The sequence below is a fragment of the Canis aureus genome, chromosome 5 (genome assembly GCF_053574225.1).
Source record: "Canis aureus isolate CA01 chromosome 5, VMU_Caureus_v.1.0, whole genome shotgun sequence".
Classification (NCBI taxonomy): Eukaryota; Metazoa; Chordata; class Mammalia; order Carnivora; family Canidae; genus Canis; species Canis aureus.
In genome coordinates, this window is record NC_135615.1 from 1,948,426 (window position 1) to 3,054,836 (window position 1,106,411).

Below are 1,106,411 nucleotides of genomic sequence, written 5' to 3' on the forward strand. Positions count from 1 at the left end.
AAAAAATTCTAAAAGACCAAATAATAACCAAAACAATTTTGAGAAAGAACAAGGCTGGAGACATCATAGTTTCTGATTTTAAACTAACTCTATAGAATTACAGTAATCAAATTATTATAGTATTAATATTTTTTAAAGACACAAAGAGGGATGCCTGGTGGCTCAGTTGGCTAAGTGTTTGCCTTTGGCTCAGGTCCTGATCCCAGGGTCTTGGGATGGAGTCCCACATAGGGCTTCCTTGGCAGGGAGTCTGCTTCTCCTTCTCCTATTCCCCCTGCTTGTGCTCTCTCTCTCTGTCAAATAAAGAAGTAAAGTCTTTTTTTTTTTTTTTAAAGAAAGACACAATAACTAATGGAATAGAATAGAATCCAAACAGAAATCCACAAATCCACAGCCACCTAATCTTTGATGAGAGTGCCAAGAATCCACACAATAGGGAAAGGATAGTCTCTTCACTAAATGCTATTGAGAAACCTGGATAGTCACAAGCAGAAGCGTAAAACTGAACCCCTATTTTACATCATTGTATTGGAGGGCTGTATCTGGCATATTAAATTAAGAATATGCAGATTATGACCTCCTAAATGAAGAGACACAAGCTACCCTCATGGGGTCAACAGGTAGTTCCCTTTAGCATCTGAGCTCCTTCTTTGGGGAAATGAGAACCCTGGAATGGTTCTAATTCAAGGTGGAATCTTAATATACTCACACAAAGGAAGTCATAAGATTTATTACTTACAGATTCTAGGAACAGGGTAAAAGGTTTGAGGAGCACCTATTACTTATGAAGTGGTTGGGGCAAAGGTCACTAATTTTTCACGAGCTCAGCTCTAACTGGTTATTTTAAAATGTAACCTCACTTTGGGAAAATCAGAGTGAGAGCTTGGAGCAGGAACTCTAAGCTTGGGTCTTTATTTAAATGTTTGGCCTCTGGTGTGAGTTGCATTTTCATATTGTAAAAGGCCTTTGGCAGCAACTTAAAATAGCTGTTTTCTCATCACAACTGATCACAAAAATTAACTCAAAATGAATTAAAGACTTAAATAGAACACCTAAAATCACAAAACTCCAAGAAGAAAACAGAAAAAAAACTCCTTGACCTTGGTCTTGGTGACTATATTTTTTGGATATGATGCCAAAGTAGAGGCAACCAAAGTGAGAATAAAGTGGGACTATATGAAACTAAAATGCTTCTGCACAGCAAACAATCAACAACATTTAAAATAAACCTGCAGAATGGGAGAAAATATTTGCAAACCATATATCTGATAAGGGGTTAATAACCAAAATATATAAGGAACTTATATAACTCCATAGCAAAAAACAAGCAACCTGACTAAACTGGGCAGAGGGGAGTCCCTGGGCAGCTCAGTCAGTTAAGCATCAACCTTTGGCTCAGGTCATGATCCCAGAGTCCTAGGGACTCTGTATCAGGCTTCCTGCTCAGGAAGGAGTCTGCTTCTCCCTCTGTCCCTCCCCTGTTCCTGCACTCTCTCTCTCTCAAATGAATAAATAAATAAATAAATAAATAAATAAATAAATAAATAATTTAATTTAAAAATAAATAGTTAATTTTATTATGTTAAAGTTACTATATAGTTGCAAAATTACCATATATTAATATGATATATGATAAAAATTAAAATTACTATATATTAAAAAATAAATGAGTAAAGGACCTGAATAGACATTTTTCCAAAGGAGACATATGAATGGCCAATAGGTACATGAAAAGATGATCAACATCACTAATCATCATGGAAATGCAAATGAAAGCAGTAATGAGATATCACCTCACACCTGTTAGAATGGCTTTTATCAAAAAGACAAGAGACAACGTGTTGGTGAGAATGTGGAGAAAAGGGAACTTTTGGACCTTGTCAGTAGAAAGTAAACTGGCAAACTGGCACAGCCTTTATGAAAAAGTGTGGAGGACCTCAAAAAATTAAAAATAGAACTACCATATGATCCAGCATTCCTACTTCTGGGTATATGTTTGAAAGAAACAGAATCATCTCAAAAAGATATCTGCACTTCTGTATTTGTCACAGCATTATTCACAATAGCCAAGATATGGAGACAACCTGTGTCTGTCAATGGATGAATGAATAAAGAAATTGTGGTATGGATCTTGATTCAGTCATGAGATAGAAGGAAATCTTGACATTTGCAATGAAATAGATGAAACCTAGAGGACTGGATGGTAAGTGAAATTAGCCAAAGACAAATTCTGTATGATGTCACTTTTTAATGGAATTGAAAACAAAAACAAAACCACAACTTCAATCTGTATAAAATCCAAGTGTAATGATGGTTTCTAGGGCCTGGGGTTGGGGGCATAAGGGAAATGGGGAGATGCTGATCCAAGGGTACAAACTTTCGGTTATAAGATGAATAAGCTCTGAGGTTCTAAGATACGGCATGCTGAGTATAGCTAATAATACTGTATTGTACACTTGAAATGTGTTAGCAGAGTAAACCTTAAGCATCCTTATCGCCTGCTCCCTCACACACCAATGGTAACTACGTGAGGTAACAGATGTGTTTACTTGATCACATGGCATTCATTTCACAAACTATACATATCAAATCATCATGTTGTACATTTTAAATATATACAGTTTTGTCAGTTATACCTCAATAAAGCTGGAAAATAAATTTTAAAATGAATGAATACACAAATAAATTAGTTTTTATAATAGACCTCTTTCCCTATTGAATGATCTTGATACCTCTTTCGAAATCCGTTAGCCACATAAGGGTGTACATATTTCTGGAATTTCTATTCTCCAAAACACGATGCATATTTTTATGTCAAGACATCACTGTCTTGATGACTGTATATTTACAGTAATTCTTGAAATCTGGTAGTGTACATTCTTCAACTTTTTTTCTTTTTCTTTTTTTTAACTGCTTTGGCCTTTATATAGTTACTTTGCTTTTATAATATTTTATATAATGATAGAACCAGCTTGCCTATTGGGATTTTGATTGCGATTGCATTGAATCTATTGAACAATTAGAGAGAATTGTCATTTAGACAATGTTAAATCTTTTGAGTAATGAACATGGTGAATCTCTCTGTTTGTTTAGTATTTGTTTACTTTCTCTCAGGTTTGTTTTATAGTATTTAATATGTAGGTCTTAAGCATATCTGTTAAATTTGTTGTTAAGTATTTCATATTTTGGATACATAATAGTATCCAAAATAGTATCCAGTACATACTATTATGTATCCAAAATACATAATGTATTTTCTTAATCAATTTCCAGTTCAATCTGGGTGCTTATGATATAGGAATAAATTTTCTTTTTTATGTTGATCTTATTTTCTGTGAACATAATAAATTTACCTTTTTAATTCAACTAGGTTTTTTTTTTTTGAAATTCATAGGATATTTCATATACACAGTGATGTTTTCTATCAATTAAAAGTTTACTTCTTCCTTTTTATCTTGTCAACTTTTTTTTTCTCTTGCCTTATAGTTCTAGCTAGGATTTTTACCAAATTGTTGAAAAGTAGTTGTGAGAGTGGACATTCTTCTCTTATTCTTGATTTTAGTTGGAAGACATTCAGTTTTTTCCATAAAGTATTATGCTAGATTTTACAAAGGTGCTATTTATCAGGTTTTGGAGTATGTTTCTATTCCTAGTTTGCTGAAAGATTTTATTCCTTTTAATCATTGTTTTGTTAGATGAATCTTCTATATCTATTGAGATGCTATATTTTAAAATCTTCCATTTTCGTAAATTAAATCAGTTGAATTCCAAATGTTAAATCAGTCTTGCATTCATGGAGCAAATCCCACATAGTCATAGAACATTATTCTTTTTAAATTGTTCTAGAATCTAGTTACTAATATATCCTAAGAATCTTTGCATCTATGTATGAGGGCTATTGAGCTAAGCTTTCTTTTCTTGTAATACCATCTATTTTAGGTATTAGGATAATTCTGAGTTCATAAGATGAGTTTTGACAGATTTTCTCATCTTCTATTTTCTGAATGATTTTTGTGTAGGATGAATATTATTTCTCCCCTAAATGTTACATAGGTTCCATAGTGAAACATCTTCCTGGTGTTTATCTTGTGGAAAATTTATAAATATGATGTTAATTTATTTAATAGAGATAAGGATATTCAGATGCTTCTATGTTTTTTAAAATCAATTTTGTTAATTTGTATTTTTCAAGGAATTTTTCCATTACATCTTGGTCAGGAACAAGCAAACTTTTTCTCTAAAGAGACAGATAGTAAATATTTTAGGCTTTGTGGGCCACACAGTCTGTCACAATAAATCAACTCTGCTACTATAGCATGAAAGTAACCATAGACAATACATAGACTAATGGGTATGGGTGTGTTCCAGTAAAGCTTTATTTAATAGTAGACCAGATTTGGCATTTTGCTGTAGTTTGTCAACACATTTCGAATTTAACAAGAGTTTTATGTAATACTCCGTCATTATTCTCTTAATGTCTGTAGTATCTGGAGTAATGTCCCTTCTTTATTCCTAATATAGTAATTTAAATATATATATATATATATATTAATTCCTTTGTTCAACTTTATTCTCACTCTATCTTGAGATAATAATATATACATTTTACTTCTACAGATGTTATAAACCCTACTTTTTTTTTTTCTTTAACCAATCAATTATCTTTTTGAATGGTAGGACTGCTTTTCATTCCTAACATAAATTCTAACTGGTCATAATATTCAATGGTATTTATATTTTGTTATATCCAACTTGTTAAAACAGTAAATATATTACTAGAATTTTTATAGTAAAATAGCATAATCAAACAGACTATAACGACAGAGAATAGGTCATCAGGATATCCCTCTTGGAGGAGATAATATAGAAATTAAGTCCTACAAGAAAAAAGGGAAACAATTACGAATACAGCTGACCCTTGAACAATGCAGATTTGAACTGTGCAGGTCCACTTAAACATAGATTTTTTTTTATATATAAATACACTATAGTACTGTAAAATATTTGTTAATCAACTTTATGTTATATAAGGCTCTTACTCAACTGTAGGCTATTAGAAGTTAAGTTTTTGGGGATTCTAAAGTTATACATGGATTTTTGACTGACAGGGTTCAGCACCCCAGACCTCTATATTGTTCAAGGGTCACTTGCAAATTCATCTCAACTCTATCATTCAGTGATTCTGTGATTCCAGTAGAACTAGAAAAGTTTAGTGAACCTTAGACCAAACCTCTTACTTAATAGGTGAGGATATGAAGCCTAGAGAAAGTAAAGGAGTTAAGTGATTTGCCTAAAATTTCCCAGTGACCTATTTGTAGACCTGGAACCAGTCAGTCCCCTAACCTTAAATCAAGTGATAGATCCATTACATATACATTCTTATCAAAAAATTGGCTTTACCTTGCAGTATCATGGCCATTTAAGAAGGATATTGCATTAACATTTGACATGGTACAGATTGGTTCATTTCCACACTTCAGAGATGATTTTAGCATTAGCTGAAGTTTTTAAAATGTTAAAAAATAGTTACTGACAGAAGTCTTATATTTTAGGGGAAGAAGAGTAGCTCCAGGAGTTTATTTCCCTTCATTTTTTAATTGAGTTATAACTTACCTGCAGCAAGTCTTTTTTTGTATCTGGCATCTTTCATTCAGCATGTTTCTTTCTTTACTTTTTGAATTCTACCATTTTTAAATTTAAATTCAATTAATTAACATATAGTAAATTATTAGTTTCAGAGGTAGAATACAGTGATTAATCAGTCTTATATAATACCCAGTGCTCATTACATCATATGCCCTCTTTAACGTCCATCACCCAGTTGCCCCATCTCCCTACCCCTCTCCACTTCAGCAACCCTTAGTTTGTTTCCAATGATTAAGAGTCTGCTATGTTTTGTCTCCCTCTCTGATTTCATCTTTTTTTAATTTTTTCCCTCCCTTCCCCTATGATCCTCCATTTTGTTTCTTAAATTCTGCATATGAGTGAGATCATATAATTGTCTTTCTCTAATTGATTTATTTCACTTAGCATAATACGCTCTAATTCCTCTAATTCTACATCATTGCAAATGGCAAGACTTCATTTTTTTTTTTTGGTGGCTGAGTAATATTCCATTGTATATACACCACATCTTCTTTTTTATTTTTTATTTTTTAAAGATTTTATTTATTCATCCATGAGAGACACAGAGAGAGAGGCAGAGACAAGGGCAGAGGGAGAGCAGGCTCCACACAGGTAGCCTGACATGGGACTCCATCCTGGGACTCCAAGATCACGCCCTGAGCCAAAGGCAGGCACTAAACTGCTGAGCCATCCAGGCATCCCATATACTGCATCTTCTGTATCCATTTGTCTGTCAATGGACATCTGGGCTCTTTCCATCATTTGGCTATTGTGGACATCACTGCTATAAACACTGGAGTGCAAGTACCTCTTCAGATCACTACATTTGTATCTTTGAGGTAAATACCTAGTAGTGCAATTGTCAACATGTTTCTGAAATTCATCCATGTTGTTTCTTGGATCAATAGTTCATTCCTCTTTATTGCTGAGAAATATTTCATTATAATACTATACCAAAGCTTCTTCACTCATTCCCATGCTGATAGACACCTGTTCTGTTTCTAGGTTTTCTTATTGATAATGTTGTTTGAATAGATTTCTATGAACATTCTTGCATTAGACTTTTTTTGACATCTGTTTTTGCTTGCTTGGATAAACTTCTAGGAGTAGAATTGCAGGATCATAAGTAGATATATGGTTATTTATTTTTTTTGAGAGACTATCAACAATTTTCCAAGACAGACATACCATTTTACACACCTGCCAACAATGTAGGAGAGTTCTGGTAGCCCCATATCCTCATCAATATTCAGGGTTGTCAATCTTTTTTTTAATTTTTAATTTTAGACATTCTAGTAGGTGGGTTCTGGTAACTCCTGGTGTATTTTATTTGCCTTGCCATGATGATTCCTAATATTGAGCACATTTTCATGTGGTTATTTGACTTTGTATAGCTTCTTTCATGAAGTGTTTGTTCAAGTATTTGCCATCTTTTTTAAAAAAAGGATTTACTTATTTATTTGAGAGAGAGTGCAGGAGGAGGGGCAGAAGGAGAGGGAGAGAAAGAATCCTCAAGCAGATTCCTCACTAAGGGCAGAGCCCAATGCAGGGCTCAATCCCAAAACCTTGAGATCATGACCTGACCCAAAATCAAAGAGCCAACCACTTAACCAACTGAGCCACTCCACGTACCCCTGCCGATTTTTTTGAAATCAGGATTTTGTCTTCTGGTTGTTGACTGTTCGAGTTCATTTTACATTTGGAATACTAGTCTTTCATCAGGAATATGTCTGGCAAATTCCTAGGAGCTTTAGACTTACACCAGAGTTGAATTTACCTCCAGAATATTTTAGAGGCATGGTGCCTACATGGTTCAGTTGGTTGAGTGTCCCACTCCTGATTTCAGCTCAGGTCATGATCTAAGGGTTGTGAGATCAAGCCCTGCATCATGCTCCACAATCAGTGGGGAGTATGCTTGAGATTCTCTCCTCTTCTTCTCTCTCTGTTTCTCCCCCTGCTCATGCTCTCTCCCTCTTTCCCTATGATATGATAAACAAATAAAAAATTTTTTTAAAAAAATATTTTAGGGTCTAGCTGGAATAACTACTTCCTAGAACTTTTCTATCATTATACCACATTCTCTCTTGGACTGGGCTTCTTGGTGAAAATGAAGCAAAGCAGGGCTCACTTGGGAATGCCTAACAGGGTACCACATCTGTCTGTCTGTTTCTTGAGTATCAGAGTATTCTAGTGTAAAAGCAAAGAGGAGTTTACAAAGGACTTGAGTCTATGAGAAGGTGAAGTTGTTACTGCCTCAACTTCCTTGCTCCAAAAGTTGTCTCACAAACTTGGCCCTCACATCAGCTTACCGTTCTCTTTCCCCATATTATTCCTTCTACAGCAGTTCCCACCTCATACGACCACTTGTTTCTACTTGCTTAACCTTGAACTAATCTTTCCCATCAGAATTTCCTTATCATATTAGAATTTTCAAAGGGAATTTTCAAAAGACATTTGTCAGAAGTTCACAAACTTAAAATCGAATGTCATCCACATGAGAAAGATCTTTCCCTAAATTAACCTCAAGATCCCTTTTTTGGGCTTTTCCAGCCTTTCCTGCCCTCAAGTTCAGGCCTAGGGACGTTCTTCTCCTGCTCCTGGCTCAACCCCTTCCCTGTTGGCACTGGCCTGTGCATGATGAAGTTTAGATTCCCTCACTCCTGCTTCTCATACCAGCTCTCATACTTCTTAGCATGAGCTCCGGGTATTTATAATCCTGCCATGAGAACAGGATGCTGAATATAAATGTGCCTTCAGAAGCCCAGCTGCCTGACCATCTTCTCCCACTAAACATTGATCCACATGCTTCTTCCTCCTGCCTAAGGTTTTCAATTGCTCAGACAATTAAGAAGATATTTATTAAAGAGGTCTGCAATGTCTAAATTCAAGTTGTTGTTTTCTAAACAGTGGCTACTAAATGAGCAGCTGTGCTCATTTGGATCTGATTGCTCCACACATTTCCTATTCTATTCATTAAGGGGTGAATCATGTGTTTATTAGTTGAAGCACACCCCCTGAAGTGTATTCATATTATTAGTCCCAACTGAGAGGAAAGGAAACTGACAGTTAAGTGAAAGGATGTCATAAAAAAGGTCTCCTCTTTGCACAACACACTCACTCTTGCATTGCCTCATCCAGTTTTCATGTAGACCCTACTTGCTAGGTGAGTCATTTGCTATTACCTCCACTACAGCAGAAGAAGAGACCGAGAATGCCTGGGCTAAGCAATCCACCCAAGGTTCCCTGGAAGGTCAGCTGTGAGGCAGAAACCAGAATGCTGGCCTCCTGCTTCCTGGCTCAGCCATCCCTCCACCCCCACAGGCTCTTAAATTATAGCAAGTCAGTGGGATGGCAGGGCAAGAACAGATTTTGGACAGAAGACAAGGAGGCAGTGACATCAGTGGACCGAAAGGAAGCCAAACCAAGGACACGTCCTAATTGCTCATAAGGGGATGAGGACTCCACTGAAGGTCCTTCCTAACATGAAGGCCTTTCACTGCTGAGGCAAAGCTCCCAGCCCCAGGGCTTCTCCAACCCTGAAAGGTCCAGGGCTAGAGAGCCTCCCTTCCCACTAGCACCCAAGTTTCTCTGGCAGGAAAGCTGCTCCTCTGTGATTTAATATTCTTCCTACTTCTCTTCTCATTTCTGCCTATTGAGTACATCTAGTGGAGCTCATCAGGAGAACTCACTAGAATGCAAAATGGCGTCAGATGGGCTGTTCCCTTAGGGAAAGGAGAGCCTCTCCTGTTGCTCATGTACTGACCTAGGCTTCCAGGGTGGGGTTGGTGCCCTTTGCTGAAGAGAACTAGATTTTTCCCGCCTAATGCTTTTTTCAAGCACTGAGGGAAAGCTATTTCTCCAGAGGGGAAAAGGGTGATTATTAGTAGGAAGAAAGAAGTGATACAGAAGCAAGTCTACACATGTCTTGCAGGAAACTGGCTCGGTATTTCCCCTTATTTGCTCCAGTGAAAAAAAGTGCTGAAGTGGTTCCAAGGTCAGCAACCAACAGCCCCCTCCTCCTGTACTTTGAATGAGATTTTTGCAGTTCCACTTGTTTTGGGATTACAGGCAAGAAGGAAATTGGTATTTAAAACTGACTTGAGAGGAATAACATTTCGCAAGAGGCACAACTAATATTAGGAATAAGACACAAAGAGCAAAGGGATCTCAATGATACTAATAATGTTTATAAAATTATTATCAAAGTGGCCACTATGTACTAGGTATTCTACTGTAACCATTAAGTAGGTATGAATATTCCTCTTTTACAGATCAAAACAAACACACATACAAACCCAAAAACAATTGCTCAAGCTCAATAAGGCAAAATGACTTGCCCAAGGCCTAGTGTTTGTAACTAGAGTAACTGGAGTTTTGAATCAATTCTGTCTGGCTCCCCAGACCATAGTCTTTGCTAAATACTTACATTTTTAGTCCTGTGGTCAAAATGTATATTATTCTAGCATGACAATATCAAGGGACTGTAGTCCCAGACTGAGGCTCATATGGCTTCTTGCACCTCAATGAGGTCACCGTATATTTCAAACCTTGAGTGTTCGGAAACTGAGCTACAGCCATACATCCAAGGGTGACAAACCACTGCTGAGTTTATTTACAATAGCCAAGTTTATAAAAGTCTGTTTTTTTATATCAGTTTACTGACCACTCCCATTTTTAGCAGGATGACTTCTCTTTTCTGAACAAATTTAGATAAATCCCTTAGAAAGATGAACCTAGCACTTGGCGATAGGTGGTGTCAGAGTGATTAGAAATGGAAGATGGGGAGAACAGTTTGGGATAAAAGTCTGAGAACTAGCAAATTGGAGCTGGAAATGGAAGAGAAGGTATTGATAGTAAACAGACCCTGTGGATGAAAAACTCACCTGACTTGGCAGCTAGCTGATCTTAGGGAAAAAGTGAAAGAGAAGTCAAAGATATTTGAGGTTTCCAGCCTGGCGGTGATAAAACAGGTGATTCACTTCTAGGAAGTAACTAATTAGGGCATGAGGTGCATTAGGATTTGAAATAGAGACTTTAAAATTGAAGGAAATCCAAAAGAAGATGTCAACTTAGCACCTGAAATTGCAGGATTAACTGGGGTAAAAAAATGTTTTTTTTTTTTAGGGTTATGAGGGAGCACTGTAAATATGTAGACTAAAATTTTACTGGGGTCAGTAATTATGTCCAGCCTGTTATCCCCTACTATCTAGTCCCTTTGCCAACTCCATTCTCAGCTCCCTAGATGCTTCTTTGACTTCATGTCCTGGAATTTTCACAAGCTTTGGTTGATTGATATAGTAATGTATGTTTACTGTGATCCCTTCCTTCATAGCACTAGAGAAGCATTGTGTGTCTATTTAGGATTGTCATTTTGTTCTTTTTGAGAGGATGTCTCCCTACATAGCTTACATACTGAATGTTGCTCGAGGGCCCATCTAGAAGCTTCTATCTACCCCACTAGGCTTGAGAAAAAAAAAAACCCTCATAGAGATGGATGCAGCCAGCTGATGTATTTGGTGGGGATTTCAGGGGCTATAACTCTAGGCACAGCTGGGAGAAGAAAAGAGCTTTGAATACTGTGGGAAGAAGAGAGGACTCTTTTCCCACACTAGAGCTTCCAAACAACCTGGAAATGTCCGTAGGCCAGGCATCTTGCCATAGATATTATGAGTCAGGTTCCCTGAGGCTCCCAGACTACATGTCCAAAAGCCTTGTTTGGCCCATTCTCCTTTCTAATCCACTGAGATGGCTGAGAGCAAAATATCCCCAGGGTGGAAAAAAATAAGGATTCAGTAGGTCCTTCTACCTAGAAGAGAACTAGAAGTTTTTCTTATGACCATAATTTTTAAAGAACATCACTTAGTCAGAAATGCTCCTGAGACCTCCAAACCCGTTATTCTTTCTCCTTGTTAAAAGATTGTTAGAAGTAATAATAATAATAAAATTATTATATCTTATTAATAAGATTTATCTAATAATAGCAATAGTTCAGAGTTAATATGTGCCAGGCACTGTGCCATCCACTTACAATCATCATCAAATTTAATCTTCATGGCACTTTTCCATAATTGTTTTCACTGGGTATTTTTTAAATCACTATTCTGTTTACTGTTTTGTAATCCTAGACTCTCAGAAAGGAGAACTATTTAGAAACTAACCAGGCTAGACTGAGTCATGAAATTGGCTGTCCATGTTATTCCAAGAATAGGCCTGTCTGATTTCTACTTTTTCTAACTTCCTTAAACTTATTTCTCAGTCATATCTTGGATTCTTTATCTCTTGGAATGTCTGCCACTATCTTCGTCTCTCAACTGCCAAGTGACACCTAATCCTGCATCCCAAAGGCCACAAGATCCTGAGAGTCCTTTTTGTCCATGCAAAACATTAAACTTATTTCCATTAATCTCACCCAGTGTGCACCAGAAACCACTGCTTTATTCTAGTGAGTGAGCTAATGGTTCCTCCAGATTGTTTTGAATTAAAAGCAACTTTGTGTACTCATATAAGCACCCTCTTTTGCTCTACCTGGACATCACTATTGAGTTCTGGAAAGTTCATATTCTACTCTATCAATTTCTACCTTAAAAGTGTCAGTGATAATCTATCCACTCAACAAATAGCAAATGCTGGCACTGGAAAGTATACTGCATGAAAGTACTCAAAATCTAGACTCTGAATCTCTTCCAGATTTTTAAGGACTCTATTAAACAACATAAGAAAAAAGAATTTGATATTTCACATCAAAAATGTTTGCTTAGAACAGATCTGTGTATTTCCTAATACACTTGGAGCTGGCAATTCTAGATTGTGAGTTTAATGTGATCCAAGTGGGCTTTTACCTGCAAACACTTTGCCTGTAGGCAGCTGAGTCTTGGCTTATGTAACATGGTAGGTAATCTGTGTTAAATGACTAATCAGCAAGTGGCATGAGCAGCTCCCTACCTCCACAGTGGGTACCATTGTGGAAATTCTGGAAGAGGAAGGCAAAGAACAAACTTACATGAGCATGAACTATATGCCTTCTTTTGCAGATCGACACAAAAGAGGCTGTTTTGTCATGCATCACGTGTCAGCTCTTCACCTGGACCAAGTGAATCAAGAATGGCCATAACCTACACTACCTGTGAATTTCTATTTCTCAAGCACTGAGTTCAAAAACTGATAAGACATTCCTTGGACTCCCAAATCCCTGGCCAATACTGGTCCACAGAAACTCAGTATTTGCTCCTTTTTATACTAGAATGCTGGAACTTGTAGAGTTAATTTAAGAATGGTATGACTAATTTTATGTTGGTTTTGGTGCATTTTAATTGAAGAAATATGAAGTTCTATTGCAGATATTATATTCTGAACTTGGAAATCACAGTGGCGTACACTAATATGCAAATCACAATGGCCAACTTTGTGTCCTAAAGCTACAGGACCTGCAAGAAGAATGGCCAACTACCCAGGCCTAATTTTCTGAGAGGTATTAATTCAACCTCATCAGAGACCCTAAGGGTTAGGAGTGACCTTAAGAGTGTCCAGCTTTCTGGAAAAACTAGTCCCTGTCTCACAATAAGATCCACTCATGTTTAGCTTTTTTACATCTGAATTTTATTTTTTAAAGAATTCACAATTAAACCACTTTTAAGGGCATTATTCAAATATTTTTCAATGTATGGTGGTTTCCATGTTTTTCATCTCTACTTTTCCCATTTTCTCTGCTGCAGAACAAAGACAGACTTGAAGGGAGACAGATGGGGCAAACATGTAGAAGGTGGGGGGCCGCTTTAAATGACAGCTCTGGGGAAGGACAAAAATGGGCTCTCCTCATTATGTTCATGGAACACTAAATATGAAGAAATCAAGCTGCTTTAGGACTCAAACACTTATGGTAGCTCATATTGCATTGGGAGAAAATGTTAACATTAATAGGTTACATAAGAAAAGTGTCCAAGATCAACATATTCGAGGCCAGTATAAATACTAGCATATACATTCAGATATGCAATGATACTATCCGCATGAACACACAGGAAAAGAAATTTCCAATTTGCACAGCTGTGAGGTTTCTTTCAGTTCCCAGCAATTTTGAGAGTGTATTGAAATTTTCAAATTAACTGGGGACATTTTACTCAATTTTATCTCCCAACGCGTTTGTGTCACTTTTTCTTCAAGGTCTGTGCATTTTACTGATTGAAATGCTCAAACGTTTATTCATTTATTCATTTCAAAGGAACAGATCATCATTATGAGTTTTTTTTTTTTGAAAGAACAGTGTCAGAACTTTCTAATATTCTTTTCTGTTTCTTCTCTCCATGTACTTTGCTTCTTCATAACCCTTCACTCCCTTTATCTTCATACTCTTCACATCCTGGCCCTTGCCTGTTACTTCTACAGGAAACTTGCTCACCATCTGGAGGGTCCCTCCTTAATCCTAAAGCGCTCCGTGGAAAGTCAGAGCAAAATTCCCCGCACATGCCTGGGTCTGGGACAGGGTGCAGGAAAAGAGGAAACATTGGTAGATGATCTTAAAATTCAAATACCGTTCAGTAGTGCCATACCATCTGAGCTAGCTGCAAACGGTGAATAAACCCAGCTTGTAACTTAATGGTCCTTGTGCTTGTGTGTCTGTGAATACATTAAGAGCTCTCAAAGAAGAAATTGTGCAATCATAAATAAAAGATAGCAGTGACTCATAGGCAGTCACACAGAAACAGGACTCGATTCTCCCAATCTATCAGTGTGGATAGTAACATGGGTTCTGTCCCCTTTCGGCTTGCTTGGTAGTGTGAAACCCACTCTAGATGCGGTCGCACAGGGAGAGGTTTGAGGGCCTTCAGTACATATTGTCTGCCCTGCAAAAGTCACCTGCTTTACTTGGAATGGATTTCAAAACCAACTCATGTGGTGCCTGCTATACTATAATAAACAAATAAATTAGCTGCTGTGATATGGAAATTTACATGATTCAGTGTACTTAAAAACTGTTAACTGTGAACTTATTAATTGAAAACCACAGGACAATAATCAGCATGTCCTTCAGTGGAAAAACGAATCTCTTGTTAAAGTGAATTTGTAAGGCAATAAAGATGTATTTTTCAAATAAACCTATGCCTCAAGCCGCTTGATGTGATATTTTTAACTTTATCTTTCGGCAGCTCGTGCTTTGTTTTTGGACTACATATTGATTTATTTCACGAAAACATGTAGTCTTAACTCTATCCCCACATGGTTTTTTTTTTTTTTTTTTCACTGCTCCATGCAGGTTATATTCATTCCAGTCAGTCTTGTTTTTCTGCCTCCTGTCTAGAGAACTTTAATTAAAATGGTCTGCTAAAGCTTGAATCTCTCAAAGGGAGAGCTTGGAATCCCAAACTGCATTTTCATCACAGAACTCCCAAGGAACATACACCTTCCCCCTCAAACATATGTTCCAAGGGATATGTTTGTCTAGAAGCTACTAGGTACACTGAAGACTGAAAGATAACCAACTCTTCGATGATTTTTGATCTAGGCAATTGATCAGGCGAATTCCTGAGGTTGGCCTGTCAGAGCTGGCCAACCCACAATCCGTTATTTCATCATCTGATCTCAAAGAAAGGGTCAGGATAAGAATGATGTGTCTGCTCACTATGCAATGGACAGATCCCATGGCCTCTTGGAGCTCACCTTCTAGAACTGTCATATCATCGCTTCTGCTGCTGCTGAACACGGTGATGCTGTTCTGTCTCCTTTGAGAACAAGGGGTCCTGAATGGCAATGCCATGTGATGATTAACAAAACAAAAACATCAAGTCTGGCTTAGGTTATTTAGATAAAAATTTAGATTTCAGATTTTTAAAGATTTTATTTATTTAATCATGACAGACAAACAGAGAGGCAGAGACACAGGCAGAGGAAGAAGCAGGCTCCCTGCAGGGAACCCGATGGGGGACTCGATCCCAGGACCCCGGGATCACGTCCTGAGCCGAAGGCAGACACTCAACTGCTGAGCCACCCAGGTGTCCCTAGATTTCAGATTTTTAAATGTCTTTGTTTTACCAATGTTTCTGTTTCCTCTAAGTATTATGTGGAATTCTCCTTAAAGCTTAGTCTGTTTTCCTCATCTTTACTTTCCTGGTTGACTTTTCATGAACCACTTGTAAAGTGGAAAAGCCACCAGCTTTTTTGATGCCTTCCTCCCCACAGAATTAATCCAGAGAGCTTGTGAGTGTTCCAGAGAGGTCTCAGTGCCGTAAACCTTCCCCTCTCTCCTGGGTGGACTGGTGCATTCCCTCCACCTGTAGTGTTCCTGTTAGCTGGAGCTTCCGGCCTCAATCGCAACTCAGCATGAATGCAATGTTCAGGGTTGAAAACTGAACCACTTTTTAAAGAAGGCACTAACGAAATACAGCCATCACAGGCATGGCTCATTAGAGCCTCGCATATCACAAGCTACTGTAATATGCTCAACTCATCAAAGACAAAGCTTTTAAATATTCTACTGATTTTTAAATACGCTTCCCACACTGACATGCTAAAACAAACAAAAACTCCATATGGATTGAGCATTACAAATACATAACTCTTATGTGTGTTCATTATTGCTTTCCCTCTCAGAAGAAAACTTTAACAAAAATCTATCTTCATATCTATTGTAAGACTGAATAGATTGGGAAAGTTGTCAGCCAGCTGCCAGTCAGATATGAATTTTTAAATGACCCCAACTTCTTAGACATTGCTTCCATTGAGAGGTGGGGTGTAGGGTCCTCTTCCCTTGAATCTGGGCAGGCTTAGAACTATTTCAATCAATAGAGCGAAGTGATACGTTGTGACTTAAGAGGCTAGGTTGGAAAAGGCCATGCAGCTTCCCTCCTGGTTGTCTCAGAACTTTTTCTCCCTGGATGCTTCAGATGCTTCATCTTGGACCATGCTGTGAGAAGGCTGAGCCACACAGAGATGCCACATATCAGTGCTTTGAGGATAGCCCCAGCTGAGCCCATGTGTCTGACGTGTGAGTGAGGAAGCCTCCAGATGATTTCAGTCCCCAGCTTTTTGAGTCACCAGCAGCCGTCTGCATCTTCCCAGCTGAGGCCCCAAACACCACAGAGCAGACAAAAGACACCCTGCTGTGCCCTGTCCAAATTCCTGAGCCATCATCAGTGAACATCAATAAAATGGTTGTTGTTTGGGGTCACTACATTTACAGATAACTGGAACAGAAGAAATAACAGAGGACCAAGAAGGTGAGTACATAACAACAAAAAAGGATGGCTTAATAGCCAAATAATTTGAAAGGGGAAAAATGCTCAAGATCCTCTGTTACATCCCGAATGGTAGATTCAGTGACTTAGGTGAAGACATAGAAGGTGGTTTTATTTGCTCTGCAGCTCACACAAGGATTAGCAGGATAGAAAAACATAAGATTACAGAACTAGCTCAATAAGTTCTTGACAGACTGATATGATGAACCAAATCTCACAGGATGAAATATCACAGAGATAAATGTAAAATTTCCCACCTCTGTTAAAAGATAATAACTTGAATAATGTGGTATGAGGAAGATGTCACTTAGTACCAGCAAAAAGATACAAGGTTTGTAGGTTGAGAATAAGCTTCCTATGAACCAAGAGTGCATGCAAGGAGGTTGCCTTGAAAGATAAAGTGGCCTGAGGCCTCCTTAATAGGAAGGAATTACCAGCATAAAGAATTGGGTGGGGCACCATGTGGTTCTTCTCTGCTTTCTGGAATCTGGGAGTTCATTCTGGTCATTTCTCTTCAAGACCAACTACAGCATGCACTACAGTATGGTATTTGCACCCTCTCTCAAGGGGAATGGATGAAGAATCAGGCATATGTGCATGGAAAAGAGAAGGTACATGGGTTTCCTAATGACCATCTTCAATTTTATGGGGGCAAGTAAAGTGGCCAAGGATAAGAATCCTTCTGTACAGCCCCAAGGATAGGACGAGGAGCATTACAGATGGAAAGTCCTGGAAACTTCATTGTATCAACATGAAAAACTTCACAGAGTTAAAGTCCTCCAAAGCTGGGGCAAAGTGCCAAGAATGGCAGTGACTGCCCCAAAATAAAAAAGTACTTGGCAGAGATGATAGAGAGGTGATTAAAGAACCAAATAATTTTAATAGTCGTTTAACAGTTGAGGTTCTCTGATTCTTTTGACAATCTTTTATGGTTCAACTTGTTTAAACAAAATGCCATCTATTTACTCGCATGTCCACTTACTCAATAATGGTTAAATGCCAATGAGCCACATAGTGAGGCCAGGCCATGTAGGGGATGGAAGATGGCTAAAATCTCAACACTACACTCTGAAACCTCCCATTATGGAGAATATGTTGAGGCAAATATGGGAGTTAAAAGTTGAAAAGAAAGCCTGCAAAGAAAGAGAGTCAAAATGCTTTTGATCTCCTGTAGGGTGCAGGGCAATGATACCAAAAATTTTCACTGCTGCATTTTAGTGGTACGTTGAGATAGACACTGATAGACTACACATAAATATGAATCTCACGTCACCACCTTATTTGCATCAGCTTCAGGCTCAATGTTTGGATTCTGTTTGAGAAATATATGAAATCTATGTTGACATTTTGTTTCGGAAGCACTCACTCAGAGTTCCCCAATTCCCAGATTTTGATTTCGATCCCTAGAACAGGAGATCCTAGCAATACGAGGTAGTAATGAATTGGAAAGGTTATTTATTGCAGGTAAGGAGATGTGAATAGAAAAGTAGGACAGCCTCCAGGGTGTTCACACCAAGTACAAAGATGACAACATTTATTACCACGCTAACAATGTGCCATTAATTGTAGCCATCACTTTACTGATAATGATACTGGTTTGCCCACAAGAACTCTCAGGATCATATAAATTTAGGAAACTCATTTAAGTTTAGTTTAGTCTTGAACATATTGTCTGCTTTCTTATTGCTACAGTGAAATCTCATTTTCTCCACTCCTGAGTGCAGACTATTGGGCGCCTTGACAGTTGACATCAGGGCTCTTCCTTGGCCAGTTGTCAGAGGTGCCTCTCCCCCGGAGGCAGCATGCATTATGGAAGTGACACATATGTGCTGCTCCTCGTAGTGCAGCAGCCAAGGCAGGCAGAACTGCGAGTCAGCAGCCTGGGCTTTCCAGTGCAACCAGCTGCTGCACACTTAGCACCCCAGCTCTCATCTGAAAGGAGAACAAAGAGTGACAGAGAGGATTCTGGGGCCATCTTAGCTCTGGGTTCACAGATTTTAGTGGTTAGTTAGTTCCACTCCTTACCCACAGCTATCAAATCAGCTATTAAACATTGCTGAAAGGCAACCATGCAGACCCCAGGGAGATCCCTCATTTGGGGAGACTTGGAATTCTTTCTATGAACAAGTTCTCTGTATATTGAATAACTTTGGAATTCCTGTAACAGCTCAGGAGTCACTCAGAGCCCTGCCCTCCACAGTCTTTAGGACTCATGGGATATAGCTCGTTTGTCTACTCCCCCCACCTCCAGTCTTCTCCATTGAGGCTAAACACCCCTAGTCTCTTTTATCCTCTTACGTGGCCTGATTTCCATCTTCTCCTTCTCCTTGTTGCCCACTTGAACACTTCTTAATTGCTCACATGCCTCTTCATGTGGTTTCTGGACTTTGGCACAATTCTGCCACTGAATTTAACCTCATCAGGGAACTGCACACCTACGACCTCCTTACATGGGGCTTGTTCTTCCTAGCTGTGACAGATTTATCTTCTATGTGTCCACCCCATGCCTATGTAAGGCCAAGACCAGGTCCCCACGGGGCCTAGGCAGACACACAGGTAAAAACCTTCTTCCCTGTAGGCCTTTATAGACCTATTGTTCAAATGACATCATTCCACCTAATTTTATTGTGCAAGTCATTATTTTTCTATCTTCTTCCTAACATTATTTACACATTAACTGATAATAATTGAGTACTGATTCTGTGCCCAGCATGGTGCTACACATTGTTAAAGTCTTTGGTGAAACCATTTTACCTCAAGGCCACAGAATGTTCCCCCTCCAAGGGAAGTGAGTGAGCAGGGTCTGACAGGAGGGAAACCATGCTGCTCTGGAGGCAGCCCACTTCTCAGAGTACTCACAAGCTTGTGCCCCTGAGACTCCTGTGGACCTCTATGAGCTGACCACATGGGTTGCCATTACTAGCCCTTCTCAGAGTGTTTGCCCATCTCTAGCCTTCTGACTCTCAATCTGTAAGTTCTCATAAACTCTGTGATGTGATCCACCCTAGTCTAGGGGTCGGGACCCAATGGGAAAGTTACATGATCTCCTTGCCGAACTACCTTTTCATCTTCCTCAGTTCTTGAAGGAAAATATGGAAGCAAATGGGGCCGGGAGGCTCAGTTCCCTCTGACAGCTGGTAACTTCACCCCATCTGCTCCAATCACGGGACCTGCTTCCTTTCTGACTCTCCTCTGAACAGAAGGAAAAGTTGTTTCTGGTGCCTTTAATTTCAGCTTTTCCTGATACATGATGCTCCTTGATAATTTGATTGGATATATCCTGGCTCCCATATTTTGTGCATGTCTTTTTATCAGAGAACACTGTGAACAGCAGGAAGGATTTCTTTGGACACTGACTTCTTCCTTTTCTTCCTCAATGTAATCATTTTTTACTTTTTTCTTTGAATTTAGTTTCCTCTTAGATCCTTCCCTCATAATGAGCCATAAATACATTTATGGTCTGTAACCAGAAGACCATCACATATTTTATTTTTCTTAATTTTAATTTCAGTGTAGCTAACATACAGTGTCATATTAGTTTCAGGGGTAAAATATATGATTCAATACTTCCATACATCACCCAGGGCTCATCAAGATAAGTATTCTTAATCCCCATCACCTATTTTACCCATCCTCCCACCCACCTACCATATGGTAACCACTGGTTTCTCCTCTATAGTTAAGAATCTCTACCCTGAGGTGTCTCTTTTTCTTCCATTGTTCATTTGTTTTGTTTATTAAACTCTATATATTAGTGAAATCATATGGTATTTGTCTTTCTCTGACTAGCTTATTTTGCTTAGCATTATCCTCTCTAGCTCTACCCATGTCATTGCAAATGGCAAGATTCCATTCTTTTTCATGACTGAATAATATTCCATAGTGTGTTTCTGTGTGTCTGTGTCTGTGTGTACCACACCTTCTTTGTCCATTCATCTATTAATGGACACTTGGGACCCTTGGGACCCTTCCATAGTTTGGCTATTACAAATAATGCTGTGATAAACATTAATGAGGTGCATATATCCCTTTGAACTATTGTTTTCATTTCCTTTGGGTAAATATCCAGTAGTGTGATTACTGGATTGTAGGGTAGTTCTCTTCTTAGTTTTTTGAGGACCCTCCATACTGTCTTCCACAGTGGTTGCACCAGTTTGCAGTCCCACCAACAGAGCATAAGAGTTCCTTTTTCTCCACACTATTGCCAAAACTTGTTGTTTCTTGAGTTTTTTATTTTAGCCATTCTGACAGGTACAAGGTGATATTTTATTGTGGGGTTTTGATTTGTATTTGTCTGAAGATCAGTGATGCTGAGCATCTTTTCATGCTGGCCATCGGAATGGTCTTCTTTGGAGAAATGTCTGTTCATGTCTTCTATCCATTCCTTAATTGGATTATTTGGTTTTTTGGTGTTGAGTTGTATAGTTCTTTATATATTACATATTTTCTTAAAGTCTTTAAAATCTACATTCCTAAAATTTACTCTTTATGCCTAGCTGTTGAATATTTAATTTCTTTGCTCCTCTGGACTCCTTGATGATACTTTCACTTGGTTCCAATGTCTCTGTGATGGTTTCATTCTCAATAAGATTAGAATAATTCTTGAATAGACTGTATTTTCTGAACCAGAGAATTATCAGCTAGGAAAGTCTAGACTTTATCAGACCCTCGACTGCAGTAATAATGGTTAGGTAATTTAATTTTAAAAACCTCTGAAGGTGCAGGTACCATCATTTCCACTTTATAGATAAGGAACTGAAGTTAGCAAGGCTGAATTAATTGCATGGACTCAGGCAGACATTTTGGTAGAGACCTATTCACCAAACATCTTCTTTCTGGGATTGACCACATTTCTCAGCCTTCCTTCAAGTTCAAGCCATGGGATGTGTATGGAAGCAATGCATACTATTGGAGGTCAGACCCATTAAAAAAATCCCCCCTCATCTAATCCCTCATGGTCTTTCTTCTTCCACTGTTGTGATGCAGATGCTCCTGGAAGCCAAATGTAGAATATGGTAGAGCTGTGAAAATAAGGAAGTTAGGTTACAGAACCTGTGCTTGCTTGAGGAAGAACCTCCCATTAATTAGGAACAACCTTTTGAACTTAACATAAGTAAAAATGAACTTTTCATAAGCCATTGAGATTTGAGATTTTATCTGCTACTGTCACCAATGTTACCCTAATTAAAGCAGTAAGAGTAATTAGAATTATCTGGAACAAATATCCATGTTTAGTTACTTAACCTCCAATGCTCAGGTTCTCCCCTCCATAAAGTAGGAATGATAGCAGTATCCATCTCACAGTGTTGCTGTGGGTATCATGTGAGATGATGCTGGTAAGAGTAGAGCAGAGGATCTGACATTCGCTATCCACTCAATAAATACACTGCAGAGACTAGTATTATCACTACAGTGTACCTCCATGAAACTGTATCAGCCAAACCACTCTGTAATCTCTTTATAGTGATACTGTCTATGCCATTTTCCTGGCTGAGCGGTCTACATCATAAGTCCAGCAAATTCTTTCTAATTCTCTTTCCTTTTCCTACACTGAGATATTCTTCTCTGGGATTCCAGCCTTCAGTTCACACAGTCCTATATAGAAACATGAGCCTTCTGTACCGATTACTATGTGTGTCATCAAGATAAACTTAATTTCAAGATAAAGTATACTCCTCCTTCTTTGTCATTGTCAAAACTCACGTTACCAAATATAATGCTACTTTACCCTAGAGAAAAATTTGCTTGGCTAAAATTTTCCAGTAACTTTAGCCTAACTTCTAAAACAATCATTCCATGTAAGGGCTAAGATATTCTTTTAAGACCAATGCATCTCAAACTTTAATTTGTACATTAATCACCTAGAGATTGTGTCAGGATGCAAATTCTAATTCTGTGGAGCTGGGGTAGAGAGAGATTTTATAGAACCAGCCAGCTCCCAGGGATGCTGATGCTGACACTGCTGAACCAGGGCCATACTTGAAGCAGCAAGACTCCAGAGTTTTATAAAAAATATTCATTAGCCACCTATTAGGTTGCATTTCATTTAATTCATGCCAAGTGATAAACTTGTTCTGTGAGAAAGCCAAAGAAAGAGAAAACTAAGCTCTTCAGTAAAGAAGAAGAGAAATTAATAGGCCTTTTAGGGCCATAAGAAGTCAATGCAGAAAATAGAAATCCATCTTCAAAAGGTTTACAGAGAAACAACCTCATAGTCTTTTAATGTATTACCCACAGAATAGGAAAATATGTTAAGAATGAGAGGGGTAAGAGAAAATGTCTTTTGTTAGCACAGTAGTTCTCAAATTCTCAAATTTAGCACACATCAGAATCTCCTAAAGGCTTATTAAAACACATACTGATTATTCTGTGGTCTGGGGCTCCCTGATAATTTGCATTTCTAACAAGTTCCCAGATAATGCTGCTGGCTGAGGGTCAGGACCACATTTTGAGGATCCCTGCATGAAAGGATAGGAAAAGTGGCTTGCACCACAAAGTCAGTACAATCTATTTTAGTCTACATGCCATGAAGCCCTGGGATAGAAGGAAGGAAAATGAGGCAAAAATAAGAAAAACAGTTAAAATCCATTCTAGGCCCTGACAACTTGAACTACAAATACTTAAGAACATGTCTGGAGTGATTTCAGGATCATCAGGTACCATTTTAAAGATTTTTTGAAGGGTAAACGATTTGACCGAAGCAGGAATGGAACAACTTGGTTTCTTTTTCTAAATGGAAAAAGGAATGACCCTGAAAAACCCTGGACTTCTAAGTTTAACTTCGCTACATAGGAAGCTAAGGGGAAAAGACAGAGGAAATAATCACAAAATCTATTGTCAGGCAGCTTGAAAAAAACAGGGCACTGAGTAATAACAAGGGTAGCTTTCCAAAGAAAACTTTTTTTATATAATTTTAGATTTGGAAAGGATCTTAGGATCATGTGGCCTGAGCAGCTGATTTTAAAGATAAAAAAAAAAAAAAAAACTGATGTACAAAGAGATCTTTTGAGTCCAAGGTCATACAGCTAGTTAGCTGCAGAAAAAGACATGGATCCCAATCTCCTGGGTCATTCTAAAGCTGCTGTGAGTTCTGCTGCCTTTCACCAGTAGGCTCAGGTGTACTTAGTTACTGAGCCAGTCTGATGAGGGAAGGCAGCATTTTGGGAACCCTACCCTGCATCATGGCCAAGTTCAACATAGGTGCAGTATGCTGAGTCCCATTCCCAAGCTTTGTCCTGTATGCTACTTGGCCACTCAGACTTTACTAATCACATGGGACAGGGGTGACAGATGGGGAGCTGGTAGGCTGGCAAGGAGAAGTACTACAACTGACTGCTCTGATTTTGATAAACCTAATTATTCCGTCTGTAAAATGGACTCATCAACACCTGCAGGAAGAATAATCTAAGGTACCTGGGGCAGCCTGGGTGGCTCAACGGTTTGGCACCTGCCTTCGGCTCAGGGCATGATCCTGGAGACCCGGGATTGAGTCCCACATCAGGCTCCCTGCATGGAGCCTGCTTCTCCCTCTGCCTGTGTCTCTGCCTTTCTCTTTCTCTCTCTCTCTGTGTCTCTCATGAATAAATAAATAAAATCTTAAAAAAAAATGAAGTACCTGGTCATCCAGGTGCAAATATCAAGTTCCTAGTATACACAGAGGCATTGGAATGGACACCCTGAAGATCAAAGAGGAAAGGTCTCCTTATTCCCAAATGCTTAGTGGCTACACAGCTACACCATCAAAGGTCCGTTGTCACATCCCTAGAACAGGGCATTTAGGACAGTCTTAGGTATTCGGTGTACAAGATGAGGGAAGTTAGAGGTCTTCGGGTCCAAAACCTCCAGGATTCTGGTGAGGAAATCCCAGTGCAGGGAGGTGGGGGGGCCTGCATGAGGTAACAGCAACTTGGCCAAGAGCTTGGACTAAACTCTGAAGCCCTGGCTCCTGATTCAGAGCTCTTTCTACTTTACTGTCAAGACAGATCTTCTTAATATAAATTAAAGGCCATCCTATTATTGGCAAACCTAGTGAAGGAAAAGGTTGTGGAATATATGTTTAGATCACTCTGTTCTATGGATAACAGAGCTTCTTTAGATTCAGCATAATTTCTCAACCTTTGCTGCACTTTGGCATTGCCTGCAGAATCTAAAACAACACCAGGCCCAGCACCCACCAGAGAGATTTGTGTTCAGTGGGGTGCAGTCTGAGTATCCCCTGAGCTTTGAAGGATTCCAGAAGATTCTAAAGTACAAAGTTGAAAGGATCATTGCTCCATAGGAATTACCCTGAGCCCATTTTGACCTAAGAGAGGCAGGGAGCTTCTGAGGTGATGGCCATACGGCTCCTCACAAAGAGAACACATTCCGACAAAGAGATGAGATCCAGAATCTCCGCGTTCCACTCCTAAAGGGGACCGTCAGGTGAGGGAAGTGCAAGCAGACTGACCGGCCTCCTTCCTTCCCATAATGTTTTGCCTCCCTTTGAGGGGCTCTCTTTTGACACCTACTATCATTACTAGATATTCAAATCTGGCTGTGGCACAAAGCCCCTTTCCTTGATTGCTGTTTGTGTGGCTGAGAAAGTCTCTAACTTTCCAGAGGCGTTAGTGATATTACAGAGAACGAGGACAAGGGCACAGAGACCGCATGAGGTATAAGCGTTCTGGCTTCCACAGCACAGTATTCAGAGTCTACCAGAGCGAACTCGCTCCCTGAGATTCACAAACACCTCACCAGGCTAGCTGTGCATCCAGGAAAGAGGCCTCTCCCACGGAGGCTCCCCTTCAGCTTTGCTGCTTCTTCTCAGTTGAGACCAAGCGTACCTGTGGCTCTCCAACTGAGCTTTCTGTGCCGATGGACGTGTCCTGAATCCACCCAGCCCACCGCAGCATCACTAGTCAACGGCAGCCACAGGAGGCTGTTGAGCACTTCGAATGTGGCTCGTCCAAATGAGGAACTGGATTCTTACCGTATTTCCTCTTAAGTAGTTTAAATGTAAATAGTTATATGTGCCCAGTGGCCAACGTGTTAGATGACACAACACAAACATGTCACTTAGGAAGCATTCTACTATTCACTATCTTATAGGGTCACTCACGCAAAACTACACTCTCAGTACTGAAAGCAAGAAAAAGATAGTGTTCTTTTGTGGCATATGCATCAGAGAGATGGAGCAGCAAAATACAGTCCATGATTGCACCATGGACTACGGGTCTACGGTCCGGCTCAGCCATCGCCCAGGCAAAAGTTAAAATGCTTCCCCAGTTTCATCATTGACAAAAACCTCTTAGAAACCGACACTTTAATCGACTGGGGGGAAAAAGTCAAGTAAAAATGTTGCAACAATCACCTTTTATCAACATCTCCCATGTCTTCCTGATTTCTTTTGTATCAAATTACTCTGAGCATCACATTCCTGTTACATTAGCAATTCCTATTCCATATATGCAACGCTGGAAATAGACATTTGGGATCCCTAAAACCAAACAAAGCAAAACACCATGGCTTTGTTTTTAGTAAGTTAACCTTTTGAACCTCTTATAGCTGTCATTTGAATGCGTGACACTAAATTCTCAGAGCAGCATTTAATGCAGAGTTCACAAGTAAAGGATTAATTAAACTCTGCAATCAACATCTGAGCTTACGAAGCCCCTCACAGTTGACATGGCCTTAACTGACTTGTCCCCACTCTTCTATTCCCCTCCCTGTACCTTCCCTCCCATCAGTCTGGACCTGCGACACCGTGCAAAAGTGGGTGAAGCATGGCCTCTGGCCTCAGATGGCCCGCAGTGGGAAAAAACTCTCTTCACTGGCAACTGTGTGATCTTGGGCAAGCTACTTCATTCCCTGTCGCATTTTGCGACTCATCTCTAGAGCTGTTTGAGAAATAGATGAGTTGATGCTTAGAAAAAGGCACCTGGCTCAGTGGTTGAGCATCTCCCTTTGGCTCAGGTCATGATCTCGGGGTCCTGGGATCAAGTCCTGCGTGGGGCTCCACTCAAAGTAAAGCCAGCTCAGACTGAGCGCTGCTTAAAGGTCATGTACTCGAGACAGTGGGAGCAGGTGACCTCGTGGGTCTCTCTGTAACAGGATGCCTAGCAGGTGATCAGGTATGTTCCTTCCTTGGCCTAAGCACACTCCCTTCTATCCAGTGCTAATTAATAAGCACTGCCAGAATCATGCCTCTGAGACTCCTTCCCTCCTCTATGTTTCTAGAATCCCACACTGATGAGTGCTCATCAGCTAATGCTTCCGTAGAGACATGGACGCCCATTTATATTTTTCTGCTCCTGATGACCAGGAAGTCATTTGGTCCCTTTTCACTCCTCCTCACCCTCATGCATTAGATGTTGATGTCATTTGCTGATGCTCATAGGCTAATCTCTTTTCCCTCATGGTTCTCAGGGACTCACTCCTGAGTCCATGATGGGTACGGGCTAACCAAACAAATATGCTTTTGTTCCTCTGTAACTGGTATTTTAACTAACTGATGAAAGAATTTGAAACCATTTTTCTTCTGAGTTGTGTCTTTCTGTCTGTGTCCTGAATGTCTCCTCTTTGACCCCCTAGATCACCCTCTTTCCTGCTGTAATCCATGTATATGGCTCATGAATGGATGCTCCTATTCTTGGCAGGAAGAGTTGGGTTTTGCCAGGGAAGAGCCTTGGCAGGAGATAAAAGGGAGGGAGAAGAGTATGCTTAGGTTATTTATTCTCCTCGGCTCCCTTTCTGAGATATTGCCTTGAGCTATTTCTTTCACTAAGCAAATGCCACTGCTCTTCTCCAGAAGGTTCCTCCCATAAGAGTCTTAAGAATCCCAGACACCACTCCCTCCCCTCTCTCCGCCTTAGTCATGGTTAGCTGCCCCAACTCCTATTAACCCCAGGTTACTGCAATATCCCTCGTCCTTACCCACATTTTCAGAGCCACTTTGTAAATAAACCTTCTTTGAAATTTCCTCATTGGAAGGAGCCATCTGTTCCTGGTTGGCATCCTGAATGCAACACTTTGTTTTGGTTCTTGGTGTTTGTGATTGGCCATGTAGACGTATGGAACGTTCGCATCTCAAGTGGTGAGTGAACAACCTTCCCACCTTCTGTGGCACAAACAAGTCGGTGGCACCAGAGGGGTGGATTCCGGGTTGCGTGGTTACCTTGGTGGCACCGCCCCCCACCCCCTCCTGCCCAACCAGGGCCGCAGCTGCCTGGGGAGTGAGGGGCAGGGCCGGCTGCTGAGTGTACCCGGCTCGTCCGTCCACTGTGCAGGGAGGGGCCGTCGGGTGCACCAGCGTCACAGCAGCCGCGGCAGCATTAACATCCAGGACCTTTGCATAAACTATAGACTCATAATTTCTAGAGCTAGAAAGATTGTTAGAGACCCCAGTCCTTTATTTCCCATGTGAGGAAATAAGCCTGGTTCTGTCAAGAGATTGAGCAGAGGTGTTTCAGACACCCTGGGAGGGACTCGGCTTCATCGCTTCCAGGCCAGGGGCTTTCGGCAGAAGGCAGCAGCTCCTTAAAATTTAAGAAGCAAGAGTTCCATCAGGAGTTTTTAAACATTTAAGACATTTTATTTGCTTAATGCAGAAATTGTATCCACTCACTCCCAACTTAAGTTCCACTAAGACTCATCAGAAAAGCATGGAAAGATTTTTTTACATATGCCTATTAGATATGCACATATATGTACACATGTACATGTGTATCTGTCCGTATATATGTGCATACATATGTATGTGTGTGTGTGATTCCTTTTCAGCCTTATTCTTGGTTCTCATTAGTTTAGCTCGCTCACTCTAGCCCTGGGCATGTGCTTCTCTTCATGGCTGGTTTAGCATTAACGTTTTGGGAATTGTGACAGGCTCTTTTCAAACTACGAGGAGAGAGCTGGATATTCGATAGAAAAATAACCGAACAAATCACATTTTTCCTGATGTGAGCTAACCCACAAAAAAAGTAAAAAGAATCATTTCTTAAATTTGCCATCTGAGGGTAGAACATTGGAATTCAGGCAAAATAGGGAGGATTGGGTTTACCAAAGACTTGTCATACGTACTTTGACTTTTTATTCAAATTCTATATGGAGTGATTTTTATAAATTTTAAATGTCATTTTGTCACTTGAGAATGTCAAAAGCACACATTTTCCATTCTGTTTTAATTTTCCTATTTGGACAAAATCGAGCTTAAAAAGCTAGATTGAGTCTATGAAAGCATATTGCACTTAAAACCCAGGTATTGGGATCCCTGGGTAGCGCAGCGGTTTAGCGCCTGCCTTTGGCCCAGGGCGCGATCCTGGAGACCCGGGATCGAATCCCATGTCGGGCTCCCGGTGCATGGAGCCTGCTTCTCCCTCTGCCTGTGTCTCTGCCTCTCTCCCTCTCTCTCTGTGTGACTATCATAAATAAATAAAAAATTTTTAAAAAAACCAGGTATTCAGCTAAATTCAAATCCAGCCACCTAGGATCTAAGCTCCAGGAGTTAAGGAGTGATTGCCTCATCAGTGCCCTGGAAGACACAGCACTGCTGCCCACATGCAGAAGATGGCTGGCTCTTGGTTCGACAACAGAAAAAGTGGCTCTTAAGAAAAAAAAAAAAAAAAAGCCGGGAAGGGAATTAACTGGAAGAATGTGAGGCTCCTGGGGGAGGGGGCAGCCGAAGGAGAGATGGAGGACAGGAACTCAGGTAGCTTGGGAAGTCCACAAGGCAGCAGGTGACCAGAGTACCTCTCAACGGAAACTGCCACAGCCACTTGTTGCCTTGACAGTTCCTATTGACCCTTTGTCATGTGATGGTAACTTTAGTTCAAGAAATTCTAATTGACTAGACCAAGGCCACCACGCATGCTTATGGCTCGGCCTTCAGGGAGAGAGACGTTCTCCCACCTGGTCTCCCCTTCCTCTGGGAGGAGGCGGCACTATATCCCACTCAAAGGGCACACAAGGGAGGACTTTCCCTGAATGGGCAGTGCGAATGGGTTCTGAACAGCCCCAAACCCTCGAAACATGAGCTGAAACAAGGTCTACTCTACTTCCCAGGGAGGGAATACTGGGTTCAGTGTATCCCACCCAAGGATACAGTGGATCCCACTCGAAATGGTTAATCTGACAGCCCTGCTATGCATCAGCCACGTCTCCATCTACAAATCATTTCACTGGACTGGTCTCAGGTTCCTCCCTGTAGGTGGGGCTGACAAGCAGTACCCACCTCTGGGTTGGTGCAAGGATGAACAAGGTCATCGCCAACTGTCCTTGACATTGAGTTTAGTTTCATCACTGTAGCTCTTTTCATTAACATGAGCCTCCAGAGTGGGGAATATATCAAGCTCAGAATTCCTCAAAGTAGCCTTCCCCTGAATCACATGACCACTTCCCAGACTTGTCAGTTGCAAATGTCTGAGTCACCAGCCTGGGTAAAGTGGTCACTGATCTCACCCACTAATACTAGAAGCAGCTGACCTCCTGTTCATTTGCTCTCTCACTGTGCTGCCCAAATCGTTCTCCAATAGATGACCTAGGTCTGACCTTACCATAATTACACCAGGATCTGTCCCCATGCTCCACAATATTCTCATATATTCTTTGAAACTGAACTTTGAAATGTATTTAGTTTATGTAACAGAGTTTTTTTTACTGACCCCTCAATTCTAGAAAAGTTCTTATCTTTGAGTTTAATATTAGTGTTGGTTTGAGGTTTGGGGAGGACTGCTGCAGGATGTTGGGCTGTTTTCTCCTATCACTGCTCTGTGCGGGGAGCTCAAGTATCTGGCTGAATGAGACATGTGACTGTGGTACCAGAAGAGGGAGAACATGGAGAAATCACCCAACAGTAGGCAGTGTGCAGTGAACTAGTGAGTGAAGGGCAGAGGCCACAAGAAACCAAGACATAACTTTATAACAATACCCTGAACTTTTATCAATGTTTCCAGGATGATTTCCAGCAGCTTCTTCCTGTTGATAAACACTGGCATCTCGGTTCATGCAAAGAAAATAAAACCTGACCTTGATGTACGTTTTTCCAACTTCCCTCCCAGAACAGCAGTTGCTGGACTGGGATAATCAAGGCCTGACCCAGCATGTAGAGTGACTTTGGGAAGGACATCAATTGATCCGGGGTGCGGGGATGTGGGGTGGAGGTGGGGGTGGGCACCTGGCTGGCTCAGTCGGAAAAACAAGGCGACTCTTAATCTTGGGATCGTGAATTCAAACTCCACACTCGGGGTAGAGATTACTTAAATAAATGACCAAATAAACTTTAAAAAATAAATTTAAAAAGTTAAAAAAAAAAAAAAAAAGATTGATCCAGAGACATCATCCAGGCCAAAGCTGTGACAAAAAGCCAACTGAACTGTCCAGAAGAAGCATCAGTCGGAAGTGGCCATTCAAGGCAGGTCTAGGTGCAAAGCTACAGGACATGAGGCAGACCCAAAGCACAAGTAAACGTTGTAATGGAGACAGGAGGTGGCTTCTGGAAGGGCCTCCCAGCCATTGGAACACGGCACCAAGGAGGTTTTATGGAGTGCTCAACATGGGGCTATAAGATACCTGCTGCCTCAGAGAGAGAGGTCCTCGCTTTCTAAAGAGTCTTTCTCTGCCTGGCAGTTTGTCTTTGTCTCAGCTAAACTTGGAAACCTACCTACTTAGAAAGCCATGCTAAAAGCAAAAGCACAAAGGAAAGTCTAATGCCTTCTCATAAAATGCATTTGCATGTGTTCAGGTAGCACCTGGAATGTAAGGGCAACAGGGAGTCAGACTCTGGAACAGCACTCCTGGGGGTGCAAGAGCTTGTCCTCTTCAGATCCTTCTCACTGAAAATTCTGTGAGCTTCTCACCTGGGGCCAGGGCAGGCCCACCTGAACTGCAGTGGTCTTGAGGTATTATAAAGAGTTAAAGTGGTTTGTAATCCTTAAAAGCCCAAGGATTCTTTGGAAACAAGAGGCATCTAAGTCTGTGGAAGTTTCATCAGATAGACTTTCTCTACCACTATGCACAGTGGAGAATCGCAGTGGCCCCGAGGCTCTCTTTGAGGGGAAGGTACCTCATCCTGTAGGCACTTGGAGCATAAAAACGGATACAAACATGGCCTTCATCAATTATATTCCTGACCTCATGGTTCCCTGACCTTATCTACCCTCCAGTAACTTGTCCAAATGGAACATTTAGACATCTGCTGACCCTGAGACCTTGGTGAGCTTTACACAATCACATATACACCCAGACATCTGTTCTTTAAAACTGACCACAACCTGCCATCTTGCATTTTCCTCTTTTCCAGTTTTACATATTTTTGTTATGCAGCTGCCATACTGATTTTACTTACAGATAAAGATTCAGTTGGAAATTTTTTCTCTCCAAAATTATGCATTTTGGAAGAGGACAAAAAAATAGCAAATTATTTCATGTTGAGCTGCCCAAAGGATAAGACTTAGATATGGTGCCTGCCCTCCGGCTCTCAGGATGCTGGTCCTGGCATTGAAAGTCAACCAGCTGGACTCATGTCCCATCTCCACCAGGGACTGGCTGTGAGAACTTCTTCCACAAGTCACTAAACCTCTCAAGGCCTCAATTTCTGCCTCTGTACAATGGGGACAATGACAATATCTACTGATGAGTGTAGGGAATGTGTAAGGTGTATTTGTATCACTGAGTCTGTAAACACTGAGAAGGGAACATGGCATAGAGTGTACTGACTGTGGGGATGTTAACAGTGATTCCACTCCATTTGGTGCAAAGACTTTGCCAGGAGCTATGAGTTACAAAACCAAACAGGCATGGCATGAAGGGGATGTTTTCCCTGACATTGAGAAGGCCCTCCTGATGCCTACCGAGCTTTAAAGGCTTGTCCTGCCAAAGGACCAGTACATGCCAGAGAGTTTAAAACAAATACTGATGGTTCTTAGGGCTCTGCACAGTGACCATGAACTACGCTCTGAATTTCCTAGGGACAGTGTTGAGTATCAGCGCCTCCTCCTCACTTACGTGCTGACATCTTTCCCTGAGATGTCGAGCCTCCTCCCCAAACAGACCAGCAAGTAATCACCGAGGATTCTTCCAGGAACCTGCGTTTATTAATGCACCTTCATCTCCAGTTCAGAATGTTTTTAATCTTGTAAATCAGTAACCAACCAAGGTGATTGCTGCTGATTTTAAATACTTCATGTTGTTTTTAATGGGTTTTACAGAGCTGGGATCTGATGAGCATACATGTAATAAAAACACATCCTCCTATCATTTTTTTTTCTTAAACACATTTTCCTTGTATGATTTGGCAAAAAGACAGATACTTATAGAGTAAGTCCTTTTGCTGTTTATATTTCTCCTGGCAGGGCTCCAAAGAGCATTTAGCAGTGTATTAATCAGCCAGAATGTGAGCTCAACAGACCACTGCCTTTTCCTACTGCACCTGAGAACCCAGTTGAAGACTCAGCATTCTTGTTGAGCCAGGAATATATGTTCAATGTATACTGAATTCACAGATTGCATATTATTGCTCTCCCTTCCAGGTGAAGGGGCCAGCAGGACCTTCTAGCCCTGAGAGTGTGGCACACAGGGAAGCATTTTGCCCTTCTAGACATCAAGAGAAAAAATAGTGAATTCTCTCTAACTCATTATATCTTAGAGATGTCTACCAGAATTGCCAATATGTGTGCAAGATGAGTATGGCAATGAAAAAGGTACAGTGATCGGTTAACTTGTCACTGGTGATGAATTTTAACAGAGGTGACAGGGGCAAGCCAGGCTTGAATGAAGCTGAGCTGCTAATTTTTTTTTATTTATTTTAAGTAAAAATAGAATAAAAGGATGAAATGGATTTTGGATATTTTTGTACAAGAAAATCCAAAAAGTCAATCTATCTTCCATTATTAGACTTGATGCAGATCGAGGAAATATCATAAATTTAAAGTAATCTAGCAGCTTTTCTCACTGTGAGGATGCTATGGTTTTAGGTCTTCTGAGGAAAGGGCTGTTTCTTGTCTTGCCTGTTCTTCTTACAAGCTCTTTATGTAATAAGCGAAGCATGTGAGTTGCCAGCTCTCAATTACACACAAAAAAAGGGAATGCTGATCTCTGAGGCACTGGGAGCAGAAGCAATTGCTGCAAGGAATATGAAGTCAACAGTTTTGCTTTCATGAGAGCACTTATCTAGCACACACTATATGGTGTGCCCAGCTCCGGCAGGCATCATTCTAGAAGGACTATCCACCTTCTGACAGTCTAGAGATATCAGCAAAATTAAACCTCTGAACAGGAACATTGTTTTTTAATTGGCCTCACTGCCTCTTGCCTTCAAAGTATGCGTGTGTGTGTGTGTGTGTGTGTGTGCCTGCACACTCATGTACATGCATTTTAAGGGCATTTGCATGCAAACAAAGCTATGCAGTGAAAACCTGGCTTGATTAACAAACTGCCCCAAAACAAACTTCTGAGCATATATTACCTTAAAGGTATGTCTTGCATACAAGAAAATCTCATATATTTGTATATTTTCTCTGACTTTGTTTTATTCTCAGAAATCTGAGGAGTTGATTCCCTAGAGCCTATTTATAATGATGCTTCAGGTTCAGCTGTATGTCCCCTTTGGCTTTCCTCCTGAAGCGGAGAAGCATTTGCACAGAGCACACCAGGTGTTACTTTCATATTCTCAGACATACTGGAATACATTAACACAAACACTAAATCAAAACATAGCAAAATTAATGATCATTGCCAGGGTATCTAGACCAAACTCCTTATTACTGCACAGGATCTGCATGCGTTGTGTCTCTTCTCGTCGTACACATGATTGGACAATGTGACGCTGATATTAATCGGTATTTTAAGTGTTAGTTGATGCTCACATAAATTATAGACCAAAATTCATCTCATTTATTCAGCATCATGTCATCCATTTCCTTTGGCTTGTTAGATAATGACATATCCAAAGGCTGGGTTCTTGGGGTTTCATTTTGCTGGCCTGGACCCAAAGAAAACTCACTCCTCTGGCCTGAGCCCCAATTTCATGCTTGGGAGCTAAAGCACATGACAACCATTTGTCATTCCCATCTTTTTCTTTCTCTTTTTTTTCCTATTATCTGGAAACCAATTCACCAAAGGAAACTAGTAAAACTCTTTTGTACAACATTAAAGGAAGTCACGTGTGTGGGGCGGGTGTAGCTTTCCTAAAGACATCAAACTGCTGAGGACACAGGATTCCTGGGCTTTCCATAGACCTCTATACTGGTATCCCCACCGGTCACGCTATGTGTGGGCACAGTCTTCTCGGAAATGAACTGTCATCCCATGCAGCTAATGCAAGTGGCAAACCTGCCACTTCTCTATTCTTCTCAAGTGTTCTTTCATTATCACTGATGCAAATGTTTCTATATAAAATATTATTTTCTAATTGTGCTTTCTGAGTTCACTCATGGCAGTCAATCAAAAGAGAATGTTTACTCTCCTAAAAATCTAGCAACTAGGAAAACCAAGTTCTTCTAAGGCACCTTGACTTGCCAAGCACAAGAATACTACAGAAGCGAGTGTGACTGGTTGCTGTGAGAAAAGGAATACAAAGGAATCTCATTCAAATTTCTCAGTAACTGTGTGTTTTCTCTTCCCTACACAGGAATGGCCACTTTCCCTCTAACGATAGCAATTCAAGAGTGTGGAAGATCTTGTTTATCCATTGGAAGAAGTACTGTGGAAGACTTTGACCGACAAAATCCTTGGGAGATTACCTTGCCAGAATCCAGGTGCATCTGTCCAAGATAAACCCAAATGACATTTCCTGAAAAAGTGCCTGAGAGGACAGGAGCCATGTACTGAATGAGGAGTGACCAAAGGAAAGGGAGATTTACTTATCAACAGGGAGGTAGATATTGCTAAAATTATTGAGGTAAAACTTTGCCCTTTACTTCACAAAGGAAGCTGGGGAGAGATCTCAGGAGCAGGTGGTAATTTCCCAAATGAGGATGGAGGAAACCCTGGGCAAAAGAACAATAAATGTTCTGGTCTTACAGTCAGTCAAGGACTCAGAAATCTTAGGAAATGTGCAATTTCATTGCCTATCTCTAAATTTCAAAGTAAAAAGAAGAAGAAATGAAAATAATTAACCTCTTTAAGCTGTAATGTGCACCTATCGGCTTGCAAAAATATTTGGATGGTCTGGATGGTAGGACAACGGGAATGCCAGGTCATCAGATTATTCTGGGGTCAGCCGGCAGAACTCCTGTATTCCCACTGCCTTCATCTTCCTGTTCTCTTTCTCTGTTCAACATGTCCTCCAAAGCACTAACCTGCAAAGTTAATTAATGGTTCAGTTTTGGGGCTCCCAGGATCCTGATAAAGAGAAGAAGCCCACCACAAACAAACCTGTCTGCATCAGAAATTGCTACAGGTGTTTCCTTCCTACTCTATTTTCAGTTTGATTTATTTCAATTCAAACCAAAAACGGACTGGCATGCACCTGCGTGGGAGACACAGATGATTCAGAGAGGGTCAAATCCTGACCACAGGATCCTCAGAAGGAGTGGGGGCGAGAGACGGAGAAACCATCACCCAACAAGGTGATTTGCAAGATTTAGTGACTGGGGGGAAGAGCATGGGAAAGGTGGCTTGTCAGGCTGCAGGAGGGGGTCAGAGAAGGCCTCCCACAGCACATCAGAGTTTTAGCTCACAAAAAGGTGGCAAAGTTCATAGGGAGGGCACGATGGAGAATGCATTCCGGAGGAGAGAGCTGCAGGAAAGCCACTGATGCTGGATTGGGAATGTATGGTGTTCTAGAACTCACAGATTATGTGATGTGGGTAGGCTTTTGTCTATGGGGACAAGGAGGGAAAAAGAGACTGGAGAGAAAGGCAAAACCCAGATGGCACCAGGCTTCACATGACAGCCTAACAAGCTTAAATGTGCCCAGAGATAATAAGGAGCCATTAGACTATAGGGTTTGGAAGCGACGTCGTCAGCTCTGTGTCCCAATGTAGCATACAAACTGGAATGGGGCAAGACGAGGCAGGTGAGTAGCTACAAGGCTACCACAATATTCCAGGTGAGAAGCAAAGCTGCAACGGACCAACCCCCAAAAGTCCTTCTGTTGACAAAACCAGAACAGACCGAAGTGAAGGCTCTGCTTTGTGACAGGCCCTGCTCTGTCTCATGGGACAGGCTGTGGTTCTCCACATTCATGCAGGTTACAGAGGCAGGTAAACAACACCTGATAATGTGGAAAGAAATAAAATGAGCAGCTTGTCTGGACTGCCCATGGTCCCCAAATCAAATGACAGAATATTGTCCCCGTGGTACCTGCCACATGGTTCCACTGGGCAGCCCTGGAGGTGACCAAAGGCCTTAGCAGCCATCCCCCAGAGACTGACACCTCAGCAGCTCAGGCACGGAGCCCCACAGCCTGCCACAGTGCCGGCCAGGGCAAAAGCTTCCAGGCCCCCCACATTAAGCTCAGCATTTTGAACACTGGCCAATTTAAATCTATAATTCAACTAAAAATTGACAAGAAGCAGTTTTTGGAAATTTTCTCCTAATGTGATTTTCCAAGGTTCAGACTCTCCTCCCCTATTAGCTTCACACCAAAGTTGTTAAGACCTAAAACAACATTAAAAAACATTGGGTTTTCCTGATTGCTTAAATAATGTTGTTTTTATCTACCAGAATTTGCTGCCTCTCTTAGTCAACATGTAGAGCTTTAGTTCACCAGTATAATATGAATTACAGCAGGTTTCACCAGTCAATAAGTTAACAAATATTTTTGGCATGCCTCCTGGATCAGGATGCTTTCAGTTATGGAGAATTAAGACCCAATTAAAAGTGACTTAAACAACTATGCAAATGAATTATCCCACATAAAATGTCTTGCAGATGGGGAGGTTCCAAGTTTGATTAATCGATAGAACTCAACCACATTGTGAAGGCCCCAGAGTCTCTCTCCTTCCCTTCTGCCATCCCTGGGATATTAGCCTGTGGTAATGATGCCAAGATGGCTACTACAGATCTAGGGCTCACATCACTGTTTCCTAGGAGCAAAGGCAACTGTTGCAAAAGCATAGGATATGCTCATTCTAAAACAGTAACTAGCAACAGGAATAGGAAAACCTAAAATTGACTTAGAAGGATTACAATACAGCCTCTGGGCCAGAGTGAGGGCCTAGCCTTTTCTGAAGCACAGGGTTACAAGATACCAGACAAAATCGGGCTTCTGTTGGTAAAGAAGCAAGGACAGTGGCTGATAGATTGGCAGTTAACAATGTCTACCATTCCCTTATTCTAACTACAAGAGACACATCAGCAAGCAGCCCCCCAAGATTCTCTGGCTCTCAAGGAACTTATCTTCTAGTTGAGGAATGGGAATGGTGGCGGTCAGCTTAGAAGAAAAGAGAGAAGCTGTAGAGGCAATCGGTCTCAAAAAATAAAGTAATACAATGCACATATCTCTCTGTGGGTGAATTTTAGTATCATGGGGAGTATATTAAATATATTAAGTATCAGTGGAGTTGACTCGGTAATTGTGAGGGATAAACATTTTAGACACGAGAATGTAATCGGCAAATAGAATGAGAACAAATCAATCCCCATTTAATTTCTGAACATTTACTGCATGCAAAGCATTATGAAGGTCTGGAAAAAGGCATAAGATATAAACCTCAGCTCTGGGACCCCTGCAGTGGTTGAGCCTCTGCTTTCGGTTCAGGGTGTGATTCTGGGCTCCTGGGATCGAGTCCCGCGTGGGGCTCCCCACAGGGAGCCTGCTTCTCCCTCTTCCTGGGTCTCTGCTTCTCTCTGTGTCTCTCATGAATAAATAAATGAAATCTTTAAAAAAACAAAAATAGAATAAAATAAATAAACCTCAGCTCTGAGAACATTAGTGTGGTTGGGCAATGACATATTTGTGATGGATGTGAAACGCCGGTAGAAGTTCCAAAGAGGAATAGAGATAATGAGCTTGTCGCTGAAATAAATCTTGTCAACTCTCTATTTTGAAAATAATATAGGAGAAAAAAAATGTAAAAGGAGTCATTTTTTTGACTACATAAATTAAAGAGTAGCTAAGAAGGAAGATAGCAAAGTTAAACTGGAAAGACAAAGGGTAAGAGCATAAGCTTGAAAAGAATCCCAATGCATATTATTGACTAATATATTTAGGAAAATTAGTTATGTAAGAAAAATGTTCTATGTACCTCAAGAGGGATCCCACTCAGTGTAACTACTGGATAGATAGAACTGATTATGATAATAGCAGTCGCTAGCACCTAGCACTTCCACATACCAACCCTGCGCTGAGCACTTTATGGATTAGCCCATGTGATCATGACATCAAGCCTGAGAAGAGGTGCTACTTTATCCTTATTTTAAGGATAAAGAGAGAGAAATTCCAGAGTAGGAAGGTGAAGTATTTTGCTCAGGGTTGCACCGGTAAGCGCCAGTGGCAGAGCCGTTGATTTCAACCACCGTGTTAAGGACAGAAAGAAGCCTTGAAAGAGGAGCCTGATTAGTAGAGGGAAAATAAAGCATACCTGGGAGGTTTTCTTCTCAAGATGTAGAGGCAGGCAGAGTAAATTTCAAGTGCTATTCTTTTTGACTCTGGCCATCCTTGTATGAGCTGCTTAGTCATCAGAAAGGGAGAAAAACCATGTGGGTCTAAACTCTAGGAAACAAACTGAGGGTTACTGGGAGGAGGGGGTAGCTGGGTGATGGGCATTAAGGAGGGCATGATAGGTGATGAGCACTAGGTGTTATATGCAACTGATGAGTTATCAAACACTACATCTGAAACTAATGATGTACTATATATTGGCTAATTGAACTTAAATTTAAAAAATTATTTTTTATTTAAAAAAAAGGGGTCCCACTGCTGCAGGGATGACGGGGAGGCAAGCAGACTAGTCCTACAGAGGCTCTGGTGAGGTTGAGAGACTAATAGGTGGTCCCTTGCTTGAGGAGGGAGCAGGAGAGGGAGGAAGACTCACGGGGAGGGTGAAAAAAGCAGGCAATTTCCAATAGGCCATAGGTCTTAGCCGAAGGTGCACCTGGTTTCCTCTTACAGAGGATCACAGAATGAAAAGCCAAAGTGGATCATTGCAGAGAGTGGCGAAGCCGACAGCTTCCAGAGCAGTCTATCTAACACGGTGGGGAGGGCATGCTGGAGGATGTCCCGGAGGCTTGAGCCAGAGACTTGGCCTTCCTCATTCTGCAGTTTCACCCTCTATTTGATTGTTCCAGGCTTACTTTCTTGGCATCACTGTTGCCATCCTGTAGTCATTGTCTTGTCCTCCCCTGCATAAATGACCCTACTGAGCCCTTCCAAAGCTTCTCAAAGCTATTCTGTGAATGTGAATTGGGCACATCGCCAACATACAGATGCTGAGAAACACAGAGAAACTTACATTTTGCCAGCCCAATATAGGTTATTTGGCCAAATCTGCTTTGGGACCCTTGCATAGTGACAAGAACACTGGGTTAGTAGTTCAATAGCCCTAGAGTATAAACATTCAGGGTGATTTCAGACAAACTATATAAATTACATAGCCTTTTAGTACCTCAGTTTCATGAGCTGTAGAATGGCAATAAGATGCCCTGGCTCCTGCAAAGGGTCATAAAGATGTTATAAGAACCAAATGAAATATCATGCATGAAAGCCACTTGAAAGGGACAAACCACTGCACAGGGGCCAGATGTTATTATTCCTTTACTCCTGTTACTGCAACAGTGGTGTGAGAAAATCCACGTGCCTGCAACAAAGACCCCTCCCACTTTCCTGTCACCACACACAAACAACAAGGGACTGGACCTGTACTTGTCAGCTCCAGCTGCTGTAACAAGGTATCTCGGCCAGAGTGGCTTACATGGCACAAGCTTCCTTTCTTCCAGAGTGGAAGACCAGAATCAATGTGCTAGCCAGACTGGTGTCTGGTGAGGCCTCTCCTTCTGGCTTGTGGATGGCTGCCTTCCTGGTGTGTCCTCATATGGCTTTCATCTGTGTCGGAGCAAGGAGAGAGAGAGAGATCAATCTGATATCTCTGCCTTTTAATAAGAACACCCATCCTCTCAGATTAAAGCCCCATTCTAGGACCTGATTCAGCCATAATTATTGCTCTATCTTCAAATACAGTCACTTTAGGGGTTACGGCTTTAACATATGAATTAAGGGGACCCAATCCAATTTATGACAAACACCCAGAGAGAGGTGTTCAAGTTTGAGTCTGTTCAAGTCTTTTTAAGTCAGACGATCTCTGCCCTGTATGGTAAGCAGTTATCTGGAACACGGTATCCTAGTCGTGCCCCTAGTGGGATCCTACTTTGGCTGTTTCTAGAACTGGGGGACTGGTAACCATTTTGGTACCATTAACATAAATTAATATGTAGGAGGATGTCATGTCTTTGAATGGGAAGAGGAGGTTTTTGCTAATGTTTTATTTGATCTGTGCAGGACTATCTGAGAACAAGTAGAATGACATCTGCCCCGAGCTGAACTTTATGGTTGACTTTTGGCCTAGGTAGAGAATGGTTGAAGGCATGAGTTGAGGGGGTACTTAGTGCCCATCACTCCTGGAACTTCATAGATCAGAAGTGTGGGCATCCTTGAACATCAATACTTCTGAGTACACACGACTTCTCAGCACAGAGGCTCCTTCAAGCAGATTCACAACCAGACGGCACAAAGAGTTACCTGAATCCATCAGCTGGAGAATGGTGACTGTTTGTTTGCATATGTGACTATCCCAGACTTCAAAGGACAAGTGGCAGGAGAGGGAGATGGAACAGTGATTGGCTAGACAGGGCAAAGCAAGAATATTTAAATAAATATTTAGTCATCCCTACATCAATGTATCAAACCTCCTTAAGCTAGTGAGGCGTGGGGCATTTGGGTGAAATGCTCACAATGTTAGATCTCAGAGCACAGTCTAAGGAAGATGAGAAAAAAGCAGAGGGGAGGAATTTCTAAAGGCAACTGAGGGTTATGTCCCTGTATAGATAAGATTAATCTTGAGGATACAATGGAAATAGGATTGAGGTGGACACCACTAGCTCCACATCTCTAGACAAGACACCCTGAAGTGCCTAATCAAGGCAATAGATGCTAAGGGACTCAGCCATTTAAGAGTTTAGCCAAATAAAGCATCCAGAGTCTAAGGGCTCTCTCTTGCCCCCTTCAACAAAGTCAGCAGAGTCAGAACACCTGTTCTAATCTTGGCCTTTTTAATCTGATCAGGGTAGTTATTATTTGCTATATCAAGGACTTAGCTGCCATACCTATCCCCCAGATAGAGTCCATGGTACAGAGATGCTCTTAGTATTTACTGAGGCTTTGACTAGGGCAGTGATTACCATGGATCACTCACCTGTTCATGTGAACACCATCTGAACAAAGCCCATAGACTCATGGTAGGGGATAAGTGCCAGGAACAGAGCAGCCTATGTGCCAAAGATGGGGCCTCAGGAATAGAACTGTGTCATAGGCTCAGCAATCTCCCTGGGCATGGCTCTGTCACCAAAGGAGACAGCCTGAATGTGCAATGACTTAATTAGAACCCGGTACTGCAGCCAACAGGGCAGGTGGGAACAGCCAAAGAGAATAAGCATCCACCTCCAGTTTGCTGGACGATCGTAGGCGGGACAGGCAGAGATGCTGGACCCTGAATGACGCTCATAATCCCAAAAGAAAAGAATCTCTATTAAGATCTCACATGCACAATCTCTGAATAGTTCAGATTTATTTCAAGAACACATTTTGAGTGAACCGAAATAAGTGTGAACCGAACTGTGAAAAACAGACCTTGACCATATTGTTGTCACTACCAATTCACAGCAACAATCTTCAGTTTGGAATTATCGCCCTCTATTTCTTTTTTGCACTGAAGGATTTGAAGATAAAAAAAAAAAAAAACCCTCTAGCCAAGATGACTCAAAAGATTTCCATTTTTGAAATCTCGATCATTCTTCTCCCAGCCTACAGATCAGCGGTACATCACACACCACCATGGCTGGTGCTCACTGGGATGTGCCTAATGAGAGGAGGGCTCCCCTGGGCTTTTGGAGAGGTCTCTGCAACATAACTGTGCCCTACATAATGAGAGAGAACTACCTGGGGAATTCCAGTCCTTAGCAAACCTCAAGTACAAACCAAGCTTGTTCTTTTCCGTCATGTTCTAAGTCAATCTGAATGCATTACAAACCACAGAGTCGCAAATTGTGTTTGATTATTTATAACCATAAAATAAATGGAATAATGTAAGTCTTGTGAATTTTTTTTCAATGACGGATAAGGTGAGGAACAGAAAATTCCCTGGTGGGGCTAAATGATTAATGTCTGATTAATTCATAACATTCTTGCATTTGACAACCTTTCTTGAAGGAGTAGAAACCAGTTTCCAGGGCACAAAATCTACAGTTTCTAAAACTTTTAAGTTTCCTACCCTGAACTCATTCATAAACCACTGGAGTTCAGAGAAATACATAAATTTTGAGAAAGAATACATATTTCTTTTCTCTGGGCGACTCATCTTCTCATGGCAAAGGCCACAAAATAGCATCCTTTCACCTGCTTCTAATTTGGTATAAAGGCAAAAATAATATGCCCAGGTATTTACTTCTAAAATCACGCTGTAAGAATCCTTTGAGATGAAAGGGAGTCGGCGAGTTACCATCTGTCATTGGCTTCCCATGATTAAAGGTAGGTCCGTATGCAACGTGGACAAGCCACATCAAAGACTTCATTAGGCCGGCAGGTACGGCGCTGAGCATCCGACTGGGGCTCTCAGCTTGCTACGCTTTCATTGGCTGAAAGTCCAGACTCCTCACAAAACAACGACGTGGAGACAGTGATGCTCTCTCTCTCTCTGTTTCTTCCTTTGGACACATCTTTCCTTTGTGAGGCTTCAGATAACCGAACAACCAAACTCTGTTGTCATTATTGCTGCTAATGGCCAACATTTGTTAAGTGTGTGTTTGGCCCTGTGCCAGACCCCTCAGACATATTATCTCATCGAATCTTCACACTGTGACTGGGAGTTAAGGAAGGTGTCTAATGACCCACAGCAGGGCAGGGGCAGAGCCAGCGCCCCCGGGGCAGCAGCGTGAGATCGGGGAGCCTCACTTGGCTGGTCGCTCCCTACCATCCACTCAGTAAGCAGTGGAGAATCCCAGAGCAGACTGGCCAGGGAGTCCATTCCAGCCAGTGGCCCTCAGAGGCCCCCCCATCAGTAAGGACTCCCAGAAAAGTGATGTTAACCTGAGAAATGATAGTTCCTTTGGTTTGGAGCGGAAGCCAAGGGAGGGAAGAATGACTGATTTACTTCTTCTTTCTACTCCTAAATCTCAAAATCATCACGAAGCAGCCTAAATGAGCCCAAGCCCTGCCCTACCCCCCAAAAACATTAATAAGCCCCTACAATTCCCCTAAGGGTTACAATAACCAAAATCTTATACTCCGTAGAGGGGAAGGGGGAAGCAGTAAATACGAGAAGCTTCCACCCCCACAGTGCAAGAACCCTTTTTGAGAACACCTGTGTTTCCACAGGCGGACATGGAAGCTGTAAGTAATTGCCTATAAAGCAGACATTAAGGCTGAGAGCCCTGCCAACACTTCCATCTCACATGTGCAAATAGGTTACACGTAGGATGCATGGAACTATTCCATTGAGAGAAATCTGTTCCATGAGCCATAAGAGTACAGCCCAGCACATCTTCTCCAGGGAGCAGGGTTAATGGCAAAAACTACCCCCACCTTGAAAGAGAATGTTAGAAACCTAGGCTCTGCACCCAGACCGAAGGCCAGAATATCTGCCAGGCCTGCGCAAACAGGTATGTGTGGTCAGAGCTCAGACAACAAATTGACACAGCCTTGCTGGTGAAACGGGCACACTTATAAGAGGAACATTGTGCCCACAATACTCTTTCTTTAGTAGCTACAAAACTCCCCGGCCTCACGACCAGACATGCACCATTTGTAGCCGATCTGCACCTTCCTGTTCCATGGCTTCCCCCAACACTGGTCTAGTGTCACATTGCCCATGTTTTAATGTCATTTCATGCTCTTTATTTTCCAGAATCAGGGCAAGACCAAGCAATCTTTGCTCAGCACCAAATTAACTTGACAGGTATCAAAACATCCGGGCATCTTCCTCTGACTGTGGGTTTGATGCTTGGAAGACAGGAAGGTAGGTATACAAAAAGCAGCCAGGACTGCAAGGATGCTGATGTCTCTGAAATTTGGACTTTTATTTCTTCTTTTATTGCTAACTTTCAGAAGTAATTAGGGCCCTCATTTCTAAGCTAATGCCTTCTAATGGTCACTTAATTCTGGACAAACTGCAGAGTAGAATGCTTTTGAAACTAGAATTAATTGTTTAAAAGACATTATTGGGATTAGTCTGGTAAATGTGGAGAGAAAAAAAGATCTTTTACTGAGACATTAAAAATAATGAAGTTCCCTCCAGTCTCAGACCCTAATACATTATGTGGGTTTCTTTCGTTCCTCCTTTTCCTTTTTTTTTTCCTGAAAGTAATTGGCCAAGAGAATGAAGCCGTACCAGAGACCTTACATTTGTTTATGGGAGTTCAATGATGTTTCCTATCCTCATATCAGATCAGTCAGGCTAAAGAAGGAGATACACATGGCTGGAATGTGCAATGCTGCAATTACTGTTCTCTCTTTTGCTCTCTCATTTCAAAAGCCTCCAGCTAATCACTGCTGTGCTCAGAGTCTCAAGAAAGCCAATCAAAGCACAAAGGGGGATGAGTGTCAGTCCTCTAAAGCAATAGTCTATTGGGAGTCCAAGGCATATAAATAGCAAAGAACACTGAATCAAATGCTGTGATAGGAAGACACACAAGATTCTAGAAGAGTCCACCAAGAGAGGGAATTTTGAGTGGAAAAAGGCTGGGAAGGCCTCACAACTTTGAAGTGTGTGTAGGCTGCCAATGGTTGGAAAAAGAAAGGAAGGAGGAACCAGGAAGAGAGAACAGCTGGGACAAAGTAAGAAGCTCAGCACAGAGCAAAGGGGCATGTGAATGGAAGAAAGAGGATGTGGTGGGATAGGAGGTGAGATGGTGGCCATATCTGTGAGAACTCTGAATGAAATGGAAAGAGTCGGGACCTTGGCGTGTGGACAATCATAAATCATTAATGGTTTTTGAGTAGGACACTGCCATAATCCAAGATGTAAGCTCAAGTGGTGTGTTTCTTCTTTTCTCTCCATGAGAAAGATAAGACAGCTATAAATGAAACTTGATGAGGAAAAAGGAAGAACCAATGGGGGAACCAATAGAAGAGCAGAAACGAGAACATCAATGACACAGATTTCTACTTTGCCTTTGCCCTTTGTTAGGGCAGCCCTATTCATTCTCTTTAGTTTCTCATTTCTTGTTAAGTGTTGATTTCTCTTCTCTTTAACTCCATTCCAGTATTTAAATATCACTGTCTAACTGCATCACCAGACTGGACTTCCATCCTATGCTTTCATCCCAAATTTTCACATGCCTGCTTAGCATGTAAACATAGATGCCCTACTGATCTTCGAACATACTAATCTTCAGTATAGCCAAATAAAGTTTATTTTTCACTAGATCCATTATTTTCTTCTGCATTCACATCACTTAACATCACCTCCATCCTCCAAGTCACCCAGGCTGGAACTCTAAGAGTTATTATGCATGGCACTTTCTCTCAATACATTATCATATATACATGGTCACATCCTCTTAAAATCTCTCTTAATATCTATACATCCATTCCCTTCACTGGAGGCCCTCTGGCATGGGCCTCTTTCAAGTCCATTGGCTTCATTTCACCCCTGGACTATCAGATTAATCTCCTAATTGGCTTCCTTGTCTCTAGTCTCTTTCCTCACTAATCTATCTCTCACCATGCAGCCTAAAAACATAGATCTGATGGTGTTAGGCCCTTCCTCACAAATCTTTGCTGTTCTCTTCCCAGTGCCTATGTAATGAAGTCAACCACCTGCGTGTGACATTCAAAGTCACGAATGATCTGGCCGAAACCCCCAATCAGTCTCTCCATGCTTTCCGGTTCCCCCTTTTTCAAGCAAGCACACTATTCAGTGTCTGGCTCCTGCCTCCATCTCATTCTCCAGGTTTATTTGTTCACGGCCTAGCTCATACATTGCCTCTTACACAAAACCTTACACAAAACCTTTCTGATTTCTTCATCTCAGCTGAATAAATGGCTACTTCTTGTTTGCACACATACACACAATTCCTCAAGTGTCTTATTTCTGTCATTTATTATTTTCCATTTGTTTCACTTCTCAATTATAAATTCCTTGAGTACAGAGTCATGTGACATTCACCCATCTATTCCCTATGATCTAGCAGAGTGCTCTGCAAGCAATGGGCTGTAATAGAAAGAATGTGGATTTGATTTATTTTTAAATTTGCTCCCAGGTATTAAAATGATTATATTTCCTTACCAGGAATCAAATCAGCCTGTCAAAACAGGACATTGTGTTCTTACTCATTTGTTAAGTGATTTGGGCCTTATGTTTCCAGTGGTCAATGAAATCTGTATTGGATCCTAACTACCCATTTTAATTGATAATTTATTCATTTACTTATTAAGTACATATTTATTAAACATTTACTTTGTTCTGAGGAGTGTTTTAGGTTTTATAGATATGGTGCTGAGTTGTTCAGTTCCATCTGGTTTACATCCTAACGGGGAAACTGACTTCTTTTAAATTAAAATTCTTTTAAAATAAATTAAAACAAAAGTTGGATAAAGACACATGGTAGAACAAAGATAAAGCAGAGTAACAGGTTAGTTATGTGGATGGTCAGGAAAAGCATTTCTAAGGAGATGACATTTGAGCTGATGGTTATTTTGTCATTCTATAAAGCCAGGTACTTGCAGGTGATCCAGGTACTCAGTAGAGCTGGTGACTCCAAGGAACCTCAGGCTTTTTTTTTTTTTTTTCCCTAGAAGTGACTTCCTGTATCAGAAGCAATACTGTTCATTAGACTATGATGACACTTTGCTCTTCAAGATGGAAAGCCTGCCACCAGATTACAACTGTCTGCCTACACCCACACCCCAGGGATATAATACTATATCAGGGATTCAATATTGATTACTAATACTAACTAAGCTCTTAGGGATGACAGTATCCAGATAAACTTTACCAAAAAAGTCCAAGTTGTTGAAGTTATGCTCTGCCATCATCACTGCCACTGTGGTCACTTTGGTCATCAGCCCATGGAGAGGCTGAAATAGGTGGGCAATAAGGTTAATTAATACCTACAAGGATACGGGGATCCCTGGGTGGCACAGCGGTTTGGCGCCTGCCTTTGGCCCAAGGGCGCGATCCTGGAGACCCGGGATCGAATCCCACATCGGGCTCCCGGTGCATGGAGCCTGCTTCTGCTTCTCCCTCTCCCTCTGCCTGTGTCTCTGCCTCTCTCTCTCTCTCTCTCTCTCTCTCTCTCTCTCTCTCTCTGTGACTATCATAAATAAATAAAAATTAAAAAAATAAAATCTTTAAAAAATACCTACAAGGACACGCATCTTGGCACCCTAACAATTGAGACATATTTCCATTATGGAATCCTTTTCATGAGCATTTATATGAGGAGTATCTTACTCTGAACCTATTCCAATAGGTCCACCCACACACTGCTGACCAAACCTCATTGTCCCTAGTCCCTCAATATTTTCCCTTCCAAGTATCCAATGATAGAGCCACACCATTAACCAGCCACTGAGCACAGGCAGATACAGATTCTATCTCCGTTCCCTTCTTTCTGACAGTATAGTTGTGAGATCTTCTATTCAGGTATTTGTGCTGGAAAGATATCCTCTTTCTAGTCCCCCACAGGACCACCTGTGATAAATGCAGCTGTAATAACACAGAAGTCCAGTTCCAGTGAGATTTGTACACCCACCCACACTCAGCATAGCCATCTGGAAAGCAGAGTTAAAAATTACTCCCCTGTAGCCATTTATATCGGGGCCTCAGATGAGATCTTAAGGCAGATTAAAAAGGGCGTGACAGTGCGGTAGTGGGTACACCCAGAATGTGGGAATCGGAGCAAGGTAGGAGTAGGTACACAGGGACTGTGGGCATGGCAGTGAGTAGCAGCAGGTACTCTGAGAATATGAGCAACGTTCTCATGTAATTGACTTGTGCTTTCACAGCCTGCTTGGTCCGTACTTCAAAGACTTTTTTCATGTGATGAAGGCATGCCGGACATGCCAAATTTTATGGCAATGGGATCAGAAAATCCTTAGTCCGTCATAGGCCATGTGGATCACATGGTCATTTGGTGATTGTGGTCAGGCATCCAGTCTATAAAATAGCTTTTTCTTTTCTTTTTTTTTTTTTTTCCAAAAATAGAGTAATATTTTCTAAAGAAGGCATGGTCTAACTCCAAAACTATAGTGACTTCCCATTAGGTGTTGCCAGTGTTTAGTGTAGTATCCCCATTTTCCAAAGTATTTAAACACCAGGATTCTGCTGGGCCATGGGGACTGAATAGGTAAACCGCTTATCCCCGCATTCCCTAGCTGCAGTTGATCAGAGATCAACCTCTGGCTCTGGCTTCCACTCAAGTCTTTTAGTTCAGCTTGTAAGCACATTAGAGTGGTATACACAAACATTGTAGGTGTGACCTCCAAAATCCAAGGTGGCCCCCTCTTAGTGATATGAAGCATAGGGTGCACTGCTTTGTTAAGAGCACCTGAAAGTCAGCAGTTCCCGAAATGTCACCAAGGTGGTCATGCAGGTTTGTAAATATCTTATCGATGCATCTAGATCAGCTACTTTCAGTTCTTTAGGTCCCAGCGGCAAAATACTATAAATTAATGGAGCGGCTTGATACTGTGTAAAATAGAAGATCAATATGTCTTTGGACCATATGTGGCCCATAGTCAGAATTAAAGTGTAAGTCTGAGGCAAAATTTGTGAAGATATATAATCTGCCAGATGAAAGCAAATGAATTCTGGTGTTCTTTTTTAATGAGACTGAGAAAAAAATATTCTTTAACTTAATACTGTATACCACATGCCACAGGTTAATCATTTGTTTCTGTAAAGAAAACATTTTTATCCTCCTTTTTTTCCTAACTGTAGACGTATGGAGAGTTCCAGCACTGTTTGGTGCCTATCTCTCTTTCATTTTCAATGTATACTTTCACTTTAAGTGACCTTACTCAATCCATGACTCTAAATACTCCACATACCTATATATTTGTGTACGTACATGTCTCTACACATATATTTGCACATGAGCATATAGCTTCAGCTTCTTCCCTGAACTCATATATTCTCCTACTACATATCCCTATTTGGACATTAATAAGCATCTTAAATGAATAACAGATTGGTTGGCTTCTGCTCCCCACTAGGCAAAGTCAGTCTTTCCGAAACAATTACTTCCATGGTCTACCTAGTTCTCAGATTAAAAATCTTGATACTATTTTTTATTCCACTCCCACTTCCACATTCAATGTGTCCATCAGTGCATCTACACATGGGCTCCAAATCTGATCACACTACACAATCACTGCTGCTACATTTGTCTCTACCACTATCATCCCTCCCTTGATTAAAGTAACAGACCCAGACGCCTTGTCTGTCTACAGACCACACTCTACCTCCCAGAAATAGGGTAATTTTTCTAAACATAAATAAAATCATGTCACTGCAATGCCTAAAATTCTCAAATGGCTTTGACTTCAAATTCTTCAATGGCTTTCAAATCCAAACACATCATAGCCTACAAGTGTCTTCTCCTACCTCATCCTCTCATGTCTCCTCTTTCCATTCTCCCCCATGTTCAATATATATTTAAATCTACATTAACCTTACTTCACTCCCTGAAGGCTGTGATATACTTGTTCTGTCTCAGGGCTCTTGAGCATCTGATTTCTTCATTTGGAACTCTCTTCCATGACTGCGTTCTTCTTCATAATTCAGGATACAATTCAAATATCACTCCATGGGGCATTGGGGTGGCTCATTCAGTTAGCATTGGGCTCTTGGTCTTAGCTCAGGTCATGATTTCAGGGTCATAAAATAGAGCCCTGGGTGGGGCTCTGTGCTCAGTGGGGAGTCTGCTTGAGATTCCCCCTGTCTCTCTCCCCCTTTCACATGCACTCATGCTCTTCCTCTCAAATAAATAAATAAATCTTTAAAAAAAATTATCACTTCTCAGTAACTACCCCAAATCACTCTTCATTATCTTCTATTATTTATCCTTTTCAGAGCATCTATTGGTTCCAAAAATTAACTTATTTCTTTATTACCTCTTTCCTCTACTATAATGTAAGCGTTTGAGGACTCCATCTTGCACACCATTGTATTTCCTGCATAGAACAGTGTGGGTCACATAGTAGGTGTTCGATAAATACTTTTTGACTGGATTGCTGACCATCTCTAATTCCTTATTTTGCCTAGTAGACCTTAGTGTTATTTTGGGCTCCAGAAATTAATGCTACTTTAGTCCAAGATCTAATGACCCATGGAATGTTTGGATATTTCCTCTGCCTTGGTACCCAGTTACCCTGGTTAACATCCCATGCTTCTCTGACAAAAGACAGGAGAATGTTTCATTGTCCCTACCTGTGACTTAATTGCATAGTCCTGGAGGATTCCATCTTTTCCCTTCACGTAAAGGGCTCTATTACTAGCACAGCCCTAGAAATCAGATGAAGGATTGTCAGTCAGTGTGACTCAATTCAGGGCTTTCTTCATGAATCCGAGTTTTGTTTTCTACTTAATATAAATAGGGTCTTTAATATAAAGTAGGACCTTAACAAAGTGCCTTTCTCTCTCACTCATAGGATCTACCATCAATTATTATTCCATATCTCTGTTGGTCAAACCACTTTGCTTACCTGCCAGGACCTACAGCCTCTCAGGGCTACTTTCCCCACTTTGCCTCCAGCTGTTATTCACTATTGCTTAATCTGTCACCCTAGATCCTTCTGGGCACATTGAAATGAAGTATTCTCTGTAGGGCTCACAGAAAACAGGCACTAACATGTTTTTCAAAGATGGTGGTAGTTTTTCACCAATTTATTTTTCAAAGGCTTCATGAATTATGCCTTCTAGGCCTTCTCAAGGGGAAAAAAGTAGGACAAGTTACAATAATAAATTTACTCCAGCATTTATAATTCTGAGGAATTTGAATTCCTTATTTTTTATTTTACCCAAGGATAACCCATCCTAATCTCATTTAACATAGTCATCTAACTGGGAAAGCAATGAAGCCACTACTGGGACTCAAGTTAATTCACTGGAAAAGGCATAGTCCCATCTCTCACTAAGTTTCCTACAGTGTTGGCTTGTCACCCAAGTTGAAAGGGGATTCAGATTCTAGGCAGCTAAAAAAAAAAATGTCAAGTATAGACCATGCAATTTTTTTATTTTATTCTAATTGCAAAGAAGAGCTATTGGGGTGTTTTTAATAGGAGTAGAGGGAGAGTATATATGCTATGTGGAGGGTGAATCATTGAGGGATATGAATGAAAACAGGAAGCCAGTTAGGGGAATATGGTGAGAGAGAATAGTGACTTGGTCTAGGGACATTAAAGACAATGGGATGGTGGAAAGAGGTAAGAATAGAAATGTATTTTTGTCACAGAGCTGCCTGGATTTACTTGTTGCATATACATCGATAACAAAGAAACAACAATCTAGAATGCCGTCTAGATTATTGACATGGTGCCAGTGTAACTAAGATGGAGAAACCTTGTGCATTCCTGAGAAGTGGGAAGGGTATTCTGACTCAGCCTACCAAGGTTTCTGTTCAATCTGTGACTATCAAAAGACACATGTAAATAACTAGAGGAACATAATCTGTGCCAAAGTAGTGACTGAGATAACCATAGAATCAAGAGAGAAGCTATGGCTAACTTTGTTAGGAGGGGTTTCACAAAAGTGCTATAACCAGAGGATGAGCAAGACTTCAACTGAGGAGGATGAAGAGTAGGTACCTGGCACCAGAGAGGAGGGATAACTCATAGAGGTCACTGCATCTAGTTGTGCACAGCACATCCCCAGGGGGTACCAGTCACATGGGTTGTGTGTAAGTTCAGCCTTTAGGTGGGAAAAAGCCAGGCACAAGGTTGGCGTGGTAAATAAACCATTAGCTGAAGCAAGAGATAGAGCTAAGGAAGCTTAGTGGAGTTAAGAAGTTAAATGAATTCACGATTCAGCCACTATAGGATTCATTTTTAGGCATATTTGAATAATCGTAATGCCACTGAACACAACAGGAGTGGGAAGTGTTAGTAGGCATTCTAAGTTTCCCAAATCCTCTGTTAACTAATTATCAAATATTAGCTCACCCAAGCTCCAGTAGCAGAGGAGCCATAAACGTTTTTTATGAGAAGCTTTTCTTTCATCCGTCAAGGTGAGACAGATGAATCCTCTAGTCCCTGTTCCAAGAAAGCACTCCAACTGCTGAGACTAGACTTGGTTTCATCAATAAATGAGCTGTTAAAATTGATTTCTCCTCATTGAAAGGCACTTCATTCACAAATATGCTCTGCCACATGGAGACCATTTTAGCCACAATCTGGGCTGTTCCAAATGGAACACTTTCATTGCAAGAGAACCTTTCAGGACTCTTATTGGTGTTGTCATTGTGTAAAATCTCATTTTTTCACATATTCACAGTAACTCGAACTTGAGTGTCAGTCAGGGTTTAGGGCTTTTTCATCCTTAGAAACAATACTTTTGTATATAGAATCGCTTTCATTCCTGTCATGGCCCCCATTGAACTATTTGGGAAGGGTAAATATCACTTAAGGAAAGATAGCTTGTGATTGCCTTCTTGATATCTTATAATAGCATTATTCCATGTGGCACATGGGCAACAGAACATTTACTATAGTCCTGCTATTTTCAGGGGAAAAAATATGTCTATCAGAGTAACATTGGTCATATTTTTGGAAATCAGGAAAATGTATAGAAATATAATGTTAGAAAAACATCTAGGCTGTCGAATAATGTCTTCCTGGTTTGACAGCCAAGCTATAACAATAAATTAACAAGCAAGCACAGGGTTGGGAGACCTCTGGAGCAGGAAATGCCTTGTGGACAACATGTCCATATCACATTTTTTCTGCCTGTCGATTTTGTTTCACTCTGAGAGAGGGAACATATAACAATGCATACATTCAGCAGCAAGCACATTTAAAAAGATGTCTGGGATCCATCTATTGTGAAATAAATATAATTATGGATTTGTCCTAAAGCTGCCTGACAAGAACTATCTAAATTACTGAGTCATGATGTGAATACTGTTTCTCTGGGGCAAAATTCCGGACTGCACAGACTCCTCACCCAAATCCTGGTTTGTGCTGATTCATGGTTCTCCCAGCCACCATGGTGGACAGTCCCTCTGCTCTCATTCTGGACACAAAAAGTGCTCTCTATTTGTCTGTGGCTAGCTCCATGTTTCTTGTGACATCTTCTAAGCATATCCATCAGAAAAGAAAATAGGTTGTTTTAATTCCCAACCATATCTCTTCATTATTTTGGGATGTGAGCCATTTTGTAATACCTTATCCTTGAGATTGTGATTTGTTTATGTTCCACGTGCAACATCTTGGTTTTTTAAAGAATGCTTTTTTGCAGAACTATTTAAAAACAGTCAGGGGATGGGGATCCCTGGGTGGCACAGCGGTTTAGCACCTGCCTTCGGCCCAGGGTGTGATCCTGGAGACCTGGGATCAAGTCCCACATTGGGCTCCCTGCATGGAGCCTGCTTCTCCCTCTGCCTGTGTCTCTGCCTCTCTCTGTGTGTCTCTCATGAATAAATAAATAAAATCATAAATAAATAAATAAATAAATTCATACATACATACATACATACATACATAAAACAGTCAAGGGAGGGGAACAGCTGCTGTTCCAGCACCAGTGTAGATACGAGATAACGCAAGGCATTCATTCTTCACCTTTTGCTTTTCCTCAGACTGTTTGCAAAAAAGGAATGGAGGGCAACTTTTGTTCCTTAGAAATTGAGAAGGAAAGAAAAAGACTGATTGTCCTTTACAGATAATGAGTGGTCAGCAAGCACATGAAAATGGGACAACCATTCAGATGGCCCAAACTATTCTACCAATGGCAACCGTATGCTCTGGCCTGATGGGTTAACTATCACATTGAAGCTGATTAGTTTATCTTCACAGAAAACAACTCCATCTGAACTGATCATTACTAGCAATAATAGGTGAACATCAGAGAGTTAAGAGTTTGCTTTGCATACCTCCAGCTACTTTCGCCACAATATCCAGGTTAAGACAATTGATTAGCCAATCAGACCCAAATTTACATGCTAACATTAAGTGACTGTGTTAATAGCATAGGGTTCTAGGGAGCTAAAAAGAATCAGGAAAATCAGAAGGCAGGAGAGTATCCATGAAAGGTGTCCATTCGGTTAGCACATGGTGTTAGAGAAGTAGAGTCCTTAAATGTTAGACCAGTGGATCTCACTGGATCTGAGAGATTCACAGAGTTACCTGGATAACCTTTTCAAAGTCTGCCCTTCAGTCTTCTTACTTGCCCTCTTCAATTCTGATAGGTCTCTGTATAATCAAGCTAACATGTCTGTGTGTGTGTGTATGCCAGTTCTCCGTCTACTTTTTTTTTTTTTCTCCAGAATTACAGAATACATGTGTGGAACCAAATGAGAAGCTGCTTCTTTTCTCATGGATTGAATAACTGATTTATCCATTCACTCAGTGGTATGTATTTGGGCAATGTTTTAGGTGTTGGGGTGTACTGGTAAACAAGACATATATAGGAAGTAAATAAATGAAGGCTATTTCATCCTGGTGTAGTTGTAAACTTATCTGGAACCTAAGGTAGGCCATAAAGGAGAGAGATAATGCCTAAAATAATCTATATGATGGGGAAGTGGTAAATGATAATACTGCTTATCACTAATAATGACATCTTATTAGTAAATCTAATGTTTACAAGATTTCAATTGTTTTGAACTATTATCATGATGAATGCCATCGGCTTACATTATATGCATCAGTTTATAATGACATGAATGACTAATCATCTTACATTCATATGTGTGTGAGCTTCCTGTGCAGGTCATAAATCCTGCAAAGGCAGGTACTGAGTCTTTAATTTCTTCATTTTTCATAATGGCCATCAGTGTGTTTAGGTCAAAGCACATCCTAAAATTTTGCCTCCCGTTTATACGGGTCTTGATAGCTTTCATATACTTTTTATAATCATCTCATTTGATTTTTATAACATTTTGTTTATGGATTTTAATGGTGGGATATGAGAAATTCAAAGAGAACACAAGAGAACACACACATTGGCTATGTTATTTATGCAAGATCACACAATTAGAAGCAAAGTCCTTTGTCTTTTTGCTTTTTTTCTTCTTTTTGTCTAATGGTTTTTTTTTTTTCACTATACCATGTGGCTCCTCATATGCTGTGTGTATGTGTCAGATTTCTCAGGCATATGATATGTCAGATGTATATCAAATATCTATATACTGTGAGGAATGAACTCATTTTGGGGAATTAGGGTTGAAAACAGAGATTAGATTGCTTGATACACATATCAAGCTGCTTATCTCTGGGTAACCAAGATGGTCTGTGAATTGTATAAACAGAGGCAGAGATATAACTGCACCCCAGGTACGGTTCAGCAGGCACAGGGGATGGAGGTTGTCCCTACAATAAGTAATGGGGACCCACAGCTGAGGACGGAGCTCTACCACCAAAGGCTGCATCTGAGGGTATGCCAGCATAGTGCTGTGGAAGATGATAATAGAGCTAAAGTAAAGAAGCTACTGTAGGGGTGCTGGCTGGCTCAGTTGGTAGAGCATGTGACTTTTGATCTTGGGGTTGTAAGTTCAAGCTCCACATTGGATAGAGAGATTACTTAAAAATAAAATCTTCAAAAAAAAAAAAAGTTACTCCAGCCTGCATCCCAATTATGCTTTTTGTGCCTTCTCCGTGCTCTTCCGAAAATGAAATTACAATAAGCAGTCTAGAGCTTTCTTCTTAGTTCATGCTGGAAGCCCCCAAGGCTTGACAAAATACGTCAAAATATGTCTACAGAACACATAGTCTATTTCTGATTATCAAGCAGGAGATGTATAAACAGTTAAAGCTACCATCAACTCTACAACTCACAATGGGGGACAGAACAAACAGATTCTATTTCTATTGCTTCTGAACACAACACCATTCCAGCTACACTGAGCCTGATTTGTTAGCAAATGCATGCACAGGAAGTCACTCAGAGATTCATATCTTGCTTTTCTACAATTTGACAGTAAGCATCAAACAGCAGCAATGTCAGCCATGGGACATAACTCTTATGCCAATTTCAGCTATGCCTTATAAAATGTTTTTTTTTTTTTAATCAATAAGGTCAGAAAGACCTTCACCTTCAATAGCATAGCTTAGATGTACAAATTAAAATTCCAGTTCCTGTACTCCCTCCTTTCATAAGGAACGATTAAAGTAAAGTACCTAATATACTCTATGATGCTGGCAAGGGCATTAGTTTTCATTTGCCTCAATGGACTATGCCAAAATATCTCTTTTGTTTATTAAAGTCATTTGCGATTGCCACCAACTTTGAGCTGAATGGCATCCCAAGGCCAAATTTGTTCATTCATCCACTTGTTTAAAGAAATAAAAACCACTAGAGGAGCCACCGATTGATAAACTGGTAGCAGTTTCTTATATTAAGCATCTTTACCAGCATATTGAAACAAAATACAGAGTAAGCCTCTGTAGAATATACAAAGCTGTGCCAGAGGCAGCCAGATGGATCATGGCTCCATAGTTTTAGCTGTTTAGGATACCGAGAGTGTGACTGCCTCTGGCCATATACCTTCAGAAGTCACTGGAAAATATCAAGAAGATGATCTTGGAAGTCATAGCAGCCCACTCACCCACCCCTCTTGGGCTGCATGTTATTGCAGGCTAGGAGACAAAAGAGACCAGCTATAGTAAGAAGCTGGCCCAGGGAAGAGGGCTCATGGTTTTACCTTGTGGGAGGCAAGGAAATGTACACTCATTGGTCTACTTGTCAAGCCCTTTCACATATAAGATCTCATTTATTTCCAACAACAACTATGTCAAGTAGGCATTACTACCCCATTTTGCAGATGAAGAGACCAAGGATCAGAAAACAACTTGCCCAAAGTCATAAATCTAGTAAGACATAAGACCTGGATTTAAACCTAAGTCTGGCTTACTCTAAGTCTCTTTCTACTCTAACAGTTTTCCTGTAAACTCAGTAAGATCGCTGAGTCATAGAAAACCACTTATAGACATAGTACCAGAGCAGCAAAACAACTCTAGAAAACACCTTTGAGCACGATGCAAAAATGTGGTTAACAAAGTGGAGGAATATATGATTTTCCAATGTTATCTTGAATGGTTGGAAGGAAAAAAATAATTTTTTTGTATATTTCTTTTAGTTCCAAATGGCAGGTTTGGTGGGTGTTAGCCAAACACACTATTTTAAGAAAGGAAGGTAGGAAAAATGGTCTATCAGAAACCTGAACTTTATGGTGATTTTCTGAATACTTGCCTAAAGTGAAATCCTCATGATAAACCAGGTAGGAACTTCCCAGCTTCTGAGAACCCTCAAAATGGGTCTGAGAATGATTTGTTTGAAGTATTTATTTATTAAAGTCATATGGAGGGGCACCTGAGTGGCTCAGTGGTTGAGCGTCTGCCTTTGGTTGAGGTTGTTGATCCCAAGGTCCCTCATCAGAGTCCTAAAATTGAGTCCCACATTGGGCTCCCTCCAGGGAGCCTGCTTCTCCCTCTGCCTGTGTCTCTGCCTCTGTGTGTGTGTGTGTCTCTCATGAATAAATAAGTAAAAAAATCTTTAAAAAAAAGTCATAGAGAAAATCTACTAGATTATATGTTTTAAGAACAGTAGTCATGTCTAATTTATCTTTACTCAATGCCTCTCATGCACCTGGATTTTGCATTGGGTGTTTATTAAGTATTAGATTTAAGGAAGGAATATTAGCCAAGTAAAACTTACCATCTGAGAGTTGGCATGCTCTTAGTTGGCTTGCCTCATCAGGCCTCTACTGGAAGCTCACCAGTTAAGTAGGATGTGAAGCAAGGACACACAGACCTATTTCGCCATGGAAGAACTTCACATTCTAGCCCAGGAGGGACATGCTTTTGTTGTTGTTGTTTTACTATATACTACAAAAAAAAAAAAAAAAAAAAAAGAAAAAAGAAAGAAAGAAAAGAAAACAAACCAGAAAACAAAATAGTGTGACTGAGTTGTAGCTGTATAAAGAATTTACACTGGGAGTATCTTCTCAGTTCACAATGACTCCTCTTTATCAGAGAAATAAATCTGATGCCCAGAGCTTTGAGAGAAAGCAGAGAAGTCTCTACAATATGCCCTGCCCTCCTGGCTATAAAGTATTTCTGCAGAATTCAGCGTTTGGGTGACCAAAGTCAAACTGGGCCAGTCAGATTCTTCTCTGTGGGAAATGAGAATTTTCAATCAAGTCTCTGATGGGGCGAGAGTCCTTGCAGCTCAATAATATTAATGGCACTCTAGTGAAGACACGTATGTTGCCTTGTCACTGAAATCTCCAGAGCTGCCTTTCTTTCTTTCCTTCTGAAGTTTTACTTGTTCAGTTCTTCCTGGAATTCTATGATAAATCCCACTATCTTTTCAATACTTTTCTTCTTTAGCTTGAGCTACTCAGAGGTGGTTTCTATTACTTGCAAAAGAAGCATAATGTTTCAGACGTACAGATAGACAGCTGGAAGGATTGGTGTGGCCAGAACTGAGTTAATTGAAACTGAAAAGAAAACAATATGCCAAGTTGGGCATATGAAGGGACGTTTCTAAAATACAAGCGATTAAGGAAAACAAACCAAAGTGGACCTAGTGGCATGGATGATGGAGCACAGAGTCAACTGGGAATAATAAGAGCTCCCTTGCCAGGAGAAACCATAGGATCCACGCCAATATTCAAGAGAAGGTAACAGTGATGGATGGGGCTGGCCAGCTACTTAGGTTAAATTTATATTGCATTAGGTTTTGTTGTTGTTTGTTTTTGTTTTTGGTCTGGGGCTTTCTGAAGTAATACTCTATTTCTACAGGTATAAACCACAGCAATTTTATCCTATAGCTTGATATCTCAGAATATTGCTAGTTTTGCTGTATGGAAGGATATTTAATGAGGAAAGTCTTGAATACAACTTTCAGATTCTCTAGACCTTGAGGGACGGGTGGCCCTGGTGGCTGTCACTGGGCAGATAAACCCCACCTGCAACCTGGGGCTGCTTGGTGCTCTGACAAGGTCTTCCAATGCCATGGCCCTGGACCTCCAGACCTTCCAGGGGTCTGGAACCAGTCAAGGACTGGATGAGGCAGTCATGCTCAGGCCTGACACCTCCCCAGGCAAGAGAGGTCACCTTCAGCCACACACCAACAACGTGGGACAATGGTTTGATGTTTAGTTTTCTTTTGAAAAGTACAGACTGAGCATTTGTGTGCTTTGAGTGATGGGTCATTCCAGCCCATTTCAGTGTCAAGGTGAGGGAGTGGCACCCATGGAGGCAGCGGTTGTGACTGCAGCCTACCAGGAGTCTAGCTTCTTGAGAACTTCATCCATTGCTGCAGCTTTTGGTTTCAGCTCTCTAGTGTCATCAGCTGAGAGGAGTATGATGATTTTATTACTTTTACCTATTAAACCTCATGGAAGCAAAGTTAGATCTATTTCACGTAAGACAAATTTAGTTCCAAGGCCCATTTTTCATGGACCAAGTTAGTATATATCACAAGCCCAAGAAATCAGAATCAAGTATGGCTCTTCTATCATATCTACTCCTAGTATATCTTCTATTTGATAAAGTCTTCCAATATGCCTTTTGAACTCTGCTAGTAAACTTTCTTAATCTAAAGAGGACAGAAGGGAATTTTGAGACTGACAGCTGAGTACATTTGACCAGTTGTATCTTATGCAATTAAAAGTTGAACTTGATATAGAATATTGCTCACCATGTTAAAAGCACTAAGAGAAATGGTGGGTAACTATTCTTCAAATGATGAGCAATTGTTTTCCTCTCATTGTTTTTCTGTGAGCATAATTTTTGCCAAGGACTAGAGTTTTTTTCTATAAATTTAAAAGCTGAATAAACCAAATACCCTAAACTCCAGTTCAGGCTCTATTCTAGCCCAAAGGAATTTGATTAACAAGTTTTAATTTATGCAAATCTTTACATTGTGGGGATTGGGGACTCTTTTGCTTTTGTTTTTTGTCAGAATCAAAGGTGATAGACAGAAATATCCTCTAGTCTTGGCATCTACAAGCTGCCAGGAAGCTCTGAAAGTCTCCTGAGAGAAAGCCCAATACATTCTTTGAGATTTCCAGTGTACTATACTTACTTATCCCAACCTACGTCTTATTTTTTTAGAAAAAGATTCATTTATTCCTAGTCTCAAATTTCATGGTGGGCTTTGACCACAGAAACATAGCAATAGTCTTTGCCTAAGCCTCTGAAGAAAATATTTCCTAAACATCTGAAGCAGGGCCATGAATAATAATTGCTCCTAAGCAACAAGTTCATCTTCACAACACATCTTCCTCCCCATCAGCTTTCCTAAACCATTCCAAAGCATTTGGAGCCTATCTTTTATAATTGTTGCTCTGAGAAACAAAATTCGTCTGAGTTCCTCCTGTTAAGATTAATTAAAATGGACATGCTGTGGAAGCACAGACAAGCCTAGAATTTCTTTAATATAAATGCTTGTTGTGATAACATTTTCTATCATGTCATTATGACATCTTGCTTTTCTTTTTTAAATATTAAAAAATAAATAAAGGAAGTAGGCTTTTAGTGAAAAAAGGAAATCGTACCAGCTACATTTCTTAGCACTGAGATAAAGGAGTGATAGGCTGAAAATCTCTCACCTCTCTCTGATGGAATAAAAATAGCACTTAATAAAAAAGACAAATCTGGCATTAATAAAAGAGGATGGTTATTAGTAATCAATACAAAAGAAATTATTTCTGAGCACCAATGTTTGGCAAATCATCATGTGAATAATACAAAATAAGTCATTCTGCTAACTTACCTGGGGAATAAGAGCTAAGAACGTGGGAGCGTTAATTATGAAATAAAAAAGCATACAGTACTGTCTGAAAATGGACTTTATTCTTTGGGTTAAGATAATTGGGAAAGGATTAGGGAAGGAAAGAAATAGGTCTTCACATTTGAATACTATGTGCAAAGCCAGGGAGAAATGGAGGGGACAGTCAAGAAAATTGCAAGGCCCATTTAGTAGAGAGTGAATAAACCATATGGATTCAATTGTCCATTCAATGAATATTTACATAAATGCCAGTCTCCTGCCAGTATTGAGCTAAGCATACAATAACGAGACAGTCCTAAGCCTCAAGCAGCTCCCAGTTTAATGGTGGGACACACACATGCACAGAAATTTACAAAATAATGTAGAAGATGCTGAAAGAACAGAGGCACAGCTAGGGCTTTAGGGGAGCACAGAGTAGGCAAGGGGAAGGCTGTTTCAGGCAGAGGGAACCACACTGCAAAGGTAGTTCCGTCTTCCCAGAGCAAAGGGCAGACTGGGAGAAATGAGACAGTCACAAAGGGTCTTGTAGGTCAAGCTAGGACATGAGATTTATCTAGTAGGCTATGATGAAGCAGGACAATTGTGGATAGAAGGGGGCTTGCGGAGACTTATTGAGTAGACCATTCTCAGACCCATTGCAAATACTTAAAAAATGGTCAGTGTCAATGGGCAGCAGGAGGGAAGGACACCGCCCTCAAGGCAGAGAGCCTGGCTGGGAAATGTGACCGTGGCTTGTACCAGGGTGTTTGTGCTGGGGCTAGTGAAGAGACCACAGGGTGGTGGGCAGGACTGAGCTCATTCAGGAAACTGAGGGAGGGGGATGCTGGGGACACTTCCATCAACTCTGAAGGGTGGGCTAGAGGAAGTGTTACATGAGAAAGAGACAAAAAGGAAGCATTAGAGTAACTCCTATGCAGGAGTCATATCATGAAAGGCAAGAGAAGAAAGTATCCAAGGTGAGAGTGTAGTTGACAGCATGGAACACTGTGGAGAAGCTGGAGTCTCAGTGTACGGCGTCTCAGAAATCACGTGGCCTCACTCCTCCAGTGCACTTAGGAGGAAACCAAGACCCACAGTAGATAAGGCACTTGCCCAAAATTACACAGCTAATTAGGAGAGAGCTGAGCCCAGAACTCAGGAGTCCTGACCTTGACTGTGCTGTTTCTGCTTATTAGGCTGTATCTCTGATTTGATTGAGCCCTGTCCTCACCAAGTGGAGATAAGGCTTGGAAAGAGAACTCCAGGCTATGCGGGAAAGATGTTGAAGGGGGAGGTTAAATATTATTCTGAGGAATAGGACTCACTAAAGAATTCTGAGCAGGAGAGGCTTCATAATGAAAGAGGTATTGGGGGAAATTTTATGTGGTAAGGTTCGGGTCTACTGTCAACATTTTGCCCTTAGCAGCCATAGATTAGGTGATTACGATGTAATTGTTTTCCTAAAAACTGTGTTTCGTTGAGTTAAACTTAAGTATATCAGAAATTAATAACCAATAAATAAGTAGAATCAGGACTATGAATGAAGTCAGCTCTCGTTTAGGTCCATCATACCATCTTCAAAATATCTGGAAATAAAACGATAGACCCAAGGATATTTGGCACCACTCAGGCCTTAGGTCCAGCCCTGGTGCGGCCTGAGTACACTACAGCCCATCCACCCATACTTCCAGAATTCCATTGAGGCCAATAATTAGTTCCAATATGGAGATGAATTATTTTCTGGGATTCCTTCCTTTTCCTCTTTTTCTTCTTTACATATGTATGTGTCAGAGAGATGAAAAAGGAACGATTCCTGTGTCTTAGGAAGAATGCTGTAGGAGAAATGCCCACCTCTCAGTCCAGGTTTTTTGCAAGGGGGTTGCCACTGTGTGGGTAGGCTGCACTCTGTCCAGCCGAGGCCACAGGGTAAGTGACATCAGAGCCTGGGGGATGGCACAGGGACCCCGGCAGCTCCGTCTCCTCTCTTGGCTCAGAGTCACAGTTTTGAGATTCTCAAGAGCTTAGATAATGGCCTGCCTCATAGGTGACAGTACACTGGTAGGCAGAAATTGACCTGACATACTGAAACCCCCAGGTCCCTTGGTCCCCAAAGTCTGATTAGGTGGTTCATTGCAAGACTAACATCAAGTGATGGGATGCAGAAAAAATGTCACACTTAGTGCTTGAAATCGGTTTTAGGGTGGCAGCAACCTGCACTTCTGACCCTGACTCTTAACCTCCTTAAATCGTGCTCTCCATCTCTGCTGTTATTATGATCGTGCAGACGTGGAGCTGAAAAGACGGTTCCCCTTTCCGTGTGCCCAGGCACAACACTACAGTGGAGCTGTTGCCGGGCAACAGCAGCCAGAACAATTTGTTTGGGGAGCATTTTGAGAATGATTACACTTGCAGGGTTGGGGTGGGTTGGTCGTGTGTCATCTTTTTTTCTTCCTGTGCTACCTATTCCTGGATGTCGTAAATATTCATCTGAATTTTGCATATATGAGAGGGAAATGTTATTTAAATGAGTTTGGGAGGGTAATTTGCTTGGGTGCATCACTACACTCCTTTATGTTTCACAGGCAGTCTAAGCAGGAGGAGAGAGAGCAATTTTGTGACCGTTATTGACATAGATGACAATGCTGTGCTGGTTTGTTTCAGTTACACAGAACAATGGGAGCAGAAGAAGATGCAGTTTAGCAAAGGCATTTAGTAAATTGTTGGTAGATGGTGAGGGCAAAAGCCCCAGCTGAGTCATTAGGAGCATTTCCTCTCTAATGTGGCTGCAGTTACTCTCCTGGCCTCCTTGATCCCCCCACTCAGAGAGGAGAACTTCCTCTTCCCCTCCTTCAGTGATACCAACATGCTGAAATACAGCACTTGGCTAACCCCGGGGAGAGCTGACTTTGAAAGGTAATGGGAAGAAACATTTCCTTTAGAAAGGAATCTGGCAGCCTTGAAGGATTTGCAGCACGCCAACTGCAGATGAGTCAGAGGCAGGGAGGCATTGCAAATACTTAAAAAATTGTCAGTGTCAATATTGCCCACACCCCTGGAATATTAATATATACACACACCCACGCATCCCCCTGAAGATGGGTTTATTTCCCAATTCACAAATGGTAAGGGGACCTTTTTCGAATTGTTTCTTAGGGACTTGGGAGCCAGCATTAAAATTGTGATTCTTCCAAATGCTTTCCCATATGCCTTAAATACTCTCATTAAAGTCAATTTCCTCAGCGCACACACTTTCTCTGGGTCTTAGTGACCACCTCCCTGCCTCACTAAAAAGAAGCTCTCCTTGAGGCCACCGCGTCCTCTCTTAGCTATGACTTGGTCAGAAGCCTCTGGCACCATATGGCAGAAACCGAGGCTGTATTGCCAGCCAAACACGACAGTTGTTTATAGGGCACAGTCAGCAATGGTTTCTATCTCTTCACCCTCAGGGAGATGTCTATGGATATAAAATAGGTCTCTGGGCCATCTAACAATATGTCCCCAAAGCTGTGGGACTTCTCATCCAAAATTGCTTTCAAGGAGCATGCCATCTAAAGGATTCCCATCTCTGGTCCATAATCCCAGAACCTGAAGCTAATTTTGCAAGCTCAGAACCTAGTCAAGCTCTTTCTGTTTCCTACTTTGACTCCTGGATGCTAGTTAATTACCCAGTTTCATTTTGGGGGGAGGCCACTTAAATATCCAGGATGAAAATTTGCCTAGAAGGGTAGACAGTAAAGGAGGCAAGAGACATACAGAAGAAGGAATTCGAAAGTGAACCTGTTCTTCACTTTTCATCACTGGAGCTGGTCCTGGCTTAGGACAAACAGTAAGCCCCTCTGAGTTTCAGTCTGGGCACGGCCTCCCGGATGGCCTTGACACCCGCACTTGACTCCCGCACTTGCCGAGTCTCCATCAGACAACTCTGTGTTTCTTGAGAACCTGGTAGGCCCCAGGGACTCCCATGGGTCTGGCCTATGCTGTGGAGAGCCTCAAACACACTCTGGTTTCTGGAGACCGCGGGCGCCCACGCCTGCTCCAGGCACGGGGGAGACAAAGCCACTGGGGGCGTGGATCTGCACTCACCCCAACACCGCCACAGCACCCCAGCCTCCACAGGGAGAGAAGGCGCCTCAGATCAGAGAGAATATCTGACTCTGTGCAAAACAGGCAGCCCTGCTTGCTTTTACTCTCCTGTGAAAAATGCCCTGTGTCTTCTGATTCCAAGTTTACATCCAAGAACAACCCTTTTCTTTTGCTACACCTCTAGGCAAAGAACATATGTCACAAATGCCACAGCCATATTTAGACGTTGTCTGTTGTTCAGCTTCGCTGAGCCCGCCGCCAAGTTACCTTTTACATGGCAATTACTCATGAAATCTGAACGCTTCTGCAAATTAGTGTTAGGTTGCTTTCATTTCCCAATTAACTGCCCACCTGCTATTAGAAGATTCAAGTTAGTCATAGTCAGCCTTTCTCCTTCAGCCTTTAGGAAAAAGAAAGAAAAGTACCCAACTTCTTTATGCAGAGAATAATTAATGTGTGAAATGGCCCACCGTAGGCAACAATGAAACATGCAACTGTGAGTATATTCAAAGAAGAGCCAGACGAGGAAGAAAAAAATTCCATGATACGAACATTAGACAGACAGGTGGATGGGTTTGGAGAGACCATATGGCCTCCTTCTGTCTTGAAATGTACTGTGAGATTATATTTTGCAAAATCCCTTCAAGAACCAAGTTGCTTTCTAAACAGTAAATTATGGCCATGAAAATGCTATGACACCTTAGCCCTGTCCGTTGTCTCAACGTCAATTTTGTCTTTCTGGGGATATGTTTTCAAGACCGGACTAACACACTTGTTATATGGTAAATGAGGTGACAGAGGGTAAGGTGGAAAGACAGGGAAGAAGAATTTAGTCGTGGTTTCTTTTCTCAAGAGAAATGGATACGTACTCTCCAAACTCACAGCAAAGGAAAACACCAGCACCCCACTGCAGCCTGCAGAGACAACCACCGTGATGCGAATCCAACGCATTGAGCTGAACAACAAGACATGAAATGTACCAGATAATGAAAAACAGTGTCATTTCTGGAAAACATTAGAGAATAGTTTTCTCCCCCTCAGGAAGGGAGAGCATATGATTCCCATTCTCACATTATGACAGAAATGCTGTGTGCACTCTATGGAGAGGATTGCTGTCTGAAATTCCAGAAACCATACATGACGGGGAGCTACAAACACGCTTCTTCAAGCCCAGTGTAATTGACACCCCGGTTGACGAGATAACACAGTTTCGACAGCATCTCTGCACTGAAAGACTTTCTCTTCCAATTTTCATAAAGCAATTCTTGCCAACAGGTTGGGATTCAAGAAGTTCACAGCCTTTCAGAGCAACTTAGTCTAAGCCTTTAAAGCACAGTCCATGTTCAGCGACACCACACCAGCCCATGAACCAATAGGGTCACTCTGTAGCAAAATGGTACTGTTCTGTCTCTATTCTCCTCTGACTGCCCACAACTACTGGCCTGGCCTGCCCCCGCTAATACTCAGAGCTCCCTCCTAGGGGACTCTGGTGGTCATTTCCCAGATGCCAAGCCCTCTCAGGTACTATGTAATGCCTGCCATTTTCTTTTATTCCGGCTATTTGCTGACATGCCACCACTTACTCCAGATGAAAAAGTTGCCAGTGCAGGGGGACTGATCTCCCCACCAGCATCTAAAGCCATCACTGACACCATGACTGCAGTGGTCCACGGAAATGCATCTAACCAAAGGTACCCGCAAGGCACTACAGGGCCATAGCAAAGACACAGCAAAGGCCTTTTTGCCAAGCTTGGGTCCCATCTCACAGCTTAGTAGTTGAACAGAGTAACAATTCTACAGGCTTTTGAATTCCAGTGTTATCTAAGCCACTACTAAGGATCCAATGAGATCATTTAGTAGGTGTTTAGATGATCATCCTGCAAGCACAAGCAGAATTCATGAATCTATAAAGTGTCACTATTTCACTTTTTCTCTATTCTCAGCTGGTTGTATGTGAGATTACGGAAGAGTATTGGGAGGTAACATTCCTCCTGAGCCTGGGAGGATCACAATTGTCCTCGACAGAGAGAAAAGCAAGTAACATGATACTAGACGTAGAAAAACCAAGGAGCTAGTCACTTAGTCTTTCCATCCTTTGTCTACTCTCCACCCATAACTAATTTAGATGATAGCTACATCATGACAATGTATTGACCAGCAAAAAGTTAGGTTATTTAACTAATCATTTTAGCTCTAAAAGGCTAAGCAATGGGTTTGACCCACTTTTCCCCCTCACTAAATGACTGATTCAGAGATTTGCTTGGTTGGTTGGCATGTGATAAACACACACCAGCAGTAGATTCCAGAAGGAAGTCATCAGCAGTCTCAATTTAAAAATATCCTCTTTCTTTTTTTAATGCATCAAATACAATATAAATAATTTTGTAGGCACTGTTATATATTTTCTTAGTTCATTTCATCATACATTCCATATGGCTCAAGAAAGAGGAAGCATGTTTATAATCTTATAATAAATATGATGTTCTTCTAAACTTATAAAAAATTTTTCTCTAAACCTATAAAAACAAGTTCAAATCTAGATGAAAGATGAAGCTTTTAAACTCTATCCCATTATGAAAATGCCAACAGTATAAACCTTCTTGTTTTACTTTATAACTTAGAGTTACTGAAGCTACCCGAAATGAGTGCAATCAATATTTGCTAGAATGCCAACCTAAGAAAGCCAGCCCTCCTTCAGACCTTGAAAACTGCACAAAGGAGCTATGTACCACTCCCACCCCCCGGCCCCACCCAGACAGCCTGCAGTCTTACACTTCCGGGTTCATTATAACCTTAGAAACCTGGAGATAAGCAACGTTTCGGAAGTATTCTATCGCCTTTTCAACACTTCCTTGCCTCACTTTGCAAAACAAATACAATGACCAATACAGCCCCAGAAAGAGTATCTATGTATTGCTTTTTCAGTTTCTTGTGAGTTCCAGGCCATTAAGGATATAATTAAAACACTTCCACCAAAAGAAAGCCCAAACCGAGGCGGCTTCCATCCACAGCGGCCTGTCTCCTCAGAACCTATAATTACTCTGTTTAGCTCAGTGCATTAAATAACAGCCGCCTGTTATTTGGGGACCGTGCTGTTTGGTGTATGTACAAAGAAGCACCTGTGTTACACAATACCCAGTTTCAGGGAATGGCAGCTCTTCCTGCACTGCAACCAGATGACACATGGGCACATGGCCACCCTGGTGTTGCCCCAGGATGCGAGGATTCCAGTGACCGGAACACAGAAAACTCCCACAATTTTATAAACTACCTCGAGAAATAGCAACGCTTTTAACTCACCTAGCATTCTGGCTCGTGGGTTTAAATATGAGCTTTTAGAAAACGGACAGTTGACGCTAGCAGAATCCGGATAATAAAGTGTGATGAGGGATCCCTGGGTGGCGCAGCGGTTTGGCGCCTGCCTTTGGCCCAGGGCGTGATCCTGGAGACCCGGGATCGAGTCCCACGTCGGGCTCCCGGTGCATGGAGCCTGCTTCTCTGCCTCTCTCTCTCTGTGTGACTATCATAAATAAAAATAAATAAATAAATAAATAAATAAATAAATAAATAAATAAATAAATAAATAAAGTGTGATGATTCCCAGAAGATTGGGAATCCCTGGGATGAGACATGTACCAAAAAGTAGCAACTCTATTTGGAAGGCCTGCGTGAAAACAGTGGCCTCTCAAAGTCTCCATCATTTCGGATTTATCCAGAGATCTGGGCTAGCCGGGATTAGAGAACGTGGTTCAGTCGTCTCTGCCGGGTGTCTGCAAAGCCCAGAGGTGGTGGGGATGGATTCCATACAGAGATCCCCCTGTGTGCATCCTGATAGAGTGGATGGGGGGGAGGGGGAGATAACTGTACCGAAACATAAGCATTTGCCTTTACCCACTCCGCTTAAAACAAAGCTCCCTTCGTGATAAACGCTGCAAGAGACACTTGAGATGAGAAGCCTTCAAATGTGCATTACAACCAGGGGCTGGCACATATCCATCATTGGTTGAATCTTTCATTTCTCAGCTACTCTCTGATGCCTAAGTGTGAAAAAGTCAGTATGCCTGAATTGAATTTTTAGATTGCTTTACGTCAATACACATTTGTTTGTTTTCAAAATCAACAACAAATGCAGCACTAAATACTTCTGGCTGCTCAATTGTGCGGCTTTGCCTGCTGCCTTGTGCGGAAACGGGGTTCACTCCCCGCCATCAGGCGGCTCCCGGGTGGGGCCAACGGTGCATGTAGAATTCGAGTCCAGTGAAGGGAAAAAGATGACGAAATACACCTGCCTTCCAGTTACTTATCATTTTCCCTGCAGAATATAAGCATCCACGTCTGCACATGCCTCAGTGTGTGCGCGTGTATGTTTGTACACACAGGCCAGTGCTTCCATACAGCTCAGGACCGGATACGGTCACGGGCCGGTGCACCTGGGTGAACCGGGCTGGGTTTGTCCAGGGCTGCCAGGTTTAATTGAAACCCAGTGTTTCGTTCTGATTTTGAAGTGAGGTTGTAGTTTGTACTGCCCACAAGCTGGAGAAAGTTCTAATCCCTCTGAAAAAGCAAGCATGTGGGAAAAGGCTTGACTGGATTGAATATCAGAATTTTGTTTCCAATTAGTTCCACAAATCCCATGGATATAGCCTAGAGGTTAAAAAAAAAAAAAAAAACTCTAGAAATATGCAAATGTAAAAAAGATCTATAACTTAATGAAGACAAAATCCTTCATGATTTCTGAAAAGAATTTCTTCCTAACCAAACAGTGAAAGAAGAACCAGCTGTTCTTACTGAGTGAAGAAAAGTTACTGTCCTCAGATCCCAGGGAGGCTGCCTACCCCCTCAGGAGCACCATCACGGTGCCCCAGGAAATATATCAGGTTGACAAAGTTCAGCATATTAATTTAGGTTTTAAAGACTTCATTCTCTGGCTCACTCAGCCCCCTGTTCTTTCCTTCTCTGTGTATGTATGTATCTACAGATGCCTCCTAAGTCACCAGCACTACAAAAAAGGAGAGGGTGAGATTTAAGAAACTTAATCATTTTCTTACACTGAAGTCAGGAAAGTGGCTGCCTATGGATGGTTGAAGAGAGAAAAAAGAAAGAAACTAATTGCCTGTAGTTTCATTACAGCTAGCAAAATATGACCTTGCAGGTTGAAGCCCTAACATTTAACCGTGGACGGTCAGAGTGCACTGAAGGGCAGCAAGCAGTCACCTAACGTGAGTGTTTCCTATGGCCTGGATGTCGGTGATTTCACTCTCAGATAACCTGACCAGAGACAGTCTTCCTCTGGGGACATCTTTCCTCTTGGGCACCCAGCTTTATTTACACTCACACCCTCTGATCTTCCCTGCATTCGGTATTGACAACGAATATTTAAATCCTACGGGGAAAGACAATATAAATGTCATGTTAGATAATCTGCACTTACCTATTTTCTATTATAAATCTTTTACCTGAGCAGCTACATTTCTCCGCCCAGGAAGTAAATGCCCCATTAGTCAGAGGTCATTATGATCTAAGAGAATCTGACTGCCTTTTTGTCTGAGCTTTGCAGTGTTAGATCACGAACACACAAAAACTCCCCCACTGAGACACAGGTCACCGAAGAGAGGCTGATGTGTGCTGAGGACAGTGGAGCACCCTGATGGGTTCAGGATGGGGAAGGAGGTGGAGCAGGGGCTTGGGTGCAACATTAGTTTCCAATAACAAATTACCACAAACTAGGGAATTTAAAACAACAGAAATATATTTTCTCACAGTTCTGGAAGTCAGAAGTCTAAAATCAAAGTGGCAGCAGGGTTAATTCCTTCTGGCTCTGAGGAAGAATCTGCTCCATGTTGTCTCTTGGCTTCTGGTGGCTCGTGGTAGCTCCTGGCAATCTCTAGTGTCCCTTGATTTGTAGCTGCATCATACCAGTCTCTGTCTCTGTAGTCACGTGACCTTCCTCCCTCTGAGTGTCTCTGTGACTCTTGTCACAAGAAGAGTTGTGGTCATGTTGGATTAGGGTTAGGGGCTGGCCCTACTGTCCAGTATGACCTGATCTCAACTAATCACATCTGCAAAGGACCCTGTGTCCAAATAAGATCATACTCACAGGTATCAGAAATAGGACTTGAATCTTTTGGGAGGACATAATACATTCTACGGCAGGTGGCAAGGCAGATTGTAGTAAAGGGTCTGTTTACTAGTATCAGGTATAATTTTAGTACTAATCAGTAGGCAACACAGGAGAACTGGGGAAAGATATGGGACACATAACAAGAGAAGAGAAGCCCAGAAACCTGGGAGGAGGCCACTGAGGCAGCTCAACGGAGGAGGTATGGTAGAAGCAGGGGCCCACCATGGTGGGTTGGAAAGGCCACAGTGCCACTCCTGTTTGCCCATTCTGTAGGCAGACATTCTGCACAGAGCCACTGCTGATGGTTTGGACCTAATGGTCTGCTCATCTCACTTCCAAAATATAGGGGCATCCTTGACTCTCCTTCCAGATGTATAGTTTCACAAGATCACTGGACGCATTGAATCTACTGGCTACATGTTTATAATGCAGCATCTTAAAAGACAGACAAAATAACAGTGATATTTCCAACTAATAGAAGGAGGAATCTGATTTGTTAGTAACTCTGGGGCTTAAAAAATTCAAGGAAGAAGGGGTCCTTCAGAGATCAGATGACCCTGACTTGGGAAAAGGTGTGCTTGTGTCTTCTCAAGGCTACCCTGGGATGGAGGAAGGCACAGGGAGTGAGGAAGGGGATCCCATCTGGTGGGTCCCAGGCTGGAGGTGGTCTCTGCTCTCAGCAGGAACAGGGAGACAGTATCCAGCTGGGGCCCTCTGGGGGCGGAGCTTCCACAGGAGACTCTGGAAGCTGCAGCTGGTAGAGGGGACCATGGGCTGCAGGTCTGAGCACAAGGGCCAGAAGATGGAATGCTTTAATCACAAGAACTCCTGTCTCCTCCGGTATTCTCTGGTACTGCATCCTGTTCAGCATATGCTTTTCATCAGTTTGTGTGGGGGGAAACCACCTACAAAAGATAGTTTTTAAAAGTTAGGAAATTACCCAAGAAGGGAAAGCTAGAACTTGTCGGTGCTGGCTATCATTTGAACAGCATGCTGCAGTTCAACTGGCAGGGCCCGGGGTGAGCCTAAGATTATTTGATGTGAGGAACCCAACAGGTCCAAAAAGTGGAATTAAAAACCAGGGCACCTTACCTGCACTACAAGTACTTTCCCATAGATTCATCTTGCTCCTCTGCCCTCTTGCCACCAGTAGAGATGGAACCTTCTATTTGCCTTTCAACATTAAAGCACATTGTTTTTCTTTTAATTGTGCTAAATTTGACTCAGGTAATAGAATTCTGCAGGCTGCTGACTTACGAGAAAAGTAAGACAGCTGTTTTTATGTGTTAAAAAGAACTTGGATCAACAGTTAACATAATGTACTGTGAACATTTCTCCCCACTTTGAGTAGATAAATATGTTTGGCTTGAGTTGTTAAATCTCTAAATTTGCACATATGTATTGATAACAATGAGCTGCAGAGAACTAATTGTCCTCAGAATAGTTTGGCAGCTGACGTTCAGTAGGACACTCTTCCCCTGGGTCAATCACCTTCAGAAAGAAAAATAAATCTTTTTTTTTTTTTTTTCCCTTTCAGCCAACAGGGACCACTCGTGTGGTCTATTGATAACATGTGGACAGACCCTGTCCATGAGGGCTCATGTTAGGACTGAGCAGGAGTCAATGCTCATGTTCACCAGAGAGCACGACCATGATCCAATAGCAGTGAGATCCAGAAACAGAACTAACTCCCCACCACGGGAGAAGTGGAAGCTGGCAGAATGGAAAGCAGACCTGTCAGTGGGCTGGCAGTAGGCAGGAAAGTCACCATATTCTTTGAATTTTCAAAATGCTCAATGGGAGGGAAAATAATAATAATAATAATAATAATAATAATAATAATAATAAGGATATATGCTAAACTAAAATGGAAAAAACCTCAGCTTAACGAAAGGATGGAGTTCTTCAATATAAGAATAGAACAAATTAAATGATGCACTACAGAAGAGCCACTCACCTATTTAACAATATCTCCTTTTCCTGTAAATATTTTATTTATTTATTTTAGAGGAGAGAGAGCATAGGAGCAGGGGGAGGGGCAAAGGGAGAGAGAGTTTCCAGCACACTCCCCTCTGAGCAGAGCCGACCCAGACCCGAGATCATGGCCTGAGCTGAAAATAAGAGCCGGAAGCTCAATCGACTGAGCCACCCAGGCACTCTGATTTAACAATATCTTTAACAACATATATTGATCACTTGCAGACTACCTTGCTCTGGAGAGCTTCTCTTTAACTTTAAAAATACAAAAATAATAAATAAATAATATAATGTAGTAATGAAGTAATATCAAAAAGTAATAAAATTAAAACAATACATACATAAATAAAAAATATATATAATAAATACTAGTAAACATAAAATGAAAGTTCCACTAGACTCCACCCTCCCCTACTACACCTAATTTGTTTCCAAAATTAGTGTGTAACACACTAGTCAATTTCTCTGTATTTTTCCAGAATTTTTCCTTACATACACATGCACACCCTGCCAATACATATATCTGTTTATATATGATAGATGCTATCCTACTATATATATTATTCTATACTTAAATATTTCGTTCCAAAAATCCCCAACTCGTCTATCTTTCCATGTCAGGATATATCGATTTACCTTTTGCAAAGTATTCTTAATGTTGATTTCAATAGTTTATTTAACTATTCCCTTATTGTAGATTTTAGGCTTCTTTTAACTTTTGCTATCACAGGCAATGCTGAAAGTGCCAACTTACGGCTGCTGTGTATTAAAAGCCCATTTCCTCCACATTTGCCAATCCTTGCTACTGTCAAAGGGCCCTTAAAGAACAAACTAGACAAGCTCATCCGTGCTGGGTGATTTGCTCATTCACTTACTGAAAGACAGAAGAACAGAAAAGATCCCTCCAGGTTCACACAACTCTTTGACTCAATGACAAAGAGTAGGGACATTCTATGCGATGTTTTACAGAAAGATCACATGGGACAGGTATATTTTTAGAAAATATATTCTCACTTTAATTTTAATGCACACACTCACCAGAGGAAACAAAATTGGCTTGAGGGATTAGTGTCCCGCTTCCAAATTCGTTGGAGGACGTCACCTCTCCCCAGATTTTTTTTCTAGCACCAATCTGAGTGCCATGGGAAATGCTTGTTATTTTAAGGCTCTTTCCCATGGATCCCTGGTGCCACTGTGGCTTGGCCAAGTGCTGAGTTCCAGGGATAGAGAAAAATAAAGGAGACATTGGCTGTCCCATCGCAGTCAGAATCCACTACCTCCCAACATAAGCCACAGAGAGAGAGAAACGGTGGAGTCCATCCTGCTGAGGAGAAATAGTGCTGTTCACATGGACGTGTCCATGCAGGTTCTGAGTACAACTGTATTATTAAATGCCTGATAGTTTCTTATCACTGACATTGCCAACTGCTTCACTCCCGAATATATCTTTTCCCCAGTCTGTGTTGTCAGGTGTACCTGGATTCCACATCAGTCACCTTTTCAGACCTGCTGTTTGAGGACAGTCTGAGGAACCAGCAGCTGTTAGAGAAGGGGCTCCCTCCAGCCCTGACAATGGTGTAGTAATTGAAAAGAGAGATGCTGCATTTGTGACCCACAGGAAAATAGATGTATGCACAAAGTGACCAATGACCCTAGGTCACTGCCCTCCTTTAAGCTTTAAACTAGCCTAGACTAAGAAATCCATTGTTTAAATTTTGAAAATCAAAAGAAAATCACTATTTTATTTGTGGTAAGGATAAATCATGGGCACTAAATTTATAAATGAGCATATTACTTAAATTGGTACTTAGGTACCAAGTCAATTAAATTCACAGGGGATAAAATCTGGATGCACTGTAGACACAGCAATTTATCTGTAGATGTTCACATTTTGCCAAAAATAGAATACAGCATCTTCTATAGATGCTCTTCCATGTTAGTTCTTATTTTTCTAAAGTAATTGCTTCATCTAGTAGGCATTCATTATCCTTCTCCCTCCATCCAGAGGAGAAGGACATTTGAGGGGAAAGCAAGTGTTTCGGATCTCCAGGGCCAGGTGGGTAACTGAATGAGAGACACAGCCGTCTGCATGAAGTTGACATTTCCAGCCAGCATCTCAACTGCCGTCATTGTTTCTGTTGCTCATTGTAGATGAATGGGCCTTTCTCCAATGTCCATAATGAACTCTGGGCAGGTGGAGGTAAAATAAGCCCTGGATGGAACCCATTGCTGCCAAACTCACAGAGGCTTGTATGTGCCAGTTGGGACAATACCCATCATAAATTGGAATTGCCCATTATGATAGTCCACCTTCGCCAAAGGAAACTGGCAGGGATAATCAGCAGCTCTGGCAGGGATAACTTTGAAAAACTAACCCAGGATCCGGACTTGGATTTGCAAAGCTGCTCGTGATCTTTGACTTAGTGATTCTGCTACTACACAATATTCCAAGAAAATGGTCTATTTGCCTATACAAAAAAACCTGTACAAGCATAAAGATAAATAAATATAAAAAGATTGTCCATTAAGGGTTATTTTATATAACCTGAAAATTGCAAAACCCTGTCATATAATGGAGTATTAATAATATTTGGGGATAACCATAAGAATGATAACTTCCTCAGTCCTCAAAAATCATTTTTCTTATATATAGTTAATATATGATAAATGCTCAAGATAGAAACCAAGTGGAAGGATGTGGGCATATTTATAATGAATATATATTACAGGTAGAAAATAAATCTGTCTTTTAAAAGAGTTCAGTTTTACAGATGAAGATTTGCTTTTACAGATGAAGACATTCACTCAACTCCTAACTGTATTATTTTAAAAAGTGCAAACCTCAATGGTTTCAAACTAGCCTAAGCCTTTCATGAGTCTATCATATAGATACTTCAAATTTAAGGAATTTTAAATTTTACTTTATTAATCCCTTAATATGACCTTTGAGACATTTGGCAGTTTCAAATACCCCTCTACCCAGAAGTCAGGAAATGGAAACAATCTGATTCTCTCAAGTTCACATAGTAAAAGTAGCAGTCTCAACAGGTTACAGTCCTCAAATGTTTTACTTATGTCCACTTTTTTGTATTCTTCATAAAAATACCTGTAATGCAAACAAGAGGAACATCTTAAAACAGGAGGAGTCGCTTTAATGTCACACAAAATTGGGTAAATTCATCTTCGGACTTTCTCAAACATACCCATGGGCCATTGACTATATTTGCAATAATTAGTTGCTGTTCAATTTAATAAACTAATGCATATTTTAAAACTTCATCTGTGGTGGAAAATGTAATTAAGTAGTTAACAAATAATATGTAAATTGCAGGCCAACACAGAAAATGGTTAAAAACACACACACACACACACACACACACAAAAAAACTTGTCATTTCTGAAGGAAAAGACAAAGTTACCAAATTTATTACCCAAAGTTCTCTGTTTTGTTTTGTTTTCCCCTTCTTCCTGTTTTTACTGCTCAAATATCAGTGCTAAGTTCAATGGCAGATCCAGGAGAAAGTCTCCCCTTGGCTAGGAGCAAAGCTGCCCTGGAAGGAACAGGGAAAGGCTGAACACTCCCCTTCAGAGTTCCAGCCCTACCATTGGTGCTTCTGGCCCTGCTAAATTCAAGCTTCTAGTTTTTACCATTTCTTTCCTCAAAATCGTATCAAAACCCTTTCAGAAAAACAAAGGCAAACAAGCAAAACTCGAACCAAATTCACTGTAAGTGCAAGGGAGAGACAGTTAAATTCAAGAATCAACCAATGAGTAGGGGGCAGGTTTAAGGGGGGAGAGGAACAAAGGGGAGGCGATGGCTGTCCCAACGGGGCACTGTCTCACGGGGGCAGCCCCGAGGTGGCGCCAGCAGTGGCACAGTGAGGCGAGGGTGCTGGGGCTCAGGCCCAGAGCCCTGCTGTGACTCTTTGGGGACCTTGAATAAATTAAACGATTTGAGTTGCTGTTTCCTCATCTGTAAAATGGGGATTAAGCAGAATTCTGTACCAAAGACCCTCGACCAGGGCCTGGCACATAAATAAGTGCTCAAAATGGCTAGTGTCATGATGATGCTAATTATGGTTCTTTTATACTTGCAATTATAAGGGAAAAAAAAGAATTTTCTCTATTCCTACAGAGAAAGTGGATTCTAAACCCCAGGCCAGTGCTTTGAAAGTTATGAGAAAAATAAATATTTTTATGTTTGCAAATAAACCTCTCTTGCTACAAGAAAATGTTATCTATTAATAAAATAAAAAGCATGAATATCTATTACCTTCTAAGGGAGAGGCCCGCACAAAAGAATGAAAATAAAATTGGGATCATTCCCAAGAAAAGTATTGTAATTCCTTCTTTCTCTTTTGCCCAATATCTGCCACCGCTAACTAATCTTAGGTTGTCATGTACTTTGGAGTCACTACCTAATTTTCTGTCACTGTATTTTTTTTAGATTCCACAGAATGTGGCCTTGTTCTCTTCCAAACACCCACAGCTTTGTCCTTGTGCATAATTTATGACAATTAATACCTTCCGCCTTGACCTGGGGTTGAAGTCTTGTGGCTCTGCTACCAGCCCCTGGCCTGGCCACCTTTCTGCCCCTCCTCATGGTCCAGAACCAGACTTTGGTCCCCTGAAAATCTTCCATACCTAGAAGGGGCTTTGGTCCTCAAGGTAAGTAGATGAGACGAGATGGGGGAGGGGGAAAAGAAGAAGTGATGAAAAGAAAGAGTAGATATTTGACATCTAACTTGTCATTTGTGGATATAAAAATAAGCTTTATGGCTGGTTAGAGCCTAAAGAGAGGACACAGTTGGGGCACCTGGGTGGCTTAGTGGTTGAGCATCTGCCTTTGGCTCAGGTGGGGATCCCGAGGTCCTGGGATCGAGTCCTGCATCAGGTTTCCCACGGGGAGCCTGCTTCTCCCTCTGCCTGTGTATCTGACTCTTTCTCTGTGTTTCTCATAAATAAATAATATCTTAAAATTTTTTTAATAAAGAGGAATAAACGTAGTTACGGACTACCCTGCGGGTGACAACAGGACTCCACTCATTTCATTCCATTCCCTTCTTTCTCAGACCTTTTGGAAGCAAAGGAGTGAGGCATGAAGCAAACACCCCCAGAGGACACTCTCTCATTGTCTTTTATGCAAGCTGGGAACTCCTCAGCTCAGACACTTCCCGAGCCCAAGCCCACGACTGATGAGCTCAGCTCATGTCCAACAAGCAGTTTACTCTGGGGTTAACAGCATTTGTAGCGACTCCGAACATTTACAATAGGCTGGAGGCTTCCTATAAAGCACCTTGTCATTTTTATTGCCTCTCTTTAAAAAAATATTTGCACAACAATTTTTATTTTATAAATAGATTTTGCTTGTAGCAAGAAAGGATTATTTGCAGACACTAAAGTATTTATTTTTCCCATAACCTTCAAAATGTTGGCCTCGGGTTTGGAATTCACTTTCCCTATCAGGAAAGTAGGATAGAGAAAATTCCTCAGACTCCACCCTGAAGATAAACAGGCCAGTTTGGGAGCTGGCTTTTAGCACCACTGGTCATGCTCACATCTCTGTCTTACCAGAGTGGAAAGGGCACATTCTTCCCTCTGTGCGTTACCATCTCTCATCACCATGCTTCCCTTTTGAAGGAGCCCTGGGTACCCACATGTACTGAGAGTCAGTAAAGAATCAGAAAAGGCTAGCTGAAAAATCTCCTAAGTTGATGAACAAAGATAAGGCAAATCAAAAGGAATAAAAAAGCCAAGCATGTTACTGTTAAATTAGACTTTTTAATATGCTATTGATATCAGAGGGGTTTTAACGCAATTGTCTCAAACTTGGCAGAGAAACATTAATCATTTGATGTTAAATTTATACAGATTGTTGAGTAAATGAGAGACACCAGGCCCACACGGTGGTGAATCAAAAGGGAAAAAGAGAGAGAGAAGGCGTAGGAAAGAGCAGAGAAGGCAAAACATTCTCTTCGCAGGCCACTCAAAAAGCAAATCCAGTAGTCCTGGCTATTTCAAGCCTCGGTCCTTGGACTCCTGTCTACCTAAATGGCAAGTAGTTTTAAGAACTTAAAAAAGCTTGCCGGGCCCAAAGATAGAACTTACTCTGGTATCAAGCAGCTTTTAATAGATGTCAACTCAGGGGAGATTATGAGCATTGCATAACGTCAGAGTTTAGGGTATCCACTTGGTTGTCATTTGATGAGTTGCCAGGCTTCCCTGTCATCACTGGGCAGCACCGAGCACAGTCCAGATGCGGAACGGTATACAGGGAAAATGGTGGTTCTGCTTTCATGGGGTTTCATGAGTGTGACTTTACAATTTTCAATCCATGTGGTTCCTAGGTGAAATGGTTTCTCTCCTGCCTCCTCACACGGCCATACTAATCCAGGTTTGGAGACACCGGGTTCTGCTCTCTCCTGATGTTAGCCTAAATCGTGGAGCGAGGGAAAGCCAGCAACAGGTAAGTAGATTGAGTAAGCCAGAGAAAGACGAGTCTATCTGAGAAAAGCGTTCCTTGGAACATGCTTTTTGCATATCTCCTATTACCTGGCCATCTTACATTGTTAGAACTGTCAGTTGTGTATATCTTTAATAGCAAAGTCCTGAACCAGCCATCCTGGACCTGATTTGCCTCATGATTATATTGTTCAAAGTTTCCCCTGCCACTCAGTCAATTACCCACCAAATTTTGTATTGACCACCCAAGCACTCAGGTCAAATCATTGTATAAAATGCTACAGGGCGGGAATCCCTGGGTGGCTCAGCGGTTTAACACCTGCCTTCGGCTCAGGGCATGATCCTGAAGTCCTAGGATCGAGTCCTGCATCGGGCTCCCTGCTGATGGAGCCTGTTTCTCCCTCTGCTTGTGTCTCTGCCTCTCTCTCTCTCTCTCTCTGTTTCTCTCATGAATAAATAAATAAATAAATCTTAAAAAAAAATACTACAGAGTGCACAAGGATGGATGACAAAGCGTCCCTGCCATCACAGACCATGTCCTTACCAGGCTTACTATTTATCTTCCAGTAGGAATCCTGAAATCCCCTCTCTCTCCAGTCAAACACCTCCTGCATTATTTTCTTAGGCAATCTGAGACTCTTTTAGTCATCTTGGCATATTAAGCCATTCCAACCTTCTTTATCCACCCAGCAGCCTCTAGATGTGTTTTGCTTCCAGATATCCAGGCCATCATTCCCAGCTCACACTCTCACTGCTTTAACCACAATGTCTCCAGACCTCAGGACACACCATCCATCCTACCTAGCCCTAACAGATTCATTTTGCAAAAATCTCAATTCTATCCTATCACCTTCCTGAAGACCTCACCAAAGTTCTCCATTGCCTACAAGATCAAATCCAGATTCACCCGTGAACACTCAGAATAGAATCCTGTTGTAGCACTGATGTAAACTTAACCGATGTGGCCTAAAATAACTTAGCCAGCAGAATTCAGGCCTGAATGTGTTAAGTGAGAATCACATTTGAACTGGCCTCACCTGTGGTATTTGGGGCTGCATTAATTTTTGTGAGTGGCAGCCCACCTTTGTGCATATAAATTGGGTAATTACACTAGTAAATTGGAATTTTTGCATTTAGAATCAGCACCTGTAAATAACAGAAGGATGGAAAAAGAAGGCCAATTGAATCTTTGGCCCTTAATATTTGAAAGTAGTACTTTGTAGACAGCTTGAAGACTGAGAGGTTTGAAGGGACCTCACAGGAAGAGTGGGGGAAAGAAAAAGAGTACCTAACCACTTTGTTTGTACGTTATTTTCTATTTAAAGATAATAATGTGGTGCAGAAAAGTTGAAACAGGAAAATTATATATTTGGTTGTTTCGTCTCAACTTCCAGCAGGGTAACAATTGTCACAAAATTACCATACTTGTGTTGGACATAATTTGTTAGAAGTTGATGGCCTGAAAGCGCACATCTATCCTGAGACCCGAGAAGAAGGCGCCATAGAGCAAATCAAGCTTTCTATCTCTCTGGAAGGAGCATGGATAGCAAATGGACTTTGTTGAGAACCAACTTTGTCAATGAGCCATAATTTGTACAATGCTGTCAACTGATATATAGAAATACCTTTGTGTTGATCTGGAGTCAATCACTTAACCTCCGGAAACTCCACTCTACCGTGAAGAAATTGCCTATGTGGGCGATGAAACTGACATCTCCAGCGTGTCTTCAATACACTGGCGATTTCCCCAGGTGTGTCATCTGTCCTAATGACATGCAGGCTAGATATCATTATCCCTGTTTCACAGACTCAGGAGCCTAGGAGAGTTTAAATAACCTGTCCAAACTCCCGCAGCTGATGAGTGGCTTAACTGGGACTCAAAAGCCACTTGGTCTAGGTAAATGACCCTTACCAGAGACGGAGAGCTAGAAGGAGGCCTATGATGTCCTCAGACTGCTCCCCTGGACTGGATGCTTGGAGATGGGGAGGTGGAGGGCAGGACAGCACAGCCACAATTGCTGCGAAGAACATTCCTCAGTGATGCCACTATACAAAGAAGATGAGAAGCCCTTCAAACCTCTGACACTATGTGTCTTCTGCCATCTTTGAGGTCTCTTGCAACAATAAAACATTTAGAGTGTTTTAATCAATAGTCCTGAAGCTTACGTCATTTAGGACCTTTGGACTTGGGATATGCACCATTGGCTCTTTCATGTTTTTTTTCCAAAACCAACACTCACAGCAGTGTCACTGGACTAAGAGAGTAGAAACAACTTCTTGAATAAGATTCCCTTACTTGTCTGGACATTGCACTGCTCCACATGATTTTCTTTTTTCTTTTTTTTTTTTTTTTTGGATTAAGGCATCCCTGACATTTGCTAAAAAGTAAATTCAATCTGGGAGTTTAACAAGTTCAACCATTAACATCCTCTGCAACCTCTACACTTGTGCTTCTACACACACACACACACACACACACACACACACAAACATATGCACACACATGCAGTCCACAGCAACTAGATTTAGTTGATCGGATTATTTTTAATGAGTGCAGAGTCCTAAGGGGGAAGGCAAGAAAGTAGGTTGGTTTCAATGAAATCATGAAACCAATGAAATTTCAATGGAATTGGAAGAGAAGCAGCACCCTGAGCACTTTCTGAAGTACCATCAGGGTGAGGGCCAATGAGCATCCAAGAATGAGAATGGGGGGAGCTGGAGCCAGGAGTCTTGACAGAGAGAGCAAATCCTCCCAATTCCCAGCCCTCCTCAGAGCTGACCAGGGAAAGCTCTGGTCACCTACCTACGCTATGAATTTGACAGATTGACCTTTTAGGAGTTGGGCTCTTATAATCCACCCTCTACACAGCTGATTCTTAGCCAAGAAAGAAAGAAATGTGGTCATTGTAACACCTATCTGAGGACTGTGGCAGGAGCATGCAGATGCACTCTGGGTGGCTTGTGATCTGATTGCTTGAGAGAGCTTACTTAGATCCTCTTCCAGCTCTTAAAAGCCATCTCCCACATGTGAGTGGGACTGAGTGTGTTTACACAAATATCCAACTTGTGACTTAGCCATGTTTTATCAGTGAAATCCTTATTACCGATATTGAAGAGCAAAATTTGGCCCTGGCAGGGGACTTTTGACCAACTATTTATTGGAATAGTTAATGCTACAAATGAGTGGCTGTATGTGGGCCTTGAGGTATATTTAATTTCAATAGCCACACTTATATTCTACACAACACACACTCTCAAGGAAAATAAAGCAAGCCGTAGGCCAAAAAGCTACTCCAGAGCTCCAGAAAATTACTGGAAGAGATGCCATGCTGTAAATATAAATCGGTAGTTAAGTGAGACGCTAATGGTATTTAAAATTATGACAGAGATTGCAGTGAACTTGGCCACACTAGGGCCATGCACTTGCTAACTCTTTCAATTCTCCCAACAACCAAAGAGGGGATAGGTACCAATATTATCCCTGTTCTATGGATGAATATACTCTGGTACAACAAGAGTAAGTAAGACGTCCACACTCACACAAAGAGTCAGAGGTGGAAGTGAAATTCAAACCCAGGCAGCCAGTCTTTCTTGAGGTTAGACCTCAAGGGACAGATGATCAATCTGGGCTAAGTCATCTTTTTGGAGTCTTGCAGCTCTAATGTTCCATAGGAAACCATCTCTTTTAGAGGGAGTGGGGACAGAGGTATAAACTTAGAAGATAATGCAAATGGCCCAAATCTGTGTTATAACATGTCAAGTAATGATGCTGAAAACTTCTGGAAGATCTAATTTTCCAGTTTTCTTATACTCGTTTGGCATTTTGTAGCAAAGGGATCTTAAATAGTGGGCTTACAGATTATGGGAGCTCTTTTGTCATAAATAGCCTACAATGCAACAAAAGGGGCCAAAATAGAAAGATAAAAACTAATGAATTTAAGATTTATTTTCAGGAATGGAATTTTAATATATGCAAGATTTCTGTTATCTCTGGCATATTTTTACAACAGCAAGAGATCTTCTCCCCAGAGAGCAGATGAGTACCAGTTATCTTGGGAGAGGTTCGTTTTTCTAAGGATCTATGTTCCTATAAAAGTGAACTACTGTCACCTTTAAGAAGTAGTATTGACCCTGACTGTCCATGACAAGCTTTCTGGGATGAATCAAGCAGGTAGTCACTTCATATAGATCTCAATATATATTATTCATATGGAATTGTAGATAGGGTATGAGTTGGGAAAGATGAGAAGCCTAAACTATAACTGGAAACTAATTTAAAACACTAAAAATGCTGTCTTCCAGCAGCCCGGGGGGATCAGCGGTTTAGCGGTTTAGTGGCTCAGCGGTTTAGCGCCGCCTTTGGCCCAGGGCGTGATCCTGGAGACCCGGATCGAGTCCCACATCGGGCTCCCGGTGCATGGAGCCTGCTTCTCCCTCTGCCTGTGTCTCTGCCTCTCTCTCTCTCTCTCTCTCTCTCTCATAAATAAATAAATAAATAAATAAATAAATAAATAAATAAATAAATAAATAAATAAAATCTTTAATAAATAAATAATACTGTCTTCTTTTATAATCAGTCAGTACTATTTTCTAAAGAGGTTTTGGAATAATGATCTTGTCTTTGACTCTATGTAAAGTTTGTGCTCAAAAATGACCATAACATTTAGTTACTGAGTTACTGCTAAAATGAATCCAATTTTGACAATAACCCTTACTGGCATAGTGGGCTTTCCATAACCATTTACACTACCCCAGGCTTCCATGGATTAAAAAGGCATCTTTTGTTCTTTTAAGCACTGGCGCTTTGCCATATTTTCTCTCTCGAATTCCACATTCACATGTCTGCCTGGTGATGGGCTTTCCCATTTTCTTCTCCTTGCTCCACACTCATGCACCTGTCCTATGGCAAGCTTTTTTTAATTGACTCTCAAATGATCTTTAAGGTAGCTTATTTTCATAAGATCCATGAGATCCTCGGGCTCTATCTGTGACCTCCATCTCTCACAGCTGTGTATGAATTTTTAAACAGCTTTGGAAAAGATGTGTGTATGTACACGCACATGTGTGTGTGTGTAAATTAATTCAAGCATCACGCAGAGACCTTGTATTCCCCAGGCCTCCAGCAACCTTGGGGTATGTTTCCTATTAAGGATTTATTTTCTTTTAAGAAGTGATCTTTCTGTGGTTTTATTCCCATTAATGCTTGTTAGAAGCTTCCTAAGATTGGATTGAGCAGGTGGTCTCAGAATACAGGTTTTGATGCACGTTATTCATACCAAAAATAAGATCAGGGCTGAGAAAATCCAGTTTTTCAGAGAGGTAAGAAGGAGTCAAGTTGTCACTCTGGTTTGATCTTGGGCAATTCACTTACCCTATGTCTTTTCCCCTTGAGATAATACAGGGAAATAGTCCCCGCCCCATTCCTACCTCATCAGAGCATTGTGTAGGCTTTTGGAGTTTTTCTGTACACATGCCTTGGAAATGTAAGCATTTCTGGTATTCATGATCCAACACGCGCCAGTGGCCCTGTGTGAGATGGGCATTCTCTGGCCGACTTGTAAATAGTAATGGATCCAATGTGCTCCATGCACATTGAGTCACAGCCTGTTGATAGATTAAAAATCCAGGAGTCACCTACAGGCTAGCCTCAGTAAGCCATGGTTTGAACTCTATTTTCAGCAAATAGAAGAACTTTGCTGAAATGTGTCATCAAGCACAAACCTCTTATAGGCCTTCTCACTCATGGCTCAGCCTTGATCGCATGCAGTAGCGGTACAGACTAAAAAGGTCACACTAAGCCATGTTAAGTTACAAAAGAAAACCTGAGCCCATGTACAAATCCGAATGTCATTGTGTCTTTCTGGGCAGTAATCTATCCAACTGCCTCCTGGGTTTTGTCACCAGGAGGCCTCACCAGCTGCCCAAAGCTAACTCAGGGAGGCCTGAGCTCATGCTTCTTTCTGCTAAACACCTCACTCTCCCAACACAGGCGCACGCTCAGTCTGAGGCAATTATTGGCAATTTCACTTTCCTCAGCAAATTGTCTCAATTTGGTTGCTTCATGTTTCCTGCCACAGCCAGGCTCCTGCCTATTGATTCTGATATGTCTTTCACAGAGCCTCATTTTCATCCCTGCCACTAGAGTCCACATCCAACAGCAGAGTCTTCTCACGGTGACAAAGACAGTATCTCTTCAACGGTCCCTCCAGGTCTCAGTCCCCTGAGCAAACTGCCCCCCTCTCTGCAGATTGCAGGCTAAGATCACCAACACCCCCTTGCCATCCCCCCACAAGCTCATCTTCACCTGTTTCACCTGTCCCCTGCCTGTGTATCTCTGGGCAGCCCCTCCCTCTGTCAGGAGGACAAATCCTTCTGCCCCAAAGGCTGTCACCAAGCTTAATTTTCATGTTTCACAAATTACAGTAAGTCCTGCTAATCAGATCAAAACATTCATCCCTGCATGCTGACCAGACTTGGGATGATTCTTCTTGACATGGCAAACAACCTCGAACATTTCTTATGAGTCAGCTATGGGGCACTCAGGCATGCTAAATCACAGGACAAGTTCACACATCCAAGCATAATGACTCGGGAGGATCATTTAACATGAAAGTCATGCTCATACTTTGGCTGCCACCTTGGCCAGGGTTGAAGGACGAACTTCTGCCTTTTCAGAGAGTATCATGTTTAGCACATCCCTAAACACTTTTGATGGGGCAAATGTGGCCTTTATCTTGTTAATAAATTTCATGTCCTTTTGATAAAGATGTCCAGCATCTCCGAAGCCCAGAATGCCTGGCCAGTGCCTGTCACCTGTTACTACAGGATATCCTTTTTAAGCTTTTGGATTGAAAAACAATCAATTGCATTTTTCTGTAAATATTATAATCTTATTTCTTTCTGTTTTATTTATGCCCACCAAACTCTTTAGCAAGGAAATGATTTCTTTCTATCACGTTGGTATTGGCCTGTTTTGCTATTTAAAAAAAAAGGTTGAGAAGGCTTCTTGCCTCTGTGCAATAGCATTTGAGAGAGTAACGTGTACACACAGTCCATTCCTGGCTCTTCTCTTAGAGTATCTCTGGTATCCCAAGAATTTAAATGTTAGGGATGTTGACAAGAGGGCTGACATTTCCCATCTGAAGTCTGGAAGGAGATCAGTCCTGTGAAATAGACAAGCTGATCTTGAAATAAAGTTCACTGGAGTATAATTAAGGGAAAGTCTTAGAGGCCAAGTATTATCAGGTAACAGAGGTGACCTCAAGGCCCAATATGAGCAGTGAAAAAAATCAGAGAAGTTGCTTTCTGTTCTTTTTTCCACATTCCCTTCCTTCATGTGGAAATGTGATGAAGGCAAATCATTTGCTTTTCTTCCTTCCCCTCTATCTCCTACATATTTTATTATCTTCTTATATATTAACTTTATTGCAGAAATACTTTAAAGCTCCAAATTAATTAAAATTGGATTAAAGTCATATGAATGATGAAATAAACAAGACTATCAGATCTGAGAAGGCAAGGACCACCAGGTTTCAGCACTTTGCACAGTACTCAGTATGGAGTCATTAAATATTTGCATAATAAATGAATAAACAAAGGAATGGAAGAAATCTACTTCATAAGCTTGGGGTAAGAATTAAATGGGATGACTGTTCTCAGCACAGAGTAAGTATTCAATATTTTCTCCTTTTTTCTTCACAAAACAGCTAGAGACAATTCTCTCTCTTCCATACCACCAAGAAATTTTGATATACAGCAGGTCAAAATGTTCAATTCATTACTCTACTGTCCACCAAAAATATCCAGGTCAGCAAGCAAGACCCAAAACGTGCCTGTGGAGAGTCTGAACTCAGATTACAGAATCAGATGGTGCTACATCCTTAGCTCTGGAACTGCCCTAAATGGTCTTAGCAAATACTTCCCTGTAAGAAGGATGTGTTCAAGAGAAGTCTGCCTCCTTGAAGAGTTAGCGGTGATAGCTCAGCTCCACTGAGGGTCCCTGCTACTGGCTGCGACTGCCCTCACTGCCTCATTCATGTTCCAGAGAAAACTCTAAAGAAAGAATGCAGTTCTGATTTACTTGGCCAGCAACAAAATCTGGGCAGGACAAGGATATTGGAGAATTCCAGATTTTGCTGTGCTTTTTATGTGAACTATAAACCGACATCTTCCCGAGATGATTTGAGTATAATCCTCAAAGATGTGGCAACAGACTTTGAACCTTTTGAGTTCTTTCCATCCCTAGAAACCTTTGAACAACTTTTAAATGCTCACATAATGACCTAAAAGGGGGAACAATATGTGTTGAAAGGCCTACTTCATTCCTCCACTGGAAAACTGTCTCATTTGGTAGGACCCAGATTATTATCTAGCATGCATTAATACAGTTTGGCCAAAGGAAACCATGGCTAAACAAACTTTTCCATTGAACTCCTAAAACAATTCCTACCAATCACTCATCTTTTTCCTCAAATAAAATGCCAAGACCAATTGTAAGTTTTACTTAAGTAAATAGCAATTCATTAAAAAGTAAACATGGAAGATTCAATATTTTTACTCTAATGTTGATTCAGTATTTGTACTCAAGAACAAAAAGGGATGAAACTATTATGCAACAACTTTATTTTTTTCCATTTAAAGTTTTATTAATAGATTCTATTTGTGAGACACACACATATATAGTTCATGCCTGTCTATATAATACATACAATTCATCTTATATGTACAAAAGTGAACATTCATAAACAAAATTTTGTTATGAGTTTCAAGTATTATTATAAACCATATGTCACATCTTTCTGTGAGTCTATTCTGACACCAATTGCTATATTTCAATTCAATTCTGGCACTAACCACCTGGAATTAAAGGGCACAGTACACAAGATTTCCCTCACTTCAGATGCCAGCCACAAGCGGTATCCTTGGGCCACTTGTACTTTCATCTGACTGACTATAAATCCAGGAGGTTCCCATAACCCCCCTAAGGTATGATATGTTACTAGAACAATTCATAGCACTCAGAAAAGCATGGCATTTATAATGAACAGTTTTGTTATAAAGGACACAAATCAGGACCAGACAGATGAAGAATCACATAGGGAAAGGTCAGACAGGGTCTTGAATGCAGAGCCTCCATGTTACTGTCCCTATGGAATTTGGGAGTGATACCATTCCAGCACATTGATGTATTGACAAACTGGGAAGCTCTACTAAGCATCAAAGTGTCCAAAGTTTGTAACTGAGGTTTTATTACACAGGCATAATTGATAACTCTATCTCCTGCCTCTCCTCCCTCTCTGGAGGTCAGGCTGCCTCAAAGCCCCAACCACATGGTTGGTCTTTCTGGTGACCAGCCCTCATCCTGAGCCATCCTATTAACATAACATAAATTTAGATGTGATCCAAGGGAGTCATGGATAACAAAGATACTCCTATACACTGGGAAAATTCCCAGGGTTTTAGATGCTCTGTGTCAAGATCCATGGACAAAGACCAAACAAATTCCTTATTATACAACAGAGCCCAATGGCACAAAACCAAACACAGTCAAGTAAAGTAATTCTTTTTATTGTTTAAAGATTTATTATTTATCTATTTGAGAAAGAGTGAGCATAGAGGGATACAGGGACAGAGGGACAGGGAGACAGAGTCCCAAGCAGACTCTGCCCTGAGTGTGGACCACAATGTGAGGCTCGATCCCATGACCCTGAAACCATGACCTGAGCTCAAACCAAGAGTCAGACACAAAACTGACTGTATCATCCAGGTTCCCCTTAAGTAAAGCAGTTCTATACATATCCAGCCTATGCTTGGTCCAGGTACATGGTTTTCTCATTGTCTGGCTTAAGAAGTATCAATTTTAGAGCATCTACAAGGGCAAAATGACTTACTTATCTTCCAAGCTGTCCTTCTAATTATTGACTCCCCCAACTATACCTTTAAAATTTACATTATCTAATTAAGATCCCTAAAAAGCTACATATGAGGAGAAACCTGATAGCTATCAGCAGAACCAAGTCATCCAAGTTACTATCACTACTACTGAGACAACAGACATCATGTGCCCACTTAATATGATGCACTAAGAAGGATATGACATCACTTCTGTAGCATTACTACCCAAAATTCATAACATGAATCTATTGATGAGAAGACATCAGATAAATATACTGGGGGATGTTTTACAAAATAGTTGGCCTCTACTCTTCAATAATGTCAAGGTCATGAAAAACAAAGACAGACTGAGGAATGCTTTCAGAAAAAAGAGACTAGTGAGACAAGACAGCTAAAGAAAAAGTAGTGTTCTGATACTATCAGGTTGATTGATTGAATTTGTATATGGACTCTGAATCAAAAAATATTATTATGGCAATTTTATATTTCCTGGTTTTGATAACTGTATTGTACAATGTGATATTCACATGTAAGAGAATTTTCCTGTCCTTATGAAACATACACTGACATATTTAAGAGTCATCATGATGTGTCCATACCTCACTGTCAAATGATTCTCCTTGACAAATAGAAGTGGCGGTTTGGTAAATGAGAGGGCATAAGGGGTAAGAGGTAAGCAAAAGTGATATTCTTGGTGTAGTGTACATAGTAGTTTTTTGGGCCATACTTATAGCATTTTATTAAGCTTCAACTTGTAACAAAGTAAACAAGCTTTAAAAAAAGGCATGTATGAAAAGGAAAGAAATAAGTAAGGTTGCAGAGAAAATACGTAACTGGCCTAAAAGAAATACAGACAGAAATGCTATGATTTTGGTAACTGCTCTTTATTCTAACTTTGGAGATCTTAAGAAAAAGACATATTATCTTCTCACATATTATCTATCTTCAATCTTAAGAGTTTTTTGAAACTCTTCTCAACTTGAATTTCTATTTTCCCCATTCTCATTGAATGGGGAAATTTTTTCCCCTTCTTTATTTTTTTCTTTTTTATGGGTTTGCATTTAGAATACTGTACTTTGCACTGCAAGAAACATAGAATTGAACAAAATATGTTTCTTACTCAATGAGTTTATAATTTTACAGAGCAGGTAGGCCCTCTCGTATGCAGCTGTTTACATGTGGTAAGAATTGGAACACTAAAAGTAATACAGAAATGCTGTAAGAGCACATGATTGTGAGGTCCTGCTGAGTTTTGAGATGAAAGGAATTGATAAGGGAAGAAGAGGTGGAAAGCCATCCCAAGGCATCTGGTCTCCCCCAGCTCTGGGGAGTCCTACTAACTTCTATCACTACCTTTTACTACAAAGGAATATTCACGTCATTCCCTCAATATTTCTTTCAGAATGAGTCATTGATTACTTCAAGCTAAAAGAAAGTTTCAAGTCATTTCCTCCTCTGCTCTTCTTTCCTCTCTGCCTCCAGTGCCTTGGCAGAGTAAATTCATGCCTAATTATTCATTCAGCGATCAGTGGGCAAGAATTGGAATTTAGCTTCGACTTCCTGGGTGGTACAATCCAGGTTTCAGTTTGGCTAGAATCATAAGCAAAGATAAGCAAATCCTTGCTCAAGTAAGGATGAAATTTGGTTAATGACCTTTTGATGGAATTGACAGAAGGAGATTCTTGACTAGTTTGGTTGCAGAAATTTTCACACACTAATAGTGAGGACCATCTACTGTCTTTCTTTATATCAACACAGAGATACCAGAAATGAACTGAGAAGTCAGAGATGGTCAGAATAGTTCTTAACATATAAGTTTTAATGCCAGAAAAATCTGACCCATAGAAAAATGTTCTGTTATATCAAGTTTAAATAGGAGATACCAAATGGATTCCCATAATATATAGTTTACAAATCTGCCTTAGTCCTCACCCTTTCTGTCTTTGAGAAACTACAGAGAAGCAATAAATGACCAAGGCATATCACAAGAGCCCTTGTTCATCCTGTCCTAAGAACTTGAGGGTACATATACTTTTCAATAGCTGGTGTGATCTTTAGAAATCATGGCACCTCTATATGATTTTTTCCACACCCATTGAGATAGCTCTGACCAACTGAAATAGATTACTTCAAAAAATATAAAAGGAGTAGAAGTAGTACTTTTATTTTGTCAAGATGGATGAAATCAGACTCCTTACATTTGGTACTATCATGACACAAAAGGAACAATTTCAGCTTCACTATACTGCAGAAAGATTTATGTCTGGAAAGTGTTCTTCCCTCCCTTGGGGAAGAACAGTTGGCATTATTAACAATCATGCTGTGACTATTTCTTGGGCAGAATTTTTTGTAATACTATTGGTCTGGTTCAACTGACTAGGTGAAAAGAAAGCACTATGATTTAGCGATAGATAGATGATGATAGATAGATAGATAGATAGACCCAGAAACTGAGAGAGAGAGGAAGAAAGAGAGAGAGAGAGTAAGAGAAGAAGGGAGATTTTTAATAATTTAACCCCAAAAGCACTTTATAAGTGCATTACTGTGCATTTTGTTATTGTATGCTTTGAGTAATTAAAAAAGAGGGATCCCTGGGTGGCACAGCGGTTTAGCGCCTGCCTTTGGCCCAGGGCGCGATCCTGGAGACCCAGGATCGAATCCCACGTCGGGCTCCCGGTGCATGGAGCCTGCTTCTCCCTCTGCCTATGTCTCTGCCTCTGTGTGTGTGTGTGTGACTATCATAAATAAATAAAAATTAAAAAAATAAAAAATAAATAAATAAACCTAGCAACAACCGTGAGAACAAAGTACTATTCTAATATTACCATCTCCTGAAACAATATCGAGTGGGAAACTGGGAAATGTATTTTAAAAAAAAATAAAAATAAAAAAAATAAAAAATAAAAAATAAAAAAGATAGTTTCTTATCAGAAATATTGCAAAGTTCCAATTTAATTCAGAGTACTTGGAAATTGTGTACTTACAGCTATCTAAGAAAGACCTCTAAAGTTAGTATCAGCAGTGTAACTGCATTTATTTGTAGTTAAGATGACCAGGAAAATTGAGGTGAGATATTAATCATACTCTTTCGACACACAATAAATTCAGTTATAGTGTCGTCAAGCATTCAAGAGGTTAAGTCGGCTAGCTATAGGCCTAAATATACTCTTTTTCATGGTAGTCTTCAAAGGATATTAATTATTTGCATTCAGCTGGCTTGGAATCCCCTTTTTACAGTCCCTTTTTTCCCTTTCTCCATCTAAAGCCAAATTGAAAAGGGAGATGAAGGAAGTTAAGCACACGAATCTAGGTTAGAGGCCCAGAAATCAATGAAGGAAATCATCAAGCAAAAAAATAGTCTTTGGGGGCATACGGGAGGTGCTACTTAAATACATAAATTGAACTAAGAACTTATGCTTCTGGGCTTTCATCTTCACCTAGGAAATACCCATGTAGATCATCAACATCCGGTTACCTCTAGCCATGAAGTGCATGGGTCCCTTGTCTCATTTCAGATGCCTTGCCATCGCACCCAACACAGCCCTCCCTCCTCAGGTCAATAGTCTGATGAGTCTTTCTCCTTATTCTAGACATTAACTGTTGATTTATTTTGACCATCTTTCCTATCTAAGTGTTTATCCCTTCTTTTTGTTTTTCTTACCTCTTAATGTTTGACCTTTCTAAAACTTTGTATGAAAAGATGTATCACCTCTAATACAGTTGATTCTTGAGCAATGCAGGGGTTCGGGGTGCCGACAACCCATCTCCCCACAGTCAATAACCTGCCTTATAACTTTCAACTCTCGGGATGCCTGGGTGGCTCAGCGGTTGAGCCCTTTGGCTCAGGGCATGATCCCACGATCTGGGATCAAGTCCCACATCAGGCTCCCTGCATGGAGCCTGCTTCTCCCTCTGCCTGTGTCTCTGCCTCTCTCTCTCTCTCATGAATAAATAAATAAAATCTTTAAAAAAAAATAACTTTCAACTCTCCAAAAATTTAACTACTAATAGCCTACTGTTGACCAGAAGCCTTACTGATAACATAAGCAATTGATGAACGCACGTGTTGCATGTTATATGTATTATATACTGTATTTTTACAATAAAGTAAGTTAGAAAAAAGGAAATGTTATTAAGAAAATCTTAAGAAGGGGATCCCTGGGTGGCTCAGCGTTTTAGTGCCTGCCTTCGGCCCAGGGCATAATCCTGGAGTCCCGGGATCAAGTCCCGCATCAGGCTCCCTGCATGGAGCCTGCTTCTCTCTCTGCCTATGTCTCTGCCTCTCTCTCTCTGTGTGTGTCTCTCATGAATAAATAAATAAATAAATCTTTAAAAAAAAAGAAAGAAAATCTTAAGGAAGAGAAAACATATTTATAGCACTGTACTGTATTTATCAAAAAACAAAAACAAAAATCAAAAAACGCTCTGGGTCTAAGTGGGCCTGCACAGTTCAAACCCACATTGTTTTTAGGGTCATCCGTACTGGAACCTTCTTAGTTTGCTCCCTTGAAAGCCTCACAGTGCTTTTCTTGCCTTTTTGGCTTTGCTTCAACTAACATTACCTAACTGTCCATGTTGCCCTCTTCTGATACTATCTCCTACTTCTCTTTTTCTCATCTATTGTGACTCTTAATTCTATAACCATATTGAAAATCATGATACGTTTGGATGCAGGTTGTATGGAGAGAGATGCATAAAAACAATTGCTTTGGTAAGATGTTTGGCCTCCATGTTTGCTCTTCCCAACGTGCTGGCTTGCAAGAGGCATCTCCTTCCCACCATTTCCTTCACTTGATTAGTTTATTCTGAGTCCAAAACCACAAAGTTGATTAGACACACTCCAGAGAGAAATTTTATAAATTAATGCAATTTTAAAAACCCAAAGTTTTATGTTGTTTTTTTTACAGGATGGTGAAAAATAATAAACCTTAAATTAAAGATTGTTAAAGATTGTTAAAAAATGATTTCTCTAATTAGGCAAACTAATAGCACCTATTCCTGTTAAATACTGTTTGGGTCCCGACTTTAATGGTATTACATGAGCCAGCAAAATGGAGAACGGCTTTTCCACTCACTCAAGCTGAGTGCAGGAAGAATGCATTTTGTTTGTAGGACTTGTAACTCACTGCCAAAGGGAGAAACTTTGTGGAAGTTTGTCATGGTAAATCAATGTATTTGTCATGGGTTAAATAATGGCAGAAGATACATGAAAACCTGATGCTGATCGCTGAGTTACAAATGACTTGCAGATGTTAAAATGTGTTTCCCAGTAAAAAAATAAGACAAAATGCCAGGCTGCCTGGCAAGAAGGGGCCAGACACCTGCCCGAAAACAATGAGAAGCAAAATAAGCCGCAACAAGAAAGATATTCCTGAAACTTCCTTCCTAAAAGCTAACAATAGCCACTTCCATATTGTTTTTTCACATGAACTACAAATTCCTAGATCGAATGCATAAAGTGTGTACTTGTAATTCTTTTTCAGCACAGAGGAGATGTACTTGTTTGTGCAACTTTTATGACATTGTGATTTATAAGGGGCATGGTTCTAATTCTGTCATTTCTATACCAATGGCAAAGCCTTCCTTCAGAGCAGCCTCAAAATGCCAGGCATCAGACTCCAAATGACTAGAGGCTGCCTGTTGGCTCTTCAAGTTCATCGTAGAGATACAGGAGTATTTTCATGAGGTGACAAATAATATTGTGATTGACCCTTTGGTTCTCTTGAGTTTGAGATACAGATCAACTTTTAAGTGGGATCACTTCTCAAAAACAGGCCAAGCAAATTCTTAGGCGGCATCTAACCTGAGATTAAGGAGGTATGGGTCACTCACTGCAAAAATTAAGTTTATTTCTCAGGTCAAGAGTCACATACCAATTACCTGCCAGAATAATCAGGCCTCTCTGAGACCCAAGTTTCATATTTATAAGCAAGTCTAATGAATGGATTAGTCAAAGGATTTGTGGACTCTGGGAGCACACACAGGAGAGAAAATGGATTATGAAAATCCACAAGGATTAATCAAATATTCTGAACTTCTTATTTTTCTGTGAGTGTTGTGAAGACATCACTGTGACATGGTTCAAGATACACTGTAGTTAGGCTATGTGAATATATAATTTTGATACAGAGACCAAAACAGAGAATCTTTTCTAAAATCCCTTTAAAATGAATTTAGGAAAATATCAATGTTGGTGAACTATCCAGAGAGGAAATTATGGTTAAACATCACTGTTAAAAGAAATAGCCCCCCACCCCCACCCCCACCCCAACACACACACATACAAATAATGGGAAGTGGTGTTTATTCACATGCACATACCTTATTTGCGCTTTGAGAGCATTTCAATTTCCGGGAGCAATTGGCAGGGGACATTTGTAGTTTGGGTTAATGCTTATTCTCCAAATATTTGTTTTGGTTAAATGTGAGTTAACTGTATTTAAACCTACTTAAAGGGACTGGGTGGCTCAGTGGTTGAGCATTTGGGTTCAGCTCAAGGTGTGATCCTGAAGTCCTGAAATTGAGTCCCATATCGGGTTCCCCGCATGGAGCCTGCTTCTCTCTCTGCCTATGTCTCTGCCTCTGTGTGTGTGTGTGTCTCTCATGAATACATAAATAAAAAATCTTAAAAAAAAAAACCTACTTAAAGGGCATAATTAAAATAGTTATGATGTTAAGGCCAAACATCTTTAGAGTTTATTGCTTTGGCAGTTTAATTTTATGCAAAAAAAAAAAAAAAAGACAAAAAACAAAAATGAGGCCCACTTAAATAAGCACCTGCTCAAAGATTAGCCTTATAGAAAAGAACATATCTGAAATCAAATATAAGTTTTAAAAAAAAACACATGATAAAATGATACATCATTACTCTTGATATGCCTATAATGAAATAATGAATATTTATACAGTACAATGATGAAACAGAGCACAGATAATCACGTGGTCATTTTTACTTCCAGTCTCCATTAATCACAATCATTCCTAGTAAAGCAATTTTCAGGTGAAAATATAAACAGATATAAAAACCATTAAAATGAAGATATTCATAAATTTATTCATATTCTTATATGGTGCACAATGCATAATAAAAGTGCACATGCAAAAATCAAACCAGCACCTGAAAGTTTTCTAGAGAATTGCCTTATTAGAATACTCTTCATTTACCACATTTTCAAAGTTCAGTTAAAGGGTAGGCTGTTTATTTTTTATATATCTTTTCTAAGGAATTTTGTAAATGTCATTTGCTTCTATCAATTCAAAAATTCAGAAAAACTATGGCTTGTCTGGGATGTTATTTAGATACATTTCCTCTAATCCCATTTTCTAATAGCTATTCAAAACATTTTCATTTTAAGATTATTTTATATTATTTTTGCATAGCATACATAAGGCAACAAATTATATTTAAGACACTAAGATAAGATTTTACCTTCTCATTAAGTCTGATGATTGGACCATACTTCAAACATTTCTCAAGATAAAACCAAAATGTTTTGGACAGAGTCCATGCATGAAAATTGGTATTTATTTCATTACAGAAATTTTTTATCTGATATAGAACATTTAAGCAAAATCACTGTTGTGTGGCACTTGACTCTATTTTGTTTTTAACTCTTAGAAGATTCCTGAGTTGGCATCCAACTTGGCATATACATCACATGAAAACTGTAGAAGCATTCTGGCCAACTATGATTTCTGTAGGACGATGTTATTAGGAAATGTGCTCTTGGAACATGCTTATAGTTTTAAAGAGCTGGCATGATGCCTAAGGTGGCTTCAAGAGTTTAAGGCCCAATCTTACAGAAGAGGAAGTCTTGATAAGATTTTGATATTAGAGGAATAAGGAGCAAAACAGGCTTTTCCTGTGATTAGCCCAATGGAAACATATGACTATTTTTATTTATTCCATTTTATTAACAAAAAATGTAAAATGCTTTGTGTACTCTAATTCCCCTAGAAATACTGTAAGATTGATAAGAATTTCCATTAGGTTGTATAAATACTAAAGTGGAAGTGGAATGTCTGGCCTAGGGAAGGCTACTCACATTTAAAGCAAACTTTCCTCATAAACTAGAACAGCCCTGGAGACGTGTGTTAACCTACTGGCCACGTTTTCACAGGAACACACTAAAGCAGGAGGAAGGGCAGCTTGAGAACCATAGGCAGTGGCTTCTCCTGTAATCCGTGCAATTCCTTGCTATCTGGAAAGAGGCAAATTTGCGCAGAGAAGGGACTGGTTCCTGAAAGTTGAAGAGAATGAAAGGGGAAATCCATAATCAGAAAACAGAAGTGTTTTGGGGGGGGGGGTGTCTCTTCCTCGTTTCCACGGCCGATTAGTTACTAATAACTAATCCCAGCTAAGGTGCCAATCAAGGCTCGAACACTGACCTCTCTCAAACCTTTTAATATGACCTTTGAGAACTAAATAAATGGTCATCACAGCTCAAGGCAATAAATTAATAACAACAATAACAATAGGTGTTGAGTAGCCACCATAGGTCAGAAATTTCACATACTGTCTCCCTTAAACTTCACAATAACCCTACTGTCAGGGAGGAAGATCTTCCTCTGTCCAATTGTCCTTCTAGCTGGACTTAGAATCAAATTGACGTGAGACAGAGTAATAGGAGAGTAATAGAAGAAAATCAAATTTAATAGGCAGATGTTCATCCGGGAGTCTACATAGAGGGATTCCAAAGACAATGAGCACAGGAGCTAGGAAAGGGATCAGATCTGAGGATACACAGGGGAAGAAGGCCATTAGCAGGAAGGTGAAAGGAGATGTTTGAAGAACAGAGCTTGCCCTATCAAGCAGATAAATTTCTTAGGGAAAGGGGAGTCTCTGTTAATAGCCCTCTTCTGGTATAGGCTCTCCTTTACATAGTAAATTTAGGCAGTTAGTAGGGAAGCAGAGAGCTTTTCCTGCATCCACTGGATTGGGGGTACTTTTAGTTCAAAATAATCTTTATGCCAAAGTGTCCCATCTTGGGGCAGCCTGCCCAGGGCCACTACCTACTAAATAGGAATTATCCCCAAATGTCTCTGGTTAAAGTTTAGAGAGGTAAGGAATTTGTCCAAGCTCACACAGCTCATAAGTAGCAAATCTGAGATTTTAGTAAATCTTTTTAAAAAATCTCTCCCCCATATTCTTTTTTAAAGATTTTATTTATTTATTTATTCATGAGAGACAGAGAGACAGAGACAGAGGCAGAGAGAGAAGCAGGCTCCTTGAGGGGAGCCTGATGCGGGACTCAACCCCAGGACCCTGGGATCATGCCCTGAACCAAAGACAGCTGCTCAACTGCTAAGCAATGCAGGCATCCCTATGGGGAAGAGATTTTTTATAAAGGCATCTGCTTAGTACACCTGTGTTCCCATCACATAAATGAGAGCCTACCTACACAACTGACTGCGGGGCCAGATTTCTTACGCGTGTTACTCAGCGTGTTTTCATATTTCTTTACCAAAGCCATGTATAGGCTACTAAATTATACGTGACTCAGATCACATCCTTGGATAAAAACTTTATAAATCACTACTAGAATAGGGTGAGAGTTTATGTTACTCAAGTTGCCCCCAAACAGAGAATTTATTTCATTTTGGGGTCAATTTGGTAATGCAGGGACTTGCTGCACTACAATCGCTGTTTAACTCCTCTCACCTGGATAGGCTCTGGTCAGGAAGCCATTTATGGCTTTTCCCCTCACAGTATAACATATGAGAGACTTCCCATGGGAGATGAGCTTTGTCCCATTTACATTGTATGAGCTTCTGTTTCCTTGTCTAGTCTGCCCCACTGTCTCCCACAATCTTCCTGTGTACTTGCTGGGCCTGTAATACTCTTGTGTGTCTGTTAATTCATCTGATGGATATTTATTTTCTGCCAAGTAAATGCACCAGGGACACAGGTAATGATGAAAACTCGGTTCTGCTCTGAGTTCTTATTGTTTTTTTCTGACCATCTTGAATGGTGGAAATCTGACATAGAGTCCATTACACATAACTAGCATTATAGGTCCCCACTAGTCAGAGGCTTGGATGTGGCTTTAGATGTGTAAATGGATGAAGGGTTAGTGGTCATTTCCAAAGCTGTAACGTGCAATATAGGAAGGAACAGTCTTCCTATTATAAGAAAGGGCAGTCTCTCTTGAAGAGGGTGATTTCTTCTACACATCTGGGCTTGGATGATTAAAGAACTTCCCTAATCTTGATAAATTGCTCCTTGGTCCTGAATATTCTGTACATGGGTTTGATAGCATCTTTTTATCTGACAGTAGAAGGGCTTCTGATCCAGAATGGCTTCGATTCACATGGTGGATGATTTTCTCTGGAAAATGAAGAAAGGTGATCTGTTTGGTTTCCTTTGATGCTTTTGCACAAGATCGATGATTATCCCGGGTCCAGCGATTCACATGTGTGGAAGACTTTCCTTTGTAGTGAGGAGTTTCTTCCAAAGTCTTCCCTGAATGAAGTTTTATCTTGTAGTTCCGTCTCTAATTTGAAATTCCTTGTGAATGAAGTGAATAAACCCATAGCTCTTGAAATGTATGATCTTCAATATTGAAATTAATTCTTTAGTAAGATCTCTAGGATGACAATTTGCATTAATTATGATCACATCTGAAATTCTTGTCTTGACCATTCACTAAGTCTAATTATTCCCATTTTTGTATTCAATCTAAAACAGAAGGAAATGATATAGTAGATACAAAGATTGCTATAGAAGGTATTTAAACCAGATAAATGATTTTTTAAATGATGCTCTTTTTTCTTATAGCAGTACAATGCTTTCCTCCAATAATATTAAAAATAAATATATAAAACACATAATAGGATTGTTATTATTCCAATGGAGAACAGAGGGGCACCTGGGTGGCTCAGTAGGTTAAGTATCTGCTTTCAGCTCAGGTCATGATCCCGGGGTCCTGGCTTGGAATCCCAAGTCGAGGCCTTGGCTCAGAGGGAAGCCTGCTTCTACCTCTCCCTCTGCCCCTCCTCACTGCTCATGCTCTCTCTCTTACTCTCTCTCAAATAAATAAATAAAATCTTTAAAAAAAAAAAAAAAGAAATGGAGAACAGATCTTTCTTTCATTGATCCCAGCTTTCTTTCTCTCATCTATATTCTTCCCTCATCATGTGAGACACTGAAAAGGGCATGTATGGACATCCACAAGTAGAGTTTGAAAATCATAGGACTGGACTATCTACCTCTACAATTGCTTCTAGCTTTAAAATTAATGCATGGTTCTTTGGTCAGTGATAGCCTTTTTACAATCATGTCTTTCCAATTCTGCTATTTCAAGTTATTTGGAATGTGCAGATTATATATACCATTCCCTATACAATGTTAGCTGTTGTTTCGTGGCATCTTGTTAGGTGTCCTGTCCCCTGACCTGCTCCAATAAGATTTTATCTTTCATAGGACCAAGCACAGAATTAGATACATCATATATTTTGTCAGCTTATAGACTCTTGGACCCCTCAGTTGAAACACTTGTAAAGTCTATGAGAGCAAAAACCATGCCTGTTTCCCTCAGCTTTGTAGTCCCAATGGCATAGTAGGTGCTCAATAAATGTTCACTAAAAGAATAAAATTAGTTTGCGTTAATGTGACAAAAATGTTAATCTTACCTAGCTGTTTTTCTAAGGTGTGTCACTTTACGCTTTGATATTTTTCATCTGCAAAACGGTGTCTAGTCCATGAGGTTTTTTTTTTTTTTTCTTTAAGATTTTATTTATTTATTCATGAGAGACCTACAGAGAGAGGCAGACACATAGGCAGAGGGAGAAGCAGGCTCCATGCAGGGAGCCCAATGAGGGACTCCATCCCAGGACTCCGGGATCTCCACCTGAGCCAAAGGTAGATGCTCAACCGCTAAGCCACGAGCTGCCTCTAGTCCATGAGTTTAATGGAGAGATTAAATGTGAGGGATGAATAGCATTTGACACAAAGTAGGCATCTAGTCAATATTTGTCAATAAGTGAAGAAAGTTACCTTTCACATAGGCTAAGTGTTTGAGTTTACTAAATTAGTCAATTTGCTTTGTCATCTTAATGTGCTAGAGTTGTTCTGTTTTGTTTTATCTGGAAACCAAAATAATCAGGAATAAGTAAGAAATTTGCCTTTTACATGATTTTAAATGTTATGAGGGTTTCTCGGGATAACTTTTACTTGTTGAGCTTTGCAGAGATGATAAATTCCATTTTACAATGGAAATAGCCTTTTTGGTTTAATTCACCAATAACTCAGAAGCAGCTGCAGGCAATCTTCTTCTTAAGTTCCAAAAAGAAAAAAAAAAATTGGCCTCCAAGAGAAGCAAGGAAAATTTTAACCCCAAAGGATAATGTTTTGGAAAGTTTCAATGGAGTGAGACTTGGGGTTACGATAGAAATTTCATACAAAACTAACTACAGCTTACACTAAAGTGAATAACATAATGCATACTGTGGTACCCAACTTAATTCACTCTGTAATTGTACCAGACAGCAAACAAGATACAAACAAAAAGAACAGTGAGGCCTTTTAAAATGAATATCTGGTAAAAGAATATTGACAAAGGGTATTTGTCAGCAGAAGTAGAAGTGGGACCTATATGTATCTAGTCCTTCCCTCTATCCCTTTAGAAGGTATTCATTTAAAAGGAATTTGCTATTCTCTCGTGTACTTTACTTGTCAGATGGCACAATTACAGTTATTTCGCAGAGTCAATTTTCTGTTACATAATCACACAGACTTGCGTCTAATGCAACAGAAAATTGCCTGCATGGAATAACTTTCAGGTGTCGGTCGAATCGAGGGGTTTCAAGTTGGCTTTTCAGTCACAGTTTTACTTTGGTTTAAATCTCAACCAGAAGTCTTGGTCCCAGCCCCGCTCAGGAGCAGAAGTCCACGTAGCTGTTAGGAGAGCAGTCATTGCCATCAGACAAAGCTGGTGCAGCATTCCAGGTCTCCCACTTATCAGCCACTTATTTGTGGGTGTACCTCCTGCTGCTAACACGCTTCCTGATGAGACAAGCCGGAGTTCCCTGCTTACTGTGGTGAGGAAGAACACCACTTTCGAAGAGCTCTCATAGGGCTTTGGGAGGAAAAGGGCAGGTTGGACGAGACTGAGAATTTAAAGTTTGGCTTCTAGGTGAGTTTTTCAAAGCAGATCCTTGATAAGAAGCAGGAGGGATCACCACCTAACAGTCTAGAATTAGTGAGAACTATGAAATGCACGTTTCAAGATCAAGGAATCAAAGAATTTTATGGCACACACGGTTGATACTCTCCATTGAGGAGGTGATAGATCTTATCTATTATGCATCTATTATTCATTTCATTCCTGAAATGAACCATCCAACCCCTTGCCTGAGAAGGAGATGCCTCAGAAGAGGAAAGTCATGTTCTTTCTATCCTGTTAGTAAACCTCTTGAAAATAGGCATCATGCTTCTATAATGGTCTGTACCACAGAACCAAGCACATGGCATGAACTCAAGGAGGAGCTGTTGAACAGAAGGGGCTCCCCTCACCCTCCCCAAGCCCTGTTATTCCCAGACAGAGGGGAAAGCCACAGCTTAGAAAATACCGTGTTTCCAAGGACACGGTGGAGCTGTATCTGCTTGACATTTAAACAATTTAGTCAAATTCAATCTAAAATCGAATCAGTCCAGATGTCTTTAATTGGGGAGACAATGCCTAACTAAGCCTTCTAACAATATGGCTTTGGGAAACATGCCTTCAAGACTTGTTTTCCTTCTTCCAGTGGACTGAAATAGCTGAGAGTTGGAGGAGGGACATAAAAGTTAACACCAAGGACATAAGACTCAGGTTGCCCTGCCCAGAAACAGGCCTTATTCTGGATCTTGGGAATTTCAGCAAGAGTCAAAGTGACTGCCCATTAGACTTATCTGCAAAAGACTTCCTGTCATTGCACATTCTCCTTGAAAGTCACATCCTTGACTGGGCTGCCCTGTGAGCAGGAAGGAGTTATTCCCCTCATTAGAATCTCAAATGTTCTGAGGGAAGAAAGGAGCCATTGTACACCTTGGTGCTATCTGGTCTCTGTTCATTTCTGCCTATTTATTTCTCATGCTTTCTCTTCCTTTTTTTTTTTTTTTTTTTTTTTGAAGCTCCTTGGTATTATTCCAGCTCTTAATAGGCTATCTTTTGATGTTTTCCCAAACAAAGCATCCTTGTGTCAACTGTCAAATACTTACATTTGACCTTGCTTTTTGGACAAATATAAAGAGGCTGTTTGAAATTTTTTTCATTCTTTTAATTATTTTAAAACAGCAATTAAGACACCAACCAGTACTCTCTTGTGCTCAATTGGAAACAAACTCATCATATTCAGCCTTCCCTATAATTGAATTATTGAAGCTTGATGTCATTTTGGTTTCTATGCAAGTACAACCCCTTAAGAGCAATTTCATCATTTCTGAGGCCTGATAAACAGTCCTAGTGCCAATTCTCTAAGGTACCTGAGATCAAATCTTACAAGGCCATAATTTCATTTTCCTTATCTGTATTATATCATTTCTTGCCACATAACTGCTCTTAACATTGTTTGTATTGTCTCTATTATATCTGTGAGGGAAGTTAATAAAACTTACTCCATTTAAAATTCTTAGAAGATTTCAAAACCATTTTTGTAAAATAATTTTATCACTCTTAGTGGAGTTGACTTGGTTCTTCCAAATGGTACTGTGATCATGCTGTTCCAAAGCATAATATTAATTCTTTACATGTTTCTTATTAATTAGTTTGTCTTGTGATCGAATGTGTTAGTTGCTCCATATATTTCTGTAAATCCAAGACTACCAACATCCATGTTCTTAACATATTTTCTCTACTAACCCTTTGAGTCTTCAGAGTTGAAAAATTGGTCTCTGTTTTTCTCGAGATAACCAATTTTCATTATAATGGAAAAATACTAATTATCTTAACTCTACTGTTCCTCTGATGGAATCACCCATCAGTGGCTCTGGAAGTAGTCTAACCTACTGGGCTGCCTGTTGAAATAATAGTCTTATTATTACAGAGAAGAACAGAATCTGGGCTATCATTTTAACTCAATCTAAAATGCAGAAAAATATTCTACAAATTATTGTCACAGAATGGAAGAAGATTGTACTGCCTTGTGACTAGTTTCCAGGAAACCAAGATGTACATCTGTTCCTGAAGACTTGCTCTTTAACTTCTGTTGAGTGCTCAAGAGCCCCATGGAAGGAACAGAGGCCCGTCCCTCACATTATGCACAAGCTGCCTCTTTAATCTGCCACTGGATTAGCATTCAGGGGAGCCAATTAAGTGACCGGTTGAGCTATGGAAAATTATTGAATGAACTCTGCTATAGTCACAAGTGTTTTATGAATTCAATTCAGGCAATATGCTGTGATCTGAGCCTGTGAGGGATGAGCTACACTCAGTCTTCAAACTAATTGTTTAAGTGCAGAATTAATAACTTGTGGGACATTCAGTGCCTTGCAAATCAAATCATGGCACTCCATCTCTATTTGGGATTTAATGAAAAAGTCTATCCGTTTCTGCCAATGCACTCAACTTCCAACAGTTTTCATATATCACAAATTAACCTTTTTTTTATTTCTGGAACAAATCTGTTTCAAATATTTTTAAGACTTGTCTTCTGACAAAAAGAAATTTTTCTGTGATTTTCAGTGGAAAAGTAATATTCCAACTAAGTAGAAGTCTTTCTATTATATAAGAAGAGGTTTCTCACCACTTGCTAAAATGCAGAGTCAAGCGCTAATTCTCCACATATCACCAACATCGCGATAGAAAGACAAAGCTGAGTTTATTGCTGGGGAGCGAGAACCCCACCTCCGCAGAGCTTTGATAGCATCCTGGAGTGGAGAGATAAAGTTGAATTTTACTGAGATTTTTGAGTTTGGTTTTGTCAGGGAGGAAAAAGTTCTCATCTGTGCTCTTCAGTTTGGAAGTGGAGGTATGCAAATTTAAACTGATAAAAGACAGATGAGCAAGTAAAACGACAGATTTTTATTCACATAAGTATGTAGGAGCTCAAAAAAATTTTGGCTTCAAAAGGTGGTTAGAATTTGGGGCTTATACACCATCTTAACAGAGAACAAGGAAGGGGAGAAGAGGCACTTATAAGAAAACAAATATCTATTAGAAAAGACAAATGAGCCCTTAGGAGAATAGATGTGAGATATGATAGCTTTGTGACGGTCTATCTAGGTGATTTCTTATACTAGTACCGATTTCTGATTTCTTGCGTCCAGTGATAAGAGTCAATCTCTTAGTTGCAAAACTCCCAGAGAAGGGATTTATGGCAGTTTAATTATTTGGGGATGCTCTGCTTTTAGACAGATAAGGAGAGTTCAGGAAAACAAAACAAAACTCTCTACAATGGTATATCCTGGATCCCATCAGGTTTAGTGATCAGTGGGAGGGAACAGCAAAAGGGGATGTGTGATGACGATTGCCTAAAGCTCATGATAGGAAAGACAAGGAGAGGAGTTTTAGGTAAAGGGTTCAAATCTGGTATGAAAACTACGCTTTCTGTAGAAGAGCTGATAAGCCCTATAAATTGTTCCTATAGCAAATATATTCTGTGCCTGGGAAAAAGTCTCCCAAAATAGTGAAGTTATGCTAATGAATACAATGAAATATTAAACTCAGGCTAATGTGGACAGTAGGCTGTTTGGGAGTAGGGGTTTCTGTTCTCACCAGTTGGCATAATGGACTCCTACTATTTCTTTGGCTTACATACCAGCTATACCAGCTATACCAGCTATAGCCTTTGTGTCTGCCTGCCTTTGGCAAGACCCTTTCAATCAGTATTAATTGCTTTTGATAATAATTCCATTTATACTTTGAAAATGTTGACCTCTTGTCTCTTTATTCTGATTTGGACATCTTCTGACATCCAGACTACTGAAGCTGCTTTTTACACCAAACCTTAATGATCTTATCAAGGTCCAGCACATAAAATATAAAAACCCCTCAACGTGTATAGCCTCATTGATCATTTTTTTCAGAGTGTTTTCCCTATGAGGTAATGAAGAATAATTCACCCCAGTTTAAAATGATAAAACTGAGTCTCAGAGAGGTTAAATTATTTGTCCAAGATCACACGGCTGAAGGATGGTAGGGTCAAAGGTCTTTCTGATTGCAAGTCTGCTTTCTTTCTGATTTTTTATTACTATGTTCTCATAGAATTTTGACATGTTTGCAAATGTGAGCTCTAGTCTGACTGGAGGTTAACGTACACATGGTAGTTTACAGTGTTTCTTCTGTAACCCAGGCTCCGTTTTGCTTTTTTTTTTTTTTTTTTTTTTTTTAGGTGCTGTCTTCTTTTCCTGTGAGGGTTTCTAATATGTTCCTTGAAGGAGTACATCCCACCTGCCTGAGAATCACCTCTATCCACCACCCTTGGGGAAGACTTTGTCAACCTTAGCTCTCTTCAGATTATGTTACCAAAAATAACTTTTCCCAGATATAAAAAGCTATGTATTGTATAGCTTTCTGAAATCACACATAATTCCCCATTCTACATAGAATTTTGATAAACCTCTCCTGCCTATTCACAATTCGTATTAATTGAGACATGTAAAGCATATTATTGATAATGGAAGATAACAGATAACATAAGATGAAAGTTCCTTCTCCCTCATAAGAGCACTGTGTACAGAAGATTTTTGGTTTGGAGCCCTAAAAGCCAGCCAGTTGTCTTTCAAAACAACAAAGGGAGTGGAAATCAGTAGGTTTGCATCCAGCACCCCTAGTAGAAGAGCACAGCATATGTTCTTAGGTTATGTCTTCTGGGCCTGTCACATGGTAGATACCTCAGACATATTTTAATAATTTCCATTTTTGTATTTCTAAAGCCCAAGAGCTTTTCCCTTTCCAGTTTATAAAACTTCTAACCATATCAACATTCCATCAGAAGAACGCTAATGAGGTACAGTCCTCTGGAAAGACAAAAGAGTTCCTTTGGACATGGCTGGCTCACAAGACCCAGGCCAAATTCTAAAAGAAGGCAGTCTGATTCTAGCAACCTAAAGTATGTTCTTCTCTCTCCTCTGACTCCTCCCAGCTGCTAGCTTGATCCATGTTATTCCGCATCTCCTCAAGATCTTTCAACCTGGGGCCAGATTTAGATCTGCACTTCTCAGCTTGATTTTACTTCCTTTGAAGCAAAATTAACTTGTTTCCAAAATTCATGACTCAGAATTTTGCTCTAGGATAACAGTTACTAATAAGTTAATGGGCTGTCCCTCCAAAAGAATATAATCATACTTTTTTGGGGAAAAAATAAGCCAATTTTCCCTCCTGTGTTTCTACTTCACTCTCATATGACTACCATATACTTCCAGCGTCTTGACACTATGTCTGGAGATTTCCCACATCAAGCTACTCTGTGAACACCAGCTGGGTGTCCTACAGTGTAACTCAGTCAGTTCTGACACTAAATGCCTGGAGATAGCATCTGATCCCACATGTTCCTGGCTCAGGCCTACTGCAGGTGCCAACCCCCTCCTTGTGTTCCAGTAATTTACTAGAACACCTTACAGGACTCAGGGATTTCCCTTTCTCACTTAAGTTTCCCAGGTTATTAAAAGGTATGCTAAAGGTTAGAGATGCACAGCCAGATGAAGAGGATAGAGAGGGCAGGGTCTGTGGGCAAGGTGAAATGTAGGAGCTTCTGTCCCTGAAAGGTTGGGGTGTACCACCCTCTTGTTATGTGAATGTATTCACCCACCTGGAAACTCCTAAAACCCCACACCATTAGGATTTTATGGAGGCTTCATCAAGTAGGTATGATCAATGATTACTCCTTTCTTCCCTCTCTGGAAAATGGGGTAGGGCTGAAAATTCCAAGCTTCTAATTATGGCTTAGCCTCTCTGGTAACCAGCCGCCATCCAGAAGCCATCCTGGAGTCCACCCAGAGTGGCTTCATGAGAACAAAAGACAATCCTATCACCCAGGAAATGCCAAGGGATTTAAAGGCTCTTTGCCAGGGACCAGGGGCAGCAGCCAGTATATATATTTTCTATTATTTCACACATGGACACAGACACCCTTCATATCCTCATCATAAGGAACAGAAATTCAGATACTCTTAGAGCCCTGAGCTGGAGCTAAGGTAAGTGCAAGCAGGACTGCTGTAGACAGGTGTAGACATTATGCACTGCACAACATAAATTGAGTGTTATCCCCACAGAGTTGCACTCTCTGTCCAAAGCAACCTTTTGATGGTCCCTCAAACGATACGATCTAGATGCCAACATGTAGCCTTGAATTCACCATAAAAAGAACACGTGCTGTGCTCTTCTGCTAGGGGTGCTGGATGCAAACCTACTGATTTCCACTCCCTTTGTTGTTTTGAAAGACAACTGGCTGGCTTTTAGGGCTCCAAACCAAAAATCTTCTGTACACAGTGCTCTTATGAGGGAGAAGGAACTTTCATCTTATGTTATCTGTTATCTTCCATTATCAATAATATGCTTTACATGTCTCAATTAATACGAATTGTGAATAGGCAGGAGAGGTTTATCAAAATTCTATGTAGAATGGGGAATTATGTGTGATTTCAGAAAGCTATACAATACATAGCTTTTTATATCTGGGAAAAGTTATTTTTGGTAACATAATCTGAAGAGAGCTAAGGTTGACAAAGTCTTCCCCAAGGGTGGTGGATAGAGGTGATTCTCAGGCAGGTGGGATGTACTCCTTCAAGGAACATATTAGAAACCCTCACAGGAAAAGAAGACAGCACCTAAAAAAAAAAAAAAAAAAAAAAAAAAAGCAAAACGGAGCCTGGGTTACAGAAGAAACACTGTAAACTACCATGTGTACGTTAACCTCCAGTCAGACTAGAGCTCACATTTGCAAACATGTCAAAATTCTATGAGAACATAGTAATAAAAAATCAGAAAGAAAGCAGACTTGCAATCAGAAAGACCTTTGACCCTACCATCCTTCAGCTGTGTGATCTTGGACAAATAATTTAACCTCTCTGAGACTCAGTTTTATCATTTTAAACTGAGGTGAATTATTCTTCATTACCTCATAGGGAAAACACTCTGAAAAAAATGATGCATGTAAAAAGCAAATCCCAGAAAGCAGTCACTAGATCATAGTTATTATTGTGGCAACCACCCTGAACCTTTGAAACCATCTTTTGATTTCATAACTGTTACCCAAACTATTCCCATTCTTTTTATTTTTATTTATTTATTTTACTATTCCCATTCCTAAAGAAAGCAGAGATCTTGAATCTGTCTTGTGTATTTAAATATTTCAATTTGAGATCCAGTGACATTTGCCTATATCCACTGTGAGAGAAAAATAACCAGGGGCTGAGCCTCCCCCCAAACCAGCCAAAAGAGACAAATAAGAATCTGTGCCTCCAGAATGCCCACAGGGTCTTTGTAGACCAGAGAGCATATTTCTGGAAAGAGAAAGTACCAGAAGCCCTAGAGTACAGAAAAATCACTGGGCAGAAGAACCAACAGGGAGCAGTTATGCCCAGATTCAAGGGTGCTGCTTGCAGGACACAGCTCTGGATCCTTTTCCAAATCCAGATAAAAGGGAAAGAGAGCCTAAGCCAGCTCAAGCTCTCTCTATTTGACTCCCAACGCCCACCCATATTCAAAGACAGCCAAAAATCTGGGTGTTTTGGCACCATAGAGATAAAATACTCATTATTTTTAAATTGAATATTTCACATTTTATTTGGATGTGTGACAGCATGTACTTATTTATTTATGTATGCCCTATCTACTTCCCCAAAGGGTTCAAGATGGCAACATCATAAAGACAGTCTTAGGTTATAATTTGCTCTAAAAAACCTCCAGCGCAAGCCTTACAAAAAAACAGGGTTTGGAGAGGAGTAGTTATGGGCTTATGTAAACATGACGGCATTAATTTAAGTAGTAAACTAAAATAATAAACAATATATTAGGCATAAAATTGAATCTGCAATTGTATCTTAAAGTACCAGCATAAAAACAATAATTTTAACCAGATGAGAACACTCTTCATTATAATAAAATTAATCTGCAAGCCTGTTTGCATGATTCTTTATGTTTGATACCAACACAATTTCCAAAGCAGGCTTCCTAAAGCTGAGGGTATACTACACTACTCTGGTCAAATTTGGCCAGAACAGAAACTCAGTGGGTCTTTAGTGAGAAAAGAGAGAACACGTTTTATGCCACATGAGGACTAATGCTTCCTTTTTTCACGCCATTCATACGGACGGCCATCGAAGGAAATCACCAAATAAGAAACAGCAGCCACAGCAGTGACAGCAACCCGTTCCTATGTGTCCCTGCACGTCAGGCGCTTTAAATACACGAACTAGGGATGTCTGGGTGGCTCAGTGGTTTAGGTTTTGGCCCAGGACGTGATCCCGGGGTCCTGGGATCGAGTCCCGCATCGGGCTTCCTGCATGGAGCCTGCTTCTCCCTCTGCCTGTCTCTGCCTCTCTCTCTGTGTCTCTCATGAATAAATAAATAAATAATCTTAAAATAAATAAATACACACACTACAGTGGCACAGAACGAAGGCCTGCCTTCCAGTTTGGGCCAGAGACTTGGTATCAACAGATCTTCATTGTCATTATTATCTTATATTAATAATCAATTAAAAACAATGGGATGGGTGAGGTTGCAAATTATAGGAGCATTAAATCCCGCCTGCAGTGTAAGCAGCGCCTTGTCAAGGATGCATTGTGTCAGGTTGATGTGCATGGCCCTCTGAGAATGTGTGTGCACAGGGCCATTGGCCACCTGACCATTCCAGCACTCTCCCGCCTCACCTATCTCCAGGTGCCTTCCTGGAGACACTTCTGACGACACAGCAGGCACAGAGGAGCTCCTTGGTCCTCACCACAAGCCTGTGAGGGAGACATTAGTTGGTGTGCTTTCCTTGAAGGAGAAGAAGCTGAGGCTCCAAGAGCCCAGACCACACCAGGAGAGCCAAGTCCTATCTGCTGGGCCCCAGAGGCCATGCTAATAATCATCCACCATCCCACCGTGCGGTAACACCATTATCCTGTAATTCTTATTATTCCTTCCCGGGGCTTCTTATTCCCAATACCAAGAGTATGTAATGTGGTCAAACTCATTGTCAGATTTTACAATTTTCATCATTTGTCTTGTACATAAAATAAAGACACTAAAATCTTGGGCCTGGTGTTCAACTCCGGGGTATGCATGCCTGGGTTTCTGACCACACTCAAGTTGGCCGATCCAGTCACTACCTGCATGACTCAGGGACATCCCCTGACAACCACTGTGCGGGTTTTGGTGACTGGAATGTGAAGCCCCCCTTTCATTCCTCAGTATGCCCCATTACGCTTCTGAGTGACTGTCAGCTGATGAAGAGTAAAGACAGTAGCTTACACTAATTCTTCCACCGGATGCTAACTCTTGCACAGATCACTGTGCTTTGATGTAGTAGGTGCTTATGCGGTGTGTTTAATAAATATGAGCTGAACTGACTCCAGGCCGATCACATCAAGACTGTGCAGATCTCCTTCACAGCCTCCCTCTTCAGTGCAAGCCAGCTCGGTGCTCGTGAAATAGTGAGCAAAGGACAACAGACATAAGCTCCAGACTCACTTGAATTTAACCTCCATTCTACCTCAGAAGCCCAGGCTCATCACCGCACCAAGTCTCTTTAATCCTCACACGGAAGCGCTGCCTGGTTCAATCCCCTCCAGACCTCCCATTCCCTCCAAATTCCTCTGGATTAACACAGTCGGTCCTCCGCAGACCTTGAACCATCTGCTGATGCCGGCCACGCGGGAAGGACAGAGGATGCAGACATGACACAGGCTGTGCTCACCTTCATAGGCCACCCCATCCAGCAGGGAAGAAGATGAGAAAAATACCAGGCATGATCTGAGGAGGGGTGACCTGGGAGCCGTGGGGCCACAGTCATGGGTGCTTTGTCGAGGAAGTCGGTGTGGCTCCTCCCTGGCCCGCTGGCAGCCGGAGGCAGCCCTGCCATCTGTCTCCTCCCCTCCCTATCCTATGCCAGCAGCAAAACCCAGGGGACAGGTGCCTCCACACTTAGAGCACCCGCATCTGCATCTGCCCCCTTGGCACTTGGCTCAGCCCCCTCAACACTGGAAGAGAGAGGCCACAAGAGCCACAAGACACAAATCCTTAAATTTCTTACACCCTGTGAATACATTCGCCACAGTGGGCGCTCTTCCTCCCTTGGGTACCTCCATGGAGCTCCGGGCTGGCCTGCTCCCCGGCATCCTCGGGGCACTCGCGGCAACCACGACACCCCATCCCAGTTCCCCAAGCCAGAAGCCAGTCCTTCAAGGTCCTCGCTTTCACAACCTCCCATTGAATCAACCATGATGTTTGGTTAAATTCATCTCTTTCCAGAGATTTTTCTAGACTACCTCTCGAAACTGCCCCTTCATCTCCAAAGGAATAACAATATGAAGTCAGATCATGTGACTCTTCACTATTTCAGTGATCCTCCTTGCTTCTGCACCAGCATTCTTGGTTTTATATCCCTTGAGTCCTGCCTATATCCAAGGCTTCAAGGCTGCCTACTTTCATTCAAGGTCTTTCACTAGACCTGGACTTTTTTCTCACCACTTCACCATGTTCCAGGAACCCCAAAACTACAGTGATCCCCTCTTATCCATGGCTTCACATTCCACGATCTCAGTTACTGAGGCCAACCCAGACAGGAAGCAGATGATCTTCCTTCTGATGTATTGTCAGAAGGTCAATAGCCTAATGCTATGTCACTCGTTTCCCCTCCTTGCAGGCACATATGATCACCTCACATTATTGCAGGAAGAAGGATAAGGACAGTAAGATATTTTGAGAGAGAAAGAGACCATATTCACATAACTTTTCTTATACTATATTGATAAAATTGTTCCATTTTATTATCGGTTGCTGTTAATCTCTTACTGTGCCTAATTTATAAATTAAGCTTTAACATAGGTTTTCAGGTATAGAAAAAGCCTAGTATATCCAGGGATTGATATTGTCTGAAGTTTCAAGGACCTATTGGGGGTCTTGGAACATATACCCTGTGGATAAAGGGGGACCACTGTACTTAAAATTCCTTAGACACATCATGCTTTTCCACATCCTTGAAGCATCTTTTGATGCTCTCCTTCACTTTTTAAGACCCCTTGGTCACCACATCCTGCTAATTTCATCTCTTAAAAGGTTCCTTAGTATGGCACTTCTATATCCAACCAAGTCCTGTTTGCCTGCAAAATTTCCTTTGAAGTACCTACTGGTCTTGGAGCTCTCCCCTGGAAGCCTTTTTACAAAGACAGCCTTAGGTGGCTTTTCTTGGTCCTTCTTTCACAAAGGATGACCTCACCAGGTTAAGTCAGGCGGTGGCCCTTTGAGGAAGTTGGTGACCTTTCTGGTCTGCAATCTTAGTGTTTACTGTGGTGTCTGGGACAGGGTAAACCTTCAGATTGTTGCAGAGTGGATGTGCAAGGTAGGATTAGGGGAAAGAATGGAATAAAAAGAGGGAGATTTGGTTCTGCTGACTTTCTGACCACTGCCAGCTAACTTTTGGGTTGTTAGCCTCTGTTCTTGGGGAAGAAATATAAAAGACCCACATTCACCCAGCGTCTCATCCAATCTCTCCTTGGCTTCTATAGCAGTTTTGTGTGTGTCCCACACTAACCACTGAAACACTACTTAACTCAAGAATACTAAGTAGGGGAGGTAGACAAACCATATATAGTTGGGAGAAACTAACACAGTCTCATGTATTCAGGGTGATCATCTCAGGTTTGAGGTAACTAAACCACTCACCTCCTGATGCTGGTTGCCTCTCCTTCCCCTAGGTTCTGGAAGTGTTTGGGCTACTGGCAAAATCCCTCCACAGTCTCGTCCATCCTGCAAGCATGATTCCTCAGTTTCTCTTCTCTCACCCTGCTCTCCTTCTGGAACTTCACCTCATATCACATCTGTACCTTGCTTGCATTTTGTAATTCTTTTAATCCCAATGCCTTCCTATCATTTTCCCTCACACGACTTGTAGACCAAACTGTATTCATGTACATCATCTCTTTTAGGTCTTCAAAATACAGGCTTCCTTTTAAAACATGACTCACAGTGATATTGGCTATTTCTTTTAAAATACTCCCTCTCTATTGTTTATTTTTTATTTAAGATAATTATATCTAAGGGTGGAGGAGATCACATCTAAATTCAACCTATTTTTTTTAAAGATTTTATTTATTTATTCATGAGAGACATGGAGAGACAGAGACACAGGCAGAGGGAGAAGCAGGGTCCCTGTGGGGAGCCTGATGTGGGACTCAATCCCAGGACTCCAGGATCATGCCCTCAGCCGAAGGCAGACCCTCACCACTGAGCCACCCAGGCGTCCCAATTCAACCTACTTTTAAGGAGATCGTTTTAATCATCTCTTCACTCCATGGGTGAAGGTGGAGTTCCCACCCCAGGGTTATAGAGATGGCCAAACCTGACACTGGATAGATGAGATCAATAGCGACTTCTCAGTCATAGATCCTCACAGCCCAGAGGAAGAGAACATTGTTGGGTGCACAAGAACACATAGGGGTTTCACTTGGGAACCCGGTGAACAACCAGGGGGCTACGGGAGATAGGCCTTGAAGTATCAAGAGGGTGAGGTGATCCCTGGTTCCTATGTGAGGATGTGATTGGCTTGCTGGAATATTTCCTCAGGCTGCCAGGGAACTGAAACTCAACATTCAGGGATAAGCAGACCTTGCATGACCCCATGACGAGGAGGTTTGTTTGGCTAGGGGACCTTATCCCCAGGAGCAGAGTGAGGAAAGGAATTTGCTGTTAGGCAATTTGATGCCCTCTGGGTTTCCCCAGATGACAAGGTATACATAATATTGGGCCCTCGTTTTAGGGTTTACACACAGGAATGGACAGGCTACCTAAAGAAAAGAGGAGATTCCCTTTTCCCCTATACCCAGTAGGATATCATTACATATTAAGTATGAGAAGCTAATTGAGAGCATTGTTTATAATGAGTGGGGGGTAGAGGGCACCTGCGTGGCCTGGACGACTGAATCCAAGTGTGTGAAGACAGGAGCTAATCGCCTAAAGTCTCTTAAAGCCTGGTACTACCAGGATCCAGCATCTGCAGAGCTGGCAGTGGGTGTTTCAACTGTACCCCCGAGAGTGGACAGGGCAGCATGCAGCCACAGCCCCTCACCCTCACATCTTCCTTATCTCCAAAAGTGCTGCGACCTCATGATACGGGGGCGATCTTCCGCTGGTGAAGCTGACATGTCTAAGTGTAAATAGGCATCAATTATTATACTCTGTTTGCACAAGAGCTATTCCACATGCTTTCAGGGAGGCATTTTTTACCAAAAGCACCATCCAGGAACAGCAAGTCTGTAATATCTCACTCTACAGGGCCCATGTGTTCTCTCCAACTATTCTAGAATTTATTTTTCAGGTATTTTCACTGCCTGGAAATTATGGGTCTTTCATATTGAGCCTAAGCATCCTCACAGCTTTTATTCCTCTCCTCCTTGGTGTGCTGGCCATGTCTTAGCAAGAAGGGGATGAAGGTGAGCTGAGAGCCAGGGGCTACCATGCCAGTGGGCTGATCTGTGCTCTCATGTATGGCCATTGGCTTTTCTTTCCCATTCAAAGAATACAGAGTTTTTTAAAGCAGGAGTGTTTTTCCGTGGAGTTTTTTGTTTTTTTGTTTTTTGCTTTTTGTTTTTTTGGGTTTTTTTTTTTTTTTTTTTGAGAATCTTGAAAAGACAATGAAAAGTCGCTGCTGAAGTGTGGGAACATATAGGTTATCCCTTGTGAACATGTGCTGTTTCCTTCCTGCCATTTTACCTCCTTTTAAAGAATAGTGGGTTTTCCCATTGTTGTTGTTGAACGTGGTTGAAAGGGTTATCCTGAGGTACCAAGTGTAGTGGCCTCGGAGCCAAAGGCTTATAGTAACCAGGATTCTTACAGGCCATATCCTGTCATTGATTTTTACATACAACTCCCCATTGACTTCAATAGGGAGCTTTTCCCTGAGATCGATGGCAGGATATAGCGAGTGACATTAAGCATAGATAAAAGACCCTTGAGTTAACTGTCAACAGAGTTAAAATTTAGATGTAAACTCATTTAACAAAAAGTGTCTTTCAAAGACTTATCAGGAAAGAAAGCATTTCAAAATGCCCTTTCCCTCCTTAAGACATTGTGAATAAGATTTCTTACTCCCAAATCATCATTTCCTTAGATTTGTGGTTTTGTTCTTCATAGTTATAAAAAGCATGCTCTCATTAGTACGTGTACCTGATTTAAAATTTTTTTTAAAGAAATGTGGTTTCTGCCTCAAACAATATAATATATTCAGGAGGAAATACTACTATATAGTAAGGAGGGAATTATATAGTCAGGAGAAAAGGTGGGTATACATATGGTATAGAGAAAGGACAGAGTGTTTTAAACTCCAGGGTATTAAGAAAAATTGTATTATGGATACCCATTCTCAAATAACGGAAGCTAAAAATTAAAAATATGACCACCCAAATTTTCTGTAAGTGTGTGATACTATCCATTTATTAGCCCTATCAATTCCTATTTCAAGCCAGAAGTAGGAAATCACCTGCTGGCAGAACGGGCTATTAGGAAGGTAGCCCTACCCCCTAGGATCCCTGAGCCGGTCTAGCGGCACCCGAGGTCCCCCGTGACTACCAAGGGTACCCCCTGACGCTCTCGGACTCCGTGACCACACTCTAAGCAATGCTGACGTCAGAATCCATCTTGGTTACAATGGGCAAGTCAATGAATGAGAATGGAAAAGGGGATGTGGAGGGAGCCCATGTGCCCACCTCGGGTTCCAGCCATGGCCTGGGCTCTGGGCAGGCGGCGCTTGGCAGCGTGACACCCAACACCCGGGGTGGGGGGGGGGGTGCGCAGATGGGCGCTCTGCTGGGCTCCAGCACCCCGAGTTCTTGCCATTCTTCTCTCTCCTTTTCTTTCTTTCCCTTTCTCTCTCTCGCTCTCTCTTTCTCCTTTTGTTTTGTCTGTTACAATCTCTGATTTCCCCATGGTTTTCTCCTCCTATCCTAGAGTCATCGGCGGGATGGCTATTCCTTGAGACACCTGCTCTGCTGCCCTGAGACTCAGGAGCATTCAGGATCTCCTCCTGGATTTTGGAAAGCATCTTTCCAGATCTGCTAGCTAGGCAGTCCGCGTATTTTTACCAAATAACTGTTTTGCGCCCGACAGACTGCCAAGTACTAGGGATATAATGGTAAAAAGGTCAGCTGTGACCATTTATAGCCCGGGGTTGTTACTTGGGTCACCATGCAGGACAGATACCACATAAATGCAATTTCAAATGGACTGACAGACTTTCAGTTTTTCCTGGCAGGTAAGAAGTTTGAAAGTCACCACTAAATCCCAGCAACAAGTAAGAAGCCGAACAAGGTGAAAAGTCAACAACTCTTCTTAGATCCATTAGAGGAGTGAGGTCACAGGAAAAAGCCCAGCCGGCCCCAGACTGGAGGTCCTGATAGGCAAACAGAGAATCACAGGGCACGGGGCCGAAACCCTGGATCAGCAACCCCTTGGGGAACCAGTGCCTGGTTAGCAGAACCTGAGCTATAACTGAATTGAATTTCTGGAGGCTCGTGGCCCCTGGGTGGCTCAGTGGTTGAGTGTGTCTGCCTTTGGCTCAGGTGGTGAGATCGAGTCCCACATGGGGCTCCCTGCATGGAGCCTGCTTCTCCCTCTGCCTGTGTCTCTGCCTCTTTCTGTGTCTCTCATGAATAAATAAATGAAATCTTTAAAAAAAAAAAATGAATTGCTGCAGGCTCCATGTGGACAAGTCTGAGTTACAAAGTCCGAGGAGGCCCAGTCAGAGAGGGGCCTCCACACTTTCACCAGTGTTACCTCCTGGAGCTCTACCAGGTTCTCATAGTGAACGGCAGAGTCAAGTTCCCTTGTGCTTCCACTGCAGGGAGAGAAAGAAAGAACTGCTATGAAATAGGCCAGAGCACTCTGTTCTAGCAACGAGCTTACCAGAGCCTATCTGCTGGGGCTTTACCAGAGCCTAAGCAACTCCCATCCCCAGCCCATCCATCTAAGGAGCGGGAAGAGGAGAGTGAGAAGCACCTGTGAAGTGCACGGTCCAGAGGCACGGGTGCCTACAATACTGAGAGCTACTCTCAGCCTCTGGGACTGCTTCCCTCCCCAGCCTCACCACCACCACCGGACTCGAGGCCCACTTAGAGCACTTCCTTTTATTTACTACATCAGTCCATCAAGCACCACATCACAAATCTGCTGACAACTTTCTGAATGTAACCATATAAAATTGTCTTGAAGTTCTCATCAGTCTGAACGGCAGAGGTTGTAGCCAGCAACTCTGAAACATTTTTCTAATTAGTAGGGGATCATATCAGGTTGATTCATGCATATTTGAAATTGGCATTAATCTCATTCAAACATGTTTAATGAACAATCATTAAAATTTGATATAGGTAGACTTCACAAATCTGTTTCATTTTCTACAAAGGGATTGTGTGGATAAGATGTAACACAATACACTAGCTTTACTCTTTGGACCTGACAACATGTGATTGACATATTTAAAAGATTCTATCAGCCTAATGTTTAGAATTTTATTTATTTCTTTATTTTTAGTTCAGGTTGTTTTTTTATTTCCCCCCATGTTCATACACCCAAGTAATGAATCTCAGATTTTATATCCGATAAGCTGCTTATGTTGACATTGTGTAAGTGAAATCTTAAACCTGGGGAAATGGCTATGAACATAGGCAAATGTCTACTTAATATATTTCAGACATTTGGTTTCCAGAAAATACAGTTAGTCAAGGGAAGTGTATGTGTAGCTCTTGAAGTTATTTGACAAGAAACTGAATCGTGTAGCTCTTCCATCTTATTATACTCACTGTGTCTGCCCCTTCTTTGGTGCATCCAGCAATTAGAATGGGCCTGGATCTGGACATTCAGATGCAAGTGTGGCATTTGGGTTTAGCCTTATTTGTAAACAGCATGATCCACAAAAACCCATGTGAATAACAAAAGGAAGCAGACAGAGCTGTGTGAAGCTTTAATTAACGTGAAGCTAACCCGAGGATGTGCAAACTGTCAATTTCTTCCCGGCTGCACGGGAGGCAGTGGCTGATGTGTCAGCCCTGATTCAAGAACAGTTTGCAATCTCAATAAAGCAATAATCATGCAAAGATTGGTAGATATGAGAAGAGGTATCACAAATGATCACTCTTTTCTTAAGGATTACCCTCTGGGTGAAGAGTGAAGAAAACACGCTCATTTCCCCCAATTCCTTCCGTGCCAGATAAAATCATTAGACAAGATTAAAAACCCAGAGGGTGGAAACTGCTTCCCTGCAAGAAAAGTCTTTCCATTTCTCTCCAAGCCACCATGCTTCCCGCTGGTGTCCTGGGCAGCCAGCAGCCTTCCTGCCTCCCGAATAGCACAGTGCGATTCCTTTCTCCTTCTTTCTGGGTCAGAGAAGCTCCTCGGTCAGATCCAGCAGCCACCTCAGCTTGTTTTCAGTCCAGCAGACAGGGTTTCTGAGAACGTGAGTTAAACGGTTTTCTTTAAGTAAGCCCCTAGATGAGTAAGTGGTTTATTGGGGTGCCGGGGTAGGGAGGGTATAGGTTTTTATCTTTCCTTAGCATTGTCTATCTTCAGCCTTAGCGCCTTACTTTCATATGCACACATATACACACACAACACACAACAAATTAGAAAAGGATGATCTGGAGTTTTGCCGTCACCTCAATTGGTTGCCTATTTGCGTTGTTTACATCTGTGAAGGTTATCGGTGTTACCTAACTCAGTTTTCTCGATTTCCTCAGAGCATAAGGTAGGAGTGCAATTCCTTCCCCTCCTCGCCAGGTGTGGCCCTGTGATCTGCTGTGGCCAGCTAAGAGAATACGAGTGCCCCCCATCCCTTCCAGCGAGGAGCTTTGAAAGCCAGCATGTGAGCCAGCCAGCATTCTCTCTTCTTTCCTGCCAACAATGACCAGCATTTTTTTAGCTGGTGCTTGTTCTATCAGACAGGGTTCTGGGAGACAGGACAATGCAGAAGGGAAAATGGACTAGAGCACAGACAGGAAATACACCTTGTTTTTCTAAACTACTGAGATTTAGGGGTCACTTGTCACCATGGCTTAACCTTGCCTCTAGGGCTGATAGCAAAACCTCAAAAATCTCACTGACTTCTAAGAAATTCTCCTGTTTACACAGGCCTATCTTGGAACAGACTCCCAGAGACCAACACTTTATCTGTGTTCTGTCTTTGAACGGCATTGATGCAAGCATCCTGTCATGCTAGAGCCAGCACAAACTCCCGCTGGTTCCCATAACCTGCAAATTGCTTTGCAAAAGCTGCCCAAAGCTTTTGACATGAGGTCTGGGCTGTGCACCTCTGCAAAGGAAAGAAAGTCACTTTAAAAGTCCAGGCCTTTTGTTTTTTGAAACCAGCTCTTGGTCTTTACCCCTTTCCTACCTGAACGTACTCCCTCATCAATTCAAACAAGATAACTAGCCCATCGGACATTAATAAAGACATTAGGTAGCCTATCCATTTTAGGAAAATACACACTTAGTCATCCATTTCTCTACCTAACCATTCATCTGCCCCCACTTCCAGGAATTATTTCTGTTGAGAACAGCAGTTATTCATTTTCCATCCCCCAATCTTCCTTAGCTGAGCCATCTCTCAGCTCATAAGAGGGCGACTTGACGCACAACCCCACTCAGGAAGTGAATGGGCTCAGAACACGGGCATTGCTGCTTGGTTTGTCCCACGTGCCCCTCTGCTGGGATTGCTCTGTCAGCAGCATCAGCTGCTGGCTTAAGATTCTCACCTTCCATCAGCTCACAAATAATAAGGATAGCATCTCCAAATGCAGCTTCCTACAAACTTTAGATTAACCTAAAGTTAAAAAAAAAAAAATCCAACTGATGATACCAGAACCTTCCCTCTCCCACAGCCTAAAAGAAAAGAAACGTAAGGCCAAAAACTATATAGTGATGTGGAAATATTTAAATATGGGATTTGCATGATAATGGGGGAATATATTACATTTTTCACCATTCTACCTGCAAATGATTACAGAGCTGGATAATCATTTGCACAGCAAAAGCGAATCATATTTAGATTAAATCTGGAAGTTTGAAAGATTGATGGAAATCTTTCACTCATTTCCAAAACAAAGGCAATGAGAGATACCAGAACATGTCCTTAATAACTGGGGTGCATTTCTGACCGAAAACCTGAGCTTTTCATCTTCTGTCCGGGCCCTTGCTGCTGAGACAATCTGTAAAATGGATTAGATTATGCCGCCTTGTTCTGAAGACATTTCTATTCAGGAAAAGTCACACCTCCCTTCTGGTTAGGCAGCCCTTCTTTATGCTTCTCTGTGCTTTATAGTAAGTAAACTCACTACATGCATCTGCCTCTTATATGCTGCTCAGGAGGCATGGGGCCCATCTGACACCCTTATCAGTCTCCCTTATGGGCTTCCCAGCCTTTTTTCTACTCTTGGCTCACACTAAGCACATTCCCAGCCCAAGGCCTTGAAAACATGAGTTTCCTCTGCCGAGCACACACTGCCACTAGAACTTTCCATGCTTACTCCTTCCCCACATTCTTGTTGTTTCCTCAGAGAGGACTTTCCAACTCACTCCTTGCTCTCTCTCATTCTTTCACACTTGATCCCCGCCTGGTCTGCTGTTAGGCACAATACTCATGACTCCAAGCGTGTGTGCAAGTGTTCCATCATACCAGTCAATTCTCTGTCCACCAACGGGGTGTCCTACAACCAACACAATTCAGTTCTGACACTAACAACCCAGAGTTAGCAGTGGACCCCATAGGGTGACAGACTCCGTCCCACAGGACTGCCCTCACTCTGGGTGCCAAGTGCAAGTCCTGTGTTCTCAGGTTACCCACAGGTCTGCCCAACTTGTCTACAAATCTGCAGGTTCCCACAATGCCCCTCCTTTCAAGTTTGATAATTTGCTGGAATGGCTCACGGGACTCAAAAAGGCAGTTTACTTACTATCAACAGTTGATTATCAAGGACACAACTTAGGAACAGGCAGATGGAAGAGACTCATAGGGCAAGTCATTGGGCATGAGGTACAGTTTTTATGCCCTTTCCAGGTGCATTATCCTCCTACAACTTCAGTGTGTCCACCAGCCTGAAGAGGGTTCCATGGAGGTGAGAGAGAGAGTTATTATGTAGGCATGCTTGATCAAATCATTAGCCATTGGTCATTAACTCAATCACCAACCCTCTCCCCTCCCCAGTTAGGGATTGGAGCTGAAAGTTCCAACCCTCTAATCACTCCTTGGTCTTTGGGGATCAGCCTACATCCTAAAGCTCTCTAGGGCTTCTTAGCCACTAGTCATCTCATGAGCATACAAGAGAAACTCTTACTCTGAAGAGCCCAAGGATTTTAGAAGCTACCTCAGGAAACAGGGACACTATTTTCTCTCTGACACTGAATGCAATGATATCACTTTTTTTTTTTTTTTTTTATGATAGTCACAGAGAGAGAAGGAGAGAGGCAGAGACACAGGCAGAGGGAGAAGCAGGCTCCATGCACCGGGAGCCCGACGTGGGATTTGATCCCGGGTCTCCAGGATCGCGCCCTGGGCCAAAGGCAGGCACCAAACCGCTGCACCACCCAGGGATCCCAATGATATCACTTTTTAAAAATCCATTTCCCTGTTATTTGTCTTCCCCTACTAGAATGAAAGCTCATTCAGGACTCTGGCATACTCAGCTTTTGGTGCCAGCATCCTTGATGTTCTTAAGCTTGTATCTGTATCACCCCAATCTCTGCCTCCAGCTTCATGTGGACTTCTCCCCTGTGCATGTCTATGTGTCTCTTCTCTTCTTGTAAGGACAGTCATTATATTAAGGCCATGTCATAAAATAATATGGCCAGTTTGACCTCATCCTAACCTGTAAAGATGAGGGTCTTTTACATTTACATTTGTAAATGTTCTATTTCTAATAAGTGACATTCACAGATACTGAGGTTAAAGTCTTCAGATCTCTATTTGAGGAAGACAAGTCAAACCCAAATGAGTTGATTAGATTATTCACATAGAGCATGTAGTGCCACTTTAGGAATTAACTAGTCCTGGGATGCCTGGGTGGCTCTGTCAGTTAAGTGACCGACTGTTGGTTTCCACTCAGATTAGGATCTCAAGGTCATTGAGCTCTGCTTTGGGCTCTGAACTCAGTACTCCGCACAGTCTGCTGGCAATTCTCTCCTTCTCCCTCTGCCTCTCTCCCCTTTCTCTCTCTCTCTCTCAAATAAAATAAATAAATAAAAATCTTTAAAAAAAATAATAATTAACTAGTCCTTCTGGCTTTGGTATTGAATTCAGGCCACAAAGTGTCCCCTGGGGCCACAGGCAAAGGGGCCTTTGAATCAGATCTTTTTATCAAGAACCTCATCAATCTCAAACACATGGAGTTTTGGAAGGAACTGCAGTGGAGAGTCTGTGAAATCTGTATTAAGAGTCAGGGATGGGGATAAACAGAATACAAAGAAATATTCGGTGATAGAAAACTGTAAACATTAGTAAGGAAACTGGTATTTTTAAGAAGGCTAATGTGATGAGTCCAAATTTTTAACAGAACAAGCAAGTTTAATCTTTTTTTTTTTTAAGATTGTATTTATTTATTCATGAGAGACACACACAGAGAGAGAGGCAGAGACACAGGCAGAGAGAGAAGCAGGCTCCATGCAGGGAGCCCGACGTGGGACTCGATCCCGGGTCTCCAGGATCACACCCTGGGCTGAAGGCAGGTGCTAAACCACTGAGCCACCCGGGGATCCCCGCAAGTTTAATCTTAACAGTAAAAATATATTTATCAAGTGCACACATTTCTGGAGCAGAAATGTGAGAAATGACCTCAGAAGCTCAAGCAGCAAGTGGCTATTCTCTATACCAACAAACAAACTAACTAACTAAAACTGCATCCCAGTAATGCCAAAACCACCAGATAATAGTGTAAAAATTCAGTGAACAATATTTGCTCTATCTGATACCAAATATCCAATTGTCATGTGTTTGTTGTTGATGTTTTTCTGTGGAACTGACTCCTAGTTTGACCTGGTGTCATGCAGAGTGTATGATAAATTAGGGTTGTAGCCATGCCTCCTGGCTGTCCCATAGGACAACCAGGATCATCTTCAGTGCAACCAGTCTTTGAGGTTCTACCTTGACCTCACTGCAGACTGCAGAAGGCTCACTCTTTCCCTTCCCCGCCCTGACTGCCATGGAAGGGTTGTGTGAAAAGCACCATGAAGACTACTCAGTTATCAGGGGAGTTGAGAATCTGCTGGAAAAATCAAATTCAGCAGAGGGTGTAAAGTCCGTGATTATTAAATGTGAACGTGTTCCACTCCTAAGCAAACTGGCAGCTTAATTTGAGACTCATGAGAAGTTACTGAGAGGACATGCCATCAATCTCTAAGATTCCTGTAACTAGAAGACCTTAGGAAAAGAAATGCATTTCATTTGGCTCAAACGTGCGTTCTCCAGAAATAAAGTGTATTTCCACATAAGGTAATGGGTGTCTAATTTTTTTAAATATACAAGCAGCAACTGTCTAGGATACTATAAAATGAAATCCTGTAAAATTGTGGGAGACAATCTCTCATGCTCCTTCCAACTCTAAAAACTGTGCAACGTTGAAGATTTATTTCAGTCCCAGAAGATTTCAAATACACAGATACTTCACATTCATTGAAAGAGAGATCAGAAAAGAATAACATTATAAATGGTACAGAGGGAATTTCATTTTTAAAAAAATTTTTTTATTTATTTATGATAGTCACAGAGAGAGAGGGGGGGAGGGGGGGCAGAGACACAGGCAGAGGGAGAAGCAGGCTCCATGCACCGGGAGCCCGACGTGGGACTCGATCCCGGGTCTCCAGGATCGCGCCCTGGGCCAAAGGCAGGCGCTAAACCATTGCACCACCCAGGGTTCCCTTTTTTTTTCATTTTTTTTTTCATTTCTTTATTTATTTATGATAGTCACACACAGAGAGAGAGAGAGGGGCAGAGACATAGGCAGAGGGAGAAGCAGGCTCCATGCACCGGGAGCCCGATGTGAGACTCGATCCCGGGTCTCCAGGATCGTGGTACAGAGGGAATTTAATCATGGATCCAGCACAGAAAATGTGCAGCCGATTCTCTGAAACGAGGGTCTGAGGGAAGAAGGAGTGGTTGTCTTCACCTTCAGAAGCTGATCTGTCCAAACACATCCATTTCAGAGGGTTGCCATAGGACGGTGTGTCAGAGGAATCAAGGCATGCTGACCCTCTAAAAGAGCAATAGGAAGCTGTCCTTTCTTCAAGAGTTTATATATTACAGCCCTGGTTCTAAAATTGAGGAAGAGGGTGTCTGAATGGGATGGAGAAGGCAAACTGGATTTAACTCAGGAGTCTCTTTGAATGACATGTGCTCATTCTGTGGAAGAGGAGGATGGGAGGCAGATGCAGGGAGGGGTGATGGGGCAGGAGCATGTTTGAAAAGGTTCCTCAGATGATTCTAATTATCCTACCCATTTCAGAATCCTGCATACGAACTAGAGTAAAAATAATTCTCATTCTTTTCCATTTACTATTGTTAATGATTCTGCCTCCAAATTTGGCTTCACTTTTCCTATGGCCTGGGTTTTCTTCTGCGTGGTAGGCTGTTATGGAAATCACAGTAACAATTTACTCAGTAAAGCTGTGTGAGCCAAGCAGAAAGGATTTTTTTTCTCCCCCTCAATTTCAAAAACTCTACTAATTTGTGGTGATAACAATCTTTCACATCTTGAGAGTTTGGAGAAGAAATTCAAAAATATATGATTGCCAAAAAACATGGTAAATTCCCTTTTGTGTTGCTGCAGAAGTATGAATTTACCCCCAATCAGACCTCCCATGTTTAGGGACTTTCCTCAAACCTCTTGACTTTTTAAGATTATGAAATGTGCTCTGGGTACAACTCCCGTAAGTATCCACACCCTCCCACTCCATGAGAGAGACAGAACATCTGCTCCTCAGCTCTCTGGGAAAGTATATTTAATTATTAGATGCTTTTCTTTTCAAAATGGTGCTGGCTTTCTTTCTTCCTTCCTCCCTTCCTTCCTTTCTCTCTTCCTTCCTTTCTTTCTTCTTTCATTTTTTTTTTTTTTTGTCTCCAGGGCAAAAGCAAAATAAAATCAGACCTTTGATGTTTAAATCAGATAATAGCATCTGTATTAACACAAATAGCAGCTAATAGCATAAAAGTGTCTTCTATACTTGCCGAGAAGCAGGAGTGAGCATCAGGCATTGTTTTTTTTTCTCAATATCCCAGCAGTGACTTTACCTTAGCAGGATTTAGAAGCCAGGGATGCTGAAAATGGGACAGTGGAGGAAGAAAGGAAGATTATGCAATCTTGCTGACATGATTATGAAAACTTGTAGAATCTTTTCCACAATGATCAGCTTTTGTTTCTCAATCCTAGCAGAATCTATCAGAAAAGTGTTGGGGGTGGGAGTGGAGACAGAGAGAGGAGACACAATACTGAGGGAGACAGGGAAAGAAACTAAGAATGTGAATCTTGCTCAAAAAACTTAATGCCTTCCACATCATGGTATAAAATGAGAAGCAGAGATTTCACTGGAATAAATCTTTACCAAAAAAAAAAAAAAGTCAAGCGAGTGTGGGTTTGGCATCACTCACACTTAATAACCAAGGAACGGTATTACCAGCTTTTGTAGAAAATTTTTTTTTTGAAGTTTTATAATTTTCCTAGTGTCTTACTTGTTTTCAGGCTTCCTTCTTTAAAAACAAACCGAAATGAGCCAAAAAGAGTTTGCTTTTGTTTTAGCAAGAGCAGGAGAGCACAAAAGCTCCCAAGGAGTGGGATCACCAACTCGTTGTTGGTATGTTGATGGTATCGGGTGAACCACCTCGAGGGGAGACAGAGCTCGGCCTCCCCAGGTGGACACTCCGTGGGGCCACGGACACGTCAGGCCCCGGGAGGACTCGGGCTGGCGGGGCAGCGGGGTGTGCCCGGGAAGGGGTGCCTGCGGGGGGCTCCCCAACTCCGCCGCTCTGCCGACTTCCCAGGGGCTGGGAACTGCCACTGAGGCCGAATCCCTAAGAGGGGACCCTGTGTTTGCCAAGTTTCCTGGGTGAGAGCGCAGCCAGTGGGGGGCCCACCGGCTCGGACAGGGGCCAGGGGCCCAGGGAGTCAGCCCGGGGCATAGGCAGGGGATGCGGGGCAGGCGGGGGGTGCGGGGAGGTGAGGGGGTTGCAGTGCCGGAGGACCCCAGATGGCACCCAGTAAGGGAGGCAAGCAAGCATCGGAGCAGGAGCAGCGCTGGGCCCCCGCCCCTCCCCCACTCACCACCGGGGACATGAGGTGTTGACATGCATATGGTTGAGAATCAGCTGAAACACCCCCCTGCCCATCCCACCCCACTCCCGCCTTCCCCTCTCCCCCACCCCCCATCCCCTGCTGTTTCCCCTTCACAGACAGAAAGGGCCACAGCCTCACCAGAGGAGCTCAAGCAGCCCTCAGCCCTCCCACCGACCCTCGACCCTCTCCGGCTGCTGTCGGACTCGGGTTCTACCCAAGGCTGCCATCACGCCCTCGCTTGCAAGCCAATATTATGGTTTGCTTGAGCCCTCCCCTTCGGTCAGTGGTGGCCTCCGTGTCCCTAAAACAGCCGCATGAAGATACCGGTACTGTCCTCCCTTGTCCAGTCACCACCTCCTCAGTCCACACATGTCCTCGGTTCATTAGCCCGTGGAAATGTGAGGATCTTGCACACCCCAGTAAAGGGGGGTCATATGAGAGAGGAAAGGTGGGCTCCGGCCTTCCCTTCTAGCCGCCTCACCTCCCTGCTCGGGCTCCCGATGTTGACCCAGCTAGCTGCCCTGGTGGCCAGGAGCCCATGGTAAAATCTGTAGTGGTAATAGGTCAAGAGATAGATCTTTGAAAACCACAAGTTTCTCCCCAAGCCTACATTTAAGTGAATACGCTTGCACTAATCAGAAGTGAGGTTTTCCTAAGCAGAGGAAGTAAATAAGTGAGAGAAAACCGACTGTCTGGATGACAAAGGTTATTGTCTTCACCGGTCACCTTGTGTAAACTAAACTGCTCTGGGGGGACGATGTAAGGACATTCCCCTCCATTCAGCAGGTTTTTAAACAGGACCGTTATGGAACGAATTATTCAGTGTAGAGAATCTCAAGTTAAACATACCTATGGACATTGGCCAGCAGGTCACTTCGCAATCCACAAAGATTCTTGTAGCTCTTTCTGGTGTTCCCAGATTTAGTAAGCCTCCATACATTTCTCCAAAGAGAGTTGGGGACCCAAGATAAAGAAAACAGTCATCAAAGAGTGACCCAAAACTTTGTTTTCTACTCTAAGCCGAACCCAAACGAAGGATTTGAACCCCAAATCAAGATAGTCCCGGAGTATCAGCCTTCTCCACCCAGAAGTATTTTCTCCTAAAGCCACATAAGTATATTGGAAAGAGGGTTCATAGGTTGAAAACATCTCATAAAGGTCATTATTAAGATCTGGAAATGGATTTTGTTGAAAGAAAGCTTTTGAAAAACAAACGATCCCAAGGGGTATGTAGAAGTGTTTTTGCACTAGAATCTTATTTTGAGGGGGGGAAAAACCCTTCAATGTGAATTGAGTTACCGTTCTAAGGCCAGAGTTTAATTTGTTGAAGGAAGCCAGATCCAGATTAAAACTAAAGCAATTCAAAATACAAATCTAAGAGATGAGCTCCTGACCGAACTCTCTATAAAAGAGAAAACCTAACACGTAACAGAAGCATCACAGTTACAAGCTATTCTTCCCAGAAGATGGAAAGAAAAATGGAGCAATAAACAGAAACAGAGAAATATAGGAGAGAGTAGGAAGCCAGAATATTCTGTTATCCATGGGCAACTAGCTTGTCAATGTCTCACACTTCAACTGAATCCGAATTCTGAATGTATAAGTGAGATAGAATAATAACTCTTTGCTTGGGTGTTTGATATAGTCTAAAGCTTGTGAATATGGATTCAGAAACATCTGTCTTCCACATCATCTGTCTATGGCTCGCCTTAGACTAAAATCTTGGGTGGAACTAATAGTTCCAGTCATGCAAGCTGATGCCTCCAGGGGTAGGAGGTGAGAACACAGAAATATTAATACAGCCATCAGAGAACCGACTCTAAGCCAGCAGCTGACACTGTTTAGTCTCATTGACTTACGAGGACTGGGTAGTTTTAAAAGTGAATTATGAAAGTGGTTAAGGGCTAGCTTGAGGAAAATGTTGGCAGGTATCAAAACCAGACTGCTTGTGGCCACTTCTAAGATTTCAGTTGACATGAGTTTGTGGTTGAGAAGTCAAGAGGGCTCCTGAGGAGCGAGAGTTCAGCCCTTTCTAGTCTGGTGCCAAATCCAAGCAAGGCATGAAAACCAATTTTTATACAGTCAAAGGCACTGCCAGTATATAAAGTTTTATAATCTGATGTGTACTACACGATCCTTGCTGTTTAAATTTCCATCATGCTGAGAATGCAGAATGGAAGTCACTGAAGGAGGTGGGCAAGTCTAGACCTGCTCAGAGCCCAGGGGTTAAAAAGTTTATACGAATAATTACTTAGGCTTCAAGCCTGAATCATTCAATATCGGAATCAGGGCTGGTCCTAAAGAGAGAAGCCAGGGCAGGAGGAAGTCTGGAGAGAGAAGATAGCAGGTGGCCGCTCTCCGGGCTCCCACACCTGGGTGGTGGGGCGGCGGGGGTGGCCGAGCTCTTACAAATCAGAGAAGGGACAGGAATATGTGGCTTGGCCCTCCCAGCTCTCCTTCAAGCAGACATTCTACACCATCAATGCAATAATCTTCCCTCTTTTAGCTCCAGAGGCAGATTAGGTAAATGTGGCTACAACCAAAAACATATATATTGTGTTTACCAGAATTGTGCTTTCGTGAAATATTGATGTGCTGAAGGACATCATTTCAGGTGCCCTGATCATCCCATAGACAGAACCTGAGAAGTGGAATGCTATAGAGTGGAAAAGCCCAGCCTTGGAGTCAGTCACTGAGATCATAGCCCATCTACAACACCTCCAGTGATGTGACCTTGTGCAAGTGTCTAAAGCTCTCGATGACCAGAGTTTTCTAAGATCTGTCTTAGAAATGAAGAAAATAAGACAATCTACCTAATACAATAATCATGTGAGCATTAAAAGCAATGATTCGTGTAAAGCTTTTCCTAGCGCTAGCATAGCGCTAGATGGTCCGTCTTTATGAAACCCTGTTTGTGCAATCCATAAGTGAGGTGGCACCACAACATTGGTTGTGAGCAATAAGGACTCCTCCCCACTTCTCTCCACCCTCTGAGCCCCGCTCTGAGCAGTGACAACTTTCAGCTTCTTAGCTGATCCTATCAATCCTTGCTTCCATCTTTCCAAATACTGTGACTAAATTCAGACCCGTTATGTCAATTCCTTATTAAAATAAGTGAGGATTTAACTCAGTTGTTCCGATATCCACACACACGATCTCTACCTCTCTGTTCCTCGACAGGCTTCAGTGCTATGTAATGACTTGTTGTCACGTATATGTTCCCAGCTGAACCACAATGTGAACTATGACATTTTGCCCTGTATCAATATGTATATTATATATATGAAATAATTGGTTGGATTTGTTTCTATGTCTTGTCACTAAATTGACAGGAATGGAGGGCAGCTTCCTAATACAGCCATGTACATCAAGAATAGTGATATATTTTGAGTTATCTCTCTAGAGGCCCTCTCTCTTCCACACTGATTGGTACCCATTTTACTCTATACACAACTTCTGTTTTGTGCCTTTTCTTCATCAACCTGGGAACTTATTTTTTCTCTTTTTCTGTACCAGATACACACTTTTCCTGACCTCCTTTTCCTTTATTTATCCCTTTGTCTTACTAGACCAATCCTTTGGTAACTTCTGTAGAAAACATGCATGTTTTGAGACTCTGATATGTCCTTAAATATCCTCACTTTTGGGGTGCTTGGGTGTTTCAGTTGATTAAGCATCCAACTCTTGATTTTGGCTTGCATCATGGTCTCGGGGTCATGAGATCAAACTCCAAGTAAGTCTCCACACTGCTTGAGATTCTCTTCCCCTCTCCTTTTGCTCCCTCACTCCCAGCACATGCATGAAATCTTGCTCTCTCTCTCTAAAAAATTTCCTCACTTTTATTTGCTAATTTGACTTGATAAAGAATTCCAGGTTGAAAGCATTCCTTCAGAATTTTAAAGACATTGTTATTTTTTTTTTTTCTAGCTTCCACTGTTCTAACTGAGAAGTCTGGTTCACACAAACTCAGTTGTGTGTGTGTGGGGGGGGGGGTTTGATTTGTTTTTTAATCTGTAGAAGCTTCTTGGGGTTTTCTGTTTATTCCTTTTGCTCTGAAATTTCATAATAATGAGTCTTGGGTGTTTTATTGTTTGTATTTGTAATTTATTACTTTGAAACCTCAGTGTAAAAACTCACGTCCTTCAGCTTTAAAACTTTTTCTTGAATTATATCTTTGATAATTTTCTCCGTCTCTCTGGAATTCTTATTCATTCAATATTTTATTAACTGGATTAAGCCTCATTTCTTATCTTCTCCTTTTATGATAATAAAAGTTAACTTTGTTTCTTTCTTGCACATTTTGAACAATTTTCAACTTCTCTTTGCTTTTCTACTAAATATCTTATTTTAATTTTTCTGTATTTAATTTCCAAAGCTCTTTCCTGTTGCTGACTGCTCTAATTTTATAAATGCAGTATCTTCCTTCTCTTGCTGAGGATAATACTTATTGAGGCATTTGTTTTGCTTTAGTCTGAGTTTTCCTTTCCTTTTCTCTTTTGTTTTTGAAACTGTTTTCTCTCTTTTGGTTTGTTTTAACTTTCCACCTTTCCTGTTGGAGTCTCTCCTAAGGAATTGGTGATGCTTAGCTGTCACTCATATTCAAGGGAGAGGAACTGGGGCACTAATTTTAACCTCCATATGTCTCAGTGGGGTTTATGAACTTTGCATTCCAGTGCCAAATGGGGACCAGTCTTTTCACTGTATGGTCCTGAATATTGATACTGATCTTTTCTTGGACTAGTTTCTCCAGAAAGAAATCGTCCAATGTCCAGTTACTGCCAGGATGCTGGGACCTTTTCAGGAAAGTAAGACATACTCACCGGATGCCCTCCTGGCATTACTGCAACATGCCACATATTTAGCTGCCTTTGGTGAACAAGAATCTAGGTCCTCTGGTCTGGTTTCTACAGAGATTATGCCTGCTTCCTGCTCTGGTTGCCTGGAATAGTCACCCAGCTGGGTATGAGAAAGGGGAGACAGGGTTCTAACTGCTCCATAAACAGAATTTCCAGCCTGCTGAAATACCTTTCCTGCCAACTCTTGAGCCTGTCCCAGATTCTGTAAAATAATAAAGGGACTCCTCATTGTCATTCCTCTCTAACAAGTCTCTTCTGAGTCTCCCTCTCTGCTTCCCATCTTCTGGAACTTCATTTATTCTTCTAGTCTACTCTTTGTTCTCTCTTATGCTGTTTGTCCTTTGGTCTTAAGCCTTTTAAAGTTATTTACGGTCAGCTTTGAAACACTTGGCAGGGAAAACAGGCAGCCATGTGTATTCAGTCTACCATGGCATTTAAAAATGTTACATATTTTACTGTCATTGTTCTTAATACATAACAATATTATTAGCTAATGTTACTATTATAATAACCATTGCTCATGTCCTCTGGTTACCGTGAATATGAAGAAGTTAAAATAAGGAAGTACGGTTGGTGAAAAGTAAAAACATGGACATGTTTTGCGTATCTCAGCCTGGCTCTGAATAGCTCAGCAACGGAAAATTCTTCCTCCTCCCTTTTGACTAAATTGTACCTTTTTCATGGCTTTCCCCAAGCTTTCTGGCTTCTTTTCCTACAGTAATTCTCAGTAGGCCCCCTGACTACATTTTGACCTCCCAGTAGCCTTCTGGTTCCTTGAAAGTCCATCTTTTACAGACTCCTCTTAGCATTTCCACATCTCCTTCACCTGCTTACTGCAGATCTCGATCATTTGGCTCACAGATCACTGACCCAGCAAGGCAGAATTGAACTTCAAATTAAGTCCTTTAATTGTGGCATGTGTTCCTGAGCTCCCTAGAGAAAAGCCTCCACATGGGAGTGAAAATATAAAAGAAGAACAAACTATTGCTTTTCAAAACATTTCCAATAATTCTGCAAGCAAGCAGTGAAGGAAAAATTGGCATATTATCCCTGGAGAGGTGAGAACCCAGAATGTTCTGTGACCTGAGGTTGTGGATAAAGTCCCGCACTGAGGTCTCATAGAGCTCAGCAGGAGACCTCCCATCTGCCCTGGATTGTTCGAATGGGGAGGGGTAAGGATGACTTCTCCCCTTCCTAACTTGGAGTTGTTTGGTGGGACAAGCCAAAATCCTTCTTTGCCTGGAATATGAATTACTGGCAATGCCCCCACAGACCTTTAGATACAGGGACTCAAATTTCTGAAGAAATCTTCACTATTCAGTTCTGTTTCCATCTCTCTCCTCTCTAAGTACTGCATAATCATCTTACAGAGAGAACTGGAATTCTGCTGCAAGTGAGATCTCTGCTCTGTAGAATGTTTCCCTTGACTTAGAATTCTACAGCTTATTTATTTATGTATATGCTACAGAGATGGAAGTGCTCTAAAAAAGAATTCTATGCTCTAAAACCACTGGTTTTAAGCAGAAGCTCTCAGCCCTGGAGTGAAAGGGCAGAGAAAAAAAAATGTAAGGAAATGACAAAGATACAACCACAAAGCACAAGTGCAGAGCCTTGAGGTGACATATGCAAAAGAGTAATTATTTGGCAACTTCCTTTCTACCAAGAAACAATATACTGTAAGATCAAGCTAGGGAAAATATACAGTTAATCATGCAGCATGTGACTCAGGTTAAATAATGGAATAACTTAGGTAGAGATGCTATAGTTGGCTGAAAAGCTCTGAATGGCAATTGTTTAATACAAAAGAAACACTGGCAAAGTCTCAAGTTAGAAATCCCTGGTTGATTGAACTCTCCATTCCCACCATCCCTTAGCAAACCTCCCAGTAAGCTGAGGAGGCTTGCCAGGGCCACAGAATATTTTGGTTTCATGGAAGATTGTTTATCTTGGCTGCTAAAATTCCACATGTCATCTCTTACCTTCTCTTAGGTTGAAAAATCCTCAACTCACAGATGAGATAAGAGAAGTTGCCCTTTGGAATGAAATAAAGAAAATACGCTTTGATTTACCAGATACTTCATAGAATGAGTAGAGACTTGCATATTCCTTAAATGTCTGCTTACGTCTGTTGCTTCCCCCAACTTTAGCCACCTCCAAAACAGGTGTTAGTAAGACTCATTGATGGGAATTTATACCAGTCTCGGACCATTCAGAATATGACACTTTTCTTTTTTCATAGAACAGTCTCTTTTGCCCAATCATAATACTGAGTTAATTATAATTTCCACCATCAATACCCAATTGTGAATAAAGTAATAAAAACAACAGAGTAGTTTATCACAGAACTGACTTTCAAATAATTCTTTCATCTACATTTTTTTTCTGGTAAATATAGGACCTTGGTAATCTCTGTAGGAAAATGGAAGTGATTTATGTAGAAGAAAATGTGAGCTGTTTAATCAGTTGGGGGAAATCATAACCACTGAAACAAAAAAGTGACAATCTGTGGGGAAGATATTTAACTAACTACCTCTTGTTAAAAATGCCAACATGGCTGAAGATCCTATATCTTTTCATAAGTGGTGACTGTAGGGTATTTTAAAGCTTGCACCACCCTCGCAAAGATGCAGCTGCTGTGCTGTTTTTCTTGGCAAATGTTGCAATCCTTTGTGGGTACTGAATAAACCTGAGCTTCGAAGCTGAGCAACTCTAGAACCAGACTGCTGGATGGTTCTCCTGAGAGTTCAAATATTTGAGTAAAAAAATATGTGTAAAACTCACTTCTTGTTTGGATGCAAGGAAATATGGACACTTAACCAGGTGTGAAAACATGGCTGAGCTTCTGTAATGTAGTGTTGGGTATCCCTCGTCTCCCGGGACGATGGGAATGAGCCTTCCCAGGCCACTCTTGGCAGACAAGCTCAGCTCCCCAGCATGCACTAAGAAGTGACCATCTCTACTTTGTTGACCCGTTTCCTTGGGGCCTTCAATTAGAAGCACATTCCTTTTCTCCCTTTACTGTTTTCAGGTTTAGTCCAGGTCAATAAGCACCTGAAGCTTTTTGGACAGCAAATAATAAGCTTAATCAGCCTCCTGATGAGTGAAAATGCTCTCGGAGTCTTCCAGCACTTGAGCCTTTGGCATTTTCTCATTCAAGATAAGCCTAGATAATATCTGGGATCAAATGTAGTTGATGAGGTTTGAAGTGCCCAAATGCTTACTTCTTTTTTTTCTTTTAAAGAGAACTTAGCCCTATTTCACTCAAGAAAGTAGACTATTAAGTACATGGTTTCCTCACCAAAAATTTCTGTTTTTTTAAAAAGTTTTCTTTTGAACAAAAATACAAAAGTGGCAGAAATTTCTGCAATAAAATTAGTCACTCATGGGATGCAAAGAGGCTAGGAAGAGAATATTTTAACCTGGCTAACAGCCACCGTACACTATATCTGTAGAAATTACTAAAGTCTTTAATTTGAGGAAGGCTGATAGAAAGAAAAGAATAGTTTCATAGAAATAAAAACAATCCATTAACAACGCAAGGTGGCCCTTTCAGAAACACCGCACCCATGACTTTCTTTGGTAAATTAACTTAGTTTGAGTTACCTTCATAAATAAAAGAATGCCTTAAACATTTTATTTTTACCCATAGTTAATAAAATTAAATCCATATTTCTAAGGTGGTTTTTTTTTTGTTCTCTCTATCCTTCTGTATACTAGGTGGTCCCAGGATCTCTGCATGATTCCTCACACAGATGGCTTGTAGGAGACCATCACTTTTCCTGATTACTACGGTATCATTCAGTGCACTGGACTCATCGTCCTTTCGAGATGTATTTTATGCCATCGCTCATTGTTAATGGATAGATGATAACAGGCTTAAGTTAAATACATTCCTTGTGGGCAGCCCCGGTGGCTCAGCGGTTTAGCACTACCGTGGGACCGCAGTGTGATCCTGGAGACCCTGGGATCGAGTCCCATGTCGGGTTTCCTGCATGGAGCCTGCTTCTCCCTCTGCCTGTGTCCTTGCCCCCACCCCCTTCCCTTTTTGTGTGTGTCTGTCATGAATAAATAAATAAAATCTTAAAAAGAAAATACATTCCTCGTGAAAGTCTCCTTTTTCTAGATATGGTCTCTAAGGCTCCAGATGGATCAAAAAAGGATGATCTGAGTCAGCCTATTAAAAGAGGAACTTGTTTCAGTAAACCTGACAACAGAGCCATCTGCCCAGAGGAAACACTTTCTGTGGCACCGGACTTGCATTGTCCTTGGCCAGCTACTCCTTTCAATTTTTGCTGCGGGCTTGCAGGCATGACTTCCACCCGAGCCGGTTTCCTCTGCCGGCCTCTGATCCCCCACAGTCCAAGACTCCCCGTCTGCTCTGCACATGGCCGAGGCTTGCCCAGCAGCATGCCAAAGAACGGTCTCCTCCTAACTGCTTCATAATGACGGTGCAAGTGTGTTGTCATAATGTAGTGGTTAATCAGGTCAAAGTGGAAGTCATCTCTGTGGCACCAGGGGGAAAACTGAGGAATGACACATATTCTTCCCACAATCTGCCTGCCAACAGACCTTGGAGATAAATATAAAGTGAGTTTGGGTTTCAGACAAAGCCAGGGAGTGCTGGTTGGAGAAACAATGCAGCGTCACGAAGTCTGAAGTCCCCTCAAATAATAATGCTTCAATTCAGATAAATTTAACGTATTCAAAACTAGATATTATAGAAACCCAGAGAGAAAAAAATAAGATGACTTCTGGCTAGAAAGTTGAAAGACTGTCTGAAGAAGGTAGCACGTAAGCAAGATTTTGAAGATGAGGCTGAATGTGGGCTCCTCACCAAAGGGTGTGGGAAGGAGCAGTAGCAGCCAAGGCTGGGGCAGAGGAGGGAACTGGTGTGGTGAGCAAGGAGCAGAGAAGCCAGAAAAGCAGCTTGAAGACCCCACCTTTGTTGGTCTGACTTCCACACCCAGGCAGGTAGACTATTCTGTAGACAAAAGAGAGTCCTTAACGGCTTCTGAGCACGGGATTGCCATAATCAGAGCATCGTTCTCGGGAAAATGATTGTGGCCATGGGAGTGGATTGGGTTGGAGAGAGGAAGGACATAAAGCAGATGGCAGCTAGGTGATCGGAGAAGTAATCCTCAAGTGAAGCGAAGGGCTCAGTCATGGGTGACAGTGGGGTGCTGGGAATGGGGGGCAGCTGGGAGAAACAGAACACAGGATGGGCTACAAAGACCTGGATATGAGCTGGCCCTGAGGGAGAAGGAGGCAACCATGAGGCCATGCTGAGGCTATGAGGCCATGTGACCAGGATGGCTCTGTCACTGAGGACTGTCACCGGAACTTGTTGGAGATATATTTCACTTAAAGGAACATCCAGGCATCCAAGTCCAGCCTTGAAGATGGGGGACTGCGGGAGGAAAAAGAGTTGAGAGCCAGAAATGGCAATGAGGCAGGGGTCTGTGATCACGTGGGACCCCAAGACAACTGACATAGTGTTGCTCGCTTAATCAGTACCAATAAGTATCAGTTAATTAAGTGAATGAGAGTAGAAAAGGGGAGAAATATGTCAATATGTATTTATAAGCCCTGCTTGTAGCAAAGATTGAACTCAATGATATTCAGATACAGATAAAACCTGAAAAGTATGAAAGACCTGAGGAAGCAGGTGCTCTAAAACGCTGAAATTGAGAGTATTTCTGCCATCTAGAATTTGCTTAATAAAATAAACATACCATGATGTTATTGTATCACAGAGCAGAACTTGCACTAATGAACTATGGCAACCACTCACAAAATGCAAGAATATTTTTTAAAGTGCCAAGAATACTCCTTTGCTCAATAAATTATGTAATCCAAATGAACCTATGGCATTCTTCTAAAGTAGTGAAATTTCTGAATTTGAGAATCCCAGCACCCTGCTGCCAGAAGTGGCTCATTACATAGGAAGTCCAATAGTTTGAATCTCTCAGTGAGAATGATGCTTCTGTTCATCAACCATTATAAATTGTTTTGTTTTGTTTTGTTTCTCCCTCCTAAACTAGCAGCATGTTAAAGCAGCTAAGTTGGAGACAATGGTTATTTCTCCAAGCACTTGATTTGTTTTCTCCTCTCTCATTTCTTGAGAGTTTGGGTGCTCATGGAAGATAAGTGTGTGTACTTGTCCAAAAAATTGTCAGCAACAGAAAAGAAATGGGAATGGTGTGAAGATTATCCATTTGTGTTTATATAGCATCCTTACTTGAAAGAGCTGAGTATGATCTTTGAACTATTTCATTACACCAGAATATGTGGAAAATATTATGGTAATCATGGTTTTTTAAAGATTTTATTAATTTATTCATGAGAGACACACAGAGGGAGGCAGAGACACAGGCAGAGGGAGAAGCAGGCTCCCTGCAGGGAGCCCAGTGCAGGACTCAGTCCCAGGACCCCGGGATCATAACCTGAGCCGAAGGCAGATGCTCCACCACTGAGCCACCAAGGCATCCCTATGGTATTCATGTTATACATTTTTTAGCTTGGTCAATAAAACTTTGTGTATGCTACCAATAAAGAGTATTACTAGGATGTCAACTTTTAAACCTGAGTCCTCTTTGGTCAGTTCCTTTCTAAACCTCCATAATGAATACATCATCTGAAATAATTTGCACTAAAGTTCTCTTGGCTGCAGAACTAAACAGGATTAATAATTTGAAGAATCATGGTCTTTCATTTTTGAAATAAATAATTTCACTATAGAAGTAATAGTGGGGGATGGAGGTACAAAGGAGGGAGTAAGCTGGGTAAGCAGAGATGGGAGCTGCTTTGCCATATGCAAAACAGCTCTTACTTATAAACAAACAAACAAACAAATAAAAGAGAAAAAGGGCATTCCAATTCTGTCAGTGGAGTCCAGAAATTTCTGAGTTACTCCTCACCTTTTCTCAAGCCAGCCGCCAAGGATAAGGTAAAATGAGTTCCAACTAATGAAATTCATCAATTATTTGTTAAAGCAGGAGTATCTTTCAATTTCGACATTCTTTTGTGTGGTTCTCAAACAAGTTGGCAGCGAAGACATTTAAAAGACCTCTCAGCCACTGTTTCCTCCTTGCCACAAACCCTGAAAGGAAGGAGGAGACGGGGGATGAACCTTTCTGCCTTCCTGGTCCACTGAGGGATTTCCCCACAGGCAGATGGTAGCAGAGACGGGATCAGTTGCTGTTTTGAAAAAGGAGTTGAAAAAATACAGCTCAGACACCCTTCCATTTAGTCCTCAGATATTCATGGAAAGCTAGTTTTGTGAGGGATTCAAAAATGAATAAAATGCAACTCTTCCCTTCAGAAGACTAGGTCAAGGGAGGAATTAGGGAAACTGCCCATTGGTTGCCACCATTGGAAATAGCAGGCCAGGGGGACTCTGCTCAGGGCCCTCTGGGCTATTGCAGTCCTCCTACTACAGCCTCTTCTCAGCCTAGGTGAAGTGACAGGGCAAAAGTGTGAATTACCTCGTTCATGTTGGCCCCACTCCTTTCTCTCCTTCCAGTGCTGCTTGCTGTCCCTGCCCTAGCCACGTCAGAAACACTAGCATCTAGCTCACACCTCCCTCCCTCTCTCTCTCTCTAGGTAAAGGGTCTGAAGTCAACCATTCAATGAGAGCTGCCATACATTTCTCTTGTGATTAGAGCACAGCAGTCAGTGCATCTTTCACAAGGGGTAGTCACTCTAACTTAAGGACGCTGATTTTCTGGCATGACTTACGGAGAGCCAGGTGCTCCATTACTTTAGAGCCACCACCGCCTCCAACCCTGGCAAGAACTTAAGTCCCAGTGATGCCTGCATTCAAGACTTCTGTCTTAGTCAACTTGGGCTGCTGTAACAAACCACCGTGCTGAGTTGTTTAAACAACAAACATTTATTTCTCACACTTCTGAAGGTTGAGAAGTCTGAGATCAAGATGCCAGCATGGTCAGGATCTGGTGTGGGCCATCTTCATGGTTTGCACATCAGCCATCTTCTTGCTGTGTCCTCCCATGGTGGACAGCAGAGAGAAGGAAGCTCTTTCATGTCCCTTCTTTTGAGGTCTTTAATCCATCACATGAGGGCTCCACCCTCAAGACCGGCTGACCTCCCAGAGGCTTCACCTTCCAGTATTATCAAATGGGGTTTAGGTTTTCTCCATATGAATTTGGAGAGGATACAATCAGTCTACAAGCAGCTCTGTTGCTACTGAAGCTATTTCACAAATTGTGAGCTGGTTGGTGGGGCAGCAATTTTGGAGAGAAGGCCCTTCCTGATCCCTGGAAAATCAGTTTATTCACATGAGCACATCTATCGTTCAACCTCTGAGCCTGTGCTATCCTGCACTATTATTATGGTACCCAGTAGCCACCATGGCCGTTTGTATTTAAATTAATTAAAATTAAATGAAATTTAAAATTTAGAGTTTCAATCACTATAGCCATATTTCAAGAGCTCATCACCTTGAACAACAAAGAACATTTCCATCTTTGCAGAAATTTCTGTGGGACAGCACAGCTCTGAACCAATGTTCAAACCATGGCTGAGGTTCACTTTCAGATGTGAAGTTCACAGAGCGGCAATTTAACTATTTATATTAAAAAATCGGCCACAATAAAAAATTTAAACCATAATTATGCAAGACAATTTATTCTCCCACACACAAAAGGACCAAAGACAACATTTTTCATCATCAACCAAAGAAAGAACATAAAATCTTCCTAGAGACAGTAAGGATTGAAATGAAATGAGTAAGAGAAGAAAACAGCTTATCTTTTCAACAGGCTTAGTCTTTGGAGATCTATGTAACAAGGTGCTTCATAATTATAATAATCCTCACACAGTACTCTAAAATGCACATAAATATTTTAATCTGTATATTGTTGCTTCAGTGTCTAATAAAAACACATATAGAAAGCCTGCAGGGTTAAAATTTGATACATCATACACAAAGCAAGAGACAATCCCAGCCAATCAGTTAATGGGGCTGTGAGGTACAAACCCCAGGAGCAGAATGGGTAGCCTTCAATACAAAGAAATGTCATATGACAACCATTCATAAAAACCCTGCTGGTATTCTAGCAGCAGGGGAACCTTGTTTCTCCTCTTAAATCCCTGGTTGGTGCTCTCTTGTTGGCAGCAGAGTAGTAGCTTTCCCAGACCCAGGACTCTCTTGGCCCTTTGATTTCTGTGGGCCTTCTCTGCAGCTTGCCAACAGCCTGACCAGTGTGGGCTAAATAGGCTGTGAAGGTTGTAGAAGGTAGATACGTGAATTGCAAGCTGATAAGATTTTGAGAATAACCAGCTTGCGGGCTAAACTTCAGAAAGAAACATATTTCCATTTCTGAAACCCCAATCCCAGTCTGGGTCCCCTCTCTATTTCCAATCCATTGCTTAATAGAATGACAAAATGCAGAAGTCCACAAGGGAGGAAGCCAAGCATGAATTCTATAGGACTTTCCTGTCCCTTCCTCCTTGCTTCACCTGATTCCCAAAGCCAACTCCCCTTCCCCAGGATGACTCACACTGAGGGCATTTTACTACTCATTGACACACAGAAGCAGTTTCTCCACTTTGAGTATGAGCTAAAATACAACCCAAAGATCCTCGGTTGCCCTACATGTACCCCCATATCACACTAACTCTCCTGGTGGCCCCTCATGAGACCTGGAGAGTGAGCATTCACAACTGCAGCAGTCAATACATATTTATGTGCTCCTCATGGATCCAAGCTCCTTGCTTTCAGAAAGCCTCAAGAAAGAAGAACTCTCTTGTCAAAATGCAAAAATACGAGAAAGGAGAATTGGCATATAGTCACCGAGGACTTAGCCATTGTTGGCTGAGGATCTAAAGTGGACAGCATGAAGTAGGGGTTTGAGGGGCCCAAGGAGGCCATACTTGAGTGGAATGGCCATGGTAAGACATGGAAAGGAGAAAGAGAAAGACCATGAAGGTCATACTTGGTGTAACTGTGGTTATATGTGTGGCTTGGGTTCCCCTCCATTTCACCATCAAGAAGCTTCTGGGGGTTAGTTACAAGCAAGGGTCTTTTCCTTCCTTTGTTTCCCCCTTTGGTTTTATTCATGATTTCCTCAAATACTTAAACACGTTTCTACCAAAAGGGTTACACTCAGAGCATCCAATAATTCTCTGTAATTCACACGTTAATATACAACTGCTATAGACACAATATTTGTACCTCTCCAAAATTCATGTTAAAATCCAGCCCCCAGTGTGATGGTATTAGGAAGTGGGGGTCTCTGAGAGATGGAGTAGGTCCTGAGGGTAGAGTCATATGGCATGGGATTAGTTGCCTTATAAAAAGGGCCTCAGGGAGCTCCCTTGCCCCTCCTTCCATGTGAGGCACCAAGAAAGTAGCCATCTATGAACAGGAAGCAGGCTTTCACCAGACACCAAATCTGTCAACACCCTGATCTTGGACTTTCCAGCCTCCAGAACTGCGAGAAATAGATTTCTGTTGTTTATAAGCCACCCAGTCTATGGTATTTCACTATAACAGCCTGAATGGACTAAGAAAACAGCCCTAAACCAATAAACCTCCCTCTTTACCATACTCTACTCATGACAATAAGTAGCACATCATCTGTGGTATCAGCTTTGAGATGGCTTTCATGCTCATGAGGAGAGGAGTCAGGACAGAACCAATTGGTTGGGAGATACCCTAAGCACTTTCTTGTCTTCTGGGCTGGATAGGAACATTGTATTGAGAAAGATAAACAGGACTGAGCATGTTTCAAAGCTTGCAGGCAGAGGTAGGTAGGATCAGCTACAGAGCTGCTCTATGACTCCAGTAAGATGACAGTTTTAATTGCACTTGGTGGATGAGCTAATTATGGTCAGAGAAAGTTAGCACTGGGGTTGCAATGAACGACACATTTTTTCTGGGAAACACAGCACACAGGTGACATCCTTATGCAATTTGAGTGTTTCTTCAAGAGTTTGGAAAGATATTTAAACCACAAGAGTTCAAGATAAAGGGGAAAGAAAAAAAAGAGTATCTGTGTGTGACTGTGAAGGTTGAGTGGTGAGCAGGATGTGGAGTTCAAAAGAGGTAGAATAATGGTTCACAAAAGGCAGCAATAAGTGGGAAGAAGCAATTAATTGGATCAGTCTGTTTAGGTTCAAAACAGCCTGATAAAAAGAAGACGTAATATCCTAATTCCGGAGTTAGGATCCCAAATCCTCCATATGACTAATAATTAAAGCCAGCTCTTAGGAAATAAATTCTTGAATTTGTATATTCAAAAAAGGGGATACAGTTAGCCCTTTGACCTTACTCCATATTTTCTTTTAGTGGGTAAATTCTTTAAGATCGGGATCCCTGGATGGCGCAGCGGTTTGGCGCCTGCCTTTGGCCCAGGGCGCGATCCTGGAGACCCGGGATCGAGTCCCACGTCGGGCTCCCGGTGCATGGGGCCTGCTTCTCCCTCTGCCTGTGTCTCTGCCTCTCTCTCTGTGACTATCATAAATAAATAAATAAATACCTAAAAAAAAATTTAAAAAAAAAAATTAAAAAAAAAAAAAAAAATTCTTTAAGATCTTCCAGAAACTGTTTGGAAGCACTCTATTTAACCATGACCAATTTGAGGTCCTAACGAAAGGCCCAGGAAACAGCCTTTGCTTCAAAATGTCCAGCCACAGCCTACACAACCCCCAGAATTCGCTTTTGAAGATTCAACTTGTTAGCCTCAGCATGTACATCAGGAAGGCTTACTGACAATACTGTTGGCTTTTCTATTTCTTTCTCCACTTGGTGACCCTGCACTCATCCTTGAAGGCACACATATACATACGAATGCGACCAGGAGCTTTGGCAGGAGCAAGAGAACTAGTTCCACTACAGTGAGCAGTGGTGAAAAACAGGCCAGTGGTTTGGCTCTCAGAATGGAAACCAGATGCACCTCCCTCCAGTTCCTCTTCCCCACTCTTACCTGGGCAGAATCCTGGGCTGCCAGAGGAGGAATGACCATTGTCTCTGTCAAGAGTTACTAGCACGACTGTGCTCAGTGTAGAAGATGATTTTCATGCTGTTTTTAATCTGGGTAATGACCCCGCCTTCACCTTCACTCGACCTTGGCGAGTTATCCAAATGTGTGGCTAAGAACAAAATAAGTGACAAAAGACCATTGAAGTACATGGCACTGACAGGCGAGAAATAAAAAGAAAGAATTCAAGGGTTCTTCTCTGCCTTCAGTAGGAAAAAGGGAAGCATAAAGTGGCCCTCATGTTAAGAAGAGACAGTGGAGGACACAATACATTTTTGGTAGCATGGGAGAAATCGGCCAGGGGGAGGAAAGAGCTCCTTGCGGCATCACCAGGGGCAGTCTGTGAAGGAGGGTTCCGAGTCAAGAACAGCTAGAAGCAAGGCATTGCCAGAGACCAAACCCAAGGTTTAAAGACCCCAGGGAGCAAAAGGTGGCTTCTCATCAGTGTTGAGTGTCCTTCAGAATCACCTGTCATCACGCCGGGGGTGGTGGAGGTGGAGGAGGGCCTCAAGCCTCAGAGACTGATTTAGGTAGGTCTGGGCTGGGGCCAATAAGTGTGCAAGTCATCACCTGGGACGGTGCCAGTGCTGCCAGTACTGTAGATAGACACATTTTTGCAGGAAAGTGTGGTCGACATTCAAAACTAAAATATTATAGGAAACTCCATGTTCCTTTATAAGGCCATGCACTGCTATATTGTGTTAAGCTTCTTTGTAGAAAATAATGTTGACTTGCTCACAGGTGAGAAGCATCAGCCTGTCCACTGGAGCCCATGTTCCCAGGAACCAGTGGAGAGGGCTAACCACCAGGTGTTGGCCCTCTGTGATAGAACCATCTCTGTCATAAGGGTCATTTTGGGGAAGGTTTGGTTCAAATATATACACAGCTTTTTGAACACTTCGTTACATTAATGGAAACCTGTGTTACTCTGTTATTCCACTTCTTCATGTCCTCAGTCTTTAAGGCAAATCAAGATATCCCTATATATAATACCAGAAAATTTTTTTCTTCCCGTGTTTGTAAGCCACGGTTTATATCTAGGCCTATTAAAAGTCCTTGGAGATCTTTGCACACCTGTCAAGAGAACCACGAATCACATTAACTCCGGAAAGAGAGCTGAGATTGTTCAACACATTGGCTTTGTTCGTGTTGAACTTGATTTGGTGGTGATGGGATCACGTGCTCTCAAAGGGAAATTGCAGGGATATACCAAATACTTTCAACTAAAAAAGTCAATGACACTCAGACAGGTACATTCTGTTTGGCCATCTAAAGATTGTGTCCCCAGGTGATCTGAGCAGAACAGTCACTTTAGCTATTGGTTGAAAAGCCTCACTTCCACTGTAAAACCATTTCAGCACTTGTTCATTAAATTTAAAACATCAAAGAGGATTTGCAAATCTGGAAAACATTTATGAAAAATTTAAATGGGGTGTCACTTTGGCAGTGTAAGTGGCATGAACTGTTTGATTTTCAACTATTTACAGATGTATCTGACTCTGGGATTAATGCCTATATTTTGTAGGAGAAATTGTGTATGCAAAGTTTTGACCAAATTTGCCTGCAGGAGGAAAATTGGTTTAAATATAGATAACGTGAACCTTTTCTCCTACATGTAGCATGTCTCTCTGTCGGTATGTGAGAAAAGAGACACATCTTTTTTTTTTCTTTTTTTTTAGATTTGTATTATTTTATAGCTCTTGATATAAGAAATTCTGCATCAGAAAACTTAAGGACGCAATGTTCTATCCTCAATTTTGTTTGGAATTCCTAAGTTCCAAAGTTGCCAAATCCTTTCTTCCCTGGTTGATATTTATGTTTGAGAACTTTCTTTAAATAACTATCTGGAAACCGGTCACATAAGACAATGCCAAGAGACAATATGAACTAGGAACATATACGGCTTCTCCACAAGTCTAGAAGTTTTCTTAAATATTGTTTTTCTGCTGGAGATTCCAGTAAATCAATGATACTATGACTCAGAGCTTCAACCCTTGAGGGAAAAAAAGGGGAGACAATTCTACTCTTAGCCTGGAATATTTTGAAAGACTAAGTGTTTTCTGTAATTCATATTTTAGGTATTATTTATGTCACTTCTTATCCCTCAAATGATTTGATGTGACTTACATAAGTATATACAATGCTTTTAAAATGAAGCCAAGAGAATGAAAAAAAAGAAAAAAGAATTGCCATTAAGTACACTTCACTGGAAGTCTGATCCATTTTGGGATCTGCATTTTCTAGCAGCCAACCCAGAGAAAGAAACATTCTTTTTGAAAGGTTTTTTTTTTTTTTTTTAAGCAATTGCTCAGGAAAAGTATCCTTGGCTCTGGTATCGGTACTAGTAAGACCTGAGTGAAACATTTTTACGTGGGTCGGTATAGGAAAAATATTCTTATTTTCTTAATAGCTTTCCTACATGCTATATTGTTGACTTTTTTAAAGACTTGCATTTTATACAATCCTCAGTGTGGATCAATGGCTAAACCCTAGAGAAGAGCTCAGGGAATGGCATGAAATAGTAGAATGGTGGCTTCCAGAAAATTCCAGAACCCTCATCTGGCTTTAACTAAGAAGAAAATTTTGTGTATCTAACAAAGTGAATGGACTGCCTGTTCTTCAGGCAGTCCTCCCTAGATGCTATTATCTCCAAAACAAGCCTTTGAAAAATGTTGAACAATGTCGCATAATCCTCCTCCTGCATACCACTTGGGGAGCTTTTCAAAAATGCTTAATGATATTTCTGAAATCTTAATCCCGTATCTCAGCCTCCACAAAACTTCTCCCTGCCACTGCCTTCATTCCGGTCATCATTGCTTCTCTCTCTCCCTCAGTCTGGAAACACCTTGGGCAGACATCTCAGGACACATTGGAATAGTTTAGTTAGAATTAAGATTTAGATTCTTAAAGCACACCCCTGACTTTAAAAGTCTTCCTTTCTTTTATCTACAGGAATAAACTATGACATCTTTGAAGGTCAGTCTGTTCTTTCAAATATCCTTGTGCCTTGCAAATTCTGCACTTTCCCATAGCTTTGTCATTGCTCCCACTGTTTCCTCTGGTGAAACCTTTCTCGGATCCCACCCTCGATGCAGCCCTAATTCCACCTCATGTTCAAAGCCAGTCAACTGTGTACTCCTCATGTCAATTAGAACAATGTCCTTCCCAAAGTTGGAGATCAATTAATAGTGAATGAATGAGTGAACAAATGAATGGATAAATGTTCATCTCAGAATCCTCTCTTGGCTTCAGTATGCAGTAAAGTTGAGGTTTTTTTTTTTTTTTTTTCATTATTTTCCACTTATGTAAGTCAATCCTTTCAGGGGAAAACAGACGTTTTGGCCTTTGTCACTCCTTAAAAACCAAAGAGGAAAGAAAGCTTTCATGTGTGACCCTTCACAGGAAGCAGAAAACCCTTCACATTGTATTCTCTTAAGGAGACCTTGTTTCACACCACGAATCAGAGTATCTGTGAGGGCAAGCCTACTCATGACACAGGGAAATCCACAGGAGAGGAATTTGCTCAAGATCTTGAGACCAGACAGCTTCAGCACAAGAGCAACAGCTCAGTGAGGAAAGAGGCATGGGGTTCGGGAACATCATTCACTCTTCACCTGCCTGCTATTACAGGTGCAATGACACCACAGGACACTGTGATTTATCAGAGGAAAATAGCTTGGTAATAGGAGTTGAACTAGACCTCATTAAGATGAAGCAGTGTCTGATATCCTTGAGTCAGACAAAAGAGAATATGAAATTGATGTGGTCAGCATTACTGCCAAGCTGCATTTGAAGAGAATCAAACAAAGTGGCAATTGACAGCACTTCAGGAGGAAAATACCCACAAATGAGACAGAAGCTTGTTGGATGTAAACCTCTAGTCTTAAATGCATTAAAATATGACTTTGCATTTGATTTCCTTCCACAGTGAGATCATTCAGAACCAATCTATAAAAGGAACAAGGTGTGCACATTTAATATGCTCTTGTCAAAGCCCTGCAGCAAAGGGTAGTGGTAGGATTAATTTAATTACCAAACTCTCATCCTCTTAAAATAAGTATGGGCATGTTTCTGGTGCTGGAAAGACAAAAGTGCTTCATGAAAGGGGGACAGGGGAAAAGAGCTGGTGACTCCTGACTTGGAGAACACTGCTGCCACTGCCCACAACCCTCAAAGATCCTCAGTTATCAGATGAAAGATTACTAACGTTACTTCACTTTCTGCCACCTCTCAAACTGTAGGTAAGTTGGAGGCATTTGTTTGCAGCTCCCCTTAGCAAGCAAGCTCTACGATCCATAAATACAAAAGCCTTGATTCAGATGAAAGTTTACATTCTCCCATGGCTTCAGAAGATGATGGTCAACAGGCTTTTGTCTGAGAAGCAAATAGCAACTAGTGGCCTCTCCTCCATGTGAGGTTTGGTATTGCTTGTTGTTGTTTAGTGTTATTTACTGAATAACAGAAGACTTGGTGAAAATTTTTTTCCCAACAGAAATATCTCTATTCATATTTTCCATGCAAATATTCCAAAGATCTATACCTCATCTCCCACCCAGGGAACATCCCCAGCCTTTTAAATTTCAGTCTTTTTGTTTTTGTTTTTGTTTTGTTTTTTTTTTTTTAAGTAGGCTCCACACCTAGCCTGGAGCTGAATACAGGACTTGAACACATACATGACCCTGAGTTCAAGACCTAAGCTGAGACCAGGAGGGAGGATTAGCTGAGTGAGCCAGCCAGGTACCCCTGAATTCCAGTCTTCGATGCCTGCTGCCACCATTACCATATTTCTAAAGTAGCCAGACAGCAGCAGTGGGCTAAGGAAAGGAGGCTTTGGGCTCCTTGGGTTGCAGCAGAGGTCCAAATTATTCCAGAGAACCAAACTTGAGTGGCAAGGAAGAGGAGAGCCCACTGCTCCCTCCTGGCTACTATGTTCTTCTTCCTTCTTCTGGTTGTTAATTTTTTTTAAAGTAAGAAATATATGGACTTGAAATAAAGTGAGGCCACCTTTTAAAAAGCATGAACACATAGCCTACTCCTTAATTTTAAAAACCTCAGGTTAGATACATCTATGTGATAGGTATTATAGTTTTAAAAAGATAAATGTTTTTTAAATAAAAATAAAAATGAATTTCTTACTGCTAGACTATTTCTCTAAAACAGAAAGTTTTTGTGTAGAATAAATCTTTGGAGAGCATCATCTTATTGGACATACAGCTCTTCTTCAGCCAACTGTGACAATAATAATAAAGGGTGAAGTTCAGTGCTGTGGGAAAAAACAGAGTAAACCAAAAAGTGCAGTATGTTCTTGGCAGAGATCTGCTTTGAAACATGACCTATAATAATTGCAAAAGAGGGAAATACTTTCCCATAATTCTTTAGAAACCTACTTTATCTGAACACTCGAATTAAAATTAAGAAATAATGGATTCTTTTCTAATTTTAATCCTACTTCTTAAAATAAATAAATTCTTCCAACAGGGGCCAGGGACAAATGTGGTTAAAGACAAAACCATGAACTGGCCATATCTATGCAGAGTTTCAGTTCTGTCTCTGGGTGACCAGGACTCCAGGATGTTGGCTGAGACTTTCTCATCACTTGACAAGGTGAGATTCAAAAACTGCCTTCTCTCATGGGTTGAGAAAATTTCACACTAAGAAGAAGAAGAAGATGAAAGCTTCTGAATTTTGTGAATACTTGATTCAAATAACAGCATTTGTACTGTTTTAAGGAACTTTCTTAAGGGATTTACCTTCCTAGCTTTGAACTTCCTGATAATTTTTTTCTAAGGAGAATTCCAATAAGCAAGAGGGTTAATTTTTTTTTCAGATCCTAGAGACAAAATAAATATGGTATGCATGATGTACAACAGGATGAGAGGAAGAAAACAAGGTATCCTCGCATTGATCTGCTCCAGACCCCTCTTCAAATGCACCCCCATAAGATTATTTTACCAGACCAGGTAAAACGGTAGAGTTTACTCCAAAAGCAATGCTGGGCTTAAAAAACAAACAAGCACTGCAAAAAATCGTAACCCTTTAATTTTCACTGTGAAATATGAACATTCCGTTTTCTCCACGTTTAGCATGTAGCAAAGACTTATTTGCTAATGAGTTCTGTTTGTGAAGGAGTTTTTGTATGTGATTTAGGGAAAAAAATGTGAAAAGCCCACAAATAGAAGAACCATCATTTCAACATTAATATAATTCCATTTCCCACCCATTTCTCACAATCATGTACTCTTGATATATTTAATCTTTTGCAATGGTTCCCATAGCAACTCCTCCTGGTAGTGGCTGAGCTGAAGGCTACTAGAGTCTTAAAACCCAGCTCTGTCCTGGGCAGGATTTTTTTTCTTCTTTTCTATCTCTCTTTACATTTATTTGTTTATATTAAACCTGGTCTCTTAGAACTCTCCTTGTGTTGGCCATCAGAATCCTGCCAGAAATAAGAACATGAGATCTTTTTAAGGACAAAAGATGTGTTATTTTTGTTTTGTTTCATTTTTTGGTTTTCAAAACAGGGGCCCTGATTCTTTTAAATCTGCTCTCCATCACCACTTTCAAATTTCTTAACAGCACTTCCAAACATGAGCAGGGGCTCCTTAAAGAAGTATTAATTAAAATGTTTCCCTAAAGAGTGAAAACATCACCTCTGCTCTGCCCTGTTCTAGGGTGACCAGGAAAACAAGATGCTGAAAATCCTGTGTAAAAATTCATGGGGTGACACAAGCAGGGTTTGCAGAGACAGCTCTGGGACTATATAATGCTTAAGAATTCAAATGGTAGGACATACTTTTCATTTCCTTCCTGCAATTTGTTTCTCTGCCCCCAGATAATACCAGCTCTGAGGAGTGGGCTCAGGGACTTGAAAATCAAATATTATTATTAATCACTGTAATTACTTTTCTTGGCCCAACTGTGGGGCTGGAAAGCAAATGAAATTCTCTTGAGTCCCATCTTAACTAAAACATGTTGCTGAGCCACAAGATTACCTCATCCTTAGTCATCCTAAACTAGAAAGAGTATTACTGCAAAAAAAAAAAAAATTCTAATATATAATTGAGACTTTTTATTTATCTTTTTCCTAAAGATGAACTTAAGTCCTGTCTCTAACTCCCAAAAGTCCAAAAGAATGCAATGTGAACAAAATGAGTTTAAAAGTTACTTACACACATCAGCATGGAGAATACACTTCTATTTACCAGTTGAGCAAGATTAAAATCTCAAAGTTAATAATACTTAAACATCGTGTTTGAAATTATAGTATTTATATGTCTAATGACTTAGTTGTAAGTTCTCTTTTCTGATAAATGTACATCTGGGCCTCGATAGTCGCAAACCTCTGTAGGGTGCCATTCATGTTGAAAAAGTCATAGTATTTTTTTACGACCATTCTCCAGCAGATGGAATAAAAGTCTTTTGATCTTAAACAAACCAAAACCAGCATATTATGACAATTTTCTGTGAGTGGAAAGTAAAGAATCCTGAGGAATTTATGCCTTTTTCTAATTTACACAGAAGCAAATACTAAATATATTAAACACATTCCATTTAAAACCATCAGTATGGGCTACAAAATGTACCACAATATTTTAATTGAGATTTATGGTCAGTTGAAACTTTTGGTTATTTTGTGCTATACTCAACAATGATTAGAAATTGTTTAAATTTTTCAACCAGTGGATTTACTATTAGCCAGTCAAGTTTGAGACCACATGAATGCAACATTTTGACCCTTTATTAAAATGTTACTCTGACTTAGCTTCATGGGTGGCAGGAAACCCAAACTTTCATTTTGTAAGCTAGTTAGACACCCTGCTTACATAAGTTGGAGCACATCAATTTACCCATGTAGTCTTGTTTCTTCAACTAAAAAAAAATTACTACAGAATTCCTAAAGTCTCTTTGATTGTATAGTTTAAAAGATTATAAACTTGATCCACTGATATTTTCAGGAGTATATAATTGTGTTGTAGTCAAAAACACACAGCCTTAAAACAATAAAAAGTTTTTTATTTCATAGGTCAAATGGCAACACATGAAACATTCAAATAAGTCAAATCCTATTTTCTTTTTTATTGAAAATACATATTGAGGTATAATTGACATATAACATATAATAAATTGCATATAATTAAAGTGCACAATTTGATAAGTCTTGACTTATATAATACCCATCATCACCACAATCAAGGTAATGAATATATCCATGACCCTGGATAAATTCCTCATGTTCCTTTGTAATCCCTTCTTCCTGTCCCCGCCCCAAATCTCATTCCAATTCCCAAACACTGATCTGCTTTATTTCACTGTAGATTAGTTTGTATTTTCTAGAATTTTATATAAATACAATTATATAGTATGAATTATTTTTGTCAAGTTTTTTTCACTCAACATAATTTTTCTATTTTTGAGAGAAACTCCTTTAACTAGAAATGTTGTGTTTGAATCCATAAAGACCAACATGGAGGTGTCTTAAGACATCTGAAACATACTTTTATTGATAATTAACAATTTATTTTCTTGTTGATTTTGAGAAACACAAAATCAAAATTGTCTGAATTTTAACAAAGAACTACATTATGAAGTGAGAAGAGCTCAACTGGTGGAGGGTAGGGAATCTTGGATTTCTAGTTCTGTCTCTAATGCCTTAGTGTCCATTTTACTAAGCAAGTAGCAGTAGCTGTTTGTTTTTTTAATAACACTTTTTAGTTTAATCCCAGTATAGTTAGCATACTGTGTTATATTAGTTTCAGATGTACAATACTGTGATTCAGCACTTCCATACATCACCCAGTGGTCATCACAGCGTGTCCTCCTTAATCCCCACCACCTATTTCACCCATCCCCCACCTACCTCCCCTCTGAGAACCATCAGATTGTACTCTATAAGTTAAGAGTCTGTTTCTTGGTTTATCTCTCTTGCTCTTTTTTTTTTCTTTCTGTTGCTTAAATTCTACAAATGAGTAAAATTTTATGGTATTTGTCTCTCACATTTTATGAACATTATACTCTCCAAATGGCAAGATTTCATTCTTTTTTTCTGGCTGAATATTTAATATTCATATATATATGAATGGTGTATATATATTATATTCATATATATATTCATATATATGAATATTAATGAATATTGTATATATGTATATATACACATATATATATGTATATATATATATATACACACACACACACCACACTTCTTTATCCATTCATTTATCGAGGGACAATTGGGCTGTTTATGTAATCTGGCTTTTGTAAATATTGCTGTAATAAACATAGAAGTGCATATATCTCTTTGAATTAGTGTTTTTATATTTTTTTGGCAAATACCTGGTAGTGCAATTACTGGATCATAGGATATTCGGTTTTTAACTTTTTTTAGTATTTTATTTATTTATTCATGAAAGACACAGCGACAGAGGCAGAGACACAGGCAGAAGGAGAAGCTGGCTCCATGCAGGGAGCCCGATGTGGAACTCAATCCCAGGACTCCAGGATCATGCCCTGGGCCAAAGGCAGATGCTCAGCTGCTGAGCCACCTAGGGATCCCTATTTTTAACTTTTTAAGGAAGATCCTTACCCTTTTCAACAGTGGCTGCACCAGTTTGCATTCCCAACAGTGCACGAGGGTTCTTTTTTCTCCACATCTTTGCCAACACTTGTCATTTCTTGTGGTTTTTTTTTTATTTTACCCATCTGACAAGTGTGAGATAGTATTTCTTTGTGGTTTTGATTTCCATTGCTGTGATTATGAGTGATGTTGAACATCTTTTCATGTGTCTGTTGGTCATTTGGATGTCTTCTTTGGAGAAATGCTGATGCATGTTTTCTGCCTATTTTTAATTGGAGTATATGTCTTCAGGAGTGTTGAGTTTTATCAGTTCTTTGCATATTTTGGATACTAATCCTTTATTTGATATGTCATTTGCAAGTATCTTCTTTCATTCAATAGATTGTCTTTAAGTTTTGTTGATTGTTTCCTTCACTGTGTAGAAGCTTTTTATTTTGATATAATCCAAATAATTTATTTTTGCTTTAATTTCCCTTGCCTCGGGAGACATCTAGAAAAATATTGCACTGCTGATGTCAAAGAAGTTACCTCTTGTGCTCTCTTCTAGGATTTTTATGGTTTCAGATCACATTTAGGTCTTTAATCCACTTGAATTTATTTTTGTATATGGCATAACTTTCTTTTGCATGTAGCTGATAGATTTTTTCCAAAGGCATTGTATGCACCTACATTCGCACCTGCAGAATGTGAGAGTTCCAGTTGCTCCACATCAGTGCCAACATTGGTATCATCAGTCTTTTTTAAAATGTTGGACATTCTAACCAGTGTGTATGACATGTTACTGTGGCTTTAATTTGCATTTCCCTGTTTCAGTGTATTTCCATGAGCTTATTACCACCCTTGTAATTCCTTGGGTGAAATGTCTATTCATTTCTTCCTTTTGTTTTTGGTTCTTTATCTTCTTATCATTGAGTTTTACAACTTCTTTATATTTTCCAAATATAAGCCTCTTAGCTGATATGTGATTTACAAATATTTTTTTCTCCATCAATGGCAACCTTTTTATTCTCTTTGCAGTTCTTTTAAAGAGCTGAGTTCTTAAATTGATGAAATCTAATTTGTATATGTTGTATCTTTGATGTTATATGTATGAAATTATTTTTTTCTTTGAGAGGGAGAGGCAAGGAGGCAGAGCAGAGAAAGAATCTTAAGCAGGCTCCACACCCAGCACAGAGCCCACCATGGAGCTTGATCTCACAATTCTGAGATCATGAGCTGAGCTGAAGCCAAGAGTTGGATTCTTAACTGACTGAGCTACCCAGATGCTCCAAGAAATCTTTGCCTAATCAAACATCACCAAGATTCTCTTCCATGAAGAAAATAATCTTCTTCTAGAAGTTTTATAGTTTGATGATTTATATTTAGGTTATATGATGCACTTAAAGTTGGTTTTTGTACATAACGCAGAATGTGAACTGATGTTCATTTTTGCATATATGGTTATCCAATAGTTCCAGTAAAATTAGTTGGAAAGATTATCCTTTTTCTCATTGAATTGCCTTTGCAACCTTGTCAAAACTTCATTGACCATATATGTGTGGGTCTGTTTATGGACACTCTTCAAGATTTATCTGTTTATCCTTGCAGTTCTACTAGTTTCTGCTTCTGATGTTTTGAAGTTCTGTTATTAAATGGATTAACAATTACTATGGCTGTGTTCTATAGTAAGTTGACCCTGTTATCATTATCAAACAGACTTCTCTATCACTGCTAATATCCTTTGCTCTAAAACTGCTTAGCTTTATATTAATATAACCATTGAAACTTTGTTATGATTAGTGTTAGCATGATATATTTTTCCATACTTTACTTTTACCCTAATTATATCTTTATAGTTAAACTGCACTTTTTGCATGCAGTATGTAGTGATTGTTTGTTTGTTTGTTTGTTTTTCCATTCAAAAATTTCTACCCTTTAATTGCAGTGTTAGCCCATTGTGATCTAATGTAATTATAGATTTGATTAAATTATAGCTATCATTACATTATTTTTATTTGCCCCATTTATTTCTTGTCCCATTGTCCTTTTTTCTTTCTTTTTGAGTCAGTATTTTTTAAACTTTTCTCACTTATTAAGAATAATTAATTGATACCTACTCTGTGTCAGGCATTATGCTAGGCTCTGAAAATATCACAGTGAGTAAAACAGAAGAAATCCTTGCCCTCTAAGGCCCCTTCTCCAGGTGGAGAGATAACAAGGTGACCAGCATGGCTGGACAAGATGTCCAAGGAGGACAGTTGGACAAAACTGAAGTGAGAGGTTCAGCCAAGGGTCAGCTCACATCAGGCCTTGGAGATCCTAGGGTGTTTGGATTTTATTTTCAGTGTGATGAGAAGCTACTGACAGATTTTGAGCATGAAAGTACCATGGTCTGGTTTACATTTTAAAATAATCCCTCTGGCTGCCATGTGGCAAAGCAAGAGTAGAAGCAGAAAGTGTACCTACGAGGCTGCTGCAGTTGCCTAAGGGACAGAGAAGGGTGGTTTCAGGGAGGATAAAGTGGTTCAGATGTGAGTGGTTGGATCCTGGCTGCACTTTTAAGGTAGAACCGACTGAACTTGCTGAGCCACTGGAGTAAGGAAAGGAAGAAAGAGAAACAAGGGATGATTTCTAGAGTGTGATCTGAGCAACTACATGAAAGGTGGTGCCATTTGCTGCTGAAGATTAGGTTTTGTTTTGGACATATTAGGTTAGAGATATTTATTAGATATTCAGATGGAGAGATCAAGTAAGAAGTTGGATAGCAGCCTAGAAGAGGAGAAGAGAGGTCATGCTGGAGAGAAATTTTTTCGAGTCACCAGCGAGCTTGTGTAAACTTTTAAAAGAATATCTCAATTGCTATATTTTAGGAGGGGCAATTCATATTCTTGTGTTGCAAATACGGTGTGTTTCATTGCACTCAGGCCCAACACACACCCTCCCTTAGTGAAGGTTCTTTTGATCGCATGCAACAGAAACTGACTCTGGATAGCTACAGCAAAAAGAAATTAATTGAAAGGGATTTTTCAATACAACCTCAGAACTAAAAGAATAATAAAAGCTACAACATGGGAAAGGCAGCAACCAAAGCGCGGCTAGAGAGCTTTGTGATAAGTGCTTGAGGAATTGCTATCAACAGAACTCATATTCCATGGCTTTTGGCCCTCTAGAGTCATTGCACTGTTCTAGAAAGCCAGAGGGCCATCTATTTCTCATCTGTTAGAAAAAGGGATTGGAACAAATTCTTGCTATTTAAAGCATGGTCCTTGGATCAGCAGCTTTTTGGAACACAGAATCTTAGGTCCCAGCTAAAACCTAATCAATCAGAATTTGCATTGCAACAAGATTACTGAGTGATTAAAACACATGTTAATGATTGGGAAACACGGAACTAAATGGTCTTCCAACCATAAAATTCTCTGACTGTCTGAATTGGGCATATAGCTGTTTTCATATAACAGCTATATCATTGAACTTTCTGGATTCTTACCCAAATAAACTTTAGAATACCTTGTTGATTTGTTTTTACTGTGTGGGTTTTTTTTTTTTTTAAGATTTTATCTATTTATTAGAGAGAGTAGGAGGGTGGGGGAAGCAGCAGAGGGAGAAGCAGACTCTCCCAATTGAGCTTGAAACAAAGCTCAATCCCAGGACCCTGGGATCATGACCTGGGCAGAAGGCAGATGCTTAACTGACTGAGCCACCCAGGCACCCCTGGTTTATGGTGTTTTTGAGTGCTTTCTGTATAGTTTTCCTGTTGGTTGCTGTAAGTATATATATCTACCTTATGCTCATCTATTCTTGTCAACATTTTTATCCACTTCCAGTGAAGTTTAGAAACTTTAGCCCTTGACCTTCCTTCTTTTCAATGTCATTATCTTAAGCATCAGGTGATATTACAATTTTTATTTAAATCATCAAATTTGATTTATAAAACTCATGAACAGAAAGATAGTCTATTGCATGTACATCTATTTCTACTCTTCCCATTGTTCTGCTGATAATTCAAAATTTCTTCTTTCATCGTTTCCTTTCTGTCTGTAAAACTTCCTTTAGTCAGTCCTTAAGGATAGGTCTGCTAGTGACAAATCCTTTTAGTTTTTCTTCATCTGAGGATGTCTTTATTGTCCTTTCATTCCTGAAGGATAGTTTCACCCAGACTATTCATGGTTGACAGTTCTCTTCTTTCAGCACTTGAAAAATGTTGGGCTGCTTCTTTCTGGCCTCCATTGGTGTCAGACTACAAATCCACGTCATTCAAATTGACATTTCCCTGTAGGTAACCTGTTGTTTCTCTCTGTTTCCAAGATTTTTCTTTGTCTTTAGTTTTCAGAAATTTAATTATTGTATGTCTTAATGTGGATTTTTTTTTATTATTTTTTTTTAGTTTATCCTATTTGCAGTTTAGCTTCTTGAACCCATAGGGTTACTTCTTTTGCCAAAACTTTTAGCCATTATTTCCTGGAGCACTCTTTCGGTCACACTTGCTTTCTTCTTGTTCTGGGACTCATTATGGGACTCCACTGATACAAATGTTAGATCTCCTGTTACTGTCCCATAAATCCCATTTTTCTTCAGTCTATTTTCCCTCTGTTGTTCAAATTCGATAAATTCTATTGACCTGTCCCAACTTCAGTGATTCTTGGTCATATCCTCCCTACAATTGAGCTTACCCAGCTCATTTTGATTTCTTCTTTTGCATTATGAAGCTCTACATTTTTCACCTGGTTCTTTTTTTTTTTTTTAATTAACTTTTTTGCTTAGACTTTCTATTTTTTCAATTATTTCAAGAGAATTTATAATACCTTGGTGAAACATTTTCATGGTGACTGTTTTAAAATTCCTGGCTTAAAAAAAAAAAAAATTCCTGGCTTTTGGTATGCAGGTAACTTTTTATTACATCTTGGATATTTAAGCTTCTATGTAAGCAGACTCTGGGCCTTATTTAGATCTTTTATGATAGCAGGCAGTCACCATATTTAGGTTTAGGCACAGGTTCTGACCTGATTTTGTAAACTATGTGACAATGTAATTTTCAGAGCTATTGGGCACTATTTTGACTGCTGTTTTCTTTCTGCTAGTACTACTTCAAGTGATGGGCTATAGTTTACCCAAGCCAGGGTATCCAGTGTCTCTGGGTGGGGAAAGAGATTATCTGGCAGGAGGACAAGGAGACTTCCTGAACTAGGTCCTTATTGTGGTGTGTCCCCTTTCTTAGTGCCACCCAGCCATTCAGTGTCTTGGGTGAAGGGGGGGAGGGAGTCTCAGGCCTAGGGAATGAGAGTGCCTCCAGGTCCAGCCACTTTTTGCAGTGGAATCTCCCTTGTTAGTGTCTCCCGGCCTCTTTGATTAGAGAGAGGAGTCTCAGGTCCCCACTGAGAGAGTGCTTCCCCTAAATATTTGTTAGCAGGGCTCTCAATCAATCCCCTATGCTGGTGTTGCTTAGCTTGCCTGTTGTTGCTGGTAGGACTCTCATTCAATTCAGGAGACAAATGAGCCATCTAAAGCCACCTACCTGATGCTTGGGGTCAGAAAATGACAAGCCTGAGTCATCTTCTGCTAGGCAGGGAGATTATGTTGCTTTTCCTGTAGTTCTAAGGCCCCTAATCCGTTGTTTTCCTTTTTCTACCATTCAGAATTCTCCTTTGGTTGCCTCTTGCATTATCCCCAAGGTTTATAGTTGTACCCAACAGAGACAAGTGAGTCTATACCAATTTGCCTAAGCCAGAGTCCCTGGATAGAATATTTTGTTTAATGATTCTATTTACCCTTGTGCTTTCTTATTAGCTATAACTCTCTGTGGCATTATTTTTGTAATTGTTTTAGGATCCATAGTATAGTATACACCATACATCATTACCTTATCAGAATCTAATCTACCCTTCCCATATAGTATAAGAACCTTACAACAGTACACCACCGTTTCTCTCTCCCAGCTTTCACGCTCTTGCCATCACACATTCTATTCCTATATATTATGTACACTCCACAATACACTGTTAATACTTTAAGCCGTTGACTATCTTTTCAAGAGATTTAAATTAGAAGAAAAAACTCTATTTTATAGTATCAACAACATTGCCATTTCCGGGGCTCCTCATTTCTTTTTTTTTTTTTTTTTTAATTTATTTTTTATTGGTGTTCAATTTACTAACATACAGAATAACACCCAGTGCCCGTCACCCATTCACTCCCACCCCCCGCCCTCCTCCCCTTCTACCACCCCTAGTTCGTTTCCCAGAGTTAGCAGTCTTTACGTTCTGTCTCCCTTTCTGATATTTCCCACACATTTCTTCAACAACATTGCCATTTCCGGGGCTCCTCATTTCTTTCTGTGAATACAATCTCCATGTGGAGTCACTTTGCTTAAAGAACTTCCTTTATCATTTCTTACAGTGTAAGTGTGTTGCTAATAAATGTTTTTTAGCTTTAACTGTCTGAATAAGTTTTTATGTGCTTTTATCTTTCAAAGATGGTGTTTTCACTGGTAAAGACTCCGTGTTGTTTTTTTCTTTGAGAACTTTAAGGGTGCTGCCCCTCTGTCTTCTCACTTGCTTTGTTTCTGGGGAGAAAACTACTTTTCTTTTTTCTTTGCATTTAATGTGGCCTTTTACTCTTATTAAAAAGAATGTGGTTCTTTTTAATATATTGTCTTTATCACTAGTTTTAAACAATTTGATTATGATGGGACTTGATGTAGTTCTCTTCATGTTTCTTGTTTTTAAAGTTGCTTGGATCCATTTGTTTCTATTTTTCATCAAATTTGGAAATATTTTGGCCATTATTTTAACAAATAACTTTTCTGTGCTACACCAATTACACAATATTAGACCTACTAAAATTGTTCCAGAGCTCACTGATGCTCTCATTTTTTTTCCTTTCACTGTTTTCTCTTTGTTTCATTTCAAATAGTTTCTACTGCTATGTTTCCAAGTTCACTAATCTTTTATTATGCAATGTCTAATCTGCTGCTAGCCATATCCTGTGTATTTTTTTAATCTCAGACATTGTAGATTTCATTCTAAAAGCTTGATTTGGTTCTTTTTAAAAATATTTTCTGTATCTTTACTTAACACACTCATTTCCTAGCTTTTTTATCACATTAAATGGTCATGATAACTATTTTAATACCCTTGTCTACTAATTCTGTCATCTGTGCCAATTCTGAGTTAGTTTTAATTTTTATTCCCATTGTGTTTTATACTTCCCTGTTTTGTGTTGTGTGGTTTTATTTTGTTTTGTTTCGTTTTCTTCCCCTAATGCCTGCTAATTTGTGATTGGATACTAGATATTGTGATTCTTACCTTAATTGGATGCTGAATTTTTCTATAATCTTATACATGTTCTCGTTGTTGTTGTTGTTTCTTGGGATGTGGTCAACTAACTCAAAATAGTTGGATTCTCTTGGATCATGCTTTTAAACATTGTTAGGCAGAACCAGTTTTTATAAAATCAGAACCAGAGGAACATTATGCTCAAGGAGAATTTTCCTCGCTACTTAGACAATACCTTCCTGAGTAATCTACTCAATGAATCATAAATTATGAGGTTTTCCACTCTGATTGCAGGGATTGGGCATTACTATAAGTCCTAATGAACTCTGAGTATTTTTCATTCTCATCCTTTTGATTAGATCCTCCCCCAGCACGGGTAGTTTCCTTGCAGATTTGCACCAATCACTATTCACCTGAGTACTTGAAGAGAACACCCAGGAACTCTCCAGAGCTTTCTATATCTACCGGTCTCTCTTCTCTGACACTGTCATGTGAAATTCAATGCCCTCCATTTTCTTATGCTCCCAGCTCACCTTTATTTAACTCAGAAAGATTACTAGGCTCCATGTGGCTTCCCTTCCCTGCATCATGCTAATAAGCAAGGTCATTCTGAGACTTATCTTATTGTTTCCTGTGTCTCAATTGTCTCTCTTTTATTGTCTGGGGCTTGATGTCCAATTCCTCACAGACTTTTGTTTCATATATTCTTTATGTAGAAAAGTAACTAGAGATTAACAAGAGTAAATGTGGGGATAACATTTAGGAAGCCATGTCCAGTAAGACTAGGTGCAGTTAAGATGGAAAGAAGTGGAGAGATCTGAGAGATATTTAGGAAGTAGAACATCAACCTTTGGTGACCGATGGACTATGCAGGAAGGGCAGAGGAGGGAGAAGAAAGTGTTTCCAGGTAGTGTCACGGGATGCATGGTGACACTACCCACTGATAGAGGGAACTCTGGAGGGGAAGCTGGCTGGAGGTGAGATAAGATCAATTTGGGAGATGTCCAACCTCACTGTGATAGCCAGAGTATTTAGAAAGTGAGGAGGGATTAATTAAAATATAAAGCTAGGAGAAGAAATGGTAAAAAAGAAACCAGGTTATAAGGAATAGAAACAGAAGAAAAGAATCATTATCATGCCTTTCTATGGGATTTTATGTATCATCATTTCTACTCTCATTTGTAAGGGCCACTTATTTGACACTTAGAAACATAAAACTTTCACAGACAATACTGACTACTTCTAATATATCAAAAAATACATTTTTTGGCTTCAACTTCTGGTTTTAGAATTAGGAATGTTAAAGATTTTTACTGATGTCCAAAAAAAAAAAAAAAAAAAAAAGATTTTTACTGATGGAGATATTTCATAATGAATTCTTTTCATGTTGTTACTTTTGCATAGTTGAGAATTCTTGATTCACATCATCAGGTTTTTGTATTATAAGCTGCTACAGTCTATCAAGAAAACACTGACTTCAAATGTAGATGCAGAGAGGGGAAAACACTGAGCCAGACTGACAAAGCAAGGTACAGGAATTCACCTCAGCTCTCAGAGCAAATGGTGGGCTTGGTTGTAACACATCAGGGAGAAAAAAAGAAACCTTATGGCAGGATGTGTGAATTCCCAAATAGGTAAAAATAATTACGTGTACAGAATTCATTATAAAATATTTACTCCATTAATAATAGAAACAAAACTAACACTCCTAATTCTAAAATCAGAAGTTGAAACCATTTTTATTTTTTATTGACATGTTAAAAGCAGACAGAATTGTTTCAGGCTGCGTCTAAATGATCTGATTATCAAAACCATAGGAACATTATGCTCAAGGAGAATTTTCCTTGAGCAAAATTGATCAAAAGTGTAGACAGTTCTAGGCAGGAATAGCAAACACCTGCTGAACTCACCATCATGTTTAATATTGTACTGAATTTTGAGATATAAGATCACAGTTTAAATACTCGTCTAACAGAACAACATCGGGCTTAAGACGTTGACCTTTATTTGTCTAAAACACATGGAACACTCTCGCTCCTATTGATGAGCATAGCTGTCAAATGCTCTGTGTGCAGCCACTAAATACTTTCAAGATTGCAAGTTGAGGCATGGATATTAAGTATACATTTAATTAGCTGGAGAAGGTGGAAAGAAGCATTATACTGACTAATTTCAATAGAAACTGTAATGGGCTCGTAATTATATTTAGTGTCTAGTAGATTCATTTAGTTGCTGATTGCAAGACAAGATGGCAAATATTGAGCAGGTTACCTCTCTTTCTAGATGGTACACATTTGAAAAAGAAACCCACATTCTCAAATCACGTTTCTATGGATGTAACTTGGGGAAACATCTTTGGAGGACAATTTGGCAACACCTATCAAAACTGAAGTGTGCTTCTATTCCTTTTGACCAAGCAATTTGAATCTGAGACTTTATCCTAGAGATAATTTCACATATGGGCACAAAGACATATGAACAGATGTAGTCATTGCAGAATGGAGGACAATAGCAAAATATTAGGAACAACCTCAATGTTCATCAGTCAGGAATTGTTTGGATAAATTATGGTATTTCTATGGAATAAAGCTCAGCTATAAAAAAGAGGCCATACTTCTTTAATGATTTGGAACACCTTTGAGATATATAGATATCTGAGGAAAATCAAATAGAGAGTGTGCAATAACAACTCTTTGTGTAAAGGGGGAGGAGCAAGCATCAATACTAAGCATATATACATCTGTGTTTGTCTGCAAGGATACACAAGAATGAGTAATTCTGTTTGTCCATGGAAAGGAAATCTGGAAACTGAGGGCCAAGGAAGGGAAAGGCATATTTTTCATGTATATCTGCATATCCTTTGTATGCTTTGAATATTTTACTACATAATATATAAACTATTGAAAAATTAATAATCCATCAAATATTTAAAACTATATCAAACTCCATTATAAATTTTGACATAGCTTCAGGAAAAAATACTTGGTAGAAGATGGAGTAGAAATACTTAAGAATGTGCCAAATCCTGTTAAAATTGCATATTTAAAGGAAATTAGAAATTTCTGATGAAACTAATGATAATTAAAAAGAAGTTGGAAATATAGAACCAAAGGAGTTAGAATATTTTCCTTGCCGGGCACATTAGCTTCAAATTCTGAGAGGAAAATCTTGACGGCTTCCTGACAAGGAAAGAAAACCTGAAAGTCACTTTTCTTCTCTTGGGTAGCTCAGACCTTGGGCAACCCAGCATTCAGTAGACTTTTAATCAATAAACACATTGTCCTAACCAAGAAGGGAAGGAGAATTAGAAAAATGAGAAGAGAAACTATTTGAAATGAAATTATACATGAACAAAGGAGTACGTTTACTGGCATAAAATGTTTTACTGGAATAAAAATACTAGAATAAAAATATTTTGTCAAATTTCTATGGAGTGGAGTGAACTAGAAATATCTATGTATCAAAAATGACCTTCCTTTCCATTACTTGTAAGTTTATAGATGAATATAGGCTATACACAAATGCTTGCTTATTGCTACCCATAATAAAATAAGGATTATTTTATTTCTATCTTATAAAGTGTTTTCTAATGGTCCTGGCTCAAGGTCCTAACACATGAAGCGATTTTTTTTTTTAATTAGACCCACAAAATGGTGTTTTGTTTTCACTTTTTGGTCATTTTTAACAATTGTTGGCTGATGGGCTAACAGGCCTGAGGAGAGTAGCCATCAGCTAAAGAAGTAAATTACCAGGTCGAGGGTATGCTTCAAACATCAAATCAGCCTGGCCAGGAATTATCAGGGAGAAAAGTCACTTCCCAATTCAACAGTTGTCTTCAAAGTTTGATCATATTCCACAAGTTGTTGGATGTTTTCTTGGGCAGATTCCACTCTGGTAGAACTTAACTCACTCTAAATGCAACTTGTGAGAAGTTTAAAAGCATATGCTACCTAACACTCACAAGTGGCTACATCTTAAAGAATGAAACTAATGCCAAAGACAAACAGGAATTTCCATGGAAGAAACACAAGGAGGAAAGAAAAAGAAAAGCAAAAAAAATAATGAAAAGAGAGCATACTCAGAGGATTAAAAAAATGTTAATGTCCTCTGGGGGAACAAAGTCCTTTCCTTCCTGCCTGGCTCTGTGCCCCAACCAGGACAGCCCTGCCACAGACCACTGACTCAAGTCTCACCTCCAGTTGCCTAATAAAAACCACTCTTTACCACTTCACTCCCCATCTGAATATGTCCCAGGCACTTTACCCGGATCTTAAGAAATTCTTTTCACCCCACCTGGTAGCCATTTATGGAACATCTCCGTACATGTGGTTTGTAAGATGGAAGATGAGTAATACATGATTCATCATCAAGCTCACAATTGAGTAAATGTGAGCTTTTAACTCTGAAGCTTGAGCTCAATGAGGTAGAACCAGCTTCAACACAATCATCTTTACCCAAAAGTCCTACCTGTTCTACTAACCAGCATGTAGACAAACTGCTGAACTGAAGTATCTCTCCTTACTTTAGTTATTACTTCTGTTCACAGATTTTCTGCAGCTCCAAAAGGTGGGTATCTGGTATTTCTGTTCCTTTCTGCGGTTCAACTAGGAAATGACTTATCAATGACATGGGGAGTTAGAAGTGGTCTTGCAAAACTCTCTTGGCCCTCCAGCTGCATATGTCTATGACTCTGTCTATTGGGGAACCAAAATTAATTAGTCATTGATTCTGCAACATATTTATTGAATGTTTACTGTATGTCAGATGCTGTAGAGGCCCTACAGATAAAAATATGAATAAAAAATGGATCCTGCATTAAAATTGCAAAGGACTTTGAACATGAGTGGATTGTGGAATGGCCTTAACGGGTCTGGAAAGTCAGCAATTCAGTAAAAGTCAGGGGGACAGTTGCTGTGGCAGAGATATGCCTTCAGTGCTGGAGTAGCACAACAGAAGGAGACCTAAGATCCGGGGTCAGGGAAGATTTCTGGGAGCAGGTGGACCTCAAGAGAAATTATGTAGGACATACGCAAGTCTTCATCGAAGAAGGCAGAGCAGATGACAAAGAAATCAGAAGGAGCGTGCCTGTTCTGGAGGGAACTGAACAATGTGCCTAGTTTGCCCACCTCTTTGCCCCAGTCTTAACACAAGGTCGGCCATATCCAGTGCCATCAGTGGACACTTACTGAATACAAGTGTGATAAATCACGTAATTGTTCTATACATCTGTACCATAGAGTCAGGGAGCAAGAAGGGTTAATGGATGAGGTTTTGTAATGGGAGGGTCAGAAAGAGACGTAAGTATCTCTTGGAAGGAATTTGTGTTTATTCTATAGGCAGCACTAAGCTATAAAGAATTATCTGCAGAAACAGTCATAGCAACACTCATTTGACAGCCCCCGGATATATAGCCCTTGAGCACTACTGTGCTGGCACATCCTTCCTTGATGGAACCTTTCCAGAAGGAAGCTCAAAAAAATGAGGATCAGATTTTATGGGTTGGTACTGCGTGCTGACATACTCTTGCTATAATCCTAACACCTCGTGCTGACATACTCTTGCTATAATCCTAACACCTCGCCAAAGAAAAGGCTTGGGTCTGGGATTTTATCTTATTTGCAAGACAATCAATTAGCTTATTCCTATGTCATGGATATTCACAGAAAGCCCTTCCCTAAGCCCAAGATGACATATCTCACTACTCACACACAGCATTAGTACCACCCATTTTCATTGGTTCCTTTGCCCCACTCAGTCTCGTGGCTACTGATGGCTACTGTGCACACAGCAGGTTTATCACAGGTGAGGGACACTGAGTTTGGAGAATCCACTGCTTTTACACCGTAAGCCAGCCTCCTCACTGTGTGGTGGCAGATGGGCCCTTATGACTAAAGGTTGTCACACTCCCACGCAGCCATGAGAACTGGCCCAGGTAAGGAGCCTCTAGAGTCTTATGCCCAGCAGGATGTGTGAGGTCACAAGAAAGCTTGCGATGGTCTTTCTTGACAGGAGGCATACATTTCATACCTTGGGCAGAAAATGAAAACAATGTAATTAATATTACTATTGGGGGTTTTCTTATGCCTTTCTGCATCTGCCATTCCAGCATGCTCCTCTCTTCAACAACAGGCTCAGTGAGGGAGCAGCACAGCCTGCTGCTGTATTTTGTGCATCGGGATTTAGTAACGAAAAAGGTATAATAACATTCTATTTACAGAGCACTGTGCTAGTACTCACAAGAATTGCCTCATTTACTCTTCACAGCCCTGTGTGGTAAATTCTCATCTTACAGATGAGGTAAGTGAGGTGCAGAAACACTGAGTGTGTCTAAGGCCACTCCCATGGCAAAGCTAGGTGCTTAATGCTGATCTGACTGACTTCAGAGCCCATTCATTGTTGGGAAAATGTTCTAAAGCACCAAATCATTATTTTGGGCTATAAGCACATGCTTATGGTTCTGTTAATTTTAACATACCTAATGCTCTAAAAACAAAACAAAACAAAAAACCCAAAAACCCTTCTTTTAGGTAGTCAAGGTGGTCTTGAGGATATCTGTTGGTTTGTTACAGAGGAATTGCAAGCTCTCATGTTGGAGAACTCTGGCCAGTAAACTGGATAGAGAAGAGATTCTCATAATGGAGAGGTGAGAGCCATGAGAAGATGAGAAAGTCTAAGAATGAACATTGTTAGAGGCTACTTTCAAAGAATCAACTGAACATATCTCACAATAAGGATGTGCCTAAACCTGGGACGTGGTTCAGCTATCTAGGCCTACCTGTGAGCGGGGCCTGGCCCAAGTGTCTGGGCTTCTCATGAGAGCAGTTCACAGATGAGGATGGGTTGATCACTATGACACAAGAGGCATTCCTCAAGCTGCTGTGCATCGAATACCTAAGATGAGAATTGGATGAGTCATCAAAAAATGGGATAAGCAGGAAAGACAGGAAAGTAGCCGCTTGGTGCTTCGCTCTGCAGGGGTGAAGTAGGGGTGTTATAAAAGGATCTCCCGTCAGCCACAGAGTAAGATGGTATAAAATGTCCACTGGAGATTTTAGCATCTGTATGTCTGGGTATGTATACAAGGCCAGTCTTACAAGGGCCGAGCTGCTATCCTCCCAATATGGGTACTAACCCAGAAATACCACACTTGGCAAAATAGAATGCCCCAAAGCAGGAAAACACTCAATGATCAAAGAAGGAGCCTGAGGGAGACAGACTTTTAAAAGACTGAGACTGCTCACCAAAATTCTCAGTTTCCACACTCAGTCCACAGATTTATCATTATTCATATCTTTGTTTAATAAAACTATCCCACTGCGTCTAGGAGGATGCGCAGAGTGTGTGCCCTGGAGGGGGTGAACAGGCACTGTCCAATACAAATACTTAAAGAGGTCATGCTCAGTGACAAGGATCTGACTCTAACTACAGATGGCTTCTCCAGGAAGGTTGTAACCAAAACCATGAGTACACAGACAGTTGTTTAGGCACCGAGACACATGCAGATCAGAAACGACATGCACACGTATCTATTGATAATCAATTATGTGAAATCTCTGGAAAGAACATCCTCATCTCCGGTGAAGCCATCATGCTATCCTAACACCTCTTCACCACCCCGCCATAATAGCAAAGCCATTCTTGTCTGGATGTTTGACTCAGTCTGCTTTACAGCTCTCTGGTTCCTCAGGCAGAGGGCCATGTCAGTGTCCAGCTACTTTAGAAGTAGTAGTACAATAAACAGGGAACACAGCTAGAGTATGAAGCCATGTAGATCTCCAGGAGAATTTCTAGTTGCTTTTTCCTCTTCCTTTTTATATTCTATAACATGAGAATTAGATTAGGTTCTTGGTTTCCAGTATTCAGGACCGAAATAGAAGACAGACACCTTTTCTTACCTTTATTTTGACTCACTGCCATTATTGGATAGTGCTTTAGAGTTAAGAATCACTAAATTGTATAATCAGCACCCTAGTTATGGTTGAGAGGAGTCTCAGTGTACGGAACCCCACATATCTGTGGTCTCTTCTCACATGCACATGTCAATGAAGCAGAACAGTGACTGGGGAACGGCTCAAGGGCAAATCATCAACAGTAACAGAAGCACCAGAATTTATAACTAGGGGCTATAACCTCGTCATTAGTCATACATACTGCTGCCTACCATGGTATCCACTTGAAAGACTTAATTCCAAACCCCACAGTATAATTAGCCAATATTTATCACCTAGCTAGGAGATTATCAGCAAAGAAACTTTGGATGATGAACTAATACCTAGACTGCTTGTCTTAAAATTTTACTTTTCACAATTTAAGAGAAAAAAATTTCTTCAGTTATGAAGGGGAGAGACCCCAGAAGATGTTAATGACTAGCTTCCAAGTCAAATCACTTAATTTGGTGTTACGTACTAAGCTAATTTCAGTTTTCTTGCGGAAGAATAAGGCTAATTGAAGGTTTATCTGACGTGTCTTCTCTCAGTGCTGTGCGTTCTTTCCCTTGCCATTTCTCTCTGGCAAACTGATGCACACCATCACTTTCTGAGCACACTTGGAGGCAGCTGTTACAGCCCCAGCTACCTTTTGCTGAATTCCACAGATTTAAGCAGCTATCCATTATAGAAGACAGCTTTGGCCCTGCGATTCAGGGGGATAGGCTTCAAGTCTCGGCTCCCCTAGCAGCTTGCTGTGTGACCTTGAAGAAGTCATCCCTTCTCTGGGGCCTGATTCTTCACATCTCATTGAAGAGGGTTGCATAGGATGATCTAAACCCCCACCCGCATCCTAATAGTCTGTTCTGGGGTTAGAGGAGAGAAACAGCCACGGGGAGAATACAGAACAAAGATAAGAGACAGTGGCCAGAAAGGAAACTAGTTCAAGCTAAAAACGCAGGCCAGCAATTTGATCCAAACAAATGGCAGGTGGTAGGATTGCAGGATCCTGTTTTTTCAGCTTCGCAGTTCCCATCCCAGATCTTGGAAAGCCAGCAGCTCTAGTCTTTTCTCCATGTTGGCATCTCTGATTCCAAATCAGCCCTGAGACCAACCATTCACTCCTGTGCCCATAGTGGGAGGCTCTCCTTGCCCACACTACATCTTTCTTCCCCTGTTGCTTTTCACTCATGTCGACATATCAATAGCATGATGAGGGAAGGAGCCCAGAAAAAAATAAAGATACTTTACAGATCTGCAGCAATGAAATAATGAGGGGGAAGGAGAGCTCATGTCACAAAGGAATTCAAAGCAGATTGCATTCAGCAAAAGCCTGGCTATGAAGCAGAAATATAAGATGCCCCACAACTACCTGCTCTGAAAATCTCAGAAAATACCAAAAGGAGAATGAGTGAAGGTGCCCTAAGCACGGTGCCAGCTCAAGCATTCCCGAGAATGATTGAACAAATCAAGAAAGGGAGGAGGAGTGAATGCCGAAATCAAAACAGGAATAGATCAGCAGCTCCCAAGGGAAGACGCTGAAGTCCTGGAGCTGGCATTATTCAAAGGCAGATGAGTCAGGACCTCAGAAAGACATACTAGCGGGAATATCCATGGGTGGGGGTGGGGGGGGCAGATGACCAGGCGGCAGGATTCAACAACCCTACAACCCTTTCCTTGTTTGTCTCTTTTGGTGCATGGTTAAGGGCCGCTATGAGGGCCCTAGAGCTCGGAGAATAAGAACAACTTTGACGAAATTATTTCGGTTGATAGAGATTGGGCTTTGGTTTATGGAGCTGGGGTAACAAAATAGCTAATTTGGGCAAACAGTATGGTCAGATGTGAGTGTGTTTTGCCTGCTGGCATTAGAGTCCTTTGCTGGAAAAGCAAACTGCTTCTCCACAATTGACACAAAGTTCATAAAAAAGTTGGGTCCTCGTGGGATATTCAGGTGAGTGAGGATATTCAGGTTGGAGAAGGAAAGCATGTCACATCCTATCTATCTATCTAAACAGAAACAGAATTTTCTTGAGCTGGGTAATATAAGGAGAATGTTCTGATGAAGACCACAGCTCAGTGCAACTGGAGGTGGTGACAGTCTGTGGACAGAGCGGCCCTAGTCCCCTCCATTGTAAACAGCTCCTGAGTGCCCTGCTGTGAAAGGACACTGGTAGCTTTATTCATGGTATCAAAGAACAGCAATGCATGCTGGAGCTCCTCCAAATGTATTCCTGTTCCCCCAGAGGACAGTATTCTATGACAGGACAGTCAGTCTCTGCTTCTAGAGACAGGGAACTCCCATAGCACTGTAAAACAGGCCTACAAGTGAAATCTGCTTTGAAACTGAAGCACTAAAGAAAATAGGTACCAAAGCCAAAACCACACAGGCAGCAGTACTGAGCCTTAGGTCACCTGCTCCCCACTTCCCCAGAATGGATTTTTCTGCTGTTTGCTATGAAACAAGTCAGTTTCTAGTTAACAAGAATTCCAATTCGCTTTCCTTGTAAGTTCTAAGCAAGTGCCACCGGATGGAGTTCTTAAATTCTAGTAACTTTTCTACAGGAATAGAGTGTCCTCCAGGATAAAACCTGACCTCCTTCTTAAACAGCGTGGACCCTAATGAAAGCTTATAAGAGACTATAAAAATAAAGTTACCTCCCTAGAAATCTAAATTTTTTGCCCAGTAATAAAATCAAAAGGAATCAGGCTGGCTATTTAATGTTTTCTGTGGGTTCATTAGAGCTTCAATATCATACCTACCGCTGAGCTGATGACAGGTGGGGATTTTACAGAAATCAGTGGATCCAATTAGCACCGGGGGTCCACAAGTCAAGCACTTCCAGGCTACAAATTATTGGTGACATTTCTAAACACAGATTGGCAGCTGAAGCCAGGCCAGTCTTCTCTACATCTTTGGAACAATGATTAAGGAGCAAATACCCTATCCAGCTTCTCTAATCTACTATATAAAAAAAGAGCTTCTTATAAATTTCGTTGTCATGCTGACTCATATGCTCAGAAGACAGGTATATGCTACTTTAATGAACCCAAAACAGGCTTGTTAGTGATGTTTATTTACATTTTGCAGGAACATACATATCCAGGCACCTGGACTGTACTAAATGCCTCCTTCATAATAAAATCATGGAGCTGTTTGTTGATGACAGTCCCTTATTGACGCTTCCCGCCCTGTAAAATTTCAGACACCAGTCTTGCAAGAAAGGAGTTAGCATCCACTTCCGTTTTATACTAGTCATTCTCAAGCTGTTTCCATAAAATTATAGCGCTCCATAAGCTGGGATAAATATCCCCAAGTGATATCCACTAATGTCCAACCCAAATGACCCCTAGGAAAAAGTTGTAGGGAAGATTGTCAAGTTAAGGACAGTCAAGGTTTTCTCACATATATTTTTGGAAACCTTTGGTGCTTGCGACACACATGTCCATGAGAAAACATTGGCAGCTGACAAAATGGATGAACAAAGAGCAGATAGTCAGAGGGGAAACTCAGTAATGGCTGATCCTGCTGGTTCCAGAGTTTCATTCTCCTTGTACTCGCATGTTCCTGGTTGTGATTTCATATCACAAATGTATAACATGCTCCCATGAAGCCCTCCAAATTTCACAAGAGGGATGATATCACAAGATGTCTCTGCCCACGGCTCAACTGTTTAAAAAATATGTGTCTACCTTAATAGGAAGAAAAATAGCATATGCAAACTCTGCATTTTCATCAGGGACTTGAACTTTTAACTCATTGCCTCTCTGAGGTGAGCAAAACTCACTCAAGAAAAACAAGACTGAAGGATATGTAGTCCATCCCTTTCTCCATAATGTAAAGCAGGGGCAGACTATCTGTAAAGGACTGGCTAGTAAATATTTTAAGTTTTGTGAGCCATATTGTCTCTGTCACAACAATGTAACTCTGCTGTTGGAGCACACAAGCAGGCAGATAAAATATTGTTTGCGAAGAAATGAGTAGGATATATTCCAATAAAATCATGCTTATGGACATTGGAATTCAAATTTTAGATGATCTTCACATGTCATGAAATATTCTTCTTCTTTTTCAACCACTTATAAATGCCCCCGAAATTCACATTTGACCCATTGCTTATAGTTTGCCAACCCCATCCTAAAGTCTAGCTGGTTTGAAATGCATTCTTCACCTATAGAGAAGGGGCACCTGACGTCCTCACTTTGGCCCTTCCATGAATTGTATTTACTAAATTGGTTTTGCTGTAGCTCCATGAAACTGCACAAAGGAAAGTGTAAGAAACAGTAGATGAACTTTGTGATTGGATTTACTGAGAAGATGTCATCCAAAGCATCATACAGTGTCCTATTACAGTGGGTACAATTATCCTGGGGTTCTGATCATGGAAACAACTAGTCTTTCACGAAGCAAGTGGTTCATCAAAAAGAATCCTAATGCTAATAAATTTTCTTCTTAAGCTGTTAGAAATTTCACAGACCAATTTGCTCAGGTTGAGCAAGCATATTGCTCGATATTATGTGCTCAGGTCTCACAGCATATATTTTGTATAAATACATTCCGCCTTTATTTTATTTTTCTGATCAGTTTTTCCCTTTATATTGTATTCCTCACATTTAAAATATTATTATATTAAATGGATTTTGATCATTAGCCTAGGATGGCAGGATACAAATAAAATATACACATTATACTCATACTGCTGTACTTAAAATTGTTGGTGATTTATTCATCAAGAACAATTTGTCATAATGTTCCCCAAAAGAACACTGTGGCAGGTGTGTAACCAGTGAGACCAGTGGTATTCTGACTTATCATGAAGAATCCTCTCCTTAAAAAAAACCTTACAAACTCAATAATGAAAAAGACAAAACATGGAGCTGTTTTGAGTAAAGTAGGACCAAGCACCCAGGGTAAGGAGGTACAGAAGGAATGTTTATCCGAATGATAGATTTCTGGGTTCCTCTAGGCACCTTGAGATCTTCGTCTTCAGACAAAGAACAGGAGATTTCACATTTTAAATGAGATCCTTGGGGAATTCTTTGAAACTTGAAAAGATGAGTGATATCACCCAAAGCTCTGCTAAGGGCAATCTGAAAAACACTGTTTCAGTAATAATAACTCCTGGAGAATTCAGAGTAGGGGCTGTTAGGGAAAGAGAGCTATCTGGAACTTGGGCAGGTGCTTGCTATAAAGACAGAGCATCCATGATGAACATGGCCTCCAGGACCAGGGTGGGTTTAAACCCTAGCACTGTAGGTTACTAGCTGTGTGACCTTGGGCGTGTGACTTTGCCTCCTTATCAGAACCCTCTTCCTATGTATGTCCCCGCCTTGTAAAATGTCAGTTTCGATGATAAGTAAGGCTTATGGGGAAGATTTTGTGTCTATAAGGTTTTTGGAATAATACCAAACTTTTCCATTTACCTCTTACCAGACACTTTACTATTGTTTTCCTAACATCACCTATTTCTCCTGCTCCTCTCTCTCTTGTATTCCTAATCTCCAGCTTTGCCCTCTTCAACATCAGAACTCAACATTGGAGCAGGGGAGAGGGAAATTGCATCTTTATGGTTGAAGGTGTCAGGATTGATTTGGAAACACTAGGAAGAGGATTGTGGAGGAGGAAATCATTGTTACCTTGAGGTCATGATGGAAACCCCACAAAATGGAGTGCAATGTGCAGAGTAGGATTAGCTGAAGGTACTTTCACTTTAGCTCAACGGTGAGTTGAGCTAAATTCTGATGATACACCTTAGGGCAAAAACAATTTTCTGGTGTTCCGCCTAAGTCCAGTTATATCCTCACTGCCCCTAATGGCCCAGCAGCTACGGTACCAACATTACCAGGAGGAGACACACGCTCAACGTGCATCATCTTTTAATGCAAATACACATTAAGTGTAAAAGCACATTTCAATTAGTAGCTAATCATTTCATAAGGCTTTACTCACATATAGTGCCTTAAGGAAATATAATGTAGTATTTACTTGGTAGTGTATGTCGTGATGGTGGGGGGAGGTGATATTGCTCCAAGGTGATAAAAATTGGTTCTTGGGAGGCAAAACAATCTTAGCTATTATAATGTTTTTCAGTCAGACAGAGGGCCACAGTAGAAAAACAGATATATGATATATCTGAGGTTTTACAATTTCATGAGGAGAAGGCACAATTAAGAAAAAAAAGATCTTAAAAAGCTCACAGAAGGGAAAAGAGGCTTTTTTAATGAAAAAAAAAAAGGTTGAGAAACACTATTTCAGTGGACTAAGCTGATGCTAACTCGGTGGCAGAAAAAGCAAAGAATGCCCAGATAAATGAGATTTTAAGGCAGAGCCATTAGAATAATACTGATGCCCACTAAAGATTCTGGAGGGCCTCAGAGCTTCTGGAAGACATCATAATCGGCAAGAGTTTCAGGATTAGCTGCAGGATGGGGTTAAATTAAATCAAGGCATAGGTAAGTGTACTCCGCTGTGTTTTCCGTTAGATCAAGGCCTTAAAAAGCCTTATCGCTGGAAATGGAGAGATCATTTTTTAAAAAGAGAGAAATCCATTCTGTATTCCGGAATTAAAAATGATGCACCATGAATTCTAAACCACAACAATAGCTACAATAAAATGATTGAGGTGCCAAATTCACCTAATCATACATTCTGTCGGGTCTATTCAAGCGCATACACCACACAAAAGAGAGAGCGGAAGCCTTACTTCTCTCTGCTGTCCGTAAATAGGACAGAACACAGGAAAGGTGATCGAGTTCTGTCGTGAATTTTTGCTTGTTTCATATTTTCACAAAATGACCATTGTGTTCTGAAGAGATCAGCTTAAAATTTAGTTTATTAAAAGAAGGTTTTAAAAAAAGGAGTTAAAGGAACAGTTTTAATAATCTGTTCAAATCATTTCTTGATTTCTATTTTGAAGGATCCCATAAGACAGCTTGATTTTTATTATGGTGAAGAAAAATAAAACGACGCCTTTCCGTTAATCAAAAAGAAACTTAAACATGGGTTTCCCTAAAAGCTACGGGAAAGTTTGATTTTGTGAAAAGATAAAGAATTTCTTCAGAAATACTGCAATCAATTCTGAAAAACTTCATTTTTTTTCATGCATAACTTTTCAGCTACTGTGATCTTCAATCCCAACTGCTTCTTTGAGTGATTTTATTCCATTTCACAGAAGAAAATGAACTCTTTAGCTCCACACTTAATGGCAAACTCCATTTCAGCGCACGCATTAAGTCCAGACTCCAGCAGGCCCTAATCAATGCATTTGGTTATGAACCAGAGGCCCTTGCATAACCAGAGATCCTCGCTGGAGATAAAGGATGGAGATAAAACCTGTCACTGATTTATGCTGTCTCAGCAGGGCACTGACAAGCGATGCCCTAGGAAACAGAGTAGAAAACCATATGAAGGCAATGACAGGTCCTTGGGGAAATGCTGACCAGCACAGAGCACACCTCAAAGCCAACAGGATGACGCCCTGGTGCAGGGCCTGGTGCTCCATGTGAAGGAGGCCTGCCACGACTAGTCAATGCACATCTGTGAACCAGAGCTTCTCCTGGACTCAGGCTGAGGCTGCTACCAAGGCGGGATCCCAGAGGTGCTCATCAAATAGGCTGCTGTCCTTGTGCTTTTACTCACACCCTCCAGCTTGCTTGGACTGGCAGCTGTGATCAGAGGAGCCACTGCAGCCCCATCCTTTCAAGTATTTGGGCACAGCCTGAGACACCCTGCAGATCAAGCACCTAGCAGGGTAAGTGATAACAGAGAATTATCAGTGGCAGGGTCCTTATCACAGGTAGCCCTCAAATGTGACAATTCTGCTGGTTAAGACTCAGCTTTGTTTCACCAGACAGGTATGGAATAATGCAGACATACTTCCTTCTTCTGAGCAGCAAGGAGAACAGGCTTTACAAATATTGTGCAGCATTGCTGGAGAGTTGAAAGCCCTTTAAGAGTTTTGAGAGGCACAACAGCCAATCAACCAAATGTCTAGCAAACAATAGGAAAGAAAGAAAAGAGTGAGAGAGTAGCAGTCGGTAACATTTTAGCAGCTAGACATGGATGACCCGCTCAGGCCCAGAGGGTGAAGGAATCTCAGTTCCTGGACTTCTACTTTGATACCTTCTGAAGAGAAATCACAAGTGGCTTTTAAAAATCTTCAAGTATGCACAAAACTTCACAGAGAGGATTGGAACAGATAAGTTGAACATCCAAAAGCTGTAAATTAATGCTGGGCTGTTAAACAGAAAGAAAATAATTAAGGGGCAAAACATATCTTCAGGAAAAGCAGACGTGAAAAACTGACATTTGAATTCAAAAGAATACATTCGGACAGACTTAGACGTCAAGCACATGAAATGATGGCAACTCTCTAGAGCAGCTGCCCATCAGTTGTTGATGAAAGCACACAGAAGCCCTATTTCTCTTAGCAATTCCATAAAAGATAAACTCTCAGGGGGAAAAAAATACTGTTTAAGTTACATAATCCACGTGGGAGTGGCCTGCACACAGTAGGCAATCAATCAAAGTTCGTTTCCTTCCTAACACTGGATAGGTCAGCTGGCTTGTTGTAGGGCACATCCACTCAGCACACCCAGGCCCTATTTTCCAGGGAAAACAAGATGACCAGTAACAAAATCTCCCTTAGCTCTCCCAGAAGACCTGAACGTATTTATTCCAACACAGGGGCCCGAGGATTGCCCTCCAGTTTTGAGGGGAATTCTGAGGAGAAACATTGTTCATTTGCCCTGCTGCAGATAAGCCACTTGAGACGATATTTCGAAGAGTTTTTCCTTGCCTTGTTGTTCTGGTTTTGTTTTTAATAACAACAGCTGCGCTCTGAATCAGCTTCTTTTCGTTCCTTTTAAAGTGACTGGAATCTGGAGGGTCTGAAAGACTCTTCTTCATACCATTGATCAAAGATTCTTTTCCCTGAGAACGGGTCTACTCCCTCGCTGTACATTCATCAAATCCTCCCCTTTCCTCGAGCGCCACAAGTGTTTTTCTTCCCTCCCTCCAGCTTTAAGTCTGGTTCCACATTAGGGAAGTTGATGAAGTGGCTCTGCTGTGAGGGAGACCCCGAGGGGCTTTCATCTCAAACACCACAGATTCCGTGTCCTCAGTCAGACCCGCTCACTGCACTGAAGGCCGGGCTCGGCCTCACCTGCCGCCCTCCAGCCCCTCCGCTGTGGGGCGGGCACCAGCCCCCGGAACTGGCAGCCACCGGCCTGTGAAGTGACACCCTCCAAGGGGACAGCCCCCTGTGACCGTGACATCCCAGGTCTTTCACCAAATGGCAACTTTTCACTCTCTTGGCTGTCAGCCTCCCTGCCATTTGTCTTCAGTGAGTCATCTTATCTTTTGTGATAAGTCTTTATTGGTGACGTGTAATTCTCTGAGGCTCGAAGCTCTAATTAGGATAGGATCCCTCTTGGTCACCCAAAGCCTTCTGTGTCTGCACAGCACGAGGCCTGCGCCTGCGCCTACGGGCCATCGCCCTGTGGCCCTGCCCTGGGGCGGCCCAGCCTTGGCCACGTGGGCCTCCGGCTCCTCCGGGCTTGGCCAGTCCCGCCCTGGGAACAGGCCTTCTGATGCACAAGGAACAAGCGAATAAATCGCTCGGATTCGTCGACCCAAAACAGTGCACTGGGCCTTTGAGGAGAGGCGAACTCAGCTCGGAAGCCTGTTGCCCAGCAACACGGAACTGACTTTGCTCCCCGTTTTCCAAACCGGTGGGTAGCCTCCTGTCGGGCTGTGGGCCTTCCAGCGGAAAGCTTGCCCTCCCCCCCCCCCCCCCCCCCGTTTTGAAATTGAGGAAGGAATGCTTGGCTGTCTCGTCTCCAGGGCATTGACTTTCTCCGCCGCCACCGTTTCTGAATTTCACAGTGATTCTGATTTCCTAGGCCTCGGCAGGTCCCCGCCGGAAACTACTTAATCTCCAATTAAGTACTATATCTAAGAACAATTTGCATATTTCCCTTGGAAGGACACAAGGCTCAAACAGAAGTTTAATCGACTTTAATTAATAATACTAACACCAGGCAATTAAGTGGCACTTTATGCTCTGCAAGGCCCTCTCATGTCCCACCAATTCATTTAATTAAAATGTGAGACGCTTATCCAAACTTTCCTGGCTTATGACAGCAGCTCCAAGTCTTCGGAACTACGGCAAAGAGGTGTGTGCTTCTGTCTTTGGTTGTTTTGCCTCAAAAGACGAGACAGTATCTGGTGACTAAGCTTTCGCACCGCAATTCTGGCTTCTCAATCCGCAATCTGGTCAAAAATCTAGAGGACAATTAAAATCACCTCTTTCACCTGTTCCTTTCTTCTCCTCCAACGCGGAGCTCCACTTCACAGGGGATAAGTCCTGCTCAGAAGACCTCTGGTTCTCTCTTCTTCCAGCCCCATCCCCTGTGGATCTTGGCAGGGAAGCAGTGCTGGGAGCTGCAGGGAGAGCTGCCCAGCCCAGGAGGCTCCTGCACTCACACTTATTTTGATGCCTTTTTCTGGCTATTCAAAGGCTTTGAAATTTTCTCCAGACAGAAAGTAAAAAGACCTTGACAAAGCAGCTCTTTATATCTTATAGCACAATTGCTTCAGTGCTGCTACGAATCACGTCAGCTGTGTTTATGGGTTCAGGATTCTTCCTTTTGACTCTGGTCTTCCTCCACAACAACACTCACTTCACATCGGCTTGCACGTCTGCTCCCAAATCAGGAGCTGGTGTGAGAACTTCAAAAGCACGGTGATTTCCAGCATTGGATAAGTCAAGAAACACTTTTCTGCGAGGCCGGCCCAGGTAAGGCGAAAGAAATGGCCAATTGTGGTAAATTCACCCATGTCCCGTCTCTTCGGTAAAAATGCTCCACGGAGCCTTAGTCTTTGCTTTTAGAAATTGGAAACAACTTCAGCATCACCCATCATAAAAACCACTCAAATAGTCAATGCAAAAATGTGAATAAATTAAATTAGATGAGGGAATTTTCACTTCGAAGGACTGTGTTTAGACATCAACAAAATGTAAGAGAAACAAATGTGTCCTAAAATATCTACATCCTTTGGCAGCTGTATTATTTGGTTTGTGTTTAAGGATATGTGACTACGTAATTTTGAGGCTACAAATATGGAATATAAAAAAGTAGAGAAGGAATATACCTAAATATGCATCGGACTTCCCACTATGCTTCCACTGACCAAGTAAATCTCAATAGAAAGTATATTTCTTTCATTTGCTTTTAAAAAGATTCTTTCACACCAGAAAAAGGATTTTCCAAGAGCCTTTCTCATCCTCTTCCCTCACTTTCATCCCAACAGACAGCTAGTCTAGTCTCACCTCTGCCTGGCTCAAGTCTTTACAAATCAAAGGTCAGCCCGGTGGCTCAGCGGTCTAGCGCCATCTTCCGCCGGGGGCATGATCCTGGAGACCTGGGATCGAGTCCCACGTCGGGCTCCCTGCATGGAGCCTGCTTCTCCCTCTGCCTGTGTCTCTGCCTCTCTCTCTGTGTCTCTCATGAATAAATAAATAAAATCTTAAAAAAAAAAAATCAAAGGCAGAAAACACTCCCACTTGTATAGAGGACAGGACTGTGCCAACGAGGGAACGAGGAAATGTCCTCTGCCAGAACATGATGTGGTGGGGGGTGGGACAAACTAAAGTAAAACACTAGGCCTCTACTTCAAAAATTATTAAGAGTTTCCAGGTGACAACAGTGGAGCATGAAACCCGGCCCAGGGTTTGCATCAGCACAAGGCCCTACATGACTGCTCAGATCACACACCCGGGAAGTCCCCCTTGCCTCTGGCAGAGGAAGCCCCTGTCATATGGGGCTGGAACCTCAAGGTTCCACTGACAAGCCAGCCAAGGAGAGGCTATTTGGTGGGAACAGAAGTGAGAAAAGTGAGCAGCTACTCTCCCTCAGCCTCCTCACGTGTTCCTCTTTGTTAGTAGGGAAGGCTTTTTGGACACAAAAAGAAAGGAACAGAATATTGATCAGCATCAGGCATTATACGGGTGCTTATATTTAATACCTACTATTGTATTTAACTCTGCAACAACATTGTGAGGAAGATCTATCAGTTTAACAGATAGAGGAGACCAAGGAATGTCGCTAATGTAACATTCCTTAATTTGGCAACTTGAAGGTGATAGTGATTGTATTTGAAGCCTGGTCTGGCTTCTCCCACAGCCTGCCCCCCCTGTTGTCTTCTGTAGGCTCAGGAAAGCCCATTCTTAGTGGCCCTTCTTGGCACTACAGATAAACTTATTCAATAGAGGGAAGGAGGAACACTAATGTTGATTGAAATAGTATGCCTGTGCTGCCCTAATCCCTTGCCTGCACTCTCCTGTCTTTGGGCATTCACCCACTCCCCAGGAGCCCAGCATGTCCTTCTAGAAGACATCCCAAACCCTGGGCCTTTCCCAAACTTTCTTTCCATCAAAATATCAGTATCTCACATCCCACTCCTGGGAGGAAATATCATCTGCCAAGTTAACTAATCATATCAACACGCTCATGAGTCGATTCCTTAACTCAACCCCCCAAAAATGAGAATAATGTGTGAATTTCAAGGCTTTACAGCTAGGTCGATGAGGTGAACTTTTTTCTTTCCCTAAAGGATCATTTTCTGAATCCCTCAAATTATATCCTCTCGTCATAGTGGTTCTATAGCCAACAGCATTTTTTTTTCCATATAAGATAAATGATCTAGCCATGATTATCAGGTCTACAGGTTAGGTAACAGGTTGTAGAATGTAACTCAGATACCACAGAGCTGTCCCAGGCAGCGGCGATAAAACACTTTACATCTGATCTGTAACATCCTGTATCCTGTTAATGCTAGCCCTGCAGTGAACAAAATTGCCACTTCTGCCAAATTTCATGGTCAGTGATTCTGTGATATAGAGAAATGTTCAGTATAGATTAAAATGAAATCATCAAAGGCCTTACACTGATGACCTATGACAGACTTGAACCGCCTCTCCCAAAAAGTACATTCATAACTGAAACCACTTGACTATGGAGTCCACTAAAACAGTGTAAAAGTACTTGAGAAAACAGTCATATAAAAACATACATAGTATCCTCAAACCCTCACTATTGTCCAAATTGGATATGATGTACTTTTATCCTAGGGTTTCCTGATTTTAACATTCAAATGTTCATCTTGGACAAGGCAGAAGGTATACAGTGTATTAAGTCTTGTACATGCCCAAATTTCCAACCATTTAAAAAAAATAAGTCATTTATTTATCATTTGGATTGGGAATTCATGTTTATACTTGGATTGGGAATATAATCTAATCATTCCATTTAAACATGGTTGTGTGATGTATTCTAGGAAATGACTTCTAACAAGATGACCGAGTCATATACCAAATATCTGATCCAGAGGAATCCAGGAGGAGTTTTTGGTCATGTTCTTTTTGCCCATCTTCTGCAGGATTTGCCATTATTTGACCTCTTTTGAAACTCTTTTTTCCTGACTTCCATGACACTGTACTTTATATACAGTAATTAATTTTTTCTTCCCTTTGTCTCTTTCTCCTTTACAGTTCCTCTTCCATCCTTCTCTCTTCCAAAAGTCAACCATAGGTCTCTCCCCACCTCTTCTCTCCCTCCACCATGGACTAGCTACTTGATGCAATGTCACCTCATCTCCTTGGATTCAAATCTTTGTTTCCAACTCTAATTTCTACTGACTTAAAATTCTACATTTCCAGTAATCTGAACAGCCTCTCCTCACCATGAACTCAGGAAATCTGAGACAAAACTCCAAAGGTAGAATGCACTGTTTAAGAGATAGAATGTTCCCTATTATTGGAGATGTCTATCCTAATGTGAATGTTCTTTTGGCAAGGATGTAGAGGGGATCTGAACACTAGAAGTAAGACTGGACTAAATAAGCTTTAGTTAAGGTCCCATTAACAATGAGATTCTGTAATTCATTACTTTTTTATGAAAACCAGCATCTCCTCTTGAATTTTTTTCTGGTCTCCTATATTCAAAATTATGGGATCACCATTATGCCTTATTTTCCTTTTCTTTCCACATTGAATTAGTTGCCAAGTTCTATGATTTTCCTATACCACCTTGTTGAATCTCCCCTATTCTCCATTTCCCTCACCCCCAGGCTCATTTTAGCAGCAAAATTAGGCTGATGCAGTTGATGCCTTTGAGCTGAATCTGGGATGACACTGGAACCAGAACCTCTGGAATAAATATATATATATTGAATATTTATTTATTTATTTATTTATTTATTTATTTATTTATTTTTACCAGCAGGTAAGGACTCTTAGTGTGAGTTTGGATAAAATGAACATTAAAAAGAAGGAGAAAAGATGGAGAAGGGAAGCAAGGGGGCCAGTGGGCTCACAGCCTCCCCTCAGTCCCCAGCCAGCTGCTCTGTCTTCAGAATACGGGACTAGACTCTCTGCTGCTTCTGAGTTTACAGAACCCCTATGCAGAGAGTCTGCTTTGGAAAGTTTACTCCCACTCATCACCGCCTAAGAAAACTAAACTCTCCAACTTTCTCTCGCTGTCCCAAAATTTCTCACATATTTAACCAGATCTGTTTCCCTTCTCACCCAGAAGGAAAGGGAACATCTTTTCACTGTACTTGGGAGCCTCACGTGAGACTATATCAGACTCCATTTTCACTCATTATCCCACCAGACTGATTATCTCATTCTTAGGATACTGCAACTGCCTTCCAGTCTCTGGAATTCTTAGCCATTGTGTGCACTGATACCAGATTAATCTTAATAAAATATTTATTTGTGTTTATTTTCAACTCAGAAATTCTCAGTGAATGACTTCCCATTTCTCATAGAATAGAGTCTAAAATCTTAAGCCTCCTCACTAAAGCCCTCCAAAATATCTTCCACTGTTTTTTTCCAGCAAATTCTCTGCCTAGTGAAGTTTCTTTTATGGTCCCTGACTATCATAATTGTTGAATCATTCTAACTTGGCGCCACCATCCATGGACCTGAATTTCAGGCCTGCTACCACCTCCAGGTATCAAGATGCTGTGCATTCTTAAAGACCCAACCAAATATATCCTTGTTTTCTAAGCTTCTTCCCCAGTTTCAATCAGAAATGGTCCCTTCCTCTTTGTTTATCTCCTAAGATGGTTATGTTAAAGATATGATGGTGTTTCATGCCTACAGTACCTTCCCACAGTATGATAATTACCAGATTTGTGTGATTTTTGCACATATCTTTGCTTTTCCTATAGTTTACTTCCTGGAGCTCTGACTAATACTTCTTTGTGTACATCACAGTATTAAATAGTATCTCACACGCAGTAGGCATTTGAAAGTTTCATTGAGGAACTAAATTAATGAATGAATAAATCTTCCCTGCCAACGACTCTTGCTAATAATAGACTTCTTTCCTAAATAGCTACAAATTTTGTTCTCTCAGTATTCCTGGAGGGAGGTAAGTATTTTGGTTTCAAAAGATTTCTATACATAGACAAATAGAGTTGAGATGTGGTAATTAATTATAATTAATATTAATTACTATCAATTAATTATATTAATATTAATTACTATCAATGGTGAATGCACAGTTCTTTGGTTTTTTTAAGTGCGGTACTTACAAAGAGTGGGTGAAAGCAAGGTTTTCCTTCAATAAATTAATTCACAATTATCTAGAGTTACCAAGGCAGCTACATGTGTATACTTCTATCTTATCATTTCTAGATGCAATTAGTAAGCTTCTCTGCAAAAAATTATTATACTACACTAAGTTTAAAATGTCAGCTTAAGTCTAGGCAAAACAAGATACATGAAGACACACAACACATAAATGAAACAAGATCTCCACAATCACTTGACATGCTAACAAATGCTCATGTACGTTTTTACATCACTCTCAAAAGATTTACCATTTTGGGGGTTTTTTTGCTCTGGCATCCTGATAAAAGAGATAGTTGCTGGCTGAGCAACTCCTTGTCTTCTGTCTCAAAGACATGGAAGTTTATCCACTATGATAATATCAACTTGAAAAGAGATTTTTATTAGATGTTACTTGTGCTTGATAAGTAAAGAACCATCTATCAAAACTGGCATGTTCAAAATGCCAAAAAGTTTCTGTACATTTAAGACCTCAATGACATACAGACCAATGATTGCTTGAGTTTTTAGAACAACACTGTGGTAATGCCATCCCAGTAGCTATTTAACCAAGCCCGTAAATTCTAGTGTCTGTGGTATGATACCAGTTATTTGTCCAAGCAGTTGACAACTGCCAGATATTGCAGTAAGTTTAAATAATAAAAACATGGACAAGACATGGCCCTAAGGCAATTCTCATCCGAGGCTGAGAAATAGACATCTAAACTAGTTCTTAGCATGAGGGGAGCTGCTTAATGGAGGCATGCTTCAGGTGTGATGGCAAGACACAAGGAGTTAGCCCCAAACTCTGCCAGGGAAGTAGGGAGGGAAGGAAAGAGATGAAGAGGGGGGAAGTTGCACATATTTTCACCCAAGGGGGAGCACAGAGTTGGGTTATGAAAAATGAGTAGGATTTTGTCAAATGAAAGGAAGGCTATTACAGGTCAAGTGACTAAGGCATGGAGAATAAGAGAATGCTTTAATATGTACTTTCTAAATCATCCAAAATTAAATCATGTTTAGTATGCTGGTAATGCTGAATGACTTGTATTTTAATTATTTAGAATTTTTAAATAGTAGTATTCGCAGATAAAGAGATTTTTAAAAATTTGTTGTTCTGTTGTCTGTTTAATTTATTTTGTTGTTGTTGTTTTGACCAGAAAGCTCTAGCAGTTTTCTATGAAGACATAGATTGACTATGACCTGGCAAGTCACTAGTGTAACCTTTACTTATTCATATCTAGAGCAATCATAATGTTGCTGGGGGAAGACATGAACCAAGGTCCATATATCTCAGAGAATAGCCATTGTGTGTGAGTAAACTAAAAGTTTACCTTGTCACTAGAAATGCCAGGAGGCTGTGCTTACTTTACATGGAGAATTCTGGCTGTGCCTGACCCTGGGGAGAGCACTTGCTGCAGCATTAGTCATTCTGAATACTGCTGCAAAGAATACACCTTGGTACAACCTCTCAGGAAAGAAATCTGGCAAGGTGTATCAGAAACCCAAAAACCCAAAAAGAGTGGTGTATATCCTTTGACCCAACAATGCAATTTCTATGTTCAAAATTATTCTTGTGAACTAAGATATCAACAAAAAGATTATTAATGAGGAATTATTTAGGGGATCCCTGGGTGGCTCGGCAGTTTCGCGCCTGCCTTTGACCCAGGATGTGATCCTGGAGTCCCCAGATCGAGTCCCGCGTCGGGCTCCCGGCATGGAGCCTGCTTCTCCCTCCTCCTGTGTCTCCGCCTCTCTCTCTCTCTCTCTCTCTCTATGTCTATCATAAATAAATAAAAATAAATCTTTAAAAAAAATGAGGAATTGTTATAACCAAACAATATAGAAACAATTAAGAGAAACTCTATGGTTCAGCAGTTAGGTTATGACTGTATAAATTCTGCAACATCTATAAAATCAGCCTTATTTTAAAGTGGTGCCTGTGAAGAGTTTAAGACAAGAGAAAATGTTAATGATGTCATGCTGAATTAAGAAAAAATAAGTCCATGGTCCTGTGTGCAGAGGATGATCTCAATTGGCCAGTGATGGCTCCTGCTGGCGTTGCTCTGTCTCCCTTCTCTCACTCCACACCCAGCTCTTGACAGTAGCTTTATGCCATACGGTCTTGTCTATGTGTCAGTGACAAGTGATTCATGTGAAGTAAGCACTGCATGAGTATTTTTGATGAGCAAATTAAATCTGTAAGCAGCACGTATGTATTTCCTTACTACGCATTTAACATGTGGATGGATTAAAGGTACAACCCATTAAGAGGTGGCTCTGATTTTTAGTTTCTCAAGCACACAGTAGATTTTAGACAATGATGTGCACAGGATTTCTTTCTTTCCCTCACCACCTACAACTCCCTACAAAGAACTCCTAGGGGCAGGGAGTGTGAACATAAGCCAGGCTTCCCTCTCTTCCCCCACCACAAACCCCTGTCTCCCTTGGGGAGTCACTTAAACATGGCACTGACCCCAGGCTCTTCCTCCAAATTGGGTTTTCCCATTTTAATCAAGCCTTAGAGTAAAATATTTATAAGCTAAAAAACAAACAACATAAAATCTTATGAAGTGGACCATCTTTTAGCATAACTCCAATGTGCTAAGAGTCACTGTCTTATTTTTCTCAGTCTTATGAAAGATCTCTTTTTGTGTGTAACTTGTAACCTATATGGGCCAGTGTTCATGTATATGTGAAGAAGGAAGAAAACCCTTCACCATCTGGAATGCAAGTATCTTGTGAAATGACTAGATTTCTATACCAAAATATCAAGAGTGCTTCTCTCTGGGCAGTAACATTACAAATAATTTTCTACTGTATTTACACACACACTTCCCCCCCCCCCCATGTCCTACAGTTGGCATATAAAATTTTAAAAAACAAATATTTTAAAGCTACTTGACTACACTCATTAACAGTTTTCAACATCTTTATCAGTCTACAGGCCATAATTTAAACAAGAAAATTAAGTGGCAATTAAGCTCTACAGAATAGTGTTTTGTTTAAAACCACACCAAACCTGGATGGACTATCACATCACACTGCTCTGTGTGCTTCAATCAGATCATACCTCCTGGATTATTTTGAGGCAACACACAATTTGTATACAGTTTATCAAATGTCGCTTTCTAAAGATTCCTCCCAATGTCTTTTCATTTCCTGCAAATCGACTCCTCTGGAACAGTGAATCTGAAAGCATGCTAGAGCCCTTCTCCTTGAAATTCCAGTTAAGTATTTATTAAGAGACCTGGATCTCGACACTAGGCAGAGAAATCTGAATCTCAGCCTCAATGATGAAAATGATAATTACTATGGTAAGCAAGGCTAGATCTTTATGCATTTTGCTCATTTTACTACTCATTGAATACACACCAGTTTTAGAAAGCTGAAACATTTGGGGGGTGTTTACATATTTGTTTACTTACTTTATTTAGTTATTTATGTTACTATATACAAGTCAGTTAAGCTTCAATCATGTTGCTCATCATTATGAGATAATCAACAAATACATTCAAAAAGAAGACACCACATATGCCTCTAGGGTACAGGACTTTGTATCTCATGAGCGGCCGTTGTACACTATCAATAACAACCATCTTCCCTAGCAACTTCCACCCCTTCAGATGCTCCCTTCACCACAATACCCACACTCTCTAGTTCCTGAAAACAGACTCATTGAGAGAGTGTGCTATGTTACAAAGTACGATTTGCCTAAAAAGGAGATTGCCATCTCACTCATTAATTTTACATTACCATACTGTGCTTCTAAGTGATGTTATCACAATGCTTTCTAGAGCTACTTACTGTGATTGCAAAAATACACAGATTGTTCTGTCATTAAGAAGAGTAAATGACTTTTGAATGATGCAAGGAAAGGAAAACTTTTATGATGATTTTCTCTGGCTATAGCAAACTGTTCCATGCTTACAGTATGTGTTTGCATGTAAACAGTCATGTGCAATATACATTGATGTGCTAGAGCTTCTTCATTGCTCTTTTACTATTGAACTGTTTAAGATGTCTTCCTGTCCTGCAGAATGTTGGCTTAATGGCACATAAACAAAAGAGGCTATTGACATTGTTATAAAGATGTGACTCCATCTCAATTTGCTCTCTTATTCTTAAATCATTAAAAAAATGGATGATAAAGGGTGGCCATGATATACCTACTAGCATAGTTGTTTTCATGTAGGACTTATTAAATCTGTAAATGTCAGTATACAAAAAAAATAACATCACCATGGAACAAATTTTGGAAACAAAAATACTAATTTTCTGTGGGAAAACACTGGACTGAAAACCAGAAAAAGGATTTCAGATCCCAATCTGTCACTTACCTACAAAACTCCATGGGCAAGGATAGTATGTTCAGTTTTCAAGAGCCTGGGCTTAATAAATAGTTATTAATTTATTTAATAAATAAATAGTTTTCAAGGCCTTAGTTTGACCAGAGATTCCACAACTACACCTGTGTGACCCTGAGTAAATTTCCCTCTGTGTACTTTCATCTATAAAAGAGAGACAATAATAGTCTCTCATAGGCACTCATGAGGCTGCTGTAAATATTACATGCAATAATGCATGCAACATGCTTAGCATAATATCTAGTGGATAATGATATCCACTAAAACTCAGTATCATTATTATTATCATTACTTTAAAGATTTATTTATTTTAGAGAAAGTGTGAGTAGAGGGAGGCACAGAGAGGGAAAGAGAATCCTCAAGCACACTACCCACTGAGCACAGAGCCTGACACGGAGCTCAATCCCAGGACCCTGAGATGGTGACCTGAGTCAGAACCAAGAGTCAGTCGCTTAATAGGCTGAGCCACCCAGGTGCCCCAACTGTATTATTATGACATTTTTTTCTGGGCAGCAAATTCCTCAGATTTATAAGATAATTGTATGAGACTCTATCTGAGGGTTCATCCAGTATAAGACTCTATGATTAAACCAGAGAATGACATTACTTTACAAGAGAAATTCTCACAAAAAAAGTTCAAATGATAAAAATAACATCAATTTATTCACAATAATATTAACCTCTATTTTAGAGATCTTATATGAGGGAAAGATCTGATAGTAGGGATAGCATGTGGGAATTGAGATCATGCTACTCTGTATTTATTTGGTACTCTTTTCCAATAGACTGTAAAGTTTTCAGAGGCAGCGATTGTGTCTTATTTACCTTTGGAACCCCATAGTTAGTGCAGTCCAGGTGGCTCAGCGGTTTAGCGCCACCTTCAGCCCAGGGCATAATCCTGGAGACCTGGGATGGAGTCCCACATCAGGCTCCATGCAGGGAGACTTCTGCCTGTGTCTCTGCCTCTCTCTTTCTCTCTCTCTCTCTCTCTGTCTCTCATGAATAAATAAATAAAATATTTTTTTTAAAAAAAGAACCCCATGTTTAGCTCATTGGGTGGTTTTAAACCAATATGTAAATGAATTAATGATTTCATGAAAAGAACAAACAGCTTAACATCTCTACCTTTGTGGAGAATATAGTCAATTATAGATGCTTTAAAAAAGATATGGAAGAGGTAAAAGGAACCTTGGGCTGAAATGTGTAATTTTAGTTAGAATGACCTAAGAAAGCCTCACTAAGAATGTGATATATGAATAAAGAAAAGAATGTGAGGGAGTGACCCACTTTGATGTCTGAGGGAAGAACTCTACAGATGGAGGGAAAGCAGGTACAAGGGCTCTGATCCAGGAGTCTGATCAGTGTGTTAAAGGAGTGAGAAGGAATTGGTGTGGTTGAAATGAAGAAAGCAGCAGGGAGAGAAGCGGGAGATAAAGCCAAAGAGATAACAAGGAGGAAGGACAGGGCATATGATCTTCCAGGGCCTTTCATACACTTTGACTCTTAGTCTCCATGAAGGGAAAAGATTGAGGAGCTTGAGCAAAGAGATGGCATGAGGGGATTTGTTGATTACTTTGGCTGCTATGTTGAGTGTAGTTGGGATGCAGAAGTAGAAGAGGAATATAAAGCATATCTAAGAAGCTTCTTAGATAGAAGAGATAATGGCTTGGATCAGCATAGTAGAATGGATCAGCATAGTAGAATGAATGAGAACTAGTCACATCCAGGATCAATGGTGAAAGTAGAGCTGTAAGATTCTCTTGTGGAACTGGTACAGTCACTCTGGAGAACAGTATGGAGGTTCCTCAAAAATCTAAAAATAGAACTACCCCACAATCCAGCAGTTGTACCACAAAGTATTTTCCCAAAGATACACAAATATAGATTCAAAGGGGTACATGCATCCCAATATTTGTAACAGCATTATCAACAATAGTCAAACTCCAGAGAGAAGGAAATGTCCATTGACTGATGAACAGATAAAGATGATGTGGTATCTATCTATCACCTATCATGTTCCATTATACATATATAATGGAATATTACTCAGCCATCAAAAGGAATGAAATCTTGCCATTTGCAATGACATGTATGAAGATTGAATGTATTTTGCTAAGGAAAATAAGTCAATCAGAGAAAGACAAATACCATATGATCACACTCACATGTGGAATTTAAAAAACAAAACAGAAAAATATATGGAGAAGAGTGGGGGGAGGAGAGAGGGAAACAAACCACAAGAGACTCTCAAAATAGAGAAAAAACTGAGAGTCGATTGAGGGAGGTGGTTGGGGGATGGGCTAGATGGGTGATGACTATTAAGGAGGGCATTTATTGCCATGAGCATTGGGTGTTGTATGTAAGTGATGAATCATTGAATTCTACTTCTGAAAACCAATATTGCACTATATGTTAACTAACTAAAATTTAAATAAATTTTTTTAAAAGGTTTTCTTACAGATAAGATCTGCAATAGGAGAGGAAGAGAAGAATTAAAGAGGAGCAACTGGGAGGAAGCACCCAGTTGTCTTTTGGATGGGATGTTAAGACTGTAAGGAGAATAGGTTTGAAGGGAAATAGGGAGAACTATGTTTTTCACTTGTTTGGTTTTATGTACACAGCAAACATCTAAGTACATAGATGCCAGGGTCCCAGTCCAATTAACATGGGGGCAGTTGGCCCCAAGGGATCCAGACAGGTTCCAGTCATGCAGGGAGCAGGCATGCAAGGAGCAAGCGTTCAGGGTGGAGGTCAGCCTGGGGGCTTTAGTCCTGGCCAGAACCAAGTTACCCCACAGGACCATGAGAAGGCTGCTTTGATCATGCAGGTTCTTCAGCTGACTGCAGACCAGATCGCCATGCAGCCTCCTGAGCAGAGGCAGAGTATCCTAATCTTAAAGGAACAAATACAGAAATCCACTGGAACACCTTCAAAGGTTTTCAAAAATACCTGGCAACAAATCGGGACACTAATTCCATAACTTTGTTGGAACGTTGCAAAAAGATGACTTCTGCATCCTAACCCTTGAATGACTCAAATTGGTGCCAGGTGGAGGATTCACGCCACCTTCTCTCAGAACAAAATCAGTTCATTCTATTGTCTTAGTTTGTATATTTTCTGTGACTTGAAATAAACTTTGAACACAATTTTAGTATACTGCAAAAAAAAAAAAAATGCTACATAGAGAGCCAGATAGAGAATCTAGAGTTCAGGATAGAGGTTACAGCCGAAGATATAAATTGGGAATGATTAGTGAATAGATGATCCTTAAAGCTATGGAACTGAATGAGATTATAAAGGCAATGTTCACAGGTAGAAAGAATGATCTGGGAACTGAGCCTGGAAATACTTGAATGTTTAAACCCAGAAATGTTTGTACCCAAAAAGAAAGCAGCAAAAGAGTTAGAGAAGAATTGGCTACTAAAGAAGGAGGAAAATCAGTAGTGGAACATGAAAATTCAGTTACAAAAAAACATCAAGGAACAATATAGTCAGCTGTGTCAAATGCTGCTTGTTCATCAGGTAAAATGGTGACCAAGATGTAACCATTGGGATTAGCAACATGGAGGTCAGGTCATTGGTGACCTTGATAAAGGAAGCTTTGGTGAAATGGTATGAACAAAAAAGCCTGATGAAGAGAAAATGAATGGAAGGAAATTGCAGTGTGTATGCAAAACTCTTGATTACTTGTTTAGAGAAAAACAGAGCAACAGAGTGGTCCAAATAGAGGAAGTGTTTTCTAGAGAAATGTTTTTTGTTTGTTTGCTTTGGATGTTTTTTCTATGGTGAAATAAATAATCACATATTTGTGTTCAGATAAGAATAATCCACTTGACAGGAGAGAAAGAAAAAAAAAATCTTAATTGCCTAGTTTGAGAGAGAATAAGATCTAGTGGACAAGCGGAGAAGTTGGCTTTAGCTGAAGATCAGGGACAGTCCCTCCATAATCTTTAGCCTTAAAGATGAAAGAGAAATGGGCAAGTTTAATCATGTGGTTCTATATTTTCATTATTCTTTAATTATGACAATAGATTGGCTTCTTAAGTTCATATATGACTACCAGAATAGCCTGGAGTTATTATTCTAAAATGCTGTTGTTATGGAAATAATTTTAGTTCAGCAAATAACACTTTTACCTGACTTTTTAGGAATGCATCTATCACCTGAAGTGAATTACTCCTAGACAATATAGCTCACTTCTAGAACCAGCCATGGAACAGTGATTTTTAAGAATTTATTATATAGCTTATGCTCTGCTTATAACAGAAACCTGAATTATCTTTCTATATTATGAAACAGTAGTCTTTAAAGTCCCTTTTGATTACTCTCCATCTTCTCAGAATGCTAATAGTCCCTACCATATATGTCATTTATTTCACACTTTATCAACTGGGACATTGTATTGTTTATTTCATTTTTGTGTAATGTATATGAGTGTGTACACATATCAATGACCATATTATCATAACTAAATGTAGAATATGGTCCACATTTGTCTATATATCTGCTTTACTGACAATGACTGAAGCAAAACCAGGAAATTTCTGGAGAAACATTCATTCTCATATTGTTATAAAATCAGAGGTAGAAAATGAATATAAACCTGAGTCCATGCAGAAATAGGTGTCCTGGACTCCTAGAAACAAATGTCAAGTCTATAGGCATTCTTCAAAGGAGAAGGAAATTTCCCAAAACTAGTATCAGGTTATTTTTTTAAAGAGTATCTTTCTTTTAAAAATTGGGCAAAAAAAATGTTTCCTGAGGAAGGGAAAACCTGAAAATAAAACTGCTAGAACTATAGATCTTTCATTATAAACCTCACATAGAAAAGTTGGCTGCCATGTATGCCAACAATGAAAAGTTAAATATGATCCCACACTGTGAGCTGGCACTCTACAGGTTTTCATTGGTATACCACTTCGGGTAAAACTTGTATCGACTCTTCCTTTCCATGAGTTTGATCTTCCTCTGCATAGTAGATCTATCTCTCTGCTGTAGGTTTTTCCAGGGAGTCATATACCATCTTATATTATGTATCAGGCCCATAAAAGCACTTTAAATATCCTTGTTAAATTCAATTTTCACATAGAAATCTAGCAATAACAAATATTTTTATGGATTGCAATTTCTAATTATTGGAGAGTGCATGTTAAGGCAAAATTGTGGCCAGTGTTATTTGTATTAATAAACTATACAGTAAAAATTACTATGTTAATCAATAGCTTCTTAAAATGTACTAAAAATGATATATTTTATTAACATTTATCAGGCTTTGCTTTGTGGGCAAAAGTTACAATTCATTATAGAACACTTGAGAAATATGGAAAAACACAAAGAAGAAATTTTATACCATCATCCAAAGTCCATATCCCAAAATAAATTTGTTATCATTTTTTATGTCATCAAAATAGTAATTTTCTATCTAACTGTGATTTTATAATACCTATTTTATAACATAGTTTTTGACATAATTAATAATACAACTTAAATAGTCTTCCATCTCATTAAATAGTTTCCTAAAACACCATTTCTAATGGCTGCATCAGTATACAGATAAACCATAATTTATTCTACAAATTATCATTGGTCATTAATGTTATTCCTAATTTTTCATTATTATAAATGATGCTGAAATAAACATTTCTATGAATAAATTGCCTAAATCTAAGGCTATTTCCTCAAGTTAAATGATCAGAGTGGAATAGAGTCTAAGCATAATTACATATCTATATACACTGAATATATACACTGCCAAATGGTTTTATAGAGAGATTGAGTAATTTACACTTATCACAGAGTATGAGAAAAACAGTATTTTCTCTGTAATCTGATTATAGCCAGAAAAGGTTTCTTCCTTTAAAAACCAGAACAGTATTAATTTTGAAAAATTTGATAGGTAAAAAAATACCTCTTAGTTTGAATTCAGATTTCTTTGAATGCTGGTCAATTAAACTTTTTTTTCATTTTCTGATTGTTTATCATTCATACTTTGGATTCTTCTTTGAAAGAGAGAGAGAGAGCAAGCGAGCACACATGAGTGAGCAAGGATAAGGGGGGAGAAATGGAGGGTGGGTCAGAGAAAGAATCCTAAGCAGACTCCACACCCAAAGTGTAGCCCAGTGAGGCTCAGGCAGGGCTCCATCTTACAACCCTGAGATCATGACCTGAGCCAAAATCAAGAGTGAGATACTCAACAGACTAAGTACCCATGTGCACCCATATTTTGGAAATTCTTGTTTCTATCTTTTGCTTTGGCATGGTTCTCTTTCTACTGATAGCCTCCTTTTACTTTTCATTGTATATTTATATTTTTAGGATATCACATACATCCTAAATGATTTTTATTTTCTCTTTAATTGCATGAAAGGTGTTCTCTGATATATTCATTTTTAATGGCCAAAGTGAGCAAATATTTATATCCTGACCTCCCAGCATCATTTCCTTCCTTGGCAGCACTCCAATTGCCTTTCTTCTCTCCCAAAGGACATAATCTGGGGGACTGTCATTAGAAGCTTCACCTCTCTTAGCCAGACAGTGAATATGTGATTTAAATTTAAAATTAAGCATGTAACTTAAAACTTAAATATTTAGCTGAGGAACAAAGAAACTGAAAAAGGTTAGAGTTCACCCAACTTCAGTGCTCTGACCATACTGCTTCCTTCTACAAAATCATTCCTGTAACATCGATTTCCTAGTCTCCAAAGTTCTTACAGTAACTACTATCTACCAATCCCACCTATTTCTGAGCATTCACTATTATAAACTACTGATATTAATTCAATGACTATCTTTTTCCTTAATGAACCAGTCAGCCTATGCCAAAGTAACAAAAAAGAACCTGACCCAGTTCATTTCTTACTCAAGTTCTGTCCTGGTAACAAAGTGCAGCTCCTCAGAGGACCCCAACTGACAGAACTTAAATATTTATCCATACTTCTTCTACCTTTGATATAATGTTCAGAAAGATCTTCCTACCACAAAATTATAAAAATGTTTCTTGAAGTTGTATTCTAAATTTTTGAGAATTTTTTAATCCAAATTTCCCAAATCAGTGCTTTATTTGAAAATAAAAATAGTTCTACATAATTATGCCAAATGTTGCATTATAAGATAGCTTATGAATTCACAATGCACATTAACAGCATTTTTAGAATTTTTGCAGTAAAGAAACCAATTTAATTTCATTTAATTTGACACTACTCAAACTTCCGTAGCCAGAGAACTATTTTTTCATGTTAACCTTATTAACAGTCCACAGCTTAGTATTTCTTTGAACACATTTAGAAAATGCTAACTTCTCTTATTTGGAATTTATTTTGTTATACTGATCATAGAATCTTACATTTTTAATCCAGAGTTAAGCAACTGTTCTAGCAGCATGTACTAAATAAATTTCACTTTACCTACTACCTAGTAGTATCAGACATCAAATTTGCCCAATAATAGAGTTTGTTTCTGTGGTTCATATTCTGTTTCAATGATCTTTCTTTCAGTTCTGATACAAGCATTGTAGTTGTAATCTTTACAGTTTTTCCATGTTTACATGTTACTGTAGGTCCTCTGCTACTCTAATAATTTTTTCCATTATTGTCATTCAATATTCCAAAAAACTAGAGTATCTGCTAATGTACAGAATTAGGATAAGCAAAATAACATACAGCTGAAGACGACAAGATTGTCTGCACACTTGAGGCTTATATTCTAGCAGGACATACAGTCCCTAAATGGTTAATTACACCAAATTAGAATTTTGATACGTTCCAAGAAGAAGTATGCAGCCGTAAAATGAAACAAAAATGGGCTGAAATCCTTCTTGAAATACGTGATATTGAACTGGTTCTTAGAGGAGAAGGAAGACATAACCAGAGGAAGAGAAAGAGATTCAAGCAGAAGGAAGTGCAAACACATTAGCATTCAGTAAACTAAAATCACTATCCCCAGAGCACGGAATACTCCAAAGAAAGGAGTCGAGATGCAACTGCTGAGGTCAGAGAGAGGGAGCCTTGTTCCAGCACCCTGGGACCCACCCAGCTTCTGTTTTAATAGTAATAGGAAACTATGAAAGAATTGTAAGCAGTAGAGTTACAAGACCAGATATTTCTCTTATTATTGTTTAAGAAAAGATAAAAGATGGAGTCTATGGTAGGCAGTAGTCAAAAGGTGGATCATTTAGGAGGAAATCTAAGAGGTAGTAGTTGCTGAGGGCTCTGAAGAGATGATATGATGTGGAAAGACCCAGAAGATATTTAGGAGAGAAAATCAATTGGATTTGATAACTTATGGGATTTTCCCAGATCAATTCAGTATCCAAAATTCACTGGGATTTGATTAGGATTGAGTGCAATCTCTAAGCAGATTTGTGCACAGGTGATATTTTATATAATATTTAACTCTCTCTAGCCAGAACATGGAGTGATTCACACCTGCCTTTCTGTTCCCTCAGCAGTATTTGCTTGTCTTCTTCATGTAAATCACACATACTTCTTGCAGTAAAGAAACTTCTTTACAGAAGTTGGGGTTCTTTTCTTGCTATTATGAATCAGAATCTTTCTCCAAATTTTTTTTTTCTGATTGTCGCTTTGGTCTATAAGGAAGATTTTGACTTTGGTGATTACTTTGTCACTCAGTACTTTACGATAGTTTTCATTATTACATTAATTTTTTTCCAGTTGATTATCTGGGGGTTTCTGCAGATAATGATTACTTGTTTTCTCCTTTCTGTAGCTATATCTCCCTCTGCCAAACTCCAACTTACTGCACAAGGAAGAAGTTTTAGAGATGATAGCAAATATTTTTGTCTTGTTCCTAGCTTTAAGTGAAATACGAAGTACAGACCTTTCCAAAAAACATTCCATAGGATTCTAATATATCGTTACACAAATAAAAGATTCCAGGGTCAAATAAGCTTAGAAAATAACAGCTTAAGCAAAATAAAACTGATTCCTTCATTACATTTGATTTCTCAGAAGCTTTCTTATGTTAGTGTTCTTTTTGAATACCAAAAAAAAAAAAAAAAAAAAGAACCTAATATACAGCAGTTCCCAAATCTATTTGGATACTGATACCCTACTCCTTTTCTCTCCTTTTTAGTATCCTTCATGCCTCATGGTTTGTGGGACACAGATTTGAAAAATGTTGCCCAAATATTTCACTACTGCTTTTTTCTAGGCTGCTCAAAGTAGTTCGTTTCCCCAGTCTTGGTCCCGAATTCCTGGGTTGGGGCCATCTATTGGCCCAACTAAAGCCGGGGATTCACTTCACCCCCAGGCCTGGGACAGGTCCTATATTCATGTCTCCTAGGGCACATCCTGAGATTGAGAAGAGTCAGTTCTCAGTCCTCCAAATTCTGTGAAGTCAGGCCAGCACGTAAATCATCAATGTCTGTCTTCCCATCCAGGACATATGAGGGTTACTCAAGAGATGTCTAGAAAAATCTGCAGTGGATTGCCTGGATATGCCCCTGGATACCTCCAAACCATTCAATGCACTTAAAAACTAAGGATTAAGTAACTTACCCTCCATTTTATCCAGTGATCTATGCCTCTAGCATTATCTAACCACTTGATATATGCCTAGGGCTGAGTGACACTTGCATAAGTAAGAATAATAAACACTAGTCTTTTTAGTGATGGCACAATTCTAGTGTAGTCCTTTCTACATATGACAGTTTTCCAAAAATTTAACCTACTCTTTCAGAATTAAACAAAAACGTATTATCATCCTTCAGTTAACACGGCATTTAAAAAAATCTCATATCAAAGCAATTTATTCACAGTACCAATGGTAACACAAGTTGAATAGATGTGTTAAGAGGAAAATACACACCTCCACCACTGCCTGATGAGGAAACTTACAGGTAAGTGGTCAGGACTGGCACTGCAGTGCTTCAAAAGTGCAACCTTCATATACAAAGGGCAGTGCTTTTTAAGACATTAACCATCTGTAGCAGTGTTATAACAGCAGCCCTGGTCTTTTTTTCCTAGCTCCTAGTGACTTCCTATGGTGCATGTTCCTGCAATTACACTCAGAACTCAAATTGTTTCACATCCAGAAAGCCGCAAAATACGAATACATATATATGTGTGTATATATATATATATATACTGTATGAATTACCAAAGACTTTGCTTGAATAAAGATATTTTTATTGCCACTCATTAAATTGCTATGTTTGAAATGTCTCAAACAAATGCTTTGGAACAGTGTCATGCCAAACGTTACCCACACAAACAGAAAGGCAACTCGGCTTAAAAAAACAAAGTGCTAACAGCCACCATGCTCTGATTGGAGCCACATGGTACTCTGGGATGCCATGTGCTGCCTTTTCCACCCAAATTAACTTGGAACATTTCCTCCTGAGGGCCCCCTCTCCCATTTCCTTCCCCCTCTGATTTAGAACACATTCCAAGAAACTTGAATGCTCTTTATCCTTTACGCAAGCATAAAGGACAATGCAAAATGATTACAATCAAATATAAAAAACTGGCTTATTTTGAATCCCTGAGCTATCAAGATGACATTTTACCTGTTCAAATAAAGACCCACCCGGCTACCAGCCACAATCAGTATAAAGTTAATTTTCAGGAGGATTATGTGCCCATCTGAGGGCAAATAGCCCTGGTGGCTGCTGGAGTCCTGGATGTGGGTTTGTAGTCCTCAGTATGAATGCTCCGGCTGCTTGGGGCTGCCTGGGGCTGCCGAAGCAGGAAGCCTCGGGACACTTCTTACTGGAAACACAGTTTGGGATAGCACAGCCCCAGCCCACAGAGGAAAAAGATGGAATGATGAAAACACATTTTACAGAGAAAGAAACTGAGATGTGAAGTTGGTTTAGATTGTCTGAGATCTCACAGCTCCTAAGAGGTGGAAGAAAGTGTAAGATGAGACCTAACCAACCTGGAAGCCCCAATTATGTCTGTTCCACCACTGGGAATCCTGAGGGCTGCTCACAATGAGGTTTCACTTTAGCATAAGAAAATAGCATACTTCAATCACACAACAAAACATTTATTTCATTAGATGTCAAATTTGCAATATTTAGTAGTTTAAAAGCAGAGTTTTACTTTATAAAAAAAAAAAAATCTTTGCCTTCGACCTGACTTGGACAAAGCCTCTGTTTGTTTCACCACACAAGTACCTCCTAAGGTCACTACGTGGATCATTGTGACAACCTCGTAAGGTATTTTCGCCGTGGAATAGATGAAAAAACCGTCTGAGGATAACCAAGACACCCACTTGAATGCCCTGTAGCTTGGCAACATTCGCTGCTAGTGAGCATCCTGTAAATATGGTGCCCTGCTCCTGAAGCTCGTGAGTGTAGATCACAAAGCCCTGAGATACAGTAAGCTAGGGCCATATACTGAGCGCTTGTAGGAGCATGCATGGCATTTGCACGTCAATTCTCACCATATTGCCTCCCTGCCCCTTGGCCTCCTGCAAATGCCTGGACCTTTCCTGCACTTCAAGCGAAGTTAGAAGCTGCTCATCTGTTGCGAAAGAGAACTCAAGGATAGCTAGTCCAAGCCAAGAAAACATATGGTCTAATTTCCTGGAAGAAAGAATGGAAGGAAAGGGTTCAAAGGGTTCTCGATTTATTTTTAGAGGAAAAATGTATTGAACAGGGTAGTGAGTTGGCCAAATTGTTTTAAAGAATAATTTTAAAAGACAGGTGTGCTGGACCAGGTGCGATGTTTCCGGAAAGCAGATCGCATTAAAGAAAATCTTAAAAAGGAAATGCATGTCAATGTGCCATTCCCTTGACATTGGAAGTGATAAGGTGGTGCCTCACCACCTCCTTTTCCTTACCCACCTCCATCCCCCACTGCTACAACCAGGCAGAAGGTAGGACAGAGGTCTACAAGACGAACAACACTTCTCTCCATTCACCCAAAGGGATGAGCTTTCAAACTCTTCCCATTACCAAAGCTTAACATAAAAACACAAATGCTGTGGACAAAAACTTAGAGAATACTCAGAGAGAAAGAGCAAGCAGCCAGATGGAGCACATAGAGAAAGAAGTTTCCAGGCCATAATCACTGATGGCAGGGATACTGAGAGTGGGTGGGGAAAGCAAAGCCTCCTTGAGAGGGTATTTGTTAAAGATCTGGTCCTTAAGGGGAACCTGGAATAAGAGCAGAAGCAAAGGATAAGATTTCCTCCAGCTGGTTCTAAGGACCCTGTTTCCTGAAGCATGCATCCTAGGACCAAAAGCAGAACTATGAAAGACTCAGAGAAAAACAAATCTGGGGTGGGGTGGGGGCTCAAACAGGAGATATATAGGTTAAATTCTAACAGAGCTTGTTCTCATACCCAAACTAGGCTCAGTATTCCCACCAATCCAAGCTGAAAAGAAATCGGATGGGAAGGATGTGGGGGCAAAATCCCGGGGAATGGCAGTATCAGGATTGGAACACAGATCAACCCATTTGTTGCATAATGACATGACTAGCTATATAGAATTGCGTAGCATCCTCATTCCATTAGTGGGTTCAGTCATCAACTGGTGCTGCTGCTATTGTCTGGAGTCGATCGAGATGGCCATCTCACCTGAGAAGGCTGGCTCTCACGACAGAGATTTTATGGCCCCAGTGGGGAAACCAGGTGGGTAGTTCTGCTGACAGGGAGCCCAGGCTGACTTTAGTGTGCAGGCACTACACCTGATGTGTAGACAAATGGGAAATGTGCATTTTTAATAACTACATTGCATGTTTATTGCATTTTTAAACACAGTCTTAGATCATGGCCTTTCTGCCTCAGCTGTCACCCCAAAATGGCCTGACGCCCTTAACTATGACCACTACATGATAAGCACAGTTCTCAGAGAGAGACCTCTCTGGGGGTAGACACTATGGCTTGTTCATCTTTGTAGCTCAGACCCTCCCCCGAGCCGCTCCCCAGTTCCCACAACAGTGGCTTATACAAGACTGGTGCTCAATAAATATTTATTGAAGTCAATCTGCCATAACCTTCTTCATGCTAGCACTTCGACAGCGCTAAACATCTAAGCCAGTCATCTTGAGAATAACAAAACTGCTTTCCTAAGGAGGATGCATATTTCCAAATGACACTTGTGAGGGTTTTTTTTTTCCTGATGATAAAAGTGATACATATTCATTATAGAAATTTGGAAAATTCAGAAAAGCATAAATAAAAAATACAATAATTAATAATTCCATCATCTACAAAAGAACCGCTGTTAAAATTTTGATGCTTATTCTCCCAGGTTTCTTAATAATATGCCTCTTTACACATATGTTACAAAATTGAGATCACAGAGATTACTATTTTTAATCTTTTTAACATAACTTATGAGCTTTATCATGCATGTCCTTAAATATTCTTGAAGAACGTGATTTCTAATGTTTGCAATGTGTTCTACCATATGGATATTCCAGTATTCTGTAATTTAACCAATTTCCTTTGTTAGGTATTTTGGTTGTTTTTAATTTTCCACTATTATAAATAAAGCTTCAGTGAACATCCTAGTACATAAATCTTTGCATCCATTTTAATTATTTCCATACGTAAAATTTCTGCAGGTGGAATTGTTCAGTCAAAAACAAAAAGCAAGACAATTTTGAAGATGAAAAATGATATGCAGGCCCATGAGGACCAGGTAACAAACAACCTCTTGGCCCCATGGCATGACCCCTTTGAACCCTGACTTTTTTTGGTTTGTGGATCTACCTACCATCTTCCACTTTATGAGAAAACTGTCTTCTACTGAAAGTCATTATCACATCATGAAAAGAGGCTTGGCCCTGAAGCCAGACAGGCCATTGTCCTAATCCCCATATCTCCATTTGTTCTCCACACAACTTTAGCCAATGCACTGAGAATGGAGTCTTGAAGAATGCTAGTTAACTACTCAATATTTGTTTTTGCCTTCATTCTTCTGGCAGAGCCCTGGTTCTTATTTGGAGAGGCATTGTACTCTAGTGAATTTCTGACAAGTTCTCCTTGCAGCTGGGTGTGACTTTATATAATGGTACTTAATCATAAGATGTAAGGGAAAATTGGGGACACCTGGGAAGACTTCTTTTTTCCAGCTTTACTGATATATAATTGTCACATAACATTGTGCAAGTTTAAGGTGTATAGCCTGATGTTTTGGTACAGGTACCAGTCATAAAATAATTATCACAATAAGATTAGTTAACACATTCATCACTTACCTTTCTTTGAATTTGTCATAAGAACAACTGAGATCTACTCTGTTAGCAACTTTCAACTCTACAGTATTGTTAACTATAGTCACCATGTTATCCGTCCAATCCCCAGAACTTAGAACTTATTCATCTAATAACCAGGAGTTTGTGCCTTTTAACTAACATCCTCCCAGCCCCCCTCCCCCCTTTCCTCTACTCCCCACCTCTGGTAACCACCAATCTGTTCTCTATTTCAATGATTTTGGAATTTTTAGAATCCACATGTAAGTGATATCATACATATTTGTCATTCTATATCTAACTTGTTTTACTTAGTATATGCCTTCAAGTTTCATCCATGATGTTGTATGTGGTAGAATTTCCTTTTTTATTCATTCATCCTTGGTTGTACATGGATTGTTTCTGTGTCTTGCTTGGCTACTATGAATAATGCTGCAATACTTTTTTAAATGGCTGAATAATATTTTTCTGTCTGTGTGTGTACACAAAAATGTGGCATTGAATAAATCATATATAGACATATATATGTCTATATATAATTTTCTTTCTCCATTCATCCATGGATGTGCACTTAGACGGTTTCTGTGTCCTGGCTCTCATGAATAATGCTGCAATTAATACAAGAATGCACATCTCTCTCTCTCTCTTCATTTTTTTGGTTGAGGTATAATCAACATACAACATATTAGTTTCAGGTGTACAATCAAATGATTCAGTATTTGTGTATATTATAAAATGATCACTACAACAAGTCTAGCAAACATCTGTCACCATGTAGAATTTTTTTCTTATGATGAGAACTTTTAAGTTCTACTCTCTTAGCAACTTTCAAATTTGCAATTCAATCTTATTATTAACTGTAGTTACCATGCTGTACATCATATCCCCATGACTGATTTATTTATGGCCATAAGTTTGTATCTTTGACTCCCTTCACCCATTTCACCACCACCACCACCACCACCACCACCACCACCACCCGCTCCACCTTACAGATAGCTCTTTCAGATAGTGACCTCAGTTTCTTCAGCTAAACATCCAGAACTGGAATTGCTGGATTGCATGGTAGTTCCACTTTTAAAGGAAACTCCATACTGTTTTCCATAGCGGCTATACCAAATTACCTTCTGGGAAGGCTTTTTAAAAACAGGAATAGTTGAAGAAAACCCCTTTTGCATCCCTTATTTCTGATGCTTAGAATTCAGATGTGATGGCTGGAGCTCCAATAGTCATCTTAGAATCTTAAAAATGAAGCAACACTCTAACAATATTAGGGGAAAAAAAATTGGTACCTTACTCACTTGTGATACCAAGGAGTTGCTGCACCTGCCCTGGACTGCCTCATTCACACTGTTTTAACTAAGAGAATAAGCCTTGTTTGGTTAAGTCAGCATCCTTCTGAGCTTTCTCTTATAGGCAGCCAAGCCTAATGTTAATTGATGAGAGTACCTCCGTTATATAGTCATTGTAAGGTTAAAACAAAGTAATTTATTAATATGCCTGACAATATAGCAGCCTCTCAGTAAAGGTTAGGCCCTTTTTATATAGTAATATCCAGTTTCTGTTCCTGGAACATGCTAACCTTCTGCTGACCCTCTCTCCTTTTCCCTCTTCCCTCCCCATATGAAACCACCAAAGGACCTCTTTCTCTGACTTCCAGTTGAGAATTCCTCCCTGGCAATCTCAGCAGTCTAGTTTCTGACATAAATTTCTATGCCTCTCACCACTTTTTGCTTCCTTCTTTAAAGCCTAGCTTTCCATTGACTTACTGGGATTTCTGGACTCACTTGCCTCTTTTAGAAATACAGAACCCAATTCTGATTTTCCAGCAAATAACCCCAAAATTTTACTTAATATTTCTCATCAAGACATAATCATTAATCATACACTGCTCCAAAAAGCTATCACATACTGAGATATATTTGTGCCTGAAGTTCTAATTTATAGTTGAATTACTTCACAGATCAGATCTGACAGATTGCCTGGTCAGAAGAAAGTCAGAAAATTTTCTCCTTAGTCTGGAAATCAGAAATTGTGCATTTTGAGGTCCTACGGATCCATCTACCTATCTATACAACTTTCTCTTAGTAGACTGGGGATCTGTAACTATAACCTGGGTAGGGCTTAGTTCTTGAATGGTTCAAATTAAGATAATTGAACCAGTCAATAAAGTGATTTGACCAAATTTGATCAGTTGTTAAACAAAAAGCAAAATGACTGTTTGGATTCAAAGATAGACTTCAAATTTGTTTGCAAATTTGTGTACAATTAGAAAAAGTACTAAATTGTATTTGCCATAGCATTAATTTTAATAGTGAAAAATTGGAAACAATTTAAATGCAGCAAGGGATAAATAAATTATGTTCCAGCTATAGAGATCACCACCTGATCACCTTTATGTTAACATAACATAAAAGTTATGTTTATACACTTGATAATAACAAGAATAATGTTTGTAATATTAGGAGAAAAATTAAAAACACAGATGGCATAAGCAACGTGATCATTCTGTCCATCCTTATCACTTTATCTGCTGCTTTTTCAGTTAGTCTCACACATTTATGGAGCATGTTGGCACCTCTCAGTCTTCCTGGATGGCATGACTGTCTTAGATTAACACTCATCCACTAATCTGGTATATGGTACTTTGATTTCTGGAATTCCATGACCCTCCATCCTACTTAGCAACCTACTTACAGCATCATCTGGATCTTACTTAAAATCTCCTATTATTATGATTTTCTTATATATTCTTACTACTCACACATCTATTCTTTAAACCAATTTCTCCTCTGGTCCCCTAACCACTCCATTTTACCCCCCATCAATTCTTTACTATCCTTTTTTCCCTCTCCAGTTCCTATATCCATTATTCTCCAGCAATCCTTCAGGTTTCTGATCCTTGTCCACCATCCCTCCTCTCCTGTGAAACTCCAGCCTTGAACTAATCCAAACATCAGAGTCCTTTGATTCTACCCCTGGGCTGTGAAGTGCTACTAGAACAATCTGCCTAGTCATACAGACTTTTACTGACCCATGGTTTCCAGCCTCCCCTGAATCCAGTGCTCTTCATTGATTCCAAATGCTTCTCCTCCTAATTCTCTCAGAAAAAAAAAAAAAAAAGTTCCTACATTATTGGCGCTCTCTTTTTCTCCTCCTTTGCTGGCTTCATTGGAAGCAGAGTCCTTCCTCTTTCTCAAGCTCATCCCTCCCTCTCTCAAGCCATCTCGCTGTACTCCTTGGGATGCTTCTCTATCAATTACTACCCATCTTTGGAGCTTTAGTCTTTTTTTGTATTCAATCTCTTTCATCTCAATAAAGATGCTTTATATTGCATGTTCATTCTGGCTGCCATCCTTTGCTTCCTTTCAGAGCCAAGCTTTTTAAAAGAATAATCAACACTTGGCCCCAGTTTTTACCCTTTTATTCGTATCAACATCTCAAATCTGTACTTTCTAAGATGACTAAGTGACCACCTTCTTGCTAAACTCAATGGAAAAATTCTCATTTTATTGACTACCATGTAGACATTTATTATTTTTTGGTTGGTTGTTTTCTTATTTTGTTCTTGTTTCTTTTGATAACAGCTTTATTGAGATATTATTCACATGCCATGTAATTTGCCCACTTAAAGAGTACACTTTGATGATTTTGGTTTACTCTGAGTTGTGTAATTCATCACCACAATCAATTTTGAGACATTTTTGTCTCAAAAGAAGGCCCGGACCCTGTAGCTGTCACCCCTTTCCCCTTCATCCTTCCTACTCAGCCCAAGGCAACCATTAATCCATTTTCCATCTCTATAGGATTCACCTTTTCTGGATACTGCACATCACATGAAACAATAAATCATACAATGTGCATCTTTTTGTAACTAGCTACTTTCATTAATTAACTCAAGGCTTCCAATAGTCATCCAAGTTGTAGTATGAATCAGTATTTCTTTCCTTGTTAATGGCCAAGTAATATTTCATTGTATGAATATACCACATTCTTGGAAGGAATGTGGATTCTATTTATTCATTCATCAGTTAATGTACATTTGGGTTGTTTTCACTTTTCAGCTATTATGAATAATGCTGCTATGAACGTTTGTGTACAAGTTTTTGTGTGGACTTATGTTTTCTTTTATTTCAGTTGTATACCTAGGAGTGTAATTGATGGGTCATATGGTAACTCTGTGTTCAACCTTTGGAGGAACTGACAGACTCTTTTCAAAAGTGGCTGCACCACTTTACATTCTAACTAGGAGCATATAGGATTCCAGTTTCTCCACATTCTCACCAGCATTCAGTATCATCTTTTTTATTACAGCCATCCTACTAGGTTGAAGTGGCATCTCATCATGGTTTCAGTTCGCATTCCCCTAATAACTAATGATGCTGAGTACCTTTTTTTTGGTAGATCTTTTTATTATTGAGTTGTAAGATTCTTTACACATTCTAGAACCAAATCTCCCATCAAATATATCATTTGCAATTTTTCTGTCCTGTTCTCTGGATTCTGTTGTCACTGTTTTCATGGTATCATTTTAAGAACAAAAGTGTCTAATTTTGACAAAGTCCAATGTATCTTTTCTTGTTTTGTTGTTTGTGCTCTTGTATCCTAAGAAACTACTACCTCATCTAGTGTCATAAAGATTTTCCTCCATATTTTCTTCTTAGAGTTTATACTTTGAGCTCTCACATTTGAGGCTTTGATTTATTTTGAGTTAATTTTTATATATAGTGTGAGGTAGGGGTTGATCTTGACACTCTCAGTCTTGAACTTTCTTTTCTCTTGGCTTTCAACATTAGCTTTCCTCTAGTTTCTGCCCTATCCCACATCACATTCATTCTGTTTCTATAAAAAAGTTTAATTTCTTCTCCAAAAGTCTGCATTATAATTATCGATTCAATTTGGACTCCCTTAATGGCTCTAAGTTTGGAAACTGAAACTTCCTTATTGACTATATACACCAAAATCTCTGGCAACACCTGAAACTCTCTGGGTTTCTGTAAAAAAAAAAAAGATGGCATCAGGACAAAGGCCTGAAAGTAAAATATAGAATAGAATAGAATGTGTGTTTGTATATATGTATGTGTGTGTACATATATATATGTGTATGTATATGTGTGTGAGTGTGTGTATTTTTCCTTAGTTTCTATTCCTGGTTTTCTATAATAAAGATACATGGGAAATCATAGGAAAATATTTCCATGTAAGGAATAGAAAGAAAGGAGCTAAAACTTTGGACAAACAAACAAAAAATTAAGATACTATACTGACAACCTCACTAGATTATGAGATCAAATGAAACCATGTTATTGAAAACAACTTTTATGAAAAGCACTATACAAATACATGGTAAAGCTCTGCACAATGCCCATCTATTGATGCCCTGGTAGCTATCTGGCAAAGTCTGAATTCCTTTAGGGCAGGATTCATTTCAAGTATATCTCCAGCCTAGTGCAATGTCTGGCATATAGCACCTCTAAGTCCCTTTGTTTATTTAACTAATATACCTGAGTAGCTACCATGTGCCACAAACTGTGCATTGTGCTGGAGAATATAAAAGCAAGAGAAGCATGGTCTCTGCTGGCATACCCTATCATGCAGTTGAAATAGGGAATAGATTCATACTAAGCAAAATTAAATCTGCTTGTGTTCTTCACATGTTGTCTTAAAAGTTTTAATTATAATGACAACATATTTTAAACAATTTTTAAGAAAGTTGAAGAAAAAACAAGGAAATATCAGAGAACTAAAACCTATTAGACTTTTATATAGTATCTACTCTAAGAAGACCTCCTAGAGTCTGTGAGTGAAAAATGTGAGTGAAACCTGGCTCCTGCTCTGTGAAAGTGCAGCTGAGAGAGAGGTAGACAGGCAGATAGCTTTAATTCAGGGCAGTCTATGAGAAATGCTGTCACAGTGGGTCAAACAAAATACTGGGGTAATTTAGTGAAGGGCAGGATTATAAGGAGAACATCATGTTATGTTAGGGAGGTTTCTGCCCTTGCTTGCCTGTCTGGCAACTTAGGCTAGGACAGTTTTGCTAACCCATTTGAATATTTGTGTGCCCCCAAAGTGTTTTCACTTCCCTGTCCACACTGCTGGGAAGATGGCAGCTTTAAGAATGATTTGAATGCTGGGCTCCTATGAATGCATAAGGCCTGGGTATGGATGGCCTTCCCATTTCTGGTGATGGGTGGGTTTTACACTTCTAGAATATATGAGATCAACACTATAGGGCAGGAAAAGAAGCTGGGGACCATCTATTCCAAACTTCCACTCAGTGCATCATTATTTGTTTGGTTTTTCAATCTCTGAGCCTATGCCAGTGCTCAAGGACAAGTGTCCTTTCTACTGCATCTTCCGGTAGATCCTTGGATTTTTTAAGTTACCCATACTTAAAGGAGAAGTAGAAGAAATGAGCATTCAACTAAATAACTCAAACAATCTGTTTTATCAAAGCAAGTTGATCATAAATCAGAAGAATAGGTGCAGTCCAAATTACATAAACGAGACAGGAACTTGGCAATGGCTCCATCTTGGCAAGCTGTCATCCCAGGTCTACATAAGGTCAATATGGTAATTCATTTCCTGAAATTACTTAATTTTGCTGTCTGTAACAAAACTGTTATTTATCTTCAAGCACAGAAGCATGTCATTTCAGGTAAAATTGATATTTGGAAATCTAAGTTTACACTCAGGTGAATTATTACTATACCATAGGGCTGACTCCTTTGCAGAGGAACATTTCTTAACCATTCTGAAATAGGATTCTATTTACAAAGGAAAAATAATTATTTTACATCACCTTTCATGGAACATAGTAATTACATGGAGAGGGATGTATCTCTGCAGAAAAACTTCCCACTATGGTCGGCAGATATTTGTGCTAAGGTAAGTTCTAAAAATTTGAGTGGTAAAAGTCTTGATACTGCCAAGTCAGATTGCTGGAGATCAGTTTTAACTTCCTTTCAGATTATAGTAATTAATAACAGTTTTTTTTTTTCTTGCTATTGACCCAGGTATAAAGGCAGGCTTGAAAAACAGCCAAAACAGATCTACATGATGCCCTAAAAGAAAGCTTCCCTCTATGGCACTGATATAAGCCTTATCCAGATTTCTGGCAAAGCTTGTCAGTTGCCTTCCTCCAGCAAAGTGGGCCTACGCATACTATAAAATAAACTCAGAGAATGTTCAGCAATCTGCTGGTGGAGGTGCTTGTGAAGTGAGCATCTCTCCCTCCGTAAGCTGAAGTGTGATCATTTCTCTGTTCACCTCATTTGCATTATCTAATGAAAGATGCACAACACTGGGATATATTGGAACCTATGAATTTATTAGACCTCTGCAACAAAAAGCCAGACCCGGTCTGGATATCTTCAACCATATATACATTAAATGAAATAGTATAGCATATACATTATGTGAAGGTGTTGATGAAATGCTTTATCTACTTTAAATAGTCCATGCATTTATTCAATAAACACTTAATAAACACAAGACAAGGTAAGGACTTACATTTTGGTAGAAAGATGTAAACTTGGAGTAGAATGGAGGGCCAGACATGCTCTAAGCTCTCAGGAGAGAGGTTGATTCTATCTTGGGTCAGAAGCTAGATGAACTCTCAGTATGTTTAATGTAAAAAATTGGAAAGGTCACCTAACCAGGTGACTCTACAGATGTCATGCCTTCCTTATTCAAACATGAAAGCTTTCAAATGATGGTATCATAGCAGAGATACAAATATAAGGGTTTTTTTCCCCCCTAAAATTGAAAGTAGGTTGGAATAACTCAAGTGATGAGTTACACTCAATGAAAAATGAAAAGTCATTTTTCCAAAAAAGAAAAGGAGATCTTATTTTATGCAGATGCATTGCGTGAGACAGACTTCCTTCCTATCTGCATTGTGCTCACCTTTGTCACGTAAGTCTTATGCTGCAGGTGAGCTGACGATACCTTCCCCATTTCTCTTTTGAGAATAAAAACGACAGCTGTACCTAGCACAAGGCATTGCCATCTGTATGCATTAAACTAAGCCAATTTAATTTTTAAGATAATAGGATTTTCCAAGCCTTCAAAGCTAAAGACAAGAAAAGGAAAAAAGACCATCTTAGGCTTGCTCAGATTCTGGAAGTGATTTTTCTCTCTTATGTGAACTATTAAGGTAATGGAAACTATCAATATCGCTGTATTTATTCCATAAGATCCTGTCTTGTAATTGTATTTGAATATATATTATAACAGAGGAATAATAAAAGGTACGGTGAGATGATCTGTCAGTATCAGAGCTAAAGAAAACACACACCTGACTGCAGACTGGGCTTCTGTGTGGAGGGTTGTGAATGTCAGAATATACCAGAGGGATCCGGAGCAGTCAGCAAATCCAACATGTTGCAAATGTGGGAAGTTGTTCTGTGTTTCCTATGGAAAGGCACAAGCAGAATCAATCAAATTGGGCTTTAATTAGGACACGAGTCAATCAGGAGACTAAATTCTAAGGCTAATTCTAGCACTGTCCAAAACAAAAACAACAAAAAAAGCTCAATTAGACATTGTCTTCTGGTCCTCAGCTAAAACTAAAGCATCTGCCTAATTGGAAAAAGGCATCATTCATCCAACACAAATTAGGAGACTCGTCCATGAAGGTTGCATGCAAAATTACAAGAAGATGGGTAAGAATTTCTATAACTCCCAAGAACATGTTTACAGAATTACACAGCCTTTGATGAAATTCTCATTGCATCCTGCTTGCAGGGCTGTGTGAAGGGAGTTATCCTTATCTTTAAATGAACAAATGCCAAGAATATCCCACCCCAATAGCCTCTCTCAGCAGAGCAAGAAAATGTGTAATTTTTTTTGACTGAATGCACATTTAGCTTCCTTTTTCTGAGTTGATTATATTTTCAAAATTCATTTTTATTGAATTGGTCCAGCTTAAAATTTAATTGGCTTCATATAAGACAAAAATAGGTCTTATAACAGTTGTGCTGAATTTTTAAAATGCAAAATTAGGAAAATAAAATAATATAAGCACATTTATTCAAGGGTGCCAGTTCTTTCCCACATTCTATCCTATGCAGTCTGATCTAGACTGCATACCTATCATTTTAAGGTGCCCAGTAAATTATTACACATGTGACCATATTAAGCAACTTATCATTTGCTTTATAGGAAGTAAGGTTATCTACATTACAACTCTGCATTTTAATATGAAGAAAGCCAGGCAGTGTATACAGTTACACATTTAGCAATAGAGTTCCTCACCTAAGAACATCTATTAAGAATCCACCTGCACATATGGCTGTCTGGAGTGCTGAGCAGAGTTCACTTGTGTCAGAGGAAACTGAAATGTCAGTGCCTGAAAACAATATACCAGGCAAAGATCGTATTTTGTTCACATGGAATTCAGTTTTCATGTGCAGACTAAATTTTTAACGAAATATTTTTTCATTAAAATCTTTTGGTAGGAATTTTCTCTACCAAAATATTATTCCCAGAATATCCTGAAGAGGCAAAAAGGCATATACTATTCAGACTTATCCATTGTTTAAGCTTAAATTGCACTCTTTTATCAAGATCTTAGGGCTTTATACTAATAGAATGACTATGTGAGAACTTATGTCTTAGTTACCTATGATGGGTTGGTTAAAGTTCTTGTACTCCTTAATTATGAAAGATCTGTCCTCATTTGAGAGGAAGTCAGGATAGTTCATTGAATCACAGCCCCAACCTAGAGAAGGGCCCAACATGTGAAAGGTTGTGGGAATGACTCAATCCACCACACCAAAGAAAATGGTAAAAATGGTCCACCCAAAGAATCTCTCCTGCTCATTTCCAATTTCCTTTCTAGAATATAGCTGCAAACCCTTGAGATATTTAGAAGTGAAAATATTCACTCTCCACTATTTCTGTGGAAGATTGTTATAGGGCAATAAATCACCTGCCCTTGTAGGCACTCATGGCAGGGAATGCAGTAGAGACTAAATTCTCCATGTGTACTCCAGAGAGGATGTAGCATCCTTCTTTGCTCCTAGATCTCTAAGCCTCTCTCTTGGTCTACATGCCTCTCTTTTCTTGGCCTCTAAAATATACCTCAAATCCCCTTCCCCAGCATGGTCGAAACTCCCCTTTCCCTAATCTAGAATGTAATTCAACCGTTCCATGCAACCATCTTTACCTCTTCCAGAATATGCCTCAATCTAATTCTTCATCTCTTTCATTGCCAAAACTTCCAACATTGACTCCTTTGACACAAATATCTCAATGCCTGCTTTCTCTCCATTCTTTGCTTTGTGTGATACATTGAACATCCACCCCGAATTAAACAATGTTGAGGTGTTGAGAAAGCCAGTAGAAGCAGTGTTCCACCTGAAACTAACTGCCCCACCCTCAGCAGCACAGCACTTGGACTGCTTTTTATCCAGAGATATCCAGTCATAGGACAAATGAAGGCACACACATATAGTCCATCCAGAGTTCAGCTTTGTGTCATGAACACCCCTGACCAACAGGGTCTGTGGTAAATAGGTAACCAGACTGGTTTGAGGGATTTGGGCTGGACATAAAGGAAATGTTCAATGAGTACAGAGAGTAGAATGGAGCAAAAGGAAGGAGATACATCATGACAAAAATACTGTGCATATCTCAAGAGAGCACCTGATCTATCTCTAATTCCATAGCATTGATACGAGCCAACATCCATCTAGAGTAAGTCTGTTTTTAAATTAGAAAATTCCTAATTAAATATGCACTAACCTATCCATTTTGTTTCACACCTTGCCACTTCTTTCTTTCCCCTACATCTGAAAATCACAACAGTGTTGCTGATAATTCTAGAAACTTCTCCCCCTCACTCTACCCCTGCTCCTTCAGCAATGCATCCCCCGCCTCACCAACCATGGAGGTTGTTGGACAGCTAAAGGCAACAGTTGTATTCCATCTGCTGAGCACAAGAAATGTTCTAAAGACACTTTAGTTAAAAAGCATTGGCTAGCTGAATATATGTGAGAACAGTTGGGAAAGATGTGTATGAAATATATCAAGGAAGCAGTTTGGAGAGGCTGTACCTAGGAATGCAGTGAAGATCAGAACAAGTAGACATGTATTAGTGCAACCAGTTTCAGAAGGCAAGTCTAAGCAAAGGAAGAAGACTGGAGGTAAGAACCAATGATTAAAATCTGGTTCAAAGTACTATTTGTAGTCCTGTGGTACACAGGAATGATAATTTAAGTACCATTTGGGAAATGAGATACACACGTGAATGAGGATGGCTTTAAATGATAATTTTCACCTTACTGAGTTTAATTGGCAAATATTTCTTTCCTGGAAATCTTATTTTTATGTTTATTCCTGGTTCCTGACATCTGATTAAAAGCAATGGAATCAACCAATCTTAAGTTGTGATAAGTACTGTTTAGCACTCTGCTGGTGTGCCATTTATTATCTGAGCCCTCTTTACCACACCCCTGACAAAAATGCAGCTTGCTCTGCTATTAACATTGTAGTCTAGTCCATTTTGATAAAGGATAGAGCCTGTAATGAACTCAAAAAAGGAATGAAATTTGTGTTTTTATGGTAAAATAAATGCCTTTTTTTTTTCAGCCAAAAAGACTCTTTCCCAAAAACCTTTTAATTTGATTCAACTCTGAAAAATTATCCCATTTCCTTGTTCTCACTGAAAGATGGTATTTTTATTTAGAAGCTAATGTAGGGGGGATCCCTGGGTAGCTCAGTGGTTTGGCGCCTGCCTCTGACCCAGGGCGTGATCCTGGAGTCCCGGGATCAGGTCCCACGTCGGGCTCCCTGCATGGAGCCTGCTTCTCCCTCTGCCTGTGTCTCTGCCTCTCTCTCTCTCTCTGTGTCTATCATGAATAAATAAATAAAATCTTAAAAAAAAAAAGAAGCTAATGTAGGCACTTTGATATCTCAACTCAAGTTCTTATATCCTATGTCCCAGCAAGCAATGCAGTACAGTTCCAATGGTTACAGGGCTGTTCTTCTCTTTCCCATCTACTACATGACCAGTTGTCAGCTCGTCCAAACATCTCATTGTCAGCAAAATTCATGGATACCAGGAAGATCTCACAGATTAAAATTCACTGTAGAATGCGGATGTGTGAGTTGAAGGGAACCAATCAAAGTGGATTTGGCATTAAAATTCCCATAAAGGAGAAAACCCTACCTATCGACATTAACTTTGTGGTTAGGAAATATTCCTTAAAATCAATCAAACAACAGCAGTAACTACTTGATGATTCTTGAACTAAATGAAAACACCATTGGCTCTACTCAAATTTTGTAATTATCTCAAATCTCTCAGGACAAATTAATTTTAATGTGTGTGTGTGTGTGTGTGCATGTACAACTATTGGTCTCACAAAGCACCTGCCAAAAAAAAAAAAAGAGTGGCATGAAAAGCATCATGAAGCCAAAGAATGCCAGAAATTTTTTTTAGAATTTGGAAATTACTGGACTAGACAATGTGCAAAAATTTTATCTTTTACTTTTTAAACAAAATGCCACTCTACCCACATACTACCCAGTTCTCTTCTTTCTTCAGTTCTCACAGGATCACCTCATACTTAGAAGAGTACAACTTCAATATGAAATAGAGCAAATCAACATGCAGATCATCCTGGCTCTCTTTAAAGATTGCCTCAAGCACAGGGTCAGTGCCTGGCCAGGAGGGAGGAGTCTTGTCAGGCTCAGACATCAGGCCGCAGCGGGTGGCCCTGCTGCCTCCCTGGCCACTGTACAATCCCTCTGAAATAGAGTTATCCTAGAAAGTGACGGATTACCAGCCCTAGAGGCTACAGCCCAATGCTGCCTCCAACAGACAGCCAAGAACACGCAGAGGTAAAGGAAGCCACAGCACCTAATCTATGACCCAGAGAAGCTACTCCAGGGAAAAGGAGCAGCCACATTTCAATTGGATCAATATTTGGTCTTTGTTTTCAAAGATGCCCTCAGGCTACAATAGTTATACTCATCTTTACTTCTGTGTGGGCTTTTGTGGAATAAAAAGTGTGGCCATTTCCTACAAACTGGCTTAAAATGATAGGTACTTTCAAACCATCTCAGCTGACATCAGTTGAATAAATATTTCTCTGATAAGAAACTTTGCTTTCCATTCCAAACGATGAATTGTGTTCACTTTAGACTCAGATCCCTTTTAAAGAATACATTCTCTGTTCTTGGCTCCATTTACCCCAACACAGAAAATAACAAAAAAATATCAGGATAAGTATGTTATCCTTCTCTAATCATATTTTTGGATTTCTTAAATATGAAGTGTTCTGATATCTGATACATACAATGATTATTTATAAGAAGAACTAGATCTAGCCCCTGGATACAAGTAGCATTTACAAAATTAGTTGACTTTATCAACTATTTGCATCTGGAATCAACAACTCTCCCGTTGGCCCTCCCTCCCAGTCCAATTACCTAGACTGTAAATTTACAGACACTGTCGACATTATTACCTCTAATATTCTGCCTTCAACATATAAGATGAAACAAGGTGGTCTTTTTAAATTCTTTTTGTTCTAAGACAATCCATGCACTTGTGTCTTAGCCAAAACTGTCTTCCAAACACCCATCTTAAGAATCTTCTTCCCATTTAGGCCCTAATATGTTAAAAAACAAAAAATCAAATCTTTGCATCAAATATTTATCTGAGTTTCACTATGTGAATCACTGAGGCATGACACCATACATTATTCATCAATCGTGTGCGACCCAGGAAGGGTCTCAATGACACAAAGAAAAATTGTGAACGTTATTTAGGAGAGAAGTGATATGCACTTAAATGTCTAGGACACAAAAATATCTCGTGTCCTTTGTATCTTGATTTCTATCTTATTTTACCCAGTAAGATTGATTTACTGAGTAAAAGAACAAAGCAGCTTGCCACCTTCCTCTACCATGATGGACACACAAACCAAGACCATTACTTTGTGGTTCTCAAGTTTCATAAATTTTGGCAAATGAATCACAGAAAACCATCTCCATTATCTAGTTGCTAGTGCTGGGTCCTTTCAGGAAATGCTGAGAAATGTTGAGAAAGAAGTCATAGAAAATGAGCACTGCTGGGGAGGATATTTGGCTATCAGCTTATTAAACTGCATTGCACATGAACTTTAAAAAAACAAAAGGATGGAAGGAAGGAAGGAAGGAAAGAAAGAAAGAAGGAAGGAAGGAAGGAAAAAAAGAGAAGGAAAATATGCCCAATATTTTTGCCATAAGTATCTTTGCCACAGACATCTTTGCTGCAGACATTTTTTTTTTTACTTCATAACCAATTGGCCATTTTGCCAATCGATGAAAGGTAAAAAAGTAGCTGGTTATCTGTTTGGTTAACAGTTTGGTTCCATTTGTCCATTGATGCAGTACACCCATTTTATATTATATAAATCCCAGTCTTCATAATGGTCTATACAGTGGCTCAGAGGTTTGAGCCCACACTTCCCAGAGAACTTTAGAACACCAATCAACAAACATGCCACGATATGCCAAGAACAGACAGTATAGGAGGGTTTCACATAGGAGGGTTTCTCAGCACAATACAAAGCACACCGACAATTATGCATCTTAGTATTTGGGAACTGATACCTTCCACTATGAAGAAAATTTTAGCGGAAAAAGAAAAAGTGTGATGCTGAATGAAGGGACAAATCAACAAGCAAAACAAAACAAAACAAAACAAAACAAAACAAAACAAAAACTATGATGAAAGCCTGAAAACAAGAGCTTAGGTACAATCTACAAAATGAAATCTATTTGCCCAATATTGCCATGAATCTACACTGTACATTTTTAATGTCTTCAAAACTTCACAACAAAGTATTGTTATTCATTTTTCATATTTCATTAACGTCCTTTTTCATGAATGTGCCTCTTTTATTTTCTGTGATTTTACCTTTTACAGCAAAATTGCCATACGGCCAATTAGTTATGCAGCAAAAATGCTTGTGGCCCAGATGTTTATGGTAAAACTCCCTGTAACTGAAATAAACACCTTTGAATGAAATAAGCCACGTCCAATATGTCAGACAAACATAATGCATTTTGTTCATATCTTTTCTTATAACAGGTTTCTTTCAAAGGTAAAGTATATTTTTTCACAGAAATTCTTTTTAAGATCAGTAAATGCAGAGTTAAAAAAATCTGCAAAGTACCTAATTCACATATGGACATTTTAGGAGGGGATGGAGTTGGTTAGACTCAGAAGACATTCAGCATTTTCTAAATGCATACCATACCAGTTCATCACTTTCCTCAGGAGGAAAGGTGAAAGCTGGCTTGCATTTTCCCTTGCTGTAAACATCGGTGTATTCATTTTCTGAACATAAAATAATAATGATTTATAATAGCATCCCCTCCTGGTGTAGAATCTATTGGCTAGCATCATGTTACTAATGGAATTTAAGCTATTTTCACTTATTATTCATAGTAATACTCAAGTTCAGCTCCAGGCAAAATTGTTAAGCAGGCAAAACTTATCTTTGGTGCCTTCCTCTTCAGTAGACATTTCCCCTGGTGAAGAAAGCTGGACCCATACTTACTAAGGCATTTATAGCTAATGCAGCAAAATATTCAGGATTGCTTCTTCCAGGAATATTTGCACACTAATAAGGGATTTTTAACAATCCAAGGGGAGAAAAAAAAAAAAGTGCCTGTAAGTTTGAGATGTAAGGTCCTAATGGCAGGCCAGAGGAGAAGTATTTGGTCCAAACGAACCCCTTATAGCACGTTTCATTGTCCACTATGCTTTCCTGTCAATATGGAGACTGACTCTTATGAAAACAGCAAAGCACTCCATTTTAAGCATAAATCTAGCTATTACTTATAGGTATATATTTATTATTTTAATTTAACATTGTAGAACAGAACTTTGCAATGTGTTATGCAATCTAGGGGCATCTGGGTGGCTTCATTGGTTAAGCGTCTGACTCTTGATTTTGGCTTAGGTCATGATCTCAGGGGCATGGGATGAAGCTCCATGTCAGGCTCCATGCTCAGTGGGGAGTCTGCTTGAGGATTCTCTCTCTCTTCTCCCTTCCCAGTTCACACACTCTCTCTCTCAAATAAATAAATAAATCCTTTTAAAAATGTGGTGCTATTTGGTTATGAATGTACATTCTTGTTCTCTATGCTTTTCCAAAATACAAAAAACAAAATGCTTAACACATTTTGTTCTTTATCTTAAAGGAAATTTCCATGAACTAAGGAAGAGAAAAAAAATTGTAGACTACAAACAATATCACTGATCTCTTACCTGATCTACAGATATCTCACTGATGAAAAAGAGCAATACAATTTCCACAGGCCTGACAAGGTTGCCAAGTCAACCTTCCACTTTCAGAATCATCCCTGGAGAAAGAAGCCGGTAGAATGGAATAAATGTGGACTGAGAATGAGAGTTCTAAGTTCAAATCATGGAACTGCCAGCACTGAAAAGCATCTGGAATTTAAGAACCCAGTAATAGACAAACATGAATAAGAATCGACCTGAAACCCCAGCTTGGAGCTACAAAGTATGACTTTAAATATTTGAATTACTTGAAGTAATGAATGACATTCTTATTTCCTCTTCCACATGTTCACACTTGCACCTAATACAGCCCTCCAATTATGATTCATTAAGAAGGAAAAAAATATTTCTTCCTGATTTTGTGAAAGGCTCATTTTAAATGTAATTCAGGTCAAAGTTTCCTTTTCTCTGTCGGGTAAAATTACGTAACTAACTCAGAAATAGGATTAAAGAATGGCTTAGATAATAGCATTTCCAATAATTAATGATCTGGTTGTCTTGTACTATGCAGTGAACATTTCATACAGATCTGTATTTATTCTGTAGTCCAATACAGGCCAAAAAGAGACAGATAGCTGAATACCAATTTTGGTTTGTACATCAGAGTAGGGGGAAAGCCCTGCCAATAGCACTGCTTAGCCTTGTTTCCATGAATTGCTTAATAACACTTAAGTGGCTTTTGAGAAATTGAATTTTCCCCACTCTCCTTGGGCAGGAACCAGAAACAGGAAAGGCTCTGAATACAGTTAACAGGACCTTTCCTCCAGATTATTTCCTGAAGCTGAATACAGATCATAGGCCAGATTGGTTCCTTTATTTTTCATTTAACATCATCTTCAGATGAACACTTTTTAATAATAGACTACACTTTGAGTCTCTGATTTAAGTAGTGACTATTGATTGACTATTTAGAACTTCCATGCTTTATGAATTGTTCTCTAGAGGTGATGAAATGAGGAAATCAATGCTCTTATTTGCGTTTATAGTCAGTCTACACAGTGAATTGGATTTTCAAACCAAAGGATATTTTAGAATGCCATTAGTTAAGGAATAAAAGTTTTAAAAAGGCTAATTGTTGTTCAAAATATTCCTAAATATCCTGAAATGGGTGATTAATGTAAAGAGAGCTAACCCTCAACCACTTAGATATAACTTTCTTAAAAACGGAAATTGTCATATTCATCCTTTCCCCCTTGCTACTTAACATTTGCAAAGCAAAAATATCCAACAAGTAAAAGCATGGGCTTGGAGCCACCTAGAATCAGTTTGGTCCCGGCTGTGTGGTCTGGGGCAGGTGGCTTAGTTTATCTAATCTTAGTTCCTCGTTCTATCAGATGGAATAATAGTAGTTCTTCTTCCTAGGAAGTAAAGAGGATTAAATGTGTACAACATGATGTCTGGCTTACAAAAAGCGACATCATAAATGCTGAATTACTGCTGCTACTATCTCTAGTACTACTACTAGTAGTACACGGTAAGTAGATACCCAATAAATGTTGATGAAGTGCAGTTTGGAAACAAGTTTTCAGAGGTCTACTGCTCCCTGGCCTGTTCCTGGTATCTCTCCAGCATCCCATCCTCTCCCCTACTACTTCATCTTCAAGTATTTAGAGCTTGGTAGTCTAAGCCAAAACCCTTGTCTCTTCCATTTGGACCTTTGATGTTAGTTAACTGTATATGTTCCTCCAATTGTGTATGTTCCTTCTCCTGAGCCCTTCTTCATACTCATCCCCTAAAACTAACACTTCTCAGCTGACCTCATCTCTCTGGTATATGACCATCCATGAGCTAGATTTAAACTCTGCTTTGATGTGAACTTCTGTGCTTAAATCCTAATCATGCTCATTTTAATCCCCTGAAGGCTAACTCCATCCATATTGGCTAAGCCCTGGCAACCACTTCTATGCTTGACCTTCTGGCTCAAAATCCTCCTTTCTGTTCCTCCAACATAGCCCGTGACAATTCCTCAGTTCTTCAACATTCTTAATGTTAACAATATTTGTTCACATCTACTATGCAGACTAGGACCACATCAATACTCTGAACCCTCCCTACAAGTCTCCATTTATGAAATTCCTGTCTTCCTGTTTCCCATATACCTCTTTCCTTTAGTTATAGTAACTTGACTTTTACTCATGAACACTAGTATCTAGATTTTTCCTTTTTCTTCCTGGTCAGCTGCTCCTTCTGTTCTCCTTCATCTCCTTCTCCTCTTCCCTCTCCCATTATTTCAATGAATTCATTTTTGCAGAATCTTCAACTCACTTGTTTACTTGTCCTTCTGTCTTCTCATGTTGTAAATTCCTAAGTTTAGATAGATCCCCTGCTTTTTTTGTTTGGTTTTTTTTTTGGTTTTGTTTGGTTTTTCAGATCAGAGGAATCTACTGAGAAAAGTATTGAAAATGCATATGATTTCCCTTTATTTGGTATCTGCTTTGTTTGGTAATGTTTATTTATCTTTATTTCATATCACCTTTCCCAAAGTTCCCATTGACATCCCTTCTGTTGTCCTCAAACCCTACTCTGGTAGTGACATTTGTAAAAATACTTAGGCCTCTTCTTAACGCACTATGCACACACACATTTTTTTTAATGCTTCTTATTTTAAAAAAAGTATTTCTTTGCAAAACCAATCCCATTTCTCATGATCTTAACCAATCCTTTCTGCTTGTTGGTTCTATCTAAATTCATTATTTTCTTTCCCTTATCTATATTTTTTCTCCTGCCAGGATCAATTTCCTTACTTTTTGCAAAATATGCCCAAATCTATTATATAACTTTTCAAAAGTTAAAAAAAAATTATCTCTTCATCTGCCTACTTTATTTATCTACCATCATCAATATCTACCAATCATTCATTCTTCTATTCTTCCTAAAACTGCCTACATCTACCATTCCCAAATCACCTTCTGTCTGAGAGATAATCAATGAGCCATGAGTTCTCCAATTCCAATTCCCAACCCCTTGATTTCTCTGCAGCATTGAAAATATATATCCTTCCTCCATAAAACATTCTCTGCCACTTGCTCCCACAGTACTTCTTTTTTCTCCACATTCTTCTCTGTCCACACTTAGGTGATTTCTATTTTTTGGCAGTCTCCCAAAATTTTATTCTTGGCCTTCTTATCTCTCTTATTTCTCTCCTTTGGCCATTTAATATACTTCTGCAACATCTTTGAGAGTAAGCTCAAACAAAAGCTTCTGACCATAAGGCATATCCACAGAGGTGTCCCCAAATCTCCTTATTCACACAAAAAAAATCCAACAGCTGTATTCATTTATCTATTTATTTGAAAAAGGTGATAAGAAAGTCCAGATATTTCTCCTTGGTGCCAGTGAGAAGTTCAAACCCACACAGAAAAATCCTTTCCATTATCCTACCCCTTAATCACCTTAAAAACTTCAGGTCAGGTACACATGTCCTTTAAAGCTGCCCTGCTCCCCCTCATAAAGCCTCATTATGTGAGTAATGAAATTTCTTATACCCCATGGTGTGTGTGTGTGTGTGTGTGTGTGTATGTGTGTGTGTGTGTATGCCAGCATCAGTCTTGACCACAAAACCAAATTTTGGATGAAGGTCCATCCTGGTTCTGCAGAGCAGTCCCATTTACTTTATTAACTTTCTACATCTTATTACAAATGTGTGATTCCTCTGCTCACCCCCAAGTATTGCCTCATGAAATCCACCAACATTCTCCATGAAACTCAGATACATTTTTCCTCACTTATAATATTTCACTCTTGTCTATTGCCTCCCCAAAATTTTTGATCAGGAATTCAAAACCTTCTACAACCAAATCCTAACCAAAACATCTATATTTCTATTCTCTTTCAGGTATCCTAAAACTCTACTCTATTATGCCATCTCTCTTTCCTCAACAATTCTTGCATTTTCTGCAGTTGGCATTTTGTTTTCATTTTGTTACCTTAGATTAGATTGTCCTCATCCTTTTGCTTCTTCCAAATCCTAGCTGAATAGATTAGCTAAGATATTTTTTGGTTTCAAGAGACATAGAATCCATCCCAGACTGGCATCATTTATTGGCTCAAATAATTTTTAAATCCAGGAGTATTTCAGACTTTGGGTGAGGCTTGATGTAGAGGTTCATATAACATCCTTCAGACCCAGTTTTGCCCCTCCAACTCTAAGTTCTGTGACAATTCCAGCCTTATGATTTCATAATACTCAGATCAGTGAAAAAATAGAAGGTCTTTTCCCAAAGTTCCTGAAAAACTCTTGAATTCATTCTCATTGGATCATCATAGGTGACATGTTACCCTGGAGCCAATAATACCTAAGAGGATGCAAAGTACTAAATGGCTCTAGCTGGAGTTACATATTCCACCTGTGGAGCAGGAGGCAGAAGGCAACCCAGACCACAAGGACCAACAGTGGAAAAAGGCTGGATTACTCCAAGAATCCAGAGGTGTTACAAGAAGAAAGGGAAATGGATGCTTGGAAGGAAAACAATAAATGTCCACTAGATTATCTGTCCAGACCCAGCTAACACAAGGAAAAGAAAAATTCCAATTATGTGTGGGGGTGGAATTTAACTAGACTTATTGTGGTGATAATGTTGCACGTATCAAATGATTACATTGTACACCTTAAACTAATAGAATGGTATATGTCAATTATACATCAATAAAAAAAGACACAGCTCAGATTTCACTTCCTCAATGTATAAGTCAATTTATCCACATTGAAAATAATTTCTGTCCCTTCTAAACTCTCATCATACTTACACTTACATTTCTGATAATATTTGATAACACTGTGCTTTTTAGAGTGTCATTTCTGCAAACTCCAAGGGCAGAGACCACATTACACTATTCTTAGTATTTGCCACTTAGTGCCCCATTATAGTGTCTTATGTTTATCAAAAAATAAAGCTCCCAAATAAATAAATAAATAAAGCTCCCTAATGAAAGTATTAAAATCAATAATTTTCATTATAATAATGATTATTCCATTTTCATCTTATAATTTTTACTAGTTATTCAACTTTTCCGTTAGTCATCTCCTCTGAGAAAAGAATAAATAATCACTTGCACAAGCTTGAATGACTCGACTAAAGTGCAGATGATATATACCTAAGGGTATATATCAAATGAAGTTTTCTTTTTCTTTTTCTCATTGTATTCACTGAAGGACGATGGACTCATCTTAATGGACATGTTCACAAGTGAAGGAATACTGCTATAGATTTACAAATAACACTAACTAAAAATATACTCTTGAAAACTTCCTTGGTCACTCTCTGAGCTTAGTGGAAGTGGAAAGCAGGAAAATGTTAATAAGCAATTAGCTATAAGATACTTCTAGTAGGCATACTTTCTACCTGGGAACAAAATCTCTCCTACGCTCCGAAGTCTACTGAGTATAGGGCAGACTAGGGAGGGAAGTAGAGAAAGATGGCTTCAGGAGAAGCCCGGGAGAGGACCAAGGAACTGAGACTGGAAGTGATGTCCTCCAATTTGCTGCCATTCCTCTTTCCACTGGGAGCGGACATGTCCCACATGGTTGGGCCAGCAAGAACTAAAGTGAGAGGGAATGCAAGGTATAAGGAAGAGAGATGACCAAAGGAAACAAGTGCATGTAACTAAAGTTATCTTCTTTAATTATCGTTACAATTAAATGTATAAAACAAACCAAATTAAACTATAAACTATCCAGGAAATCATTGGTGTATCTCCCCATCCAATGCTAAAATAGCCAATAAACCTTTATTTTTTTCTGTAAGATAAACATGATTACTATACTCATTAATAGGATCTTTTAAGTGGCTGGTTTTAGTTCTCTAGGTAAATATTTAATTGCAAAGGTGTATTTCCCATTCCATCTTGCCTTATAATAAGTTGATCAGAGGAACATCACTTAAGAGTGTGTTCGAATTACTCATTCAACCATTAACACACTCTAACACATTTTCTTTTTTTTTTAATTGTTTTTTATTTATTTATGATAGTCACACACAGAGAGAGAGAGGCAGAGACACAGGCAGAGAGAGAAGCAGGCTCCATGCACCGGGAGCCCGACGTGGGATTCGATCCCGGGTCTCCAGGATCACGCCCTGGGCCAAAGGCAAGCGCTAAACCGCTGCGCCACCCAGGGATCCCCTCTAACACGTTTTCTAATTTTCATTACACACATTTTGAATGAGCTTTCTCCACAACTGGAAACTCCATGTATTGTATTTTACAAGATCCTTCCCTTATATCTACTCCTATAGGAGCTACTTCCAAATAATGTGAGCAAGAACAGACTAATCAAAATCTTTAAACAGTGACTGTTTCAGTTAACAACCTCTGTCCACCTAGGTTATCACAACAGATCCTCCAGATTTTTGAGGATATCGTTATTCTTTGAATTACTGGGAGTATAAGATAGCATTCTGTTAATCTTCTCTATTACTATTTTGGTGTTATAAATGTTATCAGTTTAAATGACTAAATCAGTTCCAGCGAGGAGAGAAGAGAATAAGACTTTTATGGACAGTTTTGTGGTGTTGTTTTTTTTAAATTAGTTATAAGGCTAGTAAAATATATGCTCAATGTTTTGATTTTAATCAGAAATACAAGTTTCCTCTCACCACTGCATGTCAGTATTTCTTAGTACAGTCAGCTTTACAGAATTTTATTTCGTTTAAAATAATCTTATCTTACAAGTAAAAATGACAGCTCTGAGTGAAATAAAGACATTTCCTTGAGTAGAAGCAGTAATTATTTCCATTTTTCATTAAACTAACCCATTCAGTAATAAGGATCAGAGGAAATAATTTGAATTATAAAATAAAATTGCCTTTAAGGCAGAAATGAACTAATAAGGATATATATAAACAATATGAATACTTCTGAAAAATAAAAAAGTAAGCAATGATAAACATTAACAATAAACACTGCATTTCTAAAATACTTCATATTTAGAAACCCTAAGAATCAAAGGCAAATGAACAAATATTATAATAAAGAAGAAGGAAGGCAAAATAAAATAGCATTCCCTCCAACCTTTAGCAAAGGGAAATAGAATCAAAAAGGAAAACAAAAATTCAAGGAGTTTTTTGTTTGTTTGTTTTTCTGCTGCACTCTTCTGAGACTTTAATGTTCTTCTGAGACATAAATTTTCTTCAAAGATATTTTTCTCTCAGTGGGTTTTCTATACTCCACGAACTCCCTTGGATCGCAGAGTAAGATAGGTTTGATGTGATGAAGCCAAGATGGTAATGCGTGTGTATTTTGGAAGGAACACATTCCTTTCTTGCTCTGTTCCATTTTCCTCCTGCTATGGTGTTTCTGAGTGGAGGGCAAAGACAATATGGGAAGGCAGGAACTAAAATCTCTCAGTCTAGCTATGAGTCCTTTGGAAACCCGCCATGAGTGACTTAAACCCATGCCAAGCTCATCTGAAAATGGACAGCAGATCTGGAAACTATAGCATTGATTGGTTGTGCCAGGTAGTAGCTCTATAATAACTCAGTCTTCATGTGGCATTTTCTCTACATATGCCAAGACACACCTTTATTCCCAGAATAAACTGTGGCTATACTTTTTCCCACATGCTAGAAATTCTGGAAAAATCTTAATCCCAGATTAATTTTTAAAAACAAAATTAGGGATCCCTGGGTGGCGCAGCGGTTTGGCGCCTGCCTTTGGCCCAGGGCGCGATCCTGGAGACCCGGGATCGAATCCCACATCGGGCTCCCGGTGCATGGAGCCTGCTTCTCCCTCTGTCTGTGTCTCTGCCTCTCTCTCTCTTTCTCTGTGACTATCATAAATAAATTAAAGTTAAAAAAAATTTAAAAAAAAAAAAAATAAATAAATAAAAACAAAATTAAACAGGAATCTTTTCTTTTAATCTCAAAATCCTCATTCGAGATTATAGAAATTTTACCTGTTCTTCTGGGTAAATACACTTTTAAGGGGGAAAGAAAGTTAAAGGAAACAGTTCTCAAAACAAAAATGAATGCTGCCTTTGAGCATTTCCACCATATATGGCACATGCTCAGTCACCATCACAACACTCCCTCATCCTGGCAGGCTGGAGTTGTGGCTGAAAGGCTCTATCAGGCACTAATTCAGACTCGAGGGTCAGATTTCTCACATGCAAGCTTGGAAAAGTCACTCCCTTCTCTAGGCTTCAAGTTCCTCATGGAAATTAAATTAGATAATGTGACCTGGCACATTGTCAGTGTTCAGAAACTCTTCTATACCAATTATCAATCCTAGCCAGCAATCATTAAGAAAAATGGAGGAACATTATCTGTTAACTATACTGAAATTAAAATTTAAAATTTAATCTAAAAACAAAAGAAAAAAGGAAAAATGGAGGACTAGGGGGACATATTAGTAATAAAGACAGACGCAAGTCTGTCTTAGAAAGTTTTAAGCTCACAACAAATTTAAATTTTATAATGAACAGTTGATATCCCTCAGCTCAAGAGGTAGCCAGATGTAATCATTCTACTGCAGTATCAGGTAAAAGGGGGCATGATAACAGGCATAGGTTTGAAGGCTTTCTTGACTTCATTTTGAATTCCCCCAGATTCTGAAAAACCCATGAGTCTTCTGCATAGCAAAAGAAACAATAAACAAAGAAAAAGGCTATGTACAGAATGGGAGAAAATATTTGCAAATCTTATATGTGATAAGAGTTAATATCCAAGATGTATAAAGAACTTATAGGACTCAGTTTTCAAAATAGAAAAAAAAAAAAAAAGAAAAAGAAAATCCAATTTAAAAATGGCAGAGGAACTGAATAAACATTTTTCAAAAGAAGACACACACATGATCAGCAGGTACATGAAAAGGTGCTTAACAGCCCTAACCATCAGGAAAAGGCAAATCAAAACCACAATGAGAGATCACCTCACACATGCTAGAATGGCTGCCAAAAAAAGACAAGAGGTAACAAGTGTCAGTGAGGATGTGGAGAAAAGGGAACCTCATGCTCTGTTGGTGAGAATGTAAATTGGTGCAGCCATATGGAAAGTGGTATGGATGTTCTTCAAAAAATTAAAAATAGAACTAACATATACTCCAGCAGTCCCACTTCTGGGTATATATCCAAAGAAAATGAAAACAGTATCTCAAAGAGATATCTGTACCCCCATGTCCATTGCACTACTTTTTTATATTATTTATAATAGCCAAGATATGGGAAGAGCCTAAGTGTCTACCGACAGATGAATAAATAAAGAAGATATGGTATGTCTGTATGTATCTATCTATATACACACACTATATAATGGAATATTATTCAGTGATTAAAAAAGGAAATCCTGCCATTTGCAACAACATGGATGGACCTTGAGGGCATTATGCCCAGTGAATTAAGTCAGACAAAGAAAGATAAATACTGTATGATATAACTTATAAGTAGAATCTAAAAAAGCCAATCTCGCAGAAACAGAAAGCCAACTGGTTGGGGGAGTCCAGGAGGGGTGGGAAGATACCAGCTCAAGAGTACAAACTTCTAGTTATAAGATGAAAAAGTCCTGGGATCTGACGTACAGCATGGTGACTATAGTTAATAATAATACTATAAGTCAGACAGAGAAAGATAAATACCATATGATTTCACTTTTATGTGGAACCAGAAAACAAAAATCAACAAACAAGTAAAGCAGAAACAGACCCATAAATACAGAGAATAAACTGATGGAAGGGGGTGGGAGGTTGGGCAAAATGAGTGAAGGGAAGTGGGGAGTACAGACTTCCAGTTATGGACTGAAGAAGTCATGAGGATGAAAGGCATGGCATAAGGAATATGACATTGTGATAGCCTTGTATGATGACACATGGTGGCAACCCTCGTGAGCACAGCCTGAATCATCCAATCACTATGTCATACATTTGAAACTAATGTAACATTGTGTGTTGATGGTACACCACCAACAACAAAAATATGGTATGGTACACTTGAAAATGGAGTAGATCTTCAGTGTTCTCACCCCACAAAAGCAATGATAATTATGAGATGTGAGGGTGTTAGCTAATGCTATGGTGGTGATCATTTTACGACATAAGTGTATCAAATCAACATGTACACCTTGAACTTACACAATGTTATATGTCAATTATATCTCAGTAAAGCTGGGAGGGAGAGAAACCCTTTGAGTGCATCCCCCAGATGCTTCTAATGCCTGTGGAAGGCTCTAGTGAGGAGTGACATTATCTTTTCTGGACAGGGAAGTACCCGACGAGAAACCCACTGAGAAAAGCATGAGGATTGCAGGCATTCTGCTCATTTCTTTCATACATCTCTGCAGCCTTGGGCACGTCACATAATTTTTTTAAGCAAGTCTCTGCTTCATGATCTATAAAATGGTGATTTTAGCAGGATCTACTTTATCAGTTATTTCAAAGAGCAATGTAAATTCCAATGTTTGGCAAATAGTGGGTTTTCAATAAATAAATTCTTTATTAATATTATTCCTTCTCTCCTAAAATAAAAAAAGTTAGGTAGACCTAAAAATTATTTTCCTGGGGCTCCTGGGTGGCTCAGTCGGTTAAACATCTACCCTTGGCTCAGGTCATAGTCCCAGGGTCCTGGGATGGAGTCCCACATCAGGTCACTCTCTGCTCAGTGGGGAATCTGCTTTTCTCTCTCCCTCTGCCTGCCGCTCTGCTTGCTTGTGCTCTCTCTCTCTTATTCTCTGTCAAATAAATAAATAAATAAATAAATAAATAAATAAATAAAATCTCCATATATATGAATATTTATATATAAAATATATATCTATATATACATATTTTTTCCCCTAATGAGGTCACTTCAAGGTGCTGCTCTTGGCCCCAAGCCTCCCCTCCCCTGGACCTAGCACAGCACAAGCCCTGTGGTAGAGTGGTCAGGTTCTCAGTACTTTCAAGTAGGAGATCAGTTGCCTTCTATGAAATCTGAAAAATGAATGAGCTCCTGGGTTTTGTTTGTGAAAACAGGGGTGCCTTTGTGGCTCAGTTGGTTAAGCCACTGACTTCTGGTTTTGGCTAGGGTCCTGATCTCACAGTTGTGAGATCGAGCCTCACATGGGCTCTGACTCAGTGCAGAGTCTGATTGGAATTCTCTCTCCCTCTCTCTTTGCCCCTCCCACTCATTCTATCTCTCTCTCTCTCTCTAATAAATAAATAAATCATTAAAAAAAAAAAAAAGACAAACGCTACTCACCCTGTTCATTCTCATACCCCCTCCACAGACCCCTCCACAGATCCTTCCCTTCCTTGCTGGTACTGCAACAAGGATGACCCACCGGCTGGTAATACCTGGAGCCCTCATGACTTCACTTCAAAGTGAGGAGGAAAGCACTGCAGCTGGAAGCTGCATTATCTTTTAGCAGATGACTAGAGTCCAGAGGTGATAATCATTTCAAACTAGCCAGGAGAGGGAAAGCAAGGGAACCATAATAATGCAGTCAGGTAGCGGTTTCTACCTTATCAGCCCCAGCAGATGCAAACCTGCACTGACAAATACTACACCAGAGGGTAGGATAAAAGCGGAATTAGAAAACAACTACCTTCAGGCTTCCAAATTCGATATGCAATTGTAATATAGATAACATGGAAAAACAGATAATAAGTAAAGCTTTTAATTCAAACATGACCTTCAAAGAGCTTTTCCCTTAGAAACACAAATGAAAGGCCTCAAACCTTTGAAAGGGAAGATCCAAACAATAAGCATCCTCCCTTGTCCCCCACCCCCCTCCCAACTCAGAGCACATGGAAGACTGCTCTTCTCAGTAATGGTCTTGCAGCGCGCTTTTATCACATTTCATCACATATTCTAAAGTTCTTTATCACATTGGAAAGATACACTTCCTTTACCACATTTTATCTCATTCCAAAGGTATCTTATCAATATTCACTGGGTGAGCCTGTGAGTATTTCTAAATGACAGCACAGAACAGTATATGATAAAACAGGAACATTGCTGCCACTCTGATCAGCAGGCAAGATAAAGAGGATGTGGCCAGCCAGAAAGATAAGCTGGGCTTGGCTGAAGTGTCAGGATCATCTGTAAAGCAGCAGAGGATGATGCATCCCTGAGCCCAGAGACCCTCCTAAAACTGAAGAGGACCAAGCAGTACAAGGTCAGAGTGGTCAAAGTTCCCCGTAGAAGTGGCTTCTAACCGCAGCCAAGTGAATGCTACCATTGTCCTTGAGAGGTGAGTGAGCCTCCGCATTAAACTATTTCTCTCCTAATGCCATATTTTATGGGTACAGAGCATTTTAATTGAGCTGAACTACAGAGTGTGAGCCTCTCAAGGATCATGTGGGTTCTTCTCACCATGACATTGAAACAGAAACTCTTTCTGCTCCTGAACAGTATGTAAATCACATAGAAAAATCCTGTAAGGATGGAGGCCCCTTCGGTATCCTTGATGTCTCAATCCCTCTCTCTTCCCTGTCTCATTTGTGCCATGTTTAGAAAGCTATCCCTGGGATAAGAGGGGTATATATGCCGCTTGCTTTTTCAAACCAGCATTCAGACGTTCAACTACTTTAGTAATTTCCAACAGTTTTATCAAATATAATTTTTCAATGAAATCGTGTGAATTGTCTGATTAAGAAACAGTTACACAAAGGACTTAAATGCCATCAAATATAACAAGATGCACATTCTCATTTCTATTCTTGGGACCTAAAAGGCTTTCTCTGATTAATAACAAGGCAGAAACTCAATCTGTAAAAAGAATTTGATAGTAATAATGAAAATACCAATTGATCCAAATACAGATGAAGTAATACGGCTCCAAAAACTTCCAGATCTTATTAGTCAAGTGCTCGTAGACCAGGTGCAAAACAAGCCAAAAAGTTGTAATGTCACAGATAACCTAGAAGGCAGGTCAGTGACCCCAAAAGACACCAGGATCCCTTTTGCTAGACAGAGGAATAGCAATTCACAAGCAATTGAGCGGAAATTATTTCCTCTCCGGGGCAATTGAACTAGCATAACAAAATCATGAAGGCTGCGACTGGGTTAACTTAGATGTTTCACAAACAATGCTAATGATGTCAGGGTTGCAGGGTCAAACCCCAGATGGGCTCATTGTCTTTGGAGAAGGAGAAATGATGTTCTATGGCCAGGGTGGCTTCAGGAGCAGATGTCTCTGGTCATTGGGGACCCAACACCAAGGCTTCACCGAAACTCATCAGTACTACTAGAAAAGCAAGTAGTTCAAAGTACAGTGTCTCTCTTCCTAATTATGCCAAGTAAGTGTGATCTCTGAAAAAAAAGAAGACACAGGTCATGATAGAATCTTGTCAACAAGAATGCAAAAAGACAGGGCAATGATATGATTTTATCTTACATTATCAAAGAAATCAGAGAAAAGAAAATTGAAGAATCAGGGCCAGAAGACTGACTACTTTAGGAAAACGGTCTCTCAAAAAACAAAAATCTGATAGAATGATTACAAATGGTCCCAAAGGGGAGAACAAGATGGACAATTTTAAATGGCCAGTGTGGCTGCACAATTTGCTCCAAAGAAAGGAGGAGAGTCTCACAGAAGCTCTGAAGACTCAGTGAAACAGGCACTGTAAGGGTCCAGCCCCCAACCTCAAAACCTCAACACAATCTCCCCACGCCACCACTGAATTGCCTCACCACTTTGCAGGATAAAACAATCTTAAGAGACACAGTTCTTCCTTTTGGATGTGATGCATTCTGAGTATAAAGCACAACTGCCATTCAACATATGACTGAACATTTATGAATAAACACTAAATTCTAAAGTATCTTACTTATCTTCTTTTTCAGTTTTGTTTTTGCATCGTTGCTAATTAAAGATTAACTACCACTTCTAAACAGACATTTGGTGAGTCAGCTCCTGGAAAACAAATTATTTCAATAGTGGCAACATCAAAGAGCTGACAGATAAGAATCACCACCAGTTCAGAATTCAACCCTTTTCTATAAATATGTTTAGACCTTGTTCTCCTGCCAGGCTGCTGTCTGTGCCAAAAAAAAATTCTCAATTCCATTAAAAAAATGAGATGATGGAAAGGGACAGGTTAGTTGGCGAGTCATTAAAAAAAGCTAGGTTAGATTCTGAGCCCTAGCATTCATTCCAATACAACCTTTGCCAGGAGAAGGCCATTCTTAAAAATGTAAGATACAACTGGTGAGGATGTCAGAAATTAAGCAGTGGATATAAACAGGACTGAGATTTGATAGCTAAGCATAAAAAATCTGTTAGGTATGTCTGTGAAAAGTCAATAATTTAAATCTCAATTTCTCTGAAGGATTACCGTTGTCTTCAGTCCTCCAAATAAACTCTGATATTTTCAGAGCCTTTATGATCAAGATGTATAACTGTAGGAAACAGCTCAAGTCCTTCTCTCAACCTGGGCCATTTCATGGCATCCCCTTCAGAAACAAGTAGGGGAACACTACTTTCAAAGTAAGCAGACCTTTAGGACATACTCCCAGAGAGCAAAACCAACAGAGAAATCCAGACACATACCCTTATAAATTGAAACTATGATTTGAGGGATCCCTGGGTGGCGCAGCGGTTTGGCGCCTGCCTTTGGCCCAGGGCGCGATCCTGGAGACCCGGGATCGAATCCCACATCGGGCTCCCGGTGCTTGGAGCCTGCTTCTCCCTCTGCCTGTGTCTCTGCCTCTCTCTCTCTCTCCGTGTGACTATCATGAATAAATAAATTTAAAAAAAAAAAAAAAAAAAAAAAAAAAAAGAAACTATGATTTGATGAATATTCTTCCAATTGCCTTCCTGGAGAACATATTTCTAAGTCTAACAGATGAGGAGAGAAAAGTCAACAGCCAAAAAGACAGTGCTGACATGTCAGAGGTTCTAAATAATCCACTTAAAAAAAAAAAAAAAAAAAAAAAAAAAAAAGCCTGGGTTTAATGAGGAAAATGAGAAATGTAATTAAGCCTTTTCTGTTTTATTGTAAACAGAACAATTTACTCTCTGAATCTTACTGACTGTCTGTTACATACCTGGATGGAGTGAGGCTTTCTACGTATGATTTGACCTGGGAAACCTTATCCCATGCACATTGAAGCACCTTGTCCATCAAGCATTTCTTCTGACTCATTGTGTCCCCACCATCTGATTTCTGCCTCAGCCTTAACTCTAGTCCCTCCTAGAAATGTGTGGTTGTTGACTTCGTGCTCAGGGAAGACTGATAAGGAGCAGAGGAGTTGATTCTTAGTCTGGCATCCTATACAATGAAATCTATTAATAATCTTCAAGCCTTTTCCTGACCAGCTAAAGTCTCTTCTCTCTTTCCTTCCCACCAGCTCTTATCTCTAACGTTCACTTGTATCTAACTGATAGACTTAGTTGTCTGCTTATGTAAATGTATGATTTTTTCAATGTGGACAATAAACTAGTTGACACAGGAACCATTAAAATGAGATAATGTAAGTGATTGATGTCATTCCCCAACTCCACCTAGCACAATACCTCATATAGTAAGGAATCCGTAAATATCTACTGATAAAATAGATGTAAAGCCTTTTGTTAGGTAGGCAGAACTTCATTACTCAACTACAAAGTTGGATATTTAAATTAGGTGATCTTTAAATTCCTTTCATTAATTTGCAATCAAACATGCTAAGGTTTATCTTTGCACAGCTATAAAGAAAATAGTGTTTGTTGACAAAGTAATAGACAATAAACAACACTCAGAGAAAATAAGTGAAAGTTTTGGGTTTTTTTTTTTTAAGATTTTATTTATTTATTCATGAGAGACAAAGAGAGAGAGAGAGAGAGAGAGAGAGAGGCAGAGACACAGGCAGAGGGAGAAGCAGGCTCCATGCAGGGAGCCCTATGTGGGACTCAACCCCAGGTCTCCAGGATCACACCCTGGGTCGAAGGTGGCACTAAACCTCTGAGCCACTCAGGCTTCCCTGGTTTTTGTTTTTATACTTCTATTCGGTTCAAATTGAAAAGTTAATTACAAATGCTTCTTATTCGCTTTGAGAATTATTTCCTATGATGCTTTAAAACAATATTTATTAAAAATATAATCTGTGGCTCTGTGTCTTGATTCATAAAATGGATTTCACCCCACCTAATTAGTGGCAAAGTCAAGCTTCAGTCACTGATTCGTTTCCCCAAGACCCATAATCCTTTAAAAATATTTCAGGGGGAAATATCCAAGCCACCCCATTAAACTGGCTATTCAAGTCACCATTGTGTATCTGTAAAATCTAATAGTTCATTCATAGCCAACTTCATAAGTAATAACTAAGAGGCTATTATCTTTAGGCAATGTACTACACAATAGATTCAAGAAAAATAAACATCTAGATAACAATTCAGGAGAGTTAGGCAGAATTATACAAGCAACTATGGCTCAGTGGCCACATGATAGAGAAGAGTCTGCAGAATGCTCTCCTGGCTTCAGGAAAATTTCCCAAAAGAGAAGCTATCTAGCTGAAATCAGAAGTAGTAGCAGCATCTAGCAAGAAGTAATAGTTTTGTGAAGGTATACTTTCGAGGCAGAACTGGTCATAAAGAAGTGAGAAGGTAATAAAAAGTAAATTGTTAGAGGAACAGTTTCAAATTTTAAACCTACTTGGAGTATGAGGGTCTAGAGAGGGAAGTGAAGGGGAAAAAAGAAGGAAACGAACCAGAGAGATGAACAATTGCAAGATCATGCCAAGATCTTGTAAGCTATATTAAGAAGCTTAGACTTTATCTTCTGGGTAATGGGAAATCCCACTAAAGTAAAATGATCAAATGGTATAAAGTTGTAGTATGGAGAATAAATAGGAGATGGTCAACATTTGGCATCAGGAAAGAGGTTAGACCAGAAGATGGTGATCTGAGCCAGAACAGTTGGGGAAATAGAGAGAAGTGGTCAGACTTCCCAGACATTGAAGAAACATCTGCAGGCATCAGTAGTTGGTTGAATAGGGAGTGAGCAAGTGAAGACATTGGAGATGATGCCCAGGGCTCTGCCTTGGGTAACTGGGTAAATAGCAGCAGTCACTAATGAGAGGAAAGGAAGTTTTGTGAGGGCATGAAGAGGATGAGTAGGGAAGGCAAAGTGATAATAAACTGAGTTTTCATGTCGTTGAGTTTGATATACTGGTGGATCAACCATTTGGAGATGTCCAGATCAGACAAGAGCTCCCACTTGGACAAAGAATCTGGGATTCATTAACTTATAAATGGCAGCAGAAGTCATGGGAGGACAGAAACAGGAAACTAAGAAGAGAAGAGAACAGAAACAAAAACATAATTAACGATAATATTTAGTAATGGTGGGAAGAGGAGGACGTCAGAAAGAGGACTGAGTGGGAAGAGCTTGAGAAGTAGAAGGAAAACTGAGTGAGTATAGTCTCATAAAAGCAAATGAAAAGAATGTTTCAAGAAGGAGAAAACTGTTGATAATGCTGAGTGTTACTGATAGATGAAGATTAAAATACAACCATTGGGTTTAAGGACAAAGAGATCACGGGCAGCCCGAGTGAGAACAATTTAGTAGAATGATAATTAAAGACCAAGTTGTAGTGTCCACCTTCCAGACCTCTCTGCGAGTGCTTGGAGCAGCCAACCACGGTCACCCCCACAGATTTCCATTGGTATCTGGGTTCTGGCATTCTGCTGGCTTCCTTCTTCCATCCCACATGGATCATTTCTTCTACCTTTTTGCTTCTCCTCACATCCACTGATAACCAGTACCCTCCAAAGTCTATCTAGCCTTTCTTCTCTCCCCTACCCTTCCTCTCCTTTCTTCAACCCCAGACAGGAAAGGCATCTTCACACCCCTGTGGTTTCCACAGCCAAACCTTATGTCTCATAGTTGCCTCCCAAGCCCTTGGCTCTCCCTTCCTCCCTCCCTTCCCTTCCTCTCTCTCCCTCTCTGTCTCTGACGGCGACCTGTGCCTCACACCACAACCACATCCACCTGCGCACTTTGCTTCCATACCTTCATCAACTGAAAGCATCTTAAACTCAAGATAACTCAACCAAACTCTTCACTGGCTGCCCTTCTTCCGACCTCCCAGTTCCTCTCTTCTCCAATGTCCCCATTTCAAAATAGGGGGATACTTTCTTAATTTACCTTTGGTCCCTGCATCCAATCTGTTGAGAAATCACATCTATCTTATCTTCCCAATTATACTCACATCTTTCCCTCCTTCTGCCACACATCTACCATCTGGTTCAGGCCATTCTTACCCTTTCCAATACTAAAACAGATTTTGATTCAGTCTTTTTACATTCTGCCTCCTGAGTATGCCGTACATTTTGGCCTGAGGTCCAGCTCCAGTCATGTTTATCCTGCTTAGAAACGTAATGACTCTCCATTGCCTGCTGAATAAACATCTCTGCTGTGCCTTCAGAGCCCTCCATAACTCGACATTTTATAGCCTACCTTTCCATTTACTGTGCTGCTACCTGCTCCATAAGTCCCAAGCCATGAGGCTACATATGCTTCAACACATCAAACCCACATTTCTCACCTGGCCTCTGTCCATTGTGTTCCTCCCCAGAAATCCTTCCATTCCATGAGGCTCATCTTCAATACTATCCCCACCCACCATAAACCCCCTTCCAACAACACCCAAAAAAACTCCCCCATCAAAAGAAATTTCTCATAGCATTTTTATTGTACATTTCCTGTGGTACTCACTATTTTTATTTGAATTATAATCATTTGTGTCTTGAAATCATCACCCTCTACTCAGTCCCAAATGCCTGTAGGTCAAATCCATGTCTGCTAACCTGTGGCTTTGGGTGGGCAGTGACTGTCTGTTGGCAGTAATTAATGAGATTCCATACCATATGTAAGCATTTATTAATAAGAGTTAATTTTTCCTTTCCTAGTGGCATCCAGAACAGAGGTCCCAAATTGGCAGCTGGAGGCTGAGTCTGGCCCACAGATGTGTTTTGTTGAATCTACAGTTATTTTTTTAATTGAGTCAACATTTTTAAATGGAGTATTTTACATAAAATGCCAGATTTTCAGTTTCTCTGAAAGTAGACTATTCTGGCAACAGTGAGCCCATATTCACTTCTGACAGTAAGCAACTGAAACTGGGGCCTATCTTCTCCCTTTAGACAGAGTGTATACCGCTCACTTCATTTCACTCCCCAGCCTTCCCTGGTCCAGCCTCCTCATCGATGTTATCAATGTGTCCCATGTAGGCATTAGAGATTGCAGCTCCTGGTCTAAAGTCCTTGCAAGGCAATTTGTAAAACCTACGTTGACTCATGATAGTCTCTAGTTTAGGACTGTTTCTGGAATCAGATTTGAGGGGTAAATGAATAGAATCATGGCATTCATTCTGCATTCTGTGACAGCTCTCACCCTCATCTATACCCTACAATGCCGTCGGGTGTCCAGCTGGAAAACCCTTTGTCTAATGTGTTATGCTCCTTTCTCATCAAATGTACCTGCTTTCTAATGCAAGCTGGATGATTAATATGTGTTCCAATGTTAATGAATTAATAATGATATTTCCTGCATGAGTATAAGTATGACAAATCTGTGTCAAGAAAGATGTAGTGTGCGCGCTCGCACACACACACACACACACACACACCGTGGCAGACATCACAAATCACAGTTCTTTTCCAGCTATTCCAGACAGGTCCTCAGAAATTATTTCAGTACAGCACTTCAGGAAGCTGCCACCAATGGCTTGGAGCTTGCTCTAAAGTAGGCACAATGCATCCTTCACATATATCACATCTTTACTTGCACAGCAAGAATGAGTGGTGGAAAGAAGAGGTATCATCATTTTCATTTTGGAGAGTGAAAAAAAAAACCTGATTCCAAGAAATCTGTTGCTTGTTCAACAAGATAAAGGTATTTGAAATAAATTTAAAATTCTGCCCTAGGAAGATTTTTCGCAATCAGCTCCCCTGTAGGAACAGAGAAGACTGACGTCTTCTTAACCAGGAAAAGACATAGAGCCTTTAGCTGATTTTAACTCAAAAAGGAATAAAATTATAATGTGGCTTCCCAAAATTTCATGCAGACTTGGGCACCCCTATATCAAGAGTAGTGATGTTCCCACCCTCTCCCTGCTTCTTAGAGCACCTGTGATGAGCACCATAAACATCCTGGTTGCTTCCATTTAATAGAAATAAATATATGGGGGACAGACAGCAGGGCACAAAAAGAAATGTTGAAGGGATTGAGGGTGTCTCAGAAAAGAGAAGGCACAGTAATCATGTGAAAGATACAGGAAAGCTGACCTGGAATCAATAAAAGAAGAACACTTCAATGAATAATGTTGCTCACTTTGTGATCCTAGTTACTGGAAATATTCAAGATTTTAGGAAAATTTCATACAGTGGTTCCATGCCTGTAAGATGCCTATAAAAGCTAGTATTCTGGGTTTCCATGGAAAGGTCACTTAGCTAGGAAGGGCTGAAGCCAAATTTGCTGATTCTTGGTCTGGCATGCTTTCATCCATACTATAAGCCTTGTCAGACCATATATTTGCATTTTAATGGAGAACATCAGTGCCTCAGAGCAAAGAAATGTATAATGTGGTAAATTTGAACAACATGACATGCCAAAGCAGTACCATTTCTGCCCCCTTATTGTACAGGGTAAGTTATCCTCAGTCACCGTATCATACCTCATAGCATTCTGTCTTGATGGATACATAAGCTCCATCCTGCCAACAAGACTATAAAATGCTCAGGGGTATTTGCCTTGCAAAGGACTCACAAAGTATCAGGCCACTAATTGCAACTTTGGGGGCCTGGTCCTGAGTTTTGTGTCAATAAATAACCCACTTGGGAAGCCCTGCTCTACCTTTGTGGTACCTGGGTTCAGAGGAGCGAACCCACAAACTGACTAGATGAGCTGTGCAAGGTGGGGGTGAATCTGCTAACAGATGGTTATTGTAGAGAATGGGGCCTGCAGACAGAGGAGCAAAACCAGGCCTCTCTAACTTATAACTTACATGCTGTAAGATTGGGGTCCAGATTCATCTTTCTTGCTGGTTTTCCCAGTACCATTTATTGAAGAGACTATCATTTCCCCATTGCATATTCTTGGCTCCTTTGTAATAAGTTATTCAACCATATATATACATGGGTTTACTTTCAGTATCTCTATTCTGTTCCATTGATCTATATGTCTGTTGTTGTGCCAATACAATACTGTTTTGATTACTATAGCTTTGTAATATAGTTTGAAATCAAGAATGTATGATGCCTCCAGCTTTCTTCTTCAAGAATGCTTTAACTGATGTACCAGAAAACATTTGGAATTGTTCTTTTCTATATCTGTGAAAAATGCCATTGGCATGCTGATAAGGGGGATGCCTGGGTGGTTCAGCGGTTTGGTGCCTGCCCTCTCTGCCTGTGTCTCTGGCTCACTCTCTCTCTCTGTGTCTCTCATGAATAAATAAATAAAATCTTAAAAAAAAAAGGAATGCTTATAGGGTTGCTTTGAAACTGCATATCACTTTGGACAATATGAACATTTTTTTTTTAGTATGAACATTTTAACAATATTAATTCTTCCAACCCATGAGTACAAAAATACCTTTCCATTTATTTGTGTTTCTTCTGCCAATAGCTTATGGTTCCCAGTATACAGATCTTTCACCACCTTGATTAAATTTATTTCCAGTTATTGTATTTTTTTAAGAGTGAGAGAGTACAAGCAAGGGGAAAGGGGGAGGGAAAAGGAGAGAGAGAATCCCAAGCAGGCCCTGTGCCCAGCCTGGAGCCCAAAACAGGGCTCAATCTCATGACCCTGAGATCATGACCTGAGCTAAAACCAGAGTTCGATGCTTAACTGACTGAGCCATCCAGACGCCCCATAGTTATTTTATTTTTGATGGATTGTAAATTGGATTGTTTTCTTAATTTCTCTCTGATAGTTCATTTTTAGTGTATAAAAATCAACTGATTTTTGTATGTTGATTTTGTCTTCTGCAGCTTAATTAAATTTATTTGTGAGTTCTAAGTTTTTTTTTGGTAGAAATGTTAGGGTTTTCTATATGTAATACTTTGTCACCTGCAAATAGAGACTGTTTATTTCTTCTAATTCAACTTGGATGCCTTTTATTTCTTTTTCTTGTGTAATTGTTCTGGCTAGGACTTCCAGTTCTATGTTGAATATAAGTGTTGAGAGTGTTTCTGATTTGAGAAAAAAAGCTTTCAGTTTTTCAGTAATGAGTATATTAGTTGTGGGCTTCTCATATATGGCCTTTATTATGTTGAGATATCTTCCCTATATAGCCAGTTTGTTGAGAGTTTTTATCATAAAAAGGATGTTGAATTTGTCAGATGCTTTTCCTGAACATGTTGAAATGATCATAGGATTTTATTCTTCATTTTGTTAATGTTGTGTATCAAACTGATTTGTGGATGTTGCACCATCCTTTTATCCTTCAAATAAATCCCACTTGATTGCACACAATTCTTTTAATGTATCACTGAATTCAGTTTCTAATATTTTATTGAGAATTTTTTCATCTGTGTTCATGAAGATATTGGCCTGCAATTTTCTTTCCTTGTAGTTTTCTTGTCTGGTTCTGGTAGCAGGGTAATGCTGGCCTTGTCAAATGAGTTTGGAAGTGTTCCTTCCTTTTCTATTTTTTGGAACAGTTTAAGAAAAATTGGTATTAATTCTTTAAATGTTTAGTAGCTGGTCCTGAACTTTTCTTTGTTGGGAGATTTTTAAGGCATTTTTTTGTTTTTTTGGAGTTTTTTTTTTTTTTTTTTTGAAGATTTTATTTATTTATTTATTTATTTGAGAGAGAGAAGGAGAGAATGAGAGAGAGTACAAGTAGGGGAGAGGCAGAGGGGGAGGGAGAAGCAGGCTCCCTGCCAAGCAGGGAGCCCAGCACAGGGCTTGGTCCCAGGACCCTGGGATCATGATGTGAACCAAAGGCAGATGATTAACCTGCTGAGCCACCCAGGTGTGCTGGGGGGAGATTTTTGATAACTGATTCAATTTCCTTATCAGCGATTGGTCTGTTCAGTTTTCTTTTTCTTTATGATTTGATCTTGGTAGGTTGTATGTTTCTGGATATTATCCATTTCTTCTAGGTTCCAATTTTGGCATAATCACTCCAAAATTTTGGATGATCTTTTACATATGTGTGGTATTAGTTGTAATGTCTTCTCTTTCATTTCAAATTTAATTATTTGAATCCTCCCTCTTTTTGCTTGGCAAGTCTACCTAAAGGTTTGTATATTTTGTTTAGCTTCCTCAAAAAATTAGCTCTTAGTTTCACTGATCTTTTTTTTTTTTTAGTCTTTATTTGGGTTATTTCTACTGTGATCATTGTCATTTCCTTCCTTCTACTAACTTTGGGCTTACTTTGTTTCTCTTTTTTTCTAGTTCTTTGAGGTGTAAAGTTGTTTATTTGAGCTCTTTTTCTTAATGTAAGTACTTATTGCTATGAACTTCCCTCTTAGAACTCCTCTTGCTGCATCCCATAAGTTTAAGTATGTTGGATTTTCATCTTCATTTGTTGTGTTGTTTTTTTCATTTCTTTTTTGGTTCTCATTTGGCCCAATGGTTGTCCAGAAGCATGATGTTTATTCTCTACATAATTGTTAATTTTTCCAATTTTTCTTGTAATTTATTTCGAATTTTATACCTTCATAGTCAGAAAGATGCCTGACAGGATTTCAATCTTCTAAAATTTATTAGAAGTTGTTTTGTGGCCTAACAGAGGATCTATTCTGGAGAATGTTCATGTGTACTTCAAAGAATGTATATTCTGCTGCCATTGGATAGAATGTTTTGTAAATGTCTGTTAAATCCATTTTAAGCACAAGATTTCCTTATTTATTTTCTGTCTGGATGATCTATTGTTGAAAGTAGTGTGTAGAAGTTCCCTACCATTACTAAATTGCTGACTATTTCTCCCTTCGGGTCTGCTTATAAGTTTAGGTGGTCCTATGTTGGGGGCTTAAATATTTACAAATGTTGTGACCCCTTTATCATAATAACAACCTGGTCTTCTCTTTTATGGCAGTCTTTGTCTTAAAGTCTATTTTATCTGAAATAAGCTTAGCTACCCCTGTTTTCTTCTGGTTTCTGTTTGCATGGACTATCCTTCTCCATACCTACACTTTCTGTGTATACCCAAGTATCTGAAAAGAGTCTGTTATATACAGTTCCTTTGTGCATAACAAGTTGTTTTTCTTTTGCTGCTTTTAAGATTCTCCCCTTGTCTTATGCTTTTGACAATTTAATTATATTGTGTCTCAATTGGGGTCTCTGGATTCAACTTTTTTTAATTATATATTTTTTGAAGTAAAATTAACAGTGTTATGTGAGTTTTAGGTATACCATATAATGATTCAACAATTCTATATATTGCTCACTATTCATCCACATAAGTGTACTCTTAATCCCCTTTATCTATTTCACCCACCACCTCCCCACTCACATCCTGACAACCACCAGTTTGTTCTCTGTGTTTAAGCACCTGTTTGTTTGTTTGCTTTGTTTCTTAAATTCCACATGTAAGCAAATTCATATGGTACTTTTCTTTATCTGATTGACTTTTTTCACTTAGTGTTATACTTTCTAGGTCCATCCATGTTGTTGCAAATGACAAGATCTCATTTTTATGGCTGAGGAATATTCCATTATATGTATATAATGGGATATTATGAGTATATAATATTATATCCATATACATATTATGACTATATAATACTCCATTATATAAAATAGAATACATATATATCACCCCTTCTTTATCCATTCATCTATCGATGAACACTTGGGTTGCTTCCATATCTGGCTATGGTAAATGGTGTAATAAATGAATATAGGGAGGCAACTATCTTTTCGAATTAATGTTTTCATTTCCTTTGGGTAAATTCCCAATAGTTGAATTACTGGATCATATTGTAATTCTATTTTTTAATTTTTTGAGGAATCTCCATACTTTTTTCCACAGTGGCTGCACCAATTTTCCCTCCCAACAGCACAATTTACATTCCCTTCTTCCACCACATCCTTGCCATCACTTGTTACTTTTCATTTTGATTTTAGCTATTCTGACAGGTGTGATTTGCATTTCCCTGATGCTTAATTATTTCCCTGATGATTTTCATATGGCTGTTTGCCATCTATGTCTTCTTTTAAAAAAAAATGTATATTGAGGCCCTCTGACCATTTTTTGAGTTATTTGCTTTTTGTTGGGTTTTTTGTTTTGTTTGTTTGTTTGTTTGTTTTTTGTGTGTTTTTTTGGCATTGAGTTGTAGAAGTTCTTTATATATTTTGGATATTATCTCCTTGTTGGATATATCATTTGCAAATATCTCTTCCCAGTCAACACACTGTCCTTTTGTTATGGTGATAGCTCCTTTTGCTGTGCAAAAATTTTTATTTTGGTGTAGTAGTTTAATTTTGCTTTATTTTCCTTGCCTGAGGAGATATCTAGAAAAATGTTTCCACAGCCAATGTCAAAGAAATTGCTGTCTATGTTTTCTTTTAGGAGTTTTATGGTTCCATGTCTCACACTTGGGTCTTTAATCCATTTTTAGTTTATTTTCATGTATGGTGTAAGAAAGTAGTCCAGTTTCATTCTTTTGCATGTAGCTGTCCAGTTTGCCAACACCATTTCTTATAGAAATTATCTTTTCTCCATTGTATGTTCTTGCCTCCTTTGTCATAGATGAACTGACAATGCACACATGGGTTTAATACTGGAGCCTCTATCCTATTAATCTATAGATCTATTTTTGTGCCATTCCCATACTGTGTTGATTACTACAACTTGGTAATATATTTGAAATATAGAATTAGTGATTATCTCCACCCTTGTTTTTCTTCCAAAGATTGCTTTGGCTTTTTAGGATGTTTTATGGTTCCATGCAAATTTTAGGATTATTTGTTTTAATTCTGTGAAAAATGGTGGCATTTCGATAGAGATTGCATTAAATCTATAGATTGCATTAGGTTGTATGAACATTTTAACAATATTGGGTCTTCCAGTCTATAAGCATGGAATAATTTTCCATTTATTTGTGTTATCTTCAACTTCTTTTATCAATATTTAATAGTTTTGGAATACAAGTCTTTCACCTCCTTGGGTTAATTTATTCCTAGGTATTATATTATTTTTGGTGTAATTGTAAATAGGACTGTTTTCTTAATTTCTCTTTCTGACCCTTCATTATTAGTGTATAGAAATGTCACAGATTTCTGTATATTAATTTTATACCCTACAACTTTACTGGATTCATTTTTCAGCTCTGGTAGGTTTTTAGTGGGCTCATTAGAGTTTTCTATATATAGTATCATGTCATCTGCAAATAGTGAAAGTTTTACTTCTTCTTTATCAATTTAGATATATTTTATTGAATTTTTAATCTAATTGCTGTGGCTAGGACTTCCAGTACTATGTTGAATTAAAGTGGTGACACTGGACAACTTTGTCTTCTTCCTGATTTGAGATGAAAAATTGTCAGTTTTTTACCATGGAGTATGATGTTAGCTGTGGGTTTTTCATACATTACCTTTATTATGTTGGGTTATATTTCCTCTAAACCTATTTTGTTGAGAGTTTTTATCATGAATGGATGTTATATCTGTCAAATGTTTTTTTCTGCATCTAATGGGATGGTCCTATGGCTTTTATCCTTTCTCTTATTAATAGGATGTATCACATTGATTGCAAATGCTGAACCTGCATTCCTGAAACTTTGCTCCCTATTCTATTTTCTGTAATAGTTTGAGAAGAATAAGTATAATTCTTTTTAAAATTTTTTTCAATCTAAATTCAATTAATTAACATATAGTATATTATTAGTTTCAGAGGTAGAGATCAGTGATTCATCAGTCTTATTTAACACCCAGTACTCATTACATCATGTGCCCTCCTTAATGCCCAGTTATGCCATTCTCCACCTGCCTCCCCTTCAGGAACCTTCAGTTTGCTTTCTATGATTAAGAGTCTCTTATGATTCATCTCCCTCCCTGATTTCATCTTGTTTTATTTTTCCCTCCCTTCACTATGATCCTGGAATAAGTTCTTCTTTAAATATTTGTACTTATTCCTCTGTTCCTTTCTTCTTCACTTGGTCTCTTCCCTTGTGTGGATTCATCTTATTTGGAACTCTCTGGGCTTCCTGGTTCTGGTTGTCTGTTTCTTTCCCCCCAAGTTAGCCATTATCTCTTTGAATAAGCTTTCTGTACTTTTCTCTCTTTTCTCCTTCTGGACTCCTATAATGCAAATATTGGTTGACTTCCTAGTGCCCTGTAAGTTCCTCAGGCTGTCTTCACTCTTTTCATTCCTTTTTCTGTTTTTTTCCTCTGATTGAAGAAACTCCATGGTAAGAAACTCCTATCTTCAAGTTCACCGGTTCTTTCTTCCATTTGATCTAGTCTGTTGTAGATCTGCTCCATTGAATTTTTCATTTCAATTATATTCCTCAGCTCTGTGATTTCTGTTTGATATTTTCTTATATCTTCTCTTTACTGAAATTCTCACTTTGTTCATGCATTCTTTTCCTGACCTCAGTGAGCATCTTTATGACCATTATTTTGAACTCTTTGTCAGGTAAATCACCTATCTCCATTTCATTAAGATCTGTTTCTGGAGTTTTATCTTGTTCTTTTGTTTGGAACATAATCCTTTTTTTCTTCCTTTCCTTTTACTCTCTATGTTGGTTTTTGAGCATTAAATAAAATATTCACCTCTCCTAGTCTTGACTCATGAACCTTATTGTTCAGCCCAGCCCTAGCTCTAGGGTGTCTTTTACATTTATGATGGTCCAAGCTGTATTCTTTGTGGTTCCCAGTAGTTGAGGGTATGCCAGAACATGACAGTGTCCCAAAGGGGAGACCCTTAGTTGGCACTTGGATGTACGCTTATTAGGAAACAGACCTAAGGCAGCTGCATTTAAAATATGCAATTATACCTCTTTCAGGGAAGACTAGGAGGTGGTGTTCCACCTGCTTCCTCTGCATTAAGCCCTGATTAGGGGTAGAATTAGCCAGTTAAGAACTCTTTCTTTGCTTGCTACAGTCCTGTGGGATTTATAAATACAAGCCCTGCTGGTCACCAGAGCCAGGTAATCAAGGGCTGTGCCCCTTGGATGACAGCCACAAAAGCTGGGGCACCAAGTGTGTGCATAAGCTTCTTGCAGAACAATGTCAGCTACCTAGAGCAGGGAAATGAGAGAACATGGAGATGGCTATCACTGGCTTCCTTCATCTTCACAGTTGGCCCCTAGATGTATAGTGAAAGTAGGAGCCTGACCTTCAGGTCACAACTTTTCGAATATACAAATAGGGCTCGTTCAAAGAAAGTCTGAAAGATGGGCATTTCTTTCTGATCCCTCTGCACTGCATCCTGAAAAGACAGCCATGGCAAGAATTTGCAAGCCTATTAAGAACTATTTCTTTGTTTTCTATAGTCTGGCAGATTTCTCAGATGCAAGGCTTTCACATCTAGGTACACTGGAGGCCTATCCTTCAGGTGGAAGTCTTATAACTAATGCCCAAGCAAGTCCTAAATGTTGGATCCAAACTCTTCATTCTTTAGGGAGAAACTGTGAGTTTGAGTGAGTTGTGAGTTTGCTTCAGACTATATGTCACTATGTTAGGGGTGGAGTATACAATGAGAGTTGTGTTTCAGCTTTTTCTATTTATTTCAACGTGGGATTTCTTTTCTCACTCAGTTGATGATGCATAGGAGTCACTTAGCTAGTTTCTGGATTTCTTTCAGAGAAAATCCTATGTATGGCTGTAGGAGAGGAGTGTTCATGAGAAGAGGGGAGCTCAGAAGCCACCTGTTTCCCTCTTGGACCAGAGCCCACAGGAATGTTTTAGAAACCATGGTCCTGAGTCATTTTAATATCTTAGAGGAATACAATTATTCCATTTAAAATATGTTGTTTCAGTAGCCTGTGGCAGTCCTGCGCTATCCTTGTATTGCTTGTTCCTATGTCACAACCAAGGTACATGATGGTATATAAATGATGAAGCTGGAGCCTAGGAAGACTCAGAAGGGCTTTAGAGAGAGACTATCACTCAGCTTGCACCTGCAGACTAAGAGGAGGCTCCAAGAAATCAGACATTAAATAATGGGACATGCCACTCAGAAAGACCTCACAGAAAAGACACTTCACAAAAACAAGATAACCAACTGCAGTCCAAAAGGAGCATAATCAAGGAATTATAGAAAAGAATCATCAGTGGAGCAAGGCAGTTAGAGAAGAAGGAAACATTAACATATATTATTGCCTTCCTGTTAACATTAGGGATGGCACGATGGGGATGCTCGAGAGTATAGAGTTTTCTGAAATAAGATATGGTAGGTAGACCTGACAGTCATCCTGGGGAACCAACACTGATCTGCATATGGAGGCAAAGTTCTGAGTCAGCCAAGAGCTTTGGGTGTGCTTCCTTTGAGGTCAGGAGTCAAACTCATAACAATTGTAGCTCAGAGTTTAAAAAGAGCAGTAAGAGAATATATCCACCAAAAAAGAGAAAGAAAGTGACAGCTCTAGAACAATTCTGACCCATCATAATGGAAATCACCCCTCAGATTCAGGGACCTTCTTTTCAGACTCCTAGTCATACAATGTGTTGTCTAAGGTCTCTAGAATTTATTTATTTATTTATTTATTTATTTGCATAAGTCTTTTTAAAAAATTTATTTACTTATTCATGAGAGACACACAGAAGGAGGCAGAGACACAGACAGAGTGAGAAGCAGCTCCCTGCAGGAGAGAGAGGACCCTCGATCCTAGGACTCTGGGATCATCACCTGAACCAAAGGCAGATGCTCAACGACTGAGCTACCCAGGTGCCCCAAAGGTCTGTAGAATTTAGTTTGGAAAATAGAGATATAGTAAATGCATCATGGGCAGTGTACATGCACATGATCATGTGGGGATCCACACATATTAATGCAGAGACAGAAAGACACATACACACACGCACACACATCAATACATTTTGCTTCCTGGTACTCTAAACCAAAATATGGCTCAACTGCATAGTTTGACAAAGACACGAATTGGGAACATTAGAAACAGAATATTCCCACATATCATGATCTGGCAATACTAGTCATACTCTGGTCTACCTTTTCAGTGGAATGTAAGCCCAACCTTCTGGCTAGATTTTCAATAGTGGCCAAAAACAAAAAAACAAAACAAACAAACAAACAAAAAAAACATTCCCAAAAAGCAAATACATGTCCTACGAAGAACCATATGCAGGTGATTGTCTGTTAATGCCTATTAATGATTCTGGTGACATAGCAAGGATCACACAACAGTGCAGAAAGGAGGTTTTCTGGTTTGTGTTCCAAGATGCAGAGTCCCTTTAGCACTTTAGGCTTAATCCATGAGAGAGAATGGATTAATGGCATCTACTTTCACTTGAATAGTTAACCAAATGGCTTTGTTCAAAGGCAAACTATAAAACATAAAAGAAAAAATTTTGCTTGTAGAAAATTTTAAAAATAGTGATTAATGGATATACTTAACAGAGTATTGCCTACATTCATCTCTGTCATAAGTTGCCTTGATAGCTTTTGGAGACCTTTATCTGTGTTAATTTTGAAAAAGATTATAATAAGAAATATGTTTTGAGACGTCACCTTTCATTTCTTAGGACTAGGTGGTAAGCTCTCTAAGAGTGTAGCCTGAAGCTTAATGAGGACGCCGTCTCTGTGCCACTGCAGCACAGAGGGTTGAAAAACATTATCTGCTCTTTGAGCAGAAAATGCCACTGTTTCTTCCAGTTGCTACACTCAGAGGCAGGATCAATGTCCATTTCTAAAAGTCAGGCTTGGGTAATAACTCGATATTAAATGCTTGACTGAATGGAGTTCTTTCTAATCAGCTGTAGTATATAATCTAAATCTTCTTTCAAGGAATACAGAAAAAAAGAACAGGGTCCCAAGCAATCCATACACTGTATAAGAAAGGAACATAAGGTCAGCTGTTAATAATTTGGTTGGATTACCTCGGCATGACCCTAGAGCCCTATAACTCTCTGAAGCTCTGTTATAATTTGGGGAACTGCTATGAAGTGACAGAGAACTCAGGTTCAGCAGCTGGAAATCTTGATTTTCTTTCTGAGTGTCTTCTAAAGTAATGCAGATTTTGGTATACTGCAATTCAACTTCTCCTGTAGAAGTAATCTTATGGACCAAAATGTTCAACTGAGTTTCGTTGGCCCACTACCATCTATAAGGAAGTTAGAGTAAATAAGATACAATTTTAAAGAAAGAACTAAAAAGGAAAGGAAAGGCCAAACATGTCCAAACTCTTCCTGATGCTTGACATCAGTATCTGCTTCCATTGCACTCTTTGTTTGATGGATGAACATCCAGTAGGCCTACCCACACACATCCATCACCACACCTACAGTCACCATGCTGCTCAGACCAAATTCCTGGGTCATCATCAGAGGCTGGCTTTGTAGAAACAGAGATTCATCATTTCCCTAGAGGGGACATTTAGGAAATGGCAACATTTTCCATCCAAACAATAAGTGGCTATTATACAAATCTTGATTTAATGTGAACAAATCACAGTTATCTTTACCTATATTTTCACTGTTGGTTCATAGATTCAGGACTGTAATGACATTTTACCAATTACTGACCCAATCCCCCAATGAAAAGGCATGGTTATGTTTTGCTCACTATACGCAAAATGCATCTATGAGCACTATGACTGAGCTAAGATTTTTGTGACTTTTCTTATGAAAGAACTGGGGCTCCGATGGGGATACGTAACTTATCCAGGGCAAGGAAGCGGCTGAACAAGGATTCAAATCCATATCTGCATGATTGCAGAGTTCATGCAATGCTCATTGCCTTCAATTGGTTTACTCTAACTTGATCTCTCTGAATGGGGAAAAGGCTAGGAAAAGAGAATGAAAAAAGATAATGAAAAATAAATAAGATCAGGCAGCAAGGTGTCTAAGACTGAACAATCAGACAATGTTCAAGATGGCAGTTGGGAAATTCAAGTCAAGACAAGAAATCCAGAAGCCAAACAAAGATTGTTAGGGATTGCTGGCAGGGTCGGTCATGAAGAAACATGGCAGACAAAGTGTTGGCAGCCCACGTCCTTTCAAGGGTGAGCAAGAACAAGGTTAGCCAGAAACTGGACACAGAGCACAAGGGAGAGACATAACCCTGATGCCCAGACAACAGACTGCCCCTGAGACCAGATGCTTTGTTCTCCTCTCACCTCAGTCACACCAGCCTCAGTAAGTCTGGCCTAAAGCCCTCGAGGTGAGAAAAATGGGAAACAGCTGACGGGCTAGTGCGTGAGGGAGCAGGGAGCAGACCTGCTCTGGCAAAGCCATTCCCCAGACAGGTGGCAAGAGAAGAGCCTGTTCCCAATCAGAGTTGGATGGAAATAGCTAAGATGAAAAACAAATTCGATGCCATCCCTTCAAAATCTCCACATGCAGTGGAGAGTGGCTGCTGAGCTTGGACCTGGACCTCCTGAGAAGGAGACCTTCCCAGCTGAGAACTGACACATAAACACCGTGGCCAGCTCCCTGCAGGCTGGAGAGTCCTAGATCCAGATGAAATCCTGACTCATAGAATAGTCACGATAATAATAGCAGCAGCACATATTGAAATCTCCTTATGGCCAAACACAGCACATGTGTCTTTGTTTTGTCACCCCAACAATGCTGGGTTTTCCCTATTTTCCAGGTGAGGCTCCAGTAGCATTCAATGGTTAAGTGACTCACCTACTGTAAGCAGGAGCATATACTGCTATAGAAGAATGTCCCAAAGTTTGACTAGAGTGTCAGATTCTAAAGCCTATGCCCTTTCTACTACTGCCACCTATGAAAGTATTCTTCCTCAACCAAACAGTAGAACCTGGGAGCCAGGGTGAGAGGGGAACAGACCCCCCATTAGTGCTGTCTGCTCACTGGGAAGGGTCACACACACACACACACACACACACACACACACTTTTTATATCAAACTTTACAAGTTTCAAAGGCATTCCCAAATCCTCTTCTTATTTTTAAAATGACCATACACAACCCTTTTCCTCCCAAAAGATATATCTTAAAACAAATTTAATTGGAAACACAGTTTTTGAACAGGAATATAAAGTAGTTCCTTCCCGTCCCCCTTAAGGACAGCTTGCTTAATAATCCTTTCTCAAAATTTAACATTTTTCAAAATAGAAATTTTTTTTAACTTCAAAAGAGTAATACACACATTTTGTAAGATTTTAGACAATATTATTTACCAAATTTTTGAACCAATGTTTCTTAATTATTCTAGCTGAATTCTATAATAGTTAAGGGACTTGGGAGTATTTTGCAGAGATATTCCCAGCTAAGCAGATTTGATCCCCTCATTTGGAGCTAAGAATTGTGGGATCTACCAGTCAAAAAAGAAGTTACTTCTACTCAAGAAAAAAAATTTAAAGACATTTTCCCCACACCACTAACTAAAATGTATACTATTCAGCACTTTGGGCATGTCAACAGGACAAGAACTAGAAAGCTTCACATAAAAATAAATATATTTCGCTAGTTGATCTGAAAGCTCCATTTTTAATTTTAAGCGCACTACATCTTTAGAAAATCTGTTTTATGGAAGCTGCTTTGAGGGCACATACACATTAATTGGTTGCCCTTATCTCTCATTTTACTACCAGCACCAGCAAGACCCTTCAAAGAAATTCCCAGGGACTGTTGTACCTAAAAGAGCTTCATTTACTCAATTGCACTGTCTTTGTTCCCAAATCCTCCCCCTAACAAGCACAGAAGCTGAAAACAACATAAGAAAAATATCTTGGAAAATGGTTCACAACATTCTAATGGCTTACAGATGGGTTGGGAACCTTCCTGCCATTTTTATTGTTTGCTTGCTTCCTTTCTTCTGTCCGGAGTTTTATTGCTTGCTTTCCTTGTTTGCCCCCTGGATGCTTGATTGAACCCACTGAATCTTTCCACGCCAGTGGACAAGGCCAACAACCCTTTGCCCTCCAGCCAACTGAGAGGGTCCTCAGGCTTCGGATTGTATTTCCACAATCTGGAACAGAGGATACTCATACTGTTCAGGCCCAGCAAGGTGGTTAGAAAATATATTTCTGTAAAGATATTAAACTTACTTTAACAACAACAAAAAAAAATTTTTAAATCCCCACAGTTAGAATAATGTCCTTGGAGACCAGGGAAGCTTATCCAGATCAGCTTTATAAGGTCGAATATCAATCAGTAAAGCTCAGGCTGCCAGAGGATTATTATGTTAGTAAAGTAAGTCAGCATGTTAATGGTTCTGCCTGTTAGCCATGCTAACTGGTTCACAAGACTGAGAAAGATTACTACCCGACACTTGGGTATCCTTACTGAATTTGGAATGCGACAGCTCAAATCCAACTAAAAATGAATTACGTCGGATGTCGCGGACATGGAAATAAAAATTGACTAAGCCAAACCATAGGAGACAAGATGGAACTTGGGAAATGTGCTAGATCAGGAATCAGAAACCATGAATTCAGTCTCAGTGGCCACCCCCAGGTTTGCAGGAGGCTCCTACATGGTGTTTGCCAAGCTCCACCCAGTTTCTTTCAGGAAATGCTTTTCTCTCCACTCTACCAAGTGCTTCCATGTGGGGCTGGGAATCAGATGCTCAAGAAACATGACACAAACCACCAGAGCTCTGCCCTCAGATTTCTCACTGAGAAGTTGGCTGTCTGTTCTCTGCAGCAGGATCTGGGAGCCACCCATGGTCCAGTTTCCTCCACATGGAAGCAGCAGTTCTGCAGAAGGGAAATAGGGTAGTGATGCACCAAGAGCCCCAAAACAAGAATCAGAGTATCCAGCAACTGCCCAGCTCCAATCCCATCACCCAGAGGCCTCAATTCACTGTTGCGCTTCCCATAGTTTGAGTCCATGAGCCACTACATTCCCCTCAAATCTGAGCCCACTTGATGTGGGCTTCTCTCACTTGATATAAAAAATGCCTGATGGACAAGAATGCTATGAATTAATCTCTTTGGGCCTCAGTGTCTTTGAAAAAAACTTTAAAAGCACTATATTACTGGGGATGTAGGTCTCTCTTCTGTCAAAAAGACCTGAAATAACAGTTTCTTACTCACAGGTAAAACTTCAAAGCTGGCTTGCCAGTCTGCTCTGTGAATTCATCAGGGGTCCAGGCTCTTTCTCTCCAGAGGTGCTGACCAAGGAAATTACTGCCCAGCTAGTGCAGGGATTTGTTGCTATTTCTACCTGACAGGATTTGATCATAGTCAGGGACTGATGACCATGCATGTTTCCTGTTTTTCCCTCTTACGAATAGGAGGTTTTACTGCCATTAATCTAATCCTGCATCATCACTGTATGCTGACTGTAAGGAAGAAACAGATGATTTGTTTTTACTATGAAGAGGAACCTCATCTAGATGTGACAGAGATGATCACACATCCCCCAGATATCCTAGTATTTGAGCTGGGTTCAGTGACACAATGGGATGTTAGGATGGTCTCTCCTGGGTAAGAGCTCCTAGTCTATGAGAGACAAAGAATGCATATGGATATTTGAGTGACCAAAATGAGTATATTGACACAGACTGCAAATTATTCCCAAATATCTCCTTCTTAATAGAATACCCAGATTTTAGCTGGGTGGACCATTGCAGAACAAAGAGTGTGTATCCCTGGCTCCATGCAGCTGGGATGGCCAGGTGACTAAATTCTGGTTAATGGAATACAGCAGAAGTGACATGCTCACCTATGGATCAGGCCCCAAAAGGGAGAAACATGGCCCCCTCTCCCTCTTACCCTCCCTCCTGATAGCTGATATGCCGACTTAGTGGTAACCATCTTGGACAGTGCACATGTGACCAGTGCCCTCAGGATGATAAGCAAGTAGACAGGAGGTTCCTGGGCCCCCAACACATATCAGCCCTGGACTATTCTATAAGAGAAATACTTCTGTCTGGTTTAAGCCACTATATGTTGGTCTCTGCGAGGGCAGCTAGATGCTATTTCCTAATATCACAAGTACTATGTAAATGCATATCCAAGTAGGTACTCATCTCAAATTGAAGTTCCTAGAAGTCAAGGACTAGGGCCACTCAGTTTCCAATGTGAATGTGAAGTAAATGTGAAACTGTGATACATGCTGGAGACAAGAATTTGAGGCAATTAAAATGGGTAGCAATGCTTTTGTCTGGCCTTCCTTCCCTAGGTCCTTGGGGAAGCCATGTGCTTGCTTTCTTCTTGGAAGCAGCCCCTTCCCAGAATCCCCCTCACTCTTACAAGGGCATGAAAAGCACTGGCTGCCTTGGTCTCACTGAGGCCAGGCAAAATTTGAAGTGAGCTTTCTCCCATGAAATCAGATCACTAAGGGCACAGGTAAGGCTGGGACATAGTAAGATGATATGGCCTCTGTGCCACTGTGGCAGGAGTGAACCGGGGGCAGTCCAGGACTGACCCTTGTGCCCCTATACCCTCATCTTACCCCACAACCCTATTATATAGCAACTAAAGGATTAGTATATGAGTCATCTGATTAGCAAAGTTTACCAGGACCTGCTCTATTTGTCTATCCACGTGCATGATCCAGCCATTCAAATGAGTTTCCACAACAGAGTGTCTGCTTAGTTCACCTGCCTGGTATTCCTTATTTCCATTGTAACTAGAGCTTTGTTTTCAAACCCATGGTGTAATACTCTGCCACATTATTATAAATTCCTTTCCTTTTTAGTCTAGTTGGGTCCTGCTATGAATGGAAGAGACTCTAATGCCACTTCCCTGCCTGCCACCTTGACTCCTATGGCCATGTGTAGCTCACCAAATGAGAGCCCCTTCACAGACACCTACCTAACCACACTTGGGGATCTTATATAGATCTTATATAGTTGAAAGCCTTGAAATCAGGACATGTGAGTTCAAATCCTAGTTCCAACACTTAAAATAATGAATGTGGCCTTGGGAAAATTAATTGTTCTAAGCTTCAGTAGTTCTATCTTCAAAGTGAAAAGTATAGGAGTGCTTTGGTGGCTCAGTCAATTGTCTGGTTCTTGATTTTGACTCAGGTCATGATTTCAGGGTCCTGAGATCAAGCCCCTCAGTGAGCTCTGCACTCAGTGGGGAGTCTGCTTGAGATATTCTCTCCCTCCCCTTGCCCTTCCTCCTACTCACATGCTCTCTCTCTCAAATAAATAAATACATACATACATACATACAAGAATTGAATGATACATTGTAAGTAGTCAAGAAACGGTAACTGAACGGCGAGCCATCATAGCTGAGCTCACCATCCACTTGGCTGTTACTCTTCAGCCATCAAGCTGCCTCTCAGCAGTCAGAGTCCACAGGTGAGATATTCTCCTTGATCCATCAAGTCCTGGATTCCATCCCTATCGTACTTGACAGCATTGCCAACCCCAGGTTAATGTGCTCAATCCCACTGAAAGCTTGTGACCTTGTTCATGGTAGGCCCTCAGCACATGTTTATGGAATCAATGAATGAGTGAGCACATGAATTAAATATGATGCCAATATCCACTGTTTCCTAAATACAAATGAAATGTCTACTGTAAGAAAAGACCTGTTCCAATTGTTGTGGGGAGCACATGAATATGATAATCATGCTGGCTTTACCCAAGGTGTTCATCCTTTGTCCCTCAGTGTCATTGTCAGGAAGGACAGAATGAGTCAGTTGACATAGTATCTCTCCATTCTCCACACTCCCATCAATATCCTAGAATTCATAGGAAGAGAACAACCACAAAATGCATTCATATCTGCTTCTGAGTTCCTGGGATTAACCTAACTCTTATGCTCTGGTGGCCTCTGTGGTAGACATGAGTCGGTCAGTGCAATCTGTGCTCCCTCTCCTAGAGAGGGACTGCCTCACTGCACACACTCATGGAGCCCCATGAGGGGCTAATCAGCAGGGAAGAAGGATGTGAGTGCCACTGTGAGTTCCCTGCAAGGAAGGAATTTCCAGGCTCTGGCACAAAAGCCAAGAGCAGCTGCTCCTGCCCTGGGAACAGTGCTGGCCTCTGGTAGTGATAAAACTGAGAAAACATCAGAAGGGGAAAACTTCCCTGCTTTGGGACTTACAAGTATGCCACCTGCTCCATGAATTGGGACAGGTACCCACTTCATCACCTCAGAGCCTCACCCCTCAGCACAGCCCTAGCACTTAGAACAAAGAAAAATGTTTATTTGGCTTTGCTCCAATGATGATCTCAACCCTGCCTTGAGGATCTGTATGCAAAGATGAAAACCATCTCTTTCTCTTTGTTCTCCATTCTCAAGTATATGTATCAAGTTCTGGAAAATATTTACATCATTTTAGAAAGGGTGGGAACAAAAATAATGTTAGGAAGGGCTGGAGTAACGAAGGAAAAGAAAGCAATTTGATGAGAGAAGAGTAAAGATTGGGATAAATGGAAGAAATGGAAGAATTACTCCAGAAATTGGTGCTTTTACATAATCAGGAAAACAGACCAAGGACATCCTGTTGGACTTATGGTTGTAAGAACCCATCTACCTGTAGACCTACAGACAACTGAACTTAGAGTCTGAGTACATCATGGAAGTCAGAAATGCCATCACAATGATTTTCCTCCTCCATGGCTACAAGCAGAGCAGTGTCCAGGGAAAGATTCCAACCAATTAGGCCTGTGGCTGCTAGTTCAGACTTTCCCTGTGGATGCTCTCTCCCCTCTTTCTGCTCACACAGCCTGTAGCCCCTGGGTTTACTCTGGGCAGAGCCATGTTCCACAGACCATGGCCGGCAACGTGGCCCTCCAATTTGGCCTAGAGGGCAAGAATGTGTGGTGAGCAGAAAGGAGATTAAGGCTAAGGAATCCAGTGAGGCTTCCCTTAGGCTTTGTCCACCTTAGGCCCAGACCTACATTTCAGTATATTCTTCAAGCCAGCTGAGTGATAAAACAGAAGGGACAGCCATTTATCCTGGCACTTCACTTTATTCATTGCAATAATTGATTAATGGCTGTTGCATAGTAACCTTTTCTCTGCATCAGTTAGATAAAAATTTTTTTAAAGATTTTATATATTCATGAAAGATACAGAGAGAGAGGCAGAGACACAGGCAGAGGGAGAAGCAGGCTCCCTGCGGAGAGCCTGATGGAGGACTCGACCCCAGGACCCCGAGACCACGACCTGAAAGAAAGACGGATGCTCAACCACTGAGCCACCCAGGTGCCCCAGTTAGATAGACCCTTTAAGGATAAGGACCACGTCCTAGTCACACTGACTCTCTGTACAGTGTTGAGCAGAGTGGCAGCTATGTGTTGATTATGAGTTTGAAAATGGACACCTGGACTTTGATTCTCTTTTCAGGCCTAGTTCACCATTCTAACTGTCCTCTATGTATGGAAATATGACTTCCATCTGTGGCAAAGGAGCATGATAGCTTGCCAAAATTTTCCCAGCTGCAGAGCTTCTCTCTGGCCAAAAATGACTCAATCAGGTCTTAAGCAAAAGACCTGGAACGTCTGTCACTTCTAAGGAGCCTCATGCCAAGCACAGGATGTAAAAGCTCACTTCTTACTCTTGCTGCCCACTTCTTATTCTATACAACATAAATCTCCTTTCCATTCTCAGATGACCTTCCTTTCAGAAGCACAAAGGCACTAGCTCACTCTGGGCTCAGCTTTGCCAATAGTCACAGATTTCTGCACCATGGTGTCTCTTCTCTTTCCCTGGAGAACATCCCAAACTTCCTCTCACCTTGGAATATTTTGAACATTCGGAACTGGATAGGGATAACAAAAAGAAGGACTCAGGGTAGCTGAACTTCCTACATTCCCTTCTTCCTTGCTGCCACTTGACTTTTCTTTGGCACACTGAAGTAGAACCAAGGGTAATCGTGGGCAGTATCTAGCACATATAAGATATTCTATAAGTGGCTACTGATATATTTGGTACAAAAACACAAACTCTGATGGATTTTCAAGCATCACTGAAAGACTGTTAGGGAAGTACCTTCCCTACAAAATACCTCCTGGAATCCTGTTAATTAGATTACTCTTGAACCATGTGAAAGACTATAAGAAGTATCTTATAGGGATGAGGGATGCCTGGGTGGCTCAACAGTTGAGTGTCTGCCTTAGGCTCAGGGCATGATCCCAGGATCCAGGATCAAGTCCCACATCGGGCTCCTTGCAAGGAACCTGCTTCTCCCTCTGTCAGTGTCTCTGCCTCTCTCTCTTTTATGAATAAATAAATAAAATCTTAAAAAAAGAGAAGTATCTTATAGGAGTCATATATCCATACAAGTCAGTAATCCTCAAAGAGTTATTGTCCTATTACTTCAGTTAGATTCAGCAAATATCTAGAGGTGGACCACCAGGTACAAACCTCTGTACCAGTTGTAACACTAGAATGAAAAGGACACAATATTTGACCTCATAGAGCACAATTCTTTTAGAAAGATGTGTTGAGACCCAAGTACTGTAATGCCCACTGCCATGATTCTCCTTTGAGGTGAGATTGGTGGATGGAGGCAGGGCAAAGCTGACTTAAAAAGTGTGGTTTCCCAGGGCTTGGAGGGAGGGCTAAGATCTCCCCTAACTCTCAGATGTGTACATGGCATGGCTAAGGGTGTTGGGATAGAGGTTGGTTGGGGCTGAGTAGGGTAAGTGAGAATAAGAAAGAACCAGCTCTCCTGGTGGAGGAACACCATGAGAAAAGACATGGAAAGCAGAGACACATGGACTCCTGGAGAGCAGAAGCTACTCTAACATGCCTTCAGTGAAGAATGTGGATGTGAGGAGAGGCCAAAAGAGCAGAAATGATGCAGTGGGTTGGACAGTAAAAGGCACCACACTCTGCACTTGAGAGACATCCTAGAGGCCCCTAAATGATTTTGCATTGGAAAAGACCTAATTACAACTGTGTTACAGAAAAGCTAACTCTAGCAGAGGGGTTTATTTATTCTATTAATGAACTACAAGAGATTATCTACTCTCACCTCCCATACCAACATATTGGCACACAAATGGTGCTATGACAAGGAAAATTAAGGTGCCATCAACGCACCTAAGTAATAGGGTTAATAGGGTGTGTTTTACACTGTCTTGGCCCAGGGCTGTCCGAACCCAGCAAGTATGGATGTAAGGTGTTCCTTTCCCTTTCATTGCCCAGCTAGGTGCCAGAGCCCCACAGCTTCTCTCCAACATATTTAGGGACATTTTAGGGAAGCACTTCACCTGGGGTTAATCAATCTGGAAGGCACTGGTGAGGGTGCAAGTTAGCCCACCATCCTCCAAACAGCTGGGGGCGCAGCTGGCTGGGGCTTGTCCCCAGTGAGTGTGCTGCTTCCACTGCCATCTGCCTGCTCCCTCCTGCCCTCCTGGGCCCTCCAGCCCTTCATCCACCATCTCCTCTCTGGGTGTAGACATCTGTCCTGGTGCGGGAGGCTGAGGGAGAGGGAGGATGAAGCTGGGACCTTGATCTTACTCATGAGGTCTCACACAAAATCTTGCCTTGGTCACTTCCCTGGAGAGCATCCCAAACTTGATTTGCCCATTAAAAGAAAAAACAATCCAGAGAGGTTGCTTTTTCGCTTTCTACTTTTATTTCCCCTTCAAGAGCCAATGGTCACAGAATAGTCCAACAGCCTGGATGGGGACAGGACAAAATAGGAAAGGGAAAGACTGGAGAAAATTTGTTCCATTGTTTCATATCTTAAAAATATCCTACAGCAAAGGGATTCTTTTAATGTCATTGGGTTTTATTAATATATTTATTATATGCATGCAATGCAAAACTCTTGAAATGGATCAAATACTTTCCTATAGACTTACAAACTTACCCAAGTTACTGGAGCATAGGTATTTATAGACCAGTAGATACTAGTAAATCCATATGAATCTTAATTAATACAGTTATATTTTCACACAGACAAAACTTCAGAGTGCTTATTATAATCATTCAATTAGCTGGCTGGTTCCTCCTCAACATCATCACTACTCTGAGTAATTGTGCATAGAAAATATTTTAGCAAATCATTAAAAAAAACTCAAGATAGAGAGATAATTCTTTTCATCCCTCATCTGTAAATCCTAATCCAGTGTAAGTATATTCACATCTCTTTTAAATAGTCTCTAAAGGCCCCTTAAGCTTTCTAATCTCTTCTTTCAAAAAATTGCTCAGTTCTGAAAAATGTTTCTCCTGGCATAATACCTGGTCCCGTGATTCCTCCCCTGGACTCCTACCAATTCTGGAGGCCCCACCACTCGAAACCACATCCCTGAGGAGCCAAATCTGTTGGTAAAGTCTCTGGGATGCCATAATACTGTTCTCACACCATATTTCACCCCCTGAAAAAGTGCCAGAAGGTTTTATTTCTGTTCTGCTAAGTGACATGGTCCAAAATGTTTGAACAGGATCACCCTAAGTGTGGTCCACCCAGGAACTCACCCCCTACAGTAACACAAATGCATTCACAGCATGATGAGGGTTTTTTTTTTTTATCATCTTTGGAAAGATCATTTTTAGATAGACTTTGGATCCTCTCCAGGCTCAGAAGAAACTTTTTCAGGAGTAAATGGGAGTCAGTGAAGTAATCTATTGAAGAGTCTTACCCTGGCTTTATTTTGCTAGAACTAATAAATATATTTTTGAAAACTTATCCTTCTGAATGGTCACCTGATCCAGGCTTTTGTTTTGGTGATCAGAAGAGAATACTCTGAGAAAGACTCCCTTGACTTGGTCTCTTTTCATTAATTGAAATTAAAGAATGCTGTATCTCTTGCTATTTTTTTAGTATGTTTGATTTTCATTTTATAGTGGTCTTTCCAAAATGATATGTAAGTGGAGTAGTTATTCACATGGTATGGTGACAGGTAAGAAAGCCCATAATCACTTCAAAACATTATTTATGTACAAGTGAGTAAGTGCCTATGTGTGTGTATGTGTGAGTGTGTGTGTGTGTGTGTGTGTGTGTGTGTGTATATATGAGCAATTTTTTGCCTAAAAGCCCATCATTAATGAATCACTCACTTGGAATTAAAAATGTACATTCTTGACTGTGAAGAAAATTTTTTTTCTAATAGGCCTAACTGATTAAGTCATTCTTTCTTCAAGTATCAGAATATCCTGGAATGTTCTTTAAAGCTACAGCTTTGGGGAAGAAAAAAAAAAAAAACACTACAGTGCTGGGGCCTTATCCAGGCCCATAAAAGCAGAATCTCTGGTGAGAGAAACCAAAGATCTATGCTTTTAACAAGCACTCTAAGTAATTTTAACAACCCTAAAGTCTGAGAAATAGTAGATTAAATATTAAGAATAGTATGGCTAAAATTAACAACTCAGGAAACAACAGATCCTGGCAAAGATTTGGAGAAAGGAGAACACTCTTATACTGTTGGTGGGAATGCAAATTTGTGCAACTGCTCTGTAAAACAGTATGGAGGTTCCTCAAAAAGTTGAAAATAGAGCGTCCCTATGACCCAACAATTGCACTACTAGATATTTATCCAAAGGATACAAACAAAGTGATTCAAAGGGGCATATGTACTCCAATGTTTACAGCAGCAATGTCCACAATAGCCAAAAAAATGGAAAGAGCACAGATGTCCGTTGGCAGATAAATGGATAAAGAATTGGGGGATATATATATACACAATGGAATATTACCCAGTCATCAAAAAGAATGAAATCTCGCCATTTGCAACAACACAGATGGAACCAGAGGGTATTATGCTAAGCAAAATAAATCAGCCAGAGAAAAACAAATACCATATGAATTCATTCCTATGTGGAATTTAAGAAACAAAATTGATGATTATAGGGGAAGGGAAGGAAAAATAAAATAAGATAAAAACAGAGGGACACAAACCGTAAGAGACTCTTAACTGTAGGAAACAAATTGAGGGTTGTTAGAAGGCAGGTGGGTGGGGGGATGGGGTAACTGGGTGTTGGGCATTAATGAGGGCACATGATGTAATGAGCACTGGGGTGTTATATGCAACTGATGAATCACTAAACTCTACCTCTGAAACTAATAATACACTATAGGTTAATTAATTTATTTTAAATTTTAAAAAAAGAATAACTATTCTATCCTAGTTTATGTAATCTCTCCACAAATTAAACAAATTAAAAAAAAAAATCCTAGGGTCTCCCACGGGTCTCCTAAACCTCCCAAGACTTAGCTTTCATGAAGACTTGCATTCAAAGAAACAGTCTGCTATCAGAACCCACAAAAATGTTTTACAACAGATATCATGATAATGGCAGGGTGTGAGTCTCACAGAATAATTTACACCAGAAATATTCCCAACTACCCCCTTCAGGCATCTCTCCCTTTCCTCCAATTTTTCTACTCTCAAAAATACATATATCCATTAAAAATCTTTCCCTCTTATGCACTGAAAAGCAAAAGCTACAATAGAAATCTTTGGATAGTTGAAGAAATATGAATATAAGCTATATGTAGCTCATATTATGTTATTATAGAATTGTTAGTTTAGTTAGGTGTGAAAATAGTGCTATTGTGTAAGTAATGTCCATAGTCTAAGGAGTTAAGTATCATTACATCTTCAACTTACTTTCCAATGGTTCAGAAAAGTTTATGCACACATATACACACATATATGCCTACATATACATGTGTATGTGTCAGTGAAAGCAAATATGGCTACTGATAATGACTGAGTTAATCCAGAGTAGTCATTATATTATCTTCTATTTTGCTGATTTAAAATTTTTCAAAATAGAAAGTCAGAGAAAAACAATTTTTCTTCTGTTTTTTTTTCTTGCTGTTCTGTCCCTTCTCCCATGCCGCACCACACTCAGCCCACCTTCCACCTGGATGTGACTACCATGTCCTTGGCCACACCAAATCACAAACCTCATACCTTCCAGGCTTCCCTTCCAATCTATGGAAGCAACTTGAAGGATATTTGTCAGCTTTCACTCTAATTTTCTTTCAAGAAATCCCAGCATATAAAATTCTCCACCTATTAAAGCACGGTATGCTTATCACTTAGTTTCCAACTAACAGCTAACTGAAAATCTCTTAAGTGTATAAAGGTCCTAAGAGCCTGGAGAAATAAAATCCTGTGCCTAGTCCAGGATACTATTGGGTCTGATGTGTAGAGGGCACATTGGTATCTCTGGTCTAGACTGGCCAGGAGAACTCTCAAGAACAAATATTTTCCATTTACCACTAAACCTACTCATCACTGAAATCCTTTCTCCTCCAACCACCATTCTCTAGTACATTCTTAGTCCTGAATTAGTTCACAAAATCCTTAGCATGGTATAACTAAGTATGACCACCCTCGAATGGCCAGAGAGGTGGCTTCACACTCTTTAGGCAGTGACTTGTCATTCACATCTGCCAATTGCAGCACTTGAGAAATCTCAAGGACGACAAGCGCAGAACCCTCCAAATCAAGGGAGAAATGAGACGCTGCATCCAGAAACCATTCTAGGGTGTGACATTAAGCAGGCAGATAGAATTCTGTGGAATGCATTGGAGTGGAGCCGAGCCTCATTAGCAATACCATGATAAATATCACTGTGGTTAAATGCACTCTGATTATGTGTGTGATTCCAGAAAGCAACACCTCAAAGGAGAACCTCACTGGAGGAGCTGGGTTAGGGAAAGGGGGGCTGGGAGCCCTCAGTAGAGGCCACAGAGCAAGAATCAAGATGAGACACAGAACCTGAAAGAGATACTGCCCTTGGAAGAACAGATACTGCCCTGAGCCATCCCACCAGTGGCATTTCCTGTTTCCATAGCGAGGAGGAGTTTAGAAATAAGTACCAGAAGCCAGCTGTGGTGGTGTGAAAAATTGGCCCCCAACGATATCCCAGAATCTGTGAATATTACTTTTCATGGCTAAGAAGACTTTGAAGGTGTGACAAATCAAGGATCTTGAGATGGGAGGATTATCCTGGATTATCTTGGTGGGTCCTAAATGTGATCACAAGAGCCCTTCCAAAGAAAGGCAAGAAGATCAAAAGAGAGAGAAGGCCCCTGTGATGAAGGTGGCAGACATTGGAGTGTTGCAGCCCCAAGCCACGGCAAAAGAATGCCAGCAGCCTTTAGAAGCTGGAAGTGACAAGAAACAGATTCTCCCCTGGAGCCTCGAGAAGAAAACAGCCCTACTCACACCTTGATTTTTCGATTTCTGACCTCCAAAACTACAAGAGAATAAATTTGCATTGTCACTAAATTTGTGGTTAATCTGTTACAGTGGCATGAGGAAGCCACTGCATTAATTGTAGAGTTACTGTATGTGGTTACGTTTAAGGCAGCTAAACAGCAAACCGCAGCTCTCATTTCACAGTGTAGGTTGAGTATATCTCATTTACTTATGCTTTCTGTATTTTCATAAAATTTTGCATTAAGAAATTCTATCAAGAATATGTCAGAGCTCTCTCCCGTAGGGGTCCCCAATCTGACAACTGAGCCCACTTCTTTTTCCAGCTCCCATCTGACCACAGCACTCAGGATGCCATGGGATCCTGGAACTGAGGAACCCTAGGGCTGTTTAACAACAGGACCCCAAACAGACCAGTAAGAGACAGTCCATGTCCTAGGAAAGGAACAGTCATACCTACATTTGAATCCTAGCTCCACAGTGACCAGCTCTAAACTCTGAGCTTCTCTTTTATCTGAAAATCAGAGACAGTAGCACTTGTTACTGACAAGCTTTCTTGTGCAGATGAAATCAGATTATGGAAGTAAAGGCCCTAGCACAGTAGTTGTTCAGGCTTGTGATTAATCACAGGAAATGACTTCCCCACACTCACCCCGAGCAGTAAGCCAGGAGGACCGCCTCTCGTGTCTCTCAACAATGCCACTCCGGCTCACCAAACAGGACAACATTTCAGGAGTCTCAGGTTGCCTTGGACTACTTTGGAGCAACTATGCACGCCGCCTTCCATCAGTTTTGCTGGCCACCTGCAGCTGCTGCCCAGACAGCCCTCAGTTCACTGAGGTAACATTTGCACAGCACCAGCTGTGTGACACAGGACGGTGGTTCAGGCTCGGCCAGGGGTACTTGGATGAGCCAAATGATGCTCTTTCCTCAAGAAAATTATATTTTAGAGTGTCTGGACTAGAACAGAGTGAGCAGAAAGCCAGAAGAGGGGCAGCACAAGGTACCATGACCAGTTCACGGACAGATGAAAGGCTTCAGGAGGGCTGTGATTTATGTAGGCCCTGGAGTCGGGTAGGACAATGACAGATGGTAGAGGGACAAGGAAGGAGCAGGAACATCTGGGGCTTTCTTAGACAATGGCAAACAATCTGCCATGGGTGGTATTTAGGGACAAGAGACATGCTTATACACATTGCACTCCAAATGCAAACACCATTCCGCAGTCAGGAGAGTTCTGCTTTATTCGTTATGGTCCGCGCAGGGCACTGAGAAGGGCAGAGTGCTTAACTCAATACTCAGCTGCTTCTCCTTCTCTAGGTATAGCCAACAGGTAGGTTTGGGGCCGTTTTTCACTCTCTGGGGAAGAACAACTTTGCTTCTCTTAAACAACTGTACAGCCAGCAAGTACCCACTACCATGAGGAAAATCTGCAAGAGACATGAGTGGCTGGAAGAAGGCCTCCTGGGAACTCCTTGATGGAGAGTTCTGCAGACGGGCTGTGCCAGTTCCTGGGAGATCCTAGGCCTTTGTTTCCTATTCTGGGAATCAGAGCAGCCAGCTGACACAGAGTAGGGGCCTCTGGCTGTTGTCTGAGGCCAGAACAGAAGCCAAGGATGCCAACAGAGAGCTTACAAGAGGGGAGGGTGTCTATGCCGGTGACCAAAGCTCAGTCAAGGGCCTAAGGTCATGGAACATGACTAGTCCCATCAAGGCAGGAGTCTAATGCTCAAGGGCCTTCCAACCCAGGAGGCTATTACAGTGCAGCATTTTGGAACAGATGTTAGGAAAGTATGAATAAGAAGGGCAGTAACCCTGGACCCCAATCAATATGCCACTGAGGCCCAATCAGGGATCCAGGCTGGGAGGTCACCCCCTAACCCTCTTCTGCTAACAGAAGAGAAGCACTAGACAGTGCAGAACCACTAGACAGTGCAGAACCAATCTTCTGGTGGCAATTACTTCCTCCTGAGCAGGAAAGAAGCTGTCTTGGGTTAGTTACAAAAAGACAAGAGTGCTTATTATACTCATCCTGGCTGGTCAGAAGGGTCCTGCCATTTCCACAGGTGTTCGGTGTTCAATTCTGTGTGCAGACTTCAGTGTGTCGCTGTTTACGTGCAGACCCATATCAATGTCGTGGCTCTCCTGCATTAAATTCCTAGCAGGGACTCTGGCTGTTAAGCAGGCATGTTCAGCAATGGACGGTAGCAGTCACCCAGGTCCTGGGATGCTTTGTGATGAGGACATTGATGAGACAGTGCTTGTTAAACATCTTAAGTCTTTCCTAGAACAGATTCTATGTAGATTATATTAAATTCATAAGTAAAATCCTTGTCAATTTGTCTCATTTATATTCAATCCAGATAAAAGTCCTTTCTCCACAGCTTCCTGTCACATATTATTTTTTAATCAGATAATTTAACATCAAACTACACTGGTGTGGGAAGAAAGCAGATGAATGTAAGGGAGCTGGGGCTAATTTCAGCTGGACTTCTGAGGTTCAAAGCAGGGTGTTGGATGGAGCATCTGGTCACATTCCTCAGAGTCTCAAATTCACTGAGATCAATAACTATAGTTTCTTACTAGCCCTCTTTATCTTCAATCTGTCTCCCCAACTGCACCACTTAGTGTGATCACAGAGTGAAGGATGGCTTCCCGGCCCCTTCAAGTAAGGTCCTTGTGGGACTTCTACCTTGAATGTTGCTGTCACAAAGAATCGCAGGGGAAACAGTGACCATGGCCCGAGGCTGCTGACCTAGGGGGCCCTGTCTCCCCATTTTGCTAGGGAGACACAAGGACAACCAGCTGCTCTGGGCATGTCTGTGTATATGTAAATATTCCGCACACTCACTCTGAACTCTGAGAGCAGTCTGGCCATCTGCCACAAATTCGGTGTCTCAACTCTACAATCAGGGTACCAGATGGAGGTGGGGTAAGCACTGGGCCTCTCTACCCCAGTCTCAAGCACGCAGACAATCCCAGAGCTGAATTTCTGATCCTTTGAGGTTTTCCCATTGCACCATTACAATAAGCAGAGAGCACAATTCTAATGAAATGTTGTCTTACTGTTCCATTGTTCCAAACAGGGCAGGAAAGTGCCCAAGTGTTATTAACAAGACAAGGTTGAAAATGCCCAGACAATAGGACACCCAGACACCCTTTCCTATCTTGACCAAAGCTGTTCTCTAAAAACCACCACTAACCATCCTTCTTATATCCAAATCAACAGCCCATTGAAAAAAATTCCTAATTCAGATCTCAGAGACAAAAGGGAAGAGCCAAGTACAGTCCCAAAGAAATCCTATTATGCCTCCCCCTGCTCTCCCTCCCTCCCCCACCTCAAAGCTTCACCGTCTTAGCTGTTCTCTCTTTCACTGGATTCTCAGCACTGCTGCCTTGTTTCCATAGAATTACAGAAGTCAAAGCAAAAGAAGACTTTACGTGATTTTTCCCTTTACACAAACCCCCAAGGGCAAAATGCTACCAAATTCCCACTCTTAGACCACAACAGACTTTCCTGTGGGAGTTGGACCTGAGTACAGAGTCATACGTGATTCGTGAGTCCTGGCATATATATTGGAGAAAGGCATCAAGCTTGGCAGATATAAGATGGCCATGGTAATCCTTCCCCTTCGGAAGGAGCTTTCATACCTCTATTTGGCTCTCATTTTCTGCTCAGGATTAAAAACCTCAAGTTCATGTACAGTTCTGAGCACTCTTATGATATACCCTATGCTCTATGGGAAGTTCTCAGATGCATGCAAGCAAGCAGGAAGGCAACTGTTTAGAAGACAATGATACTTCAGAACACCTGCTTTGGAGGGTCGTCCTCCCATCCCATGCCCCAATTATAGGCCTTACCTTCTTTTCCCCCACACCGAAGAACCTCTTGTACCATTCTTCTGGGGTCTGCCTTGGCTGGCTTTACAGCGTGAGAAAAGATTCGGGTTGCATTTTAACACCTTTAATATCTTAATAACAACAAAAAATTGCCTAATAATAGAAATGTAGGCCATTGAGAGCTGGCCAGTGAGAGAAATATTTAAAAACCCAAATAATGGGGATCCCTGGGTGGCGCAGCGGTTTGGCGCCTGCCTTTGGCCCAGGGCGCGATCCTGGAGACCCGGGATCGAATTCCACGTCGGGCTCCCGGTGCATGGAGCCTGCTTCTCCCTCTGCCTGTGTCTCTGCCTCTCTCTCTCTGTATGACTATCATAAATAAATAAAAAAAATATAAAAAAAAAAACCCAAATAATGATGGTAGATGACCATCAACTGCCTGGTAAGTTCTTGTGCTTATTCTTAAGCAATAGAGGGAATATTAAATTGATTTTTCATATGTCCTCCCATTCCATTATTTTTCCATCACCATTGGGAATGATAAGGCTTTAAGAAGTGCATCAACTAGGTAGGCAATAGCAATAAGAAAATATCCCTAGATCTTTCCGTCTATCCATCTAAAATGGGGGTATGTCACATGGCCAAGGACAAGTCTTTCCCTTTGGACCAACTCACTAGGGCAGCTTGGCCCACTGACCCTGTCCACCAACAGGGAGCAGGTTTATACACAAAGAAGGAGCACTTTGTCATGAGCCGTCCAATTTTAAAACTAGGAATTTGCTCTCCACACCCATCCAAAAATCAGCCCTGTTAAGAATCATGATCAGACCACTATTGATCACTTCTCTAAGCATCTCTTTTTTTTTTTTAATTTTTTATTGGTGTTCAATTTACTAACATACAGAATAACCCCCAGTGCCCGTCACCGAAGCATCTCTTCAAGTGATTCTCTAAACACACTTGACTGAGCTGGATTTAATTTAAGCATTTAAAAAAAAATTAAGCATTTTGCTATCTATAGATTCTATCAGCTTAGCTTTGTGAAAATTATGACAGTTTCCCTAAGGAGCTCTGAGTGCTGATGTTCCTGATGCCTTGAATTTCCTCAGCTCAAGGAAGGATTTGGGTAAGTCTGCTCCTGCTTTAGAGGTGAGCCCTGCATTACTGTCACCTTCATCATACTATCAGCCATGCTGTCTTGCCACCCAGATTTCTCTTCTTGACAAATAGTGGCCTAAGACCACATACCCAACACTAACACATTCTGTTCAAATCTGAGAAGCCACTTCCCTGTCTACAGAAAGAAGGGAATGAAGTAATTTGAAGAAGCCATATCCCCTTCCTACTGTTTTTTAAAAAATCATCTTTGACACCTCTGGAGAAGGTCATTGTAGCTAACATCTACTGGCCTGATTCTTTGATTCATTGACAGTGAGGCATACTGGGAATTACGGGTATGTAAAGGAGATAGATTTTCAACCCCTTTATTTTCTTGAAACTCTTTCCTCTCACTGTGTGAATGGAATTTTAAAAATGATATCTGAAGCACAGCAAGAAAATAATGTAAATCTAGTGCTGGGAAATTCTTCCCTCCAGGCACCATTCAAAAGGCAGGCTCATCTAAAAGAAGTTCCAGGGGTTCAGGACAGTCAAGGAGGCACTTGCTTTGCCTTGTCCGACTGCAACAAGGAAAGAGAAGAGAGTGTGTGGGGAATGAACACTGAGATCCCAAGCTCAGAGTGTGGAGCAGTGAGTCAGCCCTGGAGCCACCCACTGAAAACAAGCATTCAGCCTTGCTGAGATGATATCTGGAGGCGTGTGTAGGTGGATCTCGTGTTTCAGATGCTTTCAGAGTATTTTGTCATATCATTTGTTCCATTAAGATTTGCTTCAAAGAAAAAAAAAATCCAGGAAGCTGATGTCCATAACTAAGAGGATTTTGTAAATACCCTTCCTCCCACTGCAAGTGGCAGTGCCTACATCAACACTTACCATCCATCAGTAATGCTTTTGAAAGGAATTATGCAAAAACAACAGTCAAAATTCCTATTATTTCAGGAAGCTTTTATCAAGCATCTACTTTGATTTTATACTTCCAAACACAAGTAGTCATGACCATACTTTTAAGTGGAAGCCCTGTTCTGACATGGATGAGTAATATTGCCATGAAACAAGAAGCTGGTACGCCGGGAAGCACAAATGGGACCTGGGAAAGTGACTTCTATAAGAGGCCATCCTCCCTCTAACATAACATAATGTTGTACAACCTGGGTGATTATATAACCCTCCTGAAAAGGATGTAAAGCTTTAAGTAACAGGGGCTGACAGTTCCCTTAAGAATGGGATGGTTGTAGTAAGATACAGACAACACCAGAGGTGAAAATGAGGCTGAGCGAAATGGTAGTCTTTTGGGTAACACTTAGACTTTTGTTCTTGCCTTTTCTTTTTCTCATGAAAAACTATAGTATTATAATTCTTCTCCACTGCATCAGCAGATGGCATTGAAGGTTGTGGAAGTTTTATTTGTTTGTTGGATCTAGGAAGTGTAAGCAAAGACCAGAGAACAGTAACAAAGAGTAACAATGCAACTGATGAAGGATGTGAAGCTAGGGAAGGAAATCTTTGCTCCTGATGGTCAACTCAGAGAAAAATGCAGAGGGTATTCATCCACCTGTACCAAAGCAAGAACATCCTAGTGTAACTCAGGGGTTTCTTTCTCATCCTAAGGATAAGGCTGAAGCCAGCGAACTGTTGGGGCTTATTCAAACTAATTGAGACAATCTTTCGAACTAAAGAAATATTTGTATTCCAAATCATAAAAGGCTGGTATCATCCCTCCTATTCCTTCTTTCTCCTGAGCTATTCAGTCTTACAGCTAATAGATGAGACAGAGCAAAAGAAAAGAAGGAACCACAGTGGCCCAGCATGGGGTGAGGAAGCCAAAAAGGACAAAGGGCATACCTGCATCTAAGATTCACCTGCAAGAGACGTCAGAGTTCAAGCAGGGCAAGGAGGTCATTCTTATAGGGGTGAGGGAGAAAGAAGCAATAATGGTTTAGTTTAGGTGATTAGGGCCCTAGTGGGGCAAGGGGTATCAATGTGGGGATGGTATTAGTGGGGACTGGATACATACAAGGAGATTGATCAAATAAGCAAGTGTGCTAAGGACAATCAGATTCAGGTTTTCACTGCTTGAGAAGAGAGTTACAAATAAGGAAAGAGAGGAAACTAGAATGAACCCCACAGGATTACTTTGAAGTTGGTGGTTTTGATATTATTCCTTGGGGTTTTCAAAACATGTATAGATTAATACATGTAAAGGCAAAGATGTAGTTATATACATAAGCGTGTGTAAACATATTTATGTATTTTATATATGTATGTGTCTGTACATACATGCATTTTCCTACACACATACATACTCTATCTCTGCCTACTAAGAAAACAATATTCCAAGAGCAATGAGTATACCTAGAATCCAGATGTTGGCTTCAAAATACCCTTCTTGACTAAAAGGAGTCAGAGGTTTCTATGATGCCATGGCCAGGGAAGGAAAAGTAATAGTGAGTCAGGAACACCTAATTATGCCGGAAAAGAAGAAAGCGTTCAAATACCGATTGGACACATATCAAAGTGTAACAGAAATTAGTTTGAAGGAACATCTCCCGGCCAAATCCAGAATAGAGAATCAAAGTAAATAATGTTAGTAATGAGTAATGAATCATAGTCCAATAAATAACAAAGAAAAACACGAGTCCATATTGACATAAATAGGCATAAACTGGAAGTTTATAATATAAGAAGATATTTACTAGTTATAGTTTCAAATTGTTCCCTTCAAAATACTTATTAATTACAAAAAGTAAAAGAACAAGTTTGGTGTGGAGAATACTGGCAGACACCATAATTTAGTATCTAAGTGAATCGTATCATTAACGGGACAAATGGAAGTTGTGTACCTCCCAATAGGATGCATTGATAAGAACACAGCATCACCTCTGATATTTCCACCGAAAATGCATGACCAAAATCTAATTATGAGGACACATCAGACAAACCCAAATTGAGGCCATCATCTTAAAAAATGTCAAGATCCTGAATGTCAAACAAAGACTGAGAAACTATTTGAGGTGGAGAGGTTAATGTGGCATAACAACTAAATGCAGTACATGATTTGGAGTTGGATTCCTTTGCTACACAAGCCATTATTAGGATAATTGATGAAACTGGGATGAAGTTAGAGGATTATATTGCAGAAATGTATTATTGTTAATATGCTAATTTTGATTATTGTATCGTGGTTATACAGGAGAATGTCCTTGTTTATAGGAAACACACATTAAAATATTTAGAAAAGATGGAGTATTAAGTTGGCAACTTCATCTCAAATAGTTCCAGGAAAAGAAAATACTGCATTTGCAACTTTCCACTGTTTGAGATTCTTTCAAAAAATGTTCTAAAGAATCTTGTAGGGAAAATAAATTCTACAAAAATTTTGCATAAATTAATACAGCAGTGGGGCTTTCTGAATAGTACGTCTAAGCCAAGAAGCATAACAGAATTATCTAAGGAATTTTTAAAACATATACACACAAATACACACACGCACACACACACACACAATCATTAAAGTGTAGCCACTGGTCCTAGCTGCGTGAGCACTAGTAAGAAGACATTGATGCTGAACCAAAGAACTGGCCTGTGGTTATGTGTGCCTATTATTATAACATAAATAAAAGGTTCAAAAGACCTTCTGGATTAGTAAAGAAAAGTAAAGCTATATCTTCCTAGATATGGTACCCAGATCAGCACATAAGAATGATAACTTCTTTTGTAGTCTCCATGGTTAATTCTCAAAGTTTAGGTCATCAAATAGCAGGTGCTTAATAAGCAGCAGCAATAACCATCAGTGTATGCCAGAGGCTGTTGTCCCAACTCTGCATAACACAGCAAGCCATATATTAAGGGGAAATATAATTACCTCCTACATGAAAAGACCTGTACATCTGAGGCCAGGGAAGCTGAGGTTCTTGTTCAATGTCACACAGCTAGGAATGTCTTTAGTACCTTCTCTTCCTGACCCTGGATGGAGGCCCAGTCACCCTCACTCTCAGATACCCTTCACTCAGTTGGACAAGTCCCACTCCTTTTGTAGGAAAGACCTACAGAAAAAACATAGAGGGATTCTCAGTGTTCCCAGGGTCAAAAAGAAATCCTTTCTCTAATCAGAGCACCTTTGAATTGAATTAAGTCACTTCAGTGTCAAGACACATTGTTGCTACCCAACCTGCAAAAGGAACTGAGAGTATAGCTCTTCCCTTCCCTGCGAATGGAATCACACCACAGCACTGGGTGGGAACCTGAGGTCTGTCTGCTTCCCAGTCTATGTGTAATATGAAGAGGCACACTTGTCCCTACTCCTCTTTCTGGATTTACTCTACCTTCCTCTAACTCCTGCCATCAGCGGCAGTTACTGCTTGGCTTCAAAGTAAAAAGACTGGACAGATTTTGAGGACCTTGCTCTCATATGGCTTCTTTATCCAAGCAATTCTAAAGCCTCAACACATCGGGTCTTTCTATAGCACCTGAGCTGTGCTGACTAGCTAGGTTAAACTGTTCGCAATTTTATAAGATATACTTAAATTAGCTCTCAGCAAACTTCCAAAGGAAAATCCCAATAACTGTAATTCAAAACAAGTCTGTAAACTGGATACAGCTGAATTTCAGCCCCTATCCTCATCCTGATTTTGTAGACAAGCAATTTCCCTTAACAAAGCAGTTCTTGGATCTGCGCAGGTTTTAGATGATCCCATCAAGTAAACAGGGGAAAGAAGTATGGGGACTTTGTTGGCAACATGGAATGGGAAGAAGTGCAAAAGGTTAAGTGATGCAAAATGGATTCAATTTCAGCAGTTACCTCCAGGGGGTGAATGGTCCAATTCATACATTTGACAAATATGAATCAAGAATCTGCTATACATCAGGCACTGGTCTTGCCTCTGCATATCCAGAGATGAACATGGCAAACCAAATCTCTGTCTTGTGGAGAATCAATTGTTCAGTCATTCACTCAACAAATGGTTATTTGCTCACACAATATTCTAAGCCCTGGACTAATGTAGTTTGCTTACCTCTAGCTCCCCAGCTGCAGTTCCATCCAACTACTTAGCTTTCTAGGCTGTGTTGGCCACCCATGATCACCTCCTCCTGTGTGATATGGTGACAATACAGAAACAATAATACAGAAGTCAGGAGCTGACAATCTTGATTTCTAGCTTAAAGAAAAGCACGGTGATACCAGATGCCAGTTATTCAAAGCTTTCGAGGATTTCTTTCATGAAGAGCAACTACAGAGGAGTTGTATAGGGTCACTAACAAAAATCAGGCAGTCTCGTTTACTCTATATGGATACGAGCATCACCCAAATGTAAAGCTCTTTACACTCTGGTAAGCAAAGCTAAGATTGGACTCCTTCTGCAGTTTGAATAGAGTGAAACCCACCACCAGCTGGTTCCCATGGCCAATTAACTGGCCAGCCTGCATCCTGTCTGGGTGCAGTGAGGCAGCTCTCAATGAATTCCACTATTTTTATGGCAAAGACAAACTTCTAGAGTTGTCTGAGATTTATTTCAGACCTTCTTTATGATGGGAAAGTAAAGCCTCCCTATTTGTACAAGCTACTGAGTGTTTACAGAGGGATTCTAAACATACTGCCAACTGGATAGCACAGGGCTGGCCTAGTTTTGAAGAGAATCTTAATTAGTAACACCAGCAAAAATCCCATTTGGACCAAAATTTCATGTTCCAAAAGTTTTCATCTCAACTCCCCTTAGGCTTATGGATGACTATTTCTGGAACAGTGTAGTGAAGAGAGAGTAAGAGAATCCAACATCATATATTTATCTCATTATATCAAAGTAAAAAATTCAGGCAACTCCAAATTTACAAGTTGGAGCATGAGAATGAATTCATGTAATCTCTGTTGGTCCAGAGCTTGCATTTTCTTGAGAGGTCCTTCTGACTTAGGAAAGAATTTACCAAAAACCCCTGTCTGCTTCCTGGCCAGACCACAGGATCCTTTCTTCAAATTTGCCTGAGGAACGGCATCTTCAGTTAAAACAACTTATCTGATTTCTAGGCCAGCATTTCTCAAACATTAATGGGTATCTGAACTATTAGAGGATCCTGTTAAAGTTCACATTTTGATTTAGGAGGCCTGGGATGAGGCCTGAAAACCTACATTCATAAGAAGCCCCAAATTATGCTGATGCTGCTGGTCCATGGACCACAATTTGAGTAGGAAGGTTCTAGGTAATGACTATGAGTGTAAAAACCTGGTACCACTTCACCTAGAAGAGGTCCCCAGACAAGTGAGAGGGAGGATGCAATGCTGGAGAGTAGTGATTAGACTGAGCAGATGGAAGGAAGAATGTACTCTGGTTCCTGGAATATGTAGCCTATGTATGGCTTCTCCCAACCTCTCGTGATAGATGTCCACTAACAACATGCTACCTACTCCAAGCAGTACTGCTTCCAACACCTTTTCCCCCACTCATGCAGGGCTGCTCAAATCTATGCTGCTAGATGAGAGGGGATCCCATGTGTGGCTTAGCTTTACTATCTACAGTCTTACTTGGAGGTTTTTCTCCATGAATACAAACTGGCTGACTTGCCTTACTCTTTATTGAACTGATCTGCTTTGAGGAAGAGACTCCCCCTGTTCTATTTAGAAGGGCCCGTATGAAGAGTCCTCACCTAAGACTTGAGGCTATTGGTATCTGTGGTTTGAAGATTTCCAGTATCTTTTCTATCCCTCACACATCACTAACTTGCAGGTTGTTGCTTGAGTAAGCCTGCAAATGGCAGAGCTGACTTTATACAGGAAAGAATTGCTCTTCACTAGCGCCCCTGATTCCTCTCCCCATCTATCAATTGACCTACATGGAAGACAAAGTGTGCAAGGATTAAAATGAAGAAGCTTGATTAAAACAAAAATAAAATGATTTATCTTAAAAAAAGAAAAGAAAATTAAATAAAAACAACCATTCATTAGTTATGTTCAATGAAAGTGAAACGTGAAACTGCTGCCTGATCCTGCTTCCATAGGAGATCATGATGCATTTTGCTTTACTGATATTTCCAGGTTCCAAGGAAATAATTCCAGTTGTGAGGACATGGGCCTGCTGTGCAGTTATAAACACTTAATTACATTGTCAATTGAGATGGTTCCTCTCTGGATATTTCAGTTATCATGTTCACGAAAATTTTATGTGTGAGAAAGCCTGAGGTGGAAAAAAAATGCTGATTCCTGTTCACTGTGAAATGTTCTGGGCTATAGACCTTGCTACTCAAAGTGTACTTTGGGGACTAGCAGAACTGAGATAATCAGAGAGCTTGATAAACAATCAAAATCTCTGGCCTCGCCCCACATCTACTGAATCAGAGCCTTCATCTTAACAAGTTCTCCATGTGATCAGTAAATGCATTAATCTTTGAGAAATAGTGCTGTACAGTTCCCAAGCATATGTAATATAACATTTCCTAGGGCACCTGTGTGGCTCAGTTAAGTGTCCTACTTTTGATTTTGACTCAGGTCATGATCTCAGGGTCATGGGATTGAACCCCGCATCAGGCTCCTTGCTCAGCAGGGAGTCTGCTAGAGATTCTCTCTCTCCCTCTCCCTCTGCCCACACTCCCTCTAAAATAAAGAAACACATAAATATTTTTTTAAAAAAACCAACAGTCGGGCAACTCTCTTTTGAAGCAAATTTGTTTGCTTAAGGCAGCAATTCTGAAATTGCAAATGAAATAGCCATGTAGCTTGCAATTCCAGCCCACAATCTCCAGTATGGGAAATAAGACACAGTTGCCCCCTTTCAGGTAGATTCTTCTAAAGAAAATGAAGGTTTTGTTCATTTTGGCATAGAAATTCTAAATTATCTTTTAGAATACTTTCTAGGACAGACTGAAAAATGTCCACAAATTCTATGGGATAGACCAAAGCTAATGGACTGAATTTTACCCAACTTCTTATTACATTTGTGGCATTATGCCCAAGTGACTAAAAGATTCAAAACATGGGCTTTGATAAAGAAGATGTGGTATATGTATACAATGGAATATTACTCAGCCATTGGAAATGACAAATACCCATCATTTGCTTTGACGTGGATGGAACTGGAGGGTATGATGTTGAGTGAAGTAAGTCAATCGGAGAAAGACAAACATTATATGGTCTCATTCATTTGGGGAATATAAAAATTAGTTAAAAGGAATAAAGGAAAAGGAGAGAAAATGAGTGAAAATATCAGTGAGGGTGACAAAACATGAGAGACACCTAACTCTGGGAAACGAACAGGGGGTAGTAGAAAGGGAGGTGGGGGGGGGGGTTGGGGTGACTGGGTGATGGGCACTGAGGGGGGCACTTGGGATGAGCACTAGGTGTTATGCTAAATGTTGGCAAATTGAAATCCAATAAAAAAAATTAAACAAACAAAAAAACAACAACCATGGGCTTTGTGTCATGGAGCAACAAAAAGTGTAAGAATAATTCCTCTTTCACATGATTTCCCTTAGTCATACTGCAATGTTCTGTATCACCTGCTAATCATTCCTGAAGCACTTCTTATACTTGTCATTTCCCTGCTCCAAACTATGAAAATAGATGAGCATTCCTATTTCAAGGAATGGTAAGGCAGGTTATTTGGGCCAATCATTCTGCTGAAAACAACCAAAATTTGATAATATTTACTAAAATGAAGAAACTGTCTTCTTAACAATTAAGATAGAAAGAAATATGCCCAAAGATGTAAATAAACACAGAAGCACTTTTTCCTGGAGTGCATTTGTCAATCTGGGCAGATAATTTTTATTTTGTGATAGAGGAGAAGTTTGTGATAGAGGAGAACACAAATCATAGTTCCAAGTTTAAAAAAGATATGGTGGCCCCCAAATGGTGGTGGCCAAAAGAGTTATGATCTTAGCATGAAAGTGTACCAGAAGTAAACAAAACCTAAACAAAACCTAAAGTAAACAAAACCTAAAGTTGCATCTGAGTTCATACTACCTTAAGTTTTATCCTTGGTTTAAACGTGAAACTGGTATCACCCCAGGACACTTTGCAGAAGCAAACATAAACTCTTTGTGGAGGTTCATGCTGAGCCTCAGATAATTCAAAAATAATTTTCATAGGCAATGACTAGGCACTTAGTCAAAGATAGCCAGGGAATCAGGGAAGCAAGACACCATGAGCAAAAACCAAGAGAAGCAAGAGACTTCAGAAATAGGAATCAACAGATCATAATTATGAAAATAGCATTAATTATATTAAAAATCAGAAAACATTATCTATATTGCAGCACAATGAAACAAAAAGATGGGGGAAAAACAGAAGTAAGGTTAAGAGGTATAGAAAACAGACTGACAATCTTTAAAATATATTTTATTTGATATTTCAGAAGGGTAAAAGCAAGAGAAGGGGGAAGAACCAATATTAGAAGAAATAATAACTGAAAAGTTTCCAGAATAACAAAAGATGCCAAATTACAGATTTAAGAAGAACAATAAATCCCAAGTAGAGCTAATAAAAATACTCACACTTGCATACATTACAGCAAAACTTCAGAAAATTAAAGGCAAGAAGATATCAGAAAACAATTTAAAAAGGAAAAGGAGACAGATTGACAGCTGACTTCTCAAAAGCAACACTAAAACCTGAAAGCCAATGGAAACATGTTCATATACAAAGGAAATTACTGTCAATGTAGAATTCTATAGCCAGTGTAACAATCTTCCAAATATGCAGGTAAAATAAAAATAAAGATCTTATCACCAGCATACTTCATTAAAGGACATCCTAAGGCAGTATTTATCAAGTTTTCTGTCATGAAGGACCAGGTTTTTGATTTTGTAACTTTCCACATTTCTGATCTCTCAGGGACTTGGACCTTTGGTTTATACCTGTTCAATAAGTCCGGTACACTATCATGCACTTGGATATTGCAGCAATGTCAAATTGCTATACAAATTTTAGATTCTCATTTTCTGTACTTATCTTGTGGTGTACTGGTAACTAACAGTTTGCAGACTAGCAACCATTCTGTGGACCACACTCTCAGTAGTACAGTTTTAAAGAATGAGCTGTAGGCAGAAAGAAAATGTTCCCATATGGGTTGTCTGAGATACAAGAAAGAATAAAGAGCCAAGAAAGTGACTGATCTTGTTGAGGACACATTAGTAAGAAATCTGAATGTCAAGTTTTACATGGGAACAATTTTACATCTCCTTTTAAGTTAAATGAAGCTGAGCTATCTGAGGTGGCTCATTAAAGCAGTTTTCAGTGCTGCTTTTCCTCTATGGCAGGAAAGAATGAATCTCATTGCAAAGAGAAGAGGGTGGGGAGATTCTCTTCCTCTTTTAAAAATCAAACCCATTACATAATGATGCACAGTCTTTTAAGGATTATTGTATTACCCTAATGATTTAGGTAATTGTAAAAAATCACTTGAGAAAATTACTTAAGAAAACCTACTAAAACACATTTTAAAATCAACTATATTTTCTCTCATATTGTCATGAATAGCAAGCTCAAATAAACAGTGACTATCATGTTGTAAACTATGGAGTCTTCAGGTAGAGATCCAGTTGGGACATGGCTTAGATTGGGAGAAAAACTTCTATTTTTATTGCTTTAATAAGTAATAATGTCAACATGTAAAAGAAACATTTACAACCTAAGTCTAGTATACTTTGAGATTAAAAATAAGTTTCCTACTGTTGACTACTGAGGAGTTTATTCTACCAACTAAATCAGAGTCTGGCATTACACTATTTCATGACTTTTATATAAGAGCAGTGAAAGAATATATATTCGGATCTCATCTTTTTCTTTCTCCTGTCTCAATTAATTAATGAATTCCCTTATATCCTTATACACCACTCCTACTTCCTTCCTACTCCCCACTGAAAGTCATTCAATTGTTTAATGTGTATATAATCTTCTAAAAGATATAGTCTTACAAAATGCATATTTTTGTGCACTGGTATTTTTATTACATGCAAATAGTGTTGTGCTATATATTTTAAAAATCTGGATGGCTTCTTATTTCATTGGCTCAGAGATCCAAAAAGTTAAGTTGACCTTTTAAATCAAATCCATCCTTCCTCCCAGGATGTCCTTGTCCTTACATCATCCATATGATAGACGAGGTAAGATGTCCAGCCTGGATCAAACACTGAGTAGTGGGAATTTCCAACTTGTAAGGAGGCCAATTTCATGGTGACTGTCAAATTCATGAGAGGTCTCCTCCTTCTCCTGGGCTAACATGTCAACCTTAAAGCCACCCATCTCACTGACTGCACCAGGACCCACTACAGTGCAGTGATGGTGGCTATCTAACCAGGTCATCATTCTGCCATCTAGTTTCCCAGGTTGAGACTTAGGAATTGGGTTTTTAAAGACCTACTGCCTGACCTATCTTTATTAACTTTACTTCCCTCACACATTTCACCATTCAGAAATATTCCTTGGTTCCTCTGTTTCTGCTGTGCCATGGTGTCATTTCTATCCTGGCCCCTTACACACCATCCCTCCTGTGTGCATACCTTCTGCTGACTCGGGTGCTCTCTTCCCTATGTCACATGTGCACTCTGCTTGTTCCTGCCATCACAGCCTGCTGCTGACTCGGGTGCTCTCTTCCCAATGTCACATGTATACTCTGCTTGTTCCTGCCATCGCAGCTTTGTTCACACTGCTTGTTTCTCCTGACACTTTTTTTTTCTCTCTCTCTCGCCTCCAAGACTCAGGGCAACTTACATTTCCCCTGTGAAGTGTTACAGACACACACTGAGGGAGGAAAAAAAATCCATGGAGAAAAGCAGCTGAAAAAAATAGCCCAACTATAAGAAGCCTAATGTAGTATGTGCTCATGATTGCTCTTTGTTACAAGTAACAGACTCCAACTTAAGTTAACTTAAGCTAGAAAAGAAATTAATATAAGGCTATCAAGTAGGTCTTGGAATCTATGTTCAAAACTAGAGAACATGGTTTGGCAAATGAACTGGAAGCTAGAGTGGGAAACAGAGCTAAGGTTGAGCACCAAGTCATCTCATTGGATGCCACCATCACTACCACCTCACTGTCACTTGTGGATACTCAGCACCACTGCTGGCTCTCAAATGAGACTCATGCCATTGAACTCTTGCTGCCATATATATTTTCTCAACTGTCAACCCTGTTTCTGAATCACTTCCTTAGAGCACAGGATCCAAGCAAGGGTATGATTCCCAGGCCCAGGTCTTCTACCTACATCCCATTTGCTAGGAAATAGGGAGAAGGAATAAATGTGCCCTGAAACTCTCCTGGTTAGAAGTAAGGTTCTACTTCCCACCAAATTTTACACATTTGGAACTCTAGATAGCCAGTTACTAAATGTTCACAACAGGAGGTAGAAGATTAACTGAATCTTTTTGAGGTAGGTCCACTTTTCCCAGCCTGATGTGTAATACACATTTTTGGAAATTTGTAAAACCAATCACAGGATTCTTGATCATAGAGGGTAAGTCAAAGATCTGCACCTTCTTGAAAATATCTTACTTCTCTCAAAAAGGAACCTAAAATATTATTAGCATCTGATAATTATAAAAAAGGAGCATTAGCATCTATATGAGAATAGGGACTGTAGCTAGTGCCTCTTTTGTGTTTATTGATGCCAGATCAGAGTGGAACACATGGAGGGTGTCAATTATATGGAAGCTTCCATTGCAAAGATGGTTTCTTATTTTTCCAGGTTAACCTACATGAATGCTTATTGTCATTTAAGACCTTTTGCACAATCCTCTCAGGGAACCTAAGTAATTAAGACCCACTTGCCGCTTCTAATGAGGTCAAGTCTCAAGGCCCTCTTTGAATAGAGCCAAATGTCACTCTTGGGAGTACACCTAGAAATGCCTACTGCCACTGTTCACACAGTCAGGTGCTATTAAGGCCTAGGATGCTCAGGGCTCTGTCTTGGTCAAATGGCTGGGGGTAGCCCAATGAGCTATTATTAGAGAGTTGTTTAGGAGGAACTGGACCCTGGAACTAGTTCTTCCCACTGCACTGTGGCAGGCTCCAAGGGCCACATTTTCAGCTGGAAATGTGGAAGAAGAGAGGAAAGCAGACTGGCACAGGGCGCACAAGGTTATAGCAAGGAGCACAGAGAGTTCTCCGGACAGTGGTCAGCCTCAAGCTCAACAGGTGAGAAGATACGATGCTGCAGAGAGTGCTGGGTGTTTGGCACCAAGCTTCCTATTTCCCTGGTACCAGCAGGCCTGCCCTTATCAGAGCAGCCATGTGCCCAGGCAGGTGTCTATATGGCCTCATCACTCTTGCAGTTAGGACTGGGCAAAGGAGATGTAAACGGAGACCACTGGATTTCTGGGAGAGCCCCTCGATAGCTGCCTGTCCTTTTCTTTCTTGCTTAAAATATGGACATAATGGCTGGAGTTCCTGCAGCCATCTTTTAAAGCTAAAGATCTTAACGTCATCCTAAAGTAATCCACACAGAAAGATTCAGGGAGCTTCGATAACGTGGAACTCACCTGGACTGCTTAACTCCAAACTGGTTTGTTGGTGTTTGTTTGTTTGTTTTATGATAGTGAATGAACCCTTAATTTTCTTATGTCATATATTTAGGTCTTTGTTAGTCCAGAAATTATGAAAAGTGAATCATACTGTGGACAAAAAGAAGAAGAGGGCCAAGAAAAATTCAGAAGCCCAAGCAGGGAAGAAGATGTAAATGGCAGAGAAGAAGGTCAGAAAGAAAGAGGGATTTAGCCACCACCCTGTGTGCAATGAGGGGCTCTTCCCTCAGGCTCTCAGGGAACTGGGCTGCTGGTCATGTAACCCAGATGCAGCTTAATCTGAGGGACTTAACAACATCCAGTTTTCATAATTTGTATACACAACCAAAACTGAATTCCCAGAATAAATACAAGCACAGTTATCAGGACCAGATGTGGCCTATGGCCAAAGCTGCATGAGTAGCAAGAGGGATTTGATGCCAAGTTCTTAAACTCCTCCTGTCTGGAGTCAGGACTGGTCCAGCGATCAGAGTGAGGGTCAGTGGGAGGACAGATGGCAGGTGGCTTCCCTCATAGTAAGGCCTAGAGATTGTTCCTTTCAGGTTTGGCTAATTCAGCAGGGAAGTAAGTCAGTCACCAAGGACTGAAGTACTTCAGGCCCAGCTCAGTGACTCTCCACCTCAGCCTTGTCCCCATGGTCCCAAAATGGCTGCCACAGTTTGTAGCTTCATATTTGTATTAGAGCCTTTCCCTGACTACCCCTTGTATCTAATTGGCCAGAATTATGTCATATGACCTGGCTGCAGGAGAGAATGTCAAAATAAATATCTGACATTTTTAGAGCCTTTTGTGAGAAGTGGCTTCTGCCAGCAAAGGCGAGGTTGGAAATGAATGTTGAGTATATAAACAATGGTAGTCCCATGAGGAGAGTAGGCACTGCTGTAGAAAAAATGAACAGCTGTAATTTGGGGACTGAGAAACTGTTCAGAGACCTAAGTCATGAGAATTTACCAATATGTTTTAAAAAGATCAGGATAGAAAGAATCTGATGTTTCCCTTTTCCTAGTCTTGAAGGAATCGTCAAAGTGCATTCCACTATCATTAGCCAAGGGATGGGAATGTAGTTTTGGCACTCAGAAGTGACTTCAGGTGTTACAAGTCACTTAAAAAAATCTTCCATCAGTTCCCTTCACATCCCCCCTCCACAAAATCACCCTTACAATGTGCTTACCATGGTACATTCTAACCATGTCACCCCCATAAATCTTTCCTACAACAAAATTCTGGAGCTTATAACAATTGAAGAAACTACTTTTTCCTAATGTTTGAATCTCAAACAAATATTAAAAATACATCAAATGGTTAAAGCTACTATATTCAGATTAAGGTGTATTTTAGGTACCCTAGCACATGTTCATCTGGATCCTTGGTTGTTCAGACTTTTTTTTTTAAAGATATATGAGTCACTCAATATCATTTTAGTAAACTCCTTTTCAGATTAAGGTCAACAGAGTTGCTGTTGCTTGCAATAAAGAACCTTGACTCTGCCTCTCTCTGTCTCTCATGAATAAATAAATAAAATCTTAAAAGAAAAAAAAAAAGAACCTTGACTGTTAGAGACGGAATACCACCTGCTAGCAGGGCAATAGAGAGGGGCTATAACTCTCCACTTTTTAAAAAATGTATTTATTCATGAGAGACACAGAGAGAGAGAGAGGCAGAGACATAGGCAGAGGGAGAAGCAGGCTCCCTACGGGGAGCCCGACTTGGGACTCCATCCCTAGACCCCAGACCACACCCCAAGCCGAAAGTGGTCGCTCAACTGCTGAGTAATCCAGGCACCCCTCATTTTTAAAAAAATAAGTCTGGTTCTATCTGCTAAAAGATTTTTAAAAGCCAACTTTTGAACTACTTTCATGTTATTCAGGTCACACTTTTAGCACTAATATCAGTCCATCAAAGTGAGAAAAAAAACATCTACTTAAGGTCTTGTACAATCAACATCCTCAAGTTGACTATGCTTATATCTGATTTCTTAGCAAATAGATATGTGCCCAATCTTGCAGCCCACTATACCCATGTGCTGGAAAATTGCCTGGCAAACAATGCATGAACTTCTTTCTGTCTCTAAAGTAAAAGAACACATTAATTTTATCAGGACATTCAGAGCCAGGATTATTTGCCAACTTCTCTTCGTCCCCTTAGAGATTTGGCCAAACAATATCTCTCAGTTGTGAAAAACAAAACAATGAACAATTACTGTTAAGAATATTAAACTTTAGTCTTCGCTTTTTAAATGACACTAAAATCCTTTCTCCAAAGAGTTCTTCAATCAGGTACTCGTTCTACTACAAAAAGAACCAAGTATGCCTCTGTTAAGCAGGGATTATAAGATCCACAATAGACCACCAGTCCTATTGAGGTAATAATTTTTCATTACCCTGCATCAAACTAATGCACCATTATAATGATTTGATCATTAGGATAGTGGCTCATTCATACTAATAGCCCAGAAAATATCAGTCTATAAAACAAAGCCGAGGTTGGTTATAGGCACAGATAGCACAGTGCAGGGCCATATCCCAACTACGAGGAGGGAATTTGGCATTTGCAATCACAAATCAATGCCTCAGCACCTTGTGAGGAAAATCTGGAAAGCCGCTTCTGTATTATGACATGCTCGTTGTGAGAAATGGTCTGATTGTCAACTTGGGCACTGTGCTCTCCTCCCAACATCTGCATGGTCTATTATCATAGTAGAGACACTCAACCCAATGTTCAATTAAAGGAGTTTCTTAGCAACCTAAATAATATTATTTTGCAACCAGAGGAAAAGCATTAGATTAGCAGAAAATCCAGATTTCAAGTTCTGAATCAGGACTTCCCTTCCTACCAAACAAACAATCTGCCCTTGATGCAAAGAGTTCTCCAACATTCCACATGGGGTTTTCCTCCCTGGCCACAGCATGGCTAGCATTCTACAGTGGGTAGGTGCCAGCAGAGTGCCAGTTATCAATGCTGGAAAAGAGCCCAAGGCCCATAAGTGATCAGATGGCAGAGGTGGTGGTGTAGGTGGCCCAGAAGTCACTGTTTCAGAAGGACCTGGAGAACACTCACTGTCACTGAGCAATCTGCAAGGTCCAGGTTGTCCCAGCACAACCTAGGCCTCCTTGTATGTTCTATTTCTGAAGCCACCTCCCTCTTGTGTTTCTTGACACCATTTTAGTGAGTGTAACATGATGTCCCCAGAGCTCTGCTCTTTCCATAGCTTGAATTCTTCCCCCAGGGAGCTGGCAGCTGCCCTTATCCTGAGGGAAATTTGCTAGGATTGAATTGGGAATGACTCTGTCTGGGAGAAGGGACTTGGCCCACTGGAATTCTTCTGCATGAGACTGTGTGGAGGCTCTGAGTGGGCTCTGGGTGTAGGGAAAGGATGGAAAGATGTTCTTCCCTCCATCTGCCATTCTAGACTCATGGGAGGGAGGCAAAACAGCACAGTGGTACTTCCAGATCCTTCCCTGAATCCCAGATTTAGTGAGATGGTCTCCAACATGTGTTTTCAGAAAACCTGTACTTATTTTTGTCATTTATTGCTCTGGTAGCACCAGCCACATCTCTGGGTATTGAAAATACCCAGATTCTCTGCTTTATGAAAATGAGAACTTGTCTTAGTCACTGCCTATCCCCTCTGCGTGATACAATCAATACCTGGCAGGAAGAAAAAAAGAAAAGAAATAGAATTCACTTCACACACAACACGATAAAGCTGTGTGGAGGCAGGCACAATGGTGTTCTTGCCTTCTAAGAGCTTACAATCTAGGAGAAAGCAGCATGTACCTGAGTACAAAGGTGAGAACTCAGGTACACCCCATGGGGGGTCAGAGATGCCAAGGCCAAGGGGGAAAGGGGTTGGCAGAGACACTGAGCAGTTGTTTGTAGGTACTCACAACTTGGAGAAAAGAGACAAAGCCCCCAAAAGAGGGAAAAACAGTGTGTTCTTTTCTTCCCTCCAGAGGCACCCTATAAACACTGAATGGTTAAATTTTCACTTCTGACATTTTCTGTCTTTCTCCCCAGGATGCCTTTGAAAACCCCAACTCAAACTGAATTAACAAATGAGAAAATTTGCCATTCCACTTGACAGTGGGTAGAACAGTGCAAGCACCTCAAGGCCTCTAGCTCTATGAGAGCTTTGCTCTTTTCCTGCTCAAACTTGGGCTCATCCTTGGGCTGAGGCAAGATGGCTGGTGCAGTTTCCAGCTTCATGTCAGTGTTGTGGGCTGAATAGTGTCCCCCAGATTTACTTGTTGAGGCCCTAACTCTCAGTACCTCAGAATGTGATCATATTTGGAGATAGGTCTTTAAAGCAATACTTAAGGTAAAACAAGGTCATTAGGGGTGGCCTTAACCAGACTAGTGTCCATGTAAGATGAGCCTGGGACACAGACACAGGAAGGAGACCATGTAAAGATACAGAGAGAACATGGCCAGTGACCAGTCAAGGAGTAAGAGGTTTCAGGAAAAAATAAAAAATAAAAAAATAAAAAAAAAAACAGAACAAAACAAAACAGAACAAAAACCCCCAAACCAGCTGACACCTTGATCTTGGCCTTCTGGCCTCCAGAATTGTAAGAAAAGAAATTTCCATTGTTTAGGCCACTTAGTCCGGTACTTTGTTATGGCAGCCCTAGCAAACCAATACACATGGCCAACCCAGAAACACAAAGGACACACTCTCTCTTCCTTGGGATTCTACCCCCCAACACACTTTACTTCACGTCTCTTTGGCCAGGATCAAGTCTCGGACTCCTTCCCGGACAATCTAACATGGTGAATGGGATTGCCATCGTCTGATGAAACTGCTCATCTGAGATGAAATGGATACAGGGACAATCAACCCCCAGGGTCACTGCCCAGCCCCAGGAAGAACAATTCTCTCTCTGCTTCTTTGTCCTTTACCACTTACACCTATGACAGAGCAGAATAGAAAGACCCCGAATGTGGGAAACAGACCATAGTATTACTTATTATGGCTGACTGTGTTTTCCTTTTAAGTTCTTAAAGTATGCAGATCTCTTTGATTCATATAGCAACCAATAATTATTTACCTTTTGCAATCAAGTCTTATTGTAAAGAAATTTGCAGCCTCTACCAAAAAAAGAAAAAAAGAAAAAGAATCACTCAACATTTGTCCTTTGAGATCACATAACAAAATGTTCTTTGTCATCTGTTAAGGGTCATCTGGGTAGTTCACAGTGTCTTGAACATAGTTGGTACTCAGTAGTTGAATGTTCCATTTTATTCCCCAGCAATGACTATATCCAGAACTTGGTTGGTCCCTCTGCCCAGAAAGGGCTATGCATTTTTTTTTAAATTTGGAAGAAGACATCATATGTGTTGCCCTGCTATCACCACATACATCAGAGCTGGAGTCATCTACCCCAGAGGCTGCCTCACCTTTAGCACCTACTGCAAGGAAGTCCATAAGCAACCACCTTTTAAGTAACACATCCCTTCTCCGCAGCCCCTTATGTGGGATTATCAGTAGACAACCAACCCACAGGCAAACTGATGTCTCTGCTGGTCAATGATGTCCACCTCCAAAAATATGAGCTGTGCTAACGAGATTTTTTGAGTCAGAAATCTAAACTGTGAAGTAGAATCAAGTTAGCTGCAAAAACAGTATCTGAGAAGACACAAAGAGAATGCTCCCCAAACAGGAGAAGCTCTACATATTCACTGAAGGGGTGAAACGATCCAGGAGCAGAGTTGGACTCATAGCAAGCCTAGTCCTGAAGAAACAGGAACTAAAAGGTTCAGAGCAGGTGGACAACATGGTGTCCTCATTCCAATGGTAACTCAAAATGCCATATTGTGTGACAAAAATGTTGCTGCAGCTTAGACTATTGCTGGAAACCTTCAGGGTCTTTCTTTAGGGCAGTATGTTCTTTTGGGTAGCCCCCAAAGTGTCCTGTTTTTCTCTTGATGATAGGTTTGCCTTTACCCCAGAGTTATATATGGCCAAGTCTTATGCACATCATTTGTGAATCAACCAGCTAGAGAAAATGATTGAGCCTGTCCCTGGGTTTCAGTTTTCAGATCTGTAGATCAAGAGTTTGGACATGGATCACCGAGGTCTATTCAAGTGCTAACATTCTGTCATCAGGATTTTCACCAATGCTTTTTCTTCCTCCCTGTGTCTAAATATGAAGGAAGTACAGGAGAATCTTCCAAGAGGATGTGACCCTTTAAAAGGCAGATATTGGGAAACATGATAAAAACCAAAAAATTTATAATCATAGCTACTCCTACCAATATCAGCCAGACTGTTTTCTTCCTCAGCTTCCTTGAACTTCTGATCTTGATCCAGCATCACAGGCCACCTCCCTTGTGTCCCTGGCTTTCTTCCGGGCAGTGGATGGTCAAGGTACTTTCCTTAACATTGCCAACATGGGCTGCCAACATACCAAATTTCAAAAAGGATATCTCACCGCGGTAATGTGTGATTGCAAACAGCAGCTTTCAATTCTGATTTCCTCTGTGAGCATATTTCCCATAAACCTAATCCCATGAGTACAAACACTAAAACACAAATTGAACCAAGATTCTCCAGAAGAGGAAAGCCAGGGAACTGTGGAGAGAAAAACAAAGAAACTAATTCGGGTTGCTCTGGGCGGTTGTGAAAAAAGAAAGCAGAGAACTGCTCCTGGTTCAGGGCTTGGAAAACTCATGCCCAAGTCCTTGGCAAATCAGACCTGAGCATTTTCTGCACAGACACATTCGGCATTCTAGTGTTTTTTCATAATCTTCGTTGGTATTGGCTGCTCCTGTCATTTGGATCCAAGGCTGAGGGTGGGATTAGATGTGACAATCTCCCCTGTTATGGGGACAAACTGTGGGGCACACATTTGCTCTCTCAATCACCACATTTTCAAATGCCTCTAGAAAATGTCAGGGAAATGAGGTGAAAAAGGTCTCAGAAGGAAAGGCTGGTCAAGGGGAAAGAGCAGGAGTTCTTTATTTGCCTGTCTGCTCCGAAGGGCCACTAGAGAGTGATTCTGCAGTCAGATTCAGGGCAAAGCAAAGTGAGTGGCTGGCCAGCCTGAAGGGGAAAATGTATGCAAGGCAGGCTTTGGGGCACCATGTGAGCTGCTTTCTATATTCCTCCTCACTGACAGATACATACATTTGGGAAGGATTTGGTCTTGCAAGGTAGATAGAATTGAAACCTCTCATGAGTAAAAATGATAAAGGAGCAGTGTCTAAAGCTCAGCAGCTTTCCCGGGAAGAGCTGTTTAACAAAAGCACTAGCCTGGCCGCCACATGATGTGACCAGTGGGCCAGCGAAGCTTCCCAGCCCGAGCGACCAATGCTGCTATCACTATAAACATGCCCATGCTGAGCTGGTGGACTGGTGGCTGGGCAGAGGCAGCAGTCAGGGGCTTCTGTGACTGACTGCTCCAGTCACTCAGCTCTCAAGACCTTGGGCCCCTCACACTCAATAGCAGACAAAAAATACATACCTTTTATGAGGTTGTGGATGACCCGGAGCTCCCCTACACTGCTGGTACGGATGTAAAATGGTGCGATCACTTGGAAAATAATGGGCAGTTTCTTAAAAAGCTAAACACACACTTACCATAGCATCCACCCATTCCACTCCCAGATATTTACCCAAGAGAAAAGAAAGCCACTTTCATGCCAAGACTTGTATGTGAATGTTCAGAGCAGCTCTATTTATAATAGCCAAAATCTAGAAACATCCCAAATTTCCATCAACAGGGGAATAAACAAATGGTAAATCCATACAATGGAATAGTACTTAACCAAAAAAAAAGAGGAATGAATCACTCATACATACAACAATAGGGATGAATCTCAAAATAAGGATGCTGAGTGAAAGAAGCCAGACCAAAAAAAAAGAAGGCATGCTACATAATTTCACTTATATAAATTTTAGAAAATGCAAACTGGTATATATTGACAGAAGGTACATGTCAGTTGTTGCCTGGGGATGGAGGGGGTGATAGGAAGGGGTTACCAAAGGCTGTGAGGAAACTTTTGAGGTGATGGGGGTATTCATCTTTCTTGTGATGGTGATTTCACAGATGTGTACACATGACAAAACATATCAATTGTATCCTTTTAATAGGTGCAATTTATTATAAGTTAGTTTAGCCTTAGTGAAGCTGTTCTAAAAACATGTATGTCTTTTACACTTATCTGAAACCACTTCATGTTTATCTTTTAAGATTCACCTTAAGCAGCCATCGGCTTCTCCAAGATTTCTTGGCCACCCCCTTCTCTTGCCCACAACATTCTGTAGAGGCCTACTGTGTGCTCCCTGTCCCTCTAAAGTAACACTCATTACAGTACTTTTAATAAGGATTGATTGGCTTGTGTGATACTAAATGTCAGTGTTCCATCTTTCATATTTGGGTCCTTGTCACCTACCATGATATTAGGCATATAGATATTCAGTGAATGTTGAATTATGAATAAATAAAATAATTTGAAATATTTACTATGCATCTTCTAGTAACCTAAATATCAAAGTGGGGACATAATACGTTTACTATTCAACAAAGAACAGATGGATGGATGGATGGATGGATGGATGGATGGATGGCAGGCAATGCACTGGCCTAATGACCCTTATGCCTTCAGCATGTGAGGCTGTACTTCCCCATGACCTGGAGTTAGCTTCTGAAATTTCCCCTTGAAACTTTTTCAGAAGACACCGTGCCCCCAGGCCATCAGCCCAGATTCCTTGCTTCCTCCATCAGTAGAGGCATCAGTAGATTCAGTATACCCCGGTGCCTTAGTTAATCTCTCTTGTGACATCAAGACTTTTTCCAGGCTTTTCCAAATCAATACTTCACCTGGAGAATGTTCTACTTTGTGATGGTGCTGAGTAGGGGGAAATGGAATAAATTATTCCAGTCTGATGCCTTCTTTTCTTTCTAATAAACCCCAATTTCACAAATTATAATTAAAAGGAAAATATTAGAGCACAAACAGAATTATAACACTGAATTGCTGTATTTGGTAGAGTTTCCTCTTTAAATCCACATCAATAGGCAATTTAACAATAGGAGAAATCTCAATGGGAGTTCAACACATGAAATTAACACAGCACACAGCTCGGGACTAAAATATTTCTTTGCCCCTGTAATTGCTTGCAGCCACCCTTGTGTAAAAGCCCCCATCAGATTACAGGATTTGTTGTATGTAAATTGAAGACTAAATGGTTGGTAGCACCTTTCAGCTCTGCAATGCTGGAAATGAGTTTTTTAATAGGAAATTAGATTAGTAATATTTTAGTCAACAAAAATGTGGAAAAATTCTGCATAAAGATGAGAAAATCATTCATGCAAAAAGACTTTCAGAATCAAGAGTGAACAATTGTTGAAATTTGTGAATGGCTATTCACAAAATAATTTCTCTACACTTCTTCTGCCCAAAGTCCAGGGCAGGAAAAAAAATTTTTTTTTCGTACCTTCATCACAAGATTCCAGGACAATTAGTGTTCTAGATAATGACAGTATGGTGCCTTCCTCCACAGCTCCCTATAGTTTACCTACAACCTGGGAACTTAAACCTGCAGGGTAAATAGGGTATGTCTTTGTATCCTAAAGTATGGGATGTTGAAAGGTATGCATCCTAGAAACATTAGCTTGTGGCTCCTGGAAAGCTAAGGGTGGGGGACACAGAGTGAGGTGGGTGATGGGGCAGGAGGGTGGAATCTGGCTGTCTAGCTTCCTTGCTCCAGTAAATGGCAGCTCTTACCTCTTGTTCTAGGCCAGAAGTAAAGGAAATTTTATACCTGGGTCTTCTCTCACCACAGGGAAAATGGACTTGAGAATATAGTGCAAAGCCTGCAGTCCCAACGAGGAGAACAGAACCAAGACAGAGAGAATAGAATTTAAGGGCCAGTCACAGCAGCCATAAGTGCCATGCTAAGGAGGTAGATTAGAGGTTTCATTTTTGAAGACAATGTCTGGAAGGATCACTTGAGCAAGTGCAAATCTACGTTTCATGGAGTATGAAACTCATACAGTCAAGGGAGCTCCCATTATAAAAAAGAATAGAAAATTATCAATATCCCACTGGGCATAAGATGTTGGAAGGGGCTTTGCTAGGAAGTGGCCCTGGAAATGAAGCTTCTTGAGCTCTCCTATGAACCTGCCTCTGCTCACAAAACAGACCTGCAAAAGAGGGAGAAACTGTTCATGAGTCTGCGACCCATGGCTGGGGAGAAAACCACAGCAAGAAAGGGATTGTTTTTCTTCACTACAGTTGGGTGATGTGGAGTAAGCAGGCAGAGAGCACTGGTGCCTGGGTCTAGTCCCAGACAAGGAACATGAAACTGGCTGGAGGTGGCCTGTCCCACTCTCCTCCACTAGAAGCAGGGAACAGATGGTGTGTGTGCTGCCAACAGGCACAGGCCTGAAAGAAGCTGTGACCCTCCCTTCAAAATGGCCATTCAGGGAGCTGACCTGAGGCAGCAGGACAGTAGAGGACTGGGTAGAATCAGAGGGCCAGAGGAGCATGAGAAAGAGTCTGTTGGTCCCCTCCTGCTTTAACTGGGCAACTTTTTAAAAAAAGATTTTATTTATTTATTAGAGACACAAGAGGGGGAGTGGAGAGAGAGAAAGAGGCAGAGACACAGGCAGAGGGAGAAGCAGGCTCCATGCAGGAAGCCTGATGTGGGACTCAATCCCGGGTCTCCAGGACCAGGCCCTGGGCTGAAGACGGCGCTAAACCACTAAGCCACCCGGGCTGCCTTACTGTGCAACTTTTTTAAGGATGGTTCTGTCCTGTGTCCAAAGCTGAAATGACTGAAAGGGAGGGAGAAGGGCCCGGTGGAACAGCTAACATGAGAGGGAATTTTAGCACGCAGAGCCAGTGATCAGACCACACCAGCCACCTCACTTAACTATCTTTTAGACTATCCTTGCTCGCTATCTAATTTTCCATAGCTGAGAGCATTGGCTTTCTACATAGCTACACTGCCTAGCTCTGAATCTTGGCTCTACCACTCACTAGCTGCATGACCCTGGACAGATAATAAACCTTTCACATTTTAAAATGGGTACTAGATTGGCATCTACATCTTGGCGTTGTCATGTATTAATGTACTTGAAGCACTTAGGATGGTGTAATAATAAATATAAGGTATTATTATTACCTATTTTATAAATGCAGATTTTCAAGCTATTTTCCAGAATTTCTAAGAGTGGAGAATAGCATTAGAATTCCCAGCCTCGGGATCCCTGGGTGGCGCAGCGCTTTGGCGCCTGCCTTTGGCCCAGGGCGCGATCCTGGAGACCCGGGATCGAATCCCACGTCGGGCTCCCGGTGCATGGAGCCTGCTTCTCCCTCTGCCTGTGTCTCTGCCTCTCTCTCTCTCTCTCTCTATGTGACTATCATAAATAAATAAAATTAAAAAAAAAAAAAAAAAAAGAATTCCCAGCCTCCCTAACATGATTAGCACCTACTGGGGACCAGGCATGATGAGGAGACACTACAAACATATAGATTGGTCTATCAGTCGGGTGATGCTTTTTAAATTTTCTAATTCACCTGAAGTGAATAATGCTTGAGGCATCTAATGACAGGTCACATTTCAGCCATAGGAGAGACCACATTTGAAAGGAATCGCACATTATTTAAATGGTGCTCCATAACAAATTACTCCCCAAACAGGATCTGTTGTCTCAGAGCTTCTGTGAGTCAGGAATCTAGGTAAGACTTAGCTGGCTCTGTCTTGGGCCCTCTCAAGGCTACAGTCGTGCTGTCAGATGAGCTGAGCTATCATCTGAAAGCTCACCTGGGGAAGAACTCTTCCTCACATATTTGCTGGCAGCGTTCAGCTTCTCATGTGCTGGACAGTGGAGGCCCTTGCTTCCTTGCCAGCTGGGCCTCTCCTTGTGGTAGTTTGTCTTCTCAGAGGGAGCATGCAAGGGCAGCCAGAAAGGAAGAGTACCAACATGCTGGAAGTCACAGTCTTGATAATTCAGTCATGAGTAGACAACCCCTCACTTTTGCTGTAATTTATTCACTAGAAATATGCAGGTGAGGATCATGGGAGGCCATTAGAGAAGCCACCTAGAATAGCATCTTTTCTGAGATGAATGCTTCTTTCCTTCCTTCTTTTTTTGTTTTTTAAGATTTTACTTTATTTATTTGAAAGAGTGAGAGAGACAGAATGAGTGGGAGGGAGAGGGAGAGAGAATCTGAAGAAGGCTCCATGCTGAGATAAAAACCAGGTGTGGGGCTTGATCCCACAACCACAAGATCATGACCTGAGCTGAAGCTAAGAGTTGGACACTTGGCTGACTGAAGCACCCAGGTACCCTCAATTCTTCCCTTCTAAACTGCATCTTAGGAGAGTGGAAAGTGGCCCCAGCTGCCTGGGGGCTGCTCCAGTGAAGGCCTCTGCCTTGGTGTGCCAGCCAGTCTGGTGACAGAAAAGCTTTAGGGAAGAGAATAGGATGGATAGTGTTTTCTGTCAGAGGGACAAGAAATACCTCAAAACAGCTCTGAAGGAAATTAGATGATTGAATACTAGTTACTGTCCATCCTACCCTCTTCCCTAAAGCTTTTCTGGGTCCCTATAGCCCCTGAGGCTGTTCCCTGTGTTTCCCAACCTGACCTCCCCTCATCTTGGAACTCACCGTACTTTCCACCTATTCCACACATCTCAGCTTTAGAGTTCAATCAATTAGCACTTTCATGGAATATAGTATTTTATTTTGGGTTAATAATATTTCAATTCTTTAATGTTGGAAATGATGTCTCCTCCTAAACAGTTGGCTGTTTGAAGGAAGGGGCTGTGCCCAAGATTTTTTTTGGTTAATATTTGGCACAGTGTTCAGCCCATGGTACGTGCCCAATTGCTGAACTGACTTGAGCTAGTTCTTATCCCTAATCAGAATGAAATTGATCCTATCATGTTGACTTTCTGCACTGGTATTAGGCAAAGAATTATGGGATGGACAAGCTTACAGGTGCGCAAAGAGTCTTGACTTGCTTTAAATTAATCAATGAATCAAGAACACTTCAGGGAAGCCACCACAAGGAAAACACCATGGGGAATACAAAAACACACAAATATAGTCTTTGCCTCCAGGAAGCCAACAGACCAATGAGACCACTAAGATGTGGGCATCACTTCTATATGCTAGTCTGTTTTCATGCAGGGAGCCCTTCGTGTTGCAACAGAAACAAAACAAAAATAAAAGCAACAAGGAGTCATTTGAGAATTCTTGCAACATCTGTGCAAGCTGGGTAATGGACAAATATTCTCTTACCTGGGACCATATCCTCACTGAGCTGCAGAATCAGGAATATTAAAGAACGAGTAGAGTTAATAGGTTTTTTAAGTATGTCCCCCCAGATAATACCCAATTGTTCCCCACAGTATAGAATTAAATTACTATGAAACACAACTACTTCCCAAGAAACCAGATCATCTTAATAATTTAAGAAACTTAAGGAGAATAATAAGCTTCAAAAAACAAATTACAATTTTATAGTTATTTATGCAACTATCATGGAAACATGTGGGGAAACTCCCTCAGAAGCATAACAAACCCAAAAAGGAGTCAGAGTAAATATCCCAAACTCATTCACCTAATCCTCAGGAAGAAACAGTGCTCTCAGTCATCAGCAGGCCTGGCAAGATGAGCAGGCTCTTCTGGCAATGAGAGTGGTGGTTTCTGCTCATTGAGTAAAAGTCCAATCCTTAATCCCGGAAAGACTATTGGGAACTGGGTCCAGCCTGGTTGCAGGCACTGTGAGCATGTGACGAATTGGAAGACCAAAGCTTCCAACAGTCAGTTTGTGTAAAAGTCTGCTGGAGAAGAGGAGGGAACAGGAAAGACAGGCCAGTCGGAGAGGAACAGTGAGCCCCAGTGGGGCAATGAGGGCTCCAGGAAAGCAGGAATAGGCATTGGTGAGTTCAAAAAGGCCCCAGCAGCAGAGGCAGTGTCCCCATGGACTGCAGGCAGGAGCCAGGCAGGCCAAGTGCAGAGCCCGAGGGAGCTGAAGGCCTCAGAGACACGGGGGCTGGGAGCTCTCAACACAAGATGGCACAGGAAGACTATGCAGGGAGGGGACAGAGTGAGGGAGAGAAAAGAGGGCCCAGGGCAGATCCCAGAGCAGGACAGTGCATCAGCAACGAAAAACAGGGATCTCAAAATCAAAATTGAGGAGGAGGAGGTCAAAATTCCATCAACTCAATTTTATGAAAACAGGTTGAATTTCATTAGGGATGACTCCCAAGCACAGTCACTCCAGTGTAGGAGCATTTGTCTCTGTAAGTGTCTCTTTAGAATCACACCAATATCTCTTTTGTTGTAACTTCTTCTCCCTCTCTATTATTGTTTACAGGAACACTGCACGATTGTTTTAATTGCAAAATGGGAAATTAGAAAGACACTACAGGAAAAACATTTCTCTTAATTCCTTTAAGTTTCTTGCAAAGCATTCATTCGACAAACATTTTTTGAGTGCCTACTATGAGAAAAAAGCCAGGAGCGCCAGGTTAATTTCACAGTCAATTAATTTCCCAAAGTCAACCTATCTGAAGTGATGGATGTACTGCCCTTGGGTGCCATCTGGGGACAGCAGAGTGTCATCCAAGCCTGGGCTACATTTGGAGAGAGGCAGTCTGAACCGTTTGGTCAAAGCAAAGGATAGCGGAGCATGGGTCACCAAAGAAGGACCTGCTCAGAATAGAAGTGAAGCCAAAACCAAAACTCCACCTACAACACAAACCAGGATTACACAAATCCACTTAATTGGGTGAAAAGACAATATGGAGATCAAGGCCTAGGAACCATGCCTTAGAGCCAGCCCGAGATCAAGAACACAGCATGCACTAACACGGTATCAAAGGTCTCCAATTATTTTTTAAATAATGGCCCAAAATATTGGCAGCTGGACCTGGTCCTGTGGCATGTGGATGAATCACTTTGTAAGGTGTTGCTACATGTCCTTGGGAATTTCACCAAATGGGATTTAACAGATGGTCCCTAAAAATCCTAGTTTTCATAGTTTTTTTTTTTTTTTTCCTAGCTGATGGTCCCATATTCATAGGAAAAATCACAGATTAGTAAAGTTTACTTTTTAAAAAAATGGGCAAAGAGAAGATACATGACAATTAAGTCAGACTAAAGAAGGATAGAGCATCTGAGGGCACTTGGGTGGCTCAGTCAGTTAAGCATCTGACATCTCGGTTCAGGTCATGATCTCAGGGTCATGAGATCCAGCTCTATGCTGGGCTCCGCACTGGGCATAGGGCCTGCTTAAGATTCTCTCTCTCCTCCCTCTGTCCCTACCCCTTGCTCCCTCTCTCTCTTTTTCTATCTCTCCCTCAAAAAGAAAAAAAAAAAGAATACAGCATCTGAAATGCTGGATTTAAGGGATCAATTAAAATTACACTGTGGCATCCGTCAGAATGTGGATCCTGGCAACAGATACTCTTTAATGTAGAGATTTCTTTAAAAAGAAATTTTTAGGCTATTAAGCATGCCAACCACCTTAGGCCTTTATTCTCCTTTGTAAGAAACTTTTAATCAGAGAGGGAGTAGCATTTCCTACCATTCAAGTGTGATCAATACTCCCATGTGCCAAAAGGCCTTCTGCCAAAGCCAGCATTTTTGCCAGTCTCTCCGAGACTCAAGAGGAAAGTTGACACTCCCCCCTAGAACATGAATCTTTGACCGTCTCCTAATGGCCAACATTATTAAATAGTAATCATATGGCTCGAGACTCCTCAGCTTCTTGTTATCTCAGGATTCAAATGGCTGCATAAGTGCTACGTGCCCGTTCCTTGCCCCATCTCTCTTAATCTCCCAAGAATGAGCTGGAAAACATCTATCCCAAATGCCTATTGTGTTACATGAGTTCTCTGTATCTCTGGCTCACTTTCCACTTGAGATCTAGTGAAAAATAGTTATCCTGTGGACACATTCTGGAAAGGTTGTGATTTGGGCCATCGATTGGAAGAGAGAGATCCCGGGGTGATCTTTGCCCCGTAGAGAACACCTGTATTCCACAGTTCCTCCTCCACTAGAGTGTTACTGCCTGTCCTGGAAATCAGTCGGCAGCTAAGCAAGAGCTCTTATTTCTGGTATTTGCAAAAATGGAGCCTTTAAACAATTCTTTTTTCTGATTAAACTTTAAAATCTTTCAATAAACACCACTCAGAAAAGATCAAGCCAGAGTTCGTTGCAAGAGAACGTTCACTTGCTCTAGCTATTGAATCAAACAGGATGTACAACTTTTGTTTCTGAAGCAACCCAAGGGTGTAAAAACCTCTTGGGCTCCTCATTTGCCGCACTTAGCTTTTTTCAAAAAAGGGGAAAGGGAACTTCTCCCAAATCTCTCCCCCACATGCTGAATGACAGGTAGTTTCTTTATTACCTTCCACAGTCTAGATCACTGGTCAATACCAACAAATCCCCACTGAGCAAGTGGGTTCGGAGAGCAGTCAAACTCATTTCGATCATCTATGCTTACCCATAGGACACTGAATGGTTACCAGTTAGGAAGAAAGAGTTCTTTCCAGACTGGAGCCAATCCAAACATGAGAGCTTTAAGTTGGCAATACCCTGGGGGTGGGGAGGAGCAGCCATTTCAGATACAGAGTAGACTGTTTGCTACTCCCTGTCTATGGGTTAGGGAATTCCAAGTCTTGTCAGCTGGAAACGGTAGAGCACGTCTTCTTTCTCTGGGGCTTCTGGTAACATAGCAAGACATGATAGACTCTTATGAAGAAAGAATAGGTGATGTGGCACTCTTTATCTTTCTACATCAACGTTTCCTACTTCAGTTATTACTCTTAATAGTAAGCAATATATTTCCGTATATCAGAGAAGAGATCCTTACTTCTTAGAACTTTCATGATCTGCATCATATATTTTATTGAGCAAAGATCAACCTCCTATTTACTGTATTGTTGAGGTATTGCTACACCATAACTGTAATTTTTATAATAAAAATAAATATGTTGAGGAAAAGAAGGTAAAACTGAAGTGCCCCCTGGTAAGATAGAACGCCCTGCCCTGCCAGTCCATCTCGAACTATTTCTAAGAGTATTTCTAAGACATGTGGTGAGCGGGAAGCCTCACAGGTAAGAGGGGCTTAGATCAACACAGAGGCTGTTCGGTGACAGATGGAATGCAAATGATTCAGGAAATTATCATGAATGGAAAGCTAACCCATGAACCTGGCAACTATCGAGATGAGCTTCCTGGATTCCCTAGTAAGCCCCCAGTGGAGATGACTGAGGCTCCTTGCCCCACTGGGCTTGGAATCCACCCATGTCTGTAGAAAGGCCATGCTTTCGGTGAGCTTCTCCCGGCCAACAGTGTAGCACAGATATCAAGGCAGACTTGATCTGGGTGTCCTCTGACAGGTGACTTAGGCACAAAGACTCCGCTGGGTAGGCCTTATCAAACTTTCCTAGAACTTCACCATAGTATATGGCCTTTCTCCTTCCCTGTCTCTTCCGCACAGCACTTGGAATTTTGTCGAGGTCAGATGGCTTTCCCAGGTTTCTCCAGCTCCCCACCGTCACGCCCTCCCCGATTCATCTATCATATATCCAAGCTCATCTTGGTGTCTGCTCCTCAGAGACCCAGACTAAGGCACACACTACTCCACTGAAAGAGGATTGTATCAATATGCCCAAGACAAAGTACATAAATGTCATCACCACCATCACCATATCATTCAGTGGGTCACTCATTAAATCAAAGTACATAAATGTCATCACCACCATCACCATATCATTCAGTGGGTCACTCATTAAATCTTGAGATAAACCAAGTTGCCCTCCAAGGAATTCAGCTGCATTTTTTTGAGTTTCTGCAATTACTGATAATGTTTGGCCTTCCATCTTTTAGCTTATCTTTCTATCCATCTACCTGCATGTGTTATGCAATTAATTTTCCTGAAATGCGTTCTTGTCCTATCTGCCCCCTGCTTGCTCCTCAGGATGGCTTCCCTAGACATCCTCAAATCAACCCATTGGGCCATGAGGAAGCCCGGAGCATGCCTATGAGTCAAAAGTGAGCCTGGTGTCATGGTATGAAGACTAGACCTTCTTTCCTTGAATGGGAGTCAAGAGGCCTAGGCTCAGAGCATATCATAGCTTCCCCAGATCTCTTCACTGATTCCCCTAGTTGTTCACTGATCCCCTTGCCACCAGGATGCCCATTTTTTTTCTGTTTATTGCAGCAATTGCAAGAAGCCCCAGATAACCAGGGTACCCCTCATCCCTCACATTCTACTCCCTAGAAAGCTCTGTACCTCTGCTATTTTGTTCTCAATTCCTGCATTTTTGTTTCAGAGAGCATCCCCAGTGCTTCAGGAATTCACTGAATGCAAAGTCTGCATTCTCAACCTCCTCCCTGAATCCCAGCTGTCTGAGTCCTGGCATCCCTATAGCAGCTTAGGGTAGCAGTTTGGCTCTTGGACCTCGCAATCCTGGACCTGGAGCATAAGTAGGCTTCTTCCTTTGCCCCATCATAGTTCCAAACCTGTCTTCTTTCTTCAAAACTCTCTTCATCTTTGAATCTCATACCACTGGACTCCACCCCACCCCAATCATCCTACATGGGTTCCATCACATACTACCTCACTGCCACTTTCACTGGTGTGGCTCCTGCCATCCTTTGTGGTGATGTCGGTATTCATGGGGACATCTGTCCCTTACACAGTGGTCTTCCAGTTACCATTCACGTGCTTTAACCCCTCACTCTAGGACTCATCACTACCAACAACTTCAGCCCAGCCTCCATCTGTCTGTCTCTATATGGCCCAGAACCCCTGTTTCCTAGCCTACACATGAGTGAGACCTCCTGAGACTTGCTGTGATCCCCGTTCAGTACTGCAACCAGCCCCCACCCTCCACAAATGTACCTGCTCATCCTACGCTGCTCTCTCCTTCCCGACTACGCATCTCTTTTCATACATTGTAACATTTACTTATTCAGTTGGTTGCTTATGATCTTTCTCCTCCCAGAGCCCACCCTACTACCCCAACACACACTAAACACAAGCCAGATGAGGGCAGGGATTTGTATCTGATTTGTTGCCTAATATATCCCAAGGTCTTCAAACAGTGCCTGACACACTTGACAAGAATGTGGTGAATGAACAAGTAAGTGAATGTTTGAGAGCAGCCCACCATGGGCCCGTGGTGTCTAAAGGCCTCTGCAGCTGGCTCCACCCTGCCTGGTCCAGCCCAAGTGCCTACACCTGTCTCCCCACACCTGTTCACACGGTGTGAGTTGCACACGCTGGTTTCCTCACAGGAGGGCTCCTCCCTCCTCTCCCTGCCCAGTGCCACCCTTTCATGAAAGCACAAGCCCATGACCCACCTCCTCCCTGAGTCACCCTGGATCACCTCAAGCCAGATGAGCTTCCCTGATCTGACCATAGCGGTTGTCCCACAGCAGCCAGCAGGCCAGGGACACCTGTGTGCTCAGTCAGCCCTCACTGACTGAACACTGCCCTCATGTGTGAACCTACCAGTACCACTGCCAAGGACAGAGTGAAAAGACAAAAGGTAACTACAAAATTTAAATTTTTTTATTTAAGAAAAATTGTTAAATAAAATGACTGTCTTTGTTTCAATGGAGACACAGAGAAAGAAGTAAATACAAATCCTAGTCCCAACACTCAGTGAAAACTCTTGTTAATATTAGAGGTATTTGTTCCCTTCCTTCACACGTAGACATATGTGCACATGTGTGCAGTCAGGATGCTGGGGCACAACATGATGTCCTATTTTTCTAAAAATTGTTTATTTAAATTCAACTTAGTTAACATATAGTGTATGATTAGTTTCAGAGTAGAATTTAGTAGTTCAACAGTTGCATGTAACACCTGGTGTTCATTCCATCAAGTGCCCTCCTTAATGTCCACACCCAATTAATTATCCCATTCCCTTCCACCTCCCCTCCAGCAACCCTCAATTTGTTTCCTAAAGAGTTTGTTTTTTAGTGTCTGCCTCCCACTGTTTTTATCTTATTTTGTCTTTCCTTCCCTTCCCCTGTGTTCATTTGTTTTGTTTCTTAAATTCCACATATGAGTGACATCATATGGTATTTGTCTTTCTCTGACAGATTTATGTCACTTAACATAATACCCTCTGGTTCCATCTACGTCATTGCAAATGGTAGGATTCCATTATTTTTGATGGCTGAGTAATATTTCATTATATATATATAAAATATATAGAATGCTGTGTACATATACATATATATGGTATATATATTCATTCACTTGTCGATGGACATCTGGGCCTGTTCCTATTTTGGCAATTGTGGACACTGCTGCTAGATTTTTTTTTTTTTTTTTTTTTGCTGCTAGAATTTTTAAATTGAACATTATATTGTCATTTTATTCCTGTGTCAGCGAAATACTTAGCTATTTCCTATTTTTGCATGTTTAGGTTTCAATTTTTCTTTTATAAGCAACATTTTGCTTTAGGTTTTTTTTTTTGTTTTTTTTTTTTAGCAGTTTTGGGTGTACATCCCTGTTTACCTTTTAGGTTGTTTTATTAGCTAAATTCCAGAAAATGAACCCTCAGTGCCACAGGGGATGAGGCTTCCAGGTTATTGATATTTTGTCAAATTCTTAGTTTTCAGAATCTCTCAGGTCTTCTCACACGTCCCTTCTCTCAACCTTTCTCACCATCATCAGCTTATGTCCCCTCCTCCTGCTCCTCACTCATGGCAACTTTGTTCTGAGAGTCCTTGTCACAGTTGAACACACTACATTTATTAGTGTGTTTATTTAATTAATGTTGGCTTCTGCCTTTGAATCGCAGTTTTTATGAGAACATCAACATCTCTTTAGTTCACCAGTGACTACGCAGTGACATGCATTGTCTGGTATCCATTAACCCCTGAATGAGTGAATGAATGCATGAATGTGTCTCTCGGCAAGACACAGGCACACATAGCATGAAGCGGGTTTGGGGATTTGGTTGCCCTCAATGCGGGGAGTTACAACAACTGCCCCTGTGCAAGGGGTCCCTCTATGGTCCATGCAAGACTCCTTCCTTTCAGCACCTGAGAAGTAGACAATCATGAGAACTGGATTTCTACCACCTGTCAGAGACCACAGAACTTTATCTTGTTCTGCATCCCTTTCACCTCAGACCTCAAAAGCAGCCCAACACCTCTAGGGGACCCTTGTTATGTGGTCTGATATCCCTAAAGGGCTTTGCCCATTCCTCCCCACCCCCCTGCTTCTTGCCCTAATCAACACCCCTGGCCTTTCCAGGGGTTTTCCTCACACAGCATGTATTTGGGGCTCACACAGCAATATTGCTGATCACTACTTTAGTCTGGATCAAGTGACTGAAGTTCATGTGCCTCTGTCACTCCTTATTTACACTTCCAGGTCATGATTCCTTCCTTCTCCCTAACTGTCCACCCCCCACCCCCATTCCTTTGAAGATGTTAAATAGGCGCAACACGTTTTACTTCATTCTTGGTGGCAGTCTTCTCTCAATCTTCATTCTTGAAGATTTCAGTACCTGAATCGCTGTCTCACAACCATATTTGTTGTTGTTGATTTTAACACTCACGAAGAAGATCCTACTCACATGCTGGTCTCTATTCCCTGATGACCACACCTCCGTCTTATGCTCATGGTCATGCCTATCAATATTTCCTCCCTAATCTCTCCTTGAAGTCCCCACTCATTGATGACTCTAACTCCCCAACTCTAAGCATTCCTTGATCGGAATCCATTGACCAACATTGTTTTGTATCCTTACCTGACTTTTGTCCTCACTTTCACCTTGTCCAGCTCTGATCACTACTGTGAAAACTCTCCTGCTCCTCTTTTTCTCGGCCACCTTCCCCTGGGAGAACACTAAGCCTGGCCCCTGTACTGTGCGGTGAGTGCACCAGGCACCCTGCTGCCTCAGGCATTTGCACTCACAGTTCCTCCTGCACACGCTCTTCCTTCAAATAGCCACATGGCTGCCTCACCTTCTCAGATTCCCGCTCAGCTGAGGTCTCTGTCTACTTGCTCCTTTCCATTTTCTATCCTGTAAACCCTTATTTTCTTCCTGTCAAGTATAGAGCTTGTCCCAACTAGAATCTGACTGTAACGCACCTAGCACAGTGCTTGGCCATAGAGTGGGAGCTATAAATAAATGAATGCACGCATGAATGAATATAAGATAATTATCTTTCTTAAACTGACTCCACAGTCTGCACTGTACATTTCAGGCCATATCAAGTGGCATCTTCCTTAAAAATCAATCTTGGCCTCATCATGGCCTTACAATTACCTTGAACAAATCACACAAACAGGATATCCATGATTTTCAATGAATCCAGTGGGAACAGCTAAAAGGACTGAAGATAGGCAGCAGGAGATACTAGCATACTATCTGAAGTGACCAATCAGAGATTAGAAGTCCCTGATGAGCCATCCCCTACTGAATAGAGAGAACATTTCCTGGCTTACGGGAAGGAGAGCCAGAGCCAAGGGAAGTGCTTCGTTCAGCTGGATTAGTTATTGGAAACTCGTTTCCTTAGGCCAGCCAGTTCTTCCAGACACTGAGTCTGTGGCTGTCTATGTCTCTTCTCTAGGGACACAGGATCAGAGGAGAGGGGCCTGGAGCATAAGCTACTGGCTCTGATCTCAGAACCCCGCAGTTCATTTAAATGGGTAAGGAACGGAGGGTGTACAGAACCCAGGGAGTGGCCCAGGTGGGGCTGGTCCTGGGGAGCCGCCCAAACTCTGCCCACTGCTCTGCAACATCTCAGTAACTGCCAGTGTTTCTCTCTGAGACACTGAACTGTGTTTGATTAGGATCTTGAGTGAAATAAGCCGTTCCTTTCACTGGGAATGTTTCACAGCTAAAAGTTTCTTTCTATGCATAATTAATATTCTACCTCTTTGAAGATAAATTTTATCTATCCAACTCTATAAATGGATCATTTCCCCTTAGCTATTATTATGTCATCTCCTTACCAAAAATAAAATAAAATGCAAAGAATAATGATATGTAAAGAAAAAAATCATCACTAGAAATGATTTACATTTTTATCCCCAATGTGAAAAGCTTAAGAATGTTTTTAATGCATGTCCAGCTTGAAACTCCCTGCAAATGTCTTACAACGTTTTGTAACAGGCTTTTCCCATCTGTGCTGAAAACAGCTGATGATTTAATGCAAATTGCTATTGTTTCACAATCTTCCAGCCATCTTTTCTATTTTGTTGCAGGATTTGGGGTCTCTTCTGCATCCGCTTTAGAAATTTGGCTGCTAGGATTGGCTTTTTGTTGTGGCCACTCCTCGTTCTACTGCACATCTTGCTTTCATGTTTCAGATCTTACTCATTTTATTATTTTTTTAAATTTCACTGTCTTCAATCTCATGTGACCCTTTCCTGAACATTAAAAACCTGGCTTAGAAATGAATACCTTCTGGTCTAAGAGATTTAAATGGTGAAGCAAAGGATCCAGTGGTTACCAACGAGGGATCCGGTGGGGTCTGCAAATCCCATGGAAGCCTGGCATTGTCTATTTCAATATGTATTTGAAATTTATAATGCACTGGGCCTAAAGTGTGAATAAACCATTCTTTTTAAGTCATATAATGTATATATTTACAATATATAATGTATACATATGTAATTTTCAAGTGTATGTAAATAGTATTGTAATTAAAAAATTGTTTTTAAGGCTTCATAACTCTTCACATATTATATTGTGTTTCTTTTCCCAGTGAGTTATCATCAAGTAAGGAACCTAACATTATTAAAAACAAAAAGCTTTTCTTTTAATAAAAACTTTACACTGCAAAGGTGGGCTGCAGTCAGGACAATGGGTTTTCTGTTCTGACAGAGCTGCTCACCAACTGGCAGGCCACAAACTCTGGGAGTGTCAATTTCCTTGTGTGTAAAATTGAACTATCATTTCTCTAACCTGCTTCATGGGGTTTGGAGACTCAAAGAGAAAAGATGAGAATGTCATGCAAATTGTAAAGTGCTACATGAATAAATCAAGCAAACAAAGTGGGAGCCAGGGGCAGCTTGTGTACTCTGCACGTTCAGATTTTGTAGAAATGCTTTGGATGCCTGGACCAGAGCAGAAGCTCCTTGGGCTCAGATGGGAGTTAAGCCAAGCAGATAAAAGGAAGGAGAGTTTGGAAATGGAATTGAAGGTTGGGGCATGTGTAGGACAAATTCAGTTTGACATTTCACAAGGCAAGTTCAAAGGTTTGCATTATTCCAAAATACCCCACATTCATTGGCGAGCCCTAATCTGACCTGTCTCTGGCAGGTTCTTTAGGTTCATGTTTTCACCCATCTTGTCCCAACATAAACTGTGATAAGTTTGTTGCCGGTGACAACTAGAGCTGAACAAAAGCAAGTCAGATATGAACTGAACCCTGAAACCAGATCATGAGCCAAGGTCATGATTGGTTTAGAAATTTGTGTTGTTTTCCTTCCTGTCACTTGCCAGCAATATATGGCACTTTTCCCCTTGTAGTTTGCAGTCGGCTGGGCCCTGAGCCATGGAGACTGTTTTTAATGGCAAAATCTTCAAAGTTGTACTTAAAATATTTGCATCATAAAATCCCTCATGGAAGCCAAACTTCGGCTTCAGGAGGAGCCTTCTAGCAAGTGGCAAACTTGTCTTCAGAGACAGGAGAAGGGCTCCTGCCACCAGCACCACCTTCCTGCCGCTGATCCACCAAGGCTGATGACACCCCGGGAAGAGATTGTTGTGAGACATCCGTTCTCTCTGGGAACAAACTCCAAATGGCTTTTCTAAGCCAACAACAGTGTGAGGTGACTCAGCAGTTAGTTGAGCAATTCAGAAAAACGTGTTTTTCACACATTTAATTGATCCTGTGAGCAAATAAGCACTGAAGATGAAAGATGAGTAATTGTTCAGACTCACTGTGGGAGCTTCGCCACCATTTCTTGTACTTACCTCCTGCATCCAGCACAAAACAGACCTGTCTGGTCAGTGACAGGCCAATGCACATAGCATTTGCTTTAGAACATTAAAAATCAGAAAATAAAAACTGATCATTTCAATCTGAATTCAGAAAGGAAAAAATAAAAAACTTGTCTTTACCAAAGGATGCTTGATCTCATAGGACTCAATAGCATCCTTTCAGAATGAAATTCTGTACTTGGAGTTTAACCTAAAGAAACAAAATGTATGTACAAAGGACAGCCATATATTTTGAATTTTGCTGCAAGAGATGTGAAAGCTGGAGGATGAGGAAGGGCAGGGAAGATGTGTGCTGGCTCCTGGTGAAGTTAGAAGAAAAGAACTCATCTAATGGGAACTAAGTCCCTTCAATGTGGAGTGCAATGGCACGCTCCCCTCCTCCCCAGGAGATCTAATGTAAAATACCAGTTTCTTGTTGAAAGAAAAGCAAGCAAGCAAGCTTATGCTCAAAGTTACACCCTCAGCCTCCACACATTAAAAAAAAGTCCATTTAATTCAACCAGCTCTGTGATCTCGTCATTACTCAGAGCTGAAGGGGGTTTCCCATTAAAGCACCTCTGTCACTCTCACTTGTGACCTGTGAACATTCTTATTAGCTGCCTTATTAAGATGATATACTGTCTCTGAAGTAAGAAAAGGAGATTATCTCCTTACCTGACATGTCATCAATGGAATCATCTTTGTTAAAAGAAGGACGAAGAGGAGAAAGAACTGAGTTACAGAGACGTTGAAATTCCTGGCACGCTGTGCTATCCAAGGAAGAGCTCCATGATGGCATATACTGACAGGTACTTAGTTGAACCTTAGTGACTTATTCTTCCATGACTAGCAAGCAAAACCAGAAACAAAGTACTCTCTGCTTCACCCTGGATTGATTTCAACTGTGGTAAGAACTGGGTGTCAAGGACTCATTAGATGAAATAAGAAACACATTAAACTAACCAGACTAGTATAGACAAATATAGAATTACACGTGCATTTTGCACATGCTCGGTATGCTTGTTCCACGTATACGCAAACACGTGTATTTTCTAGTAAAAACTATTGGAGGAAGGGGAGCAGTCTGGAAGATGGAGGCCATATTTGGGCAAATCTCGAGCAATGATGTGGACAGAGGAGCTTGTTCTCTTACCTCTGGCCTTGTTTTGAGACTCACGTGGGCACATGATCACAAAAGCACGCTGCTGGCAAAGTGGCCGGCTCTGTTTGCTTATTTGCTGCCCTTCCTCAATATGGGTTTGCAGCTAAATCAACTGCCTCTACTCAAAGAAACAGAAAATTCACCAGTGCCTGATTTGATATAGTTGACTTCTTTGGCCGGGGTCCCACTTTTCCTTCCTATTAGGGGGACAGCCCCATCAACCATGGATGCTTTGACTTCTGAGCTGTGTTTGGTCTACCAGGAAGAAGACCTGGGTGGTGCTGTTTAACATATGATACCTTATACAACATTACTTTATAATCTATATTTATAAATATTTGTAAGTCTTTTCTATAGTCTTAGCGGACTAAGGGTGGTGATAATGTCACTGTGGGGCCATCTTTTCTGAGGGACAGTAGACTCACTCCACTTCCATTCTCATGTGAATGTGGGCCTTAGTTGGTGCCACCTACCCCCTTGCACCAACTGCGACTCCTCCCAGTGGGTGCACATGCTGACCACATTCAGCCTGGCCCCCGCTATGGACATGATCTTCCTGTGATCCCAGTGAGTCCTTGGTAAGTACTCTGGAGCCAGAGGGCAGACATTTAGACAAGACTGCCAGTCTGGCACATTCCCACTTCTGTGCTGACTCATATCTAGTGCTCCTACTCCTTTCAGTGTGGCTCAAACTGTCAGTTTTAATCTTCAAACCCCTTTGTGATTTGGGTCCCCAAACATTCTATATTACCTCTCCTGCTCTACTTCTCACCATCAGCTGAGACAAACAACCTGCGAGCATTTGCCATGGGCCTCCTGGTCAGTGAGAAAATTAACAAATCCGTCCATCTTCTCTTTTCTACTTTCTCATGCCATGCATGCATATAAGAACCCAGGACATGTTATTTTCTTGGTTTACTATATATACATCTCTCGCTACTAAAACCAAGGTGACAGAATTGGATTTAGTGACGGGCTAAAGGCTGCTATGACAACCAGCGTATGCAGCACTCCACATCGAAGGCATTTTCAACAGGCCTGTGCAAAGCTTACCCTTTGGGTGGGGATATTCGTGCATGAGACATACCTGGGGATTTGATGCCCTTTATGCCTTCAAAGCACCAAACACATATTAATGAATCTAAAAGAACAGCAGGGTTTTATTTTGTAATTTGGGAAATAAGGACTGATTGGTATTAGAAGTGGAAAAGAATCTGGACCTTACTTTGGGCTTGCAGTATGCAAGGCTGGAACTCCCTCAAAACATTGGCTCACTGAAGTGACCCAGAGGGAGCAAAGGACAATAATAGGAATATGATGTGGCTTTCTGTATCATTTTTCTTTTATTTAGCTCTCGAGTATTGGCTCCTTCAATTCTGAATTCCCTGGGCTTCTTTCAGCAGCCTGGGTCTTCAGGGTCTTTCTTTCCTATCCTGTCTCTCCTCAGGTGTTCAGGTAAGCACTCAATCACCCACTTCCATGTCTGCACACAGACAGATAGAAGGAAACTTTCTTTCGACTTCTTCTAAATATGAAAAAAAAAAAATCACATCTGCTAACATACTTAAAAAAAGACACCCAGCTAGGAGTTTCCACAGGAACACAGTACAGACACAAGAAAGAACAGGAAGAAATATGCCTTTTATTAGAAGTCTCATATGTACAGGGAAGGCTCACAGCTCACGGAAGGCCGTGAGAAAGAGCCACTGTCGTCCAAATTGGTAACACCATTTAATATCGCCACACATTATGAACACGGAGAACCTTTACACAGAGATGCAAAAGAGACATAGGTACGTGTGGACACTTCATGTATTTTCTAAAAACAAGTGGGACACAAAAATACAATGTGCCAGTAAAAAAAAAAAAAAAAAAAAATAGGCATATCAGTACATGTCTTTTTTTTTGTTTTCTTTTCTTTTTTTTTTTTTCTTTTTTTTTTTTTTGTTAATACATGGTATGCTGAGCTTTCATCTCAAGCTTTTTTTCACATCAGGATTTGCAGGCACTTTAACAACCCAGCCATGGTTTACAATACACGGCGTTCAGACTGACAGCTGAAAACATGGGAGGAATCGAGGTCCTTGTGACCCACACATACCTCACATTATTGACATGAGAGCAATCTTTTGGGACCACTGTCGGGGGCACCAGAATGTTCCCTGTGCGATCTAACAGCTTTTCCCTTGTCTTCTTTGTCTCACGGCAGAATTATTTAGTAGCATGATGGCATCACCAGGCACAGAGACAGCATGTGGATGCACTAGACTAATGTCATTTCCAACTGACTTTAAAAACCGCAGAGAGCAGAGGAGTTTTGAGAATCCCAAAACGACTGTCTGATTTATCTTTGTCCCACTCTATGCCCTTCCTGCCAACCTGTCAAATGAAAGCTAATTAAAATAATTACTGGGATGTTGTGGGCCAGAAGCTCATCCTGGGAGAATTCTTCCTTAGCTACCACCTCCCACATCACGATAGACACGGGGCCGGTGGGCAGGCTCCCTCCTTCCCCGACCAGGAGGCGCTCCCTCGCCCACATGCCCCACACACAGCTGCGCTGACTCAACACACATGTCAGGAACACGACTGAACAAGTGTATTTATAAACGCAGACCAGACTGATCACTTTATTGGTAATGTCAAGTTATAAGGCAGTTGCAAACGGACCTCCATGATAACCAGACAGTGTCGGATATGGCTCGGCTTCTTCAACAGAATAAAGGAACCTTCCTGTGGCAAGGAGCTGAGAGAGAAGGGAGAGAACCTTACTGATGACAAAGTACTATAAATGACTGTGCTGTGAAGCACCAGAGAGCCCCAATTTCTGGTGTGTGTCACCCCCTGGGATCCACCAGACACTGGGATGTAACCTCACCTCAAACTGAAAGGGGAAGAAGAGGGGAAGATACCATCCTCCACTTGGCCACAGGTTGGCGGGGCCGTAACGCGAAGCCGGGGCGCCGCAGGGCGGGGGGGCCACCTTCCCGGCACTCCAGAGGACGCAGAGCGCACAAGGCCTTGAACAGGTGATTGTCGGATGGCGGGAAATCCTTCCATGAAATAGACACTCGAGACAGAGCGGCAAAGACATTAAGGCCTTCCGTTTCTTTGCCCGTACTGCTTAAAGGCACTGATACCGACAACAGAAATACTCCATAGTACCATCAAGGTTTTAAAAAAACTCCCAAAATACAAGTCTTCATACGAAAATGTCCTTTATTGCATGACATGAAGCCTCCGCTCTTCACCTGCTCAGGAATAGAAGGGTTTCCCTTTCTCAGGAGTCTGGATCCTGTTCAGCCTAGCGACCTGAGAAGGGGAGGGGGGCACGTCCTGCCGGAATGGCCCCTTGGGCGGGGTGTAAGTGGGGTCCTGGCCTTTCTTGTATGAGTCATAGTTGTGCAGTCCCTCTGGAAGGAGAGGAGGCTGCTTCTTCATCTGCTGTTCCTTCCGCCTCTGCTCCTGGCGCAGGAGCTCCTGCGTCTCCAGCATCACCCTGGCATTGAAGCCGTGCCCGCCTAGGTAGCCGTTCCGGGATCCTTGGTAGCTGGAGTACCTGGGGTTCTCCTTGGCACTCTGGAAGCCTTCGCCGGGGGGGTAGTTCTGCTCCCAGGAATCCTGGGACATAGAGCTGGCATTTTTCCTGCTTTGCCTAGAAGGCAAACCCCAAAGGTTAGTATATGAGGATTGGGAGAAGGAGAGAGAGGCAAAGGAAGAAATGAGGGAGCAGGGTGGGGGTGGCCAAGGGGAAGTGCATTTGGATTTCTCTAGTCCCGGTGTTATGCGTCCTGCGTTGGCCACAGAAACGGGGCTGGAAGAAGGAGACAGGACTGTGAGCAGCAAACAATGGCAGAAGGAGGAGAGAGAACTGAGGGATTCCAGGCTGCCCAAAAAGGGAGTCCTCAGGCTGTGTGTGGGTAGACACAGCCTACCAGAACCTTCGGGTGACAGTACCTCCTGCGATTTCGATGCATTGGCAAGATGCTGTCCAGGGTATTAGCAAGCTGCAGCTCCAACCCCAGCCCTAACTGCTCGTTTTGGAACCTTACAATGCAATCCTAAACAAGCACAGCAAATATTTTACACAGCTGCCACCATAATGCCTAAGACAGTAGCTAATCTGAAGTGTACATAATGGATTACAGGGTGAGCTCAGCTATGAAGGATCTAAGTCTGGACTCCCATATGATTAAAAATGCAACAGGCAATCCCTTCAAGCCCTGGCTGCCGAGACATATATGTCAGGAACCGACACTCTTCAGAATACATGCCCATCAGGACCGTAGAGCCTGAAAGGCAGCAGAGCCGGCACTATCTTCCTACACACCACAGTCTTGCGGAGGGCTGGGGCGACCTACTTAACCTACTTTCTGTCACCCCAGGATAGGGAAATAAATCAGAGCCATATAGAAATTTCAAAGTCTTATCATTTCTGCAATAAAGTTGCACATCATTTTCAGGAAACATTATTGTTCTGAAACATCTTTAATTTACTATCCAGTCCCTAGATGCTTTTATGAATTTACAATAAGATTGGCTATGATAAAGTAAAACAATTTTGTGCCAGAAAGGAAGACATGTCCTAATATTTTGCCTTAAAAATGAAAGAGAGGAAGGGAGAATTGAGTAATAAAACAAAATATATTGCTCCATTTATCAATAAGAAAATCATTTGGCGGCACTATGTACTGCTCAGCCTCTTACATCCACACACACACGACATGACGGAATGTTCAGGAAGACTCCTGTGAAGGGAAAAGAAGGTCTATGCAGCCACAGAGCTTCCACGGGGGTGGAGCAATTTGCATATTTGAACATTCAGAAGTGCCGTCAATATGGTTTGGATGAAATCTGCCTATTTTCCACACGGCCTAAAATGCAGCCAGGGATATTTTCAATAAGGAAAATGAACTAACGTCCAGCATCATCTCCGGATATGACTGTGATTAATTGAGTGGTCCCCAGTATCTCTATCCAGTTCTCTTTTCATGGGAATCAGACCATTTGTACACTGAGCCCAGGCAAGAATCCTTGGATTTGATGGAATAGTTTATTTGCCTAAAGCACTGATTATCTTCACTTAAAAAGTCATAAATTAATCTGCCCAGGGACACGAATGATGGAGCATGCCAGCATGAAACCAGGGATTTGACATTAATCATGAAACTTTAATTAAAACAACGAACTTGTTAGTGATGTTCCAGCAACAAAAGTGGAATTCCTTCATGGGTTAGTTATCAATTTAAAGATAACCAGAAATAGGCCACAGAAGTGTCACCTCTTTTTCATCTTTAGCCTACTGAGATCCACTAACCCCTACTCTCCCAAGCCCCGACTCTATAAAGCCCGAGGCTCCACTCCATGGTACTCATGCACCATAAGCTGAATTCTGAATCATCTCAGGAAGACAGGGTCTTTTTTATTTAAACACATTGAGAAGTGACTAAAGTTCTGTTAGGGATAGAGATTAGGACGATGTGAGAGAAGGAATTTCTTATCGTTAAAATTTCCTTCAAATTAAGCAGGCCAGAGGGAAGAAAGTGGACTTGCCTGACACATGAAGACATGTGGGGAAAGTATACCCACATCGGTATGTGCACACATACACACATATACATGTGCACACATACACATGTACACGCATGCACACACGCTTCTTTGGTAAGGAAACCAGTGATATCAATAAGCTCCTGATGAAAGAGTGGCTGAGAAATGAGCAGATCATAGATAAACTTGAGAAAACAGCAGACAACGAGTGTTGTACACTAGGCTTAGGATCAGGTGGACAGAGATTCCAGTCCTGTCTGCCACTCACCAGCTGAGGAGCCCTGGGATGGTTATGCTGTTTGGGCCCAAACTGTCTCATCTGTGAAAGAGGCAAGACACCTAACCTCACAGGGGATGGGAAGAAATGAACGAAACAGGACATGTTAACTGCGTAGAAAAGCATGGCACACAGTGCATGGTTGACTAAGGGGTGTTGAGAGAGCAGTCTGGAGACAGAGCCACTTTGCCCTCAAAGCTGAGCCTCTGGGTTTTGGGGGCATCTTTGTGACCAAGGGGGGAAAATAAGCAAAAATATTTGCTTTCTGTCCTTTGTCAAAAGGATTGGGCCGAGATCAAGATGCAGGGAAGGGCATGAAAGAATAACTGAGGAAGCATCACTAAGTGAAGGCAGGCCCACTTCCTCAGAGATCAGAAATAATCTTTTGACTGTCCCAGGACTGCTGAGTCGAAACCCACAAATAATAATAGTGGCAACAAAATGTCAGTTTCCTTTCACTGAATTCCTTTATAACCAACACACAGGCTTGTTTGGTCCTGGAATGAGCCCACCAAAGTTTGCTGAATCCACTCAAAGAAATACCCAGGTTTGGTCACAACTCTCACTTAATCATTATAACCACTTCCAACAGGGCCTGAAGGCCATCATGACGTAGAGGGCTTACGTCAAAGACCCAATGCCTTGGGAAAGCCATTTAGTCACTGAGGTGAGGAAGACACAGAAGGATGAAGAAAGACATGAAGACCAAAGCTGACACACTGACAAGCAGCTTAGAGACATAATAAATGGGCCTGGTTGGGAGAGCATGTCCAGGTGTGGAAGACAGAGGGGAAGTGAAGTGAGTGGAGCAGGGCAGTCAGCCACCAAGAGACATGAAGCCATGGGAGAAGAAAAGATGGGGCCGCCTGGGTGGCTCAACGGTTTAGCGCCTGTCTTTGGCCCAGGGTGCAGTCCTGGAGTCCCAAGATCGAGTCCCACATCGGGCTCCCTGCATGGAGCCTGCTTCTCCCTCTGCCTGTGTCTCTGCCTCTCTCTCTCTCTCTCTATGTCTATCATGAATAAATAAATAAAAATCTTAAAAAAAAAAAAAAAAAGGAAAGATGAAGAGGAAATGGAAAGACAGCAGAAAAAGAAAAAATATATATTTAATAAAAAATCTTAAATAAGTCTCCCTGTCCATGACTATGACTGAACATACTTCTAACTCGGTTTTAGAGAAGCCTTTTGAACACTAAGACCTAATCTAGAAATGTTAAAAGGATTAAAAAAAGAAAGTTCAAAAGAAAAAAAAAAGGATGACTAATTTAGGAATAAAAAATTTAAAAAAGAAATCTAGCATGATTGAGAGTTAAGAGGGGTCCACTCGAGTCTCTCCTTCCAAAGGAGTGTTACTACCTGACTAGCGTTTCTTATGGACGCATCAGAATGGAACTTGAATTCTGTCTATAGGTTTGCTGGTTACAGTGAGGACTTACAAACCACTCTGGCGTGTATACATCCCTCTGATTCAAACCACCTTATCTAGTGCTACTGATAACAAGGAATGGCCATTTGATTTTATGCTTTACTTTGCAAGAGAACTTCTGTTGTGCAGGAAATCTTTTTGGTATCAAATGTCACACCAGCTTGTTTAGACGTAACTCTGCTAATTGTCAACATCTGAAAGGCAGAGGTCAAGTATCTCTGAAGAATATGTCATGTCAGAAATGTGGGTTTGACTCAAGCCCATGGAAGCTGTTTCAGTCTCCCTCCGAGCTCCTGCTTGGTGCCTTTACTTACCCCCAGATCTCTGCGCCCAGCCTGGGTCGATGGTGCTGCTCTACAGGGAACCGAGCTGGGTGCAAAGTTCCACTTCCCTCACAATCTCTACCCCTATCGAGAAACTGTTCTCTGACACAAGAGGACAGGCTGTGAGAGGCTTACCAGCCCTCTTGCCTGAAACTACCACTCTTTGGAATTTCTGTTTTTCTCACATTGACGCTGGATACAATGCCTAGTGATCAGGGGGCTCTGGTGAACCCACAGGGAGATTCTGTTCCTGACGGCAGCCACCCTCTCAGTGAATCAGACCCTTCTGCTGGGTGCTCCAGAAGGGAGAGGGTGAGACAGGCAGCTTAGAGGAGGAGGTGGGGAACCCAGGGGGTCCATCTGGAATAGTGGGCCTCCTGGGAACACGGCCAGAAGAAAGTCTGCAGAAGCACCACTCCATCCTTGTCCTCTTCTCAGGACTGGGACCCTAGCGGCTCCTCTTGCACCAGGTGTGTGGCCTTCCGGGCCCTCGGCCCCCATCTCTCACACCCCCTCACCTCCCTCAGCCCTGAGCATTTCCCAACTCTGCCATCTACATACACTTTCTGATATTTCCCCGTCACTTCTTACACTCTCAAACACAAGAATTTATGATGCCTAACAATTTGCCAATAAAACCTTATGACAGTGCCTACACAGGCAATGCCATCCACATGGGCCAGGGTATGCTACTGCCCACCAGCTACGTCAATTCACCCACGTGATTACACTCATCTTTCTGCTGGAAAGCAAGGCACACGGGGGTGGGGGGGGTGGGGGGCTTTTCTACATTCTTTATGCAGAATCCTTGAAGTGTTTTGCATTTGATGCATTGAGCTGATTCATACAGTGGCCTTCTTCCAAATGCTAAGGGCAGGAGAGCACAAAGAGAACTTTATACCTATATCAGTTAAAATTCCAGGCTTGGGAACCCAAATCCATGGTAGCAACGAGCCTTATAAAATTAGGGTTCAGGGAACCCTGGGTGGCGCAGCGGTTTAGCGCCTGCCTTTGGCCCGGGGCGCGATCCTGGAGACCCGGGATCGAATCCCACGTCGGGCTCCCAGTGCATGGAGCCTGCTTCTCCTTCTGCCTGTGTCTCTGCCTCCCTCTCTCTCTCTCTCTCTCTCTCTCTCTCTCTGTGTGACTATCATAAATAAATAAAAATTAAAAAAAAAATAAAATAAAATTAGGGTTCAGGACATGGGCAGCTTTGGGCTTGAATTCTGGCAGAATTACATACAAGCTGTGTGACCTTGGGAGAAGTTACTTAATCTCACTGAGCTGCTTCCTTGTAGGACAACATGATGTCCAAGGCTCTGTCCAGACCCAAACTTCATTGACTCTTACCTAGAGTGGGCTGCAAAAATATTCTATTTAAAAGAAAAAGCAATTCTCCTATTTAAAAGAAAAAAAATACAGTTTTCTAAGGAGATACAGCTTTATGGATTAAAAAAGAACAACTGAATGAACAATACACTACTAGTAATACTGCGATCACAATTACTATAGTAATGGTACTCAGCCTGGTGTACTGATTTTCATTCCTCTCCTCATTCTCTTGTCTGAGCTACATCAGCAGAGCGAAGTCCCTTATGGTTATTATAGTGATTATTTAATATTTAAAGGGACTCATCATTATGAAAAATTAGAAGCAAATCAAGACCATGTTTACATCGGCCAAATTTACACAGAGAGGCATTTGCCGCCACACATTGCTCTGCTCACATTCCAAGCGATCCACCCAAATACAAACACGGTAGGCATATTTTTCCCCCCACCCAAAAGGTTTTTGTCACCTGGTTTTGAAATAGAACAAACGTCTATAAGAATCGTGATTAGAGGAGGGCCTTGTGGGAAGTTTGGGAAGATGAATGTTTTTAAATACTTTTATTCTTTCTTGTGCACAGAGGAAATACTTAAGGTGGAACAATGGCTATCATTTCAGTGTCACCTGAGCACTGTCCAGGACCTGGGCAGAAAATCCCCAGGGCAGAGCTACCTCCCTGTGGGGAGCCTGGTGGAGAGACCCTCTGACTTGTCAGCTAATGAGGTGGCATCCCTGGGACTCTAAGGATCAGCACCCAGCAAAAGCAAGGATGGCAGGAAAGCAGGACAGCAGGAGTGACCCCAACATGAGTACAGGCCCCGGAGCAGTCACCCGCCCTTTCATAGAGCCCTAGATTTACACACTACCAGATACCTCATTACCCTACAGCCAGGCAAAATAGGAGCTAGCTTCCCATGTCTTCCGGATCCCAGACATGAGCCTTCAGCCTAGTACTCAGAGCATCTTGCTCACAGCTGAGGAGCTCTAGGTTTGCTCCTCCAACATCTTTTCTTTGCGGTCCTCTTGCCACACAGTGCGCGGCCACGCAGGCAGAGCCAGGCTGCCAGCCTGCAAGCCCCGGTTCCTTGTAGGACTACCGTGCGTGGGCGGGAGAAGCCTGTGCAATTCTGCAAAGGGCCGGAGGCCGGGGCCTGGGGCAGGGGCGTCGTACCGGGGCAGCGAGCTGTACTGGCGCTGGGCCTGCTGGAAGCCGTCGCGCTCCTCCTGTCGCTGGCGCTGCATCTGCACCTCCACCGACACCGAGTGCCTGCCGCTCTGCGCTGCTGCCCGGGAGCTCGGCTGCAGGAGGGAATGCAAACTGGTTAGCAAGAGAGGAGTTATGGCTATCGCGGGGCCGCTCAACACATTTCCAGTCTTTTTTTTTTTTTTTTTTTAAGATTTATTTATTCATTCATACATTCATTCATTCATCTGTGACACACACAGAGAGGCAGAGACATGGGCAGAGGGAGAAGCAGGCTCCATCTCAGGAGCCCAATGAGGAACTCGATCCTAGGACCCCGGGATCACGACCTGAACCGAAGGCAGATGCTCAACCACTGAGCCACCCAGGCGACCCCCTAATTTTTATTCTTAAGGATGGACTTAGAAACATGTTATGTAATTTTTCAAAAGTCAATGGCAATTTTCTCAAGTGTGAGAAAAGAGGCATCTATTTGCTCTTATCAGCCCCAAATAGTCAAGCACCTTAAATTGTGATTATGGCTTTAGAATGGTCCAAAACTGAGAGACAACTCTTGCCAGTCTTCCTGATGAGGTCTGGCAAATACCAACATGAGAGACCAGTCTGCATCCCTTGTGTATCCGGCAAACATCGGGAAGCCAGGCTGCTCAGGAGACCAGGAGTAATGTAGACAAGCCAATAAAAATTTATTACAATAATTCACAGAAGTGGGCAGGTTCTTGAGGATTGGCTGTGCTGGTGAATTTTTCAGCAGTTACATATTTTAGTCTAGCAACAGACTTACAATATAGCTGATTCCCCTTTTGTTAAAGGATGACAGTTAAATTTTGAACCGGGACTGGTTGACACTAGGCCCAGCTAGCCACAGACAGCTCTCTCTGCCCACAGATGGTGGGAACGGCAAACCTCATCGAAAGAATAAACCCCAAAGCTAAGAACTACTTGAATGGGCTATGAGATAACCCATTTTACCTCAGTTATTAGAAAAAGGCATTTTTACCCGGGTTAATTATATTCTATAGAGCAACTTCACTCCTTCTGGCTAAACACATTGGCTGGCGGGTCATCTACTGATTGTTGCCTCTCAGCAAAATCAGATACTGGTTGTATATATTGTGCTGTGCAGACCAAGCCCATGTGGATGTTTCAGCTTCTCACTGACAGTTTTTGGCTTACCTTCTAGATCTGCCCTTTAAAAATCAAAGTAGCTCTGCTCAAAATAGACAACGAGATGCCTCTAACTTTACAAAGCACCCGAAAATGGTTTATCCTAGCATTGGTGGCATTCACTAAGTAACCTACTTTGGCACTTGCAGACCTCTGCTCCCCTTTGTGTTATACAATACTGTGTAATAGGCATATTCTGAGTGAAGAATGTCTCTTAAAAACAAGCTATCAATTTTCTCTGAGAGCTGAAAACCAATGGCAGACTTTGACTCCACACTAATTTCCTAAAATAACAGAGTCTTCGCATTCATTTGGAGGGCTGGAAGATAACATGCAGGCTTGTTACTTAAGGAGTGGCTCCTCTGGTTGGCTTTTGTGTGAACAGAAAGAAAGCATCATCTATTGTCCTCTTTCTGCCTGGCCAGCATTATCTTATTTGTTGGTAAGCAATCAGAAGGCAATGTACAGGACAGAGATTTCCAAGCATATGGGCATAGTCAGCGAGCATATTAAAAATATCCCGATACAAAAATAATGTGTGAAGAGATTAGGCTTTACAATACCCTAGTCTCTACTAGTGGATGTTTATAACCACACTCACTGGAACAAATGTGTGTTCTGAGACCCGCTCCACAACACCGTTCAAATAACACATCAGCGATGCCTTCAGCAAGGAAAACACTTTGCAGAGTGAGTTCTGCTTATGCAAACAAAGCATCAACCAATTGTTCATCAACTATATTAAAGAAGATGGACATTTTCTTTCATTACGCTTGGTGAGGCTGGCCAGAAAGAGAACTGAGTGGTTGGTTCTATTGTTCATGGTGAGGCATGGGAAGCTTGAGAGAAGCTACTGGACAAAGGGAAAGCAAAGCAAGAAAATACTACACAATTGCCTTTATGCCCTCAAAAGGACCATGTTTCCCTTGCGTTTTCACTCCGTGTAAGCTATATACATGTGTCAAGCAGTTTTGAAAGATCTGGCATTCTGCAGTAGGATTTAGTAACCAGCTTTTTAAGCTCATGCTGTTCTGTGACACACTGCTTGTGGAGATGTGAAAAGAAAATGCAAGGTCTTGTAGAAATTTCAGGTGTATTTTTAAGTTGTTTCTCCCAGAGGCCTGAAATTTTGATTCTGACAGAAAAGAAAAGAAAAAAAAAGATGTTGAAAGGCTTTTGTTTCCTCAAGTGTGTGGTTTCCGACACTGTTCACCTCAAACCTTATCAAGTGGCAAGCATCAAGTTGGATCTTGATGAACTCCCATAATAAAATTATCATTACACAGGATCTGAAAACTTAATATAAATGAATGAGTTTAGTATCAGCAAACTGACATGTCATACTGGTTTGCCCACTATGAGGAAATATAAACCTTAGCCTTACCATGAATATTTCATGCCATTTCTCTTTTCAAAGCATGCAAATGGGTAGGTTAGAATCACTCTTATCTTTAAGATGAAACGTTTCTGAGCCACAGAATTCCAGGAAGATTGTATATGTGAGCAGTCCGGAGCAACAATTAGCTACAGCAAGCAACTAACTAACAACAACTAACAGCTTGTTAAGCAACAACTAGCTAAATTCATCATGGCAGGTTTCATACTTAGCCCAAATCATAAGTAACCTAATTCATGATTTCAACAACAGTCACATAAACATGTAAATTGGGGGAACAGTAGTATAATAGACAATCCTGACTGGGGTTCCCATCTCTGTGGCCAAAGTAGAATAACGTGTCTGGAGATCAAAATCACAAAAATAAAGAAATGAAGAAAGGCAATTTGTAACTCCAGAGAGAAGTGCAGGTTTCAAATATAACAGCATGAACAACCACAACAAAGTAACATGTGTACAGGGAGACACACAGGTAAATTACAGTTGTAATAATTCTGGAGATTCCCCAGCCAATAAGGCAGTAGCTCTGTTCTTTGAGAGTGCAAATTACAAATAACCTGGCCTTGTTTGTGATGAAACTTGTGACAAGCAATGACCTTTCAAGTAAAAAAGTTGCCAAGGTTGCCAAGGCCATATTAATGTAGAGGTTGTAAATAGAAACAAATACATAGTTATCTGTTACATAGTACACTGGAGGGCCCTGATACATGAATCTCTTCATGGCTTATGTTTAATACCACAAGTGAAAACCATTGCATGTGACTTTTATAAGTGAGCTATAAAGTGCTGGTCTTTATCATGACCACAGAGAGATACTATGTATACTACACAAACAACTATATAAAGTTTGGAAGAGCTACACAATTCACTGTCACTTACTAGTGTAAAACAAAATACTAAAAATATCTTCTACATAGTGTTTTCATTAAATTAAGTCATTAAGCATTCTTCTCCAGTTAAACAAACTCATTCTTCTTTTTCCAAATTAAAAATAAACAATAAAAAATAAAAACACATAACCAAAACTGTTAACAATTAATAAAGAACAAAATAAATATGTACCATACAAAGTTACAGTACCAGTTAGAATAGGCAAAACTGTAAGACTTTTAGAGCTTAATATACAACTGCATGTGTCACATGTGAAATAAAATTCATTACTGTTTTATAACATTTATAGAGAATAATTTTTAAATACCCTGATTTTTTTCACATAAAGAAAGTAGCATATAAGCATATGTGTGTATGCACCTGTATATGTTCACATATACACACGTATGTGCTATTCTTATAAATAATATGTTTTTTAAGGAGAGAGAGGGAGAGGGAAAGAGGGGGGTTGGGAGGACATAGGTAGAGGGGAAGAGAGAATCTTAAGCAGGCTGCATACCTAGCACAGAGCCTCAATCTCACAACCCTGAGATTCATGACAGGAGCTGAAATAAGAGTTGGGTGCTTAACTGACTGAGCCATCCGGGTGCCCTTATAGATGATAGTTTTGAGTGAGTTTTCTATTTAAATCATGAATGATAAAAATTTTCAAATTTTCCCATACGTTCAAAGGGCACATGTTGAAAACAAAAATAAGATACAAGAAGTCTGTCTGCTTCAGGGGAAGAGCTATGGTGAACATGATGACCACGATGACTAAAAGAACATACCGCCCACCTGAGATCTGGAGTCTCCATTTCAGCAATACAAATGTGCTGTAACCCTAAAATAAATCCCACATGCTGATAAAAATGGTAATTTACAGATTTGGTAAAGGGTAGGAAGAACTGTTATACCACTGAATCATATAAAAAGTGTAAAACATTTACTCTGTTTAAAAGTGGCAAATGCTAATATTGGTACTTATTTCCTGGTAGCAGACTCATTTAAAACTTTTAATCAACACAAAGTTAACTTTTATCTATTGATCCTGCCTTCGCAGCCCTCCACCCCTTCCCCATCACACAAGATATTTTTACAACTATTGATCGACCTCTGGTGGGTTCTGAATGTTAAAAAGCTTAATTGCTACTAATGATGTGAGTAATGCTCGAAAAATCTGCAGAGCATGCCAGTTTTCCTTATAAAGTTTTTATAAATTCATGTTTGATTTTTACACATGGTTTATCTCCATCTCCTCTTTCCTAACCAGTGTTTGGAGCTATTTCCCCCTGCTAAAACAGCAAGCATGTTGAAAATAAAGGGTAGCCCTACAGAACAAGCCAGCTCTCTAGTGTCACGTGCTAACAATGACCAAAAGCAGCTTCACTTGTTTCTACCACCTGAGGCCTCCGTGGGTAGCATGGGCCAGGCGTCATGGAGCCTTTGGCTGGGGTCATGGGTCATGGGCAAGGGGCCACAAAAAAGGGATCTACTTTGTAGCAGCACCGAGGCTTTGGCCATGAGTAAAGGGGCTCCCTGTGCTGCAGGAATGGCTTTCTCCAGGTTGATTTCCCAGGGAGCTGATTTCCATCCTTTCTGAACTGCAAGGCTATTAACCAAGACAGTATTTCTTGAGTCAAGGCATGGAGCCCCATATAAGGAAATCACAGCAGACCCTTGAAGTCTTAAAAAGGATGAAAACAAAAACAAAAACATCACTTTCTCAATTCCCCAGGTACAGGGAAGGCAATCTAGGCATGCAGGGTGGATGTGTACTACAGACTGGCTCTCCAATTAAAGCAGACAAAGCCCTAAAATGGGAAGACGGGCCATTAAAAGTCCAGGATAGAAAAATGGAGAAAAGGACAGATTTTTTTTTTGTTGTTGTTGTTGTTTAAAGACAGACAGGAAGAAAGCTTGGGGGAAAAGAGGGTATTCACATCGTAGAGGATCAATTTTCCATCTGAAGGACTAAACTACTTTCCAGTCACTACCAACCCAGGATGGAAAGGATTTAGCAATGTAGCTATTATAGGCTCCATTATCCCATCTATCAACCGCCTCAGCCAGCAAGCCTCCTTGTGGGCAACACTCAGGTATCTGCAAAGTTTTAACAGTGTACTATACTTATGTCTGAAGCCTGCAATTTAATTCTTTTAAAAGCAACACTAGGTCCTGTCCATATCTGAGCTCTGTGATAATAACCCTAACCTCAGCTACTGTTCCATTATCTTAAGAAAGAATTAGAACAACTTGCTGCTTTATTTATGTTGCACCTGGCACTACACAGGTAAGAAGTTGCTTTTTCTCCTTCTTCTTCCTCTTCTTCTCTTACCCAACTTGGGAGAGAATGCACTTCAATTATAGAGCTAAGGAAATTTTCTGGGACTCTGCTCATCTAAAGACCTTTTGTGCCACAAATCAGCTCCCCCCAGGCCCAAAGATTATTTTGAACAAAAGCCCAGGAACAGGTGCATTCCACACTGCTAGAGTTTAGGGAGAACATTTTGAAAATGGATGAATTTAAAAGGGCTACTTGGATGAATTTCTGCAGCATCGCTCTCTGTATGTAATTGGCTTGGATCTTTTTCTATATGATACATCTGGTTGTACTTTGTGTGTGGCATTTCCAACCAGCATGACAATTTCAACTGCTATGGACTAAGATGGACACACAGTTTGAAGATGAATTTGTAGTTCCTTAAAACTGATTACAAACCATTCCAATGGGTGAGATCATGGTCTCATCCTTTCCAAACACAGTGACTTTTCAAGGTCAGAGTACATACAGAAAAAGAAAAAAGAATCTAAGACACTCAAAGCTCATTTTGTAAAACACATAATAAAAACCATAGACCCAGCAACATTTTGAACAAGTGAGCAGCTCTTAAGGCAACATTGAGAATTGGTATGAAAATTAATACACTAAGTAGAATTACAGTCACTTTAAGCTCATTCATATGAGTAGAGTACACAGCAAGATCTCAGCTGTTTGAAAAGAAAAAGAAAAGGTCAACATCTGACCCACAATTTAGAAAATTATTCCATTCCTAAAGTAATCAGCTTGTCATCTAAATAATTCCCTCCTCATTCATTACAGGAAACGGTAATACATGCCAAGTGGTTGGTATAAAGTTGCTTCAGCATTTTGATATACAATAACTTGGTCTATGACCTTCAGCAGGTGAGTTTCTGGATATATAAGATTTTCTCAAACTTTTTTTCCTAACATGATTGTATTAAGTAGATAATATCGAAATGTATGCCAACATATTCCCCACTTCCATTAATAAAAAAAACAAAAACCTTATAAAGGAACCAAAATAAATATCAAATCATTTCCACATCTCCCCATGAAAAACATCTACAGCTAAGTAGGAAATGCTCATTTAGCTTCATACAAACTTGGACATTTTGCAAGTAGATACAATGTCACCAACCAGAAAAAGTCCAATCAATCTTAGTTCCTAAATATGTTTCTCTCTTTCCTAAAGTTATATATTTAAAATATATTCCAACTTCAGTGAGGTGTTCTTTCTTTTCTTTTTCTTTTTTTGAGTATGGAATGCTTCATGCATTTGCACATCATCCTTGCACAGGGGCCATGCTGATCTTCTCTGTATAGTTCCAATTTTAGTACATGTGCAGCCCAGTAAGCACTAAATCTTCTTTCAAGCCTTTCCTAACTACCCACACGGATTTGGCCATGGCTCTTCTGTGCTTAATACTCCATGTACACCTGTATCATAAACTGTACAACATATTCTTTTCCTTTGGATGGGTTCAACTGTAGAGTTCTAAGGGTAGTCTTTCTTTCCTGTCATTGTTCTCCAGAACCAAACACAATGACTAAACATAGTAATAAACACTCAATAAATTTGATCAATTAAATAATTAATTAAACAGTAATGTTACCAATACGCTGGTTTGAAATTTATATTCCCAAGTAAAGGAAAGTAGGATTCTGCTACTCCTCGTGGTATGGTATGGGGACTGAGAAACCCATGCAGGGTCTTGTAGATTAGAACTCTGTGTTTGAGAACTATTTTCATATATGGTTAGTTTTCTCTTTCAGGTGGCCACTGTACTCTTTCCTCTTTTCAGCCTTTCTGCGCAAATATAGATAGCTAAGGATGTTTACCACACATCAAAAAGAATCCTGCTTCAAATCAATCAACATGATACATTACATCAATAAGAGAAAGAATAAAAACCATGTGATCATTTCAATAGTTGCAGAAAAAACATCTGACAAAGTACAACATCCACTCATGATAAAAACCCTCAACAAAGTGGGCCTAAAGGGAATATACCTCAACATAATAGAGGCCATCTATGGAAAAACCCCCAGTGAATGTCATACTCAATGGGATAACCGAGAGATTTTCGCCGAAGGTCAGGAACAAGATGGGAATGTCCATTCCCACCACTTTTATTTTGCATAGTGCAGAAGTCCTAGCCTCAGCAATCAGACAACAAAAAGAAAAAAAGGCACCCCAAATGGTAAGAAAGAAATAAAACTTTCACTATTTCCAGGTGACATGATACTATATATAGAAAACCTAAAAGACTCCACCAAAAAACTATGAGAACTGATAAATGTGTTCATTAAAGTCACAAGATACAAAATCAATGTATAGAGAAATCTGTTGCATTTCTATACACTAATAATAAAGCAGTAGAAAGAGAAAATAAGAGAACAATCTCATTTACAATTGCACTGAAACAATAAAATATTCAGGAATAGGTTTAATTAACCAAAGAGGTGAAAGAGCTGTATTCTAATACTATAAAATGTTGATGAAAGAAATTAAAGACACAAAGAAATGTAAAGACATTCGATGCAGAACAAACATTGTTAAAAGGTATATACTACCCAAAGCAATCTACACGTTTAGTGTAATCCCTATAAAATACCAACAGCATTTTTCATAGAACTAGAGCAAACAATCTTAAAATCTGTATGGAATCACAAAAGACCCCAAGTAGCCAAAGAAACCTTGAAAAAGAAAAGCAGAACTAAAGGTATCACAATGCCAGACATCAACATATATTACAAAGCTGTAAAGATCAAGACAGTATGGTACTGGCACAAAAGTAGACAGAAGATGGATCGAATAGAAAACCCAGAAATGAATTCACTATTATGTGGTCAATTAATCCTCACTGAAACAGGAAAGAGTACCCAGTGGGAAAAACACAGTCTCTTCAACAAATGGTATTGTTAAACTGAACAGCCACATGCAGAAGAATGAAACTGGACCCCTTTCGTACACCATACACAAAAATAAACTCAAAATGGATTAATAGACCCTAAAGTGAGACCTGAAACCATAAAAATCCTACAGGCATAATACAGGCAGTAATTCTCTGACATTGGCCATAGCAACATATTTCTAGGTATGTCTCCTGAGGCAAGTGAAATAAAAGCAAAAATAAACAATTAGAACTATAAAAACTATTTATCAAAATAAAAACTCCTGCACCGCAAAGGAAATAATGAACAAAACTAAAAGGCAGCCTAACTGAATGGGTGAAGATATTTGCAAATGATACATCCCCCCAAAAAGGGTTAGTATCAAAAGATATATAAAGAACTGACATAACTCAATACTGAAAAAACAAATGATCCAATTAATGGGTGTAAGACATGAACAGACATTTGTCCAAAGAAGATATCCAGACACATGAAAAGATGCTCAACATTACTCATCATCAGGGAAATGCAAATCAAAACTACAATGAGGTATCACCTCACACCTGTCAGAATGGCTAAAATTAACAACACAGGAAGTAACAGGTGATGTCAAGGATGCAGAGAAAAGGGAACACTCATGCACTGTAGAAGGAAATGTAAACTAGTGCAGCCACTCTGAAAAATAGCATGGAGGTTCCTCAAAAAGTTAAAAACAGAACTACTTTACGATCCACTAATTGCATTACTGAGTATTTACCCAAAGAATACGAGGACACTAATTCAAAGGGATGCATGCACCCCTATGTTTACTGTGGCATTATTTACAATACCTAATTATGGAAGCAGCCCAAGTGTTTGCTGATAGATGAATGGATAAAGAAGATGTAGGATACACACAATGGAATATTATTCAGCCATCAGAAGGAATGAAATCTTGCCATTTGCAATGACATAGGTGTATAATGCTAAGGGAAATCAGAGAAAGATAAATACCATATTTTCACTCATATGTGGAATTTAAGAAACTAAACAAACGAGCAAAGGAAAAGAGAGAGAGAAAAACCAAGAAACACTCTTAACTATAGAGAACAAACTGATGGTTACCAAAGAGGAGGTGGGTGGCGGATGGGTGAAATAGGTGATGGGGACTAAGGAGGGCACCTGTTGTGATGAGCAACTGGTGCTTTATGGAAGTGTTGAATTACTATATTGTACACCTGAAACTAATGTAACACTATGTGAACTAGACTGGAATTAAAAGAAAAGAATCCTGCTTTAGGAAACCTGGTAGAAAGAGACTGAGTCAATTCTGTCAAACAATATAAATAGATTAACATAATTCTGTCACATTGCTACCTCGGAATGACTCAATTTACTTGATCATCTAAAAAATAAATGTCTTAGAAAAACAATACCATTAATAGTGTTGGAGAAACACAATTAGAGATTTTCTTAGATGCTATATCTGCCGAACTTGTTTTATAACCTCCCAAAGTTAGGCTAGGATTGATTTCATGACGAGTTTTGACTCTTGGATGTTGGTCTCATGTTGCCGAGTGCCTGCTCTAAGGCTCCACCTTTCTCGCTTGAGCAGAGGTAAAGCCCTTCAAATTAGCACCTCTTCTCCCATTTTTCCTTCTTCTCCTTTCTCAAAATTATCTCCCCCAGACTCCAGTTTGATCAACAAACCCCATGGTCAAAATGTTTATAGGTTTCCAGCCTTGTCTAGAGTATTGAGGGTGCTGGATTTTAGGACCATAAAGGACCTCAGGGACAACTTAAGCTCTAGTTTGGTGCTCCTCCAAGTTGAACAGGCTTCAGAATGACTTCTCCAGGGCTTGTCAAAATACAGATCCCTGGGCCTACAGAGGGTCAGATCCAGTCAGACCAAGGCAAGGACCAAGAATGTGCAATTAGTACAAGCTCCCAAGTGACACTCAAGGCGCTAGTCCGTGCACCATACTTGGAGAAGTTTTGCTTGTATCTGCTTTACTTTATGCACTCAGCTTCTTCTTAAATTTTCGTTTTAAATTATTTATTTATTTATTTATTTATTCATTCATTCATTCATTCATTCATTCATTCATATGAGAGAGAGAAAGAGGAAGAGACACGGGTGGTGGGAAGCAGGCTCCCCACAGGAGAGCCGATGTGGGACTCGATCCTGGACCCAGGGATCACGCCCTGGGTCAAAGGCCAACGTTCAACCGCTGAGCCACCCAGGCATCCCCTCTTGAATTTTCATCTTAACAGAGGATTTAATAACTGACACTCAACCATCTACTCTAATTCTCTTGGTTTACAACATGAGAAAACAGGCCTGAAGAGCCAGGTCACCTGGCCAGAGGGCCTGTGCTCTGTCCTAATACCACCTCTCTTCAAACTTCCAATTTACCTTTGAAGCCTCCACCTACATTTCTACCTTTATCTCTCCCTCCCTACAAAATAACCAACTTCTCAATTCTGGGTCAGTTGGGTACATAACCTTTCCCAGATAAATCAGGATTTTTTTTTCACCCTAAGCTTTCTCTAACACTACTCTTCCTTTTAGCCCCACTTTGCTAAATACCTAGTGTAATTATAATCCCAACACTTTGAACTGAACTCCTTAACCATTTGAGCCCTAATCTCTCATCTACTTCAGGAACTCACATGGATGGCATACTTTGACCTCAAATCATCCAGAACTGTCCTACACCCAAGATCCTAGACTCTAAAACATATATTGTTTTGACCACAGCCTCCTAGGCTTTCTAACCCCAAATCACCAAGCCTTCTTGCATCCTCCCAGGCAACGGGGTAATGCTTCCTTGAGCTGTACTCAGCACACTATCCAGCCTGGGTGATGCTCCACTAGCATCTTCCCCGGGCCTCCAGAGTGCCTTCCCTGACTTTCTGTTGTGTCTGTCTTGCCAATCCCCATCATCAATTTTTTGAATTAATCAAAATACTTTTCTTCTATTTCCAGTCCTCTAAGCATTGTTGGCTATGGTCACAGTCCCATGTTGACCAGACTTACCAATACTCTCAGCTAGAACTTCCTACCTCAAACAGCTTGTATATTCATCTCTAATTGACTCTCAAGTTTCCAAAGAGATTCTTCAAAATTCCCGTCATCTTGGATGCCCTCAAATCTACACCAATGCCTCCAATTCCCAGAAGTGCCATCATTTCCAAGGCAAAACACAAAAAGGAGAGCACAAGTCTGAGGCAGAAGAGGATTAGAGTGCCACACTGCAGAATCTGGACTCCCTTGTGGGCATTGAGAAGACATTCAAAGTTCTGCTTTAGAAAAATCACCGTGATGGCTGCAGAACAGGGGTATGGGCTGAGGAACCAGCAGGACTCAACAAACACACAAAGGGAATGAGGGAGAATATTCATAATTGCTAAATACTGTACTTTTTGTGTGGTAGATATACAATAGACATGTGTTGAACTAATTTATTCTGGCTCCAGTTCTAAGAAAAATGTATATAGAAAAATATTTACTAAACTTAAAAATAAAAAGTGCATAGTTGAGAGCAGAATCCTTTGCTATGTCTTGTCATAAGGCAAATGAGACTGATTATGCAATGGACAGATGGTGCAACAAGATATAAAATGAAATTAGCAATGATGAAACCCAGATGGAAATGAAGGAAAGGTCAATATGTTAAAGGTCAAAGGAATTTGGCTCCATCTTGTCTTGTTTCATAAAGGACGAAGGTCAGAGCTTAATGGCTCTTTCTGCAGGCGAGTTGTCAGACTCTGCTGTGCTGCAGAACCAAATACTCACCCAGGGCTGTTCAAAGCTATAGGTACGGCGCCGATCTTCTACATCTTCATCCTGCTTTGCTTGCTGAAATTCTTGCCGTAGACGCTGTATCCGATCATGGTTGCTAGGAGTTGATCTGTTGCTAAAAGAGAGAAGGGGCAACAATGAACACCCTTCAGAGATACAATCTGTGAATCGCAGTTGCTAGGGAAAGAAATGGCAGCTTGCTGTGGAATGACACTGTTTAAGAGGCAGTGAACTTATAAAACAATATCTGGGCATTTAAAATGTTTTCATTTTGTTCTTATGATTAAGACTTATTAAAGTTATTATAGACAGACATTCAAGAGGGCAAGCAGTATTTTTAGACATTCCTGTTTTATGCAGTATTTTAAAAGCCTCATTTCCTTTCTGTAATCTGGCAAGGTGCTGGCAGCAAAAATTTTTTGGAAAGGACATTGTATTAAAAGTCAGAAATACCAGGGTCCTGTCCTAGCTCTTCCACCTTCTTAGACCAAGGTACTTAATACCTCTGAGTTATGGGGTTCTTTATATATATGAAGTAGACATGAAAATCATTTCTGCTCTAAGTATCATAGTTGCAGCAATCAAGATAATAACATTCAATACAGCTTTACAAACGTGCAGTATTCTTTTCATAATGCCACCATATGAAGTTCTTCTTTAGGAGTTATCAGAGATCTATACACAAAATGCAGTTCTCACAGCATAAATGAAGAGCATTTTAAAAATAACTTTGTGGGACACCTGGGTGGCTCAGTGGTTGAGCATCTGCCTTTGGCTCAGGGCGTGATACCAGTCCCAGGGATCGAGTCCCACATTGGGCTCCTGCAGGGAGCCTGCTTCTTCTCCCTCTGTCTGTGTCTTTCCCTCTCTCTCTGTGTCTCTCATGAATAAATAAATAAAATCCTAAATACATACATACATACATACATACATACATAAAACAAACTTTGGGTGGTAGTCTGGTTTCACCAGTTAGTTGATAACGTTGCCTTCTTTTATATAGCATTAAATTTTATTTAATTATCACAAAAAGCTTATAAGGTAGGTACAGATGGTAGTATTTCTCTTTCTCTCTCTCATTCTCTCTCTCTCTCTCTCTCTCACACACACACACACACACACATACAAATGTAGAAACTGACATTCAAAGAAGATAAACGTGACTTGTTTGAAGTCTGCCAGCTGGTCAATGGGGAGGTGAGACTGGAATCCAGATTTTTCTGGTGTCTAGTCCAGCCCTGGTTTCACCGTGCCATGTTGTATCACTTAGTAAAACACATATTAGACTCCAAAGCCCCTGCTTTATAAAATCATACAGATTTTAAAAACAGTATTTTGCAAGAGGCTCCTGGGTGGCTTAGTGGTTGAGCATCGGCCTTTGGCTCAGGGCGTGGGCCTGGAATTGAGTCCCACATTGAGCTCCCCTTGAGGAGCCTGCTTCTCTCTCTGCCTATGTCTCTGCCTCTCTCTCTCTCATGTCTTTCATGAATATAAAATCTACTTTAAAAAAAAAAAAAAAAAGAATAGCATCTTGCAAGAGTTGTAGTGACGGCCAAGGTTAAAACAGTCTTAAATCTCACGGCATTTCTGGTCTATGCCATCCCCTGAAGATGAAGGCATGTCCTATCAGGAGAGCTATTCAAGCACATTAGGTACTTGCTGTCTCCCCAACAAAACATCAAACTCCTTGAGGACAAGGATTGAGCTTTATACTTATCACATATACCCTCCAAGCTGCTAGTAGAAAGGAGAGCAGTAAGCTATTAGCAGACTGGGTCTCTTCATTGAAAACATGTTGCCCTGGTTATCAGTTTGAATCTGAGCTCTTCTGGCTGCACACGCCACTGGGCACTGTAACTTGTGAGGGATAGCTTGGAAAGAGAAATTCTGTCATAGTAGAGCATATAAAATTCTCAAATTAATATATCTTCATACAATTCCATGTGTTTTGAGGAATTCCAAAGGTTAAAAATCTCAAATTAAAAATATTTGTATATAGGACAATATTAACATCTTCTAAGAATATAAGATAGTCTTTCATCATTTAATCTACTGAGTAAATCCCTATCACTTTTATGTTTCTATTAATTTCATTAGAGCTTCTGGAACATTCTATGAATATTCTCAATTTGATTATTTTCCTAGTCAATAAAAGCCTGTTTTTCCTTTTTGCTTCTGACAGATATTTTGAACTGATTGCCCTGAGAACATTAAAGGTTAATGGGACTGTAAAATGTTCTACTTGACAAGACTTCAGTCCACATTTGGATACATCTTAAAACTTCCCTTCCATACTCTTGAGCTGAGCAGGTTGCTATTCCCATTGGCTTTTTTTAAAGATTTTATTTATTTATTCTTGAGACACAGAGAGAGAGAGATAGAGAGAGAGAGAGAGAGAGAGAGAGGTAGAGACATAGGCAGAGGGAGAAGCAGGCTCTATAAAGGGAGCCCAATGTGGGACTCGATCCCAGGACTCCAGGATCATGCCCTGGGCTGAAGGCAGGTTTTATTTTTATTTTATTTTATTTTATTTTATTTTATTTTATTTTATTTTATTTTATTTTATTTTATTTTATTTTATTTATTTATTTATATTTGTTTGTTTGTTTGTTTGTTTATTTATTTATTTATTTATTTATTTATTTATTTTTGAAGGCAGGTTTTAAATCGCTGAGCCACCCAGGGATCCCCTCCCACTGGCTTTTAAGGAACATACACAGCATCTTATATTCTTGAACACATAAATTATTTTCAATAATGGTGGCCCAATGTAACACCTAACTTCTGGAACCCCTTGCTCTCCATGTGAAACTGTGATAATGTAGGTATGAAGATAGTTCCTGAGATATGGAAGTGAACATTCATTAATCTCACTGCTGTTTCTCCAACTGTAACTTTTTTGTTCCTGGAATATTTCTTCATAGCTTTTAATAGGAGGATTGTAGGAGGTTTGACTGACAAAGTATTTTACAGGTCTAACTAGAAATATTTCCCTATTATTTTCACATAGCATAGACAGTTTTAACTCTATAATTATTAGGTTCATGAAGTCTAAACCACTGGTGAAAACTGATCTCTTACTATTTGTGGTGAATTGAGAGTACAAATCTCCCAACACGGGAAGTTGACCCAGTGTCCTTAATTTTAAATTCTGGTGACCTCAATGTTTTTCACAGTATAAGCCAAGTTCTGGAGGTCACTTCTGCCCTTATTTCAAATCTCAGCAGCTGGTTGAGACATTGTTTCACTCTCTTTTCCTTTGCTTCCTTTCTTCCTCTGCTCTAGAGAATGGCAACCCACTTGCCCAAGACTAGCAAAGCCACACAGAATTGAAATTGAAAAACAGGCTGCAATGTTTTTCATGATTGATGATGACTTCCAAAGACTGGAAGACCATCAAGCATCCTTGGGGGACAACAGTTGGCAGTCTGAAGGTGAAATCCTGGCTTCAAGAATGAAACCCTTGCAACTGCTTGTTCTGTTTCTCAGGCCAGTCTATAACAGGCCAATAATTCACATTTGGACTTCTAAAGTTCTTGGTTAGCTCTTCTGCCAAGAAAGCCAAAGGAAATTTTAAATATTCATTAGCATTAGTGGCTAATCCCTAAACATCCCAATCAACTTATATTTCGGTTTGTTGCCAACTTAAAGTTGCTCATTATTTTGTCTGTGTGTGCAAGGAATGTGATAAAGATACCATGAGTCAATCAGATGGGTGAGAGAGACAGTATAACTCTTAATGACAAGCCAGGAAATCATAATTTCTACAGAAAGCAAGGACGCAGAGGGCAATTATAGAGATTTTATTAAAATAAAGAATCTACACAGACAGACATAAGACAATTTCACTCTAACACTAATGCAGACTTCCCTTACGCTTTTTTTTTTTTTTTTTTTTTTAGTCTTTGGAACTGTCTTTTATACTTTTATATGTCTGTGTGTTGTATATGTATTTATACATTATATATATATATGCATTATATATATATAAATTTTAAACTAAATGAAGAGGGTCAATTTTGGTTCAGTGATGATCTGGAAGTCTTTCTGACAGCATTAAAAATAAGATACATTGGATCACACACTATGAAGATTCCTAGTCTGGCATATAGAGTATAACCCTGAATTATATGGAACTCCCATCCATAATTACCATGGGGTTTGTACCCTTTCCTGTCAGAGGTAGATCACACAGAGTGATAGACTTTATAACCTTTAGGATGGACTGCTGCAATATGCTCTACATTGGTAGCTGAGCATACCAATTCATGCTAACTGTAGCATTGGCCCTATATGCAAGCAAGCACTGGAACCTGTCCTACACCTATACCGCACGGGCATGCTATCCAATCATCTCCTAAGATATAGTGAGTAAGAAAAGAAACATCCAAAGTCGTTCTCATGTGTGCAGGAGAATCATCCAGAGTGCTTTTTTAAACACATGGATTGACTGAGCCTCACCTAGAGAGATTCTAATTCAGTCAGTTGTGTGCAGGTTCCAGAAATCTGTACGTACCTGAAAGCAATGCAGGTGTTATATGGACAATACTTAGAAAATAATTCAGCCTGCAAACTTCATAGTTGGGACAAATTCCAAAGCCTGTGGGCCAATTACCTAAAGACTGAAGGAAACTCAATGGCCCTGGAAGCATCATGTATATCCTGTGACAAACAGGAGTAATATGCTTGGTCTGGAAAGGGAGGGCCTTGCTTGGTTCCAGCAGATTATTGTTCTGAAGGGATGTGAGCCTGGTGTTGCCTTCTAATTTTTTTAGATAAGAGAAGTCAGAACTATAGTTTTCTCCTCTATTCCCTGAATTTTAAATGTTGGCTGACTATTTTTTTCAATCCTAGGTGGGACAAATAAAAAAATAAACAAAACCAAAACCAAAACCAAATATGTCTGTGGGCAGCCAACTTGCAACCTCTATTTTGTATTCTGCAGATGCTGCCTGTTTTATATGTTGCTTTTCTAGGCTATTTACTTCCACTGCACCAAGATAAGGCCAGTGATCCCCTAGTAACAGGCCCAAGAAACAAAAATATTTTTTAAAAAACACAACGAGGCAGTGTCCATATAGTCTTGCCTCTCCTACACTGTCTGCTCCTTCTGATCTAATGCTGGGTATACTGCCCTACAGGCGTGAGCTCTGAACTCTCTCTTCAGACCAGCATATGCTGAGAGAGAGGAGTTTGTGAGGTAACTGATTCTTTATGGACTAAAAATATCTAAACATTTGCATTCTTAATTATGCAAAACAAATCTGGAACAGGAATAGAGGGAATAAGTTTAAGATCCAGAATCCAATGGAAGGGATGACAAACACTCATTTCTTTGAACAAGAAGGCACCATTTTGGTCTACATTTTCTTTCCCATAGAAGGAAGAAAACCATGAAAGGAGTAGGTAGGCAGAAAGGAAAAAATGAACTGTGGCAGGCTTTCCATGGTGCCTAGAATGGAGAATAATCTCGTACCACAGAAGATAAGAGGAGGCGGGGCAAGATGGAGGAAGAGTGGGGTCCCCAAGTCACCTGTCCCCACCAACTTACCTAGATAACTTTCAAATCATCCTGAAAACCTGCGAATTCAGTCTGAGATTTAAAGAGAGAACAGCTGGAATGCTACAGTCAGAAGAGATTGCACTTCTATCAAGAACAACTTGTTTTTGGCCACTCTGCACTGAGCAAAATGACTAGAAGGAAAAATTCACCACAAAAGAAAGAATCAGAAACAGTCCTCTCTCCCACAGAGTTACAAAATTTGGATTACAAGTCAGTGTCAGAAAGCCAATTCAGAAGCACAATTCTAGAGAAGATAAGAAGGTAAATTCACTCGTATCTTTCTCTCTATAATATCCTCTCCTTTCCTTTCCATGTTCAGATTACACAGCACTGTTTTATAGAGATTATAATTTACATGTGCATGTGTTTCTTTTTCTTACACTCACGACTTCATCACAATCACTTCACACATATATGTTCTGCAAGTCACATCCCTGCGGTGGGGAAAACCGTTACCCAAATACTTGTAATGGACAGACCTGCCAGTGGCACCATGGTCCTGGCTTCCAGGTAGTCACACCTTTGTGCAACTCCCTGGCACTGAGTGTGGGCAGGCATGTGACTGGCTTCTACCAAGGAAATGGGGAAAAGGTCAGGGAATGGGTATGATCACATTTGTGATCATCTAAGAATGCAGTGTCCATCTTGCAAGTACATATCTCTCTCCTCTGGCTTTGAAGAAGAAAGCTACCCTGAATCCTACAGCTGCAAAGAATAGAATGCTGTCAACAACTCCAGGAGCAGGGAATCAAACGTTTCTCTAGGGGAGCCTCCCAGTGAGAACGCTGTCTGGCTGACCCTTTGATTGTACTTGGATGAGACCCTGAATACAGGATTCAGCTGAGCCATTGCTGGTCCCCAGATCCATAGAAACTGACAAAAGGAGCTGTTAAGACTGTGTTAATTTGTGATGCAGCAATAGAACTAATACCCACTGATGCTGGCCTTTGGCGACATGTCTTAATTTGGCCCTTAGGATATTAGTGGATGTGATATAAACAGGGGTTTGAGATGTGATTGCACAGTGGGTTTGCTTTCTTGTGCTCCACTGCAACCAAAGATAACAAATAGACACTCTAAACCTCCTTCCCTTAAACACACACACCCGCACAAAGACACACACACACACACACACACACTCACCACCACCACATCACCTTAGACAGTGTTGGTGAGGGTGGAGAGTGGAGGGATTGTATACTTACTAAATGAAATAAAGTGGCCTAGAAGTACAAAGACCTAAGCCCTGCCCGCAGCTGCAACCAAACAAATATTGCCTGTTGCAAAAACATATTGGTCAGAAGAGCAGAATACAAGAGAGGAATCATATTTTACGAATGATTTTTACCACTATCACTTATATGGTTAGTCACTTCAAAGTTCTAGTCTCTGAGAAAAATTGCACAAAGTAAATACTATTGCGAAGATGTCCCTGAAAGATGGTTATTGCCAGATCTTAACACAAGAAACCAATCAAATGTGCTTTCAACTGAGCACCAGTATATCCCCAAGAACACTCCATGGAAATCAACCCAATTGTGTAGGGTGACCTTTGGTCATTCTCCTGATCATCTCACCCAATACTTGCTCTGGCTTTGTGATCTCTGGAAATCAGTCCCCACAAGGCCAAACCAACCACATGTGGGTGTTTCCTCAGTGTATGGTGAAAACAGACCTGCCAACCAGGTCATTTGGTAAAGTTGAACTCAAGAGAACTCTAGTTTCTCTTCCTGATGACTTGACAGGATCTGACATAACTCACAAAGAGAGATTCCTGGTTAAAACTGATTTTACTTAGTTTGTCCAGAGTTTGGGACTTAACATATGTCCTTCAAATCCCCAATTTACAGAAGAACAGGTACACAGAGTAAAAATTTTGTTAACCACATCCACCTATATCCTCTCCCTTTCTGTTGTTGCTATATACCCATCAGCCTTAGCAATTTACTTGTTGGCCTAAGCACAAAATTCTATTCCAAATTCCACTGAATTTCACACCTGTACTTGGCATCCAATTACTGGAAATGCAAAAGGACATTATTCTTTTCCCAATTAAAAAAAAGACCCACAAAAGTCAATTTCCCAATTCTATCTGAGATCTTGGATATCATGCAAGTCCGCACTCGAAGCTTATTCCAGTTGACGTATTTCTAGCATTCCCTCAGGGACCCCACCCCGTGCGTGCACCAGAGGGGAAGCCCTAGATCTCTGCTGACTGTCAGCTTCTCTGCTTAAGGAACTTTCTTCACCCGTCAACACTTCAAAGTCCTACTGTCTCCTTGATTGTACAGTCAAGACTTCCGAAACATCATTATGGTCTGCATCCCAGGGCACTGACAAAGCAAGGACACTGAGTTAAAGCTTCCAGGACAGCATTCATGATGCTCAAAGACCCAGTTTTCCTGAACTCCAGCTTTTCCCAGCCTTGATGCTGTCTGTAGGTAACTCGACCCTCACAGGAGGTCCTTGCATTTTGGCCCACTTATTTCAGGGAAATGTATCTCTTTTTTGACTTCCTTGGTCGTTTCACCCAAATGAAAAGACTAAAGATATGGGACGGGAGATAAACAACCTATCCTTCAAGGGTACTATTACTTTTCAAAATATTTTCACTGGAGAAAAATCAAAGCACCTCTCCCTTCCTTGTCTAATTACTACTTCTTGCATCCTGGAAAAGGAAAAACCTTTAGTCCCTTTATCTGTACCAATGGCAAGTCTAAAATTCAGCTATTTCATGGATGTCACTTAAAACAGACACCAGGCCTGGCGAAGGCAAAAAGTGACACTGGAGAAAACATATGTAGGGCAGACCTGTCACATAGCTTTAGAAACAGGCAGCCAGCAATGACCACAAGCGTCTCAGATCATTAAGCAATGTCTTACTGTGATGTCATGCACGGATGTACAGAGTTGTAATCATTTCAAAACAGACAGATTGTCAGCATGATAAAGTGGATACAAACAAGTTTTTGAACAGCGATGACTGCAGTGTAGGGGGAAGAAATGTCACTGAACTAATAGGGTTGCTAGCACGACTCCTAGGGGATGGCACCATTTAGAGACTCCAGGTACACGACATGCTTCTCACTGAGCTATTTCTCTGGGCTGATTAGCAATTCCATAAACTAGTCCTGATCTTGTAATCGCCAGACAAATAGTTATAATCTACAGATGTCAGAACTGAGTTCTTAATTGCTGTAAATTAGTGCACAAACACAGGTTTCTCATTAAACCTATTACACCCCGTATGTTAAAATGGAGCACTTGTCATGTGTTTTCTTTCTTGGCACTCAAATCAGGAGCATTCTGGGTAAGGCCCTAGGTACAAAGAAGCAGGGCGACACGGCTAGGGTGCCTGTGTGGCAGGTTCCTGTCCCTGAAGCTAGGATTTATTCCTGGCCTAAAAACCTTTCAATGGCCATGTATCTAAATTTTAATGATGAGCTACACTGTGCACCCATCTTTGCTTTCTGAAGACAGAAAATGTTGGGTCACCCCTCTGCGAAGGCTTTCGCTGCTCTCAGAGGAACCTAGTGTGCTTCCTCCCACGGCACTTGCCTTTGCCTCCTGTTACCTGGGCAGGTGAAAAAAACAGCAGTTGCTAAATTAAAAAGGAAATGAGGAAGGAACAGGCTGACATGCTGTGGAAAAGCGTACCTGAATTTTCACATCAGATAAGCACTAGTCTTCTGGCTAAGAAGATCAGGGCTTTCTACCCTGGCTTTTGCTCTCCGGCTGGAAGATTTATGAGAAATGGAGGAAAGGCTGGGAGGGTTAAACCAAGAAATGTATCAATTACCAAACTACAAATAAAAATAGCTCCTCTGCACAAGCTTCATTAAGTTTTATCAGCAAGTATCTTGGGGTTTTACACTCAACCCACAGGTCATAAATTCACAGTAAATCCCCCATATGTTCACCAAACACCTGAATTCAATTTCTCTTCTGGTTGTGAAACAGGAATATGGCGCTCCAATTAATTATGCATGCAAAGTTAGTTTCTAACACGGGAGCTTTTTTTTTTTTTCAATGCTGAAGGCTGTTTATAGCATCTGAAATTTGGGGATAGATGTTTCTTCAATGTTCACAATTTTATATTGCTGTGTAGGTATAAATTCTCTTTTCCTAGTTTGAACAGTGAAAAAAGTAAAGTTGGTAAATACTTTGTATAATTTTTACTTTGTATAATTTTTCTATAGATAATCTCAGGCATTTGTGTGATGTGATGACAGTCTTTATAACTAAGGTTTTTAGACAAATATTGCTGTGGGTGTGTACAAATCACTTTGAATTATAGAGAAAGTCTAAAGCGAGGCTAAATGGCTATATTTATATGTGTCTATATGTATATGTGAAATTAGCTACTTAGGAAATATGTCATTTTCAGTTTATTTTCACAGTTTGGCTCATCACTTGTAATATGAAAAGAATTATGAGAAACTTATGCAAATCCCAAAGGCACTCACTTTCCTCAGCTGATAAAATTCATTTTCAGATTTTTGACACTCATGATTTGTTGTCCATTTCACACCAATTTCAGTATAATAAATCATAACAAATTAAAAACATACAGCTATGTTCTCTGGGTTAAAAAGGTAGTCACCAAAGCTGTTAATACCGCATTTGCTTCTGAAGTGATGAGTCCTAGGGAGGGTCACCTCTCTCCATCAGAAAGACTCAGGACTGGATCACATTCTGGGTCCCCGCATGGTCATTTGGTAATAGGGCTATTATTTTATAAGCAGCAAAATTCAGGAATGTACCCCTTGCCCCATTTTATTACTATCATCACTCTTCCTTATTAGCCTGTCACTGGTCTCAGGCAGGAGTGAGAAAAATTTAGCTTTGCTTTTTTGAGGGGAATTCCTCCAGCTACAAAGAACACACACGTGCACAGACACGCATAATTTCAGGACCCAACAATAAATACACGAGAAAAAAAATTCTCTTGTGAGCCTGAGGTCACTTCTCTTGACTAGTAAATCTCACAGAAATAACCCAAGTTGTCTTCTACCTAGATTGCTACATCTCTTGCAGTCACACCTCGGACAGAGGGGGCATTTGCTTAAAACTTAGCACAAAGTAATATTATTTAGCAAGCTTTAAAAGACTATCAATGAAAAACGTATTATCAAAGTTTTCACTTCAGAAATCGTGTTCTCATAAAACTTTTCAACAAGTGAGCTTTGAATATTGTGAGACTGAGTGTTGGAGCCTAAGACCTCGAAGAAGGTGGGAGAAGCCAGAGTGAACCTCCTCATCCCCCAGATGAAATCGGGCAAGGGACAGGGAGAGAAGCAGTTGTCTCGAGGTTTCCTTACTTCCTAGTAGGCTGCTCTGCGTGGCTTTAAATGAGTAAGTGATGGCGGAGAAAATGTTTTCCTGGTATACCTATGAATTTAAACGCATTCTTGAAGATACACTGTTACTGCCTATAAGAAATCACATGTCATTTCTCTTTGCACAATGCAAGATGCAGTTATAATTTGGGGATAACGCCCCAAATGCACTTCCTTTTCATAGATTATATGACTTTCATGACCTAATAAGTGGCAAGGACATATAGGGTATTCTATTAGATTAGAGAGTTGAAAAAAAGTATATGGATTATGCTATTCATTCAATAAAACCACTGAGGATATGAGGGTTAGCCCGTTGTGACCCACACCGTTAAAGCCTGTGCTTCAAACTAACATACACATTTGAGCGTCTGGATAAAGAAGCAAAGCAATTCAGTTGTATACGTGAAAATCCTAGAGAATGAAAAGAAAAGCAAAAATCAGAAGTACATTAGGAAAATCTGAAATAAGAAAGCAATGGAAATTAAATTACAAAACCTGATGGGTTTTGATGACAAAATAAAATGATTATCATGTTCTTTTCATATTAGAAAGGTTTTATCATACAAGCATAGGAACTAATTATAGAACCATTATTTTAATTCTTTAATTATGAAATGATTACATACAATTCAAGGCTAACATTCTTTTTGTTTTTACACTCTGTCTTTAATGACAGAATAATTGCAAAATACTATACAAAACTAAGCTATGCTTTTTTTTCCTCAAAAATTCCAATGCAATATGGTACTTAATGTTCATGTCAATTCTAAATTATGGATAAATTCATGTGGCTTTCTTAAAATGATTTAAAATGGAAAATAATGTAATAGGAGATACAGTGCCTGAGATTTCATGACTGGCTAACTCTGAAAGGTTTGTGAGAACTCAAATAAAAGCAGAAACATACATTTATTAGTCTTCTAAAAAAAACAGAACCTTGGATGTACCCAAATGAAGAGTTCGTATGTATTATTGATTTTAAAACATTTTAAAGATCACTGGAATACTTCTATTGACAGTTTTTTATGTCTATTTATGTTCTTAATTAACTTCATAATTATTAGCTAATAATTTTCTAGGCCTTTCTTCAATTCACAATTTGGCCACGCCCCAACTTACAAATAATTTATCTGGATAGAGGATTAAATGAGATAGAAACATTAATCACTTTAACTTCTCATTTCATGTTCAGTTAAATTATTATGAGAAACACAAAAAATGTGACCATATTGGTTTGGAATTATTGATAGCTTTTGAAAATGGCTTGCATCATTCTTTTGTAAATTACATTTTTCAAAATAGAACTTTCATATGTATAGTTGATATTTTTAAATGCTAGCTTAAAGTCTTAAAAATCTTCTGCTCTATTGCCTCATGTCCCTCTTACTACCCAATCCCAACATATAAACTTTTAAGGCTTTTCTCCGTTTTCTACAGTATTTCTTTTTAATTCAGCCTGAGATACACAGACCAGATCAATCATAATTCCTGGTTTGTGATATGCTCTTGTCGATGATTCTTCCATGGCTCACTTCTTCCATGGCTCACTTCTTCCATATAGTTAACGATTTTTAATACTATACTCAATATTACTAGAAGTAAATTTTTAATATGATTTATTACACAAAACAAAAGCTAGGGATTTAACAATAATCCATATCTAAGCAAATACCTCTGGTATTTCACTACAGTTTTCTGAACAATTTTAAACATTATCTGTTGATTTCCTGTGTAGGTAGAGGAAGCACTGGCTTTTTTACACACTGTAATCCCAAATTCCACTCCCTATTTTCACATCCCACGTCCTCCCAATCCAGTTATTGAAAACTTTTAACTGATTCTTTTTTCTTACTATTTACATTATTTATATATTGTTCATTACTAATTCAAATGGAGCACTGCGATTACATTTCCTTTCTCCTACAACATTCTTGGTTTTTCTTTTGCTTAGTTTTCTTAGAGTCTCTCTAAATTTTTCCATCCTCTAGAGTCTTTTTTTTAAGACTTTATGTTTTAGAGCATTCTTAAATTCACAGCAAAATTGAGAGGAAGCTACAGAAATTTCCCATAGACCTCCTGCCCCACACACATGCAGCCTCCCCAGTTATGAACATCCCCCAGCAGAGCAGTGTACTGGTTACACTCCAGGAACCTACATTGTCACAATGTTACTGGTCAAAGTCCAGAGTTCACATCAGGGTCTCTTCTTGGGGTTGTATATTCTATGGGTTTGGGCAAATGTATGATGACATTTATTTGTCATTTTAATATCATATAGAGAATTTTCTCTGTCCTAAAATCCTCTGTGCTCTACCTATTCATACCTTCCCCTCCCACCTTGCCTGGCAACTACTGAATTTTTTATGTCTCCAAGTTTTGCCTTTTCCAGAATGTCACATGATATGATCTAAGTTTCCTCTGCGTCTTTTCATGGCTTGATAACTCATTTCTTTTTAGCTCTAAATAACATTCCATTGTCTGGATATATCACAGTTTATATCCATTCACCTCCTGAAGATTTTGGTTGCTTCCAAATTTTGGCAGTTACGAATAAAACTGCTCTAAACTTTCATGTGCAGGTTTTTGTGTGGACATAAATTTTCAGCTCTTTTGGGTAAATACCAAGGAGCTCAATTGTGGGGTTTATAAGGTATGTTTAGTTTTGTAAGAAATTTCCAAATTTTGGTCTTCCCAAGTACCTGTACCATTTTTGCATTCCCACCATTGCTCCACTTCTCACCAGCATTTGGTGTTGTCAGATTTTGGCCATTTTAATAATTATGTACTGGTACCTATTTGGTGTTTTAATTTGCATTTCCCTGATGATGTAATGTGAAGCATCTTTTCACATGCTTATCTGCCACCTGTGTACCTCTTCTGGGAAATGACTATTAAAGTCTTTAATCCTTTTTTAAAAATGGGTTGTTGAGGGGCGGCTGGGTGGCTCAGTTAGTTAGGTGTCCACCTCTTGGTTTCGGCTCAGGATATGATCTCAGGGTTCTAAAACTGAGCCCTCTTCTGCTGCTCCCTCTACTCATGCTCTCTCTCTAAAATGAAGACATAAATAGAATCTTTAAAAAGATAAAATTGGGCTGTTGGTTTTCTTATTGTTGAGTTTTAAGAGTTCTCTGTATATTTGGGATAACAGTCTTTTATTAGATAAATCTTTTGCAAATATCTTCTCCCTCTTTATAACCTTCAAATACATATTTCCACATGATCCAACCTGTCAGAGCCTATCAATTCTAGTTTTTCTCTTGTCACCCTCCAACTCATGCGTTCTTTCCACATGTTCCAATCTGCACTGGCTCTCCAGGGCTCCTCACAGTGGAAGTCCTGGCACCTCCTTTCATCATTATCCTGGGATTTGTTAGAGTATACATTGTGCAGCTTCCTAAAAGGGGATGGCTTAAAAGTAAAACAAAACAAAATAAAACAAAAAAGTTGTATCTTTACATGCTTAAACCACCACCATTTTCTGACACTTTGGTTAGGGATACAACTACAGGTTAGGAAACACCACTCTTCAATAGTTGAAGGTGTGGCTCCACGGTCTTCTAGCTTCTGGTGTTATTATTGAGAAATATGACATTCTGTTTCCCAACTCTTGGGAATCAACTCTTTGTGTATTTTTTCAAAGGATCATCTCTTTATTTGTTACTTTGAAACTTCACAATCCTGTTTCCTTTTAAAATTGATTTTTCAGGGCACTAGTTAATTCTTCAATTTAGAATCTTAAGTTCTCCATTTCTGGAAAATTTTCTTATATTATTTCTCCAATAATCTATCATTTTTCTCTGTTCTCTCTTTCTAGAAAACAGATTAGTTATACACTGGACTTCCCAGAATGAACTTCTGACTTTTTTCCTCTCTCTCTTTCCCATTAAGTTGATCTTTGTTTTATAGCTCATGTTCCCAACAAGCTTTAGAATTATTTCTATATTATTCTTTTATATTATATGTATGTGTTTTATGCATATAAATTTTTTTTAGAATATTTCTATATTTACACATGCTATGTATTTATGCATTTATATAGATACTTATATACTTACATATACTTATATATGCATATGTATGTGTGTATACAGATACTTAAAAGTTTTTTCATATTTATCGATTTGGAAACTAAATTTAAAAATTTAGCATTCAATTTATAATCTACAAAGCTCCAAATACAAGCAAATCTTATTTTTGTGATTTAGCCAAGTCTTCCAAACTTTTCTTCCACAAACACACGTTCTGGCATTATACTCCAAATAGCTTTTTATTTGACATACAATGAAATTCACAGTTTGGCTTTAGATGTTTATTACTTAAGTTTACTCCCACTGCTTGAAGTGGTGATTATGATCTAGAATTTTTAATCCTCTGTTTCAATATTTGCTGGCCTCCACTTTTAATTCTCCTGCCAAATAGTGACCAGCTCCTACTTGGATCTCTTAAAATTATCCCATTGGTGCTCATGGTGGAATGCTTCATGACTTTTTCCACAGTGCAGTCCTAACCAGAGCTACCGAAGCCAAGTCCGAGGCTCCAGCACATTCCCACCACATAAAGCTGATGCCATTTTCTAAGAAATATAGTCTGTAGCTAGTGCATGTGAATTAATATAAGCAAATTGAACCCGGTATATGATCCTGAATGCTCATAGTCTTTGAAGAACCAGTTGATAACTCTGATTAACCAAAGCCTTTTTTGTATGTTTGTTACAACCCTTGAGTTTGAAAATCTTTCTAGAAAGCCCTAAAACATCTTTTCCATCTTAGAAAGAAGGAATAATGGATATAAGTTTTTAAAAAAGTTTTAAGATTCTCATGACCTGCAGTTCTCATTACTGAATTTTTGAGTAGAAAAGAAAAGCAATTGAGCTGAATCTTATTCCATCAACTATAGGATATTACCCAAAAGCTCTTTTGCTTTCTCACTATTTTTTTTTTTACAAACTCCCAATAACAGCACTTTTGTAGTCATCTATCTCTTTCCCCTAAAAGTAAACTTTTTCAAACACATTGGCTAATTGTGGATTTGCTTGGTTGATTTCTAGTTGAGACTTTATTGTATCCTTTTACTTACACGTAATTTTAAAATTATAACTGAAATAAATGAGAAAATCTTTATTTTGTGGTATAGGATTCACAGAAGAAAGAGATTCACTTCTCTAGTTTGACTTTTTCTCTATTTCAGGCATTTTCAAATTTCTTAAGAACAAAAATCAATAATACTGACTTCCAGACACAAACTGTTTAAAATGTGGATAAAAAAACTCTTTGACCTTTGTAAGTTGATTCATGTAGTCAAACTGTTACTTCTGTCTAAAATATTGTTCAAAGACTTTGACACTTTACTAACTTTAAAAAAAATTGGTTTTGCTTTTTTTCAAATATAATTAACATATCATTATATTAGTTTCAGGTGTACAATATAATAAGCATCAAATTTAATGCTTTCTCTTTTTTAATTGTTTAAGGTTGTATATTAATTCTAGTGTACAGGGTAATATTGATTTCAGGTGTACAATATAGTGACTCAACATCTCCATATATCACCTGGTGATACCTGGTGATATCAACAAGTGCATTCCTTAATCCCTATCACCTGTTTCACTCAGCCCCCCACTCACCTCCCCTCTAGTAATCATCAGTTTGTTCTCTATAGTGAAGAGTGCTTCTTGGTTTGCCTTCTCTTTTTTTTCCCCCTTTGTTCATGTGTTTTGTTTCATAAATTCCACATACGAATAAATTCATATGGCATATCTTTCTCTGACTGATTTTGCTTAGCATTATAGTCTCTAGCTCTATCCATATTGTTGCAAAGGGCAAGATTTCTATTCCTCTTTATGGCCAAATAATATTTTGTATGTATAGACCACATCTCCTTTTTCCATTCATCTATCGATGGACACTTGGGCTGTTTCCATAATTTGGCTATTATGAATAATACTGCTATTAATGGCAGGGTGCATGTAGCCCTTTGAATTGGCGTTTTGTATTCCTTGGGTAAATACCTAGTACCATGATTGCTGGATCATAAGGTAGCTCTATTTTTAACTTTTTGAGGAACTTCCATACTACTTTCTACAGTGGCTACACTAGTTTCCATTCCCACCAACAGTGCAAGAAAGGGTTCTCCTTTCACCACATCCTCAACAGCACCTGTTGTTTCTTGTGTTGTTGATTTTAGCTATTCTGACAGGTGTGAGGTGATATCTCATTGTAGTTTTGATCTGTATTTTCCTGATGATAAGTGATGATGAACATCTTTTCATGTGTCTGTTGGCCATATGGATGTCTTCTTTGGAGAAATATCTGTTCATTTCTTCTGCTCATTTTTTAACTGGATTATTTTTTTGGGTGCTGAATTTTATAAGTTCTTTATATATTTTGGATACTAATCCTTTATCAGAAGAAGTCATTTGCAAATATCCTCTCCCATTCTGTAGGTTGCCTTGTAGTTTTGTTGATTGTCTCCTTCACTGTGAAACTTCCCATTTTGATGTAATCCCAATAGTTTATTTTTGCTTTTGTTTCCCTTGCCTCAGGAAACCTATCTAGAATAAAGATGCTATGGCTGATGTCAGAGAAACTACTGCCTGTGCTTTCTTCAAGGACTTTTATGGCTTCAGGTCTGGCATTTACATCTTTAATCCATTTCTATTTTATTTTTTTGTGTATGCTTGTGGCTGTCGGGTTTACCCAACAGCATGTGTTGAAGAGGCTATCTTTTTCCCATTGGATACTCTTTCCTGGTTTGTCGAAGATTAATTGACCATATAGTTGTGGGTTTACTTCTAGATTTTCTATTCATTTCCATTAATCTGTGTGTCTATTTCTGTACCAATAACATACTGTCTTTATCACCACAGCTTTGTAATATAACTTGAAGTCTGGAATTGTGATGCCTCCAGCATTGCTTTTCTTTTTTAGGATTGCTTTTGCTATTTGGGCCCTTTTGTGGGTCTGTACAAGTTTTAGGATTATTTGTTCTAGTTCTGTGAAAAATGCTGTTGGTATTTTGATAGTGATTGCACTAAATGTATAGATTGTTTTGGGTAGTATAGGCATTTTAACAATATTTGCTAGAACAACAAGCAAAACCTAAAGCCAACAGAGGAAGGAAATAATGAAGATTAGAGCAGAAATGAATTATATAGAAACTAAAACCAAAAACAACCAATAGAACAAATCAATGAAACCAGAAACTGTTTCTTCGAAAAAATTAATAAAACTGATAAACATCTAGTGAGACTTGATCAAAAAGAAAAAAGAAAGGACCCAATTAGATGAAAGCACAAATGAAACAGGAGAAATAATAACAAACACCACAGAAATACAAACAATTGTAAGAGATCACTGTGAAAATCTATTTGCCAACAAAGTGGACAACCTTGAAGAAAGAGATAAAATCCTAGAAATATATAAACTACCAAAACTGAAACAGGAAGAAATAGAAAACTTGAGTAGGCTGATAACCAGCAAATAAATTTAATCAGTAAACAAAAATCTCCCAACAAAAAAAGTCCAGGGCCAGACGGCTTCACGGGCAAATTCTACCAAACATTTAAAGAAGAGTTAATACCTATTCTCCTCAAAACATTCTAAGAAATAAAAGAGAAGGAAAACTTTCAAATTCATTCTATGAGGCCAGCATTACCCTGATACCAGAACCAGATAAAGACACCACAAAACTAGAGAACTACAGGCCAATTATCTCTGAAGAATATAGATGCAAAACTCTTCAATGAAATACCAGCAAACCAAATCCAAAAATACATTAAAAAAATCATAAACCACAATCAACTGGAATTTATTCCTGGGTTGCAAGGGTGGTTCAATATTCGCAAATCAATGAACATAATGCATCACATTAACAAGAGAAAGAATAAGAACCATGTGATCATTTCAATACATGCAGAAAAAGCCTTTGATAAATTATACCATCTATTCATGATAAAAATCCTCAACAAAGTGGGTTTAGGGGGAACACACCTCAACATTATAAAGGCCATACAGGAAAAATCCACATCTAATATCATTCTCAATAGGGAAAAACTGAGAGCTTTTCTTCTATGGTCAAATACAAAACAGGGATGTCCACTCTCACCACCGTTACTCAGCATAGTACTGGGAATCCTAGCCCCAGCGTCAGGCAACAGAAAGAAATAAAAGGCATCTGAACTGCAAGGAAGAAGTAAAACTCACATTTTGCAGATGAGATGATACTATATATAGACAACCCAAAAGACTCCACCAAAAAACTGCTAGAACTGATAAATGAATTCAGTAAAGTTCCTGGATACAAAATCAATATACAGAAATCTGTTGCATTTCTTATATACCAGTAATGAAGCAGCAGAAAGAGAAATTAAGGAATCAATCCCATTTACAATTGCTCCAAAAATAATAAGATACCTACATAGGAAAAAACCTAACCAAAGAGGTGAAAAACCTGTACTCTGAAAACTATCAAACACTGATGAAAGAAACTGAGGATAACACCAAGAAATGGAAAGACATTCCACATTTTACTAACTTATATAACTTTGTTTTGGGAAAAATAACCCAACATAATTACAGATTATAATAAAGATTTGTTTTTTCTGCAATAAATGTAGGCTTTTTGATCTTTCAATTATTATCAAAGTGCTGGGAAACAGGTAGAGTAACTAACTACCTAGCCAGGGAGCTATTGAATCATGAGCAGAAGGGGCAAAGTTCACAGGAATTTGGGTGTACATTTCCAAACCAGCCCTGATGCCTGAAGGTTTACAAGGCAGGTGTAAGTGCCAGCTTACACCTGAGGACAGAGGAGAAAAGAATGGAGCAAATCATCTGTTAAAACTCAGTATGACCCTTTACAAGCAGATTGCAACACTGTCTTTTCTGTATTTTTATGTTCAACTGATGTCCAAATACTAGTGTGCAGAGAAGCTAAGCCAAGACCAAATAGAACTAATTATGTGTGCAGTAGCAACAGAAGCCCAAAAGGAATACATTCAGAGATAGACATAGACATTGATTTAGATCTAGACACAGGCAGAGATGTAGATATAAATATCTGCACTAACACAGACATTTATACTAAAGAATCAGTTTGGGATATTTTCCTGAGTTGCAAAAAAAAAAAAAAAAAAGATTTAGGAAAATATATAGACAGTCCCCAACTTATGATGGTTTGACTAATGATTTTTTTTTTTTTTTAACTTCTTGACGGTGTGAAAGTGATTAGCATTAGGTAGAAACTGTACTTTGAGTTTTGAATGTAGACCTTTTCCCAGGCTACCAGCATGCAGTGCAATACTCCCTTGTGGTGCCAGGCAGTGGCAGGGAACACGGCTCCCGGTCAGCCTGGGGATCGCAAGGACAAACAGCTGACACAACCACCATGCACCCACACAACCATTCTGTCTTTCACCTTCAGTACAGTATTCAACAAATTGCATGAGATGTTCAACACTTTATTATCAAATAGCCTTGGTGTTGGATGATTTTGCCCAATTGTAGGCCAATGTAAATGTCTGAGCACCTTGAAGGCAGGCTAGGCGAAGCTATGAGGTTCACTGGGTTAAGCATACTAAATACACTTTTGACTTACAGTATTTTGAACCTTATAGTGGGTTTATTGGGACATAACCCCATTGTAAGTAAATGAAGATCTGTACTGAAATATTACCTGTGTTTGTCACAAGCCCATCATCTGACATGAAGCTTCACTGAGACTCAGAAGTCACAGGCCTCTGTAGATACCATTTTGTCTTTCCTCATATTATAATGTCTCTACAGACTGCCTCTGATATTGTTTCATTTTGATATCATAATAATGTCTCCATGGATTTTGGCTGACATTTTGTTTTGACATTATGCTACAATAGACCACCACTGACATTTCATTTTGTCACTGCAACATTGTTTCTATAGGTTCCCACAACATTATTTTGTTTTGACATCAAAATGTCATCTCTGCCGTCTTGGCATGACATTATCTAGAGAACTTTATGAAGAGGTATGGAGTCCATGAAATAGATGGATAAAATGCACAATATCTAATAACCTTGAAAATTTTTTTGATAAATAAATTTACATAAACAATATAAACTTGCTAAATTGTTTCCATAGAGTCACTAAGGTTTCTTATAACACGGATTCAGTTAAGGTGTGGATTTTCTATCTTTTCAATAATACGAAGCCGTAAATTCCTTTTTTATATCAAAACCTTCAGAGAAGTTATCCTCTACCCTTTTGCTGCCAGAATCAAGTTTTTGCTTTTATTTTTTAAATTAATATGGTCTAGGGTTTTGTGTGTGTGTATGTGTTGCACACTGAACTAAAATGTAAGAAATATGTATGACATGAACAATTATAACTGCATTTTGCTGAATTTAAGAAATCATGGATCATAACACATTTGACAAATCTCTCAGAAAGGAAGAAAATGCTGACAATCAAACTGTCATTGATCGGAAAACATATCTTGATATTAGAGATTTTCAATAGGGAAAAACTGACACATAATTGATGAAAAATGGTCATAGTATGGCATTTGATAAAACCAATTTACCAAAATGGCAATAAAAATAATTGAAGACAATTTGAATATTCTTAAAAACTATGGAATAAAAACATGAACATTGAACTGGTTTTGCAGTTTTAGATAGAAATTGTTAGTGATTATCCTGAGAGAAATCTGAAACAGAATTTTTCCTTTCCTGCTGGTCTTCCTTTATATTTGGGCATTGATAAAAATCTTTATGAACATTTTACTATTCATAGTAAGGCCAAGAATATTGATCAGAAAGCTAAATACTTCTAGGAGACATTAACTTAAATTTCTAGAGAAATATTTTTACAACATAATAAATCTTCAACTTTGGTCAGAAGTCTATATGACAAATAATATGAACATGTCTGTGCTTTTTGGCAACCCTATATTTGCAAACACTATTTGATTTGTTAATTTCTATTTTGGAAAGTATATATGTAAAAAATTACTCCTAACAGATAATGCCAGAGAAGGTATTTAGAAATGCCCTCATATAGTTCCATTTATCACACAACTGATCATAATAAGAACATTCACGGATCTTATACAGTCCTTTATTTGAAAATCATCATTTTGTTACACAGTTTCCCTTTTACAAGTATGTGTGTTAAAAGTGACCTGGAAGTTAATGCTAGTGGAAGCATTTCTCTGGCTGAACATGTATCTCCTTTAGTTATAGAGTAAGGATTTTATGTTGTCTTTTTTGCCTTGGCTACCAGGAATCTCTGAGATAATGTTCAAGCATAATTGAACATAATTACACCAATTTCTTAGCATATCTTTTATCTTTTTGTGTCCTTTTAAACTTCATTTTGACAGCTACTTCTACAAACTGCTTCAAATAATTTTTGGAAATTAGATGGGCATAACTCCTACTTGAATAAGCTTTATGTTTTAGAGGGTCACAATAATCACTCTACTGAGTATGGAATATAAAGCCTAGAATTTCTCTTTCTATTTTGAGCACTTATTTCCTCTGATTCTTCTAACAGAAATAATAGTATCTGTCCCATGTATATGTAAGTAGTAGGAGATGAGGCATAAGACCACCTCTAACCCAGTGCTGAGCACAGAACAGGCACTTCATCAACTCTGAATACAATGAATTAAAATGACATCTCAATAGAGACACAGAATAAGTTGTTATAAATCCAGGTCTGCAGCTCAGGAGAGAAATAAAATCGAAGATAACAGCTTCAGTGGTCAGCAACAGATATACAGGTTTAATTTACGTTGTAGGGGTGGATCGGACCACGTGAAACAAGCATGTAGAAGAGGAATGAGCATATGTGATAAATCCAACCAATACCCTTACAAAAGAACTCTTCTTACTTTTCACAGTGGTTATATAACAGCAATAGAGAAGCAAAAAGGAAGACCGGTTTGCTTATGAAGTGGGGATCCCATGTGATATAACAAGGGGCTGTTTGAGGGGGAGCTGCTCCTCCAGTGACTTGCTGGGCTCTGCCCTAGAGGTTCACCTCAGGGAATCCCTACCAGGTCCCAACAGGAACTTCTCCGCTCTCTCCAGGTTGGGCCCTCAGGCTTGTGAAACCTGGGCCGCTGCCAAGTGGCATCTACTTTGCCGATGATAGAGTCTCCTCAGGGGCTGTTGGTCTAACTCCTTTCATAAGCACTAAGGTTTCAGTAATTGAATAAACTTAACAGAAAATTAGAATTTTAAATTACCTAAATACAACAGCTGTGATGTACTGATGTCACGATTGCCCTTTCTGAGTCCAACCCTCGAAGATTACTCTTCCCATTTTCCTGATGTCTGATTAATAGTGTCAACAAACATGTTCCTCGTCCCACCTATATAGTTTGGATAACTTTTCTCATGAGAAGGAAAGAAGTGACAGTACAGAGTGTGTCCCTCTCTTGACCAAGAAGAGTGTTCACGGTAGTCTCAGCATTTTCTGGTAGATGAGCTATTTGGCTTATGTCGTTTCTAGGTCCCGATGGATAGTATTATGAAAGAGATATTATCTTTTAAAAAAGCTGACTGGACATCCTCCATTATTTAACAACCACCAAAAAAATTCAAGAAGCTTTATTTTTTGTCCTTGTAACTTAGAACCATGATTCTCTGCAGGATCTTAGCAGTAATTAAGATATTCAGTTAAAGATGTTGCCAATAAAATAAGCCTGATTAAGGACAAGAAGGAGCACAAATGGACAATAAGCTTTTGAAATTTTAAGAGAAGACCCAGGATTTATCAGTAACCATAACTGTAGTCTGCATTTGGAATATCAAGATGTTTGGCATTGCACAGAAGAAAGATCTTTTATTTTATAACATTCTAAATAAAATTCTCATTCCAAAAACATGAGTGTATAAATGTGTAGCAAATTTTCCAATTAAGGCTTAAGTTTGACATATACATTACTATCCTTTCCGTAGGCACTTGGGAGAGGGGCTGAAATCCCACTCAAATCCAATCCATGAGCAAACCTCAAACTGAGACACACTGTTCACATCTTGCCAAGTCATAACTGATGACACAATGAGTTGAAAAGCTTAAACTTTAAAAAATGCAGGCATTCTCTACTTTTTACCACAATGTGAAACCACATGATAAAGTGGATCACATTTTCCCATAGGAGCAATGTTATAATTGGAGGTTATGTTTCTGACCAAGGAATTAGCTCCAGATAACTCCATGATACAGCAACAATGGATCCCATAAACAAGGACATAACAACACTAAATCTTTATACTAATGGTGATAGTAAAAGTAGACTGTGAGTACCATAACGAGTTTTAAATATAGTCTACGTGTAACTTATACAAGATTCTTTGGACTATATATAAAGTACTAAGAAGCTTTTAGAAATTGCCATGAAATGAACATGTCAACTAAGTATTATAATACTTTAGCTTTTTTTTTTTCCCCCTTTTTAACTTAAAATCACTTTGTGGAGGACTAAGACCAGATTTTTTGAAGAGGAAGGGGGCCATCTTCTAGTTAAACTCTTTAATTTTACCCTGGAGACTCAACATGCTTTTTACTAGATTTTTCACAGGATTTTCCTTTTATTTTGATAAAATTTCCCTGTAGCTAGCAGAGACTTTCCCCAAAAAATCACCCCATCAACTTCAGAACTATTCCAAAATGCTAGAGCCAGGGCATCACAGATTGTTTAATTTTGTGTTTGTGGGTGTGTTGATCTCTATCATGGCATTTAATATCCTATTCAAATGCCATTTAAAAAAATCCAGCTTTTGGAAAAAAAGGAATATTTAATCATTTCCCAGATAACTGAAAGAACTGGCATAGAACAATATGCAATCTGTACTTGGACTATTTGCCTTCCTGTCTTCTAGCTCAGACATGGCTGTGAAAAACATTGAATGGAAGGTTAAAGGCAAAGAAAAGGAAAATTTAAGGGTTAATTACACTGTATGGAAGGAATGACTGACCACTCAAAATCTTACACTATAAACCATACTCTGTGATCATAAAGTCATTGCTTTTAGAACTAAAGAACATTCAAATTATAAAGTAGCTTTGAAATCATTGAGACCAACCCTTCTACTTTATGATGAGAGAACAGACCCAGAGAGAGAAAATGACAGGCCAAGAGTAAGGAGCCAAGAGATGACAGGCCTAGGACAACACAGATATATGGATTCGTAGCCCAGGGCGACCCCAGGTTGGCTCCTCTGTTGCCATTCTATTGCTCAAGTCTGCCTGATGCAAAGAAATTGGGGGAAAAGCCTTTTGATCTATGCCACACTTGAATTAAGAACTCTCACTCCCTTTCCTTCCCTCATTCTCTCTCCCCCACACACGTATATACAATAAACTTTCAGTTCATAATATGGATATAAAGTAACAGGATACTTTTTCATATTTATTCCACATGGAATCAGTCACTTGAAGTGTTTAATGTATAGCATTTTTAAAAGTGTACCAGATTTGCAGTATAATAAACACAGAAATAAGAAAAACAGCCGCTGGCCAATTTAATTCAGACCTTCTAAAAGTAAGTCAAATTCATAAAAATCCTTTGTCCAACTTGTGTCTTTTATTAGCAATCAGTTCAGCTCAAAGTCTTACAGAAAAGATCAATTAAATATTAATCACAGTCCAGAGAATTTTAAGTGTCGATTCCATTATCTTAAATGCAACACCAGACAAACTACCAAAGCAAATCTCTTTCCTCCCTTATCCTTCAACATAAATAAGCTTTTTAGCCGTTTCCCCGATGGTATAACTCATACCAAATGATGACACTATTTACAGTATCTGCTTCAAAAGGGCAAAGCTTCTATTCCTATTTCAATTAAAGCCATTGTGCAATTATGCTTTCAAGAAACAATTAACAGAGGGAAAAACCATTTCCCTTGCTCCAGCCTTTTTAGAGTTGGGTGGTGAGTACCCCTTCTTACCGCTAGTGCCACTGAAGCAATTATTTAATGTTAAGGTTCACTTCCTCGGATGTAAATTTTGGTTTTAGTTGACACTAAAAAGAAACATCAATTTATTAGGGGATAAAACTTGTTCTCTAGTAATGGAGCAGCTGCGTACATAAATTTATTGCAGTTTAATGTTCTCACACATAAAGCAATTAGAGTCTTCTGACAAACATACTTGCCACAGAAATGACAGCGTGCACTGTGGTGGAGATGGTCTGCGCGATGGAAACGGTGACGGGGGACGGTGAGGACAAACTCTCTGTGGAAACGTGAGATCATAATAATACGTGTTGGGCAAAGTCAAGTGAAACTCTGTTCTCGGTGAGTTGGAATGAAAAGAGATGCTACAAACTTCATAGTCACTGGTGAATCCCCGCAGCCCCCACGCATGGTAGCTTTCCTCACAGTGGACTCACATAAAGTTGCCTGGACTCTGAGCAACGGACAGACTCTGAGAGCAGATGACCCCCGACGGCATCGTCTCATTGGGAAGCACCCCAGTGGACAGGTGAGCAGTTACGGTTCTTTCCAAGGGCTGAATGTCTGGGCCTCACTTGGAAGAAACTAAAGCACATCTGCTGAAGAGTCTGCTGCGCTCCAGGCGGCGTCGCCGTCTTTCACATACCACTTTTCATTTTTAATGTGTGAGAGATAGAGTGGCTGAGATGGCGAGGACACCCTCCCTGTGCCCCCACCACATATGACACCAGGCCTGCTGGGGTAGTAGCCACCCCCCATCCACTGGGGTCAGTCCTCATTGGTTTGGGTTGAGAATGTGTAATCCCAGTTCATATGGAAGATTAGTTGACTTAAAACTGCTATAACGTAGTCTGTAAATTATAGTAACAATTACCATGGTTATTTATTAAGCACCTATTAAATGCTGGGTAAGATGCAAATTGTTGAGAATACATAGATGTGCAAAATGGTTCCTAAACTCAACAGTCATATAATGTAATAATAGATAGGGTCGTGGGGCCCCTGGGTGGCTCAGTCAGTTAAGCATCTGCCCTGGGGTTCTGGGATGGAGCCCTGCATCTGGCTGCCTGCTCAGTGAGGGGGTCTGCTTCTCCCTCTGCCCCTCCCTGCCTTTGTGTTCTCTCTCTCTCTCTCTCTCCTCTCTCTCTCAAATAAATAAATAAATAATCTAAAAAATAGGTAAGATCATAAGTGAAAGTAAATGTATACTTTTTTTTTTTTATGAAAATAAGAGGGAAGAGGGGCCAGTTCTTAAGGGAAAAGTGAGGCCTGGGCTAGATGCCCGGTCAGACTCCCCACACTTAGGATGCTCTGAGTGAGGAATGCTATGGGCCAGGCTGAGGGTTCAGACCACGCGCAGGGGAGGCAGGTTAAAGAGGCAGCAAGTGGTGTGGGATCCCTGCCTGGATGGAATTTTTTCTAAAAGGAGGCTTCTGAGACACCCAGACACAAAGACCGACCGAACTCACACATGAGGCCAGATTTCTTCCAAAACCCCACTGAAATGACAACAAAGAAACAAAAAGTCTTACAACCACAGGGATAAAGAGAGTGAGGACAGAGGAGACCACAACAAATGAGATGAGGGGACTCCTGGGTGTCTCAGTGGGGTAAGCTTCCGACTCTTGCCTTCAGCTGGGGTCGTGAGATCGAGCCCCAAGCCTCGCTCCCCCTCTGCCCCTCCCCCACTCGTACATGCTGAAATAAATCTTTAAAAAAAATAAATGAGATGAGATTGTAGAAGCTCGAAGGCTAGTGAGCCAGCCTGCTGGATGGGACGGAAAGCTAAGTCCGGGTCAGGGCAAGATGCTCGGAGTCGAAGGGCTGGATCTGCGGTTTCCCGGAGAGACCCGGGAACAGAGGGGCGGACGGACGGGAGCCTGCGAGGCTGGGCGGCGGCCGGGACGCGCTGTCCTTGGGCATTTCTGCTTCACAGTCTTCCCTTTCACATTCTCAGAAACCACAAAGCCTTTAAAAAATATGTGTGGGTGTGGGTATGCATATGTATGTGTATATTTATAGCCACGGCTTTGGCTTCCGCGGCCGCCGCAAAGAGCCAGTGGAGAGCCTGGTGGCGCGCTGGTGGCCGCGGCGCACGGAAGGGCGCGGGCGCTGCGGGGGCTGCGGGGCTGCGGCGCTGCGGGGGCTGCGGGGGCTGCGGGGGCTGCGGGGCTGCGGCGCTGCGGGGGCTGCGGGGGCTGCGGGGGCTGCGGGGGCTGCGGGGGCTGCGGGGCTGCGGCGCTGCGGGGGCTGCGGGGGCTGCGGGGGCTGCGGGGCTGCGGCGCTGCGGGGGCTGCGGGGGCTGCGGGGGCTGCGGGCGCTGCGGGCGCTGCGGGGGCTGCGGGCCCTGAGAGGGCTGCGGGGCTGCGGGGGCTGCGGGGCTGCGGGGGCTGCGGGGGCTGCGGGGCTGCGGGCGCTGCGGGGGCTGCGGGGCTGCGGGGGCTGCGGGGGCTGCGGGCCCTGAGAGGGCTGCGGGGCTGCGGGGGCTGCGGGGCTGCGGGCGCTGCGGGCGCTGCGGGCGCTGCGGGGGCTGCGGCTCGTGTGCCGGCCCGAGCCGCGCTGGCATCCTTGCTCGCGGGGCCGCCGCTCCGCCTGTCCAAGTGGGCTGCGGCTCCCACCTCTGCCCGGCTTCCAACGCCGGCGACTGCGCAAGGTACACGCGCGACACGCAAGAGACAGCGATAACCGAAGGGCTACTCTTGCCATTTTGGCGGAGCAGCCACAGGTCTTGGGTTTTGCCGAGCACTCACAATCTCAGCCCCTATGTCCGTGGTCAGACTGCTCCGGGCGAGCTCAGGAGGTAAGGGGTTAACAGGAGACGGCTTCCTCGGAAGTGCTCCCGTAGAAGGCTGCGGGTGATGGGAGAGTCGGAGAGTCCGGCCGGCTCCCAGCCCTCCCAGGAGTCCAGCCGGGCTTCCGTGGGGAGAGGCACGGCCTCCGGGAAGCTCCGCCGGGCTCCACCTCCCCGGCTGCCCTTTGGATGCTCTTCTCATTCGACCAAGACACCGCCCAGGCACTTACTAAATTCCTTGTATCTTTGGTATACATGAATGGGAAGAACAGCTTCTGCACATTTAATCTTCTTACTATAAATACTTAGGCAAAGAAAAAAGGTGACAATGAAGTCTCATCCCACTCAATTTATTCCCGTTAGCATTCTTTCCGTAGAAAAAAAGGAAAAAAAAAAAAAAAAGCAACCCTCGAGTATGAATGTAACATGAAAAAAACCTGTGCTGAATCATGAACATGATTATTCTATGAAAGAGAATTCAAACTGAATTTTAAAATCTCATTTTATAGCTACTTATAAATCCTGTGAATGGCTGTGCATTGATCTCAGTGAACTTTACACAAGAGCATACATTATTAAGGCCAGAGATTTTCAACTTGGGGAAGATGAGGATGATCTGGGGAAGAAAATAATGGTTTGGACAAGGCAAGTTCTCAAGGATGAAAACACCCCTTTTCTGGCTAAGACACATCTATGCCCACCAGCAATCTGTGCTTATATTCATCTATGTTGCAGGTGTTTGTTTACTGGACTTGTCTCTCTGGAATTAGATAACAAGTTTTTTGAATAGAGGGACCCTGTCATATTCATCTTTGTCTCCTTAGCCCCGATCCCTTTGTGCCCTGATCCCAATGCCAGTTAAATAAATTGCTCCATGAATTTGCTGAATGAATAAGAGCCTCTGATCTATGCCTTCGAGGGATGTGCTCCTATTTATCACCATTTTACTTATCTTTCACAAATAGTTATATCCTGTATGTGCACCTCCTAACACAGAACATTATGAGCACATATACAATATTCCCCACCGTGAAACCAACCAGAAAGGATTCCTTCCACTCAAGTCTGTGGATTTCACAATAAAGGTATTTCCATCATAGATTTCTAAGATTTCCAAACTTGTGGCTCATATTTAAGGAGTTGAGACCATTATCTGCTTTCCGTATAGAATTTTTTCATGGTTCTGATACCCATAAAAGGATGACATAAGACAAACGACAAAGCAAGTATAGCACTATTATGGAAATAGGCATTAGAAAATTAGGAAAAGTATTCTGTTCATTGTGTTAACTATAATTTTAGCCCAGTATTATTCATATTTTGACCACAGCCCATAATATTTTACATAGCAACCAGTACAAATGTATGTGTGTGTATTTATATATATATGTATATATATGAAGTAGAGATTATGAAAAAATTTCTATATCCAGTATACTCTGATATTATCTTTTCTATTCTACCTCATTCTCTTTAAAAATTGCTGATGCCAACTTACTAAAACAATTTGATAACCCAGCAAAGGGAAGGGACTCATGGTTTAAACCTAAAAAGCTGTCCATCTCTCATTTCCTTTCAAGAAAGAAGTTTTGGTATGATTCGAAGGCAAAATAAAATCATTAAGACCCCAAAGGTAAATAATAACTTTCATGGAAGAAGCTAAAGACATTAGAATCTTCTGGAGAAATCTCTCTGGGGTTTCTTTTCTCTTCAGCATCTCCATTTCTGTGATTCTTTTGGACAGCTTCCTTTCTCTTCCATTTCATACTGCCCATATGGTTAAGAACAGGTAAGAAGCACATGGAGCCCAGGAGAAACAGAAAAGTAGCCTCTACTTGGGCCTGACTGATCAGGCCACATTTGTTTCCAAAAGGTAAGAGAAAGCCTTGAAGCTCCCCAGGGATCCTGTCCTGTGAACCACAATGGACTAACAAGGAAACCAGGTCCCAAACCTCAGCTTATCATACCATGTATGCACCACATGTCCCTGGGAATATCCCCCTACAACATTGTCCAACCGAACTTTCTGCCACGATAGAAGTGTTCTACATTGGTGCAATATGTTCACCACTGTGGCTTTTATATTGGATGATGTAGCCCTTGAACCTTCTAAAGATGGGTAGAGTGTTGGGATTGGAAGGCTTAAGGGCAGGCAAGATTTTGGAGATACTGATGCTGATTGTATCATTCCATCTGATATTTCCAAAAGAAAGAATGGGACTGTGGCATTTGGCATTCTCAAAACTTGAAAAAGAAACAGAGAATATGGAACCAAACAACCATAGAGTTTCGAGTGTCGGATTTTGTCATAAGTGATAAGCTATCCCTTCCAACTAGACCCATGATGGTTAAGTGTTGTACAAACAGTTGTATGTTTTTTTGAGGAGCCGGCAAGGCAAGAATCTAGTTCATTGTATGGTTTTAGAAAGACCCAAGTTACATCCTGCTGTGATGTACCGGATATAGGGCCTAGGACAAGGTATAAATGCTCTTTTTAGTCTCCATAGCTAGTGATGGGGCATTCTGAGTTGTTATGATTTGGTATAAGGGAAGCACGCAGTGCTGTGGTTCAGGATGGGTGGTTATTCATAGTACTCAACAGTATATGGACATAGGCAGATATGCAAATAACTTTTACTCTAGGATAACTACCAATTAAATTACATAGGTAGATACAAGCCTGACTCTACTTATTCTACATCTGTGTAACTTCTAGAAAAGGGTAGGGTAATCTAAAAACTGGGGGAGATAGGATAATCCATCTATACTATGAGTATCCTCAGACCTAGAATAGGACTGGCCAAAATCTGAAGGTCTCTGAGATACTGTATCCATTAGTTATCTGCAATAAAAACAGATAATACAGCTGTTTAGCTCTTTCCATACACCAGACACTGTCCTACCACCTAATCCTCACAGTTCTAGAAAGTGAGTACTATTATGCCCATTCATTAGATGCAGTAAGTGAGGAGAGAAATGCAAAGATTAAGTAACTTGCCAAAGATCAACAGCTAGTAGGTAGCAGAACTGGGATTAAAACAGAGTGCATACTTGTAATCACTATACAATATGGTCTTCATTTTTTTTTAAAGATTTTATTTATTTATTCATGATAGACACACACACACACACAGAGAGAGAGAGAGAGAGAGAGAGAGGGGCAGACACACAGGCAGAGGGGGAAGCAGGCTCCCTGCAGGGAGCCTGACATGGGGATTCTATCCTATAGGTCTCCAGGATCACACCCCTGGGCCAAAGGCGGTGCTAAACCACTGGGCCATCAGGGCTGCCCACAATATGGTCTTCAAATGAGGAGTGGGTTCTATATGGATGGTAGTCAGTCATCTTCACATACTCACCCTGGAACGTGGATGTAACATAAGACAGCGTATTAATAGCACCAAGGACACAAGAGAACAAGTGAAAAACCATAAATGACTACAGATGAAGTCTTATAAAAACAGACTACAATATTTTAGCAATCTGTTAAATCTGTTATCTAAGATAAGAGCAATCAGTTCTTTCTATCTTAATAGCCCAATGAAATAATGCAAATAGATGACCTAGAACCATCAAGTAAAGTTTAATTATCATTTGAATATACTGTCGAAGAATCATTAAATACACTTTAAAAGAATTCCTGTTAAGTACTAAGGATACTATGGGAAAAAAATTTGGTTACTAAACATAGCAAGCTTTGGTTATCTGCGAGACTCACCATATTCAACACGTGAGACAGGTGAAATTAACAAGACTTCAATAATCAAAAAAATTGAGCTCAGTGTCCTCCAAGCGCTTAAAATGAAAAAAGTGTACAGCTTGATGCAATCAGTAGGTACCAACACAACAGTCTTCAAGAGATCTGCAGCTTCAACATTGCTGTTGGGTACATTTTTAAAAAATGTGCTAAGATAATGGGCAATTGAGGCATTCTGAAATTAGATCTAACAAGGTAAGTAATTGCTGTGCAAGTCACACTACATTTTGCAGACTGTGTTCTCACACTGAACAAGATACAGAGATTGCCTTTAAAAGGTGTAATCTTCTGTAATCGTTTTTTGGTGTTCAAAGCAATTGCTTTCCAATGGTAAAAGAACATGAGAGAACAATGGTGCATACCCCCAGACATCTTGCCGACACGTAAACTCTGACCGCTCACAGTGTGCTGTTATTGACCAGCTGGATGAAAGGACAATGTAGCCATTAACTTACTGCAAAACTCATCAGAAAGGGAGTAAAGTGCCTTTGGGACCTGTACACAGGCCCAACGGAGGGAGCATGTGGAAGAAGACTTCATCATCCCAGGTGAAGTTCATTTTGGGGCCAGTGCAAACCAGGGAGAAGTATCATGGAAGAAAGAAGAGCATTAGCATGAATTGAGGGGATGTCTTCAACTGAAGTTCAATGCTAAGAGGGTAAGGAATGGGTTCATTCGAACGTTTCTGCAGTGTTCAGTGAGCGAAAGGCAGTATATCCCCTGTCAGGGATGAAAAGATGAATAAGACATAGTCACTGGAATAGGAAAGATAGGAGATTTTATATATGTATATATGGAAATATGTGCTGATAATAAACTTTAACTTCAATTGTGTTATGTGCTAAGAAGGAGAAGAATGAGATGTATCTGGGTTGAGTTAAGCTTGCAACACTCACCTGAATTTTGATTTCATGAGATAAGTTGAAGTGATTAGTAAGGAAGCTCCACTAAATGTTGACCTGATGGGCTGGAAGGGTCCCTGCAAGCAATGAAGGTGCTCTTGGTGGGCGTTGAAAGCCATGGGCCGGACACAGACTACTGGCAGGACTGTGAGAATTCAGATTCATCCCTTCAACTCTGGGGTGAGCTGCTCAGACAGAGGCCAATGACCACAGGGGAATCTGAAACTCCATCATTTTAGAGCTGGAAACACTTGCCCAAATCAGCAGGTAGAGTTCTAAAGAAATGTGGGGCAGAGAAAGCTAGAACCATCTAGAACTCCTTAATGTACATGAATTTAAATGTTTTTGTGATTATCAGGTGATTTCATATGGTATTTTTGACTTCAAGAACAAGGGATCTGTCACCCACTAGGCTCAAGATGATGGGGGTTGAAGCCCAATGGCCTGTGCTGGGACTCAGAGCAGCCGTACCTGGAGTTATCCTGGAAAGTAAGCCTGGGGAGAGGCCTGGACTATGGACATGCTATGGTCTGGGGCTGGAAGTACCCACAAAATGCAGGATAGACACTTAGATTATGAGTAATTCATGCTGGTGGATTCAGGTAAGACTTCTTGGGTGAGAAAGCATGTGTGTTGGATCTTAAAAGGGAAGAAGAATTTGCAAAGGTCGGGAAAGGTCATGAGATGAAAATATAACACAGACAAGATGCTGTGGATGCATTTCTAAATAAAGGAATGCTGGGACACAGGGCCCAAATAATTTACAGTGGGATGGAGAACCAGTAACAAACCTTTTCTATGAATGGCCAAATAGCAAATATTTTCAGCCATATCGGCCAACTAATCTGTTCCAAGTGTTCAGCCCTACTTCTGTAATGCAAGAGCAGCCATGGACAGAACCTAAACAGATTGGGGTGGGGGGAAGTCATCCGGTATGCGGGCCACAGCTTGCAGACCTCTGTGTCAGGGGACTTCAGAAAGCTGTGATTTTTTATTTTTTTAATACATAAAAAATGAACATGGGCTGTGAATTAAAGCACCACAGACCTTGGTCAACTTGTGGAAGGCAATGAAGAGCAGAGACATAAACAGTTTTGCACTCAAAGAGCAACCAAATAATGAAGAAAAGTAAGGATGGCCATAAAAAACATGCCTTCTAAAAAAACAAACAAAAAAAAAACAAACAAAAAAAACATGCCTTCTATTTCTGACTAACTTGTGAGAGATTAGTGGAAAATTTTATTTATCTCCAATGCACTCTTTTCACTGAATTGTTAATGTTATTAAGAACGTCGAAGTATGATCACAGTTTACTTTTGCCATGGGCATACAGCTTTTGCCTGCGACTGCCATAATTCTTGTACCATAATTTTCTTACCAGAAAGTAACACAAAATGGATAACTTCAGGTCATTCAATATCATTAGAATACACTTATAACAAACATAGTCTGTAAAATACCTAAATATTCTAAAGGTTTTAATGAAGAACAGCACTTGTTGAATTATTCCCACCAGATAGTAAGACAATGCAAGACAAATGAATCAAGATCTGAATGAACGAGAGACCATTTTCTCTCTCTCTCTCTCTCTCTCTCTTTTTTTACTTTGAGAAATATTTAAGCAAATCCCAATGATGACTTTTGCAGACATGTTTTACAGCCACTGCTAAAGATGACTTGTACTTTCATTGTATGCAAACAACCTAAAACTAACATACAAAAGTAGTTGTTCTTTTTACAAAATTCATAAAGTACTACTTTAATGTCCTTCCTAGTTGACAGAGACATCACTCACACACACACACACACACACACAGAGTACTTTATTTTCATAGTTTTTGAATGGCATAAAAAAAGCAAGTGGTAGCATTTCTCAAACAACCTGACTGAATTTGACCACAGAAGTGATCAAATCACTAACTGGAAAGTTTTCAAGAAATCACCCTGCTCTGACCCTTGACTTTAGCCACTTGAATATATGTTATTTAAAACAGATTAACAGTCTCTTTTTTTCCCTTAAAGATTCTCCATAGCATGTTAGAATCCCATCCTAACATTTCTTCAAGTTCTTTCTAAGACACAGATAAAAGAATCATCTTTGATTTAAATTCCTTTCCCCTTATTTTGGCCTCCATGAGAGCAGGGGAAAATTGGTCAGACTCATCCTCATAAAACTCGAGTTTCTGAGAATAAGAATGAGGTCTCCACCCAGATTTCTTTCTCTTTGAAAAGCTGAGTGAATCTCAGTTCTGTCACTTATGGGGAGCCTCTCTCCCATCCCTTTGGTGATGCCTGGTCAAGTTCTTCAGCTCTTCCAATTCCCTTTTGCTATATAGACTTCAAATTTTACACTGGCCTTTCTTCATACCTCCAGCATGCTAGAACTTTCTTATATTAAAATCAGCAAAGTAGAAAATTTAAAAGCCAGACTCATGTGTTCACTGAAATCACACTTAACATCTCCTATTTTATTTTATTTTATTATTTTATTTTATTTTATTTTATTTTATTTTATTTTATTTTATTTTATTATTTTATTTTATTTTATTTTATTTTATTTTATTTTATTTTATTTTATTTTATTTTATTTTATTATTTTATTTTAACATTAACGTCTCCTATATGGGGACAAACTTCATCATGGCCCAAGAGGCAAGACTGTTCTGGTTGGCAATTCTGTCTGTGTGTCTGTAACTTCACAGTCCCCTCTCCCCACCTGCCAGCGCACCTCCCTCTCTACCTCTGCTCATTCTGGATGAGTAATTAGGACTTCACTGCTTGAGCTACTTTCCTCTTGTATCATCAATGCCTCCTTCGTTGCTGGTTGATTTAGCTCAGTTTCATGACCTTTCCTTGACCTTCCTATTCAATTGAGTCATAAATACCAAGTTCCACTTCTCCCCTCTATCCCCAACATTGCACGAGGGTCACTGACATTCCACTCCCACTTTACATCGTAGTTGCAACATCCAGCAATTTGGCTTCAGTGGCTCCCACTGCAGTCTCAAATGATTTCCTAGAAGCTTAATGCTGCAAGTGGCTTCTTTTTGGTCTTCATGTTTCTTGCAAAAATCGAACCTGCCAATTCTTTTCCTCTTGGCTAAAATGTGAATTCTCTATATTTTGGCAGGGAAAGCCCCGAGTTATGACTCATTTTTTTATCGCTGTTTGTAGCCCTCATAGGCTGGTCCATCCTATGACATCAATAATCATTTTCATGCAGGGGAATCTATCTCTCTAGCTCTGACCTCTCTTTTAAAAATCACGTCCATTAACCTAATTGCCTGCTTGGGTATCTCACTTGGCTACGCTGACAACAATTTGAACCTGTTATACATAAAAATGAAATCTTTCTCCACAAGCCTTCCCTACCTCTATTATCCTTATATTGGTTAGTGCTCTTACTTTGTCTTTAAAAATCAGCCAGTTTTCTCTTTATTTCCATAATCCCTCCCTTAAATTCAATGAGCTGGACTCAAAGATATGAAGAAGGAATAAAGGATTTAACTTTATTGCTGATAAAATATTAGCTTTGAAAACAGTTGTTCTATTGGATAAAATTAATTGGAAAACAAAATTAAATTTAGTAATAAAGCTTGGTGTGTGCCAAAGCATGGACTGTGCTCTTTCTTAAGAAGTACTGATGAATGTTAATTCTTTCCCTGAGTCTCAAGATTAAATTCCATTTTGAACCTGGCAGATGGAAACACCAGAAATTTCACTTGCATTAAAAACAGCTCAGAAAGCCTCAAGGACTCTAAGCCCATGTCTGGGACAGAAGAGAAGCCACTCATAAAACATTCTGCAAACACCTCCCCACCCCAATACACAATCTCTAATTCTTCTTAAATACTTCTTTTTTAAAAACACAAAGTAAAAGTAAACCTAGAGATCTAGGTAACCTGTGTTTCTCTGCATCTCTGGTTAAGGAAGGGTGGTTGGTATCATTCAATATCAACATCCTGCATGCTCCACCTGAAATGATACACTCTGTCCTGGTCACTATTTGCAAAAACAGAACTATCAAAATAAGAGAGTGATTTGTGAGAATAAAAAAGCATGACCAATTTGTTTGGGCAGTAGTGATGTAAACCTGATGTACTACTAAAGATTTATACCCATTATGGTATTGGTTCAGTTTTTCCAATGTCTTTAAATCTGTTGCCTTGGGATGTTAAATCTGTTGTCTTTAAATCTGTTGTCTGTGTGTCTGTCTGAGATGATAACCTGTTGGGGGTAGCTGAGCTTGGCTGCAGACATCTCCCACTTATCCATTATGGCCAATTAAATATTGTTCACTAATAATTATTCATATATCTTACTTCCAAAATGTCTGACTATAATAAAGTATCCTTTGCCCAAAATTATACCAAACACCTGACGCCGAATACCTCGGGGCCATTGTGAACATCAACCATTATTGCTTGGCTCTGCCAATGTGTGCATTCCAATGTGTGTGATGGGTTACAATGCACGCTGTGCCATACGCAATCAGGCTTCCCAGAATGCCTTTTCATTATAACTGTCTACACTAGCAACACTACTGTATGGGTTTCACGAAAAGGTGCTCCATAAGAGTGATAAGACATTTTCATTCTCTAAAGAAATGTTCTTTTTTTTCCTCTAAGGAAATATTAAAACACACACACACACACACACACACACACACACACACACACACAAACTCGAAATGACTCCCATGGTTTGCAGAAAATGGAAAACAGTCACATTCAGGTAAATGGAAAGCAGCCATCTTCTGAAATGAAAAAAATTAGAAAGCACAAAGCAAGCAGAACTGAGTAAACTAGAAAAATGTCTTCCGGGTAATCTTTCTTTGATATATTCTACCAACTTCAAATAGAATAACTTGTCTCTTAAACATGCCTCTAGTCAGGGGAGGCAGTTTCATAAGACATATTAATTTCTAACTTGTTTTCTAATTTGATTATTTTTATAGCTACTTATTTGTGTTCTTTGGCACAATAATAGACTCTTGGTACTAATTGAAATATCCACTGACCCTGTGTCCTAGAATCATGTACCACCATTAACAGAAAGGACTGCCCTTTGGCCTTTAGTGTTCCCAGGGGTGCAAGAGTATTATGTTGAAACACGGATCTTTTGAGCAAAGGTCATGCCACTAGTAATGGCTTGAAGTGGGGTTTCTCCTTTCTTCTTTTTTCCTTAATGAAAAGGCTGAGTATTTGACAGAACTGTAACATGTAAGCTATCTTCATTTTATAGCTTTGATATCAGTTGCCAAAGTAGAGTTCTGAGATGTACAGCTTAAATGTTTAATAAAAGATGTTTCCCTCAACAGAAATGTTAATAATAACACAATACACCAAGTTTCAGAAATAGTTATTTAGTAATATCTTTGTGTTTGCCATGGGAGTTTAGGTCTTGTTGTGTACTATGACTTAAAATGGAGAGTTTTTTTTTTCCTGTGAATTCTCTTAGTATGAAAAATGTCATAGTAAACCCTAATTTTAAAATTAGTTTCTGATTTCTTTTTTCTTTAATCCAGAGAAGTGAGAGTATGTTTTTGGGCTATGCCAGCATATCTTGCCAAAGCTTGGTTTTGATGTTAAATATTCAAGCCCACACATAGCTATGCGGTTCCACTTAGCCAAACACTTCCTAGGACATCAGGGGAAATCTCCAGGACAGGCATACAATTGGGTAAATCATCGCAAGGGTGATGCGCTTCACTCTGATTATCCTGACAGCCTCTTCCCTGAACAGGGGTCCTTGGCTCTGAAAAGAGCATCTAAAATCAACAGCTGTGTCCTGATGTTTTGCCACTCTGTGCTCATAAAACATGATGTTTGGTAACATATTTCAAACACAGTTTGCTTGTGTCTTTTCAACACCAAAACTCTTGCTTCTGTATCTTCTTTCATCCATGAATTCCTAAATCGTTTGTGGGCACTCATTATGCTACACAAAATCCCTTCACAGTAATTACTGGTGTTACTGTTATCCTAATTATCTGTAATACAGACAAATCCACTTTCTATATTGGATTGCACCGTGGAAATGCACGTAATGGAACATGTTTCAAGCTACCTAGAAATGCCCATTGCCTTGCTGACGCATAAAGAACTCTGAAACGTATGTACACTGCAGAATCTTCTGTGTTCTGCATTGTGCTTTTCACATTCAATGTTGCTGTTAAGCTTCTCTTTCTAAAATGCCCCTGTAATATATAGACTTTTCCCTAGGAGTGAGAATGAAGTTTACCAGCTACGTTTTTTTTTATCAATTTCAGACAAACTGGGGTAAGGTACGTTAAAGAGTGGCTCCTGGAAATTCAATTTCGAGGTACGAGGCATTGCAGACAATGCAAAGAAGAGTCATACAATCTCTGCTTTCAAGAAGCTTATGTTTGCAGAGGAAGACCAAATGCAGGATAGAGTGCAGGGTATGCTCAGTTTCCCACTACAGTAACAAAAGGACACAGAAAACAACGTGGGGAAAAGACCCATAGGAGGGCAGGAGGTGACAAAGGAAGCTGGATATTCTGGTGATAAATGCAGGAGTTGAAAGTTCGAGTTTTATTTTTACTCGCAAATATAATGAGAAACTTTTGGAAACCCTAAGGAGATGACACATGATCCAAGGGATGGATAGAGAACACTTTGAGGTGGCCAGCTGTTCCCCTGCTTGACTGCAGACCAAATGGAGGAAAATGGGCATTTTGGGATTTAGATTAGAGCAAAAGAATACATTTCTGACAGCGAGACTTATTAAACAAATAATGGAACAAGTTAGAGAAGGAAACTGTGAAAATGTCATCTGTGAAAGTCTTTAAAACTGGGATATGTTTTCAACAACATAAAAAATGGAGCAGGTGAGATATGGGGTATACTGGCCTAATGGAAACCAAACAGCATTACCTTCCAATGACTGAACAGAGACCCTCTGAATTCATCTGCTTAGGATTCTTTGTCTAGTCATGATGGCATAGTGAGCCACCATATTCCTTGACACAGCCTCCTCAACCCCTGTGGGTGTCTGCAAGGTGGCCAGCGCTGAGGAGCCCAGACTATACTCAAAGAAGCAAGGTTTGGCTTCCATTTGACATGAACTGACAACACTAGAGTCGTTTGGAGAATGCTCAACAAATTCCAGCCACTAGCTCAGATTTTAAGTTGGGCATCAGTAGAAGGTGTTCAGCTTTGAAGAGCTAGTTTGGGACACTGTTTCAGTCACAGATTCGTTTATTCAACAGCTTTAGTGAGTACTTACTTTGCATTAGGTGGTGGGAGCTACAGAAGGCAGAGCCCCTGCCGCAGAAACAGTTAATTGTACACCAGAATCGCAAATGTTAGAGCAGAGGTAAGCCCAGGATATGTGGGAAGCACAGATGGTGGATGCTGCCCCGTGACAGAGGGCAAGGGAAGGCTCATAGACTGACATCGGGGAATCCTGGAAGGAAAGAGCCAGGCAGCTGATGGCAAAGGAGAAAAGCTTTCTTTCTAGCAAAAGGGATGGCATGTTTGAAGGCATTACATGCCACAACAGAAGATGATCATGTGAATGCCTACAGCCAGGGGAAAACTGGCAAAATCACAATCTTGGCTCACATGTGCTTTGCCTTCTAGCACCAAGGTTGCTTTTTAAAATATTTAAGTAAGACCTTCAGCCTTGATTAGAGCATCTGTCATATGAATATGTATTTACAGGTTCCCTGGAATAAAGTGTTAGACATGGAATTCAAATGCTCTTTCGTTTATCAATGGCTACTAAGAACTGTAATCAAGCCAGGCCCTCTTTTCTAAACAAACTCACTAAACGTAGGGACAGAGGTCTCAATAGAAAACAGGATTCATTTGATCACTGTTTTCTTCCACTATAAACACTCACTCTTTATTCACAACATACATTCTCATGTGTACACATGCATTTATACAGACTATCCATCAATCAAAAGAAAGCTGTCACAAGGAATATATGACTCAACAAACGAGAACACAAGCTTCACCAAGAGGCAACAAACAACCTTAATGAATTTTTAAGATTCTCTGGTTATACATCAGCTCAAACTATAATTAATACTCAAAGTAGAGAGGATTGCAGTTGCTTTTTTCATCCTATCCCCCACAAAGGCTTTCCCAGCAACAGTGGTGGCACTCTGTCCTCTCCTCCTCTGTCAGTGTCACTAAGAGGTGGGTTAACACCAAGTATGGACAAAGCCTGCTGGGCTTGCTACGCAGAAATCTTGCAAAGTGATGTGAATACATTTTGTGGAAGAAAGGGAAAGAGGTTCATGTATGGTTAGTTAAAAACAAAAAACAAACAAACAAACAAACAAACAAACAAAAAAACAACCAACTATGGATTTTGTCCAGGCTGCATGAGGTACACATGTGTCTGGTTGTTTCCAGCACATGAGGCTGTACAGTCATCCCTCCCTGCCCCTGCCAAAGATGTGTCCCACAGAAGCTATGCACGCACAGGATCTTGTACAGGTCTGCCGCCACAGTCAGAGTGCTGAACCCAAACCCCAACTTCTCTGGAGTCTTCCCCATGACTTCTCCCCACTTCTCTTTTCCCCATCTCGGTACGCTTCTGAAGGATTTACTAAAAGACTGAGATGTTTTTGGACAGGCAATTGCTGTTGTAACACAACCTTCTCAAGGGTTAAGTGTAAATGAATCAGAAACATATGGCTTAAATTTCCCACAAAATTGAATTCACATGGACTTAGATATAAAAGGGAAAATAGTATTTTCCAAAACATGGTTTGAGTTTTGAAGGACTCCAAGTGCTGGGAAAATAGTTTCGGTGTTCACTTAACTTTTAGCTATGGCCAGGATCATTCATCCGTAATACTACAAAACTTTGTTCTCTTAAATAACATGTCACATCAGGGAAGATTACACAGATAGTGACTAAACACCCCCTCCACAATTATTTTTTTTTCTTTTTCTTTTCTTTTTTTCTTTTCACCCCCTCCACAATTCTGTAACGAGTTTCAAAAGGATCAGATCAGAATGGAACACGAAGCGCTTAGTGACAACTGAAAACGTGATTCCAACCGTTGGATGTGCGTGTGTATTATTTGGGGATCTTGTGAAAATGCAGATTCTCGTTCAGCAGGTCTTATGTGGGGCCTGAAGCCCTGCACTTCTAACATGCTCTCGGGTGATGCCAATGCTGCAGGTGCATAGCCCACATCTAAGTAGCAAGGACTTGGGTCACCCATGTGGCATGTCACCACTCACCACACAAGCCACTTGATACTACATTACATATCTCTGAGCTTCTGGAGATTCCTATTTGTTTGGTGATAAATAAATAAATATGCAAGCAAAATTACATAATTGGGAGTTAAAATATCCTGCTAAAAAGGTATAGATAATTGCTGCGAAATTTACATAACAATATCCACTGATTAGAAGTAATGAGTAATGTATTCATTATTACACATGAACAATGAGAAAACAAATAAGAAACAGTAAATATTCATCATTACCAGTTCTGCTACTGCTTTATATCCTATTCCAACTGGGAATCCTTTCATAAAACCTTCCAAATCTCTTCAGATATCAGAGATATGGCCTGTTGTGAATTCGAGCACTTTTTTGTTTGCCACATGACTAATTAGGAAGGAATCATCTAGCCCTTTTGTATGCATTAATCTTGCATATATGGATGCTTTATTTTCACAAAGAGATTTTAATCTCTCTGAGGGTGTGGCCTCTCTTTTTCCCTTCTGAATACCCCAGAGTCCCTCAGCACGTTTCCTTAGTTGACTATGAAATAACCCCCACATCCTTTATGACCATCTAGAGTCCTGGCAAACCTCAGCTTACAATTTTTCAAGGCCAATAGCCATACCCATCTCCACAATGTTAGAATTCACACTGTTCAGGTTGTAATAAATCCAGTTCTATTTGTCAACTGGAGGTAGGGGTTGAAGGCAGGGGATAAATGTTGGAGGTAAGGAAATATTTGATGTTTGAGAAAACATTCAATACTTATCCATTAAGCTCGATGAAAAATTTGTAACTTCTTTCCTCCCCCAGGGGTTGAATGGGCCCGTTTTTCATATATGCAGCGTTACAGGAAACTTGTTAAGATGAAGAATGTTATCATTTTCCTCTTGGGCAAACTTAGCAGAGAAGCAGCTTACTTTTATGTATACCCCACACACATCACCACAATGGTAAAGCTCAGGAAAGTGTTTATCAAACCCTCTAACTTCCAAACCACTAATCTCACTCTCCTGGCAGGAAGACATATATTTAACTGCCCCTCTAAGGGCAAGGTCATTCCCAGGTTCTGGAAAACCCATTCACACGCCCAGCCTCTGAAGGAGCCACTCGGTCACTGCCCTTCATTTTCCACATTAGAGCGCCTGGGCTCTGAATATAGGAAGGTCTTTTCTCACAGCAGAGAAAGAAGGACAACAAGCTGGTGTAGCCCAGAGGATCCTAGCTCTCAGTTCCCATCCCTGCACCGAGTTCTTCCACAGCCGAAGGCCAAAGGCTGTAAGCCCCCATTGAGAAGGGTGCAGCACAGGTTCTGCTGACCCTCTCGGGCCAGGATAGGAAGCACTTCCTCCCCTCAGTGCATTACATATGGCTGGTTCTGGAAGCAATGTCATAAATGGCAATGGTTGGGTGGGTGGACCATTAGATCTCTGTATCAGGTATGCTGCCAAACATAATTAAGGTCTCTAGGAAAATGAATGCCAGCTTACATATGCTTAAATTGAAATAAACTTAAGTGCTCTCTATTCAAGTAGAACAGCTCAAAATGGATTTTTTGAAAGATCTGACTGTCATAAATTCCTCCTTCAAGTAATAGTTGAACAGCAACTACAGACACAGCAGTATGCCAGGTTAAGTTTCAGGAGAGTGTTGGATTCTTTTCTTATTTTTCACCCAAAGAAAATTTGCAATCGTGATGAAAAGACAAGACATACGCATATAAGCAGTTAAGCAGCTTTACAGAGCCAAGAATATTAATGCAAAGCATGGCATGAAATGGTATTAATTATAAGAAAGAAGTGCTTGAGCTGTGTCCTGAAGGTCAAGAACAATGTGTAAAGAAAGAGGAGAGGAATAGGAGTCCAGATTGAGGATGTGCAGTTATGTAACCCTACTGCTCAGGACACAGTGAGAAAACCCATCTGGCTGGTACAAAATGGTCAACATCAGGTAGAAATTTGGTTATGGTTAAAGTAAAAAAATTATCAAATCAGAGTTTGGATACCATTTAGTAGATGGATGTTTTTCAAACAATGTTCCTCAGAATCCTAAGATGCTATAGATGTGACTCAATATTCTTAATGATTGATTTTAAGAATAAATAAATGTAACACTTTTGAGCTTAAAACTAAATTTATGCTAATAAAATAAAATTGTTTTGATTAGTTTTATACATTACAATTCTGTGTGCAGTTTTATTGAAAAAAAAAGAACGACCTTTATCATTAAGAGCTACCTTTTCAGTTATCACAGAAAAGAATGGCACTAGTTAAAGTGTTTTGTCTTATTTATAATGCAAATTCACTTCAAAATTAAGTTAAGATTCATTGTATTTAAAAAATATACAAATGCTTGATTTGACACTTGGAGTTCCAAGTATCCATAATAGCAAAGTTATTACCGACATCATGATTAAAAATACCAATCTGCCTGCATCACATTAGCGAATGAGGACTAATAGATCAGACCATGTACCCTTACGGGATTTAGCTGCACATGGTCAGAAAGAATTGTTTGCTTCCCCCAGTCATGCATCTCTGTATATACAAAATCCACATTAACTTCATGGTGAGCTAAGCATCAAAGAGGGCTGGCAGATGATGGGGTTTGGTCCTTGATGACTCTAAAGAAAGATATTAATTTCACTTTTGCTGCTCATTCAGAAAATTGCCCTAATAACTTAGAAAAGCCCTGCTGATGCTTTCTGCTGGTGGGGGGGGATGGGGTGTGCACACGCACGCATGCATATGTCTGAACCGAAAGAAACCATGCCAGCTGTAAAGGAAATTAAAAACAAACTTAAATATGCTTCCATATGCCAGTGCAGGGGCCCCAGAGACTTGATCATAAACTTGCACATTTAAATTGTCTACATGAATTTTTGATTCAAAAAGTATACTAAGCAATTTTATCAGCACAATCACATAAAATAAAATATATTTTCACTTGGGGAAAAATATTCCTCAGGCAAGAAATGGGATATTTTATTTAGACATTCAAGTATCAATTTATAGTAAATGAACATTCTGGATTTTAAAAAGCCTAATAAAGCTACTATTTTCCCTTGTATTAGGAGGTAATAGAGAGTGAATAATACAGGAGATATAAGAAAAGGAATTTAAAACAATCGATTTTATGGGATGATTGAGAATTTTAAAGTAAAATTATACTAACAATTTAAGTGTTAAATCCCCACGTGTCAATTCATTTAAAACCCTTTATATTGTTAAACACAAAATAGGTGTTTAAGTTCTTATCCTCTATTCTTCATACTTATACTTTTCTCTTCCTCTCACTCCATTAAGATAATTTTCAAATACTGACTTCAGCTACTGAGCAGCCTTCATACACTGATTGAAAACAACCTACAAATAAATAGTATGTAATTCAAATATCTAACAAATATGTTTCTCTAAAACCTTATTTTGTATTTTTGGACAACAGTCATTTATTTGACATGATTTAAAAATAAGATGTTAGGGCAGCCTGGGTGGCTCAGTGGTTTAGCGCTGCCTTCAGCCCAGGGCCTGATCTTGGAGGCCCAGGATCGAGTCCCACGTCGGGCTCCCTGCATGGAGCCTGCTTCTCCCTCTGCCTGTGTCTCTGACTCTCTCTCTCTGTGTCTATCATTAATAAATAAATAAAATCTTTATAAATAAATAAATAAATAAATAAATAAATAAATAAATAATAAAAATAAGATGTTATTATAAAAAAGGAGGCTATTTCCAGGCCCGAAAAATGACGAGGTCTTGTATGCATATGGACTTCTGTGGCTGCCACTTCCCTTCCTTGATTTATTAGAGCCAGGAAAATAAAAAGAGTTGAATCAATTTAATTTTAATTCTAATTAAAAAAAAATGTGCCAGGCAATCAAATGACAGCCACAGATTTTTATGCCAAGAGGATGCAAAAATAGGGACATTAAGTATTACTAATATGTAACATTATTAAGAAAAATTTAGTGAGCATAAATAACATGGGGGAAGGCAGAAGAGCACTGGAGATTAAATTCGTAAAAGTGCTTGTTAGCAGGAAATCCACTTGTTTATTGAGAGACAGCCTCAATTAGCTGATTGTGGAAGTGGATAATTTGTTTATTGTTTCCACTTTGAGGAAAGGTTTTCTTACGTATTTCCAACCAAAATAATGGGCCCAGTGGTGTTGTGTTTTGTCTCTGGGGCAGCTCCTGCCACCTGTACCAGTCACTGCAACCCCCACCCCCACCTCCATCTCAGGTTTGCCAATCATTCTCTCTAACAGCATCAGAAGCCTTGCAAGGGGCATAGACTTCTAGGGTAAGGGACTTAGGCTGCTACAATCAGATTCGAAAATGACTGCAATTAAAAAAAAAAAAAAAAAAGAGCCTGCAAAGGGGGAAGCCCTGATAGGAGAAAAGCCAGCCAATCATAAAACCCTAAATGACAAAGGAACTGAATTCTCAGGGCTTTCCCTGGTTACAAGATTATCAGTGAGAAGAGATTTGCAATTGTGCACAATCAAGGTTGTTTTTCTCTTTCAAAATCCATCCTAAGAGGGGTGGCACTGAAGAAACCTGTGCCACTATTTGCTTTTATTATAAAGGTCTTGATCTTAAAATTAAGGTTAGCATACATAGGCATGCTGAAGGCAAGAAAGTAGAAGAAAGACTTGTAGTGTTTATTTTTATTTTTTTTAAAGATTTATTTATTTATTTATTCATGAGAAACACACACACACACACAGAGATAGGCAGAGACACAGGCAGAGGGAGAAGCAGGAAGCATGCAAGCTCCATGCAAGGAGCCGGACGTGGGACGTGGGACTCGATCCCGGGCCTCCAGGATCACACCCTGGGCTGCAGGCGGCGCTAAACCGCTGCGCCACCAGGGCTGCCCCAGACTTGTAGTATTTAAAAAACAGAGCAAATATTTAAAATTGCACTCCAGCAGACAGAGGTTGAAGGTGACACTGCCTGCAACACACTGCTCTGACACTGTGCCTCGTCTGCTCCTCACACCTGCCCACGCAGCACTGTGCTCTTATTCTTTATGTGGGAGCAGACTTGGTCACAACCTCTCTTAGAGCTGGGGTTTTTACTCCTGATCTGATGGAATAAGAAAAAAAGGTAAGACAAATATCACAAATGAATTTGGTGAGAATTCATCAACCAGATTTCAAAATGTTTAAGAAAGAAAACCTCATCTTAGACAACATAATTTAAAAAGAAAAAAGCAGCAGCCATCCTTCATTCTCTTGGGTTCGGTCTGCTCACTGGGTTGCCAGCTTTCAAGCCTGCCCCTTCCGTGATATCCACTTATTGTCCCCAGACCTCAGCCCACTGGGCAATTAGAACACAAGAACCGCTTTCCAGCCCCCTCGATTGAGCAGAATGCATGATCAAGGAGCTCCCCTGAAAGGGCGGGAAGCCCGCACCAGACCCAGCAACATCACAGCCACTTTAAAGATCCTGTCACAGCCGCCCTTGCAGTTAACAGAGCGACACCAGAAAGAGGGAGTCCTCCTTCCTCAGCCCTCACCCCTCAATCTGCTGCCTGAAGCACTTCTTTTCCCTGGTGGGAATGTTTAGCCTTCAGCCATCCTACTTTCTTCAAGTGCTTCTTACCTTATCAACGTATTTACACATTTATAACCAAAAGTGTACATATCCGTGACTGCAAGAGTATTTTCTACTGACTTCGCCATAAAAAATAACATAAATGAAATGTTTAGGTTTGACAAAAGCAATCTAATGAGAACAATACATTTTTGGCTGCAAATCTTTGTAAACTGTGCACTTACAGAGACAAGGAGATAAAAGTGGCAGCATGAAGAGTAAGTGGAACCTTCTCTTATAAAATGCCAGTGACACTGATACACTTTCCTCTAACATAATCACCTACAGGAAAGTTGGTTTCTTTTATTTATAAATCAAGTTCAGCAAATGGAAATCCTAAGAATTCAGTAGCAAAAGGGGAGATTAATCTAAGTGAAGTCAGCTCAGTCAACGGACCACAGCCCACTTTCCACCAGACCACAAAGACAACAGTGCAAACACCTTTTTTTCCTTTTAACAGGATAAAGCATTTTAATCTCTCTGGAAAAAAAAATCCATGAGAAATAGCATGCTTCACAGATAGACCTTAATTGTGAGAATTTCTCCTAAGGAAAAACAGGAATTTAAAACAACAACAACAACAAAAAACCCACCTCATAGATCCTCCTTACCAAGTGGCTTCTCCTGAATTATTAGCAGTGTAGAATGGACTGGCCCTGCCTCAAGTATGGTCCCTCCAACCATACTTGAAATACTGAAGCTTGAGGCATAGGGGTTGGGGTTTACAAAGAGGGGAACATTTGCCAACTCCAAAAAAAGAACACTCTGGTGGGATGAAGGGGAAAAACAGTTTGGTAATAATGGATATAATTTTAACTTCTTGTGATTTGCACAGTTGTCAGTGAATACAGTGCTTTTGAAATTTTAACAAGAACTGATTATATTATTACAACTATTTTACGAATGATGGGAATGAGGTTCAAAGAGGACGACTAATTTGGTTAGGATGTGACAGGAAAGACTCACTGAGTCAGGACACGCTGCCAGGTTCGTGGAGCTGGGCAATGGCCCGTGGCCCCTGCTAAGTTTACCCAGACAGCCAGGCAAACACACTGACCCTGCCCACAGGGCCTCACCTCCCCCAGGAACTGAAGGAGAGAAAAAGGCAAGGAAAAACACCAAGAGGAGGAGAAAAGATGTTGATACAGCTCCCTGCCTTCTAACAGAAATAACACATAGGAAATTCATTTATAGCAAGCATGCGCGCGCACACACACACACACACACACACACACACACACAGTTTAGGGACTGTATTTTTAAATTTACTGCAGGTCAGAAAGGCCCTAAGTAGTGGTATCTATAAATAGCACTGAGATCTGGAAGGATAGCCCGCTGGTGGAACATTTTGGCCGTGTGACTACTGCCGTTTCACAAAATATGTGTGGACACACTGCCATTTTTCAACTTGAGAAAGCCTCTGAATGTGGAAAGCAAGGAGCAGAGAGAATGGTTTCTATCACTGTGGTAAAATGAGAAACCGGAGTGTTTTAGTGGAAGAAATACAAAGCTTCTTATAAATCAACTCAAAATGTAAACATACCACTTAAATATTAATCAAGGTAATTATAAAAAACAATCCAGAAAATCTCTGTAACGATCCAAGGTAAATAAATGTCCCCAGACTGAAACAAAACTCAGAACTCATTTGTTCATAACATCACTTGACTTTCTTCGTTAGCTCCTACCAAATACCACATGCTTGGCTACATCAGTCCTAAATGCATATTATCTTGTAGTTGCTATTTAATTGTAACCCAGCAAACTTACAAAAAAAAGTTTATGAAAGAGCAGGACTAAGTCCAAGGCAAAAAAACATAAAAGTAATCATAATAGCCTTCAAACAGAACCACTTTATATTTTTAATAAGGGCTGTTTCTCAATTGCTTCCTTTAGGAATGTGTAAAGGAGGGGATCCGGCATGTGCATAGGGGAGCAAGCATCTTTAAGCCAGACGGTGCTTAAAACTCCTTCCGAATACAGAATGCCAGTAACTTAGGCGGTAGAGAAATGAGAAAGTCTAGTTCTCAGCATCTATGGGGAGTAGTCTCTCTTGAGTGCTTTGACATGCAATTTTGTCAAGGCAGTGTGGTCAGCATGGGCTCTCACACAAGAGGAGGAAGTTCAGTTCAAAATGACAGAAATTACATCTATATTACATGGTGATTTGAGGAAACATAATTGCAGACAGAAGAAACAGCAAATGCAAAGGCCCTGTGGCAACGGCTAATGTGCATGTGGAACAGAAGAAAAGCCTCTTGGCAGAAGCATCATTAGCAAAGGGAAGACTGTCCAGCTCAGTGCTTGGTATTCCACTATATAAACTCAAGATTATTAGCTTCCTTTCATCTTCTGAGCTCTTTAAAATCGGAGGAGGGCCTAGGCTAAGTTATCCAAGATTTTTACCGAGGCTCTAAGATATTTCTGGTCACCAGGGAGGCAAGTAACACAGGAACTTACTAGCTGTGTGACCTGGGCCAGCTACTTTACCTCTCTGAGCCTCCATGTCAAATGGGATAATTACTACCATCTTGATAGCATTATTGTGCTGATACACACACACATACACACACACACCCCAGCACACAACTGGTAAACAAAATTACTCCTGACACAATATAAATATTTCTGGCTTTTACCAGTGTATTTTAAGAACTTTCTCTAGTGGATTTTGTCTTAACAGGTCATTAGCTTCTTGAGACACTTCAAGTTAAAGCAGTAAGACCAATGACCTCAACAGACCAATTATAAACACTGATCAGTCAGCTCTGAAGTCTTAACTCAGCGGGAAACCATGATCCAATTAACAAACGTTGGGTTTGTGTACAATTGTTCACAAATATGAATCTGTACAATGTCCATTTAATAAGTTCAAAAACATTCATCTGCTAAAATTCGGAGACAGATTCAGATTGAGCATCAGTCTCACAACATCACTCCCCTCCCCTTCTGTAATGTGCTGCAGAAGAAATGAGTTACAAAACCATCAAAGGTGCTCTCAGAGTCCCATCACCTTCATCTGTACTTGTTTGTCACTACAGAGGTAGCAGATAAATACAAACTCTTCCACTAGTAACAGATTTTCTTTCCTTTATTGTCTCAGCAATCAGTTAACAGCAGAAGTCTACAGCTCTTAACAGCAACAGGTAACAAGTCATCTTTTTGGAACCTGCTGACATTTGGTTAAATGGGATTGTTCTGAGACTCCATAATTCAGGAAGTTCCTACAGGAAACATCGTGTTTGATCTCTATGCAAATGACTCTGGGTGCTTTCAGAGTCACTACTGACATTGCGTTTGAAAGCCCCAAATAAAAGTGTCGGCTCCACATTTCAAAACCAGGTTCTCCCAAAGGCAGGGTAAGGAGAGAAGAGTTGCCCGTCGGAAACAAGATTCATCCTCAGAAATCGCCCCAATTTATCACATTAGGGTCAATTAAATGTGTCAGATAAGAATTTGGTGAATTTGCTTCGGCCTAACACTGCTCTCCTTCTTGAGTACACATGGCTGATGAAAAGCCAGATGTTTTCAATCTGGAAAGCTTAACACTACCACACAGCAAAACCAGCTGGCAACAGCCTGAAACAAAGTGTGTGTCTTGCTGGGAGAAATACCAGTGCTGGAGTGTTTGATCTTTCACACACACCAAACAGAGCTCTCCCTTTCCTGAGTCCACTCTTTTTGCCGCTGTCCTGACAGCTGCCTCTACCAAGGACTTTGGGAGCAGCAGCATGATCTCATTCTTTTTCTTAGCGTTCAAAACTACTTGGAAAAAATAATACACATTTTTACCCCAAATAATATCCTCCTTAAAATGATCTAACCTCCCCCCAAAATGCTTTCACCATTTCATCTGACTTACACCTTAGCAGAGACACATGTGTGTGAACATAGGATACTTTCCAACAATCCATATACCATTAATTCCTATAAGTTGGAAAGAGCTAGACTGAAGGCAGCATTTGCACCCATATATAAAGGGCTGTTGTACAAATTACTTGAATTTTCTGAAAATCTCACACAATGGGAATCTATTATAGGAAACAAGTGCTATCACCAATTCTCTAGCACTTCAAAAGTACCCATCTGTTCCAGATGATACAGGCCAGAAGATCACAAACAAATTTTATCTACAAAGGACAAGCGAACTCCTGAAGTATCACCAATAGGCAGCACTTTGTTGGTTAGCTTGAAACTATAGTTCCTAAAAAAAAAAAAAAAAAAAAAAGGAAAAGAAAACCACTATATTTCTTTATTCCTTTTTTTAAAAAAGTTAAAATGTGAACTTTTCACAATTTCCAACAGGCCTTCTCAGAGGTCACAATGACTGAGTTTTAACTATACACATAAATGGTTCTTTTATGCCACATCATTAGTATCTTCTATGCATAGTGTGTCTTTCTCATAAGAAATTCAAGTACATAATGTTTATTGGTAAATTACATCCAAATTGCAGAAACATTCCAATGATCCTAACATCTATGTCAGATAAGCAAACTGGGGAAATGAAAATATTTACATGACATGGAGAGAATAAAGAAAATACTGCTGAGCCACTAGACCACGAGCAGGGAGTTGTTCTCCTATACGAGTCCTTGGGGATAATCCCAATGTCTAACAGGGAACAAAAATTCAAAAACCATATTTTCAAATAAAGTAGTGATTGAGTAAATCGATCAATTAATGAATTTTACTTATTTATTCATGAGAGACACACAGAGAGGCAGAGATACAAGCAGAGGGAAAGCAGGTTCCCTGTGGGGAGCCTGATGTGGGACTCAATCCTAGGACCCCGGGATCATGACCTGAGCCGAAGGTAGATGCTTAACCACTGAGCCACCTAGGCGTCCCTCAATGAATGAATCTTTCAATCAACTATTAGGACAGCTACAGAGCTACTGATTTCCAGTATGGTCCAGCTGTTGCATGTCCTCATCTACTGGGAACAGGGGAACTGAGCCGTGATCTTTCCTCTGGGCTTTCAAACCAAGTTCAAGCTGAGATCTGAAAACAAAGAGGGCACAGCAAGAGGCAAGGTGGTCATAGAGCCTGCCTGGAATCACAGGAGAGAAACCAAATTATTGTTGATAGACCTTCATCCATGATAATAATATACAGGTTTATTTCCCACACAGGCTGATCAATATTCTACCTTTGTCGTTCCTTCTCATAAAAATTCCACTCAACCTCCTTGGCTCCCAAGCCTGCACTGTTCTCTAACTTCATATCCACTCTGGCAAGAATCACTGTCCCTCCTTCGTGATTAGTTACTGATGCCACCCCCTGGCTCACAGGGGGCTTAGAGAATTAATTAATGTTTGCAAAGTGCTTGTACATCCACAAGCCAAGGGGTATTATATAAATGCAAATTATTAGCATTATTCTGTTCTCCAATGGGGCAGACTGCCCAGAGCACTTATTCATGCCTTATAAGAAAACCAAAGTCTCCTTAACTAGGTCTTCCTGCATTAAAGGGACTGTCGATTTACAACACCAGATCACCATGCCTGCACATCAGCCTGTGTTCCAGGCCTTGAGGGTTTTTTTCCCCTCGTCATAAGGAGCTATCTTGGGACCATTGGTTCTTCTGCTCCAAGCCTGCAAAAGACATCAGAACCTATCATTAAAACAAATCTCACCTCCAGAAAGAGGTTTCACATCTCACTTTCTCATCTTTGGAAGGAGATAAGACCGAGGTCTTGACTTTTTAGAAAGTTCACTGTGTCCCTCGGTGAGAATACCAGGTTGAGTGATTACTTTCTGCTCACCTTAAGGTCTCCTGCTGCTCCAACTGTGGGTAGTATTTATTGCCACTTCCTGCCCTTGAATGTTTTCTAGTCTCCCCCTGTTCTGTTTAAACAAATTCTGTGTTTCACCAGTCATTGCCCCAACCTCAGGAATAAAGGGCATCAGGACACTCGACACCATGGCTATCACTTTTAGGACCTAGAAACTGGTTTATTTTGTTAGGTAGATGGGATGAGCTATTAATATATCATGGTTACACATGTACTTTCTGCCTTTATCTCTGTTATTTTCACTTTAAACCTGGGAAAACAGTTGGAGGTTATGTAAGCATTACCCTGGGTCCTGATCCACAAATATCTTTGGCAACTTTGGTCCTTGAGAATTCCATTCCTTTGTACTAAAGAACATGGCCTTTCATATCACGTCATTAGTATTACACAATATTAGGAGCAAAGCTGTCAAAAAGACCTCTAAACACACTTAGAGTAAGGAGAAATGGCTTTAAATGAGTCTTCCTGTATATTAAAAACAGAAATGAAAACAAAACACAAAAGGAAGAAAGGAGCAAGAACGATTCACTTCGAGTAATGCCTTCATTTTCTGGGTACTTACTGAGCTAGTCTGTGCAAAACAGACATGGTATTGATTTTTAGGATATTTTTTACCTCTCACATTTCTGCTCTAGGACACATAAATAATTTTGGTAGGAAGAGGACAGGTGAGCAATGACTCCAACCTCTGTTTAGGGCTTCATCTTGGAACTAGAACTGTTAGTCTCAGAGAACGCTGACAAGCCTCAAGCAGGCAGTGGATGAAGAGAAATATGAAAACCGAAAAGTAAACGGACACTTCACATGTTACATTATTTACGTGCCTACATAGTACGTCTACTGCTATGGAGTTTTGCAGTTCAGACAATGCTTTAACAGCTGTCTCATTTCATGCCCGCAACAACCCCATGAGTGAAGTCTGCTACCCCTTTTACAGACAGGAAAACTATGCCCCAAGGAGCTGAGCAACTGCCTCAGATGGATCGCACAGCCAGTCAAGGCACAGGGCCTGGCCTGGAGCGCAGGGAGCTGTGGAGAACTGGAGAAGAGTTAGCCCGCACACACTAAGCAGAGGATGGGCAAGGTGGAGGAAAAGGTGTGAGACAAGTGGGTGAAATATGCAGGAGAAAGGCTTAAAGCATGGGTGATGCAGCTTTCTTAGAAACTGGCCAGCTGCCAAAGTGCCCCCACTCACAAGGTCTCCCAACACCGTGCCTTACATGTACCAGTTGACCATGGGTTGTCCCATAGCTGTCCTGATGCTCAATCACACCTCAGGGTGTCATAAGGGCCCCTGGACTCCGTCAGCTATTCTGAGAGTCATTCTGAATGAAGGCATCGCAGAGACCATGGCTGACCCCAGTGCCTCAGTTTCCCTCTCATCAGCCCAGAATGAGCCAGTACTCTCAGAAAGCACTGAGTGAAGCAGGTGGAGGAGGGAGGGTATAAACAGAGAATGCCTCGGGAGTCCTGGTAGATTGGCCAGCCCTCTGTGCTGATCTGGAGTGACCCCTCAGTTTCTCCTTCCTCTTTGCTGGACATGAAAGACCCTGCCCCTCTCCTCCCCCTCTCAGCCCTCCTGGGCCAGCCCCTTCCTTCCCGCATTCCTATGGTCTCATGTCTCACAGCTCCACTCCAGCCTTTCCTGTTGGGGCTGGAACTGCCTGTGGACAGAGGCAGGGCTTCATTTTTCTAGGTCCTCCCTGTAGTGCTAATTCCAAGCCAGACATTCCAAGAATGTCTGCCGAACTCTCCTCTGAAAATACCCTAAGTCCTTTTCAAAGTCACCCTTTCTCTCTCCCACTGTTTAACTGATCGTATGAATTCTATTCAGTGCTTGAGAACATTACGTTTTGGAGACAGGACAGCGGGCTGGCCATGAGCAATGAGTTGGGTATCAGTTTACTGGTATGTGAAGTCTCAGGCCCAGGCTTTGGGTGTCCTGTGAGTGGAGGCAGTTAAGAAGCTGGCCTTGAAAGCTTCTGAACACCTTCACATTTAGCCATTTGGATATGCTACAACTACAGCAAGAGGCACAGTGTTGGGCAAGAAGCATAGCACAACATCTCAATGTTAGTTGAAGGGCTTCTACAATGACAATTCAGGGAACTGTCGTTTAAAATTCCCATCTGTTATAATCATGTCTTAAAGTCCCAGGCCAAGGCCCACACATTCCTGTACCCTCCACAAGTACAACGAAAACAGATGCTTGGAAGCTCCACTGGGGAACAAAGGCAAGCTCATTCCTGGTGCTGATTATTTTCTTCTGCATCTCTTCTCACAGAAAAAAATATCAAACCGCTATATTCATCAGGACATTGCCCAAAAAGGCAAAACAACAAATCCCAGGTTGGAAAGCCTGAGCATAAGGAAGTCACAAAAGCCTCTGCAACAACTGCCACAATTTGGGGAGTAATCTAAACCGAGCCTCTGAAATGCTTCACACCTTGAGGTCCTTTCAGTGATTCTGGTCTCCTCATGTTTGCAGGGGCAACTGACTTATAGGACGTTCATGGTCTGTAATAGTGAAGTGCTTTCCAACCGAATAGACATTAACAGCGTGCTCCTTCCTTTTCTAGGGCAATGTTAACTACACTCTCCAAAGTAAAACCACATGCTTTGTTTTTAAGGCATTTAACTAAATCACTTTAAATCAACTTAGCTAATCAGAAAAGAACCATGTGTGATCTTCGTACCATGGCAGTGAAAACTTCCCATCAGTTTTGCCAGAATGGGCCAGCCAGTTACCTGGCTGAGTATGGCTAGGCAAGGAATACGAAGCTGGCAGATAATGAAAGTGCTTTAGACCACTTGCCAATTGATTTTCCTCTTGTAAAGGTAGCTCAATTGAAATGTTCAGAATAAACCATGTGTTAGAATTATCTTCTGAAGTAAGAGCTGAGAGCATATTGATTAATAATTATTTGCACTAACAGACTCAACTAAGGCAATATCATCAATTACCTTAAAAATTGGCTCAGATCAATCACAATGGAATCAGTTGAGTTTGAAGATTTATTGTCTTCTGCTTGGTATTTTTAAAGAGATCAACAGAGAGGCAGGGCTCCTGAATGGAGTCCTAGGCAAACACTGGTTAGAATGATTCGTGATTGTTCTGAATATCATATTGACCTAAACCTCTTAACTGAGTAATGAGTCTCCCACGCTTCCACTGAGTGGGAGGTCTCCATGGTAAACAAATGTTTTCCACATTTCATGATACAGGATGGATATGTAGAGCCCAAGAAATGTGTTGCTGATGATAAAACACAAACTGGCCCAGAAAGTAATGATCTGGGAGGCTAACGAGCCAGCAATTGGCACACATCCACACTTCACCTACCTGATCCATGTGCATACATATACTGAATAACGGGTTCATATACTGCATAACGTCTACAGAGTAGAAATAAGAGCATCCGGAAGTACCTTCAACCTAGTACATTCATGCAACTGAATGTGATGTGAATAATGACACCTCTGCAAAAGTGTTTAAAAATTGGGGGCTTGCTCAATCTTACACATTAACTGGCAAGTCAAAAATACATAACCAGTTTTTGGTATTAATGTCCAGTTCCAACTTCCTGACTCCCCATTCTGCTGCCACCACAGGGACTCCAAAGTCCCAATGTTACCATGCCACTGGTCCCCGCACACTTTTCCCAGGGTGCCCCTCACTGACTAACTCTGCAGCCTCCATCAAGGGGCCTCTGCCCAACCTTCTAGTCCCACAGTGCTCGAAGTGTAGCCTGTGGACTTCTGGGGGTCTTCCAGGCCTTTCAAATAGTCTATAAGGTCAGAATTATTTTATAATGATGATAAGACATTATTTGCCTTCTTCACTGGATTAACATTTGCACAGAGAGTACACAGACAGGGGGTGAGGGGGTAAGTTGAAATAGCTGGTGCCTGGCACCCATCAAGGTAGCAGCACCCATGATCCTGCTGGTCATTGTATTCTTACCCTCCAAGTACTAGAAGGAAGATAAATGCCATGTCCACTTAGGCATACTCTTGATGAAGTGGTAAATATTAATTTTAGTAAATCATGACCCTAAGTATATGACTTTTTAATATTCTATCAGTGAGAAACCAAATGCACATAAAGCTCTCATGTTGCACACTGAAGGGTGTTGTCTCAACATCCTTGTTATTCAGACTTCAGGCCTTAAAAGGCATTTTTATAACAGAACAAAAAGTTTATTCCTGTAAGTTTTAGTTTTCACACTACAGCGGCTTGTCAAGTTTCGGTGTAGACAACTACCCACAAGCAAGGTGGTCTGCCTGCATAGACTGCAAACAAAACAACCCCCTGAATGGGATCAAATGTAGAAGCAGTTATGAGAATCCAGCTGTCTTCTCTTGACGAGCCAGAACCTAAAGAATGTTCTAGAAATGTAAAACAGTGGTGGTCTTCTCACTACAGTGCTTTAATTTTGAAGAATAGTTAGTTCTTTTATATTAAATTGTATCATTTATGGTAGCTTGTAATGGGCTTATTTTTGTTGATTTTAAAGGAATGAATAATTTTTTAAATCTCTCAGTTTAAATTTCAATTACAGTAAACATCAGTAGATATTTACCCACTAAATAAAGGAAAAAACCTCTTGGAGGCCCTCAATAATTTTTCAGAGTGTAAAGGGCCCCTGAGACCAAAGAACTTGAGAACCGCTGCTCTGGTCTTAAGCTGGGCACCTTCTCCCCAGGCCATTCCTGCCCTCAGGAGCCTGCAGCCTAACAGGGAGACCTGCCAGCAAACGATTCAGAATGCTGAGTGATGAATACTGTGGCCAGAGGCCCGGAGTGCAGGAGCAGGAGGCCGGGGAGCAGCAGAAGCGGAGCCACGGACGTTAGAACGGCTTGTGCGTTGTGGGTCCTGCTCACGGGGTCAGTGGACGGAGCAGAGAACCTGGGAAAGGGGGGAGGCGGCGGGGTGGGGAGAGCCGCGGCCAATCCAGACCAGAAAAGGTGATGATGGGCCATCAGGAAGCCTTTCAGGGGACAGGGGACAGACGGAAGACTTGGGTTTTAGCAGAAAGGCTGTGTCAACAGCGTGGACAAGAGTGAGGGGCGCGTGCTGGAGAGAGGCAGGGCAGCCAGAGGAGGCCACCGTGGAAAATGCAGGTGAAAAATAAAGCCTGAACTTAAGCGCCAGTGTTTGGGGAGCAGATGGGGGCGGCGCAGGGCATCGTTACCCAGGGGAGACCTGGAATCGGAAGCGAGCGTGTCTGGAGGAAAGCTTCTGAGCTGGACCGGGGAAGGTGCTGGGCTGAATGCGAGACCCCGGGGAGCCCGAGGGGCGGCTTTGCTCAACGTGGCGATCACCAAGCCGTCGCGCCGGGCTCCCTCCCTCAGAGAACCAAGGGGTCCGAGAGCGGGACGAGGACAGGGTCCCAGCGGGGAGGAGGGTACAGCTGAGGTCCGCACGGAACACACTGCCTGGCCCAAGGGAGGCACAACCGTGACCCTTCAGATCACTGAACTCCAAGCAAAGCGTCCGAGATTCAAAAACAGACGTGCCCAGCCGGGGACACTCTCCGGTCGGGCCGCGGCCTCGGTGTGGGGCACAAGGCGGGGAGGGCACGGGCGCCCGTCAACACCGGTGTTGACTCGGAAGGGTCGCCGCCGTGTCGCCGCCCGCGTCCAAGAGCCAGCGACCTTCCGAGGGAGCGACGGCAGCACCAGCATCTCCTCCTGCTTCCACGCCGAGCAGGCAGCGCAGTCTTAGACCAGGGCACGGAAGACTGCGAGACAGGTATGTCTGTCCCTTACCTGCCACCAAAACTGTTTCATAGCAATGAACTAATTCTATCTCTGAAGCCAGGAAGCAGATACTCCGGGCTTAAAACACGGACCCATTTGAAATCCAAGGACTTGGCCTAAACACGCAATCTGGTGCAAAGAGCGAGCTCTCACCGTGTGAAGCGGACTTGGCAGGGTGCTTCAAAATCAAGCTTTCACACCCTGGCCTCAGCCACTTTCCCGTCTGCCCTTTAGGCTGCTGCGTCGGGGGCAGGAACAGGGCTATTCTCCTAAGACCGTTTCTGTCTTCTCTCTCTCTTTTTAAAAAGATTTTATTTATTTATTCATGAGAGACACAAAGAGAGAGGCAGAGGCATAGATAGACGGAGAAGCAGGCTCCATGCAGGGAGCCTGATGTGGGGCTGGATCCCGGGACTCCAGGATCATGACCTGGGCCGAAGGCGGGCACTAAACCGCTGAGCCACCCAGGGATCCCCGTTTCTATCTTCTCAACATGGATCTTCAACTATTCAATAATTTCCTTGTTGCTTTCTGCTTTGCAAAAAGTTCTTCCATTTTTTTTAAACTAAAGGCTCCTCGCTGCAGATGAAATTCCTTGCCTCTTCTGTCCCAGTGGGGCCAGGAGACACCTGACGGCTGCCCCAGGAGAACAAAGACTGTGTCCACCAGGGGGAACAGCCCAGTGGGGGTTGTTGATGGCATGCACCTGCATCCTTTGCATCTTGCATGGAAAACCCTAGGATCCAGGAATAAGTAGCGAGCTCTTCTCTCTGTGTCTCAAGGCTTTCTATGAAGCCACTACATGAAAGTACCTTGGGGGCCCCATGTGAATGAGACAGAAAGAGTGATTCTCACACCCACCATCCTCACTGTAAAAGGATCACTCCCACCCTTCCATCTGTGTTAGAGGTAAAGGCACTAAAACTAGAACACATTTTTTATAGCATTCTCTTAGGTGAAACTCAGTTTCAAGATATACCTGAGCCAGTGTGAGACCCTAAAACTGATTTTTGAAGGCAATGGGAATACCAGTAAAGACAAGTCTTCCCTGAATTATACAAAACACCTTTTGAATTAAACAAGTAATTCTTTCCACTGAAGTATCTAATTTGAATTTAAACATTTCTTTACATGCTACCTTAATTAGATGCACGTTTCTCTCAGCATCTTAATTTTATGCATTTTACACTTCTAAGCAGCTTGCTAGTGAGGATTGTTATTTGCATTCATTTACATACAATTTGCAAGAAATGTTGAAAAACCTAGAAAGGCAGAGATTGTAAATTCATGGATTTTTTTCCCTAAATAAAAATGTCAATTCTATGAAGAAACAAACAGTGCATTTCCCCCTTGCTTACCTATAGTACTTTCAAGACTACTTTTAATATTTATACACACAAAGAGATCCATTTAATGAATGCCAGAATAGGAAGATTTTCCCCTGCAAGTTATTAACAATGATGAAAAAGTCACCAAACTTCTAATCGCCTTCTTAATAAGAACATGAAACAGTCTCAAGCAGATGATGCCTCCTGAAAAATATTACTTGCAAAGTGCATCTTCTCATACAATAAGGACATATTTTATCAATTCTACTCTAAAGATTCATCCAATTTAAAACTATTTCTTTTAGCAATGGGTAGTTTATTCTGTATGATTTTCACTCTAGTTAATTGGATTTTCTTCACATCCCTCTCCTCTCTTGAGCTTGAATTTATACTTACAATAATTCCACCTTCCTACAGAAGTGCTAATGGAAGCTAGAGGACCAATTTGGGCCACTCTTTATGTCAGAAAATTCAGCTGGTTATTTTTCAGAGATGGAAGTTGTTGATACTTGCCTGGTTTGCAATGCCTTGTATTTCTACTAACATCACAAAATATGGGGTGCTCCTCTCCTAGTGACCTTGAGCACTGGCTCAGACAGGGCTCTTGGAATAGACCTCCTAGAGCAGCCGTTTCTACAAGAACTACAGGGGGAGCAAAATGGTAGAAAACACTTAAAATAGAAGTGCTTCGACATTAAATTTTATCTCCCTAATTTCTTTGGAACCTGTCAGGGAGCTCCCCCACCCAAGTTTCATAAAGTACTACAACTTACAGAAGGCTCTCCCCTTACATATTGAAAGTAATTTTAGGTTACAGATCTGAGCTTCATAAAAGAAAGCTGCCTGTCCAAAATAAGACATGCCTAGGCAAAATTAGAGTTTTGACATTCTTATAGTTGTAAAATGTTATCTGGCAGATGGAGTTTATCCTTGAAAAATAGTGGAAAGGCTGGCCATGGAAGTTGCTTCCTCAGAGCAGGAAGGGAGGCAAGGGTGACAGTGTTTCGTGGAAGTTCCTGACACAGCAGGCTCTGGGAGCTTCCTGTGTGGGCTCAAGCTGGTCACGTGACTTCCCCATGCCTCAGTCCTCCTGATGCAAAACCAACATCTTGCAGAAAAAGCAAAAACAGATGCTGCACTTGAGATGATCTCTCTAAAGTAAACAAATTAGGGAATTTATACATCAACTGTGGTCTCTGGAAATCAGTGAGAGCTGAGTTTCCTAAAATAATTCAAGAAATCACTATGAATATCCTATAACATGCCAAAGCTGTTTTTTTTTTTTTTTTTAAACAAATGCCTTTCTCCTTCCATTCTCAAGACACTGTTAGATGGATGAAGGAAGATGCACCATGGAACAAGAATGAAATGTAACTAAATTATTGCCCATAGTCCCTGAAGAGTGCCAGTGGGACTGCAGTGGAAGAAAAAAGCAACACCATTTTGATCTAAGTGCTTAGAGAATTTTGTTTTGGTAAATTTAGATTTTACATATACCAGAGGTGTGATTACATATACTAGAAAAAGTAAAATTTGGTGAACTTATCTATGAAGCCAAAATTCAGCATATGCTGGTTTATAAAACAGATTTGCTATTTTTGCTCTAGCAGAATAATGGGATAATGAAGTAATCCTCAACCCTGATTGTGTAATACCCTATATCGTCTTCAAATATCCCAAGATATGCTCAATTTCTCTATGCTGAGTTAACAGGAGACTCCAAATTGCTTTATTTTACAAATAATATTCCCAACAGATTCTCTTAAGGAAAAGCATACCAATAATTAATCCAACAGGGGCACCTGGGTGGTTTAGTGGTTGAGTGTCTGCCTTTGGCTCAGGTCATGATCCCACGGTCTTGGGATCGAGTCCCGTGTCGGGTTCCCCACAGGGAGCCTGCTTCTCCCTCTGCCTGTGTCTCTGCCTCTCTCTGTGTGTCCCTCGTGAATAAATAAATAAAATCTTTAGAAAAAATAATTAATCCAGCAAAAGAGTTGCAAAAAAGCTGAACACAATTGATCCAAAGTTTGTGGATTCTACCTGAAATTTTCTTCGTGTTTAATCCCAATCTGAAAAATAAACTTGTTTTTTTTTTTATGTGCCCATTTGTAGTCTTAGACAAACAAGACCCTCAGCACTGACAATGGACTTTTTTTTTTTTTTTTTTTTGACAATGGACTTTCTTCAGCAGGCTGTGCAAGCAGTGTCGGCACTTGGAACAGGCCCTCTGTGAATATAATGTATAATCAGCATGTTTGGAGAATGCCTGCTATGAATACACACACATACGCATTCAGACACAAAGTGAAGATTAACTGACACACGAGGTGCCTGTCAGAGAAAAATTCTTTAAAACAGACAAATGATAAGTAGAGACATCAAGAGCAAACATTTATAGTGTGTTTATGTGTTGGGACAGGAAACAAATTTACCATCCTCAAGAAATTAGCTCCAGTTAGGAGACAGGATATATTTATATAACTAAGAATATAAGGCATCATATGTTACATAAAAAATGAGAAGCAGAAGGTACTGTGAGAAGCAGCATTTAAAGATGTATTTAGAGTCATGCAGATGGGCACAAACACCCGGAGCGGAATTGTAGGTGTGTGATGTCAGCAAACGTAACGGGCGGGTTATGTGTGTACACAAATACATACCCGCATCACTCACGAGCAGAAAGCCTGCCGCTCCTCAGATACAAAATCTTGGGCAAGCTCATTAATCATCTCTTGAAACCTTAGTTTCCTGATCTATTAAACGTGGATGACAGTAGTGACTCACTTTGAAAGAGAAATGTAGTGAAACCCAACTGAATGCACACACAGTGCTTACGCAGTGCCTAGTGCGCCGACAATACTTTCAAGAAATATGAGCTATAATTGAACTGATTTACATTAAACTTACCTCACCCCCTCTTAGCCCAATTATTCATTCTATGTCATTTAATTTGTTCCCATAATGACTTTTCCCATCCCTTTAATCAGTCTTGTGGCTGGCCTGGGAGCCCCCTTGTCTACACTTTCTAGAAATAAGTGACCCAGACGGAGTTCGGTGTTGCAGTGCTCTAAGGGTTACACTGCATGATGACTGCATCTCGGCTCTGTGACATAATGCTTTTACAGAGCACACTGAACTGCCCTCATCTCTACCCTATCAGACCTAATTAGGGAGCATTATAATTTGAGAGTCACTCTCTAAAATCACCTTTATTCTTAATATCCCTGAAGCTCCTGAGGTTGTGTCCTAGTTCTGGCATTTAAGACAAGGTATCAATTTTTGATACCATACAGGGATGGTCCTATCTCCCATCCTACGTTGACCAATGTGTGAAATAAACAGGCTCTCCAGGGAAGCTTTGAACTCATCCTGTCACATAGAATTTCAGGAGAGTGGCATTTCTCCTTACTTTGTTTTGACCTGTACTACCTTTTAAGTTAATACTTTGTAATACTTCAGTTAAATACTATATACTCTTCTATTCTGATTACAATCAAGTTAAGAGGAAGACCAGAGCCCAGAATCTCTGTAATATCCTATGAGGTGCCTCCCTCAGCTAATTCTTTTGTTTTGGTGTTACCGTGCAATGAGAGCTTTGTATGTCCATCTTAAGAAATGGCTGGTTGCGTCTGGAAGCAGGTAGATATTACACTTTATGACCTTGTGCTTTCCCATCTGTACTCACTAGATGAGAAAATATTCAGCTCCAAGCTAAGTTAAATTAATTTGAATAGCACAAGATCTTGAAACAATGTCTTCTATTCCAAATTTAGTGGAATAGATATCTAGCTCATAATCTTGAACAATTTATTGCGGTGACCAAATACTATGTATGTATTCTTAGGAAAAACACTTGCTTGTTTTTAAGATTCAGTTGGCTTCTGAGTACTCACAGATGGTCTAAATGTTTTAATTACTCTGTCTGAGGAACTGATTGGCCCAGGACTGGAATGACACTTCAATCTCCTGGGTTTTGTCCCACTGGCACTCAGTCCAGGCTGAACTCTTAGGACAATACATTGTTTTCCTCTAACAAAAGACACAGACCACCTGTCCACCTCAACCAAACAAATAAAAACAGCACAACAATAACACAACCAACCCCCAAGTTCTTGTGTATACATACCCCTTTGTTAAACCTTCAACAGTGCAAATATCGTTTGTGTGTGTTTAATTACTTTAGGACATCCAAGTTACCCTAGCCCTTCTCTCTTACTCAGACCAGGTACTTACTGAGGGAAGAGTAAACTCAGGACTCCAGGTTAACAGATCAAAGTGCTTTTTTTTTTTTTAACCTAAATTATCTAGTTATTTGCTTGAATTCTCCCCCATAGTCTATTGTGTAACCTTGGCTCCTACTACAGAAGAATGTGAACCTGGGGGCACCCAGGCAGCTCAGCTAGTTCAAAGTCTAACTCTTGATTTCAGTTTTGGTCATGATCTCATGCTTGTGAGATCAAGTTCCAAGTCTGGCTCTGCACTGGGTGTGGAGCCTGCTTAAGATTCCCTCTCTTCCTGTCGCTCTGTCCGTCCTCCCCCACCTTCCCTGCACACTGATGTGCTCACTCTCTCTCTCTTAAAAAAAAAAAAAAAAAAAAAAAAAAAAGAATATAAATCTGTTATTATGTAATGAGATGGATGGGATATGCTCCTGGATCTTATGTCAACATTCAGTTCTTCACATTAATAATGATAGTAACAAGTTTTTAGGAGATGATGCAGTAATTAAAACTGTGAAAAATTTCTATAAGCATAATTTCTGGCCAAATTAAACTTTAAGATCACTTTATTTTTTGATTATCAAAGAACCCTAATAAATTCAGATAATAAACAAAAGAAGATAAAAATCACTAATAATCCTGACAATTATGATTTTAATGTTTTGTTCTTTTTTTCTCATAGTCAACATTCAATTAGTTGAAGATTTATCATATTTCAGTAAGTTCCACCTAGATACTGATTTTTAACTAAAATTAATTTAAAATCTAGAAGAATGCCCATTTGAAGTCACTGGTTAGCATATGCATATACACATAAAGAAATAGCTGGAAGGATTGCCCTAGAAGGATCATGATAGACTATGGCATCGTATTTATTTCTTTCTTTATGTTTTTCTGCATTTCAATTTTTTTAAAAGATTATTTATTCACGGGCAGCTCCGGTGGCGCAGCGGTTTAGCGCCGCCTGCAGCCCAGGGCATGATCTTGGAGACCCAGGATCAAGTCCCATGTCAGGCTTCCTGCATGGAGCCTGCTTCTCCCTCTGCCTGTGTCTCTGACTCTCTCTCGCTCTCTCTGAATAAATAAATAAATAAATCTTTAAAAAAAATTAAAAAAAAGAGATCATTTATTCATGAGAGACAGAGAGAGAGGCAGAGACATAGGCAGAGGGAGAAGCAGGCTCTTTGCAGGAGCCTGATGTGGGACTCGATCCTGGACCCTGGGATCACGACCTGAACTGAAGGCAGCTGCCCAACCGCTGAGCCACCCACGCATCCCTGCATTTCAAATTTTTATAGTGCACTGATTCCTTTTACTATTTAAACAAAATTATTCTATTTTGGTAGAACACTTTCTCTAGCTGTTATTTTGCTTTATGATAGTCAACTGAATGACAAATGCACCCTGACATTCCTTTATAGATTACAAATTTGTCAAAAGCCGTTAATTCCCTTAGAATGTGTCATGAAATAGGCAAATACAAAGGGGAAGTCAATTGCCAGATTAAATCTCAGGCCTTGAATTTAACTGGGCAGTGACTTGATAGCTGCAGACTCATCCTAATATGCCCGTCACCCTGCTCTGTGTGCTGGGGGGTTGTTTTAATAAAAAGTGGCCTCAGCCTGCAGAAGCCACCAAGAAGCCACACATAAAACTGGAGAGAATAGTGCTGCTGTGAGGACCAAGAGGTAATAACAAGTGCACTTAGCTGATGATCCCCTGGGGCTGGTTAGCGCAGGCGAAGCTGAGTTAACGAGGCCAAAGTCATGGTTTCAAGTGGGTGACCAGGGAGCTTTGCTCTGCTTCACAGTCATTGAGGGCATCCCTAACTACAGTTACCTATCAGCAAATGCTGGCCTGTTTTTGTGTTGGGGAAACCCAAATAACAAACAACATGAGTAGAACAAATCAATCAGAGGATGAAACATTCACCTTCCTACCAGGTGTACCTCACTCCTACTATGGAGAATAGAAGATGAAATCTTTCTCTTCTGAGCAACTAAACAGAACAGTTTGGTTCTTTGGTTGGGCCAAAGAACTTTGGTTGGGCCAAAGAAAGGTGTGAGCTCTTAGATACAACCTACTTCTGCCTGACATCCCCCTAGGTTCCTTACTGAAGATTGTTCTTTGAATGTTAGTAGCAACTGCACAGCCCAGCAAAAAGTAAAATATTACATAATTGGTCCATGATAAATGGTCCAGTGGTTCCTGGGGACTACATGTATATCCTGAATTTTGCTGGGGGTAATGAAATAATTGAGGCAGCCATGGAATGGGATGGGTAAGTAAAGACTTGCTCAAAAAAAAAAGCAGAATTTGGGACACCTGTGGGGGCTCAGTGGTTGAGCATCTGCCTTTGGCTCAGGGTGTGATCCTGGAGTCTTAGGATGAGTCCTACATCGGGCTCCCTGAAGGGAGCCTGCTTCTCCCTCTGCCTGTGTCTCTGCCTCTCTCTTTCTGTCTTTCATGAATAAATTAAAATCTTAAAAAAAAAATAAAAGCAGAAATTTATACATGAGCAACCCTTGAGGCTCTGGTTGTATGGATCTTTGTTATAAATAGTATGACAATGGGAGCTTACTGACCTCCAGCTTGGTTAATCAGCTTATGTTCCTTAGCCCCCCAAGCCCACAAGACAGGGAGCACTGTGACTCTTCCTTCACAGAAGCACAGCTCAGAGAGGTTAAGGAATTGGCCCAGTGTCGCCTAGGCACTTAGGAAGAGCAAGACCCCTTGAGCACTGACTTCCAAATCCTCCTAACAATAACAAAAAGGAAATGACACATTTCCTGCAGACAGTTTCTTTAGGGATGTGTGTTGTTTGGCAACTGGGAGAGAAGACCTTGGAGGAGCGTGGCTGCAGCCCTGTAGGACTTTTGCCAGACACCGAAAGAGTCAAAGCCTCACCAGAGAGATGGAAGGTGTCAGGAAACGGAAATGCACCTACAAATGCATCACAGCACATGGGATCCATCTGTGTATTTGTTCATCTCTGGTGGAGGTGTCTTGGCCGGTAACAGAAAAAGGAAACTGTTCACGGCCTTCTGGCCCAGCCATCCCATGGCTTCCTGTTTACTGGATTCTGAGAAGGTATCAGTAGCTCATCGGTGCTCGGATGAGATGCTCGGAAAGACCCAGGGCTAGCTGGGGACTGCCCATCAAGAGGCATCAAGTAGTGACAACAGGAAGGAGGGGACAAAGCCCTGGTCACCAGGCTGCTCTTTCCACACTGGGGCCCTTGCTGTGTTACAAAACAAAGACTCACATGCAGACACCAGGCCTCCCACAGCAGATGGTTTTTCAGCTGGCTGCCAGGGTCAACACAGGCATCTAGATGAGGGTGGCTGTCCCTGCACCAGCCTCTGCTGTTTCATAAACAGGGTAGGTGTGGCACAAACTCTTTAGCAGCTTTTTGGCAAATCTCCCCTCCGCCACCCTCGGGTACACATGTAAGTGCCCATGTGTGCTTGTGGACATGCACACACACCTGCCATGTCATCTTCATAGACTGTGTCTGCTCCTGGGGTGCAGGAGGTGAGGGCAGCCTGGAACGGACCCAGCATAGGACCTGGAGAGAGAGCCCAGCTCTGTCCTCAATGTACGAGGCAACTGCCCCAAGCCTCTCAGTGCTCATTGGTCAAAGAAGGACAGACACTTGTCCACACCAAAGGAGCTGCAAGATGAAGTAGAGGACCTCGTGTCATGCAGCCAGCAGTGTGTGGCACACATGACCCCGCATGAACACAACTCCCTGACATTCTTGTTAGCAGCTGCTTCTCAGGAAACACTGATAAGTCCTATTTCCACTGGGAGAACCTTCTTGGAAGAAAATAGGTATTCTCTCCTTATTTAAAAACAGTATTTTATAACAGAGGAAGATGCTTATCTCAGCACATATAAAAGTTCATTTAAGGAAATTATTGGAAGACCAAAGGGAAATATAATTAAAGATGAAAAGAAATGGAAAGTCACTTCTATTACGAGGGCAAAGATATTTTGGAGAAAAAAATTCCACCTGCTGGTTCATCTCTTCAGAGTGTTGACCATGACTCTTTCAAAAGGAGAGTTTGGGTTTTTTTTTTTTTTTTTTTTTTTTTTTTAATTTTAACTTTAAATCAATGTAGAGTAAAACTGAGTTTTTGTAGGCTCTATATTAATATCCATTGAGCTGTACACCAAAAAAAATGTCAATTCTATCATGCAAAAATGAAATGAATTTTAATGCACCAAGAGATTAAACAAAAATAAAATCCAGCGATAAAGAGGCACCTGGGTGGCTCAGTGGTTGAATATCTGTCTTTGCTTCAGGTTGTGATCCCGGGATTCTAGGATCCAGTGCCGCATTGGGCTCCCCATAGGGAGTCTCCTTCTCTCTCTGCCTATGTCTTTGCCTCTCTCTCTGTCTCTCGTGAATAAATAAATAAAATCTTAAAAAAAAAAAAAAATCCAGAGGTAAAATGAATTAAAAATAAAAATAAATCTAAAAAATAATTTAAAAACCAAATGAATTCACTTAAAAACCAATTTTAAAAGCAAAATGCATTTTAATACATCAAAAATGGATTTAAAGATAAAATGAATAAGAATAATGAATTAGTGGTGCCTGAGGAGCTCAGTTGGTTGAGCGTCTGACTCATGATCTCAACTCAGGTCTTGATCTCGGAGTCGTGAGTTCAAGCCCTGTGCTGGGCTCCATGCTGGGTGTAGAGCCTACTTGAAAAAAAACATAAATAAAAATAATCAATTTTTAAAGAATGAAATTTACTCTATTAAGAGACTCATGTAAGTATCCCACAATCAGGAAACGGAGCTTTCATCACTCTAAAAACCAAAGCGGAAGAAGTGGGGTTTCCCTTAGCAACTGAGTGCTGAGTGCTTACTTATGCTGATACGTGTGCTGAGTACTAGGGAGACAAAGCTAAAGGGCAGGATCCCCAGCCCAGAACATCATAGTGTTTGGAGAGAAGGATCAGAGATCTTCTAACACAGTATAAAGACCTTTCAAGCATATTCATTACACATCCTTTCTCCATCTTATGGGTGAGAGGTATGAAGAGCTTACTAAGATTGAGATCCATTATTTGGAAGAAGAAAGCATCACTTCTTGTCCAAACATTGCATTATATAAAAACGAAGAATAAGACAGAGGCACAGAGAAGCTAAGTGCCTTCACACAGCAGATCCAGAACCAGGGTCAGGGCCAGTGGCCAAACTACTTCCCAATATATCTGAAAACTCAGTAAAACAAACCTCTTGTTGTTCCTTTCATTTCAAGTGACGTTTTGGCGTACTGTGGCATTCCTTATACGCATTGATACAATCAAATCACATTGTAGAACCCATTCTTTTTATGAGTTTATCCTTAGTTGAATAGCAGAAGAAAAAGGAAAGTAGGTCTAAGTATGTGTTTAATATGTTACTTTCCTGGTAATATTTAAGGCACAACACATGGATCTATTTCTCTTATTGTTATTCACACATGAAAGACAAGTAGCTTAGACCTAGAAAAAAATAAAATTAGCAAATCTGCTCAGTGACAATGGCCATCTGAGCTGGCAGTAGTTGAGCCTGTCTGGCATTCCGAGGATCCAGAGCTTGAATCCACTGAGGTCTGTATTTGAACGCAACCCAGTGGGCATGGCTACCTTTTGCTGGTGTCACCTTCCCCAGCACCCGAGCCCTGCTGCCAGCTTCAGCACCAGCGCACACGTCCAGTTTCTCTCTCTGCTTGTGCCAAGACACCATGACAGTTTAATTCTCAAGGTCATTTTCGGGGTGGGTACAATGTAAAAGACAGCTCGGTTTCATTCTGCCCCTACCAAGAGATATAACAGCAAAACACGTCAACGTGAAGTGAGTGTTCGCAGAGCCAGAGAAATCACTGCCCACGTTCTATGAGTTCTGCTATATTCAATGACAAGGTTTGCTACAGTAGAAAATGTCATCAAGTTATTAAAAAGGGATGATGTGAATATGTTGTGTTCATATGCAAGAGAAGTTTGGGAGATGTCTGGTCTACTCTGAAGAAGAGTTCAAGAGGTTTCTCATGTTCTGATTAAAGTTGGTGGCAGCTCGATTAGAGTTACAACACTCATGAATTGGAGTTCTAATTCCATCCCTTGGTTAGAGGATTCTGGACAGCAAATGTATTGACTAAGCCTAGATCTCACTTAGAAAATGGAAGGTAAGTGGAAAGCAAAATACATCAACATTTATCGAAAGTATTGATTTCAATGATAGTAACATGTTATTTCTTCAATGAATGTTAGAAGAGAATCTGAATTTTCCAATTACTTTTTTTGATGTGGACATTAGCCAGCCTAAGGTTTTTCTTCATAAACAGAACAATTGTTTAGCAAACTTTGGATTCGCTTCTCTTGCATCTAATTACAAGCATATTAATTTTTATAATCATATTAAAGAACTCCAATAACAATTTCAATGACTCAAGGGAAAGGTAGCTTTAGACAGTCAACCATAATTAAGCAAAACAATTGTACCAGCATCATTACGACAAATGCAAAGCATAATGAATCTGGGGACAATAATCTCAAAGAAAAAAAAAAAGAAAAATAACACACCTCACATTTGCATCATAAACACATTTTGTCAACAGCAACCTCAGGGCTCCAGTGAAATCAATTAGATGTGTTATATATTTAATGATGGAAAAAATATTTGATTTTGTATTTCTCAACAAGGAGATGTCTGATGCTGGAGTCATTGGAACTTTCAGGTAAGAATCAGCAGGAGCTGAGATCTTTGACACCGGCTTGCTGAACTTGCCTAATCTGTTTATACTGATATCTGAACTCAATTTTAAAATACTCCTCTGCTGACCTAAACTCTCTTAAAATGCTAAACTAGCCAGGTATAATGAGGAAAAACTTTTCAATGTATTAGAAAAGAAATGAACAAAGTATTCAAATCTTTTGTAGCATTTAAAAAATTTTGTAAATATACTCTTCCAACTCTATTCTCATGATCAATTTTCAAAAGTAAATCCATGAACTGTAATTACATACGATTCTGGTGAGACGGCAGACACAAAGGCAGGCAGATGGGCTTGGACTTTGGAGAAGGATGCCAAGCCCTAAAGAAGTGAGGTGAGAGGGCAGAGAAAGAGGGTGAGAGAGAGAGAGAGAGAGAGAGAGAAGGTTAATGTGGGGGCAAGGAAGGAAAGAGACCAAGTCTTGAAGAAATGCAAGGACTCCTGTCCTGACGCAGTTTCCCTGGCTCCCACTTTTTCAACCTCACCTAGGGCCCAGGAAATGTAACAGGTCCCAAGCATTCTCTGGCTTGTTCTTGCTGGAGCTCTCTCAAGTGGGAGGAGGGAGCACATGGTGGTGCATGCTTTGGAGAGAGCCCCGCACCCCTGGGCTGGCATGTGAGGGATGCGTCATGGCTGAGGACCAGCGTGCGGGCAGGGAGGTGGAAACCCCTGCTCAGGGACACACTGACAGTCAATCACATACATATTTCACTGGACTCTTACTTCATTCTTGTGCAAAAAAGAGAGAGAGAGGGGTGAAGGGTCCAAAAGCAAATGTGAGAGCAGGCTGCTGGGTGACAGGGAGCAAGCCCTATGCCAGGTATCATGGCACAGAGACAGCAAGTAAAAGGAACAGTGAGCTGGCTGGACAGGAGCCCCATCCCCCCTGGCTCCGCATCACAGATCTGTGCTATGCTGGGGTATGAAACGAGAATTAAAGATGTCACTATTAGGGCACCATGACAATGTTCCAGCAAACTCAGCACTGTCAGTAGATAGGAAGTAGGTGACTTTTGCCTTGAGTGACCTCCTATGGCCCCCGTTATGCCCTTCCTGTGCTATTGAGATTTGTCAAGCTCCTATTCCATCCCGGTCTTGTCCTATTTGTATGTTTCTGGAGTGAGTTCTCTTGAAAACAATCAGAAAAAAATAGTGGCACCACCCTATAATTCAAAAGGCTCAATATTGGACTGTAGGAGGTTCATCAACCAATGGGCATGTAGATGTCACTCCCTTTGTGCCCAGCATTAAGCCACTATCTGTCATGGTGTGTGCCTGACAGCAGGTATCCTACTCGGTGTATTTGGTGAGTGTGGGGTGGATGATATCACCCTGTTTATAATTTAATTGGATAAACAAGACTTATTAATCCTATACCTGCAGTTTACTAATAAAATATATTCCCTCTTTATCTTATAGCAAGACTCATGATTCATTAAGATTCAGTCTTCTGATTATCTCCCATTCAAATGGTTATTTTGCAACTCTTGGGTTAAAAAAAAGCACATTAAATAAAAATAAGCACAAAACAAGTGTTTTTCAATAAGCAATCTTACACTAACTGCTGGAGGATGTAGCAGATGCCCTGCAAACTGATTTAATGTACACAAATCAGTGGGTAGCAAAAGGGAAACCCCAGCCATGGGGTCCCTGGTAAAGGCATTTCCAAAGTGGAGAACAACTGGCCCCTGGTCCTCAGAGGCAGTGTCAGAGTCAGAGGTCATGGCTGCTGGGACACCACGGATTGAGTTTCATTTACTGGGGGCAAAGCTAGTTACCAGATAAGGCCTGTGTGGTCACTGAAGGGTTTAAATGTACAGACCACCTTTCTTTTACCAAAAAAGATGATCCCCCTTTTTTGTATAAATCCCCCCAAATACACACTAATAAAGACACACAGTAAACCTTATGGGAATCCTCAATTGATATTTATCAAAAGGGTTTCATTTTAAATTTCTCAATTCCAACCTGAAATAAAAAGAACCAGTATAATTCTAGTTCTAAAGGTGATTTAAATTCCCTTTAGAGTGAACACTGAAGCTGTATTAGAAAAGTCTGAATGACTGATTAAAAAAAAAAAAAGTGTGCCCCTTGTCCTTTTTAAGAAAGTAGAAATTTTATGTCAAAAGAGGCAATGACCTAACTTTTTAAATAAGAGACAAAAAGGTAATGAGCTCTCTCTGGACAAAATATGCCTGGGATTCTCATGCATAGCACTTACTTCTCCAATTTTTCAATACATAAATATTCTCTATGGTGTAAAACAATTGTAAGTACTTCTGCTAATTAATGAGCTGCTTTTAGCTATAAGTCAGCAGAATTGCATTTTTTAGAGACATAGCCATGAACAGAAGATTTACTTTTCTTCTTACTATGTAACATTTTTTTAAAAAATTCACTCTCTGTCATGGACACAAGTCAAATCAGGAATAATGAGCCATTCTCTAAAGTGCAAATAAAAGCATTCATTAAAAAAGTATTTTAGTAAAGAAAAGTAACTGACAATAAGGATGACCCATAAGTGGAGATTGCCTGTAGATGGCCCCAATGCAGGACGCCGAACTGAACCACAGAGGTTTTGCGTGACTATTCATTCAGTTGTTCAAGATGAGAACAGCAATACTAGTGAGCTCTCATCTAATATTACTAATGACATCCCCCTGTCTTCTATCTTCAAAAACCTTGCCAACACCACCACTGGGGGATGCTAGGGCCCCTAAATACATTTTTAACAAGGCTGTTTACTAAGCTAGCGCACCTCATGGCACAGGTGCATCTATAGCTGATTTCTTGTGAATCTCACCATACACAGGATCAAAGATGATGGGTAAGGCAGGGAGGAGTTGCACTAAAGGTGGTGACAGGAATGTGTGATGCATGGCATGCTGCTTCCCTTGTATTCTTCTTCTGAGGGGGAACAGAGCAGCAAGCAGGAGCTGTGGCCCTAGCAATCAGGCCTTTACCCACATGATACTTCCTCATCAGCCACGCTAGAGCCTCACACACAGACCTCCAGGACCCCCTGGTTGCTCTGTAGCTACCACAGGGCTCAGGACACACTCCCTGAGGACCTTACAGATATTGACAGTCATCGATTTTTCAGCGAATACGGAATGTTTGAAACCTCTATAAAAAACAGACCTGTTAGAACTTCTTTAAGAACTTAAAAAACTCCAGTTTCTTAAATTTTCAGAAATGTACTTGCCTAATAGGTATGAATATCTTGGCCAAAGAAGAAAAGTAATATATTTGAGGATAACCACTCAAATTAGTGTGTTTAGTTTAACGCACACTAAATTTTCACATATTTTGAAAAAAAAAAAAGTAAGACAAAACAAACTTTAATCCTGTCACTTAAAATTAACAGGGAGGGGGAGACTATTCTTTTCCCTTCAGTCACCTAAGAATCCCTGATTCCTTTAAACTCCATTTCTTGGGTCATAAGAGATGAACAACATATGAATGCAATGGCTGTTTTAATGAGAAACAAACTTCATTTCACAGGAAACATCTTCTCATCAAATGTCTTGCATAATATTTAGATGGACGACTATTTGGTTGTCAGGATCCCAGAGGACTCAATATTACTTCTCTTAATATCATGCTATTAAATATTCTAGAAATGAAAGAAAGAAGGGTAGAAATCACAGAAACATTATCAGTGCCAGTGTCAAAGCCTGGGCAAGGAAGCGTTCTGAGAAGAAAAGCATTGCTGATTCTGTTTTTAGTGAAATAATATTAAAGTGAATGTTAAATATTAATGGGGAGGAACTACCCAGGGACTCAAAATTTAACATCTTTTATAAACAGGGAAAGTATTTCTCAATTCAGTTTTCCAAACAAGAGCAAAGACACTGGAGTCAGAGATACACGGGTTCAAATGCTACCACACCACTTAGGAGCTCTGTGAGCTTGGCAGAGTCACTTCTCTGTCTCTGTAAACTCTGTATGTAAAGTGGTTTTCCAAAAAAGTGCCCACTTCACAGAGATGCTGTGAAAATGAAAGGAGGAAACGTATGCAACTTCTTGTAAGAGAAAGCACTTCATAAAACATTAGCTATTATTATCACTAACATAATAATTTTTATCACAAAGTTGTGTGTAAGATATTCATGGCCAGAAATCCAAAACAGGCACTTCATCTATCGTTAGTGCATAGACTTCACCCTGAGTTACCAAAAATCCTACTTGGTGGAGATTAGATTCATTGAATTTTTTAACATGTATCTTGCTAAAATTATCCACCTATTGCAAGGATAGGAAGATTTTTTCAAATTTGTCAAATTGTGAGCATCTGCACGGTATCACCTTTGTGTGATATGTGTTCAATGCAAGGCCAGGACTAAGGATTTCCCAGCATTAAGACAATATCTCGCATATTTCATCTGTTACCACAATAAGTATAAATATAGGTTGTGTTTGCGTGTCCCCATATGTGGTATGCATGTGTGTGCATGTTGTGCATATGTGTGTGTGTATGTGTGTGTCTCTGTTGCGGGTGAGAGAGAGAAGAGAAATTGGACAAATACCAGTAGAGCTGACCCTTAAACAATGTGGAATTAGGGGCGCTGACCTCTGTGTGGCTAAAAAGATTTGAGTACTCCAAATCTTAACTACTAATAGCCCACTGCTGACCAGAAGCCTTACTAATAACGTAAACAGTCAATTAACACACATTTTGTATGTTGTATGGATGATATACTGTATTCTTACTATAAAGCTAAGAATACAGTAATATCATCATAAGGAAAATACATTTATAGTAGTGTATCAAAAACATCCATGTATGAATGGACCTACAAGTTCAAACTGTGTTGTTCAAGGGTCATCTATATTTGGGTTTTATTTCTCTCCTCTGTTCATCAAGGTTTGTGGCTTAATTCCTCAGTAACATGTTAACATAAATCAGAACTGTTCTTTCATTGGTGGAATGCCCCAGATATTTTGCATGTAAATAAGACCAGTGGAGATGGAAAGATTTCTTATAGGATGCCACCTCTGCATTGAAGCCTCTTCTTCCATAGCATCTGGAACAGCTCTAGTTCCAGATATACAAGCTCTAGTTCCTATAGACAAGGAGGAAAGGCACTCAGTGTCATGAAATGGAAATAATTTACTGCTCTCTCTTGACTGACATAATAGATATTAATTCCCAGAAACTTATTACCTGAAAAGATGCCTTTACTGTGAAACAGAAGTGACCTCACCTCTGTGCCCTACCTCATCACCATTACGGCCACAGCCTGTACTCATTTCCCAGGACACGCGCTGATCTGGGATGATCTCAACCATCTGATCCCTAAGAAAACTACAATTCATCCCATAATGCCACTCGAAAACAACTTCTTTTTGACTTAATTTTCCAGCATAGTGTGGTGGTAAGGAGTGTGGTGCCTTGCCCTGCTGTGATTCAGCTCCCCCTAATTCTAGGAGGAGATGACAACGCCCTGTTTGCTATTCCCTATGAACATCTTTACGTGTGTCATCTCATTTAATCAGGCCTACCTCACTGGGTTGTCATGGGAACAGAGAATGCATACACAGCCCTCGGCCTCTGGCTCTGACTGGCATATTATAAGTACCGATAAATGTTCATTCTCTTCCCTTGACACTTAATTCTTATATTCCTTTGAGGTCACTGTAACTGCCCCCAACCAACAGATATGAAAACATGTCTAAGGCTCTAAAGACAGGAAATGGCTAAGTAAAGATTTAGGCTCAGTCTGGCTCATCGGACCCCAAAGCATGGGCAGGCCCTTTCCTCTCTTCTCAGACATCTCCTACAAAGTGCACTTTTCCTCTTGAAGTTCAGAGTCATGATACTGGGAAATGACTGTACACTCAGAAATGCTCAGAATCTGGAGAGGGAATGTAAGCCAGACAGGAGCGAAGACAATGGCAAAGCAAAAAAAAAAAAAAAAAAAAAAAAGAGAGAGAGAGAGAGAGAGAGAGAGAGAGGCAGATATAAGAAAAAAAGAGCAGAGAATACCACATTTCCTCCTTTCCATCCACAGGAAAGGCCACTTTGTGGTATATCATGTAGCATGTTATTTATTTAGAATCTGACAATGCCTTAGACTATCTTTCTTTTTTGCTCCCATGTATTTTTGCTCTGTACTTTGCTCCCTCATATAGGTTTCTGTCCATTCCTCCCGTTCTTAGGACTACACTTAAGTGTGCTCAAATCACTATCATCCTAGCTGAATTTGAGATACTATCTGTTGAGCCATACTGGGAAATCTGACACTCATAATTATCATTCTTCCCCCATACTTTTATTTCCCTACATTCCCACAACTCCAATATACATTTAAAAAATATCTCAATAAACTCACACCAGAATTTTAAGTCCTGGTATCTCAGCCCATTCTTCTGGATCTAGTGGCTGTCAACACCTCCCCAAGTGGCCTTCCAACTTTTACATTGTTCTAGCCTGATCCCTAGTGGCAATCTCTCTTAGCCCAAATTAGCATCATAGTTTTGTTTTCTGCTTTCTTTCTCCCAGCTTTGCTTCCATCAGTAGAAGTGAGAAGACCCTGCTGGGTTCTGAGGACTTTAAGGATATTCAGAAACAACCCTCACTTAGGGAAATAATTTCCAATGTAAAACCATAAAATGTTAAAAACAGAAGGCAGACAAGACCAAGAACATGCCTTGTATGTCCTTTAGCCCCTTGTGGAATAGAGACTCGGTGGGAAAGTTCACAGGGACTCTGGGGGCGAGGCTGCAACAGTGGGGTGAGAGCCCCACTTTCACTGTTAGAGTTTGTGATGTCTGGATACAATTCCTTAGGCTAACAGGCTAAGAAAGGCTGTGCATGACTCAAGAGTGTGACCATACTGAGGATGGCAGAGAAGAGAAACTCATGACTAAAACCATTAGGAAGCTCTTAGAAGAGTCCAGAAAAGATGTCTTATTGTCAACAATGCTTCTACCAACTCTCAAGTTCACAAAAATCCTAAAAGTCCTTTGGTTTCCAATGTCTTTCCTCTTCTATTCCACCTTTAATCAAATCAACCTTAAACTTCAGTGGCTTCTCTTGTGCTCATCATACTACCTTAGGCTTTTACAATCCTCTTCCCCTAGATCTTCTGTGAGATGAACCCAATTCCCCACATTCCACCCAGGCCGAGAAAACCTCCTGGCCTAACTTGACTCAAGTCAATGATCACATAAATGTTTACTGAGAATTCTAAGTGTATGGCCTCCTGTTTGGTTTGGTTCTGTGAGGGATGTAAAGAGGTCCTCCAAGGATTCATCATCCTGGAGTAGAGATAAGATGGTTATGTAGACAACAGGGATGAGGGCAAGGTGAATGAGCTCCCAGTAGCTCAGAGGGGGAGAAAGTGAAGCAGTCAACACAACCTCACATTTTAGAACTGTTTCATTTGATGATAACAATCACTGACTTTTTTTGGTCCATTATTAATGTGGTGATACATGCAATTCTTACAAAAAAAATTTGGTAATTCTTCCTTCCATGTCATCAGTGACAGGAGAAATTGACCACAAAGACCTCTTCAGTTTCACACAGTGTGGGTTGATGGCACCTATCCTGTTCACACGGAGAGAACAGCTTATGAGCTTCCCGTTTACCCTTCCAACTGCTACCACCACTATATAAATGGGGAAGAGAGTGTAGCTGTTTATACTGTCTGTCATATAATGAATGCCTAAAAGTATCCTCTATGGAGAGGCCTTTCACAACTCCTTCTCAGGAGAAGTCTAATATCAGAAAGTGGTATTTCAAAGTTAATTAAAACCTTTACAAAACCAGGACTTTTCAATAAAGGAAGACGATGCCATGAGTTTCCAGCATTTCAGAGTCTAGGCAACTTGAAAAACCTAAAATGATGAGGCCTGGTTTCCTTTAAATATCAGACCCAGTCAGGAAGTTAGCCCACTAGCTTTGCTAACAGATGTCATATTAGCATTAATTGTAATGGCCCATTTTACTTATTAGGTCCCTCTTGCCTATTGGCATTCCAGGCACCTTGCATAAATCCTGCAATAAAGCCAATTAAAATCTCATTAAAAGATAAAACCTAAAACTATGTCAATAAATGCTAAATACATTTTAAATACATTCATTTTGTATCACTCTTAGAAGATATAAAACGGAAAAGAACGGTGTAAATGTTGCAAAGCCTTATTGAGGATAGTGCCAATCTCAGGAGGTCAACCTGGAAAATACAATTAAATTAGTCAAATGTGCCCTGACTTGTCAAATTTCCAAGTCTGCTTTTCATCAGCACTGTATTTAAGGGATTTCCTACATTTTATATGAAACTCTGTTTCTACCTGTAATAAAGTAAGGGAGATATTTCCGAGACAAATGTGTATTGAAAAATACATACAGTGTCATGATAGGCAAGCTGAAATGTCACTTTCAAAAATTTATCCTTTTATCCGATTCATAGCACATATGTCTCACCAGAAAGCATGGAATTTGCTCTCTGAACATCTCTTATAGGAATAGGGAGTTACATTGTAAGTACGAAACTTAAAAACCTGTATGAACAGACCTAAAGGGCTGACCCATCCAGAATCTTTCAAGATTCTCACCTCTATGGGTGAAAAATTGCTTTTCTGTTACTCTCTACAGAAGTATGTAAATAAAGGCTCAGTTTCTGTTCTTTCTATAATGTCTATAATGTTTGAAGCAAGGTAAGAGGTAAGAATCTTCTAAGGAAAGTGATACCTCCTTTAACAAAGAAGAATAAACAAAGAAAATAAAAATAGATTATATTCACAACTAGATGAGTGCTCAGTAAAGAAATGTGTGCATGTGTGTGTATGGCGGGGGGAAGGGGAGACACCTTTTATTTTTAAAAGATTTATTTATTTATTTAAGAAAGCGAGAGAGCTCATGAGCAGGAGGGGCAGAAGGAAAGGGAGAGAGAATCTCAAGCAGACTCTGCACTCCACCCAGGTGCCCTGAGACACATATTTTAAAATAATACCTTTGATACATGTATCCAAAAACAAAATAATTATCATTGGGTAATGACACCTGTGATTTTCATTATACTTTTCTGTAGTCTTGATGCTTTTTGCAATAAAGACGTAGTATTTAGTATAGGGAAGGTAAGTGCTCTCTAAAAACGTATTAGTGGGTATTAGAAATATAGGGATGTAGTTGACTAAATCTATTCAGTTGGTCCCAGAAAAAGAGAAAACAAAATATCCAAGTCAAATGGCTGACATTTATTTCTTAAATCAACAACATTCTCTCCTGTGGTCTAAGATGGCTCCACCATTCTTGATGTCCTGCCACCCGATCCAATATCTTTATGCAGATATTTGAGAAATATGCATGAAACTGAGAAGTGGGTTACACTGCTTTAACAATAAGCATTCATAATGCTATTTGTACTACTACCTGCAGAGAATAACACTGGATGATCTCTTTGGAAATTTTATAAATGGAACACTGTCAAATTTATAAGCAACATTTTAGACAGCAAATACGTTGCTTGGATTTTAGCAGTCTTAAACACTGCAAGCAGCTTAACCTTATCTCCCAGTGCCACTGCCTTCCTGGAGTAATTGATGCTTGGAGTCCCCAATTTCACATAAACCAGGCCACTGTGTTATTGTATACAGCAATCTGACTGCTGGCAGAGACAGGAAACTGCACTGAACCCAGATCAATAGACATGTCAACAGTAAGCTGCTTAATCTAATTCTGCCTATCTCATCTCAGGGCACAGAGTTTGCAATTTTACTGTTGGGTCCCTCTGGCAGGAAATGGTTTGGAAAGTTTAGTCTTAAGAAGTTCAAGTGATATGCTTATCCTTCAGACTCTTGAATGTTTATTCAGCAGAATAGCCATTTTAAATGTTTTATAAATGGCAGTAATGTAAACAAGGCACGCCTGACTTCCCTCACATGTGAAAATGATAATGGTGATTTCCTTGACTATGGACAAAGAGATTAACACTACAGCCAATTACACTTTAGAGGAAATTGCTTTGGTTCATATGTTCTGGGCTAATGTCTTCTTTAAACTATCCCCACCTCCAGCACTGGCATTCTTCTGAGAAAAATAAACTATTTGTTTTAAATAAATATTTGTTTCTTCTTTAGCTACATTTTGGACAAATGGCTTCCTTAATTATGAAACCTCAAATGAATATCCGCCAAAGCATCATTCTTACTTCTCAGAATAGGTGATTAGGAACTATTTCCTGCAAGAAAATCAGAGTCTGAAACCCATAGATTCTGGCTCTCCTCGAGACATCACCCCCTCAGGCAGGGTTAGATACTACCATCATCACATGGAAGATAGTGAGTGCTAAGTACTTGTACTGCCTGCAGCTCTGGCTCATATTGTCCTTGAATTATCAAAATAGGAAGGGGACCAATCATTTTCCACATTCCACTTGTACTGGTCTCAATACTTCTCTGTAAACCTTTGGAAATAACAATTTATTATCACTGTCATTCTGTTAAACAGGTGATGTGATCCCACCTTATGGAGAGGTGGATGTGATCCCACCTTATGGAGGATGGGACTAGAGAAGAAGGAAATGGAGGCTAGAGAGGAGGGAAGAGAGCATGGAGGATGTGGATGGGGGGGAGGGCATGGAGGATGAGGGAAGAGGGCATGGAGGATGGAGACAAGAGGGGCAGAGGGCATAGAGGATGAAGATGGGGAGAGGGTATGGGGGATGGAGATGAGGGGGGCAGAGGGCATGGGGGAAGTGGAGGAGGGGGAGGAGGGCATGGAGGAAGTGGAGGAGGGGGAGGAGGGCATGGGGGATGGAGATGACGGGCGCAGAGGGCATAGGAGAAGTGGAGGAGGAGGAGGAAGGCAGGGAGGATGGAGATGAGGGGGGAGGGCATGGAGAATGGAGATGAGGGTGAGGAGGAGAGCATGGAGGATGGAGATGAGGGGCACAGAGGGCATGGGGGAAGTGGAGGAGGGGGAGGAGGGCAGGGAGGATGGAGATGAGGGGGAAGGGCATGGGGGATGGAGATGAGGGAAGAGGGCATGGGGGAGGTGGAGGAGGGGGAGGAGGGCATGGAGGATCAGGGATGCAGAAGGAGAAAAAGGGCAGGATGGGAAAAAACAAATTTGTTCTCAGTGGCATCTGGGAATGACAGATCATAAAGATATTTTAAGATCAGGTCTTTGTTTTTGGAAATTAATTGAGGGCTCCTGTACTTAACTTAAACTAGCCCAACATTTTCTAAGGCCAGATAGTGAGGAAGCCATGCCAAATATGGGCTGAATGGGAACTCAAAGAAGTGATAAAACATTTAAGAAATTTGCAAGTGGGGGAGGGGGTAACTGGGTGACAGGCAATAAGGAGGGCACGCAATGTGATGAGCACCGGGTGTTTTATTATATGTTGGCAAATTGAAGTAAAGTAAAATAAAGAAATTTCCAATTGAAAGGGAGGAAAGTCTGATTGGAAGAAGTCAAGTCAATGCTGGTGTCAAGTAGTAAGAGCCTTAAAAAGTAATGAGTAGCAAGGTGGTGAGAGTCAGTAATGATGTACTGAGGGCCCACGGTGTGGAAGGCCTTCCGCAGGGGAGGACGGGGTAGACAAGCTACTTGCCAGCTTCTAGTCTCCAGGGGCCTTATGCCAGACCCGAAGCTAACACACAGAGCCCCTGCTCGGGGTAATGTGTGCTAGTCCACGGGTGACAAAATAAGAGTTTGCTTCACTGTTGGGGGCCTGAATTTCAGTATTTTAAGACAGACATTTATCATGTGTTACCTAACTTTTATTAATCTACAAAAGAATGGTGGCCAGCTGGGATGTTCCTGCTTTGGAAAGCCCTCAGAGTAACACCCCAAAAACAGACATTGGAAATATCAACAGCAAAAGTATTAAAAAGAAACTGTCATTGTCAGTGGAGGTGAGACCCTGAGGTGATTCTCCACTCAAGAGTACTCTAGAAGGAAAATTCATAATTCAAGTATCAAAATTTTCTTTTCATGCAGTGATTCCTGAAAACTCTGACAACAGAGAAGACACAAACTAATGTCACCCTGTGTGTGGGGTGGGGCAGGGGAGGGGCGTGCGGGGGGCACCTGGAAGGGAAGTGCTGTGCTCAGCAGAGCCAGGATTTTTATTCTGAAGCCTTTCTCAGAGTTCCTCTAGCCTTTCCTCATCCAGCTCCCATGCTGCACAGTGCATCAATGTGCCATATTAAGTAGGCGCCATTTGCGTCACAGACAATGTCAACGTGTGACTGCGCTGACAACTGTATGACAGGTAATGAAAAGAATCCTGTTTTGATAAAACGCCACAGAGAGAGGAGACTGAATCCTGAAGAAAGGGTGCCTTTTCTAGCAGGTACAAAAGTGGCTCCTGGTGGGCCTGCTGCACGGTGTACCCAGTTCGGGAGGGGAGAGCACAGAACTGGACCAGCTGACAGCCCGGGATGCTCTGGCTGTCTGCCCAAGCTCTCACCCCGCTTTGGCTCTCCCGAGCAGGTGCTCCCACCTCCACCAACCAGCACTGCATAAGCAGTTCGAGTCCCTGCCATAGGAAATGCCAGGGGGATGGGCAAAAGGAGTAGCTGGAGACCTGGAGAAGGAGGAGGAACCCATTTTCAATGTTCACCTAAAATCAGAATCCACTGAAGGTTTAGGAATTATTAGTTCCCCTTCTCAGCTGGGTTTGCTCATTTAAAACAGGTCAAAATGAAAGGATCTAGTAACCTTTCTTCTGGATTTCTAGATAACCTCTGCCTCTCTTGTTCTCCAAGGTTAATCACACAAGGCAATCCTAGGAGGCTTATCTGCCAACTGTGGGGAGGGCAAGGCAGCAGCAAGCGACGTACAACACTTCCTGGGAAACTGAGAATCAAAATAATGACAAATCCTATTCCCGGAAATAAAATAAGAATTCTAGAAAAAAACTGGTTCCATTTATTTATGGTACATGATCTTAATTAAAGAGGAGGAAGAACCCTGAAGAAATATGCCATTAGCTCCTCACGTTAGCCGGGATCTGCGTCCCCCCTAATTATGAAACAAAGCACACCTTTATGCACCAGGTGATTTTCTGTGCCACGGTGTAGTGTAATGTACAACGGGGATTGTTTTAATAGGGCTGGTAATGAGATCTGGGTGGAAAATCTCTCTGTTAATTTAGCAGTCCTCCTGAGATGTTAGAATTCTAGTTTGCAGGTGTTTTAAAGTTCCTCGCCAAGCATGACCCCAGCCTGCCACCTAGTTTTGACATTAGGTTTTAAGTATCACCTGTAAATCTCTTCGATTTGTCCTCCTCAAAAATCACTTCTATTCTCTTCTTGCCGCCTCAGCAATGTGAGCTTCTTTTGCTTTGCCCAGTACTATCTAAAATGTTATTGAATGAATGATTCGATGCTATAATAATCCATACTTTTTGAAAGCAAGCTTCTACAGAGTTTAAGCCCTATGATCTGTCCCATCAGGGGCACCGCAACCTCAAACAGCCAGAAACAAGTCGAGCAGCTGCTGTCGCTTCTTGACCTTTTTGCTTGAGGAACACATGAGCCCCTGTAAGCACACTTAAATAAATGACTTGCAAATTAAAAGAAACATTTTTATGATTCACTGCAGTAGGTTGCTTTTTGAGATACAAGGTTAAAAGTGAACAATAAACCTTTTAAGGTTATTGAAACTAAATTATTAACGCCGTGGTGTTTCACCTTCCTTTTGTCCTCTTTATGGCATTCTCCCGGATTACTCACCGCAACTCCACTCCTACAAGTTGTAAATCAAATGAAAAATCTTTAAAGCACAAAAACAGCTGATTAAAATGTTCAACCACAGGCGAACTATGGAGATGATGGGGAGGGACACACTGCATTAAAAAAAAATATGAAGCTTCTGATAGCTTTTGAAGAAATATGTTGTGAAAACTGTGCACTTTCATCTCCAGAAGAGAGCAAAAGGGACAGTCCCACTTTTGAAATCCATTTGCAACCTTCAAAATAATGAGTGCTTTCTTCCACTCACATTGCACCTGGTCCCTCACACCAGAGTGCTTTTCACCTGTACGGTTTGATGCTCAAACATGAACTGCTTCAAAGGGGGGTGGTGACTGGTGGCAGAGGGTGGGGTTTCTTCACCCCCTGATTACGGATGACTGACAAAGCTCTAAGCCAGATACTGGGCTGTAACGTAACTGAGGAATGCCATGCTCCATCCTACCTACATGAGGCCTCCATCTCTCAGCTATACAATGGGTTGATGGTGGTTCTCTTCTTAGGTCACAGTTGTGAATATTATTTGCACCTCTGAGCAACACACTCAAATATTCATCAGGTAACTCATGCTTTTCACATCTTATAAAAGGACGGTTCTAAGGTTCACAAAAGTGCTTGAACTTGTTGAGTGTATTCTGATTAATGAAGCAAGTCCAGTTCTACCCGGGGCACCAGCACATTACATCTGGGAGTCCCCAAGGAAGCTCTGCAAACGGAGGGATGGAGAAGAGTGGAAGCTGGGCCAGACCTCAGGGAGGGGGGTGCAGATGGCATGGCCCCACGGTCCGACTGGAGGGGGTTTCAGGAGCAGTACAGTTCCTAATATCTCCCCTCCCAGAAATGCTCTGTGAAATATCCACCATGAGCAGGGCCAGGCCCCAGACTGTGCATCCTGGGCAGAGAGGTATGCTGTTGCGGTCCTGTAGTCCTTCCTAATTTATCGGAATTTGTACCGTGTAAGTGGGGTCTGATGGGACCAAAGAGTATGTGAGGGGTGGAGGTCCTGCCCTGTGCATGTGCTGCGTAGTTGCCACTCCCCGCCCCCCCCCGCCCCCGTGAGCGCGCGCTGTCCTTGGTGGCTCCAGGGCACAGGGTCCCAGGAGACTCTCCGTGTGGGGAGTTGAACAGGGGTGCCACCCCCCGAGAGGCTGCTCTTCCCATTCAAACCAGAACTTGTTTTGGATGCAGAAGGCGGGCGGTGGTGTTTCGAGAAACACGTAAGACCAAGAGCCCTATATTCTCCTTTCCTACTTGCGTTAATTAACGTAATTAGCCAAACACACTATAAAGAATGGCACAGAAGGGAAGGGAGAGATGGAGCGCCCCACAGATCCTTGCACGCCTTCCTTCCTCATCAGAAAGTCAACAGTAGAGAGTGTGAGTTGACTGTAGGCTTATCAAGAGGAGAGGGAGCAACAGTTGAGTTGCTTTTGTGCAGCATTTCCCCACTTGGTTGACAGTGCAATATGTATGTGTGTATGGGCTGTGAAACATGAATTATGTCATTTCAGAGACTCCACATGCAAGGGAAATGCTCTTGTATTTGTATTTAAAACTGGCATTGATCCCAACAGTGAGAATGTGCTTAGCACTACTGAGCTTAAAAATGGTTAAGATGGAGCAGCCTGGGTGGCTCAGCGATTTAGCGCCGCCTCCAGCCCAGGGCATGATCCTGGAGACCCGGGATCGAGTCCCACGTCAGGCTCCCTGCATGGAGCCTGCTTCTCCCTCTGCCTGTGTCTCTGCCCCTCTGTCTCTCTCTCAGTCTCTCTCTCTCTCTCTCTCATGAAAAAATAAATAAAATCTTTAAAAAAATGGTTAAGATGGCAAATTTTAGGTTACACGGTTTTTCATCACGACAAAAAGAATGGCATGACAATGCTATCAAGATGAATGGTAAAGTCCACGCTAATAATTTAAAACGTCAATGTTTCTTTACTTAGAACAACATTCAATAGCAAATTAAAAACATCATGACAAGCCGGAAAAGAAACTATAAAAGACAGGAACCAAGCTTTCTATTTTTGTATCTGTAGTGGCACAGTTTTCTGGCATTTTAAACAAAGGACCCGAGTTTTCATTTTGCACTGGGCATCCCGGAGTGTGTAGCTCACACTGACCATGAGCCAGTGATCTGAGTGAAGGTCTTTGTCCTTGGCATGACCTAGGAAGACTGAGGCTTGCCCAGGAAGGGCTGGGAGCTGCACTTCTTCACGAAAGCTGCAGAAATCAAAGCACCGGCCCCTCCTCCTCGGGACTGACAGCATTAGGCTCCAACAGGGGAGTCACCATAAAGATTTGGAACCCTCTATCTGCTCTACTGCTCTGGCAACAAATGTGAGAACAGAAGCAACAGTCACAGCAGCAGCTTTCTGGCATCACCAGGATATAACACATTGAGAGAGGGAGAGATCCATCTGGTGGTTGTGAAGGGAGAGAGTTGCTTCTTACCTTCCTGAAGGCACTCCCTGGTCTACAAGTATCTGCTGGGTCCAGAGGGCCTTGCCAGAGGCCCAGGATGGACCAGCATTTGAGCTCTGGGAACAGAAGCCACCAGCAGTACCCTTCCCTAACTTATCCCCTTAGAGAGAGCTGCTCTGCTTGGGTAGCTGTTCAGAGTCCGCTGCCTCAGTCTACTGCTTTGGTGTCTCAGCTGCACCGCTCCTTCTGGACTCCCAGTCATACAGGAGGAATCCAAGAAAGGGAAACAAGGCAGCCAAGCCAAGTGTGTGCTACCCTGGACAGCGCTCACTCAGCCTGCGCCCCACTCCCTTTCCCCGCAGGCCCCTCAGGCTCTCCTCTCCCCCATCTGACTGACAGCCCTCTGCTGTTTGGCTGCTGAGAGCCTTTCTGGAGGTCTACCATGTGCCTGGAATTACTGACCTTTATCTAAATCATCTCACTGGGAACTCCCAACCATCCCCTGTGGTGTATATTATAGGTCCCCTATTTTATTTTATTTATTTTATTTTATTTTATTTTATTTTATTTTATTTTACTTTATTTTATTTTATTTTATTATTTTTATTTATTTATTTATTTATTTATTTATTTATTTATTTTAAAAGATATTTTATTTATTTATTTGTTTGTTTGTTTGTTTATTCATGAGAGACACACAGAGAGAGGCAGTCATAGGCAGAGGGAGAAGCAAGCTTCCTGTGGAGAGCCCGATGCAGGACTCGATCCCATGACTGCGATATCACACCCTAAGCCAAAGGCAGACACTCAACCACTGAGCCACCCAGGTGTCCCTACGTCCCCTATTTTAGATGAGAAGCAAGTTCCCAGAGATTGAGTAGAGCATGTGATGTCAAAGAGAAGCAAGGAGCAGAGAAGCAAATGCCCTATCTGCAGACCATGTTCCCATCACATCATGGTGCTCCTGGGTCATGAGGAAACCAGGCTCATTCGCAGTACAGAACATTATGAGACAACTGGCCTGGACTCTGCACAAGCGGCACTGTCAAAAGACATAACAAGGACATGGGGAGAGAAAGAACTTTCTAGATGAGAAGAAACTGAAAAAGAGATTGCAATGATATGCAGAAAACTTAATTGGATCTTGGATCAAAACAAACTATACCAATTGGGGGAACTTGAACATGGATTATGTATTCGATACTATTGAATCGATATTAATTTATTGAGGGTTAGTTTTGAAAAAACGTACTAGAGGACAAAGAGCAATTTTAGATGTCTTAAGGGAGAAACGTGAATGCAATGGGAGACACATCTGACCATATCTGTGATGTGATTTCTCTAACAAGAAATATAAAGCACAGAATGCTATGGAGGGATCAAACAGGCTTAGCATGATTAGGTACAAGTCAGCACAGAAGTAGTTAAAAACATTAATGATGACAGCCATTCATTACCCTATTACACACTATTAGATCTACACACCTTATGTTCTTTAGTTAGCCTCCATAACTTCCCTGGGACAGATGTGAACCCCATTTTCACAAAAGAGAAAACAGACTCAGAGATATCATGTAACATGCTCAATGACACACAGCCCAAGATTCCAGCCCAGGTCTCCGTGGCTTCAAATCCCAGCCTAATCATTAGTCTAAACTGCGTATTTTAAAGTAGATGAAAGGTGAGGAAACAGCGGTGGATATTAAAAAACCTGTTCTGAAACCTTGAGAATATACTTGATCCCTACAGTTTCATACGATCAAATCTGTGAGTGGGTCAGCCTCATGAGGGAGAAGTCTCATTCTGAGAGCCTTTGCCAAATCCTGGGATCATTACTGCCCTTATATTCCTGTCTCGAAAAAACAAACCTTAAGAGATTGACTTAAAAGCTTTCCATAAGACATAGTTAAGAAGATCAATATCCAAATACATTGCTCACTGAATCCTGCTTAAGTTGAAATATGGTAAGATTATTTCTTGGCTGGATTTGGGAAAATCTCACAAGATTTTGCAGAGGCACAGGGGAATTGGAGCAATATTATCAGTATTTCTTCTTTCATCAATGTTTTAAACATATTGAAACCCCCCTTGGGGGAAGGGCCATTCGTGTGTGCTTGTGTGTGTGTGTGTGTGTGTGTGTGTGTATCTTTGTGTATCTTCCACAGGACACAGGGCACAGAGCTTAATACATACTAAATCCTCAATAAATATCTGTGGAGAAAGTAAACTAGAATCTCTCTCATCTGATTATAAAGAAATACAAACAACCTTTTATTGCAGAAAATTTAGACTAAATCCTGAGGCACCAGTTATATTATTTCACCTTATGCGTAGGAAACCCATGCTGCAGGTGCCCCAGCAGGAAGTACACAGGACACGGGGATGGAAAAGGGTGCATCTCTGCAATCCATAGGACAACAAAGCCCTCAGCAGAGCAGAGCCCAGAGCGACTGCAAGTAAATAATAGAGATGGGACCAGTTGCTTGTCTGCTGTCAGCTGAGGGTTTCCAGGTTTTCTTAGATATGCTATTTCATTAGGGCTGTAGCAGTTATCCATCACCCTGTTCAAGTCCCATCAAATCACTGTCCCTTTTCATATGTCTATCTCCAAAAGCTACAAGGCAACTCTGCCGAAATCTGGGTACTGTCAGCTAAAATGATTTATTCCTTTTCCTGAACAAGCTGGTTCCCTGGACTATTTTCATGGTTGTTGTTGTTTCAAATGCTAGCGGGCTTTAAGTTTTGAAAGACACATACACATACACACACACACACACACACACACAAGGAGGGAGGGAAGGAGAGGGAGATTTTCAAGGTTCACAGAGGTAGATATTTAATTAAATTCAATTAAAAATATTTCAAGTTCTATGTTTCAAGCACAGAGGAAAGAGAGATAAAGAGCCTCATATTCTGGTGAAGGAGACAGAAACAAATCCTGACAATACAGGGTTCTACATTCAACACTAGACAAATGTACAAAGAGATAGGGAAGGAACAAGTTCTATCAGAGTAGAGAAGAGAGGACACGGAAAACATCACAAAAAGACTTAAATATCCGAGACGGGCTCCATAGGATTAATGGAATTTTGTCATGCAGACTCTTGTCTATTTTGACTTAATTATTAGCTAGGATATCCACAGGTACACGAGATGACTTCAGCTCCTTACTCCTCAGACCATACGCAAAAGTCATCTCAAAATGGACCAGACTTGAATGTAAGAGCTAAAACTGAAACTTCTGGAAGGAAACATAAGAAGAAATTTTTATGGCTTTGGGTGGGGGTAGGAAGTCTTAGATATGACACCATATACATAATCCCATAAAGAAAAACTGATAAATTGGATTCATCAAAATTAAGGACTTTTGCATTCAGAAAACATCATTAAGGAAACTGACAAGTGTCCATCAATGGATGAATGGTAAAGAAAATTTACATATACATATACACATACACACACACACACAATTAAATTTTAAAAATTCAGTCATTTGGGCAGCCCAAGTGGCTCAGCGTGATCCTGGAGACCCTGGATTGAGTCCCACATCAGGCTCTCTGCATGGTACCCACTTCTCCCTCTGCCTGTGTCTCTGCCTCTCTGTGTGTGTGTGTCTCTATGAGTAAATAAATAAATAAATCTCAAATAAATAAATAAATAAATAAATAAATAAATAAATAAATAAATATTCAATCATTTTAAAAAAAGGAAATCCTGACATTTGTGACTGCATGGATGGCTCCTGAAGGCATTATGCTAAGTAAAATAAGTCAGACAAAGAAAGATAAGTGTCATATGATCTGCCATTTATGTGGAATCTAAAAACAAGCAAACAAAAACCTGAACTCATAGATATAGTGAACAAATTGGTGGTTGCCAGGCGTTGGGGGTGGCAGGTAGGCAACATAAGTGAAGGTGGTCAAAGAGTACAAACTTCCAAATATGAATAAGTCATGGAGATATAATGTACAGCCCACTGAAATTTGCTAAAAGAGTTGATCTTTGAAATTCTTATCACAAGAAAAAAAATTATAACTGTGTGAGGTGATGGATATTAGTAGACATGTGGGGATCATTTTGCAATATATACACACATAAAATTGTTACATTGTACATCTGAAACTAATATAATGTTATGTCAGTTATATCCCAAATTTTTAAAAGATGTTAATTGTAGACCATATGGTAGATATTTGGGTATTTAAAAAAAAATTGAGCCTTTTCACGAAGATGGCTTCGAAGGCGAAGAAGGAAGCTCCTGTCCCTTTCAAAGCCAAAGCCAAAGCAAAGGCTTTGAAAGCTAAGAAAGCGGTGCTGAAAGGCGTGCACAGTCACACAAAAAAAAAGATCCCCATGTCACCTACATTCTGATGACCCAAGACCCTGCATCTCTGAAGGCAGCCCAAATATCCTCGAAAGAGCACCTTCAGGAGAAACAAGCTTGATCACTATGCCATCAAGTTCCGCCTAACTACTGAGTCAGCTATGAAGAAAATAGAAGACAACAACACACTTGTGTTCATTGTGGATGTCAAGGCCAATAAGCACCAGATCAAACAGGCTGTGAAGAAGCTCTATGACATCGATGTGGCCAAGGTCAACACCTTGATCAGGCCTGATGGAGAGAAGAAAGCATATGTTCGACTGGCTCCTGACTATGATGCTTTGGATGTTGCCAACAAAACTGGATCATCTAAAATGAGTCCAACTGGCTATAAATCTAAATATAAATTTTTTCACCATAAAAGAAAAAAAATTGACAAGCCACAGAATGGGAAAACCATTGATAAGTCACATCCCTATTAAATGATTTATATCAAGAATACATAAAGGACTCTTAATTACTTGATAATAAGAAGCCAAATCAACCAAACTTATTAAATCAAAGTAAAAAAAATATGAATAGTTTACAAAAGAAAAAGCATACAAATGGTTAATAAGCAAAGATGTTCAACATCATTAGTCATTAGGAAAATGCAAATAATTAAAATCATAAGATACTACTTCATACCCATTAGGATGGCTAGAATAAAAAAAACAGATAGTAATAAGTGTTGACAAGGATATGAATAAATTGCGACTCTCCTCTACTGGTACTGGGAACGTGAAATGGTACCATCACTTTGAAAACCAGTATGGTAGTTTCTTTTTTTCTTAAGATTTTCGTTATTTATTTGAGAGAAAGAGAGATGGCGAGAGCAAGCACGAGCAGGGGAGAGAGGGAGAAGTAGGCTCCCCATTTAGCATGGAGCCTGAAGTAGGGCTCAATCCCAGGACCCCAGGATCATGACCTGTCGCAAAGACAGACACACTTAACCAACTGAGCTGCCCAGGAGCCCCTGAAAACTGGTGTGGTAGTTTCTTAACAAGTTAAACATAAACTCACTACCCAACCCAACAGTCCCACTCCTGAGTATGAAAAACATTTATAGAAAAGTTCATAACAGCATTATTCATAACAGCCTCACACTGGAAAGATCCAAATACCTATCTGCTGGTGAGTGAAGAAACAAAATATGATGATCTATCCATACAGTGAACTATTACAGAGAAATAAAAGAGGAACTAGTGATATATGGTACACTATAGATGAACCTAAAAACATTGTGCTAATTTAAAGAAACCAAATGCAAAATATATGTTTATTTTATGGTTCTACTTACATGAAATTTGAAATGTCTAGGAAAAACAAATTTAAAAAGATAGAAAGCAGTTAAGTGTTTTCTGGGGTTGGGGTGAGGATAGGGATTAACTTCTGACAGACACAGGGGATTTCTGGGGATGATAGGAATGTTCTAAAACTGGATTAGAGTTATGGCTGCACAACTCTATAAATTTACTAAATATAACTAAATTATACACTTAAAACAAGTGAATTTTATGGGGTGTAAGTTATCCCTCAGTAAAACTGTTAAAAATACTGGTTAGGATGAAAATCGGAGGAAAAGACAAATATTTTTTAGGGAGCATAACAGCTGAATAGTCAGGTATGTGACAAACATTTTTAAGCAGACAAAAAAGAAAGACTGAATGACTATCATACCCGATTCATGCTGATAAATACTCTCCATCATGTGAAACTCTTTTCACTTTTTTCTTTGTTATCCACATGGACTTTTGTGGCTAGAAGGTAAATCTGGGATGTTTTTTAATTCTCTCTTCTTTCTGCTTTTCATTTCTATATTCACCTAACCCTACCTGTGACTGCTTATTCTTCCTTTTATATCTGAATACCCAAGTCCCCTGGTCTCTGTTTCTCTTGAACCAGATAAGATGAAGGGGTCTACCAGCCGTGTTTCCTAACCATCTTCTTCAGCCTCAAAACCTCCAGACCCCTGTGCCTCCTGGTCTAATGCCTCACCCCCTAAAAACAGCTACTTCATTCCTGATGAGTGAGCACCCCATACACAGCCTTAGGCCTCTTTCTATGTGGGATGCCTCCCCTTCCGGCTGGAGCACTTATGTCTGTTCCTCCAAATGCAGCTTCACACTCTTCTTAAACACATCCCACAACTAAACCTCTTTAATGGTACTGTTTTGCTCTTATTCGTGTCCCTTTGTTGACCTTTAGTTGGGGGGTATGTGTGTACCTGTGCATGTGCATGTGTGTCTGCAGCCAGATTAAAACCTCTTGATCATGCACCATGTCCTGTCCCACATTTCTTAGACTTTTAACACACCCAACCCATCTTTGTATTGTTTTTGTCGTTGGGCAATAAACAAGCAACCACAAGTAGGAAGGAATGAGATGCTGATAGAACAAAGAAACATTTCTTTCATTTTAAATGTTGTATCCAATTTGCCCGTTTGAACACCTTTGGTTACCTACAAAAAGTTGACACGGGAACTCCTCATCCACTGTCTTTATGTATCATGTGGCTCTCATATTAATTCCTACTCGCATCTGGGCAGTTTGAAAAGACCATAGCTTCAGTTCATATTTATGCATTTGGCCAGATCTCGGGTGAGACAGAAAACTCAAATGTATTAATGTGAAATATGAATAACCTTTCTTTGCCTGGCTCTGGGTAGGCCTGAGCTGAGGAAACAACTTGGCCTTTGGGCTCTATTTAATATATTGAGCAACCACAAATCAAAGACTGCTACCAATAAGGAAACACACACAATCGAACATAAACCAACACAGCCACAGAAACCAGGAAACCTGTCTGTCTCCGGAACAGAGAGAAGGGTAGGAGGCACAATCCAGGCCAGACCATAACACTGGCTGGTGCCAGAAATGCTACATACCAGTTCCATCTTGCCCTCTGTCTCCACCCCAGATTTGCTTTATGTATTGAGACTGATTTCTTTATTATACATGGTGGTAAAGCTGAGCCTACTGTTTCTGTTTGTCAAAGAAACAGAACACAGCCAGTATCAAGGTGTTTACTTAGGAAAGAAAAGATTGGAAGCTTTCCCCTGTCTAGAAGCTCCCTCTGGACACTTGAATATAGACCTGGAACATCTGATTCTCCTTTAAATTATGCTTCTTTTGGTCAATTTTATATCAGAGATGTCTTGACCTATTTTGGCCTTTTACTTTTCAATGCAAACCAGCCATCTGGAAAGAAGAACCCTTTTCTTCTATTCTCCTTAAACTGACAAGTTTAGAAAGCAGAGGGGAAAATGCACAAGCAATAATTTAAAAACAAACCAACAAACATGTCCACCAATTTTTCTAAGATTGCTCTTCATTCTTAGGTTACTCTAGCCATATCCAAAAGGAGACACTCATCCTAGCCGTGAAAATCTGCCAAAGTTTGCCAGACTAGATGTAGAAATTCACATATATACACAAACACACACACGTAACAACATTTTTGAAGTGAAATTATATTTCCTCTTCTAGGAAAAAATATATATACTGCATGAGATTTTTTTTCCTTTTATTTGATGACATATGCTTTAGTGTTATGATGCTAAAAGATGGGGAAAAAAACTTATTCAGAAACCGTTTGTTATGAAGAATCAACTTTTGGTTGCTGAACTTTATTAATTCCAGAAGTCATTCTACCTGGAAATGTATTAGTTACCTCTGAAGGTCATAAAATTTCAATCAATTTTAGAATGTCAGTGCTGTCTGTGGCATATTACAGAACTCAACATTCAAAGTGGCAGTTGTGGCTTAAAGATGATCATCTTTCAGGTCCATCACTGACTTACACAATTTTCACAGGGCAGAGATGCACAGAAAACTTGTCTGTATCAAACGCCTCTTCTGGAAAGTCTCCACCACTCTCCCTAAACAGACTCCCATTGTTCTCTGACATGGACAGACTTTGCCTTAAATCTTCATCTTTTTGTTGAGGCTCTCTTGCTTGTTAATGCCCTGACCTTGGCATCTGTGCTCAAATGACAGCTAATGTGATCTGCTCCAACAATGCTGACTATTGGCAAGGAAGAGAAGCATGCTCAGTGATGTCATTGAACTCATTAGGGATATATTTGACATTTTGGCCCAAGAGAACATACTTATTAAACACAACCTTAGCGAACAGCAGTGTGGTCTGTTGATAAGTCAAGCAAAACAATGCCTGTTTTGTCTTGCTATAAAAATAGCACTTTGACCAAGAAATAGGATTTCTGCTCTTGTCTCTCTAATTATGGTAGCAAAGCAAACTGAAAGATAACTTACGTATGGAGAGACAATAATTTGAAATTCTCAGTGTGATGTTAGACATTTTACAGAATCTAATGAAGGTCCCAATATTAATCAATCATTTAGCAAAGGATCCCTTTTCCAATCCTGGCCCAAGAGCAGAGGCAGATGTTACTGTTGCTGAGACAATATTACTTGAGAAAACATACATATACAAAGCAAAATCTAAATTATGATTTTAATCTAGATGGCATATTTGCAGACTGATAAATGTTGGCTTCCAGCTACTTCAATCAACTGTAGTTTTATCACCCTATCTATTCAGTGAAAATGGCTTGACCTGGACATGACAGCCAGGGAGGGCAGCTGGAAAAGGTTACAGTAATACTGCTGAGCTTTGGCATCGAAGAGGAGTCCCATGAGGCTTAGGAAACCACCTGAAATGCAGCACTATGGGCCTCGCTTTCTGGCACTTAGGAAAGGCAAGCCTTTCATTAGATCCTAAATGAGCAAACATTTCCTGAGACTTTTTTTTTTTTTTCAAACAAGATTACTTTTAGACATGTGAGTGGAGTATCCTCATTTACTGAGCAGTATGCCTGGAGGAAACTGGTCAGAAAATTATTGAGTAATGGATGCTGGGCCATATAAACAGCTACTTTGTCCTCAAATTATAATGTAGGGAAAGCAACGTGGAAGAGTTGTTGGATCTCTGTCTTATGGCAAGTATAAAGGAGCTCTCTTTGAACTCAAATATATTAGCGTCAGGTACGAATAAGCATTTTTTGCCCAGGTCTGCTTTGGGCCCTGAGCTGAGGAAATGATTTGGCCTTCCATCCCCTCAGGAGACAAGAACACATCTGCCTTTTGTAGACTCTTCCATCTTCCACCCCATCAGGCATGTAGCCAAATGTCTTTCTGTGGCTAAATCCACAGTCATTACTCTGTCCACATCTTACTCTACTTTCCAAGCACCATTGCAAACAACTGACATTGCCTCCTTCCTGTCTTGGTTTCTCCACCACCATACTCTCTCAACTTCTCGTCTGGTATTCTTTCTATCCCTTGTCAGTTCCCGTTGCTCTCTCCCACTCCTGCACTGATCTCTCAACCCTGGAGATTCCCCAGGGCTCAGAGCTACCCCTTCTTTCTCTTTATCCTCTCCCTAATACCACCCATTTCCATGGTTTTAAATATCATCTGAAAGTTGATGGTTCCCACATTGTGTCTCCTCTGACCACCATGCTCACATATCCGATGGTTTACTTGACATCCCACACTTAACATGTTCTAAATTCAACACTTGTATTTCTCCCCACCCTGCCCCTCTTCATCTCCCTATCTTAAAGAAGAGGTGCCATCATACACTCAGTTGTTCAGTCAGAAGCTTGGGAGTAATCTTGACTTTCTACTCAGTGAAACCAATCTACAACAGTAGATCCTATTGGTTCCAGCTCCAAAATCTCTCTCAAATCCATTCATTTGCCATCCTACCATCTATTCCAAGCTATTTGTTTCATCTCCAGACCAGCGTAATAAGCTTTCCTGTGCCTGCTGCTGCCCATGGTGCCAGGTATTAATCCACTGTCTCTGCTCCAAAGCCACCTTTTTTATCCTCTACTCTGTGTTTTAAGAGCTGCTTTCTGCATCTATTATATCTCCAGATACTTCCATCATCCTGTTTCCTCTTCCAACTTCTGTGTAACCAAACCCCTTAACAAAATCCCACTTTCCTGAAATACCTAATATAGTTTCTGTTTTCCTGGATGACATACCCACCTTATTATCCATTTTCCACAGAGCATAATTTTAAAATTATAAGTCACACTATACTTACAAGCTCAAAAATACTATAATGGCTCCCTGATAGCACCTTGACTAAAACTCATTTTGTAAGCTTTGCCTTGGTAGGTTTGACTTCCACATACTGCTGATTTCGTCCCATACCACACTAGCTTCCTTCCAGTTTCTGGAATAGGCTGAACTTTTCCCTGCCTTTCACTTGGTTCATGTAGCTCCTGCTTGAGTTGTTCTTTCTTCATGTCTGATTTCCTTGTGCCTTTCAGTATTCAGCCCAAATGGCATATTATCAAAGAACTACCTTTCCTCCTGAAGTATTTTAGCACCCCAATTAAGTCCCTATCATGATCTATAATTAAATATGTATTCTTTTTTTTTTTTTCAGTTAACTCCAATCACCATGGCATAAAAGGCAGGCACTACGTTGAATTCACCAGTGTGTACCCAGAACCATAACCTCAATATATAATTGTTCAATGAATGATGCATGAATGAAAAAGTAAATGAAAGACTACCATTCCTACTATATTTCTGTAAATGAATGACTTCCAAATACCACAAATAATCAACAATCAGAAATATCTCTATTTCTTACAAGGGATGATTTGTAAGGCAAATTAATAACATATATACACTTCAGGGAGAAAACCACTTAAAACATACTGGTCCATGGTGGATTCTTTAGAAACATTGCTTTATTTACTCACTGATGGACTATTTGTAAATTTTTCTTATCTATTTACCAAAGCAATTTCTCAAAGGAAACTCTATGAATCTGAAAGCAATCAAATTACTATTAATTTTTTTAAGATTCTATAATTTAAACCAGTGATTTAGCTTAGTGTTCTTCCCACTTAATGTGAATTTAGTGAGTTTTCCTGCATTTTCTGCATTTTTTAAAAAAAGATTATTATGTTACAGAAATATAAAAATTCTTTTAATTCCCTTGATTGGAATATCACAAGTTTTCCTAATAATATCAAGTCTATTGTTTAGTGCGACAGGGACGAAGCAGAGAAGAGAGCCGCAAAATCAGCCCAATGCTGTGCTAAGCATGAAGATGACTTGGGTCAGCTTACTTTGTTCACATATGTTCTCGGGCTGGGAATCATCTCAAGGGCTAGGAAGATTCCAGGCATTCTTCCAGAGTCTCCCACTTTGACTTCTGGTATAACCTCATTCAAACTATTTGCCTTTGTCATGTTCTCTGCTACACATGGATATTTTTGTGATGGATATTTACATATTGTATGTTTACATAATATTATTTACAACTGGTCACTATTCGTAGATAATTTGCTTTTTTCCAGTTCATCTATATGTTTATAATGCCACATTAAGTACCACTGCTGTTTAGTTACTGAGTTCTAATGATTGACATAAACAAACAAATACGTGTATGTGAATGTGACTGGCATGAAATCAGATCTTGCTGAATTCTGACTAATGATATTCACTTGTGATCTTATTGGTCTATATCTGAATCAGTGATGCATATTTACAAGAGTGAAGGTTACAATCACTGCTTTTGCATTTGCATGTCTTGGATATTTTACATAGTATTAAATGATTTTGATTTGTTCTAAGAAAATGTCTGACAATATCCACTTGAATGCCTTTTCCAGCTGAAATGCTTCCAAACACAATATTTCCCCTCAAAGTATTCAACCATGTAAGAACATTCATACACTTTTACAGGTGTTTATATTAATGGAGACAGAAGATACCAAGAAAATCCTGCACAATTGAAGGTTGCTAGTAGGGCAATGTCTGTTCCATAGTTGGTGAAATAGTTAACGCTAGAATCAGCATTAGGAGATAATCTCGGAGATTATGCCCACTCCAACCATCTACTGAAGTACAAGGCCAGTTTTAGGGTGTGTGATGGCCATCGTAGGAATAATCTATGGTTTATGATCTGGGAAACAGGGTGAGACAACAGGGACTGGAAAGTTAATGATCAAGTTCCACAATCTAACAGCCTATGGTCGAGTGACATGATATTAATCAAAGAAAACTATATCAAGTAATAGATACTATATTTGTTTTAGCACTCACTTTGACTCCCAACCCCCTAACCTGTCTTTAGTTTCCAGGACTGCCTGCTCAGTATAGTTTTAATATCACTTTTACTAGAGTTTTCTCTCAATTATAATAAAGAACTGGTAATTTATTTAACTGTGTCAAATAAAGACAAAATAATGACGTTTCCTATAACAAGTATATGATAATTAAAAGCTTAACTATAAAAAAAAATATTCTCTCATCTCTAGTAAAGTAGAAGACTTTCTGTTGTGGTAGTGTTTTTGTTGTTGTTGTTGTTTAGTATTATGCAAAAATTGTCTTGAGCCCTGACTGTCTTGTAACACTAACTCACAGGAAAAAATGGCTCTAGACTCATGGTGATGCTCAAAGCCTAAAGCTATCAACAAATGCCAAAATTTCTGAACCAAGATAAAATATTCAAAAGTTTTTGTGGGATTCAAGAAGGAATAATGTGGGATAGATCTTCACAATTTTCTTAGCACCAATCAAGTCTACTCTCCAACAAGTCTGAATGATTTCCATTATGCAAACATGTTATTGGCACATGTCTGCAGCTCCTTTCAGCAACGGGGTTATAGGGGTGGGCTGAGGATTATGATTCTTAAAGCATTTGGAAACTTTAACAATAATTTAGCTCCTGAAAACCAGTATTCCTAATATTTATCATAATTGATGTTAAAATAACATAGAATTAGATGCTCTATGGAAAGAATCTTTAAATTCCTACTAAGAACAGAGAAACTGTAGCTGACAGATGCTGAGGTCAAGCCACGCAGCCTTTTACAGCTAATACAAAACCTATTACAGCACTCAGTACACAGTGTTGGTTGTCAGAACGAGCATGTGTCTTTAAACTCTTAACCACAGATTAGAGGCTTGCTTCCTGAGGGTTTTTAGTTTCTTTTAAACAGATGGTCCAAAGTGAGGATGAAGGAAGCTGTTTTGATCCATTGTGTAGGTACAGAATGTTATCTTTGTTTTGTTTAAGCATTACACTACCTAGAGTTAAATAATTGGGTGACAATTCTTGGCTTTACTTTGAAGCTAGAGCACGTGGGAACAAAAGTGATAATTTTCCTTAGCATATTTGCATAAATGTTTACTCTCCTGAAAATATGAATGTAAATACAACATCCTTAGTCCTTACATAGTTATTTAAGGGATGGGCGTACTTCTATACACAGTTTATTTATATATATATTTTAAGCAACTGTAATCATCTTTTGTAGAAAGAAGGAAAGCTGCTTTTGCAAAATTTAAAGATAGGAGGCCATCGCCTTATTGAAGTTTCCATACAAGATTTCAAACAAACAGCTTTCGAAAGGTAAAAAGTAAATCTTCCTGATACATCTTTTGATTTTACAAACTATGAACACATGCATGTGAATTTAATTCTGAAATTTTGGTACTTATGAGCATTTGTATATGAACTATTCAGATATACATTATAATCTGAAATTACATTGCTAAAAATAATAAGGCTCAAAGTAGTACTTCTCCATGAACGTAGGATTAGGAATAAAGAACGCTGTCTTTCTAAGCTTAGCATTTGAATGCATTATTTTATATGCCTCTCCTGGCTTGGCTTCACACTGGTAAATGGTGTTTCATCAGCCCAAATGATTGGGAAGATGGTTCATGAATTTAGTTTATGAATAGTGACACATTTCAACCCACAAATAGGGATGTAACACTGCATCAAGATGGCCTAAAAGGGGAAAAAGAATGCAGCAGCCAGTGGGAAAATCTAGATGAACTGAACAAAGGCACTTAATTTAATAATGAAAACCACTTCAACGTACAACGTACTTACTATACCTCTAGCCATTCAATTATTAAAATAAATGCATATTCAGATGTTTCCCAAAGATTCTTTCTTTCTCTTTCAGATTCAAAAGAACGCCTCTCTAATCCAATACAATTCTTTTCACTCTGCATTTCAGCAGCTGTCTTTCCTGATTTCTAATCAAAGCTGATGATAACTGGCTTTGGCAACAGACTGTAGTATCCCAAATGAGTAATTAAGGCTATAAATGTGCTCACTTCTTCCTCAAAACACAGGGTGGATTTCATAGCCTAAGAGAGTCAGGCTCTAGAAGACTCTCCTGGTTTTTAAATCTGGTCAGGATCTTTAGTGCATTAATAAAGGAAGGGCTGAGGTTTTCTGTTAGCATTTTTCAATAGCCAGTTCCACTTAGACAATACAAGTGTCAGCTGGGTGAACAAGCTCGCTCAGTCTCCAATATCTCCCACATATGGGCCCGGGACGAAGAAGCTGGCAGCCAAAAATAGCGTTCTACTAAGAAAGAGAAATATGGGGGGTGGGGGGAAGAGGATATTGCATTTTAAAGAAAAACAGAAGAGAATATTTGCAAAATCAGAGAAAATGCTTAAACTATGAGGGGCAGAAAACTTTAAATCTCTGAGAAACTGTGGTCAAGGGAGGAGACTTCCACTCTGAAATGGACTCTACCTTGAATGTATATATTCCCTTCTAACCTACCTCCTCCCCGATAAGAAAGATGAATTCAGAAAATGGAGAAAAAAGTAACAGACACACTGTGTCAACATAAAGCCTAAACAGCATTTTCTTTCCACCTCTTAAGAACTGCATGATACCATCGCGAATAAGTGCAGGTTTTTCATATATTTGATTCAGAACAGAAACTTCGACATATTTTAAAAGGGAAGTAGACTTTCATTAGAAATAGAGATGGGTATTTTTTTTAATCCAAAAAACAAAAACACTTCCACATTTCTAAATGTGTTTACTTACATGCTTAACTGAATGAAAAAAAAAAAAGACTCAAAATAAGAGAAGTTTATTTTAAATTAAATTGAACAACTTTTATTTTCGGTTACATGCCCTCTTAAAGTATATTGGTGAACTAACAACTCAACTCCAAGAACAATTTCTTTAGTCTCATACCACCCTGAGGCTAGCAGCCCAATGAGCCCTGAAAGGGGATAAAAAATGAGAATCTAGAAGAGCAAGGCTAGCCACAACGGAGGGGCACTCCGCTCCCGGGTTTCTTTCTGAAACAGCCAAGTGGAACGTCCGTCAACTTTTACCAGAAGGTCAGATCGAAGAGGTGGCAGAGGCCAAGGATGAGACACACGAAGGCAAACAGAACCAACTTTTACTTTCAGGTGGAAACTCCTGAAGCAACCTCTTCTCAAAAACCAAAGTGTTACTCATTTGGGAGTTGCTTTAACTAGAAACGCCCTAATATCTCCTGATAATATTATTTGAAAATAGAGAAAATGTGGAATTTTAGACTTCAAACATGTTTTGTTGATAGAATACAATGACGCATTCAAATTTGTAAGAAATAGTAGCAGGATAGATCTCAGTGCATTTTAAGTTTGTTAAAAGATAGTAGGAAATGGATTAAGTATAAACAGCAGGTAATAATCATTGAGTCATTACTCTGTGACAGACACTCATCTGGGTGCTTTACGTGTATTATTTCCTTTAATTCCCTTATGCTGTTTAAGACAATACTATTGTTCTCTTTTAAAAATGAGAAAACAGGCTTAGGCTGTTAAGCCCAAATTGGTTTGTCCAAGATAACCCATAAAATGAAATACTGTAACCATTTAAAAAATACTTTTGTAAGAGAATGTTGACTGGCATGGAAAGATGTTTGTGACATACTAAATAAAAAGGCAGGTTACTGAAGAGTAATGTATAACTATTTTGAGTTTTGAATAAGTACACATTTGTAAATATCCATCTCTGTGTGTGTGTATCTAAGACTCTAAAATATTAATAATTATTGTTTTGGGGTGAGATCATCTTCTCCTTTTCTGTATTGTCTAAGTTTTATACAAAAAAGTATTACTTTAATATTAAAATAATTTTAAGATTTAGTGAAAGGAATCATACTATTAATATGTTCATTCAATGATAAGTTACCAGAATCTCTTCATTCTATATTATCAAAGAATAACTTTTTTTAGAAGGCATGCAAGAAGGGTTAAAAGCAAAATCTCTGATAAATAGGTCTTTAAATACAGCTGAGGCAAGGTAGGATTTTTGAATTTGAGGGAAAGGAGATGCATTAAAAACCTGAGACAGAAAGTACCATTAGAGAGGATTCATTTTTGCTCCTGGTGGGGACCATCTTCTTGGTAAAACATCCAGTAGTCAGCTACTTGCCACCCAGCAGGATTTTCTGAGAGTAGGTAAGAGTGCTTACCAAGCAAGGGGAAGGAAGCCTATACCTCCCTATAAACATACATACCTACCAACATACAAACATACATATATCCATACATTCATATACATACATAAAACATACATGCAAACACACACACCCATATATGTGCACGAAGCAAGTATCAGGGAGCACCTCCTGCTTGCCAGCCACCAAACAGGAGCTTGCAGATACATAGGGATACAGGACACATGGGCTCTCTGCTCTTACAGAGCTATATTTAAGAGGGCAGAATGAGAAATAATAAAACACATGAATGAATAGAGCAGTCCGAGCTCACGACGTGTGTACGCAAACATCGAGGAAGCTAACAGGCTGGAGAGAGGCTGCAGGCGGGCGGCCTGTGGAACTCTGCCTGGGCAGTGAAAGGACCACTCTGGAGAGGGAGCCCAGATGACCAGCAGCAGCCAGTCATGTCAAGGTCTGGGGTAGGGCCTCGGGCAGATGAGATGCCACCTGCAGGGGCATGAGCATGGGGATGCTCTCCTCAGCCAGTGGGGGGACGAAGGGTGTGCAGGTGAGCAGCATACTGGGGCAGTGGGGAGCCCAGCCACAGTGTGCTCCACCAGGCAGGCCTCCAGAGAAGCAGAGCAGAGCATTCGGAGTGCACAAAGTGAAAAGGCCAGGCTGGATCAACAGCAGGAGAAATAAAGAAAAGAAAAAAAAAAAACAAAAAACAAAAAAGAAAGGTGGAAAAGAGCACTGAGGTAGAGGAAGGATGAAGAAAGCAGGAAAACACTGTGGGTGCTTAATGCAGAGCAGGGTCCATGTGTCTAACTGCAATGAGGGCACATCACAATGTTTAGCAGGATTCTGCAATGATCTGAAAAATGACCACAGACTCAGAGCTCAGGAAGCCAGAACCACAGGGACCCGGGGGCGGGTGTGTGTGTGTGTGTGTGTGTGTGTGTGTGTGGAAAGGACAGCTCGGAATTCAGAGGAAATGGACCCATATGTCCAGGTGAGAGAATCCTTACCAAGTTCTAAATAAGACAGGATGGTCCACATTGGAGTCACGCTGGCATCGTACACTCACAGCTCTATCTGCTAATTTAACTGTGAAGTCAATGGGTTATAAGTACAATGAACACATTGAGCTCTTAAAAAAATTTTTTTTCTCACCTGAAGTCCAATTAGACCCTTACCTGTATTGCTTATAACAGAAATAACTAAGTCTAGGAATATTCCAACCTGCCACTGGTATGGTAAGGTGTACTCCACTTTCCAAGGCTGTTGTTGCATCTACATCTTTGAGTTAATGCATTACTCAACATCATTCTAGAGGTCATGGAAGAGGTTACCCACCAGGCAGGGGTAATTATAATAGTGTGACACACACAGAACTTTATATTCTTCTTATTAAGATTTTATTTATTTATTCATGAGAGACACAGAGAGAGAGAGAGGCAGAGACACAGGCAGAGGGAGAAGCAGGCTCCATGCAGGGAGCCTGATGTGGGACTTGATCCCGGGACTCTGGGATCACGCCCTGAGCTGAAGGCAGACGCTCAACTGCTGAGCCACCCAGGCATCCCTCGACCTTTATATTCTTAAGTATGCTTTTACATATATGTTTTATTTTATCAGCATAGCTTCCTTTTTGTAACTGGCAGACCATGTATGATTCTGCTTTATAACTTTGTAAAAGACTACTCATGACCAGGTGATGCACACAAGACAGCATGCCTATTTGAGGGCAGTGGCCCCACTAGCCCACAGATTCCTGACTCCACATCCTGTTTTTGCCACAGTACCCCCAACTTGAAAGGAAAGATAATAATACACAGCAACCACCATTGTCTATACTCCCACCCCTCAGTTCCCACTTCCATAAAGTAAGGGGCTGTTAAATCAGGTCCTCCCAGGGTGGGAGGCTCAGTTGGTTGAGCATCCGACTCTTGATTTTTGGCTCAGGTCATGATCTCAGGGTTGTGGAATTGAGCTCCATGTCCAACCCTGTGTTCAGTCCTGTGTCCAGCTCCGCACAGGGCTCTGTGCTCAGTGCAGAGTCTGCGTGTCCCTCTCCCTCTGCTCCTCCCTGCCCTTGCTCATTCTCTTTTTCTCTCTCAAATAAATAAATGAATATAATATTTTTAAAAATCAGGTCTTCCCAGTTCTATAATGGTAGAGACCGATGATTCTAAATAAGTATTTTTTAACATAAAATTTAATGAAAACCAGTATTTCATCACCAACAAAAGCAACATTACAGCTGTCAAACCATTACTACCCCTAGACATTGGAAACGGAGAAATGATTACCATTTTAAGGACCTTGTTAAAAAGTGTGCACATTAAAAATAATTTACAGAACCAATTCTCTGTTTGCAGCCACAGTTTAAGAAACAGGAAAATGTATTTGCATTTCTATCTTGTTAATTCCTGTGTTATGCTGGTGTTACTAATAACATAAAATATTTAAAATTTGTGTTATACACAGAGCCAATTATAATTATCTAGTGAGAAAACAAATTTATATGGGAATCTAAAAATAATCTATTTTACCACTGCAACAGATCATGAAATAAATCCTATCGCCAATTAATGTTACAGTGGTTCATCTACTGACAGCCCAAGTTTGAAATGGTCTCATCCCAGCTGATGCCCACATTTACAACACACTACTCAGAAAATACTAGATACAAAATTGCTATTATGCATTTGCAACATATATTAAGTACTTTGTCCAATATGTTCAGCCATTATCTCATTTTATTCACTCAATAAATAGTTTGGCCAGTAGCTTATATAGATTAAATTCCATTTAAAATTACATCTAAAATTTTATAATATACTAAAACTAAATACTTCAAGTAATTGTACTTCTCACTGAATTTTCAAGGTCTTATTAAAAAGGGTTGCTTTATCATAATCTATTTTTGACCTGCACCACAAGTAAATATATCTGTAATACAGCAACCAGGCTTTATGCCAAATGTTTTATCTATCTTATTTAGCCCACACAACCCTACCAGATAGTTATCATTATTTATTTTTGTATATAGTTATTTCACTGTACAGATGAGGGAATAGAGGTAGTTTCCCAAATTCACAGTGTTTGAGTTTGAAGCTTATGTCAGTATATGGTTCTTTGTGGTTGACCAATTAAACTGATAGACATGCTAATAAGCTTAACACTGTTTCTCTTGCACCTGGACTTCAATATTGCAGTACTGTAGCAGGACACTCCTTCAGACAATGTTTAATTACCAGCCTTTTGCTTGGAATTTGAAACTAATTGGAATAGGACTTTGTTTAGTGTAAACAGACATCTCAAAAGAAGCTGATTAAGAGATAATATGTTTCTTATTCAGGAAACATTTAAAGGAAATCAGCAAAATGTTGTGCCTAGTGAAATGCAGAGCCCCACAGTCCCGGAATCTGCATGGAAGAAATATAGACAAGAGGAGAGATACTGAAGGGTCCCAGAATAACCTGTATTCTCTGTTTCCTGGGGATGTCTAGTCTTGAATCCAGCACTATCAGCCGAAGGATATATCATGGTCACTGGCTCCAGAAATGTATCAAGGAAAAAAAATTTGTACGTACACACACACACACACACACACACACAGCCCTTTATCAATACTGAATTTGAGTTACTTTGTCCTAGCCAAAAGGAGAGAGAGAAATTACACTGTAATAATGGACTTGTAAAATGATTTATTCTGTTCCATGTCACTGATACGTTACTGCAAAGGGATAGGAAATAGCCTAGTGTGATGAGAGTTTTGATGAGGGCATACAGAGAATGAGGACTGTGGTGGCTCGCCAGGAGAACACAACACTACAAAGTCTGGACTTGATTCCGCAGTTGAGTTTTTCTGAGCAGGAGCAATGCCATCCAAAGTAGACTTTAGAAAGGTGATGCTGACAAAGGACTGTGTAAGATGAATCACAGATCATTGGGAGGGGCGTAGAAATAGAAGTGCTGCTACTTCACTATACCTGCCAAGGGATAACATATCCTTGAGTCAGTATAATGAAATGAGTGGAGAAGAACTGGTGAGACAAACAACATAGAAACAATCAGTAACACCTCATCATGAGATACAAGGATGAAGGAAGGGGGTGGGGGAAGAGCACACACATAGGGAGGATGGTGGTAAAAACAGGAGACAGAGGGGACACTGTGGTACCTACAGTCTTGATAACACAGAAAAACTAGATTTGTTACTGTTGAGTTTGTGCTGCTGTCAGACTACTCAGGGAGATATGTGGGAAACAGGGATGGTACTCGGAAATCAGCTCTGCTTACAATGACCTCTGGAATCTGCTACATACAAGTAACAGTTGAAGGCACCATAGGAAGAAAAGTAGATCAGAGAGTAGGTACTTGAGAATACCAACATGTAGGGGACACCACCCCACCCCACAAAAAGTGGTGGTCAACAACAAAGACATAAATTAGAGCATAAGAGACAAAGTAAAAAGTGTCCTATAAATCCTCCAAGATGGTGTGGAGGAGTGGTCATCAGCACTAAATATTTCAAAAAGAACAAGTAGGAGAAAGACGATGCTATGGTCTCAAAATTTGGCAATTTGGTCACTTGCAAAGAGCCTTCTTTCCTTTCTTTCCTCTTTTTTCCCTCTTTTCCTCCTTTCTTTTTAAGTCGAGAGAGGGGAGCCCAATGTGGGGCCTGAACTCATGACTGTGAGATCAAGACCTGAGCCGAGATCAAGAGTCAGATGCTTAACTAGCAGAGCCGCCCAGGTGCCTCCACAGTAGTCTTTCTGAAGCCAGTTGTGAGTGGTTTAAGAGTAAGATAAATGTGAGTAGGACCAAGATACCCTAGGAAGAATAATTCTTTAAGTATATTTTAAGAATTTCCATTTCTGAGAACAAGAATATATAAGTGGTATAGATAAAGTTCCCTTCTTATGTTAAACTAGAAGACTGGAAAAATATAGGAAAAAAAACTACTCTCAGAAATTGGTGATGAAGAAGACTAGGACTATAATCCCCAAGAAAAGGAAACAAATGAGGTGAGGCTACCACTCCCCAGGCTTCCTGTCCAGTGGCAATTCCCACACACAGATGGCAGCAGAGTCACACAGACAGAATTCTGGGCTTGGGGAGGCTGAAGTGGTCAGAATTTATGGGACAGATTTTCCAAGAGGAGAGATCTACACTGAAGAAAGAGCTCCAGAAATCTGCATGTGAACACCAAACTGTGCATGGGTCAAACCCAGTTAAGTCTAGACATGAACAACTTCTGTGACACACACAAAAAAACAAAACAAAACAGAACAAAAACCCATTCCCAGACAGTAGTAGTAGGATGAACAATTTGGGGTACTCTTAAAGTACCAGGAACTGAGCAAGTTGTCTCCAGCCGGAGGAAGAGACCTCATGGAGAACGTTGGCTGAACACACAGAGCAGTCATTGGAGAAAGGCCACATCTTGGAAATGGGGCTAAGTGGGGCCTCAGCATGAAGGCTACTCTAGTCCTGGCCTCACAGAGATTTGAGAGCAGCCTAAATATAAGAAACAGTCAGCAAGTTATTTAACAGTCTGCCAGGAAAGCTCCAACACTCTAAAAGATAGAATAAAACCCAGCCCTCAATTATGATAAAACTCAAAATATCTGACATCTGATAAAAATTAGGGGAAAAAAGGAGGACAATGTGACTCACAACCAGGAGAAAAATCGGTCAATAGAAACAGATCTAGAAAATACAGTGATGGTGGAATTAGAGGAACAGGGCTTTTTTGGAAGCTCATTTAAATATCATGTGTATGCTAAAGTATGACATAAAGGGAAAGACAGACACAATGAGGAGAGAAATGAAAGATAAGAATATATTGATGGTACAGAGGAAGCTAGGGATGCAATGAATACTTAAGAATTGATGAGGGGAGAAGACAATCTAATAACGTCATTTCACTGCTGTTCACAGCAATTAGTGGTATCATGATTCAGAATGATTTGTACATTGAGCCCTTTATTTGAATGAAAAAAACACAAAGTCATCCTATGTTAAACCTTGACTATTTAAAATAATGTTATTGCTAAGTATTCCCCAACTCCCATGTTTTACATTCTTTGTGTTACAATACCATTCGAAACCTGTAACCGGGGATCCCTGGGTGGCGCAGCGGTTTGGCGCCTGCCTTTGGCCCAGGGCGCGATCCTGGAGACCTGGGATCGAGTCCCACGTCGGGCTCCCGGTGCATGGAGCTGGCTTCTCCCTCTGCCTGTGTCTCTGCCTCTCTCTCTCTCTCTCTCTCTCTCTGTGACTATCATAAATAAATTTAAAAAAAAATTAAAAAAAAAAAAAAGAAACCTGTAACCGTGTACCCACAATCAACTGATTTAGGGTAGTTTTATAACATTTTTAGGCACCCCAACCACACAGTATAATTCTTCTCTAGACTATTTCACAAACTCATTGCCTACAGTTCTTTGATGCAACAAATTTCCTGTGACTTATGAACGATAATCTGTACTCTATCTTTTAAGAAGGGTGTTTATATCACCAAGAGCTTGGTAAATGGGTCAATTCAAAATAAAACATTTTGCTAACAACTTTCATGGTTCACTGGCAGAGAAAAGAAGGCTTATTAGCTTGGCACTCTAGATATGGCCTTGTCCATATGGTAAAAAACATACCAGATTTTTAAAAAGTCAATCAAACCATTCTGGTCTAGCTATTTAAAAAAACAGCACAATCAATAAAACTGGTTGTGTTATTTAAATCCGTCTGTTATTCTCCCCCAAAGACTAGAAGAGCATTACCATTAGAGATTGGATCTGTATTTCTCTTTTAGCCCCCAATAGCTTCTAACACGGATCATGATGCATGGTTATGAAGAACATATTTTCTAAATATAAAAACCGGGACACAGCTGACATATGGTCTAACAATGAGACAAAAAAATTAAAATACAGATGAATTTAACGAGACTCACAGAGGTTAAATAACTTGCCAAACATCCAAGTAAGTGGCAGAGCCAAGATCTAAATCTAAAGCCACACTGGTCTACGATATCACCCTGTTGCACTTGGTCATGCCTGCATCTGCACGTCAAATGAAGGCTGAGAAGCAGGACAGGCAGGGTGAGAGGATCATAAAGATAAAGTCCAGTAAATCTACCTTTAGCTTCCTCCCAGAATCTTGAAGAGTATCATATGCAAAGACCAGAAATCCTGAAATATGCATAGTCATACCAAGCAAGTCATGTTAATGCTAATATATAAGAATAAAGTATTTAATGGAAAGAGTTATCAACAAACATTCCAAAGGTAGGCAAAATGTGAAGAATAGCTCTGGATAAACAGAGATTAATAACTTTTGATGGTGGCTAATATCTCCTAACATATAAGCATTCTTTTAATTCTTCACAAGTAGATATTTACCTATTGGTGGCTCATTAATTTTTTTGACATATTTCTGGGAAAAATAAATCTGGGACATGAGGAAAGTCAGCATTGAGTTTTCTGGGAAATATTAAAAAGGGGAAAATGGTTTCAGTCCAATAAAAATATTTATAATTCTGTACACATACACATATACCAAATTTTTAAGTGCACAGGTTTTCATTTAACATTTAGCAATTTTTGCTCAGCATGAAAACTGTTAGAGCTAGAGAAAGTAATATGTACTTTACACAAAAGTTGCTTAACATGGATGTGGAAAACAGATATGTACTACTATTTCATATCCATTTTGAAAAAAAAAAAAGAAAATACCTATCCATCTAATTATTTTTTTAATTAATAGCATCAGCTTGTCAGAATCTGTGCTAGGCATATGTCAATGTTTTAGGCTAGTTACTTCAAAAAAAAAAAAAAAAAAACCTAGGATCTATCTATGCATTTAAGGAGAGAGAGGTAATTGGAATTGGAGATTTTAAAGGGTTCCAACCCGATTCCCATGTCCTCTGTGAGCTGTGTCTAGCTGTGATCAGTCACATGCAGTCAGGAACAATTTAAGAAGAAAGGATGGCTGTTTCCTGCACATGCATCATATTAACATTAGAGCCCAACTCTTGGCTTCACTGTGTCAGAGCATCGCTCCCTAGGTGGCAGCACAGAAGCCTGGGACACATAGGCACACTGAGTGGCTGAGGACAAGTGCAAGTATGCATCCAAAGCAACCAGAGAAATGTTTTGAAAATAAGGTATATGCACACATAGTGACCTCCCCTGCCAAGTATGCCACACACAAGATGCTTTGTTCTTTCAAATTGATGCTCTAATAATGTGTCCAAATTATAACTTCCTGACTTTTGCATCTGATAAATCAGTCCTTAGTCTTGGACCACAAGAAACAGAAAATTTACACATTATTATCAGCTGTTTAAATGATGAAAGAAAACTGCTTAAAACATGAGTGCTCACGCTTGTGGACACATGCACATGCACATACTGCTTTCCACAGCCTACAACTCTTAGCATTAAGTACAGTTTAAAAAAAAAAGTTGGATCAATTAGCAGCCCTGTGAAGAATGTTGGAAACATCTTAACAGTGTCTCAGGGATGAAAGAGTATAATACAGAATGAGAAAAAGAGGGAAAGTTAAATTATGTCTGCAGTCATAATGAATCAAAGCCCAGAAGGAGGTCTGCAAATCAGCAGGTTCTAATGAAATATTAAGGTAAGTGATTATTGATGAAAAATGAATAAGCCTTTTTGATTTCAGCAACCTTTAAATCACACCTAGTTAATTAAAACAACTCAAACGCATTCATTTATTCCTTGATGGGCATTTATCTATCCTCGGGTATAATGAGACCTCACTTTGTGAGGTATATATGTAGCTAATCCCAGGTAAGTGGACAAAATGTGCCAGAAAAAGGTGTATCATAAAAGAAAACAATCTAGCCCCTTCTCATATCTGATTTATCATTTCCAAGCTGGGAATTAAAAAAAAAAATCACAAGGGGCACTTCCTGTTTACCATAAATAAAACATCAATAATATTCTCTACTACATATTTATTAACACTGAACCTTATTCTAATTAATTATCATATAATGAATATAAGGCATTTACAATACTAATATTATGCAATTACATGGTGGTTCTTATTTAAATGTATCACAGAGCTATTTAGAATGGCCTTATTATGCCACTCCACATTCCAGGAGGAAACCGGTAAGTAGCCTCCCCAAAGCGGGGAATCACCTGTGGAGTACATCGCAAGCTGTTGGACAATCGAACTCCAGCCCCAGGCCTGCGCCGTCTTCATTCATGTCCTCAAACATCGTAACCTTCATTTACTTTAGTCTCCTCTTTTGGAAGTGAATCTGTGGCTATTCAAGTTCAAGTGGGCTTAGTCTTGGGACCCTGAGACCATGACCATGAGCTGAAATCGAGTCAGATGCTTAACATATTGAGCCACCCAGGCATTCCTGTGGTCACATTCTAAGGACACTTAGAAGCTAAAAAGTTTGCTTCAGAAATTGTTTTGTATGAGCATGCACATATAATGATTCTGTATTTTTTTAGCACCTTTTATGCACAAAAATTTATTGTAGGTTTCTCAACTTTCTATTTTGATGCCACAATTGTTGTCTGCAGCTTTTTACATTATATGCTGCTTCTAAAATGTGCATTTCTGTGGACATTTGATTAATTTCTGTAATTAGGAAGGCACTTAATCTGCAGTACTTCAAATCAGAGGTGTATGCTCCAGAGAGTGGCATTCTGCAGAGAAGCACCAGTGACTCACTCCTTCCGCAGAGCTGCAGGGCTATGGTACCCATGATGCCCTGGAATTTGCGTGGAACAATAAACCAACTTGTCAACTGGCCTGTCTTCCTTGCCCTGATTAAGCGTCTTCCCAGGTACCCTCCTTCCCACTGTTGGCAGTGAAGGTTCAAGCAAGGCCATGTGGGAAAACTTGCCCTGGTGGCCATGTGTAAGCAGGGGGAGAGCCCAGAGAGCACTCAAGGACATCAGCCCAAGGAAATGGAGGATGTCCGGCTCTACATGTCTGCCCTACACTGATGGGGAGACAGCAGAGGCCCTTGCTTGTACCTGCCTTAGGCCCAGGTTCCCCCAAGACGGTGGAGTTTGTCACCAGATTTTTTTTATCTCTCTAGGAAAACATCTCATCCAACCCTGCATACATGTATGTGTGGTGCATTGGCATAGTCATTTGACTTGTAAATATTTTAAATAATGTGCTAGATGTGAAAGTGGGAAAGTAATGCTCTCACACAATAGCTGTCAAGGATGTCCCAGTAAAAAGCAGAGCACCTGTCCTTCAAAAAACCAACCAACCCGCTCTTTCAGTAATAAGTGAGATAGGATTGTTGAACATCATAAACCCCTATGTCAGCAGAGATAACATTATACCTATATCCAGTTTGCCCTAATCTTGTATAAAAGCTAGATATCATATAGAAAAACCACAATAATTCAAAGATGTGCTGATTGTGGAGCAGCCGGGTGGCTCAGCTGGTTAAGCGTCTGATTCTTCATTTTGGCTCAGGTCATGATCTCAGGATCATGAGATGGAACCCTGCAATGGTCTCTGTGCTCAGGGCAGAGTGTGTTTGTCCCTTTCCCTCTGCTACTCTCTACGCCCTCACTCTCTTACTTTCTCACATAAATAAATAAATTTAAAAATACATATATATATATGATGTGCTGATCTTTAAAAGAAACGAGAGTAGCACATTTTGGATTCATCTATCACAAAGATGGATTACTGGGCCCCTCCCAGACGCAAATAAAATTCCTTGAAAATAATATCAGAGGGAAAGATCTGCCAATGTTTCTGAACTGGCCTAGCAAGGTAATTTGTGCCTCACAGGTGTTCAACAGATACTGCAATGAACTAACAGGGTCCCATCTCCCTTGGTGATCCAGCAAAGCCTACAGGCCTGGAGATATTGCAAACCACATGCCATTCACAGTAAAGAATAACCAAAACAAGAATTTTAGGTTTTTCAAATGCTTTAAGTAATACTTCATGAAAAACACAATATTCTCACAGACATATTTTGAATCCATAAGGTCAATGTCACCAACCACAGCTCCCACTCAGGACACCTGATCCTGGATATGTGCTCGTAGAAACCATGTGGTCACTATGAAATAGGGACAGAGCCTCTCCGCCCGTCCAGGCTCTACTTCTCTATCCTGTAGGCCTCGAGCTCCACCTCATTGAGAGCTGAAGATGCCCAGGTCCCTAAAGGCTATAGGCAAACCTTACTTGCCAAAATCCATAAACCCTTCCAAAGAACAAGACCACTCAGAGAGAAAAGCCCCAGCAGCACTGCCAGTGGCATTTAGGAGCAGGAGTTTGTAAAGAATTTACACAGTAATGTATTGACCATATGTAATATTTACCAGGTGCATGTATGTAAATCCAGCACCTTAACTAGATTGTACTAGAAGTCAAAACTAGATAAATATATATGCAAAGATTTTTCTTTATCAAAAGCTTATAAATTTTTATTTTTCTATTTATGTAGATTATGTAAAATACATATTATATGTTTGCATATATTATACATATAATATGCATATAATATATTCTATATATTTATTATTTATACACACACATACACACACACACATATATGTAAAAACTCTGACCCTCTTAGGATGGAGCTCAAGCACATCTCGCCTTAGAAGCCCCTCCTCCCCAGGCTGAATCAATCTCCTTAGCATCCTATTAAATTCATATCACTATGTATGCAATATATTGTATATGGTCTGTCAGGTGACACCAAGTGGGAGGAATCATGGAGGTAAATGAGGTCTTGCTCATTTCTGTATCCCCGGAGTTTCCACAGTTTTCAGCACCCAAGAGCCCTTGGGATAAGTGCTGGGGAGGGAGACAGACAGCTACAGAGGCTGTAAGATGACGATGTACAAAACTTTGGGCTTGTTCAGAGACTTTGAGCCCTTGAATATTTCATAAAGCTTAAACATACAGACTCAAGAAAAAAAGGAAACAGAAGAAAAAGAGAATAATTAGAAATAACTATCTTCAGCTTTAGTTTCCATTACAAAGGGGTGATTTTTTAAAGTTATGCTAATGCAGCTTGCAAAACCCAAAACAAAATTCTTCTGTATCAGATTATACAGAATTTCAGTCATTTTTCTAGGTCTTCCTCCTTTCACCCACAAGCCACAAGGTGACTTTGTGAAATTTAGAGGAAACCCCCATGCCTCACATCACTGACTGCCAAATGCCAGAAAATCACAATTGTCCACCCACAGTGACTAGTTTTAGGGTATGCCTAGGGATTGCACAGACCCTAATTCCTTCAGATGATATCCTATGTTCCCAGCACTCTCCAATTCCATGCATTCCTCCCATTTCCCCCAATCCTTTTTAAGAATTCTTGAAAACAAAACAAAACATGGAGCTTGACCTAAGACCTAAGCTGAGATCCAGAGTTGGTCGCTTAACCAACTGAGCCCCCCAGGCACCCCAAGAATTCTAATTGACATTAGAATTTAAAATAGATTTGGAGTTAAAATTTTACTTTACTATTTCTCTGCCTAAGTGCCTAACACAGGTCCCATTTATTATATAACCTTCAAAAGACTAAGCAACTACTGCTTTTCAAACTTTGTACTTGGCATTAGATGACCTATTAAGTAACAAAGCATAGACCAGAAAAGAGAGGCAAAAGATATCTGCTATTTGGTTGGTATGCATATTTATTTGGAGGTAATTGTGTTCCAATCATGATAATCAATAAGTTCTGATATAGCAAACGTTTTCTTTCAAATCACGTTTTTCTTCATGAAGACAATAATATACTTTTATTTTTTAAATATATTTTCACAATTCCAGAATTATCTGAGGTCAACATGAATCTATAGCAGTATTTTTTGTGGGTGGGTGATTTACAATTATTTTAGATACCGCTACTTAAAACCTTTGAAAAATCTATAAAGGAATTTATCTTTTCACTGTAAATTTTTTTTCCTTACAAATTTATAGTAGAAATGAGATTTTAGGCAGATTTATTTGAAGGGAATCTTGAAGAATTATTTTCTATTCTGACTGTGTTCAAATCAGCAAATGAGTCCCATTGAAACAAAATTTAGGCAAATCTGATTTATATCTAACTTAGAATAAACAAAATCTATGGTAAAGTTTACATGAGAAAGATTCTCTAACTGAAACTGTTAGCTGTTCATCTGAGTTGCTAGATGTGCTTTAAAGTTCAAACTATGGGATCTCTAAACATATACTTTAATTCGACTCTATACTATTTCCTCTACTCACATTGACATTACTCATCAATTTTAAGTCACAAAAGTTTCATGCACACCCAGGAAATCCTCCAGACTCCTGACGGTAGTGTTCTTCATCTCACTTGGATAGTCTGAGTTCTGTCCTGACCTGGGTTCTGGCCTGTTGGTCTTTTGTTTGCTCCAGGTGGAGTTGGGCACTGCCCCTGGGAAGATTAACCTCACCTGGAGCTGGGCCAGGTAGGCCTCTCTTGGAGGTAACCAAGAATTTCAGTTAAAACAAAGGTACTAAAAAACCCACAAATTCAGGCTAGAGTTACTTTCTTGCCCAGTGATACCTATTCAACTCGTAAAATTATAGTACGTTTGTAAAGCAGCTAAGCTAAAAGAGCCACACACCCATCCTGACACATCACCAAAAGGAATCACCGACGAGACACTTACCTGGCTCCAAGATATTTTATTTTGCAGAAAAACATATTCAAAACTCTGTATTCCCATGGACTCAATCATATGACCCTTGAATCATCTGAGGTAGAACCAATAATAAGGACAAAAACTGATACAAAAAATTCAGTTTTAAAAACATTTGTGTTTATATACCATAATATACATTCATGCATTCATTCATTCTATGAAGATTTACTGACTCTCTTTTATGCAATTTCAAATATATATTCAAGTAATTACTACATATTCATAGCCTAGATGAATTATCTAGTCATATTCTGTTCTGTAACAATACAGAAAGCTTAGAATTTCCACACTTCTATTTACTCATCTATTTTAGTGGGAGACACTAAAGGATTTCCCAAACACTTCCCTGATTGGAAAATACAACAAATATTTTTCAATCAACTATCATTTTTCCTTGGAGTTACACAAAATCAACCAACAAGGAACTGATGAAAGGAGAAGGAATGAAGCAGCACACAAAGCCTAATCAAACAGTTATCCACACTGAAGGTTGGGCTGCCGGAGGAAAACCTCTAGAACATCTGGGAAGTTAATTTAAAAATGGATTTTGGATTCAGGTCTTGATAAAGTTTCCCCCAAAGTTGAAAATGCTTCTCACAACAGGGCTCCACATAAATCCTCATGAATTTATATTAATAGTTGACTGATATTCCATCTTTGTTCAGGAGCAAGAAAGAAAATAATACCAATCTAAGACCACTATATACCAATAAGATTGGTATTTGAATCCATGAGTTTGGATGGTCTACAGGACAGGAGGGCCAGGTGGTTGGGATAGAATAAAAAGATGAGTTATCGTGCCAAGTTGCATTTAAAGCAGGATCTTGGAGCTTCTGTTAGAAGGCTAAAATCAAATGAAATACTAAACAGCTCAAGCAGATTTTGACCTCAGTGTGGCTAGCTCATTATCAAAGACCCAAAAGTTCAGTGCCCTCAAAAGGAAAGGCATTAAAACAAAAGCAAACACACTGTGCTGGAAGATTATTTGCCTGGTAACTACCAGGGTCTACAATAGTTTTCCTTTATCCTCATATTTCTGCAGAATGCTTAAACCTTCTCTAAAGCTAAAATAAATATATAAATAAACAACACCCATTACACATTACTTCCACAAACAAATTGTGGTTTCAGGCAATGTTAATCAACAAAAAGAATTAAACAAGAAGTCTTTAAAATTAGCCATGACCTTATTTATGGCTTCATTACTTTCAAGATTTCATTTGTTGGGTTGTTTATGTCACCTCGGCCTCTAATTTAATTGCTACATCTCTAACTATATTAGAATAGCTTAATGAACGGTGATTGCTTGTTTTTACCCAACAAAATTTAGCATTTGCACAACATATAACAACCAGAGAACCACATAATTCACCCATGTATTTCATGAAGTTGGGTTTATACTTTTAGAAGATCCCCTTTTAGGAAAGGAGGATATGAAACAATAGGACACCGCCTGATGTAATTAAGAATGAGGCTAAACTGGGAGGTCTTCAAGGCCCACAGACACCATACTGACAGCTTGGAGTGCATTGTGGAGACAATGAACAGCCACAGAATAATTTTAACCAGGGGAATGAGATGTCAGATCTATCTTTATTTTGCATAGAAAACTCCAGGTATTGGGAAAAGCAGGGATTTGAGGAGAACAAGACTGGAGTGCAGGCAGGGAGATGAGTTAGCAGATTCCTGCCAGTATCATGAAATTAGAAGAGATTTGGAATGAAGCAATGAATTCAATTTGAGATAGGTTGGGTTTAGGTACCTGACAGCATAGGAAGCAAGCACACCTAGCCAGCAGTCTGCTCCAAGGGCCTGGGGCTTCCAGGAGAGGAATGGACTAGTGCAGATTGCCCACCGCCAGAGCCATGCAGGAATTACATTAACCGGAAAGACCACATAGGAAAGAGCAGTGGTGCAGAGCTACTTCCCTAAAGAATTCAACCTCAGCAGGCAAGAAGAGAATCTTTAAAGGGACAGTAAAGAAAGATTCATAAAGGAAGTAGGAAGCAAGAGGCAGTAGTATCATACCCAGAAACTCAGAGAAGAGAGTTCCAGGAATGCCACAGATGATTCAAAATGGAAAGAACTGAAGTGTTTAGTGGATCAGGAATTTAGGAGGCCATTAGGAAACTATAACTATATTGTAGTTTTGGAGGCCAGAAGTCCAAAATGGGTTTCACTGGGCTAAAATCAAGGTGTCAGTAGTGTCATGTTCCTTCCAGAGGCTCTAGGGGAGACTGTATCCTTGCCTTTTCCAACTCCTAGAAGCCACCGGTATTCCTTGTGTCACCGTCCCTTCCTGTCTTTAAAGCCAACACTCCAGCATCTTCAAATTTCTCTCTGGCTCTGACTCTCCTGTCCCCCTCTTTCACTTATGACGACTCCTGTGATTCCATTGAGCCCATTGGAATAGGTAATCTAGGAAAATCTCCCCATTTTAAGACCCTTAACTCAATCAGATCTGCAATGTACTTTTTGCTGTATAACTAGAGCAACGTGTTCAGAGGTTTCAGGGATTAGGAGATGGGCATCTTGGGTGGAGGTGGAAGGCATTTTTGTGCCTACTGCATGGAATGAATGAGATGTGGGAAAGAAGATACATCAGTTTATATCAAATCTAGATTACTCTTTCAAGAAGTTTGAATTAGAAGTACAGAGGAAAAATAGGGCACAAAATAGCTGGAGGGTAAAAAAGTGTTGTTTTTTTTTTTAAACAGCATCATAAAGACATCGGCATGTTTACCACTCTGTGGAAGAGTGAGCAGAGAGGCACAGTCTGAAGAAGGAACCCCAAAGAAGGACTGATGTAGCAGGCTTCTTGCAGGGAGTGAGAGGGTGGGAGTGGGGAGGGTTGGCAGAGTGTGCACAGAGCATGCACAGAATTGGCCTGGAAGGAGACCTGACCTGCAGTGAGTGGGGAAAGGAAAGGAGACTGGGCACAGATGGAGGGGGGTGGTAGGTTTGGACAAGAGAGGCATGTTGAAGGGAACCACCAAGTTTGGGACATTTGCTGAGGTGAATGGAACTGGCCAAGGTCAGAAAAAAGATAGCCAAGGTCACTGAGAAGAGACCTGGACAGAGTGCATTAATTAGCAAAATGGCACCAACTTGAAAAACTCATTATGACAATGAGATGTATACGTTTGAGAATTATTTTCTCACATTTCAAGAAAAGCAGAGATGAATAATACCAAGTAAATGTAAGTAAATAAAGTGGTATTTGACTTTGTGAATAGCAAATACAACTTTGTTATGTGACTCAACATTTTAAAAAGAGCACTTGTTTAAAAACTACCTATATCTAAGAAAATTTGTTTTGTTCTATGTTTGTCACACTTCCTTTTGACACAATTGGATTTCAGTTTTAATGGGGGGAAAAAACAAGGTCACAGGGTCTTTTAAAATCCACATTTCTTTTCAGTAGTGAAATGCAGGCGAAAAGCATATGATTATGGTATTTATATTTCCATTAAGGTGTCCTGAACAAGCTGGCAGAGTCTAGCCTACTATTTTCCTGCTATTTAGATTTATAGCAGCACAGTACCTATTTTATTTCAATTATATTTGAGGACAATGCACTCTTGGTGGCAAATGATTGCATGGTGACAGTCAGTAAATGTCCATTAGAGCGGTTTTTCTGTAGAGTTTTTAACTATAGATTCTGTATCTAGATGTAAAAATATGAATTGCTTGATGGCCTCAAGTAAATAAAAATATTACTGACCAGCACTTCATCAATTCTTTGTTAGAATTCAAAGGATACTAAGCTTTTAAATTGGAGTTGTATAACTTATGTGAAAAGAAACTTTTGGTGTCAAGAAACACTGAATCAAGTATGAATATTATGCCTGTAGTTGACCTTTTATTTTTTTTTTAAAGATTTTCTTTATTTATTTGACAGAGAGAGAGTGCGTACACAAGCTGGGGGAATGGGAAGGGGAGAAGGAGACTCTTAGCTGAGCAGGGAGCCCGATGCAGGGCTCGATCCCAGGACCCTGGGATTATGACCTGAGCCGAAAGCAGACACTTAACCAACTGAGCCACTCAGGTGCCCTTGTAGTTGATCTTTTAAACAAAATGATTATTTAATAAGTGAAAAATTGACATATATGAATGCCAAGATAGAGCTGTGCCTAATATACAAACTATAAATTATTTTGTAGCTTCATTGTTAATAGACCTTAATAAACTAACTTACATTAGAGTTCCAATTTTATTTTGTTTGTTTTCATTGGCCCAAGAGTAGTGCTTTCCAAAGTATGAATGGACCAGTTGCATTACAATCAACTGAGGTGCTTGTTGAAAATGTGGGTTCTTAGTCCCCAACCAGACCTACTGAATCAGAATATGAGAAGAGGTCAACAAAGCTGCATTTGTGAGAAGTATTCCAGGTTCCTTGTATACAAGCTAAAATTTGAAAAATCACTATTCTAGAATGCAGTCTGTGACAGTTCTTAAGATCATGATTCCTGCCTGTCTGCCCTGCCTGGAGATAATCTGATGTAAATAGAAATGTCAAAATTTTAGACAAGGTTTAAGAAGTTCAAGTCTCAAAAAAAAAAAAAAAAAAGTTCAAGTCTCCATATTTCCCTGGAGCTTTGCAAGCTTGGAGCTTGGAATCAGCAAGAATCTCATGAAAACAGAGCATGAAGAACTTCAAAGAATTCCATGAAAGTACAAAATGAAGACTTTCAAATTGTCAAAGGCCTGAAATCAACTGAGAGATAACATTCTTCCACAACTATCACCCTATTTCCTCTCTCAAATAAGCCACTTTACAGTACTCAGCACTTACAAGTACTTGCACTCGGCCTCATACTGAACCCAGTAAGTCCTAATTTAAAAAGAAATGTTCATGATGTGACGTGACTTACGGAGAATACTTAGAGACCAAGCGATTGAACGACTAAAGTGGTATCAGCAGAGTTGCATGCCCACTTTTACATGTATATTATGTGTAAGGAATAAAACCTACTTTAATTCATTTCAATTTTATTCTTTGCTTGTTTCTGCATCCAGGTGGGGATGCTGTGCTTTCCTGAGGGAAAACACTCATTTCCTAACAAACAATAGCAACATCAAACACTTAAATAGGGTTTATTGTGGACTATATAAGTGCTTTATATGTATTTTTTATTATTTATAGTGTGTGTGTGTGTGTGTGTGTGTGTGTGTATAAAGAGAAAGAGAGAATGTGTGTGGAAGCAGGGGGAGGGTAAGAAGGAGAGAAGCAGACTCTCCACTGAGCATGGACCCCACCCCCACCCCAACTTGGGGCTTGATCCCATGACCCTGAGATCATGACCTGAGCAGAAATTAAAAGCCAGACGCTTAATCGATTGAGCTACCCAGGTACCCAGGTGCTTTACATGTATGGACAAATTTAGTTCTTCCAGAGCCTGATAAAGTAAGTGTCATTATTATCCTTATTTTACAGATGACGAAAATGAAGCAGAGAGTTTGCACAGCTTATAGTGGAAGAACCCAGAACCAGACTCAGGGAGTGTACTCCATAGTTCAGGCTCCTGGACATTACATACCACTGCTTCCTGCTCCATAGCAGGATTGCTGATAGAGGTAGGAGTTGCCAGGAGATCGTGCTATATCAGAGTGAAGAAGGATGGATGCTAGCAGACATTTGATTGGTAACATTTATTTAAGTACAGGCTAAATAAAGTGAAAAGTAGAACTAATCAAGCAACACTGGAACATTTTGCCCACTATTTAACTTCACAAAACATCATGGAGATGATTTGACCAGGGGATAGTTCTTTAGACAGTCTTGATCTGGGCATGATCATTCCCTCTGGGCTCTTATGTGCATAATTTGCTAGACTCAAAATGCTATTTGGTTCCATAAAACAAACATGATGAAGAATGAATTAGACAAGTAAGGGGCTCAGTTGCACAGGTAACAAAGAGGGCAGGCATGCCGGGACTAGAACCCTTGCTTAAGGGAACAGGCTGCTTCATCTTCCTCTACAATGGCCTTCAACCTCAAGATTGTTAGATAAACCCAACCTTGGAGCACCCACCCAAGTTCTAGGCAGGAAGAAGGGGAAATGGCAAAGGGAAAAAGCTGAATTGGCTCCATTTTTTCCAATCATAAATAAACAAGCTTTGCAGAAAGTTCCACCCAGATCCACTTCTAACTCATTAGTCATAATGATGTCACATAATCACCTTTCACTGCAAAGGTGAACAGCCTGAACAAAATTGGGATTCTATTAAGCAAGGAGGAAGGAGAGAGTAGGTGTTGGGTGGCAGGTAGCTGGGATGTCTTCCATGGTGGGGAAGAAATCTATCAGAGAGCACCATATTAGACTTTCAAGTAAGTATTCCAGCCAGCTGAAGATATAATAATCAAGTAGGAAATACAGTCTTGCCAAAGAAATATAGAGTTATGAATTATTTACATAGCTAAATCCTTGAGGTCTCTGGTTATAATCAGGATAAAATATAAGCACACCAATGTTTTTATCAGTTCAAACCTTGTTATTCACATAAAACAGAAGGGAGGGGTGGCTTCTCTTTAGCATCAACCCAATATGAGAAGTCAAAATGTTACCCAGATCGTTAATAAAAAGTAGTAAACAATGACGCTGGGACCAACATATACAGTCAGGCAATAGTTCATATGTCCATCAAATTAAACCAGCATGTAAATATTTCTAGACATAGTATGAAGGGACCCTATTAAAAAAAGCATTTTATAAATAATATGTGGAAATTGAGAAAGTATCCTATTTTGACATCAAATTCACAGCACTTAATGAATTAGCCCTGGCTATTTCCATGTGGGCCTAACGGATGCACGTTTCTGACTATAAGATCAATCAAAATGATTAAGCAATGAAATTCAGAATACTGCTTTCTTATCAAACAATGAAAATCCCAGAAACAGATGGTCAACTGAATACCTATGCTCCCATGAAGTCCAAAATTTGAATAAAGTTGCACCAGTTCACCAGTTGCAAATTTTGGTGAAATTTAATTAACTGATGTTAGTTTCTTTATTGGTTATATTCTTCATACAGGAGATACACTCTGAGGAGTGTTAAGTGTTTTGTTTTCATTTGAATGATTACTTTTTAATATAAACATTTCTAGATTATCTTATTAGTGTGTTATTTCACTGTCTGAATTTAAGTTCACAAACATGAAGTCACCAAGAAATGACATTTTTTTTGTCTCAAGTTACTGATACTAGAGCAAGTTGGACTTCACATGTAAATGATGCATCGATGTGACATATAGGCCAAAGGTAGCTGGGTGCAAACATGCAAAAGAACTGCAGAAATCTTACTGAGAAAAGGATGTGGGAATGGAGTCAGCCCTTGGCCTGTGTGGGTAGGTGCGCAAACTCAAATGAACTTGCCAAAGAGCAGCCACCACCATATTAATGATTTGTCTAAGAGTTTAGATTTTAAAACACATTATTGGCCACATTAAATTAATGCTATTCATTTGAATGTAATGGTTTTGTCGTTTTGTTTGTATTTAATTTGTAAAGATGTTTGGTTTTATAGTTGTATAATGGCTGTAAACAGAAGGAGTTTAGCCCTATTTTATTTTTATACATATTTAAGTAACATTATAATCAAAACTATTTAATTCTGTAGGCAGTATCAAGGCATTGTCCTTTAAAGGGTCTCTATTACTACTAAGTCTGAGAGCCACTTTTCCACCACTTTCTCCCTGACAGAAAAGGACAGCAGAGGTGATACTGTTATTTCCAAGCCAAATTCATATTTGGTGACAGGTTGGTAAGTGAGCACTTTACAGGTGTGATAACTCCCAACTTTTTGTATTACTAATATCATTGTTTGATGGACATCTTGTTCTCTGTAAAAGTAAGAATTACAGAAATCTATAAAGTTCCTGTGATCCCTTTTAAAGAAAAAATAAAGTGTCTCTTTCTCTTGAGTGGGCAGTGCCTTAGAAATCCTCTAGTCCAATCACCCTTTGGGGTGCTCAGATGCATAGAACTGAAGGTCCCCAGTGGTACATAGCTGTCTAGGACATGCTTGAGTGAGGCTGAGGGGAATTTTGAATATAGCAATGTCTATGATGTGATTTTTGAGCTGTTCACTGCCTGGTACAACTCATCCCCAAGACAAAAGTCTCCTCAGAAATGTTCTGGCAAGTGGGGTTTCGAAAGAAATTAGTTTAGGAGGCTGAGTTTCAGTGTGGGCTCAGCACAGTGCAGAGCCAAGAGCATAGGCAGGATGCCTGAGTCCAGTAGCAGATGGTGCTCTGAGCACATAAGTCCTTTTGAAAATCTGCAGAAATTGTCAGGGGAGATTTAGACTCTTGCAGGGCTCTGGGGTTTTAAATTGGGATTTAAACAACTGATTCTGGCCCTCAGGGGCTGGAGAGATCCCTGTGGACTCCTGTCCCTCATGACAGGTAGGATTTCGAAGCCAGGTGAACAACCACTACAAGCACATCCATTACTTACCAGATTTTCAAACCAGATGTGGGAGGAACTGGGAATGTTTAAAATTTTTTATCAGTGATCAATACAATATTAATTTTCTTTTAGTTCTTCCAAAAGTTACTAATGGGCAATGCCAATGTTTGTGCTGTCCTTTCTCCTAAGAAAACCACTCTCAATGGGACAAGTCAAGGCCTTCAAGTGCTATTTGACCTTCTACAAGAAGCTTTCACAAATAGAACAAAAACCAAGTAAGAAGTTTCTTATGAAAACACTGTTACTGATAATGACCTTATTCTTTGAGTCCTGACACATCAATGTTAGTTAACAAGCACTTTGTACTTTCTAGGTGATCACGCCAAAGGAATTTAAATATTAACTTATATTACTTACTCATTACAGTCAACATCAAACAGATTTTCCTAATAAAGATAATCTAAAACCCAGCAAAAGAAGAGAAAGAAAGAAAGAAAGAAAGAAAGAAAGAAAGAAAGAAAGAAAGAAAGAAAGAAAGAAAAGAAAGAAAGAAAAGAGAAAAGAGGAAAGGAAAGGAAAGAAGAGAAAGGAAAACTGACTAGAGTTTTACCTTAAGGCCTACCTCCTTTTGCTACCTTTTAAAATGCTTCCTCTGGGTTTGCCTGAAGGTTATCTGTTAACATTTGCAAACCTCTATTAAAAAATAGCTGGAAATAAATAACTAAAACATAGACTGTTTGGAAAACATAGCAGCCAAGTTAACACATTGGTGCTAGAGACAAACTAATTCCAACGCCTCTCTAGTTCTGTAGGGGTTCATAAAGTGCAGCACCAGAGACCAGCAGCATTAGCCTCAAAAAACAAAACTTGTTAGAACTGCAAACTCTAGGCTCCACTCCTTTGTAGGCCTGCTGAATCAAAATTCTAGGGAAAGGTTCAGCAATCTGTGGTCAAAGAAGCCCTCCAGGTGATTCTGATGCAAGCCAAAGTTTGAGAACCACACCTCTTAGGTGAAACCTAGTTCGAACATTCAAAGCCTAGCTCCTCTAGAGAGCAATGATTATAAGACCATTATAATATATGATGAGATTAGTATACTGTTTATGACAACATGCTTATGTTTCAGATAAAAATAAATGAGAATTATTTTCTTCATGAACTAAACTTTATAAGGTGTTTGAACATACAAATGGCAAGTTAGAAAACTATGTTTTTAAAATGTTTCAGAATTTGAAATAAATATATAGCCACTAATAAATACATTGCCATATACTCAGTTAAATTTTGAAATAAATATGTAGTCATTAGTAGAGAGTCAACATTTCACTCCTTTGTGCTCTATTAATATCCATAATCACACCTATGATCTGTGGCTATTAACAACCAATTTGGAGACTGGTTATATTATACATCTCATTCACTAATTTTTTTATAATAGAAAATCATGTCACCAAAAAAAACAGCCCTTTAAGTAAATCATAATTCAAACAAATCATGCCACTCTCCATCTATTTAATTACCATAACTAGAGGCTCTGTTAGCAACAAAAGGAAATGCAGCTTAAGTAAAAAAGCTATAGTTTCAAGTTTGCTTTTTATTTGAGCTACAAACTATAGTTTAGTTCTCCAGTCTAAAGTGATTTTAAGAACAAGACGAAATATGTTGGAATCATTAGAAAAGCTATCAAAACCTCTGCTCTTCTTTCCATTAAGCTTCGATTTGTGTAAAACTCAATACTTTTAGACACAACGGCTTTCTAAAGGCCATTAATAAAAGGCAGTCCTGGTTTGAGAATTGATGAACAATCCACTCCCTTGTCAAAAACTATATAAAAGTTGATTTGGAAGCAATACCTTGATTGCTCCTGGAGCCTACCTGTCTACAGATGAAGGTTTGGAATTCCGTGGTTTCTTCACTTGGGCATACAAAGCATCCATCATATGCCCTTCTCTTGGGCTCTGGGGTCTGGTGTTGAGCGCCATAGAACCTTCATAGGAAGACATTCCCCCATACATCAACTCATCGTTACAACCCAATGTCCGATGAAAATCTTGGATTTCAGCATAGTCACGCTCTCGAGCTTGTCGCTCTCTAAATTCACGAGTTTTGGCTTGTATCCTGTAAAATTAGAATAAAGTTGAAACAAGAGAAACTATGCTTTTTCTAAGAGCTGCATATAGAAACATTCATCAAAATATGTTGTAAAATACATTTTATTTCATGCAGCTATAAGAAGATTGATGGTATAAACAATGTTAAAGTCATTTTAGATTGTCAAGGTAATGTCATGGATGCTCCAAAGTAATAACTTCAAATAGCTTTTGTTCTTGAAAATAAGATAATAGTCATGATTTACATCTTAATTGCCACTCATTAATTAGTTTTAGAAATTCACCAGGAACAGATAGCTTTAGATATCCATGTGGGTCTTACTCATGTTTTTTTTTTAAAAAGTGATTTTTTTTTTAAAGTTACACACACATACCTACTATATATGTATATATTTATATGTGGGTACATACTGTATATATCTTACTCCTTATAAATATAACATACACATTCAACATATTAGGAAGCCTAAACATGAATCCACACCATAATTCTCTATTAGTGGCAAAAGAAGATCTTTGTTTAATGACACCAGTTTTGATTTTAGTTGATGTATACAGAACTGGCAAATCCTGAGATGGACTAGAAGGCATGCATCCAATCAAATCATGAAATAAAACTTATCTGTGTTATAACTAAGAAACAGATCTTAAATAACCACTTTTACTGAAGATTGTTTAAATATTTCCTAAGATTTTGTTGAGAGCTACTTGGTAGAAAGGTCTTTTCAACCTATAATATATTGATATAATTCATATCTTAACTTGATCTTAGCTATCTAAAAATAATTAAACAACCCTCAATAGAATTTTAATGATTTTTTGTTGGCAAAGTATTTCCATTACATACTTATAAATTTAACTGTGTACTTAAAAGTGAAGTCTTATGTATATAAAGCAAAATGTTAGACTGAGTTTAACATTTTATTGCAAAGTTATTTGCTCTTTTCATATTTGCTAGCATAAATGATGTATAAGTATATATTCAAAAGAATATGGAAAAGATACAAAAGTCTGATGAAGACAGGATAAAAAATTAAAAAGCAAAACAAAACTAAGAGCCAATATCTTTCATGAATGTAGAAACAAAAATCCTTAACAAAAATATCACCAAGTAGAACTGAGCACTATATAAAATCATGAACAAGTGATGCTTATTGCAGGAATTCAAGGCTGATTCAATATTCAAAAAGGCAATGTAATCCAACAAATTAACAGGCTAAAGAAGAAAATCACATGATCATATTAACTGATGCAGAAAAAATATCTGACAAAATTCAACACCCATCATGACAGAAGCTCTCCAAAAAACTAATAATTATAACTAACTTGCTAAACTTGATAAAAAGCATCTCCAAAAAAATCTGTTAGTAACATCATACATCATGGAGAAAGGCTGAAGCTTAAGATTAGGAAAGGGCAGAAATGTCTCCTCTCCCAGAGGGCTGGAAATTCTAAAAAATGCCATCAGCCTAGAAAAAGACATGGGTGGTATACAGACTGGAAAAATTAAAAGAGATAAAACCATTCTTATTTGTGGATGACATAATGATGTCATTGCAGGTCTACATCCATAGAAAACCCCAAGGAATCTATAAAAGTCTTCTAGAACTAAAGATCAAGTTCAGCAAAGTAACAACATACAGAATCAAGAAACAAAATCCATTGTATTTCTATATGTTGTCAATGAACATGGATGCTGAAATTAAGAATACCATTTATAAGCATAAAAAATGGAATAAACAGATATAAACTGAAGGGTTTTTTATAGATAGATATAAACATATAGATATCAATCAAACAAAATATGGACAAGACTCATATTCTAAAAACTATACAATGCTGATGAATGAAATCACAGATCTAAAAAATGGAGAGATTTATGGGGATTATGAATCAAAGACTCAACAGAGTAAAGAAGTCAATTCTCCCCAAGTTGATATCCAGGTTTAACAGAATCGTATAAAAACCCCAGAAAGATTCCTGTAGATAGAGATTTTTTTTTTTAACTAAAACAGTTGACAATTTTATTTTCACATTTCACAATACAAATGAAAATTGCCTTTTTTTTTTTTTTTTGTCCCACTACTCCCCTGCAAAAACTATTCTCTCTTTGATAGGAAAGGGAAGCAAGTCTTCCTTGTCATGCTGTTAGAAAACACCCAGAGTCACAGCACCATGATCTCCTGGTGAAGTAGAACAAGTAATATAAAATTAATATAAAGAGGTTCCTGTCTCTCCTTGTCTGTCTGGTCGAGTCACTCTGGGCCAAGTAGGCACCATCATGGGACGGGCAAGAGGTCTCATCATTGGGGACCCAGGCATCACTGGCATGTGGCCTCCCATAGGTGAACTCATTCCAGGAGCAGGTCCCACTGGCAGCATTCCAGGAGGAGGAGGGCCCATCATTGGCATCATGGGAGGGCCCCCCATATGGGGGGCTGGCATCATACCAGGGCGAGGAGGACACAGGAGACTGGGGGGAGGTGGGATAATTGCCCCTGCAGGAGGAGGAACAGAGAATGGAGTAGGAGGTATCTTTCCTTGTTGAAATGCAGTGGTTGTTTTGTTGATCAGGCTCTGAGCCTGCTCTTCTATCCATTTCTGATAGTAGTCTTTCACATTCTCTTTGTGTTTCCTACCACTGCAGTGTGTCTTTCTCACAGATGGAGAGTCATGGGTGAGGTATGTGTCGCAGTAGTCACAATAAAACTTAGGCATGTTGCTCTGCAGGCCATTGGCCACTCCGTCCCCGAAAGGAGATTATTTTTAAATTTATATGGAAAGGCAAAGGATAGAGTAGCTAAACAATTATAAAAAAGAAAAATAAACTGGAAAACCACACTTCCTGATTCTGAGACTTGGAACATAGCCATGGTCATCAACACTGTGTGGAATCTACGGATGGACACACAGATCAATAGAACAGAAGAAAGAACCCAAAAATAGCCAAGTAAGGTCAACTGATTTTTCTTAATTATGCAAAAGCAATTCAATGAAATAAAGCATTCTTTTCAACAAACAGTGCTGGAACAAATAAATGTCCCAGGCCAAAAACAGAAACAAAACAAAACAAAACAAAACAAAACAAAACAAAACAAACCCCCTGAATTTACACATCATACCTTATACAAAAATCAATCCAAAATGAATTACAGATTTAAATGTGAAAATGTAATATTATAATACTTTAGAAGAAAATCTTTAGGACCTAACACGAGCGGAATAATATCTAAAAATGGTATCAAAGCATCATTCATAAAGAAAAGACAGAAAACTGAATGTCATCAAAACTAAAAGCATTTCCTTTCCAAAAGACTCTATTAAGAGGATGAGAAAAGCCTGGGTGGCTCAGTGGTTGAGCATCTGCCTTTGGCTCAGGCTGTGATCCTAGGGTCCTGATTCTCCCTTTGCCTATGTCTCTGCCTCTCTCTGCCTCTCATGAATAAATAAATAAGTAATCCTAAAAAAAAAAAAAAAAAAGGGTAAGTACAGAGAGAAAATATTTGCAAACCACATATTTGACAAAGAATTCAAGTCCAGAATAGGTAAAGAACACTTAAAATGCAGCAATGAGAAAATCCAATTAGAAGAGCAAAAGACATGAAGCAATATTTCTTTGAAAAGTTGTATTGATAGCAAGTACATGAAAGATTTTCTACATCACCAGCCATTAGGGAAATGCAAATTAAGACCACAATGAGCTATTACTGCACAGCTAAAATAAAAAAGTGATAATATCAAATGCTCACAAGGATGCAAAGAAACTGCACCTGCCATACATTACTGTTGGAAATGTAAAATGGTACAACCACTGTGGAAAACAGTCTAGCAGTTTCTCATAAAACCAGACATACACTTATGGTTCTACTTAGCAATTACTCTTCTGGACATTTATCCCAAAGAAATAGAAACTTAAGTCTAGACAAAGACCCATACACAAATGTCCATAGACACTTTGTTTCTAATATTCAAAAACTGGAAATAACCAAAATATGTGACAACAGGTGGTCAAATAAACCAAAGTACATCCTTATCACAGAGTACTACTCAGCAATACAAATAGACTATTGATACACACAGCAACTGGAATCGATTTCAGGGGCATTATGCTAGGTGGAAAAAAAGTCAATCTCAAAAGGTCAGGTATTGTAAGATTTCATTGATATAGCATTCTCAAAATGACACACATGATTAGATGACACAACTAAACACACACATGGTAGCAATGCCAATTTCCTGGTTTTGATATTGTACTATCACCATGTACGTTTTAACAGTTGGTGGAAACTGGACGAATGGTACCATCTTTGTAACTTCCTATAAATCTAAAATCATTTCAAAATAAAAAGATTTTTAAAAAGCTGGAAAATTGTCAGATACCACTGCAAGCAAAGTGTGCATTTTTCTCCCTTGCTTTCTTCTTACATCAAGAACTCTTACATCAAGCCTCTTATCATCATGAAGCTAGTCTTGTTTATCCACATTTTGGGCCTGCCAGGTAAATTGTTTCTAATTTCTTTTATTTCCCAGCTATAAAATGGAAGTAGTTAATTCACCTAGCTCAATGTTCCTCTACAGGGGTCCAATGACATTTGAGAAAGGCTAATTTGTTATTGTGCAAGACTTCTTGCACAACTGGTTCCAGCCACGTCATCAAGCAGTGTCCTCAGCCATGTCGGCAAGAAAAAATGTTTCACATCTTCCCAAAACCTCCTGAGAAGGACATTATTTCCTGCGTTGAGGACCCATAATTTTCTTAATTCATAAGGGCCTACTGAAAAGTTAGAAAATTTTTATCAGGAAGAGTTCTAGATTCTAAAAAAAAAAAAAAAAAAAAGTACTAGACTCTAATAAATGTAAGTCCCGCAGAAAGAATACCCATCAGAAAAATAACGAGGCAAATTCTAATGTCAAAGTTAGCTAAATTTATACTAGATTTCTTATTATAATCTACTTATTCACCTAGGAGTGATTATGACAGTCAAGGATGTTATTATAAAAGTATTTATATAACACTAAATACAGGATATTCATGATGGAAAGTTCAGATAAGTTCAGAGATCATTGTATTCTTTCCATCATACTGTCTTTTTGACTGTATTCAACCAGAAAAACTATTGAAGAGAAAAATGACTTCTTTCTTCGATTCAATGGGATATTAATTTGAAGCTCAATTATGATCACTCATCTGATACTCCACTTTACCACTATATTTGCTCACCTTCAGAGAATCACCTCACTACGGAGTGACTGGGCATTCACATAAGTTTTGAAGTTTGGGAACCTGTAGAAATTTGAAAGACTACAACAGAAATAAAGCCAAAATCTCTGAATTTGGAGGACCCCCCCAAATCAAGAGGAATAACAGATTGGTTTATAAGTGAGTGAACTCTATGGTAATTGAACCTCAGGTCACTAAAAGTGAAGAAAATTTAACTTACTTATGTTGGAAAATGCAGCTCTGTTAAGAAAAGAAGCCATCAGGACAAAAGAATATGAACATTCTCTTCTCAAGGGAAGCATGAAACCTAAATAATCTTCCCAAATTTCTTGCACAATAATTTCAATTTATTATTGATGGATCCTGGAACTGAATGTTCTTTTTTGTTCTAAATACACAGAAACTAATCTTCATTTTGGGAGTCAATTTCTAACAAGTCAATTGCTCAGAAGAAGTGCTCGGCAGCATGAGGTACTGTTCATAAAGCCCAGCTCTCATCTGCTTCCTTTTACCCAAATTTGTACACTATTACTAATTGTCATTAATCATTGAATCCAATACACATTACAGTGTTATCTACTAAAAGCATTAATTTTTTTCTAAGCTCCAATAACATAAAAATGTATATTTTTATTGTTTATCTTATCACCACCAATGAGTTTATGCTCAAAGCCATGAAAGCTGTTTGAGTCCCCCTTCTCTCTCTGGGGGCTCACTGGCTCACCGTTGTGCTAAAAACTTCAGAATGCCACTACAGCCTGCCTGTGGCCCAGGAAGTGGGGCTTGAGCTGCAACAGGAGAATGAATTTGGTAACCAGGTTGGACCAATGTGCATTTAAAACTTTTTAAAAAGTTCAGTCTAGGAATTATTGCTAATAAAGCTTGCTGCTATATGAATGGCACTGAAAGGTAGATTTTTATTTTTTTTTATTTTATTTTTATTTTATTTTTTTTTTGAAAGGTAGATTTTTAAAGCCAAGAATGCACTACGTTTTTTTGTGAATTTTAGTGACAATTCATAGATTAACAAAAGATATCAATGATTGTCTTTAATATGTACTTTTATATTTGAATGTCTTGTTTACTCTAAAGTGAGAAAAGGGACTCTGGAACACATATTAATATGTTTTCATTCTTTCTAGAGAGATTTAATTAGAAAAGAAATATTTGACTCAGATGAGAAAATATTTTGGGTGTCTCAAGAAAAATAATATAGTTTCTTAAGGAAACTTTAAAAAAAGACAGTTGAGTACACTGCAGTTCAGCCTTTAATAGTTCCAGATGGTCAATGCTATTAAAAAGACACCCCCTCTATTCTTTTATCATGACCCTGAGGTCACAAATTATCTCTAAGATGTAAGAGCCATTCGTTTTTTGAACAGTCAGGTTGTTGTTTAGCATTAACCAACCAATTTATCTTGGGCCAAACTTCAGCAATGACAGAAGTAACTGATTAGCCCAAAATTTAGCCAAAGAAATAAATGTCTATTGCTTTAAGCATTTCAGACAGTCCTTCGTACTTATAAACAAGAGAACTATTCTGAGGTCTAAATGATGGCAGACAGCTGTAGTGACTGATGTAGATGAGCAACATCATCACGCACTGCTTCCCTATTCTTGCTACATAAAAAAAAAAAAAAATTAAAACTTTAAAAACTTTGTGAGACTTTTAACAAGTGAAGAATTTATGTCAATTTGTTATGTTCAAACATAATATCTGTACCTCTTCCTTTTGTTAAAAAAAAGTACTTTCCATTATGATAATGAAATTGCCTTGAACCTGCATAGACAACAATACACAAAATAATGTAATATACTAAATAAAGTAATAAGGTTAATTTCTTTCCTGCTGTCACTAAATTCATGCTAACAGTCTCTCTTCAGCTTGACATCAATTAATGATTTTAATTCTAGACTCTTGTCACAGTATTCACCACCCTTTTCTGTAATTAAAATGGATGATGCATGATGAAGATAAAACACATAAGACTTCTTGTAACATTTCTGTTCATTAGGATTTTCGCTTTTACAATAAATGGCTTTTAGCACTAATTGCAGTAGAGTAAGATGAAAATAACTGTTTTATGGATATGAAGTATGGTCTTTGTATATCCAGAAAAGGTACAGGCATGAGGATCGCTATTGAGTGATCCATTCCTCAGGATGGAAATCTATGGTGTACTTAAATTAGTTATATCCCAAATATTTTACCTCCAAAGTTACAAAGCGTCAATACATGGAATAACCATGATGCATTTTTTAGAATACTCCAAGAAACCAAAATTGACCTTTAGTGATGTTAATAAAAAAAAAAAAATGCTGTAAATGTCTACAGAAGATAAAATATACTAATATTAGTTTACCAGAAAAAATTAAAATGAATTTTGGATTGCTACACATTAGATAGTTGTTAAATATCTTCAAAACAATGTTTAGGGCCTTGCAATTAACTCTTTTGGGAAACATTCAACCCCCAACCTATTGCACTGTCATCCAGAAGCTTCATTCTGGGAATAAAGTTCCTGGATCTCTAAAAATCAGTATTACAGACATTTATCAAATAAAACCTAAAGGTAGGGCAGAATGAAATTTAAACTGCAAGATAACTGGAAGCAATGGTTCAATGTAATAGCAGTCTGTGGTCAACTGAATGAATGCTGCATCTGCCCCGCAAAATGCCGCAAGTGGTGGCCTTTGGAAGCTGCGTGGCTCAACTCATCAGTCCTTCAGCTTACCCTGCCATGTAAATCTAACAACTGCCACCTCTCAGTATTCAAGCTTACAATTTGGCATCTATGCTGAATTTCCAAGAGGGACAATATTTAACCCCATTTCTTACCTTGAAAACAGTCATAATTTTAAGCGGGATTTTAACCTTTTTGTGATATTGAGAATTTTGATTGAGAATTTTTAAATTTATGGTTTTTCTTTCAAATTTTCTATGGATTTAGAACTAGAATACATTATAATCAAACCTTAAAAAAGTATATGCTTTCAACAGGCGAGAAACATGTAGGAAAGAGAAAGCAGAAAATGAAAGTTCAGGAATAAGATTTATAAGCACACAAAACAGAAGCCATAATGTGGAGGCACGTTGCAAACACTGCTCAACATTTGCTCCTGATTCTATGAAACAATCAACCTGATGTTCCACAGCCAGTCAGATGAGTGAGCTTGAAATGGCTAACTCAGGAGCCAATGGCCTTCACTTGCCACCAAGATTTCCCAGGGACCGAATCCTGAGAGATGCTGGCATATCATGGAAAACAACAAGTGAAGGGGGATGTTCTGTGAACAAATAACTTAGGACATGATGAATCTCTATTCATATCTTCGTGACTCACGAAGTCTATTAACAAAAGTAGGGTTTGAGAAATAATGGAGTAAAGAAATATGCATAAATTGGCTTAACCAAGTGTTTCTCAAACACATTTGTACATGGAACCCTTTTTCTCCTGTTAGCCACTGTTTGGGAAACTCCCACACCACACTGCCTATATATCAACCTTTAGCACCCAAGTAGAGATACCAGGGGAGCAAAAATTCAATAGAAAGCCAAACATTACTTTGGATTCTTGGTCAAGATAATGGTAGCTAAGTGGGCCTGAAGTGACACAGGTCATTGAATTAAATATGTTCTATTTTGGAGTCCAATCCTTTTTTGTGGTGGAAAAGAAACAACAGAGGCTTTGTCTCTGGGCACGCCTCAGAGACAAACTAGTAAGGGCAGTAAAGCACTGAATTCATACCTCAGCTGCAAATATCCATCACTCGCCTTCATTTCCCCACCTAGCCCAAAAGTGGCCAATAGCATCTCTGAAAGGCTAAGATACCTACGTTTGGAGTCTGGAGCTAGAAGTCAAAATAGCACATCACAGGACCAGCTAATTTTACCCATACTCCTTGTCTCTCAGGAAGAGAGCCCAGGCAAGCAGGCTCAGGGTGTTGGCAGGGCAGGACTCGCAGAGTCAGAGGACACATCCATGCTGGGGTCTTCCTCATTCACTTCTCCTATGTGGACAGTATTTATACAAGACCCTACCTCCAAGGGATGGCAGTAAGTGGAAGGAAAGAGGAGGATGTTAGCAAGGATGAAGTCTCAGACCCATGCTCAGAAGAATCTAATTTACTTTCACTATCCAAATAGATCTTAACCTGGTAGGAAAACACATTTTAAATTATATTCATTGTCCTTTCACTTGTTCCATATTTATATTTTCAGTCATAGTCAGGCTTCATGGATACATATAGACAAAAATATTTTTATATATGGACATGTCATAATTAATAACCAGGGGATGTCAAGTTTTCTATTTTTATATGAAGTGAGCCAAAATAATTTTGGGAACTCAAATAGCAACAGTGGTAAAGAATGTTAAAGGAGGTGCTTCTCTACTAATCCACAGTGAAGCAAAAGCTATGTTGAGAATATAAGCAGTGTTTTTTCATTTTTATCTAGTCCTCCACCCAAATTCTTCCCAAAGAATCTGCAATTCCATTCTCAAACAAAGCACCACCAATGCCAACAGACAGAACAGAAAGGAGGACGCACAAAGAAGGGAAGGATTTGCTCTAGCCAAATAACAAATACTAAACAAACTTCACTTATGTAATTCAGTATGTCTCATGCATTCACTCGCTTTATTATAAGATCCACAAATTTAAATAAAACATACTTGTAAAAACTGTTACTGAAATAGAAAGTCAGAGAATAATAGTTTTCTTAAATTATGAAGCTAATTGATTTTTTTAATGGACCATTCACTGTTCCTTGACCCTAAAAGATTTTTATTCTAGGCCTCCTGTACATTGTAAATTCATTATGACCAACCTAGTTCCCAGAAGTATTGCATCATTAGAGGTACAGAGATGGAGATTAAAAGCAAAACTGAAAGTGAACTGTGCCTTAGGCAAATTAATAATACAAGTGAAACCATTATGTAAAAATCATTGTTTGGCTGCAAAACTTGACTATGCATTATAACAAGTATCTTGGAACGTGTTGAGAGAATTCTGCATTGAAACACAGTAATCATCTTAAACTGCAAGAAAAGAATATTGCAAATATGGACAACCGTACAGGACTAATGAAGCTATCCCCTGTGGTTCGCATCAAGATAGGGAAGAAGTAAAATGTCTGTATCGCTTAGATTGTTCTTCAACTAAACCACGTATTTGCCTGTGGATAAATCTGAGGACATTCATTTAGCTGGTATACACTTCTCTTCTACAGTCTCTTAGGATGGAAGTTTACAGCACTGAGCAATTAAATGCCATATTGCACACACTAAGGAATACTGTGTGTCCTGTCCTGACAACAGTGAGCTTATTCATGAGTTTAGGGATCCCAAAATTGGTGAGGATTAGAAAGAGTCCTAGAAAGCACGAAAATGGAAGGATTCAAAAAAACAAAAATTTGGGGAAGAACCAGAAGAATAAACCCAGACTTGCATCACAAATTAAGTCCCTGTTTCTCCCATTTACATATTTAATACTCTGAAAAGCCAAGAGAATCAGAGTAACTATCCTAGCCTAAAGCCTCAAACGAGGGAGAGGATGAATGGAAAAATATCCAAACATTAATCTCTTCGAAAGAAAACCACGATAGAATATTCTTTCTAGTTCTTTCATTCGTTAAGCGTAAGACTCGAAAGGGCCTCGACTCTAGAATTGTTAGTGAGAATCTGGAAGTGAAGCTGCTGGATTCTCATGTTAGTTATGGACAATATTGAGTCTTTTAGCCTTCATCAAGGCACCAGAAACTTCCTCATTCCCCAGGTTATTAAAAATACAACAGGTAGAGGGTCTCTTGCTGTGGCAGCTCTGAAACTGCCAAATGAAGATACGGAGGAGCGCCCTGCGAGCCTGTAAACTCTAATAACAGAAGTGCGAGGCAGCTTTCTCATCCCCTGGGAATTACAAGAGAAATTCTAATCACTTATAAAAATGGTTTTCGATTATCTGCTTAAAGTAATTTTTCATTCATTTCGCGGTCTTGGGGTTCTTACAATGGAATGGCTCAACAACAGATAACAAATTTTCTGGAAAAGATGCAATCAAGTTTAAGTGGAAAATGTCATAAAATATGATAGGGAAGTAGAAAAAAAAAGAAACAAACATGAGGTTTGAGAGGAAGACAACATAGCACAAAAGCCTTCTCAATTCTTATTATAGATAAAAATATTTTAAGTGAACTATAAAAATTCAAAGTTTTATTTCCAGAGAAATAGTCTTAAAAATTATAATTATAATATAATTATAATTATAATTATAATTATTTTTATCAGTATATAAAAATACTATATACTGATACATAAATGAAATTGAACTTTGTAAATATTTCTTTGTGATTTTAAATGTGATCATAAATTTAGTCTTAACGTTTATTTAATTCATTTAATATGCCCTACTATCTGTTAGGCAAAGATCTTAACCATTAAATTCACTTTAATGCCTCAAATAAATATACAGTGTTTTTTTTTAAATCTTTCTTTACATTAATCCCACAACCATCAATATTTGGACTGACACCAAAAAACTAAAAACTCCTTTTGAGAATAAATTCTTCATATTAGGGAAAAAAAAAAAAAGAAAAAGAAAAAGAAAGAAGAGTAGAAAGGACAAAAAGCTCTATCTGGTGAGTTTAGTCAAATGGTTGAAGTCTACCTCTCCTGTTCCTGCTTCATTCGTATCCTCTCCTCTTCTGACGTAAGGGAGTCCTGTATTTTTATTTTACCCGTTTTCTCAATCTTGTCATCTTTTCGATGTTTGCCAAACCTGTTGATAACAAAAAATTCTAACTTGTCAATATATACAAAATGAGTTTTCATTCTTTTGTGACAAAGACATATGTACTCAATGAAATGCGAGCTTGCTCAAAATGAGGGCCAAAAGGCCTCCTGCAATTCTCTAGTTTTTGCCCATTATGAATATTTTCAATCACCATTATTAGATTCATTTTTAATTGCAACTCTCCAGAGACAACCCTTTTGAAAATGGCCTCAATCCTCACTTTTCTTTTGGCAAAACAAAAATAAGCAACTTTTCAGTTAATCCTTACTGCACAATTACTAAATGTATAGAACTGAATGCTGAAAACCTCAAATGCTAGAGGCCAAAAATCTGCATTAGAATAGGTTGCTCTTGTGACTAAAGAATGAGAATTCACAATCATCTACTTAATAATCTCTCCATAAACAACTAGTCTTCTTTATTTTCAGTCAGGTTTATTGGAAACATTTATCATAGTTTAAAAACTGACAAACAAGGCCATGTTTGCAAGGTTTAAGGTACAAAGGATAATTTACATTGCTATAACACTTTGAGCTTATGAAGTTGAAAGCTTTAAGGCATCCTCATCAAATTCAATTCTGGAAACCAATGAAAAGTAATTGCTGAATGTGGCATCTTTGCCTTCAAACTCTATATCTGATCAAAAACAAACATGAGGAACAGATACATGATTCAAAAACCAGTCCACACAAACTTTCACAGATGGCCACGGAGCTGGAGGCTCTCTACAAAAACACTAATACTCCATTCTGGCATCCAAAATATCTCAGGAGCCTAGATTTGCTATAAATTCTTTGTCTTGCTCTGTTGCTTTTCTCTAAAAAAGAGCATGTTGCCTGGAATGTATGTACTACATACCCTCAAATAATACTCATCTTAGTCATGTAGTCACTAGATGTTTAAAAAAAATCTTTTATAGGCAGTTACTCAACTAAGCATTCATAAATATATAAAATATATTGCATATTTCTTTCAGAGGACAAAGTAGGAATCTGGCTTATGCTGTACAATTAATCATACTGAAAGGAGGAGTAAAAAAAAAAAAAAAAAAAAAAAAAGGCTATTCCAAAACTGATGTAAAAGAAAAAAGAAGTATTTTAATTAATAACCTGGTTGGTAGCATAGGTCTTTCTTCTATTAACATGAATCTGATTTCAAATACTGGTTTATACATGAAGTGTACATGGGAATATTTACTAAAGTAACACTGTTTGCAGAGGGGTCTATAAATAAAAGATAATGTTTTTAAAATCTTAAAATAGAAAAAAAAGTCAAAATATCACCATCACTCTTCCTTTAAAAATTACATTAGAAAGCATTCAAAACTGCCTACAAAGTTAATTTCTATAAAGCAAATCTATCCTTAAATTGTAATGGTATCTAGAAACTGGAAGATCATTGCAATTGCAAAAAAGAAAAAGAGGAAAGAAATCCCTAAGAACTGACCACTTCTCACAAAGGATAAAATACGTACAATGCTTTTAAAATTAATAAATACAAAGCATTAAAAATAAACACTTTGCCTTTATTTTTGTTAATATATCAATAATGCCTAAGAGGCATAATGACTAACTTTATAGAATGAATTAATAAATAAATGAAAGAGCAAACATAAAAAACTGATACATCTCAGCAGGAGCCAACATTTAAAACATAATGTTCCTTCATTTGACAAAAATTTATTAAGCATCTACAGGGGGTTCAGGGGAGAGCATGAAGCTGGACAAATTAATCTGAGCATCATCAGCATGTAGATGGTATTAAAGCTTCCATGTATTTCCATCTTGAAAATTTTGCAACACTAAGACATCTGGAAATATAAAGTGTATTTCTGACATTAAGAAAAGTGTAAGTTCAAGTCTTAACACATGATATTTACTGGCAAGATGGATTCCTAAAGGTAAATCATTTTAACCATTAAGTTTTTCAGTTCATCAATATCCCTCCAATGATACAATGTTGCCACATTGACCTATTTTGTGTTGCTTTTAAAGACTGTGCTGGTTCATATTCTAGATTACTTACATTCAAACCTATATCCTAGTTAAGAAACACGATGCCATGACACAAGATACACAGTTGACCCCTGAACAACATAGATCCACTTATACCCGGATTTTTTTTTTTATAAATACGCTACAGCACTGTATATGTATTTTCTCTTCCTTATGATGATTTTAAGAACATTCTCTTTTCTCTAAGAGCTTACTTTAGTGTAGGAATATAATATGTAACACATAAAAATATGTGTTAGTTGACTATTTACATTATCAGTAAGGCTTCAGGTCAATAGTTGGCTATTCCTAGTTAAGTTTACGGGGAGTCAAAAGTCACACATGGATTTTCAACTATGAAGGAGTTTAGCACCCCAGCCCCTGTGCTGTTCAGGGATCAACTGTATGTCTCTCTGCACCAAAAGTTATAGTTTAATCTTATAGGAAGATCATGTACATCATCCCTTTGAGCTAATAATATGAGAAAAAACTGAGAGTGGTTGGCTTTTCCATGTTTTAATACCGTTTAAATATTTTTGGTCCCAAACTTAACATTGAGCTTAATTAGCTATATTAGATCTTTTATTTTTTTTAAAATGATCTTGAGCCTACTTTGTGGAAAAACTTTCAGTTTTAAATCTCAGTCTATGAGCTTTCAACTTTTAAGTATGCAGGATTAAAAAGAATAAAAAAGTGAATATTGACTCAGATTTAAGAACTGAATTTTTTTCTCATTTATTTGATATGAAAATATTAGTGTCCTAGGCTGTCCCCTGAATCACCAAAACATACTATTTTATTATTTGAAAATTTATTATCAAACTGTTATAGTATACCTTTCGTTTGAAATTATAAATTCAAGACTGATATTAAAATGCAAAGAAAGGACAGATAAAATGTTTATAGGTTACCATTTGGACATTTCCTTTAATGCCTACTTGAGTTAATAAATCATGTGATTTCTTTAAGCCGTCCTAAAAAGCACAGCAGATTACTTTATAATTGGGATAAAAATGAGTCCCTTAGCTGTAATTTTTTGACAGAATAAAGAGGCGAAAAAAAATATACCGATCATTCTAGAGCATAAAAAGATAAAGAACAGAGCTATGCCCTCATTCACTCTCATTGCCAACATATTCCAGTGTTTCCTTAATTTATAGTTGTTTAGGGCAGCCCTGGTGGCACAGCGGTTTGGTGCCGCCTGCAGCCTGGGGTGTGATCCTGGAGACCCAGGATCGAGTCCCACATTGGGCTCTCTGCATGGAGCCTGCTTCTCCCTCTGTCTGTGCCTCTGCCTCTCTCCTTCTGTGTCAATAAATAAATAAAATCTTTTAAAAAATTTATAGTTGTTTAATTCTTCCTGCAAAGAGGGGGGACATTACTGAAAAATTTTAGCTACACATGTACTAGCAAAGTCAGTGGCACAGCTGAAGTCAGGGGTCAACTTATAAAAGAAAACATGAAAACAATCATTTAATAGCAAGCAGCTTAAAACTTGGAAGATACCAATTACATTTAATTTATTATCTTTTAAAAGCCACAGGTGAATTTCAAATGGGTCACTTTCCAAAGAACAGCGAAGCTGAAAAAAATCAGGTAATAATGGTATGTCCAGGAAGAAAACCCATTTTCAGCAAAGGATAGTTTTAGGAACTGCCTTCTGACTAACCGCCCACCTGCAACAGGTTTAAACAGAAAGCCCCACTATCCAATGAATGTGATGCTAGAATAGAAAGTGGTCAGACTGCACCTCCTCAGGAAGAACTTTCTAGTCATATCTTAGGATATATTAACATAAGGGAATGACTTTTTAAAAACATGGAGACACGGGTGCCAAGGTAACTTGGTCAGTTAAGCAGCAAACTCCCAATTTCCTCTCAGGTCAGGATCTCAGGGTCATGAAATCAAGCCCTGTGACAGGCTCCACACTCAGCAGGGCGTCTGCTTGAGATTCTCTCTCTCCTTTTCCCCCTGCTCATGTGTTCTCTCTCTCTCAAAAGCAAAATAAAACAAACTAACATGGAGACAAAAAGAAAAATAGCTTAAGAAGATGTTGATAGAGAACAATTTCAGAAGTGTGGCTGCATGAAGAAAACGCAATGAAAATGCCACCAAGCCCCTGAAGACTCCTTCACAGAAAGATACAGCCGGATGAGACCTGTCTTATCAGAATACAATTCTTAACACTTCTTAAACATATGGCTTTCTTCATAAAGAATACAGCAATGTTTTCATTCAGCTAAAATAAGCTCCAAGTAATCTGCTAAATGGGTTTCACTATGACGCATTACAAATGAGATCATTGCCAACTGCCAGATCGGCCGTATTTATTACTATAGTAAAGAATAATGGGCAAAACATGCACTTGTTGATGAATGAGGAAAAAGGAAAAAAAAAAAAACAAAACAAAGGATCATAACAAAATTCTCTTGTTTTCATATAGAAATAACTGTCATTAAAAATTTATTGATAAGAATTTCGTGCTATTGAACCATCATTTCAGTTTTTAGCAAATTAACCTAATTCTCCCTGCAATATAAATAACATTGAAATATCTTACTATTATATTGCTACTAAAATTAGAGACCTTCAGAAAAAATTATGCTGAGTGATATAACACACAATATCCTACTATAAATAAAATAAAAATATAATTGGATGTGTAATGAAGTGGATTTTTCTAGTATCATATTTGAAAACTTGATATAGTAGAAGTCCTAAAAATCTTCTGCCATACTTAAAAATAGATGAACGGAATACCCAACACCAATTATCTTATAAGCTTTGAGGAATAATTTTTAAAATAAGAATTTCTTCAAAAACAAAAATCACTGAAATGTCACCTAGAAAGTTGGTATTTCTCACTGCTCATTACCAAGATCTTCATTCCTAAGGAGGCTTTGTTACAATTCTTGCCTTACTATTTACCCTAGTGGGTAGGTTAAATGATACTGCTTGCCTGGGGGAGAGAACTGAAATTGCTCAAATACAAATTCAGTTATCAGTGACCAGAAACCATCCGTTCTCTCCCAACACCGAACTTCGACACTGGAGTGGTCAACATGGTCATCTAACTCAATACTCTGCCCTGTATTTTGCCCTTTATTTCTATATTTTTGCACCATCACATGATTCAATCTTTTCCTTTCTCTGGAAACTCATATCTCTTTTTGAAACCTCCAGGTATTCTTTGTAGACACAGTTAGTATAGCCAGGGTGCTAATCTGTCTTTGACCATTGACTGTTGTGTCAATGCTGCCATTTACCCTAAAGACCTTTGAGAGATATTAGCTGTTAAATGAGCTGGATTCAAGATTCTGCAGTACAGCAAAATAGAATACCTTGTCCTGTCTTATTTCTATGTTCCAATCAAACTCTCTGCAATGCCTCAGAAACACAATGTTCACTCAAATCAAAGCAAAATCATGAGCTTTTAACACCATTCCTCTATCATCATATTTTGTGTCATGTTTTTCCTAAATGGTTTTGATCCAAGTTTCTCTAGAAAATCTTTTCAATTAATTCTGGTTCAATCTTAGTTGTCAGCCTTGAGTTCTCTCAACTCATCACTCTCTAATACAATTATGAATTTATTTTTGTCTTAAAGTCTTAAACTGTTCTAAATTCTGCTTGAAAAAAAAATCTAACCATGTATCTTTGTAGATTGCTCTACCACACTCTTACCCATATACACTGAAGGTATATGTGCACGTTTCTGAAAACTAAAGACTAATGATCAGTCAATGTTTGTATTTGACAAACAAAAACTGAGGACCAAGAGGTATGCAGAGCTGCCCCAAGTCACACTGCAAACTAGGGACAGAGTTCAGGTCACCTCATAGCTAGCTCAAGAGATCTCAGTGGGTCTGAACTCAGATACTCCTAGAAAAATTGAAATTCCCAGACCTATGAAGTTCACTTTATGTAAATCCTAAGTGATACATATAATTGAACACCTGTTGAATGCTCTTTTGATTACTTCATTACATTGAACTAGAATTTATTGAATTTTTATTATGTACTTTATCTCACTGATTTCCACAACCAGCATGTGAGGCAGGTGTTATCATCCTTCTCTTTAGGGGGAGCTTCAGGAGAATTTAATGATTTCACAGGCCAGATAGCAAGTAAGTAGCAGAGCCAGACTTTAGACCCAAGACTTCTTTTTTAACCACACCAGCCACATCAAAAACTTGAGGAACCAGGCAGTCATTTTATGCTATTATAATTAGAGCAGCCAAGCAAACCATCTTTGTTGAAATAAATGAGATAAATCTTGCATTTCCTGCAGCAATGAGATCCAAAGGACATTGTTCCCAAATGGAACTTGTCTATGAAGGCCAGGAATCTGGAGGCAACATCAAGAACTGATCCCCAACCATTGGAAAGGATCGGAAAAACTACCCCCATGCCCATTGCTAGGTCCCTGCCAATATTTCTAAATGCAATGTTGCCCCATAAGTCCAAATTGTCTGTACTGACATATGCAAATACTGCCAGGCAACAGAGAAGCATGTGAAACTGCCCAAACCCAATCAAAGGGTAAACAGCAAGAATTCACCATGTGCATTTATCATTTGTAATAACACATTCATAGTTTCTGGCCCTTTTTTTTTTTTTGTGCCTCAGCCTCCATTTTATAAATAAGAAAAAACAAAACAAAACAAAAAAAAAGTCACTTCTTCTCATATGTCCTTCCCATTCAGGATCTTACATATTTTAGTGGCATTTTAAGAAATCGCTACCATGATAGCACATTGATTTGCTCAGCAGTAGATTGTGGCAATGCTGGATGAATCAGGGAAGAGAAGCTGATTATGAAAAACAGAAAGCTCCTATTTAGGCAAAAAAAAAAAAAAAAAAAAAATCTTAGTAATCAACAATGATGAGAACGGAGGCTTAGAAAGGGTACATGACAACTTGATAGTGCTTTTATAAAATGGGATGCAGTTTTAACTTGGCAGAGTTTAGCAGGGGTTCTCTTTAAAAGGAGATTCACAAACTCGAGAATTTTGTACAGTTCTGATTGTGTACAGTTTTCATCAGCGCTAGTCTGATTAGATTTAATAAACTAAATTTGGGTTGCTTGATAGCCAGAAAAAAAAGAACCCTTTTAAAAAAACACAAACAGGGCAGCCCTGGTGGCCCAGGGATTTAGCGCCACCTTCAGCCCGGGTATGATCCTGGAGACCCAGGATGGAGTCCCACATCGGGCTCTCTGCGGGGAGCCTGCTTCTCCCTCTGTCTGTGTCTCTGCCTCTCTCTCTGGGTCTCTCATGATTAAATAAATAAAATCTTTAAAAATTAAAAAAATTAAAAAAATATTTTAAAATATAAAAAAAAACACAAACAAAAAAACCACAGCTTTTACTTAACCAAGCTAGAATAGCCTAGCTCTACTTAACCAAGCCAGAACAGACGTTAGACAAGCAGTGTGCCCTTAATGGACAACACATCCTTTTCAGGACTCTATTAAGTGTCCTTATAAGTGCACTCTTCCCCTGCCATAGCCTGTTATCTAATCAAGGATGTAACATGACACTTCAGGAGTCCTGGAAGGATATGAACAAGGAAATATTAAAACAACAATGAAGAAATTGAACCCAGCACATTACCAATTTTAATTTTACAAGAATCATTGTAAGTCCCAAATATCTTAAAAACAACTCCAAACCCAAACACACACACACACACATGAGCATGGAATCTAGATAGATAAGAAAAAAGAAACAGGCAATCACAGTAATCCTTCAAAACATAAGATAAAAACATAAATAACTGAAATAATATTTATAATCTGTTAGAGCCATTCAAGTAAAAGGACAGATGATGAGTGGCAATATATCTTAATTATGATGTTAAAGCTTTTCAGGCATCAGCTAGTTCATAGGCTACATGACATATTTTCTGTAGCAAATAAATTCCCTTTGTAAAATGGGGTCAGTTGGTAATTACTGTTCCACACAAGATTTTTATAAGGCTTGATACACCTTATTTTTTTTTCAACATATAGCCACACAGGTAATCAAACCACATGAATCCCGAAACCTCAAACATGCAGATGCAAATAATATGCAAAATATATTTTTTGTTTCCCCTTTAACTACTTTGACTTTATAATAAATTATATATATAAAATAAACATACATACCTAAACATAGCAAAAACAACACATAATTCTGATTTTTCTAAATGCTTAATTTGGCATTGAAATCAGTCATGTCCACTTACAATGATTTTGAAAGTGCCTTTCACACAACTACTTCGCCAGATCCTTTCTTTACTACTATACTCCTAATTCTTGCACTGTTCGTTTTAATGCATTATTGTTTCATAATACAATACTCCAAATTGCAAATTACATTGGACTCAAGAAGTGATTATGAAAAATACTATCACTGCTGCCTTTGCTCGAATAACTCTGATAATAATGAGAGATTGATTGGGCTCTAAGCAGCCCAAGTGATGAGAAGGGTCAATCTGAACATTTCTATTAAGCTTCTTTTGTTAAATCCAATACTTTGCCAGGTTAGAAGCAAATAATCATACTCTACATCTGGTTACCATGGTTTTCCTTTTCCGAAAGCATCAGAACAATTTAATAAGTGGTATTACCCCAAAGGCCGTCCCCATAAGAAATGCTAATGAGACCTAAGTCAAAAAACACATCTATTCAAAAGGCACTTGAAAAAAGAAAAAGTAAAAGGTAGAAAAATGTTTTACTCTACACCTTTATTTTCTATTAGGACAAAGAATCAGGAGCACTTAGTACCAAAGATAATCCTAATAATTTTTATTGCCATGGCCTGATACTCAAATTGACAATCAAGTTGTAAATGCTTATGCGGCAATGCAAACTTGGACAATTTAAGAATATCTGTTTTGAGTTGGAAATATTCACCCTCGATTAAATACACACGCAATTCAAATTCCAAGTTTTAACTACTCAGAGGAGATATTTAGTTCCAGGTATGGTTGAAACACTCTCAAATATGTTCTATGCTTCTATGTTTACAGAGCAAAGGGAAGTGACAGAGGCGGAAAATATGGTCATTGAAGACAGGGGGATGGGAGGGGAACAGAGCTTTTGTATAGCTCCTGGAAACTTTGAAAGATTAAAACTTCCCCAAAGATCTCATTATCTGTAAAGTTAAGGTGTCAGTCAGCACTTTTTTCTGTTGATGAGAAGAAACAATTTCTGTTGATTCACATTTCTTAGAGAACGCTCTCTACAGAGTAAATCAGAGGCACAGACTTTCAATTTTCAGCTTTTGCATATGCAGATTTAATATTAGGGAGCTGACACATTTGATGGGGGCCACCGGCACGGCCTGCGGGCATGCGCTGCAGGCTGCACTGAGTTCTGGGAGCAGGAAGGGGCGAGCAGAGTCTTGTGGGGGCCGCTGGCTGCCCCAGCCTCCCTGGCCTCCCCAGCCATCCCCTCGGGTTCCCCGAGTCACAACTTCCTTTCAAGGAATACAGGCCTCCAGGCCACACATCTGGGGCAAGTCAGTGTTCCTGCAGCACACCTGGGGCCTGAGGAGTCTCGCACACGCCGAAGAGGACCGTGTGACACCAGAACGTGGCAAATGGCCGTGCTCCAGAAAGGACGCCTCCCCTGCCCGCGCCCTGGCCGGCTGCTCCGGGTCGCCCGGCGCGGTCTAGTTCCGGTGACTCCAGCAGCCTGGAGCACAGCTGGTCAGCGGGACCCGAAATCGGGGCGGCCTCGGGGCTAGACTGAAGGCCTCAGAACAAGGAGACGCGCTTCCCATCCGGTCTCCGGTAAGGGAACATGGATGGGGACAAGGGCCGACCACCACATTTCTCCTTATTTGACTAAAGAGCTCAACCACCATGTTTAAATATAGAACCTGTGGATCTGGGCACTGGCCTGGGACTTCTCCGAGCCCAGCTTCCCCGTCTCCTCAGCGCGTCTCGCCGGCACTACCTGCCCCGCGGCCTGAGGCTCCTCCTCACTGAAGCACGAGGCAAGATGTGCAGCTCTGCAGAGTGCGCCCTGTTTGTCCCACAAACTGTCCCAGCACCAGAGCCAGGACCACGGGTATCAGTTTAAATTCTCAAGTCTCCCCAGTCACAGTGGCTTTTATGGGACATCATCCTGCTGCATTTCCTTGGCTGACGTTTGAAACCGTCTGGCCTAAATCAGTGTGTATAACCACAGGGTATTAGCAAACTTCCCTTCATTGAGGAGAGTATATAATAGAAACAGACATACTTCTACCCCAAAGGGCAGAAATAACCCATACATCCTTTTTAGCAAAGGCACTCAGAATACCTATCTAGAAACTGATAAACTAACGCAGGAATAATTCATCTAAGGGGAAAAGAGACGGTGAGAAAAGAACTTAACAACACGAGCTGACAGATGTAAGTATCCTACAACTCCAAAAAGCTTTCCGTACATATTCTATCATTTAGTTCTTAGAAGAACATGAGAAGGAAATGTGTGAATGGAAACTGGAGGCTGACGGGTGAGGTCTGGGGGTGGCAGGGCTGGGCTGGGCAGACAGAGCTTCAAATCCACATCCCTCATTCATTCATTCATTCATTTGATTTATTCATTCATGAGAGGCATAGAGAGAGAGAGAGAGAGAGAGAGAGAGAGACAGAGACAGAGAGAGGCAGAGACACAGGCAGAGGGAGGAGCAGGCTCCATGCAGGGAGCCCAATGTGGGACTCGATCCTAGGCCTCCAGGATCATGCCCTGGGCCAAAGCCAGGCACCAAACTGCTGAGGGATTCCCCCCTCCCCCCCCCCCCAATTCTTTCTATCACAGAACACTCTTCTCCTCCTTAGACTGACCTCAACCTTTTTAAATGTCTCTTAGGTTCTTCATGTTATTCTGTATGCTGCCAGTCCATGAAGTAAAACATTTATGTACTACACTGAAATCTAAGAAAGATCACTATCTAAGCATTTTTTATGGTGAAACACCAAAAAGAGTGTAAAATACTTGAATGTTTTCTTTTTTCTTTTCTTTTTTTTTTTTTTTTTTTTACTTACTTGAATGTTTTCAGTGTAATTTTAACTCATAAGCATCCACCAAAATGCCCAGGGCAGTGTTCTTCCACATGGAATGACAACTGAAATGAGCTGCTCATGGGGAATCCAAGGACAACCAGACATAAGACATGGAAGCCTTTGGGTAGCTCGTCTGAAGACCAACAACTCAAGTACATGTCACATACCAGTTGTACTTGGTCAGAGGCAATGTTTTTCCAACCTGGACATTACTGAAATTTTGGTCCAGACCATCCGGGACAGTGGGGTGGGGGTGAGGGTCTCTCATGAATCATAAGGTGTTCAGCAGCATCTGTGGCCTCTAACCACTACATGCCACCAGCACTCCTCCCCTCTGGTGACAACCAAGTAAGTCATCAGACACTGCCACAAGTCTATGGGGCAAAACCCTGGGGGCTGAGAACCACTTGGCTAGGGTTTAAGATAAACAACTAAGTTTATCCTCATTATTTACAAAGACTAAAAAGAGGACTCAAAGAATAATTAATAGGTATATCGTCATTCCTGAATGCCCCGTTTATTTCAGGACTACTTCCTAAACACTAAAGAAGGAAATCATCTTCTACTGAGATGGTTAAGGTTGAATGCAGGTCACTAAGTCCCAGAAAACAAGATCTAGCATGCTATAATCCAAGTACATTTGGGGAATGTATCCATAAAAACTAGTTAGGTCGGTGCACCTGGGTGGCTCAGTTGGTTATACGTCTGCCTTTGGCTCAGGTCATGATCTCAGGGTCCTGGGACCAAGCCCCACATCGGTCTCCCTGTTCAGCAGGGCATCTGCTTCTCCCTCTTCCTCTCCCTCTGCTCCTCCTCCCTGCTTATGCGCGCGCTCTCTCTCTCTCTCCCCCCCCAACCCCCATCAAATAAATAAATAAAATCTTCAAAACAAACAAACCAGTTAGGTTAAAAAGGCACCAAAGTCAATGTATCAACTGATTAAGTGTTTGTATTCCAGAATCAGAAAGACATAGGTTATTTGATGCATGACAACTGGCACTATTAAATGATAAAAATGCTAATAAAAAATAGTAGCAAAGATAAAATGCAATCATGTTTTAAAGCATGTAACACACGGTTGGGAGAAATCACCACTCAATAAATAATAGATGTGATTTTGTACAGAAATATCTATATATTCATTCCTTCCTCCATGTCTAGGAAGCTCCTCTAAGATAAGTTGGGAAGACCATGACCATTTCAAGTGGTAGATAAAAGAAGATTTTCCAGTATTTGTGGTCCACTTCCTGTCCTTCTGGTTAAGCCAGTCATGGCTAGTCTTAGCCAGCACAGTGGAATGACGGTGAACAGTAGAAAAGCAGCTGCAATTTCAGAAGCCTGAGGCCACCTACCTCCAGAAACAGTGAGTTAGAAAGGTAATTCACAGTGGCCGACTCTGCATAGCAGGTGCTGCTAGCTGCAGCCTACACACATTCTCCTTCTCCTGCTTTGGAGTGAAACCCTGATTTGGTAGGGAGAGGAAACATGCCTACTTGAGATGAAACTACTTGCCCCAGCCTCCTTTGAGAATAGGAACAGAAGACAGTAGAAGACAGTAGTTAAGAGCATAAACAGTGGAGCCAGATTTCTGGGTCAAAATCCCAGCTTTGCCTCTTATTAGCTATGAGATGCACAGCCATATGACTCACTCTGCTTGGACAACTCACTTAAATTCTCTGAGTCTCAACTTCCTCTTTAGTAAAATGTGACCACCCTCATAGGTTTATATTGAGAATGAAATAAATTATATGAATTATACATGCAGTCTTCTTTTATACAAATAGGCTCTCAATAAACATTAACTATTTTATTTATTATCGTTACTGTTAAATTCTGGCTCAGAGAACTTGATATGGGACTTCTGGGAATGATCTGTACAAAGGAGGCCAATCCCCCCTGAAAATTCCCTTTTCCCCTTCCTGTTTCTTCTTGCTTACAATTCTGATGAGCTGGCTAGAGCTGTAACTATGAAGTGACAGCCGGGGTAGAAATACATGTTTAAGACGCTCATGTTCATAATGACATTATTCACAAAAGTTAAAAGATGGATGCGAACTGAATGTCTGTCAACAGATGACTGGATAACCAGAATGTGAGGTATATGCACAGTGGAATATTATTCAGCCTTAAAAAGAAAGGAAATTCTGGCACATGCTACAACATGGATGGATCTAGAGGATACTATGCTAAGTGAAATAAGCCAGTGACAAAAAGATAAATACCATAAATGTCATATGATTCCACTTATATGAAGTATCTAGAATAGTCCAATTCAAAGAGACAGAAAGCAGAATGGTGGTTATGATGGGTAGGGGGAGGGGACATGGGTTTGGTGTTTAAAGGACACAGAGTTTCAGTTGTGTGAGATGAAGAGAGTTCTGGATGTTTATGGTAGTGATAGCTGTGTGGCAATGGGAATGTTAATGCCCCTGAACGGTACACTTAAAGATGGTAAATATTATGGCTATCTTACCACGATTAAAAAAATAAAGAAAAATATAGCAAGATTGGCTGAATAAATGGAAGGTAGTGGCATTGCTGACCTTCTGGGCCTATCACACAAGCCTCGGACTGCCAATCTCCAGGCTTCTTTTAAATCAGAGACAAGCCTTGTCTTGTTTAAATGACAGTTACTTGGGTCTGTGCTGCAACCAGAACAATTTGTCACAGATAAAGTCATGGAGATAAAAAGGCAAGGAGGAGAGTTTTCTTTCATATATTTGGTGTTCCAAACAGAAAAGGAAAAAACATTCTTTGTAACATCTTTGTAAATGACCCCATCCTCACATCAATACCTCACTATTCAACCCCACAGTTCCCAGAAACTAATCTGCTTCTCAACATGTCACCCTCAAAGTCAATGCAGGGTAGATGATGGGTGGCAGGAGGGAGCCAATGCCTTCCAAGAGTACAAGAGCAGAATTAATGGAGACAAGTGAAAATAACCACCCACACGAAGCCTCATTTCTTCAGGCCAGCTACCCAGCTGAAAGATTCTTGAGTATGAAATTGAGAAGAAAACAACATTCCATGAGTCAGAAATGATTTTCATTTTCTCCTTATTGTTTCTGATGCTATTTGGGTATTCTACGGTTGGTGACTGGAGGCACCTTCGCACACTTTCTATTACCTTGCTGCTAATAAGAGTTCGTCTCTAACTTAGATGGCTGCCTGTCAGCTGCATGTCTATACAGAAGAGTAGAGGACACTTCGAAACGAAAAGGTGTTTTCCCACTGCTGACCTGGAAATAGTATGAAAATTCTGCTTTAGTAAATGACATAACTTCCATCTCACAAGAAAAAGAACATTCAAAGGGATGTTGCCAGACTCAACAGATAGGGGTCTACTCTAAGAAGAAAAGCATAAAGATTTGACAGTAAAGAATAATAAGACCCGTATGGATAAAACTATATTTGAACATGAGACCTTTCCAAAAAAGAGTTCCACAGGGAAAATGTAATGTACGTTTTTTTCTATTTTGTTCATGAAAGCTGAGAAGGCAGATCTAAAATCTTAGTAGTAAACTATTTAAAGACTGCAATGGTATCTATGACCAAAAACCAGCTAACTAGTTATGTACATTTTCTACTTTTTAAAAAATAGTACTTAGTTTATAATATTTTATTATTGAAAATATAAAAGAAATCAAAATAATGTCACAGCAGGAAATACACATAATTCTATATTTTCATGGGAAATATATTCCCAGAAAGCAATCTAGTTGAAACGTTTTTGAATGTAACTATGACTATAATGTGCATAACATATAGAATGAATAATATTAAAAATGCCTGTAAAAAATAAAAAGTTTTTTTAAATGATGCAGATAGGCAAAGCCCATCCAGGAACCCTTCAGAAAAGGCAGCAAACCAGAAATAATGGGCACACACTCAATATATCAATTTCAATAGTTTGCATAAAGCATTAATAGCTTGAATATATCCAAAACTTTACATCCCGTTGGATAGAACATAAGATATGAACAGTGTTGCCTTGAAACACAAAGATATCTGTAAATCAGCTTTTTGTTTTTGTTTTTGTTTTTAAGCCACAGGAATGGAAGCCCTCGTGAATTTTGAGAAAACAGGTCCTGGGAGACAGAGTCTGAAAATGTCTGTAAGCATGGAGTGAGGATTCCTGCTTATGTATTATAATGGTTAAATGCCATAATTAAAAAAAAAAAAAAAGACTTTTTTCAAAAACGGTCATTTTAAAGCTGGCACTTTGAGGAAGCAAGCTGTTTATCTGACCTCAGTATTTTTATTGTTTTGTAAGCATGAGAGAAAATTGGAACTAAGGTCTTATTATAATTTAGAGCAGCTGATGTCATCATGATCCACACTCACTCTGGTCACATGCTCAGCAGTGACATACCTGCCAACACAAAGGAGGAAAGATAAGACAGAGACAGATGAGAAATTCTCTCACCACTGAAGAAGTGATCCCATAGTCAACAAAAACAGTCATTAAATTTGTTTCTCTTCCAAGTTATATTTCAGTAACAAGTTACTTAAAAAAATTAATCCTGCATATCCTAATTTCTGTAATTCTTTGTGAAAATCTTCAATTGGAATTAACACGTCACTTAGCATGTTATTTCTCTTCTTCAAAAATATAGAAATCTGGCACAGTTTTCTGTGTTTTGTAGAGTGTTGGAAAAAAAAGAGTTTGCTTCTTACAACAGGAATTAATATATTATAGCCTTAACTGGGAACAAGCATGAAGGTCAAGAGATTCTGTCTCTACTGGCATCCCACAGAAACTCTAAAGTACATGACATAAAACGGGTAACCACTCACAACCGGTCAGAGACCCCCCACTGACGCTAGTAACTCCCATGCAGCCAGGGCCGTCAGTACTTCTGACTTCTCAGCAGAAACACTGTTCACAATATCCTTCTAATTAATACAAGACATACTCTTGTCTCGACTTTAATGATCATAATCTTCTGGTTTTTATCTGCAGCAGCCTCTCCTTGGTCATCACACTCCCCTCCCCACCTGAAGCTGGTGGGGTCCAGCTAATATGTGAAGGGTCCCCATGTCCCTGGCCTTCACCTGCTCCTCCTTCCCTGCACGCACAGGTCCAGACAGCCCTTCCATGAATACTCTGTCATGGTTTCAAATGTCACCTTTTCTGTCTTTGACTTCCACACATCCACAGCCCTTCCTGCTCACCTGCTCACTAGGGATCTCCACTGGGGTGTATCGCCGCAGACAAGTACAAGTCAGATTCAACAGGTCACATTTCATCCAAATGTGATGCTCCTCCAGGGTTTTCTAGTCAGTGTAACCACCATCAATCTAGTTTCTCAGGCCAAAAGCATAGGAATTATTTCTTACTGTTTTTTTTTTTTTCTCTCTCTCTCATTTTTTACATCTATCAATCACCAAACTCCCGGATTCCTCCTGAGAAATACATATCCTATCCATGACCCCATGGCCACAGCCATGGCTGGCTATGATTTTTACAACAGTTGTCTACCTGAGTTCCCTGCATACACTTTGGGCCAGCTCCTAAGTTCACTCCACAAATTGTTGCTACAGTCCTCTATTAATTTTCTAAAAAATGTAAATTTAACCAACCCATTCTCCTGAATGGCCTCTCATTGTTCTAGCATCAGATACAAACTATACCATGAGTCCTTTATGCCACCCGCCTCCCCAGCAGCTCATCCCTCACCCCCATCCTCTGCAAACCTACAGGATTTCCACCACCTAAGTAGTATCTTTCAATTGTGTGTTGTAACCCATTAGCTATGTAAAATTGACATGGTAGGACTCACTTAGCATTTTCAAAGAAGTAAATTACAGAATAATAATAGTAATGTCAAAAGCAGCTAACCTTCACATAGTACTTTCTTTTTTTGTACCAGGAGGGGTTCTGAGGTGCCTGGTATATATTAGCTTCAGACAACGGGGGGAGACAGGTACCATTATTGTCCACACTTTACAAGTGAGAAAAGTAAAGCACAAAGAGGTTAATTAACTTGCTCTGAACCTGAGGCTGCTTAGTGTACACCTGGGAATGGGACCCAAGTGATCTAACTGCAGAGTCCAGGCTCTTAACCACTTACTCAGCTGCCTCTCAGCAGGGGAATCAGAGCACAGGACACAGAGGCAAGGACGACTCTGTGAAACGTTCAGTTACTTGTGTGTGTACGTCCACTGGCTTGCAAGACAAAATATATTTCTTGCTGAGGATCATATCAAGACTCTGAATCCCACTGATGCAAAATTCTCCTTTTCCCCAAAAAAACCCTTGAAAAAGAGAGAACATCTTTTGGATCTGAGTTTTAATGCCATCTTCTGGAGGCAGGTGACTGACTCCTTGTCTGGGCCATGCATATTTGCTCTGAGCTCCCACAGAGCCTCCACAAGGGCCACTGGGGCAGAGCCTGTCTTCTCTCAGTTGCCCCCAAATCCCTGCCCCTGAAATGGTGCCTGGCAGACAGAAAGCCTCCAGTAAACATTTGTTGAATGTACAAATTAATGGTTTTACCTCAAAGGTACTAAGAAATCACATATACTCCATAAGAAGCCTTGGAAAAGTCCCACTTGCTCACCAGCAGAAACCAGGTGAGAAGTATAAGGCTCAGAAGTCATCGCACTGACCCAGTTCTTTGCACAAGGCATGTGGATGCATGTTTTCTGGCCTTGCCTCAGAGTACATGCGACTCTAGCTGGCTGGGGGAGACAGGAGGGAACACAGTAGGAGAGTGAAGCCATTCCCCACAGCAGTGATCAGGGCCAGGAGCCTATCCCTGGCCCCACGTCAGGAAGCTGGCTCTTCCTGCCAGGAGCACCCATCGAGGCACCAGGGTGCACATTTCCTTGGCTTCAGATCTGTGGCTCTCACCAGCAGCTTGCAAAGGAGCAGTGAAAATTAATCTTTAGTAGGACACTTGTCATTAAGTGCTGGAATATGATTGCCCATCAGGAGATTTACTGCCCATTTGCAAATACACTTACCTGGATGCTGAGATGCAGCAAACCAAATCTGAGGGCGATCTCCTTTCCCTCAGTGTGGCTGGGACAACTCAGGTGGGTAGCAGACAACATCCTGCAGAAATGATTATCAATGCTTTGCCAATGTGCTCTAATCATCTGGCTGCTGCTATGTACTAGAAAGTTCATCAAAGGAACATGTCCTCCTGTCAGAATACCTATCTTACCATGGGTTCAAAATTTACTTTTTTAAAACTTGCACAATCAACCTCATTAAGGTTAAATTGGTGCTATCATTTCCTCAATTTTAAAAATGTTTTTAACACTATACCCTAGAAGAGATAAAATAAAAAAGAAACCTGAAATCCTAGGAATTCAAAAGTAAACTTGGGATGCTTTCCCAAGACTAAAGCATGATACAAGCAGGAATTAGATAAAAGATTATTTCCCTTTCTTCAAGCAGCAGTGGAAATTTGCCAAGGCCAGGTACAAGGATCCAGACAGACATAAGGAGCAGAGGCGCTGGAGAGGCAGGAAGCGCCGAGCCCCACTGGTCTTCCAAGGGCCAGAGCACTAAATACCGAGCTGTGGTCTCTGTGGCACACCCAAGGATCGGCAAGGTTGCTGATCCAGGTGGCACTGACAGGGTGTGGGTGAAAAGGACAGGAACATAGGGAAAAATCAGAAGATTTGAGAGGAGATAAAGACTTCAAACACACATGCCCTCACGATTGTTTTAACGGGGGAAATGAAAGAAACAACAGGAGTACAGTAAGATAAGAAGGCATAAGAAGGGTTAATATACAGCAAGGGGAAAATGAGGTATAAAAACAGGTAGGACTATATGGCCATCTCGAAAGAAGAGAGCAAGCATAAAGCCTCTTTTTTTTTTTTTTTTTTTTTTTTTTTTTTTTTTTTAATCATCACTAGCATTCAAGATATAGAATGGACAGGTTTGAGGGTCAGGTGCGGGAGAAGGGATATGGCAATTAGTAAATTTTAAATTCACAACAAAATTCCTGAGTAACTTACGAACTATTCTGGGAGAGAAAGGACCACAGATAGAGGACGCTAAGAAATCAAATAGAAACAAAACTTAAAAGCTGGGCTCAGAAGATACTAACTTCCACATTCCCAGCTAGCAGCAGGGATCTCTATTTTTTCATAGCCTACACTAGCAATGCCACTTCACATGATGAACCTCTAGCAATCTTGGCTCTCAAACAGGGTCCAGGGCAGTACAACCTGATGGAAGAAGCCCAGCGGAGTGGTTTGGAACATGGCTTTAGGGGTGGGCCGGTATTCACACTCAGTCTGGCTCTGCCACTGGACCCGACCCCTGGGTAACCTTGGTCATCAGTACCCCCCTGAACCTTTGTGTTTACCTTCTTTATCCATAATACGGGACTAAAAAGAGCACCTACCCTAAAGGGTTATTGTGAAGATTAAATAGGTCATTGAAATAATGTTCTCAGCAGACTGTCCACCAGTATCAACACTCAATGAATACTAACTGCTTGCCATGGTACTGGTGGAAATACAATGCATGAGGAACACCTCTTCTCTTTAGGGAAGTCCTCACGACCATCATGTTCCTCAACAAAATCAGAAACAGGTGCCACAAGGTGATAGTGGATAACACTCTAAATTAACTGGAAGAGTAGAAATAGAGAAGCCTTAATACAGAAAGCAGGGACATTATGCAGTTAGTTTACATCAGTTCATTTCATTTCAAAGCCCCCGTTCCTGTGTTTGGACAGTGAGTATAAACTTGATCTTTTACTATTTTTTTTTTTAGGACTGAAATTCATACATGAACCAGAAAGAGGCAGTATTTTTAACATAGAAGAGATGAAAGTTATATTATATAGTATAATATTACATATGATATATATCCCAATATATAATATTTAATATTTCTTTAATATGGAAAATTAAAGATGGTATTGCAGGAGCAACTAAGGAGATAAACCTCATTTAAGAATCAGACTATCCAAAAAAAATAAATAAATAAAAGAATCAGACTATCCTAGGCCTCAGGAAGCTGGCCCCCATGTGCTTAGCTCCGTGCCCCCCGCCCAACCCGGCTAGTAGGGAAAGGGGAGAGCTCCAGAGCACCATCTGTCTGTGGTGGTGCCCACAGGTGACCCAGCCTGTAAAGGGCTATATGGGCATGGCCTTCAGAAGGGAGGGACCTTTCACCAGCTCACTCTGCTGCTCAGGAAGTTCTTGAGGAGTAAAATGAGGGTTTGACTTCTTTTAGAGACAGAATCTTACACCATCTCCAGAGCCTGGCATTTTAAGGCTAAGGAAGGCACGAATAGGGCGATTTTAACATTTACTCCTTGCTTGAATCTGTGACCCCCTCAAAGATACTGCTTGGCATGAAAGCTTCAATTTGGAACTGTACCTTTTTAAAAAAAAGTCTGACGTAATGGAGAATACTTAAATCATTTATGGCTACTAAGAGCAGGGAAAACGGTAACTTGAACAATAAACCAAAGGACACGATGCAGACCTATGGAGCGTGAAAAGGCCTGCTCTCCGGGGACTGTCTTGATCAGTCACAGGCAAGCTTTGGAAATGACATCATCTTCCAACGATGGGAGCAAACAGCAGCACTGCCCTGGTGTGGTAGCTTGTCATAAGCTGTAAAATTACTCCAGGTAGAAATTCATCACATACACTGTCACCACTTACTCAGGGAACTTTATTTATTCATTCATTCAACAGTCTGGATTTCACCTGAAGCAGATCCTGAGATAAGGATTCAGGGCTTAGTTTAACGGAGCGGTAGAGGAGTGAAGACGGGATGTGCAGGGAAAGGCAGCCCAAAAGCAGTGTCTCAAGCCTGTTACCACTGTGGCCAAGGGGAGCTCAATGCCACAGGCAAACTCTGGGGGCTGGGAGGGGGTGCTGCTTGGCCTCTCTGCCTGGGGTACACACAAAATAGCGAGGGCAGTGGCTCTCTTGACTCACACTGGCTGACGAGTGCACTGCGGAGGTCATGACCAAGGCCCTCCAGCAGTCCTGCACAGAGCAGCAGAGCTTCCTGCCACAGCCTGGAAGTCTCAGGCCTAGAGGCAGAGACTGGCCACCGGAAGCCGGAGGACGGGCACCCTGACATCCGTTGGGCTTCCTGGGCCCTGACTATGCACCACGCAGCCTGCAAGTGGTACAGCAGAGGCAAGGTTAACCCAGCCTGCTGTTGGCAACTAATCATTACACCACGCGTGATAACATGGCATGTGAGGCAGTAGTGAGTGCACAGAGAAGTGATGCCAAACAGTGGGACAGGAAGTGACAGGGTGGGAGGGAGTGCTGCTGAGCGAGGCTGGAGAGTTACCCCCAAAAGCGGACACCCATGAACCTATGAGAAGCCGAGAACAGATTACTCCAGGTAGAACGATGAGCAAGGACGAAGGCGCTGAGACCCACAGTTGGGCAGGGGGGCTGGGGGGGGCAGTGCAACTGCAGTGAGGTTCACAAAGGCAAGAGAAGGAGCGAGGCCTGAGGGGTGGGAGGTGGGAGACAAGTCATGGGGGAGCCCAACAGTTGACTCCACAGATTTCGACCTCTCCTCTGAATGTACTTGGACACCTGCCAGGGGCTGAGCAGAGAGAGGAGAACGAGATGATGTGACTTCTAGCTGCTGCGTTGAGAGCATACTGCAGGGGAGCAGGGGGAGGCAGGGAGGGTGGCTGGAGGATCGCTGCTGACATGCAGGAGACAGGATGCGGGGACTGAAGGACCAGAGCTCCTGAGCTCTGTAGAAATGATGAAGTAAATGGGCCTTTGTTGTTGTTCATGAATAAACTGGATGTGGAATGTGCAGAAAACCCAAGAGCCAAGGATTACCTGAAGGCTTCGGAGCTAACCAAGTGACCTAAACTGGAGCTGCAATTATCTGAGGAGGGAAGAAATACTGGGAAGTGAGTTGGCAGCACGCTAGGTGTCGACGTTCAAGCGAGCAAGTGAAGAAGCCGGAGGACCCACACACGTACAGATCACGGAAGATGCGCGGGCAGGAGACGTGCATTTGTGGGTCACCTGCCCATAGATTGTACTTAGAGCTTGGAGGCTCCGTTTCCTACGAATCTAAACATCCTGTGTTACTGCAAAGGGAAAGAGAGAAAAGCACCAAGGACTGAGTCTGGGAGGCACCCCGGTACCGGAGGGGCAGAGTGGAGCTCAGACCCCACAGTGAGGACGACCCAGAGTGGCCAGAAGACAGGCCGAGTGCCCGGCCTGGGGGACCTCAGAGGAGCCCAGGAGCCCCCACACCAAGGTCCGGGGGACCAAGGCAGGGCCTAGGGGAGACTCAGCCGTGAAGAGGCCACGGGGGATGGGGGGGAGGGCGAGGGGGCTGGGGCTTCAAAGAAGGGAGTTTAAGAGAGAACAGGAAGATGGAGATGACAAATGCACATTTCTCAAAGGGTTTGTGATAATGCATAGGCGGGAACACGAGGTAGGAGTTGACTCTGCTCTAAGCTGGGGGAGGGACAGCGCCACGTGGGGGCGCCGGGAGTGACCCAGGAGAGCAGGGCAGTGCTGCCCTACTCTGCAGGGACCCCCGAAAGGCTCGCTGGAGCCATGCCCATGGGGCAAGAGAGTGCAGAGCTGCTCTGGGCTCTGCTCTGGGTGCCTGGGGAGCCCTCAGCGGTGCATCCAGCCCACAAAACATGCAAGCAGAAAGGTTACCAGGAGACACGGCCAATTCACTATGATAGGGAATTTAATCCGATTTTAGTCTTTTGTTTCTAAATTGGCTATTATTAAATAGGTCAGAAGAAAACCATCCAACATTCAATTATGTAAGAGGTCACTTCCCCAGCGAATTCTTTAAAATACTATTTGAAAGAATCAAGCAATCACCTTTATACAATAATTTGTGGCTTGACAAAAATATATTTAGGAATACCAGGTACTTGAGTCCATTATGTTTAATGTGAAAGATGCAGAACCTCTAATGGTAACAAATAAAAACATTCAGAAAGAATATTTCCAATACATGTTTTGATAAATGTCATTAGCTTGGCCTGTCTTCCAGTGCATTTTTCAGTGGTGTGATAGTATTTATTTACCCTGTGTTATTAGAGAGTGAATAGTCACTAGCCTTCAATTTTCACATCAATTGCAGAAAAAAAGATTCCATTTTCCACACCGTCTGGAATTGAAATTGACTTAGCATCTCAGAACTGTCAAAAATTTCTTTTACGAAAAGGTTTGCTTTACAGAGACTATAAAGTAGGTGTCATCCTTGACACTCGCATTCTATATTCACGCTGCAGGTCTGTGGAAAAGCAGCATTAAGGAGCATCAGGAAAGGTCTTAGAAAGGCCTAGCCGTCATGCTTTGTGACTCCTCTGGCTCCCTCGCAGTCAGTTTCCGTGCTGTAGATGTCAGAGGTTCTCTATTTAAAACTGCTAACAACAACAAAAAAGAATAATTCTAGAAGAAGATGATATCAGCTACCCTAGAACTTGGCTTTGCTATCAGGTCAGTCTGACACTTATTTTCCTGTGTTAAAAATGGGAACCTCTGTTTCCACTCGAATTAGAAGAAGCATATATTAAATCCTTGGGATTTACAAATTTGAAACTTATCCAGAGGGATCCTCCCAGTACGTGTCTTCACACAAGAAGGCCGGTCTCGGTCCAGCTCACCCAGGAGAAAACAAGTAAAATTATGCAAAAACCCCTCGTTAAGTTCTTCTTTTCTATTGGAAAGTATTGTGCCTGTCTCTCATATAGCTGGGTAGACATTTCCACAGATGTATTTTAACTGCATTCCCTAAACCAGCCCCAGTGTAGACTGAGTGCCAATGTGAAACTGGTCACATTCACCCGAAGGGCAATTAGGCCCGAGCCATAAAAATCTATGAGCCCCGCTATTTCCGACATCAACAAATAAACATGGTTATAGGTGCCTCCTTCCTGTGATACAGGTGAGGGCTTTTGCCTGGCGGGGCTAGGGGGTGAGGCTGGGCTGCAGCTGCTGCCAAGTCTGAGCAAAGTCCTGTCCTCACTGGCACACAACCCAGCTCCACAACACCCTTTAGCAAATGGTTCTCTGCTTCATCACCACATTGTTTTCAAGTACAATACAATCCCAGCGTTCTCAGAGAATAAAGCTAACTAGATAGAGCCCTGTCTATAATTCTGAAGACATGAAGAATGGAGAAGTGTTGAGTTAAGGCTTCTTGTAAGCAGAAGGCTTCCTCCTAAAGGAAGGACAGGCTGAGACCCACCTGCTTGTTCAGATAGGTGTGATTACAATCCTCAGTCAGGTAGACCCTTTCCAGAAACACTGTTATAAAAGAGTGTGTGCTCTTAGCTCCCTGGGGTGTTAGTAAACCTCAGAATTACTATTTGCTAAAGTATCTCTACTTTTTCCCAGGAAGGACTTGCTGGGTCAGCCACCCCCTGGCACAGATACCTCTTTTCCTAACCTCCTATCTTTTGTCTAAACCCTCTAACCTACAAACGGACTAAACTTTGCTCAAAAGTACCTGGCAACCTTGCCAATTTGGTTATCAACTATGGGTGATAGTCCCAACCCATAGGCCTCCCTGCCCTTGAACTGTTCACCTGCACCTGCTTGTGTCCTCAGCCACCATGTTATACAAGAAACCAAACTGGTACATTACTTCGTCTTGAAAGCAGATTCTAACATGGGATTGGTGTGTGCTGATGACTTCTGAATACGCCAGCAGCTAGACTATGGTTTTCCACTATGAAAAGGGGCTAGTAAAAATGATAGGAAAAAACACTTCTCTGCCTTTTCAAGCAGTAATTTAAACCCCCAAGCTTGAAATCAAGATGAAAAAGTTCCAAATTGATTAATATGGAAATTACCAGACCATCAAAACTGCTGATGTCGTAAACAAAATTCGTCAACAGCCACTAAGAATTCATTAAAAGTAAATTTATTGTTTGTTTTAAAAATCAACTGTGCAATATGTGCTTCTCAAGACCTTTTTGAATCTGGTTTGTTGTTCATCTCTTCTCAGGCTTCAGTTTGGCAAGGCTAAATGAGAAACACGGTATAGACACACAGTTAGTAAGTACAGGTAAGGGAAGCAACAGTCATTCCTGTTTGTTATTCTCTCAAAGTTTAGAGTGTAATCCAGGCTACAACATTAAGTCTTAAAATCTGATCATGTTCATTGTATTCTGAAAACTATCATTATCTAAAAGGGAAAAGATAGCAGTGTATCTGATTTCAACCAAACAAGGTTTCAAACTAAATTACCCATTTCCTCTTACAGAAGTGAATAAAACAGTGCTGCAAGGAACCAGGTAATCATTTTAACTGTAATTGGAGGATTTGATTTTAATGGTAACATTGCAACATTACTTTTGCTTTAGCTTCCTACAGCAATAGGTTCTCAGCCATCACATAGGGACAAAAGCACAAAGTGAACCTGCGGCATGCATGGGAAGGTCCTTTCTAAGAAACCTCCAGTTTGAAGAGTGGGGACAATTCTACCATATTCAAAAGAGAACCATCCTAATCTTTTAGGCAAAGCAATATCAAATCATATATATTCCAGGCCTGGAAAAAGGGCAACACATCATCTTTAATGCTACTGTCTGAGAACACTGTCCTAATAGTATTTTAAGGTTTTATCATTCTGTGGATTATCGTCATTTGAAGATGGAAACTAAGGCAAAAACACGTTGCTGACAAATGCTGTCCCTTTCCTTCAAAAATGAATGCCTTGGAAACAAATTATAGATCTCTCTCCTTCTAGAGGACAGATTTAGTTCCTTCCCTCATTAGTACAATTTCATACAATTGCAGAATTCTAAAAAATATTTTATAGTATTAAATTTGAATAGCCAAGCATCTGAGAATCAACATAAACAAAGACTCAAAATTCCAGACCCTCCCTCTGCTCCACACTTTGCACAAAGAATGATGACATTTACACGTCATGTTTACCTATTCAGTAAGCACAACTCAGGTTTCTTAGATACAAAGCCATTTTAATTAAGGCAACAGGAGTTCCTTATGTGCAAAAGATGTAGTACATATACAATGAGAAATTCATACAACCATAAAACACCTTACATTTGTTATTTGATTTCTTATAGATTTGAATTTGTGATTTAAAATTTGTATTAAGACAGCTTTTGCACTTCATGTACTCCATAATTTATAAACAGAAGAGTGATTCATAGGACTCAAAATATTCTTTCCTAGAGCTGTTTATCAATAATTAAATCATCTTTGTGACTACTATTCAATGTGTGAAATAGAAAACCATGTCATCTGTATATACCAGTAAATAAAAACATCTATGCAACATGCCACAGTTTCCTCTGATATCCTTTTAAAAACAGACTCCATATATTTGGCTCTCTTCAAATTTAACCAAAAATCATAGACAATCTATAGGGGTAGGAGCAAAGTGCGTGTGTTTGGGGGAGGCTTGAGGAGGAGAGCCCATGAGCCTGTTTTTAAAGGAAAATGTATTATTACCTCCTCGAAGGACTAAAGACAAAAAGCTCAATATGCCCGGAAAGCTAGATTCTCAATATTTAACGTCCCTGACCCTTAGCCTTTTCTTTCTGTTATCTGAACCAAAAAGAGGAAACAAAATCGTAACAACACACACACAAAAGCACACGCTCACACACTGACACACATATCCCTTCAGGCCAGTGTTGGGCAGCTGCACTTGAACCTCCTTACAAACTGTCCTAAGAAATGCGCATATGCATTTTGATTAAGCTATTTAAAAGCAACATTGCTAAGGGAATCACATCTTCTTCTCCTTAAGAGAGCAAAATGAAAGGAAGAGACTAATTTTAAAATCGGACTATATCCCCTTATGTTGTTAAAAAAAGAAAAAAGGAACAATCTGAGAGTGTATTTTCAAACAGTGAGATTCAAAGTATAAGAGGTAGTTACAAAATATTTTGAAAAATCTAACAATGCTTTAGAAGTCTTCTCCAATACTAAGAACATAAAATAATGGTGTGAAGAAAGGATTAAGAGCCAAGAATCAGGGACACCTGGGTGGCTCAGTGGTTGAGAATCTGCCTCCGGCTCAGGGAGTGATCCCATACTCCCGAGATCCCACATCAGGCTTCATCATCATGTGATGAGTCCCACATCAGGCTTCCTGCGAGGAGCCTGCTTCTCCCTCTGTCTCTGCCTCTCTCTGTGTCTCTAATGAATAAATAAAATCTTAAAAAAAAAAAAAAAAAAGAGCCAAGAATCAGACAAAAAACTTATTTTATGTTTAATAAATTATTCTCAGATCATTTTCAAGGAGAAGTGTTTGGCAAACTTCAACCCTTTCCCAAAGGACTGAAGCAGTGGTTTGCACCAGTTGGAAAACAGCCACATTCAAGAAAACTAGACAAGATACTGAGACTCTACTTAAGAAATACACGTATAATGTATATACACACATCCTTCACTTGGTGGCATGTTGTTCTCTTTAGAGAAGCAGCTCTGTTTTGTGGAACTCATACACTTCCCTGGTATAAGTTCTCCCTACATGGCTCATTTTCAACCAGCAACATTATGTCTTAAAGGTTGAGCAGGTGAGAGCTGTGTTTGCACGCGCACATAAAGTGTTAGCATCATGCCAATGCAGGAGGGGTAAATGACCTCAAAAGCAGAGACAGTTGTAAAAGGTGATAAAATAATTAGGAACTCATACATTCTGAATACTGCTTTTGATTTTTATAAAACTTAACTAATTTTTATAATGGCTGTGTTCAACAACGTTTGGCAAAATTTCTAAACATTGAGCAATTGGCTCTCACAAGCCAGTGTGGGCTGATTCTAGCAAACCACTAATGCTATGTTCCCAAAAAGTACGAACATCAGTGATTTTCTTTAAAGCTATTCTTAAACACTGGGAGAATACAAGCTAATTTTTTAGGAAAACAAACAAATCCTCTTTAACCCCTATACCTAAACACAGAAGTTAGTTTTCGAAAACATGCAGACCTTTGAATTACAAATTTATCACCAAGCTAGCTTTCATTACAGACTGCGGTATAATCTATAGAATCTGGTCTAGAGAAAACATCATATAGTGCTTTACAGCAAAAAGGTGGTTGTTGGATTCAGGATACCTTTGAAACATGCATGTCCCCATGGCCCCCCACAATATCTACTTCTCTGATCTCGGAAAGGAAAAACTCTACCCTAAGGCCTCTCTTATTCTGGAGTTGTAAATTATAGACAAAGCAATTTATAATAAAAATGAAAATAACATATTTTATAAAAACACACTCAAAATTTGCTGCTTTTTTATTCCATGAGAAGAACAAAGCACTGTATCAGATTAATGTTGGCTTATGAAGGAAAACTAAGAGGCATTCAGTGAGATTTTTAGGAGGGAACCAGGACCCATGGCTGCACTATCTTATTGAATCTTAAAAACAAACAAACAAACAAAAAAAAAGGAATGTGTAAGTCTCAGGTACTCATATCCTCTAATTTAAAGAAGACAGTAGTACATATTCCTTAAATTTCCACTGACGGGCAATGGTCTTATGTCCGTGCATTATGTAGGTGCCAGCCTACGAGCTGTCAGTCTGCATATACGGAAAGAAAAGCCCCCTGGCTCACATAGAAACTGAAATAAAGTGGCAGTTAGAGCAATTTCATCCGATAGGCTTTCTTAGATGTGGAATATAATGAAGAACGATGATCTGACTAAAAAAGCATTCAAAAATATTATATCAACACGAAAAACTCTAATGTAAAACTGAAAATCCCAATGCTGTGAAGCATCAGAGATGGAAATCCCATCATATTTACACTAAAGCTAATGGCACTATTAGACCAGGCTTTGTTTTATCTAGGTCGATAGTTTACTTCTTCTATGCACTCGACTTAATCAGACATGTACAGAGCACATCTGTTTTGTTGTATGGCCTGTAGGCTGTGCCTCGAGTCCTCAACTTTGCAGGCCTGACGTATCTTTAACTCCCTGAGTTATTGAGGTCAACCTCATGCTCATAAATCAAGAAAATTCCATGGGAAAAAGAAAAAAAAAACCCTCTTGTTCACATTTTACAATTAAAAAGAAGTTAAAAGGAAGGTATCCCTAATACAGAGGAACTATTTTCTGAAGAGTCAAGTGGCTATACTGCATGTTTTCAATTTGAAACCCTCATCTTGATATGTTTAGAGGTGTAATTTATGGAACAATCGAGCAATCTTTATATTTAACATTAAATGCCTGAATATTATAAATCACCTTAGATGAACGTTTATGGGAGAGTTTCAGTGCAACTTCTGAACGACTTGTCACTTTTACTGTGTAGTACAGATTTGTAAAAAACGATATGCTAAGTAATCCCAGAGTATAATTTAGATACACAAAAACAACTGTCAGGAAACAGCCAGAGACTACGTTTAATGAAATCTTTACAGACTAAAGTAATAAGTATTAAATTAATCAACACAGCTTAATTGAAGCTCTATTTGTAACATTTTTTATTAGACTTGTTATTAATGAACCTTTAAATGCTACCACTAAGTTGAGCTCTGTGTTACATTTAAATAATGAATCATTGTTCACACACACAAAAGAACAAACCCTGCTTTAATAGCTCTTTGTCTCCTTGGGGCTTTTACTCTTATGCATAGCTAAAAGGGAGACTTGTCCTTCCTTCCTCTCCATGGTTATTTACGTAGTTGGCAAGATATCATCTTTAAGGATGCTACCATGGTTTGAAATAACTAAAGTGAAATCCTTGAGAAATTACATGTGCCAGAGCAAAGACTGAACATGAGAAAACATTTTTGGTGGACCTCAAAGACAAGATTTTCAAGTCTGTGTTTTTATTGACCTCATGCTCACATCTGTCTAGGGATGATCTGCTCTGAGTTGGTAAAGACTTACCTGAACATGTCTCCCAAGCCCTTCAGCATCCCCTTTTTGGCTTTCATTTTGTCTTTCTCCTTGTCTCTGTCCTTCTTCTTCTCTTTGCCAGCTTTATCCTTTCTCCTATCCATCTTATCGCCTTTCTCTTGGTTCCCATTCATGTGTCTCTCCAGAGAATGTGAAGGCTGATCACTGGCTGTCGATACAGACTCTCTCCCTGATCTTGAACTTTCTTCTGTGTCTTCTTCCACTTGGAAAGGAAACAAACAAACAAACAAAAATGGATAAGGAACATAGTGAACCAAAAGAACAAAGAGAAGGAGGCTAAAATATATGTGTGAATTTTGCTTTCCCACATTTTCTACTGTGGTTTGACCCTGCTATCAACATGGACTACAATGCTACTTTTTTTTTAAGTTTTTATTTATTTAAGTAATCTCTACATCCAAACTCACGACCCTGGGATCAAGAGTCACATGCTTTTCCGACTGAGCCAGGCAGGTGCCCCAATGCTATTTACTTTCAGGAGGATTAAAATTGAACATATGATGTGGATGGTTACTATGCACATGGGTATTCCTATGTGAAGATCACATGCCAACATAAGAGAGAAGCAGTTTCCTGGCGAGATGTTGATTCACTAGGGGTAACATCCTCCTTGATACAGAGCATGCACTGCTAGAGGGATTAGTAGGTGCTTATCACACAGCACTGACTCCTAAGGCTCCTGTGTATTGTATTTGCAAAATGCAAAGAAAACAAGCAGCCCCTCCTCAAGTGCTCCCTTTCCTCATGGATAAGAATAATGTAGATCTTACTCTAGCCCCTCATTAATTTGTGAAACTACACCATTCACTAGTAAGCACACCAATACCAGCACAGGGACTTCTCTCTTCAGGCTCCCAAACATGTGCATTTGTGATTTCTGCACACAAAAGACTGGATCGTTACAGTCTCTGTAACTTCTTCTTATATTGTCATTATATAAGGCCAACATCATAAGCAAAAGCTACTCTATCTTCTAATCCTAAATAACTCTGCATGAAAATGTGTAGATCAATAACTTCACACTCTCTTGAAGTCTGCAGATAAAACATCTGCTTAGTAATAAGAATATTCTATTCTTTGAACCAATGCTCTGTAAGCATATGGTCCAAAGGCACTTCAATACCCCAAAGTTTTTGATTTGAAAGAATGACAAGTAACTGGGGTAGGTTTCCACCTACCAAAAGAATTTTAAGAATTTATTAGGTAAAAAAAACAATAAATGTATATATTAACAGCCACTCTGATAAATATTTTCTAAGATCGGTTGCCTAGGATTTTCTTCCAAATATATTAAGAATTATTAGGGCTTCGGATTACCCCTTAACTTCTGAGGTCATCTTATTCTCCTGCATCAACAAATAAAGTGTGAATTAATGTTTTTGAGCTTCTTTTAACACAGAACCAAATAGAACAGTTAAGCCTTTTCCCAATATTTCACAAAGAACTGACCTCTAAGTCAAGTTAATATATCTTCAAGTGAAATTCAGTCTTGCCTCTCCACCACCAAGGGACACTTGAGTTAGTAATACACAATACCAAAGCATAATAAGACCAGTTAAAACAAACTTGGTATCTTAGTGTTCTGCTGTTAAGCCCTCCAGAATCTGAGAAAAAATATTATCAATATGGTATGACCACTTCAAATTAATAGTTTTTAAAACAATGCCAGCTAATTAGCAAAATACAAAAAAAAAAGTGTACAATTTCCTTTGTTGACACATTTGGTTAAAAACATGAGTCAATATATTTCTCATGCCAGCAGGTCATGCCTTAGAATAGCTAAAGAATAAAACCATCACCACATCTAAATCCAGAACATACTTCAGAGGTCATTTAGTCCAACATTTTCCATTTCTTGCTGAGAAAAGTGTGGGGCTAGCATACTGCCAGTCCAGGGATCTTTCTAGTATTATGTTCCATACAGTTATACTTCAGCAAGACCTTCATGCATTTCTTTCATCAACTCTGCTGTTTGTGATTGTTCAATTCCATGCTCCATACAACACACATCGAGGTAATCTATCACCCAGTCACTACACAGTCTGCCTAGAAGATAATTCCCGGTGTCGGCATCGTATTTCAGAAACCTATTGTCAATCCTACATATTCATTCAATGCCATGACTTGTGGCTCATGTTGATAAAATCACTCAAGAAGCTAGATCAAATGTATACAAAACTGTAGGACTGGCCAGGAACCACAGAAATGACTTTTGAAAGGTCTCCCTCTGCACTGGTTATCTAATTGTGAACCACTTTCCTGCTCCAAAGGATGCGGTAGACTTTTAAAAATTTGTTTTTTTTTTTTTTTTCCTCTTGGTTAATACAAATAGGAATGGTGCAGACTTGATAGAGAAAGCCTGTTAAAACTTTCAGATGGGCATTGCTAGTGAAAATCCCTAGCCTTACAAATAAATGCTTAGTTTTAAGGCTATAATTTTTTGTAGTCTACACAGAGCAGTGAAAGAATATTCTGGTCAACTACCCAAAGATGTGCTATTCTAGGTAGCCTTTTCATATATGAATCTCCTAAGAAAATATAAATATAGCTTTAGCAGGGTTGAAGCACCTAGTCTGACACCCTTAAACATGGTTGTGCCCTACCTGATTGCCAAATGCTATTTCAACGCTTTGGGAAACCGGTATGGTCTCAACTGTGAGATAATCATCCAAATCATTATAAAACAATTCTCAGAAATTCTTGGGAACTATAAAACCTAGGTCTGTTGATACACTCAAGATAGATAAATGGATGCTAATGAATTTTCTAAAATTCCCAACAAGCGAAACCTCTTTTACCTACACTTCCAAAACTCTCTGTAACAAACTTTTATCATTGCACTTCTCAAATGATATGATTACATGTCTGCCTTCTAGTCTCTAAACTTCTAAAATGAGGACTGCTAGGCAGACGCACGCAGATAGCAGATGAAAGACTACCAGCAAACCTGACTCATAACTTTATCCCAACCAAACTTTTCTCCAATTTCTAGGTATTGCCGTTCCTCTAGTTTCAGAACAATACCTACTTCCCTCTAATCAAGCCTGCCAAAACTAGCCACACCTCAACAACAACAACATCAGGAAGGCTCATTGTACTTGGTTTAGCTCTAAGCAGGTTCTGGTATCTTTTTATGCGATTACTGTTAGTGCTATACAGTGTTGTCTAATGGATTTTATAACCCTCTACAATATTGAAACTATAAACAAAAAAATGAGCTCAATAAATGTAAATGACTTAGTCTTCCACAGCAACCATTATCATAAATCATGAATGGAAGTATCAGTAGCAGTTCTGCTAGTTTTCTGCCTAATAGTTTTGGCAGAAGTACAAGGGGCATATGTCTGCTCTTGGCTTGGTAACAGAATAAAGGCAGTGTCTTCACAACTGACTATATGCTGAATTCATATTTCTCGCCAATTCTTTTCATATTCCCAATAATTTTCTGGTGTATGTAATACAACTTATTTTCTAAATTGAGTGAAACAGAGAAAATTGGTATTAAATTATTTATTAACTCTGAGTTTTGTAACCTCATTTTATAAAATCAAAAATCCTAGCTCAGTTTCCTGCTCCAAGCAAGTGGACTGTTTTAAAATGATACTTGCACATTTGAGAATTCTTTATGCTTAATCTGAACATTCTAATTTAGATAATACATTATCACAGAAACTCTTCTGGGAGTGTACTGATTTAACTAATCCCTCTGAATGCCAACTAATTAAAAATATTTAGCAATATGTGGCTTCCAATGTACAAACATAAGATGTTCTTTTAGAGTATCATAGTATATATACTTCGAACTCTAACATTATTTGAAATAAAAAAATAAGAACCTTTCATTTTACCTTGTCCCCATGCAGAATTATGGTGGTTACCAAAAGCTTAAATAAATTGGCTACACATGTATAATTGTTTTAAACATGTATATTCGAGGTCACTGATAATACTGGTCAGATTATTTTTTTAAAGTTCTACAATCTTTGTGCATGTAATACCACCCTTATAATAAGATACATAAAATACTGTTATTCCTTTAAAGAAAATAGAAAAAAAATCATATAAACAATTTTTCAAGTAAGAAAAGTACTGGCAGTAAATAGCTTGATCAATTGTGTTCCTGCTGTAAATTATATATAATACAAGAACTAATTACAAACTTACATTTAGATGATCTATTTTAAATGCTATGTTATATATTTCTTCTCTTTAATTTTGGTCCTTACAGATGATTTGATTTCCTTTTGCAGATAGCCTACACAAAGAAACATGATTATCTCCTTCCAAACAAATAGAAATTTCTATTTTTGACTAACACTCCTGCCTACTTTAACCTGCTCTATGCACTAAACTTTCCCACATGATTACCTGTGAAGGCAGATACTTTTAAAAGTTTCTTTCTGAAGAAGGTTTAATGTGAAGCTGCTCATTTCTCTTTAATGCAGTACCATCATTCGGCAATTAAAACATACCTAATTACCATGTTTTTAACAGATGCAAATGCAGCTCAATTAAAATTCTAGTCCATGTTACAAATTAAGCTACTTAATTATGCAAGGTATCATGGTAGGACTGGGTCACCAAGAAGTTTGGAAAAGATTGGGCACTTATATGTTAATGATTATGGAGGAAATGACGTTAGGTTTCAAAAGAAATTCAAAAGTTCTGCAGCTTCCGCTATAAATAAATACTTCTATCTAGTCCTCACAAACATTTTCCTAACAAAAATTCATTTGAGGGGTGTCTGGATGGCTCAGTTGGTTATGCATCTGCATAGGTCAGCTCATGATCCCTAAGTCCCAGGATCAAACCCCATGTCAGGCTCCCAGCTCAATGGGAAGTCTGCTTCTCCCTCTCCCTCTGCCCCTTCCCTTGCTCCTTCTTTCTCAATCCGTCTCCCTCTTTCTCTCTCTCTCAAATAAATAAATAAAATCTTATAAAAAAATAACTCTAAACCACATGTTCCTGAGAGTCTTTCTGTCTTTTCTCCCCGCATTGCTACTGTTGATACTGTAATGGTCTCCGTTGGTTGCTTATCCACAATCCTTTTCTCCCTTTCTTTCTAATGGATCGCTGATCATGTTCAGGAAGCAATCTAGCTCTAATAGGTTAATTCAGTATTAGACCAACTTATGGATGCCTGCCACTTGATTTAATAGTCCAGTGTTAGTAGTCTGAGCATGGCCCCCTCTGCCTGGATAGGCATATTTCCATCCTTGGGGAGATAGCTCACTCCCTTCTGGAAGAAAGTAAAAGGCATCTAAGCTCTGCAATTACCTTCTGGATAAGCTGAACTGTAGCTAGTGCAGCCAAAAGGGCAAGAAGACAATGGATCTTGGTAACACCACTGGGCTATGAAATCAATGGTCCCCTGAAGACGCCCAACTCCAGACCTCAGCTATGTAAGACAGCGCATTTCCTCATGGTTTCAGCTGGTCTCAGTTGGATTTTCTATTAAATGCAGCTGAAAGCATCCTAATAGGTACATTGCATAAATCAAACTTTAGAGCAGCTGTGGAATATCTAAAGTCTATCACAAGTATGAGAGTTAAAAGTTAATATAATTCTGATAGCTGTGACAACTTTGCTAGAATTAAATGATTTGTTCAGACTTGCTACTAGAGTTAAATGAATTGTTCAATAGGTATAAACAGAGAAACTAAACAAAACAGAAATGATAATATTACTTCTTAATCACCAGTAAATAAGTCCTTTCCTCTGAGGGCATAGCTCAAAGAAGCATCGTTAAATATTTGTTGACTGAATAAGAATGATTGAACAGAATCAATCATATGGAAAACTATCTTTTATTGTTCCTTGTTTATAAAGGAACACCTTAGGTATTAGAAATACCTAATGATTGAACCACATATTGAGTAACTTATAATTTATTTTAGAAGACAAAGAATTAAATGGAATAATTATACACAGGATGACTAAGTCTCAGGAATTTATCTTCTTAAAACTAAAAATGAGTATGTTCAAGCAAGACATTAGTAATTGGAAAATTTCACTAGACTTAAAAATCCACTGATCCCTACCAATTTCTACTGATTAATCTTAGGTTAAAAAAAAAAAAAAAAAAAAGGTAATAAAAATACATGAAGCCTGGACTCCCAAGCACTGCAAAATCCTATGCAGGATTCAAGAACTTTGGGGATATAAAAATTATTTTTGTTTCTTATTTTAGTTGAATATTTTGACTTTGGAAAAGAAGAGAGATGTGGAAAATGAACAGCTAGCGATACAGATGGTGTCGAATAACAGGATCTGCTTTTCTGGACTCTGACTTTTAACATTGGAATGATGAGCTCTTGGCAATGGAAAACTTTTACAAAATGCTGAAAAAAAAAAAACCAGCTGCCATGAAACCTGAAACATGAAGAATTAAAAAGCTTTTACTCTAAAATGTGGGGTGGGAATAATAACTGATGTGATAAAGAATCAAGAATCTGACTATGAAAGGAGAGAAAGATACGAAGAAACATGTGACATTTACCAGTGCTATCACAGGAGTGGTTTCAGCAACTGGAGGACAGGTCAAATAGATGATTCCAAAAACACTCTAATGTAAAAATATTTAATTCATTATAAAAAACAACAATAACTGTTTATGTTCGAATGAAGAGTAGCTAGAAGGGTGAAAACAATTAAGATCACTCTTCCAAAGAACTGAAGACTTAACTACCAAAAACCATTTTGGGCTTCTACTTTTATCTTCCAAACTCCCTCCAACAAAACAGGTAAAATGCTCAAGATACTGGTAAAATATCAATTCCATTATTCTTCCCTTCCCAAGAGAATGCTACAGAACAATGAGGGTCATACCCTCAATTTTCTGAAACCCTGCACATTTACTTTCAGCATCTAATTGATTTTTACATTCAAATGATGGTGCACAATAGATACTGCTTCCTGTCCATAGGGACAATGTATAGTGAAGCTGAAGGCATTCCTTTCAACAGACCGAATGGATTGGTTACACAACCAAACGGTAGCACCGATAACTCTACTGTTGGAACTTCCACTAAAAATTTATTTTTGAGCTTGGTGTCGAAACTAGGTTTCAACAATACACAGAATATTATTTATAGTGTCAAAGAAATTCCAGGTTACTGCTCTTACTCTTTTAAGTAAAAAAAAATACAAAAACAAAAATAAATAACAACTCAACAATGTGCAAATGTGATAAAGAAGTGGATGGCTAGCCAGGCTCTATTTTGTTACTTATTGAGAAATCAAAGTGTCTACCTCCCAAAAGCCAGTGTTGTAACTATCAAGCCAGTCCATACAAGGAATCCACAAAAACTTCTTCATGTTAAAAGATGTTTTATACTAGAAGTCTCAGACACATTCTATAGCACTTTAGAAAGTCAAGGGATGACCATCAGATTGCTTGGGAATAAGTTTCTTGAAGAAGGAAGACAATCTAATGTACACATAAGAGGGTAGAGGCAAAGTTAGGGGGTAGTAAGAAGATACACCTTATGGAGATTACACAGTCTGGACAAGAACAAGCCAGGGGGTTTGAAGGACAATGAGAATTAAGAATGTGATTACAGAGCTTACTCAGCAAATCTAGAGATGCAGGACCAGTTAGGAGATCCTAACAATAACTTCAGGTATTAAATAATGAGGATTTGGACTAGGACTGTTCTGATTTGAACAGAAGGTATGACATTAGTAGATTTCATGAGGAAAAATTAAGAAAGCTTGGTAATGGAGTGATTGCACAGTACGATGATGATTCTAAGTTTCAGAGCCTGGAAGCGCTAATGAGAAAAATCACATCATCATCATCTATCTTTATGAGATGCTAAGCGTGTAAATGCAGTTCTTCCTTTTCTCTGGCATTGCCAAGCATCATTACTCACCTGGATTATTGCATTACTAGTATATAACTGATTTTCTTGGGCACCAGTACCGCTCACTTACCACCCCATCCCCAATAGCAATCCCCAATCCTACAACCCCAGCAATCATACTTGAAATTCTTCAAAGATACTTTAAGGTCCTTCATATAAAATAAAAATAATTTCAACAAAGTTGTCTGTGATTTGTCTCCTGATTTCACTTAAATCTTATTCCTCATTATGCTGTCACCTGCACTATACACATCAACCTTAATCAAACTATGGCAATCCAGAGAAGGTCCCCACTCTGTATGTTCTGTCCCTACACACGGAGGTAAAGACCACTCAAGCAATGGCACTCAACTCCACTAACACCTCTTCTGGGAAGCCTTCTCCCCCCTACCTCCCTTTCTGCTCTAATCCACATAAGCTAAGTGGGTACCCCAAACTTTGGTGCCATGGTAACCTGTGCACTATGATAGCCCTTAACCATGTTACTTCTTAAGTATCAGTTTATCCACTGGGTTGAACTACCCCATGGCCCTCAGGAACTTACAGCCTAAAAATCAGATTTTAGGTGCCACAACTCATGAATATACGCTTAAATACTTCAAAGTAGCTTTAGTGTAGGGGCTTTCCCATTCGGAAGTTTAGTATTCTAGAAAAAGTCACAGGACTATGAATCGGAAAGTATGCATTCAGTATGATTCAGTTTCACAAGTATGCCCTTGGTCAACTATGTAAATACTTTTTCCTTATCAAAAAGTGGTTAAAATGAGGATTCTATAATTCAAATACTTCAGATGTGACTTTTTGTTGTACTTTTAGCTTAAGTTAATATTCACCTACAAAAAGAAATAGGAGGAATAGCTTAGGCGACTTCACATGCTTACTCCCATATTGCATTGAGAAACTTCCTAAAATTAATCAAAGTTTTTTTTTTTTTTCTTAAACTGAAGGTGATATTTAAGTATACAAAATGGCTTAAAAGGAGAGGACAGGCAGGGCACCTGGATGGATCAATGGATTGATTAAGCAGCTGCCTTCAGCTCAGGTTGTGATCCCTGGAATCCAGCCCCACATTGAGCTCCCTGCTCAGTAGAGAGTCTGCTTCTCCCTCTGCCCCAGCATCGCCCCCACAGTCATGCTCTGTCTCTTGCTCTCTAATAAATAAATAAATAAATAAATAAATAAATAAATAAATAAATAAATAAAATCTTAAAAAAAAAAAAAAAAGAAAAAAAAGAGGGCAGGCTATTCCTAGCATTTTAAGAACAAAATTTTTTATAGATTGACATCTGATTATCTATATTAATCAAATAGGTACTCTTGTATAAAGTACTTTGACTTTGAAACCCACATCCTGAATTCTGTCACAGCAGATTTTCTATAATCTAATGGACTTTGCTTAAGATAAAATTAGACCTAGTTTGCATATTTTGCTCAGATAGGTAGTACTGAAGAGTGGCTATGAGGGTGTAGAATGCTGACTACAGAAAATCTGAGATATCAACTGCAATAAGCTGTTTTATAACTAATAAACAAAAAAATTACCCCAAACTCTCTCATATTAGCTGATTTACTAACATAAATTTACTTTCTTCAAATCTCATATGGTTACCCTAAGTTATGTATGTTCTGGAGCAATGTCTTTTCTTATCTCCTGATGAGAGAGACTATAAGAAAGTGGGCAAGCTACTCAAAAGCAATCTGCCTCCCTGTTTTCACATTTAAAATTATAAATTAGATCTATCTTAAAAATCAGAAGGTACAATTAATAAGACAGTATTTGGTTTCATATGGTGTTTCACCTCCCGACCCAAACAAAAAGCTGTTTCTGCACTGACAGTAACACTTAAAATTGGCAAATTTTAACAGGAAAAAAAAAAAAATGGGACCATATATTTTTCAAGAAGAAAACAAAGCAATGTTATTGCATGTATTTTCTCAGTAGTAACAGAAACTGATTTATTATGGGAGATGTAGAAGCCACTTGCTGAGAGCCAGGCAGGGTAGGTAATTTGCATAGAAGAGGGAGCAGATTGTAGATGCCCTGACCTGTCAAGCACAGGTAGGGCCCCGGAGATAATGGGTCCCAGAATACAAAGCTCCATCTTGATCCAGACAGACACACAACATGGAGAGGCCAGATGGATTAAATGAGAGACAAAAACGCTGGCTCCTGCCATCTCCGCAGGAAGAAAGTGTTACAGAAGATGACAGATACCAGAGTCCACACGGAGCCCGCCCCAGTCCCTGGCCCCCTCTGCGGCGCCCGGCCCTGAAGCCCACACCGCTGAGGAGAGGAAAGCCTGTCCGAGCCTGAAATCCAGCCGCCAGGGAGACGCAACCACACTGACAAGAGCAATCAAGCCCCGGCGGCCGGGGCTCCGGCCCTCGGACCACTGCCCGACCCGCCCAGGGCGCCGCGCAGCACCCACGGGGCAGTCCGCAGGCCAGGGCTCCTCTCTCGGGGCCTGTGGAGCAGCGAGCGGCCCTGCCGCAGGCCCCAGCCCCGTCTGCCCCGCACTGGGGGGCCGCCTCGACCGCGATGCGGAGCTCAGCCACACAGGACAAGGCGGATGCCGGGAGGCCCCAAGCGCAGAAAGTGCGTGGACCAGGCCACGAGAATCCTGGAGCCGGGCTCAGAAAAGCATAGGGTCCAGGAAACCAAGGGAGGAGCTGAGGGAGCCGGCCTTTCTCACAGCTGGGGCCACAGATGCCCTCTCTGCCCCCAGCCACGTGCCACGGTGATGGCCTAAGGAACACCAGCAGTAGCACAAGCCTGAGGGACTCTGATTTGTAATTTTATTTACTTATTTTAAAAATATTTTATTTGTTTATTCATGAGACAGAGAGAGAGGCAGGTTCTGTAGGACTAGATCAGACATGGTGCTGTCTTCCCTTGTGGGCCCTACAGAAGCTGAGAGATTAGCAGACAGGATTTAGGCCAGTAAGTGAATGGGTATCCAGAATCTTGCAATGTTAAAACCAGAAAGGAACTCAGAAACCATGCAAATCATCTAAACCAGAGCTTTTTAAGAATTTTCTAAAAAACTGCAGCAAACTATGCCTTATTACAATTAAACTTTACAGAGAACCGCAATGTATTAGAAGTTACTTTAAAAACCCACAAGTGCTAAGGCAACAGAGGGGTGACAGCAGGGTGAAGGGTGAGGCTGATGGCTTTGCAGAGTCCCAGCTACTCAGCCTCCCCCAACTCCTGGGCTCCCCGCGCAAAGCTGAGCTCCCCTCCCAGCCAGAGGTCATGACATGCATTTTTGAAAATCAATGACCTGGTTGTCCAAATCTTGTTTCACAATGAGGAACTTAAAGCTCATGGGTTTTAGGTAGTTTGACCATAAGCCCAAAATTATCAGAATTATGTGGACTAGGATGCAAGTTGCCTGAATGTCAGTTCAGTGGCCACTCCACTCCACTGATGCAATCTCAACAACGCAGGCTGCAAAAGTTGAAATGTGTAATAGCTGCTTTGCTTTCTTTCCTTTCTTTCTCTTTTTTTCTCTTTCCTCCCTCTCTTCCTTCCCTCCTTCCTTCTCTCTCTTTCTTTTTTTGTATCCTGAGTTCAACAGACTGGTCTAGGGAGAAAAATTATAAAATCAGGACTCTGGGAAAACACAGCACTTGGTGGTTGTAGATGCACACTTCACAAAGGTCTTTCCCATTTCTCGTCTAGAACTTAACCTATGGTTTAAAACTGCTTATTTTATCTACCTGCTTATTTATCTACCTGCTTATTTTATCTACCTGCTTATTTTTATCTCAATGGCAGCTGAATGAAAAAGGTTTAATAGGGACCCCTAGGTGGCTCAGTTGAGCATCTGCCTTCGGCTCAGGTCATGATCCTGGGGTCCTGGGATGAGTCCCACATAGGGCTCCCTGCAGGAAGCCTGCTTCTCCCTCCTCTGCCTATGTGTCTGCCTCTCTCTCTGTGTCTCTCATGAATAATAAAATCTTTTTAAAAAAAAAAGGTTTAATATCAAGTACTTAAGCCAGTTATTTCAAATTATAAAGGGAAACTATGTTCATATAGGGACAAACTTAGTTGTCTAACCACCCTGGTGAGAAACTCTGAAGGCTGTCCCTATAGGAATTAAAAACATGCCTTGTATTGATATGTATTCCATCCCCTGATGCCTTTGAAATGAATGTTATATGTGAGAAAATTACATTTTATGAGTGAATTTAAATAACATTTTAACCAGAACAAAAAAAAAAAAATTCAAAAGCATCATAAATTGTAGAAGCTTTAAAAAAGAACTACTACTGGGGGGCCAAAGTACTATATTCTTACTAAATATATACCCAGGACAGACAGAAGCAAGATGCTTCCACAGTAGGGCTACACAAGCCACAGTGGTCAGCTGGAAAGGAACCACTGATACAGTGAGGTAAACTCAAGAGGGTGGAAATTATGTATGACTCAGGATCTTGGAGCCCAGACTTGGCAGCAAAAATATAAAATATGTTCTTCATCTGGCAGGAATAGGTTGTATACATTTGAAATCACTGGCTGGATAGAGGTAAAAAGCTCCATTCAGCTTGAGCCAGAGAATTAGGTAAAGGGCCGGGAAGGTGGGGTGGGGTACAGCAGTTCTCCAAGTTTTGCTTTGCATGCTGTTATGGTAGTGGGATTCATCTTCCTGGAACACATTATTACATGTAACAGGCAAAATGACATAATTTCACTTTAAGTCTCCTCAGAATGTGATTTTTATCTAAACTTTTCTTCCTCACCACAACCTTCTTTAGGTATTTGTGATAGAAGCAGTTTACCTGAAAGTTAAATTGCAAGTAAATTAGAATCCACTTAAATTATCTCTGGTCTTTGCTTGAACTTTGAGCAGCAGTGTCTTTAACTTTTCTAAAAAAGGTTAGATGCATAGAGTCACATTTGAAGTTAAAAACTAAAATATAAAGTGGCATTATGAACAATATAAGCTAACCAACAGGTTTTACTGTTAGGACTCTTGAGGCTTTTCTCTTATAAGTAAATATACTACTGAAGTTGTTTCCTGATTTTTAAAGCAAATGGAATGGTTATTTTTATGAATGTTTAACTATAAAGATAGCTTCCCCATAACATTGCACATATTTTTAAATGTTACTTTTTTTCTCAATATTCTATGGAAAACCTATTGCTCAATATTAACCTTTGACTTTCAATAATCTTGGCTTAAAATATTTTGTGATTTTGAAATATATACATACACAAATATGCTAGTTCAGATCAAGGAAAGCAAGGGTAATTGATAAAAATAAAACAAAAATACATTTTCAAAATCACAGATCATTGTATATATTTACTGGAGTTATCACATTATACCAGTGGTTTTAATTTTAGTCTCAGGATAACCTTAAATTCCTAAAAATTATTAAGGATTCAAAATAATTTTTATGTGGATTATCTCTATCAATATTTACTGAATTAAAATTGAGAGGATCTAAAACTATTATTTTATAAAAATCAAAATTTATCTTAACAGAAATTACATTTTTATAAAACGATAACTCCAAAAACAGTGAGTACAAACAATGGCACTGTTTTACATTTCAGCAAATCCCTTACTATGTGGCTGAAAAGACAGATTCTTCTATCTGTTCTGCAATCTATTGCAATATCAAATGACTGCTTGTTTCTAGAAAACCCAACCGTGTACTTGTAAGAGAACAAGGGTAAAAAGATAAATGACATCTTATTATTATGAAAATAGTTTAGACTCCATTGATTCCTCTGAAGGATAATGGGAACCCCTAGGGTTCCCTGGAGCATACTTTAAGAACTGCTGCTCCATAGAGTCATTTATAATTGCTATTCTTGCAGATATTATAAACTTACATGTCTCCATGCCTTCATCATCATCATCTACTGTGGGTTTATCATAAGACTTGTCGATGGCAGCTCTGAAGCTCTCATTGCATCCCCTTCCTCTGATTATCCGTGGCCGTGGGCGGTGGAAAGGAATATCCCCGTTCAAAGTCACCTCAGCAACTGCCGTCTGCAGACTCTCTAATGAGCTTGACTTCTTCAGACCCAGGGAAGGTCCTACATCTCTGCTGGGGGAACCTTGGAGATATACAAAAATTAAATGTTAGTTAGATAGTGGTGAATATTATATATGCATATATAATAATATAATGAATATTATATATTCATCTGATATCTACAGATTGTGGAAATCACTCACTCACTGAGTTCTAAAGTGTAGATGGAAATGTCATAAAAAGAAAGTAATAGTAACTAATTTTAACACTTCCCAAATATATATTAGATTTAGTTGATTTTTTTCTTTCCATTTTTAGCTCAAGAAATAAATTAGGTTACATCACTTGCTCCAGGTACGTAAAGAACCTAAAGAACCAGAATAACCCAGAAGTTCACTTGAAAAGTAGGAATAATGAGAAAGCTAAAATAAGCAACCAAGAGTAAGCTTTGTAACTTAATTAAAATCATTTATGGGCAGTCTAAAGTTATTTACAGAAAAAATTCAACTTTCATCTCAAGGAGTTCCATGAATTCTTTTCCTCATTACATGGCTGGTTCACATAGCTTGGTAGATACATAGAGTACAAAAGACTACTTGTCACCAATACACTTAAGGGCACCTAGGCAGAAACCTGGTTCTGGGACATATCGATGTTCTATGATGGCAAGAGCAATGCAAGAGTTGCACAGAAAGAAATTATGCAAGGGTTCTCATTAGGTAGCAAGAGAGGAGAGACTACAGAGCTGAACGTGAGTATGTGGATCTCCAGGCTCAGAAATAATACCTGCTTGAGGAATAAGGAATGAGCAGAAGGAAGAAAACTTAAGAATTCACGAAGAAATTTTCAGCAGGATGGCAAGGGAGAATTCAGGGAGTGAACAATTTGGCTCTGTTTCTGGAAGATGTAGGGCAGGGGTCCTGAGTTTTAGAAGGCAATCAAAATAGATTTCTTTAAGACAGCCTCAACCATCACTGCCTGACTCAGCACTCAGCAGTGCGTGAAGTCGGCCTCTCGATGACCAAAACACCAGCTCTGCACCAGCACCTGGGAAACCCAGGTTTCTGAACTAGCTTGTCACTTACACTGTTAAAAAGTCAGGTATGAAAAAACGGGAAGATCGAAGAGAACAGGTTATTTATCTATGCATGGGGTCATCAGCCCCTATGTTAATCAATAATTAAGCAGTAGCCTTGATATGCTATCACCTAGAAGGCAAATAATTATGACGTGGGCTTGGCATGGCTCACGGTAGAAAACAGAATAAAAGGTAAACTGAGAGTCAAAACAAGAATTACTTCTTTAAGATTCATTTACATTACATCTTTCACCTAATTTTCACAGTGGGGTAGCAGTTTTTAAGTTAGAATAAATATGTCAAAAATGTAACATAGGCAGAAAGGCAGACAGATGATTCTAATGAAATAATATCCCATCAATTATCATGCTTGGGAGAAAAAGATGATTTATTGAACTTTCTCAGTGCAGAATTATATATATTTGATTATTTTATGACAAAAATTCACATGAAAAAGTTTCCTTCCAGGATGATCAATCTTTTCCTCTAGATAGCACTATAATTTTTGATAAGTTCATGTTCTAAATACCCATAAAAGTCATGTCACAGGAAGGAAAATGAATTTTGTTCCAGAACTAAACAAAAAGTAAGAAATCAAGGAGTCAAAGAAAACAGGAACAGATCACTTGCAGGCAGGGACAGTGACTTTATATTTCCTAAAATTAGCACTGGGAAAATCTTTTTTGGAGTAACTCATGTGTATCAATTTCCATAACCTACCAGCTGCATTTTGAGTTCTATAAACACTTTAAGGCAAATATTGGCACTTTTGGGGGAGCACAAAAGACATGTGTATGTATATATATGTGTGTGTGTGTATAGTCATATCTATCTATATTTCTCCAATAAAGATTTCATGCTTCCGGTAGAGATTTTCATAAAAACATCACTTAGGTATATTAAGTTTTTCTTTATGAAAAGTTAGCTAGATTTGACTTAATGTACTCAGAGCACTAAACATTTTAATAATGAAATCCAGAAATAGGAGGAGTATTCATTAAAGTAAACGTCTATGTCTACATAAACAAAGGCAAATCTGGTGAAAAAAAAATGAGGAAAATATAAAAAAGCAATAGATATTTTGTAAGCATACTTTAAGGCTTACCTATCTACTTTTCTCTCTGGAATTGTAACACTGCAGTATGACATTTTGGCCATGGTGTGTATGGTGTATATAGGAAATCAATGAATTATTGCTTCTGTATTTATGTATGGTTGAATAATCTTCATAGTAAAAAGTTATACAAAAAGGTCAAAATTTGTAATTTGTGAATCTATAAGAGGGATCAGCCAACCATTAGCCAAATCTGGAATGTCCTTTGTTTATATATATTCTATGGCTGCTTTCATGCTACATCAGAATTAAGTCATTGTTACAGGGACTGTTTGGTCTGCAAGGCCTACATTATTTACTAGCTGGTCCTTTACAGAAAGAGATTTTGAATTTGTAACATGGATATGATACATTCTAGTACATTATTTGTCAAGCTTTAAACAAAGGTTTTCTTAAGTAAAATGTTAAGATTCCTGAATGAGGGTTACTGAGAACTCTGACATGATACACAGCATTTACTAGGGATGAAAATTAAAAACGCCTTTCTCTTTATAAAGTATGGGCAAAAAAATTAGTCTTATTTACACACGCAAAAAATCAACATCTTTTGATTTTAAAATAATATTCTAAAGCTCTTTGTAAATCTTTCAAGTCATTAGGATACTTAGCTCATTTTTCATATTCAAGGATTAAACTGTTAGAAACCCAATTCTCTTCTTACACACTCTTTTCTTTCACAAAGAAAATTTACCTCCCAAATATCATCACAGATCCTTAGATCCATAAATAAAGGGAAAAATCATAATCATACTATTTTCCCTATCCCTATTTTCCTACTCCTGCCTACTGATACCTCTCTTGCCAAAAAAAAAAAAAAAAGGATGTCTTTTGCAAGGGCAAAAGGAAATGGAATTCAATTTTCATTATGAAAGGCTTATGGCTAGACAGATGATCTTTGCTGAAATGCCACTGTGGCTCTACCAAAAACATTTGGACTGCACTGTAAAATCATGATCAACTTAGCAATTCAAGTGAAGTGAAGAGAGAAAAATAACTGAAAATCTGTTCATTGTCCAATATTGCAGCGTGGAAAGGATCTAGAATACACTTTATTCCTTTAGATTTAAGACCAACAGACCAGAAGGTACTTTGATGTCTAGCTAATAATTTAGTGTCCCAAGGTTTTCTAGTTTACTTTGGTAGGATCGATGTCACATAGTGGGGGAAATAAAAGAAAAAAAGGAAAAAGCTCTTTTTATCTATGATCTAACATTTTAAAACAATAAAAGCACAAGATTCAATTAGATTATCAAATCTGCCTTCTATGAAAGTTATTCTATGTGTTCAATTAAACTCTAGATATCGACAGTATTGTTTTTTTAATTGCAATAGTGCTCTTTTCCTTTTAGTAAAAGTGAGTTTGTCAAATTAAATATTTTCCCGACTTTACCTGACTGGCAATAGCATATAAAGTCATGTTCTTTTTTATAAACATTAACTTGGACAGGGCTTACTTCTTTAAAAGTACTGAAGACTATTAACTCCAAAGCTAATTACTAATTTACATATATGAACTATCAAATAATTTTCTTTAGCCCTGTTTCAGAATTTCAGTGAATTTCATGTTTGATTGGAGCAATAACTACATAAAAAGGGCTGAAACTATAGTTAATTGCCTTGCACTACAGTTAATCCTATGATTTATTGGATGTAATTTTTACAATCTATCTTTTACTCTACAGAATGTGAAGACTCCAACCATATCCACAATAATCTTTACATATGTATATAGATAGATACACATTTTTCAAGCAGGCTAAAACTATTTACTACTGCAGGTTAAAAAGGTGAATTGAAGCTAATTAGTGCTAAGTGATATGACTACATCATACTGGATCTAGAATAATTAAAACAGTATTCCAAACTTACAATAATAAATCATTCATTATAAATGCGCCATTTACAAAGCACATTACTTTAATTACACATGAACACTTTCCTGTGATAATTTTCATAAAATAACATAAAAAGTAAATTTTAATATAATGAAAAACCCAGTTCAACATAATCTATTGATGCTATAGAATGATCTAGGCAGCATTTTAGAAGGAAGCCCTAATGAGTTAAAAAACAAAAAACTTTAAAATAGGTTCACAAGGTCGAGAAGCTGTATTATATAGTCTAACTCAGTATCAGACAACTATGAGCTAATTCTTATATATGAAGAACTCAGGTTTTCTGAGCAGCTAAAGACAGCAATATTGGATGCTATCCTTCAGTGAAAAATATTAAATTTATGCTATTATCCTTCAGATCAAAATCACCACTTTGAGGATCATTGGACATCAAGCAAGGAATCTAGTAAATGACTCAAACACTTAAGAATCTCCTAGAAGAGATCTTGTTCTCAGGATTTTGATTTTTATTTAATTGCAACAAGACATCCCTATGCAAATACAATTAAAATCTAGGTTGTTTTAGCATTTTTGAAACACTAAATTGTATTTGCGCTTAGTATGTACTACACCAATAAATTCCTAACAAAATTTTTCTTTTCTTATACAATTTGATTTCCTACAATGAATCTACACAAGATTGGAATATTTATGTTTACATGCAATATGATTGGCAGCTCTAGAATTATGATCATCTCCTTGGACCACAGTTTCTACGGCAACGGTCTAACTGTCCATTCTTACCTGCTTTCTGGTCATCCACTGTATTGAGTTTAGTCTCGTCAGCTACTGTTAAAAGGTAAATGTATACTGGTTAGTGCAGTTAGTCCCCATAGCCCAACATGCTTCAACCATTCCCGGATCTTTTCAGTTAGGTGATCATTCTTAGATAACATTTCATGCAAAAATATGAAACATCAAGCAAACATTCATAATCAAAAAAGGGGGAAAAAGCAGTGTCTCCATGCAAAATGCCAGTCATTTCATTTCACAGACACGTGTGTTATTTATAAGTTAGCGTATCATAATTAGCCAAGGCAATGCATCGCCAAATTTTTCTTTTATGCATGTGATAAATTAATGCTTTTAGTCTTAAAGTACAAACAGCCACCAGAGAACAGCATAAATAAGTTACAGTTGATTAACAAGGGTTTTTAAAATCATTTGATCAATTTATAGATATAATTAATTATTTTACTTTTTTGTTTGCTTTTTGGTGGATTTTGATTTAAAAAGAGACACTACCTGATTGGTGTTTGATTGAACAACTATGTTATTTTCCTCCTTCCATTTGCTCCCAAATACTTTCTACAATAAATATTCTATCAAATTATTACTTCAATTACATGCCTTAATTATTAACACATAAGAGTTTCTATTAAGTAAACTTTAAAGAATAGCAATGAAACGAAGATATCATGAAGTAACCAAATTCTACACATGGATTGAGATAATGGTTTCTCTCCAAACTTTTCCTTCTAGTTCAAGAATCCTACAGCCAACCAAATACTATTTCAAAAAATTGGTTTTAAACAGCCAAAATGTGAAAACATTTCATCTTTCAAATAAAGATGCAGGAATATAGCATGATATGCATGTGTTTGTTTCTTTTATCATCAGGAAACATATATATTAACATATTGCACATTAGGTAAACATGCCACTTATGAGAAATATGGTTATCTCAAACTCGGAGAAAAACTAATTTTTGCCAAATTGCCACATTTCACATTTATTTTCTCTACTGCTTAAGGTAAACAGATATGTGTTTGGGACTATCAATTTTAATCTGAAAGCATCTAAACCTTATTTAGATAAAGATTCATGGAGATTGTACTCACTACCTAAATCCATGCTTTTTGATTTTCGCGTTTTAACGAAATCCAATTGACTGGCATCTGAAAATTGCTTTGTGCGTTTTTCTGACATACTCTGGCGTCCAAATCCTTCTCGTTGAAAAGCAAGAACTGGATCGACATCTGGACTCAAAGAGCTGGTGTGAAGAGAAAGATAAACATAAAAATATTTACTAAAAATCGAGGACGTCCAACCTTAGGAAAGATCATACATGCCTCTGTGTGTGTGTGAAGGTATGTATGTGTGTATTCCTCAGAAGCGCTGAAACTAACACAAATACAGGCCATTAAAAAAAATGGCTGAATACGAGGTGATGAGAAAATACAAACTGAATTTACATTTAGAAAATTCTAAACTCACATTCCTCCATGTGAGTTCTCTCCTCCTCATTCTGTTCTCCAATACATCACTATTTCTAAGCGATTATCAAAAATAAAGCTGATGAGGGTGCTGGGTGGCTCATTCGGTTAGGCATCTGACTCTTGGTTTTGGCTCACGTCATGATCTCAGGGTCATGAAGTCAAACCCCACCTTGGGCTCTGCACTCAGTGGGGAGTCTGCTTGTCCCTCTCCCTCTGTCTCCTTCTCCCCCACCACCCTGCTCACAGAGGTCCAATCTCTCTCTAAAATAAACACTTTAAAAAAATAATAATAAGGCTGATGTCTTTTAGACATTGGGAGGATTGAATATTAGAGAAAAACGTTCATATATGTGAATACAAATATTGGTAGCAAACAAGTGACTATATAGATTACAATCAAATAGAAGTTCTAAAAAAGAATTTGTCTGGTCTTCTTCTATATCCTTTGTCCCATGTTTTAGAAAAGAAGAAAAAACACCTTTGTGGCATGTACTTTCATGAGGATGCAGTTTCTCAGCAATATTTATTCAACTGACAAGAAACCAACTCAACAAATCTTTATTAGAACCTATTCTGATTAAGGTGTTGTCCTAGATACCAAAGTTAAAAACATAAAAACGAAAAGATTCTCTGTTCTCTACAAGTTCCTAAAAAAAAAAAAAAAATACTACCCCAGAATCACCAAGCCAATGCAGTGGATGCAGAGACGGGAGAGTGATGGGTACTGGGGGAGACTAAGACTAGATGACATTTGATTTCAGTGACACCAACACAGTAGTGCAATCAGAGATGATGAAGCACATGGCAAATCACTGGTAAGAGGATACCACTGGAAGAGTTTTCACAGGGGCAGTGGCAAACGATGACACAGAATCATTCCTATTTGTAAAAATCTGTGAATACTTTAAAAAGTACTAAGTGTTCTGAGTATAGTCCATACAATAAAAATGGTTTTTCTCAGTGCTGGGCTCACTGAGTAAATACATTGCTCTCCTGTATCAGCACCCAGCCACCTCCCCTATCCAGCCAGGGAGGAGAAAATCCCTCCACAGCTAACTAAACATCCCAGACGGTGAGGAACCACTTCCACCAGGTCAACTGAGTTTACGATCGCCCTCCTTATGCTTCTGATGGAAGCAAACTTCTCTAACCTTTATGGCTGTAGAGAATTACCATCTGATAAAGGAGAGTGATCTGGTTCAGCTATACATCAAAACTGTAGCTGCAGTTTACCGTGCATGAAATGATATTTGGCTCGTAGAGAAGAGCTAAACCAAAAATTGTAAAAAAAAAAAAAAAAAAATCTACGGAACTGCTTTGCCCTCAGGATAAGTGACTGAAATGTGACGGAACACGTGGATTAGCATGCTCATTAAACAGAACAGCTGCCTCACCCATCTGACAATGAGAGAATTCAAGGACATGATATGAAAGCCCTTTGTAAACTACAAACCACGAGACATAGTAAGTTATTATGACCCCACAAAGACTGTCTATCTCAAATAATCAACGTAATACAAAGTTATGGTAACAGAAATCAGGTCCTTAACAACCACACAGGGGAACTAAAGAGCCCTTCCCAATCTTTCCCAGCGGGTACAGAGCAGGGCCCCAACAATGAGACAAGGTGGGTGCCAATAACTCCGAATTTGAGGAAGCACTCACTCTCACGGTCATGCAAGTTCATAGGCCATGCCTGAGAGGGACTTGTTCTTTATATTTTGTATGCTCGGTACCCAGTTTGCCTCGCCTTACCACCTGCTTGCGTATTATGCTTATATAGTAGTATTCAGATACTACAGTGCTTACTACATTATGCTTACACTGAAACTGAAAACTGAAAAATGCATACACTCCAACTGAAAAATGCATCCTAGAAATGAAAGCTAAAAACCCATATGATAAGAACTATGACCCAACTTTGCAACAGCAAACTGTAAATTATATATTTTCAATAAGGATAATTCTTTCATATATTGGATACTGATCTCTTCAATTATTCTTCTCATGAAATACATTTTTTAAGAGAAATTAGTGGTAAGAGCCTTTTCAAAGAAATACAAATTGTTGGTGCCAATGTTACCTGAAAACCACATATTGACATGTTTTTTAAACTAATGTCATATCCTTGGAATTATGTTGTCACTAAGATCAGAGAATCTGCTGTTTTACCTTGTTTCTCCTTAAAAATATTACTAATGTTCCCTAAGTCAATTAATGGGTTGAAAAAAGTATATTCTATTCGTTAACAAAAGTTTAGCCATTTGATGTATTTACCTTCCACAACTGTGCTGTGAACTGTAAACAATTTAAAAAGTCAAATGAGTTTGTGAGTTAATAAGAGTCTTAAAATAACTAAATATTCTTAAACTATGACATAATTAATTCTTCCCTATCAATAAGCCCATTAAACTAATTTCAGACACAATAAACAGTACATTAGAATACTTAAGTTCGATTGCAAAACTGACAGCGGATTCTTTAAAGAATGTAACCATATCCTGACCCCCCAATGTTATTAAAATTCCAGTTATTAATCCTGTCTTATTGCCCTTTTGTTTTCATAACATTTTCATCAAGGATTAGGGAGATATTGTCAGGCTGGAAAAGCTTACATTTTCTGCTGTGATTCGGAACAGCTGCCATTCTTGTTTGGATAACCCTTCATTCATATTCTTTTCCTTGCTCCACATTCCCCACAGCAAAATCATGGAACTCTTCCCCAGTTTATGAATGCCCTTAGGTAAATTAATGCCACAATCTATTCCTGATAGCTACTTATTTATTTTTACTGATACAGTGCTTTAGAACACCCCAAACAGGTCGACTACTATGGCATCTTCACAGTCCTCATCATGGTAGAGATTCAAAGACTTCAGCCCCTAAGTTGAATACTGCCAATATCTAATCCTTACTCTCCCTGTTGTTGCTGTCACTCTTGGAGAGAGATACAAACTGTAGCTGTAAATGCAACAGCATCTGCAGTTTTCAAATGAGATTTTGCTCTTTATTGCAGTCTCCCCCTCTATGTTGAACCAAAAACCTTATTCATGGATATGCTATTCTCACACAGGCTGGAGTGTAGCTCTGTTTCTAAAACCTGTGTTTTCAATAAAAGAGTTTTTTTAAAAAAAGGAAAAAGAAGACAGAGATGGACTTTTCAAGGATCCCAATAACAGGTGAGACTATCCCAAGAGAACATCTAAGGAATCCACAGGTACACATGCTAGATGTTTGTATGGTTTTAGAAGGAGCAGGGGAAGATGGCTGGAGAGAGGGTGACTTTGCTAAGATCACTAACTTAAACGTTAATACAAATCAACAATAGGCCCCCAGACTTCTCCTAGATAATACAGAATGCTGACACAACTCTGGGTAAGAGTAGAAAAGAGAACAGGTAAGTGATGAAAGAAACAATGCTGTAACATTTAAATATCATTTTGCTGATGTATTCACAGAACAACCCAGAGGAAGGGCAATAAGAAAATTCTGGTATAGTGCTTCACGTGGCTTATGTTAATTATCACTACAGCCTCACAAGGTCATCCCTAGGAGGGATTTGCCTTTTGGATTATGGATGTGTGTAATTATGAGGCATGCAAATTAATTCACAGATCCACACTCACAGGCCATGAATTGGCTCAATGATATCAAATACTTTCTTCTATTTTGGAAGATTCAGGTGAAAGAAACAGTATTAGGCTGCCCCAAAAGTCACAATGTTAGAAAAAAGCAGGAAGCATCTTAAATGGCAGGGTTACAGCACTTTAACAAAAAAAAACAAAAAACGAAAACCTTTCCAAAGCCTTCTCCCATCCCAGAGCATAGCAGGTATTAATTTGGCCAAAGTTATCTAATTATTATAAACTTTTAGTCATCTCGGAAATTTGCTTAGACCTGATTTAATAAAAAAAAAATTCTTCAAAATAAAACATCTAAAGTAACAGCAGAACTTCACAAGTGAGCAGGTCTTTTTAGTTAGTGATAGTTTTGTTGTAGATTTGGCTGAGTTAATAAGTACAGCCCTGGAAATGCTAAAACAATGGGGCAAGTTTATGGGGGTGGGGGAAAACTTTTGTTAAGAGTATTAAATAGTGATAGTTAAGAGTATTAAAACCATGAAAACAGAACATTGCTATAAAAAAAATTAACTGTGCTTAAGGATAGACCATTTAAACATAAAATGAAGGTGACTGCAATTAACTAATGTTTTCCAAGCCTGGTGTGCGATCTTACCAGTCTGCAGAATCATTGATTGCAGCCTTAGACCATGTGCCAGTGTCAGTTGTCACGAACCCCACGTCATCATGGGAGCTGGAAGACGACTGGTCAGAGAGATGTGGAGGAAGCACTGGCAACCTGTCATCTTCTATAATGACAGTGTCATCTTGGGGCATGTTCACTGTGGGAGACAGCTGGTATTTACCTGCCCAGTGGGAAAAAAAGTAAGAGAAATTCTAGATATCGATCTAAGTGCTACGTGTATTAATGGTAGTACTTTACAACATTAGGAAAAAGTCTAAATTTCCAAACATCTGCTCAACCTGGTGGAATAAAACAGAATGACAGTAACTTATTTTTCACAAGTAAATGGCAAGTGGCGTTCTCGAGTCTGTCCCCGTCTCTAATATGGCAGCTATGTAGCTCTTGCTCAGCACAGTGTTTAAATTCACTGGGTTCAAGTTGCCTAAAGCTACAGATGATCTCCCAAACATCTTCTAATGTGAAAATGCTACACAGATTCTAAGTTGTGAAAGAAAGTCCTTTGAAAAATTTACCAGGAAATTTATAGGGAAGCCCTGCAGACTTACATCAATCATTCACCCACTCAATCGCTGGGCACATAGCACGTAGTAAGGATGTAAGAAAGATTTAAACCTCTGCTCACACCCTAGAGAAAGAGACAGACATACACAGTGATAATTAACTGGTGCCATGAAGGATGTGCTAGAAGTACTGTGGCCCTCACTAGGACTGGTAACGGCCTGCGTAGCTGGAAGCTGCAGATGCTGGGGACCCTAACAAAAGTAAACATCACAGTGGGCTTTGAATGATGAATATGATCTTCTCTGCTAGGAGAAATGATGACACTGATTTTACACATTGGCAGCAACATCATTAAATTCATGATGGAGAAAAGCTCTCCATGCACTCAGGGGACACCCAAGAGCACATGCAGAATAGAGCCCTTGTACGTGGGAAATGGTGAGAGTGATCTTGAAAGATAGTATCTCACTGTCCAAAGGCTTTCAGGCTAAAACAGTGCAGTCTATACACTTTTATTTATTCAATCTGGATTTAGTGTTCTTGGTAAGGAAGGACTCACAACTGTCTATACTGATGAGTTTCTTTCAGGATAATTGGCTCAGGTGCATGGATGAGTATGATACATTTATGGTTCTTGGGACAAAATTATGGTTCAATCCCTGAATCCTTAAAGATAAAGCTGGAGTCCAAATAATGTCATTTTCCTCCTGAAAGAAAACATACTTCTTCTGGCTCCCTCGTCAAATCTCACACCATACTTCTGAGTAAGAACTCGCTGGACAAGGCTTTGGTCCAAGTGGATACATCAAGAGAGTCTACACTCACAGAAATATACACCAGAGTATGACGAAGGCCCACTGGCCTGGCTCTCTTGACAAAGCAAGAAGTGACAATTTTCCGTCACCTTATAGCAGGGTGGGAACAGTCTCATTTTAGGTCCAATATTCAAATCTGGTAAGCCAGCTCTCCTGGCCCCTACCCAAATAAAATGGATTGCTATCCTTTCCCCATACTAGCACCATTTTACACTTTACAGAGGGTGCTCTTTCACTTTGTTATACACCACTTTTTAAAATAGCACCACAGAAACATGTGGGGAGTTTTTTAACATTTTAACATCAGTCTTAAGATCTAATTTTTAAAATAAACATTCATAAAAATGTGTAAATGATGACTTTTTGTTTTAAGACTATTTTAGCAATTACGGGATGGCATATATAGACTTGAAGGGTTTGTAAAATCCATATTATGCTAGACATTCGACAAAGGAACAAAAATTAAGTTGATATGTATCTTTTCAAGACAAGCCATAAAAGAAGACATGCTAGACATTTCAAAGGCATTTGTTATTTAGTGCCAACATTATTACAGAAATATTATATGTCCACTGAAACATCAACATAGTGTTTTAGCAAGAAAAACACTATTTTGATTTGAAATGCATTCATTTTGACAAACTGACTACTAGCAACTTTTTATGAATGCTCATGAGTATAAAGCAAATCAAATCTAAACTTAATAGTTTCTCTCTCCTGAATCCAAATCATTCATTTACTGCTACTTGAATTTTAGGGCATTTGTGCAAGACAGAAACCTGTCCAAAAAAATATCATTCATAAAGAAGGCTGGATGTTCTCGGCCTATTACCAAAAGAAATATTTCCTCCTAAAAAAAAAAAAAAAAAAAAAAAAAAAAAGAAATATTTCCTCCTTAAGACATACTTTTTGACCAAAAAGTGTACAGAATGACAAAACCAGAGTTACCCCTGACAGGTCACCACTGACAAGGCACATGTCACAGCATTAAATGCCAAGTCCTCACAAAGGCAAAATTTACTGGAAGGAAAAATTACAATATAATTATAGTGTATTTGCTTTTAAACACAAGAACTAAAACTCTTTACATAATATATTCTGAGACACTCTAATAAGCAATATGGAACATTGAATGGTTCTTCATATGACAATCCCTTCTTTATAATATGCTGTGTTGAGTAAAAATATTGTACCTGAAGTGATCCAAAATTTTATATATAAATGGGAAGAAATTCTAATAGTAAGAAAACAATTTAGCTTTTTCCTCTCACCCATGATTCTTAGGGCTAAATTCACATTTTTCATCAGCCTCCCACTTCTTAACATGCTTGCCAAGAATTATAGTTTTTGAATCTAGATGCAGGAATATACTGGGAGTTAATGGACAACTAAATTACCTCACTCCATGATCTACCAAACTCCATCTAGACAATACCTCTTAATGATGTGTGCCAGTACCTGGCACATCGTAAATGTGAAACCTTCCAAGGGTGACCTGAAAAGCCTTTGATCTATGTTTTGATGAACAAAAATCCTTCCTTCCTCAACTAGTTAACCCACAAACTACAAACTAAAAATTAAACCAATCTTATAGAGGAGTAAAACAAGGAGATACAAAATGATTGTTTACTAAATATTTATTCATTGGTACATTTACATAGAAGGCAATACCATTCATGACACCAGAAACAGATGAAAAGTTTTCCAGTGATTCGACTCACAATAAAAACATTAATGTTCCATTTTTCAATGCTGAATTTCTAACAAGATAAAAATACGCTGAACATAATTATTTTTTAAACTCACCACAAATGTCTGAATACAAAAAACTACTGTGGTTAAACTCTAAAATGAATACATCAGATTTGGGTTTTGCTTTAAACAGAAAATCTCTTCAGATTAAAATTTGGAAAAAAAAAAAATTAAGGTTCCATGTTCCCAAATGTCGATTTGGGATGTATTTTAGGGAACGTGTTGGTTAAGTTAGCCATGCCTGTTACTGTTTTATGATTATTAGTTAAGACTGTCCAGCAATTTATAAATGTATTTTTTAAGTCTTTTAACATGAAGAAATCCTAGGTAGGCTCTCTAGAGATTTCTTTTTGATGAATATCCAGGATTAAAATCAATGATTAATGGCACTTCGGCCCAGAAGACATCTGGAGAAATATTGCCTTGGTCACAACTCTGGTTGACCTGATCAAAAGCTAGGGAGACTGACCCAGGCAGAAATAATGTGGGACTCATGACTCGGGAAAACACACATCCTAACTGGTTCAGAAATACAGAAACCTTGTGGCTTCAGACTTGTCACTTAATTTCTCTGGTCCCTAATTCCTCTGAACAGAAGATAATTCCTTTGGAGTGGATGATTTCTACAGTTGTTTTCAAAGATGAGCTTCCTTGATTTTTAGAACACAGTGGTTGCCAGAATGGAAGATTCTGGAGACTATCTAATGCTTTTCGCTTAAAGATGTGGATAAATTGAGGTTAATGAAGAATGAGTGTCAATAATACTTATTGTGTGGTCTCAGTATTCCTTAGAGAGAGTTACTTTTAGAAACAGGAAATAACCAAAAATAACATAAAACAAAAAATCACCATGGGATCTTGTGACAATGTTCCTTTATCTGTTAACTGGAGGAGTGCAGCCAATGACCCCTGACATCCTGCCAATTCTAACATCTCTTCCTTTTTTAATTTATTTTTTAGAAGCTTCTCTCCTGAGATTGTTCCCATAGAAATGAGTCAGAAAGCCTCAAAGCTCCTTTTGGTCTAGAGTCTCACATGAGGATTTTTCTAGGTGGAGATTCACCCTGTTTGCATAAAATTAGTGATTTCTTGAAGACTTAGCTGGAATTTCAATACAAAGCTCTATTTGAATCAGAGCCTATAATAAAGTAAATATGACCACCTCTACTAGTACCTATACAGGAATTATTCTAAACCTACAGAAGACATTCAGTAACCAAATGAGATCTGTGGGACTTTGATATACCTAGATACCGTGCAAATCAGTAAATACTAGTGCTATTGATTTATGATAACAGAAATTCAGGGCTCTAATATCCTATATTTGGTACTCTGTCTTGGTATTTTGTTGTAAGCTAACATCTTTTGCAGGATTTCTAACTAAGTGGGAATTGATGAGGCAAAGTATTTGTTTCTTAGGGCCACTGACAACAGAAGAGGAACTGATAAAGACTTGAGGAATTCTCAAATTTGTAAAACGCAATACAGATTAGGTTAAGCATATGCATTTCCCAAGGTAAAACTATACAGGATCCCTAGTTTCCAGTAAAATATGTAAAAACTATGTTAAGAAGATATCCAAGTCATCCGACCTTAACTTGGCCTACCGACAAAGGGTAGAGTCTTTCACCCCCGCCCCAAAAGGGCATATGCACAGTACATCACAAAGCACATAGCTGGGAGAGAAGTTGCTGCCCAGGGGAAAGCATGTGATGTCTTTAAAGTCCATTACATCTCCAGCAGAGGGAAAGGAACGCAACAGTAATGTAAACTGAGGTGGACTGACGAAGCCACAGCTAACAAAACCAGGGCAACAGACTACGAAGAGAATGAAGGAATCCTCAACCCATATATACAGCACTTGAAAAGGTCACTAGGTGAATTTTGGGGTTTTTTGGTTTTCTAGTTTTAGTTTTTCGCCTTCCTCTGAAGCATCAGGGATTGGAGGCAGGACGCAGGTTACAGGAACTGGTGGACCAATGGTCTGATTCAGTATGGCAAGTCCTATGTTCCTATAATAAAGGGGAAATTACAGCGTATCACTTTGTATGCACACAGATCCAGGGACACATGTACTCTCTTTCTCTCTCAAGGGGTCTGCATTTTCATTTATGAAAAAAGTATTTAACAAAGATAAAGTCTCACACCAATACCACGAAAGTATGGAAAATGCAACAGCAGTGAAGAGAGATCATTCAGAAACAAAGATTATTGTGGTGAACTATGTGCAATGTGCATCACCTAACAGGTGTACAGTGGTTTTAGCATCCTTCCCCTCCTTCATTTATGCCAAGCAGGCAAAGAGCAAACTACTGACCAAGTAAAACCAGAGGGCTGGAAGGTCTAAGTTCTATGTGCAACAAAATAAGAAATGGAGAATTTAGCATTTTTTCCAAACCTGAAAGCTAGAAGGACTGAAAGAAAACCAGAAAATTCTCCTAGTCACATTTATGTGTTTTTCCTGTCATGCCCAGCAGAGAGTTTTGAGCAACTGGGTCTCACTCATTTTTCTATTTACGGCAAAAGGATCCGCACAAATGTCTCCTTAATAGCAGGCTTTCCATAAACGTCCACTGATGAATGAGATACACTTTTGTTCCAATGAAACTTCATAATGGAAACTTGAATTGTATTAAATCTTCATTAAATGTTTCAAAATGGAGTTAAATTTAGGGTTTTACTTTCGAGCCTTGAGAAACACAGTGGCAATAAAAGTGTTTTATGTCAGGTGCTATTTTAATCAAAACAGCTTCTGATGTTTTAAATTTGAAAACTCTCACGAGTTAATCCCAAGATGAGCAACTCAGTCAATCCAGGCACTCCTGTGGCAAAGCAGGTCTTTATTAACCGGGTCTGTGAGGAGAAGGCTGAACTGCTGCACAGCTCGTGCTAATAACCTTGCTACCCACTGGGGGTCATGCACACAGTATGGTGTGGGAGCCAAACAAAGGATGCAAAACACTGGCTTCCAAATTTTAAAATGAGGACTTTGAAAAAGTAGAGATGCAACTAAAAGACGGTAACATCCTATTAAGTATAAACCAAATAAATGTGAATATTTCACCTGCACGCAAACATGTGTATATGCATTTGTTCCTCTCCCTCTCAACAGCGCTACTGTGAAAGACACAACTTGGAAATCCTTCTTGTCATAAACCAATAGATTTTGACTTTCCTAAAACCTAGCTTCACTTCTCTCAAACAAGCTAAAAATATCTTGATCACTGAAAATATTTCCATGTGACCCCTTTTCTTTTCGCCCCTCAACCCCCATGTTACAGGATCTAAAATTCACTTAACAAAATCAATGTATTAATTTACTCTCTTCACATTAACACTTCCTGGATGATTATAATGAACCTTTTCTTTTTCCTCTTCAAAACACAGGCCTCCTTTACATTAATATTACATTGATAACCTCCCAGTGAACCAGGAAAACATAAAAATAAGATGTGATAAACAGAGTTTACCTGACTCACCCATTATCCTACTGAGGGCAGCATTTCTTGTGGGTGATTCATCAAGCCCCTCAATGCCACTGTAGAGGGAATGGGAGATTCTCCGTTCACGATCATCCAATACCGTCTCAATGGGCAGCTCAGGGCCCGAGGGGCTCCCAGGTGATTTCAGCTAGAGAGAAAAGGGGGCAAGGGGAAGTCAGTGCTGGAGGCCCATTAGCAGCATGGGGGAATTATAACAACTTGCCCAAGGCCTGCATCCAACTGGGTACCAAATGAACTAGAACTTTTCACCCTGTACCAAAATAATTTGTGATGACAGCTCTGTCTAATGACCAAATTTCTGTGCCATTTTACACTGTGCCTCCCATGAAGTTCTGTCAGATTGCAACCACTGGAGGAAAAATATGTATATTAAAAGCTTTTTTAAAAACTTATTTTGCTGCTTATTTTTTCAATTTGACTGCCAGTATCTGTTGAAGTCAATTTAAGTTATGGTTTAATTCAGAATTCTTTATGAGATGCTGCTCTGCACAAAGCATGCTTTACCAGAATGGAAGCTGGAGCTAAGCTGTACTTTTTATGTCTATAGTACGTAAATACATCTAACAATTGACACCCATCTCCACCTGTGCTGGTGGAATTATGACCTTCTCCGTAAGACCTAAAGACCACTTTGTGAGCTCAAGGTGTCCTGAACAGTTCACTGAGCCTAAATTTCTTCTGCTAAGAATTGGGAAAAAATCATTCTACTCTCTTGTTATAAGCTTAAATATAAGATGGTGAGTACCTGAAAAAGCCACTTTAATAATATACAAACAATATAGAAGGACCAAATATTCCAATGAAGCAAAGATGTATATGTCACAAACATAAACAATCTACTGCATATGCAAAGAATATAGGTCAATTTCCATCACTAAGATTTAAAGCAGGATGTGGCATTCTTTAGAATGGATCAAATCTCGTAAGTCAGATTCTTCACAAAAACATATGAATAAGGAACCTGTGTTCCTAAGGGCTTGGAACAAATCTGCCTCAAGGAGGAACAAAGCACACTTAACAGCAATCCTCCAAACGTGGGCTCTGAGGTTAACATCACCAACTAATATCTTATAGGCTGTGGTGCTGGCTAGAAGCCAGAGACAAAGGGGGCTTGGCTGGGAGGGGCTGGTGGTGGCAGTGGGGGGGGGGGGGGGGGTGCACCGCAGCACAACATGGCCAAGTGGGAGAGAGGACCACACATCCCAAACAGAGGAAACCACAACGGTGGAGGTTCCTTCATCAGAACAAATTATTATTTCTGTTAGAAGCTATCATCTGTTTAATATAAATGAGATATTTAATGAAGTTCCGAATTGTAGACTTATCTCTCCTAGTTTGATAAGCACTGGGGAGATTTAATGCATTGAAGGGTCAACACAATTACAATTGGAGGCACGTCAGCTTGTAGGAGAATAATAAATTCACAGCACTAGTGAATTAGACTCAGTAAGGTTTAAATTGTGAAATGAGGACTTGCTTTATTAGTTTTGTTTTTTTTTTTTTAATTGTAGATTACAACTGACAGCTTCACAGAAAAGTAAATTAAATATTCAAGGTCTCTGATGTAGAAAAATAAAAGAACATTTTCTGAAAGAATACTATGCCTCAATTCCAAGGGACATTGGGGAGGTAAAAACAAAAACAAACAAAAGCAATACCCTGTGCCTATAAGAACAAGTTATGTCCGAACATTTTAAATGAGCACATATACAGTAAAGTGACTTGCGATCCAAGCCTCTATACAAGACCTGCTTGCTGTACAATTTACTTTATCATAAGACAAACAATATATCTTCACATTTGTTTACCAGATACATTTAATAGAACTAGATAACTGCAATTTTCTAGATGATAAAATCCTTAAAAAGCTATTCATGAGAAATTCCCAACTAATCTAAGATGCTATTTTAGAATTTCAGAAAATCAAATAAAAATTCCATTTAAAAAAGCACATGCAGGCTCTCTAGAGAAAAAAACAGTAAGGTGCCTGTTCAGAAAGAACACACTTGAACGTTTTCATGGGAAAGATTCTACACCTCCCCTACCTCCCTAACCATGTCTAATTTACATCTCAAAAGACAGATTTAAATGAAGACATCAGCAGCCTACTACATAAATATTTAACAGAAGATTCAATGCCTTTTAATTTCTTAAAAAAAAACCACATTGGGATGCACAGTTTTGTTTTAAGTCTTTTGATGATTTTTTTTGTTGTTGTTGCAAGAAAAAGAGTTTAAGAGCAAGAAACATGCCACAGGGACACGATGGCAGCACAGAAGAGAAGCAGAGCAAGGGGGTTGTGGAGGAGTGGCCCAGGGTGGTCTGCAAGCTGGGCTGTGCCCAGGCCCAGTAAGCCTCCTTACATAAAAACCTTCTCCAAATTAAAGTTAATTAGAAGAAACTAAAATAAGAGAACTACAGTTTTCACTTTGTGGCTTGTTGCTTAAGGTACAAAAATGTTCTCTGATCTAACTTAATTCAGTCCTAGGTTGGGGTAGTTGTGCTGGTAGCTCTACCTTTAGAAAAACAGGAAAGCCTTTCTGCCTATTAGAGAAAAATTATTTCTCAGCTGCAGCATAAGCACTCATACTGGGTAGCAGTGAAGAGGGATACAGTCTTTTTCTAAGTAATACTGAAACAAATGTACATCACAGGTCATAAAACATCTTATACTCCTTGACCCGGCCTTTTATTCACTTTGTGGTCACTGCTCTCACAAAATAATAAGCTAGGTATATAACAAAGATTGATACGAGTCAGTATTTATCATAACATTATTTACAAAGGTATAAAATTGGGAATGACTCCAAAACTGAAAAGCAATGTAAATGTAGTCCACACTTAGGAAAGATATTCATATGATCATATATTGCTTGTATAATCAGAAAATAACAAATAGTATACCATAACAAAGAAACTGGATTTTGTCCAATAAATACGCTTCCCATTAGATACTTGGATTACTTTTCTTAAGAAAATTTAAAATCTTGGTTTCTTTTAAAAACTAATATATTTTCAAAAAAAAAAAAAACTAATATATTTTCTGCAGGGTTTAGCAAATTCTCATGGTGTTGTAGGTAAGCATGAGTGGGTCAAATGATGTGTTTCACATAAAGAAAATGTATCCCACCATCTTAATTATGAGCACTGAAAATCTGGCACAGATCTGATCTTACAGCAAACCAAAGACTGGGTTCTAGGTAGTAACTGGCACAATCTTATTTACTTAATATTTCAGTATTTATGGGCTTCCTCTATAATATCCCCAGTGTCTGGCACAGAGCCAGTACCAGATGAATAATTTAATTTCCAAAAGAATGACTCAGATTTTCCTCAAAATGGTTTGGAGACCTTATACATATTAGACCATGTAGAAGCAGGCCTAAAGGTGAGGGCACAGCATAATAATGAAATTAAAAGAAAGTTAGACTAGATTACAATGATATATTGTGGAAGGTACTAATATCCAAAGGACAGGTAAACACAAAACAATGAATAAAAAGATAGGCTTGAGTTTTGGAAGAGTGGCCATGGCTTTAGGGTCCTGTTTCAGGTTCTGTTGTCATGCAGAACATTTCATCTCCTTGGCCTCTGCAGTGGGCAGCAAGGATCAGGGACGTAGCAGAAGCTCCCCAAGTCATCCTGCCTATAAATGACAGACCCAGAATGTAACTATTTGATGCTAAAGCCCATGCTTTTATTGTATGCTATTTCCTAACACAGAATATAAATTGCCTGAACCACACAATCACAGTCAATCAGGTCCACTCACATGTGTAAGAGGAATGGGCACCTTGCTTCTAAATTACTTTGCCACGACCTTGGCCTTTCAGCCATTAAGCAAATCACTTGACCTCTCTGCATTTATTTCTTAATACATAAAATGAAGAGAATCATAAATGATACCTTAGGCCCCTTCCTATTTTAATATAGCTTTCTAATTCTAAGAGGATTAAACCCACGGAGAGAACTCATTTTAAAGTAGTCCTTGATGATGAAATCCTTCAGTCTAAGACAAGGCTCACCTGGTCACATTGTCTACTGGCACTAAGACGTCTTTATATGAAATCACATCTAATAGAGATGCAATGAAATGACCGCAAGCAATGTTAAACTGCAGTCATTTCTACAAATATTCATTTCCTTGGAACGTCTATAATCAGCGTAATTGTCATACCCAGGTTATTTTCAATCCTCAAGGAATGATGTCAAGTATTTATTTCCCGGTTCCTCTACTCTCCTTCAAAGTCCTCAATAAACGCATCCTTTGTGATGACAACCACCATTTCTGCCTCTTGCATTATGTATTCTGTCCAATAGAAAAGACTTCAGAAGGACTTAAGAAGTTTTTCTCCAAGAAAGCTAATCTATCAATTAGGAACACAAAACAAAGGGAAGCCATTTCTCTCTTTTCCTTTTTTTCTTAAAGAAATAACTATCGCTTATGAGATGATTTTAAATGTGCTTAAGTAAGAACATTAGATCTAAGGGAAGCAAAGGAAATCTAGAATCACTGCCAAAATGTTAATCTGGTTCCCATGCCTGATGGTTTATTTTTTTAAGAACTTCAGTTTCTAGTGTAACTAAGTGATCTTTTCTTCTAACACCACCAACCCCCTGCCCCCCAGGATTATTTCCCTTGTCATTCAGTCTGTGCTAAGGTGTCAGCTCTGGGTTGGACACTGAGTGACAGAGAGAGGGACGTGGCAGGTAGACAGCCAGCTCAGAACTTACAGTTCCTCTAAAAGAAAACCAAAAAGGAAACCATGACAGGGTAATTGCTGTTAGATGAAGGTAAGTAGTTGGACGAGGGAATACACTGGTGAGAGAAATGAAAATCCAAAAGCTGTCTTTGAGAGGACAAGGAGCAGAATGTCCCGAAGGCGGGACAGTATCATGTGTCTGAGAAAGTGCAAGTGGTGTGGAGGAGCTCATGCAGACCCTGCAGGGACAGGCCGGAGGGGCCTGGACATCAGCCCTGCATGGCCCTGGGGGCCAAGTGATGGAGGCTGGCACCTGTCCTGGAGAGGTGGCACACCTCCAGGAGGGACTCTGGCTGGGAGTGACACAGGAAGCATGTTTTGTGGGAAAATCTGCCTTCTTGCAATGGGACAAAGGGGCGGGACTTGGGGCGACAGTAGAGGGGCTGGAGGAGAGACTCGAGGACAGAGAGAGATTCTGGAGGCAGGGGATAGCAAGATAGGGAAGGCATCTGAGAGGTCAAGAGTGACCCTCCATCTCTAGCTTCTTCCACAACCATAGAGGGGCGGGGAGGGTTACGGGGGTCCAGGGGGTGGAGGGCAAGCCCACTGTGGGAGGTTCTCAGGGAGGAACTGGTTTTGAAGAAAAGGCATAAATAAAGTTTGGGGCACCTGGTGAATTAGGAGCCTGAGCGACACACTGGCAAGTATCAGGAACTAGAACAGAATTCTGAGCCAGAAACAGGGCTGTGCGAATCGTGGTAACATGAGTGGCACCTGAGGATCTCCCAGGACCACTTCCTGTGGCCTAATAGGAACGAGCCCGGGAAGACCTATGACACACACCAACCACACAGAGCAGTGGAAATCAAGGAACTCCAAGGAGAGAAAAGAGCCGGAGTGAAATAGGAGAAAAATGAGGAATACAGGTAAGATGATTCAAGATCAGCAGCGTTCCAAGATTCCCAAGAGGCCAAGCAAAGGAGACTGAGAACCTTCCAGAGGATGTCTCACACATGCTGCATAGTTAAATGAGGGTAAGATGACGATACCTACTGTGAAGAGTGAGCAATTTTTGAAAAGAAAACACTAAGAGGATATATGGCACTTCCCACATATAAGAAAAGGGCAAGGAAAGACGTGACAAAATACAAACCATTCTCTTCAAATTCTCATCTCCTCTGACTTGAAATTAGGTATGCAAACCCTTGATTTAAAGACGAGTTAGTAAAATATACTTTTGTGATACTGTCAAAGACCGGACTCCGTGGCTGACTAATTGACCCAGAAGGAGGGAACTCAAGCACATTATTTTGGCTTGAGGTTCATTCATGACAAGATACTGTATGCTTATATAAATATTTACCATAACGTAATTTACACATACTCTCTTGTAATTCAGGGAGATGTTTTTCCAAAGGTAATATATAAGTACAACAGCAGCAAAATTATGTCTTAGGCCTTATGGGAAGCTGAACTGAGCTCTTCTGTCTTCATAAAATTCTTTAGTTAAACCCTGTCAGTACAAAAGGCTTCTCAGTAGTATTACAAAGAAAGCACAGCACTCGTGATAAGATTTTTTTTATATAATTGTTTTATAAGCTTATACTCTCCTAAGAAATAGTAATAACTGGCAGTGTATGAAAATGATACCATAAGCAATATTGAATATTAAAGTCTATTACTGCCTATTGCAGCTGTTAACTTTACTTAAATCATTTCATTCACATAAATTCATATGCAGAAGTAAATGAGACACAGAGATATTTCAGTGGGATTCCAATTTCATGTGTTTTACAGGACAATGGGGAATAAAATCAGTGCTTTTATCAAAACATTTTCAGGCTGGCACAGGTTTACTTTGCTACTGTTTGGGGAATAACAGGGAATCATCTGAATCAGAGGATGTGGGCCTTTGGTACATTTCTTAATGTTGTAAGTGTTCCCAGAACATCCAATGCTTTTCTGTGAAGGAAAACTTTGAGAAGATGTTTACAAATTTTAATTTATTTTTAAAAAGACTGAGAATATGATATATTCTCCAGGAGATTATAAGTTCTATGAGAGAAGGAGCCTCATCTGTTTTTATTCACTGCCATATCTCAAAGATCTAACACATTTCCTGAATACAGTAGATGCTCAATAAACATCTGCCAAATGAATGCTGTCCTGTGAACATGAAATTTTTCAGTTTTAGAAAAAGACCTAATAAAGAACACTGTGCTTGTGAACTTACTGTGAAGGATTTTTCAACTAGCACTTTACAGGACTTATATTAGAAAGATCAGTTCATAATTTCTGGCAATGGATAAAAACTACATTATTCAAGAAAGCCATTCCAGTAACTTACTCTGAGGGATTAGCATTTATATTTACTTTATGAAAGTGAATTTTTTATGTCCCACTGTTCCCCATTCTGAGATTTTTAGTGAAGCTTACACATTGTTCTTTAGTTGCTATGGAAATTTATTTGTTAATTATTATTAACAAATTCTCCACTTGAAAAATAAATACAATAAAGAAATAAGTCAATAGTCAATAAACTTTCCAAAATTGGTCACCTCTACACTACCTTTCATTGCATATTTATGAATGTATTACAGGATGGCATGAGTGAACAACACAACCTGAATAGCTCATTTATATATATAACATAGATTTTTAAATTAAGAAAAACACTTAAATAATTTAGATATAATTTTCAGTTTGTATGATTTCCTAGTCATTTTCCTTTAGTTGATTTAAAAATGTGGGGAGTTGAGCATTGATTAAAAACAAAAACAAACTCTACATTTTTAACAAGATTTGCTCTGTAAATTCTCAGCTCCCACCTATTTCCTATACTTAGCATATGATTTATAATAGATCTATGAACCTGTTTTTTCCCCCAAGGTCTAATATTTTCAAATCAACATATTATTCCTTTCGAATGCCCCACTGTGCCAGAAAGTTATGTCTCTATTTACTCTTTTTTTTCTATTTGTGAAAACAGAGGATCACAACCTTCAGGAGAGGATATGGTTCCTGCTCTTTTTTGTTTGTTTGTTTGTTTGTTTTAAAGATTTTATTTATTTATTCATGAGGGAGGCAGAGACACAGGCAGAGGGAGAAGCAGGCTCCACACAGGTAGCCTGACACGGGACTCGATCCCGGGTCTCTAGGATCACCCCATGGGCCGAGGGTGGCACTAAAGCCACCCGAGCTGCCCGATTCCTACTCCTAATTATGCACTACTGCAGATATTTAGAACCAACCGTGACATTATACAATAGATATCACTCAAAAAGCATGCACTCAAGGGGAAAATACTCAACTCCATATTGAAAGACATAGGGGACACAGGGAACAGAAGGGGAGACTTACACTTTCAACAATGTCACAAGAGAAACAGACTCTCCTGTCAGGGACAGCCCATTTTAGATAAACAAATGAACAAGCCATTGTTCTTTCACTGCTTCTCTCTCCTAGATACAACACCCCTGAACAGAAGAGGAACTGTTGGCTCCCAGCAGGAACGTATGGCCCTGTTTTCAAGAAGGGAATCCAGCTAAAGATGCTCTTAAGATACCAGTTTTATTTGGTGAGCTGGCGACAGAAATACTAATGCACACTTAGGAATATTTTGATCATAGAATTAAGAGAGCAAATCACAGTCCAGTCAATACAATAAAAAGAGCAATGATAATTTTACAGTATTTTGAAGTAAAGTTCCAGGTCCTGCCATCCTTTGTCCAATATTAGGACAAAACTTAGTCTTATTACAATTTCAAATACTAGTGTCTTCTTTTTATTTGCTATGCTTTACCTCATTGCACTTGCTTATTCGCCTCGCAACAATGAGCTGGATCATTCCTCGCTTGTTCCCTTCAGTGGACATAGATCTTCTGAGGGTTTCCATGGCGTCTTGGTTTGTCTTGCCCAACAGGGATTCTCCATTCACTGCTATCAGTTGATCATTCACCCGAAGCCTTCCATCCTGGGAAGAAAACAGGTAGAAATAAGTGCTATTAAATAGTCTATTATAAAAGAAGTTGCTTTCCCTTTAGTAAAAAAAAAAAAAAAAAAAAGGTAATAAAAACATGAGGAAAGAAAGGGGGCTTTAATCCTAATGGATTATGCCCAATTGAACACGAGCACAATAACGTCTAAGCAGCCACTGCAGCCTGTGTCTATTTCAATCATTTATACATTTGTAAATCAAGTCATTATCATAATCTGTTTACCAAAATAGCATACTAATTCAAGGGACACAAAGTGATTATTTTCTTGCTTCCAGAGACACCCATAGAGGTTATTTACAACCCAAGACAAGAAAAAGCTCAAGGCTGTCAGATAATTGCAGAGAAGGGTCCCCTTAGCAAACAGGCAGGAAACTTGCTCTCCACTGGCAAACATACTAAGTGACCCACAGGGAAGGGGAGAGGGGAAAGATGAGCCTTCCTGTGGGGAAGCTCTGTGCCCAGAATGATGCTAAATCTTTGCATGGATTATCTTCTTTCAACTGCAATGATTACGGCCTGTAAATTCTGTGAGACAAAAAAAATGGGTACTTGAAGCTATGGATTCCATCCTAAAATGAGAGATCATGATTTCTATTAGTCTGATCACGAATGGAGGATTATGAAGAACACACAAGGCATCTGGTAAGCTTTACAGCATATCAGAACCTGCCACTCCAAAACATGCCATTTTATTAGCACAAGGACTCTTGGGAGCTTCAGGCACCTGAGAAGGGGCAGATCAGGAGGAGCTCTCTACTCTCCCCATCTCTGGCTAAATGCAGGGCACAGCATTCCTCTTAGGAAGATGTCCCCTCTCCTATCTCAAACCAGGAAGAGAACGATCCTCATCACTAGAGACAGCGCTGGCACCCTGAGACGAGTCAGGCTACAAAACAGACTGTACAAAAGAAACCTTATCTACCACTAGTTTCTGCCATACACTGACTATCCCACAACTGACCTCCCCTAGAAGCCCAAACATCCTTCTTTGGTCTAATCACTGTTCCACAATTCATTGCCCTTTAGATTCTGTCATTTCTGTAGAGCCCCTGTACATGAAAAATTTTAAATATTAAAATTGATAAAATTTGTAAACATGTTCTGTCCATCTGTCTTTTGCCAGTTTAATTCACAGGCCATAGAAACAGAACATAAGAGGGTAGAGGAAAGTACTCTCCCCTCCCCACACACACAGTGTAGATGTTTCCAAGATAGGAACAGGGTTGTAATAAAAAATTGTTTTGTTAATGGACATGAGGTGAGTAAAGTCAACATTTGCTTACTTTAGATGCTGCTCCTCCATTAATGATGGACTTGACGAAGATCCCCAAATCTGCATGATTCTCTTTTGATCGGTTACCTTTGACACTGACCCCAAGACCAGCTGATCCCGAATCATTCAGTGGAACTTCAAATGTCAGAAATTCCCTGGTGCCATCAGGTGTGAGAACAATATCCTCATCTTCTGCTTTCTAATAGGAAACAAAATTGCATGGCATGTTATATTCCAATGTTCCTTTCTCACAGCTCTCACAGGCACAGTATTTCCACCAAAGTTCCGTGACAAGATCCATATAACAGTGCATCTGCACCCCCTCCAGATGATTCCTGGAACCAGCTGTTAATATTTTTATGTGGCACTTGTTTCAATATTGAAACAAACTCAAACCAGATTCTGAGAAATGTATGGAAAAATACAGCTGAAGACTGAAGACATGTGGTCTCCAAGAGTTTGTGATTTTGTGTTTTGTTTCCGTTTTTGTTTTTGGTCTGTTTATATATCCTAAACCACAGGAGGAAAACAGTAACAGCAGGAATCAAAATAAATATAATTAATTTGTACTTCTATTGACTAGGAAATTTTGATGTTAAGAGTTTAATGTTCACTAATAGTCTATAACTTTATTCACAATTAATAGTAAGTTCTGATGATACAAAGCCAGCAGAAACGTGTATTCATTTTCAGAGAGCCACTAGAGAGCTTTACTCTACAACATGTGTGAGAAACAAAATCAGAGGACACCTTTCTTCGACACCGGCATGCCTCTGACAGCTGGGGGCTATTCTCCAAGCAATATGGTGTTATTAATTAGTTTTGTCTGCAAACTTTGATTTCATAATTGTATAGACATCACTGAACAAGAAGACTGTTTCAGGATACAACATGTTTAAGACACACAAACTCTTGCCCATCTCCCTTAAAACAGTGAAGGAGAACTGGAAGCTGAAAGTAGAGCCTGAGAAACGGCAGGGAGAGGACCTGTTCTGTCACTCCCCCACGGCCCACCAGTGGGCACCTGACCCACCCACCCCTACCCTAGTCATCTCGAATTGGTAAGGGCAGATTTCTCTTTCAAAGTTAGTACTTCAATCAATCAATCAATCAATCAATCAATAAAACAAAGTTAGTACTTCCAACCACATAAGAACTATGAGACACAAACTCTTCAAATCACAGTTAAACGCCTCATCTAATCCTACCACATGCTTCCACTCTTTTTCCAATTTTGTAATATTTCTCCAGCATCCACCTATTCACTCAGGCTAGAATTATCAAATTATCATTGAGAAATAGCTAAACAACTAATGGTACATAATTAAACTAGACTCTAATGCAATCCTGTAAAATGTGCTTTTAAAAGAATGTTCAATTGCACACATGAAAGTAGGTTCTATTGCATACAGCCATGTGGGTAGACTTCAATTTTCTTCTCTTTGGCCCAATAAATTTTTAAATTTTTCTAATAACCATTGAGATTAACATAATAATGATAATTTTTTTATTTGAGGATTTAACATCGTAACTAGATGAAATAATTTTTGGAAGTATAGCATTTATCAATAAAAGATTATTTTTAAGATTATCATAATACACAAGGTAATTTTTTAAATCTCAAAATCCATAATAATGTGATTTATAAAGTGATATTTCTAATTTACTAATGTCTTATGTTAACATTTTATGATAGGACATTCTTTGTGCCATCTTTGCTAAAGACAACCTCACAGTTATCAGGTCAGGGTATATAACCAAAAACAAATAAATAAAATAATTAATATGTTAAAATCAGGAAAACTATACAATAAAGAATGCAAAATAAGAACGACTTGAAAAGATACAGATAATAGCTATGTTAACTATACCAAGCAAATACATTTTGGCGTCAAAGTAAAAATCAAGCCTAACCCTGCTCATTATAATAATGTTTATATTTAAAATATTCCCAAAGAATAATTATAACTCAAAACCTATGCATTAGAGATAAATATCAGTTATAACAAATATTAATATAATGCATATTTACTATACAGCTATCTCAATATAAAATCTCTTATAAAAACACTGTATAAGTGAATTTTGATGCCTGAAATACAAAATATCAAAACATGCCATAGTGTCCTTCAGAATTATTTCAAATTCAGAAGTAATTAAAGGTAAAATATATTTTGTGAATCAGAATCAGGATTTATACTCCTGGAAAAGTTGCCTTTAAAAAGGTATAAAACCACAGATAGTCCTTAGCTGGGCACATTTAGGTGTGATCATTGAATACATTTGTTTGCCTCAAGTCTGGAAGGTTCTTAATTGTCACTGATTTAGATCTTCAGTTTGGCTTTTTAATGTTTACTGATTTTCACATTTCCATGATGTTTTATTAAGGCTTAAAATTCTCATTTATTTTTCTACTTGAAAAATCAAGATAAGGAGCTGAATGAATATATGAAGAAAAATTTTAATCAAGTTGGAATCATTTCCTGACATGCCCTACTCTGAACCTGTCTTAAAGGAGACTATTTTCTCCACAGGAAAGTTTCATTTATTATGAAAACTGCAGGATGGGAATAATATTCTTTTTCAGCTTTCTTATCAAGTCTTAAAAGTCATTATTATCATTAAAAACATTTAAGTGAGAGATTGTACTTTCCTTTGATATTTCATTATTAATCCATTTGGCTCTTGACATAAGACTGAAATTAATGCCAGCTTTTAGAACTTAATTTTCAGGCAGCCGAATGTTTTAAAAAATTTGCTCTTCAAAAACCATTTTAAATGCCATATTATAGAGAACTTTTTATGGAGTCTTCTAGTATAGAGATCTCTTCATTCTATACAAAGCAGCAGCTACTTTTCTATCACCTTGTCTGTTTCCATCCAGATTCTATATTTTACAACTGAGTCAAATTCTTTCTACGGAAACACAGTAAGTGTATTTTCTTTCATTTGCCTCTCGAGCCATTTGTAGGACCATGTTGCTCAAGCTCATATCATGTCCCTCATGCACACACATGTATGAACACTCCAAGTGACTTTTTGCATTGATGCAACCTGTCTTTTTTTTTCCTTTGACCTTTGGCATTTTTGTTAAGCATACTAGAAGCAGGAAACCTGCAGAATGGGCAGTATGAAAGCTATTTGCTTTCCTACTATCCTCAGAGCAGCAGCAAAGATGCACACTTCTATCTACAGTGAGATAGAACAATAGCCACAGATGTGCAGCACCAAGGTCCAACCAGTGGTCCCAATAGCTGTGGGAAACAGCTGGTCCACAGGTCCCTCTGAGCCTGGTTAATCTGAAAAATGGGTAGATCTATAGGAGAGTGAGGGGGAAAAAGTTGATTATCTTAAGTAGCTGAGAAATAATCATGAGTAGAGTGATCTCTGAGCCTCAATATATTAAGATTTTTATAAGAGCACACAAATTATGAAAAGAGGCAAACGAAACATGGTGTGTATACATGTCATTGGAGTCCCTAAAATAATAGATTTCAGGCTCAGCAAAGAAATACATGACTTAACATCTTGCCATTTGTGAAACAGAAGGAAATAAATATATAAAATCTGCCTTCAGTGCCTGCTAATATATTGGTTTGGGCCCCAGTTTCTGTCACAGAGCCCCTAAAACCCTTGTAATTTCCTATTTAAGAGTGTCTGACACAGAGCTCCTAAATCCCTTGGGATTTTTCTGGAAGCTAGGGGCATCTATTTTCTAATGAGGTGATATTTGGTAGATTCCTCAGTGGCTCCTGAAGGGGTCTGGTCATCAGAAAGAGCAATCCATGATTAGAAGTTTAGAACTTACTCATTCTCCAAAAAAAGGAGAGGGGCTGAAAATAGAGTTAATAACTGATCATGCCTACTGATGAGGCCTACAGAAAAATCCCAAAAGTTTGAGGTTCAGAGAGCTTCCAGGTTGACAAACATATCTACATACCAGAATAGAGGCACATCCCAAATCCAAAGGGACAGTAGCTTCTGAGCTTGGAACTTGCAGATTTTGCCCTAAATATTTCTTCATCTGGTTTGCTACTTGTGCCCTTCGAAATATACTTTGTAAGAAATTCGCAAAAGTAAACTGTGTTCCTGGGTTCTGTGAGTTGCTTCAACAGATTATCAAACCCAGGGGGATGGTCATAGGAGCCTCTGATTTGTAGCCAAGTCAGACAGAGGTTGTGGGTACCCTGGTGACCAACTACTTCCTTATGGCATCTGAGTGGTAGGTAATCTGTGGGACTGAGCCACTATCTTGTGAGGTCTACACTAACTCCAGACAGTATGAGAAGTATATGGTGGAAGAACTCACACATCTGATGTCGGAAGTGTTGTGAGTGGCAGCACAGAAATAACAGCAGAGTTATATGTTGCTCATTGCCCCCCTGTAATTTATTGACTTCTCTCCCACTCCCTTTTCCATTGAGTTAACTTCATTATTCCACAAACGTGATAAATTAAGAACAAAAAGATGAACACTCCCACAAAAATAAGGAGATATAAATAAGCAATTCATTAAAGAAAGATGAGTGAATCAAAAAAAAAGGTAAAATAATTTACTGGTAACAAAAGACATGCAATCAACAAAAGTCATCAATCTACTGAAGAAAATTGCTTTAAGTAGTGATATATACAAGAAAGCAGAAGACATGGTGAAATGAGCACTTTCCTGCACTACTGGTAAAATGGAAAAAGGCTCTACATTTATAGAAGTCAATTTGATAATGCTTATCCACAGCCTCTGCAGTTTGCTTATTGTTTAATCCCAAAAACAGTACTTTAGTAATATGTTCTAAAAAACTGTGATCAAGAAGAAAGATTTAACTGTTAAGATGTTCATCACTTTAATATGATAGCTAAAAAATAAGAAAAATGTACATGTATAATATTAAGTAAATTAAAATATACTTACATCATGTAATACTATTTAGCTGTTAAAGTATCTTCAAAAAGTGTCCCATTTGGTGGGACAGAGAAACATTTATGACTAAGAAACTGGGTTTTATCCGGTGAGCTTTCTTAATTTCTAACGCTTCACCCATCAGCCTGATACTCTATTTTAATAAATTGTTTAATGTCTGCCTTTTCATATCAGGAAAAGCTTTAGGAGGAAGGGTCATATCAGTCCTCCTGCTGGGACCATGACATTTATTAGGTACATGATATGTGCCTGGGACAAGATATCTATTAGCTACACAAGTAAAGAAGGAAATCATTTAAACACACACACACACACACACACATCAAAATGGTGGCACTGAAGTCGCATACTTGCAGGTGATTTTTTCTTCTTATACTTGACTGATGATTTTTGTACCATCCATTATACACTACTGTTTGTAATATAAAAACCCCATTGTGGGATCCCTGGGTGGCGCAGCGGTTTAGCGCCTGCCTTTGGCCCGGGGCGCGATCCTGGAGACCCAGGATCGAATCCCACGTCGGGCTCCCTGCATGGAGCCTGCTTCTCCCTCTGCCTGTGTCTCTGCCTCTCTCTCTCTCTCTCTGTGACTATCATGAATAAATAAATAAAATCTTAAAAAAAAAAAAAAAAAAAACCCATTGCATGCCATTTCTTTAATTCTTCTTCCTCTTCCAAAACCCAGCATGGGAAAGAAGAGATAGGAGCATGGTTATAAATGTTGGGCAGGGGCTGGTGCTCAGAAGGGATACCACAGTCCTTACAAAACCAATATGCCCTGGTAGCAGCACATCACATTCTCAGGCTAACAAAAGGCTGGCAGAAGTTAAAGGGAGATTACATTCACTCAGCACAAAGAGATTAAATAGTACGCAGTTATCACAAATAGGAACAACGATTCATGTTTTTAATTAAGAGGAGGATTTTTTTTAAATGGAGAAGTTATTTTGGTTTTATTTTATTTTTTGCCTAAAAGATTGGCCCAAAGTTTAAGTTATATATTTTAATTTATCCTATATGTGAGATGAATATTTACACACATTATCTGTTGCTGGTAATAAGGTTACTTATTATTATTAGCAAAGTCAAAATGTCACATCTGGCCTTACTAGACTCCATTCTAAATCAAATGGTAGATGTAAAATAAGTAAAATTTAAAGAATTTATTTGCTTAATAATACAAGTACTGATAACAGTTATTAATCTGTAATGTAAAGTTAGGAGGAAAATCCTTATCATATTAAAAAATATCATACCAGGGATACCTGGGTGGCTCAGTGGTTGAGCGTCTGTCTGCCTTTGGCTCAGGGCATGATCCCCAGGACCTGGGATCGAGTCCCACATTGGGCTCCTCTTGGGGAGCCTGCTTCTCCTTCTGCCATGTCTCTGCCTCTCTCTGTGTTCTCTCATGAATAAATAAAAAATAAAAATAAAATCTTAAAAAAAATCACACCAACCCAAATCGAGGTACATTCTCAAAGAAACTTGCTCTTCAAAAATGAAAAATAGATAAGCTGAAGAAATGTTCCAGATTACATTAGACTGAAGACACTAGACACTTAAATCCCATACATGGTCCTGAGTTAGAAACCAGACCAGGATTTGATCATTCACATTCATTCATTCATTCATCTATCTCTGCATACTATAAAGCACATTAATTGGGGTAAGCAATAGTATAACACTGTCAAATCAATGTCAATTTCATGACTTTGGTTACAGGAGGATATGCCCTTGTTTTTAGGACAGACACACTGAAATATTTACAGATAAGGGAAATTACATCAAATTTATTCTCAATTCAGAAAAAATATATATAGTGGGAAGGAAAGGAGGAAAAAGTGGAGGAGGGAGTGGAAGGTGAAAGATAATTATGTATCAAATGTAGTAAAATATTAACAACTGGGAATGTGGGGAAGGTATACTAGAGTTTTCTGTGCTATTTTTGAAACTTTGAAAAGTCTGACATTTCAGAATAAAAATTATTCATAGTAAATAATCCAGATTAGTTCTCCAAAACCTAAAACAATTTTCATTTTATAAAAGGTATTTCTGGGATGCCTGTGGTTGAGTATCTGCCTTTGGCTCAATCGTGGTCCTGGGATCAAGTTCCCACATCAGGATCCCCGTAGGGAGCCTGCTTCTTTCTCTGCCTATATCTCTGCCTCTCTCTCTGTCTCTCATGAATAAATAAATAAAATCATTTTCTTTTAAAAAAGGTATTTCTACCAACATAAAAATAACCTAAGAGTTTAATAGCAAAAAAAAAAAAAACATACAATAAATTTTTAAAATATTGATTTTATTACTATCTACAAAAGGACAATAAAAAATAACTAAGATATATTTCTCTAGGGAAAACATACCAAACACTAAGAAAGCCTATCTTACTGTAGTAATAGTAAGCAATTTCAAGTGAATTCCTTAAAGTCAACACAGAAATGGACTATACAAGGTCATTACTATTTTCGTAATACCATGAAAATATTATTCTATCCTAACTTTGGAGAAAGATCGTTTTATTTATTTTTTTTTATTTTTTTAAAGGAATGTGCTCTCACTTCCTCTTTTTTAAAAGATTTATTTATTTATTTATTTATTTATTTATTTATTTATTTATGATAGACACAGAGAGAGAGAAAGGCAGAGACACAGGCAGAGGGAGAAGCAGGCTCCATGTAGGGATCCTGATGTGGAACTCGATCCCAGGTCTCCAGGATCGCGCCCTGGGCCAAAGGCAGGCACAAAACCGCTGAGCCACCCAGGGATCCCCTGAAAAATTGTTTTAACATAAGTTTGAATCTGGGCATCTTGGCTGGCCCAGTCAGCAGAGCATGTGACTCTCAGTTCAAGCCCCATGTTGAGTATAGAGATTGCTAAAAAAAAAAAAAAAAAAAACTTAAAAAAAAAATAAGTTTGAACCATCTGAATTCAAACTTATTTCATTGAATTATAAGTTTAAAATAATTTTGAGCATTTAAAAACACTAAAAATAGCACGAGATTATATAAAATGCTGACAATAGCAATATTTGCTGCTCAAAACCAAACTATTAAAGCCAACATATGATCAGTGTCTGACAGTATAACTCTTCATCAAAAACTCAAAAAACACTTTAATATGTGTTCTCTACAATATCCACATTATTCCACAAAATAGGGCCTACAAAGTGTTTCATTACGAGTTTAACCCAATTTACACAACGATATAAAGATGTAAGGACTCAAAATTCACTCTCATTAAGCTCCCTATTTGCTTTGTTTGACTTGACTTTTTTCTTCCCAGCTTTTTTGAGATATAATTAATATACAACATTATAGACGTTTAAGGAGTGTAATGGGTTCATTTGATACACTGACAAATTGAAAAATGATTACCACTATAGTATTAGCTAACACCACCATCACATAATTCTATATTCTTTCTGTCGTAAGAACAGTTAAGGTCTACTCTCTAAGCAACTTTCAAGTATATAATACAGTATTAATTACAAACACTATTCTGTATATTAAATCCCCAGACCTTATTCATCTTATAACTGGAAGCTTATACTCCTTAACCAACACCTCGTCTTTCCTCCCGTCCCCGAGGTCCTGGTAAACATCACTCTAGACTGTTTCTAGGAGTTTGGCTTCTTTAGATTCCCCATATAAGTGATATCACACAATATTTGTCTTTCTGTGACTTCTTTCAAGGAGCATAATGCCCTCAAGGTTCACCCATGTTGTTGCAAATGGCAGGGTGTTCTTCTTTCTTGTGGCTGAGTAACATTCCATTGTATATATACACATATATACACACCACATCTTCTTTAACTATGAATCTACTGATGAATACTTAGGTTGCTTCCATCTCTTGGCTACTGTGAATAATGTTGTAATGAAAAAGGGAGTGTAGATATCTCCGTAAGATCCTGATTTCAATTGCTTTGGATATATATACTCAAAAGTGGGATTGCTAGATCACATGTAGCTCTATTTTTAATTTTATGAAGAACCTTCATACTATCTTCTATCATCGCTGCACCAACTTACATCCTCTCCAACAGTATGCAAGGGTTCCCTTTCCTCACTTTTTCCTAACATTTGTTATCTCCAGTCATTTTGATGATAGTCACTATAAGAGTTGTGAGGGGATTTTTGTGGTTTTGATTTGCATTGTTGATTAACTGATGTTCAGCACTTTCTCGTGTATTCTCTGGCCATTTGTATGCCTTCTCCAGAAAAACTTCTATTTAGTTCCTCTGCCTATTTTTTAATCACATTGTTTATTTTTTTGCTATTGAGTCAGGTGAGTTCTTCATGTATTCTTGTACTGATGCCCTATCAGAAGTATGATTTGCCAACACATTCACCCGTTCTATAGGTTGTCTTTTCATTTTATGGATTTCCTTTCCTGTGCAGAAGCTTTTTAATTTGAGTAGCTATCATTGTTCATTTTTGCTTTCATTTCCTTTGCTTTTGGTATCAAATTCAAAACTCATCAAGTCCAAGGTCAAAGAGCATGTTTTTTTTTTTTCTTGGAGTTTTATGGTTTCATAAATCCATTTAAATCCTTAATCCATTTTATGTTGATTTTTGTTTATGGTGTAAAATGTGAGTTTAGTTTCATTCTTTTGCAGGTGGATATCAAGTTTTCTCAACACAACTATCCTTTTCCCATTGTATAGTCTTGGGTCCTTTGTCATAAATTAATTGGCCATATATAGTTCATTTCTGGGTTCTTTATGCTGTTCCATTCACCTATGTGTCTGTTTTTATGCCAATACCATACTGTTTTGATAACTAAAGCTTCATAATGTAGTTTGAAATCAGGAAGTGTAATGACTCTAGCTTAGTTGCTCTTTATTAAGATTGCTTTGGCTGCTCGGGGTCTTTGGTGTAGTTCAATGTGAATTTTAGTCTCACTTTTCTGTCTGTAAAAAATGTCACTGGAATTTTGATAGGGATTGCATTAAATCTGTAGATCACTTTGGGTAGTGTATGGACATGTTAACATTTTTAATTCTTTAAATCCATGGGCGCAGGGTATCTTTCCATTTATTTGTGTCACCTTCAACTTCTTTCACCAATGTCTTATGGTTTCCAGTGTTCAGATATTTTACTGTCCTAGTCAAATTTATACTTAGGTATTTTATCTTTTTGATCTTACTGCAAATGGGATAGTTCTCTTAATTTCTTCTACAGTTTTCTCATTTTATGGTGGGGTCCCTATGGTAGCATTTACTTGATCTCCTATAATGATTAGTTAAACAAATCTGTTAATGACAATTCTTATTACCTAGCTCATTAAATCTCTAAATCAAGACTAAATCTTCTGAAGTTAGCCTATCAAGATGCCTCTTGATCTTCAGGGAGGTTCTTGAAGACTCCCCAGTGTATTCCTACATTTTCCATAGGGAGAACCCACTAACTCTTTTTGGAATGCATTTCTGAATTCATGACATTCAAGCATGTCTTATCTCCGTGGTCTAGTATCATCTCTAAACGATATTATTTTCTAAAGACCTACTTTTATCTAATGACCCTGAATCTGTTTAACATAAAATTTTATTTTGACATGGATCTTACTTAAGAGTTCTTGGGGAGGGCAGCCCAGGTGGGCTCAGCGGTTTAGCACCGCCTTCAGCCCAGGGTGTGATCCTGGAGACCCCGGATCGAGTCCCATGCCAGGCCCTGATGGAGCCTGCTTCTCCCTCTGCCTGTGTCTCTGCCTCTCTCTCTCTCTCTCTCTCTCTCTCTCTCTCTCTGTGTGTCTCTCATGAATAAAGAGATAAAAATCTTTAAAAAAAAAAAAAAAAAGTTCTTGGGGAGGTATACCAAGCAGGCCTACATTAGTCCTGTTTGGAGCCAAAGAAGAAACTGGCACTTTGGTTTAGTAAAAAGCCTTACAGCCAACAGGTAAATTCACTACACCTCACTGTGATGTTAATTTTATTATGTCAACTTAGAGTGTTTTTGAATGAGGCTCATATTTAAATTGATGAACTCTGAATAAAACAGATTGCCCTCTACAATGTGGGTAGGCCTCATTCAATCAGTTAAAAGACAGCTTCCCTGAAGAAAAGATTCTCCAGCCACTGACTGCAGACTGCATCTGTACCACTGGCTCTCATGGGTCTGCAGCCTGCTGACCCCACACTACAGATCTGGACTTGGTGGCTTCAACAATCATGACAGCCATTTACTATACTAAATCTCTTCCTATATATACACATATCCTATTAGTTCTGTTTCTCTGGAGAACCCTGACTAGTACCCCATGTATTGTCTTATCCTACAGGACATCCAAAGGAGAGTGCCTTATTTTAAGTAAATAAACTCAAAGGCAAAGGGAGTCTGTTCAGGTCATAGAGCAAGTGGTGCTGAGCCTCTGCTAAATGACTCTCCATTTTGTCCAATTTAGAATAAGTAATTTGAGGGGATCCCAGGGTGGCTAAGCGGTTTAGCGCCTGCCTTTGGCCCAGGACCTGATCCTGGAGTCCCGGGATCGAGTCCCTCATCGGGCTCCCGACATGGAGCCTGCTTCCCCCTCTGCCTGTGTCTCTGCCTCTCTCTCTCTCTCTCTCTATCATGAATGAATTAAAAAAAAAAAATCTTTAGAATAAGTAATTTGAAACCAGATTTTCTAATCTTAAACGAGGATTTCAACTATTTCCATTGTGACCTTGTACTCTCTAATAGATTAAGTTCTTTTCAGTTTATCTCTCAACTCAGGCAAAAGACCCTGCAGGCAAGGCATGACCTGGTGAGAACCAAAACTACCCCCTCAGGAAATAAGGACTACTCCGAGCCAGGAGACCCCAGTGTGACAGACCCAAAGACAAGGATCAACCTGACATTCACTGACCACCTGTATGTGTTAGAGGCATTTGGTGAAGTTCTAACAGGAGGCCTGGAGGCCAAGAAAAATGAAGTCATGGCCAGCTACTGAGAAAGTCAGAGGTCTGTCCTGGTAAGACTTGAACAAACTCACAAGAACCTAGATCAAACCAGACAGGGCCAAGATGGCTGACAAAGTAGGCTGGAAACCCCTGCCCAAATAAGGAAGAAAAGGCTCAAATCCAGCTTCTAAGAAATCTCCACCCAAAGTAGTGAATATAACACAACTGTCAGTTGTGTGCTGTGTTGTATCTGTCCTGTAATTCTTTCTCATAAGGCCACCAAGACCAAAAGATTTGGGTGACATCATTGGGACAGGATGGGTTGAGGACTCAGGGCTCAGTCTCCCCAGTTCATGTGGCAACACTTGTAGCTACCAACCTTTGCTCTCCTTGTATAAACCTGGAAGTATTTTTAGAACATGGGAGACAGTCTTTGAGATATTAGTCCACTATCTTCCCAGTGTTGGCCTCACTAAAATAAATCATTTTCTTGTTTTCATTACCACTCATCTCTCTGCCTCTGGATCTTGTCAGCAAAACTGGTTTGTTTGGGACCCCAAGAGCTAGGTTCTCTGGCCCCCCTTGCGCCCCAGCTATAATCTCCCACTCCCATTAATTAAGATGATATTTAGAAGAGGTATAGGAAACTTATATCTATAAATTCAAGAGGTCTACTAGTCACTGAACTTACACCTTACCAACGTGTTTTCAATTTCTCAGACTAAATCAGTTATGGGCCATTGTAATAATCAACCAACTAACAAATTAATTGACTTTTATGACATACCTATTCTCAAGGTGCTTACAATTACCTAAAAGCTTAAATAATATCAGAGATTTTCAAGACCTGAATGAATTTAATGACTTGCCCTCAAAAGGCAGAGGCACAGTAAGTCATTTAAAAATGTAACTTGAAACCATTAACAAAGCAAAACGGTATTAAATTAAATACATAGCAAGAGGAGATACAGAGACACCAATATGAGAGGACATATTAAAAACAAGTAAACAGCAACAACAAAAAAGAAAAAAGAAAATATTTAGAAAAAAACAAACTGATTTCTGACTCAGCTTGGAAAACTCTCATCAGAAAAAATTTCCATTTATAATCAGAAATCAGACACACATACATATGTATATTTCTTCTTTTGTTAAGGTGACTGAATTGTCATTTACTGGGCCAATTTTCTCATGAACACACAGGCGACTGAGTAGTGGACTGAAAAGGACCTTGGAATTCTCAGTGGAATACCACATTTAAAGCCAATGCCACTTCTTCCCCTCAGTGATTGAAAAGGTCAGGGCTATTCATCAATTTCCTCACCAGGACTGCCTAAATGTTTTGAAAGAACATGCCTATCTTTACAGCTTATAGCATGATTTTCCATCTCACACTGTCCTAGACTTTAACAGGTGGTAATTATGGACACTGACCCCTCACACAGTAGAAATCCTCATATAACTTTTGACTTCCCCATAAACTTTACTAAATAGCCTTATCAATATCATAATCAATTAATATATATTTTCTATGTTATATGTATTATGTGCTATATTCTTACAATAAAGTTTGCTAGAGAAAAGGTTATTAAGAAAATCATAAGAGAAAATACGTTTATAATAGCGTAATTATATATAAAAAAATCCACATATAAGGGGGTCCACACAGTTCAAACCCTCGTTTGGGGTCAACTATATTTTATTGCGTGACAACTTTGTTTTCACAAAAGCTCTAGGATAAGATTCCAACAATAAAGGGGTAGTTATTCACCAAAGGTCATACTGCAAAACACTTCTGCCATTTAGCATTTATCTTCTCACTATTTCACGTTATGTTTATTGCTATACAAAAGTTTTATAGAGACAAATCTAAATCTATCTTTTGACATTTTGGTTTTGCCATGCTTAGACAGGCATTCACTACCCAAAGTTAACAGATATTTTCCCATATATTTTTTATTTATTATTTATATGTTTATTTTATTTTTCACATATTTTTAATACTTTTTAACATTTAATTTCATAACCAATTGGGATTTATTTTGGTGTATGATGAGAAAAATAAATCTAACTCTCTAAAGTGAAAGGCTATTATTAACATGAAGTAAACTATCCTTTATAACTATTTTGAAATGCCTTTAACATACATCAGGTCTATCACTGTTAATGTGTTCAAGTGCTCTCTTCATCTATTCCTAGAGCAATATCATGTCATTTTAAGTATTTTAGCTTTACAGTACATTTTGCCATCATTATTGTATATAAAATAGTATAAATCACACTTGTGCCTAGTTTAAATTCTTTAAAATCAATCTGATTTCCCCTTCCCTTTCAACTTCCCCTCCATACACATAAGCAAATACCATGGTGATTTTGATTAATTATCATTGACCAGTTGATTTTATGAATAAAAATTAAGGCCATAAATTTTCTACAACCCATACTTATGAAATGTATAATAATATTCTCAATGTTGTTTACTGATTTTTCTGAGGTTTGATTTGTTATCCATGTTTATAATTATGGAATAATTTTAAATGACATTTTGTTTATTAGGTTCTAAGTTGTCTGCTCATGAATGTGTAAAAAAAAACAAACGTGTTAACTATGTTATTAAAATTCTTCATTTTCTAATTTTTTGTCTACATAATATAACAATTTTCAGAAAAATACAGACTAGCGTCACCCATGGTAGGTATGGTTTTGTTAAATTTTCTCATGACTTATGAGAGTTTGGGATGATATGTTTTTATGCTGTGTTGTTGGATGTATAAAGGATCATGAATGTTAGAATTTCTACTGGATATTACATGTCAATATAAAACACCCTCTCTTTTCACCCCATGCTGTGCAGTCACACTAAAACCATACTTTCAGAGACTGAAACGCTTATTTGGCAATTCTTATTTTCTTTCCATTAGCATTGCCTGCGAGACTCAACTTACTGCTTTATTTCTAGTCTGTATTAGGATTTGTCTCTTTAACAGGACACAACTATGTTTGCATTTTAATCTAAGCTGTGAGCAGTTACTTTTATTAAGAGAAATTACCCCATTATAATATGCTATATGATAAAATACTTATAAGTTATTATGACAACTAATACATTGTGCCTAATTACTGACATATCACTTTATTTTCCTCCTTACAATACACTTTTATTGTGCTTTTACCCTCCCTATTTTTCTGTGCCTGAACTGAGTCTTCTTTTTTATTGTTTCTTTACTTAGTAGCCACTTAAAATACATTTCACAACTCAAAGTCTTTTATATTTATACCAAACTACTACACTTACCAACTTTTGGTACCTCTTGCTGTGAAGGTGAACAGGAAACTACTTTAACATTTCTCTCTGTTCTATCCTTGTCTATCTAAAGGTAATCCTGAAATACTCTCCACCTGTGGTAGTAGCAATATGTCAGTTTACAATGAAATCACTTTGATCTACACAGTAGATGAACCTACATAGTGAACCTACATAGTATCTATTATGAGCCAGAAAAAGGGAGGACAAGTAACTTCATATTTAATTAGTCAGAAGTTAGTTCCATTTATCTTTCCAACATCTCTGCACCCTGCAAAAGACAAAGCTCTTACCGTTTCTTTTGGAATCTGCATCTGGCTTGGCTCTGCATTCTAGAAGAATTGAAGAAAAATATAAATACAGACTGACCAAAGCCATCTTCAACACACAGGGACACAAAGCTTGACTTTAAAGGAAATTTTGTTGGTCCTTAAAATCCACAAAATATATAGACGGTAGTTATGTTATGGCTGATGTATTACTCAATCTTCCAAACTTTCACTGATGTGGTTATATTATCTTCTGTGTGTGTGGGTGTGTGTTTTAAGAAATTTTTCTAGATGTAAATTTTTACTTGCTCACTCACTGTATATCATGAATTTATTATTTGGAGGAAAGTAAATCTCACTAGACTGGCTCTCTATATGTGGCACTATTTCTAAATCTTTTTTTTTTTAATTTCCCCAACTACATCTAAGTTATAAGGTATATTATAATTCAATAGCTATGCCAGATAATAAGAATTTGAGCCACAATCTAAACCACAAGTACTATACTTTAAAATGCTACACAAGTTACCTATGTGATTTTTTTCACATATTATAGAGTTGCTTTAATTATATATTTAGAGGGCTGACATAAAAAAAGGCACATATTGATAACAGTATTTTGTTTTAGACACAGAATTTAAACACAGACACCCCAAAGAGAGGAGAAGAGTTCTGTTAATTAGATTCAAAGATCATTTTAAATGCACCCCCCCTTTAAGTTTTCAGAATTTTGTTCTTTGAAAACCTAAAAAGCAGCTGCAACATGAATAATAGACTGACGGCCTACTGGCTCACTCCTTAATGAAAAGCTCACAAGCAATAAATTAAATAACCAAGAAAAAAAAAAAAAAGGCAGCAGAAGGGAAAAACAGAAGCCTGGAAGATCAAAATTGGACAAGAAGAACCTGAATAACCTTAAGCTGGCTCTATGTTGGCACTAAGTCTAAGAAGGCTGAAGAGCAGTGTTTCAGTTTTGGCAATCTGATAATGCTAACTATTACCCAGGCTAAGATATACTGACGAAGAATTAAAGCTTCATCAAATCACATCTAAAGCTTAGTATTACTTTTTTTAAGGGCTCATTTACAATTTAATAGAGACATCTCCAGATTTAGGATCAGGTGGCCTTTTAAGCATAAAATTGGATAACAGTAGGGGGAAAATGGAAAACTGAATTTAAATTGGGAAATAACGCATTCAACATTTTAAAACAGAAATAAAGACAATTTTATAATTTTCAAAATCTACTTAAAACACAAGTGTTCAGCTTTCAGCCCTATCACAATCAGAAATTCCATGAAATCACAGTAAATTTGTGTCACCAAGGCATGGGGTATTCCCACACTGAAATATATCTGGCTTATAACAAAAGTCAAATTTTATTAACCAGTACACATTCACACTTGAAATATCAGCCTGAGAGATTCAGGGCTATTTGACAAATTCTGGAACTGTGCCCCTAAAACCTTGCCACTTCAATATATACAAATTAATTGCTGTTTAAAGCTAAAAACGGATGGAAAGAGATGTCAAATGCTCAAAAATGGCCAAGCCAAAATCTGTTTTGAAATATTTAAAATACCACTTGTACTGGAAATAAAACAATTTTCTTACCACATAAAAAGATAAAAGTGATTCCTCCAATTATGTTGTTACATAACAAATGAAACCTGGCACTTTTTGCAGAAAAACATTCAAACTATGTCAACTTACTATACATATTTCATTCACACCAATACTATGTAAATACTTCTTATATTTAGACATATTGATACACATATAAAACATGAAATAAATTGCAAACAAATGCCTTTTCATTTCATTTATGTCATTCCAAATAATGCCAATATTAGTAATTAATGGCCATGGGGCTTATTACCACTCAGGTCTCCTTACTTTCAATACTAATACTTTAATTAAGGTACTCTCTTTCATACAACAGGAAGCAAGAAGCTTTACTTGGCTTAGCTAGATGCACTATGAAAATCTGAAATATGAACATTTGTCATATGTAGTGGAGACGATGGCAAGCTTTCAATAACAGCCTTTGAAGTGACAGTTATGAAATAATCAACGTCTCTGTATTCAATCACTCCATCTGAAAGTGTTCACTAATAAACATTTGCTGTCCTAGAAAATACTCTTGCAATTTGATTTTTAAATACCCCTACATTCCACATTGTGGATATCTATTTTCAAAATGGATGGAATATAAGAAAAGAATGCTTATATTAAGTTAAGGCTGAAAGATACAAAAACTACTACTTGGAAAATGTCATGATACACACTGGCCATCAGGTGGCTAGCCCAGATCCCTAGCTCATGTGCATCACAAATCTTTCATCTGCTCTAAATTTACACACCAGTTCCCTTGGGTGGAAGGCATCTTCTTGGCGAAAGACCAGAAGGCTCACGGTCCCTTCCATCTTGGTGCTTCTCAACAGGGAAACAACTTCCTCTTGGGATTTGCCTGCTAAATCTACTCCATTTACCTAAAACAAATGAAACGTTTTCAGTTGCAATGCTGTGCAAACATATGACAGAAGAAAAGACATACACCCTAGAATCTATCAAGTCTACTATGGAGCACAATTCATTTCATGGTAAATTCTGTCATAATCTGGTAATCACCAGGCTGCTGTAGCTAATAAGGAAACATAGACCAAGTATCTAGAAGTGAAACAGGAAGTAGTAAATCTTTTAGCTCTCATTAATAAGCCAAAGCCAGAGCCACCAGAGCACTAAAAAGTAACAAGTAATAAACATATCCAAATTATCATTGTAACACAAAACTTACTGGCTTTGGACTAAGATATCTTGATGGCTTTGTGTATCATAGAATATTTTATATCAAAATAAAAAGGTGTTGCTGTTAAAGGGGGTAATATAGGCACACTAAAAATATTTTGGTAAAACTTTCAATGAAATTTTATTGAAAATCATAAAGATAACTTTTTATCCTTAAAAGGTAAATATTAAAGAAGAACACAAGATAATAATAATATTTATGGAAGGGCAGCAATATTCTGAGGTAGCAATATCTCAGTACTTTTCAACATTTTAAGAGAATCTTACAAAAAAAAAAAAAGATGATGATGATGATGAAAAAGAGAGAGATTTGAAATAACCAATTCCTGGAGAATCTCATCATTTTTACCTTTAAGGTATAATAATATTATCAGAAAGCATCATATATTTAAAAGAAATAAGAGTGAAAAGTTAAAAACTATTCTATAGCATTCACTTTAGAGAAAAATAACATTTTGTCCATGGCAATAAAGTATATTATTTAAGTTGTAATATCAATATTACCCTATAGTTAAAATACATCTGGGAACCTTTCACTCCCTACTAAAAAGTATCTTGTACAATTCAATGCACCACTATTAAGTGATTGCATGAAATAGATAATGCAATTATCTATTGCAATTATCTATGCAACAGGTCCAAAAAAAGAAAAACTTTCTAGATAATAAAAAAATTAGTAACTTGATACATATTTGTTTTTTTAAATATCCAGATGCTAAGAAAAACTGCCCACAAAACTGTCCATATTGGGGTCCCTGCTCAGTGGAGAATTTGCTCCCTCCCCCTCTGCCCCTCCCCCCTCCTCACTCTCTTTCTCTCTCTCTCAAATAAATAAAATCTTTCCAAAAAATGTGAAAATGTAGTTTCAAAGAAAGCTGATAGCTACAGAACATAAAGCCTAACTCTGAAGAAACACAGGTTGCAGGTTTTTCCCACTGCTAAGAGAAACAAAAGCCTTTGTGATGTGTGGAAAGTAAAGCAATTACGGGAGCAAAGAGATTTCTTGAAAAAAGATGAGGCTGGTGCCTGAGAGAGAGAAGGACACACATTTTTTGGACTCTGAGGCAAAGATGACTAAAATCAAGACTCAGCTGAGCCTCCTACTACATAAAACAAGCTACAACCACAAACTTGAACAAATACTACTTAACTTAGACCCCAAGGACAAGTGGCCCTTTCTGGAAACAAAACTCTAAATATAATTTATACTCAAACCTTTCCTTTTATTTAGCCTCTATCAATTCCCCTTTTAAAAATGGTGTCACAAGAACAAAACACAAAGAAAAGGTGTAAGATTTAAGAAATCTAGGCCCAATACACAGCCATGGAAAAATCTGGAAGGCAATCAATCCTCTGCTCCATTACTTTTCAAGAAATCTTTAAGAGACCTTGATCTGGAGGCTTCATAACTACATATGAAGCTAAAAGTAATGAAGAAAGGGTAATGCCATAAAAAAGCACTTTAACATTAGTGTTTGAATTCTAGTTAATAATTAGGAAAGGGGCATCTGCTGCTAAGAATACAGACTACGTTTTCTGAAAAAAAACACTAGGGAAAATTAATATTTTTCTCAATCTTTCTTCCTTTCATATATATATATATATATATATATATATATATATATATATATATGCAATCACACACACAGAAATTTCTCTGTATGTTTATGTATGCCTAAGATGGCCTGAAAGACCAATGAACCAAAACTCATGAGGTGCAGAAAGGAAATTTTGAAGGACTATTTTTTTTCTGACATTTGATTTTTATGTCTCAGTTCATTCTCCATGCTGCCATTTCAAAACTTCCTCTCATCAAGATACACTATTTTCATTTACTTCATTTGTCTCTTCTGATTACAAAGTAGATATCATTTCTATATTGCCAGACATAAATTTAGAGCCATCTAGAAATATATAACCTAACAGATATTGTACTTACATAATGACAAATGTTATGTTATCTCATAAACCGAATGTCTGAGTAACTAAAAATTTATGAGTACACTCAATGAAAAGATATTTCTCATCAAAGAACATGGAAACAAGTAGAAGTAAAGCATAAATATACTTTTATGATGCATATTTCTGCTAAAATAAATAATTTAATATTAATAAAGATGTGAAAAAGAATTGAGCCCTGAAAACAGAACTTTTTAAGAATTATGGAACTTCTGACTTAGAGAAGTCACTCACCTCTATAAGTCTATCTCCTGCCTTAAGTCGGCCATCCTGAATGGCAGCCCCTCTTGGGAGGATGTTTTTCACATAAATTGGAGCTGAGCCACCTATTGTTACATCTCGGGAAGTGATGCTGAATCCCAAGCCTTCTGTACCTAAAAATTTGATGACAACAAAAAAAAGTAAATAAAATGAGATACCTTGAATTTCACAGGTGTATGGCATATAAAGGATTTGTTTTTCTCTACCTCAGCTTGACATTTTGTAACTTTCACAGGGGCCTATATTGCTTTTAATATTTAAAAGTTTGAATAGCTTTTTCAAAATAGACTAAATTATGGAAGGTTTAAGTGGCTTACATATAAAAATTCTTTCATCTAAAAAGAAACGGGACTCTAGTACAAGACAGATGAAAGGTAATATACAAGTATGACTGCTAAAAGTTTTTAAATTGGTTGAAATTTTGATATGAAATAAATGTAATTTCGCCATGTGAGAAAAAAAAATTCTGTTAATACCCACAGTATCTCAAATATCAATTAATATTGTATAATAATGGTATCCAGATTTAAAGTGTAGGAGGAGGAGAAGGAAAGAGAAAATGATCAGGAAGACCAAAAAGAAATAGTGAAAAGAGAAATTATTCTAGATAACAGAACTTCCCAAAACTATAATTAAAACTATTTACTGACAGGATGAACCATATTATATTTGTCTAGTTCTCTTCTATTCACCTAAATCTTACCATGTATCTTTCTCAATCAATAAATAAAATTCAAAAAAACAAAGGCAAATTACCCAGGGAACACCCCATCTCAGATCACTGTTATCAAGTCTAAGCACCATCATCACACTATGCTTAAAGGTATTGAAATTAATAAGGCATTTACAGATAACTGTGCTGGTCTGTATAATTTCAATTCTAGGTTCTTCAGCAGCTTTCTTGACAAGTACTCGTAAGTGCAATACAGTACAGAAAAGAGGCTATATGTTACCAGAACCAACATGCAACAAGTCAAAATGAGCCAAGAAAAAATGTAAAGGCTACAACAAATTTCTAGTGAATCACACAATTTTTATAACACTTCTAATAATGATTAATTTCTACTGGAGCTTTTTTAAAAATTATTTTTTAGGATATTAGGTTCCATTTCAGTTGAAATGATACTAGGACAAATACTTGCTCATGTGGGAAAATGAGCTATGTAAAGGTGAAAATTCTATGAAAGAATACATTAATTTGATGCAGCACTCAGTACAAAACTAGAAGCAAGAGTACAAATCTGTGGGTAAATAAATATGGGCAAGTAACTATGAATGAAAACGTGGATGAAAGAAGAAACAAAGCTGATATGAAGAAAACACTCCGTAGTTATACCTGTAACGAAACTTATCATATATATATTCTCAAATTCAAACAAAACCTTCATTTACTTCAAGTCTGAAGTCACTTTAATGTGCCTGGATTGTTAATTTCTTGAGTCTTCTGTGCTGAAGACTTGAATGGCATTTTGTCTATATGAAATTTTCCTAATTATTCTGCTGGGACCTTTCCTTATGTCTCTGTGCTTTCATGAAGCTCTAATGACTTGCAATAACATTTATTAAGAAAGAATTCTAAATTATTCTTTTTGCAATATTAATTTGTATGAACTACAAAGACTGTTATATGAACTTCAATACTATTAAAATATCAGCAATAACCCCTAAATCTGTAAGCTAAAAGTTTAGGCAGTGACCTTTAAAAGAAAGATAAATAGATATCAATTTTCATTTAGCAAAGCCAACAAAACATTTTGCACTGACTGAAACAGATTACAGACCTTCTCCTTTGACTTTATTAAAAAGCTAATTTCTACAAAACAGCAGGGTATTTGAGAATGGCAAAATGGCAATAAATATTAAGAAATCATAATTATGGAAGCAAGTACATAAGGGCCATTCTATTTTGTCATGTTTATATGACATGGTTCTTAAATTATACCTAAGAATCATTATAATGAAGGCTCCTCCTTTTAGCACATAGAACTGATCTCAGTTTATGAAGGAACTGTCATTCAAAGCATATCAGTTCACTGTGAACTGAGTTTAAAGTCTAACATTGACACACCCTATGTTTTTGATGCGCTTCTTCATTAAAAATGCTAAATGCAACAATCATAATTGATAAAAAATCTTATCTGTGAGCTACAATGAAGGCTTGTTCAATTCTCAGACACTCATTATTATCAAAATATCTGTATTTCATACTAATAAAAAAGGATCAGCATTCTTCACTCTTATTTATCATAAACTTAGTTTAATTTTCATATAAAATATTTGCAAAGTATTGACAGAACACACAGTTGGTTTCTGCCTTATTGCCACACATTCTCACAGTAAATTAACATCAAGATACAGCTATGAGACTCTTTATCATTTAGAATACTCAAAGTCAGAAAAACATGAAAAGAAAGCCACTGTTCCCATTTTTTCTGATCTCGATGACTGAGAACAGTCTTTCTCAACTAGCTGTGTCAACATAATCATATCTTTTAAAATGCTATTAAAATAAAACTGTTAATTTCTGTATTCAAAAGAATGCTTCTATTAATGGCAAATAAAATTTCACTTAATTTAAAAGTTCATATTGTATCAGTTGTTAAAATATAATTGTGTGAAAAACGTAATTATCTAAATAAAAATATGCCTGTTAGTGTAAAAGGGCAAAGATATTTATGAACTAATATCTTTATGACAATGACCAAGGAAACTATTTTTCCTCTGTTGAGAGATCCCAAGCAGAATTTTAGTTTTTATATAATCCATTTGTGCTTATTATGTTTTTGCTTAAAAACAAGGTCCTGTCATTTGAGTAGAGAAAGAAGACGACAGGTTCTGATACTTTTCTCATCTAGGAATGAATAAAACTAAAAGGGGTTTATGCTGATATTACTCTGCATTTGAAGGGGTTTCAAAAATGGAGTAAAGCTGTCAATTCCTGATCATGTCAACCAAGTATTTGGAGCTTAAAAGTCAGTAACCAGAAATAAGGAGTTTGTGGTTCACATAAAGTTCAATGAAAGAATATAATTAGAAAGGAAATAGGAATCTCAGACTTCACAACCTTGTAAACCTTACTCCAAGTGGAAAGAATGGTTTAAATGTCAGGATATGGAAAATGGTCTAGGAAGACTCTGCTAACAGCCATGTGACTTGAGGAAATCACTCTACCTCTCTTGGATTCATTTCCACCTAACTGTAGGAGTTGGCTGAACTCATAAAAAGAGAAATACTCTTTATGACACCATTTTGAAAGATATGACATTAAAATAGATCAGAATGCTCAGCTAAAATGGATAATTAACAGCAAAAGTGTAACTCAGTGCCTGGAGGGGACAGTGTTTGGAAATCAGAAGATCAAACCTAGCAGCCTACGCTAAGTCAGTCAAGAACAAAATGGAAAAGTACGCTTCCTGTACACAAGGATGCATAGTCTATGGAAGGGATACTTACATAAAAAAACTGACATAAGGCATCACGTAATAAAGAGTTAGCAAGGTCCATTAAATTGCCCTTGTCATCTTAAAAAAGGAAAGCAGCGTAACATTCTGGTTAAGTAGCAGACAAGGAGCCACCTGCTCGGTGAATCTACTTTCTATCACGAACCACTGACAGCTTCAAATTAATCAGTCACTTGCCCTTACCAAAATGATTGGGTTCATATGGAGGAGCTCTCACATCCTCTCTGAGAGCTATGTCTGCACTTCAAGTGGGGTGATCCAAACAGTCTAGTCCTCACTATTGTTTTGGGTTTAATTATATCCTGAAACCAATTCCTTCTGTTACCAAAAATCTTAATCACAGTAGTGGCTGCTACTTTCTTCACAGAAACTTATTTTTAAAGCCTTATTTTTTCTAAACTCCTCACTTTCTGACACAGCAAAATGAATCTGAAAAGCATAAAAACTACAATTTTCAATACTTTAAGTCATTATAACCGTTCTTTCTTATAATAATGGATTAGTTGATTTGATTTTTAAAATAAACTCCATAAAACAAAACAAGGTGGGTCATACCTTTCTTCAGCTGGATATTAAGCCTCTTGCCTATTTTTTTCGTATTATAACCACTGCTTACATTTGGACTAAATATATTTTGTGGGGCCTGGGCCAGAGCTGACGGCGGTTTTCCGGAGGGGTGTGTGCTCTGAGGTAGTAGGCGGGGGTGCGAGTCTATGTGCTCGGGTGGGTGGTTCAATCTGGGTGCTCTGGGCAGCGCCTGAAGTCCAGCACTAGTCACACCCCTGTTATCCATATACTGGCTGTCCGGACTGAAGTGGCTTGAATAGTAATTGTTCTTCTCACTTTGGGAGAGTTGTTCGTACTGCTCTTTATTTGCTGCAGGAACCACATGGAACCAAATGATGGGTGTACGCATGGCTTGGCGAAACATATGTTGTGCTCTGGGTTTGAGAAAGAATGGAAAATTAGCAAATTAAGACTGGCAGACTAGAAGATATTATGAGCTTAATTAAGTATACTAATTAAGCAACAAGAACTGCCAGACTTTGTTGAAACGGAAAAACAAAATCCTGATATCCCATTTATCAATCAAGTTTGCAAGCTCTGATAGAAGCATAGCTGTTTTCTCCAAATATAAATTTTTTATTCTCTTAATAAAAATGAGAAAATTATCTATAACTACAGATAAAATACCGGGTACTCAATCACAAATTATTAAATAGTTTTAAGCACAATAGAGGTATTATAATTGCAATAGGAACAGAAATTAAATACAATCTTGTCTCTACAACATTATCCAATACATTTAAAACTTACATTTTGTTACATGGAACCACTTGAGTTTTTGAAGAAATAAATATATGTAGAAAACTATAGAAATCAACTATCCATTATCAGCAAAATTAACACAAGTGTATGCAAAATTCTTAAGAAAACCAGTGTGGCCTCAGTGACTTAAAATGTGAAGAGTTTTGGTCCTGGTGCTAGTCCACGACCAGCCTGAGCAACTGCTCCAGCTCACGCTCATTCATGACTCAGATCTCACACACGAAATCCTTATGATTTCTGCTCACTTTTGTCCTATTTTAGAGGAACTGGACAACTTTTATCTTTTTAATTGAGTAATGACTTAAATCAGGATAAAGAAAATTGGGTGGACCACACTATAGTTCAAAGGAGCTTTCTCTGCTTATTTATAAGATGAATCATTACATGCAACAAAGTCGGGAACGTGAGTTAAAATATAATAAAGCCCAGCACGCTGGCAAATTTTCTGAAAGGTGAGGAAGTAGCAAAATTGTGAAGTATAAATTGGGCCCATAATATTTTAAGAAGCGCTCTGTCAGTCAGAGGGCATTTTGAAATATAGTCTAATGGTAGTAATTACCTGTAGTTTGATTAAATTTTTAAAAGCTAGATAATGACAGAAAATACTCCTCTCTAGTATAAAGACAGAGACATGTTGTTTGAAGCATTTCAATGGACTACACTCTCTCATGCCTCGAGCATGAAAGAACAGCAGTGCAGCCAGCACACACTTACTGTTCAAATCTTCTATTTCGAAGGTCGCCATCATTAATCCTGACAATGCAATCATTTTCATGAAAAAGGTTTTCTTGTTCAGCTTTACCACCTTTCTCCAATCGTTTTACTAATAACCCCAGGGTTCTGGAACATTAAGAATGCAAATCATTACACATGTAATATTTCTACTACCATGCACAATGCCCTACTGCTTTAATGCTGGTATTATATTTACAAAGACTTCCTGATAAAGGAGTACATTAAATCGTTATTAATACACTTGAAAATAACACCAACACAAAAAGCACAACCATATAAATGAAGTGCAGAAATGGATCCTTTCAATAAATGTAATAAATTGTTTCTGGTTGTCAGGATTATGTTTCTGAAACAAACTATGTACTCCTCTCTATGCTTAGAAATGCTTCAAACAGAGCTTGCCTGATGGTTCACTAGATATCGCAGTGTGGAGCATAGAAGACCATGCACTTGTGGATAGCTCTGGCAGTTTTCTGTTTTAAGCCGGCTGGTTCACCGTGCACGCGCAGGTGATCAAAGAAAGGTTAACCTCAGTGCATTGTACATTTGCAAAGAAAAAGAGGAAAGTTTTGATTCTTGGCATCTGAATTTGATGGTGCCTAAGCGTCTCAAATTTCAAAACTTGTTAGGTCTCCCAAAAGTGAAAAATTTGTTGCCATTATTCCCATTTAGAGACAAATAAGAGAAAGCCAGTGACAGGTTCGAATGTCAATGGTTCAAACCTCATCAATGTGTGCTAAAACTGCAGGTTGAAAGAAAAGCCTGAATGAACTGTTAGAGACCAATAAGGAGATAAAAAAGCAAAAATTAGTAGGGTACTTGGTCTAGAGTACTAATATCTTGACTGACAGAAAGAATATTCTAGATACCCTGACAAGTGGCAAACATTATCTGACCACAGTACAAAGAACAGGAATCTTTACCTAGTTCTGGTGCTGTGACTGACTTGATGGCTAGCATAAATTCTGTATGATGATCACATTAAAAATTTTTATGAACCTATCTTGGGCCTGTCCAAAGCTTAGATTTTCTTTCATAATCTCCATATTTAGAGATAATATCCATATAGATACTCAAATTTAGAATCCTGCCAAAATTAAAGTTGATATTTCCAATAGTTCAGATATAGATAATATATCTTCCAACAGAATACAATTTGCCATGCCCTATATAGGCTTTCCAGGAAAAAGATACCCATATAGACAGCTTCCTCTTTTAAACGTTTACAGTAATTCTTATCTGTCCTGTGGCCATTTATCTCTGTAATTCTCTGTAATTGTTACTTATATACACATCTTATCTCTACTAGTGCATTGTAAGCTCCTGCAAGATGGAGAAGATGGGAATCAGCAACGCAGGCTCAAGCACCTAAATAGTAGCAAGGTCTTGACAAATGAAAACCACAAGAGTTTAGCTCAGGCAAACAAGTCTCACGTTTCTAAGAAACTTTCTGCAAAGAAGAAAATGAGCCAAAAGAAATTTAGATTCAGATCCTTTTCTTCATGAAGATGTCATTTACACCAAATTATGATTGAACTGAAATAAACTTGAAAGCAAAAGGTCCTTTTTCACTGGTTATTTTGCAACTTCAACTTGTTTCCTTCATGAATATTTACAGAGTCATTCTTTAACTTCATTTTAATGTTTATTGTTAAGTACAGTACAGCATGTTTTATCCTAAGGTCAAGTCCACCAACTGGCAAGGGTCATCAGAGGAGGTAACATTTAAATCGCCTTTTGTAATTTCACCATTTGAGGATTAGTACCTACTAGTCTAAGAATCTAAAAGTCTTAGTGACTGATAAAAACATTATTACATATGTAATGTTTGGTTACTCACTACCATATATTGGAATTAAACAAATATAAAAATCCCCTCAGCTCAAAGGGAAGAACAAAGTATGAGCAACCTAATGGTCTGAGTCTTATTTGGAAGAAAGAGATCCCACAATACACACCAATAATTATTAAGTTACTGTTAAAATGTCATCTGTGCCCATGATCTGTCTCCTAACACTTCCCTGTTGTGTGTGTTTCTATGTGCAATTGACTAAGTGTTCTAAGAGAGGAATCGATTAAGATATATCCATGATTCTGTTGAATGAGACAAAATAATTTGAGACATCAAATTAAATCACAGTTCTTGACAGTATGAGAACTAGAAGACATTTGGCCACTTCACCCTCAAAGCAACCATATAAAAGAACAGCTTAAAGGAAAAGATGATTCAGCCACCCACAGACAATCACAACACAATCATACATGAGGCACCACACTTGTTGCTAAGGCTATCTCTACAGACCAAGAGCGCTTTGCAGGGTGCATGCATTTGATGTGCAGTAAAAGTATGCCTTTCCAAGAGTCACTCCAGTTAAGTAATTAGTTCTAAATTGGTGAAATCATGAGCTATTTCTCAGTATGGTTACAAAATTTCTGCAATCTAAAGTGATGAATAATGATTACGCTTTTATGTATTCTGAAATATTTTATGTATTCTAAAATAGCCTATAGAATACTTTGATACATATATATTCTTATATACACACACACACATAAATATACACACATACATATACACACCTATACACAGAGAGGGAGAGACAAGAGACAGACTGTGTTTAATGAAAATTACTCAGCAGTTAACTAGTACTGATCATTTGTTTAAATTTACAAATTTACCCCAGATAGCTCCTTTCAGTATTTAACACAGTTTAAAATAACACAACTTGGAAATACATAATTTAATTCTACAAGTAGCACCAATATTTCTCAGATGAGTAGGTCTATGGATTTATATTCATCTAGATAATCATTTTTCTTTTACAATCTACTCCCTCCCTCCCCCAGGAATCATTCTAGAATAATAATTCACAGTAAAAAAAAAAAAAAAAAAAAAAAAGCATGGCATGCTTCATTTATTCAATGGCCTGTCTTTCCAAATAAGTCCTCATATATGGCCTAATTCATCAGTAATCCTAATATGCAGTGAAAAATACAAATCAAAAATAAATACACCATCACATTCATATGGAACATAAACAGTTTATTAAATGAGGCTTTTAGAATCCAAAGTTGTTAAAATAGCAGCAAAATCTTAGACTCTTCTTTCTCAGTGCTGGAGACTAGAAAACCCACTGGGGAAGGGAGGGTAGGGAGGAAGAATTTTATCCTAAGTAACACAGCAAGTGATCAGGGAATCAACGGAACAGACTGAATTAAGGAGAAGTTAGTAGCCTGCTGATTTCTAAATACTTGACCACACTATTAGAATCATTCTCTCAAAAAAGAATGGATTAATTTAAAAGTAAAGTGGTACAATCTGCAAAATTATCTCATTTGCTTCACTAGGTGAAAATGATTACAAAAAGAATGGGAAGGAACTATCAAAAAAACTTCACAAGAGAATTGAACTGATAACAGAACAGCGAGCCTGAGAATGAAAAGTACCCTCTGAAGGGAAATCAACAGGAAGTTGTAACACTTTCATCTTCCTGAAAAACGTGAATGCAAGCACATAGATCTCCATGCCTCCCACATTCAATTTAAAGCCATCTCCAACAGTATAATTAAAAATAAATTTTAGGTATGTTTTTTGCAAATTCAACCAGCACCTAGTATTTGTTCTAGAGTAATAAAGAACTGACTGCCTATGGCATTGTGGTCCCTGTAACACTTATTAGAGACATAAATGAAGTTAATGAAGTCCCAGACATTTTGGCATGTCCATATGCTGGGATAGAGAATAGTTTTTCCTCTAGGCAGTTAGTACTGAAATTCCTTATCAGGGACAACCATTTTCCATAAGAAGAAGTCACTCTGCAAAAAATAGGAAGAGGAGGAGAGAAAAGGGCAGTGGGGTGAGCTCTGGGTGGGTTACAGTCCAGAAGAACTCCCCAGATGAAATGCACAAATAGACACAGGAGGAAAGAGGCGGTGCGTTTATTAATATGGAGAGGCAGATTTACGAAGGTGTGTTTGTAGGGTTTGGGGATATAAAAACAGAACCTCCCTTACCTGTGTGAATCTAATGTAAACCCAACTTGGCACATAAACTTTTAGAGCACACAGATTTTTTTTCTGCTAAATCTGAAACATCCCCATGCCTGCCCAATTTCTACTATTTCCTTTTTTTTTTTTTTCAAAATTTTGGGGAAAAGTACTATATCCACTATGTACAAATCTCACTTCTGAATGATTTTTCTATAATAAATATCTGCAAACATATACATATTTCTTTAAGCCCTTTCTCCTGGCTTCTGAGCAATGTTTCTTACAAAAGGGGGTGGAGCAAAGACTACAGTCACAGAAAGCAAGCCATTGAAATGCTGCATCTTTGTACATGACTTTGGATGTATAATTAGAAATTTAACTGCTTAGATTATATTAAGGATTGCACCACTACATTTTTACAAGGTTCATTAGCCTAATTATACATTTAATTAAAACAAACTCAGTCATACATGTTAACATTTTCAATTCTAAGTATAAATTACAACCAATGATAAAACCAAAAATAAGTAACAAATGTTTTATTGACATCTAAATTGGCTAAGCAAGTCTGAGTTTTGCTTTGATAAAGTAAGCTCCCACAACGGCCACCCAGCTGTATGGAAATGATCATAATTCATCCTAATAAAAGCTGACACAGTATAAACACCACAACTGTGGTGAAGTCAGAGTCAGAGTGGGCAGGGTGGGATCCCATCAGCAAGACCATCTCACCTCATTGAACACTACACATGGGGGGCCAGCCATTACCTACATTTGATCCCTGAGAATTATAGCCACCATCACAACAGGCACAAACAAAAAAAAGTTCAACTAAGTCCCAAATTAAAAAGAAAAAACAACTTAGTTTTTTAAATCTTTAATAGAGGAGATAAAATAGAACAACAGCAACAAAAAGTAAACAAGTAGAGATATCCTGAGGTGCGTGAGTGGCTCAGTCGGTTAAGCATCTGCCTTCAGCTAAGGTCATGATCCTGGGGTCCTAGGATCGAGCCCCATGTCAGGCTCTCTGCTGAGAGAGCTTCTTCCTCTACTTGCCAGTCCCCCTGCTCCTGTTCTATCAAATAAATAAAAATAAAATCTTAAATTAAAAAGAAAGTAGAGAAATCCTTCAGCTTAGGGCAGAGATGACAGGCATCATACTTCTACACTTAAAGATTTATCTAAATGTAAGCCACAGGGACGCCTGGGTGGTCAGCAGTGGGGCAGCTGCTTTTGGCAAAGGTCATGATCCCAGGAGCCAGGATGTAGCCCCACATCAGGCTCCTGCTAAGAGCCTGCTTCTCCCTCTGCCTATGTCTGTGTGTGTGTGTGTGTGTGTGTGTGTGTGTCTCATGAATAAATAAATAAATCTTTAAAAAATAAATAAATAAAAATAAATGTAAGCTACATTATTCTAAAACAAATGTATTTAGTATAGTCCTTTATTAAACAAGTCTACAGCTAAGAATGAACTGAAAACTTTCAGACAAAAGACTACAGATTCAGTTAATAAAGTTAAGTCATGTTTTCTCAGAAGTAAATTAAAATTGAATACTCAAAGAGCATATTTATTTTTTGAAAAGTGATAATCAATTTCAAAATTCTACAATGATCAGAAATACACAAGCCCTGAATAAAGCTTTCCTTATATGAACTAGTCCATGAAATTCAAATTGGCTATAATTCTTCAGTAACATATACATTGAACTAACTAAACTAGTGTATACGGTTGGCCCCTGCACAACGTGGAGTTAGGGGTGCTGACCCCAATGCAGTAAAAAATCTGCATATAACTTTTTGACTTTCTAAAAACTAATAGCCCAACTGCTCTCGATAATGTAAGTCAATTAACACACATATTTTGCATGTTATATGTATGCTGTATTCTTAAAGTAAGATGAAGGAAAGAGAATGTTAAGAAAATCATAAGGAAGACAAAAAAACATTTGCAGTACTGTATTATATTTATAGGGGGAAAATCCATTTATAAGTGGATTCACATATTGAAACCCATGTTGTCCAGGGTCAGATGGACTCTTGCGCCTCTCCCCAAATATTATGATTAGAAAAGAGAGAAGAAGGAATTTTAGATATGAAAAATACTAGAACAGAAACTCCATGATGACAGGCATTTTTATTTGTTTGGTTCTCTAGAACAGGGCTGGCAAATTACAGCCCACAAGCCAACATTCAGCTGGCCACCTGCTTTTTATAAATGCAGCTTTATTGGAACACAGCCACACTCATTTGCTTATATATTGCTTATGGTTACTTTCGTGCTACATATTTGCAACAGAAACTCGGTGACCCATAATGCAAAAATATTGACTATCTGACCCTGTGAAGGGTTTGCCAATCCCTGATCTACCAAACGTCTAGAAACCAGAATACCGCCTGGTAGATACCAGATCTTTTAAAAAACAAACAAAAAACTTGCTAGATAAAATAAACACAAGCATAGGAGTACTATTTGCATTTGAAAAAGTACTGTGAATGAACACTGCAAGGACCACAGGTCTAAGAAAAAGAAGAATGTATACAAATGGGAACTGTCCATTACAGAAAACACCCAGAGAAACAGACTGCCCTTTACCAAGGATAATATGCTTTAGCGATACTGGTTTCCACAGGAGAAAAGATGTAGAATATCCACTGTAAGTTATATTTTGGAGTTCAGGTAAAAGAATAACTATTATTTAAAAAAAATGCAATCATATTTCTTGAAAACCTTTAACAATTTCTCCATTATTTACCGAATAAAGTCCCACAGGTCACTCATAAAGTGCTTTGTAACAATCTCTCCAGTGCTATCTTATAATAAATTGTTTCAAATCCCTGAGATTCATTATTTCTATTTCATGTACATGTGACTATGGCCTCTTCCTTTCATATATTCTCTTCCTGGGAAAGTGTATTATTCCAGAATGTCACTAGCAAAACTGCTGTATTTCCTTCAAAGAACAGAAGAACAGATAAATTTCCATTGCTCCACTGGGGGTACACCACAGCACTCAATATTTCATACTTCTGCTAACTCCCTATGGCATTTGTGCACAGAGTTCTTTTGACACATAGCATGGATTTTTTATATACACATTTTTAAATCGGACTTTTAAGTCCCTTAAAACCAAATTTAAAATTTAAATCTTATAATTTCATAAACCCAACCTGTACAGTACACATTTTTTTATCTTGCTTATTAAATACCTAACATTACATTACATTACTAAAAAGCCTCAGAAAAACTCATTAACATCTATCAAGCCAGGATATGTCTTTATTTGTCTAAATCTAATATAATAGCTAATATGGATAGCCACGGGTTCATTCACAATTTTACTAGTAAACTTTACTGAGCAAAACCTATGGGTCAAATTCTAGAAATTTAGGGATCCCTGGGTGGCGCAGTGGTTTAGCGCCTGCCTTTGGCCCAGGGCGCGATCCTGGAGACCCAGGATCGAATCCCACGTCAGGCTCCCGGTGCATGGAGCCTGCTTCTCCCTCTGCCTGTGTCTCTGCCTCTCTCTCTCTCTCTCTCTCTGTGACTATCATAAATTAAAAAAAAAAAAAAAAAATTTAAGAATATAAAATAAAACACAGTTTCTCTACCAAAGGAAATGACAATTATTTGGCATAACTCTCCTGAAAGTAGAAGCATTTGTGATTTTACATATGAAGGGTATGTTTGACATTTACATTAGGAGGAAATCAAATTACATGAGTGAAGTGAAAATTGATTTCAAGGTAATGAAACTGTGAATAAAGAGTTCTGGATGGAGATCAGTTAACTTTATTTTTTAAATACATACAAGATGATGACTAAAGCAAACCAGCATCACAGTGAAAGAAATAATCAACACAACTAAAAGGCAACCTATGGAGTGGGAAAAGACATTTGCAAATGACATATCTGATAAAGGGTTAGCATCCAAAATATATAAAGAATCTATAAAATTCACTCAAAAAATAAATAATTCAATTAAAAATAGGCAGAAGACATTAATAGACATTTTACTGAAGAAGACATCCAGATGACCAACAGATACATGAAAAGATGTTCAACGTCACTCATCCTCAGGGAAATAAAAATCAACACTACAACGAGATATCACCTCACACCTCTCAGAATGGCTAAAATCAACAACACAAGAAACAACGGGTTTTGGCATGGATGTCGAGAAAGGGAACCTTCCTGCACTCATTGGTGAGAACGCAAACTGGTATAGCCACTCTGGAAAACAGTTTAAAGCTTCCTTAAAAGGTTAACAAGAGACCTACCTTAAAACCCAACAATTGCACTACTAGGTATTTACCCAAAAAATAAAAAATACTAATTCAATGGGATACACACACCCCAATATTTGTAGCAGTATTATCTACAACAGCCAAATTGTGGAAATAGTTCAAGTGTCCAACAGTTGATGAATGGATAAAGACATGTAGTATATATACAATGGAATATTACTCAGGCATAAAAAAGAATGAAATCTTGCCATTCACAAATGACACGGATAGAGTTAGAGAGTATTATACTAAGTAAAATAAGTTAGAGGAAGAAATACCATATATGATCTCCCTTATATGTGGAATTTAAGAAAGAAAATAAATGAACAAAGAGAAAAGGAAAAACAGCAGAAGGGAGAGGGGCAAACCAAGAAACAGACTCTTAACTACAGAGAACAAATTGACGGTTATCAGAGAGTGGATAGAATGGGAATGGGTTAAATAGGTAATGGGGATTTGCACTTGTGATGAGCACCAAGTGATATATGGAAGTATTGAATCACTATATTTTACACCTAACACTAACATTATATTGTATGTTAACTAACTCGAATTTTTAAAAATCTTTTAAAAAATATCATCAAGGGGAAGATAATACTATCTCTTCTATACATCTGTTTCTCTCTGTGTCTAGGTACTGAGGCAGTGGTTGGGGGATGGGTAGCCATATGCCAACTGTCACTAACGCCTCCAGTCAAAAAAGACCATCTGACTCTACTCTTAAATATAGTCATTGTAAATAGGCCCAGCAAGATCCTTTTCAAAAAAATTCATTATCCCTCAGACCACAATAATATTTAAGTGGCTTTAAAAATTTCTCTAACTTGACTTTATATTTCTTACTATTTTCTTGAATTTGGATTCAAGATATCTTGCATTGTACATCTTCTCTTTATGATATATAATTCACATCCCATATTGTTCCTTAGACTTTTTGACTTTGAAATCCAAATCCGAAAGCAATACTGACATATATGGGTCACTTTTATGAAAATAAGTATTCAGTAAGTGTTATTCAATTAGTCATATCTCGAAAATTGAGAAGGCCCAAATATAATTGGAATTTTGTACAAGGTAAGTTATTCTTGGAAATTTCAACTTACATCCCATGAATATGTATTCTTTTATTCCCATAAGAATAAAATTTCTTCATGAATTCCACTTAATTTCTTCCTTTCTGCTATACTCCATTGCTTAATTTGCCCTTGCGGCCACCATGGAGCTGATGTAGCTCCCTTTATAAGCTGTCCTGTCATCACATTTAAAAGCATCAACAAGCCAGCTTCAGTTACATAATTCAGACAATTCTTCCTCTACCAACTCAGAGAGTACCTATTATATGTCAACATTTATCCCATAATTATAATTGTGTGATTTCCTGGCCATCACTCCATCTGGACTTTAAATCTCTAGAGAAAGATTATTCCTGTTCATCTTTGTTTCCTAGTACCTAACACAGGAATCCTCACACAGTAAATGCTTGGGAAGCTTCTGACTGAATGAAAAGAATCCACCTCTAAGCATTTCTGAGAACAAGGATACTGGGTGTGTATGCCTCCTTAAGACTGATTTCTAGGATTCTGGGCAGCCTGTCTGTTTTTGCCCTCCCAATGATAACAATAACTATCAAGTCCATGTGGAAGCTTAAAAATACAAGTATTGGTGAAAAAAATATATTTCTATCGTTTCCCAAGATAAAAAGTAGTAATGCCTAAAAAGAATTTATAAAGGATCTTAATCTCTTTGTCCCTTATATAAGAATGCTGCACAAGATTTTCTTCTTTAAATGTCAAACCACCAGAGATTAAAAATGACTCAGTTATAAAACAACCTGTAGTTCTGCAAAGGGATACTTGTCTACTTGAATGTGTTCTGTATCTCTAAACACCATGGTAACCAGTGCCTCATGGATACTGTGAAATTGCTTCCATTGACTTAATCTATACCAAATTTACTTTTCTATCTCACTCTCCTTTTGCTCTAGGCTTTTCAACTATTTATTTTATCCTAATATCCTTTCACATTGAGGGAAGAAATGTGTAATAAATGACAGAAAATGACACGTTTGTAATTGAAATACTGGTTAATTCTCATTTAAGTGGGAGGGCAGGAAGTGTTTCAAGAGGGCAGTGTAGAAAGTCCTGAACTCATATCTTCCCACAGACACAACACACATACAGCTACATATGGAGCCTTTCCATCAGAAAAGAACCTGAGAACCAGCTAAATAGCTATTCCACAAGAAAGGATAAAAATACCACACAGAGATGAGCTCTTACCAAAAACATCCAGGATAGTGACCCACAATTGGGGAAAAAAACTTAAAACACAACACAAATATAAATATATACATACATACATAAAAACATATATAGCTTCTCCCTGAGAAGCAAGGGAGTTTGTACTCCATGCTAGATACCACAACCCTCTCAGCCTGAGAAGAGTGAGGAGCCCCCCAAAACGTCTGGCTTTGAAAGCCAATGGGAAATGCAGTAAGGACAACCCCAAGGCTATGAAGAACAAAGACTTCCCTCTTGAGAGGCTCACATGAAGGACCCAGTGCAAAAAGCAGAAGTTTGAAAAAAAGCCTAGACCACAGGTGAAAGAATTTTACTTGCTAAACTTAAAGCATCTACCAAAGGCGTAGGAGTCTGTTGGTAGTCTCTCCAGGGACAGAATGTTGGCAGATGCCATTTTTACAGGCTATTTCTACACTGCTAGTGATAATACTGGTGGGTCCTATTTTTTGTACCGCACTCTAACCAACTAACAGCTATGGGAAAGCAACCCCTTCTCCCCACTGCCAGCACTTTCAGGTGCAATAGGTGAGCAGACCCATGCCTTTTCCCTTTAGCTGCTCATGGGACCCTACCGTAGTTGAACAGGCCATGTGTAGTGCCCACAGGGGTGTTCCTTGAGCACCAGGCTCAGGTGGGGTAGGGAGGATTAGGTTTCCAGGCTCCATAGAACTGAAACAGAGAGACAGCTCAAGAGACAACCAAGAACATGGGTAAGTTTAAATGTTAAGATTCATCTCCTACACAGAGCCGCTCATCGAGACAGGGAGATACAGCTGTTCTACATAACACACACACAAAAAAACAAAGAATCAAGTAAAATGAGGAAAGAGGAACATGTTCCAAATGAAAGAACAAAATAAAATCCCAGAAAAAACCTTAATGAACAGAGATTTATCTGAGAAGTAATGGTCATAAAGATGCTAACTTAAGTCAGAAGAAAAATGGATGAATACGATGAGAACTTCAACAAGAAGACAGAAAAATATAAGAAAGTACCACAAAAAAATATGACAGAGCAAAAGAATACAATAACTGCTGTGAAAAAATACACTAAATGTAAATACATGAATACACTAGATGATACAGAAAAATGGATCCATAATCTGAAAGTCAGGGTAGTGGAGATCACCCAGACAGAAGAGCAAAAAGATAAACAAATAATTTCATTGGGAATAGATTTAAGTTTCTGTGGGAAAATATCAAACACACTACATTCACATTATACAAGTCCTTGAAGGAGAAGAAAGAAAAAAGGGGGAAGAAAGCTTATATGAAGAAATAATGGCTGGAAACTTCCCTAACCTGGAGATGGAAAAAAAGGTATCCAGGTCCAGAAAGTACAGAAAGTCCCAAATGATATGACCCAGAAAGATTAACACCAAGACATGCTGTAAATAAATGTCAAAATTTAAAGATAGGGATGCCTCGGTGGTACAGTTGGTTAATCATCCAAGTCTTGGTTTCAGCTCAGGTCACCCCCAAGTCAGACTCCATGCTCAACATGAAGTCTGCTTGAGATCCTCTCTCTTTCTCCCTCTACCTCTCTCCAGTCTGTCTCTCTCAAATAAATAAATCTTTTTTTTTAAATGTTAAAGAGAGAATTTTAAAAGCAGCAAGAGAAAAGTAACCTAGTAATATATAAGGGAAATTACATAAGACTACCAGATGATTTTTCAGCAGAAACTCTGTAAGCTAGAAGAAAGTTGGCATTATATAATCAAAGTTCTGGGGAAAAAAACAAAATTAAAACAACTTCAAACCAAGAATACTCTACCCGACAAGGTTATCACTCAGAATTGAAGCAGACATAGTTTTCCAGAAAAGCAAAAGCTAAGGTAATTCAACACCACTAAACTGGCCTTTCAAAACAACTGCTAAAGGGATTTCCTTAAACTCTAAACAAAAGGCCATAATGAGAAGTAAGAAAATAAATGAGAAAAAAAAAATCACACTGAAAAGGGAAATACACAGTAAGGGTGTAGATCAACTAGTTATAAAGACAGTATGAAGACAAAGTAGTAAAGTCAGCTAAAACTACAATAATTGGGTAAGAGATAACCAAAATAAAAGAGGTAAGATATGACTTCCAAAACTTATATTTGGGGTAGTAAAAATGTAGTGTATTTAGAATGCCATCTAACGGGCAGACCCAGTGGCCCAGCAGTTTAGTGCTGCCTTCAGCCTGGGGTGTAATCCTGGAGACCAGGTATTGAGTCCTACATCAGTCTCCCTGCATTGGGCCTGCTTCTCCCTCTGCCTGTGTCTCTGCCTCTCTCTGTCTCTCTCTCTGTCTCTCATGAATGAATAGATAAAAAATCCTTAAAAAAAAAAAAAAAAAAAAAGAATGCCATCTAACTTAAGTGAAATGTTACTCAAACACATTCCCATATATGAACATAATGGTAACCACAAACCAAAATCTTGATACTCAAAATGAGAAAGGTACCTAAACATAACACTAAAGAAAGTCATCAAATCACAAGGAAAGTCAAAAAGAAGAGAACTATAAAAGCAAACAGAAAAATTTAACAAAATGGCAATAAGTACAAACCTATCAACAATTACTTGACACATAAATACTAAATTCTTTAATGAAAAGATACAGGGTGGCTGAATGAGTAATAAAACAAGACCCATCCATACGAGCCTATAAGTGATTTATTTCAGACCAAAAGACACACAAAGACTGAAAATGAAGGGATATGCCATGCAAATGAAAACAAAAAGAAAGCTGGGGTAGCAATTCTTATATCAAACAAAATAGACCTTAAAACTGTAACAAAACACAAAGAAGGACATTGCATAAAGAGGTCACTCCAAAAAGAAGATACAACAAATTTAAAATTGTACACAACAGAGAAGCACTTAAATATATGAAACAAATATTAACAGACATAGGAGAAATTAACAGCAATAATAAGAAGACATTACCATCACACTTCCATCAAAGGACTATCCACACAGAACACAAATAAGTAAATACCAGCCTTAAAGAACATACTAGACCAGACTTAATATGTACAGAACACTCCATACAAAAGCAACATAATATACATTCTTTCCAAATGTACACTGAGCATTCTCTAAGAAAATTGCATGTGATACCATAAAACAAATGTCAACAAATTTAAGAAATCCTGTCAATGAACAGAAATCTCACAGAGGAAGACATAGACATGGCCAACATGCACATGAGAAAATGTTCTGCATCACTTGCCATCAGAGAAATACAAATCAAAACCACAATGAGATACCACCTCACACCAGTGAGAATGGGGAACATTAACAAGGTAGGAAACCACAAATGTTGGAGAGGATGCGGAGAAAAGGGAACCCTCTTACACTGTTGGTGGGAATGGGAACTGGTGCAGCCACTCTGGAAAACTGTGTGGAGGTTCCTCAAAGAGTTAAAAAATAGACCTGCCCTATGACCCAGCAATTGCACTGTTGGGGATTTACCCCAAAGATACAGATGCAATGAAACGCCGGGACACCTGCACCCCGATGTTTCTAGCAGCAATGTCCGCAATAGCCAAACTGTGGAAGGAGCCTCGGTGTCCATCGAAAGATGAATGGATAAAGAAGATGTGGTTTATGTATACAATGGAATATTACTCAGCCATTAGAAACGACAAATACCCACCATTTGCTTCAACGTGGATGGAACTGGAGGGTATTATGCTGAGTGAAGTAAGTCAATCGGAGAAGGACAAACAGTGTATGTTCTCATTCATTTGGGGAATATAAATAATAGTGAAAGGGACTATAAGGGAAGGGAGAAGAAATGTGTCGGAAATATCAGAAAGGGAGACAGAACATGAAGACTCCTAACTCTGGGAAACGAACTAGGGGTGGTGGAAGGGAAGGAGGGCGGGGGGTGGGGGTGAATGGGTGACGGGCACTGAGGGGGGCACTTGACGGGATGAGCACTGGGTGTTATGCTGTATGCTGGCAAAGTGAACACCAATAAAAAATAAATTTATTATAAAAAAAAAAAAGAAAAAAGAAATCCTGTCAAGCATCTAGTCCAACCACAACAGAATGAAACTAGAAAGCACCCTTGATAAAAGAATGGAAAAAACACAAACATATAGAGGCTAAACAACAGACTTCTAACAATCAATGGATCAAGAAAACAGTAAAGGAAGAAACGAAAATCCAGCCTGGAGACAGAAACAAAAAACCATCTAGTCCATACTACCCAAAGCAATCTACAGATTCAATGCAATCCCTATCAAAATTTCAATGACAATTTTCACAGAATTAGAATGAATAATCCTGAAATTTGTTCAGAAGCAAAAAAGACCCAGAATAGCCCAAGTAATTTTAAGAAAAAAGAATAAAGCCGGATGTATTAAACTACCCGATTTCAAACTACACTATAATGCTATTATAATCAAAACATCATGGGACTAGCACAAAACATAGATCAAGGAAACAGAACAGACAGCCCAGAAATAAACACATGTTCAGAGGTTCGATTAATTTACAAAAAAAGGAGTCAACAATATACAATGCAGAAAAGACAGTCCTGTCAACAAATGAGGTTGGGAAAAATAGACAGTTAATGCAAAAGAATGAAACTAGACCACGATCTTAAAGCATATGCAAAATTTTACTACTAATGGATTAAAGATTTGAATGTAAGACCTGAAGACATAAAATTCCAAGAAGATAACATAGGTGGTAAGCTCCTCGATATCAGCCTAGTGATTTTTTTGGGGGGGGGCAAGGGGGGGGGTAGGGGAACCTCCTCTACAGACAAGAACAACAAAAGCAAAAATAAATAAATGGGAGAGGTGCCCAGATGGTTCAGTTGGTTGAGTGCTGAACTCTTAATTTCAGCTCAGGTCATGATCTCAGGGCTCCCAGCTCAGCAGGGAGTCTGCCACTGGGCTCCCAGCTCAGGAGGGAGTCTGCTTGAAGATTCTCTCCCTCTCTATATATATAACAAACAAAAAAAGTTTTAAAAATAAATTAACAGGGGCAGCTGGGTGGTTCAGTGTTTGAGAGTCAGCCTTTGGCTCAGGTCATGATGCTAGAGTCCTGGGATCAAGTCCCATGCATCAGGTTCCCCACAGGGAGCCTGCTTCTCCCTCTGCCTATGTCTCTGCCTCTCTCTGTGTGTCTCTCATGAATAAATAAACAAAATCTTTAAATAAATAAATAAATAAATAAATAAATAAATAAGTAAACAAACAAACAAATGGGAGAGTATCCAATGAACAAGTTTTTGTAAGTGAAGGAAACCATCAACAAAATGAAAAGGCAAATGTACTACATAGGAGATAACAATTGAGAATCATATATTATAAAAGTGACTAATATCTAAAATATATAAAGAGCTCACATCACTCAAAAGCAAAAAAACCCAATTTCAAAATGGACAGAAGAGCTGAGTAGACATTTTTCCAAAGAAGACATATAGATGGGCCAACAGGCATGTGAAAAGATGCTTGATATCATCATCAGGGAAATGCACATCAAAACCACAATAAGATCACCTCACACCTGCCTGAATGACTATTATCAACCTTCCCCCCTCTCCCCAACACACACACACACACACACACACTAAAACAAGTAGGTTGTTGGAGAAAAGGAAACTGTTAGTAGGAATGTAAATTAGTGCCACCACTATGGAAATGGTACAGAGGTTTCTCAAGAAATTAAAAATAGAACTATCATATAATCCAACAATTCCACTTCTAAGGTATTTATCCAAAGAAAATAAAACACTAAAAAAGATGGCATAAGCACCCTTAGGTTCATTACAGCATTATTTACAATAGCCAAGGTATGGAAGCAATCTAAGTGTCTATCCACAGATGGATGGATAAATATGTGGTGTAGACACACACTAGAATACTACTCAGCCAAAAAAAAAAAAAAAAAGGAATGAAATATTGCCATTTGTGACATGGATGGACCTTGAAGTTATTAAGTGAAATGAGTCAGAGAAAGACAAATACTGCCCTATTTTACTTGTATATGGGATCTAAAACACAAACAGATGAACAAACAAAACAAAGCAAAACCAGACTCATAAAAACAGACTGGTAGTTGCCACAGGAGAGGGAGTTTGAGTATGGGTAAAACGAGTGAAGGGGATCAAGAGAAATAAACTGCTACTTATAAAATAAATAAGTTGTGGGGACATAATGTGCAGCATAGGGAATATAGAAAATAATATTATTAACTTTGGTGAGATACGGTAACTAGACATGCTATGATAACCATTTCATAATATATACAAATGACAAACCACTACGTTGAACACCTGATAATAATATTATGTTGTACACACCAATTATATACTTCAATAATAAAGAATGAAATACTGGCTCAGAGCTCATATACACACAATTGAATTTCATTTGTGAAAAGTTCTATCTCAAAGGAGATAAAGGTACACTAATATTTGGAAGCTATAATTCATACACTTTACCTTACCTTTTGCTCTACTCATGAAATAAATTTAAAAAGATTTAATTTTTGAGATCCTTTTAAATTGTATTCTTTACAGGAAATAAAGGCAAAGGCCATTTTGAAAAAGAACTAAGCGTGTTTAAATTAAAATGCCTTGAAGAAATTTCAATGCTTCTCCAGAGTTAAAAATAAATAAAGATGAGAAGGAAGGAAAAAAGTGAAAGCAGTCACAGCCCCATGAATATAACACCACCTCAAAATCCAAGGTGAATTTCACAGCTTGTTATAAAACACTGTCAAGCCTCTTACTCCCGCAGAGTTCTCGGCAAATCCAAGTCTCAGCTTCCAGACATTCCATAAAGTATGTGCTTTACCAAAGAGATGAAACCTGGAGTCACCACAATTAAGAGCAATTACCAGGAAGGTAGGACAATTGCTCAAATATTCAATTAACAAAATTAAATCATTTAATCACACACTTATTGCTGACGGTCCATCTGATTTTTTACAATACTAGCTGCTTGTAATTCACTAGCAACGGTGTAAACCATGCTTCAAGTTCTCAGTCACTGATGTAAGGCCACTTTCCAGCTTTCCCCTTTCTTCCAGTGAAAAAGGAAGTTAAAAAAAATAAATAATGACAACAATAGAGAAAGAAGAAGTCTAAAATAAGAAGCCAAACAGTTCATAAATATACTTCACGGGGTAGTTCTGGATGCGGATTTAAGAGAAGATACAAGGAATCTTCAACCACTTGACAGTTCAGTCCTCCAGGGCAAGGATGTAGGCACTTCACTTGTTGACAGAGGCCCATCAACCATTTAGTCGCAAAATCAATTTACAGTATTTTTTTAAATTATTTTTTGTTTAAATTCAGTCAGCCAATATAAAGTACTAGGTTTCAGACATATTGTGCAATAATTCTTCAGTTGTGTATAATACCCAGTGCACATCACATGATGTGCCCTCCTTAATGCACAGTATTTAAAGATACTAAAACAAAATGTTTAATAAACCCAATAGATTTTTCCACAAAAAAAGCAGAATAAAAGAAACTCATATAACAGTTGAAGTCTTTAAAGATGTACGTTCTATAAAATAATGAAGTCATTAACAGTACAAAATATGACATTTGAATGTGTAGAGAGAGGAGGGGCAAGATGGGGGAAGAGTGGGGTCCCCAGATCACCTGTCCCCACCAAATTACCTAGATAACCTTCAAATCACCCTGAAACTCTACAAATTCGGCCTGACATTTAAAAAGAGACCAGCTGGAATGCTACAGTGAGAAGAGTTTGCGCTTCTATCAAGGTAGAAAGACGGGGAAAAAGAAATAAAGAAACAAAAGGCCTCCGAGGGGGAGGGGCCCGCGAGGAGCCGGGCTGAGGCCGGGGCGAGTGTCCCCAGGACAGGAGAGCCCCGTCCCGGAGACGCAGGAGCTGCACCGACCTTCCCGGGCGGAAAGGGGCTCGCGGGGAGGTGGAGCAGGACCCAGGAGGGCGGGGATGCCCTCGGGCTCCCGGGGACAGTAACAGCAACTGCGCGCCCAGGAGAGTGCGCCGAGCTCCCTAAGGGCTGCAGCGCGCACGGGGGACCCGGAGCAGCTCGGGGGGGGGGGGGGTCGGGGGCGGCTCCGCGGAGGGGGCTGCGGGGCGGGAGCAGCTCGGAGGGGGCTCGGGGGCGGCTCCGCGGAGGGGGCTGCGGGGCGGGAGCAGCTCGGGGGGCTCGGGGGGCTCGGGGGCGGCTCCGCGGAGGGGGCTGCGGGGCGGGAGCAGCTGGGGGGGCTCGGGGGCGGCTCTGCGGAGGGCGCTGCGGGATGGGAACGCAAATCCAACAGTGCAGGCCCGGGAGCACAGGGCGCCGGGACACAGCCCAGGATCCGGCCTCCCCCGGGACAGGCAGAGGTCAGGAGGGCCCAGGACAGCGAGGACGCTCCTGCCCTGAGCTGAGCAGATCAGCGGCCCGGCCCGGAGCCTCCAGGCCCTGCAGACCGAGAGCTCCGGAACTACTGCAGGAGCTGACTCCAGGGCTCCAGAGCTGGCCCCGCCACTGTGGTTGTTCCGCCTGGGGCCTCACGGGGTAAACAACCCCCACTGAGCCCTGCACCAGGCAGGGGCACAGCAGCTCCCCCAACTGCTAACACCTGAAAATCAGCACAACAGGCCCCTCCCCCAGAAGACCCGCTAGACGGACAAGTTCCAGGGGAAGTCAAGGGGCTTAAAGTATACAAGTATACAGAAACAGAAGATACTCCCCAGTGTTTTGTTTTGTTTTTTTTTTTTAGATTTCTGATTGCTACCCCCACCCTTTTTTCCCCCTTTCTTTCTCTCTCTTCTTTTTTCCTTTCTTTTTTCTTTCCTCTTTTTCTCTTTTCTTTCCTTCTTTCGCGCTCTCTTTTTCTCCTTTTCCCAATACAACTTGCTTTTGGCCACTCTGCACTGAGCAAAATGACTAGAAGGAAAACCTCACCTCAAAAGAAAGAATCAGAAGCAGTCATCTCTCCCACAGAGTTACAAAATTTGGATTACAATTCAATGTCAGAAAGCCAATTAAGAAGCACTATTATACAGCTACTGGTGGCTCTAGAAAAAAGCATAAAGGACTCAAGAGATTTCATGACTGCAGAATTTAGAGCTAATCAGGCAGAAATTAAAAATCAATTGAATGAGATGCAATCCAAACTAGAAGTCCTAATGACGAGGGTTAACGAGGTGGAAGAACGAGTGAGTGACATAGAAGACAAGTTGATGGCAAAGAGGGAAACAGGAAAAAAGAGACAAACAACTAAAAGACCAAGAAAGATAGATTAAGGGAAATAAACGACAGCCTGAGGAAGAAAAACCTACGTTTAATTGGGGTTCCCGAGGGTGCCAAAAGGGACAGAGGGCCAGAATATGTATTTGAACAAATCATAGTTGAAAACTTTCCTAATCTGGGAAGGGAAACAGGCATTCAGATCCAGGAAATAGAGAGATCCCCCCTAAAATCAATAAAAACCGTTCAACACCTAGACATTTAATAGTGAAGCTTGCAAATTCCAAAGATAAAGAGAAGGTCCTTAAAGCAGCAAGAGACAAGAAATCCCTGACCTTTATGGGGAGGAGTATTAGGGTAACAGCAGACCTCTCCACAGAGACCTGGCAGGTCAGAAAGGGCTGGCAGGATATATTCAGGGTCCTCAATGAGAAGAACATGCAACCAAGATACTTTATCCAGCAAGGCTCTCATTCAAAATGGAAGGAGAGATAAAGAGCTTCCAAGACAGGCAGCAACTGAAAGAATATGTGACCTCCAAACCAGCTCTGCAAGAAATTTTAAGGGGGACTCTTAAAATTCCCCTTTAAGAAGAAGTTCAGTGGAACAATCCACAAAAACAAGGACTGAATAGATATCATGACGACACTAAACTCATATCTCTCAATAGTAACTCTGAACGTGAACGGGCTTAATGACCCCATCAAAAGGCGCAGGGTTTCAGACTGGATAAAAAAGCAGGACCCATCTATTTGCTGTTACAAGAGACTCATTTTAGACAGAAGGACACCTACAGCCTGAAAATAAAAGGTTGGAGAACCACTTACCATTCAAATGGTCCTCAAAAGAAAGCAGGGGTAGCCATCCTTATATCAGATAAACTAATATTTACCCCAAAGACTGTAGTGAGAGATGAAGAAAGATACTATCTCATACTTAAAGGATCTATCCAACAAGAGGACTTAACAATCCTCAATATATATGCCCCGAATGTGGGAGCTGCTAAATATTTAAACCAATTAATAACTAAAGTGAAGAAATACTTAGATAATAATACACTTATACTTGGTTACTTCAATCTAGCTCTTTCTACCCTTGATAGGTCTTCTAAGCACATCTCCAAAGAAACGAGAGCTTTAAATGATACACTGGACCAGATGGATTTCACAGATATCTACAGAACTTTAGATCCAAACTCAACTGAATACACATTCTTCTCAAGTGCACATGGAACTTTCTCCAGAATAGACCACATACTGGGTCACAAATCGGGTCTGAACTGATACCAAAAGATTGGGATCGTCCCCTGCATATTCTCAGACCATGAAGCCTTGAAATTAGAACTAAATCACAACAAGAAATTTGGAAGGACCTCAAACATGTGGAGCTTAAGGACCATCCTGCTAAAAGATGAAAGGGTCAACCAGGAAATTAAGGAAGAATTAAAAAGATTCATGGAAACTAATGAGAATGAAGATACAACCATCCAAAATCTTTGGGATGCAGCAAAAGCAGTCCTGAGGGGGAAATACATCGCAATACAAGCATCCATTCAAAAACTGGAAAGAACTCAAATACAAAAGCTAACCTTACACATAAAGGAGCTAGAGAAAAAACAGCAGATAGATCCTACACCCAGCAGTAGAAGAGAATTAATAAAGTTTCAAGCAGAACTCAACGAAATCGAGACCAGAAGAACTGTGGAACAGATCAACAGAACCAGGAGTTGGTTCTTTGAAAGAATTAATAAGATAGATAAACCATTAGCCAACCTTATTAAAAAGAAGAGAGAGAAGACTCAAATTAATAAAATCATGAATGAGAAAGGAGAGATCACTACCAACACCAAGGAAATACAAACTATTTTAAAAACATATTATGAACAGCTATACGCCACTAAATTAGGCAATCTAGAAGAAATGGACGCATTCCTGGAAAGCCACAAACTACCAAAACTGGAACAGGAAGAAGTAGAAAACCTGAACAGGCCAATAACCAGGGAGGAAATTAAAGCAGTCATCAAAAACCTCCCAAGACACAAAAGTCCAGGGCCAGATGGCTTCCCAGGGAATTCTATCAAACGTTTTTTTTTTTTTTTTTAATTTTTATTTACTTATGATAGTCACACAGAGAGAGAGAGAGGCAGAGACACAGGCAGAGGGAGAAGCAGGCTCCATGCACTGGGAGCCCGACGTGGGATTCGATCCCGGGTCTCCAGGATCGCGCCCTGGGCCAAAGGTAGGCGCCAAACCGCTGCGCCACCCAGGGATCCCTCTATCAAACGTTTAAAGAAGAAACCATACCTATTCTACTAATGTTGTTTGGAAAGATAGAAAGAGATGGAGTACTTCCAAAGTCGTTCTATGAGGCCAGCATCACCTTAATTCCAAAACCAGACAAAGACCCCACCAAAAAGGAGAATTACAGACCAATATCCCTGATGAACATGGATGCAAAAATTCTCAACAAGATACTAGCCAATAGGATCCAACAATACATTAAGTAAATTATCCACCATGACCAAATAGGATTTATCCCCGGGACACAAGGCTGGTTCAACACTCATAAAATAATCAATGTGATTCATCATATCAGCAAGAGGAAAACCAAGAACCATATGATCCTCTCATTAGATGCAGAGAAGGCATTTGACAGAATACAGCATCCATTCCTGATCAAAACTCTTCAGAGTGTAGGGATAGAGGGAACATTCCTCAACATCTTAAAAGCCATCTACGAAAAGCCCACAGCAAATATCATTCTCAATGGGGAATCACTGGGAGCCTTTCCCCTAAGATCAGGAACAAGACAGGGATGTCCACTCTCACCACTGCTATTCAACATAGTCCTGGAAGTCCTAGCCTCAGCAATCAGACAACAAAAAGACATTAAAGGCATTCAAATTGGCAAAGAAGAAGTCAAACTCTCCCTCTTCGCCGATGACATGATAATATAGATAGAAAACCCAAAAGCCTCCACCCCAAGATTGCTAGAACTCATACAGTAATTTAGTAGCGTGGCAGGATACAAAAATCAATGCACAGAAATCAATGGCATTTCTATACACTAACAATGAGACTGAAGAAAGAGAAATTAGGAGTCCATCCCATTTACAATTGCACCCAAAAGCATAAGATATCTAGGAATAAACCTAACCAAAGAGGTATAGGATCCATACCCTAAAAACTATAGAACACTTCTGAAAGAAATTGAGGAAGACACAAAGAGATGGAAAAATATTCCATGCTCATGGATTGGCAGAATTAATATTGCGAAAATGTGAATGGCTCCTAGGGCAATTTAAACGTTTAATGCAATCCCTATCAAAATACCATGGACTTTCTTCAGAGAGTTAGAACAAATTATTTTAAGATTTTTGTGGAATCAGAAAAGACCCCGAATAGCCAGGGGAATTTTAAAAAAGAAAACCATAGCTGTGGGCATCACAATGCCAGATTTCAGGTTGTACTACAAAGCTGTAGTCATCAAGACAGTGTGGTACTGGCACAAAAACAGACCCATAGATCAATGGAACAGAATAGAGAACCCAGAAGTGGACCCTGAACTTTATGGTCAACTAATATTTGATAAAGGAGGAAAGACTATCCACTGGAAGAAAGACAGTCTCTTCAATAAATGGTGCTGGGAAAATTGGACATCCACATGCAGAAGAATGAAACTAGACCACTCTCTTTCACCATACACAAAGATAAACTCAAAATGGATGAAAGATCTAAATGTGAGACAAGAGTCCATCAAAATCCTAGAGGAGAACACAGGCAACACCCTTTTTGAACTCGGCCACAGTAACTTCTTGCAAGATACATCCACGAAGGCAAAAGAAACAAAAGCAAAAATGAACTATTGGGACTTCATCAAGATAAGCTTTTGCACAGCAAAGGATACAGTCAACAAAACTAAAAGACAACCTACAGAATGGGAGAAGATATTTGCAAATGAAGTATCAGATAAAGGGCTAGTTTCCAAGATCTATAAAGAACTTATTAAACTCAACACCAAAGAAACAAACAATCCAATCATGAAATGGGCAAAAGACATGAAGAGAAATCACGCAGAGGAAGACATAGACATGGCCAACACGCACATGAGAAAATGCTCCGCATCACTTGCCATCAGGGAAATACAAATCAAAACCACAATGAGATACCACATCACACCAGTGAGAATGTGGAACATTAACAAGGCAGGAAACCACAAATGTTGGAGAGGATGCGGAGAAAAGGGAACCCTCTTACACTGTTGGTGGGAATGGGAACTGGTGCAGCCACTCTGGAAAACTGTGTGGAAGTTCCTCAAAGAGTTAAAAAATAGACCTGCCCTACGACCCAGCAATTGCACTGTTGGGGATTTACCCCAAAGATACAGATGCAATGAAACGCCGGGACACCTGCACCCCGATGTTTCTAGCAGCAATGTCCACAATAGCCAAACTGTGGAAGGAGCCTCGGTGTCCACCGAAAGATGAATGGATAAAGAAGATGTGGTTTATGTATACAATGGAATATTCCTCAGCCATTAGAAACGACAAATACCCACCATTTGCTTCAACGTGGATGGAACTGGAGGGTATTATGCTGAGTGAAGTAAGTCAATCGGAGAAGGACAAACAGTGTATGTTCTCATTCATTTGGGGAATATAAATAATAGTGAAAGGGAATAGAAGGGAAGGGAGAAGAAATGTGTGGGAAATATCAGAAAGGGAGACAAAACATAAAGACTCCTAACTCTGGGAAACGAACTAGGGGTGGTGGAAGGGGAGGAGGTCGGGGGATGGAGATGAATGGGTGACGGGCACTGAGGGGGGCACTTGACGGGATGAGCACTGGGTGTTATTCTGTATGTTGGTAAATTGAACACCAATAAAAAATAATTTGTTAAAAAAAATGAATGTGTAGAGATTGAAGAGAAGGAGCCACAGACCACAGTAGGAAATAAATCTATAGCTTATTTAACTTTTAAAAATTCCAAACGTAATCATAAAAATCTTACAAAATTTAAGAATTAAATAAACCTAAAAATGAATTTAAAATGAATCATTACCTAAGTTATCCAGATAATTTTTATTGGATTAATTTCTCCAGAAAACTGCCTTAAGCTCTCCCTTATTTTTGTAAATTCAGCTGGATCTCTGACTCTAAAGTGTTTCATCAATACACATCAATGTTAAATGTTTGCAGGAATATGTGATGACCAATAACAGTATCAGAATAATTTAAATGCTTGATTTCCTCATCAGCCTAAGTGCTTTCTGTGATTAGGATGTATCCGTATGAATGAAGCAGCAGTTGGCCCCAAATGAAACTGTTTCTATTAAGCATATGCTAAATCAACGCCACTCTCTATCTGAGCATAAATGAAGATAAAACACTCAACATTATGATTCAATTAAAAACCTCCAAGATACGTTACCTGCCGCCTCGAGCACTGAAAGGCACTACATGGATTCCCAGAGGCCCTCCATCGTTGGGGACTTGTACGAGCTTTACCATATCACTGTGAGACAATGATGAATGAGGGAGCATGAACAGGTACTGTAAACACACCAAAACCGAAACCAAACCAAACCAAAAAACTGCTACAACACAGATGTACAATAAACAAAAGAGAACTAAACAAAAACTTCATCAAGCACACACACATACACATACACATTCTGGAATATAGGCATGGTGATGAGAGCGACATTAAACACTACATACCTGAACGCTAGTCTGATGGCATGGAGAGAGAGCAATCATCAGAATTGACTACATTAAAATGATACAGAACCATTTCTCTCGGACCACACTCTTATGTATAGTACAAGTACACACTTTGTAAGTCAAATCTCTAGATTTCCACTGAAAATTTTCCATCCCGGTATTTATTTCAAGGATAATGAAGATTAAACGAATGAAGGTGTTTTGGCTGCACAGCACTTTAAAGTTTACAAAGTGCTCCCGCATAAGTCACATTATTGATCCTTCCACTATTCCAATGAGGTCAAAGCTTCTGCCTCTGAAGGAGACTGTGCAAACGTGTGATCAAGCTATCTTTACTTCCCACATTGTTCCACAACAATTCAAGGTCCTAAACTTCTGTATATGTACCACAATGCAGGGAATGAAACTCGTTTCTCAAAACCAATAGATATCTGTTAAAAATCAAACACTTTCTATAAACGTTTGGAACTGAACTTTAAAGTCATGAAGAGAGATATAAGTAACAGGAAGTTACTTCTATTACATAACTAAAGTACTATTAATATAATAAACCTGAGTTTAATGAAAACGTATAATTTGGAGAATGTAAATTTTCTTAATTTTTTAAATGAGATTTCATTTTCTTTATAAATTTCCTAAACAGGTCTTATCTGACAATCAATTTTTTAAAAAGAATACTTCAATTAAATTTTTAGTTGAAGCAACCTGGACAACTGTAAAGATTACCAATGGATTTGACAAAAATTGCAGTATAGTTTTTATATAATGGAAATGTCAGTTTTTCAAATGTATTTCTTTTTTTTTTTCTTCAAATGTATTTCTTCAATAAAAACCTAAAGTTATTCTATATACTATTAATGTCCTGGTTATATAATTCAAAGACTAAAAGAAAATTAAATATAGTGATATCAAACAAATCAAAACAAAATTAAGAATATGTGCATAGATTTAATCACAGAAACTAGGAAAAAATTTAAAATTCTGCAATACTGCCAAAATATTAACTGAAGTAGTAATAATTAAATGAATTGACTTTTTATAATTTCATAGGATTTCACATCTTATTTTAGACACTATTACATATCATTTGAATATCTAATGATTAGTTTGTCAACTGAAAATAATATGGTAACTTTAATAAATTATTTTATTTATTCTACACTCTTTCTAAAAAGAACTAGGACATAGCAAGTACTTCTTAAATGTAATAGAGAGTGCTGGTTGCTGTCTTTCTAAACATAACTGATTCTAGACCCTGTTTAATCTCACTGAGAAAGTTCTAAGAGCCTTCCTTTGGAAGACCAAGAAAAGACAGAATTAAGAGTTTAAATGCTAATTATCTAGGCCTCCTCAACTTTCACCCAAAGTCATACAAAATTTCAGAATAACTGCTTCCCTGGTCTAAACTACCATGGGAAGAAGTCCTGAGAACACCATCCACTTAAATGTGGCAATACTTAAGATAACTGTAATGTTGTGATAAGATAGTAATGTTTTCTTTGTCCTTTTATATCTAAAGTTATGGTTAAGTTATATCTAAAGTTAAGGTTATACCTAACCTATGACTCTAATTTTTCAACAAATATCTTGAGAGATTCAATTTCTTCAAATCGAAAAAATATATATTCAAATGACTAATGCTTAGATAATTCTAACTGGTTTTTCAAGTAACACCTATCTACACATTTTTTTAATTTAGCGAAGTTGAAGAACAAACAATGACCAAAACACTGACATACAAAGCAATTTGAAAACAGTTACACTGCCCTTAACACAACAAACATTTTCAATCAAATACTATTTTGTATTATAATTCAATAGTATTTGCCAAGGCATGAAACTCAGGACATGTGATTTCCATGCTATATTTCTTACATTAGGTAATTAACTCAATAGATGAAAGATGCTCTTTGGAAAACAAATCAATGCAAGGCATGTTTTTAAGCACAAACATTCCGCATGCCATATGCTTTTGGAATACTTGCTGATATCAGTGATGCTATATTGCAAATTTAGTTAAAACCACCAGTAACAACAACAACAACAACAACAACAAAACCATCAGTAACTTACTCTAGAGAAAAGCTGGATATGTTCTCCAAACCAGTGTCAGCATGTCCAACAGGTTCAACACGACTGTTGTCTTCTGTCCCATCCTCATCCTAAGAGACACACATCACAAAGAAAAGTATACTCTGTTAGGTTTACTTCCATAATGTGAAAGGAAATTAGATAAAATGGGAATTTAATAGGTATTTTGATGGTTTACATCATAGGTGTTACCTAGGTCCTTTCTCTAGGGACAATCACCTTTAATGATCAGACAGGTATATCTCTTTTTTTTTTCTTTTAATTTATTTTATTCATGAGAGACATAGAGAGAAAGAGAGAGAGGCAGAGACACAGGCAGAGGGAGAAGCAGGCTCCATGCAGGGAGCTTGATGTGGGACTCGATCCAGGGTCTCCAGGATCCCAACCTGGGCCGAAGGCGGCACTAAACCGCTGAGCCACCAGGGCTGCCCCAGACAGGTATATCTCTATGACAAGCTGTATTTTAAAGCAACAGCCCCCTGAGTTAGCATATCCAAGGAGGTGGACAAGACACCACTGCAAAAAGGAAAGTGCTTCTACTTAGGTGAACTTTCTTATCATTTTTATTTCACTTTTTGGTGTATGTTTTCAGGAATAATCACACATTACTACAATGTTACGCTAAGTAAATGTACAGGTAATGGGTAATATGTTTAAAATTTTTACTAATCCAAATAGTTGAGAGCATTAAAAACCTTAACAACTACCAAAATCTTCAAAGTTCCTCAGTTCCTACTACATCAGCTGCTCAAAATGAGCATGCATTAAGTATCGTCCTAGACTCAAATCCTTCATCCTCTGCAATTTCACATCAAGTCACCCTAAGTCAGTTAACTGGTTATTTAGAGGTATCTATGAAGACATTAAGATCTTCACCATAAAGAACCACTTCTGTTTACTTCCATTATGAAGTACCAAGCATAGGGAGAGGCACAAACAGCAAAATAATCAACCCCCACTTTTGTACTCCTCCTTTTAAGAAGGTATTATTTTGTAAAAATTATATTCCAACATGTTGTAGAAACTGGTAAGTATGCTGCCACTACAAAAGTTACATGCGGAATAAATGTGATAGCGCAAAAATAAGTGAAATGAAAAAATAAAAAAATAAAATAAATAAATGAATGAATGAATGAATGAAATGCCACTTAAGAATATGCCTTATTTTATGACCTTGGCCACTGTCTTTTCATTAAAGAGTTCACAGTTAAGTTGGCTTTTCAGGATAATTGGGAAAATGATAAACATAACTGACTGATATCAAAAGTCTTAGGAACCAAATTAGAATATTTAGAAAAGCCTTGAAACCTCCAATCATAGTTGCTAAGAGGCTTAGTGTGCTTCATCTTGGATCCAGTGTCTGGTATCCAATAGATACTCTATATATTTTGCTAATAATAACATAATCATCCCTAGAAATCTGTGGGGTAATAAGTTTCCAAATACACATAAATAAAATTTATTTAATCTATTTCTTAGAAGTTTATATGTATAACTTATAATTTGTTAGGTCCATCCTTTCCACTATATAAATTTGGTAACAGGGATTTTCTATGTGAATTTATTAAACCACCTATATAGGAATCTACTATTAAAGAAAAATTTTATATTTTTAATTACGTATTTGAAAGAGTCATAGTAGGAATTTATATGCCATCAGCAAAGACATCAATCAACAAAATGATAAACGTCGTAGGTTCAACACGGTGTTAAATAATATTTTAAATTCTTCGAGAAATATTAAGGCAACACAGAGCAGTCAATAATACCCACTTGACATTTCCTCTGAGTATCTACCAAAATAAGAAAGTGAATGCACCAAGTTTTTCTATGAGTTGTAGATAGGTTCCATGTGTCCTCAATGGTGGTGCACTGCATTAAGCCAAGGTACTTGAAGATTGATGATCCTATGTTTTAAGAGGCTCTACTATGCACTTCTCAGTCATCTATCTCTTTTAAGCACAAGCACACAATACATTTCAAAGGTTAACCAGCATCTTAAAACCTAAAAACCAAGCTTTAGATGTAAACAAGAACTCCTAAAATTATGGTTTTTCCATTGGCAGTAGGGGTAGGGAGAAGAGCAAAGTGATCATTTATAAATCAGATGGAAAACATCAGAATAATCTTTCCAATTAAAAACATTTCATTTCAGGATTCATTAATAATTTAAGCATCAGTGAAATGCCACCATGATGTAGAAACACCTAAGTTCTACTATGACACAGCCACATAAATGAAAGGCCCCAAACTACAGTGATAAAACAGTAACTGATAATTTACACATTCATTGTCCCCACAGTGGCCATTATCTGGCCCCCAAGAGCATGCAGAATATTATTTCATGCAGCTCTATATGGTGTTCAGTTTAGATCACAACACTGACCGCCTGGGCTGACCTGCAATTGCTCTGGGAACCACAACTTGAAATTTCCCAAATTCTGGATGTGTAAAAATCAGCTCCTACGTTGCTTTATTTTGTTGTTTTGTACTTTTAAAAAGCTGTGACTGAACAGTTACTGAATTCCATTACAGACATAGAAAATGAAACTTGGCTTTTATTTATGTCAAATCAATATTAAAGGCCTAAAATATTAAACTACACAAGGTTAAAAACTTCCAGGTGAGACAATATACTTTTTTATCTTTGCCCTTCTCTCCATTTTATAGCATTTTATAGGGCAACCTGGGTTCAAGAATTAAACAGACCTGAGTATGAGTGCTAAGTCTACTATTTGCCAATTTTATATCCTTAGCAAGTTATATACCTCTTTTATATTTCTATCCCTTCTGTAAAATACAAGCAATAAAAACATATTTCTAGAACTACTAAAAGGGATAATGTAATCCATATAACAAGCATAATGTGGTGCCTAATACACAGTAACTGCCCACCAAATGTCAGCTGGTACTGAAAAGACAAATAAATGATAGATGACATATAAAACACACCTCAAATAAACAATTTAAGGGAATGTTACACAATTATATTTTAAGAGTATATATTCATCCATTCATACTTTGGGCCTTACAAGACAACTTAATAGTAAACATATTACATCCTCAATTAAATTACAAAATCAACATTTTAAAAACATTCACAAACCTTGATTCATGTTGCATTTTGCTATATACAAAGTATCTTCATCATAAAATGTCGTTGAAATGAGAAAACACATTAAAAAATGTAAACAACAATATTGGGTATAACCAAATAAATGGCACGAGGACAAAACACAACACTATGGGTTACTGGTTGAGGAAATTTTCAGAAGAAAAACAGATGTCAAGAATTGTGAAAAATCTATGATTTGATCCCACTTGAAAGTTCCTAACTTAGCCTGCATAGTGGCATGAATGCTAGTGGAAAAAATAAGAACCCTGGGTCAGAGACAAAGGACAGCTTATTACAGTAATCGCCAGAGTATCATCTTTTTAGACACTTCTCTCCAGTGAAAATTCTCACAGAGTGATGTGGAGAAAACCAGGGAACAGTGGTGCACACAGAATAATAAACCTGAGCGTGGGAACCCAAATATCTTACACAGACAGCAGCTTGTCTGTCCGGTGCTATGAGGGAGACCCTGGATCTGCCTTCCAAGGCTCTTTGCTGCACATACATCCTTGCAGGATTGTCCAGGATAAAGGCCTCTGCTCTCAAGACATACACAAATGGGAGAGAGGAAAGGAGAACTGTCTCCCCAAAGCAGAGTTTAATGTAAGCATTGCCAAATGGTAGCATTTGTATGACTCCCAGCAAACTAAAACTATTAGCCACAAAATGCTCTATCATGACAATGCCTTCTTCAAGTAATATTAAATTCTACTAGGTAAAAGAGTCATACCTTCTATATTAAAACAAATTTTTCAGTGGAGAATTCTTTTTTTTTTTTAAGTTTTATTTATTCATTCATAAGAAAGACACAGGCAGAGGAAGAAGCAGGCCCCCTGTGGGGAGCCCGATGTGGGTGGGACTCAATCCCAGAACCACAGGATCATGCCCTGAGCCAAAGGCAGATACTCAACCACTGAGCCACCCATGTGCCCCTCAGTGGAGAATTCTATGTTCAACAAACCACCAAACAAAAATCAAGTACGGAAGTTGAAAACATTTTTCAGATGGGCAAACTCTTTACTTCCCATGGACCCTTTCGTATAAAGAATTTTTGGATGGAATCCAGCAAAACCCAAGAAATTCAATTATGCAATGGATGGAACCGAAGTAAAGTCCCAAAACAAGGTGAAAAGATAGCCCAGAGAAGCAGAAGCCAAGTCAGATTAGAGCAAGAAGAGAAGTCTGGAAAGTCAATCTCCCTGAGAAAAAAGAGATTAATAATTGGTCTGATATTTTTGAATACTTGGGAAATATTTTGACAGACCTGTTAGAGAATGTGGGGCGGGGTCGGGGGTAGGTTTCCGAAGTACACAGATAAAACAAAATAGATTTTTAAAAGGTCAAAGCAGTTGACTCCAGGAACAACAAAGGAAAATGTGTAGGAAAGAATATTTAATCAGAGTACCTACTTGGTTATGCAGTGAGCCATAAACTGCTATATAATGTGACACAGGCTACTGATTTCATGTAGACTCATGATGTAATAGCGAGGAAATGAGAACATGAAAAGTAAAAGTGGCATAAAAGGGAAAAACCTTCATCTTCCATTGTGGCAAGTCAACAGATGTCAATAACTGGTAACCAGGAAAGAACAACATAAAATTTTATTTAGGAACATGGAAGTAAATACCACAATGTCTATATAAATAGTCCTCTGGAGAGAGGGACTGGGAGAAGCATGAGGAGCAGAACACAGAGTGCTTGTTTTTTCATTAAAAACCTTCTAGTGTTATTTATATATTTTTATTCTGATGACATATTTGAGATGCCCGAAGGACCCTATGGCAGGAAGTCCAACTTGCCAGCAAGGTAGCATCCTGCTTTCATCTTTGAGAAAAGCAGTCCACATTGTGTGCATCCCCCAGCTGGCAGCTCAGGTGCAGAAAAGGACTCACATCAGCAGGTTGCAAGGGCATCCCTGGCTACAAAGCCTCACAGAAGTAGGTACCCCAAAACAACATTGTAGGCAGAGCTGCTTGTCATATATTTACAGTTTTTTTAGTCCATCCATATGCAATTTACTAGAGATCACTTTCACCAAAGATAACGGATGGAAGCCTTTATCAGGTTTTCAGAAAAAGCCAAAAAAATAGCCAAAGTTCTCGTGCAAAAGAAGGGAATGATTTTGTGAACCCTGTGCCTACCATACTACATTGATTTAAGCAAGTTTTTAAAAAGATAGAAGAGTTCTAGTCAAAGGAGAGAAAAGAATAGGAGAAAATTAATATTTGATAAGCTTGGGTGTGGAGGATGAGTTTTAGATCGGATTAGAAATGTATATTAGACAAGTGAGGATAAAGATACATGAATTTATTTGTTCTCTGCTTCTGGAAAAAATAATTATCTTATTCTCCTCCATAATATGAGTAATATCAAGGCTACCCTCAACTTAAAAAAGCCCTTACAGAACTAAGGGATGATACATTCTGAAATCACGGGCATTCACATGTATTTAAGAAAACTAAATTTGGCTAGACCACCTAATTCTCCTTTTAACTTCAAAAATTATCCAGTTGTATTTTTTCCTTTTTGAGTACTAAGTATCTTCTCCATAGTCACAGATTTTAAAAAATGTAAACACCCCAAAACATATGTAGATGTTACTGCAAAGAAGGAAAGGATCTGTAATTAAAACACTTAAAAACTGAATGCTGCCTTCATCAATCAGCATACAAAATATGAGGACAAATTTGTAACTGGTTTGCTTATAAAGCAAGGAAATGAAAAGCACACTTTCTGCTTTACAGGAACACAATAAAACTTTATCTAGAAACCAACCATCTGTATGTCTATATTTAAACTCTAAGTTCCAAGGAATTAAATGCTGTGAATAGATATTACTTGAAAAGAAATGCCTACAATTTTAAGATATAATTTATCATTTTGAAACATTTTATAAAAAACTAAAGTTACTTTGCCTCCTTACATTTCCTGCATACCTATCTTTGATCTTTATGTTTAGGAAACATAAAAGGAAATGAAAGTTCTGGTGGTATCTTGTTAAACAAATTTACAATATTTTTCAAGTGTTTTTATTAATCTTAACAATAAAATAATTTAATGGGTTCAATTATATTGCTACAAAAAATGCTTAAGTAAACAGTCTTTTTCATACTTTTTAGATTGTCACCAAGACTTTCCAAACTTAATGAGAGGCATGTTAACTACTAATGAGCTACAGCATGCCCCCCAAAAATATTTATTTGGATGTTCACAGCATGAATTAAATCACTTTTGGGGGGATCACATTTGGAGAACAATAATTCCAAGGGGAAGCTCTTTCCACATTCCCTAAGCATCACAAATACGATTCCAGAAGGCTCTTGTGTTAAGGTTGCCACAACTTGATTAATTGGTCAAATCACCAGGGAAAAGTAATTTCCCATCACATGCGGAAAACAATTGAAAACATCTATGGGAGGGGGACTTCTCAACTAAGATGATAAATCTACAACAACCTTCTAAACAAATAATATCAGGAAATGTATAATATAATTTTATTTCATGATCATTATATTCCACTTGAGCAAAAACATTTATGAAAAAAAACTAATTCAAATCCTGTAAGGATAGACAATACTAGATAATAAGACCTATGAAAATAAAAATATTTTCTTGTCATGTAGAGGGAAATTAATAACTGTTATACCTTTAAATGCAGTGCAGTTCTTTGTAATATAAACTGTACACCATACAACCCAGAGCTCAAAACCAAGTAATTGTGGCTTATATTAGGAATTATTCAGTACTTGTGATATTGAATATCAATTGTGAGCTTTATCTCTTTAACAGGATTCCATTCTCATCTCAACCTAATACTGATCAAATGGAATGGCAAGCCTAGTATTTAACACAGTCCATGAAATTTTCATTTACCACAGATATGAAACATTTCCTGTTTTGGAACGTACACAACATGACTCCACACAGCCCAAGGCAAGAGAAGAGTCTTTAAAAGAAGAACAGATGGTGCTGATTTATGAAAGTGATCTCACTACAGAGAACAACAAAAAGTATGTATCTTTGCACCTGTTACATGCAGAGTAGAATCTCAAAATTAAGTTCCAAAATGTTAAGTCTGTTTCTCATAGATTATTACAATTTCAGGGCATAGAGGAATCGTATGAGAGGACATCTGGTCCAATATCCAATCATATACTGGGCTCTCTCCCTTCATGTCATTTTTCCACTTTTTACTGTGCTCCCATGACACATGGAAGAAGCCTTACATATTAATCCTTACTAAGAATCACTGAATTCAATAACTAATCCCAGCATCTGACCTGGCATCATGTGCCTCACTCCTAGCATTATTTATGCCAACCAGAAGACCACTCAAAGTGTGTATCACTTCAGTAATACTGAAGCCACTTGCTTTGCAGGAAGTGCCTCTGTACTACTTATAGTCCCCCCATCACACACTAATGGCCAGGCAGCCACCAATTAGGTGTTAGGATTTTAATCAGCCTAATCAATCTGGTTTCATATGGGGCTTACTTACCAGAATAACACCCATTTGTTTTCTCCCAAACAGTTCTGAAAAACTACTCTAATTTATGGATTGTTGAAATTTATGGATTTTGTAATCTGACCATCTCACCTTTCTAATAATATTCTAATCCTTATTGAGGTGACACTTTAAAATGTTTTATTTTGGGGGTGAAGGAAGTAATAACTGGGTAAGTAAAGAAAGACATATTTTACTCAGTGGTATATTAAAATATAGTTTTAAAAATAATACAGAACTATTCTTGTTAAAAAAAAAAAACCAACTTCTCCTTGGCTTAAAAATGGTTTCAAAATTAATATTTGATAGGAACTAAAATAATTTTAAAATAAACTTTTAAATAGTTTTTAATAGTTTTAAAATAAAACTTTTATTTAAATTAATAAACAAAAAATCGAAAAATATTTCTTGCTAGTGATTACTACAAATCACTTAGTTTTTTAAGATTTATTTCAGAAAAAGCACAGCTGGAGGAGCAGCAGCAGAGGCAGAGGGAGAAGCAGGCTCTCAGCTGAGCAAGGAGCCAGATGTGTGGCTCGATTCCAGGACCCAGGATCATGACCTGAGCCAAAGGCAGACGCTTAACTGACTGAGCCACCCAGACACCATGCAAATCATTTCTTAAAGAGGCAAGAAACTTAAAATTTTATAATGTATAACAAATAATTAAAATAATAATTGGTAATATATTTTGAGGGACTAAATGTGCCATTTAGTAAAGAATCTACTTCTTTAGTCTCTGTTTAGTCTCTGATAGAACCTCAATTTAATCCTCAACATAATAGTTAAGCATATTTTAATAAGCAAAACATATGGGATTTTTTTTTAAAGATTTATTTATTCATGAGAGACACCGAAAGAGAGGCAGAGACACAGGCAGAGGGAGGAGAAGCAGGGTCCATGAAAGGAGCCCAATGCAGAAACTCGATCCCAGGAATCGGGGATCAGTCCCTGAGCCAAAGGCAGACACTCAATCACTGAGCCACCCAGGCATGCCAGGATTTTATTTTAAAGATTTATTTACTTTATTTTAGAGAACGAGACAGTGCATAACCATATGAGCAGAGAAAGGGGAAGCAGGAGGAGGGAGAGGATCTCAAGCAGACTTGGTGTGAGCACAGAGCCCCCAAGGGGGCCTGAGATCATGACCTCAGTCAAAATCAAGAGTCAGCCACTTAACCAACTAAGCCACCCAAGTGCCTCAAAATACATGAGGTATTTAATGAATTATGTTTAAACTTTTTTCCAAACATAAATGAGCAACATAGCCACATGACAAGTTCCCAGTAATCTGTGCACAGCACAGTTTGGATAACAGAGCTGTGTTGTTGACATGCAAAATATTTGTTAATAAGGTTTACTAAACACTGTACATGAGATTATTTCTAGAAATGTACTGGGCACACCCAACATGTGCAGAGGTACAATGAGTAACTGAGCTGGGCATGAGACCTGCCTCAGCCATGTCCTTATTCATATCATCATTGCCCTATATTCCTAACCAGAATAAAGAAAATAACTTCATCTGTCTTGAAAGCTGTGATGGACTCGCAGATATCACTACATGCAAAGCACCTTACATATAAAAACAAAATTTTTAGAGAAAAGAGAAAGGACCAATTTTACCAAACATCTAAAACACAACACAAACTGCATATACTCTTTCATTTAATCCTCACAATAAAGTAGGAAGTCTTATTACAAGGAAATTATCTAGAAAAGATTTCACCTTTCCCTGCAGTGGCTGAGCTGGGATTTTGAAAACAGCATCAAAGGCCTATGGTTCTTGAGTTTTGCCATGTTTTTTCACTCCTCTTTACTCAAGGAAGAGTGACCAAAGCTACTAAGTAATGCATGTGATCCTAGCCAACTAGTTACTGTCAGGGTCAGAATCTGTGAGAAGATAAAATATAGTAAAATATTTGTTGTAAAAAAAATTAAATTCTAAACATATAATAAATTAACTTTCATACAGAGTGAGAATTACTATCAAAATGGAGTAAGGGGTGTCATTTTAGGAGAAACACAGAAAGAATGAACATTAGAAGATTTTACCAGTGGTTATATTTGGGTGGCAAGATTACAAGTGATTTTTATTGTGTCTTTATAACATTAAGCCATTTTTACCATGAGCATAAGATTTTCCTACAATAAAGGCTATTCTTATTGATTTTTTAAACCTTACAATATTTTCATAAATTCCTTTTTATTACATAATATCACTACATTATAATGTCTCTGAAAAGTGACTTTGCAAAGAATCAAAGGCTTAAAAATAAAACAACACTATAGAGTACAAAGATGATTATATTCATTGGTTTTGGGAATGTTACCATACTTAAGCAGTCTTAGAAATCAAGCAGAGATCTTTTAAAAATCAAGTTTTTGATGTAGTATTCCGAATGGGAGAAAAGATTAGGATGAGAAAAAGACTTCTTAAGAGATCACATATAATAAGTCAGATAACCAGAAGTAATTTCAATTAAAAGGAAGCAAAGGAAAAATGGGAGATGAGTGAAGAAGTCACACCACGGCAAATTCGTCATTGGGCTCTATGGTCCACACACCTAAGAGGGCTTTCAAAAGCAACCAAGATACATCTTTTTTACCCTGTTTTCCTAGATGATAAATACATACTTCACGGTTATTGATTTTGAAGGGATTAAAAAAACATATTGTAGTCACCAAAGCTCTATACCTCATTATTTGAAATTGCTAATAAGCAAGTGAAGAGTGACACGAGTCCTATAACAAAATCGACTCATGTAAACATATATTAGAATGTGTACTGGTTTATTACTTCCCAGTGCAATATTATAATTTCACAAGTGAAATGTAGTCATTAACTTACTTAAAACCAGTAAATGGCTTGGATAAAGTAAGTAGCTTAAAAAAAATGCCTTCGCTCAATTTTCTAGTTGAATTCAATGAAGCAGAAACTAGTTGGTAGATTTCCTGGGGATTGAGAGAATGTATTTTCAAACAAAATGAAACTGAGTACATGTTTGACAAAAGGTACATAACAATGATGATTAGTTTGAATGCTCAATTTTAGATGGTTCAACAGTTTATAATAACATCAGAGACTGACGTTAATAAAACTAATTAGCTATGCATTGCCACATTGTCTCTAATATCCAGAATGTGATACAAATGCCAAACAAAAATTAAGATATTAAAGAAGACACTGAAGTACTGAACATGTGTTATATTTGGTATAGCACTTTAGCCTGGTGGCTAAAAACATGGATTTGGCAGGACTCTAACAAATTATGTAACTTCTGTGCCTCAGTTTATGCATTTATAGACTAGAAGACTACTGTCTACTCAGCTTCTCTAAGAGCCATAGGAGATAACTAATGTCAAATACTTGGAACACTGCCTTACAATGATTAAGTACTAAGTGGATGTTTGAGACCTCCTCGTACTGAAGTAAAACTAAATTTTGATTTATAAAATATCATTTGGTTTTAAAAATAGGTCTATCTTCTATCTTACACAAAGGTTTGGCTATAATGATTAAAGTATGTCATTCTCTCCAAGAAAACAATGCACTAATACAAAATGAGTCTTATCTTTTCCACCTTATATTTGGTATTTCCTTCTAGAGTTTTCAAGTCATACAGATTTTCTTTCCTTACACAGGAATAGTAATAAAATATACATGTTTTAATTGAAGTATTTTATTTTAAATTGTACAGAAAACATTTTTAAATGATTTAATATTCCATCAATTCATTCATCATAGGATACTTTTCAACTCCAATAATTACGATTTCTAAATAAAAACACTTCAACACTTAAGATTATGTTCTTTGAAAGGAGTGTAAAATAGAATGTTTCAAATGACATCATCATTTTATTTTATTTTTATTTTTTTTGACATCATTTTAAAAAGCTTAGTGTTCACTTATTTTCTGAGAGGACCGAATCAATTGATATTTCTAACCGACTGATATTAAACTGTCCATCTCACAACTTTTATTGTCTGTACTGGAAAACAATTCTCCATTTGACTCCTGAATATTTGCAAGTCTTGAGAACATAGGTAATATCTCCCTCCCACTGGAGGTACCACAACTTCTTCTACAATATAACCCAATGAAAGTGCAGGCCTTATACCTGGGCCACTGGTGACACTTCCATTGGGTCTAGGGATAAGAGGACCTGAACCAAATATGCTGATGCACGTGCTGCTAGTTGTCCTGACAGTAATAAAATCTTTCATTTCTGACACAGGGGTCTCATGTCCTCCATCACCACTGATGCATTTACAGTAGGCTAATTAGTTAGCTTGTAAACAGGATAAAATTTTAGACCCTTCTCAGTTGACTGGCTGCCATGAGACACACACACACACACACACACACACACACACACACACACACAGACACGCCCCTTAATCATCAAAAAGAAGCCTTGTCATTCCAGTTTGAATTCAATGTTACTAGTGAGACTGAATATATCACGTTTGTGAAATGGTCACATATATTCTCAGTACATTTTCTATTCATTCCAATCATTTATTTATCAGGAGCTTATCTTTTCCAAGAATTTTAACAAAATCTTTATAGACTAGTAATAGTACTCCTTTAGATGTCATATAGATTACCAATTTGTGGTTCATGTTCATTTTATGTGAAATGAGGGTGGTGATATTGATAAAGTATTAGAATATAGGTGAGGTTTGGTGGGATGAAGTTCGGAGCCAACAACCAAAAAAAAAAAAAAAAAAAAAATTCTTGAGATGTCTTTAGTGCAAAATGGTGGTTTTATTAAAACATGGGAACAGGACTCATGGGCAGGAAGAGCTGCTGCCCCAGGCCTGTGAGGTATAGCTGATTATATAACTAGGAGTTGGGAGGGTTTTGAGGATAACTACTCTCTAAAGACTTTTGGAAGCAAGGTTTCCAGGACCTTGAGCAGCTAGCTATTGTTGGGAAAAGTTTACTTATTACCATCCAATAAAACCTGAATCATGAGACCCTTCAGATGTGTATCGGTGGGCCATGTGCTTGTAGGATGATTGCCAACATGTATCTTGGGGGTTTAGAGATAAAGGAAACTTCTAAAGAATTTTTATATGTTAAAGTAGACGTATAGGATCCTGGGAGTCAGGGCTTAGATTGCCTTTCTCCCTTAGCAAAGTATGAACATTGAGGCTGTTGAGTCATACAGGAAGGTCCCTCTGCCTGTTTCAAGGATTTGTCAATGTGCTGCCCTGGGCTAGTACCTTGTCCTCAGCTAGCCCTGTGTTCCCCCATCAATATGAAAGAACAGTATTTTATAAAAACAATTTTCTCCTTTCACTGCTCTCCTTCTGCCTCTAATAAGGGCCCATACTTCATTTCCTGTCACCTTTCCTTTCACCCATGTCCCAAAAGATATCAATTTCTCTGCTTTAAGGTGTAACTTTTAGAAATACTTTCAACCAAAAACAGTCTAGAGGAAAGATCTATTTAGGAGTGTGTGCCTAGAATGTCCATTTCAACACATTTACTTATTATTAAAATTTCTTGAATCAGAGAAAAGAATTAAATGCTGGGAGATTATTTCATTAGATTTAATAACCATATCATTTGCTTTTGATTACACAATTTGATCCAATTATGTCAGTACTTTTGGTTTCCTCAGGTCGTTCCCTTGGGATATAATTAAATCCAGAATTCATGATTTGCAAATGGCCTAAAAAACTTCAGCTCATTTTATATGAAAGACTGTCTTATCAATATTTACCAGAAAGAGATGCCTTCTCAGAAAAAAAAAAAAACTCATTACAATTTTTAGCATAAAATGATTGAATAAATGATAGATATATATAGGACAATTAAAAATATAAAACACAACAGATACTAGTTACTTTCAGTTACAAAAATAAAAGGTTTGAAATATTTATTTAGGGCATAATCAAGGACAGAAACTGTCCGGAAATATTCCAGTAAAAGAGGATCAAGTTGTCTGCTTATCTGTTCTGCAAATAATAGACTAGGGTGACTTGGACAGCTAGCAATAGAAATTGTCCCTCTTGAAAAAAGTTTATCAGTTTTCATTAGTAGAAAATAGATTTTGTAACTAATAACAGACTAAAATTTTAAAACATTCAACGGTAAGTATATTTTTCAAAAGCCACAACATCTCTCCACTTAATGACTCTGGAGGGGAGACATGTTTATGTGCTTGAACAATGCAGCAGGATCTTCAAATAAAGACAAAGAGGGAAGTACATTCAAAAGCCTTTCAGACTTTTCCTGTAAAGTCAGCTCAGCCTTTGTTATTCAGATTAGCTTTTCAAGGGCCAGAGCTACCTTTTTTCCCTTATTTGAGAAATCTTTTGAATACCAAATACTATTTCCTATTCAAAACCCTGAATCTGTCATTAGGCAATTTCTAAAATAAGTCTCATAGCTCTTTCATCCTGATTCTTCCTTCTCTCTTCATCCCTGATTCAGGGATCTGTACCAGCAGGTTGTATTTCTCAGGCTCTGGCCATCTCTTGGACATAAAATGGAAACACACTCATTGGCCACACTCCTTTGTCTCTGTTCTCTATCAATGTGAAAAACACCTTTACATATGAAACTTCTTTTAAAAATCTAATTGCAAGAGACTTATGGGGGGCCTATAAATATTCTTTAGGATAGGAAGTCAGATATTAATACAATTCTAACTTCTTAAAAGAATCATTAAACTACGAGAAAAATTTTAACACAAGGAATAATGCTGCCAAGGTCAAAGTAGTTGAATCAACCATCTTTGACTCAGAGACGTGCACTTACAAATCTCATTTCTTCTGACACTTGAAAGAAATACCATCAAGATATAAATCATATTTTTAAAATAAGAGCATATATAGTGTACTCCAGAGACCTAAGGAGAGTCTTGTTATGGTGCATGGGTGTTCTGAATGTACTTAAAATTCTATGGCACCATTAATAAAACACCCCAAAGAACACCCAGCCCTGCCTTGCTTCTCCAATAGGAAAGTTTAAAAGGGTCAGTTTTAAATCACAATCTCAGACAAATTTAAGGGTTTTTTTTTTTTCTTTTTAACGATTTTATTTATTTGAGGAAGAGAGTGAGTGAGAGCCAGAGCACAAGCAGGAGGAGGGGCAGAAGAAAAGGGAGAAGCAGGCTCTCCACTTCACAGGAAGCCTGCTGGGCTAGATCCCAGGACCCTAGGATCAGGACCTGAGCCCTGAAAGCAGATGCTTAACCTACTGAGCCACCCAGGTGCCCAATCCTGAGGTTTCTATCAAAGCAATGCCACCATGGAAAGCACTGGGAAATTGTAACCTGACAAAACCTAATAATCCTTCTAGTTATTCTCCCTGGAGCTCAAGGAGGAAGGAGCAGGTAGGCTGGCAAAATCAGTCATACAAATACATGCGGAAATCCATTTGGGATAATAGAAATTTGACCACTCAGGTTAAAGACAAAAATCAAAGCAATAAGAGACTGCCTAAGCACTGACTTGGAGGGATGACCAAAAGTTTCCTGCAAGTGAAGATGTGATAGAACCAGGAATACAGTGATAAATGTCTAACAACTGGCTCTCAAAGAAAAAAAAAAAAAAAAGATCTAATTTGAAGCATTTGCCAACACCTGTGATACAAATACGCTACCCCACCCACACACTGGAAGCTACTGACAGTGTCACTGAACACAGCTGGGAAGACAACAGGTAGGAAGGAGGTGATGGAAGTGATTACCAAAGTAGTCTTGATTACTACTAGAGAGAAAGGAGAATTCTCAGAAGACTAATAAAGAAAATCAATAATAAGGGCACCTAGATGGCTCAGTCAGTTAAACATTTGCCTTCAGGTCATGGTCCCTGCATCCTGGGATGGTGCCCACATTGGGCTCCCTGCTCAGTGAGGAGCCTGCTTCTCCCTCTGCTCATGTTCCCTCTCTCAAATCTTGCTCGCTCTCTCTCCCTCTCTCTCAAATAAATAAATAAAATCTCTTTTTAAAAATCAATAATATAAAGTATCAACACTCCTTTTGACACTTAATCATACTCGGCCAGATTATTGCTTCATTTTGTTTTACATCCTAACAGGGATATTCATATATCAGATGTTTAAATCTTACCTGAACCAACAAATGAATTACTATCAACCAATGAATTTACAACAGCAGCAAACCACTCTAACAGTAAAGGACCATTCTTTTCTAAACTCAAACATGACTTGCATAAAAGTCCAGTGAGAAAGGGGTTAGACACTGTAGTGCCTCTGGTCACCACTGGCACCTTGATGAGACTAGAGAAAGGAGTCCCCTTGGAAGGTTCATGAAGCTGAGGTGCAGAGCACAGGCTGCATTTTACCCCAACAATCCCCTTCAGCAAGGCACCTACCTAAATGTGAGGGCCTCGAGCATAACATTTCTTTTTAGTGTTTAATAACTGCACCTGTTAAGTGCATATATTCTGAACAAAGCATTTTATTTTATCTTGCAGATATTTTAATTAAACACTGAAAATACTTAATACAGAGCAATTACCTCACAGGATAAAGACAGGTCGAAAGAGAGAAAATATTTACTGAGAATGGCAGTAACATCAAACACCATCATGAACATGCCAGGAACTACACATTGATGCTGCTCCTGTTCTCCAACTAGAAAACTGCAGCTCAGACTGGTTATGTAACCCATGGGCTGTCAACAGCTACCAATCCACTAAATCAAGTGTGCATATATAAATCTATCGTAATTGAAGGAGAGCATCTTGAGAGCAGAGCAGGTAGGTACCTGTAAAGAGTATACATGCACACGTATTACCAGCACCACAAACACACACATTGCCAGCACAACAAGGTGGAAATGCAAAATGGAGTTTGCTTGGTGAAGCTCTCACCTGCCTGCGAGGCTCTCACCACCAGGGAAGGAGCAGAGCATTCACAATCACCCAGCTCTTGTCATTTCACCATGAGCTCTGCTCTGAGCAAACATGGGTGGAGGAGATGCACCACCGAAGGAGGCCAGGAGATCAGTGCCATTCCCCTGCCTCTTTACACATTCATAAAGAGGCCTGGGAAAGAAGCTGCAGAGAACAGCACAAATAATGAACGGTAAGAGCTTCTGGAACAAAATGAGGCCAGGTGAGAAGAAAGCAGCCTGTACCAAAGAGAAGTTCTTCCAGTGAGCATACGCAGTAACTCATTAAGGCAGGAAACCACAGTCAGGTTTTCCTTGGGCATCTTTATGCTCTCAACATCTAAATCTGTTCCACACTCCAGTGTTCTACACTTGAAGCTTGGCACTCCTGGAAGGCACTGGATCACTAATTATAACAACCCAGAGCAGCATGATTTTAAAAAGACAAAACAGAACTCTGTAGGTATTACAGAGTGTTGGAGACAGAATGTGGAAGGTGAGACATAAACACAGAGAAGCAGCTGCAGATGAAACTGCCCTGAGTTCTGTGACCTTCTATTTCTTAAATAGAGATCATAATTGGGGACTGTGAAGTGTTTTTTACTTCATGAGCTGAAATGACCATATGCAGGTAAGAATAAATTCACTTTGCTGTTTTAAAGAAAATGTTAAGAACCTGGATTATATACAATTTTCTTTTTACTAAGAAATGTTATTTTGGAAAATTTCAAACCTACAGAAAACTGAATAAGTATGTTCAACACAATACACCTTACATCTAAATTCAGTAATTACTAACATTTGTCTTCCCTCTCATATAGGTTTCATTTTAAAACTATTGAGAGTATGCTGCCAAGATATCCTTAAAGGTGACTTGAAGGTAATAAATTATTTTCAAAAATAGAAAACAAAATCCAATTGTCAATTTATTTTGCAACTGGAGAAATTTTTATAAGGAACGGAGAAGAGCATATGTGTTAATGGCTTTCAATTACCAACTCTATTTTCTTTAGCTTTTCCGATATCTTACAAAAGAAAAACAGAGAGAAATTAAGTTTAAATTGTAAAAGACGAGAAATTTAGGACTAGAGATTCCACAGGTACTTTCCAGGATGGTACAAATAAAATACCCTTGGTTCAACAGATTACAATGTGATTTTATAAAACTTTCCACATGGAGAAATGACCAGTGACCAACCTAGAAAGGATAAGATGTGGATTTCAGAATATGTGAAAAGTAGCAAGACAATATATAACTTTTGTTTACTAAAAGCATAAAGTTTTCCTTATGTCCATAAAAATAATCTATTTATTAATTGTAGATTTTCAAATATTTGGATGTACTGAATCTGAAAAAAAAAAACTATTCTACATGCTAGACATCTAGATAATGAACTTTGAGATTAAATAAGTTTTTATAACTCTTCAAGACAGTTAAGTACCATGGATGGTGCTTATTATATGTGCTTTATTTTAGATGCTACCCAGATTCTAAATGGGAATTTGAAATAACTGTTATTCTACCAGACTTAATCTTCTGTTCATAAATGGGATCAAATAACTTAAAGGTTCGTTTAAAATCTATCACTACTGTTCCTCAGAAAACTAATCTGTTTTAAAAATCTTTAATTTACTAGTCTTTATTGAGTTACTACTTCAAATCACAGCACTTGACACAAGGATGTTTATGCTCGATTTTCTGAAAAATGCACCTATCCAAGAGTGCATTAAACTTTTTAATAAAACACATTTATAAAAATAAATATAAAAAATTCTTAAATATTAAATGATTAATTTTAAGTTAATCAAGTCAATTTTAAAGAATATATTGGATGCTGAGGGAAGAATGGGAGAGAAGTAATGCAAAGAAACATTATTAAAAGCAAAGGATATCAACCCACCTCGGCTCTGGAGTATATGTATCACTTTACCAAAATTTTTTAAGGTTATAAAGAGTGTTTCCATCATTAAGTCATCTAATAAAAGATTAAACTAGTGCTAAAGTACACAGAGAATAAAATATGGAAATCCCATTTCACCCCTATAATTCTATTCCAAGTTGCTTCTTTAGAATTAATCATGGTTGCAATTTGGAAAAAAGAATCGCTTTTACTTCCTTTTTATTTACATAGTAGGTCCATGAAAAATAAAATATATACTATGTAAAACTTTTTTTTTTAAGATTTTATTTATTTATTCATGAGAGACAGAGAGAGAGAGAGAGAGAGGCATAGACACAGGCAGAGGGAGAAGCAGGCTCCCTGCAGGGAGCCTGAGTGGGACTCGATCCCGGGTCTCCAGGATCTGGCCCTGGGCTGAAGGCAGCGCTAAACCACTGAGCTATCGGGGCTGCCCCTCTGTGAAACTTTTCACTTCGTGTGAAAAGCATGTCTTAGAAATCTTCCAATATCTACACAGATATTTTTACTCACTTATTTCAATGGCTCTAGAGTATTCTATAGTACAAATATAATTAATACAGCCACTATTCCTTTAATGGACAATAGCTTGTTTCTAGTATTTTACGACTATAACAATAGCATACTTATCCATGTGCAAACATTTCTGTAGGTTATATTCCCAGTAGTAAAACTTTGAGATCAAAGGCAGATATTGCCAAATTCACTTTGAAAAAGGCTTCATCAATTACATTTCAGTCTTTAGTACATGAGTGCATCTATGGGGCCACATCATTGTGAATACTTGATAAGACAATTATTTTTTTTTAATTTATTTATTTGAGAGAGAGAGAATGCACAGTGGATGGGGACAGAGGGGGAGGGAGAGAGAAACTTAAGCAGACACCCCACTGAACATGAAGCCCAAGGTACGGGTGGATCTCACGACTCTAAGATCACCATCTGACACTTGACCAACCATGCCATTAAGGTGCCCCAATAAGACAAGTATTTTTAATATTTGCTAAACTATAGCCAAAAAAAAAATCAAAATCCTAATATGCATTCCCATGATTCCTAATGAAGGTGAACATCTATTTATAGTTATATGGTTTTCTTTGAAAACAAATAATTTTTTAATTTATTAAATTTTAATAAAAAGGCTTAATTAAGCCAACACACTAAAGTGAAGAGGAATTATTATTCCTACTTATTTTATTAAGTGAAGTATTCTGATCAACAGCACTCAAAGTTTCAACAACCAGGTCACATGTGCAAGACAGATGGGCAAAACAAGAGTGTGTGATCATCAAGAGAATAAAACGAATGATCCAAAGGCTTGTGATTATGAGCCCACAACTCAGTGGGCCTCATCTATGTGTCTGCATCTGCATACATGCTCTTGTTACTTTTTCTTACATAGCATCACGGCAATTTACATGACTGAGAACATGAAACTTCTCTTTGAACAGGAGATAGTCAGTGTCTAGCTCAGTCAGTCACCTATGATACATGTACAATAATTCTTATGGAATTAAATCAAGACACATCACATGTGCTCATTCACAGAAAGAAGATATTAGATTATAACTGGTCATTTAAAATGGGTATTTATAACATTTAATGTAGTATTAACTTCCCACCATCCAGCCTTGTTGATTCAAATGGTGACACTCAAAAACAAGTTAGAACAATGTTGACATTGAACACACATTTTGTTACTCTTCAATCTATAATCTTAAAATACAAAACACAATTTATCTTTTCTAAGTGATCCCAGAGTAAAGTTTAAACTGAACTGGTACTTACTAGTTCTCTATATTATTGATTTCTATGAATCATATACAGCTGAAAATCTGGTATCCATCTTTTTTCAGATGAGATATGGCAGACATATAGCATTATATTAGTTTCAGGAGCACAACATAATGATTCAGTATTTGTATATATTGTGCAATGACCACCACAATAAGTCTAGTTAACATCCATCATAACACATAGTTACAGATATTTTTTCCATGAGAACTTCTAAGATCTACTCTTAGCAACTTTCAAGTATACTATACAGTATCATTAATTACAGTCACCACACAGTACATTGCATTTCCAGGTTTATTTACTTTATAAATTGGATATATGTACATTTTGACACCTTCACTCGTTTTGCCCAACCTCCAACCCCCTGCTTCTGGCAACCATCACTCGTCCTCGTAACTAGCAGTTTGGTTTTTTATTTTGTTTTAGATTCCACATGTAAGTGTGATCGTATGATACTTGTCTTTCTTGGCTGGATTTGTTTCACTTAGCATAATGCCCTCAAGGTCCAAACATGATGCCACATATGGAAAGATGTCCTTATTTTCTATGGCTTAATAATATTCCAGTGTATGTGCACGCACACACATACACACACATCTTGTTTATCCATTCATCCAGTGATGGATATTTAGGTTTTTTTTCCACATCTTGGCTATTGATCAGAGTCAATACCACTATATTCCATACCTCAAAATTGCTAAGAAATTAGATCTTAATTGTTCCCACTACAAAAAAGAAATGATTAATTATGTGACATGGAAGAGGTATTAAATTAACACTATGGTGGTAATTATACTGCAAAATACAAATGTTTCATATTAATATTTTGTACTTCTTAAACTTACACAGTGTTATATGTCAATTACATCTCAACAAAAATAAACAACCTCTTATTTAAAAAAAAATTTAACAGAGTAAAATTCACAATTTTGTAGATCTTATAATTATTATTAACCAAAAATTATCCTAGTATACACTCTCTTCTCTCTTTCAGGGTTTTTTTTTTTTTTTAAGATTTTATTTATTCATAGAGACAGAGGAGCAGAGACACAGGCAGAAGGAGAAGCAGGCTCCATACAGGAAGTCTGACGTGGGACTCAATCCCAGGTCTCTAGGATCACACCCCAGGCTGCAGGCAGAGCTAAACTGCTGCGCCACCAGGGCTGCCCTCTTTCAGGTTTTAAAAAAAAGAAAGCCAGCCTATGTTTTTATTATTGAAATTGTTTCTATGAGAACTGGAAACTGGAGTATCAAGATGTTAACTTATGTAACAATTACTGAGATTTTTCCATACTACCTTAAAATCACGAGGATTTTTTTAAATTCACAGAATTATTACTATAGTTCAAATATTAACAACCTGGTAAATTTATAATCACGTGGGAAATTGAAAAGTAACCATGAAACTGGTACAATTTTTATCTTTTTTTAGGAGGTCCTGAAGCAATGTTAGTCTAGCAAAAAGAACTCACCACAGCTCACCATAAATTCTATTTTGAAGCTTGTATATTTCTATATTTTCAAGTGTCATATACATAAAATATAATGCTTTATACATTAGTGTTACTTAATAGTAGAAAAACAATAGATGAAAAAGTGAAAATTTGATGATAAATAGTTCTATCATCTCATTACATATAGAGCAATGCATGCACAAGGTAAAAAAAAATCGTTAAGTCATATCATATTTTCTAACAAACACACACTAAAAAGTTCTTAGCATGAACAGGGAGATCCCTGTTAAAATAATAGACAAGATACCTTAAGAATCAAGCCCAATGTTATTTAATATCCTTCTAGCATATCTGTTGGAAGAAATAGACAACAAGATATATTCCAGTAACACAAAACCATTTAAGTCAGTAGAAACCAGAAGGGTCTTTGAAAGAATCCAGAAGGAACTAATCAAATATGAAACATGATGAAATCTGGCTTATTAACGTAAGGTAATCAAGATTCTCTTTAACTCTACATTTTGAGAAAACAGCCTTATCAAAAGAGCAATGGCTTCTTCTTATCACCAGGCAACTAGGCAACAATCCCCCTCCTCTCATTTCGAAACAAAACAAAACACATCCCTCCTGTTTCTCTTAGCAATCCATGTTTTACACTTCCCATTTATTCATCAAACTCCTAGAAATCTAGTGCATGTCCCTTTGTTCTCCAAAAATTGTGACAAGCCACTTTTAATGTCTCAGTCATAGGAAATCACATCTTGATTATTACCAAGACCAAATTATTCTTTCTCCTAGTATCTATCAGATTTATTCTACCTCTACTGCAACAGCCTGGGTTTAGGATATTATTTCTTATCCTCCTCTCTTCCCAAATCAATAACTTCAATGGTTAAAGAAACTTGTATTCTAAATCAATGTAACAGACTCAATCCCTTTTCTTCATGACAAATATTGTCTTCTCTGATTATATATTTGCATACTTTCACAATCTAGACAAATTCTAATATCCAACTAGTGTCTAGAAAGGAACACTAAATCCTCAACACAGTTACTGACCAACAAAACTTACCTCGATTTTCTGTTTCCATAACCTTGTTCTACCAGGTTTCTGCTATACTCTTTCAAGACTCAAAGTGAGTACCATTTATCCAAAGCAGTCCCAGTGTTTTGGGGAAGAGTACCTGAACACCTGGCCAGATGACACATCCAGTGAAATGTTCATGTAACGCCTTTCACCTACCTGTTACTTCATCACAGGTATGATGATATCTAATCCTCTTTTGACCTCAGACATTACAAAGTATCTGAGAGCTGGAGTGGATTGTTTTAGTTCATACTAAGCACCAATGCTTATAATCAAAACTACAGAAATATTTAACTAAACAAAAACAAGGGAAAATTTAGTATCATACTTCCAAATGTAGAATAGACTGGCAGGAAACCAAAATTTAGTGGTAAATACTCATGTTTTTCAAATGAATGCTCTTTTTTGTAAATGTACAGTTTAATTTCTAGCTAAAAGACTAGTCACACCATGAAGGGGAAGAGAATGAGAGTGATCCAAGCCATACAGTAGCTAGGAAGGGGCTGTGGTTGGGGAGTGGGAGGGTAGATTTGGCAGCTGTATGGTACAGGAAGGAACAAACACTTTTTTTTTTTTTTAAGATTTAATTTATTTATTCATGAGAGACAGACAGACAGACAGACAGAGAGGCAGACATACAGGCAGAGGGAGAAGCAGGCTCCATGCAGGAAGCCTGACGTGGGACTCGATCCTGGGACTCCAGGATCACGTCCTGGGCCGAAGGCAGGCGCCAAACCGCTGAGCCACCCAGGGATCCCCCGCAAACACTTCATACTGGCATGTGGAAGTGAGGGAGAACTGGATAAAGAGTCAGACTATACTGTGGCAATCAGAACTAGCTATAAGAGAGGACAGGTAGACCAGGGTCCTGCAAGGTGGGCAACTGTTAAAAACATGCCTTTAGGCAATAAACCCATTTCCCAATGCACCTCCATGGCTGTTCCAACCTTCAAGACAGGAAGCCTAATTGAAGAAGAACTTTTCCCAGTTTCCCCTGACCCCAGTTATTATGAAATTTTTAAGTCAGTGTGACTTACAGGGTTGTTGTTATGAATGGGCCTAGTAAGATTAGAGACAATGCAAAGAGCCCAAAGTCACCAACTCTACTCACAAATACCTGTGATTATTTTATTGTTAAAAATACATACAATTCTACAAGTTGCTTTTATTTCTAACACTATACTTTGGAAGTGAAAGACATAAATGCACAAATGGATTATTCAAAATAAAGATGAAGGGCACCTGGGTGGCTCAGTGGTTGAGCATCTGCCTTCGGCTCAGGGTGTGATTCTCAGTCCTGGGATTGAATCCCACATCAGGCTCTCTGCAGGGGGCCTGCTTCTCCCTCTGCCTGTGTCTCTGCCTCTGTGTGTCTCTCATGAATAAATAAAATCTTTAAAAAAATAAATAAATAAATAAAAATAAAAAATAAAGATGAAACTGCTGTGGCCCTGCACTGTCTGGGATGGAAAAAGGATCCTGTGAGTAGAAAGGTCAGAACCCAGTCAATAGGACAAAGGGACCAAGCAAGGATACAGAGCCAGAGGCTCTGCTTTCAAACCACAAAGGTGGACGGGGAGGGTGGGGGTAGAAAGAATAATAACTAGTTTATTCTACGCTATAAACACATGACCACACATAGAATATGGTAACTATGGAAAAATCAATGAAAATTTGTTAGCAATGCAAAATGTTGTATCAAAGAAAGAAAAGATGGTAGCCCAGGGTAAAAGTGGATAAGAAAAGAACACACAGTAAATTATTTCTTTAGAAATCAAAGGATATATATGGAAATTTTATTTTAGAAGATAAATTCTTAGTTTCTAGAATCATAGTAAAATCGTAAAAATGTCAGCTTAATTTGTAAAAGTTCTAAACAAACTTGAATAAGAAAGTATCATAAAAAATAACGCCTTTATTATTTTAGAACCAAAAGTACTTACAGTGTAGAACCTAAAAAATACTATTAGTTTCAATGAAGAGGGGAAAAAAATTACACAGCAAAATCCCAGAAGGTAGGAGACTAAACTTTTATATAGCATGAGTACTAGATAAAATATCCATAGATTGAGGTAACTGGAATATATTCATGAATTGAAGTTCTAGTTATGTTTACTTCAACCTCTTTCAGTTTAAATTAAAGATCAACCTACATGAGAAGCATTATAGTCAAAAGTAAATAACAATATTTACAAGCAAATAAAAATTTGTTTTACCTATAGAAGAAAAGCTTAGCCATAATGCTAGTTACTTCTTGGAAAATACTGAGAAACACCTTACTTAAAGTGTTTACAGTTCTACTACAATCAGAAAAACATGCTGATATATATCTCAGCTACATTTTTTTTATTGTCAAAGGATTTTAACCATATATATAATTACATGAAAACCATAACCACCTAACACATGTGGAAAATACAAAGAATACTAATTATATACTTCAAAAATGTTTCAAATATAAAAAGCATAATCTCAATTTTTTACAGAATACACTGTTGTATGTAACTTACTTATTATTCTATCTAACAAGGCCTTATATTTAAAGATAAGAAACAAGTTGAGTTCCTAATCATAGAACGTGACTATTGAAAATTTATAGCAATCACTAGGACAGGGTGAGTGGCATAGAATAACAATAAATTTTATATTAGGTTTTGATTAGTATGTCATATAATTAAAATAACATTTACTGAATATTGAGCTACATAATCTTAGTAAAGTCTACAAGACTATGTTCTATTGTCTACTTTTTTACAAGTAAGAAAATTAAAACAGGAAAGAATCAAATTGGCATGACCAAAGTCACACAGCTAAGGGCAACAGAAATCTAACTTTTTCTGGGTCAAGAGCATAAGCTGTTAACCACTATGTCATGGTCAATAAGGCTTCTCATCAACTGTACTAGCATCAAAGAGGTCATTTCCCCAGATGCCTACATAAGGTAATGGCAGCTCAGAGAGGTCAGGCTAATAAATCCCTCAAAGAGGGAATCAATTCTCACTTGCTCATAGGGTTCTCCAAACAGAAGGTGCACCAGAACATCTTGTACTTAAAAGTAATGAAAATAAACTCTAAGTCATGGGATTAAAACCTGATAGGTATTTTGTGGAAAAATCATCAACTGGAATAAATGATTTGGATTTCCTCAAAATTTTATCACACTCCCTTTTTCCCAGAGATACTTTTAGAATATTATTTTTCAATAAAGGACCATTTTAATCCATGTTCTGCTGCTCCAAGAAACAGAAGATTAAGAAGTTTATTCAATTTTCCATTTAAGAAGTATGGGATCCATTTTTGGTCTACTTGACTAATAATATTCCTGGCCCAACCATTCCATTTTCAAGCAATCATCCAATGCACACATGACCAGAGATTAAATTAGATAATTAATGACATGATATTGATTCAAAAGTTGGGGGAAGGGGGGGACATCTGAGCAAAAGAGAAAGAAACAGCAGTCCAATAGAGTATAGGATATGCATGAGGTCACGGTAGGAGATGAGGCCTAAAAAAGTTAAATTGGATTTTGGATTACAGAGTACATAGAATACCAAGCTGATGAGTTTAATTTTAAATCAGAGGGCAGTAGAAAGTTTCTTCATGCTTTTAAACTTGGGGGTGATGCAATATATGTGGTGGTTTGAAAGATAATGCAAATAGGAATATGCAGAATTGACTAAAGAAGAAACAGTACAGGGAAATAAATATTACATCAGTCTGGTCAAAGGAATATGGCTGGGATGACAATATGTGCTAATAAAATAGAAAGATATGTACATACAGAAGAGTAAAGGTATAATATGTCACACCTGGCAACAGATAAAACATGAAGGAGAAGAGAAACAAAATAAGTTTGGGGCAGCCCAGGTGGCTCAGCGGTTTAGCACTGCTTTCGGCCCAGGGCGTGATCCTGGAGACCCGGGATCAGGTCCCATGTCAGGCTCCCTACATGGAGCCTGCTTCTCCCTCTGCCTGTGTCTCTGCCTCTCCTCTCTGTGTATTCTCATTCTCATTTTTTTAAAATCTTTAAAAAAAAATAATGTTTGAAACATGGGAGACTCATGGCAAAACTGCAAGACATGAAAAAGTCATAGACAATTATAGAATGTTCTAGGTTCAGGAAATATTTGGAAATTAGTGACTTACAATTTCACAGGGGTCGAAGGTCATTCTGGCACACGGAGACAGGAAGTACTACACAACTAGATGGAGAGTTAGTTCCAGAACAAAGAGTTTCAACTCACATCGTCCTTTAGACTAGGGACTACTTCCCCTCTGCTTAGGAAAAAGTGTAGTTCAAAGGCATGCAGGATAGAAGGAATCAGCTAGCATTTGTAGGTAAGCACAGGCTAGGGGGACAGGAAAAGAAACTAAATGATCACATTAAGGAAGAGCATATAAAATCCCATCTAGAGAAATGACCTGCATGCACATAGAGCAAAAGACAGACATTTTTCTGTAAGTAATACCAGGGAGCTTAGAAACAGAATGTCAGAGAAGCCAGAGTAAGTCTTCTAGGCATAGAAGAGATTCAAAGTGCTAGTTCAGCCACTGACTAACAGCAGGAGAAAAACTGCACATGTATCTTAAGAAAACATTTTCCCCATCAGTAAAAATTCCTTGCATATTTTACCACTTCCAATATATTTAAGAAAATGAGACACAGGATTCATCTTTTTATTATCCACAACAAAATTAAGTTAATTAAGTAACAATGTAGACACTAATACAACTTACTCTCTCATCAAAAGTGAAAGTTTTTAAATTCAAATGGTCATTACACTGAGGAACAGAAAATACCTCAAATCCCTGCCTAAGCTTTGTCCAACATTAGACAACTAAATTAGCAAGAAGTTTAAAACAGCTCAATGGAAAAATCTCTTTAAAATAACAAACACGTTATTTTTATTTGAATTGAGACCTATTTTTCTTGGCCAACCTACAAAAATATGTTTCTCTTTCTAAGAGTTCAAGACATTAATGGCAAAGTCTCAGCCAAAGGTTTATAAAAGTATTAGTGAATCGGGTCTGTTTATGATTAAAATACAAAGTTCTCAGGAAAATTGGTCCCTCTAGGGACTTAAAATATGAGTAAGTCCAAAAGCCTAGATTTCTGCTGATATAATCTAACATTCTTTGCCCTCCCCTCAAACTTTCTCCAATTTAATCTGGAAGAGCCTCTTGAAAAGTAAAACATTCAGTATGTGAGGAAAGATATACTATCTATGGAATATGATATTCTTTATCCAAAATGCTTGCTATAAAAATGTTTTAGGATAAGTACTTTTTAGGATACACAAATTATTGGCAGACAGCCCTTTACCATTACAAATGTATTGAATAAAAGTATGGTACGGTTGGATGCAAATGTCATGAGAGAGGTCTAATGCCACCCCAAATTTAGTCACGCCTCCCTGAGAAAGACATGAAGGAAACCCTGAGACACAGATATGGGCCATGCTCTCATTAAGAGAGAAAGAAGACCATGTGATTAAAATGAACCATGGAAGTGCTACGATGGAAAAGGAGTAAAAAACTACTACCCATACCTTACTTTGGTTTTGGCAGAGGCCAGGCATGCGGATAAGGTAATGGCTGCAGGCAGCAGGTGTCAGGAAAAGTCTCCCAAGTCAGGAGACATCCAAGATGAGGGCAGAAGAACAGGACTTGGAAGAAAATAAGGGAGGATTTGGCCAGGCTATTCACAGGGCCTGTGATGTGCAACACAATAGGAGTCTGGAAGGCAGAGTGAATTCAGGGGACCAGCAAACCTGGGAGCACATGAGAGCAACAGCTCGACAGGTCAGTCAGTGGAGGAGCATTAGGGACACCCAAACACCAGGAAAACGCCAGCATCAAAACTAGTGTTTATGGAGTGTTTATGGTGTGTTGAGTACTGTTTTAGAAGTTTTACATGAATTGTCTCATCTAATCCTCATGATCTTCTGAAATATGTCTTTGAAAGTTACGAAACCTGATGTGAGATTGAGAAACTCCAAGACTTTGCTCAGCCTAGCACACGCTATGAAATTCCAACCAGGTCACTCTGACTTCAAGCAGCTAGCTGTTAACCACTTCATCTCTCAACTGATGCTGGTGGCCAAATCCCAGAAGGCTGTGACACATGGTTCTTCATGTCACATCACCCTGACCTCACTGGAGATGGGAGTGACAGGGGGGATGGCTGAGATGCAGTTGTAGGGACCCAAGAGAGTGGATGGCAATCTGAACTTGGGAAGGAACATGCAGGGGGAAAGGAAGGAGGGGGTTTCTGAGAGATATTTAGAAAGACAATCTCCAGGACAGAAGGTATGTTGAAAAGAGATAGCAAAAGTTAAGAATAATAATCAAAATATCCCAGGTTGGTCAATGATGCAAGCAACAGGATAGTACCCCAGGCTATGTTTTTTCTTGAGTGAAAATACCCTCAACATAACATAATAACCACCACATTCATATAGCAACATGTATTCATATTCACACAAGGCTTTTCTTGGAGCAAGTTAGATTCTGTATTAATTTTTGTCAACCATGGCATTTAATAAATCAGAATTTTATCTATGTGTAAAAGATAGAAAAACTGACATAAAGTGTCCAAAACCAAGCATCATGAATGGCAAAAGGCCTTTTGAATAGGGACACACATTCCCCCTTTCTAAACACTTAAATATAATTTAAGTGTTTAGATGTTTACCAAATATAAGTGTTTAGTGTTTACCAAAGAGTTTGGTATCTATGATTAAAATATTTATTTATACTGTGTGTGTAACCATTTCTAGTCTATAAATTGATGCTACAGATAAAAAAATTTAAGAAATCATTGCATTTATAGCCAACTGAAACTTCCACCTATAACTGCATATGTCAACACCTTACCGTCTTAACTTTCTGAACACCAGAGAGAGAGAAGTTTGGAAACAAGAATAATCTAAACCAGATGCTAAAGGTACAGGAGAATTCATCATATCCATATTTTATATACCAAAGCTCCATTTCTCCTAGAATAAGAAAATTCATCTTTAAAAGAAAACAAAAATTTTGTGGGCTTGAGGTCCCAGAGTAATGGTATAATTCATATTCAATCTAATGAAAATGAAAACCCTTAGAATTCTCTGAAAGAAAAATTTTAAAACAGAAAAAAAAATGGATTCTCAAACAAATGAAATAAACACATTCAGAAAAGGATATTAACTCTATTACTTTCACTTCAATTGCTCATAAACTATTAAATATAATCAAATGGTTTGTTCAAATATTGCTTTTCCAATTAAGTGGAAAATTTATCTGTCACTTGAGTTATGAACAAATTTAATATTTTCTGATAATTAAATATATTTGGAAATCTAACAGAATTTATGGCTATGCTGGGCCCATCACAACATTCTCTTCTTTCCCATGTCTCACTAAGGCTCACTTAAGTCACAGCAGCTCGTACCCTCTGCTACCATTACCACCTCCACAGAGCTTTCAGACACTCAGGTAGTAGCTTCCCTGGGCTGCTGTGGTCAACTGTAATTCAGCAGACATTATCGGGACACAGACAGCCTGTTGGTAACAGACTGATAGCATTCACCTTTCAACACTTAAATCCATGTTCTATTGCAAGACATTCTCAGAGAAAGATCAACTTGGGCATGAGGAAGGGTGTGCTCTCCATCATATCATCGAGTTCTCTGAAGTAGGAACATTGCTTTACCTTGATTTTTCCTCCATTCTTTGGTCCTTCAGTATGAAATAATTTTTCAGTCTTTTTGCCATGTGCAGAATGCCAAGTGACGAGCAATGATGAATCAATCATCAGAGACTCAAAAGTATGACTGTTTCTAAGGTTTCCGTATGTATGTGTCTTAATATTTAACAGGTTTCTCTGATTTACTTATAATCTGCAACTTTTAGCTCATGATTAATGAAAATCACATCATCATATCAAATGGCATTATAAAAATCTAGTCCACCTAACAAAGAGTCTATTCATAATTTGGGGGATCAGAAAAAGGGGGGATATTACAAACATTTTCCTTTCGATTTACTGAAACACTTATTCACCCAAAAGTTCATGGACACTAAGAGCTCCAAACAAAAGTAAATGAAACAACGCCTGCGCTATTTCAGGGCCTGGTGAGAGAGGAAGCAATAATGAAGACAGCAAGGACATCAAGCTTTTTCAAAAGTGGAGACTAGGGAAGGTCCTCGGAGGAGGAGGATGTGACCTGATAAAAGAAAGGTAAGAAGGAACCAAATCTGTGCATTGGGAGGGACAGCAAGCCAGGCAGGGGCAACAGCAAGCCAGAGGCCTACGGGGAGGAGAAAGTATGAACTGACAGGAAAGATCTAGCATAGAAAGACACTGATAAGGTCATGATTGTGGAGAGGAGCAGAGGAAAAAAGCAAAATCCTAAGACTGAGATGGGATGGCAGGCAGGGGAAAGGGCATGATGTTTGGCTTTTGAGAGGCCCGGGCACTTTCTCCCAGGTACAAGCAAGAGGTTTGGGCAGGTTAGCGTTGACATGAGGATCCTACTGTAATACTGCTTCCCTTTTCTCAGGAGTATGATGTTAAACCCACAGGAGAGCCAGGTAAGGGATTACTTCGGAGAATTAAAGGGACTACCAGAGGTAAGGAGAGAGATTATGTTTCTCAAAGGGTTTAACTTGATTCCAATTGATATCGACATCGCAATTTTTATCTTATAATTTGGGAACTATAGTATTTGCAGAAAAAGAAAAAAATTGCCCAGTTTTCCAATCTTATGAAGTTCGATTTACCAAAAATAAAAGATATTTCAAAAGTGTGTTTTCACTATGAAAGAGGATAAATAACAGAAAACATAAATTGAAAGCCAAAAGCCCACTCTATTGCCCCTCCCATACCATCAGGGGTACTAATGGAAACTACATGTTCTTTTCAGGACTTTAATGTCTTTAGAATTTGTTGGCTATGAAAGAAAGTTCACAACAGCCTTCTTTCAGCCACATGAGCAGAGACAAAAATGGATCATAGATATACAACAGACCCAGTGAAAATACTGAGGGGCACAGACCTCAGTGGTGGGAAAAGGAACATAAAACCATTGGGCAAAATGGTTTGGCACTTAAAACAGCAAATTTTCAGGACCATTTCAGAACCATGCTGAAGGTGACTGGAAAAAGCCTGTGTAGGACTGATTTTTAAAAAAGAGAGAGACAGAGAGATGGGACACCTGGGTGGTTTAGGGTTGAGCATCTGCCTTCGGCTCAGGTCATGATCCCAGGGTCCTGGGATCAAATCCTGCATGGGGCTCCCCACAGGGAGCCTGCTTCTCCCTCAGCCTATGTCTCTGCTTTTCTGTGACTCTCATGAATAAATATTTTTTAAAAGAGAGAGAGAAACATACCTACCTAGATCATAAGATTCCAAAATTTAAAACGGCTTCTGAGTGATACCATTTGTAGAGGCAGACTTCAAGAAATGGGTAGTGAAACAACATACTGTAAGCTGAAAATGTTAATGTAATTTCTTAACCAGTATTTTTAAAAGAATAGCAGTTCCACTGTTCACTGAACACAGAAATAAAGAACAAATTTTCAAAAGCAAATGACATACAAATTAGTGGGAATAAACAGAGCTAAAATATAAAGCATGCATTCTTTTCATCATATTTAATCGCACAGCTCACAACAAAAATCTTTAAGACTGACTATGATGAAAATATGAAAAGGCACCGGAGGGTCATAGCTAGAAATGAAAATGTATCTTTATCCACAGTGCATGCTCTAAATGCCTGGTTCTAGCAGCTGTATTCACAGGCAAGAAAATCATCAGCTACTAACAGATTCCCCATGAAGGTTAATCCACATTCCAGCAAAGATTTTTCACTGGGTAGAATTTCTGTCTCACTTCCCTGCTGCTTGCATGCTTTTAGCTCCATAGGCCAAACAAGCAATAAATAGGGTCAGTAGTAAAGGGACAGAATTGATGAGGAACCCCCTGAACTGCATAACCTTCTCAAAGCCGGTGAATCAAATGGTGTCTCCCCGATTCCCGTCACATCACAGAGGGACCCAGATGCTCAGCAAGTGGCCAAGCAGAAGCCCTTGTAAGACACTTGGCATTCTTAAATAGTATTTTTAGATTTAATTGTGTTTAAACCACACGAGCTTGCCAAAAACAAAAGGGAATATAAAAAATGGATACAGACACAGAGATTAATGCTAATGCTATTTTTGTGTCAGATTATGTTCTTCAGAAAAGAAACAGAGATGATTTAAAAAGATTAAAGTTTATTCTAATTCTGATAAGATGCCTCAGAAGCAAGAATCCAATTCTGAAAGGATAATGAGGGCATTAGAAGTCCACCAGGGATAGAAACAAACCAGCCCATCATACCAAATGGCACTTCCGATATGCAGGGAGAAAATAGTAGTAAGAGAATAAAAATAGTTCTAGAGAGAGAGTTGTTGACGTATAACCAGTAAGTTTGTTCTTCCCTAAAATAAAGATAGGGGAGAAAGTCGCATCCAACAGAACTCTACAACACACTGGAAACTAGATCTGCATTTTACATGTTCTGTGCCATTTAATCCTCACGTGCAAAGTCAATATCTGAACAAATGGGTATTATTTTCCCCATTCTGGACACAGTGAAAATGAACTGTGTAGAGTTTATTAACCCAGAGAAGGTCACACAGAAGGACCCACTCATGGGAGGGGCAGGTTTCCAGGGTCTGTACACACTCTACAGGCTGTCTTTTTGTCACTAACGAGAAAAAAAGCATCCAAAGTGGCTCTCCTTGAGGCTGGGAAGGCTCCTCTGGAAATGAATGTGTCCTTCTCAATAGAATGTCTACCAGGGAACTATGCTCTAGTCCCCTTCTTCCACCTGATGCTTCCTGTCCACAGCCCTCTGATAATAAAAAGAGAAAATATGTAGGGCCGATGGAAAAGGATATGCCAAATCCATACGGGGTACTTGAATCATGTTTTAAAACATAAATAATTTTAGGATATGTATTACAATACTCATCTTGTTACTAAAGCACAAAATCTATTGTCATTAATATATCCAGATGAGAAAAAAACTCTTTTCAAAGGTTGTTTTGGTTTTATTTTTAATGTTATTGTGAATATAAAAGGTTTCTGCTTAAAGAACATCTCTGGCATTTTATAATGAAAACTAAATTTAATTTTAAAACAATTTTGATGTTTTTAGTTTCTACATTAGCTGTTGCTGAGGAAAACACAATTATGTTTGCTTCTGCCCAAGTTCTGTAGAAGTTTGCCAATTAGGAAATAATACGAATAAATCCTCTTCTTTTAATAGATGAACTGTAGAATTTTAGAATTTGGAGACAGAGGGCTTTACTTTTTATCCAGATAACCCTATCAGTCATTTGGTTTCTCAGGGTTTATGAGCTAAAAAAATTAAAGCGTAAACAAACACATTCCAGGTACCATTTGGCAGCACCAGAACCTAACCTTACGTCCCTTAATGAGGCAGATGCCATGAGGCCCTGCATCTGCCCACATCAGAATTTCTATAGTCTTTCCATGTTTTAACAAGATAACCTTGTGGTCAGTTCACTGAATGATCTACAGCTGTTGTAATCAGATTGCTAAGGAAGTCATCCTCTAACTTTGTAATTTAAAAAGTATGATCGGGATCCCTGGGTGGCGCAGTGGTTTGGCACCCGCCTTTGGCCCAGGGCGTGATCCTGGAGACCCGGGATCGAGTCCCACGTCGGGCTCCCGGTGCATGGAGCCTGCTTCTCCCTCTGCCTGTGTTTCTGCCTCTCACTCTCTCTCTCTCTCTCTCGCTCTCTCTCTCTGTGTGACTGTCATAAATAAATAAAAATTTTTTTAAAAAAGTATGATCATTTCCTATGGGGAAACTGACGACTTATGCTATCTGGGTGTTCTAAGTGTCAGTGAAATGAGGTGGCATTTTTTTGTGGGTTTTTGTTTTGTTTTGTTTGCATTTAGAAAAGGCTATTAAACACTTGGGAAAGGAAAAGATCTCCCCGTATGCAGGCAGGTCAAAGGAAAAACCAATTTCAATTAGAGGCATGGAAGCAGGACCTACAACTGATCATCCCAGACACCCATCATTTTATCACTCCAGGGTAAAATAGGGAACACTCAGTACTACAATTACTTATTGACTGGCTTATTCATTTTTTTTTAAACCATTCCATATAAAATCTGGAAAAGCGTAAAAATGTTTCTTCACTACAGTATGTTTAACACATGCAAAGTAGGCTCTAAATTTTAAAATTTATTGATGTCCTAGATCTTCAAAGATTTGGCCTTAATCAAATTCTAATGAAAAGTAAATATGGAACCCTGTCATAGAATCCTATCTTGATAAGTGAATGTATGCATTGGGTATCATGTGAAGTTATAAAGCATAAATATTTTCAAAAGTCTAAAGAGTATCAGATAAACAGGCAATGTGCAGTATTCCTTTTTCAGAATAAAACAAATGAATTTATTCTTAAGCATTATTTTATTTAAATATGATTTCTATTTAGAGGCAACTGACAGGCTCAGTAGAGCATGAGACTCTTGATCTTGGGGTTATGAGTTCAAGCCTGACACTGGGTATAGAGCTTATTTACTTACTTAACATTTAAAATAGGAAAAATATGTTTTCTATTTAACATTCAGCTATTTTCTACTTCTAATATCTAGGACATGACTCAGGCAAATGTAAAAACAGACACTATCCCTCTATTAGTCATCCTCATTTCAGAAGGATTAAGTATCAAAAGTCAAGAATGTTCCATTCCACATGAAAAAATTTGAAGCAGAAGCATCATGACTGCAGATAGTGACAAAAGTTCATAAAATAAGAAAAAAAGGCACTGTCACTGTTCCTTAAACTCATTGCTTTGAGACAACACTGAATGTTGGGGACCAGAAGGCCAGGGGACAAAGGTGAGGACGGTGCACAATCATTGTCACACTTGAATTCTGTCATCACCAAACATTTAAGTTAGTTTTCCTCATGGTTTGCCTCCTCCTGGTATAATCTGCCAATTAGATAAAGTTTCTGCTTGATGGAAAAAATCCTAGAACAAGGATTTTTCTCTAAAGGTCAGAGCAATCATTCCCCTATGACAGAGCTTAAGTGGCAGATAGAATGTGCCTTGCACCTCTTTGCTATTTCTGTTAATTGGCTTCAGGCCTGTTCACCAAGTCAAGGTAGTGAAAATGGCAGGCTCCCAATTAGCTTAAATTTCCCTTTAGGTCCCTCTACTTTCAGGCCTTAAATTCTACCAATAACATATTATAAAGTTTCTGCCTCCTCTTTTGTGGAATTTATTAGTTGCAATAAACTGTAGGTATATAAGAATAAAGTCAGCTTATGATCTATTATCAACCAATATTAAATTATAGTCTCCAAAGAGTCAGGGAAATGGTAATGGTCAAAAGGAATTCAGATTTTTTTTAAAGCAATGCTGCACATCAAATCTAAACCTTTTGTTTTTTTTTGTTGTTGTTGTTGTTTCTTGGGTCTCAGAATCAAAATTTCAGAAGCATGAAAACTTTTTCAAGGCAACACAACAACAACCCATTTATTCCTGAAGTCCTTTGTGCTTCCTCTGAAATCTCAGAAAAAGGAAGTCACAAGAAAAAGATGCTCTTTAAAAGATACACAGTCCTCTTACCTTCTGAGAGGAACCTAATATAGGATTCGGCTACAGGCAAGAATTAGTCACTGAAAAGCAGGACTTCTATTTCTGGGAATCATGTTGAGCTTGACTCCAAGTGCTTCCTGGTATAAAGTTCTAATAAGACACATCCCCTACCTTTGATTATATGAGTGCACCTTACAAAATATTCTAAGAGAGGGAAAGAATCAATATGCCCTTATAAAGGATCAACCCCACAAAAAGAGAAAGCCACCTTCAGTTTCCAGAGGTGCCTCCTAGCTCAGCACTTTTACACGCTCTCTTGTGCTTTTCATTCCTACTGTTATTTCCACTGGCAAAACTGATGTACTCACTCAAAATTGCCTTCAAAAAAACAAAGATAATGAGATGAGCAATCTACTAGGAAACAGAGCAAAAACGAAACCACTGAAGGCATATAAAATCTAGAACTCTGTTGACTTCTTTAGTCCAGATGGCATAACTCAATGAAGACAGTTCTACCCTGGTGATCCCAAATTGTAAAGGTGGGTGGATGATTTTTGGTTTTTAACCATATAAAACATGTTTTTGATCTATGTATCACTCGTCTGTTACTATATTTTTAATAGCAAAAACCAAGGAGAAAAAAAGCCACAGAAGAGACATCAGTCCATTAAAGCCAGATGACTTATGGGGAACAGTCAAAAGAATAAATGCACAATTAAATGATACTATCTGGACTAGATTTACAGTGTGTCCAGCATAACTTCCGAGTCCTCTTCTGCCCAAACAACTGTGCCTACTTTTTAATATGGATTTTATGTTATTTTTGCTTTTCTTGTCTAGTTAAATAGATTTCAGTTTGGTTAATTATACTGCTGATGTGAAATCATCAAATTTAGTGAATGGATCATCATTTTTTAAACTTAAGCCAAGGAAGAAGATGTTTTCAGGCTCAGGAATCAATTAGCTAATGTCATTTACATTAGACTACACAGACTCAGAAAGTACTTATTTTTTAAAAACCTGCTTAGCGTGGAGCAAATGCTTCAAACAACTTCAACAGAAGTAAATCAAAACTGTCTTTGTGGGGGCGGGGGGGTGGCTCCTCAATGCAATTCCTTTTGTGGAAAAAGAACCTATTTTATACCAAAATTACAAAGAAAAGTTATACTACTTCTTTAAAAACAGATCTAAAACCACAATAGTAAGAAAAAGGTCGTATTTCTAGAATACAATTAAATATACTATACCTTAGAAACCCCGGGCTAATCTTATAATAAAAATATTTAAAATAATCATATTTAGCATATTTAGCTAACCATCCTTCCCTTCTTGCTTTAACGGAACCCTGATTGTGTTCAGTGATGAGTGGCTGTGTTTCAGGGAAGACAAACCACCACTCCCACACCCTCAACTCCAGGAGATCTTGCTCAACTAGTCTAAACCAACAATTTCCTTTGATTTAGAAATTGACAGACAAGTCATTCAATGGTAGACAACACAACCTGAAGGACAGCTGTTAGGCGGTGGGGGGAGTGGCTCCTGGGAAAGGTCTGTCTGCTTTCAAAAAGAGCCACACAGAAGAGAAAGGCAAACATGTGATGCCAAGGCTCTGATAGAAATGGACAAGCTGGAACATACAGCCATGGAGGCCCTATATCAGATTCCCAGAAAATGGAGAATCTGGATCCTCAGTGAGGTCCACTAGGCTGTGGAGTACACCCGCTCCATCCCTTCCTCTAGATTTCTCATTAAATGAATGAGTACCTTCTTACACAATCTGAATTTTCTGTTCTTGGCAGCCAATTTTTTTCCTAACATATTAAGACACAGTTTTTCTGGGTACCACATATGATTCTAAGCCCTTGGCAGGCATTCCATCAGTGGATGCAAGAACTGCAGGAGCAGGTTCTATGATTATACCTATTTGATAAATGAGTAAATTGAAGTATGGACAAGTTAGCCACATGCCCACATCTCATTTATGGTGGATAGCTGGTAACTGGCAGGTCTTACTTCACACCCATGCTAAACTAATTCTTCATAATATTTACTTCAAAATGATAATAATAACACCAATGAGTTTAAACTTTATATTACCGGGATCCCTGGGTGGCGCAGCGGTTTGGTGCCTGCCTTTGGCCCAGGGTGCGATCCTGGAGACCCGGGATCGAATCCCACATCGGGCTCCCGGTGCATGGAGCCTGCTTCTCCCTCTGCCTGTGTCTCTGCATCTCTCTCTCTCTCTGTGACTATCATGAATAAATAAATAAAATCTTTAAAAAAAAAAATAAATAAATAAATAAACTTTATATTACCTTGAGAAAATAATGTTTTTCCTAAGTAGAATTTCCATGGTTTTTAATTATTTCAAATTATTCCTATCACACAATGCTTCTAATGTATTCGAACATGTACTGTATGATAAAAATCAGTATCTTTGTAATACCATCTGTGGTATCAAAGACAAACTGTCCTTCTCTATTGTTTCATATTCCAACACTCCAAATACACAAAATTATTTTAGGAGGTTTATGCTATAAAACATAGACTAAGATGAATTAAGTAAAACATTTAGGATTTCTTTCTACTGACATTATTAATCTACATTGAAAAATAACTTCCAAAATCTAGGCAATAAAGTTATTAATAATTTTTGAAATCACTAAAAAAAACATTTTCTGAGTACTCACATAGCCTTCCATTTATATAAACTTTTTAAAGAAAATAAGTGACAAACTGAGGAGATAAGTGTGTTTTTAATATTTTTAATACAAAAACTATTTAAAACTACAAAGAAAACACTAAAATTTCCACTGCAAGGAAAACACCATGACTAACAGTAAACAAGACTTTAAACAACAACAACACTGGAAGAATTTGGTTTTTATACATCAAAACTTATTAGATAAATTCTTTTTTTTTTTTTTTGTTTATCAGGTAAATTCTTAATCTTCATGCAATGAAGGCTTCTCCGCCAGTGACATAACTTTTCAGTTGTTTTTCCCGGGATGTGAATCAGTTACTTAAAATGAGTAGTAAACAATTCTGATTTCATGAATTGTAGATGGCCATCCTACAGAGTAAACTGAGCAACTCTAAAAACTTATAAACCTAAAATGGTTCCTTGACATTTATGGAAAGGAAAGTCATCAAACCTGACAAAATCATCTGATTCTAAAATAACACTATAGTATGTATTTTTCCTATAGAGTCAAGTCAGGTTAAGACAGAACATTTTAATTTGCCTCTTCAGGTCCTTTGACTTATTGCCTATCAAAAAAGAGAAGAACCTATCTATAAGTGGTCTTGAAAGTCTACTCATAAACTGTACTGTTCACGGCCAAATGTCTGTGCCTCAGCAACGTAACAAGCTCTGATGTCATGAAACTTCAGAATCTACAACAAATATTCATAACCACGTATGAGAAGTCTTTGATGCAGGACAGCCACAGAAACAGTCTATACTTACATTAGATGAACATAGAGCCTGGTACTTACCTGAAATTTGTTAGAATAATTTACCTTTAATCATCATCTGTGATGGAGGGAAACATCTTCCAGGGTATGGACTAGAAAGTTACACCAATGACACACGTAGAAGTATTAATTTATTTTACCTGTTCTTGCTTCTCCAGCCACCTGTCCACCATTGGGTGACTGGCACTCAGAGATGAACGAGCATTGTCTCTCTGAAATTGGTGAGACCAGTTACTAGCATCCCGTGGAAGGCTTCTATAGTTTTCATCTTTCTATTCAAAAAGAAACAAAAAGGTGTCTTGTAAAAAACTAGACCTTGCAAATTAACAATGCACTTGGTCTTCCAAAAGTAGCAGAAAAGTGATTCTGCATATTTAAAATATTTTTCCCAACCCTATACAAAATAGTTGATTGAGGATATTTCACCCAGATTAGACCTCATGAATGCAGTCATCCGCCTAGGATAAGAGAGTTTAATGACTTGAGCAGGGAAGGTAGCCACGCACATGTGCATAAGAGATGAGACAATATTCCCTGCACTCCCTCCCAAATCAATCTCCCCAGGCTAGTTACATGCACAGAAAATGAAAAGTACTTCTCTATAAGACTAGTATTATCTCTCAATCATGGAATTTCCTCTTTTCAGCTTTCTAGTCTTACAATAGCATTGTGAGATATTTTGGGTAATTCACCAAAAACATTTAAAATAAGAAAGACCAGGGATCCCTGGGTGGCGCAGCGGTTTGGCGCCTGCCTTTGGCCCGGGGCACGATCCTGGAGACCCGGGATCGAATCCCACGTCGGGCTCCCGGTGCATGGAGCCTGCTTCTTCCTCTGCCTGTGTCTCTGCCTCTCTCTCTCTCTCTCTCTCTCTCTCTCTGTGACTATCATAAATAAATAAAAATTAAAAAAAAAATTAAAAAAAAAGACAGATCAAGATCAAGAAATTAAAAAAAATAAATAAATAAAATAAAATAAGAAAGACCAATGAATTTGCTATTTAGATCTTTGTAGTTGTGTGATTTTGGGCAAAAGATTTTGGGCAAGAGTTTGGACTGTTCTGTTAACTACTTCATGAGCTAGCTGTAAGCATTAATTCAAATATCAGGTAAAGAAAAAAATTAACTTGGTACATAACATATATACATAATTGTTCACTTCAACATGTTTATGGCAAGTGAAGTCTTTACATTAAAACCTAGTTGATAAATATTTATTTATTTATTTATTTATTTATTATTTATTTATTTATTTATTTAATATGTCTCAAAGCAACCAATGCTACTGAATTGTTTCTTTGAAATAGTAACTTATAACAAGCTTTTGGGCTGCAAAACTGAATTTCAGTGTCCTGAAAAGAAATGAGAGAGCTAAGATAAGGAGCAGAGTCAAACATTTTACTTCAACACATAAATCTAAATATCTCCTACTAGAACAAATTTAAAATGTTAACCTCACTTGGACCCACTTACATCAGTGCCCTACTTCAAGTGAACTACTGAAATATTCTCCTTAATAACTTTGTTAAGGATAATGTGGCTCTATACATTGTACACATGATTGCTTCCTATTCTTCATTACTTCAACCATATGAACAACAAATACATAGAAAACAAAGAAGTGTAATATGATAGGTTTGCATTGTATAGACCTTAGCAACAGACCAAGATACTGTTTTCTGCTCCTTCATGAATTCCATCAGAGAAAAAAGATAAAATGTATTGATGGCCCTGACACTATGCCAATAATGTGATGAATGAAAAATCTTTTGAAATCTATAAATATTTACCAGTATATACTTCAGTATGAAACTTTATAAGTTCTCTTTTAATATATAATAATTATATATATAATTATATAATATATAATAATAATATATAAGATAATAAATTAAAACCTCTACAAAACTAAACATTAGCAGCAAGTAGTTTTTACATTTTACTAAACTGTGTAAATGTCTGGTTATTGCAATTCAAGAAAGCCGTAACACAGCATCTAACACTAAGCAAAAGAAAAACACTGTAAGGTCAGGATGCTGCTCCACAGCCAGAATTAGGGCCTGACTTTACTGCAAGAACATGGAAGTGGAAAAATAAGCAAAGGACACAAAGTCTAAGGAAAAGAATAAAGCAATAAGAAACCAAAGCTGGGGATCCCTGGGTGGTGCAGCAGTTTGGCGCCTGCCTTTGGCCCAGGGCGCGATCCTGGAGACCCGGGATCGAATCCCACATCGGGCTCCCGGTGCATGGAGCCTGCTTCTTCCTCTGCCTGTGTCTCTGCCTCTCTCTCTCTCTCTGTGACTATCATAAATAAATAAATTAAAAAAAAAAAAAAGAAACCAAAGCTCACTGGATCTCAAAATACTGAGAGCTCTGCCTTAAAACTTGGGTATAACTTGAGAACAAAGCAAAATTATCTGACTTACTGTCAAGAAATTCAAATAAGTCATAAAGGGTAAATAATGTATTAATGACAGAATCTTAATTGTCTACAAAGTGAAGAAGGACTGGGAGTGTGGAGAAACACAAGCACAATATTTATATCAAGGATCTTGGGGCTGCTACGATGGTTCAGGACCTGGCTTCTTTATTCACTTTCGACTATTAGAGCTGATTATTATACCAACTCTTTACTTTGAAAGTGAATAATTAAATAGAAGGTATTAAAAATCTTTTCTGCCTTTTCAGTAGGAACTATATTTCAGGGAAACCAGCAGTGCCAGTCGATGAGGGGAATCTTGTCTTTTCAGAAGAATGCGAAGTAATGGAAACAGAATAATGAAAAGATTTAGAAAAATCACCACATTCAGCTCCTAATGAAATAACTCATTCAGGCAAAGATAATCAATGGATGCTAAAACTGTTAGGTGAAGAGTTGATAGTGAGCTGGATGTTCACATAGTGACAAAATACCACTTGAAAGGGAAAAATATATCTTTAAAATGAAGAGACCAGCTGACACAAAATTGTCACTTTCCTTGGCATCTAGAATCCAGAATGTGACTGGAACTTTCTTTTGATTCCTTCTGAATCTCCACCATTATTCTTCTTTCCTGAAATGGCCCTTATTAGGTCTATATACGGCCTCTCAGTCCTGTCTCCTGAGGCAAGCTCAAAAAGTGTATAATGTCAAAAGCTCCCTCCTGATGACTTGTAGGCATGGGTCACCAACACTAAACTTTTTCCTGAATTCACAATCTAAACCTCTAATAGGCCATCCCAAAGATACCTCCAAGTCAACAGATAAACCCAAAATGAAACTCTCTTTCGCTATCAATCCTGGCACCCTTCTGAAAAATACTCATAATGGTCTTTATCTCTTTCAACTTGAGTTTCATATGAAACTAGCACAGCAGCCTTCTCACCGGAGGCTGGCTCCAGCCTTAACCTCTCCAACAATGTTCTCCACCACTTCTTACAGAGGACTTTTCTAAAATGTATGTTGAGAGCACATCACAGGTGAGACAAACAGTGCAGGTAGACCAGAGAAACCTGCACACATGCACACTACCTGTGCCGTGTGCCTATTCACCTTCACTTAAGATCTTTCTGAGCCTAGACTCCAAGAACATTTCTTCCGTAAAATTACTCTTCATTTTTCAATGCTTCTCTAAGAAATATTCCTGACTTTCAATAGAAATCAGAATGTTATGCTTTTTGTTACCTCTATATTCTAATTTTACTTATAATTATAGTTCTAACTTATAATTTAGTTAATTTTTAAAATTGCTGTTTCCACTATTACAGGGAGACTGAGGCAGAAGATCACCATTCACCTTTAAACTCAAGCACTTAACTCAGTGGCCTATACCAACATGGAGGGCTTTTTCTTCTAATGTGTGTTTTATTTCCTATTTTCCCATGGTTCAGAATCCCAGAATTTTCAATGAACATTCCTATAAGTTGTTTTAAAAATTAATAAGGGAATGCATCATTATAAACATCAGCGAAATGCATTTTCACTATAATACAATGATTGTACTTTTAGATTTATACTATAAGATGTATACCTCTGTTATATGCCTATTTCAATTTAATGTCACACCTACAATCTACAGTGTCTGTGGATAATGTGATTACTTCCAATTGCATCTAAAAAGCAGTGTGACATTTCTCCATTTACATCAATTATGACAGGTAATTCCTGTAGCTGGCCATACAAAGTAATCATATTAAAGGATATATGGGCTAAAGATTTTTAAAAATCTGTTCTTTTGAACTCCATCTGAAAAATTCTTCAATTTTATATTTGTAGAATCAAATTCGAGTAAAGGATAAGAAAAATAAAATTGCTACAAACCCCTCCTAACAAAAAAGTTCTCCTAATTGGCTATTGTTCCAGTAACATCAATAATGCATTCATAATTAATTTATAATGTAGGAAAAGTCCAGCTTAAGTAACCTTAGTCATTAACAAGAGTGAATAATTTCTAAAATATATTATTAATCACTATGCAATATATACTTCACTTTGTTGACAGAATCATATAGGCACTTCCAGCATTTTGTCCATGTTCTTCTTCATAACCCTGAGCTTGATCTAAAGTTAATTCAGGGAGGAGGGCGGGGGGTGGGAGTGAATGGGTGACGGGCACTGGGTGTTATTCTGTATGTTAGTAAATTGAACACCAATAAAAAAAAAAATAAAAATTAAAAAAAAAATAAATAAATAAAGTTAATTCAAAGACTGTAGTCTTAAAAAAAAAAAACACAAAGACTGTAGTCTTATAAAGTTGTGATTCTGTGTTTATAACGTGAGTATGTCAATAAACATCATAACATGCAATATCATTTCTCCTTCACAATATACACTTGGATAGTCACTATTTCCAATTGAAATGTATACAGTACAAACTATTTCCAGATTAAAAATATTTATTTCATTGTAAATGATTTTAAAACATGGTAGTCTTAATGTGCAAGATTACATTTTTCATGGACTATTGTCAGCTACAAAACAAGTCAACATTTTTAAGCTGAATGTATTTGCAAAACCTGTATTTTCTAACCTAGAGAAAAAAAACCAAACCAATAAAAATCTTTGCCATTAATAATTTTGCAACAGGTTAGAGCTATATTTATATAAAAAATTGGAGAATGTGACTTTAAATCTATTTCATTTTATGATCAAATTAATGCCTCCATTCCGTGTACCAGTAAACTTCAAAGCAAAAACAGAAATCTTTTTCTTTAGACTTAAAAAATCTGCCAGTAGTACCAATATGCAACATCTTAATGATTATTAAATTTGCTAATGACAAGCAATAATCTATTATAGTAAAGCCACTACTACTTTATCTAAAAATTTTTATAAGAAAAAATACCATAAGGAATTGCTCTCCTTTTTAATTACAATTTTAATCCTTCACTCATGAAGCTGTCCCAAACAGCCACACAGCTTCGCTTTCCCTTTTGCCAGAAAAAAACAGATGTTCCTGCTGTGATCAGGGATTTTCCTTATCATCTAAATGTACTGCCATATCATCAGGTGTCAAAAAGCCACTCAGGCTGAGAAATGCATATTAATTTGCTGCTCCCTGGTAGCAGTACCCTGGTTAGGCAGTAAATCTCTTCCATGGTAGGGAAAGTAACTGCCCTCTCTCCCTAAGCCAATTACAATTCAATAAAAAGAAACCACACAGAACCCACCCAATGCCTTGGGATAAAAGCTTATTCCTGGCATAGTAAACTGCAACTCCAAGGCTTTATCTCTCAGAAACAGCTAATTAGCTGATGGTCAGATTCCTTCGCAAGCCTACATCCCTATGTTGCAGAAATACAGAAATATTTCATGAACATTACAAAAGTACCAGATATTTCTATGTTAGCATAAGAAACCCAACTACAGTTCTATTTTTTCAATGCAAAAACCCCAAACATCTTTTTAGTATATGTGCTGCCGAAGCGAGCACCCAAACATCTTTTTAAAGACGACTTAGAAATTGTGTCATATTTTGAACACTCAATGCACATAAATTTAACTTTTGTACCCTTTTTGCATCCTATGGTTTCAAGTATTCCTATGCAGTTTTCAGATTTTAAATTTACAATTATTTTTCAACTCTGTAATTCTAGGCAAAGAGAACTCAATTTTCCGCTTTATCGTTTCCCCACGAAATCATACACAGACACAAAAGAAACTATTTTCAGATGTCTAACCTGAAATTTAAGACTGAAGTGAAATTAGTAATTATGGCTTAGATTTCTTTTTTAATTACATGAAGCTTGCTAAAATTATCAGTAATCATATTGTTGATTCAATGTAACAGACCCGTCCTGGTCTCTGTGGCCAGAGTTTACCTTTTGTGCCTCCTAATGGCTGCACCAGAGCATAACCTTGGAAGCAATGCCAAGGCTAAAGCATAGCACAAGATAACAAGCATAAAATAGCCTGTAAATAGGATTTTTGTCAAAGTACTTTTCCAATTGTCCTCTAGGTAATAAATGAGAAAGAGGGAAAGAGAAAGAGAGAGAGATGTGGAGTTGGGAATAAACTGACTCAGACAAAAAAATTAGAGATTCAATAACCAATCTGTAAATGAAGGCAGAAGGTTTGGTAGTCTCTATCAATTTAAACCAACTATATGCCTAGTAATATATTTTTTTAAATAAAGAAACACAGGATTTTATTCTAAACACAGCATTATGATCACTTATCCTAGACACATGGCTATTTTGAAGTGTAATGAACTGAAAAGGCTTTATTTGAAATCCATGGTGACGAATATCCTACATGGAATGCCCCAATGTTGTTGATATGAGGTCAGGAAATTCATCCCCATGTTAGCTATGCCTATTATATCTGTAATTCCTGCATACACACACACACACACACACACACACACACACACACCCTATATTCCTTCTGGATAACTGCTTTCTTCCACATTCTTAATCATTACTGAAATGAGTAGAAGAGACAAAAGAAAAAATACGTATTTATATATTTGCTCCTACTTCTGAATAGAACTATGATAAAACAAAGAAGAAAGTCAAATATCCATATAAGTCTGTCAAAACAAAATTCTATTAGTAGACTACGTATCATTAGTGATAGCTATATAGTCTACTAAAGTGTGGTATGAGTAGACTCATCTGTTTGTGACAGACATTGATTACACTGACACTGTAACTTTTAAAAAATTTAAAAATAAAAAAATAAAAATACAGAGATTTTGAATGCCAAAATATTTATCAGAGCACCTCTGAAGCTCAAATTTCATTAATACATATTTTCTTCTTAAATTTGTTTTAATTTTTATTCTAAACTGAATTTAAATTTTGAACAGGAATTCCTAACAAAAATTGAAAATAATTTATGATTTTATTTTTATTAATGAATGAAATCAAATCTCCTATAATGTACATCAAATTTTATTAGTGTTTTCCTTCAAAATGTTAAAGGTATTGTTCTTAAAATTCATTCTGACCTGAAAAATCTGAATAACTCATGTCTTTTCCAGTCTTTACAACACATGTTCAATAGCTTCTAGATCACAGAATTACATTTAAATCAGCGGCACACTCAAGAAGGCTGAAAATGCCAGGGGAAATAATTCTTGTTTGAAATTCTCTACAGAGAATACATATTTGAAAATTACAATTAATTTGGAAGTAAGTTTCCTGTCACATAGCAAATCCTTCGGTTGATATGTTGGCAAAACCAGAAGTATAACATTTTAGCTTTTCCTCACAATCTGCAACTAACCAGTACCTTGGTTGTAATATCAGGTAAGAAAAATAACCCCCAGGGCATGGATCTGCATTGGGCTATGAACATAAAGGGATCCGATATGAAAATGGGTTGGCCAAATATCTCACAGAAACGCTGGTCAACTTATAAAGGCCATGTTTCCAGAGGTGACCATCTTTCCAGAAGTGACCATGAGAGCACAGATTTCTCTGAAGCCACCAGATCTGTTCATGAAGCAGAAAAGGAAATCTAAGAGGAAAAAGATCAGTAAAACTCAACCTTATTCAGGTTATTTATTTGAACAAATTTCTTCCATTGTTTTTAATGCATCTCAACAATTCAGAATGACATGAAAAACTTTAGATACAGAATTTTAATATCTGGAAGGAGAAAACGAGAGAACATCCAGCCTAACCTCTTACTATCTAAAAAAAAAGAAACAGATTGAGGGAAGTTACAAACGCTCTATGGAAAAGATGACTAACCAGTTCCCATGGTCAGAACCTACCCACTGCAATGCCCAATGTCTGAGTCATCAGAATCCATGATCTATCTAACCAGGACCCATAATTTACCTAGATAATCATGATAATTTCTGATATCCAGCCATTCTTACACAATGGCCCCCTCCCAACAGAAAAGTATCTCCTGAGTTCTTACATATAAACTAGGGCAAATCCATTATATAACCTTAAATCACAAATTATACTTACATGAGAGATGGTTGGCTTGTTGGTAAATACTGCATAGTCTTAGGAATAATCAGTAATGAAATGTTTGCTCTAAAATGGTTTTAAATTGCAGCACCTGGGTGGCTCAGTCCCTTAAGCGACTAACTCTTGGTTTCAGCTCAGGTTGTGATCTCACAAGTTGTGACACAGAGCCCCAGGTCAGGTCCACTCTCAGCAGGGAGTCTGCTTGAAGACTCACTCCCTTTGCCCCAAATCATACATGCTCCAGTGTGCTTTCTCTCTCTCCCTCACTCTCTCTCAAATAAATATATTTTTTCAAGATTTTATTTATTTGACAGAGAGAGAGAGCACAAGCAGAGGGAGCAGCAGAGGGAGAGGGAGAAGGAGCCTGCTGGGGAGAGAGCCCGATGTGGGACTCAATCCCAGGAACCTGGGATCATGACCTGAGCAGAAGGCAGATACTTAACCAACTGAGCCACACAGGTGCCCCAATAAAAAAACTTTTTTGAACTTTTTAATGATTATAATTAAAACAATCTCTCTCCAGATATAGCTGGATTATCTCCTTTATCCTATGAAAACATTCAGAGCATAGGGAGAAAGTAGCCTGGAAGGATAATTTAATATTTTTTTCAAATTACAAAAATGTTATCTCCATCTGGATTCTGAGGAACTAAGGAACAGAACTAAAAGGAAAGCATAGTAACAGGAACTCCTGTTTTATTTCTTGCACACTACTTCATAAACACCAACATGACCAGGGCACCTGGGTGGCTCAGCCGGTGAAGCATCAGACTCTTGATTTTCACTCATGATCTCAGGGTTGTGGAATCGATCCCCATCCAGCTCCATGCGGAGTTTGAAGCCCGCTTAGGATTTGTATTTTCTCTTTTTTTCTCTTTCTTTAAAAAATGGGGGGGGGCCCCCGCGGGGCACCCAATTGCCACATGACCATAAACATTCCACAATCAGCAAGTATAAGGAATACAGAAAACAAACCACCATTTCTTACCCTACTCTTTCAACAAATCCAGGTATATGAGAAAAAAAATAAAATATTAATATTTCAGATCAGGATACATTTTGAAGAGCCTGCCTCATTTTCCAAAACTACAATAAAAATGAAGAGCAACATTTGACTAATGCTGCTTGACTCTGAAAAACAAATTTAAAACTGAAACAATTTTAAAACATTTCAGAAAGTGCTACATATTTCTTATTTTGACAGCAAGAAATACCTATCCACATTTCATTCTCTTTCAAAAACATATAACTCTAAACACTTATATCTCCAAACTAAAATTATAAATAACAATAGCATTTTGCACAACACCAAGAGAAGAAGGGAACAGATGCCAGGGAATGAACGAGAGAAAGTAAAATACTTACAGTAGTTGCCTGATTTCAATATATCTACAGTCTTACACATTATCCAAATGTGTAACATAAATCTTTTATATTTATCTAAATGTTTTCACCTTAACTTAAAAGTAATACACACACACACACACACACACACACACACGCACAAATCACTAAAACTTGAAAGTCAAGATACTTGCACCATATATAACTGGCTTGTCAATGTAAATATTAGCACTTCCTTATATTTTTCAGTGCACAATCATAACTTCAATAAACTGGGTAGATTAGCAAAACAACCAAGTAATTTCTGTGCAAGTCCTTAGGTACAGTCAACGACTTGACTTTCTTAAAGTTTTCCCCTTAATTGTGAAATTGCCTCCTCAGGTAAATCATCCCCACAGATTTTTGAAAATGTAGAAAAATTATTTTCACTTACCATAATCCCATCCTATTTATGCTTCTCATACAATAATAATGACTTTACTGGAGAGTTCCATCTCGACATGAAAAACATTTACCATAAAGAAATTGATAGCTCAAACTTCTAAAGAATTATCTCCTTTTCCCCAGCCCCATCAGCAGAAAAAGCATGTTCTCTAAACTGGGTATTAATTTTTCAGGAATCTAATTTTTGTCCACAAATTATAACTGAAAATCCTAACTTTAGAAAGCATGATTCCAGAAAATTTGGAGTAATTCCTGTTAAAACTCCAAAAACTGTTAATGATCCGAATAAAGTGACAACCAAACAGCTATTGCACCAGGATGTCTCAATAAAAATTAAAGACACAAGTAGGAGTACCCAGCCATGAGAATGCAGACTGTTTAAAACTGGTAAGCATTTCTCAAATTTGGACCTATCATGGGGAAGGGTGCTGACCATCAATTGGTATTTAATAAAATCAGTTGAAAAGCTTTCATTATAATTCATTACCAAAGAGAAAAATATATCTCATAGAATGACCCGGACTGCCCAAGGGCTCACAAAGATCTATGGCTGAATATTATTATTATTATTATTATTGTTCTAGTCACCTGTGTGTTAACTGCTATCTTTGATTCTCTGCACAAAATGTCAGTGACACAATGAACCTTGTAAAGCTGGGTTTTAATAAATTTCTTGTTATGGAAAAAGTTTAGACTTCCTGAACAGTTGCAAGATTAGTAGAAAGAGTTCCCACGTACTCTTCACCAACTTCCTCCAATGTTAACATCCTACATAACCTTGGTATAGTTGCCCAAACTAAGAAGTCAACACATATGCAAATGAATTAACTACACTAACAGACGTACTGCAATCCATCCATTTTTGTTTTGTTTTGTTTTGTCATGGTTTTGGGCCAAAATCTCAATATTAAATTCTCATATCTCCTTAAATCTCCTCCGACCTGAGACAGTTTTTAGTCTTCCCTAGTTTTTTATGACCGTAATATTCTTGAAGAATATTCATAAGGTACCAAAAAAAGGATTCCTTATGATTACACCAGGGTTATGAGTTTTGGGGAAAACTGCACTGAGGTGAAATGCCCAACCCCTCATACCGTCTCAAGGGTTCATGACATCGCCATGACCTATCACTGGTGAAATCAACCTTGATTACTTGGTGAGGGTAAGTCCATCACTTCTCCAATATAAAACTCAGTATTTTTCACATTCCTTCTCTTTTCTTTGGAAACAAATATTAAGCACAGCCAAAACTCAAGAGGAAGGAGGTAAACTTCCCACCTTCTGGAGGGGGACATACTACATATACTATTTAGAATTCTTCTGTAAGAAAATTTGTCCCTTTTCTCCCATTTCCTTTTTATTTAATCATTTATTAGTAACACTCCAGTCTTCTGGATATTTATTTTGGTCCTTGGATTATAATCCAACTATATCATTATTTACTTTGCTGTCATTAATGCACATAAACTATCAAGGAGAAGGTCAAATATATAAACCCTCAATAAGAATATCAATGACAAGGATTAGAGAAAATAGACAAACACACACACACAAAAAAACTCTCAAAAAAGAGACAGAAATGGAGATTAGTTAACATAATCAGATTATTAGTACAGGTATTAATGAAGCCAACATATTTTTACTTAAGATGAAGATGTTAAGATATAATATAGTCTTGGTGAGGTTTTAAAAAAAGACGCCAGTTCTAATAATAAACACGTGCTCATTATTCTTATATCCATGTCTTAATTATATAATAGGAATAATTAGAGGAGATAAAAATGAAAAAGTTATTGTGAAATATTTTACAGTTTAAAATATTCAAATAAATGAACATCGGGCAGGGGCACCTGCATGGCTCAGTCAGTTAAGTGTCTGACTCTTGATATAGGCTAAGGTCATGACCTCAGGGTTGGGGAATCAGCCGTGCAATAGGCTCTGCGCTCAGCAGAGTCAGCTCAGGATCCTCTTTCTTCCTCTCCCTCTGCCCCTACCCCTGGCTGGCACAGGCATGTGTGCATTAAATAAATAAATAAATAAATAAATAAATAAATAAATAAATAAATAAATCTTTCATAAAATTAAAAAATGTTTTAGATAAATGAATATTGGGCGATGTACAAAGTCTATAAATATGTTGGGGTGTGGGTGGCATACTTCTCCAAAGCACAGAATTTGAAGCTGGAAAATCTAGATTCACATCACAACTTTATCACTTCATAGTTGCTTTAACTATTAGGTGACCTATTTAACCTCTTGGAGTTTTTACCTGTCCATCAATAAAATGGGAGTACCAATAATACTTATACGTTAGAGGAGGTGTTAGAAGAGATATAACATGTAACACACCAAGCACAGAATCTGGCAAGAAGTACTCAAAACAACCTGGCTATGATCACATGAAAATACCCAAAACCTCAAAAACAGATATAGTTTAGAGATGGGACAGATGGAAACCACCTCTACCCATACAGTGTAAAAACACCTGGACTGACGTGCACTTCTGGCAGAGGCAGACCAGACCCCACAATGGCACCCAGAATATATGCCAATCAAAACCAAGGTTGCTAGCGCAGCTAGAACACAAGCAGCAGGTTGCTCTAGTCCTGAGCACTCCCATCTTCTACTTTCCTTCTTAACAACAGGCCATGAAGTGATTACATCTAACTTTGTAACTTAAAAAAAAAAAAAAAAAAACTTTGTATCTTGACCGGAATAGGTTTATAAGCTAAAACATCAAAAATTAAAAAGAAAAACCAAGCTAAAAAAGGTAAGGCCAAAATATTTTAAGTGTAAAAAAGTTATGCCAACATTTGTTCAATATAATCAATGTCATTTCCCAGTTCTCTCCCCCAAGTCAAGAAAAACAGGTGTAACATACTCATTTCCCTCACAACTCTCTGGAACTTTGAGGATGCTCAATAAAGTTTCTGACATTATTTTGGTTTATATTTCTAGAGTGGTTTGTGAACTCTAAAAATACCACATCCAGGCAGAAAAAGTGTTCTCAATAGCACCTTAGGATTTTATGTCTTTGAACACAAATTATAATACTCAAAGCAAAGTGAAGACAGATTATATCCCTACATGTGGCACAGAAATAGATGAGACTAGGTTATTAACAACTCCGACTAGGTGAGCTTGGCAGTTGAAGCCGGCCTATTGTAGAAACGATTATAACCATCACTTACTAAAAGCATACAACTATACTGCATTCAAATGAAGATCTTTTAATATGCAAAATAGAAGGGTGAAATTTATAGTTTCAAAGGCCTTTAGCAGGAAATACAAATGCTGCAGCAGAATAGTCTAACATCTAAGTCTCAGCTGGATCTCCCTTGAAGCTAATGCCCCAGAAAATTAAACACAGCTATAGATCTCTCACAGAGGAAACATGTGGTTTTAGGGAATGATCTTAGCTCATCTTCTGAGGTTTTTAGATTATTACTGTAACTAGCTAGCATCTACAATTGGGTCGTAAATAACAAAAGATAGACAATGTTTTTCAATAGCCAACTGGTCAAACATACTAGCTTAAAAATAAAATAGCATACTCGAATCTACCAGTATCCAACTCCATTGGCCTTATCCAACTCCATTGTGAAGCAGAAGCAGAGACTCAGAAGCCAAATGGTTGAGAAAGGGATTGCAGAAGCAAACAAACAAGTAAACACAGACTACAACTCTATAAAAAGAATGAATGAATGAATGAATGAGCAAGCCAGCAGCTATTTGAGAGTACCATGAAGTAGGAGCCAATGTTAACTGCTAATATACTGTCAGCACAGCAACTGCCAAAGTTCTCTGACTGAATAAAACAAGGAGGAGGCATTTTCTGGAGGCTCCTTGTGTCTCAATTAGCATAGGTAACCTCACACATGATCATGGGACTATGGTGTCTTGACCTGATGTATTCCAATGCACTTTAAACTAATATTGGGGGAGGGCAATATACCAAGGAACAACAGAGAGGTACATTCTTTGTATCATGGCTTCTGTTTTGAAAAGGTATGTCCTATTCTAGTTTGGCATTGACATGATACATAGGATCCAATATCTCAACCAGTTGTAAAACTTTTATTTCAAAAAAAAAAAAAAAACCCTCATTTTAATTGACTTACAATTGAAAATGATAAATTTGAGTAATCTAAGTGTGAGAAGTGAAATATCACAAAACCAAATATGGTAAATGTTTCAGATTCTATTCTGCTATGATAGAAAAATCAGCCTAAAAAAGAAGACATCTCAATATAACCATAATACTCTTATTTACCCTCTCTTAACAGCCAAATAAACACATTTTTCCTTTTCAGCTGGACTTCAGGTCTCAAAAAAAGACTGTGCTCTGAAATCAGCAAAGTACTTTAAGTAAACACACAAATCTCCTGAAATGGGTAAATGAATGCATTGTTACAAGTGTATTTTGTCTTTTAAAAGTTCACAGGTGGGATGCCTGGGTGGCTCACCAGTTGAGCATCTGCCTTTGCCTTAGGATGGCATGATCCTGGGGTCTGGGATTGAGTCCCCCATTGGGCTCTCCACAGGGAGCCTGCTTCTCTTTCTGCCTATGTCTTTGCCTCTGTGTGTGTGTGTGTGTGTGTGTGTGTGTGTGTGTCTCTCATGAATGAATGAATGAATGAATGAATAAATAAATAAATAAATCTTTAAAAAAATAAATAAAAGTTCACAGGTGATTCCAAAATCCAGCAAAATGGGAGCCATTAAACTATACAGTAAGACAGGAAGTTCCACAGCTCAGGAAACAGTACCACTTGTTTCTTTGTTTTCTTTATCCTCCCCCTCATCCCATAGCTCACTCCATCTGGGACTTCTCACAGTGTTTTATACAACATAAAGTACTTTACATTTTATTAGTTGCAAATTTAAGAGAAATCATTATCAGTAGCTTCAAAAATACTCACTTCCTTGGTCAAATAAGTCTACTTCAAGAATCTGTTCTAAGAAAATAATCAGAGATGTCATCATAAATTAATATATAAGAATCTTTTCTGAAGGGTACTTCTAAAGGTTACTTATTAGAGCAGAAAAAAACTGGCAAAGTATAAATGTCAAGCAACAGGAAAATCACCAAATAAAATGAATAAACACCAACTACAAAAAAAAATCAGTTCATAAAAGAACATTATGCAAGCTATCTATGAGAGGGGAAAATGCTCTCAATATAAGACAAAATTAGGGGAAAGGCAGGAAAGTAAACTATAGCCATTGGATGAATCCCCATTAGTAATAAGGACAGCCACCAGCTATACAGAGCTTTGCTCTAGAGTCCCAAGTTAATACACCAAACTGTCAATATTACTCATCTAGACAATTCCAAATTACTTGCTTCTTTATACTTTTCATTACTTTATAAATGCAAAGAGCAGGTAGTAGTATTATAAGGAAAAGACTGTTTGGGGAATCTTAAAAGACACTATAAAAATGTTTATGTAAATTTTTTTAAGTTAGAAGAAAGATCTTGTAACTCTTCTAATGGAACAGAGAGAGATAACAAAGACATAATTAAGATAGCAACTCTTCCAAGAGCTTGTATATAATAAGGAGTATTGGAAAGATACTAAACATGTCAAGCAACTAAATCAAAGAGAAATAATAAATCCAGGGTTTTGGAAACATTCTAAGGTCTCTTTTTAAGAACTTTTAAAAATAATAAAAATTTACAAGATACTCAAGCTAATATAATATGCTCTCTTGTCATTTTCTTCCCTTTTCCCTAACAGGTCAAAATAGGTTCTTAATGCTACTTTTGTTTTTATCTACCCATCTAAGTTTTATTTGGTTGGGCGGGGCCAGGGGTAGAGAAAGGGGCAGATAACTTAGAAAAGCAACAGTTCTCAGTCTTTGGTGGGAAGGAATAATGGCTTACAACCAATGCACAATGAAATAATGCATAGACTTTATCCTTGAAACTTCATGGTTGGCTGATTCTGATAAGTGCCTCATTACATTATTCTTGATGGAATGAGTCAAATGCTCTCCACATACTAGTTAGACTTTATTTGCCGGGACAATGACTTAATAAGGATGACCAAAGAGGTGGTAAAATGATTTAAGTATTCACACTGATTGAAATACTCGTTCCCAAGATGAAATATTAAGCACGTGTAAAATCTCAAATGAAAATGCTTTTCTAGCAATATACTTTTCATACTAAGTGTGAACAAAATGTTCTCTAAAAGAGTTGAAAAAGGCAGTCAGCCACAAAATGCTGGGAAACAGGAGTGAGTCAATGTTCCAAAGATCTTTTTAAAAAGCCAAGACTCTCTTCTATTCTACATCTCACTTCCAAATTAAAGTATGAAGAATTGTAAAAAAAAAAACCCAGAAACCCACAGAACCCTTGGTCTCTGTAAGCTCTCACCTGGTTTAGCTGCACCAAAATCTGTCTACATTGCCCTCTAAATTTAATAGTGGGATGACTATATTAACTGGGAAGACTCCACCTCTCATCTTGGTTTTGAGCCACAGGAACAAGTAAAACATGGTAGTGTTCTAACATACCAGAATTAAACTGCTAGTTCAAAACTAAGAGATTTCAACTGATTGGTGACATTATTCTAAAACCGTTTTTGCTTTATCAACTTAGAAGGACAGAGGTCCTTAACTATGTTGATGAGTTAGTTATACAAGAATGTAAACTTATTTTAACTATCAGAGATCAATGCATCACAAGACTATGAATCCTTAACTCTTTTATTTCCATGCATTTATACAGAAAACCTAAACCACTACATACTCATAAAAATTTATAACATCTTGGAATTGCCCAGTATAGGCAAGTTCTCATGGCCTCAAGAGAAGTAAATCAAGTTAATACTGATTAGCAAGTATACTTTCCTCCGTGCACCCTTTCTGAATATTTAAAATACAGGATGCTGTTTTATAAATGAAAATTAAGATAGCATTTAGTCTGATATACACACACAAAAAAAGAGAATCTCTCAGATTTTCAAACAAACAGCTTAAAATTTTGATAGCAAGCTTAGGAAATGGGAACCTGAAAAGTAAAGCCAAAGATAATTCAAAGGACAAATTCATTCATTACACATTACTCTTTATGTGCATTGTATGTGAATATGATTTCATCTGAAGATATGTATGTAAATCAAGGTCTTTCCTATGAGAAAAGTGTGGGCATTTGGCTACATTAAATACTGTTCGACATAGGAAAAAGCTTATTGAATGAATAACCATTTTTAAAGCAAAACTACATTCAAATTTGTCTCACAGCACTTATAATGTTAAAAAATGAAAACTTATAAATGTCCAACAATAGATAAGAGAATGATCAAATATACTCCACCATGAGTTATTCTACATTCATTAAAAATATTTTTCAGGGGCACCTGGGTGGCTCAGTCAGTTAAGCATCTGACTCTTGATTTTTTTTTTTTTTTTTTTTTTTGACTCTTGATTTTGATTCAGATCATGATCTCAGGGCTGTGAGATTGAGCCCTGAGTCAGGCCCCACACTAGGCATAGAGCAGCCTGTTCAAGATTCTCCCTCTCCCTCTACAACATCCCCTACCCAAACTAAAAAAATGTATATATACTTTTTTCCAAGTAAAATTCATACCAGGGGAAATCCCTATGATATGAAAAAAAGTAGAAACCCTGATTACCTCAAGGACTTCTGACCCACTATCCTGAAACTACTGAAAACCTTTTTAAATAATGCATTTTTTTTTAACTACCAACTTGACTTGTCTATCCACTTCTAAATACCCATGTAAATTAAATCTATTCTGAACACCAATTAACTATCATGAGGCTTATTCATAAATTGGATTCTGCTTCTCTGGATAATCTACTTAATGATCAAATATTCTAAAATTACAAGCCAATCTCAATGAGAAGATACTCCAGTGTGATTCCTCATCAAATACATAATGAAATCTTTCAGAAAAGTGAGCCTTTAGTTAAATTCCTAATCAAAAAAATCAGAGATGAAAATACACTGTTTTCTCCAGTAGATTCTTTTCTAGGTGCTCTATGTTTTTTTTCCCCTTAAATGAACTACTACAAAGGAGAGTTTATAGAAATGCAACAAATTAAAAAAATTTAAAATAGGTACTTCTACATAGAGGCAAAGGATAAAGCAAGCAGATATCAACCTATATTCACTTTAATATTAATATGTAATTAGTATAGTTCAACATTCTTTAATACACATGGTGCTCAATTACGGTCTGCATTGAAAAATATATTTATTAATTCATTCAATAGATGTTTACTGAGACTATAGATTCAGCAGTGAAAATGACAAACAGAGCTTAAAGCTCATTGAGTAAAAGGTTAGAGGTACGACAAGATGGGATGATAAGGGTTCTACAGGAATATACGACAAAGTGCACTGAGAAACAAATTGAAAGAGTAGACTAAAGTTTATTTTTTCAGACTAAATAAATTAGGTCATGGACTGAAACAAATTAGCTCAAAGAAAATTTTATTAAGACTAGGAAGGATACTTCCTTCTATAGGAAGGAAAAATTATCAAGAGTAATTATCTTTTTTAAGATTTTATTTATTTATTCATGAGAGAGACAGAAAGGGAGGCAGAGACATAGACAGAAGGAGAAGCAGGCTCCCCACAAGGAGCCCCTTGAGGGACTCGATCCCAGGACCCCGGGATCAGCACCTGAGCTGAAGGCAGATGCTCAACCACTGAGCCACTCAGGCATCCCTCAGAAGAGTAATTAGACGATGGATTCTACTTTCATCCTGAAAGAGCTGTAATGCTATAATTTCTTTAATGTACCTCATAAGCCAATATGAATATTTGCTTACACATGTGTCAAATACCTTTGTGAGAACATACAAAAGGTAATAAGGGCATTGCCCCTGAAGAGAAACAGGGTGACTTGGAGATAAAGTGGGAGAGGACTTTACATGTATATATTTCATGTTGAAAGCTTTTATTTTTAATCCTAAGTATATTACCTTTTCAAAAAATGGATACGTAAATAAATATATGGCATGAATTTTGTCATAAAATGCAAAGCAATATAAAATAGGAATAAGCTCTGATGTAGAAGTTGCCAAGCACACAGACAAAGGGCTGTCGTAAAGATATGGTAGAAGCAAGGGGTCCAGTCAGCAGTTGACATTCATCATTGATACGAAGACACAGAACAGAAATGGTTACCTTTCTGTCACAGGTTTTAGGGCTGCCAGCAGTGTTTTGCTTCAGAAAGCCAGCTGTTGTTGACCAACGTGTGGGGTTCTTCCGTGAAGGCTCTTCAGAAGAAAAATTAGTGTCACTGATGGAAGTTGAAAGGCCAATTAAAGCTGGGTCACTGCTTCGTCGGACATGAAGAGGCATATCTATAAATACAAAAAAGCATTATATTTTTTCAAAAGTAATGTCTGAAAACGACATGTTAGGATAAAGGTAGTGAAATCCAAAATCCAAAAGATGTGTGTTAATACTACAATGCTCTTACTATAAAAAAGACTTCCCTCTCCAATAATAAAACTGCTTCCAGATTCATCAAATCAAAAATGTTAGCAGAGGGCAGCCCCGGTGGCGCAGCGGTTTAGCGCCGCCTGCAGCCCAGGGCGTGATCCTGGAGACCCAGGATCGAGTCCCACACGTCAGGCTCTCTGCGTGGAGCCTGCTTCTCCCTCTGCCTGTGTCTCTGCCCCTCTCTCTCTGTGTGTCTCTTATGAATAAATAAATAAAATCTTTAAAAAAAAAAAAAAGTTAGCAGAAAAGCAAAAAAAGGAGAGGAAAGAATAAAATAGTTCTGGCCAATAATAATACCACCTCTTGGATATGAGTTCTGTTGCTTTCCAATTACTGGGCAGTTAATTATTTAGTTGTTAAGGAACTCTGCACATTTCAGTTTGTGTGTGTGTGTGCGCGCACGCTCGCGTGCGTATGCATACACATGTGAGTGTGTATGTGTGCATCTGTGTGGAAGTCTGAAAGAAGCACTACTCAGAGATGCTCATCATGACCACAATAAAACAATCACATAAAAGTACATTTAACCCCAAAATAAATTCAGGAACGATTTAATTTCACTGGATTTGCAGAGACAAATTATCTTCCTATGCCTGCTTTTGAAAATTTTTCCCAGAAGAAATAATTGCATACAAGATGCATCTTCTGATGGGAGATGATCACTGTGTTAATCTGTTAGTCTGAAACAGACAAAAATAACTAGCCTTTTACCCTTTGTATCTGTAACTCTTGAAATTGCAGATTGTGGGGGGAAAGGGGAGATTAAAAGGGAGATAAATCACAGCGAGGACTGCAGACCCTGTGGGCTGTCCCTTCTGGGTAGATGTGGGGCACTGCAGCGTGAAGGGCGTCCCAGGAGATGTGATACTAGGCAGCCCTTTCTGTCAGTTCTTCACACATTAAACTTTGTTTTCATCTCATTCCATTTTCATTTTAGTGATATCCTGGATCTTTCACTCATACTACCTAGTAACCAAGTACCCTTATGCAATTTGAAAGTGCCTCATGACATTTCTCTCCACTGTCACATTCAGGAAGGTGATCTGAGTACCAGGCCGTTGAGGAAAGAACAGAACTCAATTTAAAAAAGTAAACAATGTGCTCTTTTTAAAAGAATGCCAAATGATACCATAATGATCTTGAAATCAAGGTTTTCTTGCAATTCAATGCACTGAATCGAAAAGAACTGAATCATCCCAGTGCACACCAGCAGCATCACTAGGTCCAAATACAAAGACCCCGTGCCACACAGCACTGGTCTACATTCACGGTGCCTGTGATTCAGACTCAGCAATACCTCGCACTTGAGGGTGAAATTTGCATTTGTATTGTTTATAATTTCTTCTTGGTTTTATGGTTGCCTCAAAATTATAAGGCATCTTTATCCAGTTTCCACACACACACACCTAAGTAAGCTTGTATTAGAACCACTGATTTAACTTGGAATGATCAGAGTCTCTTTTTTTCCTCTACATTAGTCACAACAGAGACACATGTGAGTCACTTCGTAGATGAGTAAGCTGGGGCTCAGCAAGATGACATGAGGAGCTCAAGAATAATATGCTGGCGCCTGGGTCAGTGCTGACTCACTACCCTAATCATGAAATTAGTGCTATTAATTAGCAATTCACCAGAAAGCAAATTCCATTTCTAGCTACTTGGAGATATAAATGGTATTCTCATCTTTGTAAAAGGAAAAATTTTTGTTGTTTTCTAAGTAGAATTATATACACTGAGAAATCATACACTGATTTTATCTAATTTAGCAAGATCTGATATTGGAGAGATAAAGAAAGATTACATTATACATATAGATTTAAAAAGCCATCCCAATTTCAGAAATGTTAAAGAAAGAAAAACCTACTGGTTAAGCAGAAGTACAACATGTAACAACGTATAAGATAATAAAGTATGCCCCAAAGGAGTCCAGCCTAGACCAGTGCTTCTCAAATTTTGATCTCAGGATTACTTAACTCTAAAATTTACTGAGGACCCCGAAGAGCTTTTGTTTGTGTGGGTTAGAGCTAAGGATATTTACCGAATTAGAAGTGGAAATGAAAACAATTTAAATATTTATTCCTTAATTCATTTTTAACTTAACAATAATAAACCCATTACATGTTAAGGTAAACAACAGAATTTTAGAAAATTCTATTTTACAAAACAAAGCTGGGATTTAGTGGGAGAGTAGCATTGTTTTACATTTTGCTTGATAGATGACATTTGGATCTCATCCCTGCTTCTAATTTCAATGTGCTGCAACATGACAAGTATACAAAGAAAAAAAGAACTCCATAAATATTTAGCTAGAATAGTATTTTAATAATCTTTCCAGAACTGTAGATACTCTTCATTGATACCATACCAAATTTGACAAATGAGAGCTTCTCAAAGGTTTGCTGCAATATGGAATGTAAGCTTCTCATTCTTTGTACATTAAAATCTACTTGTCTGTCTTGCACTTTGAATCTTTTACTCATGAAAAAATTCTGTACCATTAGCTATTTGGAATATATCATTGGCTTATACCGCTCTTTAAAAAGTTGATATATTTCTTCATATAAGAAAATCAAATATGTGAATATAACTACCCATTTCCTGAGAAAGAGTCATTAGGTGGTAGGAGGATTTATGTTTTCCAAAATAGAATATTCACTAGAAGGTTTGCGTGTTTTCTTTGGCAATAAAAACTGTTATTTGCCATGTAGAACAATTCACTTCACTCATTTTCTAGAAACTCTGCCAGACACCAAAGTCTGAAGAACCACAGTTTTCTGTCCCTTTTCCAAAAAAAATTAAAAGAAAAAAAGAAAGAGTCAAAAATATATTGTTCCACTAAAAAAGGGCTGGCTCCACTTACAACGCAAACTAGTGCGTAGACATTTTCCTCAAGACAACCGCTGATCCTCAATATGCACAAGTACTTTATGCCTACCTACCATTTTAATCACACAAAATATTAAACTGCATACTCAAAAGGTCAGTACTTAATAAAAACAATCATTTTTGCTGCTTTATCAAGGATAGCAGATGGAAATGGCTTGTGTTTTTAAGTGTGAATGTGTTGGGTAAAGAATACATTGGTGTCAATGTCCTGATTTGTGTCAAGAGGCCTGCATTTTACCCCTAGTACCTGAGCACTCTTGGTGCAGATTATCAACCCAGTGAAAAACACAACATATATTCTGGTAATACTATGAAAAATACTCTTGCCCTAACAACCTCCTTGAAATGATGGTTCCCAAGGACCCAAAGACCACACATTAAAAACCTCTGGTCTAGGGTAGCCCAGGTGGCTCAGCGGTTTAGCACCACCTTCAACCCAGGGTGTGATCCTGGAGACCCGGGATCGAGTCCCACCTCGGGCTTCCTGCATTGTGCCTGCTTCTCCCTCTGCCTGTGTCTCTGCCTGCCTCTCTCTCTCTCTCTCTCTCTCTCTGAATAAATAAATAAATTCTTTAAAAAAAACAACAACAACAAACCTCTGGTCTAGACTGGTTGGCAGTCTGGCATGTCCCTCCAAATACTCCCCTCTTCAGGCCTAAATCTCCTAACCTATAAAAACAAAGACTGCACTATTGGGGTCAGAAATTTTTCATGCTAAAAAAAAAATTTGTGACTCTACATGTGTTTATACACCGTATTAGTGACCACCTACCAAACCTCATCCTAACAGAACATATAACAATTTATAAAAAATGAAACAGAAAAAATATAAAAGTATTTCAAAGTAGTATCAAAAGCCACTATCAGGTGCCTCTAAACGGGTGAAAGTATTACAAGCAACATAGGAGAACAAAAATACACGAGTTGTAGGTAATGGTGTAGAAGTAGCCACAAATGGCATGTGGTCTTTAGACAAGTTGAACCTGATTCTAAAGGAGATCACTATAAACATCTGACCTTCTCAACAGAATGAATCATGAAACACAACTGCCTGGTCCATCTGACAGGTTTCCCATCTTTCACGGTCCTGATAAAACATACATTGAACAAAGAATGCTATTTTGTCTTGGCCTCAGAAGAATATAATACAAATACAGCTTTTTTTTTTTTAAGATTTTATTTATTTATTCATAGAGACACAGAGTGAGAATGAGAGGCAGAGACACAGGCAGAGGGAGAAGCAGGCTCCATGCAGACAGCCTGACGTGGGACTTGATCCAGGGTCTCCAGGATCACGCCCCGGGCTACAGGCGGCACTAAACCGCTGTGCCACCGGGGCTGCCCCAAATATAGCTTTTTCCTCTATGGTTTGCCCATGGCCTATTTCACCATTCTAATAATCTGATGTAATCTGTGTTCTTTACAGTAATTAGAAATAATAGAATCTTCTTGTTTAAGGTAATTTGGTCATTATTATTATAATTCCTCATGCTCAATTTTAGGAAAATCAATGCATTTACAAACATGATAATAAAACTTTCCTTGTAATCTTCTGATTTATTTAGTATATAGATTTCTAAGTATATCCTCTGAAATATTAAAAAGAAAATTCAAAGACGAGGATCTTCAATAATTAAGCTGCTGGCTGGAGCACAGAGGGACTGATGCGATGTCACTGGGTCCAGGACGATAGTGAAGACTGTTTGATGTGTGCATTCCTTTGAAGAGTGCAATAAACCCTCATCACAAGATTTCAAATTCTCTGTGTCACTTAATGCACTGTAAATATTGATTTCCCTCTCTAGGTAAGGTCCTTTTTAAATAAGTGGAAAATGGCAAATCTAATAATGAATTAGAGCAAATACTAAAATGGCAGATACATACATTTTTAACTGTTAAATATCACATCCCTACTCCTAATCAGCTTTCCCATTCGCTTCTCTTCTTTCATTCTTCTAGTAATTTCTAAATTATTTAACCACTCAAGGCAATGAATAAACCTTTTCCAAGAAGATAGGCATAAGCCGGTGAGGTATTTAATCAAATCTAAAAATAATATGCAGTTACACGTGTCCTATTAGAACTTACGATGCAAACAGCATAATTACTCTTCATGCAAAATGAAGACCATCTCCCCGATCTTCAGGGCAATTACACATTTTCTAAAGACATACCTCACAGTGAGAAGAACCTAGTTATTAACACATGCCATGAGGATAAAAAACCTGTCATCAATATTGCAAAGTTGACCTTCCAATATATGTTTCCCTTTTTATAAAGGTACTTCTTGGTGTTCCACTGACTGAGGTGAAATCCTTGGAAGAAACATGTGGAAGGCAAAGCACAAGATAAGTTCTAAAACACAGTGAATAACTCACAAGGATATAAAATGAGTTTTATCATCCTGCTATTAACTTTCTTTTTATAAGTATAAGCAATAAGTAAAGAACACCATAGCTGGAAGGTGCCCTAGAAATAAAATGAAATATCACATTCATAGCTGAGTACACGGAGGCCCAGAGAGGTAGGAGAAGGCTGGGTCACAGGTCATCCTGCTCCTGGGTGACTCAGCTGTACCCAGAGTACCTGTTAATTGACTCCCTGTTCTGTGCAATTTGGAAATTAGCACACTGCTCTCCCAGAGAACTGAGGCATATCAAATCCACTACATGCTTACACTTACTTCACTGGAGAGAACAGGTGATTTGGGGGGAAAGGCTGAGTTTAAAACACATTTCTATAGACAACAGGACATTTTCAATGGTCCCACTGCCTCTTAGACACTTAGAAGGAGGGGAAAGAACACCAATGCCATATGAACATCGTGAAAGAAAAACCAATGAATTTTTCTGAGGCATATTACATTTGTAACATCAGAATTCTTATTCAGACTGATAATATAACCACTCTGATCTAAAACCCTCCAAATACTCCCATGAGTAAAAGTGGGAAAATCTGAATAAGATAGGTGGATTGTATCAATGTTCATATTGGTGTGATATAATACTACAGTTCTGTAAAACCTTACCATTGAGGGAAATATAAAAGAATCTCTCTGGGATGCCTAGGTGGCTCAGTGGGTGAGTGCCTACCTTTGGCTCAGGGTGTGATCCCGGGGTCTCGGGACTGAATGCCACATGGGGCTCCCTGCGAGGAGCCTGCCTCTCCCTCTGCCTCTGTGTGTCTCTCATGAATAAATAAATAAAATCTTAAAAAAAAAAAAAAAAACAAAACAAATCTCTCTGTATTACTTCTTACAACTGCATGTGATTCCACCATTATCCCAATTTAACAAAACAAAAACAAAACAGAACAAAAAACCCCTTCCAAGAGTTAAACAGAAAATCCCAGGAGAGACATCTCAGTGTCAAGGGCTGCAGCAATCAGGACATCAGGAATTCCTCTAGCACCATTTCCTAGACTCCTCTCCTTGCAGTGCCCACTGTGCACACAGTGGCCGGTCCAACGCCCGCATCTGCCTCCATCCTATCTGCATGCCCTGTGTTCCGATGGCCTAACTCCTCACCTCCATCAGATCCTGTGTTGATGTCCCAGATGCAAATAGTTGGCTGATTCAGCAAGGGCTAACTGAGGAAAATCTAAGGGAAGGACTGTTGAGAAATATATGCAAAATGAAGGAAAAGCACCAGGGGCTCGAGTATCAGTGAGGCTTCTACCAGGGCGGGGTAAGGGGAGAGTGACTCTCGGTGCAGGGACACAACTCCCAGCAAACCACGCTGGGCAGGAAAGGAGCCTGAGAGCAAGACCTGTCCACTGTCCCCCTGTGTGGCCTCAGCACCCCCTGCCAGACCCAGGCTCAAACTAGGGGCAGGGACCCCGAGTCCTGCCATCTGTTAGGTGGCCCTTACCGCGTGGCCAGGCTGTGCAGCCGGAGACACATGGGGGACTCCTCTGCCCCTTCTCCCTGCACCTTGCATTTCTAATGCTCCAGCCAGCTACATCACCAGAGGGCAAGGATGCACCCCATCACTGGAGCTGCCCACGTGCCCTTCCCCAACACACACACACACACACACACACACACACACACACATGTGCAGGATGTACAATTGTTTTAAGTTAGCTAAAATGCATCAGTCAGGAACAAAAAACTTGCGAATGCTTAAAGATGTCATCCAGGGGTTCCCTAGATCATGTGCAGGGGGAGGGAAGAACGGTAATGGCGTGGAAGAAACAGGGGGTGGAGATAAAAAGCCTTTCACTTTTGCCTCTCTGCTTCCTGGAGGAGAGGGTAGGGCCAAGCCAGTCGTAAATAAACAGCTGCTTATAAAAATAGGCACTGGCTACTGAATCCTGTATATAAACGCTGAGTGTCTCCACATTCTTTGCTAAAGCATTACAGCTCAGAGAAGATGGCTAGTTATGCCAGAACCCTGAGCACCTGCCAGAAGCCCATCAGGGAGTGTAGGGCCAGCCCAAAGGGTAGAGAAAGCAAAGCTTCATAAGGGTGATCTTTTTCCTTTTATCTAACTTTGGTGTACCTTTTTTGTTTTGCGATGGCATGTATAATGTCTGGCAACTTCAACAAACCCATGTGAGCATCGATGAGACACTACTATTCTAGAGATTCTAAAAATTAATGACTACAGAGCCAAAGGTTTTAAAGAGTCATTTATTGTGTGTGTGTGTGGGGGGGGGGGGGGGGGGAGGGACACTCCAAGTGAATCCCGCTTTGAACATTCAAAAGGCAACAAATACTCTAAGAAACCAGCACCTGCCCAGTGATAAAAAGATGTTAGTAGAGGAATAAAGTAAAGGTAAGAAGAGTGATACACAGGGCAGCCCAGGTGGCTCAGAGGTTTAGTGCCACCTTCGGCCCGGGGTGTGATCCTGGTGACCCGGGATCAAGTCCCATGTCCGGCTCCCTGCATGGAGCCTGCTTCTCCCTCCGCCTATGTCTCTGTCTGCCTCTCTCTCTCTCTCTCTCTCTCATGAATAAATAAATAAAATCTTAAAAAAAAAAAAAGAAGAAGAAGAAGAAGAGTGATACACAAGGTGCCCAGATGACAATAACCATAGGGAGAGCAGCTGGCACCAAAGACTTTGTTTGGGAGAATATCATGGAACATTTTTCTGGATTCTTTTTGTATGTTCAGAAAAATACCTCAATGAGCAATGAGGGGACTGGAGTTGAGAGCAAGAGAATGAGCTAGAAAATGAAACAATGAGAGAAAGATAAAGACCGCAAGAAGTGCAGCTTAGAGCACACAAGCAGGCAAGAGCGAGCTACTTTCCTTCAAACATGAACAAAATATTGAGAGATGATAAAAGAAGAAAAAGGTGGGGGGAGGGGGACTTCCATGTTATCATCACACATAATGTTCTCCCTCTCAGGACTGTGTGGAGTAGGATATGTGCCCTCTATTTCCATATGTCCAACAACCCCAACTAGAGGTTAAGGTCCATGAGGGATCTTGATAAGCAATCTTCTAGAAAAAAAGAGGTGGCTGCTCCATCTCTCCCTTCGTCTTCAACCCACTATTATTTAGCTCCCCCCACCAACTGGCCCACTAATACAGCTTTTGGCAAAGAGCACCATAAATCTCCTTCTCTTTACCGATGCCTATTTTTGAGCAACACCCCCAGAGTGGGTCTCCAGGTGTGCGGCACAGACCTGGCCTCTGCCCTTTGGAGTCCGCAGTGCCGTGGAGAAGGCAGATTATCCAGCGTTTCATAGTGTGATCGTGGCACTTCAAGAGAGGAACAGAGCACTATCAACACACCCAAGAGGGGCACTTAATTTTAAGAACATCAGCAAAGACTTCAGGAGAGAAGGAACAGCTACATTCTCCCTATTGTCCTTTTAGATTCTCTTTGGACCTCCTCTCTTAGAAAGCCTCTGACCAATTCCTCATGAGTGAGGTGTTCCTCTTATGGTCTGCCTGTTCCTATTATTGTACTTGCCACACAATCATCAGAACTTTTAGGATCTGCCTCTCCGTTAGCACAGTGTCACATCCTTTCACAAACATTTGCTGAATCAACAAAGAAGTGGGGACGGGGACGCCTGAGTGGCTCAGTGGCTGAGTGTCTGCCTTCGGCTCAGGGCGTGATCCCTGGGTCTTGGGATTGAGTCCTGCATCAGACTCCCTGAAGGGGGCCTGCTTCTCCCTCTGCCTGTGTCTCTGCCTCTTTCTCTCTGTCTCTCATTGATAAATAAAATCTTAAAAACAACAACAACAAAGAAGTGAACACACAGGACATCAAGGCTAAAGTTTTTGGTTTGTCTGTTTTGTTGGAATGGAGGTGCTGATGTTTGGCCAGTGGGATAAAGAGAAAAAAAGAAGACATGGAGCCAGAGAAAACTGCAGAGGCAAAGGCCAGACACCTAAATTCTAGAGAATTAAAAGGACTACAAAACATTCAGTATGGCTATAGAATTAAAGATGCATCACGGGAAAGATAAAGCAAGGGAGATAGACCTAGATGAACCAACAAAGAGACCTCATTATGTTTAGAAATTATACCCTTACTTCCCAGCCCAGTAGAAAGCACTTAGGAAAAATTTGTTAAACTGTTATTGTATCTCTATCCTTTTCACTTTGACTGTCTTAAAATTTGTAAGGGCAATCTTTTTAGCAAAGAAGAAACAAATTTTGGATGGCCAGAGATTAAAAAAAAAAAAAAAAAAAAGTTTTTTGCTCAAACAGTTCAAAGAATTGCTGCTTCACATATTGGTAAAAAAAAAAAACTCTGCAGCTAGAAATTCCAACAACATATTAGGGTGTTTTTTCTTGTTGTTGGTTTTGTTTTTTTTATTATTATTAACTTTGATTATCCTTCGTGCAACGTTTATTCCCCTAAGAGAATATGTGAGTACAAGCAAATCTAAATTAATTCTTCACATATAATTTCATACGTGTATCTGTATCAAGTCCCTCCTATCATTTTACCAATCTAGGTCAACAATCATGTAATTAAATTTTGAAATTATCAACTTCATCTGACAAGTAATCTTTCAAAAATGGATGTTGATTATTGATTGCATTTAAGATGGTCTCTAAATGTCCTTCTCCTTGGATATTCGTCTTCTGTTATTTTATTAAGGATTCAAGTACCTCAAGAACTGTCAAGTTAACTTTGGATAAGCATTATTCTCTCATTCCTTTATTATTATAACCTTTATCCAAATACTATAAAAAGTGTCATATTTTCCCCCTCACTGGAGATTGGAGATTCACTCATTTCATTAGCCTGTTTTCTGTTACATAAGGATGCACACTTGAAGCCCCCCTATTTTATCACATTTTTATACTTATTTCACTAACACATTAACCATCATCAACTTCCTCACAAGGGCAATCTTTCTCTTAATTCTCAGGCATTAAACCTCCATTAGAGTCTCTACATTAAATTTCATCTCGAACTTGAATCTTCATGGTACTTAACTAAAGATTACATAAGCATGTACCAAAGGTCACTCATTGAAGACAAGTATCTCTTGAGTTTCTCCTACTATTTCCCAGGCATTCTTTTAGTTGCTGGCAGCAGATAACCCCTCAATGATTTTACTGTTAGTGATCAGAGAAGAGCAATGGATAAACAGGTATAGATGATGTCACAAGACAGCACCACGAAGACAAAAGAAACAGAGCAAAGGATCAGGGGCCACTGGAAGTTGAAGAAATGCTATTTGATACTGGGGAGTATGACAGGAGCACTTTAAAAGTATTCAATTAGCTCATTATCCACTTTTCTGTCTTGAGGGTTCAAGTTTCAAATTAATTCCTTACCACAGAGCCTTGTATATACTGGTTATTAATAAAGCCATTTGGCACCAACTGGTTGCTCCAAGGCAGTGATAAGACTTCATGGTTCTGGAACATATGGCTACATGTCTGTATATATTACCTTCAAAGTGCAGAGATCTTTCATAGCTAATCTAATCCATTCAAGGAAAGAGTAAATGTAAAAATAAACACATCCTGAACATTTATAATAAACCAATTAAGTTTATAACAACTAACATATATTGAGCATTTACTAGGGGTCATGTATGTGCTAAGAACTTTAATATACGGGCAGCCTGGATGGCTCAGCGGTTTAGCGCGGCCTTCCGCCCAGGGCGTGATCCTGGAGACCCGGGATCGAGTCACACATCGGGCTCCCTGCGTGGAGCCTGCTTCTCCCTCTGCCTGTGTCTCTGCCTCTCTGTGTCTCTCATGAATAAATAAATAAATAACTTTAAAAAAAAAAGAACTTTAATATACTAACTGTACGTCAGAACAAGGCTACAAAATAGGTTTTATTATTATTTGCATTTTTTTGGTGGGGAAGTTGGTATTGCAGGGGTAAGATATCCTAGTTAAAGTTACCCAATAGTGAGTAGTAGAGACAAAATCCAAGCCTCAATACTCAGGCCACAGAGAACACGCTCCTCTCCAGAAAGGATGAAATCCTCAAAGACCAAGAACTTGAGGATTCAAGTTCTCAGGACTGTGTGGGAGAATGTGCCTATGAGCTCTGATGTATTTGCAATTTTCTCTCCGACATCTACCTCATGGTCATCTCACCATGAGCCAGCAGTTAATGCATATTACCTGAATTCACCCACACTGAACCTCAGAGCTGAGAGGAGAGTCACTGCTAAGAAGTCAATGACTCATCAGATGCTGGGGCCTTTGCAATCACCCACCACTGGTAAAAAGAAAGGTCATGAAAAAATTTAAGAATGACACAAGTTTCCATTCACTAAGACTGGCAAACAACTGAAGCTTTTAACTTCATCACAATTTATTTTTAGGGAATTTGAGTGAATAGTGGCACATTGAAAAAGGGTACATCATAGTGGGGGGAGGAGAGAGTAAAATTTAATGTTTCATATTCCATTAGTTAAGAGTCTTTTCTAATACTTAGTCAATTTAGGATAGGCTCTATATCCATCAAATAGGCTAACATATGAGCACTCATTAAGAATTAACTCTCTCTCCTACCTATTCCTCTCCTATATTTGACCTTAACAGAAGGTCCGAAATCCAGGTAGTACCAAAAGATCTCCCCCATCCTCACCGCACACTTAGGCATACACCCTTTGAGTTATACCAGTGGTTTTAGATCTACACTGTTCATTAAAATAATCTGCAAATAATGCTGGTTCTCAGGCCCCCACGAAGAAATACTGAAAATGAGGTCTAGAATATGGCCCAGGGACTTTTACAAGCTCTCTAGGCAATTCGAATATGCAGCCAAAACTGGGAATCATTGCTCTGGCTAGACTGGAAAGTACTGCATATCAAGGCTAAGTGATCTTGTTAAAAATATAGATTCTGATTCAGTAGATGCAGGGTGGGCCTAAGATTGTGGGCCAAGCTTCCAGATGATGCCCTGGTGTGTAGCAAAGCCTCTATCTGTGATATCAAATACAGCAGCCACAAGCTATCTTGTTTGGTTAAATTCAGTTCCTTGGTCACTGCTGCCTCATTTCGAGGATTCAACAGCCACGCAGAGTTTGTGGCTATCACTGCGTACAAACACAAATATCTCTGTATTTTTTAAAGTATTTTTAAAAGATTTATGTATTTATTTTTAGAGACAGAGAGACAACATAAGCATGAGCAGAGAGGGAGGGGCAGAGAATCTCAAGCAGACTCTGCACTGAGTGGGGAGCCCAACATGGGGCTTGCTCTCACAACCCAGAGATCATGAACTGAGCCTAAACCAAGAGTCAGATACTTATCTGACTACACCACCCAGATGCCCCTAAAGATTTTTAAGTATTCAACAATTTTGTAGGACACTGAATTCAGCTGAATAAAAATATAATTTATCATTATTTTTACATTCTCAATTTTATTAATTTTTAATCACTAAAAAGAATAAGATGAGGCAATTCTACTGCTTCCTTTTAATGTTAATTTCTTTTTAACTTCAAGGTTAATACAGAGAATAACTTTTCAATTTATCAGACTTAAGGCAAATAATCTGCATTTTATAAGATCTCATTGGGTTTTTAAGGCAATATTTTAATGTTTATATTTGCACATTTTAGGAATCATAATATATGTCCATGACTCCCAAAAGAAGTAAAAAAATATTTACATAAGAATTTTTTATTAAAGTGCTATATTTGGAACTAACCCACTGTGACCATTCAGATCCTACTAATAATAATCAAGAGGAAAAATCCTCTATTATTTTAAGAAAATGAAACTGTACTTTTTTAAATTGAGGCGATAAAGCACTTTAATATGGATAAAATGTTTCTAATACTTATTCCACTTTTACAAATATAAAGCCAAAAACTTTATCCATAACTCTGACAGCCTGACAACCAAGCAAACAAAATTCAACCCAATAGTAGTTTCCTAGGCAACAAGCACAGATACATGCCAGTGGGAAAAAAATGAAAACAAGAAAAAGCACTGCAGCATTTCCAGTAGGCTTGAGAAATACATTTTAATTGTCAAAATGTCACAAAGACAACAATATTGAAAATCATTTCATTGAGAGTGATTCAAAGCAGAATGCCATTTTCATTACAGCAAACGAGGTGTGGAAAAATAGAAAAATTAGATTCCCTTTCCTTTGCTCTGAATTAAGAAGGGATGGTAATCAATCTTGTTTGATTTTATAAAATTTATCTGCATTAGTACAGATTTCTAATATGTCTCCTTAGTTTTCTCTACAAATGTTACCATATATGAATTCTACATATAAAAGAAGAGTCATCCCAGAAAGGGGGGGGGGGGGGCAGGAGAAAGTGTGTCCATGGGCCACCAATATGATAAAGTTCATATATGCTTAGGTTTTAATTCAAACAGTAAACAACATTATTTCAAAACACACATTAAAACAGCACTGGGCTCTCCATATTTTCACTTGGCTTTGGTTTCCTCACCTATAACAAGAAGACTATGCATTAAAAACCTCTTCAGCCCTAACAGTTTTTGATTTTCAGGAATGAAATATAGAAAGGCTATACTGTCTAGAAACATTGCTTATAAAAATAAATACTGTATCCTAGGCCATTTTAAAACTTTTTCTTTAGAGGACCTAAACTCTGACAGTTAGCCTTTAGAAAATAATATTGGAAATGTCCTACTCCATGGGTATTAAAATGTCTAAGTTTTACATCAGCTTTTGTAACCATCATGACATTTGCTCTTGTGTCTATGTCAGGAACATTTACTTGGATTCACAGAAATGTGCTGGATGCCCTTAATCTATACTTTCATACAACCTGTCACTACAATCCTGTGAAATAAATAGTCTGTATTTTCTCCAAAACTGTCTTGTCAAATGCTTAGTCAATTTAGGAACTTAGGTTGAATTGATCAAGTAATTCAGGCAAAACTACCAATTTAGTAGCTTCAGTAACAAACATCACTGAAGTGTTTTTCTAATAATTTACCTCTCAATGATTGGTGAATGAAAAGAATAGAAAAATGGGGCTTCCAAGAAAGAATATGTTCATTTTTTTCTCTATCTTGTCTATCCAAGCAAGATTAATATATTATAATTCATTCCTCAGAGACAATCATCTGCCGTTGAACTCCAGCAAACCCATGCTAATGCTTTCATGAATCAGGTGCCCCACTGGAGTGGTCTTAGATATCTACTTGCATTTGCATATTTCCTCTTTTTTATATGTACTTGTTCTCATATAAAAGCTGTTATAATGCAAGCATGTAAGTTATAACAGAATAAACTGATATTTTAAAAACAAATTTCAAGAAATAGCACATATGACGGTGAGTTCATTCTTCTGAAATTAACTTCAATTCACTTATATTTGTTTTCTTTTTTGCTTTTTATCTTACTCTCTAGATTCTCTTACTCTCTATTCACAACAGTGGACATCATCATGCTTCCACAGAAATAAGCTATCCTGCATGACATGTAATCAGCTCAAAGAAAATTTAGATAGTATGGACATTCCAAGAAAAATAAGAAGAGTAAATCCTAAAAGAATCTCATAGGTAGATCCAGGACTAAAATTGTGTATATCTGCCAGGAATCTGACAGAGCTTGTGTTGGTCGGGAGAGGTGGTAAGGAAGGAATATTACAAAGATTTTTCTTATTTCTCTTTACACCTTAGCTGCCGGGAAGCAAACACAAAGTTTTGTGGCCAGGAATACAATGTGATAGATGGAATAGATACACAGTACAAATACATAAAATTTCCTTTACCTCTGTCTTCATTTTCAACTTCAACTTACATTTTCCTTTTGCATAATTCTCTATTTTTATTAATTACTGTTGTTACTGCTATCTTAGAGATCTACATAGACCTGTATCTACTAGATAATGGAGTTTATATGTTATTGGGTCTATAGAGTATCAACTACATATTTATACAAAAGTGAGTAAGCTTTAAAGTACCAAAATTAACAGGATATACAAAAATGATTCATTGTAACATGTCTAGAACTTAAGACTGCTCAGTGTATGTTGAAGAAATTAATTAATGGGAATTTATTTATTCTAAGCAAGTCTTCTAATTATGTATCATACATTCCAAAACAGGTTTGGGACTGAACATGGTCTTCCTTTTATCAAGGGGTAAAAAGAGAGAGAGAGAGAGAGAGAGATCAAATCTTTCAAGTCTTTGAAATCTCGAATGTCAAAAAAAATCTCACATACTCTCTAAAGCAAATTATGGATAAAAATAAAATAAAATTATGGATAAAAATTATCACAACCTAAGTGGAGGATCTTTACAAGGATTAAATGATGATTTGACAAGCCACAGTCTTTTTGTACTTGCAAAAACAGGAGAAAACAGAAAATCCTTTTGAAAAGAAATAGTATTCAGTATCTTAATGAGTTAATCATGGACTTATTAAGAACATACTGCGTATCAGAGGGCTGGCTCTATCTCAAAATACATTTACCCAGTTAAAATATCAAAAATACACATTAAATATTTTTAGATGACAGCTAAGTCACTAGAAAAGACCAAAGAGAAAAAGAATGCTTCCTTTACTTCTCATTGGGTTAAAATTTGAGAGGCTGAGGCATACCCCTGGGAACATATGACACTGAGTGCATCACCAGCTCTGCTTCTGTATGTCCTGTAAAGGATGACCATCAGAAAGGATTTAGGAAGATAGAAAGTCACAGCACAGGTTTTCTTTACGTTTTCACACATATACAGGCATAGATATGATACAAAAATAAATGCCAAGAATAATGTGAAAATAAGCTAAGGGGGAGAGGGTGGTTATACACATTTTTAATACAATCTTGGTCAGAATCTAAACATTCTCTTACCCCCTTTACCCAATCTAGTTGGTGTCTTACCCAATACAGGTAATCAAGAGATTTATCCACCTTTAAAGTTCTCCCTCCTCCCTGCCCTATCTCAAAATTGCTCCAAGCACCTCATCAAGATTAAAATTATATACAATAACTACTTAGCATACCTACCCATGCCACTGTTTCTAATCAATTCAAAAAATGTGACTTGTCTGTGCATCACCAAAGGATTTCTAGAGATGGTTCATACCATTTCATGAGAAAAGATTGTTTTAAATTTTTGAGAGTTACTTGTTAGAGTCATTATGCAAAATTAAATTATAGAAACTTACAATTAAATAAATTATATTAAAAACAAAGATAACAGGAACATCTGACTGGCTCAGTGGTTGAGCATCTGCCTTTGGCTCAGGTCATGATCCTGGGGTCCTGGGATCGAGTCCTGCATTGGGCTCCCCTAAAAGGAGACTGCTTCTCCCTCTGCCTGTGTCTCTGCCTCTCTCTCTCTCTCTCTCTCTCTCTCTCTGTGTGTCTCATGAATAAATAAAATCTTAAAGAAAAAAAAAGCTTAACAAATACTCAAAACACTCCACTTCGCAATTATTTTACATTCTATCATTATGCTCATGATGCATCTATTCAAACTGTCTGGCAGAAATGTCCTATAACGGGGTACTACTACCATGCATTTCTTATAGACTCTATATTCAGTAATAGGATTAACTTGAAATTGGCCACTATGAGAGTATTTACACAGTGGAAATGGACAAATGCTATAAAGCCACATCTTTTTTTGGTTTCAGCGATTCCGCTGTAAAACATTTACCAGCACACCAGTCATGTAATCAGACACATTCCCTATGCTCCTGAACTTATGAGAAGTACCAGGCACTACAGGACCACACAGCAAATCTATGGAATCCGGGCAGAACTATCTGAGAAACCGTTACTCAGCAGAGTCCTGAAGGCTAACATGAGGTTAGCCAGGTGTGCAATGAGGAGAGAGAAGCAGCTTTACCACACATGGAGAAAACAAGGTGCTGAGAGCTAAGCAGGCCTGGACCCAAACAAGAAACTTGTCCAAGGAAGCTAGTTACAGGGTCAAAAGGGATGTGGTTGAAAAGACAGACGCAAAACAGTTCTCACAAACCTTAAGAAAACACACTACTATTCTTACTTATGCTAAAAAGTATTGAGAAGCTTTTGAGAGTTTTTAAAGCATTGGGACAAAAGGAAGACATGTATCAGCAAGCAGAATAGGAGAAGGACTGCTGCTGAGAAGTCGGCCAGGAGACAGGTCTGGTATCTCGACTCTTTCTTGATAATACAGTACAATCGGAAAAGACTTCTTGAGCATGCAGCACTAGAGTGGTTTTATTTATCACTTAAATGCATGCTCAATTCCACTAATATAGACATTATTCAACACATACAAAAAATGATAAATTTTAAAATGTGAGAAAATAAACTAAAAGTGTATGCAAAGTTCTAATATTCCGTTTTCACACTTCCATGATGACGCATCCCACTTCAGATAGCACCTGTGATGCTGACTGTGGCAGGTAGAAATGTAAAATGTGAGACCACCAGGATGTGGTGGACTATAAGCGTTGGAGCCATATGTCACTCACAAGGATGATCAAGCTTGTGCTAAGACATACCAGACTAGGAAAAACCTCCCCAAAACTCAGCAATCCAGGCTGTGACCAAATTCCCTCACACTTTGCCTACTAAAAATATCACAATAGTTTGGCACCATTTTCTGGCCACTCAATTTCACTAGGGACAAATATCTCATTCATGGAGATGCCATATCTTCTTCACTACTTGAACAAAAAAAGAAAGCAAGCAAACAAACACTGGCTACCTGTCATCGTAAAAATGCCCTGGATTCCTCTGAAGTGCTCTTCCCAACAGCAGCACAGTGGTAGACATATATTCTGGCTCCTACTCAAGGCCAGGCAGATCCACCCATCAGTGCTCCTGACACTTGCCAAGTAAGATTTCAGCAAATGCATGGTCATAAGTGCCCTTAGGAACATCAGTCTTACAGTTACAAGAAAGTTAATCAGAATCCAAATAAAGGAACACTGGAATTGGCATAGAGAGCAGATGCTGATTGATCTGTGCCCTTAAAAAGATGCATCTCTCTTCAGGTATGGAATGAATAAGCCAGGGCATAAAAGGCACAGCACAGGGAATGTAGGCAATGGTATTGTAACAGTGCTGTATGCTGACAAACAGCAGCTATTCTAATGGCGAGCACATCATAATGTACAGACTTCTCTGGAATCACTGTGCTGGACACCTGAAACAAAATGTAACACTGTATGTCAACTAGACTTCAATTTGAAAAAGAGAAGCAAGGTATACAAAAATTAAAAACCTCAGGGAGGGGGAATTGGAGGAAGATGGTCAAAAGGCACAAACTTTCAGTTAGAAGATACAAATGTACAGCACGATGACTGTTGCTAACTGCTGTATAATATACAGGCAAGTTTGTAAGAGAGTAAATTTTAATACTTCTCATAGCAAGAAGATTTTCCTTTTTCCCTTTCCTTATTTACTTTTATTATACCTATATGAGAAAACGGATGTTAGCTGAACCTGCTGTAATCATTTTGTAACATATGCAAATTAGATTATCACACTGTAGGGATCCCTGGGTGGCGCAGCGGTTTAGTGCCTGTCTTTGGCCCAGGGCGCCATCCTGGAGACCCGGGATCGAATCCCACGTTGGGCTTCCTGCATGGAGCCTGCTTCTCCTTCTGCCTGTGTCTCTGCCTCTCTCTCTGTGTGACTATCATGAATAAATAAATAAAATCTTTAAAAAAAAAAAAAAAAAGATTATCACACTGTATGCCTTAAACAGTGAAGTATGTCACTTATTTCTCAATAAATCTAGGGGACAAAAATTTGTTTAAAACCCCGAATTCTCAAATAATCAAGAACAGATTCACTACACTCTGAGGCATGACTTTGAAAACTGAAATTAGACCAGGATGCTCCTGATTTTAACTTACTATTAAGCTTAGCAAAATAAAAACAATGTATCTAAATAGTGATTTCTGAATACACTTTCCTAATAACAGGATAAGAGTGCTTAAAGAAATGCCTGATTCCAGGTTTGAGGCAGAAAATACATAAGATGAGCATGGAATACATTATCACTGCAAAAAGCAAGGATGCTCTCTCTTACCAGAAGCATTCAGGAGTGAATGTAGACTGGTGTCACTACTACAAATATAGCAATCTGAGCACCAATAAGAATAATAATGCAATAAATTGAAATAATAATTATGTCAATGTTTTTAAGTTCTTAATGGCACATTTTTTGAGGGGGGGGGAAGGAAAGAGAAACTAGGAGGACATTAGCCTAGAAAACCAACTCATTATTCTGAAAACTGGCAAAGAAGGAAATGGAATTAAGCATTTGATCTGTCTTTCCTATGCAAACAGTACCACAGGGTCACAAACAAGATGACAAGGAAAAATTTCTATTTATAGAAATATTCTAGGTAATAAGTGAAAGACAGAATACCAGCATGTTGCCAACATAAAAAAAATAATGCATCCAGGCAACAATCACCAATGTTGCTAATATTGCAAAAGGAGAAACAACCAGACTTTATGCATCTCCTGATTGAACCATACACCACCACCTAGAGATACTACTATTGAAAAAAGAAAACCAGAATCAAATCAAGACCCTGTACCTAATACAGTGGATAGAGAAACATAGCTGATGCCACAGGGATGGATTCAGCAAAGTCCAGACAGAAAAACCACAGGAAAAACAATCCAATTTCAATAAATAAATCATAATGTATAGGTGCATGTGTGTGTGTCAAATGCACTGTGTAAATTTTCCTTGGATCCTCACTTAAACAAGCCTAACATGAAACCTCATTTACAAAACAAAGTGATTTTGATAATATTACATAGCATTAAGAAAATACTGTCTTTTCTAAAACAGTATGGGATTATACTAAAAAGTTTTTATCTTTTAGAAATATATACTAAAGCATTTTCAGAAGAAATTATATAAGGTATAGAATTTACTTCACAACAGTCCCACTTGGTATGTAGTAAACATAAAGTGAGATTGGTCATAAACGGAGAACTATTAGACCTGAGGGTGGGTACGGCATTTCACTATACTGCTCTCTTTAGTCTTGAATACGTTTCAAATTTTCTATAATAAAAAACTTAAAAGATAAATGGTCTTGCAATATAGAAAATTATAAAGACAAGTGAGAAATATGCAATACAACAATACTAAATAGTCTTTTTTCTACCAATTAAGGTTAAATTAAAAAAAAAAAAACAGGAAAGCTGTCTAAAGTTGCATGTTCATCATGATTTCTAAAATGTTTACTGTGTTACAGTTGAATGAATCTCTTTAGTACAGACTGTGCTGACTTTACAGAACGTTCATTCAGAAGAAGTTCAGTTTCACTGAAAAGATTTCCTAATTCAAACCTCTTAAATGCCCTTTTTCAAAAATTAAATGACTTTAAAGCATTTTGAGCAACAAGAAATTACTTCAAATACTTTAATAACATGATCAGTGGGTCTACATGTGGTCTAAACCTCATTGAAACTAGATGTATCTTAACTCTGAAAAGGTAAGTAACAAATATTACTATAATCTGATTTCTTATATTTTTCTGAAAGATGAAACATATTTGATCATAATCAAGTTACAGAGACAAAGCAACTATATTTTACCCACATATACTTTGTAGATCTTTTCAAGTAACAGGGATACATAGTAAGTAATGGTGAAGAAATGTGAAAAATACTCTTACATTATTTTGATTCTTTTAACTATATTACTAGAAGATACTCAAAAAGACAGTTTTACCAATAAGATTAGTAGATGAATAGACAAAATTCTCAAAAGTGAGCAGCATAAAAATTAGAAGCTTGAAACCCATAGGAATTAAAAGGAAATTATAAAAAGCAGTCAGATGTTCATAAAGACTTCATCATTTAGTTGCTTCACTTGATTAATAACTCCCTTAAAAGTCTTTCTATGTGTGTCTCACGTTTGTGGGGTATATTTATTTCAAGGACAGTATTTATGAAAGTAAATTAAGCAGGAAAAACGAGGTTAAAAAAAAAGAAAATATCTAGGAAATATAACAGTTCATTCATTTAAAAACATAATATATTAATCATATAGAAATAAACTGTCCCATTAGCTTTACTATGAGATGAAGATATTGCTTATATTTCTTAATATTGCCATTATATTATTTAATAATATAAATACTTATTTGAAGAAAAAAAAATCCTATATCAAAATTCATGACTCAGTCAATAAAGGGGGCCAATACCTGTGAATATACAAAAATAAATAAAGGCAAAAAATCACTGACAGACACACACACACACACACACACACACACACCTCTTCCAGAAACTTTGGTGCACATGGCAGTTCTGACTCTTGCATAAGAACATAGATTACACATCACCAATGATGGTGAAGCATCATTTACTATAGATGTGGAAACCAGAATCAAGTCCACAATAGCTAAGTTTCAGAGAATAAAGTTGTGCCTTAGTAGTTACATAATATGTTAAGTTCAAAAATGTTGTTTGATTTTTATTTTTTCTAAGAATGTATATACCCCACCTTTAATGTTGGTAAGGGAAAATAACCACAACTATAAAATCATCAATAGCTAAACCAAACTTCTCTCCCAAAGCAATCATGCCTTGTATTAAGATCTTAACAAAAATGCAGCAATTTAGTATGTTTTCATGATAAAGGAAGAGAATAAAGATGGATGACATAACTATAAAGCAGACAGCAATCATTTTAGCTGTGCTTTCAGTAGATATTTGTTCTAATTAAGGATCTCAATTTTCTATGCTAATAGAGTATTGCACTGGCCACTAATTACAGATCTCCAATTAAGGATATAGATGTAGAAGGTTATTTGTGATGCTTCCATAAATATTTACAATCTTGGAGAATATGCAAAAATTAAAATATATATAAAATTACATTCAATGGATAATATTATAAAACACTTCTTCAGTGTAAAAAACATTTCTATTAAAGGAATGCTAACACAACTGTAAATAAAAGATCAAGTATACATTAGAACTTGGATCTGTAGAAATTTTCTATTTGAAGATACGAAGGGTCTTGCATTACACTGTGGATTATTTAGAAATTGAATTGAGGGATGCCTGGGTGGCTCAGCAGTTGAGCATCTGCCTTTGGCTCAGGGCGTAATCCTGGGGTCCAGGGATCGAGTCCCACATCGGGCTCCCTGAATGGAGCCTGCTTCTCCCTCTGCCTGTGTCTCTGCCTCTCTCTCTGTCTCTCATGAATAAACAAATAAAATCTTAAAGAAAAAAAAAAAAAAGAAAGAAAAGAAAGAAATTAAATTGAATAGACTATCTATCCCTCTAAGCCAACCATGACCAGGTCCATGCTTTCTGCCCTTCCTCTTGATACCAATGCCCCTCTCCTGGAGTGGAGAGGAAAGGGGAGTAACTTCTTGAATGGAGAGCATTGAGCCAGCTTCTGTATAGTGATGATGAAGATACGGCCCTTTGCTTTCTAACAACTTACAAGCTAGAGAGGTACATAGTGGCCACAAAATAAGTAGGATATAAGGAAACACAAAAATAGAAAAGCGTTCTAGGTTTTAAGAAAACTTTTAATTCTTTAAAAGGCTGGTAAATGCCCAAGAATCCACTTGTTTACAACAAAAGAAGAGAAAACAAGGTGAAGTAATACCAAATAAAAGGCCTTTAGGCAAATGTACTCATGAAAAATCATTAGAACTAGTCTTCAGTCACTTTAGAGCCTCTGTTCAAAACAGAATTATTAGCCATTTCTAAAATAGCTCAAGAATGGAACCTGATACGGAGATTAAACAATGAAAATTAATCTAATATTTACAAGTACCATCAAAGTCTGCAATAATCCTCGAAGTCATTCTTCAGATCCTTTAGATAAAGGTCTAGAACATAATAAAACATCTACATGGGGTGCCTAGGGGGTTCAGTTGGTTAAGCACTGACTCTTGGTTTCAGCTCAGGTCTTGATCTCAGGGTTGTGGGGTCAAGCCCGAGGTTGGGCTCCACGGTCAGTGTGGAATCTGCTTCAGATTCTTCTCCATCCCGCTCTGCCCCTCCCCACTTCACTCTGTCTCTTTCTCTAATAAATAAAATCTTTAAAAATAAATAAAAGATAAACATCTACATAACTTTTAAGTCTTAAACAAAATATAAGGAAGGGAAGAGGGAAGCTTGAGGAAGGGAGAGTACATGTAAGACAGTGATGTTGCCTACTGTTTTCAGTATTCATAAATTGGATATAATTTTTCTAATCCAAATTTCACACTTACAGCATATCAATAATTATGAAAAGTTCTTTCAATTATGCAAAAGAGGTAAATATTAGGCTAATTTGTTCTTACAGATTATTTTTATTAAGCAAACTGAATTACATAACAATGACTAGAGTTCTATTTTTATAAACATTGCACCATTCGGCTTAACTAAGGTCTCAAAGACATACTTCTAATGAGGTGGTTTGCCCCACTGTTCATTACTTTTCTTCCCTGTGTACTGAAATCAAAATGACCATCCTATGAATGCTTTTAGTACAGATGACCATTATCATACCCATAGTAACCTGATCAGGAAAGACAATACCTTCATACGGAAACTGATGGTAGTGTATTTTTTTCACTCTACAATATTAAAACATATGCATACTGCAACAGGCAGTAAAATGGCCCTGAAAGATGTCCACATCCTAATCTCTGGAACCTGCCACAGTAGCTTACATGGCAAAAGAGCCTTTGTCAGTGTGATGAAGGTAAAGGCTTTGACTTGAGGAGATTATCCTGTATCACCAAGTGGGCCTAACATAATTGCATGAGTCCTTAACAATGGAAGAGAAGAGCAGAAGAAAACAGGAAGATCTGACTGAAAAAAAAGCAAGAATCAAAGAGATACAAGGTTGCTGATGCTGAAGATGGCATTAGGGACCACCAGCCAAGGGGAGCAGGTAGCCTCCAGTCACTGGCCAAAGCAAGAAAATGGATTCTCTCCTAGAGCCTCCAGGGGACGCCCAACCCTAACAACCTTTGGGTTTTATTTTAGTATGATCCCCATGGCACTCTAACTTACAGCACTCTAATAAATTTGTTTTAAGCCACTAAGTTTGTGGGGATTTGTTATAGCAGGATTAGAAAACTAGCCCATATGTATAAACAGTCACATATACACACACAGAACTACATACAGCCTGCTCTTAAAACATGGGGGCAGAAAATTATATAGTAACTCCATGTAAGCTTCATGCCCCACTTTTGAAGACAAGAGGTGGCAAATTTTAGATGAGGAAGAGAAATGAAAATGGAGGACTGTAACTTTTCTGACTGAAGCAGAGACACAGATACAGGCTCATCCATATCACTGCCCACCTGGCTCCCCCTTACTGCCTTGGAGTGGATGCATGACCTCTGAAGCTTTAACCATGCATCACAGACCCATACTCAGCATTCGGGGCTTTTTCTTCCTAGGAATTTTGATTCATCAGTGACCTTGTTTACGCGTCCCATTCCCAAACCCCTTACTCTGGTTACAAAAGAATGGCTATTATCAAATATTAGTGTGTACTCATACATTTTTATGCAAGCTGATTGCCAGCTAGTTTTTGTTGTATTAAGTCATAAATCTTTATGCTGTAACATCTCTGCCAAGCAATGGAATACTGTTTTCCAACTCATTAACACAAATTCTATATTTAAAATAAATACTTCTCACGATGCTTTAAATAACAAATTAACTAACAGATCAGCCATGGAACAAAGTACATTCTTAAATCGATGATAGATTGAGTAAACTTGCCCTTTGATTACTGCTTTTTCCATATTGTGGTTGGTCTGAGGCCTCCTAGACTGATCCCATTGTAATTTTCCATCTGTAAACATGGTGATCGTCTTCATAAAATGATTTATTTTCCTGAAGTTACTCTTACACTCCTTCCATCACTAAATATCAGCCGTGTACATGTATATATGTACTCACACTAACATATGTATACATGTCAGTTTCTAATTATTACCAGGGTACCATTCTCTGAACAAAAAATGCTATTCTTTGATTAGGTGGAAATGACGACAGCACAGGCAACAAGATGTCACAAATGCTGCATTTCTCCTTCACTCCAAAAATGGTGGCTGCAGAAAATATAGGGTGAAGAAAGCATTCTACAACTATTAGAAAGAATACAAATTAAAAGGTGACCCATGCTGGGAACACACGGTATGAAAGTATTTAAGGAGAAGCACCATCAGTTTTTTGGATTTCTGAGACCAAAAAGGAGAAAAAGTAGATGAGGTAATGAAAGCATAATCGCCTTTTTGGAGTCATGAACATTCTAAACTAAAGTACCATTGATTGCCAGTATGAGGAAAATATTTAAAGGAAGATTCAAACATAAGATCTGGAAAGATCTGGAGAAAAAAAATCTCTTTGTAAGAAGGCACGATCAACCCTTTCTCAACTCATGTGCACTTACACGCAGTGAGCCACACTAGCTGCACACACTGTAGCAACCAGATTTGTTACAAAGGAGAAAAACTATTTGCTAAAATGTAGGGAATGAATTGATCACTGAAAACTAATATATTACTAATCTCTAAATCAATATGGATGATTTTAGTAAATACAAAATAACATAACGAATTCACACACTGATTTACATGTAGGTTTTTTTCTTTGAAGTGTGGCCCTCACAGAGACTACTACCGGTGCATTCCAAGAAAAATCAGAAGGGGTTAAAAAATCCCCGGTGCATTTATCAAGCACCTTGTGCCTTTTGTGAAGCTTCTTCTCAGTCCTTCACTATTTGGGACTGACACAATGATTCTGAGAAATGAAGCCCATCTCCATCTGGGTATAGGAGCAAACACAACTGGGAATAAAAAGCCATTTCTGACATTAAAAGCAATGAGAGTGCAGCCCAGGTGGCTCAGCGGTTTAGCGCCGCCTTCAGCCCAAGGTCCTGATCCTAGAGACCCGGGATCGAGTCCCACGTTGGGCTCCCTGCATGGAGTCTGCTTCTCCCTCTGCCTGTGTCTCTGCACCCCCCCCCCCGTGTGTGTGTGTGTGTGTGTGTGTGTGTGTGTGTGTGTGTCTCACGAATAAATAAAATCTTTTAAAAAATAAAAATAAATAAACGCAATGAGAAAATAAATAAGTAAACATGGTCTCAAGAAGTAAATAAGAGATCTATATCAAGTGCGGCAAGAAGAGAAGAAAAGATTTTATCTGCAGGCTTTCCTGCTGACAAAATAATACACAATATGGGTCCCTCTGTGACACGCGCTAACAGAAAAAGAACCTACATACCTGGTTAGAATGAGAAAATGAAAAAGAAGTCATGTTTACAATCTAATCTTGTCTACTAAAACATTTTCATACAATTATTTTCTCTATGTAGTATACTTCTTATTGCCATTTGGAAATGAGCTCCTTTGCTTTGATTTAAACTATACTTTCCAGGGCAGCCTGGGTGGCTCAGTGGTTTAGCGCTGCCTTTGCCCCAGGGCATGATCCTGGAGTCCTGGGATTCAGTCCCACATCAGGCTTCCTGCATGGAGCCTGCTTCTCCCTCTGCCTGTGTCCCTGCCTCTCTCTCTCTGTCTCTCATGAATAAATAAATAAAATCTTTTAAAAATTTAAAAAAATAAAATAAACTATACTTCCCTAACATATTCATAGCTATTTTTACCTTTACAAATTTTAAGTGTCAGTAACTATTTCTGCATTTGATAAATAGATAATTAGGAAAATAAGGTATATTTCCACACAAAAGCAAGAGTACAAGGCAAGATCTCAGGGCCAAGTAAAATATAATAGCCAAGGGCAAAAAGAAGGAAGGAAGGAAGAAGTGTTCAGGCAGTGGGGAAACCTTTGAGGGAAAAACAAATCTGTAAGAAGTGTTCTCTTACAATTTAAGTAGGTTTTAATGGATACAGAGAGCTTCATGCAAGAGGGGTCCAATTCCACATGGTTTGGGTCCAATTTCAAAGGCAACTTCTGGTGAAGTGCCACACGTCCACATGTCGAAGGTGTGGAGATCCTGCCCAGCCAAGGCAGCACTGAAACCCCCTGCGGGCAAGCTTCTTCAGATGAAAACAGTCTGAGGATTGCTGGCTAACCACAGGCTAAAAGTCCACCTGATCACATGGGGCAGAGAATTTCTTAAAAAAAAATAATACTCCTCAGACTAATGGTCTGACAGTCACTATCATTAGGTGTAAAATATTTTCTTCCACATGTGTAGGGATTTGTTAAAAATTCAGTGTTTCACATAGATGTACCATTAAACAATGTAAGGAGAAAAAGTTTATTCTGCTTAAAGATATCTCAGAAATACTGATGCCAGGTAGAAAGTGCCAAGATGCTTTGACTCCAAGTCAGTGTTGGAAATGCCACAAAGAAACCAACAAAGGGAGCCTGAGATCCGGCAGAAGTTTGTACATTTTCAGGAGTAGCTCAGCTTGTCTTGAACCTGAAGCCCTGAGCCACTGCTAGGCCATAAGCACTGACTATATTAGTTTACTCGAGACCAAGGTTCCCAGTGGTCAAAATAGGGGAAGTGAACCTGGACGTTCTCCAAGGGATGACTACAATTGTACGGAGACATAAAAATCTTTTTCAAATGTTCTTTACACAATGTCATATACTGACAGCCTGTAAGGGGAGAAGCCCCACACCTGCCTCAGTGTTCCTATACTCGATGGTAAAGTAAGCAGACAGCAAGGACAAAGAACACTGAGAAGACAACAAAGTTACTTTGGAGTGCTCCAACATAAAGACACAGATGAAATGCTTTAGCCCAGTGAAGCAAAGGATCACTTCTATTTTATTAGCGTTTTAAAACCTAATGTGTTCTGATGTGTGGAAAATATATTTTGTTCATTTTTTTACAGATGCAACATTTCACAAGTTTAAGATAATGTTACAACCAAAACTACCATACGTTGATTACCAGTTATTTAATTGGAAAATCGAAGGATAAAATAGGCCTCTCTGTGATCCCAAATATCAATGGAAAAAAGATTTTATTTATGGTATTTAAATGTAGTCCTCTGAAACAAACAAGGTGGTTCACAGACTGTGTGCCTGCTGCTGAACCACTGTCGCCTGACAGCCCATCTTATCTGCCAAATTGCTCATTAGGTTTGGCAATTTTCACCTGCGCCTCCAGTTTATATTTCAGCAGGGAATAAACATCAGTCTGCTTTTACCATCCTCTGCAAGTGAGCTCCAAACACCTCCTCAGTAGCACAGTCCCCACCTACCTGCAATCCTCCAAATACACTCACCTTGTCTACATACCATTATTTTTAAAATGTCAATTTGGCTTCCAGCTTTGGAAGCTAGCTTAGCTTAAATAAAGCAAAAATATGGGAGAGAATATGCAAAATAAGCCCCATATTACAAAACTAAGTGGGCTAACAATTCACTTATTTTTTAATACAAGAAAAAGGACACACAAACAATCTGAATTTAATTTTAAAAATGCTTATTTTAGGGAATAGTTCTGAGTGTGGCACAGGTGACAAGACAGCAGTGAAGATGATTCCTCTTCCAATTGGTTCTGACCCATCCAACCTTTATTATAGGCCTGAAAGGAGAATACTCCAATTTATAAATAAACAATAGAGGTAACGTGGCAACCAGAACAAAGAGGTAGCTGAGAGTAGTACTCAGCTCTCAGCCTGTGCCTGCTTCCACTGATCCCTTCCTATGAGCACTCTGACATTCAGAGGCAGATCAATACACAAAAAAATACAAAAGAGATACTTTGTGGGCAAAAAGCAACAAAGATATAAAACAAAATGTCTGAAACCCCATAAAACAACTTCTGATGGAATACTGTTTTTCATTTTGCAGAAGTAAAATATTCACCACCAACCCTGCAATTAGCTAGAAAATTACAATAATTACAGCAATTTTGTATCCCATCTCCAATCCAATTAATAGATATATGACCTTGTCAACATGCAATAATCAGATTGCACCTACAACAAAACTGGATGAGTTTTTATATGCTGAATAGAACTTGCACAGTAAGAAGGTAATTATTTGAAATACTGAGAATACCATTTGTATGCCATGCTCCACTTCACAAGTTAAAAGGAAATATAATAGGAATATTATTTCTATTTTTCAATATATATTTAAATCAAATCTAGAAAATAGTATTCTAGTACCAGTTAATGTTAAGAGAATAGAGCTCTAAATCAAAGATCTTGGATTTCTTAGCAAGGCAAAATCAAGCTGTATATGCTTAGGTATGAAAACAAATTAAGAGATTAACTAACAAATTAACAAGAAAGGGGAGTGGGTGCTAATTTTAGGAAACAATCCTCCTGTAACAATTATTACTATCTCTTTTAGTTCTAAAAGTTAGGAAGGCAGTAAAACCTTACCAATCAAACAGCACTATTTCAACAGAATTTTGCCAGGATTAGATAAAAACTAACCGTAAAATTAACACAGCTTAGAAATGTTAAAAATGTTAAAAGACTTAAAACATAGTAAACATACATAGAATCTAATAAATCAAATACTTTCTCAACATTCCTATAGCAATACTATTTCCAGAAATTTTACAATTACTAGGGCATGATGCCAGTTCCAAAGGAATCTTCAGTCTGGATATTTTAAAAATTATAGATTTCTGAGGTGAAAAGGAATCCAGCCACCAGTCTAAAATCAGGCTACCTTGGAACGTCTGACCTCTACAAAAAAGGTCCTTGAAAATTAAAAAACAAAGAAAAAAAAATCACCAAGTGAAAAAAATCACTAGACTTGAACTCAATGATTAATTTGCATAGGAAATCTGTGCCCCTGAGCACATTTGGTCTCTAAGCCTGGATTTGTGGACACTGAAAAAAGAGAGAGTAAAAAATGTATCCCAGAATTGTGAGGTTAAGAGAAAACAGTTCAATCTGACTCTGTATTGAAGAGACACAGTGTGTCCTAATCAAGAATGTATGTCCCATCAGGACACCTGGCTGGCTTAGTCAATGGAGCACAGGATTCCTGATCTCAGGGTTGTGAGTTCAAGCCCCATGTTGGGTATAGAGATTACCTAAAAATAAAATCTCTTAAAAATTAAGAAAAAAAAAAAAAAGAATATATGTTCTATTTGCTTGGGTTCCATAACCACTCAATCCTTTAAGACATCCTTTATCACCATTACCATCCTACAGTCTTCTGTTATCTGTGCTTATCATGTGCCCATCACTGTATTCAGACTTTATTTCTTTTATAAGATTTTACTTATTTATTTGAGAGAGAGCAAGCACAAGCACTGTGAGCAGCAGAGGGAGAAGCAGACTCTCCACTGAGCAAGGTGCCTGATGTGGGGCTCCATCTTGGGACCCCAGGATCATAACATGACCTGAAGGCAGATGCCTAACTGACTGAGCCACCCATGCACCCTGTATTAGGACTTTAAAGACCTCATTACTACTCACAACAATCCTGAGGTAGGTACTTAGACATTAAGGAATTGAGGCTGAGAGAGACTACTGGTCTTACCCAAATGCCCAAAATGACGTGACACTGCCTGTAGTCTTTCTAAATCATGAATATACTACTCTGTACTGCTAGGAAAGGAGTCTTTGCATAGCAAGCTCATGTTAAAAGCATAAAGTTGAATATACTACCACTCAAACTTATCAAAAGTCTGGATTTAAAAAAAAAAAAAAAACAGGAAAGACGATTTGTCCAGGTTACCTGATATGTGGTTATCTCTAAATCGAAGCTTGCTTTTGCTTGAGAGGATGGAAAGACCATCCAAGGGATGTCAGTACACCAAAAATTGGGGGGATTTGATGTCAAGATCTTCACATTCAATTTACATCTCTCCCTAAAATGGCTCTACTATCTTTAAAACAAAGGAGTCAAGGTGAAATGCTGGCTCTTCTTATCCATTTCTCCCTAATAAACAGTAGCTAAGGGCTGATATTTATCCAGGAGGCAGAGGAGGCCCAATACCTGAGGCTCACAGTGCTTTTAGAGGCCAAATGTTTGATTTTTTTTTATTTTAACATTTTATTTATTTATTTACAAAGACAGAGAGCATGTAAGCAGGGGAAGGGGCAGAGGGAGAGAGAGAGAGAATTTTGAGCAGACTCCCTGCTAAGCTCAGAGCCCCATGCAGGGTTGGATGTCATGACCCTGAGATCATGACTTGAGCCAAAAACCAAGAGTTGGATGCTTTACCAGCTACACCACCCAGGTGCCCCTTAATTTCTTTTAAAATCAAAAGAAAAACAAAATGAACTTTGAGAGTTAAAGAAAATGTTTTAATTTTTTCCTCATATAAAAATGATACTTTTAGGGCATATGAAAACTATGAAATTTTAAAGTTATATGAACTTTGAGCAGCTTTTCTACCTCACAAGATGGGGGGAGGAACAAAACAACCCCCCACATACACACATTTTTAAAATTACAAAATAAAAAAATAAGCATCACTTATCCCAAATCTCAACAATTAATGAGATACACCACTGCACATACAAACTTCCAGCATGGAGTGCCTGGGTGGCTCAGCTGGTTAAGTACCCAACTCTTGGTTTGGCTTAGGTCATGATCTCAGTCAGTGTCACAAGACAGAGCCCCATGTGGGGCTCTATGCTCAGCATTGAGTCTGCCTGAAACTCATATTCTCTCTCAAAATAAATAAATAAATAATCTTTTTTTAATAAGCAAACAAACAAACAAACCCCCAGGGTACCAAACGAAGGGACATTTCAAAAATAATGACCTTGATGTTGAGAAAGTAAATGACTCAGGCTAACCAATCCTTTTGCCACTCAACTAGTTTCTAGTTCATTCCTTTCAACAAAATGAAAGGAAGACATAAGTCAGTTGTCTTTCCACTGATACATCAATAAAAATAATTTGATGAAGGATCACTAACTGATTTTTGGTGCTTAATTTGGAGAAAGATTGAAGAACTGATGGTATAGCACTGTAACAAACTCTGGCTACACCCTCCTACTCGCTTCCATGAACAAAATTTGTCAGATAACAATTTCCTATTCTATAAAAATTTATTTTTTTCTACAGTTGGTATACTAATTGAGGAGAAAATGCCATTTAAAGGATACATTTATAATTAAAATAATTTCTGGGGTGCCTGGGTAGCTCAGTCGATTTTAGTTCTGGTCCCAATTTCAGGGTCGTGAAATGGAGTGCCCAGCATGGAGCCTGATTAAGAGATTCTCTCTCTCTACCCTCACCCTCCATCGGCCCCTCCCCCATCCCAGTCACACACACGCTCTCTCAAAAAATAAATAAATAAAAATGAACAACAGCCATTTTATACGTAAAAATGAAAATCTAACCTACAGTCTGCAGAAACCAACCTAATGAGCCAATCCGCTACCTAGAGGAATCAGTCCAGGAAATCAGACTATCTGTAGCAACCAGTTCAGGAACCCAAGCAATAACCTCTGCTATGGCACAAACTAGCTAGGACCTGATTAATAATTGACAGCTTCTCTAATCTTTGAGTCTGCTTTCAACTTAGGAACAGCAGAAAAAGCCAAACATGCACCCTTAACCAATCACAAAGGATATTCTGCTTCTTGGTAGCCGACCTACAGTTACTCTATGCCAACAGCTACCAGTCAGGGCACATCTAAGGCCTCCCCTTTGTTTTACTATAAAGCCTTCCTACTTCTCTTCCTGCCAAATACAAGTGATGTTAGCTGAGTCCCCTGCTATGGCAAGCTCTAAATAAAGAGTTTGTTCTCATTTGGATGTTCTCATTTATTTCCACATTAACAGGCAAATTTTTTTACATTGCATATTTATGCTACTTTGATCAATTAGGTACTAATAATGACCCACCAGTATATTTGCATTTTATGTGGATGTATTTTCTTTGTTTCAGAGAAACTTGAAAAGATGGCCAATAAAAGATATTCAGGCCTAAAAATACATTAGGTTAAAACTCGGAGTTCGGGATCCCTGGGTGGCGCAGCGGTTTGGCACCTGCCTTTGGCCCAGGGCACGATCCTGGAGACCCGGGATCGAATCCCACGTCGGGCTCCTGGTGCATGGAGCCTGCTTCTCCCTCTGCCTGTGTCTCTGCCTCTCTCTCTCTCTCTCTCTCTCTCTCTGTGACTATCATAAATAAATAAAAATTTAAAAAAAAAAAAAAACTCGGGAGTTCTATTAAATGAAACAAAGCTCAAGAGAAACAGGAATTAAGTAAACTTTGAAAAGTGTTAAATAAGTGCCTCATGTATGTACTTCCTTTAGACACACACACACATACACACAAACCTTTCTTAAGAGTAATTTTAAACACATATAAAAATAGAATAGTATACTGAATCCCCACATAGCCACTCAGCTACCCATTCCCCAATCCCAGCCTGTCGACTTTGAAGCAAATTCCAGATATATCATATCCAACCATAACTATTTCATTATGTATTACAAAAAGATAAACACTTTTTAGAAAATAATTTCAGGGATCCCTGTGTGGCGCAGTGGTTTGGGCCTGCCTTTGGCCCAGGGCGCGATCCTGGAGACCTGGGATCGAATCCCACGTCGGGCTCCCGGTGCATGGAGCCTGCTTCTCCCTCTGCCTATGTCTCTGCCTCTCTCTCTCTCTCTCTCTCTGTGACTATCATAAATAAATAAAGAAAAAAATATTTAAAAAAAAAATAATTTCAATAACAAGCAAACCTAAAAAGAAATAAATAATTTCTTAATATCAAATAATCAGTGGTCAACTCACCAATCAGATATGACTACTATTCTTTTGTTGCTGTTTCATTTAAATCAGGATTCAAACAAGATTCACAAATTACAAGTGGATGTTATATCTCTTAAGTCTCTATTAATCTGTGTTTCCTCTCCTCTTGTTTCCCCTACCTTGTGCTTGACCTCTGGGTCGAACCTGAGTCATTTGTCTTGTATTGTTTCCCACCATCTTGATGCCTTAATCAGGTGCTCATAGTATCCCCTATCTTTACCAATTTACTCATCGTGTATCACAATGCTTGGCCCAGCATACTCCAACCCTGTATTATGTCTGAATCAGTGGTATTAAAATAGTATGAAAAACCATCTTAATAGATAGGGGACTCGTATATAATGGGTAACTTTTACATAGTCACCAAACCCTGTATTTGGTAAATGCTTACCATAAACTTACCCAATGGCTGCCAAAGCCATAAAATCTAAATAAACTTAGCATATAAAAATCAGAACTAGAAAGTAGTATTTACATATTCTCCCACTGATGGCTACAACACAGTGCTTCAAATATAAGTTCCTTTGCTCAATAAAAACAAGGTAAAAGAGATATTTTGTGTTGACAACAGCATTTAAATTTTAACACACAGGACCAGCCAAATGTGGGTGGTGGTTCAGTCAGTTAAATGTTGATGCATCTAGAGCAAAAGACACAAAGTGATGAAATTCAAATTCTTAACATAAAGATAGCATTACCTTTCCTGTAACACTTTGTTAAGGTGCAGCTAAATTAAAGGTGCATCCTTTATAAAACACAAATTAAAAACTAGTATAATAACACGCCAAAAAAAGCTCTGTATTTATTTATATACAATAAGAGTATAACTTTTCACATAAGAACACTACTTGCCAAATATCAGGTACCTGAACACCTGTACTATTATTTAATTAAAACTTACTTTAAATCACATTTAGGCAATCCACATTTTATAAAGGAGTTTATTCAAAGAAGATAATTATTAAAGCATGGGCTAACTGAGCTGTATACAATAAAGTAATTAGTGTACCACTTACATACTACCTTGCATACCAGATGGTACGCACCTCACATTTTGAAAAACATTACCCAAAGTAACTCCAAGATAAGATTTTTAAAAGAGCATATGCATATATAATCAAATACTATTTCTACAAAATTGGTCTAAAATATGTTTGTATATGTGTATAATCAAACCTAATTTTATAAGAATAAACTATATTCAGGGCACTAGGTGGTTCAGTCACTTAAGTGCCTGCCTTCAGCTGGTACTGGGATCTAACCCTGAGTTGGGCTCCCAGCTCAGTGGAAAGTCTGCTTCTCCCTCTCCCTCTGCCCTCCTCCCTGTTCATGTTCTCTCTTTCTCTCTCTCTCTCTCTCTCTCTAACAAAATATTAAAAGTAAATAAATAAACCATATTCTAAATACTATCTAACTATTCTATATGGGACTTTGTATATTATTATAGACTATTGTTTATATTATTACCTATTGTATATGAAGATCTACTGCTATCAGTAAAATCACATTCAACTTGAAAGACTGCAATGTTTCTAAATAGGTTTGACTAAAAGATAAATGATTTTTGACTCACAGTTTTCTTGAAATGGATCTTCTTATTCTTAAACACTGCTCAATTATAAGATTAGACAATTACAAACACAATTGTAAACACTATATTTTTAGCAAAAGCTCTTCACTCTTCCGTAAACCTGCCAGTAACGGCTGACAGAATTCTTCAGGCAAGTGTCCTAGAACTTGAGTACTTGATGAACCCAGATTTCTAGGCTTCTGTATTTTCTCTCCTTTTGATGGTATCCTAATCGCAGCTTTCCAGATCTCTGATGATAATTCTGGCTGAGGTCTCTTCATCACCTTCTCTTCAGATAAAGTTCAAGTAATGGTTGTATCCAAGTTGATTATCAATCAGATACGCTATGTTTTGGTTCAGTGTGAAGGCCTTTGACTTACTATTTGATCTAGCATTCAGATGAAAAACACGGCAAGAAAAACCAGGGAATGTAACTTTACCTATTATCCTTAGTTACCTTTAGTGAGCAATTAAAAGTCTACTAGTCTAAAGTAAAGTAAGCCCAGTATATTAAAATGTGAAGAATCTTGCCTACCTCTCCAGCAAAAGACATTTGCACAGGTTCTAAACTTAATCAATTTTTGATAAAAACAGATAATGAATTCCATTCACGGGAGCATGGCTGGATAACAAGAGTTGGCATTCCTGTAAATTAAGATGAAACATGCAGAGAAGAAAGAGCTTTCACTTACTTGCACGAAGAACTGAAGGTGTGACCTCAATTTCACTTGTAGCTTGATAAGGCTGAAAGGCTGAAACATTGTTGGTGCCAAGCTCACTGCCAAATATCTCTGGACTCTGGGTACCTGTGGAGCTGGCACTGGTGCCATCACCTCCATGATGTGGATCTTGCTCATCAAACACTGCTACCAGCTAGAAAGGAAAGGTAAATTTGCATTTATAAACAAAGCCATTTAAAATTGCTATAAAAAAATAAAAAATAAAATAAAATAAAATTGCTATCAAACAGATGAATTACTGAACTTTACCTCTGAAGCTAAGAATACACTAGACATTAACGAATTGAATTTAAATAAAATTAAATTAAAAATAAAGTGAAAAAATAAAATTGCTACCAAAAAGTTACACTGTATTTGACATAAATCTACAGAGGAAAAATACTGACATTTAAGCAATCAGGAATATTATGTCTAAGGAAGCAAAAATTCAAAGAAATAGTCTTCCCCTGAGTTTTGATGCTTTACTTTTATATTTCCAAGTTGTACATTTCATATCCAAAATTCTAATGGTGAAAAATAATAAAATGGTTTTCTATAACAGAACACTAAGGGAGTCAGGGTAGATTTAAATCTTTTTGTAGGGACGCCTGGGTGGCTCAGTGGTTGAATATCTGCCTTTGGCTCAGGGCATGATTCTGGGATACGGGATCGAGTCCCACATTGGGATCCTTATGGGGAGCCTGCTTCTTCTGCCTACGTCTCTGCTTCTTTCTTTGTGTCTTTCATGAATAAATAAATAAAATGTCTTAAAAATAAATAAATAAATCTTTTTGTAAGTGACATATTAAGTGGAAAAGAAAATGCATTTCTGTATATATTGCATATATATGATCTATAGTATCACATATACAACAAAAGACTTAAGGTACCTTTCACATAGGAGGAAGGAGTATTAAAAATTATACACATCTACCCATTTATGCATAAGAAATATAAGAAGGATAAAAGATACGGTTGTCTCCCAGGATTGTAAGAACAGGATTGGAAAAAAAAAAAAAGGGGGAGGTTGGCGGGGAAGAAAAGAATTAAATAATTTTGGAAAACTATGTTCACTGTTTAATGTAAGGCTATAGACAAAAAGAACTTTCACATAAATTTGTTTCTCACAAGTGTATAGTTTAGAAATCCTCACACTACTATACATATACACATACACAGAGACACACCCCAGGAATCAATGAAAAAGAAAAATATTTTGGATACTGAGAGTCTAAATTCTTATTACCAGAAACATAAGTTACAAATAAGGAAAAAAACTGTGATACTAGATTAAAATTAGAGGCATCAATATGAACATGTGTTTTTTTTATAAGTGGGTAGGTAGGTAGACAGATAAAAAGGGATGTATGAATGTTAATGAATATATGATTCTTAGCTCTCCCCACTGAGAGGTCCTAGAAGCAACCGCACACAGTATGAAGGAATGCAAGTGCTCAGATCTTGGGTTTCTGATACCATTTTCCAATAAATGAAGTAGCACTCCTTAGAAGAATGATTAATTCCAGAGGTGGGGCAGAGAAAATATATGATGGGCTTGGAACACCTGTAATGCCAAACAAAAACCAAAGAGTACTCAAAACTGAAAGAGGCACATCAAAGGGAATCAGGTGCCAACCAGAAGGAACTCCCAATGGCCAAAGTTGTGACAACTCATTAACAAGTAAATAACTATACAACTGGATTTTAGTCTAAAAACAAACAAATATTTTGAGTCCATAATGATACAAATCAATAATTGAAGAAATAATTAAAAGTGGAAATGGATAGCTCTTTCATACTGTAGCATTCCCATTAATAAAAAGAGAAGGGGGGATCCTTGGGTGGCTCAGCGGTTTGGCGCCTGCCTTTGGCCCAGGGCAGGATCCTGGAGTCCTGGGATTGAGTCCGACATCAGGCTCCCGGCATGGAGCCTACTTCTCCCTCCTCCTGTGTCACTGCCTCTCTCTCTCTCTCTCTCTCTCTCTACCATAAATAAATAAATAAATCTTTTTAAAAAAAGAGAGAGAGAAGGAATGATGGAAACAGAAGTCATTACCAAGCAATCTCCACAGTACTAACTGCTGTAGGCAAGACCACCAATGGAAGCTAAAAATTACTGGTGAAAATATGATGAGAAACAGGGTATTTGCATATCTCAAAGTATCTCCCCACAAAATATTTTTTAATTAAAAAGAGAAAAATGGTGTCTTTACAGGGGAAAAACTTGGCAGAAACTACTTTACCAAGGTTAACATTACCAGTAATGAGTCATATCACCCTCTGAAAAAAATGCATGGAGAACAAAAAATTACTTCTGTGGTATTCCTGCTAAAAATGTGTATCTTTAATCTAACCACGAGAAAACATGAGACAAATCCAAATCAAGGGACATCCTATAAAATAACTCACATTCTTTAAAAATATTAAAGTCATGAAAGCAAAAGAAAGGCTGATGAAATGTGTAAATTAGAAGAGACAGAGGAGAAACAACTGCATGCAATGTGAAATTCTTGCCTGGATCCTGGACTAAAAAAAGGACATTGGTGGAAAAGAGGCAGAATTCAAATGATGTAGATTAGTTAACGGTATTGACTCAATGTTACTAGTTTCCTATCTTTGATAATTGTCCCAGAGTTATGTCAGATTCTACATTAGAAGTGGATGAAGGGAATGTGGAAATAGTCTCTGCTAGTTTTGCAACCTTTCTCAAGTATAAAATTATCTCAAAATTAGAACTTCATATTAGCATTACAAAATACCATGAGAATTAAAATCCAATCTATTTTTTCTTATACCTAAACCATGGCAGCACTTTAAAATCTCCGAGTAATAAAGTTTAAGGGACAGCCCACCTTATTCATTCACACTACAACCCTCTGCCTAGTAAACTAAGCTTGGCATTCCAAGGAAGCAGAAACATGTCTAACCCAAAAACACCCACTCCTACCTTCCTCCCATCTAAGCATTTCCAATACTAATAGTCCTATCAGTTAAAGGACGGTATGATAAATTTACAGAACATGAGAAGTATTTATAATTACAATCCTCATTTTGTAGACAGTTTTGTCATTTTGAACAAATGTTATTTCCATATATTGCCAATCAACTCATAAGACAAGAGAGAAAACCATCATAAATTCATAGAGACATGAAGACAAACAAGAAGCTCAGAACCGTGTTGTGGCATCATATATAATTAGCTGATTAAACAACATGGAGGGAAGTTAAGTAGTAAGAAGAAATTAAAGTAGGATCACTCAACCTTATAATAAGCAACATAAGTAGGAAAAGAAATCCTTAGCAGTTATAAAAAACAGAAAGGTGTTTGCATGTACACACAGAAGCTTCCAAATACAGAAATAAAAATCAGTCTGTTTATCTGACATTGACTGGCAAGAATCTCCCAGAATTATTAACACAGACATTCTGCTAGATCAGGGGTCAGCAAACTTCTGATGGGTCCAAATAGTAAATGTCTTTGGAGCTGTGCAATCCTTGCAGCTTCTGTCACGACTATTCTACTCTGCCACTGTAGCACAAAAATAGCCAGTGGCAATATACAAATAACTGAGCATAACTAAGTTTAAATAAAACTTTATTTACAAGCAGGCAATGGACCAAATTTGGCCCATAGGCCAACATCTAATAATCCTGCCCCCTGAATGCTCATCCATCCAGGAACATCCAATTGGCAATTTTCAATTTGGGAAATGAAACTAAAGGTCAAGGTGCCCTGGTAACCCTGATAAACTATCAATATCCATCTCTAGCTCTTCACTGAGATTTTGAATTTCCACACTTGATTTTAATATCATCAGACTTCTCACAAGGTGCATGGCTTAATATGCATTTTGAAGATACTAAGTTCTGACATTCGGTGTTTAATTGGAAGCAAATGAAATTCAAGTTTTGTTATTAGCTTTTTACAATGGGGTGTTCTCTCAAGAATCTAGTCCTTTCTGCAAAATGAGAATGGAGATTGCAAATTGCAAAGAACAAGTATTTAAATGCCACACATGGAAGAACTTACACATGTATATTAGTTTCAATAATTATCTCCAGCATTTTTTAGAAAATACAAGTATTATGAAATCTGGACTGTGTCACGAACAAATGCTGTTTGAATTTCAGTGGCAGAATCACAGTTGGTGATTTGCAATATGCCAATAACATACAATTTCCACAGCTTTCTTTTAAACCAAAATTTAAGTGTCAGGTGCAGATATGAAGTAATTTTGTGTTAAATTGGGAAGGGTATATAATTTTAGAAAATCTACTCTACAAGAATGCACATAGTAACACAGCAAAAGAAAACCAGACCTTCACAAAAAAAAAAAAAATCACATATTAAAAATCTCTATCATGCCCTTCAAAAATAAAGGAAATGTCTGCTTTTAAATTTGTGAAACATGACTCATATTCATATTTTAACAGATGGAATCTTCTCCGCTGTCCATGAAGTAGATCATCTTTGAAAGTTCATTTTTACTTTCAATAGTTATGACTTAATCTCTCTTCTGATCCATTCATACAACAAATCTCCATGAGAACAGGCATGCTGAACTTAGGATAACACCCACAATTTAGGATAAACCCACATTCAAATAAACTCCAAACTTGGCCATACATTCCTCACCCACATCAGGACAAATCATCTTAACTCTTTGAAACATATTCTTTTCTTTAAGCTGTTTTTAAAACAGCACATGCAAACACTTATAAACCACTGGGATAATAGGTAGCCCCTTTCATGGGTAAAATTATGTGCTGAGAGCCCAGAGCTGTATGTAGCAAAGCATCTAAGAGCATAGGATTCAGAATCAAACAGCTCTCCATCCAAAAATAGCTCTGATCTTACTCTGTCAATGGGTGTTGGTAAATCCACTGGCCCCTCTACCATGTCTCAGCCTTACAGTCCTCATCGTAAAACAGTGAATGGTGGCTGTGGTAGGCAGAATCAAAGACCCACAAGGGGTCTATGCCCAAACCCCAAGACCCGTGGATGTTAACCTTCCATGGCAAAAGGAATTTAAAACTATGACTCAGATTAAAGACCTTACACTAGAGAGATTATCCTGAATTATCCTGGGGGAGGGGGCATCTAATTACACAAATCTGGAAAAGTGGAGAACCTTTCCCAACTGTGGTCAGGGAGAATTTGACAATGGTTAGAGATGCTACATTGCTGGCTTTGAAAATGAAGAAAGGAAGTCATGAGCCAAGGAATGTAAGGGGCCTCTGGAAAGCAAAGAAATGGATTCTGTCCTAGAACCTCCAGAAAGGAACAGAGCTCTGCTTCCACCTTGATTTGAGCCCAGTGAGGCTCCTGTCCGACTTGTATCTACAGAACTGTAAATTAACAAATCTGTGAGACTTTAAGCCATGAATTTGTAGTAACTTGTTATGGCACTAGTAGGCACTAATAGAGCAGCACTGCCTACCCTCCTAGAGCTGCTGTGACAAAGAGATAAGATATATGCTTTCAGAACCCAAGTGCACATTTACCATTAGCTATTATTAAGTTACATTGTGCTGGGTGACACACACTTTTGTAAATTTGAGGACCAGTTTCAAGAGTAACTGAAGACTGAGGCCAAAACTCTTCCACACACCAAGGATAAGGGGAGGCGCGGGGGGGGGGGGAGAGGTGCAGGGTGGGGAACAAGAAGAGGAAAGGAGAAGTCTTGACAGGGGCATCTGAGTGGCTCAGTCGGTTAAGCAGCCAACTCTTAATTTCAGCTCAAGTCATAATCTAAAGGTCCTGGGATCAAATCCAGATCAGGTTCATCCCAGGACTCCCAAGATCATGACCTGAGCCGAAGTCAGACACTTAACTGACTGAGCCACCCAGGCAACCCAATAAATAAATCTTTACCAAAAAAAAGGAAAGGAAAGGAAAAGAAAGGAAACAAAACGAAACGAAAAGGAAAAAGAAAAGCCCTGCTAGAAAACTGAACATCACAATAACCACAAAATGAACTTCTCTTGCAGGGGTTTTACATCCTCTCCTTAACTCCTCACACAAAAATGGAGCAGACTTTATATTTCATTTCAGAAAAAAGAAAACTAAGACTCCAAGATTAATATGACCAGAATTTAACTATAAGTAAGTACAGAATGAATCTGAGTACTAGAAATCAAATCTATCCAACTTCAAAGATCCTTTTTCTCCCAAACCTCCTACCTCTGGAACATCTAACATATTGACAGCGCAAGCCCTGGGAAGCTGCACACTATAATCATCTATGAGTCTTTGAATAGGATTCTGTTCATTCTTGATTAACTAAAGGTAATAATCCACCTTACCAAATTAACATAACTTTAACACCAAGACCTAAAATTTTCTGAACATATCTGAGGGAAACCAAGATAATTTTAAATAATTCTATTCTGGTGATAGCATCACTCAGTCTTAATCAGAAGAGTTTTTTAAAATAATCAAAAGATCTTGGAGATTCTGTCTTCATAAAGGAAAATGGCAGGTGACTTAAGTAGTTGTCTGAGTGAGACCTGAAGACCCTCTAGCTCAGACCCCACACAGCTTCAGAAGCCATGGCATGGCCACAGCCCTTGAATCATCTTCTCTGTTGATTTCTTTCCTACACAGGCTGGACACATCCAGAGGAAGCTTATTATAACGGGTCTCAAGAATGTCCTCTGCATGCTCAACATTAATATACCAAACTGTTTGAAATAAAGACTTGTAATTCTTTAGAAAGGCAGCCCTCTTGGTAGCCCTGGAGAAGGTCCAAAGCATGTGGAAAAATACTAAAAGCCACAAGGAACTTAAAGATGCTTGGGAGACTCTCTTCACCTATGGAACATAAGTGGCCTCAGTGAGTAAGCTAGACTCCACTGAATCAATTGGTTTATAAAATCAAAACAAAATCAGCAAGAAACACAAAAGAGATAATGCACTTGATTGTGCCTTCAGTGGGGAGTTATTTGTGTTTGCCACATTTCTTAACGTGCTTCCTGACACAATAGGATGATGATGATGATGATGATGATGATAATGATGCCCTGAAATAATGAGGGCATCATGCAACACATACCTCTGAGCAATGGCAGGAAGATTTCATGGGCAAATGTGCCTCAAAGAATAAATGAGACAAAAAGAAAATGCAGTGTAAATGTGAGGGCTACAGCACAGTACAATAAGTTTCTAAAAACTAGTAAGAAAAATCAAGTGGTTAAAGGCACATGTATTTTATGACTGAAGGGATACTGTTCCAAAACATATGACTCTAAACTCTCATGTTCCATAACTGCCTATTTTCCCTCACAGGTCAATCTGTGAATTTCTACAGTTAGGATCACACATACCAGTAACTTCACTTTTTCCTCCCTTTCACTCAGGGATGTACTTTTTAAAACATGTTAAAGTACATCAAGCACATGGGTTCCTGAATTCATCCATTTCTTAAAAAAAAAAACAAGGAACAAAAACCTTTCATTTACAGTTGTCTCCCATAAAGCATACTTAACAATCTACAGCATATCTATAAAAGGAAAATTAACAGGTAGTACCATGATTACATGGGTTAGCATAGTGTGTAATCTACACGTAAGAAGGGAATCTAATGAGATTATTTAAAGATTTTATTTATTTATTCATGAAAGACACGGGGGGGGGGGGGCGCAGAAGCAGGCTCCACGCAGGAAGCCCGATGTGGAACTCGATCCCAGAACTCTGGGATCATGCGCTGAGCCAAAGGCAGATGCCCAACCGCTGAGCCACCCAGGCATCCCGAGATAAATATTTAATAGTGCCATTTCAAACAACATATCATGTAGAGGAGGGCAAGACATGCCCAGTGCTACCTGAACAACCAAGGAGACCAACACCATCACACACCCCTACCTATCAATAGTCAAAGGTCACCTGTCTCACAAGAGCTAATAGCATCCTTTAAGAAAATGACAGATACCTAAAAAGGTATTATGCTTCATCTGGAAATCACAGTGAAACATATTTAGCTAGGACACTCCCCAGCTTACATTTCCAAGCTGGGATTTAATTCTGCTGTCCCTCGGGATGATACACTCGATCACCCACTGAGCCTTCAAACTAATTAGATTCCCAATTTAAGAATAATGTTCAACTAACAGCCTTTAGTATATCGACTACAAACCACAATGAAAATATGCAAATACCATAGCCATAAGCTAGCTGACCCACTTGTCAGATATAATGTAAACCCTCTTCCTCCCATCCTCATCACCAAGTGTCACTGTTCCATTTGTACCCCTCCATAAAGTTACAATTACATTACACTACTGTTTAAGTGTTAACAAAAAGTATGATTGCACGGTAAGATAGAGCAAAATAACTCTGATATTGGCTAATCACACATAGATAGGCTGACTCCAAATTGGAGGAAGTGGCATTTCTTATGATGTTTATCATGAACACACACAGCTTTCTCTCAAAGAGATGACAGTAGTTAAAATTGGGAAAGAAGCAATGTGATCCTCGGAATCAAATGTAATGATATAATAACTATTATATAGACATGGGGAAAACTACTGAATTAATCTGTAACTTTCTGATGACTGAACTTATTTTAATGACATAGAGACACTACTAGATCCTTAGTCATTCTCTGAGCCTTACTTGCCATCATGGTTCATTAAAAAAACTCATTTAAAAAGAGCTACTGTTTTACTGGATGAATAAGCAGAACAATAGTAAAAGAATATATTTGAGCCAAGGATGTTTTATAATAGTAGTAATACAAGTTATATCAATGCAAACTAACTCACTACAGGAGAATCTCAAGCTTGCCATTAAAGAACTTTAAATGCTACATTCACTAGATTAATTCTGTACTTCATCACCATTTCAAGAATTAAGTATATTTTGTCTGACAGGAGGGGAAAAAAAGACCCAAAGCTTAGAAATTAACTCTAAAATGACAGGAGCACACTAAAAGCTAGCCACTTTTCCTACTGGCTATGCCAGGAATGGCAAGAAGCTAGGAGTCCTTGCCCTGCAGTGTACCATGAGGAGCAACTATAAATCCACCCCAACTTCGATCTCTACAGCTTAAGATTTTAGAAGCAGCTGCCCCTCGTCTATGATACCTTCCCTACCTTGCCGCTCTGCCAACCTTCCAACACATATCTCCTAAAAGTGAGTAAGATGTGGAAATAAGAATCAACAACAAGGTGCTTTAATCTGTAGACAATTTAATGCTTCACTATTAGTATGTACAACATATTGATTCACAAATAGCTATTCAGGAAAAATATTCAGGAATAGCTGCATTAATGAATGGGAAATGACAGACTCCCTCAAGAGTAAACTTCTATGAATGCCATATTCCAGAAATTGGGGATCTAAATTTAAAAAAAAAAAAAGTTTTATTGATCAAAGTCTAACATCATGGAGGAAATAGGGCATAATGAGACAAGCCAAAGCCATACACACATAGCGTTTCAATGTCTTGCTCTGAAATGTAACACTCACAGCATCAATCATGATATTACTTGAGCTTTATTTACTGAGCACAATGACCTTTGTCCCACAAAGGCGTGCTATTGCCCCCTTGGTTCCCAAGTCTGTCACCATGCTCAGATCCCCCCAACTCCTGACCCAGGGAGCTAAAGGATGAGAAGCTGCCGATGTGATCCCTCAGCCCAGAAACACAGCATCATAATTACACTGTGCAGGATCATGAAGTCTTAAAAAGCTCATGCCCTGCTCTTCTGTGCACCCGGATTTTGCCTCCATTTGGTGAGTCCACCAAAGCAAGGTTGAGCCCTTTGATTAGGAAGGTGTTTTTTAGTTTAGCTCTTCAACACACCAGGTAAATTAAGCAAGGGCCTATTCCACTGACATGAAAACCTTGCCTCAAAAAGCCCACACCACCCCCAGCTCCTCCTCCCACCATACAACTAGCAAGATACAGATGTTTATTACATCGGAGAAAAGGTATAGTCCAATGTAAGCCTCTGGCTGCTACTGTACCCTGCCCCTACCAACTTGTACCATAGAGCACTGGAGTGTTGGAGTCTATACCAGGTGTTTGCAGGCACAGAGGGGCAATCAGCCAAAGTCAGTCTTTCATCAAGTAACACCATCTCACAGAACTTAGACAATCACATACTTTGCCTAATCAAGCCATCACTGATTCCATGGTTGAACATATGACAAATGACTCATCACAAAAATTTCTTGCCAGTCAAATCTGGTGAACTATATATAATACTTTATTTTTTGGCAATCAGTAATGGAAAATTTCCCATCCTAAAATAGAAATTTGAAGGATCACTTCCTTAGTTCTAAATTTTTCAAATCATGTTTAAAATTAAAAGTAGGAGAAAAGAAAACTTGTCTGTGGCTCCAGTCAATCAATCAGTACTAGGAAGTACTTAGGCAGAAAATATCTCAACACAATGTTAGACCTAGAGAGAAGGCAACAGAGGTAAGCAAATGATCCCCTCTGGCATTTAAAGACAAGATAATATTTCCAACTCAAATAACTAGCCTTGTTTCCAAGGCAACTTGGCATTTGTATAGGGAACTCACTAGGGAGTTAGAAATCCCTTAACTGCTGACTTCAGGATTTGAACCAGACCCCGACTGATACCTTAGCTGCCATCTAAGAGCATCATCAGAAAAAGGAGAGTTTAACTGCTGTAAAAGAAGAAAGGAATTCAGATGACTCTATTAAGACTGGGGAGTGAAAGGGATGTAGGGAAAAAAAAAAAAAAAAGGGCATGAAGAAAAGCAAGCAAGAAAAAAATGGGAGTTGCTGTTTAACACTGATTTCTTTTCCAATGAAGGTGCATAAAAATCCCACTATTCTGTTCAAAGTTCTGAATGAAAGTTCAGTTTACACTGATACATAATAAAAAGTCACTACTCATTCTGACAACCACAGGCCAATATTAGCAAAAGATCAAAGTTCAATGAATTTGTTTTGTAAAATATAATGATAATGTTACATTACAAAATGCCTTTCAGATTAATTTGCATGCAAAAAGGATAAGTGTGATTTTTAAATACCCACCCAGAGGCAGAGATGAAAAACTTCAAACATTTTCTGACTCCTTTTTGCTACACTCATTATTTCAATACCTTCTACAAAGGAGAGATAAAGGTGTCCTTGACATTAGCCTAAATTATCTTCAGTATGCAACACAATGCTGATTAAATTAGGCTCATTTTAATCAACTGGCAGGTTTATTCAAAAAGTAACTAAATAATAAAATTCTTTATAACAACTCTTCATTAGTATAACCTGTTTTAGCAATGTTTTTTTTAAGTGAACACAGAAAAAATACTAATTGTATGTCAATCCTTTCTACCTCATATTTGACAGATAAAAGAAATAGCAAGTTAAACATTTTCTCCAATCCACAAATAGCTTTAATACTGAAATGTAATGCAAATCTTTTAAAATCTAGTACCATCTAATGGATGTAGGTAGCCGAGTTCAAAGAGTTTGGAAACCTCAATTTTTATGAAAGTATATTCTGGGATCCCTGGGTGGCGCAGCGGTTTGGCGCCTGCCTTTGGCCCAGGGCGCGATCCTGGAGACCCGGGATCGAATCCCACATCAGGCTCCCGGTGCATGGAGCCTGCTTCTCCCTCTGCCTGTGTCTCTGCCTCCCTCTCTCTCTCTGTCTCTCATGAATAAATAAATAAAATATTTAAAAAAAAAAAAAAATATTTTGAAAGTATATTCTGAGGATAGCCAAAGCCTCTTGCTTTCCTTTCACTTACTTTGCACGCACAAGAATGGACCCCGTATGTGACCCAGAACAGTGGAATCAGAGTCCCGTTTATGCTGGTGTTTGCTGAGCACTCCACTCATTCCATTACCATGAGGCTGCCAGTCTTGAACTGGTTCCCCAAAATGAGTGAGGCTCAGAGAGGTGATTCAGCAGGTGTATGATCCAGGGCAGGTCCAACACTCTGGGTCGGGTCTCAGTCCTGATAGGGTTGTTGCCTTTCTTACTTAATCCTGACAAATTGCACACACAACAGCTCCCACAAATAGCAAGTAGTCAATAAATGTCAGCTATTATTATTATTTGAGACAGCTTCAAGAGACTGAGATTACCAACAGAGGAAGATGAAGGGCACTGGGATTAAGTTAAATTGTATGAACTTTCATCCTGAAAACTGTAGAACATCCTTGAATGCATACCAGTTTAATTTGCACTTACTCTGCAGGTTTCAAGGACTATGAAGGACTAGAAGGGTAAACACAGCTCTTTACACCAACAAGGAAGAAGACATGAGGGCCTAGACTAATGGAAAGTCGGTGGAATGAAAAGAGAAGTAAAATGTATAATTATCAAAAATTCAGAACCAAAACTGATTTAAAAGGATTTGGTACATGGTTAGGGCTGGTACTATGAAGGAGGGGATCAACCCAAAATGCCTAGGTTTGTGGCTTGGGTGGCTGGGCAGAGAGCAAGCACAAGGAAAAGAATTTTGGAGAAAGAATGATGCCTTCATTTTCAGGTGAAACTATCGTATATTCAGTACCCAATTCCCAGTGGACAACTGGAAATGGGAGGTTGTCTTGCAAAGGGGAGTTCACGGCTAAAGAAATATAAGTGAACAATGACAGCATGTAGGTGGTAGCTGTAGCCATGAGTCTAGTTAAGAACCCCAGTCCAAATGTGGAGCATGTACAAAAATCAGGACCTTAACCTGAATAAAGCTGAGATTGCAGGTTTCTCTTCCTGGCCTTCAATTCCACTTTTAAAGATATTTGAGAAGAACTGACAAAAGAATGTTAAGTAAACTCAAGGCAACATGGTTTCACAGAAACTGGGAAAGTATCATGAAGTAGTATTTAAATGCTATAAAGGAGGCATATTAAAACATTCTCAGAAAGGTTACATCAATACATATTTGAACAAGTAGGATCTAGTTATTTCACACCAATACTAAAATAATTTTAATAACAAGGGATAAATATTTTAAAATATGAATAAAGTTAATTTTTAGTCCACTGATGACTTGCATAGACATGCATATATTTGTTCAAGTGGCATTAACCAGATAAATTCATCTTTACAATAATACGCTTAACAGATAAGGATTCCATAAATAGTTCTTGATTTTCTTGTGAAAGGGTCTATTTCATTAATCTTCTGCTCCTGCCTAAAAGGTACCCCGATAAATATATGCTGAATTAATATCCCTTACTATATCTATTTTGCAATCCCTTTGAAAAGTGTAGAGAAGTTAATACAAGTAGCTAAAGTACTACAAGTTCTCTGGGCATCATTCCCTAACCTAATCCCTGTGCTTAAACCCAGAAAATCAAGCTTTTTCCACAGCCTACAAAAAGAGAGAAAGAGATTATGGCTTATACGTTAGTTCAAAGAATGATACCAATTACCCATGTCATAGTCTTTCCACTTTTCAACACTCTATGATCCAGATCTCATTATTCTCTCAAGCCAAAAGTATGTTTGAAAGAGGCTGAGCCTAGGAAACAGTAGATTAATGCCAAGTAAGAGCCAGTTCATGTTCTTGCAATCCCTGACCCCTCTGGCCTCTGGTTTCCTTATAGTACCACAACCTTCACTTCTGATTAAACAATTTTGGCCCTGCTCAGAAGGTTATGGTTCATCACTTGTTTCATTTACATTCTTTCATATCCCGGGCTGAGTATGTGCCAAGAATTGTGTGACATACTGGTTTTAGACCACTGTTACGATAATAAAGCCATGAACATTCTCCACAGAAAAAAACTCATACAGGCACTGAATCCTGGATATTTCAGCAGATTCACACAGCCTTGCTCCAATAGAATAAAAAGAGAATCGAAAATACATCTTCTGACATTTAATTAAATGTCAATATACATTTCTAAAATTCTATTACATCACTGATACCACAAAGCTATCCATGAGCTGAATATAAATCTCTTCTAAATATCTTCAAATTCTCTTTATTTTTACCTTAAAGTATTTGTTACTTTTTCTGCTCTGTCTTCCCATTTTACTATATAAATAAATATTCAATGTTAAAACCTAGAAACGGAATTCCTTTACATCAATTAGAAGAGTCGTAACACAAAACTTGTATTTAAAAAATGTGATAGGAGGGGCAAGACGGCGGAAGAGTAGGGTCCCCAAGTCACCTGTGCCCACCAAATTACCTAGATAACCTTCAAATCACCTGAAAATCTACGAATTTGGCCTGAGAATTAAAGAGAGTCCAGCTGGAATGCTACAGTGAGGAGAGTTCGGCTTCTATCAAGGTAGGAAGACGGGGGAAAAAGAAATAAAGGAACAAAAGGCCTCCGAGGGGGAGGAGCCCGCGAGGAGCCGGGCTGAGGCCGGGGCGAGTGTCCCCAGGACAGGAGAGCCCCGTCCCGGAGGAGCAGGAGCTGCACCGACCTTCCCGGGGGAAAGGGGCTCCAGGGAGGTGGAGCAGGACCCAGGAGGGCGGGGATGCCCTCGGGCTCCGGGGACACTAACAGACACCTGCGCCCCGGGAGAGTGCGCCGAGCTCCCTAAGGGCTGCAGCGCGCACGGCGGGACCCGGAGCAGCTCGGTGGGGCTCGGGGGCGGCTCCGCGGAGGGGGCTGCGGGGCGGGAGCAGCTCGGGGGGCTCGGGGGGCTCGGGGGCGGCTCCGCGGAGGGGGCTGCGGGGCGGGAGCAGCTCGGGGGGCTCGGGGGGCTCGGGGGCGGCTCCGGGGAGGGGGCTGCGGGGCGGGAGCAGCTCGGGGGGCTCGGGGGTGGCTCCGCAGAGGGGGCTGAGGGGCGGGAGCAGCTCCGGGGGGCTCGGGGGCGGCTCCGCAGAGGGGGCTGCGGGGCGGGAGCAGCTCGGGGGGGGCTCGGGGGCGGCTCCGCGGAGGGCGCTGCGGGACGGGAGCGCAAATCCAACAGTGCAGGCCCGGGAGCACAGGGCACCGGGACACAGCCCAGGATCCGGCCTCCCCCGGGACAGGCAGAGGTCAGGAGGGCCCAGGACAGCGAGGACGCTCCTGCCCTGAGCTGAGCAGATCAGCGGCCCGGCCCGGAACCTCCAGGCCCTGCAGACCGAGAGCTCTGGAGCTACTGCAGGAGCTGACTCCAGGGCTCCAGAGCTGGCCCCGCCACTGTGGTTGTTCCGCCTGGGGCCTCACGGGGTAAACAACCCCCACTGAGCCCTGCACCAGGCAGGGGGCAGAGCAGCTCCCCCAAGTGCTAACACCTGAAAATCAGCACAACAGGCCCCTCCCCCAGAAGACCCGCTAGACGGACAAGTTCCAGGGGAAGTCAAGGGGCTTAAAGTATACAGAATTAGAAGATACTCACCCGTGTGTTTTGTTTTGTTTTGTTTTTCTTTTTGATTTCTGTTTGCTTCCCCCACCCGTTTTTTCCCTTTCTTTCTCTTTTTCTTCTTTTCTTCCTTTTTTTTTCTTTTCCTCTTTTCTTTCCTTCTTTCACTCCTCTCTTTTTCTCCTTTTCCCAAAACAACTTGTTTGGCCACTCTGCACTGAGCAAAATGACTAGAAGGAAAACCTCACCTCAAAAGAAAGAATCAGAAACAGTCCTCTCTCCCACAGAGTTACAAAATTTGGATTACAATTCAATGTCAGAAAGCCAACTAAGAAGCAACTATTATACAGCTACTGGTGGCTCTAGAAAAAAGTATAAAGGACTCAAGAGACTTCATGACTGCAGAATTTAGATCTAATCAGGTAGAAATTAAAAATCAATTGAATGAGATGCAATCCAAACTAGAAGTCCTAACGACGAGGGTTAACGAGGTGGAAGAACAAGTGAGTGACATAGAAGACATGTTGATGTCAAAGAGGGAAATTGAAGAAGAAAGAGACAAACAAAAGACCATGAGGATAGATTAAGGGAAATAAACGACAGCCTGAGGAAGAAAAACCTACGTTTAATTGGGGTTCCCGAGGGCACCGAAGGGCCAGAGGGCCAGAATATGTATTTGAACAAATCATAGCTGAAAACTTTCCTAATCTGGGAAGGGAAACAGGCATTCAGATCCAGGAGATAGAGAGATCCCCCCACCCCCCCAAAATCAGTAAAAACCGTTCAACACCTCGACATTTAATAGTGAAGCTTGCAAATTCCAAAGATAAGAGAAGATCCTTAATGCAGCAAGAGACAAGAAATCCCTGACTTTTATGGGGAGGAGTATTAGGGTAACAGCAGACCTCTCCACAGAGACCTGGCAGGTCAGAAAGGGCTGGCAGGATATATTCAGGGTCCTAAATGAGAAAAACATGCAACCGAGAATACATCATCCAGCAAGGCTCTCATTCAGAATAGAAGGAGAAATAAAGAGCTTCCATGACAGGCATGAACTGAAAGAATATGTGACCTCCAAACCAGCTCTGCAAGAAATTTTAAGGAGGACTCTTAAAATTCCCCTTTAAGAAGAAGTCCAGTGGAACAATGCACAAAAACAAGGACTGAATAGATATCATGATGACACTAAACTCGTATCTTTCAATAGTAACTCTGAACGTGAACGGGCTTAATGACCCCATCATAAGGCGCAGGGTTTCAGACTGGATAAAAAAACAGGACCCATCTATTTGCTGTCTACAAGAGACTCATTTTACACAGAAGGACACCTACAGCCTGAAAATAAAAGGTTGGAGAACCATTTACCATTCAAATGGTCCTCAAAAGAAAGCAGGGGTAGCCATCCTTATATCAGATAAACTAAAATTTACCCCGAAGACTGTAGTGAGAGATGAAGAGGGGCACTATATCATACTTAAAGGATCTATCCAACAAGAGGACTTCACAATCCTCAAAATATATGCCCCGAATGTGGGAGCTGCCAAATATATCAATCAATTAATAACCAAAGTTAACACATACTCAGATAATAATACACTTACACTTGGTGACTTCAATCTAGCGCTTTCTACACTTGATAGGTCTTCTAAACACATCTCCAAAGAAACAAGAGTGTTAAATGATACACTTGACCAGATGGATTTCACAGATATCTATAGAACTTTACATCCAAACTCAACTGAATACACATTCTTCTCAAGTGCACATGGAACTTTCTCCAGAATAGACCACATACTGGGTCACAAATCGGGTCTGAACCGATACCAAAAGATTGGGATAGTCCCCTGCATATTCTCAGACCATAATGCCTTGAAATTAGAACTAAATCACAACAAGAAGTTTGGAAGGACCTCAAACACGTGGAGGATAAGGACCATCCTGCTGAAAGAGGAAAGGGTAAACCAGGAAATTAAGGAAGAATTTAAAAGAGTCATGGAAACTAGTAAGAATGAAGATACAACCCTTCAAAATCTTAGGGATGCAGCAAAAGCAGTCCTGAGGGGGAAATACATCGCAATACAAGCACCCATTCAAAAACTGGAAAGAACTCAAATACAAAAGCTAACCTTACACCTATAGGAGCTAGAGAAAAAACAGCAAATAGATCCTACACCCAGCAGAAGAGAGTTAATAAAGATTCGAGCAGAACTCAACGAAATCGAGACCAGAAAAACTGTAGAACAGATCAACAAAACCAAGGAGTTGGTTCTTTGAAAGAATTAATAAGATAGATAAACCATTAGCCAACCTTATTAAAAAGAAGAGAGAGAAGACTCAAATTAATAAAATCATGAATGAGAAAGGAGAGATCACTACCAACACCAAGGAAATACAAACGATTTTAAAAACATATTATGAACAGCTATACGCCAATAAATTAGGCAATCTAGAAAAATGGACGCATTTCTGGGAAGCCACAAACCACCAAAACTGGAACAGGAAGAAATAGAAAACCTGAACAGGCCAATAACCAGGGAGGAAATTGAAGCAGTCATCAAAAACCTCCCAAGACACAAGAGTCCAGGGCCAGATGGCTTCCCGGGGAATTCTACCAAACGTTTAAAGAAGAAACCATACCTATTCTACTAAAGTTGTTTGGAAAGATAGAAAGAGATGGAGTACTTCCAAATCCGTTCTATGAGGGCAGCATCACCTTAATCCCAAAACCAGACAAAGACCCCACCAAAAAGGAGAATTACAGACCAATATCCCTGATGAACATGGATGCAAAAATTCTCAACAAGATACTGGCCAATAGGATCCAACAACACATTAAGAAAATTATTCACCATGACCAAGTAGGATTTATTCCCGGGACACAAGTCTGGTTCAATAGTCGTAAAACAATCAATGTGATTCATCATATCAGCAAGAGAAAAACCAAGAACCATATGATCCTCTCAATAGATGCAGAGAAAGTATTTGACAAAATACAGCATCCATTCCTGATCAAAACTCTTCAGAGTGTAGGGATAGAGGGAACATTCCTCAACATCTTAAAATCCATCTACGAAAAGCCCACAGCAAATATCATTCTCAATGGGGAAGCACTGGGAGCCTTTCCCCTAAGATCAGGAACAAGACAGGGATGTCCACTCTCACCACTGCTATTCAACATAGATCTGGAAGTCCTAGCCTCAGCAATCAGACAACAAAAAGACATTAAAAGCATTCGAACTGGCAAGGAAAATTCAAACTCTCCCTCTTTGCTGATGACATGATACTCTACATAGAAAACCCCAAAGCCTCCACCCCAAGATTGCTAGAACTCATACAGCAATTTTGCAGTGTGGCAGGTTACAAAATCAATGCCCAGAAGTCAGTGGCATTTCTATACACTAACAATGAGACTGAAGAAAGAGAAATTAAGGAGTCAATACCATTTACAACTGCACCCAAAAGCATAAGATACCTAGGAATAAACCTAACCAAAGAGGTAAAGGATCTATACCCTAAAAACTATAGAACACTTCTGAAAGAAATTGAGGAAGACACAAAGAGATGGAAAAATATTCCATGCTCATGGATTGGCAGAATTAATATTGTTAAAATGTCAATGTTACCCAGGGCAATTTACACCTTTAATACAATCCCTATCAAAATACCATGGACTTTCTTCAGAGAGTTAGAACAAATTATTTTAAGATTTGTGTGGAATCAGAAAAGACCCCGAATAGCCAGGGGAATTTTAAAAAAGAAAACCATAGCTGGGGGTATCACAATGCCAGATTTCAGGTTGTACTACAAAGCTGTGGTCATCAAGACAGTGTGGTACTGGCACAAAAACAGACCCATAGATCAATGGAACAGAATAGAGAATCCAGAAGTGGACCCTAAACTTTATGGTCAACTAATATTCAATAAAGGAGGAAACACTATCCACTGGAAGAAAGACAGTCTCTTCAATAAACGGTGCTGGGAAAATTGGACATCCACATGCAGAAGAATGAAACTAGACCACTCTCTTGCACCATACACAAAGATAAACTCAAAAAAGATGAAAGATCTAAATGTGAGACAAGATTCCATCAAAATCCTAGAGGAGAACACAGGCAACACCCTTTTTGAACTTGGCCACAGTAACTTCTTGCAAGATACATCCGCGAAGGCAAAAGAAACAAAAGCAAAAATGAACTATTGGGACTTCATCAAGATAAGAAGTTGCACAGCAAAGGATACAGTCAAAAAAACTAAAAGACAACCTACAGAATGGGAGAAGATATTTGCAAATGATGTATCAGCTAAAGGGCTACTTTCCAAGATCTATAAAGAACTTATTAAACTCTACACCAAAGAAACAAACAATCCAATCATGAAATGGGCAAAAGACATGAACAGAAATCTCACAGAGGAAGACATAGACATGGCCAAGAAGCACATGAGAAAATGCTCCGCATCACTGGCCATCAGGGAAATATAAATCCAAACCACAATGAGATACCACCTCACACCAGTCAGAATGGGGAACAATAACAAGACAGGAAACAAAAAATGTTGGAGAGGATGTGGAGAAAGGGGAACCCTCTTGCACTGTTGGTGGGAATGTGAGCTGGTGCAGCCACTCTGGAAAACTGTGTGGAGGTTCCTCAAAGAGTTAAAAATAGACCTGCCCTACGACCCAGCAATTGCACTGCTGGGGATTTACCCCAAAGGTACAGATGCAGTGATACGCTGGGACACCTGCACCCCGATGTTTATAGCAACAATGTCCACAATAGCCAAACTGTGGAAGGAGCCTCGGTGTCCATCGAAAGATGAATGGATAAAGAAGATGTGGTCTATGTATACAGTGGAATATTCCTCAGCCATTAGAAACGACAAATACCCACCATTTGCTTCGACGTGGATGGAACTGGAGGGGATTATGCTGAGTGAAATGAGTCAATCGGAGAAGGACAAACGTTATATGTTCTCATTCATTTTGGGAATATAAATAATAGTGAAAGGGAATAGAAGGGAAGGGAAAAGAAATGGGTAGGAAATGTCAGAAAGGGAGACAGAACATAAAGACTCCTAACTCTGGGAAACGAACTAGGGGTGGTGGAAGGGGAGGAGGGCAGGGGTGGGGGTGAATGGGTGATGGGCACTGAGGGGGGCACTTGACGGGATGAGCATTGAGTTTTATTTTGTATGTTGGCAAATTGAACGACAATAAAAAATAAATTTATTATTAAAAAAATAAAATAAAATAAAAATAAAAAATGTGATTATGAAAATAGCAGCAGCAATAGCAGCTGATAGTAATGGGAGTAGCTAACATTTCTTACCACTCCTGTGTTTAGACTTTTAACATATTATCTCATTTAATCCTCAAAATACAAAGAGTATTTTTATTTTCATATCCATTTAATACACAGGGAAACTAGAAACACAGAGGGCCAAGTTAATTGGGCATGGTCTACCACTACTTCTAAGTGGCAAAACTGCCCAGGTGTACATGAAGCCATTGGCTTTGCCCAGAATCACTGCATGACACCACGCGCATACAACCTCTCGTGGCCAAGCAGAAAGCTTAACAGATAAGGATTAACATTATAGGATGGCCTGGTCAAGGAAAAGGAGAGCCACCAGTCTTCCCGTAATGGGTATCCTAAAAGGGAAGTGCAAAGAGACATCATCTACCCAAAGTGTGTCACCTCTCAGATAAATTCAGCCTTCCCTAAACATTTACATCCAACAGTTACAAAATAGTCATTTGTGATGTTACCTCTCAGTACAAATGCTCAGCTTCAGCAGGCACTCAGCAGGCTGTTAAGAGATGATAAACACCCAAAATTCCATGAAAAGTTACATTTCAATTTCAACCAAGCCCAGAAGTTAGCTTTAATAGGACGATTTCTTTAGATAGCACCAACCACCAGTGTATGGAAGTATCAAAATATCAAAGTGCGAGAATCCAGAAAGGAGTCAATGTGGATAAACCAGAATGAAGAGCAGCCCTCAAGGATGGGTGGACTTTTTCTGCTGAAAATTGGCAGAAGAGAGCTAAGAGGACAGCCTTTGAGGTCTGGGAGCCACTGGTTCCAATTCAAACTCTAACACTAACTAGCTGGGTGGCCCTCAGCAAATTACCTCTCTAAGCCTCAGTTTCTCTTCATCTAGTAAAAGGAGATGATAGTAATGCCAACCTTGTGAAGTTGTTATAAACCTCATGAAGTTGTTATGAGTAAACTTGAGCCTATATGTGTAAATGCTAAGCAAAACAACAGGCCCAAACCCAGTGAGCACAAGAACCGGTGGCAGCAGAGTAGTAGCAGTGGTAGTAGTTGATGTGGCTGTCTTCATTAGGATCCCCATATTCTGTTTATTTTGAAGACTACATGTATTACTGCTAGGCAAGATACTCAGGGCTTAAAATAATACTAAGTTCAGCAGAAAAGTCTTGAGGAAGTTTAATGGTATGAGTAGCAAAAGGTAAAGATGGGGAGAATGAAAAAAGAAGAAAAAGAACAGCTTCTAACTGGGAAACAAAAATGCTAAGGGTTGGGAAAGGGGCCTAGGGGATTTATCAGAGAATGCTGCCTCAGTACATGCCAAATCCAGAGACTGCAGGACAAAGAGGACTGGCTATTTCCTGTAACAGGGCTACAAAAAGAGCCCGGAGACAGTTCATGTAATGAAAGGAGGTTCTTCCAGTTCCTTACATGACCAAGGACAGCAACAGATATAAAAGAGGAGCAGTTTTGTTTTGTTTTTTTAATGTTATTTATTTATTCGAGAGAGAGAGAGAGGCAGAGACACAGGCAGAGAGAGAAGCAGGCTCCATGTTCAGGGAGCCTGATGTGGGACTCGATCCCAGGACTCCAGGATCACACCCTGGGCCAAAGACAGGCGCGCTAAACTGCTGAGCCACCCAGGGATCCAAAGAGGAGCAGTGTTAAAGAAAAACAATTTCGAGCAGCCCGGGTTGCTCAGCGGTTTAGTGCTGCCTGCATCCCAGGGTGTGATCCTGGAGACCCAGGATCGAGTCCCACATCGGGCTCCCTGCATGGAGCCTGCTTCTCCCTCTGCCTGTGTCTCTGCCTCTCTCTGTCTCTGTGTCCCTCACGAATAAATAAATAAAATATAGAAAAAAAAAATAAAATCAATTTTAAGCATCTGACTGTTGATCTCAGGTCTTGATCTCAAGGTCATAAGTTCAAGCCCACATTGGGCTCCACACTGGGCATGGAGCCTACTTAAAAGAAAAAGAAATTTTTCAAAGCTAATATTCAATTTGCAATGCAATATCTTAAAAATATATTCAGGTTTTAAAAAAGCAAAATCTGAGCACAATTAATTCAAAATGCTCAATATTTCCTTGGTATTGGTACAAAAATATTTTTCATTCACAGAAAATAAACCTGCTGGACAATTACCTTAATCAGTTTTTGGTACATGAATCAAGTTAATGTGTTGGTAAGTGTTTGAAAACAATGTGACATTGAAAGTGTAGGGCATTCTGTACACAAAAGGACAGTGAAATGTTCCAAAAATAACCCATTCCAGGTTCTTCGACACTAATTCACTTTGGTGTCTATTACACCATTCAGTTCAATCTCTACTTAAAAGAGCCAGTGACTGGATCTTCAGTTTAGCATAAAAATATTTAAAATATTCAGAGAGTTTTCACTCCCCTCCTCAAGTATATAGGTACATATTAAAAAGTATTTAAATTATTATCATGTCTTCAACTCTATAAAGACTTGTAAATTTACTAAACATAAGAAAATCTGGAGGGAAATAAGGCTACATTAATAATCACCTACACCGTGTATGAAGGGGTAATGGAGTGAGTGGTACCATACTTTTTCTCAATGCCAATATGTCTCAAACACCATAAACCTATCAAGGAGCCATGAAGAATAAGGATTTATAGCTCATTAGGTGGTCAAGCATTTTCTAAAGATGTTATTAGAAAAACTACCTAGAGACATGGTAAGGAAATATAGGACAGAACCATTATTTCCCATTGATTATCACATTTCCTTGGATAAGGTCCTGAAAACTTCCCCACAATCTTTTAGAAGATAGTGTCTGCACCAGAAAACCAACCAATGTGGAATCCTGAATTCTGGATCCCACAGTTTGTGTTTCAACCTTTGCAGTGACACTTCTGGTCCCTCTGGGAGGACAGAGTGGTCTCAGAACATCACCCTGCTCTCCTCTAAGGAAGTCAACGTAGTCAGTATCATGGACAGGACACAAGAAATTTAAAACAGAACAATATGGATGACCAAAAGACTGAAAGAAAAGATAAGAGATCAGATTTAAAAAGTAAGAATAGTACCAGGAGAGTTGCCACAGGAAACTACAAGCCAAGCCAAGGGGACCCTGAGTATCCATATCCTCGATGGCAGACCAACCCAAAATGTGATTGTTGTGGGGTCCACACTCCTCATCTACAGTTCTATCTCTGAAACCATAAAAAATGCTGGCAATGTCTTAATGACCCAGAAGCTGGAAACTGCTAAGACAATAAAAATCATTCTCACACAAAGAGACCCCACAGATCATACTAGAGGCATAGTAGCAACTGTAGGAAAGGCTATTGCTGGGACACTTAAAAACAGTTCTTAGGGATCCCTGGGTGGCTCAGCGGTTTAGCGCCTGCCTTTGGCCCAGAGTGTGATCCTGGAGTCCCAGGGTCGAGTCCCGCATCAGGCTCCCGGCATGGAGCCTGCTTCTCCCTCCTCCTCTCCTCCTGTGTCTCTGCCTCTCTCTCTCTCTCTCTCTCTCTCTCAAATAAATAAATAAATAAATCTTAAAAAAAAACAGTTCTTACATCTTTTTATGCTAGCCTATAAGAGAGGGAAGCAGAAATTTCAATAATGGTCAAATTAGTGTTTTTTAAAGCACAAACCTGATTAGACAATTAGTATCAAAATTGTCAGAAATAAAAACAAACTTCATGTAAACAAATCATTAATAGGCTTTTGCTTTTTCTTAGGAAAAAAACATTATGTATAAATTGCTGCCACCTAAAAACTAACCTGATTTGGTACTGTCAGACAGTGAAATACACTTATGCAAGTGGTAATTTATGAGGGGAAAAAAGTCACTTCACAAACTATAACATGTTTCCAAGTGTAATAAATGAAAATAGAATGTTGTACAAGATTGTGAAATCTTTAATACTATTCACTCAGAAAGGCTGAATTAAACTTTTATGTAATGTCAAAATATGAAATAAATTCACTCACTAGTTTCCCCTCATAAAATGGTAATATTAATGGAAAACTCCTGAAATTAGTGATTCAGAGTTCCTGATGTCAAATATTCCCAGTGGAACCTTAAAAACTATAAGAGAGTCAGGAAATCTGTGTGTCCAGCTTCTATGGACACTCTAGGAAGGCTATCTCATTGCCTCCTGTTCCCTAATGTGGTTTTACTTCTGGCTGCTAACACTAGGTGAAGACCCTCAGATATATGCTCGCTGATAAACAAGACATAAGATGTGTGCAAAGCAATGGGCAATGACTGATTACAATCTACCTGAAGTACTGGAAAGAAAAGAAGCTTTGCAAAGATACAGCATCAACATCCCAAGCACATGGTGGAAATGTATTTCTAATGCTGGAAATCACTATTCAGCGGCAGCTCTAAATTTCATTCCACTTCCTGGAGTATGAGCTCATGGGGCTGGACCTGAAAAATTGTGGCCTCTGTATCATCAGTGCATGGCAGGACACAGCAAACACAGGGTAAAAACAGCACCAACAAAACGTTGTGTAGCAAAAGGAAGAATCAGGATCTACTGGAGTAAACACCGAGAGAGGTGGGGCCAAGAACCTGGGCAAAAAGAATGAAGCACAGTAGAATTCTGGAATGGTGGAGGGAGTCACAAGGCAAGAGGCTGCACAAATGCAGCATCTCCAGCAGGGCAGCCATGACCCCAGTAGGACAGCACACTGAGTTTATTCTCTTTCATATTAAGAAAACAAACACAAAGGTTCTTCCAGATCTGAAAAAGGAAATCTTGGCTTGCAAACAAGTAATACAGCCTCATGATGCCTTACCCACAATTCCAAAATCAAATGGCTCCAGACACATAGCCTTTCCTCATAAGTTTGTAAGAAAGCATATTTGCTGGCAAAACCTAATCTGAACTGATGCAAAATTATTTATAATATGTATTGACTCACCTATTGTTGAATACTCACATGTTTTGCTACAGAAATATCAATGATTTGATTACAGAGTTCTGCCTCGGACATCAGAGGAGGTATTACATATTACAGTACATGTTCCATATTACCTTTCTAAAATCAGAAAAAAATCTAGATGCTAATACCTGGCCATAGAAATTTGAGGCATAGTATTATGGGGCTCCCATGGAGCTGACGAGTACTCTGGCTCTCAAGAACTGATCGTTAAATTCTCAGAAATTTTGCAAGTCCACTGTTAACAGAGTATTAAAAAATTTTAATTAAAAATTTAAAGAAGTAAAAATTGAAGTGTATCAATTTATAATTAAATGAACTAGATTAAAATCAAATGTAGTAAATACTTAAAACTCATTTCTTAGTTACATTATTGCAACCTAATATGTTTGGTCTTGAAGCTTATGCCCATTGCATCTGTACAGTAGAAATACTCTAGAATGGTATAATGACTATGTTTCCCAACTCCATACTCCGTGATGCCACATTGGCTTCTTGAAATAGGCAACGGTAGCATATTTACACCACAGAAATTGGCAAACACTATATTATCAGTAGGTTGTTAAACTTTTACAAATCCATCAATGCTTCAAAAGGCTCTCTTGAAACTATGAAGACAAAGATGAACTCACAACTACTTCCAGTATTTTATGTTTAGAAGGGCTGTTCCAGTGCAAAACAGATAGAGGTCAAAATTTGGGAGCCAGAGTCCACAGAATAGAAACTTCAAGAACCACAGTGTCCCTTTACTGAGGTTTGGTTTGCCATTAGGCAACAAGCTACATAGGCAGGCTTCTGCGTGCTGGTCTTCTACTCTTGTCCTAGTGCATTAAATTAGAGGTTAACCTCCCAATCACTATTGGCATGCACTAGAACAGTGACAATTATCTTATTTATTTATCTATATTTTATTGATTTGCTTGCTTATTTATTTATTTATTTATTTAGATTTTATTTACTTGAGACAGAGAGAGGGAGAAGCAGACCTCCTGCCAAGCAGGGAGCCTGACATGGGGCTCGAACCTAGGATCCCGAGATCATGACCTGAGCCCTAAGACAGATACTTAACCAACTGAGCCACCCCTGTTGTTCATTTTATTCAGTGCTACATCCCAAGGGCCTAGGCCTTGTAGTGGATAGAGAGTAAATATTTACTGAAGGAATGAATTAATTCTCCAAAGCACCATGTGGTTCAATACACACTATATTTCAAGTCCCATGAGGTAAGAAAAATTGGCAATTAAAGAGACCATCTGCTAAATCTTTTCTAGTATGAGAACTCATTGAGGGTGGGAGTAGAGAGTAGGGAGTGGGAGTAGGTAAAGAGGATGAGTATTCCATTATATTCCTAAAGAAAGAAGTATATAATATTTACTTTATGGTTTAAATAAAGTTTTTATTGATTCTGAAATCTATTACTTGCAATATTGTTTCTATGGAAAAAAAAAACTTTCCAAATAATTTATTTTAAAATGAAGTGTTAGAGCACAAACCCATTCCTAAGTTGGAGACATCAACCCTATATTTACAGTCACCATAGCAACTTTTTCCTCAAGCTCTCATAGCCTTAATCTTAAATAGAGGTAAAATTTTAAAGCAAAAAAACAAAACCCAAAATCCCACACAAAAAAACAAAAACACAACCATTCAAAACAAATAATCAAAAAATTAAACACACATTGAAAATAATATGGAAAATTCAGAAGCTGACTTTTTAGAAGATAATGTTTCTTTTGTAACCTTAACACATTATTTATAAGACACTTGTAAGATTTCTTATTTATTGCTTAGGAGAAACCTTCATCCTGCACGTGACTGCAGCTTAATTGATATTTCACCCATGGTATTTGCATAAGAAATACAAATGCAAAAAAAAAAAAAAGAAATACAAATGCAAAGAGAAAAGAAGGACTTCCAATGCTTATGCATCTAATATTATAAATGCTTCTTTTAGAGAAATGAACATTTAAATCTCTCTAATCTGGGATCCTTGGGTGGCTTAGCAGTTTAGCGTCTGCCGCTGGCCCAGGGCGTGATCCTAGAGACCTGGGATCCAGTCCCACATCAGGCTCCCTGCATGGAGCCTGCTTCTCCCACTGCCTGTGTCTCTCTCTCTCTCTCTCTCTCATGAAAAAAATCTTAAAAAAAGGGATCCCTGGGTGGCGCAGCGGTTTAGCGCCTGCCTTTGGCCCAGGGCACGATCCTGGAGACCCGGGATCGAATCCCATATTGGGCTCCTGGTGCATGGAGCCTGCTTCTCCCTCTGCCTATGTCTCCGCCTCTCTCTCTCTCTCTCTCTCTCTCTCTCTCTCTCTGTGACTATCATAAATAAATAAAAATTTAAAAAAATTTTTTTTCAAATCTTAAAAAGAATAAAATAAAATAAATCTCTCTAATCTGTAATAGGAGACTCAAAAAGGCTTCCATCCCAAGATCCAATCGATATTCCTAAAGGAATAACAAAATTCTCTCATTCTCTGAATCTCTATAGATGAATTCTAAATTTATAGGCAACTTTACAACTGAATCTTACACGAACCACTAGAGTCCAAGATGGCACACAATCCTCTCATGTAGACACTGTAACCTCTGTCTCCTAAACAAATGCAACTGAAAGTTTAGACCACACCACTGACAATGTGTTGTGTGTTAGGTGTCAGATAACGGGGAGAAGGTCCACCAGGCAGTTCCGGTACCTTGATTGCAGCTTTTCTCCAGAATCATCACTATGTAGGACATCTACAGGAAGCCTGGGATAAATAATGTTCCTCAATCTTAGCGTGACTCACTGTAAGAAAACCCACATAAATGAAAACAGTCAACCTTTATCCCACACAGAGTTTTGGATGACTACCAAGGGCCACAGGGACCTACTCTATCCAGAAAGACAAAAGAAAGACAAATCAAGGAATCCATCCCATTTACAATTGCACCAAAAACCATAAGATACCTAGCCAAAGAGGTAAAGGATCTGTACTTGGAAAACTATAGCACACTTATGAAAGAAATTGAGGGAGACACAAAGAAATGGATAAACATTCCATGCTCGTGGATTGGAAGGACAAATAGTTAAAATGTCTATATTACCCAGAGCAATCTTTACATTCAATGCAATCCCTATCAAAATACCATCAATATTTTTCATAGAGCTGGAACAAACAATTCTCAAATTTGTATGAAACCGGAAAGGACCCCGAATAGCCAGAGGAACGCTGAAAAGAAAACCAAAGCTGAAGGTATCACAATTCTGGATTTCAAGCTATATTACAAAGCCATAATCATCAAGACAGTATGGTAGTGGCACAAAAACAGACACATACATCAATGGAACAGAACAGAAAACCCTGAAATGGATTCTCAACTCTGTGGTCAACTCATCTTCAGAAAGGCAGGAAAGAATATCCAATGGAAAAAAGGCAGTCTCTTTAATAAATGGTGTTGGGAAAATTGGACAGCCACATGCAGAAAAATGAAACTTGACCATTCTCTTACATCATACACAAAGATAAACTCAAAATGGATGAAAGATCTAAATGTGAGTCAGGAATCCATCAAAATCCGAGAGGAGAACACTGGCAGCAACCTCTTTGACCTCGGCCACAGCAACTTGTTGCTAGACACGTTTATGAAGGCAAGGGAAACAAAAGCAAAAATGAACTATTGGAGGATCCCTCGGTGGCTCAGCAGTTTGGCATCTGCCTTTGGCCCGGGGTGGGATACTAGGGTCACAGGATCGAGTCCCGCGTCGGGCCCCCTGTGTGGTGCCTGCTTCTCCCTTTGCCTTTGTCTCTGCCTCTCTCTCTCTCTATCTCTGTCTCATGAATAAATGAAATCTTTAAAAAAAAAATGAACTATTGGGACTTCATCAAGATAAAATGTTTGCACAGTAAAGGAAAAAGTCGACAAAATCAAAAGACAATCAACAGAATGGGAGAAGATATTTGCAAATGTCTAATCAGATAAAGGGCTAACATCCAAGATCTATAAAGAACTTATCAAATTCTTTTGATACAAGAAATAACCCAGTCAAGAAATGGGCAGAAGACGTGAACAGACATTTCTCCAAAGAAGACATACACATGGCCAAAGACACATGAAAAAGTGTTCCATATCACTTGGCATCAGGGAAATGCAGATCAAAACCATCATGAGATACTACCTCACAGCAGTCAGAATGGCTAAAATTGACAAGTCAACAACAATGTTGGCAAGGATGGGGAAATAGGGGAAACCTCTTACACTGTTGGTGGGAATGCAAGCTGGTGCAGCCACTCTGGAAAACAGTGTGGAGGTTCCTCAAGAGATTAAAAATAGAACTACTCTATGACCCAGCAATTGCACTACTAGGTATTTATCCAAAGGATACAAATGTTGTGATCTGAAGGGGCACTTGCACTCCAATGTTCATAGCAGTAATGTCCACAATAGCCAAACTATGGAAAGCCCAGATGTCCTTCGACAAATGAACAAATAAAGAAGATATGGCATATATACACAATGGAATATTATTCAGCCATCAGGAAGATTAATTCCATCTTACCATTTGCAATTATGTGGATGGAACTGGAGGGTATTATGCTAAGTGAAATAAATCCATCAGAGAAAGACAATTATATGGCTTCACTCATATTTCAAAACAAAACAGAGGATCATAGGAGAAGGGAGGGAAAAATAAAATAAGATGAAATCATAGAGGAAGACAAACCATAAGAGGCTCTTAACTACAGGAAACAAACTGAGGGTTGCTAGAGAGGGGAGATGGGTGGGAAGATGGGGCAAATGGGTGATGGGCATTAAATAGGGCATGTGATGTAATGAGCACTGGGTTTTATATGCAACTGATGAATCACTGAACTCTACATCTGAAACTAATGATACACTGTATGTTAATTAACTGAATTTAAATAAGACAAAAAAGAAGAAGTGTCATTATGCCAATATTAAGAAACCCTGTTTTAGAAGACAAAGTTTAAAGGTCACTAACTGATCCATGCTTTACCCTATTGAATAGTCTCTCCGATATAACATGCATGAATTTATACATGCACTGCCTTAAGTGGAGTCTGATAATATTTAAAAAGTAACTTAACAATCCCCTCCATAAATACCGTTAGAACTTGGTGACAAATATTATTTTTCTAAATATAAAAATGATGGATGCTCACTGCAGAAAATAGTGAAACTAGAAGAGAATAAAGTTTCACTAGAAGAAAATAAAGTATTTTGTGACAAATTTATGAAAAGAGCAAGATAAGACAGCTCACAATTTGTAAATCTTTTTACTAGAAAGTAAAAACTCCTAAGATAAAGGGATTGTGAATAAAATGTTGATTTTCAGGTTTTCTGTTTAAATTTCACAAGTTTTCACAGAGGAAGTTTAACGATAAAACAACTCTTGCTCACATCATCAGAAAACGCCAGAGATAGGTGTGAGAGTTGGTTTTAAGAAAAAAAAACTTAAAATGTAAGATGATAAGTGAGAAGGGGAGTGCCTGGAAGAGAAAAATAAAGATGGAAAAAGACCAAATCAGGAAAACATAAGCATAAATCCACTTCTATTCATCATGCATTCTTTTCAAGCCACAAAGCAACTTGGGACTTTTTGTTCGAAATCGCTAAGCATCCCATCTGCAACCTATTTGCAGACAGAGGCATCACAACAGAGAACCTCAGCTGGGAAACGGCTGGACACAGACAAACTGCTATTCACTTTTCAAACTGCTGAGGAAGAGAGACCACACAATGGAAAAACAAACTATAAAGTTCTAAGTTAAGGACTTTTGTCAAAAATATTTTTTTAAATCACAGTCTGATAAATTTTAGTCATTGTATTTAAGAGAATCCTAATTACATTCAAAAGAAAAGAAGATATGCTTGCTGTCACTAATGAGATCTCAGAGCATGTGAATTCAGAAGCAGCAGCTAGTGTCCTAGGATGCCATTTTTTTCATCATTTGCATTAAGCAGAAATTTTATCAGAGGCCAATTAATAGTCAATTTAATAGCTCTGTGGAAGAAGTACTAAATTAAGTGTGTCAACACCATATATTCGGTGCCTGTCTCTGTCTTGCACTCATCAAGAAAATTACATGAGTGACACTCCATTCCCAGAGATGAGGGCAGATCACTGGCAACTCACAATACTTGGTTGACAATTCCAGTTGTTTCAAACATCTGGTAGAAAGGAACTTAGTTCCTTTTTGTAAGTACGCTAAAAAAGAAATTTGACTGAGACTCTTAATGTTATTTAAAATCTTATATATTGGGTAGCCCGGGTGGCTCAGCGGTTTAGCGCCGCCTGCAGCCCAGGGCGTGATCCTGGAGACCCACGTTGGGCTCCCTGCATGGAGCCTACTTCTCCCTCTGCCTGTGTCTCTGCCTCTCTCTCTATGTGTCTCTCATGAATAAATAAATAAAATCTTTAATAAAAATAAAAAATAAAATCGTATATATTAAAATCCTGAAGACAATTCCATGCTCAAATGAACTAGATCCATTAGAAACATGTGCATTTCCATACCGAAGGAAAACAACTTTTATTAAGCAATTTTCATTAAAATTAAGCCAATATTATACATATATACTGCAATGCTATCAAACTCCTCAAAAATCTAGATCCCTCTAGCACTAGAATAACAAGTTAATTGAAGCTTTAAGTTTCTGTAATAATCCAAAACAATTAAGATTTGACTACTTTGAGAAAACGTGACTAGATTATAAATTTTTCCAAGCAATGATTTAAATGTTATCCATGCAGGTAGTTAAAAAGAAAGGGTTATAGTACCAGCTCCAAATAACACCCCTTACAGCGCCCTAATGCAGAGTTTCTCAAAGTATAGTCCCTACCAGTAGTATCATCTCCTGAGAACTTGTTAGAAATACAAATTCTCAGGCCCTGCCCAAACCTATTAAGTCAGAAACTCTGGGGCTGGAGCCTAGAAATCTGTGTTTTCACAAACTTGTCAGGCATTCCTAACACAAACTCAGGTTAACCTTCCAGGGATGGTGAGATAAGACTAAAGGACAAGGAAGATGAAGTGTTTAATAAGATGTATTGGACTAAACAACATCCATGATTGATCTCATTTAACCCTAATAACAATTGTATGATAGAGGAACTATTATTCCCATTTACACTGGAGCAATACCAGCTTGGTGAGATTAAAATAACTAAGCCCAAGTTCACTGCTAACCACTAAGACATGGCCCCACACAAGTAGCATGTCCCTTCCTTCCTGCCCTCAGAGTACTGAATTCGCCTGCTCAATAAATTACATACGATTTTAGGAAATGAACAGATTCCATCAGTATTTTAGTCTTGACCACATGGGTGTCCAAACCCCACCTGAGTTGATACCATTCCCCTCCTCAAAAAATAGGTAAGATGTTCGCTTTAGATGGCCATTCGGTTTCTCTTTCCTCAGTTCAATTTTTTTGTAATTGCTTCTCTAAGGAACACAGCCCATCTTACCAGCTTTGCAATTTGACCACCTCTTCCTGAACCCAGGCAAAGTGTCCACAGTTGGTCCATTCCTAAACAAAATCCCATTTTACCCTATCAAAAGGGACTAGGTGGGAGGCACCTCAGGAATACAGCTTTTACAGGGGCGTCCTCTCCGACTCATGGGAAAGAGAGATGTTAAGGCCCAAATCTGTACTTGTCAACAGGGAAAAAAACACATGCACACGGGGTCAGCAAGAATCTACCCACATGGATGTTGAAAGGAAAAATATTTATAATGATTCTATTAGAAATTTGGGGAAATACTCTTAGCTACATACAATGGGAGATATATTAAATCACTGCACAACCATAGTGTTGGGTTGGCTGAAAGACAGGGGCACCCAAGATGGCGGACATCTCAAATTGGGTCAAAATGGCCGATCTTCCCGCCAAAGCAGCCACGACCACCACATCATCTCCAGTAAATCTAAGCCTAGACGGAAACCAAAACTTTCCATCCAGGACTTTCCAGCCAGGGACCACCCCCCATCGTCTGTACTATCCCCACCCCCACGTAGGGACACGGTGTTCCCTAGCCTAATTTGGCAAGGGACCTACCCGGATCCGGACCAGAACCAATAAGGCTTAAAAACCCCCACACTCCCCAACCCCCCCACGACTTCCCTGACTCGGGCCACCTCTCCGAGTCACAGAACCTCGCCCAGGAGTGCTCCCTGTTAAAGTACTCTCGAACCTACTGCCTGGATCTGCCGGGTTTTTTTATTTCTCCACCGTTCATTTGGAAAAAACCTAACACTTAGTATTTAAAACCTGTATAACTATTAAAATATATATCCACAAGCATGGAAAGAAAACTAAGCAATACACACGAAAATATTAACATATTGTATTAAATATTTAATACTCTAGAATTACACGGGATATATTTTCTACTTTGCACTCTTGTTTTTCACCTCCTCACAATATAAGCATGTTTGTAATGCAAAAGTGTATTTATAATACATTTAAAGTTTTAAGTGAATACAATAAATATGTCTTATACTTTAGAAGCTAGCAAATTATCAGCACATACATTAATATTAAAGTAATGAAAAGCTGTCTTAAAGTTTAAAGGTAATAATTTATATTAGCAGTCAAATGTGGCACACTTTAATGAAACTCACTATTGCAAAACACTGAATATATTAGATAAATATATTTTTGTACAGAGAAGAAAAATAGGTACTTTGCAGATCATAGCAATTACCAATACCCATCTCATCAACAAGTTTCAGGGTTCTGCTAGAAATAAATACACAGCTCTTATTTTCCCTGGAATTAACTGAGCTGCTTTCTTCTTCTTTCATATTGTTTTAGAGATTTAATTTATTCTTGTGGCCCAACACAATGAATGAATACATTAGAATTTAAGACCATCCTAGAAGGACCCCTGACACCCAGATAAAACATAGTTATTACTGTCAGAACACAAATGAAATAATCTGAAAATTATTAGCCTGCTGTCTAGTTTTCAAACACACAAAAGCAAGAAACAGGTTTTTTTTTATTTTATACTTAGTCTAAAAAGTTATTTTTATGAAATTATATTATTCAATATTTGATAATAACATGTAAATTTCCTACTAGAATGGCTACTCGTGCAAATTTATGAATGGGTGGGACATTATTGAACAGCTCATCAAAAAGTTAGAGGGACATTCCAATTGCCCACCAGTGTCCATTAGCAGGTCAGTTTCAAGCAACCTTAGCAATTTATAGTAATTTACAAGATGAAATATATAGAAATAAGACTATTTACTCTGCTTAGTTTCTTAGGTTCATGCAACCATTTAAAAAATAGAACAGTGGGGATTTCAAAAGTCAAAGATAGGGCAGCCCCCATGGCTCAGCAGTTTAGCACTGCCTTCAGCCCAGGGCGTGATCCTGGAGACCCGGGATAGAGTCCCACGTCGGGCTCCCAGCATGGAGCCTGCTTCTCCCTCTGCCTGTGTCTCTCTCTCTGTTTCTCATGAATAAATAAATAAAATCTTAAAAAAAAAAAAAAGTCAAAGATACACAGCATTTTTTACCATACATTTTAAGCATAAGCAACATAAATAATCTGCCAGAATTAGGCCACATCATTTCCCCCCCTTGGGAAGATTATAAATGTTACACATACTTATATGTATTAAATAATTATGACTGGAGATAATCACAGCACACATAAAATGTAAGCATCACTGCCAAGAATTTGTCTAGAGATTTATTACATTGAAAGATACAGCTTTTAAGCTCTGTATGGAAATCACATGTTTAGCTCTTAATATTACATAGAAATGGGGCAGCCTGGGTGGCTCAGTGGTTTAGGCCACCTTCAGCCCAGGGCGTGATCCTGGGGACCCGGGATCGAGTCCCACATCGGGCTCCCTGTATGGAGCCTGCTTCTCCCTCTGCCTGTGTCTCCGCCTCTCTCTCTCCTGTGTGTCTCTCATTAATAAATAAATCTTTTTTAAAAAATTACATAGAAATGATAACAAAGATTGGGGTAGGGGACAATAAGCACTTGAGTGAGACTGCAAGCACATGGGTTATGACTCAGAACTTTTTCTCATAGTATAACCTGACATCTATTGCTCAAATGGAGCCTGAAATTAATGAAGTGGGGAAGGGGGGACTGCAGACAGGAAAAACGTATTGCAGGCAATGACCATGCTTTAAAATAGCTAATTAGGGCAGCCCGGGTGGCTCAGCGGTTTAGCGCCACCTTCAGCCCAGGGCGTGGTCCTGGAGACCCAGGATCCAGTCCCATGTCAGGCTCCCTGCATGGAGCCTGCTTCTCTCTCTACTTGTGTCTCTGCCTCTCTCTCTCTGCATCTTTCTGTGTCTCTCATGGATAAGTAAATAAAATCCTTTTTTAAAAAATAAAATAAATAAAATAAAATAAAATAAAATAAAATAAAATAAAATAAAATAAAATAAAATAGCTAATTAACCAATAAATTTTGACCATCAGTTCTAGCAACTACTGAAAAATTTGCCTACATTAAATAAAAAATTTCTCACGATTTCATAAATGTTGTACTTCTATAGGTTCTAAAGCTAATGAGGCAGTGACAGACAATTTACACAAAAGGGGTGGCGTCCTCATGCAACTCAATTTCTGTCCATCAAGAACAGTCTTTCCATTCGATGTTTTAGGTTATGCCAGTTAGCCAGCCTATACTTCAAAAACTTGTATGAAAGCAAGAATATTTATTAACCTTGGAAAACTCAGTGTTCTATAAATCAAAAGTCTTTAACTCTTCATTTTTATAATTTGTTTCCTGCAGAAATATTCAAAATATCGTAAAAGTCATTATTCAAATAGAACTAAAATTTTGCCCTACACATAGTAGTCACTCAATGAATGTGACTTATGAACAATCTTCCTCAGCATTCCAGTCTTCTAAATTAGGAAGTGCCACTCTTCTCTCAGATTCCTAAACCAATGGCAAGAACTAAAAAAGGGGTAGCCTTTGATTGGCTTTACTTTGTAAATACTTTGAACAAAATGTCTGTCACTTCCCATAGTTCCTTCTTTGGCTTCTATGGCATCCCAAATCCAACGTCCTGTTCATCACTCACAAAAGTTAAGTCACCTGATGCAGTCAACATTCAGCTACTTCAAGAGGACTAATCTAGGTATATCCATTCTTGGACCTTGTTTCTGTTAGGTCCAATTAACCTAAATTATCAAAGTATCTCTACAAAGGATGGGCAGGAGCAGGAAAACTGAACTGCAAGCATCAGATAACTCAGATTTCAACAGTTACACTTTTTAATATGTTTTAGTTGATTTATCTTCCAACAATAGAAACCTCAATCCAATATGTTTTTCCACACAATAATTATGATATATTTTAAAAACCAGTATCTTCGAAATTGCTTGCAATAATATGGATTCCCACATGAGAAACCCTCTGCACTAAGAGCCCTGTTGGGATATGCTATGGATTTCTGTCTCAACAGAACCCTCATTGTCGTCTCTGACTTAGAGCACTTGACAACAAAGCTTATTTAAATATAAAGTCCACATTAAGTAATTTTCTCCTCTGAAGGTCTTAGATTTTATGATGCACCCCACTGTCTAATGTTCAAAATAAATAAAAAATTCTCTTATCCATATAGCCCCTTCCTTCACTTTACACCAGTGAGATCTCTTCTGTTTTAAATCCTTAAAACAGTCCAGAATCCACAGTACAAAGAACAATTCTCAATGGGATGAGCTTTGTTGTTGTTGAAGTTGGTTTTCTGCGTTATGTCAAAAGCTAGCCAATCCTTGAAATCCACTGATACAATTTTGTCATTCTGTTACATTGGTTGCTATTTTAGCAAAAAATATTTATAATATCTCCTAAAATACACTGAACTTAAGCACTGGTTAGAGTTGTACTTAGAAGGTTTTTTTTTTTTTTTTTAAATTATCCTCCTACTATCCTCAAACAGGAATACATTTCACTGAAATACTATAGACAGAAATTTTATTTCAAAAAGTAAAATCACCATGTATTTCTTTCATTGGGTAATGTTCTTCCACTCACTCCTTTGATAAGTCAAGTAGCCTATGTACTCTGACCTCTCTACAAGAAGGTTCTAATGACAGAGACTAGACAACGAAATATTTGAGCCAGTCAACAATTCCGTTGCTTCTGGGTGACCATGCCCCAGGCAGTTCAACAAGTAGATACCATCTGACATAAAAAAGTGCATTCTATCAACACTTTCTTCAATCAGTGTTGCCAATAATCCAAAAAAAAAGAACTTTGCTGGACTTTCTCACATTTAAGCCAACTTAGTAAAAAGAAAATCTCACAAGCTCTGTGAAATAAGCCATGGTTCATCTGTTGATCCCTTAAACAGTTGGCATACCTATCTGTGCCAAGGCTGGGAGACAAAGGCCTTGCCTATCACCACATAACATGCAGATCGTTGCTAAACATTCTCCATCTTTAATGTATCAGAACTTATACCACATACAGAAACTGAATCTTTCCTTTAAAAAATAATACATTACGGAAAAACATAAAAAATTACGAGGAAATCATGTCCACAGAGACTTAAGAAAAACAAATGTCTCTCCTCAGGGCTTATATATTTTACAATCACTCTATATTTGGAGATAATTAGGATTTTTTTTCAACTCAGAAAAAAGGAACTTTTTATTGTGTTTCTTTAGCTGGAAGTCTAAAAATAAAACAGCAGGAGTACAATATTAAAAGTTTTCACTTCAAAAACAATGTTTTTCATTAAATAATCTACTGATCTTTTACCTATTCGTTACTCTTAAAGACAACATGTCTGCACAACTGCAATCTAAAACATCAGAAGGACAATGTATTATATTACACATGCCCTTCACTTCAGAACAAGAGCTCTACTCAGGTCTGTCAATTTAATGCCATGAGTACTAAAGAAATTTTTTCATGATTATCTAGCTCTCCAGAGCCCTAGCTATAAAAATATGTTAGAATTGAATGCCTTCTTCAAAATGCATGCAAAAAAGAGTGATCCTAAATCAACTTAAGATATTTTTAAAAGTCTCATATAAATTATGTAACACACATTGAAATTTCATAGCCAAGTATTTATAGCCAAGCTAAGTCACAGAAGTTTGCATAACACACCTCAAAGGGGGGTAAGAAATGTTCATGTTCTGATGCACATAGCTGACTAGTTGGGTTCTCCCGGAACCAAGGCAGGATGACGGAGGCATGGCCACCAACATCGACAGGCCCACCCTGGGAGCTCAACTGTTTTTAACTAACTTAACAACCAAACAATCAAAATATCTTAAATGGGACACATATCATACATAAATAATCATTTTCTAACCCACTGGGTTTATTCACTTACTCAAATATTTGTAGGTAACAGAATCCAACAGGTTACTTTAGTATGAAAGAAGAGCCTGGGACTTTTTCTGTCCCTACCTCTAAGCCCTAGACTTGAGGTGCATCAAGAGAGCTGAGAAATTTCCTTCAGTTAAATCTACACACATATTTTAAGGCAAAACACCAAGGAGGAGTGGTGGAAGTAAGACCTGATAAAGTGTGAGGCCCCAAGCACCCCAGGTCTGGACCAAGACACCCTCACTCTGAGCAAGAATTAGTCGAGGCAGGAGGATCACAACAGGTAAGGCAGGGGCAGAAGCTTCCCCACAAATCAGCAAATGTTATAGCTACGGCTTTGGTCAGATAGGGATGGTGGACATCAGCAACGTAAGCCATTAATGAGGAGAGAGGTCAAACCAGTCTGCTCCCAAAGGCCTTCCCAAGGCAACGCACCACCACCACAGGCAGAAGGACCTGTGACCTCACCAGGATTATTTGATGCATTTGGGAGAGACAAAAATCTCTTTGAACAGCAGAACAGCAATAAAATTTTATTGTCACCCCAGAAGTTTGGGGTTTTTTCTCCTTTTCTTTGGCCTTGCTACAAGAAAGAACCACTCAAGACCCGAAGTAAGAGAAAGACACTGTACAACCACGTATGTTCAAAATTACATCTTGGGCAACAATGTCTCTAAAAACATCTATAATCACATTTCGAACTCAGTAGTTTCGCAAAATACATTTCCAAGGGAAAAAAAAAAACAGAAATAACACTCAAGCAAGGACTCAGGACTCAAATATTTTAAGTATTGCATATGAGTGATTTTAAGCTTTAAAGGAGCTTAAGTAAATGGTCTGAGGAAACATTTAAAATGTGAAAATAACTATCATTAGAATAGAACAGTAAAACCTACTGCAAGTTTATGTCAGTGGTATCTTGAAGGGACTCCTTGCCCTTAGACAAAGCAGCACTTCAAATACTCGAAACCACTATAAAACAATGGCACATCCTACAACTGAACAAGTATCTCACATACTTTAGACTGAAGCCCACGCTGGCTGATATCCTGGTGAGAGCTGAGGATGGCAGCAAATCATCATTAATCAACCTTTCAGTCCTTCTCTGCAGCCAGGTCCAGAGCTGGGGATGACAAACCAGGTGTAGCAATGCAAGGGTTGCCAAGCCAGGGCTCCTGGGTCAGAGCCACCAAAGAGGAAGGGACATGTGGACAGGGCACTCCCAGGCATCCTCTCCAGACTCCTGAATCTGAGTCCCCAGAGTGGGATTCCAATGGAGCCAGATAAAAACATGGCCTGGGGACGGCAATTCCCAGCCACATTTTAGATTCAGGGAAAATAAGGCCTTTGAATGTCTTTGAACGACAACAGAATCATTGCAAAAATGGTGTACCAGATAAACGGGAAATCTCAGATTAACTACAAAGAGGTAAAAAGGATAAACTGATGGATGTGAAGGATGCCTGGCTCAGTGGAATATGTTCAATGTGCCAGAATGCACATTTTTTATGGAACATGCTAATGATAGCAAATTACTACAAAAGGAATTTGGAAAGGAAAAAAAAAAGCGTGGAACAAAAAGCAAGAGACACAAAAGCTTATATTGATCAAAATTTGGGTTTCAGAAGAAAAGTCTTGTTGTTGGGTTTTTTTTTTTTTTTTAACCCCACTGGACCAAATGAGCTGTAGCACACAAATAGGCAATGTTTTGTTCAAAAGAAGAGTAAGCCCCTCACCATAACATTTACAATACTACAAAAACTCTATCAAATTATGTGAAGGCAGACCCAGCGGCTGGCATCCTTAGGCTCTGGTAAGGTAAATACTAAAACTGTCTACTGCTGTTTTATGTATTTTATTGCAAGACTATTGATGCATTTAACACACAAATGCCAGCCATTCCAGGCCAGGATACAAAAATTTATTGTGGATGTGCTTTACGTTAATGTTGATTCCAACAGTTTACCATCCATCAGCTATTCTAGTGCCAATTAGCACCTTAAAAATCATGTGTAAATATTTGAAAAACATGTTAGCAATTAAAGGGAGGAAATATTCCACATTAAAATCAGGAAGAGACTTTAGGTTAAATACTAAAATGTAACTGCATTCTCAGAAAACCAAGTTTCACAGCACAATACAAAATGCAATATGCACTCTAAACCAAAAATACAACATGTAGATCCTATTTAAAACTCAGTAAATGCCAATTATTATTTACTGCTTTCAAAACTAATAGGTCCTCTAATTGAATATAAGAGGCTTTAAACTTTGTGCATCATTAACTTATACTCCATGTTAGTAATAAAGTGTTGACAAATGCTTTCAGTGAACTAAGAATGTGAAAAATTCTGAATAAACGCAGCTTAGGATCATTCTTTGCTCTAACTTTTTAATGTTTACCTTTCTTATTAAACAATAGTTAAAGTTAGATTGTCTAGCTGGATTTAAAGTCAAGCTTTATTCCTCAGGAATTTAAAAATAAGAACATAAATTTCTCATAACTTAAAGATTTCCATTTCCAGCAGAAAAATCCTAACAGTTAAAAAAGAATTTTAATATAAACCAAAAGAAACTTAATATACCAAATTACCAAGTTATAATTATGCCAATGACAACACAGCTTTTCATTAGGAATCAGAACCTCACACTATTAAGGCCATTTTTTAAATTATTGAGCTTTAAAACTGGAACAAAGGCTGTTAATTGCAGGAATTGATATATTCTTATTAAAACCACACCAAAAAAAAAAAAAAAACCACACCAACTGTTCAGAATAAGAAAAGTAACCAAAAGCACTCATTCATGGGGAACGTCCAGGAAACTAACATTTAGATATTAGTTAGATATTTAGATAGCATTGAGTAAAGTATTTGAGAATCTATTAATTGGTTGAAAATGGACCTTTTAAGTCTTTTAAGAACAGTAACTCAAACCTTAGCTTTCAAGACATGGATGATGTGGTCCCAATCCATTCAAATAGAATGACAGTGCCACTATTCTACTTAAAGAAAATATTGGGAAGTTTTAGTTCTTTTAAATCTGATGAGAAGACAAAACCTTGTCCTTTGCATGTATGGAAAAATGATCTCCCAGGAAAAATTTAAATCAAAAACAACCGAGAAACAAAATGTTAAGGAGCATAGAATAATAAATACTTCCATTTTTGCTTTAACTATTAAAAAGCCTTAAACCAAGGAAGCAAATCATGTAACTTCCATGCTTGAATGTGTATCTTACATTCTTACACTATCCTTATTTTTCTTTATGCTCTTAACATGTGCTAGCTAGTCTTTTGTCATCAGGTGCAACATATAAAGTCTATTCATCCCCATTCTGGTGCCATCCCCATTCTCTGAGAAATACCACTGCTCATCTGCACAACTCCCTATATACCACCCGTCTAAAGGGGCAGACCCTTGGTAAACACAGGTGTTCGGAGTAACTATTTCATGATGCCCTAATCATCACCATCATCATTGCCACCACCCCTCCACCATCCCCTTCCAGCCACAACTGATGAGATCAGGGCTGGAATTTTTATCTAAAAAGGGCCAGCCGCATTCTCTCTCCAGAGAACTTGCAAGTGGGACTGAGAGACCACAGGAGGCTTAGAACTAGCATAAGGAAAAATTAATTATGTAAGCTAGATGAATTATAAATAATACGGAAATAGAGGCAAAGAAAGCTGCTCTGTGGGAGGAAGAATAAAGCAGAATTCCAGAAAAAAAGGCAAGAAAAATCAGGGACTGAGCAGAAGAACTTCTGTAGTTCCTCCAACATAACACCTTCTTAGTTCTGATTCCTATTGATTTCCTATGCTAGTTGAATTTACAAAGAGCCCCTGCAGTACCAACTACAATTTCATTCTTTTCTACTTAGGCTAACTTGATTTGGCTGTGGTTATATGGAACTCAAGAAACTCAAATGAATAACTCTAACATCTTATGTGCAACAAAGATTTAACATACACAACTGTGCTACGACTCTTCAATCCTTTGGCTTGCGATAATTTAGATGAATAAGGTATAGAGGGTTTGTTTGTTTCTGTCCATGTCTATTTTAATCATGAACTTCAAGGGTTGTAACTAACCCTCCTCGTTCACTCCCTCCCTTCCAAGACTCCACTGTCCTTCACTGTGTCAAGTTCGACTCCTTAAGTATCTATAGGAGGCTGTTTCTGGCACACAATTGTCTCTATTCCACACAAAATCTCTCTGAGCACATAGCTATGCCTGATCACAACCCACCACTAAGCAGAGATGGCAAAGCAAGGTATAGTATTGGTTTAATTTTCTCTCCCCAGCCACTAATACAGCAACAACCAATGGATCCAGTGGTTCAACACAGATAGAGGAATATCCATCACCAAACAACATGAAGTGTACAGTCTCCTTTTCTCTACTCTTTCCAACAAGGGCTGTTCCACAATCAAAGATGAAGACAACTGTGGAGTCACTGGCTTTATATCATAGGTAGGGATAAAGTAGGACCTTTCAAACATGCAGCCCCGTACAAGATGCAAACATTCCTACTTAATCTTGCATGTGGACTACACATCTCTTTGCTCAAAAGTATTAAGTAAGCCATTATTTCTCTCAGTGCCAAACGCCAAATAATCTAGCACTCCACTTCAGAGGCACATTAATACTTGCTCCTTCCAAAATCAATTCGAGTGGATGTTGTCACAAAGTTTTTGGTAGCTATATGTCTTACTAGAAATTTAGCCATATGAATTTAAGCAAGAATCACATAGTAAACTGTCAAAATTGCACTGATCTTTAGAACAACTGATAAAAAGACTTAGTACTCCTACTAACTTATTTCCTCAGTATTAAGTCATACATAATTTGGGAAGAGGTTCTATCTCCTTTCTGCAAGAAGGTTAGCTTTTACTGCAAAGAAAGGGTCTCTGTCTCAGCTTCTATCACATAATGTCCCCTCCCTGCAAAATGTGCAAACGTTCCTATTAATGATTACTTAATAAAGGCATGCTGCTTAACCCACACAGCTGCTATTCCCTCTCCCTGGGATAAACTCCTCCCTTTAAAAGCATCTTTTTTGTTCTTCTTTTTCAAAGTCTTAAGTTTTCTGAAACTCCTATGCCAAAGCACTCCCTCTTTCTAATTCCTCTGTTCTGTTCCATGTCTTTTTCGTATTGGTACCGTACTCTGCTTTCTATTTCAATTACTCATAAACATCTTAACAACAGCTCGGCTTCAATGAATTGATCTAATCGGCAAATCAGTATCTTTCACTGATCCAAGATAAAAAAGACTTGTAGGCTAACTAATACAAAATTGTTACTCTTTTGATAACCTTATGTGGAATGCCTCGGCAGATGACTGCTAAGTACCTGAAATTACCCACCCATGCATTTTTACACAAGGGCTATAAACTCTAGAAAATTAGCCAGAGATGTTAAACGAGTCCAATTTTATCTTAAATGGTAAGCCTCTAGAGCTTTCACAATACTTTCTAAAAGAAAAGTGAAAACAGTGGAATGTGAATTCTACTAGAGTTGCATTAGTTACCAGTCAGAAGAATAGACACGTATCAACAAAAGAGAAGACAAGATTGCTACCTTTTAACATCCCAGCGAATGAAGATTTCTTAAGTGAATGCCAGTCATCAGCACCACAATTTCCTCTGTAAATCATTATTCCACAGTTTAACAAATAGAGTTACTCACCCAACAGAAAGACACACAATAACTGATGAAAAGGATGACTCCCAGGACAGCAATAAAATTTGACCTTACTTACTCGACGAGAATATAAGTGACTATAACAACAAAAATGTACTTCAGAGGCTTCTTCAGCTCCCACTTGTCGAAGTGAAGAAGAGCACAATGGCTGTCATTTAGAATGATCCTGGGAACTGAACTCAGATTGTTTATGTTATATGGAACCAGGCATTTAAAACAAGTCTGTGAAGAGAGTTTTCTTTCCTAACAAAATATCTTTCATAAAGTAAAGGATTTTGAAAGTTTGAATTAGAAGCGGACTTTGATCCTGTGCCTTAATTATCAGCTTCATAAAAACCAGGACATTCTCCCAAGCATACAACATCAGAGTAATTTAAAATGCTGGTAAATGTTTGGCTTCTCAAGAAAAATAAATGAATTGAATTTTAAGACTTACATATGAGAAACCATAGCTAATCATGATTCCTGAAGAAGGATCAGAGCCCTAAATCAACATCTGGGGATACTTTTCTTAACTGTATAATGCAGATTTTGCTACGCTCTGAATATTTTTTTCAGCAGGCTCTATACTGGGCTATGAATACATATTGCTATTTCTCAAACTCAGAACAGCTACTGTTCAAAACTAGGCCACTCAGAAAAAGTTAGATGCCACAGATACTTTTCAAAAGTAGGTATGTTTATACATGTTCCCATTCTAAGGCTTAAAGAGTTTAAGGGGTTGTTATATGCTTAGGACTTGGTAATGAAAAAAGGACATAAGCCTAATACAGACAATGTCACAGAACCCAAAACCATCTACTACATGAAAATATGTCCAGTTTTTGGTTTCCTCCATTTTATGCATCTTCACAATTTTACTTTGATAATGCCTCTAGCATTAATAGTAATTCCTATGTTTGAAAGTTAGTGTCCACAGATGTAGATCTTTATTTCAAAAATTCCAGGGAGACAGGCACCTACATACTATAATCTGGTGTGGGAGAGGGAGTATCTGAGAACAAAGGAAAACACAATGACGTGTCCACTACATTATTTTAAAGTCTTTTTCTTTTGAGACAGTGGTGTGAAATGGTGACCACATTTTCGTGAGTTGCAAAGGATTCCTGAGAAAACAAAGTGTCAGCACCTCATTTGGACTGTTGAGGTATTTGGAACTAATACGGCATTTTCATACCAATATAACAGAATTCTAGATCAAATTAGTCTCTGTTCTTTCCCTCTGGGCATGTACTCAGGTGAGGGCTCCCTCAAGCCACTATCTGGGTAAGATTTTAAAACAAATAAAGGTCCCCGTGGTAAAAACAGGTGTTGCTGCTATTCAGCATCAAGCATATAACAGCTGATATGCAGTCCTAAGAAGGGCAGAGGGGCCAGGAAATACTATTCCGATTACTCCAAATGTCTGGTGCAAGTTATACCCTGCCTGCAACCTTGGGGTGGTGAGGGAGAAGGAGAAATGATAACAAAAAATCCCCTTTACCACCACCCCAAAAACTGTGCTATAGGAATGAACTACTTCACCATGGCAACCACAAAGGTGAAATGAGGGGAATCTTAACCTTGCTAAAGGTTAACCAGACTTGATTTATCAGTTTTAATTCCCATTTATCCTTATCCAAAACTGTATTCATTAAAAACAGGTACAGTGCCGAATTCACGTTAACATGTCATTTCCCCCACCAGACGTTCTAGTAATCAGTGAAGGGCCTTTAAGACCATCGATCAGTGGTCTTAGTCCAGGCATCAAGGGCCTCGGACACCTGCCCCGTGGCCTCAGCGGCACCACGATCACACAAGTGTTTACTCTACATGTCTATTCTGTTTTCTGTCTTCCAGGTCTTGCAGGTCTCTTGTCAGAAATCCTATGGATTACCATTTTAATTTTTTACAAGTCAATGATTTCTATAAGTGTGAATACCACTTTGGTTAAGCCAAGCAGGACACAAATAATTTCAACCAAATGAATCACCATCTTATGGAGGGAGGAGGGGCACAAAAAGGAAAAGGAATGTGGTCTTTTTAAGCTACGAAAAGTAATGATTTTTATTTAATTTAAAAAAAGGAAAGTCCACCTTTTCATGAACACCAGTTAATTCTCTTCTATACTAACCATGACACTACAATCATCCTTCTAAATACAACCATACTGTGTACCATCATTCTTACAGTTACCCACTTCACATACCTAATAAAATATTAAATTTAAACAAAAAATGAACTTTTAGGATTATCTTAACATCTTGAAAATTAGAGCTCAAAAAAGGTGTTTTAGAAGGAGCTAATAGAGAGTCACAGGGCTAAACAGAAATATTTACATATTACTAAGATATTATGAAGCATTTCACAAATTTTCTATCAAATGTACATGTAACAAAACAGTTAATTCATTAGGAAAAAATTTGCTAATATAAGAATATAGAACACTGTGTCTTGGGTATAGAATCTGTTCATACATAAAATTCCTACCTGTCTTCAAGAATAACTAAGGTAAATCAGTGTTACAATAAAGTAAGATTAAGAACAGTCCAATGGAAATAAGAAGTTGCATGTTATAATGGAAAGATCTTAAACTTTGGAGGATCACAAATCTGTCAGCAATTACTGGTTCTATCACCTTGGACTATTGACCCTCTCCATCCATGAAATGAAATTAATAATTTCTACCTCAAAGAGTTTTTATGAGGAGAATTATGAGGAGTTTTTATTATATATATATATTTTATTATATATAATATATATATTAGTTCTCTAGGAGGTTATATATACCCAAATATAGGCTTTTTATTGATATATAAATGAATGTTATTTATCTATTTAAAAATATAGATATGACAACAGAAAATGTTACTTAACTCAATATCCATTCCACCCTCCTTCCTCACTAATAGACTCCATTTCTTTCAGGGAACTATTTTTCTCTGCATGGCTATGTGACACTGCAATTTCATTTCATGTTCAGGATTTGCTTAGGAAAGGGCAAGAGACCCAATTATAGCCCACAAGTCATCAGATGAAGTCTTCTGAGAGCTTTGGGGGTAGGTTTCCAACTCACATAGCTGGAATGTGTAAGATGCAACTGCTATAATTCCCTTGTGATTCTGAGAATGAGCCTACATGCTGAGGATGACAACAACAACAACAAAAAGGAATTGGGTCCTTGACAACATTATCAAATTGCATAACTAATAAAACCTCTCATCCATTTGGGTATATATAATTATGCAAAATACAGATTCTCTATTGTTTGAATCTCTTAAGTGAATTTTCTATTACATGCATATTTTGATGGAGTAGATACTTGAGATGCTTTTATTTTATGAGAATATATAAACACATTGTATTATCTCAGTCTCCAATTGCAAGCTATCAATATAATTTTCACAGTTATGAAATAAAAATAACACTTCTCAAATACTATAATTCATTTCTTACAACAAACTTACAAAGTAGATATATCTCTTATCCCCATTTTAGAGACATGTCAACTGAGGCCCAGAAAAGCCAAGTAACTTTTCCCCACACACAGAGCTATTAACATAGGGAGCCAAGATGGAGTTCTGGCAGAGCAGGTCTCAAGCCCACTCTCATAATGTTAAGCAATACTGTCTATCAAATAAGTAGCATTAAAATAAATTTAGACCATCAGTAATATTAGTTGCTGGCCAGAAACCTAAGATAATTTATTGTCCAATTAGACCCAATTATGAGATCTAGTTTAATTATATCAAGACAGTTTTTCATCTGGTCACTACTGAAGACCATATGGCCAGATAAAAGACATAATATTAAAAGATTTAACCATATTTTTCTTAACTTAATAAACAACTTGATCTTTAACAACTTCCTGTTTTAGATCATTTATTCCCAATTCTTAAAATCAGAGTTTTTAAAAGGTGATTTTGATGCACAGTATGCCTGAAAACCTTGCTTTAGATAATTATGTATTGGGAATTCACTTTTCAAACACAGGATAGTGACTCTTTCCTTTAAGACCATGTGGAAGCTTACAACAAACACTAATCACATCACCAGGTTTAGAGCTGAGGGAAAAAGGAGGATTTGGAATCCTCAAAAAAATGTAGGATTCAAATTATCCTGGTAATTAGATTTTCATAAATTGTCCATTTTTCAAATCACAAAAACAAAAAGCCATGATTCAATGGTTTTTCCACCTTACCAAAAGAAAAGTTCAGCCTTGATTTTCAAAGATTAAACATAGTCCAATTAATTGACCACTGACAATCCAACTCAACACATTCCAACAATTCAGGGGTCACCCCAAGGAGAAAGCAGAGAGGGGGTTCTTACTACATGGGGTCCAAGGCTCAGTCAACAACCCCCTGCAGGGGTTAGGGTTGGGGAATAATGCCCAACCCTATCACCACAATAGCACATGAAAAAAACTTGATATTTTGCCAGAAGCTTTGAACCTCTTCTTCCAAGGGATTGACAGATAGAGCATGTGCATTCCTGAAAGTGATATGAAAACAACACAAGGCACCTCTGTACACCATTTCTATACAGGTCATAAAAAAACCTCTGCAAAAAGGTAAACACACATCCCTTCAGAGACTTAATCTTACAGCAAAACACAGATTTTGACTAACTCCAAAAACGGATTAAAATCCTTAAAAAACTAAGTCATGCTCATAACTTGGCCCTTTCTGACAGGCAAGTGCAGATATTCTGTGGGTAGGGGATGGTGAGTGAAGACTCAGAGGTATAATGAATAAAATGTATAATAAACATATTACTCAGGAAATGTAGTGAGAACATCTGTCAATATATACAAGCACTCATTTTAAAATAATGACACAGAAAATGAGAGATGGAGATTAAGGAGGGTCCTTGCTGTGATGAGCAAGCACTGAGTGTTGTATGTAAATGCTAAGTCACTAAATTCTACTCCTGAAACTAATATTACACTATATATTAGCTAACTGGAACTTAAATAAAAACCTGAAATATGGGTAGCTCCGGTGGCTCAGCGGTTTAGCACCGCCTTCAGTCCAGGGCATGATCCTGGAGACCTGGGATCGAGTCCCATGTCAGGCTTCCTGCATGGAGCCTGCTTCTCCCTCTGCCTGTGTCTCTGCCTCTGCCTGTGTGTGTGTGTGTGGTTGTGTGTGTGTGTGTGTCTAATAAAATAAATAAAATCTTAAAAAAAATACTTGAAATATAAAAATAATTTAAAAACTAGTGATAAAGAATTAAGACTCTTAAAATATTAAAGATGTGTATATATTACATATGTATATATATGTTAAACATACACACACACATATGCTTGGATATAATGTATATTGCTGCTACTACAAAATTTTAAATCACTGAGTCATTTCTGAAATACTCTAAAATGTTGAGAAAATTGTCCTTTGTTAGCGTTTTTTTACAATGATTTGACTTAACATTAAACAACTGGTCTAGTCAGAATTTCAAACATTCTGAGGTTAAATTCATCCACAGAGCACTTCTCACAAATCATTAATCAACACAAGTACAGAGAGATGCAAACATTAGTTATGTGCTTTAACAACTTAATCTAATTTAAAATTTTTCAGTGGCCTTTAAAGTAGTACTACCATTATTCATTTAAACAGTAAGATTAAAATAGGAAGACCAAGAACCAGCAGTTACAGCTGGACACTAAGCTATCAATATTTTACCAAGAAGCCTTGTACAATAGACTTGACATTATTACCACTTCCAGATTTATGCTCCAGTCCTCAGAATTGTGTGAGGGTGTGATTGTTGAAGGATCTAGCTAGTGAGCATGATTAGTTTACTGAAGGCACATGTTACAGAGTTCTATATCCAACAAAATATAATGGAGTTCTGTCCACTGGAGAATTACTGATAGCTAGTTAAGGAGGAAGCCAACTGTTTTCCATCCACTCCACATTTTTCTTTCTGTGGGGTAATCAAACACGCCTGCTCTCTCACCTTTCCCTTCCACACCCCATCTTAAACCACCCTGAGCAAAACTCAGGTGAGTTTTCTACGGTTCCTGGAGAACATAAGAGTTTTCATAGGCAGTTAGTAAATGTCTTTAAGAAATTCACTGGACATGACAGTTGAATCAAAATTCACTCAATGGAAGTTAACATTACAAATGTGAATACTGTTCTCCATTCCGATGATCACAGTTTTATATTCAACCAGTCTTAGAGTAATAATGTTTCCATTATTGGCAAATGAGACAGCCTTTGAAGAAGCTTTAATTCATTATGATTTTAAATACTTTTGTTAGGAATCAAAACCTTGTTCATTTCAAGAGGCTCTATACAATAAAGAAGAAAACTGGTCTGATAATTATGCCGAAAAACCACAAACCATATTTAAAAGATTTTAAAGGAAGAAAATATTTTAAAGAAAGGGGTGATAAAAACAAAAGGGATTTTATTTTTTTAAACCTTAGAGATTATTTTCCTAATAACAAAACTCTGAGGTCTAAGAATAAGACCATGATAATACTAATAATTTAATATCAGTCACACAGCTAAGAGGTGGCAGAACCAAGGGATGACCCACTCTGTTCTCATAGGCAGCAATTTGCAATTTAAAGAACAGAGACACTGGAGCTACACCGGGTGGAGTGAGCTCCAGCTCCATAACTTGCTCCCTGACTGACTTCAGGCAAATTAACCTCTCTTAACTCCAATTCCCTCAACTGTTAAAAGGATGCACTCAAATGTCAATTGGCCAATTCCCTTTCTAAACTTTTTTGTCTAATAGTATTGAAAATGAAATGCTTCAACTCAGACTTAATTACATTTACAGTGTGTATTATTATCTGTAAGTAAAAATGTTAATAAAGTCATCCAAAAAAACAAAGAATCACTCCTTAGTATGATTGTTATTAATATTCAAACCTAAACTTATCATACTATTCCAAAGTTCTCTTCTTACTAAGATGTATATAAAAAACTTTATATAAATATTATCTAAGGAATAACTACATTTTCCTTCCAAAAAAAAATCATTTGTAGAGTTTGCCTGAGTAAGCAAAGACAGTAACACAATATGAGCCAAAAGCAAAACAAGAAAAACTTTATTGCATTAAGGTTTAAACACCAGAATATAGAAAACTATATAAAAATGCAAAATTATTCTATATAAAGATGGGGGTTTGGGGAGGAGCTGATCTCATTACCACAATAAAATTTACAGAAGACATTTGGTTTTGATTTTTAAATACTTTTAAATTATGAGGGCAAAAAATGACTCAAAATAAATTCGCAATGCTTAAATACAATACTGTGTTACAAGAGGGTGAAAACAAGTCAACATCATTAAATGTTACCACACCCTTTAAAAAAAATGGTATCATCAGAAAAAATGGTGAAACTTTGGTCATCCATAGCTGTTTAAATGAGGATAAACAGGCCATTAGTTAAGCAAGCCTTCCCTTCGTACTCAAAAACTGGTAACAAAGATGAGATCCATAAGTATTTTCCACATCTTTACTAAAGATCTCATTAAAATTAAAATAGGAATAGATTATATCAAGCCACAAATAGGCTTTTTCACTTCTCTCAAAAAGGGACAAAAATAGGTGCAGATAAAATCTTCTCAAAATAGGAAAATACATGAATCAAAATACATGAATCTAATCCTGTTATAATTAAAGAATGTTTACTTTTGAATGCCCCAAGTTGCTCACTCTCCTAGTTATAGCCAAAATACTCAAAACTCTTCAAATGTCTACCTGAGTCATTTCATAAACACAGTACCATGAACTATGTTGGGTCACAACACTGCCTAGCAACGTTTTTCTTCATCTCACTGGTGAAGATGGGGTACAAAGAAAAATTCAGGAAAATTTAAGATATCAACTTTTTCTGTGTGCATTCAAAACTCCAATAGCTTACTAAGCACCAAGCTGTGAAGGAGCATGGAAATTTATTTTCACAACTAAATAAACGTGAATTAAAATTGGCACTCCTCTTCAGATATGAAATCTGGGAACCGAATGATGGGTGACAATATAAAAACAGGTTTTAATTTTTTTATCCTCATGCCTCAGTGAGCAAACTGAGTTTTAAAGCTCCGACTGCCACATGGGGCGTGGGAGTTGTGGTTTGCTTCTCATGAGGTTAGACTCAAGTTTAAATGCTCTAGTAACATTTATGACCTTAAAAATTACTGATAACTCCATGGAGCTTTTGTTTATATTGGTCAACTCTATCAATACTGCGCACTTTAGAAATTAAAACCTAGAAAATTTTAAAATACGACAAGCACATATTATAACAAGCACACTCAGGGCAATGATGTCACCATATGCATGTAGCTTCTAGAAAAAATGCACTGTACATCCTAGAGAGAATGAAAGTGAAAACACAAATAACATTTTAGCATTATTATGAAAACAGCTGTGACCCAAAGAACCCCTAAAAGAATTCTGAGGATCCCAGATGTGCCCAGACCACACTAAGAACCATGGTGCCTTTTTGTTCATAAGTCACATAAGAGTACCCTCCTGCCTGAACAAGTAGCACAGCAGTAGACAGATGACGCACCTATAGTCCTATTAATAGCAAAGTTTTTTTTTAAGTATTTTAATTGATTAAAAATTTGGCAGAGATTTATTGAGAATATTAAATTTCTTCTTCTTGAGTGGATAGAAAGATAATAATGATTAGTACAGATGATGATATTAACAGATTGATGATGGTGATGCATGACCAGCTAACATTTATATTGCACTTACTACAGGTCAAACATTGTTCCAAGTCTTTTATGCATATAATTCATTTGGTCTTTACAGCCCTGTGAGATAGCATTAAGCACTGTGAATCAGCTACCATAAAACAAACAGTCACAAGCCTTCCTCTTCAGCATGAGGCAGCAACACTAAGCAATAATTTTAAATGACAAAATCAAAAATCTTATATATTTGGGAAATAAAGCAAATAATGCTCCAAAGAATGATAAACCAAAAGAACACATGGAATTGAAACTTTTGTTGAAGAAAGCAATGATTGATTCAATTAAGAACGCTAATGTCCCTGGTATAATTGAACCATCAGGTCAACTTTTTGGAACAGTGGCTTATGAAATTACTCTCCTGTTTGACATAGGAATTCAAATTTGGACCAACTTGATATGCACCATTTATACAAGTTTAGCTATTTAGGTAAACAACATTTTGTTTTGGGTTTTTTAAAGTTACCTAAAAGGAAAAATATAATACAAGACTCCAGATTAAGTGAGACAATGCAGACAAATCTCATTATGCTCTATTCCTAAGAAATTGTCTGTCCCTGAATTAACCCTTATTAACCCTAATAAGAATTTCTATAAAGAAAAACCTGTTTTCAAATTGTGATAAATCTGAATATGTGGAACTATGAATTACTAGAGCAAACAACTATTAATTCTAAATGCCTTTTCTTTTGGAGAGACAGAGAGAGAAAGAAAGAGCATGAGTGTGCCTGCAAGCAAGGGGGGAGGGGCAGAGGGAGAAAAAATCTCAAGCAAACTCCCCACTGAGTTCTGAGCCTGACATGAGGCTAGATCCCAGGACCCTGAGATCATGACCTGAGCTGATATCAAGAGTCCAATGCTTACTAAACTGAGCCACCCAGGTGCCACAATTAAATCTGCATACCTTCTATACATTTTTTGGTATCTTGAAAATATTACTGATGCTCTAAGTAAAAGAAATGTTTTACTAAGAAAACTGATACAGGGATTTTTCAAGGAAAGATTGTGATTTGAAAAGAATACAATTAGATGAATTATTGAGTAGAAACTAAGTTCACCAAACTAGCATCACATCTCACTGTGATTTTGTTACCCTCCGAATTGTCACCTATTATACCAGACCTTAAGAATTTTTTCTTTCGGGATTCCTGGGTGGCGCAGCGGTTTGGCGCCTGCCTTTGGCCCAGGGCGCGATCCTGGAGACCCGGGATCGAATCCCACATCGGGATCCCGGTACATGGAGCCTGCTTCTCCCTCTGCCTGTGTCTCTGCGTCTCTCTCTCTCTCTCTCTCTGTGACTATCATAAAAAAAAAAAAAAAAAGAATTTTTTCTTTCTTTAAAAAATAGACAAAATCTACTAGTTGTTGTATTAATAGTGGTAACAAAGTTGTTTAAGTTAATGATGCAATGTAATATAACATTTATTTGGGTGGCAGAATTTTTTATTTGAACTTTTTTTAAAGATTTTTATTTATTTATTCATGAGACACGCAGAGATACAGGCAGAGAGAGAAGCAGACTCTCTGCAGGGAGCCGGATGTGGACCCAAACCCAGGATCACAACCTGAGCCAAAGGCAGACGCTCAACCACTAAGCCACCCAGGCATCCTTGGCAGAATTTTTTTAATAAATTTATTTGATATTCTATCCCAAAGGAGTCACTTACAGTCTTTTACCTTATTGAACATATTTTGTGAGGGCACATCATATTGTATACAGGTATTAACATTTCAAAAGTTTAAAATAGCCCCCAAAAGTTAAAATCAGGAATTTCAAGGCTCCGTTATAGTTGTAGCTTAGAAGGAATTCAGAGAGTCAGCCTCTACGTAGTTTCTGAATTGTATTTGTTTCATGCATAAACTTTTCATAAACTGCCATCAGGAAGTATAACTTTAAACAAACAGTGCTTCAGGAGGAGCTGTGCCACCTCCTGGGGAGTGTTCTGACATGTGAAGGGCTCTGTTTTCCAGTTAGGTCATACCTGAAATTTACATTTTAGAATGATCGTTCTATTATAAATCATTTCCTTTGTACTTAACTTTTCTTTTGATAGGTCACCAATTAGCCTATAAAACATCCTATAAATGTTAACATTGTAGATTAAAAATAACAATTTAGGTACTTCATTTTCCTATCCATTTATACTTATAGTTAGATTCTATTTTCTATGAATTTTTTTAATTTTTTTAAGATTTTATTTATTTATTCATGAGAGCCACAGAGAGAAGGCAGAGACACAGGCAGAGGGAGAAGAAGGCTCCCTGTGGGGACCCCGAGGTGGGGCTCGATCCCAGGACCCCAGGATCACGCCCTGAGCCAAAGGCAGATGCTCAACTGCTGAGCCACCCTGGCATCCCTCTATGAATTTCATCTCAGGATACCAAAAAGAAAAGTTACAAAGTATGTATTATAAAAAGGGGATACTGGGTTTAAGGGTTAGAAACTACTACTCTAAATAATAAAAAATCATATGTTCCTAAATATCTCAATTATGTCAAACCTTCCTAGATTCATCCCTCAAATTCACTGTTACATTAATAGATACATCTGTTCTTTCAAGATTCTGACCAGCCCAACATCAGATTAAGATGTTTGTCCATAATTCCTAATGTGTCCTCCAGGTCCTTGAGAATACAATACAGTATTGTCTACTAATCACAGTCCCCCCCTACATGGAGGGGACTGGAAGTCCTCAGCATTTTCTAAGAATCAAACACTCATGCAAAATTCAACATTATGTAACTCTAAAATAGGGACCTACCCTATTTTGGGTTGGGTGAAAAGATAGTGTAATGGGGCTATAAGCTCATTAAAATAGGCACTAAGACTTTGTTTCCTCAAATGGAAAGTGAGGGAGTTAAGCCCAATTAGCTACAAATGTTTTTTGAGCTTTATTAAATTCCAACTCTAGGGCAGCTCCGGTGGCGCAGCGGTTTAGCGCAGCCTGCAGCCTGGGGTGTGATCCTGGGGACTCTGGATCGAATCCCACATCAGGCTCCCTGCATGGAGCCTGCTTCTCCCTCTGCATGGAGCCTGCTTCTCCCTCTGCCTGTGTCTCTGCCTCTCTCTCGTTCTCTCTGAATAAATAAATAATAGTAAATAAATAAATAAATGAATGAATGAATGAATGAATAAATGAATAAATAAATAATAAACTGCACCTCTATGAATGAAGTATTTATGCCAGTGCTATTTCTAGACGAGGAGCAACAGAAACGGTCTGTTCCTGAACCTGGATGTTTCTTCTCCCTTCCTGTCAGGACCAATATCCTCTTAAACCAGAAAAGTGATAAGCCTAGAGGATTACTGTGAACTTCAGAATAAAACATTTTCAAAGACTATCAACAACCAAGAGCCAAGTTTCTAGATAACCCATTCAGAGCCATCAGCCATTCTGGTACCACTGATGCTAATAATTTTATCTAGAACCATTTTTACAAGACTCTTTATACATGAACATGTTCATAAAATAAAAGAGATTAAATGTAGTTTTAAAGAAATAAAATTCTGAGAATGCACAAATTTTTAACAAATCAAATTCAACATCCCAGAATACTTATTTTATGAGATCTCATATATACTTTCCAATAGATTTTAAACCCTTAAGACATAGTCAGTGTTAGGCCTTTTCTTTTGCCTTTTCTTCTTAAAATAGGCTTTAATGAAAAACTGATAGACACAGACACGATTTTGGATTCCATCTCCCACTCTTATACACAAAACACAAAAGACACACTCCGTGTAATTGTGCGCAATCTGAAATTCAAGGCCTGACTCAAGAACTCATAACTTAAGACCTCCTAACTTAAAGGAGCAATGCTTTTTTCAACCATGCCTGAGTATCATGGCAAGAAAAGGGAAAGGAAAGGGAAAGGGAAAGGAAAAGGAAAAGGGGAAAAAAAAAGAGAAAAGAGAAAGAAAAGAAAAGACCAAAATCAGGTATTTGGATCATTCCCTGTAGATTCTGAATGAGTACAGGCCTAGGATAAGCTTAGGCAACTTCCTTTCCACTAAATCAGAATCTGCAAAGAACAAGAGAAGGAATGAATATTGTTTTTTTTCAAGCTCTCCAGGTGATTTTCAGGGTTGTCTTGAATAAATAAAAACCAGTATTAAAGATGTTTGCAAGGGTAAAAGGTAAGGCCTCCCTGCCAAATCTCAATCCATTAATTTCAATGAAGTCCTTGATAAACTATATTATGGCAAAACACACTATAAATACACAAGCTGGCTGAGGTGCTACAGAGAGCAGAGCCACAGATCCAGAACAATCCTGCTTACTTGCCTCTGGCCTCTCTTCCTTTTTTTTTTTGGCCTCTCTTCTTTAACCCCAATTCTACCCATCCTTACCCTCAGAGAGGTATTTTGTTTGTTTGGTTGTCGAGCTTTTCCTCATCAGCAGTGTTCTTGTTTGTTTAAGCTTTTAAGAGTCTGTAAGAGCCACATCAGAGCATCTCTAAAAAAAATTCAAGTCAAATGAAATCATCCATAGACATACATTGCATTCATTACTTTATATTTTAGGGCAAGACATTTTTGAAGACGATCTGACAAGAAGCTGGTAGGGAGAGAGGAAACAGACAAAAGCATCGTTTGGGCATATAAAATTGGAGGTAAACCAGATGGTGCTGGTTTCCATTTCAGCCCTCTACCCACCCCCCATTTCGTGTCACCCCCTGACTGCACTAATCAGAGCTCTATTGAAAGAGATGGCTGTGTACCTTTATTGGAAACCAAAGAAATCACTACAGTAAGTCTCCAAAACCCAAAGATAATCCTCTAAGCTGACCAGTGTCAAGATCTGAATACTAAAACATACAAATCCAAATTTAGTCACCTCTATAATTTTAGTTAGTGGAATGTGTTACTGTATAGTTTCTCTGCATAAAAATGAAAGGAAATCTAGTTTCCAACATCGCACTCCCACTAAAACAACTTGCAATCAATTAATGTTGTCAGCAGCAAAACTCAATTTTCTCCCCTGCATGTGGAGGTGAACGTACAGAACAGATTGATAATTCCCGGTGCGAGTGTGGCTAAGTGTTCCTAGGCAACCTTGCTCCATCATCCTCTCTGACAAAAACAAGGCAAAGAGTTTGAACTGCAGGCTGATGGAGCTCTGAATACTAATGATGAGGCAAGGAGGAAGGCTTCATTACTGACTTTGGAGAAAAAAACAAGAACAGCTTCTAGGTGTAAATAAATTCTAATTAAACTCAGTGTACAGTTCATATAGCTGAACCCAAGCCTGCAGAGGAAGTTCCTTCAGTGACTGGCCATTCATGTGAGCTGGGCTCATTAATACACCTGTATTTTCAGTTTAGCAAATGATTCGTGTGTGTTTTCTGGAAATTACTTGGAGGAAAAACCTTCCAAACATGTCCATTTATTTGCCATGGAATTTGTTTAATCCTCTTAGGAGCATTTAGACTGACAACATTCTTAAATTAACATCTTTGCCCAAGAGACCTTCCTAGTCACATGCACTGAACTATATGACAACCCAGAATCAAAATTAAAAACATTTCCATGGCTGGTCATGCTGCTGAACATCACAGAGCACAGCAGAATGAATCCAATTTGAGTAAGAATCAAGGATGTTTTTCTTCTCACATCCTTTTCCTTCTCTGCCCAAATCTATTACTCTTTTATAAGAGGAGTATCATGACTCCTCTTCCCTGTCTGTAAAACAGGAATGAGACATATTTTTCCCCAATAAAAACTCCACTGTACTACCAGAAATACATGTATTTATATTTATATATTTTTAAGTTTTTAAAATCAGAATATTATGCTGTTCTGAGATATAAATCATTTATTTAATGTGTCAATTGACACCAGAATAAACTTTTTAAAAAATGTAACACCTCCTCAGAATACTTCAACTATTGTGCAATAAAAATATCACAGAAATTCCTGAAAAGAAAATTTTTAAAGAAAAATCTTTTAACTGATCATATCCTGGGCACACCAAAAAAAAAATTTTTTTTTTATTGAGAGGAATTCAACAGATATTTTTATAAACAAACTATAAGAATTCTCCCAGTATTGAGTAAATCTTTATTTCTTATTTAAAATTTTTTGAAATGTCATTTTTCTTAAATCAAATGAGAAGGTATTCCCATGGCAAAGAATTTTAAAAAAACAAGAGCAACTAACACTTTGCCAAGCACTATGCTTGTCATTCAGATACATGACCCCATTTTAACCTGACAAGGAAGGTGAGTTCTATCAGCCCACGTAACATGTGAAGTAACCAAGACTTTAGGGCTCACATATCAAGTACTTGCTGGAGCCAGGATTCTAATCCAGATTCTCTGTCTACAAAGTCTGTGCCCTTTACCCACTCACAGGTAATGTTTCCAACTCTTCAAATGCACTCAATCCCTGAGGTAACACACATGCCTCATATTTCTAAGAGCATCGGTACATACTGAATTACATACACTAATAGGCTTTCATGCATGCACAGTTTTTTTTTTTCTGATTTTCCTAACCAGTATAGGATGAATTTATACTGTTTGTGGGGAGAGGTACTGAGGTAGACAGAAAGGGGGAAATGTGCTAAGCACATACAATTTCAAGAGATCTGATTAATCAAGAGAGCAAATTATGAGACCACTTTAGCAACATCCCTTTCAATGATCCCTTGTAACAGAGTATTCTCTTGAAAGGGTATGAGTCAAATCAGTTCTGGGGTCCTTAGAACTCACCAGCAACTTTGCCTTCTCACAACTCACCCTGGATGACCTCCCCTTATCTGTGACACAGGTATTCTACTTTGAAGTTTTTGTAAAGATTAATGAAAAAAAAATGTGAAAAGGCTAGTTCATTGCCAGACGAGACGGTAGGTACTAAATAGTAATTACCATTTTCACTTAAAAAAAATAATTTTAAATCTCCCAATTAACCATTCTTAATAAAATTTCAAAAAATGCCTTAAAATCCATTTCCTAAAAATTGTAAAAGGAAATTTCTATTCCCCTTCCTTTTCCTAATCCTGGCTATTATCTTTAAAACCTATTCTAGGGGATCCCTGGGTGGCTCAGTGGTTTGGTGCCTGCTTTCAGCCCAGGGTGTGATCCTAGCTAGAGTCCTGGGATCAAGTTCCATGTCGGGCTCCTTGCATGGAGCCTGCTTCTCCCTCTGCCTGTGTCTCTGCCTCTCTCTCTCTCTGTGCCTCTCATGAATAAATGGATATAATCTTTAAAAAATAATAAAATAAAATTTTTAAAAACCTATTCTAAAAACCTGGAATCTGCTATGGTTACATTCTTGAAGTTTAAAATCCTGATCAAGTGTGGGCACATTTTTACACCATAATTCAAAAAGTAAACAAAGATTACTGTAATGGAGCCACTTACAGGTACAATGTGTTCAGGACACTTTACATAACTTCAGAACAAGGACTGCTGCCAATAAAATGATACACATACTATTCAAATGTGAATAAAATTTAACGTTTGCAAGGAGGTTGACATGATTATGTGCTGACTCATAAGGTGACTCCTTCAAACCCTCCTTGTCTGATTAAGTAATCTAACATACTTATCATTTAATTCCTAAAAGAAAACATAGAACATGATTAGAATATAAAAGTAGTATTTTTGTTTCAGCTTTCCCCCCTAAAAAACCCTACATATCATGTTAAAAATTAGGCTATACATATTGAACTTGTAATATATACTCAATATCATACATTTCTTGATTTAGATTCCTTTTTAAAAACGAATAATCATTGCATTTCATAAATTAAATATAGCATCCTTAAATATAAATTAAAATTTATGTGGGATTCTTGGGAAAACACATTCTTGGACTGTTTTTAGCTTATTTTTAATTTTTTTAAAAGATTTATTTATTTATGATAGACATAGAGAGAGTGAGAGAGGCAGAGACACAGGAGGAGGGAGAAGCAGGCCCATGCCGGGAGCCTGACGTGGCGCCCTGGACCAAAGGCAGACGCTAAACCGCTGAGCCACCCAGGGATCCCCTTTAGCTTATTTTTTTAAAAAGCCATTGCACATAGGTTTAGAATTTTAGAAGTAGAAGAAAACAGTGTTTCAATTCAACCTCTTATTTTAAATATAAAGATACTGAGGACTCAAAAGACACATCAATTTGTCTGAGTTTAATAGGGAAATCTAGAACAAAGATCCAGGTCTTTCAGAAAACGGGACTTGCTTTCCCTGATGTATAGCTGACCTGGATAAAAAGAGACTGTGGGAAAGAATCAGATATGCTGGGGGTCTGTAAGAAGCAGAGGTAGAAAGGAGAGATTTCGCTGGTCATGGATAAGAAATAAAATCTCACAATAACATTATGGGCAATCCCTCAAGTGCCTAAAAACTACTATTTAGCATGCATGACAAGCAAAACAAGCACAAGTTGATTCATTGGCTAACTGGAAAGCATTCTTCATAACACAGCAAGCTGTTTTCACATCAGCTCTACAACTAAAGGGATATAAAGAATAAAAAGCTAATATTAACTATTTAAAAATTTACATCAAGAACCAAGGAATTCCCCAGCAGAAATATAAAGATTTGCTGGAAGTTTCATTACATGAATTTATTGCCAATTCAATTGACTTAAAAGTTATGCTATAAAATATATTATCCTTTGCTGTTCCAGATCACATTTGAAAGAAATAATAACTTTCTTAAGAGTGTTTCTGGAATTTTCTTCTATGCTCTAAAGCCAAATCTTAAACCGTTAAAGAAATGGTAAGTTGGCATTCTGCCCATTGTTCTCCAGGCAATTTTTAGTTCCATTAAGGAATAAGAAGTGGGGGGTTGGGGGGGGATTACATGGAAAACTATGCTAGCGTAAGTTGCTTACATTTCCTCCTGAAGACTTTAAAAATAATATGGAAGTCAGAAGCAGTCCAGAAATCTAGTGTTAGGGTAACTGGTTATAAAATGACTTACGGAAACAAACACAGTCTCCACTGTCCTCTTACATCCACTTGTTTAATAAAGTAATTGTTCTAATATATCTGCATCTGTACATGAAAAGCAGTCACAAAATCATAGCCATTATAAACCAACTGGTACAGCCCAAAGGAAATGAAATGACAGCATTGATGCATCTTCACTACTGACTAACCTGTTGTGTTAGACTGTACATGTGACAGAGACTGGATATACTTCCATTGCTGCCCAATCTCCTCCACACTACAGAAACCCCGCATAGTTTGGGCTGAGTAGTCAGTAATTCATTTGTCTCACAACAAGCTGTTTTCACATTAGCCCTACAACTAGAACATGATAAAAGCAAGAATGCTATGTGGCACTTCACAAAACCATCCTAAAAGGGAAACCAGGTGCCCTTTTTCTTCCCTTCTTTCTGCTGCTTGGAATGTGGTTGATGCTCAGGCAGCCACCTTGGACCATCAAGCAGTGTGCTAAGGAAGACACTGAAATGAGGCAGGTATTTCATTCTCTAACACTGGGATAGTGGATACACACTAGCACTGGATTGCTGACTGTTTCATTTTTTTGCATAAGAAAGAAATGAACTTTTTTAGCCTGTTTCAGCCACTGTTGTTACTATTTGGGGGATTTGGGGTTACATACGGCCATATTTCATCCTAATAAGGTAAATTATTTTACCAAAAAATATTTACAACAAGAAAGAGATCTGAATTTTTTTAATGCTATTAAATTTAAATCAAGTTTAGAGATATGCCAGTAAAACAACAAAACTAAGAAGAAAATATAAAGTTGTCCTTGCGAAAGAGAAATCCAAAGTATTCTGTTCTCAAAGACAGTCAAGAAAGCTGCTACTCTAAGTGATAGAGACACACACTTAGAATAGAAGTGTGATAGAACTTTCTATCACATGCTCCCTGCTTTCATTGTTACCTGTGGGTTTTGTTCTGTTTTCAGCCTTTTGAAAAATGAATGAGGTTGCTACTCAAATCATTTCAGGAGTAGTTTTTATTATTTAGAATCCTTGTCGCTTCTTTCTCTCTGCATTCTTGAGTGTTCCACCAAACAGTTAATGAGCCAAACTTTCTAAATTAAGGAAATAGAGTTCAATCAATCCACTCTTAGAGTTAAGAAATAGACTTTAAAAAGCATAACTAGGAAACCTTATCTTCCAGAGGTCATTCAGGATTAAAATATGAGAATATATGTGAATCCACTTTGTAAACAATAAAGTACAATACGAAGGATATTAGCATTAATACTCTGTTAAAATAATCAAGAAGGGAAAACAGAACATTTTCCCTACGAGGAGGACATAGTTTGCAATTTTCTATCACTTTCATTCTCCAGAAGTTCCTATAAGATTGATTGATGGGTTTAAAAAACACACACACACACACACACAATCCATGTAATTGGGGGCTAATTTTAATTCTTTCATCTCCACCTTTAATTCATATCAATAACACTACCATTTCTAGGTATTTTACTTACTAGAGCCTTTAATATATATAAATCATACAATATGACAAATTTTTAGTGTCAGGTTATAAAACCTATGCTTGATAAACAAATCTAGAAATACAAATATGTCATGCCTACTCACTTTTCTATTATTTTTCAAATGATTGCTTCTTGGTCCAAAGTGGACAGGCTTTTGTTGATGTGAGACTCTTTAAGACAAATAAGGAAACCCATTTTTGCTTTAGAGACTGAAATCTTATCCTCCTCGTTGTCCATGTAGACATACTATTCCTTACTGCTTCTGGAAATGAAGAATGAACTGATGTCTCAGAATACTCCAATGCAAAGTTTTTTCCAGTGTAGTAAAGAAGAAAGTGCTTTGTGCTTAGAACAAAGACCCATGGGTTTCAATCTCATTTCAGTCACTTACTATCTATAACACTTTTGGTAAGACATTGCAACTTCTCTAAGCTTAAGCCTAACCGTGTGTAAAACAAGGACACTATATGGTTAGGTGCATTCAGATGCTAGTTCTTTGGCCTCACTTCATCTTTTCTCAGCAGTTGTGTTCAGTACTTAAGGAAGAGAGCTACATGGTGACCACGTAATCTAAAAGTTGAATATCCTAATAATTCATCTGAAAACAAATGTCACCTAGCTCAATAAATTTTCATGTGTGTCTCTACAATATATATGTACTTTTTCTGTTCTCCTTTTCATTGCATAAGTTCTTAGTTTGCTCAATCATGATGCCATCTAATGACAGATGGATAACTAAGCTGAAAAAATATACAACAGAATTCTCAGACTACTACTTGATTGTTATTAGAGAGTCTAAAAAATTTGGGTTAATTGTACATTAAGGTCATATCTAATTCACATAATAATCAAAGGTCATTTTATTGTCAATCTCCTAAAACAGTCATCTAGTCAGGTTTCCTCCTCCCTTCATCCCAAGGATTTGAGGAGTTCTCTCCAGATACAATAGATGGCTTTTCGCAACAAAGTCTATTACGCTTTTTGCTGTTATACTAAACTTGCAAGTCTGACCCTAGAGCTTCATTTGCATGAGCACTCATTTAAAAGGGGGGAGGGGTGCCCTATTCACCATTATCTGTAGATGTCATTAATATGCTGCTTAGCTAATTCTTCCAGATCATTAAAAAATATATGCACATTATCTTGTGGTTCTCTTCAATTTAATATGTTTTCAATAATCATTACCTCTTTGGGCAATTTATTAAACATTTACAATTCTTTATCCAATTCCGTTAATTTGGTATGTGAGAATTCAAAAAACTTGTTTCTCAAAATCATGATATTTAACATCTATGGCCTTTTTTTTAATCAAGTAATTCTATAAAGCTATCAAGGAAAGCAATCAGGTTTTTGTATGATGATTACTACTTTAAATCTTTGGTCCTGCTTCCATTATCTTATAGATGTTTACACATTCTTGATAATGTTATTTCATCAGTCTATTAGGAATTGAAATTAAATTAACTGGATGCTAATTTTTCTCTTTAAAAAGACAATTATTAAATTTCCCCTTCTAATTCTTCATTATTTCTAGTACTAAAACCCACCACTTTTTCCTAGTTTTTTTTTTTTTTTTTTTTTGGAGGGGGGAAGACTCTGAAAGACTACAGATATCACCAACTCTATTGGAAGAAGGAGAAAATGACTATGGTCTATGGGTGGATTTCAGATCACTGAGCACATGTACTTCCTACCATTCAAACTGTTCTGCCTTTATTGCTCACAGTCTTGAAGGTTTTTGCCTTTTGAAAAATCCTATAGCATATAATTTTTTACAAGGTATTTAAAAGTGAAAATAGTTTGTTGTTTGTATGAAATGAGAGAGAGGTGCTTGCCTTTGTTCATTTAAGCCTAAGCTAACTCTAGGGACACACACACACACACACACACACACACACACAGTCCCTCTAAAGTAAGGAAGTGAATGGCTTGGAAATGGTAGTATTACTTATAACTTTTAAATTTTGAGCTGTGTTAATATGTCACTTATAAAAAAATTCCAGACCTGGGATCCCTGGGTGGCGCAGCGGTTTGGCGCCTGCCTTTGACCCAGGGCGCGATCCTGGAGACCTGAGATCGAATCCCACATTGGGCTCCCAGTGCATGGAGCCTGCTTCTCCCTCTGCCTGTGTCTCTGCCTCTCTCTCTCTCTCTCTCTCTCTCTCTGTGACTATCATAAATAAATAAAAATTAAAAAAAAATTCCAGACCTAGAGAATCAGAATCCTCCACAAGATGTTTATCAGAATTTAAAAAAAAAAATATCCCTAAAATCCCATGATATTCAAATATTCATGAGAGGAAAATAGATTGTGGATCATTAAGTAACAATTACTACTTTAACACAGATTCATTTTCAGCCCCAACTGAAGGATACAGAAATAGGATACCTGGAAATGAAGATATGAGAAATAAGGTAGATGGAACCAAGAATAGAAAAGAAATAATGGTCCTACGGAAACTTGATCATTTACTTTGAAATAATTACTTGATTAAAGGAACTAGATATCAAGGATTTGGAAAAGCACCAAGAGGCAATCTCGTCGGATGTGTAGGAACAGACCTCAGACCATTTTCATCATACCTCCAATTTCTCCTTGAGCTAATCCTAAATGAAAAACATTTCCTTGGCTTCCAGAATTATATACCAGGACAGTTGCCCTAAGGTAGGGAAAGGAGGGAGGAAGGAAGCAAGGGAAACTGGGGAAACAAGTCTAGTGATGTACAACTCAGTACTCCAGCGCACTGGTTTTCTATAGAGAAAAACTGACAAATCTATGTGCGTGTATAACCCAAGCATTCCAAAATCCATATTTATATTATTATTATAATGATCTTCACTTCAGAAAAACAGAATGAACTGTGTTCTCAGAGTTAAATACTACCATTAAAAAGCAAGTACAGTGTTAACTCAAGGACAAAGAAGAATCATCATCATTTGGCAGAGGAACTCATGTGTCATGGCCTAGATCCTTTGAAACTTTCCAAAAGACGGACAAGTTATATATAATAACCACTGTGGGGATCCCTGGGTGGCGCAGTGGTTTGGCGCCTGCCTTTGGCCCAGGGCGCGATCCTGGAGACCCGGGATCGAATCCCACATCAGGTTCCCGGTGCATGGAGCCTGCTTCTCCCTCTGCCTGTGTCTCTGCCTCTCTCTCTCTCTCTCTCTCTCTCTCTCTCTGTGACTATCATAAATAAATAAAAAATTTTAAAAAAAAATAACCACTGTGGCGGTGCTGGTAATATTGTTTTATACACAAAGATAATTAGAGTGACAGGAGCAACTCGCTTTATTTATAGCTCCTGCATACTAATACTTCCCCATGTTCTGAGAGGAAGCTTTGTGAAACACTATGTAAAACCATGATTAGTTAGAAGTATAAGGATGTTATCACTGGGACATAAAAGTAATCACTTTACAAGCCAGTGTGAATAAGTGCCCTGAGATTATTTCCTTTAGCACTACGACACCAGCTCAGGGCTGGCATTCCATGAGCTTGCCACTGGTATATTCCAACAGGGCTCCACACACTTGGTTCAGTGCTCTGCTGTGTAGTCTCAAAATTCTTAACCATTTTTGAGCAAAGGACCCATATTTTCATTCTGTGCTGTGACCTCTGAATCAGGTAGCCATCCTGGTCCTGCCTCCCAAGGTATGATGTGAGGGTCAAAAGTATCAGTATCACCTGGAGAACTTGTTAGACACTGGTTCTCAGACTCCATCCACAGCCTACTGAACTGAATATCTTAACATCTCTACGATATTAACACGCATGTTAGAGTCAGAGGAGTACTGCTCTATTAGAAGTAATTCTACGTTAAGATACAAAGAACTTTCAAAAATACCATGCTATCAGGGTACCTGACAAATGGTTCAAAAATCAAGCAACCTGTGAGATTAAACAGTAACTAATAAAGTGAAGTATTTTGCTTTATAGAAAACAGGGCTGGCTCAGTCAGGGGGTGCAACTCTTGATCTCAAAGTCATGAGTTTGAGCCCCATGCTGGGTATAGAGATTAATCAAAAATAAAATCTTAAAAAAAAATCAGTATCAAACGTTTGCAGTATCTTTCCCTTAAATTCATTTAACAAGTTTCAAATACTTAAGAAAAAAAAGTGTAATACTGTTAGAGGCTATTTGTTTTCCCCCAAAGTTCATATATTGAAGTCTTCTTCCAGACTATGAATATGAAGTATTTGGAAAGAGGGTTTTTAAAGAGGAAATTGAGTTAACATAGGTTGTTAGGATGAGCCTTAATCCAACATGGCCACTGTCCTTATAAGAGGAGGAGACTGGGACACAGACACCCACAGAGGGAAGATTACATGAAGACACAGAAAGAAGATGGCCTAGGAGAGGCCTCAGAAGCAACAACCCTACTAACACCCTGATCTCAGACTTCTACCCTCCAGAACTATGAGGAAGTGGGTTTTTGCTGTTTAAGTCACCCAGCTTGTGGAGGTACTCTGTTGTGGATGCTCTAGCAAATGAATACATTTAAAAGAACCAAAGCATATCAACATATAGTTTCTTTCTTTTTCTGACAACGTCCATAAACTATCAACTTTCAATTCACAATTCCATTAAGGAAGAAATCATATCAAGTGTTGTTTTTCAAAATTTCAAAACTGGCCTGACATCAGAATCCCCAAGTGATTTCATGCACAGGAGTCATATGGCAATACAGCAATATAGATTATTTCTTCATAATTCCTAATCGCTAAACACCCAAAACTTGTAAGTGGAAGGAAGCAGGAAAATGACAAGATGTTATCCTAAGAAGGCCCAACACTAACCTCTATTTCTGCCATTTAGACAGAGATTGTAAACATCACCCAACCAGAATCATTTCACTTACAAAATGCATGCACAAACTTATGAAATTTCATATACTTACTTTTCCATGAAAAGCCAACTGCCATTCCCACTTTGGGTTTTACTAACATAGAGATAATTATGGCTTATATGAAAAACGATCTCAGCAGAACACCCTTTTCAATCTTCTGTTAATCTTTTCTCCAAAACTGCAGATAGACAGTGGGTAACATTAGCCAGGGGGGGTTCACATGCTTATGGCAACTAGGACTGTTGACCAATCATTCTCCAAATCTAATTATCTAATTTAAAATCAGTGCCAAAGGGGGAATGAGGCTCAAAACATTGACTCAAAGAGTCAAATGAGAAATTGTGAGAAATTACATGTGACTTTGTATCTATTTCTTTCTAGAATACATGAGGTGCTGCCTAGGTGGCTTCTCTATTTTGCCCAAGTTTCTAATTTTCCTCTTGCAGAGCATTGGAAAGAAAAGACAAAATTCTTTACTTTTAAATTGTGATCGATGGGCAGCCCGGGTGGCTCAGCAGTTTAGCGCCACCTTCAGCCCAGGGTGTGATTCTGGAGACCCAGGATTGAGTCCCACGTCAGGCTCCCTGCATGGAGCCTGCTTCTCCCTCTGCCTGTGTCTCTGCCTCTCTATGTCTCTCATGAATAAATAAATAAAATCCTTTTTAAAAAAATTGTGGGGATCCCTGGGTGGCGCAGTGGTTTGGCGCCTGCCTTTGGCCTGGGGCGCGATCCTGGAGACCCGGGATCGAATCCCACGTCGGGCTCCCAGTGCATGGAGCCTGCTTCTCCCTCTGCCTATGTCTCTGCCTCTCTCTATCTGTGACTATCATAAATAAATAAAAAATTTAAAAAAAAATTAAAACCCAAATTCTATAAAAAAAAATTGTGATCATAAATAACCCATAGTTGACTATATTTTCATTGGCCCAGAGTATAATTCTATTACTTATAATTTTAAAACTGGAGAGGAGAGGGTGTTGTAGTCAGAAACTCAACAAAGGAAGAGCAAGGAAAAGGAAAACACTAACTTTGATTTTTCCTACTAGCCAAAGAAGAGGTTGTCATCAAGAGCCCCCCAAAAAACGTCCCTGTCCAATAAAGATCAAGTTCAGACATTCGCCCTAGTTTGCAAAGAGAATCATTCCCAAAATGGTTCCTAAAAGCAGAAACTATAGGTGGGAATGCCCACAGAGCCTGGATGTGTTCCTTGTGGGGTCTCCTACAGAAATCCAGCCTTTAAAGGTACATGAGCTAATCTTTAAATCTTGTGTCTAGAAATAGCTGGATTAGAATAAGATACTTCAGGCTAAGTACCCAGATACCTAAAAAAATAATCTCTTTCTGTCATGACTGTGGTCATTTATTCAATCTCCCCCATCCTTCCTCCCTCGGTTCCTGGCCCAGAGACTCTGTGCACTGATAGGACTGCTGCAAAAGAGGGAAGGGGGACAAAGTAAGCCTGAGACACCATTCCCTAGGCCCCCAGCTCCAGTAAGGAGGACAAGCTTGTCTCCAAGCCCCCACAACACTCTTCTGTCATCAACCCCCCAGTAATGAAATAACTATTTCTGTGCCTGGACCTTTCTTTCAGAAATAAATCTTACTCTGTCTCTGTGTGTGCCCAATGGTTCTCCATCACCAAATGTTTGTAATTCATAAATGTGATCATTCTGGGTTTTTTAATTAAATATAAGTGGGATGAATAGGGAAAGACACATAGAAAGTGAAGTGTAAATGTCTTCTTCATTCAATCTCTCACCCAAGATCTGAGCATCTGCCATAGGTCAAACACCATTCTACACAGAGAATACAACAGCGAGCCAAATAAGCTACTCTCATGAGTTCACATGACACTAAGAAGTCAGTATCAGTAAAGTAAGAATTTAAAAAGGAGGATGTGATGGAGAATGACTTTTTGATCAGGAGAGATGTCTGTGAGTGTCAAGCTGAAAACAAACTCCAAGACAAGGAGGAGCCCATGGTTCTCAAGGTGAGGGAACAGAATTCCCAGCAGGCAAACTAGTGCAAACTGCTACTCTAGAAATGAACATGGGAGGCTCAAAGAGCAAAAAAGATATCCCCTGTGGCTAATCTGTGGATGAATAAGGTGAGCTGAAGGAGTTTTGGCCAGGGTTGGGACACTCTGAACTCTGTGTGGCCAAGCTTAAAATCTGAATATGCCTGCTTCAGGGACAACACAATACAGTCACAATTATAAGAAACTATGCTCTATGCTACAGAGAGCATAAAATGAAATGGATGATAACACAAGCAGAGAAGCCATTAGGGTCACTGTGCCAAGGGCAAGATTAACAATGACCTGGGACACACAGGGACTAGAATTTCCAATATCCAGTTAGCAATGTCATGATTAAGTTCTTCACTCCCAGATTCCAAACTTTTCTCTTCGTAACCTTTAGTCCTACCACTGAGCCAAACTTTAGGAACCTCAGACTATCCACCAAGTTAAGAAGAAAAATCTTATCCTCAATTCAAGGCTCTCTACAACATAGATTTAACTTCTTTTTCCAGATTCATACTGCACTGTTCCCAGTGAAGCATTACACACTCTCTCTTTGTTCATACTAGCTGGAACTTGCCTGTATTCTACTACCTGGAATAGAATCGACACAACAAATTCCATGACAACAGGAGGTGAAACCTCCCTGTTTTGAATCACCTGGAGCATCAATTTTCTCTCTCTGGGTGGCAAATGAGGCAAGGATAAAGTTACACACAGACTGAGTGGCATATCCCTTCAGCTAGGAGGTAACACTAGGATGCATTCTATCCATTAGCATTCCATTAGAATATTCCACATAATACCCAAATAGGGCTTCCTATGCAGAGCCTACTAGGAAAGCCTACCATGTTCTAAGCAACACATAAGGAATGTCATTTATGTAATCACATTTAACTCTCTCAATTCAATGACCTAAGTATAAAAAATGCATATTCTGCAAATAATGAACTATATCAAGAGATAAAATTGGTATGAAGTAAAAGAAAAAAGTGTCAGACTTCTCTAGGAACTTGGGACCCTGCTTCTTCCCATTCTCATTATTCTCATTCAATAAATGATCACTGAATACCTACTCCAGGTCAGAAACTGCTCGGATGCTAGAGATGCAAAAGGGAATAAAATGAAAAACAAATAGAAGTTGTATCCTACTGGAACTTTTTTAAATAAATGGGCAGGGAGAAAGGTAATTATGTTATTAATGTGAGCTTGATGCAAAAAAAAAAAATGCTATAGGGTAGAGAATAGGGGTTGGAATATAATAAAAGAGCAAGACAGTAAAAGAGGGAAATGGTGGATGGAGAAACTAATGTTTGCATGGTAGAAGTTCATAGCCTAAGTAATCAAATTAGAATAAATTCTGAACCTGATTCAAAATAAAACATTATGTACATATATACATACACATACATGTACATATACACACACATATATATATGTGCATATATATTTAAAGGTTTTTAAAAATTCAACAAATAGTTCTTAATCACTACTTTTTGTTGTGTGTAAAATAAATATTACAAAGACAGACACAAACACACAATCCTGATAGTCACCATGGAGTTAATATATTTTGTTATGATATAGAATGTGTATCATTTGTAATCAATTCTTTAGATTAACTAGAGTGTACATAAATACACACATACACACCTCTTCCAGCACTGGAACCTATAAATCACTGAATACCTCAGAGCTATTAGAAAACATTAATTCAATTCCTCAAGCTAAATTACATTTCACAATTTCCATCAATGGACTTGAATAGAACCTTGAAATGATTAATGTTTTATCAGCAATTACCCAGACAGGGAAACAGAGAGCCTGCCATTTCGAATTTAGAATGTTAGTTCAGTACCACTGATGAAGTAAAGACCTGAGCTATCAATTGTATGTGCAGGATTATTTAAATTTAGTAAAAACTTGGAAAAGTTTAACTTATTTAGGAATTCATTTGTCATTTAAGACTTGATATTGTTTTTTTTCCTAAAACCCACAAGATGGAGATTTTTGAGAAGCCTTAAAACATCTCAAGGCTAAAAAAGATGGATAATTCTATAATCTGAGCTCCAGAAAGGCATATTGGGGCATGGTTTTATAAGCTTCTGCTACTCAGCTGTTTGAAGCTAAACCATTCTTCATGGATCTACATTTCTTATAGCCTACAATTATGACTTATGCCTCTTCCCAAGCATTCAGACTATATAGCTTCCTTTTCCACCTCATGGAGAGCAAAGAGTTTATTGCTTTAACAATCGTATGCCCTAAGGACAATACAGAGCACAGGGACATGTTCTGTTAGTAAAGACTTTCTGCAATAAAAGCATGTTATTTGAAGGATCTAATATGTGTGTAATCAATTGTTTAAAAAAAAAAGTGTCTCTGAAATAACCCACAATTTGCACTTAATTCAATGCATTTAAAGTCATATTGTCAACTTCTAGATTGCCTTAATAATACTGTATGCAGCCATTTCTGTTACACAAAAGTGAATTTAGATGGGCTTCTCCAAGATTTTTCTTAATTCTGTGACCCATTTACACAAATATACGTATCACTGTAGCTTGTATAAAAAGCTCTTCCAAAAACAAAAACAAACAAAAAAAGCTCTTCACTCTCTGGCTTTCCTAGAACCCAGAAAAACTCAAAAATGTGGACTAAGTAACCTCAGGCATGATAAAGATAGGATTAGCCTATCCAAGCATCCTTCTGAAGGCAGATGAAGACAGTAAAAGGACAATGGGTTTCAAAACAATTCAGATCTACGCTTTTATCCTAATACTGTCCCTTAAGATGTGGGGCATCTTGGCAAGGTGACTCTTTGGGCTTTAGTTTCTTTACAATAGCACCAATGGATTCTTTGTTGAAAATGACAGTAGTGTCTAAAATACTTAAGACAGAGCCATGCAAATAGCAGACACATAGTAAAGGATATTATTATTATTAATTTGCTTATCAAAAACACTAAACTTGACATTGGAGTTCAACAGTTCAGGAATACCGAGAATTTCTTAAGGCTTAAAATCAAAATATTCCTTAAAAATATCAGGATGTCAGACTCAGACCACAGTTTGTGAAATTCTGTTCTCCTGTTCTAGTTTTAAAACCTTCAAAACAGCCTTTGATTAAATTTTAAAAAATCATTCCTCTGGGATGGGGGAGAGGGTAAAATATTTATTTTCCTCTCAGCAAGGCAAAGATAATAAACTGAAAATACTAAATAGTATACAAGAGAAATCTCCATTGCAAAATACTGGCATAAGTATTTACTGAATGCTGGTTCAGAGTTTTAAAGAAATCCTTTGGAAACCAAAAAATAAGAGATTTTTTTGTTTACAACTAGAACTCTTAAAATCTACAAAGTACCACAAACTAATGATTACACTCCATAAAGCACCCGACAAAACATGAGGTCTCCAGTTTGGTTAATGTCAAGGTGATTCCACTACATTTTCCTACTTATGTTCATGTGTATGCAGGGCATTCCAAATGCCAATTATAGTAATGATTTTTCAGTCTTATCCATCTAAACTATTTCAAGAAAGAAGGGTGGTTGATACTATAACTTAGTCACCTTTTAGGATAAAACTAAAAATCAGTTTATGTATGCTATGGTGTAATAAATTGATCTTTTCCAATGATGCAGACACAAAAAAAATTTTTTTCACTTATTTCATTTTTTAAAGATTTAATTTATTTATGAGAGAGAGAGAAAGAGAGTATGAGCAGGAGGAGAAGCAAAGGGAAAGGGAGAAACAGGCTTTCTCCTCAGCAGGGAGCCTGATGTGGGGCCTGATCCCAGGACCCTGCAATCATGGATCATGACCTCAGCCAAAGGCGGATGCTTAACTGACTGAGCCACCCAGGTACCCCTCACTTAAGTTATTTCAAATAAAAAGAGCTCATTATTTAGAGTAAATTTTCTGTCTCCGTTTTATGCATTAGAATTACCTTGGTTTTCTTTTTCCTATTCTTGTTCAAATGTCAAATAAAAGATGAGGATAAAATCTTTATTTTACCCTTATGATGCATATCAATTCTCTCCATAAAAACCAATTTATAAGTAGAAGTAGATATCACATCAATTTTTAAGAACAAAATTTTGTTACAATTACTGCTTCTGTTCCTGATGTCTAATACAAGCTCAATACCATGGAGCCACTATGGATCAAGTGAGATTTGGCACAACAGTGCAGACAATCTCAGGGCACTCAAGTTTACAGGCAAATTCATCTAACCCTAGTTTATAACCCATCTCCTTTGGAAAATGTGCTCATGTGAACATAACTACATACAGACTTTCCTTCTCTTGCATATACACAAATTTACAAAGCCCTGCAGAAAATGCAAACTCACACCACAGGTACCTAGCCCAATTACAGATTTGGGAAGATGACAGAGGAGAGGGGAAGGTAAGGGCACTTGTATCCATTCATGTAGCATTGTCAAAGAGCTGCAGAGGCCTGCAGTGTCAATTTTTAAGATACTATCTCAATCTTCAATCTAAAGAGAGTAGAGATTTAACTAGCTTTAGGCACATAAATAAGAAATTGCTCCCAGCTGTAGAGTCTAAATATAAAGAAGGTAAATTTAACACTCCCAGAGCAGAAGAAAGTCCAAGAATGTGCTTTATCAGGAAACACTGGAAACCCCAAAAGTCTCTAAGTTCTTAATGGAATAGTCAAGGAAAAGGTCCTGAAATATTAAGCTAGAAGAAGGAACAAGTTAACAGGTGACAGTTATTCAAGATTTTACTAGCAGGACACCTGGGTGGCTCAGTTAAGCATCTGCCTTCAGCTCAGGTCATAATCTCAGAGTCCTGGGATGGGGCACATCAGGCTCCCTGCTCAGTGGGGATTCTGCTTCTCCTTCTCCCTCTCCTTGCCACCGCCCCCTGCTTGTGCTCTCTCCCCACTCTATCAAATAAATAAATAAAATCTTTCAAAAAAACCAAAAGATTATAATAGCATAAGAACATCAAGGAAGGACTTGGTCTCCTCAGTAGCACTGGATGTGTGTGATAGAACAGAGCAGCAAAAGCTGCCATGAGAACCCAAGATCCTCAGAGGCAAAACTGTACCTCCTCTACTATGTTTATAATTTCCTAATAATTTTTTATTTTGCTTATATATGCATAATATTGCTACATATTATATAATGCAACATATATATTTAGACATTTATTTTTTGCTTAAAAAAAGTTTTACCAGGACAAACAACTTGTTTAAAAAAACACTTTTCTAGTTGTTTTCTAACGGATTTAAAACATTGCTTCTGAGGGAAAGAAATCTAAGAAATAATCTAATTTTGGAGCAAGTTGGAGTACACATGTGTACAGCAGGAAAGGAGCAAACAGAGTCTCTGGGCATGGGGACAGGAAAGGCACTTTTACCAGTTACCCTGTCCCCTAGGTTGATTGTCTGGTGAGCCAAGCTGGGAATCACTGTCTCCGGAAGCATGAAAGCAGACTGTACCTTCATAAGCAATTAATCTTAATTGCTCTTGAAAAAACACATGATTCCAATTTTTGCCATCTGAGGATCAATTACTATTTTGTTTGGTTATGATTCTAAAGCAGTGACTTCCTTGCAGCCCCTGCACCCATCTCCTAAACCTAGCAAACCATAACCCATGAACTCCAAAATCTTTAACTTCGAAGACCTTTATCTACTTCAAAAATGAACTTACAAATAACTATTACCCACAAATGTCTGTCTATAAAGGCTGAAAATAAATCTTCACCTAAGAACTGAAGTATATATTTAATTATTCACATATTCCTATCATCTCAAGACAGTAAAAAAGAGGATAATTCTATGTTCTGAAGAGTCAGAACAAATCCTGCAAAATGAAGGTGAGGCTTAATAAGCAATGCCTATGGGAAAGGAAGAACACAAAGATTACAATTACGAAAAACACACACAACAAATATAGAGAAATTGGAATTTTGAATACAAATAAAATGCCGGAACATGAAATTGGCACCGGACTTCAGATTGAAATTAAACTTCCAGTTTGATAATACGAGTTTAAAAAAAAAAAAAAAAAAAAAAGTGAAGTGAGGGAAGAAGAGGCTCTTTTACCGAAATATGTATTATACTGAACCATTATCAAGAATGCTTCAGTCCAGGGATCCCTGCGTGGCTCAGCAGTTTGGTGCCTGCCTTTGGCCCGGGGTGTGATCCTGGAGTCCCGGGATTGAGTTCCACATCGGGCTGCCGGCATGGAGCCTGCTTCTCCCTCTGCCTGTGTCTCTGCCTCTCTATGTCTATCATGAATAAATAAAATATTTAAAAAAGAATGCTTCAGAGTACAACAGAACTTCAGGAGTAAATCGGGTTGTACTTCAGCACCAAATCCATTTGAAAACTGCAAAAAACAAAACAAAACCTGCAAACAAAACAAAACAAACAAAAAAACCTAGGGCAGCGATCGTGAGCCATCAGTAAGCCCCAGGGTTACCAAGAGTAAAGAATTATGAACAGCTCCTAATATAGGGCACAATATTGTTGCCATGATTATGTAAAACTGCAAATGTGAACACTACCCAGTGCACACAACATGAAAGCCTCAGCTCCTCAGTATAGGTTAGAAGGCAAGCTTTCAGGATCCAGCCCAGGCTACTGCCCCAGCCAGCCCCTCCCTCGCCCCTCTACATTCAGAACCACACACTGACCCAAGGGGTTCAAACCATGTCACAGCTCCTGCTGGTATAAATACCACTCCCTTCACCAGGAAGATTTTTGCACCTCCTTCCTACAGCAAAATGGACTCACTGAACATTGAGCAGTCAGGTTAAAAGTCTTCCTCACTCATTATCATCACCTCTCCCTTGCTTCCACATGCCCCCAAACAAAACAAATCCCACATACAACTGGATTAAATACTCCTTTACCGTCACCATCACTATACTCTGAGTATGACTTATCATAAGTATGGCTTGGAATGATCACAGCTTTAACAAACTCCCCACTAATGCTAAAACTCTGTCTTAGTCTATACTATACATCCAGGTCTGAGTACAGTATCTGACACAGTAGGGGTAAATGAATGATAGCTAATTTTCATTTAGACCAGACCTGATTCCAGGGTTCCTATTATGATCCAAACTGCCAGTTATCACTTGGCTTCTCCTAATCATGAATATAGGTCACTGTGACATATATTGATAGTTCACTTCCACTCCTTGGCAGATTATACCAGAAGAGGCATTTATAACTAAAGCCTAAACTGCAGAGGCACCTGGGTGGCTCAGTCAGTTAAGCATCTGCCTTCAACTCCGGTCATGGTCTCAGGGTCCAGCCCCACACTGGGTTCCCCGCTCAGCATGGAGTCGGGTTCCCCGCTCAGCATGGAGTCTGCTTCTCCCTCTGCCTCTGCCCCTCCTCCCCACTCCTGTTCTCTCTCCCTTTCTCTCTCCCTTTCTCCCTTTATTAAATAAAATCTTTAATAAAAATCTAAAAAACAGTCAAAACTGCCAGCATGGAACTGAAAACCCTAATTCCCACTAAATCTCCAGAGATGCCTCATGCTACGAATATTGTTGTCCTCGAATATTTGTATAAATGAAGTCTGCTTAAAATAAAACGTTGGATATAACTATATGACCTTATTCAAATTCATGTCAGGAACAAAAGCCAACAATTGAAGGGTGTAGGATATTTATTAAATGCACAATTGAAGCACAATACTAGGTACTTTGCATAGATCATCTAGTTTTATCAGTAATTTTAACAGTCTTAAGCAATATTACTTTTCTAATTTTCTGGTCCTAAAATTAAATATCATAAACAGTAAGGCCAGAATTCAAGCTGAGGTCTACAAGATTTCAAAATCCATTCCCTTTCCACGATAGCATGTTCATGTAAACACATTAAAACCATGTTTTAACTTTATTATAGTGCATTTGATTTTTTTAAAGATTTATATACTTATCTATTTATTTACTTGAGAGAGAGGGAGAAGGAAAGAGAAAATCTCAAGCCGACTCTGCACTGAGCATGAAATCTGACACAGGGCTCAACCTCATGACCCTGAGATCAGGACCTGAGCCAAAACCAAGAGTCGGACACTTAACTGACTGTGCCACCCAGGTATCCCATACAGTGTAATTAATTTTTTTTACAGGTCTTCATGGGACATCTTTAATCTAATAAATGGTATCTACAAAAAAAAACCTTAATTTTTAATGATGAGAATCTGGACACTTTCCCCAGGATTCATGGACAAGACAAAGTCAATACCATCACTGTGCTGAGGTCCTAATGAATAGAACAAAGCATGAAGAAGAAATAAAGGTGTGAGAACTGGAAAGAGTAAAACCCTTTACAGAAAACATGTGTAATTTCTAAAACGAAAGAAAAAGAAGTATTAAGTGTTGAAGAGATATCAAAAAAGGAACACCATATATATTCACCAGTAGGCACACATAAGAATGTTCACAGGAGGGGATCCCTGGGTGGCTCAGCGATTTAGTTCCTGCCTTTGGCCCAGGACATGGTCCTGGAGTCCCAGGATCGAGTTCCACCTCGGGCTCCTTGCAGGAAGCCTACTTCTCCCTCTGCCTGTGTCTCTGCCCCTCTCTCTCTCTCTCTATGTCCCTCATGAATAAATTTTATATATGATATAATAAATTTTATTCATGAGACACATATATATAATAAATAATATTTTATTCATGAGACACATATATGATATAATAAATAATAAATTTTATTCATGAGAAACACGGGGGGGTGGGGCAGAGGGGGAAGGAGAGGGAGAGGGAGAGGGCAGAGAGGGAGAGGGCAGAGGGGGAAGGAGAGGGAGAGGGAGAGGAAGAGGGAGGAGGCAGAGGGGGAAGGAGAGGGGGAAGGAGAGGGAGGAGGAAGAGGGGGAAGGAGAGGGAGAAGGAGAGGGAGAGGGAGAGGGAGAGGGGGAGGGGGAGGGGGAGGGAGAGGGAGAGGGAGAGGGAGAGGGAGAGGGAGAGGGAGAGGGAGAGGGAGAGGGAGAGGGAGAGGGAGAGGGAGAGGGAGAGGGAGAAGTAGGCTTCCTGCAAGGAGCCTGAGGTGGAACTCGATCCTGGGTCTCCAGGACCATGTCCTGGGCCGAAGGCAGGCACTAAACCGCTGAGCCACCCAGGGATTCCCCACAGGAGATGTATTTAGAAGAGTGGTGAGAACCAGGTTCCAATGAGGACCAGGAGGATGGTATACCCCCAGGTACAGGAAATAAGGAGTAGATGCAAGAGAATTTTGACTTTTTTAAAAAGTAGGCTCCAGACCCAAAATGGGGCTTGAGCTCACAACCCTGAGATTGAGTCATATCCTCTACTGACTCAGCCAGCCAAGTGTCTCAAAACGATTTAAAAAGAAAAAAGAAAAGAAAAAACTGTTAGGCTCTTTTTGTTTTTGTTTTTTTTAAGATTTTATTTATTTATTCATGAGAGAGAGAGGCAGAGACACAGGCAGTGAGAGAAGAAGACTCCATGCAGGGAGCCCTGGACTCCAGGATCACACCCAGGACTCCAGGATCACACCCAGGGCCAGAGGCAGACGCTCAAACACTGAGCCATCCAGGTGTCCCAGGCTCTTTTTAATATCACCAATTACCAGCAATTTCAAACAGTATCAAAGATAAAACTTCTCCCACCCTCAAATAATCCTTCTATTGACCAAAGTTCTTAATAATTGTTACAGGTAGGTTTTTTCTATATTCAAATTAGTATATTTTTGTTGCTTATACCTTAGTAAAAACTGTTTTTCAACTGGAGGTTAACTCAAGGAACTCTAGTTATGGAGCTGCCCCACCTCCTCCCATGGCTCACCACCACACAACCAACACCACCACTCTCCACCACACAACACTCCGCTGCATGGATGCATTTTGACTAGGTTCCTAACAGTGTGAAATCATTTAGCCTTGCACCAGGCACACTGTGTTGCTCCAATCCCTGTATTACACAGATTTGAATTTTTTAAATGATGGCAGATAATAAAGAAATATGACTAGAGTTATTTCAGTTCTGTCATTCTACGTGGGCCCTTGGACTTTTTCTTGGTGCTTAACATTTTTCAACTGCAGGAACACCATTTGAAACTCACTAAAACGATTCCCCAAGAAACAAAGACATTGCAATTCTAGGAATTTATCATGAAATGGGATTTTTATGACTCAATGCCAAACATATATCTATGTTTAAGATTTTTCCTACTAAATATTTACTTATATAGAGGTTGGAGCTTTATGTGAAAGAAAATTTTCAAAATTAAAAATTATTAAAAAAATAAGTGTTCTTTATTAAACCACCTACAAAGATAAATCAACAAATCTGCTTTGCTATCTAATGAACATGAATATAGGACATAAAATTCTGACAAAGCAATTGATCAAAGGGGAGAAGACAAAAACAGCCAAGGGCAACATTGTGCTGTGCCAGACCAAAATATAGGTAAATATAATATGATGTGCACTTTACAGGAAAAAAATAAATAAATGTAACTAAAACTTACTCATCTATTTCTTTTTTTTTATTGTAGACATTTTTTAACTGAAATGATTAAATATTGGGAATTCACTAAAAGAAAACTTTCACTTCATATTATCATGTGCTTCATGTCATAAATACTAGTGAAAATAATTCAGTTGTACAGTAGGGTGGTGTAGAACTGGCCTATGCTAGAGTCAGATACATCAGGTATACCACTGATGTGAAGTAACTTCAAAGTGGAAATAATTCAAATATCCACCAGCACTAGAATGGATTTTAAAAGGTGGCATAATCATATAGAATGTTACACAAAAGTAACTACTGCTATATCAAACAACCTAGATAAATCTTAGAGGCATAATAATGAGCAAATGTAGTCAGAAACAGGAGCATGTATAATATATTATTCCATTTCTGTGAAGTTCAAGAAGAAAAAACTAATCCATAGTGATGAATTAGACTGTAGGCAGGGGTATTAACTGCCCATTGGCAAAATGGGCATTAGGAGACTTCTGGGCACTGGAAAGGTTCCATAACTTAATCTGCGTGACAAGTACATAGGTTTATATAACAAACAAAAATTGTTCAATTCTTCACTATATGTATGTTCAATTTTTTAAAGATCTTCTCTACTGCCCATATATGCCTACAATTAACAGAGACACTGAGGTTCAAAAAATTTAAATATGTATCAAGATCATTAGTATTTTAAAAATTGTGAGATATAGTTAAAAGTAGTTGACAAATAGTACTGCTGTGGTTTTTTAATTTCAAAACATTGTATCCTTTTATGTGAAGGACAACTAGGTAGAAAGAGGTTAATGAAAAAAAGAAAGTAGGCAAATACCAGAGCAGCAAATGGCTATGAAAATTAAGCAGAGTATACAGGACTTGGAAGAGTGTATCAGAAAAATAAACATTGTGCTTTGAAAATTATTCTTTGCTGGCAGCTTGTCAAAGTGTCCCGGAGTGAAGCAGTGGTGCCTTGGTGGGCTGCAAGTTCAAATTAGAAAGGACCACCTACCTAGTACTTTGCAGCTCTGGTGTTAAAGTTGCATCCTTGTCTCCCTTGAGAGCTCATCTTTGTCCATGATGGCACAATGCCCTTGGCAGAGAAGATCAGGCACATTCTGAGCCCCAGGGATTAATATTCTTTGTCCAATGACAAATCTGCAGATAGTCCCTTCTGCCTCGTTCCCTCCAAAATAATGCACAAAGGAATACAAACAGTAAAGGAACACACAGTAAAGTAGATCCTCAGTTCAAGATGCGGCACTTCCCCCTGTGCTTAGGGAAAGGGACTCTCAGTCTATGAGTTCAGAACTCAGAGCAGGAGGTAGAACTCCAAACACTTGCTGCTTTGCCGAAGACTTCATGACCAGAAGCAATGCAAGGCCATAATATATATTGCAGGACAAAAGACAGAAAGGAAAAGGAGAAGAAGGGGGAAGTGAGGACAATATGCAAAGAAGAAAACATAAAATATCCATGCAGCAGTTGTAGGGAAAGAGAAAGGTGGATAGATGCTAAGCTGGTTTAGACCATTGTTTTGCGGTCAGTGAAAGACAACCAACCAAAAGTATGAACACAGAGGACACTGTCCAAGTGTCCCCACCCCCTTCAAGACCCAGATCCCACAGGAGGGTGGTAACAGCCACAGGGATATTTCATCCAAGACACTCTCAAGAACAAGAAATTCAAAAACTATCTTATTTTCCCCACAAAACTATTAGATTGAAATCTTACCAAAAGGGTGATTCCCTCATTTCACCAAAAGGGCTCCCAAAGCAAAAGACAAATGCCCAAATGAAATCTACCTCTGGGGGTTATGAAGCTGTTACCAGTCAATAAACACAAGTAATTTCTCATTAGTCTTGCCAGTTTTTGAAGGAGATTATACCTGGATACGCATGTAGATGGGTGTCTAAAGGTACATGCTCAGGGTGGGAATGGGAAATGATGGGGAGCATGGGTACCCCAAACCTATGCAGAGTAATGAAGGAGGAGCAGGGAAAAGATGAGGCTGGAGTACAAAAAGCACTCCTGATGCAATTTCCTTCATCGAGGTAGCATGAAGAGCAGGGTTTCCCAGGATTTCTTACTGATTTTTATGGGCCTAAGGGGGTAAAGAAGCTACATGTCTATAAATGTTAACATTATCAGTAGGTCAGCCCTAGCACAGCTGGGACATGTAAGAAGTTGTCCAGATTTGCAGATAGATGCCTTATTTTTTTGCGGTAAATAGCAATCTTGAAACATGTACTTCGGCACAAATCTTAATCTTTTAGGGGCCAATCTAAGTTCCACAAGAGGCAGTACCAAATTTTCTGCATTTCACAGATTTCAAAACTGACAGCTTCACTCCGTCCCACCCACAAAGTCATTACTCCAGATACATTAAAACCATAAAAATATTCCATCATTTTTCAGATAAATTCACAACACATGGAATCCCAATTTGCAAACAACCCTCTAGGGTACACACAAATGTGCTAAAAACCACAACGCTTCATAGTCATATCAGAAATTATAGATGAGAGCATTCCCAAGATGAGGCTTAAGTGATGGGTTTTGTGCAAACAATAGGAATTCTTAATGTATAACAGCTAGAAGAACAGTTGAATAATTAAGTAACTTCCTGGGATATTGGGAGAGAAAAATGTATAAATGGAAAATAAACAGATTAAAAGAAAGGGATGCTCTGTGTGGTATACAAATTGTAATAATTATACAAATTCTGAATGGTATTTACCCTAGGTGATACCTGTTTTTATAATCCTTTTTCTGTTCCTAACATGTTGGGAACAATGAGGAGAGGTAAGTTCATCTTTCCACACCTATCAGACATTTCTGTCTGTGTCATCCATCACCCCTCTGAGCTCATTCTGCAGTCCCTGGGAGGCCCGGGGGGGGGGGGGGGGGGGGAGGTTAAGCAGAAAGGAAGCATCCAATTCAAAGACTCAGGATGGAGGAAGCTAGGTCAATCCTACCCTGTTCTGCTCTCCAGTATTAGAATCAAGAAAGCGTTATGAGAATAGGACAATGGCAGTCTTCATGGGAGAAATACACTTGTGCATTAGCACAGAGCCTCATACTTGATTAAATCTGTTGTCAACGTCTTGAAATTCTGATAATTTTTTTTTTTTTAACAAAATGCCCTGCACATTCTTTTTGTACTGTGCCTGGCAAATTATGCAACCAAGTCCTGAGTAAGAGTCTGGTTTGTCCTTAGGTGCTCACTTATCTACCTGGCTGCTATTCAGACTCTTTCAACCACTAACATGCTGTGTAGGTCAGATTGTGTCTCTGTCAAAAAACAACAGAAAAGGGCAGTTCTCATCAAAAACTGGCTGAGCATTGCTGAAACAGGACACTCTTTAAACAACTAAATTCTTATGCAGATAGTATTAACACAAATCTACCCCGAGAGGACAGCTGGAATATTCCCAAATAAGCCAGTGTCATATACAGACTTGTATTAATCATCAGGGAAAAAAGCATGTCTGTGTGAAGAATAAACATGAGGAAGATAACAAGAATTATAATGATCGTGGTTGAACTACATTCATTCACTGAAGATTTACGGGAGTTCCTAGAATACACCAGACATATTGGAATTTGCTTTGTTTGCATGGGTTTTTTTTTTTTTTTTTTGACAATATTGGTGGTGATGGCATTTTGTTTTGTTTCAGTCCATAATCTTTATTGATTCTGAATAAATGCAATTGCCAAACACTTACATGATTAACTCTAGGTTTCATGAAGTGTGGTACCCAACAGAACAATTAGAAATTACTCATAGCTTTTGAGTGCCTGAGTGACTCAGTAGGTTAAGTGTCTGACTCTTGATTTCAGCTCAGGTCAAGGTCTCAGGTAATGAGATCCAGCCCTGCTTTGGGCTCCCTACTCAATGGGAAGTCTGCTGGGGATTCTCTCCCTCCCTCTGCCCCTCCCAACTCCTCTCTCTCTCTCTCTCTCTAAAGTAAATAAATAAACCTTTTTTAAAAAATCACTCATAGCTTTTGAGTACTGAAGATACATACAAAGCTTATTTATATTTGCAAGTTCAGCTGGCTAAACTGTGTGTGTATGTGTGGATAGCAAACTTCAAATGTTCAACTTTTCCATGATTTTTAGAAAGTAAGCAGCACCCACGGAAATATATTCATGCAATGATAGAAAAAAAAGTGAGTGGTTTATTTTCTTTTCAAGGCCTCAATGCTAAAAACATTTGAGCCCCTAAACAACTTAAGAGAGTTGAAAACAGTCTATTTTTATGATGCTTGCCAAGCTGTCCTAAAAATGGAAGAAGATCATGAATCTGGAATTAGGCAAAATGAGGACTAGTTTATTCTTACTTTCATTAATGCTTAAATGCCTGCATAAAGTAAAATTCTGAGGTAGTTAGGAATATTAGTTATAGCTTTCAGAAATATTCAATGTTCACTAGTTACTCATAAAACATAAGGTAATATAAATATGAATACATCCCAACTCTGTACCTTACAGCAGTCATGTTAGTAACATTACTTTGCCTAACAACTGAGTTACTTCACAATTAAATACCATTATCCTCAAAATGTGAAAATTTTCTGGAAATACAAAATATTTTACAAGAAAGAATAACCTTTTAGAGACATTATCTAACCAAGCATTATCTGAACAAAACTGAAAGGCAGAGCAGATTAAATACCACGCCACCAAAAGGAGCAAAGAGAACTTGCACACAGAGGAAAGCTAGGCAAGGAAGCAGAAGGGTATAATTATAGGTTTTCCTAACGCCCTTTCAATTTAATTGCAAATATGGCCAGAAAAATTAGGTTAGCAAACTACAAAATTAATACCATTTTCAGAATTCCTTCCTCAGAAACTTCTAATAGGGCAAGTCAGAATAAAATTATTGGAAATTCAGAGGAAAAAACTGGATCTTGGGCCAACCACAAGAATTCCACCACTCCTGAGGTCCAACATGCAATTTTTCATAAGGAAATTGTGGAGGAAGGGAATGTTAATAACTGATAAATTTATTTTAATTCATGACCATAAAGATAGAAAATAAATTTAATGCCTGACATTTAGAATAAAGAGGTTCAAATACAGTATGCATCTATAAACAGCATGTAAGCAATACCTAAACACAGGTATAAGCCAGAAATGTGAGTGTATATAAGCAAATGTTTATGCCCAAGTATTCCAAAGCTACATTTAAAATACATTAAAAAATAAAAAATTTCAAAATAATTTAACATATAAAATCCTTTTTCTAATATACTGCTAAATACTGAAGTATATACACATTCTCCTTATCAGTCAGAGAGAAATTTCCTTAGGAAAAGGACAACCATGATTTTAAAACAAAACCAGCCTGAGACAATGTAATGTTTAAAAAAAAAAAAAAACATGGGTTTCAGCTCTTTATGCACTTCTACCAAATGATCATTATGGATCTAGAACAATGACAACATTGTGTGAGAAGTATGTTGGGTGCTCTGTTCGCATTGTCCTAACTCAATTTTTTATTTTAGGAGCTGTGTACAACCTGGGGCAAGGCAGAGGAAACTCTGATGATTAACTTCCTTATCTGGAAAACTGGGGCAGGCATCCTACCCCAAAGGGCATGAATAAGATAATGGATACAGAAAGCTTTTTAATTCTGGTGTCCTATACTGGACAAGAGGAATGGAAACAATTATTGCTAATCCGTAGCAATGCAGCAAGGTGGGTATCATTCTAATCCAGGGAATAATAAGAATGTAAAAAAAAAAAAAAATGAGAATGTGAGACACTGAGATATCTGCCTGTTAAATGACTGAACAATAGAGCTGCAGAATAGCTGAAGGGGAAATGACAAAGTACTGGACCAGCCAATCAAATAAACTATCCTAATTCATGTTAAATAAAAATCAAATTAAGCTTTAAAGGTAATGTACGTAATTCTCCAAGCACCTATAGAGAACCTAGCCCACACAGGTGACAATAAATTAACCAAAGCTACTCACAGTCCAAATATTAATAAACGTGTATACGTCATGTCCAACACACAAAGTAACTTTTGTTTCCTAAATTTAAAGGCTTATTCAGAACCAACCCATAATTGTTCAATCACTTCAAGCATTTTAAATTATTAATATATAATTATTTCTACAGTTTTGTAAAAAAGTAAAAAAGATAGTAAAGTGAACAATATACAGGAAAGCAAAAGTGGATCCTGATTAATGTGTGTGTGTGTACATGTGTACTACTGACCACTTGCTTTCTTTTTGATTCAGCTCTTAGTTTTCACCTTTCTTAGGTCTAATTTGTGAGGTACAAAGATATATAAAACCTTATTTTCATTAAAAAGCAGTCCCAAAACTTTTATGGCTTGAAATTTGAGCTCAACAACATCTGTGCAATTACAAAGTATATCTTGTAGGAATAGAGGTATGTATCACAAATACATTCCAGTAGCAAAATGTTAAAATCATTAAGTTTTATTTCATTACAATCCACTCTCTGAAATGCACATGGTTCAGCTTACAATTAATCATAATTATTCAACCCCACAGCATAGCACCTCGTAGCATCAAGAGGATTAATAAATGTATGGCCTTCTTATTCCTTCTGCCTGTTGTAAGACAGAAGGAAAATTCAGACAATATGGCACCACAGTAAAGGGCAAATAGATTGATTTCCTGTAGAATAAACAAAAATATAGTTTTCTGTCCAATATTCTATAGGCTCAGCTTCCAAGCTTCTGAGTTTATGAAGGAAATCATTTCGGGTAAGTGTGCGAAAACCATTTTGCATCTTCTTTTAAAGCTTTGTTAATTTTTATTTTAAATTTGCTTTTTAAAATTACGTGGCATCCTAAGCTGCAGGTTTATAATGTCAAGCAGACCCTTTTATTAACTAACTTATACAAGTTACTGAAACTATGGCAATCGCTAAAAGTATACTGCTGGGCCATCCTTACAGGAAAAGTTTATAAACACAGAAATATGAGAACATGCACACTCACACACACATACTTGTACGTGTTTATCTCCAAGTCAGATCTAGGTTTCGAAAGCAAATAGCTAAATTGGGAGAAAGGAAAAAAAAAAAAAAACACAAAAAGCATTCTACCCCCTTTAAAAACTGTTTCCTCTTGGAAATAGTGCTTCTGATATTTTAAGTCAACCAACATAAGTCATTTGTATCTATGACCTCTCTCCTTTTGCTCCACTGCCTGGGACAGGACAAATTCTCTCTGAGGAAGGGGCAGCAACCTCTGGGAAATTATTTCAGAACCAGCTCTGAAGAATAGTTAATAAGAGCTGAAGCTCTGGAGATTGCAAATTTGAGAATATCAAGAAGTTCTCTGAGAGAAAAAAGAAATAAAAATTATAAAGTTCAAAGAAAATCAGGGTGAGCCCCCACCCCTCAAAGAAGTTTGGTGTTTAAGGCTAATAAACTAAGAATGACAGTTTATTAAAAGATTATCTAAATATCTAAAAGATATTTAAAACATTTTTAATACTAGTTGATATTTTAATGGGACTTTTTAAAATAGAAACTATTGGGCAGCCCGCGTGGCTCAGTGGTTTAGTGCTGCCGTCAGTCCAGGGTATGATCCTGGAGACCCTGGCTTGAGTCCCGTATCAGGCTCCCTGCATGGAGCCTGCTTCTCCCTCTGCCTGTGTCTCTGCCTCTCTCTCTCTCTCTCTCTCTCTCTCTCTCTGTCTCTCATGAATAAATAAATAAAATCTTTTTAAAAATAAATAAATAAATAGATAGATAGATAAATAAATAAATAAATAAAATAGAATCCACTTCAATATGTCTATAAATAAATTAGTAATTTGGTCCATAAAACCAAATTAATTGTTTCAAAAACTAAAAGACCACAAAAGTGGGTTTGCAGGAGGAGTTTTCAGGGGATAAATTTTGTAAATTTAAATTCACAAAAGGGAAAGCCACCTCAAAGACCACAGGGCTATACTCCAGGTACTCAGAGAGCCTGGAGAGATCAAATTATACCTTTAAAATTATTATTTTTAGGGCAGCCCTGGTGGCCCAGCGGTTTAGCGCCGCCTTCAGCCCGGGATGTGATCCTGGGGACCCGGGATGAATCCCACATCAGGCTCCCTGCATGGAGCCTGCTTCTCCCTCTGCCTGTGTCTCTGCCTCTGTGTGTGTCTGTCTGTCATGAATAAATAAATAAAATCTTTTTTAAAAATTATTATTTTTAAACGCCTTAATTTCTTAGTTTAGATGAAATTATGGGTAAAATGTACAAGATGTAAAATGCTAAAGAAACATGATTTGGGGAAAAAAAGAAAGAAACATGATTTGGTTTAAAATTTTTAAAAGGGAAAACATTTTAGGGGCGCCTGGCTGGCTCCATCGAGAAAGCACGAGATTTTTTATCACAGCGTCCTGAGTTCAAGTCCCACACATTGTATAGTGTTAATGTAATTTTTTGATTTTTAATAATTAAAGGGAAAACATTTTAAGCATTAGCTATGCCCTCTCTATAAATACTGGTACTCAATTACATATTCTTGCACAAAAATTATATTACAACAGAGGATCCTCCGAACTGTGACCTTTCTAAACCACAACCCTGGAGTAATCATTCATCAATCGATAACAAGCACAGCTCCTGTATTACTTCCTTTAATATTTAGGCTTCATAATCTTTATCTTAAAATGTGAAGAATTTAACATATAATTTTGCTTACTAAGTGTTCGGTGATGTTCTACTAATAGTTACCTATAAACAAAGAACAGAATAAAATCCAAAGCCATTTAACCTATGACCTCCCAACATTACAGAAATATGCAAATGTACAAGTTCTTTAGAAATCTTCAGCTTTTCCGAAAATACAGTGACTCCTTTAAAAACTGAAAATTTCCCAAAAAAAAAAAAAAAAAAACTGAAAATTTCCACTCCACCTAAAATAGCTTTTCACAACTCTTGGTGACATCAACTGACATCTTGCACCACTGAAGCTAGCATATGAGAACACTTTTTTAACAGTGACAAAGCAGTCACAATTCATGTAGAAATGAGAAAGTGACATCTGAGAAAAGGAAGAATGGCACTCTGGTAAATGCCTATGAATCCATTTTAAAATGAACCTAGAAAAGAACAGATCCAAAATGAACCAAATGTATGTTTAAACCCACAGATGAGCCATTTCCAAACAGATAACATTTCAAAATTTTCATAGGTCTTTTTCGATACAATAGCTCCATGAATGGTTATTTCCAATTGGATCTCCAAAATATCAAACCACATATCTAAGATTACATCATTTTTCACCTACTCAACATTTCTAACAGAGGCATTCACTTTCAAACCCACCAGAGCCACACACACCTCTCCCTCTATACTCAATTACATGGTTCACACCTCAGTGCTAGGCTAATACTGCAGGTCAACCACCATATGATGCCAGTCTCTTTCCTGTTTTCACCAACTACCGCTTCCCCCAAGGTCTGCTATTGTCCAGCACACCCCACCAGTCCTGTAACCTAGCTCCTCCCACTCCACGCCCCTCCCTGTGTTTCTATAACACTTTAGGGTCTGACCCAACTCCAAACCCTCCTAGGTTTTGCTGTTCTTTCCAGCCACAAAGAAGATGCTGACACCTACAATGTTTATTGGCACTCAAATATTTACTGAATAAACAAATGGTTTAAATACTCTTGAATTTTGGGGCGCCTCAGTGGCTTAATAGGTTAAACGTCTGCCTTCAGCTAAGGTCATGATCCCAAGGTCCTAGGATCAAGCCCAGCCACTGTCTCCAGCTCTGAGCAGGAAGCCTGCTTCTCCGTCTCCATCTACCTCTCTCCCCCTACTCCTGTTTTCACTTGCTCTGCTCTCCCTCTGTCGTATAATCTTTTTTTAAAAATTCTGAACTTCATTATATATTTATAGTCTTATTTTCTAAAAATTTTTATTATTTTATATAAGTATCTCAAGCATATATAAGTATCTCAATTATTTAGAGAGAGAGAGAGAGAGAGAGAGAGAAATCTCCAAATGGAGTCACTTGTGCTAAGCCCATATCACCAAACCAAGACTTAATATCTTAGTTTATCATAGTTTCCAACAGATAGATGGGAAGCTGCCCAATTCATGAATCACTGAATAAAGCCAATAAGATCTTTAAAATTTATTCAGTTGAATTTTGTTTTTTTTAGTCATGTTTCACATTGCTGAATCTCCACCCACCATCCATCCTCCCATGATTCACACCTGTTACACAGTCGATGCTCAAATATTTAATGGTATCTCAGAATATAAATAGCGTTTTAGAATCATCTGGTTTAACTACCCATTAAAAATCTTAGAGTGTCCTCTACAGTATTTCCACCACACCCTCTGCTTGAACTCCCTCCCTCCCTTGCTTTCTGCAGCAATCTTTGGGCACTCTCACTTTAGGAAGCTTTTTCTGACACAGGATGCTGGCTTCCTCCTTGCCACCATACTGAAGAAGCCTATCTCTGCTTCTGCATTATAGAATCAACTTCTGGGTTTATCACTTCATTTATTCATTCAAAAAAAAACTTACTGAGTACCTACTATGAACTACTATCCCTATGCCAGGCACCAGGAATATAACATACACACAAACCACCACCACCTCTGCAACCACTACCATGGTAGTTGCTCACCTGGAGTTAAAAACAAGTAGAAAATATGGACATTGTTCAGAAATCCATCCATGAAATACATCCCCAGTTCATCAACCACTGGCACACAATATGATCTTGCCTCCCTTTGATCATCTTGGCTTCCTGCTCTCAAATGCTACCAATTTATTACCAAAAATATATATTTTTCAAGAAAACATTGCCTGTATCCCTAACACCAACATATGATTCGTACTCCATCAACAACCCAAACAGCTAAAGTTATGTCCATTTGTAATCTCAGATTCCGTTCATATCTTCATGCTTCTTTTTCAGATTTACTTCATTCCAAATTCACTGTCACTAGAAAGAGGTTTTGGTGAAGCAGTTCTCGCTCTTCCTCCACTCAGTCTGAACTAGGACGAGAACCCCTTTTATGAGCAACACCTTTCAGACACTCCATATATAAACTAAAATCAATATTAGCATAAATTTATCTTTTCATTCTGCAATATAGGTCATTTCTTATTAAGAAGACAATTGGAGAAAACACCGAGGCTGTTTGAGGACTAAAACAGGTAAGTCAAAATCGGGATGGTGCATGGTATCAACCTTGGAATCCAATTTGTTTCTGCATTTCTATTCTGTTTACACATTATCAGCTTAAAACTTTCATAGATACACAGATGAAAGTTTGCTTTACAATTTCAGGACACTCTTTAATTAAAGCAATTCAAAATCCTGAAAGAGAAGTGAGAAATTTCTGATTCAAAGTTGATTCAATTAACAAAACAACAGCTCTCATTACTTATTAAAAAAAAAAAACCCACAACCCACATCACTATAGTGGCACGTGTACTCCCTTGTTATCACACAATAGAATCCCCTGAAACAATCCTGGCACTTACACCTGAGCCGGGGTACAAGCGTGACCACAGCATAGGGATTGGTACGCATTTACCCAAGGAGGCCAGGGCATGATCTCAGCCTTCCCTCAGCAATGATACAAGAAAAACCTTTGAGCAGAGATTGCAAGAAAGCCCCTCTCTTCTAAGGTTTGCACAGACAGCTCAAACCTAGTGGGACATATTGAAGAACTAGTCATTTCCAACACAGAACGTTGGAACATGACATATTCGTATATGCCTAACAGCAGTTCAAGAACACCCTTGGAAACTCCTACTATGGAACCCAAGCACCTGAGTTCACAACATGACTGGCAATATACAGCAGCTCTACCTTCACGCCCTTTCACAACTCTCATTACACTGATTTTTTTTTTTTTTTTACTTAAATACTGTGCTTTCTAAAGAGGCACGTGCAGTATGTTTCTCTAGAAATCTTTGTGTTAAGACTATTCTGATAAGGACAAATGCAATCATTATTATGCATGAAAATAAAAAAATTAATGTCAGATTTTTCTCTGATTAAACCTCCTTCCCAGTACCAAAGCTGAATAAAGATTGCGTACCTACATATACTCATTTAAAATGCATATTAATAACTGAGTGATGGACACTAAGGAGGGCATGTTATACAATAGCCAGTACTCATTACACATGACTGAAGAATCACTGAACTCTACCTCTGAAACTGATGTTACATTATATGTTAGTTAATTGAATTTAAATAAAATTTTAAAAAATTTTAAATAAAATGCATGGTGATAAAATAAGTAGCCAGCCCATAATGCTCAGGTCTACATCACATTCTGTGCATGCTAAACAGTTCTCAATCAACATGTGAATCTCCATCATTTATTTAATCATTATTTAATTTTCACACATTTCTTCTTTTTTTTTTTACACATTTCTTAAAATCACTAGAAGAATCAAGTACTTCTAAAGGTAGCCATTTCTCTTATTTTCAGTTAGATAATTTTAACCTAAATCAAGCTCATATTACACCTGACCACATTCCTTGCTAAAAACAAAGAATAGAGGGGATCCCTGGGTGGCTTAGCAGTTTGGCGCCTGCCCTTCGGCCCAGGGCGTGATCCTGGAGACGGGGGATTGAGTCCCACGTCCGGCTCCCTGCATGGAGCCTGCTTCTCCCTCAGCCTGTGTCTCTGCCTCTCTCTGTGTGTCTCTCATGAATGAATAAAAAAAATCTTTAAAAAAAAAAAAATTAGAAATCCTCTAGGGGGATCCCTGGGTGGCACAGCGGTTTGGCACCTGCCTTTGGCCCAGGGCGCGATCCTGGAGACCCGGGATCGAATCCCACGTCGGGCTCCCGGTGCATGGAGCCTGCTTCTCCCTCTGCCTGTGTCTCTGCCTCTCTCTCTCTCTCTCTGTCTCTCTCTCTATCATAAATAAATAAATAAATAAATAAATAAATAAATAAATAAATAAATAATATTAAAAGAAAGAACGAAATCCTCTAAACAAGGCAGCATTACACATCTATTAGAAACAGATAAAATAAAGATATCCTATGGAACTTCATGTGAAAAACACTCCAAGAACAGAAATCCAAGATCATCATTTATTCTGAAGAACTTCATTTTTTCAATTTATACATTTTGTATAAATTGTATATAAATATCTATTTTGGATTTGCAGACCAATGCTGTTTTAAATTAAAACCCAGGGCAGCCCCAGTGGCCCTGCAGCTTAGCGCCACCTTCAGCCCAGGGTGTGATCCTGGAGACCCGGGAGTCCCACACTGGGCTCCCTGCAAGGAGCCTGCTTCTCCCTCTGCCTGTGTCTCTGACTCACTCACTCTCTGTCTGTCTCTGTTTCTCTCATGAATAAATAAAATTTTTTTAAAAATTAAATTCAATTAATTAATTAAATTCCAGAGCCTCCAGATACCATGAATTAAACATAAAAAAGGATATAAAATAAGAAAATTATATGTTTGAAAGGAAATGACGTGTTTCTTTGTCTGAAATTTCTGAAAATAATTCTACATTATAACTTTCACCTAAAAGGCTATTTCAATTGGGGTTTTGTTGTTGTTGTTGTTGTTGTTGTTGTTAAAAAAGGATGAATTAGATACTATCAACTACAAGAAAAGAGTTTTTTCCCCTTTTTATGGTGGAGAAGAAAAATTCACATCAGAGATAAAAATGAGTTTGTATCTGTAAGCAAGCTATTTACTATAATTAGCCTCGTCAGGCTCATAATATAAACACTGAATAAACGATGGTTAAACGAACTTATTGGATAAAATTTAGTCAGTTGTTTTTAGCTTGTTTTACAAAAACAAGAAGCTTTTGGAAAACAAGATTATTTTGCTAGGATGAAATGCAGGACAGGACTTGTATGGTATGGGTTGTGTTTTTTTGTGTGTTTTTAGTGCACAGAACCCTTTCATACTAATACCATGTCTTACAATCCTCCCGAAATAATTCCTGGTGAGGAGTGTGAATCCTGCTCTTTAAGAGCTTTTTCATTTATTTTATTGATTTTCTCCCCCTGACAAATGGACAGGGGGGAATGTTCTCTGTCTTCCAGCCCTCCAGCCATGTATAAGAGGCTTCAGCGTTTGCAGGTCATGCGTGAACCTTCAGCATGTCTGGCCCCGAAGGCAGAGTAAGAAAGGGTACGAAGTAGGAAAACTCTACCCTAGGAATGCTCTATGAAGATACACATAAGCATATGGGAATATAAGATGGGCTTCAACAGCCCGAGAGGGAAAACTGATACTTCCAAGCAGCTGTGTTGTTAACACTGCAGCAGAAGCCATTGAACACCACCCGAGGCTGTTCCCACAGGTGAAGGAACTGCATTTCACCCCCGTCTGACAACATCTATTTATAGCAGACCCTTTTTTCTCCAGACACATGATTATTTATGCACATTATATATGCATTATTTAACAGTTCTGCAAAACCAAAATAGGAGTCTTCCACGCATCTTTTAATAGGCTATCAAACTTCTTCCCCTATATCATTATGTCCTGTTTAAAATAACTTAAATCTTCAACTTTAACTGAAAACCAGGCATTTGAATGTAATGACTCTGGGACAAAAGTGTTTTACCAAAGGGGAACTAAGAGACTGTGCTTCCCCGGATCAACCAAACGGAGCAAGAAAACATTTTAACTGGGAACATCCCTCAATACATTCCTCAACCCTGACGCCCAAGCTCTGCCTCCTCCATTAGGACCGTGGGGGCAACCTCAGCCCGCACACACCCATGCTCCTTGCTTGGACCTTGCACCCGCCCTCACAGTCTGGCCCACAGGACCCGCACACGACCGTGCACCCACTGCCACCTTTCACACACTGTTTACTGCCAGTGTCTTACACCATCATCCTAAGACCCACTATGCTTCAGCAGGAAACGGCATCTCCTGGCTCCTGTATCATCCACTGTAATGTTTGAGCCCTTCTTGGTTAAAGCAGGAAAATGTATGAAAAAAAGGTTAAAAAACAATAAGCAAAAAAGGCCTTTCTGTTGGAAAAGTAGCAGTTGGAATTTAAGCCACAGTTTTGTTTTGTTTTTTTTTAAGTTAGCTCCATGACCTGAATGGAGCCCAGTGTGGGGCTTGAATTCATGACCCTGAGATCAAGACTGGAGCTAAGATCAAGAGTTGGATGCTTAATCCACTGAGCCACCCAGATGCCCCTAAGACACAGCTTTTATGTAATAAGCGTATTTTGACCCCTGCCCCACAGCTGTGAGGAAAGAGAAACTTTTTGAAAAGAAACTGGGTAGAAACCACAAAGAAGAGGGTCTGTGGTGACTAGGGGCAGAATCTTCTCAGATGGATTTATTTCTGCTCAAAGCCACAAAATGAGATAAACAGTCCCCGTTTGTATATCCAAAGCAGAAACAGAGTAAGCCATGTCACTCCAGGGTCAGGTGAGATTTCTACGATGCCACAGGTGCACCCAGAGGCCAACACAGTCAGTACGACCACATTATGTTGACGGGTGTTGTGCCCAGAAGGGAGCCTCCCCCTTCACCCCAAGAGGGTGGCCCAGAGTAGCCAAGAGAGGAGGAAAGGTTTTCATTACACCTGTTCCTCTCGGCCTCTCTACAGATAAGAGGATGATAGTCACAAGGCTGAAAAGCTGGCCCCTTACCCCGGTTCAGATCCTTCTACAAAACAGGCACCCAGAGAGACCCCAGGAGCAGCAGCATCTTACCCCTTGCACAAGGGAGGGCCACCAAGGGACGCACAAGGGAGGGCCACCAAGGGACATCTTCCAGGACACTACAACCCACTGTAGGGAGGCAACACTCCAGCCCAGCTGGGATAAAGCCTCCCACATGGTATTACCTCAAATGCAACCCAGGCAGAGGCCCAGGGCACCCTGACAGGGATGTCAGCTTCTCAGGGCTCAGGCCAAAGGTGTGAGTCACCAGCCCTCAACAAGCATGTATCAACGGCTCTAAGCTCTGGGCTGCAAAGTCATACAAGAGCCATGAAAGGTGACCTCTCGTGCAGTCCACAGTCCTGGGCCATGCTTAGCCATTAGGATTCTACTGAGACCCTACTATGTATTTCTGAATTTGGGGAGTGATTCATTATATCTGATATTTTACTGTTCTCAGGAAAGCTCCTAGTATCTCTTATGAGTAGAGCAGGCAGGAATTACTTTTCTTACATAACAAGATTAAGAAACTGAAGATCAGAAAAGAGCTTATATAACATATTTACTGAATACCAACTACATACCTGACGCTTCTAGGCATAAGCCTTGCTTACTAGTGAATCTCAAGTCAAGGAGAGACCTTTTCCAGGCAAGACCTATAACAGGTGTCTGGGTACACTGTCTTACCAACTTCCATGCCCGTGGCTTTTTTGGTCTAATACCTAAGCCTACATGATGTACCTAGAGAAATCCTTATTTAGTTATATCAGATTGATGAGACCTGAATGGGAGGGTTAGTTAACTTCAAATTTTGAAAACAACGAAATTGAAGAGATTCAAAGTAAAAAGTCAACTTTGCCAGAATCCTATCTCAATTTGGGTTAAGTTCTGAAGCCTAAGAGAATAAATGGCTAAGATTTTGTCTATTCGATTCTATTTCTCAAAATCTCTTCAAACTGCCCAGCAGTGGGACAGATTGTTTTTGGTTTGGTTGCCTGAAACACAAAGTAGCTGGCATGTGTTGAAGGATCATAATGGGTCACTCCTTCTCCCCTCCAAAAAAAGAAGGGAAAAGGGAAAGGAATATGTAAATGTCAAAATTACATTCAGTGTAGCCAGATGCACACTGGGCAGCCAAAAGGAGGTAGGACCAAGGCAAGAGCAGACTCCCATGTCCCTCATTTTCAGATGTGTTCATTGAGTGGAATGGCAGGTGTACTTGGCAAACCTTTTGAAATCACTCATTCTGCACTGCTTCCTTTCTCTCTCTTTCTCCTCTCTCAGTGTGGGGAAGTGTTCTCTCTGCCTGCCTGTTTGTTCATCTGTCTCTGAATCTCATGGGCATAAGAGCTTTCCTTTTTAATCTTTCCTTCTTTACAGGGAGGACAAAGGAAGGAAAGAGAAAGAAAACACAATATTAATGGACATTATTCTGTAATTACCTCATAACTCTACAATTTTGGCAGTGCACAGTCTCACCAACCACTCACAGATCATGCATTATGTATGTTATGACTAAAACGCAAAATTCAGAAAAAAGTCCTGACTGGTCTGAGGGCCTTAACTCATATTTGGATACAAACATCTAAAAATCAGCCAAAGAAATGACAAACACATGAGAAGAACATGGCTATGACCCTCACATCTAACATACTTGTATATACTGTAATTTCAGAGCATGCTTTTTCCAGCAGTCCCTTCTTTCTAACCACATCCAAAAACACAAATGACTAAAAGTATACATCCAAAAAACGATGTCACAACTAATATAATCAACACTTATACCCATTTATGAAGCCAAGCAATTGTGTGTAGGTTCAGATATGGAAGCTATCTGCTGGACCTAGGCCATATTTTACAAGATTCCACTTCTTAAGCCAAGTATCCTATTGAATTATATTGATCTGAGATGCCCGTTTATAATGTATTGAGTTGTATCCTCCAAAAAGACATGTTGAAGTCTTAGGGAAATAAGAGAATTGATTTCAGGAGGAAATGGAGGTGGGGGGGGGGGCACAAGTAGGCACACACAAGCTGCTAGATCAATCCTTTGGCATCTGAAGCTGTTTGTACACACATTAGCTGGTTCTCTGCAGGGGTGGGCTGCCTTTCAATCTGCAGCCCAGGCAGAAAGGGGTGCAGTTCTCATGCTCTGCCCTCATCCGCTTGACTCTCCTGGGACCCACACAGCCAAGATGCAGGGGCTAATTCTCAAAAAACATGGGATGGTCATCCATGCTATTAGAGAATATTCAGAATATTTCAAAGTTCAGCCACTGTTTCCCCAATCCTTCCCTTTTCCTCTGGAGAGGTGCTGCAGAGAAGTTCACACAATATTTGCATGTACTAATGATGTGACAGAAAGCTATATCCTATGGATGAAATGCAAGTTCATCTTCTGATGCATCTTCACTCCAGGATGTACAAGAAGGCCAAGCAGCAGGGACCAGTGGTTTTGTTTCCATATTAAGTAAAACTCAGGTGGGACACATTTAATATGTTAATGAGTTCAACATTTATTGAATACCTGCTATGATTTGGGGCAGGGGCCGACAAGCTTTTCTTGTAAAGGGCCAGAAAGTAGATATTTTTAGGCTTTGTGAACCATGCAGTCTCCATCACAACTACTCAATAATACCCACTGCTGTGGCAGCGAAAAGCAGGCGCAGATGGTACACAGGCATGGGAATGGCTGTGTTTCAATAACGGCCAGATTTCGCACAAGGGCCACAGTTTGCCAAGTCAATTTAGGGGGTGTAATGGGAGCACAAGGCAGCCCTGCCCTCAGGAGGCTTCACCTAGCCTGACAGACAGGGACTGGCTAGCAAAGGGCTTTAATAGTCCTGCTCCCCAACACTGACAGCCATCTCATCAATGCGAGAGGCCACACCTGTGTCCTAAACATATAATTTTGGTAAGGGGGACAGTGGAAAAGTTGGATGCCAACAAAAAGGAAAAATAAAACAGAAAGGAGAGGAAAAATGAAGAGCCAGGAAAAAAAGCATCACTGATGAAAGGGGTTCAGGAGATACCATTCAATGTCATAGGTAACACTAATATTACTTGTCTACATATTTTAAATACGCTTTTTTTAAAAATCCCCATGAAGAGCCAAATGACCTACAAATAAGTAAAAGAATAGGTCTTTAAACCCTCCCCCAGAAGGGTCAGAGTGAAGTGTTAAATCCCTCCTTCACCACAACCCCGAGCAGCCATCTAACATGGCGGAGTTATGAGGTGAGAGTAATGTGCGTGATTGGTGCTGTAATGAAAAGTCCCCAGGCAGAAACACACTTCCCCTCCGTACCCATGCGCCACGGACATGTATTTTAACAAGGCTGCGTTGATTTACTGCCCCTGATTCTCATATTAAACGTTTTCAATATCTTCTAGCAGTTTGATAAAACCTGTTAAAATTAAATTCCAACCACAATGCACTCATCCACACCTTAGGAAGCAAAGGTTATACTAATGTGATCTCTCTTTATAGCCTTTGCCAAAAAAAAAAAAGAGGAACTCCCTTAGTCTACATATACCAAAGTAGTAATACAAAAGCACAAAGGGGTATTTCCCCCTTTCATTTACACACACACACACACACACACACACACACATACATTAAGGTCCACGAATCCCGTATTTGGGAATATGCTCCTTTGCTCAGAAAGTACATCAACTCTAATCTGCTACAGGAAAATGTCACAGAGACCCCCAGCTGCACACGTTTCATACACAGATTGATCAAACTTAATACTGCATTGCATTATTTAAGACCCATTAAAAAGAGACCACCCAGTAGCCCAAATGTTTGAGATAAAATGCCTCATATGGTTGTCATAACCCTCTGTTTAGTGACTTGTTTAAAACTACAAGTGCCGAAATATTCAAGACCTTCAGCTTTCATTAGGAGTTTTAAGTCTATTTTTTGAATAATTTGATTTCCTGAGGTCCACAGTTCAGAGCATGTATTCACCAAATACTACAGATAGAGGATATTTAGGTGTTGAATATATTTAGTATGTAATATTTAGGTAAATACCTCATGCAGGAGATAATTAAAAACCAATCCACGCAAGCACACAAAGCTGTCCCCACTGTAGTCAGCTGCACGTGGCTGGTATTCCCCAGGTAAACATGCAGCTCCTACCAAAGTTCCCTAACCATACAGCCTATCAAACTGGAAGCTTGGGTGGGGAGAGAGGGAACGAGACAGGAGATCTACAATGGCAGACATAACAACGATAATCCAGGATTTTAGAAATTAAAATCATTTCAACTGCTCGTAGTTCCTAAGTTTAATTGGAATGGAAATGGTTCCCTGACTTCCCAAAACTAGAAAAACAGATCTCCTTCTGCATATGCTACTGGCCTTGTTTTGCTCCATGGAGGTTTAAGCCACAGTCCCCAGCACCCTGTCCAACACCTGGGCCTCGCTGCAGGAAGGTACCTCTCTCAGGTCCAGTCCCAACCTCCAAACACATGGCCAACCCCAGCCACAAGCCCAGGCCGGGGCATCTCAGTCTGCGCTCAGCCTTTCTGTGTAAGGCCACATTACAATGAGCAAATGAAAATCCTGACATTCCAATATTCTAATATTCCAATAACTAGCAGAAATGATCTCTGAGTGAAAATGCCCTTGTGATCAACTTTCCAAATGTACCCACTGGGCCTCTCCCCTGCTGCCCTTCAACCACCAATCCAGCACTTTTTCTTCTAACTTTGGCACAAAAACGCAATCCTATATGGCCTAAAAAGACAAATAAATGATGGCAAGGCAAATATATGGATCAGGCTACGGTGAGAGGCAAGATGAAGTGAAGAGAAAACATTCTGGGACCAAACAATCAGCCTGCCCCCCCTTAGGAGAGGACAGTGGGAAGAGGGGGTCTGAGAGCTCCGTTCCCTACCTTGCAGAGCCAGTGAAGGACCTGACCCCACTCGCCCACCCACTGCCTGCCCAGGTAACTGACACCTGCAGCATCATAGGAATGGCCAAAAGGCAGAGAACATATCCTGCTGCTCTGGCTTCACATAACGCAGGGCTGGTATGTATCTGGGAACGTTGGGCACTTATATTTAAACATCAGTATGAGACAATTAAACACAGTGCTCTATTAAAACAAAACAAAAAACTAACTTTACTAAAGCCTCAGCAACTGGCCCTTCGCTAACTTTACCTATTCCATTATCCCAGGTCTCCTCCTGTCCGTGCTCACCCATGCCCAGACTCCAACCCCACAATCCATGCCACAGAGACTGGTACAGCCCTCATCAGCTAGCAGACTCAGGAGGCACTTTCCCCCACATGCTTGCACCTGACTTAGAATGAACAAACGAACTTTAGTTTCAAGGGGCTAATAGGAGATACACCAGGAAGCAAAATTTATTTTTTTTATTTTTTTTTGAAATTTTTTATTTATTTATAATAGTCACAGAGAGAGAGAGAGAGAGAGAGAGAGAGAGAGGCAGAGACACAGGCAGAGGGAGAAGCAGGCTCCATGCACCGGGAGCCCGACGTGGGATTCGATCCTGGGTCTTCAGGATCGTGCCCTGGGCCAAAGGCAGGCGCCAAACCGCTGTGCCACCCAGGGATCCCCAGGAAGCAAAATTTAAAGGGGGGAGGCTATGAACAGTTTCACACAGACAACTGTAGATAAATGCTGCCAGCACTAACTTCTCCAGCATTTCCACTAGGTAGATAAAACTCAGAAATACTGCCTTTAGAGAAATTAGAAATGGGTTAGCTAAAAGAGTATATTTTGAAAATGAGAATATCATGCTGTCAAAAGCTAATTACACTGATTACACACAAATACAAATTGTTGATAGCATACAGTTCTAGAAAATAAACCTAGCAAGCTATAACGTCATAAAAACACTTAGGATATTTACACTGATTCAAATATAAGGAGCCAATTATAATTTTATGATTTTCTAATGCATTATTGGAGTACCATTTTACTTCCTTTTAAATCCAGAGGTAGCTCCAGGGAAGACAGCTCAAGGCAGCAAGGTAAGGTCTAAAGGTAGCCTGGGTTATTGGCCAAGTAACTGGGCAATACTCTAATCCTCAGAAGTCCCAGGTTGGAGGTTCTGGCTTCAAGATTGTGAATAAAAGATTATTACTATATACCTGAGCTGCCTGTCTGGCTCAGTCAATGTAACATGCGACTCTGGATCTTGGGGTTGTGAGATCGAGCCCTACATCGGGCATTGAGGTTACTTTAAAAAAAATTTACATTAAAAACTTTTAAAAATAAAGTTATTACTGTATATCTTCCCTTCAATTCCAGATTCAACTGCATTGGCCTGTCTCGTTCCAGCTTGAGTACCGAAGCCCATCCTTTTCTTAGTAAAAAGGTAACTATAGTAAACACACAGAGGCAACTGACAGCTATGAAATGTTAAGATTGGATGATGTTAGCAAATGAAACTCTTTCCCTAACGACACAGAACTGAAAGAGACCGAAAAGAGGAAGTAGCATGGGGAGAGCTACATGAATATATCCAAAGCATCTTTTTTTGTGTAACCAAGAAAATAGGAGGACTGTAAGACATTATCCCCTAATTACTAAGGAGCTGTTAACAGATGAAGTCAATCTATATCAATCTATATTTGCTGATACAGAAACATATCCAAGATATATTGGCAGAAAAATATGTATAGCAGGAAACAATTTGTGTGTGTGTGTGTGTGTGTGTGTGTGTGTGGGCGGGGGGGGGATGTTTAAAATACTCATATATGTGCAGAAAATTTCTGGAAGGATGCAGCCAAAAAAAAAAAGATAATTGTGTTTTCCCTCCAAGGGAGAGATTGGGTGTGGTATTCGGGGCATTTTTATTTATTTTTCCACTTTACACATTTCTCTACTTTCTTTTTCCACGAGTATGTACTACTTTACTAATTAAAAAAAAAAAAAAAAAAAGGCCCTTAGGCTTTAAAGGAACAGAGAGATTTGAGAGTAAGGCAGGTGCAAGATTTTCAAGAATGATTCTGTTTAGCAAGAAGGAAACAAAAACGTGGCTAAAAGTCTCTTCACATGCACAATAAATAACTGAAAACAAAAACATCCCCAAATGAAACATGGAGACATGGAGCTTTGTTGTTTGCAGAGACCCTAAAGTTGGTGCTTTCAAATACATGATGGATTGAATGCAAGTCACCAAACACCATTCCAGAATTGGAAGCCTTTTCAATTTGTTGGGTGATTTCTAGTTAAGATTGAAGCTGTAGAGCTAGGAACAAAAGCCATCAAAAAGCAAGGGGTGACATCCTGAATATGAATGAGGTGAGGGCAAAGTTAAGATAGCATCACTCAAGGCAAGAGTATGTGCCCTGGAACACAAAGGTACTTTAATGTCCTAACACCCAGCTTGAAGAATGGGTTCCTCCACTGGGTGCCCAAATCCTAAATCCTAACTGCAGCTCCCGAGCATGCTCACAATGTCCCTATTTAAAACACTGCTCCAAACAGAAGAGAGCGGACTGAGCCCACAGAAGGAAAGGGAATCCCAGACTAGATAAAGGTGGCTCCCCCGGGGGCCTGCTCTCCACCATACTGCCTATACTTGGATTGAAATTGTTGAAAAATGGGACAAGCATAGACTTTCAAGGTGTGACAGCCAGAAAATACTGGTAGTGGTGAGTCTATCTTTGCTGAGGTCAGCTCCAGGCTACCTTTCTGAGCTAGAGGTGCTGGCAGGACTGTGGAGGACATGGGACCACACAGGGGACGTGTGAGTCCTGCCTCTTCCTGTTCCCAACATGGGAATGTTGCTTAACCCCTCTGTCTGTCCTCAGTGACCTCAGGGTGAACTGAGGATAACAGCTGCAAGGAGTCCCAGCCTGAGAGGGCTGTTCAGGGTCTAAGTGAGATAATAAAAGCACTTAGAACACAACCTGATACAGAGCCAAGACTCAAAACTATGCTACCTATCTTCTGAACACATCCCTCAGGTCACCTTGGGGTTAACAAGCATGGAGAAAACACTCTAAGTCTTACCCTTTGCTATTAATCCAATCTGAAGAGATAATGCAGAAAGGGAAACAAACAAGTGAGCACCAAGTGGTATGTACCAGATATTATGTAGAACTTTTATAAACACAATACAACTACCTTTCCATGAGCCCTATGAGTAGCAATCATACAGACAAGGACACAAAATCTGGGAAGGTTCTAAAACTACCCAAGGTAACAGTGGTGATGGCATGTAACAGACTAGACTCTCAAACCCAGCACAGGGTTTGGGTGTGTGTACAGGCCTGATGGGCCCAGAGCCTGTACACACCCCCATGTCATATTCCAACCAAGGATGTTTGGTTCTAAAGATAAGTATTGCTATACTCAATCTACTGTTCTTAAAACGCATGCATGCACGCGCGCGCGCGCATACACACACACACACTGCCTCTCTCACTCACTCTAATTCCCTCTCCAATGGTTGTTCGTATTCTGCCTGAAGGATAAACTTATGCCTTCCATGTGTTGAAGGGCTTGTCTTCATCAGGTCAAGCCAAAGAAAAGGGCCTAACTCCCAGGACATCAACATACAACCTCTCCCATCCTCTCTAGCAAGATTCGGCATCTCCACATCTTGTGGCCTACTCTGCTCTCATCTCCACATCACCTTAGTTGTCCAAGTCCACATGGGCCTGCATACCACTCTCACGAGCTCCACCTTCTCCACCAGGGCCTGTGGCCAACACTTCCATGGTGGTCACTCCGACACACACCATGGGCACCTCACCCATCCAGCTGGTGAGAAGCTTCAAAAGCATAAGACAAATAACTGAGATGCTTCCTGCATAAGGGGTTCTGCCAGGCAGAAGGAAAAAATTTAAAAAATCAAATGTTCCCTCAAACAATCTCGCTAAGAGTCAAAGTAATAGTGATGCTGAAGATAACGTGCTAGTTCCCATCAAGCCTGGTATTGTCAACCAGTTAGTAGAATAAGTTAATTTCTGTCACAATGGGCTATGTCTCTGCATTAATTTGCCTGCATGCTGGAGTGGAGGATTATCACCTAAAAAAAGGAGGGGCAGGTGACATGGCTAATACAAAAGGTCCTGCCTGCTGTGACAGACACGAAGGGGCAGGCAGGTTGGTGCAGGAGCATCAGTGTGTGGCTTGGGAAAAGTATGTGAAATGTGAGAACTAAGGAGAGGGGACGGATTTTGCAGTTGCTTACAGTATAAAAACCTATTAGACAAATGTTTGCCAAGCCTTATCACATTCAAAACTCTAAGTTAGGCAATAAGAAAGTTGAAAAAAAGGCACGAAACCCAAAAGAAAACCGAAAATCAAGATGGCAGTCTAAGACACAAGTTACACAAATGATATAAAAACAAATCTAATACTATTTACACTAATGCACTTCTTTGCAAGGATGTAATAGTTATACGGTCTGATTTTGTGTCTGCTTTATTTCTAGAAATCAATAAGTAAAATAAACCTGTTAGCAAGGACCCAATCAAAATGGATAAAGTAATCTATATGCTTTTATCTGCAAGTATTTTTCATTGTATTCAAAAACAAAGATGAAGCCAGAGAGCAAGCTTTCTCCCAACTATCTCATTTTTATGCCTCAAAACTATTCATGGGATCTTTAAAACAAAGCTTGCTATCAAAGGCCTGACACAGAATTTGAAAGTTCTACAATGAGACATCCATTCACAGTGTAGCTCACCCCCATCCACAAGTGTTAGTCTATACAAGTGATGGAGTGTAGCAGGCCTTGCTGTGGAGACCAGTCGCCAGAACTCTGAGAACTTCTCGGATCAGATATTTGAATTCATTACAATGCTTTGTCACTGAGGGTTTCTGTGTTCAGTAATAATGTGCTTTGTTCTCACAAGTGCCCCCTCGCACCTGCCAACTGAAAAGAAAGCCACGGAGACTTTCTCTGGACAGTGTGCAGTCATGCTGCCCTCTGGCGGAGGCTTCTGGCACAGTAGTTCTAAAGAAGGACAGAGCCGAGCAAGCAGAAGAAAACAGCCTGACACAAATGAGTATAAGGAGAAAAACAATGCATCCGAAAGTTAACCTATAAAAACATATAGCGATCTCTCCTAAAAATTCAATGGTATTTAATGGGCATCAAATAATCAAGTTTGCAGGTATGAACTGTGCTCAAACTCAGAAACATATAGTCACATCTACACATTAAACTTTTACATACTGAAAAACTTATGCAAAGGTGTATCCATATCTAAACATGTACATATATATAACACACATTCACACATTCACTGCACCCCACCAACCTTATACTGAATAAAACAGGGACAATTCAATGTCCACAGGATATAATGTTTGTGTTAGTCTGGTACACAAAGAATACATAAAAACAATTCAGACACTTTGGGAAGAAGGAGAGATGGAGATGGACTTAACTAGGCTACGTGATTCTCCATTTAAAGTACACTTGCCAGATTCAGAGCAAGCAGAGAAACACTTAAAATTTAAGAACAATTACTAATCAACAGGAAGTCATGAAGCCACCAGTAAAAAACCTCCCTGCCTTTTTTGCTACATGTTAAAATCATTCCAAAAATTAAAGTTGTCTCTTAAATTCATAACTCATAAGATTTTCCTTATAAAACAAAAGCAAATGCGAGGAGGGGCGAGGAGAGAATCAAGCCACATCTTAGGAATAGTGCTCATAGTATGTTAAACTACACTAAGTAGCTAACTGTAAAATATTCAGTACACCTAGGTAGCAAGAAACTGTTGTATCTTCTGAGATACCTTAAAAATGCTATTATGACACCTATAATAATTTTCATGACAACATTCTAAAATAAAATCTAACTATTTTCACATCACACTCAGACCTATTTCCTCTGGAAAGCACTGCAGGCTTGGCTGCCAGCAATGCCATTTAATCACAAACTGGCAGTGACCTCTGCTGGAAAGTCTGGGAATCACACCCTAAAAACAAAAGTCTCAACCTTCATTTCTTGGGTATTCTGAAATAAAAATATTACGAAAGAGCTCAACTATTTAGTCTCAAGATAGTTAGTCCCCTAACCTGGTTTTACAAAGCACATTAAAAACTTACACTTTCAGCAGTGTCCTTTGATTTGAAAATCAGTTATAAACTGAGTTCAATCATCTACAAACATCTTTGTCTTTGTTTAGTATTTATGATTTATAGTCTTCCCTCTAGGTAAAATCAAATTAAATTCTTTCACAATTCTTAGAAGAGAAATATAAAATATATTGAGATAAGGATATATGACATTATTTCAAAGAATATTTCTTCCTAGGCCTGGAGTCCTCATGCCACGCATAATACTTAAAATTTTCTCATTTCAAATTCATTTTCATCTGTGAAGCAAGATATGATTAGGCATGAAAGTGAACAAAGATGATACAAAACCTCTTCTTGAAAAATGTGTGTGGGAAAACACAGTATATGTTACAAATACAGTATATATTACAACCACCGATCCTTCAAATACACATAGGAAAATACAAGAGAAAAAGAGAACATGTGCTTTTACAAAAACAGGACTGAAGAAGCCCCTGCAGCATCTCTCTCATCAGTGTGAGGGAGAGGAAGTAGGGTAAGAAGCAGATCTCAGCTCTACCATGGAGTGCGTGAGGGGCCTGGGGTCTCAGCTTCCAAGCAGCCATCCTCATAAGGTTCTTATGAGAATCCACCTAGCACATATGCTTAACGAACACTAGATGTTATATGAACACACACACAGAAGACAGACATTCCCTCCACCTCCCTCCAAAAAACTGTCCAAGGTTCTATATTAAAGGGCAGAAGTAAACCCCAACTCCTTGGGTTAGCATCCTCCTGCCTCTTGCGCAATTTAGGAAAGAACAGGAGGGGCACACAATTAGCAGTAATGGTCCCACAGAAGCCAAGCAGCACCTTGCACCATCCCTGGCCTGGCCCTTTGGAAGATTTTAATGTTCTGTGAAGCTAGAACTTAACATCACCTTTAAAAAGGCATTTTTACCTATCTAAATTTTAAATGCACACTCCCCCTTTGACCTTAGCAATTGCACTGCCAGCCATATATTCTGTGGTATGTGTTCAAACAGGTCCACTGCAGTGTTGTTTTTAATGGAAAAGAAAGAGGGAAGGGGGGAAGATAAGATAGAAACTGTGATATATTAATAAATATATGGAATACTTTTCAATTATTAAAAAGAATAGAATGTGTCCAACATGCACTCATCAAGAAAAAGATTCAAATGACACATTTTTTTTTAAAATGGAAATTGCATTAGACAATACTTTGTAGGCTTATCTGTACATTTAAAATTTCTGGAGGTATCTGCCCAGATACCAAAAAAAAGAAAAAAAAATGATATTCATGATTAATTCTGGGGAGTGAAATGTGGATAGAGATAGCAGGGTACATCTAATTTCTTCCTTTCATTATTCTGTGAGGTATGACTTCCTTACCATGAGCATCCTGTATTTTATAATTAAATGAACACTGATATTGAATTTTTACTGATGTTAAACACACATCTGAGGCCAATGAGGAAACCACAGAGGTCAGAGCTGCAAAGCAATTCAATCAACTAGGTCTTCCCGCAGGTACCTGTCAGCACTTGGAGAATGAGAATAAATCCTGGAAAGCCTGTCTCAGGTTGGTTTGGGATTATCTTTCTTCTTCAGCAAGATGACATGGTCCTTCCCATGCTAACTTCTGCAAAGATGGTATCTAAGAAAATCTGAGTTCTGAGTTCTGTGTTCTAGTCCAATCATTCACTTAACAATGGCCTTTACTAGTAGATCACATACCACATAAAGTCTCACACCTGCCCTTAGAGTGATACATCCTGAAGACACAGAACATACACTGGAAAGAAAGAAGAAAGCACCAAGGGCCATTCAGGACAGGTCCCTGCCCTTCCCTCCCTCCCCACTACTCTCCGCAGCACACACCGCCACCCCCCATGCTCTGGGTCTGGCAAGCCCATGGGTGCATGGCCATGAGTAGTCATGGGCAAACCTGGACACGGTTCTTCACCTGAGTCTGCCCATCATCTGTGAAATGCGGCAACTAACTCACTAGCTGGTACTAGGTGCCTAGTGAGAACAGCTCACTGACTACAATATTCAGCAATGTAACATTAACTGTGTGTACATGGTGTGTCAAGAAGGGAGAGAAGCTGGGAGATGTAGTCTGGAGAGCTCCAAGGGAAAGAGAAGACGCACTGAGGTCCCACCTACCAGCAGCAAGCAAGTGGACACTTCCAAGAGCAACCGTTTCAAGCTGTCAAGCGTATACCTTTTCCTCAGGACTACAGAAAAGATTAAGTGATAACCCACACAAATACAAACTGTCAGCCAGGGCGGGCAGCACCAGGCCCCTGTGCCAAGGCCCCATGGCTCCCAGGCCCTCCTTCCTCCTCTGCACCTTACATGCTGTGTTAACTTTTGCTGTTTACGGATCCACTACCCCTCTCCACTGATCGTTCCAACTACTGCATTCACATACGCATTTATCACCATTCTTCCTAAAAATGTTCTTTTGCTTTCCGATCCTTTCCAAAAGAAACTCACCCAGGATCCTCCTTCCTCTTCAGCCGCAGCCCTTTCCAAATGCTTAACCTTCACAACCAACCCCACTCTGGTGATTAAGGGTTCCTCCCTTCCCACTCACCCTGAACCCTCCCCTGCCCTAGCCGGTCCCCCAGCCTGTCATCCAGCAGTCCCCAGGCCTCCATCACCACCCCACAGAGACAGCCCTCCTCTGACCAACCAGGCTCCCTGTCTCCGCTCCACAGCAAGGGCCCATCTCCAATCCCCATCTCCTCTCCCCCTCCCTTCCTCCACACTAGCCTTAACACTGGAGGCCCCAAGGCTAAGCCTGAGACCCTCTTACCTTCACTCTTTCCACTCTCCACAGAAAATGCACCTGCTCCTCACTCACACCTGCATCCATTTCTCCAGCCCAGATGGCTTCCCTATCCTGCTATGAGCCCCAAATCTGATGACCCCCGCAATAACATAAATTCAATGCCACACTCCAGACCCACTGGAGGTATCTGAAACTTCCCTCATGATCACCCCCCTCTTGCCCAAACTTGATCCCCTTCTCTGTTGCACTTGCCAGAACCCTTAAGGCCAACAATCCTGACACCCTCCTCTCCCAGACCCATACAGCCCGCTATTCAATACAGCCCATTGCCCTATCTCCTAAACACCATCTCGCTCAAATCTGCATGCCCTCCCCTCTCCATTCCAGTTAGAGCCACCTTTTCTCTCCTACATTCTGCAGGAACTGTGAACTGGCTTCATGATCCACCATTGAGCCAAACTGCCTTTTTAGAACACTCATCTGCTCACTCCCTCGTAAACCCCCTCAAGGACTTCCCTACTCTCATAATTGATCCAGAAACCTTCATATACCTACAAGGGCCTTTGCTGAAATGTTGCTCCATCAGAGGGAAAAAAAAATTGTACTTAGTCTATGAAAAACAGCACTCTCCACCCTGGGTCACTAGGTCCCTACCCATTCCCTCACTCTGTCAGCACTAACGCCCTCCTGATACACTTTATTCCTGTAACCATCCATAGCCCACCTCCATAAATAAAGACCACAAGCACAGAACCTTGCCTTTTTTGCCAAACCCAAATGCCTACTGAGTGGATGGATGGACCCACCACCCTCACCTTCCAATGAGCCCCCCTCCACTGTCCCCAACTCTGCTGGCCTTTCCACCCTCAGTAGGACAGACCCCCTTTCCTTTCCCATGGTTACCTCTTCTTCCCAGGTCTCCCATCCTTAATTCCTTCACATTGTGACTCCTCTCCATTTTAAAAGTAGTCTTTTCATGGATAGCTTCCCTGATCATCTCCCCCAGGAAGAAGCCAAGCATGCCTTTACTTGCCCTAATAGCGTGACTTCAGCTCCACAAGAATCAGCTGTGCAATGGCCACAGTTGTGAACTCTACTACGGCATATGTCCTTTGCACTGGTGTTTATCTAGTTATACCCCCACCCACCCAAATTCATGTAAAGAAGCAGCTCAAAGCAATTAGTCAAAAATAAATAAATAAATAAATAAATAGGATTCAAATTGGGGGAAAAATAAAATTGTCTCTTTCTGAAGATAACATAATTTTATCTACAGAAAATCCTGAAGACTCCACCAAAAAAAGCAGACTAAACAAATCCAGTAAAGTTGCAGATCGTAAAATCAACATACAAAAATTAGCTGTATTTCTATACACTAGCAGCCAACTAAAGAAAAAAAAGATAACAATCTCATTTACATAGCATCAGAAACAATAAAATACTTAGGAATAAATTTAACCAAGGAGGTGAAAGACCAGCACACTTAAAACTATTAAGATACTGATGAAAGAAACTGAAGACAGCAAAGTTGGAGGATATCCCATGTTCATGGATCAGAAGAATTAATACTGCTAAATATCCATACTACCAAAATCCATCCATAGATTTAGCACAATCCCTACTACAATTCCCATGGCACTGTTTACAGAAACAGAAAAAAACAATCCTAAAATTCATGTTGACCACAAAAAATCCAGAATAGCCAAAGCAATCTTGAGAAAGAACAAAGCTGGAGACATCACACATCCTGATTTCAAACTATACTACAAGACCAAAGTAATCCAATCAGTATGGTACAAGCATAAAAACAGACACATAGAACAATGAAACAGAATTGAAAGTGCAGAATAAATCCTCACCTACATAATCAACTAATATTTGAAGGTGATCCAAGATTACTCAATGGGAAAAGATAGTTTCTTCAATAAATGGTGCTCGGAAACCTGGATATTCACATGCAAAAGAATGAAACTGGATCTCTAACTTACAGCACTCACAAAAATTAACTTGCAGTGGATTTAAGACTTAAATGCAAGGCCTGAAATTATAAAACTCCTGGAAGAAAACATAGAGGAAGAGCTCTTTGACACTGATTTTGGCAATGATCTTTTTGGATATAATACTAAAGGCACAAGCAACAAAATAAAATATAAACAAGTGGGACTACGTCAAACTAAGAGTCTTCTGCACAGCAAAAGAAACAATTGATACCAGCATCACCTTAATTCCAAAACCAGACAAAGACTCCACCAAAAAGGAGAATTACAGACCAATATCCCTGATGAACATGGATGCAAAAATTCTCAACAAGATACTGGCCAATAGGATCCAACAGTACATTAAGAAAATTATTCACCATGACCAAGTAGGATTTATCCCCGGGACACAAGGCTGGTTCAACACTCGTAAAACAATCAGTGTGATTCATCATATCAAGCAAGAGAAAAACCAAAAACCATATTATCCTCTCATTAGATGCAGAGAAAGCATTTGACAAAATACAGCACCCATTCCTGATCAAAACTCTTCAGAGTGTAGGGATAGAGGGAACATTCCTCAACATCTTAAAAGCCATCTACGAAAAGCCCACAGCAAATATCATTCTCAATGGGGAAGCACTGGGAGCCTTTCCCCTAAGATCAGGAACAAGACAGGGATGTCCACTCTCACCACTGCTATTCAACATAGTACTGGAAGTCCTAGCCTCAGCAATCAGAAAACAAAAAGACATTAAAGGCATTTAAATTGGCAAAGAAGAAGTCAAACTCTCCCTCTTCGCCGATGACATGATACTCTACATAGAAAACCCAAAAGCCTCCACCCCAAGATTGCTAAAACACATACAGCAATTTGGCAGCGTGGCAGAATACAAAATCAATGCCCAGAAGTCAGTGGCATTTCTATACACTAACAATGAGACTGAAGAAAGAGAAATTAAGGAGTCCATCCCATTTACAATTGCACCCAAAAGCATAAGATACCTAGGAATAAACCTAACCAAAGAGGTAAAGGATCTATACCCTAAAAACTATAGAACACTTCTGAAAGAAATTGAGGAAGACACAAAGAGATAGAAAACTATTCCATGCTCATGGATTGGCAGAATTAATATTGTGAAAATGTCAATGTTACCCAGGGCAATTTACACGTTTAATGCAATCCCTATCAAAATACCATGGACTTTCTTCAGAGAGTTAGAACAAATTATTTTAAGATTTGTGTGGAATCAGAAAAGACCCCGAATAGCCAGGGGAATTTTAAAAAAGAAAACCATATCTGGGGGCATCACAATGCCAGATTTCAGGTTGTACTACAAAGCTGTGGTCATCAAGACAGTGTGGTATTGGCACAAAAACAGACACATAGATCAGGGGAACAGAATAGAGAATCCAGAAGTGGACACTCAACTTTATGGTCAACTATTATTCGATAAAGGAGGAAAGACTATCCATTGGAAGAAAGACAGTCTCTTCAATAAATGGTGCTGGGAAAATTGGACATCCACATGCAGAAGAATGAAACTAGACCACTCTCTTGCACCAGACACAAAGATAAACTCAGAATGGATGACAGATCTAAATGGGAGATAAGATTCCATCAAAATCCTAGAGGAGAACACAGGCAACACCCTTTTTGAACTTGGCCACAGTAACTTCTTGCAAGATACATCCACGAAGGCAAAAGAAACAAAAGCAAAAATGAACTATTGGGACTTCATCAAGAGAAGAAGCTTTTGCACAGCAAAGGATACAGTCAACAAAACTAAAAGACAACCTACAGAATGGGAGAAGATATTTGCAAATGACGCATCAGATAAAGGGCTAGTTTTCAAGATCTATAAAGAACTTATTAAACTCAACACCAAAGAAACAAACAATCCAATCATGAAATGGGCAAAAGACATGAACAGATTTCACAGAGGAAGACATAGACATGGCCAACACGCACATGAGAAAATGCTCCACATCACTTGCCATCAGGGAAATACAAATCAAAACCACAAGGAGATCGCACCTCACACCAGCCAGAATGGGGAACATTAACAAGGCAGGAAACCACAAATGTTGGAGAGGATGCGGAGAAAAGGGAACCCTCTTGCACTGTTGGTGGGAATGTGAACTGGCGCAGCCACTCTGGAAAACTGTGTGGAGGTTCCTCAAACAGTTAAAAATAGACCTGCCCTACGACCCAGCAATTGCACTGTTGGGGATTTACCCCAAAGATACAGATGTAATGAAATGCCGGGACACCTGCACCCCGATGTTTCTAGCAGCAATGTCCACAATAGCCAAACTGTGGAAGGAGCCTCGGTGTCCAACGAAAGATGGATGGATAAAGATGTGGTTTATGTATACAATGGAATATTACTCAGCCATTAGAAATGACAAATACCCACCATTTGCTTCAACGTGGATGGAACTGGAGGGTATTATGCTGAGTGAAGTAAGTCAATCGGAGAAGGACAAACATTATATGTTCTCATTCATTTGGGGAATATAAATAATAGTGAAAGGGAATAGAAGGGAAGAGAGAAGAAATGTGTGGGAAATATCAGAAAGGGAGACAGAACATGAAGACTCCTAACTCTGGGAAATGAACTAGGGGTGGTGGAAGGGGAGGAGGGCGGGGGGTGGGGGTGAATGGGTGATGAGCACTGGGGGGGGCACTTGACAGGATGAGCACTGGGTGTTATTCTGTATGTTGGTAAATTGAACACCAATAAAAAATAAATTTATTTAAAAAAAAGAAACAATTGATAGAATGAAAACATAATGTACAGAATGGGAGATTTGCAAACCATTCATTTGATAAGAGGTTAATATCAAACATATACAAGAAATTCATACAACACAAAACAATGCCTCAACATTTTTCCAAAGATGAGATGCAGTCAACAGGCATATGAAAAGGTGTTCAACATCAGTAATCATCAAGAAAATGCAAATTAGACCACAATAAGATATCACTCACACCTGTGAAAACAGCTCTATCATCAAAGGGAAGAAAGATAATGAATGCTGGCAAGAATGTAAAGAAAAGGGAACACTTGTGCTCTACTGATGGGAATGTAAATTGGTACAGTCATAATGAAAAACAGTATGGAGGTTCCTCAAGGAATTAAAAATGGAACTACCATATAATCCAATAATCCCATTATTGGATATATATCCAAAGGAAATGAAATTACTATCTCAAAGAGATACCTGCTCTCCCATGTTTATTGCAACATTATTCATAATTGCCAAGATGTGGAAACAATCTGAGAGTTCATTAACGAATGAATAAAGAAAACAGGGTATACATGTGCAATGGGATATTTCAACCATGTGAAAGGAAATCTGGCCATTTTAAAAAACATGGATAAACCCTGAGGCATTATACTAAATGAAGCAAGTCAGTGAAAGACATATACTGTATGATCTCACCTATATATGGGAATCTTAGAAAGCAATATTCATTGAAAAAGCTGATTGGTGGTTGTCAGAGGCTACGGGGTGAAGGATATGGGTGAAGATGGCCAAAGAGTACAAAGTTCCAGCTGTAAGATAAATAAGCTCTGGGGATCTAATACACAGCATGATGACTATAGTTAACAACACCATACTATATACACTTGAAAGTTGCTGAGTGGATAGATCTTAAATGTTCTCATTACACACACACACACACACACACACACACACACACACACACACAGTCCCTCTGTAAGGTGATGGATATGTTGACTAACCTTAGTATGGTCATTATACAATATCAAAGTGTATCAAATCATCAGGCTGTACAACTAAAACTTACACGGTATTATATGCCAATTATATCTCAATAAAACTGAAAAAAAGAGTTCAAGGGACACCTGTACAGTGAGTGAATAAGATAGTCTATGCGCCTAACGGTCATACAAAGTCTAAATCTATGAAGGTGCCCAGCACTAACTAAAATACAAAGTAAATAAAATGGGCCAAAAGGCCTTCTCTAATTCTGTTTGTGCTTTGACATTTATAAATATAGTCCCTCAATTCAAGGCTCCATATTTTAAAAGAACATCATTTCTCATGTAAATCAAAAACAGAATTATAAAACATAGAAAAGTATAAGACTCCATGAGGACAAGATATATATGTGATGTGTATGTGTATGCGTATTTATCAGATTTTTATTCTATTTGCTGCTTGCCTAAATTTTTAGGCTGCAAAATACCACAAAGCTGTCCACGGTGACTGAATACCGAACTCAGACAAAATTCAAAACCATTTCTCCATGCCTTTGGGGGCTTTCCGAGTCAGAGCTGCCAGCTACATGGCCTCGTGCCAGAGATGTCAGCCACAGAGAGACACCTGCCCCATAGCCAGAAACTGAAATATCATGCAGAGGGACCCAAGGGACACAAAGTTTTTACCCCGCTCAGTGGGAGCTTTCCACGCTTAATTTTAAGAGTACTTCCTCTAAGTGGCCGCTGAGTCCCGAGGGCCTGGTTCCACACTCCAACAGTTTTCTGATGCTATGACACAGTGTAGGTTTCCTCTCCAGTGCCACAGCGCAGCCGCCACTTGCCGACACGGCCTTGGGCTGACACGGCCTCCGGCTGACACGGCCTCGGGCTGACCCAGCCACCGGCTGACACGGCCACCACTGACCCGACCACCTGTTGACCTAACCTCGGGCTGACCCGGCCACGGGCTGACACAGCCACAGGCTGACCAGGCTTCGGGCTGACCGGGCTTTGGGCTGACACAGCCACCGGCGGACACAGCCACCAGCTGACAAGGCCACGGGCTGACACGGCCACCAGCTGACATGGCCATGGGCGGCCAGAGGAGGCAGTCATCTGCAAGGGTCTGGCCATGCTGAGTGCTTCACATCACTGGTACCCACACAATCCTAGAATTATTTCCAGGATAAAAGATGTACCCCCAGACAGTCTGACCCCAGTTTCTGAGAATGTAGTTCAGGAGTACGGGCCTCCGCGTGTGGCCACGTCCCCTTCTGGTGGGGCCCAGCCAGCCTAACGGCACTCTCAGGGACAAAGACCTAGGAAGTCAGTTTTGCACAGTTTATGAATTTTAAGAAATGTGTTTGCTGAGTAAGTGAGGGCAAAAATACTCATTTAAAATGTGTTTCCTCGTGGTACTGGGATATGCCCGTAATTTTCTAAGAGGGGCATCTGTTAGGATCAGACCAGTGCGGGAATATGGTTTAAAGGAAATGTCCTCAAGTGAAGAACGAAAAACAACAGGATTCTAGACTCAAGGCTGTCACTAAAAGCACCTAAGAATTCTTGGCAGACAGTATTTTCACTAAGACATGAAGAAAGCAAGTTTAAAAAGTAGAACTAGTGTCCCTGGCAATGGGCCTGCCATGGGCTCTTGGGCCCCATCCTGGAGCTCAGAGGAGCCTCTGGCCAGCCTCCAGGTGACCAGAACACCTTCCGGTCACAGGGAGCACAGGCGCCTGCTCACCGGAACCCGGCACCCCTCGGCTCTCCCTGCCAAGCAGCTTCCTCAGCCACAGCAACACACCCAGGGTAGGGGTGGCAGGACCAGGACAACCAGTCGGAGTCCTCGTGTTCCAAGAGGGCCTCACACCAAGGGCCAATGGGCCGACATTACCTCTGGAGCTCAGGCTACGAACAAGGCCCTGGGGCCTCTGCCAAAGGCTGTGAAGGTGATCCACACCACCTCCTCCTCCATTTATAGCCACAGGTGGGGACAGCTGGCAGATGTGAACTTCCCACCCTGTAAATACAGGACCAGTGAATGAAGAAAACTTTCTTAAGAAACGTAGAAGTGCAAATGAGGGAGTTACCAGCTAACAGATTTTTACAGCAAACTATAAACATGTATTATTTACATTTGACATTTTCTGATTCTTCCCTGCTATACTGTTATAAAATATTTGTCACCGAGAATAAAACTGTAGGCTAAAATCTGAAATGGAAAAGAAAATCTCTTTAATTGATTAGCTTCTTGGAGAATCACTAGGATTATCAAACCATGATAAAAGTACACAATATAGTCACTTAGTCATAATACCCAAAAGCACAGTAAAAGTGCAAAAATACAATTTTTCATGAAAGAAGCAAAGAACATGATTATTATATCTAAATGTTTACAGTCAAAAATAAATTATGCTTCTCCTAAATAACTATCATCAAAAGCTTTTCAAAAAAAAAAAAAAGCTTTTCAATTTTGTTTTTAGATTAGTATAGTAAGTGCCTATAATTAGCCAAACTTTTCCTTTTTTTGGTAATCATAATTAAGTCCAGATCCATGAACAACAGATTCTCCCCCTTCATGAACAGTTTAAAAAATAATGTACTTTATTATTGAAATTTTGCCCCATAGTTTTCTCCACTGTCCAAATAATTTCCCAGCTGCATTTCAAATTAAAGTTTTCATCTCTCCTAGGATACTCTGCATTACAACATATTTTAATATGTTTAAATGATAGCAATGTTATAAAGTGTTATTTTCCATTGAAAATGGTCATTAATATCACTTCATGCCTCAGAGAGCACAATAGAAATGTGGCAATAAAACAAATTATGATCATCATCCACTAATAACCTGAGAAGGAAGTCCTGCTAGGGCTTTATGTCTACTGTGGAATATTCACATAAGCATATTCTGGTCACTACTTAGATGGGAACGTTTCCCACATCCCACCTCTAATTCAATAATTGCATGTTCTTTTACAGAATGACAGGCCCCGTCTCTAAGTTTCTACACATCTGTCATGGTCCTCTCCAATATCACCTCCCACTTAGGTATTTGCTTTTTGGAAATGTGAAAGTATTTGCTTTTATTTAAGTAAAGACCTGCATTTAATTACTCTTTTACCTCATTTGCTCTTACACACTTTAAGAGAAAGGAGAGGAGGCTAAGTTGCTTTAAATAAAGATCGCTTTTTACATGCGAAACTTTGGGTTGTCTGCATCAACCTGAATCCCATTTTGAGCAATCCGCTGCTCATCCCTTCCTGTAAATACCCTCCTACAGTCCACCCAGAACTGTGAACAACAAGCCTAGGCCTAACCTGATCGGGGCACAGGCGTGATCTTTGCTCACTGCAGCACCTCAGCATCTAGACAAGCACTTTGTAAGTACCAGTTACTAATGGAGGAGTGGATGGATTAGGTAAAGAAGGCCGCTTCAAAGTATCTGTTAGGCAAAGCTTTTACAAAGACGGCACTCCTCCTCATCCTCATCCACAAATTCTATGTACTCTGAAACCTAAAAAGCACCAGGGCAGTAAACATGAAAACTTTACAGACTTCTCTTCAAGCTAAAAGAACAGATCTAGGCTGACAAAAAACCCAAAAGATCTGCAGTCCTCTTTTCTGGTCAACATGCCAGACTGACTGGGTAGCCTTAATTTCCTTGTTATTTTTCAGCTAAAATGCAGGCAAGCCTAACACAGTTTAACTTTTCACCTTCTAATCCAGATTAGTGGCTTTGCTAGCACCTCTGAGAGAAATCCTATGATGTGTCCACTTTTGAAAATATTAAATCAAGAAATGACACTGGACACCTGGCTTTATATATTTTGAAACTGGCAGCTGGGGGTGAGGCATGTATGCACTGTTTCAGGAGCTCAAAATGAAGCATCAAGGAACAAGGTTAGAGCACAGTGCAATGAGACTTTGAATGTTTCCATTATTCCTCTCTGCATGTACAGATGTGCCAGCTCTAGACAGAACCTCCACATGCAAATCACATCTAAAATACTCACAAATACATTTTTTCATGAACAGAAACACTTTCTTCATACTAATATTGCCATGTGGCATGCACATGGATCTGAGGGCTGCATTGGATTTTTATAAAGAGACTAAGACTGCATGTAACACTATATCCTCTTAAAACACACATGTGAATGCAAGATTAAAAACCTATAAAGCCAAGTTGAACTGCAGAATGACTGCAATAAATGCAACAACGTTAAGTCAGCTTCAAAGAAATTCATAAGAGGAACTCCAAAAACTTTCATGAATGTTTTATAGTTTATTTTTAATATTGATGTATTTCATCTTAAAACAAATGCCAAGAGCTGTTATGAATGCTCCTCTTTTCATGTTGGTGTTGCTGTGAGGAGCCTTTGATAAGACCAAGAACACCATGTGATTCTGCAAGATCTAAAGAATACTAGGCAAACCGAGAAATATATGTCCGTACAAGTGATCCTCTTCAAGAGGCCCAGCTATCTCAGATGGCTGTTTACCACGTCTAGATGGGCTGAGATTCCAGCCGCTCTTGGGGAAGTGGGCAAAATAAACTTACTATACTCACTGACAAATGAATCCCAGAATAGGAAACCAGGATCACCAGTTTTAAATATGGCTATGGAGCTATGCTAAGCATTAAATGGACTAAGTTCATCAGCTTCCTGAACTTCAGGATTTACAGCCCCCAAGCAGTCCCATCTGACAGAAACTGTACAAGTAGCATTCAAAGGGATTACATGAGCATTTGTGTTTGCACATTTGTTGTAAAGCCCAGAAGACCAATGTGTCTTGTGGGTGATGAACGCAAGTTCAGTGGGAGCAGAGTGCCTGGGGAAAGAAGGAACCCTAGAGATGAAGTAGAATTTTTTTTTTAAGTTACTTAAATATCAGAGAAAGCCTAGCAAACAGAGTGTTTAGGGTGTGCTGTCAGAAATTCTCTTCAACGTAAATTCACTCATTAATGTAGGTGTCACAAGCACTCAGGTCAGAAAGCACAAAGGAACACTCAACAGTAAAATGAAAAGTAAAAGTTTGTAAAAATTAGCACATGTGATCACACCTTGGATCAATTCAGTCTTATGTGGCTAAGTAACCTCAGTCACACCCACTGAGTGTGTGAGGGATTGGGTCTATCCGTGTGCAAGGAACCAGAGAATACAAATAACATGCTCCTGGCAGAAGCTGCACAAAAAAAAAAAAAAAAAAGAGATTATTTTTGCTCCAAATGTCAAAAATCAATATAGTCAAAGACTTCTCATGTATTATTTGGTTGGTCCAAGTAGAGAATGACACGTACTTTCTCTCAAGATCAGAATCTTTCCCTTATATACTGAGCATAACAATCCCTTGATACTCTTTCTAAAAGGAAATGGTACCAGCTACTTTTGCTTCTCAGAGAAATTCCTCTCGTAAAATGGTTCTACTGTCTACACCTAAGGGGCTACACAGAAGGCAGCAGCCTGTACATAAAGACAAGAAAGCCTACACCAGGAGTCAGGAAAGCTCCTTCACCACTCTGAAACTGGCTGTAGGATGCAGAGGTGCCCCACCAAGGATGGGGCACATCCCAACCAAGACTCCTTGCCTGAGCCTCATCCTCTCCTCAGTGAGGGCTTTCAAGGTACCCTGGAGAACCCGCCTGGGGCAGCTGCCACAACAAGCCCTCCTTGAGTGTGTGTCCTTTCCTCAAAGCCTAGATACTAGCTGGAACACCTCCAACTCCCCAGTTCTGAGGCAGGCACAGCACTGAGATCACCCTCCTGTCAGGACATGGAAAAGGACGAAGCCAACAGCTATATCCTCTAGAGCCAAGTGATACTGCATGACCAAGACCATAAACACTGTAGCAAAGTCACTAATAGTGAAGGTGTGGAGGTTGACTTTTGCGGACAATTTTAATATTGCATGTTTTTAAGGGATGTGGATCTTAGAAAAATCTGTATTAATTACTTTCGACCCTTTCCATTCCGGAAAATGAAGATGGGGGGGGGGGGGGAGCGCAAAACACAGTGCACTGACTAGTCACTTATCTCCTGAGCACAATTTGGTTTTCAGCACACACAACCCCTGGCAAACATTATGTTTCCAAGTTAAGTAGGGTACATCACAAGATGAGCACTGGGTATTCTACTACATGCTGGCAAATTGAATTTAAATTAAAGAAAAAAAAAAAAAAGTATGATCACTTGATTAATGGCTGGCCCCTCAGTAGAAGTAAGTTCCATGAAGCAGACATGGTATCTATTCTTGCTTGAGAAGCAATCCCCACAGTCTATGCGCCAGGTCCCCCAACAGCTTTTTGAGCTTCTGATTCTGAGTTCCGAAGCAAGCTGGCTGGAATTGGTGTGTAGACGGGTGCATGAGTCCAGGAAATGCAAGCTAGTCCACTGCCGGCCATCAAGGAGCATGCAGGCATCCTGGCTGACAGCTGACAAGAACAAGATGATGGCCCAAAAAGCTTCCATGCTTTTGTTTCTTTTTAAACTCTGTTTCTTTAGGGGATATGAGGAACCCTCTTCACATTCTTCCAAAGCAAAGCACTGGATCCCAGAAAACAGAGAATGCACCCAGTTTAAAACATTCTGTTGAATAACCACAAGGCTGATAAGGCCAGAGGTAAAGATCTGATAGAAAAACTAACACTTCGAAATGGCCCAAATCCTTCAGGTTATAGACAAAAAAGTACAGATATGGAAGGAGCTAGGGGACAGCCTGGCATCATAATAGTACATGGCTGGGGTATGTGTTGTACATGGGACCGATTATGTCTCACTCACCTGACATAGAAACCCAGCACTCTCAGTGAGTCTCTGGCTTCACCAGAAGATTCCACATGGAAAAGACAGAAACTCTAGAGAATGAAACATGTTCATGTCCAAGGCTTCTTGCAACTCTGCCCCTCAACTATGGAAATTCTTTAGCTGTAACAAGGAGCTTGTGCATCAAGTAACCAACTAAGTGAGTTGACTTTAGCTTGTTATACAGAGATTTGTGTTTCAAATAAAATGTTGGTAACTAAAGCAAATGTGATGAAGAGCTGGGGGTGCATTAAAACAGAAGTAATCATTTAAGTGACAAACTGTACAGATCTGCAGCTGGGCATAGTGTGGCCAACACACACACACATTCAAGAGGAAAAAAAAATCTGTTAGCCTAGATCACTTTTAAGGAAGAGAAAGGTGTGGAAGGTCTTATATAAGGACTAAGAACCAGAAAAACCTTTATTTGAGGCTAAGTGACAAGGACTGCTTTCTTAGGAGGGAACAAATTATGTTCAAACATTAGAAAGGAGACAATATTTGGATATAGTACCACTAAGACCAAAAAAAAAAAAAAAAAAAACCCTAGTTTCTGCTGCACTCTGTGGTCTCCTGATCAGCACAGAGGAACCCCACTGGCCCTTTCCTTCACACATTTCCCTAACAGCTTCTCCTCGGCACCCCCCAGAGATACGGTCATCAAGTTTAAGACCTTAAAAATCATATCTTTTCATTTTCTCCCATTTTGACAAACTTTCCTTCCTCTGGGGGGAAAAAAAAACACTGCCACAAAGAAACATAAAAACAGCATGTGTAGCATGAGACTGTGAACCAAAGTTTGGAAGGACATGGGAAAATACTCCAGTAAACAGCAATCCTCTATGTAAAAATACATAAGGAGCCTGGCAACCCCAGACAGAGGACCCAGAGACAGCAGCACTCCATGCATCCAAAGGGGCACTTGGTCCATGAAGGAAGAGTCAGCTCTCTGTGACATACTCACTGGTGACACGATCCCAGGACAGAAGGATGAGGAGAGAGACATTTGTGCCAGTGTACACTCAATTATAGTAGAACTCTCATAAATTGCTTCATATTAACACAGAGGCATGAGTTAACAGAACAATTCACACCCCGTCTTTGGTCCTTGCTCTAATATTAAACTGAAAACCTTTATAAAAATATGAATGTGATTACATGGCCCTAATAGGGACTTGTGAGGATAATCACATTTGATGCCCACAAAGTTGTGAGAAACAGTTCAAAGAAATATCATAAAGATAATTCCACCACTGGTTTCTGGGAAAGGATATGCAAATCCAACAAAATGACAATAATAATAGCTAACAAGCATAAGGTGATATCATCTAGCACATGCTACTGTCACCCTCACAACAACCCCCCCCCCTTTTTTAAGATTTTTTTTATTATTCATTTAAGTACACAGAGAGGAGAGAGAGAGAGAGAGAGGCAGAGACACAGGCAGAGGGAGAAGCAGACTCCATGCAGGGAGCCTGATGTGGGACTCGATCCCGGGTCTCCAGGATCACACCCTGGGCTAAAGGCGGCACTAAACCACTGAGCCACCTGGGCTGCCCAACAACCCCCTTCTGATGCAGGTACTGTTATCACCATTCTGCAGAGGCCCTGAAAAGTTAACAAACTTGTCCAAGATCACATAGCCGATAAGGAGCTGAGTCGAATTTGAAATCAAGCCATTTGAATCCAGACTGTGCTCTAGAATCCAAGATGCACTGCCTACCTTTCTATGGGAAAGTATCCATGATTCTCAATGGAAAAGCAAATGTTCCACTGATGAAAAACAAAAATGGAGCTCCATGGGTCCACGAAAAGCCTATACTGCTAAATCATATCGAACTGCAAACCAATATCAATCACAAAACCTGTTTACTTCTTTTTTTTCCATTTTCCTGATTCCTTTCACCTTACCAACACATGGTACTCCAAAATTCAACTCTGATGTCTGGCTTTCAAGATCTTCCATTTTATGGCTTTTCCCCACACTGTTCTCTAAGGCAGGCAGACACTGTTGTTGTAGGAACACTGATGGCACATTTCCACATCTCTGCTTTCCTTCCTGCTGATGTGCATAACATTTGCTAACGCTCCCTCACCTCTTCTTTGTAAAATCACAATCTGTCCCTGATTGCTGGTGACTGTATCCATTTCCCCCATTCCATACCCCAACTGCCTTTTAGTGAGAATCATAAAATTAAGTGCTTAAAAATTACTTTGTATTCTTTCCTAGTAGGAAAATAGAAAAGCACATGACAAATTTTTTCCGAGCCCAACACTCCACCCAGCATTTGTTGAACACATTTGCAATTCAAACCTGTTGTTAAGAAAACAGCCAATTCTCTTATACAAACAAGGGGTTTTTGGGTGCTTTAGTATAACTCACTCTGAACTCTTACCTGTGTTATACTGTTCAAAAGAAAAGAAACCATTACAAATTCCTAAAAAATGGAGTTTGAATTGTATATAACATAAAGACTTTATATAAATTTCTCTTCTAAAGTCACCTGCTTAACTTCTTCACACTGCACAGTGTCTGTCTATAAATCTTTCCAATATATTAGTTCACATCAATTTCTTTGTGTATTTTATCTGTAAAAGACAATAGGCGCCGCCATAGCCTGTGTTTCTCCTAAGCAAGTGGGACTCAGTGGAGTGGGGGATCATGTGCAGGATATCACCAAAAAACCTGCAAAAGAGAGCAGAATGCAGAGCAAACAAGGGCCTGAGAACTCTGAAGAATATGGCCATTCTCACTTTTTCAAGACAAGAATGAACTTGGATTATGTTCAGAGCCCCAGGAAGGATGATACGGAGAGTGGACACAAGGGGGAGCCAGAGGGTCCATCTTTAAAGCTGACTGGACTCTAGGAAATTTGCTATAAAAACCAAAATGTTCACTAACAGAAACTTTTAAATTCTATTAAGACAAGCCATAAGAACGAGAATCAGTAAAGATTAACAAGAGAAGCAGTGAGAGAAAGGAGTAAAGAGTAAGAGATCCAGAGATTCCCTATGTTCTCAGAACTGAATTCAAATACCAAAAGGATTTTTTCATGTAATCTTCAATGTGAGCTCAAAAACAAACATTTGAAACGATGGCTTTAAAATAGCTCTCCCGGGCAGGCCGGGTGGCTCAGCGCCGCCTTCAATCCAGGGTGTGGTCCTGGAGGCCCCAGGATCGATTTCCATGTCGAGCTCCCTGCATGGAGCCTACTTCTCCCTCTGCCAGTGTCTCTGCCTCTCTCTGTGTGTCTCTCGTGAATAAATAAATAAATAAAATCTTTAAAAAATAAAAAATAAATAAAATAGCTCTCCCACACAGTAGTAAAATGTCAAAAATTTTCATGACATACACATTTGAGCTTGAAGGAAAAAAAACGAGTATTTGCTTTAAAATTCCCTTCCTAAACAAATAAAAATTTTAAAAATGAAATTCCCTTCCTTTGTCAGACTTATTTACCACCACTTCCTCATATGCCATAAGAAATATTTTGGGGTAGATGGTTTTTTTTGTTTTTGGTTTTGGTTTTTTTGCATTTTATTTTTAACCTCCAAAATGTTTTTTTTAAAAACCATCTGGAAGATATTTCTTTCCAATATTTTCTTGAGGTTCCAGATAACTGACCTTAATTCCGGGAACTATTCTATGATAAATATATTGCCAGTAAAGATTTAAATATTGCTACTAAAGATGTAATTATAGATGCTCAAGTTTTCATACTATTGAAGCACATTAATTAAAACTTGGCATAGTTGAAGAAAAACAGGAAACAAATGAAAAGGGAGATGACGTGCATTTCATATTGAGTGTAGCATAATTATTACCTCTTTTTGATAAAGATGTTCCAGAGAAGGCACTAGCGCTGTGCCTGTAATCACTTTAATCATCATTCAATACAAAAGAACCAATCCTTCAAAATCCAAAGTGATTTGCTTATTGTTACGCTTTTAGAAAGCTCACCAGGTATTTCCAAATGCTTCCTAGTGACAATAATTAAACATCTGGTAATGGTGACCTACTTGTGGCTGCTGAACTTCCTTGGATACTCTTTGCCATTACTTATGTACATGCTGGGAACTGAGAGAGAATTTACATTATGAATAATAACTCAAGACCCCAGGAGACTCCAACGGGAGTAGCTCTCTGTTGTCCTGACTGCTATCTGTATTAAGGCCTTGTTAGAGCTCTTAGATTTGGGAACAGATGCTACATAAAAATTGCAAAAGTGCCAAGCTAAGGCATGCATACAAGCTGGATGTAAACATGTTGTGAGGAAACCGCCTTGTATTAAACATTTAAAACGGTGCCCAAGGGGGAGAACAGCCAAGCTGCCACATCTCTACATTTCACTCTGTAAGGAATTATGTTTTGAGGCAAACTTTAACGCTCTACTTTTGCAAATAGTGACCAGGACTTTTAGATCCTTGGCGATAGCACCAAGAAATCCCAGAGCAAGACAGTGTGCACTTTTAGGCACTATTTCCTGGTTTCTTACATTTAGGGGTGAGAAGACAGGGAGATAAATGTAGTCACTAAGACAAAAAGGTTTGTGGCAGTTTGAAATTCATTTAGTAACAGAACTTTTGTCCAGAGAGAAGTAACAAATAAGTCACTTACACCTCACTGAAATCAATTGATATCATTATTCTAATGAGATCAACACCTTTCTCAAACACCACACAATTTCACTAACATATCATGGCTAGCTCCTACTTTCAGCTTCATTTAGCAATTCTGGAGCTCAATAAACAAAGTGGCATCATTTCATTTTTTTAAAAAGATTGTTTAGGTTTTATACCCTTTAGTAAATATCCAAAGCTATGTACTAATACTAATTAATAACTAAATACTAGTTAAAAGTAGAGTATTACTTAGAATAAACTTACAAAAATTATTTTATTATCTAATTTTCTTAAGCCCAAATATCATTTAGTATACACCAAAAGTGCAGTCAGTATTCAGTGAGGCAAACAGAAATCCTAACAGAGACCGTAACATAAAGCATGGAGTGAACCGCTGGAAGCGCCTCCGCCCTTGAAGCTAGAGATCCAAAGGAGGAGCCTGGGGTCAGGACCTGCAAGCCTGGACGAGGGGTCCCAAGCAGCTACCTCGGGAGTGAGCCTGCCGCATCCAGGGGCTGGGATACGGTGACTGGGAAGAGCAGAAGGATGCCACGGAGCGGGGGCACCGTGCTCTGAAGAGGGGTTTGGGCAGGCTGTGCTGGTCCCCTGGACACTCGGACAAGGGGCTGAACAGAGCTCATGCTGGGAGTGCTCTAAGCCAGGAATGCCCAGGCTCCTGTCAGTACCTCCCAGGGGCCTGATGAAGCTCCTGTGTGGGCTGCCAGGGAAAAAAGCTGAAAACCTGAATCAACTGCCACATACTGGCCAGCACTGGGCAATGCTGACAGGAACAACATACAAACAAGATAAAAACAAGTGCCACTTCCCCATCCTTCCCTTCCAGTGCCCACGGACAGGGCGCAAGTGACCAGAAAGAAGCTATAGCGCAGAGCAGAGCTTCGGGAGATGTAACACCTTAATGCCCGCATATTATCCTGGTGCCTCGATGTCCTGGTTCACAGGATGGAGAAAATTCCAGAACCTGTTTGTAGAGTGGTTATCATCCAGTTTGTTAAAATGCATAAAGTACTTATAATTGTACCTGGCACAGAATAAACCCTAAAGTCATATATGACATTAATTTCAAAGTATTTAATTTCTACAACATTATCGGTTAGAATTTATCCACCAAATCCATTTAATAGTATATATTACTGCAATACAAGAGCACATATAAGCACTGGCTTGGTCTACACCCTATGGAATCTGATCCGAAAAAGCAGATAGATCTTAAAGAGTGAGGAGCCAGGAGACCTGTGCCCCATAGAAGGCTCTGCCTCCAACAAGCAACACAAGCCACCTGGGCCTATGTTCTTTCCATTAAAAGAGGGGGCCAGATAAAACTTATCTCTAAGGTTCCTTCCAGTATTTAAATTTTTTTTTTTAATTTTTTTTTATAATTATAAAAACACTTTTCAGTTTAATTTCAAATTTAAAACTAATTTCTAAAAGTCCCTGATTTTAATTAAGGTTTAAGCAGAGGACAAAAGTTTGGTCCAACCATACATAACATTTATATAAATGCCTACATGATTTTTCTCTAAATGTGGACAATTTTAAAACTTAAAGTACATTTTAAACATGAAATATTTTCAAGGGGCTTACACAGATGTAAATAAGTGAGCCACGTTGCATAGTGATTTATGGGCAGGTTCCACATAGCTGCACAGGCCGGCCCATACACAGCAGCCCTAACTGCACAGCTGCTGAAACACATAGCTAAACTGGGCATGATGGAGATGCATGTGATAACAAAGTGTATTTATCACTCCCTCACTGACCCAAATACACAGCAATGAACACATGGACAGAGATCTTAGGATTATAAAGTACAGGTTCAGCAACCATAAAGCATACCTTGGCTGAAACTGCCAACACCAGATCCAATCAGTACCAAGCATGACAGCAATTCTTGTTCAGCAAGAATGCAGAGAGCTAAGTCACTCAACAGAAACTATACTCGGATATTCCCAGACTAGAAAAAAACTATTTTAAAACATGACAGAGACACCTTATGTCCTATTATACTATTTTTAACCATTTTCTCTTGTTACTGCATCCTCTTATTTGATGCTGGCATAAAAGAACCCAATCTGCTAATCTAATGAACCAGCAATTTAAATAAATGTAACTTCTAAAATGGAATTGACAATAGATACTCTTTCACACATTAAATTACCTGCCAAAAGTCACCTTTCAACATGTAGCAGGAAGGGCTGTGATTATAACTAACTGAACTGGTAGAAATAATAGGATTGTGTATAACAAAGACGTTTTCATCTTTTTATGTACCACTGCCCTTCAAGATACAGAGAGTCTCAAGTAAAAAAAACCTACTTCTTAATTTCAGCTATAATTACTCTAAGAAACAAGAGACAAAAAGATGCATTTCATGTACCCAATATGCTGGCAAAGCTAAATCGTCTATAACTAATAAAGGAACAGTTTATGATGAAATCTACTTTCAAATATCCTAAAACAAATACAAATAAAGCAACTTGGGACATACATACAGTGCAAATGTCAACTTTTTTATTGAAAGGCTTGATTGAGATTCTGTATTTTTTCCCCAAACTGCATGAGATGGGAGGAAAATGAGTTGGCTTATCCACCACTCCAGTGGTCTGAAGCAGTAGAAAACATGGTAGAGAAATGGGGGGTAACCTATTTCCCCTGGAGGTTAGAAACAGGAAATAAGTTATTAAAGCACAATCTTTGCACAGAATAAAGGGGAAAGAAAAAGCAATGGACATGATCTATTTCTTCATCTAGTCAAAACTGGGCCTAGATCGTGATGCCCAGGCATTCTTTGGGATGCGGTGACTGAGAATGAAAGCATCACAGATGAGTTATCACAGCGTGGACCAATAGCTCAATCCCTCCATCAAGGGAAGGGAGGGGCTTTCTGGACCCTGCAAGGAGCTACCGCACACAAGGGGCTCAAACTTTCAGGGGGTAGGGTGGAGCATTTTGGGCGAGTAGTGCTGTTTGAGGTGCTGGAATGTGGAGCAGTACAAAGAAAGAGGCACACCTGCATCCTCCAAGTTGGGCTTACAAGGTCCGGAGACCCCTGGGGGCCAGTCAGATGCTGCTCTTTCCGAGGCAGGCACATGGCAGCACCTAAAATGTGTAGGCTCCTGGCTGTCAGAGCACCACTCCCCCCCACACTCCCCTAGAGATACATGTGACAGGGGTGAGGCTGTTACTCTGTGCTCAGACAGCTCTGCTGATGTCTCAGAGCAGCGGGAAGGAGCTGCTGGCCCTCCTTTTCTCTGTACTCAGTTTTCCACTTTTTCAAAATGCTCCTCCTATTTCCAAACATCTGAGTACGGGCAAAGAGCAATCCAACAAACAGGCACACTGGACACAGGGTGTCAGCTTACTACTGCTGAGCCACCCGTGCCTGAGAAGTTCCACATGTGTGAAACATTTTAAAGAACTTGTGTCATTTCTCTAGTTATCCACAACACTTTTCACTTTCCATTTTTCCAAAAAGAATTCTCTCAATATAGTTATGTCAATGTCTGTATCCACAGCAAATGCAATCAAAACTTTTTTCTTAGCCAAATTGTGGTTGTTACAGTCTGTCAGTCCCAACAAGACCATGAAGAGGTACGTCCAAAGCAAGTCTTTCTGTGCAAAACATTGAACATCTTTTTCTAATCCACTTCTGAGTTCTTAAGCATACTCTGGTCTACTCTGGTCTACACAGAATTTGCAGATAGTATGGAAGTGCTTCATGATTATACAAGTGTTTATGTGTATGATGTGTAATCATATATAGACAGAGAATGTCCAAAAGAGAAAATGAGCACCATTCAAGAAGGCATCCTGAGTAAGTAGCAAGCACAGTTACCAGAAAAAAAAAGATTTCTTCTTAGTAAAAAGAAAACTTTCCATAGAAAGAAAGCCTAGGGGATCCCTGGGTGGCGCAGCGGTTTGACCCCTGCCTTTGGCCCAGGGCGCGATCCTGGAGACCCGGGATCGAATCCCACATCGGGCTCCCGGTGCGTGGAGCCTGCTTCTCCCTCTGCCTGTGTCTCTGCCTCTCTCTCTCTGTGACTATCATAAATAAATAAAAATTTAAAAAATTTAAAAAAAAAAGAAAGCCTAGAAAAGTTCCCTGTACTTAATATAACCTGTGAAAGTGATTAATGATTTCTAGAATGTATTTATCAAAATAAGCAGAGTAATTCAAATAAACTAGAGCATAATCACACTAAAAAAGAAATTCTCATGAACCACACAATTTCTTTATCTCTAAATAAAAGCCAACCTTCAAGAAAAAAAAAAAACTAAAGTATAAAAGGTACATTACTGAGGCATTAATGATTTTTAAACCCTCATGTATAAAATATTCATGCAATATATACTAATTATGTGGCTAATCAAGTAGCAAGAAACTGCTACTTACTTCAATCACTATGGATTCCCAATACAATACAAAGTACCTAAGGATCTCCTGTTTTCTGTGCTCTTTGTCAAAGCGCAAACATTAATTGAGTATTGCTATGAGATTCTAGGGGGCATTATAGGAACAAGTCAACAAGACTAAACCCACTAACAGGTTTATCCTGTTCCCCTACCGTCCACTGGAGGGTGCCTCCCTTATACTTCTGCTTCTGAACCTCCTCCCAGTTCCCTCAACCTTCAGGCACGCACCTGTAGGATGAGACTGATGGTTCTAGAAGCAAAAAAATTGAAAGTTCTCAACCAGGCCTTGTCTGGACAAAATTTGAACCCAGACTTTGATTTTGGATACGAGACTCTCCAGCCTCAACAGCAACCAATCTATTTCAGCTCTTTGACAAACATTCTACACTTAATTATAAATAGCTAGTCCTTAACATCATTATTGACACAGATTGCGAAACTAGCTTGGGAATCCAAGAATAAAATTTAAATATTAAGATGAAGGGCAAACCAAGATGGCAGAAGCCATCTTCCTGTTAAAGTAATGCTAATAGGTCAGAAACAAGAATTCCATTTCTAAGAGTGACTGAGCTCCAAGTGTCATTCCAGAGAGTTTGAGAAAAGACATTTATCAACAGCCAAAGCACCCCAGAGCCTGGGGGTGAAAAGACCACTTCAAAAGCAGTGCAAGAATTTAAAGCTACCTTGTCATCTTACTCATCACAAGCCACAAGAACATCATGCAAAAAAAAGAGAGAGAGAGAGAATTTTATTTGACCCTCTTTGGCACTGAAAAACACATGATTTAAGATGATTTTTATACCTAGTCCTATTTGAGATACATTTGCAGTAAATGATTCTGAAGCCTGAAAGGACTCATACTTGGGTGGCATGGGACCAATCTAGGGTGCCCATCTTTCCAGTCCATGCCAACTGGACAAACCCAAAGACTGACAGCCCAATCCTCAGCCCCAGTGGGCTTGGTCTTGACAAGTGAAGCAGAATGGCAATGTCAGCTACTGCAGGTGATATTCACCCAAACTCCAAAGGAAATACTAATTATACTGTGATGATTTTGTTAAAAGTCATACATCATAATAAACTCTGTTCTCATTTGTGGGGCCTAAAGGGAAAAAAGTATTTGCTGTTTTAATGTTCTAAGGTCACATAAAAGGGAGTGTAGCACAGATTCTCTGAAAACCAAGGAAGGAAGGAGATGCAGCACGCTGACACTGCCACATCTTCTCCTTCATCCTTTAATATCCTGGGCACTCTGGTGATAGATACAGATTTTCCCCAGGCAGCCTGAGGTGATTAAGGTGGAAAGATGTGTTAAAGAATAATTGCTACTTGTTCATAGATCAAAAGCAATAAAACAGCTGAGCAACAAGTATTTACATCCTTGACTACAACTGCAAATGCAAACAGGGCTTTCAGACAGTGCCTTGATAATTGCATCTCAGGCTAACTTCTTGGCCATATCAAGAAAGTTCAGTTTCTACCAACATAAAAATACCCTCCTACACAGAAGTCCTCCTATGCCACTACAGTACGTCTGTAGTGGGATTTTGTTGGCACTCTGTACCTAATACAACCTGCTCAGCATAGGGCACTGCTTCACTGCCACCATGCTCCTACTACATTCCCATGAAAGATGTGAACTGCAAAGTATCTTTCACAGCTCACATCCATTTGAGTAACTTCAAAATCCTAGAAGAGCTGAGGGGAGAGGGAAGAAAATTCTCTTCCTCTAAACCTAGCTTTACAGGATTTCATTATTGTGAGTAACACAATATAAATGTCTTCAAATACAGGTAGAAGGGAACAGTCTTTGTAAAGCCTTCTGTGTGAAGTCATACTTAAATGTAATAACAAATATTTAATCTTCATGGAATCAAGAGAAGGAGAAAAATCTTCTTTGCCCAAAAGAGACCTGTTTTCCCATATTTTGATGATTTGAATATTGGATGCATCAGCATAAAAATGTGGGGTTTTTATCTAAGGTGACTGAACTCCTCAGAAGGTCTTCAAAATATAGGACAAAACATTTTCCAAAGTTGTTTATTAAAAATTTGGCTTTCAATCCTATGATGAATATAAAATTCTACCATTAAGAATTAAAATATATACTACATGACAAAGCTACTTATGTATCCTACCAAAAGATTATACTGAAAAGCTATCTGAAGTCAGATAACCAGAGAATGACTGTTATTAATAAAGTCATGCTTTGTGTTAGAGGGGCAAAGTGATTCTTTTTTTCACCTTTTTTAAATGTAAGTATAACTAACGTACAATATTGTATTTCAAACTCCAAATGAACATTAACATCATACATTTAAACACTAGGGTTACTAGAAATTGAAAAGGGTAAAATGCTTGCCAAAATATTATTATATGTATTTATAAATCAAAGAGAATGGATTCTTTAAGCGCTAAGGTCAATTAAGGTCAATTCTTCCAACCATTACAAAGATCAGTATTAGCTATACAAGCTATAACTGCAAATAAGAATCCAGAAGTAGCATTACTAAGGGGAAAGAGAAGTAGGTCATAAATTTCAAATACACATTTTATGGTTTTAAAGATACAACTCTAAAATTGACATATCGCTGAAAAAAATCCTAAGTTTAGATTTCTATGGCTTTTATTCCAAATGTTAATTCTCCCTTTCACCACTTACAGTATTATTTACGCAAATGTTTTTATCTTTCTCACCCACCCTTGTGATCAAGAACAAAACTGAAGATTTTTAAAGCAGAAATCAACATAGAATACAGTGCACTTAGTTCACAACCCAAATGGTAAACAAAAAATTTACCACCAGCTGAGCATCCACTCTCACCAAACAGCTACACATTCCCACGTGGCATGCACAATCACTGTACTATGTCATCATATACATTATATGCCTCACTGATCAATTGCACCATATCCACTCTGCTTTACTATGACCCCTGTGGGAGAACTGTTGCCTTTCAAAAAAAAATATGCACTGATCCTCCAACTATCTAAGTTTTTTATTCAAAATGAGAAATGCTTCACAATGGTCCTTCTGAAATGTGGTAGCCAATGCCTGTCTTCGTTATACTACGATGTGAGTAGGTTGCAATGTGAAGTAAGGGATGTAGAGAAAGCATAAAGCTACAAACCTTGGCCTCACTTTGTTCTCTCTAGAAAACTATTTTCAACAGTCTTTTTTAAAAATGCCTTTAGGATAATAAATTCCATCTCAGGGAATTTATCACCTATATGCACTTAGCCTACATGCACTTTACTTCCCTATTAGATTTAGGTCTTAGATGCTCTGAATTGATCTCTTTTTAAAACCATGATTATTGCAGCCTACTTTAAACTTGGCCAGTTCAGAACAAACCTTCTTAATAAAGAAATGTTAATGGAGAATTATGGACTACAATTAACACCTAAACGGCCAACACAACATATCCCTAAAAATAACTAAGGAGAGCCTGCTGCTTCCATGCAAGTCAGAAATCTCAAACTGGGATAGTATGTTTTGGAAAGAAATTTATCTGCCCTAGGATAATCTGAGGGTAGCAAATACTTAAGGTTATATTTTCTTAAGCTTTTATTTGGAGTCCTATGATACGCATCTAATTACATAGGTAAAGCTAAAGTTAATATTTTAAAAATTATAAGCTACTCTTGGAAATATGAATTGTATTTAAGCTTGGGAACTTCACATTAACTAAGGTGAAAAAAAGCAAGAATATACAGCTTTTGTAACATAAGAGTAATAACAGATCAAATTCGATAATATTTTAATATCTACACAGCAATATCCCAAAACTTATCGAGAACACATGTCCCTTCAGAGGGGTGAGAGGATAGGCAAAATGGGTGAAGGGGAGTGGCAGATACAGGCTTCCATTTACAGAGTAAGTCACAGGGATGAAAGGTGCTGCACAGGGGATGTGGTCAATGACTTGGCAATGGTGTTGTTCAGTGACAGATGGTAGCTACACTGGGGTGTACACAGCATAAGGAACAGAGTTGTTGAATCACTATGTTGTACACCTGAAACTAATGTAACACTGTGCGTCAACTATACCTCAATTAAATACATTTCTCCTTTACATCTAGGTGACATTAGTAGCCAAAACTGTCTTTTCTGCTATGATTACGAAATTATTCTGGTAAGAAGGAAAACAAACAAACAAGAAACACTCTTCCAAGTTGTCCACACACACACACATCCTACTCTCCATTTAGCAATCTAAGTCAATCTAAGTCACTCTCAGAAGAAAAAAAAAACCTATATTATAATCACTTAAAAATCACCTAACTTTGAGTTAATTTCTCAACCATTAAGCAACTTTATCAGAATGCATCATTCCATTGACTCCCTATGTCTAGATTGTAATTTCCTAATAATCAAGATCACAGAAGCATCTCATATCATATACAGATCCACAGGTAAATAACCATGGCACTGGTACTGAAATAAATGACTAATCCATATACATACACTGGGTCATATACACATTCTGATGCATGGATTTCAACCATTTACTTAAAAAACCAGGATGGTTTTTGGTGAGGCAGATTTTTCCATCATACATGCTTGAAATTCAATCCCTTGCCTTGTGAACTCAGCCAACTGTCCACTATATGACACTTCAGCTCCCCTTAGCTTTCTTTTTCCATTTAATACATGATCTCAATTCTCTGAACAACTCAGAGGTATCATTATACTCTTGTTCTTAACTATAACCTCCCAACCCCACAAATATATAAAACAATGATTTTGAAGCTTATATTTTCCATAGAAATATTTGCTCAAGCAAAGTGATGCATGAAACTGAAATTATATGGCTGCTTAAATGTCACACGCTAACAGCTAGCAAAGAAATGATACTCTAAAGAGGGGATGTATCTTGCTAGAGAAGGGAGAAACATGTTTTTCTTTTCATTAGTGTTACATACTGTCATCCACAAATTGACCCAGAAACTCTGTGCAGGAGGTCTAATTGAGCTCTTCAACTACACTGCCGATGTCCCCATGCACCTTCCAAAAGACTACATCTCATCTATAAGATGAAAAAGTAATACATTTTACCAGACAGCTTAGAACTTAATAATTTAAAAGCACATGTACAAGAGCGGAATACCATGACCAATATTACTACCACTGGAACTACAAGCAGTTAGAAGTAGATTAGGGCAGGAAGTTAGAAAAGCTCAGCAGAATTTAATTAAACAAGTTGAATTTTGGCAGAGAACTACACCCTACTTCTATAAACAATGCCATGGAATCCTTAATGACAATACAAGGCACTCATATTTAAATTCTCAAGTATCAAATGCCAACACACAGACCCCACCCCTGAGTTCAAGCAGAGTTTTAAATTCGATGCTTCTTCAAAAGGGAAGAGAAAGGATTCTGCCAACTGAATCAGTACCCTTCATTTCCTCATTCCTTTCTGGAATTAACTTCTGTATACTCTACACCAAGGTTTCGTTTCTTAAAAACAGGGAGACAAACCATGAGAGACTCAGAACTCTGGGGAACGAACAAAGGGTAGCGGAAGGGGTAGTGGAAGGGCAGAGGGATGGGGTGACTGGGTGACGGGCACTGACGAGGGCACTTGATGGGATGAGCACTGGGTATGATACTGTGCAAACTGAACTTCAATAAAAATAAATGGAAAAAAATTTAAAAAGCTATTTTGAAAAATAAATCTGTACACACTAGAGAAAAACAAAAGCAAACTGCTTAATACTGATTATCAGCATATTAAAAATATAAATCAATAGTTATTCTATACATATTCATGAATTTAAAACAGTTTATTGACTACATCTGTCCCTCATACCATTTTTTACTTCCGAAGAATATATTTTTCCAGCTTCATTCAGATATAATTGCTACATAGCATTCTGTTAAGTTTTAAGATATACAACATGATGGTTTGATACACATATATACAGATTCTTCTCAACTTATGATGGAGTTATGTCCAAATAAATCCACCCAAAGTTGAAAATATTATAAGTCAAAAATGTATTTAATATGCCTAACTTACTCAATATTGTTGCTTAGCCTAGGCTGTATAAAATGTGCTCAGAACACTTCCTATGAGCCTACAGTTTGGCGCAATTATCTAACATAAAGCATATTTTATAATAGAGTGTTGAATATCTCATGTAATTTATTGAACACTGTACTAAAAGTGAAAAGCAGAACGGCTATATTTGTATAGAATGATTGTTAAGTGTACTGTCTGTTTACCCTCATGATCACACGGCTGATGGCACCTGCGGCATGCTGTCACTGCCCAGTATGATTATAGAGAATTATACACATATCACTAACCTGGGGAAAAAATTGAATTCAAAATTTGAAATATGGTTTCCACTGAATGTGTATTGCTTTCATACCTTCATAAAGTCAATGGTAAAAATCATAAGAGACTGTATTGCAAAATGATTACCACAATAAAGATAATACCCTCAAAAAAAAAAAAAAAAGTTTTGCTCTGTGACCTTAACTCAAACTATATTGATCTGAACATAAACAAAGTCACACTGAAATGATTCAGGATTGTTCAGAATTCTTAACCAAAATACATCTATTATGGTTGTGATTTCTATTGGAGGAAAGATAAGAGATTTAGAATGTCTCAGGATTTGATTGCTTCTGATATATCAATATTCTCCATAATAAAAAGGAAAAGCAAGAGAAAAGATAAACTAAAACTACTCAAGATTTAGCAGACATTTGAGGACCACATAATGGATGATACAACATAATTTCCAGTGTCCACTTCTAAGGACCACTGAGAGATATTCTAAAACACAATCAATCATAAACTTTCCAGATAAATATTGGGCTGAATTTAAGCAATAAGATGGAATTAGTTCTGAAGGATGTAACCGCAATTTGAAAACACAATTATTCAACCCAGTAGGGACATGGATATTATCTAATGGAGCTCAAAAAGAACCATTCTACCAAAAGACCACTGGGGGGCACACAACCCATGGCACTAGTCCAACAATAAATTATAAAGGGGAAAAAAATTACATTTTCTGTGTGGTGTATGATTATGTTTAATTTTTACCAATTATTGTTTTTGATAATTAAAATATACCTCCTTATAAAATAAGGACTTTTTTTTTAAAAGGAATTTTTTCATTTCTAATACAGTACTTTTAAAAGACATATTATGCATTATTTGGACAGCCTAAACTTTCATATTCAGTGCATAAACAGCAAACATCAAGAAAGCACACAGCCAGAATCTGTTCCTATCATTTATATTTCCATTCAGTGGCCTCAGAGTATTTTTTAGGAAAAATAAGCTTCATTCCAGTCTTCTGGAACAATATCCCTATGAATTTGTATAAACATTAATTTGCTTTTATTCTAATATTTTGTTTATGCATAAAAGTCAAGAAATCCTTACAGTGAGTAGTTGGGTAACAGGATCCTCTGAAAACAATGTTTTAGTAGATTTCATATTAGTCAGATTTTTCTGATAACACTACAATGTTATATTTGAACACACAATAAGTTATTTGAACCATGAATCAATAAACATGCACACAAACAATAACCCCAAACGGAGTGAGGACACATAAAACGTCAATATCATTTTGTAGCTATAAAACAATGTTCAAAGAAACCAAGGAACTTATTCAAAAGAATATTAAGAAATAAACACAAGGAATGTGACCTTCAACTCCAAAGAAAATGTAAAGGGATCAGACATTTCTCTACCAACCTGCCTCTTGCTGATTTCTGAAGTCTCTCTTCTGAGGTTCGAAGACCTTGAAAACCTCAGCACTCTAATGGAATCCTTCAGAGAGGTACCAGACAAAGTGTAGTACCTCCTTGTGAGTTTCCTCTTCAATTTGTCTGCCATCTCAATCCATTAGAAAGGCAAAATCCACATGACTTAGATTCCAACTAACTACACAATAAAATGATCCCCCAAACAAACAGCCACAAAAACCCAGATATCTAACCTGTGTTTTGCTCAGTCCTCTAGAAAGGGTAATAAGTTGAATTTAGGTGGGCAGTATAGGACAGAATCCACTCAACATACGTGGCCATCCATGGAAGCACGAACTTTGCATATGGCAGCACTGATTCCTGGCTCACCAGGGGGGTCAGGGGCAGGCTCCACCACACCAAAGGAAAATAACCTTCACCAGCTAAACAGGCCAGGGTTAGTTTGTCAGGAGTAAAACAGGGTGTAGCAACATATCTTGGAGTCAGCAGAGTGTGAGTGAACACACCAGGTTCAAAGGAGTCTTCTTAACTCATTCCAAAACCGACAGGAGGACAGGATCAAATCACAGCTCCTACTTCAAACAGGAGCCCTTTTAGCATGCCTATGTGTCAATCTGCTTGAACATTCTCTTCTTTCAGTGAATAAGAAATGGAGTGATCAAGTCTCAAATATCCACCTTTTTTTTTTCAAACATACACCTTTTACTCTGAAAAATATAGGACAAAATATTCACAGGAAAAATGAATTAGTTGTCTGCAATACCTCTCCTGTGTCCCAGAAAGGAGAGGAAATGTGTTTCTATGTCCCTTCGAAAGGCAACAAGAGCATCTTTCCTTCCCCTTATCTCAAGTCTAACTGAACGAAGGCTGAGTGTGAGGAGAAATGATGAAAATAAAATACACAAGAAAACAGAGAACTAGGTTTCCAGTGAGTACTGAACACTATGAATATCTGCAATTAAATACTCATTACTATTAATACTAGAGCCCCACAAAACTCAATGCTTTTAGGATACCCACAAGCCTAACCCAAGGGCTGAGAACCAGTACTTTCAAGGTCATACTTTTAATTTGGCTATAATCCTAAGAGTTTTCTATTTTTTAATAAGAAACATGTATTTTTAAAATCACATACATACTAATTATTAAAGAAACTACAAAACCAAACACTTGCCTATACCAGAATATCTCACTGATAAATCATGCAAATACAAAAATTTTAAGGCAACTATATTTAACGAAGAGTTACATGTTGCAGTGCTGTTGATATTCCAGTGCAAGAACGTTCAAATTCTGAAACACAGGATACAGAGTCTATATTCCCCTCATTCCAGGTGACTTTCTACTTTTATACTGTGTGCTTTTATTATATTAAACAAGTTCTTCTGAGGTGGCAGTCAAGGGAATGCCTTCCAACATTAAACAGTTGGTTATAAAATTCACAAATTTGTAGTGGCTTTCAGAGTGTGATTTTCTGTACTTATTTTGGAAATTATATTACCACTATCCTGGCCTAAGGAGCAATCTCCCTGCACTGTCTCTTTACAGCCTTTTAAACTACGCTGTTTTCTCAAAATGTAAATTTTATCTTGTTTTCATTCAACTGTGTTGAATAAGGAGAACTTGAGTTCCTTCTCCACATTTTATATTCATCTCCTAATTAAAATTTACTAGTATTTTCCATCACAATCAAGGCAAGTATTAAGTCAAGGGTGTGGAGCAAAGAAGAAGTCAATAAAGATTATGAGGTTAGGGGATCCCTGGGTGGCGCAGCAGGTTTAGCACCTGCTTTTGGCCCAGGGCGCGATCCTGGAGACCCAGGATCGAATCCCACATCGGGCTCCCGGTGCATGGAGCCTGCCTTTCCCTCTGCCTGTGTCTCTGCCTCTCTTTCTCTCTCTCTCTATCATAAATAAATAAAAATGTAAAAAATAAAAAAAAATGTTTAAAAAAAAAAGATTATGAGGTTAGAATTACTGCAAATTTTTGCCACATGTAAATGCTACCTTAGTACCATTTATTCTATACAGTGGTGATTTCCAAATTCTTATCTCCAACTCTGATCTTTCCCTTGAGCTCCAGACTTCTATGTCCCATCACCTACTTGACATCTCTGCTTGGAAGTCTCAAAGGTGTTGCAAAATCAGTTAAATGTCCCAACAGGAAGGAGACTTGACTGCCCTTGACCCTGTATCCTTATTCCATTCATAAATCTTCTACTTAAATGAACGTCCCACAGTAAATGGAACCTCCATATCCCCTACGCCATTTCCTCCAGTTAAAACTCTAGAAGTCACCCTTAATACTTTCATTGCCCTCATTCCTCCCAGCCTGAGATCCTAAAAATCTAACCCCCAACACATCTCAACTCCATTCATATTTCCCCAATTCTACTTGAGGCTCAGCCACCATCATCTCTTCCCCGGATGGCAGCCTCCTCAATGGTCCTTCTCCCCTTTAAAGCCCACCTACAACACATTCATCCCAAAGCAATCTTCTAAAAATAAATGTCTTCCTCTCCCTCTGCCCCTTCACCTGCATTCTCTAAAATAATATTATAATTTAAAAAATAAAAAAATATCTAAATAGATCACTCAACACTTTGACAGTTCAAAGGCTCTTTGTTGCATTTAGTATCAAGTCTCAAATTGCTTCACATAGTCTCTAACATCCTGCCTTTCTCCCTAACCCCACCTGTTTCCCCCTCCCAGTTGCTTACTGCACCCAAGCAGCACTACTTCCCTCTGGATCTATAAAATACCTCCACCTTTTTCCAACTCAGATTGTTGTCCATGCTGCTTCCTTTGCCTAGAGTCCTCTGCCCTCAGCTGCTCTCCTCAACTGAAATCCAGCCTACCTGTCTCCTCCTGAGAGATGTCTTTCCCAAAACAAGTTAAAGTATCAACCCCACCTCACCTATTCTGTATCATACTCCAGACTCAATTCCAGGGTCTACTTTTCCTCATGGCAAGAAGAGCTCTGTGAGATCAGAGACTCCCTCCCCCATATATCTTCAGCACCTCCTGCTGTTTCTCAAATATCTTAAGGACTAAAAAGTATTTGTTGAATACATGTTGGAAAGATAAAATGAATGAATAAGTAACTCTAAGATTTTAACTTTCGCTCAAACAAATGCTATGATGTTAGTTTGATACATGAACAAGGAGCATCAATAAACATGAATTGTGGTACAATTATACATGACACTAAGCTCTTGACATTTTAATAGTCATAGAAGAAGACATAACAATCTAACATAATTAAATATAGTTACAATCCACATATTTTACTAGCCAAACTAACTTCTTTCTCCAACCTCAGCCAACAACTAAAATGTTTGTTATTTGGGGCCAGGGAAAAAGAAGTGAAAGAAATACATAAGCTGAGGAAACATATTTGGCTCACCTACTTTTTTAAAATCAGGACACTACCCTATCTATCTTACAGCATTGATACTAAGGTGTAATGATATCCTGCTACAGTGTGTATTATACTGAGGTTGAATTCTATTTTTAAATTTTATTTATTCAATTTAACTAAAAACAAAAATTGACCCATTTCTCACTGCCTTCCTGGTAACCACCAATCTGTTCTCTGTATCTAGTTGGGGGTAAAGAGTGGTTGTTTCTTTTTCAGATTCCACATATAAAGAGAGATCATATGCTATTTCTCTTTTTCTAACTTAGCATAATGCATTTGAGGTCCATCTGTGTTGGCACAAATGGCAAGATTTCATGACCCTTAGGGCTGGATAACATTCCACTGTATAAACATACCACAATTTCTTTAACATTCATCCATCAGTGGACACTGAGGTTGTCTTGGCTACTGCAAATAATGCTGCAATAAACATGCCACATACATGTTTTTGAATTGGTGTTTTTGTTTTCTTCAGATAAATACTCAGAAGTAAAATGGTTGGATCATACAGTAGTTCTATTTTTAATTCTATTAGGAACTTCCATATGTTTTTCATAGTCCACAACTTACATTCCTATGGAGAGTACATAGGGGTTCCCTTTTCTCCACACCCTCACCAACCCTGTTACTTATCTTTTTTTATAAATGCCAATCTAACAAGTGTGAAGTGACATCTTATTGTGGTTTTGATTTGTATTTCCCTGATGATTAATAAGACTGAGTATCTTTTCACATACTTATTGTCTTTCTTGGGAAATGTATATTTAGATATTCTGCCCATTTTTTAATCTGTTTTTGTTCTGTCTTGTTGTTCTTGTTGTTGGGGGAGGTTGTTCCCTTGCTATTGAGTTGTAATTCTTCATTTATTTTGGATGTTAGACTCTTATCACATATATGCAGCTTTTTAGCTTGATGTTCCAACAAGTTTTTTGTTGATTTATTCTGGAACTATGTATGAAGATCAAGGGGTACAAGCCCTGCCAAGTTTCCTCATCTTCCAACATACAATCCAGGAGAAAAAAATATCTGGTACTTTCTACATGATTTCTATCGTTATGAATACTTGTATAAATGAATAAATGATCTCCTTTATCACATATAATTCTTTCTCTGAACTCATTTTAAAAATTGTAATGAAGAAGAAACCAACAGCTCTCAATCTTCCTTTTTGTTTCCCATTGTGTGATAATGGTTTATTACATACAAGAAAAGTTGGATTTTACATATTTCACTCAAAATATGAAAGGAAAACTTAAGCTAAATATTTTTAAAGATGTAGATTATTATTTTGCAGCTTTTGATGGCATTTTTTCTGGAGTGCTTGTTTTGCAATGTGCTATTTTTCTAGAGAATTATCATTGTTGGCTGGCTAGTATTTTAAAACTGAAAACAAGACAAGATCTGCCTCTCCACCCCCTGCCCCACAGCTGTATTGAGATGTAACTGACATATAACATTTATAAGTTTAATGTACAATATGTTTTGCTATACCTAAATATTGCAAAATTATTAAAATCTTAGCATTAGCTAATATCTGTATCATATCACATAATTATCATTTCTTCTTTGTGGTGAGAATTTAATACAGCATTATTAACTAAAATCACTATGCTGTATAGTAGATCCCCAGAATTTATTCATCATAAATGTGTATCCTTTGACCAACATCGATCTTTTGCTCCTAGCTCCCAGGCCTGGTAACCACAATTCTAGGCTCTGTTTCTATGAGTTCGGCTTTTTTAGATTCTTATATGTAAGTGAGATCACACAGTATTTGTTTTTCTCTAACTTATTTAACATAATACCCTCAAAGAGACCCATCCACATTATCATAAATGACAAGATGCCCTTTTCATAAAAAAAAAAAAAGATGCCCTTTTTATGGATGAATAATATCCCATAACACACACACACACACAGTGTGAGATCTTTATCCATTCATCTGTTGATGGACACTTAGGTTGCTTCCATACCTTGGCTATTGTGAACAATACTGCAATGAACATGGGAGTGCAAATATCTCCTTGAAATAAAGATTTGATATTCTTCAGATATATACCCAGAAGTAGGGTGCTGGATAATATGGTAGTTCTAGTTTTATTTTTTGAGGGACCCCCGTACAGTTTTCCATAGTGGCAATGCCAGTTCACAGGCCCACCAGAGTGCACAAGTGTTCCCTTTTCTCCATATCTTCACCAACGCTTGTTATCTCTCTCTCTCTAGCCATTCTACCAGGTATGAGGTGATATCTTACTGTGCTTTTAACTGACATTTCCTTGATGATTAGTGATGTTGAGGACCTCTTCTTCATGTAACTATGGCCATTTATGACTTCTTTGAGAAAATGTTTATTCAGTTCTTCTGCCCATGTTTTTAACTGGATTTTTTGATTTTCTACTATTGAATGGTTGGAGTTCTTCATATTTTTTAGATATTAACCCCTTATCAGATATATGTTTTGCAAACATTTTCTCCAATCCATAGGTTGCCTTTTCATTTTTTTGATGATTTCCCGTGATGAGCAAAAGCTTTTCTATTTGATGTATTCCCACTTGTTTTGTTGCCTTTTGCTTTTGATGTCAAGTCTATTTGTGCTTTTTTTTTTAATAACACAGTCCTTGTTAGCTCCCAAACAGTAAAAATTGAAACTAGAATCTTCATTTTTTTTCTGTGCAGAAGAATATGCATAATGATAGTACACTGGAAACCCTCAAATTCAAAGGATTCAGAAAATAATGTATTTTTTTCCAACAACTATAACTGAGTACCTATTACGAAGCTCTTTTCAAGTTGATAGAAATGTAAAAGAAGAAAACCCACAAATGAAAGTACTTATAGAAATTTTTCTACTAAAAATTACCCAAGATAACCTTGTTTGTTTTTAAATCATTAAAAACAAGTATTAAAAGAATTTTAGTGTTCATGTAATTCAATGGTGGTGGTGGTAACGATGTGACCAACAATGATACTGGCAATTACCATCTACTGGGGTGTTATTTTTCTAAAGAGTACTGAAATCTTAACACAAATCCCCAGGTTTTTTGTTTTTGTTTTTTTTTAAGGTGGTTTTCTCTTTTTTTTTTTTTTTAAATTTTATTTATTTTGATAGTCACACAGAGAGAGAGAGAGGGGCAGAGACACAGGCAGAGGGAGAAGCAGGCTCCACGCACCGGAAGCCCGATGTGGGATTCGATCCCGGGTCTCCAGGATCGCGCCCTGGGCCAAAGGCAGGCGCTAAACCGCTGCGCCACCCAGGGATCCCTCCCCAGGTTTAAACTTAAATTTAACACTACCTTACAAAGTAGGTGTATTATCCTCCATTTAGAGATGGGAAAACTGTGCTTAGAGAGATTAATTTGCTGAAGCTCATAAAATAATCATGGAGCTGGGATTCAAACACAGGCCATGTGGTGTCTTATCCCACTAAACAAGATGCCCATCTGTGATGAAGCAACATAAAAAAACAAGGTGCAGCAAACCAAGGAACCAAGCCATGGTCTACAACTAATATGATAAGTGAAAGAGTGAGAGACCTGTCCCCTCCTCTGTTTCCCTGACTCCGGGTGGTCCTAGACAGGCCAAGTCTAGGAAAGCTGGTGACCTGCCACTACACTATTATGCAGGCTGTTCCCAATTTCAAAACTCCAAATGCTTATGAGGAGCCTTTACAAACAGCGGGCCATGTGTAGGAGGCCAAGACACTTCCCTCACTATTACCTTCCACAAGCACTCTTCACCGTCCCCACATCTGCTACACCTGCACTCCCCAACCCATCCACCCACAAATCGATGAGCTGTGGGAAAACCAGTACCCATGAAATATCTAAATGTTGGGAAATAATCTCTCTGAATTAATTAATTAGATATTTGGTGCTCTATTCAGCATTTAATTTAAATATTTTCTTCTTTCGAGCCTAACTAAAATAAATCCATTTAGGAGGAAATTAATCAAATCATCTAGTTAATAAAGTCTATTTATACAAATCATTACAATTCCAAGTCATCAGACTCTTTAAATCAGTCCTTCCCTATGCCAATTCACATTAAAGTTTTAAAAAAAATTCACATTAAAGTTTAAAAAGATGATTCTATTCTGTTATATTTAGAACTGTCTGATGCTTTCTTTATTCTGGAATTAGGATGACATAGAACTATGGAGAAATTTAAAAAATAGAAAATAAAAAAATCCCCAGTTAATCACATATTCCACTCTCAATGCTAACTATGGACAATTTTTGGTGTGTTCCTTCAAACCTTTTCTGATACACACAATTATTTCTATTAAAATTAGACTGGAGGATCCCTGGGTGGTGCAGCGGTTTGGCGCCTGCCTTTGGCCCAGGGCACGATCCTGGAGACCCGGGATCGAATCCCACATCGGGCTCCCGGTGCATGGAGCCTGCTTCTCCCTCTGCCTGTGTCTCTGCGCCTCTCTCTCTCTCTGTGACTATCATAAATAAATAAAAATTTAAAAAAAAATAAAAATAAAAATAAATAAAAAAATAAAATTAGACTGGATTTCATATGTTGATTTAACCTGATTTTTTTTTTAAGATTTTATTTATTTATTCATGAGAGAGAGAAAGAGAGACAGAGACATAGGCAGAGGGAGAAGCAAGCTCCATGCAGGGAGCCCAATGTGGAACTCAATCCCCATCTCCAGGATCACACCCTGGGTCGAGGGTGGCACTAAACCCCTGAGCCACCTGGGCTGCCTGATTTAACCTGATTATTAACAAATTTATATCTGATTCATGAATTCATCTGCACTTCAATTCCAAACATCTAGCACCTCCAAGGTACCCAAAGTCACTAAAATCAAGTGTGAATCCCTAAGCTCCACCCTGTCCCAAATCTGGCCACCCTGCAGCACTCCCAGCCTTAGTAAATAGCCCCATCAGCAGACCTGCCCAGTAAATCACTCACAGATCTACTTACTCCCTACCATCTGCACCTGGTCCAGCCTCCTTCAGTCTCACAGCTCCGGTGGCAAACTCTGCTAGCTTGGATCCCTGCACCCACTCTGCCTCCTATCCCTTCATCCTCACACCACAGCCAGGGAGACACTTCTCAAATGTAAATCTAATCACCTAATAGTCTGAATTTTCACTTAGCTGTCCTTCGGATTCAGCTAGATCGTATTATTTAGGCAAGTGTTGCTTCACCCTGACTTAGGACACTTTGTACCACCTTTCATGGCATGATTCCTTTTCTTCAGACCATTATTTGTTGGTAATTCTACATTTAATTTCTGTGACTGTTTAATTCTGACTCTCACAATACACCATGAGACCCTAGAAAGGAGGAACTGTGTCTACATTTGTTTGACACTGTATAAAAGCACTGAGCATAACACCTGACATGTAATAGGTGCTTGGTAAATTGGTTCAATTAACTAAAAATAAGACTAAAAGTTTTATTATCCCTCAAAGGAAATTATTTTATTGCTGCCTTTTAAAATTGTATCATTATTATTATGAAGAAATCCTAGTTTGCAAAAATTCTCTCACGTTTAGTGATAACTAAAGGAATGTATTCATGGGCCAAGTCTTCAACAAGAAATTAGCTAGAGGTAAAAAAAAAAAAAGTATGAAAAGGAAATTCTCCTAGGAACTTCTCAGCCCACTCCTACCTCTAAGACAGGGAGGTTCTAAAAATAACTAACCTCTTGCTGGAAGTTAGTGTTTTAGTCTTGACAACAAAGAAATTTAAATCTCAAAACTTCCTCTTATCAGGTACATGCTTGGCAATGTGTTAAGAAGAATAGAGTCTCTAAAGAAATTAAAATTAAACATGTTTCAATTATGAGCTGTGAGCTCTCATTGTAGTTTAAACAACAAGCCATTTCCTCACGGAGCAGGGCTTTTTAATGTTTTTAAAACTCACTTCAATATCACCAAATAAATTCATTTTAACAATACTTATTATTTTAATAATGCTTATTTGGGTCTTATCCAGACTCAAAAATATGTTCTTCACTCTCATCTAAAAACTGCAGACTGTGGCTGTCTTCAGCATAAATAAAAGCAGAGTGCTTCTCTGCACGTGATCAATAGCTAGGGCACAGAACACAGAACGCCCCTGTTAAAGCAGATGTGTACTCTGTTTTCCACCAAGAAGCAGGATGCTCCTACCATCACCTCACTGAACAGATTTTTTTTTTTATGACTTGATGCCAAAAACAAGTAAAATAACAATTCACACATAGGTAACAAAAGTAGAAAATGATGAACTTTTAAAATTAAACCATGTCCCTTACCTGAAAGTTGTGCCATGTATGCATTTCAAAAGCATGATTTATTACAACACATTTTCGCATCTGCTGGGCAGTAATATTATAAACATACAAGGCTTGTACAAAACTACATCAGTTTGTAAGTCAGTAGCTATCAATGCAGAGAATGATGAAAATGTGTTATATGCCCCAGTACTAGCTTTATTCAACACACAGAAATTACTGCTTGCCCATGATTCCAATACATTTTTAAAGCTTCCCCTTTCTCAACATGCTTTATACTGAGTACACTGGCCAGACTGTCCCCCAGAAAATCCTGGGTTCTTCCCAACAAGCAGTTTCCACCACAATCCTCTGTGGTGCCTGGCATCCAACATCCACTCTTCAAGCTCATACAAACTCTCAGAAAGAGTTTAAATTACTAGTCCATTCAACGCTTCCTCCACAAAGAGCAAGGAACAGAAGATACCTCCCAAGGTCATCACCAAAACAGCATATACATGATATCATTCTTGATCAAAACAAAATTACGCCCAAGTATGACAAAGGAAATGCTTGCTACCACATCGTAAGTCACCTTCGGCACCAAAGGTATGAAAAGGAAGAAAGTGGCAGTGGACAGTGGAAAAGACTCTCTTTTTGCTGATCACACGCACAAAAGTGAGCTTCTCCCCAACTTTTATGTTTCTGGTCAGTCTGCCTGAACTCTGTATTAACAGAATTACAATCAGTCAGTCTCAGGTGTCTGGCATGCAGAGGGAAGTGAGTACAAAACATTTTTATTCTGTGATCTATTTGGAAATTCCAAATTTTACTGTAGGACATGGAGGAATGACAGGAATGACCTAGACCCATTTGAAAAGAACTGAGGGAAGGTTCACTAAAATAAAAAATCATAACTAAGACCAACCTAGAAAGAAATTCAGACAAGAAACAGCCTGGCACTTGGGAAAGCTCATACAGACAAACATAGTGCAGCTGTTCTAATAGGTGCTACAGATAACATGGAAACCATTTCAGTTTTTTATCATTTGGAAAAACGTCAACTGAGAAAACTGAGAATCAGACACTAAGACTAAATAAAACCCCATGACAGCATGCACACTCTGATTCTCTGTTTCCTTTGACTGGAAAGCAGCAATGTAGAGAACAGACAAAACAAGGCAAATTTATATGCTCAAAATAGATCTAGAATATTCTGTGTCTTAGAAAATCAAACCTACTCCAAGTACCCAAGACAACCCATGCTAATACCATTTTGAATAAACATGAATAAGTCCTGGTCACTGGAATTGTAGAAGTACTAAAAGAAAACTTCCTCCGTACTGTGCATTAAACTCTAATAATTAAAGGATAATGAGCAAACTTAGGTAGTAATTAGGAACCTTAATTTTCTTTTGCTATCCTTTAAATGATTGCCTCTTAATCCTAATATCGCTCTATAAAAAATAACTTCATAATTCCACAAATTCAGTGACTAGGTAGATAGTTAACACCTTTGGGGTCGCCTGAGTGGGTCAGCGGTTGAGCGTCTGCCTTCAGCGGCTCAGGGCATGATCCTGGAATTCATGATCAAGCCCCACATGGGGGCTCCCTGCAGGGAGCCTGATTCTCCCTCTGCCTGTGTTTCTGCCTTTCTTTCTCTCTGTGTCTCTCATGAATAAATAAAGAAAATATTTTTTTAAATAATAATTTTCACCTTTACCTTTGAGAGAAATTTCCCCATTACAGAGACTGATGGCAGGACTATGAAACCATAGTTTCAAAGCTTTGACAGCCCCAAATACCACACGGAAGGTTTATAAAATACAGATGCCCAGGCCTAGCTAACAGAGACTCTATTTCCCTAGGCTAGGTTTCTGCATTTTAAACATGATCGGGGGATTTTCATTAAACAGGATACTCTTGAGAGAAATTTTATTATTTAAGAAAACTGTAATGCCTTTTTTAGCCTAAAAGCAAAACAGGTGTCAAAATCCTTACTCGGAGTAGCTGCCAAAAATAGCTGAAAACACTCCAGGGTGATTAAATCAGAGTCAAATTTCAAAGCTGTGGAAAGGAGCCATACAACTGACTACATGCAAACCTTCAGTCTGAATAAAGGCATCTGACAATATCATGAATGTCAGTACTAAGATTCTGGATTATTAATTATATTTTTTTATAGTTACAACTTAAAATGGGTCCTTTAAGAAGCTCATTCAAAAATTTAATCACATATATATTTAAATATTTAAATATTTATAAACATAAATACAAAAAGTAAATAATATCTCTGAGCAAATAAAACAATGATCTTTCAGTATATGGTACTTGTATTCTCTAGCATTTTTTTTTCTATTTGGAAATTGAATTTAATCTGCATGATGTAAAACTCTCTAAATACTTCATTTATTAATATTCAAAACATTATTCTTCAGGGGCGTGTCAGTGGCACAGTTAGTTAAGTGTCTGACTCTCGATTTCAGCTCAGATTGTGATCTCAGGGTCCTAGGATCGAGCCCCAAGTAGGGCTCCACACTCAGCAGGGAGTCTGCTTGAGATTTTCTCTCTCCTCCTCTCTCTGCCCTGCCCCACCTCATTCTCTCTTCTCTTCTCTCAAATCTATAAAATGTAAAATAAAAGTTTAAGTATCCTCTGATTTTAACAGCAACTATTTTAGAAGATCATAATCTGTCGCTTCTTCCATTGTTGTGTGTAACCCAATAGTTATGCTGAAAGAAGAGTATTATTTCAGTTGCTGAGTAACAAATTACCCCAAAGACCTAAACAATAACATCAACCATGGGACATACCCTACAATGGCAGGTGCTATTGAATCAAATATCCCTGAATTGACACACTATTTGGTACCTGAAATTTTTCATTCTCCTTAAGAGTTCAAGAACACATAGAGGACAGCTGCCAATTCTGAACCAGGTGCTATGCTGTCAGGAAAGCAGAAGGAGAGAAGATGAGACAACTGTGTTCAGCCAGCAACCAGCTAAGTACAGGAACGGAGGGAAAATGAAGCAAAGGGGCAGTACAGGAGGGGGCGGGGGTGTGGGAGAGACAGAGAGAAGGGGAGGAGGAGGAAGGGGAGAAGGAAGGTGGGCACAGGGAGGAAGGGAGAGATAGGGAGGGAGAGAGAGCACTCCTCATGAAGAACCACAGTAAGTATGAGACAACGTTACCATCTTCCAACTCCATGATACCACCTCACTGGTTTAACCTATCCTGTGCCGTTACACACATGATGATACACCGTGTGTGCAGCTGGCAGCCCTTCGGTAACTTCATCACAACCAGAACACAAACAAGGGTATGGCCAAAGCCTGCTCAAGCCCCATCACCTCGTAATAATTTGGTGACTTCTACATGCAGAGCCAAATATCATGTCACAAAGTCTTAAAATATTGAGCATCACACGTCCTCTCCTTCCCCTCCCTCATTCCCTCTAAGAGCACAGACGAAAGGGTGGACACAGATGAATGTGCCTGTGGGTGGCCACGTTCGTGATGCCAAAACCATAGACGACACTGAAGGTGGCACTGCAGTAAAAAAAGCCACTAAGAGCAACACCACGGAAAGTACAGCCCTCTGAAAGCAGAGCTCACACAGAGGACACCTGGAGAGCACCTGCTCCAGAGTGGGCAGGCGGCAAACCGAACAGGCCAGCTGCAGGGATGGGCCAGGGCTTAGATCAGAACTCAGAGATTTTGCATCCCCACACATGGAAACAGACCTCAGTTGTCAAGAAAGATGGCAGGTTTGGTTAAAACAAAAATGTCAGGCAAACCTTTAAAAGAGATTTCCATTCAAAAAATTGCAACTTTAAAATTCTAAAACATAGTAAACTTAATAAAGCGCAGGTGTCAAGAAAAGCATTATACCCCAAAGTTCAGGGTAGTGAAGACTCACAATACTAGTTATAAAACAAACATACCAAAGTGGGTGGCCCAAATGTTCTTTAAAGCAAATTGTCTAATCAGAAAAGGAAGGACTCCCATGTACATGCGCCACCCCCTTCTCCCCCCCCCCTCCCCGCCAGCCCCCAGTCTTCACTAATGCATCCTGAACAGCTTCCCTGGACTTAAACTCACTCTGTCTTTATCATCTGCTACATCACAGAGGGTGTCATCAAGGTCTAGTATTCCTCCATCTCCATGTTCAAGTCGGTGCACCTGTATCCAGTAGTTTGGATCCTGTAGAGAAGAACAGAATACAGCAAGCTAGCATCATCAAAAGGAAATGCAACAACTTAACCTGTAATAATTTCCTGCCCATAAAAAGGAATTGACAACATTGACAATATTGCTAAAAATCCAGGTAGTTCTGTATCCCTACTGTTGAGTCAATTTTCCTTTTCTTTTATGAGGGACTCATGCACACTCTCTCCTTTGGCGTAGCTGCTGATATGCTGCTAGGACAGAAACTATAGAAACCAGCACAAGTCATTGCATAAGAAACAATGGTTTATTAAAGTACTCTGGGTTTCTCATTGTCCAATATGAAATATTAATCCTCTCAGTCCAATCCATACAGATATTCTAATAAGCAAGCAACATATGTTGCATGTCTGAAAAACTCATATCACAGCCTATCTGGGGAAAAAAAACACCAGTGGCGCAAAGTAAGCTCTACAAACAGGTCTAAGTATACGACACAAAGGAAGGTTGACAAAACCATGAGTGAACAAAAGCAAGCTCAGAATAATGTGTGTGCTTTGAGTATTTTTGTAAAGACAAACTTACATACAATTGTACATGTACATATAAAAATGTCCCCAAAAATACACACTGAAATATGCAGTGGTTATATCTGGAGAGTGGGACTGAGGAGAGAAAGAAGACAAAGGACTCCATTTTAAATTTTGTAAATTTCTTCAGAGGGGGTGTGTGTGCACACACACATATGTATACACACACATATACAAACACATATATGTATTCATACATACATATCCACACACACTATAATATAAAACCATGCTTTAAAATTATTTGAAGAGAACATACTCATTTTAAATTTTTATAATCATTCTCATTTGCACACTCAAGTAAAAATATACTAAGCTATATCTTTTACCATTAGCTACTGAATTATCCACAACACAGAATTACTAATAAAAAGTTCAATTCAAGTTAACACTCCACTTTTCTCATCTGAACAGCAACATCTGGTATGGCTCTTTCTTAAGGCAAAGATTGGCAGAGAAGAGGAAAGACAAGTGATTTTATTTATTTATTTTTTTTTTTTAAGACAAGTGATTTTAGACTACAGATGCTTGAGCCCTACCCTACATCTCCCAACTCACACCTTGAGGCCAAAGAATCCAGAGCCATAAGAAGCCCTCTAAGAGAATCTCTAACACCTGAGAATCACCGAAACAGAACACTTAGTAAAAATGCTGAATCACCAATCTTGTCACTTTTTCACCAGCATAGAAAGCAGCTCAAATCCTAATTCTCAAAATTATTAAACATTACCATAAAAACTACTAATGCAAATAGCCTATAGTTACTCCACACCCTCATTTATCTAGACTTCTTTTAAAGGAGAGTCAGCGGGCACCTGAGTGGCTCAGTGGTTGAGCGTCTGCCTTTGGCTCAGGTCATGATCCTGGGATTGATTCCCACATCAGGCTTCCCACTGGGAGCCTGCTTCTCCCTCTGCCTAGGTCTCTGCCTCTCTCTGTGTGTCATCAATCAATCAATCAATCAATCCTTAAAAAAATGAGTCAGTATTCAAATTGCCTGTTCATCCAGAACACAGACTATGGAAAACACACAACATACCACACACACACACACTTCTTTCTTCAGTCTGAGTCCACATGATTCTTGGATTACAATGTTGTCTAGGGAGTCCTTAGGAAACCTGCTGCTATGAGTCCAACAGTGCTCCAGAATTTGTCATTTCTACATTTTTGAGCCATCAAAGAACAGAGTCCCCAAATAAACCATTCTCCTACTCTTCATTACCAAATGGCATTAACCCACCAAGAGAAATCAGAAATAATTAATATCCTGGAGGCAAATCCTAATCATCATTCCCTAGCCCCTTAGAACAGAGCCATCCTGCCCTCCACTTCCCCTCAAGAAATCTGTCGGATGGCCTAATCACCTAAAACATCAACTTTCATTTCTAAAACACTTTTAATACACAATAAAGCAGGCTGACCTCTCACTTCCCAATACTCCCCACTCTCTCCATATGAGATCATAACCTACAGCCTTTCTATCATATCTGGAGCTACTCCTTTGAAATAAATTCCCTCCTAACAATTTTCTCAACCTCTTGACTTCTCTTTCAGAACCTGCTGTGTTGGGATCCCTGGGTGGCGCAGCGGTTTGGCGCCTGCCTTTGGCCCAGGGCACGATCCTGGAGACCCGGAATCGAATCCCACGTCGGGCTCCCGGTACACGGAGCCCGCTTCTCCCTCTGCCTTCGTCTCTGCCTCTCTCTGTGTGTGTGTGTGTGTGTGTGTGTGTGTGTGTGTGTCTTATGAATAAATAAATAAAATCTTTAAAAAAAAAAAAAAGAACCTGCTGTGTTCCAACCTTTCTCCACCAGTTAGTTCCCCTTTCACAGCCTGCATTAAGTCCTGCATAACTAGCCATCCTCTCCTCCACTACCCGCAAAAACACCTTACCATTCAGGCTAACCCCTCATCGATCACGACGCACCTCAGTCATCGTCTTCTCCAAGAGCTTTTCCTGACCAGAAAGCTCAGCTTAGAACACAGGTTAGAAATCCATCTCCAGCCTGTTAATGTTTCTAAAAACCACAGTAGTCCGGAAAATAGTACTCAGATGTAAATGTTGAACCTTTAAAAGCTGTTGATATTGTATTTTTCACATACTAAAATAGTACAAAACCTTCTATTGACCCTACTTTACCCTCTAGTCACTTGACCAACTCTCTGATTCTCTTTATGGCAAAATGCTTTAAAGATTTGTTGTTTCAGATTCTTCTTCTCTCATAATCCTGTTCCAATGAAGTTTCCTCCCCACAACAATCCCAAAACCATCCATCAAGGTTACTGACAGTCTCCATGTTGCTTAATATAATGGTCCATTCCCAAGACCCATTGTCCATGGTCTATCAGCGGAATGTTATACCTCTTGTCACTCTCCTCCACTTCAAAAACTCTTTAAGTCTGGCTTATAATCTTTCAACTAGCTGATCAAAGTCTTGTCTAATTCTGAGATTCAGTTCTTGTCTCCTGCCTCCAGAAAGGTCCTGATTCAATGGTCAGCTATGTAAGTAGCCATGACAACACCATGTCAAAACATTTATCAGGCCAGCACTTATTAAATGCCACTCCATAATATGTGCTGAATAGTAACTATCTGGAGAGAAAAAACTGAGAAGGAAACCAGCACTAATCCAACAGAGCATACTACACTATAAAAAAAAAAAAAAAAATCAGATCTAAGCAGGGTACATAAAATTGACCTCTTCCCACAAGGGTATAAAATCCAGGAAGGATATTTTTGCCAGTGAGAAATACAACTCCTTAGAACAGTAATCTCTTAGGAGATTTTAACTGACAGCTTCCATAAACACAATTCTCTATCAATAAACAGAGGATTTGCTGTGTTTTCAATGGAATAATGAAGAATCCATAAGGGAAAATTTTCTTAAAAAGAGTGTATTTGTTGATCCTATTTTGGTAGTTTACACTAAAATGTTTGAAATATTAATCGCAGAAGTCATTGTTGTCCCAGCTATAGAAACTTAAAAATGTAATTGAACAAAAAGTTGTGATAAGACACTTCTAAAAATACCAAGAAACACGAATCCTACTATAAGCATACATGTCATTAGGTTAAAAAACAAATATAACACTCAATTTAAAAAAGCAAGAATCTGTCTCACTTAGGATTAATGCATTTAAAATAACCAAAGATTTAAACACTAAGCAATAATTCTACATTATGACAACCAAAAATCAATTACACATGAGCAAGAAACAAGGAATGAAGTTTGTATCAAGTGAGTGAAGAGAGGGCTACCAAGAAGCAAACATCCCAAGGGTCCCCAAGAGCCAGCCACAAAGAAGAAATCTGGGGACAAAATCACAGGAAGAAACACTGCTCTCACTAAGAACAGGGGCTGGAACCTGGCTTAAGGCGGGAGGGGAAGGAGGAGGAGGGAACATTTATTTCTAAGACCAACTGAGAATAAAAGCACGGGTGTGTAATTTGATAAAATGCAAGCTGCAATGCTATGGCCCAGTCTATTCCAGTATACAGTAAGAGCAAACAGTAGAGGGAAAAACCTAATGAAAGATGGCTCCATAAGGAAAGCTCTCCAACTCTACAGACAGCATCATCACATTATGCAACAAAGCAATGAAATTCTGTGAATTGGGGCCTGTGAAATACACACCCCCTGTCTATTTCACACCCATGCAAGTTTCAAGGAAAGTATCTGCAATTAGAAACAGTGGTACCCTACTCTTGCAATGACCATGCATGTAGCAATGGTCTACGTCCTGCCAAATTTTCAAATGAAAATATATATGTAAATATAAGCCTATAAAAGGATAACTGAATTCACATTAATTTGAAAATTAATTACTATTTGAAAACACTGGGTGAGAGCAAACAACACTCAATGCCCTCTGTGAGAAATTAAAATTTATCAGATAAGACTTAAACAAAAAGTCAAAAGAGGCTGACCATGCATCATAAGAAAAGCAGACATAAAAATGCTTTGAGTACAGAGGAAGGTAAGATTATTTTTGCTTGGAAAGATTCAGGAAGGGTTTATAATAAGCAGGCTGGAGGAAGGAAGAACACGGAGATCACTCTGAGCTGAAGGACAGGTATGAGCAGGCAGGAAGGAGTGGCAGGGTTTATTCATTAAACTATGAACACAAAACTCACCATATGACAAACACCCTGTCAGGGAGACCCACATGTACTCTGCCTCCTTCCTGAGAGCTCATTGAAACTGCAGTAGAGGCATATTTATCACGGTATATCCCCACAAAAACCAAGACAACAGAAAGAAACTGCTAGAGGCTGGGAAGCCAGACTAATGATATCACATGGAGCAAACCCAAGAAAGTGAACCCCAAGCTGACTGTGTGGGGAACCAGGCAACAATGTGACCTCTTCAGCTGCTCTGGAATGGGGGAAACCAAGTACCTCAGAAGACAGGAAATGAACATGGTAGGAAAAACAGCAGGATCGGCTGAAAGTTTCTTTAAGCAGCAAAGCCCAGGTTTCTGTCCTGACTCCACACAGTACCATGACCACCCCCGTAGCATCCTGGGGGGTATGACTGAGGATCAGAAGTGGGGAATTGAGGCAGAGCAACCACAAAGGTATTTAAAGATGGGGGAGAGATGAGTGAACATTTACACACTGAATGCTGAGAAATCCAGCTCTCTGCTTCCACAAGTTCCCAGAATACTGGCCACTGGGTATAGGCCACCTGGACAAGAGGCTGGAAGATCTCTCCCTGGGCATCTGACCACCTGAAGAGCAAAGGCCAGAGGAATTTAGACAGCCAGGTGGCCCTCCTGTGCAGCTCATGTTTTTGGGCCTTTGCCTGGACTCAATGGTCTGTTATATTTAGCCAATGAGCAAGGACTGGATCCTGAGGAAAGCCCCAAGGATGGATAAAATGCCGAAACAAATAGAAAACACACTTGAGCAGCCCGGGTGGCTCAGCAGTTTAGTGCTGCCTTCAGCCCAGGGCCTGATCCTGGAGACCCGGCATCAAGTCCCACATCAGGCTCCCTGCATGGAGCCTGCTTCTCCCTCTGCCTGTGTCTGTCTCTCTCTCTCTCTCTCTCTCTCTCTCTCTCTCTCGTCTCTCATAAAGAAATAAAATCTTAAAAAAAAAAAAAAGAAAGAAAGAAAAGAAAAACATGGCTGTATAAAAGAGAAGACAGTTGTAAAAAAATAATAATAATACAAATCCATCACTGATACACAGGAGAATTTCAGGTGATGGTACATCCTGATGGCAAAGGATGTTGAAAGGAGAGGGAAAGAGGAAAGGAAAAAAACAGAGAGGAAAGCCAAACAAAATGCTCTTAGAAGTTTAAAAAAAAAAAAGTTAAAAACACTTCAAGTGAAAAATTAGAAGAGTAGAAAGGAATTGAAGAAATCTCCCCAGAAAGTAAAGGAAAAAAAGATGAAGTATGTAATAAAATAGAAGACTAGTAAGTCAAGCTGCTGAATAACAGAAGTTCTAGAAAAAGAGAACAGGAAAAATAAAAACAAAAAAACATTTCAAGTTAGTTCCCCATAATGACAATAATTTCCATATTAAAAAGGCCAATAGAGAACCCAACATAAGGGCATATGCCAAGGCACATCAGAACCACAGAACGGAGAAGACAAGCAGAAGATAAACCAAACCAAAACTCCAGAAAGTAAAATACAGGTACTATAATGAATGGGTAAGGAATCAGAATGAGTTTGGCCTTCTCAAGAGCAACACTGTAATCCAGATGACAATGGAACACTGTCTTCAAAATTCCTAAGAGAAATGATCCCCAACCAAGAATACTATACCTCACCCAATCACCATCAATAAAGTGCAAAGGTAGAGGAAAAATATTTCTAGAAATGCTATTTCTCCAAAAATTACTGTCTCCACACCTTTCTTAGGGAAAACACTGGAAGATGTGTTCCCAGGAAATAAATCATGAATGAGGATGGCATAGCATACAAAAATAGGGAATGTCACACAGAGGAGAAGCCCCAGGATGATGTGGGGTTGATCCAGGATGTCAGCTGGGCACCAGGTTGGAAGCTGTCCAGTCCACATGGGCACAGGCCAGAAGCTCCAAATGAGATGTTTTTAAGATAAAGCTGAAAGAGTATCCCCTGTAATAAAACACCCCCACCAAGATGTTACTTTAACTACATGGTCAGCCTGGAGTAGAATTGGTTGTAAATTCACAGAAGACCAAACAAAGGAAAAAGGATTATTCATTCCAGGGAAAACACCACTTGTAAAGAAAATGTCACCAATGTATCTATCATACACAGTTCAGATCTGAGCAGCTTTTAATAATGAAAATAATGTGAACATCAAATATTTAGTCAAATTCATAATTTCTTTTGAGGGAAGGAATTCTAAAAAGTATGTGTGTGCATTCATGTGTGTGTGTGTGTGTGTGTGAGAGAGAGAGAGAAAGACAGAGAGACAGAGAGAAAGAGAAACCTGTCTCTCCAGACAGAAACAGAAACCCAAGGAGCGGCTGCAAGAAAATGGGGGAAAGCACATATGGAGCAGTGAAACTGGGTTAGATCTTCCATGCTAAGTCAAAACATGATGACAACAACAAAGCAATATAAGAAGTTTATACAGAAAAGTGGAGGTAATATCGAAAGAATCAAGTGCAAGAGTTGGAAAAGGCCACCTCTCAGGGAGTAGACACCAGTCTTTTCCTAAAAATCCTAGCACTACTCTCTTACTATGTACATCCATAATATTAGGAAACAAAAAGACTAGAGAGAAACAGTTTGAAAAATTTCTGAAAATAACAGGCACAGCACACAGCCTGAAGTGTAGCATCCATCAATCCTATTAGCCAGAGGATAATGAGGTGGCCAAGACAAATGAAGTCAGCTAATGATTCAACAAAAAAACATTTCATTTTTGAAGTCAACAGAAGAGCACAATGAACTGAAATTGGATCACAGTCTAGATTCCCTTGGTATCTAATTTACTTAAACCCAAAATAAAATATTTTTTAAAACACACCCTATAGTCCTTTTTTAAAAATGAATCTTTGGTATTTCAAGATAGAAGTGATATATCTAGTTTTGAATTTACCTACTTTATTCAGCTCCATTTCAAAAATGCTTATCTTTTAGTATAAATTCAAATCATAGGACCCATTTTCAATTTTGTTGTAATAGTGTTGACATTAAACAGATTTTTCTGTTGCCTTCTTAATAACAACACAGATGGTCTGAGAACATAGCTGATGTTCAACAATAAAAGAGGAACCTCTATCACAATAAGGGGGTATCTAATATTTAATAGCAAGTGCACTCCTCTGCTTCTCACTTTTCCATCCCAAACCACACCCAACACACATCCCACCACCTCACCTCCACACATAACACAGGGCAAACCACAAACCCAATGCCTTCCTTGAAGAGTGACTGGCTTCATTTAATATGTCGATCAAAAAAGAAAGTAACAGCATGAAACCAAAGGCCTAAGTTGCTGAAAAGAGGTCACAATGAATAAACGCCGCTGGGCAGGACTCCAGCCAGGTCTCCTGATTCATGTCCTAGCCTTTCTCAAACCCACATGGATTCTTTTCAAACAAGGGCATCAGAGTAGCTGTCTTCTGATTGTAGTCCCTCTTCCCAATCTCTTTATATTTTGTATAATGGAGAGGTACGTAACATATTTCTTTTAATAAAAAAGTTTTGACGGTTAAAGTTTGAAAAACCACTCACCTTAATATTATAGCACATGTTCTAATCTCATCCATAATTTAAAGCTCTGGTTCTCAGAGTAGAACATTTCAGCATTATCACTGGGACCTAGTCAGAAATGCTAATGCTCAGACTCCTCCTGGGCCAACTGAATCAAAGTCTCTCAAGGTAGGGCCCAGCAACCTGTATTTTAACTAGCCTTCCAGGTGATCCAAATGCACACCAAAGTCTGAGAACTCAAAATTTGTGATTTGGAACTGGGGCAGCGTGGGGGCTGAAATACTTTGAATTTCTACTACATATTATTACATATCATGTTTAGCTCATAAATTTATGGGTTTAATGCTTTCACCCACACTTCTTAAATCAGCCAGATGTTACTCCACCTTAAAAATGATTACGAAGGGGCAGCCCCGGTGGCTCAGGGGTTTAGCGCCGCCTACAGCCCGGGGCGTGATCCTGGAGACCCTGGATAGAGTCCTGCATCAGGCTCCCTGCATGGAGCCTGCTTCTCCCTCTGCCTGTGTCTCTGCCTCTCTCTCTGTCTCTATGAATAAATAAATAAATAAAAATCTTTAAAAAATAATAAAAAAATGATTACCATGCACACATACATATATACTGTTCCTGTGAAAACCATATAGATGGATTTCTTCCTTTCATCTCTTATTCTGAATAATATAATTACCTTCCAAACTCATCTCACTGCTTCTAGATTCTGACCTTTTCAATCCTGTCCTGTATCTTGCTACATAATTATCTTCACAAAATACCCATTTCATCATGTCCCTGTCTTGTGACAGAAGTCATTTGCAGTGACTTACGACATTTCAAAAGGTTAAAATCCAACATCCCTGTCCTAGCACCCACTCTTCCCAAGCCTGAGTTTCCAGGCTTCCCTTGGCTCCCATCATGGTCCTTCAGTCCTCCCAGATAGTCCTCAACACTGATAAACCCCAAGCACTAGGTATAGTGCCTGAGACAGAGTAGATGCTCAATAAATATCAGTTTTGTGAAATTAGTTAACCCAAAGTTTTTGTTCATTCTATTCCATACACCTGGAACACTTTCATCTCCACTGCTCCAACTCTGCAAATTGTGTATTACCTTCTCAAATCTAAATCAAAAACCACCTCCCCTGTGAAATGTACTCCAACCTCCAAGTATTTATCTAGACCACATATATGTGCTGTTTGTTTACCTCTAGATTAAGTCCCCTGAAGGCAGGAACCATCATCCTTTTTTTAGCATAGAACAAAGAACAATGCACCATGTTGCATAAATAATGTGTAAAAATAAAGGTAATAATCCTATTAGATAAGTGAAAAAATTTAAACAAGAGTTTCTCAGAGAATACAGTCAACCAACAGACTCGTACTCTCCTAATTGCCAAATGAAATGCCATGGGCATGCTGTGCCATGTCGGGATCAACAGCCCCCATTCAACACTGTATCTCCTGATTCTCAGAGCTAGATCTAGAAAGGCTGTGTGCTTATTCTAGCTGACATCTCAGACAACATCTTAGATGTGGAGAAAGAAGACATCCATGTACTTTTAAGCTTTACAGCCAAAAGGAACCCAAATTCCAATATAAACACCTTCATCCTCACCCACACAGGTCAGCCCACAGCATCCCTGGCCTGAAATGCCAGGCGGAAGTGAGATGAAGCCTAGATAACCTGCCTAGAACCCAGGGAAAGGAGGGTAAGACAAAAGCTCATCTTTGCTCAACCTGGCCACCCGAGTTCTCCCCACTTTAGTCCTAGTGAATGTAAGAACTTGTAAGGGCAAGGGGATGGCCAGTATTGTTACCTGATGAGCTGGTAGTCAATCAACAGAAGGCTTGTCTAAAGGAAGGGAAAATGTGAAGTAATATATATGCAATAGATCCAAGCCTACGTCCCTCCTTAAAAGATGATATAAGATCTATAGGATATTCACTCCAGAACTGAAACACCTTTATACACAAGTTTTGCAAGCATCACACTATGAACGTGGTACACTCACTCCTCCACCCTTACTCTACAAAGGGCCAGTGGGGGGGCCACCCTCCTGAGTACATCATGTCTTCAGCTCCATTTATAGATGAGAGGACTGGAGAATGGGAAAGTTATTGGAGAGATCACGCGTGTAACTGAAGTTGAAGGGGAAAGGGAACTCAGATATTACTCCGACTTTTAAAATTCCTGCTTTGCCCTTTTTGGTACAATTGTCTCTTGCAGGATGATCGAACAGGCTTGTCAGAGGAACAAATCTGGAAGGGAAAAACTGACCAGGATAAAGTCCTCTTCTTTCTTTTTAAAGAGAGAAAGAGAGAGAGAATGTCTGCATGGGGAGGGGTAGAGAGGAGAGGAAGGGACAAGCAGACTCTGCGCTGAGCCCCACACAGGGCTTAATCTCAGGACTCATGAGATCAGGACCTGAGCCAAAACCAAGAGTGGGGCATTTGACTGAGCCACGCAGGTGCCCCCAAAGTCCTCTTTTCCTTTTTTTTTTCTTAGAATGAGAAAAAATGAAGAATGAAAAATATATCACCCACCAGTTAATATACTTGACTTCCACATGAGGAAGTTGTGCTTCACACCATGTTACCTATCAAAATATACAGATTTAAGTACTTCATTCCAGTCATGCACCAGGCAGTGTTGGATTAAAAACTGGAGGAAAACAAACAAACAAAAAACCCTATAAACATTAAAATAGTGCCTAGGATACCTCAAGGTAGAGACCCACAGTATAGCCACAGTGGCCCTCAATACTCGTGCAGTTATGACAGTAACTACTATATAGTCTAATGAAAATGTTAAAATTTTTTGTGTGCTTACAAAAGAAATAACCAACCTAAAAAATCCTTAAGGTCACTCACCCAGCCTAACAAAAGAAAAACCTACCCTCATGTATTTACTCTCCAACCAGCAAACAAGATAGGCTGACTCAGACCAGAAAGAATTTCTCTGACCTGGGAAAAAAAACCTCACTGCAACATGATAACTCTAAATAGCTCAGAATTCTAAAACAAACCAACAAAAACTTGACCCCAAAGCAGCTCTCCACTACCCCCTCGTATTACTTAATCCAAAAACCACCTCCCAATTTTTCTTAAAGAAACTCGCAAATCACTTAAAGTACATAACTAATTCCTTACACCTGGCAGCACTAAACATGACTGAATCAGAATATCCCTAATACAGAAGAGGAGACTGTAAGAAAACTGAATTCCAACAGAGGACTCACAGCTACCTCCAACCTCCTCCTTATAAGGCTGGGCAAACAGCTACCCAGCTGTATCCTGTGGGCCCCTACACTCAAGGCCAGCACACCCCACACTTTGTGGGGTCCAGGGCAGAGTGGCACAGGACCACAATATCATAACACGAGAATGGCCCCCAGGCAATGGACACTGGACTACAGTACTCAAAATGTGGTCTGTGGCTCAGCCACTTGGAAGGCTGGAGGGCTCTGTTTCCAATGTGTCCCCAGCACTGCTGTCAGAGGTGGGGCTTCCTTCTTCTCCCAGAATACTCCTATCATCAGTCAAGGGAGGGATCTATAATGGAATCTTCAAAAGACTTGCACCCCCCCCCCAAAAAAAAAAAAAAAAAAAAGATTTGCCCAAGACCAGATAGTGCTTCTGAGTCTTATGACCATGGACATCTCTGGAAGGAAGGAAGAAAGGAAGGTGTGTGTCAGCTCTCAGCAGGGAAAGGAGCAAGACAGACAAAGGGTATTCACACACATTCTCACACACACACACACACACACACACACACACTCACTCACTCTCAAATCCCAAGATATAAGCTAGTCAGCCCATGGGGATCTCCTAGTGGTTCAAATTTGTTATATAGCTTGTTTGTCCTATCTTGGAAAGCCATACCTATATCTCCTCGCTTGTGAAAACCTTACTCAAATTTCAAATCCTGGCTAATATCTCTTTGCAATGTCAGTCTTCAATCCCACTTTATCCTTTGCCCTATCTCTCAACAGCACGCATAATAACATCTTGATGATGTGCATGTTTTATAATTTATCACTGTGCTGAACCTGTGGACTCATTCAAATATTTATGGAGCATCTATTATATGCAGGCACTGAACTAGGTACAGGGTTACAGCAGTAAATCCCCTACCCTCCTAGAATCTCTAGGGACTAGAGATACAAAACAATAGGGACTCTCTTGAACACGACCCTCACACCCAGAACATTCACTGATACACATTACTAGTTATCTCAAGTCAAAGACCCAGCTGCAGTCCTTTATTAACGTATTTATTTGAAAATATGTTGGCACTTAGTCTTCCCTGGAAATCCCTAAAGACTCAAGATGGCCCATCTGATCAATTTCAAACACGTCTGAAATGGAGTTTTCTAAATAAGGACTCCAAGATACCTCATGGAATATACATAAAGGAGATTATATTAATAATGCCATATAACTTCCTAATTTCCTTTAATACATGGTTAGTTCTCTGTCCTTATATAGTTTATAATATTTTCCCTTACGAGGTATTTGAAATTTAGGTACCTGTGCCTTCAGTTTATTCCTTTTAAAAAATTATAGTACACCTGATACATACCATCTAAGAAAAAAAAATTAAGTAGCACAATTCAAGCACTAAAAGAGAAAACAGCAAGCACGAATACAGTAGTCCCCTATGGTTTCCTTTTCCATAGTTTCAGATACCTGCCATCAACCACAATCCAAAAGCAGATGATCCTCCTCCTGACATACTGTCAGGTTAGAATTAGCCTAACGCTACATCACAATGCCTATATCACTCACCTCACTTCATCTCATCACATAGACATTTTATCATCTCACGTCATCACAGGAAAGGTGAGGACAGTACAGTAAGATATTCTGAGAAAGAGAGAGAGACCACATTCACATAATTTTTTATTACAGTATATGGTTATAATTGTTCTATTTTATTATTAGTTATTGCTTTTAACTCTTATTGTGCCTAACTTATAAATGAAACTTTATCATGGGTATGCATGTAGACGAAAAACCTAGTTAGTATACAAAGAGTTCAGTACTGCCCTGAGGTTTCAGGCACCTTTTGGAGGTCTTGGATCTTGTCCCCTACAGATAAGGTGGAATGTCATACTGCTAATCTGTTTGATCACTATTCTGTAGCATACTTAACAGTAGAGTTTCTGATTAAAAAAACCTGCATGGAAGCAAAGAAACAAATTAGCTCCATGGAAACACCAGGCAAAACATAATTACACAAGTAGTAATTAAAGTGTGAAATGGACTACCTCAAACAATAAGAGCTGTAAGTAAAAACTTATCAGACCAAGGTGGGGAGGACAACAAAACAGAAACAAAGCTAGTTTGTGAAGCTTTGAAGGTACACAGATAGAGTAGCCGCAACAAGAAACCAGGGTTTGATGACAAAGACATCTAGTGGGCACATATTCTGCCTGTCAGTGGCCACAAAAAAGGGCAATAAAATGGCTCTACAGGCTAAGTGGCCTGCATTGCACAAGTCATTTCCTCCTTGTGGGCACCTGAGGCCTTGTGTATAAAAATGAGGGACAAATTATCCCTGAGGTCACCAGTTAAGTACATATGGCTTAACCGGTCTACGATGCTACATTAAGAAAACTGAACACACTCAGGGCAGTTTTCCTTCCCTTAGTGGAAATAAGATAAACACTCCCATGACCACCATAACCTGATCTTGAAAACAACTCATAAAATTAAGACTTACCTAACTTTCCCTACCTAGCATTCTCCATCAAACATATGCTTATAAGCATGTGCCCCTGCAGTAGCAGAGCAATAAGCTCTACAGACCCCATCCACCTGGAATGGCTTCCCAAAGCAGAGAGTCTGCTGATGGCATTGGAACCACAACTGCACCACCCAGACGCAGAAAGTGGGCTGCAGGAAGCAAAGCCAGGAGCCCATCCAGACTGCTGAAGAGTGCTGCCACCAGGACTAGGCGAGGATATGGAAGAGTATCCATGTGCAGGCTCCTAATGGCTGAAAACATTTCCACACTTAGCACATACTTGAACAACTGGCGATAACAGGATGGCATGATACATACTATGGGTCAATTAAGAACTTAACACTCAGTCTGAAAGTGGTTGTGTTTTGGAATAAAGAGGGTACAGCCAAGTCTGTGATAATGGGCCCTGTTCGCCAAGACTTTAATATTAATTTGGGGAGGCAAGCCATAGGTATGTGGAAAGCTCACTAACAATATCTAATTATCAAAATTAAATGCCAACCAAGTGGTACAGGAATTACAAAAATTCAGAAAACACTGAAGACAAAGAACCCTTCATGAAGGAATTATTTTGTTTCAATCAGGGTAAATCTTAGGACAAAGGTGGGAAGGCCAAAACATACATGGCATGTTTGAATAATGGGGGACGAGGCCTGGACATGATCAATGTTCAACACATGTCTTTTACTTTTTTCTTTACCCCGGGACCGTGAAATGTTGAGCCAAGCTGGCCACACAAGATCCCTACCAGGGCTAAGCTTTTCAGACCTGCATAGAAATTGCTCACTTGAGCCCCAAACTTGATGTCATCTCAAGTGTCATGTACTAAACAACTATTAAAACAAGGTAATATATCACCAACAGAAGCAGGAAATGTGAACCTACAATTTGAGATCTGAATAGAAAAAAACCATTTTGAAAGACCCCAAATAGAATTTTTTAATTCTAAAATTTTAAAGATTTTGTGATCTTACATTCTTCCCCTCTGATCCTTTTTTTTGAAGTTAAATCCTTTCTGGATGAAACTCTCATTCCTCACATTTGTTTAACAGTTCTTAAAACATTCCCTCTGAGTATTAGAACAGCTCTTCCTGTTTATCATAAGACTAAAATAAATAGCAGGTCAACAAGACCAGACAAGAAAAACATAAAACTTGTTTGACAGCTGAAGCGATCAATGTGTTCATATGAGCACAAGAGAAACCACCCACCTTTTTAGTTAGCCCTGCCCAATGTCACATAGTAATCAGGCCCTTTTTATCTTCTCACCACTAAGACATTTCAGGCCAATCTAAGATTTGGACCAAGAACTTAATGTCAAATTCAAGACTTTCAATTTTCACATCACAGCTGAGTAATGAATATTACATACATAATTCAATTAGCATACATTTAGCACACCCACAGATGTGAAATATAATACCAGCGCCCATATTTACTGAAAGTTTATGACGCCAAGAGAAAAACAAAACTCAGATGGTCTGAGTATTTAATTCAAAGCCTCCAGTTTCATTCTTGTATGGGTCTGTCCTGCAGTCATTTGACATTGCTGCAAAAGCTTATCTCAGTCTTGCATGGACATGCAAACAAGTGCTAGCACCAAAATTTCAGTTCATAGTGCAAGGTGTGTTAGAAAACAATTTCTCGGGCAGCCCAGATGGCTCAGCGGTTTAGCGCCACCTTCAGCCCAGGGTGTGATACTGGAGACCCGGGATGGACTTCCATGTCAGGCTCCCTGCATAGAGCCTGCTTCCCCCTCTGCCTGTGTCTCTGCCTCTCTCTCTCTCTCTCTCTCTCTCTCTGTCTCTCATGAATAAATAAAATCTTTTTTAAAAAAAAGAAAAAAGAAAACAATTTCTCCTTCAAACAAATAAATATAGTGTGAATTTTTGACACTGTGGAGTTTTTTTCTAACTTGGAAAAAAAATTGCCTTGGAGATAATACCATTTCATACTGTGTCAAGAATTCTTCTCAACTCACCTGAAATAAAACTTACAGATATACAAGTATACACTATTGAAGTTACAGAAATATTTCAAATTATTTAGTAAAGCAAACTCCATTGTAATTTAAATAACTTGCCTTTGAAGTACAAGAAAACACTTTTCAGACTGATTAGAGGAGGACATCTGATAAAACTTTGCACACAGCATAATACCAGAAACGCAATATAAATATCTTGAGATAGGTGATTAGTTTATTCTAAATCTATACTGAATAGTCTAAGTATCCTCGAAAAAGTTTACCTAACTATGATACTGAAGCAGAATCAGCTTGGTTGTATACAGTGTATGGTGTACATATAGTTGTATATGAATCTTAAGCAACATATCACTCTTTACAAAGGCCAAAGGCAACCACAAGAAGTCAACTGTAGAGTTAAGGTGATTGTATTGTAAAAGCAACAGAATTCTCATCTTCAAATTAAATTATTTCTTTCCTGTATCTCCATTTTGTCTCTGAAAAGGCTCAAACAAATGTGGGAAGAACAGAGTACAAAGTAAACTACATGAAAAGAAGAAAAATAGTAGAGGTTAGTAGCGCAGAAATGCTTCAGCGGCACAGCACACCTGTGGGTGGGGGAAGTGTGAGGACAGTGAAGGAGGCTGAGCCTCTTCCCCCAACCCCACCGCAGAGGTCAGACACCTCCAGGAACACTCCAGCTGGACCGAGGAGATGGAAGAGGGGGCCCATCCCGGTGAGTGCCAATGCCCACAGTGATGGCACAGTGACGGGGGGTGGGGATGGTATCAACCCTCACAGAGACGCTAGGGGAGCAAGGCATCACTGTTCCACATTTCAAATCACAGTCACTGCAGACTGGAATCTTCCAAAGTTGTCAGATTCCAAGCTTTCACCAGTTAGGACCAAACTAAAGAAGAAAGTGAGAGAACTCCTAAGTAGGATGATTCGGTATCAGATAGAAGATATTAATAAAGAAGTATCACTGCTAATCTGAGTTATATGAAAAAAATGTCTATTTGGGTTATACTTTCAATTAAGCACATGTTAAATTGCAAATATGTATATTCTAACACTAGAAAAACATCAGCTTTATTATTTTCTAAATAGTAATAGTAAGATCTCAGCCACCACCATCCTGTCATCCACCCTTGCACTTCCCACTGGACATTACCTACCCAGAAAACAAATTAGTTTACCTACTCCCTGTCTTAATAGTAAACTGGCTTGGTGCTTTCACACAGAGTCACCATAAGCTACAATCACAGGAAACATCCACGGAAGTGCTATGACAAGTAAGGGCTGAAGAAAAGGCCTGGCTCTTCATCTCAAGTAGGACCAGGATAACCTAGACTTTTTTTTTGTAAGATTTCATTAATTTATTCATGAGAGACACAGGCAGAGGGAGAAGCAGACTCCCCACAGGGAGCCCAATGCACACTGGATCTCAGGACCCCAGGATCATGCCCTGAGCAGAAGGCAGACGCTCAACCACTGAGCCACCCAGGTGTCCCTAGACTTGATATTTAACATGGTGGGGCAGCCCGAGTGGCTCAGGAGTTTAGTGCCGCCTTCAGCCCAGGGCCTGATCCTGGAGACCTGGGATCGAGTCCTATGTCGGGCTCCCTGCATGGAGCCTGCTTCTCCCTCTGCCCATGTCTCTGTGCGCACGCGCGCGTGCACACACACACACACACACACCTGTGTCTCTCATGAATAAATAAATAAAATCTTTTTTTAAAAAAATAATAATAACATGGTGCCCCCTGTGGTCATTCTACCTCCCTTCTTACATAGGGACACGGTGAGCCTCACACTTCCTGTGCACACTTACTACATGAGTCTCTTGCCTAAGCTCTCAACTGAGGCCTCAGTCTCAAAAACTTTTGACTTCATATAGCTTCACATTGTTTGCCTCTGTATTTGGGATAGAGCAAAGCATTTTTAAAACCCCCTTCCAAAACACAGAATTGTATTTACAAAGCTCAAGATCAGTGTGGTAATATTCCCATTTGCCAAATTGACTCCAGGAAGGGAAGGAATGCCCTTGATTCACATGTATCCATTAAAACCTTAAGATGAAAAGTAATCAATTATATCTGAAACATATGCAGGCGTGCATGCACACATTCCAGCAAAGTCATTGTGCCTATTCTAGGGGTAGGGATAGGCTTCTCCTTAAAGGAACATTGTACCTTAACGACTCCCCACATTTTAAAGCGAGTGTTTTGTCAAAGATAAGATGATAAACTCCTTTCAGCTTAGATTACTGTATATTTCAAACAAGCTTTTAAAAACAAAATGTATCAGGTATTTATCAGATCATAGTAATAAATCTCAGCTTTATTATGTCAGAAAACTTTTAAACTCCCTCTTATCCACAGCCAGTTCCCTGCTTGTGGGGGGAAAAAACCCAACCACCTCATAAATTTTGCATTATCCTAGTACCCTGTGTTTTAAAATATGCTCAAGTATTGATCACAGTGATGCAGCAGAGGCACTGAAGGCCCCTGGGCTTGGCACGTCAGCAAGAATGCAGGACCAAGCACGGGAGCCAGCCTTTTCCACAGGGGCTGTCTTACATTCTCTGCCCCACGGCAGAGGGGCACCCAGCTGGGAGCCAGGCTTTAAATCTTTAAATCTCTTTTGACTCTCAAGTTCGTGTGTCCCACTTCTGTACTTACATGGTGATGGGTGTGTAACTACTATTAAAACCAAAGCCACCAGCAGAGAGCACTCTATGAGCACAAAGTTTCCCTATTCTCCATGGACAGAAACAGTTCATCCCATCAAGGCAAAAACGGATCTTAATTGAAACTTCACAGCGTGGGGACAGTTTAATGAGAAATTAGAATAAACTCGTGTTCATGAGAAAATAAACAGTGAGAATGTTGCAGAACTAATCCTATACTGCTTAAAATATTTCTCTATATAACACATTTTGGAATGGGAAAAACACAATGCGGTGCAATTGAAAGCTGCATCGTGATCTATAGCTTTCTCCATGCAATTAAAATGGCCTTCCAAATCATGCCCATTTTTATTTATTTTGTTTGGGGGTGGGGGGGCAGAAGGAGAGGGAGAGAGAATCTTAAGCCGGCTCCAAACCCAATGTGGAACCCAAAGTCAGGCTTGATACCATGACCTTGAGATTATGACCTGAGTCGGAAGTTTAACCACATGAGCCATCCAGCCATCCATGAGCCATGCCCCCAAATCATGCCCATTTTTAAAAGTTTGTACTGGATGTATGTATGTTGTATGTTGCTCATGTTGTATGAGCATCCTCTCTCTTATAAGGGTGGGCACAGTACTATTGTTTATTTCTCTTCGTTTCTCCTTTATTTTTTTTAAAGATTTTATTTATTTATTCATGAGAGACACGGGGAGAGAGGCAGAGACATAGGCAGAGGGAGAAGCCCAATGTGGGACTTGACGCTGGCACTCTGGGATCACGCCCTGAGCTTGAAGGTCGACACTTAACTGCTGAGCCACCCAGGCATCCCTCATTTCTCCTTTACAACTAGTTTTTTCCAAAACCTCAAACATACCTAAATTTGCTAGTAAAATAATTCTATTTGTTAGCAAATTTCTAAGTTTACTAGTAAAAAATTATAAATAGTAAACTGTCCTGTTCCTGACCTCAATAAATTATTTAAAATAATTTGATTATCACCACAGTAAGTATAGTACATAGGACCACAGGACATACTAGTAAAAATATTAAATTGGCAATAAATCAGAAAACTGACCAGGACTGAGATATTTTTTTTCTCTTTACTGCCATGCTGTGCTATTGATCCTGAAAACAGAATACCAAAAGGTGGGTGATTAAGAGTGGGGGAGAGCCCTGGGGATAAATCAGCCTCACTGTGTGACCAATGGCAGCACACGTGGACTACACATCACACAGTCTACTCATAGTCCAAGGGACAAAGACCAGCTGCAAAGCAAATGTGCAAGCTGTAGAAATGCCAACACCTTTAAAATCCACTTCTTGAGCGGCAGCCGGGGTGGCTCAGCGGTTTAGCACTGCCTTCAGCCTAGGGCCTGATCCTGGAGACCCGGGATCAAGTCCCACGTTGGGCTCCCTGCAGGGAGCCTACTTCTCCCTCTGCCTGTGTCTCTGCCCCCCCCCCATCATGAATAAAAAAATAAATAAAATCTTTAAAAAAAAATTCACTTCTTGGGACGCCTGGTTGGTTCAGCAGTTGAGCATCTGCCTTTGGCTCAGGGCATGATCCAGGATCAAGTCCCACATCAGAGTCCCTGCATGGAGCCTGCTTCTCCCTCTGCCTATGTCTCTGCCACTCTCTCTCTCTCTGTCTCTCATGAATAAATAAAATCTTTAAAAAAATAAAATAAAAATAAAATCCACTTCTCGAGCTCATGGCTGAAGTGAACTGGCTGGTGTTGGAGCGAAGAGCCCACGCCAAGCGCTCAGGCTCAGTTTATGAACCTCTTAAAAGCATTAATCTTCCAAGACCTGATAATGAAACTCTGTGGGATAAATTGGATCATTATTACAGAATTGTCAAGTCAACGTCACAGGTCTCTTTCCCACTAAAACATGCGGAGATGATCAGAAGGCAAAAATCCGTGACAGTCTGGGGCCTGGGTTTGGCTCTTGCATACAGGCCCACTGATGATGACATGGGAAGAACCCAAGAACTGGAGCACTCTGCTATAAAATGTATGAGAGGAATTCTCTACTGCTCTATGCGTCAGGCCGATAAGGTCCAGCAGTTTAAGCAAGATCCACGCCCAGTAACCAGTCTTCACTGTTTTCAATGTGCACACGGGAGATGAGGTCCTCTCCTATGAGGAATACTGTCATCTTCAGATAAATGCAGTGTTGCTCTATCTCCTTTACCTTGTGGAAATGACTTCTTCAGGACTCCAGGTTATGTATAACACTGATGAGATACTGGATTTTGGATGTTGGATCAAGAATCTCCATATTTTGGGGACACCTGGGTGGCTCAGTGCGGTTAAGCATCTGCCTTCGGCCTAGGTCATGATCCTGGAGGTCCCAGGATCAGGTTCCGCATCGGGCTCCTTGCATGGAGCCTGCTTCTTCTTCTGCCTGTGTGTGTCTCTGCCTCTCTGTCTCTCTCATGAATAAATAAAATCTTTAAATAAATAAATAATCAATTTCTTGAGCTCTATGGCTTGTTAATCATAAATATGAAGGAAACATGAGTCCATTCAACACAATAGAGCTCAGAAGCTAAGAAGGACCTGGACCTCACTGGAACAAATTACTTAACACCTCTCTCTGCCTCAGTTTCCTCATCCAAGATCTGAGTAACAAGAGCACCCAACTCATAGAGGAGATAAAAGGATTAAATGAGTCAAAGCCCTTAACGAAGTTAAAACAGCTCAAGACATTTATTTAGTTACTGCTCAGTATTAGTTTACTATTATTATTAGCCAGAATTTTCAAAAAAAAAAAAAAAAAGTCTCTTCCTCAACCATGTAGGCTAGTATTACACACTATAAAATCTACTCTTTTAGGAACACAAATATCTAGTGTCAATCTGTCTCAAAAGGGAATGGCACTAAATACCAGTGATTCTCAATCCTGATTCATCAGAAACACCTGAGCAGCTTTATTAACTAGGTACCACCCATCCACTCTAACCCAGAACAACCAATTTAGAAACCAAAGCGATACTACTGTGCAACCAGCATTAGGAACACCACCACTTCACACCAGGATTATAACTCAATATCAAGTTACATTGTAAATAGGTAAATTCTCCAGTATACTTAAAGTATAATTTGCTTAACATGCTGATTCTACCTACTATCTTGAGTATGCTTGAGGTTTAAAAAAAAAAAAAAAAAAAAACCTTTGTTCTCAGCCATGCAGCAGCTAAATGCAGTATGTGAGTATGAATTTCTCGAGACAAAAATTTAGTCAAAGTTCTTCCCAGGTTTAAGGGTCAATATAGGTAATCAATTTGCATCTGATGGATTTCTGCCTAACTATATCCATCAACAGCCAAATGCCTCTGAGCTAGATGCAGTGTAACTTCCTAAAACTTCCTATAGCTCCCAGGAGCTATAGGAGTTTCATACTCAAGAGTTAGTGGTTTCCTAAAACAAAAGCTCTTCTCTCTTATATGTATAGGAAAGGCCAGCATTATGTCTTTACACCCTCCTCCCTGAGCACAGACCTAAGAGAGGCTTCTACAACCTCACAGTGTCTCCGAGGCTTCCATGGCTGGCAGCTGCCCATTAGTTTCTGTAGACGGGGAATCAACTCTATTCCCTGCTTTGCCAGTAACTAGCTGTGTGAGCTCAGGCAATTAAAAGCTCTGGCCACTTCCCCATCTAATAATAAAGGGGCAGTACAAGACCTTGCCCCCCCCCCCGCCCTCCACATTATACTGTCCCTTGAGCCCACACAAACCAGACCATCCCATCCATTCCCACTTCACACAATGTGGTGGGCTATTCCATCATTCCAAGAAGTTTTAAATGCTTGGGTGCACAAGTCCCAAGCTCACATGCCTACGGGAAATGAGAGAGTAAATGAAAGGGGCAGGGTGGGTGGGTTCCTGCAGAGTCAAGAGCAAAAACCACATCTAAGGAGCAGCTGCTCTGGGCATGCAAGGGTGTGAGCTCACTCCTACCCAGAAACTCCAGGTCTTGGGAAAAGTTGCCCGCTCTGATGTTTTATGTGGCATCTTCCCATTTGCTCAGACTGTTTATGATGAACGGCATCTGTCTGCTGTCCAAAGCAGACTCTCCACAGGCAGAGTAAGCCATACAGGACCCCAAGCAGGTCTACCCTCCCAGATGGCTCAACCCTGAAAGCACAAAGAACTACCACCCCGTACTTTATAAAGAGGATGAAATTCATTTTAACTGAAGCAAATCTGACCGCTGCAATGAGACTGCTGGGTTTGTTTTTTCAATCAGTAACTATCCAACTTTCTAAACACGATGATTTATAGGCACTCTGAAACCTTTTAGGTTTTCTGTCTGTCCCTGCTCTCTCCTTTCTCCATTCCAGATCCTACACACAGTTGCCAGAATAAAATTCTTCCGGCCCTGTATTAAACACTCTCTTGTTAGAGAATTAAAAGTGAGTTTCCCTGTGGTGCATAACGAAAGTATTCAACCCACCACCCCCACGCAAATGCCACTGCATCCATTCCCTTCACACCCTCTAACCACCATTTATTGGGCAGAGCCCATGGGCACCTAACATCTAACACTGAGACAACACAAGACCCTTGCGATGGATTACAGACCAAAGACCAAGTTTATTCAGGCTATTTTATTAAAATCTAAATGTTTTGAAGCTTAGTAGTGTGTGTGTGATGGATCTGTAAGTGAGCAAAGCAGAACAAAAGCCCTTCATTCTCCATTATCCTTGGTCTAGTTAAGAATTTATCATAATTTTTTAAAGATTTATTTATTCATGAGAATACACAGAGAGGGGGGAGAGAGAGAGAGAGAGAGAGGCAGAGACACAGGCAGAGGGAGAAGCAGGCTTCACGCAGGGAGCCTGACGTGGGACTAGATCCAGGGTCTCCAGGATCACACCCTGGGCTGCAGGCGGCGCTAAACCGCTGAGCCACCAGGGCTGCCCAGAATTTATCATAATTAATAAAACAATTTTTTAGAAAAACTTCAGCTCTCAAATAATAAAATAATGTAATACTTTAAGTAAATACAAATACACTTTAGGAAACCTGTGCATTAAAACACAACAAATAAAATTTCTAAAAGACTCTGACAATGAACAAGTGTCATTTCTGAATGTTTTCACATTAGTAGCCAACTAAACCTCAATCTTAAGTATTTCTGCAGATGGTAGTGGCATAGAGCACTTCACAAATCAAAGCGGCAAAATGATCTTCAATCCTGAAACATAACCTAACAAGGTAAGTATTAAAAGAATGGAAAATAAAATAAAAAATAATAAAAGAATAAAAGAATGGAAAATATGCACCTAAAGGTGCCTCTCCACTTTTTAACATACATTGTTATATTAGTTTCAGGTGTACAATATAGTAACTGAACAATTCCATACAGTTATTCCACCACAATACCTGGTGCTCGTCATGGCAAGTGTACTCCCCTATCCCCCTACACTCTCCCTTCTAGTAACCATCTGTCTGTTCTCTATAGTTAAGAATCTGTTTCTTGATTTGTCTTTTTTTTTCCTTTGCTCATTTATTTCTTAAATTCTACGTATGAATGGTCTTTGTCTTTCTCTAACTTATTTTGGTGAACAGTATACTTTCTAGTTCCATCTTTGTCCTTGCAAATGCTAAGATTTCATTCCTTTTTTACAGCTGAGGAATATTCCATTGTGTATATAGACCACATCTTTATCCAACAATTGATGGACACTTGGGCTATTTCCATAATTTCATTACTGTAAGTAATGCTGCTATAAACATAGGGGTGCATTTATCTCTTTAAATTAGTGTTTCTGCCTTCTTTGAGTAAATATCCAGAAGCTCAATGACTGAATTGGAGGGTAGTTCTATTTTGCGGTTTTTGAGGGACCTCCGTACTGTTTTCCAAAGTGGCCACACCAGTTTTCATTCCCATCAACAGTGCATAAGGGTACCTTTTTCTCCAGATCCTCCCCAAAACTGTTATTTCTTGTGTTGCTGATTTTAGCTATTCTGACAGGTGACATGATACCTCACTGTACAATCAGGTGACTGATTTGTACTTCCCTGAAGGTCAGTGATGATGGACATCTCTTCATATGTCTGTTGGCCATCTGGCTTCTTATTGATGTCTTTTGACCATTTTCTACTCGGATTGTTTTTTGGGTGTTGACTTGTAGTTCTCCATATATTTTGGATACTAACCCATTATTGGATATGTCATTTGCAAATATCTTCTGCGATTCCACAGGTTGCCTTTTGGTTTTGTTGACTGTTTCATTCACTGTGCAGAACCTTTTTATTCTGATCTAGTCTCAATAGTTAATTTTTGCTTTTATTTCCCCTAACTCAGGACACATATCTAGAAAAAAAAGTTGCTATGGCCCATATCAAAGAAATTACTGCCTGTATTCTCTTCTAGAATTTTTATAGCTTCAGGTCTCACCTCTAGGCCTTTACTCTATTTTGTGAATTCATTTTTGTGTATGGTGTTAAAAAATGGTTCAATTTCATTCTCTCCATGTTGCTGTCCAGTTTTCACAACACCATTTAAGGAGACTGTCTATTCCCATTAGATATTCTTCTCTACTTTGTCAAAGATTATTTGACCATATAGCTATGGGTTTAGTTCTGGTTTTCTATTCTCTTCCACTCATCTATCTGTCTATTTGTATGCCAGTACCACACTGTTTTGATTACCACAGCTCTGTACTATAACTTGAAGTTGGAATTGTGATGCTTCCAGCTTTGTTTTTCTTTTTTTTTTTCTTTTTTTCTTTTTCAAGACTGCTTTGGCTATTTGGGGTCTTTTGTGATTCCATACAAATTTTAGGACTAGCTCTGTGAAAAATGCTGTCACTATTTTGATAGAGATTGTTAAATCTGTAGATTGCTTTAAATAATAGAGACATTTTCAAAATATTTGTTCTTCCAATCCATAAGCATGGAATGTCATTTCACTTATTTGTGTCTTCTTCAATTTCTTTTATCAGTGTTTTATAGTTTTCAGAGTACAGGTCTTTTACTACTTTAAGTTATTCCTAAGTATCTTATGGGTTTCTGTGTAACTGTAAATGGGACCATTTTCTTAATTTCTCTTTCTGCTGCTTCATTATTAGTGTATAGAAATGCAACCAATTTCTGTGCAATGATTTCATATCCTATGACTTTACTGAATTCATTTACCAATTCTAGCAGTTTTTTGGTGAAGTCTTTTACGTTTTCTATATATAGCACCATGATATCTGCAAATTGTGGAAGTTTTACTTCTTCTTTACCAATTTGGATTCCTTTTATCTCTTTTTATTGTCTGATTGCTGTGACTAGGACTTCCAGTACAATGCAAATTAAAGTGATGAGTGGACATCCTTTACTGTCCCTGACCTTACGGCAAAGCTTTGTTTGTCCCCCATTAAGGATGATGTTAGCTGAGAGTTTTTCATATATGGCCTTTATTATGTTGAGGCATGTTCCCTCTAAACCTTTTTTTTTTTTTTTGAGGATTTTATCGTGAATGGATGTTGTACACTGTCAAATGCTTTTTCTGCATCTACTGTAATAGTCATATGGTTCTTATCCTTTCTCTTATTGATGTATCTCCTTATTGATTTGTGAATACTGACCATCCTTGCAACCTAGGAATAAAGCACACTTGATCATGGCGAATGATTTTTTTAATGTTTTGTTGGATTCAGTTTGCTAGCATTTATTTGAGGAATTTTGTGTCTATATTCATTAGGGATATTGGCCTATACTTCTCTTTTCTAGTGGTGTCTTTACCTGGTTTTGGTATTAGGGTAATGCTGGTCTCATAGGATGAATTTGGAAGTTTTCCTTCTTCTTCTATTTCTTGGAATAGTTTGAGAAAAATAGGTATGAACTCTCCTTTAAAAGTTTGTTAGATGTTGCCTATGAAGCAATCTGATCCTAGACTTTTATTTGTTCAGAGTTTATGTCTTTGCTGGGTATCAATCTGTTCATACTTTCTACTTCTTCCTGTTTCGGTTTTGATGGTTTATATGTTTCTGGGAATTTATACATTTCTTCCAGGTTATCCAATTTATTGGTATATAGGTTTTCATAATATTCTTTATAACTTCATATTTCTATGGTGTTGGTTGCTATTTCTTTCTGATTTGTGATTTTGAGTCATTTCTTTTTTTTTTTTCTTGCTAAGTCTGGCTAGAGGTTTAGCATCAATTTTACTGATTTTTTTCAAAGATTGGCTCTTGGTTTCATTGATCCATTCTATTGCTTTTATTAGTTTCTATATCATTTATTTCTGCTCTAATCTTTATTACTTCCTTCCATCTGCTGGTTTTAGGTTTTATTTAGGTGTAAAGTTAGGTTATTTTCAGATTTTTCTTGCTTCTTGAGGTATGCTTATATTGCTATAAACTTTCCTCTTAGAACCACTTTTCCTGTGTCCCAAAGGTTTGGGACCATTGTGTTTTCATTTTCTCTAGTGATGTATTTGTGTTTCTTTCTCTTTATTCTTTCATATCTATTACTGGTGTTGAATATAAGGTTACCATTAGGTTTATATATAACCTCCTCTGCATACAGCAGTCCATATTAAGTTGGTAATTGTTTAAGTTTGAACCCAATCTTTACTCCTCTCCTCCCCACATCTTAGGTATATGTTGTCTCATTTTACATCATTTTATTTTTTAAGTTCCTTGACTAATTTTTTACAGAAATATTCATTTTCATTGCTTTTCTGTTCTCTACCTTCATACTGTCACTTTTGATTTCTCCCTTCCCACTCAGAGTCCCCGTTAATATTTCTTGCAGGGCTAGTTTATGGTAATGAACTCCTTTAGTTTTTGTTTACCCGGCAAACATTTTCTCTCCTTCTATTCCAAATGACAGCCTTCCTTGCTGGATAGAGAATTCTTGGCTGTAGATTTTTCCCCTTCAATTCTTTGAACTTATCATGCCACTCCTTTTTGGCTTAGAAAATTTCTGCTGAAAAATTCCCTCCTGGCCATATGGGGTTTCCTTTGTATGTTACTTTTTGTCTTGCTGCTTTTAATTTTATCACTCTATTTGCCAATTTAATTATAATATTGTAGCGTGGATCTGCTTTTGTTGATTTTTTGGGGGGTTCTTTGTGCCTCCTGGAATTAGATATCTGTTTCCTTTCCCATATTTAAAGAAGTTTTCAGCTATTATTTCCTCAAATTCTCTACCTCTTTTTCTCTCTTCTTCTTGGACTCCTATAATATAAATGTTCTAATGTTTGATGGAGTCACTGAATTTCCTAAGTCTATTCTTGTTTTGCATATTTTCTTCTCTCTTGCTCAGCTTGATTACTTTCCAATACTCTGTCTTTTAGGTCATTAATTTGTTCCTCTCCTTTTTCCATCATGCTGTTCATTCCATCAAGTGTGTTTCTCATTTCATTTATTGAGCCCTTTAGCTCTGCTTTGTTATTCCTTATCCCTGTGTTAAGGATCTCACTCGTGTCTTCTACTTTGATCTCAAGTGCAGTGAGTATTCTCATGTTCAGTGCTTTAAATACTACATCAGACATATTCTTTTTATCTGTTTTGCTTAGATCTCTGGCCAGGGCCTTTTCCTGTTCTTTCATTTAGTATAAATTTCTCTGTCTTCTCATTTTGTCTACGTCTCTGTGCCTGTTTCTCTGGAAAAACCTTTTCTAGGAAAGTCAGCTACATTTTGAGGGTAATGGCCTTATGAAGACGAGGTCTAATAATGTTCTGCTATGTAGTGTCCACTGTTCCTCAGTGCCTGGAACTTCTGAGAGTATCTCCAAAGTATGCTGCATGTGCCCTGCTGTTTTGTTCTGGCTGCCTTATCCTTCAAGCCAGTCCTCTGCAGCAGATCTCTTTACCTATTGTGGACAGTATTTGGTCCCTGGCCTGAATGTGGCACGTTTTAACTAGTTGTGCTCTGGTCTGCTTGTGAAATGAGACCTGTTGCCACTGTTGCCAAACTGAGACTGTAAAACCGTTGCATGGGGAGATGCAGTATGAGCTGGGTTTGGGCCAGTCTTCTGGGAGAGGGGTCCCACTGCAGTAGGACTGAGGCAAGTGAGTCTGAGAAGAACTGTTCCACCAGTGCACAAGGGGCAGGAGAGGGAGAGTTTGATGTAAACAAGTTAAGTAGTGAGTGTTGGCATTGTGCTGGTTCCCACAGGTGGCCCAGCACTTGCACTGAGGGACAGGGGAAGGAAAGGCCACCAGCCAATTCCTCTGTTCCCAGGCAGGTCTCTCTATGAATGCTGCCTCTCTAGAACATGCTCCAAAATGAGCAAATAATATCCCCACCAAGTGCCCCTAGCATTTTTCAGATCATTGTTTTCACATTGTATATCCACAGGCTGTTTGCCTACCTTCTCTCCAAGAGCAGTGCAATACCCTTGGGGCTCTAACCTAGCCTAGCCCAGTGACCTTTAAAAATCCAGACTTAAGCCCCGCTGACTGCCAGAAGTCACAAAATTTGGCCCATCTCACTTTCTAAGCCAATCGGTATGGGGATTCATTTTCCCTATGTACTCTCCTGTGTGCTGATCTGTCTCTCACCCTTCTCTACAACCTCCCCTCTATAGATCAGTTTCTCTCAAATCTCAGTTTCTCTCAAAATTGTATCTCCACACTTCCTACCTTCTTTGACGTAGCCTCTTCTCCACCTTTAGTTATGGAGTTTGTTCTGCCAAGCTTCACTGTCAATTTCTGGGGTATTTACAATGATTTGCTAGTTACCTAGTTGTATTCATCAGACAAGGCAAACCTAAGGTCCTCCTGCTCCACCATCATCTTACCACTGAGAACTGGTGCCTCTCCAACTTAAAATCGTGTGCTTTCATTTGTGCTAGTGCTTAGCTAACCAGTTTTCAGTTCGTATGTCACACAGTTGCCTACTTTTAAGTACTCCCAAATCAGAGATGTCACTGTAACATTTCTTACGCCCAGAATACAACCACTTGTATACTTGCCTTTTCTTTCTCATTATCTAGAAATAGCAAAGATTCCAATTTCTTTTAAAGATTTTATTTATTTATTCATAGAGGTGCATAGAGAGAGAGAGAGAGGCAGAGACACAGGCAGAGGAAAAAGCAGGCTTCATGCAGGAAGCTTGACGCAGGACTCGATCAAGGGTCTCCAGGATCACGCCCTGGGCTGCAGGCGGCGCTAAACCACTGAGCCACCCAGGCTGCCCAGATTCCAAATTTTTAAACAGTACATTAACATTTAAAATAGTTTGTCATATTTAGTATAATATTCAGGGTTTTCACATTAGGTAAAATAATCAAATTATCCTCATACATAAATCCTTAAAATGCCAAGGTAACCTCCTTTTTTAAAGATATACTGCTATGAATAAAAAATTATTGTGAGAATTTGAAGTATTCCACATGTAAAATGGAAGCTAAACATCTTTATTTACTATAGAAGGGTCTGCTACAAAAAGCCAATCTGACAAGTACATGCACAAAATAACTCCCACTTAATTCCCAATACACTAAAGAAGTTACACACAAAAAATTAACTTCATTATGCAATGAACAATCTCCTACAGGAGCCTGAAAGTAATCTGACAGCAGCCCAAGTATATCATTGTGCTTTTCTCCTGGCTGTGTACTCATCCGTGATCCATCCCCAGGGAGAGATTAAATTTAGAAGGATGGGGAAAAGAAGGAAAGATACACTTCCTGATAAAACCCACATCCAACATTCCCCTTGCCTCCCTTTAGCCAAAACCAGGGGCTTTTCCATGTGTGTTTTAAAGAATTTTAATAGGTTTTCTAATCTGAATCAGAAATAAAGAGCAATTCATAAAAATTTTTCAGCATGTTTCTTAAAATGCTCAATAAAATAATTTGTCAGAGCTATCTCCTAAGTGTTATCACTCATGAAACATCTTAAAAAGAAAAAACATGGTTTATCTTATGAGACGTGCAGTACTTATGACACCTGTCAGCTTTAATCTCCTAGCTCATCTTTTAGAAATTTTGCCCTTCTAGACAAATAAATGTACAGATGCAGGAATGCAGACTGTTGAAAATGAGAATTTCTGAGCCTGCAAATTACATAAAACTATGTCAAAAGGACAATGAAAATTTAAATTAGTAAAGTTAACAAAAATATGTTTAATATTACAAAACTTTCAGGCAGCCCTGGTGGCTCAGCATTTTAGTGCCACCTTCAGCCCAGGGCCAGATCCCGGGGACCTGGGATCGAGTCCCATGTCGGGCTCCCTGCATGGAGCTTGCTTCTCCCTCTGCCTGTGTCTCTGCCTCTCTGTGTGCGTGTGTCTCATGAATAAACGGGTAAAATCTTTAAAAAAAAAAAAATTATAAAACTTTCAACTACTTTGGATGAAATCAAATTTTCATGGGAATACCTCTTTTGTGTTCATATATGAACAATATATCAGTATTACTAGTTATTGAAGTAAGTGTTTGATTTTTGGTTGCAGTTATGATCTGTTATGATTTTGTATCTATCACAATCCAGTAAAAGGAAAGTGCTTTTTAAAAACCCAATGTCTAGGGATTAGTGAAGTTCAATTGGGTCAATATTCCTAGGAATGAAAATTTATGTTGCCAAATGGTTGTATTTATTTGACAGAGCCCCTTGCTGGTATAAGCTCTTTAAAAGAATGTGGTAATTTTTTTCCTGACTATCCCAAGGTGTTTTATTTTATCTGCCTCACTCTAGCTATAAAATTCTAAGAAAAGGCTCAAGGCATCAAATTTTAGTATTTTAATAGGGAAATGCAGAGCAGATACATTGTCATTTCAAAAAACAGTCTGAGTTCACCCACTTATGAAATTACCATCCTTAGAATATGTATACATATTACATAACAGACCTACTAATAAAAAAAGAATTTCAGTAAGACAAATTGTATTTCTATTATTTTTTGAGTTGCCAAAAAAAACGAAAGTGAATTTGCAATTTGAGGAAGGAACCACTTAAGCAATCTTCCTTCAACAAACTAAAATTACCTCCTATATCATTACAGCTTTGTAGTCAATCCCACATGGAAGGGATCTCCTTGACCCCTCCCCATACAAAATACAACAGCAAAGTCACTGTGAACACATCAGCCTGCATTACTCCCACATCTCAGCCAGAAGAAAGGTGCCGTTTTGTTCTCAATCCAACTTGTCTTTCCTTTTCTGACTAAGATAAGAAACAAAAAGGGTTTCAAGTGCCCGTGGAATATTCACTCAGAAAACCATACACTGAGTCATTAGGAAGTTTCAGTACATTTCAAAGAACTGAAATAATACAGCCATATGTTCACTAGCCACAAAATTAAATTATAAATCAATAATAAAGATAAGTGGAAAATCTCCAAATGTTTGGATTATTTGAAAATTACAAGAAAAAAAAAAGAAAAGAAAATTACAAGGAGTATGTTTCTAAATAACCCACGGGTAAAAAGAACTCACAAGGGAAATTAGAAGCTATCTTAAGTGAGTCATAAAAATTCAACGTATCACAAATTGTGAATTGTAGTTAAAGTTTGATGGGGAATTTATAGCTCTAAATGCTTATATAAGGCTTAAAAACAATTATCTAAGTTTCCACCTTAAGAAGCCTTAAAAAAATAAGCAAATTAAACCAAAGAATAAAGCAGGAAATAGTAAAGCTAAATGAGAAATCAAGGAACTTGCAAATGGATGAATACAGAATATGAGCAAAACCAAAAATTAGATCCTTGAAAATCAATAAAGCTGATAGACTCCTAGTGATACTAAGATGGATGAAGAGAAATCACAAATTGTAATATTGTAATTGTAATGCAACAGGGATATCACCACAAATCATATAGATATTAAAAGGATAATAATGGAGTATGATGAGCAACTTTATGCTAATTAATTTGACAAACTCAGATGAAATGGCCAATTCCTCAAAAGACACAAATTACCAATCTGATACAAGATTTAAAACTCAATAACCCTGTATCTGTTTTTAAATATAGATTCATAATTTAAAACTCTCCCACAAAGAAAACTCCAAGCTCAGATGGCTTCATTACTGAATTCTCTTTTGTAAACATTTAAGGAAGAATTAATGCCAATTTAATGTAAACACTTTCAAGAACTAAAAGGGAGGGCAGCCTGGGTGGCTTAGTGGTTTAGCGCCTGCCTTCAGCCCAGGGCCTGATCCTGGAGACCCAGGATCGAGTCCCACGTCGGGCTCCCTGCATGAAGCCTGCTTTTCCTTCTGCCTGTGTCTCTGCCTCTCTCTCTCTCTCTCTGTCTCTCATGAATAAATAAATAAAACCTTTTAAAAAAAAAAAGGAACTAAAAGGGAAAACTTCTCAACTCATTTTGAAAGTTCAGACTACTCTTGTTTAAAAATCAGATTTAAAAATCAGAGGAACATATTAAAATATAGATATTATCTCCCTAATGAACACAAACACAAAAAAAAATTAACAACACATTAACTAATTAAATCCAGCTATATATAAAAAGGAGCAGTCAGGGACACACAAAGTTGTTCTGTCCACAGCTATAATACCTGAGAGCCTCTCCCAGTCTCTCTCAAAACCCAAATCTTGTTTACTAAAGGATAAATTAACTGGTTCTAGAAATTAATGAGTTTGCAGACTGAAAACCCCTAACATTATATTGTACTATTATTACAGCTACAAATCTGCATAATGAAGGATTATTTTTTAATAATAATCCAAAATCAAGAGCAGAGAAATTTAGAACAAGGTGAAATCAAAGGCAATATTCAAAGTGCACTTCACGAGGTCTCCAGATGGGCTGTGAAGATTCTAGCAGCATGTGGATGCTTGAAACAGCAAATAGTACCGAATTTTATATATGCTATGTTTTTTTCCTATATGTGCCTACCTATGATGTTTAATTTATAAATTAGGTACAGTAAGAAACTAAAAATAATAAAATTGAACAATTATAACAATATTCTGTAATAAAAAGTATGTGCATGTGGTCTCCCTCAAAATATCTTATTGTAATTGTATACACCCTTTTCTTCCTGTGATGATGTGAGATGATACACCACCTACATGATAAGATGAAGTCAGATGAAAGGTGCAGACACTGTGATAACTGTTAAGCTACTAGTGACCTGACAATACATTAGGAGAATCACCTGTTTCCAGACTGCTTTGACCACGGGTAACTGAAACCAGGGAAAGCGAAACCAAGGATGAAGGGGACCACTGTGCATATACACTTAAGGAGAGAACCATAACTGGATCAATTACCAGGAAGAAATTTCATTTGTGGATTCTCAAAGACCTTAGGTGCATGAGGCATAGTAAACCATGTCCTCAAAATCACTCATTAATAAACCCAGCACTGAGTCTGTCTCTCATAGGTATGCTTATTCTAACATCTCCCAATTAAAGGGAAATGGCCTGACACCAAAAACAATGGGGGAGGGAAAACAGCTAAACTTTGATCTGGTTACACAGACTTACACAGACCTGTAAATTACAAAACTCTGTTCCCCAAACTTAATAATTTTATAGCTAGAAATGTCCAAAAGCAGGGTGTCTGTATTATAAAGATATTTGTAGCTCTAAGAATGTACACATGATTGAGTCATCATTATAAACATCTACAGAATATGCTTTGAGCTACTTCTTTAAAATTTTTCCTCTCCACTTTTATCCTGGTCTTCTGACTTTAAAAATAAATAAATAAATAAAAGTGAAGGGCACCTGGGTAGCTCAGTGGTTGAGCATCTGCCTTTGGCTCAGGTTGTGATCCCAGGGTCCTTGGATCAAGTCCTGCATCAAGGCTCCTCACAGGGAGCCTGCTTCTCCCTCTGCCTGTGCCCCTGCTTTTCTTTCTCTCTCTCTCTCTCTCTCTCTCTCTCTCTCTGTGTGTGTGTCTCTCATGAAAAAATAAATAAAATCATTTTTTTAGAAGTGAAAACATAAAATTATGACCATCTTCTTTCAGGAATTCTTTCAAGCTGGTGTGAATTTTAAGTTGTATGCAAAGATAACATACTCTTTTTAGAAAAGTTTTATTTATTTATTTGACAGCACACAGCGGTGTGGGGCTGGGGCCAGAGGAGGAGGAAGAATCTGAAGCAGACTCGCACTGAGTGTGGAGCTGGATGTGGGGCTCAGTCCCAGGACTATGAGATGGAGACCTGAGCAGAAACCAACCCAGACCCCCAGGAAATGTATTCCTGTAGGAGATCCCGTTACCTGATAAATTTCACTACTCTTATTTGGAGAGCTGTTCTTTTACACTAGTCTTTTACACATTGGCCTTTTATATTAATCCTTGACACTAACTGCTGACATTGACAGTTGTAAAAGTTACACTTATGCTCTAGCGCTGGCTAGATATCATACTACCTGAACCACTGCATCAAGTTTACACAGAAGCAACAAAAATGCCTGTAGTTACATATTCTATGAAATTAAGGTTCCTCATAAAACACTTAAGTCATAAAGGATTATAAAACAATTATTTACCATTAAAAATCACTGAACTCGGGACACCTAGGTGGTGGCTCAGTGGTTAAGTGTCTGCTTTCAGCTCAGGTCGTGATCCCAGAGACTTGGGATTGAGTCCCACATCGGGTTTCCTGCGTGGAGCCTGCTTCTCCCTCCACCTGTGTCTCTGCCTCTCTCTATGTGTCTCTCATGAATAAATAAATAAAATCTTAAAAAAAAAATCACTTAACTTTAGGGATGCCTGGGTGGCTCAGTGGTTGAGTGTCTGCCTTTGGCTCAAGTCATGATCCCGGAGTCCTGGGATCGAGTTCCGCATCGAGCTCCCTGCATGAAGCCTGCTCCTCCCTCTGCCTCTGCCTCTATCTCTGTCTCTCTCTGTGTGTCTCTCATGAATAAATAAATAAAATCCTTAAAAATCAATTAATCAATGAATCACTAAATTTTAAGTGAATACAAAGATTTTGGAGGTAGTAAGAAACAACTGAGAAGAGTTTAGGGTCAAAATCAAATAGCAATTGATGGCAAAATCTAAACCTTCCATCTTCTAACTACTCATTTAATATTTTTCAGCATGCCACATGTTTTGCCAAAATCTTTACTTTTAAGCTAAACCACAGGGAAAGTAAATACTATAATAAATTTGCAAATATTTACAAGAGGGGAGGCAAAGTAAGCCTACTAAATTCAAGGAGACAAGTAAAATGGGAAATAATCCCATGTCTGACTCTTCTCAGCTCTCAGAACTGATTAAAAATGAAGGGAAAAAATGTGCAAGACTAAATCTCAAAAACAGCTTTTTGCAAAATTAATCATAGCTATTAATCCTTCCTTGAAAACTAGACAGCAGGGTATTTCCCCTGTCTCTATAGAGGAGGGAGCTAATAGAGGAAAACAGCATTCCATGCCACCACAGAGATCTGCAAGCTTAGGAAAATGTTAAACCACAGAATAGTCACCAATAGTGTTAAGTATATAGTCAAGCCTACAAGGTTGTTCTCATTTTTCTTCTCAATAAAATGTAAAAGCTGTAAAATAGAGGACATTCTATGACTGAAGGTCTGATGTGAGCTGCACAAGCATGTTCTCCCCTTTTGCCAGTACAAAATGGCTTTGAAGTCTCTTTTGTTGGGGTACCTTGATTTTATCTTTAAAAATGCATATAAAATTTATAACTTGGGGACCCCTGGGTGGCTCAGCGGTTTAACCCCTGCCTTTGGCCCAGGGCTTGATCCTCGAGTCCCGGGATCGAGTCTCGGGTCGGGCTCCCTGCATGGAGCCTGCTTCTCCCTCTGCCTGTGTCTCTGCCTCTCTGTCTCTCATGAATAAATAAATAAAATCTTCTAAAAAAAATTTATAACTTACTCCATAATACCTGTATATTTGTCTTAATAAAACAAACCTGAGCCTTCCAATAAGTGGGCTAGCATCCCTGACAAACCCACACCTCCCCATGCAGTGCTCATAGCCAATGTGACACATGCCACTAGGGCAAATACAAACAGCAAAAGTCCCTGAGGGAGCACCATCCACCTTTCAGCATCAGGCAGACAAGAGACTCCAAGGAGGAGCCCTCCACAAAGCCCCAGTCTAGGATCTCTTCCCCAATCCCCACTCATTCTTGGGCTCTTCCTCTCCTCTGCCCTCTGGAAGAAATGACGTGACACTTCAAGAAAGGAGTTGGCTGGGAACAAGCAATGAAACACAACGTTTCTCAAGAAAAACATAGGTGCTGGGCAATACATCTCTATCAACTACAAACATAAAAGGCTCACCATTACAATGAAACATTTGCTTCCCTCTTAGACTTTATACCAAAGTTCAAAGATAACACCATTAATCATGCACAAAAGCATGACTAACAAAGTCATTAAACCAGTCATTTCCTGATTGCATACGGAAGTATCACTGCCAGCAACTACTAGTATTGAAAATCCCATTATAATTACTCTTCAATGGTCCTTTCTATTTAAGACAAAATTTTAGAAGAAAAATTTTCATTACTACTAATTGTCTAAGATTTTAATATAAACATACTTCCATGTTGTCACTAATTCTAAAAAGTATCCAGCTTTAAAAATACCAAAAAACTATTGACAAGCATGATCACAATTTTTATCAGGTATCTGTTCCAGTAAGCAGATTCAAACTTAATAGAAATGATCCTTCACAAAATTTCTAATATCAAGCTAACTGCAATCCACAGAAAGAGCAAATTATACTTCTACAAAGGTAAAGTCAAAGTTATTTTCCACTTATTTCCTATCAACTAAATGAATCCCATAAATAGCAAAACCAACACTTATTCAGAAAAAAAAAAATAGTATAGAGTATGTATGCCAACCACATGCTTTAAAAAACATTTAAAAAGACCTGCAAAGTATATCCTAATCTCATTTTATGATTTAAGAAATGTATTTATCAAGTTCAAAAAATAATTCCCTTTAAAAACTTTTATTATAATGCAAAAAATAAAAACTTTGATTATAATGCATCAGTATTATCCAACCTAAAAAAGTAAACACATGAATTGTCAACAAAGTACTTCACAAAAGCACTTAGATAATATGCTTCTGCACTTAAAGGGCAAATTCTCATTGAGGAAGATTTGCCCTGACTATACATAGAAATGTACCTGCACTTCAAAAACAAAACAGACAAAAAACAGAAACTTGAGATACTGTGTCAAAACAATTGGCTCTCCCCTTGGGGAACAGGGGTGAGGCAGGGAAGAATTTAGATTACTCCCACCCAACTACAAAATCAACTCCAGATTAATCCAAGATTAGATTCTACATGTTTTTGCTTTATTATTTTTTATGTATTATTAAATTTTAAAATATAGAATCCTTTTGCAGTTAGAGTAAGGTCTTCTTAAGCAAAACTCAATGTAAAACCCCAAAGCCAGAAACTTAAAAATTCCTGTAGAGTGTGGTATACACCATTAAAAAAAGTTAAACAATGGACAAGAGATTAGAAAGTGTATTTTCAATCTGTATTACCAAAAAGTTACTATTTAAAGGGCTCAACAGGAAAACAACCTCAAATTAAAATGAATAAATAGAAAATTGTGAGGAATATACATAAACTAAGAAAATAAAAATAATGACGATATACCAATTTTGAATATCAAATTTACAAAAAAAATTAATAAATAGGTAACTTAGTCTTCACAAGATACAGGGTATAAATTGTCTTTTTTAGTGACATTTGTCAATATCTAATAAAACATAAGATGTGTAGCTCCTTTGCTCCGTGCAACTCATTTATATTCTATAGGAAAAATTCCCAGGGAATGGATCTATAAAAATGCTGTTGCAGTCATTATTTATAACAGAATATTGAGAAAATATTAAGAAATGGTTACGTAAGTTATGATATCTCCATATAAGATGTTATGAGATATGCAGTGATGACTGAAATCTAAATTCTCCACCCTATCTCCTTCACTCTTCTTCCTCCTCAAATGATCTGTTCCAACTCAACAGATCCTCTTGCCAGCCCTCAAATTTGGCTTCTACTTCAAACATTCCATTCTCCCTTATTTCATCAGCAATGTCTATCAAAATGCTACCTAACCTTATCAAACAGGCTTCAAAGATTTTGCCTAAGAAAATAAAGTACATGTATGCAATTATTTATTCAAAAAGATTCCCATCAGATCCTTTGTAATAGAAAAAAAATCTGATTATTTTTTTATTCAAAGTAAGTGGCAAATGGCAATACACTTTGCCTATAATCACTTCAGCAAGGCAATACATATAGTATAATTCCAATTTTTAAGTAAAATATTTTACATGGTATTTATATAAGTATATATGGTATTTATATGTTTTATGTGCCATTTGTGTAATAAAATGTTCTTGGAGTGATAAAATCGCAGATTTTTTTCCTCGTGTGCATTTTTTCCCAAATATTTTATATTTTTAAAGATAGATTTATTTATTTATTTATTTATTTATTTATTTATTTGAGAGAGAGAGAGAGAGAGAGAGAGACAGGCAGAGACACAGGCAGAGGGAGAAGCAGGCTCCATGCCGGGAGCCTGACGTAGGACTCGATCCCGGGACTCCAGGATCGCCCCCTGGGCTAAAGGCAGGCGCCAAACTGCTGAGCCACCCAGGGATCCCGTTCCCAAATATTTTATATAAGCAATTGAGACTTCTAAAAATCATACCCAAACATGAATAATTCTGAGGAGGGAAGTCCTAAAAAATAAATAATCCAAGGGTTGCTTTCATTTCTTTTCCCTCTTTCCCCTTAAAAAAAAATATAGTGTGCAAAGAAAATACCTTATTTGCAGCTGCATATATACACATTGATCTTTTGACCCATCAATGAAAGCTTTCCCTTTCTTTTGCCTAAAATTACAAACAGAACAAGAGAAAAAATAGCCTGTGCTGATGGGATGATCTAATTATTATGCTAAATTCCTCAACAGCTTAAATCCTTAACAAAAATTCATTGTTAAGTTAGATACTTTGAGTGTCCTTTATTTATTCTAGCCTTCCCTTGACTACCTGCAAGTGGAGCACTGCGGAATGCAGTGATCTCTCCAGGGCCTCATACTCCACTGCACTCTTTATTACAAAGAAAATGCCTGAGGCCACTGTTTTCAAACTGTAAAATACATATTTTTTTTAACAACAAAACCCTGCATTTCACATAAACACAAATCTTAAAAAGAAAACCCTATTAAAAAGTCTTACTATTTGTGCACACAATTATTTCCAACTCTTTTTTAATGTTAGTTTTATCCACTAATGAAACACAGCTCACTTCGGAACATTTTCCTCCCACTATTGATTATAAAACTATCCAAACACAAAAAAGTTGAAAAAATTATACTACCAACAGCTGAGCACCCTGCTTAGATTCTCCAATTAACAGCTTGCCACGTCTGCTTTATCACAAACCTATCCATCTATTTGTCCCTCTACCCACATATTATTCCATCTTATTTTGAGATGCATTTCAAAGTAAATTGAAGACATCAGTACACCTTTCCCCTAACCTTTTCAGCACGCATACCAATAACTAAAGATCAACATGTGAAACACTCTGCTACTCAGGCATGTTTTCTTCCTTTAGCAAGGCAGTAACAGGAGTAAAAATTTTATGCAGAAATAAAGAAAAGTCCCTAACAGTCACCTCCACTGGGAGGACGTACCCTCTGTGGGGAAAACCAGAATAGACCGCAGGCTTCCAGATCCAGAGCTGTCCATGAACACTGAAGGGTTGGCCCCCCAGAGAGCACCCCGGGGGGAGGGGGGGTCCCCCCATCCCCCGGGCTCCCAGCCAGCCACACTGAGCTGCTGGCACACAATCAGTCCCCAGGCCCCCAGCCGAGGCATGGCATACAAAGACGTTAGATGGACCCCATACAGCTCACAGCTAGCTTAAATCCTTCCCATCATAGGTATATAATTTCTCATTTTATCTGTGCATTTCTTCTCAAGTATTTTATTGCCTTCTAAAAGGAAGGAACTAAAAAAAATAAATAAATAAATAAAAAATAAAAAAATAAATAAAAGGAAGGAACTCTCTCTACGGCACTGAATAAGCATAAGGCATCACTTTAATTCAAATATGTGGTAGAAAACCTGAAACTAAGGCCTGATATTATGTGCTGCCTTGATATTTGGAAAACCAGGAAGGTCTCAAATGGCCTAACTGCAAGTCCCCCTCCTCACTCAGATCTCACAGACAAGGTCCCCTAACCAAACAACCCTCCTCACCTGAAACTAAGCACAGTTCCTGCTTATCTTGAGGGTCCTGCCACCCCACAGAACTATTCACACAAGCTAGTCACTTCTTCAGGGAACCAGGGGCCACCCTACCCTCACGATACTGCAAGGCCTGCCTCCCACAGCCCCCGCTTGTTCACTCTGTTCCCAAGCACACTCCCCTGACTGGCATGTAGTGTCCCCCCGCTCCCCGGGCTGGGAGCATATGTGACATACAGTCATACAAAATAAACTGTCATCAAGCCCATTTGTCCAGTGCCAGGTGTCATCTGTTTAGTCATCCCCACAACCCCAGCAGGAATCCCTCCCTCACCAATGGAAGGGAAGAGGAAATAATATTCATTTTTACTTAATGCATACATGATGGCCGGGGGGGGGGGGGGGGGGTGGCGGGACGGGACAGATGACCATTCTAATTTTGACAAAAAATCAAAATTTTTTTAAGTTATAAAGCAGAAAATTAGGAGGATGTAATGGTAAATGGAGACCAAATTTTTGCCTTTACAAAAGCAAAAATATACTGCCAATTGTGTGAAACTCAAAATAGCCAAATGCAGCTCTCTGAAATCCCTCCAAACCTGCTCCTCCCTACACTTCCTTATCTCAGTGACCTACCCCACCCTCCACATAACTAAGCCTGTAAGCCAACTGCAGGAGACCAGGGGCCTGTGTTTCCTATTCATTGCCATGGCCCCAACACCTAGAATGGGGCTTAGCACATAGTATGTGTTTTATAAATGTCTTGGGCATGATGAATGAATGAAGAGAAAAATGGCTTCCTCTAAAAGGTAAGTTCTGAGATTTGATCTTTCTCACTAATAGTGTGATAAAAGAGGTGAGATTGAAAGAAATTGCTTAAAATAAGTAATTCTGCACTATATTCTATATTCATTAAAAAGTGACAACAGACAAGGAAGTTTAAGGATTATTTTGAAATGTTGTAAATAGGTTACTTTAGACATTCCAGAAGCTTCAAAACAACAAGTCTTGTATCTCCCTCCTCTTTTAAACCACTGAGACTCTCCTCCATACCCCAAATAATAACTGTGATCTAGTCACAGAAATGTGAATGGAAAAAGAGAAGCAGGAGTGTATGATGCTGACCTGTCCCGAGAATTCATTCTACAGTGTGTTTATTTAGGTGACTGAGCTAATAGTTGTGAGGTCAAAGGTATCTCACTCATACAAACTACCTCCCACTTTTTAACTGAGAAGCCAAAGTTTGTTCTGTGATGATGTGGACAGGCAAAGAGGATTTCCTATTTCTGTGCTCACAACAGTGAAAAGCAGAAAGCTTTCTTTCCTCAAAGCACTTGGTTGCCATCAAGAACAGGTGAAGTAATACAGTTAACTTTGACCCCACCAGGGACTAAAATGATCTCTGTCACAAACATCACTAAGCAGCACTCACACCAAGGCCAGAGAAGTGAAAAGTCCTATCACCCTTCCTCAAAAAGCTTGTATCTGGAGAGGCAAAGCCATAGCAAGGCAGCCTGGATACATGTTTAAGGAAATAGGAGGTCTGGGACAGAGCGGGGTGGCTCACAGACAGTGATGCAGGCAGGGCACTTGCAGCACAGGATGATGCATCTCAGCAAAGGGCCAGGAGGAAGGCAAGACCAGATGTGGATGTCTTGCTGCAGAAGCTGAGACTATGAACATTATGCTAAAGGCTATGAGATTACTACTACCTCTGACCACTCAACTATTTTCCATTTTATTCTTTTGAATGCCAGTTTTAATACACTAAAAAACAAACCCCCCTTTCAAGGCATGCTCACACACACACAGGACTAATCATCTTGCATGACACACACATCTATAATTTTAAGGAAAATACTTTTATTAGATAGCTAGAAGGAATGATCAGGCTTTTACAAGTAACATTGGTCCTGGGAAAGCTGGCACTAGACCCATCTGGTCATATAGGTAGAATCCCATTTTTAATCAGCTCCATGGCACATCAAAACTATGTATTCAAAACCTCATTAAAATGGAAGGAGCCTAAAAAAAAAAAAAAAATTGGAAGGAGCCTATCGCCACTTCACTCAAAGTACTAATTTTATTTGTAAACATAGAGCATTTACAGAGCACAGTACTTAAAAAACATAAAATCACAACAAGTACTAATGGGGATATTCAGTAAATGATTATAACTATATGTCTGAATGAAATATTGACAAATGGAAGAAATCACTACAGCTGGAAGAAGGTAACTCACTCTCCCCCTTCCATCCCCTTATACAAAATTACCAACCACTATATATATATCTATATATACACATATTAAAATATATACATATTAAATGCATGTACTACACATACATATTAAATGTATGTATTACACATACATATTAAATGTATGTAAACCACTATATATATCTATCTATATATATACATATTAAAATACATACATATTAAAATACCGCTAGCTGACAACTAAATGAATCAAATGTAGCATAGTTCCCTGGACTGCATTCTGAAATAGAGAATATTAGTGGGAAAGCTGGTGAAAACCAAATAAAGTCTGGAGTTTAGGTAAGTTAACGTACCTTGTTGGTTTCTTACGTTAAACAAATAAACCATGGTAAAGTAAGAGGTTAGCAAGAGGGACTGAGTAAGTGGTATAACTCTGTGTTATCTTTGCAACCTTCCTGTAAATCTAAAATTAATCCAAAATAAAATGTTTATTTTTAAAATGCAGTTAATGAATACTAGACGAAAAGCTGTTCAAGAAAAGAGGAAGTAATAAACCATGATTCAAGTACAGCTGAGGGATCTAGTAAGGTAAGTGTCCAATGGCCTTACATTAATTAAATGTTGAAATCCCACAGGTACTGTGAAAGAGGGGGAAAGGGGAAAAAAATAACAGGAACTGTGCTGGGGAGCCCTGAAAGGCCTCAGAAGCTCTCACAGAACTCCAGTCACCATGATGACCCCTCCTCCTGCGCCAGGACCCCCAAGGATCACATTTCACTATTACCAATCAACAAGTCTGACTGCAGCAGTATTCCAGAAGACTCAAGAGTGAATCAGAAGATCCTGACAGCTTTTCCTGAACATAGGAATGCAGCCTAAATTATTTATTTTACTAGTACTAGGATGTTTACTAAAGTGAGAGCAGGGAACAGGAAGTCTACTATGTATTGTTCTCTTAACTTAAACCCTATAACCAAACACAAATTCTACACATACAAGATCTCTATACATATAATATTTTCAAGACCTTAGGTGGGAAATATTCTCTATATTCTTTCAGAGAAAGTGGGAAATGGTAAGTCACAAGGAGAGTGGACCAAGACCTCAGAATGAGCAAACGGTAAGCACTGGAAGAAGTGGGGGCACTGGCCACACTAGGGTTCACAGGCTTACACACGGGCACTGCAAACACGCTCATGAAGAAGCACATGGGAGGGAGGGAAGAGGTCAGATGACTTGAGCTAAAGAGAGAACACAAAGAAGGCAGCTAGAGAGAGCCAGTTCCCCACCCCCACCCCCAGAGAAGAGGAGAAGGAAATATGAAACCATTGCAAGAGCAAGGAGAGGCGGGTTCCCACTGTCGCTGCCTCTTCCAAGATTACCACCAATGCAAGTCAGGGCTGGGAGGCAGATGCATCATATGGAAAAAAGCTCTGAGTGGCAGGATAGGACGCTAAAAGCTCTCCTAGATTCTGGGATAGCAGTTAATTCAAGGTGACACAGATGCTCTGAATGCAAAATAACAATTTTTAAAAATTAAAAAAAAAAAATGTACCAGTGAATCTGGTCTCCCTGTAAACAAATTTACCACTAGAATTCAGCTTCTGTAATGATGCAAGTCTCTCAAAGTCACCAACCTTCTGAATCAGGGGCACTTCCTTTATCAATTATGACAAAATGGAGATTTCCCATTGCTCCTGACAGGGCTGTGAAAAGGGTATTCAGAGCTGAATTGTTCTTTCGGGCCCCGCCACCCCCCGCCCCCCCCCCCCCGCCACACACACACACACACACACACACACACCTCCAGATCCTTCCACCTGTCATCTCTCCAGGTCTCCTCCACTTTCATATCACTCTATTTTCAAGCTTCAAAATGTCTCCTTCACCTGTCTCTCTTATATTTTAAGAACAACAAATTAGGTTTCTTCCTCTCTCCTCCTAATGACTCAAAGCCTGAATCTTCATTCTGAACTAAAAAAAAAAATAGACATTTTTCTTTTTTTTAAGATTCAGACCTTACAGAATATCAATTAAGTCAACCAATTATATCAAGTATAATAGGTAAACAGTTCTTTAAAACATTTGAAATACAGGGTGATGGGCACTGAGGAAGGCACTTGATATGATGAGCAATGGGTGTTATACTAAATGTCGGCAAACTGAATTTAAATTTTAAAAAATGTAAAAATAATAATAAAACAAACATACTTAAAAAATAAAATAAAAAGCATTTAAAATACAGAACCTGGGCAGCCCTGGTGGCTCAGCGGTTTAACACCATCTTCAGCTCCGGGTGTGATCCTGAAGACCCAGGACTAGTCCCACATCAGGCTCCCTGCGTGGAGCCTGCTTCTCCCTCTGCCTGTGTCTCTGCTTCTCTGTGTGTGTGTGTCTCTCATAAATAAATAAATAAAATCTTAAAATAAGATAAAATACAGAACCTGACTTTTTAAAGTCACATTTCTATAGAAACATCATCACTACATCAATAATCTGATGGGTACATGATACCACAAATGTCTCAAATCACAGGCTCTTTGAGTTCAACTTGAACAACACATGTGGCAATACAAATGAAAAGAATTTATTTACACTGAACTTTTTTTCCCAAAAATGAGTATTATTTAATGGAACTGGTATATTTGCAGATGGGCAAACCAATAGGCTAATGGCTCCTCAGCCACACTAGGTCTCCTGCTCCCCAGTTCTTAGCTTGACTGTCCCTAAACAACATCACCCCCATGGGCAGACTTCACCTCACAGATCCTACAGCCGAAATTCTTTACTCCTTTTCAGTCTCCTTGTCCTTAAAATGTCCTGGCAGGTTATGAGTGAACTATCATAGGGACACCTGAGTGGCTCAGCAGTTGAGGTGATCCCACGGTCCTGGGATTGAGTCCTGCATGGGGCTCCCCACAGGGAGCCTGCTTCTCCCTCTGCCTGTATCTGCCTCTTTCTTTGTGTCTCTCATGAATAAATAAATAAAATCTTTAAAAAGATATAAGATTCAGGGTCCTCACTCGGCCCAAAAATTACAGAGAAACTCCCAGGTGATGTGCCAAAGCACCTCCTGCCAGGCCTGCGCAGAGCAGCACCTCCACAGCCACCCCTCACTGTGTGGTAGAGTGAAGCGCAGGGAGCTTCTAGCCCTCCCCACCAACGAATGATGCTGGAGGTCGAAGCGCATTCCCTACTTACTTTTGTATTGCTTTGTTTTTAAAAATAAAAAAGTATTATTTAAAAAGCGATTTTTTGTAAGAAGAAAGGAAACAATGCAGGCAGGCCTCCTGTGCCCACAGTGAAGAGTCCATAACCGACAACAGGGAATGGCAATTTGCGACCATAGATGCTCCTGCCACAGGCTCTCCACTGAGAGCCCCTCTCAGCTGTTTACTAATGTCCCCTCTAGTGTGAAATGAAGAGAACACCTAAATCAGTGGCTCGTAAGTGCACACGTGGAAGGCCTAAGAGAATGCAATGGACTCAGTAGATCTTCAATTCAATTTTATTATCATCTTGTCATGGTTATTATTCCACTCTATCCTTCTCCAACCAGAACTCAACCTGGGAACTTCCGGGTGCCGTGCCCACACGCACACAGACACCCACGGTGGGCCGTGCTGCACATCTGCTGCGGCCCTCACCCCTCACCAAGCAAGCAGTTTTCCAAGGAACCAGAACTACAAGCTGTTGATAGCTTTAGTCCTCTTGTCTACACTGTTCAGACCAATGACCCAATACAGCTTTGTCATCCTGGAAGAGACAGTGGTGGCACAACTCAAAACCAGCCTGATAGACCTGATGAACATACAACTGAATATACAAAGACCCTATCCTAAAGGGACCCCAACTTAATCAGCACCTCCCACACACAGGGACACAACTAATGCCTGCCTGTCCAAATAGATAGAAATCTACACTAAACTTCAGATCCTGAACTCTCCTGCCAATTAATGTAGAGCACAGAACCACAGAGGCAAATAGCCAATTCCTCCCCTATCTAAAATCTACTCTCTCTCTCTCTCTCTCTCTCTCTCTCAGCCACACAGACATCCCAACTAGTCTTGACAGATTTTACATACACCAGGCTGACAAATGAGTATCTGAAGTTGAAGTGACTTGTTCCATTTAACATGAAGATTCAACCTACATATCAGGTGTCAAAACTCAATACCAAGGTCGGAGGAGAGAAGAGGAAGAAAACAGAGTTGATCTGAGAGTGCTGGTAAGACACGTGAATACCTGCGATTACTCCGCAGCCTGCTGGGGGCATGGTGGGCCCTCCCACTGAGGCCCTTTCCCTGCCATATATAGCAGCGCTGGGCATCTGGCACAGACACCCTCGGCGCTCATGGCCGCCTGTAAAATTGCTCAGGAAAAAAAGCATGTCTCTGCTAGTCGAAGAGATCCCCAGACACTGTGCCTGTGGAAGAAGCAACAAACAGCCAGGCCTGAACCAATCCAGAAATCTCAGCTGCTCAGACTAACTAGTCAATGCCAGCCCCACTCTTACATCTCACTGTGACCTAATGGCTCGCCACGGTGTCACTTATAAATAATAATAAATATAACCCAGGAATATTACAGTTAAAAGGCAATCAGACAGCTCTAGTTAACACACCCCATGTAAAGGGAAGATCTGCATATTCCATGTAAATCTGGTAGTATTTACCATGAGAAGTCCCAGTTTTAAAACATTAAGAGGAGGTCAATAACAAGGATACTACAAAGTCTTATAAGTCTTAAAACTTTTTTAAAGTTCACCTAATATTTGGCTGTTTATAGTTACCTACCAGGACTGAAAGGCTAACAGGCTTCTTTTACCTCAAGAGAAGAGACAGGTAGCTCTTTCGCCCCCTGCCTTACAGCTCTGTTTTTATGTCACATTGTTACAACTGCCATTGTAACAAAGCCACAAAGTTGGCATGAATAGGCAGTTGTTTACCGACATATCATTGGAATCTCTTGTTCAAACCTTTAAATTACTTGGCTTTGATAACCACTTTTAAGAATTACAGTCTTTCAAGGCAATGATAAGAATAAGGCTAGGACTTGGGAGGTAGCAAGAGGTAGCTGCCTCTGAGACAAAATTTAAAGGGATGCCAAAATCTCACTAGTCATGAAAAATATTTTAATGTAATTTTTTATAAAAATCAAAGTTAATGCTAAAAATCCACGATAAACACAATGTCAAAATTTTAAATAAAAAGAGGATCATTTGAGGGTCCTGACTGATAAGAAGGAAATTTAGAAAATCTCTCACCAAATGTTCATTATCATCACAGGCTGCCCTGTTCCCCCCAGGGATCAGAAGGCCAGAGGGCTTCAAGAGGTTAAGTGTATCCCCCAGGAGACCCAGCCACTTCCCAGAGCTTACTCTTTACTGCAACCTTCTGCTAAGGACTACTGCCCCCCTCATTCTCCACTTACAGATGATGAGGGACGACAGTCAGCTGGAGGAAGCAGTGGTGAGAAGGACCCTTCGTGTCCTCCCCAGCACCCAGTCTCTCTCCGGATCACAGAAAATTAACAATCACCAAGAGACCAAGCTTGTCATACACAAATGAGGAAAAAATGGGACTCAAGAGGTAAACCTCAGAAATGAATGAATACATGCACTCGTGCCCAGCAGTTAATAGTGTGAAGGCCTCTGAGTCCCACCCAAGGCAGCAAGCACACCCAGCGATTCTGGGATGAACTGTGCCAGCCAATCATGGACCTGCCTTCTATTTCTAGGTCTAAAAAAATTTAATATGTAATTGTGTGATAGTTATTAACCTTTAAATTTATCTACATAAAAAGCTCTCCTCATTTATCTTTCATGATTCTTCTTCTTCAACAAAAACCAGAGGAGTAACAAAATAGTCCTTTCTACTATAATAGAATCTCTAACAGAATAATTTGCCCTGAGTTAGTAGAATAGCCTTGGAAATTCACATATGCAACTTCATAAAAATTTAACTTTTTTCAAGTATATCTAATATTTTAACATCCCAGAAGTCATGTTTAACAATCATTCTGTATTATACTTTCAGTTCAAAAACCAGAGAACTAAAACTTCACATCTTTTTAAAAAGTAGATTACAGTCTTACAATATGTCGGCAAATAAGCTTAACAGTTTGCAAATATCTGTATTTAGCACAAAAACCCACAAATGTTCTCTATCCCAATATGACCATAAAGTGACCAAAACATTTTTCATCAAGTACCAATGTTTCTCCCTTTCTGTTTCCCATTAGAAGAAGTAACTATAAAATGCCTTATTAGGGGTTTTCTTAAATCACTTTAGAGTTAGCAAGTGATATTCACATTTTACAAAGATTTGCAAGTTCCAACACAGAAGCCTTTACTAAAGTTGTCTTTTACGGCATGGGCTGTGATCATGTGTGGTCTATAATTCCTCTAATAAGCTCCCATAAATAGTACCTTTAGCATACAGCATCTCATTTGAGGAGACAAGTAATAGAACCTTGAATTCTCAGATGAAGGAGGAATCCCAGGCTCCTCCTCCTGCTCAGTGCCAGAGATTCCCATACAAAATGTGCTAGCCAATAACTGGTTCCATCACCACACAGCCCAAAGACCTGAATTCCTCCAACGTAGCCAAAAACTCCAGAGTCATACACTGCTGGCTGAATCCTGCCTCTCTCACCTACAGGCTCTGTGAAATTGTGCAAATTACCTAATCTCACCAGGCCTTAATTTATTCTTCTATCAAAATGGGGATGATAATACTCCCTACATCATAGAATCAGTGGGCAAATATAATCAAATAAGGTACATAAAACTCCTAAACTATAATAATATTGGACAATAAATAACAGCGTCCATCCCATAACAACCTGTCAAAAGTCTGTCCATTAGAGGTGCTTCTCTAAGCAGCTCTGAGCTAACAATTCACACAGCAATACAATATGGGCACACACAGGAGCATTTTCCAAGCACTTACAGATTAAGGATTCTAAAACTACGCTGTACCAAATTCAAAAAACTTCATGGTAAAGTATACAATTCCTTTCATAGTTTCTTCCTGCTTAAAAGGTATACTGTATTGGGGCTTCTTTTTCCCTGCACTGATAAAACAATCTTCCACGTAATTGCCTTTGGAAGTTAACTTATGAGACAATAATAAGTTTCTGACATTTTTACTAAATGGAAACCATATCCTACTTTCAATAAAAGGAGACTAATCCTTAGCTTTCATTAATATGATAAGCCAGAAATATTGGAAATCGATGTTTCTATTGTTTACGTTCTCCGACTAGTTTGCTGGGGGGTTTTTTCCCCCCTTTAAAAACAGGAAAGGAGACCAGGAACATCACCTGAGCCAAGATTCTAAAGCAGCTCCAGTAACTGGATGTGACTGTGGCTACAGAAAGCAGAGAGGACTCCAGAAAAAGGCACTATCTTTGGGGAAGATTAGGGTGCCAATTGCTTTCCAATTTGGACATTTTCCTTCAGGATCTATGACTAGTCTAAAGCTTGCAGCGTTTTGTATTTTAATAAGGGAGGTATTTCCTCCTTTAAAAACACAAAAGCTAAACCACTGGGAACTGTGAACGCAAAGTCAAATCTTCAAGTAGTAACTTCCACTGCCACCTACATCACTCAAGTACAAGCGAAAATGTATAAGCGAAATTCCTACTTTCTAAGATTCTCACAGAGCTTCGAAGGGCTTCCATGATACTGGCCAACTCCCTCAAACTGAGTCCCAGAGACATAACATTATTGGTAAGGTGCTTAGGGCTCAAACGGTGGCCTTGGCTCTACTCAGAACGCCTTCTGCCCCATACCCAAAGCAGTTATTTTCATTGTATGTTCATCATACCAAACATCCCCACAAGAACTCACTTAATCAAAGGTTCCATGACTAACAGTGACTGAAAGGCCACTTGGGAAAGATGCTGAAACACGTTCACAATGCAGGGGGGTGAAAGAACATGAGTTACAAAAACAGCTTTTATAGGATGATTCTGCAGCAGACACTGCAAGTGACTGCCTCAACATCTATTCCTAAATCCCTCTGTCCTTGCTGTCTTTACCTCAGATGGCTGGAAAAGCTAACATCTATCTCATTCTCACTGTTCTGCGATCCTTTGGAGATGGGTGTGGCCATGTGATGCAGTTCTCTAACCTTAACTGAATTTGGTAGAAGAGCAGGGGTGGAGGGCAGGAGAGGATACAGAGGTACCAACTTACTAATCCGCTTTCCTGTCTTGCATATCATGGAAAACACAGAGTATGTGGGATAAGACGCCTAAGTCAACCAGCCACACAAGGGCTGTGACCCGTATCTCAGCCACCAGAGCCCCTGCACCATCGGCTGCACAAGTCAGAAAGCTCTACTGTCACAGCCAAGCTCTCTCCTCCAAACTACTCCCTCTCCCTTCTCTGCAAAGACTTTGCACCTCAAACAGAACACACTTGCCCTGCACACTGCTTGTAGCAGTTCATGAGTATCAAACTCTTCCACCTTCAAGGAGCGAAGAGGCCTCTCCTCTCCCTCTACCAACAAAACCTAGCTCAGCTCCTCCACAACATTGGCCAAAAACACAATGAGTGGTGACTTCTTTCCTCCATTAACACATACATGAGCATCTGCTCTGGGCCAGGCACTGTTCCAGGTAGAGGCAACGCAGCAGCAAAGCTGGACCAAGTAGTCTTCTTCTAAATCCTATGACAATTTGTGCCTCTATGACACTCTGATAACATGCAAGCTTCTAGTATATTGATCACTAAGAGTTTTCCCTTCCACCAGCATTTACAGAGAACATCTGATGTCACAGGCAAATCAAGAAAGAATATTATCCTCTTTGTCTTCAAGCATCTGTCAGATATAATACTGGCCCTGATGTACAATAATTATTAAATCAACTAAAATTAAAATTAAATTAATTAAATAACTAAATCAACAGAGTGCCATAAAAACATGCACAGCCCATCAACCCAGACGCACTTTAATTTTCTTCCATTAGATTTTCCCATTACTTACTCCACAGAAACTCTAGTCCTGTTCTCTTCTTCCTCCCATGTAGTTTTGTTTTTATTCTCTTACCTATTTCCAAAATGATACCAGTTACATCTTTTTTGTAGTAGACCTTGAAATCCTTACACCAAAAATTAGTATTATGTAGTCTAACATATAGCTAGCTGGTCCTAATTAACACCACTATTACTTAACATTTTTCGGGAAGTGCCAGCCAGTGCAACTAAACAGAGAAGTAAATATTTGCCATAAACACAGAAAGGAGACAAATGTATCATTATTTGCATAAGATAAAACTGCATACCAGGCAAACTCAACAGAATAACTTGAATTACTATAAATCTTAAAGGGCACCTGGGTGGCTCAGTCAGTTAAGCATCTGACTCTTGTTTCAGCTCAGGTCATGATCCCAGGGTCTATCCCAGGGATAGAGCCCTACAACAGGATCCACGCTGAACAGGGAGTCTACTTAGTACTTGCTCCCGCTGTTCCTCTCCTCCTCCCTCTCTCCCTCCCTCCCTCCAATCAATCAATCAATCTTTAAAAAAAAAATCTTCATCAATCAATCTTTAAAAAAAAAATCGTAACACCACAAACAAGTAGGATTTATTCCTGGGCTGCAGGGGTGGTTCAACATCCATGTATCAATCAACGTGATATGCCACATTAATAAAAGAAAGGACAAGAACCATATGATCCTCTCAATAGGTGCAGAGGGAATATACCTCAATATCATAAAAGCTACATATGAAAAATTCAGAAGAATATCAACCTCAACAGGAAAAACTGAGAGCATTTCTCCTAAGGTTAGGAACCAGACAGGATACTTACTCTTCACCACTGTTGTTCAACATAGTGTTGGAAGTTCTAACCTCAGCAGACAACAAAAAGAAATGACAGACACCAAAATAGACAAGAATAAGTCAAACTTTCATTCTTTAGATGACATGATACTCTATATAGAAAACCCAAAAGAGGGCAGCCCGGGTGGCTCAGCGGTTTAGCGCCGCCTTCAGCCCAGGGCGTGATCCTGGAGACCCAGGATCGAGTCCACATCAGGCTCCCTGCATGGATCCTGCTTCTCCCTCTGCCTGTGTCTCTGCCTCTCTCTCTCTCTCTCTCTCTCTCTCTCTCTCTCTGTGTCTCTCATGAATAAATAAATAAAATATTTTTTTTTATTTTTTTTTTTTTAATGATAGGCACGCAGTGAGAGAGAGAGAGGCAGAGACACAGGCAGAGGGAGAAGCAGGCTCCATGCACCGGGAGCCCGACGTGGGATTTGATCCCGGGTCTCCAGGATCGCGCTCTGGGCCAAAGGCAGGCTCCAAACCGCTGCGCCACCCAGGGATCCCAATAAAATATTTTTTAAAAAGAAAAAAAGAAAGAAAACCCAAAAGACAAAAAATAAAAAAAGAAAGAAAACCCAAAAGACTCCACCAAAAAATTGCTAGAACTGATACCAGAATTCAGCAAAGTCTCAGGCTATAAAATCAATACACAGAAGTCAGTTGCATTTCCATACACTAACAATGAGACAGAAGAAAGAGAGAGATCAAGGAGCTGAACCTAGTTACAATTGCACCAAAAACCATACGATATCTAGGAATAAAAACCTAACCAAAGAGGTGATGGGGCTATACTCTGAAAACTATAGAACAATTATGAAAGAAACTGGGAAGACACACAAAAAAAAGGAAAAATATTCCATGCTCATGGATTGGAAGAATACTGTTAAAATGTCTAATACCCAAAGCAATCTACACATTCAATGCAATCTCTATCAAAATACGATCAACATTTTTCAGAGCTAGACAAAACAATCCTAAAATCTGTAAGACCCAAAAGACCCAAATAGCAAAGGAATGTTGAGAGAAGGAAAAAAAAAAAAAAAAAAAAAAAAAAAACGGGCACCTGAGTGGCTCAGTCAGTTAACTGGCTGACTTTGGCTCAGGTCATGATCTCAAGGGTCCTAAGATCAAGCCCCTCCTTGGGCTCCCTGCTCATTGGGGAGTCTGCTTCTCCCTCTCGCTCTGCCCTCCCCTCTGCTCTCTCTCTAATGAATAAATAAAGTCTTTTTAAGAGAAGAAAAAAGAAAACCAAAGCTGGAAGCATCACAATCCCAGACTTCCAGTTGTATTACAAAGCAGCTGTGATCATCAAGGCAATGTGGTACTGGCACAGAAACAAATCAATGGAAGAGAACAGAGAACCCAGAAATGGACCCTCAATTCTATGGTCAACTCATCTTTGAAAATGCAGGAAAGAATTTACAATGGAAAAGACAATCTCTTCAACAAATGGTGTGCCACTTGCAGAAGAACAAAACTGGACCACTTTACTACACAACACACAAACCAAAATGGATTAAAGGCAAGGTGAAACAGGAATCCATCAAACTCCTAAAGGAGGACACAAGCAGCAAAGTCTTTGACCTCAGCTATAGCAACTTCTTGCAGACATGTCTCCAAAGGCAAGGGTAACAAAAGCAAAAATGAACTATCAGGACTTCGTCAGGATAAAAAGCTTTTACACAACAAAGGAAACAGTCAATAAAACTAAAAAAAAAAAGTCAACCTACAGAATGGGAGAAGATATTTGCAAATGACATTTCAGATAAAGGGTTAATATCCAAAATCTACAAAGAACTTATCAAACTCAAAACCTAAAAAAAAAAAAAAAAAATCCAATCAAGAAATGGGCAGAAGACATGAACAGGTATTTCTCCAAAGAAGACATCCAGATGGCTAACAGATACATGAAAAAATGCTCCGCATCACTTGCCATCAGGGAAATACAAATCAAAACCACAATGAGATACCACCTCACAGCAGTGAGAATGGCAAAAATGAACAAGACAGGAAATGACAGATGTTGGTGAGAATGCAAGAAAGGGGAACCCTCTTATGCTGTTGGTGGGAATGTGAACTGGTGCAGCCACTCTGGAAAACAGTATGGAGGTTTCTCAAAAAGTTAAAAATTGAGCTACCCCATGACCCAGCAATTGTACTACCGGGTATTTATCCAAAGGATACAAACATCCTGGTTTGAAGGGGCACCTGCACCCCAATGTTCATAACAGCAATGTCCACAATAGCCAAACTGTGGAAGGAGTCATGTCCATGTCCATGGACAGGTGAATGGATAAAGAAGATGTGAGATAGATAGATAGATAGATAGATAGATGAATATTACACAGCCATCAAAAAAAAAAATCTTGCCATTTACAACATGGATGGAATGGAGGGTATTAGTGGCTAAGTGAAATAAGTCCATCAAAGAAAGACAAATATCACATGATTTCACGCATGTGGAATTTAAGAAACTAAACAGATGAATATAGGGGAAGGGAAGGAAAAATAAAATAAAAATGAAGGCAAATCATAAGAGACGCTGAACTCTAGGAAACTGGAGGTTGCTGGAGGGGAGGCAGGTGTGGGTATGGACTAAATGAATGATGGGCATTAAGGAGGGCACTTAATGTAATGAGCACTGGTAGAATCACTAAATTCTGAAACTAATAATACAGTATATGTTAACTACATTAAATTTACATAAAGAATTTTTTTAAACAAGATAATTCAACGAAGATTATAAAAATTAATTTAGCAAAATAATTGCTTTCCTATATATAAACTATAGCCAGTTTAAAAACATAATGAAAAAAAAAAAAAAACATAATGAGAGGGATGCCTAGGAGGCTCAGAGGCTGAAGCGTCTGCCTTTGGCTCAGGGCGTGATCCCACGGTCCCAGGATTGAGTGAACAAATAAAACCTTTTTAAAAGATTGAATAAATAAGAATAAAGATATGAATCTTTAAATAAAATCTTTAAAAAAAAAACATAATGAGAAAAGGCTGACAATAGCAATCAAAAAGGTTAAGTACCCAGGAAACGCTTAATGTATTGAACTTACATGATGTCTAAACTCTAAAAATAAAAAAAGAATAAATAGATAAAATTTTAAAAAGAAGACTTAAGAAAAGGGGAAGTTGTATACATTCTTGAATTCACTTTTTTCTTGGTTAGAATTCGCTATTCTATAGATGTTAATCCCCTCCCCCAAATAATGTATAATGACAATGCATTCCCAATTAAGGTAGCAACAGGATTTCTATTTGCTTAGTTTTAGTGGAATGGGTCAGCTTAGGCAAAGTGAGTCTGAAACTATAATTTTTATTTTTTTAAGATTTTATTTATTTATTCATGAAAGACACAGAGAGAGAGGCAGAGACACAGGCAGAGGGAGAAGCAGGCTCCATGCAGGGAGCCCAATGCAGGACTGGATCCCAGGACCCCAGGATCATGCCATGGGCCAAAGGCAGACACTCAATCGCTGAGCCACCCAGGGGTCCCTGAAGTTATAATTTTTAAAAATAAACATGGAAAATGTAGAAAAATTCTGAGAGAAAAAAAAAAAGCCATGTGGAGGTGCCTTATATTTAAAAACAGTTTGGGGACGAAGACGGAATCGAAGCCGGGCACAGGCAGCGGACGCGGTCCCGCCGAGAGCCGAAGATGGCAGTGAACGTATACTCAACGTCCGTCACCAGTGATAACCTAAGTCGACATGATATGCTGGCCTGGATCAATGAGTCTCTGCAGCTGAATCTGACAAAGATTGAACAGTTGTGCTCAGGAGCTGCCTATTGTCAGTTTATGAACATGCTATTCCCTGGCTCCATTGCCTTGAAGAAAGTGAAATTCCAGGCTAAACTAGAGCATGAATACATCCAGAACTTCAAAATACTACAAGCAGGTTTTAAGAGAATGGGTGTTGACAAAATAATTCCTGTGGACAAATTAGTAAAAGGAAAGTTTCAGGACAATTTTGAATTTGTTTAGTGGTGCAAGAAGTTTTTTGATGCAAACTATGATGGAAAAGACTATGACCCTGTAGCTGCCAGACAAGTCAAGAAACTGCAGTGGCTCCCTCCCTTGTTGCTCCAGCTCTGAACAAACCGAAGAAACCTCTCAGCTCTAGCAGTGCAGCTCCACAGAGGCCCATTGCAACACACAGAACTACTGCAACCCCTAAGGCAGGCCCAGGTGTGGTGCAAAAGAATCCTGGTGTGGGCAACGGGGATGATGAAGCAGCTGAATTGATGCAGCAGGTCAATGTATTGAAACTTACCGTCGAAGACTTGGAGAAAGAGAGAGATTTCTACTTTGGAAAGCTAAGAAACATTGAATTGATTTGCCAGGAAAACGAAGGGGAAAACAACCCTGTATTGCAGAGGATCACGGACATTCTCTCTGCCACAGATGAAGGCTTTGTGATACCTGATGAAGGGGGCCCACAGGAGGAACAAGAAGAGTATTAACAGCCTGGACCAGCAAAGCAACATCCGAATTCTTCAATCATGTGCTTAACTGTAAAATATCCCCTTTTATTATTCTTAGAGGACTCACTGGTTTCTTTTCATGAGCAAACAGTACCTCTTCTTAAAGTGCACTTTGCAGAAGTTTCACCCCTTTTCCAATGAGTTTGAGTTAGGAGCTTTTACCCTGTAGCAGAGCAGTATTAACATCTAGTTGGGTCACCTGGGGAACAGAGAGGTTGACCATGGGGCTCACTGTGTGGATGCTGGTAACACTCACTGCTGGAGAAGGTGCTTTTATGTCATATACTGAGGTGGAGACCTCAGTAGAGAAATGTAAAGACTGATTTGAATTTTAAGCTAATGTGAAATCTTGGCAGAGAACGTTTTAATAAATAAATGCCTTAAGAGTAAAAAATAAATAAATAAATAAATAAACAAACAAACAAATAAATAAATAAATAAAACAGTTTGGGACTAAAAAACAATAAATGGAATAGTATACAGAATACAGAAAGAGTCCAGCAGACCTTAATCTGTGGAATATATGACATTTCAAGCAAAAGTAGAAAAGAAGTGATTATTAAAAGAAAAATGGCCCAGCAATTCTATTCTACAGAGCTACAGTCATACTTGTAGTATTACCAAAACTGGAATTATCTTTCAATCTCTCACCCTCTCTCCGTTTCTCACCACAAACACACACACACACACACCTCTATCTAAAAGCCTAGAAGGAAGACTATGCAGAAGACAGTTACCATGTTTACACTTGGAGGAGAGGAGTCAGGGGCCAAGAGTCTTTCTGTGTTGTCTGTACTGATTTAGTTGCCTAAACGTTTATACACTTTCTATGTCATTTTGGATTATTCTTGAGAGTGACATAAGAATCATATTTCTTATTTATACTCTACTGTAAATTAGGGGTGGGAGGCACATAGAGAAGTACAGGCTTTGCCATCAGACAAAAAACAGGCTCAAAAACAGGCTCACTTCTGTGCACTGTTAACATGATCTTGGAGAAGTTGTTTATCTTCCATTAAGTCAATCCCTTCATTTGCAAAAAGAGGATGATACCTTCACTCAGTTATTAGAAGTATTAACTGCAAGAAAAATACTCAGCCTCATACTTGGCACATAATTTCCTAGTAAATGGAAATGGTTGCTATGTTGGTGGCACCTACAGTCCAAATAGCAATGCCACCTCACATGCATGTGTAAGACAGGAAGGTAAAGTTGGTTATGCATCTGAGACATGCAGTTCTCCCAGTTTGTCAATCTAATACTTTTCCCAGTACACTACATTTTAGTCATATTTTCTTAGAGAATAACTATTTTTGTGGAATATTTTTTCTGTGGGATGAGAAAAATTCAGCTTCTAAGGTGCCAGTAAACTGTAAGATACCAGTGAGGATGAACTAACCAGTAGAGAACAACTCAATCTTCTAATCACAGTTAACAGAAGTGTATGATAAAGACCATCTCCCTTCCATCCCAAGTTCAAATAAGACAACTTGAAAATAACTCATTCAAGTCAGCATGTTGTTAGCATTCCCAGTTTGGCAGTAAGCACAGGTTAACATAAATATTATTTATGTGGTAGTCTTTAAGGAAAAGTCATTTAAATGCCCCAGAAACCACAGCAAAAGCTAATGAACTCTTGCTAAATAATAATAAAATAATAATAATAATAATAATAATGTGTGTGTGTGTTGTGTGTGTTCTACACACACAACACACACATCTGCAGCTAAGTTGGAGCTGACTGATAGGCCACTCGTGGCAATTTAGAGTGTTTCATGTGATCCAGTGTAATCACCTACATCAAATACTTACTGTACCTCAATTGAGTGTAATCTCTTTACCAAATAATAAAATGCAAGCGCCAAATCGTGCATATAATGACTTACAACAGACAGCTATCCTCATTCAGAAGCGGGATGCTATTACCTGTAACACAACTAAAACTACAAAGACTCAGTAATCGCCAAAGAACAGTGCTTACTCTCTCCATTTGCAGAGCCAGGGGCTGTCTGAGAACGCTTCAGCCAAAAGCTTTAGTTTCAAGGAAGCTTATCCTTCCTATACCAAAATATTAACAGGGACTGGTCTCAAAGTCAGAAGATAAATTCTTTCTTTTTCTACCACTACCTATTTTTGCAAATATTCCATTGTGGGATGTTTCTGAAAATGGCCAGAGCAGCACGTAAGCCCCTCCTCAATGCACTGGGTCAGCCCATTGAGGTCTCCAAACCCAGGGCTACAGCCTCATGACCAGACCTCACAAAATCCAGTCAAGTTTACCACAACCGTGTGTGCAAATGAAGCCTCTCCTCTTCATACACACCCAATTGCGAAGTTGAACCAGATGACACACTAACCATGACCCAAGGGCACTTGGGACTAACAAATGGAAAAACTAACCAAGAGCTCAGGACACCCTTGAAGAAGCTGGCAGCCAAGCTCCAGGCAAACCTCGAAGAATAGGTGAATTGGTGCCAACCATTAACCTACTGGGTGCCACATGTGATCAAATACACCAGTTAATTTTACCTTTAAAATCCTCCAACGTAAGACCAGATCACCACAAGTAGAGCTTTGGAATGTAGTCATTTAAAATGTCAAAGGCACAGACGATGATTTCTACGACCTTACCAAATGGAGGGTAACACAGAGACTCATGCTATGGTTAAATAATACAATTTCATATCTGCTGCATGTCAAAATACCAATTGTGATCAAAGTCAACATTCTGCTGTTTACAACAGTCGTGACATCCAGTTAAAGCAGGATGAATTTTTAGCAGAGGACTGGAAGCAAAGTTTTAGACCAAGACTAAAAGGAAAATTTTTAATTCTCATTAGCTGGTAGTAAATTTTCTTCTCCTCCCCTCTCCCTTCAACTTAACCCACTTGAATGAAATATACACACCAGCTATTTCACACCATAAAATGCATGCTTTCTTGGATATGGTGAAAGCATTCCTTTAAAGCATATGGAGTCCCTACCTGGGCACTTTTAGTTTCCAACCTATAAAATCCTCTGCTAATCAACGTGAGTTGGGCTGAATTCCTTGGTGGAACCCTTCCATCCAAATAAAGATGATTTAATCCATCCCACCTCAGCACCCTTACCTGTTTCCATGTCTAGTGTCTTAGTCTTGGTTCCCAGGACCCAAGAAGAGAGAATGCCTTCCCAGCCCATCCTTCCAGGATATGAGAGCTAGCTGTGTGCACTCTGAGCATTCAAATGTTTGATTAATAAAATCCAAAAGGACATTCGCTCCAAATCCTTGTCTATCTCTAGGCCAGCAAATCCAGCACCAAGAGAAGCAGAGAATCACAGGAGAGCATGCTGTGGAAAAAGCAGGGCCACAAGAGGGATCTCAAAGTGTTGGGGGAAGAGGCAGGCAGGGGGCAGGGGCAAGTACAAGGGAGGAAAAACAAAATTAAAAGAGCAGGTATTTCTAATCTAGAGTATATTAGAAAATATTGTAAAATAGGAGTGCTTGTTAGGTTTATAGCATGTTAACAAAATAAAATTGGTCACATTTATAATGAAAATCTTCAAAAGTGACTTCTCTTAAATACACAGGTTTTTATGATACTGCAGTAAAAAAAAAACAAAAAAAATAGTTGTAGGAAAGACAGCACATAGGGTGGTTTGTTTTTTGGTTTTTGTTTCTTTTTTTCATGTTGCCAGATCATCAATCTATTGAGAAATACATCATTCGGGGTACCAATAAAAACTCTTCCAACTTATACTGGTTATTTCTATAACCCCTGCCTTAGATGACATCTTGTATCTTGTTTCTTACCTCCCAAAATAAGCCAAGTTCCTTGGCAAAGACCATATATTTACCTATTTTCTATGCATCTACATAGCTACACATGACATACTCAAATACCTTATTTGTAATAAAGTATACTTTATTGCAATGAATCTATCCTTTTGATATCATATATACCCTTGTTAAAAGTCACTGACTTCAAAATCAGGCAAACTTTCTTTTTTCGTCTTCTAACACCTATAAATTCCGGATCTCTCTGAACAGATTAAATGGGCTAAACTTAAACCATACCAACTTTCAAAAGTTATTTCAGACTGTTAGATTATAGACAGTCCCCTAACCTAAACTAGACACACAAAGAACTCGCAACAAATATTCATAGAAATAACCCTCCTCCTTTTAATAAATGACACGTATGAGTAGATAATAGCAGGAAGACACACTTCAAATAAACTAAAGATGTCAATAGTGAGGAGAACATAGGTTGTGCTTATGAACAAATACCGCTACCACCGACAGCAGAGATGCAAGACCACACGCAACAAATCCCTCAAGTTCATGGGCAAATTGAGAATTTCAATAAAGGTGGTACTGTCATTTCCCCCAGGTCCTTAAAACAAGCACAGCAGGCCAAAAGCAAAAGCTTTCAGAGGCAAGGAAGGGATAGACAGCTTCAATAATAACTGCTGGGCCTAGCAAGAGGGCAGGTACACGGGGCACACCTGACACAGGAAATCCTCTCTTCATGAGGTTCTGCTGGCAACTCATGAGGCCATAATTGGCTTAGTTTCTGGAAGTTTCTGAAATCTGTACTTGGTGCTACTGTGATCTAGACCTGCATCTTTGGTGATAACAGATAACCTAAAACGACCTCTAAGGTCAGCATCTGTGGGTATTTCTTAGCGATTTTCTATAAAAAAAAATGATTCCCAAGAATAGTCTTTCCTCAAGGATGTGGGTAAGAATTGGCATTAAAACAAGAACTGAAATGAAGCATGAGAAAAAACAAACTTCCCAGGCTAAATACATACAACATTCTTTTTTCCATCTTTCCCTTTCTGTCCTGATCAACTAATCACAGAACTGGGGGGGGAAAAAAAAAAAAAAAAGATGACAATGCAAAAGAATCAAATAGTCATTAATCTCAAGACTCAAGACTGGCTGTGTTCACCTCAGAGAACAGACAGAGTTTGATGCCCTGGCCCCTCTTGCTCTAGTCCTGGAGACTAAGAGCTTCCCCACCTTCAAGGAGATGATGAAGGTCAGTCCTGTGGGCTCAGAGTGGAGCACTAACACAGTAAGGTGTGAAGTAAGACCAGCAGAAGGACAAGGATCCCAACCTAGACTGGCAGCCCCACACAGGGAGACGATATTCCTCACTCTACTACCTGTCCTCACCCACCACCACCAAATCCACTTTTAAAAAGGCAATTTCTATCCTTTTGAACCAATGTGTACATTGCAAAGCTCTTAGTTTCTGGAAGCTGTCAGGCTAAAAAAGTAGATGGGGAACAGTTCTAATAGTCTCATCTATTTCTTTCTCCTCTTGAAATTTTATTCCACTTGTCCTTCTGCATCAACCTTCAAGTTTTAGATTCAAGTCACAAAAAAGTACTGCAATTCTCCCAAAAGGAGGCTTTTAAACAAAACAAATGACATAATTTCTTGAATATATGTAAAGAAAATATCTCACTCCTTAGCATGAATAATTTCTTGTGTGCATGTGTGTGTGTCAAAGCCATTTTTGAAGTCTGTGATGTCATCTGAAATCTGAACCCTTTACTTTTAAGCTTTCATTTACATTAAAACTTCCTCAGTTCTAAAATACATATTTCTAGGATATTTGCATGACTGATTCAAATACAGTGATCACGACTGAACTTTACAGCTAATCATCAGTCACAACTAAAAAAAATAAAGTTTGCAAACCTCATCCAATATGGTATCTGGTTAATGAAATTCACAAAAGCAATGTGCTCAGACATGGTACAACCTGCCCTTCACCTACCTGTCTCCTCATCCACTCACTGAGACTCTAAAATAATCTCTAAGAAAATAGTACCTCCTGAAAAACACTGCAAATCCCACTCTCCAGACAAACTAGTACCATGCCCAAGATCCACATCCCCAGTTAACCTTGTCAGAGACATATTTTTCTGACAACTATTGTAAAATATCAAATAAACAATGACTCATTCTGCCTTTCCACTGGAAGAACTTCACTGTTGGTGCTTCATGATGTTGTTCTAAATACTCCCTTTAAAGAAAAAAGCTGGCTACTTAGACATGAAGTTTTTAGCCATGAAATTTAATTTCCTGAACAAACCTCCTTATTGACAACTTAGTTATGAGCCCGTCTTTGATCTTTATTTTTAAACTGCATCTGTCCTGACCCCTTCACAAGAAGTCGTTTCTTTATTGTCCAATATCTACCTAAACTATGAAATGCTAGAATATGCTACAATTACCTACATGGGCCACTTTAACAAAACCTCATACAATCAGGTCTTAGCATGGACATAGGAAAAGCTCAGCTTGGAAATGTCTGAATAAAATTTTTAAATTGCAGCAATTATTTTTGAGTACCTACCAATTACCCAACCCTAGATGTTATTCCTATATTCTTATTAACCTTCAGCAAATCTCTTCAAGAAAAGTGGTGTTCTCCGCATTTTACAGAGCAGAAAACCCAAGTTCAGAGAAATGAAGTTTTTCCAAGTAATACAGCTAGAAAGTGGTAGAGCGTCATTCTGAACCTTCTCCACCACACTGCACTACATCTCATAATGAATTACAGGAGAGTAACCTTGGAAAAAGAAAAGACGTTACGGGAGCCAAGTGAATTGTAAGAGAGTCACTGTTTCACCTGCAACTTCCTTTTCCTCTATCATGTCATGCTCTCTACAGAACTACACCTCATGGTGAATCATGTTCTAGTTGGGCAGTAAAGCACTATGGACCTTCAATAATCCTGGGAGCATCAGAGTTTGAATTAATTTCACTGTTACTCATTCACAGAAATAAAAGAATCCCTAGGAACAGCTTCTACCTAAAAACACCTTCTCTTCTAGCAAGAACTGGAGAGTCCAGCCCCACCCCCTGGAAAGGCACACCTTGAACCTTAATAAATTGAAGTTGGGTGACAAAGGTGGGGGATTTAACAATGCTGGAAATCCCCCATTGTATAAATTGTAATGGGTGCGATTGAAACAGCTAAATCAAGTCATGACAGAAGGTTGTATCAGAGAAAATAGGTTATGCAAAGAAAGGACAAACTAAAGATAATTTTTGAAAAAAATTAAAAAATAAAAATTAAAAAAAGATGATTTTTGATAGTCAATGCTGCCCAAGAGGAGCAGAAGGGGCAGGGGAAGAAAAGCTACAGAATCACAGGTACTGAAGATAAACGAAAATTGAAATAAATGAAGAGAAAACACTACTACTTCCAGTATTCAAAACACAATACAGAAAATAGAAATAATTCAATAATCACTGGATATTAAAGATGTAACTCTTCTTTTTTTCATAGGAAACCAAAAAAGAAAAAATGTACTGCAGCATACGTTTGGCAAAGGATGTTGGTTGCACTTTTAAATCTCTAAACTTAGGACCTAAATGACCCTACCACCTTCAAAGACAAACTGTGTCTAAATTTAATAAATAGGAAGAATCTCCTAGATACAGTGTACTCCAGAACTGTTTCACTACCAGCCCTGCTTAAGAATATCACATCCCTGGTTAGAATTGTCCAGATTATCTCCACGAGCAATTCTCATCTGTCAGCATCTCAGCAAAAAGGGAAAACTTCTAGAACTTTTGGCCTCAACCATTCCATTTAAGAATGATACACTTAGCAATCAAATATTCCGATTTAATGCTAGTGAAAGGGATGCCTGGGTGGCTCAGTGATTGAGCATCTGCCTTTGGCTCAGATCATGATCCTAGGGTCCCGAGATCGAGTCCCACATTGGGCTCCCTGTGAGGAGCCTGCTTCTCCCTCTGCCTATGTCTCTGCCTCTCTGTCTCTCACGAATAAATAAAATCTTTAAAAAATAAAAAATAAAGCTAGTGAAAATTTTGTAAAGAAAAATTACCAGTATAAAAAAAGAATTGAGAGTTGATTTATAAGCAGCCAAGTAACACTCCTCACCCAAGACCAAGGCAAAACTCTTCTGAGCAAGCAACATGTTAAGCATAACAATGTCAGCCAGCATAACAAAGCTGAGATAAAAACTAATATTAAAGAGGATTATGATGGGGGTGCCTGAGTGGCTCAGCAGTTTGAACAACTGACTCTTGATTGCAGCTCAGGTCATAATCTAAGGGTCATGGAATCCCCCCATATCACGCTCCACACTGAGTGAGAAATCTGCTTGAGATTCTCTCTTTCCCTCTGCCCCTCCCCACCACCTGCTCACACTGTCTCTAAAATAAATAAACTTTAAAAAAAAAAAAAGGAGGATTATGTCATGAAGGCTCATGTATAGTGGCATTTTGTAAGTCATCTATACACATAAGAACTAAAAGGGAGAACAGATTTCTGTTCTGTAATGTTTTAATATAGTGAGAACCTCTGCCTATACTGCTAAACTTTCTGCTTTCTAAAGATCAGCTCAGAACACTTATGAATTAAAAAAAAAAAAAAAAAACTACTTCATTTCCCTTACTTTTTCATTAAAGAATGTATGTGGCTTCTATTTTGGGGACTCAATGGCTCTCTCACATCACAATGAGGAACAGAGGCCTCCTGTCAACTGCCACCTAAGTGAGCTTGAAAGCAGAGTCCTCAACCTCATTTGAGCCTTCAGATGACTGTGCACTCATAAGACAGTGAGCCAGAGACACCCAACCAAACCACATCTGAGGCCCTGACCCACTAAAACTATGGGTTAAATAAGGCTCAGGTTCGTAAGCTGCTAAGTTTTGCAATAACTTCTATATTGCAACAGATAGATTAGGTAAATTAGATAAATATACTCATTTTTACATATAGGCTGTCACAGAAGATATAACAGTATTTGGGCATAAGGTTCAACCAACCCTTAAAAGAAACGACACAAATGCATTCAAGTATCTAGCCTTACTGAAAACAAAAAGAACCCTAACTTGAGTTTATAGTTTTTGGGTTTTGTTTTTTTTTTTAAGATTTAATTTTTTTTTTTTTTTTTAAGATTTAATTTATTAGGACACCTGGGTAGCTCAGTGGTTGAGCATCTGCCTTTGGCTCAGGGTTGATCCTGGAGTCCCAGAATCGAGTCCTGCATTGGGCTCCCCACAGGGAAATTGCTTCTCCCTCTGCCTATGTCTCTGCCTCTCTCTGTGTGTCTCTCATGAGTCCCAGTGCAGTATTGATTATTAGTGCAACTTCCTGTGAATCTATCATTATCTCAAAAAGTAAGAAGAAAAAAAGAGAGGTGTTGAGTCATATAGGGTTGAGATCCACCACTATGAACCCATCCATCCACCTTAAGGGACTCCATCCTCTCCACTCCAACCCACTCCACTCTACCAAGGCCAAAGCAATCTTCACCTCATTTACAGCCCATTCCTAATCCATCTCCTACAAATGAGGAAATAAAAACCTAAAGCTATGTATAGCCAAAGCCCACTGCCATATTTAGGAGGTGAGACATGGGTACTTCAACCCACATCTCCTGACACCCAATTCAATGCCTGTGCTAGAATAGACCACGTGCTTCTCGGCCACCATATTTACTGTGCAGAATTACTCCCAAACTCCAGGTTTCAGATACAGCTTTTTTTTTTCAAAGTTTAAATAAAGTCCACTGACTTCATCACCTTCCAGCACATATTTACAAAATAAAAAAAATGTAAGCAGAGGAATCTTGAATTTTCATTTTCAGTTCATGTGGTCATCATCAATTGGCTTATAAAGAAAATGGAATCTGTGCAACACCCTGAGGCTACTCCTATCTGCCTTCCTGAGAACTATACTCTGGGAAGCCCTGGGCTACCCCAAGCATTGGCTATATATCATCACAGGTTTAGAATTCTCAAGAGACCCAACAGAAATTCCTTTATCAATAGAGGGTCTGTCCACAAGATCTTCAGGAAAATGAGCAACCTAGGATCCCTCTGAAACTTCTGAATACCACCTAAATATGGGGTTGCTCAGTAAAGACAAGATCTCTTAATTATATAATCACTTGCCAGGTTACAGCCAGCCTGTCTACTTCAGCCAGTGGATGCAATCTCCATGAATGAAAAAAAAGAGATGGTTGGAAAACATAGTTTAAAATAAAAACTTTGTGGGGTGCCAGGGTGGTTCAATCGGTTAAGCATCTGCCTTCAGCTCAGGTAATGATCCTTGGGTCCTGGGATGGAGCCCTGAGTCAGGCTCCCTGTTCAGCAAGGAGTCTGCTTCTCCCTCTTCTTCTACCCCTCCCCCTCCTCCACTCATGCTGTGTCTCAAGTGCTTGTTTGTTCTCAGATAAAAAAAAAAAAAATCTTTAAAAAATAATTATTTGTAATAGTCCTTATCTTTAAGTGACATATACGGAAAAATTTATGGGAAAAATGATCTATTTTCTGGGATTTACTTTGAAATAATCCAGCCAGGGTCGGGAAAGGCAGGGAAGGGACTTGCAAATAAAGTAAGATGGGCATGTGTTGATAGATATTGAAGCTTGGTGATGGATACCTGAAGACTTATTATTCTATTCTCCTTTTACTAATGTCAAAAATGCCTGTAATAAACAGTTAATACACACACACACACACACACACACAGCTTGGGGCCTGCTATTAGATAAGGACGAAAGAGGTAAATGGTGGGAGCTGCTAGAAAGGAAGCAAGGGTAACACTGAGCGGGGCAAGGCTTCATTCTCAAAGCTGGCTCCCTGCCACATTTTTCTGAGACAAGACACTTCTAGATGAGTACCTTGCTGTCTTGAGATTTTTATGAGCCCAACACACAGCATTCAATCAAAGCACTATCAGATAAAAACGAATTTATCGTCATAAATACACTGCATTGGCAGTAATTCTCTTCCCCTTCCAATCAAGCTAAAAAGTCTGAGAGGGCAAGATTAAGGTTCACAGTTCTTAGTACCAGCCACAGCATGAAAAATACCTATTTGCTGATTATTAGACATGCACATCCTCCCCGTGTTTGGTATCATACAGGCCAAAAGCAGTACTTAGTAATGAGAAAAGGCACATTATCTGCCCAAAGAAAGTATAGTTCAACTTCAACACACCAGTTTTCTTTTATTCAACATGTCTATTCTCAAAAAATATATATGAAATTTGAGGGTGAAGCTCAGACCTAAATAAGATGCTGAAACACCTACCGTTTCAAGCTGAAGGCATCCCAAGAAACAGCCAGCTCAACCAACACCACTGAAGGAGAAACAAAGCCAGGCCAAGTGGACCACGCATAGGTTTCAGCAGAGCACCTCCTATTAAAGACCTAGCACTTCTTCCAGCCTTTGTTCTTTGTCCACGGGCAGTGAGAGCCTTTATTTCACAGATGATGATGATACATTAATGAGACTCACAGGAGAGCTAACATCCCTGTAGTGGTTATGAGCAGGAAGCATTCTCAGCACTTATCATGTATAAACCCATGTAACCCTCACTCATTCCTAAAAGTGAGTGCTATTATTACACACCTTCCCCCTCTCCCATTTTACACATGGAAGAAGCTGACGCACAGCAGCAGCGTTAAGTCATTTGCCTAAAGTTACACTGATCTTAAGTGACAGAACCGAGTTTCAAACCCAGGCAAGCTCACCTGCAGCTTTACTCACTGATACCACCACTCAACAATCTGAAGAATCTAACTATATTTAATTCTAGTTACATTTTTAGTGTTATAATCAATAGGTCATGTTAACTGTGTATTTATTAATGAATCACTACTTACCGAGTCAATCAAGACATTGTACCTGCATTGGAATAAGCATGTGGATTAACCAATATTGAGTTATTCGTGTTTTATTAGTTATATTTTACCAGACTTCTTTGTAAAAATCTATGTAGCCATTTAGTAGGGGAAAATGCCCAAAGCTGAAACAAGAAGGTCAGAAGTGAATATTTGCCAAGGGAAACACTTCGAGGTACAAGAGCAGATTAAAATGCTCTGATTCAACAGAGACATCTGTTCTGCCATAAGCGACCATCTGCTTCATATCCCAGAGAGCAAAATATTTCAATAGGAAGTGTCAAATCTGACTCCTAATCAGGAAACAATTATCTGCATTTGTTACTAGCCCCAAAGCTGATTTGAACCTCCTGGGGCAAAAGTTAATGGGAAAACCACAGCACAGGTACACCTTCTAATGAGCCTAGATACTGGCCAAGAATCCTACCAGCTCCAACATTTCAAGTATTTATTTGACCAACAAAATATACAACTTAGGATGCAAGATGAGAGCTGTAGAAAAAATTTTCAGAGTAAAAAAAGGTGTATGGGAAACAAAGATGTTTGAATGAGATTCAGTGGCCTTGGCATAAGGAGTTGAGCCGAGAGTCCCTGATCAAAAGGGGCAGAGACTACACTCACCAGTACAAAGCATTTTTAAGACAATTAAAATGACTTTCAGGGCAGCCTGGGTGGCTCAGCGGTTTGGCGCCGCCTTCAGCCCAGGATGTGATCCTGGAGACCCGGGATCGAGTCCCACGTCAGACTCCATGCAGGGAGCCTGCTTCTCCCTCTGCCTGTGTCTACCTCTCTCTCTCTCTCTCTCTCTCTCACTCTCTCTCATGAATAAATAAATTCTTAAAAAAAAGTTTCAAAAAAGTGAGCACTAGAGCCAGTTACGGTGTTAGGAAAGGTTTCATGGAGGACACAAGCAAAAAACTGAGTTGGGTCCAAAAGGCAACATTTCCTCAGACCCAGACTGAATGCAAAAGGAAGCCTTCCAGGAAACTGCAGCAGCACACCCGCGAGCAGAGGATGGCACCTGGATCTGGAGCTGTGTAATTCATGCAGGTGGTCTGAGAAAGTAGCATGGGACAAACTCGACATCAGGGGCGAAAATCTGCACTGCTTCCAAGGCAATAATAAAGCCTCTGGAGGTCATTCAATGAACACAGATTCAAAACTTATGGTGGGCCAGATCCTGGGGATTTAGCATGAACTGGAAAACCTGAATGCTTGCTATAACAGAGCTTGGATTCTAGGGAAACAAGACCGAATCAAAGATGTAAGATAATTTCTGTTGGTAAGAAGTACACTGAAGAGAGTAAAACAGGATAAGAAGATTGAGAGGGACAGGCCGAGCTAGCTCAGCAGCTGCTTAATGGCCACAGCTAATTTCCCAGAAAGGTGCTTCCAGGGCATAAGGAAGAAAGGAAGAAACACTGCTCTAGAGGTGTAAGTAATACGGACAGGCCCTTGCAGAGTGCTCTAGAGCACCTGTGCTGCCTGAGAAGGCTCAGCTGACTCCACGTCTTTCTGATTCAACCTCATTAATTGACCTAATGAGAGGCTATTTCAATAATGGCTTCTTGTTAATACAAGAAGCATTTTGAAAAATGGCATCAAGCTCTCTTTGGGATTTTGGTTGACAAACAGTTCCAATCCATTGCTGTTGCTATCCAAAACACTGCTCCATTCAAGGTCAGCAGGGGACACCGTCCCTTAGAAAAAGAATGAGAAAGCAGAGGACAGAAGGAGACTTTTTTAAATTAGAATTTTGAACATATGTGGCAAAACTTTTTACATTATGTTATTAAATAGATAAAGGTGAAATGTATATTTTCATACAATGACAATATGCTTGTGGGATCATAAAACTACAGCCTTTTGAAAAAGCAACATGGTAATATATATGAAGTTTATTTCCAGGGCACCTGGGAGGCTCAAAGGTTGACTGTCTCCCTTTGGCTCAGGGTGTGAACTTCAATTAAAAAAAAAAAAAAAATGTCAGTGAGGAGATTCCAATCCATAAGAAGTATGAATTGTTTTTGAAAACACACGTGCAAATTTTTTCTTCTTTATAATTTTTCATCAACTGTGCAAATGTTTTCTTCTTTGTAATTTTGCATCAACTGTAGCCTCTTTACAGTGTCAGCTCTATCACTTCTCTGCACTTACGTGCTCTAAGGATCTTCTACCGTCTAAGTTTTCCATATACAGCTGTAGCACTGTTACTCTGTGTCACCGACGGAATGAAAAAGCACATGAGACCTGACTTGGCCCTGGCCCACCTTTCTTCTCTGAACACGGAATGCTGGAGCCAGGCAAATGACTTGGTCCCTGGCTGAAGCCCCACACACATGCCACCACCTGCTAAGCATCCCCAGGGTGTGGCTCCACCCAAGGCACAGTGACAGAGCTCTGATGGGTGCGACTACCCTAGGTACAAGCAGGTAAATATCTAGTTCCCAGCCCTGAATTCTAGTCCTCTGCCAGGCTCACTGCACAGGCTTTCCTGCTCCTCCTCATCCTCAACCCTGCCCCTTTCAAGGTCCCCATCAATCTATTCCATTGACTGCCTGCTGCCAAAGCTGAATGAATTCCATGATCCCACCATATCTCAACCTCACACAGGAGGTCACTGTCCACAAACCTTCTTCTCCACATAAGCACACCTGGGGCCCACATTCTGTGCAGGGCCATGCTTTGCCAGCTGTCTACATGGAGCGGAGAGCACGTGGCACCCCAGGACTTGAGTATGCAGGATGCTAGAGGACTCCCAAAGACACGGCACAGCACAGCTCCCAGATGACCACTTTGACCAAATCTGTCATGACCTATTTATCCACCCCTATAACCAAGCTCTCCCTTAAAATACTGCCTTCAACTGCCTTACCCAAAAGCCTCTGAAAACTGAATGCCAAATTTAGCATTGGCAAAGAATGCAGTCAGCCCTACATTCATCCTGCCTACCCCCTCCCCACGCTCATGTTCACAGTCTCCATTCTGTACGAGCCCCTCTTCTTTACAATGCTGAACAAGAACGAGGTCCACCTCTTTCGTGCCCTCCAAAATTTCTTCAACAACTTTTCAACTAGACTTTGCCTCAAGCATGGACACATTCTTGTAATTACTATGAGTTCTGCCTTTGTAAACTCTGCTGCCTCTCCATGAAAGCTCCTTGGGGTCCCGCACACAACTACCCTTTATTCTGTTAGTGCTTCATCTAGCATGACATGTCCTCTATGAGTGCTCTGAAATAATCTGAGGACTTTTACAAGTGTTAACATATGAAAATAAACAGGACATCAGACCCCTTTCCTTGGTCCTCTGCCATTTTCTGGGTGATGTGGGCTACGTTACAGCTCTGAGCCTCATGTTTCTAATCTGTGAAGTGGGGGAGGGATACAACAGTATCCACCTCCTTCCAAGGTTGGTTGTTTTGCATGTATTACAGCAATTACAATATTTTTCATTTTACTCCCAAAAGCTCACCCCAACTTCACTATAGATAGATATTAATTCATCCATTCATTTGACATCTGTTGAGCACATACACACAGGGGACACATGGGGGTACAAGATGAACAAGAACTTGGCTCTCAAGGAGTTTATGGTCTGACAGGATACACATGGGTAAAAACATGTATAACACCATGTGATTGTTTAAGCACACTGGAGATGATGTAGGATCACTAGAGAGGAGCAGGGCAGGCTGAATGATGGGGAGAAAGAAAAAGAGAGGGGGAGGGAAGGGGCCTGTGGGAAGGGCGGACTAGGTCAAAAAAAAAAGATTTAACCAAGCAATTATAGAAAGTAACAGAAAAGATCATAATAACAGAATACAGAATTGATCTCTTCTCCATTAAGTTATTTCAACTCTAAAAGAATTCTATTACAAATGAGCTGGTCTCAATTTTTCTCAGTTCTCTCATTTGCATACCAGGAAAAAAAAAACAACCAAAACACTCCAAATAACTCAAAGGTCTTTAACAAACACACACACATACACACACACACACACACACACCAGCATTGTCATTAACCTTGACAGACTGATTACTGAGAATTTTAAAGAATTACACTGAACAAAAACCTTCAGTGTAAATTTTCTTTGTATAAAACATCTAGTATTCCTAAGTTACACACGTTTATGAAATTCACACACACCCATAACCATTCCATACTTATGAGAATGATAATTTCCTTTAATGTGCTAATTAACTTGGGAGATGCTAGCTTGAGCAGTCACAATTGCTATCATTTATGTTCAAAGAGCACCAGTTTTGCTCTAGTACATCCACTTCTAGATTGACAACATCCATTTGTGTCTGAAATTGGTTTTGAGCCCGAAGTGCCTCTCTACCTAAACTCCAACTGCTGAGTTTCTGAGACACTTCTCCTAAATGACATTAATTCAGAATGTGAGGGAGGGGAGGACACCCCCATTCTCCCGTTCTAGTCCACTTCTACCACCAAAGCCAGGTTTATCCTGTTAAAATACAACACCCCCCCATCACTTAAGTCCCATGCTCAATAACGTCAATGGTTCCCAATTACTTTCTAAATGAAGTATCAGCTGATGGCCCTATATTCAAGACCCTCTATTACATGATCCCAGTCACTTTCCAGCCTCATCTTCCACCTGCTGCTGTTTTATCCAGCCAAATCTTCCCTGCACCTCAAACAAAAGCCATCCTTTCATTTCTGTGGTTCCCCTTGCTATTATCCCAGCCAACATGCCCATATATCTGTACTTCCATTAGGATCAATTTAATGCCATCTCCCTCCAAAGGTTTTCCAGGTTACAACCAATCAATGCCTTTTAACTGCAAAAGCACTTTCTACCTTTGATTATATGTATCATTTTTTGCCTATATTCTAAGTATTTCTGAACTGATATTGTACCTCCAGCCCTTAGCTGGTTCATAAACACCTTGAGTACACAGCTTTGAAATGTGACTCATCCCATCAACCTCTACTAAGTACCCTGTATGTAGCGGTATCCGGATTTGATAAAGTAACTTTCACCCCAACTTTTCATTAGAATAGCCCTGAGTGTCAGGAGGAACAGTTTGCAGGTAAACGGAAGCCATGAACATTTTAGAGCAGGTGAACCATGTGACTGGAGCTGCAATTCTCACAGGATCAAGATGACTGCCAGACAGAAAGCAACAGACCTAGAGTCAAAGCTCACTTGCTATTTAATAAGCATGTAACTTTGGACAGATGGCTCACACACCCCACCCTGACCACAGGAACCTTATCCAGAATTTTTGCTCTCAAAGTAAATTAGAGAGGGCACATAAATTGTATCTTAAGTTTACAGGATATTTCAATTCTGTGAAATATTTTATCTGAAATAAAAGCCATTTTATTTGAAACTATTAAACTCTAATTTTTTTCTTGGGTCTACTCTGTAGAGTACCCACACAATTAGGGTATTTCTGTCCATGCTGTTAACACAAAACAATTTTTTTAAACAAAAAATACATAAGAACTGAGAAAGAAAAATAACAAAAGCTAGTCCTACCCATGTAAGTCTTAACCAACACTTGCTGGCTTTTCTTCGGTGTCTGCTTTGGTACCAGCCAAGGAACAGTTTTCACTAACTATTTTCAATTTTGTGGTGTATTTTATGAAGCTATCGATGCTTAGGCAAATACACACGCATGTCCAGGCAGTGTTTTTAAAAGAATTGATCTGATAGAAATGAATATCCTGTCCTTTAAGGTAGAAAGAAAGGAATTTTTCCAGAGTGAGCTCATACTTTGTTTAATGGAGCTTCACAGAAATACAGCGAATTAAAATGACACTATTTCCTAACAGCTCACGGGATAAGCCTGCGAAGGTCAGTCACACTTGGAAACAACTCAGGTCAGCCCTTGGCAGTTGGTTAGAAAAGCGGGGATCCTTTCTTTCACAAAGGAGAATGAAGACCAAGGAAGTTCTTGAGTATGGGAGGCAGGACCACCTATACTCATACTGACTAGCAAAGCTCAAGGATGCACCTTTAAGGGTTTCTGCTTTCTCTAAAGACTCCATGATGCTGGGGTCAGTTCTACAGCAGGAATATATTAAAACCCAAGCTCAACTCACATCAGAGTATAATACCTGCACAAGACAGACACTCAAGCCCATTTGTATTTAAATGAATAACCTAAGTGAATATGATTGGATATAAATAGGATCAAATGATATAAACAGATCTTACACAATGCATATTACCAGGTTTGAAGCCTATTCTCACAAGGCAGCCAATCTCCCCGAAACTCTCTTTTAGGGGGACATTTCCCACATTTGCTATTGAAGCAGTTGCTAAAACAGTTGGCAGGCAGTCTGGTCCATCAGCTCTCAGTGCTAAATGAACCAGGGTGCAAGGAAGATGTTCACTACATTAAACAGCTGACTTCGTATATATATATATGGTTTGGTTGTTGCCACTAAGGATGGATGACACTAATAACTTGAGTGTGTAACTTTTCATAATAGCCAGGACAAAAATAACTACACTTGATGTTTGAACACAAACAACTACAATAAAGTTGCCAAAAATCAAATTGGTCCCTGAGAGATTCAAGTATATGATAAATGTAAATGGAAAATAATCCAACTTTGTTTTACAGAACTTAAAAGCATTTAATATTCTGAAATGGATCCACAATTACACAAGTCAAAGACAGAGTTCAAGTTTGACCTCCACCTCCTAAAGAACTCTTAATACAGTAAAAAGTAGACATCAATTTAATTAGGTCAGCCTTTTTAGTGTCCACTAGCAATACCTTGTAAGTATCTAAAGCACCTTAAATGTAAGTGACAAAGCAATAAACAGAGTAAATTTTTCCAAAACATATGAGGATCTCAATGAAAATGGATGTGGAAAGCTGAATTAATTTAACGCTTTCTTGACTTTTTAAAGTCAAGATTTTGACTTTATTTTAAAATCAATTTCTGTATATTTCCCTTTATTTAAAATGCCTATTTATGGATATTTCCCTAAAGAGATATAATCAGAAACCAACTTCTCTAAGAAAGAAAAATTTCATTCTCTACCCACGATTACTTTCTTAGGCAGCTACTTACAATCATTTTTGCTTCAAATCATTTGGCACCAAATTATGACAGATACATACTAATGTTTTAAAATTCACTCATCTTAGGGTAGCCTGGGTGGGATCCTGGAGTCCTGGGATCAAGTTCCACGTCGGGCTCCCTGCATGGAGCCTGCTTCTCCCTCTGCCTTTGTCTCTGCCTCTCTCTCTCTGTCTCTCGTGAATAAATAAATAAAATCTTTTTAAAATAAATAAAACAAAACAAAATAAAATTCACTCATCTGGGATGCTTAGTTGGTTAAGTGGCTGCCTCTGGCACAGGTCATGCATGATCTCAGTCATGATTAGAGTCCGGGCTCCCAGTTCAGTGGGAAGGGAAGTCGGCCTCTTCTTCCTCTTCCTCTGTCCCTCCCCCCACTTGTGTGTTTGCATTCTTTCTCTAAGAAATAAATAAAATCTTTTTTAAAAATTCACTAATTCCAAAATTTTTTACAGGATATTTCATTCCTGTGAAATACTTTATTTGAAATAAAAGAAAGCCATTTTATTTGAAACTATTAAAATAAACCCTAATTTTTTCTTGGGTCTACTCTTAATTACAACTTGGCAAGAATCATTTGGAAACACACTGTCTTTTTATTAAAAGCTATTAAACAACAATGTTAGTTTCTTCAACAGTGGGAAGTATCACTATGCAAATGTCAAGTTTATTTTAATGGGTAAAACTTTTCCTAAGTATTAATATTTCTGTAGTGTAAGCTCAAGAAAGGGGGAGAGAGATTCTTTTTGATGTTTCAGCACTAAGGAAAGCACACAGCAAACAAAATCTGCCTTCACAGCAATATTAAAATAACACTAAAAACCTGGAGCAATGATGTTCCTTTCAACCATCAAAAAATGAATAATTTTCAAAGTATGTAATTTAAGTAGAAGTGTACCTCCTGCAGAGCCTTACTACTCCTGACCATTAAAGGTCCAGTGGCAAAGGCATCACCTGGGAACTTGTTTGAAATGGAGACTCTCAATCCCACCCTAGACCTGCTGAATCAGAATCTGTATTTTGATAAGATTACCAGTATATACACTGAAGTTCAAGAAGCACTGCTCTAGAAAAGTTTTGTTTTTTTTTTTTAATGAACTTATAGAGAACTAATTGGTGACTGCCAAAGGCAGAGGTCAGGAGTAGGCAAATGGGTGGAAGGTGGTCAAAACTCCCAGTTAAAAAATAAGTCCTGGAGATGTAATATATAGCATGGTAAATATAGTTAATAATACTGTATTATTTGAAAGTTGCTAAAAAGATAGATCTTAAAAGTTCTCATCACAAGGAAAAAAATTATAACTATGTGTGATGAATGTTAACTAGACTTATTGTGGCAGTCATTTCACAAATACACAAATATCAAATCATGATGTTGTATACCTAAAAGGAATGATGTATGTCTACTATATCTCAATTTTTTTTTTAATTTCCCATTTCTTAGGAAAGAAGGAAGAAATTCTGAAGTCGGCTTATAAGATCTGCCACACTCTTTCCTACCTTACCTTCCATGACCACCAACAATTACCCTCTGTACCTCTGGTCTGCAAACTAAAGCTCACTGTAACTTACAGATTCCAAGTTGCTCAGACTTGTCTCCTGACCTGAAATTTGTTACTCAAATAATGTGTAATCTTCAAGGACAAGTCCCACTTCCTCCATGAAGCCAAAGCTACAGAGCTGTGTCCCAAAAAATCCTGAGAGAATTCCTTTTCACCTTTACCTTTCATTTTACCTTCTTCTCTTCTACTGTTAGAGATCCATCAGGATAATGACTGTATTTTGAACCCTTTTAAACAAGCCCAATGAGGAATCAATAAATATACTGACAAGTAAGAAATGACTGGTTGAGCCTGCAAGACAAGGAATCTCTTCTAAATTGGTACCAAAATTCACCCAACTCAGTAAAGATTGGTAAATTCTTCCTTTTGTAGATGGGAGAAAAAAGGATCCCTCATTCAGATTTTTTTTTAATATCAAATGTTATACCAATAAGAGTAGTGTGTCCCTCACTAATTTTTAAAACGTAGGTCTTATAATATGCCAATTATTATGCTCTAGAAGTAACATTTCATTTTATTTTCTAAAATATCCTCTAAAATACCCTAGTGCTAGCATACCACTTATCTCTAAGCACTCAAAGTGTCTGGTATCTACTAAATGCTCAACAAACATCTACTGAACCAACAGATGGGAGTTTCTTGTTTTTTTTTTTTTTTTTTCTTGTTTTCATTTATCATGCAGAGATACTCAAGTAAAAAAAAAAAAAAAAAAAAGCCTATAAAAAAAGAGTAGAAATGCAGCAAAGAATCTACCCTAAGCAGGACTCAGATCCTCCATTTCTTTTCCTCATCTCCCAAAAGTAAATTTCATTCAGTGATGAAGTTTTTCAATGTAAATTTAAATGAAAAATATGTCACTAAACAATGAATGACCACTATGCCTGCTGGCTAAAGTAACTCTTGCACTAAAATACACACATCACCCACAAACAAAAATGCAGAAAATGCACTACAAATGGCTCATACATACACTAGTTCCTCACTAAAGACAAAAAAAAAAAAAAAAAAAAAAACACAACCATTAAAAGTTTCTATATGGTTTTATCAAAGTCACATTTTCTCTATAACATTTTAAGTTTCTTGTAGTACAAATAAAAATATAAGTGGGAGGTCACTAATGTATGGAGTGAACATACCTCTTTTTTTAGCTAAAATCCACCTATACTGTATAAATAAGCATTTGTACAAATTTCAACCTTCATTATGTGTGAACTTTTTATTTAATGAGGATTGGATCTCTTTGAGAGATGTGTACTATAGAAAAAGGGCAAAAATACTGTTTATTTCCTTAAAAGTATGAGCCATTAATTACATACTACACATCTTTTTTTAGGGACTTCTGGGTGGCTCAGCGGTTGAGCGTGTCTGCCTTTGGCTCAGGGTCTGATCCTGGAGTTCCAGGATTGAGTCCCACATCGGGCTCTCTGCAAGGAGCCTGCTTCTCCCTCTGCCTGTGTCTCTGCCTCTCTCAAGAATAAATAAATTAAATATTTTTTAATCTTTTTTTACATGTTGATATCAACTATCAAAGTTAAGTCAATATCTCTGCATATGAAGTAAATAAAAATAATCTGAAGCCTTAAAATAAGGAGTAAGAGTCAAAAACATATGATGATTAAAAGATTTACTCTAAAATACTTAGTGGGGGGTGGGGGGAGTCTATTTCTACATGGTTCCAGTATTCTCAGTAGAACAAACAAGCTGCAATAAATACCTTTGCAAATACAGACGCACTCACCAGATGGAATTTGAGCTTTTAAAATAGGACTTTAACATGTTAATTTAACCATCAAAATTACTTCTCATTCATACGAAGGCATCTAGAAAAGCTATAACCATTTACAAAGCAACTGAACTGCTGGCAGAACTCAGCGGCACATCAAAAGAGGCTCATACATTCCCTTGGATAAAGAATAAAGTCATTCCCAGCATCTCATTTTCATCCTACCATGGCCTTATCTAATTCTTTAATGTTCTCTTTACCTTGATGAAGATTTTAACTATAAACAACAAAAAAAAAAAACTATAAACAAAAAAATAGAAAATACATCTAATAACATCTAATAGAAAATACACATAATAGAAAATAACATCTAATAAAACCTTCCACCCCTCAACAAATAACATTTGGTATTACCTTAGCTATAGCATGTTTAACATTGTTCTAATTATAACATTTAATTTTGTACCTTTTTTCACTTAACCTAGCATAACCTTTTATCATTTTGTTCTATAGTTATTAAATCCATTTAATGGCTACATATTATTTCTTCCAAAAGATAAACTGTGGCTTACATATCATTTGCCTGCTACTGGACCTTTGAAGTCATTCCGATGTTTTCAAATTTTAAATACTGGCAAATACCTTCACTCATAATTTCACTTTCTAAGGGATAAAACAATATCCCAGAGGACAGTATTCCAGAGGACTGAAAGGGTATAAACAAGCTTGTGGATCTTGATAATCCTGCCAAACTGCTTTCCAAAAGAGATGTACACTTTTGCACACTAGCAGTGACCAAATGCAACAGGTCACTGTAATTTCACAGCATCACATGTATTAAGCATTTTTTTGTTTTGCCAATTGAAAAGAAAAAGAAATAATATTTTAATTTGTCAGTCTTTGAATACTAGGTTTATTCAATGTTTTCCCATGGCTTTTTATTGGTTAATTCCCTCCTTTGTGAAGTGCCCATTTGAGTCCTTGGCTAAGCATCCATTGGGCCCTTAACGTTCTTCTCATTAGTTTGATGGAGTAAAAGTGCCCCATAAGTGCCTTGCATTTTCAATTAGAAGCTTTCATATTAGAAGAAGAATAGAGACTTCATTTTATAACTGATCAGTTGGGTAAATGTTCAGAAGTAAACAACATGTCACTATTCCCAGGGACTCCCACTTCTGGGAAACAAAACGTGCTTTACTTTAAACCAGAGGCTCTTTATTTAACACAGCCCATATTTCTCAACCGCTGTTACTTTCGAATAGCAAACAAACTCAAATGACAAAAAAGGACTGTAACTATAAACAAATTGGTGAAAAATATCCATCTATTTAGAAATAGGTCGTGGATGATTCATATTTGAAAAACAAACCACACTTGGCTTAAGTTCTCATTATTAGAAAAGTATAATCCCCAAATACAGCTGATAATAAAGTACATTGCTACATCCTATAGATCTGGCCAAAGAATTCACAACAAACTACATGGAGTCATCTTTCATGAAAGGCCTGGCTTCTAAAATCAAGGCTAAAGCTAAGACAAAATTAACCTTGAAAATTATTTTAAAAGACCACACCAGTACAGCACATGTGATTTTCTGAGTACTGCATTCTCTCTACAAAGCCCTATGCTGCCAGTTTTTCCTGTAGTGTTGGAACAGATTGCTGTTTCTTTGATTGAAACCCAAAGAAATGGGTCTGGCTTATATTTAAAGGAATGTTGTGTGGGGGGGAAAAAAAGCTAATTATTTTTAAACAAACATTGATAGTTAAATTAGCATAAGTTAAATGCACACGATACAATGCCACTGTAAAGTGATAATGATGAAATCAAATGAATTTATAATTTAAAGACAAAACAAATGCAGCAATTGAAATCCTCAACCGAGTCAAGACCACACTGCTGTAATATAGCTAAAACATCCTTCTCAGAAATTACTTGAATTAAAACTCTCTGCACGTACATATCTGTCATTGTTTTTGCAACCTTGCTAAATGACATCCAGACCTTAGAAGACTGAACTCAAATCTGACAAAAATTTTTCATTTATAGATACAAATTCCAGCAACTCTTAAAATTTTACTTAGTTTTTTAAAAGTGAAAGAACAGTTCTATGAAATGGAAGTATCCAAGACAGGTTCTGCATGGACATTTAAGGCCTGTCAGTAATTATGCTTTGAAAATCACTGCTTTGAAGACAAAGGCCAACCAGAGAAAAGGAAATGCAATTTGAGGAAAAAGTGAAGGGATTTCTTTTTTAACTCCAAAATCCTTTTATTCTGGAGACTTGTACAACACAGAAAGAAGTAGCATAGTAGCCAGTAGTTCAAGGTTAATGTGGCAGAGAAACTGCTCCATATACAGCAGTTCTCTCACCTCCATGTGCCATTAGACCAAGACTGACTATTAAAAAAGAACAAATTTCTTCATAATAGAAATAGAGACCAAGACTGGACAGGGAAGTGGAAGGCAAGGCTGCCAATGCTCATAAGTTGTATTATAAAGGAGATGCTATATGTACTTGTGGGAGTATGAAATGTGGATACAAATAAGAGGAAGGCGTTTACTGTCCAAAGAAACCAAAGAAATATATATAACTTTATTTTTTAACCACAAATCTGTACAAAATCAAGATTTAAGGGGAAATTCAAGGTATCATTCTAAAATTTTAAAAGCATGTCATAAGAATTCTCAACTTGCCTCAGAAGAAGCAATAAGTTATCATCCTCAACTTCATTCTTTTTAATTAGTAATATTTTGCTTTTTCTAAGATTTTATTTATTTATTCATGAGAGACACACAGAAACAAGCAGAGACATAGGTAGAGGGAAAGCAGGCTCCCTGTAGGGAGCCCGATGTGGGACTGGATCCCAGGACCCCAGGATCATGCCCTGAGCCAAAGGCAAACACTCATCCACTGAAGCTACCCAGGTGCCCCAATAATACTTCACTCCTTAACAAAACATAGGTTCATTGGAGAAATTTTGGAAAAGTGTGAATGAAATCAAATTCATCCATATTTCTGACCAAAAAAGAACTAGGCAGTCAGGAAGTCTACAAACCTGGAAGAAAATGAGAACACAATTTTGAAACTAATAACAAGACAATGGAATGATAAACACAGCAGACACTGTCTCTAGACTCTACAGAATGAATTTTGAGAAGTCTAAAAAGTATTTATTACATTCCTAAAAGAGACTGCTGCTTTTGTGTCTAAGGAGACACTAAAATATGACAATATGAGAAACACCAGACAGCATCACCCAAGGCAATTAATGTAACTGGGTAGCTCAGTTTTTAAAACAACATATCTAAAACTTGAAGAGGCAGGCACACAGCCAAGGAGGAAACAAAAATGTGGTGGGAACCACAAAGAACTTTGTCAGTAAGATAAATCCCAGAATTAGCTGAAGTGCACCAGCAATTTTTTTTATTATTAAGTAGAGAAAAGTAAGGTTCTAAAGCTGTATCTGGAGGAAGAAAGATATAAGCTGCAGGGTGGAGATGTAAGCTATTATTAACCAATCATATTTTCTCTTGTTTTTTTATAACAGAAGAACTTGAAAAGCTAGAAAAGGAGTAACAGTATGAACAGAAAATTAGTAGCCTCTCTGTCCCTTAAAAAAAAAAAAAAAGAAAATTTCCAAGGCATTTTCAGTGATTTTGTGTCATTCCCCCACTTTAGAACCTTCAAAGACTCCTGCTGTAAAGCAATTACTAATTCTGCTTGACACTAAGACCCCCTTGCAAGCAGCTTCCCTGCACCACCCACTCCCTTCTCCTGGAGGACTCCTCCAAGGTCAACGTCTTATCATCAGCCTGGAAAAAGCTTAAGAAGGCCTTCACTGTGTCCCCATGACAATAGCATCCATGTGTCTCCTATCCCACTTTCCACCTTTGCTGTGATTGTTTCTCACTGGACTGAGGGTGGGGAGCATCTTCACTTCACTAGCACCAGGAACACAGTAGGAGATGTGCATTTGTTAATTCACTAATGACTGATACCCTGAGTCACGACCATGAGATCAGGTAAAAGGGCAGAAACTCAAGAGGAGCGGTATACCCTCTCCCAAGGAAGAGAACCCTACAGGGTAACCACCGCATGCTTCATGCATGGCTCTAAGATAGAGGTTGGTTCTCCAACATTCTCCAGACGTAAGCCGTGCCCAGACTTAAAAAAATAAAAAAATAAAACTGCCACTCAATGGTTGAGTAACCTAAGGTCCCACAGTTAAGTAATGGTTCCAAACCCCATGTCCATAAGCCTCCAAAACTTACTACTCCAGAAGCAGATTCCAGTGAACTCTGTAAGTATTAGCAAAGAGTGACGACTGTTCCCTACCTGGGATCATTAAGGCAAGTTCATGAAAATAGCCTCCTCTTTTGTATAATATGGTTGTCAAATGTCAAAAAGTGCTTTTCACAATTCTCCAAGTTACTATTACCATATCACGTGGTAACACTGAATGAATAGTAAATATCCTTGGGCATTCAAACAAGTCAAAATCATACTCACAAACAAAAACTAGCAACTTTACAACTTGGTCATTAAAGTAGCTTTTCATTATTGAATCCAGACCTGAAAGAGAAGTCATTAAACTCAAAGCCAGCATGTGTGGCTTTGGGCAATATATTTAAGTTTGTGGGGTCTCACGAGGTTCACCTGTAAAGGGGCAAGGAAGTGGGGAGGTGCCCAGGTAACCTCCAGGTCTGCTTCTAATCTGCTCTATTCTAAACCCCTTGGACCGAGGACAGACATAAGACAACAACAGCTGGTTCAAATCCACTCTTCTGGCAAGGAGTCAGCAATATCACTGTGCTACCTCAATCTCATCATGGGTCCCTAGCTTCAAGAACTGGTAATTATAAAGGAAGGAGAAGAGACTAGATCTGTGTTGCTAAGTGGCAAACAACATGAATTAGCAAGGGTATAAAGTATCAGACCAACAGAGCATTTTCCAATAAAAACTGTTAATCTTTAGAACTGGCTCCTTTAAATGGTGCTGAGCATATCAGCATAGGCATTATCCCCCAGCAAAGGCATGGTGGAGAAAATGTCTATACTGTTCAGAAGGTCTACCTATTTGGAAGCAACCTGTTAGGTTCCTTACTACTCTAAATTCTACTCTATAAATTATAAGGGGAATTATATGGATGTTGCACCAATATAAATGACAAACTGTACTTGTAACAAAGAGTTTGTTCTTTTTTAAAAGACCTAATCTGATATTCTTCTTGGCGTACCTTTTTTAAACAAATCCATCTCCCTTTCATCCAGCAAGTTTCTTCAAAGTGAGGCAGACCAGTATTTTTGCTCAGAGGACAGCCAAACAACTAATTGACAAAGTTGTCAGATTCTGACTTAGAAAAAGCTAGCATCCTACAGGATACACAGTATATGTAATCAATCAACATTAATATAAAGTTACAGTCACCAAGTAACATAAAGTAACTATGCAGAAATCATCAGTTTCTGAATTTGCTAGTAGAAACCCATTGCATCGACTACTTTTATGAAATGAGATGCAGACAGTGCAAGCAGAAGACACTCCTGTGCTATAAAATCTCAAGTATAACATAAAACTGAAAATACTACCCTAATGAGGTTCATACGTACAAAAATCCAACATTGGCTCTCTCAGCACTTTGAGGAAGATATTCCCATTTTAGAGAAATTTCTACACACAGGCAAAATTCTTCTACAGTTTTCTTGGATCCCTGTCTTCTTGGATCCCTTCTAGCTGATTCAGATCCTTAGAGATGAACAATGACATCAATGCCACTGAGTGACATGTGAAATCAATATTCCCCATCACATTCTCCTACTTTTCTCCATCATCCTCATTCCACAGAAGATGCCTTACACCTGTTGGTGACCACCACCCCCCCCCCATGGAAACATAAGTTCATTTTAATTCTGTATCTTTCATATGAATTGTTTTAAAATTGCTGATACATATTTATAAAATATCCATTTTGCCCTTGATAAACCAATCACCAAATACTCACTTGGTTTTCTATTTCTTCCCCTGAGACCTTTTCAACAACAGAAGTGTGGGTATAATTTGTTAGGTGCTATGTGAGTATTCTCTGTAAGTCCAAGTGTTAGTTTATGATAGAATTCTTGAAGATTTAGTTCAATACTTGCTCAAACATTTTTGGAATGACATAGACTATAACATAATAATTTACATAATAAGGTGCGCAAGCACTTCCCTCACACTATTAATAAATTTTTATGGCAATTTTTTCTGGGGACAAACATCTAATTATTACAAGCCTATAATCAGATGTCATATGAGTACTATGCTAAAGGAACTATTTATTGGAGGTTATTGAGAATCACAAAACCAGGAAATCCTGCTCTGCTGTTAAAACTCTACTGGGATTCATTAATAAGATCATTGCTAAGTGGAAATTCAGTCTTCTTTGGTCTCATGCCTATTTTATGCCCAGGAACAACAGTACGCCCCCTTCTTTTCTCCTGCCGCAGTTTTTACAGAAGCCATTACTTTTAAAATAAAAAGGGGGACAGCTACAGTTCAAAATTGCTATTATTTTTCTGTTATGTTTCTCTGGGTAAAACAAGACTCCTAACAAAGAACAATAATCAGCGCAGATGTGGGATACAATACACTGTAACAAGGAAATACTGAAAACTAACATTTACAATGTCACACATAAAAAGGAGCTGAAATTCAATGTTAAGGTTAAACTGCAAGATATTATTTCACACAGCTATTAGGAGGACATAAAAGCAACTCAAGATTTCCTCTATTTGAAGGGATGTGCTTCTGCTTATTTTGTATTTTTCTTGAACTTGGGGCAGATCACGCTTTCATCCCACACTTCTCAGTTCCAGCTCACCATCCAAATAAAGCTGTGCACCGTGGAGGGGCTCAGGGCACCCTTTCTCACCTAGCTGTGCAGGCCACACCGAGGCCACATGTGCACACATCAGGGAGTCTGGATGACACAAGCAGTGACTGGCCCTCACAGCTGCAGAGGCCTCACAGGAGGCAGTTGTGGTATTTGACTCACCTCTCTGACCAGGACCGCAGCCCTGGGATGAGCTGTGGTGCTTGGCCAGGGCAACTGGTATTTCCTGTCTGTTCTATAGTCACTTCCCATTCTTTTTATTGGTTTCTTATAGTTTCCACATTAGGAAAAAAAGAGCAGAATCGAGAGGACCGCCAGACTTCGGTTTCTTTCAGAGCTAACACTTGATTCAAAAGGGAAATTAACAAGAGAAAACTTGGAAAACCAAGAGTCTGACCACAGAGAAGGTTAGTATGATTTTATAATATAATGTTAAAACCAAGTTGGATCCAATTCTCTAAATATACCATGCCTTTTCCTAAACTTCAATTATTTGTTCCTGAATAAAAAGGGGCTTCTGGGAAGAAAAGTTGGGGGCAGGGAGAAGAACAGAAATTAACAATTGCACAATGCTCTGTACTATATACAGACCGTAAAAGATAGAAAATATCACCAGCACTCACAGTTGTACAGAGTAAAAAAGCCAACATGCGAACTTCTCTCTCATGAGAGAACACTGAGCTACACGAGATAATCCAGAACTAAACTATATGGACTGAGCAATCACAAGGTAACTGTAGAGATGTTTTTGAACTTTTTATAAAAACAAAACTGTATAATTAATGAAATTTTCTCTTCACAGTGCTTAAGCACTCTAAAAGGTGATGCCTAAATCTGGCACCTACTGAGAAATTATGACACAGTTGCTATAATTTTTAGATATTTTTAACTTGTAAAGAGATCAAAGTGAGGGAATACATCTTGACTCAACTATTATCACATAATTTTCCTTCAAATATCATCCCAGCTAGCTTCTGGATCCAACTGCGTCTAGCAGAAGAAGACATTAACAAATTATGGGGGCCTGACTTAAGGATAGTATGTAACCCAAACACATCTGATCAAGCAGTGTGAGAGGAGCATGTCCTTGTACTCATTACAGAGCGGAGAGGCTCTAGGGGAGCAGAGGCAGCAGCACTCAGCCTCCACCAGTGCTATGAACCGAGGGAGAAAGGGCCCCTGTGGAATCTTGAAAGAGGACCGCAACACCCTCAGGGGGAACCCCACAATTCTCAACATCAAAACATTTTAAGAGTTGAGCACTCCACTTCTGGCTAATCTGAAGACTTGTAATACTAAGAATTATTTTCCCTACCATAAAATGTTGTTACTCTCAACCAACAATTTACAAAGTTTAATCTATTTCCCCCTATATACCAACTTTATTCCAACAAGGACATAAAGTGAGCATTTAAACCTTAGTTTAAAACATTTTTAAGAATACCCTGCTTGTCGGGATCCCTGGGTGGCGCAGCGGTTTGGCGCCTGCCTTTGGCCCAGGGCGCGATCCTGGAGACCCGGGATCGAATCCCACGTCGGGCTTCCGGTGCATGGAGCCTGCTTCTCCCTCTGCCTGTGTCTCTCTCTGCCTCTCTCTCTCTCTCAGTGTGACTATCATGAATAAATAAATTTAAAAAGAAAAAAATTAAAAAAAAAAAAAAGAATATCCTGCTTGTCAATGCACTAAAAGTTAAGATTTGATTGAGCCAACCTGAAGGAACAACAGGTACAAAGTATTAATTCGGGAGTTTAACACACTGAATGATAGAACTCCCATATAGAAATTTTGCTTTCTAAATATTCTCTTCAAAGTACATTTATGTAAATGTGTGAATATTTCTGACTTTGATTTTATTTTTTTAATAATAAATTTATTTTTTATTGGTGTTCAATTTGCCAACATACAGAATAACACCCATGCTCATCCCGTCAAGTGCCCCCCTCAGTGCCCGCCACCCAGTCACCCCCACCCCCCGCCCTGACTTCGATTTTAATTTGGAATAATTGCCTCAGGGTGTGTGTGTTATTATTTAAGATTATAACAAATCCTATAACATACTTAAGATAAAAGCAAGAGATTACAGTTTTACACAGAAATATAACCACATTATAAAAATTTTAAAACAAGAGGGGTAACCCCCATATTCCATCACTCTAAAACAAACATTATTATTGGCTTAAAGTATGTTTCCAAATCATTTAATGCATTCCTTTCACTATTTGTAAGCATATGAACACACATCTTATAAGTGGTTTATGGAGCTGCGGGTTTTATAACCATCATTCTAATATTTAAAGTAAGTATTCTAAAAAGTTAATAATAGTCCTCTAAGTCATACAAAATAAACAGCAATATATAAAAATTAAAGAAAGAAAATTCTAGGCCCTTGTGATATGGTAGGAGAAAAAGGACCCACATGTTTTAGGGTGTTCTACTCTACCTTATCTGGGTATCAACAAAAAGGCAGGTCTAAGAGGAGATAAGCTTTCTCCTGGTATTTTCAAATATACTTTCAAAAATATTTTCTTCCCTTTTCCTGTCTCTTCTGTATAACCTTGTGGAACTTCTGATAAGTACCTTAAACTTTCCCACACTATCAAGTGGGGACACAACTCTTCATGGGCATGAAGAAACTCTTACATGCATCACAGTGCTAACGTCACTAGTATTCATTCACCTCAATCTTTACCTCTGAATGTCCTCTTGGAAAAGCTGATACCAGAAATCTAGTCACCAACTAGATTTTCTCCTTCATCAGAACCACTGGGAAATAGTAACACTGGATAATGGAAATTCATTTCAGTCCACATAGTGAAGCTATGGGATGGAATGTTAGGTTTCATTTTTATTTACACAAATGAGAAATGATTTATCCTTTTAAAAATGAACAGTTCTTCAAATCTCAAATGACCTCAATCACCAAAAACTTGCACAAGTATCACATATTTATGCTTGAAACAAAATTCTAAATCCATAATTTCAACAGTTTTGTCCTTATTTCCTTAATTTTGTACTTTGAAATCCATACCCCTGTAGAAGCTTAGGATAACCCACATGATTCTTTCTGTGAACTATTCTTGTTCTGCTCAAAGCCCTGGCCTATAACCACCGATTAAAAGTGGCTAAGTGAAGGCACAGCATTCAATACTGGACTAGCCCAAATGAACAAACAATACCCCATTGGATGTGCAAATACAAATTTTCCAGCATATGGTACTTGTAAGGGAAATGGCAAGTCATCTGTTAATGGTATAAGTCCTCTAACATTCTTAAAGGCATTGTAAACACCACTGCCACCTGAGAAGACTGACCAACAATTTTATGAATGGCCAGAAAGTAACTATAGTCATAGGCATCTCATTACATCTGAGGATTAGAAAGGAATGGAGAGGCCTGCCAGTGTATGATGAGCAACAGTGTATGAAATCCACACACTGATCCAATTAATGTTTCTATTTAAATAACATGCTCTAAAGATCCACTTAAAATTTATCCATTTCTGATGCTTACTGCTTACTTTGGACACTTTTAAAACTTAAACATAAGTTTGAGGATTGTAGATTTCTTTTCCAATATGTATATATAGCTGTGTTTTTAGAAGTCCAAAAATGTCATGCAGGTAACAAAGAAAAAGCAACTAATATGCATCATTATTTAACGTACATCAAAGACCAAAGACAGGTATACGTGGCTGCAAAACTTTTAAAAAGTTGTCTAAAAAAATAAAAATAAAAAGTTCTCTAAAACAATGAGTCTAAAAAGTAGCACCACATCCAGCTCAGAGTCAAATAACTGAAAAACTACTAGGTCTTTTACATCTTTTCTCAATTCTTGGGAGACTTAATAAAAATCCCAACATTTCTAGTATGTCCCTAAAAATACAAAGGTTAAACCCAGCTCATATGAATAGTACTAAAAAGTACAAATTAACCCAAACACAATAGATAACAAGGACAAATTTTCACATATAATGACAGAAAGCACCACAGATGCAAAAGGACAAAATAATAATGATTTCAAAATGTCAGAATCTTAACAAAAGACAAGTGTGGACCAGATAAGCAGATGAAGTTATTTACCTCAGTCAGGAGGTGAAGCCAAATAACAGCTATCAAGGAAACTGCTAAGAATAGTCATACTTTACCACCAGTCTGAATAAGGGTTGAGAACATTTAAGCAGCTACAACAACACTGCAGTGAGTTTGCACCTCTGTGTCTCAGTAACAATGGAAATAATCATTGAAGACCAAAGAGGCAAAGGAAATATATGCCTTAGAGAGACAAAAGATAGACTCCATAGCCTTAAGCCAGTCAGACTAGCAGAGAAGTCGTGAAAAATGTCATCCCACACCCAAACCACAAAGTGAAGAGGTACTTGGCATGCACAGAGTCCCCAACCAGGCCAGACCCACACAAGGGTCTAGAAAGACAGATGGGCCACGTCAACAGATGGGAAATTATCCGGACACCAGGAAACCTTTGAATTGCACTCTACATAAAATTTTCAGGAAAGGGTTGGCTTTTTTTTTTATTATTATTAATATTAAACAATGGTTTTTGAACTGTCTTACATAGAATCCCCATTCAAAGAAGTGCTTTGTGTCTCCTGAAAATATAGAACATGTTGATGGAGGGGGCACCTGGGTAGCTCTGTTAGTGAAGCATCTGCCTTCGGCTCAGGTCATGATCTTAAGGTCCTGGGATCGAGCCCCACATGAGGGCTCTCCGCTTAGCGGGGAGTCTGCTTCTCCCTCTCCTTCTGCCCCTCCTCCCATGCCCCACCCTTTTGCTCCCTCACTCTCTCCCAAATAAAAAAATACTAAAAAAAAAAAAAAAAAATTGATGTAGTTACCTTTTATTTCCCCCTTCTTCATTCTGGTCCATTAACAGGAAAGAATCCAGACACTGGACATAAAATCATTGAGCATCACAACTACCATGCACCATTGCCTACCTGGGGCCAAACTCTACATCAGACCCTTTACATATGTATCTCTCATTTAATCTTCAAGGAAAAGATACAGGAATTATAGCCTGGCTAAGAGATGAATCAAATGAGGGGGGAGCCCTCATTCCTGGGCCCAGGGATGCACAGCACTGACCCAGGAGGTGTGCCAGCAAAGGCAGGAAGGAACTTCCCATGCCAGCCAGAGGTATGCTGGCACAACTTTTCTGGAAAGCACACTGGCAAAATATATAAACTGAGAGCCTTAAAAATGTTCATGATGTCCCATCCAATACTATACACCTAACTTAAATACATAATCCAAACTGTGAACCAAATTTTACACACTGAGATTATTATACTATTTTTATATGGTAAAAAATATGGAAACAGATTTATAATAAAAGGCAAATAACTAAATATGTATATATCTGTACAAAAAATACTATGCAGCCTTTAAATATATTATGACAATTGTTAAATGGGAAAATGCAAATATATCAAGTAAAATAAGTAAGGAACTGTATATGAATCATGATCTGAACTGTTTAAAAAAGCATCTGTGTTTACCCATACACGGACAAAAAGACTGAAAATAAATTCTAAAATCTTAGATTATTCTGGACAGTGAAATGATGGATGACACTGTCTTCTATACAATCATCTGTACGTTCCAAGTTCTCTCTGCGTATGTGTTTATTTTATTGTAAACAATCCTTAACATTTCCCAAGAAAACATTCATTATGTCCATTCAAAGCAGTGCCTCTGTGGAAGAATCCTGTGTTCTGGATGCTGAATCATGAAGTACAAAGAGATTTCATCTGCAGGAGCAGATTGTCTGAAACACTGTGCAGCTTTGGGTTGGGATAAAACTTGTCATATTCCTGGTTAATTATTGATGAATCTGGAAGTTGCCTCATTTATTAAAGACTTATGTGCTTTCAAAGGCAACAGCAACACACTGAAGCCTGTAATCTGGTGTGAGCAAGCAGCTTCTAGATTGTAATAGGATTACTTGTGGTGTTCTCATTCAAAGGACAAAATCCAATAAAATAAATTGTAGAATGTATTTGTTTAAATAAAACACTTGCATATTGTCTTCCACTTCCTCTGGCAGCACTAAGTTACCAGTCAGCCAGATCCCCAAGGACCCATGCACAGTAATGATGCTGATACATAAATAACAGGGGTTATGGGGGGAGGAAAATTATTTAGCTGGCAAGAGCACAGAGCAGCCATGACAGATTAGCTCAGAGTGACAGAGAATGAAAACTGAGAGCCTTTGCCCTACCCCATGATAAGGGGAGCAAGCTCTTCGCTGCCCTGATTTACCCCACACCCCACAGGAGCAGATGTCTCTGATGGCCAGTCCTGCTGAGGAGCCAGCCTTCATGCAATACAGTGGTTGTAAGAAAACAAAGGGGAAAGGGGGACATAGTAAACACCCTCTTTAAAGTGAACCAGAGGGAAGAAAATGAAAAAGCTGCAAAGTCTTTTCCTAAATATTCCAGCAATGAAAACCAAGATAGATTTTTTTAAAGATTTACTGAACCATATAAAAACTGACAGCATTTCTTTAATTCACAGAATTATATAAGAAAATCATTTATTATTTGAAAAATAGCCTATAACTTTAATCCCAAATCTTTCACTGGAAAACTTAGTTGCAAAAATCCCTTCTATCCAGGTTCCCATCTGCACACACATACACAGACACACATGCACGCAGACATGGTGCACAGACACACATGGAAATACAGAAACATGAACACACACACTCAGATGACACATACATGAACACACACACTTTGGCTGATAATCTCAGACCATCATAAAATATAAAAGAATTCCACTGGAAGAAACAAATGCAAGTGAGAGACTAACTCTGTTTTAAAGTGCTTCTCCCTCTATTCAGTTAGGCAATATAGAATACAATTTTTTTTCTATAAGAACATTATAGGAAATGCTCTGGCCAGGCAGGCATTACCATGTTTTAATGTTCTATGCTAGTCTGAAAGGGGCAGAAGTCTGCACCTGTCACCACAGAGCAACAGCTCTGCAGGAGGCCACCAGGCAGTTCAGACCACCCCAAGTTAAGTCTGGGTGGCCCTGACAGTCACAAGCAGGAGCAACTGGCCTGAGTCTCTGTGACCTAGCCAAACCAGGGCTTGCAAACCTCCCAAACCCCCCTTGCCAGCCTGACACCCTCAGAGTAGTGACACTGCCACAGAAGCCCTAGCTCTGCCCTCTGCAGGAGGGCACACCAGCACATCAGCCTGGGCCAGCACTTTTCCTCAGGGAACTGTGGTCTGAGCCAATGCTAAACTCTGAGTTCTTCAAAAGAACTGCTTCCACCTTCCTGGGAAGTGACAAGAGTGAGGGGCCATAGGGAGGTGGAAGAGAGAGAGGCCACTTCACACCAGCCAGTGAGCCCCCGGGCACCTCTGTCCTTGGGCTGCCTGCACACTGCCGCTAGTGCTTCCTGCTTTGACAGTTCCGTCTAACTTTCCCTGAACTCTCCAGAAGTCCCCAGGACAGCTGGGTCAGTACCTGCAGAAAGTGCACTTGCCCCCACACACTCTGCATGGTTCTCCCCCTGTGCCCGACACTGGGTCTGGGAAGATCTTCGATGACAGCCTGGGATCCAAAGGGTTTTCTCAGAACACCTGGGTGGCTCAGCAGTTGAGTGTCTGCCTTTGGCTCAGGTCGTGATCCCGGGTCCTGGGATCAAGTCCTGCATCAGACTCCCTATAGGAGTCTGCTTCTCCCTCTGCCTGTGTCTCTGCCTCTCTCTGTATCTCTAACGAATAAACAAATAAAATCTTTAAAAAAAAAAAATCTTCCCACTTCTGAGGCAGAAGGTAAGCGATGATGCTGTTTCAAATGCCCAGCTCAAACCACCAGTTCTTTCCTAACTCCAATCAAAAATGTTTCGGTAATACAGCAGCACCTGCTCTGCCATCATCCACGTTTCAGAGACGCCATTTCTCGGAGCACAGCTAATGCAAAGAAACATATCTTAATATCCATTCAGACTTAATTACAAAAGATTAAAAAGACAAACTCTTGGCCCCAAACCCAAAGGGAGATTTCCTAACTACAGCATCAGTCATACTTGCCCTGCAAATTTCAAGGATCCCATTTTTCCACAAAGGATACATTTCACCCTCTTTTATCCACTTTATGGACAAGTCACCCACTACTGGAACGTCTCTGTCCACCCATAATCTTTATGGTGACATCTGAGTGCAGTAAATCCAGCTTATCAAGCCACAGTTGTCAGCAGCATAAAGTAGAGAACACTATGGATTTTTCTTCACTGGAGACAGGCAGCTAGAAAGAGCACCTGAAGAGAAACATTTAAGAAATCCCTCCTCATGCAGCCCTGGTGGCTCAGCGGTTTAGCGCTGCCTTCAGCCCAGGGCGTGGTCGTGGAGAGCTGGGATCGAGTCCCATGTCAGGCTCCCTGCATGGAGCCTGCTTCTCCCTCTGCCTGTGTCTCTCTCTCTCATAAATAAATATTTTTTTAAAAATCCCTCCTGATGGTATCTGCTCATTTTCTCTTAAAAGTTCATCCACTTTTAATTATTTACAAGTAATAAAACATGTAATAACACAGTCAAAATGATTGGGGTAACTTCCTTTCACAAAGCACATACAATGATTTCTTGTATCCCTTTTAACTTATTTATCAAATTTTGAATCTCCCTGGGCTGTGGGTGGGGAGTCAGGGCCAGTACCATTTGGGCCAGCATGGCCCCAGGCATCAGCATATGAGGGTCAGTCAGGGAGCTCTACTGCCACCTCAGGGGCATGGGGAGCCAAGGGGAAGACACAGCCCCAGTGGCCTGGCAGCAACGGGAAGCCTCTCGAGCTTTCTAAGCAAAAGGGCATAATGCTGGCAGCAGTAAAGAATGGAAGGATCGGGAAGGATCGGGCTGCCCCAGTGGCGCAGCGGTTTAACGCCACCTGCAGCCCAGGGCGTGATCCTGGAGACCCTGGATCGAGTCCCACGTCAGGCTCTCTGCATGGAGCCTGCTTCTGCCTCTGCCTGTGTCTCTGCCTCTCTCTCTCTCTCTCTCTCTCTCTGTGTCCTATGAATAAAATCTTAAAAAAAAAAAAAAAAAAAAAAAAGAACAGAAGGACCGAGGTGAGAGGGAAAGCAAAGATAATCCCAGGCCCTGGGACATGTACACAGTCACAGAAACTGGGAAATTTGGCACAACTTCAGGGAAATGGGGCAGACAGGGAGATAAAGGGAAAAGCCAGACTGGGGTCTGTTTTCTGAATTTTACTTGGAAAGTCATGCAGAGCCCATGGACCTCCCGGTCCTAGAGAGGGCTGTGAAGAAAGCCGTCATAGGTGTTTCGCCTGGTGGAAATATGCAGGGGAGGTCATTTCACATGGGGCAGCTGTTCAGGAACCTGGGGCCAGCCAACCCAAATTCTGGCTGAGAGCTGTTTATTCCCAAAGCCTACTGCACACCAATTATATGTAAAGTGTCTCATTTTAAGCAAAACTGAACAAATGTAACACACTTAGAGCAATACAAGGGAGTTCCACCTTACTCAAAGTTTAGGCTCTAAATGGCAGGGATAGAGTAAACTTAATATATAATTAAATTATCCAAAAAATAAAAAATAAATTATCCTTGAAAACTCCATTTAATCACCCATAAGCATGGGCACTAGGAGGTGCTCCCACCATGGGGCATGGTGGGGGGAGGGGTTGGGAAGGGACTGATAACGCATGAGACAGGTTTTCTCATCTCCAATGTCACCATCAGATCATGCCACACATTCATGAAGGGGGCAACCCTATAACTGCCTTTATCTTTTACACTCTGTCTCCTTGCTGAGCATATAGAAGTTAATCCATTAAAATGAAACATCCCTGTGATACCATACCCATAAGCTTCTACCAAAACAAACAAAACACATTAGAAAAATAACTAAGTCTCCTTTAAACATGGCACTCCTCTAGCAAATGGTATATAATTTAAAATACTACCAATGTACAAAAGTCAATCTCCATCATTTTCCAGAATTGTACCTAAGAAAGGTAAATTCAAACCCAAGTTCTAATCACTATGTGGCTCTTCAGAAGACACTAATCTAATCACTATGTGGCTCTTCAGAAGACAGCCTAGGAGGCTGATGAAATCTCCTCATCTGTGTATGAACTTGAGGGGTGCTATGGTTTATTTATCTCAGAAGATATTTCAATAAAGGAATCGTGAATGGCACAAACACTTTGAACCTCTCAGAGGAGATGCCACATAAACTCAAGGTGTTATTACCATTATCTCTTTCTACTGGATAGCCTGGGAAAGCTGTCAGATTCTTGAACTCATGAATTATGAACACAAACTACTTCTTAGGTTTGTCAAAAACTTCAAAAGTTCGGGATATACATTTTATGACCAGTGCCCAGGCCATAGGACTGGCCATAGGACAATTTGAAAACATGACACCAAACAGTAAAAATACTAAATGTTTAATGTCAGATGCAATAAACACAGAGAGACACACACACAAACACTGCATGCATACATTCCTATAGCAGAACCAAGATGGCTACAACTCAAAGAGTTGACCTCCTTGCATTAATAAGTGGAGTAGATGTCCTCCCTGGAATCTAGGTCACTTAATGACTAGTTTGGTGCGTGGAAGAGAGGGGTTCATGACACTGCACTGGCTTCTAGGACTAGGTCTTAAGAGTGCCCTCTTCCTGTCTCTGTAGAAGCCCTGAACCAAGCATACAAAGTCCAATTACCCTGAGATATCCAGCTAGAGACACTAGGTGTAGGTGCTCTTGTTTTTTTCTTTTTTCCCATATACTGTTTATTAACATGGCATGGAATAAACATGGAGAAATGCTGGGTTTTATGAGTATTAAAATGACCTTTGTATCTAAAGAAGAGCTGAGGAGCATGGGAGGTAAATCTGGGAAAGAGAGAGGGCTCAGACATTTTTAGACTGGGATTGAAAATTTGCCTATAACAACTTGCAAATCCAGGAGCCACACAAATCCCTCAGGGTCACACTCAAATACAATGTTGTTGGAAGCACGTGCGCAGTCCCTGGAGGGAGCTGGAGGAGCATCCCTCCCATTGTCTCCTGCTTCTGCTGCTGTGCTGAGTCCCAGCTGAGCCCAAGCTTCCACACATACCATCTGGGACCATGTCATCTGCCAGCTGAATAGCCCCCACATAACGCCACATGGAGAAGAATCACTCTGCTGAGCCCTGTCCAAATTTTAGGTAGTTGATTATACAATAATACCTAAACACACATTAATTTTCAAATGACATTTTTACTAATCAACTTATGGTTAGGTGTTATTTGATACAGCTGACTAAGATAAAAAATTCTTACATAGGCATTGCTATCGGGGTACCAAGTTCTTATAGTATATTTGAAAGTAATGTTTAAAATATTACAAAGAACTGCACTTTGCAGCTCTGAAAGTACCCCTGAGGGGTTGACTTCCCGTTGTAATCATTTCTCACCGGTCATGCCACAAACACTGTAAGCACAGTGCTAGGTTCTTGGCTTGCTAAGTGCACAGCACTTCAGGGGCACTGTGGAAGAACTGAAATGCCTCCAGGGGAGTGGTTATGTGAGTCCAACCTGACAGCACAAGCAGTCCGAAGGAAGGCTGGCAAATTCTGTGTGAAGAATGACAGCTTGGGAGGCATTACAATTCCGGACTTCAAATTATATTACAAAGCTATAGTGATCAAAACAGTGTGGTACTGTCACAAAAGTAGAAACATCGATCAATGGAACAGAATAAAAACACCCCCAGACATAAACTCACAATTATATGGTTGGTCAGTTAATCTTCAACAAAGCAGGAAAGAATATCCAAAGGGAAAAAGAATCTTCAATAAATGGTGTTGGGAAAACTGGATGGCTACATGCAAAAGAATGAAACTGGACCTACACAAAAACAAACTCACAATGGATTAAAGACCTGACACTTGAAACTTGTGGTTTTTATTAAATCCTAGAAGGGAAGACACGCAGTAACTTCTTTAACATCAGCCATAGCAACTTCTTTCTAGACATGTCTCCTAAGGCAAGGGAAACAAAAGCAAACAAACTATTGGGACTACATCAAAATAAAAAGCTTCTGCACAGCAAAGGAAACAATCAACAAAACTGAAAGGCAACCTATAGAATTGGTAAAGATATTTACAAATGACATATCCGGTAAAGGGTTAGTATCCAAAAAATAAGGAACGTATACAATTCAACACCCAAAAAAAAATAATAATAATCCAATTAAAAATGGGGATAAAACATGAACAGACATTTCTCCCAAGAAGACATCCAGATGGCCAACAGACACAAGAAAAGATGCTCAACATCCCTGATCAGCAACATACAAATCAAAACTACCTCACATGTGTCAGAATGGCTAGAATCAGTAATACAAGAAATAACAGGTGTTGGTGAGAATATGGAGAAATAGGAACCCTGGTGCAGTGTTGTGAGAATGCAAACTAGTGCAGCCACTCTAGAAAACAGGACTGAGGTTCCCAAAAAAGTTAAAAATAGAACTACTTTATGATCTAGCAATCACACTACTAGATATTTACCCAAAGAATACAAGAAGGGTAATCCAAAGGGATACATGCACCCCTATGTTTACAGCAGCATTAACGACAATAGCCATGGTATAGAAGCAGCCTGAGTGTCCATCAAATGATGAATGGATAAAGAAGATACAGTGTTTGTGTGCGTCCATGCGTGTGTGTGTGTGTGTGTGTGGATAGATAGAGAATAGATAATGGAATTTTGTTCCATAAAAAATAATGAAATCTTGTCATTTGTAACAACATGAACAGAGCTGGATAGTATAATACTAAGCGAAATAAGTCAGAGAAAGATACCATATGATTACACTCATATGTGGAATTTAAGAAACATGACAAGCAAAAGGGAAAAATTATGAGAAAGACAAATCAAAAAACAGACTCTTATCTATAGAGAACTGATGGTTACCAGAGGGGAAGGAGTTGGAGGGATGGGTGAAATAGGTGAAGGGGATTAAGGAGGGCAGTTATCATGATGAGTACTGAATGTATAGAACTGTTGGATCACCATATTGTACACCTGAAACTAATACAACATTGTATGTTAACTACGTGAAAACAAAAACTTACAAAAAAAAAAAAAAAAAAAACCTGGTCATCTGTCTACTTTTCTCTACTTCCAATAATATAGAAAACATATAAAGACATAGGACATAAGATGCCATGATGTCAAAAATAGCAATGCCATCTTGAAGATAATAAAACTGATCCATGGGCAAACAAAGCCTCTGACCCACATTCTTCATGGTAACGAGGCCTCAGACCAGAAGCACATATTTGCCAGCATCAGCCAGGCCGCCTGTGGCACTCTGGCGTAGGGGTGGGAATGAGTCAATGAGAATATTCTAAGAAGCACAGTATAAAAGGGTGTAAAAGGAATCCACTACTGGCTTTGGAAGTGTGCCTGTGGGCACTATTTACTCTTTCTTATGGAACTGCAACATCCTAAAACACCAGGGCCACAGCAGGCTGCCATGGTGTACTTATTCACACTGCAGCCTTTGTAGTCTATGAAGGCCAAGCCATCACACATCAGATGTGCAGCCTTTTGCAACTTTCTTACCCTCTTTAGCCTAAGTGTCCTTACGCATAAACTTGGGATTGCAACAATACCTCCACTCAGTTGGATGAACACAGACACACAAAGCACTGGGCCTGATATACAAAATGCCCCCTAAATGCTAACCATTACTGTTGGTGATGGCATAACCAGCACTGTTTCGTGATTTCACCTCCTACCCCTCTGAAACTCCTTAGTGACTTGGGGCTGAGAAAACATGATAGGTAACACAGCTAAAGGTACTTTCTCAACAACTACCCAACCTGACAGGCAAGTAAATAATGCCTCCAACACAGCACATCTTGTGTAAGAGCTGTCGATCATCGGTGCTGACCTAAAAAGTTAATACCACCAAGACAAGAACAAAGACTATGCTGAAAATACCACTCCCCTGAATCCATAAAGAAAGCAGCTTCCCTCCTCATAAGGAGGGAAAACAGCCCAGGGTCAAAGGCTCTTCTGCCTCAGCTTAAAGATCTGAAGCACACCACCACCTATCAAAACAGTCAAAGAGCTATTTCAAACTCCCCAAGACAAGAGAAGTTAAAAGTTCTTACCAAAAAGTTAAAAAGGTAAATATGTGAGGTGATGGATGCATTAACTCAATGTATCAACTCAATGGAAGCTCTTCACAATGTATATCAAATCATCACATTGTACACTTTAAATGTTATTATGTTGTCACTCATATCTCAATAAAGCTAAAAGGAAAAAAAAATACTCCAAAGTTTGTTTCTCTACAGTTTTGTTATAAAATTGGAAAGTTATTCTGGAAAGTTTTTGAAAGTGCCATTCAACACTTTCGTTAGCAAAGCACAAAAACACAGGAAGTTGTGAAGGGAAGAGAGAGAATTCCAATTTCCCATGCTGCCACCTCTCTTTTTCCTGTCTTTATGAAACAAAAGCTTATAATTTCAAATGCACTCATGTGAAACAATGTTTACAAACAAACAACGCAAGGGATCAAAGCCAAAATATGAACTCTGACAAAGACCTAAAGTTTTATTATTTTAATCACTACCTAACAACTGCCCTAAACACATATGGAGAGGAGAAACATTTTAGTAAGATGTTTAAGGCCCTCATCCTCAGAGAAAAACAACCTTCCAATACTGTGGTGTGGAAAAGATAAATGAGAGGAGGTGATCCTCTTAAATAGGAGACAGTCCATTGCTGACAACTTGGCAAGTCTGACATCGCAATGTGGCCATGCCCAGAACCTGAGCAAGTCTTTAAGACACCACTCCCTATTTAGCATGATAAATAGGTCAACTCTTGGGTGAAATCTTCTGGTGATTGGCATTGGTGCCTTTGGCTGAACTAAAGCATTAAAAGTTGCATCAATCCTTACACCTACCTACCCAAGCAAAAGATGTTCTGTGTTCACTTACTGCTGATTTAACTCCCCCAAATCACCTTCTTCAGATCCAGAAAAGTAAAGTAGTAGTATGGGTACGTGAATTATAGAGGCCTATATAACAAAGGATTACAGAGGTCACTAAAATGTCGACTTTCCCATTTTATTTTACAATGTAGATCATCTCTTTGAACTCCGGGGTATTCTCGGAACTACAACTAGTTAATAAATGCTGAGTTTTTTAAAAACACTTCCATATTTTATAACTATAAATGCTATTTATAGTCTCTTAGTTTTATTCTTTCCAAGTTTCAAAAGATATTTTTAAATGGAAAATGTATAACCAAAAAAAAAAAAAAAAAGGAAAATGTATAACCAAAGTCTTAAAATACAGGAAAGAAATTTTACATGATTTCCTTTGATCCTGCAGAATGGCAGCTGCAATTTTAGAAGGTAACAAGGGCTAATAGTAAAAACAAATAAGTAAAAAACGACAGAGGCTGAGATAGTCGGACAAAGACATTTCTCCTTGCTCTGTCAAAGAATCAGCTTTAATTACTAGGTGATCAGAACAATTTGTTTTCCCCTATTTCCAAATGATTCACTGATAGATATTAATACTGGGATTTCTATAGTACTTTAGGAGAAAAAAAGTGACCCTTTGACACACCATCCTGAAAATGAGTTTGGTATCACAAATCAAATAAAAATCAACTTCACTTTATGAATCAGCCACTAAAATTGTATCTGATCTATGTTTAACACTTGAAGAAAAAGAAAAATATCTAATATAAACTAAGAGTCTGTTATATGAAGGAGCATTATCTACATTAAGTCACTTAATGCTCATTCCTGCAACCAAAAGATAACATTTCCAAATGACAGATGGAAAAACTGAGGCGCACCAAGTTTGTGGGACTTGCCAAAGTTCAAAACGACTGAAAGTCAAACCGAAAACTGGGAAAGATACTCCACTCTGGACATCTTGGAAAAATCTAAATCAGTGTTGCTGGGATTTTACTTCTTCAATTGCAAAAAAAATGTTTCCATGATTTTTTTAAGGAAGAACACTTTTACCACAAATCCAATTTCCCACATCCAGTGCAATTCTAATGAGGATGAGAAGAAACAATTCAGAAGAGTTGATTCAAGTGAGACTTAATCACTGGCAACCACTCTTTGCAGAAATGAAAGAACAGTACAGCTAACATCTACTCCATTTTACTCCTATAACACTTTTTTCTTTTTTTTAACATTCTCTCTTCAAATCCTAATAACAATCCCATAAAGTAGGTGGCACTAGAAGCAAAGGATTCTGGACCTACAGAGGTTACCCTTCTTGCTGTCAGACACACAGATGATGTAATCTGCTCTTCTGAATCCTAGTCCAGAGTGTGTCACTCTGATACGCCTGCCTCCTAGAGAAAAACCATCCATAACCAAATTTTCCACCTTCAGCCAATCGTGTTTTTGCAAACATCTGTGTTTTAAAAATGGAGCAAAAAAAAAAAAAAAAAGGATCATAAAACACAAACGATAAAACTGACCCCACCATAGAAAGTTCAGGGTTTTCTTTGCTTTCCAAGTTTCCTTCAAAAAAAAAAAAAAAAAAAGTATATTCTGGACAGTAATATTTTGCCTTCAAAATTAAAAATATACTCCTTCCATAGTTTAGTACAAATGTTCAATAGCCAGATGTAGTTGTTTAAGCAGCTCTCAATCCAAATGATGCACTGTCACTAATAGATCCTCTTGATTTGCCTGAAAGGTTTTTTCCAGATCTCTAACAAAGTGGTATAAGTACCAAATCCTACATTCAACTTCAATGGATTCAGTGATTAGTCATATCCTGTGTGGTGGTACATCAGGAACCAATATCCTGTACAGTTTGCCTCCCTCTTCTGCAGGTGCTGCTGGCTGTAATAAGAGAAATTTCAGTTTAGAGTAAAACCCTGCTGGGCAGGAACCCAGCTGACTATTATTCACATATGACTTTGCACACTGGGCTTCAGAATTATAAATTATGCATCTCAAATGCCTTTGTGGTAGAAGAAAAGTTTGTTCCCTGGAAAAGAGTTCATTTTTTAATTCCAGATTTAATATTGGACCCAAAATCAAAACACAGACATAAAAAAACTTTCCAATACTTATTTTATACTTTAAAGAAACAGAAAAAAGTCTCACATTAGCCATCTACGCAAAATGAAACTATCTTCTTTGTTTTTAATCTATTAATACAACATCTTTTTAGCATTTAGTAATCTTAGGTTTTTGAGATACACAGCAGACTTATTTTCTGAAGTGTTAGAGAAGGAAATATTGATTTTTTATTGTAGGATATCTCAAACAGGATTTTTCAAAAATATAAACCCTGTAATACAGATTAGTTTTTTACTCTAAAGGGATGTGATACAAATAACAAGAACAAGAAAAATCATCTATCAGAAAAAATGACTGAGTTCCAAAAAATTAAGTCATATAGAGTCTGAATATTAAAGAGTATCAAAAGTGGGAAAATAATATTGACCTGCCTGTCATCTAAAACCACCTGAATTTATACTACCATAAAATCTACTTCATGACTACATATGTGTATGTATGTGTACACACATCCTACATCACTATCAGGCACTATCATATATTTAGTTATACTTCACAAAAGGAATAGTGTCATTAAGTCACTTCTGAGCATATAATTTATCCTAAAAGACATTTATCTTGAGATGTTAAGGAATTCTAAAAGGACACTCCAGGCAAAATATATCCTAACTTCCAACAGCGTATGTTTGATCTAGGAATCAAGCCCCATCATTTCAAAGTAAGGGAAGCAAAACATTTTCACAGGGAGGGTCGTTGAAGTAAGAGATTGTCCAGCCTGTCTGCTCCTCTGAGAAGCCACCGCACCTCGCCCCCACCTCAGGGTTCCAGGAGCACCATAACGAACAATACAGACTAGGAGAGGCATCTCGAGCTCTGGGGACTCGGGCAGCAGGAACCCAGCCCAGAATTTCTGAATATGGGAAGAGTGTGTGTGACATTCACTAAAACTCAAAATGACTGAGGACCAAAACCCAAAATTGGAAAATCTCTTCCACTATGGACATCTTTGGAACCTCCTAATGAACCTTCATTCAGCAAAGGCAGTTGGTGAGCTAGGTGGGAAGGAACCTCTGGCTGAGGGAGGACAGGTGAACAGTCAGGGAGCCTGTTAGGAGGGAGAGAGGTTCGCAGGAGAGTCCAGGGGACTTGGAGGCTCAGCAGTGAACCATTCACCAGACAGCAACAGGACTTCATGAGAGGCCCCAGAAAGCAGGCTTTACACACTGTATGGAGAACTCCTCAAAGTAGCTAGTTCTCACTTGAGATTTCTAAGCATCTCTGACACAGTAATACATGTTTTATGGGACTCTCAGAACTATGAAATACCTAAAAACTGAGTTTTGCTCACAGTGACTTATGTAGTCTATTTTTTAACATCTTCACTGATTCTATATCACAAACCATAAAATTCATTAATTTAAACTGTACAAGTCAAAGATTTTTACAATATTCACAGAGTCATACAATCACCACCACTACCTAAATTTAGAATATTCTCATTACCAACAAAGCAAATCAATTATCAGCTGCTCTCCATCACTCCCAACTCCCAGCCCTCAACAACCACTGCTCTACTTTCTCTACCTATAGATGTGCCTATTCTGGTCATCTTGTATATATGGAACCATAGAATACATGGGCTTCTGTGACCAGCTTCCTTTCACCTAGCATGATGTTTTCAAGGTTCATCCATGTTGCAGCACAAATCAGTATTTCATTCATTTATATGGCTAATATTCTAATGTATGGATAAACTACATTTTTGTTCTGTTGGTTGGACATTTGGGTTGTTTCCATTTAGGGGCTGTTATGGATAACGCTGCTATGAAGACTTGTGTACCTGATTTTTTGTGAACATGTGTTTTTATTTCTATTGTACATATATTTTATAGTCTATTCTTAAGAGAAAATAATTAAATAATTGATGTTTCAAGTCATTTGGATAAGAGCTTTCAATTTTATTTCTAAGTTCCAGTATCAGTCAATAGAGGAAAAAAAAAAAAAAGCAAAATGTCATAAGCCACCTAAAGATGGCAAGCCAGACCCAAGGGAACACAGAGCTGTGAAAAAAAAGGTTATTTGTACATACTCCTTCCAAGTGAAAAAATCTTAAACAAGAAAAAATGACTAAAAGACAAAAAATCACCTTTCTACCATGTTCACAAACTCTGCATTTCTTTTCATAAACCTTTTTCTATGTTTCATGGAAGACAGAAAATACATCAAAAATAGATAAAATTATATGAATTTACTAACTCCCTACCTTTCTCTACTGCCATTGACCTTGGTCCTAGCTAGGCATGTTGTATGAGTGGCCACATAGGAGCAAAGCACAGTGTGCAGGCCTAACCAACCATTTTACCCTGTGGAAAAAGAGCTGTAGAAATCACCTCCCTGGAGCAGTTTTATACATTTCTTTCCATCCTTGAAAAAAATGCAGAAGGCTCCAACCATCTATTAAATGTCAAACATCACTAAGCTGCATCCAACTCTACAGGAAGGTAAAAACCTCCCAGGACAGATGGAGGATCTGTCTACGGGTTAGTGAGTATACAAATAAGACTTTAAATAATACCTCCGTGACCAACTCATCCAGGTCCACCAAGAGCCAAAAGCACTTCACATCAGCCAGACTCTCTCTGTGAATCGTGGATCCTAAACATTTCTATTTACTGCTGGCAGTTACCCAAGGATCCCAACTGATAGAATTAGAGGCGCCAGACCCAACATAGGTATGTTTCAGGGCCAGATTCCCACACTGCTTTGGCCACCTGCCTTGAACCAGGCCCAATGCAAATCCTAGGACTTTCCTCTGCTTGGTCTGAAAACAGACTGAACTCCTTCAAAAGAGCTGACACAAAAGAATTAACTTCCAGGTACTCCGAATCACACCAAATCTTAGTGTCAATTGTAAACTGTGTGTACCAATATGCCAAACACACTAAACCCTAAAGTGCTGGTTATACAGTCTACCAAGTAAAAGTATACTTTTTGTGTGTGATGTGTTTATTCTCAACTTTTACACTTACTCAACCTGTGCGATTCCTCTGCGGCAGATGTTGGCAAGTAAGACTGAGGCAGGGCCACCGCCCCAAGCATTTCACCTGGAGGGAGAAGCTCAGCTCCACGGTGTAGATAAACACCGAAGTACCATAGGAAAGCTCATTCATCCAGGTCAACGTGTGAGCTAACCCCCAGAAGCACAAAGCGGAGAACCTCAAACAGCCTGGGATGCAGGCCCAGCCTCCCAAAGAAGTCTAGTCTGAGATGAGGTTCAACATATGAGCAGACACGGAAGGAGCGGACATGGAGAAAGTGAGCGCTCAAGATAGGAGAAACAGAGAAGGCCAAAGCAGAGGCAGGAACGTGCAAGGGAGTGCAAGTGGGTAGAATACAGGGCTGAGGAGCCTGGTGAGGGAGGGGCTGAATGCGGAGGCTGGAGGCTGGAGGCAGGAGGCGTCCCACAAGGGACAGGCTGTGCTGAGATGGCAGGACCTTGGTGGGGGGTGGGGGGGGAGACAGGTGCAGAGGCACTCACACAAAAGAGTACAATGAGATTTGCATTTTAGAAAGATCATCGGGGTTTAGCACCGCCTTCAGCCTAGGGCGTGATCCGCGTGATCTTGGAGACCACGTGATCTTGGAGACGCGGGATCAAGTCCCGCCTTGGGCTCCCTGCATGGAGCCTGCTTGTCCCTCTGCCTGTGTCTCTGCCCCCCCCCCCCCATGAATAATAAAATCTTAAAAAAAAAAAAAAAAAAAGATCAGCCTTTCAGACACATTGCATTTCTTTTTCACTTTTGAGAGAGAAGACAGAAAATGTTAATAAAACAATATTTTATTTCACTATTTTTATGATTGCCTCTATTGCCATTTAAACTCTGCAACAAAAAAAAAAAAAAAACACTCTGCAACAATATAACTACCTCCCTAAGTTTCAATAAGCTTACAAATGTGTAACAACAAGCAGTTATATGTGTATTTGCAGGAAAATCTCACACCAATTGTTTAAGATTTCTCATTAAAAACCATGACTTACATGTCTTTAGTAATCAACAGTCCTCCCCCTCCAAAAAGAGAAGAGACCACAATTTCAAAAGTTACTGTGTGTAAACTCAAGTTTGTTTTAATAACAATGAATCACTATTCAACAACTCAGGTTTCCATGCTTCAGGGACAGAAGCAGTAGCCCAAACGCCAAAGGCACAGATAACCAACCTAGAATAAAGCCAATATTGGCAGCATTTATAGTCCCTACCTTACACACACACACACACACACACACACACACACACGTGTTGCGCATACACATACTTTGCTCTTCTGATTGCAGAGCTGCTTAGGCAAATATTAATTTTTACCTATTCTTTAATTCAATCACACATTGTCTTCTTAGGTAAAGAGGAAAAAACCAAAAAGGAATAATAGGATACTTGGGAAAGTTTCCCAGCAAGTAAAACTGGTGAGTAAAACTCTGGTGATTCAGCTCCAGCACTAAAGAGTTTCACATTCATCATCTGTTCGGTACTCACATTAACCCTGCAAGGGAGTATCCCACTTTATACATGAGGAAAATGAGTTTTTGTAGGGCTAGTTTTCCCAAAGTAAAATGTTAATGTTAAAAAAAAGAGTAATACCAATAATAAATAAACCTAGTTCTCCAAACCCAATCCAAAGCTCCCACCAGCCCCCAAGAGAAGAGGGCTATGGGGGAAAGCAGTGAGTTAAGAGGTTCCAGCAACTCCCCTCCCTCACTTTACCATCCCCCTATTCCTTTCACAGCAATTAGCATTTTAGACTGACGGAAGATCCCCATCCAAATATAAAAAATAGTGAAAGGGAATAAAGAGGAAAGGAGAAAAAAATAAGTGGGAAATATCAGAAAGGGAGACAGAACATGAAAGACTCCTAACTCTGGAAAAGGAACTAGGGGTGGTGGAAGGGGAGGTGGGCGGGGAATGGGGGTGACTGGGTGACGGGCACTGAGGGGGGCACTTGACGGGATGAGCACTGGGTGTTATTCTATATGTTGGCAAATTGAACACCAATAAAAAAATAAATTTATATTAAAAAAAGGAAGATCCCCATCCAAACAACTGTTCGAGACACCCTCCCAGAGGACCACCAGTCCATACTGCTGCCCTGACCAATACCCTACTCCTTCCCCTACCATCAAACTGTATAAAGTACCAGTGTCGTGCCCTGGCATTCACAATTCTCCTCCTGATCCTGATCTACCATCTGGGAAGAATGCTCCACAGCAGCCAAAGTAGCCCCGAAAGCCTGAATCACCTGTGTTCACACTGTTTCCCTTCACACAACCCGCTCCCACACTGAGTCAGACTCACAGCACATACTCTCCAGATTCTCATGCCTGTACCCCACTGCAGATCTTCAGAACCAGAACATCTTAGCCAGGCAGATGCTTTTTCAGATCACTCCACTATCCATTTAGGAAGCAATGCCCTATAGCAGGGCCAGCCTTCCCACTCATTAAGCCCAATATCAACTCTAGTCACTAAATGGGATCCCCCTCCCAATCCAATGCCATAATAACCACTCACATCCCTGAAATCCAGAAGCAATTAACTGTCTGTATCACCCTGTTGCCAAATAATGCTACTACCTACTATCACTGTTTTACGTACTCATCTGGTATCCTAGGTTATACTCTTCTCGAGTGCAAGAAATCTGTCTCATATTTCTCCACAGAGCATAACATTTTGTACACAGCAGCCCTTCAAAATACCAACTTTTTTTTTAAACAAACATGAAGATTATCTTATCTTTCTCCTAACCAGATTCTGGATGTCCAGCAGGAAAAATGAGAAGCCTCAGGGCCAGACTTGATCCACTCAAAATTAAGGAGTGGCCAGCAAAGAAAACTTTGGAAACAAAGGGCACCACACTAAAAAGTCACTGCAGTTGGTGCTCTGCACTCTGTGTTCATCAGGATTCAAGGATGAGTCCACCTGCAGGCACTAGAAGAATGAACACATACATACACAGCAGACAGCCCTCCAATTCTAAGTCCTCGAGAATAGTTCCTGCAACATAATTATCAGTATCTAGCAGAACACTCGCCTTAGACAGGGTCTAGATGAGGATGTGTGGATGGAGATGGAACAGCCAAAACATTTTCACCCATCGGTGATCATAAGCAGAAAAACATTTTTTCACTGGAGGGGGAAAAAAAAAAAAAAAAAAAAAACGCTATGACTAAGTGTAAGCCTTTAAATATCTGCTTATTGAAGACATTTCCGGTATTAAGTCACACCACTCCACTGTCCAGAAAAATTGATTTGTTTAACCTGAAAATAGCTGAAATATAATGTCAAATATAATAGCCCACCACACTACAAAATACATGTTGCAGAGAAAGCTTAGTGACTTGTTTCCCTTTTCCTTTTTTCCTTTTGGGGGAAACTTAGTTAATTTTTATACAAAGCCATAAACATGATCTTTCTACATTTTTCCCCGCCAGATGACAGTTTGTCATGCCACATGTCACCTAGCAACTTAAATACCACTCTACAGCTAGCAGGCTACCCAGGTTCTTCATACAAAATGTATCTTGTCCTATTAAACAGTAAGAGGTAAAGAAGAGACATTAAGAGTTGAAGCAAGTGTTAATATGTGTTTGCTTCACAATCACCTTAAATAAGGTGGGAGAAGTGAGAAGAAAGACGAAAATTTAGTCTCAACCATTACCTAACAACTTAAGAAGAAAAGACACAAATGAACCTGGAAGTCACTCAAGCTCTTGCAACATCTGAGAGTCAACAGTCTTGTGATCCAATGATTAACCCTTGTGTACTACAAAGCCCATCTTAAAATTCACCCACTGAACTGTGAACTTCACTGAAAGAGGCTTTAAATAATTTTAGAACACCCTGACTCATCTCTAACTCCTCCCACTCATTTGTATCCCACTCCAATGCTACCATCATCCTCTGAGAATCACTCTTCCTTCCTTCTCCACCTGGTGTTCCATCTCAAACCCTCTAAAAACTCAGCTCGTGTGCTCTGGGATGCCTTTCCAGACTCTCTTAAGAAAACTGCACTGCCTTCTCCATGTTCCTGGGTCCCTAGGAAAACTATCACTAACATTTAAAAACAAGGTCCAGATCGATCTATCACTGAGACTCCTCAGTTACATTTACCCAATATCCCAGATCCATTCTCTTCTCAGTGCACCACAGCATGACAGTCCACACCACCGTCTCCTTCCCTTGAATGACCACAGAGCCTAGACTCTTACACTCCAACTTCCACAAAGCAGCCAGTGGGCCCCCTAGATGTCCAGCACCCAGAACAGTGCCTTGAATATAGTAAACGCTTAAGAATTTCCGTGGAAGGGACACCTGGGTGGCTCAGCAGTTGAGCGTCTGCCTTTGGCTCAGGGTGTGATCACCAAGTCCCAGGATCCAGTCCTACATCGGGCTCCCTGCATGTTCCTCCCTCTGCTTGTGTCTCTGCCTCTCTCTGTCTCTCTCTCATGAATAAATAAAATCTTTAAAAAAAAAAAAATTCTGTGGAAGGAACGAACGACTCCATCAAACTATATTGGTATTTCGACCAATATCCACGGTGTGCATAATGGAACAACTCACTTTATGCATGTAAAATTAGTAAAATGAAAGGAAATGTCCTCTCTGTGTAGGAACACAGGCACAGTGCTTAGGACATATTATTGTATCTTTCTTTCCTTTCACAACTTATTTTGGTTTCCAAAGTATATACGCAACCTGATCATTGATTTAGAACATTCAGATCATAAACTGCCATTCATAAACAATCTTTTAAAATGCAAAACGTAGGTTTAGAGAATATGCTTCCCGTTGCCAGCAATGCAAGATAAACAAACGGGTGTCCAACTTCCACTAATTTTATTTGGTTTTCGATAAGTTAAACCAAGTGCAAGGAACATTTTAGAGCTGTTACATAGAGTCAACATCTTTCATCTTCATGTCAGGTTGCTAAAAGACCCCCCAGATTATCCTCAAAAGGCCGTATTTCCGCTATTCTTCCCGATATATACTAAAAACCAAACCGTGTAAAATGTATTTCTGCCTTAATTTCAGACGGCACGGGAGGCCGCGCCCTGTGTGCACTCAGGCTTGCAAAGTGCCGTCCCGTCCGTGCCGTCAGCGTCACCGCCTCTCCAAGCCCCGGCGAGCCAGGCCACCTCGCAAGTGGGAAGCGCGTGCAGCGAACATGCTTTCGGCCCGACGTTGCTCCCGAGCCCAGGAAACGTCCCCAGGTGCTCGACAGAACTCAGGGGCTCGGCCGTCGCCAAACACGAGGGCCGGTAAAGCAATTCAACAAAATGTCTTTTCACTCGTGACACATTGTAGAAGAATGTAGTTAAGTGGAGACAGTGTTACCCGTCCACGGGAAGAGGGGGCCTCCCCGCGGCCTCAGGCCCTCGCCGCAGCCCCGCACCGCGGGGAGCCGGCCCGGGCAGGCGGGCGCGGGGGTCCCCCGCGGAGAGACCTTCGAGCCGGCGACTGGCCTCGGGGGCTGCCTTCACGGGGCCCGCCCGGGGCGTCTCCAGCACCGCGACTCCGCGCCTGGCAGCGTGCACGGGCCGCGCGGGCGGGTGTCCCTCCCGGGGCTTCCTCCGCGACCGCGGCCGGCCACGGCCCCCACCGGCTGCCCGCGCTGCCGCGGCGACCTGGAGGCAGCAGCTGGCGGCCCCGGCCCCCCCCCCCCCGGGCGGTGCCGAGCGCGGACGCGGCCGCTCCCCGCCGTGCGCCCAACAAACTCTCCTGCAACCTCAAAAGTTCCCGGTCCGCAGCCTCTGCCGCGGGGCGCGGGGCGCGGGGCCCGGGGCCCGGGGCCCGGGGCGGGGAGAGGCCTGAGGCTGGATTTCCAGCGCCCGCAGCGCGGCCCGGGGGAGAGCGGGTCCCGGCTGGGCTGCACGGCCGGAGCCCCGGGAGCGGAGGGGGGCGGAGGGGGGCGGAGGGGGGCGGAGGGGGGCGGAGGGGAGGGCCGCCCGAGAGGGGCCGCGGGGTCCTGCGCGCTCGGCCCCGGCTGCCCCCGCCCCCGCCCGGCCCGGGCCCACCACTCGGCCTCCCGCGGCCCGGGGCGGGGGGCGCCCGCGAGGCCCGGCCGGCCGCCGCACTTTCCCTTTCCCCGCCTCCCCTCCGTCTCCCTCCTCCCTTTTCCAGGAAGCGCCATATTGATCCCGGCGCTTCCCCCTCCCTCCTCCTCCCCGTCCCCGTCCCCGTCCCCGACCCCGTCCCCTCCCGCCTCCGCCCGCCCCCGCCCCGCCCCGGCCCCGGCCCGCGCGCCCCCGGCCCCTCACCTTGGCGATGGCCTTCCGGTAGCGGGTCACCGCTTGCTGGATGAGGCTGAAAACTTTCATGTGCCCGTCCCCGCACGGCACGACCACCCGGGTCCGCCCGAAGCACACGGTCACTTTCATGCCGCCGCCGCCGCCGCCGCCGCCGCGGCCCTCGCCCCCCTGACCGCGGCGGAGCTGCCCGCGCTGGGCGCAGGGGCGCGGCGGGGCCGGGGCGCGGGAGACAGACCGGGGCGCGGGCTAGCGGCGGCGAGGGGCCTCGGCTCGCATGCCCGGCCCGGCCCGGCCCGGCCCGGCCCGGCCGCCCTCCCCGGCCCGGGGCCCGCCTCGCCTCTCCCCGCCGCGGCGCCCGCAGCCTCCGGCCACCTGTTCGGCGTCTCGGCGCGCTCGGCGGCGGCGGCCCGAGGCGGTGTGGCGCTCGCGCTCCTCGCTCCTGGCTCCTCGCTCCTCGCTCCTCGCTCTGGCTCCTCGGGCCGCGGGGGCAGGGGGGAGGGGACAGCAGCGAGGGGCGGGGCGGGGCGGAGCGGGGCGGGGCGGAGCGGGGCGGGGCGGAGCGGGGCCCGGCACACAACACCGCGCACATGCGGCAGGGGAGGCGCGGGGCGGGGCGGAGCGCACGCCCGCGGCCCACGCCCCCGCCCCCGCCGCCTCCCCCTCCCCGCCCCGCCCCCCCTACCCCGGGCGCGAGCGGCCGCGGGGCCCCGACCGCTGGGACCCGCCCGGCACGCGGCCTCCCTCCGGGCCGCCCCTCCCCCGCCCCGCCGACCCCCGCGCGAGGCACCGCGGCCCTCCCCGGCCCCGCCCGCACCCCCGGCCCCGGCCCCGGCCCCGGCCCCGGCCCCCCGGAGCGCCCCGGCGCGGCGCGGCTGTGCTGGTGCGGTGGAGCCCTCCTCGGGGCGCCGCTCCACACCCCCACCCCGACACCCGCGGTCTCTCCAGAGCCCACCCCCTTCCTTTGTCACTTTTGATCCCTTCTCTCCTGCTGAGGGTTCGCGAGAAATCGTTCCTGGAGAAAACGCTTTACTCGTGGCGCCGCGGCCTGAAGGCACAGAGACGCTCGGAGAGGAGCCGTCCCCACGGAGCCCCAGGAGGACGGATGGGGCTGGCCAGGTTGTCCAGCGGAGGCTTCCCCTCCCGCCGCCGTGCGCGCGCACACACACACACACACACACACACACACACACACACCCGGGCCCAGGGTTCTGCACTGGCTCGCTGCTTGCTGGGCTGCAAGGCCGGCGTAGGCTGGTTGTGTGTTAAAAGCAAAAATTAATCATCTGCTCTGGGGAGAGCTTCAGGAGGCTCTGACTCGACCTGGCCTTTCTCCAGAGGCCACACTATGTACCTTGAAGTTTCCTATGACCGACCCCCTGATGACCCTCCCACTTCAACGCCTAGAATTCTAACACCCGCAATTCAGGTAATTCTATTTCTCAAAATTCTGCAACAGGAGCAATCCTAACACCACTTCATGAACGATATGCTCAGAATGCCTTGGGGGAAGCTGTGCAACGGGATCCCCACCTAAATCTCAGGAAGAGAGAGCAGCTCCATAATGAGTTACATGCACGGGGGACATGAAACATTTTAGAAGAAAGTGGACCGAGTCAAGAAAAGTAACTAGCGCTGGTCTCTGTCTCAGTTATGAGCCATGATTCCTTAATAACTGTATGTCCCTGTGTTTAAAGAATGGCCAATGCCAGCAGACAGTCGTTTGTCCATGTCTGTCCTAAACGGTAATAACTTCATGTTTTCCAGTTGTTCCTAAGTTATGTGAAAGCAATTACAGCTCCTTGAGCTCAAGCAGAACTTCAGCATTTACAGCAGGAAGAGCAGGTGATCATCTCTCCATCCATTCCACCTCCCATTTTAAAATAAGGAAACATATCATCTGCTTTCCAGAATACCTGCATTTTCTTCTGCTCCACACCACCCTAGGTATAGTGCAATTTGTCGTTAAAAATTTAAAAAAAAAAATTATACTTCCTCTCATCTACAGCCCTTGACCAACATACTCGGTCCCAGCAAACCAACACAGTAAGTAGGCACTGTGTGTCATCATCAGCACCTTACCCTAGGATACTGACTGGAGTGTTGAAGTCACTTGCCCAAGGCCACAGAGAAAGCTTAAGGCAAACCCGGAAATAGAGTCCAGCTTTCCTTCCACACATTCATGGGAAAGGCTCATTATACTCCTATTTGGCTGCAACGTTCCATGTTTCTACCCAATAATTAAGTCTGTAATAGTTTGTCACTGTGATAACAACTCACATTGAGGTCTTCTTGCTTCTTGTACTAATAGTTGGATCCATGACAATTACCCATAATTGTAGATGTTGTTTCTGTTTTAATGCTGGGGAAGGAGTACTATACTAGTTTAAATTGGGGCTTTCTCAAAATAATTCTGATTGAAGAATAAGTTGAAGCATAGCCAGAGCACGTCAGACACTACAAGTCTCATAAAACAAGGTACTGACATTTAGTACATGCCACCACAGAGGAGTGTGTATGTAGTACAGTCCAGTTACCATAATGTAGGTGAAGGGTAACAAAGTCAGGGCAGGAGAGCAAAAGACAATGTTGGAGGAAAAGGAGAACAGGGGCAAGGGGAGCCCAGAGCTCTGGGGAATCACTGTACTGTCAGTAGAGCTGCTCAGTGATGGGACCAGACTCCCAAGTCTGTACTCAATTCATTTTAATTTGATTCCACATGCAGTTAGAGAAGACCTTCCATGTGGAAAGTGCTGGCTAAGTATTATAGAATTACTAAATTGAGTAAGAAAAAGATAATAAAGAGATTAGAATAAGATAGCTATTGCAGTAATGGTAATTCAAGATGTTAAATATTAAGTGCCAGCAAAGTGTTGGGATGAGAGCTCTGCCTTCATAGAAGAGGCAGCCTCTGCTCTTCACTTTCTTTATGCCAATTCCTTCCATTATTCAAGGTTAATATGGATTCAGACAATTTGTCAAAAATATGGTCCATAGGATAGGTGCCTAGGTGACTCTCAGTTGGGTGACAGACTCTTGATTTCCACCCAGGTCATGATCTCGGGGTCGTGGGATCAAGCCCCACTATGCTCAGCAAGGAATCTTCTCAAGGATCCTCTGTCTCCCTCTACCCACCCAACCCCCAGCCACATGCTCTCTTTCTAAAATAAATCTTTTAAAAAAATATGATCCATAGGATTAATAATTAAAACATCTATTCAACTAATCAGATAAAGCCTTAAAGTTTTATCTAAGTCTACCTAGTTTTTCTAGATATAGTGAGTGATTCCCTTTATGCTAATAATTGATGAAAAACTAATGATGAGTTAATTTTAGGTACCATACTCTTGGGTATATGGAGTCAAATTCATAAAATTTCCTCACAATGAATCTACTCTCACCAATGTGCTTTACTAACATTTAACCATGAAGATGCATTAGGGCCAGGCTATACTTTCTCATCTAAAGGATTCAGCTTGGCCAAATTGCTTCTGGCCTGAGTAGGCATAAAAGCAAACCCGGTCCTAAGCTCATCAAAGTCAAGGGTGGAATGTTACATAAATATTTTCTAGCATGTTTACTCTCTTAAATTCAGCATATTTCAGGTGGAAAAAGAAAAAAAACAAACCTGTAACCCTTTTGCAACTTGTACTTCTCCTTTACAGTTGACTGATTCAATTGGTTTTTATAAACCTCAGAGAATGCTGAGAATTAATTGGGATCCACCTGGGCTTTGTGCCTATCTGCAAATGAAAATGGGGAGGTGTGACCACCTAGACCATAATCTCAACCATATCCAGCAGCTCTATTCACGTGCACCGTGAAATAGATACACACACCACATGTATGCGAACAGTATGTGTTACTTCACATCTTACCCTTGGAAAGGTCATAATTAGGAATTAAAACACAAGGGTTTCTAAAATTCAGTCATACATTGAAAATTGAAGCTATCTCTGGAATATTTCACACACGTATTTAATGCCTTCTCATAAGCATTATACTTAAAATCATTTTAACATTTCTGTATGCCCAGCCTCACACAAGTTCAGTCTAATCAAAGAATTGGATCGGTATTCACCAAATAATTGTTGTCCACCTCTTTATAGCATGCACTGCACTATAGGCTGAGTGTGTAAGTTCCTCTCTCGACCAGTGCTCAACCTGGTAAAGGTTTCAGATGTGGACAGGCAACCACTGGAGTATGATGGGTGTTACATATGAGGGGCAATGGTGGCATCCAGAGAAAATGTGCACTCCTTCGAGGAGGAAACAAAGAGAGGCAGAAGCAGCCCATCTAGAGGAAAGCAGTCAAGAGAAACATAAAGCCAACCCCATTTGTCACTTTAAAAATCTTCAAGTAGCTGCAGATGAAATTAATTTTGATGATATATCTTATTTAACTCAATAGATCCCAAATATTATCATTTCAACCTGAAGAGCAATTATTATTTAAAAATAATAATAATATTTTTGTTCACTTCCTCCTATGAGTTCTTCATGACCTCCATGTGTCATTTATATTAAATTTGAACCAGCCCTCCATGTTCATTCATTCGTGCATGACTCATTCATCAAACACTGAGTAACTAGTATGTGTCCGATCTCATGAGGGCTCAGTGGCTGCATGTGGCTTGTGGCTACCTTATTGGACAGCGCAGCTCCGGAGGACAGGATTGCTGGTGGCTGGAAGCCACATGCACTCACTCTCAAGGAACTTAGAGACGGATTGAGCTCTTTGAGGGCAGAAGCAGTATTATACACAGCACTTCCCCAGAATTGCTCTGGGGTGGTAGAAAAGAGGACTTTTTGACATAGATATGAATAGTATAATAGTACAGCTGTGTCTAGAAAAAAATGCAAAGACGGGGAAATAAGAGCTGTGCTTGGGCTCAGTAGAGCCTCCCTGTTGTGCAACATTAAACATAAGTCTAGTAACAGTGGTTTTTCTAAAGAAACACGAGCCTGTGTGAATTATGCAGGTGAGAGAAATGGCCAAAGAAAAGGGAAAAGACAAGAAAGGAAAAGAATAAGAGAGGAGAGGAACCGTAATGATCCCCAGCCTGCTGAAAGCAGTCATCAGATATGAAAAGTACAGGAAGTGACTTGGTTCACAACAGAAGTAAATTGTATAGGACAGGGCCAGCCTGCCAGACTTCCTCAGGCCATCTCCTTTCCCCTCACATCCGACACTGTGTCTTCACCCTAGAGGCTAGTACAATCCCAATGGCTCCAAGTGGCACCCGACTCACCAGGTCGTGATTACAGGTTAGTATTTACTTTTATGCCCCGACCCCACGTATCTAAATCCTCACCTTCAAAATATCACAGGGGCACCCTCAACCAACCCATCAGCTCCAGTCCCCAAATTCTTGCTCTCCTTTTCCAGTTCCCAGTTTTCTTCCCAACTGGAAGGTATATCAGCACTGCCCTGCTGATACAGCCCATCTTGAAAAGGCTAGAGTCCAGGCTGAGATCTCCACTTCTAGATGCCCCCAGTGTCACCCAACCTCAGAGACCCAGAAGGACCTGGGTTCCTTGCCAGCTTTTTTACTTTGTCATGACCCACCACTCAGAGCCCAAGTCCCCAATTAAATCCCTCTCTCCTTCCCAGACTCCAACGCCAAAGAACAAGGGAGTGTGTTGATGAGGTCCATGAAGACACACCCACCAGGGCAGGGTAGAGGCTGGTGCAATTGGTGATTTGGTGATTTTAAACTCAACTACAGTAAAGACAGATCTGTAGGAAGATCAAGCAAAGTGACCTAAGCCATTTGCTTTCTGGTGGTCCAATGTGACCCAAGGCAGGATTCAGAGCATGCAGTGGCTTTAGAGGGGTTTCCACATGATGCTTTATAAATGCCAATCCTCTTGGCTGAACCTTTGAAAGCTAAGCTCAGGGTCACATTCTCCAGCAAGGCCTGGAATACTGACCTTCTAAGTTGCCAGGGAAATCAGAAATATAAGTAGTGAGATTGCCACTGTCTGTGGAATTTCAGAAACTGAATCAGGATTCTCTGCTGGGTAGAAGACCATTGTGCCATCTCTCCAATGTGGGCAAGGTTCTACCAGGAACATAAGGTACCAGAAGTCTCTTTTTGTTTGTGTGCTCATTTTTACTCTAAAACACTCAGAGAGGGATGCCTGGGTGGCTCAGCGGTTGAGCTTCTGCCTTTGGCTCACGACATGATTCCAGAGTACTGGGATGGAGTCCTGCATCGGGCTCCCTGCATGGACTCTGCTTCTCCCTCTGCCTGTGTCTCTGCCCAACCACCACCCCTCGTCTCTCATGAATAAATAAATAAAATCTATAAATAAACAAACAAACAAACAAATAAATAAAACACTCAGAGAAAATGAGGTAGGAATAGGGGCAGAGTGAGGGAATGATTTTAAACATTCCTTAAGAAGTAAAATTCTCCTCACACAGAGGACACTTAATATTTGACAACTGAAAGAAAAGGGATGAAATGAATTCACGTAAAAGCTCACACCAATGCTTGGTTAAATCTCAGCTCTGAAAGACTTCTCATAAGGGGGTAGCAACTGGCTTTTAAAGACTACTTAACAAATGGGGCTAAGCAGTTTCGTTCAGTACGGAGGAAAAGAAAAGCAAATGCGTTGAGATTGATCATTGAAACAACATACCTTTTCTTGACCCTGTCAAGATTAAAATGGCTAAAATACTCAAATCCTGAAACAATGAGGATGAGTAAAGGAAAAGCTTTAATTGGAGTCAACCAACCACGTGGGGCCTTCTCAGAGTGTGCCCAAGGCCAGAGGTACCTGGGTGACCAGCCTCAGCCCCCTGCAGCACCCCACTTTCCCACCATGCCCTGCCAGCTGAAGGAGGAAACTGCTCTTTCAGCAGAGCCAAACCTGCTCATGGCAGAAGAAGGTGAGTGGAAGGAAGGTTGCTTCCCAACAAAGCCCAGGGCCCAGGGCCCAGGGCCCCTGGCATTCTATGCAATAATTCAGGTACTGGATCAGTGTGTGTACAGCCCTGCTGATCCTCTATACCTTTTTTTTTTTTTTTAAAGATTTTATTTATTTGTTCATGAGAGACACAGAGAGAGAGGCAGAGACACAGGCAGAGGGAGAAGCAGGCCCCATGCAGGGAGCCTGATGTGGGACTCGATCCCAGGACTCCAGGATCATGCCCTGGGCCAAAGGCAGATGCTCAACCACTGAGCCACCCAGGTGTCCCTATACCTTATTCTAAATGGCTGACTCATCCTTCCATCCTCTGTCAAGTTACTGTGTTGAGCTAGGAATTCAATTTCAAAAGCTCTTTCTGGTGCTTTGGAATTTCATCTGCTCAGTGTCTTAAGCAAAGGCTACAAGCTTTTTTCGTCTGGGTCTGTTCCTGGGGTTAGCATGACACAGCGGGCCGCTGCCCTGGACCCCAGAGCTCACAGAAGTGAAACACCTTTTCCAGACAGAAAAGGCTCCCTGTCCTCACCCAGCCCTTCTCTCAAATGGGTGATCTTTTGAGCCAGACCATGTCATCTCTCTGCTCAGAGCCCTGCAGTGCTCTTTCAGAAACAAAATCAAAGTACTTACAATAGTTTGTTTATAAAGGTCTACATGATCCACCCTCCATCCCCAAGCCTTTTCTACTGCTTTCCGGGTTCACTCCACCCCAGGAGCCCTGGCCTCAATGATGATACTTAAACAGGCTGAATAGCCTCCCTCCTTAGGGCATTTGCACTTGCTATTTCTTCAGCCTAGAATGCACTTCATCCTGTATCTGCTTCGTTTCCTGTCTCACTTCCCTCAGACCTTTGTCCAATGTCACTGTTGCATTTCCAGACCACCTATCATAGAGTAACAACAGTAGCTTTTTCCTGTCCCTCTCTGTACCCCTTTATTTTTCTCCATAACACTTATCAACATCAGACACATTATATGGTTACTTGTTAATTAATTAGTTGCCCATCTCTCTGAAAAGAATGTAAGCACCCTGAGAGTAGAAACCTCTTCTATTTTCTTTACCACTGGGTCTCCCGTGTCTGCAATAGTATTTAGTCCAGCACAGGTGCTCAGTAGAGATTTGTTAAAGAAATCTGAATCACTAATGACCAGCTAGATAGTTGTTATTTGGGGAAAATTTTTTTTTTACCTAGTGGATCTTTGGCATCATCTTCACTTCAGAGCACAGCCTTATGAGGTCAATGCCATTATGATTCCTAAATTATCAGTATTTTTAAAATGGTAAATGCTACTGTGTGCCTGTACTGTGCTGGATAGATACATCTATGACAGGTGGGCCTGCCCTTTCCATGGTAAAGAAGACATGTACTCAGGAAAGCATCATCTATCCATCTAGCTCCTAGGCCAAATCTGACCCACCACCTGTTTTTGTATGGCCTGTGCCTTAAGAAAGGTCTTTACATTTTTAAATGATTGAGAAAAAAATCAAAGCAAGAATAATATCCTCTGACATGTGAAAATTATGAATTTAAATTTTAGTGTCCATAAATAAAAATGTATTGGAACTTGGGCACACTCACTCATTGCATATTATCTATGACTGCTTTTATGCTCCAACAGCAGATAAACAGTTGCAATAGAGACCATAGGGCCCACAAAATCTAAAACATTTACTATCTTTGGAGTGCCTGGGTGGCACAGTCTGTTAGGCATCCAACTCTTGGCTTTGGCTCCAGTCCTGATCTCAGGGTTGTGAGATAGACCCCCGTCAGGCTCCATGCTCAGTGCAGAGTCTGCTTAAGACTCTCTCTCCCTCTGCCCCCCCCCCACCGTTTTCTCTCTCTCTCTTTCTCTCTCTCTCTCTCAAATAAATACATAAATCTTTAAAATATTTACTATATGGCTATTTACAGGAAAAGTTTGCTGATTGTGGTTTGAAGCAACTTACAGTGATTAGAAGAGAAGAGGCAATATAGAATAGAAATACCATTTGGCAGGAAGCAAGAAAGGAGACTTCTTCCACATTCACCTCTCATTCTTCTGAGACCTTGACAAGCTAGTTTTGGAGCTTCTGTTTCCTTATCTTTTGTGACAGATACACACTAAAGCAATCCCCAGAGAAGTGTACCCTTGCATAATCACTCTCCTTTGTGTATGGGCAGAATCTTCTAATCAATAGAATATGGCAAATGTAATGGGATGCTGCTCCCATAATTATGTTCCATTCCATCCTAGCACATTAGAGAGAGACTCTCCTGATGACCTTGAGAAATAAGATTACCACGTTAGTAGCAACCTATGGAGAAGGCCACGTGGCAGGAAACTCGGTGCCTTCAGAGCCTGAGGACAGTGCATGAGAAACTAAGGTCCTCCATCATATAGACACCAGAGGTACGTTCTGTCAACAATTCCATGAGTCTAGAGATAGTTTCTTCTCTAATTGAACTTCCAGATGAGAACACAGCCCTGCTAACACCTTGATGGCAGCCTGTGAGGACCTGAGTGGAGGACCCAGCCAAGCTGTGCCTGGATTCCCGACCCCAGGGACTGTGAAATAATAAATGTATTTGTTTTAAACCCACTAAGGTTGCGGTGATTTGTCACACAATAGAAAACTAATACATCTATTCAATAAAGCCTTTGAATAATATTTTAAAATACCTTGAAATTATAAGTTTCCTCTTAAACCTGTGTAGCCTGATGCTGAGAGTCATGTAGGATGCTTATTAATATACAGATTCCCATGGCTTTCCCCTTGAGATTCTGATTCAGTAGGTGTCAGATGGGGCCCTAAAATCTGTGTTTTCAGTTAGCATCCTGGTTAATACTTGTGCCCAGTTAAGTTTAGAAAGCCCTGACTTTGTTGCCAGAAAAATGAAAAGGGAAGAGTCACCATGCACTGAAGTAGTCAGAACTGAAGTGACCTAGGGCTCTGAAGAACGGAGGTTAAGGAGAGATATCTGTGTGGCAAACATACCATGTTGCACCTCCATGCCAGCCATATGCTGGGTCCTCTGGTTGAAACACTCATGTCTAATTAAAATTCCTGTTCTCTAACAAACCTTCTCTGGGAAACTGTTATCAAAATCCCTTTGAAGGACACTTGTCCCACTTCTGGGCTCCCATTATATTTGCATGCAATTCTATCATTCATTCAGCTAGTGTTTATTGAGTGCCTACTATGTGCCAGCTGCTATTCTAGGTCCTAAGAATATAGCCATGAGCAAACAGAATACAAATCCCTCCCCTCACTTGGCTTATGTTCTAGTATCTCAAACTGTACTCTTAGAATAATTGTTAATTTTCAGCAGTGGTTCTCAAAGTGTGGTTCCCTGCAACAGTAGCATCAGTGCTGCCCAGGAACTTGCTTGAAATGCAGACTTTCATGCCCTACCCCAGACCCACTGAGTCAGAAATTCTGAGGATAGCACCCAGTCCTCTGTATTTTTAAAAGCTCTCCTTCGCATTCTGATGCATGCTAAAGCTTGGGAACTACTAAACAGGTCTGTCCCAGTTATACCCAGGCCCTCGGGAGTATTCTAATATTGCAGTTACTGTTTGCCTCTAGAAACTGGCAGAGAAAATGTTCTTAATTCAACGTGTTGAAGCAATTAAGCAAAGGATGACTGAACTTACATCACCTTAGAGTGATGTTGGGCCCAAAGTAGCAGAAAACTAATTCAACATAAATAATACACACCCCCAGTTTTATGTTATTGAAGTCAAGTTAAAATCAATGTTGAAAGATCACCTGATGCAGACTAAAGTGTCTCAAAAGCTTCAAAATGAACACTGCATTGCAACCTAAAAGGTGGCTGTGGGAAATGCGGAGTGTGGACCAACTTTGCCTTGGACACACAAGAGGCTGGAGGTAAAGAATAAAAGGGGGCAGCCCCAGTGGCTTAGTGGTTTAGCACCGCCCTCAGCCCGGGGTATGATCCTGGAGACCAGGGATTGAGTCCCACATTGGGCTCCCTACGTGGAGCCTGCTTCTCCCTCTGCCTGTGTCTCTGCCCCTCTCTCTCTCTCTCTCTGTGTCTCTCATGAAGAAATAAATAAAATCTTAAAAAAAAAAAAAAGGTATTTTGGGGGACCCACTAAAAGTTCAAAAGTTCACCTTTCATGTTAAAATTTCACATTTGTTCAGCAGAGTGAGGAATCTTGGAAGGGTTTAAGTACAAGAGTGAGCTAGTGAAAGAATCTGGTGAGCAAGGACTGGGATCTGCTGAGATTGTCTCCTAGCCACACCATCATGCCAAAATGGTAACAGGAGAGGTGATCTGAGGGCTCCTCTGTACCCCACAGCTAGGACTTAGGAGAGCACTCCCAAATGGAAAGCATCTCCCTTCCCAGGATGGCACCGCCATCAGCAGCCATCAGCAGCAGGTGTGACCACTGCCTCCCGGGTGTGTCCACAGTTCTCTACTACACTGCAGCAGCTCACCCCACCTGCTTCTCACTGGACATCCTGATGTTTCCCAAGCACTGGGGCGAGCCTATACCTTGCTCACCTACTTCATTTGCCACAGCTAGAAGCTGAGACAGCCAGGCTTTCTCCCAGGTCCCTCAGGAAACTTCCAATGGGCCTAAAGCTGACCAGAATAGGAAATGAGCAGGCATATGTAGGCTGTTAGCACCCCAGCTAGCTCATCTTTCCCAATGTCTGTACCTCACCAGCCCTAGAATGATTCTTACATTCCCTCTCTTCTTCTGCATTCTCTCAACATAACTGGATCTTAGTCCTGTATCCTGGTGCTTGAGACATCTCCCTCCTGACAACTATCATCCCTTTGCCCACTTCTGCACAACCAAATTTCACACACTTCAAAGTGTCCTTGTAGACCTTTGAGTCTTTTGCAAAAAAAATTATTTATTTACTCACTCAACCTTTGGTTGGAAATTAGTATTTTGCCAAGCACGATGCTAAATATAGTAAAAAGGTAAGACGTAATCTCTACCCTCAAAGATGTCTTTTTCTTGGGAAGGAGGGGACTGTAGAGTGATATAAATAGGCCATTACAACACAGTGTGCAGCTCACCATGAGAACACAAAGGCTAGAAACCTCTGTGGTCAGATGTGATCAGACAAAGCTTCCAGAAAAAAATAATTCTAAAAATGAATGATTGGCAGAGAGCCACTTAGAAAATGACATGCCCCCAAGTGTGGTGGGCCCATTCCATTGAAATGGATTATGGATGGATCTGTGAGTTCCTCTAGGAGACAAGTAAAAAAGACTTAAAAATGACCCAATGCAGAATAGAATGAGAAGGATAAATCAAAGCAAACTGAGGTCTGAGACAATGATGCTGGAAAAAGATGGGGTCATTGATAGTATAGAATTTAGCAGGAATATCAGTGAGATGGGGTAAAAGTTGAGGTGTTAAAGACATAGAGATTCCAATGTTCAGAGAGGAAAGTGGACTATAGTTCAGCAGACCGTGATCACTGCAGGCTGTCATGCCATGTTCACTAGGCCATCATGTGCAGTCCAGTGGGAGTAGACCAGGGAAGAGAGGATTTCCTAACAGCGAAATATCCTTGTTGTCCAGCACTTAGTGTTGTGAAATGGGAAGAATATGGGACTTAAAGCCAGAAGACTTGAATTTGAGGCTTCTCTTTACTAGCAGTATAGTTGGCCAAGCTAAGTAACCAATAATTACAACACTCTGCTTCTACAACTGCACAATGTAAATAATTCAAATGCATAACTCTAGGGTGGCTATAACAATCACATGAGATCATTAAAATGAAAATGTTTTGTAAGATGTAATGCATTCTACAATGCACGTTGGCTATGATGATTGCTATTTCATTTTCAGCTTGCTCTCTTTCTCACCAGTCATGGAGATGTTTTTCCCCTGATATTTTAGATGGGCACATTTATCACAGTGGTTTTTCTGACTACAAAAGTAACCATGCCCTGTTTACATAACTCAAACATAATGGAAATAGATAAGAGAAAAAGTGAGCAATTCCCAGGTCCCACCCCCAGAGATAACCAGAGTGGGTACATCCTCTTTTGGGACAATGTAGCTTATTTATGACACTACTCTTTCCACAAAGCACAACAAAGGAATGTAAGAGAAACCACGATATTTTTGTTTCCCTCTATCCCTTTAAAGTTTATTTAGGGGGAAACTTTCCTCTGACACTGGCTGAGAAGTTGGCAGGCTCCTCAATTTTCATACTCACTTTTTTAGGTACCAGCCTGTCAAACAATCACAATGTACAGGATCCAATAAAAAATTAGGCATCCAGTTCAAGATTTTATTCATCCATTCAGCTGCTGTTCAAAGGAAAGACTTTTCCCTTCCTGAAGGTGATTCTGGTTTTCTTTATTCTTCTCTTCTCTACTTGCTCACTTGGCAAAGTTAAGGAGTTGGGAAGAGAGGCGAGAAAGACAGACCTCCTTCCTTGGCTGCTGACTAGGACTCTCTGAGCAAAGGCTTATGCCAAGACCTTCTCTCCAGGGCGTTTCTGAGACATCTTGGAGAGCCCCTGATGGGCCCTCCAGCATGAGTGATGCTTCTTCAACTGGCTGGAGCCAGCTTCACCCTTCAGGTCTCTAAAGATCTACTCCTCACTCAGACTGTCACTGATGGAGACCTGTGCCCTCCCCAGCATTCCTTTTGGACTCAAAATGGCGTGGCCTCAGGCTGGCTTCCTCTACTTCTTGGCCTAGGGTTTGTGAGAAATAGCTTTGTGTTCCCTGTCCATGAACCTAGATCAATGGGAGTACATGTGCTTCTCAAAGGCAGCCTCTACTCTCTCTGCCCTGCCACGAGCCTCCTTAGCTTTCTTGGGTATGAATCAGGCACCGATCCCAAGGGTCCTCCAAATCACAGAACACAAGCCAAGGTCTACTAGTGTCTTTAAAAGCTGATCCTTTTAGGGCTTCAGATGAAGGAACTAACAATTCCCCACTCATGGCATTCAATAGCAGAACTCCTCAAATAAATTTCCTCACAAAGCCCTCTATCTCCACTTTCTTATATTCTCAAAATGAGAAAGAGGATCCCAGCACCCATTTTCAGCATTGGCTTTGAAAACTCATTCCGGGCCGCCTGTGTCACATTCCTCTTAGTATCTGCCATCTACCTTATCTGGATCATTCAGTTGACACTCCAACTGTGATGCCCAATTCCATGTATTAATATATATGTAAATATAATTTTTTAACAAAATGTTATCATATAAGGGGTATAATTTTGCAATTTTTTTCATGTCAACACAAGTAGCTCCACCTCAGTAGCATAGATTGATGTAGTCTAGAGAGCATATAGCCTAGAGATGTCACTCAATTCCATTGTGGTCTAAGACAAGGCTCCTGGTGCAGAATGGTCATCTAAGCTAGGTTGACTTTGGCAGGGTGAGGGAGTGGTGGCTAGGGGCCTGGGCTGGGCTGGCCTGCAGTGAGTTGGTGGTAGAGAGTGGTGGGTGGTAGGTGGTGGAGAAGGAGGTTGAAGGTCTCAGAACAGCATTCCCTGAAGGACTGTAATTAGAGCTACACCTGCTCCCTGGAGTGCGCTGGGAACTTAAATTATGGATAATAAGGTGCAATCCTCCTACCTTTTCTGAGGTCCTAGATCCATGTCATCATTGTTTAATGTTCCAAATGCATCTTGGAAAAGCTCTTTGATCCTCCAGGTCCTGGTAATCTCCATTTCTATCCCTCTCAATGCTTGCATTGGGGGAAAGAGGACATAGATAGGGAATGTTAGTAATTGGGGTTAATGTTGAGGCAGGAGAGAGGATGTTACTCAGGAGAAATAGGGAATATCAGGAAACTTGAATGGGGGAGTACTTGGGTGGTTCAGTTGGTTAAGCATCCAACTCTTGATCTCAGCTCAAGTCTTGATATCAGGGTCCTTAAAAAATAAAAAAACCTGAATGGGGTGAAGTGGGGAAAAAAGCCAGGGGAAATATTTTAAATTGTTCTAGTTCTTTCCTCTCTTTCCTTTCCTCCCTCTGCCCCACTACCCCAAATAGGGATAGGCGAAAGTTTTATCTTAGCTCCAAAATTATACCGCTTAGAGAAACAAGCAAACAAAAAATAGACCACTAATGAAGCATCATGCATGACCATTATCACATCTCCTGGGTAATGTTCACGTCTCTTTGCCACGCAGCTCACTAACTATCTGATTGTCAGAGGTGGCAAACATCCAGTGCAGATGTGCAGAGTGGAGATGCAATCTCATGATATGAGTGGGTTTTCACACACACACAAAAATCTTGGAGAATGGCTTCCATCTCAGGCAGACCTGTTCACCAGGAAGGATTGGCCAATGTTAAACTTTTAAACCTGAAGAGGGAATCTGCAGGGTGATGCAAGACAGTTGCTTCAAAAAAGAATGATTTGAAAGTCAAAGGATTAAGAAAGGCAATTGGGGAAACTGGTAACCCCAGGGAATATTTTTTGTAAAAATTGTTCTTTGTCTGATCAGACTGTAAAATCAGCCATGAAACAAAGGATGCTATATTATACGATTGTGTTAGAAAAGTTCTTTCCTTCCCCAGGTCAGTAATTCACATTCTTGGTTTATTTTAAGACTTGGTCCATATACCATATAATATAAACTGAACCTTCCTAATATAAATTGAAAGTTGTGGGGAGTTTTTCACATTACTTAGTTTCATTTTTCCATAGAAATCCCAAACATTTAAAAATTTTAATTAATATGAAATTTTGTTCCCCATTGGAAGTGGATTCCATTTAAGAAGCTCTTTATGCTCAGAGAATGGGGACCTCTTGTATGGCACACATGCACAAAGAACAGCATATTTTCAACCTTCGGGAACTGATAATTTCCCAGGTTATTAAAAATGGAAGGAGGGCTTTTTCAAAGAGGAGTCCAATTGAATAAAATTCTCATTCCCTGGAGCTTTTCATGACCTAGATAGGAGGAAGCTCAGTGAGAGTCTTAGCTTTCCACACTCTCCTTCAAGCCAGCAGCAGTTCTACTACTGAATATCTTTTCTGCTTACCAAGCTCTTAGAGAAGCATAAAGGAAATGTAAAGTAGTCAAAACAAAACAACAACACACAATTCTTGTTCTCAAACAGATTGTGATACAAATATACACATTTATTCATGAACTCCAAATAAAGAGCCTTTAGAAAATATAAACAACCTTAAACACAGCTTGCTAGAACTTGTCCTGAACGGGAATATATCCCTACAGGAAGTTTTGTGTTCAGGCAATGGCTGGTATGTGAAAACAGCTCTTGCATTAGCAGTGGTAACCATTTTAGTCATGGGAGACAAAATGTAATAACTTTAAAAGGAAAAAAATGAGGTCACTTCCAAACAGAATGGTGTGACATGTTTTCAGTATCTTGGCAACTGTCATGCATAGCTAAGCTGGGGGTGGGGGGGGCGGGGCCGGGTTCTATGGTAGGAGCTCAGGGCCTGGGGGGTTTCAAGGAAGCACAGAGTGGAGGGGCATCGGGAGGAGGGGCTTGCCAAACCTGCATCTTTGGGCAATCGAAGCACTTTGGTGCCAACAGGTCTGGATTTGGATCCTGGATCTGTCACCTATTCATCATGAGCACACAAAACTCTTTGAGCTCAACTTCCTCATTTGTGAAAAATAACTAATTTTTCAACTGGGTGTTGTCTGAGTGATAAACTAAATAAAGCAGCTGCATACCTGATTTATAGAATGTGCTCAATAAAAATAGTTCTCTTACCATCATAATTATCATTATTAGTAGTATTTTAGTAGTATTATTAGTATTTTTTATTAGTATTATTTAGTAGTAGTATTAGTCTCCCTATTTTTACTCACCTGCCCTTCCCTCTCCCATCTATCCTTCACACAGAAGAAGCCCAATGATCTTTTTAAAAATATGAGTCACATTGTGTCATTTCTCTCTTTAAATATAGTCCACTCTTATAGAATAACTTTGATATTTTTTCAAAGTGAACTTTGGGCAAATTGAAGTTACTGAATTGAATTTTAGTACCATCTGGTTGATAATGACTCAAATTCGAGGTTCCTTACCTCCTCTTGTCTCGAGAACTATGATGACCAAATTGTTCATCATAGATATTTCCCTTTCTATTGAATCTTTCTCATTAGCATACAAACAAGTTGCAGAATCGCAACACTTTCTATTATGCCCACAGAAAGTGCTCCCACTGGAAAGTGCTCCCGTTTCTCTGTTGCTCCTTAGAGTAGGACTTTGCGAAGGACTAGTTTGGTCCTTCCATCTCCACTCTCACTTCTCATTTTCTCATAAATCTTCTCAAATCACTTCTCGTCTCCATGATTCCATGAAAATTCGTCTTGTCAAAGTACACATAACTTCCTTGTTTCCAAATCCAATGGTCTCTTTTCACTTGATCCTTTGGTAGCATTTCACATGATTTCTTCCTTCTGAAGCATCTATCTTCGCTTCTATGATATCACATGCTTTATCTTTCTAATTTTCAGGGGGCTCCTTTTCTGTCACCTTGCCTGAATGTCTCAAATCTAAAGAATCACTAAATTTTGGAGTACCACAAGAATCAGCCCCATTATCTTCTCAATCTCTCCTGGCTGTCCAGCTAATCCCATCTGTACCACGGCCTTAAATAGCATCCATGACTTTGACTCTGATACAGAGACAAATAGAAGGGTAGATAGAGGGATGGGGATAGTTACCTGATCCTCATGTTTCCTCAGATTCTCAGATTCCTCTTTATGTTTACAAGACATTACTCTCTGGTTGCAGAAAAAGCACTTGAAATCTAAACCCCAGATATCCATCCCAACCTCATCCCAAATTTGCTCCTCAACCAGGCTTCTAAATCTCATAGTACGTCAATGACACCACTATCTACTGGGTTGCTCAAGCCATAAACCTGGAAATCACCCTTGAGCCCTCCTTTCCCATTGCACTTATGGTTTGTGGACTCCTCTTGTGGAAATTGGGACACCTGGGTGGCTGAGTGCTTGAGCGTCTTCCTTTGGCCCAGGGCATGATCCTGGAGCCCCGGGTTCGAGTCCTGCATCAGGCTCCCTGCATGGAGCCTGCTTCTTCCTCTGCCTGTGTCTCTGCCTGCCCCCTCCTGTCTGTGTCTCATGAATAAATAAAATCTTAAAAAAAAAAAAGGAAAGAAATTACCCTGACTCTACCCAATTCATTTCTAGCGCCACCATGCCCATATTACTGCATAATCACCTATTAGTCTCCCTATTTTTACTCACCTGCCCTTCCCTCCCCCATCTATCCTTCACACAGAAGAAGCCCAATGATCTTTTTAAAAATATGAGTCACATTGTGTCATTTCTCTCTTTAAACCCTTAAATGACTTTCCATCACACTTAGAACAAAAGCCTCATTTGATCCTATGCGGTATGATCTGGACCCTGCGTACCACCTCTCAACGTTTACTCCCTACCACCCACCACACCCCAGCAGCACTGGCCCCCTATTTGTTCCTCTGTTCTGCCTTGGACTTCTGCTTTTCTATTTCTTCCATCCAGGATCTTGATCTTTCTCAAATGTTAGCTTCTCAGACAGGGCTTCCCTGCCACCCCATCAAAAGGAGCCCCATTACACTCTATCCCATAACCTGTGTAACATATTTGCATTGTATGTATGTATAACTACCTAGTATTTTCCTGTTCATTGTCTCCTCTCACCAGATGGGGGCTTCCCAAGGATGGTCTTGTTCACCATCACCAGTGGCCAGCATGGTAAGTTCTGGTAAGTTCTGATAGATGAAAATGTCATCTGCTGGCCAGTTGTCAGACACCCGTGTGCAGATACAGTCATTAGCAATATCAGCTTCAGATTTTAATCCTGTACTTTATTTTGGGAACTGAAATAGGCATGTCGATGGTAACACGTTTTAAGGGCAAATCCACACACACAAAAACAATGCAAAGTAATTTTAGTATTAGATTCCCTCTCCTCCTCTCAGAATTTATATCCTATTCCAAAGCAAAATTAAACACAAATAAAATGAATAATGTAGGAGTTTACTGTTTTAGATGATCCTTGTTAGTGTTTCTCTAAACTACTTTCTCTGGGTATGGTCTGTACTCTTCTAGTGCATGCAACCAACAAGGCCCTGCTGAACACCTCCTGTGTGCCAGATGCTTACCTATAGAGGAGACCAGATGCTTACCTATGGAGGAGACACAGATGAATGGTACTCTGCTTGCCTTCAGAGAGACATAAAAACAGAGGGTTCCAGTCAAAAGTACTCCTTGTAACTCTAGAAACAGGCACAGGATAACTCTGAAGTCCCAGTGAAGGTACCTACCCCTACCCAGATAGTTTCAGATAGGCTTTCTGGAGATGGCACAAGTAAGCCAGGAGGTGGGAGAGGCAGCATGAGTGAGGGGTGTGCCAGGTGAAGGAAAGCAAGAGCAAAGGCAAACACTTGAGACTTTAAGTACACAGCAGGTGCATGGATAGAACTGCACAAATAAGAAAACAACTCAAACTAGTTGTATTAGTTTGAGAGAGCTGCCATAATAAAATACCTCAGGCTGGGTGGCTTAAACAACAGAAGGGTATTTACTCTCAGTTCTGAAAGCTAGGGATCTAGCTAGAGATCTTTTCAGCTTGTATATGACCATCTTCTCTGTGTATCTTCACAAGGTCTTTTCTCTGTACTTGTGTTTGTACAATTCTCCTCTTCTTTTAGGATACCAATCATCCTAAACTATAGCTACCTTAATTATCTCATTTTAACTTATCTCGTTAAAGACCCTATCTCCAAATCCAGTCACACTTGGAGAGACTGGGGTTTAGGACTTCAATAAATGAATTGCGGGGAGGGGGACAAAATTTAGCCCATAAGACTAGAAAACAAAGAAGGAAATATTATTATAGAGATACCAGGATGTCACACAACAAGAATGTAGCTGAGCATGTGAGAGGGGTCTCCCTCCCTCCCTTCCTTTCCTCCCTCCCTCCCTCCCTCTCTCTCCTCCTTCCCCTCTGTCTCCCATCTCTGTTTCTCTCTTTTTCTATGCAATTGTATAATACAGCTTGAAGAAGAACCATCTATGTACCTACTCCCTAAGAAATGGATCCTTCTTAGGAATATTCTGTTTCTGTTTTTAAAGATTTTATTTATTTACTCATGAGAAATACCGAGAGAGACAGAAACACAGGCAGAGGGAGAAGCAGGGAGCCCGATGGGCAGGGAGGGGTGGGACTGGATCCTAGGACCCTAGGATCATGACCTGAGCTGAAGGCAGATGCTCAACCACTGAGCCACCGAGGGGCCTCAAGGAATATTCTGTTTCAAGCAAGCCCCTTCTATTTTTTTTTTTTTTTTAAGCAAGCCCCTTCTAAATGGCTTCCACTACTTCTGGTGCCTAGATTTCATGTCAATTAGTTTTCTCCCCTCTTTTCCCTTTGTTTTACTCAATAAGGACATATCCTTACCCAAAGCAATGTATTTAGTTTTGCCCATTTTACACTTTTGAAACAAAATTATATAGTGTATATATAGTATATGACATGTTTTCTTCTTTAAATACTATATTGTAAAATCCAAACATGTTTATGTATGTTACTGTATTTCATATTCATGCTGTGTAATGTGTATGACCATTCAGCCATTCTATTTGTTGTGACAAGTATTACGTTGGGTTGTTTCCAGTTTTATGCTGTCATAAACAAGACCACTATAGATTTCACGTATAAGCCTCCTGGTGCACGTGAGCTAGAAATACTCTAGGATATATTTAATAGGAGTAGAGTTTCTTGTTCACAGGTTCTGCACATACTGACCTCACAAGTCGCTGCCAATTATTTTCCAAAGTGGAAAATAACTACTAACTACCACTATTTTTCTACATTCTTTCCAAGACTCAGTACTGTTAAACTTTTTCATAGTTTGGTAAATATGAAACAGTACCTCACTGATGACTTTTATTTTCCTTGCCTTTATTGCTAAATGAGATTATGCATCTTTTCATCTAGTTATGGGCCACTTGAGTTTCTCTTTTTGTGTAGTAACTTTTCATACCTTTGCTCACTTTCTATTTTTTATTGGGTTGTATTGGGTTGTTTGTCCTTTTCCTATTGTTTTTTATTTTTATTTTTTTTTAATTTATTTATTTATGATAGTCACAGAGAGAGAGAGAGAGAGGCAGAGACACAGGCAGAGGGAGAAGCAGGCTCCATGCACCGGGAGCCCGACGTGGGATTCGATCCCGGGTCTCCAGGATCACGCCCTGGGCCAAAGGCAGGCGCCAAACTGCTGCGCCACCCAGGGATCCCTCCTATTGGTTTTTAAAATTAATTTCTATAGTATTTTGTTAATGATGTGTGTTGCAAATGTTTTCTTTCAGTTTGTTGCTTGTTTTTTTTCATTCTTCTAAGTCATCTTTCAATGAGCATTTTTATTTTTAATGTACTTCAGTTTATCATAATTTTCCTTTATAGTTAGTGCTTTTGAGTCTTCTTTTAAAAGTCTAAACATACTTTAAGTTCCTTAATATATTCTCCTATTTGTCTTGTAAATCTTTTCAGTTTTGGTTTTCAATTTGAAGTCTTTAATTCATTTAGAATAGATTTTTAATGTGTGAGGGAACAATCCAGCTTGATATTTTTCTGCACAGATAGTAAGTTGGTTCAATAGCACTATTGAATTGTTCATCTTTTTTTTTTAAGATTTTATTTATTTATGACAGATAGAGAGAGAGAGAAAGAGGCAGGGACACAGGCAGAGGGAGAAGCAGGCTCCACGCAGGGAGCCCGACATGGGACTCGATCCTGGGTCTCTAGGATCATACCCCGGGCTAAAGGCGGCACTAAACCATTGAGCCACCAGGGCTGCTCTGTTCATCCTTTTTTCACTGATGTGCAGTGTTCAGTCATTAATAGAGTTTCCATATTTACATTAGGCTCTTCCTTTTCCATTCTTCTATTCTCTTCATTGGTCTCTCTAACCTTGTGTTAGTACTGATAGCCTTTATTACCATGCTTCATAATAAGTCTTGATATAACAAATCAAGTCACTTTTTCAGGAGTCTCTTGACCATTCTTTGCCCTTTGTGCTTCTTCATATATTTGAGGATCAGTTCCTCAATTTCTAGGCAGGGAGGGATGGGGAGACTCTTGGGGACCTAGATTTAAAGTGAATTGGTCAAAAGCCCAGAATTATATTGTCAATTAATCTTCAACAAAGGTGGAAAGAATATCCAAAGGGAAAAAGGTAGTGTCTTCAACAGTGTTGGGAAACTGGACAACTACATACAAAAGAATGAAATTAACCACTTTCTTTCACCATACCCAAAAATAATTTCAAAATGGGTTAAGAACCTAAATGTGAGACCTGAAACCATAAAAATCCCAGAAGAGAGTGCAGATAGTAATTTCTCTGACATTGACCATAGCAATACTTTTCTAGATAGCCCTCCTGCAGCAAGGGAAACAAAAGCAAAACTAAACTATTCGGACTACATCAAAATAGAAAGCTTCTGCACTATGAAGGAAATAATTAACAAAACTAAAATACAGCCAATGGAATGAGAGAAGAGATTTACAGATGACTAACCTGATAAAGGGCAAATATCCAAAATATATAAAGAACTTCTATAATTCAACATAAAAAAGACAAATAATACAATTAAAAATGGACAGAAGACATGAACAGATATTTCTCTAAAGACGTACAGATGGCCAATAGACACATGAAAAGATACTCAAATCACTCACCATCAGGAAAATGCAAATCAAAACTATAATAAGATACAACCTCATATCTGTCAAAATGGCTAACATCAACAACAAAAGAAACAAGTGTTGACAAAGATATGGAAAAAAAAGAACCTTCTTGCATTGTTGGTGAGAATGCAAACTGGTGCAGCCACTATGGAAAACAGTATGGAGGTTCCTCAAAAAATTAAAAATAGAACTACTAGGACACCTGGGTGGCTCAGTCAGTTAAGCATCTGCCTTTGGCTCAGGCATTATCTCAGGGTCCTGGGATTGATCTCCGCATTGGGATCCCTGTTCTGCGAGAAGTCTGCTTCTCCATCTCCTCCTCCCCCTGTTTGTGTTCTCTCTGTCTCTCTCTTTCTCTTTGTCAAATAAATGGATGGTATCTTTAACAACAACAACAAAAAGGAACTACTATCTGATCCAGTAATCGCACTACTGGGTATTTACCCAAAGAATAGAAAATAATAATTCAAAGAGATATACGCACCCCTTTTATAGCAGCATTATTTACAATAGCCAAATTATAGAAGCAGCCCAAGTGCCCATCGATAGGTGAACGGATAAAGAAGTGGTATATATATACACAATGGATTATTACTCAGCCATAAACAAGAATGAAATCTTGCCATTTGCAACAGCATGGATAGGTCAAGAGAGTATAATACTAAGTGAAATTAATCAGAGAAGGACAAATGCCATATGATTACACTCATATGTAAAATTTAAGAAACAAACCAAATTAACAGAAATAAGGAGACCAATCAAAAAACAGTATCTTAAGTATAGAGAACAAATGGATAGTTATGAGAGCAGAGGTAGGGTGGAGGGATGGGCGAAATAGGAAGGGGATTAAAAGTACACTTATCTTCTTTTTTTTTAAAGATTTATTTATTTATTTATTCATGAAAGACAGGGAAGGAGAGAGAGGCAGAGACACAGGCAGAGGGAGAAGCAGGCTCCATGCAGGGAGCCTGACATGGGACTCGATTCCAGGTCTCCAGGTTCACACCCCGGGCTGAAGGCGGGGCTAAACCGCTGAGCCACTGGGGCTCCACAAGAGTACACTTATCTTGACGAACACTGAGAAATGCCCAGAATTATTGAATCACTATATACTGTACACATGAAACTACTATAACACTGTATGTTAAGCATACTGGAATTAAAATTTTAAAAATAAACATTAAAACAAAAAAAATTAAAAATGAATAAATAGATAAATAAATATAAAACAAAAAAAGTCCATATAGAAGCAAAGAATGTTAAATCTATCTATAAACACAAAACATCTTTCCATTTATTTAGTCCTTCTTTAATGGCATTCCACAAAGGCTTAAAATGTTTTCATTAAAAGCTTGTTTATTTTGGAAGATTTTTCTCTCATTCCTTTATACTTTTGCTGGTACTATAAATGACATCTTTTTTCAAAATTTTATTTTTTAATTACTTCTACTGATGTATAGAAATGTAATTGGTATTTCTGCATTAATTTTATATTCAGCAACCTAGCCAAACTCTCTTTATTGATTTTCATGATTTTTCTATAGATCCTTTTAGGTTTTCTATGAAGACAACCATTTCATCAATAAATACTAAGTTTTATTTTTTTCTTCTAATCTTCATGTGGGAGACACAAATGAAAAGTACTTGAAGTTATAATCAGAAAATGTTGAGATTTGTTCGGTTTAAAGTGTGAGAGAAAGGGAAGAATGAAGAGTATTTCTTTTCCCAGGTTCTACGAATAGTGGCAGTGTCTCCACCTTGAAGGCTACAAAAAGAAAATGCCTTAAATTAAACAAAAACAAATTATATACAGAGACCAGTAAATTAGATTTGTTCTAACCAATATAGAATTAAGAACCTATATAGAGTGGAATCATGTTCTTAGCATCCAGCTTTTGCAAATGATATTGATGTTGTCAACATCCTAAAGGTGATTGCACAGTACAACATCTATAAAATGTAGCCATGTAGATTTTTCCAGAATCTTTAGAAAATATATTATCATCACCACACTACAATAGGTATCCTTCTATTTATTTTTTTTTAATTTTTTAATTTAATTTCAATTTGCCAACATATAGTGTAACACCCAGTGCTCATCCCATCACGTGCTCTCCTTAGTGCCTGTCACCCAGTTACCCCATCCCCCTACCCTACAGGTATCATTTTAAAACTTAACCAAATCACTTCAGTCAGCTTAGGAATTGTGACTTATAGTGTTGTAATATATTCATTATTGAGATTATACATATTTGGAGATATTTAACTTTCAATGGTGAAAAACTACCCTCCACGAAAAGCTAAAAGATTAATGGGGCTCAGGGAAAGGGGATCAATCTTAGATTAGTGAATACATGCTGTTGGGAGGGAGGGGGTACTGCCCTTGACAGGACTGTAGCAATATTCTTAGCAGATATTTGGAAATGTTCCTTAAAGCAGAGCATGATTTGTCTAGTGAATTGGGGAAATGCAGAAGCGGAACATGGTCTTTCCATCTAAAACTTGAGGATGTAAAGATCTGGACTAGGAAATTTGAGGTTTGGGTGCCTGGCTGGCTCAGTCAGTGGAGCATTCAACTCGTGATCTTGGGGCGGTAAATGTGAGCCCCATATTGGGTATAGAGATTATTCAAAAACAAAATCTTTTCTTTTCTTTTCTTTTTTTTTTTTTTTTTTTTTTTTTTAGATTTTATTTATTAGACAGAGAGAGGAAGAGGGAGAAGCAGGCTCCATGCAGGGAGCCTGACATGGGACTCGATTCTGCGTCTCCAGGATCACGCCCTGGGCCGAAGTCAGCGCTAAACCACTGAGCCACCTGGGCTGCCCTCAAAAACAAAATCTTAAAAAAAGAGAGAGAGAAAAAGAAAATTTGAAATCTGTCTGTACTTAGGTATCCTTAGACACAAAGGAACCTAAAATAAATCAAAGATAAATACTTTATATTTTTAACAAAAAAACTTGACAGAACTAAAACTTATAAAAATTATGTGGTAAGAAAATCTGTTCTTGTTTTTTTCAAAGTATCTACATTTACAAAGAGTCTATTACGTTTGCAAAAAGAAAACTGCTGAAGAATCTTTTATTAAAGTTAGCCAGAAATCTTCGACCAAGATCGTTATTTGAAAAACTAAAATAGTTGATCTGCTTTCTCTTGGGAGAGATCCGTCTAAAATAGTTTGCAGGATAACAATGGGTCTTGGGATATGACAATTCCATGGCATATTTTTCCACATATTGAAATGAGATTCAGATTTCGCATTTGCATTGTCTGAGAAGCCTAGTCAAATGGAGAAGTTGTCCAAAAGAAAAGGGGCTTCATCTAATTCCATAAGGATCATTTGTACTAACTCAGCTAAATTTGAGATAGATACAAATTATATAGATGTATTTTCCCATGTTAATCATAAAACATTTTCCAACAGGAAAGTAAGTGCATGAGGAGAGGTTGGGGAGGGGCAAAGGGGAAGAGAAACTTAGGGAGGCTCCTCACCCAGCATAGAACCCCTCTTAGGGCTCGATCTTATGACCCTGAGATCATGACCTGAGATGAAATACAGAGTCGGAGGCTTAACTGACTGAGCCACCCAGGTGCCCCAGAAAAATAAGATTTTTAAAAGAATGTAATTGTAACTTTGGCTTTCTACTAATATAATTGAGTAATGAGTCCACAAATAACCAATTTCTCAGTTACCTGAGAGGTTGTATGAGATGATTATTAAGGTCTCTTGTAAGAGTCTATGGCTCTAAAACTATGAGCTCTTTGTAAGGAATTGATGCAACCTAAAATTACTCCTAATAAAGGGCTCTGTTTGATTCTATGTCCTCTTCATGTGTGCTGCTGAATTAACAGTCTGAAGACCTCAGAACAAAAAGATGGTCATGTACTTAGCAAAATTTCACTACTTCTTGCAATCCTCTTCTTCATTACAAAAAGACTGACCAACCTGTGGGAATGGTGACAGCTGGAGCATGATTAGCGGGGAGGACAGAGGGCTTGGAGATGGCAGGAAATCAGATGGAAAAGGTGGAGGGTAGAGCTTTATCACACAAGGGGCTTTATTTTTTTTTTTAATTTTTTATTTATTTATGATCATCACAGAGAGAGAGAGAGAGAGGCAGAGACACAGGCAGAGGGAGAAGCAGGCTCCATGCACCGGGAGCCTGATGTGGGATTCGATCCCGGGTCTCCAGGATCGCGCCCTGGTCCAAAGGCAGGCGCCAAACCGCTGCGCCACCCAAGGATCCCACACAAGGGGCTTTTAATGCTGCAAATTAACAGTTCAAAATTGAACTGAAAAAAATTCCTTAAGCAAACTCAACAGAATACAGTAGCAAACTAAGAATTGCTCTTAATTTTCCTTTGCCTGAGCAAGAAAACTTAGACATATCCAATTGAAAAGGAGACTTATGAAAAAAAAGGATAGATAACTCAGCACAGGCTGCAATTTGTAGTTACCTAACATGTTTTTATCTCTTTAGTGGTAAGTCTGTACCTCTCTAAACACAGTATCATTTACGTATATCTGATAGCTTTAAAGAGATAAAATTGTTCCGGAGAATTAGGAAGGCTACATAAAAATTAAGGCTACATAAAAACTCAGATTTATAATTTTATGGCCTGGGTAATTCTGTGTCATGTTACTTACTTCTGAAAAATGGTTTTTAAACTGACCCACAGAAAAAAAACTGAGTATGAATACATTTTTATATAAAAATCATAATAAGCTGAGGTTGTCCTTAAGAGAAAATAGAAATTTAGGATTCTCCTTAGGGTAATATTTCTATTCTCCAATCTTAATTGTTTTTTGCATGTAAATGAATTTAGACCCTTTGGCATAAGCAATAAGAGCACTGAATAATGTATGCTTTAAAAAGAACAAAATAAAAGTTTTCTTTATGTGTGAAGAAGTCTGATATAAAATACGTTGACTTTTTAGAAGAGCATTAGAGGGAAGTAAGTCTAGCGAGACTGATAAAAAACAGTGAAAATATGAGGCTTGAAGTCCAGTTGTATTACCATGAAAGAGTGACAGTACAGACTTCGGAGTCAGACTGACTGGGTTTGATTTTGCCTTCGTCACGATCATGCACAAGCTAATGAACTTCTATGGGACTCTGTCAGCTCATCTGTAAAATAGGAATATAGGACAATCAGTATATGGTTTCACTATACGGAGAATAAAAGAAATAGTGAAAGGGATTATAGGGGAAAGGAGGGAAACTGGGTGGGAAAAATCAGAGAGGATGACAAAACACAAAAGACTACTAACTCTGGGAAACAAACAAGGGGTAGTAGAAGGGGAGGTAGGTAGGGGGATGCGGTGACTGGGTGATGGGCACTGAGGGGGGCACTTGATGGGACAAGCACTGGGTATTATACTGTATGTTGGCAAATGGAACCCCAATAAGAAATATATATATATATATATGAATATAAATAAATGCCTACAACACAGGATTGTGGTCCAGATCAAGTGACTCAGTAAACCACTTAGAGTATTGCCTGCACAGGTACAAGCATGGGTCATTCATCGGTTCATTCACTCATCAACATGAATGAGCACGACTACGTGTTGGGCACTGTTTTCGGTACTGTAAGCACATCAGTGAACAGAGTAAATCAAAATCCCTGCCCCTGTGGAGCTTGCTTTCAAGTGAGGACCAGACAGAGTCTGATACGTTTTGAAGGTAGAGAGCTCAGTACGGGTTAGCTACGAGCATGATGATAGGCATCATTCCAGAGCCCTGTATTGACTGAGCTTAATGAACATAATAAAGCATCTGAATCTGAGGAAACACTCAGTTCCGGGTCCCCTCAGAGAGTTCGACTCCTCAGGAGCAGGTGAAGGAAGCCTGTACACCAAAGGCACCGCCACCCTGGGTTTGTGGAATATTCTCAGGGCTCAGATCGCCATGCTCCTTGTTTTTCAAAATAAGACAACCTGCTCACTCTGCGCTCCCTTGTGTCATCGTGTCATCCCAAGCTCATTCCACCTCGTTACTTCACATTACATCCAGGCACTTGACTATGTTTTTGTGTTTGGTTGTTTTTCCACTGCTTTCTGGATTTCTGTCAGCAATCCAGTTTTACAAATTGCTTGGCTGAGATTTGTATTTGTCGTCTTCCTTTGAAACTGTGATTCACAGTGTACACCCTTTAAACAGAATCTGCTCAGCCCATGAGACTAAAAAGCTTGTTTCAAAAACAAATTGCAGAACAGGCTGCCTACCCGGGGTTTTCGCGCAGCATGCTCAAATGGTCAAATATAATTAAGAGACTACACTCAAGATCTCTATTTTTTAAATTAGCCAAAATGTTTTTAGATGCTGATCAGATGGTGATGTCATTTCACACCTCCAGGGTGCTGGAGACAAATCCAGTCAGCTGAGAAAACAAACTTCAAATTAGAGAAGATGTTGGCCATCTTCGAAGGAGCCTGAGAATTTGTGTAAGCTGCATTCAGATTGGACTTTTTGATTCAATATGAAAAAAGTGACGATCACAGCAGGCTTACCGGAGGTCCTCGGTTCATAAACTTTTAACTTAGGGACATTTAACAGAACTTAGGGACATTTAACAGAACTTAGGGACATTTCTTCTTGTCCCGTCCTCTCATGTGTAGGATGGGGCGATAGTAGCATTTACTTCTTGGTGTTATTTCAGGGGTTAAATAAGGTAATATATGTAAGTGCTCTGTGCCACACACAACCAGGGTTGGCTACAATTGTTCTTTGTCATATACCCTATGCTCTGTGCTCTTGCCCGAGGGGAAAGTAGGGTTACAATATCAGTGACCCTGAGCACTGGCAGAGTTGTAAGAACCTCAGTCTTTTGTAGATCATTCTCCAGGGTTCAGAGAAACCCGCAGGAGTGGCATGGATCTATTCGAGAAGAAAACCCTAGGGTGCTAGCCCCTGAAGCTATCTTGGAGGACTGCTGAGTCTGCAAACGCTCTGACAAGGGCTGCACCACCCTCCCAACCACCTTGGGCCTCAGGCCTCCACTCCTCCACTCCTCCAGGCTCCTTCACCAGCCTGTTCTACAATGTCCTCAGGAGGCATGTGTGAGGCAAGCCTTTCATTTTTCCAGCTGCTGCACCAGCAGGAATCCATGGGGAAATGTGGGCTCACCATGGGGAGCACATCCTCCGCTGCCAGGGGCCTTTCCTCTCACTGTCGACCATTCCCTAAGCTATCTGCCTAGAATTCTTCAGTCCCTTATGCATATAGGCCCTGGTGCATATGCTCAACCCATCCTCCGAAATCCGCGAAAAATTCAAATTTTTAAACAGAGATTACTTCTCGACATTCTGGGAAGTGAGAACAAGGTGGACATGGGCCACAGATTTAGCCTGGCCACAGGCAACCCCCTCGCTTCCCTGTTCCTCAGTTCCCCTCTTTTCATTGGGAGTAGGCGTAGCCCCCTTGCAGGGTCGCAGTCAGGACGCACTAACCCACGGGCAATAGTTTGCTCAGTGCCGGGACAAAGGTCAGCTCTGGGCTGCTGCCCACGCCTGTCCCAGGCCCCACACTCAGAACCCTGCTTCCAGCATATCATCCAACTCCAAGCAGATGTTCCTCAAGCACAATCCTCGGCAAAACATGTCCTCCTTCCTCCCCCAGGTCCAGCATCACAGGGTCCTGCCACTGCTAGTTGGGAAACACCTCCAGAATCTCTCTCCGCCTCCATCCATCTCCACTACCGGCCTTTCCCTAGGCCCTAGCAGGTGGCCCGAAGCACTGCAAGAGCATCAGACACCCACAAGTGTCACCCCTTTGGCTCACTATCCCTTCCGGCTGTGCAGAGTCATGCCCTGACCCCTCACTCAACGACTTGTTCCATAAGCCTCTGAGACCTGATCCTTGGTGGCTCTTTTGGAAAAGAGTTATTAGCCTCCCTCTGGGTCTCCTAACTCTCACCTCCTACTCAGCCCTGAAGAGGATGGCTGAGCAGGTGGGTCTAACCAGCTGAAAAGAGAAGATACCATGCCCTGTCACCCCGAGCTTCTCGCCCATCTATTCAAACACTGAGGGCCTTTGCTGACTGTTGACCCTTTGCACATGATATACCATTTTTGTAGAATGGCCTTTTCTATTGTTTTCATCTTGTCAAGCTTCTATTCAGCCATCAAGAAATAATATACCTGCTCAGGGAAGCCTTTCCAGCCTCCCCAGATCTGGTTTACAGCTCACCTCACCATATATGGATACCATACAATTCCCCTACCTAAATTCCTCAATACCACATCTTACTCATCTTTGACAACCAATTCCTGGAAATTACACAGTAAATTCTCTGTAAATATGTAATGAATGAACAAATGAACGAAAGCTGGGGTTTTCATGCTCCCGTTAGGGATAAGTCACAGTTCCAAGACCTACTATTCAGGAAAAGTAGAAAATAGTTCTTTTCCAAGGGCAAATTCCCAAGGATGTGAAATGATTTTTCAGGTAAATTTCATACTGATTACCCAAACTATGAGAAAGTTTCCTTGGTTCTCTATTTGGTTTTGTGTGTGGGGACCAAGTCCTCGGGCACCTGACAAGAAGGGCCAGCTATGCAACTTTGGAAGGTCGTTGTATAATGTGAATCTAGACCTCTGGGCCAATTCAGTAAAATGCAAAAGTGCTTGCTATTTTAGAACTTCAGTGAAACAAACTGAGAACAAATCTCTGGGGAAATGGAGAATAATTTCTAGCCGCAGCCCTTCTTAGTAAGACACTGCAGAGAAAGAGGTTTTAAACATCATGTCGATTAGTAAACGATTAATATCATTTATTCAATCTATTCAATAATAGATTAATGTTTAATTTATTTAATGCTTCCAAGAAGAAAAGGGGAACCATCCCTTATGATTCCATTCAGGAGCCCCCAGGCCTGGGCTTCTCCGTCCTTCTCTGTCTGCTGCAGTGGATCTCACACAGAATTGGAGCTGGGGAGTCTCACTGGAGAGAAGGAAGACACAGAGCTCCGGGGGCCCCTGAAGTAGACGGGGCCGGAGTAGGGGTGTGTGAAGGTGCTCATGGGGACAGAAGTTGAAATCATCACAACGTCAATGGCAGGATATTCTCCTTTATCTGAAATGTTAAGTATTTACCACTATCCAAATAGTGTGTGTTTAGGGTCTCTGAAAATCCAATTTCTCCAACAGATAAAAACCAAACAGGACACAGATACATGAAAGACTTCCGAAGCAGACCCCTTATCCTATTTTCAAAATAAAGAGCACCACACTCTAGTTGGTGCAGAGGGCAAACACGACTCCGGCTGCCTCTGAATGCAACTGGCTTCTCACGGGTGTGGCAGGGCCTGCCTGCTGTGTGTACATGTCCCGAGAGGCACCAGCCTGCTCCCTGAAACCCAAAGCCACACAATGTCAACACACTACTCCTGTAAGTATTTGCTCCAGAGAAAACATCTGTAATGCCTCTACAACTAATTTTCTAGCAGGCGGTAAGATGAAAAGAAGAATTAATGCGCATATTAAAAGATTTCTTATAAAAGCCATCCATCGCTGGGCTGCCTTTGTCGAAACACTTTAATGGCTTTTCCCTGCTGGCCTCCCCTCTGTCCTCCTCCCACCCAGCTTTGCTAATAAAAAGCATTCTAAGTCTTTAGCTCTGCTGGCAAGGAGAATTAAATTGCTATTTGCCACCTGGTGTTGTCTTACTTAACGTATTTCCAAATTGTCCTTAAATCTCCCTTTGGAATTCTGAGTATAAATACTAAAAATAAGGAAAGGGAATGAGAGGACAGAGAGAGCGAATTTGCGTAATTTCTGTTAGCTTTTGTTGTAACAGGCTCTAGTCTGTGTTTTCCTCTTTGCTTTTTATCTTCTGCTCATCTCATTTAGCTTCTCTTCACATTCATCTTCCCATCTTTTTTTATTCTCCAGAATTTTATTCAAAGAAGAAACATTTTTTTCCTCATGGCAAGATCATATTCACACTCAGAAAAGGATGGCCTGAGTGTTTCTTTTTTTTTTTTTTTTTAAGATTTTATTTATTTATGAGAGAGAACAAGCAAGGGGGGTGGTGGGAGGAGAAGAAGCAGAGTCCTTGCTGAGTCGGGAGCCCAAGGCAGGGCCAGACATGGGTCTCAATTATGACCTGAACCGCAGGCAGTCGCTTAACCCACTAAGCCACCAAGATGCCCCTGATCTGAATGTTTCTAATTGATTTTGATACCAGAAGTTCTGAAATCCTGCCCATGGTAACCCTTCTTTAAAAATCTTCAGGGTTCCTTTTCTCCTTTTCACTCATTTATTCAGTAAAAATATGTTAAAAATCTACTCCTGCCTGGTACTGTGCTCTCTTCTTTTTCCACTATTTCCTGACTTACTTTCTTTTTAGTTCAATTAGCAACTGCCAGGAGTGAGTAAAGTAATAAAATTCAAGAACTCCCACAACTGAGCAAAAGTCCACTCTTTGCAACTGCAAGATAGTCTTCCCTCTGTAGTTTTCAGTAGTATAATAAAATGACGAATTTTAATTAGCAAAACACTCTAGAAGGCTTATCAAATAACAAATGTTTAATTTCTATTGAAGTGAGTTATTTTTCAGGGGCAGGGCAGAGTCATCCTCCATAACCATTTAAAGTATGTTCACATTCTAAATGGGGTTTCTATTTATTCTCTGAGGCCCTTTGGAAACTACATTTCATTTGCTATAATAGCAACTTCCTGACCTTTAACAAGAAACAAGGAAAAAAGTCAGTGGACAAACCAGTAACTACTGCAGAATCCATTTTAGGGCCCCTTAGGGAATTTATTATCAGAAAGAAAGGATAATCAGACCCATGGATGAAAAGAAACCATAATAAAGGCCACACTTCACTGACGGATGGTCTGCCCATGGGAATGAACCCAGCCATGGACTTAACTACCAGGGAGATAAACAGTAGTTTCCAAATGAAGAACTGGACAAGCTTCCGGTTGGGAAGGAATCTCTCTGACATGTTTGAACCCATCCTGTTAAAGAGAGGTTTAAGATGTTTAGAATTCAGATGACTTTATTCAACTCAGCAGGAGAAGGTCTGCATTAGTACAGATTTAAGTGCAGTGTCATTTCTGCACTTCTCCCCAGAGGGCAAATTGGTATCCCTCTAGCTACAGATGATTGGGAGAGAAGAGTTCTGAATTTTGCTGCTCGTGGAAAACCAAAGAGAAGGCCTGAGTGTTGAGAAACTAATAAACGCTTGGGGGCATTTGAGGCTTATTGCAAGGAGCAGGGAAATGTTAAAAAGGTAATTAACATCTGTATTCTAAGCAGCAGCGAGTACAGGTTAGAACAGATGGCTCCAGAAACCATAAAAATAGCCTGAGATAGTTCCTAGATGGAAGAAAACGCTTTAATACAGGTGAGCCACAAGATGCTCTAGTAAATAGTTCATTAATGTTTTCTCCTATTGGTGCTTTCACTGGGTAGTTTGGGCATTCATAAGACGGCACCTCATATATTGTTACCTAAATGAATTGTTTCTTTTTGGAAAAGTACCTGTGAATGTGATAAGTGGTGATTCTTCGCATCTCCATCCCTGCATCTGGAAGTTAAGCCTATTCTCTGTCAGGAACTATTGATACAACAGCCCAGCTACCTGTCCAAAAGCTACAGAGTGCACAGCATGTCTTGTAGGAATACTGTGTCTTTCACTGTGAAAATCTCACCTTACACAATCGGCTGTTGGTAAAACTTAAGAGAACAGGCATCAGCTCATCTAGGAAAGTCAATTCAGAATGTGTCAGCAGAAATGCAACAGGAAAGGGCCCATGCAGTCAAGTAAGACAGTTATGTAAAAGCTGGTAGAACAGCTTGCTTTCAAAAGGCTAAATTCTGAACAGCAAAGAACACACTGACTCTGTGGACCTTTCAAAAAAGCTGACCATTATGCACTTTAGAAGCACCCGGAATTCTAAATAGAGATGAGGAGAGAAGGGGCAGAGTGCTGAGAGCAACCATTCATCCAGCTCCGCTCTGGGATTTTCTCTGCCTGACAAGAGAGCTCCACGGGAGGATTTTTGAGTTTGCAGTAAGACAGAATGACATTAAAAAAAAAAAAAAAAAAAAAAAAAAAACCCTGAATCAAAACAAACAAAAAAACCTTTATTATCATTTAAGACAGTTATCTAAGTGTGTTCAATCCTCATTTCAAGTTCAATGTCTCAAGGTAAGTTGGTGGGGACGGGTGACTTGGGGACCCTACTTCTCAACCATCTTGCCCCGACCCCCAAGTCCAATGCCTCAAGTTGGTTACTTTCCTGTGTTGGCAGAAGTCTTGTTACAAGTGCTTTCTGTCACCAGATTCTTCAATGACAGTCGACGACGACATTTGTATTTACAAACAAATACAGAGAATGATAAGGCCTGGATTGAAAAATTTGATAACTAGGAGATTTCTGTCTAGGAAATTCTCTAGGATGACAGCAACTAACATGCAATTTAGATAGAGTAAATTCCCAAATGATATATTGCCGCTGCTAGGACTCCATCCACTTCTTAACCTGCTAAAACATATGATGATGTACAGATGCCATTTTATTTATACCTTTGATTATTCCTCAACTTTTCAAATTTGGTTTGCAATGCGGTCATGATAGCAACAGGCAGATGTCAGTGTGCTATTTAATAGAAGAAAGATTTAATGGTAATTAGCAAGCAATAGTTCTTTACCAAGTGATACTGAACATTTTTATAAGTTTTGGAAAATGAAAGATGATAATGGTGAAAAAATAATGTAATTCAAGAACGAGTGAAAAAACCCAGGATGGTGTCAGTTATCCCTGACACTACTATTTCTTTGTAGTTTCCGCAGAGCCTTCACAAGGAAGTGATACTACTTCTTGAAGTATGACAAGGTGTTAGGAGACTAGAGTAAGATAAGAAGACACTCTAGTGGCAGATGTAGCCTAGGGACATGGTCATCAGGACAGACTCCTGGAGAACAGTCCTCTGTCTCTCTGCTGGGGGCACTGGTCTCCCCGGGTGCACAGTCACCCCACAAGAGGGAGAAACAATGTTATATTACAAACAAAGAAATTGGGCTTCAGAGACTTGAGGTGATTCAGCCAAGATAAAAAATTATCAAGCAATGAAGTGGGATTGGAGAGGAGCACTCAGTGTCACACTCCATGACGTCACCTCACGCAGGGCAGGAGTAAGGGTTGTGGGTGACTGACTTTTCTCAGATGTTGCTTGTTTGCTATAAGCAAAAATGAGAATAAAAGAATATGAAGAGGGCAAAGCAAAAGGAAAAGAAATAAACAGTAGTTTCCAAATGAAGAACTTCTTTCCCTCCCAAACCTTTAAAAAAGTAAGTTTTATGGCAGTTTGACCATATCATCTTCTATTCTCTGGGGAAGAGGAAGAGGGGGCTCATTGTGTTTGAGTTAGGAAATGAGTGTTGTTCGATCTGGATTTTCAGAATGTCCTGATTCTACTCAAGGAACATGCTGAGGTGACATGGAAAGAGTATCAGAAAGTTGACAAGATTTAGTGACGTGATCAATTTCATAATCTGTAGAATTAACCTTCACCACACTCAATGTAGTGGATGGTTTTATAGCCTTGTATTTACAACTGTTAGATCTCTTTATTTTGTTTTTAGGTGTTTAAAGTAATAAGAAGATGAAATACAACAACATATAATGTATGCAATACAGGAAAGAGACCGAGGGTGAGGTTGTGTATTCACTGTTAGGGGAAAAAGCCCACCTATTATGAAGAACTGTAAAAGAAAACAGCAAAACCATTCATGTGGGAGTAGTGCTAGACCAGTCACCAAGGATATTTAAAACTACAAAGAGCAACATGGCAGGTGGTGTCCCGAGGGACATGGCCCTGGGAAGGCAGCAGGTTGATGGATCCCAGTAAACAGCCCCCAGCTCTACCCTTGACCGTAGTGTTACATAAACTCCACTCACGGAGAAGATGGTATAATTTAGGTTGCCTATTTAGGTCAATGACTTTTTAAAATGCCATTTTCAAATTTGACCAACTTTAGCAAGTAGAACTTTCAGAGAGAGGGGGGAGAATATTTTTGTTTCCTTTTCACATCAAAGCAAATGCACGTGTAATGTTAATGAAATTCAGCAAGTGAGAGAGTCAGAGATTGTGAGACACTGGGTCTTCCCAAAGCTCATCCTTTGGGAAGCAAGAGCCCTGCCTACGCCTTCAAGAAAGGAAAGGCATTGCGGAGGAGACGGGTCTGTGAACTCAAGAAGGAGAGCCAATGACATGCATGTAGGAGAAGGTGACCTTGCTGACCCAGAGAGGTGGAATCCGGGGTGAAACGCCAGCAGAGAGGACCCACAGGGAGTACGAGCATCTTGAGTCTTTTAAATGAAAGGAAATTCTTTAAGCTAATTGATGTCATACCAACGAAGTCACATTGCCAGCAGAGATCACTAACAATTCCTAAACATTAGGAAAGGGCTACTCTTCACAAATATCCAGAATTCATCCACTCCCCATCTCTGCTGTCACCTCCCTGGTCTAAGCAACCTGCATCCCTCACCTATCCTGAAATCATAGCTGCACATGACCCCATCTCTTGCCACACCCCATCCTCATTCTGCTTCTTTGCTCCTTCTCTGACTTGACTCATTCCCAGGGCCTTTGCACTTATCATTCCCCCTTCCTGGACTGTTACTCTGCACGATACTAGACCTGTCCCCTAACTCCCTCGAATCTAGCAAAAATGTTGCCCTCTGAGTCAGCCCTCCTTGGCCATCCGTGGGTAATGTTGAAACCCCTGCAGTCAAGTCCCTGTCCTCCTCCCTGCTTTATTAGCCCATAGTTCTTAGCTTTAAATCTATTTGCTTTGTTGCATTACCTCCCATACAATAGTGGCACATAGTGGGCACTCCATACATATTTATTGAGTGAATAAATGGTTGAATGAAAACACGAATAATGGCAGATAAAAAAAAGTATTCTTAAGACTTATATCATGATCGAGCTATAGAGGTTAGAACAAGGAGACAATTATAGGAGTAAAAGTGAGCCTACATATAAATAACATACCTCACAAAGCATATGAATAGTATATGCAATCAATATACATATATAACTTATGTATATATTTTTAAACACAACAAACAGGGAATACATCAACAAAGATGAGGATAATGTTTACAAAGACTAGGTATTTTTCTTTTTTTTTTTAAGATTTTATTTATTTATTCATGATAGTCACAGAGAGGGAGAGAGAGAGGCAGAGACACAGGCAGAGCAAGAAGCAGGCTCCATGCAGGGAGCCCGACGTGGGATTCGATCCCGGGTCTCCAGGATCGCGCCCTGGGCCAAAGGCAGGCGCCAAACCGCTGCGCCACCCAGGGATCCCCAAAGACTAGGTATTTTTCAAAAGTAAATAATGTTTCCTAAAGAAATTATAGCATGATAAAGTAGAATAATAAAAAAGTACACATTCTAAGAGCCCATATTAAAACAGACTAAAGTACAAAATAAATCTGAAGAGAAACTGAGCCTTTGAGCAGAGATGGGTGCAGCTAAACAGCCGTGTTCCCATTTGGCCAGTCCCTAGGAATGCCAGTCCCTGGAGGATAGGACAGCCTCAGATGAGAAGGACGAGACGTGTCTGTGTTTATATAGACAGCCTTGGACAAACTCGGGAGATCATAATAAGAGCCTATGTAGCAATTTATGGTTTGAAAAGAAGCATATGCAGTATTTCTCTAGGTGGCTCTTTTCAAATGTATATGATTTAAATGAAGAATCATATACAATAATTCTTTTGATCCTCAAAGAACACTGTGAGGTCTACAGGTATAAAAAACTGGCTTTCAGAGCAAAGACTCGACTTGGGTCACCAAGCATCATCAACCACCAACCTGTGCCACTAGCCTGGGCCCCCTGCCTCCCAAATCTGTGCTTTGCCTGAAATGCCTTCCCTTCCTTCCCCGGGAAGATCATCTTTCTCCAGAACATCCAGGGCTGGGGCTTGGCTCCCTCCTCAGCCCTGCTGGTACCGTACATAACCACTACAGCTGCTCTCAATGGGGCATGTTCTGCCATTACTAGGCACTCTGCTCTGCTATGCATACAGGATCCATGGAATCCGACAAGTTTTTGAGGCCCACAGGTACTATTATATCACCATGGACAGATAAGGACACTGAGGTTCAGAGAGAGGTAAAGAAGCTTGTTCAAGGTCACTCGGCCAGTAAGTGACTGGGTAAGGGATACTGCATCAACTTGCTCTGCTTTGGCAGCACCATACCCTTTCTCTCCCATTAAAATTTGCCTGTCTTCATTCTTTCTAATAATATTTATTGAGCACCTTCTATTGTTCTAGGTGCTATAGATACAGCAGAGCATAAAATACTGCCCCTGTTCTCATGGAGCTCACGTTCTAATGGGGGGTGGGGAGGAGATTAAACAAACAAAAATATGGAATAGGTGATAAATGCTAAAAAGATAACCAAAGTATAATGAGGGCATAGAGAGTCAGGCCGGGGGTGCTATGTTAAACAGGGTGGTCTAAGAAGGTGTTTGAGAAGCCTAAAGTCATTAAGATAAAACCTAACATCAAAAAATTGGAAGCCAAGTAACTTGTGCAGAAGGAATACACAGAAAACTTGAGGTGGTTTGGTTAGAGTATAATTAGGGGAGGGTGTGCATAAAGTAGATTTTTCTGGTTTTCAGAAATTGTAATTTTTTTTGATGTGCTATTTCATTTTTTGTTTTTTTTTAATTTTTATTTATTTATGATAGTCACAGATAGAGAGAGAGAGAGAGAGAGAGAGAGGCAGAGACTCAGGCAGAGGGAGAAGCAGGCTCCATGCACTGGGAGCCCGATGTGGGATTCGATCCCGGGTCTCCAGGATCGCGCCCTGGGCCAAAGGCAGGCGCCAAACCGCTGCGCCACCCAGGGACCCCTGATGTGCTATTTCAATTTTTAGTAGCAAATGTATGTAGAGGATCTTATTAAAATTGAGACTTATTTGAAAAAAAAAAAAAAAAAAAAACCCTCGGTGAGGGTCAGAGTCCACCAGAGATCTGTTACATCAGGGAGGAGGTCGTGCAACCACTTCAGGCACTTCAGGCAGAAGTCTCTAGGTCTGAAAACCTTGAGGGGAGGGGAGGGAGGCAGTGAGGTCGAAGCCTGAGGAGGGGGTGGGAAGGATGGGCAGAGAGGAGGTTAAAGAGACCACCAGGAATCTGGCCAACTCTGGCCCTATCAGGTAGACAAAGACTTCTTCCACTCCAAGACATACCGAGGAGGCTTGAAGAGGAGGGCTGTCAACCACCCTGGGCCTCAAGACCTCTCTGGTGGCCAGGCAGAAAGCAAACTGCTGGTCCACTGAGGGGGCCACTGAAAAACTCAGGTCTGGGAGCCGGTGGGCAGTCGGAAAGGAGAACTGGAGCAAGAGATGTTTCCTTGAGGAGTAGAGCCAACAGCACTTCTGCCAGATTGAGAGGAGGAGAGGTCAGGGAGGTCTTGGCCTGAGCATCCAGCTCAACCTCAGCTGCACTTGGATCACCTGGGAGGGATTCAGGAATCTGATGTCTACACCACACCACAGACAAACTAATTAGAAACTCTGAGGTGAGACCAGGTGTCCAATTTTTTTTTAAAGATTTATTTATGTATTTCAGAGAGAGAGAGAGAGAAAATGAGCTGGGGAGAGAGGTAGAGGGAGAGAATGCGTGAATTGGGAGCCTGACACCTGGCTCCATCCCTAGACCCCAAGATCAAGACCTGAGTCAAATCAAGAGCTGGCCACTCAACCACCTGAGCCACCCTGGTGCCCCCAGCTGTCAAATTTTAAAGCTCTCTGGGCGATTTCAACGTGCAGCCATGGATGAGACCCACAAAGGATGGAGATGCGTAAGATGGGTAGAAGCAGCTGGCTTCCAACCCATTTCCTCAGGACCCCGTCCCAGTTAGAAAACTGATAAATACATCCTTTAGTATTGTAATGGCCCTTAACAGGTTACTGATGCCATGTGGCTTAGGAAAGCTGAAGTTGAGCAGTTGCTTTTTCAGACAGCGCTTTCCCCTAAAGTAACTACTGATTCTTCCAGCTGCCTGCCATCCCTCTTTCCTCTCTTGCCCGTTAGAATTTGATCCATCTCTCAGGGAATTTAGCATTCACACAGTATGTATTTACTGGGATTCAGGACTCACCTCCTCTACCTGTCTGTAGGTGCCAGAGGTTCCGTGGATGCATTTGGTGAATGAATGAAGGACTCAGGGTCCTGTGTATTGGTAGCCCCTTGGGATCACTTGACCTGAGAAAGAGGTTCCCAGAAGTTCCTCCCAAGGAAGAGAGTGGTGTTGGCACAACCTTAGTGGGCTGTTGGAGCTGAGGAGGACCCTGATTTGTGCCCACTCTGCGGAAGGTAACAGTTAACCGATCCAGGTTAAATTATAGCACAGGCCTGGTCAGAAAGGAATAGATTTTAACAATGGACGAAAATGTGTTTTATGAAAAGAGCCAAAAGCAGAATATGGCAGTAGAAACTATACGAAGATGGAATTAAACTCAGCACAAAGAATTGTCTGTTAAAGTCTAGCCAAATGTTTGTACAATAACAGCTGCTAGAAAGCAGGGGATGTTGTAGGAGGGTTTCTACTGTGGTTGGAAATAGGGTAGCCCAGGGCCCCCTCTGCCAGACTGAGCTGGGTCTTAGGGTGCGAGGAACTGGCAAAGTCCCCAGAACCGGAGCTGGTTGGTCACCTTGGCTGGAAAGCTGAACCGCTGAACCAAAGATTTGTAGCAAAGCTTAGTATTCAGTAGGTGCTCAGTAAATATCTGTCAAATGAATCAGATTCTAAGATTTTAGGAATTTCATCCGCTTGTAATTAGTGAACAAAATTTCTTTTTTTTTTTTTTGTGGGGAAAGCTTATTTGTTAATAAATTCCATCTGACTAAAATGGAAATCATGGGAAGGTTATAAAGGAGTCTCACAAATTAAAAGTGGGAGCAGGGAAGCCTGAGAGGAGTGGGACCCAGATGGGAAAAACTTTGGAAGTAAGGTCAAAGTCATCCCCCTTGGCCTTCCCCCTCCTTCCTCTCCTCCTCTGTCTCAGGGGCAAGCGTGGCCTTTCTTATCTCTTCCTGCCGTTCTGGAAGGAACGTTGTGGCAACGCCCAAAAAAGGTCTAAGCCCCAAGTTAGCATAACCTGTCAGTTTTGCTCATCACAGCAAATTAACTCAGACCCTCAATTCACAATCCTGAGGAGCAGCAGCTGACTGGCCAGGTGCATCAGGTGCTCACCTCTGAGCACCTGCGATTAGAAGGGAGGGGCAAGCTCCTGTGCAAGGGGGGGGGGGTGCCATCCCTTCAAGACTGTGGAAGTTTCTTCACATTTAGAATAATGGTTACTTCAGATGGGAAGGGCTGGGGAGTGGTAGGGGTACACAGGTAGGTTCCACATCAGTTTTGGTTTACACCTTAAAATCTACAGTGTGGGGCAGCCCCGGTGGTGCAGCGGTTTGGCACCGCCTGCAGCCCAGGGCGTGATCCTGGAGACCCGGGATCGATTCTCATGTCGGGCTCCCAGCATGGAGCCTGCTTCTTCCTCTCCCTCTGCCTGTGTCTCTGCCTCTCTCTCTCTAGCTGTGTCTCTATGAATAAATAAAATCTTAAAAAAAAATCTACGGTGGGTTTCCCAGTGTTCGTTATATTATTTTTTTTTTTCTTACCACTTCGAATGTCTGAGATCTTTTTGAAAGTTTCAAAATAAAAAGGAGCTTGGGATCCCTGGGTGGCGCAGCGGTTTGGCGCCTGCCTTTGGCCCCGGGCGCGATCCTGGAGACCCGGGATCGAATCCCACGTCGGGCTCCCTGCATGGAGCCTGCTTCTCCCTCTGCCTGTGTCTCTGCCTCTCTCTCTCTCTCTCTCTCACTGTGTGCCTATCATAAATAAATAAAATTTAAAAAAAAATAAAAAGGAGCTCTTCTTTAAATTAAAAAGAAGCAATGCATAAAATTGCATGTATATGAACACAACAACTGATGGTCGGCGTTTAATAAGATTGTTATGTAACCTCCTATTAATCCTTTGGTTGTCAAACTCGTGTCCTAGTTTACTGATAGGCACAGTTTTATTCAGGATTTGGTGATTCATCAGTCATTCAACAGGTGTGGATTGAACGCCCACCCTCAGCCAGGAGCAGTGGGAAGCCCCGGCTCCTCCAGGAGAGGGCCTGAAGGTGAATCAGGCAGACAGACGTAGCTAGGCAACGCTTGGAATGGAATTCTAGTTTTTTAAATCTAAAATGAACTTCTATTTATAAGTTTCCCACAGTTTCTATCTAGGAAAATTCCAGTTGCTCAGGAGAACATGGTCTCTGTGCCGGAGACCATCACTGCAGTCCCGCCGCCCTTCTGGTACTGGGAGAGGTGGCCCCAGCGGCTGCAGGCGGGGAAGGAAGGACGCGGTGGTGTGCGTGTGCGTGTGCGTGTGAGTGTGGGGGTGTGAGGGGTGTGCCAGACAGAAGCCCTTTCCTAGTTCCCGCCGGGGAGGCGCGCTGACTCCAGTGCAGACTGGGACTTCCTGGGGGGGCAGGGAGGAGGCCCTGAGCGGGCGCGGGGCGGGGCGGGGCGGGGCGGGGCGCCGGGAGGGCAGCGGCGGGCCGGGCCTCGGGTGCGAGCGGGAGGGAGGGGCCCTGGAGCGTCTCGGCGCAGCCTCGGCACAGCCCAGCTCTTCAGCACCTCGCACGCCGCACCTGCGGGTGGCGCTGGGCCGCGGGCCGCGGGGCCCGGAGTGTGGGCCCCGCCTGGCACCCCTCCCGCCGCGCCTCCCACCCACCGAGGGGCCCGAGGGCACTGGCCACGGCCCCCACAGCCTCTGGGGCCGGCTCTTACCAACGGGAAGCAACACCAGGGCCGGCCCCCAAAGTAACGAGAGGCTCTGGATCACTCTTGTTAAGGCGTCTGGGAGCAGGACTGGCCTCTTTAGGTGGAGTGAATCTCGGAGGTTACTGGACAGTCTGACTGGGGGACAACCCCCCGCAACCCCAGGAAGGGAGGAGGCTTCTTGGAAGGCCGGCAGGTGGAACCTGGAGCCAGTGCTGACACGAACAATAAAGCTCCGTGACTTAATTTTCACCCCAAGCTGGTGAAGCAGGTCGTACCAGTTACACACCGAAATGGGAAAATAATTTCAGATTGTGATCAGTGCGGTGGCTATACAACGCAGGTTAAAATGAAAGAGAATAGTGCAGAGTTTGGGTTGGATTTGGAGAAGAGGGGGTCAGAAGCCTCTCTAAAAATGTGGTATTTCAATAAAGCCTGAAGAAATCAGTGGTGTGGGTGGAACAGAGGCTGGGAGAGGAGAGCTTTCTGTATGATGAAAAGGCATGTGCAAAGGTCGAGGACATCATTTACTGCACCTGGGAACCCAAAATAAAGTGAGTATGGGCCTGGAATAGTGAGTCAGGAGAAACTAGCTCCAAGGGGACCAGGCCAATGTAGAGCCCCACATGTATGATGGCAAGATTTATTGTTGTTGGGATGCCTGGGTGGCTCAGTGGTTGAGCGTCTGCCTTCAGCTCAGATCCTAACCCCAGGGTCCTGGGATCGGGCGGGGAGCCTGCTTCTCCCTCTGCCTGTGTCTCTGCCTCTCTCTCTGTGTCTCTCATGAATAAATAAACAAAATCTAACAACAACAACAAACAAAATGCCCAGGCTGTTGTGCGAATAAGGCCAAGGATCAGATTACCTGGCTTCAAAACCCGGTTCTACCACCTACTAACTGTATGACCATGGGTGAGCTACTTCTCTGCGCCTTGGCTTTATCAACTCCAAAATGCAAATAAACATGATACACATTTTACTGGATTATTATGAGGATTGAAAGACATAACATTTTTTTTAAAGATTTTATTTATTTATTCATGATAGACAGAGAGAGAGAGAGAGAGAGAGAGAGAGAAGCAGAGACCCAGGCAGAGGGAGAAGCAGGCTCCATGCAGGGAGCCCGACCTGGGACTCTATCCCCGGTCTCCAGGATCGTGCCCTGGGCCAAAGACAGGCGCTAAACCACTGCGCCACCCAAGGATCCCAAGACGTAACATTTTATAAGCATTTTCACACATAGTAATCCTGGCACTTAGTAAGCACCCCATAAATGTTGGACGATTTTTGGTTTATTATTGTGCTATTGTTATTACTGTTTTCAGTAGGAGGAGAAGGCTGTTGGGAGTCTTAGGAGACAAGTAACAACCTTATCTTCTGAGTTTGGAACCAATTGAGAAATAAGATACAGAAGATAACAGATGGGTATCTATTATAGCTTACTGATACCTACTGTATACCTACTGTATGTATATCTTGCTGATACCTACAATGAACACAAGCAGAGGAAAGCTGATACTCTAGCATGGGTGAGAGTGGTGAGGCATGGGAGCAGAAATAAGTAAATGGTTAAATCAGTAAGTTATATTGTGCTTTAGAAGATATCTCTTTCATTACTGATATTGAGAAAATATGCCTTAGGTCAGCAGTCAGAGCTAACCTTCTATTGTTTCCCCCTAATGAGATAAACTTACTCATCTAATCAGAGAGCTGAAAGAACACAACCGCTCCCATCGCGTCAGGGCTTGAGCTTCCCCTGACCTGGTCATCTTTCTTAAATCAACTGTAATGAAATGCACCTATTTAAAGTATGCAGATAGATGAGGGTTTTGTTTTGTTTTTAAGATTTTATTTTTAAGTAATCTATACACCCAACGTGGGGTTTAAATTTACAACCCCAAGATCAAGAGTCGCATGTTCTGACTGAGCCAGCCAGGCACCCCGGAGATAGATGAGTTTTGACCAATTTCTACACTACCACAATCAAGATATAGAATATTTCCTTTACTCAAAAAAGTCTCCTCAGATCCCTTCGCGGAAACCCGCCAACATCCACCCAGACAGCCATAGAATAGTTTTGCCTCTTCTATAATTTCCTATAAATGTAATAATCATCAGATGTACTCTTTGTGTCTTGCTGCTTTTGCTCAGCATATTTTTGAGACCAATCCATGTAGTTGTGTTATAAGTAGATTTTTACGTCTATTGCTGAGTAGTATTGCATTGTATGGATGTACCACAATTTGTGTATCTATTCACCAGTTGACAGATACTGGAATTGCTTCCAGGGTTTGGCTATTATGAATGAAGCTGCTGAAACTATTCAAGTAAAAGTTTCTGTGAATGTAAGTTTAATTTTTCTTGGGTAAATGCCTAGGACTGGAATTACTGCGTCATATAGTAAGTATATGCTTAACTTCATAAGAATTTGTGAATTCTTTCCCAAAGTGATAGTAACAGATTTTACATTTCCACCAGCAGTATATGACAGTTCTTGTGTGTCTGCATCCTCATCAACATCATTCAGTCCTCTTAATTTTAGCCCTCCTGGTTGGAGTATTTTGTTGTGATTTAATTTACATTTCTCTGAGGGCTAATGATACTGAGCATGTTTTCATGTACTTGTTGGCCATTTCAGTCTTTTGTTGTGAAGTGTCAGTTCAAATCTTTTTTTTTTTTTTAAGATTTATTTATTTATTTATTTATTTATTTATTTATTTATTTATTTATTTATTTATGATAGACGCAGAGAGAGAGGCAGAGACACAGGCAGAGGGAGAAGCAGGCTCCATGCTGGGAGCCCAATGCGGGACTCGATCCCGGAACTCCAGGATCGCACCCCGGGCCAAAGGCAGGCACCAAACCGCTGAGCCACCCAGGGATCCCCTCAAATCTTTTTCCCATTTTGAAATACGACTTTCCCCTACTTTTCATTATTGAAGTGTAAGAATCCTTTACATCTTCTGGATACTTGTTCTTTGTCAGATATGTGAATTGCAAATATTTTTTCCTCCCTATAGATTGCCATTTCATTTTTTATTAAGTTTTCAAGGGGAATGCCTGGGTGGCTCAGTGATTGAGCATCTGCCTTTGGCTCAGGTCACGATCTTGGGGTCCTGTGATCGAGTCCCACATTGGGCTCCCCACAGGAAGCCTGCTTCTCCCTCTGCCTATGGCTCTGCCTCTCTCTCTTTGTCTCTCATGAATAAATAAATAAAAGAATTTTTAGAAAACTTTCAAGGAAATACATTTTTTAATGTTGATGAAGTACAATTTATCAATTGCTTTCTTTTGTAGTTTGTAAAATTCCTATCTAAGGAATCTTTACCTACCCCAAATGAGCCTGGATTTTCTTCTAGAAGTTTATTAGTGTTAGCTTTTACATATAGGTTTATGACCAGTTTCAAGTTAATTTTTGCATATAGACTGAGATGAGTGGAAGATCTTTTTCTCTTCCCATGTGGATATCCAGTTGTCCCAGCACCATTGCTGAAGAGATTACCCATCCCATGTTGATTTAGATTGGCACCACTGTCAAAAATCAATTAATCATATGTGTGTTGACCTGTTTCTGGACTCTATTCCACTGCATGGGTTTATATGTCTATCTTTACACCAACACCGCATTGATTTGATTGCTTTATGGTAAGTCTAAAGTGAGGTAGGGTAAGTCCTGCAACTTATTCTTTGTTTTAACATTATTTTGCTTATTCTGACTCTTTTACATGTTTATACAATTTCAGAATCAGCCTGTCAGTTTATTTATTTTTTAAATCTTATGGTTGTTATTGCAATTTGTATTGGAATCACATTGAACTTCTAGATCAATTGAAGAGAACTGGTATCTTACCAATACTGTTTTCTGAACTCGTGGGTTCTCTCTGTTTTTTGAAGTCTTTTCTCTCAGCTATGGTTTGTGTTCAGTGTACACAGCTTGCACATGTTTTGTCAGATTATCTTTAAGTGTTAAATAATTTTTCATGCTATTATAAATGCTGTTTTTTTCATTAGAATTCCTTGTTGTTTATTGCTATTATATAAAAATACAATTGAGTTTTACATCTTGATGTTACATAATGCAACCTTCAGTACTGCATACATGCTGAGGTAGGGAGCATACCTCTGCCTACTTCCCTATTTGGACTTCTCAACCAAGAATGTAGTTGGGGGTGGGACGCCTGGGTGGCTCAGCGGTTGAGCATCTGCCTTTGGCTCAAGGGGCTCAGTCTGGGGATAGAGTCCTGCATCAGGCTCCCTGTGAGGAGCCTGCTTCTCCCTCTGCCTGTATCTCTGCCTCTCTCTCTGTCTCTCATGAATAAATAAATAAAATCTTAAAAAAAAAAAAAAAGAATATAGTTGAGGGTGCCTGGGTGGCTCAGGCAGCAAGCATCTGCCTTTGGCTCAGGTCATGATCCTGGGGTCCTGGGATCAAGCCCCCCATCAGGTTCCCTGCTGAGCAAGGAGCCTGTTTCTCCCTCTACTCCTCCTCCCTGCTAATGATATCTTTTTCTCTCAAATAAATAAATAAATAAAATCTTTTTTAAAAAAGATTTTATTTATTTATTCATAAGAGACAGAGAGAGAGAGAGAGAGAGGCAGAGACACAGGCAGAGGGAGAAACAGGGCTCCATGCCTGGAGCCTGATGTGGGACTCGATCCTGGGTCTCCAGGATCACGCCCTGGGCTGAAGGTGGCGCTAAACCACTGAGCCACCTGGGCTGCCCATAAAATTTTTTTTAAAAAGAATGTAGTTGGTTAGGGACATCTGGGTGTCTTGGTTGAACATCCAACTCTTGGTTTCAGCTCAGGTCATTATCTTGGGGTCATGAGATCAAGCCCAATGTCAAGCTCCCTGTTCAGCGCAGTCTGCTTGTCCCTTTCCCTCTGCTCCTCACTGCTGCTCTCTCTTTTTCTCTCTCATAATAGACATGAAATCTTTAAAAAAAAAAAAATGTTCTTGGTTAAAAGTTCAGAAAATCTTGCTATGGTGATATAAAAATATAAGTTATTGCTGTTAAGCAATTGTTTCCAAGAGAATCATTAGGCCTTTTCTCATGGTTGCAACCACAATCCTCATACTCCTGTTCAAGGTAAGAAGAAGGAAGAGAGAAGGAGGTTCCAGACACTGGTTCCTTACCAGCAACATATGATCTTTTTCCTAAAACAATAGTTCTCAAATGGAGGTAATTTTACTACCTAGGAGGCATTTGACAATGTCCAGAGACATTCATAGTTGTCACAACTAAGAGAGTGCTATTGATAGCTAGTGGGTAGGGAAGCTGTGAAACATTCTACAACACAGACTCCCACAATAAAGGATTATCCAGTGAAGAATGTCAAAGTGTCAAGGTTAAGAAACCCTGCTCTAAAACACCCCAACAGACTTTTGCTTAGGTCCCATTGGCTAGATCTTGGCATATGGCCATCTCTAGATTCAAGGGAGACTACAGTAGTAGGAAGCATAGATTGTAATGATTAGATCTATGGTGCCCCATAATCTGGGGCCAGACATATTGGTTTCCCAATAAAATCAGAGCTCTGTTAACCAGGAAGCAGAGAGAGATGCATAGTGAATAAGCAAATCCATGTCTGCTACAAGTATATAGTTAAGAAAATCTCCCTAGCTTCACAGAGTCAGCCAGGGCCTCTGATAAAGAGAATATTCTTTTTTTTTTTTTTTTTTCCAGTAAGTTCTCTGTTCCTAGGCCTCAGAATTACCAGCACATGGAATGCATGTATGAAATTTCTATATAATGTTCTAGATCTCTTGAGGGATTGGAAGTACTTCTTCCAATAATTTTTTTAAACCTTGAACTACATTGCCAATATCTTGGGCACAACATAAGACTTTATATTGTGCTTTGAACCTTAACCAAAAATAGTTTCATAGGAGCAGGTGAACATTTAGCTGTTATAAAGATAAAAAAATACTGAAATGAAGTAACTTGTCATTGGCCACACAATACCAAGTCAATATGGATACTATATTCTTGTGCTTCACAGCCAGTCAGCAGCTCCCCAATACATTTTTTTAAAAGATTTTACTTATTTATTCATGAGAGACACAGAGAGAGACAGAGGCAGAGACACAGGCAGAGGGAGAAGCAGGCTCCATGCTGGGAGCCCGACGTGGGACTCGATCCCAGGTTTCCAGGATCAGGCCCTGGGCGGAAGGCAGGCGCTAAACCACTGAGTCACCCGGGCTGCCCTCCCCCATACATTTTGTGGACCCTGTACCAATTAGATTAATCAAAATGGGAATTTATTAGTTTATATTTCTGGGAAGACTGGAATACAGCTAGTTGCAAACCAAGCTGAGTCCAGATGCTCAAAGGATCTCATCAGATTCATTTCTATCCTTTGGCTCTGTCTGCTGGCTTCTAGCAAACCCAGCCTTACCTCTGTTTAGGAGAAAGGAAACATATCTACTAGAGTGCTAGCAGGAAACAAATAACACACTCAAAATTCTTTTTTTTTTTAATTTTTAAATTATTTATTTATTTATTTATGAGAGAGAGGCAGAGACACAGGCAGAGGGAGAAGCAGGCTCCATGCACCGGGAGCCTGATGTGGGATTCGATCCCGGGTCTCCAGGATCGTGCCCTAGGCCAAAGGCAGGCGCCAAACCTCTGCACCACCCAGGGATCCCCACACTCAAAATTCGATGACATGAGGATAATGTAATAAGTGTGATTTTCCATGGTGAGTACAGCTTTTGAAGAAAGCAATAAGAGCTAATGTAGACTTGGTGCTGTAATCCACCAGGAGTTGTTTTTGTTACTGGACCTGAGGCGGCAGGGGAAAGAAGCAGTTACTGGGAACTGGAGTGGGATCTGTATAGAAAAGGCTTTCTGACAGGAACTATGGCATTTGGAAAACGGTCACAATGAACCCATGCAGCCTGGCCTCTACCCTCATCATTGACCTACTGGTAATGCCCCCCACTGGTGAGGCCTGTGGGAAGCTGAAAGATGATGGAGGCTCCCAGGACACAGAGCAGGTGACCACATGGCCAGAATGTGTCTGGAGAGGCACAGAAGATAGTCAGCACAGAGGGTTGTTTTCCTTCTCAGATCTGTCATTAGTTGCAGAACAAAAATTTATTTGGCCTTGCTTGAGCCCCATGCCTATCTCTGTGATCACATGGAGAAGAACCTGTTGCTGACCAGATCCCCAAGTGAGAAAGGCATGACTTCCCTAAGGAAGGAGTGCTTCCAGATTATTACAACATGGCCACTCCAGACCCCAAGCCCCTGCCTCAGTGAAAGAAAAAAATGCATTAAGGCCATTGCTTGAATGGATAGAGAAAATGGCTAGAACTTTATTTCTATAACTTTATTTCTTTATATATTTTTAAATTACAAATATCATTTTATAATAAAAGCAATAAAGACTCAGTGGCTAAGGATCTACCCAATAAAACTGTCAATCATTTGTGAGGCAGAATAAAGACATTCTTAGACATATGATATCTCAAAAAACTCACTTCTTACCCATTAGTTTTCAGGAATATCCTCAAGGATATGCTTCATCCAAACGAGGGAATAAACCAAAGGAGAGGAAGACATGGGGCCAGGGAACAAGGAGGCTACCACAGCAGGAGAGAGGAATTCCTTTGGACAATGAAGAAGGATGTCACAGGGTGGCAACTGCACAGAGAACAGCTGGACAGGAGAGAGCTGAAGGTGGAGGATTCTAGAAGACTTGTCTTCAAGGGGGAAATAAAAAATCAACAAATCACTTAATGATTCTGAATGTACTGAGACTGTAATGATTTCTGAATGTCAAGAAAATCAGAAGATAAATTAGTGATCGGTAATTACAAAACTAAGTGAAGATAAACTCACATGTGCAAAAGAACAAACAAATTCAAGTCAGCTACTAACCCTAGGGGGACAATAGTAGAAGAAAAAAAATGTATTCACAGTATACTCTATGGTCTGTTATAAATAATATTACACGTGATGAAAAATAGAGATAATTAATAGACTTTAACCAAAAATTGTGATGTAAACATAGTGATAAGATGGGAGTAGGGGTAGGAGATAATATATGTGAGTGGAGTGGAAAAATAATGAAATCTTTTTCCTTCACTTGGACCAGTGTATTGAATGAGTCAGTACCGAGAAACTTCATTTTTACCAAAACACTGTCCTTTTTTCAGACACACTATTTTAAGTGTTTTTCCCTATTCATGGGTGGGAACAATGCCACACAGATCCCATAGTCACTTTCAGGTAATGACAGAAAATCTGTTTTGGGTGTTCATGTCCATTCTGATATCAGAACTTCCTTCCTTCCTTCTCTCCTTTCTTCCTTCTTTCTCTCTCACTCTGATATCAGACTCTTTATGCCAGAAGAGTTTGGATTTAGCAGGTCCTCTTTCCCACCGGTCATTCTCAGGAGCCCCAATTAAGCCCCCTCATTAATGATATTGTTAGTGGCTTGTGCACAATGAGATGGCAACCATTCCCTCCAGCACTCCCAACTTTATATAGCTATTTAGGTAGCAAAATCTCAATAAAAGTTCTTCATCCTAAAAAAAAAATCCTGTTTCTGGGTATGACGGACTAGAACATAACCAGACAAGTCCCTCCCCTCTGCAGAGAACAATTATAAAAGCTGAATGTGACATAGAAAGCCACTACCGAAAGCCTGACAAGTGAAAAGAAAGTTGACAGACCCTGGCAGGGAGTACCTGTTTGCTGGGGACAGGTGAGATGGGAGCTATACCGAAAATTCCCAGCTCTGTGGATTTTTTGCCTGTGGCTAAGGGCAGTGCACGTAGCATGTGTAAATACCAGTGGTGACATACATGGGAAAACCCACAGGTTGTCTGTCCTGGGAAACCAGAAAGATGAAACCAATGAACCAAAAAAATGAAGCCAGAAACCATGAATGCAGAGGAGAGTGGAAGGGTCACAGAAGAGAGAAATTCAGAGACAAGATGCTCAAACCCTGTGTATTCATGTCTCCAACACACATGTATATGAAACAGGCTTAACACAGCTCAGCTAAAAAAAATAAGATCTAACCTGTGACAAGAGCTGCCATCTACAAGTGGAGTTTTCACACAAAACTTCCCTGCAAACTAACTTCCCTGCAAACATAGGGAAAAAAATGCTCATTGGAGAAAAAAAAAAAAAAAAAAACAGAATATAGAATCTCCACAACTTAACATTTATAATGTCCAGAATGGACCTAAAATTACCTGTCACATGAAGAACCAAGAAAATAGAACCCGCTCTCAGAAGAAAAGAAAATCAGTGAAGCCGTATCCCAACATGAACCCAAGTCAGGAACTCAAAGATTTTAATGTGAATAAATCAGGAAATCATACCACAGATATAGACACATTAAAAAAAATAAATGGAAATTCTAGAACAAAAAAATACACTTTCTGAAATAAAAATTTCACAGAATAGACTTAGCTGAAAGACATACCAGAGAAAAGACTAAATGGCATGCAAGATAGGCCAATATAAATGATCCAAAATGCAGAACACAGAGAAAACAAATTTTCAAACTCTTAAACAGAAATTCAAGCACCAGTTAAATGATATCCAATGGCCTAATGTGTGTGTAATTGGAATACCAGAAGAAGAAAAGAGAGAAAATGAGCAGAAAAAAAAATATTTGAAGAAAAAAAGTCCTCAATTTTCCTAAATTTGATTAAACATAGAACTTTGCAGATACAAGATAATAAACAAACACCACACAGAATAAACACAAAGAGGCCCCTGAAGTGCATCCAAGTCAATAAATTGAAAGCCAAAAATAAAGAATAAAGCAGCAAGAGAAAAACAGCATATCACCAGGAAATAGCGATCCCATTTACCACTGACTTCTTAATAGAAACCATGGAGGCCAGGAGAAAATGGAAGAGCATCATTAGAGTGTGAAAGACAAAATTGCCAACTAAGCATTCTATACTCAGTGAAAATATCCTTTAAGAACACAGATGAAATAAAATCTTTTCCAGATAAAGTAAAACAAAGAGAATCCATCACCATCAGACCTACAATATAAGAAATGCTAAAGAAGTTTTTTAGACTGAAGAGAAATGAAATGAAGAGCAGAGGAAATGTTACCTATTGGTTAATACTGGGTTATACACAAAAGTTTGGATTCTGAAGTCTATAAAAACATTGTAAACAAAGAAAACTACAGACTAATATCCTTCATGAATATTGACAGAAATCTTAACAAAATTGTCACAAACTGAATTCAACAATATGTAAAAAGGATAATATATCATGCCCAAGTGGTGTTTATGCTTGGAGTTCATGTCTGGTTAATATCCAAAAATTAGTCAATATCTTTCATCATTTTAATAGAATAGAGGGCAACCACATAATCATTTCAATAGATGCAGAAAAAGCATTTGATTAAATTCAACACCAATTTGTTATTTTAAAATGCAATAAATCAAAACTCCCAGCAAATTAGGAATAGGAGGAAAGTTACTTCAACCTGTTAAGGGCATCTGTGGCAAACCTATAGCTGATATTACACTCAACAAAGCTTATGGGAAGCTTAATGATTTCTACCTAAGATCAGGAACAAGGCAAGGATGTTCATTCTCACCACTTCTGCATTGTATTTTTTTTTAATTTTTTTATTTATTTATGATAGTCACACAGAGAGTGAGAGAGAGAGAGAGGCAGAGACACAGGAGGAGGGAGAAGCAGGCTCCATGCACCGGGAGCCCGACGTGGGATTCGATCCCGGGTCTCCAGGATCGCGCCCTGGGCCAAAGGCAGGCGCCAAACCGCTGCGCCACTCAGGGATCCCCACTTCTGCATTGTATTGAAGATTCTAGCTAGTTTAATAAGGTACAAAAAAAAGAAATGAAAGGCATAGAGATTAAAAAGTAGAAGAGCTCTAAGAAATCTATTAAAAATATCAACTAGATTAATAAAGTGAATTTATCAAGGTTGCAAGATACAGGCCACTTAAAAAAAATCAATTGTGTTACTATTGATTGGCAATGAATAATACCAACCCTTTTTTAAATTAAGTTTTTAATTCCAGTCTGGTAAAGTAAAGTGTAATATTAGTTTCAGGTGTCCAATATAGTGATTCAACACTTCCATGAAACACCTGGTACTCATCACAAGTCCTTCCTTAACCCCCATAATCTATTTCCCCCATCTTGCCTCCCACCTCTGGTAACCATCAGTTTGTTCTCTATAGTTAAGAGTCTGTTTCTTGGTTTGTCTGTTTATTTTTTCTCTGTTTTGTTTCTTAAATTCCACAGATGAGTGAAATCATATGGTATTTGTCTTTCTCTGACTAATTTTGCTTAGCATAATACTTTCTAGTTCCATCCATATTTTTGCAAATGGCAAGATTTTGTTTCTATTTATGGTGGAATAATATTCCATTTATATATAGACCAGGTCTTCTTTATTCATCCATTGATAGACACATGGGCTGCTTCTATAATTCGTCTGTTATACATAATGCTGCTATAGATGTAGGGGAGGGTGAAATCTTCAAATTCCTGTTTTTAAATTTTTGGGTAAATCCCCAGTAGTAGAACACCAAATCTTTATAGCTGTAAAGAAACATCAGAAACTATGTAAGAATAGGGATCCCTGGGTGGCGCAGCGGTTTGGCGCCTGCCTTTGGCCCAGGGCGCAATCCTGGAGACCCGGGATCGAATCCCACATCAGGCTCCCGGTGCATGGAGCCTGCTTCTCCCTCTGCCTGTGTCTCTGCCTCTCTCTCTCTCTGTGACTATCATAAATAAATAAAAATTAAAAAAAAATAATAAAACAGAAACTATGTAAGAATAAAATTAAAGAAATATACAAAAGACAAACGTATTGAAAGCTGCAAAACATGGCAAAGGGAAATTACTCAAGAGCTACATAAATGGAGAAGTATACCATATTCATATATTGGAAAACTCAATATTGTTAAAATGTTAGTCCTTAAACTGATCTATAGATTAAGTGCCATCCCATTTAGAATCCTAATTTACTTTTTTGAGGAAATTGACAATATTGTTTTAAAATTCATATGGAAATGTGAAGGATAAGAAGGGCCAAAACAGTTTTGAAAAAGAAAAACAAAGTTAGGGAACTTATACTTGTACCAAGGCAACACTTCCTGGATTTCTCGGTGTTCTTGTATAATCCAAACCTTCTGAACAACAGAAATCGATGTGCTATATGATAGGGAATGTCTACTCTTGTTCCCTAGAGACGTTTGCTCTTCACATGTTGTGGGTGTTGAACCTCACCCATTTGTCTCTTCATGGTAGAGCCATCTGCTCTCGTTCAAAGGGCCATACAACTTTTTATGTGCTCTGAATCTGGATGCCTATATTCTGGAGTAGGGAATCCTTCCTTCCTCCCCCAGATAGAGAAAACATAAGTTTTCTCTCTCTCTGTCCCTCTAAGGGGGAAAAGAGGAATGGATATTCCTGTTTCTATATAAGCGCAGAAATTCTTAATATCAGGGTGCCTTTCCTGTGGTACAACACCACCCCACTGGAAGTGCAGGACATATCTGGCTGTCATCACATCATCTGGGAAGGACTGACACTACAGTGATACTATGGCCACTATTAAGTAGTGAGTACATAAGCGTGTGATTTCTGACTCAGTCTTGGTGCTTCTGTCGTTATCTATGTATCTACATATCTGTGTATCTACACTATATCTGTCTATCCATATAACGCTTTAAATGTGAGGTAACATGTCAGATTTATAGTTTCTGGCTTAACACCATCTGATTTCAAGACTCAGCATACAGCTGAGTAATCAAGACAGTGTGGTATTGGGGCACCTGGGTGGCTCAGTTGGTTGAGCATCTGACTTCAGTTCAGGTTGTGATCTCAGGATCCTGAGATTGAGCCTCATGTTGAGCTCTGCATTTGGTGGGGAGTCTGCTTCTCCCTCTTCCTCTGTCCCTCCTCTGGCTCATGCTCTCTCTCTCTTTCTCTTTCAAATAAATAAATAAAATCTTTTTAAAAAAAGACTGTGGTATTGCAGTAAGGATAGACCTGCAGATAAATGAATTCACATATATATAGTCAATTTATTAATTTTTTTGAATTAACAAACTTCCATTTTTCAGACTACTTTTAGGTTTCCAAAAATTTATTGTACAGAGAATTTCTACAAACTCCCTCTCCCCCCAACACATAGTTTCCCCTATTATTTACATCTTGTAATACTGTGGTACATTTGTTACAATTGATAAACTAGTATTGATACATTGCTTTATTCTTTTTAAGATTTATTTATTTATTTATTTATTTAAGAGAGAGGGAGAGAGAGCAAGCGGGGGGGCGGGGGCAGAGGGAGAGGGAGAATCTCAAGCAGATGTCCCGCTGACCACAGAGCCTGATGCAAGGTTGGATCTCATCTGAGATGATGACCCAAGCCTAAAACAAGAGTTGGACTTTTAAAGGACTGAGCCAACCAGGCACCCCAATACATTATTATGAACTGAAGTCCATCTACATTTGGGTTCACTTTTAGTTCTGCATTCTACGGGTTTTGAAAAATGTATGATACATACACATTTCATAATAATTCAGAATAACTTCCCTGTCCCAAAATCCCTGGTGCTGACCTATTTGTTCCTCCCTCCCTCCCCACTGGCAACCCCCAATCTTTTTCCTGTCTCCATAGTTTCACCCTTTCCAGAATGTCATCTAGTTGGAATCACACAGTATGTAGCCTTTTTAGATTGGCTTCCATCACTTAGTAATATGCACTTAACTTTCCTCCATGTTTTTTCATGGGTCTGTAGCTCATTTCCCTTTAGCTCTGAATATTCCATTGCCTGGATATACCATAGTTCATCCATTCACTTACTGAAGCTGCTATAAGCATCCATGAACAGGTATTTTTGTGAAAATAAGTTTTCAAACCTTTGGGGTAAATACCAAGGAGCACGATTGCTGCATTGTATGATAAGAGTGTAAATTTTTTTTTAAGGAACTGTCAAACTGTCTTCCAAGTGGCTGTACCATTTTGCACTCAGCAAAGAACGAGAGTTCCTGGTGTTTCACACCCATGCCAGCATTTGATATTGTCAGTGTTTTGGATTTTGGGCATTCTAGTGGGTGTGTGGTGATATACCATTGTTGTTTTAATTTACAATTCCCTAAAGACATATCATGTTCAGCATCTTTTCATATGCTTGTTTACCATTCCTATATCTTCTTTGGTGAGGTGTCTAGTCAAATCTTTTGAATCTTTTAAATTAGGTCATGTGTTTTCTTATTGTTTTGTTTCATTTTGTTTTGAGAGGTAAAGGAAGGTCAAAGGGAGAGGGAGAGAGAGAATCTTAAACAAGCTCTATACCCAGTGCACAACCCAATGCAGGGCTCAATCTCATGACGCTGAGATCATGACCTGAGCCCAAATCAAAAGTGAGACATTTGCTGACTGAGCCACCCAGGCACCCCTCTTATTGAATTTTAAGCATTTGTGTGTTTTGGATACTATTCCCTTGTGTTTTGCAAATATTTTCTCCCAGAATATGTCTTGTCATTTCATTCCCTAATAACATCTTCCACAAAACAGACGTTTTTAATTTTAATGAGGTCCAACTTACAGATTTTTTTCTTCCAGTTGTTGTACTTTTGGTGTTAAATCTTAAACAGTCATGACCAAACTCAAGATCATCTAAGATTTTCTCCCACTATCTTTTAGGAATTTTATTGTTTTGTATTTTAAATTTAGTCTATGCTCTTTTTTTTTTTTATTTTAAAGATTTTACTTATTTATTCATGAGAGACATACATAGAGAGAGACAGACACAGGCAGAGGGAGAAGCAGGCCCTATGCAGGGAGCCCGACGTGGGACTCAATCCTAAATCTCCAGGATCAGGCCCTGGGCTGAAGTTGGCGCTAAACCGCTGAGCCACCCGGGCTGGGCCTTTTTTTTTTTTTTTATGTAGGCTCCACACCTAGCATGGAGCCCAACATGGAGTTGAACTCACAACCCTGAGATCAAGACCTGAGCTGAGATCGAGTCAGATGCTTAACCAACCAATGGATCAGGTGCCCCAATCCATTTTTTATTTAATTTTTGTGAAAGGTATAAGCTTTCCATTTGGAAGGTTGGAATTGGGTATTTTCCTTCTTCTAGGTTGATTAGGCTCTAGTAAAAATAGTTTCCACTGAAGGAAGGTCTTGTTAAGGAGAATAAAATGCTCTGGGCATATTTCAAACAGGAAATGATTCAGGCATTTGAGGTACTGTGTGACCTGTTAAGAAGGACATTTGGGGGGCTGGTAAAGCATCTGCTGTCATTTGCAGTACACAGCATGAGTGATTTCCTACAGCTTTAGCAGGCAGCCTACTGCGTTAGCACTGAGGCTGAGGAATAAGAGCAAGGATCATATAGTCCCTGGTGTTTTTACCACAGCTTGCTGCGATAGTTGTAAAATCAACATGTTCCTAGGAGCACCTCATCTAAATCACGACTGCCAGGTTCTCAGTGCATACTTGACTATCCAGTATTTCAGGGACTTCTCCCCTTTTTGGCTATACCTGGTTGAGTACATGCTTGTGAGCATGGGTCTTGGTGCCAGGAATTACTGGGTAACCCACAGCCCTCTCCCTGCCTGCATCTGAATGGAGTATGTCACATGGGCTTGAAGGGGAGCCCGGCAGACAGAACTAGCAGTCACTGTCCTTTGGAGGAAGCTTCTTAGCAGTTCTGTTTCAGGAAGACTTGTTCCTGTCTGGTTCAGATCCAGCTTCAAGGAAGTGCTGTCATCCTAGAGCATCATCGTCTGCCAGACTTGGGTGTGGACAGGTATGACTGTCCAAATACTCAACACCAGAGGATGTTTAGATTTGTTGTTTGGTTTGCGTTTAAGTTATTCTGCTTATCTTTGTGCTTTTAAGCAGCACACAGGCAGAGTTACTTGTGTTAAAGGAAGGGGTAGGGGGAAAAGGATTTGGTTTCAGGGGGAATTTTCAAAGGAAAAAGAATTCAGGTTTGTGGACAGAAGCAAAGTGGAAAGCAAAGAATTGGGAGAGTTTCATTATAAAGCACATTGATAAAGAACTGACAGCAACCTCTCTTAGACATCAACTATACCAGGATTAGGGGGGAGAAGGTGCACCTCCAACACTTCAGCCAGGACACAGAATGATAGCCAGCTTGCAGAGGGCACGCTCAGACTTGCACAGGCCTTCCCTCAGGTGGGGCTGGCAGATTACAGCAGCCTCTGCCACTGTGAGCAGAAGAACGAGACATGCAAATTAGAAAAACAAGAGATCATTCTAGAAGATCAATTTTCAACATCTGGGCTAGGCATAAACCGGAATATAATCAGAATCCAATCGGAACACCTAGGGCTGTGGCTGGAAGCAAATTCTACTTTTAAAACAAGCAGGTGAGGGCAGCCTCGGGGGAGCAGCGGTTTAGCGCCGCCTGCAGCCTGAGGTGTGATCCTGGAGACCCTGGATCGAGTCCCACGTCGGGCTCCCTGCATGGAGCCTGCTTCTCCCTCTGCCTGTGTCTCTGTCTCTCTCTCTCTCTCTCTCTCTGTCTCTATGAATAAATAAAAATCTTAAAAAAAAAAAAAAACAGCAGGTGAGTTGCTTTACTCCTGAGTGCTTTGATAGCTCTACCACCTTAACAACAAAATGCAGGGGCACCTGGGTGGCTCAGTCAGTTAAGTCTTCGACACTTGATTTTAGCTCAGGTCGTGATTTCAGGGTTGTGAGATTGAGCCCTGCATCAGTCTCCACACTAAGTGTGGAACCTGCTTAAGATCTCCCTCTCCCTCTGCCCCTCCCTCTCCAAAAGCATCCAGAACTCTCGGATTAGATATGGATCATAAGCCTTATAAAGAGGCATCCTTAGCTGATGTCCGGGCTCCATGCCCTGATGGGCCTGACCTGTGATGCTGGAGTCCGTGCTACAACCCTGCTGAGTGCCTACAGCATGTCCACAAGGAGGAGGCTGATGTCAGAGACACCGCAGTATGGCCAGTGGGCCGGAGGGAGCCCTCGAAGGCAGGCCTCAAGCCCTTTGAGACATTAGAAATAACAAAGATAGAGACACACACACTCTCTGTGGAAGTGGAACCATTAAAGCCCACTGATACCATCTTAACAAGAACAGAAAGGCTTCCAAAGCATATTGGAGACATGTCACCCAGCATAATATACACCACTGCTTGGCCAACCCCCACTACTCCCTGTTCCTGCTTTGCCAAGAGAATCCTAATTTTGTCATGATGTCTGCATGTTTCCTCTGTACCTTGTGGATAAACTTCATTGTTTTCAACCAACCCTAATGGTTCTATTCCCTGTGAGTGATTTATCTAGGAATGTCCCTGTGCACATTTCTGGCCACATGTGCATTAAAGGGAGGTCTTCTGGAGAGGAGGAGGGAATTCTAAGGAAATATTTTGTTTATAAAAAGAGTCATGAGTGAAGAAACAATCATTTTTTTCCACCCAGGTTTCCATATCTGGATGTGAGGCTGGGCCATTATCCTGTGAACATGCAGTGAAGGAGCCAGAGTTCACACTGAAATTGGAGGAGTAGAAAGATGAAAAAAATTGGGACCCCCTGATGACAGGGTTGAGCTGCTGAACTAACCAACTCCTATAGCTGCCCTCCTCTAGACCTCTTGTTATGTTGAGTAATATCTTCCCTAAATGTTTTAGACAGTAAAATTGGGGTTTTTCTGTCACTTACATCCAAAAACTGATAAGAAAGGAAGGAAGGAAGGAAAGAAAGAAGGGAAAAAAACCAGAAAGGAAGAATGAAAGAGTGGATTTCTAAGCAGAAATGTTTGTTTCACCTGTAGGTAATGGTCCAGACCATGTAATGCAAGTCCAGTAATATGGGAAATGCCAATCTGCTACCCATCTCACTAAACTTACACACCTACCTCAGAAGCATACCTCCTATAGGAACTAGTGTAAACTAATAAAAATGAAGTTAGTGTCTTCCCAGGAGATTTTGCTTATTAATGAATCAATAGCTGTTCATTGGCCAAACAGTTTGCACACAGCCTGTGGGGCAATATTGAAGGAGATCCAGAATTATTTTCTCTGAAAAACTGTCAAGAAGCTCCAACCCATTTCCTTGTGAGAATCAAGGAATTTTGAGGTTCACAGTATCTTCACTTAAGCATTATCTTTCTAATTCTAAGAAAGAGATTATATAACCATATAGATAGATAGATAGATAGATAGATAGATAGATAGATAGATATAGAAGATTATATAACCCAGACAGGAGAACTTGTTAAAATCTCACAGGCTCAAAGAAATGGACAGGACCTTGGAAGTTTCCCCTGGTCCAACTTCCCATTGCACAGCCTCAAGAGGTCACCTATCCCAGGACCCAGGTCTGCTGCCTGCCAACTTGGCATTCTTGTCCTTTTGTTCACTGGAAAGGAAAAAAAAAAGTAAAAACGAGTCTTAAGCAAAAGGACACCCTGGTAGGCCTCCCTGCCTGAATTTTGGACACATTCAAACCTGTGTAGTTTGAAACAAAGTCACTAATCACATGTATTAGACAAGAATAGTATTTGCTAACTCAGGTATATAAGAAATGTAATACATTTTATATTTCTATAATTAAATTGATTATAGAAACCTAATTTTTTCTTTAAGATTTTATTTTATTTATTCATGAGAGACACAGAGAGACAGAGAGAGAGAGAGAGAGAGAGGCAGAGACACAGGCAGAGGGAGAAGCAGGCTCCGTGCAGGGAGCCTGATGTGGGACTCGATCCCCGGTCTCCAGGATCACACCCTGGGATGAAGGTAGCATTAAACCGCTGAGCCACCGGGGCTGCCCAGAAACATAATTTCTGATTGGAGCTCCCCTCCATCACATACCATCATGCATTCTGTAGGCTTTGAGTCCCCCTGGAGGACTCATGTCACCAAATGCTAAGTTTGAAACTCTGAAGCAGGGATCTTGAAACGCTTTGAGCGCCTGACAAAGCCCATCAACCTCTTCTCAGAAAATGTCTTTAAGTGCGAAAACAAGATGCATACGATTACAAAATAAGACAAATATATAGAAATATATTTACCAAAATACTTCAAGTTGTTACATAATGCTTTTTTTTAACCCATTAAGATTGGGTAAATAGGTCTAATGACTACTATAATTTCCAATGAGTATAAATGATCATTAGAGAGGTTTGCAACTAGTGTCTTATGATATAAGAACATCTGTGATCTCTATTGGTAATCAAGTCATAGAAATTGGCATTACCTCTATGGTTTGTTGCAACATTCATAATTGAAGGAAGTAATAAATTTCAATTAAAAGCTATTGAAAATATAGATATGATATTTTTCCCAACGAATTTTATGTAGTCTTTGATTTCTATCCAGACTCCTCCAACCCAATCCATGGACCCTAGATTAAGATAATGTGAGTAAAAGACTTTTCTCTACCTCTCTATTGTACCATCTTTTCCCAAAGCCATGACTGTAGCTGACCAGAGGCGGGGAAGATTTAAAAATAAAAGGAAGTTCCAAAAACAAAACTTTGTCTTACTTCAAATGGGAGAATGGCCCATCCAGTTCACCAGGTTGCTGAGCACATCTCACCATGCCAAAGTGGAGGAGCCTCTGCCTTTTCCTTCCTGTTACCAGTGTCAGCAGAATTTCTTCAGCAAAACTGACTTCTGGTTAAATGTGATGAATTTGCCCCATACATTTATCTCTTTTCCCTTCAGAATAAAAAATACACAAAACCACAAGGACAAAGATTTTGGTAGAGAAGACACCAGAAGAGAAAAGATTTGAACACATTTTTGAGAGCTAATGGAGGAGCAGCAGCTAATTTAGCGGAATGCAAGAAGACAAACTGGATCAACAGCTTGGTTTGCAGAAGGGATACTCAAAAAAAGCACCAGTGTTTCCACTAGACCCTTGAAAGCCTCCACACCTGAAGACAAGGAGGTGAGAAGCCTAGTTCACTCCTCTACCCCCAGGAATCAGATGTCTGCCCATCCTCCACCAAAGCACTATTGTCACCTAGGCAAATGTCAAGAGAGCAGAAATTTATTCTTTGGAGGAGATAACTAGAAAGAAAACAAGGGGCTGAGCTTGGGGCTTGAACATAGTATTAATTGAAATCCTTCCATTGACTTCCCTCTTTCCTAATCTGCTTCCAAAAATACCAACAGTATGCCCTCTGGCCCCTGGAAAGGAAGGAGGGAGGGAGGCATTACTGAATCTGTCACCCACTGAACCTGTCGACATTTAGGGGCATCGCCAATGAAAGGCCACCTATTACTCAACAAAATTCTCCTGAGTTGACAAGCTTCCCCAGCAGAGAGCTTCTAAAGATACCTTGAGTATCTTGCTCAAAGGAGGACAGGGAGCGCCATAGCATGTGAGCAAAGGCTCCAAAACGAGTTTTGCAAGGACTCAAATTGACTCCCCTTATGTTCTTTCTCAAGAGGGAAGGATTTTCTGCTCTGAATCAAGATCATAAGTGAAGAACAACATGCAACCCAGGAAATGGGATTCAGCATGGGAAAGCAGGAAGCAGTAAGTGGAATTCTGTGAGGACAGCCCTGCCAGGCCAGGACCGGCCACAAGAGGAGTATTTCCTCCCCGCTTAGGGTGGGAAGGGCAGGAGGAATGGAAATGAAAGATAAACTGGTTTCTTTGACCACATGGAAAATAATTCTGAGATGTTTATGATATCGTAGATGAAGCTAGTGGATCAAATTAAGGTGAGGTTTTTTTTTTTTTAAAAAAAGGCAAAAAGTGATTGTTTTCCACGGAAAATGGAAAAGTCTATGCGAGGGAAGAAAGTGCAGTTCCAGCACGCTGTGGGGCCCCCGCAGGGAGCAGTATGTAAAAGGTAGGACCCCCGGAGAGGGAGGGGGGCTGTCATGTTAGAGCTGGATAAATACTCAGCTACTAGAATCGGGGGTCAACAGGAGATGTCCGGGCAGCCCGGGGGCGGGGGGGCTCGGCGGTTCAGCGCCGCCTGCAGCCGGGGGCGTGATCCTGGAGCCCCGGGATCGAGTCCCACGTCGGGCTCCCGGTGCATGGAGCCTGCTTCTCCCTCTGCCTGTGTCTCTGCCTCTCTCTCTCTCTCTCTCTCTCTGTGACTATCATAAATAAATAAAAATTTATAAAAAAAAAAATTTGTCCGAACTTGAGTTAAAACTCAGCGGAGTGAGGACACCGTTGAGAATCCGAAGGTAAATGCCAGAAGAAAGAGCTAGAAGGAAGTTCCTAAGCGTCTGGCCGCCGGGAGTAGGCTGCTGAGGGTGCCCGGGTCAGGGTCGCAGCAGGCGTCTCCTCCCGGGGGGGGGGGGGGGGGCACAGCCGTTGGGGATGCGGAAGGGGAGGAGGGGGCGAGGGGAGACAGGGCTGAGCGGGAAGGGAGGTGGAGGAAGGCGTAGGCGGTGGGGGAGGGCGCGGGGCAGGGCAGGGGTGGGGGTGGGGGTGGGGGGCTGAGAGGGGCCGGGCGCTGAGCACCGAAGACAGCCGCGATGACCACGGAAAGCAGCGTTCATGGACGTTGACCGCCTGTGACCTTACTGCGAAAGGACAGCGGTGCCTTCGCGGCCCTGGGGACCGCTGCAGGGGCGTCGCGGGCCTCCGAGGGAGGCAGGGGCTGCTGCGGGGTCCGGGCGGCGCAGGCACCCCCGGTGCGGTCGGGGGAGCGGTGTCGGCGGGGCGGCGGGGCGGCGGGGCTCCGAGGGGCAGGCGCTGCCGGAGGCCGCCGTGCCTGCACCGACCGCTCTGAAAACCAGCGCGCCCCAACTTTCTCCGGAGCCCCACCGACCCCTAAGGAAGAACCTTACATTATAAAACCCCTCCCATCGCAGAGAGGAGGGTGAAACTATACTCAACGGAATCAGACAACTCTAAGACAACGTGGACTTGGCCTTGCAAGGTATCTTTATTGCCTTAATGACCTGCTTAATAAAATGTTTGAATTTCCTGAGGAAGCAGGTGATTGGCTCAGAAGTTAAATTTCCTGTTCCCCACAGAGAAGGTTAAAAAAAAAAAGTATCAGGCCACGACGATTTGCAAATATTTGTTTCTGGAAAACCACCATGGATTTCCCTCTCTTGTGGAGGCTGTCACCATGTCACAGGGAGCATCCTTTGAGGCGTTGCTGGCTGTCCTGGAAGTAGGAGGCAATAGGAGGGTGAAAATAGCAAGCAGCCGTTCCTGTTCTGGATAATACTCATCACAGCGAAGCGAGCCTGCAAATTCGATGTTAATCTCTACAGTTTACGTGCGAACAAACCAGAGTTCCAAGGAACCCAGCGACTCTCTGAAGCTTGCCAGGGCCATAACCGGCCTCCCCCCCAGAGCCATCTCTCCCCTGGAAGCCTGTGCAGGCATTTAGGTGGAGAGGAAACGGTGCCATTAGCAAAACTTGAAACGGGCTTATTGTTTGCTCTGCTTCTAGCATCACGGAAGAGAACCAACCAGACCTCTCCACTCTACTTTCCAAATCTGTCTCAGATATGGGTTTGTCCAAACACCAGGCCCTGTAATAGATCTGGTGATAAATAGCAACACAATGAGTATGTGTGTGTTGAGGGGTGGGGGTGAGGTGAGTAGCACCCTGGCCTTCTAAAATAAAGCTTTTCTGTTCCAGGAACATTACATATGTCATGTCATCTCCATTGGGGAAGGTATTATGTTCATTTTATAAATAGGGAAACAAGAAAGTTCATTAACTTCCCTAAGGTCACAGAGCTGGGAGCAACTGAACTTCTGTTGAGGCCCTATCTGTGTGAGTCCAAGGGTTGGGCTTTCGCATTTAGCTCCAGTATGCATGTGCACGTGTGTATTTTCTGACTTTATGACTTGAGAAACAGTCTTGTGTCAAGTCAGAATATACCCACTGTGAGAGAAGCCAAGAGTGAAGAAAGGTAGGATGACAAGGCAAGAACCCAGTTTCTCCACATCAAGTCTCAGGCCCGACACGGGGCACCTCTAGCACCTACCATCCCCTGCTCTGGGCAGCAAAGAGACCTCAGCTCCTCAGGCAGATGCTGCTGGGAAAAGCCTAGAGCTCTCACCAGGCTCAGAAAAAAAAAAAACAAAAAACAAAAAAAAAACCATTCCTCCCCAGACCTGCAGTGGGGAGATGGCTGCCCCTACCCGCCCCCTTCATTAGTTCACTTTTTAACAAATGAATCAGAGTTTCAGATGAAGCCCCTATAAAACCCCTGGGCCACTCAGTGACTGCAAATTGCTAACAGATGTCTCTTTGGTTAGACTACAGTCCTATTCCTGCCAACGATAAAAATGAGAGGTTAGAGAACAGATCATTTTATTATCACACAAGGAAAACCAGCCAATTGAGTGTTCATGTTTTTCAAGTATATGTGACATGGATTTTGAAATCTGCTGGCAAAGGGACTGTATTTTTATAGCTAAAGAAGGCCTTGGCTATTAGAGGCAAAGTTCTGTGCATCTGAGTTTTATTCATTTGAAAACAGAATAAAATAGTAGTGTATCTGCATCAATTATACATTAGGGCAGGGGAATTTTCTTTTAATCTTTGTTTAAATATGTCACAGGCCATTCCAACATATTTTATTGCTAAAACTTCATCAGAGCCTAAACCGCTTCCTTATTTGTTCTCATTCTATAATCATATACAATAAATTATAGGATTTCAGCTAAAAAGATTTCAGCCTATATACATAGGCTGTAATTTTTTCCTTTTGTGGATAATGGGTAGAGCTTTTCATTACATATTTTTACTTATCAGGCTTAGAGTGTGGTTATCATAAGATTTCTATTTTGAGAGTGCTTATTAGCCTGGTTACACACTCCTAAAAATGTCAGTTGTCAATAACCTTTAAAATTAATCAGCTGACCTAGATTTGGGGCAAGCTTAAGTTAGCAATTAGTCTGACCATATTGTCTTTTTTTATATAGGGAAAACTTATCATCAAGAACATTCCTCTGGGGACACCTGGTTGGCTCGGTGGTTAAGTGTCTGCCTTCGGCTCAGAGTGTGGTCCCGGGGTCCCAGGATCAAGTCCCACATCGGGCTCCCTGCATGGAGCCTACTTCTCCCTCTGCCTTGTCTCTCTGCCTCTCTCTCTGTGTGTCTCTCATGAATACATAAATAAATAATCTTTAAAAAAAAAAAAAAAGAACATTCCTCTGTATAATTATTTTTTGCCAAGCACAGGAAATACAAAAATAAAAAACCATACATTTACTGAGTTCCAAAAGTAGGGATGGCAGCTAAAAATGTCTCAGTGTGTAATGAAATTCAGATCCTCAATGTTCAACGTTAAACCTGAAGACAAAGATCAACATGGCAATTTCTAGAATTCCAATGAAGTTACACTTTCTTTGTGTTGTTCAAACACATATTTGCTAGCTCCTTTGTGGTGGGAGACGATAAAGCTCCTAGAGGGGAAATGACCATATTTATAACTAGCTAGTGCCAGAAACCCGAAGGCTGAAAACCCTTGCTTTTGTTGGGTTGTGCATGGCCCTGCGCCACAGAGGATTGCCTAGTGGCCTGTGCCTGCCACACATAAACTACCTCACCATGGCCTCTTAATCTTGAGGCTCTGAGTGTTCAGACGCTTCTCTGTATTTAATCATGCAAATGCAAGTCTCTCAGAGCTCGAACTCTTGGATAAAGAGGTTTCTAAACCAAGCCAGGTACTGCACAGCCCATTGCTCAACACATCATCTCTTTAGAGGGATGCATCACAGTGACCTAAGCAAAGAGTAGGGACCTACAATCCATCAACCAATTAGCCAGGGAATCAATCAGCCCGCCAGTCTGTGTTGACTAAGCATCTGCGGAGTGCCCAACACTTGCTCTCTAACTACATCTCTGGGGATATGAGATGAGTGAGCACAAAGCAAGTCTACAGCATCATCACAAAACCAAAACAGGATTTGCTGATTTAGGGCCAACAAAAATAACACGGAATAGCACGATGTGAGGAAGACATCCTGGGAAAAGTAGAATGGGCGGAGGAGAGTAAGAGCGAGTGGGCACGGGGTGTCTGAGCAGCGCCATCCCGGAGCGAGCTGAGTAGGGCGACGAGTTCCATCCCGGCCTGTAGCCCCGCCACTGCCAGCCTCTCCGCCCTCCTCCCACCAGAGGAGCCCACCCTGGAGCCACCCAGGCGCCCTCGACTCACAGTTCTTTTACGCTTGGTCCAGTTCTGTTCAGGCTCTGAAATTGTTAGCATCAGTTTGTTGAGCAAACTTACATGTTCTGAGTTTTGATACTGTCACATAAGAAAGAAAAAGGACGGGATGAATGTTTCAGAACTCGGCATATGAATTTATCCGTTCCACGCCAGATGCGTCTAAAGATTGCCTCTGAGCGGCCCGGTGTGGCTGCTTCTGCATGTGTTTAATTTCTTGATTTCACTAACAGCTTGGATTTTTTAATGGTGCTTCTGACTCATTCACATGTGGTTGCCTGACATGCACCCACACACCATTTGCTCACAAATGTCAGAGACTGAAAACATCAAGAGGCTTGTCCTGAAAAACCTGGGCCTGGATCACCAGGAAGCCACTCTAGCCACTCTAATATTTGAAAACTTCCTCATCTCTCGGCTCTATGTTTCATATCATGTGGTCCTGGAATCCTCCCTTATGCACATGCACGGAGCTTTGGCAAGGTGTCACATTGTACAGTGAACGCTGAACTAACGTTAGGGATTTTTTTTTCTCCCTGAGTGCTAGAGTTAGGCCCTAGGGAGGATTATCCAAAAGTCTTCTTACCCCCTGAAGACAGCCTTTTTTGTTCTGATAGATTTTACTTTTTAGAGAAGTTTTAGGTTCACAGCCAAAGTGGTCAGAGAGTACAGAAGTTTCCCATTTACCCCTGTCCCCCCACCACGTACAGCCTCCCCACTGTCAATATCTCCACCAGATGCTGCATGTGTAACAATCCATGAACCTACGTTGACACCTCATTGTCACCCAAAGTCCATAGTTTGTATTTATGTTTTTTTTTTTTTAAGATTTTATGTATTTGAGAGCTGAGCACACACAAGAGAGAGCACAAGTGGAGGTGAGAGGGAGAAGAAGAAGGAGAAGCAGACTCCTCACTGAGCAGGGAATGTGATTTGGGGCTCAACACCAGGCTCCTGGGATCAGGACCTGAGCTGAAGGCAGACATGTAACCACCAAGCCACCTGGGTACTCCCACTCTTGACATTCTACATCTATGTGTTTCGACAACTGTATGGTGACAGATCCCTACCATTGCTGTATCATCCAAAGTAGTTTCACTGCCCTAACAACCCTTTGTGTGCTGCCTATTCTGCCCTTTCTCCCCCTAACCCCTGGCAACTACTGATCTCCCTGTTTTCATAGTTCTGCCTTTTCTAGAATGCTGCATGATTGGAACCACACAGTGTGCAGCTTTTGAAGATTGACTTCTTTCTTTAAGTTTCCTCCATGTCTTTTCATGCCTTGATAGCTCATTTCTTTTTAGCTCCATATATTATTCCGTTGTCTGGATGTACCAGACTTTATTTATCCATTCACCTACAGAAGGACAAGTTGATTGCTTCCAAGTGTCAGCAATTATGAACAAAGCTGCCATAAACATCCTTGTACAGGTTTTGTGTGGATATAAGTTTTCCTTTCAGTTGCATCAACGTCAAGGAGTACAGTTGCTGGATTGTATGGTAACAGTATGTTTAGTTTTGTAAGAAGCTGCTAGACTGTCTTCCAAAGGGGCTGATCCGTCTTGTATTCCCACCAGCAATGAGTGACAGTTCCTGTTATTCCACAACTTCATCAGCATTTGATGTTGTCAGTGTTCTGAATTTTAGCAATTCTAATAGAGATGTGGTGGTATCTCATTTTTGTTTTTCCAATTCCCTAATATAAGCTGTTTTGGCATAGTTTCATATGCCTATTGGCCATCTGTATATCTTCTTTGGTGAGGTGTCTGTTCAGGCCTTTTGCCCATTTTTAAATGAGACAGACTTTTGAAATTCAGTTCTTATCCTAGTAGATTATAGGTGCCAGAGAGAAGCAAAGTGCAGGGAAGTTACATGTGGGGGCTCTGGAGGCAGACTGCCCGGGTTTGAGTCCCAGATCTGCCCTTGTCCAGCTATGTACTTTGAGCAAGTTATCTTGCCTACCTGTGCCTCCATTTCCTTATCTGTAAAACAGGAATAAAATTAGTAGTATCTACCTTGGAGGTTGTTATGAGAGTTATGCACATCAGTATATGTCATCTACTCAGAAAAATGCTGAGCACAGAGTGTGCACTCAGCATTCAGCATGCCTCCCAAGCAGACAAGGGAAGACACACTGTCTAAGATGTGCTTCATCACCAATATCACATCAAGACTTACCAGTACTAGTGCTTATCCTTAAGAGCATTGTTCTATGTTGCAAATTTTAATCATCTTACCTCCATTTGCTAACTGAGGGGAAACAATGAGCCCGGGTTGGACAGCCAGGGAGTGGCAGCACTGGCGTTTGACCCCAGGCCTATCTAGCGGAGTCTGGGTTCCTAATTACTTCTAAGCTTCCTTTAAGCTATTAGCTAATGTAAGTTTATCTGTTTCATTCAAAATGACATCTATAAGGTCAACTATATGAGATTGCTGATGTTTGGCTTTTCTGCCCTACATTTTGTCTGGTTTACCCTAATGGTGAAAAGCTTCATCATTTAGACTATGACCCATGAAGGGGTCTTGGGGTGCTGACTCCTCAGGGAGGACACCTGACAGCCGGAGCTGGGGCCTGGGGCGGGGTGGGACGGTCTGCCAAGCAGCCCCCGTAGACCCACTCAGCTACACACTGCAGCACGGGTGGGGCCCAGCCATTTGGCACTCAGGAAAACAAATTTCCTTACTATCTGAAAAACTATGATTACTGTGCTTTCAAAACTAACTCTGAGAGCCAGAACATCTTATTAGATACCCTATAAATAGTATTTGGCTCATTGTGAAAGCTTAATAGATATTTTAGAATTAGAAGAAAAGTCATAATAAGTCCCTTGTTTCTGGAAACAAAAGCTCTCTCTGGTCTTGCGGTCCTCGCCGGGCACTGCCGGGGCTCTGCAGGGCCCAGGCACCCACGCCCACCGGCGGCCGAGCACCGGGCACAGGCCGTCTCTCGTCAGGCTTCCTGCCTGGCCGGCCTGGGGCTCGCCTCCACTGTTCTCCAGGGACTCATAGTTCCGCCACCTTCTCCAAGGAAGTCACTTCACTTCCACTTGGATAAGAATAGCAGGAAACCCTGGCAAACTATTGTACCGTGTCAACAACACCGTTTCAATCCTGTGATTGGAAACGCAGGTGCTTCAGTATTGGCTGAGTCTCCCAACTGGCTCCTGCAGCAAGACAGGCGTACCAAGCCTAGTTTCTGTCCTTGGGCTCAGGCGTCTACTTGGCGAGGCTTGGACTGCTGTGCAGGGATGGTTAGAGAAGGGTGCGCTGTCACTCCTGAGTGTCAATCGCATGCCTTGGCAATAAATTCAGAGGACATCAGGGATACCTGTCCCAAAGGAACAGATTGCAGCTGGAGCAGGGACAGTAGTACCTGGAAGGTGGCAGGGAGATGGGCCTGAGGACAGCATGAGGAAGGATGTGGAGGTGGGCAGGAAGGGTCGTGTTGGGGAGGTGCAGTTCTGAGGGAGAAGAGGTTGTGCACCCACGTGGCAGACAGCCTCCAAGTCCTCCAGGCCAAGGAGGCCACCTGCCCTTTGCACTGATGGACGACTGTCAGAACATGTCTACAGAGCCCACCTGCTCAGACCCCACAATAACCATCTCAGATATGTGGTTGTCCCCATGACAGGTGAGGACACTGAGCTGCAAGACTTGTCCACAATCACACCACTGGCAAGAGGTAGAATCTGGACACAAATCCCATGTTCTTTGCATGAAAGTCCTGCTTAAAAAGCCTGCCCTTTGCCCTCCCTCGTGTGTGAGCCACTCATAGTGGTAACAGGATCCCGTGTGCATTGCCTCTTTTCATCTGAATGGACACCCTTGTGACATGGTCCCATGCCTATGACTTAGATGTGACTTACGCATTGGAGACTTTTCTCTTTCCAAAGAACCAATACCACATTATGGGTGAGTGACATGAAAAACTGAATGTTCCGACAGCCACGGCCGGGAACAAGCTGGGCTGATCCAGGGCAGCCTGGGTGGGAAGGCAGCATGGCCAGGAGGTCACACCAGGAAGGGTGGAATGAGAGGTCCCCACGGTACAGTGATGGCTGGAGGACAGACTCTTCCTACGTTCCTGGCCTTGAGCCAGGCGTCAATTAAAAGAGTTTTTACAGGAGCCACAGAAGCATATTAACCTTGTGACCGAAGGACTTGCTCAGAAGCGGGTTCTTTCTCCACACTCCCTGCATCTGTGGGCGACTGGTTTCATCCCTTAATACCCATCATGAAATGAAATATGTAAAACAGTAACCAAATCACTGACACCAGATGTGATGCCAAATGTTCGGAATTACCCAGACAGCTGAATCAGGGCCGACAGCCAGGCTTCTCCAGCTTCTGGGCCTGGAAAGTGACCCTGCGGGGGCAGTGGAGGTGCAGGCGCAGCTGTCACCTGGCAGCTCCTGCAGGAGCCCTGCCTTCCTGGGCCTGCCAGCAGCGAGGCTATCTGGGGCGGTGACCCCCGGAGGCTCCCTTTGACCTTGTATAATCAGTTGTCTCTGGGGTTTATCACCTCCTGATTGGACTTCACAGCTGCTCTGGGAAAGAGCCCCCTTATGCCTTCTTGTTCCATTTTGCTGAGAAGTCAGGATCACCCACTAATCATTGTTTGATCAATCTTATCAAGATACTAACAATCTTGAGAGGTGAGGAAGTCCCCTTAGATGTTCCTAATGTCCACTGCTCAGAAATACGGCTGTGTCTTCTGTGTACCCCCATTAGCACTGAAACTATCCTGGGGCGGGGGCTTTGTTCTGCTGCTGACAGCTGCCACACATCAAAGGAGGTGCACCTCCGCCACATCTCCCAGGCGCTCGCTAAGTGGCATTTGAGGGAGTTTGATGGAACAGTCTGAGTAAGTACTTGCATCTAATGAGATTCTTTTTCATGTGTTCCCACGCGCCGCAAGAAGGTTTTGCATTTAACAGAATTATAACGCCATAACACTCCATTTTAATTATGGCCAGTGGCAGCTGGCACCCCAATTCACAGCACCAACTTTTTGTTAATGCTATGCAATTCACATATATTTATTCCTCCTCAGTGATGGGAGCACAGTAGTCAATTGGCTTGTGCTGGGCTGACTTAGACATAAGGAAGGTAGTAACAAGGGCCCAGTCTTCACAATCTGTTATGTTGTGCTACTCCTCAGGTCCTGAGACCCCAAAGTTTCCTAAAAGCCCACTAAGCCCCATAGAGCCTGATCTCCTGCTGTTCTTAATACTATGCATAAACAAGCTCCTTAGGCTTGCTTCAAAAGTCCTTTGGGATAAAATCAGACCACCACAGGATACTTACAGGTAGAAAAAACATCACAAAAATTCATTCTTTTGTTTATTCAATAAGCAAGTTCAGACGACAAATAATAAAGAAGGTAATGCATAGAATGTCCAAAGGTAGTAAAAATCGTGAAAAGAAATAAATTTGGATAAGGGATAGAGAATGTTGGACTGAGAATAGAATTTACTCTTTACTTGGTTAGAAGGCCTGACAGAAAGAATGGCATTGAGGAGTACCTGTAGGACAAGGAGAAATACATAGTGAGTCATGCCAATACCTGGAGGAAGAGTGTTTGGGACAGAAGAACCATCACAAGGGTCCTAAGACAGAACACAGTTGGCATGTTTGGGAAAGAGCAAAGAGGCTGTGGTCAGAGGTCTGTGAAAGAGTGGAGGTACAACGAGGAGATGAAATCAAAGAGAGAACAGGGACCGAATAATACATTGCAGCCAGCGTGAGGACGGGCTATTGTCTGAGCTGCATGAGAAACCAATAGGGTTCTAAGCAGAGGAGAGGAAGGCCATGGTCACACTTTAACAGGCTCCCCCTGTAGCAATAGGTGAATGCAAAAGCCAAGAGACCCATCAGGCAGCTAGGGCTGCCATCACAATATACCGTAATCCTGATGGCTTAAACAACAGAAATGTATTTTCTCACAGTTCTTTCTATAAGCTCAAAGTACAAGATGGAGGTGTTGGCAGGTCTGGTTTCTCCTCAAGCCCTTCACTGGCTCGCAGATGCCCACTGTCTCACACTGTCTTCACATGGCCTTTCTTCTGTGCTCACATCCTTGGAGTCTCTTCCTCCTCTTAAAAGGACAGCAGTCATATTGTTTTAGGGTCTTACACTTATAACCTCATTGAATCTTAACTTTTTCTTTAGGTGCCTGTTCTCCAAAGACAGTCACACGGGGGGCTAGGCATTTTGGAGGAAGATACAGAGGGAGACTATAATAACGCCAACCAAAGAGGACCACGCTTAGACCATGGGTCCACTGGCGGAGAAGAAGCTGGGTTCAGGCACACTTGCACCAGTTTTTGCAAGCAGCAGGATTGAGTGGAAGGAAGATAATAAATTGGAAACACTGGAAAAAAGATAAAGGGTTAGAGAATTGTTTCTCTTTGAACTCTGTTTTTAGCTTCCTGGATTAAGACTGGCATTTTTGGAATTGAAAAGTATGATTTAAAAATAAAGAAGGAAGACAATCAGCTTTTTATTTTGAGGTATAACATGATTTCAGTGAAGCACATAAATCTTAAATATACAGCACAAACAAATTTTTCCAAATGTACATACTCATATAACCACCACCCAAATCAAGATACAGAACATGTCTGGTAAACCAGAAACTCTCGTGCACTGTCCCTCCCAATCAACAACTCCCCAGAGATAACCACTATCCTGATTCTAACGTCATGGATTAGTTTTGTCTATTTTTGAACTTCATATAATTGGAATGTGTATTTTTTGTATATATTACCCCTTTCACTCAAAATTATGTGTATAAGGTCCATCCATATTGTCTCATGTAGCTGGAGTTCATTTATGTGCACTGTTGGGTTAGTATTTCATTGTGTAATATTACCTACCGATTCTACTCCAGATGGAGATTTGAGTTGTTTTCATTTTTTAATCATTATAAATATAACTGCAATAAACATTCCTGAATATGTCTTTTATTGGGCATATGAACTCTTAGGAAAAACTTTTTATTCAGCAAGTAAGAGATTAGTCACTCATCTCTCATTTAAAATTGGTTTCTTTTCCTTTTTCTACACAGGACCTTGGTTAACAAAAAATAAGCACTTTAGGGCACCTCAGGCATGACCATGTTCAAAGATGCACTGGATCTACTTCATCCCTGCTCAGAAGAGCAGGAATTGTTAAGTTTTCAGGAATTTTGTAAACTGATTGCTGAACATAGACATTATTTCAAGTTAATTTATATAAACTCAAATTAACTCAAAAAAATTGAAGAGGAAAGAACAGTTCCAAACTTATTCTATGAGGCTAGCATTGCCCTGACAATGAAAGTCAAGCACACTAAACAAGGAAACTACAGATCAATATTCCTGATGAATATAGATGCAAAAACCTTCAACAAAATGCTAGCAAACAGAATTGAATAGCACATTAAAAGGATTATACATAATGACCAAGTGGAACCCAGTAGAATTTATCCCTGGGATGCAAGAATGGATCAACATATGAAAATCAGTTAATATCATATACCACATTAACAGAATAAAGGGGAAAAAACATGTGATTATCTATATTGATGCAAAACACGCCTTCAACAAAACTCAACACTCTTTCATGATAAGAACATTCAATAAAACAAAACTACCAAAAAAAATTAAAAAAATAAAAATAAATAAAACAAAACTACCTCAACATAATGAAGGCAATTTATGAAAAGCTCACAGCACCATAGTGGAAAATCAAAAGCATTTCCTCTAAGATCAGGAACAAAGATGACCATTTTCACCACTTATATTCAACATAGGGCTGGAAGTCATAACCATAGCAATTAGGCAAGAAAAAGATATAAAAGTATCCAAATTGTAAAGAAGGAAGTAAAATTAACATCTGTCCACAGATAGTATAATATTATATATAAAAAAGCCTCAAGATTCCATACACATGTACACACAAACACACATACATGCACATACCGTGTTAGAACTAGTAAGTGAATTCAGTGCAGCTGCAGGATATAAAAGCAAAATTCAAAAATCAGTTACATTTCTATACACTAACAATGAATAATTCAAAAAGGAAATTAAGGAAACAGTTTAATTTCCAATTTATCCTAAGAATAAAATACTTAGGAATACATTTACCCAAAGAGGTAAAAGACGTATATCAATGAAAACTACAAAATTTTACTGAAGGAAATTTAAAAAGACACAAATGGGTGAAAAGACAGTTCATAGTTGGAAAACTTAATATTGTTAAAATGTCAATACCACCTGAAGCAACCTACAGATTTGGTATCAAAATCCCGGTGACATTTTTTGCAGAAATAACAACATCCATTCTAAAATTCAAACTCAAGGGATCCTGAATAGGCAAAACAATCTTGAAAAAGAAGAACAAAGTTGGAGGTCTCACAGTTCCTGATTTCAAAACTTATTACAAAGCTACAGTAATTAAAACAGTGTAGTACTGGCATAAAGATAGACATATAGACCAATGGAATAAAATAGCCCAGATATAAACCCTTGCAAATATGTCCAGTGACTTTTGATAAGAGTGCCAAGACCATTCCATGAGGAAAAAAAAAAAAACAATCTTTTCAAGAACTGATATTGGGAAAAGTGGATATCCACGTGCAAAAGAATGACCCTTACCTTACACCATATACAAAAATTAACTCAAAAAGGATCTAAGACCTAAAACTATAAAACTCTAGTGCTTAGAAAGTGTCTGGCACTCAACAATTAGACACTCAGTAATAACTGTCCTATGAACAAATGAAATTTCAAGTTCATGAACGCACTGCCCACTGAGCACACACTCTGCTGCCTGTTTCCTTTCATGTCTGAACAGTGCACACACTGAGGAGGGTGAGAACCACCTGCTAGGAGCTCCCCAGGGAAGACCTGACCAGCCCTCTTAAGTTCAGGTGGGAGTCCCTAGAGAAAGGCCCTGAGTGGGCAGGCTCAGTGACACCATCCTCTGCAGGAAAAGCCTCATTGCAGAGAGCACTTTCACTACAAAACTGTTTTTAAAAATTTTTGAAAGGGCACCTGGGTGGCTCAGTCAGTTAAGCATCTGCCTTCGGCGCAGGTCATGATCCCAGGGTCCTGGGATCCAGCCTCTGGGATCCAGCCCGTCCTTGGTTCTAGCCCCATGTTGGGCTCCCTGCTGAGCTCCCTGCTTGTCCCTCTTCCTCTGCCCCTCCCCCTGCTCACTTTCTCTCTCTGATAGAAGATAAATAAAACCCAATTTTTGAAGAAAGAAGATAGGAAGTTTTTTGAATTTTTAAAATTAATCATTGTCCTTTAGGTATCATGTGTCAAAGCCAAGATTCTTCCCTATTTATTTTCTGGTGTGTGGTTTCAGATCAGCAGAGCAGGGTCATTAGGTCACTCAAGAAACTGCCATTCACCAAAAGAGCCATCATGACTTTAAAAAAAATTTTTTTTTGCTGTTGACACCACTGCGTATATGTTCTGCTGGTGTGCAAAAGCCAACTAATTCTGACCCTATTTATTTCTACACTTGGGAGAATCCAACAACTAGACACAATGAGAGTGAGCAGTTTTTGAAAATATGGCAGGCACCATACAATTAAACTTCATATACAAATTCTGAAGGAAATAAAGATGTGTGTCTAAATTTCTTTATAGGAGATTAAATGGAAAACAAATATCTTATTTTAGTAGCTGAAAACAGCCCGTGGGTTTTATTAAGCAGAATCATAATGTCCTAGAACTTGAGCCAAGGCAGTTGTACGCAAGCCACCCTTGTTTATCTGCCTTCGGTACCCAGAATTTATTTCCTTCAAACTGAAAAATATCAAGATGGAAATGACACTTTTAAGAGCAAACAGATGAGCAGCTGGATTCTGCTCAAACTGAACTTGAACCAATAGAGTCTTTGAAGCAGTAAGTTACATCAGAGCAACAACGGCCTTTCTAGGAACTGGCCAGTCCTGTGTTTCAGATTTGAGAGACACAAGACAAAATTAAGCAAGAAAATGATCCTTAGGAAGCCCCGACCCCACCCTGACCTCTTCCTGGGTGCCTCCCTCCACCCAACAATTATTTGGTCTCCCTATTTCAGCACTCCCTGATCCCTTCCCCACTTCTCCAGGTGACAGCTAGAGAAAGTCATGTCGGAATCAGGACTAACAAAAACTGCCTGTTTAAGATGACCCTCTGGTGACCTGCTCCAGAGTCACTAAGAAACCTTGGAGAAAGATCTTTAATGAATTGCCCACACTTGATGGGAGTGTGGATAAGGGATGGGGCTGGGAGGCTACAGATCCACAGAAGCCTGGAGAGCAGCCAGCAGGTGGTACCCAGAGCCTGGCAGCTGTTCTGCTTGAGGCCAGAAGGCTCTGCAGCCTGGAGAGGGCCGGAGGAGGGACAGACAGCCCTCGCTTTTCAGTTTTCTGCTGGGATTCATTTGAAACAGTCTAACCAGCCAAAAAAAGGCACTTGCTATTCCAGTAGCTCCGAGCAAATGAGACGGTGAAGAAGCTGCCCCTTCCAAGTGCGTGATCAGCCCCTCCTGTGTGGAAAGGAGGCAGCTCACTGGCCTGCCGCAGCCGGAAGCTGGCGGTTCACCTGAACACATTCTCTGAGCCGTTTCCAACAGCAATAGGTTTGCAGCCTCTCGCTTCCCGGTGCATGCATCGCAGGCCCCAGGCTGCCGCAGCCCTGCTCTTCCTGATAACGGGCCAGCCCCGCTGCCGTGGCTCTGTGAGCATGGGCTCGGCCCAGGGCTGCTTCGGCCTTCACTAGCCGTAGCTCATTCTCAGCTCCAGGTAGATAAGGCAGCCGAGGGCCCACCTGGCCTTTCCGGTCCTTGGCCCACACAGATGTGCCTGTGGGGTGACTAAGCCCCCAGCGGCCTGCAGCAGCATGGCCAAGGCTAATGTCCAGGGACGTTCCCAGACAGCTCCGTTCCTGAGCTCATCCTTCCTGGGCTCCTGCTGCGGTTCTAGGACCAGGGACACAGACCGAACTGTTACCTACCTCTTAAAATGCATGGAAACCATGAGTAATGACTCCTCCATTGTAGGAATAACCCCCTGAAGAACAAAGAGGATCTACTACCTTCATTTTACAGTTGACGAAACTGAGGCAGGCAGAGAGAGCAATAGTGGGGATGACAATGATGTCAAACAGTGCAGATCCCCTCGGGGGAGAGGACACCAGCCATGGGTATCCTCGAGCCCCAGGCTCTACTTCTGCTCCAGTGCCTCGGGCCTTCTCCAGCTCTGCTCCCTGCCACCCTCCAGAACACACAAGCCTTAGTGATCAATTGTTGAAGTCTCTATTAGTTGTCTTACTACCCTTGTCTTCAGAGTCCTCAGATGCTGCCTTTTGTTCTTCATTTCCTGTCCTGCAGGGTCAGCCAGCACCAGTCCTGGGACCCAGCCTAAGGCAAAGCCCAGGACCCTGGTAACTTGCTGGGGAGGGATCCCTGGGTGGCGCAGCGGTTTGGTGCCTGCCTTTGGCCCAGGGTGTGATCCTGGAGACCCGGGATCGAATCCCATGTCGGGCTCCTGGTGCATGGAGCCTGCTTCTCCCTCTGCCTATGTCTGCCTCTCTCTCTCTCTGTGTGACTATCATAAATAAATAAAAATTAAAAAAAAACTTGCTGGAGAGAAGACAGTTGCTGCGGACATAGATAAAATTGGGTTTCCTGATTTGTGGTCTTGAAGTCTTTATTTTGTTCAATTGTCTTAAAAGTGGAGCAGGGAGCAGGGAAAGGCATGGGAGGCAGTGGGAGGGTATCTCTCAGAGAGCCATACTTTGCAGGGAAGTATAACCTCCACTCTAATGGGCCTATTACTTCTATGAATGGGAACGTCCTCCCTGGTAATGACATTGGCCTTTCTTCTTTAGCGCTAAGTTCCCCGTTTAGGGTCATCTCTTCCCTTTACTTTTGGTCCAATTTTAAATTGAAGGTGTTATTTTGGATGAATGATTTAAAGCTTTATAAATTCCTGGCTGTACATCAATCCATGTACACAGAAGCACTCTGTACACCGCCAGGGAGTAAGAGATGAGCATATCCAGACAAGATTGGTTGCCAAGAGCCCTCAAGTCAGTTACAATGATCCAAGTAAGGTTTTTATTGTTGTTGGGAGGTTTGGTTTTTTTAATGCTTCTAGTGAAACTTTTTTTTTTTTTTTTTTGTTACTGAAAGCTAGAGAACTATAAGAAATAGTTTAGCTCTAAAGAGAAAACTCAAAACAAGAAGAAGAGTCTCACAGGTTATCTTGGTGCAACGTAATCATAATAACTCTGTGAGTCTACTTTCATTTCACAGGTGTCCAGATTAGGAAGAGCGATTGGGACAAAAGACCAACCATTTGGAGATAAATATGAATCTGCAATTTGAGGGCAATGCATCTCTGAAATTGTGAACTGCCACATATTGTCCAACTATGTTTAGCTATTTGAACAAAACCAACTCTAGAGCCCCTTGCCACCTATTCAGACACATGAATTTATTTCTAGAACCTTGGGATGAGGCAGAAACCACACCAGTAAGCATTTATTCTCTTACTCATTGAAAGCATTTTTGTGCCTATAATGTGCCAGGATATAGAAGTGTCCAAGAGCATGAATAAAGCACACAGAGTAATCGGGGGAACAGATATTAAACAAAAAGTTACATAAATAAATTAGAATTGCAAAATGTGATAAAGGCTCTCAAAAAAAAAAGCAAAAGGTGTGCTGAGAGATTAAGGGTGTTGGGTGTGGGGAGTAGCAGAGGAGTTAGGGATGGTTCTCTGACATTTAAGTGGAAACTTGAAGGATGAGCCACAGCTGGCCAGGCAAAGAGTACGAGGAAGAGAGCCCCCAGGTAGAGGGAACAGCATGTGTAAAACCCCTAAGGTGTGTTGAGGAACCAAGAGGGTGCTAGTGTTAACTCGAGTTTGGTGAACCCAGGGAACGTGGCTAAGGGAGAGGCTGCATACACAGGAAGAGAAGACTTTCAGCCCCTGAGATACTAGTGAAGGATTTGGTATTTCATTTCTAATGCCATGGGGATCTCTTGAGGTTTTAAGGGCTGTGGCATGATTAGATTTGCTTTTTAAAGTAATTTCTCTGGTTTCTTTGTGGATGAGAGTGGATGTGGAAGAAGTTGGGAAGAAAGACCAGGTGGGGACTGAGTTAGGATGCTAATGCAATAGTCCAGGCAAAAAAAAAAAAAAAAAAAAGGTTTCTTGGTCACTGTGGTGGCAGTGGAAACAGAACAGGGTGGATGGTGGTAACATGGATTTTGGAAGTGGAATCAGTAGGACTTGTTAATGAACTGGGTAACAGGGAGAGGAAAATGTTAAGAACAGCTGCTTCACCTATATCATGAGAAATGGGGAGCAAACTAGGGGGGCGGGGGAAGAGGAGCAAAACGTGGGCATGCTAAGTTTGAACCGTCTCCAAAATATCCAAGCAGAGAGTGGAGGAGGCAGCAGGGTGTGAGCCTGGGGCTCAAATAAGAGGTCTGGGGCCATACATTTGGGTCCTGACAGTACTCTGATGGCATTTAAAGCTGAGGGAGCAGGTAAGTGCACTGAGGGGTGAGGGTGCAACTGAGAAGAGCAGCCAAGGACGCTGTGAGGAGGGACTGCCAACAGTCAGACACGGAGCAGACAGACGCAGAAGGGGGGAGTGGAGGGAGGGAAAAGCCAACAGGGAGGGGCCACCTCCACCGAGTGACCCTGAGGAGTCATTCAAGAGTGTCGCTCCCCTGAGCCATGCGGGGTCTCTGGCGGCCTCAGTGGTGCAGTCTGCCATGTGGCTGGTGTGGAAGGCCCAGAGGAGGAGGAGGAAATGGGACCTTTGTTTCTAAAGGAAAGAGGGAGGGATTTGGAGGGAGGGTCTTTAATGGATGGGAGACAATCTAGCGTGCTTGCGGTGTTGAGGGACTTTTCAAGGATGTGGGTAAGCCTGGGATGGGGGTTTGACTTGCCTGAAAAAGCCTGGTCTAATAATCCCAGCCCTGTCAGTACTGGGATGTGTTATATCCTGCTAGCCAAAGGAACCAGGATCCTGGGGTTTAGCACTGTAGCAGGTGCTCTGGGCACCAAGGCCTTGGCCTCACATTTCACTTTTACTTGCCCTCATCCGCTGCCCTGTCAGCTGCCAGACTGTCGATTTCATTTGCAATGTGTCTTCTTTCTCTAGTCCCTGTCTTCCTGGGTGCCAGGGTAAGGTGAACACCCGCAAGGACTCGGACTTCACCTCAGGGGCTCCGAGCTCCACCCTCAGAGGCTCCGGGCTCCACCCCCAGGGGCTCCGGGCTCCACCCCCAGGGGTCGGGCTCCACCCCCAGGGCCTCCGGGCTCCACCCCCAGGGGCTCCGGGCTCCACCCCCAGGGGTCGGGCTCCACCCCCAGGGGCTCCGGGCTCCACCCCCAGGGGCTCGGGCTCCACCCCCAGGGGCTCCGGGCTCCACCCCCAGGGGTCGGGCTCCACCCCCAGGGCCTCCGGGCTCCACCCCCAGGGGCTCGGGCTCCACCCCCAGGGCCTCCGGGCTCCACCCCCAGGGGCTCGGGCTCCACCCCCAGGGGCTCCGGGCTCCACCCTCAGGGGCTCCAGACTCCACCCGCAGGTGCTCTCGGCTCCACCCCCAGGGGTCTGGCTCCACCCTCAGAGGCTCTGGGCTCCACCCCCAGGGGCTCCAGGCTCCACTCCCAGGGGCTCCAGGCTCCACCCCCAGGGGCTCGGGCTCCACCCCCAGGGGTCGGGCTCCACCCTCAGAGGCTCTGGGCTCCACCCCCAGGGGCTCCAGGTTCCACTCCCAGGGGCTCCAGGCTCCAACCCCAGGGGCTCGGGCTCCACCCCCAGGGGCTCCGGGCTCCACCCTCAGGGGTTCCAGACTCCACCCGCAGGTGCTCTCGGCTCCACCCCCAGGGGTCGGGCTCCACCCTCAGGGACTCCGGGCTCCACCCCCAGGGGTCGGGCTCCACCCCCAGGGCCTCCGGATTCCACCCGCAGGTGCTGTCGGTTCCACCCCCAGGGGTCGGGCTCCACCCTCAGAGGCTCTGGGCTCCACCCCCAGGGGCTCCAGGCTCCACCCCCAGGGGCTCGGGCTCCACCCCCAGGGGCTCCGGGCTCCACCCCCAGGGGCTCCGGGCTCCACCCCCAGGGGCTCGGGCTCCACCCCCAGGGGCTCCGGGCTCCACCCCCAGGGGTCGGGCTCCACCCCCAGGGCCTCCGGGCTCCACCCCCAGGGGCTCGGGCTCCACCCCCAGGGCCTCCGGGCTCCACCCCCAGGGGCTCGGGCTCCACCCCCAGGGGCTCCGGGCTCCACCCTCAGGGGCTCCAGACTCCACCCGCAGGTGCTCTCGGCTCCACCCCCAGGGGTCTGGCTCCACCCTCAGAGGCTCTGGGCTCCACCCCCAGGGGCTCCAGGCTCCACTCCCAGGGGCTCCAGGCTCCACCCCCAGGGGCTCGGGCTCCACCCCCAGGGGTCGGGCTCCACCCTCAGAGGCTCTGGGCTCCACCCCCAGGGGCTCCAGGCTCCACTCCCAGGGGCTCCAGGCTCCACCCCCAGGGGCTCGGGCTCCACCCCCAGGGGCTCCGGGCTCCACCCTCAGGGGTTCCAGACTCCACCCGCAGGTGCTCTCGGCTCCACCCCCAGGGGTCGGGCTCCACCCTCAGGGACTCCGGGCTCCACCCCCAGGGGTCGGGCTCCACCCCCAGGGCCTCCGGATTCCACCCGCAGGTGCTGTCGGTTCCACCCCCAGGGGTCGGGCTCCACCCTCAGAGGCTCTGGGCTCCACCCCCAGGGGCTCCAGGCTCCACCCCCAGGGGCTCGGGCTCCACCCCCAGGGGCTCCGGGCTCCACCCCCAGGGGCTCCAGACTCCACCCGCAGGTGCTCTCGGCTCCACCCCCAGGGGTCGGGCTCCACCCTCAGAGGCTCCGGGCTCCACCCCCAGGGGCTCGGGCTCCACCCCCAGGGACTCCGGGCTCCACCCCCAGGGGCTCCAGACTCCACCCGCAGGTGCTCTCGGCTCCACCTGCAGGTGCCCCCCGCCCCCCCTCCTTTGCCCGCCGGGCGCTAGAGCGACCTCTCACCTCAGCTCTGCGGATCAGCCACAGATTAAACATTCCAGAGGGGAGAGGAGTCCTCTCTTACAACATGTACGTGGGAGCAAATGTTTTAGTAAAATATTAAGTTGAGCAGACCAATTTCCGTTACTAAGAAACTGGTCGTCACACTTTCAAAATACTCCGCTGTTGAAGCACCAGCTTCCTCCAACCTGGACTCGGCGGGGCCTTGAGCTGCATCGGTGTGCAGCAGGTGAGCAGGTGCAGGGAGGTCAGGACCCGGCCGGCCGCAGCAGCCCCGAGGTGCCGTGGGCGGCAGAGGACACGCTCCCGGCCTCCAGCGACAGGCACAGGGGCACTGGGACTCCGGTTAAGGGGCCGATTTAGAGAAGCGCTTCCAAGACGTGGCTGTATGCTCTTTTTCATTTTCAGGGCTTTGGAAATGTACTCGGAATTTCACACGAGATAGATAAGCCTCTAGGCTACGAGTGCTGCCACACAGGGCATTGGTTCCTAATGGCCTCCCGGCGGCTTCCCGGCTTGTCCTAGATCGTGCAGTAAGCATGACTTACTACCCCATGATTCACACCCTGGAGTCTTCTTTAAAATGTAATCCAGGAGACAATTTTTCATCTAATTTAAATCATTACTTGTTGAAGTACTAGATACTTTATCAAGAGATGGATAGGGGAGTAGGTAGCAATAACAACGTCACCGAGAAATATGAAAAGCCTTCTACAGTAGCTCGAGCTGACACATACTTATTTAGGGACATGAGTGATGGTGATCCTGTGCATGAAGAAGATTGGGTATAACTGGTAACAGAAGTGGTAATAACATGCCATGATTTAATCATTTCTTCTCTCTTCATAAAATGGTTGACATTTGTTAATTTTATTATTTGTTAAGATTTTATTTATTTATTCACGAGAGACACACATAGAGAGAGAGGCAGATACATAGGCAGAGGGAGAAGCAGGCTCCCTAAAAAGGCCAGAATAAGCCTGTGCCTGGATGTTCAAACTCTGAGCAACTGGCAATAATTTTCATTAAGTTGTTCTAACAATAGCAAGCTTGAAGATGCTTTGAAAACATCATGTGAGTTAAAAAGCAAAAGAGTAATTTCATTGCTCACTAATTCTGGATGCACAATTTACTTAGTGATACTGGCACATTCCAGTGTACTCTTTGCCTATATTGATACCTATCAATGGCATTCTTTTATTTCACTATCGTCACTAGGTTTTATTTATTTTTTTTAAACAATTTTTATTTATTTATTTATTTATTTATTTATTTAACGATTTATTTATTCATTCAGACAGAGCGAGAGAGAGGCAGAGACACAGGCAGAGGGAGAAGCAGGCTCCATGCAGGAAGCCCGACGTGGGACTCGATCCCGGGTCTCCAGGATCACACCCCGGCGCTAAACCACTGTGCCACCGGGGCTGCCCTGTCACTAGGTTTTTTTGTTTTTTGTTTTTTGTTTTGTTTTGTTTCCATCACTAGGTTTTAAATGGAAATGTGTGTGTGTGCACACACACTAATTTTAATGGATGGCCTAGCTACATTGTCTCTGGTATCACTTCTGTGTATCCATGCTCAATAGAAATTGGAAGGAACATATAAAGCTTTTCTTACTTACAGACATCTTTTAAAAACTAGGCCGAGGGGATCCCTGGGTGGCGCAGCGGTTTGGCGCCTGCCTTTGGCCCAGGGCGCGATCCTGGAGACCCAGGATCGAATCCCACATCAGGCTCCCGGTGCATGGAGCCTGCTTCTCCCTCTGCCTATGTCTCTGCCTCTCTCTCTCTCTCTCTCTCTGACTATCATAAATAAATAAAAAATAAAAATAAAAAAAAAATAAATAAAAAAATAAAAACTAGGCCGAGGACGCCTGGGTGGCTCAATGATTGAGCATCTGCCTTTGGCTCAGGGTCTGATCTTGGGGTCCTGGGATCGAGTCCCGCATTGGGCTCCCTGCAGGGAGCCTGCTTCTCCCTCTGCCTGTGTCTCTGTGTCTCTCTCTGTGTCTCTCACAAATAAATAAATAAATACAATCTTTAAAAAAAAAAACTTGGCTAAGAAATTAATCCTCACACTAACATGAGGCCCATGCAGATATTATGCTTCCTCATGTGGAACCCATACATATATTCTGGGATCTCCATCTTATTAAATAATCATAAAATACCAGAATTTTTATCAACTCAATCTCCTTCCAACTCACTAATCTTGCACTGGCTGAGATTCAGCCAATGCTTATAGTATTGCATACCATCAAATTAAAAAGTGTGATTTTATCTTTAACTCACCTGGGAAAGGTAAAATATCTTGAAACTTAAAAATTTTGGTCAACAAAAACAGAATGGAGAAACAGTTGGTATTCTTTCCAGAAACTTTAGTTGAAAAAATGCTCTTGGAGGCAAGGTCAGTCTGCAGCTGTCCGCCGAGCCCCACTTGAAATAGGATTGACTGGAGTCAAAAATCTTAGTATCTACTCAGAATAGGAGAAGAGGAGAGAGGAGGCAAGGTGAAGAAACAGCTATATAATTAATCCTTCTGTATAGCACAGCATTCTGGCCGTATTTGTTTCTCTCTCCTACAAGACATGTCAAGCAGCACCCTTTATATCTTAGGTAATCGGTTTACAGAGACCAAGTTGACAGGAGCTGACAGCTCACAAGGGCAAAGCCGAGAATCAAACTTGAGTCCGTGCGAGTCCACAGCCCCTGAAACGGAGAAGCAGGGGTCTACCTGGTGCACTGGCACTCACCAGGCGATGGTCTCAGTGTGGGTGCTTGGTAACTATTGTTTGATGAGAAGGATTTTGGCATCTTCTTAAGAAAGTCTTTTATCCATCGAAGGCTTTGGGGAATCCAAACAGAAGCCTGCATTTCCATCTTCTCAGCTCCCCTGTCCAAAAACTCATGCTCAGAAGTCTACAGTGGCCCTTCTGGTGAGCTGAACAAGGTTGAGCTGTGCAATCCTTCTCCTGACTTTGATTGCAAGGCAGCAAGCAAGATGTAGTTCATAATTACCTCCCAGATAATTGCACAACGTGTGTGTGCCTTGCAAACCTGGTCTCAAGCCATGTAGATACATGCAGAATGAAGAGTCTTTACATGATGGGATCTGCCACTACCTGCAGAACTCCTGCCACCCCAAAGGGGATGATTGAAGATAACAGGATGGGCTGTCCTGGGGTTTTGTTTGACAATCCCATACGGACACAGCCCTCCAAGAGTTAGAGCCTGAGGATCTTAAAAGGCCTTCACATTTCCGTGTCAGACAATGTTTATTTGTTTTAAATGTTCGGAAGGCCTCTACAGAGAGAACACAGCAGATTCCATTGTGTTTCTAGAAGAGAACCTGGATGTGAACCATGACAATGTAAAATTAAAACAAAAGCCCAGAGGGGAACGTCAGGCAGAGGGAGGTGGAGGAAAGCCCTGCAGCTTTTCACGGAGCCCTTCGGCACCCCTTGGAATTTTTATACTAAATTTAAGTAATATATTAAAGACATGAAGCAAATCATTTATATCCACCCGAGCCCCATAAAAAGGGACAGAAAGCACCTGGGCCTTCAGAGTCTGGCCACTGTATCTGAAAACTTCCCTTAGATGCCAAGTGCTTTGTGTTTCTCGCAGGCAGATGCTATGTAAACATCCATTGCGTTTTTCTCTTCCTCCCTTTCATTGAAGGTTGAAGGCACCAAATTTCTTTCAGAAAGTTTTAAAAATGAGTACAGGGGGAACACCTGGGTGGCTCAGTCAGTGAAGCATCTGCCTATGGCCCAGGTCATGATCCCGGGGTCCTGGGATTGAGCCCCATGTCAGGCTCAGTGGGGAGTCTGCTTCTCCTCCTCTCTCTGCCCTCCCCTTCTCTCACTGCCATGGGCTCTCTCTCTCTCTCAAAAAAATCTTTTTTTTTTTTTTTTTTTTTTTTTTAAATTTTATTTATTTATGATAGTCACACAGAGAGTGAGAGAGAGAGAGAGAGGCAGAGACACAGGAGGAGGGAGAAGCAGGCTCCATGCACCGGGAGCCCGACGTGGGATTCGATCCCGGGTCTCCAGGATCGCGCCCTGGGCCAAAGGCAGGCGCCAAACCGCTGCGCCACCCAGGGATCCCTCTCTCAAAAAAATCTTAAAAAAAAACAAAAAAACCCAACCAGTACAGGCATTCATCAAGGCACCATATTTGAAGGGATGAACAGTGTCCATAGGCCAGCAATTGGGAAAAGTCACCTTTCCACAAGCAGCTCTAATCAGGAATGTGGGAGGCAGCAAGGTTTATCACTCTGGGCACATTGGACTTTCTGGTCTGAGATGCAGAAGCTTCATCTCGGGGTCAATTATTCCTGCACTGAGAAAGTAGGTGCAGGCCCAGCTGGATGAGTGGAGGACACTCCTTGCTGGTGGCCAGGCAGCTCACCGAAGGTCCTGCTCTTCCTACCCCTTGGAAAAGAGAATGTGTTTTGTGACCTCATACACTTTTAAATCTGCTTTGTAAAAAAAATAATAATAAAATAAAATAAAATAAAAAAAATAAATAAATAAATCTGCTTTGTAGAAGGCTCTTCCCAGAAGGTGGGTATTCTGAAGCAAAAACCACCAGTGGTCTCTTCAGGAGAAGCAGAAAGTAGTGTTCCAGTAATAGTTCTTGGCTGCAGGCCTGAGCTGTCAGGCATCCTGTGGCTCAGAGGGGGGCATCCTGGGATTTGGAGGGGGAGCTGTCAGAGGCACGAGGTGGCCAAGCCAGACTGCTTGCTACAGGCTCATCCTGGGAAAGTGCTCTCAGCAGGCCTGGGGCACAGCCCGGGAAGGAGGATGACACTGCTGCCTTTCTGGGTAATTTTCTTGTTTCCCTCCAGGTGAGACCCAAGCCTACTGAAACTGTTAGAATCCCCATGCTGTTTTCCCAAGGAGTATTCCAATACCAGAAGAATGGAAACTTCCCATGTTCCAAAGGAAGACTTCCCAGGTACCGGGTCGAAGGTAAAAAGGTTGAATTTTTTCCAAGTGAACTAAATACCCCAACAAATTCATCTTTAAACGCATCTTTTAACACTCCCACCTGTACTCTTAAAAAACACCATCACAATGTTATTCTCCCTTAAGGTTTATGAACACAGGCTTTAGGGTGTTTCCCCCCTTGCAGGACTTGGCTGGCAAAGGAAAGGAGAGTATGCTCACAGCTCCACAAGGGGCCTGGAGGCCAGACTGCCTACATGGAACCAGCTGCGGGCAAATTGGTGTGCGCCTAATTACTTCTGAAGCAAAAATCTTTATTTAGAGACAGTTATGTAAGTATTAAAGAGTACTTCATTTCAAAGGCTTGAGCTTTCTGGAAAAAAAAATGTAACAAATCGTTCATTTATTCGTTTAGTCAATGACTATTTCACGGGACGGTACTTGGTAGCAGGTCTGCTCGAAGGCTCCCCGGGAACGAACCCAGAAACAGTTCTCCTGAAATGTGTGTTCTCATATTCTTGTGGCAGAAGACAGACAATAAACAAGCCAGCAAGCAAACCATATGTGGTGTTAGATGGTGACAGTGCCGTGAAGAAAATAAGTCAGGAAACAGGACAGGACATGTGCGTGGGTGGGGAGGCTGCCCTCTGAACAGGGTGTTCGGGGAAAGCCTCCCTGTGAGGACCACATTTGAGCTGGGACCCGGAAGGCCTGGAAAATCTTGAGAAGGACCCAGGTAGGGACAAATCTGTGTGCTAGGGTGAGGGAAGAAGAAGTCAGGAAGGGGCTGGGAGAGCTTGTGGTTTGGCTGAGGAGGGGAATGTAGACGTTGTGTAGGGCCTAGGGGCCATTTTGTTTTATTATGTTTAATTTTTTTATTTTTTAAAGCTTTATTTATTCAACTTAGAGAGAGAGAGAGCACGAGTGGGAGGGGCAGAGAGAGGGAGAGAGAATCTTAAGCAGACTCTAGGCCCTACTTACACCCCAACACGACCTCGACTCAACATGGGGCTCAATCTCACAACCCTGAGACCACACCCTGAGCCAAATACTCCTAGGCCTGGGCCACCCAGGCGCCCCCCTGTGGGCCATTTTAAAAGATGATGGCTTTTCTGTGAGCAAGCTGAGAAGCCAGTCCCCAAAGGTGTGCTAGCACAGAAATGCTTTTAGCATTAAAAGCATTGCTCGGGCTGCTGTTTAGAGAATAAACTGCTGTGAGGTGGTACAATTCAAAGCAGGCAGATCAGCTAAGAAGGTCATTGCAATGATCCAGTGGTCTGAATTATGTCAGTGATAAGTAGTAGGTAAAGTCTGGCTCTGTCTTGAAGATAGACTGGATAAGATCTGCTGACAGATTGGACGTAGGATGTGGAAGAAAGAAAGGAGTTGAGGATGATGCTCAGTGTTTGGATCTGAGCAATTGTATTCATCTGCTTGGTCTGTCATAACAAAATACTGCAGACTGGGTGGTTTGAACAACAGAAATTCATTTCTCACAGTCCTGAAGGCTGGGAAGTCCAAGACCAGGGTCCCAGCGTGGCTGGTTTCTGGTGAGTCCTCCATCTGCTTTGCAGACCACACCCTTCTCATTGTGTCCTCAATGGTGGGAAGAGAACTCTGGTGTCTCTTCTTCTTTGATAAGGACACCAATTCTGTTGGCTCAGGGCTCCAACCTTACAACTTCATTTAAACTTAATTACCAAATAAATAAATAAATAAATAAACTTAATTACCTTGAGGCCCTGTCTCCCATACAGTCACATGGGGGCTTAGGGTTTCAACATATGGATTTGGGGTAGAGGGCAATACAATTCAGTTCACAGCAGCTACTGAAAGGGTGAGCTGTCATTTGCCAAAACGAGACGTTGTGCCATGTGGTGAGTTGTGGAGGAAAGAGCAAGAGTTCAGTTTTGGAGAAGTCAGGCTTGAGATGCCTATCTATCTGGGAAGTTGGTCATAAAGTTTGAAATTAGGGGGCAGGTCTCCAGCAGAGATATAAAATTAGGAGACTTCACCCTCTTGGCAACCGGGAGACTAGATGAGATCACTAGAAGTGAGGAGGACTAGGCCTGAGCACCCCAACACAAAGAGTCTGGGAGTGAGGAGGAACAGCAGAGGAGACTCAGAAGGAGCAGCCAGGAACACAGAAGTGCCGTGTCCCCAAAGCCAATTGAAAATTGCATAATGAAGAGGAAGTGGTTGACTGTGCCAAGAGCTACACATCAGTCAAGAAAGAGCAGAATAAGAACTGAGTGTTGGATGAAGGTCACTGGGGACCTGGACAGTGGTGGTGGTCACGGGTGAGGCCTGGCTGGACGTACTCATGAGACACGGTAGGAAGCACTTGAGGATGGTGTATGTGGCAGCCCCTCCAGAAGCTATGCTGGAAATGGGGGAGAGAAACAGTGTGGTAACCGAGGGGGCTGAGGGCCAAAGACGGGTTCTCTTCTGGGGGTGGGGGGGGGGCGGATATTTTACATTGCGTTCATATGTTGGAAAGATAGAGAAAAGGGGATGAAAACTTACATCTTTCATTCTCTCACTGGCTGTTGACTGATGAAGCCTTCTCTTCTTCATTTAAAGACAGAAGTAGTCCTCTCTCCCCTACAATACCTGGGCTTGCTCAAACCCAGCTTTGCACCTGAGGCTCCCAGCCTGAGTACAACTTTTCCCATCTGTCCTGCCACTTGTGAACAATGGCCAGCTAGCCTTCAGGGAGTGCTGTCTGCCAGGCTCTACCTCCAATGAGTGATTCAGTGCTCAGAACACCCCTATGAAAATGGTAACACTGTTGCCCTAAATTATAGGTGCAGAAGCAGGGGATCGAGTTTAGGTAATGGTCTAAATTTATGGAGCAGGAACTGGGTTCAGCTCTAGGAGGTAGTTTCTGAAGCTCATGGTCTTAATCTTTACTGACTCAGGGAGAAGAAACGGCCTTTATTTTTTAGACGTCTCTCTGTACAACTGCTACGGCTTCTCAGTCCCCGCCCCTGCTCCCCTTCAGAGCACCCTATGGTCTCCCAGCACTAGTGCTGCGCCAGCCTCCTGTGCCCAATGACTCTTGTCTTTTCGGAGGTGTCCTTGTGGATGCTTTCTGGGGAAACAGGCCTGAACCACATCCACCTGAGCTCTTTCCATTACACTCTCCTTGCTAGGCTGTATGAATGAGTAACCCTGCCTTGACTCTCTCCCTTCCGGATCAGATCCAGTAACATCGACATCTCGCTTCTGACACAAAACAGCCAGTTGTGGATGCCTGGGTGGCTCTGTTGGTGAAGCATCTGCCTTTGGCTCAGGTCGTGATCTCAGGGCTCTGGGATTGTGTCCCACATGGGGCTCCCTGCTCTGTGGCGGGGTCTGCTTCTCCCTCTGCCCCTCCCCCTGCTCATGCTCTCTCTCTCTCACCCTCTCTTTCTTTCTCAAATAAATAAAATCTTTAAAAAATAGCCAGTTGCAAAACTTTCACTAAATGCCGGAAAATGTTTTCTTTAAGGGCCCATCTGACCTCCAGGGAAAGGCATTTTCAAACAGGACAGCAGACACATTCTACCTCACAGACTCCAGAGGTGCTTGGAGCCAGGTGCAACCTTGGCCGAGAACATGGGCTCGTGACACATGTCCAAGGAGGCCTTCTCCTCTCCCACCAAGGGCACCTGCTCCGGTCCCACCACACACAGTCATGGGGGCCCAGTTGCAGGTGTCGTCAGTAAGTGTTCAGGCACACAGGATCCAGGGAGAGGATGGAATACGCGGGAAACGATTCCTTTTCCTCTGCCACGACTCCCACCTTTTGTTCTTTGTGGTTTGCAGGGTTGTTCTCTCTCTCTCTCTCAGGTGTCCCAGGTGACAAATCATGAAATGCCTGTTGGCATTGATTCAGACGCCATTCAGCCCTCTCCACTGAGCAAGATTTCATTCCTTTGCAGGCAGCGAGGCACTCCGGTTCCCTCCTGTTTCGTACCAGGGTCAGGGTGGGAGCGGCATGAGGGACCATGGCTTAGGTCAAGGTGGTCCATAGACCACCCACCTTAGAACTGCTGAGGGTGACTCCTGACTCCATCCTGCCACTCCCCTCCCCCACCCCCTGCCCTGGCCCCAGGCTAACAGAAGCAGAATAGACAGGGAAAAGGATCAGAAGCTCAATTCCAAAAAGCTCCCTGGGTGGTTCTGATACACACAGAAGACTGAGGACCAGCCACCTAGGATGTGCCCAGGGAGAAATGAAAGAAAGGCTGGCCCTCCTGGGTTGTCCGCCTCCAGGTCCAGTGCAAAAGAAAGCTAGGGAAGCCCAGCAGATGAGAGGGAAGACACTTGGGGAGAAGCCTGGTTCTTCCTTCTGAGCCACACACTGCCCCTCCCCAAATGTGAGGTGGATGCACTCTACAGAGTGTGAGCATGTGATTTTCAAACTTCCATCATATAGAGCAAAGAACACATTTTTAATCTTAGAGCATAAAAGATTTATAGGTCATCTGGCCCAACTAGTTATCTCAGTGTAAGTTGAATTTGGATCAAATCTCTTTTGTCTAATAGATGAGGACACTGAGGCCCAGGCAGCTTTGGTCACTTGCTCAGTCACTGAGCCAGCTAGTGGTAGAACCAGGCCTAGACACAGACTCCTGTCCTCAGAGCTTTATCTGATATCCCAAACCTAAATAACCTTGATGAGGAGTGGGCAGATGGATTCTTGAGGGGCTTAGAGGTTGATGCTGATGCCTGGGGTCACCCCAAAGCCGTGGCTTGCACATTCGGCTAACTGAGGAATCTTGTCATATATATGGTCTTATATGGTCATATATATGATCTCTCTCTCTCTCTCCAGAGATACATACAATACATACATAATATATATTGAGAGAATCATTTCTCGAATGTCTATCACATTCTTCATCTCAAGTGTTTTGCCTCTATTTTGTCAATTTTCACCCAAACTCCACAAAGTTCCATCATTTCCATTCTACACAGGAGGGAGCCAAAGCTCAGAGGTTAAGTAACGAGATCAAGATCACATTCCTGTGAGTAGAGAAGCCCAGAATGGGGGCGGGGTTCCTCTCATTCCAAACCCTGCGTTGGTTCCACACTTGGTGCTGGCTCCCTAAATCCAAACCCCCTTGAGACTGAACGTGGGCATTGGCAAGAGTTAATGCCTTCCTTTCCGTGGGAGCCCTGCTGAACCACAGTGCTGGTTCTAACTAGTCATCACCTTGTCTCTCCAGTGGGAACCCTCACTGGAAATGCAAATTAAGATAAAAAAGCTACTTACTGAATGCAAAGACAGAAAAAAGAAATTCAATAGCTTTGCAGGCCATCTTTATCAGGTGGAGGCCATGCAGGGGTGGCCAGGCTGCCCGTCTGAGGCCTGGGGGCCACATGTCAGGCTGCTGCAGCCGTGCCCTTAGCACCCAGCTGTGGCCCCACCACTTCTCCCCTGGGACTGCGTTTTCACAGTCGGGATTCAGTTCCCCTTGTCATGTCACATTCTAAAGAAACTGCAACTCATGGCTTATTTGGCTTTGGGTACATTTTAGTTGCCTGCTCCTTAATGGGACCTCGGGAGCCTCCTTGCACATCCACAGACAACAGCTGGGAAGCATTTTGTCTGGGAAATGGTGAGCTTTTAAAATCTCATTTGCAGTAAGTGCATCCAAGTAAATCTCAGTGACCCTGGACCTTGCTTGGCAGGCTCCCGTAGCCAACGGCAATCCAATTTCCTTCAGTCTGCAGTGGCCACTGTTCACTGCTAAGAGCCATTGTTTTTGGTTTTGGTTTTTGGTTCACTTTTAATGATAGTGTGTGCTCATACTATACTTGGCAGTAGAAAAGGGCATTCTGTGAAAAGAAACTCTCTTTCCACCTGACCTCTTGACTTCTGATCCTCAGTTGACTCTTCCAGCGGCAATGGGTCTTTTCCACTGTTGGTGCATGTTTACATTTCACTTTTTAAAATTAAAAGGAACAAAGTGTATTTCAAAAAACATGATAATGTGTGTCTAGATGCCCACAGACGTTTACTAAATGTTAATCTATTTCTTATTTAAGGCCTCACTCTGCCTCTGTCAGCCAGCTCTTGGACTCTGCAGCATTTGCCAAAGTCTCTTAACCTGGAGAGCAGGCAAAGTTCAGATCCATTTGGCTTCCTGAAAGTAGATCTGATGAAAGACTTGGTGTAGGAAGAAGCTGAATAAATGGACAAAACTGTGATTTTAAATTAAGTCAGGATATTAGGACCTAAAGCCGCACTGTTCAGTGTAAAACTACTAGCACACGTGGCTATTTAAATTAAAATCATTAAACATTTAATAAAATTAAATGTAATTGAACGTTCAGTTCCTTGGTTACATTAACTTCATTTTAAGTGCTCACTAGCCACATGTAGCTCATGGCTACCACCCTGGACAGATCAGATCTAGAATACTGCCATCACTGCAGAAGGCTCTAGTAGACAGCACTGTTCTGGATGGCCCAGCAGCTCGTCTTCACTAGTCTCCTATGGAGACATTCTGATCTTCCTACAGGCTGGTGAATCTTCACAATCTGCTTTACTTCCAGGTGCTAAGCCAACATTTCCTCTGCCTACAACATCCATTCCATCCCTTCCCATCCACACCTTTGCTCAACTAACTCCAGCAAGATCTCAACTGAGGAGTTATTTCCTCCAACAAAGCATTCCTAACCCCTGAAAGTCTAGATTATGGCTGCCCTTTTGGCTGTCCCAACAGCACCGTCTGCTCTGTCATTTCCCCATCACAGCACACTTTCACGATGTATTGTGAATATCGGCTTGTCCGTATCTCTCATTTATCCATTCACTTATTCATCTAATGGACATTTACTTATGAAGCACCAGACTCTGTGCTAGGCATGGCGATTCTCTGGTGACAGGCACAGCCTTTGTCTCACAGAGCAGCTGTACCGTGTGAGGCAGGAGTCACAGCAGTCTTGTTCACAGTTCATTCCAATCTAGATGCCTGGCACATAGTAGGTGGTTCAACATATTTGTTGATAGGATGAATGGAACGTTCTTCAGGAATGGGCTGTTATAACATGTCCGTCTGGATGGGGGCTAGGACACAGATAATGTGTAGTAAAATGTAATTGTCAAAATCTATGATTACTGTGGTGAGTTAAATAGTGGTCTCCCTAAAAATTCCTGTCTTCCAGAGAACCTCAGAATGTGCCTTTACTTGGATATAGGGTCTTTGCAGATGCAATTAATTAGGAAGATGGGCCCTAAATCCAATGCCTGATGTCTTTATAAGAAAAGGAGAAGACACACAGAGAAGACTACATGAAGATGGAGGCAAAGATTGGACTGATGCATCGACAAGCCAAGAACTGCCAAAGATTTGGTGGAGCAGCTAGAGGTGGAAGATGCAAAGAAAGATCCTGCCCTAGAGCCTTCAGAGACTGTACAGCCTACCAGTGACTTGATTTTGGGCTTCTACCCCCCCAGAACTATGAGAGAATAAGTTTCTGCTGTTTTCCACCACCGAGTTTGTGGTAATTTGTTATGGCAGCCCCGCCACCAAATGCATTTTCATGTTTGCCTCCATACTATGGAGTGGAATCCTATGTTAGAAACACAACGTGGGGATCCCTGGGTGGCGCAGCGGTTTGGCGCCTGCCTTTGGCCCAGGGCGGGATCCTGGAGACCCGGGATCGAGTCCCACGTCGGGCTCCCGGTGCATGGAGCCTGCTTCTCCCTCGGCCTATGTCTCTGCCTCTCTCTCTCTCTCTCTCTCTCTCTCTCTCTCTGTGACTATCATAAATAAATAAAAATTAAAAAAAAAAAAGCAAGAAGCACAACTTGGATCAAGTCTACCACCAGGAACAGTCTGCTGATACGGTGCTTTTGTTTTGTTTTGAGTATGTAAGATACAGTCCTATCTGAGTAAGAAAAAGATAGCATGTCTATGCTTAGTGTGCCCTGCGTGTGCGCTCACACTCAACAGGCAGGAAAACCTCTAGAAAGAGATTCCGAACTTTCAATAGTGCTTAGCTGCGGAAAGTGGAAGTGAAGAGCAAAATCCTTCAAAGGGAGGGAGCTCACGTTTTTATTCCATATACCCCAGCATTACTTTGATTTTTTTAAAAGCAATAATCTTGTATTACTATTGTGATTTTTCAACCACAAAAACATTGAAACCATTTTGATTAGCGGAGGGTCACAGCCCATCTCCCCTGTGCAATAGCTCGTTTCTACTGGGCCTGAGGCTGTCTCAAGATAATTAGTGTATCTGTGTATCAGGGGAGGAACGGGATGAACACAAGACGCCTAGCGAACCCCGTCTTTCCTGCGACCGACCAGACCCTCCAGGGGCGGAGACCTGAGCCTGCCCTCGCGCCCCCGCTTGCTGCGCTGCCTGTGGCCCGCCCCACCCCGGCTCCGCCCGCAGCCCGGACCTGACTCCACCCACCAGGAGCCCAGGCTCCGCCCGCCGGGTGCAGGCCCGTGGGTGCTGGGAACTGAGGGCTTGTCCGGAGAGCTGATCCGGCAGTGCCCTTGGCGAACCCATGAGTCCAATCAGCGGAGCCTGGGGCTGCCAAAGCCGAGATTCCTGTGCAGACAGAGCTGCAGTTCGGTCTCCCAAGGAGTCCAGCAAAGACGGAAGGAACTGGGCTCACCCGGGAGTGGGTGTCATTTATAAAGCTTTTGATGACACGATGTCCCCCATTTCAAACCCTTATGCATCTGGGGGAATGCCCGGCGCCCAGCAGCACCTTTAGGAGATCTCCTACACACCACATGGAGTAAGGACCCAGTGACAAATGACAGACCCGTCTCTGGCCCATTCACCCCGGTACCCTCAGATGCCCAGCCATGGGCTTGGTGGGCACCGGGAAGCAGGAAAGGACAAGCTCCCTCAGGAAACAGTGCAGGCCCCGTGGGGGTGGCGCAGAGGGGACCAGAGCCATTCTTGCCATGCGGCCTTGGGGCCTTCAGAGGACAGTGTGTCCCCCACCCTGTGCCCTGCTAGGATGGTGGTGAAGAACGGAGGACACACCTCCCGGGAGCCCTAAATGTAAGTGGGGATGGGAACAAGACTTTTCCTTTCATATCACAAGAGGTCACACCTGTGGACCAGCCTGTATGCAGAGCTACAGGGCTCAGCGCTTTGCTGTGTGCATCAACCTCTGCATACCCCCCACTCCAGAGGGGGACAGAGAGGTTATGCTCTGTACACCGTGGTCACACGGGGTGAGGGAAATGTCTTCCCCACCACCGCTCCCTAATCTGTGTGTCTGAGTACCAGGCCCCAAGCTGTTCCATTTCTCATTTGTATAGGAGTCTACTGCCTGTGCCTATGGTAGGAAAGCAGAAGGCCTGCTCTCACCCCACCTTGGGGGCCAGACAACTGGTTACTGTGAACAACAGTTCACAGTAACTTCCCAGTTCACAGAAATAGGGGAAAATCCTCGAAACAAAAACTCTTGGGGTGCCTGGGATGAGCATCTGCCTTCGGCTCAGGTCATCATCTCAGGTCCTGGGATGGAGTCTGCCATCTGGCTCCCTGCTCAGGGGGCATCCACTTCTCCCTCTGTGCCTCCCCCTGCTCGTTCTCTCTCTCTTTCTCTCTGCCTCAAATAAATAAAATCTTTTTAAAAACAAGCAAAAAAAGTCTTGCACTTATCTCTGTCATGAAGTGATTTTTTAAAATGTAAACCGAGCTTTTTCTATTTCCCTAGTAAGTGATTGCTGTCCTAAAGCGAACTTTCTCTTGAACTGAGCCTTCCCGTGGAGTCAGAGTTGGAGCCAGAGTCAATCCTCAAGGAACATGGGAAGGTTGGCAGAGGGTCCAGCACAGTTGCCTCCAGCCTTTGGGTCTTGGGCATATAGAGTCTTTTCCTTTCTTCAGCTGACTAGATACTGACGTTCCATTCTGAAGGGCATCTAGAGGAACAATTGTACACAGGATGTATGAACGTCACACCCGTCGTCAATGAGCTTTCGCTATAACGTGCTTTTTTATGTTTCCCACTTTGTCATTCTTATAATGTATTTCCATATATTTCCCACCATTTAGGTTGTAGCTAAATAAGTGAACAGTCAGGATGTACCTTCCCAGTTGGAAGTCATCACAAACTTCAGTAAGCATCCCTTCACCCCCAATTAACTTCATGGTGGAGCATGCTGCCAGGAGGAAGATATTTGGGGCCCACTTCAATCCTTCCAACTGTTTGAGACTACCTACGTGGTCTACTTGTGAGAGTGGCCTCAATTGTAAACCTGGAAAAGCACTCACATCAGAATAAATTAGCCATGTGAAAAAAAATGTTTTAATTTACCATGGTACTGAAATTGCTTTTAAAGATTTAAAAGGTGGAGATGGTGATAATTAAACGTGCTAAAAAGGAAAAGAAAAACAAAAGCCTAACAGGCACTCCATAAATGCATCTATAAGACAATAGACCTCAGCCCAGAGGAGACGGGAACACTGGTGTTCAGTGTGATTGAGCTGTGGCCCCTGGGGGTTGGGGGGCAGGGGGAAGGAGCTTCACCCTTGCAGCCATGTGACATTGCTCTGTTAGGTAGACTGAGGCATCGCACTGATCCCTCCAACATATATTTACCGAGTGCCAACTATGGACCAGGGACTATTCTAGAGTTTTGCGATGCATCAATGAACAGAACAAAATCTGCTGCCTTCAAGGAACGTACATGACAACAAAGACAGAAATCAAACAATAAATACAGGCCACTTGGATAGTGTGCCCAAAGATGATAAGAAGGGTCATGGGAAGAGAAGGAGAGGAGGGTAGGGGAGATGTGGCATTGTCCCAGGGAGGGGCTTACCATTCTAAACAGGAATATTCAGGACAGGCTTCACTGAGAAGGTAGATTTAGGTAAACAGTTGCAGGGGTTGAAGGAACAAGTGGAATGAATAGCCCGGAGCAGCTACAGGTAGCAAAGGCCTGGAGGCCAGAGCGTGCTGGGATCTGAGGACAAAGGGGGTCCTGGCAGCTGGAGTAGAGTGACAGAGGGCAGAGTGGCAGGAGCTGCGGGTGCCAGAGGCAAGGGAGTGCGCTGTGTGGGCCTGGGGGCCTCTGCAGTGAAAGACCTTGGCTTTTCCTCTGGGTGATGTGGCTGTGGGAGGGCTTAGAGCAGGATAGCAAGGCTGGCTCACGTTCTGAGAGGGCCACTGGGCTGCCAAGTGCAAAACAGACTGAAAACGGACCAGCACCTGGGCAGGTGGACCAGAGTGGTGGGCGCTCACCTCAGGACGGCAGGGGAAACAGGGAGATTCTGGATCGATTCAGTGGGGTGAGTCAAAAGCACAGCCTGGTGGATTTGGATGCAGAAGGTAAACCAGAGAAAGGAGTTAAGAATGATTCCAAAGTTTTAACCTGAGCTGGTGGAAGTGCAGCGCTGCCATCCATGCAGGTTAACTACAGCGTCAGAAATTACCCCTGTAGCCATGTCTGTATTCTTTAGTAGCAGAAGGCTGTAAGGCTCTTAAAGATGCGTGTCACCTGAATTTGCCTGAATCCTTGTAAAACAGTATATATAGTATGAACCAAATATCATATGCTTGTTGCAAACTGCCAGGACCCTGGCAGAAAAACAGAAATTTAGAGACCATTCTTGACTCTTGAAAGTTTATACTAAAGAATGCATGGTACATTATTTTTGATGACATAATTTCCAGAAGTTTTATTTCCACCTAAACCTGGTCATAGAAGCTAATAAATGAGCATGAGATAAAAGATAACATTAAGAACAATCTTCTGTTTGAAGCTACATATAAACTGTGACAACACTGCATCTTTTAATCTGATTTTCAAACTGTAATCTCAAAAAATAAAAATAAAATGTAACCCATTTCCCAAATGAAAATGGACATTTGCTTTTTATGACAAATGCAGAAAATGAAGTAGACTTCAGATCCCAGATTTTCCTTTTTGGAATTGTGTGTCAGTGGGAATACAGAATGATACTAAAACTCTATAATGTATAGTATACCCTGAGGGAGGCCTTTTTTTTTTTTTTTTTTTTTAGATTTAATTACTCATGGAAAACATTGAAATAAGTTTAAAGTATACAGCCAGATATGGTAGATCTAAAGAGGAAATAACGAACATAAAGATTATTCTGAAATGTGCTTTTGTATTTTAAATTTTTTTAAATTCTAGGTTTTTGAAGTAAGATATAAAATGATATAACACTTAGTCTCCGAGTTGATAAAGTGAATCCTGATGGACTTCTGTGGCTGTAGCTGTAACTCCCCAAAATACAAATAAACAATGCCAAACTCTAGGAGCATATCTGTTTGTTAAATACAGCCATTATGATTGTTGAAATTATTAATTTGCCTAATATCACCTATGGATTGGGAAATTGTATTTAGTACATTTGTACATAGCATGTGTGAATGTCAACCTGCAGTCACATGGACTGTTGTAAAATGCTTTTTTGTGTTTTCGGTTCTAACTCACTCTTTAAACACTCCATGTACCCCTTTGGGCTAGACTTCTGGAGGCAAATGGCTGAGCTCTCACTAATTAATTATGTCGCTTCCTCACTTGTCAGCCCTTTGAGCAGTCCCTCTGGCTGTGGTCCTGTGCTCAGCGGGCAGGTGGCACTCCTGTCATGACCCCCCACCCCCCTGTCCTGCGTCCTGTCCCCGGGGCATCGCAGGGGAAGTGGAGCACCGGGTGCAGTCCTCGGGAGGAGGGGACACATTGGCCCAAGGCTGCACAGGGTGAAGCCAGGGGCAAGAAGAGGGACGGATGAAACTGCTTAGCAAAGCAGAAGACCTCCGTGCCCCTCACCGAGCTGTGTCCCCATTACACATACTGCTTCTTCAGTTTTTGTCTTGTATTTATTGTCTTTAATACCAGGTTTGCTCTCCAGTCTCCCATTTCCATGTCATTGTCTTAAAAAAAATCAACTTATCATGGGTGCAGATGCTGCCGTGGGAGTAGCTCTCGTGTCTTTGAACCCACCTCGGTTCTAGGGACGTTCCAGGGGCAGCAGTCCAGCCAGCCTGGTAGGAGTGTGAAATTTGCAATGAATAGCCCCAGATTGCAGCCTGGGCCCTGCTGCTCATGAGCTTCTGAGCTTCCGAGCACCCTCATCTGCACCCTCATCTGCAAAACAAGAAGATGCATACCCTCCCTCCCTACCGTGAGGGACTAAGGGCCTGCAGTAATGGCCACCACATGATCAGTGCCCTTAGTAGCAGACTGCCGCCTCAGGGGCGCTTGGAGGGCCTTGTCACTCTCAGAACATGATTCCTGCTCCCCGTCTTGGGCTGCAAACCAGGGTGCCCAGCAGTGAGGGAGCAGCTCTGGGGATAGCAGCCCAGGAAGCAGGTTCCTTTGCCTTCTTACCTGCTGCTCTGAGACTCCGTGTCTTCATCTAGAATTTTAGAAATGACAGTAGTCCCTGCGAGTGACTGCAAGGAATGTGAGCACTCTGCAGACCTTGAAGTGAAGGCCCAGAGCAGTTGCTTGGAGGAGCTGGCCAAGCACTACTCAGGCCCCACCCACCACGTCCCTGTCCTGGGGCCCAGGCCTCCCCAGGACTCCAGGGATGCCATACAGGGGAGGCACATCCAGACCAACAACCATGAGGTCGACTGCGCTGACAGGCACCGTCCTGGACAAAGACATCATTATGTGGGGCCAAATGCCTCCCTTTTCCCATTGAGAAACAAGAATGGTAACCATCCAAATTTATACGGTCGACCGTAGGACTGGCTGAGGACTCCTTCCTCTGGACCTGGCCATCTGCTCCTGCTCCTGGGATTTCAAGCCACAGAGGGGCTCAGCCCAGTGGAAAAGGCAGCCAGAGCCATGCCCCTTCCTTCTCGCGGATGATGGCCCCTCACTGTGCTGTCACCCCCGACTGCTCCGCTGCTGACCAAGCCTGTGTCCTGACATGGACTCTGCTAGCGGCTGACGGGCTGGATCTACAGATGAGTTAGGATGTAGCAATGGCTTTGTGCCCGAGGAAGGCCATGCCCCTAGTTCCACCTCAGTGAAATGTTGAGGCTGGAACAATCATCTTTTGTATTAATTTATACGTTTAGCCACTAACCCAGTCATCAAAAAGTGTCCGCAAAGCCACAAAGTGTTACCCAAATATGAAGTGGTGCTTTGATTGCTGTAGCAGCCTATTGGAGTTGGATGGATGAGTGTTGTTTACTGGATTTCTCAATCTCTTTCTCTTCTAAAAGTGAGTGCTTTTAGGGAATGCAGGGTGTGAGCTTGTTTTTAAGTGCAAGGACCTCACGTTATTTTTAGTATTTCACAATTGCCCTTGAAATAGACACCTGGGCGGGGTGGGGGGGGGGTGTCCTCACAACCAAGGCTGGGAATCATGGATTTAATCACTTGGGAAGTAGCATAAAGTAGGGCTGGGTCCAGGCAGACTTGAAAATCTTGTTTGAATTTTTGTTCATAACTCTGTAAGCTACCCACATTGTTGCTCTGGTGGTGTTTTTTGCTCTGGGGACCTGATCGAGGTAGGGGTGGGGAGGAATAAGGTTTGATACACATGAGCCCCCCTTCAGTCAGGTTCTCTGTGGATGTGGTTTTTTCTACTCCGTTGTCAGCTTGACAAGGAGGACCCAGCTTTCTCTTGTCGCTTCAAGCTACCTCGAGGTACCCATGAGTGCAATGTCTCTTTGTTTTAACCCTCGGAACTGTGATTGCCCAACTCCCCAGGGAAAAGCCTGAATCCAGAACACAGCCATGGTGAGTAATCAGTCAACAAAGTATGCGGGATCAGGAACAAGGAACATATCTGGTTATACCCAGGTCCCATGTTAGCATGTTCCTTTTTAGCTCTTTCTCTTGGGGAAAAAAAAAATCTCTTTTTTGGATTTTAAGTGTGGGTCACGCTGGGCACTGCTTGGTCAGTCCACATTCCCGTCAGCGTTCCCAATCAGTGCCCGACTCTCTGGAGCAGCAATGTGAGGGACATGGCCCAGGCTCCCTCCCCAGCCTCATGCCCTAGATGAGGGGTGATGAGCGAAGTCAGGAGCCCGTGTCTCTCCAGGGCTGCTCTGGCTGTGTGCAGTCAGGGAGTCCAGATGTGCCTGACAGAGCTCCCCAGATCCACGATCCGGGCTCGGGCCACACCTGGGTACCCACCCCGCGTGGAGTTCAAGGCAGGGGGCAAACAGGCTCCCTCCCTGTCGCTCCTGTCTGGCTTTTGCTTTCTCCGCAAAGTGGTTTCCATCATCTGCAACCATGTTTCCACGATGGAAGCGGCTCGCCAGCGTTCTCCCGTGCCCGGAAGTGCCGTTCAACAGGTAAAACGCCACATCGAAGACAAACTCGCCAACAATTCAGTCTGTGAATGGAAGAGCAACCATGTGAGGTGATGGGCAGCAGATGAACGTACTGTGTTGATCGTTTCACAGCAGGCACAAAGATCGGATCATCATGTTGCACACTGAAGCAATACCGTGCTCTGTGGCCGCTACTTCCCATCCCTACTAGGGCAACAAGCCCTTGCGGAGCGGGAAGTTGCTTTCCAAGGCTCCCCCTGACGGCCGAGGTCGTGAACGGCGACCCTGCAGCCCCGCGGGCCTCCCCCCACGCTCCCCAGCGGGCGTGGCGCAGCCCCGGGGGGGGGGGGGGCCGGTGAGCGCGCCCCGCCGCCCGCAGGCCGCTCAGAGCAGCGGGCCCAGGACCCGCCTCGCTTCCCACCCCGGGGCGCCGAGGCTCCGCGTCAGGGCCCGTCCTGGCCGCCGTGCTGGTGCTCGGCCTGCCCGCAGGGCTCCCAGCTCTCACTCTGGACGGGGTGCGGCTCCCGATGCGGCCTTTAGCAACAAGTGTCGCTGTCGCGCGTGGATGCAGATGTGGGTGTTAGGGGGTCGGGGAAGCCCGGAGGCCGCGAGGGGGGTGGTAGCAGGACCCGAGCAGGCGCCAGCTCCCACCTCGAGAGAACACGTGGTCGCGGCCTGACCCTTGCTGGAGCCAGCGAGATGGCTGCTCCGAATCCGTTCAGATAAAGGGGCAGGATAAAGACCTTCATACCGGGAAACCTGGGCGGCTCGCGGCTCAGCGCCGCCCTCGGCCCAGGGCGTGATCCTGGAGCCCCGGATCGAGTCCCGAGTCCCGCGTCCCGCTCCCTGCAGGGAGCCTGCTCCTCCCTCTGCCTGTGTCTCTGCTTCTCTCTCTCTCTCTCTCTCTCTCTCTCTCTCTCTCATGAATAAATAAAATCTTAAAAACAATAACCTTCAGACCATTTTCCACCTCACACGAAAATGCTGGCTCATCCTTCTAAACAAAAGTACTTTACAATGCCAGTTCTCTGTTTAAATATCACAGTACCTTTCTCTTTTTTATTCTTTTTATTTTCATCAAAGCAATATGTATACTTGGCTTTAAGACATAAAATTTCTTTGAACAGTTCCACATCATGCCAAGGTTCCTGACACCCCTCAGGGACCTGTGAGTGGGTTCTGACTCCCCCGCCTTTGCACACCTTTGATTTGGAGTTGAGCGAGCAAGGAAGGAGACAGGGTGCAGGCTGCATTTTGCCAGCCAGGTCGTGGCAAGGAGGCTGGACCTGCTGCTGAGAGCTGGTGGGAGGGGGGGCAGTGGGCAGCCGGATGGCAGCCTCACCCCAACCCCGACCTCCCATCGTGGGGGTGCTGGGCTCCCTCCACCGCTGGTTCTGCAGCTCTGGGAACCACCAGAAACAGCCTAGAGAGCCTCCCTCCTCAGACCTCCCCATGGTTCTTGGAGTGACCACTATTCCTTAATGAACTTGCTTTCTGTCTTAAGAAAAAAGGCTAAAGGAATTACCGGCTTCCCATGAAAACCAGCAGCCCCTCCCCACATAGCTGGTGCTTCTGCTATATGTTAACTTCAGATCCAGAGTTTTGACAGGATTTTGTGAATATAACACAATCACCTATTCCTTTTTCCCTCTCATTCTCCAAATATATTGATACATTACCCGTCTATGTCAATGTTGACCATTGAGTTAAGCAGGACACTATGTTTCCTTTCTCATATAACTTTTATTTCCTAATTTTTGGCAGTTGCTTAGTTTCCTTTAAAAAGAAAGAGAAAAGAGAGAGAAACAGACCTTCTGTTCTGATTTTCAATGTCCCAACAGATCCAGCAATGCCTACACAGGATGAGGATGGTTTTTGTTGTTGTAGCTGTTGTTTTTTATTTTATTTTTAAAAGATTTTATTTATTTATTCACGAGAGACACACAGAGAGAAAGGCAGAGACACAGGAGAGAGAGAAGCAGGTTCACTGAGGGGAGCCCCATGTGGGACATGATCCTGGGGTTTCCAGGATCACACCCTGGGCCGAAGGCAGACACTCAACTGCTGAGCCACCCAGGTGCCCCCACGATGAGGATGTTTACACAATTTGCACAAGATGCCACCAAGAACAGTTGGCAAAACGTACAATGAGAACAGAGTTTCAGTGTTCTGAAGGGGCTTGCCATCCTTTATGTACGCATAGTTATAAAATATACCCCAAAAAGTCATGAGATAAGCAATCATATACACGAGACAAAACCCAACTAATTTAATACCAGACTCCTAGCATCCATTGATTTATAATGGCACTTTTGACTATTCCCAAAAATGTATAAGAATTATAAACATTGGGATCCCTGGGTGGCCCAGTGCTTTAGCACCTGCCTTTGGCCCACAGCGTGATCCTGGAGACGCAGGATCGAGTTCTACATCAGGCTCCCTTCATGGAGCCTGCTTCTCCTTCTGCCAGTGTCTCTGCCTCTCTCTCTCTCTCTCTCTCTCTGTGTGTGTGTGTGTCCTCATGAATAAATAAATAAAATCTTAAAAAAAAAAGAATTATAAAAGTTGACAACATGGAGAAATGTGGTTTTGCTGAGTCTCTGTTTCTTTAATTTTCTTTTAGGCTTCAAATCTTTATTTTTACTTATTGATTGATTTTAATATTTTATTGGTTCTTAAAAATTACCACGGTAGGGGCACCTGGGTGATTCAGTTGATTAAACGTCTGCCTTTGGCTCAGGTCATGATCCCCGGGGTCCTGGGATGGAGTCCCACATTGGGTTCCCTGCTCCATGGGGAGCCTGCTTCTACCTCTGCTTCTGCATGTTGCTCTGCATGCTTATGCGCACTCTCTTTCTGTCAAATAAATAAATAAAATTAAAAAAAATTATCAAGATAATAAATGGGCACTGGATCAAAGCCAAATAAAACATGAGCAGATAAAGTATAAATGTGTCCTCTTAACTCCCCACCACCAGCTTCCCCACAAAAAAGTGTGCTCCCTCTAAGATCTTCTTGAGTAGTGATGTACATGGCAAGCAATCATCTGGCCAGAAGGCAAGAGAGCACACTTGTGAAGCAGTAAGCTTTGATGTGATAGAGACCTGAGTTCAAAGTCTTTCTTTGCTATTGTCAGAGCTGAGTGGCTGTGGGCAAGCTCCTTGGGCTCTGAGCTCTGGCCATCCTGCTTCCAACACATGGATGATTGTGATGTCTATCACATAGGGTCACCTGAGTGCATCTGGCCACATCAAAAACCCAGAACTTTGGCACTCCCAGAAATCCTCTCTTGCTGACCACCCAGCAACTGAAACTCAGTATGCTCTTCTGAATCCAACTCTCATGAAAGGATGATAACTTTTAGCTTGTGTATATATTATACTTAAATTTATTTTAAAAACATGAGTAGCATTATAGAAAAGAGCCCTAAAAAAGCCAAATGCTATGTGTCAGTAGTGGAAGTTAAAAAAAAAAAATTAAGGGGGCCTGTGGATGGCTCAGCTGGTTAAGCATCTGCCTTTGCCTCAGGTCATGATTTCAAGGCCCTAGAATCAAGCTTCTCATAGGCCTCCCTGCTCAGGATGGGGAGTCTGCTTCTCCTTCTCCCTCTGCTGCTCCCCTCCTTGTGCTCTCTCAAATGAATAAACCTTTTCTAGAAATTGAGAAAGCAATGATTCTTAACCAGGAAAATAAAAATTTTGAGCAAACTAGGAAGTAGAGTTTTAGCTACAGTGTTGTCTTGGCCCAAGGATGTGCACACTGCTCTATAAACAGAAAAATAAACACAGACGGCAATTTGTGGAACTCTTCTCAGCAGAGGCTCTAAGTAGTAGAAAGATTGCACATGTGAGAAATATTACTGAAAATTAGAACTCTAATTAACTTGCAGGGTGAGGATAGACACAGAAACCATGTGAAACCAGATGGAAATATGCATAGCCAGGAATCACAACAAACACTTCCTTAGCCAAAACTTGTATGGATTATAAAAGTCTCCAAAAATATCCTTCAAAAATCCTTTTCTGGTGATTGAGGAAATTGCCAGAGAAATAGGAAATCCTTGAGAAGTTGGACCAATGGTTGTGCTGAGGTCTGGAAGGAGTCAGGACAACTGATTTGAGTGTTGGGATCACTGCCCAGTGCCACAAAGTAAAGAGTCTGAGGTCTAGGTCTGCATGTGAAAACACCCGGCCCCAACAGGCCTTCAGGGCCTGCCTCTTAGCCTTTCCTCAGCCTCGCTGTATGGTGCTATTTCCCCTCATGTCCTACCTCAAAGGCCCAGAGCCTGTTTCTCCCAGCTTTTTTCTGTGCTTGTCCTTGGAAAAGGATATGACAAACTCGTTTGCCCTGGTGTGTGACAAGTCTGTCACCTGCTCTCTAACAAAGCCTAAATTGTGGTCACAATTACCAAGGCCCGTAGAAGTCCAGATTTTTGTATTAAGCTTTTCCTATTTTTATTTATTAGCAACCAACCAATTCCTGTTAAAATACACATCCATGGAGAGCATTTGGCTGACACGACACAGGTTGGAGGCTGCACACAGACGGAAAATTGGAGTGATATGTCTGTAAGCCAAGGAACACCAAAGATGGCCAGCAATCCACCAGAAATCCAAAAAAGGCAAGGAAGGATTCCTCCCTATAGGTCTCAGAAGGAGCACGGCCCGGCAGACACCTGGATTTTTCACTTCCATCTTCTAGAGTGGTGAGACAAATTTGTGATACTTCATTACAGCAGTCCTAGATAGTCCAACATAGAGTTTGGTATTTTATGTCCTCGGTAGCATAATATTAGCCACAGAGGGCAGCTTTGCACATCATGTTGGTGACCACCAGCTGTTGAGATGGCTCTGTACATATGGCCTCTCACTGAAAGGGAGCATAGGGCCACGTCAAAGCAGTGGAAGTCACAAGTGTACACAAAATCAATAACTGAGCCTGGGTCTCTGGGAGCCAGCAGGGCATCTGGCATCATGAAGTGGCTCAAAAGTGATTTGATTTCTGTTTTCTGGTTCTCTCTAAGGTCTCTGGCCCAGACTCTATTGAGGATTCACCTACTGGACAAGAAACTGTAGGAAGTGCACCCCATCACCACCTGTCCAACACAGATCAAGCCCACCAGAGGTGGCATTGGGTGGAATTCAGCACAGTTACGCACGTACTCCTGCCTCCAGAATTCACTCACACCTTCAGACAACAGTCTCAATGAAAGCAACTGGCTTCATGGAAATAGGGCTTCTGGATTGACAGCATTTTTACCAAATTCCTCTCTGAGCTGGATCCAGGTAGATTCATCTTAAAAGGACAGGCCAAATCTGGTGAGAGCCTGAATGAACACAGAAGACACTCATGGGGGAAGGTGTGTCTGTTGCTGAAGAGGGGGTAAGGCAACTCAAAGGAGCTCTATGGGATGGTGACAAGGTCCAGGCAGAACAGGAGCCTAGGAGAACAGGACAGGGTGTTCAAGAGAGAAGGTGTGACAAAGCGAGCATGCTGGGGTCTTGTCCCTTTGGATTCTGATCTTGTGGCCCAGGGGTGGAGGGCTGGCTTAAAGAAAGAGGACCAGGCAAGACAGCAAGAGAAACAGGACTCCTGTCCCCTCCATAGAGCTAACAAGGATTCTCCCTGTGTCCTTCACGGGTAAGGATGCCAGATAAAATACAGAATACTCGGTTAGAGCAGAACTTCAGATCAACACTGGATGATTTTCAGTATAAGTATGCAAATACTGCATGGGACATACTTATGCTAAAAATGTACTCATTGTTAACCTGGAACATTGATTTAACTAGAATCTTGTATTTTTATTTGCCAAGTTTGGTAATCCTATCCCAGGCAACAAAGCAAGTACCTCCTGTGGCATCACACGTCTCATCAATACTCAATATACATCCACATCCAGGAGAAAAAATCTACAGGGCTGCAGAGAAAAGCAGGGCTATTTGAACAGGCAGAAACATGGTAAATTAAGCTCCTCTTCCTGCCTCAAACAGCTTGAAGGTCATGGTGATGACAGCCTTTCAGAAACTCAATCCAAACAGTCTTTCTCTTTTTTTTTTCCAGACCAATTCCTAGTAAGTTGCAGGAGATTTCAACGTCTTTCATGATTACTAACTGAAGACACCATCTTGAACGTAGCTTGCAATGCCAGGAACGTGGTTTGGGTCTCGGCCCAGTGCAGTTTTTCCCAGAGCTATCATAAGGAAGTAGTCATGAAACAAAATGAATCTATGGTTGAAAACTGCAGAGCTGACCCACAATATTTTTAATGTGTGGAACTAGCTGGCAAGCTGAGAGCCCGAGAAAACAAAAAGAGCTGCTGGCTTCTTTGAAATGCCCAGATCCTCAAAGTGTGGCTTTTCCTTCATGCTATTAGATGGGTTCCAATGGGCAAAGGGTCAAGCTAGGCACTTCCAGCGGGGGGTGTGGGGGTGGGGGGGTGTTGGCAGACACAGGGTTTCGCCTTGACAGCTTCATTTAGAGGAGAAGGGGTGAGCCAGGGAAGGATGGGTGGAATGAGAAGGCCACAGCCTGTCCTTGCCTGGGTGTGGCGCCTCGGAGCTTGGCTGCCTTGTCCACTCCCACGTCTTCCATTCCCTGAAACAACCCTGTGATGTCGGCATGTTTCTCCATTTTCCATATGGAGAAGTTAAGGTTTGCTAAGTTACCTGGTGGAGTAGAATTCAAGCTTAGCTACTTTCAGTTTACGCTTTATTTATTTATTTATTTATTTATTTATTTATTTATTGCATTGATAATACTTTTACGAGGTTCAAAATCCAAAATGTGCTTAGGGAGGGAGTGAAAAGTTTCTCCAGGTCCTAGGCTCCCAGCTCTCCTCCAAGGAGATGATTGGTACTGTGCATTTCTTACGTGTGCTCCTAAAGAGCTTTTATACATATGTCTTTGCTTTTCTTTTTTAGACAGATGATAGTTTACTGTATATACTATTTGCCTATTCTGACTGAAACTAAGCTCTTAAAAAAAGAATGATTTCCCATTATAAAATTTAATAAACTAAAGATAAATGGAAAGAATAAAATATCAACTCTTGTCCTAATTCCCAGAGGCCACTGCTGCTGGCGGTTTGGTACCTTACTCTAGGCTTTCACATAGCTCTTGTACCACAGTGCTCCTCTTTGGACAGAATTAGGGACAGAAAGGCAATAGGAAGAAGAGAAGAAGAAATAGAAGCATATAACTTGTCCAGAGTGTGTGGGTGTCATGGGGGCCAGAAGACATCGGTCCAGAGAGGCAGTGAACGTTCATTCATTCCTTTGAGAGAATGTTTTCCTTTTTGAGTTCCAAGTACTTGCTCTGTGGGAATACAGATCCTATAATAAAACAGAGAGTAGCGGGGAAATAAATCAACATACCATTTCAATACTGTGTGATAAGTGTTAAAACAACAGGAAGCCTGGGGAGCTGAAGAAGCCAGATGATAGGACGGGTGGCAGGGCTGGCTCCCCAGGAATGACACGTGAGCTGAACCTTGACCCCTCACTTGCAGGGGTCAGGCCAGGTGATGAGCAAAGGAGGCATTCTCATGAAGAAAGGGATTGCAGAATTAGAGATTACAACAGGAATGGCAAAAGACAGGAAGGGACAGTGTGGAATATGAAAGGAATTTTGGCTTTATCTTGAGGTAGCATGAAGCTCTTGGAAGTGCTTGGAAGTCTCAATGCAGGAAACTGATGAAACTGGATTCGCACTCTGACAGTGGCCAACTGTGGCTGCTGGTTGAAAATATATCAGCAGCAGCCATGGAGGAGGGGAGTCTAGAGACTGGAAAATTAGGGCACTGCAGCACATTTGCAGGTGAGAGAAGATGGTGGCATGAACAAACACTGCGGTGACCCTAAGGATGGAGGGACTTGGACGGGTTCTAAAGAGGTTATGGATGTAGATTTGGTGACTGACTGGGGATAAAATAGCTCCCAGAGTGAGACTTGAGCATTTCTTGACTCAAAATTCTGCTCTGGCTCAACATTTTTCTACAAAAATGTTTAGGCTTCTGAGGTTGGCATGCAGATCCTCAGGGACATCATTTCAACCTTCCTTTATAATTTTCTCTTTCTTCATCTCTCTCCAACTTCTGCTTGAGACATAGTGGAATGCTGGTCCCTCCCTTTGCCCAACAGGTGGGTCCTTCTCCACCCATCTCCCTCTGATCTCATCCTTCAAGCCCAGTTCAGTGTCATCTCCTCCAAAAAGCCTTCCAGACCTGCCCTTCCCTTCTTCCCTCTAGTCATTTGGAACTAACCTAGGATCCACTAGCACTTTGCTTCTCCATCTACTGAAACACCACATTCTACACGTCTGTTTTTGCAGAAGTATCTTCTCTACACTACAAAGTTAAAGGCTTCTTGAAGACAGGGACAACAACCCTCTTGGAAACTCAAAGAATGTCTGTTCATTTGGAATTAACACTCACTGGGGAAAGTTCAGAGTCAACACTTGTAAACTAAAGGAGAAGCAGTCAGGCACAGGGGATCTATTTCGGTAAATGGAATCAGACTTACAGGAAGGCCCCAGACACAGGTAGGATAGGCAAGAGCATAGTTAATGTGAGAGTCACGATCTCAGACCCAGGACAGAGCCTGATGCCCTGGTTTTCGGTTCCCTCTTCTGTTAAGAAGCAGACATCCAAACATTAGTAGACCGTGAAAAGAGCAGGACCAGGGGACAAGGTCTTTGGGAGGTGCTTGGAGTCAGACCCCAGCCCCATGGTTTCATGAAATGCTTTGCTGGCATTCAATAACTTGCCATCCCCTTCCCAGAATAAGAACATGCTTTTTTTCTTACTCTCCTTGAGATCTTACTGTCAACTTCTGTGACTTAGAGGAGCCTACAGTGACCACATGTCAGGCTGCCACTGCCAGGGGCTCCTATAACTCAGCCTCAAAGCAACTCTTTCTAGCTCATCATTAAAAAAAAAAAAAATCAGAGTGAAGGGTAAGGGAGAGGAAGTATCCTGAGGACACTCCTAGATTCAGCAAGGTGCAATGCTTTGGATGCCACCTTATATGCAGGTCATCAGAGTCCAAGGTATAAGTTCTCCCTAGATTGCACCCTCTGATGGAAAGAATGAATGACTAAACAGGAGAAAAAATAAGTTGCACAAGATTGTCTCTAAAATATAAGAAGAGAAGGCAGGTTTGGGAGCCCCATTCTAAGACTAAACGCATTCTAGATAAGAAGTCTAAACAGGTTCCAGGAACCCTGCCTCTGGAGGTGTAAGGAACTACAGACCAGCTGGAGAATTTTGGAACCTTCCATGCGTGTTACTTGGCCATCTGCAGAGCATCCCTGGCTGGAGCCCCTCCCTCTGCATGTGATGTGCTGGGCTATGGGAAAAATAGGAGAGGAAAGGAGAGTGATAGTAGAAAACTTGAAAGAAAAAAGCAAAGGGCAAGAAGGGGCTTCAATGCAGTTCGAAGTTGCTCAGTAATGGAGAAGAGGAAGACCACTGTAAGAACTACCCATGTTTTAGCCTCTCATTTATCCACTCATTCAAGCACTTAGTAAGGCACAGACATCAGAGGTGACACAGACCAACCCACAGAGCCATAATACAAATGCCATAACAAAGGTGGAAAAGGCCTTTGCAGAATTTCCAGTCAAGAGCTTTTAACTCTGGTGGAAGAGATCAGGGAAGATGGCACCATGAATGAGCTTTGAAGAATGGGCAAACATTTGATCTGAAGAAGCTGAGGGACTGTATTAAGAGATCAGAAGAAAGGAGACTGGTAAGGAGCCAAAGCAACAGTCTATGAAAGAGGTTACAGCATTAAGGCAGGAAGAGTAGAAACTAGGAGATGGAGACCTTGTTTGGGAAACTTTAGCCTTTTCTGAACCAAGGCATCCAAATAAGACTCAAGAGATGAGTGTTGCCCAGGCAGAACTTGAGATGGTAGAAATGGGCCCTGAATGAGGAGGAGGGGGATTTTGTAGTGTCCAATACACTGTGGGGGATGTCCTGCAAGTTTAGCACATCACACATGGCCAGTAGGGTAGCTTGGGGGTTGGGAAACTCCACCACAGACCCCCAGACTCTCCTCTCAGATTCAGAGGCAGGACAGGGCAGAGGCTGAAACACACATGAACCCACAGCCCTGTGAAACCTGCCCCTGAGCTTTGTCCACAGCCACTCCTCCCCAACGCTGTGTGAATACTGGCCTGGCCCAAATATGTTAGGTTAGCTGCTCAAGGCCTCCCTGCTTCTAGGAAGTAGAAGTCAGTTTTGAACTCAGGCTAGAGTCTAATGGTGTAGTTGATACTCTTTCCACATACCTACACCTTCTGATCAGAGCAGGGGAGGCAGACAGGGGAAGAGGCAGGGCAGCAAGCCTGCAGCCAGTCAATTCGCTCTGGTGACTGTGCGCAAATTATTCACCTTTCCTAAACCTCAGATCAAGCACTTGTAAAAAAAAAAAATAATAATGACAACCACTTCAAAAGGTTGTTTTGATATTTAAATTATTTTTTAAATAGAAGAGAAAAAATACAGATAGCCTATCATACATCCTGGTGTGCTATAGACCCTCAATTAAATTTAGCTTACTCCTTCTTGCTTTTCTGCTTCAGACATTCTCAGTACCTTCTTTGAAAGAGCATGGAGGAAGAAGGGGAGGGTCCAGTCCCAGAGACCAGAGACTTCTTCACAGGTGAAGAGGATGGGAACCTGGGCAAGAGCCAGATTGTTGCTAAGGGCCATGTTGACAGTTGAGGCAGAGTGGGACCATACATCAATCAAACAACTGTGGTCACTGAGCCTCTTTCATGTGCCTTTGAAACTCTGGCCATGTAGGAGGACATTTGCCTGGAAGGGGTATCTACCTGGAAGGAGCTCACACTTTGACAGGGAGGCTAACTACAAACAAATAACTGCTGGGATAAGGAACCTTAGGAGAGAAGGGGGCTCCCATCAAGAAGGTGAATTGAAGACTCAGAAATGAGAAGGGATCCAGAGCACAGGACAGATGAGAAAAGGAACACTCTCTTCACTGCAAGAAAGAGAAGCAGGAGAGGATGTGGCAATGCCTGGACTGCAGGATTGGGGCCTGGGGACTGAGGATGCCTCCAATCCGATGGCTTCTCTGTTTGTAGTGTTCACTTTTCTCTAGCTCAGTGTAGGCTCCTTTTTGTTACTTCGGTTGCTGCTTGAGCCCATTCATCCACTTTACTGCACAAAGTTGTAGCTGATCATTGATTGCTTTCAATGAATACACCTTTCAGTGCATTTCTTGCATGGATGTACCACTGTTTACCCATTCTGTTGTCAGCGGACATTTGTGTTCTTCACACTCTTGGGCGATTTCAAATAATGCTATGTACATTCATAGACATCTTTTTAATTTCTGTAAGCATATTTCAGGGCAGAGTATATATTTAGAAGTAGAATTGCTGAGTCACAGGGTACAAGTATTTTCAATTTTAGGAGACAGTGCCACAGTTTCCCAAAATGATTGTTGTGATTTACTTCCACCAGTATTGCATAAAATTTTCCATCCTGGAAAAGTCAGTTTCTAAAATTTTAGCCATTCTGATGAGTGAGTAATGGTATATCATTGTGATTTAAACTTTTATTTCTCTAATTACTAATGAGGTTGAGCATCATCTCAAATGTTTATTGACCATCTGAATTTCTGTTTCTGTAAAGTTCAATTTTTCTGTTGGGTTATCTGTCCTTTTCTTATTGTTTCGCAGTGCTTCTTTTCATATTCTAGATTTAAGCTCCTTTGTCAGATGCAAGGGTCTTTGCCCAGTCTGTGGTTAGCCTTCTGTACTCTTATAGTGTCTTTTCATGAACAGAAATTCTCGATTTTAAGGTATACAGATGTATTGATATTTTAAAAGAATTTTAGTTTTAATGAAAGTTCATGAAGATATTCTGCTATATTTTATTCTAAAAGTTCATTGCTTTGCCTTTCACATTTAGTCTACAGCCTGACTAGGATTGACTTTGATGTACAGTGTGCGGTAAGAGTTGAGTTGCATTTTTCTCCTCATGGACAACCAGTTGTTCTGGTCATTTATTGTAAGTAAATCTTTTCCCCACTGGTTTGCAGTAACACTTTTGTCAAAATGTTCGACATTCCAGGCTCTATTTCTGGGATCTCTAGTCTATTTTACTACTAAGTATCAATATAACGTTGACTTAATATATACTTTTATAATAGGTCTTAATACTTGGAAAAGCAAACCTTCCCATCATGTTTTTCTTCAAGGTAGAATGATTATTATTGATCCTTTGTATTTCCATATCAATTTTAAGACTAGATTGTCAAAAACATCTGTTGAGAATCATATTGAGTATACACATCAGTTTAGGGAGATGTGATATCTTTATGGTAATGGAGTTTTCCAATTCATTAATATGGCATATCTCTCCATTCGTTTCACTCTTTTTAGTTTCTTATAATACTATTTTATAGTTTCTGTATAGAGATCTTACAGATCTTTTGTTTTTAGGTAGTTTATCATTTTTATGTCATTATAAGTGGTACCCTTTTAAAATTTATTTTTCAACCATTTGTGGCTCAGTTTTTGAACACTGACTTTGTATTCACCAACTTACCAATCCTAATAATTTATAAGTTATCTTTGATTTTCTAAGTACATAATAATGCTGCCTTCAAAAATGACACCTTGGCCTTCCTTCTAGTTCTTGTACTTCTGATTTCCTTTTCTTGATTTACTGCACTGGCCAAAAAATGTCACATAGAAGTGGTGAGAAAAGGTATCTTTGTCTTGTTCCTAACATCAAAAGGAAAGGTGTGTGTGGGGGGGGAGGGGGATGGAAAAAAAAACAAAAGGAAAGGTGTCAACTCTTTACCATTAAGTCTAAAGATTTTCTAAGTCTGAGTATGGGTTTCTTTTTACTTATACTGTTTATAATTAACAGTAAAACCTGTGGCTTGATGTCTTTTGTTAGTTTTGGTAATTATTCAGCTAACTACTCTCAAATATTGTTTCTGCTTCATTTTTCTCCTGTATGAGATTCCAATTAAGCCAATATTTCATCCAGCACTAATAGAACTTGCTGCAATAATGGAGCTTTTCTCTATCTGTGCTGGAGCAGGTAGGCATTTGAAATGTGGCTAGTGTTTTAGAGGAATTGAATTTTAGATTTTTGTTTACTTGTAATTCATTTAAATCTAAACAGCCACATGTGGCTAGTAGCTAGCACGTTGGACAGTATATATTTAGAACTCTCCAATTCTATCATAAATATCTCTTACCTTCTGCTTATTCCATCCTTTTGATCTATCTTCCAGTTCCCTAATTTTCTCTTCAGTTGTGCCTAATGCACTATTATACACATCTATTTTCTTAACTTTGGATATGTTGTTTTCAATTGTAAAATTTCTTCTTGTGGGGCAGCTTGGGTGGCTTAGCGGTTTAGCGCTGCCATCAGCTCCAGGGTGTGATCCTGGAGACACAGGATCGAGTCCCACATCAGGCTCCCTGCATGGAGCCTGCTTCTCCCTCTGCCTGTGTCTCTGCCTCTCTGTGTCTCTCATGAATAAATAAATAAAATCTTTAAAAACAAATTTCGTCTTGTGTCTTGTTCTGGTTATAGATTTATCATCACTCAACTCCAAAGTTACCCTTTTGGACTGCTCTTTGAAAATTGATGTTGTCCCATTAAGTATTTTTTTCTCATTCCAATTGGCACTGAGGCTTTCTTAGTAGAGAGTGCTGGAGAGACTCTGCAAGAAAAGGGGTTTGCTTCCTGCTCCAGTGTACTAGGCTAAGTAGGCTTTGGCTGAGCACATGGCTTTTCCAGTGCTAGGATTCTGCTGTAAGCATAGCTTCCCTAGCACCTGATTCCAGCAATGTGTCCAGTATGCCCCATCCTGGCAGTTTTGTAGTAGAGCATCTCCAGTGGGACCTTTCCCTGTGGACAGCTTTCCATAACACCTAAAGGGCAGATTTCTGGTGAGTTTCAGAGGGCATAATTCCAACAAATTCCACCAATGCAGCACTAGGGGGTTTCTGTTCTCCAATGAGATGCAGTTAGCCATGGCCCCTCAGCAAGGTCAGAATCTCAGTCCTGGAGTGGCAGAAGACTTCCTCTGGTCTTCTAGCTCTAGAGGTTAGTGATTTCTCCTTTCATCTGCTATTTCAATATTATTAGAGTTCTTATTATTTCTTATTAGCCAATCTCTCATTACTCTGATCCTTTGTTGTAGTACATATTGAACTCTACCCTGTTTAAGTTACTACGCGGTTTCTGTCTCCCATGTGGATCCTGATAGATACAATTCTCTTTCAAATATGCAGTGTCAGTTTTTATAGTTACAGTTTTTTGCTGAATTTTTTTTCTCTTGCTGAAAATGTTAAGTTTGGCTTTTATCTCCATGAACATAACAGGCATAGTTATTTTACAGGTTGCATCTAGTAATCACCTCTGGAGTATCTATGAGCCTTTTCCTAAGTGTCTGTTGTTTGTACTGATTCTTGTTTATCTGATTTTGATTTGCATTGATCATTACAATTTTGCAACTATTTATAGAAATAAGTTGGGACAAAGCATAAATGTTACTTTCCTCCAGACGTTTCTGCCAGGGTCTTAGACACACTAACAATCCAAAACTACCTCAACATAATATCAGTTGACATTTTCTGGACAACGAGGAGGACATAAGAGCAGACTTGCAAGTGATATCATGGTTTTATCTAGATTTTCCTTTGCTCTCCAGATGCAGCCCTCGAAGGCCCAGTGCTAAGCACAGGTAGTTACATGAGGTCCTCACTGTTGGCCATCCTTGAGTCTGATGTTTGTGGGTATAGCCCTGGAGGGTTGTCGCAATGCTGTTCAGCTACATAGCTACCAAACGTCTTTTCAGTAAAAGCAGTCTCAAATGCTGGACTTAATTCTCTGGATCCCGATCTCATCTCAGATCTTATCCTTGTAACTCTCCACCATCTTTTTTAGTTTGTTGATGTGTTTTTAGGATGATTTAAAAAATATATGTTGTCTAACATTTTTGCTGGCTTCCACAAGAAGTTTGGGGTATCAGGTGGTTCAGCTCAGACCTAGTAGTAGGAGAGCCATTATTTATTCTTTACTGAAAACAAAGTCTTGAACCATGAACCCTCTGTAGATTTAGTTCATATTCCAGAGCAAATTATTTCCCCCAGGAAGCTGTCTTTGAACACTCACCTTCACCTTCCATGATAACCTGTGATTTTAAATTATCTATTTAATCCTATCAGACTATGAGTTACTTGAAGGCAAGAACTGTTTCATATTTATCCTTCATATCTTTGGTGTCTGTCATGGTGCCTTATTCATGGGAGGTGCTCAATAACTGTTACAGGAGTGAAGGAATGATTAATAATGGCTTTGTTCTGATTTCTTAAATTTTTGATATTTCCTCCAAAATGCTGATCTTATCCTTGGGAGCAAGAGAGTTCAATCTGTTCTTTAAAAACTGAATTCTTAGAAACTTGCTCAGGCTTGCTATAGACCTCTGTCTTACTTCCTCTTTCTCACAGAACTAATCTCTGCTTTACTGAGAGCTTTTCTTTCCAGGTATTCATGTTTCAGCAAGTCAGAAGGCACATGATTAAACATTAACTTGGCATCAAGAAGAAAGTAGCCTGGGATCACAAAGTGGATTTTTGAAAAATCCACATACAGAGAACTAATTTACTTGAAAATGCTATAGTTTTCTTTAAAGTATTTTGGCAAGGACAATATGTAAATGTATGTAAGTAAAGGTGGGGTGGTTAAAATGCACTTAAACAGAAGTCAGTTTCTTTAATCAGGAAACTTGCTCTTCAAAAGTGGTCAGCTAACATTTAACCTCACGGCCACACAGCAGAGTCCGCTACTACAAAACCTCTCTCTCTCTCTTTGTCTCTCTTTCTCTCTCTCTCTCTCTCTATATATATACACTTTTTCCCCTCTGCATTCTCTCTCTGTGTATACGATATATATATGTATATATATCCTATATTGCTTTCTATCTGTGTGTGTGTGTGTGTGTGTGTGTGTTGGTGTAGAGTTTACTTCAAAAAAATAAATAAATAGGGACGCCTGGGTGGCTTAGTGGTTGAGCGCCTGCCTTCGGCCCAGGGCATGATCCCAGACTGGGGATCAAGTCCCACTTTGGGCTCCCTGTGAGCCTGCTTCTCCTTCTGCCTATGTCTCTGCCTCTCTCTCTGTGTCTCTCATAAATAAATAAATAAAATCTTTAAAAACAACAACAAAAAATAATAAACAGTAAGATGGATGTCAGAAGTGGGCTCTTCCCCCACAAAGAAAACATCAAGTCCACTTTATTTAACAGGCAAGTCTGCCTACTTGAGGAATAATTATTTTAATTTGTAAAGACTTTTTTAGAGAATGAAGAAGAAAGATTACTCCCCAACTCACTTCATGAGGCAAGTATAGCTTTGATTTTTTTTTTTTTAATAGTAGGAATAGTATCCTTTAAAGTCAGAAAGGAGACAAAGATACCCATGATCACCAGGTCCATTCATCATGTCCCAACCAGCACAATAGACAAAGTCAAGAGATAAGCACTAAAAGAAAGGAAAGAAAATTAGAATGTTTTATGATGATATTATTATCTTCATAGAAAACTGAAGGGAATTAACAAATTACTGGATATAAACAGGAGAGTTTGGCAAGCTGATAGATATCAGCATAAAAACAGTAGTTTCAAAAAAACAAAAAACAAAAAAAACAGTAGTTTCATTTTATTCACTGGCAATGACCAATTAGAAAATTGCACTTTTAGAAAGACATTGTTTCATAGTAACAAAAACCTAGAAATAAATCTAATGAAAGATGTTCAAACCCCATACAATGTAAATTGTACAGCTGTATTGAAAACATTTTAAAAGGACCTAAATAAAGAGAATGATAGTATGTTTATGGACAGGAAAGTTTAACCTGGAAGTGTCATAATTCATACACTGATCTATGGATCTAATGCAACTCCCATCAAAATCCACAACAGAGTTGACATGTTTGTTTTTGTAAAACACGACAAATGTATGAGGAAGAGCAAATGCATATTCTAAAATGTATAAGGAAGAGCACAGAATATCCATGATGCTTCTGAAAAAGAAGAAGGAGAAGAGCTTACTCTGCCAGATATAAAGACTTATGAGAAAGCTACAGTAATTAAGACCATGATGTCACTGGAACAGAGACAAAGTGACCAGTGGAATGAAACAGAGAGCCCTGAAACAGATCTGTACATATGAGGGACATTAATATATGATGAAAAGGTCATGGCAAATCCTCAGAGGAGGGGAAAGCTACTCAATGACAGAAAACAGGTTATTCATCTGAAGAAAAAAAAGAAAAGAACATGAATCCTTACCAGAAAAATAAATCCTGAATAGATTAAGAGCTTGAATGTCAAAAAAAATATATAACATTTAGAAGAAATCATAGGTGACTTTTTCTAGCCTTAAAGGATAATTTTAAAGTAAGACCTTCTCTACAAAATACTTGACCAGTATACCTCACAACTTGTCAGCAGCACGGTATCTGAGAGCACTTCAGGGCAGTGTCTGCTGTAGTCTCCTGCCCAGGAGCCTGTCTCCGTGGGGCCAGATGACACCAGATTTCCCAATAGAAGGATGGTCCAAGGATGACCAAACTGACTCCAGGGTCTCTCTAGCACACGATTCGGCCCCGTGAGAGTTCTTGGACCACAGTTAAGGGAAGTGTATTCAACTGGTTGTTGAAAAGCCACCCCAAGTCAAATTATTTTCTAAAATTTAATTAAAATGCATCCCAAATCTGCCAGCTTGTGTATTCCACACATTAGGAAGGTGCCTGCATGATTCTGAGGTATTTATGGATCTCTTGACTTAGCTCTTTTTCTACAGCTGTGTCTTTTTTTTTTTTTTTTTAGCTGTGTCTTATAGTAACTCCATTTGGGCATATGAGACTCAGCTTTACCTTTGGCTTTGGCTTTGTTCTTTTCAAATATAACTGGAAACCTCTAAGCCAACATGGAAATTTGAGTCCCAGTGCAATGATTAGAAAAAAAGTCAGATCTTCTCTTTATATAAGTGACTGTTCCTAGAACTGAAAAAAGTATGGATGAGATTGAAACATCTTATTGTCAGGGGCACATAGGTGGTTCCCTGCATGGAGCCTGCTACTCCCTCTGCCCTTCCCCCCCGATCTTGCTCTCTCTCTCTCTCATTCTCTCTTTAATAAATAGATAAATTTTTTTTTTTAACTAACATCTTGTTGTCCCAGAAAATAGGGAAGTGCTCTAAAAATGATGAGAAAATGTCAAAAAGACACAGAGACCTGTTTGAAGGAATTCACCCAGGCCAAATCTGGGAGAATTTGAGCATCCAAATAAATGACAATAATGTATAATTCTTTTTTTTTTTTTAAGATTTTATTTATTTATTCATTCAGAGAGAGCAAGAGAGAGGCAGAGACACAGGCAGAGGGAGAAGCAGGCTCCATGCAGGAAGCCCGACGTGGGACTCGATCCCGGGTCTCCAGGATCACACCCCAGGCCGCAGGCGGCGCCAAACCGCTGTGGCGCCAAACCGCTGCGGCGCCAAACCGCTGCGCCACCAGGGCTGCCCTAATTCTTCAAGTAAAATAGGAAACCACAAGTCCATGCTGATATAAGTAAGGGAATAAATTAAAGTTTGGTGAAAAACAGGTTATTTATGTAGTTTCAAAATACCTCCCCATAACATGCTTTTTAATTCCAAAAGGAAAGAAGTAACCTTACAGTCTGGGAGGTACCACTTACCTCTGTCAGCTTAGGCTGCTACAACAACCAAAACACCATAAACTAGGTGGCTTATAAACAACAGAAATGCATTTGTCACAGTTCTGAGGCTGGATGTCCAGGATTGGGGTGCCAATAGAGTCAGGTTCTGATAAGAACCCTCTTCTGGATTGCAGACTGCTGACTTCTCATTGTACCCTCACATCATGGAAAGAGATGAAGTAAAGTCTCTCATGACTCTCATGAAGGCACCAATCCCAGTCATGAGGGCTCCATCTTCATGACTTCATTTAATCCTAATTATCTCCCAAAGGCCCCAACTCCTAATACTATTACATTGGAGGTGGGATTCAACACAAACCTGGTGAAGGGGAAACACAAATATCCAATCCATTACACCAAGTTAACGTAGTGATCAAAGGCCACATAACATGTTATGGGACAAACCGGTCTCATGGGCCACCTGATGGGACACCATCACCTGATGGGATGAAGAAAACATGGCATCACTTGTAAATATTCCTGCTAAAGATACATAGTAATGAAAGAGACATCAAATGAGAAGGAAACATTGGACATGCCCAGATTGAAGAGCATTCAGTAATTGAATAACTGGCCTAATAATCTTCAAAAGTGTCAAGGTCTTAAAAGTCAAGGAAAGACTGAGAAACTATTTCAAATGGAAAGACTACAAAGACATGGCAATTAAATGCCCCAGGTGATCTTGACCTGGATCTTTTTGTCATAAAGGACATAACTAAAGCAATGGGTCATTCCTTTTTTTTTTAATATTTTATTTATTTATTCAGGAGAGACACAAAGAAAGAGGCAGAGACATAGGGAGAAAGAGGCAGAGACATAGGGAGAGGGAGAAGCAGGCTCCTGGCAGGGAACCCGATGCAGTACTCCATCCCTGGACCGGGATCATGTCCTGAGCTGAAGGCATATGCTTACCTGCTGAACCACCCAGGGGTCCTGCAATGGGTCATTCTTAACTGGAATTTAAAAAATTGGGTGGTAGTAACATGTAATGGTAATTTCCTGGTTTCCAGGCGGTTACTGAAGTTGTATAGGGAAATGTCCTCACTCATAGGAAACACATGCTAACATATTTAGAGTTAATGGGGCATCAGGTCAGCAATACACTTTCAAATTATTCAGAAAAAGAGAGATTTTTATACTATATTCAGCTCTCTGTAAATTTGAGATTGCTTCAAATAAATGAAGAATAAAAAAGGAAGGAAAGGAAGAAAGAAAGCAGATCACAATGCTCCACCACCATGAACTGGGACAAGGGACAAACAGGAAAACAATGCCACACATCGTGCTTAGCATATAATCTGTAATGACCATATTTGCCTCACATTTTAAGCCAAGTTGTGTCATTAACTAAAGGGACCGTTGAGGGTCATTCCCCTGTTTACCCTGTTCATCTTCCGGTAATTACCACAGGAGTGAAAGAAAAGAGATTAATGGCTCCAGATGATCGACAGATGAGAACAGAGGAAAAAATGTTCGTAATTCCTGGGACCTCCCCTGGGAAGTGATGGACTTGCAACAGGGAGTGACAAGTGCTCCCAGTGGCAGGGTCAGAGGTCCCTGGGCTTGGACTGAGGCAGCTGGGGTGGGGCCAGGTTCCTAAGCTTGCACTGGTGGGGGCTGCTGGCTCCCTGCAGGCCCAGCTGTCCAGTGGGATGGTTCTTCCCGGCACAGTCCAGTGTTCCTGGCTGTCCACTGTTGGGAGCCTAGAAGTTCTTGACTGATGGGAGAGAGGGCAAAAAGAATTGCCAGCTGAGATCTGCACCATCTCCCCTCTTTCATCAGCTGCCTTTGCAAACAAGGGCTGGAGGGCTGAGTGAAACAACAGCCTGGAGAGCCCCTCTGCTTCGGGCCCACCCCAAGTGGTGTCCCATACTGGTGAAACTCATTTCTTGAAGTTTCCCCTTGTTCCAGGTGGGGCACTGGCAGGTTCTCAGTGCCCAGCTGTCTAGGAACCTTACTTGGGCAGTGCACACTGTTTTCTTTTCTCGCTAAAGGGAAGAAAATGTGAGAAGAGGTATTTTCAAACTCTCATGTTCCTGAAAACACAGACTGCACCAAATAATGTCCTGAAGGTCAGTTTCATCTTGATTGGAAACTGCAGAAACAAGTCTGGTGTCACTAGGTCTAAGACCACAGTCCCTTTCAGGAGTCAGGCCTTACATCTTTACGTGAATCCAAAATTTGAATCAATCATAGTCGATGGGGAAAGCATTATTGTTGCAACAAAGAAACTGAGCAGATAGGCTATGCATTAGGAAGAATCTGCATCCAGAGTCATTACTTCAAGGAATCAAGCCAACCAGAAGATGACAGTTTAATGAAGGATATTTGACATAGTCTTAGAGTATATCCCCACAAATTGCTTCCTAATTACAAAGGGAAAAATAATAACTAGAGTGGAGAAGCTGGCAGACCCCACCTTAACCTGAATCTAATCATGAGGAAACATCAAACAAGCCCTAGTTGAGGGGGTCCATGCCCTTCTAAGACTGGCAGCAGCATGTCTGTGATGAAGTGGGCCTTAGCTGTAGTCTGGATGAGGGAGAATGCACACCCTGCAACGTGCGGAGCTTGGTCATAGGGTGTTAGAGATGATTTATAGGATTTGGGCCCTAATGGTGTGGCTTGGAGGAGGGCTTCAGGAAGTAGGGCTTTGCTTTGGATTGGATATTGTCATGAAGCAGCAGTGAGTTATAATTGGGCAACTTAATAATTTTCTCCACAAGGAGGGCAGGCTTAAGCTGTAATTGGTAAGGCAGCAGTCAATCATATTGGCCAAAGAGGGAGGTAGTTGGTGTTTTGTGGTTTTGGCAATGGATGTGTTTTGTCTGTGTTCAGATGGGATTATAGACTGGTTTTGTTTTTGTCATAATCCAGCATGGTCACAGAGTGGCCTCAGTACTGTGGGTGTTTTGTGAGGTGGTTGGTGTTCAGCAGGAGAACACCACAACCTTCTGGTGAGTGCCCGACTGGCTCAGAACAACACTGGGGCCTAAGTGATGGCAGCCAGCCAGCTCCGTTTCTCCTTCTCAGACACACCCACAAAACTGCCTCCTACTCTTCAAGAATATGGTCAAGGGAGACAAGGAAAGATTGAGACACATTTCCAGGTTAAAACAGAACAAACAAATGATAGTACATGATCTGGGCTTTGATTTTGGGTGAGAAAAGTATGAAATTTGAATATGGATTTTTTTATTAGATAATGGTACATAAATGTTAAATTTCCTCCTGGTTTTTGTTCTGTGAGAGTCAATACCCTGAGGTATTTAGGGAGAAAGGTGGATAACTTCAGCAACTTATTCTCAATCTGTTCAGGAGGAAAAAGTTTACAGAGTAAATAATAAAGCAATTTGGGCAAAATGTAAATAATTGGTGTATCTTAGAGGGGGCATAACAGGATTCTTTGTACTATGCTTACAACATTATTGCATGTTTGAAATTATAAAAGATAATAAAAAATAAAATTAAAATAAAAAAATAAAAGATTGATCGAAAAAGGGTAAACCCTGAACAGATGATCATTTTTATTTTCTTCCCTCAAGGGGAACTAGATCACAACAAAAATATAACTCAACAGTCAGAGGCCCAGATTCTACTTCCCTGGAACGTGGATAGTTCCAGTGGTTTCTCTCTTGGGTACAGGCAAGAGAACAGAGCTGGAAACCTTGACCAAGTTTCCATGTTGCTCTGCTGCTTTGCCAGCTTGGCAATTCAGCCAGAAGTGGGACTGTAATCACTGTGTGGGTCTGCAGGGAGTGCACAATGTTCTTTCCTTTACAAACATGAAAAATGAGGAGCAGCATAATTAAAATTTGTTCTTTAACTGGATTTATGGAGATGTGAGAACAATGTGAGATGATGCTTCTGAAAGAGTTTTGCAAAGAATGTAGGACCATGAAAGTGTATTATCAATAATAGATTTTATTGTTAGCTTTTGTTTTTAGCTAAGATAAATTTGGTATAATTACATTCAAGTACAGTTTTCTTTAATTCTATTCCTATTTTATTGAGTCTTAAATACTGATTATTATCAAATGACTTGCAGCAATTATTGATATGATTATAGAGATTCTTATTCTTTACTTTGTGATTGGATTATATCAATAGATTTCCTGATACTGAATCAACCTTACATTACTCGCCAGAATTTATCATTTTTTATATGCCTTTTGACTGAATTTGATTTTATTCAGTAGTTTTTGCATCTGTAAAAAGGAGATTTGATTTGTAATTTCATTTTTTGGTTTGTCTATCAGGCTTTGATGTAAATTTTGCAAGATTCATAAACAAATGAATGAATTAGTCTTATGGCCTGGAATAGTTTAAATAATATTGGAATGAACTCTTCTTTAAAAACTAGATAGAACTCAACTGTGAAATCATGTGTGACTGGCAGATTGTCAATCAACTCTCCAATTTTTTCTATAGTAACTGTTCTGTTATTCTTGAATCAATAGTGACAATTATATTTTTCCTAAGAAAGCATCCATTACCTCTAAGTTTTCAATTTTTGTCAAAGAGTTGAAGAAATATTCTCTTCAAATTATTTGAATATCTGTGTATATATGGTTATGTCTTTCTCCTTTCTCAACCTATAATCAAGCTCATGAGGGATTTCTCCATAATTCAGTTAACAAATAGCCCTAGGATTTATTTGTCCTTGTAAGAAAAATTTGGGTTTCTTTTTATTGATTTCAGCTTTCATATTTTTAATTCCTTTTTTGCACTTTTTTATTCTTATTGTTCTCATTTAACTTATAAAAATGAGTGCTAAGTTATTTTTTATTTTTATTTTTTATTCTTCAATAATGAAGGCATTTAAAGTTATAATTTTTCTTTGGAATATAGTTTTAACTGTGTCCTATATATTTTGGCACAAAGTGTTCTAGAATCTTTAACTTTGATTTTTATTCCTTTTTTGATCCAAGGGTTATTTTGGAAGATGTTTCCCTTTATTTTTTAATTTACCTAGTAAAATTCACTCTATTTCATATACAGTTCTATAGATTTTGACAAATGTCATCTAACAACCACCACAATGGAGATAAAGAACAGTTCATCAAACAGTCCCCTCTCCCCAGGTAATTCCTTTGTGTTATCACTTTGAGTCACATCCTCCACTAAGTCTTAAACCCTAGTAATCATTGATTTAGTCTCCATCCCTATAGTTTTGTCATTTCCAGAAGGCCATATAAATGGAATCATATAGTTTGTGGCTTTTGCATCTGGCTTCTTTCAGTTAACATAATACATTCAAGATTCATCCACATTGCTGCTTGTATCAATAGCTCATTTATTTTTATTGCTAAGTAGTATTCCATTGCATGGATGTACCACCATGCACTCAGCAGTTGATGGATATTTGGGTTGTTTCCAGGTTTTGGCAATTACTTTTTTTTTCAGGTTTTGGCAATTATTAATAAAGCAGGTAGGAAAGTGCCCATAGAGGTTTCTGTGTGAACACAGGTTTTCATTTCACTTAGGTAAATACCCAAGAGTGGGTCATATAATAAGTATGTTATATGTTCAACTTTATTAGAAGAGTGGGTCATATAATAAGTATGTTATATGTTCAACTTTATTAGAAACTGCCAAAAAGTTTTCCATAGTGTCTGTGCCAGTTATGTTCCCACCAGCAACATATGAGAGTTCCATAGTTCTGAATCCTCATTAGCACTTAGAATTATCAGATCACTGGGGTGGAAAGTATTTCTTAATTTCCAAGTTTTTAAGATGATTTTAGATATCTTTGTATTATCTATTTTTATTATCTATTATCCAATTGAATTGTTATAACATAGCCAGTAAACCTTCCATTAAAAACTCTTATTTGAATGTAGTTCACACACAATGTTACACCAGTTTGACATACAAGGTTATACGTTATACTATGCTCACCACAGTGTAGCTACAATCTTGTCACCCTACATCACTATTAAATGTTCCACATTTTTAGTTAAGATGTTCTCTATTATTGATCTTTCTCATACATATATTTAGCTTTTTTTATTGAGATATACTTCATATGCCATAAAATTACTGAGATATATTTTACATTCCATAAAGTATATAATTAAATGGTTTGTAATGTATTCACAATGTTGTGCAACTATCATCCCTACCAGAGTGTAGATTTTTTTTTATCTCTCAAAAAAAACCACCTCAAACCCATTAGCAATTGCCCCACATTCCCCCTTTGCCTAGCCCATGATAACTACTAATTTATTTTCTGTCACTATGGATGTATTTATTCTGGACATTTCACATAAATGAAATCATCATGTAGTTTTTTGTGACTGTCTTCTTTCACTTGGCTAATGTTTTTAAGGTTTATCCATATGGTAGCATGTGTTAGAACTTCATTCCTTTGTGTGGCTGAATAATATTCTATTGTATGGATATACTACATTTCATTTATCCATTCTTTAGTTAATGGATATTTGGATTCTTGCCCCTTATCCTGCAGTATTAATTCATAATACTGCTCCTATTAACATTTGTATACACATTATTGTATGAATGTAAGTTTTCAGTTCTCTTGGGTAAGATACCCAGGAGGGAATTCCTGGATCACATGGTAATTCCAACTTTAAATTATTGTGGGACTGGTAAATTTGCCAGTGTAGTCACACCATTTTACATTTCTATAAGCAAAGGGTTCCTATCTCTCCACATCTTCACTAATGTTTGTTATCATAACCATCCTACTGGGTAGAGGTGTTACCTTATCTCATTGATTTGCATTTATCTACTAATGATATTGAGCATCTTTCTCATGTACTTATTGGCCATTTGTATATTTGATTTGGAAAAATGTTCAAATATTGTGCCCTTTTAAATTGGACTAGTAGTCTTTTTATCATTGAGTTGTAAAAGTTCTTTATATATTTTGATAACAGACCCTTATCTGATATGAGTCACAAGTATTTTCTCTCATTCGGTGATGTAACCCTATACTTATAAAATTTTACATTTTAATTCCAATACTGTTAACAAGCAGTGTTGTATTCGTTTCAAGTGTACATTATAGTGATTCAGCTATTCTATACATTACTCAGTGCTCATCATGGTAAGTGTACACTTAACCTTCTTCACCCATTTCACCCATATCCAAATCCACCTCCCCTCAGTAACTCAGTTTGTTCTCCTCACTTAAAGGTCTTTTTCTTGGTTTGTCTCTCTCTCGTTTTCCTTTGCTCATTTGCTTTGTTTCTTAAATTCCATGTATGAATGAAATCGTAGTTGTCCTTCTCTGACTTATTCTGCTTACCATTATACTCTTCAGCTCCATTCATGTTGTTCCAAATGGCAAGATTTCATTCTTTTTTATGACTGAATAATATTTTGTATATATTTATTCTCCTCCTCCTCCTCCTCCCCCTCTTCTTCTTCCTCCTCCTCTTCTTTTTCTTCATATACCACGTTTTTTGTATATATTTATTGGAGTTCGATTTGCCAACATATAGCATAACACCCAGGGCTCATCCCGTCAAGTGCCCCCCTCAGTGCCTGTCACCCAGTCACCCCAACCTCCCACCCACATCCCTTCTACCACCCCTTGTTCGTTTCCCAGAGTTAGGTGTCTCTCATGTTCTGTAACCCTCACTGCTATTTCCCACTAATTTTCTCTCCTTTGCCCTTTATTCCCTTTCACTATTTTTTATATTTCCCAAATGAATGAGAGACTATATAATGTTTGTCCTTCTCCAATTGACTTACTTCACTCAGCATAATACCCTCCAGTTCCATCCACATTGAAGCAAATGGTGCGTATTTGTCGTTTCTAATGGCTGAGTAATATTCCATTGTATACTTAAACCACATCTTCTTGATCCATTCATCTTTTGATGCACACTGAGGCTCCTTCCACAGTTTGGCTATTGTGGACATTGCTGCTATAAACATTGGGGCACAGGTGTCCTGCCCTTTCACTGCATCTGTATCTTTGGGGTAAATCCCCAGCAGTGCAACTGCTGGGTCGTAGGGCAGTTCTATTTTATTTTTTTTTTAAGATTTTATTTATTAATTTATTTATGAGAGACACAGAGAGAGAGAAAGAGAGAGAGAGAGAGAGAGAGGCAGAGACATAGGTAGAGGGAGAAGCAGGCTCCCTGCAGGGAGCCCGACATGGGAATCGATTCCTGGTCCCCAGGACCATGCCCTAAGCCCAAGGCAGCACTAAACGGTTGAGCCACCGGGGCTGCCTGGCAGTTCTATTTTTAACTCTTTGAGGAACCTCCACACAGTTTTCCAGAGTGGCTGTACCAGTTCACATTCCCACCGACAGTGCAAGAGGGTTCCCCTTTCTCCACATCCTAACATTTGGTGTTTCCTGTCTTGTTAATTTTCACCATTCTCACTGGCGTGAGGTGGTATTTCATTGTGGTTTTGATTGATGGCAAGTGATATGGAGCATTTTCTCATGTGCTTGTTGGCCATGTCTATGTCTTCCTCTGTGAAATTTCTGTTCATATCTTTTGCCCATTTCATGATTGGATTGTTTCTTTGCTGTTGAGTTTAATAAGTTCTTTACAGATCTTGGAAACTAGCCCTTTATCTGATATGTCATTTGCAAATATCTTCTCCCATTCTGTAGGTTGTCTTTTAGTTTTGTTGACTGTTTCTTTTGCTGTGCAAAAGCTTCTTATCTTGATGAAGTCCCAATAGTTCATTTTCGCTTTTGTTTCTCTTGCCTTCTTGGATGTATCTTGCAAGAAGTTGCTGTGGCCAAGTTCGAAAAGGGTGTTTGCCTGTGTTCTCCTCTAGGATTTTGATGGAATCTTGTCTCACATTTAGATCTTTCATCCATTTTGAGTTTATCTTTGTGTATAAGAGAATGGTCCAGTTTCATTCTTCTGCACGTGGCTATCCAATTTTGCCCTCACCATTTATGGAAGAGACTGTCCTTTTTCCAGTGGATCTTTCCAGCTTTGTCGAATATTAGTTGACCATAGAGTTGAGGGCCCGTTTCTGGGTTCCTTCTTCTGTTCCATTGATCTATGTGTCTGTTTTTGTGCCAGTACCACACTGTCTTGATGATCACAGCTTTATAGTACAACCTGAAATCTGGCAGTCTGTTGCCCCTGGCTCTGGTTTTCTTTTTCAATATTCCCCTAGCTATTTGGGGTCTTTTATGATTCTACACAAATCTTTTTTTTTTTTTTTTTTAATTCATGAGACACACAGAGAGAGAGAGAGAGAGAGAGAGAGAGAGAGGCAGAGACAGAGGCAGAGGGAGAAGCAGGGTCCACGTAGGGAGCCTGATGCGGAACTCGATCCCAGGTCTCCAGGAACATGCCCTGGGCTGAAGGTGGCGCTAAACTGCTGAGCCACCCAGGCTACCCTGATTCCACAAAAATCTTAATATGATTTTTTCCAACTCTCTGAAGAAAGTCCATGGTATTTTGATAGGGGTTGCATTAAATGTGTAAATTTAAAGCCACCAGTAGCTTCATAATTGTGCTTCTGAATTGGTTTTCTGACATCGAATTGTAATCCAAATTCTGTAACTCTGTGGCAGAGAGTACTGTTTCTGATTCTTTATTTTGTGAGTTCTTTCTAGTCATTTTGCTCAGTGCAGAGTGGCTAAAAACGACTTGTACTGGAAAAAGGAAGAAAAAAGAAAGAAAGAAAAAGGAGGGGTATTCTCTAGTTCTATGTACTGTAAATCCCCCGACTTCCCCTGGAGCTTTCCAGTGCTGCTTGGTCAAGAACTTGCCCTTCCCCTGTCTTTCCAGCTGGTCTTCTGGGGGAGGGGCATGCTGTGCTGATTCTCAGGTGTGTGTACCTGGGGGAGCTGCCCCGCCCCCTGCCAGGTATACGGCTCAGTGGGAGCTGTTTATCCTGTGAGGCCCCTGTTCCCTCCCAGTCCCGCCCCTCCCAGGCCCCTATCCCCTGGCAGTCCCGCCCCTCCCAAGGTGACACCAGGAGGAACAACAACACTGGGGTGGTCAGGTCTCCAGCTCTGGAGTTAGCTCCTGCAGTAACTACTGCATTCTCCCACTCTGCACTGGCCTGGATCCTCCCGGGATGGTGGGGGGCACTGATCTGCACAGCTTGGCGGCACCTGGTGGCAGGAGAGTCCTTGCTGTTCTGTGCTCTCCCCACCTCCACCTGTCTCAGGGGGAGTGCAGAATCCTGGGCTGTGTCCACTCGGTGCCATAGGATCCAGGGCCTGTGCTGCTGGAATTGTGCTCCCGGGGCGGGCTCCGAAAGGCAGCAGGGCACAGCCCCCTCTGGAGCTGCTGCCTGAGCTTCTCCCCGAGGCTCTGCCCAGCATGCTCCAGCCCTTTACCAAGATCAGCCTAGTCTGTAGTGAGCTCTCCCCCAGGGCACACTTCCTCTGTTAGTGATTCCGGGAGACTGGAGGCTCCACTGTTCATTCTGGGATCCTGCCCAATTTCCCTGCTAAATGCCTTTCTGTCTGGGAAGAATCTGATGCGGATTTTTAAAGTTCCTGCTTCTCGGGGACTGGGCTTTCCTGTCCCGGGAGGCTTTCAGCCAGGGCCTTAGCGGGTTCCTTGTGGGGGCTCCTACCCCACTTGATTTTTTTTTCCTGCCTTCCTACCTTGTTAGAAGCGCAAACTTGTCTCTCTGCAGTGTTCCAGCTGTTCTCTATTTATTTATTTTTTGCTGTTTTCTCTTTAAATCTCAGGTCGAATTTGTAGGCTTTCAGGATGATTTGAAAGTTATCTAGGTAAGTTGGTGGGGACAGGTGACTTGGGGACCCTACTCCTCCTCCATCTTGCCCGCCCCCTCACCACTTCTTTATTAATATATCCATGGACACTTGGGCTACTTCCATAATTTGGCTATTGTAAATAATGCTGCAATAATCATGGGGGTTCATGTATCCCTTTAAATTAGTGTTTTGCATTTGGGGGGTGAAAACCCAGTAGTGCAATTACTGGATCATACGGTAGTTTTATTTTTAACTTTAAAAAAATTTTTTAAAAAATATTTATTTATGATAGGCACACAGTGAGAGAGAGAGAGGCAGAGACATAGGCAGAGGGAGAAGCAGGCTCCATGCACCGGGAGCCCGACGTGGGATTCGATCCCGGGTCTCCAGGATTGCGCCCTGGGCCAAAGGCAGGCGCTAAACTGCTGCGCCACCCAGGGATCCCTATTTTTAACTTTTTGAGGAACCTCTATACTGTTTTCCATAGGAGCTGCAACAGTCTGCATTCCCACAAGCCATGCATCAAGATTCCTTTTTTCTCCACATCCTTGCCAACACTTGTGTTTTTAAATTTTATTTTAGCCATTCTGACAGGTGGGAGGTGATATCTCATTATGGTTTTTCTTTGCATTCCTGTGATGGTGTGTGATACTGAGCATCTTTTCATGCATCTATTGGCCATCTTAATGTCTTCTTTACAGAAACATCTGTTCATGTCTTCTCATTTTTAATTGTATTGTTTGCTTTTTGGGTGTTGTGTAAGTTCTTTATATATTTTGGATACTAACACTTTATTAGACATGTCATTTGCATATATCATCTCCCATTCTGTAGGTTTCCTTTTAGTTTTGTTGATTGTTTCCTTCACTGTGCAGAAACTTTCTATCTTGATGTAGTCCTAATACTTTATGTTTGCTTTTATTTCCCTTGCTTTAGGAAAGGTATCTAGAAAAATGTTGCTATGGCCAATGTCAGAGAAATTGCTGCTTTTGTTCTCTTCTAGGATTTTTATGATTTCAGGTTACATTTAGGTCTTTAATTCATTTTTAATTTACTTTTGGGTATGGTGGAGGAAAGTAGTTCAATTTCATTCTTTTGCATGTAGCTGTCCAGTTTTCCCAACACCAGTTGTAGAAGAAACTTTTCCCCTTGTATATTTTTTCCATTTTTGTTGAAGTTTAATTGACCATATAATTGTGAATTTATTTTGGCATTTTCTATTCTATTGATCTACGTGCCTATTTTTATGCCAGTATCATACTGTTTTGATTACTACAGCTAGGTAATATAATTTAAAGTCTGGAATTGTGATACTTCCAATTTTGTTTTTGTTTTTCAAGATTGTTTTGACTATTTGGGGTCTTGTCTGTTTACATACAAATTTTAGGATATTTTTGTTCTAGTTCTGTGAAAAAATGCTGTTGGTATTTTTTTTTTCGCTATTGGTATTTTGATTGGGATTGCATTACATCCGTAGATTGTTTTCTGAGGTATAGACATTTTAAAAATATTTGTTCTTCCAATCCATGAGCATGGGATGTCTTTCTTTTTGGTGTAATCTTCAATTGCTTTCATCAATGTTTTATAGTTTCCAGAGTACAAATTTTTGACCCCTTTGGTTAAGTTTATTCCTTTTGTGTATGTGTGCAGTCATAAATGGGATTGTTTTCTTTTTTAAAAAAAAATGTATTTATTTATTCATAGAGACAGAGAGAGAGAGAGGCAGAGACACAGGCAGAGGGAGAAGTAGACATCATACAGAGAGCCTGACGTAGGACTCAATCCAGGGTCTCTAGGATCACACTCTGGGCTGCAGGCGGTGCTAAACTGCTGTGCCACCGGGGCTGCCCAGGATTGCTTTCTTAACTTCATTTTCTGCTGCTTCATTTTTAGTGTATAGGAATGCAACAGATTTCTATACCTTCAATTTATATACTGTGATTTTACTGAATTATCAGTTCTAGTAGTATTTTGGTGGAGTGCTTAGGGTTTTCCATATAAAATATGTCATATGCAAACAGTGAAAGTTTTAATTCTTCCTTACCAATTTGAATGCCTTTTCTTTTTTTTTTTTAAAAGATTTTATTTATTTATTCATGAGAGACAGAGAAAGAGATAGAGACATAGGCAGAGGGAGAAGCACACTCCCCATGGGGAGCCCGATGCAGGTTCAATCCCATGACCCCAGCCAGGATCATGCCCTGAGCCGAAGGCAGATGCCCAACCAGTGAGCCACCCAGGTGCCCCTGGATGCCTTTTATTTCTTTTTGTCGTCTACCTGCTGTGGCTGAGGGCTTCCAGTATTATGTTGAATAAAAATGATGAAAGTGGACATCCTTGTCTTGCTCTTGACCTTAAGGGAAAAGCTCTCAGTTTTTCCCTATTGAGTATGGTGTTCACTGGGAGTTTTCCATATATGGTCTTTGTTATGTTGAGGTACATTCTCTAACACTACTTTGTTGAAGGTTCTTTTTATTATGAATATATGTTGTACTTTGTCAAGTGCTTTTTCTGCATCCATTGAAATGATCACATGTTTTTTAATCTTTTCTCTTGTTAATAAGATACATCATGTTGATTGATTTGGGAATAATGAACACCCTTGCATCACAGGGATAAAACCCAGTTGATCGTGGTGAATGATTTTTTAATATATTGTTGGATTCAATTTGCTAGTAGTTTGTTGAGGATTTTTGCCGTATTCAGAGAGATATTGTCCTCTTTTTTTATGTGTCTTTTCTGGTTTTGGTATCAGGGTGATACTACTGGTCTCATAGAATTAACTTGGTATTTTTCTTCCTCTTCTATTTTTTTTTTTTGAATACTTTGAAAAGAATGGGTATTAATTCTTCTTTAAACGTTTGGTAGAATGCATCTGTGAAGCCATCTGGTCTTGGACTTTTGATTTTTGGGAGATATTACAGATTCAATTTCTTTGCTGGTAATTGGTCTGTTCAAATTTCCTTTTTCTTCCTGTTTCAGTTTTGGTAGTTTATATATTTCTAGGAATTTATCCATTTCTCCTAGGTTGTCCAACTTATTGGCATATTATTTTTCATTATATTCTCTTACAATTTTGTATTTCTGGGGTGTTGGTTGTTATTTCTCCTCTTTTATTAATGATTTTGTTTATTTAGGTCCTCTTTCTCTCTCTTTTTATGAGTCTGGCTAGAAGTTGATCTTTTGAAGAACCAGCTCCTGGTTTCATGAATCCTATTGTTTTTTTTTAGTTTCTATATTATTTATTTTGGTTCTAATCCTTATTATTTCCTTCCTTCTATTGGCTTAAAGATTTGTTATTCTTTTTTTTTTTTTTTTAAGATTTTATTTATTTATCCATGAGAGACACAGAGAGAGAGAGGCAGAGACACAGGCAGAGGGAGAAGCAGGCTCCATGCAGGGAACCTGACGTGGGGCTCGATCCCGAGTCTCCAGGATCACGCCCCGGGCTGAAGGCAGCGCTAAACCGCTGAGCCACTCGGGCTGCCCTGTTATTCTTTTTCTAGTTTCCTTAAGTAAGGTTCAGTTCTTTACTGGAGATTTTTCTTGCTTCATGAGGTAGCCTGTATTGCTATAAACTTCCCCCTCAGAACATTCCCACTGCATCTTGGACCGTTGTGTTACTTTCATTTGTCTCCATGTAATTTTTTATTTTTTAATTTCTTGATTGACCCATTCATTGCTCAGTAGCATGTTATTTAAGCTCCATGTAGTTGCACTCTTTCCTGATTTTTTTTTCTTGTGTTTGACTTCTATTTTTATACTGTAATTGTCAGAAAAGATGCTTGGTAAGACTTTGATCTTTCTGAATTTGTTGAGGCTTGTTTTGTGGCATAATATGTGATCTATTCAGGAGAATGCTCTATGTGGATTGAAAAGAATGTGTATTCTGCTGTTTGGGGATTGAATGTTATTTTATTTTTTATTTTATTAAGTAATCTCTACACCTAATATGGGGCTCAACCTCACAAGTCCAAGATCAAGAGTTGCACACTTCACTAACTGAGCCAGCTGGGTGCACCCTAGCATGGAATGTTCTGAATATATCTGTTAAATCCATCTGGTCCAGTGTGTCATTCAAAGTCACTGTTTCCTTATTTATTTTCTGTTTGGATTATGTGTCCATTGATGTAAGTGGAGTGCGAATTCCCCTACCCTTATTGTATTAATATCGATTAGTTCCTGTTTATTAACTGTTTTATGTATTTGGGTATCCCATGTTGGGTGCAGAAATATTTACAATTGTTAGGTCTTTTTGTTGGACTGTCCCCATTATTATTATATAGTGCCCTTCTTTGTCTATTGTATAGTCTTTGTTTTAAAGTCTATTTTGTCTGATGGGGCACCTGTGTGGTTCAATTGGTTAAGTGCCCAACTCTTGATTTTGGCTCAGGGCATGATCTCAGGGCTGTGAGATTGAGCCTGGGGTTGGCTCTATGCTGGACATTGTGTCTGGATCCTGCTTAAGATTCTCTCTCTCAAAAAAAAAAAAAAAAAAAAAAAAGAGATTCTCTCTCTCTTGTCCCTCTGCCCGATCTCCTCCCTTTCAAAAAAATTAAAATAAATAAAGTATATTTTGTCCAATATAAGTATTGCTACTCTGGCTTTCTTTTGATACCCATTTGTGTGGATATGAAGACATGGAGAAAGGAACATGTAGTTTCACCCTCCCCTCACTTTCAATCTCCAGGTGTCTTTATGTCTGAAATGAGTCTCTTACAGGCAGCATAGAGATGGGTCTTATTTTTTATCCATCACCATATGTCTTTTGAAGTGTTTCGTCTATTTGCATTCAAAGTAATTATTGATATGCATTTATTGCCATTTTATTATTTGTTTTGTAGTTGTTTTTGTAGTTTTTCTCTGACCCTATCTTCTCTTGCTCTCTTTAATGGTTTTCTGACTTTTTTAGTGATATAATTGAATTACTTTCTCTTTATTCTTTGCATATCTATTACTGGTTTTTGATTTGTTATTACCATTCAGTTTGTATATATCTTCTGCATTTAACAGTCTATATTAAGTTAATGATCACTTAAGTTTGAACCATTTACTCCCCACCTTGAGGTTTTGGGTATATGGTGTCATATTTTACATATTCTATTTTATGAATCACTTGACTTTTTTTTTTTTACATAAATACTATTACTGCTTTTGTGTTTTTTACTTCTCATATTTTCACTTTTGGTCTTTCCTTTCCACTCAGAGTCCCCTTTAATATTTCTTGTAGGGCTGGTTTAGTGGTCATGAACTCCTTTAGTTTTTGTTTGGGGAACTCTTTATCTCTCCTTTTATTAGAGTGATTGCCTGCCTTTCAGCACCTGAATATATCATGCCACTCTCTCTGGCCTGAAAAGTTTCTGCTGAGAAATTGCTGACAGCCTTATTGAGTTTCCCTTGTATGTAGCTGTCTTCTTTTCTCTTTTTCATTTTATTTTTATCACTGCTTTTTGCCATTTTAATTAATATATGTTTTGGTGTGGATCTCCTTGGGTTGATTTCTTGGAGGGAACTCTGTGCCTCCTGGATCTAGATCTCTGTTTCCTTCTCCAGATTAGGAAATTTTTCAGCTATGAATTCTTCAAGTAATTTTTCTCCTCCCTTTTCTCTCTCCTCTTATTCTGGGCTCCCTATCACATAAATGTTTTTATGCTTGATGGAGTCACTGAGTTACCTAAGTCTATTCTCACTTTCCATAATTCTTTCTTCCATTTACTCAGTTTGATTAGTTTTCATTACTCTGACTTCTAGGTCATTAATTTGTTCCTTGCTTCCTCTAGCCTTCTATTTATTCCATCCAGTATTTTTCAAATTTCATTTATTGTACTCTTAATTTCTGATTGTTTTCTTTTTATCTCTTTAAGGATCTCACTGATTTCCTCTACTATTTTCTCAAGTCCAGTATCTTTATGAGCATTACTTTGAATTTCTATCATGTATATTACTTATATTAGTTTCATTCAGGTCTCTTGCTATGGTTTGGTCCTGTTCTTTCATTTGGAACATATTCCTCTGTCTCATTTTGTCTAACTCTGTGTCCACTTCTGTGTTAGGAATGTCAGCTTAATCTACTGCTCTTGAATGTCCTTATGAAGATGTCCTGTAGTGTCCTGCAGTGTATTGTCCCCTGTTCTCTAGGACCTGGCACCTCAGGGAGTGTCTCCTATGTGTGCCTGTTGTTGAGTTCTGGCTGATTTTTCCTTCAGTCCATTCATCAACAGAGGCTCTTTTTCTCTATTTTGGGCAGTGCTTGGTACCTGGCTGGGTGGGGCACATTTTAACAAGGTGTGTTAGTCTGCTTGCTAAATGAGATGCGGTGCCACCACCACTGGAACTGAGGCCCTACAAAAGTCATGGGTCAGAAAACACATTTCTGACAAGGTTTGCACTAGTCTTCTATGGGAGGGGCCCCACAGTGCCAGGATGGAGGCAAGCATGACTGGGAAGGGTGAATCCAGTGAAGCACAGTGGAGTGGGGCTTGGTGAAAGCAAGTTAGGCACAAATGTGGGCATTGCACTGGGTTTTGCAGGTGGCCATGTATTTATGTTGGGAGGGTTGGGGGGTGGGTGGGTGGGAAATGGCACCTGTCAGCTCCTTTGTTCCTGGAGGGGTCTTCTCATGATCCTTGTCTCCCGGGACATGCTCTGAGATGAGTAAATCACTCTCCCTCCTGTGTGATCTAGGTGTTTTCCAAATTGCTGCTTCCACTACTATCTCTGCTGACTCTGTTATGCTGTCTCTTTAAGGGCATGCCTCCACTTCCTAACACCATCTGGACTCTCCTAGATGGAGCATACCAGTTTTTTTAAAATTCCACGCTTCAAGTCCTGCTGTTTGTAAGAACTCACAAAATTCAGCCCTTCTCACTATCAAAGCCTAATGTTATGGGGATTCATCTTCCCATGTGGGCTCCCCAGTGTTACTGTTTCTCACCCTTCACTGTGACCCTAGCTCCCTCCTGACACATATGGTCATGGTTTATTTTGGGCCCAAACAGCTTCTCTACCCTTCCTACCCTCTTCTATGTGGCCTCTTCTCTATCTTTAGTTGTGGAGTTTGTTCTGCCAGTCTTTGAGTCGGTTTTGGGATTATTTACATTGACATGAGTCCTATCTACTTTCACCCATGGGATGAGGTAAGCTTAGGGTCCTCTTATTCCACCATTTTCTTTAATAACATCTATTATCAATTCTACACTTTCTTGTTAGTGTTGTTTGACAGAGGAAAGTTTTAAATTTTGGTGAAATCCAATTTATTGTTTTGCTGTTTGCTTATGTTTTTGGTGTCTTATCCAAAACCCCCTCCCCACCAAAAAACTAAAAACACAACAAAAAAACCTTGCTTAATCCAAGGTCATAAAGATTTACCCATATTTTAAAAACTACTTTAAGTTCATATATTTACATCTTTGATCCATTTTAACTTTGCATATGGTATGAAGTAGGTGTCCAAATTCCTTCATTTGATGTGGATATCCAGTTCTCCTAACACCATTTGTTTGGAAGACTATTATTCCCCCGTTGAATAATCTTGGCACCTTTGTCAAAAATCAATTTATCATAAAATGTAAGGGTTTTCTCCCCCACTGTCAAGTCTTCTATTAATCTCTATGTCTAGCTGTATGCCAGCAACACACTATCTTCATTACTGTAGCTTTGTGATAAGGGTTAAAATTAGGAACTATGAGTTCCTCAACTCTGTTCTTTTTCAAGATTGTTTTGGTTATTCTGGATCCATATGAATTTGAGGGTTGGCTTTTCCATTTCTGAAAAAGGGGGAGGAAGAGTTGAAATCTTGATAGAAATTGTGTTAAATCTGCAAATTGCTTTGAGGAGAATTGCCATCTTTAAAATACTATATTCTAATCCATGAACATAGAATGTTTTTCCACTTACTTCGGTCTTCTCTACTTTTTTTCCAGCAATGTTTTGTAGTTTCGAGTGTACAAGTCTTTTAGCTCCTTGATTAATATTATTCCTAAGTATTTTATTATTTTTGATGCTATTATAAATTGTATTATTTTCTTAATTTCATTTTCTAATTGATTTTGTTAAACCACAGGCATACTCCTACTCTAAAATACACAGACCACACACACTTTGTTGAATGTGAAGTTTTCTGTATATGAAACTGTGTATCTATTAAATTATATTAATTACCTTGTTCAATTTCTGTTTTTACTTGCTGTTTTATCTAACAGGCCATTCTGAGAGAGATACATTAAAACTCCTTTATCATGTTAATAATCTTTGAAGCTGGGTGATAAAAACATTAGAAAACATAGTCATTACATTAGTCTTCCCTCTTTTATGCATGTTTAGAAATTTCCAAACAGAATTTCTTAGATTTCCAACTGCAATCACATTTTTACTACATTCTTTTTGCATTTTTAAAAAGATTTTATTTATTTATTCATGAGAGACACACAGAGAGGCAGAGACACAGGCAAAGGGAGAAGCAGGCTCCACGCAGGGAGCCTGAGGTGGGAATCGATCCTGGGTCTCCAGGATCACGCCCTGGGCTGAAGGTGGCGCTAAACCACTGAGCTACCCGGGTTGCCCTCTCTTTGCATTTCTAATTATTTTTTGGCTTTATTGTTGGTGGATACAAATTTATGCCAATTATATCTTTTTCATAAAGTCTGCCTTTATTATAAGGTCACTTTATGTTTTTTTAAAGATTTTATGTATTTATTCATGAGAGACAGAGAGGCAAAGATATAAGCAGAGGGAGAAGCAGGCTCCTCCCAGGGAGTCCAATGCAGGACTCAATCCTAGAACCCTGGGATCACACTCTGAGCCAAAGACAGACGCTCAACCACTGAGCCACCCAGGCGTCCCAGGTCACTTTCTATTTTATTTTGTATTTTTAACCTTAAATACTACTCTGTCTAAAGTTAAGTGGCAACTTTGCACCACTGTCCCCCCAGCCCTGCATTTGCCAAATCACTTTAGCTATTCCTTTATTTTCATCCTGTATTTACTATTTTAAGTGTTTTGGGTTTTTTGTTTTTAGTAAATGCACATATTTAAATTTTACTCCCTGCTGAGCGTTGAGCCTGATGTGGGGCTCAATATCACCACCCATGAGATCACAATGTGTGCCAAAACGAAGAGTTGGATGCTTAAGTGACTGAGCCACTCAGGCGCCCCTTAAGTACGTTTCTTCTAAACAATATATGTTATAATTTCTGTCTTCTAATGTAATAGGGAATTCAGCCTTTTCACAGTTAGTGTAACAAAGATTATGGAGTACTCGATTTTAATACATTCAGGTTATTTTGTTTACTCTTTATTTTATATTGTTGTTTCTTTTCCTTGAATTTGCTGATGTGAGCACATTCTCCTTTCTCATCTCTCCTTTTCTTCTTGTAAATTTGAAGATTTGCAGGCAAGTTTGTTCCAGCTGGAAAGAATGCTGGGGCGGGGGGGGGGGGGTGTGCTATTGAAGATGCCTGGGCACTGACTCTGGCCTCAAAGACAAGGCCTTCATGGCTCTGAATTTGGCTCAAAAGTCAGCAGAACTTCATTTGTATTCATTCCTGAAATGGAAGTATTAGGGTTGTTTGTATAAATTATTCTTGAATAGTATTGCAAGTCCTAAAAATAAAGGGTTGTAAGGCTTCATAGAACTGAGCTTCTCAGATTAAGCAAGATTTTAGCTGCATGGAAACACACAACTTCTCTGGTTCTATGAGGTTTCTTCACTATGTTAAGCTTCTGTATTCTTGGCCAAGGAAACTTCCAATGTGTGCATATGGGACTGGGGAGTGGGGATGAAGAAACAAACAGTTGTCTTTCTACCATTCCTTAGCTACCTGAGAGATGCCAAGTTTTACTCTTAATTTTCCATTCCACTAGGGTAACCATTTTACACCTAGTATACGTAAACAATATTTACTATTATATGTAAAAATAAAAACAAAAAAATGAAAACACAGTACAAACTGTTTCCCTCCACTAAGGCACTCCTTTCCCTCACTAATAAAATGAAATCCTGAGATGCTATAAGTACCCTATTGCCCCTTTGATCCAGATGGGACACATGGGTAGGCCATGGCTTGAGAGTTTAGTATTTCTAGTTTCCAGCTATTATTGCAGTTTTGCTTATAGAATTGTTTCCATTTCAAGATCTTTATCTAGCACTCTGTGACCCATTCCTACTCACTCTATCATCTTACCATTTATTACAACACACACACACAACCAGTTGCCATGAAAACATGACAAAATGCTATCACTCTAGTTGAAGGGACAAAACTTCATGTCCCAAAAAAGTAAAAACTCATTCCGATGATTGAGTGTCTAAGTTTCTTACAAAGAATGCCTCTATTTGTCAGAACTCAAACCACCAGAGGGAGATAAATATCTCCAGCAGAGCACCACGGGAAACGTTTGTTTCTCCAATTCCTGCCTTTTCCTGATGGTCTCCTTGGCTGATCCTCCCACCTCCAGAACTCTTCAGAGTGTCCTCTTCCAAACAGAGCTCAACATTTGTGACCTGACTCCTTCAGGGAGACAGAAATGTAGCTTGCTGGGTTGAAAAGCAGAGGCATTCTGAAACATGTGAGCCCTCCCAGAAAACCAGTGTGCACAATAACCAGGAATTTTGGCTCAAATCCAAAGGAGTCTTGAATAGAGAAATTTTAGACATTGAGGTGAGAGTGATATTTAAAGGTGTTTTTGATCAGAGATTTGTCTAGACCCCTCAATTTACAGCAGCATAGAAGCCTGTAACCCTGCTTCAACTCTAGGAAAGCA

General features: G+C 39.7%; 1 protein-coding gene, 5 long non-coding RNA genes, 1 other non-coding gene and 2 pseudogenes across 32 annotated transcripts; 5 read left to right on the forward strand and 4 right to left on the reverse strand.

The window, feature by feature from the left end:
* The first annotated feature begins 80,330 nt into the window (after window positions 1-80,330).
* Window positions 80,331-85,104, forward strand: LOC144313300 (uncharacterized). The gene is made up of 2 exons (XR_013378979.1): window positions 80,331-80,559; window positions 81,950-85,104. It is a non-coding gene; the product is annotated as an uncharacterized LOC144313300 (long non-coding RNA).
* Window positions 85,105-119,848: 34,744 nt separating this feature from the next.
* LOC144313607 (uncharacterized) lies at window positions 119,849-145,876 on the reverse strand. Its single transcript, XR_013379213.1, has 6 exons — window positions 145,679-145,876; window positions 140,648-140,829; window positions 135,710-135,762; window positions 129,724-129,816; window positions 123,511-123,652; window positions 119,849-121,011 (listed from the first exon to the last, which is right to left on the reverse strand). It is a non-coding gene; the product is annotated as an uncharacterized LOC144313607 (long non-coding RNA).
* Window positions 145,877-313,152: 167,276 nt separating this feature from the next.
* On the reverse strand, window positions 313,153-961,544 carry PARD3 (par-3 family cell polarity regulator). Of its 26 annotated transcripts, none has more exons than XM_077896585.1 (25): window positions 961,367-961,544; window positions 848,698-848,799; window positions 695,157-695,337; window positions 658,624-658,802; window positions 639,402-639,533; window positions 599,391-599,479; window positions 597,025-597,108; window positions 571,817-571,942; window positions 570,329-570,714; window positions 566,286-566,425; window positions 563,648-563,776; window positions 561,309-561,347; window positions 545,921-546,109; window positions 544,442-544,612; window positions 535,904-536,063; window positions 529,336-529,525; window positions 524,812-524,873; window positions 523,625-523,669; window positions 518,648-518,875; window positions 504,905-505,136; window positions 474,914-475,024; window positions 462,791-463,033; window positions 334,052-334,172; window positions 321,608-321,735; window positions 313,153-315,185 (listed from the first exon to the last, which is right to left on the reverse strand). In XM_077896585.1, the coding sequence occupies exons 1-25, from the start codon at window positions 961,484-961,486 to the stop codon at window positions 314,786-314,788; spliced, it is 3,987 nt and encodes a 1,328-aa protein (XP_077752711.1). In that variant the 5' UTR covers window positions 961,487-961,544; the 3' UTR covers window positions 313,153-314,785. The 26 variants fall into 26 exon arrangements, with proteins under 26 accessions (XP_077752711.1, XP_077752700.1, XP_077752712.1 ...); XM_077896574.1 differs by having other exon boundaries at window positions 524,725-524,873; XM_077896586.1 differs by having other exon boundaries at window positions 535,913-536,063; window positions 961,367-961,543.
* Window positions 328,631-328,736, reverse strand: LOC144315069 (U6 spliceosomal RNA). The gene has a single exon (XR_013380870.1). It is a non-coding gene; the product is annotated as a U6 spliceosomal RNA (small nuclear RNA).
* LOC144313246 (large ribosomal subunit protein uL23 pseudogene) lies at window positions 426,416-426,991 on the forward strand (annotated as a pseudogene).
* On the forward strand, window positions 865,238-926,652 carry LOC144313302 (uncharacterized). Its single transcript, XR_013378981.1, has 3 exons — window positions 865,238-865,466; window positions 892,258-892,340; window positions 926,273-926,652. It is a non-coding gene; the product is annotated as an uncharacterized LOC144313302 (long non-coding RNA).
* On the forward strand, window positions 905,202-906,327 carry LOC144313301 (microtubule-associated protein RP/EB family member 1 pseudogene; annotated as a pseudogene).
* A 23,795-nt stretch (window positions 961,545-985,339) lies between the features above and the next one.
* Window positions 985,340-1,005,005, reverse strand: LOC144313617 (uncharacterized). The gene is made up of 3 exons (XR_013379214.1): window positions 1,004,807-1,005,005; window positions 988,989-989,098; window positions 985,340-985,737 (listed from the first exon to the last, which is right to left on the reverse strand). It is a non-coding gene; the product is annotated as an uncharacterized LOC144313617 (long non-coding RNA).
* Window positions 1,005,006-1,046,075: 41,070 nt separating this feature from the next.
* LOC144313303 (uncharacterized) lies at window positions 1,046,076-1,058,679 on the forward strand. The gene is made up of 4 exons (XR_013378982.1): window positions 1,046,076-1,046,225; window positions 1,050,848-1,050,971; window positions 1,051,135-1,051,279; window positions 1,058,109-1,058,679. It is a non-coding gene; the product is annotated as an uncharacterized LOC144313303 (long non-coding RNA).
* Window positions 1,058,680-1,106,411: the final 47,732 nt, after the last annotated feature.

Excerpts from the sequence above, each read along its gene's own strand:
- PARD3 (XM_077896573.1), bottom strand. The coding sequence starts at position 961,486 with ATGAAAGTGACCGTGTGCTTCGGGCGGACCCGGGTGGTCGTGCCGTGC. Across the intron at positions 571,943-597,024 it reads TTCAGTGCTCGAGGCGGCAG|AACCCTGGGGTTATTAGTAA; the intron begins GTAACGTATCTT and ends TTAATGTTCCAG. Across the intron at positions 334,173-462,790 it reads AAACCTTCATCTGTAGACAG|CAACAGATCAACTCCTAGCA; the intron begins GTAGGCTCCAGG and ends TCTCTCTTTTAG.